We start from the raw sequence: 1109484 nt of genomic DNA on the forward strand, positions 1-1109484 counted from the left end.
TAGTGGAACTTGACCTCGTGGAAAGAGCACGGGCCTGGGAGTCAGAAGATGTGGGTTCTAATCCTGGCTCCGTCACATGTCTGCTGTGGGACCTTGGGCAAGTCGTTTCACTTTTCTATGCCTCAGTTCCCTCATACATAAAATAGGGATTAAGAATGTGAGCCCCATGAGGGACAGGGACTGTGTCCAACCTGATTACCTTGCATCTACCCCAGTGCTTAGCACATAGCGCTTAACAAATACCACAGTGATTACAGTGATGGGAAACTCAAGGGGAGGATAGGGTTTGGATGGGAAGACGAGGTGTCCTTTTTCGGACATGTTATGTTTGAGGTGTCGGCAGGACATCCAAGTAGAGATGTCCTGAAAGCAGGAGGAAATATGAGACTGCAGAGGAGAGAGGATGATTGCCCTCATGTGATGATTACCCTCTCTTTCTCCCTTCTCCTCCACCTTTCCTTCTCTCTCATGTCTCAGTGAAAAGGCCAACCAAGCTTTCCTGTTAGAACTGGCAGGGTGGGTGGGACTGCCACCTCCTACAAATTCTTGCAAATGAATAGATTACTCATGATGCAGCTGAAGCAAGGAGCAGAAAGATCCTCCAGGTGGAGGACTGACCTTTTAAACGTTAGTCATCCTTCCACCCTAAGGGACCCACCTTTTTTCACCTTTCCCCCTCCTCTACCCCAGCAAGGGTGAGAGGTCTTATCCCTCTGAGTCCAAATTAGAAGGAGGAGATAACTGCTCCTCAGGCAGCTGAAAAAGAAGCAGTGTGGTCTAGTGGATAGAGCGCCAGCCTGGGAGTCAGAAGGACCTGGGTTCTAATCCTGAATCCTCCATTTGTCTGCGGTGTGACCTTATCTGTAAAATGGAGATTAAGACTGTGAGCCCCATGTTAGAAGGAGCGTGGCTCAATGGAAGGAGCACGGGCTTGGGATTCAGAGGTCATGGGTTCAAATCCCTGCTCTGCCAATTGTCAGCTGTGTGACTTTCGGCAAGTCACTTAACTTCTCTGGGCCTCAGTTACCTCATCTGTAAAATGGGGATTAAGACTATGAGCCCCACGTGGGACAACCTGATCACCTTGTATCTTCCCCAGCACTTAGAACAGTGCTTTGCACATAGTAAGCACTTAACAAAAACCACCATTATTATTATTATTATTATTATTATTATGTAATTAGCTTGTATCTATCCTAGTGCTTAGTACACTGCCTGGCACATAGTAAACTCTTAACAAATACCATTTTTAAAAAAAGAGGCTTAATCTCCCTGAATTCCTGGAGTGCTCTCAGAGCACTGGGCAAGTCCTTTAACTTTTCTGTGCCTTTGCTTCCTCATCCTACTTAGAGAGGCCCATGTGGGAAATGGATTGGATCTGACCTGATTATCTGTCTCAGTAGTACAGTGTGTGGTACATAGTAAACATTTAACAAATCAATCAATCAATCATATTTTTATGGCATTCATTAACTGCTTACTATGTGCAAGCACTGTTCTAAGGGCTGGGGTAGACACAAGTCCATGGAACTCACAGTCTAAGTATGTGGGAGAACAGGTATTGAGTCCCCATTATAATAGTAGTAACAGTAGTAATAACAATAATAATTTTAAGTACTTATTATGTGCTAAGCACTGTACTAAGTACTGGGTAGATATAAGTTGTCCAGATAAGACACAGCCCTATTCCCATCCAGGGCTCACAGTCTAAGTAGGAGAGAAAACAGGTATTGAATCCCTTGAGCGTGGCTCAGTGGAAAGAGCACAGGCTTGGGACTCAGAGGTCATGGGTTCTAATCCCGACTCCACCACTTGTCAGCTGTTTGACTTTGGGCAAGTCACTTAACTTTTCTGTGCCTCAGTTACCTCATCTGCAAAATGGGGATTAAGACTGTGAGCCCCACATGGGACAACCTGATCACCTTGTATCCCCCCAGTGCTTAGAACAGTGCTTTGCACATAGTCAGCGCTTAACAAATACCATCGTCATTATTATTATTATTATTTTACAGATGACAAAACTGAGGCACAGAGAAGTTAAGTGACTTGCCCAAGGTTGACTGTGGCCCAGACTTCACACTGACCTGGAAGGGAAAAGCAAAGTCTCAGGAAAAAATGGAAGATCTAGGGTTCCCCCCACAGAGAAATGTACTACGATCATGTGAAAACCACATACTTCTGGAAAATGGCACCTAAGGCATCATCATGTAATGGTGTGTATCCAGTAGCAACGTAGCTTAGTGGAGATAGGACAGGCCTGGGAGTCAAAAGGATATCCCAGCTCCGCCACATGTCTGCTGTGTGACCTTGGCCAAGTCACTTAACTTCTCTGGGCCTCAGTTACCTCATCTATAAAATGGGGATTAAGAGTGTGAGCCCCACGTGGGACAGGGACTGTGTCCAACCTGATTACCTTGTATCTACCCCGAGCTAGAACAGTGCTTGGCACATAGTAAGCACTTGACAAGTGCCATAATTATTTTTTATTATTATTATTAATCTATGGAAAATCACAATATGTGTTCTTGCCCAGTATATGGAAGGGCAATCATTGGTCACCCTACCCTCAACATATTCCAGCTCCCCCTCCTTTACCAAGCTGTACAATCTAGAAAATGCAACCTTGTGCCTCGAGGGTGGGGGAGATGTGATGGGAGTGCTAGCGATTCTTTTCTCAATCTTTAGCCCTCCTGCAAAAAAATTGTAAGTGGTGATAGGTTTCAGCCCAGGACAGCAAGACCTGGGGCAGGAAATTTTAGGGGGCAGAAAAATGGGGATTAAGATTGTGAGCCCCATGTGGGACAGGGACTGTGTCCAACCTGATTACCTTGCATTTACCCAGCACTTAGTACAGTGTATGGCACATAGTAAGCACTTAACAAATACCATAAAAAAAGAAATGGAATCCCCAGGTTTGGCTTCTCTCCAGTGAGGAATGTCTTAGGATTGCACTTCTGGTTGGCATTTTTTTATATATACTCCTTGCCCCGCTCAAGACAAGTTGGAAAAAAACAGGTACTTTTATTAAAAGCTATAATCAGTTATTACTAATGACAACCAAATGAATGAGTTGGGTGTGAAAAATCTGTCTCTGTCTGGTTCAACAGAAACTCCACCCCCATGCTCTGTGAAGGAGAGAACAGAGGGAGATATGTTCAATCAATTATTCACTCATTCAATCATATTTATTGAGTGCTTACTGTGTGCAGAGCACTGTACTAAGTGCTTGGAAAGTACAATTCAGCAACAAATAGAGACAATCCCTGCCTAACAATAGGCTCAATCAAACTCCAAACCCAAACTTGACAGGATGGGAATACTGTCTCACTGAACCTGTAGGCAAGAGAAGAAAATTTCCAGAATCGCCAGCTTCATTGTAAATACGATGCACGACAAAATGACCCACGGAATAATGGAGGGAGGAAGCAGCAATGAAGGGATGCAAGATATAATTAAATTAGACAGCAGATCTTAAGTGACTGTCAGATTGCTGCCCTTAAAATTTGACTTGAAGACCAAGGACATCTTTCTTAAAAATGACCTTCTCCAATCATTCTCCTCCTCCTCCTCCTCCTCATCAGCAGCAATAGCCTCAGCAGTGTTTATCAAGTGCCTACTGTATCTGTCTTGATTTGCTTTTATGACTGTGGTAGTTTTATACATATTTCATAGAACATACTGATCCATTTTCAGTTGAAAACAGATTGAAATACACCCCAAATTATATCCTCGGGCTAATAGTGCTAATCAGCTTCACAGATCAAAATAGTACATGCAACCTAGCTTTACAAGGCCTTTTTCTATTAAAACCTGATTACTGAATTTTGTATGAATTCTAAAGCAAAGGGGATAAGGTATAACACTCAAGACTACAGGGTACTTCACCTCAGTTTTAGGCAAAGCATTTCAAAGGAAATTCACAGTTGTACATGACAAAAATAGGTCAAGCGTAAACAAAAAGGTATGCTTACAGCAAGAATGTGGCTTTGGCATCGATAGGATTATTAATCCATCACACTATCCTGCAATGTCCTTCTTCAATCTGCTAAGTAGTTTTGTATGGGAGACCATCAATATGATTTCTGTGTTGATAATTCTGTGACAAACTGCACTGAGCATCCATTAACTTTAAGTATTTTAGTTGTTTCTGAAGTGAAGATTATAAACAGCAATTAGTGTGATTGCATGCATCCAAATGGAATTTGGTCCAAAAGAAACAGCCATGAATACTTATTTCTGTTAGGACCATTCAAACAGAATGGCTTCGGGGAGAATTCAGCTATATATCATACTATTCTAGTGCATTTAGAACAGATATGGACCCTGTGCCCTTAAGGCAAAAACGCTACGCTTGAAGAAATCCCCAAAGCACCTCTGGGAATCAGGAGACCTGGATTCACACCCTGGTTCTACCTGAACGTGGTTTAACGTGGGCAAAGACTGCACATGAATTTTGCCTACTTGCTTGCTGAATTCCATGCCCCAGAGGGAATATGACTGGCTGAGACGAGAGAATGCAAATGACACCACCCAAGCCCCTAATACTAGAATCGATTCCTCTGCTCAAGTTTTTGGTCCTTAGGTCTTAGAACTGAGGCTCATCCATCATTCCTGATGGGAGACTCCATTGTCACCTAAATCACTGACCTTGTATCTTCACTCATCTCTCTCATTCGACATTCATTTATCTATGCAATTCATTCGATTTTATTTTTGAGCACTTACTGTTTGCAAACCACTGTACGAAGCACTTGGGAGAGTACAATATAACAATAAACAGACATGATCCCTGCCCACAATGAGCTCTCAGACCAGAGGGGGAGAGAGACATTAATATAAATAAATAGTTAACAGTTTGGGGAATATAGTAAGTCCTTAACAAGTACCATTTTAAAAAACACATATTTAACCTGTCACCAAATCCTGTTGGATCTACCTTTGCAACATCTCTTGAAACGCCCCATCGAAACTGCTACCAAGCTGATGCCATCCCGACTACTGCATCAGCTTCCTCGCTGAAGTCCCTGCCTCCTGTCTCTCCCCATTCTAGTCTTTACTCTGCTGCCCGAATCATTTTTCTACAAAACACGTTCAGTCCCCATCACCCCACTCCTCAAGAACTTCCAGTGGTTTCCCGTCCACCTCTGCATCAAATAGAAACTCTTTACCACAGCTTTAAAGCACTCTATCACTTTGCCCCCTCCTACCTTACCTCACTGGCCTCCTACTATGTCCTAGCCCACACACTTCACTCCTCCAATGCCAACCTGCTCACTGTACTTCGATTTTGTCTATCTCGTCGCTGCCCATGTCCTGCCTATGCCCTGGAACTCCCTCCCTCTCCATGGATGATAGCTCATCACTCTCTTCACTTTCAAAAGCCTTATTAAAATCACTTTGCCTCTAAAAGGCCTTCCCAGACTATGCCCTCTTCCCTCCTCTTCTCCCTTCTGTGTCACCTTTGCAAGTGGATCTCTACCCTTTAAGCCCTTGATATTCACCCCAACCTCAGCCCTACAGCACTTACGTACACATCAAGCACTTAGTACAGTGCTCTGCACACAGTTAAGTGCTCAATAAATACCATTGGTTGATTTATATTCATAATTTATTTTATTGGATTTCTTCTCCTCTAGACTAAAAGCTCTTTGTGGGAAGGGAAGGTGTCTATCAACTCTGTTGTACTCTCCCAAGTGCTTAGTACAGTGTTACGTACACAGTAAGCACTCAATAAATACCAATGATTGACTGATTGCTTGTGTCACTGCTCTGAAACATCACTTATTCATTCATTCACTCATTCAGTCGTATTTATTGAGTGTTTACTGTGTGCGAAGCACTGTACTAAGAACTGGAACAGTGGGTTCTGACCATTTTCAGGGCTCAAGACAGTCTCATGACTTAGCTCCTGATGAGAACCTGATCTATCAGCTCTTTACAAAGGTAGTGGACAAAGAGGTACATTTTCCTTCCACTTAATTCCATCTCTGTTATCTCAGCTCTGCATAACAAAGATGAAAAACAGGCAGAACCATCTTGCAGAAGTGTATCTGTTATTGCCAGTGCCATCAGTGGAATTAGAGTTAATGAACCTAACTAGCCTGAAGCCTCTAAGTAACAGATATCAGTCCTGACGGAATAGAAAGTGATACAGACAACCAGTACCTTGTGTGTATAAGCCTGCAGCTGTACGTTTCCTTGAATGACAATGGGGGGGGGTGGAATGTGTGTGTGTGTGTGTATATGTGTGTGTGTGTGTGTGTGTGTGTGTATGAAGAAAATAATTTTTTCTTTGTCTGGGAAGAGAAGGAAAAAAATGGAATTTTGAGGGGTTCCACCTTGGCTAGTTAGAACCCCAAATCTTCCCAGACTGAGCCCCCCTTTTCCTCTGCTTCTCCTCCCCTTCCCATCGCCCCAACTCCCTCTCTCTGCTCTACCCTCCTCCTCGCCCCACAGCACTTGTGTATATATCTACATATTGATTATTCTATTTATTTTATTTATTTATATTGGTGCTATTGATGCCTGTCTACTTGTTTGTTTTGTTGTATTGTCTGCCCCTTCCACACTGTGAGCCCATTGTTGGGTAAGGATTGTCTCTGTAGCCGAACTGTACTTTCTAAGTGCTTAGTACAATGCTCTGCACTCAGTCAGTGCTCAATAAATATGACAATGAATGAATGAATCTGGACACAAACACCCAAAAGAAGCCCTCAATCAATCAATGGTATTTATTGTGCACTTACTATGTGTAGAGCACAATACTGAGCGCTTGGGAGAATAGAACTGAATTAGTAGATATGATCTATGCCCTCCAGGACCTACAATCTAGCAGGGGAGACAAAATAAATTACGGTTAGGAGGAGGCAGCTGAGCATAAACATGGGCACATAATAATAATAATAATAATGGTATTTGTTAAGCGCTTACTATGTGCCAGGTACTGTACTAAGCACTGGGGTGGATACAAGCAAACCAGGTTGGACACAGTCCCTATCCCACGTAGGGCTCACACTTTCAATCAAGTCCTAGGGTTGAGGGTTGGGGACTGGAGGGGGTGGATTGCGGGTGGGGAGGGATAGAAGGTGGGGTGACTAGAAATTAATCAGGGATGGCCTTTTGGAGGAGATTCGATTTTAGAAAGGCTTTGAATTTGGGGAGAGCAGTGGTCTGTCAGATGTGAAGGGGAAAGGAGTTCCAAGCAGTAAGGAGAGTATGAGGCAGGCAGCAAGAAAGATGAGAATGAAGCACAGCAGCTGGAGAGGAAGGATGAGTGAAAGCAGTTGTAGACTGTGAGTTCATTGTGGACAGGAAGGTGTCTGTTGTTATATTGTACTCTCCCAAGCGCTTAGTACAGTGCTTTGTACACAGTAAGTGCTCAATAAATACAACTGAATGAATGAATGAATGAAGGAGTGCAGTGGGAGAAAAGACTGGATAAGTTGGGGGCAGACAGCTGATTGAGTGCCCTACAGCCTGTGGTGAGGAGTTTCTGCTTGATGCAAAGAGGAATCGGAAGACATTGGAGGTTTTTGAGCAGTGGGGAAGCCAGGTGCCAGATATCTGATAACGTTTAGGAAACCCTCTGGAGACCAGCCCAGAAGTTAGCCACACAGAAATTAGGAAGAGCCGGAAGTCACCGGGAATGATGACTCAATCCCCTCTGAAGGATGCTGTTGAAAGGCCAAGAGACCCTTCCTTCAGAACTCCTGTCCTTGGAGAAAAACCAGGACTGACTTGACCAAATGGGGATACATTCATTCATTCAATCAAATTTACTGAGCGCTCACTGTGTGCAGAGCACTGTACTAAGCACTTGATACAGGGTGTGAATGACGGGCGCTTGCAGTCATCAAGAATTTAACATGAAGAAATAAGGTGCAAGGCACGGGGAGGCTCATCAGAATCCAGCCTGGAAGAGAAAGGCTCAAGATCATCTATAATGGGCAAAGGTACAAGATGCTAATGCCAGTTGCTTATGTGGTATTTTTTTAGCGTTCACTATCTGCCAAGCCCTGGGGAAGATAAGGCATAATCAGATCCAACACAGTTCCTGTCCCACATGGTGCTCACAGACTAAGGGGGAGGGAGTACAGCTATTGAATCCCCAATTTACAGATGAGGCGACTAAGGCACAGAGAAGTAAAATGATTTCCCCAAGGTCACACAGCAGGCAACTGTGGAGCTGGGGTTAGAACCCAGGTCTTCTGACTCCCAGGCTCCTGCTCTTTTCATTTAGGCCTTGTTAATTCTCTGGGAAGTCTCTGTATAAAGGTGGGAGTTTGTGTGTGTTCTTTTTCTGGTGTTGCCATTTTGAGAAGGGACTGGTCCTTTTCTCAGGTGGTTATCTGTATGAGGGGCCACTCTGTTGGGAAAGGCTGCATCTTTCTAAAGGACACGACCCCACTAGGAATCAATCAATCGTATTTACTAACGGCTTACTGTGTGTAGGGCACTGTACTAAGTACTTGGGAGAGCACAATACAGCCGAATTAGCAGACACGCACCCTGCCCACAATGAGGAAGTAAATAAACCATCTATGACAACTGCCTGATGAACTGGATTGTTGAAGATTGTTGCTGAACGGGGAGTCCGTCAGCTCAGCATTTGTGTGCACACATATGCACATGTGTAATTTCTAATGGTATTTTTAAGTGCTTACTATGTGCCAGGCTCTGTGCTAAGCACTGGGGTAGATACAAGTTAATCAGACAGGATGTAGTCCATGTTCCACATGGGGCTCCCAGTCTTCATCCCCATTTTACAGATGAGGTGACTGAGGCAGACAGAAGTTAAATGACTTGCCCAAGGTCACACAACAGACAAGTGGCAGAATGTGGATTAGAACCCAGGTCCTTAATACTAACTGTGGTATTTGTAAAGCGCTTACTATGTACCAAGCACTGTTCTAAGTACTGGGGTAGATACAAGTTAATCAGGCTGGATACAGTCCCTGTCCCACAAGGGGCTCACAACCTTAATCCCCATTTTACAGATGAGGGAACTGAGGCCCAGAGAAGTGAAGTGCTTTCCCAAGGTCACACAGCAGACAAATGGCAGAGCCAGGATTAGAACACAAGTCCTTCTGACTTCCAAGCCCATGCTCTAACCACTAGACCATGCTGCTTCACTGTTCTTACATATATGTGCACGTGTCTGTGTATGGCCTAAGGTGTCCCTGGAATAGAAACAGGTGGGGTGGGGCAATGAAGTCTGTCTATGCTGGCGACACTCTCCTCTTCTTCCACTCCCTTCTGTGCGCCACTCTCACTTGCTCCTTCATTCATCCTCCCTCCTATCCCCACAGCACATACGTATATATCTGTAATTACTGATTTATCTATTCATTTGTTTATATTAATGTCTGTCTCCCCCTCTAGACTGTGAGCTCTCTGTGGGCAGGAATGGGTCTGTTTGTTGTTATATTGTACTCTCCCAACGGCTTAGTACAGTGCTTTGCACACAATAAGTGCTCAATAAATACGATTGAATGAATGACATCTCTCAGAGTTGAATGCAGCAGAAGCAGCAGATGCTCCCTCTTCCTGGCCTTGGAAAATGAATGTGGGACTGTCCAATTGAGGATGTGCAATTCTGATATTCAACAAAAGAAGAGGGATCCATTTATGTTATTCCGTGGCTCCAGACCAGAAACTTATCGAACCAGTTTGAAACCATCGTGGGTGCCTTTTGAGGGCATGCAATCTCAACATTCAAGCAGCAGATGGAGAGTCAGGTTGCGCTTCTGCTATAACACATCTTGGATATAACATGATGGAAGAATTAGGGAATGTTTTTCCCACAACATCCGAGGAATGTAACCGTGGTAACTGCAGCTCTCCCTCCTGTCACTGAGGACCCCTGCTCCTGACATGCTTCATGTGTGCCAGGCTGGGGATAAAAGCTGCTTCCGGGAGCTCTTGGTGTGCTCTCAGCACCCCCTGCCCACCAATCAGCCAGCCAGCCAGAAAACACAGCCTGAAATGCCCTGGGGCAAAGTGGGAAAGATGTCCAGGGCAGAGCAGTGGTCACTTTGACCAGGTCCTCTGCCTTGTTCAAGTGGTCTGGAAGTCAGAACAGAGCAGTCGTGTCTACATTGGTACACTGAAGTGAAGCGTAATTCAGATTTTTAAAATCTCGGTATATATTAATCCTAACAGTCCCACTGGCTTTTAAGAACTAAATTTGCCCCTCCTGGAATTTCCCAGTAGATTGCTGAATTCAACTTTTCACTTTGCGCAGACCACTAATCCAGGAAAGTTACCAATCACAACAAGGAAATGGAATCCAGTAGGGTTATTTGGGGGACCGGTTTTGCCACAGATCTAAAGGTCTCTCTTGAGACTTGCCTATTTCAACTAAGAGTTTAGGATTTCCAATTTGGTAAGATTTCTGTAGGCCTAACAATGTAGCTCAGTGTACAGTGTGTCATCTTGATGGTGTCATCAGTTTAAATCAAGAAAAGAAGTTCGTGTGACATTTATTTAACACACAGTCACAGTATCATCCAGGGTCATTCTAATTTAGTTCAATAAAAGGACACCACTTTGGGGGGTTTGGTATTGTAACTTCCATTTGATTTTCATCAAATTATCACCCCCAAACTCTAGACTGGTGGCTTAATCGTCTTCTTGACATGTGTCAGTGGCAGCTCTACTCTGCAGACAATGGATGTGTAAGTACTTACAAACTGTAAAATGTCCTACTGCAGGCTTTAAGGGTCCAACTTTCAGAAGAATGATGTGGGAGGGATTTGAGAGGATTGATATGTATGACAATAATATTCATGCATGAGCTCGGGGCCCAGAAATGTATCTATCATTATGGTAAAGAATGCCCCTTTCCAACCACAGAATGGAAAGGAATGTCTGTTATCTAACACACAGAGCAATTTATAATTGGCAGCACACTTAATCCCAGTGGAGATACGGCAGATTCTATATGTACGCATAGGCCAGCTGATCTCAAACCACATTTGGCCATCAAGAATCCTAAATTAGACACTGATTTATCAATGGATTCCCTGGGTGCTTATGGATTGAAATTGACAGAGCTACTAAATTAGATTGCAGACCAGATGCTTCACTTTGGGGACATTATTTAAAATGAGAAACCGTCTATAAAGATGCAGGTTGTCCAGCCCATTGCTAAAATGGATTTATATCACTAATTTACAATAGAAAAGTTGAGAAATTCATTTATATCTGAGGTCACCATGACTGCATTTACATACGACAAGTGAATCTCGGAGTTGAGCAATAAATTAGATCAGTGCAATCAACCCCATCTGATCATTCGGGTCTCCTGGAAAGACCTTTCCGTTCTTCAATTACAAGGGTTTTTTTGCTTAAATTCTATGAATAATCACCTCAACTATGCACTTGATTCTGCCTGAGTGGAGGCAGCCTCACTGCAGAGAAAAATCTGCCTCGAAAGAATATTTCTGCATCCTTCCAAGAAACGAAATAAAGTAGAAGACCTGACAACTCAGCCTGAAAAGACTGCTGAAGCTAAAAAGGTCCCTATGGCAGTAACGAATGCTCACCTTGGCCTAATTCTCCATTTTGCAGTCAACTGGGATATAAACAACCGGAACAAGACAGAATGACTAGCCATAGATGATCAAATCAAATCAAATCAGTCGATCAAGAGACGCTACATGACCTAGTGGAAAGAGATAGGGCCTGAGAGGCAGAGCACTTGGGTTCTAATCCCAGCTCTGCCACTAGCTTGCTGTGTGACCTTGGGCAAGTCACTTATTGGCTCTGTGCCTCAGCTCCCCCATCCACAATTGGGGAATCTAATACCTGTTTTCCCTCCTATTTAAAGCTGTAAGCCCCCTATGGGACCTGATTATCTTGTATGTACTCCAGGGCTTAGTACAGTGTTTGGCACAGAATAAGCGCTTAACAAATACCACAGTTATTAATAATAATTAATCAATCAATCATATTTATTGAGCACTTACTGTGTGCAGAGCACTGTACTAAGCACTTGGGAGAGTACAATAAAACAGAGTTGGTAGAAATTTCCCTGTCCACAAGGAGCTTACTGTCTAGAGATTTAGACAGATATTAAAATAAATTATGAGTTCTTCATCTCTGCTTCTCTAAGTCCTTCACTAATCCATCTCTAAATTATTTTCTTATATTAAACCATCTCATTTTTCCTCAGCTGAATGTCATCCACCTTCTTGACAGGAAAAGTAACTTCAGTCACATTCTATCAATCAATCAATGAAAAGCATATATTGAGCACTTACTTTGTGTAGAGCATTATACTAAGTACTTGGGAGGGTACAATAGTTAGGTACGTTACAATGCCTGCCTTCAAGGAATTTACAACCTAGTCAGGGAGACAGACACGAAAATAAATTACAAGTAGGAGAAAGCAAAAGTGTTTGAAGATGGAGCTACCTGAATGGGATGGGGGGTGGGGAGGTAATAGGGTGGTGAGAGACACGAGAACGAGGCCCAGTGAATAGTTTAGCTTGGTAGGACCAAAGCTTGTGAGTTGAGATTGTAATGGCAGAGAAGAGAGGATAAGCAGTGGGGAGAGTGCCTTATAATAATAATAATAATTAATGATAATTATGGTATTTGTTAAGCACTTACTACATGCCGAGCACTATTCTAAGCACTGGGATAGATACAAGGTTATCAGTTGGGCATGATCCCCGTCTAGGTAGGAGGAAGTAGGAATTAATTCCCATTTTACAGATGAGATAACTGAGACACAGAGCAGTTAAGTGACTTGCCCATGGTCCCACAGCCTACATGTGGCTGAGCTGGGATTAGAATAATCATCCTCCCCATCTTCAAAGCCTTATTAAAAACACATCTCCTCCAAGAGGCCTTCCCGATTTAAGCTTTCATTTCCTCTTCTCCCACATCCTTCTGTGTCACCCTTGTACTTGGATTTTCACCCTTTATTCACCCCACCCTCAGCCCCACAGCACTTATGTGCATATCCGTAATTTATTTATATAAGCGTCTGTCTCCCCGTCTAGCCTGTATGCTCTTTTTGGGCAGGAAACATGTCTTCCAACTCTGTTGTACTGTACTCATCCACATGCTTAGTACAGTGCTCTGCACCCAGTAAGCACTTAATAAATATGATTGATTGATTAATAATTTACCAAGATAATCTGGGAAGGCTGAAAGAAGGAAGTGGATTTGGGGAGGCCTTTGGAAGGAGGGAAAATGCATGTTTTGGCAAAGATCTCTGCACTTCAAAATTTTCTAGCTTCCTTAAATCCTAAATCTAGTCTAATTAAATGCTACAGACTTACCAGAAAGGACTATGCCTTCATTTGAGTGGGGAATTTCATGCTCCTCAAGGGATTATGGGGGATTAACTCACTCATCCAGCTTCTGACAAGATCAACTGATCGAGTCTGACTCCACTTCTGGCCAACGGGAAGAGCTTGACCCCTTTCTCCCGCATATCCCACACTGCCTCTGTCACTATCGATGGTCTGCTGCCCAGCTGGGATGTGGAGGTATTTGAATGGTTCCTGAAGGGCTCTGTTGCTCTTACCTCATCAGCATAGACTTTACCCCTCTTACCTGTGTAGGTAGAGTAGCTTCAAGCTCCACAGGAAAGGCATCATGGAATCTAGTCTCAGCTCTGCCCACTAGCCTGCTGTGTGATCTCAGGGAAAGTCACTTCACCTCTCTGGGTTTCAGTTTCCTCATCTGTAAAATGGGCATACATCTCCTTGCATGTTAGACTGAACCCCATTTGGGGAAGGGACTGGTTCCAATCTGATGATCCTCTATCTACTCCAGGGCTTAGCACCAGGCTTGGCACATAAGAAGGGCTAATAAAAGACCATAATTAACAAAGGACAAATCCCAGACTTCCTTCTTCAGGCATGCTCTCTGGGGTAATTCCCAATTTAGTCCCTCTAAATTAGGGGTGGGCAATGAATAAAAATGGTGGGGGAATCAACAAAGGAGTGTTCAGAATTCTTCAGTGGCCCTTAAATGTATGGCAGTTACTACCTGTATCTACACTATGTCGGAATCAAGAAGGGGCTACTGCAGGAAGAAGAGAAGCAGCATTGCCTAGTGGAAAGAGCACAAGCCTGGAAGTCAGAGAATCTGGGTTCTAATCCCAGCTCTGCCATGTACCTGCTGTGTGACCTTGGGCAACTCACTTAACTTCTCTGTGCCTCACTTCTCATTGCCAAAATGGGGATTGAACAACTGTTTTCTTTTCAGCTTAGACTGTGAGCCCTGTGGGACCTGATTATCTTGTATTTAACCCAGTGTTAAGTACAGTGTTTGGCCTATAGTAAGTGTTCAAAAAAATACCACAATTAGAAGAAGCTACTCTTATGGAGTTGAAACACAATCAGTCAGTCAGCGGTATTTACTGAGTGTTTACTGTGTATTGTACTAAGTGCTTGGGAGAGTACAATACAATGGAGTTGGTAGATGTATGCCCTGCCCACAAGGAGCTTATAGTCTAGAGATGGGAGACAGACATTAATCTAACTAATTTAAATATATAATGTATAGATATACACATAATAAGTTCTGTGGGGTTGAAGGTGGGGTGAATACCTGAACACTGATCCAAGTGCACAGATGACACAGAAGGGAGAGAGACCTGGGGAAAAGAGGTTATAATCAGGGAAGGCCTCATGGAGGAAATGTGGGCTTAACACAACCCTTCACTTCACTTTTGCCTGACTCACAGTCACTTCGAAGACTTGGTAAGTATCCCGGAGGCAGAGCCCCCAAATAATTGCTCATCCTTGCCGAGGGCTCCTACTGGGATCTCATGCCCCTCCCCCTCCCCCTTTACTCGCCCCCACCCCAAAAGTTCTATAAACCCAAAGCCTGGCTCTGTGTTTCCCACCATTTTTGCTGAAATCAAACAATCAAACAGAAACTGGAGACAGACAGGAAGAGATTACGATCATGGTACACAGAGTCTGAACACCAGGTGTCCCTGTTGCCTCATGAGTGGTTGATTCAAGCCTTCTCTGGAGTGCTTTGATTGCATACATTGATTTCTTAAGGAGATGTATACTGAGGAAAATGGTCAAAACCCAGCCTGTTTTCCCTTACACTTTCTAAAAAAGAAAAGTAATTGAAGCTAGAAAGCAGCTTCCTGGACGACTTTCAGCATAATTAGGGTTAGGAAGCTTTGTAATGGCATTTGCTTATTCACAGCGTAAACTGATTATCCTGCTGCTTCCGGAGCTCCATCACAGGCCGGGAGATTCCTCCATTTTAGGCAGCCACTAGGGCCAGACCGCCTGGAGTTTCTGAATCCTTCAGCCCCTTTGGCTGCCATCGTGGCACCAGGGTGGTTATTTGCCTGGTTTTCTGCTGGTCCGTCCCCTGCCCATTCTAGATAAGGCACTTGGATCTGTGACCTTTGGACATTTGATAGTAATAATAATGGTAAGTATGGTATTTGTTAAGCGCTTACTATATGCCAAGCACTGTTCTAAGTGCTGGGTGGATACAAGGTAATCAGGTTGTCCCACGTGGGGCTCACTGTCTTATTTTACAGATGAAGTAACTGAGGCACAGAGAAGTGAAATGACTTGCCCAAGGTCACACACCAGACAAGTGGCAGAGCTGGGATTAGAGCCCAAGTCCTCTGACTCCCAAGCCTGTGCTCTTGCCACTAGGCCATATTCTTCCCACCCCCAACCCCACAGCACTTACATACAAATCTTTAAATTATATATTATAAATTATTTATTCATATTATTGTCCATCTCCCCCTCTAGACTGTAAGCTCGTTAAGGGCAGGGGACATGTCTGCCAATTCTGTTGCATTGTACTCTACTAAACGTTTAGTAGAGTGCCCTGCACATAGTAGGCACTCAATAAATACCACTGATTGATTTATTGATTGACTGGACGTCCTAGATTTAGTTTTTTTTTCAGTGCCTCTCCTCCATCCACCTCAAGAATAAACATAAACATTCATTCATTCATTGTTTGGGTGGGTGTGTGTGACAGAGGGACCGGGGAGACAAGGGGGCAAGTTTGTGGAGGGAGATCGTGAAAGCCATGGGAACGGGGCAGGGGCGAGGGGATCCTGAGAGAACAGCCAATAAACGGCAGTTAAGTTTCACCATGAGAAAGTGCAAAATAAGATACCTAGGAAAAAAACCATCTAAATTACGACTACCTGATGATGGACTTAGTTACCAGCCACGACTCAGGAAAGGGATCTCTGAGTCACTGTTGATGGTTCTTTGAAATCAACAGTCAAATATGCAATGACAGTGGACACCTGCATGGGTGCTATATTTTACACCTGTCCCCAAACCATGCCAGCAAAGAAAGTTTACTTGCCCAACCTGCAATATTGCTGCAGGTACCTTTGGGTTGAATTAGGTAAAATGCAGGTACTGCAGGCCTCTAAGGCAAGGTGGACAAGGGGACCAATTCTTTCCTTCCCCTAGTCCATTGGTGGCTAACCAATTCACCTTGCCACCCTCCCCTCAGGGCAGAATCATGAGAGCTAGGCCTAGAATAGGGCAGGGCTGGGAGGGGAGGCATGAAGGGGAAGAGGACGGGAGGAAAGGGAAAAAAAAAACAGGAAAGGCTGCCGGGCAGTCTTGGCCTGTGGCAGCTGCTCATTTATTCAGGCAATGCAGCAGAACTAAGCAATGCACAGTACACTGTACTAAGTATGTGTATGTGTGTGTGTGAGAGAGAGAGAGAGACTGTGTGTGTGTACGCATGTGCGCACACTCCTCTCTGTGTGTCTCTCTCTCTGTGTCTGGTCTCTGAATCCTTTCAATAATAATAATAATGGCATTTATTGCGCAGTTACTATGTGCAAAGCACTGTTCTAAGCGCTGGGGAAGTTACAAGGTGATCAAGTTGTCCCACGGGGCACTCGCAGTCTTAATCCCCATTTTACAGATGTACCTCTCTACATTTGTACAGTTGTACCTCTGTACTGAGGTACAGAGAAGTTAAGTGACTTGCCCAAAGCCACACAGCTGACAATTGGCAGAGCGAGGATTTGAACCCTTGACCTCTGACTCCAAAGCCTGTGCTCTTTCCATTGAGCCACATTGCTTCCCCATGCTGCTGTTATTCTTCATATGCTTGAATCATTGACCCAGCTCCCACCCTGAGCTCCAGAAAGATGGTCACTTTCCATTTTCTTCGGTTTCCATGGGTATTTCGGGTGAGTGAAATCTAAGGGGATAGCCATCATAGGCTACACAGTTATTCATTCTGGGAACCTGAAATGATTGATTTGGCATTAATGTGGATGGGGAGGTTTTTTTAGTGAGAAACATGGTGGGGGATCAGTGAAGAGATTTACAATTTCAGTGACCAATTTTTTGAAGCTTTGGCTCAGAAACTAAGTGGTTTGTATATGGTGAGAGTGCATACATTATACTCTCCCAAGCATGTAGTACAGTACTTTGCACACAATAGGCAGTCAATAAATACCACCGACTGATGGGTTGAGCTATTCCACATACCCCACAGAATGTTTCAGAAGGTTCAAAGAAATGCACATCCCCCAAGTTTCAAATTGTGCTTGACCATGGAAAGCAGTCTGGCAGTGAGCCAGAACAATAATAATAATTACAATAATAATAATAATTGCAGTATTAAGCGCTTACTATGTGCCAAATACTGTATTAAGCACTGGGGTCAATTCCAGATAGGTTGGACACAGTCCCTGTCCTACATGGAGCTCACAGTCTAAGTAGGAGGGAGAACAGATACTGAATCCCCATTTTACTGATGAAGGAACAGAGACACAGAAGTGACTTGCCCAAGGTCACACAGCAAAGTGGCAGAATGTGTCTCCCAACTCTATTGCATTCTACTCTCCCAAACGCTTAGTACAGGGTTCTACCCACAGTAAGCACTGGCCTAGTAGAAAGAGCATGGATCTGGGTTCTAATCCTGGCTCCTCCACTTACCTTCTGTGTGACCTTGGGCAAGTCACTTCACTTCTCTGTGCCTCAGTGCCCTCATCTGCAAAATGAGGATTCAATACCTGTTCTCCTTCCTTCCTTTGACCATGAGTCCCATGTGGCTGATTATCTTATAAATCTACCCTAGTGCTTAGTACAGTGCTTGGCATATAGTAAGCATTCAACAAATACCATAATTATTAATAAATACCTTTGATTGATGACCATACACTTAGCTGAAACTGGTGATATACTGGGGTGAGTGGTATATGTCAATGTTCCAACTGAGCTTCCCAAATGCATGACCGAAACCCCCAGTGTCACCCCTCCCCTAGATGATAATAATAATAATAATAATAATACTTGTTAAGTGCTTACTATGTGTCAAGCACCATTCTAAGCGCTGGGGTAGATATAGGATAATTGGGTTGGACACAGTACCTATCCCACAGGGGGCTCACAGGCTTAATCTTTTAGGCTGTGAGCCCTTTTAGACTGTGAGCCCACTGTTGGGTAGGGACTGTCTCTATATGTTGCCAACTTGTACTTCCCAAGCGCTTAGTACAGTGCTCTGCACACAGTAAGCGCTCAATAAATACGACTGATTGATTGATTGATTAATCTGCATTTTACAGATGAGGTAACTGAGGACCAGAGAAGCTAAGTGACTTGCCCAAGGTCACACAGCAGGTGTGTGGCAGAGCTGGCATTAGAACCCAGGACCTCTGTCTCCCAGGCCCATGCTCTTTCCACTAGCCACAATGCTGACATCACCCTCACCACCAGTCGATCCCAGAAATCATTATTATATTTGAAACAAATTGGCACCATCAACAGACTTGATCCAAGGGGCAACAAATCAAGAAATGAGCAGATCTGATGAAGAAACAAATGTGTCCCACCATCCCTCTAGGCCAGGGTTTAATGAAGCCATACTGCTGTGCCCTTAGGTCGCTACAGCCTCTTCAGTACAAGATGTCTCCTCATTCACTCTTTGATCTACGGCTGTTATTTTCCCCTCCCAAGTCCGAGTTCACCTAGGAATGGGTTGTTCTTATTAAGCCATCTTTATTACCCACCAGTCAGCTGAAGCATGAGACATATTTAACTTTTCACCCCAATATTGGTTTAAGCAAGTCAGTTCCTCAGTCAGAACCACTTATTCAGAACATTCAACCAAATGAACATAAAGGCCTTTTTAAAAGTTTACCACTTTCTATGGTCTTGGCATGAGCAAAACCCTGAGAGGTCAATTTAAAAAAAAAATTGGTATTATTTTAAGTTATTTCTATGAATATTAGAAGTTGGCCCAAACCATGATCATTTCTTTGGACAATAAATTGTCTCAAGAAAGAAAATAGTCTGGAGCTCACACACACGATATACGGTTTTGTTGAATGGTCTTTCTTTCACTGAAGCTCTCATGGCCAGGGAGCTATTATTCTTCTTCATTTTTCCTTTTTCAAAGAATAGGTGGGAGTATTTAGTTCAAGTTTTTGTATTTGAAATACAACTGCAGCATAGTAGTGGGAATTTCTTTTGGGAACTGGGTTAAAATGTGTGACTCAAATCCATTTCCATTCTGTTCCCCTGCAGAGACTCGGGATTTGGTGTACGCAGAGTCACAGAGTTGACTGTACAAAGAGGCACCCAAAGAGTACCAAGAAGAGAGTCAAGCCAAACATGAAAGCACGTTAGCAGAGTGGCTAATCCTTGAGGATGTAGAAATCAAACCAAACACATTAAAAACAGGTAAATATGACAGAACGGTGGAGACGATGCAGTAACAAAACAGTGGAATCAGGGAATGTCATCAAATACAGTTGTTGTGACATGGTGATTTATTTTAGTGTTAACTGTAATTTCCCTGTCTGTCTTTTAGTGTCTGTCTTCTCCACTAAATGATAAATTCTTTGAGGGGAGGGATAGTGTCAACTAACTCCACTATCTCCACTGTCTTCTCCCAAGCGTTTAGGACAGTACCCTGCACAGATTAAATGCTCAAGCAATCAATCAATCCATGGTATTTATTGAGCACTTACGGTGTGCAGAACACTGTACGAAGCACTGGGGATACAATGAAGTTGGTAGACACGATCTCTGACCACAAAGAGTTTGCAGTCTATAGGTTGACTGATTTCTTAATGGTATTGAGAAAGACATCAATCAATCAATCGCAGGTATTTACTGAGCACTGTAGTGGGAGCTTGTGAGAGTGCAATACAGTAGAATTGGTAGACATGATGCCCGCCCTCAAAGAGTTTACCATCTAGTGGAGGAGACAGACACTAGAATAAATGACAGGGAGATTATGCTTACACTAATATTGGCACCTGAGCAGCAGCCGCATAAAGCGGGCTAAGCAGGATAAGGAGATAGAGGAACAGCTTTTCACAACCTCTCTCCTCCCCTCTCCTCCCTTTCTCTCTCTTCTCCTCACTCAGCCCACCTTCCGTTCAGGCAGTGGCTTTCCTAGGGGGTCCAGAAGGTGGGCTGGTGGAAGAAGGGGGAAGAAAACCATTCAAACTGTTCTGATTTCCAAACTGATACCCAAAAGCATGTTTACATAATGCTAACCTTCTCACTGTACCTCAATCTTGTCTGTCTCATCATCATCATCAACCGTATTTATTGAGCACTTACTATGTGCAGAGCACTGTACTAAGCGCTTGGGAAGTACAAATTGGCAACATATAGAGACAGTCCCTACCCAACAGTGGGCTCACAGTCTAAAAGGGGGATGTGCTCCCTTTGTACATCCCCCCCTCCCAGCCCCATGACATTTATTTCCATATCTGTAATTGATTTATTTATATTAATGTCTGTCTCCCCCTCTAGACTGTAAGCTCTTTGTGGTCAGGGAATGTGTCTGTTATATTGTTATATTGTACTCTCCCAAGCACTTAGTACAGTGCTCTGCACACAGTAAGCGCTCAATAAATATGACTGACTGACTGACTCAGATTGGGGCACCCAGGGAGATATCTTTGGGGAACAGCTCCCCAGAAACATGCCAAGGGACTCAGATCCAGACAAACATGGAGATACATAGACTTAAGAAAGGAAACAGACAGAACTGTATAGACAGAGAAAAGTCTAGGAGGAAAACAAGGCGAGAGGTCGGGAAAGCAGAAAGAGAATGAGAGGAAGTACATTACCTACCTAACCTTGGAGAGGAGGATATTTTCTGAAAGTTAGCATTGTAATAGAGCAGCCAGAATGTACAAGAATTGTGACCAGAAGGATAGATGTGAAAAGGATTGCCTGCCACCTACGTTTTCCACATTCGACGAAACCTCACATATCCCAGTATCTGGTATCCCAGTTTAGAGATCTGCTAGATCACTCATCTACAGGCTTCCCTTTTCCCCCCTCAAGCTGGAAGGGGTTGCCAACAGCGGAAGACAAGAGAACAATTCAAAGCTACTGAAACAAATTGAGGAAATGATCCCACAAAAACAGGAAGAAATTTAAACAGGAACAACTCCAAGGTGGATTGAAAAAATAGGTAACATAATGACCGGATGGGGAAAGGCTGGGTAGGCACAATAGAACTGAAAAAGATCTGGGGATAATTGATGACCAGAGGCCTAATATGAGTCAGTGGTATAATGCTGTATTAAAAAACCATCATGCCACTGTAATAAAACAAGAGGAGTGGGAAAACTATGCCCCAAAGTTGGGAAGTTACCTTTCTGCTATTCTCTGCACTGATTAGTCCTTTATTATTGTCCTGGACCCAGTTTTGATCAATGCATTATACAAAGATTGAGGAGAAACTAAAGAGGGTCCAGGGAATAATGACAGTAAACTAAAGGAATGGAAAATCAGTTGAAGAACTTGAGATTGTGGAACCAGGAGAAAAAAAAAAGCCTCCATAGTGACTTCCCAATTTTGAAGTATATGAAGGATTTTTTAATAAAATGCTGAGTGGTTGTTTTCTGAGGAAATGTACTGAAATAAAAGTAGGTGGGGATTAGGGTTTAGCATAGGGAAAACCTTGACTATTAGAAGATAAATCACGAAGGCAGGTTGTGAATTTTCCATCCTTGAAAGTCTTTTCAAGAACAGGATAGACACCTCTCCATCCTGAATGATGAGTTATTCACTTGCCTGGAGACAGGGTGCTGGGCCATATGATCTTGGAGGTCTTTTCCAGCTATTAGATTTCAGAATTGCTGTCTCCTCCTCTACGCTTTAAGATCATTGTGAGCAGGGAATGTGTCTAGCAACTCTGTTGTATTGTGAGCCTGAATAGCGACCATTCTCTGTGCCTCAGTTACCTCATCTGTAAAATGGGGATCAAGACTGTGAGCCCCAAGTGGGACAACCTAATAACCTTGTATCTATCCCAGTGCTTGAACAGTGCTTGGCACACAGTAAGCACTTAACAAATACTAACATTATTATTATTATCATGTCTAATTCCCATCTCTATATTCTTTCCCGGTGCTTAGTATAGTTCTCTGCACACAGTAAGTGTTTAATAAATACTATTCCTACTATTGTACTCTCCCAAGTGCTTAGTACAGTGCTCCACACACAGTAACTGCTCGATAAATACCACTGATTTACTGGTTGATTGATTACTAGGTGTGGGTTTTTTTTTTCCCCAGTAGACCCCTCTAGGGAGTAAGCAAAGGCCCTATTGTCTCATGAGCAGTTCCTTCAAGGCCTAGACTGTGAGCCCGTCTAGACTGTGAGCCTGCTGTTGGGTAGGGACCACCTCTATATGTTGCCAGTTTGTACTTCCCAAGCACTTAGTACAGTGCTCTGCATACAGTAAGCGATCAATAAATGCGACTGAATGAATGAAAGGGCCATTTTGTAGTCACTTTGTTTCTTTTGGAGAAATTTATTCATGGAAGAAAACAGTGGCATTTCAGCACCCACATCCCATCTTTCTTTTTACAATAGCACTGAAAAAAGGAATACAATCAAGTGAGCAGGTCTTATAAGCCAAGTATTCAATCTGCATAAATATTTGGTTACTCACAGCCTACACAAGTGGTCCTTCTGCCTTAATGATAACAATGGTATTTGATAATAATAATAATCATTATTATGTTTTTTGTTAAGCACTTACTCTGTGCCAGGCACTGCACTAAGCACTGGGGTGGATACAAGCAAATCGGCTTGGACACAGCCCCTGTCCCAATCTCGATCCCCATTTTACAGATGAAGTAGCTAAGGCACAGAGAAGTGAAGTGACTTGCCCCAGGTCACACAGCAGACAAGTGGCAGAGCCAGGATTAGAATCCATGACCTTCTGATTTCCAGGCCCGTGCTCTATCCACTACACAACGCTGCTTCTCTTACAAATTTTATAATGTCTGCCCCTCTTTTGAGGGTGTAGGGGAGAATGGTGAGAGGGATACAGATTTTACGAGATGTAGAAAAACTTGTGGGCCGATCCAGATGCAAAAGCTGTCATTTAGCTGGAGAATGTAGGCTGGAAATTTGACCCATTTAGGTAATCAGTAGCTCTGAAACCAACCGGAATCATCATCTTCAACATAATCAAAAAATATTTATTAAACACCACCAGTACATGGCATATTTTGGTTGTGAAATCTATTTAAATCAAGTTAAACAAACACAGTCCCTGTCCCTTCAGAGCTTATATTGAAAACCAGGAGATCCTGACAGGGAGAAACACAGAAAAGACCTCTCAAGTTCCTCTCCCACTCTAGGATTCTATGAGTCTATTCGCTGACACATGAACAAAAAGAGGCTTATTTTAACCCCACACTTAACCCTCATTTCCCTCTTCAGAATGTATTTCCTGCAATCTCATTTTTTCCCACTAGCCAACAACATGCCTGAAACACACTGAAAATGGAGTTCAAGGGCTATTGACATTTATAATTTGCTCTTTGTCATCATGCGGGGCTGTATTTCCATTTTCAGAGCTGCAGAATTTCAGGCCCAGAAAACAGGACATTGATTAAAAAATTAGACCCCAAGGCTAGGTCTATACAATCACAATTAACTAGGGAAATGGGTGTCCTAGACACAGAGGGTTTACTGGAGTTTGAAGGATAAATAACACCCTGCTGCCTTTTGGCTGAACTTGGCTTTCGCCAGCTGGGACGCGTGAATCTCTGGATGCTCAGGACCTGAGGCCAGGTAGCCTTACAACAAACCATGACTAGCTGGTCATCTCTCCTTTATGACCCCTCGCCAATCCATTTGATCCACAGAGGAAAGGAAAATGTACTATTCAGAGGTAGAAGCTGAACGGCTGTAGGTGAAATGCCTCCCTGTATTCTCTGATACGTGACTTTTTTTTTCATGAAGGCAGCTACTGAATTTGGGGAGCTTTGGTTTGGAAAATGAATGTGTCTGACCGCTTTTGTTGAAGAGTGCTTCAAGAAGGTTGAAAATGAGGACATCGGGTCACCATCCCCAGTTTACAAACCTTTCCCCTGTCTCCTGGCAACCATGAGACGCAGCTTGGTGTAGTGGATAAAGCATGGGCCTGGGAGTCAGAAGGACTTGTGTTCTAATCCTGGCTCCGCCACTTGTCTGCTGTGTGACCTTGGGCAAGTCACTTCACTGGACCTCAGTTTCCTCATCTGGAAAATGGGGATTGAGACCGTGAGCCCCACGAGGGACAAGGGACCGTGTCCAAACCAATTTGTTTCTATCCACCCCAGCACTTAGTACAGTGGTCGGCACATGGTAAGCGCTTAACAAATACCACAATAATTATAATTAATGAGAGTGGTGTGGGAGAAACAGCATTCTAGGGCATCTGTACTACAAGTCCCAGAAAGCTGTGGGGTATAAACTAAGAATGTATTTGTGTTCCAGCCTGGATGTGGAAGCCCAATGATTTAAAGGGAACTGAAGCAGCTGGGGTCAGGGCAATGTAGACTGCCCGAATTGCAAGCATTCATATCTTTTTTTTTTTTCTAAAATTGCCCAAGATTGCTTAGAAAAATCCAGGACTGTCCCTAGTAAACTGGGATATATGGTCAGCCTAGGATTTGTTCCATCTTCATCATTTTAAAGGCTTTCAGATTCAGTTATTCAAAATCAGAAATGATTATGAATTTGACCCCAGACGTTGAAATAGAACTCATTCTCTTAAATTAAATAATTATCAGAAACACTGTAACCAGTATTGACTAGTGATGAAGAAAGTGCATATCATTCTCTCCTGTACCAAATTAATCTGCTGGAAAATGATTTCAAACATTTTTGGACTACTCTTTTCTGAGATCCATAAGTACCGAACACAATATGGAAACTTTCCGTAATAAGCAAATAAAGGTACAAACCTTCAAAGAAATGGGAAGAGCCACTTTGTACCTGAATGTTTACTGAGAAAATGCTCCCACCATGGGTTTTTTGATGCTTTCTCGAAAAAAAACAAAAACAAAACCAAAAAACATCTCTTTTCTTCCTTTTTGAACTTGGAATGAGTGCAAAAAAACCCCCAAAGCCCAAAGAAGGTTTCTGTGGCCTTTTTCCTCCTGAAATGAATTTATTGCACATAAAAGCTGCCCATTTATACTCCGAAAACAAAGTCATCTCTCCTGAAACATCAACTTAGCAGCACCACTGGCTTCAGCCCTTATCTTAGCCAGGCTGCTCCTATCCCAGCCCATCCTCACCCAAGAGTGATGGTGTGAACAGCTCTTTGCTTTCAAGTTTAGGATCACTCTCCTGAGGCTGCACAGCACAGTGCCAGTTGTGATGTTAGGTTTGAATGCTGACACTGGTCCAGGAGAGGGTGAAGCTACTGGGGTGGGGGGGCTCAAAGTGCTGTCCAAAGACCTTCCCAAAGGTCTACATTTCTTAAGCACTCTAATGGAAAAGCAACAATTTTAAAAAATGGTGTAAAGGTTGAGGTGGAGAACAGGAAGGAGGGTTACAAAGAAGAAAAGAGGGGAAAAGAAATAGCAAATTCAATCTGGAGGGCCAGTGCTCAAAATGCTCATCCCAAGCCTGATTCGCCCCTCTATTCTGGATTCAAAGAGGCAGTTGAGGAAACTGAGGCACAGAGGAGTGAAATGACTTGCCCAAGGTCACACAACAGAAAAGTGGAAGAGCTGGGATTAGAACCTAGGTCCTTCAAGGTGGCATACATCCACAATGAGGGCTTGGCAAGAGTAGGAAATACTTGTAAAGGGAATAGTCCTGGCACCTTAAATTGCCCACAGAGACCTCTGATCTTTGACTCTCTCCCTCAATTTATCCCAGGACATCATGCCCCATATGGACTCTCTAGTCAAACTCCCCTCTCCTAATTTTTTTATGCTGTTTCCTAAATGCTTACGATGGTAAGTGCTTACTATAATTCTAGACATTCTCCCAAATGCCTAGGTAGTCTCTGCACAGAGTGAGTTCTCAATAAATACCATTCTCCTACATGAGTTGGCATGGGATTGGCCAGTGGGGAGGACTCTGAAACGAGCTGGGCTGTTACAAAACCCAACCTGCCTGGTCAGTTTTATAGAAAAATTGAATGCAAAATCTTAAGGAACCAAGTTAGATACAAATAACAGTTGATACATTATGCTAATTTAACTAGACTTTATTTTTATCACAGTTAAATTTCAAATTGCATAATTACACACACAATTTAATTATCCTAGATGATTACTTCTACCTTCAAACATCACTAAAATCTGCACTTTCTTCTCCATCTAAACTGCTACCATGTTAATCCAAGGATTTATCCTATCCTGCCTTGATTGCTGCATCAGCCTCCTTGTTGACCTCCCTGCCTCTCCCCACTCTGGTCCTTCACTCTGCTGCCTGGATCGTCTTTCTAAAAAAAAACATTCAGTCCATGTTTCCCCACTCCTCAAGACTGAGAACACGTTTTGCTTGATGTGGAGGGAAGTGAGACGCTATGAAGGAGTTTTGGGGAGATGGGAGATGGGAGATGAGCAATGCATGTCTACATAATATGAAAAGAACCCCCTTCCTCCTTGCCCTGAATAAATCCCAAACCTGTTAAAACATCTTTATCCCCACCTCATACCAAGAGAACCATAATTTTCATATCAATTCCTGAAATAAATGCATTTCCCACTGGCCAGAACTAGTTTTCAGGTAGATTGGGTACAACTCAACAAGGCCAGGGCCTAAGAAAACATCTCCTTGCCGAGAGACTTGCACTGTACCTCACATGTGCATTTTCCGCCTTCCCACTGGCCTGCTTGCAGCAAGGGTCCATCCACTGCCAATTAGATACTCAAAAAAGGAAAAAGCCAAGCGATAGTCTGGACAGCAGTAAAAAGACTAAGTTGAAAATCTCACAGACAAAATAGAACTAAGCTGATGTCACCATTATTACAATGATGATGATGGTATTTGTTAAGGGCTTTGCTAAGTGTCAAGCACTGTCCCAAGCGCTGGGGTAGATAGACGGTAATCAGGTTGGACACAGTCCCTGTCCCACATGGGGCTCACAATCTAAGTCAGGGGGAGAACAGGTATTGAATTCTCATTTTACAGTTGAGGGAACTGAGGCACAGGGAAATTAAGTACTTGCCCAAGGTCTCACAGCAGGCAAGTGGCAGAGCTGGGATTAGAACCCAGATACTAAGCGCTGGGGTAGATAAAAAGTAATCTGGTTGAACACAGTCTATGTCTCACAGGGGCTCACAGTCTTATTCCCCATTTTTTACAGGTGAGCTAACTGAGACACAGAGAAGTTAAGTGACTTGTCCAAGGTCACAAAGCAGACAAGTGGGGGAGCTGGGATTAGAACCCAGATCCTTCTGACTCCCAGGCCTGTGCTTTTTACACTAGGTCATGCTGCTCCATTGTTATTTATTTTGGGTCGGAGCAGTCCTAGACCTGGACTCCTTCTAAGGCTGGTCACTCAACTCGCTGCAGTGAGCAGCCACACCCAAATGAACCAGAGACGCAGCGTGGCCTAGTGGAAAGAGCATGGGCTTGGGAGTCAGAGGCCCTGGTTTCTAAACCCAGCTTTGCCACTTTTCTGCTGTGTGACCATAGGCAAATCACTTAACTTCTTTGTGCCTCAGTTGCCTCATCTAAAAAAAGGGGATTAAGACTGTGAGACCCTTGGGACATGGACTGTGTCCAATCTGATTATTTTGTATCTACCCCAGCACTCTGAACTCTCCCAAGCACTTAGTACAGTGCTTTGCACATAGTAAGCACTTGATAAATACCATTGATTGATGATCAAATACCTTTAAAAAAACCAGGTGTTTGAGCAGCAGGTTCTGCAAGATTTCACCACTACAGGAGCGGGAATAAAGATAGAAAGGATTTGCACTTGTAAATATTCCTGCCTTTCATAGCAACATTGAAACTGTAAATACAGAGGCAGTGTTAAACAGTGGAGTCATGTGCCTTGGCCATTCTTGCTATAGAAGCTTCATGGGATTGTAAAATGGTGCCAGTAAAACTAATGCTAAGCACTCAGGTGATACTTTCAAAGAGCTTTTACGGAAAAGAATTTATTGTGGATCTCTGGCTGCACAGAGAACCATTAACCAGGCTACAGACCCTTTTAAACACAATTACCGCTTAATGGAATGGTAACATAGTTTACATGCACACCTAACAATTTTATAACAGTGTGAGGAAGTGGTACTGGGGGCTAGGGTTAACGAAAATACAATTTCAGCAGAAACGTGCAGGTCCAGAGCAATTTTTCTACAATCTAGGCAGGAATGTCATCCATTTACATGAACAATACCAACTGATCTTCCCTGTCATTTCTCTTGGTGCTGAACTATGAACTTAAGACTATCCATCCTGCCTCTGACAGGGACAACATCATGTCGTGAGGAACCATAGAATGGTTGTCCTCCTCAGTTTCAGAAGCAAGCGGTCGTCCAGGCCCACCAATTTCAGAGGGGAAAAATCCAGTAACAGAACCCCTGGAAGTAAAAGACCTAGGGCTTAGTCTCAGGAGGCAGTCCCAGGAGCAAAACGGGGCCTAGAACATGAGTCTCTGACCTCTAGTCCTTATCTTTTTCCACTAAGCCAGGCTAATTGCTATGGCAATAGTTGTTCCATCGATACAGAAAACCTTCAACTATATCATCCCATATGCAGATAAATCAGTCAGCCTACTGATAAGAACAAAAATGTTATTGGCCTACAAGCATTTTTTCCTTTAAACAATGACTCTCCCCATTGACTACAAACCATATAACCAGACGGTCCAATAAAGGAAATCAGCATCCATTTCTACTGGCCCACCATCAGTGACAGTAGAAATGGAGGCTGATTTGCTGGTACAAGGCCTGCAGCTCTCTGGTGTCCGATGCTCCAGCTTCCCCGGCCTTCTCCATTCAGCCTTCCCTTTTCCTGCCAGTCACCCAAAAACCTCTCCCTCCCTAACCACCAGGAAAATGGGCCAAGGTGGAAATTGTTGCTCAGCGTCAGGAGTGGTAAATCCATCTGAAAGCTACAGTGAGCTCTTGAATGAAGGATTCAAGAGATCTGCTGATTGAAATCAGGAGACTGGAGATGAGACTTCATTTTGGTGCCATGCTTACCAGGGAAAGGGGAGGGAAAGATGGGAGTGCAGATGACACTGGAGTCTTGCATTCCACGGACCCACTGACTCAAACACACCCAGTGGCAGGTGGCGACCGCAGGGGCCGATATCTGCACTGTCTCAGGAGGCGGGTCCCTTCGCATACACATTTACATGACAGGGGAAAGCCACTTTATGTCCCAAGAGCATGGTAGTAGTTGTTAAAGTGATAGGTGGTCCTCGCAAATACCGGACAAGGTGACATGCCTGGCATCACATGCATTACACCAGGCACACGGAGTCACGTAATAGTAGTGAACACAACATTATGCCAAAGAAAGCCAAGTTCACCTGAACCTAAAGTGTGTCTCCAGGGGCTCCACCCCTGGGCCACCCCCACATTTACTATAGAATCTTCATGCTCCCTCTTGGGGTCTGTGTGAACAAGGGTGGCGCTTCCAAGCTGCAGTGGAGGGAGACGGGACTTGAAGAATCAAAATACTGGATGTAAAAATGCCTGGTACTAGACTGTAAGATAGATTGTAGACTTGGCTGTTAACCCCTTGTGGGCAGGGATTGCCACTACTAACTCTATTCTATTGTACTCCCCCAAGTACTTAGTACAGTGTTCTGCACACAGTACACGCTCAATAAATACAAAGGATTGATCTATTGGTACCATATCTGGACCAGACAGGGGCAGGCCAGATCCAAACTGGATTGTCTGGTGCAAATAATGGACAACTGGCCACCCTAGCAGTCAACTCTTTCAATGTCTTTCCGCTCTGGCCTAAAGCCTCCACCAAAGAAGGGTGGAAGCCAGTCACTGAAGATCCTGCCAGTTCGATGGATTGGACATCATTCTTGCTAAGAATGAGACACAGCGGGCTAGTGGGTCATGGGAACTGTGAGGGTAAGTGCGTACCAAGCGGGATTTTCTTTTTCATGAGGATACTTAGAGCCACCCCTGGGCACAAACTAGAGGTAGGAGGCTGGGTATTTTAGCAGAAGCAAGGCAAGGTGACTGAAAACCCCAAATGAGCCCAACTTGGATGATGCCTCTCCCCTCCCCTCACCACAACGTTCGTGGAATTAGATGGGCTGGCAGAATGAGAAGGAAAAGGGGCCAGTACATCTGGGTTTTCGTTCAAATGCCACGTAGCCTAGTTCATTCCACAGCCTCTGACTGGAAGGAAAAAAGTTTCCCGAGCCCAATTCCCACATGAGCGAGGGCTTCTCTGGACTCTGGGAAAGAAATGAGATGGCCTCTATCCACAGTGGGGTGGGGGTGCAGGGGGAGTGTCACAGAGTTCCTGATGGTGCTTATTTCCCTCTCACCTGGACAATGAGTTGCTTGTTCCCTTTGCAATGAAGGTCCAGCTGCGTAAATGCAGGTTCCCTCTTGGATTTTGAAAGCATTTACCATTCATTCATTCATTCATTCATTCATTCAATCGTATTTATTGAGAGCTTACTGTGTGCAGAGCACTGTACTAAGTGCTTGGGAAGTACAAATTGGCAACATATAAAGACAGTCCCCACCCAACAACGGGCTCACAGTCTAGAAGGGGGAGACAGACAACAAAATGAAAGAAGTAGACAGGTGTCAATACCATCAGAATAATAGAGTTATAGCTATATACACATCATTAATAAAACGATGTTCACCAGGGCATTGCCTTGTCTGAAGAGAGGCTTTCATCCTGTTCCTTGCTAAAAGAACTGGGTGGCAGCCATTCATTCATTCACCTGACCCCAATCCCACTTCCAACATTCTCCCATACCCACGAACATGCATGCAATCGATCGACCCATCAATTGATCCCACTTGCTTGTATTCCCCCAGTGCTTAATAAAGTACCAGGCCCATAGCAGATGCTTAACAAATGTCATAATTATTATTATTATTATTTCTCCATGACTACTGGATCTGCCTCCTCACTGACCTCCCTGCCTCACATCTCTTTCCCACTCCAGTTCATATTTCACTCTGCTGCCTGGATGACTTTTCCTACAAAAATGTTCAGTCCATGCCCCCTGACTGCTCAAGAACCTCCAGTGGTTGCCCATCCACTTCCACATCAAACAGAAACTCCTTACTATTCACTTTAAAGCACTCAATCGGCTCTCACTCCTACCTTACCTCAGTGATTTCCTACTATAGTCTAGCCCTTTTCCCATGTCCTCTCTCTGGCCGGGAATGTCCACCCGCTCCATATTCATTCATTCACTTATTCAATTGTATTTATTGAGCACTTACTGTGTACAGAGCTCTGTACAAAGCGCTAGGGAAGTACAAATCGGCAATATATAGAGACAGTCCCTACCCAACAACGGGCTCACAGTCTAGAAGGGGGAGACAACAAAACAAAACAAGTAGAGAAGTGTCAATACCATCAGAATAAATAGAATTATAGCTATATACACATCATTAATAAAATACAGTAATAAATATGTACAAATATACACAAGTGCTGTGGGGAGGGGAAGGGGGTAGGGCAGGGGGAGTGATGGGGAGGTGAGGAGGAGGAGAGAAAAAGGAGGGGCTCAGTCTGGGAAGGCTTCCTGGAGGTGGTGAGCTCTCAGTAGGGCTTTGAAAGGAGTAAGAGAGCTAGTTTGGCAAATGTAAGGAGGGAGGGCATTCCAGGCCAGAGGTAGGACGTGGGCCAGGGGTCGACGGCGGGACAGGTGAGAACGAGGCACAGTGAAGAGATTAGCAGAAGAGGAGTGGAGGGTGTGGGCTGGGCTGTAGAAGGAGAGAAGGGAGGTGAGGTAGGAGGGGACGAGGTGATGGAGAGCTTTGAAGCCGATACGGTGGAGTTTCTGCTTCATGCGAAGGTTGATAGGCAACCACTGGAGATTTTTGAGGAGAGGAGTGACATGCCCAGAGCGTTTCTGTACAAAGATAATCCGGGCAGCAGAGTGAAGAATAGACTGAAGTGGGGAGAGACAGGAGGATGGGAGATCAGAGATCATTTATTAATGATCTGTCTCCCCCTCTAGACTATAAGATCGTTATGGGCAGGGAGCGTGTCTTTTAATTCGGTTGTATTGTACTCTCCCAAGCACCTAGTATAGTGCTCTGCACATAGTAAGTGTTCAATAAACACGATTGATTGATTTGAATAGTTAATTACCTTTCTCAACTTCTCCAGCTTGCATTCCTGGATAATCTGGGGGGAGAGGGTTGGGGGTGGGGGGAGTGTCCACCCTTGAATTTGTTGGGAAATTTGATTTCAGCTGCATGCAAATAGAAACAGGCAATGCTTCCTGAAGGACAGAGGCTGATAGCCACTCTTCACAGGCAAAAAGCCCCAGAATGAAAGACTAAGCAGGTGCTGGCTTGAAAACCTAAGACGATGCAGACAGAATTCCAAAATTCAAATCAATTCTCTGCTGGAATACCAACTGGGTCTTTTGGCAAAGGAAATGTATTTTCTTCAATAACTTTGGAGAATAAGTGCCAGGAGGAGAGAAGCAACGTACTGAAATTCCAGGGGAAAGAGTGTCTCCTCTGCTCTGCTCCATCCTGCCTTATTCAAACACGGCACTAGATATTCTGGGAACAGACATTGGCTATTTCACACTAGTTCCAATTCAGTGAATGCTTATGAAGACTTTTTAAACATTCGGGATTATTTGCATTTGTTTAATGAACAAGTCATTAAAAAAGGAGCCGCTCTGACAGAGACTCCAGGGCTATCAGGAACAGTCTACACTATACACGGCTACCAGAATGCCTACTCTTCACCTGAAGTTCATGATCCTTTGCCCTGCTCTTTTCCTCTGAGCTTCTCACTGGGGAATGGAGGTAAAACTACTCAATCTGTTCCCTATGCATGCTCTGACACATCCCTAAAGCTAATCTGCCTTCTGAACTACCATCCTATATTGCTGTCTCATGGTCAGCTTGGTATCCACGAGGAAGATCATTTTCTGCTCTAATACTTATGTTATTTGTGGGCAAGGGCTGTGTCTACCAACTCTGTTATACTGTACTCTTCCAAGCACTTAATACAGTGCTCTGCACACAGTAAGTGCTCAATAGATACCATTGATTGATTGATTTGTTAAGCACTTACTATGTGTCAAGCACTATAGTTAAATTTTGCGGATGATACAAAACAATCAACTCAGGCACAGAGCTTGTCCCACATGGGGCTCACAGTTTAGTTGGGAGGGAAAATTGGTATCTTATCCCCATTTTACAGATGAAGAAACTAAGCTACAGAAAAGCCAAGTGACTTGTCCAAAGTCACCCTGCAGGTAGGTGGGGAGCCAGAATTTGAACCCAGGTCTCCTGACTCCCAGCCCTGTGCTCTTTTCACTAGAGCAAGCTGCTTCTCATACTTGCCCTTATTTTTTGTGTCATTTGTTAAGCACTTAGAAAGTGCCAGGCACTGTTCTAAAAGCTGGGGTAGATACAAGCTAATCAAGTTGGACACAGTCCCTGTTCAACATGGGGCTTACTGTCTTAATCCCCATTTTACATATGAGGTAACTGATGCACAGAGAAGTGAAGTGACTAGCCCAAGGTCACCCAGCAGACAAGTGGCAGAGCAGGATTAGAACCTAGGTCCTTCTGACTCCCAGGCCTGTGCTCTATCCACTAGGCCATGCTGTGTTTTGGAGCAGTTTGTTCTCTCTTCCCAGGTGTGCCTACCTCCTCTGGCTCTGTCTGAACTTCATTTTGTTTTTCACTCATTACTTCTCCACTTCACTTACATAGACTTTAAGCAACAAAATAGGACCCTGACTTTGTAAAGGAAGGTGACTGGGCCAAGCCCGGTACATCATACCAGATAACTCGTTCTGAATTTTGCAAGGTGGATCTCGAAACCTTAGTACACAAAATTAATATGGGAAATAATGCTGTTGTTAATCCAAGGAGCTTGGAAATTCATTTTATAAAACCAAACCGACCAGATTGGTTTAACAACCTAAGCTGGTATTCTTCAAGGATTGCTAATGAATAACTCCCTTTGGCTCAAAAGACAACAGAGCCAGACAAGTAACTAATTAAATTATGGGCTTAGTATAGACCTGCCCTAAATTTCCAACAGGCGCTCTAATGCGCTTAGGAAATATGCTCCAGAAAAGTCAGGGAGAGTGGTAGAATTAGTGGCTTTTACTCTAATGCGGCCCCCCTCACGTGTTGTTTACAAGGAGGGGACAGAAGCAGAAGGTTGTGGCCACTGCCCACCACTGCGAAGACTCCATTGCTACCGACTGCTGCTGCTTCTGCCTGTTGTCAATGCAGTGCAGCCACTGCTGTTGTGTTCAGAAATGAAGAATGCTATCCAACCTTGGCTTCACAGACTCCGTCCTCTCCTGGTTCTCCTCTTATCTCTCCGGTCATTCATTCTCAGTCTCTTTTGCAGGCTCTTCCTCCCCCTCCCATCCGCTTACTGTGAGGGCTCCTCAAGGTTCAGTTCTTGGTCCCCTTCTGTTCTCAATCTACACTCACTCCCTTGGTGACCTCATTCACTCCCACGGCTTCAACTATCATCTCTATGCTGATGACACCCAAATCTACATCTCTGCCCCTGCTCTCTCCCCCTCCTTTCAGGCTCGCATCTCCTCCTGCCTTCAGGACATCTCCATCTGGATGGCTGCCTGCCACCTAAAACTCAACATGTCCAAGACTGAACTCCTTGTCTTCCCTCCCAAACCCTGCCCTCTCCCTGACTTTCCCATCACTGTTGACGGCACTACCATCCTCCCCGTCTCACAAGCCCACAACCTTGGTGTCATCCTCGACTCTGCTCTCTTGTTCACCTCTCACATCCAAGCCGTCACCAAAACCTACCGGTCTCAGCTCCACAACATTGCCAAGATCCACCCTTTCCTCTCCATCCAAACCGCTACCCTGCTTGTTCAAGCTCTCATCCTATCCCGTCTGGACTACTGTATCAGCCTCCTCTCCGATCTCCCATCCTCTTGTCTCTCCCCACTTCAATCCATACTTCACGCCGCTGCCTGGATTGTCTTTGTCCAGAAACACCCTGGGCATGTTACTCCCCTCCTCAAAAATCTCCAGTGGCTACCAATCAGCCTATGCATCAGGCAGAAACTCCTCACCCTCGGCTTCAAGGCTCTCCATCACCTCGCCCCCTCCTACCTCACCTCCTTTCTCTCCTTCTACAGCCCAGCCCGCCCCCTCCGCTCCTCTGCCGCTAATCTCCTCACCGTGCCTTGTTCTCGCCTGTCCCGCCGTCGATCCCCGGCCCAAGTCATCCCCCTAGCCTGGAATGCCCTCCCTCCGCACATTCGCCAAGCTAGCTCTCTTCCTCCCTTCAAGGCCCTACTGAGAGCTCACCTCCTCCAGGAGGCCTTCCCAGACTGAGCCCCCTCCTTCCTCTCCCCCTCCTCCCCCTCTCCATCCCCCCCCACCTTACCTCCTTCCCTTCCCCACAGCACCTGTATATATGTATATATGTTTGTACGTATTTATTACTCTATTTATTTATTTTACGTGTACATATTTATTCTATTTATTTTATTTTGTTAATATGTTTTGTTTTGTTCTCTGTCTCCCCCTTCTAGACTGTGAGCCCACTGTTGAGTAGGGACCGTCTCTATATGTTGCCAACTTGTACTTCCCAAGCGCTTAGTACAGTGCTCTGCACACAGTAAGCACTCAATAAATATGATTGATTGACTGATTGATTGATTGAAGAGCAACCTAGCATTAGCATTTTCTCTCCCAATGGGCCTAGTGGCTAGCCCCTCCTCCCCCATTCTCTTTCCACCCACCAGCTGCCTCCATCATAGTGCCCCACTGTAGAGAAATAGCCTATTTCCAGACTCTCTTTAATATTTTCAGCTGTGAAGATACATCACAAACAGAGAGGGCTTGCAGAAGGTGTGTCTTTCTTCTTTAGAATATCACAGGCCTGTCCTTCTCTTCTCCCATAATATTAATAGTTAAGTACTTAATATGACTCTAGTGCCAGTGAGATTGTCAGGTCAGTCACAATCCCTGTCCCATGTGGGGCTCACGGTCAGAGTAAGAGGGACAGCACAGATTAAATCCCCATTTTACGGTTGAGGGAAAGTAAGGAGCTGAGAAGTGAAGGGACATCACCTAATGTCACACAACAGACAGATGGCAGAGCTGGAATTAGAACCCGGCTCTTCTGACTTCCAAGCCTGTGCTCTTTCCACTGGGTCATGCTGCCGCCCCACGGTGATGCTTCCAGGTCCTGGTTCATCACACTATGGCTCTGGTGGAACATGGGGTCATGTCTCTACCTCCCAGCTCCTGGGCTGCTGATCCTAATGGCAGCCCCTGACTCTTCCCTGCAGTGCTTAGCCATGCTCTCTCTTACCCTGGCTCCTAGCCCCTTGAATGGAAGGACTTGAATGCCTGGCTTTTCTCATTTCCAGACATGGGCCCTTCTTTACCCTGGGGCTCAATCTCTTTCTCCTCATAAATTCCCAAGAAAGACTTTTTTTTTATTCAACGTCAACCTAACATGATGCTGATGCTCATAAAAAGGGAGGAAATCTAACTCCTTGGTCCTTAAAGGAACTGCAGCACACATGTCTAATCAAGTTGTAAAAGGACTCCCTGGTCCTAGGTTTGTGCAAATGTTTATTTGTGCATGCATACACACACACACACACACACACACACACACACACACACACACACACACACACACTCTGAAAGATTTAGGCTTTGTCTTTCTTTTCCATTGAATTGTTTTTGGTGCTTGACAACATTCTGCTTTAGCAAACCCACCCTTGATAACCTTCTCTTGTGGCCCATCCTGCTCTTTGGGAAGGACCTTCAAGAACCTAACGAAAGGCAACCTAAAAGGCCCAGTGGGAACAGGCAGGTCTCCAGGGCAGTCAGGAGCCCACAGGAAGTCCATCCCTCAAATCTCATCCTTGACTAAATTAGAGAAGAGTGATGGCACGGCTCACCTCCTCCCTGACTGAACACCCCTTTTTCTCTGCTCCTCCTCCCCTCCTCATCACCCTAACTCCCTCCCTCTCCTCTAACCCCCTCCTCGCCCCACAGCACTTGTGTATATATGTATATATTTATTATTCTACTGATTTTATTAATGATGTGCATATATCTACAATATTGATGCGATTGATGTCTGTCTACTTATTTTGTTTTGTTGTCTGTCTCCCCCCTTCTAGACTGTCAGCCCGTTGTTGGGTAGGGATTGTCTCTGTTGCCAAATTGTACTTTCCAAGTGCTTAGTACAGTGCTGCGTACACAATAAGCTCTCAATAAATACAACTGAATGAATGGATAAAACCTCACTTGCCTGTTTACTACGGAGACACCATTTTTTATGGTCTTTGTTAAGCACGTGCTATATCTCAAGCACCGTTCTACGTGCCCGGGTAGATACAAGTTAATCAGGTTGGACAGAGCTCTGTCCCACATGGGACTCAAAGTCTGTGGAGGAGGGCTCCTACCTCTTGGTAGGCTTGAGGGGCTACTGTCCCATCGCCATGGTTAGAAAGGTGGCTATATTTTCTGGAGGTCAGGGTGGGGTTTCCATGGGTTGGGAGAAAAGAGCAGGAAAGAAACAAGGACAGAGTCATTGCGAGTGAAAGTCAGATTTAGACAGACATGGAGACTGAGAGGCACAGATGGAGATTGGGAGAGAAAGGCAGACAGAAATAGGGAGAGAAGGGGAGAGTGGGAAAAGAGATAATAATAATAACTGTGGTAATAATGACTGTGGCATAGCGCTTACTATTGCCACAGACTGTACTAAGTGCTGGGCTGGATATGAGCAAATCGGGTTGGACACAGTCCCTGTCCCACGTGGGGCTCCCAGTCTCAATCTCCATTTTACAGATGAGGTAACTGTGGCCCAGAGAAGTAAAGTGACTTGCCCAAGCTCACACAGATAGAGATCAAGGGAGAAAAATGAGCTCGAGGGAGAGACAGGGAGACAGAAGCAGCATGCTTCTTTCTCTTCTCCTCTGAGCTTGTCCCTTCAACTCACCCCAAAACCCCTGTGTTAAATGAAGCAAAAGTCACCCTATTCCTGCTGCTCCCTTCAATTCCCTTCCTAGCTCCCGTAGTCTTCCAGGGAGTCTTCCCCTCACTGCTAGCCCTTCCCATAAACCCATTATCTCCAACACAGGAACTGCCAGACCCAAAGCAAAAGCAGAGAAGGTTGCAGTGTGCCCTTCGGGCAAGTCAAAGCCTCTCCTCCCCATAGAAAGATTATGCTTGCCACCTACCCACCTGGCAGTGCTGTTGTGAGGATTAACACGTTGATGTGTATGAAATGTTTTGAGCTGTGAGGTGGAAAAGCGTCACTGAAATACAAAGCCGTATTAAAGGCAAAACAAATTGCTCTAGTGCAATAGTTTGCTTGAAGCCTCACATGCAAAAAGAGTCAAGAAACCTTGAGATTTGTTTCCAAAGCAACAGTAAATCAGCTTTCTATCCCTTTTTACCATGGATACACTGCATTGTGGTAACCTTGATCCCAGGGACGGTCTCCGTCCCTACCTGTAACTCATATATCCTGTATACTGAAGGTGACCCCTCCTCCCTGTCCCCTTTTCCCCTCCCCCAACCTGCTCCTTTGTGAGCAGGTTGTTGAATCACCCCTATGGCAGTTGCTTTCTTAACTGCAGAGGTCGAATAACATTGCAGCATGCATGGAGGAACCAAGTTAAAAAGCTGTTCTGTTCACATAAGGCTTCTACATGGCATGGCCTTGTTAACTGTGGAAGCATTTCAGTATGTCTTTAACAATTTCAGCAGGAATCAGTCAAGCATTAAAATAGCTGGAGCATAAAAGAAATTCAGTCACTGGTCATCCCTGAACTAGTTTCTATGTGCCTTTTGTGTTGGTCCACCAAAAAAAGCTTAAGACGCAGGCCAGGACTCTAATTTGGCAGCCTTCTATTGTGAGAGGAGTTCAGCTTTTGATATGCTCCCGAGTTCCGGCCAAAGAAAGAGAAGATATTTGAGCCATAAGGGTACGGTAGCCCAACCTCCACCCGCCGGCCCACATGGACACCAGCTGCCTCAAAGTCAGCATGCTCAACGAGTCTGATGGTCCCCGCTCTACAGTGGACAGTGGGCAATGTCGCCTGCAAAATGGCTACCCTTCCTGTGGAGCTACACATGGACTGGGCCTGCCCAGGTAAGTAGGTCCTGTTTTGAACCGGTTTATCCCCTGTCCAGTACCAATATGGCACCAGAGGCCTCTGTGTTCAGTACTTTTACCTTTGAACCCCCAACGTCTAAGAACCACTACTAAACCTTGTGTGTGCTTCCCCAAAGGTTTATTTTATTTTTGACCTTGTAAATACCTATTATCATTGTTGGCTTTATTGCTTCCATTACTATTATAGCTCCATTTGTGAGCTCTAAGCACTTTTTAAGACAACAGATTGTTTATAAAGAAAACACTTGAAATAAGAACATGCGCTATTGGCAAAGGGATGTCCTGAATTGTTGAAGACCATATGTGGCCGCCTTACTGACCCACAGATTCTGAGCCCGTGGGGTTGGGCCTAACCACTAGAAAGCTGGACCCCATCCTCTTTGACTGGAATTGGTCAATTAATGGTATTTATTCAGGGGAAACTGGATGCAGAGCACTGTACTGAGCACTTGGGAGAGTATGATGCAATACAGGAGGTAGTCTGGATCTCTGACCTCGGGTGTATATTTGTACATATTTGTTATTCTATTTATTTTATTAATGATGTGTATATATCTATAATTCTATTCATCTATTTTGATGGTATCGACGCCCGTCTACTTGTTTTGTTTTGTTGTCCGTCTTCCCCTTCCAGACTGTGAGCCCCTTGTTGGGTAGGAATTGTCTCTGTTGCCGAATTGTACTTTCCAAGCACTTAGTACAGTGCTCTGCACACAGTAAGTGCTCAATAAATACGATTGATTGAATGAATGAATGAAAGGACATTACGGTCTAGTTGGGGAGGCAGACGACAAAATCAATTAGAGATAGGGAAAGCAACGGAGTTCAAGGGTATGTACACAAGTGTTGTGGATAGGGCTTAAGAGGTACAGACCCAAGTGGTAGGTGATGCAGAAGGGAGGGAGAATAGGGTGGAGGGAGGAGAGGTTCCATGCTGGTAGTAATCCCACCTAATTTCAGACCCTGAATTTAGACATTTGGAGCCTAGCAGGGCCTGGATGAGGAAAGAAAGGTCAAGTCCACAGCTTAAACCGGAGGTGCTGCCAGACAGAAAATGGGAATTGGGAAGTGGTTCAGGCCTTTGTTCCAGGGGACTGCCTTTAAGGTGGCCACATTATTTGAGGTTTTGAGCCTCTAAAATTGATTCTTGTAACCAGGTGTCTCGAAATAGGCAGCAGGATTATGCTAATAGGGGTTCTGTCTCACCAACCCAAAAGGACTACAATGGGATCAGTTAGGGTTCCATCTTCCACCAGGGTGATTCATGATTCATTCAATCGTATTTATTGAGTGCTTACTGTGTGCAGAGCACTGTATTAAGTGCTTATAATTATGGTATTTGTTAAGCGCTTACTATGTGTCAGGCACTGTAATGAGCACCGAAATCAGGTTGGATATGGGTTGGGGTTGTAACCAATCCCTTGTCCTGCGTGGGGCTCACAGTCTCAATCCCCATTTTCCAGATAAGGTAACCAAGGCCCAGAGAAGTGAAGTGACTTGCCCAAGGTCACACAGCAGACACGTGGCAGAGCCAGGATTAGAACACACGACCTTCTGACTCCCAGGCCCAAGCAGTGGAAAGGATGGAGGATATCGGGACATGACAGAAGAGATGGCAGGAAGAAGTCCCATCAGCTGATGCATTGGGGATCTGAAAATCTTAGCTTCCTTCTCTTTCTCTTCCTGCTCTGCCTTTTCCCCCTCTTCCTTCCCCTCCTCCTCTTCCTTTTTCTCCTCCCCTTCCTCCTCCTATTCTTCTCCCCCGTCTCTTTTCTTCTCTTCCTCCTCCTTTCCCTGTCCAGCCATGGGACCCCATTCTACCTGCTTTTCAGCTTAGCCCTGTGCAGCAGCAGGGGGCCAGTGAACTCTTGAGTGGAGGCAGTCTGAAGAGGGGAAGGTGGCTAGACTGGATTATTTAATATCAGGCGAGAGCAGACAGGCCAACACTGATTTACTGGGGTTTGGAGGGGAAAGAGAAAAGGAGGTAGAGGAGCCCTCTGGATTTTTATCTGGGTATCACACTACGGTAGACCACATAGTAGCAGGTTCTAAAGGTATTTTTTTGTCATCTGACTTTGACATATAACGGCTGCAGTGTTGGGAAGATATGTGAGATACAGTGGGTTGGAGGAGAAGCTGGGATTGATTGAAAGGCCTTCTTTATGATAGAATGAAGCTCCATTCTCTCAAATGGCCTCTGGAAAATGTTAGCTAAATGTCCTTCTGGGAACACAGAGGGAATTGGGCTGCTTTATTCCCCTCAAGAATTCTTTCTTCCACCCAGGCAAGCACTGAGTTCAGCCAGAGGGGAGAACATCCATTTACCAATGCTCTCTAGCTGCTTGACCTTCGTCCGGTAGGATGAAAAAGCGTCCTGGGCTACAGTTTTTCCTATTGGAGCTTGCTCCGGTCCATCTTTTTGCAGCGTGGCTCATTGGAAAGAGCACGGGCTTTGGAGTCAGAGGTCATGGGTTCGAATCCCGGCTCCGCGACATGTCTGCTGTGTGACCTTGGGCAAGTCACTTAACTTCTCTGAGCCTCAGTTCCCTCATCTGTAAAATGGGGATTAAGACTGTGAGCCCCACATGGGACAACTTGATCACCTTGTATCCCCCCCAGCGCTTAGAACAGTGCTCTGCACATAGTAAGCGCTTAACAAATGCCATTATTATTATTATTATTATTATTTGGCCCTGCTTACAGAGTATTTCAAGCTTAACCTTATTCACACTGGCATCAGCAAACTTCTTCTTCAGTTATGCTACTTCAACAAGAATGTGCTCCCAGATTGTCTTAAAGCGCAGAGGGCAATCAGGCCCTGCAGACCTCGGGCTTAACCCCTAGGGGAAAGGAGTCACCTGGGTGAGGTGAAATCACCTGAATCTCACCAGGGTCCAGAAAGATGCATGAGGTAACTGAGGACCATGATTTATCTGTCTGCTGCTTCTAGATTACCCTGGCTTCAAAAGTATTAATGTTTGATTAATGTGTTCTTCTTTTAGGTATCTCATCTGAAAATACTGAGTCCTTGGTGAACAGATGGTACTTTAAATCAAACGATAAGAAGTGCTTTAAGTGGAGAGGGAAAAGCACACATAAAATGATGGTAATAGGAATTTTAATCCCTTAAAAGGGAATTGCACAGATTTTCATCCTTTCAGAGAGACTGCCAACTCTAGCCTGTCCTCTGCCTCCCTATATCTATTTTTGCTGCTGTTGGAGGAAGAGGTGGGGGAGGATCAATGTTTCTTCTGGCCTTCAGAGGCTATGACTTGATATGGGGGGGTGTTATATTGGTACTTGGGGATTTGTATATTGTCACCCTCTGTCTAGGAATATTCTGCCACTGGCAATGTCATAGCTTGTGTATATGAAGGTTTCTGCAAGGACTAAGGCGTGGTCTGCAGTTCTCACCACACAAGAAGCTTGTGCTTTGGCAAGCCATGAGGGCCGCTGTTAAAACCTGTTCCTAGACTTCTGCTTAAAGCGAACCCGCACCCCTGCCCCCATCATCTATGACTGGAGTGAGCTGTCTGTTGCTGCTGCTGGTTCTCACCAAATGGTAGCATAGCTGTCTGGTTTCATGTGCAGAGTGACCCAAGTATGGAACTGAAAGCATCATCTAACGCCATGCCCACTGTGGCCATCGGGCCAGCTGCCCAGTGAAACTAGGTAAGTTGGAGGTGGGGGAGAGGGGCTATCCCTGCATCTTGGTAAGTACGATCAGTGAGCTGTATGGGCCCTCCATATTCTCACAGGTTTCAATCCAGGTAGAAGCGACCACTAAAATGGGAGTCACTCTCTGGCTTTTAACACTCACATTCAGGCTGTCTCCAAATCCTTCTGGCTTTCCCACATTATTTCCCAGCCCTGCCCCTTGGGCCACAGTTAAGGCCCCTTCCCTGGTCCAAGTTCTCATCATCTTCTGACTATACTACTATATCGGCCGCCTCATTGGTCTCCCTGATTCCAGCTTCTCCCCTTTTCATTCTATACTACACTCCGCTGGCTGGATCATCTTCCTTAAATTTCATTCAGAACTCATCCCTTCCCCACTCAAAAGCCTCCAATGATTACCCATTTCCTTTTAAGACAAAGAGAGGCTCCTCCCCATTGGCTCTCTCCTTCTTACCCATCCCTTCTCTTTACCCACTACACCGCATCTCACATTCTGTGCTCCTGCCAGGCTGATTTTCTCATTGTACCTTATTCTCAATTCTCCCATCTCCAACCCTGTCCTTCATGTCCTTTCCCCTGTCTGGAACCCCCTTCCACTTTAAATCCACCAGACCTCATCTCTCCCCATTACCAGAGTTCTTGAAAACCTACCACCTCCAGCAGGTATTCCTCAAGAATTTCAGCTGCTTCTGGTCATGTCACCTAGCAATCAGCCCTGACGTATAAATAAATAGGGTTTGTGTGTATATGTACATGTACACGCACACACCCACATACATGCACACATACACACACACTTTAGTTATTCATTTTTCCATTCTCTATAAATTGTATTTATATTTTTCCTATCCCCACAATGTATGTATTCCCTCAATTATATTTTAAGCTCCTTGAGGGCAAGGGCCATGTCTTCTGCTTTTATTCTGTGCTCCTAAGCACCTAGTACAGTGCCCAGTAGACAATAGTTACTCAATAAATATTATTAACTAGCCTACTCCCAGTCCCATGAATCCCTGCTGGGATTTAGGGGACAGTTCTGGGCTCCCCCAGGGATTCCAGTCTGATCACAGGTCCTCAGAGGAACATAGTTCCAACCAGAGCCCCTGAATCCCTCTTCAATCAGTGGTATCTACTGACCACTTACTGTGTGCAGAGCACTGTACTAAGAGCTTGGGAGAGTACAATAGAACAGAGATAATAATAATAATGATGATGATACTTGTTAAGCATTTACTATGTGCCAAGAACTGTTCGAAGCACTGGGGTAGATACAAGTCAATCAGGTCGGACACAGTTCCTGTACCACATGGGGCCCGCATTTTAGGTAGACACATTCTCTGCCCACAACGAGCTTACAGTATAGAGGACTATAACAATAATAATAATAATAATAATTGTGGCATTTGTTAAGCACTTTCTATGTGTCAGGCACCATACTAAGCACTGGGGTAGATACAAGGTAATTGGGTTGGACACAGTCCATGTTCCTCATAGGGCTCACAGTCTTAATCCCCATTTTACAGATGAGGTAACTGAGGCATAGAGGGAGTGAAGTGCCTTGCCCAAGGTCAATCAATCAATCAATCAATCGTATTTATTGAGCGCTTACTGTGTGCAGAGCACTGTACTAAGCCCTTGGGAAGTACAAGTTGGCAACATATAGAGACAGTCCCTACCCAACAGTGGGCTGACAGTCTAGAAGGGGGAGACAGAGAACAAAACAAAACATATTAACAAAATAAAATAAATAGAATAGATATGTACAAGTAAAATAAATAAATAAATAGAGTAATAAATACATACAAACATATATACATATATACAGGTGCTGTGGGGAAGGGGAGGAGGCAAGGCGGGGGGATGGAGAGGGGAAGGAGGAGGAGAGGAAAGAGGGGGCTCAGTCTGGGAAGGCCTCCTGGAGGAGGTGAGCTCTCAGTAGGGCCTTGAAGGGAGGAAGAAAGCTAGCTTGGCGGATGTCGGGAGGGAGGGCTTTCCAGGCCAGGGGGATGACGTAAGCCGGGGGTCGACGGCGGGACAGGCGAGAACAAGGCACGGTGAGGAGATTAGTGGCAGAGGAGCGGAGGGTGCAGGCTGGGCTGTGGAAGGAGAGAAGGGAGGTGAGGTAGGAGGGGGCGAGGTGATGGACAGCCTTGAAGCCGAGGGTGAGGAGTTTCTGCCTGATGCGTAGGTTGATTGGTAGCCACTGGAGATTTTTGAGGAGGGGAGTAACATGCCCAGAGCGTTTCTGGACAAAGACAATACGGGCAGTGGCGTGAAGTATGGATTGAAGTGGGGAGAGACAGGAGGATGGGAGATCGGAGAGGAGGCTGATACAGTAGTCCAGATGGGATAGGATGAGAGCTTGAACAAGCAGGGTAGTGGTTTGGATGGAGAGGAAAAGGTGGATCTTGGCAATGTTGTGGAGCTGAGACCGGCAGGTTTTGGTGACGGCTTGGATGTGAGGGGTGAACGACAGAGCGGAGTCGAGGATGACACCAAGGTTGTGGGCTTGTGAGACGGGAAGGATGGTAGTGCCATCAACAGTGATGGGAAAGTAAGGGAGAGGGCAGGGTTTGGGAGGGAAGACAAGGAATTCAGTCTCGGACATGTTGAGTTTTAGGTGGCAGGCAGACATCCAGATGGAGATGTCCTGAAGGCAGGAGGAGATGCGAGCCTGGAGGGGGGAGAGAGAGCAGGGGCAGAGATGTAGATTTGGGTGTCATCAGCATAGAGATGATAGTTGAAGCCGAGGGAGCGAATGAGGTCACCAAGGGAGTGAGTGTAGATTGAGAACAGAAGGGGACCAAGAACTGAACCTTGAGGAACCCCTACAGTAAGGGGATGGGAGGGGGAGGAGGAGCCTGCAAAAGAGACTGAGAATGAACGACCGGAGAGATAAGAGGAGAACCAGGAGAGGATGGAGTCTGTGAAGCCAAGGTTGGGTAGCATGTTGAGGAGAAGGGGGTGGTCCACAATGTCAAAGGCAGCTGAGAGGTCGAGGAGGATTAGGATAGAGTATGAGCCGTTGGATTTGGTGAGCAGGAGGTCATTGGTGACCTTTGAGAGGGCAGTTTCCGTGGAATGTAGGGGACAGAAGCCAGATTGGAGGGGGTCGAGGAGAGAGTTGGTGTTGAGGAATTCGAGGCAGCGCGTGTAGACAACTCGTTCAAGGAGTTTGGAAAGGAATGGTAGGAGGGAGATGGGGCGATAACTAGAAGGTGAGGTGGGGTCAAGAGAGGGTTTTTTCAGGATGGGAGAGACATGGGCAGCAGAGAATCAGCGTGGCTCAGTGGAAAGAGCACGGACTTTGGAGTCAGAGGTCATGGGTTTGAATCCCAACTCCGCCGCATGTCAGCTGTGTGATCTTGGGCAAGTCACTTAACTTCTCTGGGCCTCAGTTACCTCATCTGTAAAATGGGGATTAAGACTGTGAGCCCCACGTGGGACAAACTGATCACCCTGTATCCTCCCCAGCGCTTAGAACAGTGCTTTGCACATAGTAAGCGCTTAACAAATGCCAATTATTATTATTATTATTATTATTATTATGGGCATGTTTGAAGGCAGAGGGGAAGGAACCAGTGGAGAGTGAGCGGTTGAAGATGGAAGTTAAGGTGGGGAGAAGGGATGGAGCGAGAGATTTCATGAGATGAGAGGGAATGGGGTCAGAAGCACAGGTGGGCAGAGTAGCACTTGAGAGGAGGGAGGAGAGCTCCTCTGAGGATACTGCTGGGAAGGATGGGAGAGTAGTGGAGAGTGTTGAGAGCCGGGGGGTTGGAGAAGTGGGGGGAGTGACTTTGGGGAGGTCAGACCTGATGGATTTAATTTTATTAATGAAGTAGGAGGCCAGATCGTTGGGGGTGATGGAAGGAGGAGGGGGAGGAACCGGGGGCCTGAGAAGGGAGTTGAATGTACGGAAGAGCTGACGGGGATGATGGGCATGGGTGTCAATAAGGGAGGAGAAATAGTTTTGTCTGGCAGAGGAGAGGGATGAGTTAAGGAAGGAAAGGATAAACTTGAAGTGAATGAGGTTGGCATGGTGTTTAGACTTTTGCCAGCAGCGTTCGGCAGCTCAAGCATAAGAGCGAAGGAGGCAGACAGTGGCAGTGATCCAGGGCTGTGGGTTAGTGGTATGAGAGCAGAAAAGGGAAAGGGGAACGAGTGAGTCTAGCTGAGTAGAAAGGGTAGAGTTGAGAGCAGTAATCTGATCATCAAGATTGGGTAGAGAGGAGAGGGAGGCGAGGTGGGATGTGAGGCGCTCAGAAAGATGGATGGGGTCAAGACAGCGGAGATCTCTGTGAGGGAGTAATATGGATTTACAGGGGAAAGGAGTGTGAGTGAGGAGGTAGGTGAGAAGATTATGATCAGAGAGAGGGATTTCAGAGTTGGTGAGGGTGGAGACAGTGCAGCGGTAGGAGATGATGAGGTTGAGGGTATGACCAAGTTGGTGAGTGGGTGAGGTGGGGTGGAGGAAGAGGTTGGCAGCGTCAAAGAGAGATAGAAGGCGGGCGGCAGAGGAGTCACGAGGGATATCCATATGGATGTTGAAGTCTCCAAGGATCAGAGTGGGCATGGAAAACGAGAGAAGGAAGGTGAGGAAGGGGTCACAGAAGACAAGTGGCGGAGTCAGGATTAGAACCCAGGTCCTTCTTACTCCCTAGCCGTGTTCTATCCACTAGGCCACACTGCTTCTCCCACTAGGCCATGCAGCTTCTCACCTTGACATCACCCTCAACTCATCTCTCTCATTCAACTCACATATTCAATCTGTCACAAATTCCTGTTGATTCTACCTTCACAGCATCACCAAAATCCATCCTTTTCTCTCCATCCAAACTGCTACCTCACTGATCCAAGCATTTATCATATAATTCCATGACTACTGCATCAGCCTCCTCGCTGACCTCCCAGCCTTCTGTCTCTCCCCACCGCAGTCCTTATTTCACTCTGCTGTCTGAATCATTAAAATAAATCAGTCCATGTCTCCCCACTCCTCAAGAAACTCCAGGGGTTGCTCAGCCACCTCTGTATCAAACAGAAACTTCTTACCATTAGATTTAAAGCACTCCACCAGCTCGCCCCCCTCCTACCTTACCTTGCTGATTTCCTATCACAACCCAGACCACACACTTTGCTCCTCTAGCCCCAACGTACACACTATACTTCGATCTGGTTTATCTTGCTGCCAACCCCTTGTCCATATCCTCCCTCTGGCCTGGAACTCCTCCTCTTTCACATCCTACCGACCACCACTCTCCCCACCTTCAAAGTCTTACTCAAGTCAAATCTCCTCCAAGAGGCCTTCCCCAACTAAGCCTTCATTTCCTCCACTCCCTTTCCCTCCTGTGTCAGGTAAGCACTTGGATCTGTACCCTTTAAGCACTGAATATTCACCCCAATTCTCAGACCCGCAGCACTTACGTACATATTTGAAATTTATTTTAATTCCTGTCTCCCCTTCTAGACTATAACCTCCTTATGGACAGGAAACATGTCTGTCTACTCTGTTTTACTGTACTCTCCCAAGCACTTAGTACGGTGGACTGCATCATCAATGGTATTTATTGAGCACTTACTATATGAAGAGCACAAGGCAAGTGCTCAATAAATACCAGTGATTGATTAACTGATTGATTCTTCCTCTTCAGTTTTCTCCATCTCCCTACTGCCTGCCACCCGTAGTACCACTGTGGTTCATGGGTGCCTTGTCACTTTTAGAGAATCCAATTTTAGGCTCTTTGGGGAGTCGGACAGAACCTCAAAATCATGATCATTCCTCCTAAAGCAGGGCACTTCATGACAATAAATTAGTCACTTTCCATTCTATTTGAGAAGTTAGCAGGAAGCTTTTATCTAATACCTCAAGAGAATAAAGATGAGTGGGTCCCCTGGTAAATTTTTCTCTTTTCTTCAAAGATCTCCTCAAATCACTCTCCAAGAAGCAACAAGCTCTTGGAAGAATATGGGTGTGGGCATGCAACCCCAGTTTCTGGCCTCTGTTCCTGATAAGGGGGAACTGAAATTCTGATGAAAGAAATGCCGAAAAGCTGAAACTCGACAAAAGAGAATGAGCGGGCAGGGTAGCTCATGTGGGCCAGTTCATCTGCTTTTCTATATATTTTTAGAGTAGAACCAGGTCAGTGTACTGGAGCTGGTACCTTTCTTAGAAAGGTCTGGAGGATGTACCCTCAGCTGGTATGAAGGGAAAGAAAACTCAGATCTTTTTTTAAAATTATTAAAGCCCCTCACAATATCGTAAAATGATTTCCCTAAACCTCCTTGAATCAATCTGTTTTACCATCCCCCCTCTCAACTGATTTCTTGGGGAAGAGAGATTGCAAACAATCATTTGGCGTTGCTCCTCAGCCATTTCCCCTCCTGCCCTTTCTACTTACACAGAGAGAAATTGTAGGTAATTAAGTGGGTGAGACTGAGTAGTAGGAGAGTGGGTGAGTCTTCAGTAAAATGACCAGAAGGTTCCAAAAAGGAGAATAGGGAGGAGGAACAGCTGCAGTTTGGGAGGGGGTCAACTCTGGTTATGATCCATCACTGCCTCCATACCTGTGGCCCCTCCCCATTTGCTATTCTCAGTTCTAGAATCTTTTGTCTAGCAGCCGCTAAGGCAAGGACTAAAGGTGTCACACAGTACACAGTTCAGCACATAGGGAGTGTACCTCTCACGTAATCTGGAAACATATCCTGAAAAGCCCTGGGAGAATCTCTGAGCTGCTCTGTTGTCTTAGGGTTGGAGTTAACCCTTCTTGTTTAAAGTTTAATATTTTGTGTTTTAATATTTTTGAAGGGATTCCTTTGAGAGTTTTTAATAGAAAAACATCATGTTAACATTGCAATGCTATGCTTTGAATTACTTTAACCAAGATGAAACAATAGCTTATTGATGGTTAACATTACAGTACATAGCACATAAAGGAATTTGATACTATTTTTTCAGAGGTTCTAGAATGGAGCCTAATTGAAGACATGTAAATCCATGGGAAAATGTACCCTATGATACAGGCCTTCACAACATAAGTATGTTTTCAAGATACATAACCCTTCTATATATATGCATACATCCTGCCTCTGGCCTGGAACGCCTTCCTTCTTCATATCCATTAGAAGCATATTCATTAGAAGTAGCGTGGCTCAGTGGAACAGGCTTGGGAGTCAGAGATCATGTGTTCTAATTCCGGCTCCGCCACTTGTCAGCTGTGTGACTTTGGGCATGTTGCTTCTCTGGGCCTCAGTTACCTCATCTGTAAAATGGGGATTAAGACTGTGAACCCCACATGGGACAACCTGATCACCTTGCATGCCCCCCAGCGCTTAGAACAGTGCTTCGCACGTAGTAAGTGCTTAACAAATGCCATCATTACTATTATCCGACAGATGGTCACTCTCCCAACCTTCAAAGCCTTAATGAAGGCACATCTCCTCCAAGAAGCCTTCCCTTCCCTGACTAGGCCCTCAATTCCTCTTCTCCCTCTTCTGCATCGCCCCTGCATTTGAATTTGCACCCCTTCATTCACCCTTCCCTCAGCCCCACAACACTTCTGTACATATCCATAATTTGTTTATATTAATGTCTGTTGTTCCCTCTAGGCTGCAGACATGTCTACCCACTCTGTTTCATTGTAGTCTCCCAAGGCTTAGTACAGTGCTTTGCACACAGTAAGTGCTCAATAAATACTATTGATCGATTGATTGGGTATGCCTATAATTGAACTCTCTCAATAAGCTACACACAGAACACTTGAAAGACAGGTCTTACTCGATCAGTAGTATTTACTGAGTGTTCATTCTATACAGAGCACTGTACTAAGCACTTGGGAGAGGACGATAGCATTAATAGACACGATCCCTGTTGTGTAGGACTTTATGGGCTGACAGCACTGTAGTAAGCACTTGGGAGAGGATGACAAAATTAGTAGACACGATCCCTGTTGTGTAGGACTTTATGGGCTGAAGCAATCAATGGCCTTGAGAGCTTGGGACCAAATTTTCCTATTAAGTTCCTCGTAACATTACATCATTATTATTTTAGTTAAGCTCTTGTTTAGGGTATTTCAGAACGAAAACCTTACAACGCAAAGATTTCTGTTTGGACGAATAATGAAAATAGGTTTACAGTTTCATTACTCTATGCTGAGATATGTGATGACACACTGGGAGGGAAAAGTAGTCACGTGGTCCAATAATGGTATTTATTAAGCACTTATTATTTGCCAAGCACTGGGGTAGATACAAGATAATCAAATCAGATAGTCATTTTCCCACATGGGGCTCACAGTCTAAGAGATGGAGTGAACAGGTAGACTGTGAGCCCATTGTTGGGTAGGGATTGTTTCTATTTGTTGCCGAATTGTATTTTCCAAGTACTTAGTACAGTGCTCTGCACACAGTAAGCACTCAATAAATGCGATTGAATGAACTGGTACTGAATCCATATTTTACCAGTGAGGAAACTGAGGCACTGAGAAGCTGAGTGACTTGCCCTAGGTCACACAGCAGATGAATGACAGAACTGGAATTAGAACCCAAGGCCCATGCTTTTCCCACTAGGCATAAATACCAGCTGTTAGTGTAATACCAAGATGGGCAGCATGGCCTAGTGGACAGAGACAGGCCTGGGAGTCAAAAGGGCCTGGGTCCTAATCCCAGCTCTGCTGCTTGTCTGCTGTGACCTCAGGCAAGTCACATAAACTCTCTGTGCCTCAGTCACCTCATCTGTAAAATGGAGATTAAGACTGTGAGCCCCATGTGGGACAGGGACTGTGTCCAACCTAATTCACTTGTATCTAGCCCAGTGCTTAGAACAGCATTTGACATATAATAAGTGCTTAAAACAAATACCACCAAAAAAAGTAACCCATCCTCTGGGGCAGGATGGTACTCTTTGGGTGAGGGAGAGCACAAATCCAAAGCCAGGTGAATTAATCACATCCAGTACTCCCTGAAGCTGTTTCAAGTATAGTATTTGCTTTCAATCAACCAAAAGCCTGATTCCTTTTCAAAAGGTTTCCCTGAGGCACAGAAGTTTTATGAGTGGAATGGGGTTTGCTGGTTGGAGTAGAGCTCGATAGTAACGTTCAGTGTTTATGACCTCTGTTCAGTCCAGATGGGGCTGGCTCATTGAATCTGTTTCCTTTTTGGGATTTCATAGGGCAGAGGTGCACCACAGTTGGATTCCTGACTGACCCCCTTCCTTGGAATTAGGTGGCATGTCAAGGGGTAACTGAGAAAGGGGTTTTTTTTTTTTGGTATTCATTAAGTGCTTACTATGTGCCAGGCACTGAACTAAGTGCTGGGGTAGATACAAGCTTATCAGACTGGACACAGTCATTCATTCATTCATTCATTCATTCAATCGTATTTATTGAGAGCTTACTGTGTGCAGAGCACTGTACTAAGCGCTTGGGAAGTACAATTCACCCTGTCCCACATAGGGCACACAGTCTTGATCCCATTTTAAAGATGAAATGTGAGCCCCAGAGAAGCTAAGTGATTTGCTCAAGGTCACACAGCAAAGCTAGGGTTAGGACCTAAGTGAAACCCAGAGGCATCACGACTTTAAGGAAACGTCTCCTTGGCTCTTCTCTGTCTTTCACCATCCTCACCTTCCTGTGGCTGTGCACCAAATGATTTAGTTTTCAACTGACCCAGAGTGTGCTTACCTGCTGCTTCTTCCCATCATAGGATCAATCAATCAATCAACCTGGGAGTCAGAAGGACCTGGGTTCTAATCCTGGCTCTGCCACTTGCCTGCTGTGTGACCTTGGACAAGTCACTTCACTTCTCTGTGCCTCAGTTACCACATCTGTAAAATGGGGATTAGGACTGTGAGCCCCATAAGGGAGGGACATAGACTGTGTCCAACCTGGTTACTTTGTGTCTACCCCCGTACTTAAAACAGTGCCTGGCACATAATAAGCACTTCACAAAATTCATGTTCACTGAGGGGTTGCTGTGTGCAGAGCACTGCATTAAGCACTTGAGAAAGTACAATAAAGTTAGTAGATGCAATTTCTGCCCTTCAGGATCTTACAATCTAGTGGGGGTCAGAGACACTAAAATACGTTACAGGTAGGAGAAGCAACCGAGTGTAAGGATGTGAACCCAAGTGCTGTGGTGGGTTGTGGTGCAAAGGGATGAAGTCGCAGTTAGGGAGTGTAAGGTGGGGAGATGAGAGATTAGTCAGGGAAAGCCTCCTGGAGGAGATGTGATTTCAGAAAGGCTTTGAAGATAGGGAGAGCAGTGGCCTATCAGCTATGAAGCAGGAGGGAGTTTGAGGCAAGAGGAAGAATCTGAGCAAGAAGTTGGATTGGGGAGAACTGAAAATGAGGCACAGTAAATAGGTTAGTTTGAGAAGAATGAAGATTGCCATCTAGGGTATAGCAGAAGATGGATGAGGAAGAGAAAGAGAGAGCTAATTGAAGGAAAGGAGTGAAATTCTGGTCACATTGAGCTTGAGGTGGCTGCAGAACATCCAAGCAAGTGCTATCCTGGAGGCTGGAGGAAAGGGGAATTTGCAGAAGTGGATATGGGAGTCATATGATGATGATAATGATGATGGCATTTATTAAGCACTTATTATGTGCAAAGTACTGTTCTAAGAGCTGGGGGGGCGGGTACAAGGTAATCAGGTTGTCCCACGTGGGGCTCACAAGCTTCATCCCCATTTTACAGATAAGGGAACTGAGGCCCAGAGAAGTTAAGTGACTTGCCCAAAGGCACACAGCAGACAATTGGCGGAGCCACGATTTGAACCCATGACCAAAGCCCGGGCTCTTTCCACTGAGCCACACTGCTTCTCGTGGTGCAAATCATATGCATACAGGTGAACGTGAGATTTGGATGAGCTCCTAACAGAGTGAGTGTAGATGGAGAAGAGAAGGGAATCCAGCACTGAATCTTGACAGATCCCCACAGTTATGGGTGGGAGGCAGAAGAGGAGCCTGAGAAAGAAGCGAAGAGGGATCAGCCAGAGAAATAAGAGGACCTGGAGAAAAACGCACCCCACAAAACAAGGTTAGTTGGTGTTTCCGAGTAGAGGGAGTGGTCCAATGTTTCGAGGGTAGCCAAGAGATCAGGGAGGATTAGGACTGAGTAGAGACCTTTAGATTTGAGATGAGAGGTCTCTGGCAGGCCCAGGGAGGTGAAAGAAAGATTGTCTACATATCAGCTTATCCTCCGGAGCAAAGGAAAGCTGCATATGGTACGTTTCATTTTCCCCTGCCAAGATAAAGTATCTAAGATTTCATTCCCCTTGGAGAAAAGGCAACAAGTGAATGCCATCCTTTTCTGGGCTCATTCGTGTGTGAGGAGAGAAGATGCCTGCAGTGCATTATGAGTGGAGACCTAAAATTTTACCCCCTTGGAGTTAAGAATATGAGCAACCCAGGGGGCAGTGGCTGCAGTGCATTTAAAGTGGAGTCTGGCAGATGGATTCTTTCATGAGAGATTAAAGGAACCCACACAGTGGTTGAGGATGACATTTCCACCCTGACAAAAAAATATATCAAATGGTAAATCCCTATCTTCAGAAAATTAATTTCTTTTACAGGAACAGCATCCTCTTTTATCTCCATTTAGAGGTCTGGTGTCTCTGTTAGCAGTACACCTTAAAAAACTAGCCTGGCAGCCATATACAGGGAGGATCACACTGCTTTTGCTAGAGAAGATCGTTTGCCTCCGAACTGAGTGATGTCTCTGGTAGGGAAGTGCAGCTGAGACATACAATAGTGCTTTTCACCAAGAATCCCTTTTTCTCAGGGCCAGAAGGCAAAGCCCAGGATGAGATGAACTTTCTACACCCAGAAAATGGCTGAAATTTCCAATTGGCCTTGTTTCTTAGGTACAGTGCCATCTGGAAACTCCCTCCCTCCTTTGTCTTTGATATATCAAGTATAGTCATTCGAATGGAACTGTGCAAGAGGGCACCTGATCTTGACAGAAAAAAAAAACCAGCCTCTGAATATCTTTATTTCTCCTTGTTGCTACTCCAGCTGAATGGTGGAATCATTTCATTCCAGCAGCTTTATCTAGGCTGGGTGCTGAGAAATATGCTCAGAGCTGCCTCTCAGAAGCATTCTTTATCTTCAAATACTACAAAATGTCAGGCAAAGACGCTATTAACACATAATGGTTCGAAAGTAAAATGATACATGTGCATGGAGGGAACTGAGCTAAAACGGTCAGTTTCAACAAATATAAGCAAACATCGCTCTGCTTTAGCGTGCCACTCCTTCGCAAAAAGCTGCCTCTGATTTGTTTTGCTGCTGAGAGAGAGAGTCCCTCCAAATGATGCTATCTTTTTCTTTTTTGTTTGCAGCTCCCTTACAAATTTTCCACACAGACTCATAGAAGATCCTAGTTGTGATCTCTGATGAAAAAAAAGAATCAGGGGGTCATGATCTCTTACAGCGTAATTTCTTGAGGTGGGTTTTCTTTCAGGTCATATTTCAATTGAACAGAATAATAATGGACAAATTGACAGCTGTTAAGATTTTAGTCTTGTCTCTGGGAGACGATTCCACTGTCTGTAAAATGGAGCTGCCAATGCTTAGTCATTTGAGATTATACTAATTGTACACTCTTTCAAATTCTTATTATCAGCGAGCTAGTTCTGCCCTCTGATTAAGAGGAGAACAGACTATTGTGTAAGAATGCCTGAGTAGACATAGGTTGGTGGGACAGAATGTGTGTCTGTCCTCTCTCTGCAAATCCAGCATTAATTCACAGTGCCCTTGAGAGGAATTTTGAAATGCTCAAATACGATCAGGAGTCCCATATTGAATCACTGTTGGGACTTGTTCCCTCTGTGTTCTTTTTGCATTCCGTCAATAATGCAACAAGCCACTGAGACCTGGGGTGAACAGTTTGTGGAGAACGTCCTAGTGAAGCAGGGATCATCAGACCTGCGGAACTGGATCAGCAGTAGTTCCAGGGTTGCAAAATTTGGTAATGCAGGATGAGAAACAAAGGTGATCCAGCCTCACTTCATTCTAGTCAGGCCAACACTCCCTCAGGCAATGCCCAGAGGCTCCCAGTTACTTACCCTGGAAGGGCCCACTGATGAGAATGTGAGCCCTATGTGGGAAAGGGACTGTGTCCAACCTGATTTGCATGAATCCACCCCATCACTTAGTAAAGTGCCTGGCTCAAAGTAAAGGCTTAATAAATACCACAATTAATATTATTATTAATTCCAAGTCCAATCCCTAGCCTTGTCCAAGCCCCTGCTCTACTGCCTGCCAGGAGCTGCTGTAGGGAAGCAGCGTGGCCTAGTGTTTAGAACAGTGGTTGGCACATAGTAAACGCGTAACAAATGCCATTATTAATTTTAGTGGCAAGAGCACAGGACTGTGATTCAGGAGACCTAGGTTCTAATCCCAGTTCTTTTGTACCAGATTGAAAAGGCTGTGAATGACAAAAGGCATTCAATGGCAGAAGCCAGGAAGTGATTTCACCTGTACTGTGCACAGCAGGCCAACCCTGTGGATTTAAGCCACTGTTGATCGCGCCTTGCACCTTCCCACTAATGTCCACCAGTGCCTCTTCATTGCAGCTCTCGGGGCTCTGCTCCCGGCAACAACCACCATTGATCCCGCCTGGGCCGCCCCGCCAGATGGCTGCATTTCTAGACTGTGAGCCCACTATTGGATAGGGACCATCTCTATATGTTGCCAACTTGTACTTCCCAAGCGCTCAGTACAGTGCTCTGCACACAGTAAGCGCTCAATAAATACGATTGATTGACTGATTGATTTCTCCTCCTGATACTTGCCTCCCCCAGTTGTAGTGCTCAAGGCCCCGGCATCCTCTTCTACCCGATTGCCAGGCTGCCTCCCCGGGATCCTGCCACGGCTTTCCTTCTCATCGCCGAGGAGCCACCATCCCCCTTTGCCTTCCACAACCCCGGCGGGACACAGCACGGCAACCACAGCCCAGCTCCACCTCCACAAAACCTCGGGAAGACCGGCTCCTGCTGCCATAGCGGTCACTGTGGCCACGGTTGTGACTGTGGACTCCAAGCCATGGGGAGCCAGAAATTCTGCCCCTCTAGCCAAGGCATCCTATTGAGTTTTGTTTAAATTTATGTTGTCTTAGTGTTTTCTTTCACGCGCCTTATCTGTCTGTTGCCAGTCCTCTCTCCCCATTTTTGTGTTTTAGATTGTGATGTGTGGACTAGTGGATAGAGCACAGGCCTGGGAGTCAGAAGGTCATGGGTTCTAATCCCGGCTACACCACTTGTCTGCTGGGTGACCTTAGGCAAATCAGTTCACAAGTTGGGGCTACGTCTAACCTGATTACTTTGAATAGACCCCAGTGATTAGTACAGAGCTTGGCATACAGTAAGCACTTAACACGTACCCCAGTGACATTATTATTATTATTATTATTAATATAAAAGTGAATTCTGAATGGCAGTGGCAGCCTGCGGGGTGCAGACAAGAGAAAAGAAATACAAGCACCACCCCACGGTGGAACCTGAATCTGGGACTCAGGAGCGCTGAGGCTCATGCGCCACGTGCAATAACCAGCTGCCAAACCCAGGATGGTAAAACATGCAGCTGAGCCATTGACCGGGACTGCTGCATGTGCAAACATGCATTCATCTGGGGATTGGGATACATTCTATCCTGCCAGGATGCATAATTTCACTACACGTTTTGGCTAAAATGCTGGTAGCTAAGCGCTTAGTACAGTGCTCTGCACACAGTAAGCGCTCAATAAATATGATTGATGATGGTAGGATACTAGGGGATGCTCATCTGACAAGGCAAGCTCATTTGGCTAGAGCAAGCCGCAGTGGCAGGGGTACCATGAATCAGTGTCCTGCTGTTTCTCCCCAGCATTTAGTACAGGGCACCACACATTATAAATGCTTAATAAGCATAATCACGACTACTGCTCCTGCCATTACTTACTATCATTACTCCTCCTATTACTACTAAAACTACTGCTAGCAAGCTCAGAGCAATTGCCGATAACTGCTTTTTCAGAGAGCAGAACAAGAGTCATCAGGTCATCACAGTAGAAACCCTGATGGCCCCTGGTGATTTTGTGACTGGACTTCTGACATCCTTTAGGACTGGGTCAATGATCATGAAATGGTGGTTCTGGGAGATTGTTTTTCCCAACCATTGAATATGCGGCAGGTGCAGTAACGATGGTAAAATAGCTCTCCACTTGAGAGTCTGGTAGAGAGCAGGGCAGAGCACAGGCATATGCTCTCAGCAGTTCTGCTGCCAATGTGGCCGCCCCTGCTCTATTTCCCCTGACAGTTCAGAGAGGTAAGTTAAAGAGTAACAGAATGGGAGGTAGCAGGAGTGTTTCTTTGCTTGAAGCAGGCTGATGCCTGCTTCCAACAGAGAATGGGAAAGGACAGAAGGAGGTGGCTTTGCCCTCCATGGCAGCTCTGAGCAGGATAATCAGTCTCATCGTTTTTATAATTAACCTTCAGTAGGTCCCCGGGGATCTCTGTGACATCAGAGGTTTTATAACTACTGCTATAAAAATATCCTGCATGAAATTACTCATGTTTCTGTGTATCTGGGCTTCCATCGTGCCTCTCAATGACTACAATTTTTGGTGTATGATTCTTCATATATTTGGGCGCAAAGGCTATCCGTTTGTTATCGGGATCGTATCGAACCCCTGGCACCAACATGGAGTTCTGAAATTATGAGGGCTAAATATCTTCCTTGCTTCTCTTCAGGGGCACTTCCTCCCTATGAAATGTTGTTTGGCTTTGCTCTACTTCACCGTTCATTAGGTTTCATTCCTATTCATGTCAATAATCTAAACAACATTTGGCATTAAACCCAGATAGCATGCCAGGCACTACAGCAAACATCAGGGCAGAACTGACTTCTTCCAGTTACTGCTGTTTCTCATCCAGAAATACTCACTTATGAACAGAAGAGCTTCTGTGATCATGTAGCCATGTCCAGAATGGGATCATTCTAATGTGATTTTTAATGAAATGTTTCCTGTGCATTTCATGACTTCGAAAATAAATGTGAAAGAGGCATTCATTCATTCAGGTTGAGTTGCCTAGTCATATATCTCTGGACTATTAGCATTTGGGTCAGACTTAATTGGTTTCTCATTAGATTATTTAATTAGGATATAGGAAATGAAGTAAAATAGAAATCTCCCTCTGCAGCTCTCTCTCTCTCTCTTCCTCTCACTCTCTCTCTCGCTTCCAGTTTTTCTTTGCAGTATCAATTAGGACTTGGGGGCTTTTTTATTTCTTCCCCCCTACATCGTTAAGACTGATATGAAATTAAAGACACTAATTGCAGTTTCCGTTTTGAAATTGGAGGCCCACGTTATTGCACTGGAACAGACTACAAAATGAAGCCTTGAGTTAGACATAAAATGGAGCAATGTGATGAAAAGACCGGAATTTTAAGCAACAGTGAATTTCAAGGGACTATTTATGAATCGATTTAAATATCCACAAGCTAGTAGCCAAACAGGCGGAAGACTGAAAAACTGCAGAGTAAGAATCTCAGCGGTCTTGTGGATTGTCAAATCTCTACCCAATCTGTACGGTAGAATGGCCGCACTTCAAGCCTCCTGGTAACCTAGACATTTCAGAACTTCTTTAAAGGAAAAAGACATTTTGCCATAGACACCATTTACTCCATAATATTGCCAGGTTAAACTGAATTCCATACTGAAGAAAGCCACCAGGGCTTGACTGTACAAACTCCCTGAGTAGCTAATATATTAAGAAACATTTGGTGGATTTCCTTTTCCCATTGACCTGTCAGAGAGAGCACCAAGTAGCCCCTCGTGATGAAAATTATCATCCAGTAGCATGAATCAGGGTCTCAAGTGTGTAATAAAAGATCGTTGCTCTCAAAGGGTCTACTGTCATAACCTGGCCTATAACAAATAGAGCAGTTGCCTATGGATTACACGAAAAGCTAGCAAAGAAAAGGTTTTCATGCAAATCTAACTTCCAAATGAGAACTCTGCTTAATCTGCCTTGGGGCTGACAACCTGATGACACCACAGAAACCTATCAACCAGCTTTAGAAATTCTAAACCAAGTTCCAAAGCTCCCCACTGAATCACTGTTGGAACATGCTCCATTTGTGTTTGCTTTGCATTCTTTCAATAGCTCGGCCTGTTTATCAAGACCAGGGTGGTAAGTGGGAAGTGCAGTTTGAGAGCATCCCACTTAACAGGCCTGGTGTTGTGGGGAGGGGAGGGAGAGGGGCAGGAAAGACCATTACCCAGGATCCCAACTGGGATGGGGGCCCCCCCACTTCACCCACCCAGGCCCCTATGAGAGATTCCCCCAATGGTAAGAGATCCCCCCTGGGCAGTTGCTTTAAGAGGTGGGACTACTGTGCTAGCAAATAATTCCTCTCCCTGAACTTCCCCCACCCACTCGAAAGGGACTCCAACAGATGTGAAGCAGCATGGCGTAGTGGACAGAGCACAGGCCTGGGAGTCAAAAGATCATAGGTTCTAATTCTGGCTCTGTCACTTGTCTGCTGTGTGACCTTGGGCAAATCATTTTGCTTCTCTGGGCCTCATTTACCTCATCTGTAAAATGGGGATTGAGTCTGTGATCCCCACAGGGGACAGGGACTGTGTCCAACCCGATTGGCTTGTATCCATCCCAGCGCTTTAGTACAGTGCCCGGCACCTAGTGAGCACTTAACAAATACCATAGTTATTACCTGCCTGGGGCTTCTATTTGCCAATGCAGCTGGTGAAGTGGGCTTCTTCTGATCCACAGAGTTGGGCAGCTGCTTTCCTAAAGAGTGGAAAAGCAGTTCAGGCTAGGTCACGGGGAACTCTGATAGCCCACAGCAACACTTGAGAAGGACTTCTGACACTTTCCCACTGGGTCAAGAGGTCCTGCAATGGTGGTTCTCGGACATTGCCCACCATTGCCATTTTTGAATCAATCAATCAATCAATCGATGACATTTATTGAGCACTTACTATGTGCAGAGCACTGTGATAATAGTAATAATGATGGTATTTGTTATGTGCTTACTATGTGCCAAGCACTGTTCTTAGCACTGGGGCAGATACAAGGTAATCAGGTTGTCCCACGTGGGGCTCACAGTCTTAATTCCCATTTTACAGATGAGGTAACAGGCACAGAGAAATTAAGTGGCTTGCCCAAAGTCACACAGCAGACAAGTGGCAGAGCCGGGATTAGAACCCACATCCTCTGACTCCCAAGACCATGCCCTTTCCACTAAGCCACACTGCTTCTCTAAGCACTGTACTGAGGGCACAAACAGAATTAGTAGACACGCTCCCCCGCCCCTAATGGGCTTCCAGTTTATGCGGCCATGAATGGGTATGGAGGGACTGTACTCTATGTCCTCAGATAGCTTGACAGCTGCTTGAGTTTTAAGCAGTATGGGGATGAGCGAAGCTTCTTCAGACCAGGGGCGGAACAAGTTGATTCCTCCCAACTACCTGCCAGTACAGTGCTCTGCACGCAGTAAACACTCAATAGATAACACTGATTGACTGATTGCTCCTGGGTGGTCCCAGGGACTATGGAAGGATTATCATGCAGCAGCCTGGTTTAGAGGAAAGAGCACGGACTTGGGAGTCAGAGGATGTGGGTTCTAATCCCGGCTCCGCCACTTGTCTGTTCTGTGACCTTGGGCAAGTCACTTCACTTCTCTGGGCCTCAGTTCCCTCATCTGTAAAATGGGGATGAAGACTGCAAACCCCACATGGGACAACCTGATTACCTTGTATCTACCCCAGTGCTTAAAACAGTGCTTTGCACATAGTAAGCGCTTAACAGATACCATAATTATTAATTATCATTATTATGCAGCACTGCAGTTCTATGACCTAGACTGCACCCTCCTGTCAGTCAGTCAGTCAATCGTATTTATTGAGAGCTTACTGCACAGCACTGTACTAAGCGCTTGGGAGAATACTATACAACAATCAACAGATACATTTCCTAAACACCAGGGCCCTGAAGTCATTGCCCTGTTGGCCTCTAATGCAGTTCTTTCCAGGAACCACCTCTCACTGCATCATTAGGGCTCCCTATATCCTCCAGGAGAGTTTGGCCAAGGCCAGATGGGCCTCTTTTCCCATAATACTTGGGCCACCTGTTTATTTTCTAATGCCTCCCAGCCAGAAACTGGGTTATCTGAATCAAACAATCCGAGCCACATTCATTCATTCATTCATTCAATTGTATTTATTGAGCGCTTACTGTGTGCGGAGCACTGTACTAAGCACTTGGGAAGTACAAGTTGGCAACATATAGAGATGGTCCCTACCCAAAAGCGGGCTCACAGTCTAGAAGGGGGAGACAGACAACAAAACAAAACATATTAACAAAATAAAATAAATAGAATAATACATATGTACAAGTAAAATAGAGTAATAAATATGTACAAGCATATATACAGGTGCTGTGGAGAGGGAAAGGAGGTAAGGCGGGGGATGGGGGGAGGGGGAGAGGAAGGAGGGGGCTCAGTCTGGGAAGGCCTCCTGCAGGAGGTGAGCTCTCAGTAGGGCTCTGAAGGGAGGAAGAGAGCTAGCACGGCAGATGTGCGGAGGGAGGGCATTCCAGGCCAGGGGGAGGACGTGGGCCAGGGGTCGACGGCGGGACAGGCAAGAACGAGGCACAGTGAGGAGGTTAGCGGCAGAGGAGTGGAGGGTGTGGGCTGGGCTGTAGAAGGAAAGAAGGGAGGTGAGGTAGGAGGGGGAGAGGTGATGGAGAGCCTTGAAGCTGAGAGTGAGGACTTTTTGCCTGATGCGTAGGTTGATTGGTAGCCACTGGAGATTTTTGAGGAGGGGAGTAACATGCCCAGAGCGTTTCTGCACAAAGATGATCCGGGCAGCAGTGTGAAGAATAGATTGAGGTGGGGAGAGACAGGGGGATGGGAGATCAGAGAGGAGGCTGATGTAGTAATCCAGTCGGGATAGGATGAGAGATTGAACCAGCAGGGTAGCGGTTTGGATGGAGAGGAAAGGGCGGATCTTGGCGATGTTGCGGAGGTGAGACTGGCAGTTTTTGGTGACGGATTGGATGTGGGGGTGAACGAGAGAGTGGAGTCGAGGATGACACCAAGGTTGCGGGCTTGTGAGACGGGAAGGATGGTTGTGCTCTATCCACTAGGCCATGTGGCTTCTCTATCTCTCTCAAGAGATTTCCCACTTGCTCCTTAAATCCTTCCCGATACATGCATCTCTTGTTTCTATCCCCTCTCCATCCGCTAATATCCTTTGCTCCTACTCCCCTCCCTCACTGCCTTGTTCAAACTTTCACTCTCCAATGGCTCCTTTCCTTCTACATTCAAACATGTACGTCTCCCCAGAAAGCCCTTTCGACAACCTCGGTAGCCTCTGGTTATCATCCCACCTCCCTGCTCCCTTTCCTGTCCAATTCCAAAAACAGGTTTTACATACTTGTTGCCTCAAATTTCTCTCCATCGCCTCTCTCCTTGACACTTTCCGGTCTGTTTTCACTTCACTGAGATTGCTCTAACCAAGGTCACCAATAAACTCCTTATAGCCAAGTCCAAAGGGCTAAACTCCATCCTGATCCTCTGCAATCTCTCTGCTGCTTTTGACACCGTGGACCACTCCATCTTCCTCAAAACCCGATCAAGGTTGCTGACAGAGTATACTGTACTGGTTCTCCTCCTACCTCTCTGATCACGTCTCTGTTGCATTTGCTGGCTCCTCTTCTGTCTCTCATCATTTACCGTGGGCATCCCTCAAAGCTCTCTTCTGGGTCCTCTACCTTTCTTGCTTTATACTCAGTCACCCCAGAGAGCTCCTCAGATCACCTGGCTTGGAGTCACCTCTACTCAGATGACTCCCAAATCTCTCTTTCTAGCCCTGATCTCTCATCTGACTCGCAATCCTGCATTTCCTTTTTCCTCCAGGATATCTGCTGGCAGCACCTTAAGCCTGTGATTCCCCTTAACTTTCCCATTTCAGTCAACAACACCATCCTTCCCAACCCAGAAGCCCTTAACCTTGGTGTCCTCAACTCTTCACTATTGTTTAGCTCTCACATTTGGTCTACTGTCTATTCTGCTGGTTTTACCTGCACATCTCCTGGATCCGCCCCTTCCTCTCCACCAAAACTACGACCACCCTGGTACAAGCTTTCGTTTTCCTCAGCTAAACTATTGTATTAGTCTTTTCACTGGTCTCCCCACTCTAATCTCTACTCCACACACCTGCTCGGATCACCTTCCTGAAGCATCGCTCAGCTCACATCTCTCCTCTCCTCGTAACTCTCCAATGGCCTCCTGTGTCTCTCTGCAATGCACAAAAAGTCCTCACGATTGGCTTCAAGGCTTTTCACCACCTAACCCTACCTTGCTCTCTTCACCCACTATTCCCCAATTCACTGCCTTCACTCCTCCCAAGCCAGCCTTTTAGCTCTGCCTCACTCTCGACTCTCCTGCCTCTGTCTCCTTGCTTACACTTCTGTTGAACTGCTCTTTAATAATGATAATAATAATAATAACAATTGTGGTATTTTTAAGCGCTATGTGCTAGGCACTGTACTATGCACTGGGGTGGATACAAACAAATCGGGTTGGACACAGTCCCTGTCCCACGTGGGGCTCACAGTCTCAATCCCCATTTTACAGTGAGGGAACTGAGGCACAGAGAAGTGAGGTGACTTGCCCAGGTTCACACAGCAGACAAGTGGCAGAGCCGGGATTAGAACCCATGACCTTCTGACTCCCAGGCCTATGCTGTATCCACTACGCCACACTGCTTCTCTATAATGATGGTATTTGTTAAGTGCTTACTATGTGCCAAGCACTGTTCTAAGCACTGGGGTAGATACAAGATAATCAGTTTGTCCACGTGGGGCTCACAGTCTTAATCTCCATTTTACAGATGAGGTAACAGGCACAGAGAAGTTAAGCAACTTGCCCAAGGTCACACAGCAGACAAGTGGTGAAGCAGGATTAGAACGCACAACCTCTGAATCCCAAGCCCGTGCTCTTGCCACTAAGCCACACTGCTTCACATCATTAGTACAGTGCTTAGTATAGTGCTCTGATTATGCTGTCTCCTGGCATGAAATTTCCTCCTGACATCAGACAGACCACAGCTCTTCCCCATCTTCAAACTCCTCCTAAAATCCCCCCTCCTCCCTGTTTTCCCTGCTAGCTAGAGATTGTGAGTCCTGTGTGGGACAGGGACTGTATCCAATCTGATCATCTTGTATCTGCCCTGCTGTTTCCCCTCTCAGGGTTGCACCTGGAGAGTTTCCAGTACTCTACCAGTCTCGACTACAGGAGAGAGAGTCAAGCAGAGACATATTCATTCATTCAATCATATTTATTGAGCACTTACTGTGTGCAGAGCACTGTACTAAGCGCTTGGGAAGTACAAGTTGGCAACACATATCCATTCCATTCCTAGCTTGGCCAGTGGCTAGAGAGTGGAAGGCAATCTGCTGTAAGTCAAAACTCACCTTTGCCGGGCAGCTGCGGCATGGGAGAGTCGAGGGCGGAAACTCAAGTTTACTTTGCGAAAGGAGGCAATGGTAAACCACTTCCATATTTTTACCAAGAAAACTCTATGGATACACTACCAAAATGATTGCAGATGGATGTGGGACATTCTGGGAGACATGTCTCTATGGTGTCACTATGGATTGGAGATGACTCGACAGCATAAGACCAGACAAGTCCCTGCTGTTTAGAACACACAGCAGGCACTTAACGAATACCATGATTATATATTAATGTTATCATCTCTTCAGCCACCTCTAGCACTTACAGACTTATTTACACTTTCCTTAGCAGCCATGTGTATATGTCTGCTCAATTTATTTATTTTGACAGTGCTGTAAATATTTTTACATTTGTCTCCCCCATTAAGACGTAAGCAACTCGGGGCCTGGAATGATTCCTTTTGTTTTTCTGAACTTCCCAAGTGCCTACTACAGTGCACTGTTCCAAGTGGGCTCTCAATAAATACGAAGCAGCGTGGCTCAGTGGAAAGAGTACGGGTTTTAGAGTTCAGGGGTTCGAATCCCGGCTCCACCAACTGTCAGCAGTGTGACTTTGGGCAAATCACTTAACTTCTCTGGGCCTCAGTTACCTCATCTGTAATCAATCAATCAATTGTATTTATTGAGCACTTACTGTGTGCAGAGCACTGTACTAAGCGCTTGGGAAGTACAAGTTGGCAACATATAGAGACAGTCCCTACCCAACAGTGGGCTCTCAGTCTAGAAGTGGGGATTAAGATTGTGAGCCCCGCGTGGGACAACCTGATCACCCTGTAACCTCCCCAATGCTTAGAACAGTGCTTTGCACATAGTAGGCACTTAATAAATGCCATCATTATATTACTATTATTATACTGGAACCATTAGTACTATTCTAAGTTCTACTATTCCGATTACTACGACCTATTACAAGAGCCCAGGAGGCTTCTAACTTCTTGGTGGTCTTTGTGTCCTGAATTCTCAATCTCCCAAAGAAGTATAGATGAGGCCTCCTTAAATAGACCAACCCTCACCCTATTACTGTTGTTTGTTTGTTAATGGTATTTGTTAAGCGCTTCGCTATGTGCTAGGCACTGTAGGGTAGATACAAGCCAGTTGGGTTGGACACAGTCCCTGTTCCATGTGGGGCTCACAGTCTCAATCCCCATTTTACAGGTGAGGGAACTGAGGCCCAGTGAACTGAAGTGACTTACCCAAGGTCACGCAGCAGACAAGTGGCAGAGCCGGGACATTTGGAATATATATTGGAATATATTTGGGAAGAGAGAGAACAGGTACAGTTCTACAAAGCACCCAATCACTGGCATGCCAGCCCTCTCTTCCCCGCCACCTTCCTAGTCTTCCCAGGCACTTGGAGTCCAGGGTCATCTTTGGCTCATGCCGATGAATAAGCGTGAGAAATTCAGTCTATTAATCAATGGTATTTACTAAGCACTCATATGTTGCAGACCGCTGTACTGAGCGCTAGGAAAAGTACACTATAATAGAGTTAGTAGATGCGATCCCTGACCACAGGGAGCCTACAGTCTACAGGGAAAGACAGGCATTAAAGCGCGGATGGGGAAACAGTAGAGTATAAGGATATTCAGGTAAGTGCTGTGAGGTTGGGGGGGAGTATCAAAGTGTTTAAGGGCTACCCAGCCCAGTGTATAGGCAACGCGGAAAGGAGGGTGGATAAGGGAAATGAGAGCTTAGTCATGGAATAAGAGTGTACGGACCTCGAAAATGTTGCTTTCCTTGAAGGCCACTTTGCAATTTTCTGTACCAATTGCTTTTCTATTCAGCGGATGTGCTGGGTCGTTGTCTAAGGGCTATTACCATCTAAAATCCCTGAAGCTTTCTTTTCCCCCAAATTGGTAGAATGTGCTTTTCTGGGTTACGTAGAATAACAGTTCAGCAATGGCTGATTTGAAGAGGCTGTATTAGTTTCCCTTTTTTGTTGTTGGTTGTTTATTGTACATTAAGGCTTTATATGGTCTTAATATTGCTCACACTGCTGCTTTCAGACCAATCGAGCCAAGCTCAGGGGCTTTGTTATTAAAAAAGAAGCAAGGGTGATTATGTTAGCAGAGCGCTTCGCTGTCATTCAAGAAATTTGCTGCTTTTATTGGTTTGTGGTGTCTGGAATTACTTCTTCGTGACAGCACAAAGCCCAGCACTCTCGTTACTGAACACATGAAAGTGGTTTGCCCAGGCTTCCTGTGGATATTTACAATATTTCAGGAAGAATTCACAACAGACATCATTTTAGCAGCTCCTTCTTCTCCTCCCATTACCTCGCCGTCTCCCCCTTTCCCTGTGTCCGCTCTCAACCTTCCCCCACTGAGGAACTAAAAATGGTCCCTTCGATGGGTTAAAGAAATGGTCGCGCTCCAGGGAGGTTGGGATCAGTGGGTGGTTTCACTCCCCCTCCTGCCTCAGACAGCAATCTGGAACAAAAGAGAGACATCTCCCTATTCCAAACTTAGGTTGTGAGATTGGCTTCACTGTAATGTGGCAGACTGTTGAGCTTGGCATCCTGCCAGTTTCGGTGGCCAGGCCAGCCAGTACTGAGCAATGTATATTTTGGGAAAGGATTTTCTGGTGGAAAATTTCTCCTATGACCCAAATCCACACAGGCCACACCTTAGTGGACAGAGCATGGGCCTGGGAGTCAGAAGGACCTGGGTTCTAATTCCAGCTCTGCCATGTGTCTGCTGTGTGACCTCAGGTAAGTTGCTTCACTTCTCTGTGCCTCAGTTACTGCATCTGTAAAATGGGGATTAAGAGTTCCGATGTCCAACCTGATCAACTTGTATCTGCCTCAGTGCTTAGAACTGTGCTTGGCACATAGTAAGCACTTAACAAGTACCATAATTTTTATTATTATACGATCACACCCTGAAAACTGGGTTACTGTCTTTGGAGTCATGGTCTGCTAGGCCCACCTAAAAGCCCACCCCAGGACTACTAAGAGGAGCAATATGGCCTAGTGGCAAGAGCCTGGGCTTGGGAGTCAGAGGTCATGGGTTCTAATCCTGGCTCCACCACTTGTCTGCTGTATGACCTTGGGCAAGTCACTTAACTTCTCTGGGCCTCAGTTACCTTAACTGTAAAATGGGGATGAAGACTGTGAACCCCACGTGGGACAACCTGATTACCTTGCATTTACCCCAGCGCTTAGACCAGTGCTTGGCACATAGTAAGTGCTTAACAAATATCATCATCATTATTACTATTATTACTGATAGAGAAAATTTCAAGCTTTTCCACCTCTCATCCTGCCCATTTGCCCACCTACATTTGGGTGGCAAACCCATAGGTGTCCCCAGAATCCCAGCAGTGAGGTAAAGGGAAAAGCACAGCACCTCCAGTCTTTCCTGGGTAAGAGCTCTCGATAACAATAACTGTGATATTGGTTAAGCACTTACCCTGTGCCAAGCACTTGGGTAGATACAAGACGATCGGGTCCTACACAGTCCCTGCCCCACATGGGGCTCACAGTCGAAGTAGGGGGAAGAAGAGGAATTGAATCCTCATTTTACATATGAGGCAACTGAGGCCCAGAGAAGTTGAGAGACTTGACGAAAATCACACAGCAGGCAAGTGGCAGAGCTGGATTAGAACTCAGGTCCTCTGACTCCTAGGCCTGTGCTCTTTCCACTAGGCTATCCTGCTTCTCAGATGGGATCCTGGACCAATCAGAAGGCACAAAGAACAACAAACTCACAAGGGAACCAATGGTTCTCTGCCCATCCCCAAATAATATGCAGTATTCACGACTCATCCAATGGGAGGCAAAAGGTTGCTGTTCACAGTTGCCCAGCTACCCCGTTAAGAAACATGAGCGCAGACTCAATTTTGCATATGAGCACTGGTTAGAGAAGCAAAGTGGCCTAGCGGATACAGCATGGGCCTGAGAGTCAGAAGAACCTGGATTCCAATCCTGCCTCTATAACTTGTCTGCTGTGTGACCCCAGGCAAGTCACTTCACTTTTCTGGGCCTCAGTTACCTCATCTGTAAAATGAGGATTAAGACTGTGAGCCCCATGTAGGACAGGGACTGGAGGGACTCTGTCCAACCAGATTTACTTGTACCTACCCCAATGCTTAGTACAGTGTCTGGCACATAGTAAGCACTTAACAAATACCACAATTATTATTATTATTATTACGCCCTGGGCAGCCTCAGACCATGCCAAATGTGTTCTAGAAATGGAAGGCACTGTCCTTTGGAGAACAGTTTCATCTCCCAGGGCTTATTTTCAATCTTCTCTATTACTTTAGTGGGTTTTGTGATGGTATTCCTTTAAGAAAGGAATGTTCTAGGGGAATTTGGAAGTAATGCAACTCGGAGCAGAGCTAAGACCTGAGGCAGCTGAAAAGAGATGGACTCAGGTTTATTTGAAAATGCTTTCATGCTTTAAATCAATAATTCATTTATTTTAGAAAACCTGCAGTAACTAGCTCACTTCTCTGTGAAGACACACATCCGTCATGGGGCATTGTGGGGCGAGAAAGGGTTTTGTTTTGCTTGTTTCCTTTCAGGGACTCCTGGCTTCCAAAGGGGCAGTGAATTTTGAACCACAAACACCAGGAACCATTAAGTGGGTAATGACTTAACATCTTGGATCCCATTCAACCATGTCATGAAGAAAATCCTTGACGAAGTGTAGTTCTAGCACTTTAGGGCAGAAGTAGCCAGTTTCCCTCACAATAATCAACTGCGGAAAATCACAACAACCCAAAACTAGTTTGAATGACAATAGTATGTACTACAGAAGCAGTGGGGCCTAGTGGATAAAGCACGGGTCTGGGATTCCAATCCTGACTCCACCACTTGTCTGCTATGTTCATTCAATCATATTTATTGAGTGCTTACTGTGTACAGAGCACTGTACTAAGCGCTATGTGACTTTAGTCAAGTCACTTCATTTCTCTGTGTCTCAGTTACCTCATCTGTAAAATGGGGATTAAAGCTGTGAGCTCCATGAGGGCCATGGATTGTGTCCAACCTGATTAGCTTGTACCTCCCTAGTGCTTAGTAGTGTGCCTGGAACATCCAAGCTGGATGTTCACTTCTCTGCACCTCAGTTACCTCATCTGTAGCCCTACGTGGGACAGGGACTGTGTCCAACCTGATTACCTTGTAACTACCCCAGTGCTTCGATCTAGTGTCTGGCACATAGTAAGCACCTAACAAATACCACAATAATAATTATTATTATTTCAGTGCTCAGTGCACAGTAAGTGCTCAATAAATACAATTGATTGATTGATGTGTCTATCTGCTTTAGACCAAATGGGCTATGGAATAGGGCATCCTGGAAGGGGAGGAGCACAGCTAATAATACTAATAATAATGATGGCATTTATTAAGCGCTTACTATGTACAGAGCACTATTCTGATCTATCAGAGCACTATCTGAGCACTATTCTAAGTGCTGGGGAGGTTACAAGATGATGAAATTGTTCCACAGGGGGCTCACAGTCTTAATCCCCATTTTACAGATGACAGAACTGGGGCCCAGAGAAGTGAAGTGACTTGCCCAAAGTGACACAGCTGACAATTGGTGGAGCCGGGATTAGAACTCATGACCATTAGAGCCCATGCTCCTTCCACTGAGCCATGCTGCTTCTCTAATAGACTTGGTGGGTAGGGCCCATGTGGTGCAGTCAGGCTTCATAATTGGTTAAAACTAGCTATAAAATTAGAGAAGCAGAGTGGTTCAGTGGAAAGAGCTTGGGAGTCAGTGGTCATGAGTTCTAATCCAGGCTCCCCCACACATCTGCTGTGTGACCTTGGGCAAGTCACCTAACTTCTCCGAGCCTCAGTTCCCTCATCTGTAAAATGGGGATTAAGACTGTGAGCCCCACGTGGGGCAGTGTGACCACCTTGTATCTTCCCCAGTGCCTAGAACAGTGCTTCGCACATAGTAAACACTTAACAAATGCAATCCTTATTATAAACAGAAAAAGAATTAAGTAGGTAAATCAGGATGAGCACACAGCCAGGAGTGACATTTACTAATGTGGGAGTCTTTAGATGCCTGGGAACTTGCTGGCTGTTGTTGAGAAATTTAAAGTTTCCAAAGGGGAGGGGACAGGAGGGTAATCAGTGGTAATGATGAAGAGGAGAGCAAACAAAACAAATCGATTCTCAAAGTCAGTCCCCAAAAAACCCATTAGCAGAAATTGATCTGGGGCCTGGGCCAGGTTTCTGAGTCAGCAGCTCTCCAACCAAGTCCACACATTGGCCCGATTCCCGTGACACGCCTCCCCCCCGCCCCCCCAATCCAGCTGTCACACTGTCCCCAAAGTCCCAGCAGGCTGGCAGCAAGAGGAAGGGTAAGAGGAACCAGCACATTTCTCTCCTTGCAGTCATCTCTCTTCCCTCATGGGTAAATAGCAATTGTGTCTCCCCTGAGCTGGATCTGTGCCAGGCTTCCTGCCTCACATGTAACTGTGGCAGGGTGGCAGGAGACAGAATGCCCCAAGTCGAAAGACTGTCTCCCCAGTCCCTTGTCCCAGGGGCCCCAGAAGACAATCCAGTTCCTGCCTAGCCCTGGCAGTCACCAATCTTAAAGGAAGGTCTATTCTCCCAAGCACTTAGTACCATGCTTCGCACACGGTAAGCACTCAATAAATTTGACTGAATGAATGAATGAAAGTTGCCCCAGAAGGTTTGGCCTGGCACACATCCTATTAAAACCAAACTGTCCAGTGGAAAATAGAAGTCGGGGGGAAACTGAGCAATGAGTCATGGGAAATCCTCCTCTCTGGCCTCTGACTAGCTTCATCCTTATGAGTGCATCTCCTCCTCCAGACTGCAAGCTTGCTGTAGGTAGGAAATATGTCTGTTTATTGGTATATTGTATGCTCCCGAGTGCTTAGTACAGTGCACTGCACACGGTAAGTGCACAGTAAATACAATTGACTGGCTGACTCTTTCCCTGAGATCAGGGTGGAGTTGTAATACAGCAAATTAACCCTTCTTATAGGCTCCTCTATCTCCCCTCTCTCAACACCAACCTGAGCCACTTTAACTGCCCTCTTAAACATCTGGTGTTCCTGTTTACAGATCTGCTCCCCTCCCCCAGGCTCCTGGGGCAGCAGGCCTGGACTGTCTTTAGACTCTATATTTATTTGGACTTTGAACCCCATGTGGGACCTGATTATCATGTATTATTATGATATTAATTATGATATAATGTGATATATCATGTTATAATATGATATCAATCATGTATTAATTATGATTATCATGTATCTACCCGAGCGCTAAGCATAAGTACAGTGCTTGGCACATAGTAGACACTTACCAAATTACCACGATTATTATCTTGTTCTCCTCATTATTATCATTATTATTTCTTGCCACTTTTTCACAACATTAAACAAAAGCCACGACTTGGCACTGAACATTGCGTGTGCAGCTCTGAAAAATGAATGGCTCATTTTTAAGGCGGCATTACCGCTTTTCCCTTGGCATCTGATTCCCAGAAGAGATGTGGTTTTCCTGGTATGCCAACTCAACACCAGCAGGATTGGTGGGGGCAGAGATGAAGAAGGAAAACAGTCCACCAATAGCTTAATAGGGGTTCAGCTGTGGGCTTTGGAGCTTGAAAATTGTGGATGGCCTGCGGGGACAATCATGGAACCTGTGGTTTTGTTCTACTTGCAGCAGCTTTAGTTCACATGCAACAGGGGAAAGTTCCCTTAAAAGGAAATTCGGGAATGCTTTGCCAGTGGTTTAGGTTTTTGCTATCTAGACAACAGAAACATCCCAAGGGAAAAGGGCATGAGAAACATACCCACCTGCTCCAAAAGGCATTGATTTACAATTAGATATGGGTGAGAACGAGGGGAATTAGAGGGTCATCCTGTCTAGCCCTGCTCATGGTTTCCGGAAAGAAAGAGACATTCCCAAAATGGACGGCAGCCAGAGAGGGAGTCCTAAAATGGCCAGAAGAGATTGAATAGACTGGGCACACACTGCTTCTCTGGCACATACTCTTGGCGCTCTCTGCGGCTGCAGGCAGAATCATCCTTGTCAGGAAGCTCAGCGTCCCTGAGAGATGCTGAGAAAAGAAAAATGAAGAGGCTTGTGAGAGTAAAAGACGCTGCAGATTCCTAGGAGAAATATTGCTGGGAGAATTGTGCCGAGGGAATGGATAAAGCCCTGAACATATCTGAAGATTTGTTGCACAAAATATGGAGAAAAGGAAAACCCATTTTGTATGTGGAAAAGGAGGGGGTGGTGTTTGAGACCAGTTTATTTGTGCTTACAAAAGTAGAAAGTGATTTACGAGGGCCATCGATTCTATGCAGGAGGCATTAGACTCTGATGATAACAGTATCTGTGCTTTCATGACTGTTCCATTTGAGTAAGAACCTATTCCTTCATGTTCCTTCATGTTCCCTATTTTATTTGAAATGGTGAAGAGTTAAGGGCTGTCAGCATTTCCATAACTGCTGGGTCTCTGTACTTCTCAGGCTGGAATTTAGAGGTCTTATTTTCCTAGTAGAATCTTTGCCCCTTTGTGAAATGAATGGGTGGAACAGATTTGTCATTTCTCCTATTTGATATTTTCAGGTTCCTGTCAAAGAAAACCACTTTTGAATGGGTAAAGCTGTGCTTAGGGAAGGAGGCAATGAATCCAATTTGGGGGCATTTATTTGGGTATCAAACAGTACCCCTCTAAACTTGTATTCAGGATTTAATTAATAACCAGAAAACCAACACTGAAAATACTGTATTTGGTTTTTCAAAGCTGCAGATTGCATTTGCGATCACTCCAAGCACACAGAGCAGTATTCCAAACTGAGGCACTAACCTTTCATTTTGAGAGCAGGAACATTCCTACAAACCCTGTTATATTGTACTCTCCCAAGCACTTATTAAAGTACTCTGCACACAGTAAGCACTCAATAAATACCACTGAGGGTTTTAACGGACTTGGGGCGAACTGTTAAGGGGTGAGGTGTTGAGGGCTGAGCACAGGGACTGGGGCTTTGAAGGGGAAGGGAAAAGAGGGGGGTACTGAGAAGCCAATCTGACTTCATGGATGGAGATCCTCCTGTTTGGCTTATTTCCCAAAGACTGACCATTTTCAAGATGGCTTAACAAAGCAAGGGTTTCCTTTTTAAGGCTAGGTTTCGGCACTGCTAGTAAAGAAGGGGTGGGGTGGAAGGAGGAAGTAAGGTGGGACTCTCTACACAGCCAAATCAATGGGGGGGGGGGGGTTAAGAGCAGTGAGCCCCAAATTTCCCTGGGGATTCAATTCTCCTTTCTGGAAAAGCCTCCATAGGGTGCCCCTCCCCCACCCCACCCTTAGGCCAACAGCTTCTGGATTTTTGCCTTCTCCATCCCCGTGATACTGAGGACAGAGCCCAAGCTCCTCTCTGGGATTAACAGCAGCGATCATATCCCAGCTCAAACAACCCTCCCAGTTGGAAGAATCCAAACAACAGAGGTTTCCCAGAAGCCTCTCACTTGTCGTGGGAGTTGGAGATGAGCAAACCGCAGACTTACCGTGTAAGTTTGAGTAAAGAGGGAAGGAGAAATGGGGCGGGGGGGTGGGGAGATGAGGGAGAAAAAGGGGGAGGAATGAGGAGGAAGATGAAAAGGATTAGAGGAAGTGGGGAGAAGGGAAACATAGTGTTCTGCATACAGAAGACACTCAAAAATACTAGTGAATAGGTAAGCAGCATGGCGTAGTGGATAGAACCCAGGCCTGGGAGTCAGAAGGTCATGGGTGCTAATCCTAGCTCCACCACTTGTCTGCTGTGTGGTGAGTGGTGACTTGGACTGTGTCCAACCTGATTAGCTGGTATCTACCTCAGCACTTAGAACAGTGCACATAGTATGCGCTTAATAAATACCATTAAAACACCTCCTTAATTATGACTTTCGCTTTCAGAACTTTGGTGGATTTTTCAATTTCAAGGGCCACTGCCTGCTAGAGCCTTTTGAAGTAGAATGTGTCTAACACTAAGTGATCATTAACACTACAGGTTACATCTTAGCTGAAAGGAAAAAATTTCTGATGTGTCATCACACAAAGTCCATTTTTGGCTTTGCTCTCACTCCATGTGAATTAAAGCATGAAGAGATGGTCTGATTATTTTTTGTCCTGTTGCTGATTTCACTGTAGCAGAGTTGGAAGCAACAGTTAATCGATCAATTGATAGTATTTACTGAGCACTTATTCTGTGCAGAGCCCTTTACTAAGCCCTTGGCAGGGTATAATAGAGTTAGAAGACAAAATCTCTGCCCTCAAAGAGTTTAAAATCGAGTCAGGAAGACAAACAGTGAAATAAATTACAGGTCGGGGGAAGCAACAACGCTTAAAGATATGTACGTAAGTGTTATGGGCCGGGGTGGGGAGCATCTTAGGCCTTAGAGGGTGAAGGATCAAGTGCTTAGGTGATACACAAGTGTGGAAGTGGCAGCGCCGGGGGGGGGTGAAAATAGGATAGAGGGGTCGAAATATTCATCAGGGAACAAGCCTGATGGAAACCTGTCTGTTCCTGTGAGGTCCGTGTCTGCCTCAGCCAAATTCAGAAACCATGCCTAGCGGGGTAGCTTCATTTCTATTCCCTGACATTAACTCTGATTGATGTGGGGGTTATGGAGACACTTGCCTTGGAAAATCGGCATATTCAATTCCTTTTGTTGGGTACTTTGCTTTTCTACAGCTTAAGTCAGCAGAAAGCATTAGTATCCGGACTTGGCACTGCTGTGGCAAAGAATAATAATGATAATAATAATGTTGGTATTTGTTAAGCGCTTACTATGTGCAAAGCACTGTTCTAAGCGCTGGGGTAGATACAAGGTAATCAGGTTGTCCCATGAGGGGCTCACAGTCTTTATCCCCATTTTATGGATGAGGGAACTGAGGCCCAGAGAAGTGAAGTGACTTGCTCAAAGTCACACAGCTGACAAGTGGCGGGGCTGGGATTTGAACCCGCGGCATCTGACTCCAAAGCCCGTGCTCTTTCCACTGAGCCACGCTGCTTCCCTAGAAAGAATGTTCTGCCCCCTTCCTTCCCCACTTCCAGCAAACCAGAGCAGTTTCTCTACCTGACTCCCAGCCCCTGCAGGAGGTCGAGTTGCAGGAGGGGAGTATGGAAAGGGTTGCAGAAGGAAGAAGTTGGAGGTGGGGGGGGGGGGGGGGGGGGGGCAGCCTGACTCACGGGCTGTTCTTCACTTGCTGGATGACCTTGGACGAGTCACGTCTCTTCTCTTAGCCTTATGATGTTAGTCACTCCTGGCGTGCTGGAAAGCCTGAGGAGTTGCCAACTTTGAAGCAATCTGAGATTTGGGGGAATTGGTATTATCATTTGGGGTGCATGTTGAGGGGACATCACTCAATCTGGGGCGACATTTACTGTATTATCTTATTTTTTAAAGAAAAAAACTACTGATAACGGTTCAAACATAAGCACAGTTTGAATTGGAATAATTACCTGCCATACTGCAGACAATGCCACCATTCACCCTCTGGGATAAGGATTTCCTTATCAGATATAAAGTCAGTTGCAATAGTTATTTAAAAATGGGAAAAGATGACCGGGGATAAAATCATGGGAAAAGCGGTGATTTCTGTGAGAGCTGAAATGAATGAAAATGTTTGAGATCTGGTCAAGTTCCTCTAAAAAAGCAATCCCCTGAAGGAATTAGTCTTCCGGCTGAAAGTGTTGCTGAGCAAGAAAGAGGGCAACCGCAGAAGTGGCCAAGCCTGGATCTGGAACAGTCTAAAGAGCTGCTAACAGAGTCACAGATTATCAGAGAATATATGGGAATAGGGCAAGGGGGAGAAGCTGGGAAGCTGAGAAGCAGCCTGGCCTAGTGGTTAAAGCACAGTCCTGGGAGTCAGAAGGACCTGGGTTCTAATCCTGCCTTTGCCATTTGTCTGCTGAACTTGGGCAAGTCACTTGACTTCTCTGTGCCTCAGTTACCTCATCTGTAAAATGGGGATTTAGACTGTGAGCCCCATGTGGGACAGGGACTGTGCCCAATCGGATTACCTTGTATCTAACCCAGCACTTAGAACAGTGTCTGGCACAAGGTAAGTGCTTAACAAATATTATTTAAAAAAACCCAAACTAGGCCCTGAAAGCTCTGTCCTTTCCCTAGACTAGGGGTTGGTCATCCATGGCCTTTGAGTCATATCTGGCACTTTTTGGATACCACAAATGGTTCTCAAGCATAGGCATCCACTACATAGTCACCAGCCAAGCCAGGAAAGAAAGGGGACTATTCAGTCCGCCCAAGCCCCCACTGTGTTGAGCACTGGTGCCAGCACACATTGATCATGGCAGCAGGGGGCTCTGAAGGTGGGAAAGTGGTAGTCTGTCAGATACGGAGGGGGAGAGAGTTCAAGGCCAGAGGCAGGACACGGGCAAGGGGTCAGCAGAGGAGAGATAGATGAGATCGAGGTACAGTGAGTTGGCTGGTGTTAGAAGAGCAGAGTGGGAGCATTGGGTTGTAGGTTGTTGTACTGGACTTTTCCAAGCACTCAGAACAGTGATCTCACACAGTACATGCTCAATGAATATGACTGAATTATTGAATGGATAAATGAATAGTAAGAAATCAACAGGTTAAGTAGGACTGTCTCCTCCAAGAGGCCTTCCCTGATTAAGCCCATCTCCTCCACCATTCCCATGGAGTGGGCTCCAATGGGGGTAGATGCGGAAGACCAGTGGGTGGACAGGGGAGAATAATCCCATAGTAAAGTAAACCAAGAGAAGCAGCATGGCTTAAATAATAATAAATAATAATGATGGTATTTATTAAGTGCTTATTATGTGCCAAAAACTGTTCTAAGCACTGGGGTAGATACAAGGTAATTAGGTTGTCCCACATGGGGCTCACAGTCTTAATCCCCATTTTACAGATGAGGTAATTTAAGCACAGAGAAGTGAAGTGACTTGCCCAAGGTCACACATCAGACAAGTGGCAAAGCCGGGATTAGAACCCACATCCTCTGACTCCCAAGGCTGTGCTCTATCCACTAAGCCACACTGCTTTCCCTAAGGACCTTTAGAACAGAATGAAAAAATAGGAGGCCTTCCCAGACTGAGCCCCTTCCTTCCTCTCCCCCTCGTCCCCCTCTTCATCCCCCCATCTTACCTCCTCCCCTTCCCCACAGCACCTGTATATATGTATATATGTTTGTACATATTTATTACTCTATTTATTTATTTATTTAACTTGTACATATCTATTCTATTTATTTTATTTTGTTAGCATGTTTGGTTTTGTTCTCTGTCTCCCCCTTTTAGACTGTGAGCCCACTGTTGGGTAGGGACTGTCTCTATATGTTGCCAACTTGTACTTCCCAAGTGCTTAGTACAGTGCTCTGCACACAGTAAGCGCTCAATAAATACGATTGATTGATTGATTGATTGAAAATACGACATGAGCAGCAACAGCCACCATCTTTGCTGTTGATCTAATTAGGATGGCTGTGGCTGCCCACTGCCCATTTGCTCATTTTCTTGTTTGTTTTCTTACTGATCATTCTCATTATGCCTGCCGGTCTCCTCCCTTTTTCCCTCGTCACTTCCTTCCTCAGCTTGTAGTAGCAACCAGGCTTCAGGGCACTGGGGTGTCTCCCCTCCCTGCCGCCCCAAGCATCAAGCCCATGCCCCTAGCCTGAGTCTTCGAATGTCCACAGAATTTCTACACTGAGCTGTTCACTGGAGCATGATTTGACTTGTATCTCTAAAGTGAGGCTTTGATGGCATTCAAGGAAACAAGTTAGTATTGGAAGCGCCAGAAAAGCATGCTGAGCATGCAGAGCATGGCATGAGATTAGGAACTGCCTCGGGTCAAGGAAAGGAAGCACAATGAAGCCACGTCAGAATAAATAGATATTTTACTGGACAGTGTCATTGCCTTATATTTAACTCTCTGGTTGGTCATGCCATTAGTGACATGCATGCCTTTTCTGTCCTCATTCATGTACAGTAATATTATGAGGCAGTTGTCCTATTTTTCCTTATCAAGATAGAAACCTCCAGGATTGAATGAATGAATAACAATAATAATGGTACTTGTTAAGTGCTTATTATAAGCCATGTACTGTTTTAAGCACTGGGGTAGATACAAATTAATCAGGTTGGACAGAGTCCCTGCCCCACATAGGGCTCACATTCTTAATCCCCAGGTTACATATGAGGTAACTGAGGCCCAGAGAAATTAAGTGACTTGCCCAAGGTTACCCAGCAGAGATGTGGGATTAGAACCCAGGTCCTTCTGACTCCCAAGCCCATGCTCTAGCCACTAAGCCATGCTGCTTCTTCCCTGGTTGCTACAGGGAAGCCAAAAACCTGGAGTAGCTAGATTTTTTTTTTTTTGAGGTATGTCACTCTGTGCAGTTTTTGTTTTTTCCCAATGGTATTTGTTAAGCGTTTACTATCTACAAGACACTGTACTAAGCACTGAGGTAGGTATAAACTAATCGGGTTGGACACAGTCTATATGCCACATGGGGCTCACAGTCATAATCCCCATTTCACAAATGAGGTGACTGAGGCACAGAAAACTGAAGTGATTTGGCCAAGGTCACACAGCAGACAAGTGGTGGAGCCAGGATTAGAACCTACGTCCTCTGACTCCCAGGCCCAGGCTCTTTCCACTGGGCCACGCTGCTTCTTACTGCAAGACACTGTTAAATCCAGGGCATACAACTGGAGGAAAGCAAAGGTGACCAGTGGGATAGACACATTAGATCAGAGAAGCAGCGTGGCTCAGTGGAAAGAGCCCAGGCTTTGGAGTCAGAGGTCATGGGTTCAAATCCCGGCTCTGCCAATTGTCAGCTGTGTGACCTTGGGCAAGTCACTTAACTTCCCTGTGCCTCAGTTACCTCATATGTAAAATGGGGATTAAGACTTTGAGCCCCCCGTGGGACAACCTAATCACCTTGTAACCTCCCAAGCGCTTAGAACAGTGCTTTGCACATAGTAAGCGCTTAATGAATGCCATCATTATTATAATAATAATAATTATTATTATCCAGCAAATGACCACTCACACCAGACAAGTAAATATTTATGTAGGAAAAGGTGGCTGAATCTGCTCAACTGACTGCTGGGCAAAGTACTGGGTAAAAGCAACCAATCAATCATATTTATTGAGTGCTTACTGTATGCAGAGCACTGTACTAAGCGCTTGGGAAGGTGCAATATAACAGAGTTGGTAGACACTAAAAGGGGAAAAATGTATGGGTTGGTAATTTTTTTAACAATTGCAAAACTTAACTCAGTCCTAATGAATAGGATGTATTCAATCTGGGGAAATTCCCTTCTGACATAACAGGATAAGAATTATTGCAATACCTTCTTGCTGTGGAGCTCAAGAATAGAGGGAATAGAGTATGCATAACAGTCGGAAAGGTAGGAGCGTTGGGGGAAAAGCCTGGCATAATAAGCCCATGAGGGAGTTGGAAATTCAAAGCAAAGGAAAGAAGACTTGAGTGGAGAGATTGATTTGGCTCGGAGAGAAAAAAATACAGAAAGACAGGCAAAAATGAAGGGGAAACTGTAAAGGAAATACATTTGAAAAGTCCTGTGTGTGGAATATCAAGACATTCCTTTTACTCTAGAATATCTTTAGGAAATAATTTGCATTTTGGCACTTGAATAAAGGGGTGGTTGACCCTGCAATAGTTGAGAAGGTGCCAAGTAGCACTACAGAGCAGGACACAAGACACTGCTTTTCAGTGTCTTTCTAAAAGGTGCAGGGCACCACTTCCCCCCACCCACCCACCCCCCAAACTGCTAGTTGTTGGCATGAATGATCTCTGTGCAGATGGAAGCAGTTTGAAGTTAGGCTGCAGCTGGCCCTTCTCCAGTCAATAATTCACTCTAGAGATGGACACATTTGTAAAGCTAACCACATACACATCTGTAATGTAAGTTTTGGTGGTTATTATATTGTTTAATAAATGGGTCATAATGGCTCATAAATAGTTTTATAGAGCACTACAATAAGGAGGCCTACTTTTTTCAGGTTTTAAGACTCACTATTCCTCTTGAGTTTGTTCCGTCGTTTCCATTTTTACCGTTGCACGTACGCTTCAGCCCGCGGAGGAAGCTAAAGCAAATGGTTATTTGCTCAATAACCTTAGGTAGCAACACCCAACTCCAGATGTTCCCCATTTCTAGCCCGAGTTTCAAAGGAGAATTTATCATGCTTCATTTCTCAAAAGGTCTTTGATTTTTTTTTTTTTTGCTTTCTTATTTTCATTCATCCCACATATTAAGAGTCGCGGCAATTTTCTCTCATGTTAGGCAAAGGAAGCAGAGACCTGGGACCAAACAGGGAGAAAATGAGAAAGAGACAAGTGGAAGAGATGCTCGATGGCTAGTAGGAATGAGACCAGAAAGCATGGAGTCGAAGTACCATCTCTCTCCTTTAAACCCAGGTCCTCAGTCTTAAGTCCAGCATCTTAACAGTTTGCAGGAACCAAGCCAACATTTTGGTCCACATGTTTCTACTTAGCTTTTGGCAATGTATAAAGATGGTTTTAGGGTATCAAGGACAGTTCAGACCTTTCCTATGTATTTTCTCATTCTCATCTTTTCGGGATAGTTTTCTTTTAATAGGTAATCATGGCTATTACTACGAATAAGCATCAAAAGGGTTGCTAAAGTTTTCCCTGCTCCTTCCACTTGGAATCTGTTTCGAGTTTTGGTCTGGACATTAACTGCATAAATGACTGGAAGGAATCCCAAGCATCTAAGTGTCCATATTGCTGTCTCCTTTCCTCTTTCCTCTTTCCTCCAAGAAAATCCTAAGCGCTTTGTTTCCCCCCTACTTTTCAGCAGCCCATTTCTTACCATCAAAATTTGAATGGGACACCCAAAGGAATATGAATTCCCTCCAGAGGGTTCAATCTAGAAAAACTGATCCAGTGCACCTGGCTGAATCACAGGTGCAAGTCAGAGGGCAAACCCACCCTAAACAGTCAGGGCTGGGAGGGTGAGGCAACTGGCACCTCTGATTAGCTGGCACCTTTAGTAGGCTGGGAGGAGCTGGGCACAAATTCAATAATAATGACTGTGGCATTTGGTAAGCGCTTATTTTGTACCAAGCACTGTACTAGGTGCTAGGGTGGAGATGAGTTAAGCAGGTCAGACATGATCCCTGTCCCACATGGGACTCACATTCTAAGTAGGAGGGAGAACAGATATTGATCCCCCCATTTTACAACAAGGAAACTGAGGCACTGAGAAGTTAAGTGACTTGCCCAAGGTCACAGAACAGGCCAAAAGTGCAGAAGCAGCAGCTGGGGCCACCCACATGAAAGGCAAAGGTAAATAGGGGTGGAGCCAAAGTCCTCTTCCGCTTAAGGCAGTTCTCATTTGACCTCACCCACAAGAATCAGTGGTATTTGGGCATCATCATCAGTATCAACCCATGGTATTTATTGAGCGCTTACTGTGTGCAGAGCACTGTACTAAGCACTTAGGAGAGTAGAAAACAACAGAATTGGTAAACACTTTCCCTGTCCACATCTCATCCTCTATTGCCTGGGGAAGTAGCGGTGTCGTTAAGGTAAGGCCCTAGTGGGAAACATTTTCCACTACATACCAAGCAGCTGAGCATTCTTTAGATTCCAGAGCTAGGAGAGAACCTCAAACCATACTCCATGTCCCTCTGACAACCAGCCTACTGATTAGGAACAGGTCATCTAATATCCCTAACTTTTCCATCAACAGCATTTATTGAGTACTAATGTATGCAGGGCACTGAACCAAGTGTTTGGGAAAGTTCAAACACAAACCATAGCAGCAGAGAATTAGCATGGGCCGGTGGTTAAAGCACGGGCCTGGAAATCAGAGAACTGGGGTTCCACACCCTGCTCTGCTACTTTGCTGTGTCACCTTGTTGTGGGCAGGGAACTTGTCTACCAACTCAGTAAACTTCAAGTTTCTCCTTCCATGCTTTAACTCTGCCCTCTCCTCTGTCCAGCAAAATTATTTCTCCGTCCTTACTGACACCCATGCCCGTTATCCTCGCCAGTTGTTCCAGATAATAATAATAATGGCATTTGTTAAGCACTTACTATGTGCCAAGCACTGTTCTAAGCACTGGGGTAGATACAAGGTTATCAGGTTGTCCCACGTGGGGCTCACAGTCTTAGTCCCTATTTTACAGATGAGGTAACTGAGGCACAGAGAAGTTATGTGACTTGCCCAAAGTCACACAGTGGACAAGTGGCGAGCCAGGATTCAAACCCATAATCTCTGACTCCCAAGCCCGTGCTCTTTCCACTAAGCCATGCTGCTTCTCATGTTTAACTCCCTCCTCAAAACCCCTGCCCATCCCACCTCCCCCATCTCTTGCCCCTAATCACCTGGCCACTTTATTGAAAAAATTGAAACTATCAGGCATGATCTCCCTAAAATCTCCCTGCCCTTGCCCCTTCTTCAATTCTCCCATCTTTCCCAGCAGTATCTCTGGAGGAGATCTTCTCTCAAAATCCACCGCTTTCATCTGTGCATCAGACCCCCTCCCTCAGCATCTTATCAAAACTCTTAGCTCCTTGCTTTTTCCCTCCCTGACTGCTATCTTCAAATGTTTCAGTCTCTTTCAAGGGCTCCTCCTCTGTCTCCCCCCACAACTCTCCCAGAACACCCCACCTCCATTTGCAATTGTTCTGGTAGTGGATCCATAGAGTTTTCTTGGTAAAAATATGGAAGCGGTTTACCATTGCCTCCTTACACACAATATTCATTCAATCGTATTTATTGAGCACTTACTGTGTGCACAGCACTGTACTAAGCACTTGGAAAGTACAATTCGGCAACAGTAAACCTGAGTCTCCGCTTTCGACTCTCTCCCATGCCGCTGCTGCCCAGCAAGGGTGAGTTTTGACTTGTAGCAGATTACCTTCCACTCGCTAGCCACTGCCCAAGCTAGGAATGCTAGTTATGCCTCTGCTTGACTCTCCCTCCCATCGTCAAGACTGGTAGAGTGCTGTAACAGGGAGAGGAAAAAGATATCCAGTCACCAGCAAGATGTATCCTTGAGTTGTTTTCCCAGGTGTTGCACTGGATTATACCAAACCATCCACACTTTGTCACTTGACCCTCACGTCCCCAAAAGCACACACTGGAAGAGAGCTAGTCGGCATTGATACTGTGGGTGCAGTCTGTGGTCACTGAACAGAAAGCCTTGTGGAACCTTCCTCACTGCTAACCCCTCATCTGCTTCATAAGCCACCAATGAGTTTACAGATATGCTATAATAACAGTAATAATAATAATGGTATTTGTTAAGCGCTTACTATGTGTTCTAAGCACTGGGGTGGATACACGCAAATCAGGTTGGACACAGTCCCTGTCCCCCATGGGGTTCACAGTCTTAATCCCCATTTTACAGATGAGGTAACTGAGGCACAGAGGAAGTGAAGTGACTTGCCCAAGGTCACACAGCAGATATGTGGCAGAGCAGGGATTAGAACCCAGATCCTTCTGACTCCCAGGCCCATGCCCTAGCCACTTGGTCATGCTGCTTCTCCACACCAACTGTGGTAGGGGCTAGAAAATGTGCTTTTCTATATTCTTGAAGAGATGGTATAGAACTCTTTCTCAGCGGCATTCACACAGCAGCCCTAAAAAACAACAAGTGCCCAAGAGCCTAAAAACCTTCAGGAGGTGGCTCTAATAAGGATTTGTGTTCATTCTATCTGTGAAGGGTTTAGGAGAAGTATGAAGGAAAGGCCATTCTGAGACCAAGTCCGCACAGCAAATCAGTTATTGAGGTATTTCAGGTTAAAGTAGGTTGTTGGTCTTTTACCTAAATCATGCAGATAATTGCCTCCAACCCTCCAATTCACCTCCAACTTTTGGAGCCCTGGCCTGTATATATTTTTGGTGTCAGCCACTCTGATTGTCTTGAACTAATGAAGCAGGGGAGGTGGTCAGGGAAGGAGCAGTGGTAAGTGTGGAAAGGGTTGCTGAAAATTATGCATTGAATGCTTTGCCAAGGACATTTTAAGGGTGGTGGTTTTTCAAATTATTCTGATTCTGTCAAAAATGGGGCCAGAGAATTACAATTACCTTATGACCCGGAAAACAAAAAAGAATTGCTCAATACCAGAATGATACTATAAAACGCTCAGATGGAAAACTGGGCAGAATCCTACTGTCTCTCTTTAGTCTTGTCTTCTTTTCTATAATTGCTTCCTTTCAACTGTAAAGTTGTTTAGTGTCAGCGAGCTCTTCCAAGGGACTTTTTTATATTCACTGTGGCAAGATCCACTTTTAGCATAATTACAGTCTAAGGCCTAAAGAAACATGTTCGCTCTGTCTAGAGATGGTTTGGTTTTCTCAAATGACAACAGGATGCTCACTAACTTAAATCAAGGAGTCTGTTAACCAGAAGATGGCCAATGTGTTGGAATGTTATCCTGTGCTTCCTCTGTTTGCTTGAAGTGTGGGAAAATTCTTCTGAGGGAAATATATTTTCTATCACTTTAAGTTTCATAATAGCAGAAATACCCGTAAATTGTGCAGGTCTGAAAGCAAAGAGGTGTATATTAGGGGAGCGTTGGAGGAGAGGGAGAGACACTCACACAAATTCATACACCAAGAGAAGCAGCATGGTCTCTTGGAAAGAGCATGGGCCTGGGAGTCAAAGGACCTGGGTTCTAATCCTGACACCTGCTGTGTGACCTAGGGCAACTCGCTTACCTTCTCTGTGCCTCAGCTTCCTCATCTGTAAAATGGGCAATTAACTACCTATCATGCATTCATTCAATTGTATTCACTGAGCGCTTACTGTGTGTGGAGCACTGTACTAAGCACTTGGGACAGTAGAATACAGCAATGAACAGACACCTTCCCTGCCCTCAACAAGCTCACAGTCTGCTTATATACTGTGAGCCCTGGGTGGGACAGGGCTTTTGTCCGGCCTGATTATCTTCTATCTACCACAGTACTACACTACCAGAATGATTGCAAATGGAGAGTGGGGTGGTATGGGAGAGATTCATTCATTCATTCAATCATATTTAGTAAGCACTTACTGTGTGCAGAGCACTGTACTAAGCGCTTGGGAAAGTAGCTCAAAGTCTAGAGGGGCTCACAGTCCATGGAGGCGATATGGGGCAGAGACGACTCGATAGCGTAAGACGAGACAGACCACAGTGCTTTTTCGGTTGTTTCCCTTCGTGTAATTTTATTTTAATGTCTGTTCCCCCCCACATTAGATGGTGAGCTCCTTGACGGCAGGGATTGGGTGTAACAACTGTATTGTACTCTCCCAAGTGTTGAGTACAGTGCTCCACAGGCAGTAAGTGCTCAATAAATATCCCTGATTGTTTAGAACAGTGCTTGGCACATAATAAGTGCTTAAGAAATACCATTTAAAAAAAAGAAAGCTGAGAGTGTGTTGACTTAACAGTTTCAGAAGACCGAGGTATTTTCCAAGTGATTATATTTTCTGCAGCTCAAAATGGGACAAGGATGGGACTTTCAAGGGGGCAGGCTCAAAAGTCCAAGAATGGAAGGTGGAGGAAGAAAAAAGCCAGAAAGGGAAATTGGCAACAGGTCCGGGCATACATCCACTGCCACGCATCCCATCACCTCTGCTGCTACAGGCCAGAGTAGGATTTTTGCAAATACCACCAATCACCTTTTAAGTTGGCTGAAGAAGTCCAATTTTGTCATAGTCATATGGTCTTGTCTCATCAAAAATTGGTATTGAGTGCTTGCTGTGTGCAGAGCACTGTACTAAGTGCTTGGGAGCATTCAGTAGAGTAAGTAAACAGGATTTCTGTCCTCAAGGAGCTTACAATCTAGTTTCGGAGACAGACACTAAAATAGATTACAGAGCAGGAGAAGTAACAGAGTTTAAATATACGTACAGAAGTGGATGGCGTAATGGAAAGAGCACTGGCCTGGGAGTCGGAAATTCATGGGCTCTAATATCGGCTCTACCACTTGTCTGCTGTGTGACCTTGGGCAAGTCACTTAACTTCTCTGGGCCTCAGTTACCTTATCAGGAAAATAGGGATTGAGACTATGAGCCCCACGTGGGACAAGGGACTGTGTCCAACCCGATTTGCTTATATCCACTCCAGCACTTAGTACAGTGTCTGACACATAGTAAGTGCTTAACAAATAATACTATTATTATTATTCTGTGCTTTGGACTCCTGGTAAGATGGGCATTGGACACGCATGAATACTACGCATGCATTTGCCAATCTGGATGCAACAGACAAATGTTATGATGAAGATTATGCAACATAAAATAATAATAATGATGATAATTGTGATATTCGTTAAGCGCATACTATGTGCCAGGCACTGTACTAATTGCTGGGGTAAATACAAGATAACCAAGCTGGACCTACTCCCTGTGCAACACGGGGCTCACAGTCTAAGAGGGAGGGAGAACAGGAATTTTATGCTGATTTTACAGATGAGGAAACTGAGTCACAGAAAAGTGAAATGACTTGCCCAAGGTCACATAGCAGGCAAATGACAGAGTCGAGATTAAAACCCAGGTCCTCTGACTCCCAGACCCATGCTCTTTCCACTAGGCCATGCTGCTTCCCACGTCATACGGAATCGGTCGGTCAAAAATATTTACTAAGCACCAGAACGCAACAAGTGCCTGGAACTTTTTTTTTAATCCTTTGAAACCTCGCACGCATCCCCTGGGGGACACCTGACCTCCCCTCTGTGGATCTGTGGAAGCTCAAATGAATGAATCAGTGTGTTCTCTTCCAGGTCCCTATAAACATGGGCTCAACATGCGTCACAGGACTCAGCAATAAGAGCTAAGGCAGAGGGAGGCTAGGCATTTGAAATAAAAATACTGGACCTAAAGGCGCCAGGTGTTGTAACCCTACCAGATGGGGCAGACCAGCTGAAAAACCAGACGGTTCAGTCACAAAGCGGGCAAATGGCCACCTTAACTCCTGGTCACCTTATATTTCCACCCCAGCCTTAGCCAAGCAATATCACAACTTCTCTCACACAAATTCCCTTAGGGTCAAGTAGTCTTTGCTTTTTTGATTTAGTCATAGGTCTGGAATGAGAGAGCATAGCAAGTTTTCCCTTCTGGATTCAATTCACTTCATGCCTGATCATAGCCATTAAACTGATCATGGTCTTAAATAGCTGCAAAAGGAAAAAAAAAATCCCTCTTTAATTAGCTCTCCCTGTTTCTCCTCAGTCACTTTTTTTACATGCAAAGGATTGTCCTTTAACTCTAATGTTAGGCAGCATCTGCTTCACAAATAAAATGAGATTTAAGGACTTATTTCCTTTGTGAATTCAAACCACACTTCTATTATAATATTTTATCTCCTGCTCTTAAAGTGCTCATTATGTCACTCCTGGATCATGTTGCTCTTAATTAGGAACTTAGCTTCAGAGGAAGGATATTCAATAGTGTTCAATTTAGGATTCATGGATTGTCACTGTTCATCGGTTTGCCTGGATACCACTTCTATTTCCTGTTCATGACAATGCTCAAGATTAGAAAAAAATACAAACACTACACTGATCTCTTTATTAGTACCATTACTTCTCTCATTAAAACATGGTAAGTGCTTACCATGTGCAGAGCACTGTACCAAGCACTGGGTAAAACCCCCCCACCAAGAAAAAAAAATTGAGGCACTGTCCCTGGCCCGAAAAAGGTTTACAGTCTAAGTAGTGGAGAACAGACCCCTAGAAGACCAAAATTAGGAAGGCAGTGTCGCCTAGTGGAAAGAGCATGGGCCTCGGAGTCACGGGACCTGGGTTCTAATCCAGGCTCCACTACTTGTCTGCTGTGTGACCTTAGGCAAGTTACTTAACTTTTCTGTGTCTCAGTTACTTCATCTATAAAATGGGGATTAAGACCGTAAGTACATGAGGGGCGTGGACTGTGTCCAGGTTGACTAGCTTCTATCTACCCCAGTGCTTAGTACAGTGCCTAGCACTCGGTTAGCGCTTAACAAATGCCTTAAAAATCAAACCAAAAAAAAATCCCAAATCCTCAGTGGGAAACTGTAGGAAAAATAACGCCCGTCTACCCTCCACTGCTGCAGGGGAAGGACTTATCTGCCACTACATCTGTAATTTAATTATTTATATTAATGTCTCTCCCTCTAGACTGTAAGCTGGTTGTGGGCAGGGAATGTGTCTGTTATACTGTACTCTCCCAAGCGCTCAGTACAGTGCTCTGCACACAGGAAGCGCTCAGTAAATATGATTGACTGACTGACTGACGTTGGACACCTCAGCTAACTTTACCACCACCCTGGAACTCCAATAGCTAGGGAATTCGGGTCTTCCTGGTCCATAACGTCTGCTCGCACCCTGCTCTTTCCCTTGAAGCTGTAGTCTAGAGGAATTTCCCTATCACCAGACCTCCTCTTCACTCTCTTTTCCCACTTTTGACCTGAGGGACATATGACAAACAAGACTCCTTTCTTTCAGCTGCTCTATAAGTTATCAGAACTTGAAAAGAACAAAGCAAAACTGTCTCACTTTTAAATGGGGGTGGTATATCTCTAAGCGAGACCCTGGAAATGCTTCAGCAGAGAAAAGGGAATTGGACACAAGTCACAGACCGATAGAGGTGAGCATGGGTTCACTTAAAAATAGTTCATTTCTAGAAGTATAAAAGTATTTGGATGTGGATTTTCGGGTTAAGAAATTACATAATTTAGAGGTGATTATTTGATTTAGGTAAAAACCACGTTTACATTCATATTCAACAACATCCACCTGGCAAGTGTTTCTCTGATAATACTTATTTCCAGCATCTACAAATGATGCCTCTATCCCAGTGAACAGTCAGGTACAGCACCCAAAATCCTGCAGGTACACACAACAGTGTTATGGAAATATAGGGCTTAATTTGCCATATAGGACTACAGCATCAATCTGAAACTTAACAATTGGATCGAGAAGCATATCATTCACAGAAGCAGTAATACAACTGACCTAAGGAAACTCCAGTCTCTTTATAGAATGAGGACAAGGGGGTCATCTAGAAAAAGAATTCACAAAGCATTGAAAAATGGACACACCCTCTGTATGATGATGATGGTATTAAGCGCTTATTATGTGCCAAGCACTGTTCTAAGCACTGAGGTAGATACAAGGTAATCAGGTTGTCCCACTTAGGGCTCACAGTCTTAATCCCCATTTTACAGATGAGGTAACTGAGGCACAGAGAAGTTAAGCAACTTGCCCAAAGTCACACAGCTGGCAAGTGGTAGAGTCAGGATTAGAACCCATGACCTCTGACTCCCAAGCCTGTGCTCTATCCACTAAGCCACACTGCTTCTCATATTTTCCAATATAATATTGATTCTATTGATGATGGTGGAGATGCTGACAGTTCATCTAATAAATGAGTTATATTAATTTAACTTGGCAGAAATTAGGATGGATACAAAAACTACTCTGGCAGTGAAAGTATTTTTAAGACCAACAATGCCATTTATTAAGCACTTCCTGTATGCTGAGAACGGTACAATGTGCTTAAGAGAAATTTGTAAGATAGTGGAGATTTTTCAGGTTTAATTTCAACTTTGGAAAAATAATTTGGGAGCCAAAGAAAGAGCTCTGTTCTTGACATGACTAAAGGATTGCAAAAATCTTCTTGCTGGTCTCCTGGCTTCCAGCCTCTCCTCCCTTCAGCCTACACTACACACTACTGTACAGATCATTTTCCTGAAGTGTTGCTCAGCTCACATCTTTCCTCTTCCAAAAACCCTCCACTGGCTTCCTGCCTCACTCCACACCACACAAAATCTCTTGACAATCCACTTCCAGACTCTCCACCAAATCACTGTGCCTTAACTATCTGCTCTCTTCACTTGCTATTCCCAATTTGCTGTCTGGGAAATTTGCTGAAATTTGCTGTGTTCCTCTCAAGCCAACATTTCAGCTGAACCTCACTCTTCTCTCTTCCACCTCCATCCCTTAGCTCACGCTGTTCCCCCAGCTTGGAACTCCCTCCCACCCCAAATCCAATAGACCACAGCTCTCCTTCAATTCCAAGCCCTCCTGAAATCTCTGCTCTCCAAACAAGCCCTCCCCAATTAATTTCCAAGCACTTTAAACCATATAAATCCATCAGCCGACTCTACTGTAAGCTCGCTGTGGGCCGGGAACATTTCTATCAACTCAGTTTTATTGTACTCTCCCAAGCACTTAATACAGTTCTCTGCACACAGTAAATGCTCAATAAATGATTGACTGATTGATAGCATTAAAAGCTTATTCATACCCATCAGCACTCACTTATGTGTTTATTCAATTATTTTCAACATTCTAGTTGTAATATTTTTTTGTCTCCATTAGACTGTAAGCTCTTTGAGAGCAAGGAAACCATCACCTCCCAAGTGCCCAGCACCAAGCAGGTATTCAATAAATGCAGCTGTTACTACTACTATTCACTACAAGCGAAGGCTCCAAACATTTTCAAGTTTTCTGAACAGAGATCATGGAGTGGAGATTCCTCCAACCTATCTACTGGAAAGCTACCACTGTTGTCTGAAGAGCTGGGGAGGGGGTAGCATGTTGGAGGATAATAAGAATTTTAGGGGCTGAGGTAAACATCACTCTGACTCCTCCCTGTTCACTTTCCAGGTCAAGATTTGGCTGACATTACGTCCAGATCTATATCTTAACCATGCCATTTTAATTGTGTTTTTATTTCTTTGTGGGTTTTTTAATGGTATTTGTTAAGCCAGGCACTGTACTAAGCGCTGGGGTTGATATAAGCTAATCGGGTTGGACACAGTCCATGTCCCACATAGGGCTCATAGTTTTAATCCCCATTTTACAGATGAGGTAACTGAGGTGCAGAGAAGTTGACTTGCCCAAGGTCCCACAGCAGGCACCTTGGAGTTGGGATTAGAACCCAGGTCCTTCTGACTCACAGGTCTGTGCTCTGTCCACTAGGCACACTGCTTCTCATGTGTTCTGATGGGCACCTGTGCTAGGTTTTTATGATTGTAGGAATATGCATAATCTAGGGAAGATGTGAATTGACTCAGTAAGTGACTCATTTGAAGGGATGTGGGAATTTAAAAAAAATCATTGATAAACCAACTGGCAGATAATTCTGATTAATTCATCTGAATCATGCAGTTGGATCTGTGACCTTTGGACATTTGGTATTCACCCCACCCTCACCTGTACAGCACTTATGTACATGTCTGTGAATTATACAGTACAAATTATTTCTTTATATTAATGTCTGTCTCCCCTGCTAGACTGTAAGTTCCTTGTCAGTGGGGAACTTATTGTACTGTAGTCTCCCAAGTGCTTAGTACAGTGTTCTGTATGTAGTAAGTGCTCAATAAATACCACTGATTGACTGAATTAGAAAAGAAGGCTGGAAAAATAAGAACCCTTTTTTTCAGATTTTAGAATGTAACTTTTTCATAGGAACTTGTTAATGAAAGATTGTAGTCATTGCAATTAAAGGAAACAACTCGTATTTGAAGACATCTTTTCAACTTTATTTTCTTTCTCCATATCCCTCATTTCTCTGCTTCCTTCTTCTCTCCTAATCCAACTCATTCCCCTTGCTTCCCCCTTCCTGGATTCCTTTCCATGTCTTTGTTTCACTCTGATTTATCACCAGCTTCCCTTTCTCACTTCCCTTCACCCCCAAAATAGACAAAAAAAGAAAAACAACAAGCAATGCAAAAATGAAAACCTTTAACCTTTTAGGGTACTGGGGAGAGCATCTGGTAGTAGTAGTAGCAGCAACAATAGGATTTATTGAATGCTTACATTTTGTAGAGCACATTTAGTCCTGGGAAAGCATATGCAGGTGGGAATTAGACAGGGTCTCTGTCTCTTGGGGGGGGGGGGGGCTCACGATTATTCTCGCTCCTATTCCTGTTTTAACAAGGATGCAGTGGCCAAGGGGTCTAAGGTGGTTGAGGGGTTAGAGGCTTAGGAAAGAGTTAAGCCCATTGAATTAAGCTTTGAGGAGGTCAAGATTGTTAGCTCCTTATAGGCAGGGAATGTACATATCAACTCTGTTATATTGTACTCTCCCAAGGGCTTACTACAGTGCTCTGCACACAGTAAGCGCTCAATGAATATGACGATTGAAAACAGAAGTTCCTTCAAGGCAGGCAGCAGGTCCGCTGCTTAGTATACGTCTTCCCCATTTGAAGACATTTTGACTGTTCAACTAAAGTTGGAGTTCTTGCAGTCTTGAGGGTGTATAGCATGACCCAGTGGAAAGAGTACAGGTCTGGAAGTAAGGAGACCTGGGTTCTAATCCCAGCTCTGCCACTTGCCCGCTGTGTGACCTTGGATAAGTCATTTAACTTATCCGTTCATCAGTTTCCTCATCTGTAAAATGGCGGTGAAATACCTGCTCTCTCTCCCCCTTATACCATGAGCCCCGTGTGGGATGGGGACCATGTATCATCTGATTATCTTGTATCTACTTCAGTGCTTGGCACACAGTAAACACCTTATGAACTTGACATTCACCCCACCCTCAGCCCCACAGGGCTTATGTACACACCTGTAATTTATTTATTTACTTTAATGTGTGTCTCTCCCCCTTTAGACTGTAACCTCCCAGTAGGCAGGGAACCTGTCTATAAACTCGATTGTATTGTACTCTAGCAAGTGCTTAGCACAGTGTTCTGCACAGAGTAAGCACTCAGTAAATGCCATAGATTGATTATTGATACAGTAATGTCAATATAAGAGGATTGCTTTAAAATGAGCTTCAAATGAAATAAAGGCGTCTTGTTATTTTCCACTGGGGTCACATTTCTATCAGAGTAAGGAGATCGGATTTAGAAATCTTGGTAATAATCAAAGAAATGTTCAGTCTAACGGAATGTAATGGAAGTTACTAACTACACTTTTCCCAAGTGAATTGGTACAGTCACCTGGCTAATCTTAAAATAAAACTAAATTGGTTTTATTTTATGTACTCATTTCTGAGCATTCAAAGCTAGCTGTCCTCGTCAAAACATGGCAAATTTTTATTACCTATGGATGGGATTTATTTAATAGCTGAAAAAATTCCCATTCTGTATCAACTACTTCGGAAATGAATTAGGAATTGGAGAGGACAAAAATGATTCAGCGATTTGGTCAATCAATCAATCAATCAATCGTATTTATTGAGCACTTACTGTGTGCAGAGCACTGTACTAAGTGCTTGGGAAGTACAAGTTGGCAACACATAGAGATGGTCCCTACCCAACAGTGAGCTCACAGTCTAGAAGGGGGAGACAGAGAACAAACCAAAACATATTAACAAAATAAAATAAAGAATTCCTAGCAGGAAAGTCAAGATGAACAGGGATAATTCAGGCCGAAGGAGAGAAGGGCAACGGAGAACTTTAAAAAGACTTCAGGAAAAGAAACAGTACTTGATGAAAGCTCATGAACAGCTTTCTCTGAGGAGAGATCCTAGTGGGAAAGTTCTTAAATGGCCACAGAAGGGACTGAGATTAGACATTAGGAATGGAATCAACAATACAATGCCTTTGTGATGGCAAATGCAGGGCCAAAGCACAAACCTCCAGCTTGATGGTCCATTCCACTAAGGTGTCCCTGCACTTCAGGACTGCCAGGCCTGTGCTCTATCCACTAGGCGATGCTGCTTCTCTTGGACAACTTGGATAACCTCTCAGCTCTTCCCCTCCTTCTGAGGCACCAGTGGCTCTGAACTGAGGCTGCCTTGGGCTACCCCAAATAACCATGAAGGTTCAGGGTAGCAGTGTGATTTCTCAACTGTTGGCTCAATCGCAGCCTACTAAGGATAGTAACTGGCAGAGAAACTTGACAAAATGTTGTCTTTGGGCGTATTATCTGTGTCGATAGTGGAAAGACATTCTTTACTGGAAAGGGTCTAAAGCTCTGGAACAGGTTATCAATGCAGGTCAAGGAAAGGGTAGACAATCCTTTGTAGGATTGTTTGAAGCCATGGTGAGAGGCATTGGGCTAGATGGGTTCTCGGGGCACCTTATCACCCTCTGAATCTCGGAAATGGAGAATGTGATGGCTAAACTGGGAACAGAGCTACGGCCAACCCTCTGCTTTTTATCTGGACTCTGTGGGAACCATTTGTAAAGATAAAGCTCTCATTTCTCAAGCTCATATTAAGCCCCAGGGAGGTTGGACATAATAAAAAGAAGGGTTTTTGATGTTTGTTAAAGATAAACAAGTTTGTGGAGCCCAGAACTTTTATAACTTGGGCCACTTTAATTTCCTGATCGGGAGCCTCGTAAAGAAATCCTGTAATATTCCCATGGTCCTTGACGCACTTAACAGCACAAAGATATTCATTGGGGAGAAACTGCTCTTTAGGGGCCCCACAAGCTTCTGTTTCATATTCACTCACTACCCAAGAAGGTTCGTCAGTCTCCAGAAGCATTTATCGCCCATCTCTTCCTTTAAATTCTCCACCTGCTATCTGCATAACAATTTGATGTGGTCAAATATTCATTTTTAATGCTTTTTTTTTTCCTTTTGAGGCAAGAGGCTTAAAATTCTGGGCTAGTCAGGTTTAGGGGTAATGAAGACAAGAAAGTCCATCTAAGCATGTGACTAGACAAGATGACTGACATCTTGAAAGTACCTTCCAAATCTCATATGACTGAGCTACTTGCAATTTGATGACTTTGACCAAATACCTTAGATGCTGAATGGGTTATAGAAACAGTGTTTACTTGGCCAGAGTTCAGCTTTTCCTCCTTTCAAAAATGACTACATTCTCTTTAATGCTGACTCCAAATCCTGAGAGCTCCCAAGGCTTAAAATCAATCAATCGATAAATAATTGTGGCATTCGTTAAGTGCTTCTATGTGCCAGGCACTGTATTAAGCACTGGGGTGGATGTACGCAAACTGGGTTGGACACAGTCCCTGTCCCATGTGGGACTCACAGTCTCAATCCCCATTTTACAGATGAGGTAACTGTGGAAAAGAGAAGTGAAGTGACTCACACAGCAGACAAGTGGTGGGGCCGGGATTAGAACCTATGGCCTTCTGACTCCTAGGCCCTTGATCTATCCACTATGCCATGTTGCTTTTCTGTATTTATGTAAATCATATTTATTGAGAGCTTACTGTGTATGTAGCACTGTACTGAGCTCTGGGGAGAGTAAAATAGGACAATATAACAGAGTTAGAAGATTTTAAATTTTTTTTGTAAAATGACTGATATATCAGCATCCTCCTCCTGCAACACTACTTTGGCTTTCAGCTCATGGTCAAAAATTTGGCACGATCCGACAAAGCCCTTCTACTTGCAGATGTCCAGAGTAAAGCTGATAATATTATTTTTGTACAAATTGGGACATATGGGCACCAACCCAAATCTACACCCCTTCCCCTTCCCTCTCAGAGACTCTGAGCAGGGAAGGGAGAAAAGGGTGAGGCTTCTCTCGGTTCAGTGGCATCGCCTGCGATCCACGGGACCTTGCTGGACATACGGCAGCTGGCAACCCTTCCTTCCTTCAGTCTTTGGCCCTCCCCACCTCAGAAGAGCAAGCTGTGGAGTAAAGCATGGAGAGCAAAAAGAAAGGAGAGGTGTGGCCCGATCCAAGGGGAAGCAGCGTGGCTCAGTGGAAAGAGCATGGGCTTTGGAGTCAGAGGTCATCGGTTCAAATCCAGGCTCCGCCACTTGTCAGCTGTGTGACTTTGGGCAAGTCACTTAACTTCTCTATGCCTCAGTTCCCTCATCTGTAAAATGGGGATTAAGACTGGGACAACCTGATCACCCTGTAAACTCCCCAGCGCTTAGAACAGTGCTTTGCACATAGTAAATGCTTAATAAATGCCATTATTATTATTATTATTATACACAGCCCGAAGTAATGATGTCAACACACTGTGTTGTGCTCAAAGTGACAAAATGACATCACCAAAAATCTAATCGCCCGGGGTCCATTGGAAAGTGAATCCAGCCATGATGGAAGGGTGCAGTGACTGCTCTTCGCCTAGTCTCCACCTGCCATTGAAAGAATTGTCTCTCAGCTGCAATGCTCGAGGTCCCCTTATATTTTGGGCCAAGAAGTAATGTTGGCCTAGTGGAAAGAGCATGGGCCTAGGAGTCAGAGGACCTGCGTTCTAATCCCGGCTCTGCCATGTCTGCTCTGTGACCTTGGGCAAGGTGCTTAACTTCCCTGTGCCTCAGTTACTTCATCTGTAAAATGGGGATTAAAGCTGTGAGCCCCATGTGGGACAGGGATTGTGTCCAACCTGATTAGCTTCTATCTACCCCAGTGCTTAGTACAGTGCCTGGCACATAGTAAGTACTTAACAAATACCATAAAAAAAAAATGTCCTGAGGGCCCAGACCTCACATTACTCCTCTCAGAGCTCTTTTAAATGATTACTGGAGAAAGTAGAATGAGATTTCTTTGTTCCCATTTAGTGTCAATTTGCTGCCCAGGGCTGAACCCTGGGAACCCTTGAAACAAATTAGACATTTTCTTAAATGGAACATAAAATCTACAGGCCATGGTCTAGCCTGGATGCAGAAAACCCAGAGGTGAGTGAGAGGAGCTGGGGCCAGTGCTAGGTATTTTTCTGAAGTCACCCTGACCAGCCTACACAAATCCAGGAAATTCTTGGCAAAACCCTTCTGATAGAGCTTTCTCAGTATTTGGAACCTCTGTAGTCAAGTATTTCTCTCTTTATTTGTCACTGAATTCTTCTCTCCCTGCAATTTCCACTCTTAACTAGTGTGTCTTCTCAGTTTAAAGTTAATGTCTCCCTCATTAAATTATGAACTACTTCAAGGATAAGGATCAAGTCTGACTTCTTTTGGAGGTTTTCCCCCAACACCCATTAGATGTTTTGCACCCCATGTCGGGCTCACAGGGAAATAGGGTGGGGAGATGAGATTAATCAGAAAGGCCTCCTGGAGATGACGTAATTTCCAAAGGACCTTCGAGATGGGGAGAGCAGTAGATTACCAGTTGTGAAGAAGAGTGTGCTGGGCAGAAGGTAAGTCATGAGCTAGAGGTTGACTAGGAAAGAAAGGCGAGAGGCGCAGTAAATCGCTCGGCTTGAGAAGAGCAAAGTGGGTGAACTGTAGTGAGAGAAGAGTGAGGATGAGAAGGGAGGCAAAGAGCTAATTGACTACCAACTCTGTTATACTGTACTCTCCCAAGCCCTTAGTACATTGCCCTGCACACAGTAAGTGCTCAATAAATACAATTAATTGATTGATTAATTGATGAAGACTGCTACTGCAGGTGGACCCTTAGAATTGTCCTCAGAATGCCCAGTGCATTGTCAGGAATAAGAGACAGTGGATACCTCTCTTCCAGGATGTCCTCTGACTCCTTGCCAAGCACTTAGTTGTACAGGTGAGTTGGAGGTTGGTATTTTTTTGTCCCAAATGTTTTTTTCTGTGATAGCAAAGTCAGAAAATCATTTCTTCGCTATCACAATCTTGAAGCTAGTGCTTGGATGAACGATAGCGATCATAAAAATTCCTCTAGACAGTAAGATCATCGCGGGCAGGGAATGTGGCTACCAACTCTGTTATATTGTACTCTCCCAAGTGCTGAGTACAGTGCTCTGCCCTCAGTAAGCACTCAACAAATGGTCAGGAACTTTTGCATGATGCAGGGAGGGACAGGCAGACATTTGAAAGCTTTGAGGAGTAAGGAGACATGCACAGGATGACGTTTTAGAAAAATGATCCAGGTAGCAAATGATGTACGGAGCGGAGGGAGGGAGTTCTGCAAGAAGGCTTGAAGGAGGCTTGAAGTTGACTAAAAAAATCCCCCAACGAACACCTGACTCTAAGTGCTTGGTCGTTTCACTCTTCAAGCTGAAGGCTTCCATCTTCCACCTTGCACCCTGGACACACTCCCTAGCTACTTGGCCTGTGTGCAAATGAGGTGGACAGTTCCATTACCTAGTGTCAGGGAAGATAAATCCATCCAGATTATCTGCCAAAAACATTTCGTGGGCATCAAAGGGATGAGTTTGGTTGTCCAAATGATTCTGTAAGCTATGCAGGAGAACTGGACCTTTTTGATTTTTGCACTTCTGACAGTACACTTCTCTGGTGAGGTGGTGGAACTCGAAGCAAATCTCCTCCCCTCCCCGCTCCCAAAGCGGAACCATTTGGAATGGGCTTGCTCTAAAGTCATTTGCTCACCTAGTGTGGTTAATTGCCTGCCTGAGGATGCATTAGGCTCAGGATTCATGACTCATGTGGGATTCTCTGCATCACAGCCCTGGACCAGGCATCACAATGCTTGCCATTTAGGTAGCCACCCGATTTGCTTGTATCTACCCCAGCACTTAGTACAGTGCTTGGCACCGTAGTAAGTGCTTAGCAAATACCACAATTATTAGAACGGTGCTTTGCACAGAGTAAGTGCTTAATAAATGCCATTATTATTATTATTATTATTCTCTGTGCCTCAGTTCCCTTATCTGTAAAATGGGGATGAAGACTGTGAGCCCCACGTGGGACACCCTGATCACCTTGTATCCCCTCAGCGCTTAGAACAGTGCTTTGCACATAGCGCTTAATAAATGTCATCATCATTATTATTATTAACAGTGCTTTGCACATAGTAAGTGCTTAACAAATGCCATTATTATTATTATTATTACCTTGTAACCTCCCCAGCGCTTAGAATGGTGCTTTGCACGTAGTAAGCACTTAATAAATGCCATCATCATTATTATTATTAACAGTGCTTTGCACATAGTAAGTGCTTAACAAATGCCATTATTATTATTATTACCTTGTAACCTCCCCAGCGCTTAGAACGGTGCTTTGCACATAGTAAGCGCTTAATAAATGCCGTCGTCATTATTATTGTGTGCACTAAGCCTTTGGGACAGTGCAGTAGAGTTAGTAGACCTGATCCCTGCCCTCAAACAGCTTTCAATCTAGCACTCTACGTTGGCAGTGGCATAGAGACTGTTCTCACCCACAGGGCTTTATTATTATTATTATTAGTTTTCATAGTAATAATAATAATGATAATGGCATTTGTAAGATGACAGTTGAAAAAACTATATTAGAGGCTGACAAGTAATTCTATAATACAATTGTCTTTTGCATGTGAAAATATAAAAATATTATAGTCACGTTTTTCTCTAAAATGTAATTAAAATGAAATGAATTTCATCTGACCCTTCAAAATCAGTTTACTTTCTTAGGGCAGCCCAGATAAATGCTTTCCTAGAAAAAAAATGAACAGATATATTTTAATTACCCCCATAACACTTATTTTACCTAAGTATTATTGCATGGAATAAATCTTTATGGTGTAACATTAACATCACCTGGTGTATAACAAAGGACACTAATTTATATATGATGTGGTTTCTTATAGGAAGGCAGGAAAGGTATTTTCAAAGACAGTAGGTGTAATAGTTCCCGGTAGCCTGTCCTTGTGCTTAATAAGTGCTTAATTATAATTGAATATTCAACTTTCTCAAAATAGTTAACTGAAGGTAATAATAGCAAGGAGCATGATCACTTGCCCCAGGAGTACCACAAACTGAAAAGCTTCAGGGAGTTCTGAAAATCTAAAGCCTCTTTAAATCAGTTCTAAAAGTCAATTTTTTTAAAAACCAGAGTTTGATATGATTTGATCTTGCTTTTAGTTATCATTGAGCCTGACAATGACCCAAGGATCAGAGAATGGCTGCAATGATCCCAATGTAAAGTAATTCTATAGCTGCAAATCCAGGTCCGTGTTGCCTTCACAGTTTAAATCCCCATTTTACAGATGAGGTAACTGAGGCCCAGAGAAGTGAAGTGATTTGCCCAGGGTCACCCAGCAGACAAGTGGCAGAGCCGGGATTAGAACTCATGACCTTCTGACTCCCAGGCCCATGCTCTATCCATCTCGCCATGCTGCTTCACTGTACACAACTCTACCATCCTCTCTGTCTCACAAGCCTGCAACTTTGGCATCGTCCTCAACCCATCTCTCCTGCTCAACCCACTTATACAATGTCACCAAATCTTGTCAGTTCTATCTACCCTCACAACTTCTTGGAAATCTACCCCCGCCTCTCCATCCAAACTGCCACCACACTGACCCAAGCACTCAACATATATCACACTGACCACTGCATCAGCCTCTTTGCCAACCCACCTGCCTCCTCTCCCTCCCCACCCCACCTCCCAGCCCCCTCTGCTGTCCCAATCATTCATCCATAAAAACGTTCAGTTTACATCTCCCCACTCCTCAAAAACCTCCAAAGGTTACTCATCCAACTCTGCACCAAACAGAAATTCCTTACCATTGGCCCTAAGGCAACTCAATCAACTCTCACTCCTGCCTTACCTCGCTGAGATCCTACTAATTATGGTACTTGTTATGCGCTTACTTTGTGTCAAGCACTGTTCTAAGTACTGGGGTAGAAACAAGATAATCAGGGTGGACACAGTCCCTGTCCCACATGGGGCTCACACTCTAAATCCCCATTTTATGGATGAGGGAACTGAGTCCCAGAGAAGCGAAGTGACTGGCCCACGGTCACACAGCAGACATGTGGCAAGGTCGGGATTAGAACCCAGGTCCTTCTGACTCCCAGGCCTGTGCTCTGTCCACTGAGCCACCCAGACCACAAACCTCACTCCTCTAATACCAATCCACCCTTTACCCTGAGCCCATCTATCCCACCGTTGATCCCCTGCCAACATTCCCCTTCCCCACCCCCACGGCTTGGACCGTTCCAGTATGAAAATTCCTTTGCCACAGTGGCTGTGGACTGAAGTGTGTCCCTGCTCCACCAGCTATCTATCTCCTCCTCCCTGTCTCACAAGACCATGACCTATTTCTTTCATTCAAACTGCATATGCAGTCAGTCACTAAGTCTTGTCGGTTCTAACTTCAGAAAATCTCTAGAATCTGCTCTTTTTTCTCCATCCAAACTGCCATAATTATGATGCAAGCACTTATCACAGCCCGCCTTGACTACTGCATCAGCCTCCTTACTGCCAGCCTGTCTCTCCCCTCCCCAGTCCTTACTTTACCCTGCTGACCAGATCATTTAAAAAAAAAAATCAGTCAGTCCACATCTTCCCACTCCTCAGAAACCTCCAATGATTGCCCATCCATCTCCACACCAAATAGAAATTCCTCACCATTGGCTTTAAGGTGCTCAATCAACTCTCTCCCTCTTGCCTTATCTCACTGATTTCCCACTTCAACCCATCCTGCACACTTCACTCCTCTAATGCCAACCAACTAACCATACCCACATCTTGTCTCTCTCTTGCCATCGAGTCCTTGCTCATGTTCCCCCCCCCCCCCCCCCCCCCCCCCGGCCAAGTCTGGAACCCCCTCCCCGCTTTTTTCCCCAACAAACCACCATTCTTCCCATCTTCAAAGCCCTAGTAAAATAATTTCTCTCCCCCAGGAAGCCTTCCATAACCAACATCTCATTTCCCCACCCTACTGACCCTCCCATGGGTCTGTACCCCTTAAGCATTTTGATATTCATCCTACCCAAGTCTCACATACTCCTGTACATATTCTTGAACTCTGCTGCTTCCCCTAACTTCAATTTCTTTTCATGTTGGTCTCCCCCACTACACCGAGAATTCCTTGTGAGTAGGGAATGGCTCTACCAACCCTATTGTATTGTATTTTCCCAAGTGCTTAGTACAATACTTTGTCCACAGTAAGCACTCAATAAATACCACTGGTTGATTTCTCATACTCACCCACACCTAATGATAATTATAAATAATAATAATAATAGTATTTATTAAGCACTTACGTTCTGTTCCAAGGACTGTGCTGAGCACGGGGGTAGATGCCAGGTAAGTAGATTGGACCCAATCTCTCTCCTATATGGGGTTCACAATCTAAGGGGGGAAGAAAAACAAGAACTATTTTTGCAGATGAAGAAACCGAGGCACAGAGAAGTTAAGTGACTTGCCCAAGGTCATACAGCACGCAAGTGACTAGACTAGAGACAGTCTAGAGTTTCTAGACTGTGAGCCCACTGTTGGGTAGGGACCATCTCTATATGTTGCCAACTTGTACTTCCCAAGTGCTTAGTACAGTGCTCTGCACACAGTAAGCGCTCAATAAATACAATTGAATGAATGAATGAATGAAGTGGCAGAGCAAGAATTAGAACTCAGGTCCTCTAACTCCCAGTCCAATGGTCTTTCAAGTAGGCCTTGCTGCTTTCTCCCCATCCCCGGAATACCTCCTCGCCAATCTGGTTAAAAGAATGTGTTTTTGATCTGCAGCTCTAGAGCAAATTAACATTTTTTGGTTTGAAGCTCTTCAATTGGGAGGCTAAGCCTCCTCTGGCATCGACCAACCAAATCCCCTCTTGGTGAGGTATTCCTGGGAATTCTCTGCACAGTATGTACCGAGAGTTGCTTTGGCCCTACTGCAGCTTGAAAATGTTTCTAGCTGACAGTGTCAGAGAAACCAGATCTCTGGTGGCTGTTTACGATACCAGCTGCTGGAAAGAATACCCCTCCATGGTTCTACACTATTACCTTACAGAGTCAGAAGAGGAGCATCTAGGACATTGTGAATTTTAATTGAAAGTCCTCTCCTTCCATAGTGACAGACCACAAGTCTCCCACCTTCAGAGCCTTATTAAAATCATGTCTCCTCCAAGAGGCCTTCCTTAAGCCCTCTTTTCCCTTACTTCCTCTACCTCCTATGTCTCCTGTGCCACTCAGGTCTGTACCCTTTAAGCACTGGGTATTTGCCCCACAGCACTTTATGTACATATCTGTAATTTATTTAGATTAATGTGTGTCTCTCCCTCTAGACTGTAAGCTCCTTGTGGGCAGGGAATATGTCTACCAACCCTGTTGTATTAAACTCTCTCAAGTGCTTAGTGCAGTGCTCTCCACACAGGTGTCAGTAAACATCATTAATTGAATGTATTGACCTGTGAAAAATTATGTGCTGTATTTCTTGCATTGGGTCACGATGCATTTAGAAAGCATTTGAGTTACCACGAAGGGGTAAGAGTCCATTACTGAATTCCCCTTATAGATTACTTAAAAAGAAGCTAAGAAAGGAGCTCTAACAAGCTGAGCGTCATTGAACAGCTTTTTAATTCACTTCCCAAATTAAACTCAGAAACATGTACTGTGCCATCAAGAGTCACTGCTCTCTGCTTAATCTGGCCCCCAAACCATCCCTGCATCTGGCAAGTATCTGCCCTCTCTGCCCCGGTCTCGGCACAAATAGAGCAGGGTCCAAAAAGAGTTGGATCCAGCTCAATTCCCTTTCCCCTGCAAGCAGTGTGGCTATTTGTATCTCTGCTTCTTCTGCTGCCCATGCCAGACTGAGCTGTCCCGAGAATGAATAGAGGACTTGAGTCTCCACAAAGATCAATTCAGCTCTTGGAGAACAACTCTCAAGGTCACTAATCTTTTTATTCATAAACCCTTACACTCAATGGATAAACAAGTAGATTGCCAGTAACTGATCCACAAAGTGTTCTCTGGAATCGCCCAGGATCAAGGTTGGAATTCCTCCTTGGAGGCGGCAGATTTTCATGCCAGGCCACCGAGTGAGACTTCTAAAGGGAGGAGGCTCATGAAGGCAGAACCTCCAGGGATCAAGGTTGCAAATAGCCTCATTTCCAGCCAATAAAATTTCCACATTCCCTGAAGCCAGCTGCTGCCCATCCTCACAAAGCAACCCAACAACCTTTCCTGGGTGAATAGCTGGGTCGGACCACCAGCTAAAAATGATTGCACGCTCCATCTCGTAAACTGTGGGATCCCCTCCAGGCTCAGTTCTGTATCCCCTTCAATTCTCCATCTAAACTCACTCCCTTGGAGAGCTCATTCGCTTCCATGGCTTAACACTACCAACTGGATAATTCTAAGATCTGTCCCTCCATCCTGATCTCTCTCCTTCTCTGCAATCTCGTATTAATCCTGCCTTCAAGACACTTCTACTTGGATGTCCCAAGGACATCTCTACTTGGATGTCCCACCCACACCTCAAACTTAACGTGTCCAAAATAGAACCCCTCATCTTCCCACCCAAACCTTGCCCTCCCCCTGATTTTCCCATCATTGTAGACAGCACTACCATCCTTGCTGTCTCACAAGTCCGATCCTTGGCATTATTCTCAACTCATCTCTCTCATCCAACGCGCCTATTCGGTCTGTCACCAACACTTGTTGGCTCTACCTTCACAACATCTCTAGAATCCTCCCCCTCCTCTCCCTCCAAACTGCTACCACACTGGTCTGAGCAGTTATAATATCCTACCTCATCTACTGCTTCAGTCTTCTCGCTGACCTTGCTGCCTCCTGTCACTCCCCACTCCAGTCCCTACTTCATTTTGCTGTCTGGATCATTTTGTTTTTTAAAGTTCAACCCATGTCTCCCCACTCCTCAAAGAACCTTTAGTGGTTGCCCATCCATCTCCGCATTAAACAGAAACTCCTTACCATCGACTTTAAGCCTATCAGCCCACCCCCTCCTACCTTACCTTGATGATCTTCTACCACAACTTAACCTACACTCCTATACTTAACTTCACTCCTCTAACACCAACCTACTCACTGTACCTCCATTTTGACTATGTCACCACCAATGCCATCCTCCATCCCTCCCTCTGGCCTGGAATCCTCTCCCCCTTCATATCCAATAGCTCACCACTCTCTCCCTCTAGACTGCAAGCTCATCCCTCTGGACGGCAAGCTCGCTGTGGGCAGTGAATGTGTTTGTTTATTGTTCCCCAAGCGCTCAGTACAGTGCTCTGCACACTGTAAGCGCTCAATAAATATGATTGAATGAATGAATGAAAGCACTATTAAAATCATATTTTCTCCAAGAGATTTTCCTTGACTTGGCCCTCATTTCCTCTATTCAGCTTCCCTTCTTCCATCACGTTTGCACTTGTGTCTGTACCTTTGAAACTCACCACACCCCAGCCCCACAGCACTTACTGATAGGGGAAATGGAAGAGTATAAGTACATACTATGTGCCAAGTACTGTACTAAGCGCTGGGGTAGATACAAGCGAATTGAGATGGACGCAGTCCCTGCCCCATGTGGGGCTCACAGTCTCAATCCCCATTTTGTAGATGAGGCAAATGAGGCACAGAGAAGTGAAGTGACTTGCCCTAGGTCACACAGCAGATAGGTGATAGAGCTGGGATTAGAACTTGTGACCTTCTGAGTCCCAGGCCCGTGCTCTTTCCACTAGGCCATCCTGCTTCTCACCCTCACTCTGTACCCTTTTATGCACTTGATACTCACCCCATTCTCAGCCCCACAGATTCTTATACTCTGCCACTTCCCCATTCTCTAATTTCTTTTGTCTTTCTCCCTCTCTAGACTGTAAACTCCTTGTGGACAGGGATCATGTCTACCAACTCTACTGCATTATACTCTCCCAAGTGCTTAGCATAGTGCTCTGCACACAGTAAATGCTCAATAAATACTGTTGATTGATAGGAGAAGTGGGCCAGATGCACGCTGACTTACACTAAAAAAAAAGAGCACTCAAAATCCAGAAATCCAGGGGCCATTGTTTTGGGGCCCCACTTCAATCACATGTTCATAGTCACAGTGGATTGTGTTTGTGTGCTTTTCAGTATCATAGCCTTGGGACATGGGAATTGAATGGAAAATAACCGGGCAGGTACATAAAAATATTAACATCAAAAGCAAACAGTTTTAACTTCAAACAAATGCGGTATCGTTAAAAACATACAGAAACTACTGAAGGTTTAAAATATTACGTGACCAGTGTAATAGGAAAGAAAATTGCCCTGAAGTGATAGGTAGGTTATTCACTTTCCTTATGTTTCAACAACCTGGACTTTTCAGAGTTCGGGCAAGGATCAGGTTCCAAGGCTGTCAGATTGATGAGGAAATACTGTTTATAGTGATTTAAATGTATTGGAAACAGGTCATGTTTAGAATCCGCAGAAGGTTATATGGAACACTGGGGTTTAGGTTTCAGCTGTTCAGACCACAAGCCCTATAGCCCATGTAGTTGTAGCAGTGATAATAGGTACTACGCACTTACTGGGTGCAGAGCATTGTACTAAGCCCTGGGAAAGCATACACAGACAGGTGGGGGGAATAAGACCTGATCCCTCTCCCTCAAAAGTCTGAGAATATAATGGGGGAGAGGGGATTGGAGACAGACACATAATTGTGATATTTGCTAAGCATTTACTCTGCTGCTTCTTAGAACCCAGGTCCTCTGACTCCCAGACCCAGACCTTTTCCACAAGGCCAAGCAGGCACACTTGACCAGAGGGGATTTTAATGAGCAATTCAGATAGAACTCATTGAAGAGAGGAACACTGTGCCATAACAGGGCTGAGTACTGGCCATAATGAAATGCAGCTCTTCTTTGCCTTCAAACATATCGCATTGTGTTTCTGTATCAGTTCACTGGTAATAAATGTTGAAAGTTCACTGTTGAAATATGTTTACTGGAATCAGTGAATTTAAAGCAGTTTCAGATCAGTTCCCTTTATAATGCTAATGAATGGATACAGTATTCTTGATACACACTGGTTCAAACAGGTTATGTACTGTTTTAATTGTTTTTGAAACATCTTCCTTCCTCCTCCGCCTCCACAACCTCTTTTTTTAACAATAACGTAGTAGTTGACACACCATGATTTTTCTGTTAATACCAGGATTCGTTGGAAGAGCACAGGACTGACCGAATCCCATTTCGGCCACATCCCTGCTATTTGACCTTGGGCAAGTTACTTAACTTCTCTGTGCCTTGGTCTCCTCATCTGTAAAATGGGGGTTAAGGGCCCGTTCTCCAATCAATGGCATTTATTGTGCATTTAATGGGTGCAGAGTGCTGTACTAAGCACTTGTGAGAGCACAGTACAGTACAGTTGGTTGACACATTCCCTGGATCTGTCCCCTTTAAGCACTTGATATTCACCCCACCCTCAGCCCCCCGGCACTTTTGTACATATCCATAATTTATTTTAATATCTGTCTACAAAATCAATCACTCATATTTATTGAGCACTTACTGGGTTCAGAGCATTGTACTAAGCACTTAGGAGAGTACAACAGGGTTGGAAGACATGTTCTTTGCCCAAAACTAGCTTACAGTCAAGGTGGGATATGATAAACCATACAGTCAATTTGTCACCAAGTCCTGTTGATTCTACCTTCACAACTTCGCTAAAATCCATCCTTCCTCTCCATCAAAACTGTTCCTTATGGTAAACCTATGGTAAGGAGTTTCTGTTTGATGCTGCAGTTTGATGTGGGGTGGGGAAACATGGGCTGAACGGTACTGTAGAAAAATGCTCTGGGCAGCAGAATAAAGTATGAACTGAAATAGGGAGAGAAGAGGCTGGGAGGTCAGCAAGGAGGCTGATGCAGTAATCAAGATGGCGTAGGATACGGGCTTGGATTAATGTGGTAGCAGCAGTTTGGATGGGGAGGAAAGGGTGGATTTTAGCACTGTTGTGAAGACCCAATCCCTGCTCTCGAGGAGTTTTCAACCTAGCAACCCCTGAAAAGCAAAGATCTAACACTTCTTCTCTGGCCAAGGAATGATTCAGGAGTGTACACTACCAGAATTAGACATGTGTTTGAGGGTTGGAGAGAAGGAAAGACAGGGAGACTTAGGTTGGCAGAATCTCCAATATCATCAACTTTTCCAAGCATGACAGTCACCTACCTACACACACACACACACTCTCTCTCTCTCTCTCTCTCTCTCAGGGGCAGGGTGATGGCGAATCTTTTTTATACAAGGTCTGTTCCTCTTTGGAACCATCCTCCAAAACAGAGTAGGATGGGAGAAGGAGGAAAAGGGAGAGTGAAAAACAAGGGAAGGAGGGAATATGGAAACCAATGGCAGTCCTGCTGTCTCCTCAAGCAAGAGAAAAGATCTAGTGCTCCCTGCCCTATAGCTTCTCCACCAGCATGCATAGCCCCCCCCCCTCCCCCCCGCCATGTTCTTGTTATCGCCTGAAACGAGAAGCAACGCTGAGACAAGGAATAAATGATGGAAACTGCAAGGAAAATATGAACCCACCAAACAGGAAATAACAGAACCAGATTTCATTAGCTGTTGGACATACACTTCACTGAAACACATTCTGGTGCACTGATAAAAGACGTGACAGAGCTGAATATCTAAATCCACACGTCTAGAATCGACCCTCTGGGGTACCATGACGGTCCAGGAAAAATCACTTTCCTTTGAAGCCATTTCATTCAGTCAGTCGTATTTATTAAGCGCTTACTGTGTACAGAGCACTGGACTAAGCACTTGGGAAAGTACAATACTGCAATAAAGAGTGACAATCCCTGCCCACCACAAGCTCATCATTTCTACTCAGCTTTGTCATTTTTACTGCCTCTTCTCCGCACCTTCCCTGGTTCTCTATAGAGTTTTCATTCCTTCCCTCCCCTCAAATTCGCAATACTCCCCATCTCCCCTAGGCCTTTTTGACTTTGCCCAGCCAGGGATCCTTCGTGCTCCCTCCACACCTTCATACCACAACTCCCCTAACCAACACAATATCTTTTCTTTTCATATAATCATTTGTCTTTTTAACTTAGTGGCACTGCTACCACCTACAATCTCTCCCCACTTCTCCAGCTTGCAACTGTCCCAGGCAAAGAGAGTCGGGGTGGCAAGGGAAGGGGCTTCCTGAACTATGGCAGGATGGAGGAAAGGCAGTGGATGTCAGAGACCTGGAAGGACACTGAAGCCACCTGTCCCGTTCCCACTCTGGTCCAGCCCTACCTCCCCGGCTTTGACAGTTGTGATTGCCATCTTGGGAAGGGGGTGCAGCAGTAGTTATGGAGTAAGTTAAAAAGGAAAGTTTTTAAACGGGAAAAAGCCAGGTCAGTTGCAGGGTCTGGGCAGTCACATGAAGAAAAAGACTTTAAAAAAAAAAGGGAGGAGAATCAACCCTCAATCAATATTATTTATCGAGCGCTTACTGTGAGTAGAGCACTGCACTAATAATTAATAATTCTGGTATTTGTTAAGTGCTTTGAAGAGCACAACACAACGGAGATGGTAGGTCTGATCCTGCCCACAGGGAACTCACAGTCTAGAGAAGAGGGTAGTAATAATTATGGTATCTGTTAAGCACTTACTATGTGCCAAGTACTATTCTAAGCAATGGAGTAATACAAGATAATCAGGTTGTCCCACTCGGGGATCACAGTCTTAATCCCCATTTTACAGATGAGGTAACTAAGGCACAGAGAAGTTAAGTGGCTTGCCCAAGGTCACACAGCAGACAAGCGGCAGGGCCGGGATTAGAATCCACATCCTCTAACTCCCAAGCCCATGATCTTTCCACTAAGCCATGCTGCTTCTCAGCTTCTCAGGGTATTTGGGATGTGAGGAGGAATGTGTAGGAAAGCCGCTCCAGGAGCTGAGGAAAGCATGATGGGGTGGAAGGGAGAAAGTGGTTGGGATGGGACAGGGTTTATGGTAAGCATGGCACGAGCGATATGCTTCACCGGTCAGTGTGACAAAAGCCATTGATCTGTCGAGTGGCCCACAATCCAGCATCCTCTGGTGCTACAGCTACGCTAGGTATTTTTGTTCCTTCCTTCCTTTCCATGAAAAATAATTTAAAAGGGTTATCAAATTTTTATACACTGCTATTCATGTATTACAGACAGATCTGAGCCTGGATTATATACATGGGCCTGGAAGTAGGACCTGGGTTCTAATCTCAGCTCCGCTACTTCTCTGCTGTGTGACCTTGGGCAAATCACTCAACTTCTCTGGGTCTCAGTTCCCTTAATTGCAAAATGGGGATTAAGACTGTGAGCCCCGTGTGAGGCCTGGACTGTGTCCAACCTGATTAGTTTGTACCTACTCCAGTGCTTAGTACAGTGCCTGACACACAGGTAGTGCTCAATTAAAAAAATACCATTAAAAAAAAAAAGAAGCTGACAGTCCTCAGCCACACCCACAGGCATACATAGAACATCATCTTCAAATACAGGGTCAGCGATATATATGTTCTGGATAAAAATTCAGCTGCAATCCTATGAGAGATTGTCACCCCATTATGTTTCGAACCACAGTGTTTTAGAGGTCACTGTCGTTAAACACTTCGGCATTCAAAGGAGGGGGAATTCTCTCCGTTTTTCATGTCAAAACAGTTTTTAAACATTCAGCTTTGGCAGGCCTAGTTTTCAATATTCATTCCTCCACCTCCATACTAACAGCTTGGTCCTATTCTTAGCTACGTGAGTTGGTTTCACTGTGAAATCACGGCTCAAATCTGCTGCTCTCGTGGATATGCAAGCAAAGTTGCTGATTTTTACAAAGAATGCAGAACTCTGTGGGCTTGGCTTCACTGCAGAATTGAGCTTTAAATTAGACTTGTGATGGCACATGCAGTTTGAATTTTTAATGATAAAGCACCACTACACTTGGGGCCAAGAGGGTGTGAAAACGCCCATTTACTAAAAAGGATTTGTGAGAGTACTATATTCTGGTTATGCTTAGGTCCTAGAATTATCAAAAGTCAAAAGACACTCAGGCAGGTGAGATCTTTTGAATGACAGTCCTATCATTTAGATTTGGGGTAAGATGAAAAAGGCAGGACTCTTGCACTTTACAGAATTCCGGGGACAGAGACATTGCCCTCATTGAGGAAAATGAAGCAAAAAGAGCACGCAGCATTGCTGGCATGGAGAGCTGAAGCACTACCTGAGCTGCCAAGTCTTCTTGTTTGTTCTAACAGGTGAGGATTACGAACATCCCTAATAGAATGCATAAGAAACTGAGGAACGGAAAGGTTGACTTTCAATAATAATAGTATTTGTTAAGAGCTTACTATGTGCCAAGCCCCGGGATAGTTACAGTATAAGCAGATCAAACACAATCCCTGTCCCACAATCTAAGAGCAGGTGTCTTAGCCTCATTTTTACAGATGAGGAAACTAAGGCCCAGAGAAGTTAAGTGGCTTGCCCAAGGTCATCCAGAGGACAGGTGGCAGAGCCAAAATTAGAATCCAGCTCTCCTGAGTCACAGGTTCATTTTCTTTTCACTAGGCCATGCGGCTTTCTGTCCCCACTTTCAAATCCTGGAGTTACGGTTCAGTTCTCTAACCCAATCTTAATCAGACACACTGACTTGGTCTACAACAAGTAAGTCTCAGGGCTGATCGAAAAGACAGTATGGAATCCATAACGGCTCTAATAACATCTTTCATGTTAGCCAGCTAATATTGGAAGGATCTGACACTATTACTTTTGGTCACAAATCAATCAATCGTATTTATTGAGCGCTTACTGTGTGCAGAGCACTGTACTAAGCGCTTGGGAAGTACAAGTTGGCAACATATAGAGACAGTCCCTACCCAACAGTGGGCTCACAAATTCAGCATTGCAGAACTCAAAAGTGTTCGCTTGAATTGGGGCAGGCAGGGAAGTTTTGCTGTGAAAGTGTTTCTTCATGTGTGTCTCGGGATGGGTCTCTAAATCTGCCCAATTGACAGCTACTGCCTGGGGCTGGTCATGGTGATCTACTGCCTCAGATCAGTAACAGGGCTGATGGGATTGGGATGAAGGTTGCTGAATTCAGGCCACCTGGGCATAGCGGGTAGGCAGAACTCATGGCATGAGGCCCCCAAAAATGTTCATCACGCCCACCTGGTGCCATCTCATCTAACCCTGTCTCCAAGATTTGCCCTCTGAGGATATGGGGGTGGGGGGAAGGGAAAGAAATTTGCTATATAAAATACGTCTGCTTATGAGCAAGAATTCTAAAGGTAGTCTACTACAGCATCAGCATCATCATCAATAACATTTACTGAGCACCTACTTTGTGCAGAGTACTGTACTAAGTTCTTGGGAGAGTACAAAAGTCTCCAGTATCCTACAGTCTAGTTGGGGAACCAGACACAAACACATTCAGTTAGGGGAGTAATAGAGTGGATAAGTTATGTGCATAAGTGCTAGGAGTTTGTGGTAACTTCAGTTCTTAGGTGGACCAGAAGGACCTAGGACGATACAAGGGGGGGAAATTAGAGATTCCTTGGAGAAAGCCTGCGGAGGAGATGTGATGGCAGAAGGGCTCTGCAGATGGGATGAGCTGTGGTCTGTCAGATATGAAGGGGGAAGGAGCTCCAGGCAGGAGGGGGGGCGTGAGCGAGGGGTTGCTGGTGAGAGCGGGAAAGATAAGTATGACGCCCAGTGAGTGAGAGGATCAAAAATTGCAACCTGGGGTGTAGTGGGAGAAGAGAGTGGAAAAGTAGGAGGGAGAAAGCTGATTGGGTGCCTTAAAACCAGTGCTCAGGAGTTCCTGCTTCTAATCCTGGCTCTGCCACTTGTCCGTTGTGTGACCTTGGGCGAGTCACTTCACTTTTCTGTGCCTCATCTGGAAAATGGGGATTGAGACTGTGAGCCCCACGTGGGACAGGGACTGTGTCCAACCTGATCTGTTTGAATCTGCCCCAGCACTAGTACAGTGCCTAGCACATAGTAAGTGCTTAACAAATAGCACAATTATTATTATTACAGAGATGGTATGGGTAAGCACTGGAGGGTTTTGAGGAGCGGGGAGCTGAGTGCAGAATGACGTTTTGGAAAATGATCTGGGCAGTAGATTGAAGTACGGACTGATGAGGAATGTACGACCGGAGGCAGGGAGATTAGTAAAGAAGCTTGCACAGCAACCCTCTCTGGTTCGAGATAATTCCCAAGCAAGGTTGTGTCTCAGTCCAAGTCCACACTGGCCAAAGGATGGGAAAACTGAGACAGTTCTCCAGCTATTTTAATTCAAGACACACTTGCCTCAGTTAGTAGGTTGTTTCTGGAGAATGTTTTTTTTTTTAGGTTTGAATTATGCAGTTTTATTTCCTGAATTCTCCTCCTTCTGTTAGAGTAGATTTGCCCTCAAGCTGTGGTGCTAGGTACCAAACGCTTCTTTTAGAGAGTGGAATTGAGGAGCCAAAACACTGCATGGGTTCTGAAAATTCTGAGGGGTGTTGAGAGGGTTCAGGAGACTATTCATTCATTCACTCATTCATTCAATCGTATTTATTGAGTGCTTACTGTGTGCAGGGCACTGTACTAAGCACTTGGAAAGTACCAGTTGGCAACAAATAGAGACAGTCCCTACCCAACAACGGGCTCACAGTCTAGAAGGGGGAGACAGACAACATAACAAAACATGTGGACAGGTGTCAAGTCATCAGAATAAATAGAAGTAAAGCTAGATGCACATCATTAACAAACTAAATAGAATAGTAAATATGTACAAGTAAAATAGAGTAATAAATATGTACAAGTAAAATAGAGTAATAAATCCGTACAAACATATAAACAGGTGCTGTGGGGAGGGGAAGGAGGTAGGGCGGGGGGGATGGGGAGGGGGAGAGGAAAGAAGGGGCTCAGTCTGAGAAGGCCTCTTGGAGGAGGTGAGCTCTCAGTAGGGCTTTGAAGGGAGGAAGAGAGCTAGCTTGGCGGATGTGCAGAGGGAGGGCATTCCAGGCCAGGGGGAGAACGTGGGCCGGGGGTCGACGGAGGGACAGATGAGAACAAGGCACAGTGAGGAGGTTAGCGGCAGAGGAGCAGAGGGTGCAGGCTGGCCTGTAGAAGGAAAGAAGGGAGGTGAGGTAGGAGGGGGCAAGGTGATGGAGAGCCTTAAATCCGAGAGTGAGGACTTTTTGCCTGATGCGTAGGTTGACTGGTAGCCACTGGAGATTTTTGAGGAGGAAAGTAACATGCCTAGAGCGTTTCTGCACAAAGATGATCTGGGCAGCAGCGTGAAATATAGACTGAAGTGGGGAGAGACAGGAGGATGGGAGATCAGAGAGGAGGCTGATGCAGTAATCCAGTCGGGATAAGATGAGAGATTGAACCAGCAGGGTAGCGGTTTGGATATAGAGGAAAGGGCGGATCTTGGTGATGTTGCGGAGGTGAGACCGGCAGGTTTTGGTGACGGATTTGATGTGAGGGGTGAACGAGAGAGTAGAGTCGAGGATGATACCAAGTTTGCGGGCTTGTGAGAAGGGAAGAATGGTAGTGCCGTCAACAGTGATGGGAAAGTCAGGAAGAGGGCAGGGTTTGGGAGGGAAGATAAGGAGTTCAGTCTTGGACATATTGAGTTTTAGATGGCGGGCAGACATCCAGATGGAGATGTCCTGATGGCAGTAGGAGACGCAAGCCTGAAGGGAGGGAGAGAGAGCAGGGGCAGAGATGTAGATTTCGGTGTCATCAGCGTAGAGATGATAGTTGAAGCCGTGGGAGCGAATGAGTTCACCAAGGGAGTGAGTATAGATAGAGAACAGAAGGGGACCAAGAACTGACCCTTGAGGAACCCCTACAGTAAGGGGATGGGAGGGGGAGGAGGAGCCCGCAAAAGAGACTGAGAATGAATGGCTAGAGAGATGAGGAGAACCAGGAGAGGACAGAGTCTGTGAAGCCAAGGTTGGATACTCGTCAGAGTTGTTAAGGAGCACTTTGAATTTTTTAATTCAGGACAAGACTGTGCCTCCCAAGCCCTCATTCCCCAATACCCCTTGTGAGCAGGATGAAGTTGGGGGTCCCCAGATACAGAGAGCATATCTCTGGGGACATTTGTTCCATCTCTTCTTCTCAAAGAAGTAGCATGGTACAGTGGCTAGAGCACAGGCCTGGGAATCAAAAGGTCATGGGTTCTAATCCCAGCTCTGCCACTTGTCTGCTGTATGATCTTGGGCAAGTCACTTAAATTCTCTACGCCTCGGTCACCTCATCTGAAAAATGGGGATTGAGACTGAGCCCCATGTGGGACAGGAACAGTGTCCAACCTAATTTTCTTGTATCCACCCCAGCGCTTAGTACAGTACCTGGCACACAGTAAGCAGTTAACAAATACCATAATTATTATTATTATTATTATTATTTATTGAGCACCCACTGGGGAATGAAAGTGGGAGAGGCGAGAGTGAAGGGTATTTGGAGGTTGGCTTGAGAGAAGTGAAGAGAGCAGATGTGGATGAGAGGGTGAGTTGGTGGAGAGCTTTGAAGCCGAGCAAGAGGGGTGGTCTTTCATTCGAAGGGATCCAAGAAGTTAGTCGAGGGTTGTGAGGGGTAGAGAGATATGTGCTGAGCAAAGCTCCAGGAAGATGATCTGTGCAGCACTGTGCTGTGTACATTGGAAGGGGGAGAGGCTGGAGGCAGGAAGACCAGCAAGGAGGCAGATAGTCTAGCCATGATTATAAATAGGGCTTGGACCAGTGTAGCACCTGTGTGGGTGGAGAGGAAGGAGTGGATTTGGGAGATGTTGTATAGGAAGAACAGGCAGAATTTGGCAGTCGATTGAATATGAAAACGGAAAGAGAGCGAGGAGTCCAAGATGACTCCAAAATTGTGAGTTTCTGTGATGTGGTGGATGGTGGTGTTATCAACATATATGGGAAATAAAGAGGAGGAGTGGGTTTAGAGGGGAAGATCAGTCATTCCATTTTAGAAATATTGAACTTAAAAACTGGAGATAAAGACCACTTTCCACTGTCTTGTTTCTATTGGCTGGAGTGGGAGGAGGAAGCTTCTAAATGTTCCAATGGTAGATCACTAACTTCTCCATTCCCAGACTCTGTCATTAGACCATAAGATCTCTGAGGGCAGGAACCATGCCTTCTACTTTTGGGGGAGGAGGGTTTGTTGTTTGCGGGGGGTGGGTTTCATGGTATTTGTTAAGCGCTTACTATGTACCAGGGACCATACTAGGCGCTGGGGTAGATACAAGTTAATCGGGTTGGACACAGTCCTTTTTCCACATAGGGCTCACAGTCTTAATCCCCATTTTACAGATGACCTAACTGAGGCACAGAGAAGTTGCATGTTCCCAAGGGCATACCGTACTTTACGCCCAGATAGATGCTCAATAAATACCGTTGATGAGGAGGGTGATGATCATGATGATGCTTCCTGCCTGTATGAGAAACCAGAAAACATGAATGACAACATCTTTCCTTTCCTATGGTCTAACAGGGAGCCATGCCTCTCTTGAGCTCCCCCCAGATAAGCCCAGACTAAGGTTTCACGGATAATGAGCCCAGTGGCAGCCTTCCCCTGTCATTCCACAGACTAATTACATGAGCCAAAACTTGGGGCCAAAGCACATTTGGATAAAAATGTTAATGTAAGTAGTAAGCAAGTTCCTTTGATGGACTTTTCTGTATTCCCCTCACTCTCATTCCTAATTACTGTATTCAAGATAGTGCATTTGGAAGGGAGCTTTGTTTCTTCCCAGCTATTCTTCCATCTGCTTGATTCTGTAACAAAACCACCAACCCATATTTATGACATCAGAATGTTGCCATGGAAATGAATTTAATGCTTCAAATATAAGATGATGACTTCACAAGAGTCGAGAGGCAGGTCTGAGCTGGAAGTATTAAACCGAAAGGCCAATTTTTAGAAGTCCAAAGGACATTTTTAAAAAGCCCGGAGCCAAATTAAAATGAAGCCATTGTTAATGTTGAACCATTGTCAGCTTTGTGCACACTGAGCCAGAGGAGTGTTTTTAAAATGAGGTGAATTCAAATGCATTCTTGGGCCCCCCATCTCTTGGGCAATGCTACTGGCTACAAAGGCAGAGGAACGCTTGCATTTATTTAAATTGGTCTCAAATTATGAAGTCCCTTTGAACTCTCAGTATAAAGGACCTTTTAAGGACTCAGCCTTCCTTGTTCTCTCCAGCTTCCCCTACTTACCTGGAGTAGTCTCACCAGGCTAGGCATAAATTAGGGGCTCTCATAGGATTTCAGATCTAAAACTTTTTTGGTGCTTGAAGGGAGAAGGAGCTGAGAAATGTGCTCTTGGCTGGCCTTTTGATTACCATTAAAGCCCGGGAAGCTGGCCACCTAAGGGAGTGGGGAGAGTAGGAAACAACATCAATGGCTGAGCTGTTTTTTGGGGTGGGGGCAGGGGGAGGTGGTGATGGGGTGGAGAAGACTAGTGGAAGCCTGGTTTAATTTCATATAGTACATGGAGCCCATTGGAACCAAAGTAAACATTTCCTCTCACATCCCCTTCTTTCACTCTCCCTGTGGCTTGTATTTCTTTTTTTTCCTCTTCTTTCTCCCTCTCTCTCTCTTTCTCTCCCTTTTCCCTACCTCTTCCTCTACCCTGCCCTCTCTGCCCCTAGAAATGGAATGTGATTCTCTCCTGTCAAGCCTTTCTGTTAATTCCTGCTTGCCCACTGCCAGTCCTGACCTCTGCTTGCTGACTGTCCAGTTTTGAATGCAACCTGCCCAGATATGTCTGTTGAATGTGTTTATTGTTGTAGTGTCCTCTCCCAAGTGCTTTGTACAACTTTCTGCACACATTAAGCGCTCAATAAATACAATTGAATGAATGATCCTCTTTTGTCTTTCTTCAGCCCTGACCTCCAGCATTTGACAGGCAGCAAAGGGAGTATTGGGATTGAGATTGGAAGTCATCAATCAGTCAGTCAATCAATCCATGGTATTTATTGAGTGCTTAATGTGTGTAGAGCCTTGTACCAAGGACTTGGGAGCATACAACAGACTATTAAGTCATGATCAGGACATCTTTATGACTTACAAGGTCTTTGTTTTCACAGCTTCTAAACAGGGAGAGGTGGGAAAGAGGGGTGGGAAACAAAACTGAGGAGAGATGAAGGGAGAAAAGTAGATGACTGAAAAGAGAGAAAGGAGATAAAGGAGTTAGCTTGCCCAGGAAAGGTGAACCAATGAGACTGACTCTTTTCTTTTTTCACCAGCCTCTTTATCTTTCATACTGTCTTCTCTCCCCCTATCTGTCTCACTGATTTTTTTTATTTCATTTTATTTTAATGGTATTTGTTAAGCACTTACTATGTACCGGACACTGTACTAAGTGTTGGAGTAGATTCAAGTTACTCAGGTTGGACACAGTCCGTGTCCCGCATGGGGCTCACAGTCTTAATCCCCATTTTAAAGATGAGGTAACTGAACTATTTATTCCCACTCTTCTACTTTCCTCCCCCATTTTCTCCCGTTCCTCTGAATTCCTTCCACCACAGCACTTAGAACAGTGCTTTGCACATAGTAAGTGCTTAATAAATGCTATTATCATCATCACCACTCCAGCAGTCTCTCTGTGGGTAAGAGGGAAAGCTGTGCCTTGTAATTTGGCATTTGACACCAACTCCTAAAGATTTGCTATTCTGAGCAGCTGGTGGAGATATATGTACAGTTTAATCCTCTTAACCTTATCAAACAGGGTGGGTTATTTCCACTGGGAGTCAGAGGACTTGGGTTCTAAGCCCAGGTCCACCACTTGCTTACTGTGTGACCTTGGGCAAGTCACCTAACTTCTCTGTGCCTCAGTCTACTCATCTGTTCCCTCTTCCACTGAGACTGTGAGCCCCATGTGGGACAGGGATTGTGTCTTGACCTGAGTATCTTGTATCAGTGCTTAGAACAGTGTTTGGCACATAGTAAGCACTTAACAAATACCATCATTATTATTATTATTATCTACCCCAGAGCTTAGTACACAGTGCTTAAACAATACTACAATTATTAGTATTGTTCTGTCCACTGAAATATTTCATCATGTTTAATTTTCACCAGGTCCTCATTTTTCTTCAGTCATTTTCTTCAACACTATTACCTTAAAATGTTTTCATATACATACACCTACCCTTAATATATTAATATTCAGAAAAAGTCCCTTGAAGTTTGCTGCACTTGGGGTAAAATAATTTGGTAGTAGCTCTTTAATAATAATAATAATAATAATGACATTTATTGGGCGCTTACTATGTGCCAAGCACTGTTCTAAGCGCTGGGGAGGTTACAAGGTGATCAGGTGGTCCCATGGGGGGCTCACAGTCTTCATCCCCATTTTACAGATGAGGGAACTGAGGCACAGAGAAGTTAAGTGACTTGCCCAAAGTCACACAGCTGACAAGTGGTGGAGCCAGGATTTGAACCCATGACCTCCGACTCCAAAGCCTGGGCTATTTCCACTGAGACACGCTGCTTCTCTTTAAAGAGTGGAAGAATAATTTGTCATTTTCCCTAAGAGAATGATGAGTGAAACAGACACTACTACATTCAGTTGCATTTAAAAGCCAGATGTCCAGGAATCGGATATGACTAATTATCAATTTTCTCCAGATGGAGTGTTTTCTTTTTTCCTATCATCAGATGGAGAAAAACAGCATCTCTGGCAGCTCACTCTTTTACGTGCAGTCAATTATGCCAGAAGACTTTGAGAAATAGGTGGAGTTTGAAGGAAGGGTAGCTTAGGTAACTGCATTTTTTCGCTCAGCCAAAAAGTTCTGGTTTAGCCTCAATTCTTAGCTCTGCAGACTAGTGGTAGGTCAGGGTCGTGCAGATGTAACAAATAGAAGAGGGAGGTCCATACATAAAAACTGTGGTATTTGTTAAGCGCTTACTATGTGCCAAGCACCATCCTAAGCGCTGGGGTAGAGACAAGATCGTCGGGCCACTGTGTACAGAGTGCTATACTAAGTGCTCGGGAGAGCACAATAGGATAGAGTTGGTAGACATGTTCCCTGCCCACAACGAGCTTACCGTCTAGAAACTCCATTTGTACCCTTTATTCACCCCACCCTACATCCCAGAGCACTTGCGTACATAGCCGTCATTTATTTTAATGTGTCTCCCCCTAAAGACTATAAGCTTGCTGCGAGCAGGGAACATATCTACCAATTGTGCTAAACTGTACTCTCACAAATGCTTAGTGCAATGCTCCACACACAGGAAGCAATCAATAAATACAAATAATAATAATAGCATTTGTAAAATGCTTACTATGTGCTAAGCACTGTTCTAAGCACTGGGGCAGACACGAGACCTTCTCTGCATTCTCACACTTCTGCCTTCAGGACATCTCTACTTGGATAGCTCGCTGACACCTCAGACAACATTCTAAAACAGCATTTCTCATCTCCCCACCCAAATTCTGTCTACCCACAGACTTTCTTATCACCGTACGCAGCACCACCATATCCTCCGTCTCATACACATGTAATCTCGGTATTCTCCTTTACCCATCTCATCTCCCTCATTCAGTCCTCACATTCAATCTGCCATGAAATCCTGTCGGTTCTACCTTCACAGTATTTCTTAAAATCCGCCCTCTCCTCTCCATGCAAACTTCTGCAGTGCTCACTGAAGCACTTATTGCAACCTGATTATCTTGTATCTACCCCAGCGCTTAGAACAGTGCCTGGAACATAGTAAGTGCTTAACAAATACCATTATTATCATTATTGTTATTATATCCAACCTCAATTACTACATCAGCCTCCTCACTGACCTCCCTGCCTCCTGTCTCTTCCCTTCTATAGACCATGCTTTACTCTGCTGCCCAGATCATTTTTCTACAAAAACGTTCAGTCCGTGTTTCCCCACTCCTCAAGAACCTCCAGTGGTTGCCCATCCACCTCTGCGTCAAACAGAAACTCCTTACCATTGGCTTTAAAGCACTCAATCAGCTCTCTCGCTCCTACTTTACCTGACTGATATACTATAATCCAGCCGGCACGCTCCGCTCTTCTAACAACCAAACTACTCACTGTACCTCAGTCTCATCAATCCCGCAACTGATCCCTGGTCCACATCCCCACTATGGCCTGAAACTCCCTCTCCCTTCGTGTCCGCCAGACCAAATCACATCTCCTCCAAGAGGCCTTCTCTGACTAAGCCCTCATTTCCCCTATCCACCCTCCCCTCTGCATCAACTAGACACTTGGCCATGTACCCCTTAATAATAATAATAATGATGGTATTTGTTAAGCTCTTACTATGTGCCAAGCACTGTTCTAAGCACTGGGGTAATAATAATAATAATAGCATTTATTAAGTGCTTACTATGTGCAAAGCACTGTTCTAAGCGCCGGGGGGGGGGGGTTACAAGTTAATCAGGTAGTCCCACGTGGAGCTCACAGTCTTAATCCCCATTTTACAGATGAGGTAACTGAGGGACAGAGAAGTCAGGTGACTTGCCTGAAGTCACATAGCTAAGTGGCGGAGTCGGGATTAGAACCCACGACTTTTGACTCCCAAGCCGATGCTTTTTCCACTAAGCCATGTTGCTTCTTGCTGCACGCTGCTTAAGCACTTTGATACTCACCTCAGCCCCACAGCACTTATGTACATATCCTTATACTCTGCCATTTCCCCCATGTGTAATTTATTTTAACGTCTGTCTCCCCCTCCAGAGCATAAGTTCCTTGTGGGCTGGGGCCGTGTCCACCAACTCTAGTATATTGTATTTTCCCAAGTGCTGAGTACAGTGGTCCTGCACACAGTAAGCACTCAATGAATACCACTCATTGATCGATTGGCTCAGCCTCAGCACCTTTGGGCAGAACAGCTTTAAAAACTTCTTTAGCCTTTTCTCCGAGGGCTAAAGCGCGGGGGCAAGGCCACGAGACTACGTCTCTCAGCACACCCTGCCAACACTTAAGTCCAAAGTTGGAGGGGAGCCAACACCTTTCCCAGTTCTGGCCCCCCTAACTGCCACTGCCCTGAGCCCACCGGCATCTTCTCCTTGTCCCGCTTGCTGCCTTCCTTCCACCCGACTATGGAGCTTGAAAGCAGACCGTGCTGAATTGCAACGTGTAATTGCAATCCCCTTGTCACTGGATTCTAAAATGAGTCTGGGAACACTGGAACCATTAAACATGCAGCCAGTATCCACCCAGATTCTTCTTACTTTTTTCAACTGCCATGCATTTTGCCTGTTATAGACGCGATAATAGTCTACTGTTAACTGGAAGGTTATTCCAGGCATAAGAGCTGGAACAGAAAAAAAGTCAAGAAGTTTCAGGTGGAGAAAAGAGACAAAGGGGGCAGTCAGCAGTAAAACTTGGGTGGAATGAAAGAGGCTGGCTGGGGTAAACTGGTATGTGTGTTTGGCATAGCTACTTTTCCAAAGGGATGTGTGGAATAAAATCTTACCGGAGAACAATGTTTGGAAAATGGCACATTCTACAATCATTTCTTTTTACCACAGACATAACAGCTATTTATCTTTTTCCTTTTTTTTTGGAGGAAAAATTAACCGAGAAACGGGCAAAAACAGGATAGCTCCATCACAGTCTGATCAGGAAAATGTTCTGCTTTTTGCCTACTTTTAGAAAAGAAAAACAAGCTAATTGGTTTGGATCAGGATTGCTGGGTATCTCCCAAGAGGGGACAAGCTCCAGAAATGAAAAACCACAATACAGACCAAGAAAAACCTCCTTCTTTGCTCCCCCATATCCTTGCCAGCTTTAAAAATGTATTTTTCTACATTTTGTTCCTCAGGGGGAGTAATTATAGTTGGTCTCCATGGGATCTTCTAAGCTGGCTCAAATCTGGGATAATACCTTATTGAGCTGAATATAAGATAGCCTTTCACCCCCGTCTTTCATCACAGGAACAACACATCAAAAACATGAAACAGACTTAAGAAAATATGAAAATACACCTCATTTCAGTTTCTCTCTCCACACGAATATATAAGAAATATCATACCAAGTCAGACTAAAGATCCGACCAGTCCAGGTCGCCATCTGGTATAGTATGATGATTGCCCTACTTTTTCAATGATATTTGTTAAGTACTTAATATCATCAATGGTATTTAACCAGCAATTTGCTATATGCAGAGCACTGTACTAACCACTTGGGAGAATACAACAGAGCCAGCAGATGCGTTCTCTGTCCACAATTAGGTTACAGTCTTGGGGGGAGACAGACATTGATATAAATAATTTATAATATCTGATATGAAGATATGGACATGAGTGCTGTGGAGTTGAGGGTTGGGTGAATATCAAATGTCCAAAGGTCAGAGATCCAAGTGCATAGACAATGCAGAAGGAAAAGGGAGCCAGGGAAAAGAGGGCTTAATCGGGGAAGGCTTCTTGGAGGACATGTGACCTTAATGATGCTTTGAAGGTGGGGAGAGTGGCGGTAGGTGTATATGGAGGGGGAGGGCGTTCCCGGCAAGGGGATGGACGAGAGAAAAGGGTCGGAGGCAAGATAGATGAGATCGGGGCACAGTGAACAAGCTGGCACTAGAAGAACAGAGTATGCGGGTTGGGCTGTAGTAGGAGAGTAAGGAAGTAGGGGTCGAACTGATTGAGCGCTTTAAAGCCAATGATAAGGAGTTTCTGTTTGATAAGGAGGTGGATAGGTAACCACTGGAGATTCTTGAGGACTGGGGAAACATGGCCTGAATGATTTTTTTTTTAGAAAAATGATCAGGGCAGCAGAGTGAAGTATGGACGGGAATGGGGAAAGACAGGAGGCAGGGAGGTCAGCAAGGAGGCTGATGCAGTAGTAGAGGCTCTAGACATTTTGACCTGGATCAGCACGGTAGCAATTTGGACGGAGAGGAAATGGTGGATTTTAGCAATATTACGAAGATAGAACCAACAGGATTTAGTGACAGATTTATTTGTAGGTTGAATGAGATAGAAGAGTCAAGGTTAATGCCAAGGTTAGGGGCTTGTGAGACAGGGAGAATGGTGGTATTGTTTACAGTGATAAAGTCAGGGGGAGAACAAGGTTTGGGTGGGAAGTTAAGGAGTTCTGTTTGAGACATGTTTAGTTTGAGGCGTCGGTGGGACATCCCCACCAACATCTTTGGTGAGGCGTCAGTGGGACATCTTCTAGACTGTGAGCCCACTGTTGGGTAGGGACTGTCTCTATATGTTGCCAACCTGTACTTCCCAAGCACTTAGTACAGTGCTCTGCACACAGTAAGCGCTCAATACGATTGATTGATTGATTGATCTCTGTAGAGATGTCCTGAAGGCAGGAGGAAATACTAGACTGCAGAGAAGGAGAGAGGGATGGAGATGGAGATTTGTGAATCATAATAATAATAATGGCATTTGTTAAATGCTTACTATGTGCCAGGCACTGTACTAAGGACTGGGGTGGATACAAACAAACCGGGTTGGATACAGTCTCTGTCCAACATGGGCTTACATTCTTGCTCCCCATTTTACAGATGAGGTAACTGAAGCACAGAAAAGTTAAGTGACTTCCCCAAGGTCACACAGCAGACAAGTGGCACAGCTGGGATTAGAAACCAGGTCCTCTGACTACCAGGCCCACACTCTTTCCACTAGGCCATATTGCTGCCTTTGTTTTTAGCATCCATCCTCAAAGTTAGGGATATACCATCTAACAGCCTTAGGAGGTATATCCCTAACTTGGCTCTCTAATTACTCAGTACAGACCTACTTTCTATAAATGTATATACATTTTTTCGTGAATGAAGTAATCTTTTTGACTTGTAAAACTTCCTATGATGACAAATTTCCTACACTTCCCACCCACTGGGTGAAGTAGTGCTTCTTTTTATTGGTTAATTTACCACCTTCAAACTTCAGAAGATCTGTCTTGTTCCCCTCAAGCTTCTGACTCTTAGATTGTGGCTAGGTTCTGGCTGAAAAAAAAAACTAAGTGGCAGAGCTGGGATTAGAACCCAGATTCTCTGACTCCCAGGCCGTGCTCTTTGCCCTAAGCCACACTACTTCCCATACATGCATACACACGATATCGACTCACAGAAACAAACACACCCTCAGACACCCATTCAAACACACCACACTCCTACTGCATCATCCAGGGGCTTTGTTCCCACCTTGCCCTGCACGAGTGGGGCCGGGGGGGGGGGGGGGCGGGGGAGCCTTGAGCAGCAGCCTGGCTTCGGCCCTCCCTGCCCACTGAACCACCCCACCTGGAACCCGAGCCGCCACAAATTTCTGAATTTTGAGGAGGCCCCGGCTGTGACTAGAACTCCCCCCACTCCTAGACTGCAAGCCCCGTGTGGGCAGGGGTTGTCTTTATTGCTGAATTGTACTTTCCAAGCGCTTAGTACAGTGTTCTGCACACAGTAGGCACTCAGTAAACACGACTGAATGAATGCATGACAGCCGGGGCTGTAGAAACTGCAATGTTCTGGAACTCTTATTGTGCTTCTCATTGTTCTTGTCTCATGTTTTTTTTCTTTATGTATTCATTCTTTCATGTGTCTGTTGCCAACCTTCCCCCAACCTTTTAGATTGTGAACCCCTGAGGGCCAGTAATTTAGCCTTATTTATTCTTTATTGTATTCTTCCCCAGCCCTTAATACAGTTCTTGCACATGATAAGCACTCAATAAATACCACTGAACCAATGAATGACAAAGATAGAGGCAGACACCAGCAGACAGACAGGGGCAATTGACACTCCCATAGATAGACACCTCGGAAATATAAATACAGGCACATACATACTCTCTCACATTGACAAACACACACTCCCATGGGAACCCAAGGGGTTCCTCACAAAAACCCCTCGCCCATGGAGTAGTGGGCCTGGGAGTCAGAAGGTCATGGGTTCTAATCCCGGCTCTGCCACTAGTCTGCTGTGTGACCTTGGGCAAGTCACTTCACTTCTATGGGCCTCAGTTACCTCATTTGTAAAATGGGGATGGAGACTGTGAGTGCCACCTGGGACAGGGACTGTGTCCAACAAAATTTTCTTGTATCCACCCCTGTGCTTAGTACAGTACCTGGCACATGGAAAGCATGTAACAAATACCACTATTGTTATTATTAATAAAACCTCACAACAATCTAGGGATATACTTACATTCAGGTAGATCTAAACACCCCCCCACAAATAATGATAATGGTATTGGTTAAGCACATACTATGTGCCAAGAACTGTAGGAAGTGCTGGGGGAGATAGAGGATAATCACATTGGACATAGCCCCTGTCCCACATGGGACTCATGGTCTAAGTAGGAAGAAGAACAGGTATTGAATTCCCTTTTGACAGATGAGGAAAGTGAGGTTCAGAGACCCTGCCTGACTGACTTGCCCAAGATCACACTGCAGACAAAGATGAGATGCAGCATGGCCCAGTGGATAGATCACAGGCCTGGGAGTCAGAAGGACCTGGATTCGAATCCTACTCCAGTGCTTAGAACAGTGCACATAGTAAGGGCTTAACAAATACCATAATTATTATTAACTTGGGCAAGTCACTTAACTTCTCTGTGCCTCTCAGCTAACTCATCTGCAAAACAGGGATGAAGACTGTAAGCCCCACATGGGACACGGACTGTGTCCAATCTGATTAGCTTGTATCTACCCCAACACTTAGTACGGTCCCTGGCACATTCATTCATTCATTCGATTGCATTTATTGAGCGCTTACTGTGTGCAGAGCACTGCACTAAGTGCTTGGTAGAGTACAATGTAACAATAAACAGATACTTTCCTTGCCCACAAGGAGCTTGCCACCTAGAGGACAAGCTTATAGTCTAGAGGACTAGCCTAGAGAATATAGTAAGTGCTTAACAAATACCATTTTACAAAAAAAAAACAAAACTAACTGGCAGAGTTGGTATTAGAACCCAGATTTTCTGACTCTCAGGCCCGTGCTCTTTGCACTAGGCCACGCTACTTCCTATACACAAACACCCACACACAATATCGACTCAAAGAAACAAAAACACCCTTAGATACCCATACAAACACATGGTAAGGTGCTAAATGCTTAGTACAGTGCTTCGCACACAGTAGGCGCTCAATAAAAGGCGAAAAGCAGTGGCTGTGTGAGCAGCCACCACCATCACCACCACCCCTGGCTCTTCAGACTTCCTACATGGGTACCTGGTGTGAAGCCTGAAGGCAGCTCTTCTCTGGACACAGCAAAGGAGGCAAATCTGGGGGGTTGGTGGTTGCAACCCAGCTTCCCGGAGCTTGCAAGATTGCCGCTCTCCTTCCCCAAAGTGTGAAGGGGTCCAGGTCCTCCTGGAGTAGGATCGAAGGGCAAAATGCATTACTGGCCTGACAAATGCAGAATGAATGGTCATGTTAGCTAGGCTCAGAAGGTGTATGTTCAAAGCCCCAAACCCGGCAGCCTGAGGATTTTCAGAGCATTTCCATGTTCCCCCTGGTTTGGAAAATGCCTGGACTTTTTTTTATGGTATTTGTTAAGCCCTTACTATTTGTCAGGTACTGTACTAAATGTTGGGGAAGACATAAGCTAATCAGGTTGGATGCAGTCCCTGCCCCACATGATGCTCGCAGTCTTAATCCCCATTTTACAGATGAGGTAACTGAAACACAGAGAAGTGACTTGCCTAAGATCACACAACAGACAAGTGGCAGAGTCAGGATAAGAACCCAGGTCCTTCTGACTCCCAGGCCTCTTTCCACTAGGCCACACTGCTTCTCGACAGACTGCCATAGATAGAACCATCTTGGATTAGCCGAAATACTCCAAGGATCTCCAATAAGTCTTATTAAAACCAAGCAACTGAAGAAACGTGGGCCTTACCCAACGATTTGGGTGGGTCTTTGCTTTCAGGTTTTTTGTTGTTGTTGTTGTTGTTTTTACAAAGTATCCCTCTATTTGCCTGTTTCTTAAAGGTGGGGCTATTTTCCAACTCTGCCCCCTTCCTTTTCCTCTTCCTAATAAATCCGGGAAATTTTCTCCATAAAAGCATTCAGAATTCATTCCAGTCCTGGTGTAGATATCACAGAGTGACTTGTACTTGCAACTTCTCTGAAAAGGCAAGCCACTCACATTTGGTTTGACCTGTTCCCCCCATGAAATTGTATTTCAGTCATTCAATCGTTTTTATTTATTGAGAACCTACTATGTTCAGAGCACTGTACTAAATACTTGGGATAACACAATTGAGTAAGGTCCCTGCTCTGCAGGAGGCAAAAGGAAATGAGATTGCAGAGGAGGTGAGAGGTCAGGCTAGCAGGCTAGAGAGATAGACTGGGGAGGCATTTGCATAAAACTGGGAGCTGAAGCCACTGGAGCTGATTAACTCCCCTAAGCAATCAATCAATCAATCAAGGGTGTTTATTGAGGGCTTAGTGTATGCAGAGCACTGCTTGAGCGTACAATTCAATAGAGGCGGTAGACATAATCCCCACCCTCAAGGATTTGAGGTGGGGGAGAGACAGACATTAAAAAATTCCAGATAAGGGAAACCGTGTGGCTTTGAGGAGTAGTGGGCAAGTGAGTCAGAGGACCTGTGTTCCAATTCCGGCTCTGACACTTGCCTGTTGTGTGATCTTGGGCAAGTCATTTAACTTAACTGTGCTTCTGTTTCCTCATCTGTAAAATGGGGATTCAATTCCTGTTCTCCCCTCCTACTTAGATCGTGAGCCCCATGTGGGACAGGGACTGTGTCAGACCTAGTGACTTGTATCCACCACAGCGCTTAGATCAGTGTCTGATGCAGAGTAAGCACTTAACAAATATAATAATAATAACAATAAGTAGCAGAGCGTAAGTTCTGTGGGGATGGAGTTGTGGATGGGGTGAGTATCAAAATGCTCAAGGGGTACAGATAGATCCAAGCAGCATGGCTTAGTGGTTAGAGCCCCGGCCTGGAAGTCAGAAGGACCTGGGTTCTAATCCTGACTCCACCACTTGTCTGCTGTATGATCTTGGGCAAGTCACTTCACTTCTCTGGGCCTCAGTTGCCTCATCTGTAAAATGGGGATTAAGAGTGTGAGTCCCATGAGGGACAGGGACTGTGTCCAACCTGATTAACTTGTATCTACTTTTCCTCTTCTCCCACTCACTTTTGCATCACCTTGACTTGCTCCCTTTGTTCTTCCCCCATCCCAGCCCTACAGCACTTAGTCATTCATTCATTCAATTGTATTTGAGCGCTTAATGTGTGTAAAGCACTGTACTAAGCACAGAAGCAGCGTGGCTTAGTGGCAAGAGCATGGGCTTGGGAGTCAGAGGTTGTGGGTTCTAATCCTGGCTCTGCCACTTAGCTCTGTGACATTGGGCAAGTCACTTGCCTTCTCTGTGCCTCAGTTACCTCATCTGTAAAATGAGGAGTAAGACTGTGAGCTCACCTGGGACAACCTGATTGCTTTGTATCTACTCCAGCACTTAGAACAGTACTTTGCACATAGGAAGCGCTTAAGTACCATCATCATCATTATTATTAATATTACAATATACCAACAAAAAGATTCCTGCCCACAGTGAGCTCACAGTCTAGAGGGGAAGACAGTCATTAACATAAATAAATAGATAAATAAATTACAGATATGTGCTGTGGGGATGGGAGGGAGGATGAATGGAGGAGCAAGAAAGAGCAGCGCAGAAGGGAGTGGGAAAAGAGGAGAGGAGGGCTTAGTCAGGGAAGGCTTCTTGGAGGAGATGTGCCTCCAATAAGGTGTTGAAAGGGGAGGAAGGCAATTATCTGTCTAATATGAGCAGGGAGGGCATTTCAGGCCAGAGGTAAGATGTGGGTGAGAGGGCAGCGGCGACAGACGAGATTGAGGCACAGTGAGAAGGTTAGCATTGGAGGAACGAAGCATGCAGGCTGGGTTGTAGTAGGAGAGTAGCGAGGTGAGGTACATATCTGCAATTTATTTGTTTGTATTGATGTCTGTCTCCCCCCTCTATACTGTAAGCTTGTTGTGGGCAGAGAATGTGTCTGTTTATGGTTGTATTGTACTCTCCCAAGTGCTTAGCACACTGCCCTGCACACAGTAAGTGCTCAATAAATACGACTGAATGAATGAAAAAGTAAGCACTTAGGAAATACAAATACTACTACTATTCCTGGTTCTGCTTACCTTGAGGGAGTCCTCGGGTGCAAGAGTGACAGCTGACATCAGCTCTTCACTGTGGTATCATCTGGAGGGAGGGTCTCATCTTAAGTTCATGTCTCCTCTCCAGCTTTTTCCTCAGCATCCTGAGAGTTGCCATGAAAGCCTTTTCAGAAAGCCACCGAAAGCTTGGTTGATCTTTTCCCCATCTGAAATCGTATCACTGCGAAACAATCAATCAGTTGTATTTACTGAGAAAGCTCAGAACTCAGAAAGCTCCTACATTTTCCTCTGTCCCCTTGTACTCGTTCACCCGTTTCACCTCATTCTGTGTCTATGCTGTGTTGAGGTGAGCATAGTTTCGATGCTGGTTGAGTGACTTTACCATCATCAATGGGATCATTTATTGAGTATCTTCTGTTTGCAAGGGCTTGGGAATGTACAATCCAACTAAATCTTAGAGGCGCAAATGTACAGTACCTGGCACATAATAACTGCTTAACGAATACCATTATTAGTAGTAGTACTAGGGGGCCTTCTGGGTCCTAATCTTGGTCCAGAACTCATTTGCTCCCATGGCTTCAACTACCACCTCCATACTGATGATTCCCAAATCTCCATCTCCACCCTGATCTCTCTCCCTCTCTGCAGTCTTGCATTTCCACCTGCCTTCAAGACATCTCTACTTGGTTGTCCTACCATCACCTCAAACTTGACATGTCAAATATAGAACTCCTCATCTTCCACCCCCCAAATCCTGTCCTCCCCCTGACTTTCCCATCACTATAGACAGCACGCCAGCCTTTCTGTCTCACAAGCCTGTAACCTTGGCATTATCCTTGACACCTCTCTCTCATTCAACCCACACGTTCAATCTATCATGAAATCCTCTCTGTTCAACCTCCAAAACATCACTAGAATTATCTTTTCCTCTCCATCCAAACTGTGTGAATCCAATCATTTCTCCTATCTCACCTTGATTACTGTATCAGCCTCCTTGCTGACCTTCCTGTCTCCTGTCTCTCCCCCCTCCAGTCCATACTTCACTCTGCTGCCCGGATCATTTTCTACAAAAACGTTCTGCCCATGTTTCCCCACTCAAGAACCTCCAGTGGTTGCCTGTCCACCTCTGGATCAAACAGAAACTCCTTACTATCGGCTTTGAAGCACTCAGTCACCTTGTCCCTTCCTACTTCACCTTACTGCTCTTTTACTACAACCCAACCTACACGCTTCGCTCCTCTAATGCCAACACACTCACTATACCTCCATCTCATCTGTCTTGACCCCAAACCTCTCACCCACATCCTGCCTCTGGCCTGGAACACCCTCCCTCTTCATATCTGACAGACAATTACTCTCCCTCCCCTTCAGAGCCTATCTGAAGGCACATCTCCTCCCGGAGGCCTTCCCTAAGCTCTTGTTTCCTTTTTTCCTCCTTTTTTTCCCTCTTCTTCCACTTCCTTCTGCATCACCCTGAGTTGCTCCCCTTACCAGCCACACAGCACTTATATCCATATTTATTTATATTAATGTCTCTCTTCCTCTAGCTTATAATTGCGGGGAGGGACTGTGTCTGTTATGTTGTCATATTGTACTCTCCCAGGTGCTTAGTACAGTGCTCTGCACAAGTAAGCACTCCATAAATACAACTGATTGATTGAGTGTGGGAGCGAAGGCTTCATTTCAAAGGCTGAAAAGTCGTGTGCCTAGTGGAGAGAGCAGGGGCCTAGGAGTAGGAAGGACCTGGGTTCTAACTATCACTTGTCTGCTGTGTGACCTTAGGCAAGTTACTTCACTTCTCTGTGCCTCAGTTATCTCATCTGTAAAATGGGGATTAAGATTCTGATCCCCACATTGGGACATGGACTGTGTCCAACCTGACTAGCTTGTATCTACCCAAATGCTTAGTCCAGTGCCTGGCACATAGTAAACACTTAACAAATACCATTAAAAAACCCCCAAAACTTTCAGGCCCAGGTAAAGGAACATCACTTGCCCAGCACTGAGCATTAAGCTTGATTTTTTTAAAATTCCTCCACTAGGGTCAGAGGCTCCTTGGGGATATTTTTTTTGCACCCCATCAAAAGTACCTCTCTTTCTCCTATCTTCTTTCCTTCTCACATTTTGCCTAAAGTTGCCTCCTCAAAATGAAAAATTGACATCTATGGACATGCTGATCTATTGTTCTCTGGACACTGCATTCCCTAGACGTTTAGTTTTGTTGTCTGTCTCCCCCGCTTCTAGACTGTGAGCCCGTTGTTGGGTAGGGACCGTCCCTGTTGCCGAATAGTACTTTCCAAGCACTTAATACAGTACTCTGCATACAGTAAGTGCTCAATAAATATGATTGAATGAATGAATAATTCAGTGACAGCATTTACTTTGGTATTGCCGATCCTGCTGAACATTCATTCATTCATTCAGTTGTATTTATTGAGCATTTAGTATGTGCAGAGCACTGTACTAAGCACTTGGGGGAGTACAGTATAATATTAAAGACACATTCCCTGGCCACAGTGAACTTACAGTCTAGAGGGGGAAAGAGACAGTAATATAAATTAATTGTAGATACATACATAAGTGCTTTGGGGCTGGGAGCAGGTCAGGGAGATGCTGGCAGGAACTGAAGAAAAGGAAAAGGGGGACTTAAGCAGGGAAGGCCTGTCGGAGAAGATGTGCCTCCAATAAGGCTTTGAAGGTGGGGAGAGCTGTCTTCAGCTTGTAGGGATCACCTGGCTCAGGCTGGCCTAATAACCCCGTTTTCCTCGGGTTTCTAATCAGTCCGGGACGTTGGGTCTCTTCTTAGAAGCCTTAGGTATTGATTTAAAGGCGGTTGCAAGGGAGGTGGGCGGCGGCAATCGCGATTTCCCGATATCCAGCACGTGCAGGCTGCTAAGGACGCGACGGGTTGAGCGCTTCGCACATGCGCATTGGCCCCGCCCAACTTCACCTCGACCGGCTCGGCGGCCCTTTGGGGAAACTGGGAAAAGAGAGAGAGAGAGAGAGAGGGAGGGAGAGCGCCTCTGCCCGCGCATGCGCCCGGGGCTACTCCTAATCCCGCCTCGAAGAAGATGGCGACGGAGTGAATGGGCGGAGTGAGGTCGCCGGAAACCGGCCTACGGGGCGAGGAAGGGAACGGGGAACCGGGGGGCAGCCGGAGGAGCGGACCCAGGCTCTAGGCAGGACTCGGAACCCCGCCGCCGGAGGAATGGGGCGTCCGGTGAGCGGGAGCTGGCGCCAGTGAGCCCCCCCCCCCCATCAGCGCCCCTTATGTCCGCTTCCCCGGATTCCGTCCCGCCGCCGCCTCTTCTTCTTCCTCCTCCCCTCCCCCCCGCAGACCCCTCGGTTTCAACTTCGGGGTTCCGAGGCTCCGGCAGAGGAAGCGCACCGGCGGCGCGGGGCGAGCGGCTGGCAGGTGAGTGAGTGAATACCCAGTGTCCGGCCGCCCCCCTCACCATCCCTCTTTCCCGACCCTTCATCCTTCGGCCGTCCGCCCTCTCAACTTTTTGCGCGGGTCCCCCCCGAGTGACACCTGCTTTCTTCCGTGGTTTTGTTGGGGGGTGGGTTTCCCTTCTCCACCCCCCCCATACATCGGCATTGTCCCGTTTCACTCACCTTCCGCTTTCCTTGCTTAGAGTCCCAAAGCATCTCCCCGGCGAAGACTCGTAGAATCGGAGTCTGGGGACTTAACAAAGCCACACAAAAACAGTGGGCCCAACTGAACATCTTCAAGCCAACCCTTGGGGCTAGTGGATGTGCTCCCAAGGGGGTCGCGTTGGTTCAAGAAAGGTTAAACGCCTTGGGAAGTGGGTCGGAGAGTTTGGCCCTCTCGGCAAAGTAGCGATGTGGTGATGACAAGTAGGTGTTTGACCCAGTTCTTCTAATAATAAGAATGATAATAACGATGTTGATGGTATTTAAGCGCTTACTTTGTGCCGGGCTCTGTACTAAGCGCCGGAGTTCTTGGGGAAGGCTTCCGGGCTATATTAAAACCCCTGTTGGCCCCGGCCAGATTTGGGATTTTGAACATAGGACACCTTTGTGGGCTTTATGCCGAGTTTCAAGTTTGACCTAAAACAATAGGGAAAACGATGCTTTGGTTGCAACTTTTTAGGAGGTGTCATGTTCTGTCACAAGCGGGGATTCGTGTAAAGTTACCCTGGCCACTGGCAAGGAAGTTTCTGATAATCTCCTAGATTGAAGCCATGGAGTCCTTCATTGTTGTCGTCTATTGTTTCATTTAGTAGGTGAACATATAGAGTGAAGTATTTACTCAATCGTATGTATTGTAGAGGCTTTAAGAATGGAAAAGTTCGTGTTTCTGTTGCCTGCATTTTTGATGGTATTAAGTGTTTACTGTGTGCCAGGCACTGTTCTGAACACTGGGGTAGATACAAGCTAATCATGGGTTCAAATCCCAGCTCTGCCAATTGTCAGATGTGTGACTTTGGGCAAGTCACTTCACTTCTCTGTGCCTCAGTTCCCTCATCTGTAAAATGGGGATTAAGACTGAGCGCCCCCCATGGGACAACCTGATCACCTTGTAACCTCCCCAGTGCTTAGAACAGTGCTTTGCACATAGTAAGTGCTAATAAATGTCATCATTATTATTAATCAGATTGGACACACCCAGTCTTAGTTCCCATTTTACAGATGAGGTGACTGAGGCCCAGAGAAGTCAAGTGGCTTGCCCAAGGTCATCCAGCAGACAAGTGGTGGAGCTGGGATTAGACCACAGGTTCTCTGACTCCCAGGCCCATGCCCTTTCCCCTGGATCATACTGCTTCACTTCATTGTCTCCTCTTTTTAAGCAATCTAGAAGTTAACTTCTTCCCTTTCTCTCACACAGAGATGACCTTAGAAACAAACTGATGATAAATATTCCCCACAGTAGGTCATTTCATTATCAGCTACTTCAGCAAGAGGTGACCAAGGTTGTTGGATGTCAGGATCTGCTGTCAGTCATTGGCTCCTGGCCAGAACTTGGAAGTGCATACTTCCAGGTCTGTCTGATGTGGTGGCTGCTTTTTTCCCCACCTCCTCCTGACCTCCAAACTGGCTATGTGGGTGTGATCAGAACTTGACTTCATGAGAAGCTGCGGAAGTGTATTCTTTGGCCTTATCAACATATAGTATTTATTAAGCACAATCATGTATGTGTTGCCGTTGTACCTTTCCCAAACACTTAGTACAGAGCTCTGCAGAGAGAAAGTGCTCGTTAAGTACTACTGCTTAATTGCTGGACTGACTGCTTTGTGAGCTTTGGCATTTATTAAGTACTTACAGTGTGCAGTGCCTCTTCAAAGTCAGCACTTTGAAGGTAGAGTAGGTAGAGTATTAAGCACTTACTATAATGATTGTGGTATTTGTCAATTGCTTAATATATGTCAAGCACTGTAATAATAGTATTTAAGTGTTTACTATGTGCCAGGCACTGTATTAAGTGCTGGGGTGGATACAAGCAAATTGGGTTGGACACAGGGATAGGTGCAAAATAATCAGGCCCCACATGGGCCTCACAATTTAAGTAGAAAGGAGAGCAGGTATTGAATGCCCATTTACAGATGAGGTAACAGGCACAGTGAAGTGACTTGCCCAAGGTCACACAGCAGGTAAGGGGTGGAGCTGGGATTAGAACCCAGGTCCCTGTGCTCTTTCCACTAGACCACACTGCTTCTCTTGTGTGCCCTTTAGGGGTTACAGTCTAAGAAAAGACATGGGAACGGGCAGACAAATTAAAGAGAAGCAGTGTGGCTCAATGGAAAGAACCCGGGCTTTGGAGCCAGAGGTCATGAGTTCAAATCCCGGCTATGCCAATTGTCAGCTGTGTGACTTTGGGCCAGTCACTTAGTTTCTTTATGCCTCAGTTACCTCATCTGTAAAATGGGGATGTGAGCCCCACGCGGGACAATCTGATCACCTTGTATCCTCCCCAGCGCTTAGAACAGTGCTTTGCACATATTAAGCACTTAACAAATGCCATCATTATTATTATTATTTAATAAATGTATGCAACTGAATCTAATAAACATTGAACAGTACATAGTCAAATAATGAAATAGATTGTCGTAGTACCATCCAGTCAATGGTATTGAGCACTTACTCTCTGCAGAGCACTGTATAGGTGCTTGGGAGCGTGCAGTGTAACAGTTGGTAGATATCCCTGCCTGCAAGGAGCTTACAGTCTCGAGGGGGAGACAGTAAAATAAATTTCAGCTAGGGGAAGTGGAGTATAAGGCTATGTTCATAGAGGGGCTGGGGTGAATATTAAGTGCATAAAGGGTACAGATCTAAGTGCAGAGGTGACACCAGAAGGGAAGGGCATGTAGGGGAAATGAGGGCTTAGTCGGGGAAGGCCTCTCAGAGGAGATGTGATTTTTAGATGTATATTCGGTTTGAAGAAAATACTCCTGACAATGAGATTGTATCTATGGGTGTGAGTGCCACCCAGAAAATCTTGCACACTGTCCCCCAGGAGGTACAGTGAATCTTCTCTTCTGACTCGTTGCCATTTGGGTGATCTTTATGCCATTCATGTTGCCGACTTGTACTTCCCAAGCGCTTAATACAGTGCTGTGCACACGGTGCTCAATAAATACAATTGAATGAATGAATGAATTTGGCAGATGTGGAAAATGAGGCGCAGAGAAGTAGTGACTCACCCAAGGTCACCCAGCAGGCAAGCTGGGATTAGAACTCAGGTTCTGACTCCTAGGCCTATGGTCTTTGCACTAGGCCACACTGGTCCTTGGGTAGAGCATTTCATGGAATGGCTCGTGGTGGGGAAATTTTTAGGGAGGACCTAGGAAGAAATAGGTCTCTAGAAGGGTCGGATTTAAAGGTGTTTTTTGAAGAAGACACCTTGTAACCTCCCCAGCACTTAGAACAGTGCTTTGCACATAGTAAGTGTTTAATAAATGCCGTTATTATTATCATTATTGTTATTATTAAGAAAAGGAGACAAACTTGAAGCGCTGTAGTGGAGAGTGATCCAAACCTATATAATGCTTAGGAGGAGGATTAAAAGTTGGAAACGGGTAGCAGACAAAAAGCACACTGGGAAAATTTTCACGTAAGAGCTTCAGGAGATAGACTGGGGAGTAGAAGGATACAAGAAGACTTGTTCTTCACTGTCCAGGAATTTCATTCACAATCCAAACTGATGGGTGAATCGTTGATGGCCTGGTCAAAATCTAAATTTTATATTCCTGAACTATTCCTCTGTTCTCTCCCTCCCCCAGTCCCAGGCGTTCTGGTTTCTCCTCCCGCTGTGTAGGATGCTTCTAGTGCAGGGGAGTCTGGCTTAGGCTGTACAAGGTGGAATAGAAAAAAGAGATGACAATTTTAAGTAGCAGTAGGAAGCACCACACTTTCCAAAGACTTGCTTCTGATATGTTAGCCACAGGCTTTCATTTGAAGATAGATACTTGCGGGTGTCTACGGTCTCCCTGGCTTACTTACTGCATCAATAGCTAAATGGAAGTAGAAGGTAGGTACGCTTGCAAGTACAAGGAGAGTTCCTATCATACTTAGTGTAGATGAAAGCAGGAAACCATTTGGTGCTTCGGAAGCAGAATTAGTTGTCTTTTTATATTACTTAATTTGATTCTATCTATCGAGTTAGAAGATTACAACAAGGCATAACACAAGGTGGGCTTTTGTCTAAAAAACAGGTGACATGGCATTTGCATCCACTTGGCAATTTAACTGTAAGATGGATGTTGGCAGGGAAGGTGTCTATCAACTCTCCTGTACTCCCACAAGTGCCGAGTATAGTGCTCTGCACATAGTAAGTGCTCAGTAAACACTTGGTCTTTTTCATTTAGTGGGGCTAGCAATCCTACAGCAGAAAGATCACTTGATTGATTTTAAAAGTTGCTTTTTTATGCCTTGAACAAGTTTGTCCATGTATTAAAAGGACAGTTATTACCTCTAGAAAATTTTTGAATTTGTGGTCTTTGAAAGAGCATGGAGGTCAGGGGAAAAGCACAAGTCTGCTCATCATTGAAGCATCTTACCCTGAAGACAAGACTTATTTTTTTTGTCGCTGTACAGTTCTCCAAGTAACTTCTCCAAGGTGTGTGCCAGTTATAGTATTAAGCGCTTGCTAAGCACTAAGATCTTGTATTTGTGATGCCTGCTGAACAAGTGTTGACCCTGCAGTAGTATGCCAAGCCCAAGTATAGAATTCAAATTTATGATCGAGATCTGTGTCAAGACCTGTTGGAAAGAGGGGAGAACCTCTCACCACCCACTTTTTTTTTAATGATATTTAAGTGCTTACTATGTGCCCGGTACTGTACTGTCCTGGGGTAGATTCAGGTAATCAGGTTGGACACAGTCCATATCCCTTATGGGGCTCACAGTCTTAATCCCCTTTTTACACGTGAGGTAATTGAGCCACAGAGAAGCTAAGCAACTTGGCCAAGGTCACCCAGCAGACAAGAGGCGGAGGTGGGATTTGAATCCAGATCTTCTGACTTCCGGGCCTGTGCTCATTCACTAGGCCACACTAATTGGGGTTCTCTACTACTCTCCCCACCTCCGTATATGATAAGCAATCAAGTAACTGGTGGAAGGATCTGAGAGGCCAATTGGCTAGAATTCCCGGACCCTTGAAGCTGTATCTGACAAGCACCGTGGCTCAGTGGAAAGAGCACAGGCTTTGGAGTCAGAGGTCATGGGTTCAAATCCCGGCTCCGCCAATTGTCAGCTGTGTGACTCTGGGCAAGTCACTTAACTTCTCTGTGCCTCAATTACCTCATCTGTAAAATGGGGATTAAGACTGTGAGCCCCCCATGGGACAACCTGATCACCTTGTAACCTCCCCAGTGCTTAGAACAGTGCTTTGCACATAGTAAGTGCTTAATAAATGCCATTATTATAATAAGTGCTTAGTACAGTGCTCTGCACACAGTAAGCACTCAATAAATACGATTGAATGAATGAATCTGACAAGGGGCCAGTGTGAGTCACAGATTGACCCAGGGTTGAAGGCAGTCCCAACAGCTGATGAGATATTGAGGATTAGTACTAGGGAGATGGTAAAGGACTCCAGGAAGTAAGGTGAGAAAACAAGAATGTGCTGCATGGAGAAGGGATACTTAGGCAAAGTATAATTAGAGAGAGAGAGAGAGAATGAGAGAGAGAGAGAGTGTTTGTGTGTGTGTGTGTATATACACACCTTCTGCATTATAGAAGCAGCATGACCTAGTGGAAAGAGCCCCACGACCTAAATTCTAGTCCTGGCTCCTCAACTTATCTGCTGTGTCACCTTGGGCAATTCACTTAACTACTCTTTGCCTTAGTAATCCCATCTGTAAAATGGTGATTAAATTCTACTCCCTCCTGCTTAGATTGTGAGCCAGGGGCAGAATCTGTGTCCAACCTGATTAACTTGTATCTACCCCAGTGTTTAGAACAATACTTGTCACATAGTAAGTGCTTAACAAGTACTATTTATTGTAGATCAAAGATATTGTGACAGAGTCCAATCAATAAATATTGTTATTTTTAGGAAAGTATAATAGAGTAAGCAGACATGATCTCTTCCCTCAAAGGAGTCAGAGAAAGACATTAGATTGTGAATCCCCTGTGGGACAGGAACTGCAGTCAACCCAATTAACTTGTATCTGCCTCAGTGTTTAGATCAGTGCTTGGCACATGGTAAGAGGAGAGGGCAACATGGTTGAGTGCTTTAAAGCCAACCATAAGGAATTTTTTGATGTGGAGGTGGATGGGCGATCACTGGAGGTTCTTGAAGAGTGGGGAAACATGGACTGAGCAGTTTTGTAGAAAAATAATTTGGGCCACAGAGTGAAGTATGGACTGGAGTGGGGAGAGACAGGAGGCAGGAAGGGCAACAAAGACTGTTGGAGTAATCAAGATGGGATAGGGTAAGTGCTTGGATTAATGTGGTAGTAGTGTGAATGGAGAAGTGCTTAGCACAGTGCTCTGCACACAGTAAGTGCTCAATAAATACGATTGAATGAATGATGGAGAAGAAAGGGTGTATTTTAGCAATGTTGTGAAGGTAGAACCAACAGGATTTAGTGACCCATTGAGTATGTGGATTGAATGAGAGAGGAGTCGAGGACAACACCAAGGTTACATTTGTTTTTGTTTCTATGGTATTTAAGTGCTTACTATGTGCCAGGCACTGTATTAAGCATTTGTAAGATGGGAGGATGGTGATGTTGTCTACAGTGATGGGAAAATCACGGGGAGGACAGGATTTAGGTGGGAAGATGAGTTCTGTTTTGGGCATGTTGAGTTTGAGGTAAAGGAGGGACAGCCAAGTAGACATGTCTTGGAGGCAGAGGAGAAGCCTGTGAAAGAGACTGAGAATGAGCTGGCAAAGGAGAATCAGAAGTGGACAGTGTTGGTGAAGCCAAAGTTAGATAATGTTTCCAGGAGAAGGGGGTGGTTGGTGTCGAAGGCAGCTGAGAGGTCGGTGAGAATTACGATAGAGTAGGGGCCTTTGGATTTGGCAAGAAGGAAATTATTGGTGACCTTTGAGGGGCAGCGTCTGTGGAGTGAAAGGGGCAGAAGCCAGATTGGACAGGGTCAAGGAGAGAACTGGATGAGTGCAAGTGGAGGCAGCAGGTGTAGGCAAGAGAAGAAGTGTGGCCTAGTGGAAAGAGCAGGGCCTGGGAGTCAGAGGACCTGCATTCTAATTCCGGCTCCACCACATGTCGGTTGTGTGACCGTAGGTGAGCCACTTACTGTGCCTCATTTTCTCACCTGTAAAATGAGGATTAAGAATGGGAACTGCTTAGTACAGTGCCTGGCACATAGTAAGTGCTTAACAAATACAGTTATTATTACAGTACAACTTAATCAAGGAGTTTGGAGAGGAATGGTGGGAGGGGATTGGGGCAATAGCTGGAAGGAGCCGTGGAATTAAGTGAGGTTTTTTCGGGGTTTTTTTGTTGTTAGAATAGGTGATACATGAGCGTGTTTGAAAGCAATGAGAAAGAAGCTGTTGGAGAATGAACAGTTGAAGGTGGCAGTCAGAGAGGGAAGATGGGACGGGGCAAGTTTTTTGATAAGGTGCAAAAGAATCGGGTTAGAGGTGCAGGTGGGAGAAATTAATTTTGAGAGGAGGCGAGAAATCTCTTCAAATACCGCTGGGAGAGATAGGAGAGGTGAAGATGGGGCAGGCAGAGGGAGGGCCTGGAGAAGAGCAGGGGAGATTTAGGGACATCATGCGTGATGGTTTTAATTTTTTCGATAAAATATGTGGCCAGGTCATAGTGGAGTGAGGTAGGGGGTTTGAGGAAGGAGTTGAGCATCTGAAACAACTGGTGAGGGCAATGGGCTTGGGAATCACTTAGGTTGGAGAAATAGTGTTGCTTGGTAGAGCAGAGGACAGACCTGAAGCAGGCAAGTATGTGACTGATGTGTACAGGGTCATCCTGATATCTGGGTTTCCGTCAGCAGTGGCTTCACAGCTCGTGCACAGGAGCAAACGTGATGGCGTATCACATTGGATCTTGGGGATGAAGATATGGTGGATGCCCCTTATGAGGCAGAGGAAAGTACTGTTAACTGATGGAGCTGCAATGTCCATCCTGCGATTGGGGAAAACAATCTTACCACTATTAGAGGGGACAGAGAGTGGAACTGGAGGCACGCTTTGGGAAATTAAAAAGAAAAAAAAATGAATCGGATGCCCCTGGGTCCGCTTGTTCAACTTCCTCATTGGATCAGTAGAGTGTGAAATAGGTGCAAAATTGTATGGCAGATGAGGGATTAGCTCAAACCAACCAATGTATTTACTGAAATACACAGCAGGGCCCCACGAAAATCTATCAGTATCAACAGTATTGATTGAGCATATACTGTGTATAGATCATGTTTAGACACTTAAGGTATTTACAAAAGTAACAGGTGCGACCTAGGCTAATTTACAATCCAGTAGTGGAGACAACAGCCATAAAGCGACTGCAGTTCTGCCGTATAAACCACAGATTTTCCCAGTGCAGTTTGGAGTATCCACACTTAATAGTCTGTAAATTATTTTGTATACCATGGTAGACAACTAAAGCCCTACTGAGAGCTCACCTCCTCCAGGAGGCCTTCCCAGACTGAGCCCCCTTTTTCCTCTCCTCCCCATCCCCACCTGCCCTACCTCCTTCCCCTCCCCACAGCACTTGTATATATTTGTACAGAGTTACTACTCTATTTTACTTGTACATATTTACTATTCCATTTATTTTGTTAATGATGTGCATATAGCTATAATTCTATTTGTTCTGACGATTTTGACACCTGTGTACATGTTTTGTTCTGTTGCCTGTCTCCCCCTTCTAGACTGTGAGCCCGTTATGGGCTCACAACCGTCTTTATATGTTGCCGATGTGTACTTCCCAAGCGCTTAGTACAGTGCTCTGCACACAGTAAGCGCTCAATAAATATGAATGAATGAACTGAGACCTGGTTTTCTGCGGCTGACCCCTGATGGCGCCAATCTCCTGTTCTCATCACTCTGCAAGGATAAGGTGGCTCTGCAGAATCTTTTGCACATTTTCATATTATGCTTCAGTGTTAAGGTCCAACGGACATGTTCCTCGTTTTCCTCCTGCTTTCATTGTGATTTTTGCCCTTAAGCCTGATTTCTAAGTGAAAGATTAAGTGAACAATTTCTGAAGAGGAAAAGGCAAGATTAAAAGACAATAATTTCCATGTTAAATACATTTCTAGAATAATTTGTTCTTGTATTAAGAAAAAGGAATGATTTTTGTACGCTGTACATTCCTTTATTATTCCTATTTAATACTGGCTAAGAATGCTTATTTTTCACCATCACTACTTTTTTTAAACTTTTCCCAGTGTATCGAAAGCCTTGTAGTTAGTTCAAGTCATTTGCTTTTAGGCGTACTAAACACCATTTTGCCAGCCATGGAGACTGGGAGCCTGATAGCAGTGGTATGTAAGACAGTCTGTATACAGTAGCTAAGAGTGAGAGAAGAGATGCAAATAGTAGACCCAAGTAAATGATAAATAACAAAGTGGCAGAGCTGGGGTTAGAACCCAGGTCCTTCTAATTCCCATGCCCCTGGCTCTATCCCCATAGGAAAGGTTCTTTTTTCTTCAACCTTTTTTCATGCTCTACATTTTGTTCATTCTTTCCTCAATATAAAATACTTATACATTTATTGTTTACTCCTCCTGGGGTGTCTTTAGAGCATATTTAAGGGGGAATTATTTTAGCCCTGAGGAATTATTTTATTATTTTTGTTCTCTCATTTTTTGAAATGCCTTCAGACGATTTGGTTTCATACGAGCTCCCCAGTCTAATTAAGTAGAATGGCTCATGATGCTGTTTCCTTAATGGGAGCAGAGAGTAAATAATATTAGCTGAATGATGATTACTTCCTTTCCAAATAATTGTTTTTATTAGGTGCATGTGTGTACACACATGCACACACTTAAGATGTATTTTAGAATTGATATCTAATTTCATAGTGGTTGGTGAAGTTGCCACCCTTGCAGAGTTTTTCAAAATGAGTTAGTGTGATACATTTTGTGGTACTGTAGTTTATAGTGAAAGCAACATCACTTTAAGCAGTATTTATGTGCTTTCAGTATGCAGATATCTGTACTGGGTGCTTAGGGAGTACAGAAGAAATATAAGACCAGATCCCTGTCTTCAAGGAGCTTTCAGTCCAATTTAAGAATAGAGTTTGGGTCTTCCAGGTCAGCATGCTGTGAGCCTCACTATCTAAAGCCCTAGAGATATTCAAGAACTGCTTTAGGCTCCACACACCCAAGAGAACAAACCACTTGTATGCTGCTTCACCACATCAGCCAGGCGGTCTGGGGTGATTATTCTGAATCAGTTGTATTTGAGTGCTTACTGTGTGCAGGGCATTGTCCTAAGTGTAGGGAGAGTACAATATAATGGAGTTGGTAGGCATATTCCATGCCTACAAGGAGCTTACAATGGAGAAGGGAGACAGACATTAATATAAATGAATAAATTGTGGATTGTGTACCTGAGTGCTGTGAGGCTGAGGGTGGGGTAAATAAAGGGCACAAATCTGAGTGCAAGGGTGACAATGAAGGGAGAGGGATGAGAGGAGAAGAGGGCTTAATCAGGGAAGGCCTGTTGTAGCAGATGTGATTTGAAGGTGTTCTTCTGTGTCTTTTATTCTTCTCACTTTATACTCATTTTCTCGGGATATGACATCATCCTCCATGCAACTGACTCCCAAATCTATCTCACTAGACCCAACTTCTCAACTGCCCTACAATCTCACACTGAAGGCTTTGAAGGTGAGGGGAGTGGTGTTCTGTCATAATTCTGAGCCTCAGGCCTGTTGCTTAGCCACTAGGCCAGACCCTGGGGCCAAGAGTGGGGTGAATAAGTGCTTAAAGGGTACAGAGCCAAATGCATTGGTGATGCAGAAGGGAGAGGGAGTAGAGGAAATGAGGGTTTTGAGGAGATGTGATTTTAATAGTTTTGAAGGTGGGGTGAGTAGTGGTCTGTTAGATATGAAGGGGGAGGGAGTTCCAGGCCAGAGGGAGGATGTGGGTGAGAGGTCAGTGGTGTGATAGATGAGATCCAAGTGCAGTGAGTAGGTTGGCTTTAGAGGAGCGAAGTGCATGGTCTGGGTTGTAATAGGAAGTCAGTGAGGTGAGGTAGGAGGGGGCAAGGTGACAGTGCTTTCAGTGGTAAGGAGTTTAATGTGGAGATAGATGGGCAACCACTGGAGGCTCTTGAGGAAAGACTTAGTGACTTAACCAAGGACACCAGTAGGCAAGTGGCAAAACTGGGATTAGAATCCAGGCCCCCTGAATCCTAGGCCCATGTGCTCTCCACAAGGCCACACTGCTTCTCCACATAGTGATGATAATTTGATTGTGCTATTAAGCACTTTCTAGGTGCCAAGCATTGTACTATGTGCTGGGGTAGATAGAAGTTGATCGGGTTGGACACGGTCTCTGACCCACATGGGGCTCACAGTTTGAGTAGGAGAGAGAACAATAACAAAGATGGTATTAAGTACTTACTATGTGCCAAGCATTGTTCTAAGCACCAGGGTAGGTAGAAGATAAGCAGGTTGTCCCATGTGAGGCTCGCAGTCTTAATCCCCATTTTAAAGATGAGGTAACTGAGGCACAGAGAAGTTAAGTGGCTTGCCCAAGGTCACAAAGCAGACAAATGGCGGAGCCGGGATTAGAACCCACATCCTCTGATTCCCAAGCCTAGGCTCTTTCCACTAAGCCACGCTGCTTCTCATTGTATCCTCCTTTTACAGATAAGGAATCCGAGGCACAGAGAAGAGGCTTGCCCAAGGTCACACAGCAGGCAAGTGGCAGAACTGAGTTTAGATCCCAGGTCCTCTGATTCATAGGTCTGTGCTCTTTTCACTAGGCCATGTTGCTTCCCATCACTCCATCACTTCTTCATCTCCCTCCTACAGATAGTGAGTAGGCCAAATGACTCTAGGGTAGGATAAAGGGGGGAAAAATATTCTTCCTCCTTACATAGCCTCACATCCACCCTGCTGGAAATTTCTTAGTCCCTGCAACTGCCATCTCTCCTCTGGAGCACAGCCTGTGTGGGGTGGAGTATTTTTTTGTGTGATTCTCAGTCTGCTAAAATGAATTGTTTATATGATTTAAAGGGTCAGGTAGGAGAGTACAAATTATTGCCTCTGTTGTCTTAAATTTTCCATAAATCCTAGTTTTCTAATAAGATTTTTATTTTGAATACATGCTTGTATTAAGCTATCAACAAAGATGCAGTGGAATGACTTTAAACATGAGCTTGGACTTTGCATGGAATATACTGCTACTTTTGTAAGTTCTAAATGGGGTCTTTTTCGTAAAGGCCATTCAGCTTTTTTTGAATTTGTGACAGGCCACTGACCAAAGGTCATTATGCTTAGCCATTATTAACTAATATTTATTGAAAACTCTGCTATGTTGAGCACCACCCAGTATGAGCCAATCCCTCTCCTAGAAATGGAATGATTCTTTACCCAGAAAAAACAGATGTAAGCAAATGCGAGAGTAAATATGACTCACCTAGTTAGCAAGTGCGTTTGATAAATATTTTTCTAATCTTATGTTCAGAAATCCATTTTCAGAAAATCAGTGCTCTCAATTTCCTTCACTTTGTCCATATTTAAATCATTGTTAAACTGGTGCCAAGCAGCTTAGCATGTGTAAATCTTTTCTGTAACCATCCTTCTGCTTGTATTAGAGATATAACTTTTTTTCTAATATGGTCCGTTGGCCAGTTGAAAGCACTCATATTTTTGCAATACCCTTTTAGTGACACTCCATGCAGTTTCTCATTGTATTTTACATTTCTTGTAGTAAAAAACAAAAAAAAAGCCCCAAAACAACAAAATACACACACATGCAAGGACTTATGGCATTTCTGTACTTAACCCAGTGGTAATACAGGTGTACCACAAAATCCAACTGGGCCATGTTCCTTGAAAATCTGGTCATGTCATGAGAAATGAGAAGCAGCATCGTCTAGTGGAAAGAGCACGGGGCCTGAGAGTTGGAGGACCTGGGTTCTAATCTCGGCTTCTCTGTTTGTATGCTGTGTGACCTCGGGCAAGTCACTTCACTTCTCTGTGCTTGTTATCTCATCTATGAGCCCTATGTTGGACATATTCATTCATTCAGTCGTATTTATTGAGCACTTACTGTGTGCAGAGCACTGTACTAAGCACTTGGGAAAGTACAGTACAACATATAGCAGACATAGACTGTTTCTAGCCTGATTAGCTTGTATCTCTAGCTTGGATCTGCCCCAGCTCTTAGTACAGTGCCTGGCACATAGTAATCGCTTAACAAATACCACAGTAATCATCATCTACCCCAGTGCTTAGTACAGGGCCTGTCACATAGTAATATATATATTTATTTATATTTATTATATATTTATTTATCCATTCCAGAACCTCTGGAATAGTAATAAGAAATTCCTTTACATGTAGTGCTAAGCATCACTAAACTAGTGATCCAAAACGTAACATCCTAATATTCAACGAGGAGTTACGACCATTAGTAGGAGGAGGCTACAGAAGGCTGCAGAAGTTGAAGCCTGTTCTGATTGTTAGTGGTTTTAAAACAGTTTTCTTTTTTTTTTCATAAAACACCTTGTAGTAACATAACTCCTAAACACCTGCCTACCTTTGAAAGCTTCTCTTGGTTAGGTTCGTCACCTTTCTATTTAGAAATTCTCTCGTTTGATGGAAGTCTTGCTGCAAGACTTTTTCATCCCAAGATTTTAAGATGGTGGTGGGGAAACCGTGGCAGTTTTTTTTTTTTTCATCTGTTTTGGCATCTTGCAACAAAGATGCCTTAGATTGTTGAAGTTGTATGAGGCCCTAGTTAGACAATGATTCCTCTGAATGAGATGCAATTAACTCATTGACCTCTGCACCATCTATTTCTAAATTGTCACCTCCCCAGTTCAACACTTTCCTGGGTAATCTGCTCAAGGGTTTCTTTGAAGCCTTGAAAATCTAGGGGCAGAGCTTCCTCTAAAGTCTGTTCATTGTTGATGGTTTAATCTCAGCTGAAGAGGAAGGGGCAGGAGTAGGGGGAAGGGATTTACTTACCTGTAACACTCCCTGGAATTTCAGGTCTTATGCATAAGGTTGACATCAGAAAATACAGGTTTTTGTCCCCAGAGTGGTTGCTTTGTTGGGTGGTTGTAACCTGGGCAAATCATCACACATTACAGTTTTAATCCTGGTGTAGTTGTATCATGGCCTGGTTGTAATTCAGGGCATGTCTGCCTTTATATGTGATCGTGGTTTAACACGTACACTACAGACACACACAGATCGGCCAAAGAATATCTGCAAAGTGGTAGTTTTATGCTGGCAAATTAAGCCCATGTTTGTTGAGTCCTGTATAGGATTTTTTAAAAGTCCGAGGCAAGGTAGACCATAATTTTGTCAAATTCACCCTTGCAAGTCTCACGGTTGTCTTGGAAATCAGGAGTAAGCTAGTGTATTGAAAAATAACTGGGAAGCTTATCCACTTACCTTTCCCCGCATTGAGCAGGTGATTATTGGAGGGAAAGCTGTGGGTATTAAATAATTAGTTCATTATGGTGAGGGTGGATAACAAGAAAGCCAATTGCCATATTGTTCTAAGATCTGTAATACTGGGCCAAATGACCATTGATTTGAGACCTAGGGCAGGTGAGAAGCTTACTTCAGACACTTATAAACCCTCTTTTACTACCTGAGAAAAGCTTCTCACCTGCCCCGGGGTGTAGTTATAGGTGAAAGAGGGTTTATAAGACTAGATTAAAAGAAGTATCCAGAGAGTGAGAGTCTATGGATAGTATTTTGCTAAGCTGTTAAAATAGCCTGAAGAATCAGAATTTACTTCCCATTATATATAAGGACTTCAGTTCTGTGCATCCTTCTGCTTGCTGACAAGGAACCAATCAAAGTAAGTTTAATGGCCACTGTTGGCTATGGTAGCGACGTAGCAGCGTGGCTTAGTGGATAGAGCATGGGCTTGGGAGTCGGAAGGTCATGGGTTCTCATTCATTCATTCAGTCGTATTTATTGAGCGCTCACTGTGTGCAGAGCACTGTACCAAGCGCTTGGAAAGTACAAGTTGGCAACATATAGAGACGGACCCTACCCAACAACGGGCTCACAGTCTAGAAGGGGGAGACAAACAACAAAACAAAACAGATAGGTGTCAATACCATCAGAATAAATAGAATTATAGCTATATATGCATCATTAATAAATAGAATAGTAAATATGTACAAGTAAAATAAATAGAGCAATAAATCTGTACAAACATATATACAGGTGCTGTGGGGAGGGGAAGGAGGTAGGGCGGGGGGCATGGGGAGGAGGAGAGGAAAAAGGGGTCTCAGTCTGGGAAGGCCTCTTGGAGGAGGTGAGCTCTCAGTGGGGCTTTGAAGGGAGGAAGAGAACTAGCTTGGCGGATGTGCAGAGGGAGGGCGTTCCAGGCCAGGGGGAGGATGTGGGCCGGGGGTCAATGGCGGGACAGGCAAGAACAAGGTACAGTGAGGAGGTTAGCGGTAGAGGAGCGGGGGGAGCTGGCTGGGCTGTAGAAGGAGAGAAGGGAGGTGAGGTAGGAGGGGGTGAGGTGATGGAGAGCCTTGAAGCCAAGAGTGAGGAGTTTTTGCTTGATGTGTAGGTTGACAGGCAGCCACTGGAGACTTTTGAGGAGGAGAGTGACATGCCCAGAGCGTTTCTGCACAAAGATGATCCGGGCAGCAGTGTGAAGTATAGACTGAAGTGGGGAGAGACAGGAGGATGGGAGATCAGAGAGGAGGCTGATGCAGTAATCCAGTTGGGATAAAATGAGAGATTGAACCAGTAAGGTAGCGGTATGGATGGAGAGGAAAGGGCGGATCTTGGCGATGTTGCAGAGGTGAGACCAGCAGGTTTTGGTGACAGATTGGATGTGAGGGGTGAACGAGAGAGCGGAGTCGAGGATGACACCAAGGTTGCGGGCTTGTGAGACGGAAAGGACGGTAGTGCCGTCTACAGTGACGGGAAAGTCAGGGAGAGGGCAGGGTTTGAGAGGGAAGATAAGGAGTTCAGTCTTGGACATATTGAGATTTAAGTGGAGGGCAGACATCCAGATGGAGATGTCCTGAAGGCAGTAGGAGACGCAAGCCTGAAGGGAGGGAGCTCATCCCAGCTCCCCCCTCTTGTCTGCTGTGTGACCTTGGGCAAGTCACTTCACTTTCCTGTGACACCATGAAATTCCCTTCATTTTCATGCTCATTCATTCACTGTCGTATTTAGTGAGCATTTACTGTGTGCAGAGCACTGTACTAAGCGCTTGGAAAGTACAGTACAGCAATAGAGCTCTAATCGGGTTCATTCAGGACTGCAAAGGAATAAAGAAGCAGCCTGTCTCGAAGATGCTATAGCCCTCTCCCTTCTCTGATCTATCAAACAGCTACTTGTTATTCCCTCAGGAACTCCGGAGTGGAATTAGGGAAGGAAGAGAGCTCCTGACATTGAAAATCTAGAGTTGTCATACCGTTTCCTGTTTTCCCTCCCTGGCTTCTCATCCTGCGCAATAGGCACCAAAGTAGTTTGCAGGGCTGGGCAGGCCACACATTCTTTTTTTCTTTTCTTTTCTTTTTTTTTTTTTAAAGTTCAACCCACCCATTAAATGGTATGGAATTTAATTTATTGGATTGGTGTGTTGAAGACCTGAGTCAATCATATAGGATTCAAAGCTGTCCTCCTAAACTCAAGTTATTCTTCCCTACCACTGAAAAGAGATTATTTCTCATGAAGGGAGGATAAAAAAATAAATACCTTTTGCAATTAGACACAGGATGCATCCTTCTGAATATTTCAGGCTCCAATCTTGGGCAGGTCTCACTAAGCATATTGGCAATAGGTGGCAAGATGTTTCCATTTTTTTTTCTTCTTAGCAGTAGGACCCAAAGTTTTATTTACCTCAATTTTTCCATTCATCAGGGATGGAAGGTAGCTGGGAAGGTGGTATGGACATAGGGCGCAAGTGTGTGTGTGTGTGTGTGTGTGTGTGTGTGTGTCCACCTAGACTGTAAGCTAATCTTGGGCAGGGAGTGTGTCTATTGTTGTATTTTCCCAAGTGCTTAGTACAGTGCTTTGCATACAGTAAACCCTCAATAAATGCCATTGACTGGTTGATTGAATTCAGTTCAATCAATAGAGAAACCCTAGTTCCTCAGCAGTGAAGAGGGGTGTTGTCTTGGAGCTTAGAGTTTATGGGGGGGCGGCAGATGTTAATAAATTAAAAATGGAGAGATGAGTATAAGGATAGGTACATAAATACTGTGGGACTGGGGTATCAACGTGCTTATGGGGTACACAGCCAAGTGCATAGGTGATGCAAAAAGGAGGGGCCGAAGGTAATGAGGGCTTAAATCAGGGAAGCTCCCTTGGAGGAGATGTGATTTTTATGAGGGTTTGTAGGTGGGGAGGGCGGTGGACTGTCGGACATGAAGGGGGATGGAGTTCCAGGCCAGAGGATTTGTACGTATTTATTACTCTATTTATTTTACTTGTACATATCTATTCTATTTATTTTATTTTGTTAATATGTTTTGTTCTCTGTCTGCCCCTTCTAGACTGTGAGCCCACTGTTGGGTAGGGACCGTCTCAATATGTTGCCAACTTGTACTCCCCAAGTGCTTAGTACAGTGTTCTGCACACAGTAAGCGCTCAATAAATATGATTGAGTGAATGTGAGAAGAGATCCGCTGCCAGAAAGAAGAGCTCAAGGTACAGGAAGTAGGGTTAGTGTTAGAGGAGCTGTGTTGGGATCTACAAAAGCAAGACACGTTCCCTGTCCGCTGGGAGCTTACCATCTAAAATCTACTGCCGTACTTAGTTTTTTTTTTAAAAAAAATTGACCAAGTCGTGGAAATAACACGTGCCCACAAATAATAATAATAATGATGATGGTATTTATTAAGCGCTTACTACCTGTCAAGCACTGTTTTAAGCGTTGGGGTAGATACAAGCTAATAAGGTTGGACACAGTCTCTGTCCACATGGGGGCTCACAGTCTTAATCCCCATATTGCAGATGAGGTAACTGAGGCACAGAGAAGCAAAGTGACTTGCCCAGGGTCATACAGCAGACAAGTGGTGGAGACAGGATTAGAACCCAGGTCCTTCTGACTGCCAGGCCCGTGCTCTATCCTCTAGGCCACGCTGTTTCTCCAGAGCTGTGGGTATCCTGCCCCGGTACAAGAGAAATTGTTCTTTGGGCCTTTGTTCAGGCTGGAGATTCAGAATTTATGCAGGAATTTAATACTGAATTAGCAAGCAGTGCCTCACTTTATACTGGAGAAGTGTTCTGAGAAAACTCCGTGCGAAGTGAACCGCCACTTGTAAGAGTTTGCAAGACAGACTAGGTAAAAGATCAGGAATAGAGAAACACCACCATGTAGCCTCTCCAGTGCCTCTCACTTTCTACCTCTTGAGTGGGTATTGTGAGTACAATGTTTGCAAAACACAGCTGAGCTCAGATCAAGCTGCTCTCTTTACAATGGAAGTAGGTACTGAGAAAAGGCAGACTATGTCTAAAGTAAACCTAGTTCTCCTGATCAGGGGTTAAGTTCCTGATCGAAAGCAGGGCTCAAACAAGTTCCTAATTAGTGTAAAAACCAGGGTAAAGTATAAAGGATGCCTGGACAAGAATGAATTTTAGCAGATGAATAAACTTTTTTAGTTTCTACATTGATTAGAAGAAATATTTGTTACTGTCTCTTTTTGTAAACCTGGTTGCCCTGTGTTGCTTAATGACTTGTAACTGTTGAACTTGCATTGTGTGTTAAGTTAACATTGAATATTCAGCTGCCTCTCCTTCTGCGAGGTGAACTTGAGAATTTTTATGTTTAAAATGACTTCATGGATTGAAGAATTAATATACCTCTAATATCTATTTAGAACCTTATTACAAATAAAAGCTTTGTTTTGATTTCCTATTAATATTGGACTAACAGGATGTTTGAATTAGTTTAGAATTAGGTCTTTGACAAAAGCTTTGAATGCCAGTTCAAGTGACAGCCTGCTAATTAAATGTCATTGTTAGGACTTTGAGAACTAGACTTGATTCATGAAGCCTTTTTCCCCCCAAAATGTTGAAAGTGAAAGAAATTGAAAGGAGTGATTGAATAGAAAAGGGAGTCCTTGTCTTTCTCTTTAACCAGTGTGTTTGTGTACTGCTTTATTTGCATGAAAAAGTAGATTTCTTCATGTGATTGTCTTCTGTTCCAAATCCATCTCTCAATTTTACAAGGGAACAAAATGTTGAGATCTTTTACTTTGCTCTGAATTGGTGCCCAGAAAGAGACAAAGCTACTAAAGACCCCATGTGAACCCATCTCAAATGCGTAGAAAAGATCGGGGCCTAGTTTGAAGTTGAGCATGGCTTTGTGACCAGCTACTGTATTGTTTTGTTTCTTTTTTTTTCATATTACTGAAGCTTTTAGTTTGAATGAATCTATGACATTTGAACTCTTATAGTGGGTTTTTTTGGTTTTATATCAAGCCCCCAAAATTTGCTGCCACCCAGGACAGGCATATGGCTTTTGTTGGAATTAGCCAGAAGCCATTTGCACAGGAGGAACAAACGTTAGAGAGAAATGTTTGTAAATTCAGGTAGCTTCCAGGGCAGTAAATGGTTGCGTTGAACTTTTTCATTTTCATTTTTTTTTTTTTTTGGTGGGGGGGTGGGAGGTGGTATGGCCATTCTCACACATTGAAAAGAATGTCTAAACACCGCAGAAAAAGTGTTTACTTAGACCAGTCGTTCTCAACCTTTTCCCCTCCTCTAGGGACAACCGGAACTTTATTTTTCCCAGTTTAATAAATAGCTTTTTATTCATAGGTACAAAATGAACATTCAGTATCTTAATGTAAAAAACTAAAGTTTTAAAAGGGAGTTTGGGAGTGGTGTTGAAATTTAATGAGAAATCTGAGCATGGTGGCACTTGAGGGACAAAAGAGACAGAACAAGGCAGTCTTGTTTTCCCTTTTTGCTCATCTGTCAATCAGTTGTATTTACTGTGTGTTTATTGCATGCAGAGCACTGTACTAAGCGCTTGGGAGAGTACACTAAAACAGACACATTTCCTCCCCACAGTGAGCTTAGTTGGTTGCTTAACGTGGGATCTTCTGTTCTCTTCACATGCTCTAACTCTGTGATACTGTACTCTCCTAAGTGCTTGGCACTGTGCTCTCCACACAGTAAATGCTCATTAAATATGACAGAGTGATTGATCTACCCTTAAGTGTTGCAGCAAACTCTGTTTTGATTTCTGCATTCCAGTGTTTGTGATCTTGTCTTGCTCTTTGATTTCAGTGTGGCCTTTGGGTGTCCCTGGTGAAAATTCTGGAGAATCCTGAACTTGACACGTGCAGTAAGTCCTCTTCTCAGCCATATCGAAAGGTTAGCCATTACTTCTACTCAGCTCCTCAGTTTGATATGAAAATTGGTGAAAAGTCTCTCCAAAGACATGCTGATTGGTCTTAATTTGGTTTTCTATTTTTTTTGTCTATCATCATGAAGGGCAATGTGGCAAGGAATGTGTCTACCACTCCGTTGTACTCTCTGAAGCCTTAGTTCGGTGCTCTGCACACTGTAAACACTCAATAAATGGATTGATTGGCCTAACTTTCAGTTCTTGGGGGTTTTTTTGGTTCGGTTTGGTTTTTTTGGCAGGCAGTTACTTAACCTTGGTTCTCAGGCTAAACCAGTCCATGGTACGCTGTAAAGTGATTCATAATCATCTGCATGGTTTTTGTCTGTGTGCTTCTAGAGCACATTCAGCGTATTGCATCTCCTGTAGAACTGATTCTAAGAATCTGGTGGTGCTTGCAAAGTACTGTTTTGTGAGAATTTTCTAGAGAATTAGAAGCGTAGTCTAACACCACCATCCATGTTCCTTGCGGCCTTCTCAGTACACTGCCTGGCACATAGTAAGCACTTAAATACCACAATTATTATTTTTTTAAAACTGTGCTTATGTGCTGGGATAGATACAAGCTAATAGGGTTGGACACAGCCATGTCCCACAAGGGGCTCACGGTCTTAATCCCCAAGCAGCGTGGCTCGGTGGAAAGAGCCCGGGCTTGGGAGTCAGAGGTCATGGGCTCTAATCCCGGCTCCACCACTTGTCTGCTGTTTGACTTTGGGCAAGTCACTTAACTTCTCTGTGCCTCAGTTACCTCATCTGTAGAATGGGGATGAAGACTCTGAGCCCCATGTGGGACAAACTCATTATCTTGTATCTAACCCAGTGCTTAGAACAGTGCTTTGCACATAGTGAGCGCTTAACAAATACCCACATTATTATTATTTTACAGATAAGGAAGCAGAGGCCCAGAGAAATGAAGTGACTTGCCCGAGATCACACAGCAGACATGTGGCAGAGCTGGGATTAGAACCCAGGTCCTCTGACCCCCAGGCCTGGGCTCTTTCCACTTAGGGCCCACTGCAAGAGGTTGAGCAAGCCTGCCTGTTACCTCTATCCAACCTCGCCTTAACTCTGATAATGACAGATGGGTTTGGCAAAGCACTTTCAATCAGTCAATCAATCAATCGTATTTATTGAGCGCTTACTGTGTGCAGAGCACTGTACTAAGCGCTTGGGAAGTACAAGTTGGCAACATATAGAGACAGTCGCTACCCAACAGTGGGCTCACAGTCTAGAAGGGGGAGACAGAGAACAAAACCAAACATATTAACAAAATAAAATAAATAGAATAGATATGTACAAGTAAAATAAATAAATAGAGTAATAAATATGTACAAACATATATACATATATACAGGTGCTGTGGGGAAGGGAAGGAGGTAAGACGGGGGAAAGGAGAGGGGGATGAGGGGGAGAGGAAGGAGGGGGCTCAGTCTGGGAAGACCTCCTGGAGGAGGTGAGCTCTCAGTAGGGCCTTGAAGGGAGGAAGAGAGCTAGCTTGGCGGATGGGCAGAGGGAGGGCATTCCAGGCCAGGGGGATGACGTGGGCCGGGGGTCGACGGCGGGACAGGCGAGAACGAGGCACGGTGAGGAGATTAGTGGCAGAGGAGTGGAGGGTGTGGGCTGGGCTGTAGAAGGAGAGAAGGGAGGTGAGGTAGGAGGGGGCGAGGTGATGGAGAGCCTTGAAGCCGAGGGTGAGGAGTTTCTGCCTGATGCGCAGATTGATTGGTAGCCACTGGAGATTTTTGAGGAGGGGAGTAACATGCCCAGAGCGTTTCTGGACAAAGACAATCCGGGCAGTGGCGTGAAGTATTTATTCTATTTATTTATTTATTTATTTATTTTATTTGTACATATCTATTCTATTTTATTTTGTTAGTATGTTTGGTTTTGTTCTCTGTCTCCCCCTTTTAGACTGTGAGCCCACTGTTGGGTAGGGACTGTCTCTATATGTTGCCAATTTGTACTTCCCAAGCGCTTAGTACAGTGCTCTGCACATAGTAAGCGCTCAATAAATACGATTGATGATGATGATGATGATGATGAAGTATGGATTGAAGTGGGGAGAGACAAGAGGATGGGAGATCGGAGAGGTGGCTGATGCAGTAGTCCAGACAGGATAGGATGAGAGCTTGAACGAGCAGGGTAGTGGTTTGGATGGAGAGGAAAGGGCGTATCTTGGCAATGTTGCGGAGCTGAGACCGGCAGGTTTTGGTGACGGCTTGGATGTGAGGGGTGAATGAGAGAGCAGCAGAGTTGAGGATGACACCAAGGTTGCGGGCTTGTGAGACGGGAAGGATGGTAGTGCCGTCAACAGTGATGGGAAAGTCAGGGAGAGGGCAGGGCAGAGTTTGGGAGGGAAGACAAGGAGTTCAGTCTTGGACATGTTGAGTTTTAGGTGGCGGGCAGACATCCAGATGGAGATGTCCTGAAGGCAGGAGAAGATGCGAGCCTGGAGGGAGGGGGAGAGAGCAGGGGCAGAGATGTAGATTTGGGTGTCATCAGCGTAGAAATGATAGCTGAAGCCGTGGGAGCGAATGAGGTCACCAAGGGAGTGAGTGTAGATCGAGAACAGAAGGGGACCAAGAACTGAACCTTGGGGAACCCCCACAGTAAGGGGATGGGAGGGGGAGGAGGAGCCTGCAAAAGAGACTGAGAATGAACGACCGGAGAGATGAGGAGAACCAGGAGAGGACGGAGTCTGTGAAGCCAAGGTTGGATAGCGTGTTGAGGAGAAGGGGGTGGTCCACAGTGTCGAAGGCAGCTGAGAGGTCGAGGAGGATTAGGATAGAGTATGAGTCGTTGGATTTGGCAAGCAGGAGGTCATTGGTGACCTTTGAGAGGGCAGTTTCCGTGGAATGTAGGGGACGGAAGCTAGACTGGAGGGGGTCGAGGAGAGAGTTGGTGTTGAGGAATTCGAGGCAGCGCGTGTAGACAACTCATTCAAGGAGTTTGGAAAGGAATGGTAGGAGGGATATGGGGCGATGACTAGAAGGTGAGGTGAGGTCGAGAGGGTTTTTTTAGGATGGGAGAGACATGGGCATGTTTGAAGGCAGAGGGGAAGGAACCAGTGGAGAGTGAGCGGTTGAAGATGTAAGTTAAGGAGGGGAGAAGGGATGGAGTGAGAGATTTCATGAGATGAGAGGGAATGGGGTCAGAAGCACAGGTGACCGGAGTAGCACTTGAGAGGAGGGAGGAGAGCTCCTCTGAGGAGACTGCTGGGAAGCATGAGAGAGACCCGTCTTGCTGCACCACCATAGCCGTAAATTTCTCAAGACAGGTACCCTGATGGCGGCCAGCCCCTGGACGAGATGTATAAATACGGTAGAGAGAGATCTTAGCCGTGCTGTAGCCAAGTTTTATTTTCCTGAGGTTTCCTCTCCCCAGCCGCCCGCCCTAGGGGTCTCCAGCCCACCCCCAAGACCCTTGCCTCTCGGACCTAGACTTTCTCTGCCTCAGCAGTAGCCAGGGATCAGAATAGCAGTCAACTGAATGGAAATATAAGCAGTCATTGGCTAGAAGGCCATACCTGAGGTCAAAGCGGTCACGGAGTCCAGCAAGAGGTGGGTTGTTTCCAGCTTCGTTCCCCTTCAAGGTCTATCCCGTGAATCCTCATGTAGCTGAAAAAATACCAGCTATCTGAAAAATGCAATAATCATACATGGCCTGCCCCAGTTTTCCTTTACAATCCAATCTCACGCTTTCCCTCTTCCCTTTTTTGGTTTAAAAGAGGGAGAAAATCCTTTTGAAATCCAAGAATATGAAAACGGGCACATCTTTAAGATTGAAGTTTATTTTCCATCAATAGGAAATGGATTGAGGGGTTGAGCTCACTTTTTAGGTTTCTCGGTGAGCATTACATGATGATTTGGAAATATTACAACCTTCTGATTTGTCTCCTTATGGAATGTACCCATTATAGCCCATGTCACCTCTATTTTTGTACTGGAAAGTTAGGCTTTTGGGAGGCAGTTCAAAAATGAGAGGATGGAGGAAATTTATTAGTTGATACCCTGCCAAATAAAATAATTAAAAATTTGAATTCCCTAATGGAAGATAGTAAGGGCAGGTAAATTCACCCATTGCTGAATGGCTTTTTCAGTATTTTTTTTAATGGTATTTATCAAGCACTTACTATGTGCCAGGCACTGCACTGTACTATGTGCAGATAAGGTAACGGAGGCACAAAGAAGTGAAGTGACTTGCCCAAGGTCATACAGTGAACAAGTGGTGGAGCTGGGATTAGAACCCCAGGTCCTCTGACTCCCGGGCCTGTGCTCATTCTATTGGGCCATGCTGCTTCTAAATACATTTGCCATGAACTTGAATAATTGACAGTTACTAACAGGTATTAATTGAGCAGCATTTCTTTGAACTCTTAACTGAAGTATCTCATTAATTGAACAGCATTTCTTTCAGCTCTTAACCAAAGTAACTTGTGACTAGGTTGGTATGTCTTCACCCATAGTCACCCATGTCTTCACAATCTGACTTTAGACTGTGAGCCCGTCTTCTAGACTGTGAGCCCACTGTTGGGTAGAGACCGTCTCTGTATGCTGCCACCTTGTACTTCCCAAGCGCTTAGTACAGTGCTCTGCATGCAGTAAGCGCTCAATAAATACGATTGAATGAATGAATGAATCTGATAATCAGACAGTGTAAGACTCTATTTTAATGTTTGTTAGGATAATGGCAATTTGTAGCCCAATTTCCTGTGGAAAGTCTTTATAAATCATTGTGTACACCATCCTTCCTTATCCTCCTAATGATGTCATAAACACTTGGTGTTGCTTTGGCAATTTTTATATGTTAAACTCATGGTGTTCTAGTCTGTATCTAATGGTGATTGCACCTGACCTGATTGTTTCTCTTCTTGGGTGTAATGCATAGGGAACCAATCTTAATCAGCTTGGTGCTTAGTATTACAGTTTATAAAATTGCCCCCTCATACCTGTTGCCATAGACTGTACCTACAAAGTTTAAGACCTTCATATGATGCATAAGGCTATAGAAGCAGTCGGAAGTATTATAAAATCATATGTGTCTCATGATAATAATAATGGTATTTGTTCATTCAGTCGTATTTGAGCGCTTACTGTGTGCAGAGCACTGTACTAAGCACTTATTTGTTAAACGCTTACTATGTGCCAGGCACTGTACTAAACGCTCAGGTGGATATAAGCAAATTGGGTTGGACACAGTCCCTGTCCCATGTGGGGCTCACAGTCTCAATCCCCATTTTACAAATGAGGGAACTGAGGCCCAGAGAAGTGAAGTGATTTGCCTAAGGTCACACAACAGACAAGCGGTGGAGCCGGGATTAGAACTCATGACCACCTGACTCCCAGGCCCATGGTCTCTCCACTACGCCATGCCTAGGCTCTTTGCCACTTGTACCTTTGTGACTATCCAGTCAATCACTAGTTTTGCATGCTTACTGTATGTAGAGCACTGTACTAAGAGCTTGGGAAGTACAGTTGAACTAAAACACAATCTCTGTCTTCAAGGAGTTTGCAGTCTTACAGGGAGACAGACATGGAGTGAGTTGCTGATCGGAGGGAAAAGAGGATAGACAAATGTGTAGATGAATAAATAAGTGCTTAAATATAATTTTTTTGGTATTTGTTAAGCACTTAACGTGCTAGGAACTGTACTAAGTGCAGGGGTAGAGCCAAGATAATCAGATTGGACATAGTCCATGTCTCACATCTTAATCCCCTTCTTTACAGATGAAATAGTCACAGAGAAGTGAAATGGTTTGCCCAAGGTCACCCAGCTAACAAGCGGCAGATCAGGATTAAAAACCAGGTCCTTCTGACTCCCTGGCCTGCCCTCTACCCACTAGACCACACTGCTTCCCGGTATATAAAATAGCCGTGTACGAAAGTGCCATGGGCAATTATGAGGGCAGAAGTGAGCCCACTTGGGTAGGGACCGTCTCTATATGTTGCCAACTTGTACTTCCCAAGCGCTTAGTACAGTGCTCTGCACACAGTGAGTGCTCAATAAATACGATTGATTGATTGATTAAGTGCTGAAGTGGTAGTTGGGAGGATGTAACTTGGGAAGGAGAAGATTAAGCACTTAGTACAGTGCTCTGCACACAGTAAGCGCTCAATAATGCCTCTAGGAAGAAGTGAGATTTCAGGAGGGCTTTCAAAGTAATAAAAGTGTGGTATTTGTTAAACACTTAATACGGGACAAGCACTGGAGTAAGCACTTGGGCAGATATAAGTTAATCAAGTCAGACAAATCCCTGATTGACATTGGGGCTCACAATCCAAAAGTGGGGAGAGCTGTGGTTTGGCCATTTTAACGGGGAGGGAGTTCTGGGCAGAAGGAAGGCTGTCAGAGGCGAGCTGTGAATATGTTTGCTTGAAAGGAAGGAAGATCTCATTGTTTGGGATCTTCTTTCCTTTTGATAACTGATTAGAAGGTGACACCGAGGAAACCAATTCAAGAAATGGGCTGCCACTTTTTGCGGTAGTTCAAGTTCCTCAACCGAATTGGAAGGTGCCCACTACTAATGTTCGCCCTTTAGGTTGAGCTGAATCTTGGCAAGCCCATTCGCTCGCAGGGCCTCAGCTGCCACCTGTGCATAGATGACTCCCCAAGCGCTCTCTCTGGCCTCTCATTCATTCATTCAATTGTATTTATTGAGTGCTTACTGTGTGCAGAGCACTGTACTAAGTGCTTGGGAAATACAAGTTGGCAACATATAGAGACAGTCCCTACCCAACAACGGGCTCACAGTCTAGAAGACGGGCTCACCCCGCAATCCTGCATCTCTCTTCTTGCCTCCAGGACACCTCCACTTGGATGTCCTGCCGGCACCTCAAACTCAATAAGTCTAAAACAGAACTCCTCATCTTTCTCCCTAAACCCATCTCTCCTCCTAACTTTCCCATCTGTCAGTGACACCACCATCCTCCCCCACCCAGAAGGCCCCAACTTTGGAGTTATCCCCAGATCTTCTCTGTCTGCCAGATCCAGCTTTTCCTGCCTGCCATTTCCCGGATCGATCTGCCCCTTCTTCTCCACCCAGATTGTGACCATCGTGGTTCAATCTCTGGTTTTACCTTGGCTGTGTTAGATTGCGTTAGCCTCCTGTCTAGTGTCTCAGCCTACAACAGCCTCTCCAGTCTATACTACACGTTGCTGCGCAGACCATCTTCCTGATGCATTGCTCGGCCCCCAGCTCTCTTCTCCTCAAAGATTCTGCTAGATTTGGCAAGATATAGGGCATTGGTGATCTTAGCTAGAGTGATAAGTGAAGGGAGTGAAATCAGATCGTAGAGGGTCAAAGATGTAGTGAAGAGGAGAGGAAGTGAAGGCAAAAGTTGTATGCAGTCCTCTTGAAGAGTTTGCACGGGAACTTGGAGGGAGACGGGGTGATAACTGGATTGGGGTAGCAGGGGCCCAGAGAAGGTTATTTTGGGAGAAAGGAGGCGAGGGCATGTTTGAAGGCAGGGGGGCAGGAACCATCAAAGAGCACGTAGTTGAAGATCGGTGGTCGGGGAGCAAAGAAGAGTGCGCACAGGTGTTTTTATCAGGCAAGGAAGATTGGGATTGGAAGCGCAGGTGGAGTGACTAGATTTGGAAAGCAGGCAGGTGCTGTCTTTTTGAAAGACAGCCAAGAAGGACGATCTAGTCGGAGAGTGATGGGGCCGTGACAAAGTAGAAGGGATCTGAGGAGTTGAGAAGGGCACTTGGTTACTTTGTTGGTTGTCAACAAAGTAGCTGGCCAGAACACCAGGAGATGCAGGAGGGAGCTTAAGGGCGGGAGTAGCTGGTGAGGGCAACGAGCACTGGGATGGACGGGAGACAAGACGAAATGTTGCTCAGTGGAGGAGATGGCCGAGTTTATGGCAGATGAGGAGGAGCTCGAGATGGCCGAAACTGACCCGGTGCTTGGATTTCCGCCAACGGCGCTTGGCGGTCTGAACACAAGAACGGAGCGGGTCATTTAGCTATCCAGAGTGCTAACCCCCACCCACCCAGAGCTTTACAGACACAAAGACTTTTTCTAAGGCTTCGGGTTTATTAAAGGAACACCGTGGACAACAACATTTCAAGTCCAGGAAATGAAAGTTAGAGGCAGAAAGATCGCATAGTGCAAATCTGGATTGGGTGAAAAGATGATGGAACCAGTCCTTCCAAAGTATTCCGAAGTGTGCCGATGTGAGAAATCCTGAGTCTAAAATGAGGGCTCCAAGATCTGGATTCCTCTATTGACTGAATCAGATAATCCCCATCAGAATGATCATCAAGCCCAGTAAGTTTGGAAATGGTTGGTGGGTTGACCGGTGTGGGGCAGTTTTCAATTCAGCCATCCAGTGGCTGCCTGGTTGGCCGGAAACAGATCAATAGTTCCCTGGATACCCCTTCCAAAGCTAGTGCCGACGTAAAAAAAACATGAAGCCTTGCACCGTGTTCCGACGATCATCGTAAACAGACATTCTGCCAGAACAGGATGGACTTAGGATTTTGTGATTACTTGCTGTTTCCTGTGTATATGAGTATTTCACCAGGTAAAATGGTTACTGTCCCCCAGATCGGCAAGCGTCTGGCCGAGACATGTTCTAGACAATTTGCACTAGGTTTTTTGTTGTTCTTTTTTTGGCATCTGTGGAACAGTAATAAGAGAGTGTTGCCAAAATGCAATTTAGTAAAAAATCCCCATACAGTGTAAAAATTACAGATGCTGTGTATACTGTGTAGGAAAATATGTATGAAGATTTCTGGGGGATCATATTTAGTTGTATACCCAGGTAAATTAGCATGTCTTGCTCACGTTGTTTCCTTGTTCCTTTGAGTCGATTAGGATTATTTGGCTGGTTGTCTGGTTGCATTTTATGTCATGCTTAAATCATTCGAAACCTACCCAAGCATCCACCGAAATGAAGTTTCTTAGACCCCAGCCAACCATGCCTTTCTGAGGATCTGAAACTCAAGCCAAATGAATATCCCTAAATGACCATTTAAAGATTTTCCTGGTGCCTTTGACCGTAGAGGATGTTATTTCCAGTTATTCCAGGATGGTTTCATCTGTCCATTCATTTTTTTTAATGAATTTGTTATAAAAGATATGTTATTCATTCAGTCGTATTGAGTGCTTACTCTGTGCAGAGCACTGTACTAAGGGCTTGGGAGAGTACAATACAACAATCAAACAATGGAGAAGCATCATGGTGTAGTGGATAGTGCATGGGCCTGGGAGTCAGAAGGTCGTGGGTTCTAACCCCCCCCCCCCCCCACTAGTTTGCCATATGGCCTTGGGCAAGTCTTCTCTGTGCCTCAGTTACTTCATCTGTAAAATGGGGATTGAGACTGTGAGCCCCCACGTGGGACAGGGACTGTGTCTAACTCCGTTTGCTTGTATCCACCCCAGTGCTTAGTACAGTGCCTACCATGTAGTAAGCACTTAAAAAATACCATTATTATTATTATTATTATTATTATTATTATTGTTATCATTATAAACAGACACAATCCCTGCCCACAGGGAGCTTACAATCAAGTGGGGCACAGACATTCAAATTAATTACAGGTAGGGCGAACAAGAACAAGTCAGCATCAGGCTACAGTTGGCCATAGCCCAGAAGATGACTGAGTAGGAGTTATGATGGAAGGAGATGTCTTTCAGCATCATAAAGGCCTGCTTTTCAGCATTTGGCTCCAAACTATTAGGGTGGAAAGTCCAATTACCATTGTTTGCATTCCCTGTTGTGACTCCCCAGCAGGGAGGATCTCAAGGCAGGATTTTAGCTTGGGGCCTTTCCTTTACTGACCACCAGAAGTGGGAAGGGACCTTAAAGCCAGAGGTACTCTCAAGTCCTGACTTTAGAAGTTCAGGAATTTTCAGACTCCTTGCCACAAGTCATCCCACCCATTGTTCCTCTACTATTTTTGGTATTCTTATGCAGCCAAAGTGTAAAGTTTGGAAAGTGTCTGTTATTTAGGAGATTAGTAGCAGTAAAGATTTCCTTTTACAGTCTTTGGAGAGGTGCTGAAATAGATGGTTAACAATACTGTGGATTTAAACAGCACTTTTCCAAGCACTTGACTCTGCATACAGTGTAAGACTTTTACTACTCCAACTATGGGAGGGTTGTCTCCATTTTTACAGGTAGGACAGCTTCAAGCCTAGGGAAACCACAGAAACCAGTGGTTGTAATCTGCCAAAGGGTCAACCCTGGAAACCAAGCCCCATTTGACTAGAGCTTGCTGAATTCAGTGTAGGCCAACTGTAATATTTGATTTTTGTGTTGACTGTGCATACATCTCCATTTCATTAAAGGCTAACTTTTTTTAGGTTTCCAAATACACAGGGGTGTGAATCGATGCCCCACAAGGAACCGATTTTTCCCCCATGAACGTCTTGCCCTTAGAGGAGGACGTTGAAGGAGGCACGGTAATTTTTTTTTTAAGGCCATTAGGCCAAAATCTGTTTTTAATTTCCTACCTTTTCCTTATTCAGTGCCATAATTTAATCCTTTCATATTTCTGCCAGGTGATGGAAAAACTTGCTTTAGAAAACCTGATTTAAGCAGTTTTCCTTGGAGCATTCAAAACATCTTACCTCTCCTTATAGAAGATCGATTTTCCTATTTGCAACTCTTTCTGCCTGAGACAAATATGCAGGCCTTTCGAAGTCATCCTTCCTTTCAAAGGGAGGACTGCAATTTAGCATTTTTGCTAATAGTTGGACAGCATATTAGCATAATCCAGACATTGACAACCAAGGTGGTACACTAGACTGTTTGGCTGGTGTGTTGTACTCTGACACGGGGGTCAGTGACCATCACTACTTCTTCCTCAGGGCTCCCTGGGAATCCAACACTAACCATGCCACCATCTCCAAGGCCCTGCTGTTCTTCCCAACTCCTGAAGTTCTGTTCAATTCACTTCCATTTGGGTGGCAGGCTTAGGGCTTGGGAGGAAGGCACCCATGATGCACCTTGCCACATAGTAAGTGCTTAATAAGCCACCATCCTCCCTCCCTCACATGCCCATAACCATGACAGTTTCTTCAACTCCTCTCACTCAGCTCGCATATTCAGTCTGTCACCAAATCCTGTCGGTTCTACCTTCAAAACATCTCTAGAATCACCCCTTCCTCCTCTCCATCCAAACTCCTGCCACGCTGTTCCAAGCACTTATCATATCCCTCCTTGACCTCTGTATCAGCCTCCTCAACCTCCCTGTTTCCAGTTCTTACTTCATTTTGCTGCCCAGTTCATTTTTCTTTAAAAAAAAAAAAAAAAGCTCAGCACGCCTCCCCACTCCTCAAAAACCTCCAGTTCTTGCCCATCCATCTTGGCATCAAGCAGAAATTCCTTACCACTGGCTGGAAGGCACTCAGCTCTCTTGCTTCTACCTAACCTGGCTGTCATCCTACTGCATACTCTAACACCAACTAACTTGCTATACCTGCTATAAATGAGAAGCAGCGTGGCTCAGTGGAAAGAGCACGGGCTTGAGAGTCAGTGGTCATGGGTTCTAATCCCAGCTCTGCCACATGTCTGCTGTGTGACCTTGGTCAAGTCACTTAACTTTTCTAAGCCTGTTACCTCATCTGTAAAATGGGGATTAAGACTGTGAGCCCCACATTGGACAACCTGATCACCTTGTATTCCCCCCAGCGCTTAGAACAGTGCTTTGCACATAGTAAGTGCTTAACAAATGTCATCATTATTATACCTAGAGCTCATCTGTCTCGCCCCTGAGCCTTTGCCTGCCGGCATCATCCCTCTAGCCTGGAATTCCCTCCCACTTCATATCTGACAATCCACCACTCTTCCCACCTTCACATCCCTACTAAAATCCTATCTTCTCACAGAGGCCTTCCCCTGCTAATCCCATATTTCCCCACCCTACTCACCCTCCCTCTTTCAGTCACCACACCCCATCCCCGCAGCACTTTCCCGCAGCACTTCCACATACAGATCCTTATACTCTGCTCCTTCCCCTATCTGTAATTTCTTTTAATGTCAATCTCCCCCACTAGATGGTGAGCTTCTTGAGGGCAGGGATCATGTCTGCCCTCTCTATAATAATAATAATAATGATGGCATTTGTTAAGTGCTTACTATGTGCAAAGCACTGTTCCAAGCGCTGGGGGGATACAAGGTAATCAAGGTTGTCCCACGTGGGGCTCACAGTCTTAATCCCCATTTTACAGATGAGGGAACTGAGGCTAGAGAAGTTAAGTGACTTGCCCAAGGTCACACAGCAGACATGTGGTGGAGCCGGGATTCGAACCCATGACCTCTGACTCCCAAGCCCGTGCTCTTTCCACCTAGCCAAGCTGTTTCTCCATAATGTAATGTGCTCTCCCAAGCATCTTACAGTGGTCTGCACAAAGTAAGTGCTCAATAAATGCATTTGATTGGGAATTACTGTCAAAGGAGAGCACTGCAGACGGATGGTTTTCCAAAGGCAGGGTAGAATTAGCATCTGCTCCCCCCCAAAAAAAAACCCCAAAGCCCCCCAAAAACCAATATTGCCAGTGTCTGAGAGCTGCATATTTTCTGAAACATAATAGTAATTGTGCCTGCTGTTCATCAAGCACTGTGCTAATTGGTAGATACAAGACAGTCAGATCAGACATAGGCCCTCTCCCATGTAAGACTCAGTCTAGGGGGGAACTAGTAATGTAGATGTGTACCCTTTAAGCACTTGATATTCTCTTCCCTCATCCCCATAACGCTTATGTCCATAGCCGTAATTTATTTCTTTATATTAATGTTTGTTTTCCCCCTTTAGTCCATAAGCTCCTTGTGGACCGGGAACGTGTCTACCAACTCTGTTGTATTGTACTCTCCCAAGCGTTTAGTACAGTGCTGTGCCCACAGTAAGCACTCAATAAATATGATCGATGATGATGATCCCTAATTGGGTATAAAACGCCTGCTGTCCCTGCCCACAGCTGGCATGATAGACTAGAGATTTTACTTATTAAATTTGCAAATGACATCAAGTTGTATGGCTACACTAACATTTTGGGAGAAAAAGAATATAATTGAGACACATTGAAGCTAGATTGTAAGCTCATTTTGGGCAGGAAACGTATTTATTGTATTGTACTCTCCCAAATGCTTAGTATAGTGCTCTGCATGTAAGCACTCAGTAAATATGATTGAATGAATGCTTACCAACTCTTGTATTGTACTCCCCCAAGTGCTTAATATGGTACTCTGAATACAGTAAGTGCTCAATAAATGCCATTAATTGATTGATAATGTTGCCTAGTGGAAAATGCATGGGCCTGGGAGTCAAAGGATCTGGGTTCTAATCCTGGCTCTGCCACTTGCCTGCTGTGCGACCTTAGGCAACTCACTTCACTTCTCTGTGCCTCTGTTTCCTCATCTATAAAATGAGGATTAGACTGTAAGTTCATTGTGGACAGGGAGTGTGTGTGTTATATTGTTATAATGTACTTTCCCAAGCACTTAGTGCAATGCTGTGCACATAGTAAGCACTCCATAAATACAACTGGCCGAGGATAAAATGCCTGCTCTCCCTTCTCTTTAGGCTGTGATCTCCATGTAGGAGACTGTGTCCAACTTGATTATCTTGAATCTACCTCAGCATTTAGAACAGTGCTTGGAACATAGTAAGTACTTTCCAAAAACCACTATATACATAAACACACACACACACACACACACATGTACGTACGTGCTTACGTAAGGGGAAAATGACACCAGTGAACCGTTAAATACCATTCAAAATTCAACACTTTAACAATTCAAATATTCAATAGAAAATTTAGCAGCTCATTACGGTAATGGAGAAAATTATTTGGTTTTTCTTTCTGCAAAATAGCCAGCTTTTACTTTTGAAGTTTGAGTGCTGGCCAACAATAAAAGCCACCTAGCAGACTATGGCATTAACAGGTTTTGTGTCATTTTTTTTTAAAGCTTAATTCCCAACTTTGTGACTTTTTCTTAGGTTTAGGGCATTTAAAAATATTGAAAATGGTTTCCTACTCCAAATTTATAGTTATGAATAGATCATTGAAGAAACTTCCATTGGAACATGTTGGCCTCATTTTCTTTGGCATAAAGGCAGTTAATTACTGTAAATTATTCCACTGAGTAGGAACCTGGTCAATCTCCCAAGCCTGGAGTGATTCATGCTTTTTCCAGGATTCATGTCCTTTCTGGTTCTGTAAATTGACTTATATTCTGGAATGACATCTCGTGTTTTGTTTTTTTTTTTCTTTTTTCTCTGAAAGGAATTTCCTACCAGATAGACAGGACAGTTTTTCATTTTAATGCAAATTTACAGTGTCTTTTGAAATGATGCGATTGTTCTTATGTTATTTCTGGACTCTGTAAATACTCCTGCCATTGTGAAAACTGGGAGACAGGCGATGAGGGCTCCAACTTCAGTGTTCTTGGAGAAACTAATTGTAAATAGTACTTAATGATTATTAGATTTAATCACCGCATTTCCTGTAGTTCTTCATAGGCCTCCTGGGAGGGAAAGGACCTCTAGAGATCTTTTTAGTCCAGTCTCCTGCCCCAGGCAGGACTTTACCTAACAACCCCATCCTGTCATATTCCTTCTGTACAGCAAAAACGAAAAAAGGGCCTACAGCAGGATGATTAGCTCCAGGGAAACTAAACTTAAACAGATGTTTTCTCAGTGGATAGTTTTTCCTTTAGTGTCTGAAGGCTTCCTCAACTCTTCTGGCAGGATTTGAATACCCCAGTCTGTCTTTTCAGAGGAGAAAGGTGTTTTGGCAGAGTGTCAAAGCTAGCTAAAGAAAGGGAGGCTCAAAAAGCCTGTAGTTGACCCCATTTGGGGCTACCAACTCTTTACCCGTATTCCTGCTGTCAGTTTTTTGAATGAAGTTAAAATGAGTAGGAAGAAAGTTCAAGTAATAGGGGAAATGATTTTAAGAGACCCAAAATCCCTTTGGGCTTTGCGTTTCTTGTGGGGGGGGGGGGGGGTGTGTGCCTTGCTTTCGACCCAAGGGAATGAGCACAGTCCTGGGAATCAGAAGACCTGAGTTCTAATCCCTGGTTCTCTGTCTGCTGGGGCCACACCAGCAGTGGTGACGGTTCCTGACCGCCAAACCACGTAGGGTATTCCTCGAGGTTGACCAGTCCAGCGGGATTCCTGAAAAGTGTCAGGGTAACGCGGGCTACTAGGACCACAGCGGCCACCAAGGCAACAGAACCATCTGCTGGTTTGTGACGCTCGGGCACAGCTGGGAGCTGAAGACATTCAGCCCATTAAAAACCTTCACACACCCACACACCCACCAAGATGCCGCACCTCTGCCCACCTAACCCACTTGTTGTCCTCCGTGCCCCAGCGGGAACATGAAAGAGAATGTTTAAGTGACACTGGGCAAACCATTCATTCAATCATATTTATTGAGCACTTACTGTGTGCAGAACACTGTACTAAGTGCTTGGGAAGTACAAGTTGGCAACATATAGAGACGGTCCGTACCCAACAACGGGCTCACACAACACTGGCTTCCTCTGAGCAGGCGCCCTGTTCAGGAGTCTCAGGATTTAGGCTCATCTCTTGTTCTCGATGGGAGAGTCTATGTGATTTCTGATGCTTGCTCTATCGAAGGGTACTAAAGGTGGAAAGGAGGTGAAAGTGGGAAAATATTTCTGCAGAGGTGAGAGAGGGTCTGAAGCTGCCAAGAGCCTAAGTATTTTAAAGTAGCATATAATTTATCTAATTTCTTTTGGGGAGAGATGAAGGCTGGTAATTATGTATTTATGAGTTATGTCATGGTCATAACTTTTTTACTTAGGACAGCTGTCTTGTGATTATAATACTGTGACTGCACACATAATCTGAAATACAGAAAAACAAGTTATTAACTCTTTTGGCTGTTAGCGGGTTTAATGTTAAAGGAGGTTGAATGAATCAGCTTGTGAGTCGAAAGAGCAATAGGCTTACATTTGTTTCTTAGATTACTAATAAGCTATTTTTAGGAGCCTCCAAAATGTGTCCTTTGTTTTGAAGGGAAAAAGCAGTTTTCAGAAATTGTAGCCCTTATCAGAAATTATCTGTTCTCGATTAGTCGTTTGTGAGTAATAGGGCTGGAAGTAAGGATTTTTTTTAAAAAAGCAAATATAAATATGTATAATTAGGTGCCAAACAATGAATCATGCAATTGTCGGATGACCCTGAAAAGCCTTTGACAAAAGAAAGTTGTTATGACTTAGTTGAAGTGTATTGAAAATGCATCGAAGTAACTTTATGGCAGAATTCAGATGATACACAAGTTTAAACATCTTGTATCTCAAAAGAGAAGGGAAGTGGTACCTAGATGTTGAGGTAGTTGGTGCCAAAGTTTAAAAACCGGACTTGAGTGACGATAATTGCAGGGTCTTTTAAAAACAAAGCCATTATCTCAATTTTTAAAATACATGTATGCAATAATGCCAACCCATTTTGAACTCTTAGCAGTGTAGATCTATCTACCCACAGTGCCAAATATAGAGCTACAGGATCGGTAACTGCCCTGAATCAGACATTGTAATACAAAACGAGCAAGAGTTGTTCCCAATGGGGCCTTCAGAAACATTCCAATATTACTGTCTTCTGAGCAGAGGCTTGGTAATCATATTTGTGTGTGTGTGTGTGTGTGTGTGTGTGTGTGTGTGTGTGTTTCATACAGTGTGCCAAGAACTGTACTAAACTCTGGGGTAGATACAAGCTAATCAGATTGGACCCTTCTCTCCCTTCTCCCTTCTCTCCTTCTACAGCCTACCCCGCACCCTCCGCTCCTCTGCCACTAATCTCCTCACCGTGCCTCGTTCTCGCCTGTCCCGCCATCAACCCCCGGCCCACGTCATCCCCCGGGCCTGGAATGCCCTCCCTCTGCCCATTTGCCAAGCTGGCTCTCTTCCTCCCTTCAAGGCCCTACTGAGCACTCACCTCCTCCAGGAGGCCTTCCCAGACTGAGCCCCTTCCTTCCTCTCCCCCTCGACCCCCTCTCCATCCTCCCATCTTACCTCCTCCCCTTCCCCACAGCACCTGTATATATGTATATATGTTTGTACATATTTATTACTCTATTTATTTATTTTACTTGTACATATCTATTCTATTTTATTTTGTTAGTATGTTTGGTTTTGTTCTCTGTCTCCCCCTTTTAGACTGTGAGCCCACTGTTGGGTAGGGACTGTCTCTATATGTTGCCAACTTGTACTTCCCAAGCGCTTAGTACAGTGCTCTGCACACAGTAAGCGCTCAATAAATATGAATGATTGATTGGACATGATACGTGTCCTACATGGGGCTCACAGTCTTAATCCCCATTTTACACATGAGCTAACTGAGGCACAGAGAAATGAAATGTCTTGCCCAGGATCCCACAGCAGACAAATAATGGAGCTGGAATTAGAACACATGTCCTTCTGACTCTCAGGCCTATCCTCTCTCCACTAGGCCATGCTGCTCTCTCTCTATATGGCTAATATAAAATGTACAATCTCAAAAGCAGTTCAAATTCTGGGCTGATATTAGTATGTGGTAACTAGCAGCGTACTCTGGTGGTTCCTCTCAAAAACAATGTTTGTGCTCAACTGGAAAGGGCTGGAGAAGGAACAGAAAGGTTTACTGCTAGAGTGTTTAAAAAGCCCTACCTTTTGATTTTTAAAATGCAAAAACAGAATTGTCAAAGAACTAAATGTATGCCCATACTCCTTTTCGCTATTATTTTTCATATAAAGTGGCGGTTTTCCGTGATGGGGTGTTTAGAAAGTTCATTAGACTGAATAGTTGAGGTTTTAAGGATTAGGACATCTTTCAAGGTTGAAGTCTGTCCAAGATCATCTCATCTGTATTTCTAAGATTCATGGAATTTTTGCCTCTCCAAATCATCTTGCGGCCCAGAAACACAAAGTGGGGTTTTTTTGGTTGGTTTTTTGGTTAATGATTTGGAATTTTAAAAACACAAGTATTCCATAATAAAATGTTAATGTGTTGTTGTAGAACCATTGGCTATTATTTTTGAGGACTCCTGGATGATAATTCTGAAAACTAGAAAAGGCCAAATATACCCTCCTTTTTCAAAAGAGAAGCAGCACAGTCTAGTGAATAGAGCACAGGCCTGTAGTCAGAAAAACCAGGGTTCTAATCCCAGCTCCACTACTTGTCTCCTGTGTAACCTTGGATAACTCAGTTTCTCTGGGCCTCAGTTACTTCATCTGTAAAATGGGGATTAAGACTGTGAGCCCCAAGTGGGGCATGAACTGGGTCCAAACTAAGGGAAAAATGACTTAGACTCTAATGGGGGAAACAAACATAAAAGCATTCACCAGAGCATGGAACAGGAGAGTGGTGTGGCTCAAAGCATTAGCACTAAAATCAATTCCTTTGTGCAGGCTTCTTGATCCCAAAGTCTCCCTGGCTGAGCTGAGGCTCATTCATTCATTCAGTCATATTTATTGAGCACTTACTGTGTGCAGAGCACTGTACTAAGCGCTTCCATTATGCATACAGGGACTCCCTCCTTACCCAATCCACTTGACTCTCAGCAATCTCAGCGTGGCGCAGTAATTTGTGTCCAATCAATGGTGTTTATGGAGCGCTCTCCATGTGCACAGTGCTGTGCACATTCGGGAGAGTACAGTACAGCAGAGTTGGTAGACATGTCCCCTGCCCACAACGAGTTTTTAGTCTAGGAAGCCATCAGTCAGTTGGCAGTCATTGAGAAGAGGTTGAATTCTGGGAGGGGGCCAGGCTGTGTGAATAGCAAATCTTTCCAGACCAATTCATTTCCTTCCCCGAGAGAGTGAGAAATTAGGAGAACAAGGGAGAAACAATAGATTGTATTCTGTCGAGACTTCAGGCTTTTGATTCGGACTTGTATGTTCTTCTCACCAAGAAGCAGGAAGAGAAGGCCCAGCCCAGCCTCTGACAGGCCCTGGCAGTTGAACCGGAAATCCATCCAGCAGCCCCAGCAAAGGCAGTGTCATTGCTGCTCTGGAATCTCAACCGTTCTCCCCTTTCTACTTCTATGCCTCAGTGTGCCGAGAACAAGGGCTGAGTCATAGCTACCACCACAGACCAGCGGCACATCCCTCTCTCCCTCCCTCTTTGCCCGAGTCCCATTTTAATCTGACACAACAACGTAAAAGCCGTGCCCGGATAAGCATTGGCCAGATAGTTTTTTCCCTCCCGCCACCCGCGTGAGGACTTTCTCAAGCCCCAGCCCTCCATTTCTCTTCCCGTCTTTCCACTTCCCCACTCCCACAAAGCATGACAGGTTCCCCCGGCTGATGGAGAAATCCAAGCTCCATCTTTCCTTTCACAAAAGAGGTGCCAACAAGGAGGGATGTTTGAGTATGGTGATGCGGGAAGTCCTTGCAAGGAAGCAGACTCCCCCTGCAAGCCTGGGGAAAGGAGACAGTAGTAAATGTACAAAGGAGCAGTTTTGTCCTAAGGAGCTGCATTGTCACTACCACGAAACAACTCTTTAAAACTCTAGGGCTTGCAATTCTTCAGAACTCCTCTGTGATCCCGGTTTTAGAAACCCCAATTTTCCCCATAACGCTACCATTTAGTGGGGGCAGAATTGACTGGAGACTCAGACGGAGGGTAGGGATAATTTGTGGAAGGGGAATGGAGGAGAAAATGGATTGGTGTCCCATCAGAATAGCAGTAATGTTAGCAGTGGTATTTTAGTGCTTTTGTAAGTAGTGCTTTGTAGTACCAAGATTGTGTTAGGGTCAGATACAATACAGTCAGATCAGACACAGTCTGGGTTCTACATGGGGCTCACTGTGTATGGTTTCCCAACACTTTGCCCAATGCTTTGCACACAATAGGCATATAATTCATTCCATGTGTATGGGATGCCCTCTTCCCGCAGCAGCCATGGCCAGAAACAGCATAGCCAGACAACACTTGGCTCCCCTTTGGCCCTGCAGCCTTTCGGCAGGGGCTGCTGTGGAAGAAGGGCCTTACTCAGTGGGGCAGTGTTTACCCATCACCAGTGTGCCCACACCACAGCTGCTCCAGGGCTCCGCCACCCCCAAGCCACCTGGATTGGGAGGAGCCAGGCTATGCCCCCTCCTCACAGGATCCCATAGCAGAGACAGGGGGAAGTGCCTGAAATCTCTGGAGGAAATTTCAGAAGGGCTTGGAAAATATGGAGAGCAATGATCCAAAGAATGTGACGAGGATGGGAATACTGTGTAGGAAGGGAGGATTTGAGTGAGAGGTTAGCGGCAAAGAGAATGAGATACAGTGATAGTTTGCTTGTGAGGAACAAAGTGTGTAAGCTAGAGTCCAGTGAGGGAAGATTGAAGCTAAGTAGAATGGGTGAGAGTTGATTGAGTGCCTTAAACAAGCGCTTAGTACCTATAGTGTTTTGTACCCAGTAAGCACTCAAATACAATTGATTGATTAAAGAGCCAATTGTCAAGAGTCTGCTTGATGCAGTGAGAAATGGGCAACCAATGGATAACTTCTTGAGGAGTGGAGAGACATGCACAGATCAACATTTTAGAAAAATAGGTGCAGCAGAGAAGTTGTGAGAAGCAGTGTTGCCTAGTGGATAGAGCACAGACCTGGGAGTCAGAAAGACCTGGGTTTTAATCCCGGCTCTGCCCCGTGTCTGCTGTGTGGCCTTGAGCAAGTCACTTCACTTCTCCATGTCTCTTACCTTATCTGTGAAATGGGGATTAAGATTGTGAGCCCTATATGACACAGGGACCAGGTCCAACCTGATTAGTTTGTATCTACCCCTTAGTGCAGTGCACCTGGCCCATAGAAAGTGCTTAAATACCCCCAGAAAGGTACAAAGTTTGGACTGAAAAGGGGAAAGACTACAGGCAGGGAGTCCACTGAAGAGGTTGATGCAGGAGTCAAGCCAGGTTACGAAAAGTGCTTGGACCAGGGTGGTGGCAATTTGGATGGAGACGAAGGGGGGAATTTTGGTAATATTGTGGAGGAAGAACCTACAGGATTTGGCAACAGTTTATGTGGATTGAAAGAGAAGGAAGGGTCCAAGGAAACATCAAGGTTACAGACTTGAGGGGCGGCAAGGATGTTCATGTCGAGTGTGGTGAGAAAGCTAGGTGGAGGATGGGATTTGGGAGGGAAGCTGAGGAATTCAGTTTTGAACCTATTGAGCTTGAGGTGCTGGAGGGGCATTCATGTAGAGATAATAATGATGATATTTGTTAAGTGCTTACTATGTGCCAAGCACTGTTCTAAGCACTGTGGTAAATACAAGATAATCAGGTTGTCCTACGTGGGGCTCACTGTCTTAATCCCCATTTTACAGATGAGGTCACTGAGGCGCAGAGAAGTTAATTGACTTGCGAGAAGTTAATTGACTTGCCCAAAGTCACACAGCTCATAAGTGGCGGATCGGGATTAGAACCCATGACCTCTGACTCCCAAGCCCATGCTCTTTCCACCAAGTCACGCTGCTTCTCTAATGTCCTGGAGAAAAAGGCAATGTGACTTTGCAGGAGAGGTCAGGACTAGCAAGGTTGATCTTGGGATTCGACCACAATGAAGTGGTAAGTGATTGGGGGGCTCCCCAAAGGAGTGAGTTTCAATTGAAAAGAGAAGGGGACCCAGAAGCAACTCTTGAGGGATGCCCACAGTTTGGGGTTGAAAGGCAAATGAAGGCCCAGAGGAAAAAAGCTGAGCAGGTTTGGCCGGAAAGATAGGAGAACCAGGAGATGACTCTCAGAAAAACAAGGTTAGATTATCTTGCAAGGAGAAGGGAGTAGGCCACAGCATTGAAGGTAGTTGAGAGGGTGAGGAGGATTAGGTCAGAGAAGAGTCCTTTAGATTTGGCGTAAAGGAAGCAATTGGTGACCTTGGTTCTAACGGTTTCTGTAGAGTGAAGGGCGTGGAAACCAGATTGCAGAGAGTCGAGAAGGGAGTTGGAGGAGAGGAAGTGGGAACAGGGAGGTGGGGCAATCGCTGGATGGGATAGTGGGGTTAGGGTTTTTGCGGGAGAGGGATGTGGAAGACGGAGGCATTTTTGAAGGCAGAGAGGATGGAACTATCCGAGAGTGAGCACTTAAAAGATGGTGGCCAAGAAGGAAAGAATGATGATGCAAGTGTCTTTCTTATATGGTTTAGGTGTAGGCTTGAGTTAGGTGTGGTCATTTTTTCCTAGAATGCTATTGCAGAAAATTTAGCTAGATTTTATCCCATCCTCTCCTACTTTCTTTTCCCACTTCACTCTTCCCTGACCCCCACCTTCCTCTCCATTCTTTCCTTACACTAGCTGACAAGAAGCAAGTCTCCCCTTTGGTTCAGAACTTCAGCAGTGAACATCATGAGGATTTTGACAGATGATTTACCCTAGGAAGACTCAACTGAACGGTTTCAAAATGCCTCATTCTTTGTTACTGAGTTACTTTGGACTTTGCCAGTTTTGCAAATTGGAATTTTTGTGTGGGGCATGATTCATCCCATTGTAGAGTTGAGTTGCTTGAGAGCGGAGCTCATGTCTGCTAATTTTCATTGTGTTTTCCCCAGTGCTTACACTTAATTAGTTGTCATGATGATAGAATGGCCTAGTAAAAATAGCATGGGACTAGGAGTCTGGAGATGCTTGTCTGCTGTGACATTTTCAGCAAATCACTTAACCTCTCTGGGCCTCAGTTTCCTCATCTAAAATGGGGATTCAGTACTTGTGTTCCGTGCCCTGTGGACCGTGAGCCCCATGTAGGTCACGGGCCTGTCTGATCTGATTATCTTGTATCCACCTCAACGCTCAGCATAGTACCAGGCACCAGGTAAGCAGCACTTGATAAGTACCATCATCATCATAAGTGCTTAGTACAGTGCTCTGTACACAGTAAGCGCTCAATAAATACGACTGAATGAAGGATCATGATTCTCTTTTAGAGTTTCTTCTATTTCTGTGATCTTATGTTTAAGGCTGGGAAGTACTGCTCCAAGTAATAACCCAAATTCATTATTCTATGTAGAAATTCTAGTGATTTCACCCAAATGATGAATAAGATGTATCAAAGGATTCGAAGGATGCATCAGGCTAAGTAATAAAATCTGGGTTTATCCACCCTTCCCCAACCCCCCCACCAAAGAGGCATTATCAGTGCCCTATTCAGAGTACTGAAAATGCAGCTATACAGAATATTTATTTTCATCTGAATTTGATCATTAAATGTTTCTGAATCAGGTTGAAACTAAAATTTTTTTAGCCGATTTTGGAATCACATCTGAGTAATCATCTAGATGGATTTATTGAAAGGCTATTATCCGGAGCGTTTTGTAAAGATGCATGCCGTCTTTATAGTCTGTGATAAAAATGATCATTTGCTCAGAACAGAGAAATTGTGAAAGTCCGCAATACAGATGTAGTCCCTGAATGCTGTGTAGTGCATATCCAGTAATGAGAATTCTTTTTTTTTGGTGGTGGGGGGGGGGGGGGGCCGGCGGCGACGACGAGGGGCTATACTCTAACTGGAGGTTTTCCTTTTAAATTCATACAATTTAAATACTGAAAGCATTGGTTGGAAATCCCGGTAATGAATGTTGTGCTTCCTCACTAGGGTAGAAAACCTTTCCCATTTTAATTCCCGATTCCGTGAATGGATTTGGTCTTGTGTGGCGGAGCTGTGAAAATAGGGAGTGGACACGTATCAAACCCTTCGTCGGTGATCAGCTCCGGTACGGCTTCAATGCTGACTGCAGGCATTTTTGCCGCGGCTGATGGGGGAAAAAAAATGGACATCGCTTGTCATGCTTAAAAAAAAATGTGGAAGGATGATGATGGTACTTAAGTGCTTACTGTGTGCCAAGTACTGTGCTAAACGATGGGGTGGATTCAAGATAATCAGATCAGAGCCTGGACGTGCTGAAAATGCGGAAGGATAATGATGATGGTACTTATTAAGGGCGTACTATGCGCCAGGTATTGTGCTAAACGGTGGGGTGGATGCAAGATAATCAGACCAGAGCCCGGAAAGTGAGATGCCCCATCTCAGCTCAGATCCATCCATATTGGGGGGGGGGGGGGTTAAAACCGGAGCGGGCGGCGGCTGCCACCGACCCGACCTTTCCGGGGGTGGCGGTGTCCTCTCCCGAGCGCTCAGCCCAGTGCTCCGCACCCAGTAATTCCGATCGGTGGGGTTGGACGAGCAGGTGAGGGCGCACCCAGCGGGGGGTGGGGAAAAGCTGGCCGCGGAGAGGGGCCAGGCGATTGGCTGAGCGGGCGCGCACGTGACTGGCGCGCGCCCGGGAGGGAGGTGGGGGGGAGAGGCGTGAGAGAGAGAGAGAGGGAGCGAGAGCACGGGGTGTCACCGCCAAGGGAATGGAGGCGCAACCGGGTTCGGAAATGGGGTAAGTGCGTGCCGATCGCCCAAAGAGCGGGGGCGGGAGAGGCGACGACGGCGAAAGGTGGCTCGCCCGGCCGGCGTTTGGGGGCCCGCTGTCACTGCAGCCGTTCGGATCCGGGGCTTTTGACAGAAGACGGCGGGGGGCGGGCCAGGGGGACCAGGGCGGGGGAGAAGCCGCCGCCGTCGCCTTGAGGGGGCTAGAACGGGGGGTCTGCAGTTGGGAAAGGCCGGCGGCATAGAAAAGCGGATAACAGTCTCTAAGGAAACGGGGCAAGGACAACAAAGAATGGAGCAGATGCATCGCGAGGAGTGAAAGCCCTCCTTTTCCTCCTCCTTTCATTCGGTCGCATTTACTGGGCACTCAGTGCGTGCAGAGCGCTGCCCTACGCGCTGAGGAGAGCCCAGTGCAGCAGTAAACGGTGACATCCCTTAGCCCCCAACGAGCTCCGCCGCCACGGCAGCCTTGAGCCGAATCTAGCAGATCCATCATGAAGGGTTCTCGGGGAGAAGAGGAAGAGGATGAGGCAGGTAAAGCCGAGCGTGCCCTGCGGCTTTGGGGGGAAAGGAGGGGATTTGGGGTGGCCCGTCGTGTGCAGGCGATCGCGAAGCCTGTAAGCCAGCTCCCCATGGATGCTGCGGAAAGATACCGGTGTCTTTGTTAGGGGCAAGACAGCAGCGGTGGTGGCTTTTTGCAGTTGACTGCAGCGGCATGTTTCTCTCCTGCAGAGGAACGAGAGCTCGCGCCGCACCACTGCATCCCGAAATCCATTTATAAAAGGGCTTACCAGCGAGCTGCTATCTGTGGTAGCTAAAATATTAAAGTTGTGTTGGTTTTGTTTTGTTTTTTTTCTGGTGGGGTACGAGTGGAATGGCCATGTCTGATGTAAGGGAAATTAACGGGCACTTTTATTTAACCTCACAAAAGAGATGGTCAGATAGATCTGATTTACCCCAGATCCTATAGGAAATCTTAATAAATTATGTATGAAGCCGTGGTCCTTTCTCTCCCTTTGTTAGGTGCGGCTTCTATTCCATTAATTAGGTCATCCGAAAGCAAATCATTCAGTAGATAAAATTGTTGGTCGAGAGGGCATAAGGGGATAAGTGCTTTCGACGAGTATTTGGAGTCGGTGGAATTTTATATTTTTAAGAGCCTGGCATGAACTCTGCATGAAGTCGAGAGGCAAGTGTTTCAAGGAAATTGGCTTTTCTCCTAATTGCCACAGACAATGACTGTTATACTCAAAAGATGCAATTTGCAGGCAAGGGATGCATTTAAGCAGAGATGTTTACACATTGTGTGGGAACTCATCCCGTGAATTAAGTAAAAGTGAAGATTGTGGCTTAAAATAGCTGAATCTTTTTTACATATCTAACCTGCCACACCCCCGGCAGAGATGGCGCTTGTTCCATGTAAACCTATTTAAGACCGGTGATGATAATTTCACCTTAAATGTGCTCAAGATATTACATACTGCCCCCCCCCCCCCCCCCCCAGTTTCACTGGTAATTATTTAACAAACAAACTAGAATCTCTGGTACATCTTTTTCTTTTTTTTTCTTTCTCTCTCTCTCTCTCTCTCTCTCTCTCTTTCTCTCCCCCACCCCCCACCAACTCCCCCAGTGTCTTCATCATTGCAACTTAGCAGGAACTGGACTGTTGACCATTTTAAAAATAAGACTTCCCAACATACTCCAAAACATGTATATTGAATCCTTATTCTGTCCTTGGTTCTGTTGAATTTAGCGTTCTGTTGAAATGAGCTGCAGCCGTTAAGGATTTGAGGCAGAATTTTTGCATAGGAAGTTTAAAACCCTGTTCATTTAGTGTGACCAATTTGATTTTCCGATTCGAGATAGTACATGTGAGGGGTCTTGGGGTTAATATTGGTTTGATAGGTTTGATTTTCAAAAGTCTGAATTTTAAATCTGAGTAGAGACCTTGGAGATTGAGCATATTTGGGACAAAAAAGAAATGCCACCTGGAAGGTATGTGTGTCTCGAATGAATTCCAATGAAGTGTCAGTACAGATTAGATGTTAAACAAAGCATTCCTAGGATATTAAGATCAGCAGCGATTTACATCAGATATTGGAATCCAGTTTATAATGTTGAATAAAAGAAAAATCGAGTGCATTTTCTTGGCTGGATAGTCATGTGTGGATCAGTAATTTATTTTTTAAGAAACAAAAAGCCCTGCTTAGTATTGGTTTTTCATCCAGAGATGTAAAATGCTTTTGCAAATATCTAGGGTCTGGAAGCGGTATCCTTAGGCTTCAGATGGGGGAAAACTGAAGAGAAGAGTGGTGGTTCTTTTTCCAACTCCACTTGGTAGTTGTCAGAAACGGACCTTTTGGACCTTGTCTCTCATTGTCCAACTCATATAGGAAAAGCTGTCTTTGTGGGTTATGATGGTAAGGCATTCCAATTAGTGAAGTACAGCATTTGGAAACAACGGCAGGAACATAAGACAGTGAATCATCTACTAAAATATGCCCAAACTTTTGGGGTTTCTTTTTCATTAAAAATTAATTTTGGGGGAGAATATTCCAGCTGGCTGTTTTGGCCAGAATTGAAGTTTTCCTGACCCTTGAATGAGAGAGATGACGCAAAATGAGAGAAGAGATGCTGAGGTCAAACGAGCAGTTCAGTGATTGGGTCGAAGCAGCCTCCTGCACAGTAACTCTTTGTCTTTTACGATATTCAGTATGACCTCTAGAACCCTGGTACGCAAATGTTGAGCACCAGAGCAGAATTTATTGTCATCTGCCCAGATATGGGGCGAACATGCTCCTCTTTGGCATTTAGTTCTAAATGCAGTGGTGACTAATGATCAAGGGAACTTCCCACCTTGGATTGGGAGTGGTGTCATCTTGACTGAACAATGAAAGCTAAAATTAATGTGTCTATTAAATCTTTAAGAGATTCATGCCTTGAAATTTTCTGTGCCAGTTGTCAGGGATATCAAAGTTTTCACAATGTCATTAATGTTTTCTGGACGAAGCCCAATTCTGATTTCATCGTATAAATCTAGAAAGAAGGTTTTTTGTCTAATCTACGGAAACAGGGAAGTATACTATGATGCAGTAGTTGAAACTCCCATCCTTCATTTGCCACTTGGCATTAATCAAGGCTTCTTTCCAAATGGTAGATGACTTGGGGTTGAGGAAAGCCTGAGGGCAGGCAGGAGTCCCGAGTTGTAGTTTTATGATGATGATGATGGTATTTAAGCGCTTACTATATGCCAAGCCCCGTTCTAAATGCCGGGGTAGATACAAGGTCATCGGGTTGTCCCACGTGAGGCTAACAGTCTTAATCCCATTTTACAGATGAGGTCACTGAGGCACAGACATGCCCAAAGTCACACAGCTGACAAGCGGCGGAGCCGGGATTAGAACCCACGACCTCCAACTCCCAAACCCGGGCTCTGTCCACTAAGCCACACTGCTTCTGAGTTTCAAGGCTCTCCATCACCTCGCCCCCTCCTACCTCACCTCCCTTCTCTCCTTCTACAGACCAGCCTACACCCTCCTCTTCTCTGCCACTAATCACCTCACCGTGCCTCGTTCTCGCCTGTCCCGCCGTCGACCCCCGGCCCACGTCATCCCCCTAGCCTGGAATGCCCTCCCTCCCCACATCCGCCAAGCTAGCTCTCTTCCTCCCTTCAAGGCCCTACTGAGAGCTCACCTCCTCCAGGAGGCCTTCCCAAACTGAGCCCTGGAGCGGAGGGCGGAGCCCCCTCCTTCCTCTCCCCCTCGTCCCCCTCTCCACACCCCCCCACCGTCTTGCCTCCTTCCCTTCCCCACAGCACCTGTTTATATGTATATATGATTGTACATATTTATTACTCTATTTTACTTATACATATCTATTCTATTTATTTTATTCTGTTAATATGTTTGGCTTTGTTCTCTGTCTCCCCCTTCTAGACTGTGAGCCCACTGTTGGGTAGGGACTGTCTCTATATGTTGCCAACTTGTACTTCCCAAGTGCTTAGTACAGTGCTCTGCACACAGTAAGTGCTCAGTAAATACGATTGATTGATTGATTTATGACCTCAGTGTCTCAGGCAAGTGTGTGTGGTTTCAGGTGAGGGTCAGCCAGCCAATCTTTCTGGGTCTCAATTTTCCCATCCATAAAATGGGAATAAATGATACTGCCCAGGCTCAGTAAATAATGTGTCATAGATGGAAAAAAATTGAGGTTGGCAAACCCGACTAGCCCTCTAATTTTAACACAGTGAGAGGTAGATCTTAAAAGACATCAAACCAGCAAACAGCAGGGAGCATCTGACAGAGATAATTTTGTTTGACTAATCAACTGAGCCAACATTTGTTTATCCCAGCCCACCACCATCTAAGGCCCAGGACTCTTGTGATGACAGACTGGACTGCAGTAATATATGCGAAAGTTCTCCAGAAGAGAAGAAATGCTTTTGCCACAGGGAACCCAATTCTTTCTGGGCTAAGCATCTCTCCCTAATAGTAAGTTAAGTACTTTGGGAGGAGCATTAACTCTTAAAGATCTTTAGGGTACCATTTGCTGCATTGCAGCAGTCATGTACCATGTATGCAGCAATGTACTGAAAGGTCCCCTAGAGGTCTGAAAGAGTTAATGTTCCTCCTCAAAAGCCTTGCTAACTACAGGGAAAACAACTTAGTGGGAAAACGGACAATAGAGGATCTCCTTCCATAAGTCATGCCTATTTTATGGAAAAGAGAAATTACTCTTATGGAAAAAAGAAATTTCACCTTTTGGTTTTTTTCCTATGACCCTCAGGTTTCTCTGAGGAACCCCAATTGTTACCCAGTTTCAAGCCTCACCCAACCTGAGCCCACCTTACCCTCCAGTCTCTGGCGAAGAGGATTAAGCACGGAATGGTCTTGCCTAAAAAGAACAGGTGTGAAATTTAGGCAGATTCTCAAGAAGGCCCTTGGGTGGGAACCCTTTGAAAACTCTGGTTTTATTAATGTAACAGAGACTCTACAATGCACCAATTTTCAGCCCCCCGCAACTTCCAGAAAAATACCGTGCTGGTTTCCTTTTTCTTATCATCGCCTTTTCTGACTGACCTTTGTACTAAATTTTAGTCTTTCATATTTTTTTAAAGTGTGGTCTATTTTCATTTGGCTTCCCCTCCTTTTTTTTTCTCTCTCTTTTCTCCTCCCTTTATATTACTTCTTTTGTGTTGCCTCATATGGCTGTAGATTGCAGACAGCTTATCTGCAGTGTTCACGTAATGGAGAGGAGAGGGGCGAAGAGCAATGCTGCAGGAAGCACAGCTGGCATTTGAGGGACTCAGGTGAAAATGTCATAATAGAGCTATGAGGAACGACGGGTTTCACTGGGAGGTAGTGTGTCCAGCTTTGGTTCACCTCAGGGGGAACCTTTAATGATATAACGTAAATGTGGGAGCAGTAGAAATCCAAATGCAAAAATAAAAGCGTGACTTCTAATTTCCAATATGGTATTGATATATCTCTGGCAAAGATACTTCCAGCATGCTTTCATGTTGAGGTGAAAATAATTGAATACAATACAGCAAAGGCCCAGGACCCATTCTTTAATCAGAAAGGGGAAGGGAGATCAGAGAGCATTAGTAAAGCAAGAAGTTAAAAAAAAAGTATGCAGCAGTTTTTTTATTTGAATGATAATTTTCCTCAGGTTGGAAGTAGGACCTCAGTTTTATTTTGTCTTATGAGAGGGGTTCTGCAGTGTCCCATTGGGGTTTTTTACACCTAGCTTTCTGTGTTTATTTTATCACTTTGATTTGCAGTCCCACATTTCCCTAACAGCTGATGATGCAAAAAATGGCTTCTTCCTTTCTAGCCCCCGAGATGGTCTGGGAACCTGAACAAGGCAGCCATTTGGGGGCAGTTATGGGATTGAGGCACCCTTTCTACCCTATAAGGGAAAGTAGGCACCTCGGTAGTCTAAGGGGGTGTAGAAAGAATGAGGGGCTGGGTTTCCAGGGTGGTAACAGGGTCCCCTCTCTCTCCCCATCTATGTTGCAGAGAGATAGATACTCCCTCATGCCATTGGGATAAGGGCAAAATCATAACATATTTCCCTGCCTTCTCCGGGCGAGGAAAGCCCTGCCTCCTTGGTTCATGAAAGACCGATTCAATTCTGTTTTCGAGGCAGAAGGAAGTGAACCAAGGTAAGTTGGCTCCGGGTCAGGAAGGCTTCCCGCTGAGGGCGGGGCTACCTACCGGAACAGAAAAACTTTGTGACTGGTCTTCTGCCTGCCTCAGAGACTGGGAAAGATCTGGCAGAGAGCAGATCAGATCATCCCATTATTCATGATCCGGCGTGCCACACACCTTTGGAGAACTACTATTATGGGTGAGTAACATGTAAGTTACTTAGAAAGGTAAGTGAAGGATATGTCCGATGATCCCTCTCGTGCCTGCTTTCCAGATTCCCCCAGGACATATCCCTGGTGTCGCGAAAGTGAACTGGGGCATTGCAAAAATTCTGCTGTCCAAAAAATAAATATAAACCCCAAAAATGTTGCTTTACTTACACTGTGACCACAACCAGCCTTGTCTTCTGAATGATTTTCATTTTATTGAAATTGTCACCGTAGAAGACTGTAGGGCTGACGTGGTTGATACGTGCTTCCTCCCAAAGGCGATGTGGTTGGGTTACATGCATTTTTCAGTCCAGGGGTTGACAGAGCCTGGTCCAATAGTCTGATCTAGTGACTCCCCACTGTAGGAGAACCCGAGCAAGAGTCGTCGTCCCGTCCCCCCCCCCCCCCCCCCCCCCCCACCCTCAGCTAACATTTGAGAGTTCAGTAACACTGTCCTTGGCACTTTCCTTTTTGCCAAAGAGGAGAGTTAGAGGCATAGGAAAGAATATTTGATGAGATATTTGTTTAATTTTTTATTTTTTTTTATTAGCATTCTTCAAAGTACCACATGAGTGTTTTTGTCTTTGGGATTGCTAGTGTAATTGGAAGGTGTGGGTGGAGCAGAAAGAAAAGTGGCACCTTTCTCAGCCGCTGTGCCGTATTGCAGTACTGCCACCAATATCAATTTTTTTCCGCCGAAGTTGGTCTTCAAAAAAATCAGGAAAAGTCTGTGAAAATAATCATACACCCATTGAAATACAAACACAGTGCATTCTTGATGTTTTGAGATTTCATTTTCAGCTCTGGGCAGTTTTTGGGGTGAAAATGAGCCCAGCTGATAGGTTGTTGTCTCACAGTTGTAGGGGTGCTCAGCTTGGGAGGAGTGTATGCCCTTGGCCTCCATCAACATATCTGGGCAGGAAGAGCATAGCTGTGGGTGGTTCTCCCCCCCCCCCCCCCAATCTTCTCCCAACCCCTGTTATTGCTCCATTATCTGCCGCCCTGGGCCCAGAGCATGTATCCCTGGCTTGGATTAGTGTGCCCAGATGTCAGGCAGGCCTCTCCTATCTCTGACAGGATGGTTTTAATAAAATCTGGATTTAATCTGGTTTTGTAGATTTTTCAGGGGCACGGAAAGGGAGTTTTAAAAAAGATGATTTGAAAATGAAAGTGAAATTCTATAAAGGACTGTAATTTTGTTCTCTAAAAATCTACACACAAAAATGAAATCAGTGAAAATGGCACTTCTCTCCTCTCTTGGATAATAAGTTGATCAAAATTACTTCAGATAAACCCAATGCAGTAAAACATGACTTCCTCTAGCAGCAGCAGTAGAAAGGGACTAAAGGCAGAACCAAGAGGAATAGGCTATCCCAAATTTCCATATATTTTACAATAATGGGACCTGAATTAATGAGATTTTATTGCACACACTTGCAGAATAAGCACAGAGTTGAAGCATTTTGTAAGATTGCACACAATACACCTGTGAGGTAGAGCAACTGCTTGACAAAGAAAACTCAAAGCTTGCTCTAGTCACTAGAGCATGAGCCTGGGAGTCAGAAGGACCCGGATTCCAATTTCGGTTCCCCTGCTTGGTCTGTGATCTGGGGCAAGTCACTTGACTTCTCTGTGCCTCAGTAACCTCATCTGGAAAATGGGGATTAAGATTGTGAACCCCTTGTGGGGCATGGACTGTGTCCAACCTAATTGGCTTGTATCTATCTACCCCAGTACTTAGTACAGTGCCCGGCACTTAACGAATGCCATTTAAAAAAAAATTTCCCCCTCCATTTTTGTGGATGCCCACTTTCTTCTCTTCCTAATATGTTATAGTCAGTATATCATTGATGGTGGTGTAGAAGTCATTAGTCACTCTCCTCTCCTTTTTCCTGCTCTGAGTGAAGGCACACAGGTAAGTGGATTCATTGTCATCAGGTAGACCTTCCTGGATTACGTGCCCTGTATTCTTGGACTGCCATTATCCCCTTCGCCAGGATCACAATTTCCAGTTCCCTGTGATGCAGTGCAGCAGCAAATGCACCTTGCATACGTACGCATGGAATTCAACCCTGCACGACACTGAATACTCTTTTAAGAATGTTTGTACCATATATCTTCTCTGAGAGATGGTAGAGTTTGATTTTAGAAGCATTAATCCACATGCCTTAAAACCACAATAACGCCAGTAAAGCCAACAGCTATCTGAATATTGGTCCGAAAGACTGAGTATGCAGCCTTGTAATAGTTTAACCTTTGGGATGTTTTTTGGGTTTTTTTTGGGGGGAGGGGGGGTCAACATTGTGAGTCGAAGCCATTATCTGATAGCTTATTGGCAGACCACAAAAATTGTTGCCATGTTAAAAAAAACTGTGAGGAATAATGTTTCTTTTTTCCAGGGCCCCTTGTTTGGAAAATAGAGTTTCAGTGATGCGCTAATTAGGAAACAGTTGCTATTTCTAACTAAAACCATATCACATCTTTGTCATCTGACAGCTCTTGTGAACCCTAAGGGAAAAATTGTAAAAATGCAGGGCTCAGTAAATATATTTGTTGCATCCACTCTTTGACCCGTCTTGTATAGAAGTGTGGAGATGGTAGTAAATGTTAGGAGAAAGCATTGCTAAGGGGTCAGAGAAGCAGCATTGCCTCATGGATAGAGCATGGCCCTGGGAGTCAGAAGGACCTAGATTCTAATCCGGCTTCACCACTTATCTGCTGTATGACCTTGGATAAGTCACTTAACTTCTCTGTGCCTCCATTTCCTCATCTGTAAACTGGGGATTAAAACTGTGAGCCCCATGTAGGACGTGGATTGTGCCCAATCTGATTAGCTGGTATCTTCCCCAGTGCTTAGTACAGCGCCTTGCACATGGTTTGCACTTAACAAATACCATTAAAAAAGGGTGGGGGGGTGTTGTGGGGCAGGACTTATAAGAATGCCTGGCAACTTTCCTGACTTGCAGTACAACCGCAGGAAGATCTCTTGTGCTCTAAATCCATACCTTTGTCCTTTACATGGGGATGATTCTCGTACTGCTCTTGTTGCAGGCATATTCGGCAAAATATCGAATAGTTATAAAACACATTGAAAATGTAGCTGAGTAAACAATGTAGCTAAATAATGTGGACATTAGACCTTTAGCACCATTCAGATACTGGAGCCAAGTTGTGAAATCAATCAATCAATCAATCATATTTATTGAGCGCTTACTGTGTGCAGAGCACTGTACTAAGCACTTGGGTAGTACAAATTGGCAAAATATAGAGACAGTCCCTACCCAAGAGTGGGCTCACAGTCTAGAAGGGGGAGACAGAGAACAAAACCAAACATATTAACAAAATAAAATAGAATAGATATGTACAAGTAAAATAAATAAATAGAGTAATAAATATGTACAAACATATATACATATATACAGGTGCTGTGGGGAAGGGAAGGAGGTAAGACCGTGGGGATGGAGAGGGGGACGAGGGGGAGAGGAAGGAGGGGGCTCAGTCTGGGAAGGCCTCCTGGAGGAGGTGAGCTCTCAGTTGGGCCTTGAAGGGAGGAAGAGAGCTAGCTTGGCGGATGTTGGGAGGGAGGGCATTCCAGGCCAGGGGAATGACGTGGGCCAGGGTTCGACGGTGGGATAGACAAGAACGAGGCACGGTGAGGAGATTAGCGGCAGAGGAGCGGAGGGTGCGGGCTGGGCTGTAGAAGGAGAGAAGGGAGGTGAGGTAGGAGGGGGCGAGGTGATGGAGAGCCTTGAAGCCGAGGGTGAGGAGTTTCTGCCTGATGCGCAGATTGATTGGTAGCCACTGGAGATTTTTGAGGAGGGGAGTAACATGCCCAGAGCGTATCTGGACAAAGACATTCCAGGCAGCAGCGTGAAGTATGGATTGAAGTGGGGAGAGACACGAGGATGGGAGATCAGAGAGTAGGCTGATGCAGTAGTCCAGATGGGATAGGATGAGAGCTTGAACGAGCAGAGTAGCGGTTTGGATGGAGAGGAATGCATTTGAAGTGTCTGTTACGCTGGGGTAAAGGCAAATTTGCAAGCCTGGGGAGTGAGGGAGGTGAATTTTTTTCTTGAAACTAACTCAGCCATAAACAAATGTTGAATTTCATCCGAGATCCTACTACGTCCTATAATAACAGGAGCTCGGTGCCTCCAATTGGGTGACCAGGAGTGGTGTCTGACGAAGAAACCCTACACCCTTTTCAAAAATAAAAAATACTATTTTGGCACCACAGAAGCCCTCAGCCCCAAACTTTGTGTCTTACCTTCCCAGGAAACTAGTTTCATCTCACTAAGTTTTGGTGCCATAAAGAACAGTGAATCTGGCCTTGGTGTTTTATTAGAAGAGACCCTTGAATGGGCAGGCTACGTGCTGAAATGCTTTTGAAAACTGCTTGATAACTTGCCCAAGTAGGGAGTCGGGACAGAGTGTGCGTAGTTCACCTAATGTAGTCAAAGAAGTGGGGACCAAGAGAAACAGTCGGAGAGGGATCCGGAGGTGACAGAAGCTGGAACCCAAAGCCCTAAGAGCAGGAGACCTGCCAAAGATGAGGTGAGAATAAAGGGTTAGAACAAACTAGGATAGGGAAAGCCTCAAGCTGACTTACCGCCTGCCTTACGTTTATTTCCTCTTGCACTGAATGAATGCATAGTAGTTTTAAAATAAGTCTACAAACATTTTCAGCTAGTGGTTGGCCACCAAAATTTAGTCCTAGCCATTGCATCTGCGTGGGTTCCACTCAGTCGGTCACAGCCCAACATTCCCACCCGTTCCTCGCACATCTCCTGCCAAGCTTTCCTAGTTTCCATCGCCTCTCCCCGGCCTGCAGCCCGCTCTTCACGGGAATAGAATATGTAGCATGGGACACAGTTGTGCTGTGCTGTCCCTGCGTGTGATCGTAGAGGACAGGCGAGATGGAGCACGGCTATCCACCGGATACTAGAGAATGAAGAGGCAGCGGTCCAGGAAGCTTCCATCAGGTAATGGAACCAGTTAAAGAGCTGTTACAGTTACATCTCTGGAGCTCTAAACCCTTAGTTTGGGGCAGGATCGGTCTGTCTCCCTTGAGGGCTCTAGTCCCGTTGGCAATGATCCTTGAGGTCAGGGATCGGGTCTGCTAACTTCCAAGAGCTTAGTACAGTCCACTGTGCAGACTACGCGGTCAATAAGTACGATTGCCTAGGAGGTGACCCTGGACCAGCCCTTGGTTATGCCCAGGCCTGAGAATGCTGGGAGAGGTAGGTCCGTTCTGGGGGTCTTCGGAGTTCAGGTTCACTTCCAATCAATCAATCATATGTATTGAGAGTTTGCTGTGTGCAGAGCACTGTACTAAGCGCTTTGGAGAGTACAACACAACAGAGTTGGTAGACACATTCCCTGCCCACCATGGGCTTACATCAAGAGGAGGAGATAGACATTAATATAAGTAAATTATAAAGGTGTACATAAATGCTGTGGGGCTGAAGGGGGCGAGAGGTGAGTAAAGGGAGGAAATCAGGACAACGCAGAAGGGAGTGGGAGAAAAAGAAATGAGGGCTTAGGGAGGGTCTCTTGGAGGAGAAGTGCTCAGCAGAGAGCAGCTGGCTGTGGGATAGTAGGGTGAGAAAGGGAAGAGCTGAAATGGTGGAGGCGAGAATCCGATATCCTTGCACTGCCCAGAGGAGGTGGACAAGGAACTAGAGTGGGTGAGGGGAGGGTTACAGAGACTGAAATGTCACAACACCCCCCCCCCCCCCCCCCCCCCCCCGAACATACAATATTCTCCAAGTCTGATTCCCATTCTGCCTGTTCTTCAGATGTCTGGTCTGCCCAGAGGCCTATGGGTAAGTGAACACTTTTGCACGGTCTTCAGGTCTTAGCTTCATGGTGCATGAAGAACAGTATAAAGACCATACCTTTTAGCTTTTCAATTATAAAATTTTGGGCAATATATTTAGTAACCCAAAGCATGAATTGTGTTAAATATAACCCAGACCCCTCTTTTGTTACAGTATATTATATGATTCTAGATTGAGGCGTGCTACACCGTAGAGTAGGCTACAAAAACCATAATTATAAAATGTTATGAATTGAAAGATGTATTTTTATCTTGGGAGTCTGGAATGTGTAGCCACATAAACTTTCCTCTTGTGGTTTATTAAGTTGCCAGATACCTCATACTAAAAATGCAGCCTGGTGCCTTAGTTCAGTGGAGTTCATGCCTATTCTCTTGGGTAGGAAAAATCCCGTTTCATTGGCTCCAGCCAGCAAGAGGCTGGAAATGATCTGGAGCTCACCCCACCATGGTCTGGCCTGGTGGCTACCCACTTTTGGAGAACCTATTTTTACTTGTGTGTATCTTGAAATGAAATCACCACCTCTAAGTAAATGGTGTGCTAGTCTGAATTCTTAACTTCATGCTCTTTTAAAGAGAAATTGAAGCCAGTTGCAGGTAATTAACTCGATTAACAGAAGTGTACATTGCTTTGATTATCACTCTCCAAGTCTGATTCCCATTCCGCCCGTTCCTCAAATGTTGGTGATGCCTGTGGGTAAGTGAACAGTTTTGTGCAGTCTTCAAGTTCAGGCTCTCTGGTGCACAAAGAACAGGAAAGACCATACATTTTAGGTTTTTAATGATACATATTTTAGGCCCCCTAACAGGACTTTAAACTCCAAAGGTTCTGGGGCTCACTGGACTGTACTTGCCCTATTTTGGGTAGAAAGGGAGGGTAAAGAATTAAAGTAGTGAAGAGAAGAGGTCTAGTTCCTTCTAGACTGTAAGCTCGTTGTGGGCATTCATTCAATCATATTTATTGAGCAATTACTGTGTGCAAAGCACTGTACTAAGTGCTCGGAAACTACAGTTCAGCAACAGAGAGACAATCCCTGGCCACAACGGGCTCACATGTCTGCTAATTCTGTTGTATTCTCTCAAGTACTTACTGCAGTGTTGTGCACATAGTAAGCGCTCAATAAATATGACTGATAATAATGGTATTTGTTAGATGCTTACTGTGTGCCAGGCACTGTACTAAGTGCTGGGGTAGAAACAAGCAAATTGGGTTGGACACCATCCCTGTCCCACTTGGGACTCAGTCTCCATCCCCATTTTACAGATAAGGTAACTGAGGCCCAGAGAAGTGAAGTGACTTGTCCAAGGTCAGACAGCAGACAAGTGGCAGAGCCAAGATTAGAGCCCATGACCTTCTGACTCCCAGGCCCATGCTGTATCCACTACACCATGCCACTTTTCTAGTGTAGGGGTGCCAAAGTTGATGCTGTGGAGCCAGTTTGAGCCCATGTGAAGTCAAGTGGGCCTTCCTGGGTGGTTCTGCAGCTTTCTGTCTCCCAGTTTGGTCATTCCCAAAACTGGATTTCAGTCCCCACTCATTATTCCTACAGGTCCGGGTCAGATGAACATGAGCAGTTGCCATGGGGGGTCAGAACCACGGTCCATCTAATCTGGAATTCTCTGTCTGATAGTGGCACCATCTGAATGGCATAATGGTTGTTCATCATTTAGCCCTCACCTACAATTTTCAAACTATCCCGGCTTACACATTGCAAGATGTGAGTGGTTTGGAAACAGTGTTTGGGAATATGAGAAGCAGCGTGACGTAGTAGAGTATGGGCCTGGGAGTTGGAGGATTTAGGTTCCAGTCCTTGCTCTGCCAATTGCTTGTTGTGTGACCTCGGGCAAGTCACTTAATTTCTCTGTGCCTGTTTCCTCACCTGTAAAGTGGGGATTAAATACCTGTTCTCCATCCTACTTAGACCTTGAGCCTCATGCGGGGTGGGCACTGTGTCCGGCCTAATTAACTTGTGCCTACTCCAGCGCTTAGAACAGGGTTTGACACATAGTAAGCACTTTACAAACACCATAAAAAAAAAAACCCTCCAAAAAACCTACGCAGGAGCAAAATAAGGAAGAGGTGTGTGTCGCCAGGCGAATCGGTGGTGAGAGGCTAAGGGAGCTTTGTAATGGGATACGGGTTGCCGTTCCCATGAACATTTCCTCCACTGCCATTCACCCACATCTTGTACGTCTCAAATTTCTACAGAATATCATATGTGGCCAACCTTAGTTTTGGTATGATGACTGGGTGTACTGCTCTGATTTTATTTGCAAGTGTTTAGGTTTCTCTTCAAATTGTTCCTCAGCATCCCTGCTTCCTAAATGGGGCAAGTTATACTAGTGGAATATTTGTTTATGCCTGTTTACTTGTTTTGATGTCTGTCTCCCCCCTTCTAGACTGTGAGCCCATTCTGGGCAGGGATTGTCTCTCTCTGTCACTGAATTGTACTTTCCAAACACTTCATGCGGTGCTCTGCACACAGTAAGCGCTCAATAAATACGATCGAAAGAATACAGGCATATCCCCGCTTCAGAACGACCATGCTTCGTCCGAATCTGGAGATAGCGTCATTCACTAATTAATGATGTAGCCCCAGGAACTAAAACCAATCGACAGATCAGTGGTATGCATCAAGTGCTTACTCTGTGCAGCGCATCGTACCGAGCGCTTGGAAGAGGACAACCCAACAGTCCAAAAGCCCCATCCAACATTACGTCCGTTTGCTGTAAGGAATCCCATCTCACCCCATCACCGACACAGACTTGAAGCCCAACTTTTTGGCTTCGGCCAGGGTCTCAGGAGGGGAATTAGGGTCTCGGGACTTGAAAGACTTAGCCTGCTACATGGTGCTTTTATGAGGAAAAGGCAGCAGCGGCTGCTCAACCTCAATTGGACACATTTTTCACTACATTCGAACCACGATCCCAATGAGCAGAGTAAGCTTCTACTGCCTTCTGCCAAGACTCATGATAGTCTTTCAAGTTCTCATTTAACATTATGATTTTGTGCTTTGAATTGCTTTGTTAGCGAATAAAGAAAAGTTTAGGTGTTAAATCTTACTGGATATCACGTGTAAAGGCGTTTCATTTTTTTCCAGAGGTTCTAGGACAGATAATAATAATAATGATGGCATTTGTTAAGCGCTTACTATGTGCAAAGCACTGTTCTAAGCGCTGGGGGAATACAAAGTGATCAGGTTGTCCCACGTGGGGCTCACAGTCTTAATCCTCATTTTACAGATGAGGTAACTGAGGCTCAGAGAAGTTAAGTGACTTGCCCAAGGTCACACAGCAGACATGTGGTGGAGCCAGGATTCGAACCCAATTCAGACCCAACAGATCCCACTTTATAGCATGTAAATCTATGGGAAAACGTTTCCCACTATACAGCCCCTCGAGATACATCCACGTTTTTCGAGACACACGATAGGGCTGTATTGTCTGGTGTGTCTATTTCCCATCACAATGCTTAACCTCATCAGTAAAGAATTTGTACTTCATCATACACGAGGTAAACAGCCACCTATTTTTCGGCCTTACTGAATGTGCATTGCTTGTCAATTGGCATTGCTTGCTCCAGGAGTGTTTGGGCATTGGGGATTGTGGAACACACATTAGGAGAGGGCTGCTGTAGATTTGACCAGACCCTAAGAGTAATTTCAACTCTTTGGGCTCAGGAAGAATTCAATAGAGAAGGCAGAGACTCTAGACTGTGAACCCCATGTGGGACAGGGACTGAGGCTTAACTGATTATCTTGTAGGGCCCCAGTACTTGGCATACAGTAAGCGCTTAATAATAAGCAGCATAGCCAATTGGCTATGGCTCGGCTCTAATCCCAGCTCTGCCATTTGTCTGCTGTGCGACCTTGGGTAAGTTACTTCACTTCTCTGGGCTTCAGCTACATCATCTGTAAAATGGGGATTGACTATGAGCCCCATGTGGGACAGGGACTGTGCCCAACCCAATTTGCTTGTATCCACCCTGATGCTTAGTACCACAATTATCATTATTACTATGTTCCCCCTCTAGACTGTAAACTCTTTGTATTGTACTGTATTGTGCTCTCCCAAGTGCTTAGTACAGTGCTCTGCATACAGTAAGTGCTCAGTAAAATAACTGGAGACTTGTATTATATTTGTACTTTGTACTCCTTAAGCACATACTATGTGTCAATCACTGTTCTAAGTGCTGGGGTGGATGCAAGATAATCAGGTTGGACACAGTTCCTGTCCCACATAGGGCTCACAGTCTAAGTAGGCGGGAGAAAGATTTAGGATTTAATCGCCATTTTACAGAGGAGGAAACAAAGCACAGCGAAGTTAAGTAACTTGGCCAAGGTCACTCTGCAGACCAGTGGTGGATCTGGGATTGGAACCCAAGTCCTCTGACTCCCAGGCCTGCGCTCTTTCCACTAGGCCATGTTGCTTCTCAAAGGAGAAAGGAGATGGGTGGGAGTGGATTATCAGAAGACTTTCAAACCCAGACTAAAGAGGGTGAGGTTGGAGCTATAGGGAAATCCACACTTTAATCAGAGACGTGACATTATTAAAACACCTTGTCAAGGAAGGTAAACTTTTGTAACTACAATTTGGAACTGCTGAATGGGAAAACGGATGGAGATGAGGTTGAGGGGGTAGAAGGGGGGAGGAGGGAGGAAAGGAAGAGAGGGTTAGCAAGACCAAAAATGCTAGCTGTTTGGTAGATGTTGATTCCTGTTATGGGCTCTTCCAGTATTGCCATCGTAAGAGGACATTGTAGAAATTCATCTTTTAGGGATCGAATAAGATAGATTTGAAAATGTCCTCAGAACACTGTTCTGCTAATACTGAATTTTTATGTCCTGTTACTCATTGACACTTAATGGAGTTGATGCTATCCATAGTAAAATGTTAATGTGTACCTCTCAGCCTTTTCCATTTTGTGGAGCATGGGTGTGAGCGTGAAGGGAATGAAGTCAGTTGGGGTTCACAGAGGCCCGGTTGCTTTATAATTGAACTATCTCTAACGATGGCACTGTTACATTATTGTTTTGAGGCTAGGGAGGCAGCCATCACAGTGATCAGTCAGTGGTATTTACTAAGCACTCACTGGGTAATGAGCACTGTACTACGAGCTTGGGGAAGCACAGGATATCAGAGTTGGTAGACATGTTCCTTGCCCACAAGGAGCTTACAGTCTACCTGGGGAGACCAACATTAACATAAGTTCCAGCTAGGGGAAATAGAATAAGGATATTTACAGAAGTGCCACCTTTTTTGCACCCTGGGAAAGCTCAGCCTGCTCCTATAGCAGCTCAGAGAGGCGGCCACATCACTTTCGGCTACTCCTAACTTGTCTGGATTTGAACTGGACGGGGAGGGGGTCTACTGTCTGTTATACTGTACTCTCCCAGCGCCTGGCTCAGTGGAAAGAGTATGGGCTTTGGAGTCAGAGGTCATGGGTTCAAATCCCGGCTCCGCCAAATGTCAGCTGTGTGACTTTGGGCTAGTCACTTAATTTCTCTGTGCCTCAGTTCCCTCATCTGTAAAATGGGGATTAAGACTGTGAGCCCCCCATGGGACAACCTGATCACCTTGTAACCTCCCCAGCGCTTAGAACAGTGCTTTGCACATAGTAAGCACTTAATAAATGCGATCATTATTATTATTAGTACGGTACTCTACACACGGTAAGTGGTCAATAAGTACCATTGATTGATGACCTAGCGGTGGATAGGCCTCACGGCCTTAGCTCTGAAGAATTTGCTTTTTCATGGTCAGTTTAGGAATAGAGCTTGGGCTCCCTCTGCTGACTGGACCGTAAAATAACTCGGTCGTTTTCAAAGCCAAATTAGCTGTAGGTCACCAAATCGCTGAGCTATCCCTTTGAGTTTGTAATGGCCGGAAACACATGCAAATTTGTACTTAGGTCCAGAAAGACCAGAGGACATTTTCTATTAAATAGAATAAATTGGGTAGCTTGAACTGAGCGTACAGGTTGGCCTAAATTCTTCTTTCCCTTCCCATTCTGCTCCACACACCCTCTCCCCCTTTTTCCTCCAAATTCAGTGGCTCCTCTGTTGTCAGAAACCACGTGTTACGGTGAGTTGCGTCCATTTCAAGGAATATGTACTGAAACGGTATTGGGGGGCGGGGGATGCAGAGAATCAGCATTGCCTAATGGATAGAGCCACGGGCCTGGGAGTCGGAAGGACCTGGGTTCTAATTGCGGCTCTTCCACTTGTTTGCTGTGTGACCTTGGGCAAGTAACTTTACTTCTCTGTGCCTCAGTTACTGTATTTGTAAAATGGGGGTTGAGACTGAGAATCCCATGTGTGACATGGACTGTGTCCAACCCCATTAGCTTGTATCTACCCAGTGCTTAGTACAGTGCCTGGCACATAGTAAGTGCTTAAATAATGCATGGGGGGGCTATTTTCATAAAAAGCCCAATTCCACGTCAAGAAGAGATGGAGGTAAATGTGATCATCTAGGAGGAGCTGCCCAGACGGGCAAAAGTACACCATGACAAAGAGGAGGATATTCCTAGGAAAACAGATCAGTGCTAGGTGTATAAAGAGATTGGGAGAGATAATTTGGGTATAAAGGTCAGGGGGAAGGAGGGAAACAAGAAAGAAATGGAGGATAAAGATTTGCCTGCAAATTATTACCATTATTATTATTATTACTTTTACTGTTTTTGCAGGAGAGAAGGTAAGATTGCGTGAAATGAAAAAAAAATGTAGATGAGGAGAGTATGAGAGGAGTGAGAGATCCCAATGGACATCTGTCTAATCTTCACTGTAGCTAACTCTCCTGCCTTGAATACTAGGATTGCCTGCCAGGAAATAGTGATTGTTATAGGAAAACTTGGGAGACTTCATTAGGTAGAGGTTTTATTTTGGGTTTTTTTTTTAAAGTTTTATTGCATTTGGTCCATGGTTCTTTCCTGGAAATGAAGATCTACCTCCATTGTTACTGAGAATTGACAGCCCTAAGCATTTTTAAGCAAAGTGTTTCCCAACAGCTGGTGGTATCTTTAATCGATGATGTAACTAATGGTAGTATTGTGGAAATGGTATCAGCGGAATTGTTCAGCATTCGGGAAGTAGGGACTTGGGTGGGAGGAGGGGAGGCTGTGGAAAAATACTCACCAAAGACAGTCCTGGTGCCATGGCTCTTGGCATCTCAGCTGGAGTTTCTTATCTGCTTGTTCCATTGTTCTTCCTGTTCTTGGAGCCCTGACATAAGCACAGTAACCCCAAAGAGAACTGACTAGAAAATAGGAAGAGGTGTGTGTGTGTGTACTTGTGTACCCCTTTCCTTAAGGGTAAAATTAATTCAAAGGCATTCCTGCTGTGCTTACAGAATGTTTATACATCATGAAATACTATCAGTCAATGGTATTTATTGGGCACCCACTGCATACAGAGCACTGTATTAAGCCCTTGGGAGCGTAGGATAGAAGTAGAAGACATGATCTCTGCCCACAAGGAATTTTCAATCTAATGGGGGTAGGGGGAGACACCTAGGACCTCCAGACTATGTTCCCAGTATTCCTTTCTGGGTCCGATGTTACTTCAGAAACCTCTAGGCACCTACACAGCAGTGGGCCTGTGTTGTCACACAGATCTTGTGGGTAAAATGAATTGTTCTAATACGTGTTGATTTTGCGTACAGTATCTGGTGGTTGGGAATGAGGCCCGATCTTGGCGAATAGGTGCAGAAGCCTTTCAGTAAAACCTTGCTGCTGTGTGGTTATGACTTGACTGTCCCTCATACAAATGCTGACGAGATGAGAAGTTTCCTGGTAGGAATTGATTCATTCACTCATTCTATCGTATTTATTGAGTGCGTACCATGTTCAGAGCACTGTACTAAGCACTTGGGAGAGTACAATATAACAGACACATTTCCTGCCCACAGTGAGTTTACAGTCTAGAGGGGGAGGCAGACATTAATAGAAATAATTGACAGATATGGATATAAGTGGGGAGGGGAGATGAATAAGGAGTAAGTCAGGGTGACACAGAAGGGAGTGGAAGAGGAGGAAAGAGGGGCTTAGGGAAGGCCTCTTGGAGGAGATGTGCCTTCAATAAGGTTTTGAAGGTGGGGGAGAGTCATTTTCTGTCAGATTTGAGGAGGGAAGGCATTCCAGGCCAGAGGCAGGGCATGGGCGAGGGGTTGACGGGATTGATGAGTTCGAGGCACAGCGAGAAGGTTAGCGTTAGAGGAGAGAAGTGTGTGGGCTGAGTTGTAGTAGGAGAGTAGCAAGGTGTCTATGGTGTGTGGTAAGTATATCATTTTGCAATTTAATATGGCCTTGAGGGACCATTCCCCCCATGGAATTGGAGCCGAAGGAGCAAAGCCACAGCTTTTGCCACAGGACGGGTGAGCGGTGGAATCTCTTGTTCCCTGGCATCAGAGTGTGACCACCACAGTTTTCTAGTCTTCGCTGTGCTCCAGGGCTGGACCAAAGGCTCCTCTTCCTTCTGAAGCTCTGGGAGGATGAACTATCCATCTGCTTCACTTCCACCCAGGCCACTTAGGCAGCAGGGGGGTGAGAGTCCCCTTGGGAAGAAGTTGGGAGCTGGGTTGTGGTTCCTGGTCCTGATTCCGTTTGTTTCCTGAATGACCTTGGGGCATTCCAGACTAGGCCTTATCCCCAGATTCTCTGGTAGGACTGATCCATGGTGAGACCCTCAGGCCAGCTCTAATAATGGTATTTGTTAAGCACTTACTACTTGCCAGGCAATGAACTAAGCACTGGAGGGGTCACAAGCGAATCCGACTCCCTTCTGTGTCACCCTGACTTGCTCCTTCATTCAACAACCCCTCGTGCCCCCCGTTCCCCCTCAACCCCACAGGACTTATGTCTGTCATTTATTTGTCTATTGTTTATATTAATGTCTGTCTCCCACTCTAGATTGTAAGCTCATTGTGGGCAGGGACTGTCTGTTATATTGTCTTGATGTACTCTCCCAAGTGCTTAGTACAGTGCTCTGCACATAAGTGCTCATCAAATACGATTGATTGAGGCAGATGAAAGAGACAGAGAAGCAGCTTCTAGAGAGATAAGAGGAGAACCAGGAGAGGACAATGTCAGAGGTGGAATTTCTGAAGGGCTTTGAAGTCAGGGAAGGAATTCCGGGCCGAAGGAACGTAAGGCTGGCAATGAGAGAGGTGAGAACAGGACACAGTGAGTAGGTTGGCTTAAGAAGAGTGAAGCATGGAATCTGAGGTGTAGCGGGAGAGGAGGGAGGCTAAATAGGCGGTGAGCAGAAGGGAGCTGATTGAATGCCCTAAAGTCCAATGGCCAAGAATTTCTGCTTGAAGGGGAGAGGAATTCTCACATTCCCTGTGGGGAAGACATCTATTGGGTCGTTCTGCTGCTTTTTTGTAGGCATGTAGTGGAATTTCATTTTAGTATTCATGGTTCTACTCCAAGGAATTTATCTAAAACTACCATGAGAGATCAATCAATCAATTGTATTCATTGAGCGCTTACTGTGTGCAGAGCACTGTACTAAGCACTTGGGAAGTACAAGTTGGCAACATATAGAGACAGTCCCTACCCAACAGTGGGCTCACAGTCTAGAAGGATGAAAGATCAAACCCAGCAACACATATGTGCCTATAGTAAATTTCATGCCCAAGCTATTGAACTTGAAGAGGGAAGCTACATTTCCTTCACCCTGCTCCTCCTTGAAAGAGATTCAAGTCAGACTTAGGTATATTATTTTCCAAATTTTGTTTTTCCCTTGAGGTTTTGGCGTGAAGACCTGGTGAATCTCATATATAAAGAAATCTTCTCCAAGAAAGGATTTCATCAATCAACAAGTTTCCATACACTGGTGTGCCCGGGGTGACACCTTAATTTCTTCAACTCTGATTTACCCCAAATTATTTCAAAATTACACCTGATTTTTTTCTTCATCCTCTAAATTTGCTTAAAATGTGGTAGTGTATATTCTCATTAAAGACCTTGATGCAAACATTCTGAAGATGCAGAAGTATCAGGCAGTGAGTTAAGTAGCTGATGGCACATGGTAAATCCTAATAAATATTAATTCAGGCTATCTTTGTAGAAATTAATTTCAAAATTATTTTTACCTTTCTAGGTCCAAGGGTAGCCCAGGATGGCTGCAGCTTCATATGATCAGTTGTTAAAGCAAGTTGAAGCACTGAAGATGGAGAACTCAAATCTTCGACAAGAGCTAGAAGATAATTCAAATCACCTTACCAAACTGGAAACTGAGGCATCTAATATGAAGGTATCAAAAGTGTTCTTTAATTTTATTTCATGTTCTATTTTTAGTAATTTTACTTTTCATGTGGACATGAAAGGTCCAATCTTGTATTTGAAGCTCCAGTCATGTCAGGCAACTGAGGAATTAAAAACAAAAGCACAATGTTGTCCCTTGCTCCCATACATTAAAAAAAATGTGGTCTTAATAACAACTCTTGGATATCTAAAGTGCTTTGTTTTGCTTTTTGATTACTGTGGAAGCTTCACCATAGTAATTATTTAAAAAATGAACATTAAATGCATCCTTTGAAAAGCAGACACCAACCCCCTTCCTACCAACCTCCTGATTTCTAAGACTCTGATAGGCCTTTTTCTCCATTCCAGTTGGTGGTATTTATTGAGCCCTTACTTTGTGCAAAGCACTTTACTAAGCACTTGGAAGAGTACAGTGGAATTGGTTGACCAGATCCCTACCCTCAAGGGCATTATAGTTCATCAAGAGAGATAGACACTAAAATAAATTTCACGTAAGGGAAATTTTCCTTCTTTTCCTAATCCTCCTCCTCCTCCTTCACTTAGTATGTGTCAAGCACTGTTCTAAGCTCTGTGTAGGTACAAGTTCATCAGGTTGGACACAGTCCTTGACCCAGATGGTGCTCACATTCTAGGATGGAGAACAGGTATTGAGTTCCCCTTTTGCAGTTGAGGAAACTAAGGCCCAGAGAAGTTAAGTGACTTGCTCAAGGTCACCCAGCAAGCAGTTGGCAGAGCCAGGATTAGAACACAAGTCCTATGACTCCCAGGCCTGTGCTTTTTCCACTGGGCCATGCTGCTTCTCAGAGTTTAAAACAATGGAGTTTAAAGAGATATACTTAAGTTATACAGTAGGGTGGGGGGAGTAGGGTGGGGAGATTAGGGATTATTACAGGAAGGCTTCCTGGTGGGGATTGTGATTTTAGTAGGGCTTTGAAGAAAAGAAGAGTAGTGGTCTGCTAGATATGAAGGGGGAGGAAGTACGAGGCAGGAGGGAGGGCAAGAGGAAGAGGTCGGTGCCAAAAGAGATGAAAGTGAGTGGGTTGGCAAATCAATATGAAATGAAAGGAAGCCTCTTTTTCAGTGTGTTGGGTAGAGTTTTTGACTTGGTGCATTTGTGGGGTATGAAATGATTGGTTGTATGAGATGTGTTTGATTTTGCAAGGGATGCTTTGCTGTTTCTGGGCACACTGGGTGACTGGCTTTTCTTTATGAGAGATGTCAGTCTAATACAGTAGAACCTTGAAGCAGACTTGAGGCATATGTGCTTTTTCCAACTAGGCCTACTCCTCAAACAGACATTTTTTCATTGCTAATGCATGTAAAAATAATACAAGATGGAATTGACCTCTGCTGTCGTTTCAACTCCTAAACCACTCTCATTCTACAAGAGAAAAAATTCCCACTATCTTATAGAGAAATGATCAAATATGCTCTAAAACCGAGCATCTCTCTTTTTTGTATGCGATAGGCTATACTCTAGTGTACTCAATGTTATGGCTAATTCCTGTGATAAAAATTGGAGGCTCTGCCTCTTGGGTATTCCTTTCAGAAATTTAATATTAAGTACTCTTCATATTATGTTTTCTAAAAGCAAACACCAGGAGGAAGAGAGGGCATGAAAAACACTTTTATGGAATGTAATTAATCATCAGTCAGAGCCTCCCAGTTTCTGACTGGGAGCTCATTATGGTCAGAGAACGTGTCTGCTAATGTCTTGTACTCTCTCAAGTCCCTGTCCTACCACGTAGGACATCAGAGGACATTCATAAGCCCATTGGGATCTGCTATGTGACCTTGAACAAGTCACTTTACTTATCTGTGCCTCATTTCCCTCATCTGTAAAATGGGGGTTGGGGCTGTGAACCATATGTGGGACAGGGACGGTGTCCAACCCGAATATCTTGCCTCTACCCTAGCACTTAGAACATTGCCTGGAACATAATAAGTGCTTAACACATGCCACAACTATTATTATTATCATTATCCCCTCAGTGGCCACAGAACCAGCTCAGGTATTTTTTTTTTCAAATGGTGTTAAGCACTTACTATGTGTCAGACACTGCTAAGCACTGGGGCAGATACAAGCTAATCGAGTTGGACATGGTCCCTGTCCCACATAGGATTCAGAGTGTTTATCCCCATTTTACCAATGAGGAACTGAGTCACATAAAAGTGAAATGACTTAGACAAGGTCCCACAGCAGACAAGTGGCAGCCTAAATACATTCCAGCCCCCCTGAGATCACATCCTGCAAATCTGAGGAGGTGGAGTTTTGCTCAGGACTATAGGCTAAAGTCCCTGCAACATTCATGCCAGATCATGGGGGCCTCTAATCAATCAATCAATCAATCGTATTTATTGAGCGCTTACTATGTGCAGAGCACTGTACTAAGCGCTTGGGAAGTACAAATTGGCATCACATAGAGATAGTCCCTACCCAACAGTGGGCTCACAGTCTAAAAGGGGGAGACAGAGAACAGAACCAAACATACCAACAAAATAAAATAAGTAGGATAGAAATGTACAAGTAAAATAAATAAATAAATAAATAAATAGAGTAATAAATATGTACAACCATATATACATATATACAGGTGCTGTGGGGAAGGGAAGGAGGTAAGACGGGGGGATGGAGAGGGGGACGAGGGGGAGAGGAAAGAAGGGGCTCAGTCTGGGAAGCTGAACTCTAACAGTCCACTGCTCTTTTACTGCAACCCAGGCTATTAATAGGAGGAGTAATGGTGTTTATTGAGCATCTGCTGAATGCACTGCACTATACTAACCACTTGGGAAGAACAACAGAAACACAAGACACATTCACTGGCCAAAAGGAGCTTGCAGTCTAATGGAGAAGCCAGATGTAGAAGTATTCACCAGCGAGTGGAATCAGAAAAGAACAATATTGAGCGTTCAATCAAATAAACATATATGCCAAAGTTTTGAGGATAGGCATAAATAAAAGATGTGAAGGGAGATGGGTAGTCATTGGAGGGTTTTAAAGAGAAGGGAGTTCACTGGGCAGAGTTTCAGGAAGCTGCTCAAGTCAGGAGCGTGGAGGGAGTGTAGACTAGAGTGGGGAGAGGCAGAGAGGCCAGCGAAGGGGCAATTACAATAGCCCCTTTGAACACAGGTGGAGAGGAAGGCCAAATCCATGAGATGCTTGTGAGGAAAAAAGTCTGCTGGGTTGAGCCCATGCTCTTGCCACTAGGCCATGCTGCTTCTCTCCTCCTGAGTACTACTGAGTCCTCTAGACTGTAAGCTCATTTTGGGCAGGGAATGTCACTGTTTAATGTTTTATTGTACTTTCCCAAGTGCTTAGAACAGTGCTCTGCACACAGTAAGTGCTCAATAAATATGATTGAATGAATGTCGTGTAAGTGCTTACTATGTACCAGGCACTGTACTAAGCATTGGGGTGGATACAAGCATTCTACTTAGGTGTACTCTCCGTAACTTCAAAGGAGTACTGACTCCAGCTGAGTCTAAATGCTCCTAAAATGCATTTAGTTTATGACTCATGTCAGTTCAGCCCTTCATTGAAAGTAGGGGCCTCTCTGTAGGAAGAACCCTTGGGGGATCCTCACTTCATAAAGGAGAACCAGTCATCAAGAGAGGGAATGATGCCCTTCTCTCCTAAGGGCCTGTTAAAAGAGGCACAGCAAGTGGGAGGGAAACAGAAGAAGCTGCAGTAGGGGTTGGGCTATCGTTGCAGGAAGACAGGAAGCATGGCAGGTGCAACGGGAAAGGTTGGAAAGAGCCGGTAGGGGGAAGCTTGGGAGAGGAAAGGCAGACGGGCCGGTAAAAGACCCACAGCCAGGGCTCATGTTGATCCCTTTGCTGCTCTTCCCTGGATCTCCCTTGGCTTTCATTCATTGTCGTATTTATTGAGCGCTTACTGTGTGCAGAGCACTCTACTAAGTGCTCGGGAGAGCATACTATAGCAATAGGCACATTTCCTGCCCACAGCGAGCTTACAGTCTAGAGGGCCCTTTGCAGCCTGGATGTACTGGAGTTTCTGACAGCAAACCAGCACCTTAACTGTGACAATAGAATAGATCCTTCTTTGCTGGGAATAGTGCTTACCTGACTTAGTAACTGCTTTGGATAGGAATGGGGGGGGCGGTTGGAGAAGCGGAAGGCAGGGGAAGTCCCCTAGGAGAATTTTTGGCATTCTCTAAAGCTTTCTGCAGACTACGAAGAATCATAGCTGTGAGTCAAAGAGGAATTGTGGTGTATCAAGAAAATGACAACGTTATCTGTCTTAAATGTATGATGAAAATCTTTGGTGAGCCCTCCTCCAGAAGTGACTTAACAAAACCATCTCCATTTCTAGTTTTCCCTCCACAGATACTATGGAGTTTGTTGTGGATGTATTTTTTTTTTTTTACTCGTGCTACCATTTACTATCTTCGTTTCCACCCTCCAACCATAATCCTGCCATGTTCTCATAATTGTGACCCTGATGCTATATATTTAATGGCACTAAGAAAATCTGTGTGCCCATTGAAATCCAAGCTTCAGTGATCTAGGAAGGTCACTTTCCCTATTCTCAGTAAAAGCAGTGTTTCTGAGCCTTGCCTTTCCCAAGACTATTTTTCAAAAAGATCATCCTATGCTTTAATATCTGGTGTGACTGGGTTCCTGTATTATGAGTATTTAACTTGGGCTTCTGGGATTGACAACCAAATACAAATTTACATTGAGCTATGAATATGGAGATGCCCCCCCTCCCCCTTCAATGCAATTCTTGTGGGGCACATTAAAAAAAGTAGAAATTGCATCTCACTGAGTTTTGATGTTTATGAGAATTGAAATACTGAAGAGGTTCCACTTTCGATTACATTTCTGGTCATGTTAATTCAATTGAAATATTTTCAGGTGACAGAAGATACTTTGTGTCCTTTCAAGAGAAAGAAATACTACATTTAATAATTAATTTTTCCAGTTAAGTCCACAAAGTGGGAGTCCTTTGTGCCATAGGTTAGTTTAATTATGGGTATTCATGTGCTGCCTTCTTGTTCCAGGAGGTGCTTAAACAGCTACAAGGAAGCATTGAAGATGAAGCAATGGCTTCTTCAGGACAGATTGATTTGTTGGAGCGACTTAAGGGTAGGTTGCAAATTGAATTTGGGTTTACTTTATGGTATAAAATATGTCAATAAAATCAGATGGGTAGTTTAAGCCGAATAGGGCACCCAAAGTCTTTTGAATTCTATTCAGTCATGAAATATTAAAACACACCAGCTGGGTCTCCTAAAGAGGGTGGTTCCTCTTCCTTACTGCACAGAAGGGAAATTACCTATCCTTCCACAGTTCCCAGGTAGTTGGAAAGATTAGCTATGGTGCATCACCTTTTGAAATGGATTCAAAGGCAAATTCAATTTCTTGCACATTTCAGATGAATTATACATCAGATTGATGAATGTTGATACCCAAACCTGGCTTTTCAGAACATTTCTCGAAAAGAAACAACACAGATTTAAGAGCATTTGAGATTTTCATGCTTAACCATGTTCTGCAATTTGACTTCCAGCCCTACGATGTAATTTTTTTGGTACTTGGGCACTTGTGGGAAGGAACAAATGGCATTTAAAGATTTGTTCCTCCTTTGTTGTTCAGAACTTAACTTGGACAGCAGTAACTTCCCCGGGGTGAAACTTCGGCCAAAGATGTCCATGCGCTCCTATGGAAGCCGGGAAGGGTCTGTATCAAGTCGTTCAGGAGAGTGCAGTCCTGTTCCTATGGGTTCTTTCCCAAGAAGAGGGTTTGTCAACGGAAGCAGAGAGAGTACTGGATATTTAGAAGAACTTGAGAAAGAGAGGTAACTTTTTTATTTTATTTTTTTTTTGGAGTCACTCAACACTAAGATTATAATTGAAAATGAAATGTAATCTTACAGGTGTATTTAGAACCAGACATTCTAATCACTGCTATTGTGAGCTCAGTGATCAATGTGGTATATAAAGGATCAATTGTATGTACTGAGCACTATGTGCAGAACACTGTACTAAGTGCTTGGGAGAGTACAATACACCAGAATTACAAACGTTCCCTGCCCATAACGAGCTTGCAGCCTAGAGGGAGAGATTGCATAACAGATGCTGTGGTATGAGTCTTTGCGTACAGTTCAAGGTCTTTCTTCCAGTTACCTGCATTTTGAGAAGCCACGCAATCCCCAAAAGACTGTACCCATCAACTTTACACTTAGTTCCAAGAGAATGTCCATTTACTTTCCTGGCAAAATCCCATATGTACCAGATCTGGAATGAAAGGCACATTTCTAAAGACCACAAGGGTTGACTTTTTCTATTAAATTTAATTTAGCCTCACTAAGCAAGGATCTGGGAATTAAAGTTAAGGCAGCGTAGTCCTACTCCATCTTTCTACTGGAAACTGGTGGAGAAGATATTTACCTCCCCCCCACCCCCCCCACCCCCCAAAGCATCTCTGGTTATGGGTCACCATCAGATGCATTTGTAAAGGGCATCCGTGTATTATAGCATGTAATAGGCTGAACAAGGGTTCTTCTTTCTGTTGCCGATGGACAAGTTGAGTTACCTCTTGAGCTAGTGTAAGCATCTTGGGCCCAGTAAAATAGGTAGCCTTTCTGAGCCATTTTATACTAAAGACTTTTTGCATTCTTAGGTGGATTGTGTGTTGCTTTCATTTACAGTAGCTCCTTGGCATTTGGGGTTTCGCCTATCTGCGGGTGGCCGGACCCATATTCCCAGCAGTGGCACCGGCCCCCAGCCCCTGAGGCCCTATCTCTTCCGGAAAATCCATACAGCCCTGAGTTGTTGAATACATTTCCCCGTGGGGTGAAATAGTATTGGTGGTTTCATCTCATTCACGAGAGCTTCTATAACCATTCCCCTGCAAATACCAAAATACAGAACAGCACATGGTTTACTACTGGCAGAAAGTGGTGGATCCTATAATAGTAATAATAATAATAATAATTATGGTATTAGTTAAGCACTTAGGATGTCCCATACACTGTAGTAAGCGCTGGGGTGGTGCAAGAATATTGGGTTGGACACAGTCCCTGTCCCACGTAGATCTCACAGTCTCAATTCCCATTTTACAGATGAGGCCCAGAGAAGCAAAGTGATTTACCCAGGGTCACACAGCAGACAAGTAGCAGAGCTGAGATTAGAACCCATGACCACCTGACTCCCAGGCCCGAGCTCTAACCGCTACATCATGCTGCTTCTCTGCTTCTCCTAGTTTCGAAAATTACTGCTGCCCCTTTGAGGAAGAATGTTTCCTAGAAGTATTTTTTTTCTGGGTAGTTGTTTGGGACACTCTTTTTGGCAAATCTATTTTGGTTTGGTTCTTTCTTCTGAGCATTACTATTGGGAAACTCCTAGGGATTGATCTGGTCTTGATAATGGGGTGAAACTCTTCCCACAGTAGTAGGTAATGAAAATAATTATCTCTGGTTATACTAAGGACTGAGTCAGGAATTCAGGGCTCCCCTTCAGGTTCCACCATTGGCTTGCTTATCAGGCTGTAAATTTCTGTGGGGAAACCCTTTGCTTTCATTCTGCTCTCATCATTGTTGCTTTTCCTCAACACTGACTGCTTAACTTGCTGCTTTCCAGATTACTACTGTTAAAAGGAAGGGTAAGTCCCCTGCAATAGCTTAAATGGAATAAAACTACCAGAAAGACTCAGCAGGTATATGATTGTTTTTGCTTTTCAGCGGTGAAAGCTAATTTCCTTCTTTCTCTGCCCACCTCTCAGCCCAAGGGATGTCGGGTCTTTTCAGAAGTCTAACCTAGAACATTGCTGGCAATTGGTGGGCTAGATAGTATTCATCGGAGCAACAGACACAGAACTGGAAATGATACCCTGTGTCCTTTAAAGTGTGATGGTGTCTTCATTTTCCTCTTTGTTTTTTAAAGTCCAGCTTTCTTTTCCCTAATCCCAATTCTGTGCTCCTATGCTACTGTCTTTTTAAATTTTTTTTAACTCTTCACTTCATATATAGTCTGTCAGAGGAAGGATAGTAGCCCATGTGAATTTACACATTTGCTAGTCACGCATCGATTGTATTGTCCTTTTTTGTCATTTTCATTTTCAGTCGAGGAGTCTTAATTTTTAAATTTTAATTATTAATTATTATTTTATTATTTCTTAATGGTCTTAATTTTAAAATTATTACAGAGGAACAGCCAACTGGTATTTTGTTCTACTATATTTACTTTTAAAATCAATTCGATTTCCATTACCTCTGAAGGAGTAAAAGAAAAAAATTGTTATAGAACTTTCTTGCTCTACAGAGCAAAAAGCACCAGTATAAGCAGGAGCAGAAATAGCAGTAATAATGGGCAAGCATACGTAGTTTTACTTTAAACCTCCATGACTTAAAAAAATGATCACTTTTCACCCAGATGGTGGAAAGCAATTTTGTCTACATGCATATCTTGTTTGGTCTCCATACTTGCACCTCTGAGGCTCCACTTCTACATCCCACCCTCAAATGTACCTCCTTGATTTTCCCCGCTCTCTATGAAGCCTAGCTCTTCTGATTTGTACACAGTTTTATGTTAGATTACCAACCACTCTACTCTTGAAAGTCACCTGCCTCCCTTACAAAGGTGAGAAGGAAAGCCCAGTTTTGCTACTTCTGCATGTCATTTTTTTCCACCTTGTTATCAAAATCAAGCGGAACACATTTACTAATTATGTGATTAAATTCCAGGTCAGATTCCCATTCCTTGTACCCAAAGGTTTGAATCCTTTGGAAAGAAAAGAGCACAGATGTCTTTGGGAAAATATACCTTGATATATTTTCCAATTATTTCATGTATAATTGGCCTGGCTCTGAAATATCTTTTTAATGTTTTTGCAGAAACAGCTTTTTGGAATTTTATTCAGGTTATGTTTTCATTATGTTGCCGTTAATTCAACAAAACAAAATTGAACATTTTAGAAAAATAATAGTGTGATAAGAGCTACCATAAAATATTCTAAATGTTGTCATTTCACTCAGAATGAAAATAGGGAGAAAGTTAAGGAAACACTGCAACTTTTCCCCTGAGAATCTGATCATTTAGTGTTTGTATTCTAGGAGCATGGACTACATAGACTCCAGTCACTGCTTATCTCTGCCTTAATGTTAAGGTGCCTTTAATAGAACATCAGGATCCCTGTTGGCAGCTCTCCCTTAGCACTTCATTGAATTCAGAGTACAGTTTGCTGTACTTTTTGTGGTATTTAGAGGCAGTGTCACGTATCATGGTTTAAATATTAAACAAGTAGGTCAGGAAATAGGAAGTCTATTTCCCTGTTCCATCATAAATGCCCTTTGTGGTTTTGGGGAAGTCACTTAATCTTAAGAAGTGTTTGACTTCATTCTACCCAATTGGGATAGTTATTCTTTCCCATATAAAAAGAATAAAGACTTTCTTCCTGGAAATATCAGAAACATGGTGGTATCATTTGAGGGTTTTGGACCAATTTTGATTGTACTGCAATGTATAATTTTGATAACTGGTAGGATTTTTATGCACTTCACCTTTTGTCTCATTGGCCTCTTGCTTAAAATGAGTAAAGCTTCTAACAACTACTGAATGTACCTTTTTTTTCTTTACACATTTGATACGTATTCATTTTCTTCAGATTCATCCCTTTTAGAGCTTTGTCTTTGTCTCACCTAATCTCTGGCAAGTCTATTTTTTGTAGAGCATATAATGTAAATAATGTTCTGTGATCACTAATCTTTGCTACCCTAGTTAGCATCTCACTTAAATTGTTTCTCTCTTAGCACATTGTTTTCATAACACCCATGCACCTAGCAGTTACTTTTGCTCCATAGCCAACAGCTATCTAATCTTGCTTCTATCAGCAGTGGATTATATTTTAAGGATAAATTTTAGCTTTGCCCTCATTTGAATCTACATTCTTCAACACACTAGTTTAAAATAAAAAGTGGGGAAGTAGATTTTTCAACCAGTTTAAAATTTGAGCAGGATTTTCTCCTACACCAAATGAAAACGTTATGATGTGGGATCTTCATTAGAGAAAGTGATTTAGTAGAGAAGAAAAACGTAATTAAGGTACAGGGCAAATTCATTCATTCAGTGGTCTTTGATTACCTACTGTGTGCAGGGCACAGTAAGGGCATAGCAAGGATAAATGAGGATAATGGATGGGGTCTGTCTGAGAAGCAACATGGCCTAGTGGATAGCAAATAGGCCTAGGAGTCAGAGGACTTGGGTTCTAATCCCAGCTCTGCCACGTGTCTGCTGTGACCTTGGGCAAGTCACTTCACTTCGATGGAGAGGGTCTATTAGGGAAGCAGCATGGTCTAGCAGTTAGAGCACGGGCCTGGGAGTGAGAGGATCTGGGTTCTAATCCCAACTCCGACACTTGTCTGCCGTGTAACCTTGGGAAATGAGGGTTGGGGTTTGCCACTCGCACTCTCTTCATCCCTGCCAGGTGTAAGCTCCTTGAGAGTAGGGATCACCTCTACCAACTCTGTTGGGTTGGACTTTGTACTTTGTGCACACAGTAAGCGCTTAATAAATACCAATGGTCAATTGATTGATTGGACATAGAGTGTACTGAGCGGAAAGGGGTTTAGGGATGCAACACATTGAGGTGGGCACACAAGTTTTTGTTTTTTTTGTTTTGGGGTTTTTTTTTTAAACCAACAAATCCCCTTTAGCCCCTCTTTACTCAGCTTCTCATGCTGGAATTAATGCAGGCAGAGGGTTTTGCCTGAATCAGGCCTGTGGGCTGATCTGCCAAAGGGGCTGAAGTTAGGGAAAGGGTCAAGGATGCTCATTCAGACACCTGGGGCTGGAGGAGAGAGTAGCGACAGACAGATGGAGGGTCGGGGGGGGGGGGTGGGGGGGAATACAGCAACAAAGAAGGCAGGGACCACAATAAAAGCTGGAGTCAATTGTATCAAAAGGAGCGATTTTTCAGGCCTTGCACTGCTCTGGCTGTGGGAGGTCTCAGGGGGTGGGGGTGTCAGGATAGCAGTGCCTCATTCACAGTTTGCAGGGCTCCAGTGGAGGAGGAGCCATCATAGCTGCTGTTTATATCTTGATTCTTCACAATTCATTCAAGCCTCCCTAATGACTCCAGTAATAGAATTTGCCAACTCCAGCATATGATAGTCAAAGATTTCTCTGCCTCTTGGTCCCATTAAAGTTGTAAACCACTTCAGAGAACATGGCTTGCTGTTCATTGCTTTTTGAGCTTAATAAACTATTTCTAACCACCCTTGTAAATTCTGCCACTAGCGTAGTATCGGCATGTCACTGAAATGGAATCTGACAACTACCCCTTCCCTTGCTTGTTTCAGAGCCCCTTCCTTCCAGGGGAATGTTTTGAATTAAAATGCTGGGATTCGTCATACCTGTAATCAGTCTTAAAGCAATGCATTCAATAGGCAGCCTCATCTTATCTCTTTGATTGCTCTAGACATCTAAGAAACTTCACAAATTAAGTATATTTTTGAACACTGTGTAACACCTTCTCTGAAGGCCAGAGTGAAACAATAGGGGGAATCGCAGAATATTACCAAGCCTCCGCAAGGTTTGGGTGATCTTACTTGACACCCTGTAGAATTAAATCTGCCTTGTTGACGGGTACACCGATTTTGTGCGTGGCCCTTAGCTATTTGAGCATCACTTCATTGTTAATATTGCAATTCAGAACAGCTCTGCACTTAACAGTTGTGACAGAGAAGACTTGTGACAACAGTATATTGCCTTCTCTTTTTTATAAATGACTTCTCAATATCACTCTTCATTCTGTATTGTAAAACAGATCACTCCTGCTTGCTGAACTTGAGAAAGAAGAGAAAGAAAAGGACTGGTATTATGCTCAGCTTCAGAACCTCACTAAAAGGATAGATAGTCTTCCTTTAACAGAAAATGTAAGTAATCAAGCGGTCCAACTCCCGTTGGATTTTAAATAGCTTTTAAGACGTGGTTTCAGGGAAGTGTGAAAAATTGAGGGGAACCTTTTTGTCCCAGTAGTCTCCAGGACTATGTGAAAAATCCAGCTCTCCTGAACGCAAAAACGAAACTGGTGTGGATGATAATTGGGTTCTTTTCATTCTTGAGCTAGGTGACAAACGAAGTGTAAGCATATAACTAAGATGCCATGTTTCCTTGTTCTGTACAAAACCATAAAACATAAGGTCCAAATCAAGTATGGACGTCCAGAAAAGCCTGAATAATTGAAGTCCAGGTATGAGAGCATTTATAGATGTAGTTTCCTGTTTTCCTATGGGGGCACTCCACTCTAGGTAGGAGAGGTTACTAGAAGGGCAGCTAAATGAATAAATCAATCAGTGGTATATGTTGAGCGCTTACTGTGTGCAGAGCACTGTACTAAGTGCTTTGGAGAGTACAATATAACAGTTAATAGACATGTTCCCTGCCCAGCACCCATGTGAGGGCAGACTGAAAAAATGAAAACTCATTGTTCTGGAAAGGTGAAAGCCAGAAGAGAACATGATTGAAATCTTCAAGTCTGTATGGACAGGGTGAATGTATCATTCTCCATATCTCTCAGCATTAGTTACTGGGGACACACCCACTGAAGTTGGGGGGGGGGGGGGTCAAAACAAACAAAGGAAACATTTCTTCCCAGGGCAGATGGTCAGTTATGAAATTTGTTAGCACAAGAAGTAACACAGTCAGAACCTAAATAAGTTCAAGAAAGGTTTGGGGGAATTAGTGGGCAGTAAGCTCCTAATGGATTTTGGGGACAGAACTGGGATGCTAGACAGTACCTCCTGAACTCTTTAAGATGGATGTCAGAAGGTAATCATCACACTGTTCCTTCAAGTGCCCTTTGGTGTCACTGTTGAAGACAGAAGACTATAAATTTTAACCAGTAATGGCTTTTTTTTAATGGGACTTCAAAATCCAGTGCTTGGCCAGAGACAGTCTTGCAAGGCAAAATGTATTAAAGATTAAAGGTTATTTCCCCCTGCGATCTCATTTCGTATGAATAGAACACAGCCAAATTGTTGCCATGTCATTCATTTTGCACAGGCCTGCCTCACCTCACATGCACAGAGAGACGGTCACACTAACCTCCTCAGACGTGATTAAAATGTCCCCGTTTTGTTTCGGTTTCAGTTCTCCTTGCAAACGGACATGACCAGGCGGCAGTTGGAGTATGAAGCAAGACAGATCAGAGCTGCAATGGAAGAACAGCTAGGTACTTGCCAGGATATGGAAAAACGGGCACAGGTAATTTGAATTAGTACGTCGGGCTCCACTACATTTACATAAGGCCAATAAAATGCAATATTATAAAATTGGAACACTGTGATGCGACTGCACTGAAATGAATGGTGTCCTGTGGCAAATTTGCTCCTGAGACAATGGACCAGTAGTACGACTTCAGAGACTTTGTGAAAATGTGATTTCTGGGTCCTCACTAAATGACAAGGGCCAAAAAAACCCGGAGCATTTGTACTACAGTGATATTTTAAGATATTTTAATTAATTTAATTAGGGTATTTGTTAAGCTCTTACTATGGGTCAACCACTGTTCTCAGCGCTGGGATAGATACAAGTCAATTAGGTTAGACACAGAACCTGCCCCATGTGGGGCTCACAATCTAAGTAGGTGGGAGAACAGGTATTGAATCTCCATTTTACAGATGAGGAAAGTGAGGCATCAAGATGTTAAGTGACTTGGCCAAGGTCACACAGCAGGAACATGGCAGAGTCAGGATTAGAACTCGGATCCTCTGAATCCCAGGCTTGAGCTTTTTTTACTAGGCTTCTCTGCTTCTCATGTAGACTAAGCATTGGGCAGGAAACTGGCTTTTTACAGCATTAGAATCTTTGAGATGATAAAATAGCTCATCTCACATAAAATTATTTTTATTTGGTATCATCTCCCTATTGAGGGTCTCCCTTGGTTGCTTCTGCTGATTCTTTGTCATTTTTCTTTTGAATGGTATTTGTTAATCACTTACTATGTGCTAGGCACTGTACTAAGCATTGAGGTGCATAAAAGATAATCCAGTAGGACAAAATCCCCGTCCCACGTGGGGCTCACAGTCTTAATCCCCATTTTACAGATGAGGTAACTGAGGCACAGAGAAGTGAAGTGACTTGCCCAAGGTCACATGGCCAACAAGTTGCAGAGCTGGGATTAGAACCCAGGTCCTTCTGACTCCCACTAGGCTATACTGCTTGTCATTTGAATTTGTTTCCTTGGTTCATGCTTTGAGAGAAAGCCACAAATGTTTTGATATTTTTCAGGGCATACATATGGGAAGTGATTTACAGCCTTTAGTTCATTAGCCCCCCAGAGAGCCTTATGACAGAGTGCTTTTCCCCATTTTCATCCTGAGAAACTGAAACTTAAGAGATTTCGTTTGTCCAGGGTCATCCCACTGGTCATTGGGATTTCTCACTTCAAAAGCCCTGCCCTATATTGATCCTGCTGACCTCTACTGCTAGGAAGAAGAATATTTTAATCCTACAGCTTTCAACTTTAAAACCGTAAAAAAATGGGAATGTATTAAAGTGAAGAACAAACATTGAAAAATGGAATGCCTGGGTTCTAGACTTGACTCCTGAGCTTGTCTCCTTGGATGATTGCTCTGAAGCAGTAAGAATATTTCCAAGTATCTTGAGTTCCTTCATTAAAGGCACACCTTAGGTACAAATTAATCCAATGTTAGCCCTCTTCACTTTTATCTTAAGTTGGTTTTAATGCTTAAATTATTTTCTTTACGTGAAATAAATGAAGGTGTTTATCCGGATACAACTTATCTAAACCAAGGTTTATTTGGAAAATCAAATGGACAAACCAAAGCAAACTTTTTTGTGTTATCAAAACTCGATTACCTAAAGAAGCCTCAGTGCTCATTAGTTCAAATATTTGATTTTTTTTTCCAGTAGCTTTGGTTTTTTGTACTTTATCCAGTGCTGATGGTCATGGTTTGAATGGGCCCCAAACCCCTTGACTTTCGGATTAACACTTTAGTCTGAAAGTGATTCCACCTGAGACAAAGGTGGGCCATTTCTGGGGTGCAGATTGAGGGGAAAATATATCTCCCTTTGGATCTTACGCCTTTCTTGGATTCTCAGCCTGGTGTCAGGCTGATAATAGGCGTTGAAAGTTAAAAGAGGCATCAACCACTTACACTAGGATAGAACTTGGCAAGGTAACCAGCCAACCTTACCGAGTGATTTCTTTCAATCAGATTGTCACTTTGGTCAATTTGGTGTTACCAAGATTGATTTCCTGTTGAAATGATGAATTAGTCTTAAATGTTCAAAGGTACCCCTTGGTATGACTTTCCAACAGTATGTTTTTACTGCCGAAAGTCTGATTTGGTGTCTTTCTATTTCAGCTGAGAGTGGCTAGAATTCAGCAAATAGAAAAGGACATACTTCGCATCCGACAGCTCTTACAGTCCCAAGCAGCTGAAGCAGAGGTTAGTGAGCTGCTTTTTCCTGATCTAGAGATGTAAGCACTGGGATTTTTCTGTGGAAAAAATGTGAGAGAATTAGTTAACGGTATTTTGGGTAGAATTATGAAAAAGTGATTGTTTTGGGAGGAAGGAGTGCTTCCCTTAGTCACACCTATTTTAGACAGATGCACAAAAATCATGAACTGCCCTACTATACGGACAGCCATAACAGATGATGCAAGGTTAGTTTGATGCAGTTACCGGTCTAATTGTGTTTTAAATATATTCACTGGGCAGAGATTAATTTGCTTGGTAATATGATGCCATAAATAAACAGCTCCTTGTACTTCCCTAAGTACGAAAGTTAGGCGGGAACTGAAGGTACAAAATCTGAGTCTATATTAGGGAAACGAAACTGGGGTTAATCTCAGGTGCTTCAAGAGAACTCTAACTCCCTCCCCTCCCCCCAAATCTCTCCATCACTCACTCTAAATAATATCTTTGGTGGAACTATTAGTATGTTATTCTTAAGCGAAATGAACAATTTGCAAATGCCTGCTTCACATTTCCTAATAACTAGGAAAGGAACTTCAAGTACCGGGAAATGAATTATTGACTTTGTATGGTAGAACTGTCTTTCTCTAAATAGATTCTGTCTAGAGTAACTTTAAAGAGTTAGTAGACTACAGGGAATAATCTACACACTGCCTAGATAATGATCAAATTGTATGGTTAGACTTAAATATATTCTACTCTATTTTCTCCAGAATATCTACCTCAGAGAAGCTGAAAGGAGGTTTTTTTTTTCCCCTAAAACTCAGTAGGTTTAAAAGAGCAGAATCATGGACCAGTAGAGGAATAAAAATTCTTTAAAAATTCCACTTATTTTCATATCCACTTGGGAAGAAGATTCTGAATTTAAATAGGTTTCCAAGCCACTCCTAAAAGCTCTATGTGTACAGGCTACCCTGACTCGTCAGCTGCTCCCATTCTCAAATAACAAAAGGAGATAGATGCTACAACTACAGTTTCTCTTTGCATTTTGCATGTGTGATAACAGATATGTGGTTAACAAAAGCTTGCTAAAACGCAGAAGCTATAATTGATTGTGATCACAAAGATCGAACTTGTGTTCTGTAGAAACAAGTTTCTGTTATCATGCAATTATTGAACAACCAGAGTGACATTTGTAGTGTGACATCTCCCCCATCTTTCAGTCAGGAAGTCATGCTTCAGGGAAAATTTTTGTTGTGGGTTAGATGCAGATGTCATTTACTCCAACCAATTTACCGTATGGCCTTGTTCTCAGGCCTCCCCTTTCCAACCGTCACTGATTTCTGTTGGTTCATGTCCAGTGATGCTCTTCTTTTCTGGATGAGCTGAAATCTGCACCAATTCAGTGAAATTGAGGTGCCAGTATGAGTTTTAGTCTTCGTTACAGTCCCAAGGAGGATTCCTTTGAATGTTTTTGGGTTTTTTTTTTTTTTTTACTTAGAAGACTTTGAATTCCTAATGCTTTATCTTTCTCCTGCAAGAAGTTGGATGACAAAATCCTTATAAATATTAAGCATTTCTTGGTTTAAAATAAGCATAAGGCACTAAGCCTTTCCCAGGTTTCACCCAAGTTGCCCCTAGATGACATTTGTCCTGATTCTCCGGTGATGAGAAGTGCCTAAAGAAAATAAGTTTATGATTAAGCAGAAAGTGAATTGTATTAATGTCAATATTATTTTTATTGTTAACAGTAAAATTTCTCCTTTCTATCCATTTTGGGAACTTTTTTTCTAAAAGGCGCTCCCAGTGATAATGTCTCTTGCAACCTTATTACTAATAGCCGTATCATTTTTGGTTTGTAAGATGGTGATTTCCACTTAAAAGCTTAAAGTGTCATTTTGAACCAATTGGATGGCAGTTTCGTTCTTAAATTTGAATTTTATTTGTATGTCTCTAAAGTTACGAAAGGTGCAAGTTTGAATGAATTTGGATATGGCTCTTTTTCTACCCCCTTCCTCGTCTCCTCCCCCAACATTTCTTTGAGTGCCTTGGAAACTCAACCAGTTCTCCAAAGGTGACTAAAGGACAAACTTCTGGTATCTGCTCCCAGATGCCCCCAGGATGCATCCCTGCAAAACCTGCAAGGGTTGCCTGCTAGGATGCAGGGATAGCCTACCTGCCCAAGGTGGAGCCAGGCTCTGCCCCAGGGATTTTAGCCAGGGTAGCCACTTCCCCTTCCAGTTTTCTCCTGATGCCGAAGAGGCAAGACCTTCAGGATCTCTCTTCAAGGACTTCAGGAATCAAAGTAAGAAGTGTGGCTTGAGGAAGGAGGTAGACTTCTCTACCTCCCCCCTCACCCACTCACGTCCCTAACCATCCCCCGGCCTCAGGCTTAGCCCTCCTTTTCATCCAGCACCCCACAGATAAGCGGGAGCCACAAGTTCCCTAGCCCACAGGCCAGGGAGCTCCCTGTTGTTCCTGCTTTGCCCTGAAGCAGTCATCTCTCCCTCCCCGTAGGAAAAGTGACCGTGGGAGAGCCTGTGCTCTGCCCGGCTCATCTACAGCTCTCTTTACGAGAGAGCTATAGGCCCCAGCGAAGTACCAGGAGGCCCCGTCGTCGGAGGTGTTAATGCAGACGTGGGAGGGTGGGGGTGAGGGTTTTGGCCTTGCTTTGCCGGACTACCAGTACTTCCCCTGCATGCTGCCCCCTCCTACCGGGGATTGGGAAGGATCTTAGCCTCCCTACTGGGCGGCTCCCTCCCCAGCTTCCATATGTATGTTAGGTGAAGTAAGCGCTCCATATTTGGGAGCCTCTGTTGGGTTCCTTTGCATCGATTGCCCCTGGCAGAACATCCCTTCCCTACAAAGATTTCAGTTGCTCATTCCTCCCATCAGCATTGAAATTATGCGTCAGGCTTTATAATTATGCTGCAAGCCTTCAGATGCATAGCTAGCATTTTCGGGACTTCATCACATGAGGCCGTATCAGCATTTGAGTGGTACTCTCTACCGCATTCCAGTGTCAAGTTCCACATCTTGATTTCAAGCCCACAGAATAGCTCCCTACCTTGTTTTAAAAGTCTGGCGGCAAGTCTTCGGCCTGACAGCAAACCCCTAGTCCCTACATGCACCAAAATTAGAAAGCTTGCACAAAACTGGCAACCGTGAGGATTGGCAGTTGACAGGAATTACACGCATAACATAAACCCATAGCCTAGCCTACTTGACAAGATTTCTGTATACTAGCAGCATACCTGCGCTCTCTCACTCTCTTCCTATATATATGTATACTTATGTATTGATTGAGTGCTTTCTGGGTGTAGAGCACTGTACTAGGCACTTGGAGAGCATTCAAAAGTGCTCTGCACACAATCAGCACTCAATAAATACTATTGATTGATACAAAAGAAATAAAGATACGACCTCAGCGTGCTTAGTACATACACCTATAATGGCAAGTCATCATTTCATCTAATGTGCGTTTCACTCAAACGTGTATGACATAGTTTGGCATGGTTAAAATAGACATACATTGTTGCATGCATCAGTGCATATGTCTTTACGTTTCCATACTCTTGTCCGTCAATACATGGCGTAGGTTTCCATAGCCACCTATCGCTGTGGTTCGCAAGAATGCCACTCTCCACATTTCAGTGCCCGTCTCTCTTGAAATTGCATCTTGCTCTTTGCCCAGGTTATGCAATGGCACCGCTTACACAACCAAGCCCACGTTACACCGTGCTTCTGTGGGGGCCCAGGGAGAGGCTGACCACTCAGCACCATCAGTTGAGAAGCTGTCGTATGCAGATTGTCTCAGACATACCTAATCCTCACCCAAACCCAGAAACTCCCATTTTCTTAGGCACCGGAATGGATTAAAAAGAGGCCAGGCTGGACCCGTCCACCCAAAGAGCTAAGATGATTCTCGACCAGAAGACTATCCAACCCAGAGCAGGTGAACTGGTAGTCCGATGCTCACTTAAGGTTCACCAGGTAGCTCCTGCTTGCCTTTTTCCAATGCCTCTAGGTCTCTGATTTGTGCAAGGGCTGTTCAGAATCATCCTCTTCCTCTCCCTCCTCCTAGAGCACCAGGATATTCCAATTCTGCTCACTAATTCAGCTCCCTGTGACCCCAAGCACTGACCCGGGAAATGCGTTTCCCCTGGTAGCAGTTGCCTCAGCCAAATGCGTCAGTGAACGACTCTCCGTTTACTGGGATTTTCAAGAACAGAAGTAGCTTTCATACATATTTGGGCTTCCATCCTTAAGGAGCCTTCAATATTAATCAGGAAATTATCCTCCCCTCCTTTTTTCCCAGACCCCGATCATCAGGGGAATGCATCCTTCAAAATTGTGATGATAGGAGGGCAGTTCCAAACTACCTAGACGATCTCAAGGACATCGGAGCAGACAGACAACTATTTGACTCTTGTGACCACGGGTACCTAGGTCAAGCTACTTCCTAATGCGCGGTAGCCAAGGAGCTGGTACAGTGTATCCTTTTTTGTTAGGGAGGGGTGGGAATGTTTCTCTCCAGGGCCCTTCTATGGCTCACACCACCAAAGGTCAGGCGGTCGTCTCCACATTCCTCTAGGGAATAGTGGTAGTGGCCGGCAATCCAATCCCCTCTGACCCTCCCCTTCCCTCGTGGTCATTAGTCAACATGCTCTAGATGCGGCCTCCTTTCAGGAGACACATTTGGGGCATTCATCCCGAGCAGCTCCATCAAGAGCCTTATTCCCTGTTCTGCCAAGGTAGCAGGGGAATCTCCCGGAAGTGATCATCTGGTGTGGTCTGGACTCACTTTCAGAGAAACAAGAGCTACGTACCGTACCTGAGTTCTCTGAAGGGGTGTGGATAGGCCAGATGATCACACCCACCCTCCTGTCCTGCTCCCGAGGAGAGCTCAATTCGCTGTTTCTCATCTGCTTCTACGGGGCCTCGGCTCTGGGAAAAACTGGACCGGGGAATGGCTGTCCACCGGGGCAAGGGCTGCCCCTGCTAGGGCTCCCTGGGGTGGGCGGAGCCTGGCTCCTCCTAGGAGTGGCTTCTTGTGCTTCCTAGCAGGCGGCCCTTTGAGCTTTGGCCAGGACATGCCCCGTCCAGTCCCGGGGCCTGGGTGCAGATACCAGAAGTGATTATCTGGCCGTCCACCGACACCTTTGAAGATCTTAGGTTAGGGTAAGTAACCCTTATGGTGAGGTGGAGTTATCAGATCTCAAAGTCTGCATTCAATGGGCCAACATTTACTTTTCAAAAGAGTATTTTCTGAACAGCCTAAGCTTCTGGTCAGCATTTACCAGAGGGATGAAAGTATTCCTGATTGTCATATAAATGGTGGGCTTGCATTGGATGAGGCCAGCTGCTGCTGTCAGAAGTTGATTTTGCCAAAACAAAGGTGTTCCACAAGCTTCAAGTCTCTCTCTCATACAGTGTTTAAGTAATTGCAGCTCACACTACCAGATTTGACAGGGTAGTAGTTGTTTCTTTGTGTTCTGAAAAGTGCAAAAATGAGGTTCTTTTATTTCAGTCTAAAGGATCTGACTTGTTTTTGTTCCTTCAGTGATTTGTCTGCTCCTCATTATGGCATTTCAGTAATAATGAAAAAAACCCATAGAAGTGAAGTAAAACGTGTGCTATTTAGTTACCCGAAATGGGCTCTGGGTTCAGTACCTACCCATAAATTAAAGGAAGAGTCTCCTCACTATGGTAAAAATTTTATTCATCGTTGTTTTACTTCCTATCCGGTATTGGTCAGCAAGATCTAGTGGAGAGACCATGGGACTGGGAATCAGGAGACCTGGGTTCTAATCTCAGCTCTGCCACATCGGACAAGTCACTTCACTTCTCTGTGCCTCAGTTTCCTCATCTGCAAAATGGGTTTTCAATCCCTTTCTCCTTCCTAATTAGACTGTGAGCCCCATGTGAGACAGAGCCTGAGTTCGCCCCGATTATCTCACATCTACCCCGGTGTTTAGGACTTGGATTATCTTTAGGCACCACTCGGCATTTATTGAATACCCACTGGGTGCATGGCAGTGCTCTCCGTTTCCATTATGAATCTAGCTGAGGGAAATGGGCTGTAGTTACTGACCGACTGAGTTTGAAGCACTGCTAGCTGCTTTTGACGAGGGGAAATGCTGGACTCACTCGTCAGGAAAGGCAGGTGAGCCTCAGTTTGGAGACTTCAAGACCAAGAACCTGTGTAGAGGAATTGAATAAAGTGCTAGTGGTTTGCGTGGTACCCTTTGCACTCTGTCTCTGCCAGTCGTGTTCCCCCTGGGGCACAGAAGGCAGCGGGAGAGCTGGCAGGGATGTAGCACATTGCGTGTGCAGGTCTCGCCCACGCTAGCCAGCTACTGGCAGAACCGGGACTAGAACCCACATCTCCCGATTCCCAGAGGAGTACTCTTTTCCCCCGGACCAACAGCAGTGCTCAATATAGGTAAATGGAAATTAGTTTTAGGGTTTTTTTTTGGTTTCTTTTGAAAGCACTTACACTTTCTCCAGAACCCACGCTTTACTTTTTGTTAGCCATAGTTCCCTTTCAGCCCTGATACAGTACGAGTATATCTTGCCCTACTTGCTCCATGTTGACCTCTGAAGGATAAATTGATCAATCAATGGAATTTATTGAGCCCTCACTGTATGCAGAGCACCGTACTAAGGGCTTGGGAAAGTACAGTAAGGTAGCGTTAGTAGACACAATCCCTGGCTGCAGCTTTACAGGGTACAACTTTAGAAATATCAACCCCCTGATAAAAGGATGCAGAGAGACCCAAAGAATTTAAGAATTTAATTCATTTAGGACCGTATAGGTATTTGTATATAGGAAGATCAGGAAATATTTGTTGAAGTCATTATTAATGAATAACTGTAAGTTAGTAGTTCTTAAATTTTTGCCATGAGTCTTCACTTGAATCTCAAAAGGTTTTCAAGCTGAGGAGAGCCCAGATTAAATCTCAATGGGTTCTGTCAGAGGGCAGCCTCCTAACAAGGGACTTCAATGAAATTTCTCCATTGTAATTTTATACTATACAACGATAAATGCACATCATTGTTGAGTATATGAAATGCAGCATTAGTTGAGTAATCCATAATTCAGAGTTTACGTTATGGTGAATCAATGACTGCTGCTGAGGGGATGTATAAAAATGTTCTGCTCTCAGTTCACAAACTGTACTCTTAATCCCAGCCAGCTGTCGTCACAGCGGGGGCGGGTGTGAAAGTGTGGATGGCCTACCACAGTCCATCACCACTACTGGAAAAACATCTCCAACATATGCCCCAGTAACAGTGGGCCACCCTAATCAAAAATCCTAGGTGAGTCCCAAGTGTCCAGGGCATTGGTCATTTGGTTGCTTAAAATGCAGTAGCACTTTGTGGTAGCAATCTGGGTACTGAGCAGTCCTATTTAAGAGTGTTTTGTCCACCCAAGGGAACTAGAAAAAGTATCACTAAAAATTGCCTGCGTTACCCAAACTAACCAGCAGACTCTAATTCTGGACCTTTAAGCTGGTGGTAGAAATACAAACAAAAACGTAACAGGAATGAAGGAAATAACTGTCACATCATGGAGCATCTGGACACTGTGTGACGATGGGAACAGCAGACCAGTGAAGAGAATGACTCTTCAGCATGTGAGCTAGTCAGATTTGGAGGCAGTATTGCAGCAGTGAGTCAAACAGCTTTCTGGCGAAGGATTCTGAAAGAAGAACTCAGGCAGAGTCTTATCCACCAAATAGTCGCTTGTCTCAAGCAATAAGGCCCTGGACCCCAGTCAGATCGTCAATGTGGAAGCAGTGCAACTCAAGCCACATATGTGCTGCGCTGGCTACATGAAGAGAATGGATGACAACAGAATATCCAAGCAGCTGCTCTGTAGCAAACTGAAGTGTAAGGACCATAAACAGGATGGATGAAAGGAATGTTTTAAAGATAGAGGGAATCAAGTCTCAGAGCAGTGGCATGATAGTGGGCAGTTGGGAGGCTGCAGCAGAAGACAGGTCAACTTGGCAGATGGCAATCAGAAGTAGAGTAACGTCAAGGAACAGAAGCTTCGGGAAGATAGTGGCACCAAAAAGGAGAAATCAAAATGGTTGAGACTACTGTGGATACTATATGCAGCGGTGTAGCAAGTGGCAAGATAAAAATCTCTCTGACAGTAGCGTCGCCTAGAGGACAGCTCAATGTACAGGCACGCTCACACACACACAAAACTATATAATAATAATAATGATAATGGCATTTGTTAAGCACTTACTATGTGCAGAGCACTGTTCTAAGCACTGGGGGGATACAAAGTGATCAAGTTGCCCTACGTGGGGCTCACAATCTTAATCCCCATTTTGCAGATGAGGTAACTGAGGCTCAGAGAAGTGAAGTGACTTGCCCAAGGCCACACAGCAGACATGTGGATGAGTCTACTGAATCAAGAAAAGGGAAATCTTATATCACAGTTGAGAGGCTCAAATTCAACCAAATTAAGAAAAGCACTATTTAAGCATCCGTTAGACCTACAGCTCTCCACAGGTAGCTTAAAGATAAAATGAAGTCGAGGAAGATGTCAAGCTAAGACGTTTTTACCAACAAAAAGTGAAGTTATCAGTGCCTCTTTACAGTTTGAAGTAAAGGATGATATGAAATTTTGCAAGTTGTTGAAATTGGAGAACATTGGTCTACAGACCACCCAGCCACCACATCATTTGCCGTTGGAGTAAAGATTAGCAATGAAGGAAGATGCTTTGAGTTTCTTCAGACATCACATGCCGTCTTTACTGTTCCCCTTTCTCTTGATTTTTTTTTTTAATGGAATTTTTTTATGGTATTTGTTAAGCGTTTACTATGTGCCAGGCACCATTCCACATGCTGGTTAACTGCTTTCTGCAGTTATATTTGATGGTTTAGCTGGAACCATCAAATCACATTTAGGGGCCACAGCAGGCCATAAGCATGTGTAAGATTTCAAGGTCAAGAGGGTTTAGAGAGGTTGTGCTTCTCAGGCATACTCATCAATTTTATCAAAACACCCTGGGTTCTGCATTATAAACAGAAACGAACAGCAATGATGAGGATCAGAGGCTTCTTTGAAGAAGAAGCTCATGAGAACGAGAATCAAAATGTGGAGTACAGTGCCAGCATTCTAAACCGGTTGGTATTTGAAACACCTACATTGTGATGGTTGCACAACATGACTGAATGTTGACTACAAAGAAGCTACCAACAACACTACGTCTGGGGGTGACATAATGGCCACTGTAACAGATACTGGCCCTATAGATGTCCAGTAAGCAGAAGATGATTACGACAAGCTGGACAGAAATCGCCAATGTGGTTTGGCAGTCACTGAAAAGTCACCTATTACAGGGTCGGAATGACTCCCCAGTTGTTAGCAGGAATGCTTGACAAGAGAGGGAGGGGGGTGGAAGCACCTCAACTTGTCTGTGGCACCGTTCTAGCTCTGAGTAACTCTTTGCAAGCAAGGAGCCTCCCAGAGCCAGATACGGCTGACATGACCCACCCCAGTACATCCTGCACCCCCAAAGCCCCCCCATTGGATTTTCCCAGTATTTCCCAGGGGTCAGTCCAGCCCCAAACCAGGTAACTGATTTGAACTGTTGTCATCTTTTTGTTGTCCATAGTTTGCATCAGATTATTTTTCTGTTAATGAGGTCATTGTAATCGGTTTAGCTGAACTGCTGCCATAATTTAATGAGGTTTAAAAGGACTTCTTTATGCTTTGTTTCCTTTATCTCACCCATGGATCAAATAGTCAAAAAGAAGGGCCCCGGAGTATTTCCAACCTTTGATTTTTTTTTCTTTTTTGGGGTAAATCCAGTTACTCTCCCTGCTTGTTGTTTAGAGCCAGAACCTTTCACAAAATGATTTTAATAGGAAAACATTTTCTGTGGCAGTTCTTTTGTGCTCTAACTTCTCTATTGTCTAAAAGGGGAGGGACCTTCTGATTTCTAAAGGCTTGTTCAGTGCATGCCAGCTGATGGCAAAAAAGACCTTTTATCGAATGCTGTTTGTTTTTCTGTGACTAGGTTTAAAGAGGTCTAGCAAGAGTGTTGATTGGTCAGGTGGGAGTCATTATTATCTCTTATAAAGGGGAATAGCAAATGTCAATCTTCATTTTTACAGAACTATTCTACAAGGGCACTAGAACGTCTAATTCTACCAGCTGCACATTTTCATTTCCCTTGAATGATTGAGTTGGAAAAGGCTTTTTAAAAAGGTGTTTTCCTATCAAAATGGAGGCTTTCACAGTGCTTACAAGGTCATTACAATGAGGAAAAGGTGCGGTAGAAATTTTTATTGACAGAAGATTTTTAGCCCTACACTCTTCAATCTGCATATCAATCAATAGTGCTTATTGAGCGCTTGCTATGTGCAGAGTATCATACCGTACATTTGGGAGAGTACAGTACAGGAGTTATAGGCACATTCGCTACCCACAGCGAGCTTACAGTCTTGTGCCTTCTGAGCTTACCCAGAAAGTCTTTGACTCATTTACCATTGAACCGCAGCTCCCCTACAATGCGGATCCTGTGACCTTGCAGAGAAGTCGACGATTTACTCCAATTTCTATGTGTTCATCAGTGATGTGAGTGCAGCTGGTGGAGGAAGGTGCTTCTGTGTCTCCTAGAAAATCCTTTGTCTTGCAGAGCTACAGTCCTCAGAGGGCCCGTTTCACATTCATCTTGCAGGTTCACCGAGCTAGTCAGCTGCTAATTAGTGAAGCAAAGGTTATGAAATCCAAAGCACAATTCTGTGGCATTTCCAGTTTCGAAAGCATTTGCCTGATGGAGTGTAGTCCTTTTTCCAAATGTAATGCTGCAAAATCTTACATTAACAGAGGACACCCCAGAGCAAGCATGATGCAGGTTCTCATGAAGCCGAGAGGCAAAATGAAGGTCAAGGAACAGCCGAGATCAGCATGGCAACTCCTGGTAGTGGTCAGGTAAAGGAACATTTCATTTCTCTATAACCAGGGTTTTTAAAGTGTCTGGGAAGTGGATAGAGGTGGATTGGTCACTCAGTGGTAGATTTCTCACCTCCCCCATCATGGGAAATCTGTGTTCGGTTGCCACCCAGTGCAAAATTTTTGAAGAAGCAGCGTGGTCTAGTGGGAAGAGCATGGGCCAGGGAGTCAGAGGACCTGGGTTCTAATCCTGGCTGTGCCACTTGTCTGCTGTGTGACCTTGAACAAGTCACTTCACTTCTCTGAGTCTGTTTCCTCATCTGTAAAATGGAGTTTCAATACCTGTTCTCCCTCCTTAGATTGTGATCTCCTTGTGGAACAGGGACTGTGTCCAATCCACATAAGCTGTATCTACCCTAGCAATGAGTACAGTGCTTGGCACATAGTAAATGTGTAACAAGTACCATAATCATTAACTATTAGTACATTTCTTGTTCTTATTTCTTCAGAGGTGGCATTTCAAAAAAGACTTTTTTTTACTGCCCTTAACAGGAAAGCATTCAACTGCTGTTAAGTAAAATGGGAATGATCCATGCAATAAAATCCTTTGTTTAGAGTGAAATTGTAAATATGAAGAGGGTGGTTGGGAAATAAAGGTATTAAGCAAACAGTTTGTTAAACCTGATTGACCCATTTACAACTGCTTGTTAGAGAAGCTGTATTAGATTCTTTATCATCCCTTCATTGGATTTTTAAGATAATTCTTGTTTTTCATAATACTCCATAACTGGAACTTTTCTGTTAAAGTAGCTTTGAGAATATTCAATTGCCGTAACGATTATATCTTGATGCCAGCAGTCATGTTAAGGTAACTTTCTTGTTTTCTGTTAATCTTAAATGTTTAGTGGCTTTGAACTGTTTTTATTGAGGCAGTTTGGAAGAATTGTCCTGAACGGTTCATTTCAAATCTTCCTTCATTTGAATATTTTGGAAGTCCTCTTAGTGTTTTTCCAGTTTGAGTGTATTTTAAGGTGTTCCTCTATTATAGTTGAACTGTTACCCAGGCCCCTCCCAGCAATAAGAAAACACTGAAATGGCCAGGCTTGGCTTGGAACCACAGTTTGTGCAAAGTACTACACTGAAGCGCTTGGGCAAGTACAATATATTGAAGTTGGTAAACACATTCCTTGTCCAAATCGAGCTTACTGTCTGGAGGAGCAAGTTTTCTTTACCTCCAACTGCAGCTGTTTCTCTCTCATTCAGTTGTATTTGAGTGCTTACTATGCTCAAAGCTCTGTACTAAGCGCTTGGGAGAGCACAATATAGTAATAAACACATTCCCTGCCCACAACAAGCTCACAGTCTAGAGGGGGAGAAACACATTAATAAAAATAAATAAATAGATTCTCTTCTTTGGGTTGCTGTCCCAGGGTTCTTCCTGGATGAGAGAGCCCTTAAAAAGCAGCTCAGCAGAGACCACACCCACTTCTCTACTTACCAATGCCCCTGCCCCTTCTCCTCCACCAATCCCTCTTCCCCACTGGAAACCTTTGACGTATTCCAACATCCAGGAAGTAACCTGAAAGCTGAAAAGTGAATCCATATTATGAAGAGGTTGTGGAAACCACCCCCCAACCAGTGTTCTCACCCCCAACATTGCCTCTGTCATTCTCATGCTACTTTCCTCTCCCATGTCCTTGCGCTGTGGGAGAGGTGGAAGGGAGGAAAAGAAACACAAATGTGGTATGAAAGGAGAACACACTTAAGAAAATAAAGAAAATTCTGATGGTATACCAGATGGATAGATATTTCTTAGGTGATCCTTAATCTGAGGGTCTGTGCAAATTCCCTTATGCTAACTTGTTTTATTCCATTTGGGAAATTTTTAAGGGAGCATCTTATTCCTAAAATCCTCACCCCCCACTTTACCTGAACAAGTGAGCAAGGAAATGAAGCTCACATCTGTTGAGCTAGGGACAAGTTGGACACTTATCTGGTGGTAATATTTGCCTCTGCAAATAATAATAATTATGGTATTAAGTGCTTACTATGTGCCGAGCACTGTTCTAAGCACTGGGATAGATACAAGGTAATCAGATTGTCCCACGGGGGGCTCACAGTTTTAATCTCCAATTCCCTATGAACTATTGGCTGACTTCCTCATTGTGACATAAAGGAGAGCTGCTTTTTTTCCACACCATTTGAAGACCCCCACATCAGTCATCTTGGTTAAAGACTTTTACACCCCTCCGTGTCTCTTCACCTTGAGCACAGCTATGGGAAAAAAGGCTCAGAGCAAGTTCTTGGCTCCCAGTTTGAAACCTTAGAAAAGAAATTTGGCTGTTGCGACTTCAAAGAATCTGGCGATCTAGGTTTTTAACTTAAATATAAGTTGAACCTAACTAGCCATGGTTCATGTTTAAAGAATCTTTACTTCAAAAAAAAAATCTACCAAAGTCTCATTGCAATCAGGAGTCATTCTTTTGATTAACACCCATCAAAACCAGATCACAGGGCTGTTATCAGTACTGTTTCCAAGTAGTACTGGAGAGAAATAGGAGTCTAAAACGTTTTAAGTGATTAGAGCTCTGATTTTTTTTTTCTTATGCTGGCCTTGAATGGAGAGGCTTCAAAATAATTATGGTACTTGCTAAGTGCTTGCTATGTGCTGGGGTAGTTATACATTAGTCAAGTCAGAGACAGTCCTAGTCCCTAATGGGGCTCACGGTCTAGAAGGGAGAACAGGTATTTAATCCCCATTTTACAAATGAGATAACTGAGGCACAGAGAAGTTAAGTGACTTGTCCAAGGTCATACAGCAGACAAGTGGCAGCGGCAGGATTAGAACCCAGGACCTCTGACTCCTTGGCCCATACTCTTCCCACTAGACCACACTGCTTCTCAAAAGATACTACTTCCCAAAATCTGCAATCGAGAGTGGATTCCACAACATCTACTCCCTACCCTTATTATTCTGCACCAAGAGCCCGGCTACTTATATCCACCATGTTTAGAAATAGAATTAAAGATGGTTCTTAATCCTCGATTGATGTTAGGCTGATTGAGGATATTTAGTGATGGGGAAGGGAAATAAGTGAGGCCGATTTTGGTGGGGGGTTTCGGTGTGTGTGCTTCATCACCAATGGAATATAGTGCTTTTCTCTATGCCTTTGAAAATTGACCTGAATTTGCTTGACTGTTTCATAGCAACGTAGCTCTTCTTTGCATCAGCTCCCCTTTTAGTCCTTGCTTTTAACGTCTCCTGAGTAACAAAATTAATATTCAGAGACAAGAAGATATGCTTGGAGGGCCGATTGAACCAATGAATAGCGTAGTGGCATTTTAATGCTCTAAATAGCATTACCAGAAAAGCTTGCTTACAGAGACTACCCTGAGCCCTAAAAGGAAGTGATCTTTTTGACGGGTGATCTTTGAATACAGATCGACTTTGCTGACAAAGTTTCTAGGAACAGACAGTGTTTAATCTTGGTTGGAATCAATAAGTTCCACTGGCCTAAAAAGTTCTGACGTTCCTTTTCGCATCCTGCCCAACATCCTTCCTCCGAGGGTAATTAGGATTTCATGATCCCCAACTGTCTTTAAGAGCAGCCAAACAAATCTACAAATTCTCTAGGGAATCTGCTTTGCTAAAAGGTTTTGTATTGTTCCTATCTCATGAACAGGGTACTTCCTGCCTCGATTAGTTTCTGGATTGGGGAAGAAAATCGGCAGTATGCAGGGCATCCCTCCAGATGTCTTCCTTTCATTCTGAGAACGCAACTATAACTTTTTGGTTCCTATGAGCACCCTGCCCTTCTCTCCCCTCCCAGGAGCTCTTGTTTCAGAACTGACCCTGCGCCCCAGGAGTTTCAGGAGCCGGATGTTTTTTCGATTCCCATAAAAGTTGCAAAAGCATGAAAATAATTGATTTGACCCCTTGAAGCACTTCAGAAGTTGCCGTTAGTCACCTGTGACAGGCGGGCTCCTAATGCAAGTTCAGAAAGCATTAATTCCAAAGGAAAAGTGGTGATAGGAAAATTTGTCCTTTTAGCAGGTGGTCTTTGACTATAAGTGATAGGAGGAGCAGATGATGCTGTACTAAGTGTCATCACCATCTTTTTTGTCCTGATATTTCAGACTTGTAATTCTGTGTAATTTGTCTAAACTTGTAGGGTTCCACTGCACGGATGGACCACGAGACAGCCAGTGTCATGAGCTCTAGTAGTACCTATTCTGTCCCTCGAAGACTGACAAGTCACCTGGGTACCAAGGTAACCGAAGATTACAAACCACAGGTCGCTAACACAACATTTTTACTAATACAATAACTTCATGTTTTCTACCTGTGGTACTAATATTAACAGAAGGATCTTTACACACATACAGCTAAGTTAGGGTTTGGAGGGGTTTTTTTTTCCCCCCTGCAGGAACCCTTTGGAATGGAGTTCCACTACTTCTGTCAGTGGGGAAGGTGGTAAACCTGGAGTAGATGCCCAGAAAGCATTGACCAGCCGGGAAAGTAGCACATAGGCTAGAAGAGAAGTGGAGGAAGTTATCCTGTCATTTTCCCCACCTGTCCCTCTCCCCCCGACCAAGCAGCTCTTCAGAACTTCAGTTGTAAACACTGCAATCAGTGTATTGGAAAAATCTCCCCGTTCTGTTTACCTCTCCTCCCCAATCTCAGGTTCAGACCTAGAAGTCAGCAATTTGGGAAGTACTGTAGAAAATAAGCCCCGGGTAAAGAAAACTAACCATATCCTGAGCAGAAGTGAGAAATTTTCCAGTTCGCTTCAGTTGTTTGGAGGACTAAATGTAAAAACAGCTGGTTATATTAAGAAAAATGGGGAAAAACCCCCAATGTGGTTCATTTTAGAAACTGGGACATGTCTGTAGTACACTAGGACAAATTTCAAATGTATACATATATAGCTTGTGTATGTATACACATATATAGTAGTGTGTATATATAGATACATATATAATTGTGTGTGTGTGTGTGTGTGTGTGTGTGTGTATATACACACGCGTACACACAGAAAGAGTTGTCCTTCCTACTCAGAGAAGACACCAGTAATGGCGAACTTCACCCAGCAAGTGTATATGGCTATAAAGGCCAATGCAGGACCTACAACCCTATCTGCGTTGCGCACCCAAAAAGATTGTCCATTTTGCACCTCTATGGTTGGTGTTTGCAACGGACAGGCCAAAACAGCAAGCTGTATTTTGTTTAATCCAGGCCATTTCATTTACAGAGAATACTCAGGTCTACTTCCCATTCTGTGTCAAGTATTCTAAGGATTTGTTCTTGTCAGAAATAACTGAAAAATTAAATGGCTATTTCAGGTTTGTCAGAGTTGTCAGATTCCTAGATATCCCCTTCCCCGGGAGATTAAAATGTGTTTCAATAATCTCATTAAATTTGCTTGTTTTAATAATTAGACCCAATAAAGTCTGAAATGGACTAATCAATTGAGATGAGTGGTATTAATTGGAAATACCAGTATTCCTGCAAGCCAGCACTTTTATTCCGCTCCTTAGAAATTTTGTTCTCAGGTCTTTTGGTTTTTTTTCCTAAAATGTATGCCCCTTAAACCGAAAGTGTAAAAATTAGATTTTAAGTATGTTCATGAAATATTGAACCTATAAATAAGGTGGCCGGGCAATGAAATGAAGTCCACAGGCCAGATGTGGGCTGTCTCACGGTAGCCACCTTGTTTGACTCCATTTTAGAGGTAGCATCCTCCCTGACCCCGAGACAGAGCTGTGGGTGGCCTTTTCTAACTCTGTTGACGCTGTCTTGGAGTCCGGAAGGGGTGGCTACTGGCAGAAGGGGCTGCATTTCTGGAGTCCCTAGCATTTAGTCCAGTGCTTTGCACACAGTAAGCACTCAGTAAATACCTGTATTGATTGACTGGAGTGTAAATCACCCTGCCCTTCCCCATTGCCCAGTTTGCACCTACTTAGGAAATCTGGGAAGTGGCCACAGACCTGGCCCTAGATACACAAAGGTGTGGAGGAACTACGTAACTGGAGAAAATGGCCAAAAACTTGTCTTTTTCCAACTCTGTATTCAAACAAATTTTTTTCTTAATTCAGTAATTTAGCTCCTGGTAATTGTATGCCCTTATTGGTGAGGGCTCCCCCTTTCCCATTTGGCACTTGCCAATTTGGTGTGGTATGTGTGGTTGTTTTTTAATAACATATTTTGGTTAACACACCTCTGTGTTTTAAGCTTTCAAAACTTCTGATTTTTCTGGTACTGTCTTTTACACGAATGCTAGTTTTTCTCTTTATTGTCCAGCATAATATTGGCAGTAAATAACCCAGCCCCGGGGAATTTTGTATTTCCCCGAGAAGGTGTAGCATTTAAGAGGTTTTATGGAAAACAAGCCACTTTTGTGAAAGGCAACATTGCCGATTCTTCCTTTTACTATAAATTCATTGGTATAAAGAGGAGTGTTCAGAGAGCTATGATATACCCATTTTTCCACGTTGCCCTAGATCAGAGTTTGAAAAGAAGCTGTTATCTTCTGCTGTATAATTCTATGGTTTGTAATGGCTTAAAATTCCTGGCATGTTCAATCTTCTAGTGTGAATTTCAGCTCTTCGTTTCTGAAGAAACGCCTTTCACCTGGGCAGAGACAGTGTATGTTACTGGCCTAATCAACAGCCTGAGAATCTAATTCCGATTTTCTTGGTGGACATTTGGACACACCACCAAGCTGTAGTTACTGCATCTGTGTAGAGAAGCAGCGTGGCTTAGTGGAAAGGGTACGGATTTGAGAGTCAGAGGACGTGGGTTCTAATCCCGGTTTCTCCACTCGTCTGCTGTGTGACCTTGGACAAGCCACTTAACTTCTCTGTGCCTCAGTTCCCTCATCTGTAAAATGGGGATTAAGACTGTGAGCCCCACGTGGGACAATCTGATTACCTTGTATCTACCCCAGCACTTAGAACAGTACTTGGCACATAGCGCTTAACAAGTACTATTATTACTATAAGACCAAAGCAATGTAACAGTTGAGCACTGAGCCGCTAAAATGTGGCTATTAGGAATGATTCTAATGGTGATAGTCCAATACTTTGAAAGTATGCTATAAAATCCCACTGTGGATAACTTGTGTTTATCGGTTAACCCTTTAATGAACTGTTTTGGTAATTGAGCATCCAATAGAAAGTTTTCATCTAGCTCACTTTTATGCCAGGTCCATTGCTACCACATTAATGGCCATGACGTATTGTTGCAATTAGTATTGCTTGCGGTATTTAAATAACAAGAGTGTTTGTTCTTGCATTCTGGAAAGCAATGAGAGATGTTGTTGCAGCCGCCCCCATTCATCATTTCATTTGACCGGATTTTCCCATACCAGGAATCATAATTTTGTTTTTAAAATGATTTGGCCCACAGGTGGAAATGGTGTATTCATTGTTGTCAATGCTTGGTACTCATGATAAGGATGACATGTCACGAACCTTGCTAGCTATGTCTAGCTCCCAGGACAGCTGCATATCCATGCGACAGTCGGGATGTCTCCCTCTTCTCATCCAGCTCTTACATGGCAATGACAAAGACTCTGTGTTGTTGGGCAATTCTCGAGGCAGTAAGGAGGCCCGGGCCAGGGCCAGCGCAGCACTCCACAACATCATTCACTCCCAGCCTGATGACAAGCGAGGCCGGCGCGAAATCCGCGTCCTTCATCTGTTGGAACAGATCCGTGCTTACTGTGAGACATGTTGGGAATGGCAGGAGGCCCACGAACAAGGCATGGACCAGGACAAAAATCCAAGTACGTGGCTGCGAACGGTACAGAGCAGGTGGTGAAGATGGAGCAAAGTTAGACTTTTGGGGTTCATGTATTTGGACCAATCTCCAGACCACCGGTGCTCTTCCACCATCGGTCCCACTACTACTAGCGCTTGCTTATGTGCCAGGCACTGTACTAACCGCTGGGGTAGATACGAGCTAGTCAGGTTGGACACAGCCCACATCCCACCTGGGGCTTATTCCCTTATTCCCCATTTTCCAAATGAGAAAACTGAAGCCCAGAGAAATGCGGTGACTTGCCCAAGGTCACCCAGCAGACAAGTGGCAGAACCAGAATTAGAACCCAGGTCCTTCTGACTCCCAGGCCCATGCTCTGCTTCCCAGGTGGTTCCCCCGCTAATAATAATAATAATAATGATGATGGCATTTATTAAGTGCTTACTATGTGCAAAGCACTGTTCTAAGCACTGGGGAGGTTACAAGGTGATCAGGTTTTCCCACAGGGGGCTCACAGTCTTAATCCCCATTTTACAGATGAGGTAACTGAGGCACAGAGAAGTTAATTGACTTGCCCAAAGTCACATGGCTAACAATTGGCAGAGCTGGGATTCAAACCCATGACCTCTGACTCCAAAGCCTGTGCTCTTTCCACTGAGCCATGCTGCTTGGGAGACGGTGAGGGCAAACTGTTTGCCTGTTGGCTTTAGCTAGTGGACGAATCGTGTAATGACTTGAGTGGGTGGGATAATTTACTGATGAAGTGTGCTATGTCCTTGTTGGCCAGTCCCACGTCACACTGACCAGAGTGGGAGGGAAGGGGGTTGAGGGGGCGGGGGTGGGGGGCGATCTTCAGTGCTTCAAAACTGGGCCCAAACAGCATCGTCCTTGTGCAGCGCTCTTCCATACGTGACCAGTCCGATCAAAAGAAAAGTTGAAAAAGTCCAAGACAGTAAACAGCAAACTGTCACAGAGAGACAGATCCAATCTAGGCAGAGTGCAGAGACAGGGGAATATAGACAATAAGGCCTAGGTCCTAGATTTTCATACTCTGTGCCAAACAGAATTTTTCATCTAATGGTTTACTAGGATGATCAACCTAAGCATATTTGGGTTTGAAGTATTGGTTGGGCACAGAGGGGGTTGTAGTTCATCAGGAATTGGAAGATTTTAATGTCTTTAGTGGAATGTCTATGGCCTTGATATTGTAGTATATACCTAATTAGGCAAAACTTTGCTTCTAGTTGACTTTTTACATTATAAATTTCTCATATTTTTGAGGACATGCAAAGGAAAACAGTCCTCCAGTTCTAACGCAAGTCAAGTGAAAATAATTTAGTCTTAACAAAAGAAACAGTACTTCATGTTGAACGATCCCACATTTCAGTAATTTTACACTGACACTTTGCCTTATGGATTTTCATTTTCTCTAGTCCTTTTAATGTCTTGGACTTTCTAATGTCTCTTCAGGTTTGTGTCAAGGCCTTAAAAATCAGATGATGTATCCTAGCATAATTTGCCTACAGCAAAAGCACTTAAATGGCAATGAACATTTTTGAGCATTCAGCCAAGCAGATAACAATTTCCCACATTTTCAGCACTAGACGTAGCTTGCAAAATGGCATTTCAAGAATTTGGTTTTTAGTCTTTATTGATTTTTCAAGATATCAATAAAATTATGATGTTCATTTTACTAATGCACAGTGCCAGCACCCGTTGAGCATCAGATCTGCCCAGCTGTGTGTGTTCTAATGAAGCTTTCGTTTGATGAAGAGCACAGGCATGCAATGAATGAACTTGGTAAGAAAAAAATTAATTTCTAAATGTGGCTCTGTCATGGAAAGGTAATAGTTCATCTTTAAATCATGTTTGAAATCCAGACTAGTAGAAGAAGATCCTTCCTTGGTCATTTGATAAATTGTGTTGCTTGTCCATTCACGTCCATATTCATATAATTCTGGCTCTTGGTCACCAGAATGAAACACGACAGTGATTCCACCCTTGTTTCTAGTAATGAGGTGTTACTGCAACACAGAAATTTACATTCCACTTGAAACCAGCTGTCACCACTAATAGCCACAGCAAGAAATGAGTGAGCATAATGGACAGAATTAACACCTCCCTTCCCACCCCACAGCCCCAAAGGTTTAGCTGGAAGGGTAGTCTTGTAAAGCTCACATTATGCCCACCCTGCAAAAAATAGCATTGTTGAGCCCACTGTGAGCCCACTGTTGGGTAGGGACCAGCTGTCTATATGTTGCCAACTTGTACTTCCCAAGCGCTTAGTACAGTGCTCTGCACACAGTAAGTGCTCAATAAATACGATTGATTTATATGCTGTCCCCTTTTTATTGCCCTAAATTGGGGAAAACTGCCAGATCTGGGCCTAGTATCTTGTTACTTTAGCTGAAGAGTAAGCAATTTAGCAGTGAAGTAGATTTTTTAAAATATATCCAGTCAGCAAGGGGTGCCCTCTTTAATTTGTTCTGCTCTCTCACATTTTATTAATAGGCACCTCTATATGAAGTACACATCTCTGAACAAGAGCATCACCGGTTTTATGATTGACTCAGAGATGGCTCTCAACTCTAAACTGTTTAGGAGGGATGAATTAGGGAAAGGAGGAGAGAGCACCCGGGGGGGGGGGGGGGCGAGAGAGAGAGAGAATATGAATGAATGAAAGAAAGAATGAAAGAAAATTTAGCCAGTCAGGAGCAGAGGCAGTGACTAGGGTCATGGCAGGGCAGGGATATCTAAGTACAAATCGGGGATTTCTGCAAATTATCTTCTCGTGGATCACCTGAATTGTGTGTGTGTGTGTGTGTGTGTGTGTGTGTGTGTGTGTGTGTGTGTGTGTGTGTGAGAAAAGCCTCAGTACTTTTTGCTTGCTTCTCATCATTCAATTTATAACTCAGGTAACATCTCACATTGATATATTGATAGTCCTTCAAGCATTGATTTTTTTCAACCAGTAACAATGCAAATTCATTTGTATTGAAGGGGTTTATGGGTACCAGGACCTCACCTGCGGCTTGTTGTCATCCTAATGCCACCATCACCACCCTCTTCCTCCTTTGGCTCCATCATGTTCCACTCCACCCCTTTGCTGGGACCATCTCCACCTGAATAGACTAAAAATTGAACAATCAGTCAATCAGTGGTGTTTATTGAGTGCTTACTATGTGCAGAGCACCATGCTAAACACTGGGGAAAGTACAATAAAGTAGAGTTGGTCGACACCATCCCTGCCCATGAGGAACTTCAAGGGGTTCAAATAAGTCTTTGGGTTCGCTCTGATGTAAATTAGACTGTAAACTCATTTTGGAAGGGAAAGTGTCTGCCCAAGCCCAAGTACTCTCCCAAGCACTTAATACAGTGCTTCACAATCAGTCAATCAATGGTATTTATTGAGCGCTAACTATGTGCAGAGCACTCTTGAGAGAGTATGATACAACAGAATTAGCAGATACTTTCCCTGCCTGTAACAAGCTTAGTCTAGGGGATGAGCTCTGCACAAAGTAAGCACTCAATAAATACCATTGATGATGATGATGATGCCAAAAACAATGAGTGATAACCCAGTGGTGGAGAGCCATGGGGAAGAGGGCTGGTAGCAGGAATGACAGCAATGGAGGCAGTGGTCTAAATGCTGCCCCCAAAGAGGCAGGCACAAAGAGGTCTGAAAGGTAGCAGAGGAATGGGTGGGGCTGGGGAAAGCAGGAGGGCTAGGAAAAGAGCTGAAGTGCCTCTTGGCTCTTTTCTGAGCCTAACGGCAGCCTCCAGCCCCTCCCACGAGACACTTGATTTCAATTCTCTTTCAGTCCTGTAAAGAGGCTGTTGAGTTTCTGGGGAGACCCAAGTCAAGTGAGGATCAATACCCTACCCTAAAAGCTGAATCTTCTGGAGTCACTCATACCACAAGTTGGCATCTAGGTCAAAACTGCTAAGATGGCCTAGTCAACTTCTGTTATTCCATTGTTTTTAATTCTGCTGAAATGAATATACCACAGGTTACCAAAAAAAAAACCCCCACGCCCCCTCCCCCCCCACCCCCCCAAATACTGGAAATCTTTTTTATTTTTTTTGGAACTGAGAATAACGTTTTTGGAAATGAGAGGGCCGTTCTTGGTCCCATTTCAAGGACAGAAGTGGACCCTGTAGACCCAGGCTCTGAGCAGAAGGCAAACTAAAATAAATGACTTATCCAACCTCACAAAATTAAACTCTAGGATATGGATGGAACAACCACAATCCTGATTGATGGATATTTATTGAGTGCTTACTGTGGGCAGAGCTCTATATTAAGCGCTTGGGAGAGTACAGTACAATGGAGTTGGTAGACATCAATCAATCAATCAATCGTATTTATTGAGCACTTACTGTGTGCAGAGCACTGTACTAAGCACTTGGGAAGTACAAGTTGGCAACATATAGAGACAGTCCCTACCCAACAGTGGGCTCACAGTCTAGAAGGGGGAGACAGAGAACAAAACCAAACATATTAACAAAATAAAATAAATAGAATAGATATGTACAAGCAAAATAAATAGAGTAATAAATATGTACAAACATATATACATATATACAGGTGCTGTGGGGAAGGGAAGGAGGTAAGACGGGGGGATGGAGAGGGGGACGAGGGGGAGAGGAAGGAGGGGGCTCAGTCTGGGAAGGCCTCCTGGAGGAGGTGAGCTCTCAGTAGAGCCTTGAAGGGAGGAAGAGAGCTAGCTTGGCGGATGGGCAGAGGGAGGGCATTCCAGGCCAGGGGGATGACGTGGGCCGGGGGTCGACGGCGGGACAGGTGAGAATGAGGCACGGTGAGGAGATTAGCGGCAGAGGAGAGGAGGGTGCGGGTTGGGCTGTAGAAGGAGAGAAGGGAGGTGAGGTAGGAGGGGGCGAGGTGATGGAGAGCCTTGAAGCCGAGGGTGAGGAGTTTCTGCCTGATGCGCAGATTGATTGGTAGCCACTGGAGATTTTTGAGGAGGGGAGTAACGTGCCCAGAGCGTTTCTGGACAAAGACAATCCGGGCAGCAGCATGAAGTATGGATTGAAGTGGGGAGAGACACGAGGATGGGAGATCAGAGAGAAGGCTGATGCAGTAGTCCAGACGGGATAGGATGAGAGAGACATGACCCTGCTTACAAGGTAGCCAAGCCATCCCTATTTCTGCACACCTTAGTGATGTCAATATTTGTTTCCTGAAATAATCCACTGCCCATTCCAGTGAAGACCCTGAAATACACCAAAATGTGTTGGTGCCCAGAAAAATTATTGTTGATTTTTAGAAAAAGGCTTTACATCAGTCAATCATTTAGTCAGGGAGTCAGTCATTTATTGAACACCTATTGTGTACAGAGCACTGCACTGCTTTAGAGGAGATAATTAAGCAATGATCCCTCCTTTCAAAGAACTTTGACTCTCCATCTGAACAGTGACAGATAAGAGCCTGCAGTTTACAGTAATCTTGAGTAGGTTTGTGCTTTTAACAGTAACCCACCTCTCTGCCTGTTGTAGCCTTTGATAGTATTTCTTGGCTCCTAGAAAGGACTTTAAAGAATCCCACACACCTAATCAGTACTAAAAGAGGAGGAAAGAGAAACATAAGTACATATTAGGATATGGCTAAATCATACTAAATTTGTCTCTAATAAATGGAACATTGCATTATAACGATACACTTATTATTAGGGAATGAGTTTAAAAAGGAAGTTTGGATTTTGTAAGCTAAAATCAGAGATGTTAGAAGGACCCAAAATAACAATTTGGGCGGCATTCAGGTCAAGTTAGATGGTTTTCAATATGAAGTTGTTCGGAAAGATCCCCGTAGGAAGCCAACCTTGGAATCAATCAATAGTGTTTATTGAGCACTTACCTTATGTGGGGCACTGTACTAAGCACTTGGGACTGTACAGTATAACAATATAACAGGCACATTCCCTGCCCACAACGAGCTTACTGTCTAGAGGAGACAGATGTTAATATGAATACATACATTATGGATATGAACATAAGTGCTGGAAGGCTGGGAGTGGGGATGAATAAAGGGAGCAAGTCACAGTGACACACTCAACTTCTCACCTCTGGTGAGTAATGTTTTATTCAGGGCAATGATAGTTTTTCTCGTGAACAGGATTTAGAATTACAAAAATCCTCCTGGTTTTTCTTGGGTTCATCAGTCAATGGTATTTATTGAGTGCTCACTGTGTGCAGAGCACTGTTCCTTGGGAAAGTTGTACTTTCAAAGTTGGTAGGTGTGATCCCTGCCCACAAGGAGCTTACAGTTCAGAGGCGGAGACAGACATTAACATAAATAAAAGAACAGTAATAATAATGGTATTTGTTAAGTGCTTACTATGTGCCAGGTGCTGTACTAAGCACTGGAGTGTATACAAGCAAATCAGGTTGGACACAGTCCCTGTCCCACATGGGGCTCACGGTCTTATTCCCCATTTTACAGATGAGGTCACTGAGTCACAGAGAAGTGAAGTTACTTGTCTAAGGTCACACAGCAGACAAGTGGCAGAGTCGGGATTAGAACCCAACTACAGATATATACATAACTGCTGGGAGCTGAGGACGGGTGAATACCAAGTGCCCATAGGGTTGAAATGAGTATGATTTTCCTTCTGCTTTTTTTATTTTTAAATAGGGGGACTACAAGCCATTGCAGAATTATTGCAAGTGGACTGTGAAATGTATGGGCTTACTCATGACCATTACAGTGTTACTTTAAGACGATATGCTGGCATGGCTTTGACAAACTTAACTTTTGGGGATGTGGCTAACAAGGTATGTTGCCATTTATGATTTTGTTTTAGATGGGGCTTGGTTCATTTTCCTGCCTGCAAGAATACTAATCAGGGCCCCGCCTAGTGTCATGCACACACTGACATGCACTCTTTTTCCAGTGTGGGTCTGTCTGTCCTTCCAGTTGGGCAAACTGGAGAGAGGTTCTCTTGAGGCCATTAAGACTGTATTTCAACTCTGATCTCCCAAAGTCAGAAGCCATGCGTTGAATTTCAAACACTCTGCATGTTCATTTGCTAGTCTTTTCTCCTGTTTTATTTTACAGGCTACTCTGTGTTCTATGAAAGGCTGTATGAGAGCTCTTGTAGCCCAATTGAAATCTGAAAGTGAAGATTTACAGCAGGTAATGTTTTTTGGTCCTCTCAGGAGGGTGAATGATGATTTTCTACCAAAGGAGTGGCCTCCTTTTGTTGCAGTGGTTGGAATCTCCGATTTGAGCCCAGAGCAGATCTGTTGGGGATGAGGGGAAAGAACCCCGCCCCAAGTTCATCATGTCTGCAATCCTTTGGTAATTCAGACAAGTGGGAAGAGCTGCCATAGTTATTAGAGATTTTCCACTGAATTCCTGGCATAAAGAAGCTACAAGAAAGTTCAAGAAACCAGCATTCTGAAACAGATTTATTAACCTCTTCTTTGCAGGTCATTGCAAGTGTTTTGAGGAATTTATCATGGCGGGCTGATGTAAATAGTAAAAAGACTTTGCGTGAAGTTGGAAGTGTGAAAGCACTGATGGAGTGTGCTCTGGAAGTTAAAAAGGTACTGCTCTGGATTCATGGTAGTGTAGCATGTGATGGCGGGAAAGGGTGAGATTCAATTCTGAGTTACTTTTGTTCAAGTGCTGAGGTCTCCCAAATGGTTCTCAATCTGGGTGTGTACGTAGCACAACTGAGATACGATTGGTATGTTACTGCTTTTTCGTAGTGTTCAAACAGTGTATTTTTTTTTCACAATATATTCTAGAGCACGTACTATTTGCTCATTTCTTGTAACTGTAGAGATTTTAGAAAGCTATATTCCTACCTAAAGATTTAGCTCCCTTAACCGAGTGAATTACATAAGCATTTCCTTTGTATTTATCATTTTGCTTGTTTAGCAGATGGTAGAAGCACTGACCTCTCATAGCCTAGCACTACGTTATTTAAGGAATAGAAATGAAGATTTTAATGAGGAAACCAAATCCCACTGTCGTTTGAATTTTTCCGTTAAAAAGAATGTCGACCAGTAATAAAAGTTGTGGGTGTTGGCTACGCAGCCTATTTAGGTATATATGTTATCTGTTTGCAGGAATCCACTCTAAAAAGTGTATTGAGTGCCTTGTGGAATTTGTCAGCTCATTGCACTGAGAATAAAGCCGAGATCTGTGCTGTGGATGGTGCTCTGGCGTTTCTAGTTGGCACCCTAACATACCGGAGCCAGACAAATACTTTAGCCATCATTGAAAGTGGAGGTGGGATATTGCGGAATGTGTCCAGCTTAATAGCCACCAACGAGGACCACAGGTACATACGTGATTTCATTATGTGCCCCAGGTGAACGCGAGGTTTTAGGGAGAGGCAAGGGATGGCCTCAGTAGAGCAGCCTAGTCTCTCAGAAGCTGAAACCAGCGGCCAAGAGAGTGAAGGGAATGGAACAGAACTTGAAAAGCTATAGCCTTAAGCTTTCAGGAAGGTACCTTCATGTACATCTACTTAGAATTTGGAGAGTTCAATCTAAGGGGTACAGTCTAAATGTACACACAGAGATTTGGGTAGTTTTTGTGTTCTGGCCTTTTTAGGTTGTTATGGCTCTGTGTTGTTGAAACGAGCCTTAATGATTTAGCTCTCTGACTTTTTTTGTTTTTGTTTGTGTTTGTATTATTTTAGGCAAATCCTGAGAGAAAGCAGCTGCTTGCAGACGTTATTACAGCACTTGAAATCTCATAGCTTGACAATAGTTAGTAATGCGTGTGGAACCTTGTGGAATCTTTCAGCAAGAAATGCTAAAGATCAAGAAGCATTGTGGGACATGGGAGCCGTTAGCATGCTCAAGAATCTCATTCACTCAAAGCACAAAATGATTGCTATGGGCAGTGCTGCAGCTTTAAGAAACTTGATGGCAAATAGACCTGCAAAATACAAGGATGCCAATATCATGTCTCCCGGTTCAAGCTTGCCATCTCTTCATGTTAGAAAGCAAAAGGCATTGGAAGCAGAATTAGATGCTCAGCATTTATCAGAGACTTTTGACAACATTGATAATTTAAGCCCCAAAGCATCTCATCGTAATAAGCAGAGACACAAGCAAAACCTATACAGCGAATATGGTTTTGACTCTAATCGGCACGATGAGAGCAGATCTGAGAGTTTTACTACCGGAAATGTGACCGTCCTTTCGCCATATTTAAATGCCACGGTCTTGCCCGTGCCTGGCTCCTCTTCCTCTGCGCGAGGAGGCTTGGAAAGTTCTCGTTCTGAGAAAGACAGGAGTTTGGACAGAGAGCGAGGAATCGGACTAGGCACGTACCATCCAGCCCCAGAAAATCCCGGAAACTCTTCCAAGCGAATAGGAATGCAGATCTCCACCACTGCTGCCCAGATTGCCAAAGTCATGGAAGAAGTATCTAGCATTCATGTCACACAAGATGACAGGAGTTCTGGACCCACTGCAGAAATGCATTGCATGGCGGACGAAAGAACCGCGCTGAGAAGAGCGTCAACAGCCCACCCACATTCGAGCACGTTTAACTTTCCTAAATCCGAAAATGCCAACAGGACATGTCCTGTGCCGTACCCCAAAATGGAGTATGAGCGAGCTTCAAACGATAGCTTAAATAGTGTCAGCAGTAGTGATGGCTATGGGAAAAGAGGCCAGATGAAACCTTCCATTGAGTCGTATTCTGAAGATGATGAGAGCAAATTTTGCAGCTATGGGCAGTACCCAGCCGACTTAGCTCATAAGATACATAGTGCGAATCACATGGACGATAATGATGGCGATCTCGACACACCGATCAATTACAGCCTGAAGTATTCAGATGAGCAGTTGAACTCGGGGAGGCAAAGTCCCTCCCAGAATGAGAGATGGGCGAGACCAAAGCACATGATAGAAGATGAAATGAAGCAAAATGAACAAAGGCAGTCAAGGGGTCCAAGCACAACCTATCCTGGGTATGGCGAAAGCAGCGATGACAAACACATAAAGTTCCAGTCTCACTTTGGACAGCAAGAATGCGTTTCCCCTTACAGATCCAGAGGAGCCAATAATGCGGAGCCGAATCGAGTGGGCTCTGGTCATGGGATGAACCAGAAAGTAAACCCGTCTCTCTGTCAGGAGGATGATTACGATGATGACGATAAGCCAACCAACTACAGTGAACGCTACTCAGAGGAAGAGCAACATGAGGAAGACAGGCCGACCAATTATAGCATCAAGTATAACGAGGAGACGCATCACACAGACCAGCCGATCGATTATAGTTTAAAATACTCCAGCGATGGCCCGCCTTCCTCGCAGAAGCCATCCTTCTCGTTCTCCAAGAGTTCTTCAGCGCAAAGCGCCAAAGCGGAACACATCTCCACGAGCAATGGAAATGTTTCCACCTCCTCGGCTTGTGCCAAGAGGCAGAGCCAGCTCCACCCCGGTTCCACGCCAGGTAGAGGCGGACAGACTCAAAAGGCGGCTTCCTGCAAGGCTCCCTCCATCAACCAAGAAACAATTCAGACGTACTGTGTGGAAGATACACCGATATGCTTTTCGCGGTGTAGTTCTCTGTCGTCCTTGTCATCCGCCGAAGATGAAATTGGGCGTGACCAGGTGACCCGTAGCGCCGACCCTGCCAGCACGTTACAGATAACGGAGCTGAAAGAAAACGCCGGAGCCGGGTCAACCGAGGATGCCGCAAGCGAAGTCCCATCCGCCTCCCAGCTTATGCGAACCAAATCCGGCCGGCTCCAGACTTCGAATGTATCGCCTTCTGATTCGTCGAGACATAAGGCCGTTGAATTTTCCTCCGGTGCCAAATCTCCATCGAAAAGTGGGGCGCAAACCCCGAAGAGCCCGCCTGAGCATTACGTCCAGGAGACGCCACTCATGTTCAGCCGCTGTACGTCTGTCAGTTCCCTGGATAGTTTTGAGAGCCGCTCGATTGCAAGCTCTGTTCAGAGCGAGCCTTGTAGCGGCATGGTTAGTGGCATCATCAGCCCCAGCGACCTTCCGGACAGCCCTGGGCAAACCATGCCCCCAAGTAGGAGCAAGACCCCGCCACCTCCCCAGGTGGTCCAGGCGAAAAGGGATGCTGCTAAAAGCAAAGGGCCGCATGCTGACAAAAGAGAACCTGGGCCCAGGCTGGCAGCTGTGAGTGCTGCAGTTCAGAGAGTCCAGGTATTGCCCGATGCTGATACTCTGATGCATTTTGCTACAGAGAGCACCCCAGATGGGTTTTCTTGTTCCTCCAGCCTAAGCGCGCTGAGCCTCGATGAACCGTATATACAAAAGGATGTGGAGTTGAGGATAATGCCCCCAGTACAGGAAAATGACCATGGAAACGAAACAGACGCCGAGCAGCCAGGAGAGCCAACCGAAAAGCAAGAGAAGACGGCGGAGAAACCCACCGAATCAGAAAAGGACATATTGGACGACTCGGATGACGACGACATCGACATATTGGAAGAATGTATCATTTCGGCTATGCCGACAAAATCTTCCCGAAAAGCCAAGAAGCCCGCACAGGCTGCTTCGAAAATCCCTCCACCTGTGGCCAGGAAGCCCAGTCAGCTGCCAGTGTACAAACTCCTTCCTTCCCAGAGTCGATTACAGCCTCAAAAGCATGTTAGTTTCACCCCCGGAGATGATATGCCACGGGTGTATTGTGTAGAAGGCACCCCGATAAACTTCTCCACAGCTACGTCGCTGAGTGACCTCACAATAGAATCCCCCCCGAATGAGCTGGTTGCCATCGAAAACATCGGGACGGGGGCCCAGCCGGCCGGATTTGAAAAGAGAGATACTATCCCTACGGAAGGCAGGAGCACAGAAGATATTCCAAGAGGGAAGAACTCAGCCTCAACTACTCCCGTGTTGGATGACAGCATAGCTGAAGAAGGAGACATCCTTGCGGAATGCATTAATTCCGCCATGCCCAAAGGAAAAAGTCACAAGCCTTTCCGGGTGAAAAAGATCTTGAATCAGGCTCAACAAGCATCAGCAGCTTCCTCGGGAAGTAGCAAAAGTCAGCCGGAGGGTGAGAGGAAGAAGCCTACCTCGCCAGTTAAACCCATGCCTCAAAGTATCGAATACAGGGCCCGAGTGAAGAAAAATGCCGACTCCAAAAATAACTTTAATACGGAGAGATCTTATGCGGACCACAAAGAGGCAAAGAAGCAGAATCTGAAAAATCACTCCAGGGACTTCAACGATAAACTTCCAAATAATGAAGACCGTGTAAGAGGAAGCTTTGCTTTCGATTCCCCGCATCACTACACACCAATCGAAGGGACTCCATACTGTTTTTCGCGAAATGACTCTTTGAGTTCCCTGGATTTCGATGATGATGACGTTGACCTGTCTAGGGAAAAGGCAGAGTTACGGAAAGGAAAAGAAACCAAGGAAGCAGACACTAACGCTAGCAGCCATCCGGAGCCATCTACTAATAGAACCCAAGTTTGTCCAAAACTGCCAGCGAGCAGGGGTCAGCCCAAGACTTTGCTGCAAAAGCCAGCCACTTTCTCTCAGCCATCTAAAGATATCCCGGATAGAGGAGCGGCTTCAGATGAAAAAATGCAGAACTTTGCTATTGAAAACACACCTGTTTGCTTTTCATGTAATTCATCTCTGAGTTCTCTCAGTGACATCGACCAAGAAAATAACAACAAGGACAGCGAACCCATCAAACCACTGGACCCTCCTGAGACACAGATCGAATCGAGTAGACCTCAAGCGTCGGGTTACGCGCCCAAGTCGTTTCACGTCGAAGATACCCCAGTGTGTTTTTCGCGAAACAGCTCCCTAAGTTCTCTTAGTATAGATTCTGAAGATGACCTCTTGCAGGAATGCATCAGTTCCGCGATGCCAAAAAAGAAAAAGCCTTCTAGACTTAAGGGGGATAATGAAAAGAATAGTTCCCGGAACCTGGGTGGCGTATTAGCTGAAGATTTGACCCTCGATTTGAGAGACATCCAAAGGCCAGATTCAGAGCATGGTTTCTCTCCTGATTCGGAGAACTTTGACTGGAAAGCGATTCAGGAAGGTGCAAATTCCATCGTAAGTAGTCTGCATCAAGCTGCTGCTGCTGCTTGTTTATCTAGACAAGCTTCATCTGACTCTGATTCCATCCTGTCACTAAAATCTGGGATTTCTTTGGGCTCACCATTTCATCTCACGCCCGACCAAGAGGAGAAACCCTTTACAAGTAATAAAGGCCCACGAATACTGAAGCCTGGGGAAAAAAGTACATTAGAAAGTAAAAAAGTTGAGTCTGAAAACAAGGGGATCAAAGGAGGGAAAAAGGTGTACAAAAGCTTGATTACTGGGAAAGTGCGGTCAAATTCAGAACTCTCAAGCCAGTTGAAGCAGCCCCTGCCAACAAATATGCCGTCCATCTCGCGAGGTCGAACAATGATTCACATTCCAGGAGTTCGTAACAGCTCTTCAAGCACAAGTCCAGTTGCCAAAAAGGCCCCCCCCGCTGAAGGCCCCAGCCTCCAAAAGCCCCAACGAAGGCCAGCCCGCCACAACTTCTCCAAGAGGGGCCAAGCCAACGATCAAATCGGAAGCCAGCCCGGTGAACCGGCAGCCGTCCCAAGCGGGTGGGTCAAGTAAAGGACCTTCCAGATCAGGGTCAAGAGATTCTACTCCTTCTAGACCGCCTCAGCAGCCACTGAGTAGGCCCATGCAGTCTCCGGGGCGAAGCTCCATTTCTCCCGGGAGAAACGGAATAAGTCCTCCCAACAAGCTGTCTCAACTGCCCCGGACGTCATCCCCCAGTACTGCTTCAACCAAGTCCTCAGGTTCGGGAAGAATGGCGTACACGTCTCCGGGCCGGCAGATGAGTCAGCAGAATCTTGCCAAACCAACAGGCCTGTCCAAGAACCCTAGCAGTATTCCCAGAAGTGAGTCTGCCTCCAAAGGATTAAACCAGGCGGCCAGCAGCAGTGGGCCGAATAAAAAGGTAGAGCTCTCCAGAATGTCTTCAACCAAATCCAGCGGGAGTGAATCCGACAGATCGGAGAGACCCGTTCTGGTGCGGCAGTCCACTTTCATTAAAGAAGCCCCCAGCCCCACGCTGAGGAGAAAGTTGGAAGAATCTGCCTCGTTTGAATCCCTGTCTCCATCTTCGCGACCGGATTCGCCCACAAGATCCCAGGCCCAGACTCCGGTGTTAAGCCCGTCCCTTCCCGACACGCACCCGTCGGTCCAGGCTGGGGGTTGGCGCAAACTGCCTCCCTCTCTCAACCCCAGTGTCGACTCTGGTGAGGGAAGGCCAGCGAAGCGCCATGATATCGCTCGCTCCCACTCCGAAAGCCCGTCCAGGCTGCCGATCAATCGATCCGGAACTTGGAAGCGCGAGCACAGCAAACACTCCTCCTCGCTGCCTCGCGTAAGCACTTGGCGAAGAACTGGAAGCTCTTCCTCGATCCTCTCTGCTTCATCAGAATCCAGCGAGAAAGCCAAAAGTGAAGATGAGAAGCAGGTGAGTGCTCCTGTGGGCCCCAAACCGGCTAAAGAAAACCAAGCCCCGGCGAAAGGAACGTGGAGAAAAATCAAGGAGAACGAGATGGCTCCTGCAGGTAATACGCCTCAGGCCGCCTCCTCGGGCGCCCCAAATGGCGCGGACTCGAAGACTCTAGTTTATCAAATGGCCCCCGCCGTCTCTAAGACAGAGGACGTGTGGGTGAGGATCGAGGACTGTCCCATCAATAACCCTAGATCAGGAAGATCTCCCACGGGAAACACTCCCCCGGTGATTGACAGTGTTTCCGAGAAGGCCGGTTCAACCAGTAAAGAGGCAAAAGAGAGTCAGGGGAAACAAAATGCAGGAAATGGCAATGCACCAGTTCGCTCCGCAGGCTTGGAAAATCGCCTGAATTCGTTCATTCAGCTAGATAGCCCGGATAAAAAGGGGACTGAAGGCAAGCCGGCCCAGAGCAATCCAACCCCCACTCCAGAGATGGGGGAAAGTTCCGTCCCTGAACGTACGCCATTCAGTTCCAGCAGCTCGAGCAAGCACAGTTCCCCAAGTGGAGCCGTTGCTGCCCGAGTGACCCCTTTCAATTACAATCCAAGCCCTAGGAAGAGCAGCGCAGACAGCAGTTCAGCCCGGCCATCTCAGATCCCCACCCCAGTCAATAATAGCACAAAGAAACGGGATTCGAAAACGGAAAACCCAGAGCCCGGTGGAACTCAAAGCCCTAAACGCCATTCTGGATCTTACTTGGTAACTTCTGTTTGAGAGAGCCGGAATGGGTGAATAAAGAACGTGATGTATTATTTACAACTGCTATGTAGAAATTCTGTTTCAAATGAAACTTTAAAGAAGACTGAAGAATCTTTTGTAAATAGGTTTGATTCTTGTTAGAGGGTCTTTGTTCTGGAAGCCATATTTGATAGCATACCTTGTCTTCACTGGTCATATTTTGGAGGGATGCCTGATAGTTTAGGGAAGAAAAGTCGTCGGTAAAGCAAGTATATTTGTACAGTATGTTTTACTTGTATTTAAGAAGCATCCCATGCCATGGTCATTTAATTATTGCTTGTCTTAAAATAATGAACATTACCTATAGAGAAGATACGATATAATGCCATGTATCAATCATTTCTAGATTATAAACTGACTAAACTCACATCAGGGAAAAAATTTGGTGTTATTTATGCAAAAAAAGAGAAAAAATATCTGTTTTTGGTTTTGTGAATCCATCTAACCCTATAATTAATCATGTGGCTGTGAAATTCACAGTAATATGGTTCCCGATGAACAAGCTTTCCCAGCCTGCTTTTCTGCATGAATGAAACTGATGGTTCAATTTCCAAAGTATGATTAACAGTTCTGTGGTCACAATGACGTGCATAGGTAGATATGGTGTAACAATTTACACTACTTTGTTTGTGCTCTGCAAAAAAAAAAAAAAGGAAATCTGTGTAACTGTAAAACCTGGAACGAAATTATTTTACCTGAACTAGATTTTATCTGAAAGTAGGTAGAAATTTTGCTATGCTGTAACTTGTTGTATATTCTGGTATTTGAGGTGAGATGGCTGCTCTTTTATTAATGAGACATGGGTTATGTCTCAACAGAAACTAAATGAACATTTCAGAATAAATTATTACTGTATGTAATCTCTGCTGACATCCATGGTCTTATTTCATCTTGTGGTTGAAGCCGTTTTCTTCAAATGAGCCTCCTTTTGTTGTGATTTTCTATTCTCCCCGTTTTAAAAAAACAAAACAAAATACAACACCTAGCTTTACTGATGAAAGCTATATGCACTGAAGCGTACTTATTCCCGAGTTACCCTATCATGATAGTCACACATACTCTGCTTTACATAATTAGATTGGAAAGTTCTAACCACTGTTTCTTGGCCTTCACTGCTCTTCCACCTACGTTTCCTTCTTGTGGATCCATTGAAAGGCAGATACAAGCAAGTCCCCTTTCATAATATTAATGAAAAACTGGAGATTTTTCCACACAACATCCTTTTGAGTTGAACCAGTAAATGTGTCGTCACTTCATAGTTGAGACCGTGGTTTGGCCACGTTACAGAATGAGTGCTAAAAGTTGCGTTCCTCACTCCCACTCTGCCTTGCCTAGTAGCTTCTCTGCCCTTCTCTCTCCTGAAATAGATGAGCGCTTTTTTAAAAATCATTTTCAGTAATTGCCCTCTATGGATATTTTCTTAGGCTAAAGAGTAGACTTCTCTCCTGTATTCTAAAAGCAAAAATACAAGCAAGGGGCATGGTGTTTTTCAGAATTTAAAGATGTGAAGTTTTTAAAGCCAAGTTCAAATACTTCTTACATTCCTTGGGGGCTTCTATATAGTTTTAGAGCCTTTCCCCACACTCAACTATCTGAATTACGGTGAGACGAGAAACCTTGAAAATGAAGCTTCCCTGAAAAGACAATATAAAACATCTTTAATACTTGATTCCTTAAAGAAAAGACCTTTTGTTATAAAACTTTCTGATGCAACTCTATGGACTATGGTGATGGTTTTAAAAGTAGCCTTACAAATTACAAGTTGCCTCATTTACAAATGGGAAGAAAATTCCTGTCTTCACTTCATCCCTAACTCCATGCCTGCCTTGTAGATTGTCTTGGCATTCTTTGTATTTAAAAAATAAAAATAAATGCCCCAGTGCTGGGGCTCTTCTGTCTGTGGTTATGACTGCCTGAGGGAGGCAGCAGCAGGCATTTTTTGTGTTTAAAACTGAATGAGAAAGAAATCCCCCAATCTGTGAATATATCTGGCTGGAGGAGGTTGGGGGGGGGCGGGGGCGGGGGGTAGCTGTGCCATGAGGGGACTTCGTGTGGGGAGGGCAGACCCAAGTTAGCATCTAATTGCAACCAATGACTAGGAGGGGGAGGCCGTGCCATTTTGGGCAGTAGTTGGCCCGGTGATTAGTAGAATTAAGACATTTAGACAACTCTGTAAGTCAACCAAAAGTGCCTCCTGCGATTCAAAGTACACAGCACTGGTAGAATGTCACCCTTTATTGTGTTCACAGCACTGAACTAAGCACTCAGAGGAGAGTACAGTAAAACAATAAACAGACACATTCCCTGCCCACAACACACAGTCTAGAGAATACATTCATTTCTAGGATTAGAGATTCCAAGATCAACTAGCAGCTCCTTTTCACCATTCCCTTTCTCCCTGCTTGACAAGGGTCATCTTCAGAGGTCTGCTGCCTCAGTTATTCTTGGATAAACTCTTTAGCAACCTGTGATACTTACTGAGCACTAACTGGATTTGAGAGAATAGTTGAGGGTAGAAGAAAAGATTCCAATTCCCTCAGGGTTGAAGCTAAAGTACAGAGAAAATTCATAGCTACATTCACCTTAACAAATCTCCCCCTCCTCCCATCCCGCCCCTAGGTTTTATCCCAGACAGGTGAGTGCTTGGTGAGGAGTGATCCAGTCAGGCCACTGTTGCCAGGGCCATACTTACCCCCATAAGGAAAGTGAGAAATCTGCTGACCAACTGTGGGGGGACTGTCCAATGAAAAGAATGCATGGGGAAAGAGCGGGAAGCCAGATGTTAGTGGGTGTGGAATCCTAAGGGGTGGGTTGGGAAGCGGGGTTAGGAAGGTGGTTGGATCCAAAGGCCGACAGCCAGAAAGCTGACAAGCCAGCAGAGCGATTAAACGAGCAGATGACAAACGAGCAGATGGAAGCAGAGGGAAAAGGTGGACTAGACACGAGACCGCAAATACAGGTCAGGGGCACGCAGCGTGGCTAGGTGAAAACAAGCAAACAGACTTGGGACTGGAAACCCCATGTGGGACAGGGACTGTGTCCAACCTGATAAACTTGTATCTCCCCCTTTTAGACTGTGAGCCCACTGTTGGGTAGGGACTGTCTCTATATGTTGCCAACTTGTACTTCCCAAGCGCTTAGTACAGTGCTCTGCACACAGTAAGCGCTCAGTACGATTGATTGAATAGTACTTGGCACATAGTCCTTTCAAATACTGTAAAAACATTTTTTAAAAAAGCAAACAAAAAACAAAAATGCAGACACCAAGGGGTTCAGTACTGTTCTATCCTGTGGTCAGGTTACCATTTAGGGGCTTTGAATTCTCCCTAGAGGGAGCTGAACTGCTTTGAATGGTGAAGATACAGCTAAACCCAGCTGCACCATTTTTCTGGTATGTGAACTTGGGCAAGTTATTTCACGTCTGTGTGCCTGTTACTTCATCTGTAAAGTGGGGATTAAGACTGAGCCCAATGTGGGACAAGGATTGGGTCCAACCCAATTACCTTCTATCTACCCCAGTGCTTAGTACAGTGCCTGACACCCAGTAAGCACTTAACAAATGTCACAATTATTACTGTTATTATTTTCTGTGCCTCAATTTCCTCATTTAACATGGAGGTGAATTGCCAGTTCTCCCTCTCATTTAAACTGTGAGTCCCATATGGGGCAGGGACTGTGACTTATCATGAGTAATTATTGTGGCTGCTTGGAGGATCCTGAGGACTACGCTTGGTGGTGGTCTCCAGTCCTTTCCTGTTTTGGGAAAGGAAAATCCAGAGGGCTTTAGGGCCCTTTGGGCAGGAGCAGGGTGCTTGTGGGCATTGCTGAGATCGGTGCTGGTCTCAGTATATATGGCAGGGAGATAACGGGCTGCTGAGAGCAATGGGTGTATCTCTCACCTGATTCAGCTGCAGAGTTCGGTGCCTGGGGGAAATACCCACATGAGTATTACAGCCTAGTAGATCCAGGAAACCCTCACAGAGAAAACAAGAGACAGCCATGAGATAAGCTGCAGGGGAGCAGTTTTGGCTTATGGCAAACCTCGAGCTGAATGGGAAGGGGAGTGTGCAGAAATGAGCAGACAGTGGACGGATATGAAAGGTTCTTGTGGGCGGGGAACGTGTTTATCGACTTTGTTGGGCAAGTCACGTAACTTCTCTGTGCCTCAGTTCCCTCATCTGTAAAATGGGGATTAAGACTGTGAGCCCCTACCCCCACCCCGTGGGACAACCTGAACACCTTGTAACCTCCCCAGTGCTTAGAACAGTGCTTTGCACATAGTAAGTGCTTAATAAATGCCATTATTATTATTATACTCTCCCAAGTGCTAAGTACAGTGCTGTACGCACATTGCAATGCACTGTTCTACTCAGCAGTTAGTGAAAGACCAGCCTGTCTAGGTTGAGCTGGAGCTTGGGGAAGCTAAGCCAGTGGGGAAAGGGAAAGGGCAAAACAGACACATTCTCACTCCCATTTACTCTGCTCAACCGTGGACTTTGAAATTGTTAACGTGCCCTCTGGTGCCATCTACTGGACCAAATTCTTCTGGTCATACCCATTGTAGCTATGAATACACTCGATTTTCTTATCAATCAATAGTATTTATTAAGCACTTGCCGTGTGCTGGGCACTGTAGTGAACGTTTGGGAGAGTACAATGCGATATAGTCGGTAGACGCAACCCCTGCCCTCAAGGAGCTTACAGCCTACAGGGTAGAGAGACATTCAAATAAATTGCAGATAAGGGAAATGGAAGGTGTTAGTAATAGTGATAATAATAAGTATGGTATTTGTTAAGCACTTACTATATGCCAAGCACTGTTCCAAGCACTGGGGTAGATACGAGGTAATCAAGTTGTCCCACGTGGGGCTCACAGTCTTAATCCCCATTTTACAGATGAGGGAACTGAGGCCCAGAGAAGTGCAGTGACTTGCCCTAGGTCACACAGCAGACAAGTGGCAGAGCCGGAATTAGAACCCACGACCTCTGACTCCCAAGCCCGTGCCCTTTCCACTAAGCCACACTGCTTCTCTCTAATTATGGTACTTGTTAAGTGCTTTACTGTGTGCCAAGCACTGTTCTAAGCCCTGGGGTAGATACTGTGGCCTTGGGCAAGTCACTTAACTTCTCTGGGCCTCAGTTACCTCATCTGTAAAATGGGAATGAAGACCGTGAGCCCCGTGTGGGACAGGGACTATGTCCAACCTGATTACTTTGTATCTCCCCCAGTGCTTAGAACAGTGCTTGGCACATAGTAAGCACTTAACAAATGAGGTTATTATTAGCATAATAATAATCATTTTTTTTATTTTGGTGAGGGGGTGAAAAACACAACAGCCAGAGAAACAGACCCAAACCTGAGACCCCCAAAGACCTTTTACTGGAAAAAAGTAGCCACTGGATGTCCCCCTTGCTACACAGAAATGCTTGAGAGAAAAGACTAACTCAAGAAGCTATTGAAGAGCCCCTTCTCCCTACCTCCGAGAAGCACATCATTTCAGCACTAGTTCATTGAGTGATCGGTGAGGGACTTAAAGCGCGTTAGCCTTTGTCACCATCTCCCATTGTTGGGTAGGGATTGTCTCTATCTGCTGCCGAATTGTACTTTCCAAGCGCTTAGTACAGTGCTCTGCACACAGTAAGCACTCAATAAATGCGATTGAATGAATGAATGAACTCTGTTGTGCTCTCCCAAGTGCTTAGTACAGTGCTCTGCATGGAGCCAGAGAGACAATCTACTAATAATTATAGTAATTTTACTGTTTGTTAAGCACTTACTATGTGTCAAGCCCTGTTCTAAGCAATCAATCGGTCAGTCAATCAATGGTATTTATTGAGTGCTTACTTTATGCAGAGCCCTGTACTATGTGCTTGGAAGAGTACCATAAAGATAATTGGGTCGGACAAAGTCCCTGTCCTACATGGGGTTCACAGTCTAAGTGGGTGGGAGAACAGGTATTGAACCCCATTTTATAGATGAGGAAACTGAGGCCCAGAGAAGTCAAATGACTTGCTCAAGGTCACACAGAAGGCAAGTGATTGAGGTGGTATTAGACCTCAGGTCCTCTGACTCCAGGCCTGTTCTCTTTCCATTAGGCCATGCTGACTCCATATTTTTTGTCTTGTCGTGTGCCATCAAGTCGTTTCCGCCCGATAGAGACACCACGGACACATCTCCCCCAGAACGCCCCCCTCTCCATCTACAATCATTCCGGTAGTGTATCCATAGTTTCCTTGGTAAAAATAAAGTGGTTTACCATTGCTACCTTCCGCATGGTAAACTCAAGTCTCTGCCCTCGACTCTCTCCCATGCCTCTGCTGCCCAGCACAGGTGAGTTTTGACTTGTAGCAGATTGCCTTCTCCTCACTAGCCACTGCCCAATCTAGGAATGGAATGGGTATGCCTCTGCTTGACTCTCTCTTTTTTACTAGTAATAAAAATCCTCATCTGTAAAACGGGGATCAAGACTGTGTGCCCCATGTAAGACAATGAGCTGTGTCCAGCCTGACTAGCTTGTATCTACTCCAGTACTGTTACAAAAAGGGATACTTTTCTCTTGGTTTCATGCTCATTCCATTAACCTGATGTGGACTAGAAATAGAAGATCCATGCCTGTTGAATGTTAATCGCTTGTCTGACATTTATCTGCAGCTGTGGAACATATTGATTCTGAGCAGACCCTGTTTGTGCCCTCTTCCAGATTGTACACCGTTTTGTGAGACAGTCACATCTGCTGTATTAGTCATCGCTAATAAATAACCGGCTGACAGACCATGACAGGTTGGTTGCCCTTCCCTGTTTTGTCCAGTAAAAATTATTCCCGTTAACTTGGCTAACTCCCCTGTCTAGAGCTCTAGTTGTTTTGCTGAGATCACTGAAGCACTCTATGTGAAGTGTTCATTGGAAGGTATGGATTAAAGAGGATTAAGACTATAGTGAAGCCCATTAGTCAGTGATTCATCATACCTGTGATCTGTTAAAGAGAAATTGTGTGCAACTGTTTCTTCTAGAATCACAGTTTTGGTCTATCCAGACAGGTAGTTGTCGGAAGAACATTCCCTAACTCCTCATCATTAGTGGAGAAGCAGCATGGCTTAGTGGTTAGAGCAAGGGCCTGGGAATCAGAAGGTCATGGGCTGTAATCCTGGCTCCACCACTTGGCTGCTGTGTGACCTTGGGCCAGTCTTTTCACTTCTCGGTGCCTGTTACCTCATCTGTAAAATGGGGATTGAGGCTGCGAGCCTCTCGTAGGACAAGGGACTGTGTCCAATCCGATTTGCCTTGTATCCACCCCAGTGCTTAGTACAGTGCCTGGCAGATAGTAAGCGCTTCCCGAATACCATTATTATTGTTATTATTAGAGAAACAGTCTAGGACTGCCTCAGAAAATGTCCAAAGAAGCTGAAGGTAGACTCAATCCCCCACCTCCAAGTGATCTTTCTCCAGGCTAAGGCACGTCAGCTAGACCCTGCTCTACAGTGACTTGCTCCTCCTCAGGGGGCTACAGCAGAATTGTGTCTTTAGCTCCACAAAAGTCTATTTGAAGTAGCATAATCCCCACAGAACGGCCAAGACCAAGAGTACCAACTCTGGAGGGTACTAATGCTCACAGAATTGGGACGGAGGAGGTGAAGTGCACAAGCCTGGAGTCAGAGGTCCTGGGTTCTAATCCTGTGCTCTGTCACTTACCTGCTGAGTGACCTTGGGCAAGTCAGTCAGTCATATTTACTGAACACTTACTGTTTGCAGAGCACTATAGTAAGCACTTGGGAGAGCACAATATAACAGAGTTGGGAGATAAGTTCCCAGCCCACAACGAGCTCAAAAATCTAGAGGGGGAGACAGACATTAATATAAATAGATAATAATAATAATTATGGTATTTGTTCGGCACTTACTATGTGCCAGGCACTAAGCGCTGGAGTGGATACAAGCAAATCGGGTTGGACGCAGTCCCTATCCTTTGTGGGGCTCACAGTCTCAACCCCCCATTTTACAGATGAGGTAACTGAGGCAAGGTAAGTGAAGTGCCCAAGGTCACACAGCAGACATGGGGCAGGGCCGGGATTAGAAGCCATGACCTGACTCCCAGGCCCATGCTCTCCCCACTACGCCATGCTGCTTTTCAGCATACAAATAAATGTTACAGATCTGTACATAAGGGCTGAGGGCGGGGTGAAGAAAGGGTGCGAATCCAAGTGCAAGTGGGAGAAGAGGAAATGAGGGCTTAGTTGGGGAAGGACTCTTGGAGGAGGTGTGTTTTTAATAAGGCTTTGGAGGTGGGGAGAGTGGAGATCAGTCGGATATGAAGGGGGAGGGGGTTAAAGGCCAGAGGGAGAATATGGGTGAGGGGTCGGCAGCGAGATGGACGAGATCGAGCTATAGTGAGTAGGTTGGCATTAGAAGTGTGCGGGCTGTGTTGTAGTAGGAAATCAGGGAGGTAAGAGAGGACGGGGCAAGGGATGTCATTCAACTTCACTTACCCACCTACCTTCCCTACCCAATAGATATTTCTTTGCTTGGCTCCTTGTCTTAGGTGCCTGAGAGAAATCGGTGATCATTTCCATGGCCACTCTGGTGCTGTTGGGTAGGGACCATCTCTATATGTTGCCAACTTGTACTTCCCAAGCGCTTAGTACTGTGCTCTGCACACGGTAAGTGCTCAATAAATACGATTGAATGAAGGAATTAATCTCGGCATTATCTCCAGGAGGCTGGTTTTAAGTGTTTTCTTCATTCTACAGACGAGGGAAAATTGAGGCACGGAGAGCTAAACTGTCTTCGAGTTACACTGTACCTGCTGTGTAGCTGGGGCTGATTTCTGTCCATTTCACTTAGGCGTTAGCTAGGTAACTACCAAGAATTGTCACAAGAGGGTACTGTAGGCAAATGTTTTGACTCCTATTTGTGACAAACAATGGCACTTTCATGCTAAATGCTTTTCTGCAGTCAATCCGAGAGTTTACTGTGTGCAAAGCACTGTACTTAGCGCTTGGGAGAGTACAACAGAATTGGTAGCCATGTTGCCACCTAGTTAACTGTGGATCCTTTCAAGTTGAGTCCTTTAATAATAATGATGGCATTTATTAAGCGCTTACTATGTGTAAAGCACTGTTCTAAGCGCTGGGGAGGTTACAAGGTGATCAGGTTGTCCCACGGGGGGCTCACAGTCTTAATCCCCATTTTACAGATGAGGTAACCGAGGCACAGAGAAGTGAAATGGCTTACCCAAGGTCACACAGCTGACGAGTGGCGAAGCTGGGAGTCGAACCCAAGACCTCTGGCTCCCAAGTCCGTGCTCTTTCCACTCAGCCACACTGCTTCTCTATGGTATAATCCAGCAATCCTATTTATTGAGCACTTTACTGTGTGTAGAGCCCTGTACTAAGCACTTGGGAGAGTACAATATAACAATATAAGAGAGCTGGTAGACACATTCCCTGCCCATAACAAGCTTACAGTCCGGAGGGGGAGACAAGCATTCATGTAAATAAATAAATTCTGGCTCCATACATAAATGCTTTGGGGCCGAGGTAGAGGTGACTAAAGGGAGCAAATCAGGGCGATACAGAAGTGAGTGGGAGAAGAGGAAATGAGGGCTTAGTCAGGAAAGGCCTCATGGAGGAGATGTGTTTTCAATAAGGTTTTAAAAGTGGGGAGAGTATTTGTCTGTTGGATATGAAGAGGGAAGGACTTCCAGGCCAGAAGCAGGACATGGGCGAGAGTTCGGTGATGATCATATTCATTGAGTGCTCACTGTGTGCAGACCACTGTACTAAGCACTTAGGAGAGTACAATATAACCAAACTAGTATACACATTCCCAAACCTAAGATCCAGGGGTGTTTTTGCCCTCCTTGGCTGAATTTCTGGACATACTCAAACAGATCTTAACTGGGTCCAATTCCTCCACAATTAGAAGAAGGGATGTGAAGGCACAAGAATGCTTTGAAAAATAGATGAGTGTGTAGGAAAAGAGCATTAGTACTGGCTGATTCTAATACTGGCATGAGGAGCCTGGTGAGAAATAATGTCTAATAACGTTTGTGACTCTACCACTCTGCTGGGGTGATATGTGTCAAGTCAATCGATTTGAAATCCAAGGATGAGCAGCATGATTACCAAAACACCTTCAGAGCGGAGGCCCACAATCAGATCAGCTGGCATGTAGTAATCCTGAAACGGGTGCTATTCTTCAAACGGAGCCCTGGGGAAGAGTGTGATGCCAAGAGATTTCATATTTGACCTGTATGCTAGCATCAGTGAGTTCCACGGTTCCCACCTCACAACATGGGAATATCAAGACAGCCACCAAAGGCTGGTCTTGGTGTCCACAGAGCAACTGGTCTGTTTGCAAAAAAGCCAAATCAGCACCACCAGGTTACTGAATGAGAAGCAGAGCTGAAAAGATAGCAGCTTGGAATGCAGGGCTGCTGGAGTCTGCCCAGCCTGTTGCTGGGGAGAAAGGGCAAGGGGAGTCCCACCGGCCCCGCTCTCCTCCTCACCCCCAGAGTCCCTCTAGACTGTAAGATCATTATGGGCCGGGAACGTGTCGGCTACTTCTATTGCTTTGTACTGTCCCAAACGCTTAGTACAGTGCTCTGCACATAGTCAGCACTCTCTAAATGCCACTGACTGATGGATTGCTTGATCTAGGAAGTGGTAATATGAAATTGTCTTATTGTTTCTCGCACAGTATCAGTGTTTGAGGAAGCTTTTCTAATCTGTGTTTTCAATTAAACCCGTGATTACAGTTTTTGCATTTCTAAGAAAGTCAGAATTATTCAAAATGCAATTCATCTGGTGAACTGTAAAACTGGAATTTAAACTCTCCATCTTTCTTTAGGAAAATTTGTGTGGGCCACTGTCTGTGAAAGTGAATTTCGTTTTCAATCGATGGTATTTACTGAGCACTTATTTTGGGCAGAGCACTGTGCTAAGTGCTAGGGAGAGTACAATAGAATTAGTAGAGAAGATCACGGAGCTTAAAGTCTAGCTGGGGAGCAAACCATAAAATCAATTACAGGTAGGTATAAAGACGTGTATAATTGCAAAGGGCTTAGCAGGTATGAACTCAAATGTATGGCTGACATAGTAGGGAGGGAAATAGAGTGGGGAGATGAAAGATTAGTCAGGGAAGGCTTCCTGGAGGAGATATGAGTTTAGTTGGGCTTTGAAGACAGACAGAGTAATGGTCTGCTGGATGTGAAGGGGGAGGGGCATGTTACTCCCCTCCTCAAAAATCTCCAGTGGCTACCAATCAACCTACGCATCAGGCAAAAACTCCTCACCCTCGGCTTCAAAGCTCTCCATCACCTCGCCCCCTCCTACCTCACCTCCCTTCTCTTCTTCTACAGCCCAGCCCGCACCCTCCACTCCTCTGCCACTAATCTCCTCACTGTGCCTCGTTCTCACCTGTCCCGCCGTCGACCTCTGGCCCATGTCCTCCCCCTGACCTGGAGTGCCCTCCCTCTGCACATCCGCCAAGCTAGCTCTCTTCCTCCCTTCAAAGCCCTACTAAGAGCTCACCTCCTCCAGGAGGCCTTCCCAGACTGAGCCCCCTCTTTCTTCTCCCCCTCCTCTCCCTCCCCATCCCCCCGCCTTACCTCCTCCCCCCCCCACAGCACTTGTATATATGTATATATGTTTGTACGTATTTATTACTCTATTCATTTATTTTATTTGTACATATTTATTCTATTAATTTTATTTTGTTAATATGTCTTGTTTTGTTGTCTGTCTCCCCCTTCTTGACTGTGAGCCCGCTGTTGGGTAGGGACCATCTCTATATGTTGCCAACTTGTACTTCCCAAGTGCTTAGTACAGTGCTTTGCACACAGTAAGTGCTCAGCAAATACAATTGAATGAATGAATGAATCCAAACAGGAACGAAGGATTCGGCAGTAAGAGAGATGAGAGTGAAGCAGAGTGAGTAGGTTGATGGTGGAGAAGTGAAGCGCGTGACTGTGAGCCCCCGTGGGACAACCTGATCACCTTGTATCTCCCCCAGCGCTTAGAACAGTGCCTGGCACAAAGTAAGCGCTTAACAAATACTATCATTATTATTATTATTGTTGGGAGAGAAGCGAGGTTGATTTGGGATGTTGGGGGAAGAGCTAATTTGGTGCTTTAAAGTGGATGGCTAGGTGTTTCTGTTTGATTCGGAAATGGAAGGGAGTTTGTCAGGCTTGGGGAGCTGTGCAGAGAATTATGTATTAGAAAAATGATACTGGCAAGAGTGAAGTATGGACTACATTAGTTTTCAGTCGATTCTTTTTCTATTAATCTGCTGACAGAGTTCATATGAATCAAAACTTGTTTCACACAATTCCTAATACAGAGTCATGAAAAGGTCCTTACACAAAAGGCAAGATTTATTTCCAATCAGAATGTCTTTTCCATGTCAACCAATTAATCAGTGGCATTTATTGAGAGTTTACTGCATACCTCAGTCTTGTCTATCTCACCACCAACTCCTTGCCCACATTCTCCCTCTGGCCAGGAAGTCCCTCCCCCTCCAAATACGACAGACCACTGCATCTTCAAAGCCTTAAAATCACATCTCCTTCAAGAGGCCTTCCCTGAATAAGCCCTCTTTCCCCCTACTCCCCTCCCTTCTGCATCTCCTGCATTTCCCTTCAAAGCCCTACTGAGAGCTCACCTCCTCCAGGAGGCCTTCCCAGACTGAGCCCCCTCCTTCCTCTCCCCCTCCTCCCCCTCCCCATCCCCCTGCCCTGCCTCCTTTCCCTCCCCACAGCACCTGTATATATGTATATATGTTTGTACATATTTATTACTCTATTTTACTTATACATATTTATTCTATTTATTTTATTTTGTTAATATGTTTTGTTTTGTTGTCTGTCTCCCCCTTTTAGACTGTTAGCCCACTGTTGGATAGGGACCATCTCTATATGTTGCCAACTTGTACTTCCCAAGTGCTTAGTATAGTGCTCTGCACACAGTAAGCTCTCAATAAATAAGATTGAATGAATGAATGAATCTCCTATGCAGTAGGATCTGTACCTTTAAGCATCTGATATTCACCACCATCCCCACGGAACTTATGAATGTATCGGTCATTTTTAAATTTAGTAGTAGTAATAGTATTTATTAAGTGCTTACTGTATGCAGAAACCTGTACTAAGAGAATACACAGGTGGGAATTGGATATGGTCCCTTTCCCTCAGCGGGCTCACAATGAATTTATTTTAATATCTAACTCCACCTCTAGACTCTAAGTTCCTTGTGGGCAGGGAATAGTCATTCAATCATATTTATTGAGCGCTTACTGTGTGCAGAGCACTGTACTAAGCACTTGGGAAGTACAATTTGGCAACAATAGAGACGGTCCCTACCCAACAACGGGCTCACAGTCTAGAAACAGGCTCACAGTCTGGAATGCCTACTTATTCTACTGTATTGTACTCTCCCAAGGGCTTAGTACAGTGATATGTGAACAGTAAGCACAATAAACCCCACTGATTGACTGCAGAGCACTGTACTAAGGGCTTGGGAGAGTACAATACAAAAGAGTAGGTAGGTATAGATGATCCCTGCCCACAAGGAGTTTACAGAGTAGAGGGGGAGGAAATGGCAGCCTAGTCAATATTACTCAAAGTTACTAGTAATTACTGGGGGAATTTTCTTGACGCTGTGAGGACCAGAAGATGCTTATTTAAGTGCAATTTCTGACAGACCCGCTAGGGAAATTGAGCACATGGTGACAGATTCACCCAGACAACTATTGTCTTCTTTGTTAGTACGTAGTTAGGATTTCCTTTTGCATACATCAAAGACAAAATATGTAATTATAAAATATAGGAATGCTGCTGCACGTGCTATTTTTGTTTTCACATTTTCTGAGCTGATTTTTTTCAGCTGAAAATATGGAACTTCAGAATTACGTGAGCCCTTCTCCGAGAGAGTTCATAGAGTTTAACACACACTGCCTCACTGCTCATTACAACCACCCTGTGAGGTTTCCTGGCACAGGATCGTTGCTGTCTTTTTTTTTCTTTTTCATAACATTTGTTAAGCACTTACTATGTGCCAAGGACTGTTCTAATTGCTGAGATAGATATAAGTAAGTTAATTAGGTGGGGCACAGTCCCCATCCCACTTGGAGCTAACAGTCTAAGTAGGAGGGAGAACAGGTATGGAATTCCCATTTTTTTCAGGTTAGGAAACTGAGGCACAGAGAAGTTAAGTGACTTTCCCAAGGTCACACCTCAGGCAAGTGGTGGAGCTGGTATTATTCATTCATTCAATCATATTTATTGAGCACTTATTGTATGCACAGCACTGTACTAAGCGCTTGGAAAAGTACAATAGAGCAATAAACAGTGACATTCCCTGTCCACAATGAGCTCAGTCTTTAGAAGGGTGACAGACATCAATACAAATAAATAAAAGTACAGATATGTACAAAAGTGCTTTGGGATTAGAACCCAGGCCTGTGTTCTTTCCCCTAGGCCATGCTACTTCTTGTCTCTGAAGCAGAGAGGTGAACTAATCAAGAATGGCTTTGCAAATAGAACTGTAGTCCTTCTTTAGCATCCAGGAGCAAATAGAGTAACCTAACCTTGGCGGATGATGCATAAAAAAATGTGGGTAGAGTTTTATTCTGTATCAAATGGAAATGGATTTTGAATCTAGAGGTTTACCTACTTTGTTTTTAAGCCAGTAAATGGGGGTTTAGGATTGTTTGCTGGGCATATCCAGCCAGGGCCCTGTAACTGATATCCCTGGGAAACACTGGGAACCTGCAGAATTCCATTCCACTCTACCTCAATAAAAATAATAATACTTAGTATTTACCTAATGCCTTTCTCTTAGGGAACCTAGAGGGTTTTATCTCATCAATCCACATGAATTCCCTCTTCCCCATTCCTTGACCCTGCTCCTCTGCCCTAGAAAGAAATGACAAGTTATAACTCACCATCTATCTGTTTGGAAAATGTCAGAGGTGCTCAACAATCTGCCTGCGATCAAGCAATAAATCAGTGATGGGATCTAGAATGCAATCTACAGTTTTTGGAGTCCTTTGTTGGTGCCCTGTTCCATGGAATCATACTTTCCAGTTACACAAGGTTATGATTTTGAGATGGCTAAAGCTGATTGTTGGTTGAATTCTAGCACTGACCCTGTTTTGTGCTATTCTAGTCATAAAATAGACAACTTACCAGGGTTTTTGCTGTTTCTGGCTCAAAGCAGAAAGTATCATTTGATTCCCACTGATGTACAGACTGAATGGTGACTATTGCTTCGTTGGCATTCACTAAAAATTGAGAGTATTCACAAAAATACAAAGCCAAACACCCAGTGAATAGGGTCATCCTTTAGAGATTTTAATTTTTTTTCTCCTGTTAATTATAAAGTAGGCACCAAGCAGGCGTAGTCCTCAACACAGTCAGCAGAACAAATTGTTTACCCTGGCAGAGTTAAAAACATCAATAAAAGAAATTGCAAAGAGATCTACAAGCAGTAAATCTGTTCCCTTTCGCTACTTAGACTGTGAGCCCCATCTGGGAACTGATTACCTTGCATCTGTCCCAGCACTTAGCACAGTGCTTGGCACACCATAAGCGCCTAACAGATATTCCAATTACTATCAGTCTTATTTGGCTGAAATTTGGGCTGCTGCTGAAAATAGAGTTTGCTCCATTAGCTCGAAATTCATGGACAGTTTATAAGAATGAGCTAACATTGGCGACATCCCAAAGTGCGTAAAAATATTGCTTTGCCCACACTTCCTCATTTGAGGTAGCATGTGCAGGGAACGCTCTTCTTCCTACCTTTTCCCTGAGGAGAGGATCCTTGCTGATCTCTTGCTCATGCCCTCCCCCTTGTCTGGAACTCCTTCCACCTTCACATCCGGCAGACCACTGCTCGCCTCATCGTCAAAGCCCTTCTGGAATCCCACCTCTGACACTGTCCTCTCCTGATTGCCCTCCTTCCTCTCTGGCAAACCCTTCTCAGTCTCTTGCCTGTTTTTCCTCTGCTTCCCATTCTCTAACTGGTTCTAATCCAGGCTCTGCCACTTACCTGCTGTGTGATCTTGGGCAAGTTACTTCATTTCTCTGCACGTCAGTTTTCTCACCTGTAAAATGGGGACATATCTGTTCTCCTCCCACTTAGATGGTAAGCCCCATTTGGGATAGAGACTGTATCCAATCTGATTAAAGAATCCAGCACTTAGGAGTGTTTGGCACATAGCGAGGGCTTAACAAATTATAGCACAATTATTTTATTATTATTATTACTATTATTAGTATTAGTATTATTATCCATGACGAGCCCATTACCAGAAACATTTACAACAATTGTCCTACCCAGAAGGAATTGGGGTTTACTGGCTTATGCATGCCAATCCTTAAACAAAAACAAATGCATAAACAATACCCTCTATTTTAGATACAAATTAATCAGGTCAGAAACAGTCTCCGTCCCACATGGGGCTCTCAGTCCAAATAGAGCTCCCCCCTCCCTTCCATGTCACCCCAACTTGCTCCCTTTGCTTTCCCCCACGCCGCCCCACAGCACTTATGTATATATATATTTATATATATATACAGCACTTATGTATACATATATTTATATATATATAAATACATATTATTCTATTTATTTATATTGATGCCTTTTTACTGGTTTTGATGTCTGTCTCCCCCCCCCCCCCCGCCCCCCGGCCCAGACTAAGCCCACTGTGAGCAGAGATTGTCTCTCTTTATTGCTGAATTGTACTTTCCAAGAGCTTAGTAGAGTGCTCTGCACACAGTAAGTGCTCAATAAATATGATTGAATGAATGAATGAATAGGAGGGAGAACATGTACAGATGAATAAACTGAGGCACAGAGAACTTAAGTAATGATGCTTAACAACTGCAATGATAATAATAAATATAAATACAAATAATGACAAATAAAATAATAATAACAACAATAATAATAACAATTCTTCAACAATGCAACCCAAAGCAACATGGCCTAGTGGATAGAGCATTTCGCTCATACAGATCTAGTTCATTTTATGCATAATACTGATCGAAGTGCTCAAATGGTTTCAATGGCTCTTTGAAGATCAGAGGGCATTTGGAAATACTTCCTATAGAAAATGATGGCAATTGATGGGGAATAGAGTCTTGTATTGCACTTGTGTAAAGCACTCTACTACAAAATAGGCACTTCATTTTCTATAATTTAGACCCAAACCCCAGATGGTTTCAAATTGGCTATTCAAACCTACTTTCTACCAAGCAGTTGCTTTTCATCAGTTGGTGTGAATGCATCATTATCTCTGTTTCTAGTATGTGCTAAAATAATCTGTAGCTTCACCATAGTGCTGGTAATTCTTCTGGTCCTATTCATCGTTCAGGTTGTTTCTTCTTATCTTTTTCTACCTTTCATCCCCAACCCTTAGTCAATAGACCCCTTAGTCTATAAGTTTGAAGTTGCATACCAAATTCAAGCTGATATATTAATTCAACTAAGCTACAATTGAGAACCCCCTTTCAGGGTCACATCTGGAGAGCTTCCAGTACTCTACCCGTCTCGGCTATGGGAGGGAGAGTCAAGCAGAGGCCTACCCATTCCATTCCTAGCTTGGGCGGTGGCTAGCAAGTGGAAGGCAATCTGCTACAAGTCAAAACTCACCCGTGCTGGGCAGCAGTGGCATGGGAGAGAGTCGAGGGTGGAGACTCAAGTTTACTGCATGGAAGGAGCCAATGGTAAACCACTTCTGAATTTTTACCAAGAAAACTCTATGGATACAGTACCAGAATGATTGCAGATGGAGAGCAGGGTGTTCTGGGAGAGATGTGTCCGTGGTGTCGCTAGGGGTCGGAAACGACTTGACAGCATAAGACAAGACAAGACAATTGAGAAGCATTGTGGTAGAGTGGAAAGAGCATGGACTCCTTCTTCTAATCCCTGCTCTACCACTTACCTGCTGTGTGACCTTAGATAAGTCACTTCCTTTCTCTGTGCCTCCATTCTCTCATTGGCAAAATGGAGATTCCATACCTCTTCTCCCTTCTACGTAGAGTATGAGCCCTCTATGAGACCTGATTATCTTACATCTACCTCAGCTCTTGACACATAGTTGGTGCTTAACAAATACTGTAATTAAATTAATTTTGGAAAAGGTGATGCAGTAGCACTGGAGACTCAGATCATTCATTCTTTCCTGGTGTGATGGGAATATGGGAATGTGACTACCTAGAATGCTTAGAAGATTGTTTCTGGGTTGGGATTACAACTGGGGTTTGGCTTTTTTAAGCCCAGTTTGGTAGAAAATCTGACACGAAGCTGTCTGAAATATCGACTCAAAGTATGTGCAACCAGAAACGAGAACATTTCAGCCAAATCTAAGTGCTTGCTAACTTGCCAGGCTATTCACATCCAGTAAAATAACTACAGCTGCTTAGCCCTGTTCTGATCTCAATTACGGTTTTATTCAGCAGAAGTGCAAGAAGGGAAAAAAGTAACATACATTCTTAAAACTTTTCTGGATGGTTAGCTAATGGAGGTTGAGGGAAGGGGTGGGGGGAGCATTCTTTTCGGTATATTTGTACATAACTCTGTGATATTATGTGGAGCTCTCTCTCGTTCATGCTGAAGCTTATTTTGCTCTGATCTCTGTGTATTTGGTAGAAAGACAGAAAATATAAAAGAATGAGGTAATGGAAAAAGCTCTTCTCTTTCAAGACCCAAACCACAGACCCCATTTCTCAAACTCCAATCTTTCATTACAGAATTATTGCCATATAATGAGTGAATTACTAGTGAATTACTATTTCAATATCATTTATTACCAGCAAAATTAGGAAAGGAAAGTTTTACATTTCATTTTCCTGCATGTAGTCATTTTTATCATCCTCATCCATGGTATTTATTAACTGCCTAATGTGTACTAAATGCTTGGGAGAGTATGATGCAACAGAGTTGGTAGACACATTCCCTGCCCAAAGCAAGCTTACAGCCATTTTCTTCTCGAATTCTCAAAGCATCTTCTGTGCTTATCTCATTTAGAAGTAGTAATAGTATTTATCAAGTGCCTAGTGTGGGCAGAGCACTGTACTAAGCACTGGGGGAGGAATCCACAGGTGTGAATTAGACATGGTCCCTGTTCCTATCCTCCCAGTGTTCCTCTGAGGCAACGGACAAGGCAAGGAGGAAGTGTCAGATGAGAAATGAATTTTCAACAACTTTGTGTTAGAATAGTATAATTGTTAATGATTCTTACCTTGGAATTACGGGTACCTTAGGATTGCATATCCATTAATGATTAATTTAAAACCCATTCTGCTTACCCCTTAGATTGTAAGCTTCATGAGGAAAAAGGGACTTTGTCCGATCTGATTGCAGTGCTTGGCATATAGTAAGTGCTTAACCAATGTCACAGTTATTAACTGTATAAAATGATTAAGTGTGTGTGAATGAGAATGTGTGTGGAAAAGAATGCAGGAGGGAAAGTTACCAAAGCTGGCTAAAAGAGCAGAAAAGTACTCATGTGCATCCAAAGACAGCTCCTTCTAATCAGTTCTCTCCTTACTGGCAGCAAAGAATGTGGAATATTTAGCAACTTTGTGGGAGAGAATGAGATGGGCTTCAAGCAAGGCCAACTGGCTTGTGGGAGAAACAGGATAGGCCTCAAGTGAGGTCAAGTAGAATGAACTGAGCGTGGCCAATTGAAGCAGACTGAGACAAAGATAGGCTATAGGGATTGCGCCCAGATCATCTAGAACAGTGAAGAATGACACCTTGTCAGAGGGGAATGTCCATGGAAGCTGCAAGAAGGTTGCAAGATTTCTGTTTCACCCCCATTTTATAATGGTATTTATTAAGCAATAACTGTGTCCCAGGCACTGTTCTAAGCATTGGGGTAGGTACAGCTCCCAATTTGTCACAGGGATTGGGCCACCCTAATTGACAAATGAACCAACGGACACCATGCATGAGTGTGTGTGTGAGGAGATTTACTTTGGAGTCATTCAATCAGTAAATGGTATTTATTCACCAGTGGTATTTCATCATCATCATCAATGGTATTTATTGAGTGCTTACTGTGTGCAGAGCAGTTGGGAGAGTACAATACAACAGAGTTGGTAGACACGCTCCCTGCCCAGTCTAGAAGGGAAGATAGACATTAAGATAAATTACAGACATATATACGAATGCTGTGGGGCTCAAGGTAGGGTGAATATCAAGTGCTTAAAGGAGTACAGATCCAAGTGCAAAGGTGATGCAGAGGGGGACCAGAGTAGGGGAAATGAGGGCTTAGTTGAATAAATTTGCTTTAATTGGTATATAATGTCAGTTGTTATTTGTGCTCACTCCTTCTAGGTCCTTCACTGCTATGAAAGAATAAGACCCCAAAATGGTAGCAAAAAGTGAAGGGCTAGAGCTATGCTATGGTAACTCTGTTCTTTCCCTAGAGGAGAACCTCAGTCAGGCACCAATAAAACAATCAATAGTATTTATCGAGTGCTTACTCTGTGCAGAGCACTTTACCAAATGCTTGGGAGAGTACAAAGCAACATAGTTGGTAGTAACATTCTCTGCCCAGAACAAGCTCACAGTCTAGAGGGATCATCCATTTCCATGACGTACGAGATTGTTTGGAGAAAAAAAAAGATGAAGGGGCAATAAATGCAATTATCTACAGACAATTGGTGAAATAAGCTCATCCACGGAAGGTTTTATTAATTCACGTATTAATTCCATTCTTTGAGGTGGCAGGAAAAGAGAGGAAGCAGAACTAGTGTTTAAAGGAACTGACAGGGTAATCATCTAAACCCCTAGCCAAAGAAGCATTGCAGCAGAAGCCAATATTTCTGACCAGGTGATCTCCAAGTGAGAGAAACACAGGTGGCTATTTTGGGGGCGTTCAGTGGGAAACTATCCATTGACAGGAACCCTTTAAGTAATAATTCCAGGCTAGGCTTGGTGCGAGAGGGCAGTTTAAGGAATGGAACTTCCTGTACCAGCAAGTAGTTCCACTTATAAAGCATCTATCCTTTCTGGTCGGTAGTAGCCCTGGTTCAAATCCAGAAGTGATCTGCCCAGGTCTCCCAGATGTCTAGCTCTGGTACTGTAGGGAAGGGAGTGAAGAAAGAAATGATTAGTTTTTATCTTCTCATCTGGGAGAGTCTCTTCGCACCTCTGACCAATGGCTTACACTCTTTCTTCTTTCTGGAATTCCTTCTCCTTACGCACTTGATAATTTACAACTCTCCTCTTCAAAGCCCTTCTGTGATCACGTTTCTAGGAGGTCTTCCTCAATTCATTCTTCTTCTCTCCACTACTACCACTCCTGTCTCAATTACACACTTTTTCACCCTTAGTACTTCCGTACAAATTGATTCACACACCTTACTATTTAAGCAGTGTGGGAAGCAGTGTGGCCTAGGGGAAAGAGCACGTGCCTAGAAGAGCTCCACCATTTGTCTGCTGTGGTTAAGTCACTTCACTTCTCTGTTCCTCAGTTACATCATCTGTAAAATGCGATTAAGACTGTGAGCTCCATGTGGGACATGTCCTGTGTCCAACCTGATTATCTTGTATCTACCCCAACAATTCACAGAGTGCTTGATACATAGTAAGTGCCTAACAAATACCATTTAAAAAGCACTTATTCATCTACAGATACATTTTTCTTTTCTCTTCTTCTATCTATAAATCATCTGCGTCTATTCCCCCTGCTAAACTGTAAGCTCTTTGAGGGCTGGGAATGTGTCTTCTAACTCTATTATACTCTCCCAAGCACTTTAGCAAACAGTAGGTGCTCAATAAATATGATTGATTGGGGAGTAGTAATATGTCAACTAGTCTATATCTAAGATTGAACTTTCAAAAATGTAAAGATTTAGAGTTAAACAGAACTATAAACCGGTATTGTAAAGGTTATTAAAGTGTCAGAAGGCTGAGATAGGAAGTTTACAAAGTCACAAAGGGGGTAGACAGTTATGTTATGTGGACCAACTGATCAAGGAGGCATACATGAAAGCTTTAAGATTTAGACAGGATAGTAAATATATGGAATTTGTTACCACAGAAGTTGTATAGGCCAAATATATCAGTAGGTTCATGAGTAGTTTGGATAAAATCATGTATCAGAGGTGCATAATAGGTGTATAATTAAAGGGAAACTTATGGATGTTGAGGGAAAAGCTAAGGATGTTAGATGCTACTTTCCAATATAAATTACTGGGCTGGATAGCTCATTAGTTAATAATAATAATGATGGCATTTGTTAAGCGCTTACTATGTGCAGAGCACTGTTCTAAGCACTGGGGAGGATACAAAGTGATCAGGTTGTCCCAAGTGGGGCTCATAGTCTTAATCCCCATTTTACAGATGAGGTAACTGAGGCCCAGAGAAGTTAAGTGACTTGCCCAAAGTCACACAGCAGACAAGTGGCAGAGCTGGGATTAGAATCTGTGACCTCTGACTCCAAAGCCCGTGCTCTTTCCACTAAGTCACGCTAGTTCAACCCAATAATAGCATTGCTTATGTTCTTGATTTTATAGTTAGTGTGCACACACAAAACATAATTTTTGAACAGAATGGGTACAATCTGGAAGAATTATACCATGTCAAACATGTGAAGCCATAATTGAATCCAGAATTATCATGAAGAGTCTGTAACAGGCTTCACAACAGTCATTCGCAACAGTCTCCTTCAATTTTTCAGTCGCAAATCATTTCTTCTCAGAGCCCATGGTACCCTAGTTAACCTGAGTCTTTCTACACACAAGCAGTACTAGACTTGAGCTATTCTAGTTATGAAGAATGGCATTTCTAAATTTTCACAATTTCAGCTTTCAAACACAGTGGTTTAAACTTTAAAACAATGGCCTCTTTTACGGCACTAGCTCAGGGAGCATGTCCATAGACGATTGGCTTGGTAGAGCTATGGGGGAATCAGAAAACAGTTAAAAAGCTGCAATGAGTGGAGGGGAGGGGAGAAAGTTTAAAGAGAGCTGAGTGGAAGAGTCTGGGGAGCCTGATTGCCAAGCAGAGTCCCCAGGGTAGGTCAATGTGTCCACTTTACTTCTGGTGAAGAATGTCAGTGACTCTGTCATAGAACTTTTTTGACTAAATACAGATATATTAATGAAGGTACATTACTCAGCTATAGAAGCAATATGGTGTAGTGGATAGAGAACGGGCCTGGGAGTCAGAAGGTCATGGGTTCTAATCCCAGCTCCACCACTTGTCTGCTGTGTGACCTTGGGCAAGTCACTTAAGTTCTTTGGGCCTCAGTTACCTCATCTATAAAAAATGGGGATTAAGACTGTGAGGCCAATGCGGGACAGGGACTATGTCCAACCTGTTTAAGTTGTAACTCCCTCAGCACTTAGAACAGTGCTTGGCATATAGCGCTCAACCAGTGCCATTATTATTATTGTAGCTGACTTAGTACGCAATTCTGGTTAATTTTGGTAAAAGTAGTGTACCTGACCTTGGTACAGGAACCGATCCCTGTTTATAACAATGCTCTGATGGGATAATGGACTCCGATGTATAACGCTTTGACCTAAGATGTAGTTTTCACGACCCAGTAGAGTCCTAAATCGAAGGATTGCCTGTAAAGCCTAAAGCTGTGTCGCTTTTCATAAAGACCTGCCTCTCTATGTATGACATGAACCCGAGTGGTAAATTTCCTTGGATGTGGAGCACGGTGCTTCCGGAGAAAGCTCTGTCAGCGTTTTCTGATATGATTTTCAAGTAGTAAACTTCTTATCCTCCAAGTGGTCATTGGTTAAAAATGATTCTGATGATCTGTGTGAAGAGCCACTTGAGTGAAAGAGAACATGGGGGCAGTTAATGAATTGAGGCTGAGGAGTGTCAGTTGGAGTTTAGAGAAAAAGGCATTGGTTGAAGTACAGTTCTGAAGAGAAAATAGGGCTGAACTAGACTGCAGCGATTTCTTTCTTGACAATTTCTCTGATTACCATCAAAATACCCTTATACCTGCCCTTTGTAGTTTCTGGATATGAGTTCGGTAAGAATTGCTATAAGCTGAAGGAAAACTTTCAACCTTAAATCCTACAGTTTGCAAGCGGGTTGAAAAAGTAATTATTTCTTCTAGTGGAAATTGCAAATCTGTTTTTCCACTAGATTGAGCATGCAAAGAAGAGTATGCTTCCTGATCAAGCATAGAAATTAAACGTTGACATGCTTAAGCCTCCACTGATTGATGAATGGGATTTGGGAGAAGGGTTAGACATTCTAGCCAATTCCCCCATGTGAGGAGCAGACAACTGGAGAATTTCTTTCATTTACAAGAGAGCTGTAGGTGAAATGATTGCCTCTCTGAAGCCAAAGAATTGCTTGAACTGACTTCGTTTGGATGGGTCTCCTAGCATTTGATGAGTGATTTATCGGCTCCACTAAATTCATAAGTAGCTCTTCATTTCTGTCCAACCTTAAAAACTTTGACTGGTTTCTGTGAAGTGGAATTATTAAGGTAACTCTGCCAAAGATCCTCTCAAAAATAGAGCATAAAAGGGCTCCAGTTTTCTTTTCTCTTTTTGTTTAAATGGCACTCATTAAGCACTTACTATCTGCTAAGGGTAAATATAAGATGATTAGATCAGGTACATCCCTGTCCAACATGGGGCCCACAGTCTAAAGCCCGAGAGAGAACAGGCATCTTATTCCCATTTTCCAGATGTGGAAACTGAAGCAAAGAGAGGTTAAGCGATTGGCCTAAGTGACTTCTCAGCTGGTCAGTGGCAGAGCTAGGAGTAAAACCCACTTCCAACTCCCAGCCCCTGCTTTTTCCACTGGGATAACCTGCCTCTCCTTCAGAGAAGGTACATGAATTCAAGCAGTTGCTCTAGAATTTGATCAAAAAATCTCCACAAGATAATGAGGGTTTCTTACTTCTCAGGCTCTGGTTCAAAGTGAAATCAGACTCAAAAATATCAATCACTGTTTGAGAGCAGTCATAATCAGTTAACTTCTTTAGCCAGTGTATCCCTAGAGCATACCTGAGTAGGTCACCTCAGTTCAATTTCTTAATAGAGGATTAAAGAAAAGAAGCACACTTCAGACTTACATTTATACAGTAGAATAATATAACATATAACAAATACCGGAACTTGTTGCGGTGCCATTCTCCTCACCTTCAAAACCTTCCTAAGTCACATTGGTTCCAAGAGGGTTTCCCAGATTAAGCCTTTTATTCACTCCAATCACAAGCCCCTCTGCATTGACTATGCACTTGGCTATGTACTCCTTAAGCATTTTGATAGGGAAGCACTGTGGTCTTGTGGAAACAGCCCAGGCCTGGGAGTCAGAGGACTTGGTTTCTAATCCCAGCTCCGCCACACACCTGCTGTGTGACCTTGGCCGAGTCATTTAACTTCTCTGCGTCTCAGTTCCCTCATCTGCAAAATGGGATTCAATACCTGTCCTCTCTCCTCCTTAGACTGTGAGCCCCATGTGGGACCCGATGATCTCGTATCTACCCCAGCACTTAGCATGGTGCTTGGCATAAAGGAAGGACTTAACGAATACCACAATGATTACTATACTTCCCCTGCCCCCACTCTGATAATACTTGTGTAAATATTCTTATACTCTACTTTTCCCCTATCCGTAACGTATTTTAACATCCGCCTCCTCTTGCAGACCGTAGATCCTTGCGGGCATAGATTGAATCTACCAACTCTGTTACATCATACTCTCCCAAGTGCTCAGTACAGTGCTCTGCACAGAGTACGCACTCAATCAATACCACTGATTGATTGATTGAATCCGCTTGAGAGAAAACCAAATCCTGCTGCTTTTTGTGGAAAATTATCTGTACTTTCAGAAAAGGGAATCATATGACATGGCTAATAATGGTGATCTATATGGTGAACTTTCTCTAAAGGGAGCATGAGAAGATACGGATACAAATGAAGAGTATACTAGAGCTCACCTTGCCAATGCTTATTGTTTTGTGATGACAGAAGAATGTGTAATGTCTCTGATGTAAGGCGTGAATGTCTGCACATTACACTTAGTTTCACAAAACAGCTTTCATCTAGACCGCTGAACAAAAAGATTATGAATCATGCTAAAAGGATCCTGAAGTAAAACTTCTGAGCATGAAAGCTTACCATTTTTAAAAAACCCTAGCTAATGAAATGGAAGTGACACTACATGAAAGTTATCTAATTCAGTCACATTCTGTGAAATATTTTTGCAAGAGAAATGAAGCATATGCAATTGACCTTATGCTCCAGGCCTATAAAAGAATTTCATTAGATTTATTTTCAAAACATCCCATTATTGACTTCCCATCTCCTTCAGGAAGCCTTCCCAGATTAATTTCCCACACCCAAGTTGATTCGACTCAACAGCCGCCCTTAGCATTTATGTAACTGTGTTTATTTATGTATAGATCTATATTCACTTATTCATCAATTTCGTCCTCATATATAAAACTGAATATTCTACTATGTTATAACCTTGTTCTTCCCCCTGCTGTCAATATTTATAAATCATTTATGGCTATCTGTCTTCCCTATTAGATTGAAAGCTCCTTGAAGGCAGGGACCCTGCCTTGGCTTCTGGTCCTTTGTACAAGTTCATAGGGGCAGTGCTCAGTATACAGAAGGTGCTCAATAAGTACCACTGTTTGAGCAATTGACTGGACTTCAAGGCAATGTAGCAATCGCCCACCCTCAAACTCTTTCAATTCATGGGCTTTAATTTCTCACTGAACACCAGTTGCTACTCTCTCTCCTCTTGCCAAGCTAACCTATTCACGGTCCCTACCCTTGACACACTGTCCCTTTTCTATCCCTCTCACCAAATTATGTCCTTTCCCTCATTCATTCATTCATTCATTCAATTGTATTTATTGAGCGCTTACTGTGTGCAGAGCACTGTACTAAGCGCCTGGGAAGTACAAGTTGGCAACGTATAGAGACAGTCCCTACCCAACAGTGGGCTCACAGTCTAGAAGGGGGAGACAGAGAACAAAACAAAACATATTAACAAAATAAAATAAATAGAATAAACATGTACAAATAAAATAAATAAATAGAATAATAAATACGTACAAACATACATACATATATACAGGTGCTGTGGGGAGGGGAAGGAGGTAAGGCGGGGGGGGATGGGGAGGGTGAGGAGGGGGAAAGGAAGGAGGGGGCTCAGTCTGGGAAGGCCTATCTGGGGGCTCATCAAAGCTCTACTAAAAAGCCAGTTGCTTCTTGGAGATTTATCCAAGTGAACACACACATCTCCAAATATTACCACTCTTCTAAAGCTCTCAAGACTTACATACCTCAGATCAGGGTGATGATGATTCTATCTTTGGTGTTCTTGTGTTAGTTATGGAGCCATCTTCTGTAGCTTGGGTTATATCTTACTTAAATTGTAGGGATTATTACTTTTGTCTACCACCATCTTGCCAGGCCGTTTTGCTATAGGTTGAAAGGAAGCTGGAAGGAAGAGTGGCTCTCTGTGCAATGGATTGGTGAAGTCCATAAGGAGGAGCAGAAAAACATTGCATTATCGTATGAATTCTGACCATTTTTTGCCCTCCTCTAGAGCACAGTGAATTGACCGCTGCTGAGGGCAGAATAGAAGACTGATTATATTGTTAGTTTTTGCTTAAGTAGTAATTCTCAGTCCCTCTGGACTGGAAGCTCATGGGCAGGGAACATGTCTACTAACTGTTGTACTCTTCCTAGCACTTGGATTGTCTTTGTCCAGAAACGCTCTGGGAATGTTACTCCCCTCCTCAAAAATCTCCAGTGGCTACCAATCAATCTGCACATCAGGCAGAAACTCCTCACCCTCAGCTTCAAGGCTCTCCATCACCTCGCCCCCTCCTAATAATAATAATAATAATGATAATAATAATGGCATTTGTTAAGCACTTACTATGTGCAGAGCACTGTTCTAAGCGCTGGGGGTGGATACAAGGTGATCAAGTTGTCCCACGTGGGGCGCACAGTCTTAATCCCCATTTTACAGATGAGGTAACTGAGGCTCAGAGAAGTTAAGTGACTTGCCCAGGGTCACACAGTAGACATGTGGCGGAGCCGGCATTCGAACCCATGACCTCTGATTCCCAAGCCCGGGCTCTTTCCACTGAGCCACGCTGCTTCTCTACCTCACCTCCCTTCTCTCCTTCTACAGCCCAGCCCGCACCCTCCGCTCCTCTGCCGCTAATCTCCTCACCGTGCCTCGTTCTCGGCTGTCCCGCCGGCGACCCCCGGCCCACGTCATCCCCCTGGCCTGGAATGCCCTCCTTCCCAACATCCGCCAAGCTAGCTGTCTTCCTCCCTTCAAGGCCCTACTGAGAGCTCACCTCCTCCAGGAGGCCTTCCCAGACTGAGCCCCTTCCTTCCTCTCCCCCTCATCCCCCTGTCCATCCCCCCGTCTTGCCTCCTTCCCTTCCCCACAGCACCTGTATATATGTATATATGTTTGTACATATTTATTACTCTATTTATTTATTTTACTTGTACATATCTATTCTATTTATTTTATTTTGTTAATATGTTTGGTTTTGTTCTCTGTCTCCCCCTTCTAGACTGTGAGCCCACTGTTGGGTAGGGACTGTCTCTATATGTTGCCAACTTGTACTTCCCAAGCACTTAGTACAGTGCTCTGCACACAGTAAGCGCTCAATAAATACGATCGATTGATTGATTAGTAGAGTGCTCTGCACACAGTAAGTGCTCAATAAATATGATAGATTGATAAGTTTATAATGAATATTCCAAAGACTTTACTTTTTGCTTCCCCACTCTGGTCTAAAATGTTCCTATAAACACTCCCACAAGCAATGTGTTTCTTTGTGTTAGCACTGGACTTCATCCCATCACAAGGCAGGACCCAGTAAGGTCACATCACTTTCAGTCTGTGATTCTGAGCCACAGTTTCCTTCATTCAAACTGTTGCAGTTTGTTATTTCCAGAATAAACCTCAGCACTAAGGAATTTTCAAATCTTATCTTAAAATTCAGGGCAGAATGAATTCCAAGGTCTCTACTGAGAAGTAATAATATGTTTAAGACTTTCCAGGAAAAATAAAGAAAAGAAAAATCACAAGCTTCAATATTTTCCAGTCTTTTACCTTCACAGTAATATGTCATACACAAATAAAAGGAAATTTAATCTTTGTGCCAATATATATTTCAAATCTTTGAAACAATCATTCCCTTGCAGCCTAGATTGTCAAGCCCCAGGCTGAATCAGGATTCCCTTTCTCTATTTCTGAGTCAAATAGGCTCCCAGGGACATCAGTGTTCATAAGCATCAAGCTCCTTGTGGCCAGAGAAAGTGTCTACCAACTCTGTCATACTGTACTCTCCCGAGCGCTTAGTACAGTGCTCTGCACATAGTAAGTGCTCAATAAATACCACTGATTGATCGATAGAAATGCATCTTTGTAGGCAACATTCATACATCCTAGACTTTTCATAGGAGGGATTGCTGCTGCGAAAATGGAGCTTTTGGATAGGTTCCAAATTGTGGTGAGTTGTGCCTCCTGTTCAAATCCACATTGGTAGTTAGTGTTGCTCTGCCCATCAAGCTAAGTGCATTTTCTTTTACCCTTCTTCATTTTAAAGTCCTGCTCAAACAAAGGCTTAAAATAACCCTGAAATCCTTTACCCATTAAACAAAGTCACCTGTCACGAAGGAGCTTTTCTGGGTGAATAGAAGGGGCCATTTCAGAAAAGAGCCCTTGAGAGAAAAACAAAAAGAAAAACCCAAAACACCCCTTCAGTAGCCACTCCTGTCTGAGTTGTCAATATTAGCCTGAGTTTGAGGCAAGAATTTCGGTGCTGTCTTCGAAACCATTGCCTTGATTCATGATGCAGAGTATCCTCAAATGAGGATGTAAGGGATTTACAGTCCTATCAGGATTTTCTTCAGCATCGGTCATGCGTACTGATAATGATCAGATTTCTTGACTCCCAGAAACAGTCCATATTCAAATCTCACTCATAAATCAAGAGGTAAGTTCCACATGCAATAGGGGCGAAGCAGCCATTCCAAAATTCCCCAGGGAGTTAAAAGAGAAACAGTTTGGCCTAGCAGAAATAACATGGGCCTGCGAGTCAGAGGACGAGGGTTCCCATCCCAACTCTACCACTTGCCTGCTGAGTGACCTTGGACAGGTCATTCAACTTCTCTGTTCCTCAGTTTCCCCATCTATAAAATAGGGGCTCAATACCTGTTCTCTCCTATTTAGACTGTGAGCCGCATGTGGGATAGAGACTGCATCTGAGGTGATCATCTTGTCTCTATCCCAGTGCTTAGTACAGTATTTGGCACCTAGTAAGTGCTCAACAAATACCCCAGTTAATATTATTAAAGATTTGATTGGCTATTTAAAAATTCTCTTCATGAGGTCATAAAATAGTTCCCATCAATTCAGACTTTTGTGGCAAGTGAAACTTTTCCTCATGGAATATAGATTAACAGTCAGTGAAACAGTTTGAAGGGAAGAACTGTCAGAAACCAAATCTATACGCAGAAACGCCTGATTGTATGCTGATGTTCTGTATACTATGAAGTGAAGTGTATGAACTGTATTGATCAAATAGGGCAAAATAAATATCATCAGGGTTTAGGTGGAGAAATTCATTTTTAAAAGTTAGTCATGCCCCCAAATTCCGTATTATGATTGTTATTATTGTGGTATTATGGTATTATTATGGTATGGTATTTAAGTGCTTACTATATGCCAGGCACTGTACTAATCAATCAATCAATCAATCGTATTTATTGAGCGCTTACTATGTGCAGAGCACTGTACTAAGCGCTTGGGAAGTACAAATTGGCAACACATAGAGATAGTCCCTACCCAACAGTGGGCTCACAGTCTAAAAGGGGGAGACAGAGAACAGAACCAAACATACCAACAAAATAAAATAAATAGGATAGAAATGTACAAGCAAAATAAATAAATAAATAAATAAATAGAGTAATAAATATGTACAACCATATATACATATATACAGGTGCTGTGGGGAAGGGAAGGAGGTAAGATGGGGGGATGGAGAGGGGGACGAGGGGGAGAGGAAGGAAGGGGTACTAAGCTCTGGGGTGGATACAATCAAATGGGGTTGGACACAGTCCCTGTCCCATGTGGGGCTCATAGCCTCAATCCCCATTTTACAGATGAGGTAACTGAGGCACAGAGTACTTAGCGAGTTACCCAAGGTCACACAGCAGACAAACAGTGGAGCCAGGATTAGAACCCATGACCTTCTGACTCCCAGGCCCATGCTCTATCCACCTCGCCATGATGTATGAAACACTTTCCTTTATATAGGTTTACAATTAGCAAAAATAACAGTCTTTTAGATAAAAAACAAGATTCAAAACCAGTGCGCTTCCCAGGGGGGAAGGAAATGGCTTGGGCACTGCCTTGGGGCCATGGGGCTGAATCCCTGGTGGCAAAAGGGAAAGGGGGTGCAGTGACCCACGTGAACTACTAGCCAGAGGCCTGCAGTAACTAAGCAGCCAGGGTGCGGTAATGAAATATGCTGATGTAATATGCACGTCACATTGCACCATCATATCATGTTCTCTGCATGTGGAATGACATACCTGCATCCTGTATCACGTGAGGGGGACTCTCGGACTGTTGCCTTAGTGTTGAAACCAGATAGAGGCTGGTCTAGGTAGGAATGCAAAGCAAACGTCTGAGGGAAATGAATTCATACCACAAACATATGGAAAGAATTTCACCTAGAATTTAGGGGGCATTGGTAAGGTGTTTTAACTTATTAAGGACATTATGCTAAAGATTGCATAATTCTGTTTTAAATTCTAGGTTTGGACCTATCACACGTCTCATGTCGAAAACAGAACTGGTGTAGTTAGGGGTTCTGAGTAAACCCTGCCTGCTGTTTAAAGGTCCCTTTAGTATCATTATAATTATTATTCTTGCTATGGTATTTCTGAAAAGAGCTGGTATTTTATCACCATTACACAAGTGATGAAACTGAAGGTAAGAGAGGTTACGTGACTTGCCCAAGGTCACACAGCAGGCCAGTGGCAGAGCTGGTGAAAGAGGAACAGGGATATTCCTGTCGATCGGGATTACTACTGGCATCAGGGTTCCTAGGACAGGCTCGGGGCCAGGTAGGCAAGAGGGATGAAGCATGCCTCCTGAAGTTCGTTGCCCACCCATGTTCGTTAAATGTCAGTCAAGCAGGGCAAGCCACCAAGCATTATAGCTAAAACAGAGATTTACACTAAAAGATTCAGTCAAGAAACACTCATCTGGGGTAGACCCAATATTAGGTGATGTCTACACTGCAGAAAATGAAGAGAAAAGTCAGGAATTTTAATTTGGGCAAGTAATCCAGGTCCCCAAACTCTCTTTAATAATAATTGCCAGTAATAATTGCCAATTCCTCTTTTCTCTTTGTTATAGTGAAATTCTACAGATCCCGCTACACCTTTACTGTGAGGAAAGGCTGAGTTGATTTTCTTAATGGGCATTTCTTTTTTTATTCTAAAAAGAGTAGCTCACCTTAGCCAGGTCCTCACTTTCAAAGGGGAACGAAGATTGTACCATTTTTCAGTTCGTTTGATTAATATGACAGCTAATTTGGATAATTCAGGCCAAAAAAGTCCACTTGAGGCTGAAATTATCAAGGTTGATTGCCTGCAGAGTCTAACTATCCAGTTCATTTTGTGCAGGAAGAATCCAGAAAATACGCTAGATTAGTGTTTTATTTTCAAGTAAAATGTAGCACCAACTGAAATGTTTTTACTTCCACTCCACTAATCCTCTTTCCCCCTCTTCTGACCTGGTCCCTGAGAGCCAAATGCCACACCCCTGAATTTTTGACTGAGAGTTACCCTTCACCACATCGTGAATTCATTTCCAGGCATCATTATCTAAGTACTGTATCTTCCCATGGGGTATATTTCTAAACTTTTCCCACAAGGCAGATCTATTTTAATTCTATTTACAAAAGCACATGCTAGGCATTTGCAGAAATGTTTTAAAGTGCTAATCTTACACTTTGTAATTGGACTATTTCTCCTATTTTGGGGGAATCAGGGCCATCTTACAGAAAATTGGGCAGCAAGCCTAAAAGGCAGTTAATTTATTTTACCTCTCCTTTCTAGTGATTTTTCCTGGGAATCTGCCACAGTGAGAGAACTGTGAATGTGTTTACTATTGCAGACAAGATGTTTGCCTTTGTCCACTTTCCCTTCCCACTTCTCCCTCCACCCACTCCTTTTCCTCTCCTTCCCCTTTTCCATCTCCTTTCTCCTCATCCTTTTCTCCCCTCCTTTCCCATTCCCTCTCCTCTCCCATCTTTTCTCTTTCTCTCCCCTTCCCTCCTCCTTTCCCTATTTTCTTCACCCCACCCCTCTTTCCCTCCCCATCTCTATTATTCCCATCACTCCTCCTTCCTCCTTCCCTGATTTCATCCACCGCCTCACCTTATCTGCTCCTTCTCTTCTCCTAGTTTCTCTGCCTCCCCCTTTCCTTTTGCTCCTGTTATAGTGGTATCAATAAGACTGACATATAACATTTTCAATGACTTTATTCTGGGTTAACCTGTGCAGCAAGTGATTAGTGATTGCAGCCTTGGTCCAGCTGGAGCTAGTTTGGTAAATGCTGATAGAGCTAATGAAATTTTTGAAGTGCAAAGGATATTTTTATAGCCTAATGACTTTCCAAAATCAGCTAACAAGATAGATTCAGGTGTATTTTTTCCCCTGTCCTCTCATTCCAACTTAACATACCTGTCCTTTGTTCACTGATTATCTCTGTTCCCTGAAAAATCACCTAAATTGCACCTCCCACTGCTTATCTGCCTCAGCCAGCCAGAAAGTAGGTGGGCAGGGAATGTGTCTGTTTATTGTTATATTGTATTCTCCCAAGTGCTTAATATAGTGCTTTGCACACAACAAGGGATGGATAAATACAGATGAATGAATGAATGAATGAATGAATGAATAAACGTTCATTCATTTACATTCGAGCGGAGCCACCCCTTCGATTCTGTCCTACGCATTTCTGGCCCCGGATATATCTTTTCCTTGATTCTGATTTGCCCTTGGTCCTAGCCATAGGAGCAGGACTGGATTAATGTAGAGGTTGATAGGCCTGAATCCCAGGGACAGTGGCTCACTGGGATTCAGGAAATCCACCCCCTGATATTACATTACTGCAATAACGAAGTCTTACTAAAGTACTTGCTTTGTGTGGTATCACAGGGGAAGCATTATTGCGTAGTGGATAGAGCATGGGGCTGGGAGTCAGAAGGTCATGGGTTCTGATGGTGGCCCTGCCACTTTGCTGTGTGTCCTTGGACAAGTCACTTCACTTCTCTGGGCCTTAGTTACCTCATCTGTAAAATGGGGATTGAAACTGTGAGCCCCGTGTGGGTCAGGGACTGCGTCCAACTAGATTTGCTTGTATCTACTCCAGCACTTGGTACAGTGCCTGGCACATAGTAAGCGCTTCACAAGTACTATTATTATTATTACCCCTAACTATCACTCCAGTTTCCACCGCCACCTCCAATTCCCACCCCCGACCCTGGCCTGCCACCACTTTCCATTTCCAACAAGCTGCCACAACTGCTGCCCCTGCCAGCATCTAACTGCCGCAGTCTGAAGAGCCTCCTCACACCCACCATGCTACTCGTGCTGCCGCTAAAATCCCTGGAGACTTGGAGGAGGTATGGGAACGGGTTCTTTTTTTTCAGAAGCCTATTAAAGCTGGAGAGAGCTGTAGTCTGGGCATTTGAAGGGAGAAGGAGTTACAGTCCCTCTGTAGAGATACAGTGCATCCAATCATGCTGAGCCTCGTGTGATGCCATCTGTGTCTCAGGTCACATGGGGGCCCCACAGGTCACATGAGCCTTGTGCCTGAACTTCTGTTAACGTGACCCCGTGTGGCAAAAAAGTGAGGAATGAACTGACGGGAACCTAATCTATCGAAAAGCATCACTGGGGAGGCTGTATTAGTAATGGGTGGCATCTAGGAGAAGGGAATGATGACTAAAAGGCTGGATAGAGGCGAGTATAAAAGAGCTGCTACAGAAATATGTGGGAGTGCCTATCTGTTTGATTAATCAATTTATATTTGATGGATTTCTTCCATTCAAGAACTTAACAGTGTCTATCAGTCACCTATGCTTTCACATTTTAGTGCCAGACATTTGATGTAGGCCTTGGCAGAGTCAAAGTACTCTATGTATACAATTAAGCCACCCCCTAGTACCCACTGTCATCCCACTCTTTTGGAAACAGGATAAAGTTTATAGTACAAAAATGACTCACAGGAACAATCTCTAAATGTACTGAAGGAAAGATAACAGCTACTCCCAAGGTACGGCTAACGCACTGCACAACTTTATAGTGTGTGCACAAAGATCATTTATTAGACTTTGTTCATTGGGTGTTTTTGGGAGGGTTTGCATTTTAGACTAATTTACAGGTATACCCCAAAATACATCAGGGTTATGTGGTTGTGTTAAGAATGGCTGTATCATAGTGCATGTTTTCTCATGATCTTACGTGTTATGAATTAGGATCAGTTTCAGTCCTCTTCAAAGGTAAAATGAAAATCCTTGATATATTATGGTACTTTCTTTTTGAATGGTATTTCTTAGGCACTTATTGTGTCAAGTACTGTACTAAGTGCTGGGGATCACTGTGGCTTTTTAAATCACAGTTCGCTTCTTCTACCACCAAACAACTGTCCGTGATTCTCCAGCTAAAATCATCAGGACAGCCTATGACCTCATTTCGAGGGGGAGGTATGACTCAGCTCCCAGTTTCAGAAACAGTACGTAGTAGCGATGGCTTTTGTGCCCTAGAATCATCCATTTTTATCATCTAGCCTGAGACCCAGATTTTATCTCTAGAGAATGTTTTCTCATTCCCGTGGGGAACACCATTATGGGAAACTTTGCTCTTTGAGAAGCACTGTGGCCTAGAGGAGCAGTGTGACCTAGTGGGAAGACCACGGGCCTGGGAGTCAGAGGACCCGGCTTCTAATCCAGGCTCTGCCACTTGCCTGCTCTGTAGCCTTGGACATGTCACTTAACTTCTCTGGGCCTCAGTTTCCTCAACTGTAAAATGGGAATTCAATGTCTGTTCTCCTTCCTATTTAGACTGTGGGCCCCATGTGGGACAGGTACTGTGTCCAACCTGCTTATGTTGTATCTACCCCAGCACTTAATACAGTGCTTGAAACATAGTAAGTGCTTAACAAGTACCATTATTATTATTATTTTCTTAGAGATCACCATTCATTCATTCAATTGTATTTATTGAACACTTACTGTGTACAGAGCACTGTACTAAGCACCTAGAAAGTACAATTCAGCAACAGAGACAACCCCTGCCCAAAATGGGCTCACATAATTGGACTACCCTGGACTACCCTGATAGGAAGTAGGGCACCAGCCTGCTGACTTGCCCTGTGAGAGACCTGCCAAGGAGTCAAGTGTCCTGTGGGGAAGCTGGGGTCCCCCAAAGTAATAATAAAAATATTAACAATAATAATAATAATTGTGGTATTTAATAAGCATTTACTATGTGCCAGGCACTGTACTAAGTGCTGCAGTAGACACAAGCAAATCAGGTTGGACACAGTCCATGACCCACATGGGGCTCACAGTCTCAATCCCCATTTTATAGATGAGGAAATTGAGGCACAGAGAAGGGAAGTGACTTTTCCAAGGTCAAACAGCAGACAAGAAGTGAAGCTGGGATTAGAATCCAGGTCCTTTCTCTAACCACAAGGCTACACTGCTTTTCTAAGATAACAGGGAGCAGCACCGAAGAAGCATCGCCAGCTCTCACATCCTTGTACAACTTCTCCATTGCTCTTCCAATCCTGGTTCCTGCGCTGCCCTGGTAAATCAATCAATCAATCATATTTATTGAGCGCTTACTGTATGCAGAGCACTGTCCTAAGTGCTTGGGAGAGTACAACAAAATAGTATAGCAGACACATTCCCTGCCCACAATGAGCTTACAGTCTAGAAAGGGAGACAGATATTGATATAAATAAATTACATGTATGAGTACTCTGTTCCACGTAGCTACCCTTTTCTAGCCACCATCCAATCAATCCACCGATCTATCAGTGCTATTTATCGAGTGCTTACTGTGTGCAGAGCAGCGTACTAAGTACTTGGGAGAGGATAATAGAGTTGGCAGACATAATCCTTACACTTTCTCCTACCCATCCATTCTCTTTCGCTTGTCGGTCCAACCATTTTCTCTAGAATCTTTCTATTCTTTCCTGTTCCTAGCTCCTTTGGTGCTGCTTCATCTCCTCCTTTCAGTCAGTCAGTCAATCAATCAATGATATTTATTGGGCTCTTATTATTTGCAGAGCACTGTACTAAGCACTTGGGAGAATACAACAGAATCAGCAGCCACATTCCCTGTCCATATGGAGAAAGGAAGAGAGAGAAGACAACCGACCAATTACCACTGGCTTTAAAGTACTCAATCAGCTAGCTCCATCCTACCTCCCCTGGCTGATTTTCTGCTACAGCCCAGCCTGCACATCCCGCTCCTCTAGCTCCTGCTTATTCACTGTGCCCTTATCTCGTCTACCTCGCCACCGACCCCTTCCTCCCGTGTCCTTCTCCTGGCCTGGAACTCCCTCCCCTTCGATATGTGCCAGGTGTCTCTCCACCTTCAAAGCATTATTTAGGTCACATCACCTCCAAGAGGTCTTCCCCCATTAATCCCTCTTTTCTCCAGCCCCCCGTCTCCCTTCTGTGTTATCTCTGCACTTGAATCGGTGATCTTTGGACATTTGATAATCGCCCCAACCTCACTGCACTTATTTAAAGAATATATTGTAAACTACATACTCATATTGATGCCTGTCTCCCCCTCTAGACTATAAGTGCATTATGGGCAGGGAATGTGTCTGCTAATACTGTTGTTTTGTACTCTCCCAAGCACTTAGTACAGTGCTCTGCACATAGAAAGAGGTCAATAAATACCATTAATTGATCGATTGATTAATTGAAGACAAGGAAAGAATGTGACCTAATTTGGTTTTCCTTGTCCTTCTTTCCCAAGTATGTCCTGTATCTTCTCAACTTTCTTCCTTCATGGAAGTTTCCTCTGGTGATTCCCAGTTTCATGTTTTGCTTTTCCTTGCTCTTTATCTTCACTTCCAATCTTATCTACCTCTCTTCCCCTGTCACCTTTCCCCCTTTTCTTGGGGAGGATAATGGAAACCCTGCATTTTATAGAATCTACAAGAACGAGAATCTAACTCCTATATTGATTTTCTGTGTCATTAATCTTCAAAATGTAGCTGTATTTTGCTACCATCACAGTTTGGAAGTCCTTTTCCTTAATAAAAGACCTAAAACTATATTTGTCTGACAACCCTGGGGAGGCAGTTTGCTCCTAATATAGCAGGTAAATGTGCAGTTCCCTCCTAATATAGCAGGTGAATGTGCAGTTCCTATTCTCACCGTCTACTTTATAGACACTTTGTTCAATATGAACTCGATATTTCATATAGGCTATGCTTCAGGATGGTGCCCAGGTAGCTGGGTTCCATAGGAGCTTAAAAGTAGGCCTTGCAAATTTATTGTCAACCTTATGTCAGGGCCCCCCAAAAAGGATTTTTCAAATTGAATTTCAAATTGCCCATCTACATGGTTTTTAGATTGTCGTCCATTTTCCTCTTCACTTTGCTCAGGCAGGCCTGACCTCAGACATAAAGAAGTCAAAGAGATTGTCCAAATTCACACTAAAGCTGTGTTTCAGACTGTAAACTCCTTGAGGTCCGAGATCGTGTATTTTATATATATTATGCTCTCCCAAGCTACATAGTTCTGTGCTCGGCGCATAGCAGGGACTCAATAAATAGTGTTGATTAATTGATCTGAAAAAACACAGATTGGGTCACCATGCTGAACTGGAATTTACATACAGGGTGCTTGGTATTGACCACCTGATGTGGTCATGGTTCCAGAGTGAGCAGTGAACACCAAAATAACTTAGAATTCTGATACAAATGAAACTGTGGGCAGGGAACGTTTGTTTCTACCAACTCTGTTACATTGTTATATTGTACTCTCCCAAGTGCTGGAATATAGTGTTCTGCACACAGTAAGTGCTCAATAAATGCCATTGATTGATTGATTGAACTGTAAATCTCAGCCTGGGCCATTGAAAATGCAATAAGTAGTAGAATCAGGTTCGGGATCCATGTTTTTTGAGCTCCTTATTCAGTCTTTTATTTACTGGGTCAAAATTCCCAATTTAATCCCAAATCACGGGGCTTTTCTTTTTCTACGTGCACTTTTGATTGATTGATTGAATCCCCATTTTGCAGATGAGGGAACTGAGGCACAGAGAAGTTAATAATAATGATGGTATTTGTTAAGTGCTTACTATGTGCCAAGCACTGTTCTAAGCACTGGGGGAGATACAAGGTAATCAGGTTGTCCCACACGGGGCTCACAGTCTTAATCCCCATTTTACAGATAAGGTAACTGAGTCCCAGAGAAGTTAACTGACTTGCCCAAAGTCACAGAGCTGACAAGTGATGGAGCCGGGATTGGAACCCACGACCTCGACTCCCAAGCCTGCGCTCTTTCCACTGAGCCACGCTGACTTCTCCAAGGTCACATAGAATGTAAGTGGCAGAGCTGGGCTTAGAACCCAGGTCCTCTGACTCCCAGTCCCATCTTCTTTCCACTAGGCCACACTGCTCCCCGAAATAAGATTTTTGAAATACGATTACAGTTCTATCAAATAGTGAAAATGATGGGAGGTGACTAAATAATAATTAATCAGCTCTGACATCAGCAGCAGACAGTCTATAAATATTACTGATTGGTTGAATGATTGATATAATTCTCATCAAATGCCGTCGAGTCGTTTCCAACAGGCAGGCCCCATATTGGTCTCAGATCCTGTGGAGGCAGCAACATATTTAAAAAAAGCCTTCATTGTCTGAGCAGTTCCCATCAGTGCATTGATCACCCCACTTGGGCTAGGAGATAAAAAGGTTTAAATATATAGATGAGACATTTTCTTTCAGCTACAACCACACATGAATGAAATCTCAATGTTTCATTGAATTTGAATGACAGGTATATGATAAACTCATATAGTTCTGACCACTGTACTAGGTGCTTGGGAGTGTACAGTAGATGAAGAAGACGTGATCATTGTCCTCAAGGGCAGTTTGAATGCGAAGACAGGCCCAAAATAGTTTAGAGAGGAGAGCAGTATGACCTAGCAGAAAAACCGTGGGCCTGGAAATCAGAGGACCTGTGTTCTAATCCCAGCCACTTTCCTGCTGGGTGACCTTTGGTAATTCACTTAACTGCTCTGTGCCTCAGTTTCCTCATCCAGAAATGGAGATTGAATACCTGTTCTCCCTCCTATTTAGACTGTGAGCCCCGTGTGGGACAGGTACTGTGCCTGACCTGATTATCTTGTATCTATCCCAGTGCCTAGAATAGTGGTTGGCTCAGATGAAGTGCTTAACAAGTATCATTAATGATTATTATTGCTAACATAGGAGGGAGAAGAGAATGGAAAAATAGATAGGGAAAGGAGTATGTGCTTAAACAGTAGAGTACATACAGTTCCGAGCACAATAATAATAGTAATAATAATAATAGTTATGATATTTGTTAAGCACTTACTATGTACCAAGCACTGTTCTAAGCGCTGATGTAGATACAAGGTAATCAGGTTGGACACGGTCCCTGTCCTAGATGGGGCTCACAGTCTTAATCCCCATTTTACAGATGAGATAACTGAGGCACAGAGAAGTAAAGTGACTTGCCCAAGGCCACACAGCAGATGGTGTGGCCCCAGAGTCAGGATTAGAACCCATGACCTTCTGACTCCCAGGCCTATACTCTATCTACTACACCATGCTGCTTCTCTATAGTAAGCACTTGGGGGAGTACAGTATAACAGTTTAGAGAGGAGGGATTGTAGATTGTCAGTTGTAAGTTCCTTGATGGGAGAAAGCATGTCTATTGTATCGTCCTCTCCCAAGCGCTTAGTACAGTGCTCTGCACATAGTACTCAGTTCCTACCACCGACTGATTGACTAGCGCACTGCAATCATGTACTGACCACCATGCTCACCCTCCCTCAGAGAGACATGCACAGTGTGCTTTTAAATCACTGTGCCCCAATCTGCTCAGAAGATATGTTCCACCCAGACGGCAGTGACAGTTCTGAACCTCACAGCTGCTAACCTACAAATGGAAAATTGAAAAGGACCCACAAGCAGGTTTCCCTTGTTGATCCCAAAACTTCGATGACCCAGCCAGGTGTCTTGGGTATCTGTGGGCAGCAATATATCAAATAGCTCAGCACCCGGCAGTGTGGAGACTCTGTGTCAATGACTGTCAATAGCACTGCACTGTGTGGTACCCACTCCCAAAAAAGATTTAAGCCAAGTGTGTTGTTATAGTTTCCAAGAAAGCCCATTATCCAATTGCTTCTCTTTTTATTCACAGGCAGTGTGCTGAGATATCCTGAGTGTACAGTCTTAACACACTCTGTAGGGGAAAGGGGAGTTGGGGGGGGGGCGGGGGGAGAGGGAAGCATCTGAGCTCCACCTTGAGCACAACAAAAAGGATTCCGATAAAAACGTCGGAAGCATCAAAGCACCAGGTCCCGTGCAGCATAACCACCCAGCTGAGGAGGCAATTCCCCAGGAATGGAGTGAGTACCGATGTTTTCTGATTGCGTGGCTGGTATTCCTTTTCCTTCGGCATGTTGCTATGGTGACAGATTCATTTAGGATTGATTTACTAGCAGCTCTGGTAACCATCTAATTCAGCTGGTTTATTTGTATGCATGTTCCCTATTGCTATAGGAGAGGAGGGGTGGACTGCAAAGGAATAAGATGGTTTCATTTTGCCTCATTCCCTCCTGGTAATTTGTGCCTCTTGAAGATGATTTTTGTGACTAGGCATATACCAAGCTTGCTTCCCCTGCCTTGTTACTACACTTTCGGTTTGGTGTTTTCCTGATAATTAGCTGCAACAGCCATTATTTCAGAATCATAACTGTGTCAGCATTATTGGTCTGCAGCTGAAGAAAAAGCTGACTGCGGCTAAGCAGGGCTCATGGCTAACATGAAATATTTGCAGGAAGGAAAGTGACTTAATGAGTCATCTGTGCTAGGAGGCAGTGCCCAGCTCACCTGAAACACAATCAGAGAATCTGAAAAAAAATCTGACTTGATCTGGCACCTGAAAAGAAGGGGGACAGATGTTTGTTATCAGAGGGAAAAATCCCATAAGCTTTGAGCCAAGTGTTGAATTTCAGCATTCAGCCCTGTAGCCATAGCATAAAAGGGGTGGGGCAGCAACAAATGTGAGCAAAGAAGTTCACAGGAGAACAACAAAGGACAAAATGCTTCTGAACTAACCTTCCTTTCCATCTTTCTCATTGTCTCTCCTACCGCTCTGGGAGGATGTGGCTATTTCACACTGGAGACAGCTAGGAACTCAAAGAGAGTCAGCATTTGAGTCAGCTAGAAATGCAACTCTCCTTCTCCTTTCTCCTTAGGGTTGGGCCTCTGTGAAATTCTACTTCTCTCCATAAGTGATAACATGGTTGGGGTAGTATTTGGAGAACAGGTGGTATTAACTCGGCACAACCTCCTTTCTCTTTTCAAATCTTCTCCAGTAGAGATCATTTGATCTGCATAGGAAGGAGCCCAGCACCATTCCCTGTCGTAGTTGGATTTCTCAGCTTGGCACAAAGCTAACCTTCTAGCAGTGTTCAAAAGAAACAGAATATCCCAGGGGTACTGCTTGGATAGTAACAGAGAGGGAGAATTCCCTAGACCCAAACAAAGACCTGGTTAACGAACCAAGAGGACCTGGTCTGTTGGGGGACTTGGAGTCAAATATCTGGCCACCTTTGCCTCCCACGTGGTCCTTTCTGATTCATCTGAGACAAAAATTGCCTTTTGCCAATGGTGAAATTTCAGTAACCTTGCTGAGATGAACTGTCACACGTTCACTTAGCTAACTGCTGTATCTCGGATGTTTCCTGCAGTAGCGTTCATTTCACTTCAGAGAATGCTTCTTCACTTTAATGGTCTGATTTAGATTGGCATTGTAGTATTATGCCTCATATAATACTTAGCCTTCTGTTGCACAATAAATGTGTAATAGTATGCTGTACCTACGCAATTATTTACTCATCCAGATCCACCTTTTCTCAGTTTCCACAAACTGAGAATTCTCTGGTTCAGGCTTTGGCTGTTTCATGTCAAGCCTACTGCACCTTATCCAGCAGTAGTATTTATTTGACATCTAATGTGTGCAGAGCCCGGTGCTAAGTGCTTGGGAGAGTTCACGAGTTTATGAGAAGACAGGTTAGCAGTTTGGATGGAGAGGAAAAGGTGGATCTTGGCGATGTTGTGAAGGTGAGACTGGCAGATTTGGTGATGGATATGTAGGGTGAATGAGAAAGCGGAGTAAAGGATGATGCCAAATTTGCGGGCTTGGGAGACGGGAAGGATGGTTGTGCCGTTCACAGTGACGGGAAAGTCAGGGAGAGGACAGGGTTTGGGAGGGAAGATAAAGAGGATCCTGTCTTCCCATATAATGTCAAGCATTACAAAAATTGGGGTATTTGTCACAAGTGCTTACTATATGCAAAGCACCATGCTAAACACTGGGGTGGATAGTTTATGTAAGTGGCATTGTTAGAAAGGTTTTACAATTAAAGAATGGAGTCTGAACATCTGGGTCTCCCAGCCATAAAGAAGGTTGAGAACTATATTTGACCTGTGCACAGTGCTCTGCACACGGTAAGCACACAGTTGGTACAATTGACTGACTGTACTGACTGACTGTAGTCAATAGTTAGTACGATCGCCCATCTGCCAAGCTAGCTCTCTTCCTCCCTTCAAGGCCCTGCTGAGAGCTCACCTCCTCCAGGAGGCCTTCCCAGACTGAGCCCCTTCCTTCCTCTCCCCTTCGTCCCCCTCTCCATCCCCCTCATCTTACCTCCTTCCCTTCCCCACAGCACCTGTATATATGTATATATGTTTGTACATATTTATTACTCTATTTATTTATTTTACTTGTACATATCTATTCTATTTATTTTATTTTGTTAGTATGTTTGGTTTTGTTCTCTGTCTCCCCCTTTTAGACTGTGAGCCCACTGTTGGGTAGGGACTGCCTCTATATGTTGCCAATTTGTACTTCCCAAGCACTTAGTACAGTGCTCTGCACATAGTAAGCGCTCAATAAATACGATTGATGATGATGATGACTGACACTTACTCTCTTATGAATCTTGATGTTCATCTACAAATTTAACCAAACCCATTTTGAACCTTCTGATACTTTCTACCTACATAACTTCCTGCAGTAATGACTTCCATCTGCTTACCATCCACTGTGTGATTTTTGTTTGCATTGATCCTTCTACCCTCAAGTTTGGGTGTCCTTTCATCTTGGTTTTATGGGATTTGGTGAATAGTAAATTCCATGTTCAATCATCTCAACCTTTCATAATTTTATAGAATATCATTATGTCTCCATTCAGGCTGTATCTTTCCAGAATGAAGAGCCCTAACTCTTTCAACCTGTTCCTATAAAGAAGCTTCTTAATTCATTTGATCATCTTGGCTGTTCTTTGTTCCTTCTGCAGCTTTTATGTCCTTCCTAAGATTCAGCAACCAGAACTGCAAACAAGATTCAACAATATGTCAAGGCATTATAGAAACCATTGAATACTCCTTATCATTTAAATCAGTCCTGTAAATAACTATAGGAGACTTGCCACTTCACCATCCCCTTAGCAGGAACACCGGCAGCAAAATAAATGAAATCAGCATTCTTGTACTGTAACCATCCCAGGATTTGTGAATACCATGTTGGGCCAATGTAGACATTGAGTCTGGAGTAATAATAACAATCATAATAATAATAATGATGACATTTGGGCATTCATTAAGCACTTACTATGTGCAAAGCACTGTTCTAAGCGCTGGGGAGGAAACAAGGTGATCAGGTTGTCCCATGTGGGGCTCACAATCTTAATCCCCATTTTACAGAGGAGGTAACTGAGGCACAGAGAAGTTAAGTAACTTCCCCAAAGTCACACAGCTGACAAGCGGTGGAGCCAGGATTTGAACCCATGACCCCTGACTCCCAAGTCTGTGCTCATTCCACTGGGCCACGTGTCTGAAGATGATGCAGCAGATAGTGAGACTTTATCCCTATGTAGGTTGTAGCTGGGAAGAAGAAAATGGAAAGATATCCATTCACTGATATTAAATAGCACAACATTCACCTTGGTACAAGCTCTGTTATCATCCTGCTAAATTATTGCATTAGGCTTTTGGCTGGTCTCCCAGCCTCCAGCTTCTCCCTCCTCCACTTCTCCCTGCTCCAATCTATGCTACATGCTGGTACACAGATTATCTTCCAGAAGCAGCCCTCCTCTACTCAAAACCTTCCACAGTCTCTCTGGGTCTCTTCGCATCAAACAATCTCCTCCCAATTAGCTTTGAGGTTCCTCCACCATCTACCCCCCCCACTTTACATATTTGCTCTTTTCTCCTGCCCTTTCCCAACTCATTGTCTTTGTTCCCCTCAAGCCAAACTTCTAGCTGTACCTCTCTCTCGACTCTCCTGTCTCAGTCCCCTTGTTCATACTGTTCCACTGGTATGGAACACCCTCCCTCCCCACATCAGGAAGACCACAGCTCTCCCCTCATTCAAAAACCTAAGATCCTACCTCATCCAAGAAGCTTTCCTCGATTAATTTACCAGGACCTAGAGCAATATCAACACTTCAGCCAACTTTAGCACTTGTGAAAGAATGTACACCCTCCTTAAAACAAACTTATATTTGTATATCTATATATATGTATATATATAGAGAGATAAAGAAATATAAAATAACTAAAATTATGTGCCCTCTTCAACAAAAACTGATTTTCATATATCATTGTACAGTTAGTGCTTCCTGCTTAGAAGATTAGCCTTATGTTGATTTCCATTCCTGAGAGGGAATATAGCTCTTACACATACCTCTCTCTTTGTTCTACTACAGAACAGCCCAAGGTTTAGAAAGAAGGTTTCTTTAAGTTACTTTTTGCTTTCAAGAGCTGGAGTCAGCCAGAAGGAACTGGGCTGAAAAACTCTAGAATGAAACCTGTGGCTTTAATATGGTATAGAAAGAAAATGGGAGGATATAAGCATGAATAAGGAATTAATGTGATGTTTTGGAAGGCTTTGACCACAGCTGCAACTTCTTCCTCAGTAAAAACATAGCCTGAAATGGGAAATAGAAGACCCTGTAATATTCTAGTTTCCACTCTGTTTTCTTTCCCTAATCTGTTAAACAAGTAGAATTGTTTTTTTATTATTACTATGCACTATGTGCTAAGTGCTGGGGTCGACTAAAAGTTATGAGATTGGAGCGAGTCTCTGTCCCATATGGGGCTCACAATCTATCTCATCTCCACTTATCTGCGTTGTGACCTTGGGCAAGTCATTTAACTTCTCTGTGCCTCAGTTCCAAAATCTGCCCAATAGGGATTCAATGCCTGTTCTCCCTCCTACTTAGACTGTGAGCCCTATGTGGAACCTGATTATTTTGTATTTACCTCCGCGCTTAATATAGTGCTTGGCACATAGCAAGCACTAAACAAAAAAGCACAATTATTATTATTATTACAAATGAGGAAAGCGAGGCCCAGAAAGGTTAAATGACTTGTCCAAGGTCACACAGTAGTCTAGTGGCAGAGCTGGGATTAGAATCCAGGTCTCCTCATCGCCAGTCCCGTGCCCTCTCCACTAGGCTGCACGTCCATCTTTATCCTGGCATTCAGGAGAATGTGTTCAAATATCCTGCAGTAAGTGAGATGGTCCCAAATTTTAGGCTGCTGTCCCGCCAGGTAAAATATGGCCAATGGGGGCGCCTCCAAACTCCTGCTATTGGTTGGGAAGGCTTGAAAAACCAATGCTAGTGACTGTGGGCTGCTCAGTATAGGGCAGCAGGAGTGGGTAATTGGAGAGAAAAGGCAGTTGAGGCTGTCAAGTCCTTTGCCTCTGCCAACCCTCCTTACCTCTTGCTGCAGCTGTCCCATCCGCTTCCTTCCAGAAGTTTCTGGCTTGGTCGGAACTGAGCCTGACCCTGTGAGTGGGCGTTCCTGGGTTCTAATCCAGGCTCAGCCACTTGTCTATCGTGTGACCTTGGGAAAATCACTTCAATTCTCTATGCCTCAGTTACCTCACTTGTAAAATGGGGATTGAGACTGTGAGCCCCACGAGGGACAGCCTGATTACATTGTATCTTCCCCATTGCTTAAAATAGTGCCTAGCGCATAGTAAGCACTTAACAAATCAATCAATCAATCGTATTTATTGAGCACTTACTGTCTGCAGAGCACTGTACTAAGCACTTAGGAAGTACAAGTTGGCAACATATAGAGACGGTCCCTACCCAACAGTGGGCTCACAGTGTAGAATACCATTATTATAATTATTAAATGGGGATTCAAAACCTGTTCTCCCACTCCCTGTGAGCTTGATGAGGGTTAGGGTCTGTGTCTGATGTGATTACCTTCTATTTTCCCTCAGTGCTTAGTACAGTGCTTGGCACAGAGTAAGCTCTGTCTCCCCTTTCTAGACTGTGAGCCCATTGTTGGGTAGGGACCATCTCTATATATTGCCGACTTGTACTTCCCAAGCACTTAGTACAGTGCCTCGACTGCCTCTCCTCTTTTCACTTCCCTTATAATAATGGCATTTATTAAGTGCTTATTATGTGCCAACCCCTGTATTTAAGCCCTGGGATAGATAGAAGAAAATACACTTTGACCTAATCTAAGGGGAAGAATGGATATTTAATTCCCATTTTACAAATGAAGAAACTGAGGCTCAGAGAAGCTTAGGGACTTACCAAGGTCACACAACAGGCAAACAGCAGAGCTGGGACTAGAACCCAAGTCTGCTGACTCCCTGTCCCCTGCTCTTTCCACTAGGTCTGACTCCTATCATCTCTTACCCATGTCAGACAGTGCGTGTGTCCATGCGTGCATGTGTGTGTGTGTACCTATTTCTCCCAGGAGTTGCTTCTTTGTAGAACCATGTGTTAGGAAGAACTCACATTGTGTTATACACCTTGCATACAACCATTTCCTCTGACAAAGTGTTGCACTGAAGCCAGATATCTGCACACTGTGGGAAGAACATTCCCCAATTTGGCATAGAGTTAGTCAACTAGAGGTCGAATGATTCAAAACGACAGAATTAGAAAACATTCTTCCCACAGTGCGTACTAAAAACACACATTCTGGTAGAATTGAGTGTATTTAAGTCATCCCAACACCTCAATGTTTCTTTCTGTTGCTACATCTCTAATCTCTCCACCCCTCGCTCTCTCTTTTTGTATTCTATTTCCCTTTTCTGGTCCCCAGTCACCTTGCATGGAAGCTCCATCCCCATATCTAAACTGTGAGCTCATCGTGGGCAGGAATGTGTCTGTTATAGCATACTGTCCCAAGTGCTTAGTACAGTGCTTTGCACACAGTAAGCGCTCAAAAATACGATTGAATGAATGAATGATTATCCCTCTTGGCATGCCAGGTAATATGGTCACTTTAACTCAGAGTCAAAGAAAATTAAGTCCAAACAAACATTCAAAGTATTTAGGGAAATAAAGCTCATTATCCCTGCTGGGCTAAGAGGAATGAGGTATTTTTCAAGAGAAAGGTTGATACAGATTGATAGTTATCCAACAGCCAGATAAACACTTCAGAAAAGAGTAGTTTTCATAAGCACCAGGTGTACTGTAATTAATTGTATTGTGCCCAAATGTACTTATACTCTAAAGAGAACATTACTAATGGTTTGGTTTACTGTGGCAGCTCAGAGTTAATGCATAAGTCACAGAATTGACTGCGGACATCGGGGTTTCAATGTCAAGCCTTATTTTTCTCTTGAAATTATTTTTGGAACAGGACACAGTTCATTATGTACCTAGCTAGTGATATTGTCCTCAGATAGATGCCTGCCACTGTATCTCTTATCAGCTTTCTGACATTTAAAAAAATAAAGAGTCCACAACTTTCCACCTGCTCCCTACCCCGCTCCATCTTAGAGTAATGGAAACGCCATCATTTCTGATACTTCAGACTCCACTGGAAAAAGGTGAGCCAGATTCCCAGCAAGTACCAAGGTGGGGGAAGGGGTTGGGTAGAGTATATTACCTTACATCGAGACATTACGAATAAAAATCCACCACACCTCACAGTGGTATGGGGATGAACTGCCAGAAATCAGGAAGTGCCTGCTGGGACGAGGCCAACAGTGGCAAAGTTGTCTGACCAAAGAACCACCTAGGGTTCCTCATGAGGTAGGCGGGTTCGGTGGGAATCTTGAAAATATCTGGTCAATGTGGGTTGAAGACCACAGCTGTTACCAAGGTATCGATAATAATAATAATAATAATAATAATAATAATAATAATAATAATAATAATAATGGCATTTGTTATGATCTTACTATGTGCCAGGCACTCTACTAAGCACTGGGGTGGATACAAGCAAATCGGGTTGGACGCAGTCCCTGTCCCACATGGGGCTCAGAGTCTCAATCCCCATTTTACAGATGAGGGAACTGAGGCCCAGAGAAGTGAAGTGACTTGCCCAAGATCACACAGCAGACAAGTGGCAGAGCTGGGATTAGAACTCATGACCTTCTGACTCTCGGGCCCATGCTCTGTCCCCTATACCATGCCGCTTCTCGCAACTGCCTGCTGGCCTATGGCTGTGTGGTACAGCCTCGACACTCTGCTAGTCACTCTGCCCATAAATTTTTTTTTTTGTAATATTTTTGCAAGCATGCACCCCTGTCTGCCTACTTGCTTGTTACATTTATCTTCCCAGGAGAAATGTGACTGGTGGGAATGAGAGAGTGCATAGGGCCCCATGCCAATTATGAGCACTAAAATCAATTCTATCGCTCAGGTTCTCAGCCCTGAAGTATCTGTGTCTGGGCCGAAGCTCATTTGTAGTTTACGCCACCATCACCCCTAATGACAAATGAACGTGGATGATTTAGGAATGAGATTTCTAATGCTAAATGTATTCTAATCCCTACTCCAAATAATTTCTATGTCCCACACTTCCAGTTCTAACTAGTCATACAAAGGAGCAGATACAAGTTAATTGTGTTGAACACAGTCTCTGTCCTACATGGGGCTCACGGTCTTAATCCCCATTTTACAGATGAGGCACCTGAGGCACAGAGAAATGAAGTGACTTGCTCAAGGTCACACAGCAGACAACTGGCGGAGCCGGGATTAGAGTCTTTCTGACTCCCAGGTCCGGGCTCTATCCACTAGGCTACGCTGCTTCTCTGGGGCTCTCCCCAGAACTGGCACCTGTTTCTGGTGGAGAATCACTGTCCAAGGGACAAGGACACCAACTACACGGCTCCTGAGTCACAAGGAAAAGATAAGAGCAAAGTCCTCAATCCCAGACCCCTCCTCCAGTTCTGGCTCAAACAGTGCTTCTCCTAGGTCAATCAATAAATCATTGATATTTACTATATGCAGAATACTGTAATGAGCTCTTGGGAGAGTACAACAGGACAGAGTTGGTTAGACACATACACTAGCATTTGTCCTCATGTTCAAGGATAAGAAAGTCACCTTTCTGAGCTCATTCTAATGGAAGGAAGCACAATTTCTCCCTTCTCTCAGCAACATGAAATTGAAAAGGGACTTCTTTGCAGTTTGGAAAAAAGAGATCCAGTAAGTTTTTGTAATTAATGTATTTATAGTGGCCTTTAAATATACTGTTATCATCAATTTGTACTTGTAAATCTTCCATATGATCATGGAACGGGGCTAATGCATCCATTCCTATTTGAGGGAATTGATCCAATGGCAAAATTGAAAAAGCTGTGAAACAGGGATGTTTCATCTCCATTAGCAGTAGATTTGAGGTAGATGCGCATGTGTTGACATTATAGGGTAACTTATTTTTTCTAATGATTTTGTGATATATACATAACTCTGTTTTCCCTATTCTTCTGTGAGCTCCTGAATTGCGGGTGTATTCTGTTTGAAAGAATGAATACATCTTTGAAGGTCCCTTTTATACATTTCATATTTTCCATTTAAAGGTAGGGCTTGGAAACTTTCCTTTTACAGTTTTGGAATTTTTTTTAGACCACTCTCTTCAATTTAAAATCCTATTTAAAGTAAAATGTTAGAAGGTGACATTTCTTTATTGGTCTGTCAAAAAGAGAAACTTTTAAATAATAATTGTGGTGGCATTTGGTAAGTGTTCACTATGTACCAAGCATTGTACTAAATGCCGCGGTAGATCTAAGATAAGCAGGTCTCACATTGGGCTCATGGTCTAAGTAGGAGGGAGAACAGGCATTTTGCAGATGAGGGAAACTGAGGCACAGAGAAGTTAAGTGACTTACCCAAGGTCATACAGCAGGCAAGTGGTAGAGCTGGGCTAGAGCTGGGCTAAGAAGGCAGGTCCTCTGACTTCCAGGCCTATGCTCTTTCTACTAGGCCATGCCAGTAGTTGATCTCCTCATATAACCTGATTCCCCTATTGCCACAATACTAGCTTTTCATTTTATCTTACATTCTTTGACTGAAAGATAAACCAAAGATTGTTTTTCTTGGCAATCGGATACCCATTCTCCAAGAGGGGACATTGGCCAAAGTTATTAGCACAAATGCTTTCTAAATTGTGAAATTTTCCTGGCTGGAGAGATAGGTCTTGTAGAAAATATAGCTAGCCAGTGCACTGTTAGTGGTCAATGAATGAGTGTTATTAATAGCATCATTACTCTTAGAGTGCTAGGTTAACTTTTTACTAGGTTCAGTTGATTTGTTTGATCGTTCCAGGGCCACATCGGTTTGCCTTTCCATTCTCTTAAATGTTCCTGCCCCCGAAACCCACTGCTAAGCATGGTCCCCACTATAAACTATCACTTCATTGGATTTTCCTCAGGTTTTCTTACCAGTAAGTTCCAACAACATCCCCCTGACCTTTTACTGCTATTTTTGGAAATGAGGTCTGACAAGATGGGGCAAGGCCCAGGCTTCTTCTAGGTGCCCTTTGACAAAGACCATCTGGGCCCCTTGCAGTTTTACTGGGGAAAATGGAAAGGCACGGCGGCTCATTCCCACCGGTTGTCTGCTTGACTCAGATTCAGCAACAGCTGAACCTGGACTGAAAAGGGCCAACTGTCATGTCCAATCTTGGCCTTCTATATTGAGCATGTACTGAGCATGAGCCAGCCTGAACATGGAAGTCCAAGTCTTGAAAATGAACCAAGAGTAGTTGGAGGTCAGTGCAAAGGAAGCTGACCAGTGTGGCCAGACAGTCCCAATTCTGGGGTACTTGCTTATTTTTCTAGAATTTCTTGGGGCACAGTACAAAAACCCAGGTTGTATTTATGACCCAGAGAGAACAACTGTGCTCCCTCCCACTGAGACCCTGAACCCCATGTGGGACAGCGACCGTGTCCAACCTGATTAACTTGTATGTACCCCAACTCTTAGAAAAGTTCTTGACCTACAGTAAGCGCTTAACAAATACCACAATTATTATTTTTAATCATTAAGGAGACAGCTGGATTAAGTAGAAAACTTAAGCAGAAGTTAAGACGCTGGGCCTGCCAAAATGTCAATCACAATATTTGGTTAATGTTTTCCTCTGAAAGTTGAAATGAATGAATGAATATTTGTTAAGTGCTTACTATGTGCCAGGCACTGTACTTAGCCTACAATAGTAAGCGCTTAGCAAATACCATTTTTTTAAAAAAGCAGAACCTCCTCACCAAGGGCTTTAAGACACTCAATCACTGCCTTCCACATACTTATCAACTCTTATCCACTTACCCACCCAGTGGGTCTTCATTACTCTCAAGCCAACTACTCACTGGGCCTTACATCGCTCCTGCTGCTGACCTCTTGCTCACACCCTTACTTATCCATTCATTCATTCATTCATTCATTCAGTCGTATTTATTGAGTGCTTACTGTGTGCAGAGCGCTGTACTAAGCGCTTGGGAAGTACAAGTCCATTCTTTTCTCCCACTTCTCCCCTATCATGCTTCATTCATCTCAAGTTAACTTATTCACTATGGCCTCAAACTTCTTGCCCATAAACATCCCCTTTCCTTTGCCCTGCAAACCTCCCTGACCTCAGCACCAGACCTACCATCTTGGAAGTGTTTCTGAAATCCTACCTCCTCTTTCTCAATTCATTTTCCCAATTAGTATTTCACTTGAGTACTCATCCACTCATGACCACCCATAGCACTTTTGTGCCTATCAATCTCTGCTCTTTAAGCAATTGCTTTCCCACATATGCCATTTCTTCTATCTGTAAATTATTTTGTGCCTGTCTGACCTGTTAGATTTTAAGTTCCTTGTGAACAGGAATGTCATCTTATCTCTATTGAACTTTGTGAAGTGTTTAGTACAATGCCCAGCACACAACTAGGGCTTAATAAATGCTATTGATTGATTGATTGATTGATTCTGACTCATTCTCTCTTCCCAGCTGTTATTTTTCCAAATTGTGATGTCTCAGCTGCTAGAACTCTTTTTCTCAATTCCATTTTGTTCTCTTGGTGTGTTGCTGTGGCACTCTGATCGGAGGAAGCCAAAAAAGGCACAAGTTTTCAAAGGGTAATGGGCAGAAGCCAGGTGGAAAAAGGCAAGAAGAAGCTGGAATTACCTTTTCCTAGGATAAAGATGAATACACCTCCAAGAGAGAACTGGAGTTAGAAGAAGTGAGAGAAGGGCAAGGATAGCGAGCAGAACGGAGGAAATCACTGGGTACAAAAAATGGGGAAAGGGAAAGAGAAGATGTGGAACAGCTCTCAAGGTCAAAACTGTGGGAGAAAACATATTTTAATGAAACTGAGCAGCAAGCCTAGTTGAAAGTGCATATGCCTGGGAGTCAGAGGACCTGGGTTCTATTCCAGGCTTCACAATTTGTGTGCTGTGTGATCTTGGGCAAGTCACTTAACCTACCTGTGCCTCAGTTTTCTGACCTGCAAAATTCAATACGTGTTCTCCTTCCTACTTAGACTATGAGCCCTATGTGGGGCAAGGACAGAGCCCAACCTGATGATTTTATTTCTAGCCCAAAACTTACTACAGTGTTTGGCACATAGTAAGTGCTTAACTAATATTATTATTAGTCTCTAACAGATAAGTATTCTTTATTTCCTTAGAAAGATCTGGAAGGAGGATTTAGTTAGTCTTTTTTGTCTTCTCTGGGTTCAACTGCAGCTTTTGCCAAGCAGTGTGACCTAGTGGAAAGAGCACAGGACTGGGAATCTGGAAATTGGGTTTTTAAATGCAGCCTTGCTGCTTGCCCGCTTTGTGAGCATAAGCAAGTCACTTCAATTCTCAGTGCCTCAGTTTCTTCATCTGTAAAATGGAGATTAAATATTCTCCCTCCCTCTTAGACTTTCCACCACAAAGTGGGACAGGGACTGTTTCCAATCTGATTGTATTGTATTTACCCTAGCATTTGGCACAGTGCTTGGCACGGAATAAGTGTCACAACTATTATTATTAGTATTTTTGATCGCTTCTCTCTAGCTCACCTTTCTCGTATCTTTTACTCCCATTTATGTCACCCCTTTTTCTGTCACCCTCTTTGCTCCTTTAGTCACTGAAATCAATGAAAAAGATACCGGAAGAATCTGGAAAGACAATGGAAATTTCACCCTTCTGATTTGCCACCATCTTCCATTGATCAAGAGTAGTAGTAACATTTAATTAAGACCCAGCTAGGTCTCAGCTCCTGCACCAGCTCCGATTCCAATATGACGCCTGCCCTGTAGGTTTATAATTGAACTTGTGAATTTAATAATGAATATATTGTTTCCTGCTCTCCATCCCCTTAAGACTTTCTCCCTGTACCCAAAAGCCCAATGAAAAACTACATCAGAAAGAAAACCAGTCCAATGAGGAAAGGTTAAATTAATTTGGGGATTAAAGGAATTTAGACTAGAGAAAAGAAAGCTAAAGAGGGACTGAATGTTTGAAAATGTGTGAGGTTTGCATGGAGAGAATGTGGCCATAAGAAAAGAATCAAATCCACATTGGATCGAATCAGTGATCCATCCAGCCCAGTATTCTGTTTCAGATAGTAGCACCAAAGGACTGTTATGGTTTTTGAACGTTGAACGTTCCTCCTCAAAAAAACAAACCCAATGCTTTAATCCATTCTATTCCTTCCTGAATTTTCTAAGCAGCATGGTCTAATGGAAAGAGCACAGGCCTGGGAGTCAGAAGGACCTGAATTCTAATCCCAGCCCTGCCACTGGTCTGCTATGTGACTTAGGGCAAGTCATTCCAACTTGTACTTCCCAAGCGCTTGGTACAGTGCTCTGCACACAGTAAGCACTCAATAAATACACTTGAATGAATGAATGGATTTCACTTCTCTGTGTCTCAGTTACCTCTTCTGTAAAATAGGGACTATGAACCTCACGTGGACAGGGACTATGTGCAACCTGATTAGCTTGTATCTACCCCAGTGCTTAGTGCAGTGCTTGGCACACAGTAAGAACTTAACAAATGCCACTATTATTGTTATTCATATCTCTTCTGTGACCCATTACCGACCCCTCATCCATGAATGAATTCCAAGCCTTCTTGAATTTACTGATATTTTCTGTCTACACAATGTTCTGAGATAATGGGGAGGCATAAGATGGGACCACATGGTCCAGAGAGGCTCCACCATCAAGGCTGGGCGGTCTGTTGGGTCTGGTGGAAGTGTGAGAAGGTAGTGGCAGAGGGAGATGTCTGATGACTGGAATGCGACCCTCCTACCGCCTTGCCCACCATCAATGGGGAGAAGACCCGTCTCCACTGGAGAGGGATTGGGCAGGAGCAGCCCTTCCCAACTTTCACTGTTGGGAAGATCGTGACAGTTGATCATTAAACCCCACCCTCCCTAGAAAGGGGAGGACCCAAAGGACTAATTCTACCCAGCAGAAATGTACTGCAGCTATGGTTGATGCTGTTGTTCTTGTTTTGAAATTGTTTTTGCTTAATTTATCCAGTCATTTCTTTCCCAGTGTGTCTTTCCTCCCCCTGCCTTTTTTATGTGATATTTAAGTACTTACTATGTATCTGGCACAGTACTAAGCTCTGGGTACATACAAGCTAATCAGGATCAACACAGTCCCTGTCCCATATGGGCCACACAGTAAATCCCCATTTTACAGATGAGGTAACCGAGGCCCAGATAAATGAAGCGACTTGCCCATGGTTGCCCAGCAGATAAGTGTTGGAGCCACGATTAGAACACAGATCCTTCTGATTCCCAGGACCGTGCTCTATCCACTGGGCAATGCTGCCTTTTTAGATTGTGAGTCCCCTGTGGGCCAGGCATAGCATCCAAATCAATGTCTCTCTACCTTTCCCTAGCACTTAGTACAATGCTTGGCAAAAAGCAAGCACTTGAGTAGTACAATGAAGAAATATAATGAATTCCAATTTTTAACAGCTGTAGGAAGAAATATTTATTTGACTTGAGGCTGTCACCTTCAAGCTTCAGTGAGGGACAAAGGACTCCGGGTTCATCAGTTCTTCAAATTCACTGAGGACTAAACATGAGGAAAGGTGGTTCAGTTAGGATGGAAGAGATTTTGGTTGGCTATCTGGCAGGAAAAAATTACTGAGTCTTAAGGTGATGAAACACTAGAATGAGCTACCACCAAAGGATGTGTGTCTCTCTCTTTGAAGATTTTAGAGAAAAGAATTGACACCAACTGTCCTGGGCAGTTTACATTCATCTGCCTGGAAGCAGAGGCCTAGCTGATTCAATCTCTTCCCCCTCTGTGATTCTGCAAATTAGGTTAGGACCAAAAGAAATTAGTTTATCCTGACCCTAAAAGAAAGTAGGCTGTAGGCAAGTCACAATTTTAATAGAAATGGAAAATGTGAGTTAATAAAGCTGGGCCTTTTTTCGGGCTCCTAGAGGTTAATGTCATCAAATGCATTGCTTCCATGACATTGGTAAATGTGGGGAGGAGTGGCAAAAATATCACCGGTTGGTAACATGTTTGTCGGTTCAAGGTTTATGGTTTTTAATCTATCTGCAAGGCTGTTATAGAATTAGGGAAAGGAATGATGGGTGATAAGTGGCAGTGGGGTGATTTCTCCTAGACATGTGAATATTTGAGAATCAGAGATTGAGCAGGCTTATTATTTTGATATTTCAAAGTCAATCCCACAAATACCCCACTAAGTTAAAAAAAAGTTGGGCTTCTAAAGAGGAATTTCTTTTGGCTTGGTTTGAGGTTAGAGTATGAATGCATAAGCAAAGCTAGTCTCATGTGGGTTTGAAATTTGAACTGCAAGATTTGCAGATCTTTAATCCCTATTACCTAATCCTCTCCTTCGTGAATGCGTGATGGGTTTCTTTCTGAAAGAAGCCACTAAAATGATTAATGATCATGGCGACCATATGCAAAATCTGGGTCCAATTAACATGGAAAACTGAAAAGCTACAAGCAAGACGATCAACAGCTTATTCTTTGAGCATTGTCCTAATTTAGTACAGTGCTCTGCACACAGTAAGCGCTCAATAAATATGATTGAATGAATAAATGAATGTAAGGAGCTGCTCATTTCTTGGCTTAAAAGATCAACCACTAGTCTGGTCCTGTCACAGGTTGACTGTGGGATCATATATAAATCAGTGATCTGCTTCGTTCCTTTCATCAGCTGTTAGAGATCCCTGAAAGGTTTGGTGAAAAATTAGGTGAGTAGTTGATCTTCAAAATAAGTACCAAGTTGCCCATTTCATTTTTTAAGAAAAATAATCTACCTGACGAACTAAATTATTGACCATTCTATGGAAAAAGGGAAAAACACTAGTTTCTGCCCTGAGTTTCAAAGGTGGCCTAGGAAGAGATGAGGGTGATGAGTTTTACAGAGGAGGAGCTGAGGGAGGACTGAGGGGGGCAAGGGAAGAAAGGAGATAGAAATTGGAAAGAGGTACAGAAGACAGAGAGAGGCAAAGCAGTATGGGCTAGTGGACGGAGTATAGGCCTGGGAGTCAGAAGGATCTGGGCTCTAATCCCAGCTCTACCACCTATCTGCTGTGTGGCCTTGGGCAAGTCACTTAACTTCTCTGTGCCTTAGTTACTTCATCTATAAAATGGGGATTGAGACTGGGAGCCCTATGTGGGATAGGAACTGTATCCAAACTGATTATCTTCTATCTACCCCAGTGCTTAGTACAGTGCTTGACACATAGGAAACACTTAACAAATACCACAATTACCATTAGAGGAGACTTTTATCCATGAACATTTCTGGTAGGAAGGAGTTCTATTCTAATTTACATTTTTAATTTTGAATGGCAACTATCTGAGTAAGCCAAGCTCCAGAACTATAATGAAAGGAGTATCAGAGTACTGAATATCAACTCATAGCCTGCTATCATCAAAATGGTATTTCCAAAAGCTCATTTGTGCATGGTCAGTGAAAAGTCCAACACTCTTACCCTGGAAAATGTCTCGACAGTTGATCTTATCTATTCACCCTTGGAGGTCATCCAGTTCCAGAAGGTCCTCTCTAGCTCGAAAAAAAATCCAGAAAATTGGTCTGGTCCCATATTATGCCTAGTCCAGAGGATTCCCAGGAGGCTAGGATGTTTCTGGGATCAGCTCAAAAGATCAGGGTCATTCAAGAGCTTTTGGTGATGGAGACCAGAATTTAGGGGACCCAAATTAGGAGGGGGGAAAGCCAAAAAGAGTGGGAGAGAAAACAAGAATGGGGAAGAGGAGAAGGAAAGAGAGGAAGAGAAAGAGATGGAGGGGGGAGAGGTAAAAGAGAGGAAAAGGGAGAGAAAGAAAGGAACAAAGGAGAGGGGCAGAGGGAAAGGGAAAAAAGAGAGAAGAGAGGGAGAAGGTAGACTCACCATTGATGTTGTCCTTCCTGGCCCCATTGCCACAATCAACACTATTACCATTATCATTACTGTAGTTGTTAAGCACTTACTATTTGCCAAGCACTGTTCTAAACACTGCTGCAGTAGATACAAGGTAATCAGGTTGGACACAGTCCTTGTTCCACATGGGGCTCATAGTCTTAATCCCCATTTTATGGATGAGTTAAATGAGGCACAGAGAAGTTGTGACTTGCCCACTAAAGGCCACATGGCAGACATGTGGCGGAACCGGGATTAGAACTATGTCCTCTGACTTCCAGGCCTGTGCTATTTCTACTAGGCCAAGAGCTCACAGTCATAATCCCCATTTTACAGATGAGGTAACTGAGATACAGAGAAACAAAGCGAATTTCCCAAGGTCACACAGCAGGCGAGTGTCAGAGCCAGGATTAGAACCCATATCCTCTGACTCCCAAGACCAGGCTCTTTCCACCAGGCCACGCTGCTCCTCGGTCCAGGTAGATGCTTCAGTGGCCCTAGAGAAAAAGCCCAAGAAATGCCAGGAAGCCACTGCCGCTTCTGCCCACAAAGATGGGCCAATTCAGCCGTGGTGATGGTGGGAGCGGCAAGAGCAGCTACTGCGGTCAAAGAGGAGGAGGTGGACATAAAGAAGAAGAAAGGAGAGTCTGAGGTGTTTCTCCCACAATCCTCCTCCTCCCAGCTGCTACAGTTCAGGAAGCTCTTCCCAACTTCTTGGAATGAAGATGAAGCCTAATGAATCCCAACTGTAGGTCTTTCAGGTCGTGAGACAAAACCTTGCAAAGCACTATTGTCCCACCTAATGCCGGGCCTCATGTCACTTTATTTGAGGAGGGCAGGGGTGAGGTTGAGGAACTATGCACCCCGGAAATTTCCCAGGTGCATTTTCTCCGTCAGATATTCAAACACTGAAAGACAGTAGTCAAACACTGAGCAGGTTCATCTCCCAAAGTCCCTGCCTTCTTCGGGGCATACAGTCTCTAAAACTGTATGAACTGACCAGATCAAGTCTGCATCCCACAGATAGAAACAAAGGAGAACTTTGAGGTTTGTCCATTGCACTAAGGTACTGAATTCTTCCTAGACTGTCAGCTCATTGTGGGCGGGGAACCTGTCTATCAACTCTGTGGTATTGTATTTTCCCTAGTGCATACTGTGGTACTCTGTACACAGTAAGTTCTAAATAAATACCACTGATTGGTTGATTCCTAGGTCCCCATTTTAGGAATTCAGTGTAACGACGGCACAGTACCATGTGCTGGGTAAGGGGTGTACAATACCCAACACACTGTCAAACTCACCACTCTGGAATAAAAGGCAGTTGATAAATATGATGATTGATCTACAATTCACCTTTTCCATTTCTCTAATTTAAATCCATTTTGTCCCCAGAGTCAAGTGTTATTGTAGGAGGACTATGTCATTTACACCTTTTAATTAACAGCTACATATTGTGATATGAGACTATGGATTGTGATGACAGGGGAAAGACTGAGGAGCAACAGTAGCACAAATGAAAGCCCAAGCTAATTTCCTAGGAGGCCAGTCATGTTCTTCCCAAACTCTTATTGTAATTATTTATTTTGTGCCCCCCTACTCCCGATGTCTGATAGACGTACTGTTTTCTAGGGCTATTATTATGAGGTGAAAGCAAATTTTAAATCTACAAAACTGAAACAGTATTTGGCATTAAAAAACAAATGGGAGGCAGCATGGCCTAGTAGAAAGAACCTGGGCCTGGGAGTCAGAGGACCTGTATTCTAATTCCTGCTCCACCCCTTGTCTGCTGTGTGACCTTGGGCAAGTCACTTCACTTGTCTGTGCCTCAGTTACCTCATCTGTAAAAGGGGGATTAAGATGTGAGATTCATGTGGGATAGGGACTGTGTCCAGCCTGATAGGCTTGTATCTACCCCAGCGCTTAAAACAGTGGTTGACGCAGAGTAAGTGCTTAGAGCATTATCATCATTATAAACGTAGGCCTTCTAACTTACAAAGACATGGCATTTGTCCCAACTAATGAGGTAGTCACTGCAATTGTCAGAGCCGTGAAAAATAATTAAGCCCCTGCATCTGATGTCCCATCACTGAGATTGACAAGCGTGGAGGGGATCGGACATACTGCTCACAAACACAAGCTCTTTCATAATAGTAATAATAATGATACTTTTTAAGTGCTTACTATGTTCCAGGCACTGTACTAAGCGCTGGGGGTGGGTATAAGCAAATGGAACAAATGGAACAATGAGCAGATATATCACAGGATCTTAAAGGTGTTTCTTTCCCTGCCACGTTTAAGAAGAAAGATGAAATATCAGACTGTGGCAACTATCAAGGGATCACACTACTTTCCATTGCCAGGGAGATCCTAGTTGGCAAACTCTTGGCTCGGCTACTAACGAATATTGTTGACAGCATGCTACTGGAATCACAGAGTGGCTTCGGATCACAGCCCAGCATGACGAACATAATCTTTAGAGCTCATCAGACACAGGAAAAGTGCAGGAAGCAGCACCAAGACCTCTGTGTAGTTTTCATAAGTATTTGACACCATTAGTAGAGCTGGAGTCTGGAAACTGTTTAATAAATTCCCAGCTGGATGCTAGTAGCGAGTCCTGGTGGAGTAGAAGCTTCCTAAAGATCGTGAGACTAGGAAGCAAGACAAAAACAGTGACAGGTGCTTAAAAACCATGAACATGACAGCACAACAAAGGACAGTCATTGTGTATGCAGTACTGGCAGAACTGAGGATGACATGCAAATTCGTGAAGCGTTCCATATTTTTACCATTGATGTCTGTTTACTGGTTTTGATGTCTGTCTCCCCCCTTCTAGACCATGAGCCCGTTGTTGGGTAGGGATTGTCTCTATTTGTTGTTGAATTGTACTTTCCAAGCACTTAGTACAGTGCTCTGCACACAGTAAGTGCTCAATAAATGGGCGTCTGAGGCGAAGGAGGCAGGACCGGCTCGACGGAGGGGCGATCGGGGCGAACCGGGGCGGGAGATCGGTGTGGGGAGTCGGAAGGGGGACGGGACAGGAGCGGGCCTGACAGGAAAAGTGGGAGGGTGGGGTCGCGAAGGGCGGCCACGGGGGTCCCAGGAGAGGGAGACTTTGGGGGGTTTTAAGGCCTGAACCCGCACATCGCGGCGAAGGGAGGCAGGGTCTTTCGGGGGACACAGTGAAGTAATGCAGGAGGAGAGGAAGCCGGGAGGGAAGGAGCCATGAGAGAGAGTGAGACAGATAATAATAATCACGATGGCATTTATGAAGCACTTACTATGAAGCAGGGTGGCTCAGTGGAAAGAGCACGGGCTTTGGAGTCAGAGGTCATGGGTTCGTATCCCAGCTCCATCAGTTGTCAGCTGTGTGGCTTTGGGCAGGTCACTTCACTTCTCTGGGCCTCAGTTCCCTCATCTGTAAAATGGGGATTGAGACTGTGAGCCCCACGTGAGACAACCTGATCACCTTGTATCTCCCCGGTGCTTAGAACAGTGCTTTGCACATAGTAAGTGCTTAACAAATACCATTATTATTATGAAGCACTTTCTAGACTGTGAGCCCACTGTTGGGTAGGGACCGTCTCTATATGTTGCCAACTTGTACTTCCCAAGCGCTTAGTACAGTGCTCTGCACACAGTAAGCGCTCAATAAATACGATTGAATGAATGAATGAATTTAGTTTATTTGCAGATGTTTATTCTATTTATTTCATTTTGTTAATATGTTTTGTTTTGTTGTCTGTCTCCCCCTTCTAGACTGTGAGCCCACTGTTGGGTAGGGACCGTCTCTATGTGTTGCCAACTTGTACTTCCCAAGCACGTAGTACAGTGCTCTGCACACAGTAAGCGCTCAATAAATACGATTGATTGAATGAATGAATGAATAAATACGATTGAATGAATGAATGGAGCTCCCTTAGTGACCTTGTCAGGGACATACACACCCATAAGTGAGTTTTTCTGTCTGCGGTATATTAGTCAAGCACAAAGAACGACTATAGAGCTATGGTGGATAATTGTTTCTAAAGTTTGGATAATAGTACAAAATTGGCCCTGTTCTTGTCGGAAAATGCCAATTTCAATCTATTTGTCATTTTTATTTTTTCCAATCTGGGCCCAGCTGAATTTTTTTTTTCCCAGCAGATACCACCATAGTTAATGTTGCCCATCACCAGCAAATCGTCTCAAGTCATTCATTCAGTAAGCGCTGAATAAATACGATTGAATGACTTCATTCAATCAATCATATTTATTGAGCGCTTACCCTGTGCAAAGCACTGTACTAAGCACTTGGGAGAATACGTTAGAACAATAAACAGACACATTCCCTGCCCACAATGATCTTACAGTCTAGAGGGGGAGACAGACATAAATATAAATAAATAAATTACAATGAAGTCTCCAGAAAGTCTTTCCCACCTTCTCCTGTTTTGGAAGTCTCTAATCAATATTTCTTTATCTCTTTCCTTTTAACGCTCACACAGATTTCCCCTCTCCCTGTTTCTTGGATTTCAGGGCATATGTATGTATGGATTCCCTTGGTGGCTTCCACACCATCTTCTGTGCTCCTTACTTATATCCCCTGAACAATCCTTCTAGTTCAGAACTCTAGTTAGGTGAAAATCTTTGTATTCATTTAAGTATCTTCAACCCATCACTGGTTTTCCTGTCTGCTGGTAGAGTTCAGTACAATTCCCACCCCACCCCAGATCAACGTATATTTCACTTACCTTTAGCCTTTCTTCTTAGACTGTGTTTGTAAATAGTCTTAGTGACTCAATAAAAAATATCATGGAATTTCAGAGTATAATTTTGTAGTGAGAATGATGGTAATGAGCAAAATATGATGGTATGGAAATAATCAAATGGCTTTTCAAAGGCAAATCATGGTTCCTTTACTTGATCGGGAAGCTTGATTTTTCAAACTAATCACAATATTATGACTTGTACTCCTATGAAACCTTTGTTCCGAGCACGTTAGATTACTTCTTTAAAGTATCATTTTATTGTCTTCAGAGTAGCCTAATGAAATATATTGCATTTACTCCAGGAATATGTTAACTTAAAAATATATTGTTTTGCCCTTTTCAACTAGCAATCTGCTACTTTTAACATTAAAGTCCATAAAAAATACAGCAGGTCTTGACAAACCATGATTTGGTTCGTGCTGCTCAGAGGAGACCCATTAATTTGATTTATCTGAACAAGGGCAATAAAAATCCTCATGTAAAAGCTGCAATACACAGTCATAAATGGCCCTGTTAATTTCTCACATACTATTAGAGCAACATCAAAAACCTATTGAACCAAACCTAATGATCCTAATCCAAAGCATCTCATTCATTTCATATTGAGAACAGTAATTAAGCACTATGTCATATTTTCTATATTCATTTTCTTGAATCAAAACTTTGAGGTTTAATAACATGCAACATGTAGTTATTTGCTACTCTTCTTAGGAATGCTTAATTTTCTTCAATCAATAAAGCCAATTAAATGAGTGTCATTGATGCAATAGTTATATTTGTCCTAATGAGGGGCACACTGATTTATAAGGAAGGATTTTTGTCTGTTTAAAACAGCCCCAAATATGCACTTTACAAAGTCTAATGACTGTTGTATTAGCCATTGGATAAAGTATCAGAAATGGGCCATTTTTTAAAATGTGCTTTATTGGAATGTTTCTGGGATATTTAGCCTCAAGCATTCTAGAAAAAACAAGCAGAAGTCAATATATCAAGTCAAGTCAATCTATCTTGCTACTTTGATGTTTGCTTCCATGTTCATATTTTTATAAATATTCCTCTCTCTCCTCTCTTTTAATATTCATCAGTCATATTTATTGAGTGCTTACTGTGTGCAGAGCACTGTACTAAGCAGTTGGGAAAGTACACTACAACAATAAGCAGACACATTCCCTGCCCACAACAAACTTACAATCTATAGGAATTTAATGAATTTACACAGCACCCGTGACTGGCTTACTGAGTTACTTCTGTGCTTTAGGGGTTTACAGAGAGTGGAGCAGTTTTTCAAAATCAGCCAAGAGTGATGTGCACATCAGTGTGTGTTCCCATATGTCACCAGACCAAGTACCTCCCCAAAAAAGTGTTTCCATACAGAATTGGTCAGTTGGGACATAAGAGTACATCTCCATTCTTGGCAAGATGATTGAAAGCTTAGTATTCTCATGGATCCATCAATCAATCCATCAGTGGAATTTTCTGAGTGCTTACTGTGTGCAGAGCACTGGACTAAGCGCTTAGGAGAGTAAAATACAACAGAGTTGGTAGACATATTCCCCGCCCACAATGAGCTTCGATCTATAATCCAACACAAATAGCGTCACTTCTCAAGAAAGTCAGTTTTAAAGAAGATTCCAGTCTGGCATACCCGATTCGCATATTACACTATTCCACGCTACGTTAGGGTCTTGCAGTTTCTGAGGCTATTGCATATGTGGCACTGTTGGGATGCTTTTTAGAAATACCCACACCCAATTATCACAGTAAAGGAATACTGTTTAAATTATCCAAATCGTCATATACTGCTGATTAACATGAGAGAACATGAGGGTTACCAATTCCAGCTCTTAATTTCCACTGTGGTCCACACCTAAGGGCTTCTTGCTGTGAGCTGAGGGCAGAAGGTCCTGCAGCTCTGGTTTTCCCTTTTTGTGCACCTCTAGTTCCCTCCCTCTTCCCACCCCAACTCCTCCCCAGTAAACAACCGGACCCTACTTACAATGAACACCATTTGCCAAAGTGCAAAAGCTGCAGAGACGTATTTGGGACTTTATCTGCATTCATTCATTCATTCAATTGTATTTATTGAGCGCTTACTGTGTGCACAGCACTGTACTAAGCGCTTGGGAAGTACAAGTTGGCAACATATAGAGACAGTCCCTACCCAACAACGGGCTCACCGTCTAGAAGGGGGAGACAGACAACAAAACAAAACATATTAACAAAATAAAATAAATAGAATAGTAAATATGTACAGGTAAAATAAATAGAGTAATAAATCGACGGTGGGACAGGCGAGAACGAGGCACAGTGAGGAGGTTAGCGGCAGAGGAGCGGAGGGTGCAGGCTGGGCTGTAGAAGGAGAGAAGGGAGGTGAGGTAGGAGGGGGCGAGGTGATGGAGAGCCTTGAAGCCGAGAGTGAGGACTTTTTGCCTGACGCATAGGTTGACTGGTAGCCACTGGAGATTTTTGAGGAGGGGAGTAACATGCCCAGAGCGTTTCTGCACAAAGATGATCTGGGCAGCAGCATGAAGTATAGACTGAAATGGGGAGAGACAGGAGGATAGGAGATGAGAGAGGAGGCTGATGCAGTAATCCAGTCGGGATAGGATGAGAGATTGAACCAGCAGGGTAGCGGTTTGGATGGAGAGGAAATGGCGGATCTTGGTGATGTTGCGGAGGTGAGACCGGCAGGTTTTGGTGATGGATTGGATGTGAGGGGTGAACGAGAGAGCAGAGTCGAGGATGACACCAAGGTTGTGGGCTTGTGAGATGGGAAGGATGGTAGTGCCGTCTGCAGTGATGGGAAAGTCACGGAGAGGACAGGGTTTGGGAGGGAAGATAAGGAGTTCAGTCTTGGACATATTGAGTTTTAGATGGTGGGCAGACATTCAGATGGAGATGTCTTGAAGGCAGGAGGAGACATGAGCCTGAAAGGAGTAACTGCAGTAACTGACCTGGAGCTATTAAAAGGAGGCTGGCTTATTTGTTGGCTATTTATTCACTTTTCCTCCCCACCCCTCATTCCCATTTCTGTACCCAACGTTCCCCCAATTTTTTGCTCTTTTTGGCCAAATCCAAATATCCCTTTCTCTATCCCTTGGATTTATTGGGTTTTCAGGAGAATGGTGGGTGTAGTGCTTTTGTGCTTGGGCCTAACCTGCTTTAGCACAGTATGACAGCAAAACCAATCAATCAATCAATCAGTGGGATTTATTGAATGCTTACTGTGTGCAGAGCACTGTATTAAGTGCTTAGGAAAAAACAGTACAATGGAGTTGGTTTACATGATCCCTGCCCGCAAGGAGTTTACAATCTAGTGAGGGAAACAGACATTGAAATAAATTAGAGATAGGGGAAGCAGCAGACTATAAGGATATGAACATAAGTGCTATCAGGGTGGAATGACTACCAAAATGCTTAGAAAGTACAGACTTAAGTGTACAGGGGAAGCAGAAGGGAGGGAGAATAGGGTCAGGGAGATTAGAGTTTAGTCAGGCAAGGTGTCCTGGAGGAGACATGATTCAGGAAGGACTTTGAAGAAGGGAAAAGTGGTGGTCAGTCGGATATGAAGAGGGAGGTAGATCCATGCAGGATGGAGGATGAAAGGAAGGGGTTGATGGTGAGAGAGCTGAGGATGAGAGGAATTTGAGAGAATAGCATCCACTGTGTCCTTTGCTACAAATCACTTCATAATATCTGCTTTAATGAAAGCTGTTATTCAAATAATATCCCAAAAATGTAGGAATCATCCATAGGGCTATCAGATTTAGGTTCATCCACTTTCTAATCCTAAAGAGAGGAAAATTATATATCTTTCCTTGAAAAACTTTCTGTTAAAATGGAATGCGGCAAAGAAATAAGGAACCATCTTCCGTATGCAAGATGTCTGAAACCTATAAAAGTAAGCAGGAAGTTCTGTAAAAAATCAGCTATACAAAATGACTCGATTCTAATTAGCAAGTCTTAAGAGCAGTGTTTATTTTTTCAGATTTTGGCCAAGGAAAACAACTAATATCATAACCCCATCCCACCCCCAATCTAGCGCTACTGCCAAATTTTCAGCTCTTTAATCTCAAAGAATTCCACTTGGCTTTAAATCCTTCACATTCTGAATGTCTCATAATTTTCTTTAATCATTACGGTTAACCTAACTTGATTTTTAATGGATAAATGTATTTGTTTTCCAGAAATTTGCACATATAAGTCTTCATCTTTCCAAACAAAGCCAAAGAACAATGAGCACAGATGTGCTATCAGTCCAAGGTTAGAATAGAACATAATAAACTTAAAAATAATGCTTGGGAGTAAAATATCTCACAAATTAGAGAGTTACTGATGAAAATGTGGACTTTTCTATGTTCTTATCCTAAATTCTCTTGAAAATATTACTAAGTCTAGTTTTCTTTTACAGTATGTGCAACACAGTTGGCAGCTCTACATGTAGGATTCTAATTGACATGCCTACTGTGGTATTCATTCATCCAATTGTATTTATTGAATGTTTACTGTGTAAAAAGGACTGTACTAAGCACTTGGAAGAGTACAGTATAACAATAAACAGACACATTCCCTGCACACAACGAGCTCACTGTCTAGAAGGGGAAAAAAACACTAATAAGCATAAGTAAATGAATAAATAAATACCGTAGCATTGTCTGCCCTGTGGCAAAGAGAAATTGGTATTTTTTTTTCCAGAGTATTGGACATACAGGAGTAGATATAAATTTCCTCCCAAAGAATTTCAGAAAATCTTGAAAAGAGCTGGGAAGAGGAAGTTTGAGGGGGCCAAGTGATGAATCTATGTCTGGCATGAAATCACAGGAGGTAAAAACATTTCTCCAATGTAAAATACACAATTGCTCTACTCCAAAGTCCTTGAACTTCTAAAATGCATGAGGCTGTTTGACTTTGAACTTAAAAAAGAGCCCGAAGGTCATATGTTTTTCAGTCATCAACAGAATAAAAAAAAAAGCCAAGCAAGAGGTTGGAAATGTAATGGAGGGACAGGCTGGAATATGCAGTGTATACACAGTCAGTGTTCAAAGTTTAATACCCTTCTGAAAGTTCCATCTGTTCATCTTTCCTCTCCAGGTAACTGTGTTTGGGTTTCTTGCAAACTATTAAAACAAGTTGAAATGTTCTTACCCTCCCTATTTTCTAATTTGAGCAATGGAGTTGAAATATTAATTAATTAATTCGCTCATACAGCCTCTGTCTCCAGCCTTTCAATCTAATATTTGATCCCTGGCCTGAGTACTCTTTAAGATGAACAGGATTTAAGCTGTGGTGAGCAGTTGATCAGAATCATCTCCATTTACCACCATCAGTAGTGTGGCAGGGCTCTGACTCTAAACACAGACTAGAAAGTCCTGTGTCTGAGAATTAAATCATCAAATATTTGTTCTTGCAAACTCTAATTGGAACATCTCTTTGAGGGTAGCCAGTTTCCACCTTCCTCTACCTTCTCCTGTCTTTTATCTACTACAAATCAGGTCCTGCATTTATAGCTGGGTTGGGTTCAGATGAGGGGGAGGAACAAACGTGCACTGTTTGGAATCAATCTGTTTACCCACCATCCTTTTTCTCCACATTGCAGTACTGCTCTCTTGGAGGTCACAAAAACCAGAAGAGCCACTGCAACTCTTCTAAATGTTACCGGGGTGAGGGGGGACCTCTTTGATATCTAATTTACCACGCTTTGTACTACATCTAGAAATTCTCCTAGGCAAATACCCCTCTTTCTTCTCTACTTTGGAATGCTCCCAATAGCCACATTTTTTTCCTAGTCATGTTTTGAAGTGGAGAATTTCATATAAAGAGGAAATTTTAGCAAAATCTGAATTGTTAGCCAGATAGAATTCTATTTTCACATACTCCATTATGCTTTTCCATAGACACTGTATCCAATAATGCAGTGGGATGTGTTTATTATCTGGAGTTTGGAGAAACTGGAAATGAGATGGTTAAAAAGTGCCACTTAGCAGACTCTAAATGGCCAAAAATTGGTCCCTGCCCTAAACTTTTCTTCAGTACTCAGCTTTAAAAAAACATTGAGTTCCCAGGTGCACTTGATCAACCTGCTTCCTAAGGAGATGTACAAAATTTAATCTTTTCCCCACTGCTTTTTGCCAATTACTGACAATATAATTAGGTACTTTATGCAATAGAATATCGCTCCAGAATTCACAAACATTTTGGAAATAATTTTTATTTTTTGCACAAATGACCACAATGAGATTAGCTTCACCTCTTGTATATTAATCATTAACATTGGTTTTAAACTATCCTACTCCCTTTAGGGAGATTAAATCTAATGCTTTTTCAGCAGTTTAGTATTCCAATATTTATGTTGGTGAAGGACCAAGAAAAAACGAGGAAATAAAGTTTAGTCTGGCATTGGAAGGGGCCAGCCATTGTTTATGGAGCTCCCACTGAGTTCAGAGCACTGTAATTAGCATTTATTCATAGTAGGTTTATCAGAGTACTACCTGGTCAGGAGGACTTCAACCCGATGGTGCCAATAACCATTGGAAAACTAACAATTGCAAAGAAAAGAACTATTGCAAAATGGAATTTTCAGGAGATTATGTGATTATGATAATTATATCATTCAGAAAGAAGAATGTTTCTTCTACTGTATGAATTGACCAGTTACCGATCTGACCTCATGACACACGACTGAAGCCACACTATCTATTGCAAGACAGCTCCAGAGCCAGGAGTTGTTTATGCTTTCTCCTGGAGCTATCTCTCCTCTTTAGATCATTGCCTTCCAAAGATTGAAGTTGTAATTAGACAGTCTTTAGTCTCCTGCCTTGAGCATCTTCCCTGGGCCAGATGCAAGACTCTTTAAATTTCTGATCTCATCAGACAGTGCAATAGCCCTAACATCGAAGAACATAGATGAAGAGAAATAAAAATGCAAAAAGGATCTGGACAAACTCTTTACAAAAGTATCAAAATAGGAGAATCTGTTCACCTTAGGGGGTTTCAACACCCAGGTGGGCAATGATGTTAAAACCTGGGAAAAGTCATCAAACCGCATAGGTTTAAAGAATGAAATAACGAGTATGCTAAACATCAGCTCAGAATTCAAACACCATCTTCCATGTACTAAATAAGATTAACACAATATGAATGTCCCAAAGATCACTATAATGACATAGTAATAATAATTATGTTATTTGTTAAGCAATTACTATGTGCCAAGCACTGCTCCAAGTCCTGGGCTAGATGCAAATTAATCAGGTTGGGCACAGTCCCTGTCCCACATGGGGCTTCACAGTCTAAGTAGGAGGGACTAGGATTTAATCCCCATTTTGCAGATGAGGTAACTGATACAGAGAAATTAAGTGACTTGCCCAAGATCACACAGCAGACATGAAGCAGAGTCGGGATTAGAACCCAGGTCCTCTGACTCCCTGGCCTGTGCTCTTTCCATTAGGTCATCTCATTGTTCATAGCATCACCTGGCAAGGGAACTCGAAAGCAGCTTGGATTGGTGAACAGCTGGCTGCTGAATCAATCATTCAGTCAATCAATGGTATTTATCAAGCACTTACTACGTGCAGAGCACTGTACTAAAAGCTCGGGAGAGTACAGTGCATTATACCCAGTGCTTAGAACTGTGCTCAGAGCTTAGAACGGTGCTCAGTGCTTAGAACAGTGCTTGGCATATAGTAAGCACTTAACAAATACCATCATCATCATTACTCCTTAATAATGATGATAATAATAATAATAATGGTATTTGTTAAGCGCTTACTATGTGCCAAACACTATTCTAAGCTCTGGGGTAGATACAAGGTTATCAGGTTGTCCCACATGGGGCTCACAGTCTTAATCCCCATTTTACAGATGAGGTAACTAGGCAAGTCATTTAACTTCTCTGTGCCTCAAAGTCACACAGCTGACAAGGGGCGGAGCAGGAATTCAAACTCATGACCTCTGACTCCCAAATCCATCCTTTTTCCATTAAGCCATGCTGCTTTTAGTACTTAGTACACGGAGAAGCAGCGTGGCTCAGTGGAAAGAGCACGGGCTTTGGAGTCAGAGGTCATGGGTTCAAATCCCAGTTCTGCCAACTGTCAGCTGTGTGACTTTGGGCAAGTCACTTCACTTCTCTGTGCCTCAGTTACCTCATCTGTAAAATGGCGATGAAGACTGTGAGCCCCCCGTGGGACAACCTGATCACCTTGTAACCTCACCAGTGCTTAGAACAGTGCTTTGCACATAGTAAGTGCTTAATAAATACCATTATTATTATTATTACTTTTTTTTCAGGAACCCACATCTAATTCAACAAACCAAGTAAAAGTATGTCAAGTCATATGAGAGAATAGCTGAGAAATTGTATTCCCTGAGGCATTTGGAGTTTTGACCTCACTAAAATTTTATGTTACTTGGTTAGAACATTAAAAACTAGATTGCACAAAATGTTTTATGATGGCTACTATAGGATCACAATGGAGAGTGATTTGACTGACACCCAAAGACAGGGTATCTTCTAATTCCTATTATTGTGCCTATCTTTGGTTCGGTGAACATCTACGGGAGGGCTAGTAGAAGAAAAAAAATCAAATAGCCCAATTTTAATCCAAAAATGTGCTCTAAAAGAGACTGAATAGTTATTCTGCCTGTTTCACCGTGATTCTTCAAAACTAATGAGGCAATGACTGAAAACTGAAGTATTGCTGAGTTGTACTTTCCAAGCACTTAGTAGAGTGCTCTGCACACAGTAAGAGCTCAATAAATACGACTGATTGAATGAATGAATGAAAAACTGTTTTATACTAGCTGACATTAAGGTACTGCATAAGGGAAGGTGGTTTTTTTTTATTTTAGCTGAATAAAGTAAAACCTTATTAATAGAAATGTTGAAGCTGTAGCAGCACAGCCAACTAGACTCTTGGGAAACACAGAATAATAAAATGAAACATTCCCTGCCCACAAGGATCTTAAACTCCAATAGGGGAGGCAAACATAAACATATATACAACTTGAGTAGTTGGCATAAATCAATCAATCAATCAATCATATTTATTGAGCACTTACTGTGTGCAGAGCACTGTACTAAGTGCTTGGGAAGTACAAGTTGGCAACATATAGAGACAGTGCCTACCCAACAGTGGGCTCACAGTCTAGAAGGGGGAGACAGAGGACAAAACCAAACATATTAACAAAATAAAATAAATAGAACAGATATGTACAAGTAAAATGAATAAATAAATAGAGTAATAAATTTGTACAAACATATATACATATATACAGGTGCTGTGGGGAAGGGAAGGAGGTAAGACGGGGGGATGGAGACGGGGACGAGGGGGAGAGGAAGGAGGGGGCTCAGTCTGGGAAGGCCTCCTGGAGGAGGTGAGCTCTCAGTTGGGCCTTGAAGGGAGGAAGAGAGCTAGCTTGGCGGATGGGAAGAGGGAGGGCATTCCAGGCCAGGGGGAGGACGTGGGCCGGGGGTTGATGGCGGGACAGGCAAGAACGAGGCACGGTGAGGAGATTAGTGGCAGAGGAGCGGAGGGTGCGGGCTGGGCTGTAGAAGGAGAGAAGGGAGGTGAGGTGGGGGGGGGCGAGGTGATGGAGAGCCTTGAAGCCGAGGGTGAGGAGTTTCTGCCTGATGTGCAGATTGATTGGTAGCCACTGGAGATTTTTGAGGAGGGAAGTAACATGCCCAGAGCGTTTCTGGACAAAGACAATCTGGGCAGCAGCGTGAAGTATGGATTGAAGTGGGGAGAGACACGAGGATGGGAGATCAGAGAGAAGGCTGATGCAGTAGTCTAGACGGGATAGGATGAGAGCTTGAATGAGCAAGGTAGCAGTTTGGATGGAGAGAAAAGGGCGGATCTTGGCAATGTTGCAGAGCTGAGACCGGCAGGTTTTGGTGACAGCTTGGATGTGAGGGGTGAATAAGAGAGCGGAGTCGAGGATGACACTAAGCATTTAAGGGCTTGTGAGACGGGAAGGATGGTAATGCCGTCAACAGAGTACAAACATACACATGTAATGGGGAAGAAAAAAAACCAGATGTTGAATTAAACTAGGTTCAGATTATCCCATTTATAAATTTAAGAACAATAAAATGCATAGCCATCTAGGGAATAGCAGTTGTAAATTATGCCCTATTTTGTATAAACTAGCTCCAGCTTAATGAGATTTCATGGTGTATAACAAGAATTTGTTTTCACTGTTTTCTAAATGCCCCTTTGGAGGTTTGAATTTATTTACCACATATTTACCCTATTTGGCTCATGTTATTGAACATGGAATTTTACACAAAGCAAAGGAAAGATAAATATTTACACCTTATTTTAAAGTGACTGTTATACTAATTGACTTCAGTTTTTATTAAGGATAAGAGAATAATAAATTTGAAATGAATGATCCTAGAAATTAGTTGCATCATGATCATTAAGGCTATGGGTTATTCCACAGATATCATGTGTGTGCACTGAATATCTGGTCTTCCTCCCTGCTCCTCCTGCATGCTACCTATCAGACTTTTTGTGCTCCTGGTTTTTAGATCAGTGCATTTAAGTAGGACTTCCTTTGAGACCAACTGTAAATGTGAGAAATAAAGCGGTTGTCAAGTGTAAGTAGCACAGTCCTTCAGGATGAGGTAAAAATGCTTACTTTTTATGTTTTGTTGAAATCATTTGGTCTGTTACACTGCATGTTCGCTACAACTGATTTTCTCCTCCTTCCAGTCTGATTTTCTACCTGCCTCAAAGGATCAAATGAGTTTCGTTTTGTTCTTGTTTTGAATCTTTCTTTTTACTGTTCACGCAAATATACCCAGCTCTCGTATAACAGGAAAACTGTTAATGAAAACTATTAAGGAAAACTGTGTTAATGTCCATCTCCCCCTCTAGACTGTAGGCTCGTTATGGGCATGGACTGTGTCTGCTAATGAGTCCATATCATACTCTTTTAAGCAGTTAATACAGTGCTCTGCTGCCCCACGTGGGGCTCACAATCCTGATACCCATTTTACAGATGAGGTAACTGAGGCACAAAGAAGTTAAGTGACTTGCCCAAAGTCACACAGCTGACAAGCAGCAGAGTTGGGATTAGAACCCATGACCTCTAACTCCCAAGCCTGTGCTCTTTCCACTGAACCACGCTGCTTCTCTACTAGGGCTCAGCCTAAGATCTCACTGCTTCCAGTGTTCATCCAAGTTTTCTATGGGTGACAGTCTTCTGAAATGCTCTTTCAGTTTTCAGAATGCACTAACAAATTTCCTAAATCATACCAGTTTTTCAAAAAATGCATTCACTCTAGTCTCCATAGTAATGGCTTTTTTCTTCATTGCCAATAACTGACCACAAATACCCTGCCTCACAGACAGACCAATCTTGAAGTAATTTAGAAACTGAGTCTAAAACATTCTGGTGTGCCTTCTGGAGTTTTATTTTAAACTTTTGTTGGCAGTGGTGAAATGATAGAAGACAACCAAAAAAAAGGAAAAATAAATGAATTCCTTCCTTCATCTTGCCCATGACTTATATCTTCAGCACATGAAGTATATTGCTGAATAAAATGACCCTCCATTTGAAAATCAGAATCTTAGTAAGCATGATTAAATTGGTAATGCGGCTGGAACTATTCTTGTCAGGAACATGACAGGAAGTGTAACAAGGGGAAAGAAGTTCTGAATATGGTAGTCATAAAAACAAAGCTCAAATGCGACTTTTGCAACAGAGACAGATCAATTCTATTTTAAAGCAATTTTGCCTTTGTTATTTAGCATGGGTAACCATAGAGGGGTGACAGATGAGGGTCTTCTCAGCCCTTCTTCCTGCTGATATAGCTGTTGGCGCCACTGTAGGAGGGTTCAAACTCCTGAAAGTATCTACAGGGTCTTAAAGCCCTACTGTTTTTTCTGTTCAGGAATGAGCAAGAGTTGCTGACTCCTGCCAAGCAAACTTCAATCCTCCACCCCCAGGGTCACTACCAGTCCCCCTTAGTTCTCAGAGAAGCACCTTGATGAGAATAGGGTGTCATTCAGAATCCATCCCAGCCATCCTCCCTCTTGATGTTGGCTTCAGGAAGCTCGGAGGAGTCTGGTCTCCCTGCCCCTCCCTCGCCTCCCTGCCCCTTTCCCAATGCAGACATGGGGGATAGAATTCTAACTGGGTTTTTAATAGAAAAATTGAAATGATTCTTAACGGGTCCATTAGGTAACAATTATAAAAGTACTCTCGCTCCTCTAATGCTAACCTTCTCACTGTACCTCGATAATAATAATAATGATGATGGTATTTGTTATGCGCTTACTATGTGCCAACCACTTCTAAGCGCTGGGGTAGATACAAGGTAATCAGGTTGTCCCACGTGGGGCACACAGTCTTAGTCCCCATTTGACAGATGAGGTAACTGAGGCACAGAGAAGTGAAGTGACTTGCCCAAGGTAACACAGCAGACAAGTGGCGGAGCAGGGATTAGAACCCATGACCTTCTAACTCCCAGGCTTGTGCTCTATCCACTACATCATGACTGTCAGGAGTGAGAGAGTGCAAGTGACACTGTGAAAGCCGCTAGCAACTATAATCAATTCTTTTGTGCAGGTTCTCAGACCTGAAATCTCAAGACTGAGGCTCATTCAGCATTCCTGACATAGGACTTCATCCTTCCACCTTTTAATTTAGACATTTTTTTTCCACTAATTGTGTGCTCTTTCACAAGGTTTTAGGGTAAAGTGTGAGACTTTTCCAGGGTGACTTAACTAGATCATAATAGTAGATTGTAAGCTCCTTGTGGGCAGGGATCGTGTCAACCAATTTAGTAAACAATCAATTAATCAGTCATATTTATTGAAGTCTTGTGTGCAGAGCACTGTGCTAAGCGCTTGGAAGAGTAAAATATAACAGAGTTGGTAGACATGTTCCCTGCCCACAACAAGCTTCTAGTCTAGAGGGGGATACATACATTAATATAAATAAATGAATTATGGCTATGTACATAAGTACTATGGAGCTGAGGTGAATAAAGCATACAAATTGAAGTGCAAGTGCGACACAGAAGGGAGTGAGAGAAGGTGAAATGAGGACTTAGTTGGGGAAGGCCTCATGGAGAAGGTGTGCTTTTAATTAGGTTTTGAAGGTTGGGAGAGTGATCATCTGACAGACAAGAAGAGGGAAGATGTTCCAGGCCAGAGGCAGGACATGGGAGAGATAGACGAGATCAAGGTACAGTGATTAGGTTGGCATTAGAGAAGCAAAGTGTGCGGTCTGGGTTTTAGCATTAGGATTAGTACGGTGCTCTGCCCACAGTAAGCACTAGATAAATACTGCTGACTGATAAAAGCATTTCCCAGATTGAAATTTGTCAGGCATGGTCTCATTTTGATGATTGTTTTGCTCTGCAGTGCATTTTAATTTTTTTATGAGTTTAAACAACTAAACTCTTAGGGTGGTTGTTGGCGTTACCACATCGCCATGCCATCAGAGGGCAACGATTCCTATAGGGACCACACACAGAGATCAAGTTTTACAACATGTCCTTCTTTTTTGATGCATTCAACTTCCTCCTCATCCCTCTTTCCCCTCCTTGCCAGGGTTCACAGTCCTGGCATGATTCAGAAGGCAAGACTCTGGCACAGCAAGGATCAAGGCAGCACATGTGTTGTTTGTGTTATGTCTCACAGCCATAAAGGATATTGTACACAATTGCTTCACTTTGGTTTGGATCTTAATGCCATGCTTTGCACCACACTCTGTCCATCTCCCAAAGAACCTGCATGCTGCGTCACTGATAGAGATCTTTTACGGCATGTAGGATCGACTAGCTGTTATCCATAGTGCTTTGCTGATTGTGGGAAGCAGTTATTACCTGCAGATCTTTCTGGATCAAGAGCATATAAGAGTTCTTGTATGAGTGAATCAAGGATTTTCAATGAAGCTCTCATCCTGTTGAGTTTAAAGAGTTCCCCAGATCAGTGTCATTTTCCAGATTTCTTGCTGCATCTTTGTGCTTAATACAGTGTTAAGCCTACAGTAAGTGCCTACAGTAAGTGTTCAATAAATATCATTGATGATGATGATGATCCTCAAGTGTGTCTGTACAGAATAACTTGAAATTAAAAAAACAGTAGGAAAGGAAATAGGGTGGAGAGATGAGAGATTAGTCAGGAAAGGTTTCTTTTGGAAGATGTGCTTTTAGTAGAGCTTTGAAGAGGGGGAGAGTGGTGATCATATAATTCTGGATTAAATTTAGGAGTTTGAGAAAATTCTCAAGAGCAACCAATGCTTGTCAGTAGACCTGGGGTCAAGGTTGATTAATGGATCGAAATACTTGTGTAAGGTCTGTGAACACCTCCTACTCTATTAGTTCTAGGTTTTCAGGAATACCAAAGTGATAGAAAAGTGATTTATGCAACAACCACAAAAAATAATATTTTGATTCTCTGAAACACTGCATTGACAATATTCTTATGACTAGTCTAGAATTGGCCTTATAATTCATATTCTATGCAAGAAGCCGTGTAGCCAAAAGCAGTTTTAATCTGGTGGGATGAATTCGCAGACCAAGTATTCTCTTTGATCTTCATAGTAGTCTAGGGACAAATCATCACATTTGAAACAATAAAAGAATGTGTGTGCCAAAAATGCCATTTACCGGTTTTAATCACATTTAATATAATTATTATCATCAATCTTCCCACATCAAATTTTCACCCCTACATTATTATGCTATTTATGTCCATAGGTTTTTTAAATTTAAAAATATAGGGGGCTCAGGAACAAGTAGGGAGCAGTGTTTATCATCCCTTTGTACTAAATAGGGAGGCTGAGGTTTCATAAATTTTGATAATCTTAGGGGAAGGTGATGAAGCTGGTAGTAGAACCAGTTATAAAATCCAGTCCCTCAGTTTTCAATCCTTTGTTCTGCCTAAGACTGCTCACTTCATTCATTCTTTTCATATTGTGCCTTTACATAAAAAGTTCCCTTGAATTGAGTTTTCATTTTATGAATGTTCTCCATTTAAAAATCCTTTTGCAATCTGTCCTAAGGCCTTCCAGACATTGTCCAGGCTTTTTTAAAATAAGGGTCATTCATTCATTCATTCATTCATTCATTCAATCGTATTTATTGAGTGCTTACTGTGTGCAGAGCACTGTACTAAGCACTTGGGAAGTACAAGTTTGCAACATATAGAGACAGTCCCTACCCAACAGCGGGCTCATAGTCTAGAAGGGGGAGACAGACAACAAAACAAAACATATAAACCAACTAAAATAAATAGAATAAATATGTACAAGTAAAATTAATAAATAGAGTACAAACATATATACACATATACAGGTGCTGTGGGGAGGTGAAGGAGGTAAGGCGGGCGGATGGAGACGGGGAGTAGGGGGAGAGGAAGGGGGGCTCAGTCTGGGAAGGCCTCCTGGAGGAGGTAAGCTCTCAGTAGGGCTTTGAAGGGAGGAAGAGAGCTAGCTTGGCGGATGTGCGGAGGGAGGGCATTCCAGGCCAGGGAGAGGATGTGGCCGGGGGTCGACGGTGGGACAGGCGAGAACGAGGCACAGTGAGGAGATTAGCGGCAGAAGAGCGGAGGGTTCGGGCTGGGCTGTAGAAGGAGAGAAGGGAGGTGAGGTAGGAAGTTCTTAAAAATAAATCTCCTTTATTTTGGATTTACTTCTGAAATAATGTTCATGAAAATTAACATGCCCCTTCTTTGTATACATCCTAATGGCAGAGCTGAGCATCTGGGATTTGTCTGGAATTTGAAATTTGCATCAAGGTGAATACCATTCCTTCAGCAAATCTCTGAGAGCCGGGGTCAAGTTCAATTTACGCTGAACCTCTATATTTCACTCTCTATATTTCACAGGAAACAGTGTGGCCTAATGGAAAGAGCATGGGCCTAGGAGCCAGAGGACCTGGGTTCTAATCCCATCTCTGCCACTTGCCTGCTGTGTGACTTTGGGCAATCCACTTAACTTCTCTAGGCCTCAATTTCCGTATTTGTAAAATGAGGATTAAAATCCTTCTCGATCCTACTTAGACTGTGAGTCCCATGCGGGGCAAGGACTGTATCTGCCCTGATTATCTTGTATCTGCTACAGTGCTGCACATATAGTAAGTGCTTACCATTATTATTACTTTGAAATCACCAAAAACTCAAAATCACTTACTGATCTCTTTAGGAATAGCAGCCTATCGGCAGGTGGAGAGGATTCCAGTTCCACAGTAAGCATTCACAATGTTAACAGACCAGCTCTGTTTTGGGGTCACCTTGTTTGGTACCTCTTCCTCAGACAATTTTGGTCAATAGTGAATCTTCTCATGAGAACAAGGCCTGGAGGTGCTAAAATCTGCCCTTTCCTCCCAACCCAATCCAAACTGTGACTATGCTGATCCAAGCACTTATATTCTATTCTGCCTTGATTACTGCATCAGCCTCCTGGCTGACCTCCCTGCCTCCTGTGTCTCCCCACATCAGTCCATGCTTCACTCTGCTGCCCGGATCATTTCTCTACAAAATCGTTCAGTTTGTGTTTCCCCACTCCTCAAGAACCTTCAGTGGTTGCCCATCCACCTTCACATCAAACAGAAACTCCTTACCATTGGCTTTAAAGCATTCAGTCACCTTGGCCTCTCCAAGTTACCCAGCTGATTTTCAACTACAACACAGGATGCTCACTTTGCTTTTCTAATGCCAACTTACTCACGGTACCTCGATTTCATCTATCTTGCAGCTGACCCTCTGCCTGTATCCTACCTCTGGCCTGTAACTCCCTCCCCTGTATGTAATAATAATAATGATAATTGTAGCATTTGTTAAATGTTTACTTTGTGCCAGGCACTGTACTAAGTGCTGGGGTGGATACAAACAAATTGGGTTGGACACAGTCCCTGTCCCACATGAGGCTCACAGTCTTAATTCCCATTTTACAGATGAAGTAATTGAGGCAGAGAGAAGTGAAATGACTTGCCTGAGGTCACACAACAGAGAAGTGGCAGACCGGGATTAGAACCAAGGTCCTTCTGACTCCCAGCCCTGTGCTCTATCCACTACGCACAGTGCTTCTCATGCCTGATAAACCACCGCTCTCCCCACCTTCAAAGCCTTATTAAAAATCACATCTCCTCCAGGGGGACTTCCCTAACTAAGCCCTCTTTTCCCCTACACCCTCTCCCTTCTGCATCACCCTTGCACTTGGATTTGTACCCTTTAAGTACTTGATATCTGCCCCGTCATCAGCCCCTCAGCACTTATATACATATCCTTAATTTTTTTTTTACTTCCCCTCTAGACTGTAAGCTCCTTATAAGCAGGGAACATGTCTGCCAACTCTGTGATATTGTTCTCTCCCAGATGCTTAGTACAATGTTCTGCAGAGAGTAAGTGCTCAATAAATAACATTGATTGATATTCCATGTATTTATTCATTTACTTAATCTTTCCAAACTCGCATTATATTGTACTCTCCCAAGTTCTTAGTACAGTGCTCTGCACACAGAAAATGCTCAAAAATTACAATCGACTGATGGATTATTGTTTATTATTGCCAGTTCTACTTATACTTTTCTTTGTGTTAATTTATGTTTGCCTTTCTCCCACATTAGATTGCTAGGTCCTTGAGAGCAGGGATCATGTTTTTACTTCTTGTATATTCTCCCAAGTGCTTCATAATGCTAGCTAATGTTTGAAGGAGGGAAGGAAGGGAGGGAGGAAGCACATTCTCAAACCGTGCGACAGAGCAGTGGACAGTTGCGAGACTTCTAGAGCAGACAAATAATAATAATAAGAATGATGGTATTTGTTAATCGCTTACTATGTACAAAGCACTGTTCTAAGTGCTGATTGGCTAGCAGAAACAGGGAGAGGTGATGCTCCCTTTCAGCAAAAGGTTTGTGAAGATAAGACAACAAGAGGAAAGCTCAAAGCTCATACGTGTTCTGTATGAGACAAACATAGTACAGCAAAGAGCTATTTTTACAGACATACACTACATGTTCTTTCGGCCACGCTCTTACACATGGAAAGGATCTCACTGTCTGTAATATCACTCTCATAATTTAATATCCTCTTTATTATTTTAACTCAAAAATTAAGGGGTTTCCTGGCAGCCTAGGTGAAATGTGTTTCTGAGTCATCAATTGTATTTTCTCCTTGAATAACAAATATGATGATAAATCAGTAAGCCATTGAGTTAAGAAAGCTTGAGGACATTAGCCTCAATTGCCAAGGACTCTATCAAAATGAGGATGCCTTGTTTATTGTTGTTGAGAGTCCAGATATTTCCATTTGGCAAGCTCCAGTTAAGGAAACACATATTTGTTCTCTAAGTCTACCCACGGGACAAAACTGTACATAAATATTCCAGAACCTTGCTGACCACCCACCATCAAAGTATGCACACACAAAAAAATACAAACATACATCAAATATATAAAACCGAAGGAAAATTTTCCCCTTTAGACCGTAAGCTCCTTGTGTGCAGGGATCACATTCACCAACTCTGTTGTATTGTACTTTCCCAAGCTCTTAGTACAGTGCTTTGCACACAGTAAGCACTCAATAAATACCAGTGATTCATTGATTTACTGATCATGTAAAACAGTCATTTATCTATTTCTCCTATTAATAGCTGAGACTTCTCCCAAGAAGCAAAAAGAAGGAATTTTGCAAACTGGGAATTGACAGAAAGGAATTTGGCAATCCTAATCAGTTTCCACTGAGTCTTCAAAAAAGGCCCCCAAACCCAACTACTGATGTTGAGGTAGGGACTATAAAAGTACCAAAACACATGTTCTAAATGCTCTTGTGTCTTTTTTTATGGTATTTGTTAAGCACTTATAATGTGCCAGGCCCGGCACTAAGCACTGGTGTTAGTAATGATAACAATAGTATTTAAGTGCTTACTATGTGCTAACACTGTATTAAGCACTGGGGTAGATACAAGATCATCAGGTCCCACATGGGGCTCACTGTCTAAGTAGGAGGGAGAATAAGTATTGCATCCCCATGGTGCAGGTGACAAACCCGAGGCACAGAGAAGTTAAGTGACTTGTCCAAGGTCATAAGGCAGACAAGTGTCCATGTCACGGCCTGCCGAGGGACTGGAACTGATTTTCCTGATGCACATGTATCTGACCTGTATCCTAATGGAAGCCCTAATTCTGTAGCCTGACCTGTATATTCATGGGCCAGATTAGATAAATCATGGATTTACAGATCTCTGCCCTCATTCTTATGCTATGATGTCAGATCTTTTCCATCTGGCTCTCTTTGCAATCAGCTTCAAGGCTCTCCATCATCCATCACCATCTTACAATAATGATAATCATATTGAAAGCATCCAATAATAATTTTGGTATTTGTTAAGCACTAACCATATGCCAGGCACTGTACTAAGCACTGGGGTGGATAGAAGCAAATTGGGTTGGATACAGTCCTTGTCCTATATGGGGCTCACGATCTAAATCCCCTTTTTACAGATAAGGTCACTGAGGCACAGAGAAGTTAAGTGACTTTCCCAAAGTCACACAACAGACAAATGGTGAAGCTGGGATTAGAATCCATGTCCTTCTGACTTCCAGGAATGTGATTTGTCCACTAGGCCTCCCTGCTTCACTGTTTCTCTAGTAAGAACTGCAGAGGGCTGAGAGAATCCAATAAACTAGTCCCTGCCCTACATGGGGATCATGTTTGTGAGCCCCACACGGGCCAAGGGACTGCATCCAACCCAATTTGCTTGTATCCACCCCAGCACTTAGTACAGTGCCTGGCACATAGTAAGCGCTTAACAAATACCATAATTATCATTATTATTATTGTGTTCAAGGGGTAGAGAGAGCATATATTTTGTTCCTATTTTACAGATGCGAAAACTGAGGCAAAGAGAATTCAAGGGACATATTTAAGGCTAAACAGGAAGCAAGTGGCAAAACTAGGACCTCAACGCAAGTTGACTGACTTTCTCTCTTTTGCTCTTTCCACTAGTTCCCGTTGCCTTCCTCCCTTACCTAGCTGCTCTCTTCACCCACTATTCCCCAACTCACTATCTTGGTTCCCCACTAGCTCTACCTTACTCTTGACTCATTCTCACTGTTTCCCCAAACTCCCTCCCTCCCCACATCAGACGGTCCCAGCTCTCTCCACATCCAAAGCCCTCCTAAAACTCTACCTCCTCTAACAAACTTCCTGTGATTAATTTCCCAGCATCCTGAGCCATATCTTCCCTTCAGCAAGATATAGCACTTAGAGCACTTAGCACTATTCTCTGGAGCCACAGAATTATTCCCTGGAAATGATTTTCTATTTTGCCCATTTTCCAGGAATTAACAGATTAAAATCTGACTATATCCTGAAGTACTTACCAAAAATAAGGGGGTTAACATGTCAGGTGGTATGTGACCTGGGTGTATTTGCATGCCCATTTAATGGAGAAGCATCTCCAATGTCTTCATGTTCTATTTTGGAGCCAGTGTTGGCAAACATCCAGAAACAGATCCCACTATAGGGAGTAGTGAAGAATTGGTTCCAAAGGATTAGTTGAGAGACTGGCTTGTGTGTCCCAACAAATCCAGACTATGTCTGCAGATCAAAGGCACCTTCTATCTTATAGCTTTGAATAAAACCACCCAAAGATATCCAGATCACACATCCAAATTGGAAGCTCTCTTTATCTTTGTCTGAAGTGGCATCTTTTCTAGAATATGTTCTCATGGCCTACAGGGGCTCGTTAGCCTTCCAGGGAGATTTTTGTACAATTTATCTCCTCCGATCCATTTGGAAATTCTTGTTTTGATGTCTTCCAGTTTTTCAAATGGACCTTACTTAACGCTACGGACAGTATTTGATTTGTAATGAAGTTGAAGCCTATTGATGTGTTCGTAATGGCAACTTGACATTCCAAACCACTCAGCTCTTTCTCCCTTGGGTTTTAGCATTTTGGCCCAGGAACACAGCTGGGCTATCTTGAGTCAAATGCGGGGAATGATTTAATCCTGGACTAAAATGTAGGAACTGTTCAGAGAAGCATGTTTTTTAGAAAATAATTGTGGGTGTGAGTCCTGGAATGGGGGAGGTGGGGAGGGACTATTGAGACAGATTGAATGAACTCCATATTTATGTACGGCTGAAGTCTGGAAGAACCAGTGTGGGTCTACCTTAAGGGACAGGAGCTCCTGAGAAATGACGTCTTCTTTGATGATGCTCCGGTGTGTTCTGAAGCTTAGGCCCAGGGCTTTTTAAATAATATTCATTCATTCACTCATTTGTACTTATTGAGCGCTTACTGCATGCAGAGCAGTGTACTAAGCGCTTGGGAGAGTACAATATACCAATAAACAGACACATTTCCCCAAAGTGGCATGCATCCTGGGAGCTTAAAAAGCACCTAAAAGCCACCAGGGAGGGAGTTAAACACCGCTCATCCTCTAGACTGTAAGCTCATTATGGGCAGGGATTGTGTCTGTTTACTGTTGTATTGTACTCTCCCAATCACTTAATACAGTGTTCTGCACACAGTAAGTGCTCAATAAATAGGATTGACTGAATGACTGACCATCGATGCTGCTTAGGGGACAGTGCTCCCATTTTAGTGTGGGCTTGTGGGAGGGGAAAAAGTGCCTAAATGCATGGAGGTTGTCTTCTGAAGGATTTCAGCAACTCCATTATTCCCATTGGAATGGGTTCTGAAATAATAGTAACAGTGATAGCTTTCATTTCTACTCAGCCTTCTCAGGGAAGCTGAACCCTTCTTTCACAGATGGAATCACTATGGATCATTTTTAGCACTGCAGTTTCTTACATGGGTTCTAATCCCTGCCCTGCCACTTGTTTGCTGTGTGACCTTGGGCAAATCACTTCACTTGTCTGTGCCTCAGTTACCTCATCTGTAAAATGGGGACTGAGACTGTGAGCCCCACATGGGTCAGGGACTGTGTCCCATGCGATTTGCTTGTATCCACCCCAGTGCTTTGTACAGTGCCTGGCACATAGTAAGTGCTTAACAAATACCATAATAATAATAATTATTATTATTATTACACTATTGTGCTCAGCTGTCCCATTGTGGGTTTTTTCAGTTAGTGTGAGGGTATTATTGTGGTAAAACCGATTGGAGGAATTTTCTCTCTAGGTGTGCATTCCTTCTGTAAGCCTACTCATGACAGATCACATGCAATGGAATTTTGTCATCCCGTTACTTGTTTTCATTTACTACAAGGCCGACAATGCATTAAACGAGACGTGATAATAATGATGATGGTATATGTTAATCACTTACTATGGGCAAAGCACTGTTCTAAGTGCTGGGGGGATACAAGGTGATCAGGCTGTCCCATGTGGAATTTACAGTCTTAATCCCCACTTTACAGATGAGGGAACTGAGGCACAGAGAAGTTAAGTGACTTGCCCAAAGTCACACAGCTGACAATTGGTGGAGTCAGGATTTGAACTCATGATCTCTAACTCCCAAACCCATGCTCTTTCCATTGAGCCACACTGTTTCTCGTATAACTAAAACAAGCTTCTGACCAAGGAGGTCTCATTCGACAGATGAAATTCAAACTCCAGGAAAGACTAGAGAAAAGACTCCAGAAGAAAAGTGATTGAAGGCTATGTGGGTCAAAGCTTAGCGCTTGGTGATGTTGGTGGGGGGCCCAGATGGAATGGAGGAGAGAGGTCAAAGGCAGAGAGAAGGGAGTGAAGAAGGGAGGGATGAGGCGATGTGGAATGCAGAAAGTTCCCTTTTCCTCCTTCACTCTTAGAAATCACACACAGTGCAGTGGGGTGACAGAACAGAGCTTTGAAATGAAATGGAAGCTTGGATTTGTTGCAGAAGACAATGAGCACTCAAGGATTTGAAGAAGGGAGAAAACTGATGAGCCCTTAGAAAAAGAAAACTTTCTTATGAGTATTGCTTTTGTAAAGCAAGAAAGCCTGGAGCCAGGAAAGATAGCGAAGATAATAGCTGATAAATAATGACTAAGGGACTAATGATAGTTTTGACATGAGAGATAAAAGAAAGAGAAGATTTTAGGAGTGCGGTGGAGGAAGAAGTTTTGACTACATTTTGGATGTGGGCAATGTCAGAGAGGGATGAGTCAGATGACCCCAATATTACATATTTCAAACACTACATGTACAGCTGTTCTATGAGTTTGAAGATGAAGTTACTCAGGGTGAGATTTTATCAGTATATTGATAAGACCAATGCATAAGTGACAACCTCTTCCTCATTGTGTGCATGCACTGTTGTATTTGTCACCCTTAGTGCCTGGCTCTATTTTAGTTTCTCTCTCTTTTGGTGTAATGCTCTTAAACAATTACCCTCTTTCTTATTGTTGTACATCTATCTGGCTTGTCTTCCATGGCATCCTCCAACTAGCCTAGTGGAAAGAGTCTGGGCCTGGGAGTCTGCTCCAATTTTATAATACATTGGTTTCAACTTTACGACAGTAGCCCCTTTAAATACTAGCTCTAGGGGTGCAGGTGGTTTGGGTATTCAACCTTGGTTCCAGAATCAATCCACCATTGATAACATTGTTTCTGTGAGAAAATCGAATCTGATTTACAAGGCTTTGATTGGAGATGCAGTTTCAGGAACCAGTTGTGCTGTAAATCCAAGAATTCAAGTATAATTGAAGAGTATACTAAAATTATTATTATCATTATTCAAAAATAATGATTATAGAATTTGTTGACTGCTTTCTTTGTGCAGGGCACTATACTGAGAGAAAGGAACAAGGATAATAATTCCAGGACATTGTCTGTGCCTCAGGAGGCCTACAGTCAAGCAAAGGAAAGGGGGATCTGTCAATAGACCAAAGCATAATGATAATAATTTAAAAAATGAAAATTTGGCACCCCTGCATCCAAACATGAAAATTTTACTCTGGGGTTGGGAATTGCATTGAGTATCCCTCAAGGACTACCTCACAAAATGCACCAAACTCTGAACTGACCCATGAGGTTTCATGCGTTTGTACGGAATTGAGAAATAAACTTTTTTCCAGACATTTCACATGACCTTGGAGCCTGATCTTTCATCTTGACTCTTTTCTATCTTCTGGGCTAATATATATGCCCTGTTCAAATAAGTTTACTGTCTATTTATTTTATTTTTATATCTGTAAAATCTCCATTTACATTCCTAACTATAATCCAAAACTATTTCAAGATGACTATTCCATTTGTTTAAGGTACAAACTAAAGCAGAAATTCATTGTTCTTTTCAGGGCAAATATACCAAAGGGGTAAAAAAAAAAAAAGCATCCTGCAAATTCAATCTCGCTTCAGAAATTCAAGAAGAAACTTGGAATTTAAGGATTGAGTTTTTGTATTAATAAAAACTTAAACTAAATAGTCTCAAAAGGACCCAAAATGAAGTCTTAGTGAGCAAATATGACTGAAAATCTTGCAATTTCTAGTCATTGATATGGGGATTTCAAAACTCATTAGGTCATAAGAAATTCCATTAGATCTGCTAAACTAGCATTGGCCCTTTCTGTGCTTACCTCTTCCCTCCTTGGCTATCCTCACTGTCAGCTACTACTTGGAGAGAATCCCTGGTATTAGGCTCAAAGAAGATAAGCATTTGAGTGTAGAAAGACACCGAGATGCCTCCAGGTGCTAAATTCAATCAACAGTGGTGGTCTTATTTGTTAAGCGCTTACTATGTGCCAGGCACTGTACTAAGCACTGGGATTCATACAAGCAAATTGGTTTGGACACATTCCCTGTCTCATATGGGGCTCACAGTCTTAATCCCCATTTGACAGATGAGGTAACTGAGGCACAGAGAAGTGAAGTGACTTACCCAAGGTAACACAGCAGACTAGTGGCCAGGATTAGAACCCAATCCTTCTGGCTCCCAGGCCTATGCTCTATTCATTAGGCCATACTGCATCTCAATAAATCAATTGGGAATCTCAATCAATTGAAAATCAATGGATTCTCAAGCAATCAATCGGGTATATTGAGCACTTACATTGTGCAGAGCACTTTACTAAGCATTTGGGAGAGTACAATAAAGTTAGTAGACATGATACATGGTAGTATGGCTCAGAAATCCAAGGAGCTAGCTTTGCAGGTGTGAGTTCAACTCTCACTCATACTAAGTTGTTTTCTTCCACTAGACTGTAAGCTATGGGCAGGGATCGTGCCTACCAACTCTGTTATGTTGTACTCCCTCAAGTCCTTAGTACAGTGCTCTGTACATAGTAAGTACTCAATAAATATCACTGATGGATTGATTGATGATCCCTCAAGGAGTTTAAAATCTAGTGGGGGAGACATAGTACATTTCAGGTGGGAAGAAGTGATAAAGTATGTAGCTAAAGTGCTAGCTATGGTAGAGGTGGTGAATATCCACGTGGTTAGGTAAAGTGGAAGTGCTGAAATTCCAGTGGTTAGGGGGTGAGAGGAATAGGATGGGGAAATGAGAGATTAATCTAATCAGAGTAGCAACACGGCCTAGTGGAAAGAGCGGGGGTCTGGGAGTCAGAGGACCTGGTTTTAATCCCGGCCCTGCACTTGTCCGCTGTATGACCTTGGGCAGCTCACCTACCATCTCTCTGCCTCACTTTCCTCATCTGTAAAATGGGGATTAAATCCTGCTCCCTCCTACTTAATAATGTGAGCCCCATATGAGACAGGGACTGTATCCAACCTGGTTCAATTTAATCTACCCCAGCACTTAGAACAGTACCTGACACATAGTAAGTGCTCAGCAGATGTTATTATCTATTCAGGGAAGGCCTCCTGGAGACCAAGTAAATTCAGAAGCGCTTTGAGGGTGGTCTGCTGGATGTAAAGGGGAAGGGAGTTCCAGACAGAAGAAAAGGTGGGAGCAAGGGGTCGGTAACAGAAGAGGAGAGAACATGACACAGCGAGTAAGCTGGCATGAGAGGAACAAAGTATGTGAGCTGGGGTCTAGTGGGAGCTCAGGAAGGATAAGTAGGAGATAGGGAAAGAGCTGACACAACCAGCAAATGGCAAAGCTGAGATCCAGGTCCTCTGACTCCCAGGCCTGTGCTCTTTTCACTAGGCCAAGCTGCTTCCCAGTGACATCACGTACAATGTGGGGACCCTTCAAAATCATTTATCTATCAATCAATCAGTGGTATTTACTGAACGCTTTCTGTGAGCAGAGCAATTTTACTAAGCATTTGGTAGAGTACCATATAACAGAATTGGTTGACATGTTCCCTTGCCCATAAGGAGCTTACAGTAGACATGGGAGACAGACAATAATATGAATAAATAATTTACAGATATGCCCACAATGAGCTTGATATGGATTGATCTGGCTTAGACCATGACAGGTTCCTTCATCTGTTAACATTATGGGAGACATTGTGATTGGTATAGGAGAAAAATCTGTTCACTGATTTTTAACTTACATATTTATTTTTCTTGATCCATATCATGAAGCCCCAATCTCTGGTTCAACAGGTTATCTATCCATTTTTTTCCTCCCGAGATGGTTCATGTTCAGGAATTGTGTAAATCAATTGATATTAGTGTATGTGAAGAGATGTAGTCAAATGTCTGTACTACCAATTGTGACACCAGGTTTTGTGCATTTATAACATGAGCACAGGCACTGTAAATTCAACCAGACATTGATACACTCTTAGGTACATGCTATACCTTTGTTAAAACCCAAGCAAGTTTGTGATGTTAAGCAGAACTTGGAGAGACAACTATTTTTACTGGACCGGGCTCCTTCAGCTCTTGCAAACAGAGGGCCTTCAAAAATAGTATCTGTCATCACTACAGTCACATTAGTTTGCTCCTATTATTCTATTTGTCTTTGTTTCACTTCAAAGGTTAACCCAAAAGTAGACACTCAGGACGCTAGGCAACATAGGTCTCCCTTAAAGGGAGTTCACGGCTAATCAGGAAGCTGAGTGTAACATCTGGATTGCATTAATGAGTAGCTCGGCATGTGAATGTTGAGCTCACGCTGCCAAGACCACAGGCGGTACCTTGATCTTTCATCACACAGCCGCTCGAGGATGACAGGGGACAACCAGGGTCGTTGTTTATGTATCTGAGATGGAGGGTTCTTTGGCCAAACCCACAGTGATGATTTCCTATTGGAAATGCTTTCATTTTAATCCATCAAAGGGATATTATGACACCAAATCATGAGGCAGCCATGTGCTTTGCTTTGGGAGAACATGATCTCCAGGGAGTCTCTGTATTGGGATCAGGCAGGGAAGAGGTAAAGAGAAAGGATCTTGAGAGGGTTCCATGAAAGAACTGCAACTTTGCAGACAGCAATCCTGCAATTTTATTCCCATTTTACAGATGCGGTCATTGAGGCACAGAGAAGTTTAGTGGCTTCTCCAAGGTCACACAGAAGAAGCCTTGGTTTCCAAAAGCTAAAAAGAAACCCTCCCCCAAAACACCAGCCCAGGTTGGCCTTAGAGCCCAGCAGGGTTGCAAAAAGATCCAGACCAGAATTGTAGTTCAATGGGATGGCCTAGTGGAAAAAACATGGACCTAGGAGTCAGAGGACCTTGGCTCTAATCCTGGCCCAGCCAAGTGCTTGCTGTGTGACCTTGGGTAAGTCACATGACTTCTCTGTGCCTCAGTTCTCTTGTTTACTCTCCTACTGTGAGCCTCACACGGGACAGGGACTGTGTCCAACCTAATTGACTTGCATCTACCCCAGTGCCTGGAACAGTGTTTGACACATAGTAAGCACTGTAAAACAAAAAAACAAACCAAGGTTCTGGAAATGTGCTGGAAGGGAAAAGAGCCCCTGACCTGGCCCCAGAGCTTAGCAGAAGCAAAGGAAAGTTCCAGCTCTTGCCCTTATTCCCATCATGCTCCTGGAGCTCCTCCTAGTCTTCTTTGTTGAGCTGGGGGCTACAGAAGACCCTTCTCACCACCAGTGTCCCTGGTAGCCTCTGGGGTTAGGTCAGGGCTAAGAGGAGCCTCTAGTCCTGCTCTGGGGTTGGTGAGAATGATGGGAACACTCAGCTTGCCTGCCCCCCCTGCCCTCAAACCCCCAAGAGGATCAGGGGCCAGACAGGGGGCAAGAGGAGAGCCTTGTTCTCTCCAAGCCCCTCAATCCCATGCTCCCACGAGGCTCTCTGACCAGATCAGGAGTGAGAGAAGGCTCTTTTCTTGGGGGGCAGGGGGAATTCCTGCTTCTGGCAGGAGCCAACTGAGCAGTGAAACCACCATCTTGGCTTTCATGGCACAGTGGATAGAGCATGGGCCTGGGAGTCAGAAGGTCATGGGTTCTAATCCCGCCTCAGCCACTTGTCTGCCATGTGGCCCTGAGCAAGTCACTTCACTTCTCTGGACCTCAGTTCCCTAATCTGTAAAATGGGGATTAAGACTGTGAGCCCCATGCAGGACAGGGACTGTGTCCAACCTGATTTGCTTGTATCCACCCCAGTGCTTAGTACAGTGCCTGGCATATAGTAAGCACTTAAAAAATACTGCAATTATTATTGTTATTATTCTGTGGCTCTAAGAGATACGGTGGGCTATGTATAACTTCTTACCCCACCCAGAAATCGAACGGCTTTGCCACAGTCCCAGTGCCCTGTTGGCATTTCTACCTCTCTCCCTCATCTTGCTTCTTAATCATTCTCTTTTGCTTTTATATTAGCAAATCAAAAAAGCAATCAAAAGGACAGATATTTGAATCAAGTTCCTGCCGGTCTGGGGAGCCAAACTGGATTACTATCCATCAGTGGAGTGACAGTAGCAAAAGGATAAAAACAGAGTAATTTTCCAAAAATTCATGAAAAGACACAAAATGTAAATACTGAGAAGAAATAAAATAAAGTATGCGAAACTAGCAGAAAAATGAAGGCGAGAAAGGAAAACGGGAGAACAAATGGGGCTTTTGGTCTAAAGGCAAATGGGAGATGCAGCAGATGTCTCTGAATCAATCTGCATAGCTCAACAAACTCCTGGTGAACTCGTCTGAGAAAGGTCACTACCTTCCAGTGGTCATGAAGCAGCCAGAGAGGCAGCCGTGCATATTTTTCTTCTTTTTATTAAGGAGGAGAAAGGGGATTAGGCTGGGGCCCTCTTTATAAAAAGCAGACCAGAATTCTGATATTCTATATTCATCTTCATAAAATAGTAACTGCCTTTGTAAAACTTTCATATTACAAGCACGACGGGGAAGGAGGTTGACTAGCTGGCTGGGAAAATGGTTGGCCTTTCAGCTGTAATACACGAGGCATTTATTCTCCTCTTTAATTAGACGCATTCTCTGACAAATGTCAAAAGGTTTTAATTCATATTCAGTAACTCTTCTCTGCTCAAGGCTGCCAATTTAGGAAAAGTAGTATGCTCAAAGCTCCAATAATATTCTACATGCAATAGACTACTACCACATTTTCTCCCTCAGATGAACAATGAGAACCACCTGCCTGTCTTCTGAATGTAAAAAGATGGCGCCGTAGTGGAGATGTTGGTGTAACCGATACAATACACGGATAAGGTGTTGGGCGGCTTGCACTGCTATTCTAGATCCCAGGCAATATCTGTGCCACCAAGCTAGCAACGTGTTCTCACATTGTGAGAACAGCAAGAGGCACCAGGGTTGGCAAGATGTGATCTGAGAGTGGTGGACTGTGTCCAACCTGATTTGCTTGGCTCTACCCCAGTGCTTAGTATAGTGCCTGGCATATAGTAAGTGCTTAACAAATACCATAATTATTATTACTATTATCAGTTCTGAACTGACAAAAATGGTGTGCCCTCAAAACTGGCCCTCTGTATCTGAGCTACGGACCGTAGTCAATGTGCCAACCAGAAAGGCTTGGGTGCCACCCTTTGTTCACATGATAGGAATTGTTAACTAGTGATTTACAGTGTAATATGCCCGGTAAACTTATATCACCTTGTTAATGCGGTGGGCAATAAAGGCAGGTCTCTGTGAGCATCTCTCAGGACCTCTGGTAGTAGTTAGCAATAATAATAATCATTATGGCACTTGTTAAACTCAATGTGCCAAACACTGTTCTAAACGCTGGATAGGAATACTTCCACCACAGCAGAGAAAAGCATCCATGGTAAATGCCACCATTCCTGCCCTTACCAAGGATTCCTGCTCCTGGCACGCTCTGAGCACTCTGGGCTGGAGGTAAAAGTTGCTCCCGTGTGCTCTGGGCATCCTCCCTGATGAGCAGTCGGTCACTCTGCCTCCTTGGGAACCGGCACCGGCTCTTCTCTGTGCCATCGAGGAGGCTCCATCCTGTCCTGCCTTCCACCACCCTGGCAGGAAAGACAAAAACAACCGTGAGGCTCCCACAAAACCTCAGGAAGGCTGGTGGCAATTATTCGTGGTTGCCGTGGCTATGGGTGTGCCTTGAACTCTGAGCCAACAGGGGACTGAAATTCTGCTCCTTTAGCCACAACACTTTATTGATTTTGATTTTTGTGTGTATTTGTGGTTTTTTTTAATGTTTAATCATTCCTGATGTTCCTGTCTCCAGTTCCTCTTCCCCACTTACACTCTTGGGTTGTGAGCCTCCCAAGGAACAGAGACCATCTCTAATTCCCACCTTTGTATTCTTTCTCACTGCTTAGCACAGTGCTCTGCACACAGTAAACATTTAATGAACACTGTTACCACTACTACTACTAATACTGAAGCAGCATGGTGTAGGGGATAGAGCGTGGCCCTGGGAGTCAGAAGATGATGGGTTCTAATCCCGACTCCTTGGGCAGGTCGCTTCACTTCTCTGTGCCTCAGTTACCTCATCTGTAAAATGGGGATTGAGACTCTGAGCCCTACATGGGACAGGGACTGTGTCCAACCCGATATCCTTGTATCCACCCCAGAGTTTAGAACAGTGCCTGGCACATAGTAGGCACATAACAAATACCATAATTACTTTTATTATTAACATTAATAAAACTATCTATTGAGTATCCACTGGGTGAAATGCTGCTCTCAGCACCTGGGGAAATATAAGATGTGTTTCCTGCCCACAAGGAGACAGACATAACAATATTTACAAGTAGAGGAATCAAGAGTAAGGGACTTGACAAATTGAAATACATATAGGGAAAGGGCAAAGGCCTGGGAGTTGGAGGACCTGGGTTCTAATCTTGGCTTTGCCAACTACATGCTATGTGACTTTAACTTGACTTCTCTGTGCCTCAGTTTCCTCAACTGTAAAATGGGGATTAAAAATCTATTATTCCTCTTACTTATATTATGAACCCCACATGGGACAGAGCCTATATCCAATCCACTTAAATTGTATCTACCCTACCCTATCTACCTAGAACAGTGCTTGATGCATAGTAAGTGCTTAACAAATACCATAATAACAAAGATAATAATAACAATGCTCAAAAGCAGAGGAAGGGCAATATATATGTATATAAACATATATAATTGTATAGTATATATATATGTGTGTGAAAATGCTTATATATGTTTAGACTGTGAGCCCACTGTTGGGTAGGGACTGTCTCTATATGTTGCCAATTTGTACTTCCCAAGCGCTTAGTACAGTGCTCTGCACATAGTAAGTGCTCAATAAATACGATTGATGATGATGATGATGATATACATATATAAATATTAGAGGTGGCTGATTGACCAATAGGACTTGGGAGATAAGAATCAGGGACTGCCTGTTGGATGAGATGGGATTTTAGGAGGGCTTGAAAATGGGAAGAGGTTTAGTCTGTCATATTTAGTCAGAAAGAATTTCAAGTCCAGCAGATAATTTGGGCAAGAGAGTAGGGCAGGGCAAATTAAGAGCCAGAACAAGTTTCAAATTTAGTTTGGGAGGAGTGAAGTGAACTGGGGAGCAAGAGTTGAAGAGACCTGATATGTGAGATGGCGAGTTGGTGAAAAATAGTAATAGTAGGAGTACCGGTAGTAGTAGAAGTAGTACAGTAGTAGTACTAGTAGTAGTGGGAGTAGCAGCAGCATTTATAGAACACCCACTTAGTGCAGGCCACTGTTCTAGGTGCTTGGGAAGTAGAAAATAATAAAGTGACACGTGTCCTGTCAGGTATGTGGCAAAGAAGGGACTCCCAGGCTTCAGACTCCCGGGCCTGTACTCGTTCCGTTAGGCCACGCTGCTCCTGATGTTGTAAGTATATATTTGTCCTTTGGTTTCGAAGAAGAAGCTACTGACAGTATGTGGCTAAAAAGACTTTTGAGTAATCAGTTGCTCAATAACCAACCTGATTATTTTTAATGGTTTCATTTGAAGTCTTATTTTATCCAACATATACAAAAATTACTTTCCTGAGGGTCACAGCATTTTGAAGTGAAAGAGTTCTGAGAGTTAAGATACAATCTTTTCTGGGGGCTGCAGAGAGAGTTCAATGACCTCTTTAAAATCTTTCCAGCTGCCTTAGTTCCATTTAAAGCGTATGTGTCTAAAACTTGGAAGCAAAGAGTCTGAAGGTGTGGGAGGAAACCTGCAAAGTATCCCTATGAAGGAAAATGTACAAAGTACATATCTTGCTCAGAAGCTACATCTGTGCTAAGAAGAAGAGATCCTGGAAAATTAAGCAAGCATGGAAAAATTCACCTAAACTCTTTCCCACTAATTTGATAAAGCAAAAATGGGACACAAATAATTAATTATAATGGAAGTGGTTTTTGAAACATCCCCTCTAGTCCCTAGCAATTATTTTTTTCTACAAATTGCTATTTTAGGGTCTGAGTTTGGCTGTGAGAGCAAGAGGAGGATGGGATACAGGGCAGAGAAGATTTCCCAAATACAATAATTCCTCTTGGAACCTGGCACTGGGAGACCCTGAAAAAAGAACTAAAATATCTCTTCCCTTCCTGTATCTTTTTCTAACCCAATTTTTATTGTCTTTGGTGCCATGAAATAAAAAAGGCTACAACCTCTAATTTTTATATAGGTGAACTCACGGCCTGGTTTCACAATACAAACCCCATTTTAGGAGGCAGTCCCATATCCCAGACAGATTTTGAAATACCAGAGGATGTCGAGAAATAGCCCAAACTCTGAGCATTACAGAGTGCATGCTCAGAGTCTTGGGATTTATACCCCTAAAACAGATACCCCAACCTGGATGATGCTCTAGGTACAACAGGAGCCAAACGACAGGGCTGGGGGGTTGCAAGCCTGTTACTTCAGAGGCGGAAAATCTCCTCCCTTTCTCCACACCCAGAGTTGAGAATCCTGCATTGGTCACTCCTGTTTACTGTCAGTTCAATTATAGTTGCATATGAATCATTCAACTAAGTTTTATGTTAGCCCTCCATCTTCTTCCGTCTCCTTGTTTACCCATGAACCAACCTGCCATTATTATTTTGGTATTAGTAAGCATTCATGTAAATGCCAAGTACTGAGGTAAATACAAGATAAACAAGAACTTACTATCTAAGAGGTAGAGAGGGGCAGTTATGGGAAAGTGAAGAACTGAGAGGTTAAGTGGCTTGACTTAGATTATACAGCATGTCCCTTCAGGTTGCCATTTTATTAAGTGATCCACAGGAAGTTTGCCCTTTCTCCCTTGATTAACATGGAAGTCCCTGTTTAATAGAGGACATTCAGAAGGAATAAGACTGATGCAGATTTTTCCCAAAATTCAGAAGGAAATTCACCATATACCTTTGGGTCAGAGTGGTGCCAAAGCAGAAGTGGAGAGAGACTTTGCAGTTTGAGGAAGGCTTAGCTTAGCCCCAGAAGTGGCTCCCACCCCTGGAAGTGAAAGAAAACTCTTCCCAGAAAACCCCACTGGTTGCTGGGAAATGTATGCGAACAGTCCCTCTGCTTCCTGGGAAATGAAATTTTCTCCTTTCTTTTCTCTATTCCCTCCATGCAATTCCCTTACCAGTTTTTGACTAGGCCTCTGATTGGAGGGTTTGAGATCACACAGCTCTATCCCAAAGACTGACAGTGATTCAGCTGTCTAACCCTCAGGTCAAACAAATCAGTCTTTCCATGGTCTTTCCACTAGGGCATTCTGCCTTCCAGTCATTCCACCTCTCGCCTCTTCTTCTTATTCTCTTTCTCCATTTTATCCTGCTTCTCCTCCTCTTTTTCTTTTTACTGTATCCTTCTGTAAAAGTTGTAAAAAGTTGTAAAAGTTGTAAAGTTGTAAAACGTTGTAAAAGATGTAAAAGTTACATCTCCCCAGTTTCCCAGCCTCATTCTTTCTTTTCCAACATCTCCCTCTCTCCTCATGATTCTGGGAGACTCATCCCTCTCTCCAGTGCCCCAACTTCCCTCTTCCCACTACTTCATCCAGCATTCAGTTCCAAATATCTCAACTCCAATTCTTCCTCCCTCCATTCCGTGGCCTAGTGGGAAGAGCACGGCCCTAGGAGTCAGAGGACCTAGGTTCGAATCCCAAGTCTGCCAATTGTTTGCTGTGTGATCTTAGTCAAGTCACTCACTTTCTCTAGGCCTCAGTTTCCTGAACTGTAAAATGGGGATTAAATACCTGCTCTCTTTCCTACTTAGGCTGTGAGCCCCATGTGGGACAAAGGACTGTGTCCAACCTAATTAACTCCAGCGCTTAGAACAGCGTTTGACACATAGTGAGAACAAATACCATTAAAAAAAGTGACTCAAACCTAGAGAGGCAAAGAGAGAAGCAGAAAGAAGGGTAAGGTATCTCACCTTTAATAATGGTAGAGCTGAGACTTTAGCCAGGTCTTCTGCTCTAATGGGTATAGCTGCCTTTTGTCTGATCCTTTTTATCCAGCTTGGGAAATGGAACTGGGAGAAGAGATGTGGTTTTAGGATCTACAGGACTCACCATAATGGAAACTATCTACTGTTATTCAGACATGTTTTCCAGAGTGAATGACTTCTAATTGCCACAGTATCTACAGTCTGACTTTGCTTTTTTCTCATCATAACAATCGCCAGACATCTGTTCAGTAAACAAACACCCTTTTCACTCTCTAGTGATCCCTCTCTGTCTTTCTGCCTTTACTTTTTAAACCACAATCCTGCTATCCATTTCTTTCCTTGCCATTCTCAAAACTGGTTAAGGGGTCTTGTGCATGTCCAAACGTCACCGAATTTCAAACCTCATTTTAACTTTTTGCATTTTAAATACCTGTCACCAGCAAGAGACTAGGGAAGTCGCATCACTGTTATCACTGCCGTCATCGTCCTCATCATCACTTGTGTCTCGAGCACTACTGTAAGTTCTTTGTGGGCAGGGAACGTATCTACCGACTCTGTTGTATTGTACTCTCCCAAGCACTTAGTACAGTGCTCTGCACACAATAAACTCCAGTGACTGATAGAGCGATCACTGTTTTATGAAAGGTCCAAAGAAGGAATGAGCCATTGGGGAGCCTGCAATCCAAAGAGGGGAAACAAACATATAGATTATCACTTACTGCGTGCTAAGCACTGTTCTAAGCTCTGGGGTAGATACAAGTCAATCAGGTTGAACACGTCCCTGTCCTGCATGGGGCTTACATTCTTCATCCCGATCATCGCCTCTCCCAAACTCTATAGTGACTGTCAAAACCGCAGATGCTGCTGCCCTCATCATTAGCACTGCAACCCCCTAGCAGTGGTAATGGGGCCCTTTACCTAATTTTACCTCCCACTCTAGAGACGCCCAAAGCCCAGGGAAGCTTGAGTGGTTCTGATTATGACCTTTTCCTCGCCATATGTTCTCCTTCAGTTAACAGCTGGCTCTTTGAATTCGGTCCAGTTAGTGTTTTGTATGTGCTTTTAATGAATTCTCCACTTAAGCTGAGGTAAAAGATATTGCACTTTCAGCAGAATGACTTCCAGTTCTCTCCACCACAGGGCTGACTTGATAGAGTTACTCATTTTCAGTTCTGTGATCTAAAAGTACCAGTGGAAGAGGTTCAGTCCCTGTGAGGTCTTGGACCGCCTTAGCTCTCACAGACAGTTCTGTTTGAAGTGGTCATCTATGGTTATATTTAAACATCTTGATGTCATTGGCTTTACTAGTCATTTTAAGCAAGGGGATATTATGAGTCCAACTTCAGCAACCTAAATAGAACGTATCGACCTTGTCCTCAGACCAAATGATTGGATGCGTGGAAGTGTTGTACAATGTCTGGATCTGCTCCTGGGGTTTGATATAAAGAACCTGACTTTTAGAGTTGCCTGAAGTTAGCATCACTGCTCTGATTAATTTAACTGATTAATCACCCACGATGTGAGCTGGCCAAAGGGAAGAGAGGATTCTGTTATCCAAGAGACAGATGGGAAACAGAAAACATTAAGATATTAGCTTGTCCCTACCCTATATTGACCCCCCAGGAAAATATCCTGAGTCCTGGTTCATGATTGGATGATCATGGAGCCCTGAGTCCTCCTACATTAATTAATTCATTCATTCAATCATATTTATTGAGTGCTTACTGTGTGCAGAGCACTGTACTAAGTGCTTTGGAGTGTACAATAGAAGTAAAAGATGCAGTCCCGGCCTTTACAGGGATTATAATCTAATGGGAGAAACAGGCAGATATAAATTGTATATGTTCAGAGGAAGCTCCCTTCTCAGGGTCACACCTGGTGAGTTTCTACTACTCTTCCGGCCTCGACTATGGGACGGAGAGTCAAGCAGAGGCATATCCATTCCATTCCTAGCTTGGGCAGTGGCTAGCAAGTGAAAGGCAATCTGCTACAAGTTGAAACTCACCTGCGCTGGGCAGCAGCAGCATGGGAGAGAGTTGAGTGCGGAGACTCAAGTCCACTGCACGGAAGGAGGCAATGGCAAACCACTTCTGGATTTTTACCAAGAAAACTCTATGGACCCACTACCAGAACGACTGCATATGGAGGTGGGGCATTCTGGGACAGGTGTGCCTACGGCGTCGTGGTGGGTTGGAGACGACTCAACAACATCAGACAAGAGACAGAGGAAATGGGGGGAAAAATATAGATACAGCTGCAACAGTATGGAAAAATGACATAATGAATAAATGGAGAGGATACATCTGCATAAACATATGAACTAGGAGGGGCTGTTGGGGGAACTCAACTGAAGAGAGTGGAATTTAGTTGAGGAATGTCCCCCAGAGGAAGTGGGTTTTCAGGAGGGCTTTTAAGATGGACAATACTGTGGCACAGTGGATTTGAAAAGGGTAGGTAATTCCAGAGAGGTGAATGAGAGTGAGAAATGGGTCAGACAGGAATATTGACAGCAAGGTACCATTAGAAGATTAGTTAGGGATGAGAAAGGGTCAATTTATTAATTTTACTTACTTATTGAGCGATTACTGTGTGGCAGAGCATTTTACTAAGTGCTTGGGAGAGTACAAGAAAAATAGCAGACACGATCCCTGCCCTAAATCATTTTACAATCTCGGGGGTGAAGCAGACACTAAAATAATTTCTAGATAAGAGGAAGAGGGAGAAGGAGGCATGCACATGAGTTGGTGCTTAAATAATAGGGATATGTTCTATGGGAGGCTGTGTCTATGCGAGTGCTTAACCCATCAATCAATGGTATTTATTGAGCTCTTACTATGTGCAGAGCACTGTACTAAGTGCTCTGGAGAATACAACAGAATTAGCGGATATGTTCCCTGCCCATAATGAGTTTACCATCTGGAGGGGGAGAGAGACGTTAATATAAATGAATAATTTGTAATATATAATTTAATGATCTGTATTTAAGTGCTGTGGGATTGGGGGTGGGGTGAAAGCCAGAGGGAAGGAGTTGGGTGAGGGGTTGGCAGCAAGACAGGCGAGATCGAGGCACAGTGAGAAGGTTAGCACCAGAGGAGTTGAGTGTGTGGGCTGGGATGTAGAAGAAGAGAAATGAGGAGAGGTAGGAGGGGGCAAAGTGGTGGACTGCTTTAAAGCCAATGGTGAGGAGTTTTTGTCTGATGGGGAGGTGGATGGGCATCCACTGGAGTTTTCTGAGGAGCTGGGTGACATGTCCTGAACCTTTTTGTAGAAAAATGATCCGGGCAGCAGAGTGAAGTATGGACTGGAGTGGGGAACGACAGGAGGCTGGGAAGTCAGCAAGGAAGCTAATGCAGTAATCCAAGCAGGATAGGATGAGTTATTAACGTTGTAGCAGTTTGGATGGAGAGGAAAGGGTAGATTTTAGCTATGTTGTGAAGGTGGGACCAACAGAATTTAGTGATGGATTGAATAACAGAGAAGAGTCAAGGATAACCCCAAGGTTACAGGCTTGTGAGACAGGAAGGATGGTGGTGCCATCTATGGTGATGGGGAAGTCAGTGGGAGGACTGGGTTTGGGTGGGAAGATAAGGAGTTCTGTTTTGGACATGTTAAATTTGAGGTGATGGGAGGACATCCAAATAGAGATTATCTTGTATTTCTATCCCAGTGCTTGGTACATAATAAGCACTAACAAATACTATTATCATGACTATTATTGCTATTATTACGATAATTATCATCCCTACAGTTGTTCCATATTTGCTTTCTGGAGATCTTATAGGATCTGGTGTCATATTCTCCCTGGTAGGCACATGAAAAGACTGAATGAACAATTTCCAATATCAGAGATAGTGTGTCAAGGAAATAAGCAATCTATCATCATTCAACCCTAATCTTCTTTAATATCATGCAAATAGAGATATGTCCTTGACATATGTTTTTCTCTTTTAATACCTATTAACCAATTGGGCATTTTCCCTTATTCACATCATAATTTTTGACAATTTCACAAGAAAGCTTTGTTGCAAATCTCCCACTAAAATTAGCAGCATGGCCTTGGGAGAGACAATATCATGTGTGTTTGTATCGCACTTTTACCAGTTCGTGCATAATTTACGATGTACTGCTTGTTTCGCTGCTCCCTGTGCTTAGCTCTTTCATCTCAGCATCATTTTCATCAAAATAGTCCTGATGTTTCCTTCCGGCAGTAACCGTAGTCTCAAAAGCTGCCTGGTAGAGAGAATCCCTTAGAGACATCCAGGGTTTGTCACAATTGTAGAGGAAAATAGTTTATTTTTTCTTGCCCTTAATAGAGCTGCTTTGATGTTGTCATAAAGCTTACTGCATCTGTCTTCATTCTCCAGGAGTTTGACATTCAGCTCTCTCGGTGGTTTGTATGCCACATTGTGAATTATTGATTTTATCATTAGTCATAGTTTGAAAACTTATCAGGCTATGGTCAGTTCAGAATCCGGAGCCATCCGGAGCTGAAGTAATGTGAACCATCTTCAGCTCTCACTGATAGATGATGATGATATGCTCAATCATGGTGCCACTGCTAGAATCCCTGGAGATTGTAAGTTCCTTGAGGGCAGGGATTGTTTCTACCTACTCTGCTGAACTGTACTTTCCCAAGTGTTCAGTACATTGCTCTACACACAGTAAGAGCTCAATGAATAACACAGATTGATTAAATAATTGAATCTTGGGGATGTAATGATAATAATAATTATGGTATTTGCTAAAGACTATGTGCCAAGCACTGTCCTAAGAGCTGGGCTAGGTACGAGGTAATTAGGTTGGATGCAATCCCTGTCCCACATGGGGCTCACAGTCTTAATCTCCATTTTACAGATGAGGTAACTGAGCCACAGAGAAGTTAAGTGACTTGTCCAAGGTCACACAGCAGACAAGTGGACCGGTCGGAATTAGAACCCACCTCCTTTGACTCCCAAGACCATGCTTTTTCCACTAGGCCATGCTTCTTCTTCTTTCTTTCTTTTTTTTTCTTTCTTTTTTTTCCTACGGTGGAACATCCCATCTGAAGATGACAGCCCCTAATTCTGGATCCCCTGGAAATGACAGGAGCTCAGACCCCATAAGAACCGTGATCCAAACCATAGAAGGGCACACATGGAAATGATCTACATGGTAATGCACATCTACGTTCCTCCAGCCAAACCATAAACACGGAGCACTCAGTCTAAATTTCCATTTCAGATGCACAAGAAATAAAGCAGACACAGTTTTTTTCCCCACTAGCAGTACGAGTCTTTCTACTTGGTAATTTGTCAGTAACAAAACACTGAAATTGAGCATTCAGTTTTAGGGTGAAATGGTAGCTTTGCACTGTCCCAGGATTTCATCTTCCACAATGAGAGTGTGCTCAATCGTCAGAAGTGGCCAGCCAATCCATCCGGAGTGTATCCTCATGGGCTAGTGTATGCAGAGTATGGTATTAAACCCTTTGGAGAATACAACTGAGTCCATGATGTCGCTATGGGTCGGAGACAACTCTGTGGCATAAGACAAGACGAGACAATAAGGGTCATGATCCATGCCCTTGCAGAGCTGAGAATCTCACGTGGCAGACAAGCCATTCTTCACAACAGACTACCACTGCTGATAGCAAAAGTATGGAAAGATAAATTGATACATATGTATAAGTGAATGGAAGTTGAGACTATGCATAGGTGCTAAGATGCATAAACAGCAGCTGTTTTATGGACACTTCCTGGCCAGAGGAAGAACAGATAATAATAACAGTAACAATATTTGTTAAGTGCATACTATAAGCCAAGTAGTCTGCTAAGCCTGGGGTACACACAAGATAATAAGGTCCCACATAGGGCTCACAGTCCTAAGTACAGATATTGAATCCCCATTTTGCAGGTGAGGGAACCAAGGTCCAGAGCAGTGAAATGACTTACCCAAGGTCACACAGCAGACAAGTGGTGGAACCAAGATTAGAGTCCAGGTCCTCTGAGTCCCTGGCCCAGGCAGGGGTGGGGAAGAGGGGAGAGAATGGCAGAGGTGTTGGAATGGTAGTAATGATAATAATAATTATGGTATTTGTTAAGAGCTTACTATGTGCCAGGCACTGTAATAAGGGCTGGGGTGGAGACAAATCAGGTTGGACACAGTCCCTGCCCTGCCTGGGGCTCATAATCTTAATTCCTATTTTATAGATGAAGTAACTGAGGCACAGAGAAGTGAAGTGACTTGCCCAGGGCCACACAGCAGACAAATGGCAGAATCAGGATTCAAACTCATTCCCTTCTGACTCCCAGGCCTATGCTCTATCCACAAACCCTGAAGTGGTGGGAGGGCAGCCTGTGATTCTAGAGCAGTTAGCCAAACTATGTCCTGGGGTTAGTGTGTCAGCCAATGTGTCCATTTTTGCCACCATTTATCACCAGTTTGTGGGCGGGTGAGCTCAAAAGGGTCCACTACAGCACACACTACAATATGTTCAAATTTGAAATTTGGTTTGATGAGAAGAAATTCCACAGAACTGACTAGCTGTCCTCTTTCAGGACAGGAAGTCCTGAAAGACAGAAGTGAAAATAGTGTAGGAAAGCCGCTCTACGATTTTCCAGCCTGCCTATATGCAAATCACCTGAATAGATAAATTATTTCAGAGCAATATCATCAGAGTTCCCTGAGAAATACAATTTCATTTCCCCCACTAAAAATAGTCAGATAATTGAGAGTGAGGTGGGGTTATTGCTGAGCACACTAGAATTGCTTGATTTACTATGCATTGCATGCACCAATATTTTAATGCAGTATTGGGGGAGTCTGAATAATTTCGATGGCTATTCTTCCTGTGGTTCTTTAATTGTTTTTCATTCATTCATTCAATCGTATTTATTGAGAGCTTACTGTGTGCAGAGCACTGAACTAAGTGCTTGGGAGAATTCTGTTGGATTTTGTTTACTGAATTCTCGTCGTTTGGTTTTTCTGAATTTCCCCTGTGTTTCTGTCTAGATGGTGACTCCCTTGTGAATCAGGGATTGGGTCTGAATCAATTCTCCTTGTTTTACTTCTTGACGTTTAGGTTGTAAATGCTTAGGACTTATCAAAGCAAGCAACTTACAGGATCTTGGACTACCCTACTCTCTTTCTGTCCAGTTCCCTGTCCACAAAATACATCCACCCTGACTCACCTTTTTTTTTTCACTGCCATTTTGCTACCAAGAGAACTTCTGGGAAGCAGAAATATGATATTAGCAGAGAGAAGACTGATTAAGGTTGGAATCAAAATGCTGATTGGTAGGTGGGGGAAGGTAAATGAAGTGAGAGGAGCATTCTTTTGTTAAGAAATCTTTAAAAGGTGATTGTGAGAGATGTTAAGATTTCTACTGTTGGAAAGAGAAGCAGAGGTGAAAAATTTTTTATGGTATTTGTCAAGCGCTTACTATGTGTCAAACTGTTCTAAGCACTGAGGTAATAATAATAATAATAATGGCATTTATTAAGTGCTTACTGTGTGCAAAGCACTGTTCTAAGCGCTGAGGAGGTTACAAAGTGATCAGGTTGTCCCACGGGGGCTCGCAGTTTTAATCCCCATTTTACAGATGAGGTAACTGAGGCACATAGAAGTGAAGTGACTTGCCCAAAGTCACATAGCTGACAATTGGTGGAGCCGAGATTTGAATCCATGATCTCTGACTCCAAAGCCTGTGCTTTTTCCACTGAGCCATGCTGCTTTAAGTAAATTAGGTTGGACACAGTCCCTGTCCTGTATGGGATGCACAGTCTAAGTAGGAGGTAGAACAGGATAACTGAGGCACAGAGAAGTTAAGTGACTTGCCTACAGTCCCACAGCAAGCATTTGGCAGAGCCGGGTTTAGAACCCAGGTCCTCCCAGGCCCACCTTCCACTAGACCGTGCTGCTTCTGTTTCACTCTCCAATAAATGACAATTTTTTTTTAAAAGAAAACCAGAAATAGCAAGTCCCCTTACTGTGGAGAGTCAAAAAAGCAGAAGAATGTTAAATGTATCCCTGCAAGCTTCAAGTACGGTTGCCAGGGGGTTATTACTGGGTCAGTTGGGCCAGTTTTTAGCCTCTGAAGGGTGGATGGGAAGAGAGGTTAAAAGGCTATTAACCTTGGCTACCCTTAACCTCACACCTCTGCTGCTGACACTGAAAATGGAGAGGCTCAGTAGTTCGACCTCACTGCTGAAAAGCTGCAGCTGAAAGCCTTAAAGTCTGCTGGCGGTAACAGCACTGGCCATGGCAGAGGTGGCTGCTGGGAGAGAAGCCACCAGTTACACTACCAGGCTGCAACCATGTTAAATAGGGTCTGGTATGGTGAGCTAGCATCATCCAGACAAAATGCAGCCCAGAGTGATAGGCTGCCAGGGTGACATCTGCATTTCAGAGCCTCTCCAGAAGGTATATCGCACTTAGGACAAACAGACCCTTTTCTAACAAGCCTGCATTTGACCACCAAAAATTCCAGCAGAAGTGGTTTTGTCCTTAGCTATCTTTCAATAAAATGGGCACTTCCTTTGTGCTGCCACCATCAAAAAAAAAGAGAGAAGGAGCCTGGCATAGTGGATAGAGCATGAGCCTTGGAGTCAGAAGGTCACGGGTTCTAATTCCAGCTCCGCCTCTTGTCTGCTGTATGACCTTGGGCAAGTCACTTAACTTCTCTGTGCCTCAGTTACCTCATCTGTAAAATGGAGATTGAGACTGTGAGCCCCACGTGGGACAGGGACTGTGTCCAACCTGGTTTGCCTGTATCCCCCACAGTGCTTAATACAGTGCCTGACACAAAGTAAACACTTAACAAATACCACAACTACTAGAATGGAGTTCTCCAATGGATGTCACCATAGTAAACTTCCAAAATGTGCTCCAGAACTCCAGAATCCACCCTCCTCAGATTTTTCTCATGGGAACCATGGCTGTAGATGTGGGAGAATGAACTAGGCTCCTTCAGGTCCCTGCTAAACTATTTCCTGTCACTATATATAGAGATTGGGGTCGTTCTGTTACACTAAATTAGAAATGAGGAATTCACAGTTCAAGGTATTTGGAGAGTGCAGCAAGAAAATATATCTATATGAAATCTACACATCAAAGAGTTGGAAAAACTGGAAACAAAAATAAATGTCTTTGGATATATTAAGTCCCATGTGAGGAGACTTGGGTATATTGTTCAATTATCCTGAGACCTTTCTCAGCATTTGCCATTGCACAGAGGCCAACAAAGCCCCAGTGTGCAGTACCTAAAATATCTACAGGATGTTTTGCTGCCTCACAAAGTTGTTTCTTAGAGCATTTTGGAGTTCAGTAATAATAATGGCATTTATTAAGCTCTTACTATGTGCAAAGCACTGTTCTAAGCGCTGGGTAAATTACAAGGTGATCAGGTTGTCCCACGGGGGCCTCACAGTCTTAATCCCCATTTTCCAGATAAGGGAACTGAGGCCCAGAGAAGTCAAGTGACTTGCCCAAAGTCACACGGCTGACAATTGGCAGGGCAGGTTTATTACTCTAATGATTTTACTTGTACATATTTACTATTCTATTTATTTTGTTAATAATGTGCACCTAGCTTTATTTTTATTTATTCTGATGACCTGACAACTCTCCACATGTTTTGTTGTCTGTCTCCCCCTTCTAGACTGTGAGCCCGTTGTTGGGTAGTGACCGTCTCTATATGTTGCCAACTTGTACTTCCCAAGCGCTTGGTACAGTGCTCTGCACATAGTAAGTGCTCAATAAGTACGATTGAATGAATTCGAACCCATGACCTGTGACTCCAAAGCCTGTGCTCTTTCCATTGAGCAACGCTGCTTCACATCTCACACGCCCCTCCCGCTGTCTCCCCCTCCCATTCATCAGCCCGTTCTGCACAACTGCCGCCGGGAACCAGGCCCGGGGGAATCGGTGACCAGAGAAAAAGCTTTTCCTACTTTGGTTCGATTTCAGAAACGGAGTGGGGGTCTCGAGTGTCTAGGAGAGCGCCGGGTGCCGAGGCGGCCGGCGGGGCTTTCCGGGCCCGGGCCGGGCGAGCCGTGCGGAGGGTTCTGGCGACTTGCCAGGCCAGCGCGGCTCGCTGGCCTCACGCGGGAAATAGCAGTGGGGCGGAGGGGAGTCAGCCTCCTTGGGACCGCAAATCTCAGCCCGCTTGGGCCGCTTGCCGCGGGGGTTGTGGTTCCGCCTCTCCTTCCGTCTCCGCCGGGCTGCGTCTTGTCGGCCCTCCCGCTCCTGCAGTCTCACCTTCCCCAGCGGGTGGCCGTCGAACATGGCCTCGTAGAAGCAGCGCTCGGCGCTGGTGAACGGGGGCTTAAGTGCCAACCACACCTCGGCCATCAGGGCCCGGAAGCCGGCGGACTGGAGGGACCAGGCCAACCGAGAGCAAAAGGGGAGCGGCCGGGGGTGGGCCCGGCGGTTATATATCCTTCATCCGGGGTCCCCCACCCGCTGGCCAGGTGGACCTCCGGCTGGGGCAGGGCGTGGAGGGCCAGAGGCCGAGGAGGGGGCTAACACTCGGGTGCGTTCTACAAACACCCTCTCGGCCCGGTCGAAGTAAAACTTATTGACCCAGATGCCGCGGACCACGTGGTAGCAGGCCGTCCGGTGCCCGTGGCCGCAGGGGCCTGAAGTCGGGAGGCGGCTCGGGACCCTCGCCCGTCAGCACGTCGGCGAGCATCACTCGGTAAGCACGCTCGGCCCCGTCGAAGAGCGGCTTGTCAAAACCGGACGTGGCCCAGCAGGGCAAAATCCAACCCCGGGATCTTGTGCCTGGGTGAACGCTTGGGGTTTGGGGTAACCCCAAAAGGAGCAGGCACTTAACATTAGCATTCCCTTTCGGTCCATTCTAGCAACTTACATTTCGGGTTCCTGATTTTTTAAAAATATTCTCTAGTGTCATTCCTTTGGGTATTTGGATGTGTTCCTAAATCAGCCAAAGCAAATTACCACAGGTTGAAGCCTAAGACAAATTAGGTCAGTCTTGAGAAATCAGGCTGTAGGCAAGTAAAACCTGCAATAAAAATGATAAATTCTTCCCACTGTCTTCAGTTACATCACGGCCATGGCCAGGACTGCTTTTCTACAATAAAAGGCTTTAGGGCACTAGCAGCCAGCATTTTACCCTTTCTCTTCCCTCTCGCCCTAGTCCTTAATAAAAATTACTATTATTATTATTATGGTACTTGTTAAGCCCTTACTATGTGCCAAGCACTGTTCTAAGCACTGGAGTAGATACATGTTAATAAAGTTGAACACAGTCTTAAATTCAGAGGGAAACACGTCTGCCAGCTCTGTTGTAGTCTCCCAACTGCTTAGTACAGCGCTCTGCACACAGTAAGTTCTCAGTAAATACCTTGATTGAGGTGGGAGGGCTCAATGGCCTCCACCGTCCTCACAGCCGTCCGACCCCCTTAATGCCACTGCTTCCACTGAAGAACAGAGAGCAGCTGTGAGCCAGTTAGTGACAGTAGCAGCTCTGGAGATGAGAGTGAGTGAGGCAGGGGCCAGCCGTTTCCAGTTCCGAGAGAAGCCCAGTGTGACCTAGTAGAAATTCACTGGAAGGTATAGAAAGACCTGCAGAACCGATGTGAGAAGCTGCCTGATGCTCTCTGAATACCTGCAAGTATACTCGTTCAGACAATCCTTGACGAGATATTTTGAGCTATGACACAAGGCACTTACAGTATTCTAAAATGAACCCCTTTGTTTCGGCTTCACAATATTAGCATCCTTTATGGCACTAGGTTCTGAGGGTGCTGCTGGCGACGGTGCCGGCCATCTAGTGATCACTTAACAAATACCATTAAAGGTGGGGGGGCAGGGGAAAAAATTAATAGCTATGATGGGATGGGGAGGAGAGAGAGAGAGAAAGTGGGTGGAGCAGGAGAGGCTGGGGAGTGTTTACTTGATTGACAGGCAGAAACCCAAGGGGAGGGGGATGGCGATTGACGCCAGATTGTAATCTCCTTGAAGGCAGGACTTTGCACACAGTAAGTGCTAAACAATACCATTGTTTGATTGATGTTCATTTCATTCCCAATACTGTAAAAGTCAGCTACCCTTTTGTAAAATTTCTGACTCACTATAAGCATTTTTACATAGCTCTATTATTCCTTTATAATCCTATGTAATTTTGGTAAACATAGGGTTTACCCTGGTTCAGGAACCCATCCTACATTTATAATATTACTCCTATGGATAATTGGTTCCAACTTATGATTTGGGTTTAGATGCTCTTTGGTGCTTGATGCCCCATTTTTAATGCTACTCTTGCAATATTCCGAAGACCATGAGGGTCTTTTCATACTGCTTTATCTCCACTACTGCCTAGGAGAAATCGGTGAGCGACTTGAGTTCTGTACTGCCGATGGAAACTTTCAGTAATGTGTATCATTTCCCTGGTGTAAGCTGGTAAATGACGTGTTTTCTCCAGACATTTGTCAGAACACAACACTGTACTGCTTTCTGCAGAGCAATTTATAATCATTTGCACAGTCGTCGGCAAATAAATTTCCTGAACTACTGTCTCAAAGACTTTTGATGATGCACATAACCTGTTGAGCTGGAAGGATTTCCCAGTAGATTCAAACCTTGATGCTAATTTGCAAATCCCTTTTGCACACTTGATTATGGCAATATAGGATAGGTTGAACAGAACTCAACCTACTGCACAACTCTGCTTCACCCCAGTAATGATGGGGAAAGGTTCAGGTAGAGTTCCTTGAAGTTGACCAATTGTCCTGTCCTATCCTGTCCTGGTAATTGTTTCTTATGGTATTTTTTAAGTGCTTACTATGTGTCAAACACTGTACTAAGCTCTGGGGTAGATACAAGTTAATTAGGTTGGACACAGTCCCTGTCCCACATGGGGCTCACAGTCTAAGTATGATGGAGAACAGCCAAATTTATTTAGTTATTTTCATAGCACCCCTTTGAATCATCCTTTCAAATCATCTGGTAAGATCAATAAACAGTATAAATGTTTCTGTACTTTGCACTTTGTCATGCTTCAATGACTATATCTGCTGTACCATGATCTGAAGCTATGTTGTGATTCAGGTAGCAAACAGTTGACTGTGTTCTTCAGTAGTGCATTCAGGAGGACTCTGGCTAGAATCTTTCCAGCCATGAAAAGCAGAGAAATTCCATGCAGAGCCTGTGAAGTCTTGTGGTATTTCCTCAGCGATCCACAGGTTGAGGAAAAGCTCCTGCAGATGCCTGAGGATTAGACATCCTTCGTGCTTGATGATTTTGGCAGGAAGGACGTCAGATCAGAGTGTTTTTCCATTTTTCATTGTTTGGGGGCTAAGGTCATAGTTCTACATTTTGGCTGATTTTCCATGCTTTGGAAAGCCTCCTCCTAGATGGTGGAAGTTCATTATAGTGTTCCCACCACCTGTGTATGATCCCCTCTCAGTCTGTGATAAGGGTAGATACACCCATGCTCCTCATTGGTACAGTAACAGTGCGTATAGGGCCACAGAGATTCTTTAAAGGTGAATAAAAATCACCACCCACACACATACAAACACAAAAGTCTTTCCTAAACTGTGTTAAGCTCTTATTATTATTATCATTATTATGATTATGGCATTTGTTAAGGTCTTACTATGTGTCAAGTACTATTCTAAGTGCTGGGGTAGATACAAGTTAATCAGGTTGGACACAACCCTTGTCCCACATGGGGCTCACCATTGAAGTAGGAGGGAGAACAGGTATTGAATCCCTATTTTACAGTTGAGAAAAATGAGGCCCAGAGAAATTAAGTGACTTGCCCAAGGTCACACAGCAGATAAGTGGCAGAGCTGTGATTAGAACCCAGGTCCTCTGACTCCCAGCCCCGGGCTTTTCCTACTAGGCCACATTGCTTCTCATGCTGCTCTTCAGCAGCCTGACCCAGCTAAGGTTTTTCCTAAACCAAATCCATTGGGGGCTTTGCAATACTGGGGTACTCAGCTTTCCACACTCCTTTGGAAAAAGTTTCCTGGTTAGGGTACCTCAAAATTATTCCTATAAATCAGTACCATCCTTTCCATAACTTGAAATTTTAGTCAGCAGAGGAATTGGTTGGGGCTCTCCAACAAGCCTTGCCTTATGAAGACCGCTACTCTCTGAGGAGTCTTCTGAAACAGATATGAAGGTGGATACCAAAAACACAAGAAACAAACGTTTTCAGTTTTTTTTACACAAAGTGAGATTTTAAAAAGCAAAATAATGAACAGGAATGAGTAGTAGTAGTAGTAGTAATAGTATTTAAGTGCTTACTGTATGCAAAGCACTGTACTAATTACTGGGAAAGAATACACAGATGGGAATTAGATACTGTCCCTGGCCTTTGGAGGCTCACAATCTAAAAATATAAAAGAGGAGAGAGTAGTGGAGACGGACACATGAGAGATGAAACAAAATACTAAGCATTAAAACACGGACAGGTACACAGAATAAGAACCAAGATCTGTAGGGTGCTGTAACAGGAGGTGCAGAATTTCAGGCTCTTCACAGCTCAGAGTCCACAGTCACAACCACAGTAGCTGCCATGGTCTTCCCAGGGTTTTGCAGAAGCAGCGCCAGGCTGTGGCTGCTTCTCTCTGCCCTGCCGGGGTGGTGCAAGGTGGGTCGGTATGAAGGTTCCTCGGTGAAGCGGAAGAGTGCCGGTGAGGGATCACGGGGGGTCAGTGTGGTGTTTGGGTATGTGGCCGGGGGGGGGGAGGGGAGGGAGGGGTGTGTGTGTGTGTGTGTGTGTGTGTGTGTGTGTGTGTGTGTGTGTGTGTGTGTGTGTGTGTGTGTGTGTGTGTGTGTGTGTGTGAAGGGCCCTGGTTATTGTGGTGGGAAAGCAGCAGTCATGATGGGAAGGGGGCAAGTTCCCAGTGGATTTATTTGGTCATCTGATGGGAAGAGAGGGTCAGGATGCACGCTTTAGCATCTTAGATCCTTGCAACCCAGCACCCACAGAGCGTGTCTGGAGCAGGGGTTCTGGGAATCACAGTGGGAGGGCAAAAGGACTCTACCATCCCGGAGAATACTTTGAATCAGTGTAAGTTCCCATGGCCCACAATTCATAGAGGATGTCAGGAACAGGGAGGGACATTTAGCCATCTTACCTGAGATAGTGTAGCAACAATACTCAGTCAAAAGAGTATAAAATAAAAAGTCAGTCACAAAGTACCACTTTTTGCTTCTCTGAGAATTTGCCCCCAAAACTAGTGATGCTTTTTCATTAAGGTTTTCAAAGTTTACTTATGGATCTCACTCTCTCTGTCTCTTTCTCTCTGCCTTTCTCCCATTCTATCAGCTTATGGGCTCTCCCTCCAGCAGTCCTACTTCCATTTCAGGCAAAAACCCCTCATCTTCTCTTTTCCCTTCCTACCTTTTAAACATTTTCCATATTTCTAGGCAATCCCCAACAGCTGAGCCAATAACAATTTAGCCCACATTGATGTCACCAGGTGCAAGGACCTTAGCTTTATTCTAGATCGCCTATTACTCGCCTTGTTGAAAAAACACCACTGATTGGAGTTTGGGACTATGTAAATAACCTTCAGGTTCCCTCTGGCAGTTTGCCTTGCTATTGGCTTTTGTCAAATTTTGTTTAAAAATTTAAACACATTTAAATTTTAAATTTGTTTAAAAATTTTGTTCAGATCTTTCAGAACACATAAACATATAATAAAGGGAAACAATTTTGGCTTCAGTAAGGCTTATCTTGCCATTGGGAAGTTTACGGGAAAATCAGTTTCCTTAATAATGATCATTTTCTATAGCCCCTTTTTTCTGAATAACTCCAAATACCTCACTTGTATGATCTCTTTTGTCTTCATAACTTTCCTATGAGGTCAGTCAATCAATCAATGGAATTGTTTGAGTGCTTATTGTGTGCACAGCACTGTACTACACACTTGGGGAGAGTCAAAAGGAGACAGTGATGATACTCGTTTCACAAAAGGGGGAACAGGCCCAAAGAGATGAAATGATTTTGCCAGAGTCACAGAACAATTAAGAAACCATAGGCAGAAATAGAATCTAGGTTTCTGACTTTCAAACCAGAATTCTTTCCAATAAATTATGCTACCTCTTTTTCTGTCATGTTCCAATATGGTTCTTCTGCTAAAATGAAATCATTTACGTTCTTTATATTTCAGGCACACTGCTTTATGGTTTTAAAATCTGATTGGCCTCATCTCTGTGTGTGTTGGGGAAATTGGAACTGTAGAGGTTTTTAATCTCATTTTCAAACCCAAATTAATCTGAAACAGTAGCCTTAAGTCAATGCTAGAAGGTTATTCGATTATTCTTCCATTGCATGAGGTTGCACTGAAGAATTCTTCAGGCTCCTTATTTGAAAGTTAGCTTGAGTTCAGTATGACGTCTTTGAATCCTTGTTTCTCTGGGATGCTGTTCAATCAATCAATCGATGGCATTTATTGAGTGCTCACTGTGTGCAGAGGACTGTACTAAGTGCTTGGGAGAGTACAATATTAATAGAGTTGGTAGACACTCTCCTGAGCAGAAAAATAAGAATTGGCCAATGTCAACTTGCCCCGCCACTTCTTGCATCATTTGCCTTTGTACCTGGAAACAGTAGTGGACCCAAGACTCAGGCAGATATCCTTTTGCTGAGGCAACACCTTTTCCTGCAGCCTGTTGCTAGAGAAATAAAACATGGGTGAGGCAGACTTCTTGACTATAAGATGCAGTGAAAGGCAGAGACTCCTGGGATTCCAGGATTGCTGGTTATCTGCAATTCAAATTGCTTGGCTCTAGACTGTAAGCTCATTGTGGGCAGGGAATGTGTCTGTTATATTATTATATTGTACTCTCCCAAGTGCTTAGTACAGTGCTCTGCACACAGCAAGTGCCCAATAAATATGATTGACTGATTTGAGACTCAACTGTAATGGATGCATTGCAAAAGTCAATCTCCCCTGATAAGATGAAGCTTTATACCCCATGTTCAGCAAATAATGGGTTCAAGTCCTGCTGGATTTAAAAGGCTGTGCATCACTTCTAATGAATCAATTATAGAGCCATTGCTTCAGCTTAGTCACCAGGGGTACAAGTGAGTTATGGATCTGTTGGGCAAATACAATCACCTCTGTATTCAGTAAGTAGGAAAATCAAATCTTCTACAGTTGGTCTCATTGTTTCTTGCAGCTAGCACTTTTTACAGGCTTTATAATTGGATTTTGTTTGAAAGATCTGAAATTTTTTGATGACTATTTATTAAATGCTTTTATCTCAATTATAGCTCCTTATTGAGGAGCTGGTGTCTGCATTTCAAGAAGACCTCAACAACAACAAAATTTACCTCACTTTTTGACCAGTCGTGATAACACCATAGAAATTGCTGCTCTCCTATCAGTAGCAAATGCCTAGTCTGCACATGTGGAATATTGTGAGGACCAGGGTTTTTGTGTGCCTAACTGGAAAGCAGTGTTTTACTAGGCAAAAAGCCAGGTTACAGCAAACCACTTCCGTTAGCTCCTTATGGATAAGGAACATACCTTATGCTGCTGTGCTTTCCCAAGCACTTAATACAGTGCCTTGCACTCAGTGAGTGCTCAAAAATATCAGTGCCGGTAGTAGTCAGAAGGTCATGGGTTCTAATCCTAGCTCTGCTACTCATCTGTTGTGTGACCTTGGGCAAGTCACTTCACTTCTTTGTGCCTCAGTTACCTCATCTGTAAAATAGGGATTGAAACTGTGAGCCCTACGTGGGACAGAGACTGTGTCCAACCCAATTTGCTTATATCCACCCCAGCGCTTAGTACAGTGCCTGGCACAGAGTAAGCATTTAACAAATGCCACAATCAATATAATATTTCTTTATTCTGAAAATATAATTCTTTTCCCAAGAGAGTCCCAAGGACAATGGGCTAATCTAGTCTGGGCACTAATAATAATAGTAATAATAATAATATTTGTTAAATGTTTACTATGTGCCAAGCACTGTACTAAGCACCGGGGTACATGCAGGATAATCAGGTCCCACATGAGGCTCCCAGACTAAGTAGGAGGGAGAACAGGTATTCAATCCCCATTTTGCAGATGAAGACACTGAGGCACAGAGAAATGAAGTGACTTGCCCAAGGTCACACAACAAGAAAGTGGTGGAGCTGGGATTAGAACCCAGATCCTCTGACTCCCAGGCCCAAGATCTTTCCACTGAAGCCACACTGCTTCTCTTGCTAATGACTACCACTCTTTCCTGTTGACAGACCTGTTTCCTTGATAGTCTATTCCTAATGTCCTTGGTATTCTCGTTGTTAAAAGAGCAACTCATTCACACGAAAAACAGGACATTTTCCCTCCTGAGGAGCTGCCTAAACTAATTGGTAGGAACACCAACAGACACTACCAATCAACTACTTTTAAGCAGACAACTTGACTCAGCAGGAAACAGAAACTTCTCCCTCCACTCACCTGCCAGAGACTCATGTTCTTTCATTCACCAGTTGGATGTGTTTTTTTTAATGGTATTTGTTAAGTGCCTAGTATGTGCCAGGGACTGTATTAAGAGCTGAGGAAGATACAAGCTAATCAGGTTGGACATAGTCCCCATCCCACATGGGGCTCACAGTCTTAATCCCCATTTTACAGATGAGGTAAATGAGGCCTAGAGAAGTGAAGCGCCTTGCCCAAGGTCACACAGCAGACAGGTGGCGGAGCCGGGTTTAGAACCCACATCCTTCTGATTCCCAGGCCCGTGCTCTATCCACTAGGCCATGCTGCTTCCCAATTTCCCATTCCCAACTCACTACCCCTCCCCAAGTCAATCCAAAGGGAAGGCTCATATAATATCTCGTTTCTGCTATTTTTGTTGTATTAGTCACTGGGATCAAGGCCTATAGAATACACTCTCATCACACAGTGGGAATAAGACAGTGCCTCTGGTTCTAGCATTAAATCCCTGAGGATCAGTGAAAATAATGATGCTGTTTAAGGTGTTATCACTTTAAAATTAATTTTGAACAGGCTCAATGACTTTGGAAAGTCCACCACAGGAAGTCTGCTACAATCACTTTAAATATAAAGGACATTGCCATTTTTTAAAAGTATTTGTTAGTTGCTTACTATGTGCCAAGCACTATATTAAACGCTGGGGCAGATACAAGAAAATCAGGTTGGATACTGTGTCTGTCCCACATAGGGCTCACAGTCTTAATCCCTATTTTATAGCTGAAGTAACCGAAGTACAGAGAAGTGAAGTGCTTTGCCCCAGGTCACACAGCAGACAAGTGGCAGTGCAGGGATTAGAACTCAGGTCTTTCTGATTCCCAGGGCCGTGCTTTATCCACTAGGTCATGCTTCTTCTCATAGATGCACGCGTTCCCCTTCCAAGCAATTTTGCTATCTGATGTTTGAAGTTGCTTTGGTCATTTTGCACCAGTTAATCCCCAGTCCAGTTTTCTGTCCATGAAGTGACAGTGTTCTGTGAGCTTCAGCCTGTGGATGATGGATTTAGACAAATGGAAATTAGGCATTTTAATTATAATTATTGCACTTAAAAGCAGTCATTTTGGAAGTAAACTGGAAAGCATTTGGTCATAGTTTGTTCTTGCTAATACTATTGCAGATGATTATGAAAACGAGGGGGAAACTTTTCTTTTGATGTAGTAATAGCAGGAAATGGAGAGTTGCCTCTGTCAGCAATTTAGATCAAACCATAATTTATTTTGCACCACAAAAAGAGAGTTGCAAGAGACTTTGATCTGACACAAGCAATACATTCAGTAGCATGTGTACATTCTCCATCCTCTTTACACTGTGAGCCCCATGTGGGACAGGGCCTGTGTCTGACCTAATTATCTTACATCTACCCCACTGTTTAGAGCAGTGCTTGACACATAGTAAAGTATTTAACAAATATAATAATAATTCCATAACAATCTCAGCCATATTTGAAGACCCTGGCTTGTAACACCATACAGCTAAAGCATGTCTCAAAGCATTTCATTTGAGCTTGAAGCATGATTCTATATACTTCATACATAAGTTCTGCAGGGCTGGGAGGGGGGATGAATAAAGGGAGCAAGTCGAGGCAACGCTGAAAGGCAGAAGAGAAAGAAAGGGAAAAGATGGCTTAGGGTAGGCCTCTTGGAGGGGATGTGCCTTCAGTGAGGCTTTGAAGGGGAGGGGGGAGAGAATTGTCTGTCAGATATGAAGAGGGAGAGTGTTCCAGGTCAGAGACAGGATGTGGGCAAGAGATCAGGAAGGAGATAGATGAGCTTGAGATATAGTGAGTAGGTTGGCTCCAGAGGAGTGAAGTTTGTGGGCAGGGTTGTAGTAGGAGAACGGAGAGGTGAGGTAAGAGGAAGCAAGGTGATGGAGTGCTTTAAGGCTGATGGTAAGGAGTTTCTGTTTGATGCAGTGGTGGATGGGCAACCACTGGAGGTTCTTAAGGAGTGGGGAAACATGGCCTGAACAAAACGTTCAGTTTGTAGGAAAATGATACAGGTATCAGAGTGAAGTATGGACTGGAGTGGGGAGAGACAGGAGGCAGGGAAATCAGCAAGGAAGCTGATACAGTAATTAAGGTGGGATAGGATAAGTGCAAGATAGTTAAAACAGACAAGATCTCTGTCCCACAAGAGCTCACATTCTGAGGTGAGACAGAAGCAACATAAGGTAACGATGAATTATGAACCACAAGGAACAAAGTCAAGGAACTAAGATAAGATAAAGAGATACACAGCTCTTGGGAGGGGGATTCCCCAGACTCCTCTCTGCTCCAAGCAAATAATCCTTAGTCATAAATTGATACTGTCTCCAACATTCTAAAGGTTCTACATGGGATATGGGCCATGGTTTGGATTTCAGGTGGCAGTGGATCCCAGAATTCCTGGTCTTAAAGGAACTCCAGGCTATACAGGTTTCAGTTCTTGCCCGTTCCCTTCCCCTGAGTCAATATCCCTGTTCAAGTCAGTTCTCATTACAGTATTTTTATTACATGTGGCTCAGTGGAAAAGAGCACAGGCTTTGGAGTCAGAGATCATGGGTTCAAATCCCAGCTCTGCCAATTGTCAGCTGTGTGACTTTGGGCAAGTCACTTCACTTCTCTGTGCCTCAGTTACCTCATCTGTAAAATGGGGATTAAGCCCTCTGTGGGACAACCTGATCACCTTGTAACCTCCCCAGCACTTAGAACAGTGCTTTGCACATAGTAAGCGCTTAATAAATGCCATCATTATTATTGTTATTACACACCCCATAGCACATGTTTTCATTACCCATTTTGGATAGAATTCCTCTAAACTGTAAGCTTCTCCTGGGCAGAGATCATGTCTACCAAGATCATATCTACCAACTCTGTTGTATTGTACTTTCCCAAGTTCTTATCACAGTGCTCTGCACACACTTACTGTGCTCAATAAATACCACTGATTGATCAGGGAATTAGGGAACAATCTTCCCATAATCCATGAGTGTCTGGAATGCATTGTGATTTCCTGTTGGGAGAAACAGTTACGCACAACTCCCTTCCCCTTCATATCTGACAGACCACCACACTCCCCACCTTCAAAGCCCTGCGAAAATCACATCTCCAAGAGACCCTCCGTGACTAAACCCTCACCTCACCTATTCCCTCTCCCTTCTGCATCACCCTTGCACTTGGATTTGTACCCTTCATTCACCCCACCCTCAGAGCCGCAACACTTACATACAGAACAGTGCTTAGCACATAGCGCTTAACAAATACCATAATTATTGCTATCATTATTATTATTACAAACCCATAATTTATTTTAACATCTGTCTCCCCTTCTAAACCGTGTGCTCCTTGTGGGTGGGGAATATACCTACCAACTCTAATATATTGTACTTCCCCAAATGTTTAGTATAATCACTCAATAATTACAACTGATGGATTGGTGTCAATCAAGTTGTGCTTACTGTAATGTGAGTTTTCTTTAATATGGGCTTCACCAAGAATATTATTATAGGAGAACTATAACTATTAAAGATTTCCTTACCTTCCCCAGGGCTTAGTAGCTTGGGACAAAGCGAGCATTTAAATGTCAAAAAAAAGACATAAAATTAAGGAAATATGTCTCCCTTCTTCCTGGAGAGTAAGGAACTTGGCGAAACATGATGCAAAACTGAGAAGAAATTTCTCCCACGCTGGTTATCTTTAGTCCATAGTGAGGTCATTTCCCAATGAGAGGTACTCTATTGCCTGTTTGGGGGCAATGGGCCAGATTCACAGTTGATTTCTAGAAACGGGAAAATCTCCTTCCTTCTCTGCACCAGAAGCAGATTTACCAGAAGCTATTTAAGAATGAATTAGTCTCAGCATTGGGGTTGAGCTCTGCAGTACTCCAAATATCTGAGACTATTTAATCCAATAAAAATAAGAGTGCTAATTCTGGTTCTCCCACTTGTCTGCTGTGTGACCTAGGGCAAGTCACAACTTCTCTATGCTTCGGTTTCCTCATTAGTAAATCGGGGATGAAGTACCTGTTCTCCCTTCCTCCTTCTTATACTGTGAGCCTATGGTCTGCTGATCATGTATTGACCCCAGCGTTTGGCACAGTGTTTGGTACATAGCATTTAACAAACACCACAATTATTATTATTATTATCATTATTCTTGGAGTAAAATTTTCTGAGACTGTGCTTAATGATCTTTTTAGTACATCCCCACATTAATTCACTTTACTTCACATTAATCGGTGATTAGATGCTTTCTTCTAATATACAAGCAACATTTGATTTTTACAAGTTCACCCCTAACTCCAACAAACCAGAATATCCAGAAAATTAAAAAATAGCTCTCTCAGCGAAGGTTGCTGGTTTCTCAGCTCGAATGGACTATTACGTCCACTGTTTTGAGTGGTGCAACTGAGCCAAGAGGTTTCCAGCCTCTGCCCCTGCTACTCTCCTGGCAAAGATTTGATTTATTTGGTTCGGATGCACTGCCTGAACAGCTGATATAGTGGCATGTCAGAGCTAAAAAAAACCTCTAATCTTTGCAGTGAGACCTTTGGTGTTAAGTAGGACTGAACAGTCCAAGCTGGCTCAACACCATGACTCTCACCAGGAAGGCCAGAAACCGCTAGACTCTTGCATACCACTTTCCCCCAGCCCACTGTGGTGGGAAGGAAGCAGCGTGGCCTAGTAGAGAGAGCTCGGACCTGGGAGTCAGAGGACCTGGGTTCTAATCCCTGCTCTGCCACTTGTCTGTCGTGTGATCTTGGGCAAGTCACTTCACTTCTCAGCGCCTCAGTTCCCTCATCTGAAAAGTGGGGATTAAGATTGTGAGCCCCACATGGGACATGGACTGTGTTCAACCTGATTATCTTGCATCTTCCCCAGTGCTTAGTACAGTGTCTGGAACATAGTAAGCACTTAATAAATACCATTAAAGAAAAAGGATATACATTATCCTCAACACAGATGACTGTGTCCATATAAAAGAATTGACCGCAGTTCCTTGAGGATAGAGTCCATACTGACGTTTTGATTAACTTCATGCACAAAACCTGTACGGTATCGTGTATCTGTTGCATATCCAGTGCTGGGGCCATGACGGGGATGTGATTTGCATAAGAGGCATTTGTTTGGATTACGGAAGTGTCTGTTTTCTGAAATCTACCAATCCTTAGTAGAAGGGGTTGATGTATGACCCAAAATGGTGACACATCTCCTATGATTGATATCTGCCAGTTATATGACTCGGCAGACGGTCCGTTCCCCAGTGCGTCAGAGACTACGTTCCCCCTGCCCCTGCCAGAGTGGGTTCTCTGTCAATCAGTCAATCGATCAGTGATATTTATTGAGTGTTTACTGAGTGCAGAGCACTGTCCTAAATGCTTGGGAGAGTACCTGGAGGGGTGACAGGCCTGGGGGCTGGGGGTTACGGAAGGAAATGCCCCGAGTGGGCAAAAATCCCTCCCAAGGAGCTGGACAGAGAAACTTCGGTTTGCACCTACTGGCGCCCGGGTCTGCCCAGGTCTCCCTAACAGAACTCCATCCCCCCGCCCCTACCATAGTGGGCAGCTCCAGGGAAGAGGTCTCCTAGCTGAACACCTGCCCTCCGGCTTACTCCCCACCCCCACAACCTACACATGTCCCTGGACAGACTCCAACCCCCCTGCATCACCTCCCTCTTCCCTGTTTCTGCCCCGTGGTTACAAGATCGGACCACTTCATCATTTAAACTATGAAGACAATTGGTCGGGAACTGATAGAAACCACTCATTTATTGCATCTTGAAGGATTTCACCTGATGAACATGTTGGAGTGCAAAATACACCAATCCACTGTGGAATCCCGGTGCCTACTCAATAACAAGTTTCTGATGGTAATGTCTTCTAAGCAGGTGAATGAGGAACAAAAGCAATAGACAATTCCCCTTGCTCATGCCTAGTAACCGTTCAAGTAAGATAAATATTGCCTGGCGTGTCATCTCACCTCACCATTCAGTAAATCAAACTAAATGGAAAACTTAGTTTCTCTCATGGGTGTAAAACAATCTTTTACCAAAACCCCCAAGTGGAACATGTATACACATGCGCACTTTAAATTATGCAGCACTGAAAACTACTTCAGGGTTAAGCTGCTCAGATGGCTTCCCAGTTCCTGATTGGCAAGGTTAGAGGCCTACATAACAGTTAAAATAATTGGTTCAAGAGAAACTTCAGGGGAAAATTAGTTCTCTCAGAGCATGTTTGATTCACTAATCACCACAAAAGCAGAACCAGCTGAATTTTAAATTTGACGACATAAGATGGCAGCATGTTCAGCTGCTGTTAACAGGGTCATTTTCAGCACTCAAATTTTCCCTATTGGCAGGATGGATGAAATCAATCAGTGGTATTTATTGAGTGTTTACTGTGTGCAGAGTACTAAATTAAGTGCATGATGCAAGCAAGTCTAAAGGTATAGGTACTTTATATGTTTCTCTTTTAGATGATATTTGACTTTCATGGTCAAAGATAACTGCCGGTAGGGTTGTGTCTCACAGAGGACTTTTTCTAGCCATGGGCATCAGTCTTGACTTTTCAGAGTGGGGAAGGCTCAAGTCACGTCATCCATACTCTCCATACATTAGCCTGCTTTGTAATCTCGACTCCGTCCCTTGTCTGCTGTGTGACTTTGGGCAAGTCACTTAACTTCTCTGTGCCTCAGTTACTTCACCGGATTAAGATTGTGAGCCCCATGTGGGACATGGAGTGTGGCCAACATGATTAGCTTGCAGCTTCCCCAGTGCTTAGTACAGTGCCTGGCACATAATAAGTGCTTCACAAATACCATTTAAAAAACCCATTAGGATCCAAAGTCAAGGAATATCAGTTGCTGGGAAGCCTCAGTCTGTTGCTTGACCCTAAACTAAGCCTAAGGTCCTGGCTACCATTCATTATTCCATTCAGCCTGCAAATCAATTGTTGACCCAAATATGAATTTTACAGGCCCACTATACAACACAGATTTGCGTCTACCCTCAAAAACTGGTGATGAGTCAAGTTGCCATTTCTCTGGGAAAAATCTGGGACCCCAAGTACAAGCATGTATGTCAATAAAAGACTTTTTGACACAAGCCATCTCCAGACTAAAAATGAGATTTAAACATTTCTCAGCTAGCTTAAAGGAGGTACATCTCTCATTGCTTCTTTCTCTTTCAGTACTCCTTCAGTAATACAGCAAGTCCAAAATCACAGTGTACTAATTTTTACTAAAGATTTATCAGACCTGAAAGCAGAAAAATATAAGAATGTGAGAGGAGATTAGATGAAAAAATTCAAGGACTATTTGTCCAGAGTGAATGATTTGAGGATAACAAAGTTCAAGAAGAGTTTAGATAGGTTCATGGAAGGTTGGTAAAGAAGGGGATTTAAAGAGAAAAGTTAAATCTGTAACAGGGTATAACCAACCTCATAGATATAAACAGGACCAACCATTAAACTCTTTCTCAAAATCTCTTTTGATGTCACTCATGGAGGGAGAATACTAGTGGATGGACCATTAGAGTCACCCAGTATGACGCTGCTCTTAATCTTATGTAAAACTCCTTTATTTCTCTAGACAGATATTTCCACAGAATCACTGAGATAAAGTCACTCAAAGACCAAGTCAAAGATTCAACAGTTTGGTATCTAAAGAGAATCAAGGCCTCCTTTCTGCTTAAGTCTCATGACACATTGTAATACCAGCCACACAAGAATGGCTACAACTCCCAGCCCAGGCCAAACCAGCTGAGCCAAGGCCACTGCCCCTTGGTCAGCAACACAAGAGGACAGCAGCCCCTACCTTCAAAATCATACAACAGCTTGGCAAGATAGCCTCCATACAACAGCTTGTGTGGGAGTTGCAGAGACCTGTCTTGCTTCCAGCTGTCTGGTTGAGTCAGGTGCCTTTAGGGTTGGCACTTTCAGACTCTTACAGTAAAATAATTTGGATAGTGAAATTACCCAATGAAATACTGAGGAATTATCCAAAGTAGTGTCCTACTACAAAGGTGTGTGCTGTCTTTATGTGGTTTTACCTCCTTGCCCCAAGAAATCTTATTTTTCCTGTCTCTCAACTATCACTTCTCAGAGCACTCTAGTTAAATGCATGTTTGTGTATACTGTCTTCTTGTGTGTGTGTGCATGTGAGTGTGTTGGGAGCAGGGTGTGAGATGCTGTTGGTCCTTATTGACCCAGATATGAATTTTACAGACACTCTACAACACAGATTTGTGTCTACAAGTCAAAAACGAGTGATGAGTCAAGTTGCCATTTCTTTGGAAAAAATCTGGGACTCTAAGTCCAAGCATATATGCCAGTAGAAGACTTTGATGCAAGCCATCTCCAGATTAAATATAAGATAAAAACTGGGTAGAGATTGGTTCTACCAAGTATTATACCTGTGTCCATTACATTGTGCTCTCCCAAGCACTTAGTACAGTGATCTCGGCATACAGTAAGCACTCAATACATACGATTGACTGACTGACTGATTTAATACACTGCTCTGCACACGGTCAGGCTCAATGAACTCCACTGATTGAAAGAAGCAAAGCAAAACTAAATAAGTCAAAAGATCCGTCCCATTGTTCTCATTTCTCTGTTAAGTTGAACTGGGTATTCCAACTGCTTTGTAGGAATCTTTCATCGAACCACCAAATATCAGTTTAAAAACCAAATGGGCCAAAAACATAGGCACTATTACTAGTAAACAAGTTTAGAAAAAGTAGCCAAATAGTAAAAGTTAGTGGGAAGAATTTCAAAGAATATGTGCATTCGAGTATAAAAATGTACAACGCCAGAATGGCAGGCACTTTCTTTGGTTTTCCCTGCACGATTTAGAAGTATCCTATGTCCGACTAGAGTTGTGGCTATCTAGCGTGGGTCTTAGCTCCATAAACACACACTCAGAAATATGGCTCATGTGTGTTTTGATTCCATCTGGAGAGGCTCATTCCCCTTATTCAGTTAAAGAGGTACAGTAAGTAGGAGTCAAACTAAACATTTTTTTAGAAAGGGGCCAGTAAAGTTAGAAATGCAGAGGTACAATATGTGCTTTGTTGCTTCACAAGTTTGCCATAAAAAAAAATGCTGTAATCTTTGCCAGGGGTAGGCTGTACATTCCCAGGAGGTTTTTTCGGCACTGAGGAACACTTCAGACTGCATAACGGTCTACTCAGGCTTCTCCTTATAAGGCATTTTAGCTTTAGTGGAAGGGAATAACAACCACTCCAAGTGTCAGCCTGCTGGGAACAGATGACAGCAAAAATTTAGTCTGCTCTTGAGGCTAGGCTTGTTCTATCTCCATTGCACAGTTAACCTCTGAGCCCTGGCCATGATAACCAGTATAGGAATGTGGAGAACTTTGAGACTGGGAAGTAGATAGAACCAGCAGATATTTCCTTTTGTGAATGTGCTGATTTCTCTCTTTCCCTCTATCCTACAGACTGACTGAAAGACTTGGGAAATGGTTTTTGTATTCCAAAGGAAAGTTGTAGGTACCAAACAAAACAAAATCAAGAAAGAAAGCCCTGTTCAAGGTGGCTGTGTGTTTTGATTTTATTCCCAATATCATGTGTCTTATAAATCATTGTGATGGTGCCATGGTTACCATTTTAGCAAAGGCAATTTCAACCAAAAGGAATCAGCACCACCGACACTAAGTACACTATGGTTCATTCTTAATCACTGCTTAGTCAATCCATTGACCGGACAATCAAAGAAATGTGATCCCAAGTGGTGGATATTAAAATGGGTATGACACTGCTCCTTTCTCTCTATCCTCTCCCTTTCTCAATGTGAAGGACAATATCTCCTTAGAAGATGTTCGCAGTGCCGACCACAAAAATCCAACTAATAGCATCTGGGACCCAGAGCTAGGGAATCTAAGAATTATCAGTGCCCAGTAGCTAACATTCTATATGGGTGGGCTCAGAAAAATACAGACAGAGAAGTTCTCTCTAAAGTAAACTCTGTATGAGTCCGATTCCCATATTGTGGCTAAAGACTGAAATATCCTGATCCTAGGTTATGGGCTTTTCCTTTTCTCCAGAGTGACCATGAAGCTAGCAAGGAAGGTGGCAGGAAACATGGAATATTATTACTATTGTTATCGCATTCATTAAGCACTTACTGTGTGTCAAGCACAAGTTCCGGGTTGCTGGGGACCAAAGCTGAATGTATCCTGAGTATACTTGTATACTAGTATACATCCTCCAGCAAGCCTTCCCCAATTAATTCTCACCATCTCAAGCTGTATAAACTACTTATACTCATCCTCAGCATTTGAGATTATTCATTTATTCAATTGGACATTCAATTGTATAGTTTGATCACTCTGTTTGCAAATATTCTTGCCTCCCTCCATTAGATTGAGAGCTCCATGGAGCAGGGAATGTGTCACTTGCTTTGTACTTCCAATCAATCAATCAATAAATTATATTTATTGTCACTTGTGTGAGGAGCACTGTACTAAGCGCTTTGAAGAGTACAGTACAACCGAGGTGGTGGACATATTCCCTGCCCACAAAGTGCTTATGGAATAGATGGGACTTGTGCTGTCGAGTCATCTCCGACCCATAGCGAAGCCATGTGCACATCTGTCCCTGAGCACCCCACCTCCATCTGCAATCGTTCGGATAGTGATGGGGACACAGACATTGAAATAAATTAGAGATATGTGCATAAATGCTGTGGGGCTGAGGGTGGAATGAATAAAAGGTACAAATCCATGGTCAGCATAGAAGGGAGAGGGAATAGGGAAAATACGGGTTTAATTAGGGAAGCCTTCTTGGAGGAGATGTGCTTTTAATAAGGTTTTGATGGAGTGGAGGGTGATGGTCTGTTGCATGTGAAGGGAGAGGGAGCTCCAAGCCAGAGACAGGACGTGGGTTGATGACGGTATTTGCTTACTATGTGCCAACCACTGTTCTAAGCACTGGGGTAGATACAAGGTAATCAGGTTGTTCCACGTGGGGCTCACAGTTTTAATCCCCGTTTTACAGATGAGGTAACTAAGGCACAGAGAAGTTCAGTGACTTGCCCAAAGTCACACAGCTGACAAGTGGCAGAGCCTAGATTAGAACCCATGACCTCTGGGTGACATTGCACCTACTGGGCACCATGCTATTACTAACACTACTACTACTTCTCCTAGTATTAGTACTAGTACTAATATTTCTCCAACTACTTGACCTCTCTTTGCTCGTTTCCTTATCTGTAAAATGGGGATAAGACACCCGCTCTCCCTCCCTCAGGGTGTGAGTCCCATGTGGGATGGGGACTGCAGATGATCTGATCATCTTATATCCCTGCCCTTAGTACAGGGTTGCTATGGGTTGTGCATGTGCAGTGCTACAGAATGTGTGTTCCTTAACATGGGGTTCTGCAAAAACACAGCTCCCATGTTTTAGGGGAGCCAGCTGTAACTGGACTTTCAGGTATATTTTTCTCAAGCTTCTACTGAAATAATTTTGATCTTATTCTAATCAAATGGAGCCGTGAGCATAAGGGGATGTTTTGACTCATTCCTCAACTCATCAGAAATGTTACCAGTTTAACTCCTGAGTACCATTTCTATCTCTACTCTTTTTTTTTCTTCATTTCCAGGGATTATTTTAAGAGAGTAATTGAGAGCAGGACCAGTCATACTTTGGAATTTTAGGATATTTGTGACTGCACATTTCAGCCTTGTCTGGATATTTTGTGGGTATCTTCCTATTTTGGTAGATTTGGGTGAGACCAAGCATGCTTGGAATTTAGTAAACGTCTCGAACTATTTTACAAATGTGATTTTGCAAGCGTTTTCCCCTGTAAATTTGAACTCCCGAGTGTATATTAAGGGAAACTGAATCCATATGGTCCAGATTCATTTACACTTAACCCAGAAAGAAGCCCTTCTTGATTAAAATATACATGCCATTTCATAATATGAGGGTTTTTTTAACCTTATTGTTTAGGGATAAAGAGATTGAGAGTCATGCAGACTTCCAAAATGAAGTCAAAATGGCAGATATTAATGAACCCTAACCCCATATTCCTCTTTGCTTTTTCTTTTCATTATTTTATTTAGTGATCAAGGGGAAGGAATGTCCTTGGAGAATCATATAGCCTATGACATCTTCTCCATGGGCCTTTCCTATGGCCATTCTTGCTTCCCACCAGCCACAGGAGAAGGTTGTGACCCCACTTAGACTCAATTGCTGGGTCCCTTAGCCCCATATTTTTCCATGTGCTTTCTTTTTCCTCAAGGAACACTTGCAAGTCTTTTCGCAAAGTGATGGAGTGTCCAGCCTGAGAACAACTCCGTTGGTTGTTCTCTATCACATCAGCAACATGCTCCTAAACCCTTCATAAATGCCTGAGTTCCTTATGGGAGAAATCCCTTTGGTTTAAATGAGTCCTGACAACTGCTCCCCCCTTCTTAGGAGAGGTCACTGAGGCTAGCAGTGGAAGGCCACCGTGGCTGACTCTTCCTTCTTCTCCCACCTTCCCCTGCTTTTCCTTGGCTACAGCCATAGCTGAGGCCTACAATAGCCTCAGAAGTATTGGCCAAGAATGCAGCTGTAGAAATCGAGGTATATATGCACACTGGGAAAATGGGAGAAGGGGTCTAGGTGTTCTAGGAGTGGCCTCCAAGCTTCCACTAATCTCCCGGCCTCCTGTCTCTCCCTACTCCAGTCCATACTTAATAATAATAACTGTGGTATTCAGTGCTTACTATGTGCCAGGCACTGTACTAAGCACTGGGATGGATACAAGCAAATAGGGTTGGTCACAGTCCCTGTCCCACGTGGGGCTCACTGTCTCAATCGCCATTTTACAGATGAGATAACTGAGGCACAGAGAACTGAAGTGACTTGCCCAGGGTCACACAGCAGGCAAGCAGAAGCAGCATGGCCCTAGTGGAAGGTGCACAGGCCTGGGAGCCAGAGGACCTGGGTTCTAATCCTGGCTTTAATAATAATAATTATAATAATGATGGCATTTATTAACCGCTTACTGTGTGCAAAGCACTGTTCTAAGCTCTGGGGAGGTTACATGGTGATCAGGTTGTCCCACGGGGGTCTCACAGTCTTAATCCCCATTTTCCAGATGAGGTAACTGAGGCCCAGAGAAGTGAAGTGACTTGCCCAAAGTCACACAGCCAACAATTGGTGGAGCCGGAATTTGAACCCATGACCTCTGACTTCCAAGCCTGGGATCTTTCCACTGAGCCATGAGAAGGGGGAGAGAGAGAGGAAGAGGGAGGGAAGGAGGGAGAGGGAGAGGGGGAAGGAGGGAAGGGAGAAGGAGAGGGGAAAGAGAGAAAAGGGAGAGAGAGAGAAGGGAGGGAAGGAAAGAGAGAGAGAAGGGAGAGAAGGAGGGAGAGAGTGAAGGAGGGAGAGAGAGGAGAAGGAGAAGGGAAAGCGAGAAGGGAGGGGGGAAGGAGAGAAGGAGAGGAGGGAGAGAGAGGAGGTTAAGGAGAGAGAGAGAGGGAAGGAGGGAGAAAGAAGGAGGGGAAAGCGGGAAGGAGGGAGAAAGAAGGAGGGGAAAGAGGGAAGGAGGGAGAGAAGAAGGGAGAGAGAGGAGAAGGGAAAGAGAGGAGGTTAAGGAGAGAAGAGAAAGAGGGAAGGAGAGAATAATAATAATGATGGCATTTATTAAGCGCTTACTATGTGCAAAGCACTGTTCTAAGTGCTGGGGAGGTTACAAGGTGATTGTCTGCAGCATGACCTTGGGCAAGTCACTTCACTTCTCTGTACCTCAGTTAACTCCTCTATAAAATGGGGATGAAGACTGTGAGCCCCATCTGGGACATGGACTGTGACCTTCCTGATTACCTTGTATCTACCCCAGTGCTTAGTACACTGCCTGCCACATATTAAGCGCTTAACAAATACCATTTTAAAAAAATTGCATCCTTGGTGGCCACTGGCAGCCACTAGAGAAATGTTCTGCTATCAACCAGTTAGTGGTATTTCTTGAGTACTTACTGGGGCCAGAGCACAATACTAAATGCTTAGGAGAGTATAATGCAATTGAGTCCTTAGACATGATCCTTACCCCTAAGGATCTTACGATCATATCAGCATTATATCAGCATATAAGGCTGGACTTGAGAATAACTAGGCACTCTCTTCCATGGTCCTCATAAGGCCTGGAAACAGGGAAGCTGGGAAGGAGCGGAAGGGGAATGAGAGAGGGAGCCGTTATCAGCAGCAGTCACAGCACTTCTGGGACCTCTCTCACACTGCCCCAGTCTCAGTTCAAATCTTATGGCTGGTGACACAAAGTCTGGGGTGAGGAGAGGCGTGTGTCTGCTTATTGTTCTCCCAAGCACTTAGTACAGTGCTCTGCACACAGTAAGTGCTTAGTAATTCATGTCTGTTTACTAGTATTGGTGTCTGTCTCACCCCCCACCCCCACCCCCACCCCTGCCTCAGACTGTGAGCTTGTTGTGGGCTGGGATTTTCTCTTTATTGCTGTATTGTACTTTCCCAAGCGCTCAGTACAGTGCTCTGAACACAGTAAGCACTCAATAAATACGATTGAATAAATGAATGAATAAATATGATTGATAGAACGAATGAATGAAACAGTAACATGAGGGTAGGGAGATAAGAGCAGGGGCCACAAGAACAGGTCAGTGGATTGAGGTCTAGGGGTAGAAGTGAAAGGGGTAAAGCTGTTTCCTTCTCTCTCTTTCTCTCTCTTCCCCTTCTCTTCCCATCCCCAACCTATCCTTTCCTTGTTTAATTGCCCACACCCTTAGACTGAGGGGAAAGAAGGAATAGGAGCTTAATTTTTGAAATACGTAGCCACAGGTGTTACCAAGATGTTGCGCAGCTGCTTGTGTGGCCAGGACCCAAACCCCCCCCCCCCCCCCAAAACTCCCCAAAACATTTAAATATTCTGATCCATAGTAGCCTGCAGTTAAATGTAAGTATGGCTAACTTACTTTTCGTGTTATCCTATTATGGGGTTTAGGCTAAATTAGAATATTTGCAAAAGTAAAAGATACTGTGGTGATATACTCTAAGGTATATACAGACTATGGTCGAAGTAGATCAATCAATCAATCGTATTTATTGAGCGCTTACTGTGTGCAGAGCACTGTACTAAGCGCTTGGGAAGTACAAGTTGGCAACATATAGAGACAGTCCCTACCCAACAGTGGGCTCACAGTCTAGAAGGGGGAGACAGAGAACAAAACCAAACATATTAACAAAATAAAATAAATAGAATAGATATGTACAAGTAAAATAAATAGAGTAATAAATACATACATGCATATATACATATACACGGGTGCTGTGGGGAAGGGAAGGAGGTAAGACGGGGGAGATGGAGAGGGGCACGAGGGGGAGAGGAAGGAGGGGGCTCAGTCTGGGAAGGCCTCCTGGAGGAGGTGAGCTCTCAGTAGGGCCTTGAAGGGAGGAAGAGAGCTAGCTTGGTGGATGGGCAGAGGGAGAGCATTCCAGGCCAGGGGGATGACGTGGGCCAGGGGTCGACGGCAGGACAGGCGAGAACGAGGCACGGTGAGGAGATTAGCGGCAGAGGAGCGGAGGGTGCAGGCTGGGCTGTAGAAGGAGAGAAGGGAGGTGAGGTAGGAGCGGGTGAGGTGATGGAGAGCCTTGAAGCCAAGGGTGAGGAGTTTCTGCTTGATAAAAAAAAGTATAAATCATCATTTCCAGGTTCCTTACTCTTCCAAAACTCAGGGTATTCTTCTGAGACAAGTAGCACACCCAGAACTCGGCTCCACTGTCGGACTGCATCCAGAGGCCCAGAGCACAGGCCTAGGAGTCAGATGGTCATGGGTTCTAATCCTGGCTCTGTCACTTGTCTGCTGTGTGACCCTGGGCAAGTCACATCACTTCTCTGTGCCTCAGTTACCTCGTGTAAAATGGGGATCAAGACTGTGAGCCCCATGTGGGACAGGAACTGTGTCCAACCTGATAAACTTGTATCTACCCCTGCATCTAGTACAGTACCTGGCACAAAGTAGGCGCTTAACAAATACCATAATTATTATTACTATTACTGTTCCTCCTTTCCCCCCTTCCCATGCACCCTCACACTGCAGGTCATTGTCAGACTGGGTCCAGTGACCCAGTTCCACCACGCCGTTCCCACACACACACGCCGATGCCACAGGCCAATGACCCAACCCCCCGATTCTACCCTGGTTTGCAGCCCATCGCAGCTCAGGATTAGCACCCTGTGTTTCTAATGAGGGTTCTTGCCTGGTGGGAAACATCTTCGGGAGGGCCAAGAGGAACTGACTGTGACAGTTCGGGCGGGGTTTGAACACCCCAAAGCGACAAAGTTATGAATGTTTTAAAATGTAGGTATCTTTTGGAGGTAACGGCAGCGTGCTTCACTTCAGAGTTATGAAGTGGATCCTGGGGAACAGAATTGGTGCAGAAAATCTTTTATATTCCAAAATCTAAGCAACATATAATAATAATGAAAGTGAGATTTGTTGTGGGCAGGGGGTGTGTCTTTTCATAATAATATTGTACTTTCCCAAGCGCTTAGTACAGTGTTCTGCACACCTTGTATCTTGTATCTACCCCAGCGCTTAGAACAGTGCTCGGCACCTAGTAAGCACTTAAATACCAACATTATTATTATTACAGTGCTCCACAAGCAGAAAGTGCTCAATAAATATGAAAGAAAGAAAGAAAGGAAAGGAAGGAAAGGAAGGAAGGAAAAGTTGCAGAGCTGGAATTAGAATCCCAGTCTTCCGACTCCCAGGCCTGGGCTCATTCCACTAGGGCCACACAGCTTTGAATATTTATTAAGAGCTTACTTTATGCAGAGACTGTACTGAGCATTAGGAAAGAGTACACTTGTGGGAATTGGACATTATTTTCTAGAATCCCATGACTTGTCAGTGCACTTTGCATAACACACACGACACTGTACATTACAGAACTGAACATAATGGGTGTATTTTTAGGATGCAGGGGAAGAGCAGAGATAAAATGGGGAGTTATTTTATTTTATGGAGAGAGAAATTTGAAATTGATGTGAGGCAGTCTTGTGACAGGAGTTGCGATTTATGATTTCAACTTTAATTTCAAACAAAGAAAACCAAATATGGGATTTATCTCCTCCAGCAAGGTTGATAAAAAAATTTTTAGTGACTAGCATTTCATCCCTAGTCGTCCCTCTGAAAAGTATGTCAGGAAATGTTCCATTCTTATCACTCAGCTATTCAGAGTAAGAGACCTTGGAGACATCTTTCTGCCCATAAAAGGACCATTAGCATATGTCTGTGGTACAGAGTAACACCATGAAAGTGGTCACATGAGGCAAGAGCATTGCTCTTCCTCCCTTGACAGAAATCATTTTCACATTTGCCCAGTTAACACTCCACTACAAAATGTGCTGCTTTATAGAGGTACACACTTCTGGTTCATGGTGCTATTATTTGGGAGAATAAAATATTCTCCCATCTAACAGGGTAGAGAATGGTGGAGCCCAAGAAAAACAATGAATTCCTTAGCCATTATTTCACGCACTATAGCAACTTGGACCAAAGGAACCTTAATGAGCAGTTTCAAGGATATAGAGGGACAATTCCTTAGGGACGCCAGTGAAAAGCAAGATCATTTAGACATTAATGTGTGTGTGTCTGTAAATGCACCCATATAAGGATGATGTTACTGAAGCAGCATGGCCTAGTGGAAAGAACAAAGACCTGGGAATCAGAGGACCTGTGTTCTAATCCCGACTCTGCCACTTGTCTGCTGTGTGACTTTGGACAAGTCACTTAACCTCTCTGTGCCTGTTTCCTCTTTGGTAAAGTGGAGATTCAGTACCTGTTCTCCCTCCTACTTAGATCGTGAGCCCCATGTGGGGCAGGGACTAGGCCACGGTCTGATGATGATGATGATTTTGGGTTCCTGGGACAAAGAAGATAATGGTGTTGGGTATCTTATTTTGCCTTTTGTTACTGTGTATGGTATGTTTTCTTTTTTATTTGAGGTTCTACTTTTCTGTTGATCCGTGGATAGCGTGCTGCCTAGGAAGCAAACTTCAGAGGCAGCATTAAGTTTCAGGTAGCTGATGAAAATCGATGGTTGTGTGTAGAGTTTATTGAGTGCAGATTGGTACATAACCTTGGTTTTCTTCAGGTTTATTGACAGTGCGTAGTGCTCTGCTGATTCTGTATAGCTATTCATAATCCCCCACATGTCTTCATACATATGTACCACTGGGAATGTGTCTGTCATACTGCTATATTGTATTCTCCCAAGCACTTAGTACAGTGCTCCACACACAGTGGGTACTCAATATGATTGATTGATGGATAGATTCCAAAAGCTGTTGTGCTAGGAAGATTATGCCTGTTTCATTTCGATCTGATTCATGTACCACCCAGGTAACTCTACTTTTCGGCATCCTTTCCAGAAGATTTCTTGCTAGAATCTTGCTGGCAGTTGGGACAAGTGAGATATCCTAATAGGTTCAACAGTCAGCTCTCACACATTTGTTCTTGAAGATGGGATTTTGAAGTCCTAGATTCCACAGTTGCTGTAGTGTTGTCCAACCTCCCATATGGCTGAGACCTGGACTTACTGCAAAAGACACATCCAGCTTCTCGAACAGTTTCACCAGCATCACCTGTGAACCCTTTTCAACATCAAAAGGCAGTAATGAGTGTTGAGAAAAAGAGCAAAATCCCACATCTCTCCTCTTGCCTCCAGGACTGCTCCATTGGATTTCCCGCTGGCACCACACACTCAAAATGTCTAAAACAGAACTCCTCATCTCTCCCTTTAAACCTGCTCTTCACCTTAACTTTTCCATCTCAGACAGCAACGTCACTATCCTCCCTGTCCCAGAAGCCCAAAACCTCTACGTCACCCTTGACTTCTCTCTGTCGTTCAACTTTTGCTTTCAGATGATCACTCAGTCGTATTTCTTGAGCGCTTCCTGTGTGCAGAGCACTGTACGAAGTGATTGAGAGGGCACAATATAACAAATACGTTCCCTACCCACAATGAGATTTCAATCTAATGGTAAATCCCGATGGCTTTTTTTTCACATTTCCCAAATCCACCCCTTCTTCTCCTTTCAAACTGCTACCACCCTGGTACAAGCTCCGATCTTGCCTCACCTAGACAATTGCATTTGGCCTTCTTGCCGGTCTTCCAACCCCCGGCTTTCCTCCCTCCAGTCTATACTACACACTGCTGCAGGGATGATCTTCGTAAAGCCGTCCTTGGCCCATGTCTCTCCTCCAAATATTCTCCTGATTTCCTGTCTCTCCACATAAATCAAAAACTCCTCACAGTTTGCTTCAAGGCTTTCCTCAACCTCCCACTACCTTGCCTATCTGTTCTCCTTGCCAACTTGCCCTCTTTTCTCCTCCTAAGCCAACCTTCTAGTTGTTCCTACTCTCAGCTCTCTCACCCCATCCCCTTGTTCACACTATGCCCCTTGTAACTCCCTCCCACAGTCAAAGCTCTCCTAAAATCTCTCCTCCAAATTAATATCTCAGAATCCTAAGACGAATAAACCCATCAGTCAACTCTAGCATTATGAACTTATTTATACCCATTCATAGCAACGTGTGCATATGTCTATTCAATTATACACTCAATTATGTATTTTGATTACTTCTGCAAATATTTTTATGTTTGTCTCCCCCATTAGCATGTACACTCTTTGTAGGCAGGGAATGTGTCACTTCTTTATTCTGTACTTCCCAAGTGCCAATGGTAATCATCTGCTCTATGTATTCGCTCAATAAATATTAATACTACTACTGCTGAGAAGCAGCATGGCACAGGGGCTAGAGCATGGGTCTGAGACACTCTTTGTACACTCTTTGTAGGCAGGGAATGTGTCACTTCTTTATTCTGTACTTCCCAAGTGCCAATGGTAATCATCTGCTCTATGTATTCGCTCAATAAATAAATACTACTACTGCTGAGAAGCAGCATGGCACAGGGGCTAGAGCCTGGGTCTGAGACAGAAGGTCATGAGTTCTAATTCCAGCTCTTCCACTTCATTCAATAGTATTTATTGAGTGCTTACTGTGTGCAGAGCACTGTCTGCTGTGTGACTTTGGGCAAGTCACTTCACTTCTCTGTGCCTCAGTTACCTCTTCTGTAAAATGAGGATTGAGACTGTGAGCCCCATACGGGACAGGGACTATGTCCAACCCAATTTGCTTGTATCCACCCCAGTGCTTATTACAGTGCCTGGCACACAGTAAGCACTTAACAAATACCACAATTGTTATTATTATTATTAGTACTAATATTGCTGCTGGAAGGGATTATCAATCCTACATTGGTCTTGTCAGCCACAATCACACACACTGAGAACAATCTCACCATTAGTAGCTTCAACTTTGTACCTGAAGGTTAGATGCACATTCGCAAAGATATAATTTATTTAGTGATGAAAGTTGCCACGGTTAATTCTAGAATATGGGCCTGGAAGAACCATCGGTCTGACCAGTAAAGGCATTTTCCTTACCCTATCCTAAGCAGACTTTGCTGCTTCTCATTTGCTTCATATGCCATTGTACAATGTACTTATACTTCTGCCATAGGAATCAATAACCAAAACAGAGGAAGTGCTACATATGCCAAAGAACTGGGCATTCAAAATATAAATCAAACACACAGTTCAATATCACATTTACAAAAGACTGTAGAGAGCCTGCTGTGGATATCTGAGTCACAGTTCAACCTGAGAATCACATTAGAACATTATGTTAGTAAACAAGTAGCACTCTGCTGTAAGTCAGAGTTATTCATGCACTGCAATGAGATAACTTTCTGAATACAAATTCAATACTAACAATTATAATTCAGTGGGAATCAAAAACTAACCTATTGAAGTTGGGATCACAAGACTGAAGAAACGAAATTGAGCATGGAGGAAGAAAAACAATCAGCAGGCCTGCATTCTTTATCTACTTCCACTTATCACTACAGAAAAGCCATCAAACCACTCTATACCTTAGTTTCTCCACATTAGAAATGGCAAATATATGGAGGGAAAGTGAGGATCAGTGCAGAAATATTAAACCCCGGGAGCCAGAAGGTTATGGGTTCTAATTCTACCATATTGGTCCATTTGGCAAAAACAACATTTAAGTGCATGCTAGAGGCAAATCATTTCACCCCAGTTTGATTTTCTCCTTCATCAAAGTGAGAGATTTTATAGCAAGGGAGAAATAATAGAAGCAATGCATCTACTAAGTCTTTTGGCTCAGTATCACAAGCTTTTCTCATCAACTAGCTGGGAAAACCTGGTATTGAACAGGCCTGAACTCTTCCAACTTCAAAACAAATGTAGATACCTTGAAAAGTTTATCTAAATTCTAAGGTTGCTCCAGAGTGATATAAATAGCCATTTCAGAATTAAAGAGATTTGTTCATGTCATCCTATCCCCATCACTATTGAAGTCGCAATTCCTTTCATCTGGGAAACTTTCAGCTGTCCCTTGCTATGTTGCCATGTGTGATGTTTGCGGTGCCTGGGGCTATTTTTTTCTTTTTCCTCCTCTTCTCTTCTTCCTTTTGAAGCTTTTGCTCATAAAGAGCCACTCAGCTACCCACAGCAAATGAGTCCCAGTTTTCAGTTGAGATACAACATTGTAGTGGATAGAGCATGGGCCTGGAGTCAGAAGGCTATGGGTTCTAATCCCAGCTCCACCATTTATCTGCTGTGTGACCTTGGGCAAGTCACTTCACTTCTCTTGGCCTCAGTTACCTCATCTGTAAAACGAGGATTGAGACTGTGAGCCCCACATGGGACATGGATTGTGACCAGGCTGATTTGCTTGTATCCACCCCAGTGCTTAGTACAGTATCTAGCACATAGCAAGTGCTTAACAAATACCACTGTTATTTTATTATTATTATTATTAGTCTTCCCTCCTGGGATTTACTGGGATAGGGGACAAATGTTGACCTGCATGCTGGGACTGGGAAAGAGACCAGCTTTCCCACAAATTTGGGATAACATCTACCACCATCACTCATGGATCATTTACCTATGTTCTGCTGCATGAGTACAGAAATCTCATCTTGGAACCCCAAAGTTAGTTATGTGTCTAAATACTCTTGTGACCAAGTAAGCACAAAAGTAGTACTCAAAAAAGAAGTGTTACTCCTCTGTTCTCTATCAATCAGTGGTATTTCTTGAGCACTCACTGTGTGCAGAGCACCATTCTAAGCTCTTGGGAGAATACATTATAACAGAATTAGTAGACACAATCCCTGCCCACAAGAAGTTTACCATCTAGAGGAAGAGATTAACATCATGCCCTATAGGATTGAGCACAGACCTGGGAATCAGAAGGTCGTGGGTTCTAATTCCAACTCCACCACTAGTCTGCTGGGTGATCTTGGGCAAGTCACTTAAATTCTCTGTGCCTCAGTTACCTCATCTGTAAAATGGGTTTTAATACTGTGAACCCCATGAGACACAGGGAATGTATCCAATCTAATCACTCCTAAACTAAGGTTTTTCTACACTCTATTGACTACACTCTCTTTCCACTTAACACCTTGGGCATCTCTTTCAAAAAGAAAGATGTTCCAAAGCTTTAATGAATAGCTGTGAGGAATAAGAACTTCAGTTTAGACTAGAACAGGGTATCAGTAAGTGAAAAATTGCAATGATGTTGTTTAAGTGCCTATTAAAGTTAAACAAAAATCTATTAGAGTATTGTGTATTTGAGGACTAAAATAAAAATAGCAGATCTAAAATCTGGAATTTCCTGCCTTTAGGCAGAAGTTGTGCAATTAGATGGCATTTAGACTCTTATATATGATCACTGTTTAGCATATTTTATAAGGTCAGGGTTGTACAAATAGACTGTATTTGGACTTCTATATATGATCATCATGTAGCATATCTGATAAGTACTAATTGATTTTGACCTGGGTTTTGTTTCTAAAAAGCAGTTTCCAAAAGTAATTTTGATAAAAAAATCTGTAAAAGAAAACTTTCCTGGAAGCGGCTTTGAAATCTCATCTATGCACACTGGTTCCCCACCCCCCACCCCCACCTCTCGCCGCCACACACTTAAAATGAATTTTTTTCTCATTAAAAGCTAAAAAACTAGAACAGAGAAACAATATTTGTATATCCACTTTTATACCCTTTTCTTGAATTTGATACTTCCTATAAATATTTAAACACAGGCTACCCTTTTATTTATTTATTAATAGCGAATTATTAAAGGGTTCTCATTTTTACAAAATAAATGCTCATCTTCTAATTTAATCATTTTTAATAATGGGATTACCATATTTAGACTTTTCTCGCTCACACTGTATGTGTGAAATCCTCAAACTGTTCCAAATTCTGCCCCTAAAATGTATAATTCCCTCAGCCGACATATAGAACTGGAAATACAAACCTATAAACCTCACTTCCTTTTCCCTCCTCCTTTTGCCATTACATTGGAAAGGCTGTTTTCTCTTCCTTATTACAAGACTGCAGCTCAGTTTGTCTTGGCCCAAGTTAGCATAACAGTTCCTGTAATTCAGTGACAGAATGCTTTCTTTGGAAGCCAGAGAGACCTCCTTACAGTTCCCAACTGGAAGTAAGATGATTTATGCCAGTCTCCCGATGGAAGGGGTGGCAAGTCTCTTAGAAACTAATTGTTGTCATCTATATGGTTGTGGTTCTGTTGTAGTAGCAGATGAGACCAATGTTGTTGAGAGAAGCAAGACCGACTCCTATTTGAGGATAGAGCCATAGTTCTTCCCCCTGCAGTTAGTTCAAGCTTGAACTGGTGGTGGTGAATTCGTCCAATAGAAGCACTACTGGTTGGATGGTGTGAGACTATCAATTCCCAGGGATGTCACTTCCCCAACTTGCCAAACAGAAGCATTTTAATCCTTTGTCACGAATGCCAACAGGAATTTACTCACCTCTCACCATCCCTGAGCTATCACATCGACGAATCTCTCTTGACCACGAGACCTGCAACTTTCCCTGCACAACTATAGATTTATTCAAAGGAACTTGGGTTTTGAGCTGTGTTGAAAATACAGCTTCTGGAGAATAAGACTGGTGGTAGAGATAAACTGAAAATTAATCACCTCTCACACTTTCAATGTTAGTGAAATTGATTTGCTTTGAAATATGTCATTGTGATAAACTTTGGCTCATTCCATAGAGGAAAGACAAGGCAATAATACTAATGGTGAGTATCTGTTAAGCATACAGTATGTGCCAAGTGCTGTACTGAGCACTACAAGATAATCAGGTTGGTCACAGTACCTGTCCCATATCGAGCTACCAGTCTTAAGTAGGAAGAAAAATTGTGCATTGACTCCCATGGGGGAATTATTGCAGAACAATAATGATAATAATAGTAATGATAATTGTGGTATTTGTTCAACCCTTACTATGTGGCAGACACTGAACTAAGCACTGGGGTGAATACAAGCAAATGAGGTTGGACACAGTCCCTGTCCCACGTGGGGCTCATGGTCTCAATCCCCATTTTACAGATGAGGTAACTGAGGCCCATAGAAGTGAAATGACTTGCCCAAGGTCATTCAGGAGACAAGTGGCAGAGCTGGGATTAGAACCCGTGACTTTCTGACTCCCAGGTGCGTGCTCTATCCATTACATCATTATGCTTCCCATACCACTGGCACTCTGGGTTCCACAGGAGCCTGCCTGATATCTGAAGCAGCTTCCCTCCTAATAATTAATAATAATAGTGGTATGTATTAAGTGCTTTCCATGTGCCAAGCACTGTTCTAAGTGCTGGGGGTAGATATAAGATAATCAGGTTGCACACAATCCCTATCTGACTTGTGGTTTTTGGTCTAATCAATCAATCAATCAAATTTATTAAGTGCTTACTGTGTGCAGAACAATAATAATAGTAATACTAATTGTGGTATTTGTTAAACACTTACTATCGGCCAGGCACCGAATTAAGCGCTGGGGTGGATACAAGCAAATTAGGTTGGACACAATCCCTGTCCCACATAAGGCTCACAATTAAGCACTTGAGAGAGTACAGTATAACACATTCCCTGCTCATAATAACCTTACAGTCTAAGTAGGAGACAGTAGGAGAGAGAAGGATTGAATCCCTATTTTACTGATGAGGAGATTGAGGCTCAGAGAAGGTAAGTGACTTGCCCAAGGTCACCAGCAGGCAAGTGACAGAGCCAGGATTAGAACCCAGTTCCTCTTACTCTCAGGTCTGTGCTCTTTCCACTGGGCCATGCTGCTTCCTTCTGAACAACATGAGGGTGAAGCCTTAGTCCCCACAGGGTTGGTGGTTGGGCAGAAGTTCACAATCAAATGACCCAGAGACCCCATGTGCAGGGATTCGGGTTTCTGCTTAGTGTTTGGGGCAGCCTCCCTCCTGATCCTGAACACCACAGGGGTGAAAGGTCCTGACCTAAATTTCAGAATTCTAAGAACATTGCAGCAGTTTGCAACCAGGCAATTGGGCCAGAGTGGTAAGATATGCATGGATTGTCCCTCCAAGTACTGTTCGACTGCAGTTTCCTCATCTGTAAAATGGGGGTTCAACCCCTGTTCTCCCTCCTACTTAGACTGTGAATGCTATAAGGGACAGGGACTGTGTCCCACTTGATTAACTCAGCGCTTAGTACAGTGATTGGCAGAGAGTAAGCGCTGAACAAATACCCCTATTTATGAATTTGCATATTTTACGAGTGATGTTTTTAATGGTTTAATTTTATCTTGTTTTCAATGTTTAAATTACAGTTATAACGTGTCTAACCTCCCTGACCTAGACTGTAATCTCCCAGAGGGTTTTAGTTGGTTTTCTTGCATTGACCTAGAGTTGAGCATAGGGCTTGGCCCATTGTAAACACTTAATAAATGTCAGTAATAATAATGTTGATGATGGAGTCTCTTATGGCCAATGATGAATGAGACTAGGCCCTGTAAATTCATGCATGAGGGAATGGATTTTAGGGGTAGTGGTTTGTAAAATGCTCCTCACTTTTTCCTGTCAAGCATGGTCCCACTGGAGCACAGAGTGCAAAGAACAGGCCGACAGGAGTGAAGCACATAGGGAAATGCAGCCAATTTTTTTTTCAGGACCCATTTACAGTCCAACTGACTACAGTATAGTGCCAATGCTGTGCCAACTATTTTTCAGGATCCTTGCTGGGTCTATTCACCTCATAGAATACCCTATGTGTTTCTCCAGTGAAAAACCTTCCCCACTGGTGGGATAACCCTAGCAGACATTCCCCTACTTTCAGAGTCAGGAATAAGATCCAGGTCTCCTAATTCCTGATGGACCGTTGGCAGGGCTAATAATAAAATGAAGAGGAATGCATCTCAACAGCAGTCCAAAAAGGCTACCTATATAATCAAGCATTCAATCCATCAGTGGTATCTATTGAGCACTTACTGTGTGCAGAGCACTGTAATAATAATAATAATAATGATGATGGTATTTTTAAAGTGCTCACTATGTGCCAAGCACCGTACTAAGCACTGGGGTAGATAAAAGATCATCAGGTTGGATGATCTCAGGTGGGGCTCACAGTCTCGATCCCCATTTTACAGATGAGGTAACTGAGGTGCAGAGTAGTGAAGTGATTACCCAAGGTCACACAGCAGACAAGTGGAGGAGCTGGGATTAGAACCCTTGACCTTGTGACTCCCAGGCCAGTGCTCTATCCACTAGGCCATGCTGTACTAAGGTCCTGGGAGCATATCACAAAACAGAGTAGGTAGACATGTTGCTTGCCCACAGTGAGCTAATGACCCTCCTCCTGAGACTGAAAAAAATAACCCAATACACATATATGTATCAGTGGAGTTCCAGGAAAATATTTGTACTGTCATCAGTGGAGATGTTCAGTTCTCCCTGATGACAAAAAAGAGATTCGGCATGGGGAAACTAGAAAGGGATGGGAATTTCAAAAAAGGCAACTCTAGACTGTAAACTCGTTGTGGGCAGGAAATGTGTATGTTTATTGTTGTACAGTGCTGTGAACACAGTAAACGCTCAATAAATACAATTGAATGAATGAACCCTAGAGACCTGGAATTACCCATCATAATCTAAGATTTCTTAGGTTGCAGAGATTTCCTTATTCTATATTATAATTTAGAAATAAAAAACACTTTAACTTCAACCCAGCAAGAACTCTAGCTAAAATCATTCTCGGTCTCTTTCTCAGACTCCTTCTCTGCCTTCCACCCCTTAACTGTGGGAGTCCCACAAGGTTCAGCTCTGGGTCCCCTTCTATTCTCCATCTACATCCACTCCCCTACATTCACTCCCATGGTTTTAACTACCACCTCTAGGCAGATGATGCCCAAATCTGTATCTCCAGTCCAGATCCCAGACTGAGCCCCCTCCTTTCCCTTCCCCTTCTCCCCCTCCCCATCTCCCCCGCCCTACCTCCTTCCCCTCCCCACAGCACCTGTATATATGTTTGTACATATTTATTACTCTATTTATTTTACTTGTACATATTTACTATTCTATTTATTTTATTTTGTTAATATGTTTTGTTTTGTTGTCTGTCTCCCACTTCTAGACTGTGAGCCCGCTGTTGGGTAGGGACCGTCTCTATATGTGGCCAGCTTGTACTTCCCAAGTGCTTAGTATAGTGCCCTGCACACAGTAAGCGCTCAATAAATACGATTGAATGAATGAATGATCTCTCTCCCTCCCTGCAGTCTCGCATTTCCTCCTGCCTTCAAGACATCTCTACTTGGATGTCCCCCTGCTACCTCAAACTAAGACTTCCAAAACACAACTCCTTATCCTCCCACCCAAACCCTATTCTTCCCATGGTTTTCCCGTCAATGTAGACAGCACTACCACTGAGAAGCAGCGTGGCTCAGTGGAAAGAGCACGGGCTTTGGAGTCAGAGATCATGGGTTCAAATTCCGGCTCCTCCAATTGTCTGCTGTGTGACTTTGGGCAAGTCACTTAACTTCTCTGTGCCTCAGTTTCCTCATCTGTAAAATGGGGATTAAGATTGTGAGCCCCACTTGGGACAACCTGATTACCTTGTATCCCCCAGCTCTTAGAACAGTGCTTTGCACATAGTAAGTGCTTAACAAATACCATCGTTATTATTATTACCATCCATCCTGTCTCACAAGCACATAACCTTGGCGTTATCCTCGACTCATCTCTTTCATTCAACACCTATATTTAGTCTGCCACTAAATTCTATCAGTTAACCTTCACAACACAGCTAAAATCCACCCTTTCCCCTCCATCCAAACTGCTACCATGTTAATCCAAGCACTTACCCTACCCCGTCTCGATTTCTGTATCAGCAATCCTGCTGACCTTCCTGCCTCCTGTCTCTCCCCACTCCAGTCCATACTTCACTCTGCTGCCTGTATCATTTTTCTATAAAATCATTCAGCCCATGTTTCCCCACTCTCCAAGAACCTCCAGTGGCTGTCCATCCAACTATGCATCAAAAAGAAACTCCTTACCATCAGCCTTAAAGCTCTCAATCACCTTGACCCCTCCTACCTTACCTCACTGCTTTCCTACTACAATCCAGCCTGCATACTGCACTCCTCTAATGCCAGCCTACTCACCGTACCTCAATCTCGTCTATCTTGCCCTCGACCTCTTGCCCATGTCCTTTCTCTGGCCTGTAATGCCCTCCCTCTTCATATGAAACAGAGAATTACTCTCCCCACCTTCAAAGCCTCATTGAAGGCACATCTCTTCCACGAGGTCTCTCCTGACTAAGCCCTCATTTCCTCTTCTCCCACTCCTTTCTGTGTCACACTTCCACTTGGATTTGATCCCTTTATTCACCCTTCCCTCAGCCCCACAGCACTCATGTGCATATCCATATTGTATTTATTTATATCACTGTCTGTCTCCCCCCTCTAGACTCTTAGTAATACATATCTGGACTGCTTTGGGACCAAAAAAATGAACTGCTCTGATGAGAAGCAGCAAGTCCAAATGGAAAGAGCATGGGCCTGGAAGTCAGAGGACCTGAGTTCTAATCCCAGCTTTGCCACTTGCCTGCTGTGTGACCTTGGGCAAATCACTTCACTTCTCTGGGCATCAGTTTCCTCATCTGTAAAATGGGGTTTTATTACCTTTTCTCCCTCCTGCTTAGACTGTGAGCCCCATGTGGGACAGGGACTGAGTCCAACCTGATTATCTTGTTTCTACTCCAGTGCTTAGTACATTACTTAGCACATAGTATTCATTCATTCATTCAATTGTATTTATTGAGCTCTTACTGTGTGCAGAGCACTGTACTAAGTGCTTGGGAAGTACAAGTTGGCAACATATAGAGATGGTCCCTACCCAACAGCGGGCTCACAGTCTAGAAGGGGGAGACAGACAACAAAACAAAACATATTAACAAAATAAAATAAATAGAATAAATATATACAAATAAAATAGAGTAATAAATACATACAAACATATATACATATATACAGGTGCTGTGGGGAGGGGAAGGAGGTAAGGCAGGGGGGATGGGGAGGGGGAGGAGGGGAAGAGGAAGGAGGGGGCTCAGTCTGGGAAGGCCTCCTGGCAGAGGTGAGCTCTCAGTAGGGCTTTGAAGGGAGGAAGAGAGCTAGCTTGGTGGATGTGCGGAGGGAGGGCATTCCAGGCCAGGGGGATGACGTGGGCCGGGGGTCGACGGCAGGACAGGCGCGAACGAGGCACAGTGAGAAGATTAGGAGATTAGAAGGTGGAGACAGACAACAAAACAAATAGACAGGTGTCAACACCGTCAGAATAAATAGAATTATAGCTATATGTACATCATTAATAGAATAGAGTAGTAAACATGTACAAGTAAAATATATAGAGTAATAAATACTTACAAATATACTAGTGCAGGGGGGAGGGAAAGGCGGTAGGGCAGAAGGAGGAGAGGAAGAAGGGAGCTCAGTCTGGAAAGACTTCCTGGAGGAGGTGAGCTGTCAGTAGGGCTTTGAAGGGAGGAAGAGAGCTAGTTTGGAAGTTAGCAGCAGAGGAGCGGAGGGTGCTGGCTGGGCTGTAGAAGGAGTGAAGGGAGGTGTGAGGTAGGAGGGGGTGAGGTGATGGAGAGCCTTGAAGCCGAGAATGAGGAGTTTTTGCTTGATTTGTAGGTTGACAGGCAACCACTGGAGATTTTTGAGGAGGGAATGACATGCCCAGAGTGTTTCTGTACAAAGATTATCCGGGTAGCAGAGTGAAGTATAGACTGAAGTGGGGAGAGACAGGAGGATGGAGGATCAGAAAGGAGGCCAATGAAGTAATCCAGTCGGGATAGGATGAGAGATTGAACCATCAAGGTAGCGGTTTGGTTGGAGAGGAAAGGGTGGCTCTTTTCTTCACCACACATTGTTAGTTCCATTGTAAAGAATATAATAGAAAGGGACCCAGAATTGAACTTACTGTGTAGCAGTCACTCAATTGTATTTATTCAGCGCTTACTTTGTACAGAGCTTTGTACTAAGAACTTGGAAAAGTGCAATAGAATAGAGTTGGACACGTTCCCTGTGCACACATGCTTACAGACTAGAGGGGGAGACAGCTATTCACATGTCAACTAATGCCCATTGACAACCCTCACCCAGAGGCCCTAATGCATTTCCGTATTCCCTTCCATAATGGTTACTTAAGCCTCTGTGTCTGAGGAAGGATCTGTGCTCTACCTGTCTGGGAGTCCAGTATACGGTTACTGGCCAATAAGGCCTTGGATCAGGTGAAGCCCAAACCGATACCACTGGAGAGATGGAGGCGGGCTTCGCTTGTGCACTCCCCGATATCTGGGAGTCCTCCCCACGGCTTCCATAATCCACTTTCTTTGTCTTCCAGGCTAGGGCAGGGGGAAGCAGAAGGAAAGGGTTCCCTGGCTCCTCTCTGCGGTTTACCTGGATGTTTCCCAGAGGAAAGGCAGGGGCTCAGTCTGGGAAGGCCTCCTGGAGGAGTTGAGCTCTCAAGGCTTTGAAGGGAGGAAGGGAGCTAGTTTGGCCAATGTGTGGGGGGAGGGCGTTCCAGGCTAGAGGTAGGACGTGGGCCAGGGGTCGATGGCGGCCCAGGTGAGATCGAGGCACCATGAGGAGGTTAGTGACAGGAGCGGGGTGGGGTGTAGGAGAAGATAAGGGAGTTGAGGTAGGAGGGGGCAAGGTGGTGGAGAGCTTTGAAGCCAATAGTGAGGAGTTTTTGCTTCATGCGAAGCATTTCTGTAGAAGGATAATCTGGGCAGCAGAGTGAAGTATAGACTGAAGTGGGGAGAGACAGGAGGATGGGAGATCAGACAGGATGCTGATGCAGTAATCCAGTCGGGTTAGGATGAGAGATTGGACCAACAAGGTAGTGGTTTGGGTGGAGAGGAACGGGTGGATCTTGGCGACGTCGTGGCGATGGGACCGGCAGGTTTTGGTGACGGATTGGATTTGTGGGGTGAATGAGAGACATCAAGCTTGCGGGCTTGTGAGACGGGAAGAATGGTAGTGCCGTCCACAGTGATGGGAAAGTCAGGGAGAGGACAGGGTTTGGGAGGGAACATAAGGAGCTCGGTCTTGGACATGTTGAGTTATAGGTGGCGGGCAGACTTCCAGGTGGAGATGTCTTGAAGGCAGGAGGTGATGTGAGCCTGGAGGGAGGGAGAGAGAAGAGGGGAGGAGATGTAGAGTTGGGTGTCATCTGTCTAGAGATGATAGTTGAAGCCATGGGAGCGAATGAGTTCACTAAGGGAGTGAATATAGATGAAAAACAGAAGGGGCCCAAGAACTGACCCTTGAGGAACCCTTGCAGTAAGGGGATGGGAGAGGAGGAGGAGCCCACGAAGGAGACTGACAATGAATGGCCAAAGAGGTAAGAGGAGAACCAGGAAAGGACGGAGTCTGTGAAGCCAAGGTTGGATAACGTGTTGAGGAGAAGGGGATCGTCCACAGTGTTAAAGGCAGCTGAGGGGTCGAGGAGGATTATGATAGAGTAGAAGCCATTGGATTTTGGTAAGAAGGAGGTCATTGGTGACCTTTGAGAGGGCAGTTTTGGTGGAGTGTAGGGGATGGAAGCCAGATTGGAGGGGGTCTAGGGGTGAGTTGGAGTTGAGGAATTCAAGGCAGCAAGTGTAGATGACTCGTTCTAGGAGTTTGGAAAGGAAGGGTAGGAGGGAGATAAGGTGATAACTGGAAGGGGCAGTGGGGTCAAGAGAGGGGTTTTTTTAGGATGGGGGAGACATGGGCATGTTTGAAGGCAGAGGGGCAGAAAGCCAGACATGCCCAGAGCATTTCTGTAGAAACGTAATCCAGGCAGCCAAGTGAAGTATAGACTCCAGTGGGGAGAGACAGGAGGATGGGAGATCAGAAAGGAGGCCGATGAAGTGATCCATTCGGGATAGGATGAGAGATTGAACTAGCAACGTAGTGGTTTGGATGGAGAGGATGTTTGGATGTTGTGGAGGTTAGACCGGCAGGTTTTGGTGAGAGATTGGATGTGTGGCGTGAACAAGAGAGTGGAGTCAAGGATGCCACCAAGGTTGCGGGCTTGTGAGGCAAGAAGGTTGGTAGTGCCGTCAGCAGTGATAGGAAAATCAGGGAGAGGACAGTGGGAAAATGCCAAGTTAAAAATCCACTGTTTGAAAAACCCAGCAGGTAACTAGTACCATGGAAACAAATGATCCCTACTTTCTATAATACTTACACTCCATCTGGAGCTCGATGAAAAAATGAAACCTCATGGCAAAAAAGAGTCCTGTACAGAAGATGTCAATATCTTCTGTTCATCCTCTTGAACGTCTCATAATGATAGTCGTCAGTTGTTTTCTCATTACGTGGCCGCTTATGGTTTGGAGCCGAAGGCTCAGGCTCTGGCTTCTCAGTATCTCCCACACGTAAGGGTCGAGCTTTGGGTTCCGCTTTGTTCCTTCGCACTGACGCATTCAGCTCTTCGTGATAAAATCGGTTATGCTGCATGTAATTCACGGCCATGTTGGTCGGGATGAAGGACGTTTCACTGTCCTTCTTCTTGTTCTGCTCCTCGGCTAGCAGGCGGGCCTTGGCGTCCTCCTTCGAAATGATATTTTTTATTTTTGCATCAATGCCCAGGTCGACCTCGGGGATGCCGTTCAGCATCTGATTGGACAGCATCTCTTCGGTCTTCTTGGCTGACGAAACGCGGATGTTCTCAGGGAGCTCATACAGACAGTCCTCTGCGTTCTTCAGCTTCACCTTCTGCTCGTTTTCCACAATCCCTTTCCTTTTCTTCAGCTCCGTTTCAATGTACTTCATCATGTCAGCATCTTCATCCCTCCAATTGGTTTCTGCAGAAAAAGATGTTCCTAGGTTGAGGTCTTCCTCTTTATTAATCCAATCCTTGCTTCTCTCCTTCAGCCTCTTCATGTTCACCATTATACCAGTCTTGATCTTAAATGGATCATCCACGACTGTCGTTTCTTCTTGGACTTTCTCACCAACCAGTAAGGCTGCAGCAGTGACTCCATTGGGCCTCCTTCTCAGGCTCTGAACTTCTTTGGTTTCTTCCAATTTCAATCGGACCTCCTCCATGCCCTGCTCGTTGTCCTCCGAGACCGAGTCGGCCCGGCGCCGGCGGAAAGTCTTGCCTGCAGGCATGCTGCTGCTGCTGCTTCTTGCCGCTGCTGCTGCTGTTGCTGTTGCAGTTGTTGCAATTGTTGCAACAGCAATAGTAGGCACTTAATGAATCCCACAATTATTACAGGCAGGAAATTGAGGTCCACTTCAAGATATTAAACGTGAAGGGCTACCAGATAGACCTTCCAATATATAGAGTGGGTGGAATGTCATAAAATCTGAAAGGTGGAAATTCATTATGGTGGCTATGGCAGAAGAAGCCAAGAGATATGCCCTCTGGATAGATGATGGAAAGGGGATGGAAAGGAGATGCAACAGTGAGGCGAAGGATGAGGAAGTAGGATAAGAAGCATGTAAGCTGACCGTGGGCAGGGAACATGTCTACCAACTCTGTTATACTGTTATATTGTACAGTTGATTGATAAAGTGAAAACACTTGAAACAAACCAAATTTCATGTATATTGAAAAGACTGTGTAATTGACGGCAAAGTCCACAGAACTCAAGGCAATACACGTTAGAAAACCTCCCTCATAATAAAGATGTTCCTCAGACCTCTGGAATTCTTTGCCAGAGGACCTCATTGTATGGCCAAACAATGAATCGACTTCACCACTTTCCTCCTCCACTGAAGTTAAATAAACATACACCAGGGAAAGGGGTTTAGCCACAACAAATTTCTAATATGTCCTGTTGGTTTTATTACAACTCTACAAGGGGTAGCCGAGAGAGCTCCCACTGAGTAGATTGTCTTTGTACCTCAATTAACTGCCTAGGTCTACAGTCCCACCTGTACGACCATCCCAGGAATGTTGTCATCAGCAGCAGCATTTATTGAGTGCTGACTGCATGTAGAGTAGCTTAGCGGACTCCGGGGAAACATTCAACAGAAGTAAACGGCAAATAATCTGGTCTGCAATCTGATGGCAGAGACAAGCAGATAGAAATGGCAAACAGAGTGGGTAAAAAAAAGTTAGAGTTCAGCTACAAATGATTGAAGATTCAAATAAGAAATTATACAGCTATACAGCCAATAATAAACCTGTAAACAAATGAGTTGGCTGATGAACTGCCATGATCAGGAAGTGGGCGATCAGTTGGCGAACACCCCTTGAAACCTGGGGATGAGAGGTGGGGGACTTCTTACGGCGAGGTGGAGGAGAGTTGGGGGCCAGACCACCGAGTATGGAAAAATGCTTGGAAAAGATCCTCTCTATAGACTGTGAGCTTGTGTGGGCTGGGACCATGCCTAACCCCACTAGGGAAAGGAAGCATACATTTCCACCTGTGTATTCTCTCTAAGTGCTTAGTACATTGCTCTGCACACAGTAAGCACTTAATACATGCTATTACTACTACTACTACTCTTGGAGAATGTCCTTTTTTTTAAGGAGGGCTTTGAAGAAGAAGAGGGACATGATTTGGGTGAGTGAACAGAGGTCATTTGAGACTTTAACACCCTCTTTCCCTCTCCCTCTCCCTGTGCTCCCACCCTGCTGCTGGCCTGGACAGCTTTACAGCAGTCCTCAGATTGGCAGCCTGGTAGAGAAGAGGAGCAAAACGTTTCCCAGATAAGGGCTGGCAATCAGGAAAGAAACCTTAGAAGAAGCCCAGAGGTGGGACAACCTGATCACCTTGTAACCTCCCCAGCACTTAGAACAGTGCTTTGCACATAGTAAGTGCTTAATAAATGCCATTATTATTATTATTATTATTAATTCGAACCTCTTTCCTGGGTCCATGAGCCCAAGCAAGGGACCTGATCGGAAAGGAGGCAAAAATTCTGATGAATATCGTCAGCTGCCATGATACCGTAAATTGAGGCCAAAAGGAGCCTTCTGAATGGTTGGATTGCTTAAGAAGTGTGAGGGAATCTCGGCAGACACTTCCTCCTCCTACTCCACCCCTTATGCGTTGTTACCTCTTCATTCAATCACCAGTTCCTCTTCAGTAATGTTCCATTCAAGAACTCATAGCGTCTATTTTCCTTGGTTTCAGGTTAATTCCTTTTCAAGGTTTCTGGATTCAAAAACTAGCAGTGAGTTTTTAAGTCTTACCTGACTAGTTCTTTTGCCAAGAAACTGTCTGGTGAGCTTTATTTTCGACCTCTACCCTTCTTCCTACCAACACAACCCCCCTCCCCGCCTCTCGCCCCCACCCCACTTCTTTAGAGACATGCAGTATTACAGCTGCCTCCTTCTTCTGCGGCGTTTAGGCAGGTTCTGATTACCACACATGCTATCGATGTCGAGCTCCTGTCGTGACCGAACACCCTGGAGGAGGAGCAAAAGAACTGAGACGTCAAGGCAAAAAATTAGAGCCATGCAAGCTATCCCTCTACTCAGCTGCTTCCAGCACACATACATGGCTTGTGTGACAGCAACAGAGCACAGAAGCAGTGATGAAATGCAGTTAATAATACAGCTGGGAGACAGGCAGGCACTGGTCCAGTGACTAAAATGATCCTACCGTGAGCGAGTCTGCAGTGCCTCAAAACTGGCTGACATTTACAGCAGTACAGTTCTCTTAGTGAATACTCTGCGGTGTAACTCAGTTTCCCTTGGTGACTGCAGTTTTCTTTTTTGTGTGTGTTTGTCTTTTTCTCTAGGATGGCGGAGGCAGAATTGCACAAGGAAAGGCTGCAAGCCATAGCAGTAAGTCCAGTTTCATTTTACTTGCTATTGTCTGGGAATGGAAGTTCCTCAAAAGCTAACATTCCAGCACAGAAGCTAAATGTAGTGGGGGGGGGGGGGGGGGGGGGAGGGGGTGTTGTAGGGGGGTTGGATATCTTTGGACGGGGCTGCTTTGCTTTTATCTGTTCTTCATGTACATTTCAATGGCTATTTTTTACTTAGGAATGAGAATGTCAGTGTGGTAAATTCTCAGTCCTTTGTATTGTGCTTAGAAATTGCATTCATACTGCTATGCTTCAGAGAATGATGAAAAAGGGAAGAGAAGGGTAGGAGAAAACACTAATGTCCTTTTGGATAGCTTTACATTGTAGACAGAAGAAAATATGTGAAAGAGGTCTTTTAAATCTTTTAATTTTTTAACCTTAGTGGAGGAAAAATGCATCCAATAGCAAAAAACAACAACAAAAAAGCAGGAAAAGTTGTCAAAAGCTCTCAAGTAAAGCTATCTCCAGTCATCTTAGTAGTTGATCTTCAGGCATGAAGCCTCATTCTCACAACAAAATTGGCTTACTACTGCTGAAATCCCTTGTTTGGTATGGTAATGGGTACATGGAGAAGCTGCATAACTTCTAAATTTGTACAAATATGGAATTTATCATAAATTTGGACACATATTTCAAGGTACCTCTTTCTTATCAGCTCTATTAGTTGCTGAACCTCATAGAATCTTGCCCCCAATAGAGAAGGTGTTTCTTTTTTTCAATAGTTTATGTATTCAGCAAAGCTGTGCAATCCAGGGATATTGTGTGTGCAATTTGAGAAGTGTCTGAGCTAGCCCAAATTAATGCAGCCCTGCCAAAGTGTTGCCAATGATCAACAGATGTTGTGTTTTAACATTGCAGCCACAGCTGGATTGTATATTTCCTTTGTAGATTCAGTAATAGTCACTGCTGCTGCTGTATGAAAGAGAAAAAAAACTAGGTCTGTTAATGTAGTAGGGTAATTAAGAATTTCCAGCCTTAATGTGATGCAGATAGTCTCTGTTTAGTGGTTTCCTGGAAAATACTTTGGTTTTAATTTTTTGGGGGGTGGAAGTCAGAGTGTATAAAGTTTGGGAATCGAGGTGTACTAAAGGTCTCTCTAAAGCTTTGTTTAATACCATCTGTAAAAGGGCAGAAAGATCGTATTTGCTTAGAAGTATTAGATGTGGTCGTTCGTGGCTTGCAGGTTTTTTTCTAAACCTCTTCCAGAGCAGATTCTGCTTTGAGACTCCACTGTTGAACCTGGATACCCATGACCAAGCATCTCTAAATGTTCTGATTTACTGTGTTTTCTGGGTCTTCAAATTCAATAAGGCTTTTATATATTCATGGCATGAATTGTTTATAGCCAATGAAGCAATTCATTGCTGCTAAAGTTAGTAGTCTAGCAGTGGGGCCAGTATGTAATGTACAGTGCCCAATAAGAAAAGATATATTCAGTAATGGTGCCATCTAGATAGCTGATGTTTTGTATGAACTACATAATAGGATGCTTAACTGAAGTTGGTGTTAGGTGCTCAGATAATTGCCTGTGTTGCAGAGTATATTAGATATACCCCTTGGTGCAGGAAACGAAGGTTTTACACGACTGACACATTCTTTACATGACTTTACATGACTACTTTCACGTAGTAACAGCACAATGAACAGCTGTGGCACATGAAAAAAGACTTAGGCAACAGACATGCAGGCTGGGTCTGGTCATGCCGCCTCTTCAGAATATGAGTGACTTTACCGAAGCAGCAACAGCAAAGTTTACTTTAGAAAGGGATCTTTTAAAATATCAAAAAGGGCAAATCACTTAACTTCTCTGTGCCTCAGTTCCCTCATCTGTAAAATGGGGATTAAGACTGTGAGCCCCACATGGGATAACCTGATTACCTTGTATCTCCCCCAGCGCTTGGAACAGTGCTTGGCACATGTTAAGCGCTTAACAAATACCATCATTATTATTATTATTATTATTGATAATGAAGCTAAATATTCCTGTTTGCCTTTGCAGGTGATCATATGTGAACACCTAGAGATTTGTGCAATTAGGGTGGGGGAGCAGGAGAGAGAGAGAAACCAGTGAATGTGCAAATGAGTATAGAAAGTGTTCTTCTTAAATGCTGTATAATGATTGCTGGCCCTATGTTTTCAGCCACAGAGCTGGAGCTGGCTTCAGAGGGTAAGGAAGGAAGGTTGGTTGCCTCTGGAAGTGTGGAGTTAAAGAAATGCTCTTTGTAAGATTTCCCCAAATGGAGGCTCTCTGGTCACTAGGAGCTTTGATTACCATCAGAAGGTGAGAAATTGGTGAAGAGACTACAGGATTGTGTAACTTATTGGTGACTTCCTGTGGGAGATTGAAGAGCTGGCTAGATTATTGTTGTTATTATCATAGTTGGTTCTAAAACACTTTCTTCCTAAGAAATCAAAGCAAATTCATACACATGATCTCATTATGAAGCATCGAGAAGCAGCCTGGCATAGTGGATAGAGCCCGAGCCTGGAAGTCAGAAGGTCATGGGTTCTAATACCGGCTCCTCCACATGTCTGCTGTGTGACCTTAGGTAAGTCACTTCACTTCTCTGTGCCTCAGTTAACTCATCTGTCAAATAGGGATTGAGACTGTGAGCCCCATGTGGAACAGGGACTGTTTCCAACTCGATTTGCTCGTATCCATCCCAGTGATTAGTACAGTGCTTGGCACATAGTAAGCACTTAACAATTACCATAATTATTATTATTATTTAATGTACTCAACCTTGTGAGGAAGGGGTGGGGAATAGTCTCTCCATTTTATGGAGGGGTATTTTGAATTCCCTTTCTGTTCTTTTTTTTTTCCTCCAGGAAGCCTTCCCCAATTAAATATTGTACTCTTCTAGGTGCTTAGTACAGTGTTCTGCACACAGTAAGCACGCAATAAATACTGTTGATTGTTTGATTGGTTGTTTGAATCACAAAGAGGTAGCTCTGCTAAGGTGACTTATCCAAAGATACCCAGTTTGAAAACTGGAACATAAACAGGCCTGAGGATTCTGAGTCTAATACACTTTCCCCTAGTCCAGGTATAGCAAATGAAATAAAATGACCAGGTCACTTAGTCATATTTATTAAGCACTTAAGCACTTACTGTATGCAAAGTACTGTACTAAGCACTTGGAGAGTACAATATAACAGGAACATTCCCTGCCGACAGTGAGCTTACAGCATAGATGGGGAGACAGGCATTAATATAAATAAATTATAGACACATACATAGTGCTTTGGGGCTGGGATGGGGGATGAATAAAGGCAGCAAGTAAGGGTGTTGCAGAAGGGAGTTGAAAGGAAAAGAGGGCTTAGGGCTTTGAAGGGAGGGGGAGAGTAATTGTCAATTAATTAATCACTTTTAATTTGTTTCCATGAGAAGCCCCTGGTTCAACCGCAGACCAGAAAGTTCACTACAAATCCTCCAGCTTGCTTCTTCCAACTTTCTTAAAAGCTTGTTCCTCCCCACTTTCCTCTATTTCTGCGTTAGTTGTTTCACTTAATTTTAAGTCACTTAATACTTGGTGCCTTAATTACCTCATATGTAAAATGGGGATTCAGCGTATGTGCCACATGTGGGACATGGACTGTGTCCAACCTGATTATCTTGTATCTACCCCAGCACTTACTACAGTGCCTGGCACATAGTAAGTGCTTGACAAATACCATTAAAAAAAATTGTCAATTGTTAATTCCCATCCTCTGATGCACTTTCAAAGGGAGACTTCTTCAGCCCAAAATAAACTTAAAAAACAATTATAGAATGGACCTAGAAAAATTTTTGCTTTTTTAATCCGTGTCTGTATCCTTTTTCTCCTTGTGTGAGCACAGTGTTTGCTCCGAAATCCAGTGAAGTGAAGCTGGAGAGTCACTGAGGAGAAGCAGCTTAATGTACCCCCTTGGCGTAAGGAAATCATGAAGCACAGTGGTATTAGTGGCAAACCATGAGGCCCACATCCTGTTACAAATATTCCAAGAATTGGTTCAGTGTATGTAAACCATCTAGGCAGCATAAACCATATCTTAATGAATAACGTTCACATTTAGCAGAAGCCACTGAGCTCAAATAGAAACCAAATGTGGGAGAGGAAGTGTTATGTCTGCCCGTACATAAAGGATGAAAACAAGCTTCCTTTCAGAACAGGTCCTAACCCTACTATGAGTTATAGTGCATCACAGAGGTCAGCTTGGTAAGGTGAATTCCAAGGGGCAAGTACGCCAGACAGACCAGAAGACCTTTGGGGTGTCTCGGTTTTATAAAGACTTAGGAGGTTCCCATGACCTTAATAAGAAACCTTAACTCACCCCAGCTCTTGTGTGAAGTTCAGATAAGGAAATTTTCTTTCTTATTGTTTTCAAATGGATTTTATTCCACACACGAATCTGTACTTTTTACTTCAGCCCGAGATCGGAAGTGATAGTGTATTGAGAAAAGGCCATTCTTGTCCCATTTCCTGCCCAAACCAAGAAGTGACTTGTTTCAGGCAAGTTTGTATCATCTTTGCATCTGAACTTTTTTTACTGCACCTCTGACTATATTAAGTCTGATCCTGGGGAAAAATATGCACAAGTTTGCACACTGTCAGACTGAGCAACTTGCAATCCCTTCCCCACCTTTGTTGGCAGCAGGAAGTGAAGAGAGTGGGTGAGAAGATGATGGGGAAGAAAGAAGGGAAGAAGTTTGTGGGAAGAGCAAGAGGCTTGGAATGCTTACATCTCTCAGAAAAAAAAACTGAATGCAAAGCAAACCCCCCCCCCCCCCCAAAAAAAACACAAGAAGATGTAGGAAGTTACAAAGAGAAAAAATTGAGACCTTAAATTCTCTTCAAATTCTTTAGGGCTTTTAGTTTATTGATAGGTTTCAGATTTTTACACCAAATGTCAGATTCTGCCAGGTGATAGAAAACCAAAAGGAATTCATTTAATGTGTTAGTTGGAAGCTTAATGGCCCTGACAGTGTACTCCACCAAAATTGTCCTGCATCACTTCATGATTCCTTGCAGGAGTGAGGCTTACAGTAATCTATGCCGCACCATGCAATTCAAGTGAAGAAACTTGTATGCCAGGTGGTAGGATGCTGAAGCAGAAGAGATCCAAGGCTATGCAGATCATCACCAAAGTAAGAACATCTAGCAAACTTATAGAGCTCTGCACGAGCTATCACAGCAGCTCTGAAGAGTAACTATGTAATTCCACCTTCATCACAGAGATGGAGGGACTCATGAAGAGATAGGAACAACATATCTGTGGTCTCTTCAATATACTGTCTAATATTGAAGATGAGACCATGAAAAAATAGAGAAAACTGATCAATGTGTGAAGATATGGCACTTGTCCCAACAGTTTCTCAATGGGATGAGCCTATTCTGGTAGTGCTGTTCCACATGTTCTTTACCTTACTAATGCTTTGCGTGGCTCAAATGACTCAAAGTTTATTTATCCCTAGCAAACTCTGTGGGGCTCAAAGAAATCAAGTTATTTCTAAAACAGCAAACTAATCAAGAATTTGCTGGTTGTGATTTGGCAACATTTAGAATATAGTCAACTTTTGACAATTTATGAATACTTTTAATAATAATAATAATGATGGCATTTGTTAAGCACTTACCATGTGCAAAGCACTGTTCTAAGCGCGGGGGGGGGGATACAATGTGAGCAGGTTGTCCCACGTGGGGCTCACAGTCTTCATCCCCATTTGACAGATGAGGGAACTGAGGCTCAGAGAAGTTAAGTGACTTGCCCAAGGTCACACAGCAGACATGTGGCGGTGCCGGGATTCAAACCCGTGACCTCTGACTCCAAAGCCCGGGCTCTTCACACTGAGCCACTTTTAGCTGCTGCTATTTCTGTTTTTCCTTCTACTCACTTGTATTTTATCCTTTTCACTGCTGGTGAGCCACCCTCACCCAAAAAGTGTTCAGGGACAAGAAGAAGAAGTCTACTGTGGTCTTTTTTGTGACTTTTTAGTTCTTGTAAAGAAATGGGGTAGGTAGCAGCCATTGGCTGAAATAACTGAAAGTTGACTATAGATCAAGATGTATAAGATGTCAATTTATGTGAAAAATGAATTTGTGAGAAGACCAGGTCTTCATTGATTTGGGGTCATGATCGGTAGATACGTAGAGAAATTTTGCTCAAAACTATGCACAATCAGTTTTCCAGTAATGGTGAGGATATGTTTTTGTCAAGCCCCATGTTAAGGAACACTCTAATTGCAATACACAGATCTGACCAATGCAACGTGAAGGTGCACAACCTTTTTTTTTTGACATTGCATCACATTCTGTTGACAGATGTGCAGGATCAAAAGAACTTCCTCTAAATCCCCAACAGTGTTCTATCCAAATTACATAGTGAAAACATGTGCTAGAAAAGAACTGACTGTACTTTGAAGAATTACTGTTTTGTAAAATGGTACTTGTTAGCGCTTACTCTGGGCCAACAACTGTCTTAAGCACTGGATCATCATGATCACCAGTTATTCACACCTTCCCAATCTGTCCTGCGTGAATATTTAATGACCTGTGCTTAGTGGTAAAAGAGTGGTAAAAGAGGAGTGTTATGCCACACTTCCTCTCTTTCAGTGTTTTCCTTGACCCCCTCCAAGCTGGCTTCTTGCCAAATCCAACTGGCTCAACTCTATCCTAATTCCCCTTGACCTCTCAGCTGCCTTCAAGACCGTGGACCACCTCCTTCTCCTGGAAACATTATCCAACCTTGGCTTCATTGACACCATCCTCTCCTGGTTCTCCTCCTACCTCTCTGGCTGCTTATTCTCAGTCTATTTTGTGGGCTCCTCCTCTGTCTCCCACTCCCCAACTCTTGGGAGACCCTCAAGGCTCAGTTCTCCATCAACACCCAGTCCCTTGGAGAACTCATGCACTCCCATGGCTTCAATAACAATCTCCGTGTGGGTGATTCCCAGATTTACATCTCCAGCTCTGATCTTCTCCTTCTCGCATTTCCTCCTGCCTTCAGGACATCACTACTTGGATGTCCCACAGACAACTCAAACTTAACGTGTCCAAAACAGAACTCCTCATCTTTCCAACCAAACCTTTTCCTCCCCTTGACAACACTGTAGACAGAACTACCATCCTACCTGTCTCAAAAGTCTGTAACCTTGGCATTTTCCTCAATTCAACTCTCTCATTAAACCCACATAGCTAACCTGTCACCAGATGCTGTTGGTTCCACCTTTACACCATTGCTAAAATTTGCTCTTTCCTCTCCATCCAAACTGCCAAGCACTGACCCAAGCACTTTTCCTATCCTGCCTTTATTACTGCATCAGCCTCCTCGCTGACCTCCCTGACTCCTGTCTCTCCCTACTCCAGTCCATACTTCACTCTGCTGCCCGGATCTTTTTTCTAAGAAACTATCCATTTACATCTCCTCCCTCTACAGTAACCTCCAGTGATTGCCCATACATTGCTGCATCAAACAGAAACTCCTTACCATCAGCTTCAAAGCTCTTAATTATGTTGCTCCCTCCTTCCTTACCTCACTGACTTTCTACTACAATCCAGTCCATACACTTAACTCCTCTAACGCCAACCTCCTCACTGTATCTCAATCTCGTCTGTCTCACCACCGACCCCTAGACCATGTCCTCCCTCTGGTCTGGAACTCCCTCCCCCTGCATATATGACGGACCACCACTCCTCCCCTCCTTCAAAAGCCATATTTAGATCACATCTTCTCCAAGAGGCCCTCCCCAGTTAAGCCCCCTTTTCTCCTACTTCCTCCTCTTCTTTGTCACCTATGCACTTGGACCCTTTAACACTTGATATTTGCCCCACCCTCAGCCCCACAGCACTTATGTACATGTCTGTAATTTTCTTATACTAATGTCTGTCTCCCCCATTTAGTCTGTATGCTCACTGTGGGCGGGGAACATGTCTACCAACTCTGGTTGCTGTGCCCACAGTACGTGCTCAATAAATGTCATTGATTGATTGATGAACTGAACTGTGCTGGAGAGACATCACAGTAGTGAGTGCTGTTGTGTTTCAGCAGTGTCTGCAGCCTCCACCTTTCACCAGTATTCTGCATTACCCCCGGTTCTTTTAAATCTGGCGCAGTCACAGCAAATCCAGAACAACTGTTCCAGTTTTCATTTTCTTACCAGAACCCCATTCCCATGACCTCTGGTTGACTTCCACCGCTGGCGATCGGAGACCTTGCAAAAGTATTTACCACCGTCAGTAGACTGGGTGTCTGGCAACAACAAAGTTTGGTTGCCTGAAAAGCCACCTCTCACAATCAGCAAAGGGCAGTGGACTGACTAATAGTCTGAAGAAGCCCAAGATTTTACCCCAGTCTGCAAATGTAGAACACTAGAAGTAGTCTGGTGTAGTGGAAAGAGCACAGGAGTCAGAGGACCTGGGTTCTAATCTTTGGGTAGTGATGATAATAACTGTAGTATTTGTTGTGTTTACTATCTGCTAAGTACTGTGGTAGATACAGTATGAGCAGAGAGTCCCTGGCCCACCTGGGGCTCACAGTCTAAGTAGGAGGGAGAACACAAATTGAATCCCCATTTTGCAGATGAAGGCACTGAGTCACAGAGTAGTTAATAATAATAATAATAATAATAATAATGGCATTTATTAAGCGCTTACTATGTGCAAAGCACTGTTCTAAGCACTGGGGAGGTTACAAGGAGATCAGGTTGTCCCACGGGAGGCTCACAGTCTTCATCCCCATTGTACAGATGAGGGAACTGGGGCACAGAGAAGTGAAGTGACTTGCCCAAAGTCACACAGCTGACAACTGGCAGAGCCGGGATTAAGTTAGTTAAGTAACTTACCCAAAGACACAGCCACAAAGTGATGGAACCAGGATTAGAAACCAGGCCCTCTGACTCCAGGGTCTTTCTGCTAGGCAACACTGCTTCTCATTGCTAAAGAGAATAACCTTATAAAGTGCCTAATAGTACAGTGCTCTGCACACAGTAAGCGCTCAATAAATACGATTGAATGAATAATACTTAAAGTGGTTCTGAGGGAAAAGGGCCCACGATTAAGTGGCTATGGAAAAGTGACTCCTTCCTCTTCCCTCAAAGTGAGATAACAAACCTTCCACATCATAAAAAAAAACAACCAAACCACAATACTGTAAAGCAGGTCAATGATTTGCTTCAGGAAATTTCTGTTAATAACTCCATGTCTGTGTATAGCCATGTGGGAAAGGAGGTGTGCATCTCTATATCTTTAAAGGAAGCCACACAACTATATTCTATTCTGTCAGGAAGTGCCTCTGTAGAATAGAGATTAGTGGGGAGGCAATGCTGGTCTGAGCTACATACACTCTTGTGTTACACATTTGATATCTGAGGTGTGGGTATCAAGTTACCAAGTTCATTCCTATGGTGCATTAATTTGTTCAGTTTTTCAATATAGACAGTTTATTTACACTATAAAACTCTATTGAGCTACTTATACACTATTTGACCCTAATAAGCAATAGTTTGGGGGCCTTGAACCTGTTCTGAGCTTTCCTGAGAATACTATTTTCTAGAACTAGAAATCTTGTACTTCCCAAGCGCTTAGTACAGTGCTCTGCACACAGTAAGCGCTCAATAAATACGATTGATGATGATGATGATGGGATCTTTCACTAGGAAGGCACTTGTACAGGGCAGGATGGGGATGGTGAGGTAAAAGTATTAGCCACCCAGAACTCTAGCTGACAGAGGCCTAAATAAGGCAAAACTTGGGATAGCCAAGGTTCTCCCCCAATAGAGCGAGAGTAGTGCTGCACTGATAGCTTGTTGTGAGCAGGGAATGTGACTGACAACTCTATTGTATTGTACGCTAAGTCCTCTTTTCCTTTACTTCCACTCTCTTCTGCATTGCCCTGACTTGCTCCCTTTGTTCATCACCCCTCACAGCCCCAAAGCACTTATGTACATATCTGATATATTTATATTATATTGATATATTTATATTAATCACTCTCCCCATCTAGACTGTAAGCTCATTGTGGGCAGGGAATGTGTCTGTTATTGTTATATTGTACTCTCCCAAGTGCTTAGTACAGTGCTCTCTGCACAGCAAGTGCTCAATAAATATGATTGCTTGATTGTACTCTCCCAAGTGTTTAGTACAGTGTTCTGCACATAGTAAGCACTCAAATACCATTGATTGGAAGTCAGAATGTACCTTTCGTCTCTCCTGTTTCGGAACTGTGGAAGTGCTGAGGGAAGAAGGAGGTGACTTAATGGAGGTGTTTAACACAGAAGAGAGTTGGATTTCTCATTAAAAAGAAATCCTTTGCCTATTCTGGCCTATTTAAATCAGTTTAAGATCATGGGCCTGGGAGTCAGGAGATCATGTGTTCTGATCCCCCTCTGCCACTTGTCTGCTGTGTGACCTCAGGGCAAGTCGTTTTACTTCTTTCTGTGTCATCTTATCTGAAAAACTGAGACTGTGAGCTCCACATTCATTCATTCAATCGTATTTATTGAGCGCTTACTGTGTGCAGAGCACTGTACTAAGCACTTGGGAAGTACAAATCGGCAACGTATAGAGACAGTCCACATGGAAAAAGGACTGTGTCCAACTCGATTTGCTTGTATCCACTCCAGCGCTTAGTACAGTCCCTGAAATCTAGTAAGTGCTTAACAAATACCATTATTATTATTAAATTAGACGTAGGGGCATTGAAAACTATTTTTCTTAAGTAAAAGTGGTCATGTGAGTATTCATTTTACTTTTAAATTTGAGGGTGAAACATGAAACTTTAAGATCTGTGAAAATATATCCCAAGATCTATGAAAATATATCCCCAAAGCAAAAAACACATGCCATATAGAATGTCTTCCTGGCTTTAATCACAGTTGCTGTTGTTTTCTCAGCCTGAGTGGTAAAACAGGCAATTTTGAGACTCATAAATAAAATGGAGTTTTACAATAAGGAAAAAGTTGCAGATTTTGATATTCCAAGGCGAGGTATGGTATGTGGACTAGTTTTTTGGGGGAGAATTTCCTGATATAATAATGCGTAGTGGTTAAAATGAGTTTTATTTCCTCTCTGTGCCTCTTTTTTGAATCATTCACTTAATCTGGGTCCCCAAATCTTTAGTTATCAAATTTGGATGATAATACTGGCCACTGGCAAATAAGTTTGAAGTACTTTGTCATCCTCAGATGAATGATGCTTTTATTAGAATACAGTGATGAACCTGATTCTGGAAAAAGTAAACTACTTTCCAAGAAAGAGTTTGTCATTCCTATAAAGTGAATCCACATTTCCAGTACAGCTAAGTATTGTTTTCATCTTTCTCTTTAAAAATGCCTACACTCAAGTGTATTGGAGAGGATCTCACCTTCAATAACGTCATCTTCAAGTAGGAAAACAGATGCGAATGTGGGTGTCGAGGTTGCCATGTCCATCAGAGTTTTCCAGGCACTTCAACTGGCTGGCATTCCCTCATCTTGGCCACAGATTGACTGATACCAGATTCTTCTTCTTCAAATGCTGTCGAGTCGTTTCCGATCCATAGCGACTCCATGGACACACCCTCTCCAGAATGTCCCATCTTCTGCCATAAAGTCATTCTGGTACAAGTGGCCATAGAGTTTGCTTGGTAAAAATACAGAAATGTTTTACCATTGCGTTCTTCCACGCAGTAAAAACTTGAGTCTCTGCCATTGTCTTTGATCAACGTTTTGATCACTTGATAATCTGCCTTTGGTTCTTTCCCATGCTGCTGCTGCTGCCCAGCACAGCTGAATTGACTTTGATGCTTTGGCTTAGACCTTTCCATCATGGGTAACCCTAATGAGAGAGAATCTCTCAGTGGCATAGCCCTACGCTTCATCAACATACCTCCAGCTCCCCTGCCATGTTGAGGCATTGATTCATAGGAGAGGATATCAGATTGGCTGAGAGTAGTTATTGGGCATGTGTTGGTCACCATCTCTTCATGAAGTTAAAGGCGCTTTAAGAACCCGGGCTTTAAAACCAAATCTGCCACTTGTCTGTCACCTTGGACAAGTCACTTCACTTCTCTGGGCCTTAGTTACCTCATGTAAAATGGTGACTAAGACATGAGCCTCACGTGGGACATAGACTGTGGCCAGCTGATTAGTTTCTATCTAGAACAGTGTCTGGAGTTTAGTAAGCCATTAACAATTAGCATTAAAAAAAAAAGGAAAGGGGGTAGAAAAAGTGGTAATCTACCTACATGAAAATATGATTTAGAAGTAGCATGGCTTAGTGGCCTTAGCATAGTCCCGGGAGTCAGAAGGACTTGGGTTAATCTTGTCTCTCCCGTTTGTCTGCTGTGAGACCTTGGGCAATGTCAGCTGTAAAATGGGGATTAAGACTGTGAGCTCCACTGTGGAACAGGAAGCATTTCCAATCTCATTAGCTAGTTTCTACCCCAGTGCTTAGTACAATGCCTGGCATATAGTAAGTGCTTAACAAAAGAAGCAGTGTGGTTCAGTGGAAAGAGCCCGGGCCTTGGAGTCAGAGGTCATGGGTTCGAATTCCGTCTCCGCCACATGTCTGCTGTGTGACCTTGGGCAAGTCACTTAACTTCTCTGAGCCTCAGTTACCTCATCTGTAAAATGAGGATTAAGACTGTGAGCCCCACGTGGGACAACTTGATCCCATTGTATCCCCCCAGCACTTAGAACAGTGCTTTGCACATAGTAAGCGCTTAACAAATGCCATTATAAAAAAACCCCAAATACTATAATTTTTAATTATTATTATTTACCAAATTTTGCATTGTGCTTACTCAGGTAAACACAGGGGTTTGTATTTTCTCTGCCTCTCAGGGAGGAAAATTTTATTCTGCATTTACCCTCATTACTGTGTAGTTCCATCTTGGAATCTAGGGAGTAGGAGAAAAGAGAGGCTTTATGGTAGTTTAACCTGTCCCCTGAAATCTCAGGTCTTGTGAGATCAGTGGTGTGAAGGGCTCTTTGGTAAGCAGAAAAGGCAGGAAGGAGGGGCCTCTTTCATTTTTAATTTCCAAGGGCCACAACGGAAAAGAAATATGAATGGTTTGTTGCTGCTGCTACTGCTGTAAGTGGTAATTTCACAAGTTGGTCCCATTGCAGGCAAATCTTTTTCAACACTCTACATACAGTAGGTCATCTTTTTTAGGTGCTCATCTGAGTGAGCAGATTCCTAAATCAGTCTACATCTCACAAGCATATGGAATTCTCTGCTCCATATTTTCCAAGATCTGCAATTTTAGATTTATGCATAAGCAACCTCAAAACACCAGTGCATTCAATTTTAAGTTCCAATAGTGTGTTCTTATCTGTGTTGAGAGGTGAGTGAATGAATTTCAACTGGAGTATGAAAATACAATATTTTTAAATGTTTCTATGTTTCCTGGGGAAAATCTATTTGAGCATTACTAATACTTCAACTATTCATTAATGCATTTTCAAGAAGAATCTGTATTAAAAGATGAAATAACAAATCCAGTATGCCTGGAAAGGGAAAAGCTGTATTGGCTTCCAGAAACACCATGGTCAGTTTTTTGGGATTTTTTGTTTATTCCCCCTTCCTTTGATGCTAACGCAGGTGGAAAATGACAGGCTTGATGATTCCCTACTGGGCAAGTTTATATGGAATTGGAATTGGTCACTTTCCATGAATTTACTTTGCTTTCTGTCTTCACCACACCAGTTTATTTTTAGCCCACTTATTTTGGAAGAGGTATCATACCAGCCCCCCACCACCACCACAGGCACACACAAACACCGCCTCTCTCTCTCTCTCTCTCTCTCTCTCTATATATATATATATATATATAACTAACTAGGGTTCTCCCAGCGGGTGTAGGGTGGGAACAGAAAAATGGCGTTGTTTATCTCTGGACCAGAAATTTGGAAGGCTTTGGTGCTACAACAAACATTTCTCTCCTGATTTAATTTGCGATTAAGGAACATAAAGAGGTGTGTTAGCCTATGCTAACTGAAATATCTGTTGCCTTACTGTAGCTGGGAGCATAATAAAGCCTCTTGGACAAATTCTTTAATCTTTTGTGGGCCTTGATGTGAAATTGTTTGTATTTATTACAGTGCTATTAGTTTTCCCTGTTGTGGTTCTTTTTTATTGTATCCAAGCCAAAAAAAAATCTGATTTAAAAAAAAAGAAAAAGGTTTGGTTAGTCCAAAAATGACATAAGGTATTTAAATCATGAGTTTGGGAGATGGAAGGGAACTCAGCACAAGATCCTTTTTATTTTGTTTTTCCCAAATCTTGATCCCTTCTTCTCTGGGTAGCTTTTAAGGAGAGATGTAAAGGGAACTCGGCACAAGATCCTTTTTGTTTTGTTTTTCCCAAATCTCGATCCCTTGTTCTCTGGGTAGCTTTTAAGGACAGATTTAAAGTTATCATGAAATAATATTAATAATCATGGTATTCGCTAAGGATTTAATCTGTGCCAAGCACTGTACTAAACACAAGTGGAGATACAAGTTAGGTTGGACACAGTCCTTATCCCATGTGAGGCTCGCAGTCTGAGGGAGGGAGAACAATTTTGAATCCCCATTTTACAGATGAAGCTGAGGCCTAGAAGTTAAGTGACTTGCCTAACATCCCCAGCAAGCAAGAGGCAGAGCAGGGATTGCAACCCAGGTCCTGTGACACTCAAACCCAAGGTCTTACCACTAGGCCGTGCTGCTTCTTGTAATCCTGAGTGATCTGGATGGACAGAAAGCATACTTTAACAATTGCTAATACTAAATGTTCCCCTCTCAGGCTTGCACCTGGAGAGTTTCCAGTACTCTACCAGTATCGGCTGTGGGAGGGAGAGTAAAGCAGAGGCCTACCATTCCATTCCTGGATTGGGCAGTGGCTAGTGAGTGGCAGGCAATCTGCTACAAGTCAAAGTTCATCTGGGCTGGGCAGCAGAGGCACAGGAGAGAGTCAAGGGAGGCGACTGTAGTTTACTGTGTGGAAGGAGGCAATGGTAAACCACTTCTGTTTTTTTTACCAAGAAACCTCCATGGATAAGCTACCAGAATGATTGCAGATGGAGAGTGGGGTGCTCTGGGAGGGATGTGTCCTTGGAGTCACTGTGGGTCAGAGACAACTTGACAGCGTAAGACAAGAATACGAAGTGTAAAGCAGAAGCAGTGGTGGCTTCAGAATGATATGCCTCTGTCATCACATGACCTGATGACATCAGACTGCTTACACTGTATGATGCCATCACATTACACTGACCAAGAATCAAAGCAGGGATTACTCTGGGGTCACCTGTGTCACCTGCTGAGTCTTGGGAGGATGGAGTAGGTCAGGTGCCAGGGGGGATGGGGAGATGGAGTGCCAGGAAACTGAGTCATGCTTCCCCCGCCACTCTGTTGCATGGCTCATGGCTCCAGGACCACCACCGCACTCACCCCCTTGGCATCCCGACAGCACCCTGGCCGCATCCCCCATCTGTCCATTTGCTCCCACTGCCCCTTCCCTTCTCTGCCTGCTGCTGACCACTTCCCCATCCAGACAATGCAGTACCATGATGGCCAGTCCTGCTGTCCTCCACACTTAGAAGAGGGAGAAAAGAGCCAGGAGAGTCGCTCTGTGGTGCTTCTCCCTGAGGGAAGTGTAAATACTTAGCCGAGCTAATTACAGAGAAGCATTGGGGAGGAAGTAACGAGACCAGGTTGTTGTGGGAGAAGACCCTTGGCCATCTTGAGGCAAAAGGTAGTAGCTGTGTGCCTGGGAGAGCAGGGCACCAGGAGGACTTGTGCTGTGGACCCTGGACTGACACAGGGCACAGACAGGGATTCAAGAGGATCCCGGATAAAGGTTAGAGACCCTGGAAGTTCAGAGTCCAGAGGTTAGGACTCTGGAGTATCAAGGCTCCTGAGAGATCCTGAGTCCAAAAGATTTAGAATCTGAGATTCTGACAGAAGAGGTGGAAGGACTGGAGGAATGAGAGATTCAGAAACAGAAGTCTTTTCATTGTTGGGATCTCCGATTCACATCTGTCTCCCCTGCTAGCTCCTGGAGGGTAGGGATTATGTCCACTAACTCTCCCAACCACTTAGAGCAGTGCTGTCCATGCAGTAGGTACTCAGTAAATGCTATTGATTGATTTTCACTGAGAAGTGATAGCAATACTTATGTAGCTATCCTGGGTGCTTAAAGGAGTCATCATTGGGTGAATTTCACCCGTGAGTGTGCATGGGAATGAAAAGATTAATAATACAGGACCCAAAGTCCCAACCACACAGAGCACACAGAAAGGCCATGTCATCACTTACATCAGCCTGAAAGCATCTAAAAGAGGTTTTGTGAATATGTAAATATTTGTGAATTGCCTAAACCTTTGTAGGAAGAAAGTTCTCTCCTTCATTCATGGGGATGCCTGATGTCAGGCAGAAATGCACCAAGACATCAAAACTCTGATTTCCATATCATTCCCATCTTCCCAATGTTGTTCTTAATAATTTGGGGGTCTTAAAGCAATTCCACCCCAGCAACATGGGTTACTGTAGTTTGCTCATTGATGCTATATTTTAAAGACTGAGCTAATGAAGGTTCTCAGGTCTGTTGATTACCCCAGTGGGCTTTTTTTTAATCTCTAAAAATATCTTAAATGCTTCTTTGCTCCATAATTACATTCCAATTAATAAACTCCAATAATTATGGAATTATTATGGCACTAAGCAATTACTATGTGCCAAACACTATGATAAGCACTGGGGTCAGTACCAGATAATCAGATCAGATATTGTCCCTGTCCTCCACAGGGCACACGGACTAATAGATAGGGAGGGCTGGTATTTTATCCCCATTTTACAGATGGGGAAACTGGGGCCTAAAGAGGTTAAACTCAATGTCACACAGCATCTCAGGATCAAATCTGGGCTAAGAACCCCAGTCTCTGTCTACCAAACTTAGGGACTTTTCCACTAGTCTGTCATCTATCTTCTGTCTCCTATGAAATGGTATTTTTCAGTCAATCAGTGGTGTTTATTGAGTGCTTAAAGTCTGCAGAGCACAGTACTAAGTGCTTGGGAAAGTACAATTGTCAGCTGTATGACTTTGGGCAAGTCACTTGACTTCTCTGTGCCTCAGTTACCTCATCTGTAAAATGGAGATTAAGACTGTGAGCCCCCCCTTGGGACAACCTGATCACCTTATAACCTCCCCAGTGCTTAGAACAGTGCTTTGCACATAGTAAGTGCTTAATAAATGACATTATTATTATTATTATTACAATACAATGGAGTCGGTAGGTGTGATCCTTAATCTCATGAAGTTAGAGTGTAGAGGGGAGCTAACGTTCTAGTAGATGCATATAAGTCAAGTAGGATGGATAGTAAAAGGCTGAATGGAATGAAATGATTAATATTGCATCCAATCCAGAAGCAGGAATTAAGGTTTAAGAAGGTGTTTTACTTTTAATGAAAAAGCTCCAAGCCTGGGTGGGTGGGCTGAGTCAGATTCCTCAAAATGGTGGTCCTAGACATTGGTGGGAGCTTGGGAACTGTAAATAGCTGTTGGAGATGACACAGGCAGGATAATTCTTCTATAAAAAAGGTTCCACTCACTTTCTGTACCAGGTATTTATTCTCCTGCTGTTAATAGTCGACATTTGTTGAATGTCGACTGGATTTTCCAGCCCTGCACTTGGTCCAGGGGAAAAGCCACAGCTCTGGAAATCAAGAGATTTGAGTTCTAATGTTAGTTTTGCCTATTGGGATTATGCTATCAGTGACATCTGATGAAAGAACCAACTAGGTTGTTCAGCAAGGTGGACGGGCCCAGGGGGAATCCTGAAAATTAGCTGGCTAACGATGAAAACTGCAGTAGCTACCAAAGCAATCATCTTTCAGGTCATGGTGTCCCAGCCCAGCATTAGCAATTTGCCCATAAATTGATCCTACATGTTAAAAAAAAACCTGGGTGTGCATTTCACAGTGAGCTGAAAACCCACCCATTCTGTTTCTTCTTGTTCTCTGTGTCCTGTGGAAAAAACAACTGACAGGGCTGAGAGAGTGCAAATGGTACTGCACAAACCACTAATACTATAATCAATTCCTTCACACAGGTTCTTGGTTCTGAAGTCTCAGGAATGAGGTTCATCTGTTGTTCTGACAGGAGACTCCATCCATCCACTGTGTTTTCCACTCCCCCCACCCCCAGTCTTAATCTCCATTTTACAAATGAGGTAACTGAGGCACAGAGAAGTGAAGTGACATGCCCAAGGTCACAGCAGACAATTGGAAGAGCCAGAATTAGAACCCAAGTCCTTCTTACTCCCAGGGCCACGCTCTATCCATTAGGCCATGCTGTTTTCCCTATCAACAAGGATACCAAACTCCTTTTTTCTTGTGTTCCTAGAGAAAACCCCTTCCCTTGGTTTTAGGTATTTATGTCCTTAGTGTTTAAAGTTGGCAAAAATACAGACTATTTGCATAGAGTGGTGGGTTCTAAATGCTTTGGATAATAATAATGATGATGGTGCTGATGTTGATGCTGTTGCTCCACCATTTCTCTGCTGTGTGACCTTAGGCAAGTCACTTCACTTCTCTGGGCCTCAGGTACCTCATCTGTAAAATGGGAGTTTAGACTGGGAGCCCCACGTGGGACAGGGACAGCGCCCAACCTTATTTGCTTGTATCCACCCCAGAGTTTAGTACAATGCTTGGCACATAGCAAGTGCTTAACAAATACCACAATTATTATTATTAATAATAATAATGACAATGATAATGAAGATAATAATAATAATAATAATAAGGACAACAATGATGAGATGCCCTGCACTAGGCCTCCTGTCTACAGGAGGACTTACACCAAAAGTGTTTCTAGTGGGTGATTTGAACTGAACTCGTCAACACTGCTTCACAACCCCTGCTCAGATTTGATATGAGTTTACACACAAAGGTGTGCCATTTACTTTTTATAATACAGCACATCAGTTATCTTGGCTAATTGATCCCTAGTGAAGGAGTTTACAATATTTATCTCCTCACCAAAGGACGTGATGCTTGACCTGAGGCATTTGGAAGAACCTTGCTCTTAGACTCCAGACTGTCTCTGCTCCTCAAGAATATTCTGCATAAGCTTTCCATGGGGGGAATTTCTGCCAGTGTGATTAATAAACAATCCCCCTCTGTCCCCTAATCTGATCAGCAGACAATATGCTGAATATTGTGCTGTCCTCGTGCCCCTCACTGACCTTCTCAATGTTTGAGAGGGGCTTTACTCAGCCCACTGTGTGATGTAATCAGTCAATCAATGGTATTTATTGAGTGCTTACTGTGTGCACAGCACTGTACTAAGTGATTGGAAGAGTACAGTACAACAGAGTGGGTAGATATGTTTCCTGCCCACAAGGAGCTTACACTCTGGAGGGGAAATTGTGATTTCACAAAGCCTCTGATGGGCAGCCTCTGACTCTTAGAAAAACCAGCTTTTTTAATTAATTCACACCTCCCATTCCCCCAAGAATCACAGACTAAAAAATATTTTGCCATATTTGGCTTATGACTTAAGTGGAGTTTCATTGAGGGTAGCAAGTCTGTAAAAAGCAAATATGGGAAAACATTACCTAAATTTCATATATTTCAGATGCATATTGATAGACTTTGAAATGAATTTGAATGTCAGAGATCCCTATTCTCCAAGGCACTGAACGGTAAGATCACTAGATAGTATCAGAGCAGCAGTGTATGCAAACTTTATGAGTACACAGATCAGATTAATGGGAAAGCAGTCTAGAATCCCTGTAGAGGATATATCACATAACAATGGTTTACAGGCAGCAAAGAATAATAATAATAATAATAATGGTATTTATTGAGCACTTACTATGTGCAAAGCACTGTTCTAAGTGCTGGGGTGATACAAGGTAATCAGGTTATCCCACATGGGGCTCACAGTCTTAATCCCCATTTTACAGATGAGGTAACTGAGGCCCAGAGAAGTTAAGTGACTTGCCGAAAAGTCACACAGCTGACAAGTGGCGGAGCCAGGATTAGAACCCACGACCTCTGGCTCCCAAGCCCAGGCTCTTTCCACTGCGCCACACTGCTTTTCTAATAGAGAGAATAGAGGGTTGTCCCCATCTGCGTGGCTCAGTGGAAAGGGCACGGGCTTTGGAGTCAGAGGTCATGGGTTTGAATCCCAGCTCTGCCACATGTCTGCTGTGTGACCTTGGGCCAGTCACTTAACTTCTCTGAGCCTCAGTTACCTCATCTGTAAAATGGGGATTAAGACTGTGAGCCCTACATGGGACAACCTGATCACCTTGTATCCCCCCCAGCGCTTAGAACAGTGCTTTGCACATAGTAAGCGCTTAACAAATGACATTATTATTATTATTATTGTTATTATCTGATCTGGGTGCAAACAAATCAACTGTTTTTCCAGATAACGTGTGTAGTCCAAAGCAGTTCCACTGTACCTATGAATGCCCATCTTCTGCTGTACGGCATTTCTATGAACCTGAGTGGTTCTGGAAAGGTAATGTCAGCCAGTCTAATATTTATGAGGTACCTGGGGGCATGCGGTGGTGTAAATGGAATGCACTTGTTAATCTAAAGGTATGATCCCTTCCTCTCAAGGAAGAAGGTGTTGACGTATACCTTCAAATTGGGTGCTTTCACCAGGAGCTGTTATTTTTACCAATGGAATTTTTCAAAAGAAAGTTCCATTTGAACCACAAGTCTCTCCCAAATAAGGTTTATGCACAGCCCCTAATTAATATTCAGATTGTTGGAGTGGTACATAAGCAATATACTACAACTAGAATTGATCGTGAAGCCCAGAATAGTAAAGCACTTCTGGGAGACAGCAGTGACAGAGAGACAAATCTGGCTTGTATTAGTCAGGAAGAGATTGGTTCTTTTTGAGCAGAGGCGTCAAGATCCTAATCCTAAAAGGCAAAATTGAAAGACTCCCAGAATTGGAAATGTAAATACACCAGCACAGGAAAAGATAAGCTGTAAGCGGAAGTAGAAGTGGTCTCAGTCAGGTACTGGTCCTTTCAGACACCTCTCCCTCCTTCACTTCCACCCAACATGCAGAAAAATTCACTATTAATAGCAGCATCTCTGATCACCCAGGACAATTAGACGCCCAAACTACTAACCGTGTTCCTTTAGGAATGTTGTTGCCACCATGTAGACCTACAGACTTGATTATTAGATATTGTTCCAAACTTTTTAAAAAGGAGCGTGGCCTAGTGGGAAGAGCACGGGCCTGGAAGTCAGAGGACCTGGGTTCTAATCCCAGCTGTCATTCACTTTTTGTGTGTCCTTGGGTGAGTCAGTTACCTCCTTGGTGCCTCAGTTCCCTTATCTGTAAAATGTGGATTAAATACCTGTTCTTCCTCATACTTAGTTGTGGGATTGAAAATGAGGCTGGTACTGCAGGCTAAACTTTTTAAAATGCTCTTTCTTCGGGTCCATTGTGGGCAGGGAATGTGTCTACCAACTCTGTTATTATGTACTCTGTACTCTCCCAAGCATTTAGTACAGTGCTCTGCACACAGTAAGTGCTCAATAAGTACAATTGATTCATTGATTGATCTGCCCACCCCTCCCTGGTCCCCAACCTCTATGAATATTTCCAAGTCAGAGTACATCCCCCCACCCCCAATTTCCTTCTACACATCCAGGTTTCGTCTGGGGATTCATTCATTTAATAGTGTTTATGAAGCACTTACTTTGTGCAGAACACTGTACTAAGCGCTTGGGAAAATACAATGCAACAATAAACAGTGACAATCCCTACCCTCAGTGAACTCACAGTCTGGACGGGGGGTTGTGGGGAGGGACACAGACATCAATACAAATAAATAAAATTACAGATATATACATAAGTGCTGTGGGGCTGGCGGTGGGGAGAGCAAATGGAGCAAGTCAGGGCGACGCAGACGGGAGTGGGAGATGAGGAAAATTGGGGCTTAGTCTGGAAAGGCCTCTTGGAGGAGATGTGCTTTCAGTAAAGCTTTGAAGCGGGGGGCGGGGGTGGGGGAGAGTAATTGTCTTTCGGATTTGAGGAGGGAGGGCGTTCCAGGCCAGAGGCAGCCAGGGGTTGGCAGTGAAACAAGAGACATCGAGGCACAGGGAGAAGGTTAGCGCTAGCAGAGCAAAGTACTCGGGCTGGGTTGTAGAAGGGGAGAAGCGAGGTGAGGTTGGAGGGGACCAGGTGGTGGAGTGCTTTAAAGCCAATGGTGAGGAGGGGATGTGACTAGGAGAAAAAGAAGGAAGTCGGCTGGAATTGGCACCAGTTACTGATGACATATTCTCACTAAGCCCCAGATAGGATGGCCATTGGCAGTCCTCCCATATAAAGGGCAAGGAGAAACACTTGACATTCCACGTATTATTGCAGGCACACAGTGTAACTTGATGATATTACAGGCCCCATTGTGTGGAAATATGCAACTTTTGTACGATCCTTTTGGGGGGCCCGAACCCCCTTGTTATCCCAGTGCCTTTGCTTTCCCTGACCAATTCAGCATCTGAGCCATGGAACTCAATCAAACAATAAGTCAAAGGTATTTATTGAGTGCTTACTATAGGCAGAGCACTGTAACACGTGCTTGAGAGAGTAGGATACGATTGAGTTGGTAGGCACGATCCCTGCCCACAATGAGTTTACAATCTAGAGGGGGAGACTGACATTAATATCAATTACAGATAGGGGAAATGGCTGGGAGTGGCAGGACTCTGTGACAGGATATGCAGAGCAGAAGGACGCTGTGCCCCAAATTTAAAAAAGAGAGATAAAATTATCTGGAACCATATCAGAACCAGAGAACAGGCCAGCTGAATCAATCAGTGGTATTTATTGAGTGCTTACTATGTGCAGAGCACTGTACTAAGCACTTGGGAGAATACAATGCGACAGAGTTGGTAGGCACATTCCCTACCCTCAAGAGGCTTACAATCTAGAGGGGGCTGAAACCTGGACTGCCCTATATAAAACCAGATGAGTTGTCTGCTGTGTGACCTTGGGCAAGTCACTTCACTTCTCTGGACCTCAGTTACCTCATCTGTAGAATGGGAATTGAGACTGTGAGCCCCACATGGGACAGTGACTGTGTCCAACCCACTTTGCTTGTATCCACCCCAGTGCTTAGTACAATGCCTGGCACATAGGAAGTGCTTAACAAATGCCATAATTATTATTATTTTTATGACTGGCCACCCAAGCTCCAAACTTTAAAGCATGTCTGGAGATTGTCCTCCCTCCTCCAATCCAAGCAGGCACCCCTAAACTATGCCATACCCAGCCACTTCTAGAACTCTATATGGGGATGGTAGTTCTTGCCTGTCTTCATGTTGTACAGGGTGGCCCAAACTTGAGAAAGATCCATTACCATTCAGTTTTAGCATAAGCAAATGGTCTGCATAAAATCTGTAAACATCCAAATTAACTGGAATCAGATTTCAAGTTGTTTACTGTCCTGATACCCAGGCAATTATTTCCCCCACTTTCACAAAGAAGTACTATGTTCACCCCAACAGGAGTTACACTTGTGTGTGTGGTGGGAATGAATTTATCTGAATCGACTTTGAGCAGTGTTGAGTGAAATGCTGCCAACTTTGGAGTTGGCGTGGGCCTGCTTCCCATCTTGTCAGTCACCTGAAACACCTGGCCCTGCATTCAAGAAAGGATTGTACCTGAGAGCACCTTGAAGGGCCACATTATCCTCTCAAGATATTCCTTTTTTGGCACCTAGCTGTGGAATACGGATCCTAAAAGAGAAAATTGGAAAGGTGCCAATCAGCAACACCATTGCCACCTGATTAAAAGACCCCTTCAGGTTTCTCAGCTCTTGTTATACATTGTCAATATCCAAGACTTGAGGATGACCTCACACATAATATTAATAATAATTCTGGTATTTGTTATCTGAGGGCTAGTGGAATTCAGGAAGGAGCTTATTTAACGGAAACAGATTCAGCACTGCCAGTGAGGAATCGGGGCTGGAGGTGGGAGGTGGAAGTGAAATTGACAGTGTCTATGTCTGCTGAGTTATTAAGTCATCAGTGAGGGCTCATCTCCTATACATTTTACTCTTTGGACTTTTAAAATGACATAGAGAAAATATATTTTTGTGCATCTGATAAATGTTGACATTATTTTTCACTCAGTAGTATTAGAGTACCATTAGGGTTTACAGTGTTTTTTATTGTATTCTTTCCATTGGAAAGAATAGTGGATCTAATTCCTTATTATGTCAGAGGCTGACAAAGGGAAGTCATAAGGTTAGCATGGGCCATGAGAGGTTGGCATTAGTTACAGAGGGGACAACTTAGTGGTTCCCCAGAAATGAGTTCTTTTCTACTTTCCTTCCCAAAGAATCCCCCGGCTGTCTCTCCTTGGCCCTGGTTATTGTTTGATTGGAAACTCCTGTGATGGCAGACTTATATGCAAGTCACAAGCCAGGTACTAAAAAGCAATCACTCTTCTAGATTGAAAGGCATTCCCAGGCTATATTTTCCACAATAAATCCATTTTAGGATAAAAGTTCATTTTGATTCTGGTGCTGTTTTTATTTTATTGCACACACAAGCACCCCACAGCCTTTCAAAATGCACCGAATGCACCTACTGCTTTGCAAGATGGCTCATCCTATTTTCAGTAACTTGCCAGAATGATAATTGTACCTCCTGGGTGTTGCACGCTTCTTTGGGCCAAGGTTGAGTAATTTAACTGAAACTCAGTTTCCTTGCTCCTACTAAATCTGTGGGAGCCATGCATGTGGATGGAGGGTCATGTGATGGGAATAAAGGTCAGATCCATTGAGTACATTAGCATTTGAGGGTTTAATACTTCATCGTGCCTCAGCCAGAGAAGGAAAGTAGACTTCCACTTGGCAGTGATGCAGCTCTTCACTTCTGTCCCATTCACCTCCCCTATTTGGTTCTGCTATTGGGGAGGGTGGGAGGTAGGGGGAACAGCTTGCCCCCGTGGGAATGGCAAAGGGGATCGATCGCCCCCCTCCCCCCCACCAACACACACACATGCACGCACTGGTCCAGAGGTCCGGAGTAGTGTCCTGAAAGCAGAAGGCAAGAAGTAGAGCCGCCATCAGAACTCCACCTCTGGCCCTTTTCCTCCTACGAAGGATGGGATGAACTAGCCACAAAATCTGTGGGAGCCAAGCAAATGCAGTCACCCCCATCATAGCAGGTGACTCCTTCCCGCCCACAAGAAACTTATACTCGAACTGGGGGAAAGATCTAAGCGTATTTACAAACAGAATTCAAAATAAATGATTGAGTGCTTAGAATGTGGTGTACTTAGGGACACAAATAAAGAATGGGGAAAGACTGGTTTGGCCTAAGTACAGCAGAATAAGTCTTAGAGTCACAGTCAACAACAAGTTGAATCTGAGTCAGTGGTGTAGTTCGTTATTTTACAAACAGCATGGTATAAGGATGTATTAGAGGGAGTGTTCTGCGCAAGAGCTGAAAAGTAATCCTTCCTCTACAGTCTGCATTGAATCGAGCCCTGTCAAGAAACTGGATAAGATGCAAAGAAGCATCAAAAAGTGACTGAAGTTCTAGAAAATGGGCCTTTAGGAAAGCCTAAATAGAATTGAAGTTGTTTAACTTGGACAAGAGGGGAAACCTTAATAAAGGTCTTTAGGAGTATAAAGATTTTCTAAGAGGAAGATGCTAAATCAATTATTTCACAGGTCTCTAGAAGGCCAAAGAAGAGAAAACACTGTTAAATTAAAGCCAGAGAGATTTTTAGTTAGATATTTTGTTGAGTGATAGGGTGATAGACCACTGAAAATTGAATCCTCTGAGTAAGATTGAGGTGATTCTATCTTTGGAGACCCTTCAAATAAGATAAGCATTGATCTGTCCAGGGTGACTTGTTCACTCACATGGATCAAGGCAGGAGGTTGGACAAAATAACAGCCTAAGGTCCCTCCTAATCAATTAATGATATTCATAGAACACTTACAGTGTGTAGAGCACTGTACTAAGCACTTGGGAGAGTACAATGCAACAGAGTTGGTAGACAAGTTCCCTGCCTATACAAAGCTTACGAAATAGTGGAGCACCCAGCTATATTATTCTTGGATTTTATATTATCAGTCAATCATATTTATAGAAAACTTACAGTGTGTAGCACACTGAAATCTCATTGCGGGCAGGGAATGTGTCTGTTATGTTGTTATATTGCACTTTCCCAAGCTCTCAGAACAGTGATCTGCACACAGTAAGCGCTCAATGAATATGATTGACTGACTGCACTAAGCACTTGCAAGAGTACAGTACAGCAGAGTTGGTAGATAAATTCCCTGCCTATGCAGAGCTTATAGTCTAAAGGAGCTCTAAGCTGTATTATTCTTGGATTGTATATTATCTATTTGTGACATAAGTCCATGGTTACAACACACAAAGCTCTGTACTAAGTGCTGGGGAGAGGTACCAAGATAGGGACTTAGACACAGTTTCACAATTTGCTGACAGTCTAAAAGGCCAGGGAAAATATACACACACACACGCACACGTACACACACACAAACACAATATAGAGCTAAAAGTAACAATTTAACAACAGCAAGAAAAACAGCAGTGTAACACTGTCAGGAAGGAAGTTGGAAAGGTGCACTTCTGTGGCCCCATCTCCCACGGAACAGGTCTTCTCCCCAATGACAGATGGATGGAGAACCACCAGGAGCCCTCATGCGCTTAGTACAGTGCTTTGCACACAGTAAGTGCTCAGTAAGTACGATCGCAGATTGTATGTGAGGGTTGAATAAGAGAGATAAGTTCATTCCATGAGTTTATTCTTCTTTTCCTTTTCCTTTATTCCATGGGTTCATCTTCCCAGTTACCTTACTGTAAAGGTTTTTAACAACTGGACTTTTGTATCACTTTCCCTGACACTTGGGGAATTTGATTCTGAACAAACTAAAGTTTGCTTTTCCTTCAATGTGGGGCAATATAGGCTTTGTCTACAGACTTACTCAATTCCCAGAAATGTCAACATTTTCTCTTAATTTCCTTGAATAAATGCCCTCTTTCAATGGATAAATTAAATAAATTAATTGGCATCCACCTAATCTCCTCTTACCTTAAGGCTGACTGATGAGGAGCACTACACCTTTCATAATTTATGGCATTGATTTCACATGCCATACTCTCTTAAATGACCTTATTCTCACTTCCACACTATCTTTATAATAAAAGACAATGATATAATTCCCAAGTCCTATTTCATCCACAAATATAAGCACTAGTCCTCATGTTACGGGTCACTTGGAAATCAGGTAATGGGGCCAAATGCAAAGCAGGCTGTGAGACCCCTCCAAAAAAAAAACTGAATGTATTTCAGTGTATTCCTTCCCAGTTACTTTTTGCTTGAGTTTTATGGGAATCTGTGTTTGAGGAGCTGGAACCGTAAAAGTATTTGTTTTCTTAGCCTAGTGATATGGAGAGCAGAAGACTTAGCTGGTTTGGGTACAGGGGCATTGGAAAATGTGGGTGAAGCAAATACTGATTTTTCTTATCAAATAGTGTTACAACCTAACAAATTTGGTAAACTGTATGGCTGCATTAGGCATTATGTAACAGAAGAAGGTCAGCACATTTATCATGTCTGCAGGAGATTTTCTCATGGATTGAAGATAACAGTTGGTTATCACTGTAAATAAAGTAAAACAGATAACAAATAGCCTAGATCTTCCTAATGTACATTTTCCTAGAAGAAATGATAGGAAACCACCAACTGATTTGAAAGCTAAGAATATCTTCTTTTGTCAGGAGCAAAAATAAGGAACCACTAAAATAGAGTCTACCTCTTGGAGTGCTGTAATGAATGGAAAGCTGTAGTTCAGGAGCAACTGAGATCAGTAAGCCAAACCTATAGATTAAATGCTAAATTGCAACCTCAGTGATCAGCATTCCATCACAGTGACTCCCAGCTGAAGGCACATCACCTCCAAGAGGCCTTCCCTGACTAAACCTCCTTTCCTCTTCTTCCACTCCCTTCTGCATCACCCTGACTAGCTCCCTTTATTCATTCCCCCCTCCCAGCCCCCTGACACGTAAGTACATATCTGTAATTTTATTTATTTATATTAATATCTGTCTCCCCCTCTAGACAATGTAAGCTTATTGTGGGCAGGGAATGTGTCTGTTATACTGTTATATTGTACTCTCCCAATCGCTTAGTACAGTGTTCTGTACATGGTAAGCATTCAATAAATAGAATTGACTGACTGGATTGGCGGCTCGTGGGGCTGAAGCTGTATCCACTCTTCTGGAAACAGAGTTACCAGAGACAGGAGCTGGGCTCTGTTTCCCAGGTCATGCAGGAGGGCAGTGCCTCCAGGGAAGGCCAGGAGAAGCTGAGAGTTAATCAGAGAGTGGTATGAGGGAGGGAAACTGAGTCAGCTTCCTGGACGTTGGGGCATGAGGCAGGGCCAGAACCCAGGTGCCCACCTGTTGGGAGGGTCTCAGTCAGGACTGTGGTAACATTTTCCTTCCCAATTCCTGCTGGTGGCTTGAATGGCGCTCTGTATATGACAAAGGCTTACCAAAAAAGTAATCCTGAGGAGAAGGGGAGCTTGATAAAACAGGGTGGAGGGGGTTGAGTTTGGGGTGTTTTGGGGTCTCAGATTAGCCCTTAAGAATAGTGGAGGAGACAGAATGTGAAGGGGCGGGGGGAACAATAAGGAAAGATCTACATTGTAATATTTACTTCCCTGTAGGATTTGGCCATTATGGTAGGGCTAGCCCTGAAATAGAACCTAACTAATTGTGTGCAAGTCTATGGGCAAATTACCTCGCAATACAACCGTCCACACTACAGCCACATTTTGGAGGACAGTATGGCTATGTTGTGGAGTATGTCAGTGTTTTTAAAGAACTTGATTGTGTCTCTCCAGCAGCATTTGAAATTCTAGAATTTTGAAATGAAAATTTCTGCTTTCTCTTTAACCACATGCTTTAAAACAACCTTTTCAAACTGGTTCATCATCTTTGTGGCTCTGACCTCATCCTCACATTTTCCAAGTCTTTCTTGATTTGTGACCCCAATAATTGACAGGCCTGTCCAAAGTCCGGTATAATGGGAGCATTCCTTCACACATATTTTGGAATCCAAATATCCTGCTTTTTTTTTTTAATGAAACACTATCGTGTTGGTCTACTTGTTATCACTAAGGTTCCTGGATCATTTCCTGCCATACTGGTGAATAGTTGGTCTTTGGCCATATTATACTTTTGGAGTTTATTTTTCCTCTTCAAAATGCATTACACTTCCATTCTCCAGTGCCAGAAACAACAAAAAAAGTCTTTCCTTCAAAACCTATAGTTGTAATTTTCTGCTAAATAAAGTTTTATTATTTTTTAAAATAACTTTCTCTAATTGCCAATCAGTCAGTGGTCAGCCAGAAGCAGCGTGGCTAAGTGGAAAGGGCATGGGCTTGGGAATCAGAGGACATGGGTTCTAATCCCGGCTCTTCCACTTGTCTGCTGTGTGACCTTGGGCAAGTCATTTAACTTCTCTATGCCTCAGTTACCTTATCTGTAAAATGGGGATTAATGAGCCCCACGTGGGACAACCTTACTACCCTGTATCTACCCCGATACATAGAACAGTGCTTGGCACATAGTAAGCGCTTAACAAATACCGTGATTATTATTATTTATGGAGCATCTGTGTGTAGAGCATCGTACTAAGATCTTGGTAGAGTACACTACAGTGGAGTTGGTAGATGAGAACACTTCTCTTAAGGAGTTTGCAGTGCAGTTGGGGAGACAGACATTAAAATAAAATAAATTATACATAGGGGAAACAGCAGAGCATAAGGATATGTATGTAAGTGTTGGGTAAGGTGGGAGAGTATGATTATCAAAGTGCTTAAGGGGTATAGACCCAAGTGCATAGGCAATGTAGAAGGGAGGGAGAATCGGGTGGGGGAATGAGGGGTTAGTCAGGGAAGGCCTCTTGAAAGAATCACAGTTTTAGTAGGACTCTGAAAATGGGGAGTGTGGAGTCTTTGAGCGTCAATAATCCAAATCTGGTTAAGTGTCATGCCCATATTAACTCAGTTTAGGCAAAAACTCTCCAAATACAAGATGAAAAATTCTCCAGGTTATTTGCCTCAATGTATTTCAAATCCCCGAACCATATTGGCCATTTTTCTAGGGTGAAACACAATATAAAAAGTAGCCATGAATTTGCCTTTTCTCCTTTTCAAAGGAAATTACATAAAATAGAATGGGGAAAGGTGTCTCCCTTCTCCGTCTCCAGAGTTCTGTTTTAGTATAGTAGCTTAAACTAAGCTTCTAGATATGGCAAAGATTAGATGAAATAATAAAGCAATCTTCTCCTTTAATTATGGTACCACTCATTTTACATATTTATAGCCCATGATTCAAATTGAGTCAACATTTATTTTGAGATGGGAAAATTAATTTGGTGGTTCCATTGCAGTTTGTCTCCCCACACTTGGTACAACTGAGCATTTCTTGGTTTGGGCCCAAAGGAGGAATTAAATCACCCCAATTTCTATATTTTGTATTCTTTCAAGGTCAAGAAAAACTAGGGTAGAAATGGCAGGCAGTTGAACTCACTGGAAGGAGAAGGTTTATTGTAATGTGTCCCTGACACAACCTCCAGAATGGTGTGTGTCTGGAAATGGAATTTTTCTGAGGTGTCAGGGGCAAATAGCTTGTTCCTTGGACTTAGAAACCTATGGGGTCACTCAGAATTCCTTAAGATCAGAGTGATGGTGATGAAAGCCTTATTGCATTTTGTTCTGTTTCCTACTTGTACTTTTAGAAGAAAATTGAACAGCTGTAAACCAGCTGTACCTCATTTGTGCTTGAAAACAGGGCCCCTTTGTCTGCCTCCTATGTTATTAGCTCCCTACCTCCTTTTTTCAGCTCGGTCGCCTAATGGAAAAGTAATTGTCGAAAGGCAGGTTCACACTTTGAAGCCTGCCATTCACAAAGACATCCCTTCACTTTGAGGGTATTGAGTATTCGAGGTCCCCTGCTTCAGTAATACTACTACTACTAATAATAATGGTATTTGTTAAATGTTTAGTATGTGCTAGACACTGTAGTAAGCGCTGGGGTGGATATAAGCAAATCAGGTTGGACACAGTCCCTGTCCCGCATAGGGTTTACAGTCTTAGTCCCCATTTTACAGACGAGGTAACTGAGGCATAGAGAAGGGGAGCGACTTGCCCAAGGCCACACAGCAGATAACTGGCAGAGCAGGGATTAGAACCCATGGCCTTCTGACTCCTAAGCCCGTGCTTTCTCCACTACGTCATGCTGTAATGTGGAGCAAGGTTTGGGGTTAGTCACCAGGCAGGAACAAAATCAATCAATCATTTGTATTTATTGAGTGCTGACTGTGTGCAGAGTACTGTACTAAATGCTTGGGAGAGTATGATATACAAAAAGTTGATAGATATATTCCCTGCCCACAACAAGCTAGAAGCTGGTTTTCAGGTAACCAGTCTCTTGCCCCATTCCAATATGGACCCAGATGCTTTTATATCCATTTTTAAATGTTTGCCACCAAGCGCCCCTCTGCCATGGCTTCTGCCCCCAAGTACCACATCTTGGATGCTAACCTGGGAGGAGAATGTAAAGGCTCTGGAGCAAGCTGGGGATTCACAATTCCCCTCCACCCCAACCCTATGGAAATGTCCTAGGATCACACAAAATTTGCATACTTCTGGAAATGGTGCCCACGCTGCCATCATGATATGCTGGCCAACCTGAAGACAGGAGTCATTTTGTTTCTTTCCACTGAGGGTATTTGCTTCCCTTGGGACTTTTGAGATTTATACTGTCAAGAGTGTTCCTCTGCCACAGTCATTATACAGAGAGAAATCGAGGAGTAATTGGCAAGTCCGGCCTGGGGTTTTTCCATTTAGCAATGCACCACATCATGCTTGTTATTCCTTACATTTAGTCTCTGGTTTTGATTACTGAAATGTTCTGGCCTGGGGCACCCACAGAAGACCACCTAGAAATTTCAGGCAGTGCAGCAGCATTCAGGGACTCATTTATTTAAGAATTTGCTGTCCGAAGCAAATCCCGATCAGCCTTTGTAGTCTATATTGGCTTTCTATTAACTACCCCCAGGATTAGGCAGCAGGGGAGCAGCAAATAGCTAAGTCCTGATCTCCCTTTGTTTCTTTTTCTTTTTGACCTTCGTGTCCTAAACTGGATTATCCCAGGAAACAGTAGGAGCTTCTGGAGAAGCATGATTCCTCTGCCCTGTGCCTCCTGGCCACCATGAACCAGAAGCTAGTGTTTTCCCATTCTTTCACTATTTGCAACTGGCAGTCAGTTGAGTCAGTCAGTCAGTCAGTAAAGAAGTCCTTTCACAGTCACCAATAGTTTGTTAATGGGAAGTGAGATTCTAAAATAGCAGTATTGTACAAACTGGACCTAGGCACAGGAGGCCGTTAAGCATGCTGAACCAGAATTTCACTAATCGTGACTCCTTCCACTGGCCTGACCCAGAAAAGGGGGCTTCTGGGGAAAATGGGGTTATCCCAATCCTGGCTTCCTCCTGGGTGGTGCGATGCAGAGTGTGAGCTTTTAGTATTTTCTTTCCTGCTCCCTCAGTATCGACAAGTGTCAGTCAATCAGTGGTATTTATTAAGCACTTACTGGGTAGAGAGTACTGTACTAAGTGCTTGGGAGAGTACACCAGGGTTGGTAGACACATTCCCTGCCCACAATGAGCTTACACTTCCATATTATACCCCCTCTGACTGGGCAACTGCGTAATGATTAGAATTCACAACCCAGAAAGTCTGGGGCCATTGTAGCATATGAGCAGGTTGGGTGTGGATTTGAAATGATGGCACTGGGCTGATGAAGTTTGACTTTCGGCGGAAGCATTTGGGTGTACCTTGTTTCAGAGAAGGCATTCCTCTTTTGAGTGTTAGCTGATGGGGGGAATATTTTCTCAGTCGGACAATTGCTGGAATGAAACCTCCAAGCCTTTCAAATCTGCTCAGAGGTAGAAGTCTGTTGCTGCTCTCCTCCTCAGAACAACTGCCCTTGCCTGCATATGCCCAGTTCTGATGCTCTTAATGTGTTCCAGCTCTGGTGTGTTTAGTTGTGCAGAGGATATCTGGTTTGTTTGTTGTTGTTCTTTGTGGGGCCTTTTGGTTTTTTTTTGTTTTTCTTCTGGTCTTTGCAAGAAAGTGGATGTGCCACTCCTCACTCACTGTCCTTTACTAACTAGACTGCAAGCTCGCTCTGGGCTAGGAATGTGTCTGTTTATTGTTATATTGTACTCTTGCAACCCCTAGTACAGTGCTGTGTGCATAGGAAGTGCTTAATAAGTACAACTGAATGACTGAATGAATACTAAGCCACTCTAAGAATCATACTCAAGGACCAAATTGGGTGGGGGTCCTGGTGTCTGCTGCTGTTGAGATCTCAGAGATACCCTGTTCTGTGAGCACAGACTGCACCCATTTTCCCAACCAGCCATCTCACAATGCCTACTTGAGGCATGAGGAATGAATGAGAAAGTGTGTGTGATTCAGTGCAAGCCATCTCCACTATCAGTCAATCAATCATATTTATTAAGAGCTTACTGTGTGCAGACCGCTGTCAGATATGCAGTGGGGAGGGAGTGCCAGGCCAGGCCACATGAGTGAGGGGTTGGCAATGAGAAAGATGAGATGGAGGTATAGCGAGCATGTTCGTGTTGGAGCAAAGTGAATGTGCTGGGTTGTAATAGGAAATTGGTGAAGTAAGATAGGAGGGGGCAAGGTGACTGAGTGCTTAAAAGCCAAAGGTAAGCCAATTCATTCAGTCATATTTATTGAGTGCTTACTGTGTGCAGTCCACTGTACTAAGCGCTTGGAAAGTACAATTCGGCAACAGTCCCTACCCAGCAACGGGCTCACAGTCTAGAAGACAGTGCACCACTACTGCAAAAACATCTCAAGCTCATCTCTTTTTGGCAGTTGGACATACCTTACTCCTCTTAAGCATGGCTATTGAAGCAATGCTCATCCAAATGGCCAAAACCCAGAAAAGGTTGCACTACTGAATTTTCAAGGCCAAAGTGTGCAAGAGATTCTCTCTGAGACACTCACAGTCATGGATGCAGTTTCACCATTGGCAGCATCATTTTTTAACTGACCACTTGCCTATAGAGTACAGGATCTGGATCAATTGATCAAAAGCACTCATTTAGTGCTTACAGTGTGCAGAACACTTTACTAAGTGCTTGGTTGGTGAGGTCATTTGGGGACTTTTAACAATAAAATAAAAAATAGATTAACCCTTCCCACCCCTAAATTTTTCAAGGATGCATTCTGTGTCCCTTTCTTAAGTGTCTAAAATCCCAGTTTAAGCCCTTTCTTCTCCTTCTTCTTTTTTATGGTGTTTAAGTGCTCACTATGTGCCAGGAACTGTTCTAAGCCCTGGGGTAGATACAAGGTGATCAGGTTGGACACAGTCCCTGTCCCACATGGGGTTCACAGTCTTAATTCCCATTTTACACATGCAGTAACTGAAGCACAGAGAAGTTTAGTGACTTGACAGAGGTCACACAGCAGACAAGTGAAGGAGCCAGGACTACAACCCAAGTCCCTCTGACTCCCAGGCCCACGCTCTATCCACTAAGCCATGCTTTCATCGTCTTTTTCTTCATCTTCTTTTTTCTTCTTTCTTCTTCTTTCCTCCTTTTCCTCCTCTCCTTCCTTCCCCTCTTTCCAGGTCCTCTGATCATATCTATGATCTTTCCACTTTCTCATCCCCTTTGGCATGCCTTCTGAGTTCTGAGATCTGACTACTAATACTGGGAGCTGGTCCTCAGGGATTAGAAATTTGTTCTTTTCCAGTAAAGATTGCAATTGCAAGAAACACCCCCTCCCCCCATCCTTCCCTCCCACACACACTCCTGAAACACTAGACTTACTGGGTCTTCATCTCTTTTTCTGGACTTGACCCTATGTCAGGATGCCTGTAGCTATTGCCTACAGTCATTTGCTTATGAGCATTTTTTTAAAATGATCTTCTCTGTTAAAAATCAAAAAGTGCAATTGGCTTTTGAAACATGAACACTGCTTACAATAGGCACACGTTTTTTAGGTTAAAATACTTTACCTCCCCGAGTTGTGTATTCCTGTTAAATCATTGCACTGATTGTCACTACCTAGCTTTAAAGAACAAAATCATCTTTTGTTCCATTTTGCAATATACACATATAGGTTAACTGTTTAAAATGAAGTGGAAAAGAGAGAAGCATCAATGGATAGGCCCTTTTGGTGGTCATTTTTAAATGAAAGAGGCAAAACCAATGAGTTATGTCTTTTTTAAGAGGAAGGTATTTAGGATGGTGTGTCCCTCAATCCTGAGACTTCAGGACTTAGAACCACCACACGGGAATGCATTCTAATGCTAATGGCTTCTGCAGTACCACTCGAATTCTCTTGTCCCTGCCATTCATTCATTCATTCAATCATATTTATTGAGCACTTATTGCATGCAGACCACTGTACTAAGTGCTTGGGAGAGTACAATACAACAATAAACAGACACATTTCTTGCCTACAATGAGTTTACAGTCTAGAAGGGGGGAGACAGGAATATAAATAGAGAAGCAACGTGGCTCAGTGGAAAGAGCCCGGGCTTTGGAGTCAGAGGTCATGGGTTCAAACCCTGGTTTGGCTAATTGTCAGCTGTGTGACTTTGGGCAAGTCACTTAACTTCTCTGTGCCTCAGTTACCTCATCTGTAAAATGGGGATTAAGACTGTGAGCCCCGCCATGGGACAACCTGATCACCTTGTAACCTCCCAAGCGCTTAGAACTGTGCTTTGCACATAGTAAGCGTTTAATAAATGCCATTATCATTATTGTAATAAATAAATAAAATTATAGATATGTACATAAGTGCCATTGGGCTGGAATGGGAGAAGAGCACAGGGAACAAGTCAGAGCGAATCAGAAGGGAGTAGGGGCTGAAGAAAGGTGCGGCTTAGTCTGGGAAGGCCTCTTGGAGGAGATATGCTTTCAATAGGGGTTTGAAGCAGGGGAGAGTATTTGTCTGTCGGAGTAGAGGAGGGAGGGCGTTCCAGGCCAGAGGCAGGATGTGGGCTAGGAGTCAGCGGCAAGATAGGTGAGATGGAGGCACAGTGAGAAGGTTAGCATTAGAGGAACAGAGTATGCGGGCTGAGTCATAGAAGAAGAGAAGTGAGGTGAGGTAGGAGGGGGCAAAGTGGTGGAGTGCTTTAAAGCCAGTGGTGAGGAGTTTTTGTTTGGTGCAGAGGTGGATGGGCAACCACTGGAGTTTTTGGAGGAGTGGAGTGACACGTCCTGAACGTTTTTGTAGAAAAACGATCCAGGCAGCAGAGCGAAGTATGGGCTGGAGTGGGGAGAGACAGGAGGCTGGGTGATCAGCAAGTAGGCTGGTGCAAGGTGGCTGCCAATCATGTTAGCACTGGAGAACAGAGTGCAACACATTAGTAGGCAGGTGCCCATGTTAGCCAGCTACAGGCTGAACTGGGATTGAAACTCAAGTCTCTTGATACTAGAGCAGGGGTACCATGGTAAAAGAAAAGAGGTGACCTGCAGTCAACAGGAATCCTGGGAATCCTGTTTCAAAGCTGCCCCAACCTTGATCTCAGGCTTGGATTCCTGCCAACCCTCAGTTCCATTTATTTAGTTAGAAGTGTCATTTTACTTGCTTTATTCTGCACCCCTTTGATAATGTCACCTTGTGTTGCTAAAAGTCACCTGGTAGAAACTCACTATCTTAGGAAAATAGACTTTTGAATCAATCAATCATATTTATTGAGCACTTACTGTGTGCAGAGCACTGTACTATGTGCTTGGGAGAGTACAGTATAACAGAGTTGGTAGATATCTTCCCTGCCCACAGTGATCTTGCAGACCAGAGTGGGGAACAGACATTAATATAAGTAAGGAAATTACAGATATAGACATAAGTGCTTGAATAATAACAATAATTATGGTATTTGTAAAGCTCTTACTATGTGCCAAGCACTGTTCTAAGCACTGGGGTAGATACACGGTAATCAGAGGTAGTCCCCACGTGGGGCTCACAGTCTTCGATCCCCATTTTACAGATAGGGCAACTGAGGCACAGAGAAGTGAAGTGGCTTGCCCAAGGTCACACAGCAGACAAGTTGCAGAGTCGGGATTAGAACCCACATCTTCTGACTCCCAAGCCCGGGCTCTTGCCATTATGCCATGCTGCTTCTGGGAAAGAATGTTCCTCCATGTGCTATACCAGTGAGGAAAAGGAAGCTTAATTATGGTTCTTGTTAAGCATTTACTATGTGCCAAGCATTGTTTTAAGTTAATCAGGTTGGACACAGTCCCTGTCCCACATGGGGCTCACATTCTCAATCCCCATTTTACCAATGAATTAACTGAGGCATAGGGAAGTGAAGTGACTTGCCCAAGGTCACACAGTAGACAAGTGGCAGAGCCGGGAGTAGAACCCATGACCTTCTGACTTCCAGGCCCATGCTCTATCCACTAGGCCATGATGGGCCTGGTTTAGTAATCACTATTTACTTCCTTTCTGAGGAATGAGGGTCTGCTCCAACTGACCCAAGGTAGTCCTGAGAATTCTATGTAGTTATATATAGCAAGTTAAAACTAGGAACATTCAGATGTTCTTTATTCTGAAAAAAATGCAAGTAATTTTCAGATGACTGTGATTATTCCCCAGATCAGTGTAGTAGTGCATCAAAAAATACATTTGTTTTCACATTTTCTTCTCTCTACTGATTAATTTTCTGTGTCTCATGCTGTAATAATAATAATAATAATGATGGCATTTATTAAGCACTTACTATGTGCAAAGCACTGTTCTAAGTGCTGGGGGGACAAGGTGATCAGGTTGTCCCACGTGGGGCTCACAGTCTTCATCCCCATTTTACAGATGAGGTAACTGAGGCCCCGAGAAGTCAAGTGACTTGCCCAAAGTCACACAGCTGACAAGTGGCGGAGCCGGGATTTGAACCCATGACCTCTGACTCCCAAGCCCGTGCTCTTGCCGCTGAGCCATGCTGCTTCTCATGAAGCACTTCCCTAAAAAATTTTAGGGATAGTTTTTCTAGTTCCTTTCCCATTCCTAAATAGGGCTGCTCAAACATCCAGTGTGCTGCTGCCTCTTCAGTGATCAGGAGATCAATATCCTGGACAGTCACATTTTCCCAGAAGGACTCCCTTTTTTCTAGACCAGGCCAGGGGAAGCTAGGTATTGGGGAGCCATAATTCCCCAGAACCCCCTCTTTGCCGAATCAAGCTAGTGGAAGAACATCAGAGAGACAATTTGCCCTGATTGCTGCTCTCCTGCTGCCTGGGTCTGGGATAAATATGAGGACTTCTCAGATGACTTCATGATGAATTGGGATTGTATGACAAAGTAGGTTTTTTTCACATTTTCTGCTTGACTTCTGCCTAACTCTGAGTGTATCATAATTACTTTAAAAATGCTTGAAATCTAGTATTCTCCCAGGAGACCAGGCCTTGGAAATTTGTTCTACTAATATGATTTCTTAACAAAACTCAAATTCATTTCTTGGAGAAAAAAAGATCATGCAGAGATCTTGGATTTATGCTTTGCCTAGGAGATGCCAAGTCTTGTGACCTTTAGATGAATAGATTGATTCATGGTCTCTGAGCCTGTAGAAAGGCAAGCCATGTGTAAATTTATAAGTCACCAAGCAGTGCCACAGTTGGTAGTGTCAGAGGTGTTGTGACCATTTTCAGAATAAGGACTGAAATAAGTTTAATTTCATGCATTTGGAAAAAGCAGTGGAAAAAGATATTTTTACCTAAAGTAAAATAATGTGATATTAGTATTAATTAATGACAGTGACTTAAGCATCAATAACAAGACTATTCCATCCCCAAATGTGAAAAGAATGTTTAAAGAAATATGAGGAATTAATAGAATCCATTTATTATTTGGATAACAAGAATTTGCTTTTCTCTTTGGCTTTTCCACAATGTACTCATAATATACTCCCAAAGAACACTCTCCTACCCCTATTATTGTACTTCAGATGTTGTTGTTTTTTTCTTTGAGGGAAGGACATTTATAGCAAATTCCCGTGTTTTTTGTTTTCCTATCAAAAAAGGATCCTGAACTGTTGACACTTTCAGTTGATACTTTCATTTGCCACCTTGACTTTGACACTGGAGGCTGGGGAGGATAGAGGGGTCAGCTGAATAATATTTTTCCTAGAGATTTGTTAGAGCATTCTGAGTGGAGGTTTGATGGTTTAGTGTGGATCTTTAGAAAAAAATGTCTTTCCTCACTTGCACTTTTATTATCCAAGGGGTTATCTCTAGACAGTCAGCTCTTTGTGGGCAGGGAATGTCTACCAACTCTGCCAACTCTGCTGTATTGAATTCTCATAAGTTCTCAAAACAGTGCTCTGTCCACAAAACATTCAATAAATATCACTGATTGATTATCACTTTCCCCTTATAAAGGGGAAGATGATAAAAATAAACCATCTGGTAAACAGTCCAAAACTATGATAGTATTACTGGATATTAGTAACTGAGACTTGAGGAAAAAAAAGAAAGAATGTCTATATTATCTATATGCACATAGATGAGATAAAAAGGGGTCATTTTAGGTTACAATTACACCTTAGTATGGCTGGAACTCAAAGGACTGAGAATAAAGATGACTTTCTGGAAGATTCTTTAGTGTCAGAGCCAAAGAGATTGGAAATTCAATCTGATTAAATTCAGAGTCAATCAATCATTATTATTTATTGAATGCCTACCCTGTACTGATCGCTATACCTGGCTCTAAAAAGAGTCCAATAGAGCTAGAAGACATGATTCCTGCCCTCAAGATGGTTACAATTTAACAGGGGAGGCAGACAGTAAAGTAAATTGCAGATAGGAGGAAGTAATAGGGTCAATAAAATATGTACACAAATACCACAGAGGGTTGTGGCACGTAAGAGTTTAGGTGGCACAGAACTGCTGAAATGACAGTAAAAGAAATCATAAGGTGGGGAGTTTAGAAATTAAATCAGGGAAGGACTCCTGGTGGAGATGTTATTGCAGAAGGGTTTTGAAGATGGGGAGAGTGTAAGCTCATCGTGGGCAAGGGAATGTGTCTGTTTATTGTGATATTGGACTCCCCCAAATGCTTCATACAGTGCTCTGCACACAGTAAGTGCCCAATAAGGGAGTTCCAAGCAGGAGAGAAGATGTAAAAAAGAGGTGGGTGGTGGGAGAAGTGAGAATGATGCACAGTGAGTAGAATCGGCTTGAGCAGAACCAAGAAAAATTGGGAGCAAAGGAAGTGGTCAGAGGAAGAGGGGGAAGATCTTGAAAACAGAGAGGTGATCGCCCCTTGAGAGATGGCCAGAAAGGATGAAAGAATAGAAGAATAGGAAGCTGAAATGATGAGGGGCAGATTTTGGGGAGCTTTAGGCCTTGATGGTTTTGGTTTTATTAACATAGAGATTGACAAGATCATCAGGGGCAAGATGAGACCACTGGGGATTTCAGGAGGGAATTAAATAGTTGGTGAAGGCAATGGGCAAGGCTAGACTGTAAGCTCACTGTAGGCAGGGAACACATCTACCAGCTCTGTTGTATTGCAGTCTCGCAACAGCTTAGTGCAGTGTTCTGCAGTAAGAACTAAATACGATTGATTGACTGATATTGATGAGTGAGGAGAAGTGGTATTGCTGAGCAGCAGAAAGGGCAATTATAGCAATTCAGGCTGAATTCGTAGGGACCAAAGTCATCCAGGAGTCTGGATTTCTGCCAACTGCTCTCCATGGCATGAGCCCACGAGCAAAGGAAGCATAATGTGGAAGTGACCCAGGATACTGGTGGTGCAGAATCAATGGAAGGACAGGGAGGCGAGGGAGTTGAGTTGAGCATCAAGAGAGGGGAAGTTTGGTAGACAACCAAATGGGGAATGTTGACCAGGGCAAGACATAGAGTTTTGAAATTTTCAGTAGCCCATGTCAGAGTAATGAGAGAAAATGTAGTCATCACTCAGTTTATCCAGGGTGAGGAGAGAAAGGATCACAAGGGTAATTGAAATCAAATAAATCAATAATTTTAAACATCTCCTCTACCAAATTATATTTGGTCTCTCTGATTTGCGCTTCTCCTCCACCCCCCTCTACTTGTCCCTGTGCTTTCTCTCCACTCCAGCGGAGAGGCTGATAAATAGTGAAATGGCCAATTTAATGCTAGCTTCTAAAGTTCTCATGATTAGCTGGCATCAATTAAATTCTTTCACCCGAGGTGGAATTATTGGCTGTCATATTGATTTGAAGACCTTCAGCGGAAATACAGCAGGAAAATAAAATCCTTCTTGCCTGCTAGGTACAGTTACTCGTGGGTGTTAACAATGTCTTTTCTGTGATGAAGGGAGGGAAACGGTTTATAAAATTCATTAGCATTGTTTCCCAGAATGCTTCTCTGCAGATATATTCATGAGTAATTCTGAAAGGTGGCAGTTTCTCCCCATATCGACATTATTTACTGTTCATGCTGCATGTTGAGACTACATTTTGGTTAATGAGAGGCCCCATCAAATTTTAATTAGGTTTATATGACTAGATCTGAATAATTTAGTGAAATGATCATGTTTTGTGAAAATTTGAAGTGTTAGGGAAAAAACTAAAACAAAAAAACTAAAGCTAAAAAGAGTAAAACAATAAAGTATTGTAAATAAAAATGCCCACCATATTAATATTTGTAGTGACTTATTGAATTTCCTTTATATATCTATTGTGTGATTTTAGTGGGATTCATGTCAAAATGAATTGTAGGAACTAGGATTTTCCAGTTTACACCAGATAGAATTTAGGGTACGGTCAATTATGACTGGATTAATTAGCAACTAAATGTCAAACTAATCTCACTATATCGAGGTATTTTTGTTTTCATAGGTGAATTGGAATTAATGATATAGTTGCCTCTTCCTCACAACTCGCTCCCTGTGTAGAGCAGGGAAACTACAATTGAAAAGAAGGTGATAAAATGCATTCCAAAAATAGACAATGGAGATGTCTAGGCTTATCCATCCTGATTCCCTGCAGGGAGCCTATTGCTATGACTCAACTGTTAAGTGAAATACATTATTGAGTCTGCAGCTACATGTACAGAGAACTCCAACCAGGGAGAAAGTGCACTGATCAAAATCACTCAGGTCTCTGAAAGCTCAGGAACCTCTAAGATTAGAATGGAAAATGTTTAGATTTAGAAGGAGAAAACAATGCTTTAGATTTAGTACCCTTGATTTTCTTTCATCTTCCTGCCTGTGGGAGGAAGTGAGTCGATTAAAGGTGGGGCAGTAGATGTGAGTTTTCAACAGGGCTAGAAGCATGTCATCAGGACATGCTGGAAACCCCTATCAAAGGCCTGGAAAGGCCAATTACGGTCTAAAGTAGGAGGGAGAACAGGTATTTAAATCCTGTTTTACAGATGAGGAAACTGAGGTCCAAAGAAGTTAAGTGACTTGCCCAAGGTCACACAGCAGACAAGCGTCAGAGTCGGAATTAGTACCGAGGTCTTCTGACTCCCAGGCCCATATTCTTTCCAGTAGGCCATGATGTTTTTCACCAGCATGAAAGACAATTAAATGGAGGGGAGGAGAGGGAAGGAGCAAAATTTGTTTCTTTTGCTGAACCCTAAATTCATTCATGAGCATTTCAAAAGATAAAAGCATTTTTCTTCGACCACACATATACGAATTGGTGGATTGGAACAAACCTTAATGTCCAGAGAAGAAATCAAGCACACTAGCTGGTTGGTTCAAGGTTTCATTTTATTCTATTATTTAAAAACAATTGAGATAGGAATTTATCAAATATATACAAATATACAAATCAATACTTGTATATTTGGCTTTCCTCAGGAAGGATTCAGCCAACCCCAAATGCTTCCAGAACAGAACAGCATGTGCCTACTCTATAACATAAGGTCACTTTTAATATCCTCTTTCAAATAATCTTCAAGCCCCTGGGGAGGATCGACCAATCCATCGGAAGATGCTTATCCCACACCCAATCAGAATCACTGCACAAGAGCTAAATAATAATAATAATAATCATGGCATTTGTTAAGTGCTTACTATGTGCAAAGCACTGTTCTAAGGTCCAAGGTCTTTGAACTGGGGTAATGTTGATTATCATCAGCCTCCAAATAAGAATCAATATTTTAGAGGCCTGAAAGGAAATTATGTAGGGCAGGAAGATAGTGCCTTGGCATTCCACTCCCACAGTTCATAGCTTTTGTTCTGCTAAATGCTTGGAAGAGTCTTTCTTCAAACGCCGTAAAGTTGCTTCCGACCCATAGCGACTCCATGGACACATTCCCTTCAGAAAGTCCCATCTTCTTTCATAAAGGTGTTCTGGTATGTGTATCCATAGAGTTTTCCTGGTAAAGATACAGAAATGGTTTACCATTGCCACCTTTCACGTAGTAAAAAACCTGGAGTCTCTGCCGTTGTCTTTGATCAAGTTTTTGATCACTTGATCATCTGCCTTTGAGTCTCCCACGCTGACGCTGCCCAGCACGGGCAAATCAACTTTGACACTTTGGCAATAATAATAATAATAATAATGATAATAATAATAATAATAATAATAATCACATTTATTAAGTGCTTACTATGTGCAAAGCACTGTTCTAAGTGCTGGGGAGGTTACAAGGTGATCAGGTTGTCCCATGGGGGGCTCACAGTCTTAATCCCCATTTTACAGATGAGGGAACTGAGGCACAGTGACTTGTTAAGTGACTTGCCCAAAGTCACACAGCTGACAATTGGCGGAGCTGGGATTTGAACCCATGACCTTTGACTCCAAAGCCCATGCTCTTTCCACTGAGCCAGGCACTGGGAGAGTACAGTATAACAGACAGTAGACCCCCTCCCCGTCCAGTTCAAATCCAGACAAGTTAGGAGTAGCTGAAGGTGACGTGGCCGTCTCTCTGAGCAGCTATAGGAGCAGGCTGAGCTTTCCCAGGGTGCAAAAAAGGTGGCACTTCTATAAATATCCTTATTCTATTTCCCCCAGCTGGAACTTATGTTAATGTCGGTCTCCCCAGGTAGACTGTAAGCTCCTTGTGGGTAGGGAACGTGTCTACCAACTCTGATATCCTGTGCTTCCCCAAGCTCTTAGTACGGTGCTCATTACCCAGTGAGCGCTTAGTAAATACCACTGACTGATCATTGTGATGGCTGCCTCCCTAGCCTCAAAACATCAATGTAAGTAACGGTGCCATCGTTAGAGATAGTTCAATTATAAAGCAACCGGGCCACTGTGAACCCCAACGGACTTCTTCATTCCCTTCACGCTCACACCCATGCTCCACAAAATGGAAAAGGCTGAGAGGTACACATTAACATTTTACTATGGATAGCATTAATGGAGTCAATGAATAACAGGACATAAAAATTCGGTATTGGCAGAACAGTGTTCTGACGACATTTTCAAATCTATCTTATTCGATCCCTAAAAGATGAATTTCGAAAATGTCCTCTTACAATGGCAGTACTGGAGGAGCCCATAACAGTAATCAACATTTACCGAACAGCTAGCATTTTTGGTCTTGCTAACCCTCTCTTCCTTTCCTCCCTCCTCCCCCTTTCTACCCCCTCAACCTCATCTCCATCCGTTTTCCCATTCAGCAGTTCCAAATTGGAGCTACAAAAGTTTACCTTCCTTGACAGGGTGCTTTAACAATGTCATGTCTCTGATTAAAGTGTGGATTTCCCTATAGCTCCAACCTCACCCTCTTTAGTCTGGGTTTAAAAGTCTTCTGATAATCCACTCCCACCTACCCATCTCCTTCTCTTGAGAAGCAACATGGCCTAGTGGAAAGAGCGCAGGCCTGGGAGTCAGAGGACCTGGGTTCCAATCCCAGATCCACCACTGGTCTGCCGAGTGACCTTGGCCAAGTTACTTAACTTCACTGTGCTTTCAGTTTCCTCTGTAAAATGGCGATTAAATCCTAAATCCTTCTCCCACCTACTTAGACTGTGAGCCCCATGTGGTTCAGGAACTGTGTCCAACCTGATTATCGTGTATCAACCCCAGCGCTTAGAACAGTGATTGACACATAGTATGTGCTTAAGGAGTATGAAGGACAAATATAAGTACAAGTCTCCAGTGATTTTACTGAGCACTTACTGTATGCAGAGCACTGTACTAAGCACTTGGGAGAGCACAATAAAGTACAATACAAAGAGTTTACAGTCTAGAGGGGGAACATAGTAATAATAATAATTGTGGTACTAAGCATCGGGGTGGATACAAGCAAATTGGGTTGGGCACAGTCCCTGTCCCACATGGGGCTCATAGTCAATCCCCATTTTACAGATGATGTAACTGAAGCCCAGAGAAGTGAAGTGACTTAACCCAAGATTGCACAGCGGACAAATGGCAGAGCTGGGATTAGAGCCGAGCCATAGCCACTAGGCTATGCTGTTTATTATTAAGCGCTTACTGTATGCCAGGTACTGGGGCCCTACAAGATAAGCAGTTAAGCCTCAGTCCCTGTCCCACATGGGGTTCACAGTCTAGAGTCTCTGCCTTCTCTACTGAATTCTTCATGAGCCCAAAGAGTTGAAATTACTCTTAGGGTCTGGTCAGATCTACAGCAGCCCTCTCCTAATGTGTGTTCCACAATCCCCAATGCCCAAACACTCCTGGAGCAAGCAATGCCAATTGACAAGCAATGCACATTCAGTAAGGCCGAAAAATAGGTGGCTGTTTACCTTGTGTATGATGAAGTACAAATTCTTTACTGATGAGGTTAAGCATTGTGATGGGAAATAGACACACCAGACGATACAGTCCTATCGTGTGTCTTGAAAAACGTGGATGTATCTCGAAGTGCTATATAGCGGGAAACGTTTTCCCATAGATTTACATGCTATAAAGTGGGATCTGTTGGGTTTGAATTGGGTTCAAATCCTGGCTCTGCCACATGTCTGCTGTGTGAGCTTGGGCAAATCACTTAACTTCTCTGAGCCTCAGTTACCTCATCTGTAAAATGGGGATTAAGACTGTGAGCCCCACGTGGGATAACCTGATCACCTTGTATTCCCCCAGTGCTTAGAACAGTGCTTTGTACATAGTAAGTGCTTAACAAAGGCCATCATCATTATTATTATTATTATTATCTGTTCTAGAACCTCTGGAAAAACATGAAACGCCTTTACATGTGATATCCAGTAAGATTTAACACCTAAACTATTCTTCATTCGCTAACAAAGCAATTCAAAGCACAAAATCATAACGTTAAATGAGAACTTGAAAGACTATCATGAGTCTTGGCAGAAGAAAGTAGAAACTCTGCTCACTGGGGTCGTGGTTTGAATATAGTGAAAAATGTGTCCAATTGAGGTTGAGCAGCCGCTGCCGCCTTTTCCTCATAAAAGCACCATGTAGCAGGCTAAGTCCTTCAAGTCCCGAGACCCTAATTCCCCTCCTGAGACCCTGGCCGAAGCCGAAAAGTTGGGCTTCAAGTCTGTGTCGGTGATGGGGTGGGATGGGATTCCTTACAACAAACGGACGTAATGTTGGATGGGGCTTTTGGACTGTTGGGTTGTCCTCTTCCAAGAGCTCGGTACGATGCGCTGCACAGAGTAAGCACTCGATGCATACCACTGATCTGTCTATTGGTTTTAGTTCCTGGGGCTACATCATTAATTAGTGAATGACACTATCTCCAGATTCGGACGCAGCGTGGTCGTTCTGAAGCGGGGATATGCCTGTATTCTTTCGATCGTATTTATTGAGTGCTTACTGTGTGCAGAGCACCGCACTAAGTGTTTGGAAAGTACAATTCAGCAACAGAGAGAGACAATCCCTGCCCAGAGTGGGCTCACAGTCTAGAAGGGGGGAGACAGACATCAAAACAAGTAAACAGGCATAAACAAATATTCCACTAGTATAACTTGCCCCATTTAGGAAGCAGGGATGCTGAGGAACAATTTGAAGAGAAAACTAAACACTTGCAAATAAAATCAGAGCAGTACACATATGATAATCTGCAGAAATTTGAGACCTACAAGATGTGGGTGAATGGGAGTGGAGGAAATGTTCATGGGAACGGCAACCCGTATCCCATTACACAGCTCCCTTAGCCTCCCACCACCGTTTCGCCTGGCGACACACACCTCTTCCTTATTTTGCTCCTGCGTAGGTTTTTTGGAGGGTTTTTTTTTACGGTATTTGTAAAGTGCTTACTATGTGTCAAACCCTGTTCTAAGCACTGGAGTAGGCACAAGTTAATTAGGCCAGACACAGTGCCTGCCCCGCATGAGGCTCACGGTCTAAGTAGGATGGAGAACAGGTATTTAATCCCAACTTTACAGGTGAGGAAACAGGCACAGAGAAATTAAGTGACTTGCCCGAGGTCACACAACAAGCAATTGGCAGAGCAAGGATTGGAACCTCAATCTTCCAACTCCCAGGCCCGTACTCTACTACGTCACGCTGCTTCTCATATTCCCAAACACTCTGTTTCCAAACCACTCACATCTTACAATGTGTAAGATGGGACAGTTTGAAAGTTGTAGGTGAGGGCTAAATGATGGCATTTATTAAGCACTTACTATGTGCAAAGCACTGTTCTAAGCACTGGGGAGGTTACAAGGCGATCAGGCTGTCCCACAGAAGGCTCACAGTCTTCATCCCCATTGTACAGATAAGGGAACTGAGGCACAGAGAGGTTAAGTGACTTGCCCAAAGTCACACAGCTGACAATTGGCAGAGCTGGGATTTGAACCCATGACCTCTGACTCCAAAGCCTGTGCTCTTTCCACTGAGCCACGCTGCTTTGACCTTTCCATTCTGGGTAGCCCTGTATGGCATAGCTCTAAATTTCATCAGCATTTGCAAACTCTCCTGCCACAATAAGGCATCAATTCATAGGAGAACTTGGGAGAGTACAACACAACAATATAACAGACAGTGAGTCATTCATATTTATTGAGCACTTACTCTGTGCAGTGCACTGTACTAAGCGGTTGGGAAAGTACAATATGTGGAAAGCAGCATGGTTACATTGGGATGAAGTTGATTTCTTTGCTGTTTTTCCAGCCAAATTCATCAGATCTGGCTTAAGATGTATGGTTTGTTTTTTTTTTTTCTACCAATGACAGAACCGTGTCAGGAGGCTATTGTTCTGTGTCTTCTGACCTAATTTTTGGTCCTTACCAACACAGAATGTTTTTACTATGGAGTCATTTTCACATAGCCAGTAATAAAGTCCTGTGCAAACCCCTGCTTCAACCACACTAGTAATAGTACTAATAGCATTTATTGAGCACCCACTGAATGCAGTGCACTAAACGAAGCACTTGGGGAGTAATAAACAAGTAAATGTCACATTCTAAGCCCACGGGGATCTTACACTGTAATGGTGGTAACAGATATAAAGGTATTTCCAGGATAATCAAAGTAAATCATTGAATGTGCAATTGAGTAAGCATACGAGTATAAGTAGGGAGTACGTGCTAGAAGTGGCCGATAGGATCATATAGATCAGGATGCTGGAAGGGATGTTAGAAGGGCACTTAGTACAGTGCCTCAGCACTTAGTACAGTGCTTTGCACATAGTAAGCACTTAACTAATACTGTAATTATTATTATGTGTTCTTTCAGGATGCTTGTGGAGATGGCTCTGTTCTATGGGCTATCCCCAAATGGAACAGCAAGAGTATGGACTAAATGAGACTATATTGAATAACAGGTCACCAACCCTTTAGGGAAGGCAATTCTTCCGAATGGCATGGCCTTGGACTCTTCCTTTCTGCTAACTTGAAATTTCATCATCATCATCATCAATCGTATTTATTGAGCGCTTACTGTGTGCAGAGCACTGTACTAAGCGCTTGGGAAGTACAAGTTGGCAACATATAGAGACAGTCCCTACCCAATAGTGGGCTCGCAGTCTAAAATTTCCACTCTGTTCTGTTTACAATCTAGGATGTCTAGGGCCACAATGAGCAAGAAGCATTCAGTGGTGGCGACAGTTTTGCAAGCAATAGTTGTATGTGATTAAATTTTCCACTTTTAAAGCAGGGCTGAACAGCAAAGGAACAGCCTCACGGGAACCAGGAAGTCAGTAGGAAATGAGCAAACTGCACTAAAAAAAATGGGTTGGCTGAAAGTGTTCTCTGGGAAATGCTATTATCCTGTTGTACAGGGAAAAGAAATCTACGTCTACAGATCTACAGCAAATGAAGTCAGTACAATAAGACTTCTGTTTGCTAAAGCGTCCAATAATCATTTAGCAAATCTGAGATTTTTTTTCTAAGAACACTAGCTTCCAGGAAGGGCAATTTCGCCAGGATTGTTTTAAATGCAGAGTGCAGGCTTTAGCAAAGCATAGATGTTCTCCTGCGCTCAAAATGCAGCTGACCCAGTAATGGGTGGGGTATCGTGGATAGTAAAATGTCAAAATCCTCTCTTATTTGGTGGTGGTGTGATTTTTGTTTACTGTAGAAGCCCATTGTATTGAAGTATGCAGGGACTAACATTCACCCAAATTGTTCACCTGAAGAAACAGAAGAAGGATAATAAGAAAGCTAAAACAAAGGAAGACAAGAAACTTATGTCTCTATTTGAAGCAATGCTATTTTCTCTGCAATTATTTTCATTTTGTTCTTCGCAGAATGCTGTGCATTGTGTTCCTTTTTAATTCCTGCCATTTTGCTTTGTATTTCTCACTGCCAAAGCAAATGGTCTGTTCCACTTTTCTGCTTTTCCTCCCCACCTTGGCCACTTGTTGGAAAGTGGCATCCCAGCTTTCGCACAGCCTGCCATTCTTCCACAGTCCCAAAGTGAACAGCTTCACTGAGACCTGAACCATTATTGGCTCATATATCATTTCTGACCCCAAAACCTTCCTGAGCTGGTAAATGTGCATTAACTGAAGGCTGAAGTACCCAAAGTATTATCCTTAATTTTTAGGCTCCATGTTCCTCATATAATCACTATACTCAAGATTTTAAGTTCCCGGTGGGCAGGGAATGTGTCTACTTACTCTGTTGTACTCTCCCGAGTGCTTAGTACAGTACTCTGCACACAGTAAGCACTCTATAAATACCACTGATTGATAGGCACTACAAAGTGAAGCCCCAAAACCAACTTTACCTATGACACACCAGCTCTTTGCTCCCACCAAGCTTATCAGCACACCTCCTCCACAACTTTCCCAAACTAATTTTCATTGCCCCTGATTGTCCTTATCCCAGCCTTAGCACGCGCGCACACACACACAAACTATTAATTAGCATTATGTATAGAATGATATATGTGTGAATTCTCTTGCCAATACCAATTGTATCCATTTTTCCTCCTGCACCCACTGTTCATATAAACTGCCCTGTCATAAACTCTACCACCACTGCCCTCATTATTAAAAGTAAAATTGTGAATCATATGACATTTCCATTGTCATTTGGACCCTCTCTTTTGCCTAGAAGCCCGGAAACATAAACAAATGCCCACATAATGCCCATATAATGAATTTGGTCCCAGGACAAGAATTACAATAAGTAGTCAAAAAGTAAAATCTCTAATTGGTAAACACAACAATGTAGTCTACCATGTGGCATGAATTATTGAAAAGACCCTTCCAAGTAACCTCGTCTTTGTGGTCTCAATCAGCCTTTCTCCCCTGACGTTGCCTCCAGAAACAAGAGGCTGTTGTTTCATATAGTGAGTAGCTTTCAGCCTGTTGGCAGAAAAAGCCACCTATTCTTTTAGCAGACCCCAAAAAATGAGAAAACACACTTGAAGCAGCAGGATGAAAAACCTATTGAAAGCCTGAAGAGTGTGCCCTTGGTACCAAAAACACGAGGAAACAAATGACTTTCAGGAGAAACTTTCTTTAAAGAGAGAAGCAGCATGGCTGGATAGAAAGCTTATGGGCCTGGGAGCCAGAAGACCTGAGTTCTAATCCTGACTCTGCCACTTATCTGCTGGGTGACCTTGGGCAAGTCATTTTACTTCTCTGTTTCTCAGTTTCCTCATCTGGAAAGTGGGGATTAAGACCATGGGCTCCATGAAGGACACGGACTGTGCTAACCTTATGTCCACCCCAGCACTTAGTATAGTGCCTGGCCCATAGTAGGTGCTTAACAAATACCATTAGAAATGCCATTAATGCCATTTTTTAAAGTGGTACTTGTCAATCAGCGTGGCCCAGTGGGTAGAGCATGGGCCTGGGCATCAGAAAGACCTGAGTTATAATCCTGGCTCTGTCATTTTTTTATGGTATTTGTAAAGCACTTACTAAGTGTGAGACATTATATTAAGCGCTGGGGTAGATACAAGCTCGTCGGGTTGGGCACAATCCATATCCCACATGGGGCTCACAGTCTTAATCCCCATTTTACAGATGAGGTAACTGAGGCACTCAAGTGATTTGCCCCAGGTCACACATCAGACAGGTGGCAGAGTCAGGATTAGAACCCAGGTCCTCTGACTCCCAGGCCCACGCTTTATCCACTAGTCCGTTCTGCTTCCACTTGTCCGCTGTGTGACTTTGGGCAAATCACTTAACTTCTCTGTGCCTCAGTCACCTCATCTATAAAATGGGGATTAAGACTATGAGCCCCATGTGGGACATGGACTGTGTCCAACTTGGTTAGCTTGTATCTACTCCAGGACTTAGTACAGTGCCTGACACATAGTAAATGCTTAACAAATACCATTAAAAAAGAGTTTACTTTGTGCCAAGTACTCTACTAAACACTGGGTTAGGTATGACATAATCAGGTTGGAAACCATCACTGTCTAGAATGGAGCTCACGGTCTAAGTAGAAGGGAGAACACTCACTCCCTTGGTGACCTCATTCACTCCCATGGCTTCAACTATCATCTCTACGCTGATGACACCCAGATCTACATCTCTGCCCCTGCTCTCTCCCCCTCCCTCCAGGCTCGCATCTCCTCCTGCCTTCAGGACATCTCCATCTGGATGTCCGCCCGCCACCTAAAGCTCAACATGTCGAAGACTGAGCTCCTTGTCTTCCCTCCCAAACCTTGTCCTCTCCCAGACTTTCCCATCTCTGTTGACGGCACTACCATCCTTCCCGTCTCACAAGCCCGCAACCTTGGTGTCATCCTCGACTCCGCTCTCTCATTCACCCCTCACATCCAAGCCGTCACCAAAACCTGCCGGTCTCAGCTCCGCAACATTGCCAAGATCCGCCCTTTCCTCTCCATCCAAACCGCTACCCTGCTAATTCAAGCTCTCATCCTATCCCGTCTGGACTACTGCACTAGCCTTCTCTCTGATCTCCCATCCTCGTGTCTCTCTCCACTTCAATCCATACTTCATGCTGCTGCCCGGATTATCTTTGTCCAGAAACGCTCTGGACATATTACTCCCCTCCTCAAAAACCTCCAATGGCTACCGATCAATCTGCGCATCAAGCAGAAACTCCTCACCCTGGGCTTCAAGGCTCTCCATCACCTCGCCCCCTCCTACCTCACCTCCCTTCTCTCCTTCTACTGCCCAGCCCGCACCCTCCGCTCCTCCACCACTAATCTCCTCACTGTACCTCGCTCTCGCCTGTCCCACCATCGACCCCCGGCCCACGTCATCCCCCGGGCCTGGAATGCCCTCCCTCTGCCCATCCGCCAAGCTAGCTCTCTTCCTCCCTTCAAGGCCCTGCTGAGAGCTCACCTCCTCCAGGAGGCCTTCCCAGACTGAGCCCCTTCTTTCCTCTCCCTCTCGTCCCCCTCTCCATCCCCCCGTCTTACCTCCTTCCCTTCCCCACAGCACCTGTATATATGTATATATGGTTGTACATATTTATTACTCTATTTATTTATTTATTTATTTTACTTGTACATTTCTATCCTACTTATTTTATTTTATTGGTATGTTTGGTTCTGTTCTCTGTCTCCCCCTTTTAGACTGTGAGCCCACTGTTGGGTAGGGACTGTCTCTATGTGATGCCAATTTGTACTTCCCAAGCGCTTAGTACAGTGCTCTGCACATAGTAAGCGCTCAATAAATACGATTGATTGATTGATTGATTGATTCAACTATCATCTCTACGCTGGTGACACCCAAATCTACATCTCTGCCCCTGCTCTCTCCCCCTCCCTCCAGACTCACATCTCCTCCTGCCTTCAGGACATCTCCATCTGGATGTCTGCCCGCCACCTAAAACTCAACATGTCCAAGGTTGAACTCCTTGTCTTCCCTCCCAAACCCTGCCCTGCCCTCTCCCTGACTTTCCCATCACTGTTGACAGCACTACCATCCTTCCCGTCTCACAAGCCCGCAACCTTGGTGTCATCCTCGACTCTGCTCTCTCGTTCACCCCTCACATCCAAGCTGTCACCAAAGCCTGCCAGTCTCAGCTCCGCAACATTGCCAAGATCCGCCCTTTCCTCTCCATCCAAACTGCTACCCTGCTTGTTCAAGCTCTCATCCTATCCCGTCTGCACTACTGTATCAGCCTCCTCTCTGATCTCCCATCCTCTTGTCTCTCCCCACTTCAATCCATACTTCACACCACTGCCCAGATTGTCTTTGTCCAGAAACACTCTGGACATGTTACTCCCCTCCTCAAAAATCTCCAGTGGCTCCCAATCAACCTACACATCAGGCAGAAACTCCTCACCCTCGGCTTCAAGGCTCTCCATCACCTCACCCCCTCGTACCTCACCTCCCTTCTCTCCTTCTACAGCCCAGCCCGCACCCTCCACTGCTAATCTCCTCACCGTGCCTTGTTCTCGCCTGTCCCGCCGTCGACCCCTGGCCCATGTCATCCCCCTGGCCTGGAATGCCCTCCCTCCCCATATCCGCCAAGCTAGCTCTCTTCCTCCCTTCAAGGCCCTACTGAGAGCTCACCTCCTCCAGGAGGCCTTCCCAGACTGAGCCCCCTCCCTCCTCTCCCCCTCCTCCCCCTCTCCATCCCCCTGCCTTACCTCCTTCCCTTCCCCACAGCACCTGTATATATGTATATATGTTTGTACATATTTATTACTCTATTTATTTTACTTGTACATATCTATTCTATTTATTTTATTTTGTTAATATGTTTGGTTTTGTTCTCTGTCTCCCCCTTCTAGACTGTGAGCCCACTGTTGGGTAGGGACCGTCTCTATATATTGCCAACTCGTACTTCCCAAGCGCTTAGTACAGTGCTCTGCACACAGTAAGCACTCAATAAATATGATTGATTGAATGATTGATTGAATCCCCTTTTTACAGTTGAGGAAACTGAGGCCCAGAGAAGTTAAATGATTTGACCCAAGTCACATAGGAGACAAACAGCAGAGCTGACATTAGAGCAAAGATCCTCTGACTCCCAGGCACGTGCTTTTTCCACTAGGCCATGCTGCTTCTCTATTCTCATTGTCAGTAGCAAAATCTTCAATAATGGACATCTAGTATAGACACACAAACACGCATTCATGCTACAGAGTTGTTAGGCATCCCATACAAACAGGAAACGTGTGGCAGAAGAAGATGAATAATTGTCCTATATATGAATTACACAAGTACCATCTTTTCACAGAGGTGGAAGGTGGATGAAGTGGGTCTTTATAGGGTCTCAATCAATCAATTGTGTTGATTCAGCAGCCACTGTGTGTGGAGCACAATGGAATATAATAGTGAGTACAATAGAGGTAAAAGACACAATCTTTGCCCTCTAGGAGGGAGAGAAAGATATCAAATAATTTACAAATAGGAAAAGGAGACTAGGAAGACAAGTGAAAAAAAAATAAATGCTTATATAGTAGAATATGTAAATGGATATGCATAACACCAGGGGGATGCTGACAGTTCATAAATGCCTTGATAGTAGTTGGGAGGAAATGACCTGGAGAGAAGGAAATTAATCGGAAACGCCTCTTGGAGGATGTGGAATTTCAGCAGGGCTTTGAAGATGGGGTGAGCTGGCAGGTTGGAAGCTAAAGGAGTTCTTGGCAGGAGGGAGGGCTTGAGTTAGTGGTCAGAAGAGGGAGAAATGAGGACGTGGCACATTGAGAAGATTAGCTTGAGAGGAATGAAGATTATGACTTGGGGTACAGTGGGAGATGAATGGATAGGTAAGAGGGAGAGAGCTGATGGAATGCCTGAAAGCCAATTGCCAGGAGTTTCTGCTTGATGTGAAGAGGTATGGATAACGATTGAAGTTTTTTGAGCAGTGAGGGATTAATGTTTTGGGGGAAAAAAGGATTTCTGCAACAAAAATGATTATGTACTGGAGAGAGGAGAGATTGAAGACAGGGAGACCCGTGACCGGGCAGAGAGACCAGACTGTCACGTAGAGTAATCTAGCCAGGATATGATGTGTTCTTGGACCAGGGTGGTGACTGTTTAATAGAGAAGGGGTGGATCCAGGAAATGTTGTGGATGAAAGAACAGCAGGATTTAGTGACACAATAAGTAGGAAGAGAGCAAGGAGTTTGGGATATCAAGGGTGTGCTTTTCAGGAATTGGGAAGATGATGGTGTTGTCAACTGCGATGGAAAAGTTAGATAAAGGAGTGGATTAGGGAGAAAAGATGAGGAGTTTTATTTTTGGAAATGCTTGAAATCATCTATCAAATGTGGCAACACTAATTTGTACAGTAAAATAGTGAATTTTAATCTCTTATCTAGAATAAAAAGGACACTAGAATTTTTGCCTCTAATAATAATGTGTGGTATCTGTTAAGCGTGTACTGTGTGCCACACACTGTTCTAAGCATTGGGACAGATACATTAAAAATCAATACATTTCAGTTTCAAAATTCTGGTGTATCTCGTCCAGACCATTTCTGATCCAATCTCCCTCATTTATTCAATTGTATTTATTGAGCACTTACTGTGTGCAAAGCGCTATACTAAGCGCTTACACTCCGTTCCACCTGCCCCCTTGCAATATTCAGTCAGCAGGTAGGTAGGACTACCAGTTTTGTGATTGGTCACATGGTAAAAGGGCAGGTTCATGCAGGGATCTTGATTTTTGTCTTCTTTCACTGACACACTTGATGGCTTTAGTGAATTCCTTAACCTCTGCCTTGCTTCAGTTTACTAGTCTTTGCAGAGAAGGATAATAGAGCTAAAGTTTTGTGCTATGACCAGGGGGATGTTCTAAGGTTTAATGAATATTCAGAAGAAACTCATGAGAAGGTGTCACATACATGATACACTTTCTCAGAGTTTGTGCTAAATAGGACTTAAACCAACCAAAGCACTTGACCCTAAATCAGTCTGTGCTCATTAACCCTGCCCTTCAGTAAAACAGAGCATTGTGAGGGGGCTCATTATGCTACCTGATGTTACTTCAGCTCTCCTGGAATTATAGGTATTTTTTCACTCCTTTTCACTGGGTCACAGCGGAAGCTCAAAGAGAAGCAGCATTTGTTAATGGACAGAGCACGGGCCTGGGAGTCAGAAGGTCCTGAGTTCTAGTCCCGGCTCCGCCACGTCTGCTGTGTGACCTTGGGCAAGTCACTTAACTTCTCTGGGCCTTGGTTATCTCATTTGTAAAATGAGGATTTATAGTGTAATACCCACGTGGGACAGAGACTGTGTCCAACCCAATTTGCTTGTATCTACCCCAGTGCATAGTACAGTGCCTGGCACATAGTAAGCAGTTAACAAAAACCATAATTATTAATTATTATTATCACCCATTTGAAAAAGGAGGCGAGTGAGTTTTGGTTTCTTAACTGATCAGGTGGTTATTCTGTCACCTTATCACAGGTCAAGATGGGATCAGAGGGAAAGCACATAACTATATTTCATTAGGCATATTTTAAAATAGTGCTGAAAAATAGGCCAATTCACCGCCAGGAAATGGGCATTTCAGATTAACCCGTGTCCCATCCCGGCAGCTATTTTTGGATAACATAACCTGAATTGAAGTGGTTTTTTATTCCTGAAAAAAATATCAAGGGACAAAGGGCTGTATTGATGAAAATTGACAAATGCTATAATTCCTTATACAAAACATTCTAGAGAAAGAATTTTGAACGATGTTTGCATTGCTTTTGCAGAGCTGCATCAATCAATCAATGGTATTTATTGAGCCCTTACTGTGTGCAGAGCACTGTACTAAGCACTAGGTAGAGTACACTACAACAGAGTTGCTAGACCCGTTCCCTGCCCATAGTGAGCTTACAGTCCAAAGAGGGATGACATTACTATAAATAAATAAATTATAGATATGTACACAAGTCCTGTGGGACTCAAGGTGAGACGAATACCAAGTGTTCAAAGGGTTAAGATCCAAGCAGAGAACATGGAGAAAGTTGTTCTGCTGAATGGCCTGAGCCGTGAGTCAGTCTCTTCCATCCAGAGAAGCAGCATGGTTCAATGAAAGAGTACGGGCTTTGGAGTCAGAGGTCATGGCTTCAAATCCCGGCTCTGCCACTTGTCAGCTGTGTGACTTTGGGCAAGTCACTTAACTTCTCTGTGCCTCAGTTACCTCATCTGTAAAATGGGAATTAAGACTGTGAGTCCCCTTGGGACAACCTGATCACCTTGTAACCTCCCCAGCGCTTAGAACAGTGCTTTGCACATAGTAAGCGCTTAATAAATGCCATTGTTATTATTATTATTATCATTATCCAGAAGTATTCTGAGAAATAATTTCTTGGGGGACAAGTGAAGTCTTTGCCCCCACTTGATTATGAGTTTATTATAAGCATCAACCACCCCTACAATTGGTTCATTAAACTAATGACCATCTCCCAGAGTGTTCCAAAATTTGGGGTTTTTTAATGGTATTTTTTTAGGCACATAATAATAATAATAATAATAATAATAATAATAATGGTATTTGTTAAGTGCTTAATATGTTTCAGGCACTGTAATAAGCAACTGGGATGGGATGCAAGCAAATTGGATTGGACACAATCCCAATCCCACACAGGGCTCACGGTCTCAATCCACATTTTACAAGTGCGGTAATTTAGGCCCAGTGAAGTGACTTGCCCAAGGTCACACAGCAGACCAAGTGGCGGAGCAGGGATTAGAACCCATGACCTTAGAACCCAGGCCTGTGCTCGATCCACTATTGCCATGTTGCTTCTCACTGGCACTTTGAGCCAGGCTCTGTACAAAGCGCTGGGGGATATACAAGTTAATCTGGTTGGACACAGTCCTTGTTCCACATGGGGCTCACAGTCTTAATCCCCATTTTACAGATGAGGCAACTGAAGCCCAGTGAAGTGACCTGCCCAAGATCACACAGTAGACAAATGTTGGAACCAAAATTACTTGCAGTGGGAATTTGGCCATACTTTAAATCAACCATGCAGGCTACTAAAAAAGCCCTGCCACCGTAGATCTTGCGTTCTCCTATTTGAAGTGGGAGACGATGAGGGTAGTTGTTAAAGCAGCAGAGGAGTGAGCTGGGACACTTGCCAGGAGAGAAAGGCAACTAGGAAATGGTGGTTTCCAGGAGGTTAAAAAGGGGATTCTCAAACTACACAGCTGTTGAGAATCACCCTCCCTAGAGTGCTTTTTGGGGTACTCTTAAAAAAAAAGCAGGGTTTATTTATTAGTTATGGTCTTTATTAAGTGCTTACTTTGTGCCAAGTCGTGTTCTAAGTGCTGAAGTAGGTACAAAGATAATAGATAAGGTACAGTCCTGATAAGGTACAGTCCCTGTCCCACATGTAGCTCACAATCTAGGTGAGAATAGACAGCTAAAGACCACGGTAACAGTGGATCCTGTGCAGCAGCAAACCTAAACAAGTACGACAGGGCAAGTGAGAGACTCCATCTTGGAGGTGGGAGTCCTCAGAATCCCTGCTGTCCCAGGTAAATAATAATAATAATAATTAATTATGCTATTTGTTCAGTGCTTACTCTGCACCAGGCACTGTATTAAGCCCTGGGGTGGATACGAGCAAATCGGGTTGGACTGACTCCTCAGCCCGCACGGGGCCCACAGTCTCAATCCCATTTTACAGACGAAGTGACTGAGGCACAGAGAAGTGAAGTGACTTGCCCAAGGTCACACAGCAGACAAGTGGCGGAGCCAGGATTACAAACCATGACCTTCTGACTCCCAGGCCCGTGCGCTATCCACTACACCATCGTGCTTCTCAGTAAACAGTCTTTAGTTACAAACTGGGATCCTTCGGGTTAATGGTGAATTAAAAGGCCCTGTCCTGCAGTGCAGGGGGAAGCTGCTCTGGTTGGCAGGAACAGGCCCTGGAGCCTCAGTCTCCGAGGGGCTCCGAGGCAAGTGTGACTCCCACTGTCGTGCAGGGAACGGGGCACTGGGAGGGGGTGTCGCCAAGGCCACAGCCCGCTTCAACATTGTACAACTTGGAAAGGCCGCAATCTGCCACTGCGCCTTGCTGGAGCAGGGGCTTCTGGGAGCTGAGCAGTCTCCCTCAGCCCGGTCTCACAATACCACTTAGTAAAAATACTGATTGTGGCAGTTCTTAAGGACATTCTACGTGCCAAGCACTCCACTAAGTGCTGGGGTAGATGCAAGCTAATCAGGTTGGACACACCCCTCACCCCCACAGGGCTCACAGTCTAAGGGGAGGGAGAACAGGTATTAAATCCCCATTTTACAGCTGGGGAAGCTGACACAGAAAAGTTAAGTGACTTGCCCAAGTCACACAGCAGGCAAGTGGCAGAGCGAGGATTAGAACCCAGTGCACTTTCCACTAAGCCAAACTTTCATTTCTCTCATAGTGCCACACTTGCTTTGTCCACCCTTAGGGTTGCTTGCCGAAAATACTCGGCTTCACTCTCATCTGTCTTTCCACAGTAAAAGAGAAAAATCTCTTATTAAGCTTAGTAATATCTATATCCAATTTGTTTTCCAACTCTACCAACATAACATCTGTTTGCTTGTTTTATTGGCTAATCCAAGTACAGTTATTTAGCATTTATGGAACACAGTATACCAATATTTGCAAGTGATTGTGATATCATCTGTTCTTTATTGTCCTCATGGCAGGTGGTTTCAGCTGTTGAGTTTGACAGGTTGATTTCAATTTTCAGAAGCATGTGTGATTGGAAGTTGTTGACAGTTGAACTCCAGAAGTTCCTTGTAAAGTGATTTGCCACCCTCCCCACCTCAAATTGACTAACTAGAAGATGGGTAATTAAGAGACCCATGTGGTCCATGAAGACACCGAATGTGCTTCAGTGACTGGAAGAAATTCTGGGTATTGAGGCATAAATGATATTTCTAGATAAAACAGCATACCTGGAATGTGAGGAAGTGGTGTAACTTAGTGGAAAGAGCACGGCCTGGGAGTCGGAAGACCTGGGTTCTAATCTTGGCTCTGCCACTAGTCTGCTGTGTGAACTTGGGCAATTCACCTCACTTCTGTCCCTCCGTTTCCTCATCTGTAAAATGGGGATTAAATCCTCTTCCCTCTAATTAGATTGGGAGTCCCATGTGAGACAGGGACTGCATCCAATCTGATTATCTTGTTTCTACTCTCAGGCTTAGCACAGTGGTTGGCACATAATAAGCACTTAAATGTAGATCAGTTTATAAATCCCTTATTAACTCTGAATTTCAGCCACAGTTTTCTAAGGCAACGAAAGCAACAGTTTTCTAAGAAGCACCTTGGAGAGACTACGTCATCTAGGGATAAAAGCGCTCTGCTAGGATTTAGGAAAGATGGGTTATATCCATAGTTGTTTTTGTTTTCATACAATATCTGTGACCTAAACCCCCTGTGTTTCACTTCTCCCTTCTGTAAAATAAGCATACTGTAATGGGATCTTCCACTTATATCTCTCATTGAGATATTACCAGAATAACTTGAAAATCATGGCAGGGAGGTCTTTATAACATGGGAATTGTTGTCTTGAAGAGTCTCGTGTTATGGTAAAATGGCACTATAGTAACTATTGATTCAGTGGGAATTAACACACTGGGGATAGATGGTTTGAAGATATATCATGGCTGGCATTTTGTTATTGAAATTCCTAGGTTATTGTTAGGCCCATGAATAGCAGAATGCTTTACACCTCTGCCACACATTCAATCAACCAATCATAGTTATTTAGCGCTTACCATGTGCAGAGCATGGTACTAAGCACTTGGGAGAGTACAATATAATAGAGTTGGTATATGTGTTCCCAGCCCACATTGAGCTTACAGTCTAGAGGGGCAGAACATTGTTTCTTTACTGTGTTATACACGCCAAAATTGCAGGTACACAAAATATTCTATGGTACAGTACAGTAAAGCTGAGGAGGAAGCTGGAAAGTGCAACATCATGACATTGCCCAGTGTTCATTCATTCATTCAGACAATCGTATTTATTGAGCACTTACTGTGTGCAGAGCACTGTACTAAGCACTTGGGAAGTACAAGTTGGCAACATATAGAGACGGTCCCTACCCAAAAGTGGGCTCACAGTCTAGAAGAGGGAGACAGACAACAAAACAAAACATATTGACAAAATAAAATAAATATAATAAACATGTACAAATAAAATAAAAAATAAATAGAGTAATAAATACGTACAAACATATATACATATATACAGGTGCTGTGGGGAGGGGAAGGAGGTAAGGCAGGGGGGATGAGGAGGGGGAGAGGAAGGAGGGGGCTCAGTCTGGGAAGGCCTCCTGGAGGAGGTGAGCTCTCAGTAGGGCCTTGAAAGGAGGAAGAGAGCTAGCTTGGTGGATGTGCGGAGGGAGGGCATTCCAGGCCAAGGGGTTGACATGGGCCAGGGGACGATGGCGGGACAGGTGAGAACAAGGCACAGTGAGGAGATTAGTGACAGAGGAACGGAGGGTGCGGGCTGGGCTGTAGAAGGAGAGAAGGGAGGTGAGGTAGGAGGGGGCGAGGTGATGGAGAGCCTTGAAGCCGAGGGTGAGGAGTTTCTGCCTGATGTGTAGGTTGATTGGTAGCCACTGGAGATTTTTGAGGAGGGGAGTAACATGCCCAGAGCGTTTCTGGACAAAGACAATCCGGGTAGTGGCGTGAAGTATGGATTGAAGTGGGGAGAGACAGGAGGATGGGAGATCGGAGAGGGGGCTGATACAGTAATCTAGACGGGATAGGATGAGAGCTTGAGCAAGCAGGGTAGCGGTTTGGATGGAGAGGAAAGGGCGGATCTTGGCGATGTTGCGGAGGTGAGACTGTGTACCGAGTGTTAGGTTCCTGGGTACAATTATTTTTTTCCTATACTAAAACTACTTGCGCCAACTTGTGAATCATGTTATGCCAGAACAGATTTGTGTTGTGGGGAAGAACAATCTTTTGTTCTTCCATTGCCTAATGAAAATGCCTGTTGTGGAGCATTGAATCTGAAAGATGATGATGATCAATCCATTAATCGATAGAATTTATTGAGCACTTACTGTTTGCAGAGTACTTTACTAAATGTTTATCACCAGTATCGAGTATTTCCACTGTAAACTTAGACTGTAGGCTCCTGTGGGCTAGGAACGTGTCTACCAGCTCTGTTGTACTCCCCCAAGCACTTAGTCCAGTGCTCTGTACACAGTAAGCGCTCAATAAATACCATGGAATGATTGATTAGCATTTACCCACCATGTGCAGGTCACCGAGACAGTGATGTCCTGATCGTTCAAAGAGCTGACAGACTAATGCCGACTGGATTACTGCATCAGCCTCCTCTCTGATCTCCCATCCTCCTGTCTTTCCCTACTTCAATCTATACTTCACGCTGCTGCCTGGATCATCTTTGTGCAGAAACGCTCTGGGCATGTTACTCCCCTCCTCAAAAATCTCCAGTGGCTACCAATCAACCTACGCATTAGGCAAAAACTCCTCACTCTCGGCTTCAAGGTTCTCCATCACCTCGGCCCCTCTTACCTCACCTCCCTTCTTTCCTTCTCCAGCCCAGCCATGCACCCTCCGCTCCTCTTCCGCTAACCTCCTCACTGTGCCTTGTTCTCGCCTGTCCCGCTGTTGACCCCCGGTCCATGTGCTCCCCCTGGCCTGGAATGCCCTCCCTCTGTACATCCGCCAAGCTAGTTCTCTTCCTCCCTTCAAGGCCCTACTGAGAGCTCACCTCCTCCAGGAGGCCTTCCCAGACTGAGCCCCCTTCTTCTTCTCCCCCTCCTCCCCCTCCCCATCCCCCCCGCTTTACCTCCTTCCCCTCCCCACAGCACCTGTATATATGTTTGTACATATTTATTACTCTATTTTACTTGTACACATTTACTATTCTATTTATTTTATTTTGTTAATATGTTTTGTTTTGCTGTCTGTCTCCCCCTTCTAGACTGTGAGCCTGCTGTTGGGTAGGGACCGTCTGTATATGTTGCCAACTTGTACTTCCCAAGCGCTTAGTACAGTGCTCTGCACACAGTAAGCGCTCAATAAATACGATTGAATGAATGAATAAATAATGCACGATACTAGTTCGAGTTTAACTTAAAGGCTTCATGTGCACCCATTTCCTAACCTCTTTTTGTCCTTGAAGCTCCCTTTGGCAGAAAGAGTCTACTCTAAATTTAGAAACACTGGCCTAAAGGATAAGGACTGTGGGAATACCAGAGCCTTATCTGCTCAGAAAAGGTTTGCCAGTGGTTAGTTGTACTAGAAAAAAATCCACTGTGATGGTGGCCAACATTCCTGACTTCTAACCATAATTTCCTATCAAATAGATAATCTCCCTGCTTCTGTGGCATGAAACCCCATCTAATCTATTTAGGGGTGGAACTGTAAATATTAATGTAACAATTGCAGTCATTTTGATTTTTAACTACTGTAAGTAAAATCCAATCAATCAATCGTACTTATTCAGCATTTGCTGTGTTCAGGGCACTGTATTAAGCACTTGGGATAGTACAACACGACATTATAACAGATACATCCTCTGCTCACAATGAGTTTACAGTCTAGAGCGGGAAATAGACACTAATATAAATAAATTACAGATATGTACATAAGTGCTGTGGGGCTGGGCCAGTGAGGGGTGGGGAGAGTAAATATAGGGAGCAAGTCAGGGTGATGCAGAAAGGAATGGGAGAAATGAGGGCTTAGTCAGGGAAGGCCTCTTGGAGGAGATGTGTTTTCAATAAGGCTTTGATGGTGGGGAGAGTGATTATCTGTCGGATATGAATAGGGAGGGTGTTCCAGACCAGAGGCAGGACATGGGTGAGAGGTCAGTGGCAAAATAGATGAGATCAAAGGGCAGGGAGTGGTTGGAGCAAAGTGTGTGGTTTGCAGTGTCGTAGGAGAGTAGTGAGGTGAGGTAGGAGGAGGCAAGGTGATTGAGTACTCTAAAACTGATGGTAAGTAGTTTCTGTTTGTTACGAAGGTGGTTGGGCAACCACTGGGGATTCTTGAGAAGTGGAGAAACATGGAGTGAACGTTTTTGTAGAAAAACGATCCAGGCAGCAGAGTGAAGTATGGACGGAAGTAGGGAAAGACAGGAGGGAGGGAGGTCAACAAGGAGGCTGATACAGTAATCAAGGCAGAATAGGAAAATTGCTTGATTAATGTGGTAAAACGGATGGAGAGGAAAGGATGGATTTCAGCAATATTGTGAAAGCTGAACCGACAGGATTTAGTGATAGATTGAATATGTGGGTTGAAAGAAGAGGAGTCAAGGATAACACCAAGGTTACAGGTTTGTGAGACAGGAAGGATGATGGTGCTGTCTACAGTGATGGGAAAGTCAGAGGAAGGACAGTGGAAGATGAGGAGATCTGTTTTGGAATGTTAAATTGGAGATTACGGCAGGACATCCAAATAGAGATGTTTTGAAGGCAGGAGGAAATGTGAGACTGCAGAGAGGGAAACAGATCAGGGCTGGAGATGTAGATTTCGGAATCATCCACATAGTGGTAGTAGTTGAAGCTGTGGGAGTAAATGAGTTGTCCAAGGAAGTGGTGTAGATGGAGAATAGAAGGTGACCTAGAACTGAACCTTAAGTGATGTCCACAGTTGGGGGTGGGAGGTAGAGGAGGAGCCCATGAAAGTTTGTATGATAGTAGATTGAATAATGAAAGAGAAGAAAAATTGCTTCTGTTAAATGGAAAGGTGATGTTTAGTTTTCTATTGCAGTAATAGGGAGAGCAAATGTGTTTTTTCCATTAATTTTAAACATTATACACTACTCAAAAAATAGTTGTCAACTGGAATGAGAAGCTAATCCCTCCATCATTACAAACAAGTAGAAAAGGTTGGAGGCAGCAAAGGCCTTTTTCTGTCATTTCCTGGTTAATTCAGCATCATTCCCTTGGGTATATTCTCATTCTCAACAGCTTTATTGTCCAGCTTGATTTTAATTTTTTTCTCCCTCCCTCTTTCCCTCTTCCTACATTTCAAGAAGGAGAGAGAGCTCATATATATATTTCTCTCTTCCTCTCCCTCAACTTGGCATTAGCTAGGGTGGAGAAAGGGACTCAACCCCGAGAACCCCATCTTTTCAAGCAATTTTCTGTGCAAATTGTACCCAACACTGTCTTCACAGTTGGGTTATTTTTATTTTTTTGCCCCAGATAAATCTCACAGCTTTGCGACACATGTAGTGAGCAGAGTGTGTGTGTCTGCGTGTGTGTTTGCGGGTATCTTTTGCCTCCATGACTGGCTTTTATGGCTCATTTTTACCTCTGGATTAAATTGCCGCTCCAATACCCTAGGACTGAGTGAGGAGAATTTCTTACTGCTTATCGAACAAATCTCTAGCCCACAGCAGACATGTTACAAGGATGCTGCTGTTTGCAACATAGCCAAAGACAGAGAGGCAGGTGAAGCATCTGTGTGCAGAGCATCTTGGAAAGCATCTGTTCAGATGTGCTCTGCCTCGTTCCCTGTTTTAAAATTTGTGCAACCAACATCCACACTCTCTTACAGCTTCTCTTTTCATTTTCAAGGAAAAACGGAAAAGGCAGACAGAAATAGAAAGCAAGAGACAACAGCTTGAGGAGCAGATACTTCAACTGCAGCACTCCAAGGTAAGAGACTGATGCCAGGATGAGACGGACAAAATCTGTTTATTATTAGGCATGCAGATCACACATTGGAAAGCATGGGAGAACTGCACTGATATGAAGGAACGTTCGTTTAATATAAGCTGACCTCTTTGAGTTGAGCACGAAATCCTCTTTTTTGCTGTGGATTTCTTAAAAATAGCCATCCCCTTCAAAAAAACAAATGATTTAGGAATACACCAGTTGAATAACAGTGAAAAATATTAAAATGTGGATGCTGATAGGATGGAGGTTATCCTATTTGGTAAATATGTCCCTTTGCATGCTTATACATGTTATTGGCATACCTAGAAATATAGATGAAAACATGCTGCATAGAGCATATGCTGTGTGGGTGAGGCTGCATTCATGTGCATATATGTACACATTCAGTTCATCTACATCTGTGCATATGCGTACATATATACCCTCACACCCCTACATGTATTGCAGTATAATGCTGTTTTTCTTTTCGCATTGAAGAAAATGTAATATTCCTTTGCTTCATTTAATGTAAGGAAGAGGGAATCAACAGAATTGAATAAGGAAGGAGCTGCTTCTAGTTTTCACATTATGCATTTAATCCTTCTCAACACTGAACATTTGTCAGTTTTATATAAAAAAAATATAGTTCATTAAAGGCTAGATGGGATGCTGTGTGGTGAATAGGGCTCCTTTAATTCGTGTCTGAATCTCTCAGGCATCATTGGGCAAACAGGAGACTGCGTTTTTGAATAAATGCATTTAAGCATAGTAATTTATTGCAGCTTCACGGAGAGAGTTCTGTCACTGTCACCAGTAACCGACTGGTGGCAGAATGTTTCCTTCTGCATTATTAGAGAATAACATGATCCTATTTCTATGGAGCAGTATGAATTGCTCTTTCATGAGATTGTCAAGTTGAGGTGACACGGCATGTGCATACCTGCAGAACACATAATGGTGGCTAAGGAAAGATCATGGATCTCTGGTGTGTCTCTGTTCTTTTTCTCAGGACAGTGCCTTCTTGGCTACCTCTCCTGTAGTACTTAGTTTTTGGAGAAGTGGAAAGGTAGCCAAGGAAGCATTGTACAATATAGTACAATACAGTTGGTAGACAGGATCCCTGCCCACAAGGAGCTCACAATCTAGAGGTAGAGACAGATACTAAGATAAATTATAAATAGGGAAACAAATAGACTACAAAGATATGTGCATAAGTTCTGTGGCGTTGGGGTGAATATTGAAATTCTTGGCGGCACAGACCCAAGTGCATAGGCAAAGCAGAAGGGAGGGAGAATAGGGAGGGGAAATGAGAGGTTAGTCAGAGAAGACTTCCTGGAGGAGTTATGATTTTAGTTGGGCTTTGAAGATAGGGAAAGTGGTCTGTAGGATATGAAGAGGCAGGGAGTTCCAGGCAGGAGGGAGGTTGTGTCAACAATAAGAGAGATGAGACTGAAGCACAGTAAGTAGGTTGGTGTTAGGGGAGCAAAGTAGGCGGGCTGGGTTGTCGTGGGAGCTGAGTGAGGTTGGTTAGGAATTGATTGAGTGCCTTAAAGCCTATGGTGTGGAGTTTTTTGTTTTATGAGGAGATGGGTGGACAACCATTGGAGGTTTTTGAGAAGTGGGGAGATGTGTGCAGAACAATTTTTTTAGAAAAATGATCCTGGCAACAGAGTGAAGTATGGACCCGAGGGGGGGTGTTCACTGGACTCCACTGTCTTGCAGAATGTGAGTCTATACTTTAAAGGTACAATAAATCCAAATTTAAATTCAAATACTGATTGAACAAATATATATATATGTATATACATATATATATATATATATATATGAATTTTTTTGCACCTTTGCTCCTCTAATGAAATCTTATTGTATCTCGCTGCTAATCCTTTGCTGACATCCTCCCTGTGACCTGGAACTTCCTCCCCCTCCATCTATGACAGACCATGACTCCCCATCTTCAAAGCCTTATTAAAATCAAATTTCTTCAGAGGTCTTCCCTGGTTCCCACTCCATTCTGCATCACCCTTGCACTTGGAATTTTTACCCTTTAAGTCCTTGGTACTCACCTCACCTTCAGCCCCATCACACTTATGTTCATAGCTGTTATTTATTTATTTATATTAATGTCTGTCTCCCTCTCTAGACTGTAAGCTCCTTGTGGGCAGGGAATGCATTTACTAATTCTGTTGTACTCTCCTAAGCGATTAGTACAGTGCTGTGCACACAGTAAGTGCTCAATAAATACCATCGATTGACTGAGATGTAAACACAAGTTGCATGAGTAATAATTAAGACATTTATTAAGCAATTCCTCTGTACTAAGCACTATGGTAAATGCAGAATAATTCACATTGGACTCAGTCTGTGCCCCACATAGGAACTGTATTAAACCACCTCGCTCAAGTCCAGGTTCAGGTATGTGATACAGGTGCACAGTGACTAAGTATATTTGATTGGATTATGGCAATCTCTGGGCACCCATATCTGATCTTCCTCCACCCAGCTCAAAGGGAGGTTGATTTACAACATGCTTATAAGCAGCATTCCCTGATGGGGTCCTGTTGACATTATCTGATTTCTATTTATCTTCCAATCTGCCAATCTTCTGATGCCATGAAATCACGGCGGGACACAGAATCTGAGAGAGAGACAGGGAGAATGTTTTTGAAAAATCAAAATCAGTAGCTTTCCCTACGAGCTTTATGTCTGCTCCTTGATGGGGGGAGGCGGGGTCATGCCATCAGGAAGTTGGGGAGGACTGGTTAGGCATCCGTGCCCTGGATGAGGGAACCCCCTGTCCCACAAGTATCTACGGGACCCCAAAGCCCTGTTGCAAGGCTCTGGAGGGCAGTGGACCCCAGCCAGAGAACCATGCCTCTAAACCACCACCGCTGGTGACCCAGTGAGGGAACTGAGAGGGGAAATATCAAGTTGGCTCTATCCTGACATTCTCTTCCATAACCCCTGGCCCCTACTCTCCAGGGGACAGAGAAGAGGCAAAGGAGGGGCTTCAGGAAAGGTGGTATTTGGGGAGAGGGACAGCATGGCCTAGTGGCAAGAGCATGGGCTTCAGAGTCAGAGGACATGGGTTCTAATCCCTGCTCCTCCACTTGTCTGCTGTTTGACCTTGTGCAAATCACTTCACTTCTCTGTGCCTCAGTTCCCTCATCTGTAAAATAATAATAATAACAATTGTGGTAATTGTTAAGCACTTAATGTGTGCCAGGCATTGTACTAAGCGCTGGGGTGGACATGTGCAGATCAGGTTGGATACAGTCCCTGCCCCATGTGGGGCTCATACTCTCAATCCTCGTTTTACAGATGAGGTAACAGAGGCACAGAGAAGTGAAGTGTCTTGCCCAAGGTCACACAGCAGACAAGTGCAAAGCTGGGATTAGAACCTTCCAACTCCCAGGCCTGGGCTCTAACCCAGCGCCATGCTGCTTAGACTGTGAGCCCCATGTGGGACAGGGACTGTGTCCAACCTAATTGCCTTGTAACTACCCCAGTGCTTAGAACAGTTCTTGGCTCATAGTAAGTGCTCAGCAAATACCAGTGTTGTTATTATTAATATTAGAGGCAGCTGTGGGACGGGTAAAAGTTGAGCTAATGGGAATATCCCACCTCCCTATTCCTCAGCTCTGCCCCCTTGTTTCTAGGCCTGTGACTAATATAGTTTGAGCCACTTAGAAAATGGATGAGAAGGTGAGAAACTGTAGTTACTTCTCCACTCATTTTGGAGGACTTTGCCAAAAAAGAGGGTTATAGTTCAAAATGAACAGGCTAAGCAGGGTTCAAGGGCCAGAGCAGGGTTCGGGCCTCCCTGACTTCCAGAAGGAGTGTAGTTTAGTGGGTAGTGCCCAGACCTGGGAGTCAGAAGGATCTGGGTTCTAATCCAGGCTTCACCACATGTCTGTTGTGTGACTTTGGGCATGGGTCTATTTATTGTTGTACTCTACTTTCCCAAGTGCTTAGTACATTGCTCTGCACACAGTAAGTATTCAATAAATACGATTGAATGAATGAAAATTACAGTAAACCTTTATGGAACCCTAGATTCTTCGTGCTCCATTTATACTGCATTCTGGATGCAGCTACCTTGAAAACACACCTGAATAAAGATCACACCAGATACTTACTTAATGCGAAAAGGCTTTGGGGTTTTTTGTGCTTCAAGGCTATTGTTACTTGGGTATCTCTAATCACTTCTGATACTAGATAATCCCCTTATGAGTTTCAACGGTGCCATGCCCCCTGGGACTGTTAACTGAAAATTTGTTGATGAAAAGCAGGAGGATGGTGATTGCTAACTTTTGTGGAATTTTTCCCTTGCTGTTTAATTATACAGATGACATAAAAAATCTAGCCCGGAGTGCTAATATGGATAAATAGAGAAGCAACAGGGTCTAGGGGAAAGAGCATGGGCTTGGGAGTCCGAAGGACCTGGGTTCTAATCCCTACCCAGCCATTTGTCTGCTGTGTGACCTTGGATAAGTAACCGAGGCAGAGAGAAGTTATATGACTTTTCCAATGTCACAGAGCAGACAAGTGGAGGAGCCAGGATTAGAACCCATGACTGTCTGAAACCCAGGCCTATGCTCTATCCACTAGGCCATGCAGCTTACATGTTTTGTTTTGTGGTCTATCTCCCCCTTCTAGACTGTGAGCCTGTTGTTGGGTAGGGATGTGAGCCTGTTGTTGGGTAGGGACTGTCTCTATATGTTGCCGACTTGTACTTCCCAAGCACTTAGTACAGTGCTCTGCACACAGTAAGTGCTCAATAAATACGATTGAATGAATGAATGCTGCTTATTACTACATAGACCCATTTTGAGGTTACCTCATTTGCCTGCAAAACACATTGTTCCTCATCAAGGAAATGTCTTTTCCCCACAAAGATTTAGGGTATTTTTTATATACAAATAATATTATATATACAATCAATGGTGTTGATTGTGACTGATAGAAAAGTGGGAAGGAGTGGAGGAATGCATCTTGGAAGAGGTGGATTTTTAGGAGAGTTTGGAAGATTATGGTTTGGTGGATTTGAGGCAGAAGGAAGTTCCCTGCAGGGAGAAAGGCAAGAACAATGTTATGTCTTACACTGCTGCCAACCGTGGGCCTAATATGATTTTTTTAAAATGAAAAGTTGGATTAAGGTTATTTTTCAGCCTACTAAATCTTTCAACCCCATGGCACTGATACATGCTATAAAAAATTCATTCTAATTGATAGTAGTCTTGCACAGATAAATGTGAGGGAGATATTTTAACCAAATGCAAGGGGCAAATGGACATTTTTAAAAAGTTACACTGCTTGTACTTTTTGTGATTTTCATCCATAGTATTGAAACATGGATGTAATCATTGTTTTTTGCCTTGTTCCAATGGAAGAGATTAAACTACTCTCTTCCTATGTTCCGTATGCAATTTTCCACAAACTATTATTAGGCCTCCTAAAAAATGAGCCAAAAAAAACATTAGGGAGGTAATTGGCTTAAAGGCGGTTATGATAAGTCATTGGGAACTACATTTTCTTGAGCAGCAAGGGGTGAAGAAATGATGCTTCACCTTTTAATTAAAATGTATTTAATTGAAGTTTTAATTAAAAAAAATCACATACCTCTTAACCTCCCCCTTGTTCAGGAGCTCTTGAGCATCATACCCCCAAGATGATATTACCATCTGTGAGGGTTCTGGAATCAATTTAGTCAATTTAGCATCCACAGGGATGTTTGTCTAGAAGCAGCATGGCTCAATGGAAAGAGCCCGGGCTTGGGAGTCAGAGGTCATGGGTTCAAATCCTGGCTCCACCAATTGTCAGCTGTGTGACCTTGGGCAAGTCACTTAACTTCTCTGCGCCTCAGTTACCTCATCTGTAAAATGGGGATGAAGACTGTGAGCCCCACCTGGAACAACCTGATCACCTTGTATCCCCCTCCAGCGCTTAGAACAGTGCTTTGCACATAGTAAGTGCTTAACAAATGCCATTATTATTATTATTATTGTCTGTCATTTTCTCTGCTTCTGTGTGTGTGTATGTGTGTCTGAGTCTCTCTCTCTCTCTCTCTCTCTCTCTCTGATTCCCTCCCTGTCTCTAATCTCTTTGTCAGTCCTCTCTATCTGCCTTCTTTCTCTGTCGTTCTATCTCTTTCTATACCTGCTGAGAAGCAGCGTGACCTAGTGGCAGGAGCATGGGCTTGGGAGTCAGAAGATGTGGGTTCTAATCCCGGCTCTGCCCCTTGTCTGCTGTGTGACTTTGGACAAGTCATTTAACTTCTCTATGCCTCAGTTACTTTATTTGTAAAATGGAGATTAAGACTGTGAGCCTCACGTGGGACAGGGACTGTGTCCAACCCGATTTGCTTGTGTCCATCCCAGCGCTTCGTACAGTGCCTGGCACATAGTAAGCATTCAACAAATACTTTTATTATTATTATTATTATTATTATTATTATTATTATCATTATTATTACATCAAGTGTCTCCAATGCTTTTTCTTTTCTTTTCCAACCTAAAAAAAGGTCCAAACCTTCTGACTTCCATGTCCCAGGCTGGCTGGCAGATTGAAGGGTTTATGGAGAGAGAAAGAGGAGAAACTTTATATTCTGAGGATCCAAGAGGTGTCAAGGACAGGGCGGGTCTTTCAAAAATGCCCTCCTCCTCTTTGGCTTAGGTGTTTGTTCTCCGGCTATTGATTAGCTGAAAGGGTCTAGGTATGGGTTGTCAGGGGACTTGGCTTCTAGTGCTGGCTTTTTTCATCAGATATTTTCAGCAACCTTGCAAATAACCACTCACCCACTCCTTAAGCATGAATTACAGTAGGTGTCAAGCAGTAGTAAAAGATGCTGACGTGGTTACTTTATTAGCCCAGTTAGTATCAGAATGGTCCGACAAAGACCTCATTTGGTGTGCTGGTCAATGTTAAACAATTAAGTTACCTGGAAGTGGCTGCTGTAAGACATTTTTATAGAATACTAAATAGGGTTAAGCAATATTCAAGGGCCCTCTGACCTTTACTAGAGAATGGAAAGGAAAGTAGTTTGCAGTAGTTAGTATGCTTGAATATTTCAATCAATGGTATTTATTGAGCACTTACTGGGTTCAGAGCACTGTACCAAGAACTTGGGAGAGTACAATATAACAGAGTTGGTAGGCATATTCCCTGCCTACAAGGCGCTTACAGTCTTGAAGCAGTGTGGCTCAGTGGTTGGAGCGTGGGCCTGGGAGTCAGAAAGACCTGGGTTCTAATTTCAGATCCTCCAGGTGTCTGCTATGTGATCTTGGGCAAGTCACTTCTCCTCCTCTGGGCCTCAGTTACCTCATCTGTAAAACAGGGATTAAGAGCGTGAGCCCCATGTGGGTCAGGGACTGTGTCCAACCTGATTAACTTGTATCTACCCTAGTGCTTAGAACAGTACTAGGCACATAGTAAGTGTTTAACAAATACCATTATTAGTATTATTATTAATAATAACGATAAATGTGATCAATTGATGGATTGAAATGCTGTCTAGGGAGCTCTTCCAAACGTGCATGAGACTGGATATCTACTAGAAGAGCTTCAGCCCCCAACAAATTTGGTGACCTTAATTAATAGCTTTGGCTGCTGGGCTGACTTCAGGTTCTTCTCTTGGTGGGCCTAAAGGTTTCTTCTGGGATACTCCTACAAACACATCTCAACATCCCTTTCCCGCTCCAGAATGGTGGGGTGGAACATCTGTGGGGAATTCTAAAGATTCATTTCGCCATTCTCTTCTTCTCTTATCCTCACAGTCAAAGGCCCTTCGAGAAAAATGGCTGATGCAAGGAATCCCAGCCGGAACAGCCGAAGAGGAGGAAGCCAGGAGGCGGCAAACTGAAGAAGATGAGTTCAAGGTCAGGACATTTGAAGACAACATCCATAGGTAGGTGTTTAAATGTTGGGGCCATGAGGTGCAAGGACTCTAAAACTGAATGAAGAAAGAGTATTTTTAGGTCCCTTCTCCAATCCTCCAGGATCCTCTTCCCTTAAGTAGTGACTTTGAGAAGCAGTGCGGCTTAGTGGAAGGAGTCCAGGAGTGGGAAGTCAGGAGACCTGGCTTTTAATCCCAGCTCCACCACTTGCTTGCTGTGTGACTTTGGGCAAGTCACCCATCTTCTGTGTCAGGGGATAAAATATCTGTGCTTCCTGAATGGGAACAGGGACTGTGTCTGATCTGATTATCTTGTATCTGCCCCAGTACTTAGCACAATGCTCAGCACATACTAAGTGCTTAACAAACAGCACCATTATTTTTATTACCTAGTTATTCTTTGCCAAATACTGAGTCAGACTTAGGCAGGAGGAGCAAGCACTGCTGTTCCCGATCTCGACAAGCAGCATGGCGTAGTGGATAGAGCACGGGCCTGGGAGTCAGAAGGTCATGGGTTCTAATCCCGGCTTCGCCACTTGTCTGCTGTGACCTTGGGCAAGCCACTTCACTTCTCTGTGCCTCAGTTCCCTCCTCTGTAAAATGGGAATTGAGACTGTGGCCCCATGTGGGACAGGGACTGTGTCCAACCCTATTTGCTTGTATCTACCCCAGTGCTTAGTACAGTGCTTGGCACATAGTAAGTGCTTAACAAATACCACGATTATTGTTATTATTATTGATGCTATTACCTAAGCCAAGGGTAGCCAGCCTTATAGCCCTGAAGGCGGGTCCTCTCCCAATCATTCTTATTATCTGTCACCAATCACAGAACAGAGCCTACTTTTCAAGAAACAAAATCAAATCCCTTTACATAGACAAGTTAGGTATGAAGGTGGAGGCCTCTAGAACAACAGAAGAGACAGGGATCATGTCCACTTACTCTAACGTACTCTCCCCAGAGCTTAGTACACTGCTATGTGCACAGTAAGGGCTCAATAAATGCCATTGATTGATTGTTTGCTTGATTGATTCCCCACACAATCCAAGAGAAGGGAACAGATAGATCAGCTTGCAGAGCTGTGTGTGTTTTTTTCTCATCACTAGCAACCTGAGGCATTAAGTATTCGCTGCCAGAATTTGAAAGAGAAGAGACTAAGCCAAAAATTACTGGAAACATTGACAGGGAAAGGAAAAAAGAAGTCAGTCTTATGAAATGGATTTAATGGAAGGTTGCTTTCCAGTCCTCATGAAAGTGACAAGCCCACTTCCACCTTCAGCTATCCTGAGAGTGAGGCTCCAATACGGAATACCTTTTGAAGAAATGTCAGATTCCTTCCCAGAATTCTTTCTACTGATGAGAAATTGCCAGAAGGGATACAGTTGTATAAAGTGGATGTTTACGTATAGAATACTATTTATAGCCTTTGGGGGCAGAGAAAGAATAGAGGCCTACTCACCAGTGTTCCCTGACATAATCCTGCAAACAGAGTGCAGTCAGAGGCCTGGGCAGAATTAATTCACAGCAGCAGGAAAACTGTTTTCCTGGTTGGGGAGTGCTGGGAGTGAAACCAAAACAAGTAGACCAGGGGTAATCTGAGTTCATCCGAGACAGCCTAGTGTCATTCGCAGTGGGAAAATCTGTTCAAATAAAACGATCCTAATCCTTCTGGATCTCCAACATACTCCAGGGAAACCAAACTTTCACCCAGTAGCATTCATCAGAATCAAAAGGTGTAAGAAATTTTAGAAATTCCATAGAGTATTGGAATTTTGTTTTGCTTTTACTTCAAAGATGTTGAAAAGGAAACCCTTCTCCTTCCCCTTCTCCCACCCTCCCTGTGGAACATCTTTATTATTTTGGGACCTGGGTTCATCAGAGGAGTCCCTCTAATGCAGAGCCTCCATACCAGTGAAATTCTCCCTGAATGAGAAAGTTTGGACTTCCAGCTGCAAATCAATGACTTTTACTTCTCACACCAATTCAAATCCTATGCAAAACTAGTCACCAACAATTATTCCCATGCTGCCACAGGAGAAGCAAAGAATATAAATGTATTATCGTGACCCATTAAAATGAAAAGATATTATCTAGTAGGATTAGTGTAGTGGCCCCAGGGAAAGCTAAAGCACAGGTCGGGGGATACAGTATTTCTTACATGCTGTCAGATGCCAGTCCTGTGATTAAGCCTTCCAAAAGAATCCTGTATTCAACTGGACAGCTGCAACAGTAGCAGATGATAATCATAATATTAAGCACTTTTATGTGTCAGTAGCTTAGGTGGATACAAGAGAGCCATATCGGACACATTTCCTGTCCCACACGGGACTCGCAGTCAAAGAGGGAGAGAGAACAGTTATTTTACCCCGATTTTACAGTTGAGGAAACTGAGACAAAGAGAAGTTAAGTGGGCCAGGACTAGAGCTCAGATCGCCTTATTCCCGGTACTGTTCTCTTCTTACTAGGCCACACTGCCTCCCTAGCAAAAGTAGTGGTGATTCCTGATCCAAGGGATTAGTAATGCAGGGGGAACATGTGGTTTTATAGGGGTAAAGGGGGGTTGGGGTGAGATTTGAGTCCAACAGAGGACTGGGAGAGCCTTGCTCTCCCCACACCCCTTTCTCCACAGCTGGAACCACCAGCTCAAGCCCCATACTAACAGAGGCACCTCTGAGTCCTAATGCTGGCCTATTTTTGAAGGCATGTTTCTCCAAAGCTCAGAAAAAATTGTCACGGAGCAGTATCAGCAAGCAGGAAGCACAGAGGCCTAAGCAGCAGCAGCCATTAGCAACTAGTTTCATTTTAAATTCAACTCTCCATCCTGCTGGGTTGTGTGCCTTCCCACTTTCCCTCTAGCTCCTGCAGAGATCTGCTCTCCGCCCCAGCCTCTGCCTCTCTCTACTGGTGCCAGCCTGGCCCATAGTAAGCAACCAGAAAACAAGTGTATCTGATCGTCTCCCTCAGGAATCTGGCTGGCACTGCCCTCTTTCCCCACAACCTTTGCTCAAAAACTCAGGAAGATGCTCAGCACACCACTTTTGGGATGCCATGGGCAAGCGAAACAAAAGATCTTTGGGGAAATTGCCTCCTTAAGGAGTCTGGAGTCTGTAATGGGATGTGTGCAAATATAATCCAACACAGACTTCTTTAACTGATTTAAATTAAGTGAATCTGGGGAAAGTTTAACATTTGGAAGCCTACCATTCTTTGAGTATTGTGGGTCAAAAGTTAAATGGCCTGTGAACACAATCACCAGGGTGGATAAATGGGTCGTAAATAGATGACGGTTCATTCTGACATGTGTCCCAGTGATTGCGTCCGGGCATACCAATTTAGCAAGTAGCTTTCATAATCATCCCTCCCTAGGGACCAGAGATAAAACTGACCCTGTTGGCTCAGTAGACCCCTGAATTTCCAGGAATGAAATTTGCAATCAATTTTGCTTTGTTTCAAATGTTCCTTCCTCTGTGTGCCCTCTTTCCCTTTTTGAGTGAAATCTTGGGAAATTCTAAGTGCATTCCACCTGGCTGCTGCAACCCAACCCTCTTTAGTACTTCATTTGAAATGCCAGATCCACCTGTGACAGTCAATGTTACCGGTCAGGTTTAATCCAGTTCCTGTCTGGTAGTGTTACTCCTTTCACATCTAACAACTAAGCGCTTAGTACAGTGCTCTGCACATAGTAAGCGCTCAATAAATACGATTGATTGATTGATAACCCCACCTTGCAGTCTCCTTCAGTGACGTTTTCCACTCATGTTTCATTTGGCTTTATGAAATACAGACAGTGATTGGGATAAGCATGTTGACTCTGTCAGGGAGATGACTGTAGCAAATCCTGGATTCATCTCAGTCCTAAAACGTGGCATATTGGATATGAAATGGCAATCACAGGCATTTGCAGACATTGAGCCAGTGCAAGTTTGAATGGAATCATTGTTTCTGATTGAGTGTGCGTAATAGCTCACTCAAAACTATCAGTGGTAAAGTGGCTAGAAGATTTGAAATGCAGGAAACTCTCCTTTCTACATCCATAACAGGCAGGAGGGAGAAAATAGGGGACAAAAGCAGACATAAACACATTAAGAACCTTGCAGGAATTTAACCATAAAAATAAACTCTAGTCATCTCCAAATAACTGGATCAAGGAAGTGGCCCCATGAATGCTTGCTGAGCTCATACAGACACTTACTTGGTTCTGTGTTGTAGGAGAAACAGACATTGGAATTCATTGTGTGCTTCTGGTGGTTATTTTTAACTGCATGACACTCTGTTATTTTACAGCCCTGAATGGAAAATTGGCATTCCACATCTGTACATTAATAGCTAGCCTTTGCAAGACCAGGCAGCCCACCCACAGCAAAGGAGCCCCAAAATTTCCCAAGCCCCAAGAAGTGTTTTAGTTTGTGAGATGACCAGAAGGGACTCTCTGCAGCATAAGCTGACTAGACGGTAGAATTCATATTGAGAAGCAGTGTGGCCTAGTGGAAAGAGCACGGACCTGTGAGTCAGAGGACCTGAGTTCTAATCCTAGCTCTGCCACCTGTCTGCTGTGTGACCTTGGGCAAGTTACATCACTTCTCTGGGCCTCGGTTACCCCATCTGTAAAATGAAGATTAAATCCTACTCCCTCCTACTTAAAATGTCAGCCTATGTGGGATAGGGATTGTGTCCAACCTGATTAAATTGTATCTTCCCCAGCATTTGGTACATAGTAAGCACTTAACAACTACTGTCATTACTATTATTGTAAGCTCGTTGTGGTCAGGGACTGTGTCTGTTTATCGTTGTATTATATTCTCCTAAGCACTTAGTGCAGTGCTCTGCACACAGTAAGCACTCAGTAAATACAATTGAATGAATAAATGAGTAATATTACTATACTTCCTGCTTCACGGGAAGTTGTGCAGGCAGAAAATAAAGGTAGCATCAATAAGTTGGAAGATTGGTTTATGGATAAAACATCCATAATGAGTGATTAGGAAGTGTAGTAAGGATATTCAAAGGAAACATTAAGGATGTTTAAAATGAGGATGATGGGTGCATGATGGCTTTCTTGGAGAAAAAATTTGGGGAGATTTGATGATAGTACAGTTACAATCTGTTGTTATTATGATGATTATGATGATGATGATGAAATGCTCACTATGTGCTGTTTAAAGTCCTGGGGTAGATCCGAGATCATCAGGGTGGACACAGTCCTTGTCCATTCCACATCTGTACATTAATAGCTAGCCTTCGCACGACCATTCAGCCCACCCACAGCAGAGGAGCCCCAGGGTTTCCAAAGCCCCAAGAAGTGATTTAGTGTTTTAGTTTGTGAGGTGACATGAAGGGTGAGAGGTAGTCAAAGTCAGAGGTCGATCAGGTATTGAACCCCCATTTTACAGATGAGGAAACTGAGGCACAGAGAAGTTATGTGACTTGCCCCAGGTCACACAACAAGCAATTGGCAGAGATGGGCTCTTAGCACATCTGACTCCTCTGACTCCCAAACTTTTCACAAAGCACACTGCTCATTATGGCCAGTTCTGCCATAATGTATGTTTACGCTAACCTGTTTGGATAATGCATGCCATGATATTGGAAGAAACAGCTTGTGCACAAGCCCACGGTGTCAGATGGATGAGTTGTCACAGCACAAATTTTCCTTAAGGCTGGATTTTGCAAGAAAACAACCTCACATTATAGGAGAACTGGGTATAATCATGAGGTTAGATGTCAAAGACGGCAATCATCATGCTGTTCTTTCCAACATCCTTTGCTTTCACTTCTGCAAGCAAAGAACTGAGCTGAATGGTCCAATTGTTTAGCTGAGAACAGTATTTCTTAGGATTTTATGTTCTAATATTATACAGCTCATATTCTGATGAAATCCTTCAGTATCCTTCAGATATTGTAATCAACCTGACCATGGGATTCCAATGGTCTCCAGACTTGAGTCTGCCTCCTTCTTTTAATTTAGCTACCCTGAATCAGTACCAATTCCCAAATCATCACTGGGGGGAAAAAATGAAAGGGGATTGTAATAACAGTTTGTAGAAATAGAGGTGGGAGAAAATACCCAGCTGCCCCTCAGTGTTTCCTTTCCTCTAAGAAACTCTCAGCATGGATTATGTTAATGATGCCCTTCTCTTCAATTCAATCACTAAAAAGAAAGAGTAAATCTAAAACCCAAATACTCAGGGCATCCATCCTCTTACTAGCTACAATGACCAGATTTCTAAACATCTGCTATAGAAACAGCCTTGGTACGCTTTTAGCAAAGAATCATCACCAGATGAAAATGTTTGCTCTAAGATCTCCAGAAACATGCCCAGTTCTGCACCAACAAAACAGCCTTGGTTGATCCTGCAGCCCATCTAATTTCCTTTAATGGAAAAATCCCAAACCATTCCATTGAATTGGCAGTTGGCTTGCTCTACACACTCAGGACAGGACAAGAATTCAGGTTGCCACCTGGTTTAGACCCATCATGTTTATCATCTTCCATTTCTACCCCCACCACCCCCTACCTACACCTCTTGTCTGTAGTTATCCCCGTCTCCCATAGATGAATGGTTTCCAATTTTCCTCTTAGAATCTCAGCTTTCAAAGCAATGAACACATGCTTCCATATTCTCTCATCCTCTGAGTCTGCTCTTTTGTTCTGCATATAACTTACATTTCTAAGACAAACAAGCTCTGGATGTCTGAGGAATACAAGAAGGCAGCTGCTGTGTTTATATCAACAGTAAAGGTGTCAATATTTATTTAAGCACCTCCTCCCACCAGATTCTAAACCAATAAAGTCCCAAAGGAGAAATAGGAAGCTATCATATGATTCTGCTTACTTGTTTTCAGCACTGAAATCTTTGAAGTGGCCATCAAAAGTAAAAGTAGACTTCATCTCTAGTATCTTGAGGTTTCAGAATTGTAGCCAATAGTAATCTACAGTGACTTAAAAAGTTAAGTACATAACAGTACAAAAGCTGAGACCAAAACCATGGATCCCTGCTAGGTTTTCAGGGATCATAATTCCACCATCCTGGTTCTGCCACTTATCTGTGGTGTGGCCTTGGGCAAGTCACTTCACTGTGCCTCAGTTACCTCATCTGTAAAATGGGGATTAATAATAATAATAATAATAATAATAATGGTATTTGTTAAGCGCTTACTATGTGCGAAGCACTGTTCTAAACTCTGGGGAGGTTACAAGTTAATCAGGTTGTCCTACAGGGGACTCACAGTCTTAATCCCTATTTTACAGATGAGGTAACTGAGGCACAGAGAAGTGAAGTTACTTGCCCAAAGCCACACAGCTGGCAATTGGCAGAGCCGGGATTTGAACCCATGACCTCTGACTCCAAAGCCCGGGCTCTTTCCACTGAGCCATGCTGTTTCTTAAGATTGTGAGCCCAATGTGGGACAGGAACTGTGTCCAAATCGATTTGCTTGTATCCACCCCAGTGCTTAGTACAGTGCCTGGCACATAGTAAGTGCTTAACAAATACCACAATTATTACTATTATTATTATTACCATCTTCACACAGCTATGCACTTGGAAAGCACCAGGGGAAAGGAATGCAGCTTTTGGGGGTAAATTTAAAGTTGCTTCTTGAAGCTATGGATCCTCTACCCCAGAGATGAAACAAGGGGAAAGTCACTAAAGCGCGGCTTTACTATCCCCTACGATGTCATATATGTCCACCCCAGGACACTGTAAAGAGGCTGTGAGTTTTTTGTTGTTTATTTGTTTTTTAAAATTGTATTTGTCAAGCGCTCTCTGTCAGGCACTATACTAAGAGCTGGGGTAGATACAGGTTACTCAGGTTGGACATAGTCCCTGACCCATGTGGGCCTCATAGTCTCAATCCCCATTATACAGATGAGGTAACTGAGGCCCAGAGAAATTAAGCTACTTTCCCAAGGCAGAGCCAGGATTAGAACCCAGTTCCTTTTGACTTCCAGGCCCATGTCTCTATCCACTAGGCCACACTGCTTCTCTTAGGCCAGGCTCCTTCTCTGGGTTCTTAAGGGACACTGGGGCTCTGAGATTTCTGCATTCTCTAAGTCCAGAAAACTTTCCTAGGCAGTAATCACTCTCTTCTTGTTCTGTTCCTTCACTACTCCAAGCTTGGGTGGCCACTCACAGAGCTATAAGGTTTTTAACTGCACAGCAGCTGAGGAACTCAGGTTCTAAATAATGGAGACAAGCAGCTATCCAGAGTTCAGCAATCTGTCCAGCAGCAGCTGTCTGTCCTGTGAGGTCCCAGGTCAATCAGAAGGTCCCAGGTCAATCAGAAGAAGCAGTGTGGCTCAGTGGAAAGAGCACAGGCTTTGGAGTCAGAGGTCATGGGTTCAAATGCCGGCTCTGCCAATTGTCAGCTGTGTGACTTTGGGCAAGTCACTTCACTTCTCTGTGCCTCAGTTACCTCATCTGTGAAATGGGGATGAAGACTGTGAGCCCCCCGTGGGACAACCTGATCACCTTGTAACCTCGCCAGTGCTTAGAACAGTGCTTTGCACATAGTAAGCGCTTAATAAATGCCATTATTATTGTTATTATTATTACCCAGGAGGACACTGCCATATGGTTAAAAAAAAAAATGTCTGTATGGACAGAAGCCCATAGTTTTATCCTGATCCCAAATTATTTCCCAGGTCCCTGTCATTGGAGTAAGAAGAGACCAGGAGATGTTTGTAGCCTTAAGAAACATAGAGATTTGGAAATTTCTTTCAATAAACATTGGTTTTGCCCATCCAGACATGGCCACAAACAGTGTTTAGGAATTACTTAGGCAACAACTAAGTACCCCTGTTATTTCTGACACTTTTCTTATTACTCTTCCTTTCTACATAGAGTGATCCCTAAACTTGATTTAGGGAGAAATTTTAGAATAATGAAAATTAAATGTCAACATTGCAAATGAGAAAAATGCTGAAAAGGCCTAAAACAAAAACCTCCAAGTCAAAAATAGCTTTTCTCATTCTACTTGGCAGCTTGGTTTGAAATACAGCTATTGTACCATCAGAAAATAAATACTTTTAAAAAGCACTATTGCAAAACATAAATCAAGCAAAGAGCCTGTTGCTCACTGTTATGTCTAGGGAGTTCTGGAAATGCCAGGGGTGTTTAGTTCCCTTTGTGCAGAGTGAGAGGATCAAATAGCTGCTAAACAACATTACATAAATACCAGTATCACATACAGAACATTGCCACTGTGATGCTTGGCATGCTTGCATTGAAAAGACACGTTTAAAGTGATAATGGAATCTTGGTTTAAAATACTTAAATTTGTCCGTCATGTTTCTCTAAGAGAGTTTTTCCTGGATACATGTTATTTCAATCTGTGTAAATTTTTCTTTTTGCTTCCATCCATTTGTATTGGGTTGCTCTAGTATTTATTGAGTGCTTGGGTACAAGTCAATTCTTTCGTGCTGAAATATTTGCATGACTTAAATTTCTTCTAAGAAAATGAACCTATAATCCAAATTCCCCAACAGTCTAAACCACGTCCTGGCCTGGAGCTGCTAACAACTGTTAAAATTTGTGCGCTCTCTCTCTCTCTCTCTCTCTCCCCTCTCTCTCTCTCTCTCTCCCTCTCTCTTTCTCTCTCTCCCTCTCTCTCCCCACTCTCTCTCTTTTTTCCCCATGCTTATTTTCCGGTAGAGGTCCTAACAAGCAGTGAAAGACACAGAGAGAAGGAGGCCATAAGGGCTTGGGTAATCAAACTCTGAATAATTGAACATTGATTGAATGAGGGAAAGGGAAATTTGGAAAATGATACTCTAGATTGCCTTTAAAAGTCATTCAAGTTCCAGTCTAACTCACTCACCAAGGGGAATTTCTTATTTTTCTCTCCTCCTCCCCATCAGCATCATCAGTACTATTTATTGAGCACCTACTTTGTTCAAAGAAGTGTTTAGGTACTGTCGGGAATTGCAAAGGAAAACGTTTAAGTAGCTTATAATTTAATAGGGGAGCCAGGATAAAATACAAAAGGGAAAAAAGAAAACAGAAACCAAGGAGATGTGGGTTGGTGAAGAAAGACTGTGTTTAAGGGCATAGAACTTGAGGATGAATAAAAATGCATACACAAGATTAACGATGTAAGTGAAATGACCTAGGCAGTACACTGACCAATGATACAGTGATAGGCAAGGACATAGAAAACTGAATCAGGAAGGCATCCTTTGGGTGACTGTCAAACAGTTTGGTGGCAGGGTGGTATCAAGGCTCCAGACCAAAGTAGAGGTCTACCAAGCTGTACAGCTGTCCAGTCTTCTCCATGGCTGAGAGACCTGAACCACATGGACAACACCTAGATGCTACAAACAACTCCTTGAGCAGTTCCATCGGCATCATTTACAGGCCAAATTCAATGTTAAGTGGCATGACTTAAGTGTAAGGCTCACAGTCTTAATCCCCATTTTACAGATGGGGTAAGTGAGGCCCAGAGATGTGGAGTTGTTTGCCCATGGTCACACAGCAGACAAGTGGCGGAGCTGGGATTAGAATCCAGGTACTTCTGACTGCCAGGCCCAGGCTCTATCCACTAGGCCACACTGCTACTCTAAATTCTGCATTGTAGTCTGTCTCTTACCATCAAAGATATGCTCACCTCAGTACAGCTGTGTTGTTGGATGGGACATGTGAGGAGAATGAGCAACAGCAGGATACCTAAACAGCTGCTGTATGGAAAGCTGAAATTGGGAAACCAAAAGCAAGGAGCTCAGAGGAAGTGTTTTAAGAATATGGTAAAGCAAAGCCTCAGACAATGCTGTATCCCAGCTAAAAACTGGGAATCAATTGCTGAGGTTAGACCCACATGGCACACTGAAATCAAAAAGGTAGTGACTCTCTTTCCAAGCACTTAGTACAGTGTTCTGCCTACAGTAAGCACTCAATAAATACGATTGAATGAATGGAGTAAAAGTTTCAAATGGAAAAGGAGTCAAATAGAAAAAACACCACCAGATGCCACAAACCTTAAATACAAAAACCTAATAGCCACACATGCACTCACAGGTGAACTTCACTGTCAGTGGTGGTGTTCTTCCAATACAGAGGTCAACTATATGTAGTGAAATATGGACCTGCTGGGGAAACGAGTGGATGTCCTGACCAGGGTTGCGAGGAGAGGAGAGGGAGTGGAGATGCGAATCAGGAAAGGCTTTGAAGAAGGGAAGGAATATGGATTGTCAAATGGGGAACATTCCTGGTGGAAGGGAGGGCCCTCAGGAGTGAGAGTAGTGTAGTGGGGGATGGTGAGCCGGCTTACAAGGGCTAAACGAAGAGTTCAAGGTGGGGAGTAGTAGGAGTTAGGCAGTTAGAAACATGGCAATCAGAGGAGAGGCTTGAAGCCTCTCAGACTTGACTGCCAGGAGATAAAAGACTGGAACAGTCTTCTGAGGGAGGTTGGAAGTCTCCACCTGAGGAGATGCTTAAAAAATAATTGGCAACCATCTGTCGGGAATGATTTAGTCATTCACCTGCCTTCCTGGTGGCAAGGGATTGGGCCAGATCATCTCTTGAGGCTCCTTTGCAGGTCTATAATTCCCTGATAAATCATTGAGGTCTTCCATTGAAAGAATTTGACTCTCGGAGAAGGCCGATCCTTTCAGACCAGGTGCATACAAGGATGTATATCCAAGTAGCATTGAAGTGAATTATATTCCATTCCATTCCCCAACAATCTGGGCTGGTTTTATTCTTGTTCAGGTAATTCTTTCCACTTGTAGTGACTGATACATTGGGACATTCTACACTTTCACAATCTGGTGCTGTTTATTCAGGCATCATTTATTTTTGCCCAGGAGAATCTCCTTTAAGCTGTGTCTTGAACCAGTCCTACCAAATGACTCACAGATCCCAGAAATGAGTTATTGGCCTAATCCCCACCCATTCTTGAAAGCCCCAAGAAGTAGTTCAGGTATCAGTGAGCCCCCAGAACGTGGCAGATCATGAAAGAAGAAATTATTTCAGGCCATTGCAGCAGCAAAGTCTTCCATCTGTAGGAGGATCTCTGAGAACTCCATCTTTTTCCAAAGGTGGCTAATTAAGCATGAAGCTGCAGAACTGCATTTAGAAATCTGTGTCTGAAGACAGTGGAGCAAAGCAGCAGAATCTCTCCACTGAGAGTGTGGTGTGCTTACCACTTTCATTCCAGGGTGGGAAGCCAAAGAAGCCAGTGGAATTATACACATCCCATTACAGACAAATTTGAATAGGAGCCAGACATGAATTCTGAACCAATAGAGAACAGCCAGATACACTCTCAAACACCAAGCCAACTCTTGTCTCCACACTCACAGCCTGATATTAGATTGCAGATCGGATTGTCTGACCCGATTTGGGGCTCTGAGAAGGGCAACACAGATCCATTACAGCCAGAGATTCCAGCAGGGATGCCCATTCTGCACTGCCTGGCACAGTATATTCAGCTAAGAGCTATGGATGAAAAAAGAGAATTGCCAACTTCAAGGTTATGAAAAACCCAACGGTGTAATAAATTTCCAATTGTGACAATTGTAGATGTGAACTAAGAATCAGTTCCATTTATAAGAACCTTCAGAGAAGATTCCACAACTTCTCTCTCAAACCCTTACAAATAATGAATGCTCTTCCCTAAAGATGAAATATCTGGCCATCATTCTCAGTGGAAGAGCCCTTCTTATTCTCAGAGACCATTATTAAATCATCCCTCTGCCTCTGTCCAGGATAAATAATCCCAGTTCATTTACTTTCTTCATAGGTATTGTTGTCTAATCCTTATAGCATTTGATGATTCTCCTCAGAATTCTCTCCAATTCCCCTCATTCCTCTTTAAACATTGAGCCTAGAGCTGCACAAAGTATTCTAGAAAGGAATGATTGCCTCCCAGTTCCTGCAATCTCTGTTCATTATTGAACATGCTGTGCCCATGCTACAGAATAAGCATTTAATAAATACCACGTTCATCATTATCATGTGGCCGTTTAGATTGTGATGTCCTCAGGCCTATAACTTATTTTTAGAGTATTGGGCTTGAGTATCTTTGTTCTCGGCCAATTTGGTTAAAAGACAGTGACTTCACATTTCACACTACAAAAAATTATAATCTGGAATAGAGTCATGATCTGGGAGTTTGAGAATTGAAAACACGATGAAAGTGAGATTGTTAATTAATTTGGCCCTTAGCTGTCTGAGAATTGTCTCCCCCATGGCTTTGACTGGGGAGGCCGCTTCATCAAATTTCAGAGCGAGAGTCACGCCTCAACATTCTGTACTTCTAAGGGGCTTCTCTTCGATGAGAGAAGATCAGAAGATCATTATAGTGGTTTTGTCATGTATGCAGAATTCCCTCTGTATTTGTGATGAAGATGGTTCCCTCCATCCTGTAATAGTGTACATGGAGTCATGAAGCTTCTTTAGTTATGAATAAAAATCTTTAGTTTGGTGGTGGTCAACATATACCTGGATCTCTTCGGTTCACCACTGGCCACTCAAGTTTCTTAGCTTGATCTGTAAGCACTCACTGAATACCACTGATTGAATGACCTGTATGACCTGTCACCAAATTTTGTAGACCTCCATTTTATTAGCAGGAGGATCTGCAAGGTGTCGTTATTGCATTTCTTGCTTTTCTGCAAATAGTTTTTTATTCTGAGTTATTTTCACCAAGCCCAGTTGTCTCTTGGCCATATCCACAGTCTTGATGGCTGCCTGATAAAAGCACCTCGGAGAAGCGCCCACCCACCACTCACATCGGTAATTGTAGTGGGGGTTCCTTGTTCTAGTAGGGCTGCTGGGATGTGGCTACATCGGGTTTCTTTATTCTCCGTGAGGATATTGAGCCTGGTCGATGGTTTGGATGTTGCTTTTCGATCTGTTTGTTGTACTGAGAAATTGAATTTGGAGTTCATGAGTTGATGGTCAGTCCAGCACTTAACCACTTGCCTAGATGCAGTAATCTGTTCACCTTTCAAGTCCTTGTGGTGGACGATGATGCAATCGATGAGATGCTATTATTTAGGCCTTGGTGCATTCATCCATGATATCTTTCTCTTATTGGTGATGATGAACGGACAGTTGACGTATTCTTTCAGTGGAAGATGATTGCAGAACTTTCCAGTCCCCTGTGGATTGATGGCCTTTCCCTGTTTTCATATTACCCACCTATGCATTGAAATACCCATGATTTTAAAGCCAGTATGTTGAGCCTGTCCTGATCATTTGAGGAATTTTACCTTTCTCTTTGTAGCAATTTGACAGTGTTCGGACAAAAGCGCTAATAATGGTAACAAAATTCATTCATTCAATCGTATTTATTGAGCGCTTACTGTGTGCAGAGCACTGTACTAAGCGCTTGGGAAGTACAAGTTGGATGAGATTATCAAAGTGCTATCGCTCTAGAGGAAGGCAATAGGGACATCAGTCACTCACTTTGGACTCTGGATAGATTTTGAGGCCAGAGACTAAGGACTGTCTGATTATAAATCCAGCACCTGGATGATGCAGGTCTGAAGAGGGGTGGTCTCTACAGAAGACGGGAGACCCAGCACCTGTCTCTGGGAACAGATCTTCATCAGGTAGTCTGGTTTCCTTCAACGTTGGGAAGTCACCTCTTTTATATCTGACCAGTTGACGAGCAACAATGTGTCATCCTTCTTTAGGGATGACTGTTGTTCTCATCATCAGGGAGGAGTCCAATGTTCTCTGATGCAGTGGTCATTTTCTTTCCATTCATTTATTTCCCATTTGCTATCGTTCCTCAAGACTGAAGTTTCACTAGACCCAATCCCTCGTTGAGCCAGTCTTGAGGTTCCTGAAACAGGCATCTTTTCTAGGTCCTTCCCTATTCAGGGTGAACAGTGTATTCCTAAACAGGGCTGCTCAGCCACCCAGGGTATCACCAGGTGCCATTGCTGCCTCACGAGTGATCAAAAGACCAACATTCTGGGACTCCTACTTGCGTAGAACTTTAGTTTAGGGTAAGGCAGGGGATAGCCCACCACCAGAAGGATGTTTTTCCAGTGGTGGTGATTGTTCCCACGGAGCCATCACCAACACTCTTTCATGACCCTTTTGACTAACTCCCCTGGAGCTAAGCAATATGCAGTGCAAGACAATTGATCAGGGTGACAAGCGGAAGTGCCAAATAAAAGGGTGGGGTGGGTGGTTGTGGGGAGCCTATTGCCTGCATGGAATTAGCATCAAGAGGGGAAACCATTAGTTTTACCCTCACCCCTCGAGCTGTTTTGGCCATGTGATCTAGGTGTGACGGTCTGTCCTAAATCCTTGGAGCTGGAAAGGGGCTAGAAGTAGAACCAAGATGTCAGCTCCATTTTTTTTTGCCTACTGCTGGCAAATCATAGCCACCCAGGCCAGCCCTGACACCTGTGTGAGTCTCGCCACCCTCACCGGATCCTGGATCTCCTCTCACCCTTGATATTGGAACCCAGTGAGGCGAGCCAAACATCCGCCTCACCCCTCGTCCTCCCTGACAGACTCGGGCCAAGCTCTGGGGATGAGGCGGGTGTTAAAGCTCTGACATGGCTATGGTGTCGGGACCCCCTCAGGGCCACTTCTCAACTCTGGCTCAGTTGGGTCGGCATCTGAGTCGCTGCTGCTTGGCTGGTGACAGCGGCTGTGGGGCCTGTGTCGGAGGAGGAAGAGGAGGCTGCAAAGCAGCAGAGGGTAAGTACTTTCTTCCCTTCTTCACTTCCCCCACCTTTCCCCTCCCTTTCTTCCCATTTTCCTTCTTTTTCTTTCCTTCCCTCCTTCCTTTCTGTATCCTTCCCCCCTCTTCTCCCCACCTCTGTTCCTCCTTCTCCCTGAATGGTCCAACCCAAGTTCTCTTGCACACCCAAAATGAAAAATTGGCACCTGTGGTCATGGTCTCATGACTAACATATGGAACAGTAAGTAATTGCCAAATGACTTTAAAGATGCCACCCTAATCACCAGCTTCAAGAAGAAATGGGTGAGAGCTCACTAAGGACTAAGCACTCTGGGCTCTGGACAAAGACCATAAAATTATTCTAATGAAAACCTACATTATGGACTTTTCTGTACCCAAGAAACCACAAACACAACTAAAAGCTGTCATTGGCAACCCAGAGCTTAAAGCTGACCCTGAACTCTGCTACCTGGAAGTACACTATACAACAAAGTACAAGCAAGGTCCTGGAAGCCAGCTTTGCTGGTCAGGGCACGTGGGAAGAATGGACCATCGCAGGATATCTGAGCAGATGCTGTATGGTGAACTTTGCAAGAGTAGACTGTTGGAAGACTGCTGCAGAGGACAGATCAGCCTAGCAGGTAGTCAACAAGAAAAGATTTGCTTTCTTTGAACAAAGGCTTTGTTAAGCCCAGGAGACAGGTCCTGGATGTCAAAGCCTCATCAGCTCAGCAGGGATCTCTCTTTACAGTCCCACAATGTGGAAGGGAGAGTGTTTGGCATGAGCCTTTTCAGCCTCATGCACGCACGCGTGTGAATACGATCTCAATGTTAATAGAGTCACCTTTGAAAACAAATGGCAGTTATGTATATTCATATTCATTCAATTGTATTTATTGAGCACTTATTGTGTGCAGAGCACTGTACTAAGCGCTTGGAAAGTACAATACAGCAATGAATAGAGACAATCCCTGCCCACAATGGGCTCTAAGGTCCAAAGAAGTTTATCTGATTAACTTTCCCAGCTTGCTTTTAATCTGTATTTTCCTCAATTAAGCTACAGGGAAGGGGCAAGAAATCATTCAAAATACCTGTCCAGCTCTATCAAACACTGGAAAGTTCAGCAAGGCAAGTGCCGTGGGGCAGCCAGGCTGTGATTCAGACACAAGTACTGTTTAATTGCAGTAGTATGGGAATTTACAAGGAAATAATCTATACTTATTCATATTGAAACAGCAGAGGAATTGCTGCAGCTGCAGTTCAATTGGAAAAAAATCACAATCACAAATCACTATTTGTAATCTATTTTCTGTCCAAGAAAAATAATTATTAGGCATTCAATTTTTTATTAAGAAATTGAAGTGAAAGCTTACATAAAGGCAGATAAGTCCTCCTTCCTTTGCAGCCATTGCTCATACCTCTCACCTGCCCTATCCTACAACCTTCCATGGCCAGATGAACTTCCAGTGGTTAAGGAGGATATGTTTACCAACTACTCTCAAAGGTCAAGAGACTTGATATACTATCGGGTTGGATCTTCCTTCAAGTGCTAAATTTGTGCCAGGACTGGAATTAGCGGTTCATAATCCTGACTCCTCTAGCACTGTCAATTCATAGCTCTGGGATTGCCACTTCAGTTATGAAAGTAAAAATTCAAGCAACATTTGAGATTTGTAAGCATATGTTATATGTCGCAAACGTCTAACCCTCAAATAAGTGCTGTGCAATGATTGTAACATCTGTGGTATTTGTTAAGCACTTTACTACTATGTGCCAAGCACTCTACTCTGTGCTGGGGTAGATATAAGATGATCAGGTTAGGAATGGTGCCTGCCCCACATGGGGCTGACAGTGTAAGAGAGAGGGAGAGCACATTTTTCATCCCCAGTTTACAGATGAGGAAACTGAGGCCCAGAGAAGTTAAGTGACTTGCCCAAGGTCACACAGCAGGCAAGTGGCAGAGCCAGGATTAGAATCCAGGTCCCCTGACTCCCAGGCCCAAGCTCTTTCCATTAGACCACATTGATTCTAGGTCACAGTGTAACAGATGGATTTGCAAAGGTGACAACGAAACCTAGAGACTAAACTGAATCTTCACTGGGATTGCCTTTTCGGACCTGATTCTCAAACATACCCAGTGACTTGCATACTAGCCTTGGGATAACATAATCCTAGCCAACTAAATTAATTGGAGGCCAAATGATGTGAGGCTCTGTCATCAACTAACCACACTTCCTTCCTCATCAATTCCTTTGCCCACTGCTCCTACCAACTAAACTCCCTCGATGAAATCCCCCAACGCCTTCACCTCCCCCACCCCCACTCACTGATTCTGACTTTGGCAACTGATATTAACTACAAAATCGCAGCCATCAGGTATTAACTCCCCCAAATGTCCCGCTCACCTCCCCAGGTCCTCCTGACCCCTTCTTTCTCTGTACCCCATTCCCCCCTCCCATTCCTGTAAATGGACTGTATACACCCCCTGCCCAAGATTTTGTTCCTCCAACTCTTTTCTTTGACCCTCTACACTTCAGTGAGTCCACTCTCTCCCCTAATCCTTCCCGACCTTGTGGCTGCCTTCAACACTGTGAACAACTCCCTTCTCCTGGAGATACTACGGAACCTTGATTTATCCAATACTGGTTCTCTTGCACTCTCTTGCAGTTCTTCTGGTTCTCTTTCTACATCTCTGGCTGATCCTTCTAGGTCTTTTTTGCTGGCTCTTCCTCTCACTCAGGGAGCATCTTCTGGAGGAGGTGTGATTGTAGTGTGAAGGTGAGGAAAGTAGTGAGCTGTTATTATTTATTTTTCCTCCAGGAGACTTTCACTTATAAATTTTTAATCCTCCCTCAATATATCCCTCTAGACTATAAGCTCATTGTGGGCAGGGAACGCATCTGCTAATTCGGTTGTATTGCACTCTTCCAAATGCTTAGAACAGTGCTCTGCACATAGTAAGTGCCCAATAAATATCATTGATTGATTGATTGATATTCCCTCCATTGCCACTTTAGCACTTCTGTGCCACCTAATCAATCAATCATTCATATTTATTGAGCGCTTACTGTGTGCAGAGCACTGTACTAAGCGCTTGGGAAGTACAAGTTGGCAACATATAGAGACAATCCCTACCCAACAGTGGGCTCACAGTCTAGAAGGGGGAGACAGAGAACAAAACCAAACATATTAACAAAATAAAATAAATAGAATAGATATGTACAAGTAAAATAAATAAATAAATAGAATAATAAATATTTACAAACATATATACATATATACAGGTGCTGTGGGGAAGGGAAGGAGTACTCACAGTCCCACCTTCCATAGCACTTGTGTACATATATTATGTACTCTATTATTTCTTTCTATCTGTAATTTATTTAGTGTCAGTCTCCCCCGCTAGATTGCAAAACCTCTAGAGGACAGGGATCAAGTATACTAATACTATTGTACTGTTGTGCTTAGTAGAGTGATCTGCCCTGGGTGGGTGCTCAATAAATACTATTGATTAAGAGGCAGCCCCGAGAAAGGGGGAATCCAGAAAACCCTACTGAAGGAAACAGGAAATTACTCCAAATAAACTAGGGCAAGCTAGAAGGGACCCATTGGAAGGAGTCGTGGCAGAGTCCAGGAGAGTTCCCCAGAGGTGTACTACAAAAATAACAATGCTGTAGGTGACTCTTTTGAAAGGAAAAATGCTCAGTTCGACAAGAAGATCACTCCTTCCCGCGGAAAACTGGAAAAATGGCTATGAAGGACGTGCTCATATTCCCAGAATCCATGAAGAATGTCTTCAGGCTATGGGTGGAGGTGGCTCCTCATTTCTCAACTGTCCCCATTGGGCTTGCAGTTTCTGGCACATCAGTGATGAGTTCTTATCCTTGAGACACTTCGAGGCAGTATCCCTCCTTCCTAGAACTGTATACCAAGGATGGAGCCTACCCTCATGCTCAGCCCTGTGGAGTATCCTCTTCAGATGGTCCCCATGTTTTGCCTGCATCTGCCCCCTGCCCCGCCCCCCAACTAAGACACACACACACACACTCTCTCTCTCTCTCTGCAGTGCAGGTGCTTGATCAGTCAAGATTGAGATCTGTCCATTTCAATCTTTCTGAGTATCCCATACCCATTCTCCTCCACCCTGTGGGTAGACACATCAGGGTTTAACTTGGGAGACTTCCCAGTGCACAGAGAATGAGAAGAGACTGAAAAGAAAACTCCATCAAAGACCCATCAGATTCTGGCTATGTGAATGGGATGTGGGATATGCCAAAGGGGTGAAACACACCACACGTCTTTATAGACATGCACCTTTTCAGGGAGCATTCCCAGAAGATAGCTCTGTCTGAGATGGAAGACTTGAGGACTCATTTGAGAGAATTGTTGTTCAGTGGTGTCATCACTGAGTCACGGAGTCCATACGTCTCACCCACAGTGGCAGTCCAGAAGTCTGGGAAGGTTTAGGATGTGTGTGGATTATCAGTTTTGCATAAAAAAACCCAAAGTGAACTAATACATTATTCCCCTACTTCAAGATGCACTGCACTGTTGGCTAGGCAGTGCATCTTGGGTTCTTGAGTTCTGGACTTTGGCATCAGGTGCCATCAGGTATCCATGGATGAAGCTGATAAACAGAAGAGCGTGACTTAGTGGAAAGAACATGGGCTTGGGAGTCAGAGGTTGTGGGTTCAAATCCTGGCTCCACCACTTGTCAGCTGTATGACTTTGGGCAAGTCACTTAACTTCTCTGTGCCTTAATTACCTCATCCTTAAAATGGGGATTAAGACTTTGAACCCCACATGGGACAACCTGATAACCTTGTATCTATCCTAGCACTTAGAACAGTGCTTGGCACATAGTAAGCACTTACCAAATACCATTATTATTATTATTATTATTAGAAGAGAGCATTCACCTGCTCATCTGGGCTCTAGCAGTGTGAGCAAATATCCCAACGGATTCTGGTGTTCCTACTGCCTTCCAGCACCTCATGGAGAACGAGGGTGAGGGAGAGAGAAACACTCTTGATGGACAGTCTAATTCTATTGGAAAAACGGTGGAAGAACATGAAACCCAGCCATTAAAGGTATTTAACCACTCGGGAGGTGCAAGAACTCTTCTCCAGACAGTGCTGGATCTGGTAATCCAAATCAGACCTGGGGAATCAGTCTGTCTCTATAGGTATAAGTGACCCCCCTGGATGACTTGAGTTTCCCCCTTTCACAAGGGTCACACACAGCAGTCAGGAAGCCTCTCCTGACTCTCTTCCCTTGCCCTTGAGTCTTCCAGGGGCTTCCAACCAGCCAGCCCCAGTTCAAGTTGGGTGACATCCTTTCTCAGCTTCTCCAGGTCCGTCCTCTCCCTGGGGCCACCACCCTCTGGGTGAAACTTGCCTTGTTTAGCTCACAATAAAGTTTTTGAATCCAACTCTGTTATCCAGGGACTGTTGTACAAATCAGCCAGTGAGTCTGGGAACCAGAACTAACATGCTAGGGAGGACTCAGTGTAGATCTTGGTTCTCTTTTAGTTCTTTTTAGTTCTCAGCAGCTTCTGAGTAGTAGCTTCATTGTTGGATCATGAATATTTGGGATTTAGAAAACCTTTGCAATCCCAGCTTTTTGTATCAACCCAAATGCCACCACTGGTACTTAGACATGTATTTATGCCCATACTCAGCTGTTGTGTATATACACATACATTCACTAGTACATTGAAATATTCATTCTGACAGCACTGTTGATAAATATTTTTACATCTGTCTTCCCCATTAGAGTGTAAGCTCCTTGGGGACAGGGAATGTGTCTTGTGCTTCTGTTGCATTTTGCCAAGTGTTTAGTACAGTGTATTGCACCTAGGGGTGCTCAATAAATACCACTACAATCACTCTGATTAATTGACTGATCACTCTCCCTCTTGCTCTGTCCCTATGCTGTTTGTCATCAATGTACCTAGAGACTAAAGCAAATTCTAGACCCGGTCATAACACCAGCCCTCACCCTGGCCCCGCCATCAGTGTATTGTTCTGAACTTGCTGAAAGAGAAATTCCATTTAAATTATAACGATTGTCTCTTTTGAGTCTGAAATGAACTGGCATTATTGCTTTTGTTGTCTTTCATGGACAGAGTAAAGAAAGTTGGCAGTGAATCACTCCTAAATCCAATTGTATGGTTGCTAGCCTGTAAACCAGAGCAGAAAAGTGGGATTCTGGGAATCTCCCTTTCTAGGGGTTTCTCTATCCCAGTGGAGATGGGAGTTAGGGGATTGGGGTGCTCAACACCCAACCTAGCCTGTGAAGTCATTACGCTACCCTGGGCACCCTGCATAACATGTATGATGTCATGGGTGTTCTGGTGAGGAATGTTGTTTAGTTTCTGCACTGCTTTGTCCTCAGCATATGCATTTTGGATCTTGCCCAGATCTTAAATACCTGAGTCTGCCATTGATGCCTCTTCCCTCACCCCCATCCTTTCTTTTCCCCTTGAAAGCAGGTGAGGCTCATTACGAAAAGCAGTGTTTTGTTCTTCCTTTGAGAGGAAATTTCAGACTCCGAGGCTGAGAAATGCTAAAGGCATGTTGGGATATGAGTTGAGCGATTGGCATCTAGTTCGGGAGTGTGTCATCTGGGTTTGTGTGTGAGAGATGACCAGAATGTGCCATTTGGGAGCCCTTCCAAGTACAATACTGTGGCTGTCAACTCTGCTCTTCTGCAGGCGGCTCCAGGCTGGAAACTAGAGTCGACCTTTAGAAGTGTACTGTCAGAGTCACTCACTGACTGATGAAGTCACTAGGAAACTATGGCCAGATGGAGTTCTGAAGCTCAAGCATTATTGGTTGGCAGATTATAAATTAAATGCCAATGATTTGTCATACAGGACCCATGTAGACAGATAGCTTTTGGCCATGCCTACTTCCCAGGCACATCCACCTGTCACAAACAAATCAGCCGGGCATGTCTATTTTGAAGTTGCACCATCTCTGGAATGCAGTCCCTATCTGGGAAAGGGAGACGGGGGAGAGGTGGCCTAGTGGCTAGAGCATGGGACTGGGAGTCAGAAGGACCTGGGTTCTAGTCCCAGCTCCACCACTTGTCTGCTGTGTGACCTTGGGCAATTCGCTTAACTTCTCTGTACCTCAGTTCCCTCATCTGTAAAAAATGGGGATTAAGACTATGAGCACCATATGGGACATGGGCTGTGTCCCACCTGATTACCTTGTATCTACCCCAGTGCTTAGAACAGTGCCTGGCACATAGTAAGTACTTAACAAGTACCATAAAAAGAAACGATGGAGCAGCCATTGCTACTTTATTGAAGAACTCCTGGCATTTTCCCCCATCCCTTTCCTTAAAACTCTGACTACTCTGTCAGTGTCCTGGTCTGGGAGTTCTTAAAACTTACAGTGAACTGTTCCTCACACATCTTCTTTAAGAGCAAGATCTAATCTTGCATTCTTCTAACCCTAAAAAGGTCACTGTGGCTTCCAGATCTGGCCCAGTGTCCCCCAGTGAATTATGTCTTGTATGCTTTTCACATCATTGCTGAGCACATTGACTTAGAAAATTATATTGCTCTGGAATGTTTTTAGAAGCAGAAACCTTGCAATACAATTTGAAAAAATAGCTGGTCTTTTTTATAGAATCGTTCCAGTGATTTCTCATCAAGCCACATGGTCCTAGGCTATGCCAAAGAAACCCAGAGCAGGAGGCGGAGTTGGAATTGGTCATTCTTTGAGGATTCCTCAGGATCTTTTACATTTAATAGGTCTGTTGTTACTTACTGTTAACCGTAGCATTTTTTTGCTATTGCTTTGGTTGGTTGTTGGTTTAACTGTTAGCACTTCCTCACACACCAAGGGCTTGTTAGATAACTGAACTCCAAACTGCACGGTTTTGTCCATCTGGAAAAGAGGTGAAGATCACCGCCCACCACCACTCCTACATGCCGCCCCTCGCGCCCCCGCTTGAGCATCCTAAATGGGCTGTCTATGCTGTGAGCCCCAGTATAACTACATTTGTTCATTCATTCAGTTGTATTTATTGAGCGTTACTGTGTGCAGAGTACTGTATTAAGCAGTTGGGAGAGTACAATGCAACAATAAACAGACATATTCCCTGACCACAGTGAGCTTACAGTCTAGAGGCTGGGTAGACAGACATTAATAAATAAATGACGAATATGTACATAAGTGCTGTGGGGCTGGGAGGGGGACGAACAAAGGAAGCAAGTCAGGGCAATGCAGAAGGGCATGGGTTGTGCCAGTGTAGTTCTACCTTTCCCTTGAATGCCAAAGCAGAGTTGAGGAAAAGAAGGCACTGAGAGATGAGGGAGTTTCTCAAGGGCACACAGTGAATCTTTGGCAAGAGCAGATTTCATGAGCTTATGCTGTATTCTGTATAATTACCATAATATAGTGTTTTTGCCAAGGAGCCACTTTGCAAATGTAATTTAACTAGTTCAAAAATATTGATCTTACCCGTTGGCTTTGTTTCCTCCTCGATTTTCTTTTCATGTTTTGTTTTCCTTCTTTATGCTGTCACTCTCTCAGGTGTTGAGAATCCATCAGTTTCCAAAGGTTTGGGTTAGAGGTGCCTTTAGGCCTTCCTTTGCCAGACTGTGGTACACTTCTCTGTTGAAGGTTCCCTCAAGAGATTTTTACCCAGTTCATTGAAACCAGATCCTGTCCTTGTGAGAGGCCTGAGGTTTCCCTCAGTGCTGCAGAGGAACTCATTTCAATCAATCCTCCTCACCCTCGGCTTCAAGGCTGTCCATCACCTCGCCCCCTCCTACCTCACCTCCCTTCTCTCCTTCTACAGCCCAGCCCGCACCCTCCGCTCCTCTGCCGCTAACCTCCTCACCGTGCCTTGTTCTCGCTTCTCCCGCCGTCGACCCCCGGCCCACGTCATCCCCCTGGCCTGGAATGCCCTCCCTCCCCACTTCTGCCAAGCTAGCTCTCTTCCTCCATTCAAGGCCCTACTGAGAGCTCACCTCCTCCAGGAGGCCTTCTCAGACTGAGTTCCCTCCTTCCTCTCCCCCTCCTGCCCCTCTCCATCCCCCCGCCTTACCTCCTTCCCTTCCCCACAACACCTGTATATATGTTTGTACGTATTTATTACTCTATTTATTTATTTTACTTGTACATATTTATTCTACTTATTTTATTTTGTTAATATGTTTTGTTTTGTTCTCTGTCTCCCCCTTCTAGACTGTGAGCCCACTGTTGGGTAGGGACCGTCTCTATATGTTGCCAACTTGTACTTCCCAAGTGCTTAGTACAGTGCTCTGCACACAGTAAGCGCTCAATAAATACGATTGAATGAATGAATCAATGACTCAATCAATCAATCAATCAGTGATATCTGTTGAGCACTTATTGTGTGCAGAGCACTGTACTAAGCACTTGGAAGAGAACTTACACCAGTAGAGAATCCCCTGGTCCTGTTTCAGGTTCCCAAGACTGGAACATTCATTCATTCAATCATATTTATTGAGCGCTTACTGGGTGCAGAGCACTGTACTAAGCACTTGGGAAGTACAAGTCGGCAACATATAGAGATGGTCCCTACCCAACAACGGGCTCACAGTATAGAAGGAAGTCCTGAACATAGACCCTGAGCCACTTCTCAATTTGGGGTTCTGTTTTTGATTTCAACTTTGAGGGACATCCTCCTTCTGGAAATTGGCTCATTTGATTAACACCCCTGAGGGGTAGAGGTCACAGTGACACAAGACAGCCGATTCCCACACTGGGGTCAGGCTGTTGATTCAGGCCCAGAGGCAGGAGGTGGTAGTGGAAAGGGCTTCTATGCCCCAAGCATTTGTGGGATATCTAATCCTAGTCAGACTGTCTTGTAAAGGAGAGGATTATCAGGACTCCTTCTAGACTGTGAGCCCATTGTTGGGTAGGGACCACTTCTATATGTTGCCGACTTGTACTTCTTAAGCGCTTAGTACAGTGCTCTGCACACAAACTAAACTAAACTGGGATGGACCAATAGAAAATGGAATCATTACTATAAGTGACTGAGCAATTATACTGCATGAACCACTGTACAAATGTCTCAGCCTCCTCGTTGTTCCAGTCCTTGATCTAGTGGGAAAAGTGCAGGCCTGGGAGTCAGAAGACCTGAGTTCTTATCCCGGCTCCACCACTTGCCTGCTGTGTGACCTTGGGCAAGTCACTTAACTTCTCTGTGCATCAATTTCATAATATGTAAAATGGGAATTAAATACCTGTTGTTCATCCAACTTTAATTTTGATCCCTTTGTGATATAGTGTTTGGTACCTAGTGAGCATTTAACAAACATCATCATTATTATTATTATCATTATTATTATTCAGCCTGCCCTTTTTCAAGAATCATAACTTTCCCAGCATTCTAAATATTGGGATGATGATGGTGTTTGTAAAGCGCTTACTATGTGCCAGGCAGTGTACCATGTACTGTGTGCCAGGCACTGGGGAGGGGCTTCTCTCTTGCTACGGTGGGCGAGAAGATAGGGATGGTCCTGGGTTTTAGGCTGCCTTCAGAGTCAAATTTGGAGTAAAGTTCAGTGGGCACCCCAATGAGGGGCACCAGCTCCATGGTAGTTAAACTAGAGAGGCCTCCCACCTTTTGGCAGTTAGGGAAGGCCATTGTAGCTAGTTTGCCATGTTCCTTGAAGCTGGAAAGGGGCCCGAAATGGAGCCAGATGCCACCGGTGGTCTTTCTCACCCCCAGCCGGTCAGATGGCCTGGGGCCGACATGAGTGTCTGAACTTGGCTACCACCACAACAGCTGAATAAACACCTTGGGATAGGTCTGCCGAACTGCCATGGGGATTCCAAAGCCAGGGCCAGCATCTGCCAATGACCGATTCGCCATTCAATCTGCCAATTCTGTCCAAGTACCCTAGCTGCTTCTGCGTGACTGGTGGCAGTGACTGGAGCAACGGTGATGACCCGGTGGCAGCAGTAGGGTACCTTTTCTCCTTCCTCTCTGTCTCTCTTCCTGTCTCCTTCACCTCCTTTCTCCTTTTTCTCTCTTCTCCTCTTTCCTGTTCCTCTATTTCTCTTTCCTTTTCCCTTGTTCCCCTCTCCCAAGGGGAGACCCTTAAATTTATATGATCCAGGCCTCCTACAGCTGTAATTGGCCCTGGAGACATGTTGTCAGACTTCTGCCCACTCTCTGCTCCTGGAAGAGGTTGGAGCCTCTTTCCCATGATGGCATTTTGGAGGATAGGGGAAGTTCTGGTTAACCCCCCACTGATCCCAGAAACCACTGAGGACACTTTTTCCTGGGCAGAAAGTAATTTGACATTAAATGCGGTGTTTCTAGGTGCTTCTATTCTGCTGTAAAGGCAGGGTTCCCAACTTCCAGGTTGAAGGAAGAGACTTCTGGGATTTGGTTAACACAGTTTCTTCTGTACTGTAACAAAATGCCATTTACCAGCTTTTATTTAGAATATATATATATATATATATATATATATATTTATATACATATGTATGTATGTATGTATTCATAGCTACATGTATATATTAGACATTAATATAATATCCTCCTGTTAGCTTATTGTGGTCAGGAAACATGTCTACCAACTCTGTTATATTGTACTCACTGGCGCACTTAGTACAGTGTTCTGCACACTGTAAGTGCTCAATAAATGTAATTGATTGATTCAGCCTTACCTTTGTAATTTTTGTACATTACTAATGAATGCTAAGATCTCAGATCTCATTGTGTACAGCGATAGTGTCAGCCTTTCCATATTTTGGGGATGATTCAGCATTCGTGTGCTTTTTTCCCATTTTTGCATACCTGCAACTCTTTCCCGAAATAGTTACTGCCTCCTAGGTTTTTTCTGCCTCATTTCTAAATTTCTTCCTCCTCTTTCTGGAGTCATTTTTCAAATGTCAGGAACCTGCCTTACACACTTTATTGAGGAATCACAAATCCACAAGCAAGTAAGCCCAGTGATTCTGTTCTGTGTCTCCCCCAATTTCTAACAAGTAATGGGAGTCACATGTTTTCAATGCCATGTGAACTGGTGGGGTAATAAGAGTTTGAAAAGAAATGAGATGCAATATGGAAAGAATTGCCCTGATCTCACCATGAGCCCACATGAGATCACCAAGAAGCACTGTGGCTCAGTGGAAAGAGCACAGGCTTTGGAGTCAGAGGTCATGGGTTCAAATCCCGGCTCTGCCAATTGTCAGCTGTGTGACTTTGGGCAAGTCACTTAACTTCTCTGTGCCTCAGTTCCCTCATCTGTAAAATGAGGATGAAGACTGTGAGCCCCCAGTGGGACAACCTGATCACCTTGTAACCTCCCTAGTGCTTAGAACAGTGCTTTGCACATAGTAAGCACTTAATAAATGCCATTATTAATTAATTAATTACTCTCGGGGAGTAAATTGTTCACCTAAGTGAAGTAAGTGAAGTCTTCCATTGAGCCCAGAAATAGCACAGCCACTAAGCAGGACTGCAGTGCAATGAATGAGAGCCAAGTCGCAGAGAGTATGATTTTCTCACTGTGGACTCAACCAGACCTAAATCCTGGAAAACTATCGGTGTGCCCTCAGAGCCATTTGGCTCACTGTGCTAAGATTATTTTAATGCCTTAATGTGCTTGTGAACTATGTGCTAGGGTGTGTGTGAGAGGCAGCATTATTTCAAGGACCAAAAACTAGACAAGGAGTCAAGAAACTATTCCAAAGGCTGTCTGGTACCCCCCTGTGTATATACAATGTTCACACTTTTTTCAATTATTTAATCTCTTTGGTGGGCGGGGCGGGTGGGCGGGGCGGAGGGTCGTCTTAGCTCACTTTGTACAAGGCTTATTGCTGCTATGCACAGATAGACACTTAATAAATGCTTTTGGTGATGATAATGATAATGGGTTCCAGGATTTACTTCTGATTCTGCACTGTACATCTCCTCCATGCCTAGGGAATATCGGTACTTCATTGCAAAGGAGAAAATGGGTTACAATGTCAGAATTGCACACAAGCATCTTGGGTAGCAAAAAAATGTGTGAATCAAAGGCCTCTCTTGGAAATTGTTGGATTGGAGATTTTTATAGGATTGCTGAAAGGTTTGGAGAATTGACTTGTCTGAACAAGAAACTTCTGGGGTTTTGCCAGTGTTAATATAGATATTCTCTCTTATCTTCTAACAGAGTGGCTGTTTGAGAAGAAGGGCCACCACTAATTGCGCATCCTTGGGCCAATCAGTTGTCTTCTCTTTACATATCCATAAAATGGGGAAAACTACTATACTATTACTCACCCCTGCCTAACCCTTTGGATGATGTGATATGTGACATAAGAAATGTGAAAGTATTTTGAATTGTGCACAAATAAGATGCTATAAAAAGTCAATATGCTTATAGTCTCATCACTATTAAGGCAGTCAAGGGCCTCTTCCATTTTTGACACTGGAAAGGGAGTGTGGAATTATTTCTTTTAAAGTTTTACATCCTTCTTGTTAAAGTTAAGTGCTCTTTGAAAAACCAGGGGTATTTTTTAGAGTTCTAAATTGCCCCATATGCTTAGGGAAGAAGAACAGTAGAATAACATTAACATCTTTTAAAATAGAATGGTAACATTAATGAAAGAATTCCAGAAATCAGCATAAAATAAAAAAAGTCATCAGTGTGCTATCCTGTCAGGCCTAGAACACTAACCAAAATAATAGGGGTGCATAACAAATTGGGGTTCTCTTGGACCTCACAATAGGCAGGCAATTCCAGAAATAAAGATGGCCTTCCCTGTCCCCCATGAAAAATGCTTTTCAGTCCTCAGCTCCCCGAAGTGTAAAATTGGGAGTTCTAGTCAGAAGAGGAGCAGCTGATAGTATCATAAGGGAAGGAAGAAATATAGATTAGGGCTGAGGTTTTCATGGTTTGCTTAATTTGAGTGGTAAACTGCCTTCCAAGCAGTTTACCTGGACTCTAAGCTCACTGTGGGGAGGGAATGTGTCTATCAACTCTATTGTACTCTCCCAAGCACTTAGTACAGTGATCTGCACACAGTAAGTGCTCAATAAATGCCATTGATTGACTTGATTCCGAGTCAATGTAGAAAACTTCAATTTCCCACTCAATTGTAAGCTCTTTTGAGGGCAGGGACCAAGTCCTTTACTTGTAGGCGATCAATAAATAAGTATTCAAACACTCCTGAATGAGGTGACTTTGTGGGAAAGGGGCTGTCTGGGGCGTGGAGGGAAGGATGAAGGGGAAGAACCATCAAGTCTCAAACATCTGCGCTAAATGGGATAAGGGATAAACACAATCCACAAATAATCACCAAACCTCATTTTAACTACCAACTGTAGTCCTCTTCCTCATGAAGCTTCTTACCAAAACTGTTAACTAGTAACAGTGGGAAAATCACCTTTTGCCTAGATTAGAGTGAAACAGTAGTTTTCCTACTTCTCTATTTCTCTCTATCTGCATTCCTTTTCCCTCTTTTCTTCCTGTCATTATCTTCCCATCAGTTTCATCTCCCCCTGAAGTGTGCCTCCTCTCCCTTTATGTACATCCACACTCCGACAGGTATTCCTCCTGTAACACGATAGTTGCGTTTGTGCAAATTCCTGTGCTAACCCAAAATGGTTGTGTCTTCAACTGTTTCTTTGAAAAATTAGGGGTTACCGTTCAAAAACAGTTGAAATAGTACATAATCTCTATCACACTGGGTAAAATTCAGGAATGTTGTAGAAGGTGATAAATTACTCGCTCAAGTATATTTAGTGAACAGATACTGTATGCAGAGCACTGTACTAAATGCTTGGGAGAGTGCAATTGCAACAGAGTTGGTAGACACGTTCCCTGCCCACGAAGTTTTAAAAAGCTTGTTTCAAGCTTTTGTATAGGACTAAAACGTGAAGTGAAATAATGTTCTTCACTTGTTTCTCTAAAATTTATCAGTGGTAATTAGCACCTAACAAGAAACCATTTTACAATGCTTAAAATCAGTTTCCAGTAAATAATGAATCTTAAATTGTCTCATTTGGTTCCATTTGAAATGCTAATGAAGAAGTGGTAAATGCATTGTCGCAGAACCTCACATCAACTGAAAAATCAGTTTGTGTCAGAGCTGTCTTGAATTATAACCTATACCTAGTTGTAACTATCATTACTATGTTTCCCTATTCTTCTATTGTGTTCTATCCAAATTGTGTAATGAAGGCTTATGTTAGAGGACAAATAACTGTGCTGGTAAACTTTTCTTTCCTCTTTGTCCTTGTCTCCCTGTAAATCTACTCTGTTCTCCTTACCCTCTTTTCACGTCTTTCCTTGTTTTCTCCTCATTCTTCTTTCTACCCACCACTAGATTTTTCTTCTCTTTACCTGTTTTGGAATTCTTTGTGTCTCTCTGGATCCCTCTTCTCAATGATCTTGCAAATGCCTTTCGGCCTTTCCCAAAAATTCTGTCTCTCTCGCACTTTGTCTTTAACTCTCTATCCGGGCTACTATCACTTTTCCAGCTTATCGCTAGCTCTCCCTTTGCTCTTTCTCTGATGAATCTGCTGTCTCTCGCTCTCTTACAGTCAGTCATCACACTTCTCTCCTTAAAGGAAAACAGGCTTACTGGGGATTTGTGGTGTGGGATCATTTTACCTCAGTAACAGTAGCTGTAGTGGATGGATGTGAGAGAGGGTAGAGTTGGCCATAAGATCCCCTTCTCAAGAAACAGAGTTTTTACAGTAGTAGCAAAAGCAGGTAATAAGTGATTATAATAATCATTATTGTGGTATTTGTTAAGCACTTACTGTGTGCCAGGCACTATTCTAAGTGCTGGGGTAGATACCAGCTAACCAAGTCAGGCACAGTCCCTGTACCACATAAGGCTCACAGTCTTAATCCCAGATGAGGGAACTGAGGCTCAGAGAAGTTAAGTGACTGTTCAAGGTCACACAGCAAACACAGAACTGAGGTCCTACTGACTCCCAGGTCTGTCCTCTATCCACTAGGCCACATATCTTCTCTGGGCTCAGAAAGAGTGTCTGTTCCCTTCTATGATGTGTTCACAGCAATATGTGCTGTGATCAGTACATTCATTCATTCATTCAATCATATTTATTGAGCGATTACTGTGTGCAGAACACTGTACTAAGCGCTTGGGAAGTACAAGTCGGGGGGAGACAGGCAACAAAACAAAACATGTAGACAGGTGTCAAAACTATCAGAATAAATAGAATTATAGCTATATGCACATCATTAATAAAATAAATAGAGTAGTAAACATGTACAAGTAAAATAGACAGGAAGTGTGAGCAACTTTATGTGTTGGCTCTGTTGAGCCACTGGGTGGCAGCAAAAGCCCTTGGGCAAAAGCAAAAAAACCAAAAAACTAAAAAAAAAACTTTAGAAAAGTTTCAGGTAGGGAAACCTTTGGACTCCTAGCCTTTGGTAGCCAAACCTGAGGCTTTTCAAGGCTTCTGACCTTGTGTATTTGTTGTCAGGGTATCTAGACGATCCTTTCCTTACCTTTCACTTAGTCAGACTTGATATCTGAGGAGGTATCACAGAAATGGAGGAGAAAGCCTTTTAAAATGACTCTGGGGTGTTTTTATAATTGCCATACTCAATTTTTAAAAAGGAATGCATTTCTTATGATTAAGCTGAGTGTTATTTTTAAACTATTTCTTAAGACAGACCGCAAGTTGTCTGACATTCCTGGCTTATATTTTGCCAATGGTGCCGTTTTCTTCTCTTTATCCTTTGGCTTTGCACTACCATTCCAGCACTATGAATAAACCCAGCAGATTCTCAGTCGGCTGGGGTTTTTTTGTGTTGTTTTGTTTTTTTAATGGTACTTCTTAAGCACTTACAATGTGTCAGGGACTATACTAAGTGCTGTGGTAGGTACAAGATAATCATGGACACAGTCTCTCTGCCCCACAGGGGGCTAACAGTCTAAATCAGAGGGAGGATTTAATCCCCATTTTACAGATGAGGAAACTGAAGCACTAAGTGACTTGCCCAAGGTTACACAGCAGGTACACAACAGAGCCAGGATTAGAACCCAGGTCCTCTGACTCCTAGACCCATGCTCTTTCCAGTAGGCCATGCTGCTTCCCCTAATATGTTGCCGATTTTTACTTCCCAAGTGTTTAGTACAGTGCTCTGCACACAGTAAGTGCCAATAAATACGATTGAATGATTGAATAATAACTGTTCTAATAAATGACCAGGCTACCAGGCAATGCTGGTTTATCAACTGGTGAGTTCTCTCTTATGAGAACCACTGATCAGGGGAGGAGTTTGAGCAAGACAGAAGATGTTTCTCCTCCCCACTTTTCCCTCCAATCTGCAACCTCCAAGCCCTGAGAAGAAAGAAATGAGCAGCAATTCCCATTCCTCCTAGCCTTTTCTGTCCCTGTATGGTGCCCCATTCATTCAATCGTACTTACTGAGCTCTTACTATGTGCAGAGCACTGTACTAAGTGCTTGGGAGAGTACAGTATAACAACAAACGCATTCCTTGCCCACAACGAACTTTCAATCTAGAGGAGGAGATATAGCAAGGACCCCATAATTTGAATAGAAGAGAAAGGAGAAAGCAGAGCATCTCTCTTCCTAGCCCCAACTACTAAAAATCTCTAACACTAAAAAGAAATCCTCATCCCTTATAAAAAGAATTTGGCTGCAAAAAAAAATACAATTCAGTGGTGTTCTGCTGAACAATACATCAAACCAACTGTCTTTTATGTGAATGGATGGGGGGGAAAAACCCAAATTCAATTTAAAAAATCTACTGCACCACCCCAGAAATCTGAAAGGCCACCAGTCCGTCTGTTCCCTTGCAAAGGGTGGCTGTAAAAAGCATTAAGAACACTTGAAGTATCCAAATTAAGAGAACATGTGTATTATCTTCTTGAAGCATTATCAAAGCCAGGCCATTCCAACCAGTGGCGTCAGGGAACCACACATGATACCAGCTGAGCTCAGCCACAAGTGAGTCAGAGTTCAAACTCTTCCGTTAAGAAGTTTGAGGGCATAATGGTGCCCATCTGGTGCCTATCTATTACCTTTGAATCCATACCCCCAAGGCCAACTCACTGTTTTTTCTCTCTGTCTTCTCTCAGTTTTGTTTTGGATTTAAAGTGGTACTTACTGGTTGTTTAGCCTAGGTCTCCTGGTTTTTGTATTATGTGGTTGGCTCTTTTCAAGCAACTCCTTTGAAAATTCATTCTGTGACCTATTTGTGATTTGAATGGTCCCTTTTCTTTCCTTTTTTTATTGGACTCTATTTTCATGAAAAACTGGGCCTCTTCATCTCCCCCACTCTCCACAGCCCATCTCTCCACATACACTTCATCCATATGGTGATGTGACAATGTGCTTACCAAGCAGAAGCACAAGTAAGTGTTCATTTGCAGTAAAGCTTGGATTTCAGGGCTTTCACAGCCCAGAAGTGCTCTCTGGAGAACCAAACCTCAGTACCACAGTTAAAACAAGCCACATGCTTGCCAAGCCATCATCTACCGCACAGATTTGGCTACAGCGAATTCACAGCCCTTGACTCTCAAAAACCCAGGGTTTGGGGGTTTGTTTGTTTTTTGCCAATTGAGATCAAAGGTAAAGAACACGCAAGCATCCTAGGGAAGGATTTACAGACTTTTTGCCAGCCAGCCTCCAGAGGGCATCATAACCACAGGCTAATAACAGCTTCCATCCACAGAATAGTACACTGCACCCCCAGCTCAAGTATTACCTCCTTAATAGAATTTCTCTAGCATAGTCTCTCATTTTAAACATTTCTGCTCTGCTTGATTGAAGTAGCCAATCTGCAAAAATTGTAATTAGCGCATCATAGTCTAGTGGATAGAGCACAGGGCTAGGGGTTAGAAGACCTGGGGTCATGTGTCTGCTGTGTGACCTTGGGGAAGTCACTTAACTTCTCTGTGCCTTAGTTGCCTCATCTGTAAAATGGGGATTAAGACCATGAGCCCTATGTAGCACAGGGACTGTGTCCATCCGGATTATCTTGGAACCTTAGAACAGTGCCTGACACACAGTAACTGCTTAACAAATACCATAAAACCAAAAGCAAAAAAAAAATAGCTCACAAAATCCTACCCCTTGCATTTGCAGATAAACCTAGGACCACTAGAAGAGGATGTGTAGTGGTTTCTTGCACTCCTTTTTCTCTTATTTTGGTATATCACCTAAGTGCCTGAAAGAGTTGTTCTACAGAAAAGTAGCCACTGTAACATGATAGCAATTATGATGATTGTAGGAAAACAACCTCTTCAGGCAATTGATGAATAGAGAAATAGAGCATTTTTAAGTGCATAGAGTCTCGAGATTTCACCTGAATTTTACTCATCTCAGTTCCTGGACCTCATTGAGGACTGGAAATGTGTCTTCCAATTCTGTTGTATCGTACTCTCCCAAGCGCTTAGTACAGTGCTCTGCACATAGTAAGCACTCAGTAAATACCATTGATGATGATAGGCCATCCAGTCAACAGCTATTTGTTTGTTTAATGTAGCTTATGATTGAATTTCCTGTTTAATTGCATTTTCTCTTGAGGCAAATAAACCGTCATCTCAGGGAAAGGTTAAGTGAGTTGTCCATGGTCACACAGCAGGCCAGAGGCAGAGCTGGGATTAGAACCCAGTTCTCCTGACTCTAAATCCAGTGCTTTTCCAGAATATGTCTGTTAAATATTAATTGGAGGGCAAAGACTTTGGTATCTACCATTCCAGGGAAACACAGTTCATTAATGGTATTTACTGAGCGCTTATTGTGTGCAGAGCTCTATGATAATAATTTTGGTATTTGTTAAGTGCTTATTATGTGCCAGGCTCCGTACTAAATGCTGTGGTACAAACAAATCCGGTTAGACACAGTCCCTGTCCCACAAGGGGCTTATAGTATTAATCCCCATTTTACAGATGCAGTAGCTGAGGCCAACTCCCTTGCCTTTCAGCCATTTCATAACATTTCAGGAGGTGGGGCTTGTCTGCTGCAATTTTGGGAGAGGTTGGGGGAGTCTGGCCCAGCCCCCAAGCAGTACCCCCAGGGACCTCAGAGCCTCAGTTGAGGAGAGTGTGATTTGAATAAATATTAGCTTCTGTGAAACTAGAGAGAAGAAAATGTAGGAGATTGAAAAATGGGGAAAATTGAAATGCAAAGATGATTCCTGTCTCATTTTTTGCTAATAGCTTTTTTTCTGAACTGTTAACAAGAAACAAAGTTAACTGATTTGAATGCCATCTCATTTCTGGCCTGCACAACCCATAGAGATTGTGTAATGATGACAGGTGAACTGCCGGAGAGGGAAGAGAAACAAGGAGCTGGGATAGTTTACAACTGGATAATTAGGCTCCTGAATATTTGAGAGTTAGCTGCAAAGTGCCTCTGTAGTGCTGTGGGTCACAGCTTCAATCTTTATTAAAATTCTTACTTGCCTATAGTCTGTATGATTATAATTATATACTATAATTATATTGTACTCTTGTAAACTCGTCCTCTAGACTGTAAGCTCGTTTTGGGCAGGGACTATGCCTGTTCTATTGTGATACTACACTTTCCCAAGCACTTTGTACACTGTTCTGCACAAAATAAGTGCTCAATAAATGCAATTGATTGATTATAATTTTAGGTTGAAGCTGCTCAATTGTGCTACCTTTCAGGATTGATTTAGAAGATCCTAGGCCCTAGGTGAATACCTAAATAAATGAAAGCACCCTTGTATCATCCCAAATGACATATATTCTGGGAATCCAAGTGGCTTTTTTTTTTTTTTTTTTACTTTTTAAAAAGTTCTGGGTATCTCTCTGAACTGGACTGGAGTTTGTTTGGTGACTCTAACAGCCCACTGTGTCCCTTCTGGGCATTTTTTTTTTCCTATTAGGGCAGTGCTCTAAACCCAGGAGTCCCTAAAACATACTGTGACTGCTACTGCTAACATAACCAGTCCCCAAACCAGCCCTGTTCTTCTTGAATCATTCCAGTTCCACAGGGCAACTTTATCTTTGGATGAAACTTCTAAAAGCTTCTGAGACAAGGGTGAAATTCTTAACCTTTTGGACAGAGATCCACATGGACAGGAAATTGTCAGCTGACTTCTCCCTCAGATGCTCAGCTCTGTGAGAAAGGAATCTGAAACTTTCAACTTCCCACAAATATCATTACTTTCCAACTTTCCACAAAGAACAGGGAATTTATCTGTTGTCTCTTGTGTGAAGAAGAAAAGAAAATATTATTAGACTGCTCTTGGAGAGTGAGAAGTGGGAGAAATTATTTTATGAGTAATTGCAGCTTAACTCAGCTTCAGAAGATTATCTGATTGATTCAAGTCACAATATACCTTGGCCAGAATTTCCAGCGAATTTGTCTGGGTAGGTCTGAGCAAATTTAGTAAATTCCAGGGAGCTAATGACTGGAAAAGTCATCATCAGAATTCTGTAAATTCTTTCAGCCAGCCAAAAAGACAGCTGTGTGGCAGGATCCTTGCAGAATCCTAACTTGATTGCCTGTGGTTAGGTAGTCCTCAATTATAATAACATTTTGCATTTATGTGCACCTTTCATCCAAGGGGTTGAAACAATTTTTCAAACAGTAATTAATCCTTACCACCTCCTGTTGAAGCAAGAAAGTCGTATGACTTTCCATTGCACAAAGTAGAAAAACAGGTGTGGTCTACACAAGCCAAGCAAACAAAGCTATATTCAGCTGGCCTTCCAAATCAGTTTTAAAATCTCTTCAAACATGAAGGATATTGACTTAAAAGGAGCAGAAGATTTCTCTCTTCCACCCTGAAAAACCTAATTTATCCATGCTGCCCAATTACTACTTAATAATCAGAGAGAAAGCAGTCTTGTCTGATTTAAAGCTAGGCCACACCCTAATTTTTAAGTGGGCATTAAGACCTTTATCAGTTAATACTTTTTACCATAGCCTACTTTTGCTAAGGTAGGCTAGCCCAAAGCCAAGGAAACTCTGGGGAGTGTTGTATTGTACTCTCCAAGTGCTCAATACAGTGCTCTACTCACAGTAAGTGCTCAATCAATTGATCGCAGTTACTGAGCACTTACTGTTTGGATAGCACTGTTCTAAGCACTTGGGAGAGTACAGTATAACAGAGTTGGTAGACAGGTTCCCTGCGCACAGTGAGCTTACAGTCTAGAGGGGGAGACAGACAATAATATAAATAAATCAATTATGGATATAGAAATAAGTGCTGTGGAGCTGAAGAAGGAGTGAATGAAGGGGGCAAATCCAATTGCAAGGGTGATGCAGAAGGGAGTGGAGAAGAGGCAGTAAGGCTTAGTCAGGGAAGGCCTTCTTAAGGAGATGTGCTTTTAATAAGGCTTTGAAGGTGGGGAGATATCTGTTGGACATGAAGAAGGAGGGAGTTCCAGACCAGAGGCAGGACATGGGCGAGACGAAGGTGGCGAGATAGACAAGATTGAGGTAAAGAGTAGGTTGGCATTAGAAGAGTGAAGTGTGCGGGGTGGGTTGTAGTAGGCAGCCAGCGAGGTACGTTAGGAGGAAGAAAGGTGATTTGGGTGCTTTAAAGAGGATGGTAAAGAGCTTCTGTTTGATGTGGAAGTGGATGGACAACTACTGGAAGTTCTTGAGTAGTGGGGAAACACAGACTGAACGGTTTTGTAGAAAAATGATCTGGGCAGCAGAGTGAAGCAGCACTGCTTAGTGGTTAGAGCGCAGGCCTGGGAGTTAGAAGGACCTGGGTTCTAAACCTGGCTCCGCCTCTTGTCTGCTGTGTGACCTTGGACAAGTCACTTAACTTCTCTGTGCCTCACCAGTAAACCTTATCAGTAAACTGGGGATTAAGACTGCTCTCCATCTGAGACAGGGACAGTGTCCAACTTGATTAGCTTGCATCTATCCTAGTGCCTTGTGCAGTGCCTGGCACATAAATAAGTGCTTCACCAATACCATAAAAAAATATGGACTGAAATGGGGAGAGACAAGGGGCAGTGAAGTAAGCAAGCAGACTGATGCTGTAATCAAGGTGGGCCAGGGTAAGTGCTTGGATTAACATGGTAGCAATTTGGATGGAGAGGAAAGGGCGAATTTTTGCAATGTTGTGAAGTTTGACAAGATTTGGTGACATTGAAAAGGTGGGTTGAATGAGACAGATAAGTTGAGGATAATGCCAAGGTTATGATCCAGGGAGGATGGTGGTGCTGTCTACAGTGATGGGAAAGTCAAGAGGAGGACAGGGTGGCAAGATGAGGCATTCTGTCCCTAGTGCTTAGTTCAACACTCTGTGAGCCCGCTGTTGGGTAGGGACCGTCTCTGTGTTGCTGACTTGTACTTCCCAAGCGCTTAGTACAGTGCTCTGCACACAGTAAGTGCTCAATAAATATGATGGAATGAATGAATGAATGAATACATAGGAAGTGCTCAATAAATACCAGTGACTGCTTGATCCAGAGAACCTCAAACCCCAGGAAAATCCTTGTTCTCATTTTTCCTTTTTAACTTGCATGCTTGGTCCTTAGAAAAATTCTTGATATGATTATTTATTCTTTTTGAAGAAACTAATACTAAATGGCATTTATATGGGTTTAAAGAGTCTGTCTTTAAAGGGGAAAATTGACCCAGATTTAGTCTTCCATTGTTCCTGTCTTTGAGCCTTCAGAACAATAATGTTATGAGTAATCATGTTTAGCCTCATCATATTTGTTAACAATACTGTGAACATGCCTCGTCTAGGACTCATTTCATATTCAATTTTAGAAAGTCTTTTCCCTAAAATTAAAGGAAGAATTTATCATAATGTCGTGTGTGTTTAAATCAGAGCATGCTTGACTGTATCTGAACCTGTTGAACCAGTCTTTTTTTTTTTGCATCCTCTCTTTCCTCCCTCCCACCACTTTCCTTGCTGTCATTGTCCAAGCAAGCAATGGTGGCTGAGTGAAAATTTGCCAGCTTCCAGATGAGTGGCAGCAGTGACCAAGGGATAGGGAAGGATGGTAAACTCCTCCCTCTAGACTGTAAGCTTCTTGTCGGCAGGGAATGTATCTACCAAGTCGGGTATATTTTGCTCTCTGCCCACAGTAAGCGCTCAGTAAATACCATTGATTGACACGCTAAGTTTGAGACGTTGGTGGGACATCCACGTAGAGATGTCCTAAATGCAGGAGGAAATGTGAAGCTGAAAAGAAGGAGAGTAGTGGGGAAACACAGACTGAACGGTTTTGTAGAAAAATGATCTACAACACTGGGGAGTGTTGTATTGTACTCTCCAAGTGCTGGGCTGGAGACGTAGATTTGGGAATCATCTGCACAGAGCTGGTAGTTGAAGCCATGGGAGTGAATAATAATAATGATGGTATTTATTAAGCATTTACTATGTGCAAAGCACTGTTCTAAGCGCTGAGGAGGGTACAAGGTGATCAGATTGTCCCATGGGGGGCTCACAGTCTTAATCCCCATTTTACAGATGAGGCAACTGAGGCCCAGAGAAGTTAAGTGGCTTGCCCAAAGTCACACAGCTGACAATTGGCGAAGCTGGGATTTGAACCCATGACCTCTGACTCCCAAGCCCGGGCTCTTTCCACTGAGCCATGCTGTTGGGGTCAGACCATGGGAGAAGAATCTTCAACCTAACCTTGGAGCCCAGTGAAACTGAGAAGAGCCCCCTGGTTTCAGTGACTGCCCAACCTATCCAAAAACCTATGAAAATTAAGCTAATGGCTTTGTTCCCCCTCCCCCAGATCAAAATCCATGAGTGGGATCATCCCTCATCATCTCCTTTCCCTCAGTTGGTGCCTTCAAAGGGAGGAAGGAAAAGAGCATAAGATTAAACATTTTTGTGGGAACAAACATACCCTGACCTGAATCTGCTGGGATTGCTCATTTATTTTGCAGATGTAAAGGTGCAGGAAGGACATAAAAAATGGATTCATTTTTTTAAAGATAGTGAATCTTGGCCTTGAACTACTAAAGGATTTTAAAAGGACTGCTATCTGTGCAGCAGGCAGATATTGCTCTGCATACAGTAAACGCTCAATAAATACAATTGAATGAATATCTACCACATCATTCCAAAATGAACACAACAGGAGGGTGGGGGGGGGTCTTGCCCATTTTTAGCACTAAACAGGAGACCCATTTTTAACTAAAACATTTTGCAGATAAGGTCCCTTCCTCCTCTTTGGGTCTCTGCCCTTTGGTCACAAATGCTAGAATATAGGCCAAAACCTGATCCAGAGTGCTGGAGAAGACATGTATTCTCATTTGCATTTTCTGTGTTGTTGTTTGTTTTTTTTTTTTGTGTGTGTGTGTGTGTGTGTGTGCACAAGCTCTCTCACTCCATTCTCCCTCCCCCTCCTCCATTTCTTTCTTTGTGTATCTCTCTGTTTATACCGAACAAAGAAATCTGAACGTCTCATCTGATAATGTGTCCTCCGGCCAAACTTCCACTTATCTCTTGCTCTGACTATTTGTAAACAAGTGTGAGTCCAAAAAGGAATGCACTTATCTCAGTTAAACAATATGAAGGAGGGAAAGATTCAGATTTAGGGTGACTGAGAGACACGAGGCAAGGACAGAGGTGTAAGCAAAGGCAAATGGAAGGAAAAACTATTTTTCCATTCTGAAGCATCACATTTAAGGGTGTCGTCTAAAATCCACGACCAATGAAAGCATCACATTTAATAATAATAATAATGGTATTTGTTAAGCGCTTCCTATGTGCAAAGCACTGTTCTAAGCGCTGAGGGGGCTACAAGGTGATCACGTTTTTCCACTTTGGGCTCAGGGGCTCACAGTCTTCATCCCCATTTTACAGATGAAGTAACTGAGGCACAGAGAAGTTAAGTGGCTTGCCCAAGGTCACACAGCTGACAAGTAGCGGAGCTGGAATTCGAACCCATGACCTCTGACTCCCAAGCCCTCGCTCTTTCCACTGAGCCACGCTGCTTCCCCTTTAGATGACACATTTAAGGGTGTCCTCTAAAATCCACGACCAACGGGGTCTTGGAGCAGTATGACACGGAGGAAATGATCAAATTTAGGGATAGTCCCTTAAATCAAGAGAAATCTGTCAGTCTCTGGAATCACTCTTTCATTTCCACAAGCAATGATGGGGTCATAGCAAAATGAGCCATTGCATTCCATACTAAGATTGCTGACAAGCACTAGCTCCAAGCCTGTCAGTCAATCATATTTATTGAGTGCTAACTATGTGCAGAGCACTGTACTAAGCACTTGGGAGAGTACAATATAAGAACGAACATGTCCTGCCCACAAGGAGCTTACAGTCTTCTTTCTAGAGAAGCAGTGTGGCTCAGTGGAAAGAGCATGGGCTTTGGAGTCAGAGGTCATGGGTTCAAATCCCAGCTCCGCCAATTGTCAGCTGTGTGACTTTGGGCAAGTCACCTAATTTCTCTGTGCCTCAGTTACCTCATCTGTAAAATGGAGATTAAGACTGTGAGCCCCCCATGGGACAACCTGATCATCTTGTAACCTCCCCAGCGTTTAGAACAGTGCTTTGCACATAGTAAGTGCTTAATAAATACCGTTGTTATTATTATTAATATTATTCTTTTCAGTTTTCAGAAACAAGGTTTTACCCTTGGTTATTTTGGTCGGATAGGGGCAAAAGAGAGAAATCTGGCTGCCCAGTCCCTGAGTTTATTTATCCCTGCCAGTTCATCTTCCCAGGGTCTCTGTGCATCTGGGTAAATCATAAAGCCGAGGCCATTCAGATTGAAAGCAAAGAGGGCTGGGCTCAACTGATTACAAGAGAATAGAGCGAGGAATGGGCGGGCTAATGGTAGGTACACACACTAAGAAAAATGACCAAGAACAATGGCAGGAAACTTCTAAGGATGGAAACAATAAACTGAACACAACCCCCAATTAGAGGTGCTTCCTGATGGGTTTGATCTACAGCAAGCAGTAACAGTTTGAGAAAAACTTGGAGTGATCCCCTTGGATAATATAGCTCTCTATTACAGAGGAATTTGTCACACCGAATTTTCAGCAGAACTAGTTCGAAAAACAAGAGCTCCAAAAGAGATTCTGCCAGCAATAGTCAGGCACAACCCGAGGTTCTCATCGGTGATATTCATTGACCACTTACTGTGTGCAGAGCACTACACTAAGTGCTTGGGAGAACACAATGCTTCTTGTCAAATTGGAGCTATTTTTTTTTCTCTCCTGCAGCAGCTTCCTTATGCGGCTTTCAAGGTATCACAAAGAGACCTCTTTACCAGGTGAAGGTGAAGGTAGATTGCCTCAAAGCAACAATTCCCTCCTCAAGTTAGGCATAGATCAAATATGGAGGAAGAATGTGGGAGCTGGTAGGCTGAGGTTTTTCACCCCTCTATGCCTGGGAGAGCAGATTTTTTTAGCAAAGGAGCGATTGGGCTTAATATTTGAGTATCTCTCTCTCTCTCTCTTTTTACTGGTATCTGATAAATGCTTACTACGTGCCAGGCACTGAACTGAGTGCTGGGGTAGATACAAGCTAATTAGGTTGGACACAGTCCATGTCCCATATTGGGTTCACTGTCTTAATCCCCATTTTCCAGATGAGGTAACTGAGACATAGAGAAATTAAGTGATTTACCCAAGGTTGCACAGTAGATAAGTGGTGGAGGAGGGATTAGAACCCAGGTTCTTCTGACTCCCAGGCCCATGCTCTAGCCACTAGGCCATGCTGCTGCCCTTTGAACAAAAGTGCTTTTTATGGCCCTCATTTGGGAATTTTACTCAGACATTTGTATGTCTGAGTGCCTGCCGACTGTATCTCTATAAGAAAGTTTAAATAAGTGGTTAGGAAGTCATGAAAACCTGTAATCACTTCTAGACATTGTGAGCAGAAAGATGAGAGTTAGCGAGAAAAGACCCACATAAATGATTTTCACATTCTATAAGGAGAACTAGAAAAATATCAGCAGGGAGAATTGAACTTTGAAATCACAGTATGAATTCAAAACCGAGAAAGATCAAGATCTTGACCTACATAGATATCTTTCTTATTTGTGGTTCTGTTTAGCATAGGACCCTGAATATTTCCACAGGTAGATTTTGTCAACACGTCACACACACACAGCCTGAAGTGTCTAAAGGGTGGAAACAGGGACATGTATTCCACCTATGAAATTATTATTATTTTTATCATTCATCAAGTTGGAGAGCAGGGAGAAGATTTCCTATACATGGAATCTGGACTGTTCCCACTCTCTCCCAGACAGCCAAATAAAATAGGCTCTTCCCAACCCCCACCCCAGCCCAAATCATTGTCAAGAACAGCTGAGTAGGCTTGTAAGCTTACTTACAAGCTGAACAGAGTGTGAGCTCCTTTTGGAGAGAGTTCTTATCTACAAACTCTATTGGGAACCAACATGGCTGAGTGGAAAGAGCATAGGCCTGGGAGTCAGAGGACCTGGGTTCAACTCCCAGCTCTGCCACTTACCTGCTGCATGACCTTGGGTAAATCACTTACTTCTCTGTGCCTCAGTTCCCTTATCTGCAAAATGGGGATTCAGTACTTGTTCTCCCTCCTACTAAGACTGTGAACCCCATGTGGTGAACTCCATGTGGGACCTGATTACGTTGTATCTACCCCAGCCTTAAGTACAGTGCTTGGCACATAGTAGGCACTTAACAAATACCACAATTGTTATTATTGTACTCTCCCAGCACTTAGTAAAGTGTTCTGCACACTGAAAGCACTTAAGTCCACTGATTGAGTCACAAGCGACTTGTTTGGAGACCCAGCTGGTCGCATGCTTTGGGACTCACACTATAAACTTTGGCAGTTGGGCAGAAATACGTTTTGTATTTTCCCTCCTTAAATGTAAAGAGCCTAAGTCAACCATTTGAGTCTTGGCCTGGGGCATAAGTTCAATTGTATTAGTTTCCTGTGTTATCTCAAAGAAATACTAGATCAAAGAAATGGTAAGGAAGGAGAAAAGCTTAAAAATAAGAATATTGATCATGCCATTCATTCCAGCTACTGTAGAAGTTGTGCTTTTTTCTATAAGTTCTTGTGCATATATATTTCTGTGTCACAGGCTCCTCTGGAAGCAGCATGGCTCAGTGGAAAGAGCACGGGTTTAGGAGTCAGAGGTCATGGGTTCTAATCCTGGCTCCGCCACTTGTCAGCTGTGTGACTTTGGGCAAGTCACTTAACTTCTTGGTGCCTCAGTTACTTCATCTGTAAAATGGGGATTAAGACTGTGAGCCTCACGTGGAACAACCTGATTACACGGTACCTTCCCCAGCGCTTAGAACAGTGCTCAACACATAGTAAGCACTTAACAAATACCAACATTATTATTATTATCATTCTGCCTTTAACTGTGGGAGTCTCTCAAGGCTCAGTCCTGGGTTCCCTTCATTTAACCATCTACCCGACTCACTTGGAGAACTCATTTGCTCTCATGGTTTCAACTACCACCTCTATGCAGCTGATTCCCTAATCTGTATCTCCAACCCTGATCTCTCTCCTTTTCTGCAGTCTCACATTTCCTCCTGCCTTTAGAACATCTCTACTTGGATGTCCTGACAACAGAACTCCTTATCTTCCCATCCAAACCCTATCCTCTTCCTGACTTTCCCATCAGTGTAGACAGCACCACCATCCTTCCTGTCTCACAAGCCCATAACCTCAACTCAACTCTCTCATTCAACACATGTATTCAATCTGTCTGTTCTACCTTCACAACATCATTGAAGTAGAGAAGCAGCATGGCTCAGTGGAAAGAGCACGGGCTTGGGAATCAGAGAACGTGGGTTCTAATCCTGGCTCCACCACTTGTCTGCTGTGTGACCTTGGGCAAGCCACTTAACTTCTCTGTGCCTCAGTTACCTCATCTGTAAAATGGGGATTAAGACTGTGAGCCTCATGTGGGACAACCTGATTACCTTGTATCTACCCCAGCACTTAGAACAGTGCTCAGCACATAGTAAGCACTTAACAAATACCATAATTATTATTATTATTATTACCCTTTCCTCTCCATCAAACTGTTACTATGCTGATTCAAGCACTTATCCTATCCCACCTTGATTACTGCATCAGCCTCCTTGCTGACCTCCTTGTCTCCTATCTCTCCCCACTCCAGGCCATACTTTGCTGCCTGGCTCATCATTCTTAAAAAAAAGTTCAGTCCATGGAGAAAGAATGTCTACAGTTGACAATATATCAACTGATCAGTGGCATTTATTAAGCGCTTACGGTGTGCAGAGCACACTGTGTTAAGCACTTGGGAGACTGCAGTGCAACAGAGTTGGTAGACACATTCCCTGCCCAGAAGGAGTACTGTGATTGAAAAGACCAAATTCTTCCCTCTCTGAATGTGTGTGAAATGGTTGTACGGAAGAGCATCCTAACTTCAATGCCTGCTATTATTTTTGCTTCTACCTCTTCATATCATTATCTTCCTAAAACCTCTCCTCTAAGAGAATCACCCCCATTCTTAATTTCCATTTGCCTGACTGGGCTATATGTCCACGCAATCTACCAGCTATTTTCCATTATCAGAAATTTTGCTTGGGCATCTCTTTAGAACATTTCTTCTGCCTTCGTCATTTACAGTCTGCCTCAGCAGCTTTTCGGGCATGCTGTTTTCACATTTTCTCCTCACCTGCACTCACTGTTCATCCAAGGTGTGACACAGCAAGCATTGTTTCAAAACTAGTGGATTGGCTACTTTCCATAGCTCATTGTTTATGATCTCTCCTTGTTTCATGATCCTATCTTGCTACTGGATGTTAACTCTGGCGCTTCTTAGGGAACCTTCACAGTTTCAAAGGAGTGTGAACACTTCAATCAGTTCTAGAAATCTTCTGTTTGGTCAGAAGGTTGATGCCACATAAGTGTCAAGGCTGGAGGAAAGGAGGAGTGATCAGGGCTATGTGTTAGCAGAGAAGATTAAGATGGCCACGGAAACCCTTCTTTTTCCAAGGCAGCACCACACCAGAAGGCAGCCCCAGCCCCATCTTCTGAGTGGGCCTGCTGTCCAAATCCATGTTTTCACAATCCTTGCACCCTGCTCTGGCCCAGACTGACAAGCAGTGTGGCGTAGTGGATAGAGCATGAGCCTAGGAGTCAGAAGTCATGGGTTCTAATTCCCGCTCCACCACTTGAGTGATGTGTGACCTTGGCCAAGTCACTTCACTTCTCTCTGCTTCAGTTACCTCATCTGTAAAATGGGGATTGAGACTGTGAGCCCCGGGTGGGACTATGTCCAACCCGATTTGCTTGTATCCTCCCTAGCGCTTAGTCCAGTGCCTGGCACATAGTAAATGCTTAACAAATACCATAATTATTATTATTATTATTATTCTGCTTCTCCAGCTCACATGGTATTATGCTTCGACTTCAGGCCCTGCAACAGCAATTATGCTAGCTTCCTGAAGAATATTTAGAATATTTCTCAATAGTTAGAGGAATGTTTACTTTAGATCAGTGTCGTCTTATCCTTCAGGTTACAGTCTAAAGGAGAAGACACACATATATAAATAGACGTATATACAGTCATTAAAAGAATGGGAGAACAGATAAATATAACCGATAAAGATGTACAGCTTACATTTTATGGAGATTTAATTGTTAATTTTTTTCAGAGTCATTCTTTTCATACTGGTTCTGCTGTTCTCTGCTCATGCTATTCTTGAGTGTGTTGAATGCCTGGTAAACAATATCTTAAAATACCCATCCACTGGGTCATATTTGTAAAAGCAAATGGGAGTTCTGGGACAAAACGTTTATATTGACACTATTAATATTAATTTAGGATTCTGCAACTTATGTATTTGTGGAGACTTTGCTATCTTTTTTTTTACTTTGAAATATATTCCCTGTGCACACTTACATAAAGACAAATTTCGGTCATATTTCTTTTTTTTTGTCATGGATATCTGTCACCTTTTTCCAATACATTAACGTTGGCATCTTTGAAAGCAGAGGTGATTGACCTATCTAATATTCAATCAATCAAGCTCAGGGTCTAGATAAGCATACATTAATAAAAGAGAAAGCCAAAAATATTTTATCAATATTGAATTTAATATCATCTTGATTGTAACATCTAGGACAAAGTAATTTAAAATCAGCTCTCCTTCCAAAAGAGAGAATTATTTTCTAAATATTTCACACTATTAATGGCAAATGATCCTCCAAAACATTTTTAATGACCTTTAGTTTTCTGCTGGCATAAAGCAACCGGGGAAGGTTCTTTTCCTTTGCAAGGTAAAATGGAAATCCTGAGTTTATGTGAAAGGTCAATTTAAATTTCTTTAACAGCAGGGAACCAAACAGTAATGTGAATCCAAATTTGTTCACCTAAAGAAGAATATTTTTTATGAATATTCTGCATGAAAACTATTTATGTGAGCACCATGGAAGCAAATCTTTTTTCCATTTTCCCAATGACATTGTATCATCACATCAGTTTAAACCCACCTATTTCTGTACATAATCAATTAATAGCATTAAGAAGCATAGACCTGTGAGACAGAGGACCTGATTTGTAGTCCCAGCTCTGCCACTTGCCTGCTGTGTGACTTTGGGCAATTCAATTAATTCCAGACTGTAAAGCAAGGAACGTGCCCACTAATTCTGTTCTATTGTACTCTCCCAAGAGCTTTGTACAGTGCTCCGCACATAGTAAGTGCTTAATAAATAGTATTGAATGATTAAATTAACTTATTTTTGCTTCAGTTTCCTCAACTATAAAATGGGGATTAAATACCTGGTCCCCCTTAGACCATGAGTCCCTTGTGAGGCAAGGATTGTGTCCAATCTGATTAACTAGTGTGGACCCCAGCGTCTAGTACAATACTTGGCACATGGTAATCTCTTAACAAATACCACAATTATTATTATTGAGCACTTTGTGCTGAGCACTGTATTAAGCCCTTTGAAAAGTACAGTAGAGTTAGCAGACATGATCTCTGCTCTCGAGGAGTTTACAATCTAGCTGGGAAAACAAACACTAAAATAAATTACAAATAGAGGGAAATAATAGAGTTTAAAAATATGGGGAACTATGGCTGGACAATGCCCATTCCCTTAAAATGGTTTCTCAGGAAACGAAAGTACAGAGCATTGACATTCCAAGAAAAAGGTGGAATTAGTTCAGTAAACTGGTTGTCATTCAGAATCTATGATAGGATTTCCTGAAATTAGGCTTGTAGATGAACCTGGCAACAGTGGAGGAGGTTTGCGGGCTATGTCTTTGGCCAGATAGTTCAAACACACGAGAGTGGAGAAAAGAGTGAAAGAGGAGATAGCTATGTAGAAGGGGATATTATACATCTCCCTAAATCTAAAGGAAAGAGGTCAGTAGATTTTAAAATCTCAGCTCACACAGATACAAAACACTCTCCTTTTCCCAGTGCCCAAGTCCTTGGCATTCAGTGTCGCCTGGAGAGAACCGAAGGAGAATCTGGCTCATTACATGTATACATTTTGGCTTTAAAATTCCTCTTTGGCCGAGAAAAATGCCTCCCGCCTCCTGCAGTACAAAGCCATCAGCAGGGTTACAATCTAGCATCCTTTAGCTTTCTGGCTTAGCAGTAGCACCCCTTGGTTCCATTTGCAAGAGCTGACAAGGGATAGAGCCTGTCAAAGACCCTGCTCTCTGCAAAGTTCAGAGGGCAAGATCCTCATCAATTCTAATCTCCTGCCAGTTACCAAGAAGGGAGCCAACACAAAGATACAGAGCATCTCCCTTTGAAAATTCCCGTCAAAGGGGAAAAGAAAAAGATCAAGGAGATCTGGATGGCAGCGGGGATGTTCTGTCCTCATCCCTCTTGTCTCTACCCCCTTTTAGAATTGCAAACACATGCAACATCACCTCCTAGAGAGACCAAGGCCACTATCTGGTATATGGGGAGGGACGGCATTAAAACCAATTCACTCCCCTAGAATCTTCCCTGGCCGAGCTCAGCCACATCTAAACAAAGGAAAATCTGAGCAGCAGCCCTGGCATAGCACATTTTGAAAAGGGGTAGGTTGAACCAAGCAACCTTCTTGCTGGGCATTTAGGGTTTAGAACCAAGGAAGTTCTATCTGGGGAAGCTAAAGGTTGATACCAGCTCCACATTCCATGGAAAAAGAAGATTTAAAATGCCCCTTGAACCACAGGAACACTGACCTGATTGGATGTCAAACTAAACAGAGATACCAAAACCCAAAATCTGTTTGATAGGTGGATAAAATCTATCTTTCCCAGAGTAGGATTAAACCTCATTCTTCTGGGTGCCTATAAGCCCCATTGGTAGTCACCCAGTTGGATGGCTTTGATAGAAGACCTCTTCTACCAGAAGAGCACCCATCTAAAAGGCCTAATTCTCTTAGCACAGATTTTAGACTAGTATGATTAATTATCACGAATCAAGAACTGAAAATAATCATCAAAACCAGCTTCCATCCCAGTCAGAAGAAGCTTTATGTCTTAAATAGACTTCTGGCATCCTATTAATAGTTAGAGGAGAGGATAGATAGATCAATGATACTAAAAAGAAAAATCTTCCTCATAGTGCCCTCATTTTGAGATTTCTCCCAAAATGCACAAATAGCAGGAAACAGTAGGAGTTTTAATCATTATCAATTGAGCATTTTAGCAAGCAGATCTGGAATTTCAAGAGAGATGATCCTCTCATTTCAATGCAAAACTGATGTTATTAATCATAATTATGGCATTTATTAAGTGCTTAGGGTGTGCTAAGCCTGGGGCATATACAAGATGATTAAATTGGACAAAGACCCTATCCTACGTGGGGCTCACAATTTAAGATGGAGGGAGAATGGGTATTTGATCTTCATTGTTCAGAAGAGGAATCCGAGGCACAGAGAAGTTAAGTGATGTGCTCAAGTTCACCTAGCAAATAATAATAATAATAATAATAATAATGGTATTTGTTAAGTGCTTACTATGTGCCAAGCACTGTTCTAAGCACTGGGGTAGATACAAGGTGATCAGGTTATCCTGCATGGGGCTCACAGTCCCCATTTTACAGATGAGGTAACTGAGGCACAGAGAGAGTAGTTAAGTGCCTTGCCCAAAGTCACACAACTGATAAGTGGTGGAGCCGGGATTAGAATCCACGACCTCTGCCTCCCAAGCCCGGGCTTTTTCCACTAAACCACGTCAGTGGCAGAGCTGGGATTAGAACCTAGGCCTCCTGACTCCCAATTCCATGCTGTTTCCACTAGACCACACTGCCTCCTGCGTGTTATTTAATTGTGATTGGCAGGCCCTATAATCATCGTTTGGCCCCCATTGGCACTGTAGGACAGGCATCAGCAATGATTTTATGATGACAAACTAGCAAAGGCAGAGAGGGGTGTGAAAAAGTGAGGAAGGGGCCAAGCTCTACCCACTTGGCAGCAACAGTGTGTAGAGCACTGAGGAGCCTAGATGAGCAAAGCAGTATTCAGGTGACAGGACCTGCTTCTAGAAGCTAGTCCAAGCCACAGCCAGAGATAAGCATTCTCAATGAAATAACATAGCATACCTGCGGTGTCCAATTCTGCCCTAGCAGTTCATTCTAAAGTGGCAATGCCACCCATATTGAACATAGTGTACAATTGTTTGCCTGCAAAAAAGTACATAAAGAAGAAAACACGTAGAAACTCCTCCTCACTGAGCCTAGCAGGCGGGTGGACACCCTGTCCGTCTATTGTTGGGCCCAGGTCTCATTTACAAAGGTGAATAGTGACAATGTTGTCTAACACTTTAAAACTGCCAAGAGTTTTTCTTCAGTCCTTAATGAAGTGTGGTTCTGTCGATTAGTGGCTGCCCTAAATAACTAGCATATTTTGGAAATACATAGTAGCCACTGTGTCTTATCTTCCCAGTATCACTCAGTATTCCTAAGTGTCTTATTCTGGCAGGCACCTTCACTTGACAGCTCAGCTCTGAAATTCCAGTTCTTTAAGGTTAGTGAGTAGACAGGAACCAAGCACCTGTAACTAAGTCCTATCAGAATCTCTTTGTATTCTGCTGATGTTCTCAAAAGCTTTCCATAGCTTTCCATTGCATGAACTTGCTTGCTCTTCATGGTGTATGTGTGTGTATATGTGTGTGTCCACCAAGAGTGTTTCTGTGAATGTTTCAAACCTCCCCTAAATCTTCCCTCATCCCATCATATCCCCACACCCTGAATGACATTCCTGGACACTTACCATGGTTTCACAGAGGTGAGAAAGGAAGATTAAGAGCCTTCTCTCTAGTGATGGCAGTCACCTCCTGGGGACTCTCCAGAAAGGTCTTCTGACTAGGGCACAAGCAGACAGGGGAAAGCCGGAAAATGAGCCACTGATGTGCTGATTTGTGGGGAATGCCATCTTTCATGGAGGTAAACCCAGTTTCTTCAGTATCTTTGTTCTGACAATTAATGAAATTGACCAAAACCATCTGCCTCAGTTAGTGAATGTGATACCTCTGTGGTTGTAGGGGGGGCTGAATCACATAGTGCTGGCCAGAAAGCAATCACAGTGAACAGTTAAGTAAGCGACAGTGAACAGAGCTTGGTGAACAGGGTGCCAGATTCAGGAGGAGGGTGGAAGATTGGATAGATTGCTAATGAAGTGGAAGATATTCCCAGGCAATGATGACTCAGAGTGAGTAGTTTACCCAAGTGAAAAAGCTGGACTAGCTGAGCCTCTGGTCTGTTGTAGTTAAAGTGATCAGATTCTTGATGACCAAAAGCCAAGAAGGGGTGGGGCCTCCAGGGGATGGAGTCAAAGAGAGAGAGAGACTGAGAGAGGTAGAAATGATAATGATAATAATAATAATGATAATAGTAGCATTTGTTAAGTGTTTACTGTGTGCCAAGCAGTGTACTAAATGCTGGGGTAGATATGTGAATCAGACAAAGTCACTTTCCCACACAGGGCTCACAGTCAAAGTAGGAAGGAGAACAGTTATTTCAGTCCCCATTTTAAAGATGAGGAAACTGACTCATGGCGAAGTGAATGATGATGATGATATTTGTTAAGCGCTTATTATGTGTCAAACGATGTTCTAAGTGCTGGGGTAGATACAAGATAATCAGATTGGACACAGTCCCTGTCCCACATAGGGCTCACAATCTTAATCCCCATTTTACAGATGAGGTGACTGAAGCCCAGAGAAGTGAAGTGACTTGCCCAAGGTCACACAGCAGACAAGTGGCAGAGCTGGGATTAGAATTCAGGTCCTTCTGACTTCCTAGGCTCTGCTTTATCCACTAGGCCATGCTGCTTCCCAAGCAAAGTGACTTGAGAAGCAGTGTGGTCTAGTGGAAAGGTCACAGGACTGGGAGTCAGGCCCCTGGGAGTCAGAGGACTTTATTCTAATCCTGACTCTACGAATTGCTTGCTGTGTGACCTTGGGCAAGTCACTTAACTTCTCTGTGCCTCTTTTACCTCATCTGTAAAATGGGGATTAAGACCGTGAGCTCCATGTGGGACAGGGATTGTGCCTAACCTGATTAGCTCGTATCTACCCCAGTGCTTAGTAGAATGCCTGCCACACAGTAAATACTTAACAAATACCATTAAAATACTGTTAACTCTGAGGGCAGCCAGGAAGAGAAGGGAGGGGTCACAAGAAGATAGGAGAGGAAGTCAAAGCACCATTCAAGCCTGTTGTTTTTCTTGCTGCTGCTGCTGAATTATGGTATGAGAGAAACTGGGCCAAGGTCAGTCTATAGATTGTAAGTTCCTTGTCAACAGGGAACGTGCCTACCGACTCTGTTATATTGTATTCTTCCAAGTGTTTAGTACAGTGCTTTGTGCACAGTAAGCACTCAACAAATATGACTGATTAATTGATCTTTAGACATCTTGGATTTAGACAACACCCTGCCTTGAATATCAAAATGGCAATGTGGGGTGGAAAGGCATTGAAGTGTTTTCCCTGAAATGTACTTCTGTGATCACAAAGATGGTTGAATTCAAGGAGCTGACCCCGTGGGAATGTATCCAGTTGCAAAACAACCAGGCATACCTACAGTGTTCCTATTCTCCTTTCTATCCTCAATAGCATGCTTAAAGTCCCACTCACTGAACAGTCAATAAATCAAGATAAGCATCTGAGCGGCTTTTAAACTTATTTGTTTAAACAGAATGATAACATACCATACCACACCCAGAGAATCAAAATGCTCATCGTGTTTATTTGATTGAGCTTGATTCTTCTCAACCCCATATTGAAATCCTCTCCATTTAGCAGGGCCTAGTGATTTGGAGCCGGTTTTGTGGTGTGGTAAAAAGCTAATTAGGCACAAGGATGGGTACAAAGCTGAGGTAGCAGTAATAGCATTCACTGAGCACCCACTGGGCCATGTTCAGAGGGAGCCGGGAGAAGAACACAGGATGCCACAGAGAAACACTCAGTTTGGGCAGATTCAGGCAGAATCAGAGGGAGGGACACAAAAATAGAAGCAGCATGGTGTAGTGGATAGCGCACGGGCCTGGGAGTCAGAAGCTCATGGATTCTAATCCCAGCTCCGCCACTTGTCTGCTGTGTGACCTTGGGAAAGTCACTTCACTTCTCTGTGCCTCAGTTACCTCATCTGTAAAATGAGCCTCTCGTGGGACAGGGACTGTGTCCTACCCCATTTGCTTGTATCCACCCCAGCACTTAGGACATAGTAGGACAGTGCTTGGGACATAGTAAGCACTTAACAAATACCAAAAAAAAAAGTGCCTAAATGACATCACTTTATATGGTATTTGACCTCACATGCCTCTAAGGGTCCGTTTTTTTGTTTGCTGCCACTGTCCATTTTAGATGGGGGAAATAAAGTAAGGGTGGGACCAGATGATAAAACAAAGGATGGAGAGGGAAAGTGATGCACATACACACTCACACACATACATGAACACACTACACAGATCCATAGAGGCACTACTTACCTCTCCCTCTGTTACAAAGCCCAAGTCACTGCATGAGTCCTCCCACTCTAAGTGTGGCAGGGAACATAACAGTCAAGCCTCCAGCAGGACCATAGCAATAGCGGTGGAGAATAATGAAGCTACAGCCTGGATGGTGACAGTTGGGATACCATCCTAGAGGCTTTGGGCATGGCACCACCCCATAATTACATTCGCTCTGGAAACCTCCTGGAGATGACTGGAAAGTGGGCCTCTCAGACACTGTGCCACCGCTGAGGAAGAGGAGGAGCGGAAGAGGACGCTACACTGCCTCTTCCTCCACTCCTCCGCTTCTCTGTTGCTGCTGTGGTACAACTGCCAGGATAACTCTCAGACCCTTCCCGCTACTTCCCACTGTAGGCTTTTCAAATGGCAGGCCAGAAACTCCAAATCCTTACGTGAGACATCTGGTAACAACACTCCCCACTTTCCTCTGGTCTTTTCCACAAGGCCACCATAATTCTCAAGCATCCCCTTTAAAATCCACCCAATAAATAGATTGGAAGTGGGGACACTAACTTTTTCTTTTGAATGTGAGGGTGAAGTTGGGTAGGGCTCCAAGGGTGTCAGAGCTGGGGGGAAAAGTGAGTGGACATGTTTACCCCGTCCAAACTATTTATGGGTGGACTTTTAGGTGGCCGTTTAGGTTCTTTACCATTGTCTGAGGTTGTTTCTTATTCCTTTAAGATCCTTAGTCTTGCTTATAATTTCTTGGCTAGTGGATAAAGCCCAGAACTGCAGTATGTGTTGTGTGCCCTGCTTCCTCACAGATTTACATCCATCTTTTATTTCTGCCTGTTCTGGAGGCAGTAAACAAATAGGTGAGATGTATTATGCATAACTGTCACATCCCAAAGAGACTACATTAACCTTCTAGATAAATTATACTTCCTGCTGATCTTTTATTTTTAGCACTGAAAATATCTTTCTATTCACCCCCTCTAAGCCAGATTCCACTCTGATTTTTCCCAGGACCCTGGGCTTAGAATTTTGGAATCTTTGGCATAAAAATAAAATACAGTAGCATTTCCTGCTTTAGTAAAAGGGCTCAATATCAAATCTATGACACCTACTCCACAGACACCACCAGCTCTTGAGCCTATGACACCTGCTGCAGAGTGTCAGGGCCACAGCCACTAGTTGTGAGTTAAGAAGGCTAACAAGTATTTTGTAAAAGTGTGTTCTTTGTAATTTGCAAATGCCAATGTAAACTGTTCAGTTCTCCTCAGAGTTAAGATTATACAATTGCACCCTCAGAGCTAGTCATTTCTTGCCATTTCTTGCTCACCCACTCCCTCAAAAGTGTTCAGGGAAAAGAGGAAGACACATTGGGGAGGGACAGTGAGGTCCACTGGAGTCCTCGACTAGGCCACAGTTGGCTCTAGGGCCATAGTCACTCAACTCTGAGTTTTGAAGCTGAAACCATGGGGACTGTACTAAGTGCTTGGGAGAGTACGACATTGCAGATAGAGCACAGGCTGGGAGTCATTCATTCATTCAGTCATGTTTATTAAGCACTTACTGTGTGCAGAGCTCTATATTAAGCACTTGGGAAAGTACAATGTGACAATAAACAGTGACAATCCCTGCCCACAACAAGCTCACAGAAGATCATGGGTTCTAATCCCAGATCTGCCACTTGGCTGTGGTGTGACCCTGGGCAAGTCACTTCACTTCTCTGATCCTCAGTTACCTCATCTGTAAAATGGGGATTGAGACTGTGAGCCCCGCATGGGACAGGGACTTTGTCCAACTTGATTTGCTTGTATCCACCCCAGCGCTTAGTACAGTGCCTGACACATTTAACAAATACCATTATTATTATTATTATTATTATTATGATACAACAGAGTGAGTAGACCTGTTCCCTACCCAGGGGGAGCTTACAGTCTAGAGGGTGAACACCCAGATATCCATATGATATTTTACCACTCCCCAGCACAGATGACGTGAAGCAGATCTTGGCTAGGCTGGGGGAGAATTCGGGACCCACCCGGGATTCCCTTTACAGCTGAGTTTCACCTAGGCACATGGTCCGTAGATTTCTGACCCCGAAGTAGGGGTGGAGCTGCAGCATGGAATTCCTGCCTCAGTACCACACCCCAGAATGGCCTGGGGATCTGCGAGATTCTCTGATGTGACTATCACAGCCCAGAGTTGTTGCTAAACCTCAGTCCTGCCCCACAGAACCTGGAGCTCCCAAGGGGTAAAGGGGCAGGTCAAACAGGGACTCTATTAGGTCCAGGGCAGACTACAGGAGCATTCACATCCCTCTGCTACTCTGCCAACAGGTTCAGGAAAACTAGCATTCTTGGGCTTGGGACAAAGAAAACTGCATTTGAACATTCCTGCTGCCCCTTCCCGACGTGAGTTCCAGGTTTCAGCGGGGGCAGATTTGGAGTTCCCCAAAACCCCTTCCCTTGAATCAAGAGTAGCAGCATGCCTATATTTCTTCACCTCCACCCCTCCCATGAAGGGATGTGGTGACTTTAAGAACATGTCTTCAACATCATCATCATCATTGGAGTATATCGAGTGTTTACCGTGTGCAGAGCACTGTACTAGGCCCTTGGAAGAGTACAGTACAACAGAGTTGGTAGAAACGATCCCTGCCCACAACGAGCTTATAGCCTAGAAGGGGAGACAGACAATAATAAATGATAATAAATAATAAATAATAAATGATTCTCCAGTGACCACTGATTTGGGGGAATGTCCTGAGATTTCAGATCATGTTCTATTTTGTGGGCAGGAGGAGAATCCTGAGGAGAAGGGGGTAGCAATAGCCATAATAGAACTCGCCAAACAATCTGAAGGCTCCCAGAACACAGCCTGTCACGGTTCCTGCTCTTTCTGGATGGACCCCAGTTGGAAAAACCCCATGATGAAAGGGCAAGAGTCTCTCAGCTTATCTTGATTAGAAAATCCTACCCTTGTGAAAAGTATGCAATCTGAATGTTGAATGATCCCCTTCCCAAATTTCCGCAGCTGTTGGGTTCTGGGTTAAAGGATCTGAGTCTATTTATTCCCCAAAATATAATTCTCTATTTTCTATAAGCATGGGTCATCTCCTGAGAGACATATGCATGTACAACCAGTGGGGACAGAGAGAGACTTCAAAATTTGTTGTAACTTATAGCCCACACGCTTCCAAAGCAGAGCAGAGTTTGTTTTCTATTAGCGATTTCTCACTCCTTAAAATGGAAAATACCAGACAACCTGTAATGCAAACCCTTCGCTGGTAATTCAGTGCAATGTGAAATGCATGTATCTAGGTTGCTACTGTTTACCTAGGAAGTAAAAAATGCTGTTTTTAGTGAATCCCACAACTGACTAACCTATCTTTTTTGTATTGTGTCTTCTAGGCTGGAGCAGGAAATAGAGAAGCTAGAAAGTGAAGAGTCTCAGATATCTGCCAAAGAGAAACTCATCCTAGAGAAATTAAAGGAGACAGAGAAATCCTTCGAGGACTTTCAAAAGGTGAAGATAACACACTTTCTATGAATGATCCAGCCAGAAAAAATATTTAAAAGTTGCTGGAGATGCATGAAATTGCTCACTCTATCTCGATCTCATCTTTCTCACCTCCGACTTCTCACCCTCATCCTCCCTCTGGCCTTGAACTGCTTCCCCCTTCATGTACAACAGACCACCACTCTCTCCACCTTCAAAGCCTTATTAAAATCACATTTCCTCCAAGAGGCCTTCCCTGACTAAGCCCTCACTTCCCCTATTTGAATTCCCTTATGCATCACCTACTCACTTGGATCTGCCCTTAAGTTCTTTGATATCCACTCCTCCCTCGCCCCCACAGCATTTATGTGTGTATCCATCTGTCATTTTTTTTAAAGTCTGTATCCCCCTCTAGTCCATAAGCTCCTTGTGGCTAGGAATCTTGTCTACCTACTCCATTGTATTGTACTCTTCCAAGTGCTTAGTACAGTGCTCTGTACTTAGTAAGTGCTCAGTAAATACCATTGATTGATGAAAGCAGGAATTGGCAGACATGTGATTATAGAATAGAATTGGCATGAAAATATGGTCTTCCCCCTGTAACTATTCAATTCTTGACAGTGTCCACATAATGTCACGTGTCTTATGGGCCTCATGCCATGTGAATGAATCCCAGGATTAAAAATCCACATTTCCTAGCGAATAGTTAGCTATTGAAGGCAGACCTAAACCAAGATGCTAATATTCATCAGAAACTTAATGGTTTTCCATTTTTTTGTTTCCACAGAGCTTTTCAAATAAGGATGAAGGTAAGTAATCTGGACCACTCATTATTCATAGCAAAATATTTAGATTTAAGAACACTGAAAGCCCATTAGTTAAACGAAAGAGAGAGGGATTTCTTTCAGCATGCTTCATCTCATAATGGAAAATGTGATTCACTAGTTTGGAATGAGAGAAAACAGAGGAGTGTGGAAAGCAGCAAAATGTCATAATTGTGTCTCTTCATTGGAAAATCCCCATCTTTTGAGGGAATTTAACCGACTTGATGTCTTTGACTTCTCTGGGTCTCAGCTTCCTCATTGGTAAAATGGGGCTAATAATCTTATCCCTGACCTCATGGGTCATTGAGAATGAATTAAGAAATGCCCACAGAGTGCTAGGGTTTCTCGGTGCAAAGTACTTGGCAAAAACAAAGTACTATATTATCATTAGCCTCATTATTTTCATTATCATTATTAATCATGGTTATTTATAGTTCTGAATACCAATGTCTTGTTGTTGATCAGTTGGAATCCAGAAAACGATCCCCAAAACCTTTTTCTTCAGTTGAAACAACCTCAAGGCACCTAGATTTGTTCCTGTGAATCAGAAAGCCACCTCTTTCTAGTATTAAAGAGAATTGGGACCTGAAAGAGTTTTAATTTCAATTCCAAATTACTCTTGATAAGTGACCAGGTCCCAAATTTACCAACATGCATTTCTCCATGCTTGATATATGCTCATAGGGCAGTTGTGATATACATTACCTACAACTTGCCATAAGATTCAGTTTGGTTCTCATTTTAGCTCAAAATCCGTGGATATCATTATTCAGTCATTCAGTCAATCGTATTTATTGAGCACTTACTGTGTGCCAAGCACTGTACTAAGTGCTTGGAAAGTACAAATCGGCAACATATAGAGATGGTCCCTACCCACAACGGACTCAGCTAGTGGATGAACCAGCATCCTAGAAGATAGCAGACCAGCATTTTTTTCTCAACTCTGCCCATTACTCACTATATCACTAAATCTCTCCTATAGTTTCTCTGTCTGTTAGAGAAGTCAGTATATATGAGATGTGGGTGTCATTCAATCCAATCTAATCCATAAAATATTTTAGATTTTGAGAAAAAGGTGCTATGATTTTCTTATTCTAGGCAACCTCTCAGAAAGCATTCTGTGAAAAGTGGCTCTATGTTTAACCTGTCAACTTTAAAACATCATTTATATTATAACTTTTACTTTAGCTAACATGGTTATCCAATCCATGCTTAATGTGCTATAATGAAGGACACCAGTTTAGCTTGGAAGGATTCATTCATTCAATCGTATTTATTGAGCACTCACTGTGTGCAGAGCACTGTACTAAGCGCTTGGGAAGTATAAGTTGGCAACATATAGAGATGGTCCCTACCCAACAGTGGGCTCACAGTCTAGAAGGGGGAGACAGAGAACAAAACAAAACATATTAACAAAATAAAATAAATAGAATAAATATGTACAAATAAAATAAATAGAGTAATAAATACGTACAAACATATATAGATATATACAGGTGCTGTGGGGAGGGGAAGGAGGTAAGGTGGAGGGGATGGGGAGGGGGAGGAGGGGGAGAGGAAGGAGGGGGAAAGCACAGAAAGCACTCAATAAATACCATTGATTGCTTTGATTCATTCATTCAATCGTATTTATTGAGCACTTACTGTGTGCAGAGCACTGTACTAAGCACTTGGTAAGTACAGAGGGAGGGGAGGAGAGAGACAGAAGAAGCTATGGCCAAGGAGTAGCATCCCAATTAGCCACTATGTTCCCAGGGGCTGTTTGACTTCAAAGCCATTATTGTTGTGATCCTGGGATGCTAATTAGGGTTCTAATCCCAGTTTTGCCACTTGTCTGCTGTGTGACCTTCTTTGTGCCTTAGTTACCACATCTGTAAAATGGGGATTAAGACTGTAAGCCCCATGTGGGACAAGGACTGTGTCGACCTGATTAGTTTTCATCTGCTCCAGAGCTTAGTACAGTGCCTGGCACATAATAAGTGCTTAACAAATACCATTGAAAAAATCCTCTAGGTGTCATCTATTCAAGCAAAAGTGTAAAGACAAAAATAACCAAACAAAAAAGTCTCAGGATAGCCTTTAGCCAGTATATTGCTACTGCCAGTTTGGATTCTGAACAACCCTGAAATATCCCACCATTATGCCATATACCATTATACAAGACTGAACTCCTTGTCTTCCCTCCCAAACCCTGCCCTCTCCCTGACTTTCCCATCTTTGTTGACGGCACTACCATCCTTCCTGTCTCACAAGCCCGCAACCTTGTTGTCATCCTCGACTCCGCTCTCTCATTCACCCCTCACATCCAAGCCGTCACCAAAACCTGCCGGTCTCAGCTCCGCAACATTGCCAAGATCCGCCCTTTCCTCTCCATCCAAACCGCTACCCTGCTCGTTCAAGCTCTCATCCTATCCCATCTGGACTACTGCATCAGCCTTCTCTCTGATCTCCCATCCTCGTGTTTCTCCCCACTTCAATCCATACTTCATGCTGCTGCCCGGATCGTCTTTGTCCAGAAATGCTCTGGGCATGTTACTCCCCTCCTCAAAAATCTCCAGTGGCTACCAATCAATCTGCGCATCAGGCAGAAACTCCTCACCCTCGGCTTCAAGGCTGTCCATCACCTCGCCCCCTCCTACCTCACCTCCCTTCTCTCCTTCTACAGCCCAGCCCGCACCCTCCGCTCTTCTGCCGCTAATCTCCTCACCATGCCTCGTTCTCTCCTGTCCCGCTGTCGACCCCCGGCCCACTTCATCCCCCTGGCCTGAAATGCCCTCCCTCCCAACATCCGCCAAGCTAGCTCTCTTCCTCCCTTCAAGGCCCTACTGAGAGCTCACCTCCTCCAGGAGACCTTCCCAGACTGAGCCCCCTCCTTCGTCTCCCCCTCCTCCCCCTCTCCATCCCCACCGTTTTACCTCCTTCCCTTCCCAACAGCACCTGTATATATGTATATATGTTTGTACATATTTATTACTCTATTTATTTTACTTGTACATATCTATTCTATTTATTTTATTTTGTTAGTATGTTTAGTTTTGTTCTCTGTCTCCTCCTTCTAGACTGTGAGCCCGCTGTTGGGTAGGGACTGTCTCTATGTGTTGCCAACTTGTACTTCCCAAGTGCTTAGTACAGTGCTGTGCACACAGTAAGTGCTCAATAAATACGATTGATTGATTGATTGATTACAATGCTCCCTACTTTATGCGATTATTCATCAGCTACATCAGAAACAGGGTGGTCTAGCAGAAAGAGCACAGGCCCGGGAGTCAGAGGACCTGAGTTCTAATCCCGACTCTGCCATTTGCTAGTTGTGTAATCTTGGGCAAGTCCCTTAAATTCTCAGTGCTTCCTCTTCCTCATTTGTAAAATGTATAATCCTACTCCCACCTATTTAGACTGTGAGTCTTGTGTAGGATGGGGACTGTGTCCAATATAATTAGCCTGTATTTACCCCAGTGATTAGGAAAGTGCTTGGCACATAGTGCTTAATGATACTATTGTCATTGTTTTTTACAATGGGGAAAATGAAATCAGAGAGCCTTTAATTTCATTTTTACACAGCATTTTTTGGTTTGGTCTTAAGCAGACCATTTATATTCAGCTGTTTTACAGGTTGTAGATTCTTATATTCTATACTGACACACATGCACACATTTATTCTTCAAATGTAAAGATTACACCACTGGTGGTGTTTACTTATGGGTGCATGGGTGGCCAAAAAGGCTAATTCAGAATCCCCAGTCTTGACCACACTGGTGCCCCAACCAGACTAGTTTTTGGTGTTGTCATATTTCTTGTTTGTAGCACCTGACACTATTTTTGCTTTGGCCTCTTTGTTTCATGATCCCCTCAAAGCTTCTCCTACAAAGCAGCTGCTCTTTTCCAAATTTCTGTGTAGGTCTGTCAGCCATAGTTGTCTCCTGGATTTCAGCTAAGATGCAGCATTGCCTGAAGTCCCACTTTACTATCTACATTAACAGTTGTGAAGTAGTATGGCCTAGTGGATAAAGCCTGGGAGTCACAGGACCTAGGTTCTAATCCTGGCTGTCATTGTCCTGCTGTGCGACTTTGGGCAAGTCACTTCACTGTACCTCAGTTTCCTTAACTGTAAAATGGGAGTTCAATTCCTTTTCTCCCTCCTACTTAGGCTGTGAGCCCCATGTGGGACAGGGACTCTGTTTCACCTGATAAAACTGTATCTTCCCCATTGCTTAGCACAGTGCTTGACACATAGTAAGCACCTAACTATGGAGAAGCAGCATGGCTCAGTGGAAAGAGCCCGGGCTTTGGAGTCAGAGGTCATGGGTTCAAATCCCGGCTCCGTCACATGTCTGCTGTGTGACCTTGGGCAAGTCACTTAACTTCTCTGAGCCTCAGTTACCTCATCTGCAAAATGGGGATTATGACTGTGAGCCCCATACGGGACAAACTGATCACCTTGTATCCCCCCAGCGCTTAGAACAGTGCTTTGCACATAGTAAGCGCTTAATAAATGCCATAAAAAAAAACCAAATACCATTAAAAAAATTGGCTCTCTGGAGAATAAACAAATAAGTAGAAAGCTCATTATGGTCGGGGCATAAAAAATAAAGGAAAAAACAAAAAAAGGCACCCAAAGACTAAAGGCAGTTACAAGCCTATTTGTGGGTTAAACACTCACTACATTTGGCAGTCCAGCAATTCTGAAAATTCCAACCCACAGCCAGTTGGACACATACATCTGTAGAGAGCAAGATTGAGAAAAATGTCCTCAGCTGCTGCTTATACTCAAGGTCTCCACCTCTACTTGCTGAAAATTGGGCCCACGAAGCTTGGAAAGAGTAGAATCGACTTCTGTCTTTGGCTCAGTGCTAGAAAAAAGTGGCCGGTTATTCTTCATTTATTGGTTTTGGTACAATCTTTATTTGCATTCACTCTTCATGAATATCAGTGATGTGTTAATGTGCCTAGTTACCAAAACATTGCTCATTAGAAAAACCTTACATAACTCAGTAAAACCTGGAACATGATCCTTTGGTTAGGAAAAATGCCTCTCAACTCTTTAGCCTCAGACCTGAAAGAAGAAATGTTCTTTCTGCCTTTGCTTGAATGGCAGCTTGCAAAAGGCTAGCATTTGTTTCTGAAACACAAACTGTTTTTTATTCTTTCTTTTAACCAGAAGGCTCTAAGAGACTTTGAGAGGTCATTAATCCAATCCCTTGCCTACAGGCAGGTCAGCATCCCCCCATCCTACTCAACTTTTCTTTAAAATCTCCAGAGAAAATTCCACAACTTTCCACGGTATAAATCTCCAGTGTTTCACAACTCTAGACTATAAGCTCATCCTCTAGACTGTAACCTCGTCCTCTAGACTAAGCTGCTTGTGGGCAGGGAATGTGTCTATTATTATATTTTACTCTCCCAAGTGCTTACTCCAGTGCTTTGCACACAGTAAGCGCTCAACATAGTATTGAGGCTCTTCATAATACCTAAATTAAATCCCTTATGCTGCAATGTAAGCCCACTGTCCATTTTCCTCTCTGCAAAAAACATAAAGAATATCAACTTCTGGTCACAGGTGCTCACTTTTCATTCTGAGCAAAAGATGAACCTGGGAGAGACTCCAAAGGAGCAGGGCTAGGAAAAAATGAGACACACAGGAACCCATGGAGCCAGGGAGGGGAAAAACCCAGACACATACAGGGAAGAGGAAACACGGAAACATATGAAACTGAAGATAGAAAAAGAGACTGTGGCCAGTCAGACAACCCATTCTTGGCAAGGGCCGGGGTCAGGCACGGACTGGAACTCCCAATCCCAGGCTGAAGTGCCTGTTATCCACTGAGGACAGTGCTGAGCAGGGCCCAGAATGTTCATTCCAGCCTCTATTCTGGGGCTACAGCTGCCCGTTCTAGTCCCAAATCTACCCCCTCCCCCATCCAAATTGGAACCCTCCATAAATTTGAATATTGTAATTAAATCCTGCCTCACACACCACTCTCTTCTCCGGAATAAATAGAACCAGTTTATTTAGCCTTTTCCAAACACTTAATCATTTTTGCAGCTCCCCTCTGAATTGTATCCAAGATCTTCATTTGTGAAACCCAAATAGCAATCGACTTTGGTAACAAGTCAACAGTAAGCTAGGAGAGGAAGAGGAGCAAAAGAAAGACAATGCTTTGACCCAGAGAAAGGAAATCCCTCTCAGTCCTAAGTGGCTGCCACTGTTCCCCTCTCTCAGTAATTTGGGGAGGTGCTAGGTGAAGGTCAAACATGAAGCCTAGCCACATGATCATTCCACAGCTGGGAACAGTATGAACAAGCAACTTGACTTGTTTACCACTTAGCTGTTTCCAATTTTCCTTTTTCCCATTTGCCTCAAGGCAAGAATGCCTGGTTGAAATCCAAGAGATAAAATGTTTCAAATGATAAAAAAACCCAAAAGCGGCATAATTGTTAGAAGCAGCTACCTGAAAATTCTCCCTCCGTGGGGAAGGACAACTCAAAAAGATGGATATTGTGCTTACTGCCTGGAAATTAAACATTACCTTTCTTTTTTGGAAAAATACCCTTTGGACTTGGCTACTTCTTTGAATGCCACATGGTTCTGAGTAAAGGTCTGTTATGGTTTGATAGATCATTCCTAAGCATGAGAAGCAGTGTTGCCTGATGGATAGAGCATGGATCTGGGTACTAATCCTTAGTACCCTGGCAGACCAGACCTGGGTACAAATCCCAGCTCTGCCACTTGTTTACTGTGTTACCTTGAGCAAGTCACTTAACTTCTCTGTGGTTCAATTACCTCATCTGTAAAATGGGACTAAGACTGTGAGCCCCAGTGTGGAACCTGGACTGTGTCTAACCTGATTAGCTTGTATCTGCCCCAGTACTTAGTACAGTGCCTGAGGCCTAGTAAGCACTTAACAAATACCATTAAAGGAAGAAAAAAATTCAGGGCTGGGCTTCAGCAAGTGGGGACAGTGGGCAGATCACACCCTCAGAGGTCTGTTTCCAACGCCGGGAATAAATGGGGAGAGGTGATTTATTAGGTGGATCTCTAGTAATTGACTCTTTGGACTTCTACAGCCAGGCCTTCTTAATTCTTGGGAGTTCCATCCAGCAGAGACTTTGCCAGATTTGATGTCCCTGGAAAATTGGCACCCCAAACAAGAGCTCCTTCCATGCTTGTGACCCTGAGCTCTTTGAGCGTGGAGACAAAGTTGAGGGTGAGAACTTTGATGAGGTGGGGTATGGGAGGCAGGGACAGGAGAAGAAGAGATGGTGGGAGGGAAGGAGAAAGAAGATGGAAAGGGAAGTCCTTTTTAGAGTGTGAGCTCCAAGTAGGACAGGGACTGAGTCCAACCTGATTATCTTGTTTATCTTACTCCAGAGCTTAGTACAGTGCTCAGCACACAGTGAGTGCTTATCAAGTACCACAATAAAAATGAGAAATGTAAATAATAAGGAAAAGGTGCCAAAAGATGAGAGCCTTCCTCCTTCTCCACTGCTGCCCTTCTGTCCTTATTAGACACTGGGGTCAGCTATGAGTAGCTCACCTTGCCCCATCCTGACATCTCACAATTAATTATTCATGATATTTGTTAAGTGTTCACTATGTGTCAAACACTGTTCTAAATTCTGGGGAAGGTACAAGTTAATTAGGTCGGACACAGTCCCTATCCCGCGTGGGGCTAACAGGCTATGTAGCAGGGAGAACAGGTATCCCCATTTTACAGTTGAGGAAATTGAGGCACAGAGAAGTTAAGTGACTTGCCCAAAGTCACACAGCAAGCAATTGACAGAGTCAGGATTAGAACCCAGGTCCTTCTGAGTCCCAGGCCTGTGCTCGCTCCACTCAGCCATGCTTGTTTTGCCTCAGTTCTATGCTGCTTCGGAAGTCCGAGGATTTGCCAGGATGGCAGCTGCAGGGGCCACTCCTTGGGACCACATGAGCACCACTGTTCTTGGACTAGGATTTGTCAGCCACAGCCATGGCTTCTTCCTCCTCAGAAACAACCCAGCTCCAGTGCTGCCACTACAGAGCCTGGTCCGTTAGTGTGCAGGGCTCTCACCACCAGTGCAGCAGCTCCAGTGTCATCCCCCTATCCCACCCCTGGTCAACACCTCAGCCTGGCCCCTGGATTAATCCAGGTCCAAGCAGGTAGTCAGTTCTTCCCCATGGAGCCCCGAGGTGGTGGGTAGCGGAACCATACTAGTGCTCTGACCCTGTGCAGAGTCAGCCCCCAATGCCCTAGGAGGATCAGAAACAGCACTGTAGTGTCCTCATCAGCTTCCTCCTGCCAGCAGTGGGCCACAGGTGGAGCCACCCTCTCGGTTCTCTCTCTGACAACTCTCTGGCTCTAAGGGGTGGGGTAAGCTAGCTCCATCAGCCTTCCCTTTCCAAAAAGTTGTAGAGGGTGAATCGAACAGTAATAATCATGGTACTTGTTAAGTGCTTACTATGTGCCAAGCACTGTTCTAAACACTGGGGTAGATACAAGTTAATCAGGTCGGACACAGTCCCTGTCCCACACGGGGCTCACACTCTTAATCCCCATTTTACAGACAAAGTAACTGAGGCCCAGAGGAGTGAAGTGACTTGCCCAAGGTCACACAGCAGACATGGGGCAGAGCCGGGATTAGAACCCGGGTCCTTCTGACTCCCAGGCCCTGGCTTTATGCACTAAGCCAGGCTGCTTCTTCACCCCCTCAGTGCCTACCCTGTGGCTCTGCCTGAAACCAGCTGCTGCCAAACACCAACTCTAATAGTAATTCAGTGTATTTCCTTTCTGATCCTATACGGTAAAGGCACACTTCTCTCCATAGCTATACATTGTTACATTTAAATATAGGAGAAATCAAGAGGCTTGCACAGTGGCAAACCCTGAAAAAAAAATTTACAGTCACTGTCTAGGAAATGGAAGGGGCAGGATCCACTACTGGGATTCTCAGTCATCTTTATGCATGCAGTTAGTAATACTGTCAGCAACGTTATCTGAACATGTTAGTAGGGTTGAGAGGTTAACAATAGTTAGCGGTATACTTATTGACAGACAAATATATTCCAAGCTCTACTGTAGTTGTATGGTGGATTGGAAAGTAAAGCCAGTCACCCTCTGTCCCACTGGCAAGTACAAATGTGGGGATGTGAAGGAGGAAGGTGAGGAAAAGATTGTTAATTGGGAATATGCCTCCAGAGCCAGAACCCAAAGTGGAAAGAACAGAGCTGGAAGAAGGAGCTTAGAGCAGCTGAGGAAGGTGAAATGGAGACTCAGAGTCACCAACAAAGCCCAGGGAAAGAAGGAGGAGAAAGAGCTGGAAAGATAAGAACTAATATGTGGAAAATCAAACGACTAAAAACAGGGAGGCATGTGCACCAGCTTGTGGAGAGGAAGTTGAAGTCTTAGGTTCGCTACAAAATGCCCACAAATTTCAGCTAATTTTCCCTAGCAAGGCAAGTCATTTGGGCCTCACTGCAATTCTGCAGTGCATTGGGTTTCTCTGAAGGGGAGGTTTGTAGGCTTTGTGCAGCAGTAAACCAAGGGATACAAAGATGCACCTGTATCTGCTTAGCGGCCGTACTAAAATCAAAGCAGATGCATCTTGAGAGCCTCCATTTTACCTGTGTGTCAGTCTTGTATCTATGCACTTTATATGTTTCCTCCTCTTCCCATTAGCAATACAAAGGATTCTTCTCCTGAGGCAGCTATCAATCATCATTCAGTGTTATTTATTGAGGTTGGGAAAATACAATATGATAGAGTTGGTGGACACCATCAAAGCCCCTGCCCATAAGGTGCATATAGTCTAAAGAGGGAGATCGATAATTAAAATACATTATGGATAGGAGAGTATGACGATACAGTAGTCCGGGATGAGTTGGTGTATGTCATCAGGTAGAATCCATATTTTTGCTTTTGCAGCTGAATTATCCCAACTCGCTACAGAATTGGAAATGGAACCCGTATCCTGGGCCACTTTAATGAAGAGGGCCAGAGTGAGTTCCAGGATTCAAGAAAGAGATGGCATATCCAATTCAGAGGATCATTTCGAAAAGCACTTTTAAATATGTACCTTTTTGGACATTTCTGAGCTTGTTATCCTTTACATCAATGCCAGCAGGTTTATCTGGCATATGAGACTCCCTATCACTTCCTTTTTTTTCCCCCCCGGACTGAAACCCAGAAAGCCCTGACAAATAGTTTAATGCATGTAAGTCCATTGTGCTTGAGTCATCTGAACCAATTCTCTCCTACCTCAGCTATTCTATTGACTATCAATCCCCTGGCAAATGACTTTACACTTTGTTTATCTTGATCCAGTTATTCAGTGGAAAGCTCTGCCCTCTATTATGTGTGGCTGATAAGTTAACACTGCTGCCTAAGCGATGAAGCTACTGGGCCTCCAAACACTGTGCCTAACTGTATTCCCTGTTTTTGGATCCCAGATGCAGTAAATCACATTTGCTCTCAACTTCCTGATTTACCAAAGCTCTACACTCGAACAGCTGAACCATCTCCTGGGAGAGACAGAGCAAGTGGCGTAGCTGGTAAGTCTCAAGGACATCTGTGTTTTTTAGTCAGGTCTAGGCCAATGTCTTTCTTTAATTTATCGGTACTGGAACTTTAATGGACTCATTGATGCCTAAGCACTTAGGGCTCTGTTCTTTGGAATCTACTCAGGTCGAGCTCTACAGAGTGAAAACTATACAATATGGCACCCAAGAGGAAAGACTGTCACATGATCACGATTTTGTAACCAAAACTGAGACCGACAGCTAAATCAATCTGAGGGTTTTCCCCAGTGATGCAGAATGTATTCATTTCCCTCTTTTCTTCCTTAGTTATATTTATCTCTATCATTTGTTGAAGTTCGTATACTCCAACGGAAAACCTTCACCCTTAAAATCATCATAACTCTGATGAGTCGAAATTGGATACCCAAGACGAAACCTGAAAGAGATTATAGTTTGATATTTGTCACAAACATTTTTCAGTTTTTTATTTTACCTTGTTGCCTAATCCCTTGGAAAAAATGTGTGTATATATACATCTACATGTGTATCATCAGTAGCATCATCTGTGAATCACTCAATCACAGCTTCCTGGACAAGGGACTATAATTTGGAGTGGGAGAAAAGGAATGAAACAGTGAAGGAAAGATGAGTAGAGATGGACATGAAGGAAAAAGAGTTGGGGGAGATAGATATAAATACTGAAATACCATGACTATTTCATGAGTATCTGAATGAGTGTCTGTAAATAAATGTGTGGGGTAAGGTCTGTAGAATAATTTATCAGCCTCAGGCATTGATAAAGTAGAAAAATCGTACCAATTTGATGAACATTATTATATTACATTATGTGCTTGTTTTTTCTTGTGGATTTAAAGAAATGTAATGTATCTGTCAGACTGTCAAGTTGCATAAATGCCAACCACCGTAACATAGGACTATCAATAAAAGAATGCAAGTAAGATTTATGGATTGAATATCCTGCAGGCATCATGAAATGGTAGCATATGATAATCTAATAGTATGTTAGAATTACTTTGCACCTTGTATCCCAGAGCATTTTCTGATCTACGTATATTAAAAGAAGTGTAACTCAATATCTATTTAGCAGTCATAACAACACAAAGCCACAGGTTAGGAAAGGTAATGATATTACAAATTGCATAGGTTTTCTTGTACTGATTAGTTCTGAATATGTCTGTACCCGGCTATCCTGTGCATTTATGACTGTAGTCTAGTAAATATATTTATATATCTAATGTATGTGAGATATATATGCATGCTTAGAACGGTGCTTGGCACATAGTAAGTGCTTAACAAATACCATTATTATTATTATTATTATACATATATATATATGTATCATGTCTATAATAAGCGATTTATCTGCACAGACTGTGAGCCCATTGTTGGGTAGGAACCGTCTCTGTATGTTGCCAACTTGTACTTCCCAAGAGCTTAGTACAGTGCTCTGCACACAGTAAGCACTCAATAAATATGATTGAAGGAATGAATCTGCATATACTTGAGACTCCCTTCACAGTCAAATAGAAAGCTAAAATGCCCATAGGGTGAGCACAATAATTAACTGTTCGTAGATGATGGCTCCTTTCCTTCATTATTATGTACTGTTTTATTAATGTTCCCGATGTTTTTCTCTTCCTTAATTTCCAAACCACACACCCTTCTCCACCAGTCTCCTAACAGCTGTATGTCATTTTGAACTGTTCCAGTGATGGCAGAAGAGGTGCAGACCATGTTTGAGATATTGGATTGTGATTTCAAATGGAACAGTGTGGGTCTTCTGAAGAAGTTAGTTTTCACTGGGTAAAGCATGTGTGTTTTCCTCGACAAATGGCATTTATAAGAAGTGAGGTTTATTTGTACATATGCTGTATACATACTGGTATCTGTTTCAAGATAGCATATTTTGTATTTGAAAATGCTGCTGCTGGTTGCTGACAGTGTAAGTCTTCACTATGCTGAAAATGCCACTATAGCAATATCTATATGAACTAATAGAAGAATCTAGAGAAGATGCAAAACTGCATACATAGCTCAGCATTTATGCCTCCCTTTTCACTATTAGTATGGTTTTAGCAAAATGTTCCCATAACTGGGTATCAGGTATATCATTCTTACTCAAAACATGTCAAATGATTTCTAACGCTTCAATGCCTATAATTAGACTTCCTTGTTTGCCCACCTAAGTGATGTCAAGATGAATAGAAAGATTGTGGAATTTCAAGTTTCTTGTTGTACTGAAGGAATGGTTGGGGAAAGAAATATATTTTTCGTTGTATCCTTTCATGTATCTGTACAATAATAATAATGAGATGTGTTCTAAATTGTTATAGGGAGAGTAAAACTTGCATTATCCCATGAAGTAAAAATGCTTACCTATTTTATATCAATTTCTTTGAAATAGTCAAAGATCCTCCTAGAAGAAAATTTTCTACTTTATTAAGGGGGATTAGAACCCAGGTCCTCTGACTCCCAAGCTCGTGTTCTTTCCACACTCTGCTTGATTTAGCTCTTGCTTATTTTTCAGCATTCCCGTGTATCATCTGGGGTAATGAAGTACCCCAGTTTCTCTGCTCCTTTATGTCAGTTAAAAGATGGTAATAAAACATCCATTTCCAGACAGATATATCATTATCAATCAATAACATTTGTTGAGCACCTACTGCTTGTTTGCTGGTTTGTGTTATGGTATTTGTTAAGTGCCTACTTTGTGTCAAACACTGTTCTAAGCACTGGGTTAGATACAAGTGAATTAGTTTGGACACAATCCCTGGCCTACATGGGGCTCACAGTCTAAGTAGGGGGGATAACAGGAGAACTGAGGGAAAGAGAAGTTAAGTGATCTGCCCAAGGTCACATAGCAAGCAATTGGCAGAGCCTGGATTCAAACCCATGTCCTCTGATTCCCAAGCCCATGCTCTTTCCACTAGGCCATGCTGTTTCTCATGCAGTAGACTGAAGTAGGCACTTTGGAGAGTGTAGTAGAATTAGTAGGCATGATTCCTGCCATTAAGAAGCCTACATTTTAGTAGGAGTAAAAGACATTTAAATAAAGTATTGTTGGGAGGAAGTAATAGAGCATATAATGACATTAAGTACTGTGGAGGTGCTTAGGTGGCACAGAAGGGCTAAAGTAGCAGCAAGGGGACATAAAGTGGAGAGATGAGAGATTCTTGGGGAAGATTCTCGGAAAAGGTGTTTTCTTGGAAGGGCTTTGAAGATGAGGTGGGCAGTGGTCTGTTGGATATGAAGAGGGAGGGAACTCCATTTAGGGGTGAGATGATGAGCAAGAGATCAGTGTTGGAAGAGAGGAGGACAAAGAATAAAGAGTGCAAGCTAGGATGTAGTGAAAGAAGAGAGTGGATAAGGAGGAAGAGGATTGATTCAGTATCTTAAAGCTAATGGTCGGAACTTTCGGCTTGATGAGAAGAAGAATGGGCAATCCTTGGAGGATTGTGAGCAGTGTAGAGATGTATGCAACATTTTAGAAAAATAGTATGGGCAGCAGAGTGAAGTATGGACTGGAGAGGGGAGAGATAGAAGGCAGGGAGATCAGCAGTTAGACTTATGCAGTGGCTAATCAATTCATCAATGTATTCATTGAGCACTTACTATGTGCAGAGCACTGTACTAGTGCTTGGGAAAGTGCAACACAACAGAATTAGCACATTTCCTTCCCATAATGAGCTTACAGTCTAGAGGGACTGATCAAGTTGGGATATTGCAAATGCGTGAACCAGTATGGTGGCTGTTAGGATAGAAAGGAAGGGACAGATTCTGAAAATGTTGTGGTGGCAAAATCAAAAGGATTTGGTGACAGACTGAAGATGAGAGTTGAATGAGAGGGAGGAGTCAAGGATAATGCCAAGGTTACAAGCATGAGAGATTGGGGAGGAGGTGGTATTGTCAATTGTAATGGGACAATTAAATGGAGGCGATGATTTGGAAGGGAAGATGAATTCACTTTTGGACATATTGACATTGAGGGGTTAGAGACACATCCATGTAAAGCTGTTCTGGAAGCAGGAGACGATGCAAAACTATAGAGAAAGGGAGGGAGAGATTAGTGAGGTAGATTTGAGAGTCAGTCACATAGAAGTGGTAGTTGAAGCTGTAGGAATGGATGGAGTCCCCCTGGGAGTAAATGTAATTTGAAATGAGGGGGGACCCAGAACAGAGGCTCGAGGAACACCCACAGTTGTGGGGTAGATGGGGTGGAAAGCAGAGGAAGAGTCCATAAAGGATTTGCCAGAGAGGGGTAAGAGGAAATCCAGGAGAGAATTGTGTCAGAATCCAAGGATAGGTAGTGTTTCCAGGAGATAGAATATTCCCGTGTCAAAAACAACCAGCAGGTTGAGGAGGCTTAGGACAGAGTAGGGTCCATTTGATTTGACTAGAAATAGGTTATTGTTGACCTTGGAGAGGGCTATGTCAATGGAGTGAAAGAAGTGGAAACTGGATTTAGAGGGTAAAGAAGGGAGTTAAAGGAGTGGAAATAAGGGCAGCAGGTATATACCACCAGTTTGAGGAGTTTAGACAGGAATGGGAGGAGGGAAATGGGGCAATAACTGGATGGTGCAGTGGGATCCAGAGAGGATATTTTTAAGGATAGGGAATACATGGGAGTGTTTGAAAGACAATGCGAAAGGAGCAATTAGTGAGTGAGAGGTTTGAAGATGGCAGTCATGGATGGGAGAAGGAGGGGCAAATGTTTTTAGAAAGGGAGAATAAATATGGTTCTTTACTCCAAGTGATTGGAGAAAGATTGTATACCCTATTCTCTTCTAGCATTTCTGCTAATATTTTACCATGAAGATCCAGAAAATCAGGGAAGTTCAGATCGTTTATGCCTTTCCTATATCAGCTATATCTTATCTGGAAGAAATCATGCAGATGAACTATGATGACCTAGGATCAATGAAGAGTGATTTATTCTGACAATGTAAAATTATGTAAGTGTATGAAGAATGAAAGTAGAAAGATCTGGCACCATAGGAGTGTGACGATTGCAGAAAATAATGGTGTAGAGATTTATATTGCTTTTCACATTACTATATCTAATTTGAGTATCATCATACCAATATTTATCTCTGGAGAATAAATGAGTTATTCCAGTTCTTATGACCTTAATAGAAATGTTTAGCTCTCATATCTAGGAGTATGTCCCAAGTGTCTGTGCAAAATGGAAGCAAAATGTAACTGAAGGAAAGGGAGAATTGGGCTCAAACTGAGACATTTTGAGACTGTGTCTTTAAACAGTCCAAGGATTGTATTGATTTATAAAGGACCACACCACCCGAGGGAAATATCTGAGATTCAAGGAGTAAAATGGAAATGTAATGAGAGTGTTGGCAAGTCTTGTCACAGCTAACCTGTACTTTCCCTCAATAATTGCTAAGATGTGTGTGTGTATGTTTATACATGAGCAAATTTTGGCTGACTATTATGTCTCTTGAGTAAAACTAACACAACATTTTCATCTTGATAAGTAATGCTCTTAGCCACCAATCAGGAGGCCTTTCCAACTGATGTCTAAAAGCTCAAGTACTGACTTTGCTCCACAGTCTTGTTGGAAAATGACAAGCAACAAGTGGATTATCTGGTCTTCAAGTCTGACGTTTAGAACAGAATTCCTTTAATAGTGAGTAGAGAAAAGTTCCAACAGTTCCATCCAGTGTTGATCACTGGTTTCCACTGTGATTTCTCTGCACCTTTTCAGCAGTGACATACTGGGCAGAGAGAAGTGACTGCAAAGTTGGACCCTTAAACTAACTCTTCAATGACCTTTTCTCTTCAAATCCAAATTTGTGCAGATGCTATTATCCTTGATCATTTTAATTTCTTTGATTCTCTTCTAGTTCTCTAGGAAAAAAACAAATGTCTTCAGTATTCAACAGCATATCACTTGAAGATTTTCACAACTTGTAAAACATTTTACGTAACTTTTTTCAGAGTAGAACGTTTAGTGTGAAGTATGTTGCAAGAGTGATGATGTGTAGACTCAGGCAGAGAAGGTGGAGGGAAATTGGCAAAAGAGATTTGATATGTGAGGCATTAGAGTTTAGTAAGCATAAAAATGAAGTGCTTTTTGGGGTTTCCTAGTCTCCTATTGGCCTGAGGTAAGCTGAAGAATAAAAGTGAATTTGCATGTTGTCATGTCGTGTTTCATTTCACTGAATCAAAATAGTCTCTGGGGTCCTATCTTAATGAACCTCCTTCCCACAGATCTGATAAGATGAATGCCATTGATATATGGTCGCTGTTTGAATGTCTCAGATGCACAGACTGCTGTATTGTATAACTACCTCTATTCACAATATGCACCCCAATCTAACATGCAGGACGCCTGGCTCTTAAGTATAGCTTGTTGGAAAAAGGGCAGGGTCCTTTTTTTGTCTGTTTGGCAATTAACCATTCACTGGCTTTTTTTGTTGTAACATGCACTTCCTCTCTTGTTTTCATTCAAGCTGTGTACGCCATGGAAATTAATTTGGAGAAAGACAAACAAACTGGAGAGACCAGGATTCTCTCTACATCAACCATTGGCCCAGAGGGGGTCCATCAGAAAGGAGTCAAAGTCTATGATGATGGTACCAAAGTAGTCTATGAGGTGCATTCAGGAGGCACAGTAGTAGAAAATGGAGTGCACAAATTAAGCTCAAAGGATGTAGATGAACTCATACAAAAAGCTGGACAATCAAGCATAAAAGGAGGGCATGAAAGAAAGAGTGGGTCAGAGAGGACTGTAATAGCAGATGGGAACCTGAGTCGTGCAAAGGAACAAATGCTTTGCAAGGAGGCCAAGTTAGAAATGGTACAGAAACCTAGGAAAGATCTTACTGAGACGGCAGAATCTGAGGCAAAAATCTCTGGAGCCAAAGTTCGGGAAGCAAGTTTGGATCAGCCAGTAACCATGATTTTTATGGGCTACCAAAATATCGAGGACGAAGAGGAGACGAAAAAGGTGCTAGGCTACGATGAAACCATCAAGGCAGAACTCGTCCTCATCGATGAAGATGACGAGAAGTCACTGCGAGAGAAGACTGTGACGGATGTGTCCACCATTGATGGAAATGCAGCCGAACTGGTCTCCGGGAGGCCCATCTCAGACACCACTGAGCCCTCGTCTCCAGAAGGGAAGGAAGAGAGCCTGTCCATCGAACCAGTTCCAGGTACACAAAAGAAAAAGCGCTGTCAATGCTGTGTTGTCATGTGACCACTTCTTTCTTCCTTCCTCTTCTGAGCAGCCTTTTCTTTCTCCATCAGTTACTTACACCTCACTATACTACTAACTCCAATACTGTGACCTGGAAGTGAGCACCTTCATTGCCTTGCAGTTGGATTGCTTTGATTTCTCATTTCTCAACAAGCCGAACTGTATAGCACCCTTCCTTTTTTCCTCCTCGAAATGTACTGCTGCTTCATTTTCTTCCAGCATTCCCCAAGCAAAGGACAAAGTACATATAGTGTTTCATATTTGTCTTGCAGTTTTAAGAACTGGTTTCCCCACTCCCCTCACACTTTTAGTTTGTGTTTGGAAGATTTGATCGACTTATTTAAGGCTTTGCTTCGAACTACTAGTCCCAGTGGTCAAATACACAGTAATCTTAAAATTGCATTTCATCAGTTTTTTATACATTCATATGTGTACTTTTCATTTTGTGGTGTGTTTTGTAAATTTAGGGACAACCGCTCCCCTAGAATGTTTGCATCATGCCTCTTGTCAAGCTAGCCTCCATTGTTACATTTCACATGACACTGAGTTTGGTAGTTATGGGTGTAGTTCAAAATGGACCTTAATCTAACACATCAAGGATGATGCTTTTTGCCTTATGTCAGCTTCCAAATTACAGTATTGTGTATCTTTGTCTCTCCTACTGTTCAAACAGAAATGAACATGACAATTGAAATTTCGGTATTGATAAAAGTCATCTATCAGGAACTGTCTCTGTCTATTGAAATAGCCTATCTGTTGATTCCTGTGTTTGGGAAATACCACATTCTATTTTTTAAGGACATGAAACATAAAGTAGTGTTTTAGATCGGGTTTATTGCTAAATTATTCCAACCTCAGATTAAACGAACCCAAGTTCATAGTCCCTATTCCAGCAACAAAAATGTAAATCTTGCGATTTAAGAATGTTTTTCTTTTTTGTGGCAAAGTTATAGTTCCTGACCATGTTAATGTATTTTCTTCTAAGAGGTTATTTTGAGAAAGTGTCTTTGACGTGCTCATATTTCTTAAACAGTCTTTCCAATCTGAAGTACTTTCTATGATGTTTCTACTCCAATATAGATGGTGCTTTTACTGCATTAATTGTTCACTCTGCCCGTCTGATTCAACAGATTCCTTCCTCTGTGCTCTTTTCTTTCTGTCCCAATGAGAGATCATTTCTCAAGGTAAATTTAATTAGTGATCTCAACTGCCCCTCCCTTCTGAAAAGACTAAGATGGACCTGTCTTTCCACAAGAGTTAAGTTACTTAAGTCCAAACCTCATATAATGTCGTACAGTAATACAATTGAAAGCAATGGGAAATGGCATGAGACTGTAATGTGGGCTAATTCTTTCCCAAGCAATACTCTCAGATGTGTTTATGTTATAGCCTGAAGCCATCACTTAGAATTCACTGGGTTGATATTACTTTCATTCACTTTAGGAAAGTAAAGTCTTCTCTTTTTCTAAGATGGTATCACAAGAAGTATAACTGTCATCTCTATGGTGTTTTTGAATTGTCCCAAAGGCTCACAATCAGTAGATAATGTGCATTGACATTCTGGAATGATATCTAGTCATTCATTTACAACTAGACAAAATAAGGCAAAGAGAAACTAAGAACAAGCGATTAACCCACATTAAAATAAGAGGCAAGTATCTGGCCCAATCAGATTTCCATTTCAAAAATATTGCAAAATCCATGTTTCTTCACAGTGCAAGTGTTTGCATTCTCATTTTAAATTAAATGAAATGGGGATGGACCATTAGAGCTTTGTATCCCATTCTAGCAAGAAAAGGCTAAAACCTGTTTTGTTGAGCTCCTACAGGGATGTATGTTTTGTTTTGTTTTTTTCCTGTGAGATTGCATCTTTACGTGGGGCTCCTGATTAACTTGGAAGCTTGTCTGAAGGACAGGTGCTGCCTGGACAGGTTGATCATTTTCCTCTTACATGTTAAAGATTTGAAAGTATTTGCAGTTTTAGATTTGGGCTCTTTGCAGTTGCCCCATGGAAGAAAAGGAGAAGCCTGTGGAAAATCCTTATTATGTTCAAACAAATGAGCTCTCCTTGCAACCTAGCTTTTCTGTTCCAAGGATAGAGCAGAAGCAACATCCCAGTTTCCTCTCTTGTCTAATCTCTCCCCATCTGGATGGTCAGCAGCAGGGCTGTCAGCCTGCCTGGAATCCAGTGGCTGTCCTGAGCCTACCAAGAAGGCAGCAGTAGGTAGGAAAAATGCAAAATAGAATCTGTCAATCAGAGAGTGATGCTCACATTAGAGTTCCTAGGGCAGGAAACTAAAACAAGCAAAAGAGTGTAGTCAAATCTGTATCTGTGTGGAATAACAAAAATAATGATAATAATTGTGGTATTTAAGTGCTTACTATGTGTCAAGCACTGCGCTAAGCCCTGGGGTAGGCCAGACAGAGTCCCTGGCCCCCAGTGATGCTCAGTATTCAGATTTGAACCACACATCTGGCTAAAATAAAGTTTCTGTTGTTTCCACAATCTGTTGTTTTGTACACATTCTTTTAGAAGAGCAAGGTTCGGAAAATCTCATTTCTCTTCAGGCCTAAAGCTATCAGTCATAGACTTAAAAATTCCCAGTAAAGTAGAATTTTTATTCATCTTCCCGTGTGAAACGTCCTGAATCCAACTCTCCCAGCATGTAAAATACTCCCCTCAGACACTTTTGAAAGGAGCATTAACTCTTTAGTGAACTAAATGAAGGTAATTTACTAAATAGTTCCCTAGACGCCTAAGAAAGTAATACAACTTCCAAGAGAATCACTAATGCACTAGGAATATATTTCATTGTGTTATCATAAATATAAGGTCCCTCACTTAAATGAACTAGTACTTAATTGTCCAGTTCTAAAGCAGAAACAAACACCGCTTTTTAGACTAAGGGCCAATGAAACCCCTTTTTACTTTTGATTGACTGATTTCTTAGTTGTGAGAAAGAAAGCCAAAAAAGGGGGAGTGTTTCACTGACCAGTTTGAATATACTACCTGAACTGTTGGGAGAATTTTTTGTCTCCCTACATCTTCTGAAAATTAGCATTTTTTATCTCAAGCCTAGTACAATGAAGAGTATCTGTTTTATTTCAATATTTCTTCCTAGACGGTCAGTGTTGACTTAGCAATGTACCGTATCTGGTTACCTTTTAAAAAAAAATCCTAGAAATGCAACATGAAAATGCACAATCAGCAGTGGAACAAGGCCCCACTTCATAAAGGGTGCAGAGGGAGATTTCAGTGGGGGTCTTCAAAAAGATTTCTGTCCTTGTTCATTTACTTAAGGGAACTCAACTTCCATTTGCCAATTGACTAAAGGCATAAAAGGTTAAAAGTACAGCGTGAAACAATCTTTACAGTAGTGGGAAATCAACAATGAACTGGTTAGCCTTAACTTTTCTACAAACTAACTTTTCAATGTTCTCTTTTACTAAACAGGAAAAGAAACAAATAAATCTCTTTTTTTTACATTTTAGACTTTCTAAATTTCTATACATTGAGTTATAGGTCTTTTTCCCCTTCATATTGTCCATTGCTTTCACCTGGGGCTGTCCTTTGCAAGATTCTGCATTTTTTAAAAACCAGAAAAACCTCTAGTGGTCAGGCAATCCTGTTTGAGCAGCAGAACATAAACACAGAAAGAAAAGAATTACAGGGTGGATTTCTTTCCATTTTGCCGTGGCTAATGTACCGTATCATATATGTTTACAGAACTTATCTGATTTGCCTTTGTGATGTTATTCCGATGAATGAGAAAATAGGTCTGATGTGCAATTTGAAAGATTGCCTTAGCACTCTTTATTTTTCTTCTTTTCTGTCCTTTTCAATAATGCAGGCTGTATTTCTAAGCTGTTAAACACAACATTCTCTTTCACACCCCATTAGAAATCTATCCGAGCCCAACTTGTGACTGAACTCACAAAAGTACCCCGATCTTCAAAAGGATCCCTTGTGGTGGTAGCTCAAGTGATCAACAGTGGGCATAGTTTGGGCAGAACTTTGGCATTTGCACTAATTAGACTCATTCTGCCTTCCCTTTTGAGTGTGCAGTATCTTACAACACTGACCCTGCAGATTACTACAGTTTAACTGGTGAAATGCAGTCATTTTGACTGCAGTCGTCAAGCACTGCAGTTGAGTCTATGAAATATTTTTTAATAGGCACAAAAGGAGATGGCCTGAAGCTATGCTACTGTAAGGTACAGAACTTGATCTGAAGCGAGAGATGCTTTCCATTCCTGTAATCTAACATTGGTGGCAAGCTGTGTAAATGAGTGAAAGGACTAGTATTTTAACATTTATGTATTTTTTAAGGAATAGTATTTTTATAATGAAATACGGATTCTGTAAAGAGCTTGAGTTTGAAAACACCGCCCCCCTGATGAGGGCTCTGAGCCTTAATGGAATTCCACTCGCTAACTTCAACTTTCTGAAAGTTAAAGGCAAGCTAAATTAGGCTTTAGGGTCGGAAGCGAGCCCAGAACATCTTTTTATCAGGGATCACTGGTCCCATCCCACTGCTAATTGAAATCAGCAGTCTTTTTTGAGCAAGCGTTGGCCTTAACTTAGGTGCCATTATGTCGAACGTGTCTTTTATAAACTGGAATCTGTCTCTCCTTTAGAGGAATGAAAAACTAACTTTTATAGCAGGTAGAGATATTGAATGTGGCATTAAAGGCCAAGATTTGCCCAAATAAAACTCTTCTGAATACTTTAGGAGCAATGATACCATCAGTGTTGAGGGTCAGTAAGGGTCACTGGTATTCAAATTAATGGTCGATTTTAATGGTGCATGCAAAATGATGCTTTAGAAGCACATGTGTAACTAAAAGCTATAAGAAGTAATTTAGCATTACAAGTAAATGTATAAAACCACAGCATAAACCTCATACAAATGATCTTACCTTGTAAATAATGAGAATACAAAAGGATTTTATGTGAGAAATGGAAAAAATTATTGTTCTGTATCTGTGAGATCTTTCTGGCCCAGGAGGAAACCACTTCAGAAGCTCTCAAATGTGCTGTAGGTCTTTGCCAAATTTCACAGTTCCCAATTGTAGAATTACTTTGTTTTTGCTGGCTTTCCCTTAGGCCTCAAGGGCACTTTTTCTGTGGGAATCCCACTCCTGTAGGAATCCATTGTAACTGGGAGTGGTGATAAGCACACAAGTGTTCTATCAGGAAGGCAAGTACCTAGGCTAAGCTTAAACATAGAGGGCAGGGGGAAGGTCAAAGAGCTTCCTCCACTGCCACACCACAGTACTGTTCAGGGACCAACTAAATTCAGTCCCAAAGTTATTCAGGAATTGTTCCCTCCCTCACTCCCCTCGCCGTCCTCCCTCCCCGCAATTCTCACAGCCAGATTCCATCAGCTCAGATCCAGAAGTCGACAGTTCTGAGATCCATTTAGTGGAATGCAAAAGGACAGTCCAGACGAGTTTCTCTCATCGGCAAGTTTATACACCTTCATAGCTGTGCCACAGTTGTGTCAGTGCCACAAAGACTCATAGCTCTGTCCGGCACCTCTTTAAAGGATCTTTTTCCCAAAGACAGGAAGCTTCTTCCAACCTAAAGAGACCAGATTCTTCCCCAGATTTGTCTGGCCGTGTGTGTGTGTGTCCATCAAAATCAAATGTGGAATCTCTAATCCAGTGCGATCCTGCCCAAATTAAGTCCTTGGGGCTCAAGCAGGTGTTTTGAGTCGTTCATAATCAAAATCCTTTTTTCAAAAAAAAGCCCCGGTCAAGCTCAGCAATCATTTCTAATGAGCCCTGGCACATCACTTGCGTAGGGGCAACTATGCAATGAGAAGATTAGTGAGCAGAGATCTATGCAATTGTGCCTGTAAGGAAAACACGATCTAGCTTGTGTCTTATGGGTAAAGGCACAGTGCTGCTTAGAGACAAGAGGTAGGAGACCGAGTCATCTTTTGGAGGGCAAGCAACCAACCGAGTGTGCAATAAGAGATCCCCGAACAATACTGCATTAGAGCAAGGGTAAATACCAGTCCCAAAGTCAATTTAGAAAAACAATTTGGTTCTGGACAGCATGGGTGGGGGAGTGAAACCTGGTTTTTAGTTTTCTCTCAAGTCCCCAAAGTAGACTATTCTCATTCTTTTGGGGTTCAAGAAAATGTTGTGTAAAATGCAGCTTTATCGTGAATGTAGGTTGTGGGTGGGAATTTTCAGCTTTAGCAGCTCGCTGTCTGTGAGCCCTATGTAAATAAGTCAGTGGTGGGGCTTGGGGAGGGAAAGTGGAAGGGAATCTGTTGTGCTGGCACTGAATTAGAATTTTCGGGGATAGCTGCTGTACTTTGTAACCTGAAGTGTACTTTGACTGTTCTGTTTTCCTCAGATTAAAAACAAACAAAATGAAAATAACACTGCCAGTGACAGCCATGCTGTAACTGTGGCTTCTCTCTTTTCCTCTGTACAGCATTAATAGAAAATAAACTGCCTTTTCACTGCACCTACCTCCGTGTCTCTGTTCTCTGGTTCTTTCCAGCTTCAACTCTTCAGGACACTTTGTGGTCTGCAAAACATGCCGTACTGGAGTAACCTTACTCCATTCACTTAACAAATAAATACTAACCCCCATTTTTTGTTCCCATTATGTTCTAATCACTGCTGTTTATTAAACCCATAGTTGCACATGAATAACTCATCATTCTTGTTTCTGTTCACTCCCCAACTTCTGTTTTTGTATGTTGATGTGTGTGTATATGGTCACCTCTCTTCTTCTCACTCAGAGCCTTTCTTGACAACGTGGATATAGCACATTCTTCTGTTTGAGGAAAGAGACCAACTCAAGACTAACATGCATGGCAGTACGGTGAGATGGACGTTTCTCTCTTACTTAGAGATGATGTTTAGTATATTTGTCAGTGTCTGTCTAGAACCAGGGAATGTTTCAATGATTGTGTCTACCCAGCAGAGAGTGAAGAAGAGATTGGTTGATCTGATTCATGAATCAGCAAAACTGGAAAATTCAAATTAGTGGTCATCACTGCTGGATCTCCATTTCAGTGTAGATTTTTTTAATGGTAGTTGTTAAGCACTAACTATGTGTCAAACAGTATTCTAAGCGCTGGGGGTAGATACAAGTGAATTAGGTTGGTTATGGTCCCTGTCCTGCATGGGGCTCACAGTCTAAGTAGGAGGGAGAACAGGAGAACTGAGACACAGAGAAGTTAAGTGACTTGCCCAGTGTCACACAGCTAGCAATTGGCAGAGCCAGGATTAGTACCCAGGTCCTCTGATTCCCACGCCCGTGTTCTTTCCACTAGGGCATGCTGCTTCGCTAGGTTGGATAGAGAAAACCCAAAAGACATGATTAGTTGTCTTCTTAGGTCTTGAGACAGCGGGGTGAAATGACAACAGCTTGTGACTCTGGGAGTAAGGAGATCTGGGTTCTAGTGCTTACTCTACCTCTAAACTCTTGGATGACTCCAAGAGTCAGTTAACCTCTCTGTGCCTCAGTTTCCGCATCTGGGGAGAATGCCTGACCCACAAGGTTATTGGGAGGATAGATTGCAATAATTCACATAAAAAATGCTTTGGAAAAATGAAAACTTTGTCTAAAGACAAGGTCCCTTGAAGAATGCTTGGTAGAATGCCTGGACTTTGCCAAATGCAGAGTTAGAGAATATGTCTTCCTTCTTTAATGAGAGGCAGAAAGAGTATCGCATAATTAATTTTAACAGTTCTGCTTCCTGCCTTTGCTGCCTAAGGAGAATTAGTTTAACTTGTACAATCTTAGCACATAACTGGTTATTTAATAACATTTAGCATTGTATTTGATCACGGAACCAAGACTGTAAAGTCAATCTGATGATGTCGTCAGCATTGACCGTAAGATCACGTCTTTGCTGAATAATAATAATAATGGCATTTATTAAGTGCTTACTATGTGCAAAGCACTGTTCTAAGTGATAGCTGGTAATTGTCCATAAAACGAGCTATAAAAGCATGTCATTTTGCCCGAGCTCATTTTGTAGCTCATTTTCCTCCACTGGTCCAGAGGAAAGCACAGCTGCTCTGGGAATCAGGAGACCTGTGTTCTAGTCCTGGTTCTGCCTATAGCTGGTTAATGTGAGGGAAGACTGCACAATGCACTTTGCAATGTGCAGCACCCCTACCTGCCTACTTGCTCATTGCACTCCAACTGGACCATATTGGCTGGGATGACAGAGTGTGCATGGTACCATGAAGCCGCTATCACTAGAATCAATTCCTCTGTGCAGGATCTCAGGCCTGGTCTAAGGTTCAGCTGTCATTACTGGTGGAAGACTCCATCGTCAGTTCATTTGGTGGATGTTTGAAAATTCCCCATAAAATAAGAGTTCATTCAGTTCATTTATCGCAGAGCATTGCTCCAAGAGCTGGGAAGAGTATAATAAGAATCACAGTAACAGTCTCTGCCCTTAAGGAGCTTGCAATCTAATGGGGGAAGCAGACAGGCATAAATTGTATGCCCATAATGGGAACAGGAAGAAAATACATAGCTACAATTGGAAATAGCAAGTGTGTGGAAAAATGAATAAATGATTAATAGCCAGCATTAATTCATATAATGCTAAGAATGGCTAAATATACATGTTTCATTTTTTAAAAAAAAAGAGCTAGAGAAGTGGACTTTTTTCCAACAAAGTATCAGTTATCCTTTTCTACACACTTCAACTCCATCAAGTCATTTGCTAAATAAAAGATAACCATCTCAAGCAAATGAAATGTGTGGAAGTGATTGCTGGTTTTGGCACAATATAAACCACTTATCTTCTGTGATTTTTTCCTCTTTATCAAGTTGAGTAGTAGTAACAGTAACAGCAGCAGATTTTATTAAGCTCCCACTTGGTGCTTGGGAAGGACAGAATAATGATGTTACATGTTCCCTCCCCACAAGGAGCTTATACTGTAATTCGGGCCACAAACATTCTATAGGTGCAAACAGATGAATCACACATCATTTAAAAAAAACAGGCAGGGTGACCTTGTGTTTCTCCTATCTTTAGGTACAACTACACATTTTCCTGAAGCAAATGAGAGTCTATGTTAGTTTCATAGCTCTCCAAGGAAGGATGTTCCTTTACCTCCATCAATAACCTTTACTGGAAAATTCTTCCTTACATCTAATGAAAATTCCTCCTGAATTAGTTTGTCTATATCAGTACAATAGAAAACAAAACTTCAAAGAGAGAAAGTTGCCCAGCAGCCCCCCACCCCACGTTTCAAAAAAAAACCAAACTCAAACCCTACTAGCTAAACCTGGACAGAATGTAGTAACTCAGTTGTAAAGCAAGAAGGATCTCATTAGGGTGATTGTCCATAACCTTGGCCCAAATAAAATGGCATCTTCAGAAACCGGTTTAGTGATACAGCTGAGGGTGATAAATCTGTTGAAAAGATCTTACTAATTTGCACCTATTACCTCTCCAGAGTGCTGAGAGAGAGACTCCAACCTCTGAAAGTAATAGCATTCTCTGCTTGCCAGAGCAAAGCTCAGGCTGCAGTGAGCTATGTGAACTCTCTGATCCACGTGCCAATGCAAGAGGGTGGGTAGGTCGGAGTAGCTCGGAGTCTTTGCCCTGAAAGATTGTGTGAGTGACAACCACACAACCCTAAAAAGAGGCCAATGAAAACAGGGCATTCATTCCCCCTCTCCCCACCTCCCCAAGGGAAAAAAATTAGGATGAACATTACCATCAAAAGAGAACTGTATTATTTAGAGTGCCCTCTTGCTACTGTGTTGCTCTGTTTTTATACCTAGCATGATTTTTACTTCTGCCTTATCACCTTGCCAATTTTACATGCAAACCAACAGAAATGGCAAGAACTTGTCCCTCTACTAAACAGCCTATCACTATCTTTTTTAAAAAAAATATTTTCTCTTGTAGTTATTATGCCAAACTCTACGTTGCCAGATTTCAGCTTTGAAAATACAGGACACCAGCTGCAGCCTGGCTTCACCCCTATTCCACTCCCCTATGAAGAGGAAGGGCTTGTGTCACTCGAGTACAGGACAGTGATTCATGACCCCTCAACAGACTTTCTGGTAAATAGGACCAGGCAATCAGTCAGTGGTATTTACTGAGTGCTTACTACTACTAATGATAAAATAATTATAATAATGGTATTTGTTAAGCATTTACTATGTGCCACACACGGTACTAAGTGCTGGGGTGGATATAAGCAAATCTGGCTGGTCACAGACCCTGTCCCCATGTGGGGGACACAGTCTCAATCCCCATTTTACAGATGAGGTGACTGAGGCACAGAGAAGTGAAGTAAATTTCCCAAAGTCACACAGCAGACAAGTGGCAGAGCCCAGATTAGAACCCATGACCTTCCACTACGCCACTACTATCCACTATGCCATGCTGCTTCTCATACTGCTTACTGTGTGCAGAGCTCTATATGACAGAGTTGGTAGATGCAATCCCCATCCACAAGGAGCTTACAATCTACAGCTGGGACCCAGACATTAAAATAGTTTAGGGATAGGGAAAATAGTAGAGTATAAGAATATTTACTTAAGTATCAAAGTGCTTAAGGAAAATAAGGAAGGGACAATTAGCACCCAGTAAATGCTAATGAATGAATGAATGAATAAATGAATGTACATGGGACAACTATCAGGCCTATTTTGCATTTAGGTTGAAGTCCAAAGGGAAAAACAAGATCCTTACAATATTTCTTAATATTCACAATCCCAAAGCACAACAGGAAATCATTTCTCTACCCAGTTGTCATGGACTCTGCAACTGTGGTAGAAGTGGGAAAGCAATTCCATTTTGTAACTGCTTCATTGCCATCTTCTAATATAAGATGTTTCCTTTCCTCTGTACATTCAATTTTCAGGTCACTGGGCAAAAATCTTTTTAAAACACGGCCAGTGGACCAGAACTTCCAGCCATCAGCACTTCAAGCCATGCCCCAGTTGTTCCCCAGAGTTGCAATTACAAGTGTAAGCATCCTGGATTGTGCCCAGTAAGTGAGCTGAAACCTGCAATCCCAGAGAATGATGCTTCTTTTCAGAATGAAACTTCTTCTTGACAGAGAGGGCAGATTTCTGAATAAGGCTGTGGTTCAGCAGAGGAACCGATTAAATGCTCACTCCACCTAGAAGCAGTAGGTGAAAATCTAGATCCTAAAATCTTGCAGACTGGATTTTAAAACCTTCTAGCTATCAAAATGAATTTAGTATGTTAAAAATCTCCAATTGAGATAAAATAATAGCAACATCATTTCAGCTAAAGAGCTGTCTGAAGCAAAAACGATTCCTCACTAATGGAAAGCAGATTATACTTCCTTCTGCTGTGTTACTCAGGCAATTTTGTATGACCAGATGTAAATTTCCAGACAGATGGAGAAAACCACAGGAACAGACAGATATCAAATTTGTTAATTGTGCACCTGGAAATGTGTAGTTATTGTGAGTCCATCCTGCACCTAATCATTAGAGTATTTCCTGATTACTTTCCTTTAGTACTCTGGGGATTAGTAAAGTAAAGCTGTAAACATGAGCTGTAGGCTAGTGATACCACAGACTGGCTGAATTAATGAATTGCCCGATGGTACAATGAAGGAATCCCCCTTGGTAAATGCTGGATGAGCCTCGATCTAGTCACAAAGATTTCCTGACTGAGAACTCGTGCCAAGGGATTTACTATCGAGCCAGTGGCTTGCACCTTTTTGTCTCTGCTAGTTCACGTTCCTGCTGGAGCCTTGGGAGCAAAGAGCAGAGAGGAGGGCAGTGGTGTAGTGAATTGCAGAGTACATAGAGAATTTTATCAGCTAAAACTCAAAGAGACCGCAGCATAGTGCCGGCGCTGTGCCATAGGGCCAAGGAACAGCGGGTGGCTGCCTCAGTCGGTGGTATTTGTTAAGTGCTCTTTGCATGCAGAGCACTGTATGGAGTGCTTGGGACAGTCCACTACAACAGAATTGGTGGATGGGATCCCTGCCCTCAGGGAGCTTACCGTTTAGTGTGGGAGACAGATATTAAAATCAATTGTAGATATAAAGTATAGCCCCAGCAGGCATTCCCCAATTTTGGATGGTTCACCACCCCCTACCACAGTGAGGTATGGGTCAGACTTTGTGGGGATGGGGCTATGGTATTGAAATCACAGTGAATCAAGTGCAACATCTGTTCATTTTTCTAAACAAGTACAGTTCTCAAGCACGTCTAGCCCTAATCACTAATTGTTCAATGGTGTTTATCGATCACTTACTTTACAGTTGGATAAAATGTTCAGGTCAAAGAAGGAGCATTGTTAAAGGATTAAATTTGTTGTTAGTACTTGCCTCCCCCTCTCAGGGTCGCAGCTGGAGAGTTTCTTGTAATAATAAAAATAATAATGATGGCATTTATTAAGTGCTTACTATGTGCAAAGCACCGTTCTAGTACTCTATCAGTTTCGACTTCAGGAAGGAGAGTCAAGCAGAGGCATATCCTTTCCATTCCTAGCTTGGGCAGTGCCTAGTAAGGGGAAAGCCATCTGATACAAATTCACCTGTGCTGGGTTACAATGGCACGGGAGAGAGTCGAGGGCAGAGACTCAAGTTTACTGCTTGGAAGGAGGCAATGGTAAACCACTTCTGTATTTTTACCAAGAAAACTCTATGGATACACTCCCAGAGCAATTGCAGATGGAGGTGGGGCATTCTGGGAGAGATGTGTCCATGGCGTCGCTTTCGGTCAGAGATGACTAGACGGCATAAGACAAGTACTTTCCTAGAAAACATAATTATGAGGTTTGGTAAATGCTTACTATGTGCCAAGCACTGTATTAAGTTCTGGGGTAGATACAAGATGTTTGGATTGGGCAGCATCCCTGGCCCATGTAGGGTTCACAGTCTAAGTAGAGGGAATAAGATTTAATCCCTATTTTACAGAAGAGGAAACTGAGGCACAGAGAAATGAAGTGACTTGCCCAAGGTCACACAGCAGACAAGTGGCAGAGCTCGGATTAAAACCCATGTCCTCTGACTCCTAGGCCTGTGCTCTTTCCATTAGGCAGTGCTGCTTCCCAAAATGGATACCAAGAAGGGGGGCAAGGCATCCCAATACTTTCAGCAATCTACCATTGCACTGAAATGACTTCTTCTACAACATCCTGTGCTCAAACTGGAAATTTTCCCAGCCTTAGTTCCCTTGAATGTTTGCATATTTTTGCCTGCTTATAGAGTACAAGATTAGACTGTAAGAAGCCTTCATTTCTCAGCTTTATGTCCTTGGCTTATTAAAACATCACTATCATCAACCTTAGCTGATGGATGCCATATCATAAAAATGGCTAGGCAGCAAATTGCCACCAACACTGAGAGATGCTGAGAAGGCAGCAACCGCTTTTTTTATTAAGAAATCTTAGTACAGAGATAGCCTAGAGCCATGGTACAAAATGTCTGTGGGCTGCAGGTGTTTCTGGGAAATAAAGCTGAGTATGGATTTAAATGTCAGCATTTCTAAAAGAAAAACAAGATAATTCAGACGTCTCTTTTTAACACTCATCTGACCAGCTTACCATTTTTTCTGATAGCTCTGCACTATAGTACTCATCCTTATTCAGTATAGATGGGCTAGAACTCTTCTGAACTCTATTCCAATCACTACACCAGTCCTACTGTTGCTGCAAGGAAGCAACTGGAGAAAAAGTGTGGCCTAGTGGAAAGATCATGGGACTGGAAGTCAGAAGGACCTGGGTTCTAATTCCAGCTCTGTCACTTGTCAGCTGTGTGGCCTTGGGCAAATCACGTAACTTCTCAGTGCCTCATTTCCTTCATTTGTAAAATGGGGATTAAGACCCTGAGCCTTATGTGGGACAAGGACTGTGTCCAACCTAACTATCCTGCTTCTACCCCATCAATTAGTACAGTGCCTGGCACATAGAAAACATTTAACGAATACCTTTAAAAAGAAACCAGGTAAGCAAATGGGGCCCTTCTCAATGCTCCATTTCACCTACCTATGTTAACCCTTGTGACAGATATCATCATCAGTAGCAGCAGCAATGACATTTAGCAAGTGCTTCAATCCCTATTGAACAAAGACCAGACTTGGGCATTGTGTGGCAAATTGTATAAGAATGAAGAATGAAACTATTACAAAGCCCCTGGTTGATGTAAATAGCATGTAACAGGCAAAGAAAACCAAGATTTTTTTTCCCAAAATGTTGAAATCAGACCGGAGTGAGAATATTCCAGCATCTAGCTGTTAGAAGAGTGTTCCTTGCATTTCTGTGGGTCAGATGGTGCTAGTTACTAGCCATCTTAGTTGATTCAAGGAAATGTATTCACCATTTTGATTCATTAGTAAATTAGGAGAATTACAGGATAAGATCTTGCTTTCTAGGAAAAATAAAGTGAGGGAAGGGAAAGCCACCTGGACTATAATGAGGATAAATGCACTCTCAAAATATCTACTTGTTCAAGTGCCCAAGGACATAGCTTTTATCATCCCTAATATTTCCCAATAAAAATCTATTATGGACCTATTTCCATAAATCTCTCTAATCCTCCTTAAGCCTTCTGACATCCCTAATTTTTCCCTGTGGGTCCATCATCCATAAATTGATGCAAACACTTCTTGAACCTACTGATATCATCACTAATGTTTACTTGAACTCCTAGAGCACATATAATGCTGTAGTAGAGATAGCATTTTTTGCAGACAGATTTCACGAATGAACAAATAATAGGCGAAGAAATTAAATATAGGAAATGCAGTGTGTACAAGCAAAGGGATGAGTGTAACTAATAGAGTGATGAGAAGAGAAAGTCAAGGGAGTTTCAGATTTAGATGATGGATCGGGTATAATTGTTACCTCCCATGGAGGAATGGGATTTTTAGGAGCTACTTGTATGAAGGAAAGGAGAGAGCTTCATGAGCTGAGTAGGCAATAGGGATAGCTCAAAGTTGACTGCAGAATGATTGGAAAAAAGGGAAGTTGAGCCATGTTGGTTATACACAGAAGACAAAATAGCCTGAGGGGCAGCAATCAGGAGAGGAGTTGTTCTCCATGAGCAGAGACATTGGGAAGATCAGGAGACCAAAAAGCAGATTTGAAAATGTATCAGATGTTTCAAGTGGCAAATGACAAAAGGACAATCTCTTCTCTCCCGTCCCCCATCCCTTTCCCCCCTCCCAGTTAGATTGTGGGCTCGCTAAGGGCAGGGACTGTGTCTTTTACTTTTATTGTGCTCTTCCAAGCACCTAGTACAGTGCTGGCCATGCAGCAGATGCTCAATAAATAGGATTGAATGATTAATTGATGGAATGGAACACCAGCTTAATCCACACAAACATGATTGGTATCCCACCATCAGCAGCATCACACCATCAACTCTGTTGTGTTATATTCTTTCAAGTGCTTAGTACAGTGCTCTGCACACATTAAGTGCTCAATAAATACCACTGATTGATTGATGGTCAGCCCCTCTTTTGTCCTGGGAAGGCCTATATTAGGCCAGGTCCATGGAAAGCATTTTCTTCACTTTGTTGCTTGCTCATGGCTCTACATTTGCAGAATCTTAATTTTCAGATTTAATGCGCCAATCATTTTTCCTTCAACACTTCATTTGAGGCCCTATCACTTCCTTTTCTTTCCTACTTTCATCTTTTTCTCATCTGGCCATTGTTTGGGCCAGATTCAGCCTTGGTTTAGGTTGGAGGTCCCACAGACGGTTCTACATAATTCATCCTCAACTTGCGTCAGAACACTGCATTTGTGTGAGTCAAATGTCCCCAAAGGAAAACTTTTAAATCATCTAATTCTACACATGTTTTATACATTTTGCATCAACAAGAATCCTTTTTCAGGGTTTGTAATAAATGGATCGGCACCAAATATATGGAAATTGTTCCCACTGGATTTCATGTGACTAGATAAGGATAAGAAGAAAATGCAATCTTGAGAAGTTGTAGCAACTGTATCTGCAACCATTATTGGCAAAAACAAATGTAGCTCACATCAATCCAATTCCCACATCCATATCATTTACCGAATGGCCTTAAAAGAAAAATCCCAGCCAGAGATACTAGAAGGAATGAACATTCAGGCTTGCTATGGCTTGAGCTGTTACCTCAGTAAAAGAAACGTTCCTAAAATGACACTGTGACAAAACTTTCATTCATAAAAAACAGCAGATATTAAACTTAACCCTTCCTTTCTTATTTCATAACAGTCTTCTGTGCTCAGAGCTCCCATGAATATGAGAAATATTAACGATAAGAGATGAGAATCAAGCCATAGACAAGATGATTTAAAATGTGCTCATCACATACTTCGATGCTTATTAATGCCTGATGACCACGACTACTTGTAGGTCAAGAAGATCTCCTGGTACCTTAGTTTCAAGATGAATTATAATGATTAATTTTTTATACCTACCTAAAATGACACAGACCAACATTAGTAGAAATCCAGAGTCTTTAATGGGATATGATAGGCTATGATTTTTCTCCAAAACTGGAGTCTATGTGGAGTAAAACCCAAAGCTTTTTAATTTTCTAAACAAAATACAAATTTCCTATGGGCTTCAATTTAATGGCCCAAAACTGGGTAACTAAATGGGTCAGGTTTTCATTCAGTACTGTGCTATGTGAATCTGGCCTGATGATAATCATCAGTATTAATGCAGCATCTTTGATCTCTAAATCACCTAAGACTTTTCCAATTCTGCTTCACAACACCCCTCCAAATGAGATGAAAACAAGGCTTTCGTGCCTGCTATGATGATGCTGTGATGCTGACGCCTGGAATCATTTGTGAGTTATTCTTCCAAAGAAAGGGCACAGAGGTGGTCTTGTTAGTTCACCTCTCAGATTCATACAGTTGGCAAAGACTTCCTAGATGGTCTAGTCCAATCCTCGGCCTTCAGGCAGGTCTCCATCGGAACCTCCCTCGACCAATGGGCAATTTGCCTGTTTGGAAAACCTGCAGGGATGAAGAACTTCCTGGACCTCCCTTAATAGCCTGTTGCAGTGCTTTGAAATCCCCAATCCATCAGGAAATTCTACCTTACATCTAACTAAAATCTTTTGGTGTTGTCATTTAAGTGCCTTTCATCTTCTGGCCTCAGTGGCAATGGAGAATAACAGTCACCATCCTTCTCAAAAGAACCTCTCAAACACTTGGAAATAATCATGAAGTCATCCCTTAGGCCGCTTTTGGGGGAGCTAAATAACTCTTTGACCTTTCTTTCTAGCTACCTGTCAGTCACCACTCATGTCAGGTGCTGACAGGCAGAAAACACAGATGGCACACAAAACACACACTGGCCCAACCTCTACTCTGAGAGGGCCTGGAGTGTCTCAAGTGAACACCAGGCCTCAGTGACACTAGGTCAGCCCGGAGTTCATCTCAGTGTCATGTCATGAGCCAATACAATGTACTTGATGATAATGACTTGCCTTCACTGTTTATGGCAGTGGGTGCTGAATTGTCATAGACACCCTGGTTTATCAAGTCTACTGGACTCTCTCCAAATTATCCTGAACTGGATACACCACTCCAGCAACAGCCTGGTGAGTGCAGAGCGGAGTGGTAAGATTGCCTTTCTGTATTTTTTTTGTATGCCATTCTCCTCTCAATACATCCTCTCACTTGGTGTTTGGTTTTGCCTCCAGCTGTGATGCAAGAGTAATGACTCTTTTTCACTCTCAAATGCTTCTGACGAGCAAAAACCCCTTAAAGTTCTTCAATATCCTCTCCTAGTCAAGACTGTCTAAAGTCCCTGCAATATGCATTCACTTTCTTTAACTGAGGTCAAGGCCACGTTGAAGTGACAACATCAATGCGGCAAGTGGCTAAGAAAAATATTTTGACAGCCTGTAGTCTGGATCCACAGCTTCTCTGCTTGTGACTGTACAAAGTAAGAGTGATACGGGAAGATGCTGTTTTAATAGGAAAATTGGTTTTCGGACCATTCCTGCACGGGGCAAGCCTAACACTATATGAAAAGGCCTCCTTCTACCATACTGTTGTCCTGAGTGGCTTCCAGGTAGTCCCCAGAATATAGGTAGGTGGCCAGTGGAGGTGAGGAGAGTAACCTCGAGCAGCAACTTTTAACTGGGCAAATTCCCAGGTCAGGAGTACACACAAGGATCTTATGTCCAGCAAATATGCTGTGTCTGTACAAGGGCAGTCTCTCAGCTTTCCAAACCTACCTTGCACATGTGCAACAAACAGCACTAAGAGCAAATTCCCCAAATAGAGTCAAGGTAATTTATTTCAACCTGCCATCGAACTTGCCTCACTGAATCCCCATTTAGGTCACTGTACATTTTATTGATGGATGAGTATTGGTTCACACAGTATGTCAAACACCAGATAATTAACTCTCTTAATACTTAGCACATTTATGCTTTGTCTGAAGTTTCCCAGTTAATGTTAATTCCTAGTCACAATCTTCAGAGTGTTCCCTTTCACTAAATGGCTTCAGGGATCATCTTGATGTACCAGATATCCCTTGAGGAAGAAACAAGACTAAGAGGAAAGATGATTAAGGCAACCTGCTAATAATATCTTGACCGTATGTGGCAAGTTGTTTTTCTATTTCTAAAGCTTTACTTATTATCCCAGTCTATCCTGACAACATGGAGTGGGGACATAGGGGAGTGGTGCTATTTTACCCCATTTTACAGATAAGGAAGGTAAGGCACTATAAGGTTAAGTGGCTTGCCCAAAGACTACATGGTAGGTCAGTGGCAGAGTCAAGATGAGAACCCAAATCTCTTTACTTCCAACCCTGTATTCTTGCCACTAGACTATGTTTATGTTTCAGAATTATGTGACACTAATTCCCAGAACATACTAATCATTCAAAGCAATTACCATCATCCTACCCACAATGTAATAAGATTATCATCTTCCCTTGCTAGAGTTTCTGGGTCAGTGATACTCAACTCATATACATCATAGAGTCAGTAGAGAATCTTGCGTAAGAACACTCCCCATGTTGCCTGAAACTTAGCCCAGAGGCATCTTTCCAGGAAAGGTGAAAATAGAGGAAGAATCCAGAGAGAAAAGATAATAACGGAAAATCCTTACCTAACTAATGCAAAGAAGAAGAATACACCATCCACCTACCCATCCCTCATTTATTGGGGAAAGAGGAAGAAAATGTCAAGTCATCCAAATAAGAACTAAAGATGTTGCTTTGCAACATCCAACGTTTGTTGCAAATTGAAACTGGCCTACAACTTGCTACTACATCAGCACACATACCCCAGAGATCCATTTACCAATAAGATCAGCTCTCCTGCTCTTTATGGTTGAGAATCCCTGACTTGAGTAGAGAGAATGTCAGGATTTATTTCTTTGGAATGATTTTTTTTAATTACTGCCAAAAGGAGGTGAAATGAAAACAAATGTTCATACACTGCCAAGCAACTCCTCTGTTATTCCTCTTTTCTTGGATTGCTCCCATGGTAGTTCATTCCAAACACACAGGGCAGATTAGCTGACTCACAGCTTTTCGGCTCAAGAAAGAATTCCTTGAAATCAATGTGACTTTAAATCAAGGGGACTGAATGTGTTCTTAAAGAACAGGCAGTGCATAATAACCTTATGGTAGCAGTGCCAAAGTTATCTTTTCTGCATTTTATGATGGTGATAAATCAACAACCCACAAAATCAGAGCCTGTTCAACAGAGCCAGAAAAAGTAAGCACAATTGTAGATTGTAAACTCCTCATGAGCAGGGATCATATCTACCAATTCTGTTGTCCTGTAGTTTCCCAAGCACTTGGTAAAGTCCTCTGCCCACAGTAAATGCTCAATATATACCACTGAATGATAAATTCCCACCCAAAATAAAAACATGATGGGAGGAATGGAAAATCAAGAGAGAAAATATATCCTCTGCATTCTGCCTTTTACTTGATAGGTCCTTGATTTACTCACACTCCCTTGCTGTATTTAAATTTCTTTACTTTGAGAAGCAGCGTGGGTCAGTGGAAAGAGCATGGGCTTGGGTATCAGAGGTCATGAGGTCTAATGGTTCAGAGGTTCTAATCCCGGCTCTGCCACTTATCAGCTGTGTGACTTTGGGCAAGTCACTTAACTTCTCTGTGCCTCAGTTCCCTCATCTGTAAAATGGGGATTGATTGTGAGCCCCACATGGGACAACCTGATCACCCTGTATCCCCCCAGTTCTTAGAACACTGCTTTGCACATAGTAAGTGCTTAACAAATACCATTATTATTATTATTATTATTACTTATGAAATGGAGATACTAATAATCTCCACCCCACCTTTCAATTAAATTAGCTAATAAAGGTACTCAAGAGCTGTTTGTATTTCCAAAGAGTTACAGAAATGCTAAATAAGAACTAAAGCAACAGAAAAAATAACATATTCAGCCCAATTCTCTCCAGGAAGTATAACTACACAGGACAAGTGTAGAGTAGTAAGCACAGCCTGGATCATCCCCCCTCTCTGATTCAGGGGCCTGCCTCCATCATCAAATCATGGGCAGTGCTCTCAACTATGCTGCAACACAAAGCAAGGAAAACTGGATTTAAATCCTAAGCAGATCTTGCCAAATTTAAGCCTTGAACCAAGGTGAGTAGATAACCCTCTGGAAATAAAGTAGGTGTTCACAAGACAAGGGCTACTTTTCTATTCAATCAATCAATCACATTTATTGAGCACTTACTGTGTGTAGAGCACGGTACAAAGTATTTACTGTAACTCATTGTAGGAAGGGGCCGGATCTGCCGACTCTGTTACAATGTACTCGCCCAAGTGCTTAGTACAGTGTTCTGCATACAGGAAGAGCCCAATAAATACGATTGAAGATGATTTGGGAAGAGTACAGTACAGTAGAATAGGCAGAAACAATCCCTACCCACAGGGAGCTCAATTTTCTCTTCCTAGGCATCTCTATAGAGTAGATTTGTATCTTGTGGACTAATATTTACTTTAAGAAAATGATTTACCCACCCTGGCTTACATAGTACTAGACTTAAAGTGATGCCCTTGCTATCACTACTACTGTTCAACCCAGTTCTACCCACTGCATGGGGGAAGAACAAGAGTTGTAGAGACAGGGAGGGGGTAGGGGAAGGTGTCTTTCCTTTCAGAATGGATGCCAGGAGGATAGCCATCATATTATTCCTCAAAGTTTTCCATTGCCAAAGTTAGTCATGGAACACTGGACTAGTGGGCCACTAGTCAGAACCAGTAATGGCAAGGCTTATAGTGGATAGAGCCCAGCCCTGGGAGTCAGAAAGACGTGGGTTCTAATCCTGGCTCTGCCCTTTGTCTGCTGTAGTTAATTAGGGAGTTAGGGAAGTATATTCGTTCTGGCAGGTATTAGCATACCACTCAGACCATAGCTAATTCAGTATCATCATATGTTTCCCAAGTGCTTAGGATAGGGAATAGCACAAAGCAAACACAGAACAAATGCAAAAAAATAATGATCATACTAATCACAGTAATAATTCAGAGCACCACAGATCACCATTTAGCTCAGCCTTGTGTTCCAGTAGTATTAGTAGTAGCAGTAGTAATAATAATTATGGTATTTGTTAAGCACTTACTATGTTCTAAGCATTGAGGTAGGTACAAGGTAACCAGGGTGGACACAGTCCCTGTACCACATAGAATGTAACTTGCCCAAAGTTACACAGCTGATAAGTGGCAGAGCCAGGATTAGCACCTATGACCTCTGACTCCCAAGCCCATGCTCTTTCCACTAAGCCACAGTGCTTCTCTATAGAAGCAGCAGTAGAAAGTTATTGCAATTTTAAAAAGGGGCAGATAGGGAGGATGTGGTGGTGTGTGGGGGGAAACAACTGAAACTCTGAAACTCCTGATTAAATTGTTCTCATCCCACCATCGCTAAAACTTTCTGAGGACACATGGGCCCTGAAAAAAGGGGGAGAATCCAAGGGGCTAAATAAAGGAAATTATTCAATAGAAGAAAATGCTATGGGTTAAACCCCACCATTACCCTCCTTGGAATTTTCCTGGCATGCCACTGAGTAAATAGTTGGGAGATTACTGTTGATGAACAGCCTCAGCTTCTAGTGTAGAATAATAATAATAATGATGGCATTTGTTAAGCGCTTACCATGTGCAAAGCACTGTTCTAAGCGCTGGGGGGATACAATGTGATCAAGTTGTGCCAGGTAGGGCTCACAGTCTTAATCCCCATTTTTACAGATGAGGTAACTGAGGCTCAGAGAAGTTAAGTGACTTGCCCAAGGTCACACAGCAGACTTGTGGCGGAGCCGGGATTCGAACCCATGACCTCTGACTCCAAAGCCCGTGCTCTTCCCACTGAGCCACGCTGCTTCTCCAAGCAGGAGTTTAATCACAAGTGTATTTGCCGACTACACCAGTAAACAAAACCTAATACTTTATGCATTTGTAATCGCAGCGAAATAGAAGGAAGCAGTATCTAATGATTGCAACTAAACTGGAACTGAGGTAATACATTTAATTCATCAATGACATGTACTGAACACTTAATGTATGCAGAGCAATGTATTAAGCACTTGGGAGAGTACAGTAGAGCACAGTTGATAGGCATGTTCCCTGTCCACCAGGAGCTTACAGTCTGGAAGGGGAGACAGACAATAATATAAATAAATAGAAGTAGCATGGGGTAACGGCTAGACCTCGGGCCTGGAAGTCAGAAGGTCATGAGTTCTACTCCCGGCTCCACTACTTATCTGCTGTGTGACCTTGGGCAAGTCACTTCACTTCTCTGTGTCTCAATTACCTCACCTGTAAAATGATGATTGAGACTGTGAGCCCCACATGAGACAGGGACTATGTCCAAACCTACTGGCTTGTATCCACTCCAGTACTTAGTACAGTGCCGGGCACATGTAAGTGCTTAACAAAAAACATCATTATTATTATAAATTATGAATATATACATAAGGACTGAGGGGTGGAATAGCAAATACTTAAAGGGTACAGATCCAAGTGCGTAGGCGACTCAGAAGAAAGAGGGAATGGGGAAATGAGGGCTTAGTTGGGGAAGGCCTCTTTGGAGTAGATGTGACTTTAATAAGGATTTTGAAGGTGGAGAGAGTGGTGGTCTGCCATATCTGAAGGGGGAGGGAGTTCCTGGTCAGAGGAAGGATGTGGGCAAGGGGTCAGTGGAAAGAGTTGAAGAAGGGATGGGAGGTGGGAGGGACTGGAGAGGAGAAGGAGACATTTTAGAAATATCATGACTGATGGATTCAATTTTATCCATGAAGTATGTAGCCAGGTTATTAGGGACAAGAGATGAAGTTCTTACTATGTGCCAAGCACTGTTCTAAGCACTGGAGTGGATAGAAGGTAATCAGGTTGGCCCACATGGGGCTCACGGTCTTAATCCCCATTTTACAGATGCGGTAACTGAGGCACATAGAAGTTAAGTGGCTTGTTCATGGTCACACAGCAGACAAGCGGTGGAGCAGGAGTTAGAACCCATGTCCCCTGACTCCTAAACCCAGGCTCTTTCCACTATACCACGCTGCTTCTCACTGCAGAAGTCTCAGAGCAACTAGAGAGAAAAGCAGTAGTGGAGTGAGAAAAGGAACAGTGGAAGTAGCAATTGGGAAGGTCAACACGGTTGGAAAGACAACAGCGAGCTAAAAATGGCAATTGCAGTAGGAGAGAGCCTAGAAGAGGAGAAGCACAGTTCAATGAGATAGATAAACTCACCTGGGTTTGTCTGAAGCTCCTCCCCAAAACTTCTCTTCTCTGGTGGGGAGTGGCAGAATTCTGTATATTAGCAAGTGCCCAGTAGTTTCTGATAATTTATCAGCACCCTTGTTATGTTAATACGGTAGTTGTTTTTTCCTTCCCTGTTTCTATTAGGTAGTTTTTGCTGTGAGGTTTTGGTTTTTCTACTCTGGAATTAGAACCCCTCAGAAGACTGAGATTTAAGAAATTTGACTGTGTAGATGATATGGGACTAAATCAATGGCATTAATTGAGTGCTTTCTGTATTCAAAGCACAGAAAACACTTGGGAGAGTATAATTGAACAGGCAAGGCACAATCACTGCCCTCAAGGAGTCAAATACTGCAAGTAGCCACTTGACTGAAAATTAGAGATGGGTAGTAAAGGATTAATGCAGGGGATTGGGGGAGCCCCCAGACCTCCCCCAAGAAACTGCACTCTTCTTGACCTTACCAACATAACTACTGCTTGGGACAGTAAACCGTCTATGATGAGCAATTATGAACTTATTATTAGTAATATTTAATAATAATAAGCTCATTGTGGGCAGGGAGTATGAGAGAGTACACTATAACAAAGTTGGTGGACATGGTCTGCACACAGTAAGTACTCACTAAATGCAATTGATGGACATTAGGAAGGGGGTGTACCAATTAGGCCTGTCCAAAGTGGCCACTGCAATTGCACAAAATTGTGGGGGACAGTGACACTGGCATTAACCTTTAGTCCGCACTGCTCAACTCCCTCTAACATTGTGCGAATGCAGTAGCTGCTGCAAATTTCCCCCACTCAGTCAAAAGGCAATGACTGTAAGCTCATTGTGGTCAGGGAATGTGTCTGTTTATTGATGATGGTATTTGTTAATTGCTTACTATGTGCCAGGCACTGTATTAAGCGCTGGGGCAGATACAAGCCAATCGAGCTGGACACAATCTTTTGCCCCACGTGGGGCTCACAGTCTCAATCCCCATTTTACAGATGAGGTAACTGAGGCACAGAGAAGTTAAGTGACTTGCCCAATGTCACCCAGCAGACAAGTGGCAGAGCTGGGATTAGAACCCATGATCTTCTGGTTCCCAGGCCCTTGCTCTATCCATTACACCATACTGCTTCTCCAGCATGGAAGCAGCAATTGTTATAGTGTTATACCATTGTTATGCAATTCTTATAATAATAATAATGGTATTTATTAAGCACTTACTATGTGCAAAGCACTGTTCTAAGCACTGGGGAGGTTACACGGTGAACAGGTTGTCCCACGTGGGGCTCACAGTCTTAGTCCCCATTTTACAGATGAGGTCACTGAGGCCCAGAGAGCTGACAGTCACACAGCTGACAGTTGGTGGAGTTGGGATTTGAACCCACGACCTCTGACTCCTAAGCCCGTGCTTTTTCCACTGAGCCACGCTGCCTTTCTTTATAAAAATTGTTGTACATTTGTTATATGGTATTCTCTCAAGCGCTTAGTACAGTGCTTTGCACACACTAAACGCTCAATAAATATGATTGAATGAATGGTTGCTTAGGGAAAGGTGGGAGGGGCGGGGCAGGGGGCTCAGCCAGCTGAGCGCAGTTCTAGGGACAAAGCAGTCTGCGTAGGCGTGCGTCGGTGTTTGTCTCCTTTTCCCAGTCTTGGCCTGGTGGGCTATTGAAAGAGTCCTGATGGTAGTCCTCGCGTAAGGGAGGTTGGAAATCAGCAGGTCGAGAAGGGGAGTTGTGTATATTTTTGGACTCAGCAGACAAGGTATGATGGGGGCCGGAGGGGAGGGGGAGGGAAATCCTCTGTGCTTCCCTTTTTCCATTCCTGGGACTTGGTAAAGTTCGTTAAGGTGGGCTGGTTCAGGAGGGGAATGGAGGTAGACAAGGTTTGCAGTACGTAGTGGTGATCTAACAGCGAACAGCCTGCCATTTTGTAGGTTTCTGTTATTAAATTTTCTGCTCCGCCCGGGCGGTTTGCTTGAACTCCAAGTTTCACAGTGGGGAATATCAATGAATTGTAATGTGAGGTCATTAAGGTTCATTAGCACACCTACTCCTTTCTCTGTGCCTTGTGAATTGAAAAGTGGGAGGTGGAGGGCTACCCCCCCACATACTTCACTTCCATTGTTAAATGTTGCTTAATGGCTTTCTCTCTAATTCTGAACTCTTTAAGGTTAAAGCAAATAGGAGGAGTTGAAAAATGTCATTGTGAATTTAGCAGTTAAATTAGTAGGATGTATAGGATTTGGTCCAACTTGGCCACTTAATGTCAACTACGCTTATTGGGTCTCTATCACTGAAAACATCTATAATAATAATGGTATTTGTTAAGTGTTTACTTTGTATGAAGCACTGTTCTAAGCGCTGGGGTTGATACAAGGGGTTAATATAGCATGGTCAGTATTTTTGCATTTGGGTAACATTGATGTGCTATACTTCATTATGAGAGATTAGAGAAAGGCTTTGATTATCAGATTGGGGAGGGAACTTTAAGTCAGGAAGATGGTAATCAAAATTGTGGTATTTAAATGCTTACTGTGTGCCCAAGCACCAAAGGATGGCGGTGGATGCAAGCAGATTGGATAGACACAGTTCTTGTCCCACGTGGAGCTCACAGTCTCAATCCCCATTTTGCAGATAAGGTAAGTAAGGGATAGTGAAGTGACTTGCCCAAGCTCATACAGCAGACCTTGGTAGAGGTAGGATTAGAACCCATGACCACCTGATTCCCAGGCCTGTGCTTTATCCACTATGCCATATTGCTCAGCAGTGTGGTTTTCACCAGCTGCTTCTCAGTGTGGTTAAGAGGGTAGCGGCAATAACTGAATAAGCTACACCTGGGTTAGTTTGCGGGGAGTAGCAGGTGAAGGGATTAGTGATTTTTGGAGAGCCATGAAGCTAACCAAACTTAAGCTTGTTAGGAAGGCCCCTGGAAAGTCAGTGGAGAGATGTTTGGGAACGCAAGAAGGCTGCCTCTTCTCCCTCTCTCTGCTCTCCCCCCCCCCCCCCAATAAAAAAAATCCTCCCTAGCCTACTTCTTTCACTATTGCAGCCTTCTTTGCTTTTAAGGAGAGCAAGCTATTTGCACGTGAAAGTGAGGAGGAGAGGCTGTGCCCAAGCTTGCCCACCCCCTTCCTTTCCAAGCTGCACAGGGACTCCCTGCGCATACTCCTCAGACCAAGGTCATCTTGCCTTGGCCTCCTGTCATGTGCAGGAAAAGCAGCTGCCACCTGCTTTTTGACTCTGCTATGGTTGTGTCATAGCACAGTGCTAAGCCTCTCCAGCCAATCAGGCTGTGTGAAGTATGACTTCATCACATCTAGGTGCAGGATGTTATCTCTATGTTGCCGATTTGTACATCCTGAGCACTTAGTACAGTGCTCTGCACACAGTAAGTGCTCAATAAATATGATTGAATGAATCAGCATCATGTCATATGGGGGATACCTTGCAGGGCTAGGCTTTGATTATTTTGACCCTATAGGGAGGTCTGTAGTTTGGCTGGGGGAAAAAAAAATTGGACTGTAAACATGAGTAGTTTTTTTTTCTGATTTTTCTTACAGCAATGCAATTCAAATGAAGTTTCATGTTTATATTGGCCAGAATCCCCACTAAACAAATTCTGGGACTTAATTGTGGACTCTTCAAAGGCAGGCTATGAATAAAACTTCAGGAAAGATAAAGGGAAAACAATATTTGAATTATGCTGGCATAACTTATTCAAAAATATTTTTTACTTACCAACTTTCAAATTTTAGATAGCTTTTTAACTAAAGCTGTACAGGTGAAAAATGATTCTACCCATTTACCCAGCACCCCAAACTTTCAAGACAATAATGAAAATAACTTCCTAGTTATCCAACCTTTATATTTACAATTTGAGGTTTTTATTGAGCAAGTTTTTTTACTGCTCGGGGCCCAACTCCACCGCAAGCCAATTGAGGAAGGCACAGTTTCCCATCAAAGATTGAATTGTGGAATGTACTGGGGTTTTTTTGTTTTTGTTTTTGTTTTTTAAATCTTCATCATTGGTATTGAGCACTTACTGTGTTCAGAGCACTATACTAAACACCTGGGAGAATACAACAGAGTTGATAGACATGCTTCCTGCCCATAATGAGTTTATAGTGCAGAGGGGAAGAATGGACATTAATTTATATTTATATGAGACTATAGATATGTACATAAGTTCTGAATGTCAAATGCCCAAAGGTCAGAGATCCAAGTGCATAGATGGCGCAGAAGGGAGAGAGAGTCGGGTAAAAGAGGATTTAATCAGGGAAGACCTTGGAGGAGATGTGACCTTAAGTCTTTGAAATTGGAGAAGTTTGAGCTAAGGTGCACAAAGTACCCTCAGGAGGAGAAAAATGCAGTTATTAAAATTGTACTTGTCTTTGGGTGTTGTGAACATCCACCTTGATTTGGGTACTCACTATCTTTTGAGGTTGATTTGTGCATATCTTTCAGGAAAGTACATGCTCTCACTCAGACATTTACTGAGGAGGAAAAGCAAAGGACAAACCATAGTGAACTCAGAAGAGGGAACTGAGACCCAAACTGAGATCCACTGGGGAGGGCACTTTGAAAAATCATTGAGGCAGTTAAAAGTTGATGGGTTAGATCTGATACTTTTCCCAGAAATATGGCTTAAAAGTTATTTTATTATCTCTATAGGAACTCCCCTTGACTATGTATTCTGTTTCATTGGGAATACTGAGAAGGACTATTGGTTCAGATCAATTAATGGTATATTGCACTGTTACCACATTAATACTATCCCTTATCCTCTCCCACCTTGATTACTGTATCAGCCTCCTTGTCAACCTCCCAAGCCTCCTGTCTCTCCCCACCCTAGTCCATATGTCACTCTGCTGCCCCGATCGTTTTTCCACAAAAAAAATTCAGGGCATGTCACCCCACTCCTCAAAAAAAAAAAAAACCAAACTCCAGTAGTTGCCCATCTACCTCTGTATCAAACACAAATTTCTCACCATTGGCTTTAAAGCACTGTATCACCTTGCCCCCTCCTAGCTCACCACTTTCCTACTACAACCCAACCTGCACACTTTGCTTCTCTAATGCTAACCTCACTGTACCTCGATTTTGTCTATCTCACCTCCAACCCCCTCGCCCACATCCTCCCTCTGGTCTGGAACTCCCTCCCTCAAATCCAACATATAATTACTCTCCTTTCTCCACTGCCCCCCCCCCCCCCACCATCCTCCGAAGCCTTATTGAAGGCACATCTCCTCCAAGAGGCCTTTCCTAAGCCCCCCTTGCCTCTTCTCCCACTCCCTTTTGCAACACCTTGACTTGCTCACGTTATTATCCCTCCCCCCAGCCCCAGAGCACTTAAGAACATATCTAGTTTATATTAATGTCTGTCTTCTGCACCCCCCCCCCACGTTTGTAAACTTGTGGGCAGGAAATGTCTGTTATATTGTAGTCTCCCAAGTGCTTAGTACAGTGCTCTGCACACCAGTATGATTGAATGGAATACTTAAGTACTTACTAAGCATAGGGAGAGTACCACGTAATAGACTTGATCCCTCCCTTCAAAGAGCTTAATTATCCCTTCAAACTTTCCCTGTTAGATTTAAATCCAAAAGATCATCCAGGTCTCCATGAGAAAGAATAGGTACTTTACTGTAATCCATTCTGTAACCCATACTTGGTCACACACGTAAGCAAAGAGGCTCCAACTTTTCCCATCCCAAATGTAAATCTGGCTGAAGGGGGAGTGAAAAGAGAAACTTCTGCTCCCTGTGCCTGAAAATGGGTTGTTAACACCCTCCTGGGTATAGATAGGACCAGAAGTCCTTTGGCAGGTAATCTGTCTTTATTGTATTGTACTCTCAAGTACTTAGTACAGTGCTGTGCACACAGTAAGTGCTTAATAAATACAATTGAATGAATGAAATAGGCTTTCTAACCCCTACTTCCCCTACATCCAGCGTGGCTCAGTGGAAAGAGCACGGATTTTGGAGTCAGAGGTCATTGGTTCAAATTCTGGCTCCGCCAATTGTCAGCTGTGTGACTTTGGGCAAATCACTTAACTTCTCTGTGCCTGTTACCTCATCTGTAAAATGGGGATTAAGACTGTGAGCCCCCCGTGGGACAACCTGATCACCTTGTAACCCCCCCAGCGCTTAGAACAGTGCTTTGCACATAGTAAGCGCTTAATAAATGCCATTATTATTATTATTATTACTTCCCCAGCTTTTTAAAAATTGTACTTCCACTATTCATGTTAATTTGCTCAGTTTGCCATACCAAATTTCCTAATAATCCAGGGCTCTAAGAGATGCAGATGGAAAAGGCAAACTGAACTTGAGCCTTTTGAGGTACTACCAACCTCCATGCAAATGATTCCTGTGCTGTACCCTGGGGGTGCCTCAGTGGGAGGTGATGCAAAACGACATTTAAAACTGTCGAGGCAAAATACCTGATATGATACTTCTGACAGTTGTTAAACTTTATCATCAAGAAAAATAGCATGAATATAAGCTTTTGAAACTGCCCTCAGCTGGTGTTCCTTCAGTCTGCTCTTGCCTCAGCCTTCTGTCGAAGGCTAGAGGCCCTCTAGGCATCTCTGCCACAGAGAAATCAGATGCACTGGACTTTGTTTTTTCTCAAATAAGACTTTTGGTTGTTCTCTACATGCTCAGTCCATGGCATTTGAGTGCTTACTGTGTGTGGAGCATTGTACCAAGCATTTGAAAGTACGAATAGATGTAATCCCTGCCCACTGTGATCTTACAGTCTGCAGGGGGAGACAGTCATTGAAATTAATTTCAAGTAAGGGATATAGAATAGTAAAATATAATTGTGGGATTTAAGTGCTTACTATGTGCCAAGCAGTGTATTAAGCAAAGGGGTAGAAACAAGAAAATCAGCTTCCACATGGGGATCCCAGTCTAAGTACTGTTTTGCAGATGATGGTACAGAAGCACAGAGAAGTGAAGTGATTTACCCAAGGTCACACAACAGACAAGTGGAGGAGCTGGGATTAGAAGTCAGGTCAATGCTCTTTCCACTAGGACACACTGCTTCTGTAAATAAGGATATTTACATAAGTACTGAGGGGTGTGTGTCAAAATGCTAAAGGAGTACACAGCCAAGTGAGGAGTGCAGGGTGGATAGGAGAAATGAGGGCTTAAACAGGGAAGGCCTCTTGGAGATATGATTTTTAGGAGGATTTTGGAGGTGGGGAGAGTGATGGCATTGGCTATGAAAGGAGGGAGTTCTGGGTCTGAGGGAGGATATGGGCGAGGGGTTGGAGAGAAGATGGAGGCTTGCAATAGAGCAGTGTGTACAGATTGGGTTGTATCTCAACCATTCATTCAATTGTATTTGAGTGCTTACTGTGTGCAAAGCACTGTACTAACTTGTGACAACCAAGTTTACCATCAATGGTGCACCTTCTGAACTGTACTGACTGCTTTGTGGTGTCCAACAGAAGCAAGACCTATGATTGCTGCCCTCCAAAAGCTTACAATCTAATATGCTAGATTTCATTCCTGGCTGGCAGTATTTTTCTAATGGAGACCTACTTCTGATCGCTGCTCCAGGCAGCTCCTTTTTAGCCACAGTTTTGTATCCCGTTTCCAGAAGACTCTTACCCCCTAATTTCTCTTTGAGAAAGGCAGTAAAAGTTGGTGTAAGATCCTATTTCCTGGGGTTTTTTTTTTTCCTCCCAGTGATGCACAGAACCCCACAATAGGATTCTTGGATCAAGAGAATTTCCATAATAACCTGAAAAATGAATCCTCATTTTCTTATCACTAAGCTCAGAGGTTTGAGAAACGTTGGAAGGTGTTTTTATGACATTTAAGTGCTTACTATGTGCCAGGTACTGTACTAAGCACTGAGTAGGTACAAGCTAACCAAATTGGGCACAAACTGCAGTAAAGCTAATCAAAGGGCTCTGGGAATAATTATCTTTTGCTTTTGGCAGGCCAGTTTTGTCCCATTATTTCATTTTGCAAACTCCCACCATACCCTAGACATTCTTCAAATACCAGACAAGCACTGCCCCCTCCTTAGGCTGAAAAGGCAAATGGAATTTGTGTTAGTATAATAGTTCAGTTCTCCCTTATTTGGAAGTCCTGGATAGTGGGATTGCAAAGGACAAAGGTGTTCTAGTTACCACACCTTTTATTTGATATAGGCCTATATCCCTGAATTTAAATCTCTGTGTGAGAGAATCTGTCTAATGTATTGTAGAATCTTTGCTGTCTGTGTCTGAGTACTTTTGAAGGAAATAGGCAGTTCTTGTTTCAATTAATGGTATTTATTGAGCACTTACTGTGTATAGAGCACTATACTAAGCACTTGGAAGAGTGCAATATAACAGAATTGATAGAGACATTCTCTGCTCACAGCAACCTTACGTTCTGGGGGAAGGACATTAATATAAATAAATTACAGATAGGCAAGAAAGTTCTGTGGCACCAAGGGGTGAATAAAGGTGTAAAGCCAAGTGAAAGGGTGACCGAGAAGGAGAAAAGGAAATCAGCTTAGCCGAGGAAGGCCTCTTGGAGATGTGCCTTCAATAAAGCTTTGAAGGAGTAATTGTCGGATTTGGGGAGGGGTGGACGTTCCAGGCCAGAGCCACGATGTGGGCAAGTGTTCGGAGGTGAGATGGAGGCAGAGTGAGGTTAGCACTAGAAGAGTGAAGTGTGTGGTTTGGGTTGTAGTAGGGGAGTAGCAAGGTGAGGTAGGAGCCAATGATGAGGCGTTTTTGTTTGTGGAGGTGGATGGGCAACCACTGGAGTTTTTTGAGGAGAGGGGTGACGTTCTGAATGTTTTTGTGGAAAAATGATCCGGGCAGCAGAGTGAAGTAAGGACTGGAGTGGGGAAGAGACAGGAGGCTGGGAGGTCAGCAAGGAGGCTGATGCAGTAATCGAGGTGAGATAGGATGAGTGAATGAATTAATGTGGTAGCAGTTCAGATGAAGAGGAAAGGGCAGATTTTAGCGATGTTGCAAAGGTGGAACTGACAGGATTTTAAGATGGGTTGAGAGAGAGGAGTCAAGGGCTTGTGTAGCAGGTTTGTGAGACAGGAAGGATGGAGGTGTCATCTACAGGTTTTTGTAACTTGAGGTCCTGGGAATTAATCAGGGATGCCTTGTTTGAGGAGATGGGTTTTGAGAAGTGCTTTTGAATATAGAGAGCAGTGAGCTGTCAGATTTGCAGGAGGGATGGATACACAAAAGCAATGTATCACACTTTATCCAATAGTACACTTTAAAGAAAAAATACCTACTGACTAAACCCCAATTTTCAAAACTAAAAAAAGCCAACCAAAAATGTATTGACAAAGCATGGGAAGATTTCTGCTAGTGGTAAATCTGAAACTAAACATCTTAAAGTTGTGAAATTCATTTGCAGCAGTTCCAAAATAAATACTTATTTTTCTTCGGGCTCAGGATTTAAGACGTCACAAAACCTTGACTTGAGACTTTTTGACTTAGACTGAGCCAAATGCAGTTTATTTTTGTGCATCATAAATATTTCATTATCTACCATTGTTCACTACATAAACAAGATCCACCCAGAGGTTTTCCTGTTTCTTTGTAGATCTTGTCAGCCTTTGACCACTAGCTTCATTTATTCAGTTTGTCCCACACTTCTGGAAACTCAGAGGAGTAGGGGAAAGATTTATGTGGTTGCTTTTGTTTAGATAATCAGAAGCACTGCCCAAATTGAAAGTACAGCTTACTTCAGACTAATCATTCTCCAGATCTGGATCAATGACCATAGTAAAAGGGCATTAAGGATTAATTTGTCATGAGTTGGAAGGCAGAGTTACCTGGTGGAAAGACTAGGGCTTGGAGTCAGGAGACCTCGGTTCTAGTACATGCTCAGCCACTGGCATACTGTGTGACTTGAGGCAAATCACTTAAACACTCTGGGCCTCAATTTTTTTTTTAATGGTATGTTAAGTGCTTACTATATACCAGACACTGAACTAAACAGTTGAATAGATAAAAGCTTATCTGGTTGGACACAGTTCATGTCCCATATGGGACTCTGTCTTAATCCTCATTTTACAGGTGAGGTAACTGAGGCACAGAGCAGTTTAGTGATTTGCCCAAGGTCACAGAGCAGACAAGTGACAGAGGGGGGATTAGAACCCAGGTCCTTCTGATTCCTAGTCCTGTGCTCTATCCACTAGACCATGCTGCTTCTCTTCCAATTTCCTCATCTGTAAAATGGAAATAAGATAAATTATGAGCCCAGGATTGTGACTGTCTGATCTGATAAGCCTTAACAACTCCAGTACTAAATCAGTGCTTACCAAATACCATAATTGAATGCAACCAGGTTTTTAGTTTGTCTGACCAGACTCTCTAGCCAAGTCTGCCCAAGGCAAAGCCAACACCATTGTCGAGATCTAATACATTTGTTTGGGTGCAACCATCCCTACCTTCACTTTTCAATCCAACCCAAGATCAGTCAGTTGTACAGTGCGTACTGTATGCAGAGCACTGTACTTAGCACTTGGGAGAGTAATATAACAATAAGCACACATTATATGTTGCCAACTTGTATTTCCCAAGCGCTTAGTACAGTGCTCTGCACACAGTAAGCGCTCAATAAATACAATTGATTGATTGATCCTCTGCCCACAGTGAGCGGAGAGCCGAGAGGGGGACTGACAAGCTATCAAGTGTGCAGTAATAGTTGAAAATCAGCTGAAAGTGTCTTTGTTTCAACTCCGCCAGGCATCCTCATTTGGCTCGCCCCGTGATAATTCTGAGACTTGGATTGCTCTCCAGAAGGGTTCTTAGTTCTGCATTGCTTCTGTTCGTTAACATGCTGCCAGGCAAACTGGACTTTGGAAGCTACCATGGAGGTTCCCAAGAGAGGCAGCAGAGTCTAGGGACAAGGCTGGGTGGAGGCTACAAAAATCTGGTTAACTGGCAAGTACACTTGGCTCAGTGGAGCTAAGACAGACCCAGCCCCTTGTGTAGATTGTAAGCTCATTGTGGGCAGAGGATGTGTCTGTTACATTGTTAGATGGTACTCTCCCAAACGCTTAGCAGCATGGCATAGTAAAGCACAGGCTTGGGAATCAAGGGTTCATGGATTCTAATTCTGGTTTTGCCACTTGTTTGCTGTGTGGCCTTAGGAAAGTTACCTAACTTCTCTGTGTCTGTTACTTCATCTTTAAAATGGGGATTGAGATGGTGAGCCCCACGTGAGACAGGGACTGTGTCCAACTTGATTTGCTTGTATCCTCCCCATTGCTTACTGTGTGCTAAGTGCTTGGGAAAGTACACTGCAAATGAGTTGGTAGACAAGTTCCCTGCCCACAAGGAGCTTATGGTGTAGGTCCGGAGACATTAATATAAATGACCACGGATATGTACGTAAGTACTCTGAGGTGAATGCCAAGTGTATAGATGTAGAAGGGAGAGGGAGTGGGGGGGGAAAGAGGGCTTAATAGGGGAAGGCATTTTGGAGGAGATGTGAACTTAATAAGGCTTTGAAGGTGGGGAGAGTGGTGGTCTATTGGATATGAAGGGGGAGGAAGTTCCAGATCAATCGTATTGAGCACTTGCTGTGTGTGGAGCACTGTACTAAGCACTTGGGAAAGTACCATATAACAGAGTTGATAGACCTGTTCCCTTCCCAAAATGAGCTTATGGTCTAGAGAGGGAGATGATAATGGTATCTGTTAAGTGCTTAATATGTGCCAAGCGCTGTTCTAAGTGCTGGGGTAGATACAAGGTATTCAGGTTGTCCCACGTGGGGCTCACAGTCTTAATCCCCATTTTACAGATGAGGTAACTGAGGCATAGAAAAGTTAAATAACTTGCCCAAGGTCACACAGCTAAGTGGAGTCAGGATTAGAACCCATGACCTCTGACTCACAAGCCCATGCTCTTTCCACTAAGCCATGCTGCTTCTCACTAGATGGACACTAATATAAATTAGAGATGTGTACGTAAGTGTTGTGGGGCTGAGGGAGGGATGATTAGAGGGTGCAAATCCAAGTGCAAGGATGATTCAGAAGGGCTTGGGAGAAGAGGAAATGAGGGCTTAATTGGGACAGGCCTTTTGGAGGAGATGTGCCTTCAATTAGGCTTTGAAGGTAGGGAGAGTGATCATCCATCAGATATGAAGGGGAAGGGAGTCCCAGGCCATAGAGACAGGGACACAGAGCAAGCTAGCATTAGAGGAGTGAGAAGCAAACTGGCCTAGTGGAAAGAGCATGGGCCTGGGAGTCAGAAGGTCATGGGTTCTAATCCCAGCTCTGCCACTTGTCTGCTGTGTGACCTTGGGCAAGTCACTTCACTTCTCTGGGCCTCAGTTCCCTCATCTGTAAAATGGGGACTGAGACTGTAAGCACCATGTGGGACAGAGACTGTGTCCAACCAGATTAATTTATATCTACTCCAGCACTTAGTACAGTGCCTGGCACATAGTGTTTAAAAGTACCATTTTTTTTAAAAAAGGCAGCCTGGGCTGCAGTAGATCAGTGAGGTAAAGTAGAAGGGGTTGAGCTGATTGAGTACTTTAAGGTATCTTATTTGCAGAGGTGGGTGGGTAACCACTAGAGCTTCTTGAAAAATGGACTTAATGGGGGTTTTTTGAACATCGCTGTCCTGGCATTTAGAAGTCAGTGTAAATCTTTTGAGCAACCGAAGATCTTCCTCACATCGTACTTTTCAGGAAGGAGTCTGAGTCAGTGCTAGGGTAACCCTAACAATGAAGTTTATCAAGTACTTACTATGTGCCAAGCCCTGGAGTAGATCAAAGATAATGAGATCAGACACAGTCACTGTCCCAAGTAGGGCATTCTGTGAGGTGGAGCAGTTATAATAATGATGGTATTTAAGCGCTTATTACGTGCCAAGCACTGTTCTAAGTGCTGGGGTAGATGCAAGGTCATCAGGTTGTCCCACGTGGGGCTTACAGTCTTCATTCCCATTGGACAGGTGAGGTAACTGAGTCACAGAGAAGTTAAGTGACTTGCCCAAAGTCACATAGCTAGCTGATAAGTGGCAGAGCTGGGATTAGAACCTACAACCTCTGACTCCCAAGCCCGCGCTCTTTCCGCCAAGCCATGCTGCTTCTCAAGTTATCTTTCCCTTTCCCTGGCCTCTTTTTAGGAAATCTCAGGAAACTGAGTTCCAGAGGTTAAATGACTGCTGTGACTTTGGGCAAGAGCTGGGACTTCAACCCTGGTCTTTAGACTTCCAGTACCATGCTCTTTCACTCAATATGCAGTATGCTAACTTGGGGATACCACATTTACTCTGACCTTTCTATGAAAAACTAAGTCCTTCAAATGTAGATCCATCACCTAGAGAATTATGACAAAAGCATTCATCCACTTGAGTGCATTCCTTCAAAACATTTCCTGCCTGGTAGGCAGTTTGTGGATGAAAAGCTACTGCAGCCAGGTCAGTGGCGATTTTTCTGGGTTTGCTAGTTTGTTTTTCTTTTTTGGTTACCAACCAAAAAAATTTGGAAGACTCAGCATCTCTCCCATCTTCATTAGGTAAACCTCTTAAAAGGTTTTATGTTTGCCAAGTGACACTGAAGGGCCTGATTTTTGCTCACGCAAAGGTTTTACAGCCGAATTCCACAAGATAAGTCTGAAGAATTCCAGCTGTTGGTGCATGTGCCAGCCCTGCCAGTGTTGAGCTGTTGGATCATCTCAGGTTTTGTGGCCTCTTACTGTATACTGACTCCATTCCAGTTTGTTCAGAATTGAAAGCTAAAAGGGTGGCACTTAGATCCACAGGTGGCTTTGTGCAAATGAGGCTTGGCTGGTGACTCCAGGGTTTTCAGGGGGTCTGGCCTTGGGAATGGGCCAGGAAGCCTTGAGAGTGGCCACCATCCAAACTAGCCTCTCCCTCTGGGGGTGGTGAAATCACCCTTCTAGGGTTTGTGGTAACTGAGTCTGGGAAGGAAAGCAGTGAAGAGGCTGGACAGGGCTGGCAGTAGGGTGGGTATTAGGTATCCAGATACCCACAGTGATGTGTGGGCATTAGGCATTAGGGTGCCATGATGGATGCATGTGTAACATGAGGCATGCAGTGTAATGACATGAGATGGAACACATACAGGTCTGCTTCAATCTTTCAGGCTCTGCAGTGTTTCTCCAGGGGCACTGCTCTATCTCTCTTCTTCCTCCCCCACCCTCAGCTTTGCTTCCAGGTCATTGTGGTCCCCTCTCAGAATCAGCATAGCCTATGGAAAAGAGCACAGGCCTGGTAGTCAGAAGACCTGGATTCTAATCCCAGCTCTGCCACTTACCTGCTTTGTGATCTTAGGCAAGTCACTTCACTTCTCTGTAACTCCATTTCCTCATCTGTAAAATGGGGATTCAATATCTGTTTCCTCTTCTTTCTACACCACCCCAACCCCACTAGACCGAGCCCCCAAGAAACTTTACAGTAGTAGCTGAAGCAGAGGGAGGCAGGGTCCTCAATTAGACAGGAGAGCTGAAGACCAAACTGGCTATTAGATTAGACAAGTGTTCAGTTGGTAGGTACTAGAAATCATCCATGCCAGGATCAGTGGTGATTTTTCTGGATCACACACTGCCAAATCTTTGACCCAGGGATGAACTCTTAGCAAGGTATCATTTGCTAGGCATATAAAGCAATTATGGATCACAGGGCTAAATGATTCCCTCTCTTTGATTTATTAGCCAAAGTGACTGACTCTTCAAATGTCTGCCTATCTAAATGATCAAAATGAAACTGGTGGGTATTTTGTTTGCCCTTGTCAAACAAAAGCCTAGGCTTGGGAGTCAAGACCTGGGTTCTAATCCTAGCTCTGCCACTTGGCTGCTGTGACCTTGGGCAAGTAACTTTACTTCTCTAGGTCTGTTACCTCACCTATGAAATGAGAGTTGACTGCAAGCCCCATGTGGGACAGAGGCTGTGTCCAACCAGAGTATCTTGTATTTACCCCAGCACTTAATACAGTTCTGGCATAAAATAAGTGCTTAATATACCACAATTAACATTATTATTATTATTACTATGTTTCTTGCTTCTGTGGTCTGAAGCTACACTGCAATTCTGGAATGTTTGAGAGCAATGAGTTCCTTTGGTAATTTTTGAAGGCAGATCTCTCCCCTTCTAGAAAGTAATGACGATATTGAGATCCTGTGGCGTTTCCATAATGTTCAATATGTTAAGGAATTTTGTGCTCTCCTCCCTGCTTAAAGATCATAGCCGGCACACCATCGGTTCCGGAAGTTTGTCCTTCTTCATAGCTCTAATTGTTGCCACGATTTCATTAAAAATTGGAACAAGAACTGTCATCACATCTTGGCAGGCAAGCTATGCTTTGTAGGGCACCCTCCTCAATAGAGGAGAGTGTTGAGATCATGTAAGTGCTGTTGCCATGGCTTTAAAATTCCTTCTCTATCTATTTTGAGGAGGGGGGTTATCTCTTCCCTACAGTGGTGTGGACACACCCATATGCATTCTTTGGGTGTACAAAGAAGTTGGTTTCAGCCTGTGTAGCCTTGTATCTCTTCAGTCTTGGTGTCCTACTAGTCCTGCATGGATTAATCAGTAGCATTTACTGTGTACATACTCTGTGCAGAACAGTGGACTGAGTGCTTGGCAACTTGTTCCACATTCCATGACAGAGTTTTCAGTAAACATCTGCTTGTCAGGGTTGTGAAGGCATGCAAGATATTGTCACTGTGGTGCCACAAACTTTCTGATCTCAGAGCCTTTCTTCTCAATTGGTTGTACCTATTGAGCATACATTGTGTGCAGAGCAATATAGTAAGCACTTGGGAGAGTACACTATACAGTTGGAGAGACCTGTTCTTTGCCTTCCAGGAGCTTATAGTCTAGAGTGGGAGATAGCCGTAATTCATTTTAATGTCTATATACATAATGGTATTTAAGTGCTTACTCTGTGTCAAGCAGTGTTCTAAGCACTGGGGTAATTAATTTACCTTGATTACCTTCAAGGCAGTTAAAAAATTTTTGTGGATTCTATCAATGTCTTAAAGGAGCTAGTACTACCTAAGTTGTGAAGTAGCTAGCCTCAAGTGAATTTCAGGGTATGGTCATGCAGAAAATGATCAGCAGGGAGATACAAGTGAGGAAGAGGGACAGGATGCTAGCATCCTTCTAGATAGGGAGATAAGGATGTAGCTCATTACAAACAATAAACATGCCGACATTGGTAAGCCTGAAATGCTAAATAGCATTATTTTGAAAATCATGTGTATCTTACCTAGCTTTTCTCATAATCATTTATTAATATGAAAATTACTCACAGGATTTAGCTTTGCATGGATCAAAGCAAGTATTCCACAAATATTGCAGTCCTGCAGAATTACACTCAGAAAATTTCAAAACTGAGTCAAGCCATGTATAATGTCCAGCTTCTCACAGCCTTTGGAACTTTTGGGCTTTTAAAATTAAGATCGTAAGATAATGACATTTCCTAATGTAATGGAAAAGCTCTATTCTACTATAACTAGTGTTTTCACTAGGCATTTTGGCTAGACTGCATGGGCAGAATTAGGGTACTTTCTACAGTCAGTGTTATTTGAGTGCTTTCTATGTGCAGAACATTGTACTAAGCATTTGGGAGAGTACAATACACGAGTTGGTAGACATGTTCCCTGCCCACAATAAGCGGGGTGGGGGTGGGGGGGTTAATTTGAAAATACATATGTAAATATAACTAGCAGAATTGGCTGTGCTAGTGTCACCCAAGACTTGAGGGAGACCAAGACAGAGGGAAATGAACAGAGCATTTTATTTCATCTCTTTGCTCTTCACACTTGCCCTTTTTGTCATCTTAGCTCTTTTATACATCCCTGTGCCACATTTTAAGGAAAAAAAGTTTCTGATTTTTTTTTTTTCCCCTGGAAGAAGACTCACTGACTTTCTATTCATCAGCTATATTTGTCAAGTTCTCCTGGAGTAGACTCTTCCTCTTCTATTGACTCCACTCTTTTGGAGGTTGGGGGTGGGTGGGAGGGGGGTGTGGGTTGTTGTAGACCCCACTTAAAAATCCTCAATGGAGTAACATTTGAGAACCCAGGAGTTCGCTATCATTTTTAGGTTTTATTTTTGGATTGAACACAAAAAGAGATATGAATATGCTTAATTATTCCTTGGATCCAGTCTGCCTTCCCTCCCCCACTTCTGTGTTCACACTTAGTGTTTTATGGTTGTTAATAGCAAAGTAAAAAGCATGCATTTTATGACAGCCCATCCTGTTTCTGTAAAAGCATAATTGGAACAGGTGGTGGATATAGGTATTCAGAGCACATTCCAGCAGTGTCATCTGGGTTGTAAATACTTCTAAAAAGTGATTGAATGTAAGCAATGGGTAGGCGGTTTTTGCAGATGGTATTGAGGGGGAAGAATCATGAACCAATAGCAACAATCTAGTAAAACACTGTCTCGACTCATGAATTATATCTGTAAACCAAAAAGGATCTTTAATGCTTGAGAAACTCCAAATGTTTCCATTGAATTATAAAACCCCCTCAATTCCAAATGAGCAATAGGGAATAGAAAAGCTTGGTTGTTTTTTTTTTTTGTATTCTGAATTCCAAACTCAGGCTAAATCTAAAGCAAGATCAGCTTGGATAAATGTATCTCCGGGCTAATTCCTCAAGGAGAAGGGTGGGTAGGTAAGAAAGGAAGCAGCATGGCCTAGTGGAAAGAGCATGGGCCTGGAACTCCCTCCCACTTCATATCCGACAAATAGTTGCTCTCCTCACCCTCAAAGCCTTGCTAAAATCACTTCTCCCAGAGGCCTTCCCTAAGTAAGCCCATTTCCCCTACTCCCTCTCAATCAATCAATCAATCGTATTTATTGAGCGCTTACTATGTGCAGAGCACTGTACTAAGCGCTTGGGAAGTACAAATTGGCAACACATAGAGACAGTCCCTACCCAACAGTGGGCTCACAGTCTAAAAGGGGGAGACAGAGAACAGAACCAAACATACCAACAAAATAAAATAAATAGGATAGAAATGTACAAGTGAAATAAATAAATAAATAAATAGAGTAATAAATATGTACAACCATATATACATATATACAGGTGCTGTGGGGAAGGGAAGGAGGTAAGATGGGGGGATGGAGAGGGGGACGAGGGGGAGAGGAAGGAAGGGGCTCAGTCTGGGAAGGCCTCCTGGAGGAGGTGAGCTCTCAGCAGGGCCTTGAAGGGAGGAAGAGAGCTAGCTTGGCAGAGGGGCAGAGGGAGGGCATTCCAGGCCTGGGGGATGATGTGGGCCGGGGGTCGATGGCGGGACAGGCGAGAACGAGGTACAGTGAGGAGATTAGCGGTGGAGGAGCGGAGGGTGCGGGCTGGGCAGTAGAAGGAGAGAAGGGAGGTGAGGTAGGAGGGGGCGAGGTGATGGAGAGCCTTGAAGCCCAGGGTGAGGAGTTTCTGCCTGATGCGCAGATTGATTGGTAGCCACTGGAGATTTTTGAGGAGGGGAGTAATATGCCCAGAGCGTTTCTGGACAAAGATAATCCGGGCAGCAGCATGAAGTATGGTATGGTATGAAGTATCTCCCTAATCTGCACCCTTTAAGCATTTGATATTCATCCACCCGCAGAACTTACGTACGTAGCCATAACTTTATTTTAGTGTCTTTCTTGCCCTTTAGACTGTAAACTCCTGGTGGTCCGGGTATGTGTCTATCAACTCTGTTGTACTCTTCCAAGTGCTAACTGTAGGTACAGCAGTGTACTAAGTGCTCAATGAGTACCATTGATTGTGAGAATAAATGCCACTTGACCAAGACCCATGCCAAGTCCACAGAGCACAGGAGCATTATTTGAGAGGAATTTTTAATATGGAACAAAAATTTGAACATGATTCTGCATGGGGCAAACCATCAAGCTAACAGAAGGGCCTTTTTGGTGCAATATGACATTAATCTCATCTCAAAGCCAGTAATCCTGACCTGAGAACATCCACCTGATTGAGAGGTTGTATTTCAAATGTGAACACAAACACCTTATCGGTCAATTGTATTGAGTGTTTACTGTGTACGGAGCACTGTACTTAGTGCTTGGGAGAGTACAGTATAACAGAGCTAGTAGACACATTCCCTGCCTGCAGATTGCTTACAGTCTACCCTATTACCTCACTCCATTATCACCCTTTTATGACATCAACAGCCCTTGGAGTCCAGGTAGGCTGATGGAAGTGGAGACATAGTCTTGCTTTGCAGGAAAAAGAGGTTTGCTTGTAAAGCCTCAACTAGAAGCCAGCCATTCCTTGTACAGTTGTGATGCAGTAGCACTTGTGTAGTCATTGGAGCTTGGTGGATTTCTCAAGGCTATCAAATATGTTTAGCAATTGCCAGCTCCCTGGCTTGTTGATGGGGTCAAATATTTTTGTATGGTTTATGAAAAATACACAGAGGCTTTCCTCTTTGCACTTATGATCTTTATTGCACAATGGATACAAGATATCTGATATTCTGCATTTTGGCCTGAAGATAAATTGGATTCAGGTAGTATACAGTTGACTGTAGTCCTCAGTAAACTATCCAAGAAGATTCTGGCTAGAATCTTGCTGACAAAGGAAAGCCCCATTAGCTATGTCAGCTTTCTCACCTCTCAGTAGTACTGGTAGAAATATAATAATGGCATCTTTAAAGTCTTGCCTGTCTTTAGTATTCTCTATGTTGAATGAAAAATTATGCAAGACATCTGAGAATTAGGCACCTCTTGTTCATAGATATAATTATGGTATTTGTTAAGAACTTACTATGTGCCAAGCACTGTTCAAAGCACCAGGGCACTGTTCTAAGAGCTGGGTATCTGTGGTAGAGCCATCAAGTCTGAGTCCTTTACTGACTTTCATGACTTTGCAGAAGTTACTTCCAAAAGTCAGAGCTAAGTCGTGCCATCACACTGGGTTGGCTTTTTTTTAATGGTATTTGTTGTGTGTTTACTGAAGAAGTAGCTTGGCCTAGTGGATAGAGCAAGGTCCTGGGAGTCAGACCTGGGTTCTAATCCGAGCTCCACCATGTCTGCTGTGTGACCTTGGGTAAGTCACTTCCCTTCTCTGTGCCAGTTTCCTCTTATGTAAAGTGGTGATTAAGACTGTGGGCCCCATGTGGAGCAGGGATGCTGTATCCAACATGACTTGCTTGTATCCACCCTAGTGCTTAGTACAGTGCCTGGCATATCATAAGCGCTTAAATATCACATTTCTTATTAATGATGGTGGTATTTGTTAAGCACGTACTATATGCCTTAGTGGAAAGAGCACGGGCATGGGAATCAGAGGTCGTGGGTTCTAATCCCGGCTCTGCCACTTGTCAGCTGTGACATTGGGTAAGTCACTTAACTTCTTGGTGTCTGTTACCTCATCTGTCAAATGAGTATTAAGACTGTGAGCCCCACGTGGGACAAAGTGATAACCTTGTATCCACCCCAGTGCTTAGAAAAGTGCTCGGCACATAGTAAGCACTTAACAAGTACCATCATTATTATTATTATTCTTATGTGCCAGACACTGGGGTGGATACAAGCTAATCAGGTTGGATACAGTCCACATCCCACAGGTGCTCACAGTCTTAATCCCCAATTTACAGATGAGAGAACTCCTATGCCAACAGTCTCTTGTTTGCCACCACAGCTCATCCTCTCCACCACCTGGAATGTCAGATTGTAAACTCCTTGAGGGTAGGGAATCCTGTCTACTCACTCTGTTGTACTGTCGCAAGAGTTTAGCACAGTGCTCTGCCTCCAGTAAGTGTTCAATAAATACTGTTGTTCTAATAATAATGATGGTATTTAAGCACTTACTATTTGTCAAGTGCCAAATCTGCAGGGTAAGAAATTTACTCCTTAGCCAGGAATCATCTGGAAGAAAGCTCTTCTCCAGGCCATTCCACCATGACTTTGGTTGGTTTCAGTTACACCCCTGGCGTGCCAGCTGGCTTATGAGCCCCACATTCCCCTCCTTCATTCCATTCTCCACTAGCAGCCTTTGCACTTAAATCTGTCACATCCCAAATTGAAAAGCTGGAATATTCCAGCTAGCCTGCCCACACGTCAGGAGTAGAAGGTGTCAGCACTGGAGGAATCCCATTTGTGAAGGTTGTGGACAGATCTCATTGCCTATGGGAAGAATGGACTGAAGATCAGAGAGAGAGGAGGTCTCATGGAACATGTTAGCTTTCTGGTTCTTTGGTAAATCTCCAGTTATATTCATTCTACGTATTAAATCCTTGTTTGTTTTTTTATGGCATGTGTGAAGCGCTTAAAATGTGCCAGGCACTGTACTAAGTGCTGGAGCTTATCAATTTACAAGCTTATCAAGTTGGACACAGCCCCTGTCCCACATGGGGCTTGCAGTCTAATCCCCATTTTACAGGTGAGGTAGCTGAGACACAGTTCATTCAATTGTATTTATTGAGCACTTACTGTGTGCAGAGCACTGTACTAAGAGCTTGGGAGAGTACAATACAACAATAAGCAGACATGTTCCCTGCCCACAATGGGCTTACAGTCTAGAACAGGGGAGTTAAATGATTTGCCTAAGGTCACACAGCAGACAAGAGGCGGAGCCAGAATTAGAACCCAGTCCTTCTGACTCCCAGGCCTGTGCTGTATCCACTAGGCCACACTTCTCATTCTTCCTCGTGTTTCCACTGTTTGCAAATCAATTTTTATCTTCCTGAGGACAGTGTGAGTCTTGCTTTCTGTTCTCTTCTAAGAACTTAATATAGTGTGTTGCACGCAAAGAATATCTACCAATAGTGTTCATTAGTAGCCTGCTCCGTGAGCACTCTGGCTAGGAGTTTGGTGGAGAATTGCAGCAATCTGACTTTTCACCTTTCTTGGAATATATTGTAGCTTCTCAGTAGTCATGCTTCGAGGAAGAGCTTGTGTGTTTTAAATTGGGCTTCCTCTCCAAGTTTGAAAAATCTCAACAATTCTACCATCAAATCCAGGTGCCTTGTCAGTTATTTTCATGGCTCTGGCTAGTGCAATGACATCCTCAGTAGTTGGGATAAGTGCCCTGTTTCTTTTTTTTCTTCTTTTTTTAATGATGGAAAGTTGTCTGGAGGGCCTCATCTCATAATTGAAGATGTTGAGAAGGATATTGAAGTGTCATTGGCATCTTTCCAGGATTCCCTCCTTAACTGATCAATCAATCAATCAATCAGTTGTATTTATTGAGCGCTTACTGTGTGCAGAGCACTGTACTAAGCACTTGGGAAGCACAAGTTGGCAACACATAGAGACGGTTCCTACCCAACAGTGAGCTCACAGTCTAGAAGGGGGAGACAGAGAACAAAACAAAACATATTAACAAAATAAAATAAATAGAATAGATATTTACAAGTAAAATAAATAGAGTAATAAATATGTACAAACATATATACATATATACAGGTGCTGTGGGGAAGGGAAGGAGGTAAGGCAGGGGGAATGGAGAGGGAGAGGAGGGGGAGAGGAAGGAGGGGGCTCAGTCTGGGAAGGCCTCCTGGAGGAGGTGAGCTCTCAATAGGGCCTTGAAGGGAGGAAGAGAGCTAGCTTGGCAGATGTGGGGAGGGAGAGCATTCCAGGCCAGGGGGATGACGTGGGCCGGGGGTCGACGGTGGGACAGGCAAGAACGAGGCACGGTGAGGAGATTAACGGCAGAGGAGCAGAGGGCGTGGGCTGGGCTGTAGAAGGAGAGAAGGGAGGTGAGGTAGGAGGGGGCGAGGTGATGGAGAGCCTTGAAGCCCAGGGTGAGGAGTTTCTGCCTGATGTGTAGGTTGATTGGTAGCCACTGGAGATTTTTGAGGAGGGGAGTAACATGCCCAGAGCGTTTCTGGACAAAGACAATCCGGGCAGTGACGTGAAGTATGGATTGAAGTGGGGAAAGACAAGAGGATGGGAGATCGGAGAGGAGGCTGATACAGTAGTTCAGACGGGATAGGATGAGAGCTTGAACGAGCAGGGTAGCAGTTTGGATGGAGACGAAAGAGCGGATCTTGGCAATGTTGCGGAGCTGAGACCGGCAGGTTTTGGTGACGGCTTGGATGTGAGGGGTGAACGAGAGAGCGGAATCGAGGATGACACCAAGTTTGCGGGCCTGTGAGACGGGAAGGATGGTAGTGCTGTCAACAGTGGTGGGAAAGTCAGGAAGAGGGCAGGGTTTGGGAGGGAAGACAAGGAGTTCAGTCTTGGACATGTTGAGTTTTAGGTGGTGGGCAGACATCCAGATGGAGATGTCCTGAAGGCAGGAGGAGATGCGAGCCTGGAGGGAGGGGGAGAGAGCAGGGGCAGAGATGTAGATTTGATGCTATAGCCATATTCTCTTTTCAGAGGTACTGGGATAGCAAGAACAGGGTTGTATAACATCTTTAATGATGTGTCAAGCGTGTGTCACCAACTTGGGGACACACTCTATCATCTGTAGTCACTGTACAATTTCTACCTTCAATGAACTCTGAAATTCCTATCTGATCGAAACCTAATCATCTGCCTTCTCTCCTACACACCCACTCCCTACAAATGCCCTGTTCCCCCACAGAGCTCCTGATCTTTTGACCACCACCCCCCTGACCATTTTCCAAAGTCATAATGCTCCATTTGGTCTCCATGCCCAAATTACCTTAATGCAAAGATTGACAACCCTCATCACCATCTTCACTCTCCTGTCCCTCTGCCATTCTTGTGCCGCTAACCCACAGTCCTGGATCACTTCCATAGTCTTCCTCTGCTGTGAAAAACACCACTATCCTTCCTGTTTCAACAAGTCCGCAACCATGGCATTATCCTCAACTCTACTCTCTCCTTAAACCCACAAATTCAATCCTGTGGGGGAATCCTGTCAGTTCTGTCTTCACAACATCTCTAGAATCTGCCCTTTCCTCTCCATGGAAACCACTACTATGCTAATCAATCAATCAATTGTATTATGTGCTGAGCATTGTACTAAGTGATTGGGAGAGTACAATATAATAGAGTTGGTGGACACTTTCCCCACCCGTAATTAGCTTACAGTTTAGAGGGGGAGACAGGCATTATAAATAATGGATATGTACTTAAGTATTTAGGGGGTCAAGGGAGGGGAGAATAAAGGGTGCAACTCTAAGTGCAAAGTGATGCAGAAGGGAGTGGATGAAGAGGAAATGAGAGCTTAGTGAATCCTCTTGGAGATGTGCTTTTTAATAATGCTTTGTGGGTGTGGGAGTGATAATCTGTCTGATACGAAGAGGGAGGGCGTTCCAGGCCAGAGGCAGGACGTGGGTGAAGGGACAGTGATGAGATTGAGGTACAGCGAGTAGGTTGCCATTAGAGGAGCAAGTGTGCAGGCTGGGATGTAGTAGGAAATCAGGGGGCAAGGTGAGTGCTTCAAAGCCTAGGGTAAGGAGTTTGTGGAAGGGCAACCACTGGAGGTTCTTGAGTGGAGAAACATGGACTGATACAAGAACTTAATCCTATGCCGCCTTGACTACCACATCAGTCTCCTTGCTGACGTCCCTGCCTTCTGTCTCCCTTCTCCCTCGCCCTACCCACAACTCAGTCCATACTTCACTCTGCTGCCCAGGTTGCTTTCCTTTATATAAAAAATAAATAAATAAATAAATTCAACCCATGTCTTTACAGTATTTAATTTTAGCTGCTTTAGTGGTTTGGAACCCACTTTTTAATGTGAGGGTGAGCCTGGAGCGAATCAAAGTAGTGATTTTGTCCAGCTCTCTGCTTCACACGCAGCTGTAGATATAGACACAAACACATAGGAATTTAGCTTTATTTCAAGGGAAAGTTTGGAAATTGGAGAATCAGTTATTCTATACTTTGAGGGGAGAGAGGGGAATCTCCTAGACCCGATGTCAACCACCACACCTAATCCTCTTCTCCTGTAGTTAACAGCACTAAGGATAGGCAGACTGAAAAATTCATTTGCTGAATAGGAGACAGAGCCAAACTCAGGGTGGTGTCAGTTCCTGCATGTTGGTCTTTCCCCTTGATGAGCAGAAAACTGGCCACTGAACTCAAGGGGAGAGGGCAGAGGGTACACCTAAGGCCAACTCTCTTTGCCAGGATATCTCAGGGAGGAGCCAGGATAAAGGTAGAAAAAAGTCACTGGGGAAAGGGAAACACAATCAGGAGGAAATGCAAAGAAATAAGAGCCAAGCCTAAGGGAAGTTCATATCCTGTAGCAAAAGAGTAGGAAGAAAAACTCTTTCTTCCCCACCCAGTGACTTTTCTCTCCTCAGTATTGATATTCATCCATGATTCTGGCCAAGTTTTCCCAAGAACTTGGGCCATTAAGATGAAAAACAATGAGGTCTAAAAGTTAGAGCATTGGGTCTTGGAGTCGTCAGGAGTAGAACTTGCTTTATTGTAGAGGCATGTAACTGGGGCCCCACTCTTTCAGGAAATCCTTTGGAAAGGCATATCTGAAAGTAGCAAGCTTGTGGCTGGACACTTATCCAATTGTTGTTAGGAATTTCCAAAAGCTGAATTTAGCAGGGAGTCTGGGTTCTAATCAATCAATGGTATTTAGTGAGCACCTTCTGTGTGCAGAACAGTGTACTGAGCACTTGGCAGAGTGCATTACAATGGCACTGGGAGACATCCCTGCCCATGAGGAGATAAGTCTAGAGGGGAAGACATATTAAATTACAGTTAAGGGAAATGGCAGTGTAAGAATATCTACATATGTTCTATGGGTTATCAGTGTGCTTAAGGGGTACAGATCCTATTGGAGACAGGATTTTAGTAGGGCTTTGAAGGTGGGGAGAGTGGTCTATAAGATACGAACAGGGAGGAATCCTGGTCAGAGGCGAGAGACTGACGTACAGAGTGTAGGCTGGCATTAGAGAAGCAAAGGGTACAGTTTGGGATCTAATGGGAGTCAGTGAAGTAAGGTAGGAGGAGAGCGGATTGAATCTCTTAAAGCCAATGGTAAGGAGTTTCTGTTGCAAAAGTGAATGTGCAACCATTGGAAGTTTGTGGGGGAATGGGGAGACATGGACTGAACTTTTGTGTTTTGGGTGTTTTCTCAAAAAAATCTGGAGTGGAGTATGGACTGTAGAGGGGAGAAACAGGAGGCAAGAAGGCTGCTGCAGTAGTCAAGGCAGGAAATAAGTGGTTGGATCAGTGTGGTAGCAGTTTGGAGAGAAAAGAGTGGATTCTTGAGATACGAAGATTGGACTGATGAGATTTCAAGTTAATTGAATGAGAGATGAGTTGAGGATAATGTCAAGGTTATGGGCTTGTGAGACATCATGGTGGTGCTGTCTACAGTGATGGGAAAGTAAAGGGGAGGACAGGGTTTGGGTGGGAAGATGAGTTCTCCTTAGGGCATGTTAGGTTTTAAATGGTGGGACATCCAGGTAGAGATGTCCTGAAGACCAGAGGAAATGAGACTGGGGGGAGAGGAAGATTGGGGAATCATCTGAGTAGAGGTGGTAGTTGAAGCCATGGGAGTGAATAAGTAAGTGGGTGTAAATGGAGAATAAAAGGGGACCCAGAGCTGAGCCATAGTTTGGTGCGGGGGTGAGGAGGAGGGAGCAGGCACAGGAGCCAGCAGAAGAGATTGAGAAGTGAGCAGAGGAGAGAAACATAATAGGACAATGTTGGTGAACCCAAGGTTAAATAACATTTCCAGGAGAGAGAGGTTAGTCCACCATGGAGAAGTTGACGAGGATGGAGTAAAGGCCATTGGATTTGACAACAAGGAGTTCATTGTTGACCTTAAAGGGGTGTTTCCATGGAGTTCAAGGGTCTGAGGAGAGGAAGTGGAGGCAGCGAGTGTAGACAACTCTCTAGGAGTCGGAAAAGAATGGTGAGAGGGACAAGGAGTAATAACTGGAGGGCGCTATGGGGTCATGGGAGGGTTTTTTTTTTTTAGGATAGGGGATATATGGGTATGTTTGAAAGCAGTGGTAAAGGAGACATTGAAAAATGAGCAGTTGAAGATGGAGGTCAGGGAAGGGATAATTAAGGTGGGAAAGGATGGAGTTAGAGGCTCAGGAGGAAGGTTGAATTTGAGGAGGTGAAGATCTCTTTAGGTACCTTTGGGAAAGATGGGAAAGTCAAAAGCAGGAGGAGGAAAAGATTGGAGAGGAGGAGGGGAGATTTTAGGGGGACCATGTCCCCAGTTTTATAAATGAAGTATGTGACCAAGTAATTAAGAGCAAGAGATTGCGGGGAGGAAGGGCGCAGTGAGGTTTGAGAGTTAAAGCTGAAATGGCTGGCATGAGTAATGGGCCTGGGGGTCAATAATGATGGAGGGGTGGGCAGAGTTAATCAATTGAGGATGAGTTTGGCATGGATGAGGTCAGCCTGGTATCTGAATTTCCAACAGGAGTGTTGCTTGGCTCGCACACAAGAGTAGAGGAAGCTTACTATGGATGTGATCCAGGGTTGTGGGATGGTGATATGAGTTTGACGGAGGGGCGAGGGAATGGAGTTCAAGGAAGAGAATGTTGTTCTTTTTGTCAAGGTAAGTTGGGTAAGGAGAACCAACAGGACAAGATAGTTTTGGGGGGTGGTTAAAGGATCAAAGGTTGTGTAGGGGAGGAGAGAAGGCAAGCCAGGAGTCTGTGGTTAGAGTGGAATTGGTACACAGCCTCTAACTTCACCAATTCCATTTCACTAGGTAATCTTGGGTAAACTCTCAGTTTTGTGGCCAAAGTAGTTGTGCATGTGAGAATATTCCCAAAGCTTTTTGAGCTCCATGGAAGAAACCTCCTTTCTAACAAGTACATACAGCGCTTAGTACAGTGCTCTGCACACAGTAAGTGCTCAATAAATACGATTGATTGATCTGCGTATCTCGGTGGGCTGCTACTCTTAAATGTTTAGATGAGACATTTAAAAGAATCAAAAGGGTACAGGCAACCAACATTTGTAAAAGTCTGTGATATCTGGGGACAGCTGAAGGTAACTGGATGGGGGCCCTACTCCCCCTCTTCCTTCTCCCTTAACCCCCTCCTCCAATTTTTCATTTACTAAGCAAGTTGGGGATAGCCCCTATTTTATAATTCTGGCAGATACATAGATGTTACTGTTACAGATGCTGATGTTACTGCTCTGCTTCAGAAAATTATTAATGAACACAATGATGAGATGCTTTCCTGTCCATTTTTCCCACCCACCCTTCCCTCTTTACTTCTCTGCTGGGCTGTACTTCCCCACCACAGGAAGCGTCGTCAGTCAGCTCATCCTTGGGTGGAATTTCCCGAGCTGAGTGTTTAAAGGGAAATCATTGTTTGGAAGTTCCACGAGCAAGAATGCGATCTAATGACTAATCTAATGAAAACTTGTCCAAGAGCAAAGTAGGGTTTTTCATTTTCCATGGGGTTATCAGGAAAAAAAAAAATATATATATATATATGTGTATATATATATATATATATATATATATTTAAAGGGGAATAGAAGGATTTGGCAAGCTTGAATTCCACAAACATGTTTACCTAAAACTTGAAAATAAAGGAGCTTAGGTCTGGGAGTCAGAAGACCGAGTTTCTTATCCCAACTCTGATACTGGCCTGCTGTGTGACTTTGGGCAAGTCACTTAATCTCTCTGTGCCTCAACTTATTTATCTATGTTAGGAATAAGATACTTGCTTGCCTTTTCTTAGGTTGTAAGCCCTGTATAAGACAGTGACAATGCCTGTTTTGATTATCTAGTATCTGCCCACCCAGTACTTAGTATAGAGCTTGGATCATAGCAAGCTGTTAATAAATATATTTTTTTTTAAAATCTACACTCTAAAACTGTTATATGGAAGCCAGCTGTCTTTAAGTCTTTCCCCAATGCCATTCTGATTCAGAGCAAGTCAGAATTAATGTATCAATTTTTCCTCTGGAAAATGGAGCTAATTATGACTATAATAACAATTGGATTTGTTAAGCACTTATTATGTGGCAAGCATAGTCCTAAATGCTGGAGTAGATACAAGTCAATCAGGTTGGACACAGTCCCCATCCCACATGAGGCTCTCACTCTTAATCCCCATTCTACAGATAAGGTAACAGCCCCAGAGAAGTGACGTGATTTGCCCGAGGTCACACAGCAGACATGAGGCAGAGCTGGGTTTAGAACCCAGGTTCTTCTGACTCTCAGGCCTGTGCGCTAATCTACTAAACCACACTGCTTCTCTGGTGTTTAAGTGCTTACTGTGTGCCAAGCACTGAGTGCTTGGCACATAGTAAGTGCTTAATAAATGCCATTATTATATAAGATAATCAAATCAGGGGTAAATCAGCCCCATGAGGAAGAGGGATTCAGTCTAATGTACCGTCTCACAGGGATAATTGTCAGAATGAATGATATTTTATGTGAAGGGTTCTTATAAACCTCAGGCTACTGAGATTATTCCAGTAATAAAATAGCAATGTAATAGTCTGGACTACTTGAGGTTTTGTCCAAAATGAGTTAGTGACCTCATCCCACGTTCTCACCAGGAGGCCAGCTTTTCATTTTGAGTTCAGAGGCAGAGCGTGAAGAGAGCTGGGCTTTGAAGGAAGGGAAGAAAGAGGGAGTAGAAGGGGATGGAAAGGTGGGAAAGGAAGGGGAAGGCAGGGGGAAAAAGAGGAAGGTAATAGTTCATTTTTTTATGGTATTTAAGTGCTTAATATGTGGCAAGCACTGTACTAAGCACTGGGTAGATATAAGAAAATCAGGTTGGACACAGTTATAATCCCCATTTTGCAGATGAGGTAACTGAAGCCCAGAGAAGTGAAGTGACTTGTCCAAGGTCACAGAGCAGACAAGTGGCAGAGGCAGGATTAAAACTCTGGTCCCTCTGACTCCCAGGTCCATGCTCTATCCACTTGGCCAAACTGCTTCTCACTTTCACCAGGCTCCTTGCTCCCCTGGCTTCAAAGCTCCATGAGGGTTAGCCATCTACCACTTCACTAGTCCGCCCAGAGGAATCCTCTGGGAGCAAGGTGGGAAGGGGGAGGGGGTTCTATTGCCACTATGGCAGAGAGAGCTATGCCACTTTCTGCCACAAACCGTTGCCACTATGGAAACAGAGCCACTGCTGTTCATGTATTGACAGTGGCTTGTAACTCCCATTTGGGAAGTAAGTGCTATGTACAGTGCTCTGCATACAGTAAGCACTCAAATACAATTGAAAAAACTGCAGTCCCACTGAGTTCATGCCACTGCAGTAGCTCCAGAGTGGTGTTCCCCAGGCTGTGTGTGTGGGCAAGGAGTGAGTAGGTCTAGTGATCATGTCTATCAAGTATATTTGTAACCTCCAAAGCACTTAGTGCAGTGCTTGGAACACAGTAAGCCCTCAAATACCATTGTTGAGGTCTCCAGTGTCATTTTCTTAATGGGCCAGAATGTGTTTTAAATCTAGTAACCACTCTAAGGAGCTTTGAGTGGTTCTCAGCAAGGAAAATCTTTTTAATCCATGCAATATATTCTAGACTGTAAGCTCGTTTGGGGCAGGAAATGTCTGTTATACTGTACTCTCCCAAGCACTTAGTACAGTGCTTTGTGCTCAATAAATACAACTGAATGAATATTTGAGTGCCTATTAAGTACATTAGAACAGTGCTTGGCACTTAGTAAGTGCTTAGCAAATACTATCATTATTATTACAAGGGAGTACAACAGTAGCAAGGTGCATGTTCCCTGACTGCTTAGCTTAATGGGGGAGACAGGCAAAAATAATTTACAGATCAGAAGAACAAGTATATCTCAGGAAGGAGTGAAAACATGGTGGGAAGAAACAGCCAAAGCACAGATAAATATGCAACTAAACAAATATACATTTGGACAGGATCAAAGTATTCAAGTACTAAGAGTGGATGTTGATCAGACACAACTGAGACAGACTTCATGGAGGAGGTGAGGTTTTAGGAGGGCTTGGAAGATGGGAAGAGCCATGGTGTGGGAGGGGGAGGGTGTTCTAAAATGATGGAATAATGTGCGAGTTGTAAGTATAGAATGAGGTACAGTTAGGTGAGCTGGGGAATAGTTGGAAAAGAATGCCAGGAAAATACTGGGACAGAAATTAGCACTCTACTCAAAGGAAGAAAATAAAAATCCTGCAGTATTAACTGCATCTCAACTCATTAGGGGATCCATAGAAGTATTGAAAGGCTTCGATCCCATAATCCCTTACAAGGGATTAATTCAGGTTTGTAAATATGTGCAAAAAATATGTACTAGTCTAGCCTTTTTTTTTACTTGCCCACTCTATTAGAAGTACAATGAGAGTAAAATAGAAAAAAAATTAATTCTTATCATGGCAAAGTAGGTGACTAGTTTTTCAAAACTGAATTAATTGCTTATACTTAGAATGATGGATATAATTTAAGGGCATAGAAATATAGGGTGAGGCATGAAGAAAAGGTAATCCTCAAGAATTTTAAACTAAGCAATTTATAACAAGAGAAAATGGCTATTTATACCAGAACTCGAGGCCATAAATCACTTAATCCATTCAAGAGCAAACTGTGTCAACCAGATGAATAATATTTTTCTTGATTAATTTTTCCTTTAATATCTCCATGTTTGCCATGATTCCACATAGAGTAAGTCAGATTTTTACTGTTTAATCATCAGTAAAATCAGTAAGCTCATCTAGGTAGGACACAGGAAATCAATCAGCCAAATGTATTGAGTGCTTATTAAGCACTGTATTAAGTGCTTGACAGAGTACAATATAACAGACAAATTCCCTGCCCACAATGAGCTTAAAGTCTGAAGGGGGAGACATTCATTAATATATATGGATATAAAATATATGAATCTATAAAATATATAAATATATGGATATGTACCTACATTTCCTGGGGCTGGGAGGGGGGGAAAAAAGAGGGAGCAAGTCAGGGTGACGCAGAAGGGAGTGGAAGAAAAGGAAAAGATGGTTTAGTCAGGGAAGTCCACTTGGAGATGTACCTTCAATAAGTCTTTGAAGCCGGGGGAGAGCAATTTTCTGTAGGATATGATGAGGGAGGTTGTTCCAAGCCAGAGGCGGGACTTGGGCAAGAAGTCAGTGGGGAGATAGAAGAGATCGAGGTACAGTGAGTATGTTGGCATTAGAGAAGGAAAGGCCATAGAATAGCAGGTCAGTCAACCAATGGTACTTATTACATGCTTGCAATGTTTGGCGCACTGTACTAATTGCTTGGGAGTATAATATGACTGAATTAGTGGACACATTCCCTGACAATACTGAGCTTAGTTTCAGGGGGAGATCTATATTAATATAAACATCTAATATATAATTTAGGTACATAAGTTTTGAGGGTGAGGTGAATATCAAATGTCCAAAGGTCACAGATCCAAGTGCATAAATGACCAGAAGGGAGAGTGAGCTGGGGGGCGGGGGAGGGAAAAGGCTTAATTGGGGACGGCCTCTTGGAGATCTGATCTTAATGCTTTGAAGATGGAGAGAGTGGTGGTCTGGCATGAAAGGGAAGAAAATTCCAAGATGGGGGTGGGGAATGGGAAAGGTGGTGAGATAGATGAGATCAGGGCACCATGAATAAGTGAGTAGATTAGTGAGGTGACATAGGATGGGGTGAGTTGACTGAGTGCTGATGGTAAGGAGTTTCCGCTTAATGCAGAGGTGGATAGGTGGCCATTGGAAGTTCTTGAGGAGTAGAGAGACATGGACAGGAAGGACACTTTTGCTGAAAAATTATTTGTGCTGCAGAGCGAAGTGTGGATTTGAGTGGGGTGAGACAGGAGGTCAGCAAGGAGGCAGATGCTGTAGTCAAGGTGGGATAGGATGAGTGCTTGGAGCAGCGTGGTAGCAGTTTGGATGGAGAAGAAAGTGTGGATTTTACCAATGTTATGAAGGTAGAACCGATGGGATTTGGTGAACAGATTGAATATATGGGTACAGACAGGCAGGCTAAAAAAGAAGCTGAAGAGCACCTTGTAATTGATGCTAATAACCAAAGAGTCTTCAGATACATCAAGCAGGAAGCCAGCTAGGTATGGAATGGAAAGGATGGAAAGGAAGCTTAGTACAGTTTCTTCTTAACTAAGAAACGTTAAATTCCTACATCCAAATTATTTATTGTAGCAGGTCACAGAAAGGGAAAGAAACTGTAATGGCCATTCAGCATAAACAACTGGCACCCACTTGAGTGTTTTGTAGGCAGGGCATGCCTGTGAACTCTGTTGTATTATACTTTCCCAAGCACTTAGTACAGTACGCTGCACACAGTAAGCACTTAGTAAATACCACTGATTTTGAAGGATATTCGAGGGGAAGTTGGAGAATTCTTGGCAACACTGTGTAAGCCATCTTTTTGAACAACCCCTAACCTAGAGAACATGTGGGTAGCCAGTATAACTCATTTCTTAAAAGGGTTTTCAGAGGTGACCTTCTTTCTGTATCATCTATGCACTTGGATCTGTAATTTTTGAGCACTTGATAGTCATACCACTCAGCCCCATAGCACTTCTGTACATATCTGTAATTTATTTATCAATGACATTTATTGAGCACTGTGTGAAGAGCACTGTACTAAGAATTTGGGAAAGTACAGCATAAGAAAGTTTTTATATACATTCCCATTGATATAGTCTGTCTCCCCCTCTAGACTGTAAGCTCTTTGTGGGCAGGGACTGTGTCTACCATTTCCAAATTTTTCCAAGCATTTGATATAGTGTCTACACACAGTAAGCACTCAATAAATATCATTACTTGATCTTTGAATTATATCCTGATTAAATCCCACTTTTTTAAATCAGGCAAATTAGTAGAATTGATCATTAAGTTTAGGAACTGCGAACAATTAGAAAAGCACTATTTTGGTCAGGGAAAGACATGCCTCCTTTATTTTCTAGAGCTCTTTAAAAGGGCCAGCAGAAATGTTGGTAGAGGGGCAGCAATAAGCATAATGAATTTAGGTTTTCCAAAAGGCCTTTGAGGTCCCACAGCATAAATCTTTTTTAGAAATGAGATAATCATGGGATTGGTGGGTAGGAAACTAGCTATAAGGTAGGCATGAATGACCCAGACTGTCAAATCTGCAGATAATAAGCTCTCCTGGGCAATGAAATGCCATGGAGATGGGGATTAAATGCCAGAAAGATCTAAAAGCTGAGTGAGGGGCCCAAAAATAGAGCTGATGAGCTTCAATGGGAATAGATGCAAGCTAGTTCACTTAAAAAAAAAACCAAATTTCAATTAATTACGATAGGCTCTGAGCTATTAGGACTGAAGGAGAGATCAATCAGTGTTGACTGTTTCTTTAGATCATTGGTTCAGTCACTAAATGCTAGGCAGTATCAGGGAAGGGGAAAAAACACAAAAGGCATAGCTCTGCCACTTAGGAATATTGAGTCCAATTCAGGCTATCGCATCTTAGGGAGGACATAATCATAGAGGCTGGAGAAGGTACAGAGAAAGGCAGGCAAGATAAGCAGGCAAGTGGAGCCGCTTATATACGAAGCAAGTTTGGGACTAAAGGGGATTAGCATGGGGGGGGGGGTGGCACAAGCACGAGAATATTGGAAGGAGAGCGCTTAGTACAGTGCTTTGCACACAGTAAGTGCTCAAACACGATTGAATGAAGAAGAGGTTAGGGTTGATGAAGTCTACAAAGTAATGAGGGGCATGGGCTGGACAAGCAGAAACTTTTTACTCATCAAATCCTCCCACACCAGAAGGTAGAGGTATACCCAATAAGACCTGAAAAATTCAAAATGAACAAAAGGGGGGAAGCCTTATTAAAAGCACATCTCCTCCAAGAGGCCTTCTCCGACTAAGCCCTCATTTCCTCTTCTCCCACTCCTTTTTGCATCACCCTTACTCTTAGATTTGCACCTTTTATTCCCCCCTCCCTCAGCCCTGCAGCATTTATGTAGATATCCGTAATTCATATTGTCTGTCTCCCCTTTAGACTATAAGCTCATTGTGGACAGGGAACATGTCTACTAACTCAGCTATGTTGTACTCTCCCAAGGGCTTAGTACAGTGCTCTGCACACAGTAAGTGCTCATCAAATATGATTAATCGATCAGCTGCCTTTTTGATAGAAGAAATACTTGTGCAGAAATCACTCAAGGCTCAGTTCTGGGTTCCTTTCTGTTCTCCATCTTTACCCACTCTCTTGGAGAACTCATTCATCCCACAGCTTCAACTTCCACCTCTACATAGTTGATTCCCAAATCTCCTTCTCCAACCCTGACCTCTGTCCTTTACCACAGTTCGCACTTTCTCCTGCCTTCAGGACATCTCTACTTTAGATGCCCTCCCAACACCTCAAACTTTGCATGTGTAAAACAGAAATCCTCCTCCTGTCTTTCCCATCACTATAGACAACACCACTAGCTTTGCACATAGTAAGCGCTTAACAAATGCCATCATCATCATCACTATCCTCCCCATCTCCCAAGCTTATAACCTTGGTATTATCCTCGACTCATCTCCACTAGGCCAAACTGCGTCCTTATACCTTTGCCTACTCCTACGTTCCCCCGAGGAGTCTGGGTTCCCACTGGGGTGCCAAACTTTGTATCTGCCCCACACACCTGTATCTGATATTCCTTGCACCTAACCATGGTCCAAGTCAGTTTTCCTCAAGAACTGGAGTAGAGCTCAAGATCCACTCACGTGCTGCCTCTCGGCTAACTGCACGGGCCTAAAAGCAAAGCCCTTTTGTGTGTGCATCAACAAAGGGTCGTTTCTCCAACTGCCATAGTTAGCCATTATTTTAGGATTTGACCTACTAATGCCAAAAGATTTAGATACTTTGTGGCCTAATCTATGCCGTCTTTGGGCTTATGACTTTCCTTGACAGACTTCTGAATATTAATAAAATCAGAGCTAAGGAAATCACTCTCTTTTGGTCTGGAATGTTGACATCGGTTGCAAGTAGGTGTCAACTCTTCGGTTGTGTGCCGTTAAGCCGTAGGTCCTTTAAAAACAATGAAGGGTTTGTTTTGTTTCCAGGATAACTGCTATTAAGCACCAGTAGATACCTAATAAGGTGACATCCCAAATTCGCCTTCATCTCCAATTATCCTAGCTTCCTTTTTTTCCTATAAATCTGCATGTGTGTGCCACTTGAGACAGGCTCTTATCGCAACCTCATATTTATTGTCCTGCATTTCTATTGTGGAGCTCCTGTCAACCATCAAATTCTATTCACAGTTGAAATCAACAGCAAATAAGAGGAAACAAATAACTCAGCAGAGCACTGCAAGTGAAAGCAGATCAAAAGTATCTGAGCCAGAGAGTGCTGGTAGAATTGTCTTGCGGCGGCTCTGGTTGATTTATTTCTTCTGGGCTGCCTGGATGACAAGAAAAATAGAAACTAATCAGAATAGTGATATTGGGTGAGTCCATCCATTTTTAAAGGATCTTTGGGGAAATCATCCCTGGTGGGTTGCTTTAACCATTACTTGGCCACAATACCAAGGTACCTTTTAATCTAATGGTGGCATAGAGGCCTTCTGACGCATGGAAATGCTCAATGGCTTTTCCTTTCCAGTTTAAGCTTGCACTCTGAAGGGGGAAGTATTTGGAGTGCATACTTATGGGGAGAGAGCTGTTATTTGAATGGCTCAAACTAGTGTATTGAAGGGAGAGAAACAATAAGAATTGGAGCCAGAGGACAAAAGAGAAAGAAAAGAACACCAGTTTTCTGACTCTGAAACCCTGACCTAAGTATTTAATCTGTGGTGTTTAAAAGGAGTTGAGTAGACCTGTCTCATTTCCTTTAGGTCAAGCACCCTTTTTGTCCAGACCTTCTTGATCTCTCGGGTCAGCTTTAGACTTTCAAGATCATGTGGTCTGGCTTGTTTTTGTTTTTTTTAATTTTGCTTTGGTTGTTTTTGAGGGGTTGTTTTTGTAGAAGTGATGATGCATTCCAAGGGATAGAGGAAGGTCTTGGGGGAGTTGGAGGTTGAAAATCTCAACCACTGGAAGTGGAATCTGGTAGAGAAGTGGATGGTTTTTTTGTTTTTTTTTTACATATATCCAGCCTGGAGACCCTGTGACATATCAATTCCCATTCCAGAATTAAATGAGTAACATTGATGCAAGAGAGTTAGATTGAACATACAGAGGAATTTCTTGTAAGAATAAACAAACTCTGGAACATGTCACAGAGAGACTTTGGAATCTCATTCTTAGAACTTTATTTATTATTATATTAAGCACTTCTGTCAAGAACTGTTCTGAGTGCTGGGATAGATAAAAGTTAATCAGGTCAGACACAGTCCCTAATCTCACATGGGGCTCCAAGTAGGAGAGGAGAAGAGGGATTGCATCATTTTACAGATGAGAAAACTGAAGCCCAGAGAAATTGCAACCCAGCAGGTAAGTGGCAGAGCTGGGATTAGAATTTGGATCCTCTCACCTCCAGGCCCGTGCCCTTTCTGGGCCTTATGTTACTCTAACTCTTATTGGGCCAAATTTTTACCCTCAAAACATGGGTCCCAACTTTTCATTTTGAGTACAGGAATGAACTTAGGGAGGGCCAATAGAGGGCAAGGCTCCAGATCCTTAGCAGGCACCAGGCCAGGATCCAGCATGAAGTTACAGCTCTCCCAGGACTGGGGTGAGGTAGATGGTTAACTGGCCCTCTTGCACCCATAGAGCCTTGAGAGCCTCTAACAGACTTGGCACCCAGTGAAAGTCAGCAACACAGCAGCAACTAAACCAGCTACAGCAGGAATCACATCCTTCCAGTGGGGCTCCACCTAAACTGCTTTTACAGCCACTAGAGATGATATTTAAGCGCTTACTATGTGTGAAGCATTGTACTAAGCTCTCGGATACAAACAAGTCGAGTTGGACACAGTCCCTGTCCCGTGTGGTGCTCACAGTCTCAATCCCCATTTTACAGATGAGGGAATTGAGGCACAGAGAAGTGAAGTGACTTGCCCTAGGTCACACAGCAGATAAGTGGCGGAGCTGGGATTAGAACCCATGACCTTATGACTCCCAGGCCTGTGCTTTATCCACTAGGCCATGCTGCTTCACTGGACTAAAGGCCCAAAGGTGTTGAGGCAGAGGAACCAGTCCCATCAGGACTAGATTCCCCTTCTCCTGTCTACTCAGACCCGGAATCCCACACTGAACAGGGACGGGACAGGGACTATGTCCAACCTGATTATCTTATCTTCCCTAGCATTTGACACAGAGGAAATGCTCAATAAATACCTCCAGAGTACATTTTTTGTTGTTGTTGTTCCTGGGAAGAATTCCATTGACATTCTGAACTATAATCTTGAGGAAATTTTTAGTTTATCACTATAGTATGTAAATAATAAACAATGCCTAATTAACATCACTATGGAAGCCAGGCCAAGGCATTTATGATCCCAGTTATCGAACAGAACTCTCACTAATTTCGGTGCAGGGAACTATAATAGCTGAGCTGGATTAATTTTTCTGTGGGGCCGAGGCTATTGGATTTTTGCGGGGCCCTGTATACAAGTTGCTGTTTTTTGTTTTTTCCCCCTAATTAAAACTAAGTAATCACAATTCTGGCATCAAAACTATTAACACTATAGTTGCCTCAATCATCCAGCATCCTGTTGCTACAATTCAGTCTTAAAGCATGTAGAATAGTTTAAGCAGCTGTATGTGTGTATAACTATACTAAAATTATGTATACCTCCCACACACGATAGTGTACACTATTGTGTGTGTGTGTATAGTTATTGATATGTTAGTAAGGGGACTTCCCTACATCATAGGCTGAGGCACAGGACTGTAGCCCCTAAGTCTCCTATGTTAATTCATCCCAGTGGAACACCAAAATAATTAGGCATGCAAACATTTGTGTGTTCAAGTAGCTTCCCTATATTATTTAGTCTCTGTCCCCTCCCACCACTTCAAAGGCGTATTTCCTTAAGAGGAAAAATAAGTCCAGAAACCAGATTTGCTCGATGATCACTTCCATTTTTCTTTTTCCTGAACAAAAGAGGTTAGACATCACTCTCTTAGGGATGATTTGTGTGCAGTCTCACCCAGCCTTAGGGGGATGGGCCAGAATAGGCAATATTCGAAGGTTCTTTCCAAACCTCTGCTTCTAGTGGATTACCTCCTTCTAATTCACACTTGTGCCTCCCAATTGTTTTTCCAAGGGCTTCTTCTCCCCCTTCCCCACTTAACAGGCTTCCTTTATGCTAGTAAACCACGTCTTTTTTTTTTCTTACTGCCTCCTACCCACCTCCCCTTCCCCCACAAGGAAAATACTTTTAACCATGCTTAACAAGGAAGCTCTTGCTTTGATTTGGGGCAAAGAAACGTTGCTTAGGGCTAGACTGGGCAGCTTCCTTTCATCTATCTTGTCTTGATCCTGCTGTGGAGAGTGAATTGTGTAACAAGATGCTAGACCTCTCTGGTCCTGTATCTAATGATAATTGTGGTATTTGCTAAGTGCTTACAATGTCTGGCACTATACTAAACTCTGGGGTAAATACATTGTAATTGGGTTGGACACAGTCCCTACCCCATGTGGGGCTCACAGTCTTAATCCCCAATTTACAGATGAGGTAACTGTGGCACAGAGAAGTGAAGTGACTTGCCCAAGGTCACACAGCAGACAAATGGCAGAGGTGGGATTAGGACTCAGTTCCTTTTGACTTCCAGGCCCATATTGTATCCATTAGACCACCCTGTTACACAATAGCACGTGGAAAAATAAACTCAGTACGTAGGGTGGTGCCTGTATTTCTTTTTTTGTTTTTTCGTGGGCTTTTTTTTTTGGCAGAGGGGAGGGAGGTGTCACATGCAGTGCTTTTATGTGCAGTAATTGCAGATCGTGACCAAGATAGGAATTTTCAAAATTGAGTTGCATCCTGACTACCCACCTGGAGAATTTAGGTACCTTATGTAAAATGAGCCCATGTCTTCTAAAGGGATAAACTGAGGGCTGGATTCTCTGAGACCAGGGAAGATGAACCAGAGACAAATTCATCAATGGTATTTACTGAGTGCTTACTGTGGGCAGAGCACTGTATTAAGTGCTTGGGCAAGTACAATATAATAGAGTTGGTAGATGTGTTCCCTGCCCACAGTGAGCTTACAGTTTCGAGGGGGAGACAGACATTAATATAAAATGATGTATAATATGCAATTTATAAATATGTACATATTTGCTGTGGGGCAAATATCAAATGCCCCAAAGTCACAGATCCAAGGGCATGGATGATGGACCTGGGCAAAGAGGATTTAATTGCAGAAGGATTCTTGGAGGAGGTGGGGGTTGGAAGGTGGGGAGAGTGGTGGCCTGGATTAGATGAAGGGGGTTGAGGGGTAGTTCCAGCCCAGAGGAAGGATGTGGGAAAGGGGTTGGCAGTGAGATAGAAGACATGGGGGAGCACTGAGCAAGCTGGTGCTAGAGGAAGGATGTGTACGAGTAGTAGGAGATCCAGACTTCTGGGGATCAAAAGGCCATAATCTCCCAAGCACCATTTCCCCATTCCTTTTCCTACAAGAAGTGTATTGGTATCTGGGGAAAAATCCTCCCCTCCACCCCCAAAAAGCCTTGCTTTGCTCAGAAAAGTTGTAGGAATGAAGATGAATCACAGGAATGAATTTTCATTTCAGAAAAATTTGCATTTCATTTAGTAATCTACTTGTCCTGGGCAAGATGATGATGATTGTGGTATATAAGCACTTACTATGCACCAAGCACTGGGGTAGTTGCAACATAATCAGGTCAGACACCTTCCTTGCCCAAAATGGGGCTCAGGAGAGGGATAACAGGTATTCATTATCATACAGCTGAAGAAGTTGTGCCTCAGCTTTCTCAAGTGATTATCCAAGGTCACACAACAGACAAGAGGTTGAGCTGGGATTAGAACCCATGCCTGTGCTCTGTCCATTAGGGCCCCTCTGTTTCTCCTCTTAATACCTTTACTAAGTAGTTTCTGACCACTTAAATATCTCCTGCAATTGTGGAAGAAGAATAATATGCAATTACTTGAAATGGTGGCATTAGAGTACTATAAGCCTATTGAAATAACTGGTGTGTGGGAGAAAAAATGCATGTTGTATCATTGGAATGCACTTATTCTCATTTAAATCTGTACATATGTAGTTCATAAACTGATGGGTCCTTTTATACAAAGCCAGCAAATTATGGAAAAATGACAAGTGTCATTAACCTAATCTTGGTTCCAAATATTTGATCTGATGCATCTGGCCTAGTAGAGGCTCTGTGGTGATTTAATAAAAATACTAAGCACATTAAACAATAGTAATATCCTCTGGTGCCTTGTTTCAGATGGAGAAGATTTTTCTTGTAATCACATTTCATGACCGTCCCTTGCCTTGAGGGTGGAAGCAATATGATCTTTATACATGCTATATTTCCTTGCTTAGTTGTGATCTAATTTTTGTGAGAACAAGTTTGCTGGATTTTCTAATGAATCAAAAAAATTAAAGAAGTGTAAAAGTTAGCTGTTAATTCATAGTTCTTTTTTATGGTATTTGTGTCAGCACTGGACTACGTGCTGGGGCAGATACAAGCTAATCAGGTTGGACACAGTCCCTTTCCCACATGGGGGCTCATAGTCATGATCCATTTTACAGATGAGGGAACTGAGGCACAGAGAAGCAAAGTGACTTGCCTAAGGTCACAAAGCAGACAAGTGACCAAGCCCGAATTAGAACCCACATCCTTCTAACTCTCAGGCCCATTCTCTATACACTGGGCCACACTGCTTCTCTAAGCATAAACAAAGAGCTAGCCCTTCTCAATATATATATGTGTACGTACACATACATATGTGTGTTTGTATTTATATATGCACTCATTTTGCTCATAGGACTCTTTTTCTTTACAGATGAAAAGAGGGATGAAGATCTGTGTTCTGGAAGCCAGAGATCATTCAGCTACACATTTGAAAGTTCTGATGTTGAAATGACTATAACAGTAAGTGCCTTTATCTACTCTTTGCCTCAAGCCATGGATACTAATGTATGCCCTTAGAAAAAGCACATAATTTTACTATTTGTTGTGAAAGTGATCCTGCAAGCAGTGCTCTTATGTGGGGAAACTAAATATTGGTGTTCCTGGTTCATCAGTTCAGACCGCAAGCTGCAGGGATTTCTTTATAGGTATTTCAAAAACTGAATTTAGAATTTCTGATGGGTTCTGAATGCCAAAAAGTTTTTGAACTAGACTGTAAAAACAAACAAAAAAAGCAATAACTTTTTAATATAGTCCTGCTTGACAAATACCCCCATGTAAGCTAATGCTTTTGGCTAAGGCAATATGAAAATTTTGAAAACCCAGAGCAGGGACAAAAGCCCCAATTTGGCGCTTCAATTGTGGGAACCAGTTTTGTGCGTACTTTGTGTAGAGTATCCCTCCTTTTTCTTTCCCTGTTCCCCTCTGCCTTGCACATAGATTATTCAGGGTCGGAGAGAGAAGGTTCTGAGAGATGGGAACCAGTCTGGGACCCATTTCAGAAGTAAGAGAAGGAGATCTTCTCCTTGATTCCTTATTCTCTTCTTCAGTCTGTTGCTGAATCCTGTTGGGTTTTTCTCCACAGCGCTTTCCCAGATCCTCTCTGTCTTCTCCTTCCACCACCCTGGTCCAGGCTCTCATTACACCCTGTCTTGACAACTATATCAGTCTACTCATTGATTTCCATGCCTCCAGCCTCTCTACTTAATCTCTGCTGCTTTGCTCATCTTTCTAGAACATTGTTCTTCACATGTGGTTACCCAGTCATCTTTGCATCAAGCAGAAACTTCTGACCAATGGCTTTAAGGCACTCCATCATCTCTCTTCCTCCTATGTTTCCACTCTTTTTTTATTCCCCAGCTCAAACCCTCCAATCCTCTGAAACGAATCTGCTTGCTTTGTCTCACGCTTGACTATTTATGCCTCTGACCTGTCCCGTCCTGTTTCCTTCCTAGAATGCCCTCCTTGTTCAGCTCTACTAGACCCCAGATCTCCCCATCTTCAAAGACCATCTGAAATCCCACCTCTTCCAGGACATTTGCTCCAATTTTTTCCCCCTACTCCTTGGCTCACATTCTCCTCCTTACCTCAGCACTTTGGCACGTGCTGATTCACATACATTAGTATTTGAGCACTTGATTATTATTATAGAGAGGCGGTCCCTACCCACCAGTGGGCTCACAGTCTAGAAGATTGTGGTTATTATGATGATGAGCGGGCTCACAGTCAGGAAGATTATGATTATTATGATGATGATTTGCTTTGCACATAGTAAGCGCTTAATAAATGCTATTTATTTTATTTTGTTAGTATGTTTGGTTTTGTTCTCTGTCTCCCCCTTTTAGACTGTGAGCCCACTGTTGGGTAGGGACTGTCTCTATATGTTGCCAACTTGGACTTCCCAAGCGCTTAGTACAGTGCTCTGCACACAGTAAGAGCTCAATAAATATGATTGATGATGATGATGATATTGAGCACTTTGTGCAGAGCGCTGTACTAAGCACTTGAGGGAGTACAATACAACAGTAAACAAACACATTCCCTGACCACAATGAGGCTTGCTTACTTCCCATTTGTAAATAACTTTGATTCCCCTATTAGGTTGAATTGGGAATTGCATACTTTGCCAAATGCTTTCTGCATATCCCATTATTGTTGGTGTTGGGAAATCCATGCAATAAATTAACCAGATTAGACAGGGGTAGCACCTCCAGAGGGTAGGGCCTAAAAGTGGTGACCCAAACCCCAGGAAGAAGAGGAGCAGAGTACAGGGAACACAGAAAGGGAGAAAAGGAAATGAGGAAGGGAGGTAAGAGCAAAGGGGGAAAAGAGAGAAAGCTAGGATCACAAGTGAGGCCTTCGCTCCCTTTCTACTATCATTACCAGTGCCGCTGTCCTCTCTGATATGTGGCTGTTTGCCACATCCAAACTGGCCTTTCCAGTTCCACTGGAAACTGCCACCATAGTGATGATGGTGGCAGCAGCAGTGGCCATTGCCACCGCAGAAGGAGGGAGCAGTGTAAAAGCCACTGCTGCCGTCACCACTGCCACTGAAGATTTCTGTCCCTATCACCCTGATCTGGAACAGGGCCCTAACAAGCCCTGCTTTAGGCTTTCCAGATGGTGGGACTGAACCCCAAAAAGTGATTATGTCACCGAAGGTGGGACATCTGGTCACCGTACTGGGAGCTACCGCCCAATAGCAATGGAGGCTGTGGAAATTAGGAGGCCCAGGCAGGATCAGGAGTTGGTGCCACACTGACTACAATGGTTCCAAACTGGTGCTAGACTTGGAATCCACCCTAGCCATTCTCCCCTCAGCTCACTCTCTCTTACGGTCCTCCATTTCCACTGTAATGCTCTACTTGATGCTTCATTCGCATCAAGTAGAGCTAGCAGAGGAGGGAAAATAAACTTTCTTTCTGGTTTCATTTTAAATTCCAATCTTCCCTGAATACCCAGCAAAGGAAAGCAAGCAAACAAGCAAGCCCCTTTAACTTCATAAATTCATGAAAATCACTTGGCTGGAAGAACTGTTAAGCTACCAGTATAAAGATAGAAAATCTTGCTCATGAAAATACAGGAGTGTACGGAATTTGATTCATATGCATTGTGATATCTGGTCAACAGTATTTATCGAGCTTCCACTGTTCACAGAACACTCTACTAGGTGACTTAAGGCCCACTTTACCCATCTTCAAAGCCCTCCTAAAATCATATCCCTTCCAAGAAGACTTACCTGACTAACCTCTCTTCTCCCCACCCTAGTCTCCTTCCCTTCTGCATTGCCTATGCACTTGGGTCTGTATCTCTGATATTCACCTCAAACCTATGGCACTTATGTACATATGTCCTTATACCCTGCCCTTTCCTTATCTGTAATTTATTTTAATGTCTCCCCTACTAGACTGTAAGCTCCTTGAAGGGAAGGATCATGTCTACCAACTCTAGTGTACTACACTCTCCCAAGTACTTAACCATGTCCTGAGTACTGAACTAAGAACTTAAATACCATTGAGTGAAGAAAATTCAGAAGCGTTATAAAATGCCATCCTTGCCCTTAGAGTCGAACGTTAAATATATCACTGTCAAAATCAAATCTAGCTCATTCAACACAGCAAATAAAACAAAACTATCAAAAAAAAGTCTTCAAATGTATACTTTTTAATGTGATGACCTCTTTCTAAAATATTGAATTCTGTCCCCATGGAACTAGCTTATGAGTGTGTGGGGGTAGAATTTAGACTGCTAGCAGATCTTTATAATAGGAAGGCTGAATCAACACTGCCACACAAATTAGAAAAAAAAAATGGCAAAATGCTGTCACAGGGAAACCAAATAAAGGCTTGGCTAACACCCTGTTCAGTCTGAAAGGAAACTAACCATGTAAGCTATCCACAGTTAAAATTTTCATTCACATTTTGTTTGCTTTAGCACATTGCAGGGATGAGTTTGTGGTTTTGGTGTATAGATGAAGACTTCAAATAAATCCTAGCTGTGGGTTCTGTGCAGCAAAATCACTTGCAGTAATTTTCTGAGAAGAGAAAAATGTTCTCAATCATAGTGCATTCCAAATATGTTACTTCAGTTTCTGCTTATGATTCTGATATTCATGTTGTTAATTGCACATAAAGGCGTTGTCCATTCTGACAAACTAAAGAACTTGGCTGGAAAAAAAAATATTGGGAAAAGGATGGAGAAATCTGAAAAATGAGAAAATTATCTTGTTAACATTTTCCCATTTTTCAGATTTCAGGTGACCCTAGGTGGGAAAAATTCAAAATCTAAAGCTCCTCTCAGTTGGAAGAGCAGCATTTTCTTCATTAAAGAAAGTAAGCTAGCCTCTTCCATGCTGTGAATTGAAGCTTCAGGAAAAGAAAGCTAGATGTTTTAATTTGGCCAGCTCTCTGACTTATTACTGGACATGTCTATATTTCCTTGAAATTAAAAAAAAAAAGTAGAATTCTGGTATTTTTGATTATGGGATAGGTGAAAAGTACCCAATTGGTATGTATGCATGGGGCAAAATTGACATTTTTTTGAAGACAAATCTCCCAAATGATTTTTTTTAAATGGAAAAATAAACTTAAATGCTGTTTTGACTAGAAAAAAGACATTTTTGTTCAGTACTTGAGCAGTTTTTGAAAATCAAACCAATGTTCCAAAATTGGGATTATTATCGCTATGTTGATAATAGAACAGTGCTCTACACACAATAAGTGTTCAGTGAATACTAAATGCTTTTAGAGTACAATGCAATAGAGCAGGTAGGATCCCTGCCCTTAAGGAGTTTACAATCTGGGTGGGGGAGACAGACATTAAATTACTGATAGGGGAAGCAACATAAGTGCTGAGGAGATGGGGTAGTAAAGTGTTTGACGGGGAAAGACCCAAGTGCATAGATGATGTAAAAGGGAGGGCAAATATGGTGGGGCGATAAGAGGTTAGTCAGGGAAGGTTTCATGGAGGAAGCGTGATTTTAGGGGACTTCCACATCCAAGATGGTGCAGGTACATACCTAGATTATACTCCACAGCATTTTGGTATAAATGGTATGGAAATGACCATGTTGGAGTACTTTAACCCCTTTTCCTCTCATCCCCTGTTTTGACGATCAAGAAAAAAGAGGGAGATAAGCAAGCTTGGGGGGCATCATGATGTGCTTCTTGTATTTATCTTCTCGCATTTGATGTAAGCTCTTTGTCAGGCAGGGAATGGGTTACTTGGTTATTTTGTACTTGCCAACACATAGTACAGATCATCGCACTCAATGGGTGCTCATCCTATTTTTACTACTACTCAGTGATTTGGGCAGTCTTTTCAATCAATCAGTATTTTGAGTACTTACTATGTGCAGAACACTCTACTGAGCTCTTAGGAGAGTACAGCAGAATTAGTGGACATGTTCCCTGCCCATAACGAGCTCACAGTCTAGAGGGAATGTTGAAAATAAAACTAGTTTTGTTTTCAAAAGAAAGGGAGATTTGCAACTAGTTCTTTTTCTTGTTCTGGTTTATGTGGATTGGCTAAAGTTGTTTGAAGTCATGTAATAAAGATTTCTTTTTTGCCCCCCCACCCAGTGATCTGAGGATTTGCATGGTTGACATGTCATGCCTGTCTCAAATCTTCCCTTCTCATTTTGCAAAAGGAAAGGTAGCAAAACTTGATTGTTTTGTTTTTTATTCAAAATGAACATATTCTTTTGCACTGAGACTATCCAAAGATCATTTAAAAGGAGGCAAGATCAGATATTAAGTTCAAAGTAAAACATGCCTGACTAAACAGGCAGTAGGATCTTTTCAAGGGAGAAAAATGGTCTAATCCCTTTTGCTTTTTAGATAACTTTCCTTCCCAGTGGCACATCAGTCTTCCTTGGAAATGCTTCAGTGCTGAATGCCTCACATTCCATCTTTCCCCCACTCCAAAACTCTGGGCAGATGTAGGGATGCTCAGATAGGGGAACCAAAGAGAAAGCTCCATGAAACTCCTTCTCAATTGCAGCCACACCAGGGACTGAAGGACAGTTTGAGTTGATTCCAGAGAGGTGCAGTCTCAGGGTTCTTGAGGTGGCCTCCATGGTTTTTGTTTTTATTAATCAGTATTTGTTCAACGCTTATTATATGCCAGGCAATGTACTAAGCACTGGGGTAGAAATAAACTAATCAGGTTGGACGCAGTACATGTCCCACATGGTAAGATGAGGTAATTGAGGCACAGAGAAGTTAAGGAACAAGCCCAAGGTCATGCAACAGACAAGTGGTGGAGCTAGGATTAGAACCCAGGTCCTCTGACTCCCAGGCCTCTGGTCTTTCCACTAGGCCATGCTGCTTCTCACACTGCTATGGTGGGACTGATAGCTCATGACCTCAGAAATATTAGTTTGATATTCACCCTCTCTCCACCTCATTCAGGCAAGGACAGTTCTGGAATTTATTTTCTGTAAAAGAAGAAAGCCGATCTCCTACTCGCATTTACTAGCATACTATTGCTGGCAGAGAATGTTAGTTTCATTAACTGCATATATTTTAAATAATTTTTGACATCTGTTTTGGGAATGGGCACTTTTAGAGCTTTCATAGAGGAATGTGATTAAAACTGGTGTTCTGCACTTTGGACAAATATGAAAAAAACTCTTAATTGCATTTAGTCCGTAGGAACGTCTTGTCTGTGTTTCTCTGATCCTATAAAGGTTCCCAAACCTAGGCAAGTCAGAAGATGTGCTTCCATTGATGTGCTGGGAAATGAGTATCTAAACAGAACAGTTCTATTGAGGTGTTTACTACCCTTTGAACTAATGATTAGTTTCTCTACCAGTGTTTTTTTTTAATAACTTTTATATAAATCCACATATGCTTTTATTCTCTTGGAATTTTTCCCCTCAACTTACTGGGAGCCATTTTATAGTTACTGGTACTTCTTGCAGACTTCTTTTTGCTCTAATGGTTGCTCAGTAAGTGCGTGTTGGTGATGATCCTGAAATTTCAGTAACGTCATGCCTCCGCCACTAAGTGACATTCCAAATGTTTTGAACTGAAGTGGCTCTTCCATGAACCGGCTTAAAAAAATCAGAGGGCATTCAAGAAAAATGCATATATTATTGTCGTTGTTGTACTTCTCAAGCACTGGAGTAATTAGAAGTTAATCAGGCCAGACACAGTCCCTGTCCTACATGGGGATCACAGTCTGAGGAGAGGGAACAGGTATCCCCATTTTACAGATGAAACAGACACAGAGAAAGTAAAGTGACCTGCCCAAGGTCACACAGCAGGCAACTGGCACAGCCAGGATTAGAACCCAGGTTCTCTGACTCCCAGATCTGTGGGTTTTTTTCCCCACTACTCATTTACAAAAATAGAAGATGCAGTGAGATGACGTTCATCTTTGCCATTCTGTTATGGAATAAGAGTATTTTATCATTTCTTAATGCAGTTCTTTAGCGGACTGAGGTGAATAATGATGTATACTTTGCTCACTTAGAATCCAGCCAGGGACTGTTTCTATCAACTCATTTGTATTGTATTCTCCCAAGTGCTTAGTAGTCTGTCTGTCACTTGCATTTGAGTGCTTACTGTGTGCAGAGCAAGTGCTTGGGAGAGTACAATTTAACAATGAACAGACACAATCCCTGCCCACAACAAGCTTACAGTCTAGTGGGGGAAATGGACATTAATATAAATCAATAAATTACAGATATATACATAAGTGCTGTGGAGCTGGGAGGTGTGCCGCATACAGAATAAGTGCTCAAATACCATTATCAGTTTAGTGATAAGTCCCAATTCTGGGCTATTTGATTTTTAAAAGTTGCTGAAGTATTGATTAAAAATGTGATTTTTCTAGCCGAAACAACATGTAAGGTTATTCTTCCAGTCAGCTGCAAGCGAAGATGCTTGTTCTAACTGGAAGTGGCTTTTCCTCTTCAGTGAATTTAACTTAAGGTGAACAACCTTTTTCTTGTCTTCGTAAAGTACTTTGTATCAGGCAACCTCCATCCTAACACCTTTATACATCTTTGAATGCCTTTCTCCGTCAAGGTTGTCTTCAATCATTTTTATAAATTCATCTGTATCCTTTAAAACTGATGCGAGAATTCTGAAGCCCAAACTTTTAGATTTGTAGTAACAAAGAAATCTTTTCTCTTTTTAATGTGCCGGAGATGTTCTGCACGTAACCTCGACTGTCTTTGTGCTTACACACATGATGTGACCCAGTAACATGAAGCTGTAAATCAGAGGTGGGAAAAGTATGAGTTGGGGGGTCACATTCAGCCCATCAGCTGATTTGAATTAGGCCCACCACTCTGTCCAGGAAAAGGAAAAATCAAGCAGTAGAGGTTGTCCCTGGGGTGGTTGTAACACAATGCAGGCATCAAGCAATACCAGATGTATCCCCTGGTTTTCTGTATCATGAGGTGGCTATAACCTGAGGTATGTCTTTAGTTCTCTTTTAATGTGTGTAAATAGCTCTTATTGATCCAACCCAGTTACATAACTATTGGACATCACAATTAATTTGGAATAATCAGTCAGTGGTATTTGTTGAGTGCTTGCTGTATGCAGAGCACTGTACTAAGCACTGGGGAGAGTACAACACACTTATCAGTGACTGTTTCCTCAACTGTAAAATGGAGATTCAATCCCTGTTCTCCCTCCTACTTAAATTGAGTCCCATGTGGGACAGGGACTGTATCCAACCTAATTGTATCTACCCCAGCACTTAGACTAATTCTTGATGAATACCTTAATAATAGTTAGACACTCTCCTTGCCCACAAAGAGGTTAAAGTCTAGAGGGAGAAACAGACATCAATGTAAATAAATTATAGGTGTGTCTGAGGGTCTAGTGAATATCAAGTGCTTAATAAATTCCATAGCAATAGTCTGTATAATTTTCATTTGCTCTTTATCCACCTTTTGCTCCAATGTGTATGTTGAGCTCCCTTGATCATTAGGAAGTTGGGAGGAAGGAAAATTAAATAGCAGAAGGAAAGTACTTCCCTTTGATACCACTGGATGATTTCTGGATGTCTCATTGGATGCAAAAATTTACCTTTTATTCTGTATGAACTTCTGTCCAGCCTAATATGCATCTCTAAATTCAGCTTTTCATTTAAAATTAACTAAATGATTGGTCCATAAGTCATTTGTACTTTCCAAGCACTCAGTACAGTGTTCTGCATACAATAAGCTCAATAAATAAAATTGAATGAATTAATCCTTTCTGCACAAAAGTAGTGGGGTTTTTTATTGCAGTTGGGGCCTCTAGATTGAGAAATCAAAAGTGATATGAGTTCAACATTCTCATAGTTTAATTTCCAGTGCCAATATAAAATTTCTTAAAGCATCTAATAAAAGGGTCATGTTAACATGCTGGTTTATATCTGTCCATTCTACTTTATCTTATTTCGTTGCCCAGGATAAAGTGGAGAAATATTAGATTTTCATCTACATGGCACAGTATTACTTGACAAGTTAGCCCCTCAATCTTGTTGGTATCTGGTTTTTCATTATTCCACTACAATGATTCAATTATGGGATGAAACAAAGCTATCTTTCCAGCAAATATGATTGGGAGCTTGTGCCTCTTATAGGGGAAAAAACCTTTTTCATTGTTAGAAATATTCAGGAAATGTATTATAAAGCATTTGTTTATTAAAAGCATTAAAATGAAAACCCTATTAAGGGCACATCTTCAAGAGGCCTTCCCCGACTAAGCCCTCATTTCCTCTACTTCCACTCCAAACTGCATTGCCCTTGCACTTGGCTTTTTACTCTTTATTCACCCTACCCTCAGCCCCACAGCACTTACGTACATACCCATAATTTATATTAATGGTTGTCTCCCCCTCTAGTCTGCAAGCTCCTTCATTCATTCAGTCGTATTTATTGAGCGCTTACTGTGTGCAGAGCACTGTACTAAGTGCTTGGGAAGTACAGGTTGGCAACATATAGAGATGGTCTCTACCCAATGGTGGGCTCACAGTCTAGAAGCTCCTTATGGGAAGGGAACGTGTCCACCAACTCTGTTACATTGTACTCTCCTAAGTGCATCATGCAGTGCTGTGCATACAGTAAGCTCTCAAATGTTTGATTGTTCAGAAGATATTTGTTAAATAATAATGATGGTATGTGATTCATTGCACTTATTGAGCAGTTACTGTGTGCAGGGCACTGTACTAACCACTTGGGAGAGTTCAATACAACAAGACACATTCCCTGCCCCCCATGAGCTTACAGTCTACAGGGGGGAGACAGATATCAATACAAATAAATTACAGATATGTACATAAGTGCTGTGGGGCTGGGGTGGGGGGAGAGCAAAGGGAGCAAGTCAGGGCAATGCAGAAGGGAGTGGGAGATGAGGCAAAGGGGACGTAGTCTTGGAAGGCTTCTTGGAGGAGACGTGCCTTCAGTAAGACTTGGAAGTGGGGGAGAGTAATTGTCGGATTTGAGGCAGGGAGGGTGCTCAGGATGTGGGCTAGGTGTCGACGATGGGATAGGTGACATCGAGGCACAGTGAGAAGGTTTGTACTAGAGTAAAGTGTGGTTTTATGGGATCACTAAGGCAAACACCCCAATAATTGTTGGAGTTCTTGTCCAGTACACAGGACCACCCTGTGACTGCTGAGAGCCCAGTATGCTGGATCCCTGACCCGGAAGCACGTGTAACTCTTGCTCCCAGGGCCCCTATCCTAATTCCATTGCCATTCTCTGCAGTGGCCTCCTTCAGGCTGCATTGGTTTGATGCCCTGGATTTTTGCACCCCTGTCTCAGGTTCCTGGATCACAGATGCTGAAACACTTTTCCAGGAGGTGCTGTAGATAGAGGAAGAATCCTCCAGGCGATGCTACTCCAAAGTATCAAAGTGAATCTTTAGGGCTCCGTCATCCTGCTTCCCCAGGCAAGGGTGACTATCTAGGCTGGAAGTGGTTCCAGTGGGGTGTCTCTCAGAAGAATATATAGCCAGTAGCAACCCTCCCAGACTGCATGGTGATGGCTCCTTCTAGTAGATCTCTTCTAGCCAGTCCCAATCTGTTTGGGTTGACTTTGTTTCCTTCTGCCCATAAAGTTCTGTTTAGACCTTCTTTTTCTGGGACCACCACACCTTGTTTGGTCTCTGTACAGTGGCCAGAGTACAGTGGCCCTGACTCTTTCCCAAAGACCCTAGCAGTCATAATCGTGGTATTTAAGTGCTTACTCTGTGCCAAGCGCTATACTAAGCGCTGTGGTGGATATGAGCAAATCAGGTTGGACATGGTCCCTGTCCCACTTGGGGCTAAGTCTCAATCCCCATTTTACAGATGAGGTAACTGAGGCACAGTGAAGTGACTTGCCCATGGAATCGCAGCAGACACGTGGCAGAGCTGGGATTAGAACTCATGACTCCCAGGACCATACTCTATCCACTACAGCATACTGCTTCTCATGCTGCTAGCAGGAGGGTGGTATGTAAATTGGTAAGCACTTTGAAAACAGTAAGCACTCAATAAATTATGATTGATTGGAAAGCTAAGGTAAAATAAACACTGAAATGAAGGCTAAATTCAATCACTAAGTACCAACACCTCCCCCCCCCCACAAAAAAAACCCACCTTGTAAGACCTCCTGTTAAATGGTAGATATTAGGTTTAAGAATAGGAACAATAGCAACCTCCAAGCATAATGGAAGATGAATTTTGTTTCTAATCATCTGTGGCTAAGATATCCTAATGTCTTTAGACAGGTGTGGTAAATATGCCTGTACCCCCTTTCCTACTTTTACAATCTCTCTTTTCCGTAACACAGTGTTTTCTTTACATCTGTCCTTACCTTAGGTCCTTTCAATCAGTCATATTTATAATAATAATAATTATGGTATTAAGCTCTTACTCTTTGCCAGACACTGTACTAAGCACTGCGGTGGATATAATCAAATTGGGTTAGACACGGTCAATCAATCAATCAATCGTATTTAATGAGCACTTACTGTGTGCAGAGCACTGTACTAAGCGCTTGGGAAGTACAAGTTGGCAACATATAGAGACAGTCCCTACCCAACAGTGGGCTCACAGTCTAGAAGACTGTAGGGCCCTGTCCTACCTGGGGCTCACAGCCTTAATCCCCATTTTACAGCTGAGGTAACCGAGGCACAGAGAAGTGAAGTGACTTGCCCAAGTCCCACAGCAGAAAAGTGGCAGAGTTGAGATTAAAACCCCGGTCTTTCTGACTCCTAGGCCCATGCTCTATCCACTAGTCCATGCTGCTTCTCTACTGAGCATTGTACTAATCACTTGAGAGAATACAAAATAAGAGTTGGTAGACATGTTCCCTGCCCAAAAGGAGCTTGCAGTCTAGAGAAGACTAGTTCAATGTGTTAATAGTTGTTCATAGTCTTAGCCTGAGCTAGATGTTGATTTCATTCAATTTTTTCCTATACTGATCAGCATTAGTTTCAGAAATTAGAGTGGTATTTCATTTTTATTGCAAAGTAGGAAAAAAATGAACAAATTATTCAGAAGTTGAAGCTCATGTTTTTGCATGTGGAAGAGCAAATTCCAGCATTTTTATTCCTGTCAGGTATTGTCTTTGTTTATAGAAACAGTGGGATTTTTAAATATAAAAACAGCACAGAATCAGAATGGGTAAATATTCAAATACAGAGATTTATCTTTTTCTTTATACATTTCAGATGAGGTTCTCCTCCGCCCCTGGAAGAAAAATATCCCAAGTTACGGAACGCATTTCAAACCTCATAAGATATATTCTTGAGTATAGAGGCAATTTTAGTCGGAGAGCATTTTTCATATAAAATTGATTCCAGTTTCAGTGCAGTGTTAAACCTATGTTCTCACAGATATTAAGGTCCCTTTGATTTTTTGATCTTTTCTTTTGAAATACCTTTACACCTTAAAACACAAAATGTAGCTTAAACTAGTGAAAGTTTGTTACCCTTTGCAATTGAAGAAATTCAGTTGGGATGTCAGTCAGTCGTATTTATTGAGTGTGTACTGTGTGCTGAGCACTGTACTAAGCACTTGGAAAAATACAATTATAACAGACACAGTCACTGCCCACAAAATGAGCTTACAGTCTAGAGGGGACTATCCAGAGGGAGGGGTTAGGCAAGAAGAAGGTTTGTAATGGATCTACCATTTTCTTTTCTTTTCCAAATATAGAAATATATTGTACTGATTTGGTCCTCCATAAGCAGTATGAGATGCAGATTCTTTTGTGAGGGTTTTTTTGCTGAGAGCATTCTATTGCCCTGTGAACAAAGCAAACAAAAAAAACCCACACGTGTTGGTTTTTATGACTAAATGCTGAAACTATATGGGGTAGAGGTTTTAATGAAAGATGACTTAAGGAAGAAAGATAAGCACCACTGGGAATAACAGTCAACTGAATATTGAGAATAAATAATATGTGGCAGATCATTTTAGCTAGAATGGAGTAATTATGCAAACAGAGGGCTATATCTGTGCTTTCTTATAGGAAAGACCAATTCCTAAATCTCTCCCAAAAAAGTTCTTTCCTTTCCTAAGTTCCAGCAGCCTTTTTATCTAAACTATGCACCCTGAAAGATTATTTTAATCAGTTGATGTGCACTTCTCATAATTTTGCCGGGAATGCTAATTCTGAGTGGGAGCTCTTTAGTAGTGAAAATGTGTTCCCGGTGAGAGTAATAAACACATTTCACATATGCCCACTACAAACTCCACACTATGAACTGAAAAGTTGTTCTCCTAGACAGCTGGTTCTGAGCAAATGTTTTAAGATGCTGACTGATAGATTTATTGCTCTATTTATTTTACTTGTACATATTTACTATTCTATTTATTTTATTAATGTTGTGTATATAGCTATAATTCTATTTATTCTGATGGTATTGACACCTGTCTACTTGCTTTGTTTTGTTGTTTGTCTCCCCCTTCTAGACTGTGAGCCCGTTGTTGGGTAGGGACCATCTCTATATGTTGCCAACTTGTACTTCCCAAGCGCTTAGTACAGTGCTCTGCACACAGTAAGCGCTCAATAAATACAATTGAATGAATGAACTGTGAGGAAGATAGACAGCTCAATGACTGGTAGACCTAACTGACAAAGCACTTTGCCCGCCTTTGACCTTTACTTATATCTTAATACCCAATATATTGTCATGTGTGCCTCTGTTTAAAGGTTTGGTTATGTGTATATTCTGTCTGAATTAGGTGACTCTCCATTGTGAGTCAAAACTTCTCAAGCATGGCCTAGTTGAAAGATCATGGGTCTGGGACAAGAGACTTCAAGAGAAGAGGGGAAGCAGGGGATTGCTGAGAGAGGGGGGACCAACCACACCAGCAAACTCTCACAGGCAGCAGGGATGCCCTGCACTGATTGTCAGCCTCCCTGTCTGGACTGTAAGCTCATTGTGGGCAGGCAAAGTGTCTCCCAAGCACTTAATATAGTGCTTTGCACACAGTAAGTGCTCAATAAATAAGATTTATTGAACCATCCTCATCACAGCCAGGTGGGAAGGCATTGGCCTTTATCTGCAGTTGGTTGTCCCTGCCTCCCAAGGTTGGGAAGGTGCCGCAGAAGACCTGATTGCACTAGAGGAGCACTGGCTCTAGACAACAGGGGGAAAGCATGGGACAAGTGGGATCACATCTGGGAACCAACATGCCAGAGCATCGCACACTCCCCAGATGGGTTTGAATCTCACAGTCCATGTGAGTCCACAGTCCATGCCAGACTTGCTGCCTGGCTCAGGACTCCTCTCTTCCTCCCTCCCTTGCCCTCCCCTTTTTTTTCCCCCCCTCCTTTCTTCTCTCTGCTCTTCCCCACCATCACCCAGGCAATGGAAGCCTTATCAGAGGAGCCTGGGAAGCATTTGGCAACTTTCAGGGGAGGAAGTTCTTGGGAGAATCAACCATGAAGCAAAATGAGGAGAGGGAAGAGATATACAGTGCAATAGAGTGATGTCATAAACAGTGTCTATATACAGCATGACATAAAGGCTGTAGGACTGAAGGATGGGTGAATAAAGGGTGTGAATCCAAATGCAAGGGGCAACCTAAGGAAATGAGGTTGGTTAGGGAAGGCCTCTTGGAGGAGATGTGGAGGAGCAGCATGGACTAGTGGATAGAGCACGGGCCTGGGAGTCAGAAGTTCTAATCCCGGCTCCGCCACTTGTCTGCTGTGTGACCTAGGGTGAGTCACTTAATTTCTCTGTGCCTCACTTCCCTCATCTGCAAAATGGGGGTTAAGACTGGGATTGTGTCCAGCCCAATTATCTTTGTATCTACCCCTGTGCTTAGAACAGTGCCTGGCACATAGTAAGTGCTTAACAAGTACCATAATAATTATTATTATTATTACTATTATGGCATTTGGTGATGCCAGGTGGGGCGCGGAGGGAGTCCCACAAAATGTAGCAGTCCCAGTCCCAAAGGACAGTTAATCCATTCCTGCCGGTTGTACTAGAGAGGGCTTTCTGGCATGCACCCGGGTTTTTCCTACATGGATTGGACCCTATTAGGCTTTATGCAGTGTGGACTTGACTCAGGGAAACACTGCTATTTTAAGTACAATATTGGGAGCTCACTTCACCAATCTAAGCCTGGAGCATTTTTCAAAGAGAACTGTCTCTCTCCCTGGAATTCTTTTTGAAAGCCATGGACTCAAGCTGAGGTGACAGCAAGGTCCCACAGCCCCTGTTTAAAATAGGATCAAAACAGCATGCCAGAGGAGTAACTTTTTGAGAGAGACAGAGGGAAAGAGACAAAAAAGATAGAATTCAGGTGAAAGTAAAAAAAAAAAATAGCTTGATTGGTAAGTGGGCTTTGTAGGGTGGGAGGGCAATGTGACTGCTAAATTTGGAAGACATGATGTTCATCATTCACTCTCTGCTTCATTTCCTCTAACTGTTGCTACTCATAGACCCACCAGAAAGCCCCAGAACATTATAATATTTCTTCCTAAACCCCCTCAATGCCCTGCAACAGTTGGCTGGAGGCAGGGCACCTCTGGTTTGGCTACCATGTTGGTGAGAAGTGGCATGGCTTTGAGGAGAGCACAGGACTGGGAGTCAGGAGACCTGGGTTCCAATCTGGCCTTGCTATTAGCCTGCTGTATGACAGTGGGCAAATCAGTTACTATCTCTGGACCTCACTTTCCTCATCTGTAAAATGGCAATTGTAAGCTCCTCTGCTCAATTGTAAACTCCTTGAGGACAAGGATCGTGTCTATCTCCTTTCTTGTACTCTCCAAGCGCTTAGTACAGTGCTCTGCACACAATAAGCAATCAATAGGTACCATTTTTTAATTGATTTTTTTTTCAGTATTGGTTATACACTTACTATGTCCCAGGCACTGTATCCAGTGCTGGGGTAGGGAAAAGCCAATCAGGTTGGACATAGGCCACGTCCCACATGGGGCTCAAAGTCTTAATCCCTATTTTAGAGATGAGGTGACTGAGGCACCAAGGAGTTGTGACTTGCTCAAGGTCACATGATTGACAAGTGGCAGAGTCAGAATTAGAACCCAAGTCCTTCTGACGCCGAGGCCTGTGCTCTATCCACTAAACCACGCTACTTCTCATTGATTGACATATCTGCTCTTCCCCTCTAAGCTGTGAGCCCCTTGAGGGACTGGGACTGTGTCCAACCTGATTGTCTTGTTTCTACCCCAACACTTAGCACATTGCTTGGCACATAGATTGTGAGCTCCCTGAGAGACAGGGACCATATCTAATACCCACCTATGTATTCTTTTCCAGTCCTCAGTGCAGTGTTCCATGCAGAGTTAGTGTTTAATATGATTACTACTATGTAGTTTGTGCTTAAAAAATACGACGGTTATCATTACTGGGTGACTGGCATTGCCCAGGGAGGGCTGGAGCACAGGCCTGATTTTTTTTCCTCCTTCCTCACCCCAAATCGGCCTTCGTATCTTTCCACGTCCTACTCAGAGCCGTGCCGGGCTTAATGCAGTACCCAGTGGTGCTGTGGGCACACTGCCGAGATGGAGAAAGGGCCTGCCTTGTCATCCCACAACCACCACACCAGGATTAGTGATTATACAGATATGACATTCCAGATCGCTTTGGTTTACTCTGGGAGAAAAAGAAATAGAGCTGGGAAGAGAGATTAGATGCTATCGGTAATGAAGTCCCACCCATTCTTGTAAATGTGACCGAAAAGACCGACAGGAGACCAACACTCTATTCCACGTTGTGTGTATCTCTAAAGATGCTTCCTTGCTGAACTAACAGATTTGTCTCACTCAGGGCCTGTGTCTCGTGGCATTCCAATTTGCACTTAGCCTCCACTCGAGGAGAGCAAATGCTCTCCCAATTGCTGCCTGTCTGGATGAAGTAGCCAACAGCCTGCTGTTACACGGGTTAAGATGGTACTTCACTAGGTCTTTCAATCACTTATTCTGCACTCCTGGCTTTCATTAACCCCCTTTCATTGCATCATTCAGAAGGTCCTTGGGTATTCATTCAATCATTTATTGAGCACTTTGTGCAGAGCACTGTACTAAGCGCTTGGAAAGTACACTTCAGCAATAGAGACAATTGCTGCCCACACCGGCTTGGGTAGTAGGGTACCTGCTACTAGCCATTCTCCTCACATGTCCTACCTAGTAACATCCATTGTTGGGTTGGGACCGTCTCTATATGTTGCCACCTTGTACTTCCCAAGTGCTTAGTACAGTGCTCTGCACACAGTAAGTGTTCAATAAATATGATTGAATGAATGAATGAATAATGCTGTGTTGGTGTGAGTTTTGTCTTAATACAGATGAGCTGATGGCATTTCAGCACCCCTTTATTGGTATCCTTGTCCTGATGTTTGAGGCTGTTATAGGTTTGTAGTTGTTTCTGGGGAAAACTACTTAAACCTAGACATGTTGTCTGTAGAACGTCCATAATGAAAATTGGACCCAATTCCAGCTTTTCTAGACCTTCATCTTATCAAGGTTGATGCCCTTTTGTCACCAAATTGCCAATTTCTAAAAGTCATACTGGCTTTTTCCATTCTGTTTTTGACTTTTGTTAATCATTTATTGAGTGCTTACTGTATGCAGAACACTGTACTAAGAGCTTGGGAGAGTACAATATAACAATAAGCAGACACATTCCCTGCCCACAACGAGCTTACAGTCTAGAGGAGCTTACAGATATGTATGTAAGTGCTATGGGGCTGGGGGGATGAGTAAATGGAGCATCTGTGCCTCATTGAAGAGTATAATTATGCCTAGGTAGCAAAATTTGGTGATAGCATTAGGTTCAATCAGTAAGGTTGATTGAATTCCCAATTTGCAGATGAGGGAACGGAGGCACAGAGGAATGAAGTGACTTGTCCAAGGTCACATGGCAGGAATGTGGCGGAGCCAGGATTAGATCCTGATCCTCTGACTCCAAGATCTGTGCTTTTTCCAATAGACCACCCTGCTACTTAGTATTTGTCTGGGTAGACTGTAAACTCTAGATTGTAAGCTCATTGTGGGCAAGGGTTGTCTGTTACATGGTACTCTCCCAAGTGCTTAGTGCAGTGCTCTGCACATAGTAAGGGCTCAATAAATGCAGTTGATGGAGTGGTAGACTTTATGGTCTATCTGAACTTTCCAGGCATCCATAGTCCTGCTCTTCCTGTCTTTATTCAGATCCATTTATTTCAGTGAGATTTTTGCTTCTGCAGAAGAAAGTAGTTGAGACTATATAATGGGTGAAATTATTTGAAAAAGCAACAGATTCCTCGCACAGTCATATCACAGATTAAAATATAAAATGAGTAATTTGGAACTGAGCTAGATGTAAGCATTCATTAATACTAGTGGCTGGGACTGCGTGACTGGTAGATGCCTGAATTCATTAGAATTTAAACTGTCAACATCTCCTTTTTTAATTGAAATATTACTGAAGGGGCTTCTGCTTCTGCTTATAAATTACAAGCATTTCATTCTACTAGGAGAGAAACACTCAGGGGAACTGGAAAATATTAATTGTTATGTTTTGTAAAAAGACAGCAAATTTAAAGATTTTTTAAAAACTGTCATCTAAATACAAAGCCATCTGCCGCCTCATTTAAAAGTGAATGACAGGTAAGCTTCTCAGTATATCAAAGGGAAAACGGCATTTGAAACCACACAAGGTTGAGAGGAGCAGTTTTACTTCGAAGAACTTTGGCTTTTAATGGAAGCTAGAAGTAGTCCTGTAAATTCCAAGAATAATTCGTGTTTGTTTTTTAGCTCGGTGCCATTAGGCATTTTTTATGCCATATTTCAAGATTAGGTCTTTTCAGCTCTCTCCATTAGACATGTTTACTAAATTGCTTAAATGCTTCAGTCGTTTCTCAATTCAGCAAAGAAACAAGGGACACAGACCACCCAGTGTAAGAAGTATTGAGGGGCATCAGCACTGAGAAAAGCCAAACACAGGATAAGTAACACTTTGTTCAGACTTTTCTTCTCTATCCCTCCCACTTGGTCTGTTTATCTCTCCCTTCTCTTCCTGCTTCAATCCTCCTTTTTTTCCCCTAAACAACTCTGTTCTCACCTTTCCTCCTCATTCACAACATTGTTCTGTCCCAGAGGGAAAACTGGCTAAAAGACAGGCAACAAAAGGTAGGGAGGGATAAACAACCACTCAAGAAGTGTAAATAGGGGGGTCCACAGGAATCAGTGTTAGGACTGGTTTGGTTTAACAGCTTCCTAAATGATCTAGGTGAGGGAGTGTGTTTTGACAGACCACCAAGTTTGAAGATGAAACTAAACTCTTCCAGGTGGTGAAATCAGTCCCAGACCCCCTGCTTTAGAAGTATTTGATTGCTTACTCTGTGCACAGCAGGATACTAAACGCTTGGGAGAGTACAACTGAGGCAGAAGACATGAGTGAGAAGTAGCATGGCGTAGTGGGTAGAGCACAGGCCTGGGAGTCAGAAGGTCATGGGTTCTAATCCTGGATCTGCCACTTGTCTGCCGTGTGGCCTTGGGCAAGTCACTTCACTTCTCTGAGCCTGTTACCTCATCTGCAAAATGGGGATTGAGACTGAGCCCTAAGTGGGACAGGGACTGTGTCCAGCCTGATTGGCTTGTATCTAAGCTTAGTGCTTCGTACAGTGCCTGGCACAAAGTAAGCACTTAAAAACCAATATTGTTATTACGATCCCTCCCTCAGGAAGTTTGCAATCTAGCAGGGTAGACAGATACACTAATTTAAAGGTGAAGAGGAAGTATTTAAGTAGTAGAGCATGTAAGTTGATTTGTACAAAACGTGGGAAGCAACATGGATATACAGGCAACATTTTTTTTTCCTTTTTCCAATAGTTATCCATTCCTTTCTACATAAAACAAAAACTCCTGACCTTTGATTTTTAAGGTCAGTTTGGTATGCTGCCTGGGTCATGTTTCTAAAACATTTTAGAATGTATCCTTTTTTTAAAAAAAAAAAAAACTTTAACTCCTGCTTCTACCTAGTGTACATTTGCTAATTTGTGTTTGCCTGCCTCCCCCATTAGATTTAAAGCTTCTTGAGGGCAGGATCCATGTTTTTTGTTTTTTGGTTTTTTTTTTTTTACTTCTGTTGTAGGATCCCCAAGCATAGGCACTCAGTAATGCTGAAGTTGATGATGAGTGCTTAGTACACTGCTCTGCACTGCACACAGAAAGCACCCAATGAATACCACTGATTGATGATGAAGATGCAGGGGTGTTCCTATGGGGCAGAATGACCTCACCCATTTCACCAGGATCTCTGGTTTACTTGAAGAAAAAGTCCCTCTGCCCAGCCAGGAGATTGTGGACTTTGGGCAGAGTGGAGCTGTTTCACTTACAGTCCTGTTTTGCCCACCCTGAAGACCACCATGCTAAGTGGCTTCTAGGATAGGCAAAACATGACTGCAGGAAATGTCAAGCAATCCCAGTGAAATAAGAAGTCATGTCAACAGCTGATTAAACCAGTCACCAAATAATGCTACTGCATGCCAATTATTAGGTCAAGCAGCATTTGGTAGGCTGGGGTGATTTCACTCGTGATGCTTGGATATATCAATATTTAACTGTTCAATATCAGATTTGAGTAAGGTGATTAGATTTTCCTCAGTCTGAGGCAGGCAGGGGAAGGCCACCAGTGAGTAGGGGCAGAGAAAGGAAAGTAGAAAATAAAGGGAAAGGAGAGAAACCATATTAACAAACTGAACATTAAAAAAATAATTAGTGCATAAGGTTTCTTCCACTGCAGTAATTGTTGAAATAGATGGGATGGAGTAGTTCTTGACTTCCTCCAAGGAGTATTCATTTGCTTGCTTAATTAATGCCAATTAAATGCACACCTTTCATAAGGAAAAAGGAAATTCAGAGCAAAATCTGGGTTACTTGCTATATTGCGTCTAATAATAAAATAAAACTTCCATTTGTAATTTTAAAATCTATTTTAATTTAGTAAAGCTTTTGAAAATAGGAAAAAGAATATCCCTAGAGAAATTGTAATGAAGCTTTTAAAGTTGTGTGTAGGTTGCTTATTCTGTCTGTGAGTAAAGCACATTAATATTTCCTTCTTGCTGTCTTAAGAAAATTTTTTTCTTACTCCTATCCCCAGTGGAGCACATATGACTAATAATGCATTCACAGTGGTCATCCTTAAGTGGATACACAATTTAGAAAACGTTGTTGTATACAATTTTTACACATGTACACTCATTTTAATTCTGGGTGAGTTTTCTACACAACAGTACTAGTATTATACCCACTGGACTCCAGCACTTGGGCATGAGCTTCTTTAGCCTCCCTTCCATCAGTCAGTCAATGTTATTTATTGAGCACTTACTGTGTGCATAGCACTGTACTAAACACCTAGGAGAGTACAATAAAACAGAGTAGACACATTCCCTGTCCACAACAAGCCCTTCCCTAGCCCTGGCTCTGGGCTAGGGAGCAAGCTCTTCCAACCATTGATAATATTTACTGAGTGCCTTCTGTGCAGAACACTGTACAAAGACTTGGGAGAGTACAATAGATGCAGGACACACAATTCTTGCCCCCAGGCATCGACAATCAAAGGGAGACCGATCCATAAAATTTTATAAATGAGGAAGATGTGTTTAAATCACAGAGGATGCTAGTCAATGGTCTTTAGACTTATTAAAATCACATCTACTCCAGGAAGCCTTCCCTGACTGAGTTTTCATTCCCTCCACCCTATTTTCCCTCCCTACTGTGTTACATATGCACTTAATTCCACCCCGCACAGCACTTATGTACACATTCTTCTACTCTGATGCTTTCCCTACTTATAAGTTATTTTAGTGTCTGTCTCCTCGGCTAGACTGTAAACTCCTTGAGAGCAAGGATCATTTCTACTTTAGTGTACTTTTCCAAGCACTCAGTACAGAGCTCTGCACAGAGTAAATACTCAATGATTGAGCAACATACACAGAAGTGAAGTAATAATAATTGTGGCATTTATTAATTGCTTACTATGTTCCAGGCACCGTACTAAACGCTGGGGTGGATACAAGCAAATGGGGTTGGACACAGTCCCTATCCCATGTGGGGCTCACAGTCTCAACCCCCATTTTACAGATGAGGTGACTGAGGCACAGAGAAGTGAAGTGATTTGCCCAAGGTCACACAGCAGACAAGTGGCAGAGCTGGGATTAAAACCCATGGCCTCATGGCTCCCAGGCCTGCATTTTATTCATTCATTCATTCATGGGAGGACATGTACTGAACAGTGTTTTAGAAAAGTGATCCAGGTGGGAAAAGGGAGAAGCTGGGCAGGGAGCTCAGGGAGGAGATGGATGCAGTAATCTAGCTGGGATGTGATAAGTTCCTGGACCAGGGTAATAGTGGTTTCGATGGAGAGGGAAGAGCATATCTGGGAAATATTGAGGAGAGGGGTTGGGGAGAAACCAAAAGGATTTAGCAATGCTGACTGTGATAATTGAAAGAACAAGCTGTTGAGGATAGTGCCAAGGGTGCAAGCAAGATGAGGACAGTGTCGATTTTGATGGAAAAGTTAAGTGGAGGAGAGATTCTCACCTTCTCTGAGCTCCAGATAAGGGTTGGGGGCACCTTGATAATGTCTCGCACTACCATGGTTGCCAAGCTATCATTATAGCCCTGGCAAGGAGCCTTTTTTTCATTCTTTCTTGGCAACTAACCATATTGCTTTTCTCACTCCTTAGCTCAGGCTTCAGTCTGAGGGCAGGGAAGGAGGGAAAATAGAACAGGTGGACGGGTGAGGGACTTCCACCCGTAGAAGTCATGCCTCTTGGGTGCCTCTCCCTATCCAAACACCCCAAAATGAAAAGTTGGCCCCCATGTCTTTCTGTTGTGCTTTCGCCTCTGTGGGATTTCAAGGATTGGGCCAAGAGATTCAAGTGTTTTAAGGGTATGATTTTCATTGAGTGCTGTTGACTGACTTAAAAGGATAAAAATCAGGATGCCTTGCTTTCTGATTGTTCCCCATAATAATCGTGGTAAATTTATTGAAGGCAGGTCACAGGGCCATGATGTGCCATGTTTGCACTCAGACACTGTTCCTACCTAACACTACCTGCTGTTCTTGTTTTTCCATTGAGGAAGTCTCAGGTACCAAGAGAAACAGTGTGAAAAGAGCATGGGCCTGAGAGTCTGAGAGCTTTTGTGGCATAGTGGATAGAACACGGGCCTGGGAGTCAGAAGGTCATGGGTTCTAATACCAGTTCCACCACTTGTCTGCTGTGTCCCTGGGCAAGTCACTTCACTTCTTTATGCCTCAGTTCCCTCATTGGTAAAATAGGGATTGAGACTGAGTCCCATATGGGACAGGGATTGTGTCCAACCCAATTTGCTTGTATCCACCCCAGTGCTTAGTACAGTGTCTGGTACATAGTAAGCACTTAAATACCATTATGTTTATTATTAAGTATTAATCCCAGCTCTGCCACTTGCCTGCTGTGTGACCTTGGGCAAGTCAATTAACTTCTCTTTGCCTCAAGTTTCCTCATCTGTAAAATGGATATTCAGGACCTTTTCTCCCTCCTTCTTAGACTCTGAGTCCCATGTGGGATAGGGACTACATCTGACCTGATTAACTTGTATCTACCCCAGCATTTAGTATAATATGTAGCACATAGTAAGTGCTTAACCAATAGCACAATTATTATTATTACCAAGGAGAAAAGTTCTGGTGAGAGCAGCATTCATTCATTCATTCAGTCGTATTTATTGAGCGCTTACTGTGTGCAGAGCACTGCACTAAGCTCTTGGGAAGTACAAGGTGGCAACATATAGAGACGGTCCCTACCCAACAGCGGGCTCACAGTCTAGAAGGGAGAAACAGACAACAAAACAAAACATATTAACAAAGTAAAATAAGTAGAATAAACATGTGCAAGTAAAATAAAGTAATAAACACGTACAAACATATATACATATATACAGGTGCTGTGGGGAGAGGAAGGAGGGGGCTCAGACGATGGAGGAGTGGAGGGACAGAGGAAAGGACGGAGGAACGGACGGAGAAATGGAAGGACAGAGGAACAGACGGATAAATGGAAGGACAGAGGAACAGACGGAGAAATGGAGGGACAGAGGAACAGATGGAGAAACGGAGGGACAGAGGCACGGACGGAGAAATGGAGGGACAGAGGAACGGACGGAGAAATGAAGGGGCAGAGGAACAGATGGAAAAATGGAGGGGCAGAGGAATGGAGGGACAGAGGGGAGGACGGAGGGCCAGACGGAAGAGTGGAGGACCAGAGGGAAGGACAGAGGGACGGAAGGAGGGCCAGAGGAGGGGAGGGCCGAGTGGCAGTGGGGCGGGAAGGCCCCTCCCATCTGGGTGCAGCCCTTGGCCCGTCACTGCATTCCCGTCCTGTGCAAATCCCCCATCCCCTGCCCCTATTATATTTCCGCATTACAGCAGAATGATTGACTGCACCTTGAACACTCTTCAGCAAGACCCCGTGTGACAGTTGCTGTAGTTGCTACAACATCGGCATAACTCTGGCTAGGACCTTCCTTTGTGATGCCCCTAATTGTCTAGCTGATACTTGGCCCACAGCAGCCCCTTAGTTAATTCTGGGATTTATTGGTTTACCAAGGACCTCTGAGAATCGAGCAAACTAAAGATACGATTTTCTGACAGTGGAAATGAATAATTGTCACCCAAATGAGGAGGGATTTCTGACTCCATCACTAGGGTCACTTTAAATTTTTTCTGGCCCCAAATGAAGGTGGATTTTAGAAATCAACCTACCCAGACAAATGAGGCTGGAAGCAGGCAGGAGATTGTATGGGGCCTGCTTTACATGTTATGATTTCATTTAACCGTGGGTTTGTCAATGGTAATAGAAGGGAAGCAGGGAAATCCACAGTCTGAAACTTAGACTGGTTTTCTTTTAGACTGTGAGCCCACTGTTGGGTAGGGACTGTCTCTATATGTTGCCAATTTGTACTTCCCAAGCGCTTAGTACCGTGCTCTGCACACAGTAAGCGCTCAATAAATACGATTGATGATGAAACATCTCAAGTTCGATGGTTCTGTCAAGTGTGGGATAGATGGCCTACTTCATCACTCCTCTCACTGCTAGGCAACTGTTTCCAACAACTCCACTGTTAACTCTAAAGCATGCACCTGCTTTAACCCACCTTCACCAATAATCCCTTACCCTGTTGGAAAGAGGGGACCTGGGGGATCAGGGCCCTGCCTAAAATATGAGCAGAGAGTGCCTACTGATAACTGTGGTATTTAAGCACTTTTTGTGTCAAGCTTAGTACAATCAGACCAGAGAGTCCCTGTCCTACATGGGGTTCATGGTCTAAGGAGGAGGGAGGGCAGGTGTTGAATCCTCATTTTACAGATGAGAAAACCCAGGCCCAGAGAAGTTAAGTGACTTGCCCAAGGTCACACAGCGGATGTGGCAAAGCCAGGAATAGAACCTAGGTCTCTTGACTCCTGGGAACTGGATCTCTTGGAGCAAGGGCAACCATATTCAGGACCAAATCGAAGCTCTGTTAGTGCCAGGCTAGTGAAAGCTGCCCCCCACCTCTACCCACCAGTTTGCTCATACTGGGTTCCCTAGTGCATAAATGCATTCAATTGTATTTATTGAGCACTTACTGTTTGCAGAGCACGGTACTAAGTGCTTGGGAAAGTACAACGCAACAATAAACAGTGCCCATAATGAGCTTAGAGTCTAGAGGGTGGGGGAGACGGACATCAATAAAAGCAAATAAAATTACAGATATGTACATAAGTGCTGTGGGGCTGGGAGGGTGGGGAAGCCCTTTATAACGGTTGGGCTAATTTTAGCCTAGAAGAGCAACTGCCCTGGGAGTTGAGGGATGTCGAGATGGTCACAGCAAAAGCCCTCTTGAGTTGTGGGAGGAGAGGTTGAGGGAAGTGGAGCCGTGTGCCCCAACAGTTACCCCAGGAATGCGACCCCGGCTGTTAAGGGCAGCTGCCAAATATCTCATACATTCGGGATGGATTGCAAATGAGTCCCCTCGTGACCCTCCACCCCAGGCAGGCCCGAGACCCCTGTATTCTTGTGCAGTGTGGCTCGCAGTATGGCAACGACATCCAGGTGGGGTGGAGGAGGATCCGTGCCGACGAAAAGCCAGTCCCCCGCATCTTTTTTTTTTTTTTGGGGGGGGGGGGTTCTTTTCGGGTGCACATAATGCAGTCATATATACACTCTCACCACTCTTCCCCCACTGCATCGGATGAAGGAGGAAACTCCAGGCGACGCCCCTTCATCCATTCATGTCTTTATCGTTCACTAGCAGCGGAAGAGGAAGAGGGGGAAGGGTCCCGGGGAGGAGGAGAGTGGAGAGGGGGGCAGGGGAGGAGGCAAGGACGCCGTTCCCGCGGAGCTCAATGTCATCCAAGTCGGCTGGGACGCGGCAACCGGGGCGCTACAGTTGACTCCAAACTGTTCCCCCAAGTGGAGGCAGAAGTGGGGGGCGGGTAGAGGGAGGCGGGGTGGGGGGGAAGAGGGTGGGCTGCAGCAGCAGATGTAGGAGCAGCAGCTGCAGCAGCAGGGGAGGTGAACCAGCGTCAGGCTGTGCTGCTCCTCTTTGAGCACCGGCGCAGCGCAGAGCGCAGCGGTAAGTCTGTCCGCATTGCCGCCGAACTCCCCTTTTCTCTCCCCCTGCCCGGCAGCCAGCCCCCAAATGGGGAAAGGGTTTTCGAGAGAGCATGCAGAGCCTTTATGGCGCTTTGTTTCAGAGCCCGGGGTTGGGCTGGGCGCGAAGGAGAAGGAAAGTGCCGGGGCTGGAAGTGCTGGTTGTCCTCCAGGAGAGCCGGGGTTACGAGAGTCATCCAGTCGTATTTATGGAGCGCTTACTGTGTGCTAAGCGCTTGGCCACTGTACGAGATTTCGGAGGTGGCTTTTTGTGGCGGGGGGGAAGGGGCAGCCTAAGGACACTGTCATGAAATATTCTGCAGAGGTCTAAAGATGCAAATCGTGTGTGTGTGTGTGTGTGTGTGTGCGCGCGCATACATGCGGGGGGTGAGGTCTGGGAACCCCCTAATAATAATAATAATAATGTTGGTATTTGTTAAGCGCTTACTATATGCCAAGCACTGTTCTAAGCGCTGGGGGACATTCAAGGTAATCAGGTTGTCCCACGTGGGGCTCCCAGTCTTCATCCCCATTTTACAGATGAGGTAACTGAGGCACAGAGAAGTTAAGTGACTTGCCTAAGGTCACACAGCAGACAAGTCCATGGATTTGTGCCTGACATTGCTAGGAAGGAGTTAGCCCGATTTCGAGTTTTCCTCCTCTGAAGCGTTATTTATAGACAATTTAATCTTTTGCATAGTTTAACTTGAAAGTTAGTGCACAGATTGATCGTTGGAATTAACCCATTTGGAAAAAAAAAAAGCCCTAAATGACAGACATGAAGTATGGTCAGGAACCGGGGAGAGGGAGAAGTGGGGGACTTGTTGATAACAGTAGTTGAAGGCACCAGGGTGTTGGTAGTTGGGATTTCATAGATCTTGGGTGGAGAATTATGGAGTAGGAGAATGGAGGGGGGAATGGGAGGCTTTTTTTTTTTTTTCACTTGCGGGTCTGTGGGAACAGGGCCAGAGGAAATCCTGGGATGGGAGACTGAATGGGAAGGGAAGAAGGACTGCTCCTTCTTGTCAGGCGCCCCGAAACCAAGCGAGGCAGGAGTATCAGATCCAGAGAATGTGGGGCTGTAGGAAAGTTGTTCCTGTGCATGATCAGTCTTGATCCCCCAAACCTGCAGCTGAGTGGTGGCTTGCCTTGGGGTGCAGAAGGGCAGATCTGCTTATGATGTGGCTTGGATCAAATCAGCAGTTGGGGGGATAGGCCCTGCATGAGTGTGAAGGTAAGAAAGGAAATGATACTGAGAGAGGAATTGGGTGGAGAGGGAGAGGGAGAGAGAGAGAGAGAGGAGCAGAGCCGGGGAGGCCAAGAAAGAGACTGGGAAAAGAGAGGGAATGCCGAGGTGGGATTTAGGGAGAATTGAAAGTTAAATGAAGAGACGATTGATGGGAAACTGCTGAAAGAAGGGAGGCTGAGAGCTCGGGAGGGTATTAGAGGAATTGATTTTTATTGAGGTTACAGGACTAAAAGTGAGAAAAAACACGACAGTGCCTGAGTTGCCAAAGCCAAATGCTAAGTTTAGGGAGAAGGGAAATGCAAGCTAGGAGTAGGAACTCAGGTTTAGTTACTGAAAACTCCGAATGTGGGGAAAATCTTAAACATTACGTTACACCAGTTTGCACTGGCGCATTGCACAGCTGATGCTCCCTGCACTGTCAGCTTCCCCCCCACCCCCACCCCGGAAGGTACAGTAATTAATTGGGAGTTGGTTACTTAAGCCTATACTGCTTGGTTTTTTCTTCTGTGTGTATGTTTGTGTTACAGCTTGTACAGCATCCATTCAGCTCACACACCTCCAGTTCTAGTGAAGTGCGTATTGTGTACCAGGGATTCGGATTGTGGGGTTTTTTTTGGTACGAAGGATTTTTCTTGTTTTGAAAGAGGCAGAATATCATACCTTCTCTTTGTGATTTAAAGCCCTGAAATAGTAAGTTATGTTAGCTTTTGTTTTCTATTCTCACAATTTATTTAAATTTGAAAAGGTGCTTCATATGCATGGTGTTTTAAGTACAATGTGCCTGAGAATTCATTGTCAGTCTTATAATGACTTCTGCTGAGAAGCATTTCACTTGTTAAATGGACTGGCAGAGTATCATTTCAACTGCACAAGTATTAACGTTGGTCCCAGGACTGCATAAAATTCTAATTATAAATCCGTTTGCTTCTACTTCATTTTTGTTGCATTTTTTAAACTGTCCCCAATTTTTGTAACGGCTTCCAGAATTTTAGTTAAACTTTTAAAAATTAAACTGTGGTTTTCTAAAATGTATAAACACTTTTTTAAATCTAAAAAGACTTTGAAAGGACTTGTCCCTACCAGTGATTTTTTTTTTTTGCTTTCAAAATATGTGGCATTGGGAAAACCACAGCCTTTATAAAACATTTGTGACTCATTAGCTCAATGTCCCCTATTATGACTATTTGCCATTTCCTTAAGGGCATTTTCATTTCTGAGTGGGCGATTTTTGAGTTACATACATCTTGCAACTATTTGGGTTGCAGTTACACAATTAGTCATCAGTTAGAATGAAAAAGAAGTATGAAGTTTGTGATAAATCACTGAATCACTTACCAAGCTTCAGCAGTGGTACAGTGGTAATGTTACTAGATTGCACTCCAAACAAATCAATTTCATTTGCGATTATGATGATTCACATAGCTAGGCGAGACCAGCTGTGGTACCCTACATTTTGAGATGAGGCACCCATTATCTCATTCCTCAGGCATGTGTCAGTTGGGACTATGAGTTTTGTGCAGGGGGTTCTCGTAAGTAGGCAGAATTTATTTCATTTTCATAAATGGCTTCTAGTGACTCAACAGCCTTGGTAGTTCCAGGAAATGAGGAGCAATATTCTGCTTCTCATTTTTTTTAAGACCTGTTCCCCCTCCTTCTTAGACTGTGAGCCCCACGTGGAACAGGGACTGTCATTCATTCATTCAATCGTATTTATTGAGTGCTTACTGTGTGCAGAGCGCTGTACTAAGCGCTTGGACAGTACAATTCAGCAATAGAGACAATCCCTGCCCACACCGGGCTTACAGTGTAGAATAGGGAGACAGACATCAAAACAAGTAAACAGGCATCACTACAAATAAATAGAATTAGAGATATATACACAAGTGCTGTGGGGTGGGGAGAGGCAGGTAGAGCAAAGGGAGAGAGTCAGGGGGACGTGGAGGGGAGGGGGAGCTGAGGAAAAGGGGGCCTTAGTCTGGGAAGTTCTCTTGGAGGAGGTGAGCCCAGTAGGGCTTTGAAGGGAGGGAGAGTAATTGTCAGGCAGACTTAAGGAGGGAGGGCGTTCCAGGCCAGGGGCAGGATGTGGGCCAGGGGTTGAGGACAGGGCAGACGAGAATGAGGCACAGAGAGAAGGTTAGCACCAGAGGAGCGAGGGTGTGGGCTGGGATGTGGAAGGAGAGAAGGGAGGTGAGGTAAGAGGGGGCAAAGTGAGGGAGAGCTTTGAAGCCAATAGTGAGGAGTTTTTGCTTGATACGGAGGTTGATAGGCAACCACTGGAGATTTTTGAGGAGTGGGGTAACATGCCCAGAACGTTTCTGTAGAAAGATAATCCAGGCAGCACAGTGAAGTATGGACTGAAGTGGGGAGAGACAGGAGGTTGGGAGGACAGAAAGGAGGCTGATGCAGTAATCCAGTTGGGATCGGATGAGTGTTTGTACTAATGTGGTAGCGGTTTAGATGGAGAGGAAAGGGCGGATCTTGGCGTTGTGGTGAAGGTGAGACCTGCAGGCTTTGGTGTGATGGATTGGATATGTGGGGTGAATGAAAGAGCGGAGTCCAGGATGATACCAAGGTTGTGGGCTTGTGAGACGGGAAGGATGGTTGTACCGTTCACAGTGATGGGAAAGTCAGGGAGAGGACAGGGTTTGGGAGGGAAGATCAATCAATCAATCAATCAATCGTATTTATTGAGCACTTACTATGTGCAGAGCACTGTACTAAGCGCTTGGGAAGTACAAATTGGCAACACATAGAGACAGTCCCTACCCAACAGTGGGCTCACAGTCTAAAAGGGGGAGACAGAGAACAGAACCAGACATACCAACAAAATAAAATAAATAGGATAGAAATGTACAAGTAAAATAAATAAATAAATAGAGTAATAAATATGTACAACCATATATACATATATACAGGTGCTGTGGGGAAGGGAAGGAGGTAAGACGGGGGGATGGAGAGGGGGACGAGGGGGAGAGGAAAGAAGGGGCTCAGTCTGGGAAGGCCTCCTGGAGGAGGTGAGCTCTCAGCAGGGCCTTGAAGGGAGGAAGAGAGCTAGCTTGGCGGATGGGCAGAGGGAGGGCATTCCAGGCCCGGGGGATGACGTGGGGCGGGGGTCGATGGCGGGACAGGCGAGAACGAGGTACAGTGAGGAGATTAGCGGTGGAGGAGCGGAGGGTGCGGGCTGGGCAGTAGAAGGAGAGAAGGGAGGTGAGGTAGGAGGGGGTGAGGTGATGGAGAGCCTTGAAGCCCAGGGTGAGGAGTTTCTGCCTGATGCGCAGATTGATAGGTAGCTCTGTCTTGAACATGAGTTTTAGGTGGCCAGAGGACATCCAAGTGGAGATGTCCTGAAGGCAAGAGGAGATGCGAGCCTGGAAGGAGGGAGGGAGAGAGAGAACAGGAGGAGATATAGATTTGGGTGTCATCCTCATAGAGATGATAGTTGAAGCCAAGGGAGTGAGTGTAGATGGAGAATAGAAGGGGACCAAGAACTGACCCTTGAGGAACCCCTAGTTAGGGGATGGGAGGGGAAGGAGGAACCCATGAAGGAGACTGAGAATGAATATGAACGCCAGAGAGATAAGAAGAGAACCAGAAGAGGACTGAGTCAGTAAAGCCAAGGTTGGATACCAGTGATGAGGAGGGGATGGTTCATAGCATCAAAGGCAGCTGAGAGGTCGAGGAGGAACCCTAGCGCTTAGTACTGTACTTGACACATAGGTGTTTAACAGATACCACAATTATTGTTATCAACTAATGGAGCTCAGCTTTTTTTAGACACTTGTCACATTTATCATGCATGTTCCTAAAAGGCTGTTGCTCTTTTTCTCATTTCCTAACCCCCATACACTGAGTGCATTTCAAGATCCTCTACTACTGACTGTCAACTGACTGTGTTTCCAGTAGATACAAAAGTCAAAAACAGCAGTTTATAAAGCCTTCCAGTACATTAATGCTGTTTGTGTGCTTCACTGAATTTTTTGAAGCCCGTGGTGGCCAAAACAGGAACAGAATTTAGAAGGTTCAGAATTTGCTCCAAAGGATATGGTGAGGTCGCTTTTCATTCTTAATACAGCTTCGGTGGAAATGCCGTACACCTATTGAGGTTAGAATAGATTCTGAGGTAGCTGCGAGGAGGTTCTGCCATTTATTCTTGAGAAATCAGATTTCAAGTTCCCTGTGTTTTCCTAAATTTTCACCCCCAGGAATCGGGTGTCGCAATTTACAATGTAAAGCAGTGGGTTAACTCATCATCCAGATACTGCATTTACTGCTAGCTTTGCCAGAAAATAATGTGCCACATCTTTCTTTACATTGGGAATTCTGTAGTACCTAGCTTTATATTTACTGTTGCCACTTTCACAGCATTTTTGGCTTTCTGATGTCAGTACCTTGCAGATAACTGAGTCTTGATTGGACTGAGCAGAATTCAACATCTTCATCTTCAACAAAAATTCTGTTCAGCCTTGCTAGTGCCAGTATTTTGGAAGTGAAATTTGTTTGTTCTTGCTGTCTACAATGACAGGCTGTTTACTGTGTGATTCTAACACCAGCGATTTGCCAATCGTACATTGGCAAATGGCATACGTTCTTTGGTTTTAGTCAAAGAACATTGTTGCATTTTGACTGTTTTGGGGCTTTTACATCTTGTGCTACTGAACAAAAGTGAGGAAGCCATTCATGCAGGCTAAACATAAATGAGTATAATAGAGGTAGAATTGTTTAAATGGCCTAGAGAGCAAAGCATTTGTATATTTATGTCAGAGTTACCCTTTCATTCAGTGCTGCTGCTTCTATATGTTTTTTTAAGCTTGGCCAAACCGTTCAGCCTGCTTTGCAGTGGTTCCTAGCAGCCCTTGTTAGCTTTTAAATGTTCAACTTACATAGGCTGAAGAGTTATCAGTACACATTCAGCTTGCAACCCTCAGTTGTATTTCTATACACCCCAGAACTTTAACCCCATACTTCTAGACCCCACTCTCCGGATTGCTGAGAGTGAAGGATAAGGCACTCAACCTAAGGCTGTCTTGTTTTCGATAAAAAGTATGGTCGGCTTACTTAAAAGAATGATGTCAGGGATGGCAAGAATATAGAGGATTTTAGCATTTGGTTTTTGTTTTTGTTTTTTAAGTGTACCAGGAAATTACTGCTTTGGAGAATGGATTAACAAAGAATCCATGCTGAGCTGGAAAGCTTTAGGAGGGGCAAAGGGAACCTGCATACAATGGGCCGTGTACCACATTTGCATCCTTTATAACCTGGGAATTGACTGCAGCTGGGTGTTTCTATTACAATGACCAGCTGAGTCTTGAACTTAACACTTCATTCAAGTGGGGGAGGGGCAAATGAAAAATTTTCCTGCTGGTATTGTTTGACTGGAGGCAGTTTTGCTCATGGTTTGACTCCAGGGCTAAACATTACAATGGAGTTTCTTCAGACTGGAATTGTATAGAAAGTACATTTTCTTTTACAATAATCCTGGTAAGATCCATGCCATTTAGTGCAAAAAAAAAAAATCAACAACAAACTCCTCCCCTCCCCCCCCCCAAATGTATGCTATGAAAATGTGTGCACCTCTCTCACCATTTCCTTTCTCCTGTCCTTTACATATGTAAGGTCAGAGATCTCCACAGAGATTCTTGGCCCCTGTTGCAAATCCAAAGCCCCACATACCGGCTCCTGACATTGTGTGCAAGGATAATTTAGCACTAGTACCAGGCACATTCTCTTTTTGCTTCTCCATGCAGGGGAAAGGATGTGGGCACATGCCTGTTACTGGTCCCAATTTGTATTTGAACCTTGTGTTGGATTAGAGAGGTAGGCATAGGTGCCAGTTTTTCATTGTGACAGTGGGGAACGGGAAAGGGGGCAGAGGTTTTAGGGGGACTGAGGACTTAGTGGTGGAGAGGGGCAGGTTTTCAAAGAACAGCAGGACTGAAAGCCATCATTTTGGGCATATTCCACCTGGACTGGGAACTCAGATTTTGTCAGATACCTGGCAGGAGAAAAACTGAGTCCAGCTCAAAAAGTTGTGGGATCCGTCACCCCAATCATCTAGTAGTCATGGTATTTATTAAGGGGTTTCTGTGTGCAGAACACTGAACAAAGTCCTGGGAAAGAATACAAGTGGGAATTAGACCCCATCCCTGTCCCTTAACAATGAAAAAAGTGGACAAAGGGATTGGCAACAGGCATATAAGGAGAGAGGAAACGAAAACACCAAGACCAACATCAAGACAAAAACAAAGATCAGTAGAGGACTGTGGCTAGAGGAGCCGATTTCAGGCACAACTGTGGCCATGGAGGCAGCTGCCACAGCCTCCCTGAGGTTGGCTATGGTGCTCTGTCCCGCTGGGGAGGGACAGGACAGGTCGGGATGAAGGTTCCGTTGGGACGGGAAGGAGAACTAAGGTTGGGTCCCAGGGAGACAGTAGGGTACTCTGCCAGAGTGGGAAGCCAAGGGTCCTGAAGTACAAGGAACTTGTACTTCCCAACCACTTAGTACAGTGCTCTGCATCATCATCATCATCATCATCATCAATCATATTTATTGAGCGCTTACTGTGTGCAGAGCACTGTACTAAGCGCTCAATAAATATGATTGATTGATTGATCCTGAGAGCCGTGATGTGTAGGGAGGTGGAGTGGCAGGCGAGGGAACTGAGGCACATAGAAATGAAGTGACTGCCCAAAGTCACACAGCTGACAAGTGGCGGAGCCAGGATTAGAACCCATGACCTCTGACCCCCAGCCCGTGCTCTTTTCTACTAATCCATGCTGCTTCTCTGCACGTTACCTAGCTTTCCAAAACAAACCGCACAGCAAGTGAAAAAGAGTCATATGTGGCTTATGAGCCAGTTTGGCTATCCCTGGTTTATGCTCTTACAGAGTGACTTAAAAACAATAATTTGTGAGTTCTGTGTAATTTTAAGACTGCCATAGTATGGCAAATTACTATTCCACACTAGTTCCCTCTGTCCTGGCAAATGAAGTAATTCTAAATGGAATGCTGTTTAGCAAAGTTCAAGTACTGTTAGAAAAGGGATGGACTATATTAGGAATGTAGATTATACACTTAGAAAATAAATTTAGTGGCTGGACTTTTTTTCTTTCAGGACAAGTTAAATCAGTTATAAATGTAGCATTGAGGCAAAAGGGGAGTGGGTGGGCATGGCTTTATAAAATTACAGTGTGTACATTGTTTGAAAATATTCTTCTCATCAGATGTTTAATTATAAAAACAATAGCCAGGCCTCAGAAAGGATGATGGATGCTACATGGTGACAATGGATGCTACATGGATGCCACTTCCTTTGGATTATGGATACTGGCCATGGGTCTTTAAAAGGCCATATTGTAGCCATGTAGATACTTAGCCATTTGGTACAAGGCAACTCTGGGGTCCAGATTGGAATTTAGAGAAGCCTTAAGAGTTCCCCTGCAGAGACTGGGATCTCCATTCCCATCCCTGTTAAGCCAGGTTAGGAGCAGACATTCTCCTCTATTGAGTCCCTGAAAAAAAGGAGGGAAACTGAATGAAAAGAGAAGGTAACAGCTTGGCCTGCTGGAAAGAGCATGGGCCTGGGGGTCAGAGGACTTGGTTTCTAACTCGATTCTGCCAGTTATCTGCTGTGTGACCTTGGGCAAGACACATAACTTATCTGAGCCTCAGTTTCCTCAACTGTAGAATGGGAATTTAATATCTCTTCTGTCCTACTTAGACTGTGAGCCCCAGGTGGGACAGGGACTGTGTCCAGCTTGATTCACATGTTCATACCCCCAGCACTTTTGTAGAACCAGTACTTGACAAATAGTAAGTGCTTAACAAATAACCTAATAACCATAGTGGGAAGAGAGGGAGGAGTTAGAAGAGGAGAAAAGTAGGAGCCAGAGATGGGAGGAAGAAAAATTGTGTCCTTCTCTTGGAACTCTGCAAAACTTCACTTGACTTCTTTTGAATCCTAGAGACAAAAGTGTTCCTCAGACATCCCACTGACTGTGCCTCAGAGGAAAGAATGAACACTGGGGAATGGAGGGGAAAGACAGGGAAGAGGTTACCTGGCTATGGCTACTAGGGGGAGGGGGTGTGAGGAAGTTTTCTTGGGAAAAAAAGGCACAAAATTCCCAGTTGTACATACATAAAGGACAACTTGGCTTAGAGCACGGGCTTGGGAGTCAGAAGGACCTGGTTTCTAATCCAGCTCCACCATTCATTCAGTAGTATTTATTGAGTACTTACTGTGTGCAGAGCACTGTACTAAGTGCTTGGAAAGTACAATTCAGCAGTAGAGACAATCGCTGCCCACAACGGGCTTACAGTCTAGAAGGGGGTAGACAGTCATCAAAACAAGTAAATGGGCATCAATATAAATAGAATTATAGATAGAATATTATACCTACATAGATATAATATTAGAATTATAGATATACACATCAAACCATGAGTCTGCTGTGTGACCTTGGGTAAGTCAACTTCTCTGGGCCTCAGCTACCTCATCTGTAAAATGGGGATTAAGAGTGTGAGCCCCATGGGGGGGGACAGGGACTGTATTCAACCTGATTATCAACCCCAGCACTTAGAACAGTGCTTTACACATAATAAACACTTAAGTGTGATGATGGTTATTTAGTATTACATATTTAGTAGTTTTCATATTTCTCTTTTCGTGATCTCTGAAAATTTTCATGACCACCTACTCCCTCATAACTCCTCCCTTTCCCTCAACCCCCCCCCCCAAAAAAAAAAAACCTAAGATGATCTTAAAGGGGGAAAAGTAGGATCCTGGAGGTAGAAAGATTGGCATTATCTGTTCAAATAGTCCACAGAATCCTGCTGCCACCACTAAAAAGCTTTTCAAAGCACTGACCTAACAGTCATCATCTTTCTATGTAGGTTGCAATTGCAGCATCCTACCCCCCCACATCCCATACCCTCAGGGGATCCTGACCTCTTGTTGAAGAAACACCACCTTTCAACATGTTTTCATGCTTTTGAAACTCAAAATGGCAGTCAGTGGAATTTCAATAAAGTTGGACTTGTGTTGGATTCAGGTTGAGGGAATAGGTCCTGTGGGTGAAATGATGTGGAGAGAGATTGAGGGCAGTGGCAGCAGCAGCAGCCAGAAAATGCTTTCAGTTCCTGCTCCTGGCTTTTGGTACCATCTGTGCTGTGTCCATTCTTCCCTGTGGGTCTAGATGTATGTTCCTCTCTGTCCGTTTCTTCTTTTCGGAGCTCTTTCTTCCTCAGCCTTCTGGCAGATTATTGGCCTCATATCGTAGATGCACCACTGCCATGCTGGGCACAATATTTGCCCCTGTTCTTAAATAGCTTTAAAATGGCAGCATCTCCTTCATGAACTGGAACTCAGAATTCAGTAACTGGAAAGATGGTACCGTTAAAGTGAAGGTGCTAGAAGAGAGAAAACATGAAAGGGGGGGGATGATGGTGAAAGGTTGTGAAACATAACACCCTGAGTTTATGGAGTGTCTTTTGAGGGAGGGCCTCAGAGCATTTTAAAAATCACGGACCTTGTTCTTACCTTGAAAATCCTTGGCATAGGACAGAAAGGGCAGCTCTCCTGGCCCACTGCTTTTAGGGGATGGGGGTGCCCCCTCAACCCTCCCTGATAGTGGGCGCGCTCTCCCTCACTCTCCTTTTGAGGAGCTTGGCAGTGTTTGGGAGGGAAAGGGTTAAATGGTGTGTTAACTTTGACCTGGGAGGGCCTAGCAGGTTTATTCTATGCCTAGCCCAACAAAGCCTTAGTCTGCTACTGAGTTTCCCATGTCGTGCATCAGGCAGCTCTTTGTACCCAGACTTATTTGAATAAAATATGAGAAGAACATAAGTTTCTCCCAGGCCTTCGCTCCAGTTGAGATATGCCAGATTAGGTAGAGAAGTTGGGAAATGGCCAGGATCACTGGATACTGGGTCTGGATCAATCAAACTGATTCTGAGTATCTTTTCCTCTCTTCTGTGAGGCGGTGTATTCTTTCCCATCACAGTTTCGTGAATCAGTTTTCTGACCACTCTGTAGATTATGTAGCTATGAGTTATGCAGAGGTCCTTTGTCTTATTCATTGGTCCTCTATTCTAGAACTCTTTACCAAATATTTTTTTATGGTATTTAAGTGCTTACTATGTGCAAGGAACTGTACTAAGCCCTGGGTAGATACAAGATAATCAGGTTGGACACAGTCCACATCCCACATGGGGCTCTCACTCTTAATCCCCAAGTGGCAGAGTCAGGATAGAACCCAGGTCCTTCTGACTCCCAGGCCTGTGCTCTATCCATTAGGCCATGCTCCTTTTCCACTTCTATTTCCTTCCATTTCCCAAGCAGAATTCCACTGAAATATTTCCTAAACTCATCCACTCTTGTTGGAACACACATGCGCGCGCGCACACACACACACACACGCACACACCACACTCTGAGGCACACATGAAGAGGCTATTGTTTACATTCTTGTAGCAGGAGATATAAGTGGTAATTTTTGTTCTGTGGCCACTGCACATGAAATCGAGGTGTGATATCCTTTAAACATGGGGGGATGGTTTGCCAAAGAGTCATTGTGGCAGAGGAACCATTGAATTTATTCATTCACTCAATCGTATTTATTGAGCACTTACTGTTTGCAGAGCACTGTACTAAGCTCTTGGGAAGTACAAATGGGCAACATATAGAGACAGTCCCTACCCAACAACAGGCTCACAGTCTAGAATGGTATTGAATGGTTTACCCTTTGGGGGTCTGTCAGAGTAATTTATAACATTGTAAATTGGGGCTTAAATGCAGAGAGTTTGTGGTAGATTTGGGGAATGGATGCCAGGCAGAGGCCCGCTACGCTTCTGGCTTGGGAGGCCTAAACACAAGATCCTGAAGCAATTTCTCCAGCTCCAGGAATCTCTGCAGTGGAAGTGAGTCTCTCTCTCTCTTTTACCTGTATGTTAAAACCTGTGAATGTTCCACGCTACATGGCACACAGACCATCACAGCAATACCCACCAGTGCCGAAAGGGGTCTGGACAAGAATAAGGGAGTTGGTGGAAGGAGTAAGGTAAGGGAAACAGGAGTTGGTAACAGAAATTTGGTGAGAGAAGACAGGATGTTTCCCGTTTCAGGGTACAATCAGGAAATTCAGTTATTTAGAGCAAAAGCTTCCACCTTGAAACCAAATTCTATGCCAATTCTACTGAGAATGTCTAGTGAAACTGCTTGGACAATAGAGTCTATGCCAATTCGTGGTAGCCATTTCTGATTCTAGTGAGCATAGCTCAAGAGAAACCAGGGAGGCAGAAACAAAGGGTAGAACCATGGCTTCTTCGTGACGGGACTCTTGGTTTTGTCTTTGAGAACCTCTATCTAGAGGTTACCCAAGATAAGAAGCAGAGTGCCCTAGTGCACAGGTCTAGGAATCAGAAGGACCTGTGTTCCAATCCCAGCACTGCCACTTGGGCAAGCCACTTCTGCCCCTCAGTTACCTCATCTGCAAAATGGGAATGAAGACTGATCCCCATGTCGCACATGGACTGTGTCTAACCTGATTATCTTGTATCTACCCCAGTGCTTAGTTCAGTACGTGGCATGCAATAAACACTTACAAATACCACAGTTATTCTTATTATGCGTGCCACTGGGCTGGATACTGAAAAGGGACCCTTGGCCTGGGCATGTGGGAGCTCCGCGGCTTGTTGAATTTGTGGAAGGAGGGGGTGTCATACCAGGGAATAGCATAGGCAAATGAGAAAAGGAGGGAGAAGTGAGGGTGAGGTGCAGAGTAGCTGGAGAGGAGTAAAGAGGAGCAGAGAAGAGCAGATATGTAAAATGGGGCTAATTGGTTGAGAGCAGTGTGAGGAGTTTTTGTTTGATCCTGAGGAACGGGCAAGCCAGTTGGTAGTGTTGGGGATTGGAGAGGTGTGTGCTGCTAATGGTGTTCAATGCTTTGGTAACAGATAGTGGGTAGATATTTTGTTGTTTATCTGCACTTCTGTATCCAACAGGCGTCCAAGTTTACGTTCCCCATACTCCACTGTAGTCTACAGTCACATTTTTCATGCATACATTTTAACATTTAATTGTTTAAATTCATAATATTTTATGAATCTAAATGGCATGGGTTTGTATTGAAACCACCGGCAACTTAAATAGTTTGATAGCTGAGTGCCAAGAAACAAACAATTCTGTTGTCTGGTTTTGTTCAAAAAAACATAATTTTCCTCATCCAGTATGATTCAAAACAAGCCCTGGAGGACTCCCGAATGTGAATACCAGGCAGAATCTCATTTTTGTATCACGTTTCAAAAGGCACAGTTGGGAAGCAGGTAATTTGGTAAAGTGCTAATAGATTGGGTAAGGGTACCCAATACAATATTCTGCACATCTGAATTATTTGATTTCCACTATTTATAAATATTTCTGTGTCTGTCTCCCGTTAGATTGTAAACTCATTGTAGGCAAGGAAACATCTCGTGTTTCTATTGTACTTCATCAAGCGTTTGTACAATACACTGCACTCAGTAAATATCATTACTATCACTACTACTATTGCTATTTGTAGGAGCTTGCCATTACAATGTTTTTCACTAGTCAAAGAGCACTCTGGCTAGGATCTTTCCAATAGTAGAGACCAATAAGTTGATAGTTTCCACAGTCAACTTTCTCAACTTTCTTGGTGTTCCATATTTTGAGGAAGAACCTATGCTGGCAAATAAGCCCTACAAATCCCTTCCCTGCTTGTGAAGCTTGTAAGGTATACAAGTTTTTCGTCAGATCCAGGAAATTGGCTGTTCTTGGTGACCCTAAATGTAGTGATGATGAAAAAAATTTGACAAAGTCCAACCTGCAATTAGGGCCAATGATTTTTCTCTGTGTTTGTGTCATTGCCTGCACATGAGCTGAAATGTTTAGGAACACTCAGTCAATCAATGGTATTTATTGAGCACTTATATAGTGCTCGGCACATAGTAAGCACTTAACAAATACCATTATTATTATTATTATTATATGTGCAGAGCGCTATACTACGCACTTGAGAGAGTAAAACAGTGCTTAGCACATAGTAAGCACTTAACAAATACCATCATTATTATTACAAGATAAAGTCGGAAGACATGTTTAGTGCCCACAGCGCACTCAGCTTGTCAGTTACTGTGCTGCTGTGATAAATCTGTAACTTTATGGAGTCTTTGTTGGCCTTGGTTTCAGTCTTAGTGGGGACCCTGATTATGACAATAGAGTGTTTCTCTTTTAAATAACAGCACAAGGTCATCAGAAGCTTATTGGTGCCTCTGGGAAAGTTTGGAAAGCCTACCCCTATGAGCCTACATAATTATTGTTATTATTATCAGGAAATCAAATCATTTAGATTTATTGAACATATACTGGGTGCAAAGCACTGTACTATATGCCACTGTACTAAGTGCTTGGGAGAACAGGTCACATAGCAAATCCAGTATATTTCACACAATTCAAAATACTTCTCATTGGTTGAATCGAAGAATTAGCCATTTCAGGTAATTTGGTTTTGCACCAATGAAACCCACTCAGAAATGAAAGAGCCTCTTTAGAAGATGTGTATCTCGTATTTCTTTCCACGAGCAGCCCATTTCTCAGGAAGTCTTGTTTCTCAGGGCTATTATATCCACTCTGCATCTGACAAATCCACATAGAACAAGCACTCTTCCCTGTAGTGGGTTACTGGAAAGTGAAGACAAATCTTCAGTTTGAAAGTAAATTGCAACAATGATTTCATCCTCCTTTCACCTATTAAATGGAAAATGCCTAGTGTGTTCTATGTAGGACATAGTGCCTTAAAATTAGAAATTGAATCTTTAGATTTGCCAGCAGGGATACTTGAATGACTTTCCTGCTTTGAAAAAGTAGAAACTACATCAAATAAACTTTCCAAAAGGGATCCCGATGGCGCTTCTCAAAATAATAATAATTGTATATTTAAGTGGTTACTATGTGCCAGGCACTGTACTAACTGCTGGGGTGGGATACAAGCAAATCGGGTTGGACAATGTCCCTGTCCCACATGGGATTCACAGTCTTAATCCCCATTTTACAGATAACTGGGGCCCAGAGAAGTTAAGTGACTCACCCAGGGTCACACAGCAGACATGTGGCAAGGCTGGGATTAGAACCAGGGCCCTTCCAACTTCCAGGCCCGTGATCTATCCACTAGGCCACACGGTTTATCTCCCATCAAGTAGTATGGAGAAGCCTCAGTCCTGAAATTTCAGGATTGAGAACTTCCATAGAGGATTGATTGTAGTGGTAGTGATTTACTCATAGCCACTCCAGCTCCCTCACCGCGGCCTATCATGGCCCTCTGGGGCACAGAGTATAATGAGTGAGTAGGCTGCTAGGGCAATGGCCCATTGCAAAGTGCAGGTGGAGGATTTTTTTTTTTTTTTACATGTAGGACCCATTGACAGGCAAAGTGACCACAGTGCCTGCCATGCTGTCAGCCTGCAGTTGCCATGGTAACCATGTGGTGTATGCCGCCCACATTATCCAGCTTTTTTTCAGGATTCTGATACTGATGGCCTAGCCCCAAGAGGTAGATTTGAGACTAGATCTAGGCCTCCTGATTCCCAGAGCCATGCCCTTTCCGCTGCAGCTATGCATCTCTTGGTAAATATGTGTTGAATGCTTCCCTGAATTAAACTGTTTTCCTGCTGCTCCTGAGGAGGAAGGACAAAACATAATATCCATCTTCAAAGGAGAGGAAAAAAAACCGCTTCAATTCTAGGGAAAAGTCCTCAAAATTGTCCCTGGAGATTTAGATCCCAGTGCCAAAAATAGGACTTGAGCACCTAAAGTCTTCCCACCCCTTCCCTTCAAGTTCCTCATCTCTACCTCCAGCCCCTGTCAACTTCCTGATAGCCTTAACAGCATGCCTGTTCACAGATGAACTAGCAACTGTTTTTCAAAGCCTGCCTTGTATTTACATAAACAATAGATTTTTCAAACACCAAGGAGGGCACAAGGTAATCACTTAATGTGCTTGATGAAGAACAGAAAGTATGCCAGGCTAATTTCAGGTGTTTTTATGAGTGTCAGGTATAGGCAAGGGAAATCAAATGATTCTATGTCTGAACTTTGATTTGAGGTTCAGAATAGAGAAGCAGTGTGGCCTATTGGATAGAGTCAGAAGGACTTGGGTTCTAATCCCTAGCCTGCCATTTGTCTGCTGTGTGACCTTGGACAAATCACTTCACTTCTGTGCCTCATTTACCTCATCTGTAAAATGAGGATTAAAACTGTAAGCCTCATGTTGCACATGGAGTGTGTCCAACCGGATTAGTTTGTAACTACCCCAGCACTTAGTAAGCACATAATAAACAGTATCCCAAAAAAAGGACATTCTCATCAAGAAACTTAAAAATCTATCCAGTTGGGATTAAACTACTTTATGTGATGCAACCCTTTCACCCTTTTAAATCAGGAATTGATAATATTTTTGTTCAGAAGAGCTAAATAAAATGATGCCTTTGAGAAGTTGCCTTTTAGACTGTGAGCCCACTGTTGGGTAGGGACTGTCTCTATATGTTGCCAACTTGTACTTCCCAAGCACTTAGTACAGTGCTCTGCTCACAGTAAGCGCTCAATAAATATGATTGATGATGATGAAGTTCGTGTCCAAAGAGCCAAACCTTTGATTTGTGGGTCCTCCCCCATATGCCATCACATGGCTGATCATGTAATGTGGTGTCATTCTGCCTACTGGCCACTGCTTAGTGGCCTAGTGGCAAAAGCACGGGCTTGGGAGTAAGAGGTCGTGGCCTGTAATCCCAGCTCCGCCATTTGTCTGCTTTATGACCTTGGGCAAGTCACTTCTCTGTGACTGTTACCTCATCTTTAAAATAGGGATTGAGACTGTGAGCCCCATATGTGGGACAGGGACTGTGTCCAACTTGGTTACTTTCTATCCCAGTGCTTAGAACAGTGCTTGGCACACCGTAAGTGCTTAATAAATACCATCATTATTATTATTAGGTACAGCTGTAGAGCCAACAGGCAAGGGGAAAGGACAAGAGAGGGACAGAGGGAAGAAAAGGGGGAGGAAAGGGATGTGAGAAATGATTGTGGTATTGGTTAAATGCTTACTGTGTGTCAGGCACTGAACTAAGTGCTTGGGTACATACAATTTAATCAGGTTGGACACAGTCCCTGTCCCACGTGGGGCTCACAATCTTAATCCCCATTTTACAGATGAGGTAACTGAGGCCCAGACTAGTAGTGTACTAAAAATGATGTGATTTTTCTGTTAGGTTGTCAGGAAAGTTGTATTTGTGAATGAGCTGGTAGGCAGTGGGCCAGCAGTGGAAGTGGCAGTGCTAGGAGTGGGTTTGCAATGACAACAGTGCAGGTTGGGGAAAAATTTTGCTGCAAGCCCCTTTGCATTTGAAATGTTAGAAGGTGATGTGTGTTTCATTTCACTTTTCAGTGTGGGTTTCATTAGTGCAAAACCAAATTACCTGAAATGGCTACTTCTTCAATTCAAGCAATGAGAAGTGTTTTGAATTGTGTGAAATATTTTGAATTTGCTATGCGACCTATTCTCCCAAGCACTTAGTACAGTGCTTTGCACACAGTATATGTTCAATAAATCTAAATGATTTGATTTCCTAATAATAACAATAATTATGGTATTTAAATGCTTACTATATGCCAGACACTGTTCTAAGCTCTGGGGTAGATATAAGGTAATTGGGTTGGGCACAGTCCCTGTCCTACATAAGGGCTCACAATCTTAATCCCCATTTTACGGAAAAGTGAAGTAAGTTACCCAAGGTCACACAGCAGACAAGTGGCAGAGCTGGGATTAGAACCCATGACCTTCTGACTCCCAGGCCTGTGCTCTTTCCACTAGGCCATGCTGCTTCCATTGTAAATTCCACTGGAAATTGGACATTTTGGAACCTCCCCCCACTGGGTTAGCAGACAGGGAGAGCTTGAAGAAATTTCTCCTTTCCTGAAGAGCTTCTCTTCTCCCCACGCTATGTTCAATATGGAGAATCAGAAAGGCAGCAGCTCCAATACAGTGTGAGTGAGAGCCTCTGTAATAGAACAGATGGATCATTGCCATATTGAAGGGAAGCTGTGAAAACAGGTGTCGCCACTAGCCAAGTTAATTATGTCTGTGAAAAGTCAACTGCTTAAGAATATAAATCAGAGCCCCCATGTTCCATCTATCTTTGATTTCTAGAATCTTCATTATCAGGTAAACAATTATTCACTTATTAATGAATTACACTACTATATATCTGCCTGTTCCAGTTACTCAGTGATTTTTTTCCTTCTCTCCATTAAGCTTAAGCATTAACTTAAGCGTGTGCTTCCCCCCCCCCCCAGTTTTATTCCCCATGGGCTTGACCACACGACAGCCCTTTGGTTCCACGTAGGATTCATCATGGAAACTGCCCAGACCTTTTACCTCTTCATAGCCACCAAATGTAGACCACTTCCCCACACCCTCTTTGATAAACTGGAGCGGACATTTCTACCAACAGACAATTACTCTCCCCCCCTCTTCAAAGTCTTATTGAAGGCACATCTCCAAGAGGCTTAAGAGAAGCTGCATGGCTCAGTGGAAAGAGCACGGGCTTTGGAGTCAGAGGTCATGGGTTCAAATCCTGGCTCCACCAATTGTCAGCTGTGTGGTTTAGGGCAAGTCACTTAACTTCTCTGTGCCTATAACCTCATCTGTAAAATGGGGACTAAGACTGTGAGCCCCCCGTGGGACAACCTGATCACCATGTAACCTCCCCAGCACTTAGAACAGTGCTTTGCACATAGTAAGCACTTAATAAATGCCATCGTTATTATTATTATTCCCCTAAACCCCCCTCCTTTCCTCTTCTTCCACTCCCTCTGCCCTGATTGGCTCCCTTTGTACTCCCCCACACTCCCAACCCGAAGACATTTAGGTTCATATCTGAATTTATTTATATTAATGTCCGTCTCCCCCCTTCTAGACTGTAAGCTCGTTGTGGGCAGGGAATATGTCTGTTTATTGTTGAATTGTACTCTCCCAAGTGATTAGTACAGTGCTCTGCAAACAGTAAGCACTCAACAAATACCATTGATTAATTGGACTGGGAGCCAGGAGACCCAAATTCTAGTCTCAGCTCTGTTGCTGGCTGGCTGTGTGACCACTTAACCACTCTGGGCCTCAGTTTCCACATCTGCAAAATGGGGGATAAGGTAGATTTTAAGCCCCTTGTGGGGCAGGAACTGTGTCTGATCACATAACCCACCCTGAAATTTAGCACATAGTAAGCACTTAATAAATGCTATCATCACTTGACATTTCATTCATTCATTCATTGTCATATTGAGCACTTACTGTGTGCCAAGCACTGTACTAAGTGCTTGGGAAAGAACAATATAACAAATAGACACATTCCTGCCCACAAAGAGCTCATGTCCAGAACATCATCATCATCATCAATCGTCCAGAACAGACATTTGTTCTGCTGCTGTTGACATTTAAGCATCTGCTAATGCGGTTTTTCACCCTCATCCCCTGAGGTAACAGAAGTGCTATTCTATAATGACCAAAAACGTTTCTGATGACATTAAAATAGTGTTAAATTGGATTGGAAATGCTTTTTAACTTGTGCTGTGTTACGTTGCTGACTTTTTTTTATATAGTAAAATAATAGCTAGTTGGGCCATTTCCTTGGTCAAATGGCTAAGTAAGTTTTATGTATTCTAGAACTGAGCTAGAGCCTTCTAACTGGCTGGTTTTGGCATCCTTTGATCATTTCCTGTTGTTCACTTTCTTCTTTTTTTTCTAGTTACATTGACTAGTTGCAATCAAACCCATTATTAGTCAGAAGAAAAAATCTGAGAGGTTTTTTCCCCCTGCAAACAATGGATAACAAACATATTGTACACAGTCTTTTAAAAAAAGAACATTTTTTGGAAGGTGAGAACAGAGGAATTTCCTCCTCCACCCTTGCTGTTGCTAAGCTGTAAGCCAATATTGTGTGAGCGAAAAAATAGCAAGGTCTCAGCTTTCCTCAGGATATCTCTTTGTACTTTGAGTTACAACTCCCAGTTAAGACTTCCACCCAAAGGCTTTAAAATGCTGGGCACGGCAGAGAGGTTTGTATTTTAATTTACTGGGGTTTCAGATTACTTATCTGAATTCAAATGTCTCTTACTTCAGAGAATTCGGAATATTCTTTGACTCCTTTTAGAGGACATTGAAAGTTAAATATACTATGGGATTACTTGCAGAGTATTTTCTTTAGTATTCTATCATATGCTAAGTTGACTAGAGCTGGGAAAGTAGTTGGGCTGTTTTGTTATTGTTCTTGATATTTATATCTGGTGTCTCATAATGAAAATGAAATCTAATGTTCTGTTTGGTCCAAATGGAGGTTTGTTTTGATTTCTACTAGATTGTTTTAATAGGAAGGATGGATGTGTAATGACTGAAGTTTTGCAGTTTTAAAAAAGATGCAGTGGTGGGAACTTTCCAAGGAAGATCCAAGTTGTGTTTACTTATCGTATGTTATAGCTAAGATCAAAGTGCATGATTTTAGTGGCATTTAAGGAAGATGAGTTTTAAGATTAGTTCTTTTTTATTTGAAATGTTATTAACTTTTTTCATAGATTGGTTAAGCATAAAAAAAGCCTGGGGCGGTTTTGTTTTCTTGCTGCTTTTTCTCTTCAAGAACTGTGATGATATTAACCTATTCCCTGGATAATCGTTTTCATTGTGACCATTTGTGTAGCCGTAAAATGTAGTATAGCCTTAAAAATGACTTCAGAATCTGTAGAAGTTGTTTAATTGCTGTAATTTCAGTGGTGGCTCATTGGTAGATAGTATTCTAGAGGCTTCCTTTGAGTGGAACAGTAATATCAAATGTATAAAAGAAGGAAATAATAATAATTGTGGTATTTGTTAAGCATGTACTATGTGCCAGGCACTGTACTTAGCGCTGGGGTGGATATAAGCCAATTGGGTTGAACACAGTCCCTGTCCCACATGGGGCTCACAGTCTCAATCCCCATTTTACAGATGAGGTAACTGAGACTCAGAAGTGAAGCAACTTGCCCAAGGCTACACAGCAGACAAGTGGAGGAGGCAGGATTAGAACCCATGACCTTCTGACTCCCAGGCCCGTGCTCTATCCACTACACCGTGCTGTTTCCCCTAAATAGAAGGGAGTGTTTGCTTTGTGGGGTGAAGAAAAGTATGAACCGAGATTGTACATAAAAGAGGCAGAATGCTGATGGGGGAAGCAGCTGGCCTCTTAGCTCTATGCTCTCCTCTTAACCCCTCCCCTCCTGGCTGGTAACAAAAAGGAATTCTAGACTAGGCACCCTGCAACGACTATAATTACTAATATTTCGTATACTCGTAAAGCTAGGATGTAGATGATACGATCATAGAGTTGGGAGGGAACTATCAATCATGCATTCATAGGAGCCCCTTAGGTTTCCTGTGAATGCTCATATTATCTTTATTTCTAGGCGGAGAAGGCTTGACTTCTTACCGCCGGCTTTAAGTCACTCAGTCAGCTTTCCCTCTCCTACCTAACCTCGTTGATGTACTACAACTCAGCCCTCATGCTTCGCTGCTTACTGTACCTCCATCTCTTTCTCTCTCCACCGACCGCTTGCTCGCATCCTCCCTGTGGCCTGGAACTGCTTCCTTGCTCATACCCCATGCACCATCAGCCACTCTCCTCAAGTTCAAAGCCCTATTAAAATCATAGCTCCTTCAAGAAGCCTTCCCTGACTCACCTCTGATTTCCACACCCTAATCACTCACCCTTATGCGTAACCTATGAACTTGTGTGTGTACCCCTTAAGCACTTTATATCCCACCCCTACTCCCAGAATCCTTATACTCCGCTGCTTCCCCTACCTCTAATTTATTTTATTATTCGTTTCCCCCATTAGACTGTAAGCTCCTTGTGGGAAGGGTCTGTGTCTTTTGGATAGAGCACGGACCTGGGAGTCAGAAGGTAATGCGATCTAATCCCGGCTCCACCACTTGTCTGCTGTGTGGCCTTGGGCAAGTCCCTTCACTACTCTGTGCCTCAGTTCCCTCATCTGTAAAATGGGGATTAAGACTGTGATCCCCATGTGGGACACAGGACTGTGTCCAACCCAATTTGCTTGTATCCACCCCAGCGTTTACTACAGTGCCCGGCACATAGTAAGCGCTTAACAAATGCCACAATTGCTATTATTATTGTACTCTCCCAAGTGCCTAATACAGTGCTCTGCACACAGTAAATGCTCAGTAAATACCACTGATAGATTGATTTGAAAGAAGAATTCATTCTGAAAGGAGATTAGTAGAGTTGTAGCACAAAGTATTAAAACAGCACAAAGTTGAAGGAAATAAAATGGCAATGCATTAAATCCCTCAGATTCTCAATTTAAAATAATTGACCATGATTAATTCTTGCAACACAATGGCCAGAAGGAAAATCACCTCCTTGTTGTGAGAAATGTACATATTTAGAGCAATCGTCAACCTTAAGGCATATAACTTGTATAGTGTTTTCTTTGGAAAGTGCAACCACCTCTGCTTTATCGATTGGAGTTAAAATGTCAATTATTTTCAGTGATTTGGAACTGTGTACTTTACATGTTGTTACTGAGCTCTAAAACTGTGAAAAGAGAAAAAAAAGAAACAAACCATGGAAATAGCCAAGGTAATACTCATTACCCTGCTGAGATGATAGGAAAAAAGTGATCACTTTTCAAAGTAACTTCATTCGTGGTCCCTCCGTAACATGGGTGGAGAACCAATTAGAACCCATAGCGCACTGTGGCTGCTGTGAAGCGTGAGTCAAGTCTTTTTTTTACATTCCCCAGATCCAGGGTTATCTTATTGTTAAGAAGTGATGTAAAGATGATTCAAAAAAGGTTGAGTTCAACAAGAGCAAGGCTGTTGTTTCCTGGTTCATACTATGGTCTTGAATTGCTCGAGAGATAACAGTTGGGTAAAGATTCTCAATTTAGTTTCATTAGATCGTAGTTCAATAAGATTTTTTTTTACCAAGATAGCCCTAGTACGTAAGCTATGGGTCGGTAATTTCATAAATCATGCTAAAACCACTGTAGCCTGCTGCTATTGCCAAAGGGCCTGATTCTTGTTTCTCTTGGCATCTCCTTTGTAGCTTCTTGTCCAGAGCTCCCTTAAAATTACGTGGGAACAATGTGTATTGAGGAGGGCTGAGGGAGAGAGACTGGGAAATGTTTCCATATAGCTTTTAGAGAATAGATATAATGATCGTGTTTTCTCAGTCACAAAACAGAATGGTATTGGGGTTTCAGTGAGAGCACAGCAGTTTTCAGTCAATCAATCCATCAATCAATCTTATGAAGCTGGGGGGAGAAAAAAGGAAAGGAGAGAGAAGGGGGAGAGAGTGTGAGAAAGATGGATAAGGAAGATAGTCACAAGGAGGGACAAAAGATATATGTACTGCCTGTCCCTTTGTCCCCAACTCCCTTACACACATCTACAAAAGCAACTAGGTCTCATCAGAGACATCTTCACTTGGGATGCAATAACAAGGCAAGGCGATGAGCCTGCTTTTCCACTGGCAGCTCTAAAATGACAGTTGTGGTATTTAAGTGCATACTATGTGCTAAGCGCTGCACTAAGCACTGGGGTAGATAAAAGCTTGGACACAGCCCCTGGCCCACATGGGGCTCACATTTTTAATCTCCATTTTCCAGATGAGGTCACTGAGGCACAGAGAAGTGAAGTGACTTGTCCAAGGTCACACAACAGACCAGCATCAGAGCCGAGATTAGAACCCAGGTACTCTGACTCCCAGACTCAGGCTCTAGCTAGTAGGCCACACTGCTCTACCCCCACTGATGTTTCTGATCCACAACCATTGTCACAACTATTGCTGGTGATGCTGCTGTGGAGTCTGCTTCCCAGAGATTTTGAGTCCTGGGGGGACTGCTCCAAGCTAGTGCCCTGAAAAATAGATCCTCTGTGGTGACAGCAGGAGGAGGATAGGGGCCAGGACTCCCACTGATGCTGAAAAACACTGCAGGAGAGGGGAGGGCTTATTGTCTCTCCCATCACCCCATGCAGTTAATCGATTATGTGTTTGTCCTTTAGAAACTGTAAATATTGTAAATCCACACTATTTCAGGAAAGCTATTGCATAGAAACTTCCCTCTTAGGAAACATGGGATAAAGTAATCAAAGGAAATCACCCCAATGGCAGGGATAGTGTCCACCAACTCTTGTATCAATCAATCAATCGATCGTATTTATTAAGCACTTACTGTGTGCAGAGCACTGTACTAAGCGCTTGGGAAGTACAAGTTGGCAACATATAGAGACAGTCCCTACCCAACAGTGGGCTCACAGTCTTGAGCACAGTCTTGTACTCTCCCAAGTGCTTAGTACAGAGCTCTGGACACAGTAAGTGCTCAATAAATACCATTGACTGGTTGATCCTGAGAGCCTCAAACCTGAAGAGAATCCTTGTCCTCATTTTTCCTTTTTCAGTTAAGTGCTTGGTCATTAGAAAAATTGCTGATATGGCAGTTTGTTCTTTTTGAAGAAATTAGTAGTAAGTAGCATTTATAAAATAATAATGGCATTTATTAAGCGCTTACTATGTGCAAAGCACTGTTCTAAGCACTGGGGAGGTTACAAGGTGATCAGGTTGTCCCACAGGGGCTCACAGTCTTAATCCCCATTTTCCAGATGAGGTACCTGAGGCCCAGAGAAGTGAAGTGACTTGCCCAAAGTCACACAGCTGACAATTGGTGGAGCCAGGATTTGAACCCATGACCTCTGACTTCAAAGCCCATGCTCTTTCCACTGAGCCACACTGCTTCTGGTTCTTCTTAAACCCATGTCTTTAAAGGGGCAAATAGACCCAGATTGAGCCTTCCGTTCTTTCTGTCTTTTAGACTTCAGAACAATAATCGTGTTTAGTCTTATCATTTTTTTGTCAACAATACTGTGAACATGCCTTATAGGATTCATGTAATATTCAATTTTAGGAAGTCTTTTCACAAAAATTAAAGGAAATATTTATCATAAGGAAGTGTATTTGTCAGAGTGTGCCTGTTGTGTACAAGTCTTTTTTTCTGCATCCTCCCCTTCCTCCCTCCTGCCTCTTTTCCTTGCTGCCTTTGCCCAAGCAGGCAATAGTGGCAGAGTGAAAATTTGCCAGTTTCCAGATGAGTTGCAGCAGTGACCAAGGGTTGGGGAAGGGACCGTAAACTCCTCCCTCTAGATTGAGATTGTAAGCTTCTTGTGGGCAAGGAATGTATCTACAAACTATTTTAATCTCCCAACTGCTTAGTACAGTGCTCAATAAATACCACAGTAGGTGCTCAATAAATACCATTGATTGATTGATTTGAAGAAACTGCTGCTGACAGTGTAGACCTGCTTGCCTCTCTTTCCCACCACACATGTACATTCATTCATTCAATCGTATATATTGAGCGCTTGCTGTGTGCAGGGCACTGTACTAAGCACTTGGGAAGTACAAATCTATCTTCACTTTGCATCAGTGGAACTGGAGGAACTGGGACCTTTTATCCCCAAGGCTATGATGCTTACTTAGACTTTCTTTCACCCTTGAACTTCCTGCGAAACTAGAAGATAACACTTCACCTTATTGGTGGTTGAAATGTATGACATTTTTCAAAGTTTATTGAGTTCTCAGTGGTTAAGCACTGGCCATGAAAGAGTTGGAAGATTAGTGGCAGGTAGTGCTGAAGAAGCAGGAGTTTTTGAAAAGTGTAGATTCATAGCAGTAAGCCGAAATGGGCAAACCGGAGCCAGAAATATCTGAGGTGCAATAAGGATGAAAGTTAAATCAGGTTTAATCTTAATTAATGTACCAAAGTTATCTTATTCCTGCTCTGGGAGAGATCTGTGTCACTCTCTTTGATTATTGCAATACCTCAGTAAAATGGTTGTGTGTCATTTGCATTGTGATTTTCTACTCGAAAATAGGCTGTTCTCAAGGGTTAAATGCAACTTCAGGAAGAAAAGTAGAGCATTCAGTAATAAACTTTAAGCCCTGTTCATGTGACTTGAACCAATTTTCAGATTATAGAGATGGGCTTGTGCACATTTTACAGGTTATATATTTAAGGAGTAAGAAAGAAGGGGATGATGACATTTTTATCAGAAAGAATTCACTAAAAGTGAAGTTGACATGTTATGCCAAGTATTCTACATAAATCCTATTGTGTACAGTTGTTAGTTTAACCTTGCTTACTATGGCAACACTATCATCCATTGAACTTGTAAAAACCATACTATTAGTCATCTGAAAGGAGTCTCATAGGATTATTGGTGGGTACTTATGCATTCTACCTCATATAGATGTAGGAGGAAGATAGGAGGGGGAAAAAGAGCCAAGCGAGATCAGGTTATGGTAGCCTGAGACTAGGAACCTCAATCAATCAATTCTAATAATAATAATAATAATAATAATAATAATGTCAGTGGTATTTGTTAAGCACTTACTATATGTCAAGTGCTGTACTAAAGTTAGATACAAGATAGTTCCCACATGGGTGCTCAGCCTAAGTAGGAATAAGAACAGGTACTGAATTGCCATTTTGCAAATGAAGGAACTGAGGCCTAGAGAAGTTAAGTGACTTGCTCAGGTTCACACAGCAGGTACGTGACATATCTGGGATTAGAACCCAGGTCTTCTGACCACTAGGCTCATGTTCTTTCCACTGGACCATGTTGCTTGTCAGTGTGGCATTTATATGCAGAACACTCTACTAAACTCTTGGGAGAGTACAGTACAATGAATTGGTAGACATGATCCCCGCTTACAATCTAGTGGTCAAGGTGGCCCTTCCTGTCCCAGCTCAGCGTCTGGGGCCTAGGAAGTTTTAAATTCTAGGTGCTTTCATCACCCCCCTAGCCATAGCAACTATTTTCTCCCTCTCGGAGAACTTGCTGTCAGCATGGTACAGATGGCAGGAAGCCCAGGGCCACACTTTGGGAAGTGAAGACCTTTGTGTTACTTGCATGTCTCCTGTTGTCTAAACAGCTGTGATGAGAGGGTAGGTGCCACTTACGCAGCCCAGACTATGAATGTCCTCTTCCTTTGCACCTTTCTCCATCTGCTTCCTTTTCATTCATTTTCATTGTCGTATTTATTGAGCACTTACTGTGTGCAGAGCACTGTACTAAGCGCGTGGGAAGTACAAATCGGCAACATATAGAGACGGTCCCTACCCAACAATGGGCTCACAGTCTAGAAGGGGGAGACAGACAACAAAACAAAGCAAGTAGATAGGTGTCAATACCACCTCTCTCTTTCCTTCTTTCAACTCTTTTCTTTCCTCCCTTCTCTTTCCCCCTTTTCTCAATCTCTCTCCCCTTTCTCTGCCCTTTTGGCTCCATTAAAGGTGACCAGATTTTCACTGTCCATGCCTATCTTTGTTCCTCTCTCTCTGTCCAACTTCTCTTTTGATATCTGTCCCTTTCTCTTTCCCTCTCTTTTTTCATATTCTCCTTCTCTTTCTTTCCTGCTTTTTTATTTTGGCTCTGCCCCTAGTGCTGTCTGCTTGATTTTTAGTGCTCTGATTACTTAGAAATTCTCCAAAATCTGGCTATCATTAGTTGGTAGGCTCCTGATGGTGTATATACCTCTGTGGAGGAAAACCTGAAAAACTTTGGCACTGATTTACTCACTTTGAAGGAAAAGAGATGGAGGAAACAACAAGGAAAGCTTTCTATTTAATAACTGAAAAGCAGGGGTGTTTTTTTTTCTCTGTTTGTTTGGTTTTTATCTTAATTTCCTCCTTGGATTTCCTGTGTCTTTGAAGTATTTGTCTTCTGCCAAATCCTTTCTCTTTAGATTTCTGGTGGTGAGTATGATTCTCTTGACTGTGTGCATGTTGTCTTGTGCTGTCGAGTGGTCTCCGACCCATAACGACACCATGGACACATCTCTCCCTGAATGCCCGCTATTGTGCCGGTAGTGGATCCATAGAGTTTTCTTGGTAAAATTACAGAAGTTGTTAACCATTGCCTCCTTCCACGTGGTAAACTTGAGTCTGCGCCCTCGACTCTCTCCCATGCTGCTGCTGCCCAGCCCAGGTGAGTTTTGACTTCCTTCCACTCACAAGCCATTGGCCAAGCTAGGGATGGAATGGGTAGGCCTCTGCTTGACTCTCCCTCCTGTAGTCCAGACTGGTGGTGTACTGGAAATTCTCCAGGTGCGACGTGAGAGGGGACCGAGGGCTTGGGAGAGTACAGTACAACAATAAACAGACACATTCCCTGCCCGCAGTGAGCTTATGATAGTAAACAGGCATGATTCCAGTCCCCTGGATATGAAATTGGATCTCATCAGACCTGGTCGGGTGTCACATCCATTGTCAAAGTGGGCCTGATTCTGCTCCCTTTTTAAGATGAGATTGAGCCATCTTTAAATCCACGAAGCAGTTTAATTAGGGGAATGGGATGAGGAGATGCACACTAATTCCTCTGCCTTGTGGTGGGCTCAAGGGCATTAAGGCAGTACATGGCATTTTTGCACGGAGTGCACTATGAGGAGCACAACAACTCCTAGGCATATCTCCAGCACTTAGAACAGTGCCCAGCACTTAGAACAGTGAATCACACATAGTAAGCACTTAACAAATACTGTCATTATTATTAAAGCTGTGCAGTGGGGAACTGTAGGGAAAACTCAGGGAATGATTCTGCACCTGAACTAGGCAAGTGCCTAATTGAGATTGAAGGAAGAGGCGGAGCTTTCTTTCCAGCCCCCTACCCTCAGGGGTGCGTTGCTTTGTAGCAGTAGTAAAGGGGTGAATGTGGGCTTGTAATTTCAAAGTGATCAGTAGACTAAACCCATAGCTGCTTTTGTCAGAGAACAAGGCAGACTAGCAGAACCTGTTCATGTGGAAGTTTTCAACCAAAAATATGTAAATACATGTGTTCTGGCCTTGTAGGAAATTTTTATCTTTCTAGGAAGAATGATTGTAGAAACAACAATAGGCAACAGTATCAAACTGTGAGAATAGCTTATCAAGCCCCTTTTTCCAATCTGGCTTGCTTTTGTATTTTTTAGACTTAAGTAATTTGCTTTTGTAGTTGGAATGTCATGGAAAGCTGATTGTAATGTGCCTAAGAATCGGTGATAGTTCTCTTAAATCATAAAATTTAGCTTGGAAAGGTGGCAGGAAAAACAAGAGAAAAATCCATCTTCGAGCCTGTAACTAGAGCATATCCCACAGTGCAACATAGAACCTGGTTGTCTGAAACTACCCAGGTGATAAATATAACACTGAAATGCTGAAACCTGCAACAAGTAAATGACTGCTTTTCATGGAGAAGTACTCAGAGGCATATGGAGGAAATAGTTATTTAAATCCTGGTTGAATACCTTTCTCTATGCCTAAGAAACTCAAAAAAACCCAGAGGACTGATCAATCTGTGGTATTTAATGAGTGCTTACTGTGTCATTGTACTAGGGCTTGTGAGAGTACAGTACAATAGAGTTGGTAGACAAGATCCCTGCCCTCAAGGAGCTTGCAATCTAGAATCCACACTGAATTGGATTCTTACTTGCATCCTTGTTATCCCCCTAAATAAATTAAGCAAGAGTAGAGTTTGACCCTAGCTACACAGGAGGCTGGGATTTGTGCAGGGATCAAAGATCTTCTGAGAAAGGAACTTCAGAGAGAATCAAGGCCTTTTCAGAATGGACACACTCTAGAGTGCTCACACAAGAGAGAATGGATGGAAAAGTTTAGTTCTCAGTTTGTAATGAGACAGTGCATTTTTCACAAACAGCCAAAGGCATCAAACTTCATTAGTTATTTTCTAAGTCACATGCTTCATTCAGGGATAGAAATTTATTAACAAAAATTATAAGCCATTTAAATGATGCCCTAGGAAATATTGCTTTCATATTTACTGGTTACAAGAAAAGCAAATTTAGCTAAATTTGTAGTTTTTAGATGTAAATATAGAGAAGCAGCATGGCCTAGTGTATAGAGCACAGGCCTGGGAGTCAGAAGGACCTGGGTTCTAATCCTGGTTCTGCCACTTTTCTGCTTTGTGGCTTTGGGCAAATCACTTAACTACTCTGTGCCTCAGTTTCCTCATCTGAAAATGGGGATTAAGATGGTGAGTCTATGTCGGACAGGGACCGTATCCAACCTGATTTGCTTGGCTCTACCTCAGTGCTTAGTACAGTGCCTGGCACATAATAAACACATAACAAATACCATATAAAATAGTGCAATGATCTGATAAAAAAATTCCTAAACCCAGAGCATATAAATATTGGAATGTGTTCTGCCTAGTGATTTGGAATCTTCCCTTTATTTTAAAACATGGAAAGTTCTATTTTTTTAAGGTCATCTAAATGACAGATTGCCCTGTCTCAGAGAAGAATTCATTGTTACTAGTCTTCTTTTTCAGGCAGAAGCAGAGGCTTTAAAGAAAATGCTGATGTAAAAAGGGTTATGGAATAATGTCTCATAGGGGCTCTTAAAATCTCCTTACTTATGTCACTGGAAATTAGACTCACGATAGTGGATTATGAAAGCTGTGCCCTGGCTCAGGTCTCTCATATGTAAGGGGGTGCCTGATGTGACTCACAACCACATTTGTAATCTACAAACCTTTGTGTAAGATGGCCAGTTTGGCCTAGAATTACTATTTTCCCCTATCCCTAATCTATTTAAATATCTACTAACCTCTATAGACTGTGAGCTCCAGACAATACTCTTGAATTGTACTTTCCCCAAGTGCCTAGTACAGTGCACTGTACACAGTAAGTGCTCAGTAGATACCATTGATTGATTAACCATTGTGTAAGATTCATAGGTTTAGGTTTGGCTTGCAGTTGCCAGGAATGAAGAGGCAGGCAAGCAGTATGCAGAAAGGCATCTGAATTTTGGACTCTGGTAAGTATGCATAATGGAGTTGGTCACCTAAGATAGAGGGGAGTGAGGAAGAACATTAATAGGCTCTTGCTATCCATGGCCCAGAAGAGACAGTTGAGCTTTGGTGGCAATGGTGACAAGAGCAGCAGTGGTAGCCACTGTTGGCACTGCTGAAACAGTGGAGGAGTTTCAATTTTGGTGACAACGGCTGTTGCTGTTCCTGCCATCATCTCTGCGTCTGCCGGGTTCTTACCCACCCACCCCCCTGTCTGAAGCAGGACTATTCATCCTACTTCTGAGATTAGTAAGTGGAAATCTTTGTTCTTCAGATACACTCCCTAAGAGGATATCAGAGTAGTTAGAGAGAAGCAGCATGGCTTAGTGGATAAAGCCCTGGCCTGGGAGCCAGAGGGACCTGGGATCTAATTCCAGCTCTACCACTTCTGCTGTGTGACCTTGGGCAAGTCACTTAACTTATCTGTGCCTGTTTCCTCATCTGTAGAATGGGGATTAAGACTGTGAGCCCCATGTGGGCAGGGACACTGTCCAACCTGATTATCTCGTATCCCCCCAAATGCTTAGTACAGTGCCTGGTGCGTAGTGAGAGCTTAACAAATACCACGATTATTATTATTAACAGGATATCACCTGATAAGGAGTTGTAATTCTCAACTTTCAAATTCCCTGTGATAACAGAGTTAGCTTGGTATGTACTGATGTAGAATCATCATTTGGATATTTTTATATTTTTTTATATTTGGACCAGAGTGAAAGATTCTACATGTCAGATGTTTATCCTTCCTGTGTTAATGAAATAGGGAAATAAAAGGGTGGTTTAGCAGTTTATTGTATATGTATTTTTAATTGGCAAGAGTATATTTGTGTAGAGAGTTGGCCCTAGTATATTAACAATATCATTCTCTTCCTGACCCTCTGTGTTACAGTATAACCCTGTTATAGTATAGTCTCCCAAGCACTTATTACAGTGCTCTGCACACAGTAAGTTCTCAATAAATACAATTGATTATGTTCCACAAATATTACTGTACTCAGATTTGCTTTGCATTGCCTTTTTTGCAGAATGAGATCCCAGAGCCAGGTGAGAAGAAACCTGTATTTCTAGACTAGGATGACTAGTCACCTAGATAATCTCACTGGTGTTTATCTCCATTTGCTAATTCATTTGCATCCTGTTGTGATGAGTAATTTTCAACAAAAGCAGGCTCTTTCATTTGGGATTCATTCTGCCCCTGCTTTAATTAGAAAGATATCTCATTAGAATGTTCAGTGCCTTTAGTGATTCACATTAATTAAAAATGCAGACTGGGGACAGATTTGTTTTTTAGAGGAAAACAATAAAAGTCCTTTAAACCAAACCTGTGTGTGGATACATTATCCAATGATTTTTCCTTAGAGTATTCTCACAGTGTTTCTCACATTTCAGTGTTGTTTGACTACTATCTCACTGAAACTGCTTCAGAGTAGGATGAGCTTGGTTTTATTTAGTCCAAGGGAGATAACAGCTTCTTATCTAAAGCTGAATAACTATGCACTATTTCAGCAATTGCAGTTTGCAACAGCATATTCTGGTTATTTCCATCTTGGAAAAGTGAGGTATTTTTGGGGAAAATTGCCATTAATCATGGTCATTTTGCTGCTACCATGACGTGTTTTTATTAAATCACCATTATATATGACAAGAGGGGCACTGCAAGCCACCAACACTATTAGATACATTTGTTGGCACTTAAAGAATGTCACCCCATAAAAATGGCTATTATACCACCTCCTTTTGCAGCACTGAGGCACTGTTTGGTTTGGAGGGAATTTTCCTGTGCAGCAAAGCTTCCAGAATCCAACAACGTTGAAATGGTTTGTGTTCAGATTGTGGCAAAATGTACAATATAAGGTAGTTACAGTGTAAAATGAGAAAAGCGTGTAATGATTTTCTACCAGCTCTCACTAACATAGTCAAGGTATCAACTTTAATTCTGTGGCATTTTTCAGTAGGCCACAAATGAATGCTGCATTAGAAATGCTCTGGTAGATGCGTAAGAGGGTGGAGATGTTTCTTAGCTATGAATGATCTCCATGCCCCTAATCTCTTGTCCAAATACGACAAGCCTAGATACATTTTTGGTCTTCCCTGGGGTTTTCTAAGCCACCAGTGGTGAGGAAGAAGGTGAAGATAGTTACTTCTGCCATCTCTGTGGAGTTCACAGCAGTCTTGTCTTATGACTTCGAGTTGTCTCCAACCCATAGCGACTCCATGGACACATCTCTCCCAGAACACCTACAAGGTCATTCCTATCTGGATCCTGAGGTGCAGAGAGATTGTGACAGTCAGAAGCTTGAACTAAAACCAAGGGTTTGATCGAGTCTGCTTCCCTAATCCATAGCTAAAATCCACCAATGTCTTTGGTGGACTTTTTTTGTTGTTAGCACTTCTAGTGGCTTGGATCAAATGTCACTGTCTCTTCATTCCAAGAAAAATGCTAAGGATTTATGTCCACATGGAAGGAAAATGTCTAAAAATACATATCAAAGTACAAATCTGCGTATTTGGAAAAAAGCATAGCGAAGTGATTAGAGCTAAACATGAAGTCCAGAATTCTGGGTTCTATTCTTAGCTGAAGTCCTGAGGATTTGATTTGAGAGAGTGCAACTCCTTTTGTTTGTTATCCTAATTGTCTGGCTTGAGTTCCTGGGTACTTCAACAGCCTGTAATGCATATGCATATTGTTCTCCCCCCCCCCAATACTAGAATTTTTCTGTTGAAAAAAATGCAGTAATAGTCCTCTTAAATATTGGCAATTCACAACATTGAATATTTTTAATTCAATGTCATCCACTTGTGTAATTTAATATCTTTGAATTAGGGAGATTGTATGACTATTATATTCTATCAAGTGCTTAGTACAGTGCTCTGCACATAGTAGCAGCATGAAGCACATGAAGCAGTATAGCAGAGTGGAAAAAGCGTGGGCTTGGAAGTCAGAGGACCTGGGTTCTATTCCCAGCTCTGCCAATTGCTTAGTGTGGGCAAGTCACTTTAACTTCTCTGTGCCTCAGTTTTCTTAACTGTAAAATGGGGATTATATACCCATTCTCCCTCCTTCTTAGACTGTGAGCCATATGTGGGACAGGGACTGGGTCCAGCCTGATCAACTTGTATCTGCCCCAATGTTTGACACATAGTAAGCACTTAAATACGGTAATAATAATCATCATCTTAGTAGGTGCTCAGTAAATACAATTGTTCGATAAGGCAAAGGTTAGGTCTGCATGAGGCAGACTAAATGGAAGGTTGAAGAAATAGACTCCAGAGTTTTTTTAAGTGCTCCAAAAACATTACACAGCTTGACCAGTTAATATTAAAGAAGATTAGATATTTGTGCTTTTTATTACCATTCAGCAGAGGAGAACTCAAAAGCATTAGAATGAGCTAGTGATACAGGGATTTTTTTTTCCCCTGTGAGATTCCCCTCTTTGAGTCTGCCTCTGGATTTGCCTGGAATAAGACTGGGGTGGCCATTTGTCCAGTTTTCAGCTGGCCAGTTTTGTGTCCAGTATGGATATGGCTCCAATTTTATGTCCTGTATTTTGCAGTGCACAGTCTCTCTCTGCTTTGGCTCCCACCACTGAGTTCTGTGGCTCGGTATTGACAAGGACACGGTAAAAGATGGATGGACTAGTGGATAGAACATGAGGTTGGGAGTCAGAAGGACCTGAGTTCTAATCCCAGCTCCGCCACTTGTCTGCTGTGTGATCTTGGATAACTCAGCTTCTCTGTGCCTCAATTACCTCATCTGTAAAATGGGGATTAAGATTGTGAGCCCCATGTGGGACATGAACTGTGTCCATCCCGATTAGCTTCTATCTACTCCAGTGCTTAATACAGTTCCTGGCACATAATAAGCACTTAACAAGTACCATTAAAAAAATGCAAAGGCTCTGTAGCAAAAAGGGATAATCAGTGGTCCCCCAGAGAAACACTTTAGGTTTGACACCCCTGCGCAAGGATGACATGGAAATTTGTGAAGTGTTCCATATTTTTTTTTCCTCCTAGACTTTAAGCTCGTTATGGGCAGGGAATGTGTCTTGTTTATTGCATTGTACTCTCCCAAGCACTTAGTACAGTGCTCTGCACAAAGTAAGCGCTCAGTAAATGCAAATGAATGAATGAGTGTGGGTGGACTTTCACAAAATGTTATATATTGTTGTTGTTGTTGTTGTTGTTGTATATTCCAGGCGGATGGCATAATATTATGACATAATATTATGCCATCCGCCTGGAATAACGCACATAATGTTCCATTCATCTTAATGTCTGGTATCTATGAGGGCTGTCACTGGCCACAGTAGTGGACTCCAAGCAAATGTTAAGTCAAGAAGTAGTAATAGTAGTAGTAGTAGTAGTACGCTTAGTACAGCGTCTGGCACATAGCCCTTAGCAAATACCATAATAATAATAATAATTATTATTATAGTAGCAACAGTAATAGTTTGTAATAAGTGCTTACCATATTCATTCATTCATTCATTCAGTCATATTTATTGAGCGCTTACTGTGTGCAGAGCACTGTACTAAGCGCTTGGGAAGTACAAGTTGGCAGCATATAGAGACGGTCCCTACCCAACAGCGGGCTCACAGTCTAGAAGGGGGAGACAGACAACAAAACAAAACATATTAACAAAATAAAGTAAATAGAATAAGTATATACAAGTAAAAGAAATAGAGTAATAAATATGTACAAACATATATATGCAAAGCACTTTACTAAGCACTGGGAAAGAAATATGTGGATGAGATTTAGACATGTTCCCTGGAACCCGAGAGGCTCACATTCCAAGAATGAGGAAGGCAAGGGTTTGGGGGGAGGCTAAGGAAAAGTGAATAAAGATACAAAAGGCCAAGACAATGACAAACATATGAGGATCAGCAGGAGGATTCTAGGCTCCACAGAGCTTAGACCAACAACCACAGAAGTCACGTCTAGCTAGGCCAGTGACCTTCTCCATGTTTCAAAGGTTGAAAAGATCACAGGCTGCCGCTGGTCAGGTCTTTCCCAGTCTGAAGGAGGGTCCTATGAGAGCCCTGGTGTCATGGGGGTGGGATGGCATCCTTCTCATGTGTCTGGGCCCCCAGAAGTCTGGAGTAAGAGAAGCGATGGACAGTTTATTCGGGTGCTACTGGGTCAAGCACCGCAAATCAGAGTCCTCCTGGAGTCATTGAATCTGTGAACTCCCTCCTACCTTGCCTACTCCCCCCTTTTCCCCGCCAATTCCCCTTTCTAGGGCCATTAAAAGTCGGGACTGGCAGTGAGGTTGGAGGTAAACTAGGGAAAGGGAGAGTAGTGTTGATGAGCCAACATTGTGAGGCCTCTTTAATGATCCCAAGAGGCAGGAGAAAGGCCTGAAAGCCGTTGGCCTGGGGAAAATACCGAGATTTAGCTATGAGTCAGCTCAATTGACAGCTACTTCGTGTCGCCTTTCCCCCCTGGCCTGGATGGACTTTACATTCTTCCTGGAGGCCTCCAATAGGATGTCCAGCCAACTGGCTTTATACTGGTTTTCAGCCACTCCCCCCCCCCCCCCCCCCCCATTATGGATATAGCACTGGACACATTGACATCCTTTTTTATTTATTTATTTTGAGCATTCAGCCTTCCTCCACTGTAGCTCCTAACACTGAGTTCCATGAGACAGTAAGCTCATTATGGGCTGTGAACTTGTCTGCTAATTTATCTTGTATTGTACTCTAAGTGCTTAGAACAGTGCTCTGCACATACTAAACACTCAGTAAATACCACTGATTGACTCAGAAGCATCAGCCATGTTCAGAGTGCACTGGGGTGCCCACCTGAGAATTGCTCTAAAGTTTGGGCAAACTTACTGTACTTCTGGTATAACACACATGAGGGCCCTCCCACCCCCATCAAAACCCCAAAGTCTGGGATCCTAAGCCCAGAGTTGGCACGAGTGTTATGTGACTCCAAAACTCCCTATCTCAGCACCTGCTGATATTTGCCTTGTCTCAAGGCAGATATGTACCAAAAATGATATTTTTTCCACAGAAAAATTATTCTGAAGAAATGTTTGCTCCATGTAGACAGAATGATATCTTTAACGTCTGCCAATTGGAAAACAGTGACCTAGTGGAGAGAGCGTTGGCCTGGGAATCAGCGGACCTGGATTCTAAACCTGGCTCTGCCAGTGGCTTGCTGTGAGACCCTGGGCAAGTCACTTAACTTCTCTGTGCCTTAGTTTCCTCATCTGTGAAATGGGGATTAAGACTGTAATACACCAGGCACTGTACTAAGCCCTGGGGTAGATAGAAATAAATCGGGTTGGACCCGTTCTCTGTCCCATGTGGGACTCACAGTTTCAATCCCCATTTTAAAGAGGAGGTAACTGAGGCACAGAGAAGCAAAGTGACAGGCTCAGGGTCACACAGCAGACCAGTGGCAAAGGCAGGATTAGAACCCGTGACCTTCTGACTCCCAGGCCCATGCTCTATCCACTACACTATGCTGGTTTTCAATAATAATGGTATGTTAGCACTTACTGTGTGCCAGGCATTGTACTAAGCACTGGGGTGGGTACAAGCAAATTGGGTTGGACACAGTCCCTGTCCCACATGGGGTGCACAGTCTCAATCCCCATTTTACAGATGAGGTAACTGAGGCACAAAGAATGGTAACGGGATGAGGTGGCCACCGAATGTATGTACCTATCTGTAATTTATTTGTATTAATGTCTGTCTCCCCCCTTCAAGACTGTAAGCTCATTGTGGGCAGGGACTGTGACTGTTTATTGTTGTAGTGTACTCCCCCAAGTGCTTAGTACAGTGCTCTGCACACAGTAAGCGCTCAGTAAATACGATTGAATGAATGAGTGAAACTAAATATTTTTCGTAGGGAATGTGGCAGAGTAGGAATTGCTATGTGAATAATGGATTCAAATACTTGCTCTTTTTTTAAGGAACCTGAACTCCTTCAGGATACTGATCTACTGCAGTCAAATCAAAATTCTCTAGGTTTTAAGAGCAAACATTTGTATAATCTTCATTCTAACCAGGGTTTTGCCAGTGCTGAGAAAACCCTTTGGGAAGGTGGAAACAACACTCATTCTGCAGGGTCTTTATTTGGTCTAACACAGGCTTCCTATGCAGGCTGGGAGGAAAGGTAATGTGGAATTTCAAAAACCTTTAGGAGTCTGTTCTTGTTTTCCTGGCATTACGTCAATCTGGAGCTAAAGCAGAGACTCAATTCAGGAATGCCATCTGAATGCATAATTGCACATAGCCAGCAGCAGTGACAATAGGAGGAATATTAAAGCTTCCTCCACTATACATTTGGAGGAAGCAGTGTGGACTAATGGAGAGAGCATGGGCCTGGAAGTCAGAGGACATGGGTTCTTTCATTTATTCAGTCTTATTTATTAAGCACTTACTGTGTGCAGGACACTATACTGAGCGTTTGGGAAAGTACAATACAACAATAAATGGTGACATTCCCCGCCCACAACAAGGTCATAGTCTAGAGAGGGGGAGACAGGCATCAATACAAATAAACAATTACGGATCTATACATAAGTGCTGGGGGGGGGGGGGGGGGTTTCTAATCCATTCCGTGACTTGCCTATAGGGTGACCTTAAGTAAGTTACTCTGAACCGTATATCCCGTAGAACCATGTTGTCATCATGGCAGCTGTGATGTTGGCACAGCTCCAGAGTTCTCACCCCCGTGGTACCTCCAAGGATCCCAGCCCAATCTGGTAGGGAGCAAGAGATGGAACTCCCATCTTGGGGCGTGGGGACGAGGGAGGGGGTCCTCTTATTCCTTTTCAAATCCAAGTGCAGGGCAGACTAATTATGCAACCCTCTCTGCTTGCAAAACTAGGGGGGGTAACGTTAATAGCATCCCCTCCATAGTGCCAAACCCATGGGGGAGCCCCCATAGGAGTGGATGTCTGCAGTGGGACAGGGTCAGAATCACCACAATCAGTCTGCCTGGTCACCTTAGGTGAGGACATTACACTAGCTCCCTTTTCTTTAATTGGATTGATCTAGTGGGTGTTCACAGACTCTTGTCCATGTACAAAGCCTATCCTGTAACAATGTTATATCTGCTAGGCTTGTTTGATGAGGACAGAAGTGGGAAGTAGTAGGAAATAGCATAGCCTAGTAGAAAGAGCATAGGCCTGGGAATCAGAAGACCTGGGTTCTAATCCTAGTTCCGTCACTTCAATCAAGGGTATTTCTTGAGTGCTTACTATGTGCAGAGCACTGTACTAAGCTCTTTGGAAAGTACAGTACAACAGAGTTAGCAGACACATTCCCTACCCGTAACTAGCTTATCATGTAGAGGTTACAGACACTTCTCTGCTGTATGACCTTGGACAAGTCACTTAATCAATCAATCAATCAATCGTATTTATTGAGCGCTTACTATGTGCAGAGCACTGTACTAAGCGCTTGGGAAGTACAAATTGGCAACACATAGAGACAGTCCCTACCCAACAGTGGGCTTTCTGTGTACCTCAGTTTCCATCATCTGTAAAATAGGGATTAAGAGGGGACGTGTCTACCAATTCTGTTATATTGTACTCTCCCAAGTGCTAAGTACAGTGCTCTACACGCAGTAAGTGCTCAGTAAATGCCACTGATTTATTGATTGCTACCTTGTACCCCAATTGGGGCATCCAATGGGAAGTCTGAAGAAATTGGAAAATGAAAAGGGACTGTCTTCATGAAGGGCTGAATTGAAAAGGACAGTGTGAAAATATTAGAAATGGTGCCTGCCCAGAAAAGAAAAAATATTTTGCTAAGATAAGCTTGGTGAAATTGGCAAGAATGAGTTTAGTATGTTCCTTATCATGGAAAGAAAGATCACTTGAACAAATTGTGCAAGTGCTTTGGTTTTATCAATTCAGAGGTCTTAATACATTTTTTTTTAGCCTACCTTCTCTTTTAAACATTCTGGCTACATTTTATTCCAAAGCATCTCTAATAAAATTCTTACAGCAACTCTACTAATAGGTAGCTGTCATGCCTAGATGGAGGTCAATTTTTAACTTTGCTGGGTTAGAATTACTCTGTCTCCTCCATTTATCAGGTTGTTTATGACATCATTTCAGATCACCTTTCATGGACTGCTTTTTTCCTTTCTGATAGTGTATCTACCTTTCTTTTTGTCTGATCAGGTTTTTTCTTTTTTTTGTAAAAGTGTCTGTTTCAGTGAAACTTGTCCTTACAGTAAACTTAGTTTCTCGTGACTCTTCCTCACTGTGAAGAACAAGAGACTTTACAGAACATCCCTGAAGGTTACATTCTAATTCTGTTATAAGTATTTTTTTTTAGTGTTCCACATAAATTACCATCAGGGAGATTTGTATAATGGTATTGTATTTGAATTTATTCCATAATATTTGTATCAAAATTAAACCGATACAAGGTCATCTGATAATTAGTAGGTCTGTAAAAAATGAATGTACCTCTACTCCTATTTCATTTGCCCTGAAAAGCCCTAACTTGCTCCCAGACTACACCTTTGAATTGGAGAAGTCTGACCAGTTTACCTCACATTCTTCCCACTTATTGGGAGAGTATCTGTTGGTTACTTTTACATTCAGTAGCTTAATTCCATTTCCAGTTGCCCTAAACTCTGGAGATCCTAAGACTCAACAGCTGCATACTTATTTTGTATGCCTGGCCCATTGTCTATGAAGAGGAAAGCCCAGAAGGAGAACCTTGTGTGAACCATTGTTAGAAGCTATTTTTGAGAAGTTGTACAGAAGGAGAAATACAGGGTCATGATTGCTACTTGGATGCTGTTTTCTCTCTTTACGGTAGGTCATCTTCTTTGCCTCCTAGCTTTTTGGAAATCAGGAACATATCTGACTTTTAAACCTAGGAAATTTGAAACCTAGGAAAATCATGAAATGGCCATAAGTTTTTTCTTTCAGTAGTTTAGATTTGTTGAATCCAGATGCAGTATATCTTGGGTCTCAAAAAGTATGTTTCACGTTTCAATTTGTATCAACTTTTTTGTGTCCTGTGGGAAAAGAACAGAACTACCATTCAGTAAGTTTTCTTTGTTAAAGTTGAAGTCAAATTGTCATAAATTAGGGAAATGATATCCAACTTCTAGAATTTTCATTGATTGTACTTTTAAAATAACCATAAGCCCTGGCACCTTTTGAGAAATTCAAAGTTGAAGTGAAAATTTCGGTAGTGCACAACTTGATATAGCTAAATGTGATAAGTTGTGAAATCTGAACTTTGCTTCACTTTGTCTTTTGAGGCCTGACCTTAGAAAACATGTTTCTCTGGGTGATAGACAGGATGGCTAAGCCTTCTAAATAGATTAATGAGCATTCAGGGTCTGTGAAGTCCAATCCTGGCTCTCTCCTTCTCTGTGGGTCCTGTTACCACCGACCCCCTCGGGTTAACAATAATAATAATAATAACATGGTATTTATTAAGCACCTACTATGTGCCAAGCACTGTTCTAAGCATCAGGGAGGATACAAGGTAATCAGGTTGTCCCACGTGGGGCTCACAGCCTTAATCCCCATTTTACAGATGAGGTAACTGAGGCACAGAGAAGTTAAGTGACTTGCCCACAGTCACACAGCTGACAAGTGGCGGAGCCAGGATTAGAACTCACGACCTCTGACTCCCAAGCCCGTACTCTTTCCACTAAGCCACCCTGCTCATCTTAACCGGTTAACCGGACTGTCCCAGTAGGTAACCATTACCAAAGGAACCGCACATCAGCGACATGGCTCATGACAGATCCTCTTCATTCATTCATTCAATTGTATTTATTGAGCACTTACTGTGTGCAGAGTGACTCCATTATAGGGATTTGCAGGATAATTTGAATGCTTTTGAAGCTGATCCCTAAGGAGAAGAGTATCTACCAAGAAAGGCCCTTTTGCTCCAGGATTTATCAATTTAGACAGTGGCAGTCTATGACTAGATATAACAGTGTCTCAAAGTCCGCGTTGTTTTTTTTCCCTATTGCTCCACTGCTGTTTCTGTACCAGGTGCATTGTGTTTTAATTGGTGTTTCCACCAGCGACATCTGGCCCTCAGAGTAAGGAAATACTCCTTCGTATTGGGCTGCCTCTAAGCCAGTGAAGCCCAACAAGTGTCAGAAAAAAGAAAATGACTCTTGACATATATGAACACATACATATCCAACAGTTCTTAATGGAAACTGTCAATAACTTGTTCCCTTCATTCATCTCCTTCCCAGCCCCACAGCACTTACACATATGTCTGTAATTTATTTATTGATTTATGTATATTAATGTCTGTCTCCCCTTGATGACTGTGAGCTCCTTGTGGGCAGGGAATGTGTCTGTTGTTGTACTCTCCCAAGTGCTTAGTACCCTGATTTACACACAGTAAGAATGCAATAAATATGATTGAAGCCTCAGGTCATCAGAGGCTGCAGGAGCAGGTCTATGTAAGAGTAACACTGTGAACTTGGTATCTTCACAACAGTCCTCTAGACTGTAAACTCATTTTGGGCAGGGAACATGTCTATCAACTCTGTTATATTGTTATATTGTACTCTCCCAAAAGCTTAGTACAGTGTTCTGCATACAGTAAGCGCTCAATAAATACGATTGATCCACATCAGGACACTCAGCTAAAAGATGGATAGTTTTTGCACCAAAATACTAATAGCAGTGTGCTCCTTGTTTGGAATTAGGATGTGAGAGTTAAAGAATACTGGAGTGTGATTCATTTTTAAACCGTTAATTATCTGTGGTCTGGGATACCGCAAACCCAGAATTTCCCTGTTACAGCACTGAATCATCGAGAGTTGGCTATTATAATATCCCTAAAGACCAACTCAGCATTGTCTATTGCTTGAAAGTGAATCTGCACAGTTACTGGGCTTACCCTGCAATGGGATTTGCCCAGATAATCCAGAAGTTGATCACTTTCTAGACACTGGAGTCTGAATCATGGTGTTGGTGATGGTGGCCGTGTTTTCCATTGTATTCCTGAATTTTGTGGTCAGAATGGGCAAATTGGTCATTAAACTTTGAAAATTTCTTCCAGTTTCCTCCATCTTTGACAGCAGCTCTTATCATCCACTGTGCCTCAGTTCACACTCTACTTCTAACTTGCTCCAGGCTCTCCTGACTCCAACCCCTTGCTCACACTCTTCCCCTTGTCAGAACCTCCTCGGAAGCAGTGTGGTTTAGTGGAAAGAGCACAGGCTTGGGAGTCAGAGGACATAGGCTCTAATTCCAGCTCTGCCACGTGTCTGCTGTGTGACCTTGGGCAAGGTGCTTAACTTCTCTGTGCCTCAGTTACTACCTGTAAAATGAGGGTTAAAGCTGTGAGCCTCCCGTGGGACAACCTGATTACCTTGTATCTACCCCAGTGCTTAGAAGAGTGCTTGGCACATAGTGAGCGCTTAACAAATACCATAATGATAATTATAACCTCCTCCCTCTTCATATATGCTGTCATGGCATTCTGCATCTTCAAAACCATCTTAAAAGCCCCCCATTATCCAAGAAGTATTCCATGTTTAATTCTCACCACCCTAAATCACATCAAATTCAGCAACCCCCCTTACACTTAGGTATTTATATCCATCCTTAGCACTCATGTTTGTTTCTTCAATTAAATTTCATGTATTCAGCTATTTCATCCTGGCATACTTGTGCTCCTACCATTTATATCCTTGTTCTTCCCCTTCCACTATTTGAAATAAATTTTGTTTGCCTACCCCCCACCCTCCAAGAGATTACAAGCCCCTTGAAGAAAGGGACCATGTCCTTTATTGTACTCTCCCAAGCACTTAGCATAACATACTGCACCCAACAGGCACTCAGTAAATGCCCATGGATTGATTGATAAAACTACTGAAGGGCATTTGCCTGATGAGCTTTTTCATGGCCTTCTACAGTCGCACATCCCCATTTGGTCCCTCATAAATCTGAAAATATATGTGTGCTTGACTGTTGGAGCCTTCTCCTCGTCACCTACCCACACTCCTTCCCCATGTTATATCTAGAAAAGGGAAAACCCTAAGTCCTCTTATACAGTTAAATGGGAGACATTTCAGGACTCCTTTTGCCGAACCTTCCCAGGAATCTTCTGATCCTCTGATAAACGTGTCCAGACTAGATAGATGCCATGGAGGTGTAAGGGTTGATCTCACCACTACTTATTTTCAGGAGAGAAGGGACCTTAACAGCCTTAGGAGGACAAAGTCTCCCCTAAGCCAGTGGCAGCCTGCCATTTGACTCAACGGCTGACTGTACTGTTTAAGACTCAAGAAGGAGAACATATTAGGGCACGGAGCTCCAGCCTGAAGCGAGGAAATTGGGACAGATCCCAAAGTACAATCTTCGAGGAGATGCTCTCTGTAGCTCCTGTCTACTTGCCTCATGTCTTCCTCTTCCACTTCATTCAGGGATCTAAGAAAGGAAAAAAAATGTGCATAAGCATGTGAGGAATTTTTAGAAGGAATTAAAATCCATGGAGGAGGTACCAGGCTCCAACTTTACCTGGGAGTTTTGCCAGCGCATAGAAGACTGGGTCATATTTGTTGTCTTTTTTCATGATTGATCGATTGATTTAATGCTAAAAGAGTTTCCATTTTACCAGGAATTGGTTATTTTCCAAACAAAATGATACAAATACAAAAAAATGCACATAGGGGCTCTGATTTAGCATTTCCTTGAACTGGAGTTGGAGAATTCCATCAGAAGACCTAAGGACCTCGCTACTGCATGTAAACCCTCCTTCCTTTCTCAGATTCCAGAGCCACAAGTTGTTGGCACTGCAGCACAGCAAGCGAGCCTTCATAGATTTGTTAAGTACCGTCACTCGTATAACTATCCGGTAGACCACTCTGCTTGGCTTAGTGGAAAGAGTGCGGGCTTGGGAGTCAGAGGATGTGGGTTCTAATCTTGACTCTGCCACTTGTCTTCTGTGTGACCTTGGGCAAGCCACTTAACTTCTTTGTGCCTCAGTTACCTTATTTGTAAAATGGGAATTAAGACTGTGAGCCCCACGTGGGACAACCTGATGATGTTGTATCTACACCAGCGCTTAGGACAATGCTTGGCACATAGTGCTTAACAAATACCATAGTTATTATTACTATTATTATTCCTCATGCAGCTGCCTAGGGCTGCCGGAATGCTAGTGCATTTGAAACTCTGCTGCTTCTCCAATTAGTGCAGTTCAATCAGGGATATCAGAGAGGTGGTAAAGAGAAGTTTGGCCCCGGGGGTAGAAAAGCTTCTCCCAACAACCTTTGTTGTCTTCTTGTGGGATTTTTGGTTTGGGGATAGGTTGATGTCCTATAACTCTAATTAGGATCTGAGAGTCCCATTTTATGATTTACCCCCCCCCAGCAGGGAGACTGACACCAACCTTTCCTAAATTCCAGGAAGGACATCTGCACCCAAAGCCTTTCTGAATAGAAAGGAAATTATTTTTGTACTGAGTAGGAGACTCTCAGCTCGTTATGGGCAGGGAACATGTCTGCCAACCCTTGTACTGCACTCTCCCAAGTGCTTAGCAGAGTGTTTTGCAAGCACCAAATAAGTCCCATCGATGATGATGATGAGTAGGAATGATACCTTTTCTTGCTATGTAATCTACTCTGCTCCTCTTTCCTCCTAACAGTTGTAATCCCTGTGCATACCATTGGTGGAAGCTTCCTGCAGAACAGCCAGGAGGTAGAATTATAACTGTGTATCATGCCACTACCTCCCCAAAGGACGAGTGTTTTAATAATAATAATGATGGCATTTATTAAGCACTTACTATGTGCAAAGCACTGTTCTAAGCGCTGAGCACAGAGTTCCTACCCAGCTCCCTCAAGGCACTGAAATCCGGGTTCTACTACTACTAATAATAATGCTGGCATTTGTTAAGCGCTTCCTATGTGCAAAGCACTGTTCTAAGTGCTGGGGGGGATACAACGTGATCAGGTTGTCCCATGGGGGGGCTCACAGTCAATCCCCATTTTACAGATGAGGTAACTGAGGCTCAGAGAAGTTAAGTGACTTGCCCAAGGTCACACTGCAGGCATGTGGCAGAGTAGGGATTCGAACCCAAGACCTCTGACTCCAAAGCCCGGGCTCTTAAGCATCCCCTGAAAAACTTTTAGTTACAGAAGCACTACCATATAAAAAGAAGAATAGTATTAGTGAATGCCTCAGGTTTAGCCCATATTCAGTATAGCTCTTGTCCAGATTTTGTACATTATTTAGGTTTTATATGTTTAGATTGTGACAAATCCAGTCTCACACTCAAGAATGAAGCCCAAATTTGGTAATGTTTAAGATTCCTTCTAAAGCACACTGTATTCTGAACATGACACCATCTTAAGTTCAGGATTGGAATGCCAATGAGTCCCATGTAAACCTTGGTGGTAAAAAGTATCTGTTAACTATTAATCCAATTGTCTCCAGCTTATTTGAAATCATGTATTAGCATTACACCAAGGTGCTCCTTTTATCAGTGCTTGGAAGTTTGGTTACCCAGTTTGTGTTTGCACAAGCGGAAATCCAAGATTTCAGCTACAGCACCCTGGAGCCACAGAGTTGTCCCTTAGGTCAGAACTTTCTAGATGAGATAATGCCCTGGCCGAGGAATGCAAGGAAGGTAGAGATTCCGAGCTGCCGAAACTCACATAGGCAGAATGAGGCTAAATTAAAGATTATACTTATTACTTTTGATGAAGTTGGAATGTGCTCAAGACCTCACTTGACATTTTTGCACCTTGCTTGAATTTGTCCATACCGTCAACTTTAAGCCTTTCAGCCTGACCTGAAATAGGGTTCACAGTACTGACTTCACAAAATGTGTAGAAATGGACCATGGGAATAAAAAATTATTGCCCCACAAAATATCAAGATTCAATATGTAGCATTCGTCCTTAAAAGAAAATTACCTTTCATGATTCCTAGTATCTGACCCACTCCTCCCAGTAGGATGGGGGTTGGAGCTGCTGGAAGTAGAAAATGTAGAAAAAGCAGCATGGCATAATGGATAGAGCATGGGCCTGGGAGTCAGAAGGTCATGGGTTCTAATCCCAGCTCTGCCACTTGTCTGCTGTGTGACCTTAGGCAAGTCACTTTACTTCTCTGTGCTGCAGATACCTTGACTGTGACTTGACTTGATTGAGACTGCGAGCCCCACATATGACAGGGACTGTATCAACCCAATTTGCTTGTACTTACCCCAGTGCTTAGTACAGTGCCTGTCGCATAATAATAAATACCATAATTATTATTATGGTGAAGGTTTCTGACCGAAGAACCACCTCATGCCTCTGATGTGGTGGTCAGGGTCAACGAAAATCTGAAAATAGCTGGCAAGTATTTGCAGTGAAGACCTTGGAAGTCACTGAGGCAACTACCCTGACAACAGCCTGCTGGTCTCTGGCTCTAAGGAACAGCATTGCCACTATGCTGTAGTGACTTTAGCTGTTAATGGATTTTGGTCATAAAACGATTGTGTCCCATTGTGATTCGCTCCCTGCCTACTTGCTCATTGTACTCTATGCCTCAACGGGATTGTGACTGGCAGCAGGGAGAGAGGGTGAGTGAAACTCAACAAACGGAAAGCACCATCAGTTTCTTCTCCTAGGCTCTCAGATCTGAAGTTTTCACGTCTTTTGGCGGTAGACTTTTAACATTTATGCTTTGTAATGTACTTTAAAAAATAATATGCAGCTGTAATTCACATAAGAAATATTGAGGTTATGATTCTTACCCTAAAATCACATTGGCAAAGCAAGGGATGAGCTAGAATCTCCTCTGAAACATAGGGTGAAAGACCAGTGCCTTGGACTAACAGGCCACATATTAGAAGTCCAGAAGGAAAACCAAAAATTTTTTTCCCCTTCCCTCAATTGTCTGTACAGCAAAATAACCTGCCCATATTAGAAACTGTTCAGCATTAGATATGGGTTCCCAAAAATGCTAGTCTGGAGATTTGCTTGTGTGACATACTGTAGTCTTTCAGGGGTTTAGTACAGTGCTCTGCACACAGTTAACGCTCAGTAAGATACCAACGATTGATCAATTGGTTCTGGCATTCCAGGTAAAACAAGCACACCATTGGATGGAAGGTCCTTGTACTTAAGAAAAAGGGCTTTATAAGCTGAATTGCACCACAGTGTTTGGTGCTTTCACTTGTGATTGGTTGCAGGAAAGCAGTTCCGTGGTACTAGCCTTATTAAACGCACATCTCCCAAGAAGCCCTCCTCAACTAAGCCAATCACTTCCTCTTCTCCCACTCCCTTCTGCATCACCTTTGCACTTGGATTTGGACCCTTTATTCATCCCATTCTCAGCCCCATAGTATGTATGTAAATATCCATAATTTATTTATATTAATTTTTGTCCCCCCAAGATGGTAAATTCATTGTACAGTAACAACTCTGTTGTACTCTCCCAATTGCTTAGTACAGTGCTCTGCACACAGTCAGTGCTCGATAAATACAATTGATTGATTTGTAATAATTTCTGATGTATGGAAAGAATAAGCTTTGGAATATGGGTACTTAGTCGTTTTGCTTTTTTGGTGCGGCAAATAGGAATCTCCTTAACAGTTTCCATGTGCTTCTTGGTGGCATTGGTTAACCTTTTCATATTACAGATAATTCAACTCTTATGTGAATCCAGCTTTTAATCTGCCTGCACATACTGATGTATGTCAGTCTTTGCACATATACATTCCCCTAGGCCTTCGAGCTATGAAGATCATTTTTAGTTTAGTCTTTAAAGCATTTCAAGAAACTAATTAGAAATGTGGTGTCCATTTTGTAGCTAAAATTTAATCATCATACGGGACCCTAGTATTTGGCCTAGTTCAGCCTCTTCTGCTCTTCAACAATGATAACACCTGGACTAATGATGTATAAAGTCACTACTTTATATCTGTTTCGGGTATTTTTAATCAGCAAGACCTCCTTCTATTTTGAAAATCAAATTCCCGAGCAGCCAAGTCAGGTTATATGGATCAACTGACTTTTTGATAGAAGAAATACTTCATTCATTCAATCATATTTATTGAGCTCTTACTGTGTGCAGAGCACTGTACTAAGCGCTTGGGAAGTACAAGTTGGCAACATATAGAGACGGTCCCTACCCGACAGCGGGCTCACAGTCTAGAAGCGGGAGACAGACAACAAAACAAAACATATTAACAAAATAAAATAAATAGAATAAATATGTACAAGTAAAAGAAATAAATAAATAAGAGTAATAAATACGTACAAACATATATACATATATACAGGTGCTGTGGGGAGGGGAAGGAAGTAAGGATGTACATATATACAGGATGGGGGGGAGGAGGGGGAAAGGAAGGAGGGGGCTCAGTCTGGGAAGACCTCCTGGAGGAGGTGAGCTCTCAGTAGGGCTTTGTGGGAGCCCCTCAAGACTCATTTCAGTGTCCCCTTGTATTCATCATCACTCATTTCAGGGTCCCCTTGTATTCATCATCTTCACCCAGTCTCTTGGAGAACTCATTCGCTCCCACAGCTTTGACTACCACCTCAAAAGGGATGATTCCCAAATCTGTTCTGTGCCTGCAAATATTAGATGCTTTTTTGTGGCATTCTATTTTCCTAGCACAAGGCTATAAAATCAATTGAAAGAAATAAAGGCTGAATGGATTGGGATGGGAAGAGGAGTGCCAAACATGGACCCCGGGATGTTTAGCAGCTAAAGGGGAGGACAGTATAATCAAGTCTGCTTTAAGAAGCCTAGGAGAAGCAGCGTGGCCTAGTGGGAAAAGCACGGACCTGGGAGTAAAAGGACCTGGGTTTGAATCCCGTCTCTGCTGCTTGCTATGTGACCTTGGGCAGTGCCACAGTGCCTTAGTTTCATCATCTGTAAAATGGGCAATACATCCTACTCCCTCCTACTTAGACTGTGAGCCTCCACGTGGGATAGGGACTTGTATCCCTGAGAAGCAGCGTGGCTCAGTGGAAAGAGCCCAGGCTTTGGAGTCAGAGGTCATGAGTTCAAATTCCGGCTCTGCCAATTGTCAGCTGTGTGACTTTGGGCAAGTCACTTCTCTGTGCCTCAGTTCCCTCGTCTGTAAAATGGGGATGAAAACTGTGAGCCCCCCATGGGACAACCTGATCACCCTGTAACCCCCCCCAGCACTTAGAACAGGGCTTTGCACATGGTAAGCGCTTAATAAATAAATGCCATCATCATCATTATCCACCCCAGCTCTTACAACGGTGCTTACGCACAGTGAGCACTTAACAATGACCTTAAGGATGAGGTGAAGACAGTACATGAATCTGGAGGCCAGGACTTCCTGTGCATTAAAAACTCTCCAAGCTCTGCATCAGTGAGTGAAGTAGAGTGCAGGTAGTTTTACAGTGCGCCTCTATTTTGCATTGGAGAAATAGGGGCCCTGTGAGATTAAGGGCTTTGCCCTAGGTCATGCAGCAAATCAGTGTCAGAATTCACATAACAAACTCAGGCTTCCTAATTCCCAGTCCACTGCTCTTTGCTCCCAAAATAGAATTCTCATTCTCATTTCTTCATTTTGGGACTGAAACTTACAAAAGGAAACTGAAGTGATTTTTAAAACTGTGGTGTGGAAGAGAAAACAAAGGGTACAAAGGTAATCATTCTGTCTGGGTTAATTGAGTTTGAGCTAAGCTCTTCTAGGGAAAGAAAGCCTCTTAGTGAATTACTTGGTGTGTCTAGGTAGAATGAAATTGTGATAAAGGTAGGTAAGAATCTATTCCAGATAGCTGTCTTTTTTCTTCTTATGAGGGAAGCTTCATATAAATTGCAACTATGTGACTGCAGTGATTTTTGCCATTTGTTGTTATCTGCTAACACTGCTAAGATGTTTAAGTACACAGCACCTTGGCAAGTTCTCTGCCTGTCCATGGAACAAGCACTGAGGGTAAGGGAAATGATCATTCTGTTGACTTTATGTTCAGAAGTCTACTTGTGCTATATAATAATAATTCGTGCTATGTATATAATATATATATATATATATTTTGCAGGAGAAGAAAAAATAGTGTTTGCTGTTTTAAGGTTTAAATAGTCAGCTATAAAAAAAATAAAAGCATCAAGCTGATTTTCTTTACGAAGCGTATGGGGAATTACTAATGTAACCCAAGGACATTTAGTACTGTAGTATTACCTTCATTGCAGCTGTGCTCTTAGATGTTTCAAATCAGGACATTATTGACATGCAACATCTCTCCATTGCTGCTTTGTCTCCTTCAGACTTAGACTTGCCGTTGATTTCAAATACATGTGAAAGTTACTTGGTTGCGCTAACTGTCCTCTGGACTGTAAGCTCATTATGGGCAGGTAACGTGTCTGATAATTCTGTTGTATTGTCCTCTCCCTGGAGTTTAGTACAGTGCTCTCAGTGCTCTGTACATAGTAAGCGCTCAGTTAATATGATTGATTAGCAGGTTGTTAATTCACAGGATTGTTAAAATGGAGGCGAGTGGGGGATCCCCCCCACCACATCCTGCCATTCCTGAGTCCAGAGATTCTAAGGGGCTCCTGTGTAAGTGTAGTCAATAATCCAGTTGGTTTTGTTCCTAGAAGCAGTGAGTAGAAGCCCTGAATTTACCTGAGGGCTTTGCTAATACAATGAAAAGCATCCCTTTCCTAGCAGCTCTAGAATATTGAGAATTAAACTGGGTTAGGGAGGTTATTATATTGTTCCTCGTCCCATAACTAACTTATGAGTTTTGAGCCCCACAGGGAAAAGTGTCTACACAAATGCACAGAGATATGGATATTATTCTCCCCATTGTTAGTAAGGTATAATCCTTTCCTTTTGAGAGGAGAGTGAAGAATTTGCCTTTTAAAATTGTGTGATCTTTTAATATTTGACCTGCAAGTGGCAATAGAGGTAGTCTGCTGATTTTTGTGTTGCCCCTTGCTTGACTTTATGCTGAGAGTGGTTACTCACTACATAGTTTCTGGATATACCTACAGTACACTGGCTTACACTGGGGTGATCATTCATCCTGTTTTATCCTGGACAGCCCAATTTTCAATGGCTATGTCCCCCCTTCTTTTTAATGGTATTTGTTAAGCGCTTACTGTGTGTCAAGCACTGTTCTAAGCACCGGGGTAGAATCAAGGACACAGTCCCCATCCCACATGGGGCTCACAGTCTAAGTAGGAGAGAGAACAGGCATTGAATATCAACTTTACAGTTGAGGAAACTGAGACCCAGAGAAGGTAAATGACTTGCCCAGGGTCAGAGGGCTGGAAGAGACTGGATTAGAACTCAGATTTTCAGGCCCGTGCTCTTCTCACTAGGCCACACTGCTTCCTTTAATGATACCTTGCATTTTGAGGAATTTCAGAATAACTTGTCAGTAGCTATGTTTATATTCTTGAGGTTGGCAATGTTTGGGTTTCCTTGAATTTGTTTTTGCACCATTTTTATTCTATTGAATATATGAAATTGTTGCTTATGCATTATGGGGTTATTTTATGTGACATATGTTTCTATTTGATAAAAATACTTTTAATCTGGTAACTGGTTTAAGCACCACATAAAAGTGAGGTGTTTTTGATCCCTTTTATTATCACCCTAATAAATAAGAACAGTCTCTCCTGCATGATTGCCTAGCACCATAGCCCTGTACTGTTTTAGTCAGCCTCACAAAGAAACTCTTGTTTAATTGAAAAGACACCTCATGGTCTTTTTTATTAAACAGTAACTGAAATTAGTTTAAAAGATGATTTCTCCAGGTTATTCTGGCTGAAAAGGTCAACAGGTTCATTAGATGTTTGATTAAATTCATGAACGAGAGGTCAATAATGGGTTACTAGAGAGAACGTTAGGGATGTAGAAGGGGGAGTTGGGGTTGGAGAAGGATAAGTTAATGATGTGTATCCCATTGCCACTGTCAGAGACAGAATACATAATTCTTTATGTTCCTTCCTTGCCTAGGAAGAAAAAAATTGTAAAGCACAAGCCAAAAGAATCCTTAAAGGAAGCAACTTGAAAATTATGTAGTCCAGTAGCTCTTCTGGCATAACACATATCACATAACACGTATTCAAAAAGGATAGTGTTGCCCTTCTGTCAGCAGGATTTTCTCAATGTGTGCTTAAAATGGGGGAGGTACTGCATTAGATATACACACACGTGTTCCCTGATGTTCAGAGACAAGCCATGCCTACAGCCCAAAATTCTCTGGAGGATTCAGCAGTTTTCTGGCAAATTCATCACCTCAGGAGCATGGAGGGGAAAAGTTATCTGGAGTTTTTAGCCAGAGCAGCTTGTAGCAGAAAACTTCCCAGTGAGTTTGAGACGAATGTAAATAGGTCAAAGGCAAACTATTGGGCTTTACAAAGCCACTCTTTTCCCCTACACAATCCCTACCTTTCTTTTTGACAAATAACTCTGAGTGCATCGCCTCTCCTGCATTCTCAGTGCATTAGACTTAAGCATAAGAAGTGACCCGCCACAGAATCATAGCATTAAAGCTGGAATCATAGGGCTATGAATTATTATTTATTGAGCACTTACTGTGTGCAGAGCACTGTACTAAGTGCTTGCACTAAAGGAGAGTATCTGAGAAGAGGTATGGAGAGGGAGGGCCTTTCACAGATGGCATGAGTCTGAGAGGAGTGTACACAACTGGACTTTATTCCCAGGATCTAAGGGTTCCTTATTTTTTTTAAGCGTTTAAGTGCTTCCTTTGTGCCAGGCATTGTACTAAGCACTGGAGTGGATACAAGCTAATTAGGTTGGTCTCAGTCCATGTCCCACATGGGGCTCACCATCTTAAGCCCCACTTTACAGATGAGGCAACCAAGGCACAGAGAAGTGAAATGACTTACCCAAGGTCACATAGCAGACAAGTGGCAGAGCCGAGATTAGATTGCAGGTCCTCTGATTCTCAGGCCCATGCTGTTTTCCACTAGGCCATGCTGCCTCCCTTAGTTTCCTTTTCATTTGATTAATTGCTCACGTTATTTGTGTCCCCAGTTTACTGTGCTAGCAACTTCAATTTAACATTCAATTTCTCTGATTTATTCACTTAATTATTCAACTTCATCATTCCTCCTGGTAACTGAAGCAGTGTGGCTTAGTGGAAAGAGCAAGGGCCTGGGGAATCAGAGGACCTGGGTTCTAATCTCAACTTAATGATCAAGTTAATGATCAATGACTTACACATCAAGTTAATGATGTGTATCCCATTGCCACTGTCAGAGACAGAATACATAATTCTTTATGTTCCTTCCTTGCCTAGGAAGAAAAAAATTGTAAAGCACAAGCCAAAAGAATCCTTAAAGGAAGCAACTTGAAAATTATGTAGTCCAGTAGCTCAGCTGTCTGTGAGGGAAGAGAAGTGGGTGTGTGGAAATGGAAGCAGGCTGTGGATGAAGAACAGGATTTCAGAGTTGGTGAGGTTAGAATCGATACAAGAACTAATGATAAGATCCAGCATGTGTCCAAGTTGGCAAGTGGATGGAGCGGGTTGAAAGTCTGCTGAGTTGAGGAATGAGAGGAAACAGGGAACTGGGAAGGTTGATGGGCACTGGGTGCATGGGGAGGTGCTGTCATTGAGAATACTGATGTAAATATTTGAAGCTCCCAAGGAAGAGTGTAGGGATTGAGGAGAGAAGGAAGGTGAAAAAAGTGTCAAAATTGCTTGGAGAATTGGGGGTGGGGCCGAAGGGGGCCTTATATGAAGTGAGACAAGTAATTAAAGTTGCCTGAAGAGGCAGATGATGTGGGCTTTAAAAAAGAGAAGCTGCATGGTGGGAGTGGTATGATGGTGCCAAAGTCGTATTTGGGGGGCAGAGAGCAGGATCATTCTGCTTTCCCCAGAGAGTCAGGGGAAGTGAGGGAGAAAGTGAGGTCCCCTTGAGAGAGCAGTGCATGGGAGACAGTGTCACCAGGCCGTGATGCAGGTCTTGGTGACGGTGAGGAAGGGAGTCAGAAAGCATGGGTTCTAATCCCAGTTCCACCACTTGTCAGCTGTATGGCTTTGGGCAAGTCACTTAACTTCTCTGTGCCTGTTACATCGTCTGTAAAATGGGGCTGAAGACTTGTGAGCCCCACGTGGGACAGCCTGATCACCTTGTATATCCCCAGCACTTAGAACAGTGCTTTGCACATAGTAAGCACTTAAATACCGTCATTGTTTATTTGTTTTATATCTGGATAAGGAAGAGGTCAAGGATGAGGTGGAGTTTGCCCATGATGGAACAGGGGTTGTGTAGGCCACCCAATATTTGGGGATAGGGGACCTGAGAAAAGGTATAGTGAAAGGTAAGGGCATGTTGGATGGAAATCAGCTGATACCATCCCGGGGATGGGTGATTTAGTGCCATGATGAGAGAGGAGAACAGGGATGTATGGTGGGGGGAGATCATGATAAAGTCCTGTAGTGTCCAATCCCTGGTCTTGAGTCATAACAGCTTCTCATCCTCAGCCCTGGCCATATTATATAGCGTCTACATTGCTTGGGACATCTCCCAATAAATAATCATCTCCCAATAAAGATTTGGAAATATATGCACATTATGCACGATAAACCTGTCAGATTTTGTTCAAACATGCCAGAAGATAAGCCCATATTCCTTTTCATAAGAATTTACCCCTTTGAGATTGATAGGTGGGAGTAACAGGTTGATTTGCTGTCTCCCCTCCTAGAAGCTTCATGATTTCATTTCATTACAATCAAATGCATTCATACGCGGATTTCTTGAGGGACCAGTCTCTGTTTTTGTTCCCCTACAAAAGGCAGAGTAGAGGCAAGAAAGGATGACAGGTTTTCCAGTATCTCCAAAGCTCTTGGAAAGCCCAACCAGGGTAAACGTTAACTTAGTAATGGTAATCAGAGAGTTGGCTTTAGTTGCAGAAATGACTCCAGTTGAACAGGCCCTGTTCTTTAAAGGATTATGTAACCCATTTCTAACACAGCTATTATCAAAGGCTGCCCCAATGTCCAGGTTGCGTAGAAAGAGCACCTTAATGAAGATGTGATCGGACCAAGACAAGTGAGATAATAGATTGAACTGTAAAAATCCAACAACAAAGCTTAGGAAAATCTTGTTATTCTTTAAAAACGAGCCTGTATAAACCTACCTCCTCTGTGTTGTGACTGTTCTGGGCATCTGATTCTCAAGTCTTCAAAGGCTGAAGAATTATCAAGGATCAAAGTGTTTTCTGTGCTTTATCTTTGTACCAGAGTGATATCATTTTTAAAATCACTCCATCTTTGCTGTATTATAAATGTATTTCTTTGGCATATTTCTGTTGTGTGTATCTGAAAACCCTTGGCCAGTCTTCTTAGGTTTTTATTTTTATGATGGCCCAGCATTTCTTAATGTCAGAATGTGGCTCTTATTAGCTTAAGATAAACATGTATTTTGGTTTTGACTTTCTCTTACCATAATTGTACATCCATGAGAGCATTCTCAAGCTTAACTCTTCTCTCCTTTCCCTCCTCCCAGTACATCCGTAGAAGTAATTCTGTAATGAATTCTCAGTCCTGTTTTGGACTTCATCGGCCATGCATTTCTTTTGTTAAGATGATGTTTCAGAGACTGTACACATGTCCTGGGTATATCTGACACACACACAATTGATTAGCGTGTTTGGCTGTCAACAGAAAGATTGATGGTTCATGCCCACCCAGGGGCATGTATCTTGTGGGAAGCAGCATGGTGTAGTGGATAGAGCATGGGTCTGAGAGTCAGAAGGTCAGGGCTTCTAATCCCAGCTCCACCACTTGTCTGCTGTGTGACCTTGGGCAAATCACTTTACTTCTCTGTGCCTCTGTCACCTCATTTGAAAAATGGGGATTGAGTCTGTGAGCCCCACGTGGGACAGGGACTGTGTCGAACCTGATTTGCTTGTAACCACTCCAGTGCTTAGTGCAGCCCCTGGCACATACTAAGCATTTAACAAATTCCGCAATTATTATTATAGTGAAGGATAACTTTTCCTCTAGACAGTAAGCTTGTTATGGGTAGGGAATATTTCTGCTGTTATATTGTACTCTCCCAAACACTTAATACAGTGCTCTGCACATAGGAAGCGCTCAATAAATACAATTGACTGACTAGATTGCCAGCAAAGTTGGAGACCTTTCTGTTCCTGCTAAATTCTCCACATAGGTGCCTGCAGTTGGACTGAGAACAGCATTATGAATTGCTAGACATTTAGTGGATCTCTGTTTTTGGAAGCTAATGTGCATACAGGAGACGTTGCAGCTATTTATGGGTTCCTTTGCTTAGAAAGCATGTGTGTGTTCATTCATGCATGTCGTTTATGGAGCTACAGTCCCAGTTAGCCCCTCCTGCAAAATACAGAAGCTGCAGTGGTTCAGCAGAGAGAGTTGAGGTTTCCATACCATTTAGGGATCGTGCGTATTTACCTCATTAACATTTTGTGCTGAACGAATTGGAGGACCAGCTAATGTTCTTCATTTTATTTTAAACTAGTATGGTGTGGGGGAATTAGTTTTGAGCAGTACCTAGGCTCAGGGAACAGCTTTGGCAGAAGTAACGTTGTTTTGCACAATGCTGTGTGGCAGGAAGTAGTTTTGTGATGGAAGGCTGCTGCGTTGGCAAGCTGCTGCTGCAGGAAACAAATGCTTCTGTAGTTTAAAATTGCAAAACTGAGTTGGTTTACCCAGACTCTATCTGGGTAAAAGCAAAACCAGAAACAAAACATTTCTGAATGAAAACTACTGACTGTATTGTAAATTGCAGGCGCCATTCTTGGCTTATCTCTCAAAATAGTCTCAAGCAATCCAATTTGAGGTAAAAATGTCTGACTTGGCTTGGTCCAAGTTGTCTAAATTCAGTCAGTTCTCCTATAACATGGTGAGTACGTTCATGACAAATCTATGTTTAGGAAAACTCATGTAACAGTACTCATGTCTTGCTGGCACTATGCACATGTGCACAAAGGTTCTTTTGTTTGTTTCTTTTTAATGGCATTTGTTAAGCACTTACATTGAGCCAGGCACTGTACTAAGCGCTGGGTAGACATAAGATAATCAGGTTGGTCACAGTCCATGTCCTACATGGGGCTCATAGTCTAAATCCTCATATTACAGGTGAGGCACAGAGAAGTTGGGGTCATACAGCTGACAAGTGGTGGAGTCAGGATTAGAACTCATTCATTCATTCAATTGTATTTATTGAGCACTTACTGTGTGCAGAGCACTGTACTAAGCGCTTGGGAAGTACAAGTTGGCAACATATAGAGACGGTCCCTACCCAACAGTGGGCTCACAGTTTAGAAGGGGGAGACAGAGAACAAAACAAAACATATTAACAAAATAAAATAAATAGAATAAATATGTACAAATAAAATAAATAAATAAATAGAGTAATAGAGGACTCATGTCCTCTGACTCCCAGGCCTGTGCTCTTTCCATTAGGCACACTGCTTCCCTAGGCCATGTGACATATTCTTTTAGCCAGACATGGTTCCTCAGAAGAACACTCCCTAATTCCCCCGCAGTGTCTAACTTACATGTTCAGGGAAAATACATTTCATAGGAGACTTTTATTAGGGTTTCTGTTCTCAGTCCTCCATTTGGAATTCATTCTTTCATTCATTCATTCAATCGTATTTATTGAGCGCTTACTGTGTGCAGAGCACTGTATTAAGCACTTGGAAAGTGCAAGTTGGCAATATAAAGAGACGGTCCCTACCCAACAGCGGGCTCACAGTCTAGAAGGGGGAGACAGACAACAAAACAAAACATATTAACAAAATAAAATAAATAGAATAGTAAATATGTACAAGTAAAATAGAGTAATAAATATGTACAAACATATATACAGGTGCTGTGGGGAGGGGAAGGAGGGGGAGAGTGAGTCCTCACCCTCGGCTTCAAGGCTCTCCATCACCTCGCCCCCTCCTATCTCACCTCCCTTTTCTCCTTCTATAGCCCGGCCTGCACCCTCTGCTCCTCTGCCGCTAATCTCCTCACCTTGCCTCGTTCACGCCTGTCCTGCCATCGACCCCTGGCCCACGTCATCCCCCTGGCCTGGAATGCCCTCCCTCCCAACATCCGCCAAGCTAGCTCACTTCCTCCCTTCAAGGCCCTACTGAGAGCTCACCTCCTCCAGGAGGCCTGCCCAGACTGAGCCCCCTCCTTCCTCTCCCCCTCGTGCCCCTCTCTATCCCCCCGTCTTACCTCCTTCCCTTCCCCACAGCACCTGTATATATGTATATATGTTTGTACATATTTATTACTCTATTTTACTTGTACATATCTATTCTATTTATTTTATTTTGTTAATATGTTTTGTTTTGTTCTCTGTCTCCCCCTTCTAGACTGTGAACCCACTGTTGGGTAGGGACTGTCTCTATATGTTGCCAACTTGTACTTCCCAAGCGCTTAGTACAGTGCTCTGCACACAGTAAGTGCTCAATAAATGCAATTGATTGATTGATTGAGAGGAAGGAGGGGACTCAGTCTGGGAAGGCCTCCTGGAGGAGGTGAGCTCTCAGTAGGGCTTTGAAGGGAGGAAGAGAGCTAGCTTGGTGGATGTGCGGAGGGAGGGCATTCCAGGCCAGGGGGAGGACGTTCTTTCATTCAGTTATATTTATTAATCGCTTACTGTGTGTAGAGCATTGAACTAAGTGCCTGGGAAAGTACAGTACAACAATAAACAGTGACATTCTTTGCCCACAACGAACTCACAGTCTATAGGACAAGCTCACAGGTACTTCAGATTAGTGATTGTCAGGTCCTTAGGGAAGAGTCCGGCACGGGATCTGAAAAGCTTAGTTTCCCATTACCTTAGCCCGGCATTGAGATCCTTGATATATAGAGACAGCACCAACACTAGAAAATTAGGTAATCTACCTAAGAGAGACTCCTCTTTTTCAATCCCCACTTTATTTTTTAAGCATGAGAATTTAACTCCTGAGGCAGCTTTATTTGAGAAATGAAATATAGGCAAAAGTCCATGGGGAACTTTCTCTCCCGAGCCACAAGCAGTAGGATGTTGTGGCCCTGACAGCCAGTGTTGAAAATATAGGGAGGAATCCAATGAGATGGTGATGAAGATATCCTTTGGGAATCCTGCAGAAGCGAGTGAGTGAAACTTGCAGTTATAACCACCACCAGCTTTTCCCTTCTTCCTGTCCAGAGAGTTCCTTTACTGTTTAGGCCTAATGGTCAGTCAATCAATCAGTCAGTCAGTGGTATTTATTGAGCACTTACTGTGGGCAGAGCACTATACTGGGTGCTTGGGAGTAGCATGGCCTGGTAGAAAGAACACTGGCCTGGGAGTCAGAGGTCCTGGATTCTCATCCTGGCTCTTCCACTTGTCTGCTGTGTGACCTTGGGCAAGTTCCTTAACCTCTCTGTTTCCTCATCTGTAAAATGGGCATTACATACTACTCCTACTTTGACTGTGAGCCTCCTGTGGGACAGAGGCTGCAATTGACAGGATTAACTTGTATCTGCCCCAGTGCTTAGAATGGTGCTTGATACATTAGTAAATACTCGACAAATACCATAACTATTAATTATTATTATTAATAATAAAATACAACAATATTGTATTGGGAGAGTACAATACAAGTCCTCAGGAAAATGTTTTCCTGCTGCTGGATACCATGGATTTGATTGGATTTTTTTGAAGGAGTTCATATAGTCTTCCTGAGGAGACTGCCTTCCTCATGCCCCCACCCCCTCCCTCTTCGTGATTGATAAGGTCAAAGTGAACAGAAGCAGCCTTTTACTGGAGAAGCAGTGTGGTGTGGTGGAGAGAGCCCGGGCCTGGGAGTCAGAAGTTTAGGGGGTTCTAATCCCGTCTCCACCACTTGTCTGCGGTGTGACCTTGGGCAAGTCACATCATTCTCTGGGCTTCAGTTACCTCATCTGCAAAGTGGGGGTTGAGACTGTGAGCCCCACGTGGGACAGGGACTGTGTCCAACCTGATCTGCTTGTATCCATCCCAGCACTTAGTACAATGCCTGGCACATAGTAAATGCTTAACGAATACCACAATTATTATTATTATTACTGCAGGTGGCTTAATCATGGGCATGTCCCTGGGTCTAGGTGAGGAAGATTACCTATATATATTAGGATGGGCAATCACATTCTCTAGGGTCTTCCCTACCACCCTATTTGGAGTGAAGGAAAGGGGGGTTTTAGGGTTGGTTGGGTGGTTATGTTTTTTTACATGACTACGGAGTGCCCTTTAACTGTTAAGCTGTTTGGGAAATTTTTCTGCATCACAGGTTTTATTAATTTGTCACCTCACTTGTCTCTGTACCTCCAGTCTCTCCCCACTTAAGTTTATATTCTATGCTGTTGCGTGGGTCATCTTCCCGAAGCATTGCTTAGCATACATCTCTCCAGGCTTCAAAAACCTCCAATACCTACACAGCTCAATCTGTATCAAGCAGAACTTCCTTTCCATTATCTTCTAGCCTCTTCCCTAGCTCTCCTCATCTCACGTATCAACTCTTTTCACCTGCTGCTTCTTCCCAGACTACCTTCTTCACTCTGCACAAACACACATCCTAACCAGGACAGGTAGTAAGATGGGAAGGTCCAGTAATGTTGTGGGCAGGTACAACTCTTGTATTGTACTCTTCCAAGTGCTTAGTATAGTGCTGATGGTAAGAAGTTTCTGTTTGATGCCAAGGTGGATGGGCAACCACTGGAGGTTCTCGAGGAGTATAAATGGGTTGAGTTCAGAAGGTGGAGGTGTTGCCCCACGGTATTGCCCTCGGCCAGCTGCTGACTCAAGCTTTTACTGGCCAAATGCTGAGGAGTTCTGACACTTCCTGGGTTACCTGGAAGTTATAACCTATCTTGGGGGAAAAAAAGCTAATTGACCAGCGGTGACCAAAGTAAAGAAGCATTTAGGGAAAAGTGGCATGGTGAAAAGTAAAGAAGCATTTAGGGAAAAGTAGCATAGTGAAAAACATGTTATCTACTAATGAAGATTTCATTATCTGATGCCCTTTTATGCTTGTTTTGATTTTACTACAAGGATTCCAAAAGGGGAGAGATTTCTTACTGTGTGAAATAGTTTAATTCTTCTGATGACTTCATTCAGTGTTTGAGGATAAAGTTGAGTGATGGCCAGAGGATAGAGAGAATATACTTTATGGTACCCAAATCCCCATGTTTCCCCCCGCCCCCCCAATCTCTCTTGTTGAATGCTATTAAACCACTCTTGTCCTCTTTCCCTTTATAGCTAGAGAAATTTCATTATTTCCTTCTTCTGCAGAGACAGGATTTGGTCACTCAGAATCACAGTAGGAGAAGATAGAATATATAGCTTCACCCCCCTTTGCTAATAATGGAGCAGTTTGCTGAACAAATATACCAGAGTTGGTGATGACTCAGAACATTCTAGAAATGTCTCTTGTCCCACTAAGCATGGAGTATGGGCAGCAGCATGGTGTAGTGGATAGAGCTTGTATCCACCCCAGAGCTTAGTACAGTGCCTGGCACATAGTAAGCACTTAAGTGCCATAATTATTATTATTACTAGTGGAGGAGTAGTTGGACAGCTGCAGGGATTTTGTGCCTAGCTCAGAGCAAGAGAAAAAAGGAAAATAGGAGGGGATTAGGAAGAGGAAGATAAGAGGGCATTTGAGGCTGCTTCTCTTATTTCTGTTGTACTTCCTCAATTAACTCCCTCATCCCTCCTTTGTAGTCCAGGTGTCACCCTTCTGCTCCACCTAACCTGGTCCCCTGCAGTCTCAGTGAATGAACAACTCTCATCTGAGTTACCTGGTGCTCTACTATAACTGCTTGCTAATAATGTGGTACAAAAAATAATCTTTTTTATGCTATTAAGGGTTTACTATGTGCCAGCCACTGATGTAAGCAGTGGGGTAGATGCAAGCTTATCAGGTTGGACACAGTCCTTGTCCCACATGGGGCTCCAAGTATTAATCCCCACTTTACAGATAAGGTAACTGAGGCACAGAGAAGTGAAGTGAGTTGCTCCAGATCACACAGCAAGTCAAGTGGTGGAGCCGGGATTTAAACCCAGGGCCTTCTGACTCCCAAGCCCATGCTCCATCCACTACGCCATGCTGCTCTTCTTATTTCTGCCTTAAAATCCAGTGACATTTATGTGAGTAAATGCAGTTTGTAGTCATATAATTGATATTGAAACTCAAAAGATTGCTGTATGTACCAATGATTGTTATGCTGAGAGTAGATGCATTTTGTTTCTGTTCTCTCAAAGCTAAGCATGTTGTGTTTATTTTGCTTTTCCTTGGTAAAACGTTAGCTGTCTAAATAAAGATAATCCTCTGAACCTTCCAGTTATCTAAGCAGAAAAAGGTTAATGCTAACAACTCTTAATGAGAAATCGTTACTTCATGAGGAGGAGTATGTTTATAAATGAAGGCAGCTCTGGCTTCTTTTTTACCCTATTTTATTCAGATCTGTTTTGTTCTTTCCTTAATCACAGTTTAAAATCTGTCAACAAAGACAGGAGGAAATAGGGTAGAAGCCTTTGTGGATTAGGAGGCATCTCCAGGTTGAAAACCTGATGTGAGTGACTGCTGTTCAAATAAAAGGAATCTATTACAATTGTATCACTACAACAGATCTTCTGAGTTCCACCTTAGTCAGTGAGTAATGCATCAGATTTGGAAGTTGGTCCCAAGCTGAAGAATTTGCCGGTTTGCTATTTCATTAGGGAAAACTTATCACGCTGGTGCATGAGGGACATAGGATGGTTTCCCACTTTTAGTGTTGTAGAGAGGAGAGTTTAAAAGTTCCACTTAGAGTAGGAGTAATGTTATTTGTTGAGCTCTTCCTATCTAGGTGCTGAGGATTCAGCACCTGGTAAATACAGGAAAATAAGATCTGACATTTTCGCTGCCCCACAAGGGATTCATAGTATGTTAAGATATTCAAATCCATTGAATGATAAGCATGAATTACTAAAAATAATACACTCAAAATGCACTTGTGTATAACAACCACTCACTTAGCTAGAGGGGAAATTGTAACTGTTAGGTTCAGAAGCGACTGTTTTGGATTCAGAAACTTGAAGTTCAGTTGCTGTTGTTTTAACATGTAAGACAATAAAGACTTCTGGTGATCACGATCTTCTTCTGCTTTAACCCTCCCTCCGCACATCCGCCAAGCTAGCTCTCTTCCTCCCTTCAAGGCCCTACTGAGAGCTCACCTCCTCCAGGAGGCCTTCCCAGACTGAGCCCCCTCCTTCCTCTCCCCCTCCTCCCCCTCCCCCCACCTTACCTCCTTCCCCTCCCCACAGCACCTGTATATATGTATATATGTTTATATGTATTTATTACTCTATTTTATTTGTACATATTTATTTTATTTATTTTATTTTGTTAATGTTTTGTTTTGTTCTCTGTCTCCCCCTTCTAGACTGTGAGCCCACTGTTGGGTAGGGACCGTCTCTATATGTTGCCAACTTGTACTTCCCAAGTGCTTAGTACAGTGCTCTGCACACAGTAAGCGCTCAATAAATACGATTGAATGAATGAACCATATGACCTTCTCTAGCAGTGAATTGTCTATGTGCCTTGCCATGTCTTCATTTGTATTTTATTTAGTGTCATTATTCAGTGGAACATATCACCTCCCTAGAATTCTTAATTTTGGAAAACAGAAGCCATGAAGCTTCCTCTGCAGTGTCCACCAAGTGGATAGCTTTTCAACTCCACCTTATTTCCAGGGCAAGCAACTCTACTCCCAATCCAGGAACCCATAGTAGCATAAACAACCCTCCTGGTGGAATGTGGATTCTTTCCTTGTGTATTCCTAAAGGCAGTCAGTGTAGAAGAAGTTTAAAATGGCTTACAGTTGGGCTGCAGCACTATGTCTCATAAGTGGACGATATCCTGTAATGGTTTTCAAAGGGGATTTTATAATTACTTAGGAGCTAGTCCATTTAGTGTGATGAGCTTTCCCAGCTCTTCACTCTGTAAAATTACTGAAAGTAAGGTGACATTGATCTATTTAAGTATCCTTATTAACATGCAGTCATTTGGTCTGTAGGATATACTTATAGTAGGATACAGTTAATAGTCCTTGTTTACTTTTCCCACATCTTTGTAGGTTGTAAAATACTTTTTTAGTCATACAATATATGAAAATTTTGTTAAGTTTTTATTTCCTGTGTTCAGGTGATCTTTGGACACCTCTCCCTCAGGACTGTAAATTCATTGTGGGCAGGGAATGAGTCTACCAATTCTGTATTGTACTCTCCCAAGCGCTTAGTAGAGTGCTTGGCACACAGCAAGCACTTAATAAATACCATCGATTAATTGATAGAATAGTAGTTTATTTAATGACTCCAAAAAGAACCTCAAGACCTGAGGAATTTTTTTTAGGACAGAATTCGGAGCCATAGCTTTACTTTTTGGCCACTAGAATTTCAGGATTCCATTTATTCAAAGGAAAAATAGAAGTCAAGGTGAATTGCCCTGGATATTTCTTCCTGCAATTTTCTTATCTCTTTGTGTCCCTGGGTAATTAAACATCAGCCATTTGAGAGTTAAACCCACCCGTTGCCTAAATAAAGAGGATAAAAATAGAGTAACATAGAGGGCCCCACAAATTAATTTTAATGGCTGTCTTCCCCACTAGATTCTAAGGTACTTGAGGTGAGAGATTGTGTCTACCAACTCTCCTAAGCACTCAGTAGAGTGCCCTGCCAAGAATAAATGCTCAATAAATCCAATAAATTGATTGCCAATTTTCAGTATTTAATTGACAAACCTATCAATGTTCAGTAAGCAGTTCAGAGAGATTTTTCTGTAACAGATCCTGGAAGTCATATTATGAAATCATGTAATATTTTCTTCAACATTTGTGTCTCCCAAATTATGAAATTTAATTATTCACGTAGTCTTTTGCAATCATTTTTCTGGGAAAGGAAAGGTGACAGAAAGCAAATTACTTGCATTAGTCCATAGTTTTATAAAGTGAGGTTCTGGCCCCATCCTAATAATATAATTGCACTTATAAAGCAGGTCAGGATGAGGAATAAAACCAGGGATCATTAACCAACTGGACCCTCTCCATTGAACTTGAGAAGTGGCAAAAGTTCTACCTCCTTTCGACACATTTTGGGATCATTCTCACCATCTGGATCTCTGCATGGTGAATCACACTCCTCAGGCTAGTAATTTCTGTGGCTTCCAACAGTGCTCCTTCAAAAATGGCCTGGTCTTCACATTCCTGATGATACAGAGCACACTCATCAAATTTGCAGATGATGCTAAATTGGGCTGGGTTGTTAAGATTTTGGAAGACCGGAATAGAATTCAAAGTGACTTTGACAAATGGGAAAGATGGTCCTACGGAAAGAAGATGAAACTCGATAGACGAAGGCAAGGTGGTACTCTTAGGGATAAAATGCTAAAACCTGACTTTTAGACATAAACATAAGACATAGGAATATAGTGTCATTATTTTTAAAAATATCAAACCATGGTATTGGGATGTATTAACAGAAATAAGGCATGCAAAAATCAGCAAACAGTCTTGTTTTAGTCTCGAATAGTCAGTTTTGGAATATTGTGTTCAGTTTGGTTTTTTTTTTCATTTGACTTAATAGACAACGTAGAGAAAATGGAAAGGGTCCAGAGGAGAACAGAGGTATAGAATATAGGCTCTATGACAATAGGTTAAAATAATTGGGGATGTTTAGCCTGTATATATGTATATATGGTTGTACATATTTATTACTCTATTTATTTATTTATTTTACTTGTACATTTCTATCCTACTTATTTTATTTTGTTGGTATGTTTGGTTCTGTTCTCTGTCTCCCCCTTTTAGACTGTGAGCCCACTGTTGGGTAGGGACTGTCTCTATGTGATGCCAATTTGTACTTCCCAAGCGCTTAGTACAGTGCTCTGCGCATAGTAAGCGCTCAATAAATACGATTGATTGATTGATTGATTGATTGATTTAGCCTGGAGAAGCAAAGACAAAGGGTGATGGGACAAAGGGCCTTGGATGGTTTATGAAGAGTTTTAATGGGGAAGATGTTGACCAGTTGATTTCCATGTTTGCTGAGCACCAAAGCAAACAAATGGTCTTAAAGCAGTAAGGATTTCAGATGGACATAGAGAAGAATTTCTTGACTTTCAGGGTGATAAAACCCTGAACTAGACTACCACAAGAGTTGTAAGATCCTGGAGATCTTTAAGAAAAAATAGGCTTTCAGCTGTCCTGAATTGTAGTTATTCATCTGCCTGGAGACAGGATGCTGAAAACAGTGTTGAAAGGTTCTTTTGTTTGTTTGTTTGTTTGTTCTAATTTAACCAGAATGCTGGTGACTTCTGTCACTCCCAACCCCCCAACCTCTCACCACTTCCTGCTACCCCCTCCACTACCTTCCTGGCACATGGCCCTGGGTCTTGGGACCCTTTATTAGTGGGTTACAATGGTGCAAAATGAAAATACATTATAAAAGTACATATAAATGGTATAGTCAATTCATTGACAGAACACCAGATAAGTAATATAGGAGCTCTGACCTTTGATGACTAAAATGATATTACTTACTGCAGGAACACCATTAGCCAAACCTTTACAAAGGGAGTAAAGTCAGGGGTGCATTTGCTACATCACCCACCAATAATTCACAAGAGCAGATAGTGAGATCTTTGGCAAAAGATCAGAGGTAAGGAAAACAGAAGAGTTGGGACTTGTCTCATCTTTGAACATGTCACTTAATGCCTCAAAACTTTATACTGGTTCCCCCTTGCCCTCTATATCCAGTGCATGCAGAGAATGCAAATTCTTGATCAACCCACCTCTCTCATTCTTCTCTGCCCCTTTGCCCTCTCCTCCCTCAAAAAGGCCTCTCATCTCCCTTCCTCCCTCATCTCTTCCCCATCTTTGCAAATCCCAGAAACAACCTTATACTCCCCATCTGTCAAGCAAGTGCCTATTCCTTTTCAGAATTCTCCTCAGATGCCTCCTCCTCCTCCTCTTGCAAATATTTCCCTAACTAATTAGGAGTGGGTCAAGGCAATTCAGTGACCTGGAGACCTTCCTCACCCTCCACCCCAGACCAAGGCATGTGTGGATCTATATAAATTGTCAGGCTAATACTGCCAACCATTACAGTCAACTATTAAACGATTCTATGTTGCCAAAATGGCTTCATTTTTCCTAGCTCCAATCATCCTCGTAAACCAAACTGCAGGTCAGGATGCAGTGTGGAGAAAATTATGTTAACTGAATTCATTTATTCTCACAAAATACACAGAAACTACCTTTAGATTTAGGTTCTGCATTTTTTGGGGTGGGGAGGGAGAATGGTTGGAGATTAAGCAAGTAAGGATCTTCTTCAGATTATATTCTGAATAACTTCTTGTTTAAGGCTCTCCCTGACATATAGGACTAAACACCACAAGATGGTTATGCATAAGGTTGTACATGTAAAACAATCAGTCTCAGGTTAATTTCTCCCAATAGTGACTCAGCTCTGCCATAAAAATAAGCAGCCTTTGTGTGGTATGTGGGCACATCTTTTATAAATGGCACCAATGGTTTAAGTTTGTGAGTCCTTAAAATCATTTGCCTCTGCTTCCTATGGAACATTTCAGGGACACCAGCAATTGGTCTTAATTCAGTAGGCATTTCCTGACATCTCATGGTCCAGGCAGTCCAGGTTGCTTTAACACCAACTAATAGTTTTGCTGAATTAGGGTTTCTTCTGTGACTGCTTCAATGTTAGCTACTTTGGATAGCCCCAGCTTACACACCAGATTTCTGACACTACGTAAGATTGACCCCCTGTAATAGCTAGGCATAGAAGATATTTCAGTTTCTAAAAATAGATGCTTTAAGCTACCCCCTTGCCTCATCAGCAGCCCTTTGGATAACTGTGATCCAGACAAGATCAGCCATCAGATTACCTAGGGACCGTAGTGTTAATGAAGTGCAGGGTCTAGGATCATGTCTGCCACATTGAGCATCAATCCGATTCCCTAACGTTATTATTCAGGATGCTACAGATGGGACAGATTCACAACAATGAGGACATTGAGTCATTCACAGCCGGGAGCCGTGCCCCTCATCCCACAGTCCTGCCCCTGGCAGTGAAGTACATGCTTTGCACTCTAAACCAAAGAGCCAAAGGTAAACCTGGTATATTAGGGTGGGAAACTGACTTCATTTACCAGACATATTGATTGGTACCCACAGCCCTACAGAAAGCTAAAATTAGGCAGTAAAATTATTCTGACCTTGATTAGGGATTCCTGAGAAATCCTTATCAAAGGAGTTACAACTTGCACTCCATCAGGTGGTGGAGTGGGGGAGAAAGGGAGTGGTTCTTTTATAGTTGTAAAGTTGTTTCTGTGGTATATTTTTTTCCTAAACTTACTTTCTTCCTAGGGATTTTTTTCCCCTTTGGGGCAGCTGTTCAGGGAGGAAAATCTCTGCAAATAAACTTAAAAAATTAGGAAAAGAAACCACATAAAGCTGAAGTCTTCCACTTTCTCTCACCTCTCCCCTGAAGCTTGCCAATCTTGGGGGGGTTCAACATAGTGCAAGTGGCTGCTCCTTGAATAATGTTTTGCTTCTACCTGCAGAAGCATTCGAAGCAAGGCTTCTGGTGACTGAGGGTAAACTTGATGAGGGTAAACTTTTAACATCTCTCAGTAGCTAGAAAATCTGTTCAGTCTACCATGACTAAAAAAGACACTCATTTCTGTTCTTTAAAAGAACTATTTACCCAATGGTGTGAGCTCCCTCACTGACACAGACTAAAGTCTCAGTGTTGTGTTTTTCTCTTTACCCTAGCTGCAGATTCTCTGACCGTGTTGAGTATCCAAACAGAGCATATGGTGCTTGCGCTATCCAAGTGCCTCTGTCTTTTAACATGTGAAGGAGTGCTACAGGGCCTGCCTCTTTTTATTTTCTTTCAAAGCAGCTTCTTTATGTGAATGGTCTGGAAGGGAGGGAGGAACAGCAGGCGGGCTGGGCCTGACATCACTCACTACTAGAAGAGAGGCAGGAAAGGAATTTGACTTGATGAGCCAAAGTTTAGAAGAAATTGTTGAAAAAGAGGCAATTTCTGACTGACGAACTTTGGGATCCAAACTGTGGACCTTGGTAAGCTGAGTCTGTGGACTTGTGGGTCTGTGATTTCATAATGACTTGAAAATTTATGAAGGAGGAATTCAAAGCACTGAATACTGGGCAATTTCACAAAGCTAGGGTGGGCAGCACAGTTCACACTAATGGCTTTATCTTCATTTTTGAAAAATCCTTTAAAGTTCCACATTTATTTATTTATTTATTTATTTTGCATTGAGGAAAGTACAGAACTATGAAATGCAGTTGGGTGGACACTTTCAAAATATGTACTTTGGATATGGCAAAGTAATTAGCTATTCCTCGGTAGTAGTAGACCTTTTTAAGGTCAGAAAGAAATGGCAGCTCCATCTTTCAGAAATCGTAAATTGAATTCGGTTTCTGATTACGTATTTCTAGATTTTCAGTAGAGCTAGTTTTAATTTCAATTTATGATTAGGATTGTATTTCCTTAGAGTCCAAAGTTCTAGTGATTTATAGGTGCCTAAACCTTATTAACCTGGGATGTGTGCTTTGTAATCATGTTTTGTATTTCTCTAGTTAGGCACTTAAGAAATACAATCCTATATATCCAGTACAACATGTGATGGAATGGCTACCCAGGCCATTGGCTAGTGCATTCTCTATTTGGGGGCAGCTAGGGGATAAATGTTTGGGAAAAAAGAGAATATTTACCATTTTTCCCTCTTCTCCCAGATTAGTTATCCAAATAAACAAGTATAATCTGCATGTAGTAATATGAAAATGTGTTCTAAAAATTGGCTCAATCGAATTCAGGAACACATATAGGAAATACACTTTTTATTATGGTCTTTAAATGAAACCTGTTATTGTGATGTCTTTTTGTTTTAATGAGAATTGTCTCTAGACTCTATTATCTACAGTGCCAAGTTTTGTTCACCAGCTATATTGAGTAGAAAAAGTTCTATACCTGGGGTCCTGAACTGTTGAGAAAACAAGAGGCCTCTTTAATTGGTTAGAATAATGGCATTACCAGAGAGGTTAAATCCCATTTGTTCTGTTTACTTTCAGCTGTCAGCTAGTCCAACATTAGCTCAGACCTTCCATAGCTGCCCTTGTAACTTCAGTATTTGATTTCACTGTTTAAAAAGTCGCTTTTTCACTACTTGCCTGAGTTAAGTGAGGGGAGCATCTGAGTGCTTTTCAGAGATCATTAGGTTTGCCCTGACAGATGCCAGATTTGTAGATTCTTATACTGAATTGCCGCCATTCATTCAGAGGGGGAATTCAGCAGTTTAGTTGTGATCGTCAGCTACTTGAGTATTTTGGTTGTTGAAGGAATGGCTCCCTTTGAAGGGCTATGCTTCATCCTATTTGAAACTCGTCACTGCACGTCCACAGAATGAATGTGTTAATACCTTAACATTTCCCAGATGTGCTGCCTGTCACTTAAACTAGTGACTTTACAGCCGGAAAAGGAGGGGCAGTGATCTGAGCAAGGACGAATCTAGGAAGGATATGATCATCAGAGATTTCCCAGATTCCCTTTATTTAGAGTAGAAGTAAAGGCTAGACTTTGTTTCCAGTGAAATATGATCCCAAGAGTGAGTGGTTTGTTTGGGATATTGCTCCTGGGACAGGCGGAAAAGAGAATAAGGGTTGAAGTTACTGAGGACTAAAATTGATCAAACCACAAGGAAATCCACATAGGTTATGTCCTAGGATGTGATGGGGAGGAAATGACAGACCTGAAAGGGTGGATCCAATATCTACTGGTCATTAAAACTGGTCTGCAACTATGGATCCATTTGGGCTTTTTTTGTTTGGTTTTTGTTTTTAATAATAATAATAATAATGACGGCATTTATTAAGCGCTTACTATGTGCAAAGCACTGTTCTAAGCGCTGGGGAGGTTACAAGGTGATTAGGTTGTCCCCCAGGGGGCTCACAGTCTTAATCCCCATTTTACAGATGAGGTACGGAGGCACAGAGAAGTTAAGTGACTTGCCCAAAGTCACACAGCTGACAGTTGGCGGAGGCGGGATTTGAACCCACGACCTCTGACTCCCAAGCCCACACTCTTGCCACTGAGCCATTCTGCTTCTTGAATTCCTGCCATTAATTTAGCTTTAACTGTTCTCCTTTTTAGATTTAAAAAGGTAGACCTGTTGAGTCAGTCACATAGGTATTGAATTGCTTTCACAATTGGCTCCTTCACAGGATTGATTCCGCTCATGGACTTGTGAGATTTCTGAACCAGTATTCTTTCACCCCTTGTCACTCCCTTATTTTTAAAAAAATCTCTATGCAGGGTTAAATGAATGGCTTTCAGAGTGACTCCTAAATTATAACTCAATTTCCGATGTGAAAGTAGCCAGTGGAGGTCAGTAGAAACCGAGTTGTGCGGCAGTGTAATTTGTAAGTGCTCTCTGTATTCCTGTGACGTATATCCCCTGTTAATATAAATTATCGATATGCTGTTTTAAGTGTAGGAGGCAGCAGCATATGGAGTAATTAATGTCTTAAAGGATTATGATACAGTGGCTTGAGCATCATGTAAATCCAACCCCAGCATAACTGTGAAGGTCTCTAACCACATAAAAGCTGGTCTGAACTGAAATTCATGCTCTCAAACAGAAATATTAGGCTTCTCAATGACTATAAAAATGAGTAGTTCTGTAGATAAGAAGTTTTCACTGTAGAGAACAAAAAAATGAGGGGAAAAGGAAAGGTTCACTGACTGAGATTTTTTGCTTAGAAAATCTCTCTTCTGACCTCTCCCCACCACTTCCTGGTTGTTTGCCTTTCTGAGGTTCCTCTTCATTCTGTTTGGAGGCGAGAGGAATATCGGAAAGCATTAGTAGTAGCACTTGGAATACCATCCCCAGCAGTTGGGTATGTACTAGATAAGGTCTGTCTAGTCATGATCTGTCTAGGAGGAGCCTGGATTTAACTAGCTCCTAAAGAGCCAAATCCTCTTTCTTTCATTCCCATTTGCAAGGCTGAACTAGACAAATCCCTTTTTGCTTTCTACTTCTCAATGGCATCTCACTTTCAGCCAGCAACCTTGAAGAGGAGAGGGATGGGACTTGATGATGGTGCTTTTTGTTGCAATTCTGCAAGAAAGGGTCGACGAAACGTGGATGAGGTCTTGCAGGCAGTGTCTTTACGGTGATATTGTACCCTCTTTGGGGCTTCTTGATTGGTTTAGGATTGGCAGAAGTGCTGTTGCTCGGAGTTTCCTCCCCTTGTCCCTCCTCCAGCCTACCTAGTGTCTGGGATCTGGAAATTGCTCTGAGGTCACCGTATGTGACAACAAGTTTGAGGATGTACATGTTTGGGGATTGGAAAAACCCAAAATGCACTCTGTGAAAAAGATGGAGCATTGATGTCAGATTTCCTCAGGGTTCTGCAAGAAACAGAGTGGTCTGGTGGATAGAGCACAGGCCTGGGAGTCAGAAGTACCTGGATTCTAATCCCCACTTCATCACTTCTCTGCTCTATAATCATGGGCAAGTCACTTCTCTGTACCTCCATTACCTCATCTGAAAAATGGGGATTAAGACTGTGAGCCCCCTGAGGGACATGAACTGTTTCCAACCTGATTAGCTTGGCTTTTCCCCAGTGCTTAGTACAGTGCTTGGCACATAGTAAGCACTTAATATATTAAAAAAGCCTTCCACATTATAGGAGAACTGGGTGAGTTCATTTTCCTGATCACCACATTGGTAACTGATGGCTTTTCCAATCTCTCTGTGGACTCCTAACTTTATACTCCTCAAGGATTGGTGTTTTGATACTAACCTTCATATAACATCCCTCAGTCTTTTCTTCTTCAAAGTAAATAAGCTAAAGTATTTATCTCATTTCTCCTTTGTTCTCTTCTGGAGTGCCTGAAATTTCTCCAAGTCTTTTACATTTTGTAGCATCAAAATGATTGTATTACTAATTGGGTTTAATCATGCTCATTGTGTCTGAAGCTGTGTACAAGTGCAAAACCATTTCTTCCCACACCGTGTCATGCCATATCCAGACAAGATAACATTGTCGAAGCCAAAATGCAAAGTGAAAACATACGTTGCGGACAAGAAACGTATCTACCAACCTTGTTATAATGTACTCTCCCAAGTGCTTAGTACAGTGCTCTGCACACAGTAAGTGCTCAATACGATTGACTGATTGATTATTAGGGAGTGTTGGAAGATTGACCATCAGGAATGCAGCCCATTCAACTTTTGTCCTCTGATCCATGCGTGCTGCACTATCAACATATAAGTACAAAGGCTTTAAAAGTCAGTCAGAATATGCTAATTTTATGGAATAGTAATAATAATGATAATAATAATGATGATATTTGTTAAGCGCTTACTATCTGCCTAGCACTGTTCTGAGCACTGGGGTAGATACAAGGTAATCAGGTTGTGCCACGTGGGGCTCACAGTCTGAATCCTCATTTTACAGATGAGGTAACTGAGGCACAGAGAAATTAAGTGACTTGCCAAAAGTCACACAGTTGGTAAGCGGCGGAGTTGGGATTAGAACTCACAATGTTTGACTCCCAAACCCGTGCTCTTTCCACAGAGCCATGCTGCTTCTCGTAGTGGCTAAGGGGTTCTGATTTTGAGGATGGAAAAGTTCACAGAGAAGAAATGCGATGTTGATTTTAGAGGTTGAATCCGGAGAGAAAGGAAGACAGAAAAGAGAGAAAGGAAATATCAACAGTAGTAGGAATAGTATTTATTTAGTTCTCACTGTGTGCAGAGCACTGTACTGAGTGCTAGGAGAAAATACACAGGTGGGTATTAGCTGTGGTCCCTCGCCCTCAGGGGGCTCACAATCCAAGAATTTAAGTGGGGAGGAAGTGGGGATGAAACATTAAAACACAACACAAACACACACGCAACATGGGCTCAAAGTCTCGGCGGGGATGGAGGAGTCCAAGAGTGTGTGGGAGCATGCCAGGAGCAAGAAGGTGGGCATCTGGGTGGCTCAGTGGAAAGAGCCCGGGCTTTGGAGTCAGAGGTCATGGGTTCGAATCCCGGCTCCGCCACATGTCTGCTGTGTAACCTTGGGCAAGTCACTTAACTTCTCTGAGCCTCAGTTCCCTCATCTGTAAAATGGGGATTAAGACTGTGAGCCCCACGTGGGACAACCTGATCACTTTGTATCCCCCAAGCGCTTAGAACAGTGCTTTGCACATAGTAAGCGCTTAACAAATGCCAACATTATTATTATTATTATTATTATTATTATTATCTGGGGCATTTTGTTACCACCAGTAGGGTTTACAGGGCTCATCCCTAGTCATGTCTCCACGTTCATACGGAAAGTTGCCCAGAGCACCTTTGAAAATATATGGACTTCCATGTCCAGGGTTTGGAACAGACTCATTCTCTTTGGTAACCTCACATGAATGTGGACTAAACCCTGGGTCTAAAATTGCCAGAGAGGGAGGAACAAGAAGCCAGAATTCTACCCCAAGGTAAGCAGTTCCTTACTTGGAGAGAGAAGACAAGGAATGGGAGGAGCATACAAATCCTTGTAAGCTGCTTGTTGGCTCTCTTTGTGGTACCTCAGGTCAGATATTACTTGCTTCCATTTTACTCAGTGGAGTATGAGCCTGGCTAATAGGTTTCTATATGCAAAACTGTTATCTTTCAGTTGTTGAGTAAGCGAAAGGCAGGTGAAATCTCAAAGCAGAAGTTTGGCAGAATAAGTTTTTATAAACTGGGTGAGTAAGTTTGGTTTAATTCAATCAGAGATCAGATTAAGGTCAAAGAGTTTGAATCCAATCATTACTGCTTCAAGAATCTCAAAGCAATTTTTCTGAGTAATGAGAAGGAAGAGCACTTTTGCACCTGGAACTGTCTGGGCCAAAACAGAGCAGGGGTCCTACTTTTATTTAGAATCTGATGTGAAGGAGGGCTTTGGGTCTTTTGGAAACAGACCACAAAATTCAAAGGTGCATTACAAAAATGCTTTGCTTCTGAGAGAATGCCCTTGATTTTTCCTTCCACACCAGGGAAGAAAACCTCTTTCTAATCCTTCTTCTCTACATAAATGTGTGATACACTGGCTTGTTTGCTTTCCTCATTAGTTGGGGAGACAAGGTGAGGTTTTATCACCAAATGAGTGACCTCCCCCTCTCATTCATAGCCTTTTCCCAATAGCAGGCACCCCTCCCCCGCCCCCCCACCCAACTCATTTCATGATAAAAAGATTTCCAACCAGGACCCAAAAATTTAGTCCTTATCAGTTGTGTAATTTTCCCATACAGTATGTAATTCAAAGGTGATAAAGATAGGAATGGTGAAAGGGGGGGGGGGGGCAGAGAGGAAATCTACCCGACTTTATAATAACAAATAAATCTTATTTTGCATCTTAAGGTGGAGAAGAAGTTTGTATGTATAAAGGAATTAAAAATAACTGGATTAAAGGATCAGGACACCTATTACCTGGAGAAAATAGCTTCCAAATGAAATACCTTGGCTTTAGTTGCAAGAAATCTGGGTTATTCAGAGAATAGAGACCTGGTTGCATGGCAGCAGCTTCTGATATTTGAGTCATTCAGGTCACTGTGTACTTTTAGACCAGGAAGCTAGGAAAAAGCAGAATGAATTTGCTACATACAAGGTTGAGAAGAGAATGAATTATGTTGGAGAGAGCCCCCAGGAAGCACCTCAAGAGCTAAAGAAACTATATCCTCAACTTTCCATATTCTCCCAACATATGGGATAATCTCACTGACGCCTTACTGGGCCAAAGCAGCTCAATAAAGTAGTCAGGTAATGTTTTTTCCCTCTCCCTTTACAGTATTTTCTTACCCCATCTCTGACTTACTGCACTAATTCAGGAAGGTCCTAAGAATCAACCTTCTGAAATCTGGAAAAGGTAGGAACCAACATTTTTTTTATGGTATTTGTTAAGCACTTACCATGTGTCAAGCACTGTTCAGATACACATGAAATGGGTTGGACACAGTCCCTTTCCTGCAAGGGCCAAGTAGGAGGGAGAACAGAGTCTAGTGACTTGGAAATGTGCCTTTGCTGTCTATTCCATTTCTTCTTTATTTATTTCCATTTTCTTCATTTGCTCATTAGTATTTGAGTTCCTCCTGGATGCTAAAAGACTGGACTAAGAAGCTCTGGGGACAGTACAATAATGCAAAAGGCAAGCTCCCTGAAGGAGCTTACAGGCTAATGATTATCAACCTCCAGTGGATGTCAACAGTTTAGAGAGATCTTGGGAAGAAGGCACCTAGGTTTCAGAGAGAAGCAAAATGGTGACTGGTGATAAGAAGTTAAAACATTAAAATGTGTGCTCGAGAGGAATAATGTGATGTTGATGAGATTGGATATTATTTCCATCCATAAAAGCTGAAATCCTGGCATAGATTGCAGAAGGCTCTGTCAAATGTGATCCTTGGATTCTTTTTGAGTAGAGCCATTGTTTCAAGTGAGGATTCAAGGTTAAGGCGGCAATCATGAAATTATCATATAAGCGCTCAACAAATACGACTGAATGAATGAATTAGTGAATGTTGATTCACTGTTGATTGCAAGGGAAGGGCCTGCCAATGCATCAACTCATTCTTCCTACTGTCCTATTCTATCTTCTCCTCTACTAGGTTATCTAAATGAACAGCTCACTCCAGCACTTGGATTTTGTAAGAGAAGAATTTAGGAAAGGAGGGCATAAGCTGATATTTGACTATTTTGGAAGTTTGTAATTGGACTGTAGAGATGCACTGTGGGTTTATGTTCAGAGTACTAAAGCCTAAAATAAATGGGGTCATGGGCCTGTTCCCAGGAGTGATAGGAAATTCCAGGAGAGGCCAGAGCAGCAGAACTATTTGGTAGTGGTGCAGCAGCTGTTAATACAACCTCTTTCCCAACTCTACTCCTGTGACATCTGCCTCCTCTTGTCTTCAGTTAGTCAATATTTATTGCACTCTGTTATGTGTGAGACTCTATGCAGATACTTATCACTCTTTCCAGTTATCTTCTCCATCTGCCTCCCTCCCCTTCTCCCCAAGCTAATTAAATTCAAGACTGATACTATTTCTCTGCTCTTTTCACCTTGCCTAGCTTTGTTAACGCTGTTTGGTGGAGGAAGGATGTGTGGGGCCTGATAGGATACAGGGGAGGCTGAGGGTGGTGGTCATGTCAGGGTGAAAAAGTCTAGGACCAGACAGACCACAGGGTTAGGCCATGGTCATTTTTAAACGTTTTATCTGCATCTGGCTTTTAATGCACCATCAATTCCCACCCATTTTTCTTAGCTCCTCCTTAAGGTATCATACTGTGATATAAAGGGCTGCATGGTCTAATTTATGATTCTTGAACAATGAATCCCCTGCATAGAATTTAAAATCTGACTATGTGTATTCCTCTGTCAAATTTTGCGTGAAATTGAATTTACCCAAATAAACCGCAGATCAGCATCAGGAGGGATCAGTAATGATTTGCTATGGTGGATGATGCCTCTTCTGCCACTTCAGGCAATCGACTGAAGATATGAAGTGAATCCCAGTGTAATTTTGGAATGGATTTTGTTCACGACTGAGTCCTCAGAAATTGGTGATAATCTTCCCACTCCCTAGAAAATACATTCAGTATTTTAGACCCCAACTACTGTATATAGCCATGCTTTTCCATTGCCTTCTCAGACTTCTTACCTTCGGAGAGCACTCCCATTTTGCAGGGGCTGTATTCTAGAAGAAGCTCGTATTATGGAAACATTGCTTCATAGTAAGCATGGATGCAATGGTTATTAATGGGTTGGGGGTAGGTGGTTTGAAGATACCACCTTGACTGACATTTTGGGATACAGATTCCTGTGCTATTGTTAAATCCAACCACTAGCAGAATGTCTAATATCCTTACCTTTAAGAAGCAGCACGGCCTGGTGGAAAGGGCACAGAACCGGGAGTCAGGAGACTTGGGTTCTACTCCTGACTCCACTACTTACCCGCTGTGTGACATTGGGGTTAAGCCACTGAACTCCTATGTTCTTAGGTTTCCTCTTGTGTTCCCCCTCTCCCTTAGACTGTGAGCCCAGTCTGATATCATTATCTTGTATCTAATACAATGCTTAGCACAGTACTTAGCACATAGTAAGCACTAAAATACTTTGGCATTCATTATTTTACTGTATCAAATACTGTAAGGTTACAAGAACACCAAGAAGCACATTCATTCATTCAGTTGTATTTATTGAGCGCTTACTGTGTGCAGAGCACCGTACTAAGCACTTGGGAAGCACAAGTTGGCAACATATAGAGATGGTCCCTACCCAACAGCGGGCTCACAGTCTAGAAGGGGGAGACAGACAACAAAACAAGACATATTAACAAAATAAAATAAATAGAATAAATGTACTATATGGTATAGTACAGTAAGGCTGAAGCAGAGGCTGGGAAACGTAGCATCACACATTGACAGGGCACCACACACATTTGCACAACTGTTTCTTCTTACCCCAAATATTCAATCAATCAGTCATATTTATTGATCGCTTATCATGTGCAGAGCACTATGCTAAGCACTTGGGAGAGTACTGTACCATGGAGTTGGTAGACTTGATCCCTGCCCACGAGGATTTTACAGTCTAGAGGGGGAGGCAGACATTAAAATAAATTACAGATACAGGAACTGTACATAATGATATGTATGTAAGTGCTATGGGGCTGGGGGTGGGTGTGTATCAAAGTGCTTAAGGGATACAGACCCAAGAGCATAGCCCACACAGAGAGGAGGGCAAATAGGGCAGGGAAAAGAGGCGTTAGTAAGGGAAGGCCTCTTGGAGGAGATGTGATTTTAGTAGGACTTTGAAGATGAAGAGAGGGGTGGTCTGTCTGATATGAAGGGGTAGGGAGTTCCAGGTCAGAGGGAGGAAGTGGGCAAGGAGCTGGCAGTGAGATAGATGAGATGGTGGAACAGTGAGTAGGTTGGCATTAGTGGGGCAAAGTGTGTGAGCTGGGATGTAGGAGGAAATCAACGAGTTAGGAGGGCAAGGTGATTGAGTGCTTTAAAGCCGACGGAAAGCAGTTTCTGTTTGATGCAGTGGAGTTTGGTGTGGATTTACTTATGTTAACTTGTGGTTTGGGCTATACTCAAAAACAGATTCATGTTGGAGGAAGAATATTCCATCATTCTTTCATCATGGTATACCAAACCATATAATGAAAACATGTTATAGCAGAAATGGGTGTATTAAGATATTCTTAGCTAGTTCTTAGAGGTAGAGCTGTGCATGGCCTTGGGCCAGCCAGAGCCCTGTGTAGTAATAATAATAATAGTAATAACAAATACCATCATTATTTGTTAAGCGCTTACTATGTGCCAAGCCCTGTTCTAAGTGCTGGGGTAGATACAAGGTAATCAGGTTGTCCCACGTGGGGCTCACAGTCTTAATCACCATTTTACAGATGAGGGAACTGAGGCACAGAGAAGTTAAGTGACTTGCCCAAAGCTGACAAGTGGTGGAGCCTGGATTAGAATTTACGACCTCTGACTCCCAAGTCCGTGCTCTTGCCACGTGCTCTTGCCACTAATCCATGATGCTTGTACTAGCTCCCCAGAAGAGGTTTAGGGCAGATTTTAGGGCAGATCCCCATTGATTTGTTGGTTTCTTTGTAATTAAAGGGCAAAATAGAACGTGGTAGATGCAGAATTTAGGTTATTTAGATATCTGTAATTTATTTATATTAATGTCTGTCTCTCCCTCTAGACTGTAAGCTTGTTCTGGGCAGGGAATGTGTCTGTCTGTTATTGTACTCCCTCAAGCGCTTAATACAGTGCTTTGCACATAGTAAGTTTTCAAATTTGAATGAATGAATGAAAGACACAATGGTTAAGTTTAAAACTACAGCTAAAGAAAGGGTTCCCAACCTTCTCATGCACAGGAGTCATATTAAATGAAACGTTGGGGAGTTGGTGTGCAAAGAACCAAATCATACAGTTTAAACAGAAGAATGAGAAGAGTGGGAGAGAGGAAAGGAGGAAGGAAAATGGAGGGATGGGAGAAAGAGAGAAAATGAACAAGCTCATTCTTGGTTCATTTGAGAGGGGAAATTGAGGGGTGGCACCATGTGGCCAAGCCCCATGACTGCTGTTGTCACCTCTCACTCACCCTCCCCCCCAACTCTTCTCCACTGTTGCTACCACTGTTTTGTCCTGGGTGCTGAATCTTTTCCTCCAGTGGGCATGGGGCTCATCCCAACTTTCCCAGGACACGTGATTATGGCAGTACTTCTTGTAGGGGCTGCTTTGGCCCCCTCTTTTTTATGCTCTTCACTGTCCAGTGTGTGGCTAATCACTGCCCCCGCCTTTATTCACAATACCCAGCACCCACAGGCTGCTTAAGTGTTCCTCTTCCCTGTCTGGTTTGGCTGGCTAGCCTTGGCCCCACTGCTGCTTTGACTGGTTTGGGGGGAGAGGGGAGGAGAGCAAGAGGAGCTTCAGCTTGACCTGGCTTCCGGTGAGATCATTGGAGCCCCCACTGTGGGGCTGCATTCTGCAGGCAGAGGCCAAAGCTTGGAGCTTCCATCTTGACTTTCCACTTGGCCCCTTTCCGGCTCAAAATGGGCTGGGGCGGGCAAGCATCTCTGCTCAGAATGCTGTGAGGGGGAATTAATGATCTCATCTTCACAGTGCCAAGTTTGTCCAACAAGTGGGCAGCTAGGCTGGGAGAGCAATCTGTGGTATCCTCAAGAACCAGATATGACTCCTAACCCCTTGATCTAAAGCATCGAAAGGATGTGGATGCTGACAAGAGTTAACAGCTGGGAGGAAGGGGGGAAATATACTCACTCTTCGTTTTTTTATTTATTTTTAAAAGCCCATAAGACACTGGTTTTTTTTTAACCTAAGAAAAAACACTGTTTAAAAGCACTCTAGGAAAGCACCACAGTTCTTTATAAATCTCAGAGACTGTTACGGACTACACTGTTTAGAAGGCTTCAATTCAGGCGACTGGAAAAATTCTTCTTAGATGATGAGCCCTGCAAGGGACAGGAATTACATCTAATTTCCACTTGTGTATTCTCTCTCAGCACTTAGGTCTGCACACAGTAAGCGCTTAATAGATACTATTACTACTACTGCTTATTGCTTCCAAAGCTTTTACAATTGAATAAAAACAGTGAAATGGGTTAGACCTCCAAGAAGAACAGTGGGCTGACATTCTGAAGTAGTAAGTTTTAAAATCAGAAATGACACTGCCGTTCCTAGAGGGATAGAAGCTGCTCTCATAACAGTTTTACTAATCAATCAGTGAGTCAGTCAATAGCATTTATGGAGTGTCTATGGTACTGAGCTCTTAGGAGAGAGCAATAGAGTTAGCAACGTGACCTCTGCCTTTAGGTTTGTCATGTGCTGAAACATCCAGTCATTTAGTGAATTTCCTTACCGGAATATTCTCCCCTTTCGCTTTTCAAAGAGAACTGGAATCCTACAGCTAAAATGCTGGAAAAATCCAAGAGTCCTTATATGAAGTAACCAGAAAAAGGAAGGTGGTAACTGGCTTGAAAATGATGATTAAACAATGGCTTCTCCAGATTATGGTAAAACTTTATGTCTTGAGTGAGCAAGTCCCACAGCTTTGTATTTCCTTCCCATTCTGTGTGACCTTTTTTATCTTGACAAGTTGAAGAAACATTCAGACTTACTTTCTCCTGGGTGTTGATTTCTTCTGTAAGCTCTTGGAAGTTCCTTGCATAAGAGAAAAATTGCATTTGTAGAGCCTGACCTGATCTTGTTTTTCTTTGTGCCGTCTTTATTCTAGAAACCTCCCAAACTTCCTGAGGATGACGTCAGGTTGAAAAAAACCAGAATCCAATACAGTGCCAATTTCCTGGAGCCGGCCGCCAGCATCCTTCCCTCCAGCAGTGAGAAAATGGAAATTGAAGTTCCCATTGCAGAATGTAAAAGTGCTACTGGGGCGGACCCAGCTTCGGCTTCACATCCCATGGACCATCCTTCCCCTTTCTATTCCCCCGTGCCCAGTCACAATGGCCTCCTTCCAGACTCCCACGAATCCCTGGACAATGAAGTGGCCAAAGAGATCAGATATCTAGATGAGGTGCTGGAGGCCAACTGCTGTGATTCTTCTGCCGACGCCGCTTACAACGGGACGTCCTCTCCAGAACCCAGTGTGACCATTGCCAAGGGAGAAGCCAGCCCGTCCATCCCCACGTCCAGCTGCCCAGAGCCCACTGAGAGCAGGGAAACAGCCATCGCCCTTCCTCTCACTGAGCTGAACAAAGCTAGCCCCATGGCAGAGGCTCTGAAGCCCAATGGGCACCCTCTTGATGGGCAGAGGGAGGCGCTTGGTGAAAGCTGGCCAGCTCCTGTGAGTCCCAGTTCTTCAACCAGCTCAAGGGGGTCCTCCCGGGACGGAGAGACCACCCATACCACACTGAAGAAAGAGGCCAAATTTGAGCTGCGCGCCTTCCACGAGGATAAGAAGCCGTTGAAGCTCTTCGATGATGACTGTAGTGAGAAGGATAAATACCGGGTCCGGAAAGTCAGACCGTCGGAGGAGATGCTGGAGCTGGAAAAGGAAAGAAGGGAGCTGATACGTAGCCAGGCGGTAAAGAAAAATCCTGGCATCGCAGCCAAATGGTGGAACCCACCCCAGGAAAAGACCCTGGAGGAGCAGCTAGATGAAGAGCATCTCGAGTCCCACAAAAAATACAAGGAACGTAAGGAACGGCGGCAGCAACAGGAAAAACAGCAGCTCCTTCTGCTGCAGCAACAGCAGCAACTACTGCAGAAGCAGCAGCCTCTGAACCAACCGTGTGTGAGCCCAGCCTCCCCCAACCAGTCCCACTGCGCTTTTGAACTTCCAGATGAGTCCATCAGCCAGAAGAAGGATATTGTCACAGAGCAAATCGACTTTTCGTTGGCCAGAAAACAGTTTCAGTTGATGGAGAATTCCCGGCAGGCAGCAGCCAGGGGGCCAGGGGCCCCAAAGCTATTCTCCATCAAGCCCTTCTACAGACCTTTGGGCTCCAGTCTCCCAGAAAAGGCTCTGACCATAACGAGACCTGCTTCTATCGGGGTCCCTCCTGAGGAAGATGACATCACCTCCACCAAGCCGGTAAAGGCCACCTGTGGTCCAGGGATCCAGAACAGTCCCACCAATCCAAGCGAGGCAGCAAAACACGGGCCGATGGCCAAGCTGTGGGCAGAGGAGGGCGAGTTTATGAGTGCCAGAGCAGTCTTCACCGTGGTGAAGGACGACGACCATGGCATATTAGATCAGTTTTCCCAGTCGGTCAACATCTCTTCGCCTCCAGAAGAGCTGGACTCCGGTTTAGACGAGTTGTCCATGCGGTCTCAGGACACCACAGTTTTGGAAACCCTCTCCAACGACTTCAGCATGGACAACATAAGCGATAGCGGGGCCTCCAACGAGACGATGAACGCCCTGCAGGAGAATTCACTGGCCGATTTCTCCCTGCCCCAAACCCCTCAGACCGAGATCCCCCTCGAAAGCCGTCCGGAGGGGGTATCCAAGTCGTTCAGCGACCACGGTTTCTACTCCCCCTCCTCCACCCAGGGGGACTCATTGCTAATGGATGAACACCTGGAATACCAGGCTGGTCTCCTGGTGCAGAACGCGATCCAACAAGCCATAGCCGAGCAGGCTGACAAAGCGGGCTGCATACCCGCTGAGGATGCAGTAGCGCTGAAAAGCCCAGTCAAAGAGGAGGAGGAAGTCAGCAGCCCAGCAGCCTGCTCAGGAAAGCCTCGGAACACATTTGAGCCTCCTCAGGTGTCTTCTCCAGTTCAAGAAAAAAGAGATGTGTTACCAAAGACGCTGGCAGCCGAAGACGCGGAACTCAGGGAAAAGATGACCTCGCGGCAGCCTCCTGAGGCTCATACTATCCACCCGGCCCCCAGTGAGGAGAGCAGGCCAGAAGTGAGCTATTTCAGCAAGTATTCAGAGGCAGCTGAGCTAAGGAGCACAGCCTCCATCTTGGCCAATCAAGAATCCGAGGTGACAGTGGGACCATATAAACTGAGGTCGAAAAAGCAGCGGACTCTGTCCATGATTGAAGAGGAGATCCGAGCAGCTCAGGAAAGAGAGGAGGAGCTGAAGAGGCAGAGACAAGTCCGACAAATAGCACAGAGCCCCACTACGAAGAATGCACCTCCTCTGCCCTCCAGAACGGTGTGTTATAAGACGGCTCCTGGTAAGTGACGGAGATCCAACGGGTTATGGGGTAAGACAGCTATGGTCGATTGCACGCAACCGTAGTTCTCTTCTAGTGCTTTTCCCTAAGGGAGATGGCATCAATTTGTGATTAGGGTTCGATGTGGGTGTGCGCAGAGCTTTTAATGTTTAAATGCTCCTAGGCTCTGTCCTTATCTAAATGCAGGCATATAGATCTGTTGGCCTGTAATAGGAGTGGATGGCTGCCCTCTGCAAAGTGAAGTGTGCTACGTTTATTGAGCTTGGAAGGGATCCGCCAACTTCCATTTGGTAAGATAGCTATTGTTTTGTGATTCATAATTGTCTGGGCATTGGTCATTTTTATTTGAAAGGGTGACTGCTTTTCGGCTGTAGCATTAAAGGCAGGGACAGGCATTGCATGATTGTTCGTACAACATCCCAGCCTCAGGGACATCACCCTGGGTACCCACCCTTTTTCTCCATGTTGCACGCCATGGTGAGCTGTCAGATATTTGTAAGACTGAAGACCCCATGACACGCTACTTGAGAATGTCCATCAGTGGGCCCTTGAAACATTTCTTCCAACACATTTGGTGACGGAAGTCCCCCAAATGTCTTCTTTCAGATCATCCCACGGCACTTTCTTTGGGATCCCTGATCGTCCATCTTCTCACGTGACCAGTTTCATTCAGTTGTATTTCATTCAATAGTATTTATTGAGTACTTAGTGTGTGCTAAGCACTGTGCTAAGCGTTTAGCGCTGTACTAAACCGAGCTCCTAATACGCAAGACTTGTGACCGTTTGTGCTCTCACGTTTACTACCTGAAGAATTTGTCCAGACATTTAGTGGCATATATTGGGTCAGATTTCTTGTTCAAAGTCTAAATCAGGTGGTGCAGTGCTGACATCCATAGAGTAGTTGGATTGCACTGTTTAGCCTGGTCCATCTTGGTGTTGGTCTCTTTCTTCCTGAATCGTCATTTTTAGTTCTTTGCCGATCGGAGCATTGTGTATAAAAGTGTTCTAGCAGGGAGCCGAATTCAGTGACCCCTTCATCCCCAGTGTTGGGCCGGTACCACAAAATGATGCTTAGTCTGTTACCCGTGCTATTTGTATGCTTCAGACACAGCCATTCATACACAGTACTTTCTGAATTCACTTCTCTTGGACTTTAGAGAGGCCAGTGCTTCCTCAGAATATTACAGACATATCCAAACAGCCTCTCGATTCCTCCACTGCACTTTCCAGTAGCAGTCCTCCTTCTCTGATCAAGCAATCAGTTGTATTTATTGAGTGCTTACTGCATACAGAGCACTGTACTAAGCACTTGGGAGAGTGCACAATAACAGAGTTGGTAGACATGTTCCCTGCCCACAGTAAGCTTACAGTTTAGAGATCAATGATGAGAAATTGATAAAACAGAATTACTTGTGTGACTGTTCCATTACTGTTTAATCAAAGAATCTTGGTGAATTTTCTCTGGTAGCTAGGCTTTGGGCAACTCAGTTGTGATACTGGGTCTTGATGCTCCTTGAATTTCTCTTGCAGAGGGTATACAGCAAAAGTCTTGACAGGTCGTATGCTTTGGCTTGAATCTCTCCTGAGATGGCAAGAGTTTGCAGTTAAGAATGTCCCTCCTTCCTGGACCTCCAAGTGAAATCTGACTCAATTTCATCAGAGATGGAAAATAATTAGCTTCTTGTGCTTCAAGGATGTATTGACATCCTTGAAATTTCATGACACATTTGTAGTATTCTGAGTTTTGGGCTAGAGCTTATGCAGCGGTTGAACATTATTCCCTTCTGTACTCTAGCATCATTGCAAATCCTATCAGATTTTTTTTTCTGAGAAATCTACCCTGAACAATTCTAAATCTTCCAGTGATGAGATATGAAATGGAATGGTAAGTTTCCCTTTCTTTCCACAAAGAGAGTCAAAGTTCTTCAAAAGGGTACCTCCTACTCTGTCTCTTCTCCTCCCTCAGAGCTTCAGGAGAGTAGCATGTGTGGGTCTTTTGTATTGTGAACCATCATGTCACTTGACATCATGTTGCCTGGCACAAAGTAAGTACTTAAATACCATAAAATGGAATTAAAAACTTGGTGACAAGAAGAGTCTTATTGGAAACCACTGAAGTCTCTGAAGGTGGGTGTCTCTAAAAGAAAGTTTGAAGTCAACACTAGGCCAACAGTGACTATGTCAGAACAATCTAGCACTCATTCTATTAATTAGCATAAAGCCTAGAGAATCACAGAAAGGAAAGTGAAAAATCAAAATGCAATGAATTAAATATTTACTACGTGATGGACACTGTCAAAATGACTATAAAAAAAATAAACATATAAAATCAGTGAAGCAGGTTTCCCCCCATTTTATTCTTCCCATTTGGAAGGCATGGAACAAGTTTTAATATAGCCCTGTTGGCCCTAGAGAAAACAGGGACTGTTTTGCTTAGCAAAGTCCCTTACATAGTAAAACATGGAGTCCTAGAAGAACTGAGTACATTGTTAATTCTAAGCAGGAGTCAAAGAAGCCTTGCTCCAGCTGCCCCAGTCTGAACTATATACAGAACCATGTGTTCCCATTCAGTTCTTAACGTGACATTGTTGTTTTACATTTTGGCTGTGTTATTCTGAAAGTCATAAATTTCTACAAAGCAGGTTGAAATATGGGCAAGCGCTAGGGTCAGAAACAAACCCCGTAAATCCAGGATGGGTAAGAACTGCAGAGGTGAGAGTCAAACATACGTTAAATATGAGTCAGCGGTATAATGTCATTATCACAGTGCTGGTGTTTATTATTTCCTTGAGATATAGTGATCAGTGGCTTGGGGTCAAATTGTGGATACATATTGAATGATGGTCCTGGACTGGCATTATTTAATATTTTTATTAATGCTTGCATGGTGGAATTGAAAGTGTGTTCATAGTTAACCCAGTTCTCCCAGTGCTTTACTTGCTAGTAGAAAGTGAATAACTGTGGAAGGAACATTCAGTGCTTTAGGCAACAAGGGGACAGATGAACACACTGCAGCAATACATGCACTATAGAGCCCCATGGTCTGAAAGAGCAAGTGTTAGCAAGATGAGGTCTCCAGAGCTAGGAAATAGAGGATTCTCTTCCAACATACCTCAAAGTGTGTCTCTAAGGCCAATTTTGCCTGAGGAGACTTTACAAAGTGGAAATTTTCAGGTGAGAATCCCTTCGGAGTGGGAAGGGAAGTAAGATGGACGGGAAGAAGAAGGAAATAAGTCCTCTCTTTGCAGATAAATCATAGATGATAGAAATAGATTTCACAGTGACCTCCAGAGACCAGTGGTCCAGGTTGAAGTTCAGTTGGAATATGTACTGGTTTGGGAAATCATTGGCCAGGCTATTTTGTAGAAGAAGATCTAAGGACTGTAGTGGACTTCAAGTTGAATGTGAATCAGCAATTGAAAAAAACAATTTAGTGCTTCAGAGCAGGAGAGTGCTCTTTCTTCTTTGCTTGGCATTATCAGGCCCTCGTTTGAGGAAAAAAAAATTGCAGTATTTAAGTGCTCACCAACTGTAAAGCACTGTTCTAAGCGCTGGGGTAGGTAAAAGTTAGGAACAGTCCCTTTCCCACATGGGGCTAACGATCTAACTAGGAGGGAAAACATGTCCTGAATCCCCATTTTACAGTTAAGGAAACAGAGGCACAGAGAAGTTAAGTGACTTACCCAAGATCACACAGCAGACAAATGGTAGAACTCAGATTAGAACCCAGGTCTTCTGGCTCCCATGCCTGTGCTCTGCCCACTAGGTTCATTCATTCATTCAGTCATTTATTGAGCGCTTACTATGTGCAGAGCACTGTACTAAGCGCTTGGAAAGTACAATGTGGCTTAATGGAAAGAGCACGGGCTTAGGAGTCAGAGTCAGAGGTTGTGGGTTCTAATCCCTCCTCTGCCACTTGTCAGCTGTGTGACTTTGGGCAAGTCACTTAACTTCTCTGTGCCTCAGTTACCTCATCTGTTAAATGGGGATTAAGGCTCTGAGCCCCACATGGGACTACCTGATCACCTTGTAACCCCCACAGTGCTTAAAACAGTGCTTTGCACATAGTGCTTAAATGCCATTATTATTATTGTTACAATACAGCAATAAAAAGAGACAGTCCCTGCCCACAATGAGCTTACAGTCTAGGGGAGGGGAGACAGACATCAAAACAAGTAAACAGGAATCAATATAAATAAATAGAAATATAGATATATACATATATGCATAAGTGCTTTGGGGCGGGGGAAGGAGCAAAGAGAGCAAGTCGGTGACACAGAAGGGAGAGGGAGCTGAAGAAAAGGGGGCTTAGTCTAGGAAGGCCTCTAGGAGGAGGTGCACCTTCAGTAGGGCTTTGAAGCAGGGAAGAGTGATTGTTTGGCAGATTTGAGGAAGGAGGGCGTTCCAGGCCAGAGGTAGGATGTGGGCCAGGGGTCGGTGGCGAGACAGGCGAGATCGAGTCACAGTGAGAAGGTCACAATGCTTCCTTTATAAGGACATTTTGTTATCTTAAGGGCTCCCTGTTTTTAGGTGAATGGAGAAAAATTGATGAAGGTACAGAGAAGAATGACAAAAACCCTTCAAGCAAAAGGAATAGGACCTCTGAGAAGAAAGTAAAAGGTTGTGGGGTTGGGGAAAATAAAGCCAAGAGGTAATTTATTGTCTTCCCATATAGGAGGGAATATAAGAATATGCTAACCAATGGTCTCCATTGCCAGAGAAGATAGGAAGAGAGGAAATGAAATTATGATTTGTTCACTGATATTTTGAATAATGATTGTGAATGACAATACTCTTAACAGTAGCAGTGATAAACTAGTACAGCCTGTCAAGGGTAGTTGTGAAATCTCCATCCTTTGAGACATTTATTTAGGTGTAGTCTTGACTGGAGACAGAGACCTGGATTTGAGGTCTGTCCTGGCCCTATGGTTCTATAATTTAGTGAAATCACACCATTAATCTTCCCAATGTCTCTTTTAGAGAAAGGTAGTGGCAGACTACAGCATTCATCCTCAAATCACTGGTGATTTAAGATGTAAACTCCTCATTTCAAATGGCTTCCCATGAAGTAAGTACAAAACACTCTCCCCGCAACCAGGAGGTAGATATGGTACTCTTGACAAGCCATTTCCAGCCTTAATTTGTAGTTCTCCTAAACTACTACTTCTATATCCCCTCTTCCCCATTCATATCCACTTTCTCCCAATATTGCTCTTCTGTTTCTCATCAAAATTCTAACTCAAACTGATCCCAAACCTTAGGTTTTAAGCAACTATCACATCTCCTGAAATGGTACCACTATGTTTTCTTTGTTTCTGTGAGTGGATGCCATCTGCTGGAATTGTTCTTTGAATTGATTATTTCTTCACTACTGGCCCTGCTGTTAACCCCATAGTCCAGTAGGGCTCAGCCACACGAAAAGAAAGATATATGTTCACAAATGACAAAGAAGAACCGTATCAGAGGATCTAATTATGTCGAGAATGCTCAAGTCTAATCCAAACCAGGCACGGGATACACATGTTCCAGGGTAAATCCCAAACAGGATGTGACTGATGCAAAGCAGCAGTAATTGTTGGCTATCTCCCCACCCCCCAGTGGCTTGCTATTTATGACTCTCTGATCTTCACAAATATGCTATTGCTCCACAGGGGAAGAAATTAGAGCTTCAGCTCCTTTATGTTAATACACAAATCAAGTACATCTCTGTATTTCATCTTTATCCTATTCCGAGAAGTCAGACATGAGAGCCTTGAAGGTGAACTGCAAGGAATTTACAAAACTAGTATGAGAGGATGTGTGTGGATGAAGTTTGTTTTTCATTTCTATATATCATTTGAGGTTTTTGTTTTTAAAGTGTCCTCCGCTGGTCTCTAGGCTTGAACATTTAATCTCTTCATTTCCTGTCTTTCCTTCCTTTAGATATATCAAATAGCCTCCCTCCTGTCCTCTGTCTTTTGTGCAAGTACACCCATATACACACACACACACACACACACACACACACACACACACACACACACAAAATTTGTTAAAGGCTAGAAAAAATGAACAGAAATATGGAAGGTTATCTATTGGTGAGATTACAAATGCATATTTATTAGTGTAAGCCCTGTACACTTTCAATGGTATTGTTTGTCGTTAAAAGGCGTTAGCCTGTTCCTGGACCACAAGCTGTGCCAGAAAAAGGGCAACAGCTGATGTGACTCTAAGCTCATTGTGGGCAGAGAATGTTGTACTGTTCTCTTTCAAACACTTAGTACAGTGCTCTGCACACGGTAAGTGCTCAATAAATACCATCGATCGATTGATATAACTCGTATTTATTCCAGTACTTAGAAGTGGCTTGCTATATTCTGTTCACATACTTAGCGCTTAGAACAGTGCTTGGCATATAGTAAGCGCTTAACAAATACCATTATTATTATTAGTTGCTATTGTTATTATTATTACATACAGTTGTTAAAATTGGATTCCGGGGAGTGGCAGAAGTAGGGCATGAGAGGCACTGGTAAGGTTTTTAATGGAAAAACATCCAAATTCCAGCATTTCATTGCAAGTATTTTTGCATTTTCAATCATGGGAAAGGGAAAGTAGAGGGTATGCCTGTAAATTGGGTTAGGTTTAATGAAAGTGGATGGTTGACAATAAAACCAGTTTTTTCTTTTCAGTTGAAATGCACTTGGGCAATAGCTCTCATTCCAGGAAATGAAGTTAAAGGTCATCTCAAAATATGCCCCAGAGTGAGGTTGATTTCATTTCTTCGGCAGTCCTGGGAGACTAATTTCCGATTCATAAGCACTGAGAGAAGTCTTCCATTAAGAAACATTTAGTCAGGGCTAGAACCTGGACACTGACAGATCTCCTACTGAGCTTAACAGAACTTTAGTCTGAGTACGGGCCAAACGATCGGGCCCAAAGTGTTATTTCATGTCTTTTGATTTAAGAGACACTGCAGAATAAATGCAGAATTAGAAGCAGTATGGCCTAGTAGAAAGAGTGTGGGCCTGGGGATTAGAGGGCCTGGGTTCTAAATGGAGAAGTTGAGTGACTTGCCCAATGTCACACAGCAGACCAGTGGTGGAGCTGGGATTAGAACCCAGGTCCTTTTGATTTCCAGGCCCAGGCTCTGTCCACTAGGCCACGCTGCAGCTCCGGAAGGGGGAGGGGTGCACCAGAGGCGGGCAAGTCAAATGGGAGGCGTTGTAAGAAGCCTCTCTTGGGCGGAGAGAAGACTACAGTTTGGAAGGGAGTGGGTGAAGAGAGCTGGTGGAAAGACTAATGGTTAGGAGTTTCTGCTTGATGCAGAGGTAAACAGGTAGCCATTGGAGGGTTTTTTTGTTGTTTCAAGGTATTAAACTTACTATGTGCCAGGCACTGTACTAAGCACTGGGGTAGGTACAAGCTAATGAGGTTGGACAGAGTCCGTGTCACACATGGGGCTCACAGTCTTAATCCCCATTTTACAGATGAGGAAACTGAGTCACAGTGAAGTTAAGTGACTTTCTCAATCAGCATGTCAGTCCCATTTGTATTTTAGCTTAACTTGCTCAGTTAATCATCCTGACCTCTTTTGGGATCTTTATTTCCTCTCACCAGATCCTTGTTTTCCTCTAACTCAGCCTTCCATTTGGCCAACTCTATTGTACTGTCCTAAGCACCTCGTGCAGTGCTCTGCACACAGTAAGCTCTTAATAAATACCATTGATTGAGGAGCCACTTAATTTGTGAATGAGTTCTAAACTGGGGGATAGAAGAGGAGGGTTGACTGAGTGACCTTGTATAGGAAGCACTGGTGAACAGGCATAACATTGTAATTAAATACACTACAGGAATGTATGAAAGCACAGCATAGAAGTCTTGATCTGTAAAAATTCTGGACATTTACCCTCCCAATCTTGAGACCAGAGGCTCCACTCTGATTCTAGAGATGCCAGTCAAAATCCAGAGAGGAAGCAACAGCTCCCACACAGGCACAATATCAAAACTTCTTATTCATTCTATTTATTGAGCGCTTACTGTGTGCAGAGCACTGTTCTAAGCGCTTGGAAGGTACAATTCGGCAACAAGTAAGGATAATCCCTACCCAACAGGCTCACAGTCTAGAAGAATAATTGTGGTATTTGTTAAGAGCTTATCTTGGGCCAGGCACTGTACGAAGCACTGGAGTGAATACAAGCAAATTCGATTGGGCACAGTCCCTGTCTGAAATGGGATTCACAGTCTCAAACCCCATTTTACAGATGGGGGAACTGAGGCACAGAGAAGTGAAGTGACTTGTCTAAGGTCACACAGCAGACAAATGGCAGATCCAGGATTAGAACCCGCGAGCTTCTGACTCCCAGACCCGTGCTCTATCCACTGAGCCATGCTGCTTCTGCTGCTTATAAAGTCCACGTGAAGGTTGGTCTAGATGTATCACATTTTAAAGTAGTGAAGTGTCATTTTAAACCTGGTAATGATACACTGATTGCACAGCACATCCTAAAGAGGTACTATTTAATTACTGAGGGCAATTTACTGGTATTTTCCACAGGGAGTTTTTAAAAGATTGAGTTGCTTTGATAAAAGGAATGCAGCATAAATAAGAACTCAGGGTCATGTCCTCTGCTTTTTTTAGCAAGTTTTAATATACCTAGACTTCTTAAGTAGGTAGCCAAGAACAAGCAATCGAGTTGCTTTTTAACAGTGTATTTTGCTGGTACCTTAGGAATCTGGTAAATTACATAACTGTCAGTTAAAAAAAAATACTGTACAGTGCTTAGGTGTTTTTGTTCCATCCTTTTTCTCTAGTTGTTTGTATCCCCTTCCTCCTCCAGCAGGTATCTTGTTTCTTGCTTGCTTTTTGTCTTGTATTTTTAATTTCTATTCAGTCAGTAAGTTGTATTTATTGAGTGTTTACTGTGTGCAGAACACTGTACTAAGTGCTTGGCAGAGTATGATATCTTATTTCCTGTCTCCAGAGCCATTCCTTGCAACCTCTCTTGATGCCTTGATTCAATGCTCCTATATGGTACTCTCCCAAGTCCTTAGTACAGAGCACACAGTAAGTGCTCAATAAATACAATTGATTGATTCTGTCAGCTTATTTGAGCTAGGTCCAAAAAATCAAATTTCATCTTTTTTTGGGAGGATTGTATCCACCCTCATTTCAGTTTTTGACATCCATCCTAATGCTTTATGAATGTGCCATCTTATACCCATAGTATCTCTACATGATAACTTGCCCTCTAGAGAACCTTTCTTCCATGAATTTATCCAAACCCTTCTTGAACCTACTGATATTTTCAGCCTGCACAATGTCCTGCCAACTTCAATCATGTCCTCTCTCAACCTTTGTCTTTCCTGACTGGAGTCCCAAAGTTTTCAGTGTATCTACTATAGAAGCTGATCTATCCATTTAATCATCTCATCATTGAGGGGTTATTATTATTATTATTGTTCCCAGCAATTTGGAAGGGTGTATTTGCTCTGCAATTGTTTGCCTATGTTTTTCACAGTTCTAGTATTCTGGCAGCCCTGAAAAGCTAACCTTTCCAGTCAAACTATGGGAGAATTGAGCTCAATGTATATTAATGTAAGGTGAATAATAATCAGTCTGGTAATACAAAGACTAAATATTGTGGTCAGAACTGTTTAGTCATCATCTTGTACATAATATGAAAAAAATAGCTTGATGCCTTTTGGAATGAGGACTGAAAAACTAACATTTGTTTTGTGATCTGAATGTATTTATGGGAAAGTTAGGTATGAAGAGGAAAATAGTTTTCAAAGAGTGCTTTTTATCGAATTACTGAACTAACTTGCCAGTGGGCTTATTGAGATTATAAAGGAGGTTTGGGGATTTATTAGCCCAATGTGTCTTCTTATCCTGGGTAGCACTGTACACTATGACCAGACAAAAATAAAGGTGCAAGACACTTTTGGATCCAGAATGTAGGTGTCCTTGTGCACTGTCACGCCACTCTGCCTGTTCTTCAGCCTGGCTGCTGCAGGGAGCAGGTTCTAGAGGACTGCACTTTTTTGCCCTAGTAATGTGGGCCCTGACCTGTCCACACATACAAGTACCGAAATCAGCCTTACTGGGCACTAAAAAAACAGTAGCCACTGCCAGTTTCTATGTTCACCTACTCTGATAGCATCATTGCCTTTCTTTCATTTTGTAAATGAAGCGGATGAGCAAGAGGGTCGACTTGGGGCCAGATATTGGGAGGAAGGGGTGATTGTTTTTTGAAAGGCTTTTAAGCAATTTCTGTGAAGAAATATGGCTTTGTCATTAATCTCAAGACTCTGATTGGGCGCAGACAAAACTCAGAAAATGCAGTGCTTAAGCAGATATTTCCTCCCCTCATAATTAGAAATTTCCAAATGGCAAAATCCCCATCTCAAAACTACTTGAAGCCGGCTGTCATAAATAAATGATTGATGGGCTGTTTCAGAGCATTTTAAAAGGGTTAGAGTGAAACCCAATTTTCCTAAGAATGTGAATTTTTAGTCAGAGTGTGACAACTCTTTCACAACCTAAAGGACAACCAAAAGAGGGGAACCAAGGAATGGTAGAGAATGGAATGTACCTTCAGTGGTTGTCAGTGAATTTTGAGAGTTTGGATACCTGGGGTCAACTGAATGTAGACAGATTATGTTGTTTTTACCATGCTTTGGGGAAGGTAAATGGGCATTTCATATGTGTCACCCAGAATTGTGATGAGGTGGAACTTTAACAATGAGCAGAAAATAGACAACCAAGGCCACCTAAGGGATGTCTACACATCTAAACTAAGGCTATAAAGGTTCTTCCTAAGATTTTTTTTTCCAAAGAAAAAGCTATCTTTCTTGGCTGGACTGAGTTTAAGACCTGCCTGAAGGCAGAGAGGTGAATCCCTCAAGATCTTGTCTAGCTCTAGAATTCTCTTTCATCAGTGATTACTTCTAGCTTTTTAGTGTAAACTATCTGTTGTATCATAATGGTATTTGTTAAGCACTTACCGTGTTTCAAATGCTGTTCTAAGTGCTGGAGTAGATTCAAGTTAATTACCCCTCTTGGGGCTCACAGAGGAAGCAAGAGGGAGGACAGGTATCTAATCCTCATTTTGCAGATGAAGAAGCTGAGGCACAGAGCTGTTAAGAGAGTTGTCCAAGGTCACACAGCAGACAGTTGGCAGAGCTGGGATTAGAACCGACATCCTCTTTTGCCCAGGCCCTGGCTCTTTCCATTAGGCTACACTGCTCCTCTGTTGCTTTGTAGTCAACCTTTTTTCCTTGCTGTTTGCCTGACCTCTGGTGGACACTTCCAGGAGGATTTCTTTCATTTGTGGTTGTGTCAAGGGGCTCCCAAGTGCTCCCAAGAGTAGTAGTATTAGTATTTGAGTGACCACTGGATGCAGTACACTGCCCTAAGAGCTAGGAAGGTACATGTTTCCTGCCCACAGGGAGCTTACACTCCAATGGGTAGTGTCTTTCCATGTCTCAGGTAAGATTTAGGAATCTAAATCTGTGGCCCAGAGATCCACTGGAGGTGTATCTCTTTGTTGCCAATGCTGAACATGGAACGTAATACAGCTTGAGGAAGCTGAGAATGGAAAATTAGGGGAAAGGCAAGGTGCATTTCATCCCACACAGAGTTCACCTGGGGCAAATAGAGGCCTGCCCTGAATTCAGTTTCTCACATTTCCCCTATCTCAGTCATGCTTCTAAAGCAGTAAAGTTGGACACAGGTGCTTAATCATCACATAGGGAACCAGCAACAATGGGAACTATTTGTGGAATATTCACTTTTGATAGCCACATGTATTTGTCTCTCCCTATATTTGCTGAAGTGTAAGGGACTATTAAGGTAGCTGTATGGTTTCTTAGATAGATTTTTACTTTTGAAGATGTTCATGGATGGGTTGGATTCAGACCTCCTAAACGGTTCATTTTCTGTGTCTAGTAAAATTAGCTACCTTTAAATATTTCCCTGAATCAAGGCTGTACCAGTCTTTGTGTCAGGGTTTTCTTTCACATATTCTCTCTCCACTCTGCAAAGTGCTCTCAAGCTGACCAGCTTAGAAGGGGTCTTCTCTTCCTGTTGTTTCAGGGAAAATAGAGAAAGTCAGACCTCCTCCATCCCCCACCACAGAAGGTCCCAGCTCACAGCCTGATTTACTGCTTGAAGAGGCTGCCGGATCCCAGCGGCCCAAGAATCTGATGCAGACCCTCATGGAAGATTATGAGACACACAAAACTAAAAGGCGCGAAAGAATGGATGATAGCAGTGTAAGTTTTTCCTTTCCTTTCACTTCTCCAAGGCTAACACCCAGTGCCGTTTTATATACAGTATAGTGTGAGAGATGTAGCCAAGGTAGCCCAGCTTGGGTCCTGGTCCAGTTTTAAGGTCCCAAAGGTGACTTGAACAGATCTGATTTTGAATGATAACTTGGTTTTTGGGGGGTGGGGGTGGCAGTGGGGATTTGGGGTTTTTTGTTTTTTTTCTTTTTTTAAAAAAAACCCAAAAACAATTGCAGCCAAAAAATCAAGGGCTGCAGGATGTGTGCCCATTTTAAATCCGCTGCAGTGCCAGACCCGGGCCAACACTAGTTGGACAGACAGCCATAAACTGGTTTTAGGTGTTTTGTGCGGTCAGAGGTAGAGAGAGAACAGGAAGGAGAAAGAAATGTGAATCCTGAGGTTACCAGGAACTTCTGATTCTGCTTCTGATGACTCGTTGACTTTCTTCAGGCCTTGTTGCTTCTCAGATGGGAGCGTTAATGGCAGTTGCCATTAAAGTCATAGAAAGTAAAGGATTAGAGTGGTTCATACTTGGAAGAAGAGCAACATTCAGTACTGCAAGTGAGCTAGCATGCTACAGTCTTTGATCCTGGTAGAAAAGAGTTATTAAAGATGAAAAACCACCAACTATATATGGAAGCTTGGGATTAGCATTTAATACCATAATTAATATTTGTGACTATCTGACTTGACCACGTCCCTGGCATCTAGTTGGAGGCGCGTACTTTTGCGACTGGGTTCAGATCAATAAATTCACAGCTGGTTTGTTCAGCGCATATGGGATGGATATAGATATTTCACCCCCAAAAAACAAGGAACACAAGTGTCATCAGAGGAACTGGGGGAAAAATCTTGTTGCTATATCGTTTCCCAGACTTCTGTCCATTATTACAAATATTTTTGAGATAATTGGTCTCAGTAGTTTGGCTTAATTTCACTGTAGTCCATTGCTGTTGGTTGCCTATTTATTGAAATTAGTGAGGCTTTGAATCTTTGTAAATTGATTCAGATGCCCCCAGCTCTGTGAAATGAGTTTCTTGCTTTATCAATCATCAGTAAGGGTTTCTCTGTTTTTCTTTGTTACTGGACCTTTCCTGCATGAGAACGCCTTTGACCAGATTCTTTATTCAACTGGAGTCTAGCTCCACCTTACATGAATTACCCAAATGATAGGACTCAAAGGGAAGTATCCAGGGCATTGATGAACCAATAGGATCTTTTTGCCTTAGAGAACCAGAGCTCCTGAGAAACTGTTAGTACAGTTTTTTTGGAAGTTGTAACCACTTCAGAGCCAATTTCTAGTAGTTACCTATTTCCCCTTATTTTTAAGCAGGGGTAACCAGGTGTCACTTTTTTATGGGGTGCAATAATGAATTCATTCATTGTTCCTTGTGCAGTGTGAAAATTCATCAATTATGTCACAGATATGGATTGTGTACCTTTCTATGTGGAAATGCGCATGTTGGGGTTATGTTCCTGACAAACTCTGGCTTGAGGAAAACTCCCTCTATAGTAGAAACAGAGAAGCAGCATGGCCTAGTGGATAGAGCACTGGCTCCTAGTCCTGGCTCCACCACTTATCTGCTGTGTGACCTCAGGCAAATCACTTAGCTTCTCTGTGCCTGTTACCTCATCTGTAAAATGAGGATTAAGACTGTGAGCCACTTGTGGGACAGGGACTGTGTCCAACCTGATTAGCTTGTATCTACCCCAGCGCTTAGAACAGTGCTTGACACATAGTAAACACTTAACAAATATTATTATTATTATTATTAGGGACACAACCCACCAGCTTGTACACAACCCACTTCTTTTGACATTCCATTCTGTCCATGGAGAAGCAAAGTATTACAAGAACATTCCCAAATCTCCTAACAGCACTCTATCGAAAATGCTCAGCGAATATCCATGCTGTGGAAGAATTGAATGTATGCACAATGGGGCAGTCACCACTAGTAACAAATTCTCAGTCTTGGCTGTCCCTGCAGCTTTTTGGCACTAAAGCTGTTGAGGCTGCCAGCTAATTAGCACCAACTGTGTTCTGCTTTCACCTCTGATGTAAATGAACTCATCTGGAAGTTGCTTGCTTTAATTTGCACTCTTCCCACCGCCATCCCAATTAAATGTTGACCCTTTCCAAAGGCCAGATAGATTTTCTTTCTTCCCTTTGCCTTTATGCTCAGTAGACAAATGCTATGGAGTATGACAAAGAAGTAGGCCCTTCCAGAAGATTCTTGAGCCCTCCTTCCCACCAGCTTCACCTTAAACTGAATTAGAGATCAAACACTTGTACTGAGTTTGGCATAGAGTTTAAGTGATGCTATTGGCAAAACAAAACTCACTCTCTCCCTGCGCATTCTGTTGTAATTGCTAAACCCAGGTGACTGAAAATGCTCTCCAGTGACTTAAAATCTAGCACATGATCAACAGGGTGGAAGTAAGCTATCATTTTGAAGATCCAACCAGGACTAATAGAGGTCAGCTTGCCCCAGAATTGAGCAGACAAATTGGACTATTCAAGTGATTAGTGGCCTTTTGCTGACTGAAATGGCAGCATACATCAAACAGTCCAGCATACTGAATAAGTCTTCGTCAAGTCTGTCTGGTCTCTGGCTTCTTTTTATCCATTGTCACGACGTAGACTCATGGTAATGGAAGGACACTGGGGCTGTCTGGTTTGGCTGTGCATTTTCTGTCCCCCCAAGAGGGGAGACTGAATCAGCCATTTCTAGGCCCAAGCTTCACTCCATCAGCAGAAAATATTGTTTCCCTGATTAACCTTTCCTGGTGGAAAGAATTCCATCCATTTTCAGAAATCATTACAAGTTCTCAATAGGAGTGCTCCTCTCTTTCCCCCCCTTTAGTGATCTGTTTTTCACCCTCCAGGAATGAGTTCAGAGGTTTTACTTAGCCATTCACCATCATTGACTAGCACTTTAATAGTGATGTCGGTCACCTTTCTTTCCATGTTCCTCACAGTAGAGAGAAAGTTGATTTTTAAAATGCCGATTCAGGAATTTGTTGACAGTAGCATTCTTGATGGCTGGTGAAGGGGAGTGGGAAGCACTACCTGATAGTACTAATTGAAGAAGTTGGTTCGGTCCCCCTAAGGAAGCTTGCTTGCAGCAAAGAAATCTGCCAGTTTACTGTCTTGACTGTAAGCTCAAGCAGGGAGCATGTCTACCAACTGTCCCAAGTGCTTACTACAGTATTCCACACACTGTAAGTGCTCAATAAGTGTGACTGATTGACATGTTCGTTTTGTAGAACTAACAATTTGGATGATACTGAGACTTCTCCAATTCTGTAGGTAGACAGAATCCCTGTTTTCAAGGAGTGTACGGTCTAGCAAAAGTTTACAATCTAGCGGGATTGTTTTAGTCGTGGCATTGAAATAACCTGTTTTGTGTAATGGACATATTCCCAGTATTTTACTGACTTCACAGAGTTTTCTAATGTATATCCCTCTATGTTATGGAGGTTCTAGGGACTCTTTCAATCAGGAGCAAGCATAAGGTTCCACCCTGGGTGCCCTCCCATCCTATTAAACAGCCCAAAGTTAGTGTTGGGGAACTCATCTCTTTCCCTTTGAATTCTTTCTCATATAACTTTACCATGCAAACTTACTGCAGTAACTGAGTTTATTGGTGGTGTTTTAAAGAAAAAAAGCCCCGGTACAGGTAGGGGGTTTTGGTTTTAAGATCCATGGGAGACTTGCTTTTTCAGGCAACGGTGAAGGAGGAAAATGGGGACATGGAAGCCAGAAAGAATTGAGGAAATAAGGTTATCCCTTGAGAAGGCAAAGTCTACCCTTGATATTGCCATCAAAAGAGATAGTTATGGTCATTAGGAGTTGTGTGTGTGTGTGTGTGTGTGTGTGTGTATTTGTGTGCAGGAGGGAAGGTGGATGGGGCACTGAGGGGTTCAGGATGGGGAGGTTCTCCTGCAAGAAAATAATTTGCTGTAAAATAATGTACTCATTGATATTTCCCAAGCCTGCCCATTCTTTGATAGAATATATGTTGGGGGTCTAGAGTTCATTTTGTCCATTCAGAATGTCACTGTTGTTCTTTCCATAAGTCTTTTGTTAGCAGTCAGACATTTGGTCTGAGTTTGAATGATGTGGTATCAACAAAAGAATCCCCATTTCAAACCAGCCCTCTGACAAGAAATCCTCATGGAAAGAAAGCAGCATGTAATGTGACTCATCCACGGTAGCCTCTAGCCACTTTGGTAACTTGAGGCCTTCCAGTGATGCTTTTCTCTCTGGTCACGTGGTGCAAGTAAATGTATATCTGATGTTTTTTGTTTTCCTCTCCTGTTGTAGGAGTCCTGAGCTGATCCCAAATGGGGGCTTATTTTGACCTATTCATTGCTTGTCCACACTAGAAGCTGACAGTTCCAGGTCATGCATACTGTGCATTCAAATGGAATCCTACTGATTTTGCTTTGCTTCTTTCAAAGCAAATTACACTGTGCATTTGGGGAAAGAGGATCCATCCAAAGGAGAAGTTACTTGGCCTCAAGAACATCCAAAGCCTTAGTTGTTGCCAACCACCCTTGGTGCCTTTTACGGAGTACAAAAATTATGCAGGAAACTGGCCGGCTGTATACACAGTGTTTGAAACTACTTTTAAAAACCATTCTCAAACATCATGGGGCTGTATTTGTTCTCATATGAAGGTGTTTTTTGACTCTGAGAAGTCTGTGCCATGTACTAATGCTGGTCTTTTCCTTCTCTACCAGTACACCTGTAAATTACTGTCTAACAAGGTTACTTCTGAGGTACTTTTCAACTTGCTTGTCTTTGTTCCTCTTGCATGGTTACTCAAAGTGCATGCAACTGTGGCTTGCATTCTCATGCTGAATGTTGGGGCTACACTCAGTTCAGACTGAACGGGAGGAAAAATAGTTCATCTGTAATTTTTTTCCTTCCCTTCAGTGGAGTCTAGTAATATCTGGAGAGGATTGCTGTGCTGTGTTTGACAGGTTCAAAATCTGTGGTGCTGTGCAATGGAGTTTTTGAATATGTGCCTTAGTCTTCCCAATACTGTGTATTTGTATCCTGCCAAAAAAGAATACATATGCATGAGCTGGGTGAGCTTATCGAGTTTAATGAAGGTGTTAGTGGCTCTCTGCGTCACCAAGCCTCCCCAGTGTTAAATGAAATACCCTTTGGCAGGCCCTGCTAATGCTAGACCCTAATGGAGGTCAAGTAGGCGGCTGTTTGAAGGAAATTCCTGAAGTCTCTCTCTCATGGTTGCGCCAAGTCCTAGCCAGCCTTTACTTTTCCTGGTAATGGCACAGCTCAAGTAAAGTGTGCTGGAGCATATAGCAAGCAGCACATGGTACTGTGGCAATGACAGCCAGGAAACGTGCCACTAAAACCATCCTACAAACACCTGAGTGGAGCTTGCCTTATTCTCTGAACACCCTTTTTAAAGCATAAAACCCCTTTAGAACCTTTTTTAAATTTTTTTTTAATTTTCTAGAATTGTTTCCCCCAGTATGGTATGGGGCTCCTTCTCTACCCTGATGAACTGAAGTGCACTGTTTGTAAAATCTCCAGGGTATACCATGCCTATTCCCCAGGTTTTGGGGGGTTTGTTTCGTTGTTCTTTCTTCCTTTGGTTGGAAGGTGGAGGCATTAATATCACCCACCTGCCAAGTCTCCAAATAGGCAGATTTAATTTTGAAAAGGATTTTCATTTTGCCCTAAATCTGCAAGGGACAATCTAACCCTCATAGCCACACAGGTAATTGCCTCACAAGCCCACATTGGTAGCCACCTGTCTGACAGAGGATTTTGACCATTTTCATCCCCACACCTGACGGTCTCCCTCTGGTGCAGATCCATTGACTAATTGCAGAATTCTGGACACACACACAAACCCCACCTCCACCCAACCCCCACCCCCAGGCACCAAGGCACTGACACTCCATGACAACAGCTGCCAATCAGATGGATTGTCAGGTCCATCAGAAAGACACATTTACTGGGGCAAAAATTGTTATATATATATAATTTCAAATCTTCAATACCTCTCAGCTAAACCTTATGACAAAAACAACCTGCAGAAAAACCTACTTCTGCTTGAAAATGAAGGCGTATATATTTGCATCATAAAAAAACATGTGGATCAGGGGTTTTTGTTCACATGAGGGTTGATTTTTGCCCCCATAGGCATGTCCAGTGACTGTACCAAAATACTGAATGCTTTGGAATTTCTTCAAATAGCACACCTCACTACACCAGAGAGTTCTGCTGAGAATCCTTCTAGGACTATATGAAATCAAGCTGTAGGAAACTGGTGTGGTGGATTTTTAGCCCTGAGATTTGTGGACTATGAAATAAGACTCTAAATGCTGTATTTCCCTTATGTCCGTGTATTTCAAGGGAATTCTGGAGCTACTTCAGTGAAAAGCTGGTTATTTGAATGACTTTAGGCCTGAGGTTTGTCCAGACTCTTGAAAAGTTTAGATGGCCAGAAAGAATTAAAAAAAAAATGGCAGCCAGTAAAATTGTTCTCAGCAATGTTTTCAATAGCATGGAGTACTCCAGTCAAAATTAAGATGGAGCTCTAGATATCCCCCCAAATGGCTGAGAACACAGTTGTTTCTCAAACAGAAAGCTTGTTTGATTATCTAAAGTTTTTTTTTTATTTTCTGAGCTATCCTCAGTTCAGGTAACTGGCCAGTGGAATGAACAATGTCTATATAATCAATCTTCCAGGATGTTCTCTAAATCCTGCCCACAGTGGTCTGAGTATTCCTATTAACCATCTTTTAATTCATATTTAACCAATTAGAAGTCCCCTTTATAAGGAGACTAGTTATTAAAGATGTGTTCCTATATGTTAAGGTTACCAAAAACCAAATATCTGAACATACTTCTAAAAGTTTTTCTTCATGTTACCACATCTACTTAAAAACATATTCAGGGCATATATGGAATGAAAGCCAATAATGAAAATCTCTCCATTCAAACCAAGCTTCTCTACATTAGTATCCATAGGGCCTGTACAGTCAATCAGGATATACTTTCTTTTCCAAGGCTCTTCATTTGGGGAATTGCATCTCTCTTGAATTCTAATTGGAGCTGTCCCAAGTGTGTCATTTGGAAATTTAGGCCCCCCAAAACTTGATGAATCAACTAACATGGTTAAGTTACGAAGTAACCATCCCTAAGCAAGGGGACCTAAGGAATCAGCCAGCCACTGGTATTTCTTGAGCACTTACTGTATTCAGAGCATTGTACTAAGCACTTTTTGGGGGGGTTTTGGTATTTGTTAAGTGCTTACCATGTGCCAAGCACTGTTCTAAACACCGGGGTACACAGAAGGTACAGGTTGTCCCACATGGCGCTCACAATCTTAATCCCCATTTTACAAGTGAGGCACAGAGAAGTTAAGTGACTTGCCCAAAGTCACACAGCTGATTATTGGTGGAGCTGGGGTTAGAACCCATGGCCTCTGATTCCCAAGCCCGTGCTCTTTCCACTAAGCCATGCTGCTTCTCTTACAAAGAATAGAGTTATAGACTTGCCCTCTAGGAACTTACATAGACCTACTTCACGGAGCTTGCAGTCTAAAGAAAGAGTTTACTGTGTTACTATTATAGAACTACTCTCTCCCATCATCCCACCCCAGCAAGCATGGATGGTGGGAGGGAGATTGAAGACCAGAAAGGAGGATTAGGAATGGTAGGGAAATGACAGAGTGCAATGCTCAGCGACAAGATCTGCCAACCCCTAAAATTGACCATCCTCAAGGTGGGCAGAAATTTGCCAGTGACCACCTACTGGGTGAGAATTAGATACTACATTCCTGAACAGAGGGTTGAAACCTCAACCCATTGTCACTTTCATATTGATATTTAGCTGGGGAGGGTGGGACAGACATCTGATGGGCCTTTTACTTGGCTAGCTTGTCATTTCACATTATCATGGTGCATGGGAAGCTTACAGTGGAGATTGCAGTCCCAAGGACTAAAAGATCAGCCCATTTAGAAGAGCTGTTGTTTCTTAACTGGTCAAATCTTGGGGAAAAAATAAAACACCAAAACCCCCCTTTTTTAACATTTGAAAGATTCTCCAGGAGATTTGATTCTCCTTTCAAAACTGCTTTTGAATTCATTTGTAGAAGTGACAAAACTGTCAGTCTTGCTTTTTCTCTTATCTCAGATATTTCTTTCCTTCAAAGCCAAGGCCAGCCCCTGAAGGAAAGAAAGAATAGCTATAATCCTTCACAGGAGCATATTATCTAGGGACGTACTTTGGAATCTGGTCTCAGAACTATTTGGGGTATTGTCACATAACTAAAGAGGATGCAAGTTAAAAGGGTTTTGGAATATCTATTTCACTTGCTGAGATTTATTTTAATGACAGTAGCCTATCTACCTTATCTGAAATTGGCATAAAAGGACAAAAATGAATTTTCAAGGTTTTTATCAGATTTCATTGCAATGTTATGTAGCCTAAAACCTAGTAAACTGATGTTCCAGGGCAACATTCCATAATTTCTATTAATTGGACACTTGGCCTGTGGAAACTACCCAATACCAAACCATTTTTAAGTATTTTGAAAAATGTAATTTAAAGTTTTCTCTTAATATTTTCCCCTCTTCACTTTTCAGTGATTACAGATCACTTTTGTTTGTTCCTGATATCGTGGTGGAAGAAATTCCAGTGTACTGAGACTGACAGAAAATTAACCAAGCTTAAAAAAAATCCAACCGGTAGTATTCTAATTGTTCAGGTTACTGACAGTCAGGGCCATCAGTTACATCAATACTAGAGTGTTGATGAGTATGAGAAGGGCTGTTGAAAATGGTGGCAGATTAATAGACTTCTTTTGGATGTGTCCACAATGTGTAGACTATTTTGAGGAATCACGTATTGCTTCTGTTAAATGTTACTGACAATTAAATGATAATAATAATAATAATGGCATATGTTAAATGCTTACCATGTGAAGTGGATACAAGCAAATCAGGTTGGATATGGTCCTTGTCCCATGTGGGACTCCCAGATCCCAATTTTACAGATGAGGTAACTGAGGCACAGAGAAGTGAAGTGACTTGCCCAACGTCACAAAGTAGACAAGTGGTGGAGCGGGATTAGAACCCATGACCTTCTGACTCCCAGGCCCATAACGTTTTGTCCCACTGATGAAGTTATTATTCATATCCCGTTAAACATGTGCTAAGAACCCCCTCCAATTTTCTAACCTTTTCAGGGGATTCCTAAGATCCCTGGTTCATAGCATCAAAAAAAGATTACTATAGGGACCTTGGGGTGAGTACTGTAGAGCTATAAATTGAGGAGCAGTATGGGAAGAACACGGGCCTAGGAGTCAGAGGACCTGGGTTTTAATCCCAGTTCTGCCACTTGTTTGTGGCAGTTGTCCCTTAACTTCCTTGTATCTCAGTTTCCTCATCTGTAAAATGGGCAATGAACACCTCTTTTTCCTCTCCCTCAAACTGTGAGCCCCATGTGGAACAGGGGCTATGTCCAACCTGATTATCTTTTATCATCATCATCATCATCAATCGTATTTATTGAGCGCTTACTGTGTGCAGAGCACTGTACTAAGCGCTTGGGAAGTACAAATTGGCAACATATAGAGACAGTCCCTACCCAACAGTGGGCTCACAGTCTAAAAGGGGGAGACAAAACCAAACATACTAACAAAATAAAATAAATAGAATAGATATGCACAAAAAAATAGAGTAATAAATATGTACATACATATATACAGGTGCTGTGGGGAAGGGAAGGAGGTAAGATGGGGGGGATGGAGAGGGGGACGAGGGGGAGAGGAAGGAAGGGGCTCAGTCTGGGAAGGCCTCCTGGAGGAGGTGAGCTCTCAGTAGGGCCTTGAAGAGCCTTGAAGGGAGTGCTCCAGTGCTTAATACAGTACTTGGCACATAGTAAACGCTTAACAAGTACCAATCAATCAATCAATCATATTTATTGAGCGCTTACTGTGTGCAGAGCCCTGTACTAAGCGCTTGGGAAGTACAAGTTGGCAACATGTAGAGACGGTCCCTACCCAACAGTGGGCTCACAGTCTAGAAGGGGGAGAATAACTATCATTATTGTTATCCTTAGTTACAGGAAGGAGAGCTTGGACCTGCATTCCTCCAGGCACACTGCCATCAGCACCTCCCTTCCCATCTTGAAGCAATCAGGTCTCAAACCATATTCCAGCATCTATTTGAGCATTTTTTTTAAATGTCCACAGAAAAATTATGGGTCATCTTACTTCAGAGGATTGTCAACATAGAGTGATTTTGTTTTCCTCCCAATCCATGTCACCCAAAATAAGAATATTTGGTTTTTTTTCCTTTCCTTTTTATGGAATTTGATCTGGATCCCTCTCACACACTGGCTTTCCTGTCTAGGCAGCCTGGAACCAATTTTCCAAATCCAGTGATGCCACTTGTTTGTTATGCTGTCTCCTCTACTCCAAGAGGTCTTCCCTGATTAAGCTCTCTTTTCTCCGACTCCCTCTCCCTTCTGTGTCATCTTTACACTTGGATCTGAGCCCTTTGAACACTTGGTATTCACCCCACTCTTAGCCCCACAGCCCTATCTACATATCCATTATGTTGATATACTCATGCGTGCATATATAATATATATTGTATGTAATTATATATATACTCCTCTAGACTGTAAGCTCCTTGTGGACAGGAAACTTGTCTACCAACATTATAGTGTTATACTCTCCCAAGTGGCTAGTACAGTGCTCTACAAACTGTTAGTGCCCAATAAATGCCATTGACTGATTGATTGATTACTCATTAGCTAATTGGGACCTCTCAGATTGAGAACATGTTTTTATTCGTTGGTGCCAGCACAGGGAGGCTCACTACATAGTGACATGCCACCTACATCTGTAGATTTATATGTCAAAGCGATTGAGACAGACTCTAATGGAAATGCCTATGCCGTTTTGCATTAAGCTTCTTATACTCTTTTTTAATACATCGATTGAATGTTTCTTCTGGTTTAGCTCATGTATTCATGCCTCAGTCCAGTTTTCTCAGCATTTCTTCTCATGGTCATTGGCAGATTTCACTGGTTTGAGGGCCTCAGTTCAGTATTGTGCCTTTCCTTTTCACTGCTGGTGACGTAGCCAAAGCAAATAGTCACCGCTCCCTGCCTTCCTCCTCTTCTCCTTTCCCAATCACCTTCTCAAACCCGCTCCTCCCCCGTTGGAAAGCAGCAACTTGTTTTTAGGAACCTTTCTCCTATCAGTATTTGCATGTGTTTTGACCGTTTCATGCTTTATAGCTGCAGAAAATAATTGATATAGTGTTGTCTTAAAAACGTGACTGGAGCTAACATCTGTGGAGCCAGGCACTGAGAATAACAAATGCAACAGTGCAACGAGAGACACTCTTTTCATGCATACGATTGTAATTGGGATGCTTAGACACGCACTGCCTTACTAGCCACATTCGTGGAAACTGATAAAATTCGCTGTTGGCAGTGATGTCATCGGACCTGAAGATTGGCACTAAGTAGTGAGCTAGAATATGTGGGCTGCTGAAAAAAAAAATCTGCTTTCTCATCCATTACTGTTTATCATCCAGAGTTCACCATCCCCAAATTTCCCCCAAATGAGAGCAATTTCTTTGGGATTCTATGATTCAGAGAGCAATTCAACCATTACATATTGTGGCAGTGTTGTCTGCCATAGTGGCATTCTCATATGTGGGCACGTGCACAAACCCAAACACTCTCACAAAGAAACTTTTTTTTATTCTCCCACCCAGGGGCGATTAACACCTTCTCCTTCCTCACCTTCTCCACTGAACCACAGCTCCAGTCTTGCCTACCATGTTAGTATATGATTTGAGTGATGACTCCAGAGCCAAAGCTGAATTGGCCAGACTCTTTGGGTTGCGTGCCTAGTACAGTGCTCTGCACACAGCGAGTGCTCAATGAATAGCATTGATTCATTGATTGTTGGCATGTTTTTTGCAATAAGACAGTTGAGAGGAGACAGACCTTTAACCCCCCCCCCCCAAAAAAAAAAACCACACACACCCCAAGTCTCTCTGGTGAATAAACAAAGGGACAGATAGATACCTGGGTTCAAGTATTTTCTGAATAAAGATCACACAATAAAGGGCTGTTTTGTGTTTGTTGTTTTTTTCTCTCTTCAGGTCCTTGAGGCAACTCGGGTGAATCGCCGGAAGAGCGCATTGGCACTGCGCTGGGAGGCTGGAATATACGCCAATCAGGAGGACGATGAATAATCTCTACTCAACCAGAAGGCTTGTTTGGTGTTTCGAACATTAAGAACTCCCTTCCCCCCACCCCCATCCCCCAAAACAACCAAAAAAGTTTTAAAAAAAAACCTAAGGAAAAGTAAGCATTTTAATGGAGTATTTATTGATGTGTACACAAGCTCAATGATCCTTTATATAGGCCAGAAATACTGAAATATTCATTTATGGGCAAAGTTAAATTAAAAAGACAACTTACCCACCCAACTCTCATGTGCCCAGGAGAGAAAATTAAAGGAGAAACAATTTCTGTGACTGTAAGAGGGCATTGGAAGTGGGCCCCACTCAAAAGAAACAGATGTCACAAACGGACATCAGTGACAGAAGCAGCAGTAGGCATGGTGCAACAAGTCAGCGTGAAGGTCAGAGGAGTTGGCAGAAGGTGGAAAACCAAGCAAATCAAGCGCTTCCTTCTTACTGAACTTCCTGCCTCTCTTGGAGACAAGGAAAAGTAAGCAATCCGTGATGGGGCCCTATATATAGAGTACACATTGTGCAGGAACAATTTAGCATGGCACAAAGTATTCCTTTGGATCTGCCAACAGCTGCTTTGCCTTCATCCCAGTGCTCCATTAGGCTCGTCACACGAACCCCAGTTGACTCTAGCTAGCTGTAGAATAGAGGGGTTCTTTTTTAATGTTTGCAGGGAGGAAGGGGAAGGCCTCCTTTCTCTTAATTAAAATAAAACAATTTTACCTGGGGGCCATTACCACAATTGTACAATCCATACTTCAATCGGTTTATTTAGTCAAGTATCCCTGCTGTTACAAACCCAATTTGTCCTAAATTAGGAGATTGAAGAGAATGGGGAAAGGCCAGGCCAAATGGATTGCTTTAGTTTTAGGATCCTGTCTGTTCGTAGTATTAACTGCTTTCCAGTTCCTCAGAACGTATTTACATAGCTAAGTTTCTTAATATGAAAATCTTTATTTAGTGGGCAATGGCTATTTTTATGATGGGGAGGGATTCATTCATGTGTACAAATCTATTCACATTGAACTTCTTAGTTCAGAAAGTGAGGAGGAGGGGGGAGACAATTTAATTTTCAGTGGGGCATTAATTGAGACAAAGACTGACTGCTTTAGAAAGATGTAAGAAGTAAGAGCAAAGTGGTTATATGTTCAGAAGTACATTTTATACGGTAAAATAGGCTTTGGAGAAAGTATGGAAACAGAAGGCTTTGGGTTCTTGGAAAATGAAATAATTCAAGAAAGACAGAGTAGGTGGAGAGGGGCAGGGAGGGTAGGAGAAAGAAGAATGGAGGCGGAGGAAGATTATTTTTCTGTTCAACCAGTGTTTTCAGAACGATATATAGAATCTTAAGTCAGTGTGTAGGCTTGGAATCAGCTACAAATACTAAGAATCTATTGTGTGAGCATGTATAAAATATGTCTGTGCACATGGGTATGGGTGTGTGTGTGTGTGTGTGTGTGTGTATGTGTGTTGAAATTCTAGAATGACCACAGGACATGGGTGTAGAATCATTTTCTCCATAAGGTGTTTGCCAGCTATAGGAGTGAGAATTTCTTTTTTATGAAAAGGGATATAAAAGGCACTGAGTTGATGCAGTATTTGTAATATTACATTGACCCAATAATGGTATTTGCATGAGTCACAATTGCAAAGTATCGAGAGTTTTGTAACTTGACATTTAGGAGAGAATCGTGGTATTTATTCTTGTGCTTTGAATTCATATGTAGTATAGAGACTGCTGATTTTACTTTTTTTCATTTGCAACGATATAATAAGAGTATTGTACAACTGAGAACCATAATTTCTGGACTCGAATGTGTTAGATTTAGGCTGTGAGAAAAGCAGCTGCATTATTTCCTCATATCCATGATTTTTTTTTATTCCAACTGAAAACCTGACGCTGCTAAAAATCCACTTCACCTTGAATGTGTGTCACGCTTCTGACAGGTAATAATTTTGCTTCAGGTGTATGAAGGTGCAGCGACTTCTTGAAAAATTACTTCAGGCACATGGTGTGAGCAAAGTGGGGATAGATTAACAGAGGTATTTAAAGCTATCGATAATCATTTGAAGAACAGTAGAATTTGAAGCTGGTTTTTAGAGATGGTGGTCAAAATTTCTATGCAATCAGGAAGACCAAATGTATTATGTTTCTGTGGATCATGATTCTCTTTTCCCCCCTCAAATTTACTGAAGCCCACTGAATCCTCCAGCTTTGACAGGAACTCCAAAATCTGTGATGAGACTGGACAGTTGCTTTAGATTGGCTTACTTCAGATGGCATGTGCTTTGCTTTCTCAAGTGTTTGGTTTGGTTTAGGAAACCTATTTCCTGATCCTACTTTTGACAAAAAAAAACAACAGATGAAAGGGAAGATGCTAAGCAAATTTTACATAGTTTTAAAGTAATGCCCAAGTGAGTTGTGTGTTCTTCACGTGATGAGTTACTCAGAACTAGAAGTGCAGTAGGGTTTGCTGAATCAATGTCTTTATTCAGAGACAGAAGCTCAGGGATGATCTCGCTTGGAAAGTTGTAAATAATAACTCTTTTGGAAAATCTGGATTCCCTGAGCTTTTACATTCTCCCTCAGCATAAATGCACATTTCAGCGTCTATGGATTTAAGGAGTGAGGGGCAGTAACTGGATAGAAGGAACTTCCTTGCTTGGTATGTTCCAAATGAGAAGAATCCCCTTTTGCAAGCTTGGCCTCAGTTGCTCATTTTTGTGCTCTTGTGGATCCTCTTTCATCCCTCCTCAGGCTTCACACCTCTTCAAACACTGCAGCAAATTGCTATTACCAAATTCAGAAAACATACATTTTAATACAATCTGGGGAGGAAAGTACCCCACAATCCCGTCAGGCCAGTTACCATCAGAGCTGCTTCCCTACTAAACAACATTTTCTTATCCAGAAATTATGGAGATAAGGTATTACTGTCAGCAGCAGTAGGCTTGGGGGCTCTGGGTGTGCTTTGGAAACTTAATAATGTGCATATTACTTGCCTCTTTGATATAATTTGCATGCTGCCGAGATTAGGTGTCTCTCCCTCTCTCTCTCCATATGTATACACACACACACACACACACACATATACATATATATCTCTATATATCCCCACATACATGCATACACCCCCCCACACACATATATCTATCGTTATGCACACAAACACATATGAAACTCAATGAAGGACCACTCTCACAAAATTACCTGCCTCCACAGAAAAACTCCTTTCCTCAGCAAAAGGACAGATTCATTGCTGAAAAAAATAGCTTAAGCATTAGAGTTGGTTAATACATCCAGTGTTGGTTACAGTACTGATTTTCTGAACTATTATAATTGAACAAGCTACCAATTTTGGTTTTGTGTTGCTCCTTGGACTGCATTTTTTAAAAGGAGGAAAGGGGAAAAGCTATTATGCTCGTTTGACATCCCAACTGTGGCTGTGTTATGACCTCTCAACCCATCAATCTATATACTTGGCTTTCTATGTATGTAAACCACTTAAATGTTATTATCCCGCTTATGTTTTATAGTGACTGTGAGGCATATGATGCAAGTATATAATTATTTTCTCATTAAAACTGAAACCTGTGTTGTGTTTCTCTAAATCATGGCTACTGTTTAAATTGTAATTAACACACTTTACTGGTGGTATCATTTATCATCATGCTTTTTATTGAGCACTTTGTGCCAAGCATTGGATTAAGCACTAGGGTAACTCCAAGATAGTCAATTCAGAGCCCTCTGACCCTGTCCCTGTCCCACAAAGGGCTCTCAACCTAAGTGGACACCAGAATAGTAATAAATAATAAGTAAATAGAATTGTAAAGATGATTGCAAACAACAGTAAAACAAAATTAGTGATTCAACCATTGGAAACTAACATCATTAAGAAGCTAAAAGTGTCCTTTGAGGAAACATTTCACAGACTAGAGGCAAGAGTCGGGTGAAATAAACTGCTGCAACCTTCCTAGCACTCTAAGAGTTGGAAAGAAAGGCCTGGCTCCCATGTTGTCAGGCAGGAGCAGAAAGGCAGCCATTAAGCGGACCCTGACACACCCCAGAGCTCTAATTTGGAGATTCCAGCTACGTGGGTTCCAGCCTCTGGACCCCCTTGCTTCTGCAGGGGGTGGGGCTTGATGCAGTCCAGCGGAGGAAGGAGGAACCTGGAGCAAGCAGGTATTCTGGAGACTTCAACCACGTGAGTCTCCGCTTCTGCACCCCCTCTGCTTATGCAAGGGAGGAGGTTTGGCTCCCACCCTGTTGGGCAGATGGAGGGAGGCTGCCCTGGCCATCAGGCAACAACCCATGGACCACACAGCTCCAGATGATATGGAGATTCCAGCCACTTGGGTCTCAGATTCCATGCCCCTTTGCTTTGGCAGGGGACGGAGCTCGGCTCCTGCTCTGTCAGTCCGAAAAAGCGAGACTGCCCCTCCACCCCACAGATCTCTGAGTTTCAGATGGTTTGGAGACTCTAGCCATAGGAGTTCCAGCTTCTGCCCGCCCTCCTCTCCTGCCTGGGGCAATCTGTGGTGTCAGGCTGAAAGAAGGAGGCTGCCCTAGCCAATGGACCTCAGAGTGGTCTCACTCTGGGCCTTGTGGGCCAACTGCCCTGTGGACCTCGGAGCTCCTGTTGATCTGGAGACTCCAGCCACACGGTCTCAACTCCCTCTGCTCCTGCAAGGAGAGGGGCATGGCTCCCACTGTTGCGGGCAGGGGAGAGTAGGCTGCCCCGGCCGTTGGATGACTCGCCTGTGGACCTCAGAGTTCCAGGTGACATGGAGATACATGGGTTCCAGCTGCTCTACCCCCTCCACTTCTGTGGTGGGCAGGGGGCCGGCTCACCCGGTGTTGGGTGCCACCTTGTAGACTCCATGGGACCCGATGTTCTGGAGAGCCAGCCAGGTGGGTGTCAGCGCGCACACCTCTCCCGTGGAGGCAGAGTTAGGCTCCCACGGGATTGGGCAGGAGGAGGGAGGGTGGTAGCCCTAGCCATCAGGCCATCCCTCGCCAACTCTGGCGACTCTGGCCATGTCGGTCCCAGCTGCTGCCCGTCCTCTCCATAAGGCTGCAAGGAAGAAGATGAAGACAGCCTGGGGCTGTTGCTTTTGAAGAAGAAATGACCATTTCCTGTATAAAAGCAACAAAATAACACACCTGAAAATACAGAACATGGAATCGAAGTGTATGATTAAACGGCCAAACCTGGAGGCTGCGAGCCAATACTTCTGCCCTCTCACTTTCCTTTACAGAAACTTTTGTAATCCTGCCACCACTCGGGACCTTGGTTATCATCCCACTTGTAGTAAATTCTTCTTGTTCCAGTGCTTTGACATCCTAGAACCAAGGTGCTACGTACATATATTGGCAAACACTAATGCAGAATACATATTTCTTTAGCATCTGTGTTTGCTTCCTTGCCACTGGATTCTTGAATGTAGTTCCCTATGGTGTGTGTGTATTTGTGTATGTTTGCGCACGTGCCTAATCTCTCACTTTCTCTCTGTCACTCTCTCCAGCATGAAGCATCAGCAGTCCGGTAAACGGAGAGCCCAAGAACCTAAGAAATGCCATTATGGGCCATTCCAATGGTCCATCCAGTCCAGTATCCTGTTTCCAATAATAATAATAATAACAACAGTAATGGTATATAAGTGCTCACTTTATGCCAGGCATTGTACTAAGCACTGGGGTGGATGCAAGCAAATCGAGTTGGACACAGTTCCTGTCCCATGTGGGGCTTACAGTCTCAATCCCTATTTTGCAGATGAGGTAACTGGGGCACAGAGAAGTGAAGTGACTTGCCCACGGTTACACGGCAGACAAGTGGCAGAGCTGGGATTATAACCCATGACCTTCTGACTCCCAAGCCCGTGCTCTGTCCACTATGCCGTGACAGCAGGATGCTTGGAGAAGCCATGGAATAGCTACCCTCCTTGATATCCAGCCTCAGATTTATGGATGTACCTTCTAACATCTCTAACTTTGTCCCTCTCCGTCCCCACCTTTCCCTCTAGGAACCTACTGTGGATCATCTCTATCTTTAGCCAAACTTTTCTTGAACCAGCTGATGTTTGGGGCCTGCACAACTTCTGTGGTAACATTTCCTCATGCCCACCATCCAGTGAGTGGAAGGAGACTTTCCTCATTTGTTTGGAAACTAACTCCTTCACGCTTCAGTGGGGGCCCCTTTAGAGATGTGGTGGACCACACGTACATTTTCACCCAGCTCACACCTTCCAAAGTCCAAATTGAGCCTTCTGTATGAACCTTCTTGAATTCAAAGAAAATCTGGCCTTGGACGAATAGGAGAAGGAGCACTAACGCTCGAAGCAGCATAGCTGAAGAGATGAGCTCCAAAATCAGATGATTACCTAAGGCAACCTGAAAGTGAGGCTTTTTTTCTACCAAAACTGGCAAAGCTGAGTATGAAGATGACTAGGTGCTCAGGAAATAAGCCGGGAGCTTTTGTTTCCTCATTAGTAATCACTGCGGATGTTCCTCCATTCTTTTCAGTACCCACAATTCTATATAACTTGCACTGAAAGCATCCTGAAAGGACTCTGCAAAAAGGAAGAGTTGGGCAGAGTGGTGTGGAGTAAACACCAAAGGAGGATCCCATTATTCATTTCTACCCCATCACCCACTTTTCCAAAGGGAGCCATCTTAAAATGGCCACCTCCCTGAAATTACTAAAATTCATTGAGCTGGAGAAAGGGATCAACTTAGCAACTGTTACATTAAATGGGAATGTATTTTAAATGGCCATCCTTTTTCATGGATGCCTGAACTCCTGCTTCCAAATGCCTTTTAACTGTGGAGCTCCTAAGGTCTGAATTAAGGACCAGCCTGATTATAATATCATCATCATCATCATGATAATGGAACTTGTTAAGCCCTTAATATACCAAGCACTATTCTAAGCACTGGGGTAGATAAAAGATAATGAGGTCGGGCACAGTCTCTGTCCCACATAGGGATTGAATCCCTATTTTAAAGATGAGGAAACTGAGGCCCAGAGAAAATAAGTTTCCAAGGTCACACAGTGAAACCTGAAATCCGAGTTCACATCAACTGTGAAGCCCCAGTAAAAGTGAATTCAAATTCAGTCAATATCTCATTCCCTAGTCACAGATTTGGTAAAATATATCATTTTCCATCTCTAAACTTGCATTTATCATCGTGAAAATTAAATTGCACGATAAATTTGAAATAAAAGTTCTACCATGATTGAGGGAATCGAACAAACACACCCTTCTCTCTACATTGGTCTTTTTAGACACCCTTGTTTTGAGATGAAGAGCCCTGCCCTGGCTGTTGCCATTAGTACAAATGTTATCTGTAATAATTGACCCATTGCAACAGTGGCATCTCTAAAGAATATACTTTTCCTCACCCTGGATACTTTGAAGTTTCAGCTGTAAATAATCAAAGCTGTAATTGCTTTGAATTGTATATTTCATTGTATTATAAAATTATTTGTTTTACCCTGAAGACAATTTTCAGCCCCAGCAAATTTTCTCAAATATATTCAATAAGGGGTTTTTGTTGCCTTTGAGAGACCCCAAATGTAAAAAGCAACAATGTTTAAGCAGAGTAATCAGTATTTACTGAGCACTTAATGTGTGCAGAGAACTGTACTGGGTACTTGAGAGCACTTTTTTTTGAGCTTTGAAGGAGGGGAAAGCTGTGGTTTGATGGATTTGATAGGAGAGGGAGTTCCAAGTAGGGGGAAAGGCGAGAACAGTAAGTCAGACAACAGAGAGTTGTGAATGAGGTCAAGTTGGAAGTTCAGTTTGGCTAGACTAAAGAGAGAAAGCTAGGATGTAACAGGAGAAGAACAGATAGAAGGTATCTGGCAGAAAGCCTTAAATCCAATGGTAAGAAATGTTTTTGTGTACTGCGGAGAGAAAGGGGTAAGCACTGGAAGATTTGAGACAAGAATTGGTGCATTCTGAACTACATTTTCAGGTTATTTTATCAGCTGTATGACAGAGACTGAAGAGTGGAGAGGCTGGAGATAAATAAGGAGAACAATGCCATAATCCAGCCAGAAAGTGATGAAGCTTGAACCAGAATGGGTGACCATAAACCTGGGGAGAAAGGAGTGGATCAGTGAAATATTGTGGAGATAGAGCTAGCAGAATTTTCAGCAGAACTAAATGTGGAAGGTAAAGTACAGAAAGGAGTCGAAGATGACACCAGGTTCATCTGTTGTTGGATAGGAAGAATGATGATATTGCTGACCATGATAGGAAAGTTAGGAAGAGGTTTAGGAGAGAAGATGAGATGTGTTTATTGAGTTGAATGTGAAGGTATGTAATCCAGGTGGAAATGTTCTGGAGTCAGGAGGAGGAGGGATGAAGTTGTAAAGCAAGGCTGATGAGGTAAATTAGGCAGCCATCTGCATTGAGGTAATAGCTCAAACTACACAAGTGGATGAGCGCCCCAAGTGAATGATTATTGAGAGAGAAGAATAGAGCCCCATAGCAGGTTTCCTTCACAGTTAGAGCTTGAGGAGAAGATGAAGAACCAGCCAAGGAGATTGAGAAGGAGCAGTCAGAGAGGGAGGAAGGGAACAGGGATAGTATTGTGAAGGTAAAGCTAGGGTCAGAGAGTTTTTAGGAAGGAACTATCATGTCTTTGTGATTAACAAATCATGCTGGGCAACATTAATTTCCTTTGCGGATAGCGATGAACCACTTGGATGTAATCTATCTTGGCTTTCATAAGACTTTTGATTCCGTTTCATCAACAAACCAGGGCAGTGTGATCTGGATCATTCTACCACTACAGCAGATTTGAGGTTGTCCCACCAAGAGAACTCAGCAGTGACTATGTTGGTCTTTTTTTTAAAAAAAATGATATTTGTTTAGTGCATATTATGTGCCAGGCACTGTATTAAGTGCTGGAGTACATACAAGTTAGGTTGGATGTAGTCCCTGTCCCACTTGAGGCTCACGGAAATAATCTCCATTTTACAGATGAGGTAACTGAGGCCCAGAGAAGTTGTGACATGCCCAGGGTGGTCCTGAAGGATGTGATGAGTGATTTTCTGGGGTCAATTCTAATCTATATCTTCATTGGTGCAGGCATAGAGGAATCGAGAATGCGCTCATCCAAACTGATACTAAATTGGACAGGACTACTAAAACTTTAGGAGCAAAATTTAAAGCGGCTTGGTAAATCAAAATACTGGTCACATGAAGAATAATAATAATTGTAGTATTTGTTAAGCGCTTAACTATTAAGCACCTAGTGAGAAACAGCATGGCCTAATGGATAGAATACAGGTCTGGGAGTCAAGAGGACCGGGGTTCTAATCCTGACTCTGCTATGTGTCAGCTGGATGACGACGGGCAAGTCACTTCCCTTCTCTGTGCCTGTTACCTCATTTGTAAAATGGAGATTAAGACTGTGAGCCCCATGTGAGACACGGACTGTGTCCAAACTGATTAGCCTGTGTCTATTCCAGCCCTTAGTACAATGCCTGGCCCATAATAAGCACTTAACAAATGCCATTAAAATAAAGCATTGTTCTTCTAAGCACTGGGATAATGAGGTCAGACACAGTCCCGGCTCACATGGGGATCACAGTCCAAGTAGGAGAGAGAATAGGAATTGAATCCCCATTTTAGAGATTAGGAAACTGAGGGGAAAAAGAAGTGAAGTGACTTGCCCAAGATCACACTGCAGACAAGTGGCAGAGCCAGAATTAGAACCCAGGTCCTCTGACTACTAGGCCATGTTGCTCCTCTTATAAAACTGGATAACCTTGGATAAGAACCACTGCAAGGTTTAAAATCTAGGGGCAAAATCAATCAATCAATCAATCAATTGTATTTATTGAGCGCTTACTGTATGCTGAGCACTGTAGTAAGCGCTTGGGAAGTACAAGTTGGCAACATATAGAGACAGTCCCTACCCAACAGTGGGCTCACAGTCTAAAAGTTCACAGTTCACAAGTCCAGCTGTCTCAAAGTCACTTGAGGTGGAGTTCTGAAAATGAGCCACACCAGACACTTGGCACATGCCCACCTTTTCTACCTCTTGTCCAGGTCTATGGCATGTGGGCCTTAGAGACCCGACATACTGGAAAATGAAGTTGCCTATTTTCACGGAAATGTAATAAGCACTCTCGTTTTCTTGTCCTCCTGAGGAACAATCAGGAATGCAGTATTGCAATTGGCATATCCTAGTGGTGTGAAATTGTATTTATTTCAGTGTTCCCAAGACTTCGCAACATAGCAGAAGCAGACTCACAGGGATTTTAGATGGCTTAGAGGATAAAGCATGGGCCTGGGAGTCAGAAGGTCATGTATTCTAATCCCGGCTTTTCCATATGTCTGCTGTGTGACCTTGGGCAAGTCACGTCACTTCTCTGGGCCTCAGTTCCCTCATCTGTAAAATGGGGATTAAGATTGTGAACCCCATGTGGGACAGGGACTGCATCCAAAACCTGATTAACTTGTATCTACCCCAGTGCTTGGGACACGGTAGCGCTTAAGTACCATAATTATTATTATTTCTGATTTATCTGGAACTTTGATTTTTAAGAATCTAGCAGAAGGGTGTGGTGGCAAAGATGCTGAGTGAAGGAATAACTAATTCAGGACTAAAAATTCATTCACAATGTTACGGAGACTTGGCCAAGAAATAATTCACCTGGGAAATAACTGTTAGGGCAGTGATCAATATAGGCAGTCCTCAGCTTACAGCGTTTTAAGTTACAGTGAACAGTACTTATGTTTCTAAATTTATACCCTGTTTCAGCTTTACACGACGTCGGTTTCGACTTTACGACACTAGCCTCCATTATGACACTAGCTCCCTTTGCTGCCTACAGTACAGTTCTTCATCAGAGGTAAGATGGATGTGTTGACTTTACCCTAGTGACTCTTCCTGGTGATCAGATAACCCCCATCCTCTCACCTTCCCCTCCCCACCCCGTGGTCTCTCGTGCTCCGTACCCTTACCCCTCTTTAAACTTCCCCCCTCAAATTGTTTCCTCATTTCCCTGAGCTTCCAATATGCCCTCCCCTTCTCCCATGCCTCCAAATCTACCCCCAATCACTACAGTTCCCCCTCAGCCTCCCTTTCTCCTCCCCCGCCTGGTGTAAATTACACGGGGATGGAAGGGGTGGATTTCAGGGGGCTGGAGGGGGGAGGGTTTGGGGATGTGGGAGGTGGAGGGAAGGCCCAAGGAAGTCTCAAGGAAATAGGGAAACTATTTTAAATGTCATGAGCCGGAGGAGGTTTCAAGAGGATTAGGGTTGCGATGGAAGAAACCAGGAGTTGGAGGATGTTGAGAGGGAGTTACCCGATTGCCAGGCAAAGTCACCAGATCAGATCGACATGTCCATTTTATTTCCAGTGAAGCCAGCAAACCTACTGTGTAACCTCTTGGCGTAAATACATTATTCATCTATAATAGCCACAGTACCCTATTCCTCTTATTATCGTTGTCATTGTTTATTATGTTGGTTTTTGTGTGTTAATCATTTCGTATTTCTCCATGTGTTTTTCACCAAGCACTTCTGTCCCCCTCCACCTTTTATCCTTAAAATGTGAGCCAATTGAGGGCTAGGGATTGTGTTTAATTCTCACCAGGATATTTTTTTTTAATCTCCCAGTGCTTAATAAGTTCACACAGTCAGCACTTGATGAATAGTATTATCACCACCACTACTGCTAAAATTGAGTGATACACAATTCTGGGTAATTGTGGTCAAAATAGGCTATCCGACTTTGGTTCAGAAATCTATCCCCCTATTATAAATTGTTCCTCTGGGAAAATCAGTTCTGACCTAAAACATTTTGACATGATGCAGTTTTCAGGAGCAAATTATATCAAGAGTCTGAAGACTGCCAGTAATGTGCAGATTGGCCTATGTTTCTGGGTCAGGCAGGTTTGGATGAAAACAATTTAAATAACTTTCAGGACAGATAATAATAATAATAATAATAATAATAATAATAATAATAATTGCGGTATTTGTTAAGCGCTTACCATGTGCCAGACTCTGGGGTGGATACAACCAAATTTGGCTGGACAGTCTCTGTCTCACATAATAGAAAAGTAATAATTGTGGTATTTGTGAAGCGCTTACTGTGTGCCAGGCTCAGTACTAAGAGTTAGGGTAGATACAAGGTAATTGGGTTGGACGCAGTCCCTGTCCCACATAGGGCTCACAGTCTTAATCCCCATTTTACAGATGAGGTAAAGGAATTACAGTATCAGCCTCCTTGATGACCTCCCAGCCTCCTGTCTCTCCCCACTCCAGTCCATATTTCACTCTGCTGTCTAGATCATTTTCTCTATGAAAATGTTCAGGACATGTTTCCCTACTCCTCAAAAACTCCAGTGGTTGCCTATCCACCTCCACATCAAGCAAAAACTCCTCTCCATTGGCTTTAAAGCACTCAATCACCTTGCCCCCTGCTACCTCACCTCTCTACTCTCCTATAACCCAGCCCACACACTTTGCTCCTCTAATGCTCACCTTCTCACTGTGCCTTGATCTCATCTTACCTCGACCCCCTCACATACATCCTGCCTCTGGCCTGAAACGCCCTCCCTTCTCAAATCCGACAGACAATTATTCTCCCTTCCTTCCAAGCCTTATCTAAGGCACATCTCCTCCAAGAGGCCTTCCCTAAACCCCCCTTTCCTCTTCCCCCACTCCCTTCTATGTGGCCCTTGCTTGCTCCCTTTGTTCTTCCCCCCTTCCAGCCCCACAGCACTTAAGTACATATCTGTAATTTATTCATTTATATTAATGTCTATCTCCCCCGCTCTAGACTTGTAAGCATTGTGGGCATGTGTGTTTATTGTTGTATTGTTCACTTCCAAGTGCTTAGTACAGTGCTCTGCATGCAGTAAGTGCTCAATAAATGTGATTGAATGAATGAATGAACTGAGGCATGGAGAAGTTAAGTGACTCAATGCTTGGCACATAGTAAGTGCTTAACAAACACCATAATTATTACAGCGACAAGTGACGAAGCTGGGATTAGAACCCAGTTGCTTCTGACTCCCAGGCCCGTGCTCTACCACTAAGCCACACTTCTCCTGCTCGTGTACAGGTCCAATTTTTAAAATATCTGTTAATAGATATATCTATTAATAGATATATCTGTTAACAGATATTTTAAAAGGCATTATTGTTCAAACGATAAATAAAGCTGCTTTATCAAGTGAATATCAGTTCAGATGTGGGTCAGGGTTGGATTCTGGTGACTGACCTGCACATCCTTCAAGACTGTGAGCCCGTTGTTGGGTAGGGATTGCCTCTGTCTGTTGCCGAATTGTACTTTCCAAGCGCTTAGTACAGTGTTCTGCACACAGTAAGCGCTCAATAAATACGATTGAATGAATGAATCCTCACCAGAGGTATATTAGTCTGGTGATGTTTCATTAGGTGACCAGCAGAGGGCGCATAGTGCAACCTTGGCAAAGCGCCTTAACCCAACAAACTGACACAAAAATCTGAAGGGCCCCTGAATTCCTAGTGGCTGGAGATGTTTATTTTATTTATTTTTGGTGGTATTTGTTAAATGATTGCTATGTGCTAGGCACTGTACTAAACGCTGGGATAGATACAAGCTAATCAAATTGTTCGAAATCCCAACTGTGCATCCGGAGATGAGTCTGTAGCAGATTGGATACAGCCTCAAGTAGGTTTACAGTTTTGTGTGTTTGCTCACGTGTGTGTGTGTGTGTGTGTGTGTGTGTGTGTGTGTGTGTGTGAGAGAGAGAGAGAGAGAGAGAGAGAGAGGCACACACAATGATGTAAATGTAGATAGTTGTTTTTCTGGGTTATTGTGTAGTAACATTGCCACCTGGAGGATAATGGCGTTATTTGGAAATGGATTGCAATTTTCCCAGGCATTCAAGACAGTACTTGGGTCTGCATGGGGAGACCCTGCCTGTTTCGTATTAGCACAATATGACCTGGGTTGTTAGTGAAAGAAAAAAGCCAGAAAATCCTCCTTTTTGCCGTATATCAGCCCACTAGGACTGGAACATGGTCCATTCTTCTGTGGAGACAAGGTGAGGTCACCAGGAGTTGATGATGATGGTATTTGTTAAGCGCTTACTATGTGCCAAGCACTGTTCTTGGAGTTGTTTCCTTGAGGCCATCCTGCTGTTGGGATGTGGCTAGAGTCCTGCATTCCCACCATTACTCTACCTAGACTCTGAAGACCACCCTGAGGTCTCTCAGACTGGTAGCAGAGACAGGGGAGTGTACTAGGAAAATATAAATAGTAATGGTATTTGTTAAGTGCTTACTAAGTGCCAATCACCGTACTAAGCACTGGGTAAATACAGGATAATAGGTCCCACATGAGGCTCGCAGTCTAATAATTATGATATTCTTTAAGCACTTTTTATGAGCCAGGCACTGTACTAAGTGCTGGGGTGGATACAAGCAAGTCGGGTTGGACATAATCCCTGTCCCACCTGGGGCCCACAGTCTTAATTCCCATTTTACAGATGAGGAAACTGAAGCCCAGAGAAGTTAAGTGACTTGCCCAGTATGGAGCCAGGATTAGAGACTAGGTCCTCTGACTCTCGGGCCTGTGCTCTTTCCACTAGGCCATGCTGTTTCTCATGCACTTACAACAGAACTGGTAGATGTAATAATAATAATAATTATCGTATTCGTTAAGCGCTTACTATGTGTCAGGCACTGTTCTAAGCGCCGGGATATGTTCCCTTTCCATGAGGAGTTTACCTATTCAATCTAAAAGGCGACTGCCACTTAAGGCTGTCCCCTGGGTTTTAAAAGTTCTCTTGCTGTTATTGTTTATCTTTACCACTTCTGCAGCTCAGGGTCTCCTTGGCTTTTGACTGATTCTGAGCCTGCTGGCTCACTATGGACCCCTGAGCATCCCACCTGGGCTAAAAGGTGCTGGGATTCTCCTCAAAGGCACCAAAGACTCTGGAATGAGTCCAGCGGATCTGCCCCAGGAAGCCCTGGTCCAAATTATGGCCCCGAAGAAGACGCCCACTTCTGTCCAGACCCAAGGACATTCTGCAGACTTGAGCAATTAAGGATAGGACCTGCAACTCATCAGTGAAACAGGTTAGAAAAATGGATTAAGGAATGTTGCAAAGTAAGGAAGGAGAACAGATGGAGGGAATGACTTCCTGATTTAGCGAAAACAACAACAAGAAAGTTACATCTCTACATTACCAGCAGACCATGGTGGAGATTGGAGTTGGGGGGTTGGCTGAGGGGAGGGGAATGAGACAGCCTGGAGCCAAGCTCTGGGGAGATGGACTTTGATTTGGAAAGATCATGACAATAGAAAACATGTAGCCTGGTTTCTCTATTCTCTCCCCTGTTAATATACCTGTTTCAGAGCACAAATCAACCCTGAGTGTTGCTAGCTTGACCAGTATTAACACAATCTCCAAATCAGGCTTCTTAGTGTGGCAACACTCTTCTCCCTAAAGGTGACAATTTACTATTGTGACACAAAAGTATGCCAGCTTGCTGGCCTTCCGTCCTCTGGTGTTGTAACAGGCTCTGAGTAAGAGGGTCAGACTAAATCTGGAAGCTTTTCACAAAGGAAAAGTAGCCGTGGCCTCCATGAGAATAGCTGCTCCCTTTTCAGAATGAATAATAAGTAAATAAAGTAGTTGAACCTTAAGCTTTGGGAGTTAAAAGGAACTGGTGAGTAGAGATCACTTCCGTTTGTAAGAGGTCTTCAGAAAAGTCATTGAATGTTCAGAATCACTGAATGGTTTGCCTCTTAAAGCAAATGGCTGTGCTTGGATGTTAAACAATGAGTTCTGGGTTGGGGAGGAGGAAATTGGAACAGCTTCATTGTTGCACAGTTGAATTTCACTTCTGCCTTTTTCTAAAATGCCTACTGTCACCTGATAAATGAGCAATAATTGTATTAGTTCCGATTTCAGTGATAGTTTTGATAGTTTTTCTAATGACACCTTAGTGTCTCAAAGTTATTCTTCTGAGTTCTTCTGAACCTCCCCAGATCTGATCACCAAAAGGTCCACTTTCTAGTCATCTAGTCTGATAACATCCTGATGAGGAGAGGCTTCTCTTCAGTGGATTATGGCTTCATGTGAGGAACAAGTAGGAATTACCCAAATAACTGAGAAAGAAAAATACCATCATCAGTTCAATTACCTATAATTAAAATGTTTGGAAAAACTCTGATGAAATTTTAAAAGACAGTCCAGGTAATCGATATAATCCATCACATAGTAAATGCTTACACTGTACTAATATTAAGCTTTGCAAAGAATAAATGGACTGTTGATTAAAATGCAACCCTTGGCCCACAAGGGGCTTGCATTCTAAAGGGGGCTTGGGGGAGAGAGGTCAAACATGTGGAGAAAAGTCAACCAGGATTTCAAAATAAGCACTAGGCAGAAGCCAACAGTCCCAAAGTGAGATCCTCATCATACCAGGCAGGGCCATCCCAATACCTGTGGTCTCAGGATTGAAGGAAGTTGGGGAGATGGGGGTGGGGGCCTTTATTCTGGTGTTGGGAGAGAGGATGGAGGGGCTGCCCCAACAGAGCTTGTGACCCTGGAGGCCCATCTGTGAGGAGGATCTGAGGAGGATCTAGGCTTTAGCCCACTCTTGTGCTGGGCAGAACCTCTTCTCTTCTCTGCAGTGTGGGCAGGAAGACATCTCTGTGAAAGGGAATCTCTGCTGGAGATTTGTTCTTGTCAAATTTATGCACTTAGGTGTTTGGGGCTTATAAAGCGTGTTTTGATTCATTCCTCCTGTCTAACCTCACTCAGCGGCAATCTGTGTAAGCTGAAAGTAAAAGCCAAAGTGACATTGAGGTGATGCAGAAAGAACAGTTCGTATTTCTGCAGGATTTAGAATGAAAGTTACTTTAGTTTACTAAAGGAATTTGTTGCTGAAAGAAATGATTAAGCATCTGCTCTATACAAAGATGGCAAGTGCTTCTGACTAACGTGCGTGGATCTAGTTGGTTGTGTTCATTTTCATTACTTAAATGCTTCCATTGATCAGATAGGCCACTTTGATTCTCATAATTCCTGGGGATTGCAGTAAAACTTCTCTGATGTCAAGGGAGCCAGTTATAAGTATATAGCTCATTGTAACCAAGGTGTTGACTAATAATAATTGTAGTATTTGTTAAGTGCCTACTTTGTGCCCAGCACTGTAGTGAGCTCTGGGGTGGATGCGAGTTAATCAGGTAAGACAAAGTCCCTGTCCCATATCAGGATCAGAGTCTGCGGGGAGGGAGTTCAGGTATTTAATCTCCATTTTACAGATGAAGAAACTGAGGCACAGGGAAGTTGTCACTTGCCCAAGGTCACTCAGTAAGTAAGTGGTGGAGAAGAGAGGATTAGAACTTTCCACTAGGTCATGCTGCTTCTTTTGACTCAACATAGCATTTAATGCTTTGGGGGAAGATATTTATAAAGTTGTGAGAGATTTTGAGAGTTCAGCTGGTCCAGCCTCCCGCTTCCAGGCAGGTGAATGATGAACCCATTCAGGACAGGTCGCTGACTATTATTTTCTTAAGGATCTCTGGGGTTGGAGACTTCTCAGCCTTTTTTGGTAGACAGATCCAATCTGTTCTTGCCTGGAAGGTCAGTAAGTTCTGCCTTAGGAGATAATGCTGTGACATTTTCTTCTTTTGCCTAAATGGAGTGCAGGGTGAGAGTTGGAGTCAGTCAGCTGTGCTCTTTTCCAACCTTCCCCTTGGAGAAAGGTCTCATCCGTTTGGCCCTTTTTTGTTTCTTAAATCTCCACTTCTTCGATTGTTCAGAGCAATTCATTCATTCAGTCGTATTTATTGAGAGCTTACTATGTGCAGAGCACTGTACTAAGCGCTTGGAAAGTATAATTCAGCAATAAAGAGAGACAATCCCTGCACACACCGGGCTTACGGTCTAGAAGCAATCAATGGTATTTACTGAGCACTTACTGTGCGCAGAACACTATCCTAAATGCAGATGCTGTTTGAGGGGCCAACAGTGATTGTGCATTAGATGGTAATTCACTTAGCTGTAGTTGAAATCGAATCATTTTATTGGCATGGTGGAGTCCTAGAGCAGTGACTGTGTAAGTTAGTATACCAAATCTATGTGCCCATGTATTACTTCTGATTCTGACTAGTTAATGGACAAATATTCATTCATTCATTCAATCATATTTATTGAGTGCTTACTGTGTGCAGAGCACTGTACTAAGTGCTTGGGAAGTACAAGTCGGCAACATATAGGGACGGTCCCTACCCAACAATGGGCTCACAGTCTAGAAGGGGGAGTCAGACAACAAAACATGTAGACAGATGAACAAAACATATGAAAAGTGCCACCCCTTTCTTCCCCTTCCCTGAAATATATGATGAGAGTCTCTATTTGAGCCAAAGTATCCTTAAATTCTCAGAAATAGAAACATTGATCAAATAGTTTTATATTTTAAACTGCTAAGATGTCTAGGCTATTTTCCTTCATGGTCACTGAGTCTGTATTTTAGTAGGAAGAGTAGCCGAGGGCCCTGATCCCTGAAAGGGAATCTGAGACTCTTTGGGAGTCCCAAGATAGGTATTCAGGAGTCCTGCCTTGTGGAAGACATGCCCAAATTTCAAGAACACAGCCAGACACCCTCAAAATGGTGTCTGATGGCTCAGGATGGTGGAAGTAGCCAAAGCAGTGCCTGATGTTCTAGCTATACCAGACCTTAGTGGAGTGGAGAGAAGGAATGAACAAGAACATGAACACAAAGCTGCCCCTCTCTTGCTGCTACCTCCCACTATAAGCCCACAGTCCTGCTCCTATTTCTGCTCCGTTCCAGCTCTTGTTTTAGTTTGGAGCTGCTGCTTCTGTCATTACTGCCACTTCCGGTTTTTCCCTAGGGGTTTCCCCATCAGTCCCCCTTTTGTGCAGTTTCTCCACACTGGCAGATTCCAGGAAACAGCAGCTGACAAGAGAAAGTACCTCTTTCTGGAGCAGGAACTAGAGTCAGAGTAGAGGAGGACAAGAGTAAGCCCATGAGGCCCACAATGGAGAGGGACAGTCTTGGCTGCCTCTCTCTTCACTCTTTCAGGCACTCAGTGATTGTATGTGTGTTTGTGTATGTGCACAGGCGTGTGCTTGGGATTGTGATTTGGGGGTTTCCTTCACTCTAGCTTGTATTTCCCTCTGCGTGCTTTGTCTTAATCTCTTTATATTCTATCTCCCTCTCTTGCCTTCCCCTCTTCCTCCTTCACCTCCTCTTTCTCCCCAGTCTTGGGCAAATGGCCCCTCCCCCATAGAATTCCCACCCCATCCTACTTGGAGCTTTCTAAAATATGGTCCTTTTTGTCCTAACAGGGTGAAGAGGAAGAGTAATGAATATAAGGTGAATCTCCTTGCTAGAAAGAAATGATATAAATATATGGTATGCGTTTTACCATCTTTCCTTCTACCAAGAAGATTTCTCAAGAGAGAGCCATGGGGGAGAGATTGTTCTTAGAGCTGGAGGATAAGGACTATACTCAGGCTGATGGTTCTGTCCTCCATGATAGTCCTTGGGATTTTGGGCATTGGGTCTTACCCGAAGGTACAAGGATCATGGAGAGGTCTCAGATGGGAATGATCCTTTTGGGAGGCTTCCGGGGTCCTAGGGCCCTTCAGGTCTGGAAGAGCCATCCTGGAGGACATGGATCAGAAAGGGTACCCTGGGATGAACCTCAAAACCCATTAGACTCCCAAATCCCTGGGGTGGGGGTAGGCAGAATCGAAGGATCAAAAAAATGCATTGCCAAGGTTCGGTGTGCAATGGGCTCTGGTAAAAAGCTACAGAGTCAGTATTTTGCCTTTCAAACAATTTATCGATAGCATTTACTGAATAAATACCTAATGTGTACAGAGTACTGTAGTGAACACATGGAAGAGTGCAGTTGAATCATATGTGATTCCTTCATTCAGTTGTATTTATTGAGTGCTTACTGGGTGCAGAGCACTGTGCTAAGCGCTTGGGAAAGTACAATACAACAATAAACAGTGACATTCCCTGCCTACAACGAGCTTACAGTCTAGAGTGGGGGAGACAGACATCAATACAAATAAATAAAATTACAGATATGTACATGAGTGTTGTGGGGCTGGGAGGGGGAAAGAGCAAAGGGAGCAAGTCAGGAGGGCGACGTAGAAGGGAGTGGGAGATGAGGAAAAGTGGGGTTTAGTCTGGGAAGGCCTCTTGGAAGAGATGTGCCTTCAATAAGGCTTTGAAGGGGGGAGAGTAATTTGAAGGATTTTGGGGAGACAGACCCTTTAAATAAATGCCAGCTAGGATGCCCCTCCTCAAAAACCTCCAATGGCTACCGATCAATCTGCGCATCAGGCAGAAACTCCTCACCCTGGGCTTCAAGGCTGTCCATCACCTCGCCCGCTCCTACCTCACCTCCCTTCTCTCCTTCTACTGCCCAGCCCGCACCCTCCGCTCCTCCACCACTAATCTCCTCACTGTACCTCGCTCTCGCCTGTCCCGCCATCGACCCCCGGCCCACGTCATCCCCCGGGCCTGGAATGCCCTCCCTCTGTCCATCCGCCAAGCTAGCTCTCTTCCTCCCTTCAAGGCCCTGCTGAGAGCTCACCTCCTCCAGGAGGCCTTCCCAGACTGAGCCCCTTCTTTCCTCTCCCCCTCGTCCCCCTCTCCATCCCCCCGTCTTACCTCCTTCCCTTCCCCACAGCACCTGTATATATGTATATATGGTTGTACATATTTATTACTCTATTTATTTATTTTACTTGTACATTTCTATCCTACTTATTTTTTGTTGGTATGTTTGGTTCTGTTCTCTGTCTCCCCCTTTTAGACTGTGAGCCCACTGTTGGGTAGGGACTGTCTCTATGTGATGCCAATTTGTACTTCCCAAGCGCTTAGTACAGTGCTCTGCACATAGTAAGCGCTCAATAAATACGATTGATTGATTGATTGAGAAAAGACAACTGTTGCTTGCTATTAGAGCAAGAGGGAGAAGAGCTATTTTGGGGAAGTTCAGAAGCATTGGGTAATAAGCAAGAAGAGAAGAAAACTTAACCGTTAAGATTGATGGACTGTCATGGTTAGCAAAATCTGAGAGGCCCTTAATAGAAAACTATGTTTTCCGTTGTTTTTACTAGGTGTTCTTTCAAAAGAGCAGGGCCTGCCAATGGTTTTTGGAACTTAGGCCTGCCTTGCTTTTACCTCACCCAGACCAATAGTGAATGTCGCCCTCTAGTGGATGCAGTCCTAAGAGAGGTGATTTTGTTCCATCACAAGCAGTTGAAGTGACCTGGCCCCATACTCCTTTCTCTCCTCCTCCACCCTGACCTTGCCATGTGGTTTAGCTGGTTTAGTCTGTTGTGTGCAGCACCTGGATCTTACTTAAGGACTTAAGCACTGCCACTACTGGGTCAGAGAAGTAATCTGTACAGCCCAGTTTTCTGTCTCTGACAGTGACAACAGATACTCAGAGATAGTTGCCCTCCTTGACACCCATCCTAATGGTTTAGGGAGGTACCACCAACCTGTCCATGAATGGATCCAAACCCCTCTTGAACCCACTGATATTTTCACCAAGACAACATCTTGGGGGAACAGATTCCAGTGTTGCAAACCCCTATCTCTCCCTCCCCCACATACCTCCCCCACATGCTGTTTGATTCAAAAATCATATCAAGAGCTACTCTGATTTTAGGCAGACAGGGTCAAGAATGGAGTGGGAAGTGATCGCCCATGCAATACCATGTGTTGGCTGCAACAGAAACTAGCCCCTCCCAGAGTGAACCTGAGGGGACCAAAGATGGCAGGCCCTTGGGAGGAAAGAGAAGTCATTTTTGGGGGGGGGGGGGGGGGGCAGCGGACTATGCAGAAGACACACAGGACCCACCCAGGAGGAGGCTTACAAAAAATTGGGTCAGGGTGCAGAGGGCAATGCAAGACGTCCCTGGAGAAGATGGCAAGCTGGGACATCCCCAGAGTGCTCTGCTCTGGGACACTTTCCTGTGGCCTTAACAGATTTTACTTTGGGCAATAAGCTCTAATCGTGATGAGGGATACTTATTTATACCCTTTGGGTACTTGATAGTCACCTCACCCTCAACTCCACAGCACATATGTACAATTCTGTAACTTTTTATTTATATTAATGTTTGTCTCCCCCTCTAGACTGTAAGCTCCTTGTGGGCAGGGAGCATGTCTACTGTACTCTTCCAACTGCTTAGTCCAGTGCTCTGCACACTGTAAGCGCTCAATAAATACCATGGATTGATCGATTACCTCTAAAACTTGCTCTATGTCCATGGTGGGGTTGGGGGGGGGGTGCTATCTTTCTTGATAACTCCCACCTCTCTGGGTTACAGAATACTCAGTGAAGGGCTCCAGTGAAGAAATCCTTTGGGCTGCCAATGGAGGCAGTAAATGTTCTTCTCCTCTCTGGAAGTTTCCTTCTTTAGGGCCAGAAGGACTGAGCTGTTCTTTCTGTGTTTCCGTCTGCCTCCCCTCCCCCTTATCCCAACTTGCCAAGTGTCCTCACAGCTGAATCCTGCTTTGCTGCCCCTACTCCTCTTCCCTAAGGCTCTCTGCCACACTTCAGCCCCAGAATCCCTGGATAAATGGTGCAGTACTTCCATTGTTACCAGAACTACCCCTGGGGTCTTCATGATCTCCTGGTTCCCACAACTTGGTAGTGCTCTGGGAGTGCTTTTCGGGGGAGGAAGGGGAGGATAAGGGAGCACTACCCATTAATGTTGCCAAGAAATGCCCATACCCCCACTGAGTCACCTACAAATGCTAAGCCTCCCACTATGCCTCATGGAGTCCTGCAAATAAACAAACTCCTGTATGCCTTGAGAGATCACTCTACAAAATCGACCCCTATAGCCACAAGAAAAGTCTGATCAATGCCAGTGATATTTCATTACCCCTTCTCTCAGTCAATCAATCATATTTATTGAGCACTTACTGTGTGCAGGGCACCGTACCACTCACTTGGGTGAGTACAATGCAACAGAAGCAGCGTGTCCTAGTGGATAGAGCACAGGCCTGGGAGTCAGAAGAACCTGGGTTCTAATCCAGGCTGTGCCACTTGTGTGCTGTGACACCTTGGGCAAGTCACTTCATGTCTCTGTGCCTCAGTTGCCTCATCTGTAAAATGGGGATTAAGGCTGTGTGCCCTATGTGGGACAGGGACTGTCTCCAACCTGATAATCTTATATCCACCCTAGTGCTAAGTACAGTGCCTGGCATATAGTAAGTGCTTAACAAACACCCTTAAAAAAAAAAAAAGAGTTGGTAGACGTGTTGAAACGTTCCCTGCCTACAAGGAGCTTACAGTGTAGAGGGGGAGACAGATAATAAAATAAATTACAAATAAGAGTGTAAGGATATGTACATAAGTGCTGTGGTCTGGGATAAAAGATCTCAATGCCCTTAGAGGGCTCCTTCCTGCCTCCTCTCATCTGATCTTAATCTCCTCTGAAGTGATCTGATACCTGTTTTCCTCCCCACTAGATTTCCACATTTTCCCTTCTCCCTACTCAGGGCGGCTGTTCCTCATAGTTTCAGTAGCAGAAGCAGCAGCAACCACTCCTACTGGAGGTGGAAGGGAGGGAAGGGTTAGGGGCAGGTCCAGTTTTTCCTGGTAGTGGGAGGGAAGGAACGAGAGAGGAGGGGTGATCCTGGCCCTAACTGTGAGTTGCTTCTCCTCAGTGGTCAGGCAGGCTCATGCACAGACACACTTTGCTCTGAGCTAGCTCTCTCTCTCTCTCACTCACTCTCACCCTGTCTTTCTCTCTCACTCTCCCACTTCCCCTTTCTCTGGGTTGTTTGTGTTACTTCATCTTTGTCTAATGTGTGAGAGCAGAACTTAGGGAATCTTTCCTGCTGCTGCTGTGGATCTGTCTTTCTCCGCTCCCCCCAACCCCCTGCCCACACACACATCTAGATTTCAGCCTTAGTGTGGCAGGAGGTAACCATGAATCAGGAAACAGGGGTTTCGCTGAAGTGCTGTCTTGAGCCTGCAATGATGAGGACTTGGATCGAGCCCGTGGTGGCCGCAGCTCAAGCGGCTGCCTCTTTCTATGACACGGGGCTGCTGTTGGTGGTGAGGAATTATTACAACCAGTCGAGCTCCAACCAGACCGGCATCTCCACCTCAAGGGGCATCCGTGAAGATGTCCAGCAGAAAGCCATCTCCAACTTCTACATCATCTACAACCTGGTGATGGGCCTGACCCCCTTGCTGTCCGCGTATGGGCTGGGGTGGCTAAGCGACAGGCACAACAGGAAGATCTCCATCTGCGTTTCCCTCCTGGGCTATCTGCTCTGCCGTCTGCTACTGCTCCTCCAGATCCTGCTGGACTGGCCCGTGGAGGTGATGTACGGGGCCGCGGCCGTGGCAGGGCTGTTGGGGGGCTTCTCTGCCTTCTGGTCTGGGGTCATGGCGCTGGGGTCGCTGAGCTCCTCTGAGGGCCGCCGCTCTGTCCGGCTCATCGTCATTGACCTGATCCTGGGTCTGGCAGGCTTCTTTGGCAGTATTGCATCAGGCCACCTCTTCAGTCTCTTTCCCGTGGGCCACAACCAAGGCACAGTGCTGGCGGCCTCCAGCGTGGGTTGTGCCGCCTTCGCCCTCCTCTACAGCCTCTTTGTGCTGAAAGTCCCTGTGCCAGAGGCCAAGCCCTGCCGAGCCAACATAGTGGACACGGTGGCTGGCACTGTTGGCACCTACCGCACCCTTGATCCAGATCAGCCTCCAAAGCAGGGAGCAGCGAGGGGAGATTCTCCCACTGAGAAGGCACTCCAAAAACCCATCATAGCCCTGCTCTTCATGGGGGCCATCTTGTACGACCTGGCAGTGGTTGGCGCAGTGGACGTGATGCCCCTGTTTGTGCTGAGAGAACCTTTGAGCTGGAACCATGTGCAGGTGGGCTATGGCATGGCGGCCGGCTACACCATCTTCATCACCAGTTTCCTGGGGGTGCTCGTGTTCTCCCGCTGCTTCCGGGACACTACCATGATAGTGATTGGGATGGTGTCCTTTGGGACCGGCTCCCTCCTCATGACCTTCGTCAAAGAGACCTACATGTTCTACACCGGTGAGTCGATTGGCGGTTCTCGTTCAAGAGGGTATATGTCACGGTTGAGAAGGGAGGAGGAGGGGGAAGGAGGCGGGGGGTACGTCAGAACCTTTTCTGGGCATCCCTCTTCATTCATTCATTCAATCGTATTTATTGAGTGCTTACTGTGTGCAGAGCACTGTACTAAGCGCTTGGGAAGTACAAGTTGGCAACATATAGACGGTCCCTACCCAACAACGGGCTCACAGTCTAGAAGGGGGAAACAGACAACAAAACAAAACATGTGGACAGGTGTCAAGTCTTCAGAATAAATAGAATTAAAGCTAAATGCACGTCATTAACAAAATCAATAGAATAGTAAATATGTACAAGTAAAATAAATAGATTAATAAATCTGTACAAACATATATACAGGTGCTGTGGGGATGGGGAGGAGGAGAGGAAAAAGGGGGCTCAGTCTGGGAAGGCCTCTTGGAGGAGGTGAGCTCTCAGTAGGGCTTTGAAGGGAGGAAGAGAGCTGGCATGGCGGATGTGTGGAGGGAGGGCATTCCAGGCCAGGGGGAGGATGTGGGCCGGGGGTTGGCGGCGGGACAGGTGAGAACGAGGTTCTTGAGTGTCTCACGGGGGGAGGGGGGAAATGCGTAGGGGTAACTTTCTTTATTCTGATTCAGGACACCTTAAACACTGTAGCGCTTATCCCAATTTTACTGGCTTTAGAGTCATGCTTGCACTTTGCACTTCCCTTGCACTTTCATAGGTGTTTGTGTGGGCACTCTCCTCCCTCCCTTTCTCTCTCTCTCTCTTGTCCCCTTCATTTCCTCTCTCCCTTCCTCCCCCTCCATGTTTACACAATTCCTTGGCCTCACCACTTGGAAGCCTTAGTCTCAGGTGGTACCACCCCGTCTGACTTTAGACTGGAGAAAAGTTGTTTGCCTTAAGAGACCGGCCCATAGTGACAAATAATACAGATTGGTTTGTATTTTCTAGAGAAGGCAAAACTTGATCATTATTTCTTGTTCCATCATGTTGCAGCTCGTGCTGTTATGCTGTTTGCTCTCATCCCCATAACGACAATTAGGTCTGCATTATCCAAAGTAGTAAAAGGATCGGCCTATGGTGAGTGAAAGGATTTTCTGTGTGGCTATTGTCATCGTTGCAGTTGTTTTTAGGGGAAGCTCATTCCAGCGGACAGGGTGGGTAGGAGTGAGGAGCATAAGCAGACTGGCTGTGGCTCAGGAAATTAAGAGAGTTTGCTCGTAGCCCCACTTCAGTGACAGGAACCCGTTCTCTCTGGTTACGATGGACGTGGGCACTTGGTATTCACCCCACCCCCAGCCCCACAATACTTATGCTCATATCCGTTATTTATATATATTAATGTCTGTTGCCCCCTCTAGACAGTAAGCTTATTGTGGGCAGGGAATGTTTCTAACTCTGTCGTATTGTACTCTCCCAAGCGCTGAGCACAGTGCTCTGCACACAGTAGGTGCTCATTAAATACCGTTGATTGGTTGAATCAGATATCTGTGATGTCAGCCCAGCTCCATGCTGCAGGTTCACTCCAATCTGGTCCTTCTCTGTGGGGACAGACCAAGGACCCTCAGAATTCACCCTAGGGCCTGCAGGTGCAGGAGGGTGATGCCATATGAGCCGCCTGTACCTATCACTCAATCAATCAATGGCATTGAGTGCTTACTGTGTGTATTAAACGCTTGGGCAAGTACAATAATAATAATCATGGTATTTGTTAAGCATTTACTATGTGCCAGGCACTGTTCTAAGTACTGGGGTAAAGACAAGATAATTGGGTTGGACACAGTCCCTGTCCCACCTAGGGCTCACAGTCTTAATCCCCATTTTGCAGACGAGGGAGCTGAGGCACAGAGAAGTGAAGTGACTTACTCAAGGTCACACAGCAGACCAGTGGAGGAGCTGGGATTAGAACTCATGACCTTCAGACTCCCAGGCCCATGCTCTACCCACTAGGCCATGCTGCGAGCCCTATCCATTCCAGTTGGAGCACGCACAATGGTCATGATCCTCCCCGGGTCCACGTTCCCCTGAGGTGTTTCTTCTACTTCGTGAATTGAAAAGCTCTGAGGGTGGGCCTTAAATGCAACAACTCAGTCACTAGAAACTCAGGGGGTTTTAGAGAAGAAATGGATTTGGAATTCACCAGCTTTGGGTTATCTAACATACTTAGAAAAGAACGATTGGGCCTCTCATTGTTTGGGGACTAGAAGTTGCTTTGAATTTTGCACATTTTTAACACTAGCCAATAGCGGATTAATGAAGTATGACTGAGATGATGGAATCTCCCATTGACGGATGACGGGTCCTTGAAAGTTCCGGGCCTTTGATTGTTTGGAGGGTCTGTCACTAGATTGTTTCCAGAGGGCACAAAGTGGTTCAGGAAACTCTTCCTGGAAGGAATGAGCCAAGAGGAGAGAAAAGGAGTAGTCAGAAGGGTCAAGTTGGACTGCAGCTCAGGAAGGACTTCGGTGACATCCCTCCCGTGACTGGCTTCTGATGACTTTCGTGACTCTTTTCAGGAAAAGTATTTGTGATATTGCAGCTCTCATTGGTATTGACGGGCGTGGTCACTTCCACAGTGTTCAATGAGATCTATCAGCTCACCATGGACAAGTTTGTTGGGACTTGCTTTGCCCTGTCTTCTGTCATTGGATTCCTGGCTATCATTCCCATCGGGTAAGAGGTTTGGCTTTGTTTGCGGGCTTTTTGGCTTTTCAAGACAGCAACCTGATCGACCATCCAGTGTGCTTTTAAAAAGATTTATGTGATTTACAAAATTTCTGGGAGACTGACTCATATTGCAAAAATGGAGGGCAACTGAAGAGGAAAACAAACTTTACAGTAATTTGGGAATCTCCCAGTCTCATAAGTGGTGATAAAAATGCCACAGACCAGCTCAGTTCTTCATAAGAGCCCATTCTGCTTCCTTGTATTTGGAGGTGGTGACCTGAAACCTTTTGGCTCATTCTGGGTTTTGAATCGGCTGAGCTAGAATATCTATCTGGCTTGCTGTGTTTCCTCTGTGGCATGTCCCTCATCCATTAAAGGGCCATTCGGAAGGTCTTGACAGTGGTTTTTCTGGGCTCAGCTATGCTGTATTCAGTTAGGTCATCATCTTGGGCCTTCCAGAGACCTCCCCTACCCCCCCAGCCCATTTTGGTCGTGTGTCACTGATTCTGGGTTACTCATGCTCTCCCTACGCAAATGTGTGGGCAGATAAATCAAACCGTGATTTTAACGAATTCCCATTTAACAAAGGAATAACCAGCATCAGTTTCCCTTGAAGGCAGCAGCCACGGATTTCTTACCCGACACATACTTCGGCACTTTTCCTTCACCACGGTCCCCAGGTGATCCTCAGTTAGGTCCACTGGGCCTTGCTTTTTGGGGTTAACAGTTCTCCCTCATCTCTCGAACCTAGCTTCGACACTCGAATTTGAGCCCTCCAAAGAGTGGCTAAAGCAGCCAGGAAAGTCAAGTGAAAATTTAACATTTAATGAGCTCATTTACAAGCAGAAAGCTAGCAATGCACCATTAAACACATTAGCTTATTCGCCTGGCCCATCTTCCTTCCAAAGCTGACTCTAGAGCAGTGCAGTGAGCATGACTCACTCCCCATTGTGGGGCAGCCAACTTGGGCCAAGGTTGATCTCACATTCTTCCCCAGAGGAAAATGTTCTTCCTTTAAATGACTGCTAAAGAGATGGAACTTCTTTGGCACTCGCTCTCTTCCGCACCTCCTCTCCAGCCAGACTCAAGCTCCGATTGATGAGTCCCGAGGAGACTGGAAGAGGCGGTGGAGGTGTCTGGCTGCTCATAAGAGCAAAGGTATGTGGGCCTCGTGGAGAGAGCTCTGGACAGTGTGACCAGAAAGGAAGCTGTGTTACCGACTGACCGGGAGCTGTTGGGAAAACCCCCTCGGCTCAGTCGGTCTTGGCTTTAAAATGGGGATCAGACTTGCTCCTTGCCTCACTTCCAGAGATGCTGAGATGACCGTATGTGGCCGGTGAAAGAGGCAGTGGCAGGTGGAGTGGGAGTAGGGGGATGGGGATTAGCCAGGCAGGTCTCAAACCCACTCTACCAACACGCTGCTCCGTTCTAGAGCAGCCTGGCACGGTCACCTGGGTGGAGCTCACTGGTTAATCGGGGTGATAGGGACCCTCCAGAGTCCTGTGCTCGATGCCAATTGACCCCTGGCAAGCAAGGGGAAGCCCAGGTCATTCATTTTTCAACTTTCCCCAAACAGCTCCCCTGCTATGACCTGTTACCATTCACAATTGGGAATGGCCTTCTGCTAGAGTTGCAATTACAGAGAAAAAGCCAGTGTGGGAGGACCGGAGACATCTAGGTGTTTTTTTGTGTGCTTGTTTTATGGTATTTGTTCAGCACCTACTATGTGTCAAACACTGTTCTAAGCTCTGGGGTTGGTACAAGTTAATTGAGTCAGATTCGGTCCCAATCCTGTGTGGGGTGTGAGATCTTTGAGGGCAGGGAATGTGTCTGTTTATTGCTATATTGTCCTCTCCTAAGTGCTTAGTTTAGTGCTTTGCACACAGTAGCTGCTCAGTAGGGTTGAATGAATGAGTGAATGGGTAGTTAGGAATTTACTTTCAAATCCTGAAAGTCTGCTAGGAGTATCGTGGAAATGATTTTTGTGCCTAATCTGAGGAGGGTAATGACAACCCACTGGACAGAAGAGAAAGTGTTTTATCCGAGGGAGAGGGAGGTCAGGCTTATTGCCAGTATGAGAAACCAAGATGATATCGAAGAGGAGTGGAAAGTGTCATGGAAGGAAGCTGAACTTTCCATAGGTAGGGTCTCAAGTATGAACCCTCCTGACTCCGACCCAGGCGAGAGTTGTTTGCATCTTATTCAGAAGCCACCAGGCAAAGGCTTCTCCCCATCTCAGATGTAAGCCTCCCTTTCTGGTCTCTAGGCGTAGAAAGTATTCAAAGTCCTAGGATGATTTATCTGACACGAGCAGCCGGGGAAGAAGTATAATTGCTGAAAATGAACAGGAAAGGTGGTGGAGAAGCCTGCTCCCATTGTTGGACAATGCACTCCAGTCAGGGTTCATCTGAATCATGAAACTGGGAGCCAAAGTTAGGAGTAGAAACTTTAGATAGCTGTAATCTTAAAATAGCTAAGAATAGGAAATTGGTTTGCACTGTTACAGAGCACTGGCTATGCAAAATGGGTCTTAAAGCAAGCAATCCCCATGGGTCACTATCAAGATTCATTCATTCATTCATATTTATTGAACACTTACTGTGTGCAAAGAACTGTACTAAGTGCTTGGGAGAGTACAGTATAACAGCATACAGACATTCCTACCCACAATGGCTTGTCACAGTTGATTCTAAACCAGATCGATCCAAAATTTGAAATTATGGGCTCTGTTGGCTGGAGTTTGCTGTCTGAAATCATATGGTTTTATCATATGATTTTTTTTTTAATTCTACTTCCTTACCTGGTTGCCAGCCCTTACCTCAGAAAGCAAAAACAAAATCCCAATTCTTATCTGAACAAGACTGCGCCTACTCATGCAGAAAAGCAGGATAATAAAAACAGCTCACGGTGTTCAGGATCTGGGAAACTGCTTTAGTTGAGAGGGATCATTTACGGTCAGCAACAAAAGAGAAAGTTCATTGGCAAGTCTGTGTATGGGCAGTTACAGCTTGCAAGCTTCACTGAAACCTACAAAGCCAAGCTATAAGCAGAAGCAGGGCCTGAAGGGCAGTAGATGGAAAGATAGCTACATGTACATTAAGTGGATTTTTAGGGTTTTACCTGATTTAACCCAAATCATGTTTAGGAAAAAATAAAATTAATTCTTAAGAAAGCTGAAAAAAAGTTACAATTTTTAATAATTAAGTGTAACATTTTGCTCCCCTGGTGGATCTAACATCCATACCATTCATCGCCACAGGTGGATTCAGTATATTTGATTAATTGTCCATTCTCCATGTATTTTTGAATGTGAGATTTGGCTGGTTTGGCCTCCTTTCAATGCATCATTATTTTTTTTTTCTCTGCAAGATTTCCCTTCTCCACTCTATAGAGAGTCTGGAGTTTCCTTGGATAACTGGCACTTGTGTTCAGTTTTTGCTTACTTCTTATGTAAGCACCTTCACTCTTCTCATTCCAGTGCTCCTGGGTTCTAATTGCAGCTCTGCCACTTGTCTGTTGTATGATCTTGGGCAAGTCACTAAGCTTCTCTGTGCCTCAGTTACCTCATCTGTAAAATGGGGATTAAGCCTGGGAGTCCCATATGGGACATGGATTGTGTCCTACCTGATTGTCTTGTATCTATCCCTGTGCTTAGTACAGTACCTGGCACATAGTAAACACGTAACAAATACCATTTTTTAAAAAAATGCAGCCTCAATATGGGTATGTAGGCTAGCAGTTAGCACTGATTGTGCTTGCTTACTCATATGCCAGCCTTGGAAAGGAGTACTCTTACCAGAGAAGTACTCGGTATGCTGAAGTTGCTGTAGGTGAAGCATAAAAATAAAACCCCCAATTTCAAAAAATTAAACCTCATGTGAACCCCCTAGTAAATCCCCCAAATTATTTATTTATGCCTCAAATCACGATTATCTGCTCAAAATCCTGGTGGTAAAAATTGCAGACCAAAGACAGTTGTGTTTAAAGGTGTCCCGGTTCAAAGGGAATAATGTCATCATTTTTCCAAGAACTGTGATCTGGGTTAAGTGGTCCAGATGAATTCTTCGATGCCCAAATTGTATTTGCAATCCTGTGAGCAATGTGTTTAAGATTAATAGAGCCCCAGGTCATCCGAAGGATTATCTCGGTCATTCATTCATACTTTCTGTGGCCGCTGGTGGCTTGAGCCATGATAGGAGGGCACTTTGCTACCTAGTCCTCTTGATGGCATATGCTCCAGGGCAACACCCCTTGAGGATAGCACCTTTGCATTTCAGCTGCTCCAGTGGCCTCCTTTCCTCTCCCTTGAGGTCTGCTGCCCCAGAAAACACACTTGTTGGCTGGCTGGATTTACAGGTTATAACTTATAACAGGCTGGCCAGCCAGGACTGAGTAGCCAAGTCGCAGAAGTCGAGTGGATGGTGGGGAAAGAGATATCTCCTTGTTATCAGTTTTCCGGGAACAATTAGGGCCTGGTCATGAGGGTGGCCTCTTGAGAGATTGAAGGATGGGAGTGTGGCCAAGGAACTAATAAACGGGAATCGTGTGGCACCCACATTGACTGAAAGCTCTCTCTCTCCCCTCTCTTAAATCCTTACAGAATTGTGGCCTACAAGCAAGCCTCCTGGCCTGGTTATTGAGAGATCCCAGGAAATGAGTGCATTTCCAGGTGAAAGATGTGGCTGCTGGTAATCTACACAGACTGGAGAATCCTTGGAAAAGAACAGAATGAGCCCAGGGCCCTGGAAATGAATGGCCTAGTGCCTCAAGAAAGTAAAGTTCAGCTCGGCCCTGGACCACAGGAGGAAAAGGACTGTCCTGTGAAGCTGTGGTTACGCACTTCATTGTTGGAGGCACTAGATTTGAAATGTACTGCATGGAAGGTATCTACCAAACCTGGAGAGTAACAGAAATTCACTTCCCTAGGAAGGGTACATGATTGTTTAGAGCACAGAGTAGAATCTCTCAACTTTCCAGATTGCCTCAGACTGTGGCTGGAAGCACACACTCCTCACTGCCAGTTAAAAAATCTTTGATGCACTAAAGTATAACCCCATACATGTTTAATCTGCTTAACATACTGTCCAGGCTGCACTTGAAATGCCAAATGCTATGGTCTAAACAGGGAAGGGAAAAGGGAGGCTGGGTGTTGTGGGGAGGTGAGGGGGATTATAAATCCTGACTACAAGGGGATGGTATTTGTTTTGTAAAAATGTATTATGCATAATTAATATTTTTGAAAATGAATGATTAAACCTTAAAAATTAATCTCATTTCCTATAGCTAGATATCACTGGATTTCACATTACCCTTCCAGATACCTGCAGCTATTGGTTCCTTTGGTTGCCTGAGGTATTTTTGTCACAAAACACAATCCAAATCAAAGAGAACCCAATGAGAAAGCCATTTTATTTCATGATGTCATCAGGAAGAAATAGGATCTAATAATAACAATTTATAATAATAATAATTGTGATGTTTCTTAAGCACTTACTGTGTGCCAGGCACTCTACTAAGCACTGGGGTGGATACAAGCAAATTGAGTTGGACACAGTCCCTGTCTCACATGGGGCTCCCAGTCTCAGTCCTCATTTTCTAGATGAGGTAACCAAGGCCCAGAGAAGTGAAGTGACTTGCCCAAGGTCACACAGCAGACAAATGGCAAGGCTGGCTCGTGCTCTATCCACTACGCCATACTGTTTCTCTATTCAGACATGGACCCAGAAGTGGCAGCAATCAATCATTGTAGAATAAGACAGTTGTATTAATGTTTGCCATGAACTTGAAAGGCTGATTAACTGGCAAGGTGACCAGGGAGACAATCTCTAAAGGGAATTGAAAAAAAAAATAAGGAAAGCTAACAGGATCAAGGAAAGGGAAGAACACCTCATCCTCCTAATGTGAACTACTTCTGGTGCTGGGGTGCTCTCGGATCTATGCCCAGAATCAAATCGTACTCTCCCAAGCACTTTGTACAGTGCTGTGCACACAGTGCTCAATAAATGTCACTGATTTATTGATCAGAACTCAAAACCCAGGCCTCTCCTTCCTCCCCCGCAACTCCGTTCTCTAAGCTGGATGGAAACTACAAATAGAGGATGGAGTGTCTGCCTTGGGGGTCCTGCTTTCTGCTGGTGGGAAGGAGCCCAGGGAGAAACTGCTTCACATGATTCTGCTCTCTGGTAGATCATATGACACCCCGACTCAAGTGGCACCGAAGCGACTTAGGGGAAACCACTGTTGTTTGATGAAGCCGCCGCGGAAGCAGCACAGGCTAAAATACTCCGTTTGCCTGAAGAAGAGTGGGAACATGAGAAAAGTTGTCAAGGTACTAGATCAATCAATCGTATTTATTGAGTAATTACTGTGTGTAGAGCACTGTATTCACTCAGCGTTCAATATAACAGAGTTGGTAGACACGTTTCCTGCCCACAGTCAGCTTATGGTCTGGGTTGGGGGAGATGTCGGGCAGTTTATAGATATGTATATTAGTGCTGTGGGGCTGAGGGAGGAGTGAATAAAAGGTGCAAATTCAAGTACAAGGGTGATGCAGGAGGGAGTGGGAGAAGTGAAAGTGAGGGCTCAGGGAAGGCCTCTTGGAGGAGATGTGCCTTCAATAAGGCTTTGAAGGTGGGGAAGAGTGATCTTCTGGCAGATATGAAGGGGGAGGGCATTTCAGGCAAGAGGCCGGATGTGGGCAAGGGGTCAGCTGTGTGATAGATGAGGTCAAGGTACAGTGAATAGGTTGGCACTAGAGGAATGAAGTGTGTGGGCTGGGTTGTAATAGGAGATCAGCGAGGTAAGGTAGGAGGGGGCAAGAGGACTGAGTCCTTTAAAGCCACTGTGGAGGAGTTTTTCTTTGATGTGAAGGTGGATGGGCAACCACAAGAGGTTCTTGAGTAGTGGGGAAACATGGACTGGATGTTTTCATAGAAAAATGACCTGGGTAGCAAAATGAACTATGGAGGACTAAAGTGGGGAAAGACAGGAGGCAGGGATGTCAGCAAGGAGGCTGATGTGGGAGTCAAGGCAGGCTAGGATCAGTACTTGAATTAACATGGTGGCAGTTCAGATGGAGAGGAAAGAGCATGTTTTAGTGTGATGTTGGTAAAGCTGAACTAACAGGATTTGGTAATGGATTGAATTATGTGAGTTGAATGAGAGAGATGAGTCGAGGATAATGTTAAGGTTACGGACTTGTGAGACAGAGAGGATGGTGGTGGTGTCTTCAATGATGGGAAAGTCAGGGGAAGGACAGCGTTTGGGTGGGAAGATGAGTTCCGTTTTGGACATGTTAAGGTTGAGACGTCGGCAGGTCATCCAAGTAGAGCTGTCCTGGAGATAGGAGGAATTAAGAGCCTGTGGAAAAGGAGAGAGATCGGGGCTGGAGATGTAGATCAGGTGAGCTTCCCCTCTTTACGGCACTCCTTTTCATGCTCCAACTTCCCCCTCCCACATTTTCAGAGAGTCATGTGGAGAATTATTGGCACTCTGGCACCTGTTTTCACTAATGCAGTGTTCTCAACTCCAACAGGTCTCCAAGCTGTGCTCAGGAGACTTTTTTATAGTATGTTTCTATGATTATTATTATTAATAATTGTTATTTCTTAAGCACTGTAGTAGATACAAGCTAATCGGTGCCACATGGGGCTCAGTAAGTAGGAAGGAGAACAGGTATTGAATCTCCATTTTGCAGATGAGGGAAGTGAGGCACAAAGTGAAGTGACTTGTCCAAGGTCACAAAGCAGACATGTAGCAGAGTAAGAATTAGAATACATGCCCATGCACTATCCACTAGGCCAAATTGCTTCTCTAACATTACAAAGGAGTGGAGCAATAGTGGGTGTTGGAATTGCAAAATTGTCAGCAGTATACCTGTCAACCTCATCCTACCCACTATGCATCAGGTATATACTTCATGCCCCAAAGTAGGCAGGAATAGGAGAGAAGCATATATATCTGGCCTTTATCCCCAGGATTTAAGGCTATGTCCATGTGGCTCACAGACAATTCCCATTGTACAGATGAAGTGAGGCACAGAGAAGTGAAATGACTTGCCCAAGGTCACAGAATGGACAAGTGGCAGAGCAGGGTTTAGAACCCAGGTCGTTCAGATTCCCAGGCCTGTGCTCTATCCACTGAACCACTATGCTAGACATTCTAGCCTCTACATCTGTGTAAGTATCCACCTAGGTAGGGAGACAACTGGTGTCCCCTAACAACAAGAGAAAAGATAGAGTTTTAAGCCAAATATATTAGATCTGTGTTTTGGGGTGGAGGCAAGAGTGAGGATGTAAAGATTGGTAAATAGGATCCTAGGTAGCACGTGGCTTTGTTTTTCTTTCATATGTATTTCTGATTTGGTGACTCACTTCTGGCATTTCTGTTTCAGCAGTTGTCCTACACAAAAGCTATGGCAAAGTACCAATCTCAGGTTGACTCGGAAGAGTCCCTCTATCATTTGAAAATATACTTAGGTTATAGTCAGGCTTTTCTGACGAGTGTGGAAAATTTCTTACTGGATTTTGTTTTTAAAGTCAGTCATGTTTTCCTACTCAGGACAGAATTTCTTTCTACTCTAGCATCTGAGGCAAAAAAATTACTCCAATATTACATCAATATTGATCCACTTCCCAAAAAGGTAACTTTTAAAGTACATATTGTTCTTTCTATAACTTATTCTTACTATTGTTACTAATAGTATTCATTAATCATAACTGTGGTATTTAAATGGTTACTTAACATGGGCCAAGCACTGATGTAAATATAATACACTCAAATCAGATACAGTTTTTGTCCCACTTGTAGGAGGAACAACAGGCATTTAATCCCCATTTCATAGATGAGGAAATTTAAGCCTAGAGAAGTTAAGTGACTTGCCAAAGGTCATACAGAAAGGCACAGGGCAAAGCCAGATCGGAATCCAGGTCTCTTGACTGCTCATTCTGTGCTCTTGCCAATGAGCCACCCTGCTTCTCTCTGATTTTCATGAAGAAAATTACTCCAGGTGCTCCTGTTAATCTGCATAGCCAACCAAAAATAAAATAAATATTCTAACCCTTATTCCTTATCTAACTTACCACTGCTATTCTCCCATGTAAACTACCCACTAGTGGCTTTGATTTAGCAAGCACATTTTACTGTAGTAAACTGTAAATAGCTTTCCCCCTGCTTAAATCCACACTAGAAAGAGTGCTTAGTAAATATTTCTTTCATTCATTTCTAACAACCTTCTGAGAAGCAGCTTGGCCTAGTGGATACAGCACAGGTCTGGGAGTCAGAAGGACCTGGGTTTGAATTCTGACTCTGCCACTTGGCTGCTGGGTGACCTTGGGCAGGTCATTTTACTTCTTTCTGCCTTAGTTCCCTCAGCTGTAAAATGGGGAGAAAGACTGTGAGCCCCATGTGGGACATGGACTGTGTCCAACCTGATTAGTGTGTATCTACCCCAATGCTTAGTACAGTATCTGGCATAGAGTAAGCACTTAAATACCATTATATATGGTATTTGGCAAAGAAATGGCAAAGCATGAGGTGAGAATTCTTTAGTTTTGTTGGGGAGGTGTTTGATAGTTCAAGTTCTTACAGATCATGTATGGATCAGGGCTGTCCAAGAGTTGTGGTTTTAGTGGCTATAGACTTCAGCATATTAAAAAAATGTAGCTAATAAACGAATACCCTTATTAGTGTTACTAGCTCATCACACAGAAACTAGGATAAATCAGACATTAAATTTGGAGGTGGGTAAGACCCAGGAACCGCAAGGTTTTCCTGTAGACATATGCACCCACTTGGGACCATGTCTACTAATTCTGTTGTATTACAATCCATTGTATTTGAGCGCTATACGAAGTGTTTGGGAGAATAGAACAGGGATGGTAGATGTGTTCCCAAGCACTCTGTACGGGCTCTGCATACAGTAAGTGCTCAATACCATTGAATCCTCATCATACTTGTTGACAGATTGAGTAGAGAGGACCGGCCTGTGAATTCAACTGTCCAAAAATGAGATATTTTTTTCTAGGAAACAGGAGAGGCAAAGCACAAAAAACCCCCCATAATTCAAGAAAAAAACCTTTTATTACATTTATTGGTCCATTCCTTTAAATTAACTGAGGTAAAGAAACGTTTTTAAAAAATTTACAAGCTAATAGTTTGTCAAGCAATACAAATGATTTTACTTCAAAGTGTAATACTAATCTCATAGTAAACAATGAATAGAATCTATATTTATACACTATGACAAAGGAGAACAGAAACATTGTGCCAGCATCAGAAGTTTTAAAATAACATAGAGCTCATGAGTATTTGTAACAAAAAGAAAGCCGAAAGTTTAAAGGTTGGTAATTACATGAAACAAGACCAATACAATTTGTAAATTACCCACTAGCTAATTTACACTCATACACTCTCACATACACTCCCAAACACACATTTTTCACAGCTTTTGTTTTGGTTTAACGGTAGGAGAGGGGAAGGAGAAAACCATTTACAGAGAAGTTCTCTATTTCTACAAACTGGTTAGTTTTTGCTTTTTTCTTCTAAAAAAGTCAGCAATACAGTACACAGTTTGGGCACCTAAGTAAAAATTTTCATCTTTGTGCTGAAACAGTTACAAGTAGAAGTTCAAAAAAGCTTGCTGGCAGAAGTTTGTCATGGGAATATATGTGTGTGCGTGTGTCTATGTATGTCTAAGTGTTCTCTAAATGCATTCCCAACTCCCAGAAGTCACTGCTGCAGGCACATAGGAAGGAGAATGAATGATGGGAACTTCACAAACTTGGAAGATACTGAGTTACCCACCATACAGTCAAAACAAAATGACACTATAAGGTGATGCTGGCTTTTTGCACTTATGAAAGCCTATTTTCCTCACTGACTACAATCCAGGTACCAAATTTGCGTGATTTTCTGTGGGTTTTGGCATTAAATGCTTTGTGAATATTTCCAAAGCTTTTACTCTTAGGCACCCATTTTTTTTTTAAAAAAAGCTGCTCCTTTGCTAAAAGTGTAGTTGTTAATACTGTTACCACTCAACTTTTACATAGTAAATAGATCTCAAAAAACAAATGTCCTGTTTAACTCATCATCAATACTGTGCCTGTATTTTGCCATCAAAATGCCAAAAAACTATTAATCTTATCTTATATACTTCCAAACAAGATCTTTTTGTAGTCCCCATTTTCCACATTATCAAAAATATATTTGGCAAAGACAACATTTTTTTCCCTTGAAAGGGATTTTTTGATTATAGGCCAACTTTCAATGTGACTTTTTTAAGGGGACTAGCTTTAGTGTTAAAACTTAGCAGATATCTAAGACAGTAATAGGAGCCATGAAATCATCTCAAAGTAGAGATAGTATTTAACAGTCTACAGCATTTTTTAATTTGGGACCATAGTTTAGTGATGAGAATCCAAGCATTTTCTATAGCAGTGCCATCAGCATTTAAGGCAGGGAGGGCTATACTAGCTAGGTAGCCCATTCTCTTAAACCACACAAGATAATGCTTAGCTCATTTAGAGTATGACTATATATATATATGGAGAGAGAGAGAAAAAAAGTGCTCATTGGTAAAGGATTTGGGGATTGTGACAGTTTCTATTGGTGTAGCCTGGGTCCTAAGTAAATTTCCAATGGAGAGGTTTGTCAAACCACTCTAAGCCTTCCTGTCAGAGGGAATTAAGACTCCCTAATGAAGATCCAGCCTGTGTACTACAATTCTGACCTACTGTGCCTGGAAAACATCTCAATGGGCAAGGGGAGGTTTTTGCAAAAGGGACAAAGGTTGGAGAGGTGAACTGTGGTGATGTTCCCATCAGTGACAAAGGGAGCAGGGAAGGCTAGGTCAAGGGTTTCTTAAAATACACTTCTGACACTTACAGATTTAGTAAAGGGTATTTATGCCTGACAAAACAGCTTGGTTAGTCCTCTGCCATCTCTACTGAGAGAAGAGAAGGGAGAGAAAACAGATTCCCGTAATGTGTATTGCCATGTCACAGAGTTTTATAACTGAAAAGGCTAGGCTTTGCCACTACCTTCCCACCATACACACACACACACACACACACACACACTCTCTCTCTCTCACACACACACACACACACACACACACACACACACACACACATTTGCCAGCCTTATTTCCCTGGGAAACTAAAGGTAGTTTATAGCAGTCATGTCATTAACAGATCAGCCAGTGGCCACAGGCACTTGATCTGTGGGACTAGGCAGGTGAGGCCTCAACTCCAGAGCTGCAAAGAGCTTTCTGGAAAATGGGAAGGGAGCAAGTTTCCATGAGTGTCTGTGCTGCTCTGGGACCTAGGACTTTTTTGGTGGGTGGGGGGGGGGCCAGTCTCAACTGCCACCTTCCAATTAAAAACTGAAACAGAAGCAGTGGCTCAGCCTAAGACTGCAGCCCAGATACCTCTTGGTCTCAACATCCTACAGCAGCACTGGAGGGGAAGGGAACCAGATATGCTGTGGGGGAACCCCCCACCTTCCTTCATACCACAGAGATCCCATCAACTTTCTCAGGAAAGTTGAGATAGGGAAGAAGGCTTAAAAAATCTATATAGCTGGTTTTGAGTGTCTTGAAGAAAACAGACTCAATCAAATGGATCTGAGCCACTGTTTTGCCTCAGTGTCTATACCTTCTATACCTAAGGCAGATATTTGGACTGGCAGGGCAGGTCACTCAAACCCTGGCTGTCCCTAATGCTGTGCTATATGTATGTGCTATGTACTATGTCCCTTTGTCTGGCTAGGCTAGAAGTTCTAGATACGCCAAACTGACTGTGACAAGACACCAAGCCTAAGGAACGTCCCACAAATACCCTTCCAAGACCTTCACGACCAGCGCAACTATGCTATTCTCTAGTTTCTCCACAGAAATAGTGGGGATTGAGGACACAGGCAAGTGAAGCACTCCATTTCAATTGTTTCTAAACTACAGGTGTGCTAAAAGTCTGGCTCAAAAAAGACTGCCTCTACTTACTAAATAACACACTACTTGAAGGGTGCTTGTCTCTTGGTCCAGCTAAAAGTATGAGACTATAAGATCTGTCAGCATCATCACAAAGAGTCTGAAGATTTGAAAGAGCCACCTATAATAACTCCTTTTTGCAGAGTAGGAAAACTAGCCCCAAACTGGTTTCTAGGATTCCTCACCAGAAAAATAGGAAAAACACACCAGGATGCTATTCCCGGTTACTTGCTACCACAGTGGTAAGTGGAGTATTTTTCAAGCCACAAAACATTAACTGCATCCCTGCCCCTTTTGACCCAGTTCACTCGCTCCATTGGTCTTTTGGGACAGTCCATTTTTTTAAACAAAAATCTCCTTTGTGAAAGGAGGGACAAGGTTTCCTGGGAACTAATCAGGATATATGAAACTTCTTCATGAAGGAGAGAGAGAGAGACTTTAAACATACCCCAGCGTCACCGGAAGAGATGCTCTTATCCTTTCTGGGCTGTTAAAATGTTCTCAAGTCCCAGATCCTGTCTCTTCCTCCTCTTCAAGAAGTGCTGGTGCTCCACGACAATTTCTGCCTACTGCTCACTTCAGCGAAAACGGGAAGAGGAGCTTATTCAAACCAGGCTTGAGGCTTTGGGGAAGGAAGTGCTGAGGCAATGTGGTAGGTATTCATTTGCTCCACCATCATGCAGGAATGAGTGTTTTAGTAACTTTGGCACAAGTGACAGTACAATTTTTACATCTCTCAAATGAAATGGGTTCACCAAGCTGACCAAATAAAAATGCAGAGATACAGGTTAGCACTTGATTTATCTGCCCCCCAGGAAATGGGGGGAGGCAGTAGGTGTGGGAGGGGTTAAAAGCCACCCCAAGTAACAAATTATACCTGTACCACTCCCTAAACCTTCTAGCCTGACCAGAAAAGGTTTCCCCATCAAGCATCAAAGGACTCTTCTTGTAAGTCTTCTTTTACCCAAGGGGCAGTATGTAGCTGGTGATAATGCCACCACTCTACTCTGATCAACTGGGGGCAAGATATTGCCTTGCTCCAATATGACTTGGTGTATTGAAGCAGTGAGCAGAATTCACCATCTGGCATGTAGATTTAGTTACATCTCTATGCACAGGTAAGTGATCAATACAACAACAAAAAAAGCCAACATTAATTGAATCCCTTGCAGAAGAACTCTGCTTTTGTTGCCTAAAATAATAAAAGGGGAAAGAGAATAAGAACTAAAACTGGCCTTCCACACACAATAGCTTATATGGTAGGAAGACTTCTTTACTTCATATACCGTTTATTGGACAGCATTTCAGCATAGGACATATTGGTTTTCTTTTTTTTTTTTTTGCCAGACAGAAGATCAGTTTTAGTTCTTATTATAGCTGCCAGTCCCAGCTCTCATATTCTTAGGCAATATGACAGCACTATATTTTTAAAGCACTTATTCCACAGAGCCAAATCCAAAAATGTGCATTTCTCTCATTACCAAGCAAATGTATTCCTACTCAATTCCAAATAAGGTCAGTCAAGTATCTTTTTGAAAAGCACATTAAATCTCTCTGCAGTCTACAAAATTGGCAACTAGGACCTAGAAATGTAATCTGAACATTAGCATGATGAATTCAGGAGGTAGAATGAGAAGCTGAAGAGCTATTCATCAGAAAGAAAAAAGAAAAAAAATTGACAGAGTAGATGGATTTTTCTTAAATACCATTTACAAACGCACATACTTCAAAAGGATATTTCTAATTGTACCAAGTTAAGAGTTTAACTGGAGGCTTTCAGTCAGTTTTGCTGCTAGGGTCTGCTAGCAAATCAGTGTAAGAAAATCTAAAAAGGCCCCTACTTCAATGATATCCTGGACAAAACAAGGATAACAGTCCTTTTTTAAAAAAAGGAACAAACTTACAATGAATAGTGCAACAACTAATGAACCAAATTAAGCAGAATCTTGAGCTTATTGGACACAGTCCTGCAGGCATATTTATTCACAGATTATTTGCACTGTCTTAAATTGGTTGTTTTGGGCCTGTATTTTGGGAGTCAATTATCACACGGTAAGTGCTTAATACCTTAGCTCATTTCTGTAAAAATTAGACTGTGTCTAGCAACTCACAGACACACAAATGCTCCACTGAAGTCCATGACTGAACTTTGCAGGGGTCAAAGTCACAGCATGAACAGACCCCCCCAAAAAAAAAAAACAATCACAATTAGCACAATGGGCTAAATACGACTTTGGCCAAGGAGACTCTAAAGATTGTATCAACCCCGGAAATTACTGTGATCTGAGGCAACCTTAAGTCAACACAAAACTCAGTGTGCATCACTTAAGGGGCTCTTCAGGAACTGACTTGCTTTCTCCAGAGTAAAAAATAAATAGGGGTGAAGCACTCCTTATTGGCCATCCACAATATTTTTTAAATGTGGATGAGGGATTGGGTGGAAGTAAGTGCTCAATAAATATCACTGACTGACAAGAGGCCAAAACATTTACATACCCTTGCAGTACTTCAATTCTCAGACATGTTTTAAGGCAAGTTTTGCACAGCAGACACTTGAGGTGGAACTTTTCAGCAATCAAATCTGTGAAAGCACTTGCAAATACTTTGGCTTTTGGCCTCAAATTCTTTCAACCCTAAAGAGATTTAACAAAAACCCAAAGAAATGTCAGACATTTTCAACTGACAAGGGATTTCAAATCACTGACTTCAAGGACAAAGAGGGGGGAAAAAATTAAATTGGCATTTGCTCTGAGCTTAGTGATGTTATGTAACGCTAAGGCGTTATTTCCATGCACCTTTCTTACTAACAGGTACATTGTATATTTCAACTCAAGTAAAAGATCATATCAAAGAGGACCATGAACACATGATATTCCTTAGAAAAAGGGCTGCATACCCCACTCACAACCATAGGCCATGCTTGCATCATAAACTTACAACACATATCATCAACATATTTCTGTTGTGCCTACTTGGCACAAACCGAAACACCCACCTTGAGAGTGTGGGTGGAGTACAGTACACAGAGCTGCCTCCCATCCTGCCTCCCCAAAAATCAGGAGCCATATTTCCCTACTTTACTGAAAGTAGCCCTCCTTTCACCCATAATGGGTTGGTAATGTCAGATTGGCACCTTGTGATCTCATTTTGCTTTATGCCTGAAAACCTAGCATCCCATTGATTAGGTCCCTTCAGAATGCAGGAGTAGGTTTTCTTTACCATGAGATGATCATATCTGTACCCCCTTCACTGTGAATCCATGGTTACACCAGGAGGAGATGGAGAATACAACGATTTGGGGGTAACTATAGAAAACACTGAAGTCAAACAATTCTACGGTGAGGGAAGGAATATTGGGACAACAATAGAAAAGTTTCAATGGGGGTCTGTTCCAAATTCTTGAACACAGATGGCATTCGTCAGTCACATGTCATAGTGCAAAGTGATGTTCCAGAATGTGTGTTTAGTGGTACTGTGCACTGGTGTAGCAGAAGTCTGTGGACCACAAAGGAACTTTTTATTTGGTCTCTTGCTTATCCTGTAGTAGTGGTATAATCGACTCCCACGCCATAAGGCACTGCAAAGACAACACACACAGACAGTGTCAGACTCACAGTTCAGTGTCAGGTTCCTGGCCAGATCTCAGTTTTAGATCTCAATCCTGCTTGGCCACTTGGGCCTTTCAAACTGACGAAACTACCCCATTCTCCACCAGAGCCATTAAAATGGGTGGTATCAGAAATAGTAGGAATGCAACATTTGCTTCCAATAGCACCAATCTTCTCTACTCTGTTATTCATTCAATCGTATTTATTGAGCGCTTCCTGTGTGCAGGGTACTGTACTAAGCGCTTGGAAAGTACAGTAAAGCAATAAAAATGTTAGCAATACATATGATTTGGCAGATCCTACTCTTGGAACAAGATAGGTGTGTGGACCAACACACATGCCTGCAAAAGGAGAAATAAAAGGCCTTACTGCTCCCATTGAGTGGGCAGGCTCAGGACATAATGGGCTATAGTAGTACTGGAGTTATCCTCAGGCTCGAAGATCACACCACCAGCAGCCCACATCCATGAGTGTGTCACAGAGAAAGTCTCCTACACACTTGGCCCATGAAAATATAGGAGTATACGTCTTCTAGCCCCTTGCCATTCATCTAAACCACTGCTCAGACATCAAAGATTAAATGGGGAAAGGTGTATGCTACTGCCAGCAGGACATGTGCTTGGGTTATTTTTGCAGTAGCATATGCTGTTATACACAGGGTAGGGCCCAGCCCCAGGGTCCTAGCGAAGAGATTCCAGAGAACTCTCCTCCTCGCCTACCTCAACAGGGTTTCCTGGGACAGATGGCTTTGAGTGATGAAATCCACAGCACAAAAATGGGGAGGGGAGGTTATACTGGGACACCAGCTTGGGTTTTCTCAGGAGGAGGAAGGAGGGTGGGTGTGTCTAGTGAAGGACACTTATGCAGGGGGGAGACTCTTTAGATGGAAGAAGATGTCTATAGGCCACAACACTCTTGAAGAAGATGGGGAAAGATTATTTCTCCCCACTTGGGAGACTCAGTGGGAATGGAGGAAACAAAAAGGGGGTGGAGACAGAGAAAAGAGGTTATTCACTTTGTACCTTAAGGAAACCCAAAAAAACTGGAGAATAAGAGCCTGCTTGTTGGAGAAACACCATGTTGTGATCATTTTGGTCATGGTGTACACCTGGCACTAGGGCAACAGCTGTTCAGAGGTGGTGCCTCCAACTTACTGGAACTTAATTATCAAAGACTCTCGCATGAGCATATCCTTAAAATCCATTAGCCCTAATCCTCAAGAATGATGAAACACTACACCTTGAGGGCAGAGACTGTATCTTCTAGTGGATAGAGCACAGGCCTGGGAGTTAGAAGGATGTGGGTTCTAATCCCAGCTCCGCCACTTGTCTGCTGTGTGACCTTAGGCATGTAACTTTACTTCTCTGTGCCCCATGTGGGACAGGGACTGTGTCCAGCCTGATTAGTTTCTATCTACCCCAGCACTTAGAACAGTGATAGACACATAGTAAGCACTTAAATAATAATAATGATGATGGTATTTGTTAAGCACTATGTGCAAAGCACCATCCTAAGCACTGGGATAGATACAAGGTTATCAAGTGTCCCACGTGGGACTCACAGTCTTAATCCCCATTTTCCAGATGAGGTAACTGGGGCACAGAGAAGTTAAGTGACTTGCCCAAAGCTGACAAGTGGGGGGGAGGGGGGGTGTCAGGATAAGAACCCATGATTTATAATTAAGTTAAACAAGATTCTTGGCCAAAATTAGGGAACAACAAATGCTCTCAATGCAGGAGATCATGTGATGGCCACACAACCACAAAATACTGCTATTCAACATCTCATTCTTGATACTCATACACTTGAAACCTCATCCTTCCCCCACCCCCATACCACATACATACATATTTTCCTGAATGAAATAACTGTTGCAGGGCTAACTTACCTGGCCATTTTTCACTAAGCATATGCACTGACTGAGGCAGCCAGTTATCTTCCTCACCCTGCAATAAGCTTTAGAGGTCTTGACTGGTAAGTGGACCACCAGATCCCAATAAAAATAGTGAAAACCCATCAGCTTATACTAGATATCATTAGTCAAAGTTTACTATGCACTCAGTGGTTAAGAGATAAAACATGTTAAAAAAAAAAAGCAAGGCAAAGTAATTTCTGAACTGCCAAATTCTGCTACCTGTTAGGACGCTTATTAAATGAACTGAGTCATTCTCTAGCATAAGGTAGAGAAAAACCAGTAGGGAGACGAATCAAAATTGAGCTGCTGGCCTTCTCCCACCTAAGGGGACACCATGCTACTGCTGCCTTCTTTAATCTTGTCTGGGCACTGCCAGTCTGGAAGAGCCAAGCATGGCCCAAATAACCCCAAGCCTTGCAAGCTCATTTAGGGCTTTACTGCAACCTAACTGAAGGCTGGAAGAAAGCTCTGTGAAAGTGGTCCCTACCAAGATATGTAGGACTCCCCATTCCCACTCCCCCAACCTCCCCAGCCCTGCCAAAATACTGACTGATAAATGTATGCTGGACAGCAGCTGTTAAAAATTTAACGGTAGAGATGTTGCTTCCGCAAACAGTGTGTGTAAATGAGCACTCTTCCCAAAATCTCTACTCTGTACGATCATTTACAATAGGACTGGTAAAGTATAGACAATTGTACTGTAGTACAAGCAACCACCTAGACCTACTGGTGAAAATGGATAAGACCCACTGTCCAAACTCTAAATGACCATTTAGGATTCACCTGACACAGACAAAGAATCCTACCATGTCACACACTTTTGATGACTGCTCCTTTCAGAACACAGTAGTTACCAGAAAGGGAAAGGGGAGGGTGAAAGAAGGCACGCTCATGAGTTCTCCTCAGCTCAAGTACCTTTTCTTGGTAGGCGTGCAGAAAGGAAGTGTGTAACATTTTCCACTATCTTACAGAGTGGAGAACACAGCTTTTTTCTGGGGCCATTTAAGCCCCATTAATTAGCAGTTTCTTATTAATAATATAGTCACAGTCCTGTTAAAGGGCTACAGTGCATTCGTTACCTTCTCGTAGTATTGGATGTTTTTGTCAGCCATTCCCATAAGCAGCTGCCGAAAATCCTGCCTTTTGTTGTTCTGCCATCTTTCCATATCTGCTTTCAAGTCAGCATTGAAACATTCAACTCGATCCTGGCACTTTTCAACATCAGTTGGCACCTGGAAGAAAAATACAAATGGGAATTTTTTTTTCAGGAAAATATAGTGGGGAGAGAAAGAACTGTGGAAGAGAGGTATGGGAGGGTGCAAGAGAGCAGAAGAGGAAGAAAAAGAGAGGAGGAGGGAGAGAGATGGGTGAGAATGAAGGAGAAGGGGAAAGCAAGTGAGCTAGAGAGGTGTGGTGTTGAGGGGGGTATGGGCAGAAGAAATTGGACACATACAAGGTATTTGGAATAACTGGTTTCTCATCTCCTACAAATTTTCTGCTCATAAATGAAAGGTTGGAATAACAAGATAAAGTGCCATATGAGAGCATCCATACTCTCCAAATCCTCTTTCTTCTGGTGCCCAATCAAGAGAGAATTTATTCTTCAAAAATGAGTGGAGCAATGGAGTTTAATGTTCCGATACTTCACAGAAACAGTTAAGGTCAACATTTACCTTGTACTCTGATCCAAATAGCTCATGATCAATTTTGCCTTGATTTGGGGATCTCTGATTAATTGTCATCTTAAGGAAAAAGAAAACAATCAAAATGTACAGAAAAATGTGTGTTTACTTGTACATTTTCCTGTTTGTTTTTTGGAAGCCATTTCCCCAAGAAGAGAACACTTAGTAAAGGTACACTGCTTTCCTATTGATGAGCTTTCTCCTCCTAGTATAACTGAAGCCTGAGGTCTAAATAGCTACCCTTGTCCTTAAAACAGACAAGGAGTGAGCTCTTTGCTTACCACATGGATGATCAAACAGACAACCAAAAGTCAGTCATGAAAACAGCTGGGTCAAGTATCCACCTGCCCAAGCCTGCATCCCAAAGAACAACCTCACTTCTCATGCTCTGATCTATAAATGGAAGCGTCTGTACACATTGCATCATCAACAATAATAGTCTGGTCTTTGTGTCCTGGGATGAGGGCTGCATGTGTGATGGGGTGAGTTTCCTTTCTGAGGCACTAAATCAATAAAATATGGAGAAGGATCCATTTTAAAATGCAGAACCCCTTCCTCTCTCCATCTGCCGGGCTCCAAGGATAAGCTATCACAAACCTGGACAGAGAGAGTGTTGTGGGACCTGTGTTATTACGGAAAGGGAGAAGGATTAAGAACTAGCAGTGAGGCTCTCCCCCAGAGAGTCCCCAATGCCTTCGGAAGGGCAGGGTCGAGCGAAGCTGCAGGGAGAAGCCAGGCTCAGGTAAGCTCTCCAAAGCCACGACCCCTGACCCAGTTGTGAAATCAAGCCACCATGGCCAGGAGCAACTCCAGGCCAGCTCAGGGACTAGTTATTCCTACAGCGCTGGCCCCCAGGGAACTGTCTAGTTGCCTAGTCCAACACCAGATTCACCCTCAAGCGTGGGGCCTCTCAAAACCCTCCATTCAAGATGACCTAGCAGAGCTCACAGGTCTGAGTCTGTGGGAGAAGATTTAGCCTGTCAGGATCAACTCTGCGAGCACTCAAATCCCCCTAGACTGTGAGCCCATTGTGGGCAGGGATTGTCTCTCTCTATTTGCTGTATTGTACTTTCCAAGCGCTTAGTACAGTGCTCTACACACAGTAAGCACTCAATAAATATGATTGAATGAATGAATGGGATGAGCCCGACTCAGAGCACGTCTTGCTCGGTTCTGAAAGGGTTGAAAAGCCGGCCTCACTCAGAGGATACGGACGCCTGAGAAAGGCAGCCATTTCAGGGCTCAGGAAATAGCATGTCACGTGACATCAATTAAAATGGTTGGGTGTGGTAGGAACTGGATGGTGGGGGGAAGAAGAAGGCTGTCCATTGTGGAAGATGTAACTAGGAGGCTTAGTCAGGCTGAGAGAGAAAGAAAAGCAACAAAAGTGCAAGTCAATCATGGGGGAAATAAACTTCCTCAAGCCCCACAATGAAGGAAATATGCCCAGTTCCCAGAAAGGGAACTCTACTGACTTTCCTCTATTGGGGGGAAAAAAAAAAAAAAAAAATCACCCTCTTCTTTTGCTTTGCTGCTGCAACTCAAACACTTGTGATTTGCTGACGTAAACAGGAGGGAGTGTCATAGTTTCACTTCTTACAGCTGGCCCCTTCTGCAGGCTGCCATCTTGGCAAACTGAGCCGGTGCCAAGGTTGAGCAGCAGAGCCTGGTGTCCTCGGGTTCGTGTATCTAACACAGTGAGTATGAGCTGGTTCCTATTTTGGTCCAGCTACATCTGGCTCACATTTCAGCAGCTGTGGGAAATTTCCTGGCTCTAACCCAGTTCTTTATTCCCACAACTACTTCTGCAAAGAGAAGAAAAAGAGCCTGGGCATCAGAAGGGCCCGGGTGCTAATCCACGCTCCGCCACATACCTGCTGTGTGACCTTGAGGAAATCAACTCCTCTGGGCCTCAGTTACCTCATCTGCAAAATGGGGATTCAATACCTGTTCTCCTTCCTACTTCGACTGTAAGCCCCATGTGGGACTTTATTTTGTATCTACCTCAGCACTTGGTACAGTGCTTGGCACATGGTAAGTGCTTAACATATACCACTATTATTAGTGCCCGTATAGTATTACTAATAGAAAGATGTCAGGTCCTTAGCATTCCCTCTCAGGAGAAGTGTAGGGCATTTCGGCTAATTCACAAGAACCATATGAGTCAAGAACTTTGGAAGCTTTATTTTTCTGGATTTCTTAATCTTTTTCACCTATTAAAAAAAGGTGTACCCAAAGCACAAAGCAAAAAACTGTGACCATAATTCCTCTTTTTTCTGAGGTCTGATGATGAAATCACTCCAGACCCTTAGTGTCAGATATATTTAGCTTGACACTTCTGTAAAATTGGCCAGAGCAGAAGTTTTATGAGTGAAAACAGAAAGCTGAAATAGTTACTTCCTGTCTCTGAGGGCAGAAGCCACCTAATTCCATGCTGTATTAGGAGAAAATAGGGCATACGCCTCTCCCACTTTTGCCAAATAAGCACTTGCTGCCATTCATGCAACAATCTGGAGGTTTTGTACAAAGCCAGGGTTCTGTTGACTCTCTCCTTTCTCTTGCACATCACTCCTTTAGTGCATCCAAGCACTCTTGAAATCAAAACTTCCTTCATGCTTGACTCTTGCCCTAACCAACTGGGAATGAGATGGCAAAGTCCGACTACTCCTAGCCTGAGATGTGCTTCTTAACCACACTCTTCACTATGCAAACAACAACTTCAAAGTACCTGCCTTGTGTACTGATTGATATTCACTGGTCACTGTTTTGAGCTCGATATCAACATGTTCATTTTAGAGCATATGCTCCTAGGAAGGAAGAGACTGCATTCTTTAAATAACAATATCCAGCACACCACCATACCAGCTTTTCCAAAGGCTTTAAGACAGATGAAATTCCTGGCACTTCAACTTCTCTCCACGACTACAGGTTTCCCCAATACTGGTTTAGAAATGAGGAAAAACCATAATAGGCTATTTCAATTTCCTTTAGCCCAGCTAGTTATGTTGGCCATGATTTTTTCCTTTCACATAATTAAAACGCCCCCAACCCAGTGATGGCAATACAAAACACAACCCCAATCTGCAATGGCTCCCTACCTGACCAATGCAGCCCTTATAGAGAGCAACTGAGAAACCTCAGCAACACAGTTCCTTTCACCATTTGTAGAAGTCTCAAGCCCTGCACTCTGAGTACTCCCTCACTTAAAAGGGCAAATCAGGAGAGGACTGAGCTTCCCCTTCCCCCCCCACCGCCAAAGGCTGGATGGTTTCCTGATTATTTTATTTTTAATTCCAAGAAAAGGGAGAGAACCTATCATCTCCCGTGTTGCTCAACGACTTTGGCATCCTCTAGAAAAAGCACTTGTTACCCTAAGCACCACAGTTAATGGAGTCTCAATGGGTATTTAGCACAGTGCTTCTTCTACCCATTCTTGATCATGAAAAGCCATCTCCGGGTGAAAGGGGAGGGAAGAAATCTGGCATATCACTGGTAATAATAATTATAATGATGGTATTTGTTAAGCACTTACTATGTGCTAAGTGCTGTTCTAAGCACTGGGGTAATCAGGTTGTCCCACATTGGGCTCACAGTCTTAATCCCCGTTTTACAGATGAGGTACCTAATACCTCAGGCATTGGTACCTAAGGCAGCCTGATGAGTAGAAATTGGAAGAGTGTTGCACTCAATCGTATTTTTTGAGTGCTTACTATGTGCAGAGCGTTGTACTAAATAAACACTTGGGAGAGTACAATATAACAGTTGGTAGACATGAGCAAGCCCACTAGTTGAACAAGGTCTTTTTCTTTCTCGTAAACAACATGGGAGGGGGTATGGATTTCACATCCATCTCTTCAGCCACTCTCACATGCATCCAAACCCCCTCCTCAAACCCCGTCTCCCTGCCTCCCCCATCCCTTGCCCCTAACAACCTGGCCACCTACTTTATTGATAAAATTGACACCATCGGGCATGATCTCCCTAAAATCTCCCCTGCCCCTCTCCCTTCAACTCTTTCCCAGCAGTATCTCTAGGGGATACACAGTAAGCACTTGATAAATATGACTGACATACATGGATAGGCTCTTATTAGTAGCATCATTTTCAAATGTGAAAAATATCTATATAGCTAGACCTTTCAATGCTGTGTCAGGGAAGTGGAAGGGGTGTATGCCCACCTTGAGGTGGCTACCATTTCTCTGAGATTCTGGTATCCCAAAAGGTACCTTGCTGGTCAAGCTGAAGAAGTAAAGGACAGGCCGAACTCTGGGGCAGGAGTGCAGGAGGCAAAGGCTAGAAGCTGATGTGCCAGGCAGGATAGCTTGGTATCCCTCAGCTTCCAGCACATACACTAGTCAGTCAATCGTATTTATTGAGCGCTTGTGTGCACAGCACTGTAGTAAGTGCTTGGGAGAGTACAATATAACAATAAGATGCATTTCTGCCCACAACGAGCTTACAGTCTAGAGGGGGAGCTAGACATTCATATAAATAAATTACAGATACGTACATAAGTGTTGTGGAGCTGGGAGGGGGAGAAGAGGAAAACAGGGCTTAGTCCGCTCAATTTAAGTCATTCCAGATTGAGAGGACACTCAAAGATACACTAGAGAAAGGAGATGCAGTGTCTAATACCTCATGGTCAGAACATTCTTTATGTCAATCTCAATCCCTTCTAGAGCACTGCCCAAGGGTGTTGATTTTTTTATGGTATCTGTTAAGCACTTACTAAGTGTCAGGCACTGTACTAAGCACTGGGGTAGATACAGTCCATGTCCCTCATGGGACATTCAGTCTTAATCGCCATTGTACAGATGAGCGAACAGAGGCACAGAGAAGTTAAGAGACTTGAGCAAGGTCACACAGAAGACAAGTGGCAGAGGCAGGATTAGAACCCAGTTCCTTCTGACTCCTAGGCCTGTGCTCTACCCACTAAACCAGGCTGCCTCTCAAAGAATGTGTCAAAGAATCCATTGGGGTTTGGACAGCTCTCCCCATCACCCTCCATAACCCACACTACTTCCAGCACATAGTCCTTTGGCCTGATTCTACTAGTGGAGAGGTTGGAGAGAGAAGCGAAGAACTTGTCTTCAAGATTTTACCTCTCAATTCCAAAAGAAAAAAAAAAGGGGTGGTGGTGGGGAGGGAGGGAGAAGAGAAGCAAAAGGATGCATCAGGGCCAAATCTTCAAGGGAATACAGTCTCTTTAAATTGCCTCTTTTGGCCACTGGTTGCAGCACTCATGGGGACACTATGTACAGATTTAAATATCCTTCTCAGTATTTCTCCTCTGAGTTTTTCCAGTATCTGACTTGGGCCTTGAAAACTTCAGTCAGTGCAGGATTCTACCTAATTCCATCCCATTTACTCAAAAAAAAAAAAAACCCCAACAAAATTTAGGGGATGTGCTTGACTTTAGGACATATCTGAAGGATGTGATAATTCTGGCTTAAAATTGTGAAATCGGGCCCCAGAATAAAACATTTGGCACTGTACTTGCTATCTCAAGTAGAGAAAGGCTGAGGTAGCCAGGGCTGTTCTTAGGAAGTGGCCCCCTCACTTCGTTCCTACTTAAAATGTGTCTGTTTGTTGTTATATTGTACTCTCCCAAGGATTAGTACAGTGCTCTGCACACAGTAAGCACTCAAATACAATTGAATGAATGACTAGCCATTACCGCCAATTGCTCCCGACAAGACAACTCCCACTTTCCCAGCACAAGGGGAAGTGACACTTACATGACTGATTCTTCCCCATGTGCCCCCCCTCACATACCCCTCCACCCCAGGCCTGTGCTCTTTCCACCAGGCCACGCTTATCCTTGACTCATCATCAATCGTATTTATTGAGCGCTTACTATGTGCAGAGCACTGACTCATCTCTCATTCAATCCACATATTCAATCTGTCACCAAATCCTGTCAGTTAAACCTTCACAACATTGCTAAAATCCACCCCTTCCTCGTTAATCCATGCATTTATCCTATCCCACTTTGACTACTGCATCAGCCTCCTTGCTGACCTCCCTGCCCTGTCTCTCCCCGCTGCCACTTTTTGAAAAAAAAAAAAAAAAAAAGTTTAGTCCATGTTTCCCCACTCCTGAAGAACCTGTTGCCTGTTCGCTTCCACAAAAACAGAAAATCCTTACCAATGGTTTTAAAGTACTCAGACAACTAGCTGCCTCTTATTTTACCTCGCTGATTTACTACAACCCAGCACGCTCACTTTATTCCTCTAGTGCCAACCTAATCACTGTACCTCCATCTCATCTATCTCACTGCTGACCCCTTGTCCACATCCTGCCCCTGGCCTGAAACTCCCTCTCCCTTCAGATCTGACAGACCATCACTCTCCCCTTCAAAGCTTTATTAAAAATCACATATGCTCCAAGTGGCCTTCCTTGACTAAGCCCTCATTTCCTCTACTCCCTTTCCCTTCTGCATCTCCCTATCAGATTTGCACCCTTTATTCACCCCTCCCTCAGCATTTATGTACATAGCTGTAATTTATTTATATTAATGCCCGTCTCCCCATCTAGACTGTACACTCATCGTGGTTAGGGAACATGTCTACCCACTCTGTTATACTGTACTATTCCATGTGCTTAGTATACAGTGCTTTGCATGGAGTAAGTACTCAATGAATACGATTGATTGATTGATTCTTACTAGGCCAGCTGCTCCTCTGATCCCTTTATAGCCAGACTCTGAAATTTTCCCTAGTCCCCAGTGACCCAAGACCATCTCTAACACCATTCCCTTCCTCAGCTCCCTAAACCTATTCCAAATCAGGATTATTAAGCTAATGCCTGCGGCGGTCAGGAGTTCCTTCGCTCCCTAGATCCCATTCTTTTTCCCTACTTTCCTAGTTGCCAGGAGCAGAAGTGACAGAGTGGACTTTGGGAGTGGAAAGCCAGAGGTGCTTTCTGAGTTAGTCACCCCATCAGCCAGGATCACAAAAGTTGACTGTGAGCCAACCAGGTGGAGTTCGCCAAACAGCGTGGCAATCCCACTGGTCAGGCAAGTAATTGTGCCAGCAAGACTTGCTCTCAAAGCCAAGCAATCTCCCTCCTTCACCCTCGACCCCTTGCACCATCTCTCACCTTTCTCTCTTGCTCCCCTTCCCCTCCCTATCTACAGAGAGGGGCTCTCCATCTGTCCCAGTGTTGTAGTATCATTCTCACTTCATCTCCTGTAGGCATGTGAAGGATTTTGTTTAGTATGCCCGAGCCCTGCCGGTCTAGTGGACAAAGCCCCAATCTGAAATTTCAGGATACCCGGTTCTAGTCCCAATTCTTGCTGTAGCAGATTAAGGTGGACAAAAATGGCACATGCACTTCGCTACATGCTGCACCCCTGCCTACTTATTCATTTTTTACATCTGACGTCCCAACAGGAACATGACTGATGAGAAGCACTAAACAAATCACTAGCTTTATAATCAATTCCTCCATGTAGATTCTCCATCCTGAAGTCTCAGGACTGAGGTTCCTCGATCATTTCTGATGGGAGACTCCATCACCCACTCCAGCTGATATGCCTCATGCCTTAAGAGTCTAGGCATAAAATGTCCAGATGGTAACAAGTTTTTGAGCCCTGCTGAAATATTTCCTCCAAAAAAACCCCTAACCCCTCATTTTCTCACCCTATTCACTCTCCCACACCTATGCACTTGGCCCTGAACCCCTTAAGCACTTTGATACCCACCCTAGCATCACAGCACTTATTCACTCATTCAATTTTATTTATTGAGTGCTTACTGTGTGCAAAGTACTGTATTAAGCACTCAGGAAAGTATAATATAACAATAAACAGACATTCCCTGCTCACAATAAGCTGTACATACCCTGCCACTAATAATAATAACAATTATTATGGTACTTATTAAGCATTTACTATGTGCCAAACACTGTTCTAAGGCCTGGGGTGCATACAAGTTAAGCAGGTTGGACACAATCCCTCTCCCAAATGGGGCTCACACTCAATCCCCATTTTACAGGTGAGGTAACTGAGGCTCAGAAAAGTTAAGTGACCTGCCCAAGGTCACTCAGCAGACATGTGGCACAGCCTGGACTAGAACTCAGGTCCTTCTGTGTTCTATCTACCAAGCCACACTGCTTCTCCTACCTTTATTTTAATGTTTGTCTCCTGCTAAATAATAAGCTCCTTGACGGCTGGGATCATGTTTACCAACTGTATTGTATTCTCCCAAGCACTGGCATGGGGCGCTGTACCCAGTAAGTGCTCAATAAACATCACTAATTGATAAGCACCATCTAAGAATAGATGGAGAAGCAGCATGGTGTAGTGGATAGAGCCCGGGCCTGGGAGTCAGATGGTCATGGGTTCTAATCCCGGCTTGGCCACTTGTCTGCTGCGTGACCTTGGGCAAGTAACTTCACTTCTCTGGGCCTCAGTTACCTCATCTGAAAAATGAAGATTGAGACTGTGAGCCCCACATGGGACAGGGACTGTGTCCGACCCGATTTGCTTGTATCAACCCCAGCGCTTAGTTCAGTGCCTGGCACATAGTTAAGCACTTAACAAATGCCATTATTATTATTATTATTATTATTATTAAGAATCCAATCAGGTTACGCTGCATAGCAAGTTCTACATTGCCCTCTGCTGGTCACATAGCCATACTTTCCCTTTATCAGAAGGAGGAAGCTTGGACTAGGCAACAGACAGGCAACTCCAGCTCAGGTCCCCCCAAATGACTGGTTTCCCCCCACCGATAAGGCCTTCTTCATCCTGGAGTTACTCAATTTTGGAACTTTCATATGTGCAGTGGAGCTCTCAGGTTTACCCAACAGTGCATCCAACAAACAGATCTGCCATGTGACCTTGGGCAAGTTACTTAATTTCTCTGTGCCTCAGATGCCTCACCTGTAAAATGGGGGGATTAAATCCTGCTCATAATAATAATAGCAATAATAATGGTATTTGTTAAGTGCTTACTATGTGCCAAGCACTGTTCTAAGCGCTTGACATACTATAAGCCCCAGGAACTGCATCTAACGTGATTATCTTGTACTGACCCTACCACTTAGTATGGTGCCAGCCACATAGTAAGCACTTAACGGGGACGATTATTATTATTTTTTTTAAGTCAAATTGTGCTCAGTCAAAGGAAAAAGAAAAATTTTCAGCCAGGTTTTGGCTGGTTCCTCACTTGTCAACTTGGGCTGGGTCCTGGGATTTCTGCCTGTGCAGGAGGCCGGCTCTTCTAGTGAAAAGATTTAGCTGCTATAGCAGTGCCAATGAATTCCACTTAGCATGCTTTTTTCTTCTACTCTACTCTCCCAAGTGCAGTACAGAACTTTGCACACAATAGGTGCTCAATAAATACCACTGAATAATGGCTCGATTCCATGAAGTAAATCTTTCAAGTTAATATTTTCCTCACCAGCTTCCTCTATTGGTTTAAATCTTAATTCATGTGAGTGTGGTTATTATTAAGCTGTGTGTGAGTGGGGGCGGGGGTGGGGGGTGGGGGAGAAGATGTTCCATTGAGTGAGCGCTATGTGCAGAGCACTGTACTTGTACTAAGCACTTGGGAGAGTACAATACAACAGAATTAGCCATCACATTCCCTTGTCCATCACTCATACACAATCAAGCTATTCTGGTTACTGAGTTAGGGCACCATCCACAGAGGTAAAAAGCATCTCATTAAAAATAGGTTCTCTGGAGGATTAGGAAATGGCTTAGAGGCACACCCCTACCAAATCTGAGTAATTTACAGATGGTGACATCTCTGTTTGGGCCAACTCGGGTCAGAGCAGTAAATCTTAGGGGGTGATACATATCACCTCTGTTGCTCTCCAGACTCCTCTGATGCTGCCTCAAAGACTAACTCCCAACATCTCTGTGCACAATTTCCTTTTTCAAATCCCTTTTCACCTCCAACCCCACCACACGAGAGGCCACCAGAACCCGAAGTGCATATTTCCAAGGTCACTCTAAGATTATTTTTGAGCCCGGGGAGTGCATGAAGTGGTGCGGATTTAGGGTCGGTAAGAACATTAAAATTTGTCACAGTTTCCAAGGTAAGGACAGCACTGAGTAAGCATTCTGCTGACACTGGGGCCATTACAAAAATTTCAATTTAAGAAACTTGTTTCATTCTGCAATTTCCTTACTGTCAGCCAACCTTAGAGAAATATTTTCACAGCAGCAATTGCCTTTGGGGACATCAAGGCATTGATTGTAAAGATGGTTCTGTGTGAAAGCATCCACAGAATTGGCCACCCAGCACACTATACTACCTCTTATTTTCCAACATGTCAAGTACATGAGACCCCTCGCATTTCAGAGGTAATAGAGTAAAAAGGTTAGATGAAACCTTTGAGTTAAGTGATTCTCTTATTCCAATCATGCCATAGGGACAGATAGCAACATGCTATTTAATCTCTTGGAAATGGAATGAGGTTGGACTCTGCAGGAGATGCTTGTTTACAGAATTATAGAAGAGGATCACATGGTACCTCCTGCAATCATGGGAAAATCCTAGGCAGTTCAGTTTAACTCTTCACTGTTAAGTTTGGCACTGGCCTAACCTCTCCTAACTCCACTGTCCCTGCATGGGCAGACTCTGAAACAGATATAGACACCCTTCCCCTCTCTCCCCAACCTCCAAAAAAACAAACAAAACTGTCTCCCCATACCTGGAAGAATGGCCAGAAATGCACATCAGGTGCTGCCACTGACAACCATGGCAGCCAAGACCTATCACTGAAGGTGACATACAACAGAATATGGTATTTAAAACAAACAAAAAATCAAGGCATACTGGAGAATTTAACTAAGTACTATGAATCACTCTTCCCAAGGTTAGGGCAGCAGATTGAGTACCCACACTATATAAATAATAATAATAATAATGATGCCCAAAGTCACACAGCTGACATGACGCAGAGCTGACCCTGCTTCCCTATTAGTTTGCAAGCTTCTTGTGGGCAGAGAACATGCCTTGTGCCTCTGTTATAATTTCCCCAAAGCACCTAGTACTGTGCATTACATCCAGCAGAAGCCCGGTACATGCCATCATTACTGTTACTAGAGAAATGGCCAGATGGCCGACGTGTCCTTGAGGGCTACTAATGAGTGTAGCATTTGCTAAAAGAGAAAACCTGGTTTCTTTTTGTGACATACTGTTTGTTTTAAAACAAACTTGTGTAGAGACCCCACACAGATATCTATAGTCCTACTGGAGCCAAAATTATGGAATTTGGTCCGAATCAGACAAGTGTGAAGTACATAGACAGACCGCTTGATTTTCTTCTGGTTGGGCCTAGACATCTGAAATTTGTAATTTCAGAGGATACACACAGATTTCTGTGCATGTGTGGCATTATGCAATAGTGGCAGCTCACACCTTTTGTTCTTGCAGGCAGCCTGATAAGGCTAGGAGGGGAAAATAAGGGAGAGGGCAAGCTCAGGACTGGAAGTCAATAAGTACTTAGTATGGCTGTTGTCTGGGTGCATGATACTGGTGGAAGAAATAGCTGGGTCAGGGAACTCTGCATAGATAAGAAGCAAACAACATATCATTTGCACTACTTAAGACTGCCCAGTGAAACCACCACATCATTTGTAGAAACCTCAGGGTCTCCCATTGATTAAGCTATAAGATCACAACTGGAAAAATACACTAAGTCATTAATATTGCCCCAAGAAAAATTTGAGAGTCTAAGAGAAGACCAGCACTGGAGACGGCATAGGAGGAAATTGAGACCCCTCCCTGATAGCCCCCAAAATGGCTAATGATGAAAGCATTCAATGCAACTCCACCACTCCCTTACAGCTCAAGAGGATACTCCAGAAGGGGACTACGACCTTCTTTTCTCCAAATCTAATCAGATATGCCTCACACTGCAATAGCAATTAAGAGCCCAATCTCACCACAATGCCTATAAATTGATTAAAAGAACATTTCACTGATTTCTGGTTCTAGGGACTCCTGGCCTGCCATTTGGTTATTCAAACTGATAGTTCTGAACACCTGGTCTATTTGGCCTCATTGGATATGTAAACTGATAGAGGGATAGGTCTGGGGGAGGAGGTTCAGATATTGGTTCTGTTGGAGTTTGACCCAATGGCAAGGACATTTGGCTTAGTTTGTACAAGTCCCATCAATACGTTCACGTGCCACAGGAGCTTGAGTTTCACAGAAAATTTTTCTTCTTACTACTCCTGAGCAGCTGACCTGCTTTCCTTTGGAAAGGAGGAAGTAGAAGCAGAAGTGGCAGGCAGCACTGTCAGAAATAATTTAGACATTAATCCCCTCTTTGTGCCCTTCAAGCATCCTGTATATATGTCCCTCTCTGCCCCCCGCAACCTCCCCCCCCCCAAAAAAACCCTATTCCAAGTGGCCACCAGGGACCCTTCAGTATTCAGGTGGAAAAGAAACATATAGCTTTATTTTAGACATTTGAAATAGTACTGGCAAAGCCCAGCTAGGATTAAATTCCCTTGACATAATTCAGCCAATTTTCATGGTTAAAAGTCTCCAGCTCTCCAACCCAGATCTAGAAAGACCTGTCCTTCATTATTCAAAGATGAAACCTCTGATAAGAAGAATTTAGCATGTAGCTGAAGAAGCAGAGATCAACCCTTTTGGAAAAACCAAACCTTTCACTCAGCCTCTTCCTAAAGTGGCTAATACACACCTTGGGGCGGTCTTCCTTTTTCAAAGCAACCACTTCCAGTTTGGCTTCGTATTCTGCTTGAACTTGGTCTCTTTTCTTCAATACATTCTACAGGAAAGAAGGAAGGGAATAAAAGAAAGAATGGAAGGTTATCAAGGGCCAGAACATTTTCCCCTCTATTTCTTCACAATCCCCAACACTCGACATGGCAAAGGAAATACACTTTGTCTTTCTTACCCATACTTTCATAAGACAAACTCAGAATCCAGATTATTCCCCTTCCCCCTTGGTGCAAGCATAATGCTCAATCATATTTATTATGCATTTAATATAGCTATTGGATAAACTGAAGTCACTTTTTTAAAAAAAAATGTATACTTCTGCCTCATCCTCCATGTTAAATTTTGCCTTCAAGGACCTAACAAACAAAAATCTACTTTATAACATCCCAGGTATTCTAGTGTCCTGCACCCCATGGTTGTTTAATATCGAAACCTTTTGGATGTCAGTATGACATAGTGGCTGAGGCCTGGGCCCATGAAGACTGGATTTTATGCTCACCTCTAATTTGTGCATTGCCTCAGTTGCTCTTAGAAGTATCCATTTTAAAGACTACTACCTTCTTTCAGCATTGTAGTGAGGATTAAGGTGGCTGTTCACAGAAAGCTTTGGAGTCTTTGCAATTGAAGGGTAAACCCAAGGTAAGAGACAAAAAAAAAACTAGCTACTTTGCATTTTCTGCTTTATTCCATGACGGAGTTTAATGCACCTAAACAATGCTTGCACTTTCCATTAGTAAGAATAACTTAACCAAGTCTCTTGCTCCTGGCTGTATTTGAAGACCCAATGTTGGATCTTCATACCTGATCCACCAGCTTACTCACTGTACCCTAACATCGTCTATCTTGCCACCGACCCCTTTCCCATGTCCTCCCCCTAGCCTCGAACTCCCTCCCCAAACAAGCTAGACCACCACTCTCCCCACTTCAAAGTCTTGTCATCTCTTCCATGAGGCTTCCCTTATTAAGCCTCTTTTCCCCAGCTCCCTCTTCCTTCTGTGTCATCCATGCATCTGGAACTGTGACCTCTGGGCATTTGATAATAATAATAATAATAATAATAATAATGGCATTTATTAAGCGCTTACTATGTGCAAAGCACTGTTCTAAGCACTGGGGAAGTTACAAGGTGATCAGGTGGTCCCACAAGGGGCTCACAGTCTTAATCCCCATTTTACAGATGAGGTAACTGAGGCTCAGAGAAAAGTGACTTGCCCAAAGTCACACAGCTGACAAGTGGCGGAGCCAGGATTTGAACCCCTGACCTCTGACTCCAAAGCCCCTGGGCTTTCCACTGAGCCACACTGCTTCCCCATTCACCCCACAGCACTTATGTATATATCAATAAACTATATATTCTCATTTAATGTCTGTCTCCCCCTCTAAACTGTAAGCTCATTGTGGGCAGGGATCGTGTCTGCCGAATCTGTTGGGTTGCACTCTCTCAAACGCTTAGTACAGTGCTCTGCACATAGTGTGCAATCAATATATACCATTGATGATTAGGGTCTTTGATTTTCTTCTTTAAGTTTGGAGTAGGCTGGGAAGGAAATATTCTGTCTCAACCCTAATTCATCCTTACTGGTAACAAGTGGTCTTTACCTTTTTTAATACCTTGCAAAAGGAGGAACATATAAAGAGAATGCTAGCTATCCAATCGCTCTGACTTTGAAAAAAACAAAACATGGTACTTGTTAAGTGCTTACTTTGGGCCAGGCACTGTACTAAGCACTGTGATCGATACAAGTTAATCAGGTTGGACACAGTTCCTGTCCCACACAGGGCTCACAGTCCTAATCCGCATTTTATGACACACGGAGAAGTGACTTGTCCGAGGTCATAAGCAGACAAGTAGCCAAACCGGAATTAGAACCCGGGTCCTCTGACTCTCTGCTTCTCAACCTGCTTTACCAACAGTCCTGTATGGCTTCTGCATGCTCCCTCATTCCCACCTGCTCTAGCCCACTAACATCACCAGGGGCAGAGGCAGAAGTGATAGTGCAGTGCCCAGAACTACTCCTCCTAGACAGTAAACAGTACCTCACCTGCTAAAACTCATCCTTGCCAAACATTCACATTATTTCCAAATAATAACATTGAAAGTCTTGCAGATAGCACTTAAAATATTCATATGATGTTGTTTAAAACATGGCCAGCATATAAGTAAATGTCCATAAAGCCTGGTCTTAGCAGTCAGCCCTAAAATATTATTTATCACTCGGTTCCTCACGCACTGCCAACTCCATGTCCCCCCCCAATTCCTGTACGCCAAAGAATATCCTTCTCTAGATCCTTTAACCCATAAAAATGGTGAAAAGAGCAACATCTTCCCACCTAAAAGTATTTCCTTTTCAAGTTGCCACTTACCTTGAGCTGGAAAAATATCCTTCTAGCATTTGAGAGGAACTAGAAATCATTTTTCCAGCCAAATGTTCTAACTGCAGTACTCAAAATCATTTTGGGTAAAGGAACCTTCTATTTCTAGTCATTTTAGAAATTACTTTCCAGCAGACCAATAACACTAGTTTTTTTAAAGGGTTAAAAAAATTTATCCAAAAGAAAATAAGCTTAGCCTAACTGGTTATCTGTCTCCCTGTGATGTTAAACACACTAATTGGATTTAAGACGGTTATACACCTATTTTCAAACACCTTGACAGCTCATATTTTTTATTCCAAACAGAATATTAGCAAACAGGTATTTGTCTATTTGTTGCCTTATGAAAGAACATTTTAAAGTGTTCAAACCATGATTGCTTAAAATGATTAAAGCTTATTGCCGTCAGTACCAAAGAACCACCATTAAAAAGCCATCTTATTAGGACAGGGCCCCGATCTCTCTCTGTCCTACATACACACTTCATTGTTTAAAAGCAAACATTACCTCCCATTACAACACCTTCACTTGAAGAGATTGAAAAAATGTTACAAGATTCTTCAAAAACACCTTACAACATAAGCAAAATGCATCGAGACTACAATTGCTTTTATTTTATTTTATTTTTTTTTTTTTTTACACATGACTAATGAGCAGCAAAAATTAAAGCGTTGCAAAAATTGCTTTCTGTACAGATAGGAGGGCCAAATCTCTCCTGCCTACTAAATACAGAGCTTGTGACTTGGCTCTATTTCAAAACAAAGTAGCATTGCATTTGCAAAGCCCAAGAACACTGGATGAACTGGGAGGGAGAAACTTGTTACCTTACAATTACCACTGCCATCTTGTGTCTAATGCTCCATACAAGTTGGCCCCTTAGGACTTAGCAATAGGCAAAGGGTTCAGGGCTCAACTGTCCAACCCTCTAGTTCACCTAATCTTAAAAACAAATGCTATAATTGGGAATCCACTAGACATTTCAGATTAATAGTAATACGGGGATGAGAGAATAGAAGAGGGCAAGAATGATTGAGAAAAAAAAAAATATATGAGAAGCATAGAGTTTAATTGGTGGGAATTTCCTCAGTGTAAACACACAAAAAGGCCATGGGAGAAGAGAAGAGTGGCTGAAAGAAAAAGGTATGTATGAAACAATTTAGCAAGCATCGACGAAATTCAGTGAATACTACACATAGAAAGAAAATACATTGTCTGACATTTCAGTCAGTTATGGTAATTGTACCTAAATCACATCACACTTAAATTGGCACCTTTTTTCACCTCCCCCCCTTAGATCCACAGCATTTTTGTACATATCTGTTATTTATCTATATATTAATGTCTGTTTCCTCCTCTAGATCATAAGTTCATTGTGGGCATATTATACTGTACTCTCCCAAGAGTTTAGAAAAGTGTTCCGCACACAGTAAGTGCTCAATAAATACAATTGATTGATCACACGATAGTTTAGCAGTAGTACTAATAGCAGTATTCATTTCGGAATCTTTTCGTACAATGTACTGTACTTGGTACTAAGGAATGGCAGGTGAAACATATGACAAATCCCCACACCCTCAAAGAGCTCAAACAGTTTGTACATGGTTGGGAACCTGACAATTTTGTGTCCAGCAACAGTCTAATTTTTAAAGACATTTTAGATTGTAAGAAGTAATCTAACTCAAAAAGCTAAATGCCTTAAGAGTTTGAATTGCTATTTTGGAGCAAGTTTAAAGTTTGCTCTTAATTCTGCCTCATATTCCTTGGGAATCTTCCTCACAATGGAAGACAGCCTACATTCTCACTACAAGGGAGGCAGTGGTATTCACACATCCACACAGAGCAGCTGGCATGGAAGTAGAGCTGAATGATAAAAATGCAGCCAGTTTCCAATTTAGCTGTTCTCTGCTTGCAGCCCAAATACCATTTCTAGTACCTATGACTAAACTCCTACTTTTCCTGGTCATGTCACCCCATGTGCGTGTATGATTGTGAATATATAAAGATAATCAGATAAAGAGATATAGATGAAGCAAATATTATTTATTTGGTTACCTTGATTCTCTTATTCTTTTACCCATTATATATTTGTCAATTTATGTCCTCCTATCTCCATTACAAGGCCAGTGGCCACATTTTTACTCAACCGTATGTTCTCAAGCACCTAATACAGTGCTCTGCACACAGTAGGCACTTCATAAATATTGCTGTTGATGAAGTGCAACAGAATTTGTTCCAAGATTTTCATATTTCTAGATCGATCTCGCCCTCTCAGGGTTGCACCTCAAGAGTTTCCAGTACTCTACCGGTCTCAACTACAGGAGGGAGAGTCAAGCAGAGGCCTACCCATTCCATTCCTAGCTTGTGCAGTGGCTAGTGAGTGGAAGGCAATCTGCTACAAGTCAAAACTGTAGCATTAACTGTGCTGGGCAGCAGCAGCATGGGACAGAGTCGAGGGCAGAGACTCATTTACTGCAGGGAAGGAGGCAGTGGTAAACCACTTCTGGATTTTTACCATGAAAACTCTATGGATCCACTACCAGAACAATTGCAGACAGAGGTGGGGCGTTCTGGGAGAGATGTGTCCATGACGTCGCTATGGGTCGGACACGACTCAACAGCATGAGACAACGACAAGATCTGTATCTGGTCTTGATGTTCCAAGATGATGTTACCGATGGTGAGGAATGATCCTGAAATGAGCACACTGACTGAAAAACAATCTCCTGCATGCTGAACACAGGTACAGATCGTAGAAAACCTTTTCTAGGCTTTTGCCCTAAATCAGTCAATGGCATTTATTGAGCGCTTACTATGTGCAGAGGACTGCATTAAGTGCTTGGGAAAGAACAATACAGAGTTAGACACATTCCCTGCCCACGGCGAGCTTGTGGCAGGGAGAGGGGGAGAGGATAATAATAACTGTGGTATTTGCTAAACCCTTCCTATATGCCAGGCACTGTACTAAGCACTGGGGTAGATACAAGCAAATAGGATTGGACACAGTCCCTGTCCCACGTGGGGCTCACAGTCTTAATCCCCATTTTCTAGATGAGATAACTGAGGCACAGGGAAGTGACTTGCCCAAGGCCACACAACAGACAAGTGGCAGAGTCAGGATTAGAACCCAGGACCTTCTGATTCCCAGGCCCATGCTCTATCCACTATGCCATCTGCTCAGGACCAAGAGAGACTACTGCCTCTTCAGTTTAAATATACTGTTAACATCAAGGATTTTAAAGCAACTCAAATGATAAAAGGTTGAAGCTGGGGAAAGAGCAGGGAAGAAAAGGAAAAGGAAAACAGATTCTGCAGGATGGTGCCTACCTGAAGAATGGCTGTGAACCCCAGACTGCAATCCTTGAAGCAATAATATGTCCAAACCTAATTAGAGAAATTTACTAATACCTTTGCTCAGAAGACCTAATGAACTCTAACACTGTCTTAGATAAGAGGACATAAATGCTAACACAAGTCCAAATCCTATCGAGTAATCGTGTGGCTTGCTTAAGTAATTTCCAATAGAAAGTGTTGCACATACACACAGATGACTTGAAAATGATACCATGGATTGTGAAGATCACTTATGGGTGAGAATGTGGTTGAAAAAGGCCAATATGGTGCCCTCGGTTTCAGCCACTACTGCACAGAAACTGTTCCATCATGCTTCTTGTTTGCAGAGCACGGCATTAACTTTTGCATCTTGTCTCATGATCCTCTAGGAATTTCCGCTCAGAGACAAGCCTTTCTTGATTGCAGTGTGCACGTTGGTCTATTGGGTGCATTGTCTCCCAGTTTTCAACAGCCATGCCATTTTACTGTGTCCTTAAAAATCATTTCCTCTGTCCCCTTTTCTAGCTCCCAATATAACAGTAGTTTGGGTACCCTACTGTCATCTGCCATCCTATCAGGTCCCACTCAGCAAAGCTGGGCTGAGGTAGCATAACCTCAATGCTAGTAAACTAAGTTTGTTCCAAGATTTTCTGATTTGTGAGTTTGACCTGTGAGACTGATAAAGCTGCCATCTGGGAGGAGGGGAAAAAATATCCAGTTCTCATAGCCATAGAGAAGGTTGGACAGCACTACAGCTCTGTAGCCCTTAAATTTGGTCTGAAGCCTGCCCCTACTATGTCTGACCCTCTGCCAAAGATGATCTTGGCACTCTAGCTTTGTTTTGTTTTATGGCATTTGTTAAGTACTTACCATGTGTCAAGCACTGTTCTAAATACACGCTTATCAGGTTGCACACAGTCCCTGTTCCACATGGAGGAACGGTAGGAGGAAGTAGGATCTAATCCCCATTTTACAGTTGAGGAAACAGGCACAGAGAAGTTAAGTGACTTGCCTAAGGTCACATAGCAAGCAACTGGCAAAGCCAGATTTAGAAACCCAGGTATTCTATTTAGACTCCCAGGTCTGTGCTCTTTCCGCTAAGCCATGCCGCTTCTCGATTCAATCTTCTACTTTGTCTATTGTTGCACTGTCAGATACTGTGCTGCCTAGGTAAAAGCAGTCTATAATGCATGCATTTCCATGTTGCCAGTGAAGATCTTTGGTTGCTTGAGGACTGATAATTTGCTTTGGTTTCCTTCAGACTTGGCAAAGTACTTTACAGTGGATTTGCAAGCCTTCTTGGGTGTGTGCCCCTATGGTGCAGTGATCCGCATATAGAAAGAAGTTCTTGAATAACTCTCTCTAGACTTTTGTAATGATGGTTGAAGTCTGCTGAGTTGGAATAGTCTACCAGAGGAGAAGGAACATATTCTAAAGCCTGGCCCTCCAGCAGAGCTGTGGGGACTTGGTTGAATATTACAAAGCCCTGCTTTATCCCTCTCTTGGCTATGGCAAATGGGTCTTACAGAGCACCCCCCTTCTTACATGCCTGCCCAGGCATGCCATTAGGGGGCTTTCACAGAATCCTGATTAACTTAATAATAGTAATTGCATATTTGCTAAGCATTTACTATGTGCCAGGCATTGTCCTAAGCCCTGGGGTGGATACAAGCAAATCAGGTTGGATACGATCACTGTCCCACGTGGGGCTCTCAGTCTCAATCCCCATTTTAAAGATGTGGTAACTGAGGCACAGAGAAGTAAAGTGACTTGCCCAAGATCACACAGCAGGCAGGTGGCAGTCAGGATTAGAACCCATGATTTTCTGACTCCCAGGCCTGAGCTTTATCCACTACACCATGCTGCTTCTCTGGGCAGTCAAATTTACAAAATGTATTTCCAGAATCCGGATCTACTTATTATGCCAAATGCTCTCATACAGTCTATGCAAACAGGATAGACGACGGAGGCCCACACTTCACCTATATCAGATATGCTTCAAAAGGTCGTGTCGGCCGTGTCAGGCTAGGATATGAAACCACACTGAGGTTCTGGGATTGTGCGGTCAGTGATTTTTTTTTTCCAATTGGCTGGTCTAGAAAGACTCTGGCTAGGATCATTGCCAGCAATGTAGACTAATGAGATGCTACAATAATTATCACAGTCTGAGCTTTAATTCTTCTTCTTGAAGAGGTGATTATGGTGGCATCACCTCAGTATTCCACATCTTGAGGAAAAGCTCGTGTGAGTGTTTCATAGCTGATGGCTGGAAATTTCCTCAAGAGTTGGGGCAGAATCCCATGTCTCCACACATTGGCAGGTGTTCTGTGTTTTGCAGGGCTTCATCTTCAATAGTGAATTCACGAGACCACTGAAGTGTTGGTACCATCTCCTCATGATCTGGACTGGGTCAAGGAACCATCTTTCCTAAAGCAGTTCTGCATATACACTATGACAGCACCTCTGAAGAGTGATGAATAGACTTCCCTGGTTGGGTAGTAGCCTTGGATCTCTTCAGGTCTGGCACCCCATTACTTGTCGCTCATGCCTCTACACTCGATTGCACACCACAATCCCCTCTCATCAGGATAACGAAGTACTGCACGGTGTTTGTTGATGCTATATTTGTCTGTGGCAAGTAATCTTTTTAAATCATTCATTTTCATTGAATCGGTCTTGGCAGTCTTGACTATGCCCAAGTAGGGACCTACACCCATAGCCCTCCAACCCCCACCGACAACATAGTCCATTAAAAAACAAACAAAAAACCAATTACTTACCTGGTCTGACCCGTGGTTTTGCCCACGAGTCAGTCAAACTTGGATATTACAGATCTCTCCTGACATTTAGTTGCTCTCCACCCATTCTTTATGCTGGTCCATGGGCAACTTTCCTGCCACCCTCCCCCCTCAGGGCCAAGCCAGGAGGGGAGAGGGGAAAGAAAAAGGGGAAGGGGTGGGGAGGCCTCAGGATGGGCAGTTGCCCAGTCCCAGCCATGACTTACCCCCAGCATCCTGTCGGTGGCCACGGCTGCTCATGGATTCATTCAACGCAGCGCCAGCGGACTTTACCCTCACCCGACCCGTATCCGCATCCTAGTACTATTTATCCAACTCGACCTGAAACTTTAGTGAGGGTACCCACGGTTTGGACAAACTGCAGGCGTGCCAGTCTCTATGCCCAGTGTCTTGATGGCTGCCCAGGACAAAATTTCGCAGAGAAACGCCCATTTGTTGTTTAAACCGGCGATTGTGCTTGGGATTCCGTTTTCCAACAGGACTGCTGAACCGTTGCTGTGGAGCTCCTTGTGAGAGTCTTCGCTCTCCAAGAGCCTAACTGTTAGGAATAACGCTGGAATAAAATTGATAGATTGCAATTAAGGAAGATAGCTCAAAAGGTGAAGCCAAAGGGTGGCAGATAGAAGTATTTATATCAATTACTGGTGGAGAGTCATACATTTCAAAGAAACTATCTAAGGCTGTTCAGTCAAGAAGCCAGGCACACACTGGGGACTAGACCACTAAACCACTGACCAGAAAGAAGTACATTCCTTTGATAATCAGACAAGACCCGGGAGCAAAAGGCAGCACAGAAAAACAAGGGTATGGGAGACATATAGATCTAATGTTAGGGATCAAGCTGAAGGTAGCATTGATGTTCAAACCTATAAATGGACTAATTCTTTCAATAATCAAGTTCTCTTTTCCCACTCCACCAGGAGAATTTTCCAGGAGTATTTTTTGGCAGGGGTTTTTCCAGAGAGTTCCTTATCTCCTCAACCATCAAACCAGGGAATAGGTGCCTCAGCCAAAGTTCCCAGTTAGGGAGGATTTCAAACTAAAAAATCCTGTTACTAAGGTGGGAGAGTAGTGACCGTTTTTCTGGCAAAGTTAAATCCCCATCAGCTAGGGGAGCAGACACCTTCTGAGACGCATCAATTAGGATTGGAAAGGAGAGTCCTAATGATCTCAGATTCCTCGGTAGTCCAGGACACTGCTCCTACGGAACCAGGAAGGCTCTGGAGAATGGTGAGGTCCTCTGAGGCAGAGTGGGTGCTTCCCCCGACAATTCTAGGGCACGTGGGATTAGTTGCTGTTTTACCTCAAAATTCAGGCTGTAGGAGGGACAGGGTGGCCTACCTCTTTAATGTCCTTACACAGGGATCTGGATTTCAGTCCTAAAGGCTAAAGTCTGGATTTTGGGAAGAGACAACCCCTAGCAATCTGGAGACAAGCAGGAATCAAATCATAGAGGAGCTAATGGGTGCGTGCTCGCCACTGGCACTTGAGGCAGACAAGGCCCAAAGTGCATACGGACATTGTTGGGTTGGGATTTGGGAGGTAGCCTTACTTTGTTTTGTGCAAGGGTGCGGATATTGTGGGTACATCTTTTTCCTTCAGCCTCCATGTGCTTCTACTGGCTTAAAGCAGGAAAAGAAACTTCTGTGGAAACAACGTTCCTTTCACCTCCTCCACAGAAACCACACACGGCTTGAGTCATCCGTACCATCCTTAAGGTCCTTCTGCCACACAATAACAATGTAAATGAGACGCCACTGTTTAGATTGTGGGCGCATACCGGATGTTTTCCTCTTTTTTTTTTTGGCAAGCAGAGGATGGTGTTGGTGATCAGGAGGTGGTGTCTGACGCATTCCCAGAGGAAAAGTAGACCACTGCTGCTTAGTTTGCCAATCCCATATGGTCTGAAGACTTTCATCCAGGTTCGGACTTCGCTACCAACTTGAGCACTGAAGTCTCCCATTAAAGTCAGCTTGGCAGATGTTGATGCTCCGGCAGTGAGTTGCTCTAAAGCCTTGTATTGGCATTGTCTTCATCGCTTTTTATCATTGGAGGGGCATATGTGCTCATCATGGTGGCAAAACACTTTGGTACCAGTGCAGACATTCTGCCAGGCAATTACTTTTCCCTCCAGGCAGATTTGGAGAGCCCAGAACTAGTGATTTTCTGATTTTGAAATTAATTCCTCACTCGTGATCTGCAATGGGGAGACCTCACCAAACAAAGGTGCATCCCATTCCTCTGTAAGCGGTCTTTCAGTGAGTAGCAGCTTAAGCCAAAATTAGTATAGTTTCTTGATTCCATCATTCTAATTTCCTGGTCATGAGTAGATCTTTTGATTTCATGTGGGTCTGCCTTTGGTATTTTGGTACTGCCTACACAACAGGGTTTTCCCTGCTCTGGAGATTTACGAGTTTTCTTAGTACAGTAATGCTGAAAGAATTCACCAGCTGAATTCTAATGGGAGATGAAAACTCGCACAGGTAACCATATTTGCGGATCCAAAAAATGAGTAAGTGAAATTTAAAAAAAGAATAGTAGGCTAAGATACTAATGTATTTAAACACACCCATTTCTTTCACAATAATAATAGTACTTGTTAAGTGCTTCCTTTGTGCCAGGCACTGTTCTAAGTGCTGGAGTGGATATAAGCAAATTGGGATGGACACAGTCCCTATCTCACATGGGGCTCACAGTCTCAATCCCCATTTTACAGATGAGGGAACTGAGGCACAGAGAAGTGAAGTGACTTACCCAAGGTCACACAGCAGACAAGTGGCAGAGCCGGTATTAGAACCCATGACGTTCATTCATTCATTCAATCATATTTATTGAGCGCTTACTGTGTGCAGAGCACTGTACTAAGCGCTTGGGAAAGTAGAATACAGCAATAGAGAGAGAGAAAGAGCAGCCACAGGGCAGGGGAATGACTCTCCCCCAAATAGGGACAAACAGAAGGCGGGGTCACCTAAGGGCAGAGGTTACAACAGAACTGTGTCTTAGCAACTTGGTTCTCTTTGTACCCACCCAAAGGGTCTCAGGAAATACGAGTGACTGACTGAATTCGGCTCCCTAACTCCCAAGCCCGTGCTCTATTCACTATGCCATGCATAAGGCATATTTATAGGTTGGAATAAGTCGCCATTAGGGAATGTTCTTCTGACAACACAATTGCAATGTCTATCCCGGTAGGCATGTGATATCAGAAGAAACAGTTGTGTTCATATGTGTAGCACCAGCCAAGGAAAACCACAGCTTAGGTTTTCCTTAATACAGGGTCCATTACGAACATAACTTTAAAATTTACCTCAAATGTAGTTGTTTGGGGATTATTTAGAACTATTTTCACAAATAAAATGCATTCTTTTCCTAGACAAGCACAACTGAGGAGAGCCAACGTATCTTAGGCACCAATCGATTCAAAGGCAAGCCAAAAAAAATAAATACAAACACAAAGAGAAGGAAAGGAAAACAGCTAAATCTGCAAATCTCTCATACACCCACAAGGGGAAAAAAAAAAGTCAAACATATATCTGAATAGTCAACAACTTAATTTCTGGGCCTGTGGTCAAGTCTGAACCATTTCCTTAGCATTCCTTAATATAAGCTCCCACTAGATTGAAAGGTCCTTGAGGGCAGAGAATTAGGTCTACAAGGTCTGTTGTGTTTTCTGAAATGCTTAGGATAGTGCCCTGCACCCCCTAAGTGCTTAATAACACTGACTTATCAAACAGTATCTCACACACATTACAATAGACTGAACCTACCAAGCACCCTTTGCTCAAGTGTTCCCAATCACTAAATCAGCTGGACAAATAAGGATAAAGAATCCTCATCTTCATGGTAAACTGAGGGGAGGTGAGATATATGGTGATGAAATACTGTTACTGCAACACCACACAATTAGTGAATCACTGAACCAAGACCAAGGCTCACTCTAATCAACAAGAAGTCAATAACCAACAAAACATATTTTTACTCCACTTGGCAGGCTTTTTCCCTCCTCCACTTAAGCTACCACACATTTGCATGCCACGTAATTTTTTTTGTACGAGAAACACAATTTTTCTTCAAAATATGAGGATGAAACTTTAGTAATCAGGTGAGACAAACTGGGGAAAAAATATGCAAGACTACTTAGAAATCAAAGGTCTTTACATTAGTAATATTTTTCATCTGTTTGCTGTCCTCCAGCCATCATTAATCCTCATAACATGTGCTGAAGGTAATTCCTTAACATAGTAGACATGCCCCATACACCTCTGCCCTGTCATTCCAGAGAGCCCATAGCTTATTTGATTCTGACTTGTTTTTGAGAGGGAGCGTTGTATTAGCTATCATTTTCTAATTGGGTTACTTTCAACTCAAGCCTGTAAAGCTTTCCTACTCTGCATGTAGTGAGCTTGTATTTCAGAGTCCCTACTGCTCTCATGCCAAAACGCTTGCAGTTTCGACATACTGAGCCAGAAACAACCGTGCTGAATCTCCACTCTGCCAGCATGATTAACTTGATTAATATTTCTCCATGCTTTGTCTGTTCAACAAGAAACTCATGTTCCACGTAATGGAGAGGTGGGAAAAAACAACAAGATTACTTGTGATGTCCGAGTTTCAGTTTAACACTTATGCAAGTCTGTAGCTCCATGGATCACTTTTAGTCTCAATCAAGGTACCAATAACTCCAACCAGCCTCCCTAAAATGGGATTTTAAAAATAAGTTCTAAAACACTCATTCACTAAGACAAAACATAAAAATATCTATTCACTGATCTTGCACCCAAAAGTCTAACCCTATGAAGTAGACTCTCCAAGACTAAGGTACTCTTTCTATAAGATATATTCAAGCATAACTTTAATGATCATAAAAACCAAGATTTAAATACACATATTAATAACTTTAGGAAGGCTTAAAGTTTAAGTATATTTTGTAGGATCTCATAAGAAATCATTTAAGCCACAATCCACTCCATTATGCCAGACCAGATGCTTTCACTATATGTTTGGCTAGAATGCAATGACACATTTAGAGAACATCCTGCCAACAATGTGAGCTTGCCTAAATACAATGCGATATGGCATCACAAGAAAAGATTGTGCACAGCATTGGACACTGAATACTACAAAGTGAGTTTTCCTTAGCACAGGATTCTGTGAGAATGCAACCCTAAGTCATAGAACTGGGTATGCTGCACAGAGTGTGTGTCTGTTGGGTCAGGGAGAGCAGAATCAAAATTCAATACTATTTTGGTGTCAAACAATTAAAGGTGCGGGAGAAAGTTTGTGACCCATTTAGAAGCTTTAAGATTGATACTATCTAGTAGTATTATAAACAATTCCCAAATGTCACTCACTTGAACAGGAAGACAATGGGAATGTCTGTCTTACTGAAATATTCAACTGAACCAGAAATGCCATATTCTTTGCAGTCAATCCCATTTACCTTCATGGATTCTGCATACAAAATGTACTCCCTCAGCACTGGCAGAAAGTCATCTGTCATGTCATCGGTCAGCTCCTCCAGAGCTGTACAACAATTCCCAATGCAGGCAGACACTCCTTCCAGGGGTTCGGCTAGTTCCACCTCTAATCCACTCCAGGTGGAATAAACAGGACCATATTCTCGCAGTTCCACAAGGTATTCTTGGAAGAAAGACAATGTTATGTATTTCACACACACATTGTAATAAACTTTGTGCCCACAGGCAATCAATACACGACAAGCTTGCTGCTCTTTGCTTCCCCAATGGAAAATTCTCTTCCTCCAAATGTAGCTGCACATCTACTTTATCCACTCAGCTGACAGAAAGACTTGCATTCCTCAAAATACAGCCCCCCAAACCTGTAACAAGTATGGTATGAAAAGTGACCAGGCATTAATGGTGTCAACCATGAGTTGAGGTGCTAACAGCAGAGATGGCTATATTACAGAAAGTTTAAAATAAGCAACAATGTTAAAAGGGACAGTATCAACTAAGCTAACATTAAGTTGACCAGAAACCAATCAGCAATCAAGTCAGTTCAGACAGAAAAGCATGCTAGTTTGTTCCAGTACCTTGACAACTTTGCATTCTTGTGGTGCAAACTGACCCAGAATTCGCATTGCAATGAGCAAAAGATAGAGAATGGATTCCCAACACACCTCAGCACCAAGACTCCTCTACATCAAGTAAACATTACTTTAACAATCCTCCCTGCATTTCCCCATGATCAGGAATATTGTACAATGTCCCATATTAGTTGAGTAGATGGGCTAACTTTAACTCATATCAAGTATCAGTACGAAACCCAGGTCAGCCTGGGTCAACAATTTCTACCCCTGAATTTCAGAATTGTGGCCCAATCTGATTCAGCCTAGCATGTCCCTTGTTGAGGGGTGGGGGGCGGGGGGGGGGGGAGAGGGAGAGGGAGAGGGAGAGAGAAAGGGGGTAAGAGAAAGGGGGAGAGACAGAGAAAGAAAAGGGGGGAAAGAGAAAGAGAAGAGAGAAGTGTTTTTGTGTGTGTGTGTGTGTGTGTGCGCGCATGCATGTGTGTGTGAGAGAGACAGAGAAAGAGAAAAAGAGACAGAGAAAGAGAAAAAGAGACAGAGAAAGAGAAAAAGAGACAGAGAAAGAGAAAAAGAGATCTGCTAGACCCCAGCACTGCCCATCTTCAAAAAACTTCTGAAATCCCATATCCTCAGGGAAGTTTCCCCAGACTAACTTCTCTTCTCCCCAGGTTACATCCTCCCAACTATCTCAGAACTTTCGTACTCACACCTCCTACTGCACTTTTGTACATTCTGATTTACATGGTCTACGACTGAAGCACTTCTCATAATCTGTAAATTATTATCCCTCTATACTTTAAGCTCCTTGTGGGTAAGGAATGTGTCTACCAACTCTGCTATATTGTATTCTCCCAAGCATTTAGTACACTGCTCTGCAAAAGGTAAGCCCTCAAATATGATTGATTATGTGTTCATCTCCCCTGTTTGCTACTTATAGGCAGGAATCAGGTCTCCTACTTCTACTGTATTTTCCCAAGGGCTTAGTTCAATGATCTGCACAGAGCAGGTGCTCAATAAAAAATATTCTCAGTAAAGTGTAGTTATTGAGCACTTGTGCAGAGCACTATGCTAAGCATTTAGGGGAGTACAACACAACAGAGACACATTCCCTGCCCATAATGTGCACCTATGCACCTGGATCCCTTAAGCACTTGATATTCACCCCTCCCTCAGTCCCACAGTGCTTATGTCCATTTCCTATATTTGTAATTTATTTTCATATCAGTCTCCCCCTGTATATTGTAAGCTCCTTATAGGCAGGGATTGTGTTTACCAGTTCTACTGTACTGTACTCTCCCAAGCAAAAAGTGCTCAATTAATACCACTGATTGAAACCTGGAGGCCAGAAATTGCTTCTGCTTTAGTGCTTAATGTCCTTCACCTCCCAATGTCAGTGAATCTCTCAGAGCTAGCAGGGTTCGCTGTATGTAAATTATGCATGCCCTCTCTTTGGAATAGATGACAGGTACCATATTTACTTGGTATATCAAGGCATGAATTAGACTCTTAAAGTGACACTAAATATTTGGTACAGGTTTTGTGGGCAGGGAATGTGTCTGTTTATTGTTTTATTGTACTCTCCCAAGCTCCTCACCCAATGTTCTACATACAGTAAGCCTCAATAAATAGGACTGAATTGAATAAATACAAAGGTATCAGTCAATCTTAGTATTTATTGAGCACTTACTGTATGCAGAGCACTGTGCTAAGTGTTGGAGAGAGTACAATATAACAGAGTTGGTAAACAGCTTTCCTGCCCACAAGGAGCTTAAAGTGTAGAGGGGAAGTCCTAGAATACATGTAGATCTCCCTTACTCTTGCATTCATCCTAACTGTTTAACCCAAGGCTCCCAGATTCTCAAAATACCCTTTACTTATGCCATTCATAGGTCCCTCCCGGGCCTCAAACAAACCAAAGCAAAAAAACCAAAAAACAAAAACAAACAAAAAACTTCTTCTTTCCATCCGCAAGGTCAGGGTCTCTCATTTTATTTGTCTGTAGATAAAATATTTGAGGGCCCTGACCTAGCCAGCTCTTCACAGGAGGTATCACACTATTTGGGGGATGAGGGCCTAGGGTAATTGGTTTTCCCATAATAACGAATAGAATGAGGGTATTTGTTAAGCACTTACTATGTGCCAGGCACTGTACTACGCACTGGGGTGGATACAAGCTAATCATGCTGAACACAGTCCCTGTCCCATATAGGGCTCATGGTATTAATCTCCATTTTACAGATGAGGGAACTGAGGCACAAAGAAGTGCACAAAAATACACCTGGGAAGGGAGGTTTGAGATCTGTGATCCAGGTTGACCAGGCATTATGTGTAACAGAGCTGAGAAACAGATATAGAGGAGAGGGAAAGAGAGAGAGAAGGGTGAAAACAGAAACCTCATCAAATGCAGATCAGTCTTGGCATCAGGAAACTACTCTTAGAAGGCCTTTGCTTCAGTGAAGCTAGCAGCAATCAAAGCCCCACAAATTTTTCACAAACAGAAGTTTTTGGCCAATTGAATTAAACCTTTCAGATTTCAAGCAATTGCTACTCATCTGGCAGTGCCCAAAATTTTAGGTCCTACCAGTACTAGTGATTGTACTGAGTAGCAGAGAAGCAGCGAGGCTTAGTGGGTAGATCAGGGACCTGGGAGTCAGAAGGAGCTGGGTTCTAATCCCTGCTCCACCACTCGTCTGCTGTGGGACCTTAGGCAAGTCACTTCACTGGGCCTCAGTTACCTCATCTGTGAAATGTGGATGAAGACTATAAGCCCCATGTGGGACAGGGATTGTGTCCAACTTGATTATCTTATATATACCCCAGCTCTTAGAACAATGCTTGCCAAATAGTAAGTGCTTAACAAATACTATTACCATTATCATTATTATTATTATTGTTGTTGTATTTAAGCACCCACTAGGTGCAATGTACTGTACTTAGTTCAAAACTACTAGGTCTTAGAAATAGCTACTCATCTACTTGTTCCAGGAGGGTAACTGGAACCCTCCAGTTACTATGTGCCAGGCACTGTACTAAGCACTGGGGTGGATACAAGCTAATCATGTTGGACACAGTCCCTGTCCCACATAGGGCTCATGGTATTAATTCCCATTTCACAGATGAGGGAACTGAGGCACAGAGAAGTTAAGTGATTCCAGGTAGGAAAGAATCCTAATTTCATTCATTTTATTGCCTCTATGATGCCACTGGGAAGAAGGGAGGGAAGAAGGGAAGGCTATCAATCGTATTTATTGAGCATTTACTGTGTGCAAAGCACTGTACTAAGCACTTGGGAGAGTACAACAATAAAGAGACACAGAATAAAACTTAAGAGTTGGTAAACATATTTCCTGCCTACAACAAGCTGAGTGTATTAACCTGTATCCACCCCAGTGCTTAGTACAGAGCTTGGCACAGAGTTAGAGGTTAAAATACACTACAATTATTATTATTATTACAGAGAGGCAGCATAGCCAGTGGATAGAGCATGGGCCTGGGAGTCAGAAGGACCTAGGTTCTAAACCCACTCTGCCACTTATCTGCTTGGTGACCTTGGGCAAGTCATTTCACTTTCTCTGTGTCTCAGTTTACCTCATCAGTAAAATGCTGATTAATACTGTGAGCCCCATGTGGGATAAGGACTGTGTCCAACCTGATAGCTGGGGTAGATTCAAGCTAGTTAGTACTGTGTTTGGCACATAGTAAGTGCTTAACACCATTAAAAGGATCACTACTACTACTACTGTGGGAAAGGAACACTAGCAGGTATTAACCTATATCCATCCCAGTGCTTAGTGCAATGCTTGGCACAAAGGGCTTAACACATACCACAATTATTATTTCTTTTGTGCTTACACAGTGAACATTAAAAGTGGGGCAGGCACCACTGTCACTACTGATAACGGGAGGAAGGACATAAATTTGCTTAAAGTCCTGCTGCAAACTCTATAACACTCCCTGCCACTTTTTTCTTTTTTATTTTAAATTGGCCATTTGGGGCATGGGAATAAATTGGCTATCATTCTGCAAAGGATTAATTTTAGTAATCCCCAAGGCACATGATTGTGCCGCCTACAAATTTGTTACCTGAGCAATATGCTAGTGGAAAATAAAATAAATTAAAAAACACACACAAAAAAAAACTTACCTACTTCTTCCTTGATAATCCTCTGAGCTATCCGATCGATGGTTCCAAGCTTCAGAGAAAATGTATCTAAATAGTCACCTATTGCTGCAAATTCCAGAGGTCGACTTCTCAGCTTGTAGCCTCCTGTGACATATTTAACTGATTCCCCGACCTTGGAGAGCAGTGCCATCCCTTGCTTTTTGTAGGCATTAAGATCCTGGCAGAGGATAAGACAAATAAATAAATTAATAAATAAACTGCAACAGTAGAATTACAGTAAACACCACCCTTAAACCAGCATACTAAATTCTACTTGTCTGACCTGGAACACAGGGTATTCCCTGGAGAGGAGTATTAACCCTGCTACTGAAAACCTCCTTCTCTTTCTTCATATCAAACACAACTGCTATCTGCAATTGACTGGAAAGGTTCAGAAGCTGAAAAAAATGAATATTTCCTCTCCTATCTCCAAGCAGATCAATTAGGCTGCCTGTTCATGCATTCGCAAATCAAGGGGCACTGACTTCATCACCACGGCACACAACAAACTCAGCCCTTTCCTAAAGAAATCTTAGTTTTCAAGGATACAACATTTCTAAAGTGCTTTAAGATCCCAGTAACATGATTTACATAATACTACCTTAGTGAACTCTTTAAGAACAAAGATGAAAAACCTTTATATGATGGGTATTTGCTCACCATGGAAACATTTGTACCAAGATGCACAATTTAGATTTGCAAATTAGTCTGAGGAAAAGAAAAGATCAGTGGGTGACAGCCATAAGAGTGAACACTGGTGAATGCAAAAACCTAAGCCATGTCATTACCTGGCTTCAATTTCTCTTCATAAAATGGAGACCATCCGGGATTAAGAGGCCTTCCCTGATTAAGACCTCTTTTCTCTCCCTTGCTTTCCCTTTTACACCATCTATATACCTCAATCTATGACCTCTGGACACTTCATATTCTCCCCAGCCCCTACAGAACTTATGTATGTATCTTTATATATTATAAATTACTTATTCAAATTAATGTCTGTCTCCCCATCTAGACTGAAAGCTCGTTATGGGCAGGGAATGTGTCTGTTAAATCTGTTGTACTCTCTTAAGCACTTAGTACCATGCAGCCATGCAGCTTCTCAATCAGTTGATCAATCGTAATTACCAAATGCTTACTATGTGCAGAGCACTGTATTAAGTGCTTCACTATCTCCCTGATAATCTTGGCTGCCCACCTATGACATCCTTCTTAAGATGCAGCAACCAGGAGTGCACACAGTATTTCAAGTGCCAGGATACCACACTTTCACAGAATGGAAGAAATGTACCTTTGTGTTGTAATGCTTAGCTTCTCTAGGGTAGAAAATGACCACAGTCACCACCAAGGCCTGGCTCTGGGCAGCTCCAACCTGAACCTAGTCTTCTCTCCCTGCATTTTCCCTGTATCACCGGCAGAGAAGATGAAGGGAGAGGGCATGATTCACAAGACTCAAGGAAGGTACCAAGAAGCTAAAGTCCCTCAGCTTTGCACCAAGCCCTTTCAGAATCTGCATCTGGAGTCTCACTCCTCCCCTCTCTCTGCTTCCTCAGCAGCTCTGAGGAGAAGGAAAAAGACAGAGTTTGGGTGGCTACAGGGGTAGAGAGGAAGGGTGTCTCCCTTTGAGAAGCAGCGTGGCTTAGTGGATAGAGCACGGGCCTAAGAGTCAGAAGGTCATGGGTTGTAATTCTGGCTCCACCACATGTCTGCAGTGTGACCTTGGGCAAGACACTTCACTTCTCTGGGCCTCAGTTGCCTCAGCTGTAAAATGGGGATTAAAAGTGTGAGCCCAGTATCTACCCCAGTACTTAGAACAGTGCTTGGCACATAGTAAGCACTTAACAAGCACCATAATTATAATTATTATACACTTTTCTGGATAGCTCCCTGGGTCAAACCTGCCATTTGGACTCACCTGGTTCTGTTCTGCATCAATGATTTAATTCTTCTGCCTACTCTAAGCATTTCCATTGCACCCTACAATTCTTAATAGACTCGCAGGATTGCATTTTCCTAGAAAAGTTCTCAAGTTTCATATCTCACTTTATTTGGCTGGAATATAAATAATTGTTGTTAATGTATCCTTTTAAAAGAAAAAAGGGACCTGATAAAAATCGACTTACCTTAGCCGTAAGAAAAACATTAAAATGCTCATTGAAGGAAAGCACTGGATGATCTGCAATTCTTTTCAGGAATTTGTCTAAAGCTTTCCTTCTGGTCTCCACAAACTCTTCAGAAAAACGGTCAACAACTCCTTTCATCACAAATTTTTCAGGAAGTGGCTATAGAAAAAAAGTGTTCAGGTTGCTTGGTAACTTTATTCCATTCTGTTGCTTCTAGTTATGCAAAAAAAATTTACCATTAATTAGGTCATAAAAATTAATCTTAATTGGTTTGATCTTTAAACACACAAACACAGATTATGGACTGTGTGAGTTTTCCCCAATTTGACCATATTATCTCCCTTTTCCATCTGATTCCTAAAAAATAAAATAGCGTTTCAGGGTTTAGCCTGATTGTTTTCACAGACCTCCCTTTAGCTCAACAGTTTCTGTTGCTTGCTATCTGCTCTTTTCCCTGCCTTCCTCATCTCTGGCATAACCTGGCAGCCTCCTCTTCTCTTTCTCTCTCCCCAAACTTTCCCTCCCATCACAGAGGCTAAGCAAATAGGAGCATTTCTAGGGTGGGGGCAATTGCAGACCCGAAGAGCAAATCATTTGGAGGAGAGAGGGCCTGTTATGGGGTAGAGAACACCACTCACTACTTCCCAGCTCCTCCCTAGGTTGCTATGTTCACTTTTCAGTGGCTTCTTCCCCACTGCTTTCAAACATGTTCACGTCTCCCCTATCCTAAAAAAACCCTCCCATGTCCCCATGGCTCCCCTCAATTATCACCCCATCTCCCTCCTACCATTCCCCTCCAAATTCCTAGAGCAAATTGTCTATACCCACCAACTCCACTTGCTCTTCTCCAATTCTCTTCTTGACCCCGTCCTAACTGATTTCTGATTTTCTCCATGGAAGCTGCCCCCCTAGACGTCACCAATGATCTCACCCCCTCCTACCTTACCTCACTGCTTTCCTACTACAACCCTACACATTCACTTCACTCCTCTAACACCAACTTCTGTACTCAGTCTCATCTATCTTGCCACCATCTCTAGCCCATGTCCTACAACTCCCTCCTCCTTCATATATATGACAGACCACCACTTTTCCCACCTTCAAAGCCTTACTAAAGTCACATGTCCTCCAAGGGGCCTTCCCCAACTAAGCCTTCATTTCCCCTCACTCCCTCTCGCTTCTTTCATCACCTTGCACTTGAATTGGTACCCTTTATTCACTCCAACCTCAGGCCCACAGCACTTACGGACATATCGGTACTTTATTTTACAGGCATTTTAATGCCCGTCTCCCTATCTAGACTGTAAGCTCCTTTGGGCAGGGAATGCGTCTACCAACTTTGTTATATTATAATTCTCCCAAGCGCTTAGTACAGTGCTTTACACACAGTAAGTGCTGTGGAAGAATCCCAAGTGCTGCAGTTCTTGGCCCTAACAATATCACCCTGTCCCTACCAGCATTTCCTTTGCTAAGTGGCACTGGAACTACCCCCATCCTCAGGTTCCCTCTGCAGGGGATCTCTTGGAGCAGAGAATCCTTTTAAACTTGGTTTTAAATTTTTCATTTTAGCTCTTGTTTAAGAGTTTTAGATGTGTAATCTACATTTTATCCTGAATTAAATCCACCCCCACAATTAACCTGGAAAATGTAATACCCCATGTATGAGGAATGCAGTAGTGAATCAACTCTGCTAAAGTAGCACAGGGGAAAAAGCAGCAAAAATACAAACAAAAAAACCCAGATCTTTGTACTAATGCCCAAAACACAAGTCAAGTTAGTATGAAGGGGTACTCTGAGAAGGAATCAGAACATTGAATTTAACATTAGTTTCTCAAAACCACCACCTAAATTTCTTCGACAGCCTGATTTGGATTTGATAACTGGGTGAAGGGAAATGAAGGGCAAACAAATTAAGATATGAGTAAACATTCACTCTTCAATACACAGCACTCATTTCTTAAGTTTTATTCCTAGTTCTATTTTCTGTGTGGCTTGGAAAAAAGCATTTAATTATCACAGTCTCTTCCGCCCTTCCAAAACTGTTGTGAAGACTTGAGTATTTGCAAAGGAGCAGTCTCTCCCAGGCTTTAAAATATGCATTTTCCTTGCAAAGATTTGAGAGGCCACTGACAAAAGTCAAAACCAATGAAATTGTATGAGTGGAGAAGGAAAAAAAAAATTGGTCTTTCCTAAACTTGTCTGCAAAGACTTCCCGGCAAACACATATCCCCAAAGTGGTAGGATGAAGGTCCCCTATTCATTTTAGGACTTGTCATTAAATGTATTGTCCACTGCATTTTTTGTCAAAATCCTGTGCAGTGGTTGTTAATTTACCCCAGTTCATAATGTGCTACCATACCAGCGGTTATTATGTGCTTCAAAAGATTTGCTTTGCACTAGGTACAATCTTCACTGAACATAACATCCTTCACTTCCTTTCCCCTAAACCTGTTTATCATTCAATTGTCACCATGACAATACTCATTAATGCCCTAAGCAGGTTAGTTAAGCTGCTATTTGTGTGTAGAATACTTATGGCTTCATGCTGAAAGGACCATAAAATATTAATGAAGTGTCAACCTTAAGAACAAAAATCTGTTTTGTTTTTTTCCAGTTACCTTAATTAGCAGAGGCCCAAGTACTGAAAGAAATTGCCCTGGGCCTCAAAGAAATTAAACTCCTGAAAATGAAAAATTCAAATATAAACATTAGATACAAATCACAACAATTGTGATGTACGCTTTCAGGCTATTAAGCATCTGGCAAATAGAAGGATGCAACAAGTTGGTTGGGCAGGGGAGAAACTGATATAATATTTTTGAGAGCTTAGTACAGTGCTCTGCACATAGTAAGCGCTCAATAAATACGATTGATGATGATGAGAGCCAAGGTGGATTTTTTTCATGTGAATGAGTGTTTTACCCTTTTTAAATGGTTAAATATGCCGGTAATAGGAACTGATAGAGAACAGGGCTGGCTCTTCCTTACCCATTTAATTTTTCCTCTAATGCTCTGAAAGCCCCAAGTCAGCTGTGTACCCACTTAAGATCAGATATCCCTACCTTGTCAGGCAGGGGGTAACATGGAATGGAGTGCCAGACTCTGAGAAAAAGTTTGAGATGTTTCCGTAACCTAACCCTCCCCATATTTTTAATGCAAAAAGTGAATTTTTGTATACCCAACCATGAAAATAAGAACTGACCGTGGTGCCTTTTTTTTTTTTTAAGTGGTACTTGTTAAGCATTTACTATATGCCAGGCACTAATCATTGGGGGAGACACAAGATAATCATGTCAGACACAACAGACACAGTCCCTGTTCCATATTGTTGGGGGGGTGGGGGGGTGTTACAATCTAAAGTGGAGGCAGAAGGATTTACTTCCCATTTTTACAGATGAAGGCAACTGAGAAACACAGAAGTGACTTTTCCAAGGTCACACAGCAGACAAGTGGCTGATCCAAAATTAGAACCCAGGTTCTCTAACTCCCAGGCCAGTGCTCTTTCCAATAGGCCACACTGCTTCCCTATGCCTTTTTTATTTTTTTAAAGCATGAATCAAGCAGCAGGTCTAGTGAGAGACTGGATACATCCAAGGCTCTCCTTTCAATTCCATTTTTGTTTGAGAAGCAGCCTGGCCTAGTGGAAAGAGAACTGGCCAAGGAGTAAACGAGGTCTAGGTTTTAAGCCCAGCTCCACCACTTTCATTCATTCAATCGTATTTATTGAGCGCTTACTGTGTGCAGAGCACTGTACTAAGCGTTTGGGAAGTACAAGTTGGCAACACCACTTGCTTGCTGTGTGATCAATTATAATTAAGCGCTTTCTGTGTGCAGAACCCTGTACTAAGCACTTGAGAGGGTACAATATAACAGAGTTGGCAAAGGCATTCCGTGCCCACAACGAGTTTACAGTCTAGAGGGGCAGACAGACAGTAGTATAAATAAATTATAGATAGGTATATAAGTGCTGTGGGGTTGGGGGGTGAATAAAGGGAGCAAATCAGGGTGATGGAGAAGGGAGTGGAAGAGGAAAGGAAGGCTTAGTCAGGGAAGGCCTCTTGGAGATGTGCCTTCAATAATCCTTTGAAGGTGGGAAGAGCAATTGTCTTTCAGATAGGAAGAGGGAGGGCATTCCAGGCCAGAAGCAGGACATGAGCAAGAGGTCAGCAGCAAGCTACACGAGATCGAGGTATAGTGAATAGGTTGGCATTAGGGGTGTGAAGTGTGCAGGCTGGGTTGTAGTGGGAGAGCAGCAAGGTGAGATAGGAGGTAGCAAGGTGACAGTGCTTTAAAGCTGATGGCGAGTAGTTTTTGTTTGATGCAGAGGTGGATGGGCAACAGAGGAGTGGGGAAAACATGGACTGAATGTTTTTGTAGAAAAATGATCAGGAAAACAGAATGAAGTATGGACTGGAGCGGAGAGAGACAGGAGGCAGGGAGGTCAGCAAGGAGACAGATACAGTAATCAAGGTGGGATAGGATAAGCTCTCAGTAGTTTGGCAGTGATCTGGGCCAAGAAACTTCACTTTTCCTTGTCTGGGTTTCTTCACCTGGAAAATAGGGATTCGATATCTGCTCCCCCTTCCTTAGGCTCTGAGCCCCATATAAGACAGGGGCTCTGCCTGACCTAAGTTGTACCTACCCCAGTGCTTAGTACAGTACTTGGCACATAGTAAGTAACAAACACTACCATTGTTATTGGGGGTATTTTTATTATTATTGGTTTTTCAAGCAAATGCTTGATTGGGAGAACTCTGACCATAGCTAATATGACAGAGAGATGCTTTCTTAGCCTACTTCTTGTGGAGCCAGACAGCACTGGTGTAGATAGCTACAACAGGGAAGGAATGATAACAATACAAAAGAAGTACAGCATATTTTAGGGCCAACTTCTGCCGGCGAATAATTAAAAAAAAAACAAAACAAAAAAACAAAACAAAAAAACAACTTACCCATTGAATAGCCATTAAAACTTAAAATCAGCCACTTGTCACTTCTTGGCAGAGTATTTCTTGCAGACTGGTGCTGGAAAGCAACCATTTGTAGGTGGAGAAGCAGGATTATAGGATTTCAATTTATGAGTTTAGGATGGTTTGTCTCTTCTGTCAGCATTTAAGTTTGTCTCTTTTCTGCCCTACTCACCCAGCACTTGTAATTGAGAAATTATGGCCTTTGGCAAATGGCTTATAAATAAATGAAGCAACAGGAACTTTACTCCTGGTGCCCAGGCTCCTAGTGAGCAAGGTATCCTGGGAAAGATACCAATTAAATACCGCATCTTGAGGACACCTGAATTCAGAAGACAACCCACCAGTTAGACAAATGGATAATTAGAAGAATTCTTGTTCATTAGATTACCTAAGAACATTTGTTCCTGGTAGCACCCAGAAAAGATGGGAAATAAAAGAGGACAGGCTATAATTTGCATGTCCACATGACGGGAGATTTGGTTGCTAAGTCAATGCCTTCCCGTAAATCCCAGGACAGCATCCCACTCAAGAGATCTGCATAATTATTAAACCATAAAGTTATCCTTCCTCTAAAGTCTGTTTAAATGAGAAACTGAAACAAACTTAAAATTCAATTACTTTTCATTGGAGTAGAACATTTTACAGACGTGCTTTCAACAAGTTAATTTGCTTCATCTACCGGAACATTAAAAAATGGGCCATTTGCAACAGTTTACAGGGGTGGAAACTTTGAAATAAAGTGTAGCTAGTAGTGCCTGTGGCAAATAAAGCCAAGCACTTTTTCTATAATTCGCAGCCCTCTCAAAAATAGTCCTGCTGACATCAATATTAGTCTTCCCAGTGGCACTGCCTAAGAGGCAACCTAGTAAAGAATGTCTCCACTGTGACTGCATAAAAGGACACTTGCAGTTATTCACAATGGTCTGGAAATTGCAACGTGTAATAAGCAAGTGATAATTATTTCATTTAGGAAATAGTTCAATACCTAAACTATTGTACTTCTTGCCTTATAATGAAAACTCTATCACTTAAGGCATCAGCAGCTACTCATTTGTCAACCACACAAAAAACTCAAGCCCAGGACCATTTATGTCAAGATCTGTTTGCCAAAAATAAATTAGACAAAACTGAAAGGGGTGGGGAAATCAAACTCTAGCCCAGTTAGAGTGGCATAATGACACTGGAACCAAGTCCCACTTTCTATAAATTTTTCTACACATTGTTCTAATTTTCACAGCGCATCTATTTCTTATCTTAACCAGTAGCAAATCCTTAAAGACTACCACACTTCTCACTTATTCTATCAATTATATTTACTGAGCACTTTGTGTGCAGAGCACTGTACTAAGCACTTGGGAGAGTACAATATAAGAGTTGGTAGACACGTTTCCTGCCCACAATGAGCTTACAGTCTAGTTCTCTGCCGGTCAAATCAAATCAACCTATGGTATCTACTTTTAGACTATAAGCCCTTACTTAGAAGGACAGAGGCTCACAGTCTTGGTAAGAGGGAGAGTAGGTATTGAATCCCCATTTTGCAGATGAGGGAACAGGCATAGAGAAGTGAAGTGACTTGTCCAAGGTCACAAAGCAGACATGTGGAGAGTCATAGATTGTTTAGTCATTCAATCATATTTATTGAGTGCTTATTGTGTGCAGAGCACTGTACTAAGCACTTGGAAAGTACAATATAAAAAAAGACACACAATCACTGGGCTTACAGTCTACAGGGGGGAAGATAGACATGTCAAAACATGTCTGCTCATTCTTTCAAGAACATGGTATGTAACAAACCAGTAGATTGTAAGCTCTGTGTGGGAAGGAACTATATCTTTCATTTTCCCCATAATTTAGTACAGTGTATTACACTCAGCGTGGGGGTTCAACGTGGCTCAGTGGAAAGAGCATGGGCTTTGGAGTCAGAGGTCATGGGTTCAAATTCCGGCTCCACCACTTGTCAGCAGTGTGATTTTGGGCAAGTCACTTAACTTCTCTGTGCCTCAGTTACCTCATCTGTAAAATGGGGATTAAGACTGAGCCCCACGTAGGACAACCTGATCACCCTGTAACCTCCCCAGCGCTTAGAACAGTGCTTTGCACATAGTAAGTGCTTAATAAATGTTATTATTATTATTATTATCATTATTATTATTAGTGCCTGTGTACAGAGCACTGTATTAAGTGCTTGGGAGAGAACAGTAGAGTGAGTTGACATAATCCCTGCTCTCAAAGAGTTTACAATCCAGCAAGGGAAAACAGGCACTAAAATGAGTTACAGGTAGGAGAAGCAAATGTGTATAAAAATACATTAGTCTTGTACGGGGAGGGGCTGTGGTGAGTAATTAAATGATTAGGGGTTATGGACTCATGCATAGGTGATGCAGTAGGGAGGGAAACAGGGTGCAGAAGTATTCCTCTCCACTGCCACAGGGCGATCCATGATAATTAAGTCCCATCCCATCTCCCAGCCCCGCCCCGCCCCACACACACAGTATCAATGTGCAGCTTTTCATTTGCAGTGGCTCACCAGGTCAAACAAAAGGAGACTGGGTGACCAGCTACTGTCATGGTGTCTTACAGATCCAGCCTTAGCTCCTGGGTACCCGACACAAAGTAGAGGTGTAGCTATGGAGAAAAACCCAACACCAAAGAGATCTGCATTTCATATCAAATCTACCAAAATGTTAAAAAAAGAGGAAAAAACACACAAAAAGGCGAAACAAATATACGTAGACTATTCGTACGTAGAAATACACATGATGTTGGAGGTGGGTCAGACATTTTGTTGAAAAGTGAGGTTTGTATGGTGCAGTGCCCTATACAGTACTCAAGACACTGCTGTTGATACTTTAGGCATTTCTCGCATGGACATGCTACCTACGGGAATGAGATGGGTTGGCTGTGATTCTTCCAGTTTGATCCTCAACCAATCAAAATCTTGGTACCTTCGCCGAATGGAATATTCTGGCAAGTCAAACTCTGCCCGGGTGGTCTAAAACAGGAAAAAAAAAAAAAGGAAGACATTAAGCGGAAGGATGCAAGAGGGGGAGGACGCAAGGGGAATGGAGAAAAAACCTGCATACCTTTCCAGAATCAACAGAGAGCTGGGAGGAGAAGAGAGACATGGTTTTCCTTCCATTAGAGGCCAACTAAATGGCTGAATGTGCCAAAGCTAAAGGACATGCTAAGCTAAGAACTCAAAGTGCTGGAATGAATTTGGTTTTGATTTTTCAGCTTGAGGCAGTGGAAACACTGCTGAACTCAGTACTCTATTTAGGAACCAAGGTTTAGTGTTCCAACGAATGCCCTTCAAGCTCTACTTTATATGTTACTGACATTCTCCTAAGAAAAAGGCATGGCCCTTAATGATCAATACTGCTACCACATCAAACAACATGTAACTGAAAGAAGAAACTGCCTGAATCACTGCCTCCTGCCAAATAATAAAATTTGCCAAAGTCGTGGCAAATCGTTCCAGGGGCAGAGGACTAAAAACAAGGTATAGCAGACTCTCCCATTTATTCATGAGTCATAGAAACTGTCGATGTGATAAAGGAATGTGTCCGTTGAGCTCCCTAAAAGCCACAGGTTTAGAGCGATGCTTTTTTAATATGTCAAAATATTAACTAGTCCAAAATCTGCAACTCTGTCTAGCACAAGCAGGCTTTTCTCCAAGAAAGAGGAAAGACAACTTACTCAAACCATATTTTTTTAATTTATATTCCAGTGCCTAGAGTCAAAATTTTCAGCTCACCACCTCCAATTCAAATGTCAAGTTTCAGCCTGGCAAAAGAGATTTAAAAAATTCTAATTCTTGGTAAGGCTCTATACTGGGTCTTTCCCTTTTTTTTTTTAACATTTAAAGTAGATAGATCCAAGTTCAATGCTGAACTAGACACTCAAAAGTTCTTCTGGATGCCTTCGTAAATATCAAAGACAGGAAATAGTTTGTATTTTTTTTCCAGATCCATTATGGAAACTATTCAATATTTTCCAGCTCCAGCTGTACAGTCAGGCTTGTAATTATTAAAGTGTGCAAATACCATCCATGAAGATTCTAAAACCTTTGCCTTACCTCCTTTGCCTGATGAAATCTCACTCATAGCATTTTTGAACTGTTAGTTCTTTGCACTATCTCTAGCTCTGATCAGGAAATCACATTCATAGGATCAGTCTGGTAATGCATATAAATGGTCTAACAAGCAGAGGAAGTCCTCAGTGCAACTTTTCTTAAAGATATGCAAAAACCATTATGCTTCCTAACAAAGTTTGAACTTTTCTACTCCTTTCCCACTCTGCAAAGGTCATTAGAGGAGTCATATTAAACAGCTTTTCCTCAATGTAAAGACACAGGATAGGGGGAAAGGATATTTCCGAAATGAGAAAACTGTTTGGGGACACTTTACTGCAGTGACTTTGTTCTTTATTAATTCCATCAATGCTGCTTTTTGACACTGCATAAGAAAATTGCTATTTCCAGAAACTTGGTCTTGACCCCTAAGCAATTTAGCTCACTCTAAATATCTCTTTAGCAACTAACCAGGCTAGTTCCATTGGTTATTTTCTCACCCGCCTCATCCAGCAATTCCCCCAGAGTTCAAATTTAAGAGATAAGAAAGAGAACGCAGGTGGAAAGGGGAAATGTGCTCACTGGGACAGCATAGGTAAAGCTTGGCAGAGGCTGAAAATATTTGGCCTAAAGTGGTCCCCAGTCCCACCCTGGCCTGAGCTGAGTTTGGGGGACAGGATGACCAGGTCTGACAAGTCCAAAAGAGAAAGGAGAGGTCTTAGGCCTCATTTGTCTATGACCGAGGAGAGACGACTCAACAGCCTAAGACAAGGCGAGGCATGAGTCCAAACTGAATATGTGGCAAGTCCCAGGGGTTCACAGGTACAGTTGAATGTTTACAAACTCATCAGACCTGAATAGTAGTGCTCCAGACACCATTCTATGGTTTTCCCTCTTCCCTGACCGAGGACCCAGGGGAGCCCAAACCCAGTCGGATCTTCTTTTGACCCAGCCCAATGATCGGTTCTTGCAGGAGGGCTCCAGGCAGATGGGTTTCTGAGAACTCTGCTGGTGAGTAAAGTAAAAGCACCACATGTTCCTTTCATCTAAATGACTACCACAGAGAAAGAAAACAGTCATCAGCAGCTGACATTGGCATTTTCAAACCCTTCCTTCAGGGACTGCCTGCCAAGTGGTGCATCTTCATTCCACCCTGCACTAGGAAGAGATTCTATCAGGCCTCAGCAGTCACAATACATCTGCAAACACACAAGCTACATCAGGCACTTAACCCATCTTGCTGGGCTTCAAGTTCCTAGAAATGCCAGTCAATCAATCTTATTCATTCCTTATTAAGTGCTTACTGTGTTCAGAGCACTGTACTAAACGCTTGGTTGGGAGAGTACAATATAACAGACATACTCCCTGTCTACAATGAGCTTACAGTCCAGAGGAGGAGACAGACATTAATACAAATAAATTAAAGATATGTATATAAGTGCTATGGGGCTGAAGGGATGGGATGAATAAAGGGAGCAAAACAGGGCAACAAGGGAGTGGGTGAAAGGAAATGAGGGCTTAGTAAGGGAAGGACTCTTGGAGATGTGTCTTCAATAAGGTTTTGAAACTGGGGAGAATCATTGTCTGTCAGATATGAAGAGGGAGGGCATGGGCAAGAGGTTAGCGGTGAAAAAGACAATACTGAGGTAGAGTGAATGGGGTGGCATTAGAGGAGTGATGTGTGTGGGCTGTGCTGTAGTAGAAGAGCAGTAAGGTGAGGTAAGAGGGAGGCAAGGTGAGTGAGTCTTTTAAAGCTGATATTTAGGAGTTTCTGTTTGATGCGGAGATGAATGGGCAACAACTGGACATTCTTGAGGAGAGGGGAAACATGAACTGAATGTTTTTGTAGAAAAATGATCGGGGCAGCAGACTGAAGCATCGACTGGAATGGGGAGAGATAGGAGGCAGGGAGGTCAGCATGGAGGCTGATATAGTAATCAAGGCAGGATATGATAAATGCTTGGATTAACGTGGTAGCAGTCTGGATGGAGAGGAAAGAAAGATTTTAAGCAATGTTGTGAAAGTTGAGCAGACAGGATTTAGTGATAGATTAAATATGAGGGTTGCATATGAGAGAAAGGAGAGAGATCGAGGATAACACCAAGGTTATAAGACAGGAAGGATGGTGGTGCTGTTGTATACAGTGATGGGAAATTCATGGGGAAGACAGAGTTTGGGCAAGAAGATAAGAAGTTTGTTTAAGACATGTCAAGCTTGAGATGATTACAGGACATCCAAGTAGAGATATCTTGAAGGCAGGAGGAAATGCAACACTACAGGGAGGGAGAGATCATGGCTGGAAATGTACTAATAATAATAATAATGGTATTTATAAGTGCTTACTTTGAACCAGGCACTGTATTAAGCGCTGGGGTGGATAAAAGCAAATTAGACACATATTGGACACAGTCCCTGTCCCATGTGGGGCTCACAGTATCAATCCCAATTTTACAGATGAAGGAACTGAGGCATGGAGAAGTGAAGTGACTTGCCCAATCTCTCAAAGCAGACAAGTGGGAGAGCCGGGAATAGAACCCATAACCTTCTGACTCCGAGACCCGTGCTCTACCCATTATGCCAGTCTGCTTCATCAGCAAAGAGGTGATAGTTGAAGCATGGGAGTGAATGCATTCTCCAAGGGAGTGAGAGTAGATGGAGAATAGGAGGGGGCCCAGAACTGAACCTGGATGGACCCCCACAGTTAGGGGGTGGGAAGCAGAGGTGGAGCCCACAAAAGAGACTGAGAACAAGTGGCCAGAGAGATAGGAGGTGAGCCAGGAGAGGACAGCATCAGTAAAGCCGAGGTTGGATAGTGTTTCCAGAAGTGGGTGGTCGACAGTGCCGAAGGCAAGAAGGAGATCATTGGCGATCTTTGAGAGGGCAGTTTCTATGGAGTGAAGGGGGTCAAGGAGAGAATTGGAGAGGAACTTGAGTAGACAACTCACTCAAGGAGTTCGGAGAGGAATGGTAGGAGGGAGATGGGGCAATGACCAGAGGGAGTCTTGGGATCGAGTTACAGGATTTTTAGACTAGGGGACACATGAGCATGTTTGAAGGCAGGAGGAAAGAAGCCACTGGAGAGCAAACAGTTGAAGATGGCGGTCAGGGAGGGAACAAGAGAGGGGGCAAGTGTTTTGTTACGGTGCAAAGGAATGGGGTCAGATATGGAGCTGGTGGATTTTAAGAAAAGGCAGGAGATCTCCTCTAGAGATACTGCTGGGAAGAATGGGAGAGTTGAAGAAGGGGTAGGAGGAGGGAGGGACTGGAGAGGAGCCAGGAGGTTTGGAGTGACAGCATCAAGGCAGCATTTAGTTCTTCAGGAATTCTTTAAGTACTTCATAACCAGGTATCACAGACCGGGTGGGAACAAATTAGATGACAATGCTACTAAACGTCTTCCCCTTGCCTCCAAAACAGTGAGAAGCAGCGTGGCCTAGTGGAAAGAGCACAGAATTAGGAGTCAGAGGACCTGGGTTCTAATCCCAGCCGCACCACGTGCCTGCTGTATGATCTTGGGTGAATCACTTCACTTCTCTGTGCCTCTTATCTCATCTGTAAAATGGGGATTGAGACATGGATTGTGTCCAACCTGATTAGCTTATATCTACTCCTGTGCTTAGTACAGTGCCTGGCACATAATAAGCACTTAAATGCCATAAAAACAACAAAAACAGATTCCAGTTACCAGAACAGAGACAATCTGATCAGCTACAAACTGAGGTGAAGGTTGACATTTAAAAAATAGATTTGTTTTTTTAATCCATGGGTTGCCTTCCTATTCTTAAGGGACTCTAAATGATGACAGTTTTTAACTAATGGTAGTTTATAGCTTCGAACCCAGAACCTACTGCCGAGAGAGAGAGAGAGAGAGAGAGAGAGAGAGAGAGAGAGAGAGAGAGAGAGAGAGAAAGGCCTAAAAGTACAGATAAAGTGGCACTTAAGATAGCCCTTCATCAAAAAAGCTCACGGTTTGGGAAAAAAAAAAATCACAAACAGATCATTTGTTCTTTGGAGGACACAATGATCTGAAGGCAGACAGAAACTGATCAGGTGGTCCAACAGCACTTAGATCAAAGAGGAAGGCCTAGCTCTGGTTCTATAAAACACCACTCACTCTGACACTCAGAGTAAAGATAACAATAATGGTAAGCCAAATTGAGGCTTCAGTGCACAGGACTCTTTCCTGCAATCCAATCATATTTTAAAGTACCTCCCTAGACCAGTAAGAACACCGTACTCTGACTCTGATTCGGTCAGCTTTCAGGTACACTTGAAAATGTGAAATACTTTACAGCTGAAGGCACAAACACAGAGAAATATCTAGGTCATATTTAGTTCTCAGAAAAAACTGCTCAGAGAGCTGCCAATTTAAAAAAAATTTAATGAAAGAACTTCTTCACCCAGGTGTTGTATTTTGAGAGCTAACAGGGAACAAGCAAAACATATTACTGAAGCTAGAAGCTCTTAGTGAAATCATCACCGACTTTAGTTTTTTCCCCATCTACCCTTCCTTGTTATTTTCTGGACAGCGCTGCTAATTAAAATCACTATGTGTGAAATAAACCAACTGTCCTTTCCCAATATCACATTCCAGCTGGTATCAGCCACCTATGAATCAAAGGCATTTCCATTTACCAAGGATTCTCTAGCTTTGAGGGCCCCAAGACCAAAGTGGGAATATCCTGCAGAGGCTGACCAATTTCTGGAGGGGATTTCCTGGACTGAGCTAAAAAAGGAACTGGGATTAAATGCATACTACTATACTAGTGGTTGAACACCTTCTGAGACAAAGATCAGATTTTGGGGTCAGACTATGAACTTCTGATTTCTACTTGGAATTTAGGGTCTTTTCCTGGTGTTTAGCTTGATTCTGCCTTTCCCTTTCTCTTTCCCAGCCACTACCTCTATTTTCTTCAAGCTCCATTCAAAGAAAGAAGCCTAAGGAATTTAGTAATCTCCCTCATGAAGACTAGCATTTAGGCTGTGGTTTTAATACATAATTTTACATGCAGGAGGAGTTAGAGAAGCAGCATGGTTTAGTGGAAAGAGCATGGGTTTGGGAGTCAGAGGATGTGGGTTCTAATCCTGGCTCTGCCACTTGTCTGCCATGTGACCTTGGGCAAGCCACTTAACTCCTCTGTGCCTCAGTTACCTCATCTGTAAAATGGGGACAGACTGTGAGCCCCACATGGGACAACCTGATACCTTGTATCTACCCCAATGCTTAGATCAGTGCTTGGCAACAGTGCTTGGCATATAGTAAGGCTTGGGAGTCAGGGGTCATGGGTTCTAATCCCAGCTCCGCCACTTGTCAGCTGTGTGAGTGACTTTGGGCAAGTCACTTAACTTCTCTGAGCCTCAGTTCCCTCATCTGTAAAATGGAGATTGACTGTGAACCCCACGTGGGACAACCTGATCACCTTGTATCCCCCCCCCCCAGCGCTTAGAGCAGTGCTTTGTACATAGTAAGCGCTTAACAAATGCCATCATTAACACCATAATTATTATTCTTTGAACCTTTCGAAGACAGACAAGTTCACATTAGTAGTCTGTTTTAAAATAATTTGATCACTCCCAGATTAGTAAAAAGCACCTAGCACATAGTAAGCACTTAAATACCAATTAAAACAAAAAAAAACCACTGGGGGGGGGGGGGGGAGGCGGAAGAGTAGGGAAATGGGGGATTAGTGTCTACAGACAATAAAATAGAACCCTTCCAAGTGCTTAATACAGTGCTGTGCACAGAGTAAGCACTTAAATATGATTAATTGATACTGATTGACATACTCTGCCAAAGCAGTTCTTTTTCCTATCTTTAAGTTATTTTGTGTCCAACTTCCCCATTCTACTGTAAAACTCCTTGAGGGCAGGGATCTGCATACAGTAATCCTATTAATTGATTAAAATAGAGTGGCGAAAAACAGGCCTAAATCTATTAGTTCTTTGGCAGCATTCCTGCCATTGATCCAGGAAGGAGCAGTACTCTGGGAATCAGGAAACCTGGGTCCTAGTCCCAGTTCTGTCTGCACCTGGGTGAAGACCACTTCACAATGTGTTGCACTCCAGCCTGCCTTCTCATTAGTAGCACTCTGCTCTTTAGAAGGAATAAGAAAGGAGAAGTGGCATTATGAAAGCCACTAACACTATAATCAATTCCTCTACACAGGTTCTCAGGACTGAGGTTCAGCCGTAATTCCTCAGGAAGACACAAAAGCAACATGGCCTAGTTGACAGAGCATGGGCCTAGGAATCAGAAAGGCCTGGGTTCTAATTCCAGCTCTATCACTTACCTGCTGTGTGGCCTTGGGCAAGTCACTTAACTTCTCTGTGCCTCAGTTAACTCATCTATAGAAGGGGGATTAAGATTGTGAGGCTTACGTGGTCCATGGACTATGTCCAACCTGATTAGCTTGTATCCATGCCAGCGCCTAGTATAGTGCCTGGAACATAGTAAGTGGAGAAGCAGAGTGGATCAGTGGAAAGAGCCCGGGCTTTGGAGTCAGAGGTAACGGGTTCAAATTCTGGCTCCACCACTTGTCAGCTGGGTGACTTTGGGCAAGTCACTTCACTTCTCTGGGCCTCAATTACCTCATCTGTAAAATGGGGATTAAAACTGTGAGCCCCACGCGGGACAACCTGATCACCTTGTAGCCTCCCGAGCGCTTAGGATAGTGCTTTGCACATAGTAAGTGCTTAATAAATGCCATTAAAAAAAGTGCTTAATAACAAAAGACTCCATCATAACCACCATCTTTGACTAAATTTCTTCCAATTTGCTCTGCACTTAAATAGTACTGATTGATCCAGATGCCACATTTCACCCAATAATGCAAGCAGGACATTCCCCTTATTAGGAGGGGGAATATTAACTTTCGAAAGCTTTAAAAAATATCCTAAAATGGGCTGAAAATGTTCTTAAAGCTGTGCAAATCAACAACTTCTGATTTCAAGTTATCAAGAAATTGAGAATACTAAGTTTCAGAAGGAAATTTGGCATTACAGAGATGTTTGACAGCAACTGCACGCACAGGTCTTAATAGTTCCATAGGGATAATAATAGTATTTTTTAAACACTATATACCAAGTACTGTTCTAAGCACTGGGATACAAGTGCAAGATATTAACTTAGATACAAGTTAATCAGGTTGGACACTGTCCCTATCCCACATGGAACTCAAGGTCTAAATAATAATAATACTAGTTAAGTGCTTACTATGTAACAAGCACTGTTCTAAGCACTAATAGTTACAAAATTATCAGGTTAGACACTGTCCCACATGGGGCTCACTGTCTAGGTAGGAGGGAGTAGGATTAAACCCCCATTTTTCAAATGGGGAAACCGAGGTGTAGAAAAGTTACTTGCCTAGGCCACATAGCAGACAAGTGGTAGTCAGGATTAAAACCAAGGTTCTCTGATTTTCAGGCCTGTGGCTCTTTCCACTAGGCCACACTGCTTCTCATGAACTCTATAAATTGGCAACTCTATAAATTACCTATCCTCTACCTCATTTTATAGATCCAAGAAGTACTTGAAGCTATTGAACATATGCTTTTTTCTATCCTTAAGGCAAACATACCCCCCATGAAGCATGATGGAACTGTTAAAATAAGAAAACATTTTTAGAAACCATATAAAGCATTCTGGTCCTACCTTGGTGGTGACCCTGTAGGTGATGTATGTCTCCATAGTACATACATGTTTCTTGGGATCATCTACTATGACAAACAGATCTCTGGTCTCTCCATCAATGTCATCATCTAGCTGAAGTCTGTTGAGAAGTGAAGATGAAGAGGCTGGGCTCAAAGTGTCCACTGGAGTACCACCATTTGGCAGGCTGAGGTCCTGAGAAGAAAGGAAAGATTGGGGGGAGTGGGGGTTAAAAAAAAAAAAAAAACAAACCAAAGCAAAACAAACAAACAAGTAAACAAAAAAAAAAACCACCAGAAAAAATCCCCCCCTAGACAACTGTCACAAGGCAGGGAGAGTGGTGTTAATGGAAAGTCCAGTTCAAGTGAAAAGTCTTTACATTTAGAAGACTTTGAAATGAATGAATGAAGCACCCTCCACCTATCAAAACATGTTCTCCCACTACCTAGGCAATCGAGTAAAATGTCTCTAATTGGTGTCAGAAACATACCATGCTCTCTCCCTCTCCACCCTCACAAAATTTCCAAGAAAATCACCCTTCAGGATCCCCCCAAATAACTCAATTTAGGTGTCTTTTTACAAAAGAGGAAATAAAACAGTAGGGAGGTTTAATTATCTTGCCCAAGACGTAGTGCATCAGTGCTAGTAAGAACAGAAATTAAGCTAACTTCCACCTTAGGGACCTCTGCTTTAGCTACCCCATGGGAAGAGAACAGGCACTAGGAATTCAGACCACATGTCCCAAGTTGAATTTTTCCAATTGGATTTGAGCAAATAGTTTAAGAAAACCCTGATTCGTACCACACCCATTATTTTACAGTGGATTTCACAACACAGGCAAGAGGAAGAAAAATGTCAACATCAGTGCTTTTGTGAGGTTTCTTCCAAAAACACTTAACCTTTGGCAATAGAAGCACAGCCAAGGAATTAGAATTGCCCGAGATTTCTTAACATCTTCAAGCTAAACATTACTGGCACCTCTCCCTCTCCTGGTCACAAAACCTTCTCAAGGAGACAAACTTCTGTCTAGTGGTTACAGTGGCAATTTTTAAAAGGCACTCTAACAATCACCTCAGAGAGTCTGAGCACCAGAGGCCTTTTAACAAAAGAACATATCTTCCCCAATCCTAGGCAATGGGAACACAGAATACATTCCCTTCCCCCCGTCATCATTTTTAGAAAGACATCGGCAGCTTTTTGTCTTAAAGTCTGCTGATGGAAGAGGCATGGCCTGAAGGGAATTGAGCCAACCTGTCTCACCTCCTCTAGACTGTAAGCTCGTTGTGAGCAGGGAATGTGTCTATTTCTTGTTGTAGTGTACTCTCCCAAGCGCTTAGTACAGTTGGCTCTGCACACAAGAAGCACTCAATATGACTGAATTAATACATCAGGGTCTCTGCTAAGGCAGACCATTTTACAACTGCTCCCAAATTTTTTTACATCTCCTGATGAACCCAGCAGTAGAGTCAATGACTAATTTCGTAACTGACAGTATCGCCCACATTACTGGCATAACTAGTATTACTAGAATGCTAAAATTGTTATATGAGCCTCCCTGGTCACAGGTCGCATGACCCACAGGAAAAAGGGTGGGGGGTCCCTCCAAAGAGGGACCCCTCTATATAGTGAAATCCCATATTAACAATATTAGGTTTTAAGTTCTCCACAATTTATATATTCAATTTTTAGACTACACTGGATTTCCTGGGATGGCATTTCACAGAATTTTTGCAAAGAACATTACAGACACAATGGATTATCCCTGCTGAATCAATCTTTTGCAACCTGGAAGGAATTCTGTTGGCAGTATAATGAGATGAGAAGGAGAGAGAGCCCTAAGAGTCACCACTGCTAAAGGGGCAAAGAAGATAATATATGCCAGGAGGAGCTGCTGCCCAAGTTCAGCAGCACAAATGGGAGCAAGCTGAGAATTTGCCCCACCTTATGAGGAGAATGGCAAGAAAGGCCAATTGGGGCAGCCAAGCAACAGGGGAACTCTGACCCCAGCAAGGAGTGGAGAAAGGGAGAGAAAAACTTGCCTTCCTTTTTCTTCAGACTTCTGATGTAAGAACTTGTATTTTTACTGCTTAAAAAAAAGTGCCAGAGAACTTCAAAATGGAGAAGTAAAGCACTAAATATGGAAGTCCAAATTTTGGGACATGTTAATTCACATACCAGACTATGAGTTTTACTGGTAAAAGTGTGGTATATTTCTGACTCAAAATTGAACCCCATAATTAGAAAAAAAAAGCCACACAACAATTGGAAAGCAGATTGAGGCAGCCAGCTATTTACAAAGTGGAAGTACAGTCAGTTGAAGCTGCAAAGAACATGACATTCGGGAAAAACTGGGCTGTAAAACTGTCAGCTTGATGACACAATGTATGTGCACACATCCCTTTCTTCTGACACAGCAACTTATTCTCTCTTCTATTAGGGAAGAATGCTCCCAAATTCCTCAACAGCATTCTAGTGAAAATGCTACATGTATTATAAGAGAACTGACTGTACTATAAACTATTACAAATGACTAGAAAGGGTGTCTAAGTGGTCTTACCTCAGATATCCCCATAAGTGTAATAGTTCTAAGTGGTGATAAATACTGCTTCTAGACTAAAATGAATCCCTTAGTGTCACATATATGGGTAGATTTAAGATACAATCCCATACACAAACATTGTATGGCATGAAAGTGTTGATTTGAAGTTTGCAGATTGGAAGGGAATGCAGCTAAAGGATTTTGAAATTTATGTGACATGGACATTTTTCAAAACAGCCAAGACAGGGTTGTTTTTCAATGTCCTCCCAGGAAAGATTAAGTAGGGAGAAGGGAAATAATTTCCATGAAGTTCAGTAAGCTATTTTTACTGTTCTGTTCATCACAAATGCTGATGGCAGGGAAAACTGGAAGCCACTTGCAGAGGTATGGCAAAAAAAGCTATGATGCTCTAAAAACATCACTTCTAATTATAAAACGAAGCAAGATCAAGATATTTGCAGAGTGGATGTGTGCTCTACGTGCACAAAAGAGCCCAGAGTGAAAAAAAATTTTGGTTCCTGACCAAGGCCCTGCATATCCACCCAAATTGTATCAGCTGAACAAGTTGGTTCGGCAGAAAATTTAGAAATGTTTTAGTAATCGAATTAGATGATAATATGGGTTTTCACATGAACCTTATGAAAACTGTCTCAGAAAACAGACATAAAAGTCTTGGATCTTTTGCACCATATTGCCCAAGCCCTGGAAGAAGTCAGTTAACCCAACTGCTTCACACTGACTTTTCCTGGAAAAAAATGAACTGCAATGAGAAGGAAATTTGAAGAGCATAAACAGCTGAAAGCTGATTAAGCAGCTGCAAAATGGAACCAAAAAATATGCTCAGATACCATGGAAATTGTATGTTCATGTAGTGACATCAAAATTTCAGAGAATTAGTGATGTTGACCCCAGTGAAGTTTAAAATAACGATTGGATGGAAGTTGTGAAAGAAAAACTTCCTTGGGCCTACCAACCATGGAGCAATGGCAGTAACTTTGAGATAAGGGAATGAAACTATTTTTGATAACTTGAATCAAGCCAATAGTTAAGTGGGCAAGAAAAGTGCAGAGTCAACTCCTTGACTTTCATGGAGAGATTACATTTTTTGGAGAGTCCATCACCTTTGTTAAAATACTGGGCTTTAGCTGGAGAAAAAGTTTTCCTCATAGATCTTCCTGCCTCCAGTCCATACTTCACTTGGCTATAAGGTTCACTTTTCTAAAACCTCATTCTGCACACACCTCCCCACTCTTCAAAAACCTCCAATGATTGCCCATTCCTCTCAGTAGCAAGCAGAAACTCCTGACCATTGGCTTCAAATTACTCATCTTTCCCCTACTTGTCCTTGCTTCTCTTCCACTATACCCCAACTTGACACCAACCTCCTTCCCTCACACATCCTCCTGCCTGACACTCCCTCCCCTTTCACATCTGACAGACCACAGGTCTCCTCATCTTCAAAGCTTCTCTGAAATCACATCTAATCATGGAAGGCCTCCCTTGATTAATCTTATCACCCCACTCTAGTTTCTCTCCTACTGTACTGCAGCACGTGGGTAATTCATTCTTCTCCCCGGACCCCCCCACCCCCAACAGCATTTTTATGGACAGATATTTAAACTCTGGTTCTTCCCAGTACTTGTACTTATAGTGTCTGTGTCCCCTGCTAGACTGTAAGCTCCTTGGAGGGCAGTGGTCATGCCTACTAAATCTATTGCATTTTCCAAGAACAGTGTTTTCACACAGTAGCAGCAGCAGTATTTGAGTACTCCCTTAGTATGGTTCACTGTACTAGATACTTGGGAAGTACAGAATGAAGTAACACTTTCCTTGCCCACAAGGAATTTACACTATAAAAGGTGAAGAGAGCATAAAAATATTTACAACTGTCAAACTGAGCATATGGCTATTTACTCGCTAAATTACCCCACTCTTTTGCATTAACTTTTGCAACCCCAAAACAGGGGAGATGGCCATTAAGTGGGGAATTAAGTCTAGGAATATGGGGAACAGGGAGAAAAAGAGAAGAAAAAAGGAGGAAGGGAGAAGAGAGGAAAAGGTAAGAGGGTACTTGAGACAGTTTCTCTCTCCTGGTGCTGCATAAAGTAGGTATTGAATAAATTAAGGTAACCCTCCCTTCCCACTTCCCCTCCTACTTCAGTGCACTCATGTGGGGCGAGCCTGTGGTGTTCTGACCCTATTCCCTTTCCAACACCGGCGCTATCAAAAATAATCTTTTATTTCTCCTCAGAAAATTATGCAGAGAGAAATTATGCAAGATGAATTATGCAAGCAAATATGGCATACACACATGAGTGCTAAGGAGGGTTGTAAATAAGCTAATAAGTGCTAGAGATGATTGAAGGGATGTTATGGCTGAGGGTACTGGGAGGTTTGAAGGATTAGAATGTGGAGAGCTCAGTGGGAAGAGGCTGTCAAGCCCCAAACGTTTTCCATGTGTATCCTAACTCTGTGTGTGTCTACATTTTCCACACCTTGGTGTGTGTGCTGTGTATATCTCCTCAGCCCCATGTGCACACTACTACTGCTTGACAAAGAGGGTTAGCAGATGACTAATTCATCTGGTTGCTTAGTTAAAATGACAATCTATACACAGAAAGACAACCATCTGGATTTTGTTTCATTCAGGAGTGAATCCATTCTAATGATGTTGGAATCTCCAGTCAATAATAATGGCATGTATTAAACGTTTACTATGTGCTGTTCTAAGTGCTGGGGAGGTTACAAGGTGATCAGGTTGTCCCACGGGGGGCTCACAGTCTTAATCCCCATTTTACAGGTGAGGTAACTGAGGCCCAAAGAAGTTAAGTGTCTTGCCCAAAGTCACACAGCTGACAAGTGGCAGAGCCAGGATTTGAACCCATGACCTCTGACTCCAAAGCCCGTGCTCTTTCCATTGAGCCACACTGCTAAGTCAAGTCTAAGTTTAAGTCAAGAACCCAGTACCAAAATTCCTATACTACATTTAAGTTCAGGATCAAGAATCAGATACCAACAATCAAATCAGAGCAGTCAGGCTTGCTCCAGATAAGCTCTCAACTGCTACAAACTTTATAACTCTTTGTCATAATGTTGCAACTCCTTGGGGCCAAGGAGCATTGTTTATATGTCTTCTACTCATTCCTTAGCATCCTTGGCACACAAGTTTTATTGATGACAATGCAGCTCAGTGGTTTTGTTCTTCCATCCTCCTTCAGTTCACAAAAATTTAGTTCTCCTTGTCTAAGTTATTCTTGGGACATGACAAGGGGTGGCCCCCAAAGGGGTATTGTCACAGGTTTAACGGAGGCAACAACCAAGAAACAGTATTTAAACTTCAGTAAATGGCAAAGATGGCCCCGATTCTGAGAAAGCAAATGTCTTCATTCAACAATTCTAAAATGGGAGATTGAAATGGCTTCACTGACAAATGCTCTCCCCTCTTCCTCAACCAATCACCTCTAGAAGTATTACTAACTTGAATTCTCTCAAGCCCTGGTATACTAAAATATCTGCATTCTAAATAAGTTTTGTTCAGTTACACAATCTTTTCTGCATTACTTCCCTTTTCATTTCCCCAACACCCATTCGTCTAGACACTGAAAGCAAAGGACTTAGGAGCAAAGGCTGTGCAAAGCAGATGACTTTAATCCATCTAGCTGCTTAGTTAAAATGACAATAATCTATTCACAGAAAGACAATCATCTGGATCTTGTTTCATTCAAGAGTGAATCCATTCTTATGATGATGGAATCCCCAATCAAGAAGACCAGATAAGCAGTCCTGAGGCTTCAGAACTAAGAAGGAATTAGATTTATAGTGGTTTGTGTGTGCTATCAATGGTATTTATGGAGTATGTACTGTGCTTGGGGGAGTACAACAACAGAGTTGGTATACACCTACTTTGATCACAAGGACCTTACAGTCTAAAGGGGGAATACAGACACTAAAATTAGATATGTCCTGTGCTGTACGGCAGAGGAAGGGGAGTAATATCAAGTATTTAAAGGGTACAGATTCAAGTGCATAGCCAACACAAAAGGGAGAGAGAGTAGTGGAAAATGCAGACTTGGGAAATGCAGGTTGGGAAAGGCCTCTTGGAGGCAATGTGATTTTAGTAAAGCTTTGAAGGCGGGGTGAGTGCTGGCCTGTCATATATGAAGGGAGTTCCAGGCAAGAGGGAGGATATGGGCAAGGGGTCAGTAGCAAGACACACAAGATGAAGGTACAGTGAGAAGGGGTTTTTTGCTTATTTTGTTTTTATGGTATTTGCTAAGCACCTATGTGCCAAGCACTGTTCTAAGCAATAGATTGTCATTAGAAAAGCTATGTGTGAGGGCTGAATTATAGTAGGAAACCAATGAGATAAGGTAGGAGGGGCCAAGGTGATGGAGTTTTTTTTTTAAGCCAATGGTAAGGAGTTTGATGCAGAGGTGGATGGGCAACTAGTGGAAGTTCTTGAAGAGTAGGGAGATACGGACTGAACGTTTTTGTAGAAAACTGATGCAGGCGGCAGAGTGAAGTATGGACTGGAGTGAGGAGAGAAGAGGCAGTGAGGTCAGAAAGGAGGCAGTGAGGTCAGAGGAAGCTGATATAGTAATCAAGGCAGAAGAGGATAAGTGTTTGGATTAAAGTGGTAGCAGTTTGTTACGGGAGGAAAGGAGAGATTTTAGCAAGGTTGTGGAGGTTGAACTGACAGGACTAGTGAGAGATTGAATACGTGGGTTGAAAGAGAGAGGAGTCAAGGATAATGCCAAGGTTATGAGCTTGGGAGACAGGAAGGATGGTGGTGCTGTCTACAGTGATGGGAAAGTCAGGGGAAGGACAGGGTTTGGGTGGGAAGATAAGGACTTCTGTTTTAGACATGTTTAGTTTGAAGTGACAGCAGGACATCCAACTAGAGATGTCTTTAAGGTAGGAGGAAATGTGAGAATGGAGAGGGGGAGAGAGATCTGGGCTGGAGATGTAGATTTGGGAATCATCCACATAGAGGTGATAGTTGAAGCCACGTGAGTAGATGAGTTCTCCAAGGGAGTGGATGTAGATGGAGCATAGAAGGGGACCCAGAACTGAACCTTGAGGGGCACTCACAGTTAGGGGGTGAGAAGCATAGGTGGAGCCCATGAAAGAGACACAGTGAGAACCAGAATAGGACAGCATCAGTGAAGCCAAGGTTGGATAACGTTTCCAGGAGAAACAGGTGGTCGACAGTGTTGAAGGCAGTTGAGCGGTCGAGAAGAATTATGATGGAGTAGGGGCCATTGGATTTGGCAAGAAGAAGATCATTTGTGACTCTTGAGAGGGAGGTTTCTGTGGAGTGAAGGGGATAGAAGCCAGATTGGAGGGGTTAAGGAGAGAATTGGAGGAGAGGAATTTGAGACAACAGGTGTAAACAATTCGCTCAAGAAGTTTGGAAGAGAATGGAAGGAGGGAGATGGGGTGATAACTGGAGGGCTGTGGGGTCAAGGAAGGGTTTTTTGTTTTTGTTTTTTAAGATGGGGAGACGGGGCATGTTTGGGAAACGAGGCTCTTATACATAGTGTTGACTGACATTAATTGTACACATGTTCTTAGATATAAGGGATGTTGTCCAAGTATGTAACATTACCATTTATGAAACGAGATAAAGTTTGCAGGCTTTTATATTGAGCACTTCCTCTGAGTGCCCATTGTTCCATGCAATCAACACTCAGTATTGATTGGTACATTTTTTCTTTCCTATTCCACTCTCTAGGGTAAGTTTCACCAACACAAAAGGGGCAACCAAGGAATCAGGAGATCCAAGTTGTACTTTTGGAAAGGCTAGATGAGAACACAATTATTCATCTTTTCCCCATTCCCAACCTTAGAACTGGGCGAGGTTTTGAAAGTACATCATGTGCAGTCAACTTCTTGCTTATAAAAAGTCAAATAAAATTGGACAATAAAGATCAAGTGCATCCTTATACACACACACACAAATTTGCATTTCCTAAGCAGCCCACTTCAGTTCTTTGAAGAGAGGAGAACTAGAGAGATTCAGAGCTCACTTTCCAATGGCTTGTGTATTTGAAAGTCTGATGAAGACCTGATTAGAGCACTATTCTTAATTGCTTAAATCAGAGTTAGTGGTGCTAACATCTGCCTGCTCCATGGTTACCGGCAGGAGTGCATCCAAGGGCAGGGAAGTGAGAGGAAAGCAACCACTGAGCAATCATCTTTATTGAGCACGTACTGTGTGCAGACCACTGTACTAAGAGCTTGGGAGAATACAAATTCCCTGCCCACAAAGGCTGGTAGCAGCAGGAGAAACTCAGTCGAGTGCTTCTTACTTCTTCAAGAGGAGCCAAAATAAGGGGGAGGAGGGGGAGGAGGGGGAATCCAAACCCTAACCTGACATGTCTTTCAACTGGCTGGCCCAAAGGGTAGACTGTGCTGGGCCAGTAAAGGAATTTAGTAGGTGATACCACTGCAGACTAATTTTCTTTTCCTTAATCCTGATCCATTGGTTCCAACGGCCAAAGAAGGGACATTGAGTTGAACCATGAAGATTCAGGGAGAACCAGAAGCTCTCAATTCCTAATTCTGCCACCTGATTTATTCATTCAATTGTATTTATTGAATGTTTATTGTGTGCAGAGCATTGTACTAAGCACTTGGGAGAATACAACAATAAACAGACACATTCCCTGCCCACAGTGAGCTTAGAATCTAGAAGGGGAGACAGACATTAAATTAGAAATATGCACATAAGTGCTGTGGGGATGGGATTGGGGGAAAATGAATGAAAGGAACAAGTCGGGGTGACACAAAGGACAGGGATAAGAAGAAAGGAAAGCTTAGACAGGGAAGGCCCCTTGGAGATGTGACTTCAATAAGGCTCTGAAGAGGGAGAGAGAGTTACCTGATATCAAAAGGCAGCCTATGAAAACCTTATGGAAAGACCAGACTGAAAAGGAGAAAAATTTGGAGTCAGTCACAAACTTTCTCTGAAAATCCAAATTCCTCTTCACAAGGGCTCCTTGGGAAAATGCTAAATTAGCCACCTATTTAGCAGAAAAAAGTTGTGCTCTCCTTATAAACACAATCTTAAAAATCTTAAATACCATGAACAACAATGAACACCACATTCAAACAAAAGCTCCTTACCACTGGCTTTAAAGCACTCAATCACCTTCTCCCCTCCTAACTCACCAATTTTTTATGGTATTTGTTAAGCGCTTACTATGTGCCAGGTGCTGTTCTAAGTGCTGGGGTAGAAAAAGGTAATCAGTTTGGACACAGTCCCTGTCCCACATGGGGGCACTGTCTTAATCCCCATTTTACAGATAAAATAACAGACAGATAAATGACTTGCCCAACATCACACAGCAGATAAGTGCCAGAGTTGGGACTAGAACCCAGGTCCTTCTGACTCCCAGGACTGTGCTCTATCCACTAGTCCACACTGCCTCTCTCGATTTCCCCCAACAATCCAGCCCACTCACTCCTAACGCCTACACCTTGTTCACTACACCTTGTCCTCATCTATTTTGCCACTGACCCCTTGATCACGTCCTCCTTCTGGCCTGGAACTCCCTGCCACCTCATATCTACTTGATTTACTTATATTGATGTCTGTTTATTGGTATTAATGTCTCTCTCCCCCCTCCCCAGACTGTAAGCTCACTGTGGGCAGGGATCGTCACTTTTTATTCTGTATTTTACTTTCCCAAGCGTTTAGTACAGTGCTCTGCACACAGTAAGTACTTAATAAATATGATTGAATAAGTGAATCAGACACACCACCACTCTCCCTACCTTCAAAGGCTTATAAAAAAAAAAATCACATTTTCTCCAGGAGAACATCCCCTATTAAGCCCTCATCTCCCTTCTGTGTTGCCCTAGGATTTATACCCTTTAATCTCCTTGATATTTCCTACACACACCCTTAGACCTAGAGCACCTATGTACATATCTCATTTATTTGATGTCTGTCTCCCCCTCTGGACTGTAAACTCCTTGTGGCTGGGAATGGGTCTACCAACTCTGTTGTATTGTACTCTCCCAAGAGCTTAGTTCAGTGCTTTGCACACAGTAGGAGCTGAATTTAATACGATTGATCCAATGTACTTTGCAGAAAAACTTCAGCAGCAGAAAAAACTACTTCCTTTGGAGGTAGCACAGGTCCTGCCCTCTCTTCTGCCAATTGAGATCTTTTCACAAAACTGAAATAGGTGTTCAATGGGGACAGGAGACGAGAAGGAAGAGGATGATTTCTAGCACGTAGAACAGTGTTTGACACATAAGTGCTTAAATACCATAGTTAGGAGGAAAAAAAATCTAAAACAAGATGGGAAAGCTACTGTTTAAGTATAATAGATGGATCATTGTGGATCAAAGTGAGCAGGAATCAATTTTAGTGCTAAAAAAATAGCACAAAAGATGAGCCACCAAGTATCTAACTTGTGGTATTCAAAAGTAATTTTTTCCATAAAACTCAAAACTGGTTAGACCCAAAATATGGGCTTAAAAATCACCCAGGAGGAATTTAGAATGGCAAAGAATAAGAACTTCCTGGTAGAGTGACAGTTACTAGACATTTGGAAGAAGCTACCTAAAAAGGTGGGTGACACCCTGGCCCAGGGTCTTAAAGAAGATAACTTCCAGTGTGCCTGGGATTGTTTAAGTAAAGTCAATTCCAAACAACCAAACACACACACATACCAACTCCCGTATTGTCCCACTTGGCATAATTTTGGTAACCTTCTAACAGGAGTGGGGCTGTTACATGAGTCAGTAAGCTCATTGTGGGCAGATAACATGTCTATCAACTCTTCTGTATTGTACTCTCCCAAGTGCTTAGTGCAGTGCTCAATAAATACCACTGATAGATAAAAGCAAGCAGCATGGTGCAGTGGGATAGAGCACAGGCCTGGGAGTCAGAAGGTCATGTCTACTGTGTGACCTCAGGCAAGTACCCCCTTCCCCGCCCCAAAGCACTCGCGTATATTTGTACATATTTCTTATTCTACATATTTTATTAATGATGTGTATATATTCATAATTCTATTTACCTATTTTGATGGTATTGATGCCTGTCTCCCCCTTCTAGATTGTGAGCCAATTGTTGGGTAGGGATTGTCTCCATATGTTACTTTCCAAGCACTTAGTACAGTGCTCTGCACACAGAAAGCGCTCAATAAATGCAATTGAATGAATGAAGTCACTTCACTGTGCCTCAGTTACCTCATTTGTAAAATGGGGATTGAAACTGTGACCCCCCACGTGGGACAGGGACTATGTCCAACCTGATCTGCTTGTATCCTTCCCAGTGCTTAGTACAATGTCTGGTACAAAGTATGTGCTTAACAAATGCCATTATTTTTTTAATAAGGAGAGCAGAAGAAAAAAATAAAGGGAGAAGGAAATGGAAGGAAAGAGGGCCTTGAGACTACATTTCTGACTTCTGCTTCACTCTCCCCAGTGGTGCATGTAATAAGTATTCAATTAAACTCCCCACCACAACCCTAACTTCATGTTCTCACCTTTCTGTTTCTCCCCCCAGGATGCACGGCTATGACAACTTACAATTATGGGCAAAAAAAAAAAAAAATACTCTTATTTTAACCTCAAAAATCATGGTGGGGCAGTCAGGTGAAGAAATATGGTATTCTTGGAGCACCTTCTCCTCTCCAGCTTACCAAGTTCCCCCTCTTTTAATCACAGAAATTTTTACTTTCTCCAAAAGAGCCTTGAAATCCCACCTTTGCCACAAATTAGAGCTGATGACGACCCTGCCTAAATATGAACTCTCTGGTTCACTTCACTTTCTACCTCTAAAATGCAAGCTTGCACAATATATAAATCTTTAATGTATGCACTTGTTAAATGTTCATAAATAATCTGTGCATTTTAATTCTCTTATCAATGTTTGTCCAAGTCAATACTGTGGGCTGTAAACTAACACTGCAAGTAGACACCAAAACATTAGTTTTGTTTTTTGGGTAATTTTTTTTTAATTGATGTCTTTAAGCTCTAAATTCCCTTTCTCCTCTCCTCGCTGGCCAGTAATAATGTTTACAGTGTGCAAATATGTGCATGCATTCTATGCAGAAAGTCAGATGCCAGGCTGGTTGGTGACAGGATTTCCTTATCGGTGAAGCCAGGCAGACCTCACAACAAAAAGGAGAAGTAGAGCAGGTATAATAGGGCATTCACTCCAGAAACAATTGTTTGGTAAAAACAAAAAATAAAAATAAAAAATAGATGAGTTAAATGAAGACAGGGATCCCTGAACTCTTGAATACACTCAGATAGCTACAACAACAACAAAAAAATGAATGCCAACCCCTCTGGGTAATACTATAATAGAAGCTTAAAATGTTTTTTCTTTAACCTCTCTCTCTCTCTCTCTCTCTCTCTAAAGTCATTACCATTTTATCTGCTGAAAAGTTAAATGTCAAACTACACACTGCCCTAGGGATACACTTTTCTAATTAAGCTCACCGGTCTTCTCTTACCAGATAAAGGCCAAGCAGTAGCTAACAGAAAAGCTGGCTCGTTGTTGTATTAAATCTATAATTTTATTTAAGAAGTAGAGGACATGTTTTTGAACCCATTCTCTCCAACCTTCACATCAGTAAACCAACTCTTAAAAAGACAAATTCACCTTTTGTCTAGTTAGGCCCCTATTAACAGAGAAAATTATGTAAAAAGGATGACAAAGCCCAACTGCAAGGTTCTGCAAACCAGTACTCCTTGGCAAAGCCTATGATCTTTATGTTGAGTTCTCAGAACTTCCAGACTACAGGAAGTCTCACTCAGTGATCCTTGAAGTATGAGGTTTAAGAAATATTTTTCAGTCATCTTCACAGATAAGAGAACCAGGTTGGTACCAAGCTTGAAATTCTGTTGCCAAATTCTGCCTGTCCATTTCAAAAACAAACAAAAAACTAAAACAAACAAACAAAAAGAACAGGTTGGCCTTATTTATTTCTACTTTCTGCCTAGATATGTGTTGCTAGATACTACTTAGGTAAACAGAACACAGTGGCAGCATAAAGCCTCGTGCTGTCAATGAAAACCCTGGATTATGAGTATGGTTCCCTGGCTATAAAATTGGTCATTAACCTCAGACTTTTTTTTTTTCCAGACACTGTCAATCCATAATACTGTACCAACTCTGCAAAGTGATTCACAATTATGTGTATGCTTTCTTGTATGTCCAAAGAGCATTGTCATCAACATAATAGTGCCTAGACGATCTCAGACTTTGGTTTACATCTGCAGGCTGGTGGATCGGAAGTTAGTTCTGACTCCGGCTTTCAGATCCCTTGTGGCATCCTCAAGCATGACAGCACAGAATTGGTTTGAACAGTTCTAGACTAGCCCTGCCGTTCTGTTTCCCTCTGACATTGATGGGGAAAAAGGGACAGACAGGACATTTTCAACTCTGATTCTGCCTACCACATCATCACTGTCTTCTAGACTGTAAGCCCAGTGCGGGCAGGGATTTGTCTCTATTGCTGAATTGTACTTTCCAAGCGCTTAGTACAGTGCTCTGCACACAGTAAGCGCTCAATAAATATGATTGAATGAATGAATGAATGGAGTAGCCTAAAAATCTTGATGAGATTCTCAGGGTAGCCAAGACTTTTTTTTTAATGGCATTTAAGCGTTTACCTGTGCCAGGTGCTGGAATAACAATAATAATAATGATAATGATGGTATTTAACAGTTTACTATGTGCCAGGCGCTGGGATGGATACAAGCAATTGAGTTGGACACAGTCCCTGTCCCGTGGGGGGGGGGGGGTCACAGTCTCAATCCCCATTTTACAGATGAGATAGAAGCACAGAGAAGTGAAGCGACTTGGGTAAGGTCACACAGCAGACAAGTGGGGGCGCCAGGATCATTCATTCAATCATATTTGAGCGCTTACTGTGTGCAGAGCACTGTACTAAGCGCTTGGGAAGTACAAGTTGACAACACATAGAGACGATCCCTACCCAACAACGGGCTCACAGTCTAGAAGGGGGAGACAGACAACAAAACAAAACATGTGGACAGGTGTCAAGTCATCAGAATAAATAGAAGTAAAGCTAGATGCACATCATTAACAAAATTAATAGAATAGTAAATATGTAAATGTAAAATACAGTAATAAATCTGTACAAACATATATACAGGTGCTGTGGGGAGGGGAAGGAGGTAGGGCAGGGGGATGGGGAGGAGGAGAGGAAAAAGGGGGCTCAGTCTGGGAAGGCCTCCTGGAGGAGGTGAGCTCTCAGTAGGGCTTTGAAGGGAGGAAGAGGGCTAGCTTAGCGGGTGTGAGGAGTGAGGGCATTCCAGGCCAGGGGGAGGACGTGGGCTGGGGGTTGATGGCGGGACGGGCAAGAACGAGGCAAAGTGAGGAGGTTATCGGCAAAGGAGCGGAGGGTGCAGGCTGGGCTGTAGAAGGAGAGAAGGGAGGTGAGGTAGGAGGGGGTGAGGTGATGGAGAGCCTTGAAGCCAAGAGTGAGGAGTTTTTGTCTGATGTGTAGGTTGACTGGTAGCCACTGGGGATTTTTGAGGAGGGGAGTAACATGCCCAGAGCGTTTCTGCACAAAGATGATCAGGGCAGCAGCGTGAAGTATAGACTTAAGTGGGGAGAGGCAGGAGGATGGGAGATCAGAGAGGAGGCTGATGCAGTAATCCAGTCGAGATAGGATGAGAGATTGAACCAGTAAGGTAGCAGTTTGAATGGAGAGGAAAGGGCGGATCTTGGCGATGTTGTGGGGGTGAGACCGGCAGGTTTTGGTGACGGATTGGATGTGAGGGGTGAACGAGAGAGCAGAGTCGAGGATGACACCAAGGTTGCAGGCTTGTGAGATGGGAAGGATAGTAGTGGGGCCGTCTACAGTGACAGGAAAGTCAGGGAGAGGGCAGGGATCAGAACCCAGTCCTTCTGAATCAAGCCCGTGCTCTATCCACTAGGCCATGCTCCTTCTCCAGGTTGCCTAGCAGTTGGCAGAATGATGGCCTCCTGATAATAATAATAATAATAATAATAGTGGTATTTGTTAAGTGCTTACTACATGCCAAACACTGTACTAAGAGCTGGGGAGATACAAGATCAACATATTGGACACAGTCCCTGTCCCACATGGAGTTCACAGTAAGTGGGAGGAAGAGTAGGAACTGAAACCCCATTTTGCAAATGAGGAAACTGAGGCCCTGAGAAGTTAAGTGACTTGTTCAAGGTCACACAGCAGGAAAATGGAAAAAACCAGGATTAAAACCCAGGCTAATGGTATCAAATATCCCTGTAAGGTTTCTGAAAAATAGTACAGTGGTCTTGGTTGTACCAAAGTCAGACGAGAGGGACTTGTTATCTGTGGCTGCCACCATCAACAGTGATCTTCCTGTTGTATGCAGCTGTCATTGGACATTAAATATGTCTAGTAGCCCCTGCCCTTGAAGAACCTATAATCTAATGTGGGAAGTAATTGTTGTATACAAATAACAAGTATAAAAACCTCATATTCCAAAGGTAATATCACAAAATCAAATTTATGGGCAAACATGCTGCTATAAGAAATTCCCTAAATTCAAGTTTCTGCATCCTGATTTCTTGGAAAAAAAAAAAAAAGCCCTTATCACAGAGTTCAATTCCCCTGGATTATCTAGCAGTTGTTAAGCCATGGCAACAAATACATAAGACAGCATACAGATACTGTAAATATGAAAAACAATTTCCATAGTTGAGTCATCACTTGAATGGCAAAGGGTTGAAGGAAATACTTGGAGGGGAAAGAAAGGAAAAATCTCTCAATTGTATTTAGACAAAAAGCCTCTCTCCTATTCCCCTCCCACAAAAAGCCCAAGTAAAAACCTTTTAAATAAAAATAACAATTTGAAGAGCAATATTGCACTAAATTGTAGTTTTCTGATGTCCACATTTCAGATTTCAAAACACAAATTCCCCAAGACCAAGCAGTCACAAATCTCACTCCTTAAACCCCATTCTTGCTCAAATAATCTTTACTATGTATTGGTACGCACTAATAAACCCAAAAACTACCTTAATCTGAAGAACTAGACCTCAAACATAAGGTCTCTTCATACCATATTACCGTTTTTAAAAAGCCTCCTTCGGGGAATTAAGTACTTCATTCATTCATTCAGTCAGTCACTGTACTAGGCACAAGGGTGGATACAAGCTCATCAGGTTGTAAATAGTCCCAGTCCCACATAGGGCTCGCAATCTTAAACCCCATTTTACAGATGAGGTATCTGAGGCCCAGAGAGTTAAGTCAATCAATCGTATTTATCAATCGTATTTATTGAGCGCTTACTGTGCGAAGAGCACTGTACTAAGCGCTTGGGAAGTACAAGTTGGCAACATATAGATTAAGTGACTTGCCCAAGGTCACACAGCAGACATATGGCAGAGCCAGGATTAGAACCCAGGTCCTTCTGACTCCAAGTCCCATGCTCTATCCACTAGGCCATGCTGCTTCTTGCTCTGATTATAGGTGCCATGAGCTACAGTTTTGCCATTAATTTCCATCTGTGAACTATAGGACATTGAAAGGAATTAAGAACTGAGAATCGAATATTTACTGAGCACTTCCTGTGTGTAGAGCACTATACTAAGTACTTGGAGAGTATAACAGGTTTGGTAGACATGGTCTCTAACTATAGCAAGCTTACAGTCTATAGGAGGAAGAAGCTGCTTTAAACAGATGGAAAGCCCATATGAACGAATTGCAAGGGAACCTTTTTATTTAACTACATAAACATGCATAGCTATTTCCATTTTGTGAAAATGCATCATATCTGAAGTTACTTTATAAACATAAATATAAATCAGTAATATTTATATATGGTCTGTCTTCAAAGGGCTCAATTGATTTATTGCTAAGCTCACTGATCTTCATAGCAACTGAATAATGTAGGTAAGGAGCAACTAATAATGTAGGTAAGGAGCAACTGTAAGTTCAATCAATCAATCGTATTTATTGAGCGCTTACTGTGTGCAGAGCACTGTACTAAGCGCTTGGGAAGTACAAATTGGCAGCATACAGAGACAGTCCCTACCCAACAGTGGGCTCACAGTCTAGAAGGGGGAGACAGAGAACAAAACATATTAACAAAATAAAATAAATAGAATAGATATGTACAAGTAAAATAAATATAGTAATAAATACGTACAAACATATACATATATACAGGTGCTGTGGGGAAGGGAAGGAGGGGGCTCAGTCTGGGAAGGCCTCCTGGAGGAGGTGAGCTCTCAGTAGGGCCTTGAAGGGAGGAAGAGAGCTAGCTTGGTGGATGTGGGGAGGGAGGGCATTCCAGGCCAGGGGGATGATGTGGGCCGGGGGTCGGCGGCGGGACAGGCGAGAACGAGGCACTGTGAGGAGATTAGCGGCAGAGGTGCAGAGGGTGCGGACTGGGCTGTAAATTGTTATATATATATATATATATATATACACACATATATATATATATGTGTGTGTGTGTGTGTGTGTGTGTGTGTGTGTGTGTGTGTGTGTGTGTGTGTGTGTGTGTGTGTGTGTATATATACATAGTTACCTTATATCTACCCCAGTGCTTGGAACAGTGGCACATAGTAAGTGCTTAAATTCCATTAAAAAAAAAAAAAAAAGTTTCAGGGACAGGGTTATTCAGCAGGGACAAATACATTTTTTTCTTTATTCTCCACCTATTGGTCCCAACCTCCTTTAAACTTCTCTCCTCATAATTCTCCCCATGAACCTTTCTCCCCTCAAAATTTTGAACACACTTTTTTTTTCCTCCCCCATAATTTGTCCCACTCTCCTACTCTGTCCCTGTCATGCTGCTCCAGCTCCTGCTACCTGGGTGGCCCCAAAGCTTTGGAGCAGCAAGGGAGCAGCATGGCCTAGTGGAAATAAATAATAATAAAAATAATAATAATAATAATAATAATGATGGTCTTTGTTAAGCGCTTACTATGTGCCAAGCACTGTTCTAAGCACTGGAGTAGATATAAGGTAATCAGGTTGTTCCACATGGGGCTCACAGTCTTAATCCTCATTTTACAGATAAGGTAACAGGCCCAGAGAAGTTAAGCGGCTTGCCCAAGGTCACACAGCAGACAAGTGGCAGATCCGGGATTAAAACCCCACATCCTCTGACTCCCAAGAGCAGGGGCCTGGAAATCAGAGGACCAGTCCCAGCTCTGTCAAATGCTTTCTGTGTGACCTTGGGCAAATCACTTAACTTCTCTATACCTTGGTTTTCCAGTTCTCCCTCCTACTTAGGCTTTGAGCCTCATGCGGGACAGGGACTAGATTAGAACCCACGTCTTCTGACTCCCAATCCCATGCTCTTTCCACTAGGCCACACTGCTTCCATAGTAGTTCTCTCAACCACTACCATTCTTTTATTCATTCAATCGTATTTACTGAGCGCTTACTGTGTGGAGAGCACTGTACTAAGTGCTTGGGAAGTACAAGTCAGCAACATATAGAGACAGTCCCTACCCACCAACAGGCTCACAGTCTAGAAGGGGGAGACAGACAACAAAACATGTAAACAGGTGTCAAAATCATCAGAACAAATAGAATTATACCTATAAGCACATCATTAACTAAATACAACAGTAAATATGTACAAGTAAAATAGAGTAATAAATCGGTGCAAATATATACAAGTGCTGTGGGGAGGGGAAGGAGGTGGTGGGGGGATGGGGAGGAGAAGAAGAAAAAGGGGGCTCAGTATGGGAAGGCCTCCTGGAGGAGGTGAGCTCAGTATCTAAATAGCCGAGGAAGGAAGAGGAATAAAATTATTTTTTAAAAAATTGAGCCCTTAATGAGATTCATATTTTGGGAGTTCTTTATGTATAAATAAATATTTTGAGTTAAATTTTCATAGTAACTATCATTTGCAACTTGGCCATTATATCATTCTCTGGCATAGTTCCCTGAACCATAACAAATGGAAGGGAGACAGGGATTGTTCACATCCTCTCCTCCTCCTCCTACCACCTCAGTAAGAATTTTCCCTCCACCAGAGCACAAGGGGAAATGACTGGTGGAGTCCATCTGCTGTCAAATTTCAGACACTAACCTAGTCAACCTTCTTCCTGTCTCACTTTTCTAAATAGAGGACTATCACTACAATGGTTTTGCTGTTCAGCAGAGACACACATCACTGCTCCTACATTCCTAAAGCTGACCACGCCATTCAGATTTTGGGAAAATATTATGGCTATCAAATGCCTGTTTTTATAGGCTATTTAAGCACTTAGGGACTATTTCTGACAGGCAGTTTGATTCTAGAAATCCTTTTCCTGAATTCTGTGATGCTCTCACAAACCAGGGCTCATGCAGCCAATTAGTAATCGTATGAATGAAGCATGGAGCAGCACGGGGGGGGGGGGGAAGGAAAAAGAGGAAGGGAAACATTCAAAATACAAAAATCCACTGGGCCCACTTTCCATTTCCCCTCTACTATTCACCCTCCCTGTTCACATGTGCTTTTCACCTTTTTCCAGTTATGAATATTCTCCAGAAGTTTTTCAAGTCCTTTGGAAGCCCTGGAGAACCCTCAGAAGTGTCCCAGTGGAGTGAAATCCTGACCTGGAAGTAAGTGCCTCAACCCAATGTAGCCTTCTTTCCCAGAAGGCCATAACCCAAATTGGGTTTCCCAGCACTACCCTGTGCTTACCCTTAACCTCTAGAACAATTTCAAAGTACCCCAAAGCCACAAGCAGCCACTTGGTGCTGCAGGTGCAGTTTTTCTTTTGTTGCCTTTTAGTCACTCCAAGCAGGTTGTCACCTCTGGGTAGAGAAAATAGGTCTGAAGTTAGGTCTCAACACAATCATAACAACATTGTTAAGCACTTACTATGTGCCAAGTACTGTACTAAGGGCTGCGGTCGATACAAGATAATCAGCTTTGGGCATAGTTCCTATCCCACGTGGGGCTCGCCAACAATTAAGTTAAGCTGGTCTCAGTGCTCAAAGAGAAAGCTACACAGAGAAAAACAGCCAGTCTTTGAGGAGCTGAAGAGACAAAGTTATAGGAATCTTAAAAAAAAAAAACCCACCACGGAACGTGATTCTGGAAGCCTAGGTTCACCACAGAAAAAATGTGATGTTTCTGTTATTTAAAAAAAGTTTTTATTTTTCCCACTACTCAATGTTAATCTTGTATACGAAATCCAGAATTGGTTAAATACTCTACAGTAGTTCATGTAATGAGAGAATTGCCTAACAGTTCTCACAAATTAGATTTCTGTTCAACCCAGTTTGCTAACTTTCTTCAAAACCACACTGCACAGCTGACTCATGTTCTGCTCATAAACTGTCAAATACCCACCAAGCCCATTAGCAGTGACTGGATGTGGGAAGGACTGGTTCTGATAATGAGGTCTGAGAGTCAAGGCCCTTTACCGGCACCAAGCCCTAGGAGCAACAGTCTCGAGCCAAAGGGCGGTTCATTCCTCGACTCAATGAGAAAAGCAGGCCAAGGAAGGGGGCGTCAGGCTTCATTTGGAGGCAGAGTATGGCTTTTTGTCAGCCATCTGCAAATGGAAAGGGCTGGCTTTCAGAGAAAACTCGGTTTCCAAGTAGAGCTATTTCTCAATACTCAGGGATCAGAGATAAAACTGAAGCAGGGATTTAGATAAAAGATTCTTCCACCAAAAAGTATGTGGACTAGTTTCAAAACTTTCATTACAACTCAAAAATGAAATAAGTGTAATAAAAATCTTGGACTGGTGATTTGAGTTTATGGGAACAATTTCAGCATAAGCATGATAGTAATTCTGCTTTAAACAGACTGGGAGATATATTATTAATAATTTGGACAGTTTATAAATGATCTATCCCCCTGCAACTAGCTAGATCTCTGTTCCAGCTAAGAAGAAAAAGTCTCTACACCTCACTGAAGTCTGATTATATGTTAGTGTAACATCACGTACCTTGATTCAGTGGTTACCCCTACTCAAATCTTGAAGCAACTCTGACCTCTTGAAGGGAAAAATTCACAAGCCTCATCTCAGGGGTGTTAAAGCCAAACAAAACTGAGAGGGGAAAAAAAGAGGAAGAGCAGACAGGAAAGGGAGAGTGTTACTCCACCCTTGTTTTGAGGGAAGTTAGTTTCAACTGTACTTCATCCTTTTCCAATCACCTTTCTCCAGGTTTCTTTCCTGAGGAACCCCAATAGCCATTTTCCAAGCATACAGTATTTGTTTTGTACTCAATATACAATGCAATAATTAACTGTTCCTTTTAAGGGCAACTGGATTTGAATAAGATCCATTTATTCCCAATTCTACCTTCAACTCTTTCCACTGTAAATGAGTTACCAACACCGCACATATCATATCAATGTTATTTATTGAGCAGTTACTATGTGCAGAGCACTTTACAAAGCGCTTGGGAGAGTACAATGCAACAGCATTAACAGATATGTTCCCTATCCATAACGAATTTACAGTCTAGAGGATCCTTGTTTAATTAATTGTAAATACTGAATGAATGCCTTAAAGCCAATGGCCAGGAGTTAATTAATGATAATAATAATAATTATGGTATTTAAGCACTTACTGTGTGTCAGACCCCGTACTAAGCACTGGGATGGATACAAGCAAAGTCAGGGTGGAAACGGTCCCTATCCCACATAGGGCTCACAATCTTAAACCCCATTTTATACAGATGAGGTAACAGGCACAGAGAAGTTAAGTGACTTGTCTAAGGTCACACAGCAGACATGGCAGAGCCAGGATTAGAACCCATGATCTTCTGACTCTCAGGCCCATGCTCTATCCACTGTACCATACTGTTTCTCAATGCTTTGCCATGCTGAGTTTCTGCTTCATGCAGGGAAAAATGGGAAGCCACTGGAGATTTTTAAGGAGTGGGCACATGAGTACATAGTGAAGTTTTAGAAAACTGATATGGGCAGCAGACTGGCCAAGGGAGAGACTGGAGAAAGGGAAACCAGGGACGAGGCTAATGGAGTAGCTAAAACTGTAAACTCGTTGTGGGCAGGGAACATGTCTACCAACTTTATTATACTGTACTCTCCCAAGTGCTTGGTACAGTGCTCTGCACACAGTATGTACTCAAATAAAATTGATTGATATGATGAGTGCCTGGAACAGTATAGTTGCTAGTCATAGGGAGAGGAAGGGGCAGACCCTGGAAATTTAGTGAAGAACTGACAAGATTTGGTGATGCACTGAAAACAGGGGCTGAAAGAGAAGGCGAAGTCCAAGACAATGTCCAGGTTTAAGAGGCTGGGAGGATGGTGGTATGACCAATTGTGATGGGAAAGTTAGGTGGGAGAGAGGATTTGGGAAAGAAGAGGAGGAGCTTTGTTTCTGTTTTGGACATGTTAAGCTTTACCAGCAGGTCAGCTATGTATAAGTGTCCTGAAGGCAGAAGGAAATGTGAATCTGCAAAGGCGGTGAGAGGTGGTGTAGATTCAGGAGTCAACCACATTAAGGCAGTAGCTGACGCCATGGGTTTAGATGAGCTTCCCAAGCAGAAAAGCCTGGAGAGGCACTCATAGCTATGTGACGGAAGACAGAGGAAAAGCTCTCTCCACCCACTCCAGCCATACTTCACTCTGTTGCCCGAATTATCTTTCTAGGAAAACATTCAGTCCAAATTTCCCCACTCATCAAGAACCTCCAGTGGTTGCCCATCCATCTCCGCATCAAACAGAAATGCCTTACCATCGGCTTTAAAGCAATCACCTTGCCCCCTCCTACCTCACTGATCTCCTGCTACACCCCAGCCTGCACACACACTTCACTCTAGTGCCAAACTACTCGATCTCGATCTCACCACCGACTTCACACCCACAACCTGCCTCTAGCCTGGAATGCCCTCCCTCTTCACATCTGACAGATGATCACTTTCCCTCTCTTCAAAGCCTCAAGGAAGGCCCATTTCCTCCAAGACACCTTCCCCTAGTAAGCTTTCATTTTCTCTTTCTCTACTCCCTTTGGTATCACTGTAGGCTGGGAACTTGTCTACCAACTCTGTTTATGTTGTACCCTCCCAAGCACTTAATAAAGTGTTCTGCACACAGGAAACGATCAGTAAATGTGACTGATCAAAAACCCAATAGAGAACATACCAGCAAAACCAAGGCTAGATAAGATGTCCAGGACCAGGAAGTGGTCTACGGTGTCAAACACATTTGAGAAGTTGAATCAATCAACAAAAAGGATTAGGATGGAGCAGAATCCAGAGATTTGTCAAAGAGGAGGCCATTAGTGACTCTGGAGAGAATCATCTCAGTGAAATAAAGGGAGCAGAAACTGGACAGTAGGGTCATGAAGGGAGTTGGACAGAGGTGTAAATGACATTTGAGGAATTTGGACAGGAATATAAAGGCATTGTACTAAGCGCTGAGATCACACCTAAGGGTTTCAATTTTCTCAATATAAGTATGTGGGCAGGTCATTAGGGGCAAGAGATGGGGGAGGGAGTTAAACATCTGAAACAACTGGTGAGGGCAGTGGGCATGGGAGTTAATAAGGATAATTGGAGAAATAATGCTGCCAGGCAAGGGAGAGCAGAGTTAAAGCAGGCAAGGATGAACTTCAAAAGAGGGTGGACGAGGTCAGCCCGATATCTGGATTCCTGCCAGCAGCATTCTGCGGCTCATGCATGGAGCAAAGGAAGCAGACCGTGGAGGTAGTCCAAGGCTTAGCACAGTGCTCTGAACACAGTAAACATTCAAATGCAATTGACTGACTGCTCTCCTGCCAGGGGCTTGTGTCCGAACTGATTAACTTTTATCTAGCCCAGCGCTTAAAACAGTGCTCGACACATAGTAAGCACTTAAATGCCATAATTATTATGATTATTATCGAGGGTGTGGATCTGTACATCAAGAGAGGGGAGGTTAGGTAAGGGAATCTAAGTGGGGTATGATAGCCAGGATAAGTGGAAGGGTTCTAGAAATGAAGAACACAAGTGAATAAGAGGTGGGTGGTTTCTTCTCTCACGTTTCTATATGTTACTCCTGTTCTTAATGGGGTCTGTTTCTAACAATAATACTAATAATTGTTATGGCATTTATTGAGCGCTTACTATGTGCAAGGCACTGTTCTAGGCGCTGGGGAGGTTACAAGGTGATGGGGTTGTCCCACAGGGGGCTCACAGTTAATCCCCACTTTACAGATGAGGTCACAGGCACAGAGAAGTTAAGTGACTTGCCCAAAGTCACACAGCTGCCAATTGGAAGAGCCAGGATGTGAACCCGTGGCCTCTCACTCCAAAGCTCATGCTCTTAGCCCGTTGTTGGGTAGGGACCCTCTCTATATGTTGCCAACTTGTACTTCCCAAGCGCTTAGTACAGTGCTCTGCACACAGTAAGCGCTCAATACAATTGAATGAATTTCTGCTGTGACTTTGGGCAAGTCGCTTCACTTATCTGTGCCTCAATTACCCCATCTGTAAAATGGGGATTAAGACTGACCCCATATATGACAGAGACTGCATCCAACCTGATAGCCTTATATCTACCCTAGTGCTTGCTTGGCACATAGTAACCGCTTAAATACCATTATTCTTAATAATAAATACCACTGATTGTACTTTTATTTTTCCCAACTTTTTTATATCTGTTCGTTTTATCATCTCGACATCACTGTGAGGTAAGGAAAGGCGGTTATTATTATCCGCTCTAACAGATAAAGAAACAGAAGCAGAAAGAGATAAAGTGAGTTGCCCAATGACATATCACTACAGTGGCAAAGCTAGGATTAGATTAGAACCCAGGTTTTCTGACGTCCAGACCCATGCCCTTGCCACAGGATCACACTGGTCCCCAGGAAGGCACGTTCTTGCAAATTATGCTTTGAAGATAGAAAAGCCTGGCAAATGACCAGATAAAACAACAATTTGCAATTACATTTCAGAAGACAGACAGGACAACTGATAAATCACAGAGGCTACTAAAATTAAAAGTATTAATTAAAATTAATAAAATGAACCCTAAGACAACAACACTACTTTACAGAAAATCTGAATACAGCCTTTAAAGTGCACACCAGATGGAGTCAGGATATAACAATTGTATATGTTAAACCCTTCCTATGTGCCAAGCGCTGTACTAAGCCCTGGGGTAGACAAGATAAATCAGGTCTCACATGCGGCTCACAGTCTAAGTAGGAGGGAAAACAGGTATTGAATCTCTATTTTGCAGATGAGAAAACAGGCACAGAGAAGTTAAGTCACTTGCCCAAGGTCACACAGCAGACAAGTGTGGAGCCAGGATTACAACGTAGGTTCTCTGACTCCCAGGCCTGTGCTGCTTCTCAATGATTAGCTTTCTGTTGATTGCAAAAATATTGGAAGAGCCGGGTTTAGAAGAAGGTACGGACTCCTACTGGAGGCAGTACTGAAGAAAAAGTATGACATTTATTTTTGCAGCACCTGTTGTTTGGGAACTTTCTTCAGGAGCCAGAGCTTTACATTTCCCCAGATCACGTGGGATTGAGAGTTTAACGGAAAGATAAGAGAAAATTTAAATCAACCAGGAATCCTGGTTGACACTCTTTCTCTCTCTGCCTGCTGGATGCCCTGTCTCACAAGCTGACTTTTAAATGAACATAACTAGAACTTTACCTTGCTCATATAGTTTGTATGTTAAAATGAAACCTAGATATCTAGGGGTGTAGAGACATTTGAATCAGGTTTAGTGGTCTGCTTTTTCTCTCCCTGTGCATTAAACCTCTTTCTCAAAAGTCCAAGAATTTGGGAAATGTCTGGAGGTATAGACAGTTCTATAATGTGGGGGTTGTGTTCTTGCAAAACTCTGCATTAAGAAAGACTCATGTGTTTCTGACACTGGAGCTCTGTATCTAAACAGACTAGCATTGTCAGATAAATGTTCCCTAGCTCCCTAAGATTCTAGCCAAAACACATAGTGAAAATGTGCATTCTGGAATAACTGAGTGTACCATGAACCCCTCTACCAATAACCTTGGAAGACCAGCTCCACTAAAAGTCACATGGATAGTAATTGCAGGCCTGTGGTTTGGAATCATGATCCAAGACATCTTAAAGGACTCACAGGGCTCATTCTGGAGGGTGTTTTTATAGACAAGTATTTACCAGAGGATGCCTTGATATTTACAGTAAGCCAGATTCCTTCACACCTTTCACCATCTTTCCAAAGGTTCTTCAGTTCTGGGTTAGAACAGGAAAGCAGGCACAGTAGGCTTAATGACATGAATTGGAATACTGGAAATTGACCTAATTCAGACCTGGCCTGTACGGACCCAGCCTGGTACAGGCACTCAACCTAAGCACACGAGCCAGATCAGAAGGGATCCCAGTTCAGCCAGAAGTGTGTCACCTCCAGGAGGTACTGTTGGTTATACTCCTGAGCAGTTCACCAGGCACTGGGGGATGGGGAGGTGGAGGAAGGGGATGGTAGACAAAGTTTGTGACAGTGGCCAGCAGTCACAGACCTAGAGGCGGATAACAGAAAGTCTTGGCATCTGCAAAAGGAACCTCTTTGTCAGGGGGGCCTACAGCCCCAAGGACTGTAAGAATAAGCAGTATCCATAAGGACCGGGCCCCTGAACTGGTAAGCAGATGTGGTGAATAAAAGTGGCATTGAACCAAATCACTTTGAAAGCACAGTGTTGATGCAACAGACACAGGTACAACAGACACTGAGTGCACATAATCCCTGTGATAATTACAGCTGTGAAGCTCTGCTACTGCCTTAACCTTAACGACTGTGCAAATTTGAGTGACTGCAGGGGTTTCCTTCATTCAATATATACGTGACCACAAATTAAGCACTGAGATCTAAGCCCACTGAGCAGGAGCACAAATCTGTACATTTAAGTCAACTCAAGTTTGGAACAGCGAGTCAAATCTGACTGGCCAAGTGATTGGGCATTTCTGACCCCGTGGCCCGAGGTGCTGTGTGATTCTGTCACTGTGGAGTCTGTTGAGTCAGAATGCACAGGGTGGATGCAGACTGAGCAAATGTAGAATCTGTTCAAATGTTTACTCCATGTGAAAATATCATCTAGTAAAGGAGCTACCTTTGCAATAGTGCAAGCCAAAGGGTGGACTGAGGAAAGTACCATCTGTAGGACTGTGGCTAAAAGGGGGAAAAACAGACTACTCAGTCCCATCAAACCAGACTTTTTTTGGCCAAATCTATGTGACAGCAGATGAGCAAACGGGTGTGTAGAACTATTTGGGGACAGGTCAGAGAGATTGATGCCAATTCGGGGAAAATCTAAGTCTAAGCAAATGCACTGTTGGAGCTGCAGTCCTATTCTGAGTCAGTGAGCCAAAGCTAGTAGGAAGACTTTGGTCATATTTAACATTGGAAATGTACAAATCCACAGTTACCAATATATGAAACTCACTAATTTCTGACAAGATGAAGATCTGCAGCAATTGCAGCTTCAGATCAGCATTAAATTCACTTGAACTCCCCAGTAGGCAGCCTGAGTTTATGGATACTGCTGAATTAATGCATTCTGCATACAGTGCAAGATACAGGATGTTAATGCAATATGTAAGTCTAGCAGGCAACAGTATCTATGCAAACATGTAGAAAGTGAAAGTCTAAGTTCCATTGTAACGCCACATGTAGCTACGAGGATACAATAATATTACTTGTACAGCTGTTTGAAGAAATGTAGCCTATTAGAAAAGTTTCTTCTTTGCAGTTACTTTTGCAAAACCAGAGAAACCAAAAGATGGAAGAAACACAGTAGAACACAGAGAAACAGCATGGCCCAGTGGAAAGAGCATGGGCTTTCAAGTCAGAGGTCATGGGTTCTAATCCTGACAGCCGCTTGTCAGCTGTGTGACTTTGGGCAAGTCACTTGACTTCTCTGGGCCTCAGTTACCTCATCTGTAAAATGGGGATTAAGACTGAGCGCCCCAAGTGGGACAACCTGATCACCTTGTATCCCCCCAAGCACTTAGAACAGTGCTTTGCACATAGTAAGCACTTAACATTATTATTATTATTAGAACCAGAGATGATGAGGATAATCATGGTATTTGTTAAGTGCTTATAATGTGCCAGGCACTGTATTAAGCACTATAAGATGATGAAACCTACTATATCTTCTGGAGAACTGATATGGAAGGTTAAGATTACCACTAGCTCCATGGTCACCTATAAATCCACCTCCTTTCCCTAATCTGGCAACTGTCCAAAGGAGGTCTGCCTTGCCACCAAAAAACAGGCCTCTCAGACAAGCTAATGCTGTCCGACGTATGTAATGACCTTTGGGCCTCTCACAAGTGGAAGATGTGTAGAAGGGCTAATCACCTGGGGTCACTGGCAAATCGCCAAACTGACTCTGTGGTAAATCAGGGCTCAACAACTGGCCACCTGTTAGCTGCACCCAAAGTAGCGTGTAATATTTGTACAATATAGTGGAACAATAAAAAGTCAAAGATAGTGGACATCCTTCAGATGGATGACTATTAGAACACACTGCATACAGACCCATCAACACTCACTTCCATTTGTTCATCATAAATTTCCCACTTTAGCAACTGGAGTAAAAGGTCTTACTTCCTCTTCACTGCAGAACACTCTTTCATTGCCTAGTAACCTGCCTGGGTTTAAAGTGAAAGGATCTATAATCAAAGAAGTCATTAAATTGTATTATCTAATTCCTCAAAGAGGCATTACAGAAGGTACCAAAACCTATCCAAGGATAAAGATGGGCATGGATGAGAATCAGTATAATCACAATATGGATGTTTAGGCTATTTACTGCTTCAGAATCCACACAAGTTCAAAGCCTTCCAGTCCCAGCTGAAAAGACCTTCCAACGATAAATATGCTGCCTTATTTAATGGTCACATCTCCACGGGGCCTTCCCACTTTTCCCCGGGAAAATGCACTTGGATCTGTGATCTTTCGACATTTGATATTCACCCCACAACACTTCATTCAATCGTATTTATTGAGCGCTTATTGTGTGCAGAGCACTGTACTAAGCGCTTGGGAAGTATGTTGGCAACATATAGAGACAGTCCCTACCCAAAAATGGGCTCACAGTCTAGAATATATTTAAATTATAAATTACTTATTGATATTAATGTCCATCTCCCCCTATAGACTGTAAACTCATTATGGGGAGGGACGGTTTCTGCTAGTTCTGTTGTATTGTACTCTTAGAATGGTGCTCTGCACATAAATTGTAAGTGCTCAATACCATTGATTGATTTACTTTTTTTAAATCCACATTAATGGTACTTGAGCACATGCTGTATCCTGAGCACTATCTTAGGTGCTTGGAACAAAATACAATGGAGTTGATACACATCTTCCTTGCCCACAAGGAGCTTACAGTCTATAAGAGGAGATGGACATCAAAATAAATTACTCAAAGGGGAAATAAGAGAATGTAGGGATATGTACATAAGTGCTGTGGGCAAATAAGGGGTACAGATAAAAGTAAAAATCATTTGAAAGCATCAGGTTTGTGGTGTAGAGACCAGAACACTAATGATAACACCTGAGGTATTTGTTAGGTGCTTACTATGTGTCAGGCATTGTTCTAAGCACTGAGGAAGATACAAGATTATCAGATCAGTCCCTGCACCACAGAGGGCTCACAGTTTAAGGGGGAGGGAGAAAAGGCATTGAATCCCCATTTTACAGATGAGGTAACAGGCACAGAGACTTCCCCAAGGTCACACAGCAGGCATGTGGAGGAGCCAGGATTAGAACCCAGATCTTCTGACTCACAGGCACATGTTCTTTCTACTAGGCCACACTGTTTGAGTAAATACCCAGAGAGAACCGGTATCAAATATAGATTTAAGAAACAGCTTAAGTCCCAAGGGGCGGGGTGGGGGTTGGGGGGAACCATTATCCCAAAACCTAAATTCCCTGAATCAGTGCCCAGGCACTAAAAAAATAAAAAAATTAGATGAGTCTAATATGATTATTCAAGAATTCATTTTTTTCTATTTATCAGCATGAAATGGTGAAACTTTTCTGCATTACTAAATAACTAAATAAGGCAGAGGGTTCCTGAGTTCATGTTACACTTCCTCGTTCTGAGTGTTACAAAAGAATGCAGGACCACACAACTCATGACAAGTCATGAGAATCCACCAGGCAATATAAGTTTTGACTCCAGACTTTGTATCCCTTCAAATACAGCATTTAGATCTCATTAAGGTGATGCCTAAAAATAGACCACTAGGAACACTCCAAAGATCACTTTCTTGGATTCACTTTTTCCTCTTTGCCACAGATGTTTGAAGAAAGGAAGAATATTACTGTAAGTACAAGGCACTAAGCAGTCAATGGTATTTACTGAGCACTTGCTGTGTGCAGAGCACTGTACCAAGCACTTGGGAGAATACACGAGAGTTGGAATATATTCCCTACCCATGAGCAGCACGGCCTAGTGGCAAGAACACGGACTTGGGGGTAGAGGACCTGAGTTCTAATTCCAGCTCCACTACTTGTCTGTGACACCTTGGGCAAGTGACTCAACTTTTCTGTGTCTCAGAGGCTTCAACTGTAAAATGGGGATTATGACTGTGAGCCCTATCATAATAATAATAATAGCATTTATTAAGCGCTTACTATGTGCAAAGCACTGTTCTAAGCGCTGGGGAGGTTAACAAGGTGATCAGGTTGTCCCATGGGAGGCTCACAGTCTTCATCCCCATTTTACAGATGAGGTAACTGAGGCCCAGAGAAGTTAAGTGACTTGCCCAAAGTCACACAGCTGATAAGTGGTGGAGCTGGAATTTGAACCCATGACCTCTGACTCCAAAGCCTGGGCTCTTTCCACTGGGATACGGACTGTGTTCAACCTGATTAGCTTATATCGACCCCAGTGCTTAGTACAGTGACTGACAGTAAATGCTTAACAATACCATAAAAAAAGACCTTAGTGTCAAGGGAGACACAGACATTTAATTATGGGTATGTAGGGAGAGCAGCATAGTATAGTGGAAAGAGCATGGGTCTGGGAGTCAGAGAACCTGAATTCTAATCCTATCTCTGCCACCTGCCCATTGTGTGACCTTAATAATAATAATGGTATTTTCTTAGGCACTTACTCTATGCCAGGCACTGTACTAAGCGCTGGGGTAGATACAAGCAAATCGGGTTGGACATAGTCCCCGTCTCTACATGGGGCTCACGGTCTCAATCCCCGTTTTATAGATGAGGTAACAGACACAGAGAAGTGAAATGACTTGCCCAAGGTCACACAGCACACAAGTGGTTAGGCAAGTCACTTAACTTCTCTTTGCCTCAGCTTCCTCAACTGCTAAATGGGGACTAAACACCTGCTCTTCCTCTCACTTGGGCTGTGAGCCCCATGTGGGACAGGGACTGTGTCTGACCTGATTATCCTGTATCTATCCCAGAGCTTAGAACAGTGCTTGACACATAGTAAGTGCTCAACAAACACCATGATTATTATTACATAAATTCATTCATTCATTCAATTGTATTTATTGAGCGCTTACTGTGTGCAGAGCACTGTACTAAGCACTTGGGAAGTACAAGTTGGCAACATAGAGAGACGGTCCCTACCCAACAACTGGCTCACAGTCTAGAAGGGGGAGACAGACAACAGAACAAAACATGTGGACGGGTGTCAAGTCGTCATAAATAGAATTAAAGCTAAATGCACATCATTAACAAAATAAATAGAATAGTAAATATGTACACGTAAAATAGAGTAATAAATCTGTACAAACATATATACAGGTGTTGTAGGGAGGGGAAGGAGGTAGGGCTGGGGGGATGGGGGGAGGAGAGGAAGAGGAGAGGAGGAGACTACAGGAAACTACACAGTGACCCCGATGATGTCAGGCATGCAGCATCTCACTGTCCAGGAGGTGCTCAGTAGAGAGGACTGCACCCAACATGTTCGTGCTCAATCAGTACCAGCCCCGTGGGAGCCCCCGCTGACCACTGGACCGCTCTCTGATGGCCACAGGTGGGGGCGTTGGGCAGCTTCTAGGCCCAGCTCCAGCCCCCGATGCTGCTGTGGGGAGGGGGACCCGGGACAGGGCCCATGGCCGGAGCAGGGAGCAAATGGATTAACCCTGCACTCGGCCTGCAGCTCCTGAGGTGGGGAGGGATGTCGGGGTGGGGGGCAGTGGGCCTTCTGGAGCCACTGAAGGCCCTTATATATAGTCACCCACCTCCTCGCTGTGCCTCACTCTCATCTCTCTCAACATTCACATCCTCCCTATGGCCTGGAACCCCTCATGCCCTTCACATCCGAAAGAAGAGATTAGCACTCTCTCCATCTTCAAAGCTCTCCTAAAATCACATCTCCTCCAAGAAGCCTTCCCTGACTAATCTCTATCTCCCCACAATCTCCCCACAAGTTCTGTGGGGCTAAGGGTTTGGGGGGCAGGGGGGTATCAAGTGCATAAAAGGTACTGATCCAAGTGCATAGGAGGCATAGAAGGGAGAGGGAGAAGAGAAAATGAGGATGTCAGAGAAAGCCTCTTGGAGAAGATGTGATTTTAGGAAGTCTTTGAAGGTGAGGAGAGTGATCATTTTATTGTATATGAAGCAGGAGAGAGTTCCAGGCCAGAGGGAAGACTCAGGCAAGGGGTTGGTGGTGAGACAGATACAGTGAGTAGGCTAGCCTTAGAACAAAGTGCATAGGTGGGGTTGTGGTAGAAAAAAAGTCAACAAGGTAAAATAGGAGGTGGAGTGCTCACTGAGGACTTAACAGTCCAAGAGTAAGGAGCTTGTTTGATGTGAAGGTGGATGGGCACCCATTGGAGGTTCTGGAGGAGTGGGAAAACGGACTGAACTTTTTTTAGAAAAATGATCCAGGAAGCAGAGTGAAGTACGGACTGGAGTGGAAGAGATAGGAGGCATGGAGGTCAGCAAGGAGGCTGATGCAGCAGTGAAGGGAGCACGGGTTACGTGCCCAGTGCTTAGAACACTGCTTGGCACATAGTAAGTGCTTAACAATTGCCATAATTATCAGAATGGTAGCAGTGTGAATGGAGAGGAAAAGGCAGATTTTAGCAATGTTGTGAAGGTTGAAACAATGGGATTTGGTAACAGACTGAATATGTGGGTTGAAAGAGAGATGAGTTAAAGAACGCTTGTGACACAGGGAGAATGGTGGTGCTGTCTATGGTGATGGGAAAGACCAATCGTATTTGAGTGCTTACTGTGTGCAGAGCACAGTCCACAGTTTGGGAGAGTAAAATAACAGAGCTGGTAGGCACTTTCACTGCCCAAAACAAGCTTACAGTGTAGACAGGAAGACAGACATTAAATAAATTATGGATACACAGAGTAGTGCTGTGGGACTGAGAGGCATGAATAAAGCATGCAAATCCAAGTGCAAGGGTGATGCATAAGGGAGTGGGAGAAGAGGAAACGAGGGCTTAGTTGGGGAAGGTCTCTAGGGGGAGATGTGCTTTTAATAAGGCTGTGAAAGTGGGGAGAGTGATCGTCAGTCAGCTATGAAGAGGGAGGGTGTTACAGGCCAAAGGCAGAACGTGAGTGAGAGGACAGCAGCGAGACACAGGAGACTGAGGTACAAAGAGTAGGTTGGCATTAGAGGAACAAAATGTGCAGGCTGGGTTCTAGTAAGAAATCAGAAGGTCATGGGTTCTAACCCCAGCTCCACCACTTGTCTGTGTGACCTTGGGCAAGTCACTTCTCTGGGCCTCAGTTCCCTCATCTGTAAAATAGGGATTGAGACTGTGAGTCCCAAATGGACAGGGACTGTGTCCAACCAGATTTGCTTGTATCCAGTGCTTAGCACATAGCCAATGTTTAACAAATACCATTATTATTATGCTAATTCAGTCACCACTGTTTTGGGGGGCACTGACTGTAGTACTAATCCTGAAAGCAGAGGATAATCTGTATTTCAAACCCTTGAGCATTTTTGTTGGGAGAGGATTTGACAGTCACAATGGGAAGAGCTTCAGTATTCAGTGCTCTAGCACCTTTTAGTACAAATTAACGACTGGTCAAGAAAACCATAAGGAAGAGTAAATTTTCCAGGGTAAGGTTGCTCAGTACATCCATTACCCTAAACCAGTGCCTCTACAACTAATAAATAATAATAAATTATTAAGTGGTACAGTACTTCCCACTCTACTAAGCACTGGGGTAAATACCATGTAATCAGGTCAGACAGAGCCACCATTCCTCATGGGGTTCCCAGTCTAAGGCAGGGAGGAAAGGACAGGTATTTAATCCCCATTTTACAGATGAGGAAGCTGAGGCACAAAACAGTTCAGTGACTTGACCAAGGTCACACAGTTGGCAAGTGACAGAGGTCAGAATTAAACTCCGGTCCCCTGACACCCATGCCGGCAGACCCTGAGAGCTTTCAGGGCACTGTGAAGCTCCAAACAGTTATTGAATAGTAGCTGTAATGAACTGCATGCTATATGATTGCAGCGTAAGGAGCTGTAAGGATAAGGAGTGTTCTTTACCCATATTCCATTTGCTGCAATAACAATGAATAGAGGGAGACAAACTGCATTCTTTTTTTAGGGACTGTAGCACTGGAGGCTGTGGGTGCTTTGGGAAAAGGGAAGACAGGATTGAGGAAGAGGTGCTGTAGGATGACAGTCTGAAAAATCACGGCTATAATGAAGCCTTTCGTAATTAGATTACACTCAAATGCTTAATTTGTTAAAATATCAAAGTTTAACTAGGATATTTTCACTACAGTAATTAACACTCATGACCAAGTCAAAGAGGTTATTTAGTCTCATTCCCTATACTTCTGCAAATGCTTTGAATAATTTAGCTCTCGCCCCCTGCCCTATGTGTCATTTTTAAATTGAGGATTAGGGATTGCTCGTTCAAGCTCTCATCCTATCCCGTCTGGACTACTGCAACAGCCTTCTCTCTGATCTCCCATCCTCGTGTCTCTCTCCACTTCAATCCATACTTCATGCTGCTGCCCGGATTGTCTTTGTCCAGAAACGCTCTGGGCATGTTACTCCCCTCCTCAAAAATCTCCAGTGGCTACCAATCAATCTGCGCATCAGGCAGAAACTCTTCACCCTCGGCTTCAAGGCTGTCCATCACCTCGCCCCCTCCTACCTCACCTCCCTTCTCTCCTTCTACAGCCCAGCCCGCACCTTCCGCTCCTCTGCCGCTAATCTCCTCACCGTCCCTCGTTTTCGCCTGTCCCACCATTGACCCCCGGCCCATGTCATCCCCCAGGCCTGGAATGCCCTCCCTCTGCCCATCTGCCAAGCTAGCTCTCTTCCTCCCTTCAAGGTCCTACTGAGAGCTCACCTCCTCCAGGAGGCCTTCCCAGACTGAGCCCCCTCCTTCCTCTCCCCCTTGTCCCCCTCTCCATCCCCCGTCTTACCTCCTTCCCTTCCCCACAGCACCCGTATATATGTATGTACATATTTATTACTCTATTTATTTTACTTGTACATATCTATTCTATTTATTTTATTTTGTTAATATGTTTGGTTTTGTTCTCTGTCTCCCCCTTCTAGACTGTGAGCCCACTGTTGGGTAGGGACTGTCTCTATATGTTGCCAACTTGTACTTCCCAAGTGCTTAGTACAGTGCTCTGCACACAGTAAGCGCTCAATAAATACGATTGATTGAATTACAAATGTTACAGTGTGACATACCCCAGCACCCCCCAAAAAATGTCTTACTTTAATAATCTCCAGATATAGGTTTACTGTTTAGGAAAGTAAATTAACACCTCTGCTTTAGAGAAGCATCATGGCTCAGTGGAAAGAGCCTGGGCTTGGGAGTTAGAGGTCATGGGGTCGAATCCCAACTCTGTCACTGTCTGCTGTGTGACCTTGGGCAAGTCGCAACTTCTCTGAGCCTCAGTTACCTCATCTGTAAAATGGGGATTAAGACTGTGAGCCCCCTGTGGGACAACCTGATCACCTGTATCCCCCCCAGTGCTTAGAACAGTGCTTTGTATATAGTAAGTGCTTTACAAATGCCATTATTATTATCTTCCAAACTAAGTTTTGTGCTAGTCTACAAAACGCTATAGGTTTCTCACAACTATCTTCCTATTCTACTACAATCTACAAAAAGAGGCCAAGATCCTTCTGTGTTTGATATTAAAGACATCATTTCACCAACAGTAATTAGGCCATTCATATATGCCTAGAGGTAGATATATATCTAAATATAGGCAGGTCCTCATACATCCCTAACCACTTTAATAAAAAAGAGAATTAATGTTCTTTTTGACACTCCCATTCCTTTTAAAATGAAAACCTGTTGCAAAATTTATTTCTAAGACATGAAAAGTATGATTAACAGAGGAAAAAAAAATCCATCTACAAGCTTCATTGAAAAAACTATTAAACAAGTACGACAAGCATCTCGACTTTGTTCAGCTATAGCATTACATCAGATTTACTTATTTATACCAAAATAGCATCTCTCTGGAGCCAGGATAGCAAGGTTATTTTTACTGTTGGGAATATCTTAGTGCCATGGAAGTTTAAAACAATAAAAATAAAAAAAAATCAGGTTGATTTAGAAGATCAATGAGGTTATGTATGAGGGAAGACAGCTAACTGAGTGCCTTAAAGCTCAGGGTAAGGAGTTTGTTGAATGCAGACGTGGATCGGCAACCATTTGAGGTTCGAGGAGTGAGGAGAAATAGGGGCTGAACTATAATAATAATGGTGTTTGTTTAAGCACTTTCTATGTGCCAAGCACTGTTCTAAGCGCTGGGGTAGATACAAGGTAATCAGGTTGTCCCACATGAGGCTCACAATCAATCCCCATTTTACAGATGAGTTAACTGAGGCACAGAGAAGTTAAGTGGCTTGCCCAAGGTCACACAACAGACAAGTGGCAGAGCCAGGATTAGAACCCACATCCTCTGACTCCCAAGCCCATGCTCTTTCCACTTAGCCACACTGACTGAATGTTTTTTCAGGAAAATGATCTGGGCCGCAGAATGAAGCATGGACTGGAAAGGGAAAAGATAGGAAGCAGGGATGTTAGCAAGGAGGCTAACACAATAGTCAGAAGCACGGGCTTGGGAGTTACAGGTCATGGGTTCTAATCCCAGCACCGCCACTTGTCAGCTGTGTGACTTTGGGCAAGTCACTTAACTTCTCTGTGCCTCAGTTACCTCATCTGTAAAACAGGGATTAAGACTGTGAGCCCCACGTGGGACAACCTGATCACCTTGTATCCCCACAGCGATTAGAACATGCTTTGCACATAGTAAGCACTTAAATACCATCATTATTATTATTATTACATTTACCATACTAAATGACAAGTGCCTGGATCAGTTTGGTAACAGAAGTGAATGGGAGAAGAGGAAAGGAGGGCTTGGAAGGGAAGGCCTCTTGGAGGAGATGTGCCTTCAATAAGACTTCAGTGTGATGTTTGTGATGTTACAAGAGCTTTTGACACCATCAATAGCCATTGGCTCCAGCAACTACTGAAAACATTTGGCTACTCCGAGAAGTCTGTCACAATCATAAGATCATTCCTAGAGGCTATGGCTGGCCAAGCCACCATTGGAGGGGTCACTTCTGATTCCCCATCACCAACAGATTAAATCAAGGCACCATCTTCCTACAGAGAAGCAGTGTGGTATAGTGGAAAGAGCACAGGTCTGCAAGTCAGAGGATGTGGGTTCTAATCCTGGCTCTGCCACATGTCTGCTGCATGACATTGGGCAAGTCACTTAACTTTTCTGTACCTCATCTGTAAAATGGAGATTAAGACTGTGAGCCCCGTGTGGGACAGGGACTGTGTCCAACCTGATTACCTTGAATCTACCCCAACACTTAGAACAGTGCTTGGCACATTGTAAGTACAACAATTATTATTGTATTGTATTATTGTATTGTATTATTGTAAGTACAACAATTATTATTACAATAATTCTGATCCTCTGGGAAATTCAACTGAACAGCTAAGGACATCATCAAAAGTCCTTGAATCACTCATCCTGGAGCTCCTGTATACTGATGACTGTTTTAGAAACATCCATGAAGTTATGTGAAGATGATTATGAACTACTTTTCTACAATCAGCTGATTTTCTCTCGAGTGACAATAAAGCCTGAAGACTGAGGTTATATACCAGTCTGCACCTTACAAACCAGATCCAAAAAGTTCCAATAGCGACCCAAAATGAAATATGGTTGCTGAATTCTTAGTATAACATGGCCTTGAAGTAGGACATCCTCAACGCTGGAATGTAGTTGAGTGAGAGCAATATGTTGCTTCCTAGCCACTTTGGCTATTTCCACTGTCCCCCTCCACCACTCCCCACCCCATGATCAATTCATTAAGCACTAACTGTGTGCAGAGCACTGCACTAAGTGCTTGGGAGAGGACAATTCAATGGAGATGGTAAACATTCCCTGCCCAAAACAAGCTTACAGTCTGGGGGGCAGGAGGAGGGGGGGTTGTGGGGGGAAGACAGACTATATGAATAAATAACGAATATGTACATAAATGCTGTGAGGCTGAGGTGACTACCAAGTGTTCAAAGGGTACAGATCCAAGTGCATAGATAATGCAGAAAGGAAAGCAGCATAGCTCAGTGGAAAGAGCACGGGCTTTGGAGTCAGTGGTCATGGGTTCAAATCCCGGCTCCGCCAATTGTCAGCTGTGTGACTTTGGGCAAGCCACTTAACTTCTCTGTGCCTCAGTTACCTCATCTGTAAAATGGGGATTATGACTGTGAGCCCCCGTGGGACAACCTGATCACCCTGTAACCTCCCCAGTGCTTAGAACAGTGCTTTGCACATAGTCAGCACTTAATAAATACTATTATTATTATTATTATTTAAGAGGGTTGGGGAAGGGGGCTTCATAGGGGAAGACCTCTTGGAGGAGATGTGATTTGAATAATCCTTTGAAGGTGGAGAGAGATTGATGGTCTGTCAGATATGAAGGGGGACGGAGTTCCAGACCAGAAGGAGGACGTGGGAAAGGGGTTGGCGGTGAGATAGACGAGATTGGGGCACAGTGAGCAAGACAGTGCTAGAAGAGCTAAGTGTGCAGGCTGGGCTGAAGTAAGATATCAGTGAGGAGTAGGAGGAGGCAAGAAGGTGGTCCTCTGTTAATAATAATAATAATAATAATAGTGGTATTTGTTAAGGGCTTACTATGTGCCAAGCACTGTACTAAGCACTGGGGTGGATACAAATTGGGTTGTACAGTCACCATTCTCCATTTATGGTTTTAATCAACAGTAAAATATAACAAATGACCACATTAGCTACTTTAGCATGACCTCAAAGTAACCACAGCTCCTCGGGTTTCTTCATCACAAGAAACTTCCAAAGTTAGTAGGGAAAAAGGATAGACTTTCCCCTGATCAAATCAGGAGCACTTCTTGGATTAAAAAAAAAGAAAAAAAATTATTAAAGTATTTCCCTGCTACTGCTGTATCATTTTCTTTCAATGTCTGTTCTACACGGCCAACTATTACCTTGCTAAAGTAGTCTTGAGTCCTGAAAAAACACAAAAGTCACCACTACCTTTTTCCCTACTCGAATTCCTTTCCCAAAGGAAGATTCAGAAACATTTGTATCATTCTTCTCTCCCAGCTTCCTTATCTCAGTCCCATTTGATGTGAAGGCTGATTTTCAACCAGAAATATGTAAGGGGATGAGAGGAAACTGGAAGGCAAGTCTATGTCTATTTACTCACAGAAATGCTATAAAGGCATAGCCTGGGCTACTCACCCCAAAAATGTATGGTACTCTGGGATACCTCCTGCATTTTTTGCATACATACCCCAGCACCTGTAAGGCCCAACCTAAGTGCTACAGCCAATGACTACAGGTAAGTCAATTCCCTCTCCTATCCTCTTCTTTCCCTTCTCCCTCCCCGTTCCAAGCAGTTTTCCTCCTATCCCCCCCACCACCACCCTGAAGTTAGTAATACACACAACAAACGACTCTGGGGCTCCTCGGGGAGGATGCTGACACCGTCTCCATAGGGATGGGGCCAGCTGCTCTGCTTAACGCAGAGGCTTCTGGGCTCTGCTTTCTGGGGAATGAGAGAAAGAGGGTCAGAGCTGCTCAGAGACTGGTCAGAGAGAAAGGTAGCTGGGATGAAGCAAGCCTGCTCCCTGCCTCTTAGATGGGATGCAGGAGCAAGACATCCAGCCATCACTAGGGGCCCCCTACTAATCAAAAAAAAAAAAAAAAGCCAAGAAGCAGCAAGGCTCAGAGGAAAGAGCACGGGCTTGGGAGTCAGAGGATGTGGGCTCTAATCCTGGCTCCACCACTTGTCTGTTGTGTGACCTTGGGCAAGCTACTTAGCTTTTCTATGCCTCAGTTACCTCATCTGTAGAATGAGGATTAAGATTGTGAGCCCCACATGGGACAACCTGATTACCTTGTATCTACCTCAGTGCTTAGTACAGTGCTTGGCTCATAGTAAGCACTTAAATACCATAATTATTATTATTAAAAAATCATTTGGGACTGGGAAAAGCGGGAAGGGAACTGACTTACATGCAGAGCTTGAAGATCCAGCAAAAATAAGTAAATAAATAATGTTGGGGATGGGTGTGGTTTGTGTCAGAAAAGCTGCTAGGAACGGGGAGGGGGAAAAGGCAAGGAATTTCAATGTAAATTATTGGGGGGGGGGGGTATTTCTTAAAATTTACCTATAGAGCTTGGCCATTGTGTTGGGGCTGGTTCTGGACTGGAACCTATTTGTATGTAAGTCTATAGGAAATGCCACAACTTCCCTGTGCTTCAGTTACCTCATCTAGAAAATGAGGATTAAGACTGTGAGCCCCATGTGGGACAGGGACTGTACTCAACCTGACATCCTTGTATCTTCCCCAGTGCTTAGAATGGTGCTTGACACATAGTAAGTGCGTAACAAATACCATCATTACTATAATGCAGCCTGTTTTTATGAAAAACCCAACCCAGCTGCATCATGTGGTTTGATTGTACAGCATATGGTTGTCCAACATTAGTGCAATAATGTGAAATAAAGGATAAAAATATTTCCTTTACATTTGCTGATGTGAGCCTTGAAGCCAACAGGGCATGCTTAAGTTGATACTCAGTAGATTTAGGGGAAGCCTTTTATTGACACAGATTTGAGCAATTATGGCAATATTAATAAGATCATTAGGTCCAATTCTATAGGACAGTGAACTTTTCCAATTACACACACCTAATTTTTTCCACAGCCAGTTTTCCTAGGCACTGGAAAAAATTACTCATGCTATAATTGGTTCTAATTAGTACTCCCAGAAACTGCAACATTTTTTTTTAACCTGCAGCTAAGGGGCTCTCAAACATGACACTTCAAAAAAAGAAAGTCATTTTTGTTTTCCCAAGGGTATGAAAAGTATTGTTCCCATTCTGAACTTCATAATAATAATAATGGTATTTGTTAAGCTTTTACTCTGTGCCAGGCACTGTACTAAGCACTGGGGTGGATACAAGCAAAGTGGGTTGGACACAGTCCCTGTCCCACATGGGGTTCACAGTCTCAATCCCCATTTTACAGATGAGGTAACAGGCACAGAGAAGTGAAGTGATTTGCTCAAGGTCACACAGCAGACAAGTAGCAGAGCCGGAATTGGAACCCATAACCTGACTCCCAGACCCGTGCTCTATCCACTACTCATGACTAAATGGCCACAGAGATCAAAAAACAGGAGAGAAAAGGGCTGGTAGCAATATAGTAAATTCTCGCTATATTCTGGTTGGTTGGGGAGAAAAGTGCCCAGCTTTAGTAGTATTCATTCATTCATTCAATCGTATTTATTGAGCGCTTACTGTGTGCAGAGCACTGTACTAAGCACTTGGGAAGTAGTAACAGTATTTATGAAATGCTTACTATGAGCAAAGCACCGTGCTAAGCCTTGGGAAAGGAGTATACTAACCAGATATAGACCCAGAAAATGGCCCCCAAGGGGCTTACAAACTAAGAGTGAGGGGGAGATGGGTTTGGCAAAGGATACATGAGAAAAGAATACAAATATATGAGACAAGAGTGACGGTAAACATGATGTTACCTCTATCCTCCCAAGCTTAAGAAGCGAGGCCTAGTGGATAGAACACAGGCCCGGGAGTCAAAAGGACCTGGCTTTTAATCCCAGCTCTGCCACTTGTCTGCTGTATGACCTTGGGCACATCCCTTCACTTGACTCTGTCTCAATTACCTCATCTGTAAAAAGGGGCTTAAGACTGGGAGCCACATGTGGGATGTGGACTGTGTCCAACCTGACTGGATATCTGCTCCAGCACTTAGTACAGGGCCTGGCACATAGTAAGCGCATAACAAATACCATAAAGAAAAGAACTCTACGGAGCTGTGCTATGACATCTCCCAGCACTCGCCCCTGCCAATTTCTTGGGGGAACAGGGGGTGCCCAAGTCAGTGGCATGTTTCCCAGAGTCCCCACAGCTTAGCTTTTGCCTCCAGGATGTTTCAAACACTCTCCACAGTACTCTAACATAAATGTCACTGATTGTTCTACTTCTGCATTTTGAACTAGGTGTCCAAAGAACTTGCAGAGGAAAGCCTCAGGAGCATTAGGGAGTTGTGTCATGGACCTGAGCATCCCATAATAATACCTAATACTTGTTAAGTTCTTACTGTGTGCGAAGCACTGTACTAAGTGCTCGGGTAGATACAAATTAATCAGGTCCCATATTAGGCTCACTAAGTAGGAGGGAGAATGGGTACTGAATCCCCATTTTGCAGACGATGGACTGGGGCCCAGAGGAGTGAAGTGATTTGCCCAAGGTCACACAGCAGGTAAGTGGCAGAGATGAGTCTAGAACTCAGGCCCTTGCTTTTTAGAGAAAGAGCGATGATGACGAGGATCCCATCACCAACATTTGGCCGCCTACTGGTGTAGTTACTATACCAGAAGTAATAGAACCAGTAGAAGCAAAAGACGCAGCCCTTGTCCTCAAAAAGCTTATAATCTAATGGAGGAGCCAAAAGTACACAAAATGGCCAAAACACACCAAAAAGTAAAAGCAGGAACATAGATATAACACAAAATAGAGTAAACAGATATTCAGCTTGACATTACCTGTCAAGGCTCTGCCTGTGGGTGGCAGGGGGAATCAATATTAGCAGATGCAGTGCCATTTGGGTCTACCTTCAGATTGATGATGCCTTGTAGAACCCAGAGACCATAATCAGACACTCTTGCTGTTCATTCAATCATATTTATTGAGCACTTAGTACAGTGCTTCGCACACAGTAAGCACTTGGGAGAGTGCAATACAACAACAGACAGTCCCTGCCCCTACACTGCCTCTATATTCCCACTTCTGGAGATGAGGAAACTCAGTTGTCTCCCCAGAGCAGCCCCCCTAAACTGTAAGCTCATTGTGGGCAGGGAACATGTCTACCAACTCTGTTGTACTGTACTCTCCCAGGTTACTAATACAGTGCTCAAATACCATTTAAAAAATAGTATGTATTAAGTGCCTATGTGTCAAACACTCAGCACTGGGGTAGATACAAGTTGAGTTAGGTTGAACACAGTCCCTGTCCTACATGGGGCTCACAGTCTAGTGGTTGAAAGCATATTCTGATCCACCACATTCATGGCAGCTTAACCAGACTTTATTGGATTTGAAATCTAACTGCCACTTGAGCAATAGAACTGAACATTCCTAACAATATAAAAAGAAAAATCAATCTAAAAGCATCATGATAACATTAGTCCACATGGTTGTTGACTTGTCACATTGAAAAGACACTCGTTCCTCCCAATTCATTAATTTGAGCAAAAGACAACCCGGAAAGTATGAACTTTTAGGGTTTAAATGATCTTTTTATAAAATTCACCAATTCCAGAATCAAATTAAAACTTGCATGTGCCTGAAAAGCCTACTTGAATGCTAACCTTAGGCTGAAAAAAGGGCCAAGCAATTTTCTCCCAGCTGCATAGGGGAGATGGGTGTCTCCACCTGCTAGAATGACAGCATTTAGCAGTACTCTCAGCATCACCTAAACAGGGAGAAAAGCCCTAAGGTTTCAGTGGCACTGCCAACCATGCCCAGAATTCACTTTTTTTCTTGGGGGGGAAGGGATGGGGGGCGGGGGGGGGAGTTTGAGATAGAAATATCTACCACAGGTGACAACAAATGGCTAAAACAGTGAGTTACACAGGGGGCTCTTCCTAAGATTGTAGATCAGACGCAACAAGTCAAATGGATAGGTTATCCTTGGTTTCCTTGACTAATATTTGTTGTTTCCCCAGTACTCCAGTGAGTGGCAAGTTGGCTGCCACATTCAGGGACTTTGAAGTGTGTCTGTCACTTATTAGCCACTCCAAAATGCCTTACTCTCAAGCATCAGAGAGTCCGGCACCCAATGCTCACTAGAGCCCCATATCCCCAAACTGCGGCATCTAAGGGCCGCATCTCCCAGCTACTGTCTTGCAACCCGCACTACTGAAGCGGCATGTATCAGCCCCAGCACTTAGGACAGTGCTTGGACACATAGTAAGTGCCTAAATGCCATTACTATTGTTCTGAAAAGAGAAATTGGGGAGGCTTGAGCAATCAGTCCAGCTAATTCAAACCTAGCCAGTTGGGCCCTGGAAGAGATGGTACTGGACAGATCTGGGTCATGCAGGGTTCTAGTCACACACACACACACACACACACACACCCCAGGGCAGAGGGAAGGAAACAAGAGAAAGCGACATATGTGGGAGGCATATGTTATCCTCTTTGAGTATTGCTGAAACCTGTACTTTCTGGGGGTTCATGGGAATTACTGCATTTGTGGATTTTGCATGGCAAATTAAAGTAGCTATGGGAGGCCCTGCTCCCTGGGTCTGATCTTGCCAGCAGGAGGAAGGAGACTCCACTAGACTGTAAGCTCCCTAAAAGCAGAGACCATTTCTACTACTGCTGCTGTACTCTCCCATGCATTTAGTACAGTGGTCAGCTCACAGTAGGCACTCAAATACCATTGTTTGTGCATATCCATTGTTCAGTCTTTTCCTCACCTGCCACTTCAGTTACTGCATGACAAACCCCAACAATTTTATTTGCCCAATAGGAAGTGAATTCAAAAGCCAAAACACTTTCTCCTGAAACATCTGTTTGGCTACTCTGCCCAAAGGCACCTAGTTTGCTAAAATGGCTATGTTTGAACTGCTTAACAAACTGATACCAATGTCAAGAACCAAAGGCTAAAGGTAACTTTCCTGCTGCAACAGATAAGGGACAACAGGGAACTATGTGTATAAAATGGAAGAGTTAAAAATAGATGACAGAAAAAGCATACAGCAGCTTTCAAAACCTTGGAAAAGCCAAATCCAGGACAAGAAAACACAAGTATGAAACCCAGAAAACCAGATCATGTTAAGAGGAACAGACATTTTTCCTGGTTTCCACTTGCCTTAAAAAAATGTTGACTTTTGCACCTAAATATGCTTCTCTATCCACTAAATAGTTCAAAAACCATCAAATGGAAGCATAAATGGGTGCACAGGTCCCTTGGATACATTTAAACCATGTTATTTGCCTAAATATAGTATATGTAACTATATATGACTTTACATCCCGTAGGAAGATGCTATCTAAATGGAAACAACAGATAAAATGCAACAGGATCGCAGAGACCTCACCATCTTTTTTATGGTACTTATTATATAAGAACCAGATTAGGCACAGTTCCTGTCCCACATGTGCCTCACAGTTTAAGAGGGAGGAAGGACAGGTATCATCCCTACTTTACAGATGGGGTAACTGAGGCCCAGCCTAACATCATCACAGGATAGTAGCAGAGCTGAGACTAGAAAACAGGTCTCCTGACCGCTCCTTTCCCCCCGCCCCAAGCTCTTTTCACTAGACCATACTGCTTTCACGAATAAAAAGTGGAAGATCAGAGTGTGACCATGATCACGGCATCTCATTACTTTCTGTGGTCAATAAAATCTTAGGTACAGTCCTTCTGAACTAGAGAATGAAGAATGCTGGTGGAACTGTACTTTCCAAGTGCTTAGTACAGTGCTCTGCACACAGTAAGCGCTCAATACAATTGAATGAATGCCCAGAATTCATCATGGTATTTGAGCACTTACTGCATACAGATCACTAAGTGTTTGGGAGACTGTAATACAACAGAGTTGGTAGACATGTTCTCTGCCCATAAGGAGTAGTTTCGGATCTCTACTTGGTACAGCAGAAATGATCTTTACAGCACATCAGTGCAAGGAGCAAACCTCTATAGAATCTTCATAAACCATTCAAAGAGTCTAACAGATCCAGACTCTGGAAATGATTTTGCTACATTTGGCTGCCCTGGGAAATTGAGATTATGAGCTAGCTTCATGACAACATGCCTAGTCACATCAGAGACGAGGGTGCCATGTATAACCCAATCCCTGTGCCCAGGGAGGTAAAGCAAGGATTTGGAATAGGTCCAGTCCTGTTCAACTTACTCTAATCATCTGTGATAGAGGTGGCTGGGAACTGAACTGACAATAGAACATGCTTCTGATCCTCCTGAAAACTCTTCTACTCAGCAGGCTACTAGCATCATACAAAGTCCTAGAGACAATTGTTCTAGAATTATTAGATGCTGATGACAGTGCCCTGGAGGCACACACCCAAGAAAGCTTGTAAATGACTGTAAACAGCTTGGCACTATGAAGTGATATGTTTGAACAAAAGCCTGGACCAGGAAAAACCCTCCCATGCACCTTAAAGATCCATATTGGCCGTAGACAGTGGAAAATAGGCACGGAATTCTGCTACGTAGATAGCCTGGACAGTGATAGACCATAAGGTTGAAAATGGAATCAAAAAGACCAGTACATCTTTTGGCAGACTGTCAGAATTCATTCAGTCGCATTTATTGAGCGTTTACTGTGTGCAGAATGTAGTGGCATATCAAGCTGAAGATTTAAAGAGTTGTAGTGCTGGCCAATCTTTTCCACACTTGTGAAAACTGGACACCTCATCTGACTCCTTGAATAACAACAATAATTACGGTATTTTGTTAAGTGCTCACTATGTGTCGGGCACTGTTCTAAGCGCTGGGATAGACGCAAGATAATCGGGTTGGACACAGTCCCTGTCCCACATAAACCTCAGTCTTAATCCCCATTTTACAGATGAGGGAAACTGAGGCACATAGAAGTTAAGTGACTTGCCTAAGGTCACACAGCAAAAAAGAGGTAAAGCTGGAATTAGAACCCATGACCTTCTGACTCCCAGGCCCATGCTCTATCGGATCATACTCAATAACAATTGGTTAGACGGGATCTCAGACAATGAAGTACTAAAACCAAGTCAATTTCCTAGCATCCCAATTTTGCTGGGTGTGACATGAGAAAATGGAAGACAATAAGATGCCTAAAAAGCTGTTATATAAGAGAAGGTTGACAGAAGAAATGTTTTAAGGACAGTAAAATGGATATATTGATCAGATAATACTGAATGTCACCTGCAAACTGGAAGATAACTGTGGCAGACAAATAATAATGGGACTTGTTAAGAACTTATGTGCCAAGCACAGTCCTAAACACTGGCGCAGATACAAGTTAGGTTGTAAACAGTCCCTGCCCCACATGGGGCTCACATTCTTTTAATCCCCATTTTACAGATGAGGTAACTGAGACCCAAAGAAGGTAAGTGACTTGCCCAAGGTCACACATCAGACATGTGGTAGAGCCAGGATTAAAACCCAGGTCCTTTTGATTCCCAGGCTCATGGTCTATTCACTAAGCCATGCTGCCTCTCACTGCTAGCACAGCCCGTTGTGAGCAGAAGCTTTGAGAGGCTCATAGCCCCAACTCCAGAGTCGGTCATCGTGTTGCTTTGCCCACCACTTCTATTGGTCAGGTGTCCCTCAGAGGCAGTGAATTTCAGGGCTGTTGCTTTGGCAAAGAATGTGGCCCATTTACTTCTCTGGCACTGAACAGGACAGTCAACCATTTGCAAAGATACCCTTACTGGATTACCGTCATTCATGTCATGACCATGATAAATCCGACCCCAGGAGGGTGGTAATGCAGGTTTGGGCCACACCTCCCCTCCTCCAATCCGCTCCCCCTTGGCAGAGGTGGGGGACGGGGAGAGAAAAGGCAAGGCTTCCGAAGAAGGAGGTGGCTACTCTCTCCCAAGTGCTTAGTATAGTGTTTTGCACACAGTAAGTGCTCAATATGATTAATAATACCACTGCTCTCGGTAACTAGGCAGGAAAGAAGAGCCCTCCATCCACCATGCCCATTCTCCAACTAGTGAAAGTACTTTCCTTTCAGTATAACTGCAGTAATTAAGTGCTAAAACAGCTCCAGAATCAGTAACCATAACATTCAACTGGAATTTATCAGGCACACCTGAGTTCCACACATTTCAGCTGGAATTTCAGACACACCCGAGTTCTACTGCAAGCACAGAGGGGGTACCTTCCCAATGATACTCATTTGTAATTATGAACAATTACATATACCGAAATTGTTCATAATTACAAACGAGTATCATTGGGAAGGTCCCCGCTCTATGCTATTTAAGTGAATTGAAATTGGAAAAAAAATGTAAGTTTGAAATTTTGGTGTAATAATAATGACAACGATTGTATTTAAATGCTTACTATGTGCCGAGCACTGTTCTAAGCACTGATAGTGGTGGATTGGTAACAAGCCAGGAGAAACTGCCACTGCTAGATGCACCACTAAAGTAACCATGAAACAATGGACATTATTAGATTCCTTCAAAACCAACGTCAAATGTTTGATTTCAATGCCTTCTACCCCCCCCTTTTTTTTTTTTACTGTGGGTATGTCAGTCAAATTTATGCTAAATGTGCCTTTCTAGATTCAGCATTTGTATTTTGTAATGATTTCTCCAATTTGGAGGTCTAAACGTTTTATTCGATTTTATGTAGAATTCTTGCCACCTTCAATCTGACTCTGTGTGTGTGTGTGTGTGTGTGTGTGTGTGTGTGTGTGTCTCTTGGGGGAAGAGAAAGAAAGAGAAACAACTTGCCCACTGACTGCAGAAGTCCAATAGTTCATTTAGGATTAGCAAAAGTGGATGAAAAAAAAGTCTTTATTGCACTTGCTGGGACCTACTTTAATTCCTGGAATTAGTGACCGAGTAGCAATAACCACCTTTACCCAATAAGTCCAGCAAGCAAATCCACTACTTGCACTGAAATGGCAAGCAACAGGATACGGGTGAACGCCTACAAGCCTCTCCACAGGCTCAGCTAGCTCCGGAACAGAAATGAGATGACGGGATTCTCATAGTTTGAGACACACAAGAGAGAAGGCTAACATTTGCCAGTCTTTCGGTCAGCCATTTGCTGAACTGAAAACATCAGAGGTAAATCCATGAGGATTTACCTATAATAAACTATAATATATTTACCTATTTTTACCTGCCATTAGAAATCCACAAGCCCCCAAACCAAGGCTCAAGTCAAAATTCAAACTGATCCTTTCCCTTAAAAACACACGCACTACTCTTTATCAGATAACAATAACAATGGTATGTTAAGCAATATGTTCCAAGCACTGTACTAACAGCTGGGGTGGATACAGGCAAATGAGGTTGGACACCGTCCCAGTCCTGCATGGGGCTCACAGCCTTCATGCCCATTTTACAAATGAGGAAACTAAGGCACAACAAACTTAAGTGACTTGCCCAAGGCTACACAGCAAAGTGGCCGAGCCAAGCTCAGATCTCTCATTATGCGAACTTGCTTAAGATAAACCTCAGAACATTGAGGTTTTCGTAGTCTTCCCCGATAAGCCGTAATTGTTACTTTGGAGTTCCAAGAACCAGGAAACGGAGTTACTTGGAAATGCAGTCTTTACGAAATGAATGGACCTTACCCCTTGGCACCATACTATGTCACTGAGAGGCGTGAGTTATTCCCCTACCCGCAAATGTGTCCACACCCCTGCAACCGGGCCAACTCCACTTATTATTTCAGAGAACAACTGGAAAGGGGGAAAAGAAGAAGAAGAAAAAAGAGTTCCACCGAGTCACAGTCAAAGGCAAAAATAAGCACAACCCCCCCATTCTGCTTCTTTGCCCGAGAAGGATAATAGAAACCGGACGAGGGTGAAGGGGAGTCAAGACGAACTCCCTCTTTGGAAAGACATAATAATAATCATAGTGATGGTATTTGTTAAGCACTTACTACGTGCCAAGCACTGCTCTAAGCGCTGGGGTAGATACAAAGTAATCAGATTGTCCCACGTGGGGCTCCCAGTCTTATTCCCCATTTGACAGATGAGGGAACTGAGGCCGAGATAAGTGAAGTGGTTTGCCCAAGGTCACACAGCAGACAAGTGTGCTCGAGAAGCATTGTGGCTCAGTGGAAAGAGCCTGGGCTTAGGAGTCTGAGGTCGTGGGTTCTAATCCCGGCTTCGCCACTTAGCTGTGTGACCTTGGGCAAGTCACTTCACTTCTCCGTGCCTCAGTCCCATTCATCTGTAAAATGGGGACGAAGACTGTGAGCCCCACGTGGGACAACCTGATAACCTTGTATCTACCCCAACGCATAGAACACTGCTCGGCACATAGTAAGCCTTAAACACATACCAACGTTATTATTATTATTAAGTGGCGAAGGCGGAATTAGAACCCAGGTCTTCCGATTCGCTCTTGCCACTAAAGTCACGCTGCCGACTGGGATCGGGGCGAGCAGGCGATCGACACACCCCTCGCCTCGGCTCCCTGCTGATGTGTCACACGTAGCATCACTTGGGGGGGGGGAGAGAAAATGGGGGGGGGGCGCAACCGGGGAGGGGAAATGGGGGGCTCGAGCCAGAGACTCCCCCCGCCCCTCCGGCCACGGCCAAGACAATCCCGCTCCTTTCGACGCCCCTCTTTTCCCCCCGCCCTAACGTGGCCACCGCGGGAAAGGTCCGTGGGCTCTTACCTTGTCGGCGACCCCGCGAGGCAACCCCAGGTCCGGGCTGGGGGGGAGCGCGTCCCCCGCTCCCTCCTCGCCACTGGAGCCGGCCAAGGGGTGCGGGATGTCCCGCAGCGACTGGGGCCCCGAGGAGGGCAGGGGCTTCGGGGTGGTCGCGCCGCTGCACCCCCCGCCCACGCTGGCCATGGTGGAGCCTGCTGCTGTTGCAACTGCTGCAGGCTGATTCCTTGTGTCCGCCTCTTTTTCTTTCCCGAGGCTCGGAGGCCGCAGCTGGTGGCGGTCGGTCGCGCGCACGCGCGTCCTCCCCCGAGCTCCTACCCCTGCAGCTCCGAAACCGAGTGATCGCTTTGCGCCCCCCCCCCTTTTTTTTTTTTTTTTCCTTTTATACCACCTGCTCCTCCCTCCCTCCTCTCCCGTTCGAACGGGAAGAGAGAGTCGAAACAAACCCCGCCTTCTCCGCTGAGGCTTCGCTCCCCGGCCCGCCCCTTTCTCCCGCTAAACTCCCTCGGCAGGAAATGATCAGGCCTAGGGCTACAGATGCTCTTTCTTCGCTGCCTCGGATGTTGCCCCGTCCCAAAGCATTGCTTCCTGCTGTCAGGGAATGCGGGGTGAGAAAGAGGAAAGCGGGAGAGAGAGAGAGAGAGAGCAGGATTTACATCTGGAGGTTGGCCGGGGCATGTCAAATAGCCTTATTTGGAAAGGAGATAGGGAGTAGGAGAAGTAGGATGAATCAATCATATTTATTATTAATAATCATAATGATAATGGTGGTATTTGTTAAGCGCTTACTATGAGCCAGGCACTGTACTAAGCCCTGGGTTGGAAACAACCAAATCGGAGCAGACACAGTCCCGGATGCGCATGGGGCTCCCAGTCTCAATCCCCACTTTACAGATGAGGTCATTGAGGCGTACAGAAGTGAAGTGACTCGCCCAAGGTCACACAGCAGACAAGTGGCAGAGCTGGGATTAGAACCCATGACCTTCTGACTCCCAGGCCCATGTTCTGTCTACTACGTGGTGCATTTATTGAGCACTCACTCTGTGCAGAGCACTGCACTAAGGGCTTGGGAGAGTATAATAGAGTTGGTAGACATGTCCCCTGCCCACGCTGGCCACAAGGGACTTAGAGTCTGCCAGGGGAGACAGATATTAAAAGAAATAAATTATAGATCTAAGTGCTAGGGGGCTGAAGTTGGGGTGAATACCAAATACTTAAAGATATAAATCCAAGTGCAAGGGCAACACAGAATGGAGCAGAAGTAGGGGAAATGAGGGATTACTCGGGAAAGACCTCTTTGTACAGTGCTCTGCACACAGTAAGTGCTCAATAAATACAACTTAATTGAACTGATTTTAATGAGGCTTTGAAGGTGAGGAGAGTGATTGGCTGTTGGATCCCAAGAGGGAGTTCCAGGCCAGAAGGAGGATGTGGGCAAGGGGTTGGCGATGAGATAGACAAGATCGAAGTACAGTAAATATATTGGTGTTAGAGGTGCAAAGCGAGCATGCTGAATTGTAGTAGGAAATGAGCGAGGTATGGTAGGAGTGGGCAAGGTGATTGAGTGCTTTGAAGTAAAGAGTTTCTGTTTGATGTGGAGGTGGATGGGCAATGACTGGAGGTTCTTGAGGAGTGGGGAAGTGTGGACTGAACGTTTTCAAGGAAAAGTGATCCAGGCAGCAGAATGAAATATGGATTGGAGTGGGAAAGACAGGAGGCAGGGAGGTCAGTGAGAAGGCTGAAGCAGTTGTCAAGGTGGGATAGGATAAGTGCTTGGATCAACATAGTAGTAGTTTCGGTGGAGAAGAAAGGGCAGATTTTAACGATGTTGCGAAGGTAGACCCAACAGGATTTGGTGACAGATTGAATATGTGCTTTAAATGAGATAAGCTGAAGTTGAAGGGAGATAGGAAAAGGGAGACCAGAGGATTTAACTTCTGCTGTTTCAACAAAATTGAAACCATCAGGCGTGATTTCCCTAAAATCTTCCCAGCTCCTCTCCAATCCCCCCACCCTCTTCAACTCTCCCTATATTCCCTGCAGTAACTCAAGATTAAATTTCTCACATCCTCTCTAAATCTATCCCCTCCACCTGTGCTTCTGATCCCGTCCCTTCAGATCTTTTTAAAACACTTGCCCCCTCCCTTCTTCCCTCCTTGACTGTCATCTTCAACTGTTCATTTTCCAATGGCTTCTCCACTTCTTTAAAACATGCTTACACAACCCTTATCCTCAACCCCTCCCCCCCACCCCCACCACCCCAGACCCTACAGCTTTCTCCAGATATCTCCCCATCTCTCTCCTACCATTTTTCTCCAAACTTCTGGAGAGAGTTGTTTATACCTGCTGCTTCCATTTGCTCTCCTCAAATTCTCTCCTAGATCCCCTCCAATCTGGTTTCCACCCCCTTCACTCCACAGAAACAGCCCTCTCTAAGGTAACCAGTGACCTTCTTCTCACCAAATCTTGACGGCCTCTACTCTAACCTAATCTCCCTAGACCTCTCAGTAGCCTTTGACTCCTTGAACCTAAGGTTCATTTCCCCTGTCCTCTCTTGGCTTCAACTGTCCTCTCTTGGTTCTCCTCCTGTCTCTCTGACGCTCCTCCTTCCTCCTCTGCCTTCCACCCTCTGATGGGGGTGGGGGGTTCCCCAAGGCTCAGTTCTGGGTCCCCATTTATTCTCCATCTACACCACTCCTTTGGAGAACTCATTCACTCCCATGGCTTCAATTTCCATCTCTATTCAGATGATTCTCAAATCTACATCTCCAGTTCTGACCTCTCTCCTTCCTTGCAGTCTTACATTTCCTCCTGCCTTCAGGACATATCTACCTGGATGTCCTGCCTACACCCCAAATTAAACATCTTCAAAACTGAATTCCTCACCTTCCCACCCAAACCCCGTCCTCCCACTGTCCTCCCACACTGTAGACAACACCACTATCCTCCCTCTCTCACAAGCCCATAGCCTTGGCGTTGTCCTCTACTCATCTCTCATTCTACCTGCATATTCAATTTGTCAACAAATCCTGCCGGTTCTACCTTCACCACATTGCTAAAATCCACCAAACTCTCCATCCAAACTGCTACCCTGCTGATCCAAGCACCTATCCTATCCCGTCTCATCGCTGACCTCCCAGCCTCCTGTCTCTCCCCACTCCAGTTTATATTTTACTCGGCTGCACGGATCATTTATCAACAAAGAACGTTCAGTCCATGTCTCCCCACTCCTAAAGAACCTCCAATGGCTGCCCGTCCACTTTTGCATCAAACAGAAATTCCATACCATTGGCTTTAAAGCATTCAATTTGGGCTCCTCACACCCCAAAGACACAAAAGCAATGGAGTTGGCAGATAAGCAGCCCAATCCGCTCTCCAAGCCACACTGGCCGCAGCTAGTCACATGGGTTCCCCACCACCACCATGGGGAAGATCAGGACCCCCAAGCCAGAACCCCACCAGGGATCCGAACCCCGAGATCATCGCCTGCATTTCCTGGACTCTGCCTTTGGGTAGACAGAGACAGAAGCCAGGAGGTGTGGGGAAGATTGGGCTGGGGAGGGACCGGGGGGAGTGGGGAACTGCAGCTGAACCCTCCACCCAACAGGAGACTTGGCCTAGCCATGGTTGAAATTTGAAAGCCCCCAACCTCCCTCTGCCCAAGTTAGAAGCAGTCCCTGTGTGAACGGGGACCTGGAAGGAATACGTACCATCCCTGGAGCAAGACGGGACGGGACAGGAGTCTCTCCAGAGAAACACTCCAGGTTCAGGGATCCAGGCAGATGTCATATGCTTTATGCCCTGCAAACTGCAAGCAGCGTGAAGTAATGACGTCACGTGGAACAAGGGTCGTGAGAAGGTGAGAGCTGATTCTGCCCCACCTCAGGGCAGTCAAATGTCCAAAGCCAGCCCAGATGACCCACCAGGTGGTTGCCATGGTAGCTGCTGCCGTTTTTGTAGCCGGCTAGTTATTAGGAATGCCCTAGGTTGTTCCTTAGACTGAAAACTTCACCGTTAATGGCACGGCCTCGGAGCTCTTCCACTGAACCTTCAGGGGATGTTAACTATGATTGACCCAGCCTGAACACTAAGTCCAGAATCCAACCTCTGCCTCAATTTTCACTGACATTTGGGGAGCAGCCACCGTGGCTCAGCTGAGCCGTTACCAGAGGCTGCTGCTGTTCGGCTGGTGGAAACTGGGGAGAAAACAGCCCAGCACTGGAAGGAAAGATTCTCTTCTTTTCCTCTCCACCTCCACCTCCCTTTGCCCCATTCCATCGATATTCAGCAGCGACGCGAAGTGAGTACTACTACTCTGGGAACTCTGATTTACCACCGTACAGTGAGCAACATAGTGTACTGGACAGAGCCCGGGCCTGGGAGTCAGAAGGTCATGCGTTCTAATTCCGGCTCTGCCACTTGTCTGCTGTGTGACCTTGGGCAAGTTACTTCACTTCTCTGGGCCTCAGTTTCCTCATCTGCAAAATGGAGAGTCAATACTTGGTCTCCCTCCTTTTTAAATTGTGAGCCCCACGTGAGGCAGGGACTGTATTTGACCTGATTGACTTGTATCTACCCCAACGCTTAGAACAGAACTCGACACATAAAAAGCGCGTAACAAATCCCATAATGATTATTACCAGTCAAGCGCTGAGTATGGTGCATCGCAGAAAGTGAGAACTCAATACGTGCTGCTACGATTACCACTTCTCTTCATCGGTAGTCATTACCCAACACTAAGAACAGGACATCTAAATGGCACTCCTGCCACTGACTGGCTTAAATGGGGGGTAGGTAGGGAATGGGGAGCACAAAGGAGGAGTGCCTTAGCTCTTCTGGTTCACGGAAAAGCCCCAGTCGAGGGAGTCAGGGTTCTCCGTGGTTAGTCCTTAGAGTCTGAAAAGGACTGGAAGTGAAGCCAAATGGTGACCCCAATGTTATCCCCTTCCAGCCAGCAGCGGCTTCCCAGGCCAGGCCTGGAACCGGCCAGGGTTTCTGCCACCCTACGGGGCTCCAGATTAGGACCAGAGGTGCCTCTTGCCCCTGGCCCCAAGTTGGATTATGCCATCTTCACCCAGTCACCCTGGTAGGTAGTCAGGGGAAAAAGCTTGTTCTGGGGCTCAGCGAGCAGCGACTCCACGAATCCCGTAGGACCGATCTTCCAAGTCACCCTGCTGTTCCCGAGGCTCCGGCCATCGTCCTCTGCCACTGCTGCCTGATGAGAAGCAGGCTGAGCTCATTGCAGCATGGTGGTAGCTGTGGCAGACAGCCCAGCCCAGCATACTACAATCAAGAAAGGTGTAACTCTTTTAGAGTAGAAGCTTCAGGACTATCATGAGACTAAGATGAAGCTGAAGACAACACGTCCCCAGGACAACCTCTCAAACAGCCCCTGTGACAGGAAACTGAGTCATGCATCCACCTCTTCTGTTGTGTCCACACATGTAGGGAAAATTCACTGTCAATGGCATCGCCCTTGACTACAAAGGCAATACAGTGTAGCCTCGTGGATAGAGCACAGGCCCAGAAGTCAGAAGGACTTGGGTTCTAATCCCGGCTCTGCCACGTGTCTGCTGTGTGACCTTGGGTGAGTCACTTCACTTCTCTGTGCCTCAGTTCCCTCATCTATAAAATGGGGATTAAGACTGTGAGTCCCATGTGGGATGTGGACTGTGTCCAGATTGATTTGCTGGTATCTATCCCAGCACTTAGTATAGTGCCTGGCACATAGGAAGAGCTTAACAAATATCATTACAAAAAAAATTACTACATACATAGTAATGAAGTTTTATGCTGAGCAGAAGTGGCTATTGTATTTGGAACTAGTGTAATTCAGTAAAGCATTCCTGGTTCACACTACACCTGACTAGGGATCTGTTCAATTAACATCCTCAAACCCACATGAGTACAGTTATCAATCAAATGTCAACTCACTAGACAGCTGAGAAATTTCCTGAGAGACTGCACTGTCTCAGAACTCTACGGGCTTTAAAAGGGCAAGCTTCTACTACATGGAGTTTAATGTTAGAAATAGTCCTGAAATTTAGACTTAAGTCTGAGCATAGAACCTAATTATGTTGCCCATCTGCTCCATTTCTCCCTTTCTGCATCATTTCTCTTCTTTTCCCTGATTTAGCTCAGCTGACTGAGAATCACCATTTTCCAGCAAGATAAGGGTTAATGCTAGTAGGAACAAAAAACTGGAATGCCTAGGAGACTTGATGAGACAGAATGAGCCCTCCTAATCTTTGGCAGAATATTCAGGATTTGCCAGTGCATGTGCATCTCAACCTACCCTGGATTCTTCAGGACTGCATCTGCAAATGGTGTTTAATACCCGGGGGTGTGGGTTCTAATCCTGCTCTGCCCCTTATCTGCTGTGTGACCTTGGGCAAGTCACTTAACTTCTCTGGGCCTCACTTACCTCCTCTGTAAAATGTGGATTAAGACTGTGAGCCCCATGTGGGCTCTGCACACAGTAAGCACTCAATAAATACAATTGAATGAATGAATGTGGGACAGGGATTGGGTTCAATCTGATTACCTGACTACCTACCCCAGTGCTTAGAACAGTGCTTGGCACGTAGTAAGTGCTGAACAAATACCATTATTACTATTATTACTCAGAAGATTGTAACTGCTTCTAGAACTGTGTTATAGTGGCTCGGGTGTCTTCCAGTATTAGCAATCAATTGTATTTACTGAGCACTTTCCAGACTGTACCTTTGAAATGCCCAAGGCTTCAGCCATAAGAAAATACTGAAGTCTGTTGCATAAAACAAAGATATATAAAATTCCAGTGGATGCAATCCAATCTTAATGGTCTTCCAAGTGTAATTGGGAGGGGTAGTGATCTTAACTCTGAGTCTCTTTAGGTCAACTTGACTTCATGCTGCCAATGCTTCTAGTTACCTCCTTATACCAACACCTCTGAACAAACATAAGGGAGAAAAGGGAAGTAAACCATGATCATCCCTTCAGGCTGATGAGCCCACCCAAATCCCCTTGAAGGCTAATGATTAAATCAGTCACAGTTGGTCAAAAACCCTGCATCTTTTGGTCCAAGACACAGTCTAACTCCTCCTATGATTGGGGTCAGTGGAAGAACCTGCAGAGGCCCAATACTAGAACTAAGTTAGGAAAAGCAAAGTGCTTGCAGAGAACAAGTCAAAAAGCCACCCCCCAGGTGAAGAGTCTAGAGATGTCCATTTCTGGCCCTAATACTAAAGCTCAAGTGAAAGGTATTTTTTAAGCACTGACTATGTGCCAGGCACTGTACTAAGCACTGGGATAGATACAAGCCAGATAGAGACAAGGTAGAGACAAGTAGATAGTAGTGCTCTATCCACTAGGCTATGCTGCTTCTCATCTCTGTTGAAATGCACCTGTTTCTGTTTGTATTTCAGGACTGGCTAGAAACAATAAATACAGCACCATCTTTTCAATGCAAGCACTTCATAGTCCCTGATTGTTGTTTGTTATTTTTTAACAGTCCCAGCTTGAATTAACCTAACATTCTTATCTGAAGCTCAGCATGATCCTTGTTTATTTTTTCATCCATCCTCCCAACATCCTTGTGAAATAAGTAGAGAGTAAGTGTTATGAGGCTTTGATGACTTAAAAGCATAACAATTCCATTTCCTTTCCACTTGATCACTGATTTCTAATCCCTTTACTGCATACCCACCCACATCAGTAAAGCACCGCATTACCGGAACTGGGAATCAGTGAGGTTTGCCCTTATTTAAGTCTGGATATTATTATCCTCTCTATAGACATGAGAAATATAAGGCACAATTCACTGAGACAGTTGATTTTCGATAGGAATTTGTCTACAGGTGATTCTGATCAAGTCTGCATGGAGTCAACCTAACATTGGTTTGAACAAAAAATATAGAATCTACATGCTATTTCATTTAATGTCTGTTTGAAAAATTTCGGAATTTACCTGTTAGTGGCTCTAATGAGTCAACTAGTAATATCGGTGCTTAGAACAGTGCTTGACATATAGTAAGCGCGTAACAAATACCATCGTTACTATTATTATTTATTGAGTTTTCACTGCTAAACGCTTTGAAGAGTTCAGTAAAAGTAGGAGACATGGTCCTTGCCTTCAAGGAATTGACAATCTGACAGGGACACAGAAAGACTCAACTTATTTACAACTAGTGGAAGCAAGAGAAAGAACGTCACTAGAGCTGTGGGTAACAGGAGTAGGGCAAAATAAATACATACATGAAGAGTATAAATTACTGCAAAACAAGAGATATATCTAACTGCTAGGGATAGAGATCTAGAAAAAAAGTGCTAAGGGCAACTGTTGGATTGACGCAAACTGAGAGGAGGGGATTATCTGAGGATCACCTCCTAGAGGAGGAAGGTTTTCAGGAGGGCTTTGAAGGCGGAGGGAGCTGTGGTACGGAATTTTGAAGGAGGAGGGAGTCCCAGACAAAAGGAAGGTCACGAACAAGTGGTCAGAGGCAGGGAGTCGAGAACGAGAATGAGGCACTGTGAGAAGGCTAGATGAAATCTGATTCAGCCAGCTAATATTAAGGTGATTTGTTATTAGTACTTTTTGTCACAGTTCAAGCCAGGAGAATTGAAAAGCATTACGTTGACATTGTGAAAACAGAAATGTTTCTGTAAGATTATGTCGTTGTGGATGCCTCTTGATTGGTCCAAAAGGTCACCTAATTGACAGTTTCTGCTTTCTGCATCTCCCTGACTTGCTCCCCTGCTCTCCCCCCTCCCAGCCCCACAGCATTTATGTAAACGTCTGTAATTTTATTTACTTGTATTGATGTCTGTCTCCCCCGCTCTAGATTGTAAGCTCATTGTGGGCAGGCAGTGTATCTGTTTATTGTTGCATTGTACACACACAGAGTAAGCACTCTATAAATACAATTGAATGAATGAATGATTAATTACTATACTTGTAGTCTCCGCTAAGCGCTTACTATGTGCCAAGCACTATGCTAAGAACTGGGATGGATACAAGCAAATCGGGTTAGACACAGCCCCTTGTCCCACATGGGGCTCACAATCTCAATCCCCGTTTTCCAAATGAGATAACTGAGGTACAGAGAAGTGAAGTGACTTGCCCAAGGTCACACAGCAGATAAGTTGAGCACCTGCTGTGTGCAAAGTACTGGACTAAGCAGTACGCGGATGAGAATCAGACACGCTCCCTGTCTCCCACAAGTCTCCCCATCTACATTTAAGCTGGATGAGAGAAGGGATAGGAGGAGGAGGGTGATCTAAATAATGGGCTGCTGCGTCCTTCACCCCACCCAGCTGGAGCTGGGCATACGGGAGCCCCGGTTGGCACGGAAGCTAGGCAACCCCTCTCCTGGGGAGTGGACCTTGGTCCTCCAATGTTGGAGGAGTGGCTGAAGCAGAGCGTGATGGGAGTTCCAAATGGCACCAGAGCTGGACAACCTCTCTCCAGGGTGGTGGGCCTCAGATGCTCACCACTGTTGACATCTCTGCTCCTCCTCTCACCCCATCTCCTGACTCCCTGGACTTCAGAAATTTCCCTGAGGCCTTCCTCCCACTGACCACCTCTCACTCCTCAGAGTACCAGCAGGATGGTAACAAGACATGGTTGGAAAAGCCTGAAAAACTATCAGTCAAGCATAGTTCCTTTGGCAGAGCTCCCAAAACACACTGATCTGGTCTACACAGGGAAATCTTTACTAGTGTAACCTTACCTTGGGTGTAAAGTTAGATTTGGTCTATGCAGAATCAGGCCTAAAGCACAATGTTCATAATACATATGGTATTTATTAAGCACTTTACTATAATAATAATGGTATTTGTTAAGCACTTACTATATGCAAAGCACTGTTCTAAGCACTGAGGAGATACAAGGTGATCATTGTCCCACGTGGGGCTCACAATCCTAATCCCCATTTTTTACAGCTGAGGTAACTGAGGCACAGAGAAGTTAAATGACTTGCCCAAAGTCACACAGCTGATAAGTGGCGGAGCCAGGATTAGAACCCACGACCTCTGACTCCCAAGCCTGGGCTCTTTCCACTGAGCCACGCTGCTCAGTGCTTTGCACACAGTAAGAAGTGCTTAACAAATGCCATCATTATTATTATTATTCTCTACTATGTGCTAAGCTCTGGGGTAGACACAAGCTAATCAGGCTGGACACAGTCCCTGTCCCACATGGGGCTCATAGTCAAATCCCCATTTCACAGATGAGGAAACTGAGGCCCAGAGAAGTTAAGTGACTCTCCCAAGATCACCCAGTAGGCAAGTGGCAGAGCTGGGAACAGAATCCAGGTCTCCTGACTCTCAGTCCTGTGTGCCATCCATTTGGAAACATTGGTTCTCTGAAGGCTAGGTGCCCAGTTCTGAGCTTGCTACCTTGCTGGACAGTTCTGCTCCAGGAATCTAAAGGCTCCAGAATGTTTGGGGAGGGAAACATTCTCATTCAGAGGGCCGGGCCCTTCCTTCCTCCAGTTGGCAGCCATACTGAAGAAGCTGCTTAGGCAGAACTTTTGCCTATCCGAAGACCCGACTTAGTCTCACTGCCACGATCCCAGCAGCGCTTCCCGCCACCCCTGAAATGCCACGTTCAGGAACTGGGATATAGGATTGTCCCATCATCTCAGGAAATCTTTCTCTAGGTCTCAGGGAGCCAAGTAGCTCCACTAGGGAGGAACCTTGTAAGCTTCCCAGCTAGGAGTTGGAAGGACTTGGAAACCCTCCACCCGAAACCAAAACAGATTTACAGTGAAACTTTCTTCAGCAATCGATCGATCATTCTGTGGTATTTAGTGAGCACTTACTGTGTGCAGAGCACTCGAAAGAGTAAAATACAATAGACTTGGTAGACACCTTCGCTGCCTATGAGGAATTTATAATCCAGAGGGGGTGATTATTAGACTGTGAGTCCCATGTGGGAACCAGTTATCTCGTATCTACTTCGGTGCTTAGTACAGTGCTTGGCACATAGGAAGCACTTAAATACCTCGATCATCAACATCATCTTTAACATCAATAAATACAGTATGGGTATGTCCGTGAGAGCTGTGGGGCTGAGGCTGGGGGGACTACCAAGTACTTAAAAGGTACAGATCCAAGTGCAGAGATGACAAAGAAGGAGAGGGAGTAGGGCATATGGGGGCTTAGTCGGGGAAGGTCTCTTGAAGGAGATATGGCCTAGTGGCCTAATGGAAAGAGCAAGGGCTTGGGAGTCAGAGGACCTGGGTTGTAATCCCAAGATTTTAGTACAGTGCTTTGCACACAGAAAGTGCTCAATAAATCTGATTGAATGAATGAATGAATGAATAACTCCGGCTCTGCCTCTTGCCTGCTGGGTGACTTCTCTGCACCTCAGCTTCCTCATCTGTAATATGAGGAATAAATACCTGTCCTCCCCTTCTACTTAGACCGTGAGCCCCAGGTGAGATAGAGCTTGTGTCCGGCCTGACTGCAGTGTGTCTACCCTAATGCTTAGAATGGTACTCAACAAATGTAAGTACTTAGCAAACATAAAATAATAATAGTAAGGCTTTGAAGGTGGGGAGAGTGGTGGTCTGTCGGATATGAAGGGGGAGGGAGTTCCAGGCCGGAGGGAGGAAAGGGACAAGGGGTCAGAGGTGAAATAGATGATATTGAGGTGCGGTGAGTAGGTTGACATTAGAGGAGCGGCGTGTGAGGGCTGGGTCGTAGTGAGAAACCAGTGAAGTAAGATAGGAGGGGGTGAACTGATTGAGAGCTTTGGAGCCAGTGGTGAGCAATTTCTGCTGGATGCACATGGTGGATGGACAACCACTGGCGGTTCTTGAGGAGTGGGGAGACACGGACCAAACTTTGGCAACACTCCTTGGGCAACATTCCCCGGTTGATACTGCCTGTGCTTAAACCTTCTTCACGTTTGTGTTACTGGCCTTATCAACGTCTGATTTTTAATACAAATACCGCTTTATTTTGCATGGCATCCCTCAAACAAACTCTCTCTCAAAACAACAACGCTCTTCTGAATGAAAGGAAAGGCAGGGACAAAAGATGTTTTCAGCTGTGATTTGGAATGACAGAGAGGGCTGTTGGGAGGGTGATCCAAACAAGTAAGACTACTGAGAAGGCAGTTTCACCAACAGTAACCAGATTGTGTGGCTAAAAATGAAGAGGGGTCTGCAGTCAGATGAAAAGAAAAAAAGAGAAAGAGAGAAGGCTCACCATGGGGGAAGTCTTTGGAGGATTTTGTTAACAAGATGAGTACTTCTGAGTCGGACTTTGAGCCAAGGAAAGGTTTCTGAGCAAGAGGTGAGGTCACCTTCCTTCTTCATACACATGAGAAAAACAGGTGTATTCAAACCCTGCACACTATCAAAGGATAAAGGTTTTTCAAGAGAAAATGCAGAGACACTAAATCACAATTAGGGAAGATCTTTAGCAGGGTTCTTTTATTTATTCATGTTCATTTTTATTCATATTAATGCCTGTCTCCTCTTGGTAGGCTTGTCGTGGTCAGGGAATAGGTCTGCTAATTCTGTTGTGTTGCATTCTCCTAAGAGCGCAGTACAGTGCTCTGCACATTGTAAACACTCAGTAAATACAATTGACTGATTGATTAAAGTGTTCAAGGCTTAAAAGGATGAGGCATGTCTTTTCTTGCTGCCTTTAAAGGAGTCATATACCTGTGGTGACATTCATTCTTTCATTCAGTCAGATATATTTAGTGCTTACCGGGGGCAAAGCACTGTACTAAGTGCTTAGGAGAGTACAATATAACAACAGACACATTCCCTGCCTCCAACGAGCTCACCATCTAGAGGGTATGGGTATGGGTTCTGCCACCCAAAGTGAATGCATTATGCCCTAGCTCAGCAGGGTAGAAGCAGGCTAAAAAAAATTCTAGGTGCTGAAGGGAAGGACAGATGCTTGCACAGAGGAAAGGGAGCACAAAGCACAACTCGCATCAAATACCTTCCCCTTTCCCCCTGCCTTTAATAATAATAATAATTATTATTATGGTATTTGTTAAGCACTTACTTTGTACCAGGCATTGTACTAAGTGCTGGGGTGGATACAAGCAAATCAGGTTGGACACAGTCCCTGTCCCACACAGGGCTCACAGTCTTAATCCCCATTTTACAGATGAAGTAACTGAGGCCCAGAGAAGTGAAGTGACTTGCCCAAGGTCACACAGCAGCCAAGTGGTGGAGTCGGGATTAGAACCCCTGACCTTCTGAGTCCCAGGCCCGGGCTCTATCCACTACGCCACGCTGCTTCTCTGTAATGGGCTGGTGTTGTCAACTGTGATGGAAAAGTTAGGAAGAGGAAAGGATTTGGTGGTGGGGAGATGAGGAGTTCAGTTTGGGAGACACTGAGCTTGAGCTACTGGCCGGATAGCCATGTACAGATATCCTAAAAACAGGAGGAAATTCGAGATTGCAGAGGAAGAGAGAGGTCAGGACAAATTCTTCACTAAAGTTGAAAAGTCACTACCTCAGTCAGCAGACCATAATTATATAATTATATACCACATATAATATAATTATAGTTATACAGTCTATAACTATGCTACAACTCATCATTCTGTTAATGATGTGATGTTATGATCTCAATTACTTTAACAAAGATGAAACAATAGTTTAGTAGTACTTAATATAAAGTACGTAACATGCAAAGGAATGTCATATTTCCAGAGGTTTTGAAATGGGTCCTGATTACAACATGTAAGTCTACGGGAAAACACACCCCACGATACAGCAAATCAATGTTTTCAAGGAACACATCACAGCTATAACATGAGTGAACCCCGCCAAGATGTTCCTCTGATTTGTGTTGTGAATGGAAAAAGTCAGCTGTCCCAGGACTCAGAGATTGGTAGGTTCCTAGTGAGGTGTATGATCATTTGTGACGAGGGTGGACAGTGATGTCTCTCCCTTTTTTATGGTATTTGTTAAATGCTTCCTATGCTCCAGGCACTGTACTAAGCGCTAGGGTAGAGACAAGCTAATCAGGTTGGTTACAGTCCATGTCCTGCAAGGGACTCACAGCCTTAATCCCCATTTTACAGATGAGGTAACTGAGACACAGAGAAGTTAGGAGAATTGCCTAAAGTCACACAGCTGACAAGTGATGGAGCTGGGATTAGAACCCAGGTCCTCTAACTCCCAGGTCTGCGCTCTCTCCAATAGGCCACGTTGTTTTGCCCTCCTGAATAACAGACGAGGACATTCATGCGCTCTCATGCACCAGGCAGACGGCGTATCTTGATACAGTTATGGGAGTCATTTTGGGGAGATGGGCAGATTCTGTGCTATCCTAGAATGCGTGAATGCTTCATTTGCTCCAGAACCTTTGGGCTTCCCTCCCAGGCCAACATGGAAGCTGGTGCAACATCTGAGCCATGGAACTTCACGATGGAGAGGTGATTAAGCTGAAAATCAAAAAATGATACCGACTCTCCAATTAAAAATCAGATGACTGGTTATTTTATTTGGGGACCCAGCTAGGTTCGTTAATCTCAGCTCCCCCATCAGAACCTATGCTAGACTCTCCTCATTCCCTTTTTCTAGAAAAGCAAAGTTTGGACTGTAAGCTCTAGACTGCAAGCCCTAGACTGTAAGCTCGTCCTCTAATGATAATAATAATTTTGGTATTTGTTAAGTGCTTACTATGTGCCAGCACTGTGCTAAGTGCTGGGGTGGGTACAAAGTAATCAGGTTGTCCCACGTGGGGCTCACAGTCTTAATCCCCATTTTACAGATGAGATAACTGAAACACAGAGAAGTTAAGTGGCTTTGCCTAAGGTCACACAGCAGACAAGTGGCCGAGGCGGGATTAGGACCCACGACTGTAACCTCGCTGTGGTCAGGGAATGGGTCTTCCAACTCAGCTATACTGTTCTCTCCCAATTGCTCAGTACAGTGCTCTGCACGCAGCAAATTCTCAATAAATACAACTGATTGTTTGATTGGGGAAAAAATGAGATTTGACAGGAACTAGAATAGCTGCAAATACCTAAGAAACAGGCAGTGAAGGACATCTTCAATTTAATTGAAAAGAACAAGTGGCATAACTTTTAATTAAATACACTTATTTACCTGTTTTTTAAACTCCCCCCGGCTTGAAACACCATCATGCTTTTATTTAGCTGAAATGGCACTATCCTGGCTGTCCCATCCTATCTCTATTTCTGCTCCTTCTCAAATTGAATCGCTGGCTCCCCTTCTGCCTCTTATCCTCTTTCTTTGGGTGTTCTGTAAGGCCCTTTTCTGGGTCCTCTACTCTTTTCACTCTGCTCTCACTCCCTAGGGAAAATTATCCACTTAAACGGTTTCAGTTACCTCCTCTACGTGAACGACCACCAAATCTACCTCTCAGCCTTGACCTTCCATCTGACCTGCAAACCTGCATCTCTTCTTTCTTCTAGGACATCTCTGCTTGGTTATCCCACCAACACCTCAAACTCAATGTGTCTGAGATATCATTTACCAGATCTGCCTCACCTACCTCTCTCGTACAAGCTCTAGTTATAGCATGGCTAGATTCTTCTATCAGCCTCCTTGCTGGTCTCCCAGCCTCCAGCCTCTCCCCACTCCAAGCTACACTACACGCTGCTACATGGATCATCTACTTGAAACAAAAGCACACATTTCTCTCCTTCCTGAAAAGCATCCATTGGCTCCCCTTTGCCTTTTGCATCAAGCAAAAAATCCTCACAATTGGCTTCAAGACTTTTCACCGACTTTCCCCATTTTACATCTCTGCTTTCTTAACCTGCTACTTCCCAGCTCATTCTCTTCATTCCTCCCAAGATAACCTTCTAACTGTATCTCGCCTCCCTCCCTCTCACCGCCCCCCCCCCGCCATTCACACTGTTCCTCTTGCCTGAAACTTACCCCCTCCACAAATCCAACAGACCACATCTCTTCCTGTGTTCAAGACTCTACTATAATCCCATGTCCTCCGACAAGCTTTCCTGATTCATTTGCAACACCCCAAATTATATAAATCCACCCGCTACCTCTGGCAGTTACATATTTATTTATACCCATCTTCACTTGTGTATGTATTTTCATCCAATTATACAGACAATTAATAGCTCATGGTTGTCAGGTTTAAGCAATATTTTATTAAGAAGTGGATTATCAGCACTTAAAATATTTAAAATGTAAACATAGTTGATTATCCATCAGTCAATCATTAGTATTTATTGAGCACCTATTCTGTGCAGAACATTGTACTAAGCCCTTGGGAGAATACTGTTGAGCTAGTAAGACATGATCCCTACCCTTAAGGAATTTATGATCTAGTGGGGGAGACACACACGAAAATAATTTACAGATAGGAAGCAGAAGGAAAAGCAGATATGCATATGAGTTCGTGCTTAAATAATAGAGTAAGCTATGTACAGACGTTCTGTAGGTGGTTTTGACTACACAAGTGCATACTTGGTGCAGAAGTGCTAGTTGGGGGAATATAACCTAGGGAGAACAGAAATCCAGCAGAAATCTGGAGGAGATTTGCAGATGGGGCTTTGAAGATGGTCAGGTAGATTTGGATAGGGAGGGAGTTCCATGGAGGGAGAAGGGCAAAAAAGACAAGAACAAGACAAGGTAAGTAGGTTAGCTTCAGAGGAATGATGAACATGAGCTGAGATGGGGAAGTAGGAGGAGAGAACGCTTGAATCGAATGAGAAATCTGAGCTTGATATCTCTTGAGGAAGGAAGGAAATGGACTGACAGGAGAGAACAGACACAGTGAGAGCCACAGACACAAAAAGAAACAGAGATTGTCTAAGGCAGAAAGAGGCAGACTCAGAGAGACCTGAGTCAGGGGAAGAGTAAAACCTTCCTTCAGCACTCTAGGTGAACATGATAGACAATTGAGGTGCACTGATTGGGAATGATTGATTGGCATATGTATCTACCACAATGATGTTGACTCCATGGGCACCATGGGATGATCACCCCCGTGGGGCTAGCATCAAGGGGGTGAAGCTAATGGCTTAATCCTTACAGCATTTTGGACAGGGTAGGCAATTTTAGCTAGACTACCACGTGCTTTGGAACTGGAAAGGAACCAAAAGTGGAGCCAAGATACCAACAGAGGTCATGGATTAAAATCCTGGCTCTGCCCATTGTCAGCTGTGTGACTTTGGGCAAGTCACTTAACTTCTCTGGGCCTCAGTTACCTCATCTGTAAAATGGGGACTAAGACTGTGAGCCCCCTGTGGGACAACCTGATTTCCTTGTATCCTCCCCAGCGCTTAGAACAGTGTTTTGCACATAGTAAGCGCTTAATAAAATGCCCCCCAAAACCTCCATTAGTACAGTGCCTGGCACATAGTAAGCGCTTAATACCATATTATTATTATTATCATTAGGGGAGGAGGAGGGAGGTTGGGGGCGGGGGGGAGGAGGAGTCCTCTAGACTCCTTGTCGGCAGGGAACATATCTACCAACTCTTGTTCTGTACTCTCTCAAGAACTTAGTACAGTGCTCTGCACACAGTAAGCACTTAATAAAAACCATTGATTGATTGATTGGGGAGAAAGAAGGAGGAAGAAAAAAAGAAGAAAGAGGATGAAGGAGGATAACTGTTACCTCATCTGTAAAATGGGGAATAAGACAGTGAGCCCCATGTTGGGACTGTGTCCAACTTGATCAGCTTGTATCTACCCCAGCACTTAGTACAGTGCCTGGCACACGGTAAGCACTTAACAAATACCATAAAAAAGGGAAAAAAAGAAAAATAAAGGAGGGGGGAGAAAGAGGGAGAAAGGAAAAAGAGGAGGGAGAAGTTCCTCTTGCCCCTGCCCCGAAATCCTCTAGACTGTGAGCTCGCTGTGGGCAGGGAGCATGTCTGTCCGTTACTGTTATTGTAGTCTCCTAAGCACTTGGTGCAGTGCTCTGCACACAGTAAGTGCTCAGTAAATGAATGAATGAATGAAATTCCACCCACCTTCCCCTGGGCACCCTGAAGGATCCATCAGGGACAGAATGGGGGACTGAACTGTTGGGGAGCAGTGGCAGCTTGCTCCTGACGGGGCCGCATGTGCCCGGCACGCCACGACCAAGATTGGAGAGCGGGCCCGCGGACTCTGGCTGGAGACCGGCTCTGACCCCCGACCCGCTGGATCCTCCGGCCTGCCCAGAGGGTACCAGAAAAGCAGTGATGAAGAAAGAGGGGACAGGAGCCCCTACTCAAACCTTTTTCCTTTCTCTTCCACCCCCCTCCCGAAAGTCCCGTCCCAATATAGGCCTCACTCCCACCACACTCCACCTCCAACTTCGCCCCCATGCTCAACACGAAAAGTTGGCACCCCTATATCCACATCTACAGCCGCCCTTTGGGTTCGAAGATACATAATACATAATACATGAGATACATAATAGTTTGTATCTCGCCTGTCCCGCCGTCATCCCCCTGGCCTGGAATGCCCTCCCTCCCAACATCCGCCAAGCTAGCTCACTTCCTCCCTTCAAGGCCCTACTGAGAGCTCACCTCCTCCAGGAGGCCTTCCCAGACTGAGCCCCCTCCTTCCTCTCCCCCTCGTCCCCCTCTCCATCCCCCCCGTCTTACCTCCTTCCCTTCCCCACAGCACCTGTATATATGTATATATGTTTGTACATATTTATTACTCTATTTATTTATGTATTTATTTTACTTGTACATATCTATTCTATTTATTTTATTTTGTTAATATGTTCGCTTTTGTTCTCTGTCTCCCCCTTCTAGACTGTGAGCCCACTGTTGGGTAGGGACTGTCTCTATATGTTGCCAACTTGTGCTTCCCAAGCGCTTAGTACAGTGCTCTGCACACAGTAGGCACTCAATAAATACGATTGATTGATGGATTGATTGATTGAAGATGACATCACTGACGGTGAATTTTTTTTTGCCACTGCGTTGGGTACGCGTGGTTTAGAAAACAGACGGGACCTACAATCCCTTCCACATCGTGTGCGTTTTAAAAAAATGTAGGTGGTAATTTCCCCTTATTTGTGTGACAGTCTTCTCAGAGTGACGGTTCTGAGAGAGTCATTCCATTTTTCTTTTCTGAACGCCAGGTTGGCCTCTCGCTGCTGCCTCCCAGTGCTGCAGCCACTTCATTTGAGGGTTTTACAACACTGTGTCCTTAAAACATGTCTTCTGTTCACTCTATTTATGGGTTCTTTTGTCAGCTCACCATAAAGTATCAGTTTGGGTTCCCACCGCCATTCATTTTCCCCTCAGGGAAGATGTGTTGTGATGAGCACCGCTCCAAGTTGGAGAACTAACGGCCTAGTGGCAAGTGCACGCGCCTGGGAGTCAGAGGCCTGGAGTTCTAATCCCGGCTCCGCCACTCGTCTGCTGTTTGACCTCGGGAAAGTCACTTCACTTCTCTGGGCCTCGGTTCCCTCATTTGTAAAATGGGGATTAAGACTGTGAGCCCCACATGGGGCAACCTGATTACCCCAGTGCTTAGAACAGTGCCTGAAACACAGTAAGCGCTTAGCAAATACCATTATTATTATTATTAATATTATTGTTCTGTCTTGCTTTTGATGGCTTTTAATGGTGTTGCTGGACTTGCTCTAGAAGTTTGATTGTGGCACTTGTAGTAGATCTCACAGCCATTTAGAAGATTGGACACTACAACTGTCCCATAGACCTTCACTTTGGTTTGAAACTTGAGGCCATAATGGCTTTCCACTTTGTCAGTCACTGACAAATACAGAAATAAGTGGTGTTATAACTCCCTTTAGCTCTGGAAGCAACAGATGTCTTTTGGGGCTACAAGGAACTGATAATGAGAAACTGTATTTATCCCCAGAATTACTAGAAAAATCAAAAGACACAATCATTTTCCTTCACAGATAAACTCTGTTTTCAGGAATACTGAAAATGAAAAAAATCATAACTCAATAAATCCATCTCCATGAGGATAATTGATTTATTAATAATAATATTTGTTAAGCACTTACTATGTGCCAAGCACTGTTCTAAGCGTTGGGGGGATACAAGGTGAGCAGGTTGTCCCACGTGGAGCTCACAGGTTTCATCTGAATTTTACAGATGAGGTAACTGAGAGAAGTTAAGTGACTTGCTAAAGGTCACACAGCAGACAAGTGGCAGAGCAGGATTAGAACCCATGACCTCTGACTCCCAAGCTCGGGCTCTTTCCACTTAGCCACGCTGCTTGATGACGCCTGTAATGACCAAGAGTTTGCTGATCTGTGCAATTTCAAACAAAATACCCTCTTCATTTTCAATTGCAGAGAAAATTTCAATTTCAGTTTTCAAAGTAATTGTATGTTTTGTTCATGTTCTTCTACCACTGCTCCTGCGAACATATTTTGAGAATCAGACCTATAAGTGTGTTAACTCTTGGTCCAATTTGACCTTTGTTTGCAGCACGTCTTCGACTGACTTAATCACAGCAATGTCCATCCAAAAGCACATCGTTGAGGTTGATGATTATGGTGGAATTTGGGGGATGATTTTTAAACAAAGTCAATTGAAAGAAAAAAGATTTTTCCAAAATAATACGATGGATCAATTCTTTTAAATGTGATGTGAGAAAAGGACATTTAAAAGCGTGTAGTTATATCAATAAATGCCTGCGAGTTGCCCATCCATCTCCGAATCAAGCTGAAACTCCGCTCCATCGGATTCAAGACACTTGATCAGCTCCCTCCCCTTTATTTAACCTCACTCCTCTCGCACTATAACCCAACCAGTGCACTTCACTTCTCCAATACCAATTTACTCACTGTTGCTTGGTCTTGTCTCACCGCTGTCAACCCCTCATCCACATTCTCCCTCCTACCTAGAACTCCCTCCTTCTACAAATCCGACAGATTGCTGCTCTCCCCACCTTCAAAGCCCTACTGAAATCCTAGGAAGTCTTCCCTGACTAAATTCTCATTCCCCCACCCTATTCTCTCTACTGCCTCTCCCATGCCCTTAGTTCCATCCTCAAGCACTTAGGCACAACCATTGTTCCCATCTCCACCCCAACATCATGTACGTACATATCCTTCTTCCTGTAATTTACTATTATGTCTGTCTCCCCTCTTAGACTGTAAGCTCCATAAGAGCAGGAACCATGTCTATCAACTGAATTGTACCCTCCCAAGTGCTTAGTCCAGTGCTCTGCACAAAGTAAATGTTTAATAAAAAAAAATGGATTGACTGATTTACTGACTGAAGAACAAGAGCAGTTGTGTTAGTTTTTCATTCAAGGCCCAGTAAGGCATTTGTATGACAGGAGTTTTCAATCCCATAACAGGAAGAGAGCTAATACTTTTTCTTCACAGTAGAAAAATACTACTTCTACTGCTAAGGAAAATACTGCATTTGTAGATTTTGGGAATGGGAATATTAACCAGGGTTGGTGTAAAATGGCTATCCTGTTATCAGAAGCACAGACAATAATTCATTTTCACAGTGTGTACTTTCCTTAGCTGTTGGCATCACAATCTGCACTGTTTGGGGCATGAGAAGGCTCTTGCTTCCTTTGCAATAAAAGATCCATTCTTTTTATTTGTATATATCTGTTTCCCATCTTTTGTTCAAAGACCCAGACTACAGACAACTGTCTCAATCAATCATATTTATAGAGCATTGACTTTGTGCAGAGCAAGTGATCAAGTAATCTCAACGACCAAAACCAAAAGGTATGATTAAACAGCAGGACAACAAACAGGGTTCTAGATTAATGACCTAAAAGAAAAAGCTCACGGCACCTTCATAAATTTATGAAAAACAATCAATCAGGGAGTAACAGTAAACCAGCTAGGACAAAGTCATAAAGAGATGAAAAATACGAGCAGACTATAACTGGCTACTCAAGCAAAATGCAAAATATCAGGAACCTATAGAGGGTGGTCATTTGTCCATTTTACTCAATCAATCTTATTTAGTGAGTGCTTACTGTGTGCAGAGCACTGGACTAAGCACTTGGAAAAGTACAATACAACAGAGGCGGCAGACACATTCCCGGCTTGCAACGAGCTCATTTTACTCTGAACCATTCAGTTTTCGGCTGGTCTGGACCCTGACCGGCACAGATATGGCCCCAGACACCAATACAGAATGCATATTTATTTGAAGCACTTGCTATCCCGGCCCTGGCCACGGACACTGAGTCTGGACATCTGGAAGCGGTTCGGTGTTCACTGAGATTTAGGAGGGGAAAGCAAGGCTCTGGAGCAAGTGGGAGGGGAGAGGGTCAGGATTCCTTGCTGAAGAAATGTTCTAGGGTCTTGAGGCCCCAGGTGGACCTTTGCAAAATTGTGCGAATGATGTGCTTACACTTCACTGAATGCTAGGTGTGATGCATGTGACATCATTTGCATCTGGGTGTCTGGCAATCAGCAAGGGCTGTCAGTGGCCACCCTAAATCTATGTGAAGAGAGACAGCTGTACTATAAACAATGAGAGACAGATGTCTCAAAAGCAAAAATAATAAAGGAGACCTAAGAGTGCCATCCAATGCTGCCATATTTAGAAGCAAAAATATCCTTCATTGTTCTTTCCTGGAACAGATGAGTGTTCTGCTCTCATGAAATATTTATATATGAAGACCATCACAGAACAATGAACAATCCTGGACATGAATGGCTTACAGTGAATCTAGTGCAATTCTGGTCTGCAGACTCAGAATCGTCACAAAGGAAGGTGAGGAGACAGGGCTAGGGAGTGGAAAGGCCTGAAATGCCGTTTAACAATCGAGCCTGAAATGTCAGAATTCCCAGGGCAGATTCAGAGCAGACACTAGTGATATGTGGTGCCAAAAATTTGATTGGTCAAATATGAATGTCATAATTCCTACTACGTTGGCCCTGTGCAGATGGAACCCAAATCAGAATTTCCTTTTGGAAAATTATCTTCAAAAACACATACCGTGCCCACAACGACCTTCAGTTTCACATAGTTGCAGTCCACGTTTCAGTTTACTTCCTGAACACTGACATCTTTCATCAGGTACGGTGGTTAAGTGCTTATTACGTGCCAGTTATGGTGCTAAATACTGGGATGACTACGGTATAAAGTTCCTGACCCACGTGAGGCTCACAATCTAGGTAGGGGAGGACAAACATATAAAAAGTAAGTACACTAAAGGCACAAGAAATAAACAGAAGAAATAAAAGATAAAGGGCAAAATAGATAAATGAATACTAGGAGGGAACAGTACTGATGTTCCTCAGCTTTGACTCCCAAACCTTAGCCTGCTGTTTTTATTCATTCATTCATTCATTCATTCAATCGTATTTATTGAGCACTTACTGTGTGCAGAGCACTGCACTAAGCTCTTGGGTAGTACAATTGGGCAACACATAGAGACGGTCCCTACCCAACAATGGGCTCACAGTCTAGAAGGGGGAGACAGACAACAAAACAAAACATGTAGACAGGTGTCAAAACCGTCAGAATAAATAGAATATATAATTATGGGATTTGTGAAGCACTTAGTATGTGCCGGGCACTGTATTAAGCGCAGGGGTAGACACAAGCAAATAGGGTCTGGCTGAGTCCCTGTTCCATGTGGGGCTCACAGTCTCAATCCCCATTTTGCAGATGAGGGAACTGAGTCCCAGAGAAGTGAAGTGACTCTCCCAAGGTCACACAGCAGACAAGAGGCAGAGTCGGGATTAGAGCCCATGACCTTTATACTGACTGTATAGTGATACGGTTTTTCAAACATCAACTATGGGACAAAAAAAGATTGGGTCACCTTTTGTTTTTTAATCAATAGTCGAATTGCTAGCACATGCAGAGGCAGCACGAGTTTCACCATCTAGTGCAAAAGTTCCTTAATCTTGATACACCTCATTCGAATGTCACATCATGACATAAGGGTAGGGCCCGTCTCTATATGTTGCGCTTAGTACACTGCTCTGCACATAGTAAGCGCTCAATAAATGCGATTGAATGAATGAATAACCAGAATATAATAATAGTAATAATAATGGCATTTTGTTAAGCGTTTACTACGTGCCAAGCATCGCTCCATAATCGTAATGGACGACTTGGATAATAATAATAATAATGGCATTTGTTAAGCGCTTACTATGTGCAAAGCACTGCTCTAATTGCTGGGGGGGGGGGGATACAAGGTGATCAGGTTGCCCCACGTGGAGCTCAACAGTCTTATTCCCGATTTTACAGATGAGAGAAGTGAAGTGACTTGCCCAAAGTCACACAGCAGACATGCGGGGGAGCCGGGATTTGAACCCACCACCTCGGACTCCCAAGCCGGGCTCTTTCCCCTGAGCCACGCTGGATCCTTTTTGATGGTAACCTGCTCAATTTCTACTCGACCGCACGAAGGCCTGTCTCGATCGGAGGGGGGGCAAAAGAGACTCCTCTGGGCTTAATGAGAAGCAGCCGAAAGTCACTGAGCTTCTCTGGGCCTGTTACCTCGTCTGGAAAATGGGGGTGGAGACTGGGAGTCCCCCGTGGGACAATCTGATCACCTTGTATTGCCCCAGCGGTTAGAACAGTGCTTTGCATATAGTAAGCACTTAATGAATGCTACCATTATTATTTTTTTTTTATTTGCCCCCGCCCGCTCCTAGACGTAGGGGGAGGAGGCCGCATTTGAGTGGGCAGCCGTCCCCGTCCGTCACCCGGCCTCCTTTCCGGGAGCGCGGGCGGGCTCGTCCCGACGTTGCTTCCGTCCCGCCGCCCATTGGGCGTCGATTCCGGCGGGGCGTCGCGGTTCGGCGGCCCGGCCGAGCGCGTGTGGCCTGAGGACGGGGGGTTATGGAGCCGGCTGAGTGACCCCTTTGAAGAAGCGCCGAGGGGAGGGGTGCGGGGTAAGTCAGTCACACGGAGCGGGCCGGGGGTGGTTCGGCGCCCAAGGGCTCCCCTCAGCCTCCGGGCCACTTGGCAGTGGGGACAAAAGCCTCCCCGCGGGCCTGCCGCCACCGGTCTAATAGCAGCAAATAAATCTGTGCTATTCGTTAAGCGCTCACCGCATGCCGGCCACTATACTGAGCGCTGGACTGGATGCGGCCTAATCGGGTCGACCCCCGTTTCTCACTGAGGCCCGCAGAAGCGGCTTGGCCAAGGTCGCACGGCGGGCAGAGTCGGGATTAGAACCCACCCCCTTCGGATTCCCAGACCCGGGCTCTGGCCGCCACGCTGCTCCTGCTTCTAAATAATATAATAATGGTGATGATGACGCTTGTTAAGCCTTCGCTATGTGCCAGATATTGTTCTAAGCGCTGGGAAGGGTACGAGGTGATCAGGTTGGCCCACGTGGGGCTCCCAGCGTGGCCCAGTGGAAAGAGCGCGGGCTTATGTTGCCAATTTGTACTTCCCAAGCGCTTAGTACAGTGCTGTGCACATAGTAAGCGCTCAGTAAATACGATTGATGATGATGATGATGGTTGGGAGTCAGAGGTCATGGGTTCTAATCCCAGCTCACCACTTATTAGCTGTGTGACCTTGGGTAAGTCATTTCACTTCCCTGTGCCTCAGTTCCCTCATCTAGAAAATGGGGATTAAAGACTGTGAGCCCCACGTGGGACAAACTGATCACCGTGTACCTCCCGCAGCGCTTAGAACAGTGCTTGGCACATAGTAAGCGCTTAACAAATGCCAAAGTTATTATTATTGTTCATCCCCGTTTTCCAGACGAGGTAACTGAGGCCCAGAGAAGCTAAGTGACTTGCCCAAGGTCACACAGCTGACAATTGGCGGAGCCGAGATTTGAACCCACGACCTCAGACTCTCAAGCCTGGGCTCTTTCCACTGAGCCACGCAGCTTCTCCTAAACTGGGAACTCATTATGGGCAGGGAATGTCACTGTTTATTGTTGTTTGGGGCGCTTTTAAACGCCTAGTACAGTGCCCTGCACACAGTAAGCGCTTAGTAAATACGATTGAACCATGTAAAGCCCTGGGAAAGATGTTCTGAGAAGGAAAGGGGGTGGTAGAATGTGGCTGCTGCCTAGTGCTCCGTAGGCAAACATTTCTGGGGACACACGTTTTCCCGCGGGCATGCGAGGGGAGATAAGGGTGGGGAATGGTGGTTTAGTGGAAAGAGCACGGGTCAGGGATTCAGAAGGTCATGGGTTCTAATCCCAGCTCGGCCACTTGTCTGCTGTGTGACCTTGGATGAGTCACTTCACTTCTCTGGGCCTCAGTTCCCTCATCTGTGGGAAAGGGACTGTCTCCAAACTGCTTCCCTTGTATCTGCCCCAGCGCTTAGAACAATGCTTAGCATTGTAAGCGCTTAATAAGTCCCATAATTATAATTATTATTGTCTTCTGTGTGACCACGGGCAAGTCTCTTCACTTCTCTGGGCCTCAGTTCCCTCGTCTGTAAAATCGGGATTAAGACTGAGCCCGTGTGGGACAGGGACTGTGTCCAACCTGATTATCTTGTTATCTACCCCCAGCGCTTAGAACAGTGCCTGGCACATAGCGCTTAACAAATACCATAATGTATCACTATTATACCGGCTCTGCCATTTATCTGCCATTTCTCCAACCCGATTTGCTTGTACCACTCCAGTGCTTAGTACATTGCCTGGCACGTAATAAGCACTTAACAAATACCTAATTATTACTTGTCTGCTGGGTGAACTTGGGCTAGTCATTTCACTGGGGCCTCAGTTACCTCATCTGGAAAATGGGGATTATAACTTTGAGCACCATATGAGACGGACTGTGTCCACTTTACCTGGTTTCTACCCCATGCCTAATACAGTGCCTGGCACATGTTAAGCACTTAACAAATACCATTAAAAGACGGTGAGCCCACTGTTGGGTAGGGACTGTCTCTATATGTTGCCAATTTGTACTTCCCAATCGCTTAGTACAGTGCTCTGCACATAGTAAGCGCTCAATAAATACGATTGATGATGATGATTAAAAAATGCTTTTTGGGGGGACAGGTCCCAATCGATTTTCGCAGCTGGGCTCATCAGGAGGAAGATATTTAATACATAATAATGGTACTTATTAAGCACTTAGTATGTGCCAAGCACTAGGGTAGATACAAGTTAATCAGGTTGGACACAGTCCCTGTCCCACATGGGGCTCACACTCTTAATCCCCATTTCACAGTTGAGGTAACTGAGGCCCAGTGAAGTGACTTGCCCTAAAGTCACACAGCAGACGTGGCGGAGCTGGGATTAGAACCCAGGTCCCTCTGACTCCCAGCCTCTTTCTCCGTTCACATTCGACTCACTGTGGGTGGGCAAGCCCAGCTTTCAGTTTCCTAAAGTCTAGAGTTTTTTGACTGAATTATAGTAAAAATAATAGTGATATTAAGTTAAATGCAATACTAGGTGCTAAGCAGTGTTCCAGTTGCTCAGGGTAGAGAAGCAGCATGGGCCTAGCAGTTAGGAAGACCTGGGTTCTAAACCACTTGTCTGCTGTGTGACCTTGGGCAAATTAACTTCTCATACATATTTAATCTGTCACCAAATCCTGTCAGTTCTACCTTCACAACATTGCTAAAATCCACCCTTTCTTCTCCATCCAAACTGCTACCGTGTTGATCCAGGCACTTATCCCACTTTGCTGCATCTGCTTCCTGTCTCTCCCCACCCACTCCAATCCATACTTCACTCTGCTGCACGAATCATTTGCCAACAAAAATGTTTAGTTCATGTCTCCCTGCTCCTCAAGAGCCTCCAATGGTTGCCCATCCACCTCTGCATCAGAAACTCTTTACCATTGGCTTTAAAGCACTTAGCTTGCCTCATCCTACCTCGTTAATCTACTAAAGCCCAGCCCATGCACCCCATTCCTTAGCACCCACTTACCAACTATGCCCGGATCTCATCTGTCTCGCCACTGATCCCTTTCCCGTGTCTTCCCCCTAGCCTGGAACTCCCTCCTCCTCCGTGTACACCAGACCACCACTCTCTCCATCTTCAAAGCATTACTGAGGTCACATCTCCTCCAAGAGGCCTTCCCCAGTTAAGCTCTCTTTTCTCCGGCTCACTCTCCCTTCTGTGCCTATGCACTTCAATTTGTGACCTTTGGGCACTTGATATTCACCCCACCCACCGCATTTATGTACATAATTTTGAATTATATATTATAAATTACTTCACATTAATCTCTATCTCCCCCTCTGGACTGTAAACTCGATGTGGGCAGTCAGGCAGTTGATCGCATTTATTAAGTGCTTACTGTGTGCAGAGCACTATACTAAGTGCTTGGGAGAGTATAAATGTAACAATAAACAGACACATTCTCTGTCCACAATGTAGGGCAGGCACTGTGTCTGCTAATTCTATTGTATTAGAAGCAGCGTGGTTTAGTGGCTAGCGCACGGGCCTGGGAGTTGGAAGGATCTAATCCCGGCTCTGCCACATATCTGCTGTGTGACCTTGGACAAGTCCCTTAACTTTTTTTGGCCTCGGTTACCTCATCTGTAAAATGGGAATTAGAGTGTGAGCCCTATGTGGCATAGGGACTTTGTCCAACCTGATTAACTTGTATCTATCCCAGTGATTAGAACAGTGCTTGGCACAGTGCTTAACAAATACCATAAGTGCCTACTATGTGCCAAGCACTTTACTAAGCACAGGGGCGGATGCAAGACGATCTGTTTGGACACAGTCCTTGACCCTACCCGGGGCTCTCACTCTAAGTAGGAGGGAGAAGAGGTATTGAATCCCCATAAACTGAGGCACAGGGAAGTTAAGTAACTTGTCTCAGAGCTCTTTCAACTTGGCCAAGCTGCTCCTTTAAGTGCTTAAGTGTGAAAATGGCACAAAGGTGCCAAAGTGGTTGGAAGGAAATTACCTGGAGAGCCTCCTGAAAGCAGTGGTCTCCTGGATGGGAAGGGGTAGGGAGTTCCAGGAGAAAGAGTTTGAGCAAGGGGTTGATAGTGAGAGGGACAGGAAAGAGGCACAGGTTGTTGGAGAGGAATGAAGTGTGCAAGTCGGGCTGTAGTGGGGTGGGGGGTGAGGATAGAAGGAAGAAAGTTGATTAAGTGCCTTAAAGCCAATGATCAAGTGTTTCCACTTAATGCAGAGAGCAATGGGCAACCATTGGAGGCTTCTGAGGAGCGGATAGATGCGCAAAACAATGTTTTAGAAAAGTGATGGGTGCAACAGAATGAACTTGGACTTGAGGCAGGGGGATGAAGAAGGAGGTTGATGCAGTGGGCTGACTGGGTTGTTCCATGTGCTTGGTCCTGTCAATCACATTTCTTGAGCACTTACTAGCAACAGAGTTGGTAGACACATTCCCTGCCCACGGTGAGCTTAGGATGGAGAGGAAGAGACACATTAAAATAATGTCTCTGTATGTAAGTGCCATGGGTCTTAGGGTGGGGTGAATATCAAGTGCTTTAAAGGGTACAGACCCAAGGTTATATAGGCAATGTAGAAGGGCGAGGGAGTAGGGGAAATGAGGGCTTATTTGGTGAAGGCCACTTGGAGGAGATGAGATTTTAATAAGGCTTTGAAAGTGGGGAGAGTGATAAGGTCATGGGTTCTAATCCTGCCTCCGCCATGTGTCTGCCGTGTGACCTTGGGCAAGTCACATCACTTCTCCATGCCAAAAGATGTGCAACCCTAGTGGCTTTTGAGGGGGAGAGGAAATTCAATTCTTGTTAATCTTTTGTGAAACTATTAAAGCTCTTCCTGATAAATGTTAGCTAATCTGTGTATGCATTTTTCAGGCTGTCAAAGTGGAGTATCTTAATTGCCATTGAATCCAATTGAAACTCAACATAGGAAGATGGCAACAAATGCTACAGGACCAGGTAATGTATTTTACATATGCAGAACTCCTTTTTTTAAAATCAGGTTTTATTTTTTTGTAGTCAATACATGTGACAAAGAGAAAACAGGTCTACTAAAATAACTTAAGCTTTGAAGCTTGGGTTATCCTTGTGGAAAAGAGTTGGTCAATCAATAAATCCATCAGTGGTATTTAGTGAGTGCTTACTGTGTGTAGAACACTGTACTAAGCACTCGGGAGAGTACAATACAACAGAGTTGGCAGGCACAATCCCTGCCCCTAAGGAGCAGTCAGTCTAGTGGGGGAGACGAAACATTAAAATAAATACGGATTTCTATCACAGTGCTGTGGTGCTGAGGGAGGGGTGTTTAAAGGGTACATATCTAAGGGCATATGGGATGCTGAAGGGAGAGGGAGTAGGGGAAGAGAGGGCTCAGTTGGGGAAGGCCTCTTGGAGAAGATGTGATTTTGGGTTTGAAGAAGGGGCGTGTGGGGGTCTGTCTTATTTGAAGGGGGAAGGAGTTTCAGGCCAGATAGGCCAGATGGAGGATGTTGACGACAAGGACAAGATCGAGGTGCAGTGAGGAGGTTGCAATTGCAGGAGTGAAGTGTGCGGGCTAGATGGTAGGAGGAAATCAGTGAGGCAAGATAGGAGGGGGCGAGCTGATTGAGTGCTTTAAAGCTGCTGATAAGGACTTTCCATTTGACAGAGGTGTTTGGGCAACCGTAGGAGGCGTTGGAGGAATGGGGAGATATGGACTGAATGGTTTTTTCAGAAAAATGATCCAGGCAATATAGCAAAGTATGGCCTGGGGAGGGGAGATAGGATGCAGTAGTCAAGGCAGGAGATGAGTGCTTGGGTCAACATAGCATTTTGGAGAGAAAAGGGAGGGTTCTAGACAAGGTGTGAACTGACACAGGATTTGGCGACAGGTTGAATGAGAGAGTTGAGTTAAGGACAATGCCACGGTTAAGGGCTTGAGGGACAGGGAGGTTAGTGGTGTGGTCTACAGTGATGAGAAAGACGAGGAGGGAAGTTCTGTTTCGGACATGTTTGAAGTATTGGCAAGGCATCCAAGTTCTAAAGGCAGAAAGAAATGTGAGACTATGAGAATACTACAGGATTGCATCCTGCATTTTTATTACCAGTTCACACTTTGCCCCTTTAATTTCTTGTCCTTTAGAAACCATATTTTGGATTGTGAAGGTGCTTTTGATCCTCGTTTCCTAGCCTGATGACCGTTTTTGGGTAGCCTTGGCGTGTGCTCTTGGCATTCCAGTTCAGTATTATTCTTAAATAGGCTTTTAAGTGCCCTCGAACCCACGGCACAATCTTATGCAGTGTGTAGGTACATTCGCCAACTTGAAAGAGCGTGCGGTCCTAATGGATGGCATCAGTTTGAAAATGATACCAGGAGTTTACAGACAGTAAAATTGAAGTGGCTTATTTATCTTCAGGAAAGCATTTTCCTGGATTTGAAGGGTAAGGGAGAAATGCTAGGTCATAATTGCCATGGTGAGTCTGCCTTTCTCTCCCTTTTGGAACAAGTTCCAGTCCTGTTTCCCTGCCCAAATGCAAACCTTTCGGGCCTGTTGGTTTTGTGTTGTTGTGGTTTTTAAGAAAAACTTTTATAGCCACTTGGTTGAATTCCTGGCCACTTTCTAACTTGCCCTCTGTCCCCTTGTTCCAATAGTATAGTTTTAATTGGACCATGCTTTTGTATGGCCTGGGTCTTTACTACTCTCACTATTCTAATAGCTGGAGTACTAATCAAAACTACAGTGGAATTTTAGAGCAGTGGTTGTTGACCTTTGTGTTTTAGAGGACCTATAAGATCTTAGATCTCCTTCAGAATAGAATGTAGAATAGGAAAAGGAGTAGGGGCCATTTAAAACAAGTTTGAGACACAAGAGCTGATTTTTAAAAAATAAGTCTTAGTAAGGAGAGGTACACCTCACAATCCAACTATTACATATGGTCTTTTGCTGATCTTGCATTTTTTTCCTCTCTTCCACAAAATTTCTTCAATCCTCCCCTTCTTCTCCAATTAAGCACTTATCTCCCAGCTTGACTACTGCCACAGTCTCCTCACTTGTGTCCCTGCCTCCAATCTTCCCTCTCCAGTCCAATACTTCACTCTCCTGCCTGGGTCATTTTTCTAAAAGATTGTTCACACATCTCTGCACTCCTCAGAAGCTTCAAATGGTTGCACATTTCCCCCTCCACATCGAGCAGAAATTCCCAACCACTGGCCATCTCCTCCCAACAACACGTTTCCTTCCTAGCAAGGTAATCTCTCTGTGCCTCATTCTCATTTCTCCCAACTCCGAGCTGTTGCTTACGCCCTTCCTCCTGCCTGAAACTCCCGCTTCCTTCAAATCCACCAGACGTCAGCTCTCCAAAGACCTGAAATCCCATCTCTTCCAGGAAGCTTTCCCCAGTTAATTTTTCTCCTTTCCAACTACCACCTCATCACATTTGTTCTGCTTCCACACTTATTTTTAATTAACTATTTTATAATTATTAATTTATTTTTGGTCTGTGTTCCCATTTAGATTGTAATTATAATAGTATTAAGTGTTTACTTTGTGAATTGGGCTTTCCAAGCACTTAGTACAGTGCTCTGCACACAGTAAGCACTCAATAAATACAATTGAATTAAATACAATTGAATTTAGCACTGTGCTAAATACCGGGTACAATATAGTCAATACAGGTAGGTACAGTATAATCAGATTGGGCACGGTTTCTATCCCAAACTTGGGATTCATACTCATAGGTGAAATGACAAGAGGTGATGAATCCCCATTGTACAGGTGAGGAAAATGAGGCACAGAGAAGTCAAGTGACTAGTCTGAGGTCACACAGCAGGCAAGTGGAGAGCCATAATTAGAATCCAGGTCTTCTGACTCCCAGTCCTCTGGTCTTTGCACTTCCTCTCAATTATTAACTCTGTGAAGGCCGAGATTATGTCTTCTGACTCTCTTGTTCTCTCCCAAATCTTTAGCACAACGCTGTGCCTACAGTAGATGCAAAATAAATATAATTGTAGATAGATTCTAAACTCCTTGAGGACAGGGATCATGCCTACCTACTTTATTTTGCTTTCCCAAGTGCTTATTACAGTGCTGTGCACAGAGTAAGAATTAAAATACCACTGCTTTGATGGATTGATAATGGGGTTATCTTCCTTGAAAATGTGGCTGTATCAAGCTTCCCCATAGGGTTTTATGTTAAAAATTTGGATCTGTTTCCGAACCTCTGGAAAAGTAATATGAAATTCATTTACCTGATGCATACTGTAATGTTGATAAATGTCACTAAACTATTGCTTAATCTTTTTTTAAAGTAATTCAAAGCATATCACAATGTTAAATAAAAATCAGGAGTTGTAATATGATTTTTTAGTCTTTGCAGGAGACTGCAGAAGTAGAAGCTCTTTCCGCTTACTGTGATAGTGGTTTTTCAACTTTTGGCCAAGAATTTGTCCATTTTAGGTTGAACAGCAGCCTTCTTTTCTTCTTGAAGCATCTTGTAGCAGGTGAACTCCTTACTGTCCCTCTGAACAATTTCCCTTGGGCTCTTCTTCAATCAGATTTAAAATCCATTCGCTTTCTTGAAAATTGATGCAACCCTTTTTAATCCCCAAATTTTTAGCTGGTGATGGAGAACCCATAACTTTTTCATCTGCTTTGGCATCTTGCCATGGTGCATTGGATGGTCAAAGTTGGATGAGGTCTTCGTTGGAGAAAGATTGCTCCGGAGTTGCAGGTGTTGGTGAATTAACCACGTCATTCATTTCTAAATCTAATTGCCACCTCGGTTCAACAAATTCTTTGGTTGTCTGCTCAGGGGGTCTCTTCAACGCCTTTAAAATCCACCGCACGGTGTAGGCCGGACTCCTGAGATCCAGACACTGTTGATTACTTAATCTCAGCCTGGTTGGGAGGCATGTATTTATTTACTTATAGCCCTCAGCCAGAACATCAGAGCTGATTTGGTACATGTGTGGGGTAAGATATATCAGATGATGCAGGTTATATCCCCTGGGTGGATATATTGTGGGGTTTTGGTAACCTGGGATATGCCTGTATTTCAAAACTCTAGCTGTCGGTAAGCTAAATATTCAAATTAAGTTTTTTTTCTCTGGAGAGGATAAATCTGTCACTTTCAGTAGTGGCATCCTGTTTTGTTTTTGTTGCGCAGCAAACCATATAAAAATCTGCCTTTTAAAGCATTAGTCTTTACCATTCTTACCCTCCAATCATCATTTTTTAACCTTTAAGAAAGTTACTACAACTGGTGAATTCCAAGAAAAAGTTTCATAAACTGAAAAGTATAATTTTATAATTAAAAAATTGGGTTCCAGACCAAAAAAGAGGACAGATTCATAACAAATGAGCCAATGTAAGCGAGGGAATACTATACTATTCTTTCTTTTTCAGGATTTGGATTTTCTCTGGCAGTCTCCCAATGGGTGTGAACCTATGCCAATTCTGTTTTAATTAATATGAGATTCCAGTGTGGTGGTAGTCAAAGGTAATAAACCTGCTGAAACTGTATAGCAGCCCTGTGGGTCCCCCCCTTTTTTGTTTTTTTTGGGTTGGGGTTGTTTTTTTTCTTTGGTTTTGTTTTTAAAATCCCAAACCACCTTGATATTTTGGTAGTCAGAGGCCCTGGGTTCTAATCCCAGCTCTGCCACATGCCTACTGTACCTTGTGCAAAGTCACTTAATTTCTCTGACTCTGTTTCTTTATCTGTAAAGCAGGGATTGAGTTCCTGTTGTCTCTCCTGTGAGCCCCATATGGGACAGGGATTATCTTGTACCTACCCAATGCTTAGTACATTGCTTATGGGCAGGGAATGTCTGCCAATTCTGTTGGACTTTCCCAAGTGCTTAAAAATTACATTGATTTGACTGCATGCAGTAAGCACTCAACAAATACCATAATTATCTACTGTAAGCTGCTGTATTAACTGGTTTCAGAAGTAGCAGTTCACTCTTGCCATCCCCCCAGCCTCCTCTTTATTAGAATTTTACAGTTTTCTAGGTACCTGAGTCAAGTGGATAAAATAAAAAGATTTCTCGACCTCTGAGAAATGCATGTGGAGACCTGGCTAGGGAGGGCTGCAGTGTGCGTCTATTGCCATTTGCACTTAATACAGTACTCTGCACATAGTAAGTGCTCAATAAATATAGTTGCTGGATTGATGGTGAACCACCAAGGATTTCTGCTTTGGAGGAGCTGAGGGAAGCCATGAAGAGAAGGAAGCAAAGGGTGATCCAGCCTTAAGCCCATGGACACCTAAATACCCTGGAAGGGTTTATGAACCTGGATTCTAGCGCCAGGAGTGGTACAGAAATCTGGGATAAATTGGGCATATAATTTCTGGATTGGAATTTTCTCCCATTGATGTAGCCTTGTTGTCTGTTGTAAGCCTTTATCTTGTCGATTGAGGTTTATGATTGTACTTAGTACTTGAGAAGCAGCCTGGCCTAGTGGAAAGAGCCACAGGCCACAGAGGCAGAAGAACCTGGGTTCTAATTCCAGCCCCACCGCTTCTTTGCTGTATGATCTCGGGCATGTCACTTCACTTCTCTGTGCCTGTTGCCTCATCTTTAAAATGGGGATTGAAACTGTGATCCCCATGTAGGACATGGATTGTGTCCAAGCTGATTATCTTGTATCTACCCCAGTGCTTAGTGCAGTGCCTGGTACACAGTAAGTGCTTAACAAATACCATTAAAAAAAACCAAACCCAAACCCTCTTTACATAAGCAGTTAACTACTCATACTTACTGAGAGCTCCCTATGTCCAGTATACTGCACTAAGCGCTTGAGAGAGTACGATATGACAGCTAGTGGACACATTCCCATGTTATTTAAAGTAAAGAGGGGAAGCCTGTGGGTCTTGTGTTCTGGGCTCCTGTTGGGACCACATTACCAAGGGAGAGATTAGGACTGCCCCCCAGAATACCTCCAAGCACAGCCTGTTCCCAGTGTAGAACAGGGCCTAGAAAGCAGAACCCCACTTGGCTCCTGTGCCTCTGGGGAGCTGATGGTGGCAATTAACTGAGTAATCTCAGGGCACTTTAGCTGGGAAACATTTCTGGAGGAGCGTGGAAAGCCAAGGACCTCAAGATTACACCGTATTTGGACAGATAGTTCAGGCCAGGGAAAATGTCCTACTGCTGCAGACAGGCATAGTGTAGGAAACCCCCGCCCCCTCAGAAACATAGCAAAACAGCCAATTTCCCACATAGTCCAGGGACATTTAGGACCTGGGCCATTAATTCTTGACTTAAGTGGGGTATGGAGTACCAGTTACCAGTTCATGCTCTGGGTGAAGTGAGCTGTGGCCTGGATTCATTCATTCATTCAATCAATCATGTTTACTGTGTGCAGAGCACTGTACTAAGCGCTTGGAGAGTACAGTTCGGTAACAAAGACAATCCTTAGCCAACAACGGGCTCACAGCCTAGAAGGGGGAGACAGACAGCAAAACCAGTAGTTTTGTTTGTAGTAGTTTGTAGTTTGTTTTGCTTTTCTATGAAAAAATTCAGAGGCATTTGACGGGCACTTAGTCTTCTCTAATGAGACAAATCCTTGGTTGCTAATGAATTCAACAGCACTTGTTGAAATTTTCTCTAGTTACCAGTATCTTGGCGGAAATGTTTTCCGAGCTGTAGGTGTTGAGCCAGCAGGGGGAGTCTGTGCCTTATTTTTATAGAAGTCCTGAAAATATCTTTTTGGTTTGTATCCAGTTCTAATTTGTGACTTGTAACTTTTCATTTTAGTTGCTTTTTTATCATCAATGGTATTTATTGAGTATTTGCTGTGTGCAGAGTGTTGTACTAGGCACTTTGGAGAGTACAGAGCAACAGAGTCGACAGACACGTTCCTTGCCCACAATGAGCTTTTCTAAAGTGTCATACTTTTCCCCTATATAAAGACTGTTAATAAGGGAGTCTCCTGATAATCTTATTTTTGGCATTGTAAAGTATTCTTGGATAAAACAGTCAGGAAAAAGTAGTTTGTGGGATACAAAGAGCAGTTCACCTTGTTATACCCCGGATCCGAGTACTGAACCAAACCCTTTTGGCAATTCGGAATTCCCCCTAGGATTATGCTCCTTCATTAAATAGCAGAGCTTGATTTAACTGGTGAAAACGTCAAAAATCCCATTCCATTTCACACAGGATCAGTGTCTGGCTAAATTCCAATTTCGATATTACATTGTGGATATTAAAATTTTTCTTCTTAAATTGAATTCAGATTTGTCAATCTCAGCCCTGCTCATGTTGCAGGAGCAGGTACTCTATGTTATAGGGGTTAGTTCCTGATCTACCCTGCATTAAAAAAAAACCCAACAACTCACACTATAGTATTGTGCTTCTTGGCCAGTGCCAATTGCAGGCTGCTTCTTCTGGCAACTCATCACGTTCTAGCCAGGTAGACGCACGTTGTTGGATGTACTTGCCCAATACTCCAACAGCATTCTATCCAAACTATGCAGAGGAAACACCTGCTCTGGAAGAATTGAGCTTATTGTATTGTACTTTCCCAAGCACTTAGTACAGCACTCTGCACACAGTAAGCACTCAGTAAATACAATTGAACGAATGAATGAAACAGGGCCTCCTAGAAATGTCATTTCCCACATTCTCCTAGCATTGACTCGTTCCCAGGACTCAGTCACGTACGAGCCTGTCTTGCTTTTGATTTGAGGACAGCCTGTTGTATCGGACTTTCCCGGCCGCTTAGTACAGTGCTCTGCACACTGTAAGCGTCCAGTAAATACCATTAATTGATAGATTGATAAGTGATATTGGTGGAATTTCTCAAGGAACTGGCTGTAGTGTCTGGGCGGGGTCTAGGTGTTGCAGCCTTAGAGAAGGTTGGAAAGCACTACAACTCCTCAGATTTAGCATGTTCTGAAACCTGATATAATGCCTCCACTACATTATCTGACAGTGGAAAGAGCACAGGCCTTGAAGCCAGGGGAGCTGGATTCTAATCCTGGCTCTGCTGCTGGTCTGCTGTGTGACTTTGGGCAAGTCATGCAACTCTTCCCAGCCTCTGTTTCCTCATCTATAAAATGGGGATTCAAGCAGCATGGTGTAGTGGATAGATCTTTTAGGAGTCAAAAGGTCATGGGTTCTAATCCTGGCTCTGCCACTTGTCTGCTCTGTGACCTTGGACAACTCACTTTACTTCTCTGTGCCTTAGTTACCCCACCTGTAAAATGGGGATTGGAATTGTGAGCCCCATGTGGGACAGCGACTGTGTCCAACCCAATTTGGCTGTATCCACCCCAGTGCTTAGTATAGTGCCTGGCGCATAGTAAGTGCTTAGCAAATAAAATTATTATTGTTCTCTAACTTGATTACCTTGTCTCTACCCCGACAGTAAGATGCTTGGCACATAGTACGTGCTTAATAACTACTACAGTTACCTCTCAAATGATGTGTTCATCTCCTTCATTCAATTTTCTCCCTCCAAGCCTTATTGTTGCATCGTTTGCTGCCTAGGTAACAATTCTGTAGTGGCAGTTTGCTACCTGTTGGCAGTGAAAATCTTTGGTTGTTTGTAGGGTTTCCCAGGTAAAGGCTGATATGTTACTTAGCAGTCCAAAGGAGCTGGCCACTGGGACAAACTTGGTGGCCATCATTGGAATGGAAAATGTCTTCTGAAATGAGGGAACCTGTAATGTTGGTAATTTTAATTATGCCTCATAATAAAAACACAGCCCTTTTATAATACTGTTATTTTAGAACAAGAAAGGTAGACTGCAATTTGAACAGCCAAGGGATTTTTGGAGTTTAACCAGACAGAAAGAAAAACCACATTTCCCCAAAAGACACCTATTAGAATGAAAAAAAAATCATTTTGACTATTAAGGACAAATAATTTAGCTGTTTTGAATAGGTTTTAAAAATTGCTATAGTTAGCATAAAAATTGTAAAATAGACAAAAACTAATTCTCATCTAAAAAGATGATGGAATTTCTTTTGAAAGTAACAGACATTTAGATTGTACACTATATTTATTCCTTCTCATTTTTAAAATGACAGAAAATTAATGCATGACAATGTTATTTTGGTGGCTGAAGGTATATTTGTTGGTATCGATGTTTCATGTGAAATGAGATTTTAAAATTATTTTGAATTGACTTGTCAAAGGTGACGTTTCCAAAAGAAATATTCTGATGTGCAATTATTTATTGCCATAATTGTCTTGACATATATTAATATTTCATTCCTGGGTTTCATAATGTTTCTGCTGTCATTCTGGGGCTATGCGAATGCAGATTCTTAGATCTGCAATAATTAAATTCGCTAAGAACAGGAGCCTTAACTCTCCCAGAATGCTTTAGGAAAGATGATCCATTTCTTCTCCATGTGTTGGTGTAAATTAGTGGCTTCCAAACTTTAGGAAGTCCCAAGGTTCAGAGACAGGTCTCTGTGGGTTCTCTGTACGGAAAACTAGCAGTGTCGGTCACATTTAATCAATGTCTGTTTCTCTGCCAATCTCGTGTTGACCTTGCACTGACTTGTGGCACAGAGTTCCACATCTCAAGTGATTTTTTTCAAATCACTTGCCCAGTATACTTCAGAAAAGCAATTTAGCTCAATTTAAGTCAAATTGCCAAAAGTTGAGATAAGCCTAGTGGAAAGACCATGGGACTGGGAGTCAGTGGACCCAGGTCATAATCCTGGCTCTGCCACTTGTGTCCTCTCTGACCGTGGGCAAGTAATGTAACTTCCCTGTGCCTCAGTTTTCTCATCTGTAAAATAAGGAATAAATAACTGTTCTCCCTCCCTCTTTGATTGTGAGCCCCATGTGCGACGGGGGTTTGATTATTTTGGTTATATTTCAGTGCTTAGGACATGGTAAGTGCTTAACAAATACCGTTATTATTATTATTACTATTATTATTAATGTCATTATTTTTCCTGTTGACACCCATAAGATATTCAGTGTGCGTATGTGTCCCTCCCTCCCAGTTACGCCTGTGTATCCCCTGCTCAGCTCCTTTGCCCTGAATGTGCAGATTGTAACACCTTTGTAGTATTTAGTGACAGACAAAAGCTATGCACTGATTTAGATTCATATTCAGAATATTATGTTTGCACTGATTAATTAATGGCTGTGTCTTCAGCGTAATGACAGGCTCAAAAAATTATCCACAGTCCACACACACCTTAACGTCCCTTCCTATCTCATTTGTTAGCCAGGTAACGGTAGCGAGGTTTGGTACAAATGTTGTTTGTCACAATTCAGCGTGTTTGGACTCAAAAGCATTAGGTTCAGCTAGTACAGACAATATTTTTTGTGTGTGTGTGAGACGATGTCTTTGTGTCTACTTTCTTTTGACTGGGAGATTGCCTGATTGATAACTGCTGCTCAAGGGCTTTGGCAGTTCTCTTTTTCCGTCTGTCTTCCCCTTCCCCCCCCATCTCCTATTAGCTTCCTTAGACTTTGGGGGTAGCCTCCAGGGTGAAAATGGTGATGGGGGAGAGTGTTTGGGGGAGGAAGAGATGAGGGGTGGTGAAGAAAACCCTGAAATGCAGTCAGACATGATGTTAGGATTTCTGGAGTGGGCCTTGAGACTGGATTATTGATATAAGGCTCTGAAAGTATTAATCCTACATTCATTCACTCATATTTATTGACTGCTTAGTGTGTGCAGAGCAGTGTACTAAGCGTTTGGGAGAGTAGAATATAATAATAAACAAACACATTCCCTGCCCACAGCACGCTTAAGGTCTGGAGGGAGGGGGTTATGTATCATTTGGATTTTTGCCCACAGATTTGGGGGAAAAAAATTCCCCAAAATACACCTTCCTCACTTAGATGTGAGTACAGTACTAACATATGCCTATCAGGGAGAAAGTTTCTTTCCTTTTACCATTTTAATCAAGCTCACAGAGAGTGTAGCACTGGGGCTACCGAGAGGGAATGGATTTGGGCAAGCTCAAGAGTAGGAAATGTGATAAATTGGTTAAACCATCGACACTAAATAAATTGTCATTGAAAACAGTACATAATAGAGGATGTTTACCACTGGGGTTTTTATTTACATTGTGATTGAAAGAAAAACATAAGGGGAAAAATAACAGATTTATGTAGTATCTCTAAAGCTGAACTAAAATGTCAGGCAAGGTAAAGTGACTTTTGAGGATTTTGAGGGGTGGGGTGGGTAAAAGACTTCGTGAGGGGAGAATGGCTGGTGGGTGTGTAGGTACACGAGATGAAAGTTGGGGTTGTGGGGATGGTGTCAGAGTTTACTCTTCTATCCAGGCATTCTGACAACAGCAATGCTTTCATTCACTCAGCAAACTCAGCACATGCCCAGCTCACCTGACCCTAGTCGTGTGTCTAGGATCCAAGGGTAGACCATATTGCAAATATTGACTTTCCCTTTCCAGGCATATCCTTCCTCTAAATTGGAGAATCACTTAGAATTAATGCAACTTAAATGAGGAGTCGGTTTAAGCCCTGACACCAAATTGTGAATTTTCATCTCTGAATCATTTGTTTCCTTGGTGTTTAAGCCCATTTCTTCTCAAGGCATTCTCAGAAAGAAGTAATTTTGAAAGAATTAGCTCCTTAGGTACAATCTGGGAAAATGGACAGTTTCTCGATCTGTTGTATGGCAAAATGCCGTAAATACTGGACCCAAGGTTCACTTTTTATGAGGAAAATGTTCATCTCAGGATTTGATTTACAAGTGACTAAGTGCAGTACTCATTTTTTAGTACTCATTAATATATGATAAATTTGGTTTCATTACCAAATTACATTTTTCAGTAACGAAGTACTTCTTTATGGTGTTCCTTGTTATGCCTGAAACTCAGTCTATGCTTTTTTGTTTTGGCATTTCATCTTGAGTTTTGCTGCCATAATCTTAAAAATGGTGGTAAAATAAGCAGGTTTTTTTTTCCATGCAGAGTGTTTGCTTTTCATGCTACTCCCTTCCCTCCCCACCCCCTGCCTAAATAAATCATCTCATGATTTTTGTGAGGCTGTTCCAGGAATTGTGATGATTGTATTAAGTTTGTCAATTTTTGCATTGTGCTTTGCACAAAGTACTCAAATGCTGTTGTCAGTGATCTTAAATTTCTGATACAGACTCTCTAAAAATGACATTAAAACCTTTGCCTGGTCAGCAAATTAATGGAGGATATATGTTATGTGTTGAATTCACTTTGCTTATGTTTGTCCTTCTGATGTAGAATTAATTTGGGCTCAGAAGATAGGTGGAAAATGTACGTGCCTATATCAAAAATTTGGCAGTGGTGACTAAAGCTTTTGTCTCATCACCTCACTTTTCCTGCCCTCCCATTTTGGGAAGGTGAAACAGAGCTGAAGAGGATTTTAGGTAAGAGACTATAATTTCCAAGTAGGAATCTGGCCAAGATACAGAGCTTTACCACCTCTGCTTCTGTCAAAAGGTCAATGAGAATTTATTCATTCATTCATTCATTCAGTCGTATTTATTGAGCAACTTTGTGTGCAAAGCACTGTACTAAGCGTTTGGGAAAGTACAATACAGCAATAGAGAGAGACAGTCCCTGCCCACAATGAGCTCACAGTCTTCTTAAAGGCAGAACTACAGTCGGACACCTAATCCAAAGACAGCTTCAGTAGAATATCTCTCCTTTAAAATAAGGAGTTTCTTTGCAGTAATGTCAAAGGGCAAAGCCGACTCAAAGGAGAAAGAAAAATTCTGTTTTCATTGCCTAGTGGTGTACAGTAGAGGTTTTCGACTAGGGCTCAAGTACCCATGGGGCTGCAGTCCCGGCTCCTGCCTCTTCTAGACCACTTCTTGCTGGGATTCCTGTTCTTAAAAAAGTGTGAAAAACCCTTGATGTCAGTTCTCCATGTCCATAGAACTGCATTGGTTATTGCCATTTTGAAAGTGAAAGCAGGGAGGGTTTATCATTTGGAGTCTGATTCTGGGTGGAAGAATGTTTCTGTAGCATTACAGACATTCTTAAAGGGATTATATCTATTTGTAAAGAAAAATTCTTTTAGCATATGTTCACTTCTGTATTTAATCTGAAGGTTAAAAGTTATTATGTGGCTGAAGAGTTCATATCAACTTAAAATGTTTGGATGTTTTTACATATGTAATTTAGTGTGTAAGGTATTTTTTAATTCAGAACAGGAAAATGGGTGGGAGGGGAGATTAGCGATATTGAATTTTTCTATCAATGAAAACTAATTTGGTTTTATAATGGTGAGCAAGTAAACTTACCATTTTTAAAATGAAACTTTTATTAGTGCCTTGCACTTTATCCTAGTGGTTTCACAGAACATTTAGATGTTGTGTAAATGTCAAGTAATTCCCATTTTGTATTCAACAATACATTTGCGGCTTTGTCTGTCTTGAACACACCAAAGTTATCAGGAACTAAAAGGAATGTTTCATTTTGAAAGGGATCATGAGAGTTTTTTATAAATGTGATTTTTTTTTAATCCCCCTTGGTGAGTATAACTATGATAATGGTTTCATTGTTGATGCTACTTTTGGAGTAAATCCTCCAGTCATAGACTAAATTTGCTCCCAAATAGACTTTTCCTAGGATGAATTGTTTTTATCCAATCTGTGCACCTTAAACCTCTGAATTTGTCAAGAAAATACTGATAATATTCAGAGTCCAGCAATTGGCTAGTTCATATTATTTCCATCCAAAACTACCGGTTTTCACGGTCCCTGCTTATACTACATCTTGAAAATGAGTTGATTTTCACCAAATATGCAGAGGAGAAGTGTCAGATCCATTAGTTTAGTTTTGAGCTATTTATGACTAGATGAAGCAGATCAACTGGTGGACACCTATTAAGGAAAATGAAAATCATTTCCTTAAACAATGACATTTTAAAATGGCATTTAAGTGCCTACTATGTGCCAGGCACAGTTCTAAGCACTGGGGAAGATACAAATCAGGTTGGACACAGTCCCTGTCCCACATGGGGCTCACAGTCCTAAATCCCCATTTTTCAGATGAGGTAACTGAGGCCCAAAAGTTCAGTGACCTGCCTAAGGTCACGAGTCAGGATTAGAACCCAAATCCTTCTGAGTCCCAGGCCCGTGCTCTATCCACTAGGTCACAATGCCCCTCGTTTTCAAATTTAAATCTAGAGCAAACGCACATAAGAGGTTTTGTAGAGGTTTGAGACGCAGTGGCTAGAGCATGCGCCTTGGAGTCAGAAGAATTTGGGTTCTAATCCTGGCTCCACCACTTGTTAAAGAGGTTCGTATAAATATAGAATTTTTTAGAAATTCATTCGACTTCTACATCTGAAATTGTGCCATTCTCCCTGTGCTTCCCTGGTAATGAGTTTTCAGAAGCTATCCAGAAAAACAAATCTTGAGGGTATTACTGTATCTAAAATTGAAGCTCTCCGTGTAAACTCTGCCAGAGGTCTATAGGGATCATTGGTGTCATCAACTGTATTTACTGAGCGCCTACTGTGTGCAGAGCATTGGACTAGGCTCTTGGAACATTGGATAGAAGCAAAAGATGAGGAAGTAACAATCTAATGGATTAGACTGTGACCCATTGTTAATAGGGAGCTGCCTGGATACATGGGTTTTTACATGTCTTTCAGCTTAATCGGAGAACCAAATGAAAAATCTAGCACTCGAGACATTGGTGGATATATGATACTCCCTGGAAGACTCTGGGTCAGTAAACCAATGAATGAATTATTAGTTGTGTGTGGTGTGTGTGTGTATGTATATGTGTGTGTTAAATCTTAAAGCTGCAATAGCTGGATTAATATTTAATGTGTTGTCTCAATTCAGGGCCCAGGGAATATGTGTATTGGTTACGTATTGTATTACTAAGGCTATGAAACTAAACAGTTATAATTAAGATTGAAAAATGGGGAAAACTGTTGCTCGTCTAGGTCATTAAATACCCTAGGTAAAGTCTCTTTTTAAAACCTTGACATCCCAACCAAACTTTTATTCATTTGATGGTGGCGATGACTTTTACTCTGGTGCTTAGGGCAGGGGAAATACTTTGAAACTCATTCCTGAATGAATGAGTAGAAATGAAGGAAAACTCAAGTGTTTTAGGTTAGAATACATTGTGAGCCATTTATCATATGACCAAATGAAGAGTTACCTGGTTCTGTTGGGAGCACAGAAGAAAGGGCAGCCCTGGGGAAAAAAAAAAAAAAAGGTGTAAAAATAGGATTTGTTATAGCTTAGATTTTTAAGAAACTTCAAATTCTGGTCCTTTGACCATAGAGACATAAATTAAAATTTACTATATAGCTGTTCACGAAGCTTGTTATTATTTTTCATTCTTCACCCAGAAGGACTTGTCCATATCTTTCCTTTTTTTTCCCCTAGTATTAGCTTTCCTTTGGCTTTCAATTTTTTTCCCTCATTAAAGGAAGAACAACCTGGCAGAGTCATGACTTTTACTTGTACTATGCAGCATGTGGGTAATATAGGTGACCAAGAAAGCTGCATTAAATGCTTTTAATGTAATGAATATTTTAAAAAAAAACCCAAAACATTTAATGTGGCTTTCAGGAATGGACTAAGCATAATGCAGAATACTCTGGGACTTTCTTTCTGACCAGTAAATAATGAGGAACAAATCAGGTTTCCTTTTCCTTTCTGTATTTGTAGAAAAATATAATTTTAATTAAAAATTCATATATAAAGTCCCTCAAGGAAGCAATTGGTTATACCTCAGGAGAGGGAACTGAATGGGTATTGAAGAAATTCTAGTGAGATTAATACCCTGAAGATTGCTTTCTCCTCTTCCAGTTGATGTCCTCAAATGTTCAATGTTTAACCTAGTTCATTGAAGAAGAACATATAGCCTTTTAGGAAATGTAAAATTTAAAGAATCACAATGCTGAAAAGGTCTTCTAGTCCTGCCTCTTGGCTTCAGGCAGATGAATGACTAAACCCTTGGGTTATCTATTCTTGATCTCCGGACTGGAGACTCCATTACCTCCCGTCAAAAAACTCTTCCTTCTGAGTCAAGTTCTTCCTTGTATCCAAATAAACATTCTCCTGCCTCAATTTTAAAACCATTTCACTCTTCTGTAAATACATAGTTCAAACTGCTCAGCATCCTCTTCATTATCAATCAGTGCTATATATCAAGCTCTTGTACACATGATTATTAGAAGAGTACAGTCGCGGAAGTAGTCACTATCCTTTCCCTCAAGGAGTTTACAATCCATCTTAAAGACCCTTCATCTACCGAGAAAGTTGTCACTCTTCAGCTTTTTCTTTTCCAAGCTAAATAACCCAAATTCCTTTTACCTTTCATACTACCTATTTTCCATCTTCAGTCATTTTAAGTTTCTCTACATTTTAAAAAATACATTCTTTTAGCCCCGAAGTGTTTAGTTTCTAAATGTTTTACCTAGAATTTCTTTGAGATTGGAGCAAGAGCTGTTGTATTCTTTAATATCTAGTTATTTAATATTAAAATCTGTTTCTCTACATTTCCATCCGATTAAAGTATAGTTTTTAACGTGTCTTTATGTCGCTAAGACTTGGCATTAAAATATAGAACTGGACAATAATGGTAAAGCAAAACATGTAAAAATTTGCCTTTTCTGTGCTTTGTGGTTTATTCACTGATCTTTTTGCAAGAGCTCTGAGCAGATAGGTGAACAGCTAGGTTTGATAGAAGTACACTGGCAAAGATGTAAATGTCATTTTCCTACTAAGTACATCTTTGCAGAACTTGATAAGAATTGGGTAATTTGAAAAAAACTCAGAATTTTACTAATTTTCAAACAAATCAATTTTTTATCATCTTCCTAATGTTTTTTTTCCCATTCTTGGTGTGCTTGAAGATAAAATCCCTTGCACGTGTAACCACTTTACTGATGTCTCCTGAGATCCCCTTTTCTCAAGTAAATTAATCTTGGGAGAAATTAGCATTGTAGAACACTTCAATACTTACCAATATGATATTTTGCTAATCATACTTGAATTTAGAAACCATTTCAGGGGTTTGGACTGCAGTGGAAAACACCATATTCTTGTCTTTCTATTTACCTTGAAATCACTGAAACAATTGAAATGCCTAAACCTTTTCCTGAGAGACACCATCAGCCTAGATGCAGAAGGAAATATAAATTTTGTTTATGTATTATCAGTGTAAATTGGCATCTACTGCATTCTGTTATATTTTTCTCTTTCTAATCCTTGAATATTCACGTGTCCTTTTTGATCCAGTACAGTATAACTATCTTTGAAGTATGTCGATTGCATTTTATGAGAATTTTATGAACTGTCTTTTGACCTTGCAGAGCAAGTTTATGTGCATGTATATATGTAACACATGCATAAACCCACCCAGAGAAATCTCTATAGTAGGTGCAGTGTCAGAGGAGAGGATGATTAGGGAAAGTTGTTGGAGGTGCTTCTAGATTGGCAGCTCCTAGGGTTCCCACTTGAGGATGCCCCTTCCTTGCTGTGCCCCTTCTCCCCTCCCCATCAGGAGCCCTAAAATGTGGGCCCCCCAACAATGATAGCCCGGACCCTGTACAACCCTCAAGGTGGTAATGCATTGGGCTAAACTAACCTCAGGAAGGAAAATATTTTAAGGAGTCCTGCACCTTAATGGCATTAATGATGTCTGAATCACTATTTAATATTAGGGGAATTTGATATTCCATACTTCTGGTTTGCAGTTCAGCTCAGAGCTAGATTGAGGTCACGTGGATGGTAATTTCTTCTGGGAGATTTTGCCCTTGTGTATTCTTCTCAAATGACTCAGAAGTCCACCCAGATGAAATCTGGCTGTTAAGGGGCGGTGGGTTCTTTGCTGCTCCCATTTCAAGTTTGCCCTGGGCAGTTCTGAACAAAAGTTGGAAATTCTTAAAGTAAAATTATATTAAAGGGTTATATCTGGCTTCTACAGATATGGCCAAAGTATCATATCTGGGTTTCTGTTGTGAAATGTGGGTGAAAGGTATGTCTTATGAAACTGGTCACTTAACATAAAGGTTGTTTTTTGGGGTTTGTTGGGTTTTTTTTTTTTAAGATTAAACGAAAAGTAGTGGTGCTTCCCTCCCTACTTGTTGCTTTTCCTGACTGTAGCAACTTGGGCCGATGGCAGTGAAAGTATCATTTTAGTTTGGAGGGAGTTGGATCCTGAAGATGGGATATAATGTTTCTTCACTGTGTTTTTACCTAATTACATTCAACAAGCATTGTTATGAACATTTAAAATACGATTATTTTGAAAATGCAATGATTAGCACTGAGGTAAAGGCATTTCTGGAAAACATGAAAATATTGAGACAATATTCTGCTTATTACTTTCCATGATCTATCCCAAAGGTCATTTTTGAACAAATATTTAAGTATAGGTAATTCCTGAGTCCCTTTTTTTCTCATGGAAGCTCCTGATAATTCCAGTATTTACCATGAGATTTATTATTTGATTCCTAAAATAATGACGTGGTTGAGCCCCAGATTTTGAAGTCATTTTGTGGTGGAAAACATCACTTTTTCTGAATGCTTGAAATTGATATTAATTTACTCCTCTACTTTTCTCTCTTCCAGATTTATTATTTCCATTTCCTTTAGCCTTTTCCTGTCCTTTAATCACTTCTTTTCTCCATATTCTGTACTTCACAGTTGTGAATCCCCAAAACGATCAAAATACTCTGTGTATGGGTCTGAGCCGTTTAAAGTATAATTGGGGGTGGGGGAGGGGGTGGGGAATTGCCCTGTGGTTCTTTTAACTATATTTTTGTTTAAGCATGCCATTATCAAGTTTGTTTATTTGTTTTTAATAGCAGCACCTACATTGACTTGCCCTCAAAAGCTTCATGAACCAATCGTGAATAATAACATCTGACAAAAAGTTTAAACAGATCATACTTGTGTCTTGCCTCTGGACATTGCTGGATTGAGTTTCAACAATCAAGGTCCTTCTCAACTTGAGAGTGGTCCCAAGAATTTACAGAAAAACCTCAGGATATCATCATTGCTAATATTGGCTATCCTAGGGGTGGATCTGGAACCACTTAGATGTTCAAGATTTCAAAAATCAAATTATTGTCTATGATTTAGAAACTTTATAAATAGTTCTGTGAGATGATACTGCAGTTACACTGTGTGTATGTATGTAGATGTAGTTGTGTGTGTTGTGAAAGTCCATTGTTTATAGAAAGTTTTCTTCTAGTATAGAATGGGAGAAGATATTACCCAGGAAAGGCATTTTCTGGAAAAATAAAGCTTTGCCCATTGGTGGTATTGTATAAATAATTATTCCTAACATTATAGTTGGTCTACAGTTATCAAACAGGGCTCTAAAGTGGTTCTCATTCTCCTTAGGTTTTCAGAATAAAAATAGAGTTGCCATCTTGGCAGAACTAGACAAAGAGAAAAGAAAATTACTTATGCAAAACCAGTCTTCAACAAATCATCCTGGAGCCAGGTATTGTACACTTAATTTGGGTATTGTCTGTTGATAGAAAATTAAAGTCTGTGGGTTCTGAGAGTTTCTGGAGTCTTGCAAAGCATAGGCAAGATATTCATTTTAAGAAACCTGTAGATAGTCTGTTCAGCCCACAGGTTTTCAAATACCTAAAAAGGAAAGTAAGAATGCAGTGATACTAGATCTTTTTTAACCTCTTTTCCAAATGTTGGCTCTTGAGTAGTGGGGAAGAAAGGTTCTAGTGTTTAATGTTCTCATCTATGTTTCGGTCAAAAATGGAAGGAGGTTGGTGAGAATTCACATGTCACTGAACCTGCCACTTGTAGCATATTGAACAGAGATTGCTATTATAGAATGATAAATGTTTCGATGTGGGTAACGGTAATTTTCTTGGACTTCAAACAACCAGCCCCAAAGGTACATTAAAGCTGGAAGGTGATATGTGCAACCTTAAATTACATGAAGTCCTACTGGAGCCTGATAGCCAAGTGTGGTGGTATCTTTTTCTATTAATTGGGTTATTGATCTAGAGTTTGAAAACCCAGCAAATTGTATGTGGTTTTCTGGTGGAGCGGGGGGAGTGCTTGCCCCAGAAGATCTGTGGTATTTCCACTAAAAGCATGCAGTGTATAATCAGTGTGGGCCAGGAATAATCAGTTCTGTACCTTAAAAGCAGCCAAATACTAAGATGTTTTCTGTTACAGCATTGCGCTCTCCACCAGACCCTCCCTTAATAAGGATTTTCGTGATCATGCGGAGCAGCAGCATATTGCAGCTCAGCAAAAGGCTGCATTACAGGTGAGTGCTGCAGTCTCTCATTTGCAGAATTTGGAATTTTTTTTCCCTTCCCTTTACCATCTCACCTCCTTTTACTGCCCTGGAAAATGTGTGTGGTTTCTACTCTCCTTGTCTCATCCCTCCCCTCACCAGTTTCTCAGGAAGCACAAACCAGCAAAACCCTTTTGAATCACTATGGTACAATATCAATAAAATTGTTCCATACATAAGTGTAATGGTTCCATTGATGTTCAGTTATGCCCAATGGATGTTTGGAACCGAAATGGCCGTAATGAAAATGTCTGGCACTGTGTAGATGAAATTGTTATGATTTTCATCATGAGACCTGCCGAGTGTTGCTGTATTTATAAAGTCACTTGTGCCCCCAATTTTTTTTTTTTTTTAAATTGAACGGAAGGAGTCCATTTCAGATAGAATTGACAAGTTTAGCAGTGAGTTTCCTGACAGTGCTGTCGATTGGATTAGAGTCCTGGATATTATGCTACTACTTGATAGTGTTTTGGGGTGTCTTGGGGTTTTTTTTTTTATATATATATAAAACTATAGCAACAGACTATTTTGTAGCAGATATTGAGTGCTAATTTCTTACCCCATGATTTGAAAAATAATTTTCATTACATCTGGTGCATTATCTTCTAGGTACGAAATACTGTAGGTTTTTAATTTCATGTTTGAATCATACCTAATGGGTCCCTGAGACCTCCAGACAAGCCCCTGTCTGGTAGCCCACAGCTCAAAAACCTATTTTTCTAATTATCTTTGTGGGGCAGAGGAGGGCAACGGAGGGTAAAGTTGCTCTGAGAGTGCCAGGGCTACTTTTTAACCAGCTGTAGTAGATATTTTGTACAAATTTGGCTGGCTAGTAAAAGCATATAACTCCTTTCTTCCACTTGCTTAGAGGCATTTGTGGAAAATTCCATTCATGCTTGATTAAAAATTGAGGGACAGAATGATATTTCACAAGGGGTGCTTGCATTTAAGGCCAAATTAGTGTTCTCTGGACTCTACTCTTTTTACCAAGTCCTTCTGGTTTGCATTTTTTCCCCCCTTCCCTTTCATTCTATAATAGGTTGTAAGAGTGGGTCTGACGGGGTGTGAATGTATGATGGGTGGAAGGTGGGAGGAGGGTTTCCTTCTAGCCATTGGGATCTCCTCACACCTGAGCTCTGAGCCAGATTTGCTCCTTCCTAATTCATTTGGCCAGTAGATGGAACTGTTAGATCTGTGCTGAGAAGACACCCAATTATAAGAGATAAAACATTTCATTTGTGTGACTTATTTTGTGCCTGGCAGTTATCATAGATTGCGAGGACAATTAGGTATCCTGGGCAAGTTTTTAAGTCCCATACTGTGGCCTTGTTTTGCTGCCGACTCTCTTGTTTCATTGCCAAAATAAGCAGCCCCAGGATGCCTAAGTACATTTGTTTCATCTGCTCTTCAGAAACCAGTAAGAATAACCCTGAACTGTTGAGAAGCCAGGACTGCTAACAGACCACCCTGCTTTTTGCTGTTTGCTCTTTTCCAGCATGCACATGCGCATTCATCAGGATACTTCATAACTCAAGACTCTGCATTTGGAAATCTCATTCTCCCTGTTTTGCCACGACTTGACCCAGAATGATGGATATGTTCCAAGTAAAGGAAACTGACTGACTTTGTCCAAGCAATTACTGAAGTGCCAACTTCATAATCAGACTATAGTTATGCAAACTTCTAGGAAACATCTCCCAAGTGTTTTGTGAGCATTTGAAACTCTCGCCTTGTTTTAAAAAGCCACCCCGTGTTGGGTTGAATTGTAGGTGAAAGTGACCCAGCTGGTGCATGGTGTACAAACCCTATGAAGACTTCTGTACAGCACTTCTTTTGCTGTAGCAACGATATTAAGGAAGCATGTCACTTCTCAATCTGAACATAGGAAATGTATCCATTGCTCTTGCTATTTATATGACTGTTATCAAGTGCACTCAAGGATTTCATGTTTAATCATGTTCACAGGAAATAAGTGTAAAATTAAGTGACTCCATTTCTGATTCCCCTGACCCCCAATTTTGTTTTTGGGGGTGGTGTGGGGGAAATGAGGTCAGCTAAATCCCAAACTATTCTTGTACACTTTTTTAAGTATAATATCAACTTAATTCGAATGAATCAGCATAAATGAGAACAATAAAATAACTGATACCAAATTTGGCGTTACTCTTTATATGGTGGTAGTAATAAAAGTAATAAGCACTTACTGTGGGCGGAGCTCAGTATTGAGTGCTGGGAGAAAATACAAGCGGGAATTAGACACGGTTCCTGTCCTCGGCGGGCGGGGGCTCACAAGCTAAGAGTATCAGTGGGGAGAAGAACCTGGAGACACAAAATAGGAATGGTGAAACATTAAAACAAAGCAAATACACAAAATAGAAACCAAAGCAGTGGGGTGCTAGGGCTAGAGGAGCCTGTGCTAATTTTGGCGGAAAGGTACAAAGATATTAATTTAGATACTGGTCCTGAGCTCACAGACAGACCATAATCTAAAAGTGGGGCAGGTGTGATAGACACACAGGAAAGAAACAACTAGACAAATCAGTACTACAGTTCTACAACAAGAAAAGCAGCAGTGCCTGGCTATTGGGAAGAAATAGTCCTTAGGCTCCTTACTGCTCCAATCAGTGCCATACCTCATAGAAATAGTCCTGACCTTCCAACTTTCTGAATTAAGTACTCTGCATATGTACACAAAAATTACATTTCAAAATATTTCATCATTGGTACATATTTTCATGGCTAATTGTGCAACTATACTGCATTTTTATCACTGCTTATGTTTGAATTAGTCCTTGTTCTCCCCTAAAATCCCTGACCTTTTCCACCCCTGCACTCCAAATGCAAACCTGGCATGTAGGGCTGAGTGGTAATTTCATCAGTAAAATTTTATATTTGAGACAGTAAACAATTTGGGGAGGGGCTATCATTCAAATTATAACACCAGTGTGAATTTAACCACCTTTGCCAAATCACCTATCCAAAATCCCTTAGTTTTTCATCTCAAAAATCTCCATTGCCGATACAAAACAGTATTGAGGCAATTGCCTGAATAATTCAAGTAAAAAAGCTCTCTGGCAGCAGCAAAGTGAGCAAAATGCTTGACAGCCAATGCTTGGCTTGTCGGGACCATCAACTGCAAAGATCAAATTGGTGATTTTTAAACAGCAGCTGAAGCTTGGCAACATCGGAAAATAGATTAACCAGCAGCACAAAACCCTGTATCTGAATATAGCAGTGCTTAGTTCATGGCAACCTGACCGTATCTTGCCTGTACGTAACAAAATCCACTGTTCTCAGAAAAAGATAAGAGAAGGTCAGATGATGACAAAACATAGAAATTTTAATTTTAAAAATGAATCTCCAAATACCATACCTAATCTAGTGAGAAATAGTCTTGTACTTTTCTCAGCTAGTCAGAAGAGTGGACTACCCAGAATTCTACACTGGTTCCGTGATCATCTTGAAGCTACTGATTAAAATCTAGGTCAGTTCTCTCATTTCATAACTCTTGGCACAGAACAGGGGAGGTAGCTAAAATCAAACTCATATTTAATGAGCACAAGGTTTTTTGGAACAAAAAATTAATCCTTCTGTTACAGAAACATCAGTGGAATAAACATTTGAAAAAGTACTGTTGTGGTAATTGACTTTTGACCCAGAGAAGGAAAAAACAATGCAAATATACATGTATAGTGAGTTTATTCTTCAAGTGGAAGAAAGCAAAGCTTTTAAGGACTTACCTCTGATGCTCCCAAATTTTGTATCTTTGCACCTTGGGCTCCATTACTCCAGGCACATTTGTTTATTTCTAAAGTGTTATCATTTATGTAATATTCAGCCCAAAGGCACCTTGTGCTAGCAGACTAGAGTTGCCCATTCTCTACATTTAGTAGATCTGTCAATATCTATGTTAAATTAAAATGGGTTATTCCATTTGTCAGCTAAAATGCTTCTAGAGGAGGGGAAGCGAAGGGCTTAAACGCATTATCTCAGAGTGAAGAGTGGGCCATCAGAAAAGTTGCCACTAAAATTCCATAATAATAATCCTAATGATGCTATGTGCCAGGCACTGTACTAAGCACTGAGGTGGCTACAAGTAAATCGGGTTGGACACAGTCCCTGTCCCTCATGGGGCTCACAGTCTCAATCCCCATTTTACAGATGAGGCAACTGAGGCACAGAGAAGTGAATTGACTTGCCCGGGGTCACACAGCAGACAAGTGGCCGAGGCAGGATTAGAACTCATGACCTTCTGACTTCCAGGCCTGTACTCTATCCACTACGCCATGCTGCTTCTCTAGCAAGCGTTAAAAGAGCCTTATAAGAAGTCATGACTATAGTATTGGCTTCCTTTTCGCTCCCCAATGCCAACTCTATTGTACTCTCCCAAGCGCTCAGTATAGTGTGCTGCACACAATAAGTGCTCAATGAATACTATTGATTATTATATTTACCAAGGCCACGTACCTTAGATGTTCACACTTAGATTTTGGAAGGCAGATACATAGCTCTCTCTCTTTGAAACTCTTTTAGATAGATGGACAATGAAATGCTTTCTGGCATCCAGGTTTTAGATGGTTTTTTTTGATCCCAGATTGATAAATGAGTTCTTTTAGACTTTTCTATTTTCACTTTTGAAAAAAATTCATGCAAATATCAGATGCATCTTTTCCCACGTCTGGTCCATGGGAGAGGAAAGAGCCCGGGGTTTAGGAGTCACAGGTTTTAGGTTCTAATCCCAGCTCCACCACTTATCAGCTGTGTGACTTTGGGCAAGTCACAACTTCTCTGCACCTGTTACCTCATCTGTAAAATGGGGATTAAGACTGAGCCCCACGTGGGACAACCTGATTACCTTGTATCCACCCCAGAGTTTACAACAGTGCTTGGCACATAGTAAGTGCTTAACAAATATCATCATCATCTCTCTGCCAGCTCTGAATATGCTAAGATGGTCTCCTTGACTTTCACTTGTTAACAGATTCAGATTTCACATCCTGCTCAATGCTAGAAGGTACAGGGATGCTTTGGGACTTTTTCTCTGATTATTCATCCTAATCTGCTTGATGGAAGCCCCAAGCGACATGGAGTAAGAAGAAAGCAGTCTCACTGTCCTTGACATTTTCCACTCAGAATTGCAGAAAATCCTTGAATTAAGATGAGTTGGGTTAAGACGAATGGCACATATCTAAATTTACACCTCGTTTCAGCTCAAAACACATCGGTTTCAACTTTACCACATTAGCCTCCTCAATGCCACTCGCTACTGGCACAGACAGTGTGAGGTGGGGCCCTCGGGAGCTGTGAAAAAATGGGGAAATAATTTTAAAAGCCACGATGAGGGGAGAAGAAAGTTTAAAGGGTGATGGAAGGGGAGGAGCTGAGTGGTGGAAGCCAGGGGAGTGGTGTGTGTGAGGGAAGGGAGGATTGACACATCCATTTTACTTCTCATGAAGTAAGTCAGCCTATTGCAAAACCTCTCTGCCTCAATATAAATAGTTTAATGTAACTATATTACTTAACTATAATAGATTTAAGTACATATTTTCTGGGTACTTTTGGAAAAAAAATAGGGTACCTAACTGGTTCAGGAACTCACCCCCCATTCATAACATTGTTCCTATGGGGAAAATTGGTTCAGTATTACAGTGTTTTGACTTAAGATGCAGTTTTCAAGAACAAATTGTGGCATGGGTTTGAGTCAGTATAAATTTTCCATAGAATAATAATAATAGTTGTGGTACTAAGCACTTACTATGTGCTAGGCACTATACTAGGCAATGGGGGAGATACAGGATAATCAAGTTGGACAGTCTTTGTTCCACATAGTACTCACAATCTAAGAGAGAGAGGAAAAAAAATAAGTACTGCATCTCCATTTTGCAGATGAGGAAACAGGCACAGAGAAGTTAAATGACTTGCCTTAGGTCATGCAGCAGGCACATGGCAGAGCTGGGATTAGAACCCAGGTCTCCGGACTCTCAGGCCTGTGCTTTTTTATTAGTATTAATGGTATTTGTTAAGCACTTACTATGTGCCAGGCACTGTACTAAGTGCTGGGTTAGGTACAAGCTAATCAGGTTTTTTTGTTTGTTGTAATGGTATGTGTTAAATGCTTACTATGTGCCAGGCGCTGTACTAAGCGCTGGGGTAGACGGCAGCTAATCGAGTTGGACGCAGTCCATATCCCACCTGGGGCTCACAGTCTTAATCCCCATTTTAAAGATAAAGTAACAGGCGCAGAGAAATTAAGTAACTTGCCCAAGGTCACACAGCAAACAAATGGCAGAGTCGGGATTAGAACCCAGGCCCTCCTGAGTCCCAGGCCCGTGCTCTATCTACTAGGTCACATTGCCTGTCAGGTTGGACACAGTCCCTACCCCACATGGGGTTCACAATCTTAAACCCCATTTTAAAGACGAGGAAACTGAAGCATAGGCACACTAGGCCAAGCTACTTCCCTAAAACTTGGCTTAATCATAGTGCCGTGGCCTTGCTTTTCACCATCCAAGACTCCTTGAGGTCCGGTGGGATTGAAAGCGATGCTGGCACTTGCTCTGATAAGGGTTAGTGGCCAGCCTAAATCAGTGGCATAAAGGACTTCTTACATCCAGCAGACTGTTGACCTCTGCTCTTCCTAAGCATTTTTGTTAAAGTAAATATTTAACATTTCAGAGATGTTAATCAGAAAGTTGGTTCAACAGCTCTTTATTCCTGATTCGGGATTGCTACATGTGCAAAGGATTGCAAAAGAGAGCTTTCTGAATTATTTTTTCCTCAGTTTCTTCATACTACCCTTCTCATTAAAAGTCCTCCCTGCTGCTGGTGGAATTTATAAGAACAAAATGTCTATTTCTGGCAGGCCTTCAGCCTTGCATTTTCGATTATTGGGAGGGCAAACATTGCACCATCTTTCATCAAGGATCCTATTTTCTAGCAAGGCCTGGTCTTCCTTTGTCTAAGCGGGCAGCACTGCTAGGGTTTTAAATAGTTGTCTTTTGCACACAAAGAATGCACCACTGATGATGAAATTAACCTTTCAGCCTAAAAAGGCCAATATGAGACCCACAGTCTGGGCTGAATTGTACACACACGAAGGTTGACCCTTATTGTGCTGTCACATTTGTTGTTTGCAATGCCTGCCTCTGTTTTCCCTCTTGTCTCCTGAGAATGATGAAATTGTCAGAAAGTGCTATTTCTCTCTTCAGAGCAGTCTGCCAGGCTGGTCTGTCTTTGGGAATTGATTCCCACTTTTCAGCTGGGATTTAGCACTGTCTGAGGCTTTGTTTTACTGTATCCTTTAAATTTTTCGTCTGTCCTCCTTGCTTTCAGTTTCCCAATTTCAGCTAACCGTACGACAGTTTTTTGGGCACCCTTTTGTCATTCATTCTCCTCATATGTTCCAGCCAGTGCAGCTCTGCTACAGTGAGCTGAAGTCCAGACTAAGAGACTGACTTTGGTTCTTGTCTTGTCTATGCTGTCGAGTCGTCTCCGACCCATAGCGGCTCCATGGACGTACCTCCGCCAGAACACCCCACAGTCCATCTGCAGTCATTCTGGTACTGTATCCACAGAGTTTTCTTGGTAAAAATCCAGAAGTGGTTTACAACTACCTTCTGCCGTGCAGTAAACTCGAGTCTTTACCCTCGACTCTCTCCCACGCTGAGTTTTGACTCGTAGCAGATTGCCTTCCACTCGCTAGCCACTGCCCAAGCTAGGAATGGAATGGGTAGGCCTCTGCTTGACTCTCTGTCCCATCGCCGAGACTGGTAGAGTATTGGAAACTCTCCAGGTGAGATCCTGAGAGGGGAACATTGGTTCTAGGATTTCATTATTAAGTATAGCCTGCAGGTGAAGCTGACAGAACTGCTTAAGAAGCCAGATATGGCATCTTTGGGGAGTTCAGGTAGAGAAGATTGGACAACACAACAACTCCGACTCCTTTAGTTTGGTCTGGAGCGTAATATTATGATTTTGCCCTAGTCAATTTGACAGTCTCCCAAAGGATGTGCTGGCTTTTTAAATTTCATCTTTTAATTCCTTGTCTTATCATTGCTTTGGTGGTTAGTGTGCTGCCTAAATAATGGAATATGGTGATTGCTTTTAGGTCTAGCATGCCAATTTGATTTTTTTTTTGTTGTGCGTTTGGCCTTCCTAGTGCAGGCTGACATATCACCTTGACTTTCTTGAGAAGCAGCATAGAGTTACGGAAGGAGCCCAGGCCTAGGAGTCAGAGGATCTGGAGTTCTAATCCCAGCTCTGCCATTTGCCCACTATGTGACCCTGGGCAAGTCGGTTAATTTCTCTGTGCCTCAATTTCCCCATCTGTAAAATGGTGATTCAATACCTGTTTTCCCTCCTACTTAGAATTGAGCCCCACATGGGACAGGGACTGTGTCTGACCTGGTTATCTTGCATCTACCCTACCTCTATGTGTTTGACATACAGCAAGCACTTAAATACCACTATTATTATTATTATGTTTTAGGCTTATGATCAGTCACACAAGGAGGAGTTGTGCCTGAGATCCCCCCATTGTTAGCACCACACACATCCCCTGTTCACCACTGTCCCCCACCAGCTGGGAGCTTTGACAGTGGCTTGCAGAGAAGGGACACGTCACCCACCCTAAGTTACTACTGCTGTTGCTGTCACTACTGTAATGGCCCAGGAGAATGGCAGGAGAAGTGGAGAGGGCCCCAAAGATTCTATTTCATCAGACTCACCCCTTGCCCCAATCCCAACCTGCTCCCCCGGGTTGCCAGGACTGGTGCATTCATCTCTCTGTGGGGTGTATCGATCCATGGTGGGGGTACCCCCAGAAAGTCTTGGGCAGAAGCAGCACAGACTAGTGGGAAGAGCATGGGACTGGGACTCAGGAGATTCATTCATTCGTTCAATCGTATTAATTGAGCGCTTACTGTGTGCAAAGCATCTGGGTCCTAATCCTGGAATCATCCAATTGCTTGCTCTGTGACCTAGGACAACACTGATAATAAGTGATTGTAGTATTTGTTAAGCGCTTACTATGTGCACAGCACTGTATTAAGTACTGGGGTAGCTACATGATAATCAGGTTGGACACTGTCTCTGTCCCACTTGGGGCTCACAGCCTAAGTAGTAGGAAGAACTTAACTGTATCGGCTGGGAAACAAACCCAGGCCTTACATGTGGCAGGTGAGAATTTCTAGCAGTGAACCTCTCTGTGCATCAGTTTCCTCATTTGTAAAATGGAGATAAGATAGACACCCTGTTCTTACCTTTTCAACTGGGAGCCCTATGTGGGGCAGGGTCTGTGTCTGAATAAGTGCTTAACAAATACCATGATTATTACTAAGATACTTTTTAGGTTTCCCACGACTGGTAGTTACGGATGATTCAATTTCACTTTCCCAGGGTAGGTTCTAAATTCCTTGAACCAAACAAATACTATGACGATGATTATGACAAGGTGGGTCAACCAATCACTCATCTATTGAGTGCTTACTGTGTGCAGAGCACCATACTAAGCATTTGGGAGAGTACAATAAGACAGAGTTCATAGATACGTTCCCTGCCCACAAAGAGCTTACAGTCTAGAAGGGGAGACGGACATTAATACAAATCAATACTACTATAAACTATGTCATATATTACATTATATAATATATGCAAAGAGCTCGGGCTTTGGAGTCAGAGGTCAGGGGTTCAAATCCCGGCTCCACCACTTGTCAGCTGTGTGACTTTGGGCAAGTCACTTCTCTGTGCCTCAGTTCCCTCATCTGTATTCATTCATTCAATCATATTTATTGAGCGCTTACTGTGTGCAGAGCACTGTACTAAGCGCTTGGGAAGTACAAGTTGGTAACATATAGAGACGGTCCCTACCCAACAACGGGCTCACAGTCTAGAAGACTGTAAAATGGAGATGAAGACTGTGAGTCCCCCGTGGGACAACCTGATCACCTTGTAACTTCCCCAGTGCTTAGAACAGTGCTTTGCACAGTAAGTGCTTAATAAATGCTATTATTATTATTATTATATTATTATATACATGATATTCTTATCGTGGATAAGAATTTATGTATGGCAAGGGCCATCAACAAAAGCCCCAATAACCAGTGGTGAAAACCCAGCCAAAATGCAGCTTGTGCACAAAACTGTGGTGTCCACACACATAATGCATCCTAGGGCAATAAGAAGAGAATGCTGACAACTCATTTCCCTGGCAGATTTTAGTGGTCTGGTCAACCCTTATTTGCCTGGCTGCTTCAAATCAGCATCTGGAAAAGGCCACAGCCCTAGAGAACAGTGCTTGACACATAGTAAGTGCTTAACAAATACCATCATTTATTTATTTTTTATTTAGAAAGAAATCCCACCAGCAAAATGGAGCCTCAGCTGCCCCTTACTACCACTGAAAAACCCAGTCACTAAGTGGATTTCCTTCATATTTTCCAGTCGGCTCCATTTAATTCCAACTTCTCCCAGCTCCTGTTCCCTTAAACAGTCTGCCTTAATGGCCCCCTCCTTCTTGTAGCTCCATTTCCACAGCTTCCTAACAACTCTGACATCTCAGGCAACCACATGCCGGGGGACAAGGATCCTTAGAAACCTCACCCAGCCTCCCCATAATCTTGTTTTGCATCCTTTCAATCTTGCCCTTTTCTTTCATCCTCTGCTCAGGTATGTTACTGCTCCCATTGTTGCTGGTGACAAATGCTAGGGGCATTAAACAAGATATATTTCAGCAATAAGGAAGAGCTCTTGTATTTCTTATGTGATCCTAAAAAAAATGTGGATGAGAAATAAAATTTCCTTCTGGGAACATTTGCAATATACTCGGCTATTGAAACGGTTCAAGACACAATCGGGGAAGTAATTCAGCTCATTTCTAATACAGTTAACCACCAATGATGTTTTAGTCTATGTCAAATTCAAAGAACTCAGAGACTCTCCTAGGACCCTACCTGGAGTACCTAACCCTTCGTGGGAGATCATCAATCTCCTCAGTGGTATTTATTGAGTGCTTACTAAGTGCAGATAAAGATTAAGCAGCATGGCTTAGAGGAAAGAGCCCAGGCTTGGGAGTCAGAGGTGGTGGGTTTTAATCCCGACTCCGCCACTTGTCTGCTGTGTGACCTTGGGCAAGTCACTTAATTTCTCTGTGCCTCAGTTACCCCATCTGTAAAATGGGGATTAAGACTGTGAGCCCCACGTGGGACAAGCTGATGACCTTGTATCTACCCCAGTGCTTAGAACAGTGCTTGACACATAGTAAGTGCTTAACAAATGCTGTCATTATTATTATTATGACTTCTCCCCATCAGTGCTGAATTTGGTCTTTCAAGAGAGTGGGCCATTTAAAATGGGCCTCTCCCCAAAGTAGATTCACTCGCTAAGAATCTGAATAAGAGAGCAGGGGCTAAAAATTGAACGTGTCAGTACAGCTTTTTCTGGAAGGGGGTGGTGAGGACTTGGGGAAGGTGACAGGGGATATGGACAAGGACCTTGCATTTTGGAATTCTTCTGATCTTTGAAGCCACAGTCTCCCAGATTATGTCAATTCCAGACCCTGCTGGGCCTGGGTAGGTAGTGGGTCCGTTGCTTTGTTTTCATTACACAGATGAGAAATCTTGAAGCCCAGTGAGGTGTAGCCAATGAGGAATAGAGAAGTACCTGTCCTGGAAGGGATTAGACATTTCCCTGAGTGAAGGCTGGTACCAGAAGATCCCTTTTCCTTTGAAACATTGTTCTAACCTTGGCTTCGCCGACACTGTCCTCTCCTGGTTCTCCTCCTTTCTTTCTGGATGCTCCTTTTCAGTCTCTTTCGCAGATTCCTCTTTTGCCTCCCACCCTCTTAACTGTGGGAGTCCCTCAAGGCTCAGTTCTGGGTCCCCTTCCATTCTCCATCTACACCCGCTCCCTTGGAGAACTCATTCGCTCCTTTGGCTTCAACTTCCATTCTCTGCAGAGGATTCCCAAGTCTACCTCTCCGGCCCTGATAAATCTACTTCTCTGCAGTCTCACATTTCCTCCTGCCTTAAGGACATCTCTACTTAAATGTCATCCCATCACCTCAAACTTAAAATGTCTAAAACGGAACGCCTCATCTTCCCACCAAAACCTTGTCCTCCCTATGTCTTTCCCATCACTGTAGACAACACCACTATTCACCCTCTCTCATAAGGCCATAAATCTTGGCATTATCCTCAACTCATCTCTCTCTTGCAACCCACCTATTCAATCTGTCACCAAATCCAGTCAATTCAACCTTCATGATATCCCTAAAATCCACCCTCTTCTCTCAATCCAAATTGCTACAAGGCTGATCCAAGCACTGACCTTATTCCACTTTGACTACTGTATCAGCCTTCTTGCTGCCTCCTCTCTCTCCACTCCAGTCCATACTTCACCCTGCTGCCTGGATCATTTTTCTAAAAAATAAAACTCCAAAAAAACCCAACAAAAACAAACATTCAGTCCATATCTCCCCACTTCTCAAGAACCTCCAGTGGTTGCCCATCCATGTCTGCATCAAACAGAAATTCCTTCACCATTGGCTCTAAAGCATTAAAAATCCTTGCCCCCTCCTATCTACCTCTCTGATTTCCTACTACAACCCAGCCCGCACGCTTCACTCCTACAATGCCAACATCCTTATTATACCTCTATGTCACCTGTCTCACCCCCACATCCTCCTTCTGTCCTGGAACTCCATCCCCCTTCATATTCAACAGACCATCACTCTCCCCATCTTCAAAGCCTTATTAAAATCACATCTCCCCCAAGAGGCCTTCCCCAACTATGCTCTCACTTCCCCTATTCCCTTTCCCTTCTGTGTCGTCTAGGCACTTTTTAACATAATGTATTAAATGCTTACTGTGTGCCAGGCACTGTACTAAGCACTGGGGTAGACACAGCTAATCAGGTTGGACACAGTCTATGTCCCACATGAAGCTCACAGTACTAATCCCCATTTTACAGATGAGGTAACCGAGGCACAGAGAAGATAAGTAACTTGCCCAAGGTCACAAAGCAGACAAGCAGCAGAGCTGGATCTGTACCCTTTAAGCACTTGATATTTACCCCACCCTCAGCCCCACAGCACTTGTGTGCATAATCATAATTTATTTTAATGTCTGTCTCCCCTTGTGGGTGGGGAACATGTCTTCCAATTCTGTTGTATTGTACTCTCCCAAGCACTTAGTACAGTGCTCTGCACACAGTAAGCACTCAACATTGATTGATTTCCAGTTCTAGAATAATGTGATTTTCCACAAAGCCTACACCAGTCATACTCTGTCCTTGCTTTTTTCCCCTTTGTGTCACTCTCTCTCTCTGCCACTGGACCTAGGGTCTATGCAGAGGGAGAGGTTGTAGTCTCCAATTGGCAAGCCTTCTTTCGACTCCAAGGCCTCAGCTCAATACCATTTATCACAGAGTTTATGATTTCCACTGCTCGCCCTGACATTTATAAAGGGAGCGCTTATACAAGCGCATCGATTCCCCACAAAAAGGTTTGGCTGGTGTTTCAGACCTATGTTGCCTTTTGATACTAATTGGTATTGCCCAAAAGATTAGGCTGAGGCAGAGGCCCAGTGGATTGCACACTTCCAGCACAGCCCCCTGAAGCTGGTGTGCAATGCCAGATGCTTACAATCTGTTGGCTAAGAGGACTGACTGTTGGCTGATCTCTTGGGCACATACCAAATGAAGTGGGCTGGCAGAAAGTTATCAGGACTTAGGTACTCATAGGTTGTGTCATTCTGTCTGCTATTTATTTTTGGTCTGCTCATAGTAAATAAGGAATAGGAGCAGCATGGCGTAGTGGAAAGAAAATGGGGCTGGGATTCAGAAGGTCATGGGTTCTAATCCCAGCTCCGCCACTTGTCTGCTTTGTGGCCTTGGGCAAGTCCCTTTACTTCTCTGGGCCTCAGTTACCTCATCTGTAAAATGGGCATTGAAACCGTGAGCCCTATGTGGGCTCACAGTCTAAGAGGGAAGGAGACTAAGTATTGAATCCCCATTTTACAGATGAGGTAACTGAGGCCCAGAGAAGTAAGGGGACTTGCCCAAGGTCACAAAGCAGACAAGTGGCAGAGCTGGGATTAGAATCCAGGTTCTCTGTCTCCCAGGCCCATGTTCTTTCCACTAGGCCACCCCATTTCCTGAATAGTATTGTTTAATCCAAATCCCCCATATGGCAATTTAAGCCTCTGTCCTTTTAAAGTCTGTCCTCTGTGGAAGTGGAAAGTTATCCTCTGGTCTCCACTGCTTGCCCTCCCAGACCTCCTCCCTCAATCAATCAATAAATGGTACTTATTGAACACCTAGTTTGCGCAGAGCACTGGTCTAGGCACTTCGGATAATATTACTGGCCCCTGTCCTCCAGGAATATACAGTCTAACAGTGAAGACTGACAGACCATTCACAAACGCTACGACTGTTGATAAGAAAAATCTAGGAGTTTCTATTTATCCTTCCATAATTAACTTTAAGGCACTCAGCTGTCTCCCTCCTACCCTACCTTGCTAATCTCCTACAACGTCAGCCCACCCTCTTCAGTCCTCTAATACCAACCTATTCACTTATCTCGTGTCTCTCTTGCTGCTGACCCCTTGCTCAAGTCCTTTGCCTGGACCTCTGTCCCCCTTCACATCTGACAGGCCACCACGCTCACCATCTTCAAAGTCCTACTAAAATCACCTCTCCTCTAAGTCTTCCCTGACTAACTTCTCATGTCTGCACCCACTTCTCCCTCCCTTCTGCATCACCTATGAACTTAAGACTGTGAGCCCCATGTGGGACAGGGACTGTGTCCAACCTGATTAACTTGTATCTACCCCAGCGCTTAGAACAGTGCTTGACACCTAGTAAGTGCTTAACGAATACCATCATCATTATTATTATTATTAAATCCAATCCTCCTAAGTACTTTGGTACTCACCTCCCCTCCAATAGGATTTATGAATGAATCCATAATTTACTTTATTATCTGTCTCCCCCTGTAGAATGTCAGCTCCTTGTAGGCAGGGAACGTTTCTGCCAACTCTTATATTGAAGAATAATTCTGATGGTATTTGTTAAGCGCTTACTATGTGCCAGGCACTGTACTATGCACTGAGGGGGACACAAACAAATCGAGTTGGACACACAGTCCCTGTCCCAGTGGGGCTCCCAGTTTTAATCCTCATTTTACTGATGAGGTAACTGAGGCCCAGAGAAGTGAAGTGACTTTCCCAGGGCCACACAGCAGACAAGTGGCGGAGCTGGGATTAGACCTTCTGAATCCCAGCCCCATTTTCTTTCCACTACGCCATGCTGCTTCTCTTGAACTTCCCCAAGTGCTTAGTACAGTGCTCTGCACACAGCAAATGCTCAGTAAATACGATTGATTGATCTCTTCAAACTCGGTGGCTTCCCCTACCTGTAATTTATTTTAACATCCGTTTGTCCCACTAGATTGTAAAGCCCTTGATGACAGGGATAACCTTTACTAACTCTATTGTATTATACTCCCTCAGGTGCTTAGTACGGTACTCTGCACACAACTGTGTGACTTTGGGCAAGTCACTTCACTTCTCTGTGCCTCAGTTACCTCATCTGTAAAATGAGGATTAAGACTGAGTCCCATGTGGGACAACCTGATCACCTTATATCCTCTGCAGCGCTTAGAACAGTGCTTTGCACATAGTAAGTGCTTAACAAACACCATCATTATTATTAGGAGCTCAATAAACACCATTGATGATGATGTTGTGGACAGGGAATGTGTCTCATATTGTACTCTCCCAAGCACTTAGTACAGTGCTCTGCACACAGTAAGCGCTCAATAAATACAATTGATTGACTGAGTTCAAGATGTGAGGAGGGAGGAGCCAGGAAATTGATGAACTGGGAACAAACATGGGGAAATTAGAGTAAAGAGGGGGGCGGGGAGGCTTATATACGTACTGGGTAGGTGACTCCAAAAAAGTGGAATACTATGCCATCAGTACATACAAGCATTCTGCACACCATAAGCGCTCAATAGCTGTGGAACCCAAGTCATTCTTGCACTTGGATTTGCTCCCTTTATTCAGCCGTTCCTCAGCCCCATAGCACTTATGTACATATCTGTCTCCCCCTCTAGACTGTAAGCCCGTTGTGGGCAGGGAATGTGTACTGTTCCAGTACTCTACCAGTCTCAGCTAGGGGAGGAAGAGTCAAGCAGAGACATATTTATTCCATTCCCAGCTTGGGCAGTGGCTACGGAGTGGAAGGCAATGTGCTACAAGTTAAAACTCACCTATGCTGGGCAGCCGCGGCATGGGAGAGAGTCCAAGGTAGAGACGCAAGTTTACACCACAGAAGGCAATGGTAAACCACTTCTGTATTTTTACCAAGAAAACTCTCTGGATACACTGCCAGAATGAGTGCAGATGGAGGTGGGGCGTTCTGGGAGAGATGTGTCCATGGAGTAGCTATGGGTTGGAAGTGAAACAGCATAAAACTCTCCCAAGTGCTTAGTTCAGTGCTCTGCACACAGTAAGAGCTCAACAAATACGACTGAATGAGAATGCTCAATAAGTATGATTGATTGATTTTGATCTTTTCCAACAGAATAAGGAGCAGAATCCCAACCACGGTGAGGGCAAAAGGGGTGGGGAAAAAGAAACCCCGGAAAGGATTTCAAGTTAATCATCAATGCTGTAAGAGAAGAAAAGCGTACTGACCACATTCACTTTGCTGCCTGTGTGATAGATGGTTGTGGCTTAGGAAAAGCTTCTTATAGGCTTGCACATAGGCTGAGAGAATCAATCATATTTACTGAGGGCTTACTATATGCAGGGCACTGTACTAAGTGCTTGGGAGAGAATAACATAACAATATAACAGACACATACATAACATAATATATAATATACACATAAAATATACACATGGAGAAGAAGCGCTGCTCAGTGGAAAGAGCATGGGCTTTGGAGTCAGAGGTCATGGGTTCAAATCCCAGCTCTGCCAACTGCCAGCTGTGTGACTTTGGGCAAGTCACTTAACTTCTCTGTGCCTCAGTTACCTCATCTGTAAAATAGGGATTAAAACTGTGAGCCCCCCCATGGGACAACCTGATCACCTTGTAACCTCCCCAGTGCTTAGAATAGTGCTTTGCACATAGTAAGCACTTAACAAATGCCATTATTATTATTATTATCATAAAACAGAGAGAATGCATACAGAGATGCCCTTGAATACATATTAAACTATCTCCATCAATAGGAGAGAGGGAAGAGGAAGGGAACTAATTAATAACCAAGTGAGATTTTTAGTCAAACTTTTTGATGATTTCTCCAACATAGCACAAGGAAGGCAGATTTTTTAGCGAATAAATGCAACTCGGTGCGGATCTGCACCCTATACTACAAGTCTTCAGGATGGCATGAAAAGTGCCTTCCTACTGGAATACTGAATTACTCATTTCCTAACCCACTTCAGAACTGACTCTCCCAAACCCTTCCTATTGCAGACAAACCACTGCAAGCAATAGAGGGGATTTTCAACATGGGGAGATAGACTTTGGAAGTAAGTTCCTGCTTCTGCCCCAGCCCGCCCTCCTCCCTTTTCCCCCCACCTTTAGGGAGGAATTTTCCCCAGCCTCTTCCACCCTTTCTGCCACTCGGTCTTAGCATTAGGCTTCAGTTCCAGATGTAGCTGTCACCAGAGAGAAGCAGTGTGGCCTAAAGGAAAGAGCACGAGCCGGGAAGTAAAAGAACCTGGGTTCTAATCCCAGCTCTGCCCATTCTCTGCTGTGTGACCTTGGGAAAGTCACTTCACTAGGCCTCAGTTACATCATCTACAAAATGGGGATCGAGACTTTGAGTCCCATGTGTGAGCCCCTTCCTTCCTCTCCCCCTCTCCATCCCCCCATCTTACCTCCTTCCCTTCCCCACAGCACCTGTATATATGTATATATGTTTGTACATATTTATTACTCTATTTATTTATTTTACTTGTACATTTCTATTCTATTTACTTTATTTTGTTAGTATGTTTGGTTTTGTTCTCTGTCTCCCCCTTTTAGACTGTGAGCCCACTGTTGGGTAGGGACTGTCTCTATATGTTGCCAATTTGTACTTCCCAAGCGCTTAGTACAGTGCTCTGCACATAGTAAGCGCTCAATAAATACGATTGATGATGATGATGATGACAGAGACCAATTTGCTCGTATCCAACCCAGAGCTTGGTACAGTGCCTGACACATAGTAAGCCCTTAATAAATACTATTATTATTATTACTATTACTATGAGGTCTGGCTAGATGGGCTAATAGAGAACTCTAATAAGGAACAAAAGATGCAGAATCCCGGCTCCGCCACTTGTCCGCTGTGTGAACTTGGGCAAATCAGTTCACTTCTCTATGCCTCAGTTACCTCATCTGTAAAACGGGGATCAAGACTGAGAGCCCATGTGGGACAGGGACTGTGTCCAACCCAATTCGCTTGTATCTACTCCAGAGCTTAGTACAGTGCCTGGCACATAGTAAGCACTTAACAAATACCATAATTAATTAACGACCTGGGTTTGGGGTGTTTTTCTTTTAACTTAAATTATCAACAATAAGTTTTGTACGTATGTGTATTTTCACAGACATATACTGTTAAGTGAAACATATGGTGTGGAGACAGATACATCAATAACTGTCAACACAGTATGCTTATTCATCTACCTTCCCCCACTCATGAAAACAGAAACACAGATTTTTGCCTATCATGGTGTTCTCTTCCCTGTTAGCTACTTCCTAATGTATTGATTTAAAGAATCGAAGCTAACAGGAAAGCCTTATTATTTTTCTTATGTAGGCTCCTCTACTGAATCTCAGAAAAGTCAGTGTACACAGTCACTGCAAAAATTACCACATGAATTTTCTTGTCCTTCAGACAATGTCCGGAACAAATGGTTTGAGAAACTGTAAGCCTCCTTGTGGTATCTTCACTAGCTGAACTAGAATACACAGTAATTGCCAATTAACACGAGCTCATTGGTCTCACAGAACATTTACATTTTACATACTAAATCTCAATTATATCTTTTATTCCTTAAATGCTGCATTGGAGAAGCAGCGTGGCTCAGTGGACAGAGCATGGGCTTTGGAGTCAGAGGTTGTGGGTTCAAATGCCGGCTCCGCCACATGTCCGCTGTGTCACCTTGGGCAAGTCACTTAACTTCTCGGAGTCTCAGTTACCTCATCTGTAAAATGGGGATGATGACTGTGAGCCCCACGCAGGACAACCTGATCACCTTGTATCCCCCCAGTGCTTAGAACAGTGCTTTGCACATAGTAAGCGCTTAACAAATGCCATTATTATTATTATTACGATGATGATGTTTAGGATTCGTAAGTGGAAAGAAATCAAGGCTTTTGAAAAACAAGTCAGACCTCTTACACATAGAATAAATTCCATTTTGCACTATCCTTTACCTTCTCAGACCAGACTGGAAACCTGCAGTTATCTCTGATCGTGATGCACAGAAGAATGTTGATTTCTAGCTCTTCTCTTAATTCAATTCCCCCGTCGAGAGCAGAGACTAGAGGAGATGGGGTCGGGTGTGAATCTAGGACTTCTTCCCTTCCACTGAAGAATGCTTCGTGGAGAGGGTGAGTCTGGGTGCTACAATGACAGCCCCCAGGAGTCATTCCTGTTTTCCATCTACCACTGTACAGAGAAGCAGCATTGCCTAGTGGATACAGCACTGGCCTGGGAGCCAGAAGGATCTGGGTTCTAATCCCAGCCCCACCACTTGTCTGCTGTGTGACCTCGGACAAGTTACTTCACTTCTCTGGGCCTCAGTTACCTCATCTGTAACATGGGGATGAAGAGTGTGAGCCCCAGGTGGGACAGGGACTGTGGCCAACATGATTAACTTGTATTTACCATAGTGCTTAGAACAGTGCTTGGCACATAGTAAGCACTTGAGTACCATAGTTATTATTTAGATGAGATAATAGTCCTGATATCCACTCATATATGCCAGAGAAATTGTTAGTCCATAGCAGTTGCTAGTCCAGTCCAGGGAACCAGAGGACCGGATTTAATCCCAGTTCTGCCACTTGCCTGCTGTGTGACCCTAGATTTCTGGTAACTTCTGTGCCTCAGTTTCCTCAACTGGAAAGTGGGGATTCAATATCTGTTCTCCCTCCTATCTGACCAAGTGCTTAGTACACTGCTTTGTACACAGTAAGTGCTCAATAAATACAATGGAATGAATGAATATTGATGTGGGGCAAGAAAGGGAGTTTTAGCTATTCTACTCTCCCAAAAGCTTAATACAGCACTCTGCACATAGTAAGTGTTCAATAAATTCTATTAATTAATTGTCCATCATACTAGTGAACTCCTCAAGGGTAAGCACTGTCCTTTTTGTGGGGGGGCGGGGGCGGTGTTCTCTCAATACCTAGGGTTATACTTTGCATCAAGGAGAAACTCCATAAATACTAGGGATGATGTGTGCCGGAAGATTTTTTCAGAATTATTTCATGGCCTAGTCTTTCTAATGTGCCCCTCAGTGAAGCGGTCAAGAGGTCAGCCTCTGAAATAAACGTGTGCCTGGCCCCTACCTGCTTAAAAGGCCGAATCCCTGGGAGTTTCTCAACTCCTGCTTTGTTCCCTAAAAGGGCAGTCGTGGTGGCTGCACTTCCCAGAAGTGTAGTCACCTCACCCAGAATCCTTTGACTTGCCAGGGATTTTGAGTGGCCAACACTTCCAGGGAAAGCTGGCTTGGGGTGGCTCAGAGATGATCCCAGGAACTCATATCTCTTCCAGAAACAGAGGAATAGCTCTCCAAGGACGAATCCACTAATCCATCAAGATCAAGCTCCTCGAAGCCTTACTGAGCCTTTTTGGTAGTCCTGAGACACAAGAAGCACCCTGGACCTGCCGGAGCTTGAGCCATGCATGCTCAAGAGCAAGGCAGGGAGCAGGATCGTCACCATCCAGCAACCTGATTCTCCTCCTCCCCCGGAGGGAGAGCAGGGCTCTGTATTTTTTAAATGCTAAATGTCAAAAAATGATCGGTTTCTCTACTCATTTTCGCAAAGCAGCATGGCTTAGTGGAACAAGCAAGTGCCCGGTAGTCACGTGCTTTCACTTTTTCCCCATACACCCGCCCCCAGCAAATGTCCTCTCTCCCACCTTTACAAAGACCTCCATTCTTTTGACCCCCTCCAATATTTTACAGCCATCTTGCCCCATTTGGATTCCATACCCAAACTATTTTTTCTTGACGCACGAATTGACGCTCTCGACACCACCCTTTTCACCGAACTCAGCTTCCTTGCTCCCGTCTCTCCGCAGATCTTGTACCACTAACCCACAACCCTGGATCATCTCCACACTATGCTTCCTCTGCTCCTGTGCCCAAGCTGCAGAGCGCTATCAATAGAAATCCAGACATCTTTCTGACCTTGTCCACCTTAAATTCATTCTTACCTGTTTCAATTCGGCCCTCTCCTCTGCCCAGCAACAAAACATCTCCTTCCTAAGTCACTCGCATGCACAGTGTCTTTCCCACCTGTTCCAGATATTTAACTCCCTTCTCTTTCCCTAATGATCTGGCCACATACTTCATCAACAAAATTGAAACCACCAGGCATGATCTCCTGCTCTACTCCAATCCCCACACCTCCTCCACCCTCTTTAACTCTCCATATATACCCTGCAGTAACTCCAGAAGAGATCTCTCACCTCCACCACCTGTGCTTCTGACCCAATTCTTTCAAACTCTCTTCTTCCCTCCTTGACTGCCATTTTCAGCCATTTGCTTTCCTTCATTCAGTCATATTTATTGAGTGCTGTGTGCAGAGCACTGTACTAAGCGCTTGGGAAGTACAAGTCAGCAACATATAGAGACGGTCCCTACCCAACAACTGGCTCACAGTCTAGAAGGGGGAGGCAGACAACAAAACAAAACATGTAGACAGGTGTCAAAATCGTCAGAATAAATAGAATTATAACTATATGCTTTCCAATGGCTTCTTTCCTACTGTTTTCAAACATGCTCTTGCCTACCCTATCCTAAAAAAAAAAACCCACCTCCTTGACTCCACAGCTCCCTCCAGTTATCACCCCTTCTCCTTCTTACCATTCCTCTCCAAACTTCTGGAGAGAGTTGTTGTATTGTACTCTCCCAAGTGCTTAGTACAGTGCTCTGCACATAGTAAGTGCTCAAATACCATTGACGTTGATGATGACTTGGGTTCCAATCCTCTTGCCTGTTGTGTGACCCTATGCAAGTCAATTAACTTCTCTGTGCCTCTCTTTTCCCCATCTGTAAAATGGGGATAAAATCCTCACTCTCCTTCCCTCTATATCTATGAGCCTCATGTGGGACAGGGACTGCATCCAACTTAATTATCTTATATCTTATCCAGGCACTTAGTAAAAGTGCTTGGTCCTTAGTGCTTAACAAATATCATTATTAGAATTATATTGACACTACATCAATATTATACCAATAATATTAATATATTAATAAGAATAAAAGTTGTTTTTAACAAAGCAATGACAGCAAGGGGAGGAAATTGAAAAACAATAATCCATAAAATGACATTTTAATCAATCAGTAATATTTTTGTAGTGCTTACTTTGTCCATAGCATCATGCAGCTTTTCCAGATGAATTAGCAAGCCCGACAACGATGATTCAGAACTGCTTTCCATAGAGGAGGTAGCTATTCCTTGCCAGCAGCTACTAATCAGACAGCAGTGCTGATTTTGTCCCAGGAAAGGTCCAGGGCTCTAAAGTCCAGGACCTTGACATCTGTGAACAAATCCAGAGGGGGAAGGAAAGGGGAAAGATGGTGGGGTTTGAGGAGACTTACTGTGCTGTTACTAATCCTCCGAGTCTCAGACTGAGCCCCGGTGCAGATTAAGTCTTGGCAGACAGGGTTCTCCTGGTTTCATAGCTATATAAATAATGGGGACATTTGGACACCCTAATATTTCCCTGAAAGAAAAAAGGTAAGGCTTAGTGCAACTTTCCATATGCATCTGTTCCAGGAAAGGGATCTTCGAATGTACATTTGGAAGAACATGATGATGCTCAATAGTTCTCTGCTAGAACTGAAGTCCAGGCTCCAAAGCTTTAATGAAACCAACACCCCAAATTCATGAGAAACTTTTATTTTTGTTTGCAAAACCCGACTAAGCAATCAAGCTTCATATACGAAAACGAAGCACACCTCCTTGCAAACTGTTACTCTGCCAATAGATTGTATCAGGGCGTTCACATTACACACAGGGAGTGTGGAGGAAAACGTTAGAAAAAGAAAATTGAAACTGACCACAAGTGCAGATTATTTGAGCTGCACCATGCAGGGACAACTGGGATAGTTTCCAAGTTTGGATAAGTAAAGGATGGGTACGTCTGTAGTTCTACAGCTAAAAAGAATGAAGAATGTGAACTACTATTACTCAGTATTAAAAAAATAATAAAGCCCTTGGATTTCACAACAATTTAAATCATTCATTTCAAGAGGTAATTTTTAAAATTGCAGCTTTATAAGTAAGAGCAGGCATGAGGAAAGTTTTTTTCCCTCCAATCTCTCAGGTGTATTTCTTTCTGAATATGAAACTTCCCATGCTTCCAAAGGAAAACTACAGGCAACTAACAAAAGACAGACACAACAAAGTAACAGATTTATTGCTAAGTTTCAAACAATCATGCTGGTGCTACAGAAAATTCAAACATTTAGGTTTAAATGCACAAGACGCTTTGGTGCTGGGTAGTTTGTACAGTGAAATGTTGTCTCCTCAGCCAAGATCACAGGGGTTGGGGGTTTCCTGTTTGCTTCAAAACCAAAGAGAGTTCAAAATGACTTCAGTTTCTAACATCTTCCAAAGAGTTCTTCACGGTTACTGCTTGTCATTTAGCTATCTGACTCCATTGCTCAGGCTGACATTAGGACCTTGAAAATGGCTCACTGGCCTTTAAAGAGCTAGACAAATCATCTACTAGGAAACGAATATGGATTCATGAGTGACACTTCTTCAGATTACTTTCCTATTAACGTGCTCTGGGCTAGATGAATGCTAGCTCTACTCAAGTAGGTATGAGATTCTTTAAGCCCTCTTAGTACCCCCATCTGGCAGGGAGGGAGGGCTTTTCAATTTAAGCATGGACACTCAAGCACTGATTCACTCCAAATTCACCCCCACAAACGATACATCCAACCTTCTACAACTTAGTAGTCAATGGATTTTGAAGATAGAAAATGTCAAAGTCTCAATTACAAACTGATTGGAAGCGAGAGGTCTGACCACTAAATTTCCATGTTGGGCCAGTTTTCCTACTTAGAAATGGAAATACGCCAAAAATCTAGACCTGATCCCAAGCTGGGGCTCTGGTTACACCACTGACCTAAATTGGGATCAGTTGGGTTATTCAAAAAAGTCACAAAGTTCCTGTGATGTCCATGGTTGGGGGAAACTTAAGTTTGACCAGAAAAGAAGGTATTGTAACTGCCAAATGTGAGGCGGCCAGCCTGCCCCAAGGAGTGAACATATTTCAGCAAAACAGACTGAGAAGCAATAGCTATAACAGAGGCTTCTATTAAATGCACTTGGTTTCTCATTAGCTTGACAAAATGTGCTGGAGACAATGCGTTATCACAGCTTCAACATGCCTCCAGTTTTTGAGGCTGGCAGGAGCCCACGGCTCCTTTTCATTCAGTTTTCTGGAGGTATTTTCAACCTGCCAAACCCTCGTCAGAAACCTGAAGAGAACTGATGCTGATGAAGGAATTCAGGACACGGGCAAGCTGGCCCCATTCTTGCTCAATCGACAGATGGGCGTTATGTAACACATGTACCGTAAGGTTGTGAAAAGGACACCTGCCAGAAATGCGTTGAACTGCTATAGTTGCTGAGTGGAACCCGATTCTTTTTCCATTGCTCCAGAGCCTCTGCATTTCCCAACAGGGACCCGGCTTCTGAGCCACTGGAGCTGATGCAGAGGGAGGCTGGGCATTGAAAAAGGAAAATAAGGAATGAAGAGGTCTCTGGTGTTGTAGCATTATCAGACAGGGGATGGACCAGCTGAAAAATGCACTGTCCAACATAAACCTCAACCCGTGCATTTATTTTAGTGCAGACTGGGAAGAGCCTGGGGAAACAATAATGCCAAGGTGGTGGGTTACTTCTGGAAAGAAGGAATCCAGCTGGCCCAAGTTAAATATTTAGGGCACATGAAAAACTAATAAAACCAGCTACATTTACCATAAAGCCCTTTGGAGTATATTTTCATCTCATTGAGTGGGGATTTATGCACATAACTGCTATTAACAGTAATGGGAGAAACATGTATCAAAAGGAGACTATAACCCTTAGGTTATAATAAAAATGATTGATTCAGACAAGGAAATGCAACAAATAACTTCAATTAAGAACGTTGACTAAACAACCAAATTTTTCCTCCTATTTTTTGTAACTTAATATGAGCCCTTACAATGGTAATATCTCACGTTCCATCTTTAAGGCATAGCGTTTTGAAATATTATAGTCTTTCTTCAGTGGAGAATTGACAATTAACGGGCTGGAAAATGCATATTGGCAGAGGTAACCCAGGCTTTCAATTAGAGGGAAATCAAGGGAAATTTTATCTGAGGTCTCCATTGCTGGAGGTCCCCAGGGATTTCTCAGAGAGCCATTATCCAAGACTTCCTCAGCAACAAAAGATGTACTAACTAAGCTAAGGTGAGGAGGCCATTTTCAACACCCCATCAGTGGCTGAATCCGCATGATGCAATATAGATTCCCTTTGAAAACTTTCTGTAGAATCCACGTGTTTTCAAACAGGCCAAACCAAATGGGCCTCATTAGCCGGCTAATCAAGACAGTGTTTGCGACTGTTCTTCTTGGCCACCATTCAGCTGGAAATGATGGTCTGATGTCAGGCAGGACTTGGTTTCTTGCACCATGCCTCCTGATTGACCTGGAAGTTGGCAGCTGTTGCAGGCTCTGCCCTGCTCCTCTATCCTATCACCAGTATGCTTGGCCTCTTGGGAATTCCCCAAAGCATCCTTCCATCCCAAAACCTATACTTCCCAGGCATTTCATACATCCCACTTTGCAATGGGAGTGCACTCAATAAAAGCTACTACTACTAAAACTTTCCCCTCCCACTTCTGTCCAGGGTGGCAACAGGTCCCTGAATGGATCAGGGCCTGGAAAAGCCTGAGACAGAGTCCCAACAATCAGGTGGATGAGCTGATGTCCTGAGCAGACTCTGGGGCAGAGCTGGTGGTGTGTGCCCTTAACTCATCCTCCTGGCCGATGAGTCCATTGGGGGTTGAAGTGAATTTTGCTCCAGGCAGATTTGGGACAAAAAAGGAATTTTGCACTAGAAAAGAAACGTCGGAATTAGATCTCCGGCCCTGTGCAGACACAGCCAGTGCCTAAAGGATCTAGCATTTTCTTCTGAAAACTAAATTGACTAAACTAATAACTATGGTCTCAGTGCCATTCCATAAACTGAGAGAATAGCTAAAATTTCATTCCTACCAATGTAATGAACCTTAGAGAAGACAGAAATCGTTTTTGGAAGTCTGGCTTATGAGTGACCATTGTGCCTCGGCATTTTTAAAACAAAACAAAAGTAACAAATTCAATTAGGAACTCTTCAGGATTTTTCAGATCCTCTCTCTCCCTCAGCACATAAACAGGAGTTTTCTCTTGCCACCTACTCTGTTGCTTTCTTCTCCAGAAGGACTGCTCAGCTGGTCTCCAGTGAAAATTTCTAGGCTTTTGAGTGGAAGACTGTTTGAGACACCAGGGTCTGGATGTGAGGGGGAGGTCCGTGGGAGTGGTATTACTTCAGGTGAAACTGTGATACCGCAGGGATTCGATTCTGTAATACCCCTGGGTTAGGTGATTGTGCCTTGCAGCCCTGATTCCTACATTTGGTTTTTTTTTGTAGTTGTTTTTATTTCTTTTTATGTAGAGTGATAGTTTAAGGGCTTGGCAAGGATGGAAACTTCCCCTGTACCAGCTAGGGCAACCCATGCTGATCCAGGGAATAGGAAATTGAAAGTCTATCCCTACAGAGGAACATGCCGGAGTGAGTGATGTTCCTCAGAGGACTTCACAGACCAGCTGCACGCAGGGAATAGCATTGCCCCAAAAGCATACTTTGTCCTTGCTCAGGGAAGGGTGATCTATTCCTCCTCTGCTGTGGTATACGATGATGCCTGATCTACTTATACATGTCTCTGACAGCCCACTCTTCCAAGGAAAGAATTGGCTGGCTTTCTTCTTTATGGAGCTTTGTAAATGAAATTTGGCATATGAAAAACAATTATTTCATTCCATGGAAGATCACAAGAGACCCACCATCTGTGTTCTCATTATTCCAACACCGAATTTAGACTCAGTTCTCCTATAGCATGGGGGTTACATTCCTGAAGGACCCCGCAAGGTGCACACACCATGTCTTCCAACATCACGTCACATTCTACTTAGGTAGAAGTGTGCTGTCTGAAGAACGTTCCCAAATTCCCCAGTAGTGTTCCACCCAAAATGTGGGGTGAAAACACATGTCCTGGGAGAATTGAGTGTCAACTGCCCGTAATTCCCATCTCTTATTCAGTAACACCACTGTCCCGGGCCCCTCCAATAGCAGCATGTTGCAAACAGATTGGTAATGAGCATCAGGACACTGAATGGGGGTACGAACTATGCAAACCAAACACAGCTAGCCCTGTTGGGACTGTGAAAGAGGTGTAAACACTTGAGGATGTCCTAGTGGTTTTTAATAACACACATTTCTTCAAAATGATAAGCACTGGCCTATGACTATATGAAAACTTCAAGTGTCTATGTAGAAATTAGACTTGAGAGAATAACAAAGAGTTGAGTTAGGGAACGTGGCAATCTGAAAAATGTAAATAAGTCTAATTCAGAACTGACAGGAAATAAATAAGATTTCCCCTGAAATAAGGTATTTCCTCTAGCAAAATAAAACAGGCTTAAAAGGGAAAAGTAACCACTTGTTTTTAGAATAATATAGATTTTTACCTTTGAAGTCAACACCCCCAAACGTTCAAGTGTACTATGCCCTCATTCATAAAAATTTAACTCCATTATAAATCCTGCACCCAATTTATAATGTCAACAGACACTGAAAGGAAAGCAGCACTCAACCTTCAAGGGGTATAGCTGGGGTGCAGTTGACATTATTTAATGGCTCTTTATCTTGCCAAAACTAAATCTGCTCCATTTTTCAAAGTCTAGTGAATGATTCTGTTGATTAAAGAAATATTCAATGCCAAAGAAAAATATTCAAAATACAGAAGTAAAGCTGTGTAATAAACAGGCACTGAAAAATCAAGTTTCTGGTTAGAAAATATATGTATTAACTAGGAAGATAACAGTATGACAAGTCTATCAAAAAATGAAATGGGATATTAATAATTACTAAGACTCTATATACCTAAACCCTTGACTGTTGAATTCACCTTAGAGTTTTAAGTTAGAACTTGTTGCTTTACTTTCTCCAGGAATATGTTACAAATCTGGCATGGAACAGAGGAACAGACTTGCCTCTACTTCATCCCGGGGAATTTACTTGGCATAATATCTACATACTTCATCCCAAGTATGGTAATTTAATTTTTTTAATGGTATTTGTTAAGTGCTTGCTATGTGCCAGGCACTGTACTAAGCAACTGGGTTAGATACAAGTTAATCAAGTCAGACACAGTTCACGTCCCACGTGGGGCTCACAGGCTTAATCCCCCTTTTACAGATGAAAAAACTGAGGCACAGAGAAGTGACTTGCCCAAGGTCATACAGCAGACAAGTAGCAGAGCCAGGATTAGAACCCACGTCCTTTTGACTCCCAGGCTACTTCTCAGGATCCATTCTGCAGTGGTAGTAGTGGTGGTAGTGGATAAGCACCAGTCTGGAAGCTGGAGGTCTCGTGTACGAGTCCTAACTCTGCCACTGGCTTGGTCTGTGACATTGGGCGAGTCACTTCACCTCTTTGTACCTTGGTTTCCTCATCTGCAAAATGGGGATAATTCTAACAGCCTTTCTACCTACCTGCCTACGGTTGTCATGAGGGTAACAATGAGATGAGTAATGTAAGAGTGCTTTGGGAATAAAAGCACGCTACAAAAACAAGGCATTATTACTCCATTGTGCCTTAAAACAATTTGTCTTCTTAAATGAATGGCCTTCAAGGTTTGTCTAGGATGAGTTTGTGGGATTTTTTCATAGATGAAAGAATCCCCCAAGCTTTTTGTGGACAGGGATCATACCTACCAACTGTTACATTGTTCTCTTCCAAGTGCTTAGTTCAGTGTTCTGCACTTAGTCGGAGCTCAATCAACACCATTGGTTGATTGAATTACCTTTAGTAATTCTCCAGATCCAGTGTAAACTACTGCAGAATGAAAAGACGACTATTGTCCAGACACCACGAATAGATGAAAAAAAAAAATCTTAGAATGGTTCACGAAGAAATAAAACTCAGGCACTTCTGCTTCAAAAGCTCTCAGTCTTTGATCACCGGTCCTTCACTCGGAGCCACGCTTGTTATGGGGAAAATCCATGACAGCTCAGACCATCATTTCAGAGGAAATGTTGTTCTAAACATAAAAACCCTTTCTGGTCCATTAATCTCGCTTCATGAAACTGTCTCCGTTGAGAGTGGAAAGCAGTACTCCATCACTACTGAGAGCTAAGGCAGCAGGTTCCTGCTTTCTGATCATCATGACTGAGCATAGCTTCAGGACCTATCATCAAGCTATGTTGCTCGCTTTGCAGAACTAGGTTATCCATTAACAAAATATAAAGGAGTGTCAAATGCAATTTTTCTCCAGGAAATATTCAATGCATCTGCCTCTCTCTCCACTCTCTTCCTCTGTGTAATTTGACAGCAAAGTACTTTCTTCACAATATCCTAAAGCTACAGGGCTACTGGGATTAAAGAAAAAAACAAAAAAAAACTTCACCTATTTTTTTTCTCTTTGAGAAAACCTGTGCTAGAAGGCACTGTATTAAATGGATTTCCTCACTGTAGTAGAATTCTTGCATATGCAGCGCTATACATTATTTTAAAAATAGACTATAGTAACATACATTTGGATAAGGTATTCTAACTTCAGCAGCAGCTGCTTTGATTAAAAAAAAAATGGAATCCAGCAGGATAACCTCTTTCTGATTGTCACTGGGCTTGCTATTCAAATACACCATCTTCCCCAGCGCTCGTGCAGACCTTCTTCCGTGCCCCTAATGGACTGAATCGGGGATAAAGGGCAGCTGGAGGAAGGAGAAGGCTTACTGATAACAGTTTAGTGGACCAAATTTTCTGGAGGCCTGAGTAAATGAAACAAAAGTGAAGTTCTCACAGTTTTCAAGCTTGACTTTCTTGGCCAGCTTTGGGACAACCCCCCTGAGGGAGCGGAGCCCCATTCTCTGATCCTCATACCACACATTGCCCATTCCGCTGACCTCCTTCCTGGCGGTGAGATAAAATGGCGACTTGGCCTCCATCTGGGTCGGGGGCCGGTGAATGAACATGTACTTATACAGGAGGCAATAGGGGCACAACTTGTGTCCCTTGGAGTGGTCGTGGTAGATCTGCCCATAACACACTTTAGTAGCACTGGCCCGGTTCTCCCGTTTCACACTGTCCGTCCGAGCGAAGAAGGGTCGATTCTGAGCGTCTTTGAGCAGCTCGATGTCTCCGTACATCAGGTCTGCATGCTCCTGCAAGGTTCGCATGTTCAGATATTGGCTGTTGTACTTGACCACGGTGGAGAGGAGGGCAACGGGGCTCTCGTCCCCCAGGCATCCTGTTCGCCACATCTCCTCCTCGTCGGAGAGGGAGAAATAAACGATGTTGCGGGAGCGAGCCCCTGACATCCCCGCCTTGCTCAGCACTCGGAGCTTCTCCTTGAGCTTCTTGGTGGAGGAGCTGAAAGTGCCGCTGGTGATGGAGAAGCCCACACCGGCATTTTTTAAGATGCGATCTAAGCCACGGCGGATGGCATGGAGGGATGTCGCCAGGAAGTCTGAGCCATCGGTCTTCTTTACGGTGATGTAAAAATCCTCTAGGAGCTCGTTCAGCTTCACAGCGGGAATCTCGAAGAAGGAAATCAAGGAAGTTAATTCTCTTTTTAGACAACACAAAAAGGAAGATTTGTTCCATTTCTCCAAATTAGCCCAGAGCTCACCCCTCACCTGTCGGAAGTCATTGGGCATTTATACCAATCCTCATTCCGGTTCCTTGGGCGACTGTGGAGAAACTGATCCACCAGCGGGTAAACCTTTGATATCTGACCTCCAGATCACCTGGATTACCCCACACCCAAATTGAGAGCAGATTGCCTAACACTGTGCTCTTTCAATTGCTTGGGATGGTTGTAATAATAATGGCTATTGTGGTATTGGCTAAATGCTTACTATAGGCCAAGCACCACCCTAGATACAAAATAATCAGATCAGATACAGTCCCCATCCCACAATGGGTTCACAGTCTAAGAAGGAGGAAGAACGGATGTTTAATCCCCATTTCACAGTCGAGGAAACTTAAAGTTGAGTGACTTGCCCAAGGTCACACAGCAGGCAATCAGCAGAGCTAGGATTAGAATTCAGGTCTCCTGACTCCCAGGGTCCAGGCTCTCTTCACCTAGTCATGCTGCTTCTCTACTTAACTGTCTCCGGTCCCTCTCCACTTTGTTTAATGGCCAACAATTGTAATCTGCTTATTGAGCAGTTGCATGAGACTTATTGTAGGTTTAGAGAAAAAGCTGGCCATCTGACCAAAAAATGAGGGTAATGAGTATTGAGGTCTTCTTGGAATCAACTCATGTTTTTCCAAAAGGGATCAATGTGTGGCCTCTCTTGGCTCATTGCCTTCACACACACACACACACACACACACACACACACAGCAGACTGAAGAAAAAAAATCCTGCATTCATTCAATTCATTCAATTGAATTTACTGAATGCTTACTGTGCCTAGAGCACTGTATTAAGTGCTTAGGAGAGTACAATACAACAATAAACAGACATATTCCCTGCCCACAATGAGCTTACGGTCTAGAGTGGGGGGAGACAGACATCAATACAAATAAATAAATTACAGATAAGAACATAAGTGCTGTGAGGCTGGGAGGGGGGAAGAACAAAGGGAGCAAGTCAGGGTGACGCAGAAGGGAGTGGGAGAAGAGGAAAAAGAGGGCTTAAGAAGGCCTCTTGGAGGAGATGTGCCTTCAATAAGGTTTTGAAGCGGGGGAGAGTAATTGTCTGTCAGATTTGAGGAGGGAGGGCATTCCAGGCCAGGGGCCCACGACGAGATAGGCGAGCTCGAGGCACATTGCGAGAAAGTGAGCATTAGAGGAGTGAAGGGTGTGGGTTATAGAAGGAGAGTAGCAAGGTGAGGTAGTAGGGGGGCAAGGTAGTGGAGTGCTTTAAGGTCAATAGTGAGGAGTTTTTGTTTGATGTGGAGGTGGATGGGCAACCACTGGAGTTTTTGAGGAGCGTGGTGACATGTCAAGTTTTGGGTTGCACAGAATAATAATGATGGAATTTGTTAAGCACTTACTATGTGCAGAGCAAAGAACTGCGGTAAATGTAAAGTTAAATTTAATCAGACCATTGTTTTCTTCTTGTGGGATTGCATCGTTGGGTGTGACTTCTGATTGACAACCATTGCCCAGGACTGCTGATATATGTGCTATTAATTACTAAGGATTTGCTAATGAGATCTGGACTCCACAGAAAGCAGAGACAATGTCGGGAAGGAAATCCCTGTTTTGTTAGAGTAGCTTTTGTTGCAACTCTTTCAAACCAGGATAAAAAGCAGAATCAATAGCCCCATAACTTATCATCATCATCAGTAGCAGCAGCGGCATTTATCGAACACCTACTGTGTGCCAAGCACTATTCTAATTGCTATGGTGCATATGATGAAAATGAAAATAAAACACCTGGTCCTTGCCCTAAAGGATCTTACAATCTAATTTCCCTTTTCACAAAGCCTGGGTTTCCATCCTCTGCTGCCACTCTCTGAATAACAGAGGTCTGGACTCAACCTCCTTATCCCGGAGTGGGCATCAGGATTGCTGCACCGTGGTGTTGGCAATAGCAGCAGAGGAAGAGTAATAATAATTGTGGTATTTGTTAAGCACTCGCTAAGTGCCAGGCACTGTACTAAGCACTGGGAGGGATACAAGTAGAAACAGCATGGCGTAGTGGATAGAGCACAGGCTTGGGAGTCAGAAGGTCATGGGTTCAAATCCTAGCTCCGCCACTTGACGGCTGTGTGACTTTGGACAAATTGCTTCGCTTCTCTGTGACTTTATTACCTCATCTATAAAACGGAGATGAAGGCTGTGAGCCACATGTGGGACACGGACTGCGTCCAACCTGATTACCCTGTATCCACCCCACCTGTGTCCAACCCGATTTGCTTGTCCACCCCAGCATTTAGTACCGTGCCTGGCTCATAGTAAGTGCTTAACAAATACCATAATTATCCATTATTAAGTGAATCAGGTTGGACATAGTCCCTATCCCATGCAGGGCTCACAGTTTCAAACCCCATTCACAGATGAGGTAAGACACAGAGAAGTGCCTTGCACAGGGTCACTTGGCAGACAAGTGACAGAGCCGGGATTAGAACCCATGACTTTCTGATTTGGGCCAGACCTGTGCTCTATCCACTATGCCATGCTGCTTCTCCCTCTCCCCTTCTCCATTTCCCCCTCTTTTCATCACCTGCCCCTTTTCTTTCTCCTTCTCCCAGTTCCCTCTTTGTAAACCAAGGGGCTTTCTCACCCTCCCCAAGCTATGGAGTTGGGCCGGGTGGGGAACTGGGGATGCATCGCCAGGGGGATTCGGCAACTTACTGAGCTCCCATGTTGGGTGCGGCCTTGTTGTGGCTGGAAAGTCATTGACTTTTCTCTCTCACAGCTGGTTTTGATTTCTCCGGGGTAGACCCCTGGAAACCAGGCCCCTGGAAGTCATGCTCCTGGCCCAGAATGGATTGAATCAGAAGGTCATGGGTTCTAATCTCAGCTCTGCCCCTTATCTGCTGTGTGACCTTGGACAAGTCACTTCACTTCTCTGGGCCTCGGTTACCTCATCTGGCAAATGGGGATTGAGACTGTGAGCCCACGTGGGATAGGGACTGTGTCCAACCCCGTTTGCCTGTATCCACCCCAGTGCTTAGTACAGTGCCTGGCACATAGTAAGCGCTTAACAAATACCACAATCATTATTATTATTATTAAAGCCCCAATCCATCAATTAATCAATCATCTTTACTGAGCACTTGCTCTGTGCAGAGCACTGTCTATAGAATTAGTTGACAAGCAGCATGGCTCAGAGGAAAGAGCCTGGGCTTGGGAGTCAGAGGTCATGGGTTCTAATCCCGGCTCTGCCATTTGTCTGCTGTGTGACTTTGGGCAAGTCACTTAACTTCTCTGTGCCTCAGTTCCCTCATCTGGAAAATGGGGATTAAGACTGTGAGCCCCATGTGGGACAACCAGATTACCTTGTATCCCCTCAGCGCTTATAACAGTGCTTGGCACATAGTAAGCGCTTAACAAATGCAGTTATTATTATTATTATTATTATTGACAGGATCCCTGGTTGACAATCTAGTGGGGGATATAGACACTCAAATAAATTACAGGTGGGAGGAAGCAATAAAATATAAAAATAAAAACACAAGTGTGACAGGGGTGGGGTATAAGCGCCCACGCGGTTGGATGTCACGCAGTGCTAAAGTGGCAGTAGGGGGCAAAATAGGGTGGGGAGGGGAGAGATTAAATAGGGAGGGCCTCCTGGAGAAGATGTGCTCTCAGAAGGGTCTTGAAGAAGGGGTGAGTTGTGGTCTGCCAGATGTAAAAGGGGAGGGAGATCCAGGCAGAGGTCGGTGGTGAAAGAGACGGTAACAAGGCACGATGAGGAAGCTGATTGAGTGCCTGAAAGCCAACAGTAAGGGGCTTCTGCTTGATGCAGTAAGGAATGGACAATCATTGGAGGTATTTGAAGAGTACTTTCCCCCCTGAAAAGCTGGCCCCTCTCAACTAGTGTCCGATGACTGAATAATCGGACGGGTTGCAGTTTGAGATCATTAATAGGATTCTGGTGAAGACTTTGTGTTTCAGAGCAGAGAGCTATTGCATGCTGGTTTGGAAGACCTTCAGGTTCTTCTTTCTTCAATGACAATATTATCTCTTTTTTCTTTTTCAGGCCGTTGGAATGCTCTCTTTAAAGTGCGGGCACAGTGGTTCAATGTGTTCAATTTACTCACATTGAACCATTGTGCCCACACCCCAAATAGAGAGAGATAGTCACTCCATTAATTTTCAGTGGTGTTTATTGAGCACCTACTGTGTAATAATAATAATAATATAGATACATGTAATATATAATGATATGTAGGGCCCTGCACTGAGCACTGGGGAAAGATACAAGGGTGATCATTCAGACATGGTCTGCGACCCACAGTCTAAGAATAAGGAGAAGGGAGTTGTTTTTGCAGAAATGGTGATGGTTTGTGCTGAGCCATTCACATTCTCTCACCTGATCCACCCAGAGGCCCAGTTGTGTGATGAGTCGTAGAGAGAAAGGGGTCCAGTCTGTCATCAAAATACATTCGTTTTTTATATGATGTGTGTGGGTGCTGGATGATTATGGCATTGGTTAAGCCTTATTAAAGCACTTCTGGAGAATTTGGGCATGTCCTTCCAGCAACTCGTGTCTATCTGGTTAGAATGTGATGTCAGAAGAAATTTGAATTTTCCTTTTTTAAAAAAATGGTATTTGTTAAGTGCTTATTATGTGCCAGACACTTTACTAAGCACTGGAGTAGATACAAGATGATCAAGTTGGAGGTTGGACACAGTTCAGGTCCCACATGGGGCTCAAAGTCTTAATCCCCATTTTACAGATGAGATAATTGAGGCACAGAGAAGTGATATGACTTGCCCAAGGTCACACAGCAAACTCACATCCAAACTCTTCATGGAGCCCCGTGAGAAACAAGTGCCAATTGTCTGTTGATTGACCTTGGATGAGTCACTTCACCTCTCTGTGCTTCAGTTTCCTCAACTGTAAACTGGGGATTCAACATCTGTTCTCCTTCCTTAGACTGTAAGTCCCATGTGGGACAGGGACTGGGTCCAACTTCATTAACTCGTAACTACTCCAGCTCTTAGAACAGTGCTTGTGACACATAGTAAGCACATGGTTAACAAATACCATCAAAAAAAAGTTCAGTTCTCCCTCCCTAACCCCACCCTAATCTCTCCTCTCCCATTTCTCCCCTCATTAGGGTGTAAGACAACCCCCGACCCCTGCCAACCCGCACCCCTATTCACCCAGCTTCTCCTACTGGCACTAAAGTAGGTTCCAAATTGGCCCCCAAGATAGGCAGGAGCTGGAGCTTGGGTGGAAACATGGCCTCTGCCTCCTTCCTCCCCCTCTGGTTTAACAGCTTTTTGGAGCCTGGAGAGAGAAAGCTCATTCTGGGCAGGGAATGCACCTCTTTACTGTGTTATTGTACTCTCCCAAGCGCTTAGTATAGTGCTTTGCACACAGTAAGTGCTCAATAAATGCAACTGAATGAATGACTGGATGGAAGGGGCAATTAAGGACGCTGTGGGCAGGAGAGGGAAGAGGGTCAGGGACCAGGGCCAAATGAAAATCTGTCTGAGAGGGTGGGACCTCTCCAACTCCAGCTTTTGTGAAGGGAGGGTATTCCCTTCTTGTAAAGGTCCAGGTGGGAAGCAGCATGGCCTAGTGGAAAGACCCCAAGCCTGGGAGTCAGAGGACCTGGGTTCTAATCCCAGCTCCGCCGCGTGCCTGCTATGTGACCTCGGGCAAGCCACTTAACTTCTCTGGGCCTCAGTTTCCTCAACAGTAAGAGGGGGGTGAAATGCCTGTTCTCACTTCTATCCAGGCTGTGAACCTCTACGGCTGACACGATTAACTCGTATCTACCCCAGTGCTTAGAACAGTGCTTGAAACATAGAAAGCGCTTAATAAAGGTCATAAAAACAATCATCTGGCTACAGTGGCACAGGTCCGGGCCTGATGTTCACAGAGGTGTCTATGGCTCCTGAGGTAGGGGGTCATGGCCCTTAGCCCTACATAAGCGCTTAGTACAGTGCTCTGCACACAGTAAGCGCTCAATAAATACGATTGATGAGGATGATGGCCCATGGCCTTCTGGGAGTTGGCACCCAGCAGGACGCCCCAGGCATTCTGCCTCAACTGACAAGCTGACGTTGCTGACAAGAGCTTCGGGAGTCTACCTATTGCTGACTTTCTCTCTCCTCTGCCATCCTTCCTTCCTCCCACTTTCCTCTACCCCTCTTCCCTTTCCCTTTACTCCTCCTTCCCTACTAGGCCCCCCTCCCCCCCACCCCACCAACGATGTCACGTATCTCATGGAGGGCCATAATTAGTTCGGTTATCTGCTCATCAACCTCTCCAAGATTTCATTTCATTTGACCCTTTTGCCAATAAAGACTGCCGAACCCTGTCATAGAACAACAGAGCCAGGATGGAAGGGGTTGGATTTGTTGTGAGAGATGTATTGCCGCTGTTAAATAGCCGGAGAATAGTGACACTCTGCTTGTACAACAGACACCAGAACACACTGAAAATAGAACACAAGTCTATAATCCAGAGGATGAGGAAGATGAAGTCTATGATGTTGTATAGTGGTATGAGGGGAATTTAACGCTGGTTTAAAATAGAAAGGGAGGGGCACAAGGAATGTTTCAGTGGCTAATTTGGAAAAGGGCAGCAAAGTGAATAAGGACCCCAATTTCTTGTTTTAGCTGAGATCAACTATGGTCACATTGTAAGAAATTGCAAATACATTCACAATAATATTCCTTATTAATTGCATCTTGTTGAGGCCAAGTTCCAGAAACTCCTAATGCTTTCTTTCCACTGAAATACATTTATAATGGCTACAAAACTGTTAAAGTACTAAGCTAGTTATCAAAAGTGCCTGCAATAATGTAAGGAGAGTACAACCTAAAGATTCCTTAAAAGCTCACTGCGGGCTGGGAATATTCCTACCAACTCTGTTATATGGTACTTTCCGAAGCACTTAGTACAGTGCTCTGCACACAGTAAGCACTCAATAAATACCATTGATGGATTGACTGATTCAAACTGAAAATTAATACATTCAGGGAATCCTCTAGCATTAAGGACATTTATTTGACCACTTCACTGTCTCTATGAACCAAATGTGATTATATGCTTTGCTAGAGCAGGGCTTGGGAGTTAGAAGGACCGGGGTTCTAATCTCAGTTCCACCACTGGTCTGCTGTGTGACCCTGGGCAAGTCACTTAACTTTTCTGTGCCTCAGTTACCTCATCTGTTATGGGGATTAAGACTGTGAGACCTATGTGGGACAGGGACTGTGTTCAACCCAGTTACCCTGTATCTACCTCAGTGCTTTAATACAGTGCCTGGCACTTAATAATCACTTAACAAATACCACTATTATTATTATGAATATAAGCTCATTGAGGGCAGAGAACAGGCCTCCTAATTCTACTGTATTCTTCCAAGTGCTTAATACTATGCTTTGCATGCAGTAGATGCTCAATAAATACCCAGCATGAACACTTTTGTTTCAGGGTTTTCTTAGTTTCATCTTCAAAACACGTCCTGCACAGTATGGATACAATAGCTGGTTCAAATCTGATTTGAAAATGGAACTTTTCAAAAGCTTAAAATGGGACCAAAACTGTTCTTCCCTACATACTGTTCGGTGGAAATGTTTTACAGGTCTAAATGTGAACTCTCCCTTTGGAATGCTAATGTCTATTTTGTATTAAGGATTCTGCTGACATTTACAAAATGCTCATACTGCCTTGCTATTACTCTTCATCATCGGCGCTCGGGCCCTCTACCATAATGGAGCCTAATTTTCCACCGTGCAGGCATTGCATAGTGTGACCGAATTTCCATGGCAAGATTTTCCTTGGGTAAATGTCATGGTCTGCCAAATGTGGTAATAATTTAGCTGGAAGAGCTGAAGAAAAATAAAAATATTCATGGGATTTGTTAATGTGCCAAGCCCTGTGCTAACAGCTGAGGTAGAAACAAGATAATCAGGTCCCACATGCAGCTCAGGGTCTAAATAGGAGGGAAAACATGTATTAAAGCAAGCAGCGTGGCTTAGTGGAAAGAGCTCGGGCTTAGGAGTCAGAGGTCATGGGTTCTAATCCCACCTCCGCCACTTGTCAGCTATGTGACTTTGGGCAAGTCACTTCACTTCTCTGTGCCTCAGTTACCTCTTCTGGAAATGGGGATTAAGACTGATGTGGAACAACCTGGTTACCTTGTATGTCCCCCAGCGCTTAGAACAGTGCTCAGCACATAGTAAGCACTTAAATACCAAAATTAAAATTATTATTTTGCATATGAGGGAACTGAGGCCCAGAGAAGTGAAGTGAGTTGCCCAAGGTGACACAGCAGAGCCAGGATAAGCACTGCTTGTTCTGACGATTTTGACACCTGTCTACATGTTTTTTTGTCTGTCTCCCCCTTCTAGACTGTGAGCCCATTATTGGGTAGGGACCGCCTCTATATGTTGCCGACTTGTACTTCCCAAGCGCTTAGTACGGTGCTCTGCACACAGTAAGTGCTCAATAAATACGATTGAATGAATGAATGAATGAATGACTCCCAGATGTGTGCTCTTTCCACTAGGCCAACATTGTTCCTTCTGATATTATGTTTCTTCAATACCATATCCATATATATTTTTTTCCATTTTGAGCATAAATAGTTCATTCACATGAGGGTCAGCTTGGTGGCTCCAGGTTTGCTTGTTCCAGGCAATATTTCTATTTCTACTTGCCGGGGAAAGCCCCCCCATTCACTAAGGGATGTCATACCAGGGCCAACTCAATGATTTGGAAAGGAGTTTAACTACCATTCCAATTGGTTTACCATAATCTAGTTGTGTTTTCTGGGTACGTGCCACACTCTGGACTCACAGAAACGTTTGGTTTGGTGTCCAGCTTTGATCAGAATAAATGAGGTGGGAATCACCTATTCTGCCACTGCCTAAAACAATTGGCCACCTCTTACTTCAGTTTGAGGATTCCATGGATTTTCCAGAGACAAAACAAATCTTAAAATCGAGGAAACAAATACACTGAAGTTAAAACAAAATGCATGCAGCAAAATACTTCCAAACATATAACACATACAAAATACCAATGTCTATGGGTGAACATGTGAAACATCACCTTACCTTGGTAATATCCATGTAGTCTTTAAGTCCTTTAGTCATGCACCAATATCTCCACACATTAAGGGCATATAAAGTAGCCTTAGTGGTGTTTGGACTCACAGCACTGATGCACAGATCTTTCAGGTCATCATTAAAATTAAAAACAGGAAATTTGTTGAGTTTAGTTGAATATGCTAGAAATGAAAACAACAAGAGTTCAAACATTATTTAGCATTCCCCATTTGTGCAGATAATTACATTTTGGAATCATTTAACTGATCCCTGAACTTTGAAAGCTGAGTAATTTGAAACATGAAAGTTCTATTAAATATACACGTAGAAGACTAAAACATAAAAGAACCCCAGTGTTTTCAGTTTAGAATCAAAAGGTCACCCTGAGGCAGCTTTGGAGAGGAAGTCATTTTCCCTTGATCTGCGGAAGAATTTGCCCCATTTTTTTTTCCATTCCTCTCTCCTCCCAGTGAAATTACTTCACTGTGTCTTATATGCATATGAATATGTATATAATGATGGTATTTGTTAAGCGCTTATTATGGGTCAAGCACTGTTCTAAGTGCTGGGGTAGATCCAGTGAAGTAATTTCTCTGGAAGGAGAGATGAATGGGAAAAAAATGGGGCAAATCCTTCCACAGATCAAGGGAAAATAAAAAGTCGTCCCCCCCAAAAATTAAAAAGAGGACACCCACACTTCCTCTTCTGTATACTCTTGTTTTGTACAGCATGTGCATAAGAGTATGTCTGAAGGGGTGAGGAGCAACGTGGCTTAGTGGATAACGTGGCCTAGGAGTCAGCAGGACCGGGGTTCAAACCCTGGCTCTGCCGCATGTCTGCTGTGTGACCTTGGGCAAGTCACTTCACTTCTCTGGGCCTTGGTTACCTCATCTGTAAAAATGGGGATTAAAAGTGTGAGCCCCATGTGGGACAGGGACTGTGTCCAACCTGATTAACTTGTATCTACCCCAGTGCTTACAACAGTGCTTACCACAGAATGACCACTTATCAAATACAAAGATGATCCCAATAATAATCATCTCCCCAACTCAATTAAAATGGCATTATAAGGAAATAATCCAAATGCCATCATTTAGGAGGGGAAAAACCCACATTTGCCTGAAATATGTGAGAAATTGAGCAAAAGTGGAGGTTTTTGCTTATTTAAATTATTCTGCTGATTGGTGCAGCCCCATTTCACTTTGACAGTAGAAATTTAGCCACTAAGTACTCACTGCATTTTTCGACATGATATTTACTAGTAGTAGTAATGGTATTTTTTCAGGGCTCACTGAATGTGATACACTCAGTGCTTGGGGATAGGTGGGTCTTTGGGGACTCTAATCTTTGGGTGATAAGAGGTGTTTGGGAAAGCACAACAGAAAACACAGCAACACATGGCAAGGGGTTAGGGGCGAGATACGTAAGATTGAGGTTCAGTGAGTAGGTTGGCATTAGAGGAGCAAAGTGAGCTTGCCGGGTTCATTCATTCATTCATTCATTCAATCGTATTTATTGAGCGCTTATTGTGTGCAGAGCACTGAACTAAGCGCTTGGGAAGTACAAGTTGGCAACATATAGAGATGGTCCCTACCCAACAGTCGGCTCACAGTCTAGAAGACTGTACAAGGAGATCAATGAGGTAAGGGTGAGGTGATGGAGGGGAAGGGTACGGAGTTTTTTGTTTGATACAGACGTGGCTGGGCACCCAGTGGAGGTTGTTGAGCAGTGGGGAGATATGGACTGAATGTTTTTTAGGAAGAGTTCTAAAAGGAATGAACTGTTGGTTGAAAAATAAAACTGAGGTTTTCCCCACTTGTGACCATGAAAAAAAATCCTGACATTTTTCTAAAGTACTGGCAGTGTTCATCTTTCGTAATCTGGAAAACAATCAAATATATCCATCATGACCTTTATAATTTCAAACAGTTGGGAGAGTTCAGTCCAAATGCTCTTTAGAGCAGTTGAGTGGAATTATGTTTTTATGTAACTAGTTCATTTTAGTCTTCAAAGAGCTCTTATTTGGGGGAAAGAAGCAAAAATTAAAAGGCTTAAGATTTCATATCAATAACATCAAGTCCATATATTTTTTCTGGCAATACTTAAAATTCTGACAATGTGCTTTCGACATCCTTGGTTACAATGACAAGGCTTTCTGAGGTTTCCTGAAACCACTACAAAATACAACTATCATCAACCCTTCTCTTTTCTTATTTGAGAGGAATACATGAACAAAAACCAATCATCCTTTGTTGAGAATATTAATCAATCCACTAATCACTGGTATTTACGGAGCATTTACTGTTTGCAGAGCACTGTACTATACAAAAGAGTTGGTAGACAAGATCCCTGCCCATAAAGACCTTAAAGTCTAGAGGTGGAGGCAGACATTTATATAAACTATTAGAACACACTTTTTTTAAAAAAGCCTGAGTAGGGGGTGAAAGGATGGATGTGGGAAAGGTGCTTTCAACAGAGGTGCTGATTCCTCCAAATGTTAGAGAGTTGCCCTCAAATAGTTCCCTATCTCCAACTTCCCTCAGGATGGTGATCTGGACAGTTACATATATCAGTGCAAGATGAATCTTGCAAAGAAGTGTGGCCTAGTGGATAGAGTGACCACTCTATCCACTGGGAATCAGAAGGATCTGGTAATTCTGGCTCTGGCTCTTGTCTGCTGTGTGACCTTGGGCATATCACTTAACTTTTCTGTGCCTCAGTTGCCTCGTCTGTCAAATGGGGATTAAGACTGGGATCCCCATGCGGGACATGCACTGTGCCCAACCTGATTTGCTTATAGCTACCCCAGTGCCTAGTGCAGAGCCTGGCACATAGTAAGTGCTTAACAAATACCGTTAAAAAAAAAAAGGTCATCAATGATGTCTTTGTAGCCAAGTCCAAAGGACTATGCTCTGTCCTCATCCTTGGTGACTTCTCAGCTGCTTTTGACACCATGGATCAATTCTGCCTTCTTTCTCATAACTTTATTAGGCCTTAGTTTTGTTACACTGTACTAATCTGGTTCTCCTCCTACCTGTTCAACCATTCAATTTCATTCACTTGCTCCTCCTTTTAATGCGGGCATCCCACAAGGCTCTGTCCTGGAACCTCAACTCTTCTCATTCAATATTCACTCTCATAGGGAGTTCATCAGTGTGGCCTGGTAGAAAGAGCACAGGCTTGGAAGTCAGGGGACCTTGGCCTCAAAAGTATAAGCTTCTTATGGGCAGGGAACGTGTCTAGTAACTCTATTGTATTGTACTTCCCTAAGTGCTTAGTACAGTTCTCTGCACACAGTAAATGCTCAATAAATACCATTGATAGGCTGATTGATTCTCATCCTGCCTCTGCCACTTGCCTGCAGTGAAACCTTGGACAAGGCACTTAACTTCTCTGGACCTCAGTTTCCTCATCTGTGAAGTGGGGGTTCTAAACCTGTTTTACCTCCTTCTTAGACTGTATGCCCCATATGGGACAGGGACAGTGTGAGCTGATAAAATTGCTTTTCCTACCATTTCTACGTGGATGACTCCCAAATCTCTCTCTCTAGCCCTGACCTCCCATCTGTCCAACAATCCCTCTTGTATCCCAGACATCTTTATTTGGTTATTACACTAGCCCCTGAAACTCAACATGCTCCACACACAGTAAGAGTTCAATACAGACCGTCAATTTAGACATAAATCTTATGTCTAAAACAACACCTTATCTCTCCCCCCTAAAACCACTCCTCCTAACTTTTCCATTTCAGTTGATAGCACCACTTCCCTCCCAGTTCCAGCAGCTTGTAACCTTAGTGATATCTTTGACTCCAATTAATCGCTGTCTTTCAACTCTCCCATTCAATCTCCTGCCATATCCCGTCTGTTCTTCCTACACAATATCTCTTGGGTCTGTCCCTTCTTCTTCATCTGCCCTGGTTCTGGGAAGCTGTGCGGTCTAATGGAAAGAGCACAGATCCGGAAGTCAGAGGACCTGTGTTCTAATCCTGACTCCGCCCCGTGCCTACTAGGTGACTTTTGGCATGTCACTTAAGTTTTCTGTGCCTCAGTTTCCTCAACTGTAAAGTGGGGATTCAATGACTTTTCTCCCTCCTACCGAGACTGTGAGCCCCATGTGCAACAGGGACTGTGTCCAACATGATTAGCACTCAGAACAGTGCTTGACACAGAGTAAGTGCTTAATGAATGAAATAATTATTTATTATTTATTCTGAGCAGATTGTGACTAGACTAGGATAATAATAATAATAGGGATATTAATTAAGCACTTACTATGTGCCAGGCACTGTACTACGCACTGGGGATAATTGTGATATTTGTTAAGTGCTTACTATGTGCCAGGTACTGTACTAAGCGCTGGGGATAATAATTGTGCTATTTGTTAAGCGCTTACTGTGAGCCAGGCACTGTACTAAGTGCTGGGATGGATACAAGCAATGCGGGTTGGACACAGTCCCTGTCCCACATGGGGCTCACACTCTCAATCCTCATTTTACAGATGACGTTACTGAGGCACAGAGAAGTGAAGTGACTTGCCCAAAGTCACACAGCAGACAACTGGCAGAGCCAGGATTAGAACCTACAACCTTCGGACTCCTAGGCCCGTGCTCTAGCCACTACACCATGCTGCTTCCTCTCACTGATTCATTCATTCCTTCATTCAATCGTACTTATTGAGCACTTACTGTGTACAGAGCACTGTACTAAGCGCTTGGAAAGTATAATTCAGCAACAGATGGAGACAATCCCTACCCAACAATGGGCTCACTGATCTCCCTGCCTCCAATCTCTAATACATGCTGCTCCATAGATCATCTTCTTGAAGTGTAGCTTAGCCTACATCTCTCCGCTCCTTAAAGCCCTCAACTGGCGGACACCTTTCCTCTCTCCCCAACCCTCCACTGATGCCCGTGTCCCCCTGCATCAAAACAAAAACTCCTCCCACTTGGCTTCAAGTTTTTCCACCAACTCATCTGCCCCCACCCCCTTACCTTTCTGCCCTTTTCCTCTGCTATTCCTCAACTCCCACCCTCTCCATTCCTCCCAAGCTGACCTTAACTGGACTTTGTTTTTAACTCTTCCACCTCTATCCCCTCATTCACGCCGTTCCCTGGCTTGGAACTCCCTCTCGCCCCACATCAGAGAGACCAGACCACAGCTCTCCTAGCATTCAAAGCCCTCCTAACATCCCCAGTATTTGGCACATAGTAAGCGTATAACAAATACCATCATTATTATTATCATTATTATCCCACCTCTTCCAACAAGACTTATCCGATTATTTCCCAGAACTCTATGTGGTATAAACCCATCAGCCAGCTTTAACAGGTATTTTACAAATGTAGCGGAGTACGGACTCAAACGACATGAAATAGCAGCAGGATGAAGGCAAAAATAGACTCAAACTGTAAGGAGGAGCACTGTCACTACTGTAGCGGCAGCTCCTTTAAATTTCCAGGTGTTCTGTTGAGACTATTGGGTCGGTGTGTGGGGTGGGAGTGAGTTTGGGGGAGACACGAGGGATTTGCCGCGGCAGCGGCGAGAACTGGTCTGCTCACCATGCAGCCTGGTAAGGAAATCAGTCAATTGATCGATCAGTTGTATTTACTGAGCAGTTACACGTGCAGAGCACTATATCAAGCGCTCTCTACTAAGGAAGGCGGGAACACGGCAAGCTTCCCGGCTGCACCGGGAGACCCGTCCTGCCGGCCAAAAAGTGCCAAAAATTACAAAGCATCTGCTTTGAAATCAAACCGGCATGGGCACACCAGTACTTATTATTTTACTGGTGCCCTGGACCTGACCACTGCACTTCACTTCCATCCCTGGACAGCAGTGGACTCTTTTTTATACACTTGACTGTGTGCGTCCCCCTTGAGTATTTATATCAATTTTGATATTTATCCCAGTCCCATAGCATTTATATGCATAGCCTCATACTCTACTTTTTCCAACCAACTCTAATATATAGATTAAAATATACACTGTAATGCCATATATAATCTAATATATATTTATGGTAATTGTGAAGTGCTTACTAAGTGCCAGACACTTTTCTAAGCACTGGGGTAAATGCAAGGTAATCAGGGTGACACAGTCCATGTCCCACATGGGGCTCACTGTCTCAATCCCCATTTTACAGATGAGGGAACTCAGCACAGAGAAATGAAGCAACTTGCCCAAGGCCACACAGCAGACAAGTGGCGGAGCCGGAATTAGAACCCAGGTCTTTCTGATTCCCAGGCCCAGGCTTGACCCATTAGGCCACACGAGCATTTTGTACTTCGCCCTGCACACAGTCAATGCTCAGTAAGTACCACTGATTGATTGACTGATTGATTGAAACAACTGCAGCAGTCAGACCAGCCTTGGAGGGTCAGTTGGGAGAAAGCTTACTTTCCCAAAGGAGAGACTTAAACTAGAGGGAAAACCAGAGGTAGATTGAAAAACAGTTCTTTCAAGGGACAAATCAGCAGAACAAAGGACAGTCTTTAAGTGCACTGGGTGGAAAAGGGTATTGATCACACACAGGTCTTTTAGCCACACATATGCATGCATAAGTTCTCATCATCAGCAGATACGAAGCACATATAAAGGGGTGTAGACTGTACGCTTGTTGTGGGCAGGGAATGTCTCTGTTTATTGTTATTTTGTACTCTCCCAAGCACTTAGTACAGTGCTCTGCAAATAGGAAGCGCTCAATAAATACTATTGAATGAAAGTGTGTGTGTGTGTGTGGGTGTGTGTGTGTCTGCGTGTGCAGGTATCTTACAGAGGTGGTAGAATACACACTAACCTAAAATGACTTTGATTTTAAAATAACATAAAAATAACCAAAATTGGTTCCCCTTAAAAAGAACACCGCATAACTCTGTAGTTCAGGCAATTAAAAAAAAAAACCTGGAGGCCTTTCTGAATGCCTTCATCAGCTAACTTCACATTTACTACACACTGCGACCCATTTTTCCTCAACAATATGGGGCTGTTCTTCAAGTGAAGTTGCACCTTGAAAATGGGAAATTCTTTGTAAGTATGGAACAGCAAACAAAAGGGGTGAAAGAAGATTCAAACCGAATCCATGCTGCACATTCAAGATTCTGTGATAAGGATTCAGTCGCAAATCTCCTTAAGCAGCACTTTACTACACTGAATTGCTTTTCCAAGTCCTAGTGTCTCAAACATCCGAAGTGTCTATTTTGGCTCCGCACAGTTCTGAGTAACTTCCATTTTTGTGCCTGGTTATGTCATATGCTGAAAGTGAAAACTACCTTGACTACTCATAAAAAATGGAGCACATTTTGCCTTATTTATGAATAGAGAAAACAGGGTTTGGAACGACATAATGAGCATCAGTTTGGGTATATTTAGGTTTCAGTACTCAAATTAGAGCTGAAAAAGATAATCAACTCATATAACTGCAATACCTATTGAATTATTAATGAACAAGTTGTGGGGTTGTTGCTTGATAGGTCTCATCAAATGCACTCAAATCACTTCAATTAAAGCACACAAAATGACAGCAGCTTTATAAACCAAGGAACTGAACCTGCAAAACAGCTATTCCACTTGAATGTTTCTACCTGCTACTTTATGAGAAGATACCTTGATTATTGTATTATTCATCATTAAATAAGATGATCTCTATTACTGTGGCTACATATTTTCACATTTTAACTATATAGCATTCCACATTTTCTTACAGCATAAAATAATATTTACATGATTAGAGCATTAACTGAACCTATTAAGAAAATGCCAATAAAGCAGATTACAGAACATTCAAAAAATGCTGCTCCAAAAAAAGAAAAACCAGAAAAATGCCTCTTCAGTATAACCTCTTCATTCTATTTATTGTAACTTTCTCACAAATCTTATCCATCTGATATAGGAAAGGGAATTTTCATGCATTTTTGCATATTAAAATACACCATTATGACAGGGATGTCTTGGTATTACCGTTTAAACTCTCATTATAGAGGAATCCGGCTCTCTAAGGCAGTAATTAGGCCTACCCAGCACAAAGTTGAAGAGGTAGTTGACCATTACCTTTATGACTTCGGCTGTGTAGTCCAACAAACCATATTTTACTTGTACATATCTATTCTATTTATTTTATTTTGTTAGTATGTTTGGTTTTGTTCTCTGTCTCCCCCTTTTAGACTATGAGCTCACTGTTGGGTAGGGACTTTCTCTATATGTTGCCAATTTGTACTTCCCAAGCGCTTAGTACAGTGCTCTGCACACAGTAAGCGTTCAATAAATACGATTAATGAATAATGAATGAATTGTTTGGAAAAAAAAATCTACTTTGAGACATGAATTTTTGGATTGGCTGCCCACTCTGATCGAGTTAACCAGAATATTACCAAAACGCCCTTTGATTTTGTGCTGGCAAGTAAAGAACTCGCGTCAGTTATTTCAAGAAACATCACAGCTCTTCAATTTGTTTTTCAAAGATCGCTCACGGTAAACATTTTGGAAAAGATCTCCACTTAGCCATCCTCTAGTGCACTTCTCTCAAAACTTCTCATGGACTACCCGTCAAAAGGAAATCTTGTGGAGAAGAGATGATGGTTTGATGGGGTGAGGGTGGGCAGGGGAGGAAGAGAGACATATAAGAAGCAGTAGACCTGACTTTCTGGATGTCTAGAACTTCTGCTATATGCACGGGCTTGGGAATCAGAGGTCATTGGTTCTAATCCCAAATCTGCTACTTATCAGCTGTGTGACTTTGGGCAAGTCATTTCACTCCTCAGTTACCTCATCTGTAAAATGGGGATTAAGACTGAGAGTCCCACGTGGAACAACCTGATTACCTTGTATCTACTCCAGGGTTTAGAACAGTGCTTGGCACACAGTAAGCGCTTGACAAATACCATTAATATTATTATTATTATTATTCTAGCCAATGTTAGTTTTGCTGCAATATTAGTAACAAAGATTTCCGTTTGAAAATGCTAGTAAGAAAAAAAAATATTTGTTTCTGAATTTTCTGCTTGGTCTTTTAGGGTATACAAAAGTGATTCATTTGTTTGTAAAAAAAAAAACCAACCATTTTATTTGGGATCATTTTCCAGTGTAGGCATAAATCTAAATGTCACATTCTCCTGAGAGTACTAGTGATGTGGTATTTTACCTCTCCACTTCTATCAATAGAGGGTGATAGAATGGGAAGTGGGAACAGACAATTGACAGGAGGAGAAAGAAAATATTTACAAGGACTGTAGAGATAGACAGCTCCTTTACATGCAAGAGAACCAATGACTTGGAAAAGAAAACAAGATGCCTAACAGATTACACTCAATTGCATTGACTTCAGTTTGGGGCCAAATACCTTATTGTGATAGATGAAAAAAATAGGCTAAAAGTCAAGCTCTATGCTTAAATCTCACTCTGTGTTGCCTTTCATTGTCAATCAAATCAACTCTTTGACATATCTTAATTAGAAATACTGACTTGTTCCAGAAACCCACTTGAAGGCAGAAATTATTTTCTATTCAATAAAATACACAGTACCCTGTGGCCATTTCTACATAAGCACAGTGAAATCTACTATTTGCAAAGACCAGAGAAAAACCCAAAGCTTTCTATATAGACACACTGGGTTATTTGCCAAAGATATTGGGTTTTTAGCAAATAATTCACCATTTCTGTGGAGAAAGCATCACATGCTCTGATGTTTTTACACCAATACACTTTGTTTTGCAGCAGGAGGGGGGGGGGGGGGGAATCAAAAAGTACACTATACCCATGTTCTGAATGGCATAATCCCAAATCCCTTCTCCCATTTCACATAAATCATAGGGAAAGCCCAAATATGTAATATAAGTGTGGTATTTGTTAAGTGCTTACTATGTGCAAAGAACTGTACTAAGTGCTGGGGTAGATATGAGATAATGAGGTCCCACATGGAGGTCACAGTCTAGTAGAAGGGAGAATAGGTATTTTTTAAATGTATTTGTTAAGTGCTTACTATGAGCCAAGCACTGTACTAAACGTTGTAGATCTAAGATCACCAGATAATCAGATAATGTGGGTCATGGAGACAGGGCTCACAATCTCCCAGCCTTAATCCCCATTTTGCAAATGAGAAAGATGAGGCACAGAGAAGTTAAGTGACTTACCCAAGGTCACACAGCAGGTACACGGCAGAGCCAGGATTAGAATTTAGGTTCTCTGACTCCACTAGGCCACACTGCTTCCCTATAGAGCGTCTAAGGTTGGCAACTGGGAAAAGTGTATTCCCCTATACAGAGAGAATAATCAAGCTGATGTTTCTCTCTGGCCTAATGATAAGTAGTTTTGATTCTTGACTGAAATTCTGTATAATTATTTTGAAACTCCATTCCGCCCCCCGCAAAAAAGTTGTCATTCCTAAATCTGCTAGTGCAAGGCAATTAAAAACCTCTTTTAAAGCTCAGCCCTAAAACTGGTACATTCTCAATGTGGGAAAAATATTGCTTCCATTAAACAAGTGAGTAGTAGTGGAATATTGGCTGCAAAAAGATTAAGGAGCAAAAGAGGACACAAGATTGACATACTTTGGTTTACCAAGTCTAAAAAGCTCACATTAACCTTTTGTCCCTTCTTCCTTCTTTTTCTGTTAAAATGGAACTCTATTCATGAGAGGGTGCAGGTGGTGGATTCTTTCGGGGTTATTGTCTGTAAAAAATGGGGATTAAGAGTGTGAGCCCATGTGGGACAGGGACTGTGTCCAATCTGATTACCTTGTATTTACCCCAGGGTTAGAATAGTGCTTGGCACATAGTAAGCACATAAGTACCATAATTATTATCATCATATATATACACGTCCTCACCCTTTCTCCTACTTTGGCCTCCCCCAACATATTCAGTGATTAGAGACAAAACTCTTGTAAGACTTTGTGCCAAATTCATTCAATCGTATTTACTGAGCGCTTACTGTGTGCAAAGCACTGTACTAAGCGCTTGGGAAGTACAAGTTGGCAACATATAGAGACGGTCCATACCCAACAGCAGGCTCACAGTCGGGAGCAGCAAGGCCGCCAACTCATTTAGGGGAAATCTGGTAGCGGGGAATCCCCATCCCATCTGTGGCAGCAATGATCCACCGCAGCGGCACAGAGCCAGTCAAGAAGCCCCCCCAACTTGAGGGGTTTATTTCTGAACTCACAGACACTGCAAACCAGTGCAGAGAAGCAATGCTCTGAAGACTTGACTATACAGAGAGTTCCCTTCCATAGTGCGCTTCCAAATTATTTAGCCGTGATTAGAAAAATCAGTCGACTTTGCAGAAAACCATTTATTAAATAAATGAGGATTGGCCATTATATACTCAAGTACAGACAAAGTACTGTGAAGAAAACATGCACTCATCACAGAGACAATGACTATCAGCTGATTCATTTGGAAATGATTTTCTTAGTTCTTCTATAAGGTGAAGGCCATGCCAATACAAACATTTAAAAACTATTGAAAACTCACACTACTTTAGTAGCCAACAAACAGTATACATACAATGAAATTAAACAGTTGCACAGCAAAACCAGACTTTTAATTAAAACACAAATACACACACGGAAATGAGGAAATGAACAGTGAGCTCAAATAGAACACCTGAGCGATGCAAAAATCAACCAACAGGAAAACAAGGCTCAGGCTATATACTTAACATCACCAATATTTTGTTAATCAAATGATTTTTTAAAATCAAATGACAGGAGTAAATAAATAAAAAAGTCAACACGGTTACAAAGTTTGTCATATTAAAAGCTTGCTTTCACTTTTTCCTCAGCCTCAATTTAGTTTTTCTCACGGTTCTTCCACAAATTATAGCAGCATATTCAGAGTTGCTAAATAAATCACAGTGAAACAGACATAAACAATATAAGGTGTTTATTTCGATCCAATCATTTAAAATTAGATGGTACAAAAATGGAGAAAAATTGACCATGGTTTCCCAGAGAGAAAGGTAAATGCACCCTCAGTGAGAAGTAACATATTTTTAAAGTGTAGAAAGGTTATTGCTATTTCATAAAGTGATTTTTATGAATTGCCAAATGTGTATGGAAAATGATGTTATGTTTAATCAGACTCTTGTTCTTAAATTGTTTTTGAGTTGATACAGGTATCCCCAGTGTTAAAAGATCATGAGGGAATGGCAAAGGGCCCCAGAGGCATAATTCTGACTCCAGACAAGAAAAAAATGGAAGCCCTCACAGAAAGCAGGATGTTAGAATTCTACATTTAAGTTAATGTCCGTGTCTCAGGGACAAACATACAGACCCTACTCCACTCGGAAAGATTGCAGTTCATTTCCACTGGGTTTCAGGCCAGCAGAATCATGACCGCCCTTTCAGATTACAATGCACGACATAAATGATATTCCTTCCCATGGGACCGATTTGGCAAATATGTGTCCAGCTTCAGCAATGAGGAACAAAGCCCTGACTGGAAATCAGGGAGAAAAAAACAGGATTGTGATATGGAAATGTTTAATGGGTTTTTAAATTATTATTACAAAACAAAATTGAGCAGGGTTAGAAGACCTCTGGGTTAAAAAAAAATATGTGGAGCAATAAAAAAGATACTAACATTCTCTCTACAAATGGTGGTGGTGGGGGGATATTTGGTGTTTTAGTCCTTATGACCCCAATTTCTATTTCCCTTTTGTTTTTAAAAATAGGTAAAACCCACTCCACAAAAAACCCACACTGCCCACAGATCTCCTTGTAGCCTGGGCCACACCGCACTCCCCATTTCTTTCCACTTCTCCTCCCTCCTGCCACCATAGGCCGACATATTGCCTCTTCTATTCCCTCTTCTATTCCCTCGCCTCTCTGTGACTTCCAAAGATGAACCAGAAAGAACAGTTCCCAATAGGGAAAGAGTAAGTCAAGAGAGGGCCTACAGCTGCTGCTGCAGAGAACATAACTCTTTCCCAGTCTCTTCCTCCACCTATGGAATATTTAAGAAGTCCCTGCCTTCCTCCTGCATGAAACTCCTGGACAAGAGATGCATTTTTAAAAAAAATAGAGGAAGCTAATTGACTTAATTTAACAGGAGTGCACAAGGGGGAAGGTGGCTGTCTCAGAACATAAAAGGATTAATACCACAGTAAAAATGTTTTCACTGTACTTAGATTTGCAACATACTCAGGAGAAAAAGCTTACAATAGAGGTGTATCCCTTGCTTTTGGGTAAGGAGGTGGTGAGAAGAGAATGACATATAAAGCTGGCTTTAATCTACTAGGAACTACAATAATTCATTTTTGGCAGTAAAATCTCTAAACACGAAGTGGGGGAACCAATTACTGAAGCTGGCAGACACACAACAAAACGTCTTCAATATCTGAGCCACTATAAATTTCATGAGGTTACTTACACCTTTTGTGAAAAACACTGAAATTACCAACCCCCTGAATATGCATAACAGGGATCCTTTTCTTGCGCCTTATTCTTTTGGTTTAAAAATCTTTTTACAATCTATTCAGGAATCAGCTCCGCCCATTCTTCAGCACTTCTGCCTGACAAATGGATTTGATTGCTGATGATTTTTCCATTTGAAAGAGAGATAAATTAGGAGTAATTGGGCTTTCATTCCATTCACAATCATATCTAAATGGAGCAGAATCAATCCACAAAAACTGCCCCCCCACTCAACAGTTGTTCAGAATTCCTATGGAACTACTTAAAGAACAAAAGTGTAATTGAATCTGAAATGGAAGGGAATCAGAAAGGATGTTCTGGAAAGACCAGAAGTAAAGAAGATATGACTTAAAACAGGCCCCGACACAGCTGAATAAAAACACAACTATCATGTTCAGTTCGACAGTACTTATATTTTCAACAATCTTTTAAAAATAAATCCCTAAATATTTTGCAATTAAATAAAAATCCTCTAAATGCTTCTATTTAACTTAAACATCAATAATAAACCAATGGAACCCAGTAACAAGCAAGTTCGACCTTCACAGTCCTCTTTCAACTGGTTTCAAAAATCCAGGTCAGGGAATATTGCTTAAACACATTCTGCTTAAGGTGCTCAAAAATTAGAAAACAAGATTACACAGAAAATGCCTAGAAATGATGAGAAGATTCTCTGTGGCCTTTTCTAAGTGTCAAGGACACAGAAGAGTAGGCAAAAGAGGGGAGAGGAAAATGTATCAAAATACACTGACCTGACCTGTGATCAGTTGTGTGAGACAGGATATTTTAAGTTTGGCACATCCTATCAACCACAACATTCCTTCTATAGAAGGAACTAAGATCTGGCTCAAAATATTAAACACTATCAAGTTATACATACAAGTGTTCACTAGCACAGCTTCTTAATATAGTTTTTCAGTTAATTACAATAAGTGATTATAGCAGCAATGGTTAACATTTCCACAAATATCACAAACATACATATGAAAGAGCACCTACACCACATGCAGAAATATCAAATGACATAGAAACTGTAATGGTTTTTGGCTAGACAGTATTTTTTTTTTACAAATACGATCTATAAAAACAAAAAATTTAATGATGTTTTATAAATGCTTTTCCAAAAGTTAGATTTTAATTATAATGGGAGCATAGATAGAAAAGTTCACATAATTAAAGTTAATCAGAGTGGATTATTTAATTCTAAAATGGAGTTATTACTTCTTACAGTACAAATTATTAGTTGGAAATTCTGGTGCAATTAAGTGACTGTCCATAAAATGAGTTTTCTAGAAGAACAGTGGTAAGCCTTTCAATTTACAATACAAAGAACACAGGAAGCAATCAGGAATAAAATGATTAAATAAAGTGTGCAAAGTGAGTTTCAGGATTTCCTTTTTGATGGCCTTTTTCCCTAGCTCTACTTACCATGAAATAAAGGGTTTAGCTAAAATCTTTTCAAAGCTCAGAATAAATGAAAGGATAATGAAACGAATGAACTATAACTCCAGTGTAAAACAAAGAGGAGCATGACAAGTCTGGCAAGCTTCAACATTTGGTGAGACGACAAACAGCTCCATTGTTTAACCTCTATTTTTCTTTTATCAACAGGATACGGCTATCACTTACCACCATCTCTCTCTTGGAGACATCTTCATCACCTGATCTCCTTCTCCCACATTCATGACCTGGCAAAATGCATTCAATGGAGCAGACACAAAGGGAGAATCTAAACACAAATTGCTCCCTCCCCTCTATTGTTCCTCTAGTCTTCTCTTAAGTGTACATTTCCCCCTCTCTCAACTCTCTTGGCTTACCGAATTTTAAGTGTCAGTTCTCCAGTTTGGGCATAGAGCCTGAGAACACATGAGAAAAATTACCCAAACCCTTTCATGTGTCCACACAGACACTTGAATAATGATCTAGGCAGATAAGTGGCTACTATCAGGTGACTACCAACTGAATGTATCAAGAGGATGCTCTCCAGGTAATGAAACCACTTCTTTTCGATGCATAACCAATTCCTGGGTTCTGACTTAACCTCTACATTTTAACCTATTGCGTGACCTTGGGCAAGTCAGTTAACTTTTCTGTGCCTCAGTTACCTTGCCTGTAAAATGGGGATTAAGACTGTGAGCCCCGTGTGGGACACGGACTGTGTCCAACCTAATTAGCTTGTACCTACCCCAGCGCTTAGAACTGGGCCTCGCATATAGAAAAACAAAAACAAAACAAAAAAAACTCTTAAAACCATTCAAAAAACAAAAATTACATATTTAAGTTTAGTCTGCCCTCCATTCACATCTGCTGCCTGGATGTCCATTTGCTTTTCACACAGGCCCAGGACAGGATGTGTCCCTTTAAAAGAGCCACATTTAAATATGTGCTACAAGCTCCCATGCTTAACTAAGCATTTTCCTTTTCTTTATTAGGACGGATGAAATGACAATCAATGGCAACTAATAAGGCCGGCCATCTCATCTTTTTAAGTTCTATGTTACCAGGATAGTATCTCTCTGAAAAACACTTTCAAAATCATGACTGGCAGGTTATTTCTTTATTACAACAATGTTACTCTGTTGTAGGAGGCTGAAATATTCTCCAAATATTACTTTCCTAAAATACCTGTTCTCCCTTCTACTTAGACCGTGAGCCCCATGTGGGACAGGGTCTGTGCCAAATCTGATTAACTTGTCTCCATCCCAATGCTTAGAACAGTGCTTGAAACATAGGTAAGCATTTAAATACCACCATACCAGTCCTCTAGACAATAAGTTCGTTATGAGCGGGGGACATGTTTGGTAATTTTGTTGTATTGTATTCTTCCAAGTGCCTTGTACAGTGCTCCGCATATAGTAAGAGCTCAGTAAATACCATTAATTGAGGATAGTAAGAATATTACTCTTCTATCTTGTAAAAAGTTAAACAGAAGTAAGCACTTTCTGAACATCATCTGTGCCCTCACCAGATGGGGAGGGAGGATCAGATCATAACGTTTTAGACTGCTCTTTTTGCCTTCACAGGGGAATATAGCAATGTCATATACAGCATCGTATGAAAATAATATATACATTTCTAAATGCCAGAAGAGTCTACAAAATCAATCTCCTCCCTTGAAGTTGGACATAGCGAAGTCTGTTTGCCCTCGACCTTAAACTCCAGTAACGTACCCACTGTCCAGAATTTGGAAAGTAGTGTATATATTTTCTGTCTCAAGTTATAGCTCCTTGAGGGTCAGGGGGCTTAGCTCCCTTTTCAAAATTTTACCCCTAGCATGTGTAATATGGATAACTTTCCTGCCTGGGATAATAGCTAGATATACATGGTATGACACTGTTGACACGGTTTCTTCTGCATTTGCTAAAGTGCTTATGGATAATAAGTAATATGGATAACTTTTCTTCCTGAGATAATAGCTCGATATAGATGGCATCTTGGTATCTGGTATCTGCTTTTTCTCCGCTGTTTCTGAAGTGCTTCGAGGTGCCTGAAGTATGAAAGGTACAGCATTTTAAATTTCTCTTGGTGGCTGAATAGAACATGGATGCCAGTAACAGTGTTTGGCACATAGTAAGCGCTGAACAAATGCCATCATCACCAGTGACCAAACTGGAACTATCTCAAGATAAATTTCTTTGGGTTTACTGAAGTGGGAGAACAAGGTAGAGAGCAATAAAAGAGTTTATGCTTTTAGAAAATTAGTCTAGAAACAAAAAAATACACATATGATACATAATAGTCTACATCTGTGGGCCTAGTCTGGGAATAACTGAAGCCAGATTCATTAACTCATCAAGGATTTGATAAAATCAAATCCATTCCTGTCGGCTAGTTAACATTGAGCAATTTGGAAAATTCTATTCCAACCTCCTTCAGGTGACAACCAAAAAAATAATAATAATAGCCTGCTTCCAGGAGTACTTGAATAATGTGTGTTCACATTAGGGCAAGGGTTAAGTGGCATCAGAAAATAGGACAACATAATGTGACAGGCTTTGTCATAACCATGATCAAATTACCTCCTCCAGCCATCTTATGATCTAAAGTGCTTAGGAGGCAGAAAACAAAGCAAGGATACTTAATATCTTTTGGGTAGGTAGTGGAATTTTTGTAAGAAAAGACCATCCTACAAATGTTATGGTGGCTTTTCTAAAGTCCACATTGGTGCACAGGGGATCGGTGTTTTAGGTGAGCGATCATTCTCAGAACCACAATCATTCCATTTAAATGCTAGCAGGCGTAGGTGCATAGGGTATTCAAATAAAGACAGGTGTCCCAGATTGCATCTGATAAAGCGCTGAATGGGGGTCACAGCAGATTCTGCTGGTTTTGCCCTAGAATGGAAAGACTGCCTGACGTAATTTAGCTGAAAATGTAGGGACACTTAAATCCACTTTGGCAAAAACCCAAATAGTGCCTGACACTATCTCCGCTGGGAGTATGAATATGGATGTCCTAAACAGTTTCAAAGTTATATCCCCTAATGATGTTTTATTAGGAAATGGAATCTCCTCTAGACTGTAAGCTCGTTGTGGGCAAGGAACGTGTCTACCAACTCCACTATATTATATTCTCCCAAGTGTTTAGTAGAGAACTCTACACACAGTAAGCGCTCAATAAATACCACTGATTGATCTATTGATTCCTCTTGGTCCCAGCCAGAGTCTGGATTTGTTTTCGTTATAAAATATTCATTACATATATATATGTGTGTATGTGTGTGTATACATATATTTTCCACGATTCTAGAATTTATAGAACTACTGTATCCCAGCTAGAGCTCTTCCTTGTCGAATTTATTCTTGTCTTTTTCTCTGTCTCCCCCTTCTAGACTGAGCCCACTGTTGGGTAGGGACCGTCTCTATATGTTGCCAACCTGTCCTTCCCAAGCACTTAGTACAGTGCTCTGCACACAGTAAGTGCTCAATAAATACGATTGATTGATTGACTCTAATGAGTAGACTTTTGATTAATTATACAGTCATAATTCTGTTCAGTGTCAACTCAGTAATCCATGTCTCATCATCTTATTTTTCATTCCAAAAGTAATGCTTCATGTCAAAGAACTTCTTTTTGACTGTCTGTGCTAAAGGAAAATGCAAGCTGATGTTTCCCACAGTGTTTCATTTTGGGGGTTAAAAAAATAGAACAATACCAAATAAACAAAAAAAGAAAGTACCAGGGCTCTAGACTTCTCTAAGTAAGCCTTTCAAAACTTACCATCCATATGCATAGAGGCCTCACTCCTCAATGTGAGCTTAACATGCTAGGAAGAATACGTCCAAGCCCAGAAGAAATGTTCAAGGTAAATTAATGAATGGAAGGTGCACAAATTAGCATTTCAAGTGCCTTTGGGAAACATGATGTCTACATGCATGTATGTATAATGCTTCCTATCACATAAATTCCTAGCAAATAAATTCTAAATATGGCTGATTTCACTTAAAATGGATTTTATTAAAAACAGGGTGTCTGTATAATGAACAGGAAGAAAGAGCCTAAGAAGAGGGATGTGCAAGGTCAGGAGGAAATCACGTAAAAGGGTCACCTAGCAGTCAAATTCAGGTTAATTCTCAGCTTTCCTTACAGGTTTGGAGACACCTTTCTACTATTTTGACCAAGTGACCAAGATCACCGGAAGATAAGTTGGATTGGGACATCAAGAGGCAGTGCGATATACAAATGTTCACCATCAGTACAACAATAAAATGCCATCAAACACTTCCTGCCACTTCTCTTCATTCCCACACTAAACAAATGGCTAATATATCAGATTATGAAGAACAACCAACAGGAACCAAGGCACCTCCCAACCAACAAACCAACAGCACACTTCCGATTCCAACTCCCTAACGAAAAAGCCTCAACCTTGAGAAAGAGCAAGTGGCTGCATTTAAAACGGTAAATGCAGTGGTGGGGGGAGCAAATGGAGAAAGGAGATGTTGATGGAAAATTCAATCCACTGGGGTAAAATCCGGTTTGACAATCACAAAGCAAATCAATGCAAGATACCGCAAGATACCAGAGTTACCAAATACCAGTTAGTTTTGTAGTTACTATGAAATTATAGGTTTATCTCCAAGATGGATGGATGTGCACTAGGCAAATGCCCGGCTTCATCCAGCAGGGTGGACTGTATTTTCATGCCATGTAGTACTTCAAGAATATTTCCTAAAAATATACTGAATTCTCCCCACGGAGCTACACCTGACGAAAACTTAGTACGGTGGCTTGCTTTTCTTTATCAGTTTGACTGGACTTTTCTTAGATTGATAGATCATTTCTTAGAATGATCTTGCTACTTACTTGACTCAAACCCACGACAGGTTTGGAAATATAAAAAAAAAACCTTGGTAGACCAAACAAAAACAGAACATTTACTCATTAGGTTACCTTACCCCAATTTTCACAGAGTACTGCGGATAAATATTTTCAGGTCTGTTATGCAAATGATTTCATTCATTTAGAATAACATTTTAATTTCTCATATATGTATATAAGCATACACATCTTATGGGTCCCTCATGCTCAAAGAAGTCATCATGGATGGTTATAGTCCCTGATGGGTTCACATGTGACTGGATAGGGCAATATGGGACCCACTGTCCCGATCACCCCGCGTCCGCACAAAGATGGTCAGGTTTATTTCAGATAAAAATAAAAACTTCTGGGGATTTAGCTTTTAAAGGGAGTCATTCTTATGGCCTGCATTAGAGCGTCTAGATTTTAAATAGTAAGATTCTTTTTGTCTTTATCCTTGATCGACTATTGATTATTAGGCCTACGGATGATTTCTGAAATTTCAAGAGTTCTACCTACTCTGGAAAACGGAGGGTCAAAATGGTTGCTTATGTTTACTTGAGTCTTGCCCAGAACTCACTGGATAAGGGAAGCACGCTACTTACTGATAGATAACCGACGCTTTGCTGTACATCAGCGGAAATTTGATGTACAACAGTCTTTCTGCCATTTCGGCTTTGCATATTGTTTCAAAACAATACCGAATACCAATTACAGAAAATCGGGAATGGCTAGCACAAAAAGGAATCTTCAGCTGAGTTTTGTTAACGAGAATCTGATTCATCTAGCTATTATCGTACGATATATGGCTCAGGAATCACATTCTGGAACACTCTCCGAATTAGAAATAATTTGATGCTCCCAGCTACTATCGACATCTCTTCTTTGTTTGGACTGGCTAACAACAAGTACAGGGAAAGCAGTCAGGGAAAAATCAGGCTCCTCCAGGTTAGGATGTAATTTTAAAATAAAAAAAAAAGAACAGATGACTTCTCGTACATTGACAAGCCCTCCAACGCACACTCTCAATCTCACACTCTCTCACTCCCCAGTAGGGTTACACTGCTTTCTCTGCTAGGTTAAAAAGAAGGGAAATGCCTACCTCTACCTTGTGATGCCTGAGAACCATTTGGCTTTTGTACTATCTGCAGTTATATTACATGACCCTTCAGTCGTTTTCATTTTGTTGCAATCCTATAAATACTATGTTAGTCAAACTAAACTATTTCTATCGCCTTATTTGTAAAAAGAAAAAAATATATTATATATTTGCATCTTTATAAAGTTAACACTGGGAGAGGGAGGGAGGTAAGGGTTGGTAAGTAGTGTACAATCACAGTTAACGTGTACCACCAGGCTGAAAAACCAAGGCGGGACCCCCGCTAACTGCCGGTCCCCCGACACCATCCGGTCAAGCGGTATCTGAGGAGGAGTCGTAAGAGGCGGAGACGATGAAATTGCCGCTACTGGAATGGCTGGCCATGGATTGGGCCGCCTGCTGGCTTAGGTTGTTGCAGATTAGCACCAGCTGGTTGCTCTGTGCCTCGGAGAGGGTGCTGCAGCTCTGGTACACGCTGAAGTTGGTTTTCCTGCCAGGGATGTTGCCCTTCTCACACATCGTCTTCACCATCTTGGCCAGCTTGTTCTTGCCCAGGGCCTGGCAATTGTACCAGTGAAGTGCCGCCAGGTTCACCACCGGCTTGATGGACAGGTAGAAAGGCGCGTCCTCGTACCGCATAGCCGGGGGCCGCCTCTGGGCATATTCTTTGTAGTCCTGCACGGGGCAGGTCTGGGGCGCGTGTTGGGTGGCGTACACCCTGGAGTCCGTCCCTCCTCCTCGCTTGGTCTTGGCATTCAGGTCACTGGCGTCCTGCCCCATCCACTCCAGGTACTCCAGGCCCGTCTCCGTCACCCGGAGACGGATGTCGCCCCACTTCAGGGTGGAGCCGTGGAAGCCGGTACAGTGTCCGAACGCCTTCGTGTTGTTGAGCCAGACCAGATTGAGCAGCCCTTCGGGGTTGTACCGACTCAGCAGGCCCCTTTTGCGTAGGATGAGCTCGTCGGCGAAAGTGAGCTTCATGGACTTGTGCGGCTTGTTGCCCTTGCCTTTGCACCTCAGCTCAATCTGCTTCTGCTTTAGAGCCTCCTGGGACCGCTTGAATTCCTTATCCCTGGTAATACTGTACCCATACCTGTGCTCCTTCAGGTAGCGCTCCAGGCCGCACTGGTAGTTGGCCAAACTGTTGGGCTCATACTCCGAGCCATCCTTCTGCCGGGCATCGACAAAGAAAGACGCCAGATAAGCATCCAGCTCCTTGCAAGGGATGACGTAGATTTCCCGGGTCTCCGAAGGGTACTTGGAGATGAGGAACTCCCGGAAATTGCGCAGAGCGGTCTGAGTGCTCCGGATGGTTTTCTCATTCTGTTCCCGGCTCAGTTCGGCCGCTCTTTCATCCTGGTCTGAAACAAACGAGGAAGGAGAAAAAAAAAATAAAAAGAGGGACAGAAGAGGTGATGGTGAGTTTGGACATCGCACTTTCCTCTCTCAGATAAAATTTCCTTGGGTAATTAAAGAAAAGAGAATCATTTTCACAAAGGTCACTGGAAAACATTTTTTACATACCTGTCTCACGTTTGAAAAGCCAACTTCAGTTTCACAAATGATGTACTAGAAGGGTATGGCAAAAAGAAAAATTAAAATGAACTCATGTCACTGGTGCACGCTTTAGGGCGTGAGGATTTGAGGAAAGTCTGAGATTAGAGGCAGTCTTCTTTTTAGGAAAAATGGGAGCTCGAAAACGTCATACTGGTATATTTATTCCACTGCTAAGTGCAGGGGCCCAATTGAATTGCTTCATTTGTGAAACCAGAGGTGGAACTGGTTCCGATTTGTTTTTTTAATTACAACCTTTCCATGGGTTACTTTAAAAACTGTGAAACAGATTCATCTTTTAAGATGTACTGCTACATCTCATTTACTCTTTCACAAACACAGTAAGACACCCCTCCCACCAAAACCCAGACCTTATGAACGTACAGTGCTTAAGTAAAAACCATGGTTCAGAGCAAGGAGCAAAAGTGTTTGATACCTTAACTTAAAAAGGATACTAAAGATAAGCATCTGTAACTGACAAAAGGACTTAATTAAATACTAATTAGAATCACGATCACCTTCAGCACAAAGCAACTATTTTTGAAGAGAGTATAACTCCTCAATTGGTCTTTCAGGAAAACACCTTGCTGGAGTCCACACACTAGGCAATGATCTCCCTTTCTACACAGCTCACTTGGTGCCACAATATCAAAATGCTTTTAAGATATTTTATTTCAGTAACATAAGTCCTTTAATTAAATCCATACCTTCAGAATGAATCGCGACACAAGAGAAACATTTCAGACCGTAGAAGGAACAACTTCTCTTGAGAGAGGGATAAACGTCACCACATTTATTACCTTATTTCAAACCGAAAGGCAGACACCCCAGACAGTGACAATGAACAGAAAGCCAGCTTTGCCAATGGTATGGAGCCAAGTCATTTTACCTATCTAGTGGATGGTGGAAAAGAATACAACAAATAAAGGTAGGAGAGACAGAGAGTGTGTGTGTGTGTGTGTGTGTGTGTGTGTGTGCATATATAATTGCCCTTCATTCTATCCAAGCATATGATTGTAAGCAAGGGAAAAAACCCCAGCATGGGACTGACACCTTTCAGACTTGGCATTGGGAATTCTGGTTTTAATACTTTGCCTACATTGAGCAATTAAAGACCACTGCTAACACTGCCTGCTTCTTTCTTTTTAAAATCAAGCACTCAATCAAATTTATTGAGTGCTATGTGCAGAGCACTGTACTAAGTGCTAGGGAGAGTATGATATAACAGAGTTGGTAGACAAGTTCCCTGCCACAGTGAGCTTACAGGGGATATAGCCATTAATATAAATTATGGATATGTACATATGTGCTGTGGGGCTGAGGGGCAGATGAATAAAGGGTAAAAATCCAAGTGCAAGGGCAACAAAGAAGCGGGTAGGAGAGAGGAAATGGGGCTTAGTCTGAGAAGGCCTCTTGACGGAGATGTGCCTTCAATAAGGCTTGGAACTGGGGAGAGGAATCGTCTGTCGGATATGAAGAGGGAGGGCATTCCAGGCCAAAGACAAGTCGTGGACGACAGGTCGGCGGCGAGATTCATTAAATGTATCAGAATCCATCAGTTCCAAAAGCCGAGTGAGAGTGCGGTGTTTTTGAAAAGAAGATGTCAGTTTTGTGGTAAAAGTGGAAACTGTTATGTCGTGGGTAGCTGCTTAGGATCACACTGGGTGCGTGCTTGGGATAAGTACCTGACGAGACTCCTGCTGTGAAGCAGCCTGGCTTAGTGGAAAGAGCATGGGCTTGGGAGTCGGAGGTCATGGGTTCTAATTCTGGCTGCACCACTTCTCTGCTGTGTGACCTTGGACAAGTCACTTACCTTCTCTGGGCCTCAGTTCCCTCATCTATAAAATGAGGATTAAGACTGTGAGCCTCATTTGGGACAACCTGATTACCTTGTATCTACCCCAGTGCTTAGAACAGTGCTTGGCACATAGTAAGCACTTAACGAATACCATCATTATTATTATTATTATTGTCTCTATTAAAGCTAGGTTTGAGGAGTCGTAGGTACACATAGGAAACTCAAGTTGAAGACTGCAGCCACACTGGGACTACAGGGTTTGTGGGGGGAGTTTCCTGACAACCAAAACAGATCCCTCCCTCTCTTCCAGCGCTTAGAACAGTGCTTGGCACTCAGTAAGCACTTAATAAATACCATTGTTATTACTATTATTATTCCCCTCTGCCGGAGGTGGGGAGGTGCAAACCGGTCCTGCTGAAACATGGAGTGGGCAGAAGAATACCTTCCCAAAATTCCACCAAAACATTCATAAGGTTGAGAAGGTCATGGTGGTTTGGAGCAGTGAAGATCCTGGGGATTGTTTCTTTCCCAGAGGAATGAACTGCTACATTTCTCAAAGTTGGGTTTGGGTTTTGTTGGGGTTTTTTCCAATTGAACAATGGTATTTCTTGAGTGCTTGCTGGGTGCAGAGCACTGTACTAAGCAGTTGAGAGAGAACAATACAACAGATTCCTGCACACAAGGTGTGAGCCCACTGTTGGGTAGGGACCGTCTCTATATGTTGCCAACTTGTACTTCCCAAGCGCTTAGTACAGTGCTCTGCACAAAGTAAGCACTCAGTAAATACGATTGATTGATTGACTGATTACAGACTAGACGTCCCTCATTATTTCTTCTCCAATTTTAGACTGTGAGCCCGTGGATGATGTTTGAATTAGTATCCCTGAACCCATTTCTCCAGAGATTAGTGCCGTGTTTGGCACGTTGCAAGTGCTTAACAAATGTCAATCAATGGTATTTATTGAGCACTTATTATATGCAGAGCACTGTCCTAAATACTTGGGAGCGTACCACATATCAGAGTTGGTAGCCCCAATCCCTGCCCTCAAGGAGCTTACATTCTAAATCAGTGAAACACATCAAAGATGCATTAAACGGAAACGAAGAGGGCACATCATCTTTTAGTGAGGCAAGAGACATCTGCTTGAAGAATAACATCAAGAACATAAAAATACGAGCAGTGCCAAAAGCCAGTCAGACGACTGGCCATCCATCCTAATAGTGTGTCTCCAACCTTAGCACTAAAATTCAATCATATTTATTGAGCGCTTACTTTGTGTCAAGCCCTGTACTAAGCTCTTGGGAGAATACAATATAAGAATAAACAGACACATTCCCTGCCCACAAGAAGTTTACAATTTGCCCTAACATCCAACTGTGTGGTAAAGGATGAATTCCTCTTTTATGGACTTCTCGTCCATAACTTTATCCAACCTCTTCTTGAATTCACTACTCAAGAACCTTTCTCCTTGTGGGAAAACACAAGACAAAGACCATTAGGTTTCTCGGCATGTATTTTTGGACAGAAAAGTTCTGTTTGTAACCTGAATTTTCAGGGGTCAAATCTCACCCGTGGCACCCTTCAATACTTGCAGGATAAGATCTATACAGTGTTCAGTGCCTGGTAGAGTGTTCTGCACACAGTGAGAACACAATAAATACCACTGATTGATCTGTTTAGGCAGAGGGAATACTTCCGGAGCCACTTTCCACCAGAAGCCCTAAAATCAGCACACTTACTTTCTTGACAGACTGAATTTACTTTTGTGTGACTGGTTTCTCTTTTTAAAAAATATGTTCCTCATTAAGCGCTTACCATGTACCAGGTTGGAGTAGGCACAAGCTAATCAAGTTGAAAACCGTCCATGTCCCACGTGGGGCTCACAGTCTTAAACCCCATTTTACAGATGAGGTAACTGAGGCACAGAGAAGTTAAACAACTTGCCCAACCAAGGTCACACAGCGGACAAGTGGCAGAGTCAGGATTAGAACCCAGGTCCTCTGACACCCAGGCCTGTGCTCTTTCCACTAGGCCATGTTGCTTCTTTCCTGGCCTTTGGATATCGCGTTTACGCCCAATCCGGCTGGCTTGAAAGGGGGGCTTTTTGTTCTTGGCTCTTTCTCTCCTATTATGACTTCTCAGGAGATGGGAGATTAAATGGGGAGTAAGTAGGGAAGATCAAAACTGGAGGTGATAAACCTTAGAGGGAGGGAAAGCTTTACCTAAACATTTATACCAAGAAAGTACACACTCTTATATAGGTGTAACTCCTTTTTCAAGTAAGCATTTCATTAAAAGGAATCAAAAGCATCCCATCTTCCTCTTCTAAACTAATGTGAGGATTCCTTCTTAATCACCTTGGTGCCTATAATCACCAAGGACATTAGAGAAAAGCTACCGTTTCGAAATAAACTCTGACCATATGGCTAACCATATATGTATGGCTAACCATACACACCAAAACCATGGCCACCAAAATCCTTACAACATTCACTGGTGTTGATCTACAGCTATCCTTCGGGTCACCACCTCTAGGTTCCCTCATTCATAATTACCTGAGTGGCAAGGAGATGTGAGGTAAATTCTCAAGAATCTGTATACTATATGGACTCCTCTAGAGAACATACACTGCACTTAAACTAATAGAAGTAGGATTTCAAGCATGTAAATTTCATGCAAAAGCACTTCTTTCCATAATTCAACAATTGATTTTACGCTGGGCATTCAGAAAATGCTAAAACATCAATATATGCTCTAATTTAAAACAGAGGTCATAATCTGTATATCAATAAAAAACTCTACATCTAACCCTGTTATTACATTACATTTAGTTAAACCGATGAAACTAGGCCGAAAAATGTGATTCTCTTATAATTATTTTGGATTTTAATTACTGCTTTCACACAAACTAGATTTCCATAACTCCAAGCAATTCAAGATGAATCTAGTCCTTGAGAAAATGCTGTAACGTTTTTGCGCTTTATACTTATCAGTACTTCATTAATCAAAATTTCAGCAGCCATTTGTTGAAGCAAAAGTGTACATGTATATAGATGTTCTTCGTTTCAAAAGATGATGCTATTGAAAGTGCGAGCCTATCCCTGTGAGCAAGTATGGTTGAGAACATTTTTATACATGTACACTTTCACTCTCTTCCACCTTATATCCATGCTAAGATAGTTCTCTGTTTCATGAAGGCATTTGTTTGATACTGTGGCCTGTTCTGTTACTGGGTCGGCTTCCGGCTATCCTGTTCTTCATGACGTCTTTGCTCAAGGAGAGCTACATCTGCCAGGCTGATGACTAGCAATCATCATTGATGGTATTTATTGAGCGCTTACTGTGTGCAGAACACTGTACGAAGAGCTGGGGCCAGTACAACAGAGTTAGTAGACATTCCCTGCCCACAACAAGCTTATAGTACAGTGCCTGGAACATAATACCACTGTTATAAGTGCTTAGTACAGTCCTTTGCACACAGCAAGTGATCAATAAAGACAAAAACAATCATTATTATAGCCTAGAGACTAGTGCGCTGACCGTTGTCATGATGCATTGCTTGAGTCTCTGTTTTACCATGTCCTTAAAGAATATATTCGACTTTCCTAATTTGCATGTGTCCCCTTTCAGGTTGCTTGGGTGGTGTTGCTGTGAGAATTTCCTCATTGTGGGTGAACAGATTGCAAACCAGTGTCTCGTTGGTACCGTACAGACATTCCCCATGATACGACTGAGTTAAGTTCTTCTATCATGTGTCTTTATCACAGGGTGTACTTGGCCACAGATTTATGGGTTAGAAAATTAAGATCCATTCCAGAAACACTGGAAAAATAATACGACATTGCTTTATGCGCCATATGCTGTAATGATAAATCTCACTAAACCACTTGTTTAAACTTTGTTAAATTCCAAGCTTAAAATCACGATAGTCAATAAATAAGAAGTTGGAATATGATTAAGAGTCTCTGCGGGAGGCTGCAGATGTAGATGGTTGTTCTGCTGACTGTGGTGGTGGTTTTTCAACTTTAGTGAGGAATTTGTTCAGTTCAGGTTGAACAACAGTCTTCTCCCTTTCCTCTTAATGCATCTTGTAGCAGGCAAATGTCCGAGAATCTCTGCATACCTTTGAACTCCTCTCTCCATTAGGGTCTTCTTCAATCGTATTTTAAAAATGATCTCTGTTTTCTTAAAAAATTACACACAGCTTTTTAATCCCAAGATTTTAACTGGTGATGGTGAAACCGGGCGTGGCCTAGTAGATGGAGCACAAGTCTGGGAGTCAGAAGGACTCGGGTTCTAATCCCAGCTGTGCCACTTGTCTGCTGTGTGACCTTGGCAAGTCACTTCACTGTGCCTCAGTTACCCATCTGCAAAATGGGGATTAAGACCGTGAGCCCTATGTGGGACAGGAACTGTGTCCAACCAGGTTATCTCGTATCTATTCCAGTGCTTAGTACAGCGCCTGGCACAAATACCACAATTATTATTATTAGCATCTATCTCACCAGTTTGCAATGATGCACTGGATTGCTGAAGTTTGATGAGGGCCTCAATGGAAAACTATTTGCCTGAATAAGATATAATTAATGTAGCGACAGCTGAACCATGCATTTCTAAATTAAATTGCTTCCACAGTTCAACTACTTCTTTGGCTGTCTGCTCAGGGGTCTCTTCGATGCTTGAAAATCTCACACAAACCATGGGCAGAGCTCCCTCCGATTTTCCATTCCTCGTTGATTGTTTCTTCGCTGTCCAAGTGGGGAGGGATTTATTTACATGCTAGCACTTGGCTTATAACATCGGGGCTGGCTGGGCATACGTACGGATGGGTTGAGGCATCAAACAATGGAGACAGTATCCCTGGAGTGGTTGGATCATAGGGAAGTTGAACTCCAAGGTATGCCTGTAATCTTGTTTTATTATTAGATGTTGAGTAGGGTTCATAGGTGATGCTGATGAAACTGCTCAAGAAGTTAAGCATGTCTTAATAATAATAATTATTACTATCATTATTATTATGGTATTTTTTAAGCACTTACTATGTGCCAGGCACTGTTCTAAACACTGGGGTAGATAAAAGTTAATCAGTTTGGACACAGTCCCTGTCCCATATGGGGATCACAGTCTTAATCCCCATTTTACAGATGAGGGAACTGAGGCCCGGAGACGTGAAGTGACTTGCCTAAGGTTACCCGGCAGACAAGTGGTGGAGCTGGCAGTAGAACCCATGACCTTCTCCCGGGACCTTACTCTATCCGTTACGTCACGCCGCTTTTCTGTCTGGGTCTCACAGAGAAGTTATTTAGAAGGTTGGAAATTCCAGCAGTTTTCTAGATCTTCAGCTTGATATAGAGCTTTGTTTTTTGTTTTTTAAATGGTATTTGTTAAACGCTTACCACATGCCAGGCCCTGCTAAGCGCTGGGGTAGATATGAGATAATCAGGTTGGACACAGCCCCTATCCCACATAGGGCTCACAGTCTTAATCCCCACTTTACAGATGAGGTAACTGAGGCCCAGAGGAAACAAGTGACTTGCCCAAGGTCACCCAGTGGACAAGTGGCAGTGCTGGGTTCAGAACCCAGGTCAGTGATCTTTCCATTAGGCCATGCTGCTTCTCAGTAATCAGATGGCAGTTTTCAGATACTCAGTTGCCACCATTCCTCTGTTTTTCCAATCCGCTGCAAGCCATGCTGGTCTTTTTTATTCAGTTGGCTACTTCTTCATCTATCCGTGCCCTACTAGAGAGTAAACCATCAGGGGAGCAGAATTCAGTGACTGCCTTAAATTCTGTGTTACCAATGAGAATATCTGGTTGTACGTACAGCTTCCTAGTTTTCCTTCAGGCTTACTGTAAGTCCACATCACTATGAAGTGAATTCATGTCATCTGCGTCATCTACATCATCTCACCTGATGCCCCTGTGATCAGCACAACACACTGTGAAACAGCTTGCCAGAGTTAGGGGTTCAACCTGTGGCCATGGGACTGAATGTCTCTGCGCCTTCTCTGCAATGACACACCCTGATGTATTCTCACATATTTTTATGACACTGCTAAATGAAACTGAGTGAGGAATTTTTCTATGTACCAAAGGGATGTGGCTTTGGACTCAGGCATTATTTGGATAAACCCTGACAAAGGGCTCACTTACACTGTGCTAAAGTAGGTTACCACCTACAAAAGCCGGGAAATTTCTCCAACTTTAATTATTGGAGTTTATTGCAATTTCAAGGTCCGCAGTTTTCCATAGTTCTGCAAGAATGCTTCCTGGCTAGAGTCGCTTTGGAAAATCATCACCTCCACTTTAATACTACTACTACTACTACTACTACTAATAACTGTGGTATTTGTTAAGCGCTTATTATGTGCCAGGCACTGTACTAAGCACTGGGGTAGATACAAGATAATTGCGCTGGACACAGTTCCTGTCCCATATTAGAGTGCCCAGTCTCAATCCCCATTTTACAGATGAGGTCATTGAGGTACAGAAAAGTTAAGTGACTTGCTCAAGGTCACACAGCAGACAAATGGTGGAGGCAGGATTAGAACCCAGGTCCAACTGACTTTCAGACCCATACTTTATCCACTAGGCCTCACTGCTTCTCTGTTACTTTGTTACTAACAGTCATCCAAATGGTGCAGGGATCATTTGTGGGATTATGTCAGATTTCATTGTAGTCTATCTACTCCAGTGCTTAACACAATGCTTAGCACACAGTAAACGCTTAACAAACAGCACAGTGATAATAATAAAGTTCCACTCTCTGGCCATGAGGGACAATAGCTGCACTAGGAGGTTTTTGGTTTTTAAAAATCCTAATTCTAATGTGATCTCAAGATGCACGTGGGTTCTCAGAACACAAGATATACAGGCAATCCCTCTTTACATTAAAAAAGTAGTTTACTAAAGCTAAAGAAAGGTAATTCCAGTTTTAGGTAAAACCCTAAACAGCTATCAGAACTGGACAAGCATACAGGAAATAACAGGCCTGCATCAGTTCAAAGTTAAGAGAGGCATAAAATCAAATCCAGTTAAAATCCACAAATCTCCCCTTGGTTCTGTACCATTCTCCAAGCTAGGATCCAGGCTCCCAAACTCTTCCACGCTATTTCTTTGTCTTTGAGCCTGTTCACATGGTTTCCCTCAGTTCTTCCAAAGCAGACATCCTTGGGAGTGCACTCTCATGCATCTAGTCAATACTCTCACTCCCTGTCTGGAAAACTTAATACCCATACCTGGGGTGCTAACTTTTCATCTTGAGCCCGAGGGGGGGAACATGGGGTGGAGTGTTGTGGGGAGAGAACAGCATCAAGGGGATGTGACTTTGAGGGGCAGGGCAGGAAAAGAGGGGTGAAAAAAGGAGGGGTTGGAGGGAAGAAAGAAGGAAGAGAGCAGGGACTGAATGTGGTTTATTTTTTCTTTTCAAAAATGAGACAGGCAGCAGCAGCAGAGTGAAGGACTGGAGTGGAGAGAGACAAGAGGCAGGGAGGTCAGTGAGGAGGCTGATGCAGTAATAATAATAATGATAATAATAAGAAGAATTGTGGTATTTGTTAAGTTCCTACTATGTGCCAGCCACTGTATTAAGTGTTGGGGTGGAGTCAAGAAAGGATAAGGTAAGTGCTTGGATCAGCATAGTAATAGTTTGGGTAGAGAGTAAAGGGTGGACTTTAGTCACGTTGTGAGCGTAGAACCAACAGGATTTGGTGACAGACTGAGTAGGTGGATTGAATGAGAAAGATGAGTTGAGAATAACGCCAAGGTTATGGGTTTGTGAGACAGGGAGGATAGTGGTGCTATCTGCGGTGATGGGGAAAGACAAAGGGAAGATAGGGTTTGGGTGGGAAGATGAGGAGCTCTGTTTTGGACATGTTAAGTTAGAAGTGGTGGTGGGATGAGATGTCCTGAAGGCAGGAGAAAATGTAAGACTGCAGAGAAGGAGAGAAGTCAGGGCTGGAGAGGTAAATTTGAAAGTTATCTGTGTAGAGATGGTACAAATGAGTTCTCCAAGGTGTAGCTGGAGAATAGAAGGACACCTCCAAGAGAACTTCCTGTCTATTGACTTTAAGGCCTCCCATTAGCAATCCCTATCCATACTCCTACTTTACTTCACCGCACCCTCCCCGCTCACCTTCTCCTGTGCCTTGTTCTTGACTTTCCTACCTCCAACGTTGGCTCACACAGCTTCTTCCTTCTTGGAACTCCCTCCCTGTTAAAATCTGCCAGACCCCAGCTCTCCCCCTCTCCAAAGCCCTTCTAAAATCTCGTCTCCCCCAGGGGGACTTTCCCTGACTGATTTTTCTTCTCCCCCAGGTCACAGCCTCCTAAACTATCATCTTCAGTGGACTTCTGTACATAGTGATTTGCATGATCTACTTTTTGGGCACTTCCTCCTATTTGTGAATTATGCCCCCGACCCCCACCAGCTTCTTGTGGACAGGGAGTATGTCTTCTACCTCTATTGTACTCACAAGCGCTTTAAATAGTAATGATTGATTGATTGATGGCATACTCCCAGCAGGCAGAACTGGAACTAGAACACAAGACCTCTTGATTCTCAGAGTGGTACGGTACACATCTTAAGAGTACACTTTCTAGTAGGCATACCTGAACCAATGCCACATGCACGTGCGTGACCACCTTCTCCAACACCATAGTTGCACCCCATAAAGATATGTGATGTTAGAAGAATGTTCCCTAATTCCCTGACAGGATTCTATCCATAACAAGCGGCAAAACCACACACTATGGAAGAAGTGAGCATGTCTGAAGACATCCGCATGTTGAACCGAATATTGAAATATTTTTAAACGGTATTTTCTGAGGCCGCTGTCACCTGCACATACATTCATTCATTCCAGGACTCAGTGAGTTCAACTTTGATTGTCCTGAAAAATTATCCCTTGTTTTTCTTCATCTCAAATATATTTCAAGCCACACAATATGAACACCAATTCCCTTGGGACCTTATTTTACTTTCCAGCAGTAAATCAGGGAGGTGAGCATCACTGCTCCCAAAGAACTAGGGGGTTGTTGAGTGTCTGTCTGCAGTGCAGGCAACACTGTGGGAAAGTAATTTTAGGTACTGGGAAAATTAGGATGTTCTTTCATTGTTTTATTATATCATTTCATTCATAATTCTTTCATTTCTCTAAACTGTAAGCTCATTGCTGGTAGGGAACGTGCCTGCCAGCTCTGTTGTACTGTATTCAGAGAAACGCTTCGTACAGTGTTCTGTACACAGGAAGTGCTCAGTAAATACTACTGATTTCATTGACAAGGCTTTTATTTTCCCCAAGTTATAAGTGAACCCCAAATAAATCATTGCGCTTTGAGACTCAAACTATATAACATCTTGCCAAAATGCAAGCTACCATTGTATAACACACAAGGAATCATTTCCTGGGGCTGTGTCAACAGCAGGTGTTCAGACAGAAAGGAGTATGTTCAAGGAAGGTTTGGCTAAATTATTAGACAGTAAAGTTATGGAACAAGAAGGACTGAAAAAGATTTCAAGAGATCCATGGATGGGTCCCAGCCAGTTCTTGTTCACCACTGTTACTACTAAAGTCAATAGTCCTTAATAAAAATAAAAATAATAATGATGGCATTTGTTAAGTGCCTACTATGTGGCAAGCACTGTACTAAGCGCTGGGGTGGATACAAGGTCAGGAGTGTCATTGCATCCACGGTCCAGGGACAGGAACCCTCTCCTCACTGGCTATACATTCTTCAAACTTCCTATTTTTCATCACCCCATTTCACCCCCAAACCTTGCCCCAGGACAGGGTAACACTATGTTAAATTTCAGATCAAATCTTTATTATTGATACTATCATTAATGAAATCTATTTTTGCATCCCATAATAATGATCTGGTCAGCAAATGATTTTTACAGTCAATTAATCTGTCCCGGTAGTGAAAGCAACACAGTTCCTAATCAGTCAGTCAATCAATGGTATTTACTCAGCACTATGTGCAGAGCACTGTACTAAGTGCTTGGGAGAGTACAACAGAGCAGATGTTCCCTGCCCACATAGAGTTTACAGTCTAGGACTACATATACAATCCAAAACCTTCAATTTAGCCTAACGCTATTTCCCATATTTGTCCACTCCCCATCTTTGACTCCTCATGGTCTTTCAAATCTCACATTCAATCTACTGCCAAAACCAGCTGGTTCTTCCTATACGGCATCTCCAGTACAACAAAAAGTACAAGGAAAAAAAAACCAATGCAAAAAACTCTTCCCTAATCCCTCAGCAAGGTTTGCCTGTGGTAACAGTTTTCTGAGAAGTGGGATATTTTGGAGTCATCCAAGACAGCAGGACAAATAGTTAAGGAAGTGGGACTGAACCACAGTAGTTACTTGGTTTCTATGCAGTGCAGCCTCCAGGTTCTAAAAGAGATGAAAAGTTGGATGAAACAAAAAGAAAAAGAATGAGGACAAAAGGATGTAAAAATGGGAACAAATAACATGAGTGGATGGAAACCAGATGAGACTCCTCATAACCTCAAACCTAATTGTAAATCACAACACTGGAATAAAGCCTTCAACAGTGGAGCACCAGAGAAACGAAGAATAGGAGTGTGTAATAAATATTTTATTGCATTAATCATAATAAGCAGCACTTTAGTCTTGGCCAAAGCATATTCTTAAATCAACTTTAGAATGTGACTGCAATTTCAGGCTTAGCAGCGTGAAGCCCACAAGACTATAATTAATGCAATAAATCATGCTGTGAAGCTTTCTACAAAACCTGACAGTGTTTAGTTGATATATTGCTTATTAGAGACTGTTGAAAATTTTTTTCACTATTTTATTCTACAGCCAATGGTAGTGAATCAAAGTACCCTTTTCTGATGTGTCTGAAATATCTGCTTCAGGTGTAATATATGACATGTGCAGTAAGCTACTACCTTCAACTCTTGATTACATAAAACATGGTAAGCAGGTTCCAAAAAGAATCTGATTTTCATGCCGACTTGCTTTGATTTAGAGCAGTAATATTAGTAGATTTGTTAGAGAAGTCACAGTTACCAGCTTCAAAGATTTGGTTGAGTACTATCAATGAACAATTATCAGCTCCTTTTCTGAATGATCGCATGAATGAAATAATCAGGAGAAAAAAAGAGAACCAAAGGTATACGATACAGAATCCAGAATATTTTTTAAAATGCATCTCTATCACCAATTACTGAACAGCCCATCTTTTGAAAGCTTTCTAACGTCTACCTGCTTATGTGTTTTCTATAAGATAATTTTCCCTCAAAGAAAAAAGTTATATTGAAGGTGAAAATAATTTCCAAAAGCCACATTCTTCCCATTTCTTTTTTAGACATAAATTTCAACCACATCTGTTCAAGATGCTCAATAAATTACACTTGACATCTTCCTTTACTGTAATGGTTTTGTTCATTTCCCACTTTTCCGATAATATGTATTTACTTATGGGTAATTCTGCTTTAATTATATGTTATGGCTTATTTTGTGCCTTGCATTATTTTCCTCAGTAAAAATGCATTTGGCAAAGCCATTCAACTAAGGGAAATCAAGTGTACCAGAAACTCCTGTTAATTAATTCCCAGACAGGTTCCTGTTTCATCGATACATTTTTTTATTTTTCAGAATAACAGTGCTTAATACTAGCATGAATAGGTGGCCCTAAGTACTTTATCTGTTGGGAGATCAACCAACCTTTCATTTAAATGTTATCCAAAAAACAAGATATGCATCAAAGTAGGAAAAAAAAAGAGCAAGGAAAACTGAGAAATAAACCAATGTAAAATGAAAAACAGGCAGTACATGGGAGAACAGAATTGGAGTGCCAAGAACAATTTTCCCATTTCTTCATTTGTTTCCTCTCGACTCTAATTAATCTAGTCAGTAATAGAGGGTAATTCCTGAACAATTGGTAGTAGCACAATGCACTCCTTTGAATTTCTGAACAATGGTCCTATCCAGTGAGGCAGGGATTTGGGGAGTTGGAGGAGGAAGGAGGGAGTCAAAATGATATTATACTATACTTTGGGAAAGATTTTTCTAAATCTTTTGGGAAGTCTGAATAAGGACTAACATTAATATTTATTTCAGCCAAGTTAGTTTATGCTAATGTGGCCCAGGCCTAGAAATATTAGTAGAAAGCTAGAGAACCTAAAGGCAGTCACTAAACTCTGCCTTTCCTTTCCATTTCACCTTTGCGTTTATGGTTGAACAGTGTTGGAGATCAGGCATGGACTTCATTCATTCATTCAATTGTATTTATTGAGCACTTACCATGTGCAGAACACTTTATTAAGTGCTTGGGAGAGTACAATACAACCATAAACAGACACATTCCCTGACCACAATGTTCTATTTTTCAACCTAGTGAAATTATAGAATCGTGAGGTTATAAGGGAAATCATCTAATTCATTTCCCAAGCAAAAGAGATCACCTAGCCCAAATATAACCATACTAAATCCATCCTAAACAGATCGAGAGCTCATATTTTTAAAGACTTCTGACAGGGAATGTGTCTACCAACTCTGTTGCATTGTCTTCTCTCAAACACTTAGTACGGTACTCCGCACACAGTAGACACTCAATAAATGCCATAGACAATGATGATAAGGAAATTTCAGAACACCTCTTGGTGACCCAGTCTGATGCTGAAATATCACTGACGGTAAAGTATTCCCAATCTCTAATTTAATCATTTATTCTTCACTTTAGTACAGGTTTCTCCTTTTTTTTCCCCAGCTGACATGGAAAGGAACTGGTTTCCATCATTTGTACTTTTGAAGGCCACCATTAAATCACTTCTAGCCATTTTTCTAGACTAAATAAACCCAGTTCCCTTTTCTTTCTTGTCTTAGTTCCTACCCACCCAATCATGTAGTCAATCAAAAATTGTACAGTGTAGCTCTAGGCAAGTACTTGGCGATTCTGATCAGTCCTAAAGGTAGGCAGGGCATTTCATGATTTCTCTGAGCAATATTAATTGTTAGCCATCCCAGAGTTATGCTTGCTTTTTTAACAGGACTATACTGCCAACTCACATTCAAGTTTTTGGTCCACTATGACATAGTCAATCAATGTTCTTTATCAATCACAAACTGCAAGCAGAACATCATACTATGTGTTTGGAAGAGCACAAGAGAAAGAAGCAAAAGAAACAGCTCCTACTCTCAAAGAGCTTTCCATCTACTTTAGATATTTTCTTTATTACTGTACTTTTTTTTTTTGGTCTTTATGTGTACTTCCCTGGCTTAATCTTCATTGATTAACACGTTATTTATTTCTAACTGCTCTCCTTATGCAGTTCATCATAAACCTGAATTTTATCCCCCAATACAGAGGGACATTAATTCTAGCTGGCTAATATTTGCAAATGTAGTGACCCAGCTTCCTATATCATTAACCACATTTTGACTGCTCTGTGCAAGGCCTCACTTGTAGACCAAACCAGCTCCTCCTTTCTCAACCCACTACAATCAAGTTTCCGACCCCTTCACTTCACCAAGATTACACTCTGCAAATTCACTCAGGCTAAACTCTCACCTCCCCTACTCACTCTTACTCGTTCAATTTTTTCAATGGCACTTAAGTGCTTACTAGGTGCCAGGCACTGTACTAAGCACTGGGGTAGATACAAGATAACCAGGTCAGACACAGTCCCTGTCCCCACATGCAGCTCTCAGTCTTAACTCCCATTTTACAGGGGAAGGAACCAAGGCAAAGAGAAGTGTAGTAACTTGCCCAAGGTCATGCAGCAGACATGTGGCAGAGGAGGGATTAGAACCCAAGACCTTCCAACTCCCAGGTCCCTGCTCTTTCCACTAGGCCATGTTTCTTTCCCTTCTGCATCACCCATGCACTAGGATCATTATTAGTAGTAGTAGCATTCTGTACGCTCATTGTGGCAGGGAATATGTCTACCAACTCTTATGCTCTCCCAAGTGTTTAGTGCAGTGCTCTGCACATAGTAAGCACTAAATAAATACGACTGATTAATAGGTTATTAAATTTGAGAAGGGCTTACTATGTGCTCTACGTGTTCTAAGTGCTGGGGTAGATACAAATTAATCAGGTCAGACACAGTCACACAGTTCCAATTCTACATAGTATATGCAGAAGGGAGAACAGGCATTGAGCCCCCATTTTAAAGATGAGGAAACTGAGGCACAGAAAAGTTAAGTGACTTGTTCAAGGTCACACAGCAGACAAGTGGGGGATCAGGATTAGAACTCAGGTCCCACTGACTCCCAGGCCTGCCTGTGTTCTTTCCATTAGGCCACGCTGGTCCTCTAAGCATTCTGCACCCTTTAAGCACTTGATAGCCACTCCACCCTCATCCCCACAGCATTTATGCACATATTTCAATCCCTGCCCATCTCCCCCGCGCCACCCCCACACACATTCCACGCTCTGTCTAGACTGCAAACACACTGTGGGCAGGTATCATGAGTATCAATTCTTTTGTATTATATTCTTCCAAGAGTTCTGCACACAGTAAGCACTCAATAAATACCATCCATCCATCGATTGATCTCATAGCCAAAATCCAAAGGTCTCTATTATGTTTAATCTTTCTTGATCTCTCAGATACCTTTGAAGCTGGGGACTACTGCTCCCTTCTTGGAACACTATCAGGCCTCAGTTTTGCTGTCACATAATTAATCCAATCTACATCACTAGCTGATACTTCTCAGTTTCGTTTGCTGGCTCCTCTCATCCTCTTGTTGTGGGCATACCATAAGGCTCTAGTCTGGATCCTTTATCCTTCTCCCTCTACATTCACTCTCTCAGGGAGATTATCTGCTCACACGGATTTAGTTACCATCTTTGCACGGATGTCTCCCAGATCTCTCTCTCCATCCAAGACTTCCCACCTAACCTACAATTCTTCATCTTCCATTACCTCCAGGGAAATTCTATTTGGATGTTCTGCCGGCATTTAATATTTCTCTTCCCTCGTAACTCTCCCATCTCTGTCAATAACACCACCATCCTCCTTGTCCACGAAGTCCAAAACCTAGGTATCTTTCTCAATTCCTCCCCATCCTTAGATCTCACATTCAATAATACACTATCAACTGCCAGTTTTTCTTACAAATACACACATACACACACTGAGGATGGGTAAAAAGAAATATTTAAGTGCTAGAGATGGTGTTATGCTAAAAATGATTTGAGTGTTGGGAATTAATCAAGGAAGACTTGAAGGGAATTTAGAGGTCAGAGCTCTGGAGTCACAATGCTGGTTTAGACTTTGCAGGACTGTCCTGTCACAAGTTTACCCCACGTTGGTGCTGCTGGTTCTGATTTAAGAAAATGGTTTAGTCCATGTATTATGCAATTCAGGCTAAAAACTCATTCATTCATTCATTCCTATTTATTAAGCAGTTACTGGGGGCAGAGCACTGTACTAAGTACTTGGGAAAGAACAATACAACAATAAAGAGTGACAATCCCTTCCCACAAGGAACTCACAGTTTGGGGGGTGGGGGGGAGACAGACATCAATACAAATAAATAAAATTACAGATATATACATAAGTGCTGTGGGGCTGGGAGAGGGGGCAAGAGCAAAGGGAACAAGTCAGGGTGACGCAGAAGGGAGTGGGTAGCAAGTAATTTCTGTATCTGTGGAACATATTCTGTGGCTAAACACATAAGAAGTGATTCAAAACCCAACTGCAGTATATCAGTGTACATATATGTGTGTGTGTGTGTGTGTGTGTGTGTGTGTGTGTGTGTGTGTGTGTGTGTGTGTGTGTGTGTATATATATTTTGGCATAGTGTAGATTACTGTTCATTGAAACCAATTTGTCCTTATGAACCAAAGATCCAGATAGGGCCGAATAACCAAGGATACATACATAGGCATTCCTCCTATAATACCACAGTTATATTTCCACACATGCCTAAATAATCAAAAGTGTTGTGCCAATCATGAGGGATTAAGAGAAAGAAGGCTCGAAAACAATTGAAATAGCACATAGTTTTTGTCTCCCCAGGTGAAATTCCCTAAGGTTCAGCAAATTTTTTTTTATAGTATCTGTTCAGCTCTTACTATGTGCCAGTCACTGTTCTAAACGCCAGGGTAGATACAAGACAATGAGGTTGGACACAGCCCCTATTCCACACAGGGTTCACAATCTTAATCTCCATTTCACAGATGAGGTAACTGAGGCCCAGAGAAGTGAAGTGACTTGCCCAAGGTCACACAGCACACAAGTGACAGAGCTATTCTAAAGCTTGTTTCGGTTTGCTATCTGGCACTTTCTCTGTAGTTCATACACACAATACAGGTAACCATTTACATACAACGGCTTAAAGTTCACTGTTTCCAATGAATAATAAACACTGGAGTGGACTTTAAACAGTTATAATGTTAATAAACTACTGATACAGTGTCACTGTGCAACCCTGTGATTTCACCAAAACCAGCTTCGAAAAACATTTTTGTGCAAAGCCATGGTGAGTGACAGCCAATTCATGACTGCCTTATAGTAATGCAGTCTTCTGCTTGTCCATCTCATCCTCACGAGAATGTTTGTACTCCAGGTACATTTGTGAAAAAAGCAACAAATACATTGGGTTTCAGGCATCACTTTTAGTACAGAGGGAAGAAGCGGCTGGAAGAGGCATGGAGTTGAAGGTGTCCTGCATGACCCTTTTCCCAACAGTCTGAGTGAAGTAGATTTGAAGTGCTAGTGAAGTGCGCTAGATTTAGTCCTGTTCAATCTATTCTACGCTGCTTTGGTTGAGCATGCGATGAGAGATCTGCATGTTCAGTCAGACTATGCTTCTGACCCACCAGGAAATGCTTCCACTTCGGTAGGTTATGAACATTACTGAGTCTCTGAGACAGTGCTATATGCAAGTTACTGTGGGGGCACGGAAACAAGACATACAAAGGATTTAAAATCATTCTGAAGATTCAGCCCAGCACTATGGATGGACAAGAAGTAGGAAGAAAATGAAAAAGAAAGGAAGTAGAAAGAATATCCCACCCACATTCAGGAAACCTTACATACAATCAGAGATTTTCATCGGCAACACAGAACTTAATGCTGTCACCCAATTCTTCCATCTAGGTGATATATTGCCCAAAGATACGGGGATAGTCAAATATATACAAAGCAGAATGTCAAAAGTCCAGCACGCCATTGACCAGACAACAAAACCGAGTGTGGTGACGACGAAGATCACGTTGAAATTGAAGATTCATTAGTTAACATTAGTTATTAATCCAACTCAATTAAATTAATCTAAGATAAACTAAATTGGTCTATTAGTTTATAGGCAGAGGGTGGACTTCCAAAGTTACTTCTGTCATGCTTTCTCTTTAGCGCGTGGTCAGAACTGTTCTAAATACTCAGAGGAGATATATTAATCCACAGAGGAAAAAGAATATAACCCAGTTATCTGAATGTTATCTGCAATAAGCAGAGAGCCCACAGAGCCTTTCTACAGAGTGTTTCTACTCTTTCTACCCAAAGAATGTTATCTGCAATAAGCAGACTGAGAGCCCACAGAGTCTTTCTACACAGTCTTTCTACTCTTTCTACCCAAAGAGTCTTTCTTTGACGTCACGCCTTCTAACCGGTTTGAGAAGTCAGAATCATTTTAGTTTAGTTCCCTTCTAACCGGTTTGAGAAGTCAGAATCATTTTAGTTTAGTTCCCTTCTAACCAGTTTGAGAAGTCAGAAGCATTCTAGTTTAGTTCAGGTTCTAGGCTGTCTGTGGGTGCTAAATAAATATTCATTCATTTCATTCAATTGTATTTATTGAGCGCTTACTGTGTGCAGAGCACTCGACTAAGCGCTTGGGAAGTACAAGTTGGCAACATATAGAGACAGTCCCTACCCAACAACAGGCTCACAGTCTAGAAGGGAGAGACTGACAAAAACTAGCTAAGTTCATTAAAGGCAAATCAGTATCCAGCTTGCCTAATCCAGTCTCAAATGCTACTCATCAGCCCCACCAGACAGAATATTTTTATTACAGCATTAATGTTAGCAATCAGGTTTTGACAAAGAAACCAGTTGAACTTGATCCACCAACATAAGGAAGGAGTCTGCTTTTAACTGACAGCTGCCATGAAAACAGAGAATCGATTAATAGCATGCAATGAGAGCTTATTGTATGCAGAGCTCTTGGGAGAGTACAACAGTTCCTTGCCCACAAGGACCCTACAGTCTAAGGGGGAGACGGGTATTAAAATAAATTACGGATATGCACGTGAGTGCTGTGGGGCTGAGGGTGGGGTGAATATCAAGTGCTCCAAGGGTAATGTTGCCGACTTGTACTTCCCAAGTGCTTAGTACAGTGTTCTGCACACAGTAAGCGCTCAATAAATATGACTGAATGAATGAATGAATCCTAGTACATAGGTGATGTAGAAGAAGGGGACTAAGGGAAATGAGAACTTAGTGAAGGCCTCTTGGAAATGTGCTTTTAATAAGGCTTTGAAGGTGACTGAGGAAAGGCCTCTGCACTTTACTGAGGTGGTGAGAAATTCTCGATCAGGCTTCGGGCCAAGGAATTCAGAATACCCTAGATCGCTCTTTGGTTCGTAACCTTCACCATTGATGGTATCGTCCCAGCAGGCAAAACCAGGACTAAAACCCAGCAACCGAGCTATAGATTATATAAAATATATCTATATTACCTAATATAAATAAGAGATCCAAAATACTGTCATCGCAATAAAAAGAAATTGCCCAATACTTGTTCAGAAGCAATACCTCCTATTAAATTTAACTGTTCTTTCCAGCAGCCTAGATGGTATTCACGCCAACTAAGCAATAGGATCTGAGAACAGTTTTTTGTTAAAAGCTACATTGTAGAGGTGCTACTATAAAGCGAAGGCAAATGTTAATTGAGGCTGGCCTGAAACTAAGATGTATGGGGCATATAAAACACAAAAATTAATAGGTGATAAGGCAGAAAGAAATCGAAAAACACAAAACACTAATGAATTACCTCCTCTAAGCTAAGGTTGTTAACATTCATTACAATCTATCTCAGAAGTAATAACCAAATGGGTAGGAGGATGCTAATTTATCTAAGTAGGTCACAAGATAAGATCAAACCATATCTTGATAAAAGCAGTTACTGGAATACATCAAAGTACTTTCAAATGCAGACCTATATTCTATTATCCAGTTACAAATCCTAGCAAAACAGGAAAACATAGATTGTTACTTTAACCATCAGAAAGTTATTATAACATAGAGAAAAAATACTGCATTTTACATGTATCCTGTATAAACATGAAACAGGATAATTATAGTGGGATGGAACAATTGTGTGTGGCAGAACGGAGAAGCAGCATGGCCTAATAAAGCAAGGGCCTCTGGAGTCAGGAGGTCACGGATTCTAATCCCGGCTCTGCCGCTAGTCTGTGTGACCTTGGGCAAGTCACTTTACTTCTCTGTGCCTCAGTTACCTCATCTGTAAAATGGGGATTGAGAGTGTGAGCCTCATGTGGGACAGGGGCTGTGTCCAACCCGATTTGGTTGTATCCACCCTGGTGCTTAGTACAGTGCATGGCACACAGTAAATGCTTAACAAATACCACAATTATTATTGTTGTTATTATTATTAGAATGGTGCAGCAAAAAGATCATGAATCTGAGAGTCGGAGGATCTGGACTCTGCTCTCAGCTTTGCCACTGGCCCGCTACGTGAGCGTGGGCATGTCATTTAGCCTCTATACACCTCAGTTTTCTCATCTGTAATATGAATGCATATAACAACCTTAATTAAGAACTAGGTGCTGAGCACAACGGTAAGCACTGGGTTAAGAAGACAGACCATCAGATCCCGCACTGTGTCCCACACTAGAACCACCGCCTCTCTGAAGCCTATCTTCTGTTCCCACCTTTTAAAGATCTTCCCCTTTAAAGCGCCATCCTCTTTCCACCCCGCGCTCAGAAGGAAATCTTGGCATTTAACAATGGGCTTGTGCAGATTTGGGGTAAAAAGTACCCCCAAAACAACACACACAAATGTTTTCCTTGTGCAGACCTGGCCTCGGTGTCTAATCTAACCCTGCCTCCTCTTCTTGAAACTGAGCTCTACAGAGTTTCACAGCTACGACATCTGGGCCTGTGGTTGGTGTAAGCAAAACAACAATCATCAACTCTGGGCTTACGATGCGCCAAGCACTGTGCTAAGAGCTGGGGCAGATACAAGATAATCAGATTGGACAAAGTCTCTGTCCCACACAGTACTCACGGTCTAAGATGAGGAAACTGAGGTCCAGAGAAGGGACACAAGTGCACCAGTGTTGCTGCACAAACCACTAGCATTAAAATCAAGTCCTCTTTGCGAGTTCTTGGTCCTGAAGTCATTCCCAGTGGGAGAATCCATCATCACCCTATATCCCCTAATGAAAATTTCCAATGATTGAGATCATCCAAGGGCTGATTTTGGTAGATGAAAATGTAATCAATCAGACTTCAGTTGTTTGGTTTCGGACCATCTGATTTAGTCCATTTAGGCTTGCATTAATCCACACTTTACAGAAGGATGGGTCTTTTAAAATGAACCATAAACAGGAGATACATATTTGCTGGTATTTGCAGAACAATTAAACAACCATTATTCAAATTTTTTTCTGAAACACCTGAGACTTGGGTTGCCAAGTAAGAGCGTATTTGTGCTTCAGGAAAAGCTGTTAAAATGAAGATTTCTCAGACTATTCAGTACTAGTCTTGCAGACAGATCACTCTGATTTACTTCCTAGATTTTCTGAAAATTCAGGGCATAATGCTTTTATTCTTTAGGAAAGGGCATTTGCAGTCTGCACAAAATTACCCAAGCTATTTTTTTTAATATAATGGAGCTCATGTTATTTTTAGTTCTTCTGGAGAATGAGTTTCAAATTAATGATTATGTTGGCTGAGTTGCCAGTGGCCTCTACACTATACTCCAAGCTAAAAGAGAGACTTGTCTCAACTACCACAGTGGCTTAATTGTTCATTTGACCATTTAAAGCAATCTATGACCACTTAAAGCAATATATGACCCCTGAGGCAGCCTTTAGTAAACGTATTAGCCAAAAGCAATCCATTCTGTCTTGTAAAATTATTCACAGATCTATTAACAGCATCTTAATGCTTGGGGAACATCTTAAATATGAGCTTTGTAACTTCATCAAATACCAAATCATGGTATGCCTCAGAGAATTTTCCATAAAGCTTTTTTTTTCCTCTGAGCAGGAACCATGCATTCAGGATATTAAAATCCCTCTCAACTGCAACCTCTCCATTATTTGCCTAAACTGGGGCCAATCTACAGTCTAGGTTTCTGGTTGGAGATTGACAAAGAAAAAAGAGGAAAACATGCCAGTGATTACGACACTATTATAACAAGATACTTAACACTGTGGCTAGTTAATTTAGCCCTGAACTTGCTTCATCTCTCTGTGCCTCAGTTCCCGCTTGTAAAATAAGGAAAATCGTATCTTCCCTTTGCCTACCACTCTTGAGTGACAGGTACTGCTTGGAATTCCTGGGGAGACAAGTACACATAAGAGGTATTATTCATTCAAGAGTATGTACATTTTGATCTTCCTCAATAAAAAGAAGCCCACTCTAAAGAGACTGATATTGAAATTCATCGGAAAGCAATACTTCAATCATTTGTCTGATGACAAACAGAATTAGGAGAATAGGAAACACATACTGTATGTCGGCATACACCAGACAAACGGCAGATCAACCACAGGGTTCTGACTTTCTTATATTTGCTTAAATTGACTTTAAATCTAGAATTTGGTTAATGCTACAACTTTTGTTGAACAGGACTGCTGCATTTCAAAAGACATCAGGGAATAGTCAACTCTTAGTTGTTTAGAGTTGGATCACATCAATTTGTAAATTACCCTTGTACTGTATTTTCTTTCTTCTTACTCTTTTCACTTTTGGCTTCTCTCCCAGAGGGCAAGGAAGGAAAAGGACAAGAAATGAAGTGGAAGTTCAGCTTTAAGGCTAAAAATTAACTCATGTTGCCAGAAAAACCCCCTCCTCCTCCTAACTTTCCCATCACAGTTGACAATACCACCAACGTCCCTGCTGAAATTTTGCTGGCGTCTTCTACTTCACACATTCGGTTTATTGTTCAATTTTTTGCCAAAAAATTTTGGCAAAATATTGTCATTTTTTTCCTCCGCAGCATTTCCTAGACCCACCCCTTAGTCTCCGTTTTACAGTCACGATGCCGTTCAAGTTTTCCCCATCTCCCGAAGAGACTACAGCATCGGCCTTCTCACTGAAATTCCCTGTCTCTCGCTTTTCCCATTTACTCCATACTCAACTCTCCTGTCCAGATCATCTTTCTTGAAAATCATTCTGAACACAACCCTCTCCTCTTTGAAAGCCTTCAATGGCTACCCGTTTCCCTCCAGATCTAGCAGAAATCCTGACGATTTACTTCAAGGTTCTCCACAAGTGCTATCTTACTACATATAATAATAATAATGATGATGATGATAGCATGAACACCTGTAATGGCCTTCATTAAGCACTTACTATGTGCTAAGCATCATCTTAAGCACTGGAATAAAAACAAGATAATCAGGTTGGACACGGTTCCTGCCTCTCATCGGGCTCACAGTCTATATAGGAGGGAGAACAGCTACTTATCTATCCTTCATTTGACAGATAGGGAAACTGAAGTACAGGGAAGTGAAGTGACTTCCCCAAGGTCACACAGCAGATAAGTGGCAGAGCCTGAATTAGACCCAGGTCCTCTGACTCCCAAGCCTGTGCTAATAATAATAATAATAATAATAAATAATTATGGTATTTGTTAAGCACTTACTGTGCCAGACACTGTTCTAAGCACTGGGGTAGTAGATACAAGATAATTGGGTGGACACAGTCCCTGTCCCACACAGGGCTCACAGTCTTAATCCCCATTTTACAGATGAGGGGACTGAGGCACAGAGAAGTTAAGTGACTTGTCCAAAGCCATACAGCAGACAAGTGACAGAGCCAGGATTAGAACCCATGACTTTCTGACACCCAGCCAGTGCTCTAGCCACTAGGCCACCCACTACCCCCAAAGATCACCCTCTTTGCTCCTCACGAGCTAACGTTCTTACTTCGTCTCACTCTCGACTCTCCTTTCTCTGGCCCCTTACTTAGCTTATTCTTCCTGCCTGGAAACCTCTTTCCCTGAAAATCAGCCAAACCACAGTCCTACCCATCTTCAAATCCTTTCAAACTCACTTCCTCCAGGAGAAACTCCCCAGCTATCCCTTCTGGTGTCACAACAGTAGCCACCCTTAACAATTATGTATGTACAATCACAACACTTAGGCCTACTTTAATTTCCATGTTCCATTTATTCAATCACCTATTCATTTTTCTGTACTCTTGATAGAGGGCATGGGTTCTAATCCCGGCTCTGCCACTTGTCTGCTGTATGACCTTGGGCAAGCGGCTTAACTTCTCTGTGCCTCAGTTACCTCATCCGAAAAATGGGGATTAAAACTGTGATCCCCACGTGGAACAACCTGATTACCCTGTATCTACCCCAGTGCTTAGAACAGTGCTTGGCACATAGTAAGCACTTAACAAATACCATAACGGTAATAATAATATTACCGGTGATATCTATGCTTTTCCTTCTGTTCCCACTTTATACAATTTAAATCTTCCAACTGCTTCCATTAGATCATAAACTCCCTGAAGTCAGGAATTGGGTCTTTTATTTCTATTTTACCCTCTCAACTGCTTAGTACAGTGCACTGCTCACAATAAGCACTTAATAAATTCTTAAGTGAATTAATAATAATCAGGTAAGACAGTTCCTTTCCCACAGAGGGCCCAGTGCTCTGCTCACAATAAGCACTCAATAAATTCTTGTTAAGTGAATTAATGAATTTCAGATCCTGGCCAATACTGCACAGGGTCAGCATAACAGATTGAAAAATAAAATCAATCAATCAATCAATCGTATTTATTGAGCGCTTACTATGTGCAGAGCACTGTACTAAGCGCTTGGGAAGTACAAATTGGCATCACATAGAGACAGTCCCTACCCAACAGTGGGCTCACAGTCTAAAAAGTGGGCTCACAGTCTAAAAACACAAATACATTGACATTAATGATACAAGTAATCTTTGGCTCAAAAAGCAAGCTATCATTAGGGGGAATTTTCTATAACTACACAAAAGTATAATATTTTCCTGTCTCTGAAATATATCGTTGTCCTCCCTTCCCACACCTATATTCCCGTCCTATATCTGCGGTCGCGTTTCTTTTCCGTCTGCCAAATTTATATTACAGCTCAATGGGAGTAAACTATGTCTTTACCTGTTCTCAAAGGGAAAGATTGGTCTTTGAGTTCTTTCGTATGTTCCCTAAGCACTTACCACAGTGCTCTGCATACAGTAAGAACTCAAATATTGTTGATCAGTTCAGCAACCAACACTCACTGTGTCAAATACTGTAGAATCACATTGCTAAAGAATCAGAGAGCCAGAAAGTCCCAGAGTCAGAAGTTAACGCTGAGAAGACACTTAAACTACCCAGCCGCCTCCATCCGGGCTTGACTGTAACTAAGTTATCCCATATCTTATTCTAAAAAATCTTTTCCCATATTCCTTTGGTAGTGTCTCTGTGTGCACATGCCTGGCTGGGACACAAGCGTGCAAGTGGCACTGACCAAGAATCAATTCCTCCAACATTGAGGTGTTACCGCCACATTTTTAGCTTCCCGATCGGTCATGCCCTACAGAACTGGATTGCTCTTACTGGAAACCGCCAAAAGATACACATATTCACATGAGTAATACTACCTATCAATACCATAGATCTGGCGTTGAAAACCTGGTTCAAAGAAGCAAATGCTAATAGTAAGGAAAGTGCCCCTCCTGAACACTTATGCTCCTCTTCGATATTCTCATGCCTCTCACCACAGGGCTCTAGGCAGCAACAAGATCCATCATATTGTTCACTACTGACGGATGTTCTCAAAAAAGGCCTTTCGAAATCAACTTTTCGAAAAAACACACTGAGGTTACTCTGCAGCTTTACGTCCTAAGTGCACGGGTAAAGGTTACATCCTGAAGGCTCCTTTATGCCCTAAGTACAGCAACTGCTCGGGTCCCTTAGATTCCACAACAATTCGATTCATAAAAACCCAGTCGTTCCACCGCCTAGCGCCCTTCAAAAAAACACTGTGATCTGAACAATGCCAAGACACCATTTTAGTCACCAACGCAGAGCGTAGGGTTCTGGAAATCCCGATGGTCTTTCCCGAAAGGCCCCGAATTCTTTCCACGACCACGTCAGATATCCCAAGCCGTCATACCTGGTACTGACTGTGCAGTAGCTTCAGCAGTGACGCCTGGAGCAGTGCTGGGCTGCTGCTGACTTGAACTCACTTCCGGCTCGGCGCTAATAGAAGGGGAGAGAGCTACTTCACAGGCCGGGACCTGGTTTGGCAGAGCAGGCAGAAGCTCTTCAGAAGTCACTTGCTCCTCCTGTCCAGGGAGCTGCAGAGCGGACAGGGGAATGCTAATCTGTTTGTTGGGGTTGGAAGTGCTCACGGGCACCTGCATGGCCACCTGCTGCCCGGCGCCGTGGGTGTTTACCGGCCCTCTGTTCGGTGAAGCCAGAGATACTCTGGCAGGCTTCTGGATGGCAGATCTGGAGATGACGGGTGGGGAAGCCGAAACACTCTGCAGGTCCAGTTCTGCACTGAGCGTAGGTGGCCCGTGGGAAGCTGGCTTAGTGGGGCCCACGTAAGAGGGTCCAGCATGAGGCTGAGGTTTGGCCATCTGAGTCAATGACAAGGCAGGACCATCCACCCCCCCAGTCAGCTCCGCGTTAGCGACGATGTAGTAATCTTCAGGGATTTCCTGTTTGATTTTTTTGACGATGACATCGCCGCTGCTTTCGTCGGTGACTTGCGACTGGGAGCTCGAAAGGACAGATGACGCGCCGACCCCGCGCCTTTTGCGAATGACGTTTTGAGACCTTTGGGTTTGGGGTTCAAAATCACTATCTTCATCAGTCACGGAAGATTCACAGACCATGTCGAACAGCGTAGCTTCGTCCTCGTATTCCTCGACGGCTTCATCCAGTTCTGAAGGCTCACTGCAGTAAGAGAAGTCGCAAGAGTCTCGGGTTCGGTTGCAGTCCAACTTGGCTTTCACTGGCCGTCCGGGATACCTCTCCACGGGGCTGGTTTGCGTTTCTGAGGGCACCCCAATGATGCTGGGACTATCGGAATTGAAGCTCCGGTTGTCCTGGAAACAAACCCTCTCCTGGGACCCAGCCCTACAAGTGGCAGTCAGTGGCCAGTGGTAAGCATGGCCGGCACTGCAGCCCCACATAGCTGTCAAGTTGCCATGGGAACCTTCCGACAGCAAATGCTTCAGATTTGGAATCAGGCTGCATATGGTCCCGTGACTGTGGGCCCAACTGACAAGTTTGGAAAGATTTTCGGATGACGTATGAAGGCAATCCTCCATGTTACAGGCTCAGCAGTTGCTCTCCTAAAGGGAAACAATCGAAATAAAAGGCTTTTAGTCCCCCGGAATTTCCCCGCATTTTCTCTTCCAACCACTGCCTCCGTCTGCAACCCGCCAACAACTGTACGATAGTTCAGACTAAATCGTTCCAGAAAAGGGAGATGTCTTCATGAAACATGTCGACTTTCACGTAGCCATAAAGAGAGGAACCCAGTCACAGACTAAGATGTGCATAAATAAGACTTAAAAATGACAACATTACATTCACCTTTACTTGTGTCAACAGAAATCACATTCCAAAGATAACTCCCCAAAAGCTTTGTCTCTGGAAAAAAAAACCCTTAAAAACTACCACGTCCTTTACTGCCGTTTCCCCAGATCAAAACACCACGTTCTTTCACAACCTAACCAAGACAGCTCACGTGGCAGTATGAATTCTGACACTTTGTAGGGGAACGACCCAAGCATTTCCCTCAGGCAGAGGTTTTCATTCCCTGGGTTGTTTCAGAAGTCTCTAAGGGGTGTGTGGCCATCACGGCAGTGGCAGCAGCCTTTCAGACCCACTCTATCCTGGGCTTCCTATGGAGATGAGAATCCTGGGGATTCCAGCAAGGAGCAGTAACATTGGAAAGGGCAAAGGAAAAGAGAAATTGCTCCTGCTTCCATTGTCCACCAGTGGCTCCCTGGAATCTGTGCTGACCTGAAAACCTGGCAATAAGCAAGCCACAGAGATACAAACTCAGGCGGGGGGGCCGTGGCAGCAGTAGCAGTAGAAGCAGTTTCTGTTCTCACGGGCTCTGGCTGCTTCTGCTGCTCCTCCTCTCCACCAGTTCGAGTGGGTATTTCTGTGTGGGTGCATAAGTGTAGGTGTGAGTTTGGACGTCTTGAAGGTTTCCTTGAAAGATTAAAAACCTCCGCCCTTGGGGTTTCGAGGCTATCATCTAGGCACACTCCTTTGTCCAGTTAATGAGGTCACGATTGCATTGCCTAAAATAAACGGATTTCATATTACTGTGTTAAGAAGTACTGAGACGGAGAAGTTAATCAGAGACGGAGAATAATAGGAAATGAGAAAAGATCTAAGCAGTGGCATGATGAAAAACACATTAATGGCACCGTTACTGACACAAAAAAGTTTGTGAACAACAAAAGGATACCAACATCTAAATCCTAGAGGCTTTTTGCCACACCTTTTGGCAATGCTGTTGCCAACTTCACCAGTGATGATTAATAATGGGAATGTGAGAAGATGAACAAGGGTTACCTGTTCTTAGTCGATAGATCTTTCCGTTTTGTTTTTTGACCCAGTCTTACCTTCCTTAGAGAATGAAATTAAGGAGTGATTGTTTGAGCTGGTCTCCTTGGCATATTTACGTCAGATTCTCAATTTACTTGGAAGATATTTTCTACATGATTAATGAAACTGAAGAAAAAAGAGGATCTTTGGCTTATGCCCTAGAACAGAATCATTCCTTAAGAGTCTTGATCTTTCTAGTGACTAAATTACTTAATTAAAAATAAAGATGCCTTCCCAGTGCCTAATTTACTCCCACAGAATAATTTAGACATTGGGGCGTCCGACGGGCTCGACTGATTTTGTACAGTCATTTGGATCTCATGCTATTCATTATAAGTGGATGCCATTCGATTCTACCAAAATCCTTAGCAGCTTCTTCATAGGGAAGATTAATCTCCATCTACTTTTGCTTTCCCAAAGCTGTGGGCCCAGATAATCAATCAGTCAAGCAATCAATTGTATATATTCAGCGCTTACTGTGTAGCGAATAATGTATTAGAGCTTGGGAGGGTACCAGAGTTGGTAGATATGTAGTCTGACCATAGTGAGCTTACAATCTAGAGGGAGAAAAAACAATAATACAAATAAATAATGGATATGTACATAAGTGCTGTGTGGCTGTTGGAAGGGTGAATAAAGGGTTCAAATCCACGTGCAAGGACTATGCAGAACAGGGAAATGAGGGCTTAGTTGGGGAAGGCCTCTTGGAGAAGATATGCTTTTAGTATGTTAAGTGACTGAAAAGTCCCTGGAAAGATATCCGTTAAGCTACTCTTACCAAAGGAGCCTACTTGGTCTATGCAGACACTTTTTACAATATACTCCATTTTCTTCATCGATTTTCTTCCTACAAGTTAGTTTAAAATTGACCCTGCCTTATAGTAAATTTTGAAAATGAAGAAATGGACAGTAAAGACAAAGATAAGTAATATAATTTTAAAATTCCAGGTTGTGGATTTCCCATTCAGTGATACTTAGATCCAGAAATAACAATAATAATAATAATAATAATAATAATAATAATGGCATTTAAGTGCTTACTATGTGCAAAGCACTGTTCTAAGTGCTGGAGGGCCCTGGTGAACTTTTAGGCAAGGCTCTTTTCGCAAAAGGAATGAGCCAAAACTTCATAGGAAGGCAATTACAGTTATTACTTTTACAAGGCAGCAGTGTGCTCTTGAAGAATTTCATGTTGTGGGAAAATCATACTATATAGCAGCTACTGATTTAATGGAACATCATCTGCCACCCAAATTACATGATACATAGAAGCCAGGGGACCAGCAGGTACTGTTTGATCTTTACCCTGGATTAAAATCATGCCACAAAATAACTAACCTCATAAATTATTACCTCATCCCCCACAAATGCCCATCAGTAAAACTGCGAAATCCTGGAGGCAGGATCGTGTTTTCTACCTCGATTGTACTCTCCCAAGCACTTTGGACAGTGCTCTGCCCACAGGAGTCACTCAATAAATACTACTGACTGAGGGAAGTAAATTCCTTCCCGCCTTCTCCCAGTTCAGAGTGAGATTATGCAACCAACACCGAGAGTACCCTAAAGGAAGCTCTGCCCACAGTTTGGATCGAAGACTGCCAGAGAAGATGAAAAAGCAAAGCTTCTGTTTCTGCAGCCTCTCGAAGCAACTCATAATCATATCACAACTCCTGTTTTTTTCCACTTCAGGGCCGAGCAGATCCTCTGGGAACCTGCCGCCTTTCCCACGTGACTCCCAGGACCCCTGCTCCTGACGTGCCCCATGCCCGTTGGGCATGGAGATTTAGGCCGCTGCCATACGGCTGAGAAAGACTGCGGCTTTCCCACTGGGAGATCCGGAGCCTCTGGCGTCCTCCTCTACCTGCCCACGGCTCCCTCCCGCTTCATCGAGGAGCTGCCATCCTGTCCTGCCCTGCACCATTATTTGTGCATAATAAATTTCCAACAATATATGTACATATGTTTGTACGTATTTATTACTCTATTTATTTATTTATTTTACTTGTACATATCTGTTCTATTTAATTTTGTTAATATGTTTTGTTTTGTTCTGTGTCTCCCCCTTCTAGACTGTGAGCCCACTGTTGGGTAGGGGCCGTCTCTATATGTTGCCAACTTGGACTTCCCAAGCGCTTAGTACAGTGCTCTGCACACAGTAAGCGCTCAATAAATACGACTGATTGATTGATTGATTGATTGATTGATTGCACCATGCTAGCGGGTCAGAGCCCAGCAGCCAGAGCCCTCAGCCTCGATGCTCACTCTGGCCAGAGTTGAGAAGCAGTGTGGCTTAGCGGAAAGAGCACAGGCTTTGGAGTCAGAGGTCGTGGGTTCTAATCCCAGCTCTGCTGCTTGCCAGCTGTGTGACTTTGGGCAAGTCACCTAACATCTCTGTGCCTCACTTATCTGGAAAATGGAGATTACGACTATGAGCCCCATGTGGGATAATCGGATTTCCTTGTATCTTTCCTAGTGCTTAGAACAGTGCTTGGCACATAGTAAGCGTTTAACAAATATTATTATTATTCTTGTGACCTCTGAGCCGCGAGGAGCCCGAAATTCTGCTCCTCTAGACACTGTACCCTACTGACTTTTGTATGTGTTTTCTTTCATTTCTCTTTATTTGTCTATTACTAACCCCCTTTACTCCCTTATATTCATAGATCATGAATATTGAGAAAGTACAATATAACAGACATAGTCTCTCCCTACAAGGAGCTTACAGTCTAGAGGGATCAAATAACAGAATACTGCATTTTCATTCCTCTTCTTTCTTTCTCTTGCAATAGGTTTGTAGAAGGGGTGATGAAGGAGACTAAAAACAGTAGGAAGGCATTGTATTAGATTATGGTATGTAGTCCTTTTTAATATTTCTACTTTCAATAATACTAAAGAAAAATCTCAAGGAATTCTAGAAAAATTTAATTTCCAAGTTGGCAATTGTTCAAAAAGATCTTATCTCAAAGGAAGGTGCAGGATTTGAAATTTAGCTTCACATCACTAAAGTATATTAATTTCCAAATTTAACCTATTTTATAGTTATATTCTCTCTAATGCGTCTGCATGCTAAGACTTCTGCTCTGTGACTGTTACTTTGAAAGAGAAGAGCAGGAGACATTTTTAATCCAGGTAAATGTTCCAACTGAAAATTGAAAGGATGTTCCAGGGATGGAGCCAGTGACAGCATGCAAATAGAGCCCCTGCCTGTTTGTTGTGTACAGACCTCCCATGCAATCCCTTATGTCACTTTTCCTGTGCCAAATTTCTAGCTAGAAAGTCCAAGATCTGGATGGGCAAATGTGAGAGGAGACTATAACTAAAAAATCCTTAAACTGGAAGACAGAGGAGAAACAATAAGATTGGCATATTATTTAGAACTGCAAGCTCGTTGTGGGCAGGGAACGTGCCCCCCAAATCCATTGTATTTTAGTCTTCCAAGCGCTTAGTACAGTGCTCTGCACACAGTAAGTACTCAATAAATACCATTGCTTGATTCACAGATATTTCAAAAGATATATTTAGACTTCTCTTTAGGCTGTGAGCCTCATGTGGGACAGGGACTCTCTGACCCAATTAACATATCTTCCCCACTGCTTGACACCTAGTAAGCACTGAACAAATACCATAAAATAAAGGTTTATTCCCCAGGAGCACAGTCATAGTCAACAGTTCAGTTTCTGAACGACTGCCTCTCAGACTTTTGGTGACTTTCACAGGCTCTTTGAGTTGGAAGAGTTTTCTGAAGTATATCCTGACTCTAGCTTCCAGGTTCCTCCATCACACGTTCATCTATGGAGGCTCCACATAGCTTTGTTTTAATCCAGTTGTGATTAGTGAACAGAAATTATTGAGAAGCAGCGTGCTTAGTGAGAAGCAGCATGGCTTAGTGGAAAGAGCCCGGGCTTGGGAGTCAGAGGTTATGGGTTCTAATCCCAGCTCCGCCAGTTATCTGCTGTGTGACCTTGGGCAAGTACTTAACTTCTCTGTGCCTCAGTTACCTCATCTGTAAAATGGGGATTAAGACTGTGAGCCCCACATGGGACAACCTGATCACCTTGTATCCTCCCCAGTGCTTAGAACAGTGCTTTGCATATAGTAAGTGCTTAAATGCCATGATCATTATTATTACACGATGGAGTAGCTTAAGGGTCCTCAAGAACTTCTCAGGACAGACAAATTTCCTTAGTAGTTGCCAAGGCTCACATCTATTGATGGGGTCAAATTCTTTTTTTATGGCATTTTTTCAGCACTAACTCTATGCCAGGCACTGTTCTAAGCACTGGGGTACATACAAGGTAATTGGGCTGGACGCAGTCCCTGTCCCACATGGGGCTCCCAGTCTTAATCCCCATTTTCCAGATAAGGTAACTGAGGCACAGAGGAGTGAAGTGGCTTGCCACGGTTACACAGCCGACAAGTGATGGAGCTGGGATTAGAACTCAGGTCCTTCTGACTCCCAGCCCCATGCTCTATCCTCTAAACCACACCACAGGAATCTAGCTGGAGCAACTGGTTATGGTGGAAATGATCGATGGCCTACATGTGGCAAGCGACTGCCAAGTGCTTTGCAGATTCCCATAGCAATGCCTCCAGTTTCCAGAGCAGAAAACCTGGGAGGGACCAAGATCTAAGAAAGCAGATTCACCTATAGCATGTGTAAATGGTGACCTCCACTTTCTGAATGACATTTTCATGGCAGGGTTAACAGAGACTCCATCGCCTCACCCTAGAACCACATGTTGATTCCTGAAACCATCTAATTACCACCTGAAGTATGGCACCCCAGATAGCCCCAGAGAAGCATCACCCATCACTTCAGCAGGGTTTTGAAAATCCTCACAATTTCTCTGAGGCAGACTGAAATCCTCATTCTCTCACTGCATTAATGGTATGTGTCAGGCACTTGTTATATGCCGAGGCAGATCTGGGGTAGATCTGAAATCACCAGCTTGGACATAGTCCCTGCCCCACAGAGGGCTCACAGTCTTAATCCCCATTTTAATAACAATAATTGTGGTATTTGTTAAGCGTTTACAATGTGCCAGACACCGTACTAAGCGCTGGGTGGATACAAGCAAATCGGGTTGGACACAGTCCTCGTCCCACATGGGGCTCAGTCTCAATCCCCATTTTGCAGATGAGGTAACTGAGGCACAGAGAAGTAAAGTGACCCACCCAAGGTCACACAGCAGAGAAGTGGTAGAGCCGGGATTAGAACCCATGACCTTCTGACTCCCAGGCCAGTGCTCTAGCCACTAGACCCTGCTGCTTCTCGCTGCGTCCTTATACCTCATTTCTCTGAAACGGAATTCCCAAAGCAATCCACTAGACTGTAAGTTCCTTGAGAGCAGGGGATCAGGTTTACCGCACTCTCTCAAGTACAGTTTAGTACGGTGCCATGCATGCAGTAAGCATTCAGTAAATACCACTGACCGACTGAATGAATGTGTTTTTTAGACTGTGAGCCCACTGTTGGGTAGGGACTGTCTCTATATGTTGCCAATTTGTACTTCCCAAGCGCTTAGTATAGTGCTCTGCACATAGTAAGCGCTCAATAAATACGATTGATGATGATGACCTAAGTAGCACAGCCAACAGCTGAAGGATGGGTGTCTAGAGATACGTAGGAAACAAAAGTAGAATTCTGGGTCTCCCCAAAGACAACCGATTCCTTCCACTTAGGAAGCCGAGCCTGATTCCCCTAAGTCATGTAGCTATTTTACAAATCTGTCTTAAGGCATATTACGAAGCTAAAACTTACATAACATATGCATTCTACATACGGGCCATAAGTACTGTCTTTTAGTTTTTTTTCCTTTTAAAGCGTTGCCTATTGACATGCAAAATTAACAAGCTTAATTTTTGTCCATGAATAATTTAATGACTTCTTACTGACAAAATTACCTTTGAGAGAGTAAAAAAGGCAACTAAATGATCAGAATTCATTACAACTTTTCCAAATCCCTGGAGTTTTGCAGTTTCAAATTGCATTTTAATTCTAAGTAGAGAAGATTTTCGTGTGTCCAATGAGAAAAAAGGTTAAAATGACTCATAAAAGGGGCAGGTTTTTGATTCCTCCAAATTATTCTGACTTTGCTGACTAGGAGTGCACTTTTTCTTGCTAAATATTTAAAGGTGGCTTAAATCTTCCTTTTGAATGGGTGGAATTCAATGGGATGACTCATGCCTCACACTAGCCTACTCAAAGGAGTACTTGGAAACCATCACTCTTTAAATGGTAAAATTGATCTCAGACTCACCGAGAAGAATGCTAGCATTTTAGTGGCCTTAAAATTGTATAGCCTCATCTTTCTCCTGGGCTTTCCAGCTGCTTAAGGGGCAGCTGTGTTTTACCATTCCTAGAGGCTGAAAATTCATTCAAAATGGGGGTGGGTGGGTACAGGTGTATTCATACACGTACACTCAAATTAAGAGCAGAATGATACGTTGATGCGACTCCTCAGTGAGGTACAATTTATGCGTTTCATAACAATAATTACTGTACATAAAAAGCTTTTGCTGACTATACATCACAGGCAACTGCAACTCTAGGAAATGCTGAGTTTTCAACACTCCACCGGTGAAATCATCTGCCCTATTTACTGACTTCTCGCTTTCTCTTCCCGATGCAACGAGCTGTTGTGAGGGTATGGAAGGTGGCTTTACCTACCTTTCCAACCCAGGAGTGCAGAAAGAAACATTCGTACAAGGGTTCAGTCCTGTGTGCAATCTACAAAATGGGGATTAAATCCTACTCCACCTCACCTAGACTGTGAACCCCATGTGGGACAGGCACTGTGCCCAAAGTGATTATCTTGTATCTACCCCAGTGCTTAGGAGAGTGAACCCTGAAGCCAGAGGTAAGGCATTCCCATTATGCATTATCACAGGCAATGGGAAACATTATGATCCAGAAACCAAATGAGAGAAATTGGAGTGGACTTTTCTGGAAAAGTCATGATATTTGTGTTTTGGAGGAGAGAGTTCAGGGTGATAAAATCCTGCTCTGTCAGAGGATCCCTTGGGGGATATAAATTGCGGGGATACATCATAAGGAAATGGAGAGATCAGATAGTAAGAGCTCTCATTAATTAAAACTAGAATGAGATGCTTCTCACGTATGACAACGCTTGATGTCACAAGAGCTTGCACTATCCCAACCTTAGAGTAAACTGTTCTCATCCATCTTGTTTGTAATCTGGATTTTATAGCCACAGATTACCAGTCTTTGGCCAGTTAAAGGGTGGATTATGAAAGGATATGCTGTATGATAAGCGGTTCATGACTCGCTTTGATATTCTGTTGGTATCGGGCAATGCAGAGCACTATTCCAGGCGCAACTTAAACACCCCTTTTCTTTCTCCCTCCAAAGTGTAAATCATTTTAATGTCTGTCACCCCCACAAGATTGCAAATTTCTTGAGGGCAGGAATCATTCATTCAGTTGTATTTATTGAGTGCTTACTGTGTGCAAAGCACTGTACTAAGCACTTGGGAGAGTACAATACAACAACAGACACATTGCCTGCCCACAATGAGCTCACAGTCTAGAGTGTGGAGGGAGAAGGAAAAGGGGATATGTATATGAGTTAGTGTTTAAGTTGTGCCTGGAGTAGTGCTCTGCATTGCCCGATACCACAGACACATCTCTGCCAGAATGCCCCGCTCTCCGTCTGCAATAATGTTTATTGAATACTTGCTATGTGTTCTGCACATAGTTCAAAGCTCTGCAAACTGAACTATCAAGCGATCAATCGATAGTCATTACGGAGCTCCCACTACATGCGAGCCCTATGTGAAGCACTGAGGAGAGTTAGACCACACAATCCCTGCCCTCAAAGTGCTTACAATCAAGCAAGGGAGACAGACACTGAAATAATTCGCCCCTAGGAAGAAGAAAGAAGTATATGAGGTGGTGCTTAAATAGAAGAGTACGTAAGTCAATGGGTACAGAATCAATAGGTATAGAAGTGCTATGCGTGGTAGTGAGTATACTAGTATGTAACTGGTGAAAAAGTGCTGAAATATCAGTTACGGGGGTTATAACCTTGGGGGGGGGGAGTCAATTGACAGGGGAAGGTTTCCTGAGAGGAGCTTACAATCTAGTGGAGGAGATATATGCTAAAATAAATTATAGATTGGAGGGTGGGTTGTGAGTAGGTTGTGAAGATGTAAGTGTTAGGGTGGCCCCAAAGTACTAACGTTGCATTTAGGAGATATGAGGAAGGAGAGAGTTGGAAGTCAGTCAGGAAAGGCCATCTCGGGCAGTTCCGTAGTGCCACCTACGAACCAGGCTCAACATCAAATGGTGAGACATGATTGCCAACACGTAGCTCAATCACACTGAAGCAATGCCCACAGCAACAAACCTACTCTGGATGGGGCACATGAGGATAATGAACCCCTCATTTTCTCTCCCAAATCCTCTCCTCCACCTAACTTTCCCACCCTCTCTGTCTCACAAGTCCGCAACCTCGACATTACCCTTCCACTCCCATATTCAGGTGCACCAAATCCTGACATTTCTACTTCCACATTTCCAGGATCTACCCTTTCCTTTCCATCTAAACAGCCACCAGTCATATCCCAGTTTGGCTACTTGTCATATCCCAGTATCAGCCTCCTCACTGATCTCCTTGTCTCCAGTCTCCCCTTTCCAGTCCAATTCCCTGACAAAACCATTCCTAAAACCACAGATATAAAAAAATATAATAGAAAGAAGAGAATTTCTTCAAATTTCTCATTAGCCCCACTGCGTGATTCTAGTAATAATAGTATTTATTAAGCATTTGCTATGTGCAAAGCATAGTCCCGATAGCATATCCAAGAGTGGGGACTGAATTTAATCCACACTCTGTATTCTTTATAGTATCCAATGCAGATGCTGCATAGTCATTAAATTCTCAATAAATGTCTTGACTTAAATAGTGATGATGCTAAAAATGATGATGAAACAATTATCTTAGCTACAGAGTGGCTTGGCAGGTCACTTGACATGTGACTTTGCCCCAAGCAAAACAACCAAAAAAAAAATGAATATTATTCTGTTATAGCAACAGGTCCAGTCTATGTATCTTCACAAACTCTTCTGCATACAGATTGTGTGCTATTGTCTCTTATTTGAAATAGAATTAAAGAAGCACAGTGACAGAACAAATTATTGATTCAACTACCAGTGGAAGTACTCGAGCTTCTGTGAGATTAAAAAGTTATAGCATTTTCTACTTGGCTTTCCCTGACCTCTACTTTTAAAATCATCTCTTTGTCACTCTTCTCCTCTATCCCTGTTACTGTCTCCCTTAGCCTACTTTCCTACTGATTTGTCCAGGTGTCTTTCCCTGACATTCTCTCCCTCAACCCAATCTGTGCCTCTCATTCTCTGTTTTTTCCCCACCCTCCCTTTCCCCCTTTTTTTCCCCTGTCCCTGAAGTCTTCTGTGCCTCTTCTGGTTTGCTAGCTGCTTTCCTTTCTGTCCCTCTCCCTTACCATCACTATGCCACTGTCTCTGATGCTTGTCAGCCCCTTTTTCTTTCCCTCCTAGCTTCCTTTCTGCTCTAGGTGCACTGGGGCGAGCTGTAGTGTCAGGGGCTAGCAGAAATCTGTGCATGACTAATGCATCATGTATGTCTGGCAGCACAACAGGGCCAAAGAGGCATCTCAGACACGCCGGTTGACAGGAGTCACAATCCTCCGACCCCAACCTGGGGATTCTAGAGCAGTTAAGAATCAGGTCGGTCAGGCCGCATTTCCACGCTCCTCAAAAACCTCCAGTGGTTGCCCATTCTCCTCTGCATCAAACAGAAACCCCTTACCATAGGCTTCAAAGGGCTCAATCATCTTGCCCCCTCCTACCTCACCTCGCTACTCTCCTACTACAACCCAGCCCTCACATTTTGCTCCTCTAGTGCCAACATTCCCACTGTACGCCATCCCATCTATCTCACCCCCAACCTCTCGCCCACATCCTGCCTCTGGCCTGGAATGCCCTCCCACTTCATATTCGACAATTACCCTTCCTTCCTTATGGAAGGTGCGCCTACTCCAAGAGGCCTTCCCCGACTAAGTCCCCCTTTCCTCCTCTCCCACTCCCTTCTGCATTGCCTTGACTTGCTACCTTTATTCATCCCCCTTCCCAGCCCCATGGCACTTATGTACAAATCTGTAATTTTATTTATTTTTCTTAATGTCTGTCTCCCCCTCTAGACTGTAAGCAGGGACTGTGTCTGTTACATTGTGCTCTCAGGCACTTAATACAGTGCTCTGCACACAATACGCCCTCAATAAATACTACTGACTGACTGATTTAGAGAGACAAGGGGGCAAAGCAATTTTACACTAGCAGATTGGGGGGTGCTGGGCCCAAAACGTAGACTGTGTGTGAGCCCATTGTTGGGTAGGGATTGTCTCTATCTGTTGCCGAATTGTACCGTCCAAGCTCTTAGTACAGTGTTCTGCACACAGTAAGCGCTCAATACAATTGAACGAATAGGGATATCACCCAAATATCAAATCAGATTGTCCTAGTTCAGGGCCTAGAGTTTGCACCATGCACCACCCTATCTGCTAGTGCAGAACACCACTGTCTCACTGAGCTTTACTGACCTGATTCTTACTACTGGTCCTGCCCTCCTACTACCACTTCTGCAACATCAGAGCTGATCAATTAATGGTATTAACTGAGCGCTTACTGTATGCAGAGCACTGTACTAAGCACTTGGGAGAGTACAACACAATGGAATTGGTAGACAGGATCCCTACCCTCAAGAAACATATAGCCTAGAGGGGGAATCTAGTCTCAAATCACCTCTTCTTTAACTTAGTCTGTAAATGCTTAACAAATACCATCATTATTACTATTATTTATGCTCCTCTTGCCACAGCCAAGCCAATTTAACCCTCCACTAATTTCTACTTCCTCTGCTAAGCTCCCAGAGCTCCTAGCCTTCCATGTCTTTCCTAGCCATCTCCCATCTTATCCCCATCTCTCCTTTACTTTTAAAGGCACTAAAATCTCCCAAAGATTCCTCTCGACCCATTTCCAAGTCCCTAAGTCTTCTACCCTCCCATTCAAAATATCCCCTTTTCCCTTGTTGATTACAAATTCTCAGTGTGATAGGTTTAACCATCTGCAATACACTTAGTTCTTCTATAATGCAGGGACTACATTCCTGACAAGCCAGGCATTACGGAAAACTTGTGTTATAGTGCATATGACATTAGGATTGTGTTCTATCCTGACAGACATGTACTGTCAGAACGTTCTATAAGTCCTTAAATAGCATTCTGTCCAAAACATGCATTACAATAGTAATAATAATAATAATGGCATTTATTAAGCCCTTACTATGTGCAAAACACTGTTCTAAGCACTGGGGAGGTTACAAGGTGATCAGGTTGTCCCACGGGGGGCTCACAGTCTTAATCCCCATTTTACAGATGAGGTCACTGAGGCACAGAGAAGTTAAGTGACTTGCCCAAAGTCACACAGCTGACAAGTGGCGGAGCAGGGATTTGATCCCGTGACCTCTGACTCCAAAGCCCGTGCTCTTTCCACTGAGCCACGCTGCTTCTCATTATGAAAAAAGTGAATGTCAGTCTGGAAAAATTTACAAGTGAAACATAGTAACAAAGTAATTTTTTTTAAACTATCATTTCTGAGATCACCATTAACTATTTGTTAATTTCAGAAATCAGTGAGCTCAACTTCAATCAGCTTGAAAGATCACCCCTTGTTTTTCTTCTTCCAGAATATGTTTCAAGCTACCAAAGTATGAGTCTAATTCTGTCAATGCCTACCCTGATTTTCTGGTAGCAAACTAAGCAGTCAAGCAACCAAAGTATGAGTCTAATTCTGTCAATGCCTACCCTGATTTTCTGGTAGCAAACTAAGCAGTCGGGGCACAGCAACAGACTACCAACCCTGTTATACTCTCCCAAATACTTAATACAGTGCTCTGCACACGGTAAGTATTCAATAAATACCATTAATGGATTGAACATTAACTCCTCCAAAGCCCGAGGGGATTACTGAGTATATGAGTATACTGAGTATATATATACTGTCTCTATATGTTGCCAACTTGTACTTCCCAAGCGCTTAGTACAGTGCTCTGCACACAGTAAGCGCTCAATAAATACGATTGATGATGATCGTAAACACAATGCACAGAGTAGTAGCATGAAAGAGTTAATGCTTCTTCCAAAATGCCTAACCTACTATGGGAGAATTTGGCTAGTTCTTTCATTATTAAGACTTTATTTCCCTCTAAACTATGATCAGTAAACCCTGCATAAATACATGTGTTCTGAGATGCCAGAACTGTTGCACTGTATAACATTCTGCCAAAACAAAATTATGTAAAATGCCCAATAAATCAGTGTTTGTCAATCATACTTTATCTATTACACATTATGCTAATCTAAACCAAAGTCACACTACACAAACTCGCCAGCCTCAAAGTAAGTACAGTTTGGGTACCTAGCTAAGAAACACTCCACTGTAGACACTCCTAAGAAACACTCCACTCCACTCAATAAAGGCCAGGAAACACAGAATTAGTACGACACACCTTCCGTTTCCATTAGGCATTCCCTGCACGTTAAGACTACTTGCTTGCCTGAAAAGGGTGAAAAGGGAGCAGATTCACTAACACCCTTTCTATTCTACCAAGGGAAAATTTAGCCAGGCTGGGATTTGGCTCATCCATCCTTTCTGCCAGGTTATCACCATTAAACTGCAAATGCAGATTTGACTGAATGTTACCCGTGCTTTCCTTTTAAATTATATGTGCATTTTGATTTGTGTGCGTGTCTAATGAAATGAGCAGATAATAAAATGTAAAATTTCCAAAAAATGATAAAACCATAATGAACAAGGCTTATATGTCAATCAAGGAAAAATCATAGCATTCATTATATAAATTGCAAAACACTTTTTTTCCAGCCTATCCATCTTCATTCCTTCCCTAGCTCTTATTTCGACTCTTTCTGAAACCCTCTGGATCCACAGCAAAATCAGTGATATTTTCAGAGCGCTTCCTGTGTGCAGAATACTGTACTAAGCGCTTAAGAGAGTACAATACATCAGTGTACTGGTAGATAGTTCCCTGCCCACAAGGAGTTTACAGTCTACAGGGGGAGACAGACATTAAGATAAATTATAGATATGTACATAAGTGCTGTGGGGCTGAAGATGGGGTGAATATCAAGTCCTGAAAGGGTTCAAATCCTAGTGTAGAGGCAATGCAGAAGGGAGAAGGAGGAGGGGAAAAGAAGGCTTTGTTAAGAAAGACCACCTGGAGATGTGATTTTAATAAGGTTTTGAAGGTGGGGAGAGTGGTGGTCTGTGATATATGAAGGCAGGGGGGGTTCCAGGCCAGGGGGAGGACATGGGCAAGGGGTTGGTGGCAATATAGATAATAGTAATAATACTAATGTTGGTATTTGTTAAGCGCTTACTATGTGCCAAGCACTGTTCTAAGCACTGGGGTAGATACAAGGTAATCAATGAGATCGAGTAGGTCAGCGTTGGAGGCGCTAAGTGTGCCGGCTGGGTAGCTGTTGGAAATCAGAGAAGCAGTGTGGCCTAGTGGATAGAGTTTGGGGCTGGGAGTCAGAAGGTCCTGGGTTCTAATCCCACTCCGCCATTTGTTTGCTGTATGATCTTGGACAAGTCACTTCACTTTTCTATGCCTTAGTTACCTCATCTGTCAAGTGGGGATTAAGACCGCGAGCCCCATGTGGAACACGGACTTTGTCCAACCTTGTATCCACCCCAGTGCTTAGTAGGGTGCCTGGGCACAGAATATGAGCTTAAATGCCACTTTAAAAAAAAATCAGTCAGGTAGGAGGGGGCGGGCTGACTGAGTGCCTTAAAGCTGATGGCATAGAGTTTCTGTTTGATGTGGAGGTGGATGGGCAACCACTGGAGGTTTTTCAAGAGTGAGGAGATGTGGACAATGCTTTTTTGCCTTTTTTTTTTTTAGAAAAAATGATCCAGACATCAGAGTAAAATGGAGACTGGAATGGGGAGAGACAGGAGTCAGGGAGGTCAGCAAGGAGGCTGGTAGTTAAGGTGGTATATGATAAGTACTTGGATCAGTACAGAAGCAATTTGGATGGAGAAGAAAGAGAAGATTTTAGGGCTGTTGTTTAGGTAGAACTGAAAGGATTTGGTGACAGATTGACTACGTGGGTTGAATGAGAAAAATGAGTCAAAGATAATGCTGGATAAATACTAATTAGGAACGGGATGAATCTCATAACACAGACATCAAAAAGATGAGATTACCAAAAGGCAGAATCAAAAATGACACCAGGCATCACAGGAAACAAACATGACCATCTTTCAAGGGACAATATGCACATGCCAGTCTGGAAGAGGCTGCTCGTCACAAATTGTTCTTTTCAGCCACGCTCACACCCAGAGTTAAGATCTCATCACTAGTAGAGTCACCTTCAAACCTGAAAAACAGCTTCATGGGTAGCCCAAGGACTATTATGAATACACAATTTTCCACTGAAAGCACCTTCAGTTTAGAAAACAGTTTGAAAAAGTTGATTTCAGCAAAGGTGCAAAACAGCATTTACACATGGAGTGGCAATGGGTTGTCTGGTGCGTATATATAAAAATTCTGCTATAAGGCTGACCGAGTTCCTCTAGGTTTCAACAAAGAGGCAGAGGTACTGTCACCAACACTGAAGCATAGAGCACAGGCCTGGGAGCCAGAAGGTCATGGGTTCTAATCCCTGCTCCGCCACTTGTCTGCTGTGCAACCTTGGGCAAGTCACTTCATTTCTCTGGGCCTCAGTTACCTCATCTGTAAAATGGGGATCGAGACTGTGAGCCCCAGAAGCAGCATGGCCTAATTGTAAGAGCAGAGCCCTGGGAGTCAGAGGACACGGGTTCTAATCCCAGCTCTGCCACTTGTCATTTAACTTCATTAAGTCATTAACATTAAGTCCTTTAAATTCTCTGTGCCTTAGTTTCCTAAACTGTAAAATGGGGATTAAATCCTATTCCCTCCTACATAGACTGTGAGTCCCAAGTGGGATATCAGTAAAAACTGAGAAATCATTAGCTCTGGTACTGGCAAGACTGTAGAAAAAAAACAGGATTTTTTACTCCTCAATCCAAAGCAAGCTCTCTCCTATAGCCGTAGAGGGGAAAACAAAACAAAACAAAACGGCCAAACAAGTATTATTATTGTTAACACATTCAGAGTTTCCTGATAGATCTGACAAATTGGCAAAGGAGGCAGAAATTATTCCAATTCTTTTCCAATAGCATTGATTTCCTTTAAGCCCTAAAATGCATGGTGTCCTAACTACATATTCTGATGTGAGCATCAGAATGACACTTTTTACTTGTTGTCACAGACAAGTGGAACATTATTCATTCTGACACTGCCATATGTTGTCCAGGTAAGCCTGGAAATTTTCTCAAGAACAGCTGCTTCTTTCTTAATTACAATGTGCCAGGACGGTCAGTCTGGAGCAGCTGACACCCAGTTTTCAGCTAATATGCAGCACTGCCTGAGCTTTATTTTAATGAATCCTTTAAATGGTTCCTCTGTCGTCCTTGCTTTTGGTTTCCCGACTTCATCTCACCACACAACACACTGTTTGGCTTTCCTACTGTCATCCATGCTCCTCACACATCCCCAGCGGCACATCTCGCTACCAATCCCTTGCTCACGTCCTGCCTCTGACCTGGAACTCCCTCCCCCTTCATATCCGACAGACGATCACTCTCCCCACCTTCAAAGCCTTATTAAAAGCACATCTCTTCCACGAGGCCTCCCCCGACTGAGCCCTCATCTCCTCTATTCCCTCTCCCTTCTGCGTTGCCCTTGCACTTGGATTCGTACCCTTTATTCACCCCACCCTCAGCCCCCCAGCACTGATGTACAGAAATAAATAAGACATTTATTTTAATGTCTGTCTCCGCCCCTCTGGACTGTAAGGCTCCTTGTAGGCAGAGAATGTGTCTGCCAACTCTTTAAATTGTATTCTCCCAAGCACTTCGTACACTGCTCTGCACACAGTAAGCACTTGATTATGTGAAGGTGGTTTCAGTGCTGAGATAGACACTCATTCAGTTGCATTTATTGAGTGCTGCGTGCTAAGCGCTGTATTATGCGCTTGACAGAGTACAATATAACAACAGACACATTTCCTGACCACGAGTTCCCAATCTAGAGATAAAAATTGTGGCATTTGTTACGCGCTTACCATATGCCAGGCACTGTACTGAGCGCTGGGGTGGATACAAGCAAATTGGGTTGGATACAGTCCCTGTCCCACATGGGACTCAGTCTCAATCCCCATTTTACAGATGAGGTAACAGGCACAGGGAAGTCAAGTGACTTGCCCAAGGTCACACAGCAGACAAGTGGCAGAACCGGGATTAGAATCCATGACCTTCTGACTCCCAGGCCGGTGCTCTATCCACTGGGCCATGAAACTTCACTGTTCGTGATCCTCCTTGTGTTCAGGAATTGTGTCCACCATCTCCATTCATTCATTCAATCGTATTTATTGAGTGCTTACTGTGTGCAGAGCACTGTACCAAGCACTTGGGCACAGCACCTATGTGGACTCCAAATTTTGCATCTGCTACCAGTCTCCCGAAGCATGTGCTGGCCTTCATCAATCAGTCAAATTTATTGAGAATTTACTATCTGCAGAGCCCTGTTCTAAGCGCTTGGGAGAGAACAATGAAACAGAATCAGCGGACACGTTCCCGGCCTGTAACGAGATCTGATTTTCTACTTCCTTGTCTATCGCTGCATCGTTGGTCAGCGTGCGTCCTAAGGAAACAGAATTCAGTGCTGCCAATATAGATTTTTGGTTGTACGCACAGCTTCCCTGGTACAGGCTGATTCATTACCGAAGTTTTCTTTAGACTTATCATCAGCCTTTGTAACGCTTGGCTGATCTGGCAAAGGAGTTTCCAAATTATCTGCGTGTCTTAGGAGTGGATGCCTCTAGGGCAGAGTCATGTGTGTACAACAATTCTCAAGTAACTGTCTTTAGGGCTTCAGCTGATGCTCAAAGTCTCTTGAATTGGAACAATTTCCCCCAACAGCAGAACTGTATTTTAATACTTGCATCCAGGTAATTTCTTGCATTCCCTAGTACGGCTGCGTAGAAGAAACTGTACAGGACGGGGCCAACTTTGCTTTTCAATCAATCGGTCAACTGTATTTATTGAGCACTGTACTAAGCGCTTGGGAAAGTACAATACAACAGAGTTGGTAGACACAGTCCCTGCCCACAACGAGCTGCCTGCTTTACTCCATTGGTTGTGGGGAATGGGCGCTTGTATCCACTTCAGTGCTTAGTGCAGTGCCTGGCATGTAGCAAGTACTTAACAAATACCATTATTATTATTAATATTCTGAACCTCTTACTTATGTTGGGTACTTCTGAGCTGTCCCATTAGCAGTAGAGCACATGCTTGAGTTGCTTTTTAGTAGTGGTGATGGATCGCATTGAGTCATTCACAATCCCTGTAGCCAACAGCACTTATCGCCAAACTGTTGGACAGGGAATAGAAACAGTCTCTCGCTGGGGAACTTCTCGGCAACACCGCTGTGCCTTTGGTTTGTTCACTGTTGTTAAGTGAGGCACTTGCAACCACTGAACTATCGGGGTCTTCTCCGGGAAAACAGCTGTGGTCTGCTGTGGCTGGGGAACACAATATTTCTGTGTACCCTCTCAGTAGCACACTTGGTTTGTGATTGACTAAATGTGGGTTATCCATTCATAACCAAAGGGAGTGCTAATGGTCTAAGGGGGAAGGAGAACAGGTACTGAATCCCCATTTTACAGATGAGGAAATTGAGGGAAGTGACTGGTCCAAAATCATACAGCAGGCAAGTGGCAGGCCCGGGATTAATAATAATGGTATTTGTTAAGTGCTTACTATGTGCCAAGCATTGTTCTAAGCACTGGGGTAGATACAAGGTTATCAGATTGTCCCACGTGGGGCTCACAGTCTTAATCCCTATTTTACAGATGAGGTAACTGAGGCACCGAGAAGTGAAGTCACTTGCCCAAAGTCACACAGTTGACAAGTGGCTGAGCTGGGATTAGAACCCATGACCTCTGACTCCCAAGCTGGGGCTCTTTCCTGTAAGCCAGGAGGAGAGGGGAGGAAGGAGAGAGAGGGAGGGGGAAGGAAGGGAGAGGAGGGAGAGAGGGAAGGGAGAGGTAGAGGAAGGGAAAAGAGGGAAAGATAGGAAAAGGGATGGGGAGGAGGGAGAGGGGTGAGGGAGGGAAGGAAGGAGAGGGTAGGAGGAGAGGAAGAGATTAAAACCCAAGTCCTCTCAATCCCAGGCCCATGCTCGTTCCACCAGGCCACGCTACTTATCATCAGTAGATATGTGGGTCAGAAGAGGAACAGGTTTCTTTTTGCATAAATGGCAAATAAATTTAATAAAAGAAAGGTTAATACCACTGAAATACTACTGAAATGTGTTCCCTTTACTTATGGCTATTACAGTTGCCAAGTTTAAATCAAGAAACTCAAGGTAGATAGACAAAGTGAATAAATAGCTAGAAAACCATTTAGAAGAGCAAAAGAATATGTCACAGGGGATCATTATTCAGCAAAGACAAATTCTATTTTTCCCTATTCTTTTAGAAAAGGTGTCTTGATCAGTAACTGCCTTCAGCAAACAAAGGGGAAATAGAACTTCACTGCCTTTCAAAGACCTTTGAAAAGTTTCTCCAAATAAAAAAGGTCCCTAAATTGAGAAATGTGTTATTAGGATGTAAAGGTCTCTCAACAGATTATATTATTGCTAAGTCATTATTCTTAGCTCTAAACGTGATTTTGCTAAACTCATTTGTTCAGTAGAAGGCTCCTGTACAATACTGTCAAATCCCATTTTGTTTGACTATCTGAAACTTTTGATTATCTGAACTATATTGGGTCCATTTGGTTCAGATTATTGGTTTCCTAGTGCAGTGAGGAGGGAGTGAAGTGTGCGGATTGTTTTTTTAATAAGGCTGGGGGTTATTTTCCCATTCAATAGAAAAATACATAACATCAAATTGGGTAACTGAAAGCAAATTGTGCCACAAAGTCAACTGTACTGATGATTCTGAGTTCAATCATATTTGAGCACTTACAGTATACAGGGCACTGTACTAAGCACTTGGATGAGTACAATATAACAGAGTTGATAGACATGTTTCCCTGCCCACCATTTAGGATTTTTGAGGGAGTGTAGATTGTTTTTAAAAGGAGAAGCAGTGTGGTCTAGTGGATAGAGCACAGGCCTGGAAGTCAGAAGGACCCGGGTTCTAGTCCCAGCTCTGCCACTTGCCTGTTGTGTGACCTTGGGCAAGTCACTTCTCTGTGCCTCAGTTACCTCATCTGTAAAATGGGATTAAGACTGTGAGCCCCACGTGGGGAATGGACTATGTCCAATTTGAGTACTTTACACCTACCCCAGTGCTTAGTACAGTGTCTGACACATAGTAGGAACGTGACAGATACTATTTTTTTTCAAAGAAAGATAATGGCTCTGTGCGGCTTTCTCTTTTCTCTAGCTCCACAGTCCTCAAATACATTCTACGAATGCCCACTTGTCTCATTCATTCATTCAATCATATTTATTGAGCGCTTGCTGTGTGCAGAGCACTGAACTAAGCGCTTGGGAAGTACAAGTCGGCAACATATAGAGACGGTCCCTACCCAACAACGGGCTTACAGTCTAGAAGTCACAGTCACAGTCTTGATGTCTCTCCATCACAAGCAGAAATTCCTGACCATTGTCTCGAATTCACTTAATCAGCTCTCTCCCCCATCCACCTCAGCTTGAATTCTAGGATTTTCAAGCTAACCTATTTATTGTGCCTCTTTCTCATCTCCTGATTCCAACCCCTTGTCACACCCTTCCTCCTGCGTACAACTCCCCTTCCCTTCTTATATGCTCTCCCTATTTTCAAAGCTCTTCACCCTACTTCCAACAACACATTTCTGCCCAGACGCAGCATGACAGAGTACCAGAAGAAATTGCAGTACTCATGTATGTGGCATTAGATGTGGGAGTCACACAACACAACTTTTCCTTAGTACCACGAAGCTGAAAACGGTCGCTAACAGTTGCTAACTGGAACATAATACTCAAGCCAAATTCTGGCTTGAATTGTACTTTCAGGTCTACAATGCTACAAAGAATTTTCATTTTTTTCTTACTGAGTTAGAATGCCTGTTAATTTAAGATTTTCCTTTTTTAATAATCCTGCGGAAATTTTTTTAAATGACAGTATTATTGGAAATTTTTTCAATAAAATTCCAGAAACAAGCAGCTTTAATACAGCAGCTCTCAATGATTTCAATCCTCAATGTGGAGATTGAGGCCTCCTCCTAAATTTAGGACTCCTAAAATGTTGGTAGTCTGCTAAACAAATTCCAGCTGTGATAAGTTGCTAGGTTTTTCCTATATTTAGAAACTCAACCTGAGGAGTCTGAAAATGGAACCAAGAAAATACAGGGGATTTTCACTACATAACAAGCACTTACCAAAACCTGTAAAGGAAAACCAAGAGCGGAAAACTGAAATAAGAAGCAAATACACAAGTCAGTATTTCCAAATGCAGTCATTTTTTTGCAATACCACGTGCTCTCATGATGCCATTCGAATTGAACTGAATATAACTAAAGAGTGGGGGAATATCATGCCATAATGGCCCTGAATTGAACATAATGTGATTTGGCTCTGCCCAGGGATTACTTCGAGCATCAGCTTTGAACAGGGAACTAATTACGTTTAAAGTTCACTACTGCTATATGTTAACTGGAAAGTAACCTTTTCAGAGTCACAAATTAGTTTCATGGAAAATGTTAATGAAGTGACCCAGTGTTTCTGATAAATGCAATGCAAACTGCTAAAGCAGGCTTCATAGGCAGAAGTCACTAACTCCTTCCTATACTGTTTTAATTGTTTTCAAGCCAACTTCCCCTTATTTACCACTAAAACAATGGTTGACACCATTGTGGGGGTTTTCAAGAACAGAATGATCATGTTGAAGCAGGCCTCCAAATCAACTCTTCAGACTAGAAGTTCAACAGACTAGGAACATCATCGTAAATCTCTGAGACGGTAGTTCTTTGCTGTAAGCAAATGACTCTGCTCTAGAGGCACATATGCAAGAAGACCTGTAAATGACTACAAATCATTTTGCAGCCTCAGCACAGCACTTTGTCCTAACAATGAGTCTGAAGAAAACCGGTTACGTACCATTCTGCAAACCTCACACACAGTCGAAGATTTTGATTGGCAACACAGAACTTACAGCTGTAACTGAATCCTGCTACCATGGCAGTACAATGGGCAACAATTCATGGATAGGTAGAGAAGTAGAAAACAGAATTAAAAAGGCCTGCAAGGCTTTCAGCAGGCTGCAAGGCTGTGACAATAATGACACCAAATTCCACGCCAAAATGCGAGTCTCTAAAGCTCCTGTGATATGAAACACCTATTTGGCTGTAACACCTGGATACAGAAAACACACCCATTTTGAACGGTTTCACCAGCATCGCCTACTAAATACACTCCGCATGAAATCTTAGGAGAAGATTACCAACAATATAGGCTGGCGATGCAGTCATCCCAGGAATATTGGAGCAATGTTCACACAAAAGCTACTATACTGAGTGTGACGGGCTAGCCTAATGGATCCATCAGCGGTATTTACTGTGCGCTCACTGTATGCAGAGCACTGAACTAAGCACTTGGGAGAGTGCAATGACAGCAAAAAACCCAAGCAGCTGCTATAAAGTGAACTGAAAGGGGACGAACACAAACCAGGAGGGCAAAATAAACTATTTAAACATCAAGCACCATGGTACTGCTGCAGACAGATCAGCCTGGAAAGCAGTAATCAGCAGAGAGGTTGCTCTCACTGAGCAAAGATTTCATGAAGATCAGGATACAAAGAGGCAAGTTGAAAAACAAAGACGGGCCCTGTGTGGGATAAATCTGTCAGCGTAGCAAGGATGGTTATGTGCAAACAATGCTGAAGGGAATGTCAGTCACACATCAATCTTTTCAACCACTCTCACATGTATGACTAGCAATTCATCTGTACTCTGATCTTCAAAAGGGGAAGGTAGCTTCATATCTATACACCCCTATACATAGACAGTTTATTCTTCCACAACACGGTTTCTATACCGAATGTGCATCTGTCAGGATTCAGTGCAATGCGGTGAAAGAAACAGTTGTGCTTATGTATGTGAAGTTTTTTTAATGCATTGGTTCTGCAAAAATGCAATCTCCATGGTATAGAACTGAGATGCAGGCATAGGTGTATATATATATATATATATATATATATGTATGTATTCACACACAAAGACACACAACTATCCTTCAAGTTCAAAGATAACGCTCCTGATGGTGAGATTTTATCAGTGATAAGCTCAGTGCGGGACTGGAAACCCATTCCACGTAATGAGCATGTAGAAAATTTCCCTTGCTTCACTGTTGCACTTGTTACTCACTGTTGACGGCACTACCATCCTTCCCGTCTCACAAGCCCGCAACCTTGGTGTCATCCTCGACTCCGCTCTCTCATTCACCCCTCACATCCAAGCCATCACCAAAACCAGCCAGTCTCAGCTCCGCAACATTGCCAAGATCCGCCCTTTCCTCTCCATCCAAACCGCTACCCTGCTCGTTCAAGCTCTCATCCTATCCCGTCTGGACTACTGCATCAGCCTCCTCTCTGATCTCCCATCCTCGTGTCTCTCCCCACTTCAATCCATACTTCACGCCGCTGCCCGGATTGTCTTTGTCCAGAAACACTCTGGGCATGTTACTCCCCTCCTCAAAAATCTCCAGTGGCTACCAATCAATCTGCGCATCAGGCAGAAACTTCTCACCCTGGGCTTCAAGGCTGTCCATCACTTCGCCCCCTCCTACCTCACCTCCCTTCTCTCCTTCTACAGCCCAGCCCGCAACCTCCGCTCCTCTGCCGCTAATCTCCTCACCGTGCCTCGTTCTCGCCTGTCCCGCCGTCGACCCCCGGCCCACGTCATCCCCCTGGCCTGGAATGCCCTCCCTCCGCACACCCGCCAAGCTAGCTCTCTTCCTCCCTTCAAGGCCCTACTGAGAGCTTACCTCCTCCAGGAGGCCTTCCCAGACTGGGCCCCCTCCTTCCTCTCCCCCTCTGCCCTCTCCATCCCCCCTGTCTTACCTCCTTCCCTTCCCCACAGCACCTGTATATATGTATATGTTTGTACATATTTATTACTCTATTTATTTTACTTGAACATATCTATTCTATTTATTTTATTTTGTTAATATGTTTGGTTTTGTTCTCTGTCTCCCCCTTCTAGACTGTGAGCCCACTGTTGGGTAGGGACTGTCTCTATATGTTGCCAACTTGTACTTCCCAAGCGCTTAGTACAGTGCTCTGCACACAGTAAGTGCTCAATAAATACGATTGATTGATTGATTGATTACCCACAATGCCTGGCCCTGTCTATCTTATTGTCATGATCTTCTCAAACCCTCAGTTAGCCCATTTCAGATTGCTGCATTCCCAAAGTAACCTGTCTTCTGCAATGGCCTCCCAACTGCCCAGTGCTTTTCCACAGATTTTGAGGTTTTGTTACACTGTGCCTTCTGTTCACCTTTTCAGCGATTACCTATTTCAGCTCCCTAAAGAACAGTCTCACCCATCCTCCTCACAAGTTTCTCCCCACCCAGGGTAGATGTGATGAGCACTGCTTCAATGCTGGTAGTCTGATCACACCCCAGGATCTCTTTATGATCCTGTCTCGCCAATCAACGGTATTCCTTGAGCATTGACGGTGTGCACAGCACTGTACTAAGCACTTGGGAGAGTACGCTATAACAAAGTTGGTCGACATGTTCCCTGCCTACAGTACTGCATAAGTGGCATTGGGGAAACTGCTCTAGAAGTTGACTATGACCTCTGTGGTGGATCCAGATTTGGCAGTTATAAAGAATATTCAACACAACAACTGCCCTGTATACCTTCAGTTTTACCTGAATCTTGATTTCACGGTAGCACCGTGTTATCTTTAAGCTTCCCCAGGAACATGCTAGCCTTCCCAATTCAGTTTTCCAGTTAGTGCTTAGCTATGGCATTTATTACTATCCTTACTACGTGAGAAGCACCGTGCCAAGTGCTAGGATAAATACAAGATAACCCATTCCGACGCGGCCCCTGTCCCACAAGGGGTTCACAATCGAAATGTGCAAAGGCAGATAGGTAGAACAATAAGAATAAATTACACATAATCTTTCACACGACAAAAGCCAATCGTCAATTAAAATGATCAAATTAAAAGAGGAAATTGCGCGGTTAAAAAGTAATCGCAAGGGGCAGTCCTCCAGCTACTCACCCATCCAGGCAACTAGTCCTTGGTCACAAACGGCAACACCTTTCCCAAGCTTCCAAAAGTTCTAAAGGTGGGCTCTGCGGGGGCCAGGGCTTCTGTTCCACAGTGGTCTGCAGTGGCAGAATGACTGGTCCGGGCATCCCCATCTCACAGGGCCTCCGGGACGTGGCATCTCCGTTTCCACCAATCCCCCTCCTCCCCACGCTCCTGCAGGGGATGGTCCATTCCACAGTGGTCCGCCGGGGTAGGGTGACCAGTCAGGGCGTCAGACAGTCCCTGAGGACCTTGAGCCTCCCGATCTTATCGGAGCTCCGGGTCCCATGGATCTCAGTTTCTGACAACCCCCTCATTCCTGCCGAAATTGGTCAACCCCAGAGGACCTCAGAGCTCCTGATCTTATGAGGGCTGGGGGGTCCCATGCATCTCAAGTTTCTGCACCCTCCCCGACCCCCCGACTCCTGAAAGGGACGGGGCCTCCATTCCACAGCAACCTGCTGTGGCAAGGAGTCTGATCAGGACGCTGGGTAGCCCCTGTGGATCCAGAAGCTCCTGGTTTTATAGGGGCTCAGGGTCCCGTGGGTCTCGGTTTTTGCCCATTCCTAATTCCAACAGGGTTACCATTCCACGGTGGTCGGAGGGGGCCGAGACTCCCACGGACCCCAGAGCTCTGATTCTTATAAGGGCTCTGGGTCCCACGGGTCTCAATTTCTGCCCATCCCCTGCTCCGGCAGGGGATAGGGCCTCCATTCCATGGTGTTCTGAGGTGGTGGGGTGGACCCCAGGGCTACTGATCTTACAGGGGTTTCAGGACCCAGAGTGGCTGGTCTGGGCAATCGGCAGCCCTTTCCCCCCTCCCCGCCAGCACAGCTCCTCATCTCATAGGGTTTCCAAGACAAGGGAATCTCAGTTTCTGGCCAGCCCTTGCTCCCACGGTGGATGGGGCTTCGGTTCCATGATGACCTGCGGCAATAAGGTGGCCGGCGAGGGCTTCAAGCTTCAAATCCAGAGCTTTTAATGTTATAGGGGCTCCCGAGCACCTGAGTTTCCGTTCCCGCCCACCTCCAACTCCTGTAGGGGATGGGGCTTCTGGTCGGCGGTGGCCTTCTTGCACCTCGGTAGTCCTTGGCAGCAGAGTGGTTAGCCGGACACTGGGCAGATGCCGCAGATTCCGGAGCTCCTGATCAGATAGGGGCTCTGGGTTCTGTGGATTTCGATTTCTGCCCACGCCCATCTCCCGTAGTGAGTGGAGCTTCCACTCAGAGGTGGTCTCTGGGTCCCGTGAGTCTAGGTTTCTGGGTGGTGATATTTTGTTCCAAGGTGTTCTGTGGCAGCAGGAAGACTGGCCCAAGTATCTGACAGCCCCCGCGGCTCCCCGTCTTATAGGGGCTCCAGGACACGGGAGTCTCCATTTCTGCCCTTCCTCCACCCTCTGCAAGAGGGTTTGGGGCTTTCATTCTGCTGTGGTCTCTGGCAGCAAGGTGGCTGGTCTGGAGACTGGATGGCTCCAACCTCTTCTGATCTCGGAGAGGCTCCGGAAGATCAAGCTCAGTTTCTGCCAAGCCCACTCTCCGGCAGGGGAAGGGACTTCCATTCCACGGTGGTCTATGGGGGCAGGGTGGCTGGTTCCAGCATTGGGTGACTTCCGTCAATCTGGGAGCTCCCAATCTGAATCTGCCTACATGCCCTGCTCCTGCAGGGAATACGGCTTCCATTCTCCGGTGGTCTGCGGCGGTAGGGATAAGACCTCCTTGCGTATCCTTGCGTCATTGGACAATGTGCTACCCACGCAACAGAATCAGTGACAGCGTTCAATTCTGTGTTGCTGATTTCCAAAGATAAAAAGAAAGCAATGTTGGTGGGATTTGTGAAATAATTTCCATTATATCATCATCATAATCACCACTAATATGTGAGCACCTAAAATGGACGTCACCCAGCACAGGCTCTTGGGAACGTACAGAGAACCCATAATCTGCATGGAGAGTGAGGATGGGGAGGGAGAAGGCAAACATAGAAGAATGACTATTTTAATATTAAATACTTAAACATAAAAGTACAGCCATTGCACCGTTCCTAGAAAAAAAAAAGAGAAGCTGGATGATGGAAGCAGCTCCTCTAAGGTAAACTGAAATACTGAAATTCTCAACAGGATGGAAAGAAGAAAACTTTTAAAAGAACAGTAAATCAAATCCTTAGATGCTGTGGATGCCTTTGGACAGCTGGGAGGCAGCATGAGAACATAGACCTGTCTGACATACGGCAATTAGAAATGGAGTGATTCTTTTAGAGCAGAGGATTTGAGGAGCTCCCTTTACCAAAAGACACACAACAATGAACCCAGGCACAGCATATAGCAGATGCCCCAGAGCTGCAAGGGATCATTTTTACATATACACATTTTGGAAGGGATTGCCAGGCATGCATCAATCTTATCAACCACGCTCACATACACTGATAAAACCTCACCCTCGACAATGCCAAGGGATATATAATAAAAAATGATATCTTCTGCATTTAATATTTACACCATTAATAGGATAGAGTAGAACAAGAAAGGACGGAAGGAAATTGGCCCAAACTATCTGACAAAGAAAAATTCGTTTATCTGCAGAAAGCTGATTCTTCTTAACCATTTACTCCTACTCTCTCCTCTCCCCCTTATTCCTTGTGATATAAATGATAACAGAGTACCATCATCATCATCATCAATTGTATTTATTGAGTGCTTACTATGTGCAGAGCACTGTACTAAGCGCTTGGGAAGTACAAATTGGCAACATATAGAGACAGTCCCTACCCAACAGTGGGCTCACAGTCTAAAAGGGGGAGACAGAGAACAAGACCAAACATACTAATAAAATAAATAGAATAGATATGTACAAATAAAATAAATAGAGTAATAAATATGTACAAACATATATACATATATACAGGTGCTGTGGGGAAGGGAAGGAGGTAAGATGGGGGGATGGAGAGGGGGACGAGGGGGAGAGGAAGGAAGGGGCTCAGTCTGGGAAGGCCTCCTGGAGGAGGTGAGCTCTCAGTAGGGCCTTGAAGGGAGGAAGAGAGTTAAAACAGGGATGAGAATGATGAAGATCATTTTATCTGTGGCATTTTGGACTCGCTGGAGCGGTGTGGGGCAGAGGAGAGGGTGCAGAGGGAGTGACTGGGGATGGGGGAGGGATGTCTGCGAATGAGAGATGGTTTCAGTCACACAGATGTAAACAACAAGGCCTGAACAATGCCCTGTCCACAGAAGACACTTATTCAATGCAACTCCTATGGCTATGACTATGGCTAAGACAACAAAGGGGAAAGAGAAAATCCTAGAAATGTTGAAAAATATGGCTTGAAGGCAAGCCTACAACTATATTTCTGCAGATTTTATAGACAGTGACGGCGATGATGTTGTAATAAAGGCGAGTTTTGCTCGGTCTGTACTACTAGTTTTAGAGCCTATGTAGTCCTACCTTTTTTCTCTGAATTACCAAATTTAGGATTACTTTTACAATAATGATAGTCTTGATTTTAGTGAAATAGTCACTGAACATTTCTACTTTTTCACGTCTAACCATTATTAGTCCATCAAGAAGGACCAATCATTCAATGTGTGATTATGAATGCCATCATTTTTATTCTGTTGCAGTGGTTTTGGTATTTGAATTTAAAGACGATTGAATGAATGAATACTGTCAAAGGGTTTCTTGGTGAGTGTAATGTGCATTTTTCTTTAAGGCAGGGATGTCTATTGTGTTTTCTACTTTTACTATCTTGCATGGTATCTGCAAGGGGCAAATAGAACTGGAGGTTGAACAATTTTGATTCTTCAAGCATCCTAACTGTATTAAAAATATCTCACAGGTGGTGATGATGGGGCCTCCCATGAGGAACAATGAATGAGACTCAGTCCTGAGACTTTGGGACCAAAATCCTGCAAGGAGGATTTAGTGGAATCAGACACAAGCGCAGTTTGTCACCATTCAACATGGCAAGTCTGAAAATGTGTTGAACTGAGGCATTGCAGTTGCCATGAGACCACTTCTTGTCTGTGTTTAACTGGGCCAAGAGATCATCTAATTGATCACTTCTGTCTGTGCTCTCTCCCTCATCCTATCACTACTTGACCTCAGAGTCAGCAGAACGGAAAGATGGGGGTGCCACTTGATGGCCAGCCTTCAACTGGGCAGAAATTTCAGTGACCAAATTGAGTCAGGTTCAAAATTTTGAACTGTTGTTTCATCTTCAACGGTTTGTACACACCCCTGATTTCAAAGCCAAATTAATATGTGCCTGCAGAAATAGCCATCATTAGTGTTCATGAAATATTAACTAGAATACCCCTTGAAAGCCTTTCAAAACCTTATGGAAGGTACATCTCCTCTGAGAGGCCTTCCCTAAGCCCTCATTTCCTCTTTTCCCACTCCCTTCTGCATTGCCCTGATTTGCTCCCTTTATTCACCCCTCCCTCCACCCCTCAGCACTTATGTACATACCCGTAATTTATTTATTTATATTAACGACTGTCTCCCACTGTAGACTATGAGCTCAGTGTGGGCAGGAAATGTGTCTACCAACTCTCTCCCAAGCACTTAGTACAGTGCACTGCACACTGTAAGTGCTCAATGAATATGAGTGGTTGATTGAAGACTATGACTGGGTTTGGTTACTTTGCCATTCTAGGCTTGAGCTTTGAGATCAGTCGATCGAACGATAATGGTATTTATTGAGGGCCAACCGTGTGCAGAGCACTGCACTGAGCCCTGGGAGAAAACAGTAAAAAGTAAAAGACACAGTCCCTATCTTCAAGGAGCTTACTACGGGCATACGTAAAAACAAACTTGACCGATTTTCTTTTAGGTTTCAAAGTACAGCTCTCCCGTACTTGGGAGGGGCTGAGGGGAGAGACTGCTCCCCGCCATCTCCTCCCTTTATTCTCCATTTTAAGCAAACATACGCTGCTTCAGAGAATCACTGCTCACTTTGCTTCCCCCTCACCCAGCTCTGTAAGGCTCTTGGAGGGTTCATGAGGGTGGAGCGGGCAGCCCGATGCGCACGTGAAATCTTTATCTGAGGTATCAGCCTTTGCCACCAGAAAGCCATTGGGCAACATCTCAGAATAATAATAATAATGATGGTACCAAGCACTGTTCTCGGAAGACAGGCCCTTCTCTCCAAAACAATTTCTCCAGGCTCGCTAGTAATACAGAGTCAAGCCCCAAATACCCTAATAGTCCCATTTTCTTCCCCCAGTGAATTACGTGTTCTGTACCCCGTAAGTACTCAAATACCACCGACGGATCGACTGATTGCTATAAACAGTCTGAAATACGAACGTTTTCATATTTGCTAACAAACAGCACTGGAGAGGGAGCTGCTCTGCATCTGCAGACAGGTCCTGTGACTGAACTCAGCAAGACAGAAGAATCTCACCTGTTTATGCACGAGCTAACACCAGTCAATGACTCATGAGCCCATATTTGGTCACCTCCTCAGGTAATGTGAATTAGAGGGCATGTGCTTAATTTTGAAAATAGGCTGGGCTGGCAGGGAGAAGGGTCTGACTCCGTCTTTCTTCCGCTCTGAGCTTGGCCTCTAAGAAGAGGGACTTTTCCTGCTCCTCTCTTCCCACCTTCCCCTCCCACAAGGAGGGGATTTGAAAAGTGGGAGAGACAGGAGGATGGTTCAGACCCACCCCTGAGTTACCATACTTTGGGATCAGGATTTGCTGATGTCTTTCCTCCCTATTCACTTAAATCCACTGAAGCATGAATTACGACAGCTGGCTCTCCCCCTAGCTGGGGGGAATGTCATACTCTATAAGTCAAAAATTCCAGACTAATTGGGTAATTGCTCCTTCCAAAGTCCCTCCTCACTCCTGTCCCTCCCCTTTCTAACTCCATGTTCCCCTAATCTGGCATTCCCTCTCCACCAAAGTCTGCCACACCACAGTCCTCACCATTTTCAAAGCCCTCCTGAAATCCCACCTACAGGAGGCCTTCCTAATGAATTCACAACACCCCACTGCCACTTGTCTGCTGTGTGACCTTGGGCAAGTCACTTCACTTCTCTGGGACTCAGTTACCTCACCTGGAAAACGGGGATTAAGACTGTGAGCCCCATGCGGGACACAGATTGTGTCCAACCTGATTTGCTTGTATCCACCCCAGCGCATGACACGAAGTGCTTAAGAAATATTCATTCATTCATTCACTCATTCAATCCTATTTACTGAGAGCTTACTGTGTGCAGAGTACTGTACTAAGCGCTTGGGAAATACAAATCAGCAACACATAGAGACAGTCCCTCCCCAACAACAGGCTCACAGTCTACCCAACACCTTTTAGCACACGCTTCATTTCTATCCTCAGCACTCATTTGTACTTCTGGTTATATCCACAGTCTTATTCAAACATACACTGAACAGCAGCCTTCCTTTCTCTACTTAAACCATCCTGTACCAGGTTGAATCCTTTTGAACACCTCTGTACACCTTTCAGCTCTTCATCAGGATCTTTTTTAATAAGGCCTTCCACTTTCTTCAAAATGAACGCAAGACTTCTTAATACCAAAAACTTAGCTGATGGTGGAGAGGTCATAGATGTTGCTTCTCAATCTGTTTAGAAAATTTAAAATGATGCATTAGATGAGCAAAAAGTCCGAAAGGGTCCTTGTTGAAGAGTAATTTTTCCAAGATGCAATTAACTCCCCAACATCTGCACCTTCAACTGCTAAATTAAGTCGCCTCTAAAGTTCAACAATTTCTTTGGTTATCTGCTCAGAGGAAACTGGAAATAACAATAATAATAATAATAATTGTGGTATTTCTTAAGTGCTTATTGGGTGCCAGGCATTGTACTAAGCACTGGGGTGAATACAAGCAAACAATGTTGGACACAGTCCCTGTCCCATGTGGGGCTCACAGTCTCAATCCCTGTTTTACAGATGGGGTAACTGAGGCCCAGAGAAGTTAACTGACTTGCCCAAAGTCACACAGCAGACAAGTGACAGAGTCGGCATTTGAACCCATGACCTCTGACTCCAAAGCCCGTGCTCTATCCACTGAGCCACGCTATCCAGCTGTACTAATGATTCATGGACTTTGAATGATGCCTTCAGCCTGAGTGGAAAGTTTAGAGAGTAGCATATGTCTATAGATAGATAGATAGATATACTCATTCATTCAATCATATTTCTCAAGTGCTTACTGTGTGCAGAGCTGAACTAAATGACTGAGCCCCCTGAGCCCAGACTGAGCCCCCTTTTTCCTCTTCTCCTCCCCATCGCCCTGCCCTACCTCATTCTCCTCCCCACAGCACCTGTATATAATATAATAATAATAATAATAGCATTTATTAAGCGCTTACTATGTGCAAAGCACTGTTCTAAGTGCTGGGGAGTTACAAGGTGATTAGGTTGTCCCTCAGGGGGCTCACAGTCTTCATCCCCATTTTACAGATGAGGTAACTGAGGCACAGAGAAGTTAAGTGACTTGCCCAAAGTCACACAGCTGAAGATTGGCAGAGCCGGGATTTGAACCTGTGACCTCTGACTCCAAAGCCCGGGCTCTTTCCACTGAGCCATGTTGCTTCTCTAATATATAATATTATAATATAATGATAGTGATGGCATTTGTTAAGCGCTTACTATGTGCGAAGCACTGTTCTAAGCACTATATATATATGTTTGTACAGATTTATTACTCTATTTTACTTGTACATATTTACTATTCTATTAATTTTGTTAATGATGTGCGTCTAGCTTTATTTCTATTTATTCTGATGACTTGACACCTGTCCACATGTTTTGTTTTGTTGTCTGCCTCCCCCTTCTAGACTGTGAGCCCGTTGTTGGGTAGGGACCGTCTCTATATGTTGCCGACTTGTACTTCCCAAGCGCTTAGTACAGTGCTCTGCACACAGTAAGCGCTCAATAAATACAATTGAATGAATGAATGAAGTGACTTACCCAAGGTCACACAGCAGACAAGTGAAAGGGCCGGAATTAGAACCCATGACCTTCTGACTCCCAGGCTAGGAAAATGATAGCCTGCAACTGTGGTATTTTCATTTTTAACAGATTTTTTAGGGACGAATCTGGATTTATATCCCTTTACTCTTAAGTATGTTCAAGGAGGAAGAATTACGTAACTGACTGTTTCTCAGTTTGGATCTCCTCGATCCAAACTGAAGTTGGAAGGAGTGGATGTCATGCAAACCTGAAATACTTCCTATACTCAATGAGAAAAATGTCGGTTCTCCGCTACTGTGCATTTGATAGAATGCCTCTGTTTTGGAATGTCTGAGGAAATAATTCAGTCTAAAAATCAAAGCACTACATATAAACTTTCCCATCCATCACAAGCTGGGTATGACAGCGCATACTGTAGTCAACAGCAAAAATGCATGACAGAACTCTGATAAAGGCTATAATAGGAATTGAGACATAAAAATACATTCTTAGATTACTGTTTCAAGAGAAATAGAAATAAACACTGGTGAGTAGTACTAGTAATTCGAGGATTTAACAATAACGATAGCAATTATGGTATTTGCTAAGCGTTTACAATGTGCCAAGCACTGGGGAGGATACAAGCAAATTGGGTGGGGGATGTAGGGCTCACAATCTCAATCCCTATGTTTACAGATGAGGTAACTGAGGCCCAGAGAAGTGAAATGACTTGTCCAAGGTCACACGGCAGACAGGTGGCGGAGCCAGGATTAGGACCCATGACCTTCTGGCTCCCAGGCCCGTGGTCTATCCACTACACGATGATGCTTCCCACAGAATAATAAATTTAGTCTATTTTATATGCCCACGAGAGGCAGAGCTGGCTTTAGATGGTAAGAGAAGTAAGTGATTGCCTTAGGGCGGCCACGCACCGGCATGGCACCTGAATCAGAACTGGCTTAGATGGCTGCCACGCATGTACAAAGCCAGGCCGAGACCCCTCTGTCCACCCACTCCCTCAGATATTGTGAATGTGTGGCAGCCATCGTAAGGTTTCATTTCGCCCCGGATTCTCTGCTCCGCTCTCCCTTCTCTACCTTCTCCCCCCCCGTCAAAGAAAAATGACTTGGCAAAGGTTTCTTTCTTTATTTAAGCACTATGGGTTCACCAACGCCCCTCTCCTCTCCTGCTTCCCGGGCATCTCCGGCCAGCCCTAGGAGGGAGACCATGACTAGATCCGAGGGACTAAAGGTCTGGACGATGGGGATGCAGGTGTGATTTCTCTGGACCTTGAGGTTGCAGCCAGCTCTGAGGCCCAGGACAGGGCTACCCAGACTGCTCCCTGCTTTGCCAAGTTGGCAGCACAATACAGTGACGTTACCCAGATTCCTATTAGCTCCTACTGATTTTTCCCCAATAGTGGCATCATTCTTTCAGACCATTACAGATAATCACATCCTGACCTCCTAAGCCTCCTGTCTCTCCCTTCTCCAGGCCATACTTTACTCTGCTGTCTGGATCGTTTTTCTACAAAGACATTCAGGCCATGTTTCCCCACTCTTCAAGAACCTCCAGCGGTTGCCCATCCACCTCGGCATCAAACTGAAACTCCTCACCATTGGCTATGAAGCATTCAAATAACCTTGCCCCCTCCTACCTCACCTCGCTGCTCTCCTACTGCAACCCAGCCCACACACTTTGCTCCTCTAATACTAACTTTCTCACTATACCTCAATCTCTTCTATCTTGCCAACCTCTTGCCCACGTCCTGCCTCCTGGCCTGGAACACCCTCCCTCCTCCTATAATCCGACAGACAATTACTCTCCCCTACTACTTCAAAGCCTTACTGAAGGCACATCTCCTCCAAGAGACCTTCCCTATGCTCTCCTTTCCTCCCTCTCACCTCGCCCTGACTTGCTCCCTTTATTCATCCCCCACCGCCCAACCCCACAGCACATCTGCAATTTATTTATATTAATGTCTGTCTCCTCTTCTCCAGACTGTAAGCTCATTGTGGGCAGGGAATGTGTCCGTTCTACTGTTGCGGTGTACTCTCCCGAGAGCTGCACACAATAAGCACTCAATAAATGCGATTGACTGTGCAAATCAAGTTTAAAAAGGAAATTTAGCCACCTCTCTTCTTTCTACATAAAGGGTTCTCTGCTACACTTTAGAAAAAAACACGAAACCAAAGCAATTTTATATTATAGATTGAAGCCCCACTTTCATAAAAAGCCCCACTTTCATAAAACCCCTAGACTAAGGCCATTAAACAGATAAATGGCATATCCAGGGTGGTTACCTTCACTGAAGAGAAGCAATATAAAGTGCTTGGACAGCTGGTTCATAGTGTAACATAACCTTCAAATGTTTCTAAGTGAAGCAATAAACATGGATCACCTCCTTGAGGGAAAATGACAATCAGCGGCGTGACCGAAGCATGCCCTAAATTCATCCACGGCACAAATGATACCAACGATATACGGCAATCCAAAGAAAGCTCTCTTAAAAACCAGGACCTGCAATCCAGCAGAAGCACTTTAAGTCTCAAAATGTCCAGGTGACTTTATGATGAATCAGGGAGAAAATAGATCTCCAGTCAGGGTGAAGTCCTGGGGATCCAGGAGGCCAAAGTTTAAAGCATCACCTCAAGCTCTAGGCTATGCAGGGGCCGGGACAGTCTCTTCCCCAGCCCTGTCAATGACACCATAGGCGCGAATCGACTATTGAAATGTTTGGGAGGGACTGTTTGAAGCCAGGGCACCTAAGCACCACACCCTCCGAATACTGTTTTGTATTGGTTTTTTCAATTTGCTCTTACTCCTTGTAACTTGGTTTGTGATTTATTCCTGTTTCTAAATTTCCGGCACCAGCCCTTTGTGGAACAGGGACCGTGTACAATTTTTGTCTCGAACCTCCCCCTAGAAAATAGTTTGGTGCTTGGCACAAAGGAAGCACACATAAGTACAAGGATAATAAATACCGTAATAACAACTGTTGTCGGAAAAGCAGGCACTGTTCTAAGCGCTGGGGTAGGTACGAGGTAATCAGGTTGGACCCAGTTCATGTCCCATATGGGGCTCACAGGCCCCTAATCTCTCATACCTAATTGAACTGGGTCTTTGCCTTAAATATAAAATACGCTGACGTGTTCCAAGAATAGGCACCAAAATAAATAACCAAACTATAAACTAAGAAAATGAATTACACTAGTCCCTGTGTTCTTAAACTGAGCCCCAGATGTGGATTACTACATCCTCTTTGAGAAGCAAAACTAAAAATCGTGTAGAATATTTGTAATCCATTTTCCTTGAAGTAGTTTTGATGGTGCATACAGCAATGCTAGATTTTCCCTGATAAAAAGCAACAAAAGATAGCAAGGGGCAACATCAATAACTTTACCATCACAACACAACATGTGTGTGTGTTTGACGGAAAATGGGAAACAAATTTCAAGGAACCATTTGTCTCAAACTTCCTAGGGTTTTGGTAAAATGTTTTTCTCACCATTTATCACTTGGGAAAAAACATCTTGACAGTACTCTAAATAGATCAGCTGCAAAGATCGCAGGAAGCAGGCCAAGAAAAAAATGAATTCGTTGAATGAATTAAGGGAAAAAGGAAGGGCCAAGCAGGAGGTGATACACGTATTATATTTCCCATTCCCTAACTTTTCTATTTAGGCTACAGTAGATATGAAGCCTAACTTCCCTATTACTACACCAAAGCTGCTGTGAAAATTATCTTTGGTGAAGAAAACCCCATTGGGGTAATCGGAACCGTATTCACTTAAGAGGAAACATAGGGGCAGCAGGAAAACTCCCATGGTTGCAGGAGGGCTTCTTAATAATAATAATAATAATAATGATCATAATGATGGCATTTATTAAGCACTTACTATGTGCAAAACACTGTTCTAAGTGCTGGGGAGGTTACAAGGTGATCAGGTTGTCCCACGGGGAACTCACAGTTTTAATCCCCATTTTCCAGATGAGGTAACTGAGGCACAGAGAAGTTAACTGACTTGCCCAAAGTCACACAGCTGACAAGTGGCGGAGCCGGGATTTGAACCCATGACCTCTGACTCCAAAGCCCGGGCTCTTTCCACCGAGCCACGCTGCTTCTTACCACCACCACCACTAATGGATCACCACTTGAATAAACCATCCTGAAAGCATTCCCTTTCCTCATTATTACCTCTGCCATAACCAAATGAAAACTAGTCCTATCTGTCTCAAAGAAAGAGCCTGGTGGCAATGGTCCTCACGTAGCTCAGGGATGACAGGGGAGAAAAAAAATGAACTTTGGCCAGAGGGACCCACTGAACTTCCTCTGTCAACGCCATTTATCCGGCTCTGGATGTACGGCGGTGTCTCTCTGTTCCTGTCTCCCATTTGATACTGTTTTTCAAATAAAAGTTTGTTGTAACCACATATACACATACATGGCCTTGACGATGTTATTGTTGCACAGAGGAAGCAGTGTGGTTTCGAAGACTGGGAGGCCGGAGGCTTGAGTTCTAATCCCAGCTCTGCCACCAGTCTGCTGTGCGGCCTTGGGCAAGTTACTTTGCTTCTCTTGGCCTGAATTTCCTCATCTCAAATGGGGATAAACACCTGCTCTCCCAACCTCTTAGTGTGTGGGCTCCACTTGGGACATGGACCGAGTCCAGTGAGATTATCTTATATCTCCCCCCAATTCTTAGTACTGTGCTTTTGGCACAGAATACGGGCTTAATAAATACCTTACTTGTGACCTTTTCAAAATTAGGTGCCCTTCACATTCCCCATGGGATTCACTGAGCCCATGCGGATTGTGGGGCGGAGGGGGGGAAAAAAGGGCAAGAAAGGGAGGCAAGGTGAGGAGAAAAGACAGGAGGAGAGGGAACTGTCGAATGAACAGATTTAAAAGCTGTCACTGGCTAGTACAATGGAAATCTCCTTGTCACTGCAAGCTGTTTCCCAGGTAAGTCATTTTTAGGGGTTTTATTTTTCTTTATTGCCCCACCCTCCCCTTTTTTTAACTCTGTCCCCTTCACGGCTCCCCTGCCACTTCCCAGCCACGCCAGCCTCACGCCCAGGAACTCCAAACCTGTATTTTAAACTTGTCTCGCCCCTACCGCCCCTGAGCCTGGCATGCCACCAGGGTTGCCCAAAATCAAGGAGCACCAGGGTCAGGACCAGAAAAGAAAGGGGAACCCAAACAGTGAGGATTGGGAGCAGCTACTGCCCTTTTGTCCCTTCCCCCATTTTTTAATGGCATTTGACAAGCGCTTACTACGTGCCAAACACTTTGCTCTGAACACTGGGGTGAATTAGGTTGGACACAGTCCCTGTCCCGCATGGGGCTCACAGTCTAAGTGGGAGGGAGAACAGGGAAAACTAAGGCTTGGAGAAGTTAAGTGACTTGCCCAAGGTCACACAGCAAGCATTTGACAGAGCCGGGATTAGAACCCAGGTCCTCTGACTTCCAGGTGCCCGCTCTTTCCACTAGGCCATGCTGCTCCAAAGCTCCGGGCCCACGCAGGTAGCAAGACAGGGTAGGAGCAGGGGACAAATTCTGAAAAAGTGGGTTTAAGATTTTCAGGCAAAGGGGAGAAGGGGGAAGGGGAGCCGTAATGCGGACACAAGTTTAAAGGCGGATGGGACCAATGGGTGCAGAATAAAGAAAAGAATGTGTTAAATGGCTTACCTGGGTGACCCAGAGCCAGCTTCAGATGGAACACAAGGTGAGCGACTGCCTCAGGATGTGGCACAGTGGCGCGACGGGAGGGCAGGGCATGGCCCAGGTGGTAGGCAGCACGTAAAGCTGTGGTTCAAAATTCAGGCGGGCCCAGCTCAAATCAGAAGTGCTGCCTGTTAACAGAGACCTGAAGCAATGGAAGCAGGTCAGTGGTCCCCGAAGTGAAACACGCTAAGTTCAGGGAATCAAACCGTCCTCTCCATGATGGGGTTACAATACAGGGGCTTCAACAGTCACAAGTACGTTCCCAGTGATCTCCCCTACCCTGCCCCCTTCCCCTCAATCCTCCACTCTACAGATTTCCTACTCTTACCCACCTCACCCGCATACCAACACGGACACATCTGCATCACATCGCTAGTTATTGCAGCACTTTTAACCTCACCGGTTCTGAAATCTATCTTTCTGATCATAACAATAATAATAATTGTGGTATTTGTTATTATTGTACTCTCCCACACAGTAAGCGCCCAATAAATATTGATGGACTGAGATAAGGGTAGAGGAGGCGGGTCTGTACCCGCCTTGCACTATGTACCAAGCACTGTTCTAAGCGCTGGGAGGGATACAAGGTCATTGGGTTGGACACAGTCCTTGCCCCTCATGGGGCTCACGATCTTGATCCCCAGTTTACAGATGAGGTAACAGATGCAGAGAAGTGACTTGCCCAAGGTCACCCAGCAGACACGTAGCAGAGCCAGGATTAGAACCCACAACCTCTGACTCCTGGGCCCACATTCTTTCCACTAGACTGTGCTGCTTGCTCTGCTTGCTCGTAACCTCCTAACCTGCCATGTCATTCCAAAAGAACTGTTCTTTCCCACCACAACCGAGGCTTCTGATCTTCAGACCCGCCTTCTCTACCCTTATCTCAGTCCATCATACTTATTGGGCGCTTACTGCGTGGGAGAGTACAATAATAACAATAAACAGACACATTCCCTGCCCACAAAGACCTTACGGTCTAAAGGGGGAGACAAACAATATAAACAAATTCCAGACATGTACATAAGTGCTGTGGGGCTGGGATGGGGGGATGAATAAATAATAATAATAATAATAATGATGCAAAGCACTGTTCTAAGCGCTGGGGGGATACAAGGTGATCAGGTTGTCCCACTTGGGGCTCACAGTCTTAATCCCCATTTTACAGATGAGGGAACTGAGGCACACAGAAGAGAAGTGACTTGCCCAGAGTCACACAGCTGACAATTGGCGGAGCCGGGATTGGAACCCTTGACCTCTGACTCCAAAGCCTGTGCTCTTTCCACTGGGCCATGCTGCTTCTCATAAATAAATAAATAAATGAATAAATGAATGAATAAATGAATAAATGAATGAATGAATGAATAAATAAATAAATAAATAAAGGGAGCAAGTCAGGGCGAAGCAGAAAGGAGCAGGAGAAGAGGAAAGGGGGGCTTAGTGAGGGAAGGCCTCTTGGAGGAGATGTGCCTTCAATAAGGCTTTGAAGAAGGGGAGAGTACTTAGTTGGATTTGAGGAGGTGTTCCAGGCCAGAGGTTGGCGGCGAGATAGACAACAATGTCCTCAAAAAGACAGTCATGAGGGGTATCCTCAAAAGAAAGGTCCAAGACCATGGGCACTAGCAGCTGAATTTCGGGGTGCTTGTCGGGGAATTCGGAGACCACTCAGCCTACAGGGTGTGTCCCTCAGGACAAAAGGAATCCTGCTCCTGAATGTGACAAAACTCAAGATTGGTGATAAAAATCTGCAATGGGTGGAGTGAGTTGAGCCGGTTTGAAGTTTGCCTGGTTTTCTTTGACTCCACGCCTGCAAGACCTGCAGAATTCCTTTTAGCTAGCAATTAAACCTTACAATGGACTGCTGAATCAAGTGTTAGCGATCCTGCTGATTTGGGAGTCCTGGGTGAATTTCCGTCAGGCATATTTATTCAGAAAATAATCATTTATTCATACTGTGTGCAGGTTTTTTTTTTTACTTCAAAGCAGCGATGTGAGAGAGATACTTGAAGTATAAGGTCCACAGTGTATCAAGATGAAGAAAAAAGAATCCAATTCTTTCTATTTCTAGTTTTGGTTCCTTATCCACGGATAATTTCTTACCATTCCACAGCCTTTGAAGCCCCAGTAACACAGTCACTGCTCCTCCTTCTCATCACTGATACCTGACTTTCCCCAGATGACGCTCTCTCTAGGGAGGGACCTCATCTTCTCCCACACCCCACGACTCACCGGGAACGGGGAACGGACTTCCTTCTCATTCCCCAATGCCGCTTTCGCACCATTCCACCTCCCCCAGCCCTCTGTTTCCCTTCCTTCGAAGCTCATATCATCCGCCTCTACCTCCCAATCCAGTTACCACCTCCAACTTTCTGAACCATTTCGATCCCTTTCTCTCTTTCTACAACCCTACGTTCATTCATTAATTCATTCAATCGTACTTCCTGAGCGCTTACTGTGTGCAAAGCACTGTACTAGCGCTTGGGAGAGTACAATACAACAATAAACAGGCACATTCCCTGCCCACAACAAGCTTACAGTCTACAGCGGGGGGGAGACAGACATAAATATAAATAAATGACAGGTATGTGCATAAGTGCTGAGGGGCTGGGAGGGGGCAAGAACAAAGCGAGCAAGTCAGGGCCACTCAGAAAAGAGTGGGAAAATAGGAAAAGGGGGGGGGGGGCTTAGTCAGGGAAGGCCTCCTGGAGGAGATGTGCCTTCAATAAGACTTTGAAAGAGGGGAGAGTCATTGTCTGCCGGATTTGAGGAAGGAGGGCATTCCAGGCCAGAGCCAGGACGCTTGCAAGGGGTCGGCGGCGAGGTAGACGAGATCAAGGCACAGCAAGAAGGGTAGCACTAGAGGAGCGAAGTGTGCGGCTGGGTTGTAGTAGGGGAGGAGTGAGCGGGACACCTAAGTAGAGATGTCCTGATGTCCTTCTTGCCAGATCCAGTGGTTTCTACTCCATCCAAATCCTCCTCAGCCTCTCAGCTGGTTCAACACTGTCAACCACCCCCTTCCCCTGGAAATATTATCCAATATTATCCAACAGACTATGTCTATTCTGCTTATCAACTGGAAGCGTAACTTTCTCTTTTTCTTGAAAATCGACACCAGTGGCAGAACTTATAGAGAGTGAGTTAATGAGCCCAGTGTGTAAGAGGAAGTAAAAGAGGGTGCTTCTCAGAACACACATCTGGGCTGGGGATATGTACTCCAGGTAGTTAGAGACAAAGGTCCCCATTGGAATTATCTTTTTCAGCTCCCTAGTCGTTACTACCTCTCAATTAGTTGGGGTCTTTCAGTGCAAGACATCTTGGCAGCAAATCAGAACTCAGGACTCAGTATTAGCCTCAAATTAAAAACAGTGATTACCAGTATCTTTTCAAACTGCTGGCCTAGCAATTAGCTTTTAATTTTAATAATAATAAATAATAATGGTATTTGTTAAGTGCTTACTATGTGCCAAGCACTGTTCTACGCACCGGTAGATTCAAGGTAATCAGGTTGTCCCACGTGGGGCTCACAGTCTTAATCCCCATTTTATAGATGAGGTAACTGAGGCACAGAGAAGTGGCTTGCCCAAGGTCACACAGCAGACAAGTGGCGGAGCCGGGATTATCTAGGATTCCTTTTCAGACAAAGTGTTACCCATTCTACTCTTTCTGGCCTTTGCTTTTGTTTGTTTGTTTGTTTTCCCTAACAGGTACAATCTATTTCTTTTAAGTTCCCTCTTTCCAACTCTATTTCTGATTTGGAAGTACTACTTCGAGACTGTGACTGTAACTCATAGGCAGGGAATGTGTCTGCTAAGTCTGTCGTATGTACTTTCCCAACCACTTAACATAGTGCTCTGTACATAGTCAGCACTCAGTAAATACCATTGATGATGACGATTTGGACTTGGACAGGTCCTTGATCATATCATGTTTGTTTTTCCTCAACCTTCCTTCTCAGCAACCTTCCACCCCAAAGGAGGAGATACTCCTGGAGAAACCCTGGGAGAGTGTTAATGCTCAGTGACTTGTACAAAATACGAATTTCATTCTGTTTCTAGTTACTTGAAACTCTTCCACATGCATTACCTTATCTAAAACTGAATGCGGCACATCTGCCCAAACCCATCCCTGAAGATTAAATTAAATTACATTGGCAGTCATATTATATATGCAGCGTATTTATCTAGCACTGTCTTTTCTATTTCCTATCTTGTGTCTTGAAAATGTAAAAGCAATTCAATTTGCTACCTATACTAACCAATCTGTCCCCTTCCCTTCACTCTCCTCCCCCCACTCCCCACCGTGTGGAAAGACTACTAAATAAAATTTCTAAATAATAATAATAATTGTGGTATTTGTTAAATGCTTACTGCATGCCAGGGGTGGATACATGCAAATCGGGCTGGACGCGGTCCCTGTCCCACATGGGGCTCCCAGTCTCAATCCCCATTTTACAGATGAGGTATGTGAGGCACGGAGAAGTGAAGTGACTTGCCCAAGGTCACAGAGCAGACAAGTGGTGGAGCAGGGATTAGAACCCACGACCTTCCGACTCCCTGGACCGTGCTCTATCCACTATGCCATAAATAATGCCCCCATCCCCAAATTTATCTGCACATCAGGCACAAATACTAAGGCCTCTCCTCAGATAAAGTATTTCAAACGCCAGGGATCATCATGTCGACCAGCTCTGGTATATCTTACTCTCCCAAGTGCTTAGTACAGTGCTCTTGCATGTAGTAAGGACTCAGAAAATACCTCTGAATAATTAAACAAGTATCTATATGCTGCAAAAAAATGAGAACGGTAAACCTTATCTCCATTGACAAATTGGCGCTTTCAGGTAACCGAAGTCACCAAGATTTCAGACAATCATTTAAGAGCAGAGCTGAGAATCGAGTTAAATCTCCCAACTCTCAGACTAGGGTACTTTCCTAGACGGGACCATGACTATTTCTTATGCTGTACTCAAAAATAACTTGAGTAATGTGTTTCAAGCTAGAAGAAGATTGGAAAATGATCAGGTTCTCATCATGAAAACCAGGATACACTGGGAAATGAAATTAGAACACATAACAAATGATATGATTATACTGCTAGGAGAGTTAAAAACCAATAACAACATGTCCCTTCACATAACTTTGGCCAAGGTGCATCATTCAATAGGACAGAGAATAGACTCCTTTTGGGTCAAGGTCAGTAAAGGTTGGACTTATAGTGGACCAGGCCAGAGATCTGCAGTCCACCCAGGGTTCTAGCACCAGCCAAGCTTCAGAGGGCTCCCTCACCTGCAGAAGCCTCCTATCAGAAGGAAAACGAGTTTCCCACAGACACGCCAACTGTGAAGAGGGCAATATTGGTACAGGAGAATAAGAGGGGAGGACATTATTCTGGTAGGGAGAGTTGCTGGGGTATTTCTGTAATGAGAAGTATCTCAAGAAGAGATCCCCTGCCTCCTCTCAAACTCTATTCCTTCCACTGGCACCATCAACCCCATCTCTTCTCACCTTATTAAAACACTCGTCATCTCCCTTCTTCCCTTCCTGACCGCCATCTTCAACAGGTTCCTTCTCCAGTGGCTTCTTCCCCACTGCTTTCAAACATGTTCATTACGCTTCCCTTGTCCCAAAAAAAGCCCCTCCCTCGACCCCATGGTTCCCTCCAGTTATCACCCCGTTTCCCCCCCACCCACCATTCCTCTCCAAACTGTGAGCTGTTTACACCTGCTGTCTCCACTTCCTCTCCTCCAATACTCTCCTTGAACCCCTCGTTCCAATCTGGCTTCCTCCCGCCTCACTCCACAGAAACTGCCCTTTAAAAGGTCACCGATGATCTTCTTCTTGCCAAATCCAATGGCCTCCACTCCATCCTAACACTCCTTAACTTCTCAGGTGCCGTCGATGCTGTGGACCACCCCCTTCTGAAAACTTTATCCTACCTTGACTTTGCCGACACTGTCCTCTCCTGGTTCTGCTCCTATTTCTCCGGATGCTTGTTTTCGGATCCTTCTGTGGGCTCCTCTTCTGCCTCCCAACCCCTGAGGAGCCCCTCAAGGTCCAGTTCTGGGTCCCCTTCTCGTCTCCATCTTCACCCACTCCCTTGGAGAACCCATCTGCTCACACGGCTTCAACTACCATTGCTAGACTGACGATTCCAAAATCTACATCTGATATTCCTCCTTCTCTGCAATCTCTCATTTTCTCCTGCCTTCAGGACATCTGTACCTGGGTGTCCCGCCAACACCTCAAACTTGACATGTCCAAAACAGAACTCCTCGTTTTCCCACCCAAACCCTGTCCTCCTCCTAACTTTCCCAACACTACAGACATCACCACCATCCTCCCTGTCTCCCGAGCCAGTAACCTTGGCATTATCCTCAACTCACCTCTCTCATTCAACCCACGTATTCAATCTTTTACCATATCCTACTGGTTTAACCTACACAACATTGCTAAAATCTGCCCCTTCCTCTCCATCCAAACTGCTACCATGTTGATCCAAGCACTTCTCATAACCAGCCTTGTTCACTGCATCAGCTTCCTTGCTGACCTCTCTGCCTCCTGTCTCTCCCCACTCCAGTCCATACTTCACTCTGCTGCCCAGATCATCTTTCTAAAAAAAAAGTTCAGTCCCTTTCTCCTCTCTCCTCAAGAACCTCCGGTGGTTGCCCACCTATCTCTGTATCAAACAGAAGCTACTTACCATTGATGTTAAATCACTCAATTAGCTCTCCCCCTGCCATACATGTCGCTGATTTTCTGCTACAACCCAACCGGCACAATTCACTCCTCTAACGCCAATCTACTCACTGTACCTCAATCTCGTCTCTTTTGCCACTGATCCCTCTCCAATGTCCTGCTTCTGGCCTGGGACTCCCTCCCCTTTCATATCCTAGAGACCACTACACTCGCAACCTTCAAAACTTTATTAAAAGCACATCTCCTCCTGGAGGCCTTCCCGACTAAGCCCTCTTTTCCCCTACACTCTCCCTCTTCTGTGTCACCCTGGCACTTGGATTTGTACCCTTTATTCACTCCACCCTCAGCTTCCAGCACTTTACGTACATGGCTGCAATTAATTTTAATGTTTGTCTCCCCCGCCAGACTGTAAGCTCCTTGTGGGCAGGGAACATGTCTACCAGCTCTGTCATATTGTACTCTCCCAAGTGCTGCACACAGTAAGCACTCAATAAATAGGACTGATTGATTAATCGATGAGTAGAGGTCCTTTAAAATTATTTATGTTGTCCCCAGGAGCTGGAAGAGACCTCAAAAGCTCATCTAGTCCAATTCAAGCTTACTGATATATAAATAATATAAGAGAACTGGTTTTCCAGCACATTCTTAAAGACTCCAGGGATGGGGATTCATAGCCATCCTTGGTTGATTGCCTCAGGGTTTAATCACCTCTATTGTCAAGTTCTTTATGTCTAACTCAAAGCTTTCTTGTTGCTTTGCAAATTATTTTATTTTCTTCCTAGTAAAACCATTCATGCTAGGCTGGGTTTATTGCCATTTTTTCCATCTACTCTAACAGGCAACCTAATCACCACTAATTGGGCTAGTTTTCAAAGAAAATGCTCATTTTTGTAACTTTTTTTATTACCGAAACAAATCTCCATGCTGGAATAATACGCATCTTTACCTGTATGACTTTACATCCTGGAGTTAGGCTTGTTCATTTTGACAAAAATGTCATACAGTTGATTGACCTGGAAAAATGAGAACTAAGCCAACAGAAATATTTAGTGGTGAGCAGGGCCAAAGAGACGTGAGAAAGTGGTTTGAGGTATCTGATGGAAAGGAAAAAATATGAGACAGTCAGCTTTATGGTACTAACCACCCAACAGGAAACTGTTTGATGTCAAGAAACAACTCTCAGCCGTTTAATAATGTATATTTTTATGACATGGCTTCCAGCTGTTATTTCACCTTGGCTTCCAGCTAGACTGAATCAAATTTTAACCACCCTTATGAGAGTGTACATATTCATATAGCAAGTGTAGCCTATTAAAGCAGATGCAGTATGCTTCAAAGTGCTCAATTAAATTGTGGAATGCTTCTTGTAAATTAAGGCCCTGTTGAATAACCATCTTCCACGCAAATGATTTTTTCCTCAGTCTTAACAATGTGCCTTCATCCCATGCAGCAGCTCCGGCCCAGACGTATTTTCAGGGTTTGACAAAAATGAATTCTACCTCATTATTCCAACAGAAATGAGAAACAGAATTTAAGCATTTTTAATGTTTCTTTGCCAGGCAGCCTTTTGTGAATGCACCAGTAGTCAGGCCTTACTTTTCCTTGACCTGATCTGAGCAGTCTACATTTGGAAATGAATTATTTAACCAGGTGCATACTACCAGTGCATTTATAAGAGATTCAGCCAGTGAAATACGTCTCTGATGGAAAAGTACTGGAGATATAGTCTTTTCTTCTCCCTTCCCCCTTCTGCAAAATGGTAATTTTCCATTAGAAAGTCAGTATATTGAGCCTGACTTCGTTTTACGAAGCAAAAGTCTTTAAAACAGAAACACAGTTATGTACCAGCGAAAAGAACAACACCCAGTGCAATAGAAGTCAATACCTCCAATGTAATACTTTGATCTTTCAGGTCAAAAAACCTTGACAGGTGCCCAAATAGATACAGATTTCCTTTTTTCCATCAAGGTTACAACTCTAATCTTCAACCATTACCTCACACAGTTAAACTCCTTTTTCAGAAGTACGCCACCAAGGAATCCGTTCTCAAAAATGAAAGGAAGATGCGATTTGAGTCCTGGCGATATCACGCGTGAGTATTTAATACAAACCATGAAGACTCGACCTATTATAGGTCAAATTAGTGGCCGTAACCTCAAACGACCCTAACTCTTCCAAATCTTGGATTCCCGAGACCCAGGTGTCACTAACAGTTTGGCTATGGTATCAGAAGTATCCCACAAGGAACTGAGAAGATAAAGAGTGCACCAGGAATTTTTCCCACAACCAAAAAGAAGTGGTGCTACAGCTTTTTTTTGTTTTTTTGCACCCAATTCAGTTGAAAAAGGATCACAGAAGAGGGCCTGGTGCTCTTCTACTTCTCTCTCCCCCATCCCGTCTGTGACTTACGGCCTTCATCATCGCCACTCCATGCCCCAGTCCCCTTATCGGGGCTGCTGTGGGGGTGGAGAGGCCTCTGGGGATCAGGCACCTCAGCCATTACTCAGACACTAATCAGCGTGGCTTAGCGGAAAGACCACGGGGCTTGGGAGTCGGAGGTCCTGGGTTCTAATCCCGGCTCTGCCACTTGTCAGCTGGGTGACTTTGGGCAAATCACTTAACTTCTCTGTGCCTCAGTTCCCTCATCTGTAAAAATGGGGATGAAGACTGAGAGCCCCATGTGGGACAACCTGATTACCTTGAATCTACCCCAGTGCTTAGAACAGTGCTTGGCACATAGTAAGTGTTTAAATACACCATCATTATTTTTATCATTATTATTATTCTCCCCGCCAAAGCCTTACTGAAGGCACATCTCCAGAAGGCCTTTCCTGACTAAGCCTCCCCTTTCCTCTTCTCCCGCTCCCTTTGCCTCACCCTGACTTGCTCCTTTTCTTCTTTCCCCTCCCAGCCCCACATCACTTATGTACAGATCTGTAATTTCTTTATTTATATTAATGTCTGTCTCCCCACTCTAGACTATAAGCTCATTGTGGGTAGGGAGCCTGCCTGTTTACTGTTGTATCGTACTCTCCCAAGCGCTTAGTACAGTGCTCTGCACAAAGTGCTTAAATGCTCAGTAAATACAATTGAATGAATGTAATAATAATAATAATAATGGTATCTGGTACGCGCTACGTGCCAGGCACTGTAGTAAGCGCTGGGGTGGGTACAAGTAAATCGGATTGGACACAGTCCCTGTCCCACATGAGGCTCACAGTCTCAATCCCCATTTTAAAGATGAGGGAAATGAGGCACAGTGGAGTGACTTACCCAAGGCACATGGCAGACGGGGGAAGAGCCGGGATTAGAACCCACAAACTTCTGACTCCAGGCCAGTGCTCTATCCACGACGCCACACTGCTTCTCACGCTGCCATCCTGCCACCTATCCCTACACGATATTCCCCAGCCGCCACCACGATCATCTGGAGAGCCACACTCTTCTACTCCGTAGCATCTCGCCCTCAACTCTCCCATCGCCTGCCTCTCGCCCACGCCACTTCCCCTGCCTGGAAGAATCAATCAATCAATCAATCGTATTTATTGAGCGCTTACTATGTGCAGAGCACTGCACTAAGCGCTTGGGAAGTACAAATTGGCAACACATAGAGACAGTCCCTACCCAACAGTGGGCTCACAGTCTAAAAGGGGGAGACAGAGAACAGAACCAAACATACCAACAAAATAAAATAAATAGGATAGAAATGTACAAGTAAAATAAATAAATAAATAAATAAATAGGGTGATAAATATGTAAAGAATGCCCCCCTCACCCAGACATGCACAACCCATTTCTGGTGAGAGTGACTGTCGCATCACAGTGCCAATGCCGTGCCACAGAGCTACGGCCTAGCAAGGGCTTGCTTCGGTAGCCACTGCGGTCCGCGTGACTCATCACTTGATATATTCCACTGTCTTTATCATTCCTAGCTCATACTCTTTGACCCGCTGTATATTTGGCAAATTGTGTCTGCTTGTTCCCCCCATTAGGTTGTAAACTCCTTGAGGGCAAGGAGCACATCTTATATTGGATGGTCCCAAGTGCCTAGTTAAACACTGTAATAATAATAACACACCATAATAATTATGGTATTTGTTAAGCACTTGCTATGTGCCAGGCACTGCACTAAGCGCTGGACACAGTCCCTGTCCCACATGGGGATCCCAGTCTTAATCCCCATTTTGCAGATGAGGGAACGGAGGCACAGAGAAGTGAAGGGACTTGCCCAAGGTCACACAGCAGACAAGTGGCGGAGCTGGGATTAGAACCCATGATTTTCTGATTCCCAGACCCGTGCTCGATTCATTCATTCCATCGTATTTATTGAGCGCTTACTGTGTGCAGAGCACCGTACTAAGCGCTTGGGAAGTCCAAGTCGGCAACATATAGAGACGGCCCCTACCCGACAGCGGGCTCACAGTCTAGGAGGGGGAGACGGGCAACAAAACAACACATATTAACAAAATAAAATCAATAGAATCGCCAATCTGTACAAGTCAAATAAATAGAGGAATAAATCGGGACAAGCATTCATTCATTCGATCGTATTTACTGAGCGCTTACTGTGTGCAGAGCACTGGACTAAGCGCTTGGGAAGCCCAAGTCGGCAACATCGAGAGCCGGTCCCTACCCGGCAGCGGGCTGCTTTTACGCACACAGTAGGTGTTCAGGAAATAATGCTGCTGATGGTAAACACACGCCTGCACACGCGGTGCGCGCGCGCGCACACGTCAAGAAGAATAAGTGCTACTAAAACCACTTTTTGAGGGGTCAAAGCTGTGTCGCTAGTCAATACCCTCGGGCTCTTTACCCAAAAGTCACCCCCTTACCTCCTCCCTTCTACCCCTGCCTTTAGAGTGACACTAGGAGAGTGGTGCTTGTATGACCCAACTCTCTTCCAGAGAAGCCAGAAATGAAGAAGATCAAGAGGAGATAATAATAATAATAATAATAATAATAATGATGATGGCATTTATTAAGCGTTTACTCTGTGCAAAGCACTGTTCTAAGCACTGGGGAAGTTACAAGGTGATCAGGTTATCCCACAGGGGGCTCACAGTCTTCATCCCCATTTTACAGACGAGGTAACTGAGGCACAGAGAAGTGAAATGACTTGCCCAAAGTCACACAGCTGACAATTGGCGGAGCCGGGATTTGAACCCATGACCTCTGACTCCAAAGCCCGGGCTCTTGATGAACTTTAGGAACAAAACTGTGCTTCTCTCCCACAGCTGAGAGGGGCATTTGCTCCCACTTTGATAATGATAATAATAATAATAATAACTGTGGTATTTGTTAAGGATTTACTAGCCCACTGTTGGGTAGGGACTTTATATGTTGCCAACTTGTACTTCCCAAGCGCTTAGTACAGTGCTCTGCACACAGTAAGCGCTCAATAAATACAATTGATGATGATGATGTGCACAGCACTGTAATAATAATAATAATTGTGGTATTTGTTAAGCGCTTACGATGTTTCAGGCACTGTACTACGCAAAGGGGTAGATACAATGTAAGCAGGTTGGACACAGTCCCTGTCCCACATGGGGCTCACAGTCTTAAACCCCATTTTACAGATGAGGTAACTGGGGCACACAGAAGTAAAGTGATTTGCCCCCGGTCACATGGCAGACAAGCGGCAGAGCCGGGTTTAGAACCCACGACCATCTGATTCCCGGCCCCATGGTCTATCAGTTAGGCTACGCTGCTTCTCTGGGCTTGCAGGGCTCTAGGGGTTTAAAGGATTGGAAATTCACCATACACCTTTCTAGAATGGCTGCAAGTTTTGTTTAAATCCCGGCTGTACTAAAATGACAATAAACTGTTTACCAAAAGGTTGGCATTATGGGCCAAGAATCCGTGGGGTGCAGAAATTGGGAATGATTATTAGCGTTCATTTTGTAAAACTGGGGGCAAAAGCAGATTTAAATGAAGAATTCCAGCTTTCCTTTCAGACTCCATTATTTAAATAATTCCATAGCCCAGATAATCCCTGCAAAGGGAACCAGGGAAAGACCGTCTACATGTTTTGTTTTGTTGTCTGTCTCCCCCTAACAGACTGTGAGCCCGCTGTTGGGTAGGGACCGTCTCTATACGTTGCCGACTTGTACTTCCCAAGCGCTTAGTACAGTGCTCTGCACACAGTAAGCGCTCAATAAATACGATTGATGATGAGAAGACTTGAGAACGAGGTAAGGCGTCCACTGACTTCCAAGCCCGTGCTCTTTCCACTAGGCCACACTGCTCAGTCTATCAGTGGCAAGACCACAGCTTTGATCCGGAGTGGTAGCGAACTGGGTGGAGAGGAAGGCGGGAATCTGGACAGGGAATGTGTCTGGTTTTTTGCTGTATTGTCCTCTCCCGAGCGCTCAGTATAGTGCTCTGCCCACACTCAATAAATATGACTGAATGAAAGAATGAATCCTTTCACAGGCTGGAAATCTGGGGCATGGTTTGACTCAGCCCAACCCAATCAGAGTCACAGGATGGACGCCAACTTGTCTCCACATCCATCGAATCGGAAGTGATTCCAGGTGACACCACCGCACACGTGGTGGTTTCTCACGTGTAATTAAGACGGTGGGGAGGAGCCGAGGGGGACCCCAAAAAGTGTGTGGGGAGAGTTGTGAGGAGCATCAGAACTAGCTACTTACCTGCCTACTTGAGAAGCAGCATGGCTCAGTAGGAAAGAGCCTGGGCTTTGGAGTCAGAGGTCATGGGTTCAAATCCCAGCTCCACCAATTGTCAGCTGTGTGACTTTGGGCAAGTCACTTAACTTCTCTGTGCCTCAGTTACCTCATCTGGAAAATGGGGATTAAATCTGTGAGCCCCACGAGGGACAACCTGATCACCTTGTAACCTCCCCAGCGCTTAGAACAGTGCTTTGCACATAGTAAGCGCTTAATAAATGCCATTATTATTATTATTATTACTTGTTTTGTTTTGTTGTCTGTCTCTCCCTTCCAGACTACGGGCCCGTTGTTGGGTAGGGATTGTCTCTATTGCCGAATTGTACTTTCCAAGAGCTTAGTACGCTGTCCTGCACACAGTAAGCGCTCAATAAATACGACTGAATGAATGAATGAACTAGCTTCTGCTCAATGGCTTTAGCCGGCCCCTAGTAGCAATATCTTACTAAGTGCTTGGAAAAGTACAGCATAAGATGTATTCCCTACTCACAAAGAGCTTACACTAAAACGGGGAAGTCAGACATAAAACTATTTACAAATAGTGCCAGGTTCTAACTACTTGAGGCTCTCAAGGGAAGTTTCAGTATTCTAGAGAAGATGATGAGAACAAAATAATATGTGACTATCCTGAAAAAAAATGAAACTTTAAGATAACACGGCTTTCGATCAATTCTAGTCATACGTAATCTCCTGCCCTCCCCCCAAATAATCTGACTAGGTATTTTTAATCACTCAAAAGTATTTTACCAATCATTTCAGCTCTTGAGTTTTAAAACAGTTTATGGACTAAATGATATTCCACAGCAGTGACAGCATTTTAGTTTAATAATCTAATAAATATTTTCTAAACGACTCTTCTCCTGTCTGGCATTAAAAAATAAGTGTATTGCCAAGTTAAGTAAAAACCCATCAAAATCCTCATGGGAATTCTGCAGATTTTCAAGCAGATTAAATCTATACAGCCTTCCTGTACAATAAAACAGCAGAATACTCCTGGAAAACGTGGATGCACTGTGAGTGGTTATATCACGGGAAATATTTTCCCACAGATTTACATGTCATAAATTAGGGTCCAACCCAGAACCAACCTCAATAATAATAATAATGGTATTTGTTAAGCGCTTACTATGTGCCAAGCACTGTTCTAAGTGCTGGGGTAGATGCAAGGTAATCAGGTTGTCCCAGGTGGGGCTCACAGTCTTTAATCCCCGTTTTGCAGATGAGGGAACCTGAGGCCCAGAGAAGTTAAGTGACTTGCCCAAGATCACACAGCAGACAAATGGCAAGGTGGGGATTAGAAGCCCCGTCCTCTGACTCCCAAGCTTGGGCTCTTTCCTCTATGCCATGCTGCTTCCCAATGTGATGGCCAAGCACTACAGAGGAGTAAAACTGCACTGTAAATTCCTTCCCACCCTCTGCCCTCAATTTCCCCAGCCCCTTCCCGGGGCCAAAGTCTTCGGGACGGAGGCAGGGATGGACAGAGGCAGGTGTGGGATTGTCAAGACGGGGTTCAAACGGTACCGAAGGGGAGAGAATGCAAGAAACAACCTCACTGGACCTTCCAAAGATGAAAAGATGGCTGTGCAATGCCCTTCTCAGAGGTGCAATGGAACAGGGGTGATCTGTTACCAAGACTTAATTAAGTTCAGGTCTCAGAGCCAAGGTGCCCAGGCTGTGAGGAGAAGCAGGATGGTGCAGTGGATAGAGCATGGGCCTGGGAATCAGAAGGTTGTGGGTTCTAATCCTGCCTCCGCCACTTGTCTGCTGTTTGATCCTGGGCAAGTCACTTCATTTCTCATTACCTCATCTGTAAAATGGGGACTGAGACTGTGTACAACCCGATTTGCTCATCTCTACCCCAGCACTTAGTACAGCGCCTGGCATACAGTAATAATAATAATAATAATGGCATTTATTAAGCGCTTACTATGTGCAAAGCACTGTTCTAAGCGCTGGGGAGGTTACAAGGTGGTCAGGTTGTCCCACGGGGGGCTCACAGTCTTTATCCCCATTTTACAGATGAGGTAACTGAGGCCCAGAGAAGTGAAGTGACTTGCCCAAAGTCACACAGCTGACAAGTGGCGGAGCGGGGATTTGAACCCATGACCTCTGACTCCAAAGCCCGTGCTCTTTCCACTGAGCCATGCTGCTTCTCTGAGTAAGAACTTACTGAGTCCCACAGTTATTATTTTTACTTATTGAAGTCAGTAGGGGGGTAGGGGCTGTGATGACAGCACGGTGTAGCGGACAGAGCACGGGCCGGGGAGTGAGGAGGTCATGGGTTCTAATCCCGGCTCCGCCACCTGTCTGCCATGTGACCTTGAGCAAGTCACTGCTGATGTCTGTCTCCCCTCTTCTAGACTGTGAGCCTCTTGTGGGCAGGGATTGCCTCTGTTGCTGCATTGTACTTCCCAAGCGCTTAGTACAGTGCTCCGCACACAGTCAGTGCTCAATAAATACGATTGAATGAATGAAGTCTCAACTTCTCTGTGCCTCAGTTACCTCATCTGTAAAATGGGGATTGAGACTGTGAGCCCCACGGGGGACGTGGACTGTGTCCAACCGATTTGCTTGTATCCACCCCAGCGCTTAGTAAAGTGCCTGGCACATAGGAAGCGCTTAACAAATACCACAATTATTAATTATTATTATTAACAACAAAGAAACATTAGCCTGCAGATGTTGCATATGAAATCATTGTAGTATGTTGCTTGCCTATGCAATGTGATGGCATCATGCAGAACATTGCAGGGGGGGATGGGGGGCTTTTGACCCTGCCACAGAGTGGCCTGGGTGGTGATGGACCCTCTCCCACCCTCATCTGCCGTAAGTAAAGTTAAAAGAACAAAAATCCTGGTAGTATAGAGTACAGCACAAAGTATAATAGAAAGGCTCACAAGAGACACCAGGGGAGAGGATAGAAAAGCCAACAGGAAGAGGGAAAGAAACGGACTTACCTGAGGCAATCGGAGAAGCAGCGTGGCGTAGTGGGTAGAGCACGGGCCTGCGAATCAGAAGGTCATGGGTTCTAATCCCGGCTCCGCCACCTGTCTGCTGTTTGACCTTAGGCAAGTCACTTCACTTCTCCGTGCCTCAGTTACCTCATCTGTAAAATGGGGATTGAGACGGTGAGCCCCGTGTGGAACAGGGACTGTGTCCAACCCAATTTGCTTATATCCACCCCAGCTCTTAGTACAGTGCCTGGCACATCGTAAGCGCTTAATCCCGTAATCATTATTAATCATGATTATTACAATGGCGGGGCCAGAAATACGTAGGTCGGGTAAGTCAACAAAGATCCCAGGTTGTATCTGCGGAGTGGCTGCATTATGGTACACCTAGGTATACTGAGTAGGGGAATGGAAGTTGAGGTGGGAAAAAAGAATGGAATCCCTAAGGATTCTTCTTGCTCCATTAGATCTATTTGTAAAAAAAACAAATTCCAAAAGGCCAAACTTGAGAAGAGCATTAGGGCTTCTGAAAAGTGATGGATGTCACCTAAGGGTGGGGAGGGAGCGGAGGGGAGCACCTGGTATCTATTTTGTTTATTACAACACTAGTTGTTAATGGAGAAGAGCCACTGATGCCGCCACCATGATGACCACCACTACCATCGTGGAATTGGCAATAGTTTCCAACTGCGGGAACACCAGGGCCAAAAACATTCCAAATTGGTCTCCATGACCTGTTCATTCTAAGAAGCTTGCCGCGGCTCCCAAACCCCATCTATTTGGTCCCTCTTAAATGACTTTTTTTTTTTTTTTTTGCTCCCACACTCAAAAAGAAAGGTTGGCGCCCTTGGGACGAACACAAAATGAAATGTGATCTATTTTGAACATACTCCATAAAGAAAACAAAAAACACATGGGAATCTTAGGATGCCAAGAAATGTTCCAGCACAGAGAGTAAAGATAGTTCAAAAGAAAAGGTGACTGAACAACAGCAAAGATGAGCTGAGCAATGCAAAAAGCCAACAAACACAATAAATGGCGTATTTGGAGGACTCCTTTTCACACAGGGAAATAAAAAACCATATAAACACCTTAGAATGCTGCACGTTTATTACCAAAATTTCTACTATAAGCAGAAGGCTATTTTAACCATGGATCGAAATTGCGGTATCTGTTAAGCACTTGCTTTGTGCCAGGCGCTGTGTGAGTTGAAAAGGGATCCACCCCTCTAATCTGTCCCCGACTGAGGACACTGAACATGAAGCGGGCTTTGGAGTCAGAGGTCATGGGTTCAAATCCCGGCTCTGCCAACTGTTAGCTGTGTGACCTTGGGCGAGACACATAAGTTCTCTGTGCCTCAGTTACCTCATCTGTAAAATTGGGGTTAAAACTGTGAGCCCACCGTGGGACAACCTGATCATCTTGTAACCTCCCCAGCACTTAGAACAGTGCTTTGCACGTAGTAAGAGCTTAATAAATGCCATAAAAAATGGACCTTTAAGTTAAATTTGAAACTCCTCCTTACCAAACTAGAAAATTTACAATACGAACGACCCCACTAATGTCCTCATTATGGAATCTGTGCAGTACTTTTGTTACCTAGGAAACAAACTAGAGCACGGTAGACTGCAGTTTCAGTCTTGAAAAGAAATCACTCACACTAGTAAATAAAGTTCATAAATCAACAAATGAGATCAAGGTCGAGAAATATAAGAATGAGTTATTCTCTATGACGCTATGAAATAAAGATAACTAACCCCCCCAAAAGGTAGAACGGAATCTCTGGAGTTGCTCTGCACTTATATGTAGATCTATTAAGCAAACATATCACCCAGGTTTCTTTACAAATGATAAGAAATCTGTTGAAAATAAATGGCTTCTTGCCAAAGTCCAGCTCCTCTATTTTACTTTGCAAAAAGCAACTGTCACAGTATTTAAAAGGCATGCACTCTTGTAGAGCCAATCTCATACATCTGGGAACATAATATTAATCCAGGAAAAATATGATAAGGTTTCTTAAAGGAGTCACTATTCAGCAGTTCCAAATGTAATAATACCTAAATCAGCCTAAAAGAAAGAACACCTTTGAAATGACCATTCTCACCTATCTAACTCAAAACTGCGGGACCACTTCCAAACACATTATTTTGCTCATTAAATGTGCAGGAAGGATTAGCAATGGAAAAAAAAAATAACACAGATATTGATTGTACTAACCCACTGCCCAAATGTGCAGTTAATCTCCTACTTCTCGTTTAATTATAACTAACTGTAACACTAATTATTTAAAAATCCAGGTAATAGAAAGTGGATATTATAAATTTAATGATTCTCATTCAATGATTATCAAAATGTAAAATGCCAACAAATTCAGCAGATTTTAACGATTAGCAAATGCAACTACAGCAGCGAGGAGAGAGGGAGGAAAGAATTGGCCATTTTCTACTTAAAATACCATAAACACAGATAGGCTAACTTTTTTATTTATTCACAGAATTCCATTTCCGAGTTAGTGAAAGGGCAGTAAAGGCTTATCATAAGAATGGAAAGGAGAAGAAAAACTCATTTCAAATTTGGAAAGAAAAATATCTATATACTTGCTTACAAGATCCCAATTGCCATCTCCCTCCACCCCCACGCCGCCAAAAAAAAACCAATGAAAACATGAAAGCTGCTATAAGATGTTACACATTTCTTGTTATACATTTTATTGGGTACACAAACAACAAGGCTCACTAATTATACTCCAAACAAAGGAAGTTTGTTCAACCTGTCGAGAGAATAAGTAGGTGTTGGCAATACCTATAAAGAGTTACTTAAAGGTATGTTAAATTGCATTTGTAACTTGCCAAAATTTATCAGTACCAAAGCATTTTTCTGTTAATGTTTAGGTTGCACAATGTCTCTTTGTTAAACGTTATCGCAAATACTTACAAGGCTGTAAGTGTGTAAACAAGCAATTCAATTTCTTAGTTTACCTTTGAAAACACTTCAAAGGGCTGATAAATTTGAGCACAGTACTGAAAGACTCCAGAGTCAAACACTGTGGTCAAATGTTTCTAACTAAAAGTGGGAACCTTAGAAGTCTGGGTTCTAATCTGAGAATAAACTTAGGACAACAGTTAAAATGGCTGAGAAGCCATAAAAACAGGACATAGCTGAAAAAGTCAGACCAAGTGAAACACCCTATTTGAATTTTGGAGGAACATATGAACACCATTCTTCAAGGAAAGCCTATAATTCACACTGAGCATTTAATAAAATGATCTGTCATTACTGTATAGTCAATGAAAAGAGGCAAACAGATGAAGGGGACTTTAGATTTATTTTTAGCATACCGAGCATCATTGTTTTTTTCTTAAAAATGAAATCCGAATATAACTTTTATTTTAGGGTACTAAAAAAATCAAAGGAAAGATTCTTACTTTCTGAGGTACAGTTTCTATTTTTACATGCTGAAGTTTGAAAAGTAAAAAGTGAACACTTTCAGTACAAATTTTCTCCTCTCTTACGCTAGCTATGATTTGCAATGAGTGTCTCCTTTTTTCAGTGCCCCAGCTGAAGGTACTAAACAGCAAGAACCTGAAGGTTCAAAAAGTCATTCTACATCTTAGTATGTAACTTTTTTCAAAGTCTCATTTTTTTGCCCTCCAATGTCACACCCCCATCAGTATGGGTGAAACCATGCACTTCAAGATCCAGATGAGAAGTGGCTGATATACAAATACGTTTATGATAACTATAATAATCTTGCCAGGTGCACGAGTCCACCTAAATCGATCACATGAATTTCCAGTAATATTATCAGTGCAATAGTTATTGACAAACCTAGCCAATGTCGGGCAATCCATGAAGGCACAAAAAAAAACTCTCCAGTGTTGACTCCTTTCCAGCACCTTGAACTCTTTTAACAGATCATCATCATCATCAGTCGTATTTATTGAGCGCTTACTGTGTGCAGAGCACTGTACTAAGCGCTTGGGAAGTACAAGTTGGCAACACATAGAGACAGTCCCTACCCAACAGTGGGCTCACAGATGAAGAGGGTGGGAAAAAAAACCCTGCTAAATCCAGTTCAAATACTGACATCTTCAATATGCCAAAGGTCCCCCATGGCCACTAGACCCCAGGACAAAAAAAAAATCTTTCATGGAGCTGGAAGTTGAATTTTTGCATGTTGCATTCCTCCCAAATCCTACAGAGCCTCTACTACTTTACCTCCTGCCTTGGTAAATCTTTAAAGGTGGAAGTTGTTATGGCAGTCCTAAAGGGATTCGGAACACTTGAAAATTTTATTTTAGACTTTTAGACTGTGAGCCCACTGTTGGGTAGGGACTGTCTCTATATGTTGCCAATTTGTACTTCCCACGCGCTTAGTCCAGTTCTCTGCACATAGTAAGCGCTCAATAAATATGATTGATTGATTGATTTAAAGGTGGAAGTTGTTATGGCAATCCTAAAGGGATTCGGGACACTTAAAAATTTTACTTTAGACTTTTAGACTGTGAGCCCACTGTTGGGTAGGGACTGTCTCTATATGTTGCCAATTTGTACTTCCCAAGCGCTTAGTCCAGTGCTCTGCACATAGTAAGCGCTCAATAAATATGATTGATTGATTGATTTAAAGGTGGAAGTTGTTATGGCAATCCTAAAGGGCTTCGGGACACTTAAAAATTTTACTTTAGACTTTTAGACTGTGAGCCCACTGTTGGGTAGGGACTGTCTCTACATGTTGCCAATCTGTACTTCCCAAGCGCTTAGTCCAGTGCTCTGCACATTGTAAGCGCTCAATAAGTATGATTGAGTGATTTAAAGGTGGAAGTTGTTATGGCAATCCTAAAGGGATTCGGGACACTTAAAAATTTTACTTTAGACTTTTAGACTGTGAGCCCACTGTTGGGTAGGGACTGTCTCTATATGTTGCCAATTTGTACTTCCCAAGCGCTTAGTCCAGTGCTCTGCACATAGTAAGCGCTCAATAAATATGATTGATTGATTGATTTAAAGGTGGAAGTTGTTATGGCAATCCTAAAGGGCTTCGGGACACTTAAAAATTTTACTTTAGACTTTTAGACTGTGAGCCCACTGTTGGGTAGGGACTGTCTCTACATGTTGCCAATCTGTACTTCCCAAGCGCTTAGTCCAGTGCTCTGCACATTGTAAGCGCTCAATAAATATGATTGAGTGATTTAAAGGTGGAAGTTGTTATGGCAATCCTAAAGGGATTCGGGCCACTTAAAAATTTTACTTTAGACTTTTGGACTGTGAGCCCACTGTTGGGTAGGGACTGTCTCTATATGTTGCCAATTTGTACTTCCCAAGCGCTTAGTCCAGTGCTCTGCACATTGTAAGCGCTCAATAAATATGATTGATTGATTGATTTAAAGGTGGAAGTTGTTATGGCAATCCTAAAGGTTTTACTTTAGACTTTTAGACTGTGAGCCCACTGTTGGGTAGGGACTGTCTCTACATGTTGCCAATCTGTACTTCCCAAGCGCTTAGTCCAGTGCTCTGCACATAGTAAGCGCTCAATAAATACGACTGATTGATTGATTCTTTCCAAGCAGCCTAAAAAAAGCCATCCTCCCCAAACCACCACGCACACAATGCAACTCCTTCGGAGGCTGAAACAGCCTGAAACCGATTCTCTTGGCTCCGACTTGGGTCAACCACCACCGGCCTTTACTTCCCCCGGAGGGGTCGGAAGAACTGGATCTCGGGCACCGGTCTCGGACAAGGGGGCCCCCCCAAGCCCCCCTCCTCTGTCAGAAACGATAAGTGATGGAGGAGGACACCCACAAACTGCAGCCTCCAACTCCAGAACTTGGGAAAGTGGGGCCCAGGGGAGGGGGGGCCCCCTTCCCTAGGCCCCGACCCGAAATGCAGCGGTACGTTGAGTTGCATGTGTGCCCCCCCAAATCACCCAGTCCCCCCCTCCCTATCCCCCAGCCAGCCTCCCCCACCCCTTCTTCTCTAGCCCAGGGACCGGGGAGACAAAAGGAAGGTTGGGACCGTCCACCTCAACGCCATCCTCCCCATCGAGATCGGATGCAGAAGTAGGGGAGTAACAGCAGAAATGAGCCCCTTTTGCAAAGAGGCCATCAGCCCCCCCCCCCCCTTGCCCCTCCTGGGCTTCCTTTGGGGTTCACCTACCTGCAGGTGTCTGTCTGTCCATAGGAATGCGGGTGGGGGGGAGGGGGAAGGGGAGTTGGGGGGGGGAAGCATTCATTCATTGGGGGGGGGACCCTAAAGCCACCCTGTTGCCTGGGACTGGATGCTGGAGAGAGGGAGGGAGGGAGGGAGGGAGACAGTGCGCGCGCGCGCGCGCGTGTGTGTGTCTGTATGTGTGCGCCAGCGCGTGTGTATGGCTAGGTGTGCGCGCGCGCATGCGCGCGTCGAGCCGGGCGAGAGGAGCGCAGCGGGGGCAGAGAAAGGCGGTGAATCATCATCATCAATCGGATTTATTGAGCGCTAATTCATCATCATCATCATCAATCGGATTTATTGAGCGCTTACTATGTGCAGAGCACTGGACTAAGCGCTTGGGAAGTACAAATCTATTTATTTTATTTGTACATATCTATTCTATTTATTGTATTTTGCTCGTATGTTTGGTTTGTTCTCTGTCTCCCCCTTTTAGACTGGGAGCCCACTGTTGGGTAGGGACTGTCTCTATATGTTGCCAAATTGTACTTCCCAAG

The 1109484-nt window shown here is 43.4% G+C and overlaps 7 protein-coding genes and 4 non-coding genes across 23 annotated transcripts; 7 read left to right on the top strand and 4 right to left on the bottom strand.

Annotated features, from left to right (window-relative positions):
• The first annotated feature begins 134335 nt into the window (after positions 1–134335).
• APC (APC regulator of WNT signaling pathway) lies at positions 134336–252228 on the top strand. Its single transcript, XM_038770251.1, is given in 18 exon segments — positions 134336–134680; positions 155121–155207; positions 201853–202005; positions 207041–207125; positions 207636–207837; positions 213804–213912; positions 215129–215242; positions 217369–217452; positions 228281–228385; positions 232519–232641; positions 235755–236133; positions 237813–237908; positions 242758–242897; positions 243181–243258; positions 243555–243671; positions 244200–244414; positions 244778–249569; positions 249571–252228. Coding segments are annotated over 16 exon segments (8544 nt in total). The 5' UTR covers positions 134336–134680; positions 155121–155207; positions 201853–201870; the 3' UTR covers positions 251341–252228.
• A 16643-nt stretch (positions 252229–268871) lies between these two features.
• LOC119948978 lies at positions 268872–269009 on the top strand. Its single transcript, XR_005457077.1, has one exon. It is a non-coding gene; the product is annotated as a small nucleolar RNA SNORA7 (small nucleolar RNA).
• A 24000-nt stretch (positions 269010–293009) lies between these two features.
• PALM2AKAP2 (PALM2 and AKAP2 fusion) lies at positions 293010–760277 on the top strand. Of its 6 annotated transcripts, none has more exons than XM_038770160.1 (13): positions 293010–293063; positions 404254–404299; positions 470102–470182; positions 477958–478088; positions 535946–536060; positions 536821–536842; positions 547284–547385; positions 553841–554545; positions 620017–620105; positions 729710–732125; positions 744202–744380; positions 749139–749177; positions 756570–760277. In XM_038770160.1, exons 1-13 carry the CDS (start codon positions 293059–293061, stop codon positions 756660–756662), a joined length of 4023 nt encoding a protein of 1340 aa, XP_038626088.1. In that variant the 5' UTR covers positions 293010–293058; the 3' UTR covers positions 756663–760277. The 6 variants fall into 6 exon arrangements, with proteins under 6 accessions (XP_038626088.1, XP_038626092.1, XP_038626090.1 ...); XM_038770161.1 differs by lacking the exon at positions 293010–293063 and adding an exon at positions 360116–360353; XM_038770164.1 differs by lacking the exon at positions 553841–554545.
• Positions 400804–401667, bottom strand: LOC119948699 (telomere length and silencing protein 1 homolog). The gene has a single exon (XM_038770168.1). It carries the CDS (start codon positions 401665–401667, stop codon positions 400804–400806), a length of 864 nt encoding a protein of 287 aa, XP_038626096.1.
• LOC119948993 lies at positions 419054–419190 on the top strand. Its single transcript, XR_005457092.1, has one exon. It is a non-coding gene; the product is annotated as a small nucleolar RNA SNORA7 (small nucleolar RNA).
• On the top strand, positions 757060–789626 carry SLC46A2 (solute carrier family 46 member 2). Of its 2 annotated transcripts, XM_038770167.1 has the most exons (6): positions 757060–757143; positions 767446–767536; positions 780822–781756; positions 782771–782854; positions 784291–784447; positions 789042–789626. In XM_038770167.1, exons 2-6 carry the CDS (start codon positions 767490–767492, stop codon positions 789079–789081), a joined length of 1263 nt encoding a protein of 420 aa, XP_038626095.1. In that variant the 5' UTR covers positions 757060–757143; positions 767446–767489; the 3' UTR covers positions 789082–789626. The 2 variants fall into 2 exon arrangements, with proteins under 2 accessions (XP_038626095.1, XP_038626094.1); XM_038770166.1 differs by lacking the exons at positions 757060–757143; positions 767446–767536 and having other exon boundaries at positions 780059–781756.
• Positions 789627–794502: 4876 nt separating this feature from the next.
• SNX30 (sorting nexin family member 30) lies at positions 794503–906540 on the bottom strand. Its single transcript, XM_038770230.1, has 9 exons — positions 906227–906540; positions 854864–855055; positions 846025–846135; positions 838174–838332; positions 836036–836231; positions 831286–831485; positions 817304–817390; positions 804029–804181; positions 794503–801003 (listed from the first exon to the last, which is right to left on the bottom strand). Exons 1-9 carry the CDS (start codon positions 906404–906406, stop codon positions 800944–800946), a joined length of 1338 nt encoding a protein of 445 aa, XP_038626158.1. The 5' UTR covers positions 906407–906540; the 3' UTR covers positions 794503–800943.
• Positions 821980–822117, top strand: LOC119949048. Its single transcript, XR_005457144.1, has one exon. It is a non-coding gene; the product is annotated as a small nucleolar RNA SNORA7 (small nucleolar RNA).
• Positions 906541–930870: 24330 nt separating the features above from the next.
• Positions 930871–958330, top strand: LOC119948812 (INTS3 and NABP interacting protein). Of its 7 annotated transcripts, XM_038770304.1 has the most exons (8): positions 935836–935920; positions 939557–939672; positions 940345–940438; positions 948141–948286; positions 950524–950599; positions 955247–955349; positions 956054–956147; positions 957673–958330. In XM_038770304.1, exons 6-8 carry the CDS (start codon positions 955312–955314, stop codon positions 957766–957768), a joined length of 228 nt encoding a protein of 75 aa, XP_038626232.1. In that variant the 5' UTR covers positions 935836–935920; positions 939557–939672; positions 940345–940438; positions 948141–948286; positions 950524–950599; positions 955247–955311; the 3' UTR covers positions 957769–958330. The 7 variants fall into 7 exon arrangements, with proteins under 7 accessions (XP_038626229.1, XP_038626232.1, XP_038626234.1 ...); XM_038770303.1 differs by lacking the exon at positions 939557–939672 and having other exon boundaries at positions 935837–935920; XM_038770306.1 differs by lacking the exons at positions 939557–939672; positions 948141–948286.
• A 5519-nt stretch (positions 958331–963849) lies between these two features.
• On the bottom strand, positions 963850–963987 carry LOC119949060. The gene has a single exon (XR_005457156.1). It is a non-coding gene; the product is annotated as a small nucleolar RNA SNORA7 (small nucleolar RNA).
• Positions 963988–986254: 22267 nt separating this feature from the next.
• On the bottom strand, positions 986255–1102834 carry KIAA1958 (KIAA1958 ortholog). The gene is made up of 6 exons (XM_038770326.1): positions 1102790–1102834; positions 1086410–1086587; positions 1045919–1047107; positions 1018519–1018602; positions 996442–996614; positions 986255–987275 (listed from the first exon to the last, which is right to left on the bottom strand). The coding sequence occupies exons 3-6, from the start codon at positions 1047081–1047083 to the stop codon at positions 986469–986471; spliced, it is 2229 nt and encodes a 742-aa protein (XP_038626254.1). The 5' UTR covers positions 1047084–1047107; positions 1086410–1086587; positions 1102790–1102834; the 3' UTR covers positions 986255–986468.
• Between the last annotated feature and the right edge of the window lie 6650 nt (positions 1102835–1109484).

Source organism: Tachyglossus aculeatus, chromosome X3 (genome assembly GCF_015852505.1).
Source record: "Tachyglossus aculeatus isolate mTacAcu1 chromosome X3, mTacAcu1.pri, whole genome shotgun sequence".
Classification (NCBI taxonomy): domain Eukaryota; kingdom Metazoa; phylum Chordata; class Mammalia; order Monotremata; family Tachyglossidae; genus Tachyglossus; species Tachyglossus aculeatus.

Bases quoted from the DNA above. Each gene is read 5' to 3' on its own strand.
- KIAA1958 (XM_038770326.1), bottom strand. From the start codon at position 1,047,083: ATGGAGGATTGCCTTCATACGTCATCCGAAAATCTTTCCAAACTTGTC. The intron at 1,018,603-1,045,918 runs GTATGACGGCTT...CGTTTGTTTCAG, and splicing joins TACTGCACAGTCAGTACCAG to ACCAGGATGAAAGAGCGGCC. The intron at 996,615-1,018,518 runs GGGAGTTCCTCA...TTTCATTTCTAG, and splicing joins GACCGCTCTGCGCAATTTCC to CATATTCAACTAAACTCAAC.
- LOC119948812 (XM_038770301.1), top strand. From the start codon at position 935,896: ATGGCAACAAATGCTACAGGACCAG. The intron at 935,921-955,246 runs GTAATGTATTTT...CATTCTCCTTAG, and splicing joins AACAAATGCTACAGGACCAG to GTTTTCAGAATAAAAATAGA. The intron at 956,148-957,672 runs GTGAGTGCTGCA...GCTCTTTTCCAG, and splicing joins AGCAAAAGGCTGCATTACAG to CATGCACATGCGCATTCATC.
- SNX30 (XM_038770230.1), bottom strand. From the start codon at position 906,406: ATGGCCAGCGTGGGCGGGGGGTGCAGCGGCGCGACCACCCCGAAGCCC. The intron at 846,136-854,863 runs GTAGGACCAGAA...TTCCTGTTTTAG, and splicing joins CCTACAGGGTCACCACCAAG to ACCACCCGGGCAGAGTTTGA. The intron at 831,486-836,035 runs GTAAGTTTTTTT...CTTTCTTCCAAG, and splicing joins GATTATCAAGGAAGAAGTAG to AATACCTTGTGGAACTGCGA.
- SLC46A2 (XM_038770166.1), top strand. From the start codon at position 780,637: ATGAATCAGGAAACAGGGGTTTCGCTGAAGTGCTGTCTTGAGCCTGCA. The intron at 781,757-782,770 runs GTGAGTCGATTG...ATCATGTTGCAG, and splicing joins GACCTACATGTTCTACACCG to CTCGTGCTGTTATGCTGTTT. The intron at 784,448-789,041 runs GTAAGAGGTTTG...AAATCCTTACAG, and splicing joins CTGGCTATCATTCCCATCGG to AATTGTGGCCTACAAGCAAG.
- PALM2AKAP2 (XM_038770160.1), top strand. The intron at 536,843-547,283 runs GTAAGTAATCTG...TTTGGATCCCAG, and splicing joins CTTTTCAAATAAGGATGAAG to ATGCAGTAAATCACATTTGC. The intron at 547,386-553,840 runs GTAAGTCTCAAG...TTTTCATTCAAG, and splicing joins CAGAGCAAGTGGCGTAGCTG to CTGTGTACGCCATGGAAATT.
- LOC119948699 (XM_038770168.1), bottom strand. From the start codon at position 401,667: ATGCCTGCAGGCAAGACTTTCCGCCGGCGCCGGGCCGACTCGGTCTCG.